This window comes from Gambusia affinis, linkage group LG11, assembly GCF_019740435.1.
Source record: "Gambusia affinis linkage group LG11, SWU_Gaff_1.0, whole genome shotgun sequence".
Lineage (NCBI taxonomy): Eukaryota > Metazoa > Chordata > Actinopteri > Cyprinodontiformes > Poeciliidae > Gambusia > Gambusia affinis.
In genome coordinates this window covers 14,442,496-15,543,338 of record NC_057878.1, presented here as the reverse complement: position 1 = coordinate 15,543,338, position 1,100,843 = coordinate 14,442,496, and the positions used below count along the sequence as shown (strand labels likewise).

The window sequence follows — 1,100,843 nt, the reverse complement described above, 5'->3', positions numbered from 1 at the left end:
TTTTTACAAAACTAAAGCACTTTACTGTCAAAATTAGAACCGCTAAGAGTCACAAACAAACCCCTGCAGGCATAAATTGTCATTTCTTTTAGCTGTGGCTTCATAAAAAGAATTCATCAGTGATTCTTCTTGACCTTTGACCTAACCTAGGAAGCAGATCTGAACTATTGAACACAACCTCTGAGTCCCTCTTCATTCCAGGTTTAGGTTTTTCATGGGTTTACAGTTCTTTTCAACAAAACAAATGCATATTAACAAAAAAAAAAAAAGCACTAATTCACAGACCACTTTCTAGCAAAAAAAACAAAACAAAAAAACTTCACATTTCAGAACACTCAATATAGCATGAAAATAGATGTCTGCACAATCCGCCAGTGCAGCCAGAAAACGATTCCTGTTGTCTGAAGTACTGTTTTTCTCGCCCCTATACTTTGTGTGTAAGTGTTTGTGAAGCATTTATGCTGATGGAATTGCGCCGCTGCAGCCCGAGCTACTTCGGAGTAAGATTGTGTTCTCGGCAGGAGTCCGGACAAAAGAGCTGTAGATCAGCAGTGCTTTGCTGAATATCTCGTAAGCATTAAGAGTGCAGCGAAAGAAAATGGCCATTTGATGGGGACGAAAAGATTGAATAAAAATGGTCATTTTGCAAGAAATGTGTTGCATATCCAACTTTTGGATGGGATGTTTTGTGGAGGCAGCAGAAAGCATGGTGTTTGTCATGGAAATAAGGTGGATTACAGTCTTTGAGGTCTCAGATCAGTGGCAAAATATAGGAGAGTGTTCATTGGGCTTATTTAAAAAGCAACGCGGAGGAACATATGTGTATCATAAACCACTGGCCTTATTTTGCTTTGTGTTAACCACCGATTTTAATCACTCAAACTCCACGCAGCACACAAAGGAGGGACCCAACACTTAGAGCCCTCATATATACTCCCTCAACGAGCTTCAGCGGACAGTTTTTTAAGTGAAACCATTCAAATCCTCTGGAGATCACAATGGGGGCTTGAGACAAAAACTGCTCTTGCATTTTTCTTGGGATGGCAGGGGTGTTGGCCAACCTAAACCCCACACAGAAGATTATTCATCTGCTGCAATTTTGAGGCTCAGGGATTGATGAGTTCTTCCCAGTGGTCTGGTTCGAGGAGAATTTTGTTTTTCATAAAGTGCCTATAAATCTCTTCAGTGCGAGTAATAAAGCTATTTAGAATCAAAACATCATGCAAAAAAATCCCTTGTTCAATCCCCAACATGATGTTTCCAGCTTTGATAGCAGCAATTTTCCTGTCACATGAAAGGGAAGATTTAAGGATTCAGAAAAGGATTTTGTATCCCGTCTGTTGTTGTGACATCATTGTTCTTATTTCAAATGAACATTTGAACGCGACACCATTAAGAAAAAAGGGCGTGCACGTTGCCGTTCGTGGTCATTATCAGGTGGATTTTAAAAAGCTGCGCTGCAGGACTCATAAACCAGGAAACGTGACAGAATCTCTGCAAGAAATCTTCTGTCAGTGCCATCAATCAAGTGGTGCCACTCTGGCCCGAAGCAAACCACAGTGGCATCAAACCAAAAAGAGCAAAGAGTGGAAAGCTTGCTTTTAAAACACACACCCAACAAAATAGACCGCGGCCTGCTGTCGTAAATCACACTGCACTCTCACCAACAGCCTTTGAAGAATAAAAAAAAAAGGATGTATGAGTTTTAACGAAGAAACATGCGGCATTTTTCAGAGCTGTAACTATGCACAGGGGAATGTGTTGGGAAATCTGATGGTTGTAGCAAACACACTGCAGTGTATCATTACAAAGAAGAAATTATCTCTATTTTGGATGACAATAAAAGCCATGCTGTAATTGTTGTTATTGTGTGATTTCCTGCCTGACACTATGTGCTGCGCATAGTCAAAACGGCACCATGATGTGACAAAAATAACAGTAAAATGTTCATATAGGACGACTTATGCAGCAATTTCCCCTCCCTTATGTTGTACCACCATGATACAGCGAACTGCTTTGATTTATTGTTCACGCTGTCAAGAGGATGACACTTTGTTGATGCAGTGCTGAGTGAAAGGAATGACATAAACAGCTGAGCTTTGCAAAGCGTCATTAGATTTTACACTGAAATTTGGTTTCTACTTTTTGCTACTTATTTTCTGTTTTGTTATCAGTATTTAACTAAAAACTATTTATTATTAATATTATTAACTGAGTATTTCTCCACGTTTTATTCAATTAATCTGAAATGTTTTTAAGTTATAATTAGGGTAGATTCTAATACATTAATTATGAAAAATAACCTAATTAATTACTTAATTAATTAAGTATTAATTAATTCAAGCAGGTTGTCACCTGCTTGAAAACTTAAGCAGGTGACAACCTGCTTAAGTTTTCAACTTAAGCAGGTGACATCTAACTTTTCTAACTTACATGGGTGGGGAATTTTTAACTCTTGATTGTGACTCAAGTCATTTTACACCACAGCTATACAATATCAACACATTCATAGAAATCGTGTTTGTTTGCTAAATGCCAAAAAATGAGTGAGAGATTTTTTATTTTATTTTGACATACCCTTATAAACTTATCCTATTGCATAAAATATGCAATTACAGTCTTTGAGGACTGAGATCTCAAAGACTGTAATAGTCTCTAGAACCTTTCTAGAGTTCTAACTTCCCATTATTAGTTCAGATAAGCCATCTCTGCTATTAAACACAAAATACAGCAGCAACCTATCTGTAACTGTACAACCAAGTGCATACTAATCCAGCCGTTGTGATCTGAAAGGACAAAATCTGGTTCAGCGGTAAAGATAATTATTTAAATGATACTTAAAAAAATTATATATTCAAAAGTTGAGATCAGGGTAGATGAAGCGGAGATCAGGGAACAGCTGCAGTATGCTGAAGGCCCTAAGGGACTGTTAAAGACGACTGGACAAAATAATATACAAAATTTTGAAAAAATATATAATTATATTTATATTACATAAATATGATATATAATACATGTTTTTATATATTTGCTCCTTAACTTGTTAAAACTATCAGAACCATTAATTTTTTATACTTGAAACCTCTGCATAGCATATTTTAATTGTCTGATAATTGCCAATTGTTCATTTAATGACAATGTTTATCTTTTCTTATCTCATTCTAAAGCTGTGGTTCAGCAGCAAGAATCATCACCTGCCAAACGGGGATGATATCTGTCTAATTCCAGCCCTTCCTGCCGCATGAGGCCTTGAGCACGCATGCTAAACTCTTTAGGATTGTCAGCACAATTAGAAATGCTTTACAGATAACAACAGTAACAAATATTTACTGTCTAACATGACAAGGCCAAAGTACTTAGTAATGTAACTGGATGATATATGATGAATATTTATCTTACAGAAAGATGATTTTTCAGCCTGTTTTTCCACCATGCATCACTTGTCCTCAAAGAAATTCTTTATATCTTTGGGAAAGTTAGATCAATTAGTTGAAAATAGCAACACAACATAATACATTATTAATTTTTATTCAAAAACAAAATATATTAAAGATGAAAAATTTTATAAACTTCGAGAAAAACATAATGTAATTTATTAGTTGTATTCAAACATATTTTCTGTGCTTCATCACATCTTTGAATAAAATTTTATAACTATTTTGGATCACATAGTCCTGACCGACGAACAATTATGGCCCATTTTTTATTCTTTGCTGGGTTTTATAGGATCTTGCTTTCTTCGGATCACAAGCTTAAGCAGCTGACAGGGCCATTTTTATGGCTGTTATTGTTTTGTAATTCATGCAAAAAATGTGGCATAAATGATGCAACGAAGATATTTCAATAAATAGTGCTTTAATGGAAGTGTAATTTACTCATGACTTTCAACCCAATTATACAGAGCATGTTGCTGAAAACAAACTATGCAATCTCTGACATCTCTAAAAGTCGCCGTGTTGTTCTTGAAATTTTAACCCTTCTATTTGTGGATGCAGCTATTAACAGCTTTTATCAACTGTAGTTGGGTTTTCAGACCACAAACAAAAAGTGTTGCATGCTTTGTGTGTTGCCCTTTTGCATGAAACATTATTATACATTTAGCTTATTCTTCTGAGTAATTATGTTTACATTTTGTGATAACATTTTTCTCAACATGATAACCAGTTAAAACTTGACTTCCTTATATGTTTCAAAATTTTTTGTGTAATAGTTTTGTGTAATACAAAATTCTTAATGCTGTGCTCTTTAACCAGCATTCTCTGAATGTTGTGTTTGTTTCAGTACATTCAGTCATGTCTGTAGGAAACATTTTATATTCTGTCTCTCTTGATGTTGTACCAGATTCAATTTTGCAAAAAGGAATAAAAAGAACCTCAAAAGGATTTAGGTCAAACTTTGACTGGGTCAATTAAACTGTTTTCTTTTCTTTCTGGCTGAATTTTTAAGGTTGTTGCCCTGCTAAAAGGTGAATCTCACCAGACACAAGTTTTGTTTTTTTCCTTGAAGAAAGCGGATTGTAACTTTTTTCACAACATCATGCTGCCACCCTTATGTTTCCATAAACATCATCTTTGCAAAGCTCAAACATACAGTTACTCTGTTGACAGGTTCTAATACCTGACCTGTGGATCTATCCAGTGGCATCAGCAGGCCTCCTGACATACCTCCCTAATTAATGCTCACTTTGTCCAATCTGTCAATTTAGGTGGATTGCCTTGTCTTGGCACAGACTCTCCAGCACAGAAATAACTCTGCTGACTTCAGATTCCTCTCATGAGGTGAATACAAGATCTTTCAATGCATTCTCATTTCTTTTGTTTGCAGCTCCAGCTGGAGACAGCACTTATCCAGCTCTGAAGACAAACATGGTCAAAGTTACACGTCTGTGAAGACCACTGCGTCCATCACCGAATAGCATTCGTATTGCTTTTAGGATATTTGACTTTTTCCTTTAACTTGGAGGTCTTTGCTGAAATTGTTGATATATTTCCAAGGACTTCTGGAGCAAAGCAGACGTAGCTGCAAGGTTTTCTAAACTTCTTTCCATTGGCCTGTGTTTACCTGACACTTGGATTGACAGCAGAGTGATTGGAAATATCCACCATTCACCACCGTGAGCTCCTGAGTGCACGGAAAGTGCTTTTGTAGTCTGGCTGTAATGGGCCAAGTTTGAATTGAAGGTTGGAAAGAAATAGCCTCACTGTGGTCGCACACTGTGAGGAACTGACACACCACAAATAATACTCAGAAGTGGGGTCCTGATAGCATCACAGCCATGGAGCAGATACAATAGCATGCAGACCCTCATTTCAATGCACTTTCACAATGTCGTAATCTGCACAGTCAGATGGAGGGGAAGAAATCAAGTCAAATACAAACACCGGTTCTGTCTTATCTGCGTATTTTTCTAAAGATATTGAGAAAAATAACTTCTATATGTAAAAAAAAAAAACTAATCTAATAAGTTAACATGACTTTTCAAATTATTACAGAAGAATACACAACATCGTAAGTAAATCTTTTTTTCTAAAAATACTTGTCAATTTCAATCACTGGGGTTACATTAACTGTTTCTTGAGCAAACCTTATTAGGTAACTTGATCTGTGAACAATATTCTCTTTTTTCAGCTAAATGAAACAAACACTTCATTAAAATAAATGGGCATAGAAACATTGCATTTTCACATTAAAGTATACAGATTTTAGACTTTGACCAATGAGTAGCTGAGTAAATCATTTCAGATGCAGAAAAACATGACATTTGAAACCATATTTTCAAATAGAGAACCTAAAAAAGAAGCGAGAACACCCACCTAGGAACTGCTAATCAAAAATGGTCAAGGATTAGAAGAAATGTGGAAACTTTTCTGAACTAGAGCATGCAGGTTTGTGTTCACACAATATTGAGGAGAAAAAACATCAACACCGATCATAGAGAAGCAATTTCTGCTGCACATCAATCTGAAAGGGTTATAAGGCAATTTGCAATTCCCAGACAATCTTTTTGCAGTGAGACAGATTATTCACAAGTGGGAAAACATTCAAGACAGTGGCCAGTCTTTCCGGAAACAGATTTTCCTGCAGGTTCACTCAGAGGTCGCAGCTATAACAGAGCAACATCTGGCATGTTTTTGGCTAAAACAAGTCAGCAAAAGTCTTAGAGCAAAATGAAAAAGTTCAAGGGTTATCAATACTTTTGCCATAACACAGCACAATGATTTGATACAGAATAGCTAAAAATGAAAAATTGTGACACACATCACAAGATTTCTTTATGTCTGTTCAAAGCCCAAATAAAGTAGTATTTATCCTACCAATGGGAAATCAAACAGCCTTTTGTTATGGATGAGGTCCTTCTATCAAACATGAGCCAAATCAATATGTGGCCCACATACGCACAGTACGCACAAGGTGATAAGTCCAAAAGAGGCAAAAAAAGCAGTATTTATTAAATAATAAAAGTGTAAACAAAGTCCTAAGTAGAAGCCTTCATAATCTGTGACCTTTCTGAAATCTTTCTACAAACTTTTGTTGGGAGAAACATGAAGCTCAACTTCTTTCAGGTTAAAGTAGATATAGTACAAGTAATACCATATGAGAATTAAAAAAGATTGACTGTTGAAAATTAATTATACAGTGTTTTAATAGTTTGCTTCAGAGTGTGCACACTAATATAACCAGGTCATTAAACTTTTTTTTATATTTCTACCTTTCTCACAAGCAGATAAGCAGTTTTTTTGTGTTGTTGTTTTTTTTTCAGTTAAATTGCACTGGGTAAATTTCACATGTATCTGGAAAAGGCTTCTAAATATTTTCATTGGTTTAATACTTAATTGGCATAATTCTAGGAGGGTTTTGAGGAGTATTTAGAGCCTCTGAATGTTATTATGGCTCTATAACCAGCACTGCTCCCAACCAACCAGATTAAATTGTTTGTATTTCTGTAATTGTTCTCTCCACTGGTTCTAGCAATTCCTGCACAAATAAAATATAAAAATGTTTGCACTTACGCTTTATCTCAATACACCTGTAAATTTCAGGATGTAGACTTCCTTTTTTGTCACAACCTAATCACTTCTACTTTCATTTGGGGGTTTTTATTGTTTAAATGTTGTGTCTATGTGTTTTGTTTGTTTGCCTGTCAGATGTTGATCAGTTTTCTTACTAAGAAAGGATTATTCAGTACAATTGCATTATAATTTTTTCAGCATTCTTTTTTGTTTCTATAATGAACAATGTGTGGTAGAAGAAGGTATCTAATAGGTAAACAATGTTACTTCCATCTTCACTGCCACCTACACTTCAATACTGAACATATGGCTCTAACAAAGAATAACTGGCATTAAGCGTGGCCAATGGTAGTTGTTTGAAGAGAATAAAGACCCAATCAGCTTTCGGTAGAGGGGTGGGACTTCCTGTATGTGGCGCAGTCAACAGTGGAGGCCCCACCCTTTGTGTAACCTACCGCCCGTCAATCAAAACAGAAATAAATCAGTCAGTTATTATCTATTTCTGTGCGTATGCAATCAGTTTAATCAGCTCAACATGCGCAGTACCTTGTGACTATCAAGACTTTCCGTTTAAAGACAAGTCACGCAATGACTGGTATGTTTGGTTTTGTTATTATTCTTCACCCTACGGAAGCTAACTAGCTAACTCGGGCTAGCAGTGATGCTCATTTGTGATACAGCTAATCATCGCTGTATACCTGAGCAATAAAGTAGTTTTTTCAATGATAGTGCTGTCTAATGCTGATTAATATGTTGGTGTTTTTGCTTACTTGTTCACCGACACTTTAAGCCGTCTGTGTAATTGCCAGGTATGTACAGCTAACATTAGCAACAGCTGCTGTTTTACAGAGCTAACCTCCAGTTTATTTTCACCTCGTAGCCCCAGAACAGCCGCTGAAACCGGATGAAATGGACGGCGGTCAGGGCAGTTTTATCCAGCAGGATGAAGGCAGGGGCAATCAGGTAAGGTTTCACTCTTGTTTTTTGACCGCTTAGTGCGGTCTTTTCACCCGAGTGATGAGTACTGAAGTTCGGACATTTCAAACTTGGAAGTGAGGGGGGTCTCATACCCTCGTTTGAACCTCTCCGGCAACACTCCTCATGAATCCCGCCTCCTTTATTAATACTGGGAAAGATTGTAAACTCCCCTAAGGCTTAAACCTGTTCTGGATTGGACCCAGGTGCTGCCTGAGGGGCTCAACATTGGGACAATGAAGTTCATTTCGTTCTTAAGCAATGAGTCACTGTCTGTGTGGCCCTGACTAATGGCCACCCACTTTCTTCCCCTTAAACTGCCCCGTTGTGGGGTAGGACGCTCAGCCATCTCCCCTCGACCTGCTAGCAACGACCTGCACTCAGGTTGAGTCGCCATCGTCAGAGGTGAACAGAGGTGCTGCAGCTGATGTGGTAAGTCAGCACCTCTGCTACATCTGGTTCAGTGATAGCTGGAGTGAGTCGCTCAGTCGCTGCTCTTCAAAACTGGTGGTGGGCATTTAGCTAGATAAGCTTTTTCAAAGTAGAGCTGTATTTATATATCCAATCATTGCAATATCACTAAGTGCAAAATCGCAAAAAAAAAAAAAATCGTTTGTTTGCTATGCTAAGTTAATAGCTTACTATGTAGATGTAGACAAGAGAAAATAAGGTTTTAAGGTCCCTCATCGTGGCATGATGATAAAAAGAATGAAAAAGATGTACAATGTCCTGTCACTGATATTGACAAAATTCAATAATAACATTTCAGAAGTATTTTTTCTGTTATTAAAAAGCCACATTAGAAAGCAACTGGATTTTAGTATCAGTTGTGAGACATTTTAGCTGTGACTACTTCTTAGCAATCGATTACAAGTGCCATTGGTTCTGTATACCATTGGTTTAAAAGGTTATGATTGCAAATTTTATACTAAAAACATCTGTTTAAAGTTGGTACGCAAGATGTGTCAAGTTACAGCTATCACTGCAATATTGATGTGCACCAAGTACTGCTGGGTTTGCAGTTTTGGATTAATTGCTTAGCTTAATTTACTTTTATTTTGGAGCTCTGCATGCCAATAGTATATTTGGCCACCTGGATGATGCATCCAGGTGCTCTTGATGCCTACAGCTGATATTGATTTATTGATCAAGGAAGGTAAAACTTTGGGATTTCCCTCTTTCTTTCATTTTTTGGATGATGAAGAATAAAGAGAAAGAAATAGAAAATTTGGTTTGATCATAACTCATATCTTCATTACATCATTCCATTATGAAGCACCTGTATATCTGCCAACAACCAGAGCAAGCAGTTTTATTGTTATCTTTTCTATATTTTTATAGGTCTAACTTTAAAACTCGCCCCTGTTGCGGTAGCCTATGCCAAAATTTTCAGTTTATCTTTGGTAAATTAACATTTTTACACAATTTGAGCTTTCTGACGAACTCATCCAGTTCACCTTCTTTCATTTCCTTGAAAAAAATCAGTTTTGTCACACGATTGCGACTAGTCGACTGGCCCAGCAAAAAGTCATTGCAGAGAACAAAATTGACTAGTTGGTGCAACCCCACTTCATACTAAATCTTTTTTCCACTTTATTATAACATCACTTTCAGATGTGGACTAGAGGTGCAGCAGCTCTATAAGCAGCTAAAAGTATTATGCAGATTATGTTTTTACATTTTCTGTTAACTTTTTTGCTTTTGTGGTTGTTTATTATTTACTAGTTTTCTTTAGTCCTACAAAGACAAATAAGAATTAAACAGCTTATCGTGTTTTCTTTACTTTAGAATACTTAAAATATAGTTTATTTTAAAAGTTTTTAAACATTTATACATATTTAGGTTTGATTATCAGTTTAGAGAAAGCCATCAAGGCTGTTTCTCTTTTCTGGTTCGCTCATGCTACTATTCAAGTTTGAGAACCAATTTCTCACATCTAATAGGAAGGAAATGACACCCTTCAAAGCAGCTGTAAGAGATTTATTGAGCCTGTCTGGACTTCATATCATTGATATTTAGGATGAAAACGTAGTGATGTTTTTAACATTTGCACAGGGCAATTTTAGTTCCTCAAAAGCACGTCTTTTAAAATATGACATTGGTAGCACATCTGAAACACACCCTTTGAAAAGATAGGAAAATTAGGTCTTAATCGTCACAATAAATATACCAAATATTTTAAACTGTTATAAAATCATATCAGAAAAAGTCAGAAAAAGAGATAAACAACCTGCTTCACATTTACTTCATTACTCTACTGCTTTTCTTAAGTTTTATTGACCGAATATTTATTATAAAACATTTTTACAGCATTAGAAGTCATAAACTGCCAGTCAGTGTAGATTATTTTCTGTAACAGTATTTATTCAGATGTAGACCTCAGTTCACTTTAGATTAAATTTACTCTACTAATTAGCATTTTATAGACTCATGTTGACATTATCATCAACCTTTATAGTGTAGTCAATACAGGCCACTATAAAGAACGTGGGTAGCAGTTACCTGTGTCACAGGACGTAATGATGTTTCTTGGGACTTCCTCCTTAAAGATTTCCTCCTGTGCTTGCAAACTATAAACCTACACAGTTTTGATTTGTAATCAATTTTGAATGTGTTTGTGCTACCTGACTTTACTACCTATTTACCTATCATTTAAATATAAACAAATATTTCCTATAAATAAGTCTTAAACAGGGAGTGTAGTGTAGTATGGTCATAGTTTTAGATCTTATTAGAAATTACTTTTCCAATTTTTATTCGCAATTTTTAATGTGAATGTTGAATAGATGTCATTGACTGAGATGTCATTGAGTTTCACGTGACTTGTTAGTGTTTTGCTCTATCAGTATGATCGTTTTTATTTAAGCCTGATCTGTAAGTCCAATACATCCAGCTTAAGTTTCAGACCAAAGAATCCTTTTGGATTGGAGGTGAAACATCTTCAGGATAGTCATGTTTTAAAAGAAATCCAGTTGCCTTCGCTTAATGCTCTAAAGATTACCATGTGGCATCGTTTGGCATGTCCCTGTCTGCCTTACAAGGAAAGTTCCTCCCAACAAAATATTTGCTTTTGTCTTGGCTACAAGTCGCTTATGGTTTTGTCTGAATATATTCACCGTGTTAGCAGAGTTTCAAACTTCCAGCAGCGGCTCATTGTTCTGGTCAGGGGAGCGGCTGCAGGTATACAGAGCTGGAAGAAGTGCAACTATCCAGACAAGTGAGAAGAGTCGGCTTTGTATGTTGTTTGACAGAAATTGGTTTTATTGAATAACACAAAACTGCACACATATTGGGCTAAAACGGCACAATATGTGCCAATGTGTTCCTCGTTGTAATATTAATGTAAAACATTAACGTAAAACAACACAAGCACAGCTTGGATGCTATTTTTAATAGGCTGTAATATTTTAGATGTTCTGTTTTATGCTTTGTGTGCCAATAATATGCACTCACAACCCACTTTATGAGGTGCACATTGCTTATTAACACATATCGTGAATCGGCCAACTACATGGCATCTAGATATGGTGAAGAGGTCTTACTGAAGTTAAAAACAGTGATCAGAATAAGGAAGAGAGTGACTTGAATATGGAAGGGTTTTTATGAATAGCTAAATCTCCAGTTGACAGTGACGGGTCCAAAAGGAGAAAATATACAGTAAGGGCTGTTTTGTTAAATAGAAACAGTCCTGTTGATTTCAGAGGGAAGTTGACTTGAATGGCTTAACATGAAAGACAGCAGTAGGTCAGTTGTTACAACACAAGTATCAGAATACATCTCTTAACACACTGCAGTGGCAATTTGTAAAAAAATAAAATACCCGAGATGGGAGAGTACAAGCATGATTCATTCTGCCTTAAATCAATGCTTCAAGGTGCTGCTGGTGATATAATGGTGTGGGGTAGATTATTTGGGCACACTTCCAGTCTCTTGGAGTCTCTCTTCAGCATTGCTAAAGCACAACAAATCGCCTGCTAATTATTGCTGACCATGTCCATGATATCCTCATCTTCCAATGGCTACTTAGAAGGTGATGAATTTATGTAATTCATCACCTTACAAAACTCAAACCATCTCAAATTGAACATGATTGGTTTGTTAGTTAGCACCAACTGCTTGAAGCTATTATATCAATATAGACAAAATTTCTGAGGAATGTTTTTGCCACCTTGGTGGATTTATGCCATTAAGGATTAAGGCAGTTCTGAAGAGAAAGGAAACATCTATTGACATAAAAATTGACAAATTAGCATTTTATGCAACAAATGAAGATCAAAGTCAAACTGATGATGGTCAGCAAAGATTTCTGGCTATTTTGGGGTGTGGTCTTCAAATTTCTGCCGCTGATTTCGCTTTGTTGCTTAATGGCATGAGAGAACATTTTTAAAAACTGTACTGACCTTTTAATTTCTTTTCTTTCCTCAGGCATCAGAGGCTTCTTCTCAGCTTACTGGGACTGAGAAATGGGAAGTGCTAACTCCCACAACAGCAGCAAAGGATGATTCTGGAATAATACAGATTCAGAGTCAAGGAATATTAACATCAAATGGACAGTACGTTCTTCCCCTCCAAAACTTACAGAGTCAGCCAATCTTTGTGGCGTCTGGCACAGATGCCTCCTCTGCCAATTCAGTGCCTAACATTCAGTACCAAGTGATTCCTCAGATCCAGACAGCAGACGGACAGCTGAGCTTCTCCACGTCCGGTGTGGAGGGACCAACTCTGACTCAGGACGTCACAGGGCAGATTCAGATCTTGACCGATGGAAGCCAGAGTCTCAATGTGGTATCGTCTGCAAGCATCCTTAACAACCAAAACCTCATTTCACAGACTGGCAGCATCCAGCAGATCCAAGGGGTGTCATTTGGCGGTTCCACTTTTAACAACCAGGGCCAGGTTGTTACCAACGTGCCTGTGGGTCTGCCCGGGAACATTACTTTTCTTCCTATTAACAGTGTTGACTTGGACTCCCTTGGCCTGTCGGGCGCTCAGACTATAGCAACGGGGGTCACTGCTGATGGCCAGCTGATTATGGCGAACCAACCAGGAGATAACTCTGAGAGTTTGAACAAGACAAATGATCACCTCTCACAGACACTACCGGGACACAACTCGAATGCAAATACTGAGATATTTGTGCCAACGTCTTCCTCTCAGCTACACGTTCCAGCAAACGAAGCCGGTCTCCAGACGCAAGATCCTTCGTTACAATCGGTGGCTGCAGAGCAAGCAGACTCCAGTGCTGCTCTCCAAGAAAGCTTCCTTCAACAGAATCAGGAGCAGAATGTCCAGGTTTCCTCAGCTCAGCCCCTCATCCAGCTGCAACAGGTGCCCATTCAGACCACCAATGGCCAGATGGTTCAGTCTGTCACTGCAGGAGGACAGAATCTGCAAAATGTCCAGCTCATCAACCCGGGAACCTTCATCATTCAAGCTCAGACAGTCACCCCATCGGGTCAGATACAATGGCAGACCTTTCAGGTACAGGGAGTGCAGAATCTCCAGAACCTCCAGCTGCCGACGTCACCCCCCCAGCAAATAACCCTGGCACCAGTCCATACCCTATCTCTGGGCAGCATCGGTGCCGGTCAGATCCCTAACCTGCAGACGGTGACGGTCAACTCAGTGGGCCAACAGGAAGGAGGAGGAGACGCAGAAACCCCAGGAGGTACAGCAGCTCTTTGTTTTATATTACTAAACATTGAAATTAAAATTCTCTTCAGTAAAAAAAAAACTTTGTCATGGATCTACCTACAATTAATACTCCATTAAAATGTTTTTATTTATTTTCACTAGCCTAGGTGTAGTGTATCAAAAAATAGTATCTTTATCCACGCAGAAATGTGTTTGGTTACTGTTCATTGGGATTTGTTAACTAAAATATTTCCAAGTTATCTTGAGAGAGAAAATTATTTGAGTGTGCAGCCACACCTGCTAAGGGGTGTTGATGAGTTATAACTTCTTAGCAGAAACTGACAGCTGCTTGAGGTACGGTACTCTGTAAGGAACAAAATGCATAAAGTGTCATTTTTTTGCACAAGAATCATATTTAGTTAAAAAAATACTACTAGATTTTGAAAGCTTTTCATCTTTTCAAATTCAAATTGAAAAATACTTAAATAATCCAAGAGGGAAATTAATTTAGTCTGTTTATCACAAACTGTTAATTTAAGTGCGATGCAGTGAAACTGCTATATTGATAAAGGTGGGAATGTTAAAGTCTCACTTGAATCTGTTGTTAAATTACAATAAATTATTATTATTTTTACTATTCAGTTAACTGTCATGCTGTCATTGGGTGTGAGGGCACTTAAATAGAGTAGAACAACAATCCCTGATGTTTTTAATTACACCTGTGCTTTTCATGTGTGACAAAATGTCTGCAGATAAATCTTTGAAACAATGACTCATTTAAATAAACAGTCTCCCATTTTAAATCGGCAAAATATAAAAGAGGTTGTTTTAGACAAACTTACCTTCGGTTTTTAGTGTCTTTAGAAAGCAAATGGTAAATATAGAATGCATCCAGACAAAAGCATAATTTTCATCTCACTTTGTTTATTTTTCTATAGGAACGGCTGTAAAATAACATAAGATTGAATTTGTGCAGTTCTGTCCATTCATTTCAGTTAAGAAATTCTCAAATGTTGCTTTTTTTGTTTAAGCACCAGGGTAGATGCAGTGTAAAAGTAAATCCATCTAATCATGGATTAATGTTTAAAACATGAATAAGATACTTTAATGTCTCAATTTGCCTTTTGCACACCAATAGATTGCAGTAGAAATCATTATAAATAATTGTTTTGCATGAAAAAAAAACCAACCTGATTTTGGATCAAATTGTTGCCCCAAAAATCTGAATCAAAACCTGAGATAGTAAAAGATTACCACCCCTAGTAGAAATATGCCTTATGTTGGAGGATGTATGATGCTTTGGGTCTGTTTCTCCTCCAAAGGTGCTGGGAGGTATGTTAGAGTTTATGACGACATCAGGAAATTTTAGATGGAAACCGGTCACGATTCAGTCTTTCAACAGATTAACATCACAGAATATTTGAACAAATCAACACATTTCCCAGACCTAAATCTCAGAGAAAAATTGTGGGATTACCTAAAGAGGAGACCCAGGGACAAATGGCACTCTTCATGTGTGCTTTTATCTAGTGAAATGTTTGAAGTGCTGATATATCCTGTCTTAATGGCAGAATAATCTAATTATGCCACTGGCAATTTTGCTGCAATGTACATCAACAGGCACAAGGTTGTGTTTTTATCATGCCGTGAAGCTGGGCATCTAGTTTGGATCAGAAATAACTGTACTCAGGAATATCAACAAAATGACCCATCATTCTAATAAATTAAACAATATTTAATTTGGGGGGGTAGTAAAAATCATCCTAATTACACAGTTTTCTGCATTTGGAAAAATCATCAATGCAAATCTGTCCAAGCATTTTTTTCTTAAAAGCTATAAGCAGTATAATAATTGCCCATGTACAGACAAAGCAAGCTGCAATTCTCCCACTATAGATGGATCACGTAAACGGCTATTGGTTATTCAAACTGCCTATTGATTATCATTAGAAATACTTTCAGTCAATGAGGTGGAACATTAGCTGCTGCAGCGGTTGTTCACTAACATCCTTCACGCATCCTTTTCAGATATTCGGATAAAGGAAGAGCCGGACTCTGGAGACTGGCTGAGCGCAGATTCAACCCTGAACGCCAATGACCTGTCTCACCTCCCCGGCAGGCTGGGAGAGGAAGAGGATCAGCTCGGTCAGGAGGGCAAGAGGCTGCGCAGAGTAGCGTGTACTTGTCCCAACTGCAAAGAGTCGGGCGGGAGGTAAGAAAACTGAGCCTGCGCTCTCAGCACTTCTCAGACAAACACAGAAACATACCTCTTTCTGTGTTTGTCAGAGGGTCCAGCACGGGGAAGAAGAAGCAGCACATCTGCCATATTGTCGGCTGTGGGAAGGTGTATGGGAAAACGTCGCACCTGCGAGCACACCTGCGCTGGCATTCGGGAGAGCGACCTTTCGTCTGCAGCTGGATGTTCTGTGGGAAGAGGTTCACACGCAGCGACGAGCTGCAGAGGCACAGGAGAACACACACAGGTGGTGACCCGCTTTTTTGGTTCTGCACGGCAGGAAAACATCCATAAAATTTGTAAAATTAGTTAATTTGTGCTCGTAAACTGAGTCACGTAAGAAATTTCAGCTTTTGTCCTGCTGTTGACTAAAATGCTGGAGCTGGACACTAGTAGGGAAAATAGTGTTTTTTTTTTCCCATGAGCCTTTCTTTTTTTCAGATTTAAATTACATGCACACCATACACATCTGATAAGAAACCACAAAGTCCTTTAAAAATAATACCATCTTCTCCACTGCTTCCTGGTGGAATTTAATCCCATCATCTCCTTCACCTGTTTGCATTCTCCACTGAACTACAACAGGATATTTATTCATCAAGATTTTTTTTTAGTTGTCATCTCAGACTGTCTGTTTTACCTCTGGCAGATTGGCTGTCTGCATATCAAACATTCTTCTTGACGGTACATGGATCTGACAACTGAGATGAAAAATTTAGCATATATTTAAAAATCGAAAATAAACTTTTTCAAATTCCATGTATCGTATATCCTGTTCAATCCAAGTGACAAATGAAGGTAAACTGAGTGATGTGAATCCAATCAGATCAAACTCCGCATAAGAACACAAAATATACCGAATTACAAATTAGTTTGATAACTCTGCACCGGTACAGCACACTTAAATACAACAATAGCTTCACAACCTTGGTAACCATGGAAACACAACACAACTTTAATTTGTTCAGTCAGTGCAATTAACAGTGCATCAGCCAACGTAAAATAAATGATAAAGAAACTGACAAAAACAATATATTTACTAGCTTGGTCAACCTATTTATGTAAAAAAATAATTGCAACAAACATTCTGCGCATTAGTGCATTTCTAGTTTTATTATACAGGATGTAAAGCTCTGGAAAAAATTGAGACCACTTAAAATGATCAGTGTCTCTGATTTATCTTCTTATAGGTATTTATTTTATAAAATAATATTTCTTTTATCCTATGAACTACTGACGGCATGTCTCCGAAATTCCAAACAAAAATGTATTTAGTATTTATTTGCAGAAAATGAGAAATGGACAAAATAACGATAACGATGTAGTGCTTTTGGACCTCAAAGAAAACAAGTTCATATTCTTTTAGAAACAACAATACTGACGTTTTAACTCGGAAGAGTTCAGAAACCAATATTTGGTGGAACAACCATGACATATTGAGCATCTAACTCTAGTCTCTTTCTGATAGGAGAGAAGAAGTTCGTCTGCCCCGAATGTTCCAAGCGCTTCATGCGGAGCGACCACCTGGCGAAGCACATTAAGACCCATCAGAACAAAAAGGGCGTGAACTCTGGCGGCACCGTGGTGGCCTCCATGGAGTCGGCGGGCTCCTCTGACAGCATCATCACGGCGGGCGGAACCACCCTCATCCTCACCAACATCCAGCAGGGCTCGAACAATGCCCAGGACATACTGGCCAACGCAGAGATCCCCCTCCAGCTCGTCACCACGGTCGCCGCCAGTGAAGTTATGAAGTGATTTCCTCTCACGGACTTCTGCGTCTCTCATACTGTGTACTCCAACTTGCATTTTTATTCAAGTTTTGAAGGAAAATTCTAGATTATATATAAATATAAATATATATTTTACCACAGAAATAGTCCATCCCCATCTTTAGTTTCCATAGAGGAAAACAAGTAAGTGGAGACTAAAAGGTGGAAAAGACATTGCAGTAAATACACAAAGAAATGCCTTATTTTGTACAATATTGTGTAGTTTAAATGCCACTTTGTTTAAATTCACTTATCTGTCAATTATGTACTTCTGGGAAACGTTATCGCTATGTCAAGCAAATATATTCTCACGTTTTGTTGCTATTATAGCTGGATAATGTTTCAGTCGTTTTTAAAGAGAGACTCAGACCCAACGGCAGAGCAAATTTTATGCAGCCGAAGTGAATCTATTAAGTCCATGCAAAGATTTCTTTTGTTTTTAATATTTTAATTATTATTATGCATTGTTTTTTTAGCTGTCAGCCTGCGTCCAAAGTTATTGTTCATCCAGATTCTATATCTATATATAAATTTATTCACACCTACAACATTAAGCAGGTGAGAATGGAAAAGCAATCAATTTTTTTATATACTTCCTTTTGAACATTGAAAGTGTATTTGTGATATCTAAAATTAAAATTGTTCCATTCTGCATAATTGCCATGTTTTTGTACCCTTTTTGGAAAAAACAAAAATCTTAGGAAGAAAAGATGTGTTGTAATATTAAAAGAAAAAATAGCCATTTACGTTGGAGGTATTTGCCAAATTTGACTCCAAACTCAGGGTGACTTGACTGCGTGCTGTAAGTAGAGGAAATCACCCGTATAGTTTCTCAGTCCATATTTCTGTTAATTTTTGTCTCTCATTTTTCAAACAGCATCCTACGCTGTCGTCATGCCATGTTAATATATGTATTAAATTACTTTTTTATATATATATAAATATATATATAACAATGTTTTGCAAACGTTTTAACTTTTTTTTTTTTCATTGGTCCTATCATGATATCAAGAATTGATTATTGAAAGTGGTACTTGTCAGCAGCACTGTTTTCATCACTTTAATCTTGTTACATCCTCTTGGTTTTAAATGTTTTGTTGGAAACTCTATAAAGCCCGGCAGTGTCATTTTATTTCAGATGTTTTACATTCCCCATTTTTTTTCATCTTACACAATGCTTTTTTTCTCTTGTTTGATCCCAAACTGTAAAATGAAATGCACATGCTCACTGAGTGGTGATTTTAATGGTGATGTGGGAAAGTTTGGTCTTTTTTTCTTTGTGATCTATTCTCCTTCTTTGGCCATTCTGGCTTCTTTGGGAGTTTTCTCCAACATGCTAAATAAAACCTGCAGCATATTAATGTTCTTTACTAGATACTGAAGGTTTATCTTTATTCCAGTCTTCTGTAAAAAAAAAAAAAAAAATTGTCAGCATATAACATCAATACAGATATTTTCTGTTAACCTGTCAATGCCCTTTCTGCTTTATTTTAACATTCAGACTTTTTTAATATAACTCAGTGCAACCATCTGCTGTGAGTGATTTATTTCATGCTAATTTAACTTAAAGTGACAAAAGTTTTACCCCTTTTTTTTCCTCAACACTTTCACTTTTTCCTTGTAAAGAGAGACGTTTGTTTTCCCTGCGCGTCCTACACCCTGGGGTAGCAGTCCAGTAGATGTCACTGCAGCTAAGGGAGCAGGATGAGAGGTATGTTTGACCTCTTGACCGTCCTCTTGTAGCGCTGCCAGGATGAAGATGGGAGTCACCGAGGCCACCAGCAGGTGCAGACCCTCAATTAGCTGCGAGCTAATGTCACACAGAAATGTCAGGGGGAGAACAAAGCACTGCCTCATGACTTTCAGCAAACCTTAAAGAGCCAAGAGAGGTGAATGAACAAACGTTCCCAAATTTACCTGCCGTTTGCTATTATCTGTAGCGCAAGTTTTTAAAAATGAGGCTTTTATTCTTTGATATTAGATATTAAGTGCTACCCATGATAATCAAAAACGGGTTAAGAAAAATTAGTATACGTGGTGTTTAGGAACGTAATCGAAAAGATCGCCTCTGAAAAGCTTTGTCGGGTCAGTGAGAGAAGCACGCGTTTTAAAGCCACACTTAATTTGGAACAAAATGCTTCAGAAAAAGAGGTCTATCATGCACCAAAAAGAAGGACTCGTCTGTTTTCTCATTTCTTTCATTTGCATAATTTAATGAATCAAATTCATTGTAATGCAATACCAAGTGCCCCAGCAACATAGAATGACAGTTTGAGTTAATGAAATGTGTTAACGGTATCATCATTTACTTGTATGTTAATTAGTCCAATTAATTTCCCCTGCTCGGTAATCTGAATATTGTAATAATCTTTGCTTCCCTGCAGGAATGAAACCTATGATACACAGACCTCAGGGACGATCAGTGCTGGGAATCAACGCTTTTTTTTTCTCCCTCCTTGAAGTTTTGGGGACCACAATGTAATCTTTTTTTTATTTTTTATTGAAAATGTAGTTATAATTATGCAAATTTTTACTTCAAACTTTATGATGATTTGCCTGAAGGATGGAGTTTGGGAATGACACGCCAGAATTGTTTGATGCAACAGCCGGAGGTGTGTCTCCTATCCTGACATCTACGGTATCAGTAGCAAATATACATTTTTCTAGCAGCTGCGTGTAGATTTGTTATTGTGCATTCTTCCACACTGCAGTTAAACAGAGCTCAGTCTGGACTGTCAGGAATTTGATTCCAGTTTTTACCCAGATTGGGATAAGTAGAAAGTAAGGAAATTTACATTCAGTCATTCATTCTGTAATTTCTTTATTTCTACTGTTTTCTCTCTTTGATCTTTCTTCTTTCTGTCCTTCTCTGTTTTATGTAATTCCCTCCTTCTATATCCCTTTGTCTTATCTAACTTTTTCCTTTTGCTCTTCCTTTTCTTTTTCTTTCAATCCTTTCAGTGTGTGGTTTTGCAGATTGCTTATTTAAAGTCTCATCCCTAAATTCACACTTTCCCTAAATTCACTTTGAATTGAATTTTAGGTAGCAGCACGTGAACGTAACGCTGGGAACTTTGGCAGGTTTCTCACTTAAAAATTTGTAGGGATCTTGAGTTGAGGTCGCATAGGGTCTAACCATCATACCCACTCCCAGCTTCCACCAAGACCAGGAGCAGTCTCTCATGGGAATGGCTACCCAGACCTTCCTGAAGACCACAAGCCACAAACAAAAACTGCTTCAGTGAGTAACAAACTTGATCCTTAAACACCCTTAATACGGAACAAATCAGAATCAGATCAAAATTATAACAAGCTTTTCTTTTTTCTCTTTTTTTAACTGATCTTGATAGAACTCCATTCTCCATGGCAGATTAGTAGATTAAAGTGATGAAATTAAAGATTAAGTGGTTGCTGTCCCTTCTGACTTGATTTATGAGAAACTTTTGGCAACAAACTTCCTTTGTCTCTGTTCTGATGAGTATGTCAACATCACTGTAATAAGAGGAGCTCTCATCGTTCCAGTTAATGAGTCTTAGCAGGAACCTTTGGTTTAATCACAACGAAAACAGCGGCTTTGATTTGCCAAAGCTCCCATCTCGCTGCAGCAAACACTCAGAGAATCTTGTAATTGTTGCTGCGCAGACATAATGTGAAGCACATTTTGCAAAAAATGAGTCAAACAGAATCTTATATTTTGAAGAGTTTTCAATTACACGACCACGGTGTCTTTTGTGACAGACGGGTATCATTTCAAACTGTGCTTACATTACAAGTTCTCTGTGCCATTTTGTTGTAGCAGATAGCTGTGGTTGTTCTTGCTCCCTTTTCCGAATTGCTGTGTAATTGAACACGGTGCTCAGCTTCCCCAATTCATGTTGCAAAATGCATAAATAAAATAACTATGTGGAGGGAGAGGAACACTGTAATCATGCAATAACATTTTCCACTGTACGTGTGGTAGAATTCAAAATGCTATTGGGATTATGGTTCTTAACCATTGGGAGGTAATGTGAACTGCTGGCAGAAATGACTTATTTCATTATGCTGTCCCAAATATATGAAATACTTCAGCAAGAGGGCTGCTTCTTCCCTAGCCGTGCCCAATTTTAACTGTTTTCCCCAGTTGTTGAAGGATAGGCCTGCAATTTTGCAAAATGACTATTATTTGCCTTTCTCAAGGAATCAACAACTTGAAAGTACAGTGCAATGAATTGTTGGGATTCTGCAGCTGCATTCATTTACAATGTTTCTTTTTTTCTGCAACAGCTCAAAGAATTTAGAGCGGAAAGCTGTTATTTATTTTCTTTTGGATATGAGCTGCAAGTCTCTTCATAAGTGGAAAGCACTTACCATCCTGCCTAATGTATTTGTTTACCACAGACTAGTGATGCTTGCTTCTTCCTCTTTTTTTTTCCTTAAACCATTAGGACATTTGGGGCAACATTTTTAAAAGTGTTATGTCTCCACACACACACATTTTTGCCCTTGATCTACTGCAAAAGTCAGACAATAGCATAGATCTGTTTTTTGTTTTTTTTTTCAGCCTCAGAAACCCAGCATGGATCAACTCAATAACCTGATATTCCAAGAATGTGGACAATTTAGCAGAAGGTCAGCATCTTTTTTTTTTTTTACACCAGAGACCATTTGGTGACCTCCCTCTGGATCCCCAGCAGGACCAGAGGAGGCAGATTGAATTGTCGAGCCAGAAGGTGCGGGTCCGCACACTGGACTTCTCAAGGTGAACAGATACCTGGTGTGGGACAGGGGAGCTATTATGTACAGTGTCTTGACTTCTCAAGGTGAACAGATACCTGGTGTGGGACAGGGGAGCTATTATGTACAGTGTCTTGTAAAAGTATTTACGGTATGCTCCTTGAATATTTTCTCATTTTTTAATGTTAAAACCACAAACTTTGCTGGATTTTATATAACATACCAAAACAAAGAGGTCCATATCTCTTTACCTGGAAAGAAAGCGATCTACATTTTTTTAGACATTTTTACAAATAAAATCTGAAATGTGCCTTTTTATTCATCCCAATGCAATCAAAAATGATTTATATCCACATTTAACTGTAATTATGGCTGTCAGTCTTTTTCCACATAAACACAAGCTTAGGGAAACTGTGAACATTAGTTTTATTACATATGCTCAGACTGCTTAAGGCCTCAGCTTTGACTTGTATACATGGCAACATTTTGGTATAAATCCTTCCACTGTAGATCTGGTTGGATGTTTAGGGTTGCTGTCCTGCTGGGAGGTGAACCAGCAGGACTGAAGTCCGAAACTATTCTCAGAATATTGAAATTATTCTCAGAAAATTCACCTATTTCCGCATTTTCTCGTCGAGTATATCTGAAATATGTCAAAGAAAATGCAGCTTAGAGCAACTTGATATCTGCGCTTGCAAATCAGCCAATCCAGGACCGCCATTAATTTTCCTCGACGGTGATTGGCTGAACTCCAAAGAGTGGCGATAAACTCGCAAGAGAAGACGATGTTAGCTACATCCGGAGTGCTAAGACGGGTTTCAAGGGGGTATATTTGGTTTTTGAACTATATTAATAGGCAGTTATAAGCGTATATTTCAAATGTTTGTGGCATCATTATGGTCAGTATGGTCATAGATGACGGCAGATAAACGGTTTTTCTGCAACAGTAAATCGTTTCTCTGCCTTTAGCACATTTATCAACTGGTGCATGAGGTTGCTTAAGAAGACCTTTCTCCTGGCTCTGGTTGTCTTTGGTCGAGAATAATCGGGAGCAGTGCATTTCTTCAGCCAAAGATTAACCTTCTGATAACCTACTATTACGACATGGTGACAGTTTAACAGATATGTGAAAGACATATCGACTGTTCATTGGTCTTCATGATTCTGTTTGTTCTCTAATGTTTTCTAACAAACCTATGATGCCTTCACAAACCAGCTGAATGTACAAGAATGAATTTACAGACAAAATTTCATCCTCACTCAATTGCTGCCCGTTTTGTCACTTTTTAAGCACAAACAGCAGTGTTTTCTTTTTTCATCACACTTAACCTGATTTTCCTAAGTTGCTTTTTAGGAATGTTTGGATGGACGGTAAAATGTAAAGAATTACACTTGTTAGAGAAGTACATCCTGTGCATATCCGTGTCTGCAGATTGCCTTCCATCTTTTTTTTTATTTGCAGAGGTGCCCTTCACAGTTTTAAATTAAACACTCTAGTTTCAGGGAAATTATGGTCTGACCATGTCCTATTTCAGAAGGGTGGAATTCACACTGGATCTGTCTTTGCTGTCTTTATAGAAAAATTTCTTTCTCCTGCCGTTTTGCATTTATACTATATGTTTTTTTATCCAGATCCAACTGTGAAAATTGAATCAACAATGAGACACCCGCATCAACATTTTCCACATTATGCTGTTATGTTGAAACACAGTGTGAATCTGCTTTTTAGAGAGGAGAAAATTGAATATGATTATGTTATAGATCTATGAGAAGATTAGATGGATAATTTTTAGCCAGTCCTCACAGCAGTCATATAGTTTTCACTCTGTGTGAAGTGACTCTCTCTATTGTGCACCTCAAGGTCAGGCAACTGCAACTTTCCCGGCTTTGAGTGAGAGAGAAAAAATGGGAGATTGTGTTCAGTATTTTCTTTTGCTGACAAGAGGTGGCCTCCAACCCATTGAGAGTGATTTCAGATATGAAAGGAGACGTTTTGTACCTGAAAATGTACATTAAATGGTGTCAACAGCATCCGAGAGGTCAGAGTATAGAGTCCCCATGGAGAGTGAGTCTGGCTGCTGCGCGCAAAGACCCGACAGCCCTTCCCTGAGTGGCGGCTCCGTGATGGCTCTCAGTTTCTCTCGTCATGTCCCTGGCAGCTTTGACACAGGTAATATGCATGCAGCCTGACAGTGGCTGGGATGTGCTGCAGAGACAATGATGTACATATCATTTTCCTTGGTGACTGATTGAAGACTGTAATCTGTGCTGGACTTTCTCTCTGATTACACACGTCTCAGGGAGCAAAACAAGGACTCTGAGCTGCCACTGGGCACTGTGCTCATTCAGGGCTTTCAGCCTTCAAGAGGACTGAAGTCCGCCTTTACGGTGAGCTCAATTTTTGTCCCATTTACACCATTGTTACAAGTGTCGGATAGAATGCATCTAGTAGATAGTGGTCAAACATTGGCTGTCTGAAAATGACACAGAAACAGAGATGTGTCTGCCACCCAAGGTCATCCCATTCCTGTCTCCATCATGAAATTTGTTATGAGAAAACCACCACTGTCTTGATTGATAACTAATGATGTATAAGGTTTAGTTGTATGCAGAATTATGAAATCCCATCTTTAAAGGAGATGTGCCATGTTTAATGTAAGAAAGATATCAGCTAATTACATTAAATATTCAGTCTTGTTTAGTTATTTCTCACTTCCTAGGTTTGGTCAGTGAGGATTCACAATGGACTACTGAGAATACGTTGATGTTAATGGAAGTAATGTTTTGTTTTTTTTACTGTGTATTCCACTGCAGCACTGAAAAAATAAGCAGTGGATGTAACTTTAGTTTTGGTTAAATTTGACAATTTAACTAAATTAATCTACAAAAATAGATCTGGAAACATGTTTCTTTATCTGGAAACCTGTTTGATTTGGAGACGCTGGATAAAACACTGGTGACATTTGATGCTAACAAAATAATAATTTTGGAGTTATTTTAATGTAGATATTCTATTGTATGAGTCAACTTGAATGCACCACAGGGGTATATGGTGCAGAGAAAGACATTTAGACAGGAAATCTTGGCTAGAAAAAGCAACATGTATTGTGACTGATGTCCCCAACATATTTTAAATACGTACCGTCTTCCATGATGGAAGTCCTAGAAATCTGAGAAGTCAATAACAAGCTAAGCAAATTAGACTATCTGAAGATCACGTAAAGTACATCTGGCTAAAAGGTACTTTACTCTGCATAAGCCATTAGACACCTTGAGTCAGACGACTTCTTGTGTTTTTGCTTCCTTCTTGGAGTTAAGACAAAACTTATTCACAAAACTTTTCTTGCACAGTTATGAAGACCAGAACACAGCAAAATTCAATATACACTTGGTGCTGGTTGAAATGCATTATATTACCAAAAGTTTTTGGTCCCTTGGCTTCAAACACACATGACCTCGAGTGGGATTGCATTTTTATTGCATAGAGTTTAACATAACATTGGTAGACCTTTTGCACCTATGGCAGCTTCAGATCTTCTGAGAAGCGTTTCCACTAAGTTTTTTCTTTAAATATTCCTCTAGGAGTGCCTTCATGAGATCAGACACTGATGTTGGATGGATGACCTTGTTCAAAATCTCCTCTCTAGTCCACCCAGAAGGTGTTCCAACAGGTTGAGATAAGGACTCTGTGCTGGTGAGTCAGGTTTTTTTATGTTTCAAACTTTTACCACCAAGAAGTATTGACATGCTGTAGTCTTAAGAGTGCAGGTAATTAACAGACAAAAAAACATTCTAGAGAATTGTTGAAATTCTCTGCTGAATCCAGAGATGCTGGGTTTCACACCTCTGAATTCTACACTTTTTGTTTGGGCCTCCCCTAGGATGTAAATAAGGCTTCAATGCAGCTGCTTATCTATGGAAAACCAACTCCATGCTCTGAGCTAACCTGAAAGCCACATGAGGTCTGGAGGTATGTAGCTATTGACTATGCAGAAAATTTGTGACCTTTTCACATTTTTTTTTCTCAAGATCCAATGACTCCTCTTTTTTATATGGCCAACCACTTTGTGGGATAGGGTTGCTGTTGTTTGCAATGCCACCGTCTTCACTGGCCAGAGTAACCTTGTGAGGTCTTTCTGTGAAAGCTGAGAGATTTCCCTGTTGACAATAGATCAGTCCTTTACAGAAGGTACCTTGCACATTACAAGGTTGGTCTCCAGGGAGAAGTAATGGGTTCTGGGCAATTGACCAACCCGCCATGCTTTACTGCACCTGCACTGAGTTAGAGCTGTCATCATTACCACTTCCTCTAACGTTCCCCCGCAGCAACCCAGACACTCCCACTTAGGGCGATATTTCACTTTGGTGGAACATTTTCACTTTGCATGCATCTCTCCACACACAAATGGAGATAGCTTTAAGATTCAAAGCAGTAAGGTTATATCTAAGAGGAATTTGAGGTATTAAATAGTTTTTTTTTTTTTAGAATAGCCACCATCAGTGATCTGCCTTGAACTTTTCAGGCGAACAACTGAGCCTTTTGAAAAGAGAAATTCTTGAGGATAAAAGGTTGTAAGAAATGTCTACCCATACTTTATCTGTGTCAAAATATGAAGAAGATGAGGTTAGTCATTTCAGTGGCATTTACCCTCTATTTTAGTTGAGTTACTCAAAAATGATTGCAAGATTGTATAGTCTGAAAATAATTATTAAGCCGTTCTGTGGAAAAGCCATTTGAATGGTTCATTAAAATGAATCAGAAGGGGAACAAGCTCCTGCATTAGTTGGTTAATCAGGACTTGCTATTAGAAAGCACCTTTAACTTAATTTTTCATTAGTACAAGCCTTTAGAAACTGTTGAACATTCAAATGAGTGCAGCTACACGACAGGCAGACAGAGGAGGAATCAAAACTGTGGAGGTCACCGACATCACGCACATATAGCTTACTGATTACAGCACCGTCTGAAATCCGGACTAATCAACATCTACAACAAAGTCTTTGAACTCCATTTACTGTTTGACCCATATGCACTATAGTCAGTGGATAATGTATTTATCTATCTATTTTTTAATTAACAAATGGTTGTTTTTCACTGCAAGGTCAACTTTATGATGACCAGTAACAAAGCAAAGAATATTAAAGTGAAATCAACAAGCCGGAGTAATTTGGAGATTGAAACAAGACTGAAACTTTAGGAAATTGATAAATATTAACCTATAGGAAAACAAATATTTTTCTGTGTTCATTTGTATTTCAGAGAATTAGCTAATATTACACTGCAACTATTTTAATGTAACCATGTTTCACAACTTTTAATTTTTTATGATGAATTTTAAGTAGCTAAAGTGTCTCTTTAAGGAATAAAGCCATCAAAATGTACCTTCTGTTTTCTGGTATTGTTTATTTTGAAAAGTTCACCAGTCAGGTCACCAGATCATTGTCTAGAGTTTCAAGTCATCAAGCAAATTTTAATGAGACAAAAATAACTTGAGTAAATTCAAAAAGCATTGGTCACCATTTCATTTATTAAGAGAAAAAAGCTATCCAAACCAACCTGGCACTATATGAAAATGTAATTACCTGCTTGCTGAATCACAAAATAACTGTGATGAACCACCTTTTTTGAACAGGTAGGTGCCTGACAAGTGGAATCAGCAAATTGTTTAAATACAATCTGTCCGGCTGCATGAAGTAGGCTAAAAGATGCCAAAAAAAAAATAACCCTGATCTGACAGATTTCAAAAACAGCTGAGAAACAAAGCTATTAGCTTCTCTCAGATTATAGTTCTGCAATAAACATGCATCCTGGAAGGTGGTTCGAGTACCTCCTGATGTTGCTCAGATCTGTGATACTTAAGGGGTCAATTTTTAACAATTTAGTTGAGGCGTAGTCAGAGTTTGGGTTTGAATCAATTAAGAAACCATGCATGACCACTGTTCATGCTCAAAAACTTTCCAATTTTGCCAGATTAGAACAATTTTTGCCTCATTTTGGTCCACAAAGATGTAATTGACTGGTTGTGGCTGCATTGTTGATGGGCACAACCAGACACATAGTGCAAGGTTAGGTTGGATGGCTTTTTGCCCCTATTAGAAAAAAAATATAATTTTAAGACTGCATTTTGTTTTACTTATTCTCTATTTCTGACTCAAAAAATGTTTTGAATTGTTTATTTATTTTTTTTGCTTTTTTTGTTATGGCAAAAAACATTAAAAAACAAAATACAGTCAGTTTTTTGTCTAGACTATATATAAAATCCAAGTTCTCTTTGCTTTATAGAAAGACTAAACTCAATAAATATTTAGTTAACTGTAACATTAAAAAACTATTCTAATATCGTAAAGGTTTATGTTTTTTTCCTTCTACTATGTTATATTTTTAACCATTGTTGCTTTTTCAACCAGAATTGATCAAGTCTCAGTGTTGTGAGCCAGTACCAACTTTGCTCTGACTCGCAGATGTTTTTCTCTCAGTTTTCACTTCCTCCTCCCACACATGTCTTATATCAGTATTTGCCGGATCCAAAACGACCAGCTTCGAAAATGAAGGAGAGGAACTTTACATTGTGCCAGAAAAAGGAATGGAAATTGCGGGCAGTGTCAGATAATTGAGCTTGTCGTAAGAGACATGTTAATAACAGACGAAGATGCAGAAGACTTGTCACTCCGTACCCCGGGTGACAGACTCTCTCTGCCGTTGATGAGCTGTTTTAGAGGGGAAATTGTTCCACGCAAACACCATCGTTATTACAAGCTGGCAAGCTGCTCGCTTGTGTACCCAATTCTGCTCGAACTGACAGAATCCAATTGACCGGCACATATTCATGCACTTTATTTTCTTTATTCTCACCAACAATGCAGATAATTACTGCACCAAGTAAGACTGAAAATAGAATTTCTCTGTGTCCCAGAAAACAATGCCAGAGCTGTCTCAGCAACATGTCTGCTTAAATTGCTGTGACTAGGAGTCCTACTGTAAGACAAGCAGCAATCCAATATAACGTGTCAACTTACAATCTACTGAAACCATAGTGACACTTTCTTCTGCTATGAGGTGCAATAAAATCACTGGAGTTTTGTATTGTGTATTTACTTTAAAAAGAATCTAAGTGTCCTGCTCTCTCCTATTGAACAGGACATGTTACTGCAGTGTTAGGACGTGGATAGCATTGATCTTGTCATAGGTAAACGCCTGCATTTACTATCGTTCAGCCCTAGAAGTCGTCTGCTTCTCAGGCTTGAAACATTGCAATCAATGTCTTTAGACATTAAATATTGCAAAGTCTGAAATTACTGTATCAGAGTTGAAATTTGCCACGTTATCAGTAAGTACGGCTTTTGCTTGACTTTTATTTGGAATCAATGGGAGGCTGGTCTGGCGCTATACTTTCTTGGCTTTTAAATCTCACCCTTATCAGTCAGCTACAAATTAGACACTACCTATGCTCAGTGGACGACAGCACTTTGGGTCTTCTACCTCAGCAGATCCTTTATCCCAGGCCCTCTGTCCTGTATTTTCTGAAAGAGGGGTGTGAAATTTGCAGCTCCAGAGCCACACATTGCCCTTTACACCTTCCAAAGTGGCTTTAATGTCTTTAACCCAAATTGTTGTATAACTGCTTTTAAATATCTAAGCAAGAAAAAAATCAAATTTACCAGTTTTTGGTTTTTACATTCAGTATTTGTATAGACATTGCTGGAGTCCCTTTTTCTGCTCCGTATTATATTACACAGGATTTCGTTTTTTGTTTGTTTTTCCCACAAATATGGATTTATTATTTTAAGAGAATGCATTTATTATACCTTTAAAACATATTGAATTTTTTTATTGTTTTAAAGTCCAAATATAGGAATCAATGATTTAATAACAATTTATTTGTATTTTTTTTTTAGTTTTTCAAAAGCTTTTCTGAAGGTTGTGGGTCAAAGGGTCAAGCAATAAGTACTCATCAAATATTTGGCCTCATAATAATCTTTTTACATATCCTCTTGTTTAATTTGACATGCACTTTTTTGTACAACTTAACTAATCCGTTCACACTGCAGCTAGCTCTCGATGGATTTGCTTTGTAGCTTTGTTGTGCTTTGTTGTGCTTTCTGCCCATGTACAAAGCACAACATTTGGCCAAAGGGTTGAAGGATACCAGATCATTTTTCAGAAATAAACACACAGCCATTAAACCCACTTTACAGATAAGTTTTTGAATTCACATCATACTTTTTGAGCCAGCAGGTGGCATTAAGGATTGTGGTCTACAGCTCACAATTCACCTGTACATTAAGCATATCAGGCTAAGCTCTACGTTGTATCACTCATGCAGGTTGTCCAAAGTGTGACCCTCTGTGTATAATTCTATCTATACAGATTCTGGAGAATCATCAGGTGAGAATCTTCAATACACAGGTCTCTGTGCTCACAGACCTGTGTGTTGCAGCTGTTGTATTTGATTTGTATTATATCACAATACCACCCTCCCTGTTCCAGCTCAAGGTCCTTAGGACTTTATGACTATCTGCTGAGGTGTAAAACTGGTGGCTCAACTCAAACCTCACATTTTGTGTCAGTGGTGAGGTTAACAGATGTTAATTAAAAAATAATCTGAACTGTGCTGTCTACATTATTTCTAAAACATTTTGAATTACATTTTCCTACATACAATTAAATATTAAAGCAAACTTCTTTACTGATGAAGTTTCCCGTCTGTGAGACATTAAAGGCTTTTTTCTATTCTGTTTTACTGGGAGCTACAAACCCGATTTATCCTGCAGCAATACCACGAGGAATAAGGTGGATAGAGTCAGAGCTGTTTAGCAAAGTTATCATGAACCTATTAGTTCACTAATTGGAAAAATCAGATTTCCTTGTGGTTTCCACTATGGTCCCTGAAAAAAAAAAAGAATGATCAAGTGAAACAGGGCATTTTGAGGAAATAGAGATTTGCAGCAATGTCTAATGATTACACAGACCCATAGCAACAAGAGAAAGACCTGATGACCAATTATCTTGTCATTGGAGACCTTTGGAGACTCTGGATTGAAAGCTCTTATTGTTCTCACCTTTGCCAATAAGTAGGGGGACTGCTGAGGGCCATACACAACACACTCTAAGGCAACCTCGTCCTCACTCAGCCGTCCCTCCAAGCTGCACTTGGACCTGGAGATAGTCATCCTTTCACATGCAGACTGCAAACAAATTGTACATTGTGAAGGCGTAACTGGCTGGGGTGCTGTTTAAGGGTTCAAAGTGTATTAATCAGACTTGAGAAAAAAATTATTTTTCTTGGGTTATGTTTGTCAGTCCCTCTCTGGATGAAGGAGAATGTTTCACAAGCACAATAATGGACTGCAGAAAGTTAATTTCCAAACATATTTAGTGTATTTATTGGTCTCTTTTTGTCTCTTCCACGTTTTTGATTTAGGAAACAATACTTCTGAATTTTTAAGGAAATTTTCAGCAGATATAATTGTTCCTTTAATTATAGGATTTCAGATATTTTTAATATTACTGCTGAATCAAGACCAAGTTTGGCCAAAGGGTTGAAGGATATCTATGAAGATTAAATAATGAGTGTGATCACCTAAATGACTGAACACAGATTTTGGTCTGGTTAAAGGGTACATTTACTCTAAATTTCATGACTGTGTTCCCATCATTAATCCCCTTGGGAGTTGACGTGATCAGCGATGGAGCAAATGGCTCGTTGTCTGTGAAACCTTTGCCCCTTGGAGAATATTGCCAATGCCTAGAAGTGTCTCACAGGGACCAGAGCACATCTGCTGAGTTCATGTCCCTCTGCCACGTCCAACAGCTCATTAATAAGGGGACGTTACCAACGCCATGACAGCGTGTCATGTATTTTCCTGAACTTTAACTTTTCTTGCGTGCCCCAGTGTGTGGAGGATGTGTGGCTGTCATAGTAATGTATAGGGACAGTGTAGTGCCGCTGTCCAACAAGTCGTCCGTTATCTGAGGGAAATATGTCCGTCCAGAGGAGGGAGCAGCTTTGTGCTCTCAACCAGGCCATCTCTCAGCCTTTGTGCCAGTAACAAGCTCAGCTCAGGCTCCAACGAAGCGAGAAATTGTAAACTCTCCGGAGAGGCCCAGCGGAGAGATAAGGGCTTAGTGTTTGCTGGCAATGTGCATGGGGATGAATCTGATACGGCCGAGTCCCACGCCAGAATGGGAGTGATGATACCTCCCCTTCTATGGAGAGTTATGTTTAATCCCCTTTACCAGTGTATTCACTTGCAAATATTCCTGTCACCATTAATATGTATTAACATCCTTCACAAGCTGTTCAATACAGATTTATCGGACTCTTTTTTTTTTTCTTGCCTCTTGTGTTCACCATCATCTCAGTGCTGCTCTTGGACCAGAGCTTTTCATGAGCAGAAAAGACCTGCTGATGTTCAACCAGCCCAGAGATACAGCAGGGAGTCCTCAAGCAGCCTGCAGACAAAAAGAAACAAAACCTCTGTGCTTTACTTCTCTCATACATATTCTTAAATACTTTTTAAAATAAATATACGGCCTGCATTCAGCTTACATCATCATTTATGACTGTTAGGGGGAAAAAATAATTTTATTAAATGTAACAATAATTTAATCAGAAGTCAAGATTTTACTCTTGACTCCTGTACACACACATCAACATACTAAATCAATGTTTCCATCAAATGTAAATACACAAAAAAATCCTGAGCCAGATGATTTTTGCTCCATTTCCCTGAGAAGTCATTTAAAAGTGTTCAAGGAGAACATCCTTCATTTTTAGGTCATTATGCAAATTTCAAAGATTAGGTGCAGCATAAAATACATTTTTCCCCCTAACTTTTTGATCTTTGGTATTGACAGCAATAGCGCATCCTTTATTTTTTTTTCTTACATGTAAATCTTTCATTGATTATAAAATCTTTAACCCTAATATTTACTTTCACAAACACAATCATTTACTTTATTATAGAGTTAAATAAAGTAAACTTTTACATATAACAGATTAGTTGTGAGATCCCGTAAGGCATTCCACTTTAGGTATATATACATTAGGGCCGTAGCAATACACTAATTTTACGATACGATACCCAATATTCTGCTCACAATATGACATATGTGATATTCAGCAAACGGTACAATTCAATACATTTCTAATATTTTCTGAAAGATTTTAGAGGGACAGAGTGATCTGGTTGTTTCGTTATACAATATGTAGGATTTAATGTATCGACACTCATGAATGGAAAATTGATACTTTAGGAGGAAAAAAATAGCGATAAATATTGCAGAATGGATAAAAGTACACAATCCTAATATACATACATTTTGTCTTGAAATTACTTAGGGGTTTTTTTTTACTGTAAATTTATACAAAAAAAAAACTCACAGTGGCAGTCAATGTGCTTTCAGTTTTCATTCAAATCAATCTAACAACAAATCAATAAATGTAGTAAATTTGCAAAAATATGTAGAGAAAGTATATATCTTTCTGAAATAATCAGAAGCCTCACATTAAACTTTAATTTACCAAAATGTATTTTATATTTAAGTGAGTTGATTTCAGTTCATTGTAATTTAGTGCATTCAACAACAGGATAAAGAGTCTTGGATGGGATTTGCGAGAGATTTTTGTTTGTGTTCGGTGGTCTAATCCAGACAAAGCCGTGAGAAGCTCATTACAGCCTGGTGAGGCCTTAAGCCCGCATTGTCTGCATTAAAGCAGCCAAGAAATGTCTGTCAGCTTCCTGGCAGAGCCAAAATCAAGCTGTCAATTACTGGACGTGTTTATGGAAATTATATGTTTGTTAACATGCTGGAAAAATGTGCTCTCGGCTCAAGCAGCATGTGTTCGGGGAAAACAATTTTGCTCGGAAATCACCTTTCAAATGGGATGAAGGTGATCCTCATCAGATCACAGACAGAAGAGGCATTTTAACGCTCCCCGTCCTGATATATGTGAGGGAAAAAAGCCAAGACGGGAGGAGACAAAGCTAACAATCATAGGTGGATACATAAATGACGGCATGTTTTTGTTTATCGAGTCTTTTCTTGTGTTTCTTTGAGCTCCTTTGTTTTCTCTTTTGGATGCAAAAACAGTTCTGGCAGCTGTTGCAGGGGTGAAACAGAAGCATCTCTTTAAGATTTGAAATCTTCCTGCAGTTAGTATCCATCATACTTTATAGATATCCCTGAATGTGCCAAAAGGTGAGTTTGAACCTTCACTTGCCCTCCTTCCTTTTTCCATTAAATGTATAGACGTGTACCTGAATGAAAAAACCCCCTCAAAGTATAGCTCCACTTTGAATAGATTCATGGAAATGGCTTGTCAAAATGGAGCTCTCTGTACAATTCCCTGTAATATCTCCAATGAGATGTTTATGTCAATTTCCGCTCTGATTTTCTCCCACATAAAGGCCTTGATTTCAGCCTCCCAATGATCGTGAAATTGAGCCAATCGACATGCATGTCTCGGATGTCTGGTCGAGCTCATCTAAGACAAGGTAATTTTGCCGGGAGCAATTACCATTGTAATGTATTCCAAAGCTGGGGCATTTGCCGCTGCTTAGGTGAGCCGCTGACAGCATGTTTTGATTTTTAAGCAATTGTGCTTTTCGCTCCGAGATCATGCCCAGGTCTGCGTTTCTCCCTATGTAACAACCCTCCATGATTCCATTATTTCACATTAACATCTAATTACCGCTCTCAGACCTGCAGCTACATTGAAAAACCGCATCGAGTTCTGGGGGTTTGACGGAGCTGTAAGTAAAGATGGGCTGGTGGGTGTTTATAGGAAGAAGAAACTCTAACTGTACGTATGCAGCTCCCAACGGACCTGTATTACCTGTCACAGATGATGACAATACCTCTGAGAATGTCGCTGTGCAGTGAAACTGTCATCACACGATTACTCTCACCATTACTGGCCCAGACGTCTCAGTGTAATGACTGTGGCACACTTAACAATTCAGATCGTATTTTCAGTCATTGCCACTTAAATGCTGCAGTCCATTTTATGAAAAGATACAGATCTGTGTAATCTGCCAGGAGCTCAAACGTCCTCAGAGAGCTTGTCAGGCAGCATTTTTGTTGTTCATAAGAAGTTGTCGTGCCCTGCAGTATCTCTCTTTGTTGGTCTGTCTTTTTGAGTGCCCTATTGTGTCCTAGTTGAGAGATGCTTGTACATAGACGTGTTTGGGTCCTATTATCTGTTTCAGTCATTGCAGGATGAACTGTAATGCCACATTGCAGTTCATCTCGTGATACCGCATTACTAATGTGGCGTGGTATCACAGAAGGAAATTAGTAATGGGGTATATTGTTCAATACAGCTTATGAGTGAAGATCAGCTCAGCATGTTAAAGGATCTTTTAGTCACGGATCATCAAATACAGAAAAAACGGCAGATTTTATGTTCTCATTACCTCTGTATATCCTTGTTGCTGAAGAAATAAGGCTGAAAAATAGATTTGTATTGTTATATGTTGTTTTTGAATCACTGATATGTGTAACTCCTCCACAGATGCAGCCCGCCTTCTTTGATTGTGAAACTTGTCATCCATAAAGGTAATGCAAGTTTATTTGTATAGAGCCATTCAAACAAAGAATAAAGGTCTTTACATCAAAATTAAGTAGCATAATTTCAAAAGAGTTATATCCAAAAGAAAAAAATATATAGTAAAATTTAAGTGTCACCAAAACAAAAAAAACATATGACAAAAACTGGCCTTTATGAGAAAGAAGGTTCATGGTTTCTCTTCATTTTTGAATCTTTGCTGCATGCTGTGCTGACGTGTTGCCCTCCATTTTTTGGGACCAGAAACAGTAATACCCTTTCCACATTAGGTTGGGTGAATTTCTGACCCATCCCACTCATTGATATTATGAACACACTGACTCAGTGCCAGCAAGGGATTGTGGTTCTGAGATAGAAAGTTATGCATCATCAGTATATGTATTGTGAAAGATATTGTAGCCTAATCCAAGTTAGGAGGAGCAAATTGGTGTTTAAATAGATTTTTATTCTCAGATTATGGATAAAAGGAAAAAAAATATATAGTTTCAAAAATGTCTAAAAACCCAAATTATCCTTTTAGTCCTACCAAGAACTTTTTAAAACTTTCTATTTCAAGCCTTGTGTTAAATTTCACTGCTTGCCTTTGTTTTAATTACAGTTCTGGTGTAATGAGGAGGTTTTTACTACTGTTACCTCTTTTACTGTGGTAACTTGTACAGCACTTTAAGAGCACCTTTGCACTTTATTAAAAGCACTTTAACAAGCTCTCTAATGAACACCTCACTTTAAGCATAGATTTGCACATCAATAACATTTGCACACAATAAGTTTTAACCATTTATTCAATATTCGTTCTGTATTTTAATAATTAGCATGTAGCCTTTTGTTCCAGGCCCCACACAGCTGCTCCTCGTTAAAAAGCTTGTCAGTGAAAAGCAGAGAAGAAAAGAATTGTTGCTTGGAGCAAATACGCTCTACTGTTTAGTAAAACTGTTTGGTGGTGATGAGCTGTAAACTCAAAGTATAAAATATTTGTAAAAAGTAAACGGTAGAATATACGTGTATTTATTAAAGTGCATGTTATGTGTATAATGGATGGTGCAAGCTGATGAACACACCTGAGGAAATGACTGAGTGTGTTGAAGGCCTATGTTCTGTCACTAGAAGTGAGATGTTTGGTGTGGTTCGAAAGCCTGACAAGCCATGTAATGTCCATCAATTTGTGCCAAATGTGGCCAAATAAAGCCTACTGTTTTTAATGTTCTCCATTGTAAATCCAGCTGCAAAAAGTTAGTACATCTGGTCTTGCATTGGTTGAGGCAAATCATGGCTAGACTTAGATATGCACCAGTCAGTTGAAAAAATATCGCAATCAGCCAATTTTCCCTTCATCGTCTCTGATCAGATAATTAAAATATGAGTTTCTTTCACTTTTTTTATTTCAATGTATCTCAGAACTTTCACTATTTTGAGTCTCTGAATTCATCAACACATTGCAGGATACGGAAAGCAGTGAAGCTATGATAAGAAAAAAATTCAAGTCTTTCCCATCTCTAAATTTGTCACAGCAACCCAGATGATCCATTTTCTTACCCTTATAAATATATAAATACCCAGAACCTTCAACCCAGTGAAAACCTCACAGCTGAATCCAAAACTGAAAACTGGAAATCTAGTCTTGCTTGTGCGTTTACTCGTAATTCAGTTCAATTAAATGTAAAACACTTTATTTCTACAAAAACCAACAAATTTAATATCCCAGAACTTTAAGATTAGGTTTTTAATAAAGTAATATATTTTTGTGTGTTTATATATAGCTACGTTCACACTTCTCTGCACCCCTTGTAAAGATGTGTAACAAAACATAAAATAAGTCTATTACAATAATTTAACAGCCTTTTATGGGAAGAACAAAATTAGTGTCTCAATCACCAGCAAATCAAAACGTTCTTATAAAATAAAAACTTCTGAATGCATATTTTGTTTAAATTGATTACAATATTACAAAACATTCAATTATTATTTTTTCACAACCTTCTGTTTCTCTGGAATATTAATATTTTGTTGTGGCGCAGACTCCTTTATCTTACCCTTTCCACATTAGGTTGGGTGAATTTCTGATTCCTATCCTCCAAATAGGAAGATAAAATGTCATTCAGGTGAGGTTGACATGTTGATCATGTCCAAAAGATGGCTACAAGAAACTAAAACTTACCCATAAATAACAATGATTTAAAAGTTTAAAACAACCTGAACTACAACAGGATAGGCTGGATCAGAAATTTATGTTTGAGGGATTTCAAATATGCAGGGTATTGCATAATATGTTTTAACTCTAATTAGTGACAACATTAAATATTACCATCTTACCTGGTTCAGCTGTTTGCCGGTCTTGTAACAGTCTAAGGCAAAAAAAAAAAACCCTCATCAGACCTTTGCATGATAACAGATTGAGTTTAACAAGCCAGATGGGATGTAATTGTCTGATCAATTCCATGTTTGTGAGCTTTTATGCCTTTTCTTATGGTTTGTTTTCCTTACATGCTATATCCTCTGCTGATTTGCCGTCCCCTTGGGGAGTGCCTGTGTCTGAAACGCTTGCTGCCTGACCAGCGTTGCTTTGCTTGGTTTGTGGAGTCATATTGGGCGTGCTGTCTCAGTTTGGCAGGAAGAGACAGGTTTTTATCTCTGCTCCCGGTCGGCCATGCCGCTGTGGTTTCACCGTTCAGCTTTTCAGAACGGTACCCTGTTAAAGTTCTAGGATTTACAGTGTCCTTCTGTAGAGGTTGCTGAGGACTTCACCGCTTTGAGGAGTTACAAACTTTCAACAGGGAAGCCTTTCATCCAGGCTGCCTGACAGTAAATGTAAACGGCAAACATTTCCAACAAAGACTGGTTGTGCTTTACTTGTGACAATAATTTTATGTTTTCTATATGTTTGAACTCAAGATGTGTTGTTGCAAGAAACAAAACTTTTCTACTGACCAAAGACATACAGGTCTGATTAAAATCTCAAATTCAAAGCATAAATCAAAATCAACAAAAGGAGGATTTAATGAAGCTGACATTTTAGTGGTCAGAGGGCTCATTGATTCAGCTTGTATATCAGCCTTGCTTCTGTTAGACTATGCCAGGCTAGCTGTGGCTACAGTGTAGCTCACCACCATCAGCATGTGTGTGTGAATGTGTGTTTGAATGACCAAATGCAGTGTAAAGCACTTTCGAGTCCTCTGGACTAAATAAAGTGTTGTTCAAGGACAGACCATTTCCAGTTTGTCATCTAGAAGAAATTCTGAACTATAGAAAATAACTTAAAAAGGGTTGCTGTGGACAAGAAATGTCCTCAAAATTTGACAGATTGGACTAAATAAAGTGTTGTTCAAGGACAGACCATTTCCAGTTTGTCATCTAGAAGAAATTCTGAACTATAGAAAATAACTTAAAAAGGGTTGCTGTGGACAAGAAATGTCCTCAAAATTTGACAGATTTACAGAACGATTGCTAATTATTATTGCCATGAATTAAAAATTACTAGTATATGGCAGCGCATATGCAAGTCGTTGCAGGTTTTTCTGGCTCTATCAGATGATTGTTTTGCAGTTGAATTACACGGGATATCTCACATTAATGGCAGAAAAGTTTAGTAAATAATTTTACAGGAGATGACTTTCCTACATCACAATAACCTGACATTAACAAGGGTGTGTACTCCTTCGGGAGCCACTTTATATCAAGGCAAACCCTAAGTTCATTAAGTTGAAACGAGCACATGGGAAGCAAACATACAACGGATTTAAAACTTTTCCAAGACAAATGAAGGCATTGTTATTTCCAGACAGGTAAGTAAGTAACAGCAGGCACTCTTTCCAATCACAACTTAAGAGTTGGTCTCTGTACTGACGTGAAGAGGTTAACCCTTCACTTTTGGAAGCCACTGCCTGGTTTTCTTGCCTCTCCTTTACTTTATCACAGTAATTGGGTCTATTTCGTGGCACTCCTGTTTCTTTTCCGAGATATATAATGCGGTGGATTGATGCTCAACATGCTCAATCACACAGAACTAATTTGACTCTATTGTTTGACAAGTGTTCCTTACAGCTTGGTGTGAGCGAAATGCAATCTAAGAACAATTATGCCATTTTCTGAGAACAGTATGGGGCAGGTAAGAACCGTTTTAGATTTTCGCAGGTTAAATGTAATGACCACTCTTAAGTACTGAATTGCAGAGTTTGGGAGAAAGAAGAAAAGTTGACTGCTTTTTCTGCAGGAAAGAAAAGGAAAGTGAAAGATGAAATTCCAACACACCCGCCATTTTTCGTACCAGATTCTTACATCTTGTTTAAAAGCCGGCGGATTGGTGACAGCTGCAGAAAAGAGAGTCAGGTCATTTTATGCACTATTTGGCGAGCATTTAATTTTAATTCTGTATCTCATCAGGAACCCAATCTTGAAAAACGGGTTGGTAAAAGATCCTGAACGTTTCGGGCATTGTGGGAGGCAGTTAAGTGAAAGAGCTCAAGGTTGCGGGGGAACTGAAGCCCACCTGAATCACATCTTTTAAAGCCCCTGTTGGACTTTAAAATTTTTATCACCCCTGATATTTGTTCTCAATGGCAAATTAACAGCCTTCCGTGTGCCATTCAGTTTCCTTTTCGAAGACGAGGCTTAAATTTTGTCTAACTGCCTGAATTTACTACTCTTCTATTTTTCACACGACAGAATCGATAGCGGGACTGAAGAGGAGAGGATAAAAATTTATGGTATCTTGCAATTTAATGGTTGAAAAGATGCAATTTGAAAGATCATAAATTGTGAAGGAGCTCATGCTTCATTGCTCTTGATTCAGTGCTTGCTGTTAGAACTTGATTTGCGAGTGTCTGCAAAGTGTGATTAACGAGGCGATCAATGTGCAGCGCGGCACACTATGGCACTCCTAATGCTCTTCATTAGAATAAATAAAATAAATTGACTGCAGCTCTGTGAAAACTCTGTAATGGTTAAAAATCAAAGAATGTCACCCCTTCTCCCTCTATCCTCCCCCCTTCAGCCACGATTTAGCTTCTCTCAGCCTGCATCCACCTTGATCACATTATCCTGACAGCCTTGTCTCTTAGACTGCAGGGGCCCAAAGACGAGCTCACGGCGAGGAAAGTAAAAGGTAGCGCCGTGTCAACGGGGGCCACAGGCTGTTGCCTAGTTGACTGGTAATCATAAATCGGAGGCTTTTCTACTCAAAGACCTTTGGGGGGGGGGTGCGCGGTCTGTGGAGTATTAATGCATGAAATAGCATTTCAAGCTGATAAACGGTTTGCGGGATGGTCAGTCTGCGTAGACCGCTTCTCTCCTCGTTCTCGTTTCATATTGTTTGGAATAACATTTACCAGAAAAATTTATTCCACTCCATCTCGTCGTCTTACCAGACGGCAGCTTGCCGCGGTGACGGGTGGTCGGACTCTGCTGTGACGTTTGCATCTCCTCCAGCAATGTTGTCTTTGGATTATTGTCCTTTTAGATTATTCTTGGATTGTGCTCAATACGAGCTGTCATGCAGTCACTTAACTTGGCCCCAGCATTGATTTCTTGTTACCTCATCTGTGAAGCTGTTAAAATCAATTAGGTATGAGCAAGCGGGCTGCAGAATGTATTTGTAAATGAGCTCGTATTGATGTTTTCATCTTTTTCTCTATTAAAAGCAAAGTATCGACTCCGACGTTGACCGCGTGTGACATGCTCTCTCTTTATTAAAGTTAAAAAAAAATTAGAGCCAAGGCAAATCTCTCAGTCAGAATCACATCAGAGGAGTGTGATTGCATGTGATGTTTTTTAATTTGTGTGCTGTGGCAGGGTTGTAGACGCTGATGAGATGGGGCTCTTTGCAGGATGGTGGTTAGGGGCGTGATGGAGTCTGTACTGTAAGGTGAGTCACCTCTCCTGCCATTCAGAGCCACCTGTGTTAGCTCTCTGGCCATTAAACGTGCTCTGAGAGCTCATTTTTCATGGAGATGTTTAATTGCGAGCCCGCCAAGGCTCTAGCTCTAATAGGCTAAGTGCCGGCTCCTACGGAGACCACGCAAGCTGTATGTGCACAGCAAAACTTTGCTCCGTGCTGCAGCACATCAACACTCATTATTTTAATCATGCTGGAAATCTCACTCTGCTTTCTAATCACCATACATTTGTTTTAAATCTATTTAGAAATTGCCCATAAAGTAATTCCTCCTTGATAAATATTTCCATCGATGGACGGCTCAATTATTTGTGAAAAATTTCTTATTATTGCAGTTGAATTTAAAAACGGTGAAACTTTTCTGCACACTACAATCACTCTGAAGTGATTGCTTAAATGCATTCATGTGTATCAGATAAAATGAACTAATTATTTTGTCAGGAGGTTCAGTCTTGTATAAAAATCATTTGTGCTGGGAATTAACTCCAGAGACTTACGTTTCTAAAAAATAAAGAGCTTAAACAATTGAACAAACTAAACAGCGGGCCTTCTAGGAACTAAGAAAGACACAGGACAGAAATAAATGTAAGTAAAATAAACATTTCTTAACTTCATTGCATATATTTATAAATTTGTACACTGCTTCAATTGCAAAAGTATTTATACTGCATGAATTTTTTTCACTTTTTGTATTGTTGGCATGTTACGTTATAGACCAACAGAAAGGAGCATAGAGTTATGAAGCTGGAGGAAAACTATTTAAGCTTTCTAAATTTTCTTAAGTAGAAAAAAACCCCTTTATTCTGATACCCTAATTAAATTCCAGTGTAACCAACTTAATTCAAAGGTCATCTAATTAGTAATTAGTAAATTGGTAATTAGTAAATTAGTAAACATTTACATTTAATAGTAAATGTGTGTAATTTAATCTGTGTATAACTCCAGCTGGTCTGAGCGACTCAGAGGTTTGTTGGAGAGCATTAGTAAACAAACAGCATGACAAAAACTAAGGGACACCACAGAAAGGTCAAGGAAACAGTTGTGAAAAAGTTTAATTACTAAAAAAATATCTCAAGCTTTGAAGAACTTACAGAGCATCAATCCATCATCTGAGATGAAAGACTAAAATACTACTGGAAAGTCATCAAGAATGCAGTAGATCCTTATTCACAAAGTACTTAAGAAGCTCATGGTAACCTCTGGAGGAGCTGTAGAGAATCATAGCTCGAATATGAGTCTGGTAGCTTAAAATCTATTAGCTATGCATTCCATAAATCTAGCCTCTGAGGAAGAAAGCCCTTTTTGAGAGAAAGTCATAAAAGGTTTTACAGATAGTCTCAATCTGTAAGACAGGAGGTCTGCAAACATGTAGAAGAAGGTTTTCTGGACAGAAGAGGTTAAAATTTACCTCTGCAGCCTACAGGTAGAACACATTTAGTCGTGAACAAGCCATCCCCTCACTGAAACATGGTGGTGACAGCGTCATGATGTGGGGACATTGTTCTTTTGGATTAAAAAGGACGTTGGCTAGAGTTCATGGTGAGATGGGTGAAGCCAAATACAAGTCAACACTGGAAGAAAACCTATTCAAAAATGCAAAATACTTGGCAGGGAGGTTCAATTCCCAAATTGTGGACATGCAGTTAGCGCTGTGATGCAGTAGTTCAGTTATGACTTTATTTATGTTTTCAAATCCAGAAAATCTGATTGTGAAAATGTAAATTCACAACTACTTTCCATCCAACCTGAAGAATGGGCAACAACTTCAGTCCCTGCAAGGTTGTGCTATTGAATAGTGACTCAGAGGAACCTGAAAAACAGTGAGTTTTGTAATGTTATAAAAAAAAAAAAAAGAAAAGGTTTATCTGGTTTGAATATTCAGGTACTGGAATAAATAAGTATCACTGAAAGAGAAAAAAATAACAAATACAAATAATGTTTGTTTGTGTTTCCTGATTTACCTCTAGACACAGAAGAAAACTGGCATTTTAAAGAGCTAATAGAGCAAGACTAAGAAATAAGTGGTCCAGTCTTGACAAAATGACAGGTAATAGTTAACTAATGAAATCTGAACAGTCTAACATTTTACTGTGGTGATGAAAATTGATTTTTTTTCCCTAATGATCAAATATGAAAATTAAGTGCTGAAGAGAAAAGGTTCAGTATATTTAAATACACTTCCCTCACATTTCTATGAAAATGGATATAGATGTTCCTTCACTCAGTTTATTAGTGTAACACAGAACAGGAGTGCTTGTCTCATTAGATAATGTCATTAATACAGTTGGACTGCAGTGCATTTGTCATTAATTTTCGCTAGTAATTTGGCTCGTGAGGATTTTTATGTCTCTGCCGCTGATCAGAGTTATTCAATGTTACATGTTTTACATCAGTACTGTCAATGCTAAGTTTCCACGAGAAAATCTGCTAAGACCAGTGGTTGGGGCGCTTGGCTGTTGTTCATCCAGCCGCCCGCCGTGTTTCTGAGTTAAAAAATGTGGAAAGTTGACAGGAAATTGGAAAGTATAACTTGATAATTATGTGTTACTGGAAGATTGAAAGATTAATATCTGAACACCATCTATAAAGTCTTAAAAATGCAAACTTAAATAAATAAGAAATGCTAGGCATGGTGGGGGCACAAATAAAGCCTGGTGGCCCGCCAGGCTTATAATACACTGGGGGTAATGTCTAACTCATTTACAATGTTTATGGAGCTGCAGTCTCAGGCGTTTCTCTCTTAGAATCCCAGCTTCCTCCCAAAAATATTCATTTTGAGTTAACTGACCTCTCTAAATTGCCATTAGGTCTGCAGAACATGGAGACATTTGTATGTTTATCATTCTGTAATAAACGTACTACAAAACATATCATGTTGAATTGTTGGCATCTAATATCTACGTGTCATTTTAGCAAGTGTATTCTCTTTTCTTTTCAGTTTAACTCATTTTATTTCGTTTTTATTAATCTCACAAACTTTGGTGACCAAAGATAGGTGGGTCACATTATGTATGGATGAATAAAATATTCTTAAAAGATACAACTTGAAAACAAACTGCCAAATTATTTGCACTAGATATATAAAACAATATTTTGAACTAAAATCTTGAAAAACATGTCTATTCTATAAACTAATTAATTTAATTGAAAGCAGATCTGTGTCGTGACTGGACACAAAGAAAGAGGGAAAAAAAGAGACAGAAACTCTGGTGATGAAAAGCAGGGACAGGGTTGGGCCACTATGGGAAAGAATAAGTGTGTGAATATTTAATCACTTCAAGAATACTGTTGTGCGAAGTCTTAAACACTTCAGAAAACTATTGTGTGCGAACAAAAACAGCAATAATCAAAGCTATAGCATCTCTATGCAAACAGAAGTATACAAAAACTAGGCATTGATGTAATTTATGAACCCAACATGAACACTTCTTCAAAAATAGGCACCAGATACTAAAAGTTGAAAAAATCATTTGGAAAACCTGTTGAAGTATAAATCCTTGCCTGGAAATTTGAAAGTCTCTGAAAAAGTTTTACATATTAAACACAATGAAAGTTGGAAGAATAAACTGTTATTTGCATTTCTGACAGGTTGATTATCCTCAAACCAGAGGCAGCGCTGTGCAGTTTATATTTCTGACTATTTTCTAGCTGTAAACTCTATAAACAGGCTAAACACTGAAATTTGTTCGTTTTTTCCAAAGTAGTTCCTCTATGTTGTTGCACGTTCAGCACTCCTCCATAGGCTTGTGTAGAGGCCACACTAAAGGAGAATAAAATGAGCACACACATTCTGCACATTTCACAAAAGCTTGTCTCCTTAGTAAACCAAAGTCCAGAAGCGTCACCCCCAGAAACCATTTTGTTCATCACGAGATGAAAAATGTATCACAAGAGACTCTGAAGTGTTGAAATCTTATATCAGGCAAGAATAGAAAATGGACAGCATTTACCTAGCTCGCTGTCAAGCGCTCAAAGCACTTTGCTGGACATGTCGTGTTCACACACTTACTTATGCAGAGCTTTTTTATTTCAGTGCATTTTGCCATCACACTCAACACTGAGCATATTGGAGAAAATATGGGGTCTGGTGTGTTGAACAAAGATACTTCAATATGTGGAGTTGAGCTTCTGGAGAGTGTGACCTGATTTTATTCCCTGAGAGTTTGGTCTCTGTGGAGCTGAAGTAACCGCTGAATGTTTTTAGAAGACAGAGAGGGAAAAGGAGCAAACTTGTACCTGTTAAGAGAACATTTCTTTGATTTACATTTCTATTTTTCTTATTTTTACACAGTATTATCTATTGTCTTTTTCAACTGTGATGAGCAGAAATACATAAATAACCATTTCCCTGATTCTATTTAACTTCCTTTGTCTTCAGAGTTGCAACTTAACTTCTCCAAGAACGACACTTAGCTACAAGAAATCCACTCATCTTAAATTATTAAACACCCTACATTGTCCATAAAATACAAAAATAACTCATTATAACATAAACCCCCTGCAGAGTAAAAGCCTTCTGTGTCGTTTTTGTCCAGTTGGTCAGTGTCTGCAGGGTTTTCTTCTCTTGCAGCTGTCCTTAAGGGGAGGTCCATTTCTGCTCCCTTGTTTGCTTCATATTTCTGCAGCCAGACTGCAGGTCAAACCGCAGACATGGTGGCCACTGATAGATTTCATAAGAGAGTACTGGATACCCTAAAGTAATTATGGCAGCATTTTGTTTTTTTGTTCCGTTGATGATTTCCCCCGGCGTCTCTTTTCAAAAGGAAGACAATGTGTGCAGTCATTTCTATATTTTTGTTCTTCACCATCAGCCAGAATAGTGCTAATAAACCTTTTTTCAAAAGGTGAACTGTAACACAGTTATGGAAATGGTTAGTTCTGAAACAAAGCTAATTGCCCACTTTGTATCTATGTTCTTTAAATCATTTCAGCTGTGATTTTTATGAATTTGAGTTGTTTTTTTCCTACTGTGGTTTCAAGATAAGCAGGCAGACTTTGTCATATTTTGCACATTATGTCACAATTAAAATGATCTTACATAATTATTATTTCACTTCGAAGCTTGCTCAAAGAATTTAAAAACCTTCAGACTGAGTGTGTTTTTTTTGGTGGTTATAACTAGAAATTTGCTATCTTAATAAGAAATTTTACATTATTTGGATCTGATTTAAAGCAATTTAACCAATAAGTCCTGAAAAAACATAGATAATTAGAAAATATTTTTATGAAGTCTGAATTATTGCAGTTACTGGTGCTTTGTACTTGTTTTTTAAAAAGAAAACTCAGACTCAATAGTTGAACATTATAATATCTGTAATCTCAGAGGTGGGTAGTAACTGGTTACATTTACTCAGGGGATTGTGATCAAAGATGACCCAGACAGCAAGATACTCAAACTCCTCCATGGAGACAGAGGCTGACCCTAAACCAAGAAGATATCTCTCTTTTTTCTGCCAAGTTGCCTCCAACTTAAGCCCACTACTACACCTTGAATATTGTCAATCAACACCACAAACTTGTCCCAGTTCTCCATGGTGACTCTGAAGAAGCAGGTCAACCACAATAGCCTCAAGACATCCAGAGCCCTCAGCATCTTGAGACAAATTTTATTCACTTTTAGTTTCGGTCTGCCACAGTGATAAACTTTCCTTACCTCCAGGATCAGACTAAGGGAGCCAATTTTTTTCATCATGTGGTCAGCAACAGAGAGCTTCTGCTTCATAGAGTCTGCATGGTAATGTGAAGGAAGTTGGCTCAAACTAAGAGCAATTCGAAGACCTTGCAGAAAAACCATGAAATTTATCTGCAGAAGGTAAATCACTCTCCTACCAGACTGTTTGTGCTTGGCCAGGTTTAAAACAAAGGAGCAGTAGAAAGCATGGCCCACTGCCCGTTGGTGAGGAGTGTGGAGGTGAACTCACACTCCTCACCTCAGCATGTTTCAAGCATGCAAGCTTCGTTGAATTGCAATCTACACCAGGCAATGTCCACTTAATGTTGATTTAATTGCATCTGATTGTTAAAACATATTAGTAAATTACAGGTTAATGTAATCTGTTAACTGGTTTCCACATGGAATGGGATGTTTTGCCAGCTGGTTAATGTTGGCATTATTTTGTTAATTTTACAGACAAAATTAACAGTTTATAACTTGCGGTAAATCTTAATTTTTATTCCCTGCGGGATTTAAATACATACTATATATTCCTTTTTATATACACCTTATACTCTCTTCACGGAAAGCTGTTACACGTTCCCAGGTATGTCTTTAGCTCCCTCTCTTCCTACGTGCTGAGAAAATACTCCTGCTGTTGCTTTCTGCCTCATAATAGTATAAATTCACTGATTTGAAACTTTGACATCACACTTCATATCACGCCCGAGAACAAGAAGCCGGGAGGGGGCACAGGGCAGCCGAGCTGTGAATAGACCTCATCAGCGAGGGTGCGGGTTCACATCCTTATATTAGTTATACTGGAGTCACCCTCCCCGACCTTAGGCAAATAAGCCACTTAACGCAATTATTTGCAATCACTAAAGGTGGTATTCATTATAAAAGATTTTTTCTTTCTTTACCTCAATATAATTTCCTATTGTTCATGTGAAAATGGCAACCAAAAGAGCATTTTAAGTGTTATTATGGAACGAAGGGTATTCTTTTCCCCAGGAGCTGGCTTTCAAAGTCTGAATAAACTTTTAAATTGTGAGATAAAACTCTGCTTTACTGCGCTGACCCATGCGGGGGGAGAAAATGGCAGGCTTCAGCAGCACATTGTATTGGGCATGATTTGTAAATAGGGGCTTTTTAAATGCAGTACAAAGCTCCATCATGAATATTTCAGTAGTTACACATTTCAAGCTATTGTAGTAGTTGGACTGTTTTTATTAACCTTATCAGGAGGTATTGTGGTGTGAGATTTTCCATCTCAAGGAAAATTGTCCTTTTGGGAAGAATAGTCACTCCAAACTTTTTCTCGGATGTTTATCTGTACATCTGTCTTTATTTGATTGCAGCGCAGGAGCAGAAGCTGTGCTACCTTTGCCCTCCTATCTGTGCAGGCTGGATTGTGCTAGTTGGTAATGCATGCCAAATATGTGACTAATTAGCAACTCCCTCACGTTGATATATGTTTGTTTTTTTCTTTTTTCTTTTTCTTTTTTTTTGCTCTGCATATTTTTGCCTTCCAGATAGTAATGCAATTAGGCGCAATATTTATTTTTTTTCTCTGTGCAAAATTGCTTAAGTAGATGTAATTAGGGAGTGAATGTTTTGATGAGAAGACAACTTATGGAATATATCCACAAACCTTTCCATTGCAACATCCTAAAGTTGTAAGAATCATGCATCTGTAATTTCTGTAGTGTCTATTTTAATACAATACTCCTCATGAAGATTAGGAGCATGATTGGTGGCTGTAATTGTTCTGCTGCTGGATAAGTGCCTCCTTCTGTGTTTTGGTCAAGTTGGCAAAAACTTAGTTTTTTCTCCTCTCCTGGATGGCATCTTTCTTGAGTAAAAAGTCAAAGTTTCTTGATTGTCTAAACTGGATGTAATAATTTTTTGTTGGATGCAGTTCTGCAAAGAAAGAGGAATAAAACATTGGTTAGGGAGTGGTAGATTATCATAATCATAGAAAAGTGCTGTGAAGAAAACCAATATAATTTTTAAAATATTTTAAGTTTTAATAGTTTATTTATCAGGGACCATGCAAAATTACTAATTGTCACCATAGAGTGAATAAAAATAGTATTATTTCAGAAAGCATTCCCATCACGCTATTTAAAATACAGAAAACAAAATGTTTAATATTTTCAATGATGCCAGTGCCTCTGGTCTTTCAAGACATCAAATGACAACAAAGAAACATTAAACACAGTATAAATACAGAAAACCCACACTGGATAGTAAACTTGGGTCGGGAGCCCTCGTTAGCCAGTTTTCCACTCAATTTTGTTAAACAAAAATTTCCGGACCCACAAAAGCAACACAACCTTTTGAAAAATAACCCAGGAATATTTAAGAATATCTATTGCAGAAAATATGAATGTCTTCTGGCAAAAATAGCAATATTTTTCAGTAAAAACCTCAACTTTTTTCTATAAACAATTTATTCTCAAAATATTAGATATTTAGAAAATAATCCCTTATAAAAGTTAATGACATCCTTTTATAAAAATTCTAAATATTGCATTAATTTTTTGAATAATTCCTCCTCTTTGTATCTTTGCCTGCATTCGCCATGGCAAAGCAACAATGTCTATCTGGTCTAAAGGTCAGTAACCTTTGACTCCAGAACCACATGTGAGTCTTTGGGCCTTCCACAGTGGTTCTCAATAGTTTTAGGCAGAAATTATATGGAAAAAGTGAGTCAGTTTTGAAAGAATGGCAATGAAATATGTTTAGATTTGTGTTTTTATGGAGTAAATTAAAGACTTAAACCGCTAGCACAACAGGACCTGGAACCAGAATGAGCTTAACAGAAGAATCCGGCAACGAATGATGGAAAACATGGAGCTTAAATACACAGGCAAGAACTGAAAAAGGCATTGGATCCAGGTGAACAGCCGTGTGAGGGGAACTGAGGGAGATGCACTAATAAGCACAGATAATAGGGAGGGAGCAGAGCCAGAAAGAAAAGGATCTACAAATCAAAGGGAAAGAGCCTCAGAATAACATAAGAGAACAATCTAAGATGCACAAAGAAAAGAAAACAAGAAAACAAGTAATAAACCAAACACAAAAGAATCGACTTATGTGGCAAGACCAAAGTAGCAATAATTAACCCAGAAATTAACAGAATATGAGAAGACCTAAATGGGAATAGTAAAGCCCAGACGTGAACAGAAAACAAACACAAAAGACTCACTGAAAGTAAAACATAAGGAAACAGACCATAATAATACATGAACTAAAACAACCTAAAACTAAAGTTGGCAACAACTGAGACAACACTGTAAGAGAATTTAATGAGACAGTGAAAACAAGCATAAAGATTGAATACCTTCTACCGCTGTATCCAAAATGTTACTTTATTTACTCACAACTGTGCTAAACAGTGGCTGAAGATAGCCTGATGTTTTTGGATTTTGAATGATGTCCAGATGCTGCTGTACTTCATGATTTTGCAACAAGTATTCAGAGCTTTATCTTCCATTTACCTTTTTTGCACAATGAAATGTTTCACACTTCCAAATAAAGGTTCATATCAGAGAAAGTAAACTGAGTGAAATGAAAAGAAAAAAAAACTGTTTCTATTTCTAGAAGAAGAAAATGTTCTAAACCAATCTGGCTCCATAATTGTTCATCTGTGACTTCAAAGTGTGGTTGATGGTCTCTAAAGCATTGACTGGTAATGGACCTAAATTTGTCTCAGTTCTGCACCATCCAGACATCTTCTCTCTGTTTTCCCAAGACCAGAACTTAAAAGGGGGAGACAGCATTTAGTTTCTATGCTCCACAGATCTGGAACAAACAGCCCAAAAACCTGAGATAAATTGATCGTTTTAACATTTCATTAATTTCATTTTTTTTATTACTGTTCCTTATGTCTTGATGCAGTGTTGCAGTCAAGACTACCTAAACCGAGACCAAGACAAGACCAAGACCAGAGTGTATCGAGGCCGAGACAAGACCAAGACCAAGACCAGCGACCAGCGCTACATGATACAATAAAATGTGAAATATGATCGAAATTGATAATCAAATTGACCTGAAAGACCACTAAAAAATGATCTTGAGACCGGTCTCGAGTACTACAACACTGTCTTTATGTAATATAACTTTTTCATCTCTCTTCCTTTATTTTCCTCTAAAGCACATTGAAATTGCTATGAATTATGCTATACAGAAAAGCTTTTTTTTACCTTGCGCCATTAAAATTGGGATGTTTTTAATATCCAATACTTAAATGTTTATTAGGTTTCTGTTGGCATTGCCTCATTTTCAGTCAAACCCAGCTCTGCCTGTAGCGTCTGAAGCGCTGACTGCCATTAAGTCCCAAACAGAAAGGGGAATTTGTGGAGGCATAAGCATCTGTGTGAAAACTGGAAGCAGCACGATGCGTCACAATCGCCTCTGATCAGTTACAATGGGAATAAATAATTCATGCTGGAGCAAACGAGTCTAATTAGCAGGCAGTTTGGGTCCTTTGATAAAGCCGAGGACTAATTCTGTGAAGGGCAGGAAGCTCTGTCATCAGTCAGCCCTGAACAGATTAGCATCTATTATGAATGAGGGACGAGCAGCCTGGTGAAACCGAGTGTGTCCGAGAGACAAACTTAATAACTCCTGCGATGGGACGCAACTCTCTCCCCCCCCACGCCACGCCTCTCTCTGTGACTGGAGCACACACATGCTCTCTCTCATCAGGCGACGCCGCCATGATGCAGGTAGCGGCAGTGGAGTCCATCACCCTGACAGCTGTGGAAATACACTCGCCATGCTGCATTAAGGAGGATCCACCCGGATTTAGCAGCACGCTTAAACACAAAAGGAACCTCTGACGGCCCCCACACCCCTCTTCCATGCCTGTTCTCCACGTCCTATTCAAAGCAAATATCACTGAATCCTAATGCCGTGTTTCCTCCTTCTTGGAGGATTTGTCGGAGCCGCTCAGAGTTCAGCGTTTGTGCCCCATCTTTTTCCCGGCGAGAACAGCACAATTGAGGCCAATTAGAACTGAGCGTGACAAGCAAAGGTCCCGGTATCAGGCGGGACAAGCGTGGGCGGGGTGAACTTGTCAGCCCTACATTGAGGGAGATAACAATAAATAGCTAATAATGGCACTTAATTGAGCTTGATTAAGTTGATTTGTTATGGAAAAAGAGCTGCGGATGGTGAATGTGACGAGAGATGGATTTTAATAGATAGAAAATACTGTTGGGGCTTTGCTGCACAAAGGGGCTGCAGAGGGAAAATAAGGTAGCGGATAGACCCTGAATGGGTCCCCATGAGACATGTTTGAGATAATTAGATAAATTTTACTTTAACATACATCTCTCAGTCAAGGACACGGTGATGAACATGTTATGTTTCTCATACATCTCCAAGAAATGGCTGCTCTCATTATTTTCCCCTTCCCAACAAGTGCAATATGTTCATACAGTATATGAATGTGGTTGAATGCTATAATGGGAGCAGTAATGACTGCCAGATAATTATCCCTCCCACTCAGACTTGACGGCTGCTGAATTTCTTTCATTTCACTACATAATTGTCTGTGATTGAACTGGAGATTTCATATAGTTCTCTGTTCTTTCAGGCAGAGTTGACTTTCCACGAGGATGGCAGATGGATGTCACGGAGGCATCTACAAGTCTCCCGAATTGCCCCGTAAACAACAAGCAATAGTGAGCGAAGTTTCCCTCCGGCTTTGAATGTGCCGCCGCCAATTTTCCCTCGAAAGCCGCAGAAAGTCAGATGAAGGGAAGTTTAATTAAGTAAGAACCTGTTGAGGAAGATTTCCAATCATGGTCTTCAGAATGAGAGCATTCAGCGTATTCATCTCCAGGCGATACGCGCTCTCTTTATCCAAGAGTGAGCTGGAGTTCTCTAGAGGGACCCCAGTTAATTGAATACATTAAAGTGTAGCGCCCGGGGCTTTATTTATTTTTCTACTTTAGTCAGGCTTGTTTAAAGGAGACCAACTGCTGATGTTTGGCCCCTTCTAGAGTATAAATGGTCTCTACACTGGGAGTGGCGCGCAGGAGCAGCGGCTTGAGAAGGGATCTGATTTAATCCACTGCTTCCTTTATTCACCCAGCCCCCAGAGACTGAACCTAGTTTGTATACTTGGCAGTCATTCAAATGTGCATCTTGGCCCTTAGGCCTGACTCCCATTATTCATTCATGGGACTTAATATATGGAAAGCTGTGATGGTTTTATTTTGTTCCCTGTGAAGCTTCTCTGCAGCTCCTGCTTCATTCATGCAGCCTTGTAACTTTTTTATGACAAGTTGCACAAGATTTTCTGCAAACATGAGCCAACTCAACTTTCATTCATAAATCAGTTTTATGGATGTGGCAGTATCTCAAAACTGTAGCTGGATGGAGATGCTCTTTTTTTTTAACTTGTATTTTGAATTGTGTAGAATTTTTCAGAGACTTTTTATATGAATTTAGACTTATAACACTTTTCTGGGATATTTGCAATATAATGCACAAAATCATAATCACAGTTAACTAATCTTTTAGTGAATTAGTAGAATCTCACAATGACAGTTTTAGGAAAATCCAAACTTTATTTGAAATATGTTTATTTAGAGCAGAGTATTGAGAAATATAATAATAACAATTTTAAGAAAATCCCCTCTGCCACACTTACTGTAATTTAAGCATATTTTTAAATTATAGCTTACATTTTTGACTCAATCAAAGTGCATTGACAATTTTAATTAGTGCTTCATGACTTCTTGTTTCACTGGGGAGTAAATATGGCGTGACACAGAGGCCCATGTGACTTGGCCTCTCTTCAAAAAGGGAAAGACAGGAAACAATCAACTAAATGAGGTGTTGATCTTTTAAGACAGAGTGAGAGCTCTTCTCCAAAACTTGACAATATCTGTAGTCGAAACAAATATTAATAATTGAACATTTCCTTTGTATAATCATGTTTCTGCAATTTGACATTTTTCTGCTTCATTGCCTGATTGATAGAACTTAAGGAAACTATGACGTGTTACCACCATTATAAAAGTCTTAAGATCTTTGAGTACTTTAAGTTGATACTCAGTCCTTCTCTATGGTAACAGTTGGTAAATAAGGAAGCAGAAACTGGAACACCATGTTGGACTTTGAGCTTTTGTTCAAGCTGATCTTGATTTATAAGGTTCCTTGATCAAAGATCATTATTACACAAAGAAAAGAGGATGATTGGGAAGAGTAAAAAAAAACCCAGAAGATTCAAATCCCGATGATAGAGAACTGCATCAATATTTTTGCTATTGCCAAAAAGATTAATTTCCTTTTCTGCATGTCTTTACTATGGTTGCCATCACTAAGATGGGATTTGAACCTATGATTTTCGTGCTGCAAGGCAACAGTGGCACCAATTGCATCATAATGCAGCAAAGGATGGGGAACAGGTAAATGCAGTTTATTATGTAATAAAATCAACTATCTGAATAAGGTTTAAAAAGTGAAGACCTATGCAGAGATGCTGAGTGCAACAGAGAAAATAAATGTTTGCACACATTTTCAGAAATGTTTTCAAATTCAGTCATTTCAGTAATTTTTTCCCCATCTTTTTCTTAAAATAGATTTTATTGTGAAAAGCTAGAATGCTTAGCCTGTTGTTTTGTCTTGTCTTTGCTTTGCTTTGCCTCATTTCAGAATCGTGTGCTGACTCATTTCAGCGCAGTGATCCTCACATATGTGTCCAAATTCCTTATTGCAAAAGAAAACTGTCTCATGTTTTATCACGTATGTCCGTCACCCCAGTATGCCTCATGACTTTCTTGTCCTCTTTGAAACACACTCCTGAGGATTCACCTTACAGAGTGAAAGCTGCATCTGAACCTGAACCTGGAAAGGACAGAATCTCTGTGGGAATGACAGAGCACAGTTTGGACCCAACAGCTTGTCTGGTGGTCCTCGGGGTGTTACCATCACGCGATGTGTGAAATTCAGACTGCAGCTCCCCCCAACCCCCCATAGGGCAGGGAGATCAGATCCCTGGACGATACTCATTAGTCAACATGCTCCTCACCTTCTTCGTCACATTTATCACCAACACAGAGTGAAACTTACTTGCACAAGCATATTATATGCTCATTAATAACCTGCAGCAGCATTCATCTTGCAGAGAGGAAATTAATTCCCTTGCTCTTATGCACTTGTTCATTTTTATGTCAATTGTCAGAAAGCTTTTTCTTTGTTTTGCTAAGTAGGCTTTGCAGTGTCCGTTCAATCATAGTTAAAAGGCTAATGGGACAAATTTTATTTGGCTTTGTTGCTCTGAGTAAGTGTTTTGAAAGGCTCAAACTTTAATTATTTTTAAGGTAACAAACTTTTACAGAGTGAAAGGAGAAACAAAGGGGGGCTTTTCAAATGGGAACGCACCTGCTGAAGAAGTTTAATTGGAGAACTGTATGTATAACTCACTTCTTCAAAGAAATGAATGCCTCTTTAGAAGAGAGAAGGATAAAACTGCAATTTTATGCAAAGAACTGAACTGCACATTAATGGAGTAGCATAACGTGTAATAAATGCAGATTCATGTTTTAGGCCAAAAATAGCATTTTTTGCTCAAAATTTGACTGAAATTCATGAAGTACGCCAAACACACTCTCCACTGTGGCATTTGATGGTGGCAGTATCATGCTGTGGGAATGCTTTTCCTTTCAACTGAGAAAAACTTTGGGGAAAAACAGGTGGAGACAAACAAAAGAAAAAACAACCCTATAAAAAAAACAGCCTTTTAGCTACAGTAAAATAGTTTGGATCAAAGCATATGTATGTATTAGAATGTCCTAGTTAAAGTAGAGACCAGCATTTAATTGAGAATCTGTGGCAAGACTTGAAAACTGATGACTGAGGTGGAGCTATTTTGCAAAGAAAAATGTACAGAAATTTCTGTGTTTAACACATCCTAAGACTTATATTTTTTTATTTTAGGGCAACAAACTTTTAAGGGATAAAAGAGATGGGGGTTGGGAGCTGCAGTATTTTACACGTGAACCTGCTGCTGAGTAAATTTAATCAGAGTGAGTAAAACACTCAGACTTAAATACCGGGATGCTTCTTAATAATAAAACGTCCAAACTGAGATTTTAAATGAACAAGGTGATTAAGAACGACCGAGCTGGGCATTTATGAAGCAGGGCTGCATGTAATGAATGAAGATTCATGCTTTAGTCCTAAATTTGAATTTTTTGCACAAAATGTGCCCGAAGAAGGCAGCTGTTAATCACCTTACTGACAGGAGTAACTGCTTTCATTTAACCTTGACTGAAGATGGTGAATTCTGAAGCGTTTAATTGGATACATCATTTAACAGAATGAACAGAGCAAATTTTTACGTATTCAAAGGCTCAGATTGACAGACAGTGGCAGTAAGACCCACCACAATTAAAGCTGATCTGTATTCACTGGCCCTGTCACCCATCGCCATTAGTGATGTGACTGTTTGATCATCTCTGCAGAGAAACTTTGCTGAACTTCACCTTGTTTTGAAAGGAATAGACGTAGAATGAAAGACGAAGGTTCAGAAGGGGTGGGGAGGGGTAACAAACCACACACACACCTCTGGGCCCAAAGTTCCCCCTGACGCACCTTCAGTCCTGAAACTGGACATGACAGGACAAAAGAAAACAGTGAGATTCTCACGCCATTATGTTTATTATCTCCATCAGTGGCTTAATTGAAATGTTTCAAAATCAGAAGATGACAAACGTTGGAAGTAATGGCTTTGTCTCGACGCTCTCGGCAGACAATTGCCCCAGCGATGTGAGAAACTGTGTCAAGCGGCACTCAGTGAAATGTGCGGCAGACACTTAATTGTTTTCCTGCCTTTGACTTTGGAGAGAACAAATCCAATCTGCATGCCAGACATTTCCTCTGTGACTAAGCCTAACCAGCCAAAGCATGTTTGGTTAAGCAACAAGCCCCAGGGTTACATTTCAGATTTTGCAATTACACTTTTTGTTAATACACAAACTACATTGTGTTATTTAAATGAACATAGCTTTGGGATGTTTCTGGTAACCAGATCCAGTGTCGAGTCTCTTAAAGTGGCTTCCCTCAGGGCCCCTTTGAGAGTGCTGTGGGAAATTCGGCAGAGAAATTAATAAAATTTTTGACTTAAAATTGAAGAAGTTAAACTTTTAGGTCATTAACAAAACATCTATATACTCTATTGTGGAAAATCAGCTTTCTGAGGCAGTTTAGAAAGCCCTTGTCATGTTTTGCATAATGTAAATATTTTGATTTTTATGAAACTATTCATATGCTACCTATAAGTATTTATATAAGTTCAACTTTTTCACGTTTACCCCATCACAACAACTAATTTCAATGTATCTTATTGGGATTGTATATGACAGGCAGACACAAACCTAGTTAGGCATGAAAATATGAACATTGTAGTGTTTATTCTGATATATCTAAATGCAATCCATTGCTTGGTTGATGAGCAGAGTTTACTCATGTGTAATGTAATCTCAGTTTAGCTCCAGCTGTCTATGAAGGTCTCAGAGATTTGTTAGAGAACATTAATGAACACAGAACATCATGAAGACCAAGAGACAAGGAACAGCAGATATACCAGAGATAAAGGTGTTGTGATGTTTTAAACAGGGTCAGGTTATAAAACAATATCACAAACTTTGAACATTTAACAGAGCACCTTTTAGTCCATCAAAGTGGAGGGAATATGGTACACTTGTAGAAGGAGCCAAGAGCCCATTGTCAACTCTGGAGGAGCTGCAGATGTATAAACATCTGCACTTTGAAAATCTCTATACATAAGGAAAGTCATTGTTGAAGAACAAAAAGTTTGATTTTGTTTATAGGAACACAGCAACATGCAGAACAAGATGCAAACATGAGATCATGCTATGGGCTGCTTCTGCAAGACTTAAGATTGAAGTGCTGGTATGCTTTCTTGCTCCAACATACCTGAATTAAATAAATAGTAAAAGATCAGATTTTTGCACAACTTGGTGACATGTCCGGTCCTAAATTCAAGCAAGAATATGTGGCAAGACTATACATTCTCTCCATCCAGTCTGACTGAGCTTAAGTTGTTTATCTATAGATGTGCAAAAATGGCAGAAACATTCACTAGATGACGTACATCTGTAATTGCAGTGAAATGCGGTTTCTACAAACTCAGGAGAGCTGAACGTACGTATTCTAAGCAATTATGAGCTGCTTTGTGATGGTCTATCAAATAAAATCCCAATAAAATCCATTAAAGCGAGGTTGCAGCATGTCAGCATGAGAAAAAGTCGAAAGGGATTGAATTCGTCTGCAAAGTCAGGCAACTGTTTATACAAACGCGAAACATCAAACTGCAGCTTTTATTTACTTCATGCCATCCTCATGGGAAAAATCCTCTCAAACATTCAGCAACTGTGAGTGTTAACAATGTCCTGCAGCTGGATTTGATCATCGCTGCCATTTATCAAGCAGAAGAAAGGCATGTTAAAGGAAATGCAGATTGAGGAGACCAAGAGTCAGATCCTCTCGACTGTTGTTCGTTCTGCCACCACCACAATACAAACCATGTGTGCTGCTTTTAAGTGGTGAAAATAATCTCAAGATTACAGAGTGGTCCGTGGTGCTAATTGTCTAAGAGCTGTTTTTGTTTTGCTCCCAATAATTCTCCCTTCAAGAGCTCACCCAGAATGCCTTTTTTTTTACTAGATTTGGTCAAACTGTTAGCTTTGGAGACATTATCTGATGTCAAATGTAATGAGGGAATCATCATTTCAACATGTGCGGTGGAAACAGAGCCTCACACATGTTCTGCGGGACAGCTGTCGTAACAGATTTGAAATTTGAGGAATTTCAGATGAGACGCTCTCAGCGCCGGCTCGCTGATGTGTGTGCTTTTTTCTCATGCTCACTTAGGAAGGCGGCGGATTTATAACGTGTGAAAAAACTTCAGTCATGAGGGAAACAAAATCAACTAAGTCTGGCTAACTAAATCTGAATTATTTATTCTTGTTGGGTGAACACACATAAAAGGAAACTCTCAAAGAGATATTTTTGTTTTATGCTCCTAAAGAGATCCATAGCTGCTCAGGCTTTCTGAAGCTTTCTGAAATGCTTCTTTGACATAATCTTAATTTTTCTTTTCTTAAAAAATGTAAAAGTTGGGGACAAAAGAAGTGTCAAGTCCAAGATGCTATTTACAGCAACTGATGATGAAGAAATGAAACCTGACAGAGATGTCGCCCTCCATCTCATCATCTACTGCGTGTCAAGTTTCCGCCTCTCTGAGAATCACTTTTGTTTTGTCAGTCAAACTGTTTTCTTAGGAATTTTTCATAGATTCAGTTGAAGCAATGGGCCTCAGCTGTGTCTTTGTAAAAAGCAGCTACTGAAAGTCTGAAGATATAATTTAAATTAGTTTGCCTAAAATCTATTTTTATCAGTTGGCAGTAAGACACCGCCTCGTCATTTGAGATATGGAGTCATTTTGTGCATAAATATCACATACAGTAAGTGTAACAAAGAAATGTTCCTCTGAAAAAGTTCATGAAATGAGATAATTAATGAAAACAGGCCAGAGTCAAAAGGAAAACACAACAAAGCACCACTTCTTACAACAACATAAAAACTGTTACAAGGATATCTGAATGCTTTATGGAAGACAACAAAAAATTGAGATTTTAACTTGCTCTAATATGTGGGTTTTCCTCAGTTTAAGGTTTGTCTTGAAATATGTGATCAGTGTAGAATAATAGTTCATCTTCAACACGTCTGCATAGTCTTCATCTATACTGAAAGTGGTCCTTTAGCCAAATTTTCTATGTATTAACAAATTGAATCACGTTGAAGAAAGGTTTCATAAATCTCAAACTGTTTTATAAAACAGTCTCTGTTGAATGTAGACCAATCCATATTCGGTCTCATTGTATAGATTTAGAACTGAAAATAGTCCAATATAGTGAAAAAGTGAAAAAAAAAAACTGGTTTCGAATTCCCTGTTGAAATGGCTCCCTTGGCAGTGAGCCACATCACCCATATCAAAAACCACCCAGCAACTGTTGAGAAGGTCAGAATAACTTTCAAATGTTTGCTATTTAATCACATCAATTTTGTCCTATTTTAACCTGTTTGGATGAATTTATCAAGCCTCATATATGAAACAACCAAATTATTCTTGCCAAAAGATTCATTTTATTTCATAGACCTACTTTGAACAAATATATGCTTAATATATTAAAGCAAGTACCAAGGAAAGGTTTATCTCAGTTAAAATAAAATTAATAAGAATTCATTTTAAAAAGACTTAAGTTAATCTAGCCAATATATTTTAAACGTAACTGCTTTATCATGAAAGAAACTTGTATAATACTGTGTGTTAGACTATTTTTGCATATTCGGTGTACATTTAACCAGTCTTTTTTTGTTTTAATGAAGCTTTAATGGATAAGTATGCAGATTTAATTTGCTTTCAAATTGATGCAGCATGTTGTTCCTCATAGTTTTTAACCAAAAAACTATTTTTCCACATTCGTATATGTTTACCTTATGAATAAGCGTATGTATTCCCGTGTGACTGCAGCCTTGTCAATCATGACGGCCTTGTCAGTTTGCACAAATGTCAAGAGGAAATCTCAGCACTGTGTTAAAATCTGGGCTTTTAGAAGGTGTAGAACACATTTATGTGAGGAAGAAAATATAAGAAATACAGGCAACAAAAAAAACAGAAGGCATTTCTTGAAATCCAGTTCGCTGCATCTTTATTAAATCCGGGATCAAACAAGTTTCGCTCAAACTTTTCACAACAGTTCAGCATCACATTGTCGCTTCTCAACCAAAAGACTCTCATACACCTAAACTGTAGAAGGAAAAAAAAGGTGAAGAAGTGTGGAAATGGTCGGGTTGGGTGGAGGGGTGTGCTGCCACAGCAAACCAACACCATCCATTTATTTACCTCCAGACAGCCTCCCTCTGCTCTCCATGCGATCCAGCGGAGGCCGTCACTTCTGTGGAGTTAATGGCGATGCAGGGCATAGCAGCGTGCATAGGCGCTTTCATGACTGATTGATATTGTTAGGTTTAAGGCTATAATATTAAACAAATGGTCCATTCTAAAGGGAGGCCCGCCGGCGACTCTGAAATTCCTCGCTGTGAGACAAAAAGCGACTGTCGAAGCACCACTCAGGCACGAAAAGTAAGTGAAAATACTGCTGAAGGAAAACAGAACGGCTACCTTTTGAATAAAAGTATGTGATTGTGAACTGACTTTTATAACAGTTGCTGAATTAACTGCCCAATCTAACTTTCTCCATTTTTTGCATTGTTTAATTCTTTCTGAATCCATCCAGTAGAACCGACTGCACAAAATAAGGTTTGATCCGTGGCGTTTTTGCTCCTTATTTGTTTTTTGACAGCGTCACTCTGTGCGTCCAGCAGCTTGTGTCCGTTTGCCCGCTGCCTCGGCTTCATGACCTGCAATGAATCCTGTGTTGTAGGCTTTGAAGGAGAGAGTTAATGAAGTAAAAATTAATGAAGCAGATGAGTAGCACCATCTCAAGGCTGCTCTGAGCTCCTCCATGCCTCATTTATAATGCATGATCTCAATAAAATCAATCCAGTGTACCAGCTCTTCCACTTTAAGAAAAGATTTACAGATCAGAGCTCTGGTCTTATTCATACCCTAAAAGCAGATTGCACAAGCTTCAGGGCTCTGCACCCAGTGTTGCTGCTGGACAACATTTTTGCTCCAATATTTCGTTCAATCCCTGAATATTTAGCTCTGAACCCTGAAACTAAAGCAAGAAAAAAAAACTCTCTTGTGTATTTGTTAGCTGTAAAACATTATATGTCTGTTAAATACGTAGTAGTTCGAGCATTTATTTTACTTTTTCCTAAACACTAAAGACTTGTTGAAAGTTGAGAGACTAAAAAGATGAGCAGGTTACCTGTATTAGAGCTCCCCCTTCAGGTAATGAGGAGAACTCGTTATCTCAATATCAGCCTCTTAAGCATGCTTTGAATGAGAGAATAGGAGCATAATGTGGAAATATTTCTACATTTTCTTAATAACATCTTTTATTTGGAAAATGTTTATTCATACTTGACTGAATTTCTGTAAAATCTTGTTTGTTTCATTGTTTTAGTTTTAGTTGATCACTTGAAAGTGAAAACATGTCTAACCAAATTACTATTGAAAAAAATTACTTCTTTAAATTGTCTTATTATTATTATTATTATTATTATTATTATTATTATTATTATTATTATTATTATTATTATTATTATTATATTCTGAATTTATTCGTTATGTGTTCTGAATGTGTTTCCTCTGTTTGTCCTTCCAGATTTCCTGCCATCCTGGGATTCATCTGAAATATTGCGATCAGCAGTATTCCCAAGCAGGTTATGGTTATAATAGCCGCAATTAAAGTTTAACATATCTCCAGATGTGTGACTCCCCTACAGAATAAGCAGCTGATGTTGTTTCAGACAAACCCACAGAGGCTTTTGGACGTGCACGCGAGGAACTAAATTGCCAAGTTCAGCTGCCTGATGTGCCGAGCCCTCCACCTCTCGCGAACAATTCTGTATTTATAATGTCATCTTATCACGCTCCCCTTGAAGGCAGCAGCAAGTGCACTTATGCCTTTCTTTGTTAGGGTGAGTTGGCAATTTCCTGCGAGATGGAGCAACTGCAGGCAGCCCTTTTCTTTGATAATGTCCCTGACACCTGGACCAAACTGCTGTTTCCATCACTTTCCAGGCTGTTCCAGCCAGGAAAGGAACATGTCATAAGCCTCCTGCCACCCAGAGTCACTCACTATGCATTTAGCAGCACTTTTCTCACTGTACTTCACAGGAAGTAGAGGTCAGAACCAGTGGGGGAGACTTTATGTGGAAAGTCTTCATGATGAGCCGCATCAAAAATAGAAACAGCCGGTCTTTTCCCCTCCGAAATGTTTGCGCCTATTGGATTTGTCCAAGCATTATTGTGCGTTCAGGATAATAGAGTAGCTTTAATATAGTCCACATTATTGTACCATGTAAAGCTGGTTATTAAGCAGCAAGCCTGAACGAGTGTTTATTACAGAGGCCTGACAGATTGATTCTAAATTATAATTAATCAGTTGATTTTGACCCACAGATTGTGATTGTGCCCTGTGAGTTTCATTTATTCAGCTTTTCTTCTGGCACCGCTACAATCACCGTAGACCTGCAGGACTCTCAAGCAAATTAACAGTGTTCATGCTACCCTGCAGCCATAATGAAAATATCAGTCAATCAAAACCCATATTATGCTGTGAAATCCTACCACATATCTCCAGACCTGCATGCAAATAAATCTGCAGCCTGCTTTAGCTCCATGGTCTGCAGAATATCAGTAAAACAATGTTTTAAAAGCCTCTGTTGAGGGAATATGCATGTCTAGGTACAATATGGTGCCATATTTAGATGTGACATGTCCAGGTGTTGGTTCAAGCTGGAACGTGAGGTCCCATCTGCAGGTCTGGTTGTGAACACCTGTGAACTGGACAGCCTCAGCCAGGATCTCCGCATCGCTGCTCGCCGCGCCGTGCTACTCAGGGCACTTCAACCCCCAGATCCTCCTCACAGGTACCCCGCAGCCCACCACCGCGCGCTACTCATTTACTGCTACACTGGTTTTCATAATTAGCGCCGCAAGGCCTCATTAAATCTGCTCTAATGAATAAATATTGTATTTCATAGCCTGATTACCAGATCAGCTCAATGCTCGAGCGTTGTAAACAATTACTTCCCTAAATATTCATCACCCCAAAGTGGATGATCATTGATATTTAATACAGGACCAGTATTCTCAAGTGCATCTTTATTATACTAATAATAGTTTTTGAAATACCCCTTTTGGAAGGAAATGCATAAGAAAAAGAGGTGACATTATCATTTGACATATATACATATATATTGTCTAAAAATATGCATATTTAAGATTCAACTGATTGATAATTACTAAATCATCTAATATTTAACTAGAAATGACAGAAAACTCTACATTTATGAAGTGATTGTAATTTTACAAGCATTCAGAACCAAAGGGAATATTTGCATTTTTCTGATAGGCTATTATGATTGCTAATGAAAAATTTTAATTTGCTATTCTTCCTGCTTGGAAGATTATTGAATTTTAGTCAAATACATTCTTAGAGTAAGATAAAGACAGCGATGTAACACAGAACTAAACCTATTAGACGACCTCCCTCCAACCCCCCCTAATAAATCACTATTTAAAAATTCATATTGGCACAAGTATTAGGGAGCCTTCAATGTGCATCTGCATGTTTTCCACTGTCTCCATTTACAAATAGCTGAATCTAATCCAATGTATTTATTTATTTAGCCTTTTATTTCATTGTTTTAAAGTTGCATAAAAACAGATGCACCCTTTACCGCAGATGCTGCACAATAAATGGCCAAGCTAAAGTAACATAAAAGAATCATGGACAAAAGACTAAGTAAAAAATTTATACTATGCAAAAACAATAAATAAAAAATCTAGAGTGACTATAAGAGATTCATAAAGAAAACAATATGACCATGTGTAACAATGAATACTTGAGAAAAGGCAACAAGGAAACTATCACAAAGTGGTGCACGTTATGTGAAAAGATAACAGAGAATGGATCGCTGTATGCAGGTAAACATGCTGGGTCAATAGAGTTACGCTCGCATTTGGAGTGGCGTCTGCATATGTGAACTTGGTAATAATACTATGTATTGTGCAGCTCTGCTGAAGGTTTATCGCATCTATTCTCAGCTTTAGTTCTGCTGTCTTCATTTCTGCTAAACAAATGGCAGCATCTGTTGAGCAGGAAAACCTGAGGGCTGTGATGATGATGATGATGATGATGATGATTATGATGATGATGATGATGATGATGATGATGATGATGATGATGATGATGATGATGATGATGATGATGATGATGATGATGATGATGATGATAATAATAATAATGAAAGTCACTGCTCAAGAAAACCATGAGCAGAAAGCATTACAAGAATCCATATTCTGTCATCAGTGACTTTAAACTGATGGATACTCACAGAACAACTAAGGATTTAATTATTTAAATGTTAGTAAAAGTATAAACCTTCCTAGTAAGTTCTTCTCAGTTTTTATTGGCTGTTGTAACCATCCATTTTCTGTACCTACTAAGTCCCTTTCAGGGTCACAGGGCAGAATTAGAGCTGGACTTTGGATCAGAGGTGGCTGGTCCATCACAGAACCAACAGACACACCTGAGGAAATTAGAGTTACTGGTTAACTTAACACCAGTTTCCTTAAACACTGAGGAAGCTGGAGCTCCTGCAAAATTCAATCACTGTGAACACCCAAGAAGAATGAACATGAAAAGCTTCTAATGAAACCGATGAAATGCTGTACTACTGTTTTTTCAAAAAGCTGAATCTTCATAGAAATGTTACAGATAGCTGTGAGATATTTGTGTAATGAAACGTGAAGCCCTAATTTTACTGCAGTGCTGCTAAATCTGCAATGTAAATGAGTCAATCTTTGATCACACAAGTATTCATCTTCTGACATGTTTCCAGTTTGTCAGATAGCTACATTATTTACTTGTCCTCAAGCATCACATCTGGTTTTTGTGTCAAAAAAGATTTCTTGATAAACTTCAAAGATACAAATTTTCAAAATATACTCCAATATGAGTCTGTTACATTGTTATGGAGGAATTGTACCCCATTCCTCTGTACAGGACTAAATCAGTTCATTGAGATTTGAGGGCATTTCTTCTATGCACAACTTTCCTAACACCCCACCACAGTAATTCGATCAGGAATAGGCCTGGACTTTGACTGGGCCATTGGAATATGCAAGGGACTGCACAAACCAGCCAGGAAAACAAGACAACATTCCAAAAATATATTCGTAATCTATGTACTGATCTCACAGGGAAGCTTAAATACAGGCTGATCAGACCATTGTTGACACAACAGGAAACATACCAACTGAAAACTAACCTACAAAAAAAATACCAACACAGGTCAGAATAACACTAATAAGTAAAAAAAAAAAGAAAAAGAAAAATTAATTCATTGGGTCAGGATTATCAGGTCAAAGTAGAAGATAAACTGAACAAATAATAAGCTGTTCATCCTCCCATCCCTTACAGACAGATGGTGGTATGACCCACTTCAGTGATTCTGCTATTTAAGGAAAACAGCTGTGACTCTAGATTGAATCCTCATTGACTCTTTGTGTCCTCTTATGAATATTTTTTCTCACTGTAAAGTCACAGGCTTCAAACTGTTTGAAAATGACCTTACTGCCCTACACAGATTGATGGAGAACACTAGTTGCAACTCCAAAGTCATTGCTGATGTGTTTCCATTAGGGCTGTTGTAAAATAATATTTCTCTCTCCCCGAAACGCTATCCACGCCATGCTGCTAGCACGAAGCGACAGCGCTGCCCACCACAAATAAAGACCCGGGAGGAACACGGCTAAGTAATACAACATAATTTAATGAAGCTTCGAGGTACATACATTTTCCCCGAGGAATTTTAATAATCGAGGTATTTGAATCATTCAGCCCTAGTTTCCATTCTTGCTCACACAGACCTGGCTGCTATCTTTCTGCGTACTCAGTTTTTCACTTTCACAGCTTGTAGACTCTGGCTCTCTCAATTGAAGTTTTTGGGTCCTTTTTCTGCCTCTGTGCATGCTTAAAGTCTCACAAAAATAATTCTAGTACCTAATACAGATCAGATCATTTTTAATATGAATAAAGTAACTGAATGGGAGGTGAGCATTTTTTCCCTTACCATTTTAGTTAAAGCCCAAATATGTGGCTTTTCATTTGTTTTTAAACTCACTGAATACGGATTTCAGTGAGTATTCAGAGCTGAGTTGATGTGAATGGTGATTATCTGAACCACTCAGGCTTGTGCATGTGACAGCCAACCTCACTGCTGGAGTGTTTGTAGGACATCGGTCCTGTTAAAATTTACTGTGAAGGAATGAAGGTTTCACCAGCCGTCCCTCAGTAACATTACAAATAAGCCTCATGGTTTCATGTCTTCAGTCACTGGATTTTCTTCGTCTTTCAATAACAGTAATTACAGCTGCCACTGTTACAGAGAAGACCACTGACATGATTCTGCACCGATTAACGCTTTATTGAACATGTACATAAAACACAATGAACCCGAATCACATTTCCTTTGTTTGGCACATAGAACCAGCAGTATAACAACCTCCACCTGCAATTACAGTAAAAGATAAAAAAAAAAATCTAACCGATCACATTTTTGCAACAGCATCGCACGATTTAAGTATCCTCAACCATAGGTCAAACCAAGAACATTTCAACAATGAACAGCACCAAAGGTTAATTTTATGTCATTTCATTTAGCGGGTCAGAGCTGTGAGCAGAAAACGCAGGCTATAACTCTGCTGCCACTTCAGTGGCACCTTCAGCCATTTCTGCTCAACAATTGAACGGCAGAAAATGAGCCACGGAGGCTGGTGCAGAGCGAGAACGTGCTTTAACAGGGGAAAGTGATTTACAGGTATGAGATTCCCATTAGAGTGTGCTAATTGTTTCCACACCATTAGTGACGGTTATCTAATGAAGGATATTTAACCAGGCGCTGCAGTTTATCACAGCTCCTCATGGTTTAGAGGAGGAAGGCAGTGGACCTCGCTCTGTATGCCCTTTTTTCAACCTACAGCAGGAGGATCACTGGGCCATTTCTAGAACACAACAGGCAGGAAGGCTTTCTTTGATTTCAGCAAGCAAATATAAGCAGAACTTGTAAAAACACAAGCATTAATGTGAAGCGAAGGAAAGAGCTAATTTGATTTAACAGCATTTTAAAAAAAAAATACATTTAAAACAATGTACAGTATAAATGGATCAGTCCAAAGGCAATGCTAACATCACAAGACTATTTCATTTGATCACAGGGAAGACTGCCGATGGTGTACTGGGCAATTTTTTGCTCAGTTATAGCTTACAGTCTTAGTCTAGGGTTTAAGATCTTTAACCTTATAAGTTTGAGAACAACTTTTGATCAAAAACCTGAACAAAAATAATTAGCATTGAGAGATTCAAAGCTTCACACTCTGAGTCATAAAAACTGGTCGGGAAGAGCGTCAGTCTTCTCTCGTCCGCTTTTCACTTGCTGTTTTCTTCCTCCAGCTCCTTTTTCAAGCTGCAGAAGATATAAATAATAGATGAACTCAAGCTTTTGATATACATAAAAAAATACTACAGACCTTAACATCAGACTAGAGGACTTTCAGTTCAAATGTCTAGTCAGTCTTTCAAAGTAAGTGTAATATACCTAATGTAGGTGCTACCGGGTTGCCTTGGCAACTCTCTTTGATTTAGAAGCTGTCACTGAGAAAGAAAACTCAAAGCTAACAATTTTTGGGAGATTTGTAGAAATTATGTAAGAGATTTCCAGAAGCATTTAAAAGAAAACTATTGTCTATTCATTCAGGCTACAAAAAAGCAAGAGAGAGCAAAACTTTCAACAAACAGGAAGGTTGAATGTATTTGCAGTAAAATTGATCGTCTTTATACACTTGAACTTTCAACCCATCTATCAGAGAAGATAATGAATCTGTATGTTTTTAGTAGTGAAATTGACTTGAAAGTGACAGTAAAAGTATTCAAAATTCCTCTGTCTCATTTACTGGAAATTGGTCCTGACTAGCCAGATTAGATTAGCTGCATTGACAGTAAATATCAATGCACACAATGGATCGATATTAGATTTTAAAGAGGCAAAATGTTGAAAATGGGACGTCTGTAATCCTTTTGTGTTTTAACAAAGTGAAAAGTTGTTTCACAACAATGGTTCTCCAGTTATCAAAGCTTAAAAAACCCCAAACGGATGGAAAATTGACAATAAACCCTTTATTGGGGCATCTCCTAAAGGCATCCTCACCTTTTCAGGTAGGCGTGCACATTATCAAAGCCGTGGTATTTAGCAAGATAGACCAACACTCCAGTGGCACAGCGGCCTTCTCTGGCCCGACAGAAGCTGCAGTTACAGATCCCTCTGCACGGCGGGCACCACCACTCCTAACGAGCACACGATTTATTAGTCAACACAGGCATTACGAACGGTCATCACAGTGCTAAATGACGTGGTACTTACTGGATTCAGGAGAGCATCTCGAACCTCCTCTCCGTATCGGTTACGGAGGCACGGGCCGCAGAACTGACCTCTCACCCCAAAACACTCGGGATTGCGGCAGTTGGTTTTGGTATCGGTCGTCTTCTGGCGGCACTGGTGGCAGGTGGAGCCCTGAAAACAGAATAAATTGGTCATATTTCAGTCACACAGCTGCACCAGCGCTGACTTTGATCAGAGGTTCAATGACGCAGGACTCACAGTGGAGCTGTTGTAGACTTTCTCTCGGACGTTGTTGCAGATTCTCTGCAGCTCCAACTCGGTAATTTCCTCCACAGGCCGCACTACATGAGGGAGGGTCCGCTGCTTGTTACAGCAAAAGCGACGCGGCTGCGCGGGAAAACATTGTCATTGCCAGACTACTAAAACAAAGAAGACGGGGTGATTCAGTGGTGTTTATGATTAGACTTACAGGTTCGTCATCTTCCTCGTAGTTGGGGTTTTTGCGAACTAGGCTGAACTTGTCCTCTGTGTCTTCTTCAGGAGGCGGGCTGGGAGGTCCGTCCACTTGCGAGCGGGACCGCGTACGGGGAGGGAGCAGCCGCTCTGGGGCTCGCCGTACACCCCATGGTTTTCTAGGTGACCTCTGAGGCGCCTGTCTCAGCTGAAAGTAGAAAATGTTAGTCCACGCCGACGAGTACTTTTGTAACTCAGCAAATTTATTATAAGTCATATTACTGTGGTCAAAGCTGACTTTGCCATCTGTTTTCTTGGAAGGAGTCCAGGCACTTTGTTCAGTTCTGCTAAGAGCTTTGCAAGCTGAAAATAATAAATAAAGCATAATTAACATGTATCAAGAAAATCTTTTAGGGTCCTTTTGGAGAACTAACGAGAGATGGAGAGGTGATCAGAATCTGCCAATTTACAACTTTATTAGTCCCGACTGGTGGTCTGACCAAGAAACAAACCACAACTTTCTAAGATCAGATTAGAGTAAGAGCAACACTCTTCAGTATCAAAGTTGTGATTGAGCAAGTGTAACTCATTGTTAGCCACTTCCAGCATTAATAAGGCTTGAAAAATGAAATCTATATGACGAGTTGAGAGATGTCTGCGGTTCATTCAGGCTGCAGAAGAGAGAGCAAGACTTTCAGCAGATAACAGGAAGGCTAACTGTAATAATGTCCAGGCCTTCTGAGTATGTAAAATGCTGGATTTGAAAATGTTGGCAGCCTTTTGGAGATCTCAGATTGAATTAATTATCAATATTCTTTAGGGAATACATGTGGAGATCATTATTACTTTCTATTCCTTTAGCAAAACCTTGTGAGAGTTATTCCTCTCTCACACCTGGTGTGTTATTTACTCTATTGCAAATACACTTAATTTTAGTTCCTTAACAGAAATCTTAATTTGTCAAAATTGGAATTGGCAGGTCAGGGCTTTACGAAAACCGGTAGAAATTCTGATCAGTGCATGTCCGGCTACAATAATTACTGTGACCTAAAAGACGCAGATCATACCATTTCTTTGTTCTCCTTAATATTCAGAGCCCTTTTAGCCATGAAGTTCTCCTCTTCCTCGGAGTCAGAGTCCTGCACTTTGGGCTGTGGCAGCGGTTCAGATGCAGGTCTCTTCTTGCCCGTCTTCTTGGTGGGGAACGCCATGGCGACTTTCAGGACATTTGACCTGCGGCCAAGTTTTGGAGCCTCACGGCCGACTTTCTAAGGGAAAAAAATATTTATAGCCAACAGAAACCTAAGAGTTTTAGTGAACAGTTTTAAAACTCCTGGATTACTTACCATTGCTTTAATCTGCTTGCTGATTACGTTCTCCTCAAACCCGCTGCATGTGTCCTCCTCTGACGTTGCCTCGAACACCTTTGGTTTCTGCGCGGTTCTCCTCGTCTGTTTCAAGTTCCTCCTCTAAAGTCAGAGAAAAGCATAAGCTGCAACGATCGCAACCACTTGGCGAGTTTGCAGCGAGATGTTAAAGACTGCATTTACCGTATTCGCAAAACCTCCATCAGAACCGAAGCTGTCGCAGCTGTCATCAGAAGAAGAGGACGAGGTCTCCATGGGGACCAGCGGGACACTACGGAAGCTCCTCAGGCTCATCCTGGTTGATGGAGCCTGGGCAGCCAGCTTCTTTAAGAAACAACATGAAAAAACCATGCAGTTAGATGGGCTTCTGTATTTAACTCAGTAACTCCTCAATATGGGTGAGAGACTGTAAAACAAAAACTTAACATGCAAGTATTGTTCGACACTTATAGCTTAATTAAATATCTTCACAATTATAATTGAGATGCATTACAACCATCTTTGGATCATGTTGTAAATGCAACGATGCAGTGTGTAACTAGTAAAATCGTGAGCAAATATAGCAGAATATAAAATGGGTCTTTTCAAGTTTGTGGGACACACCCTTGAGCACAGAGTTCAAACTAAACCAGATGATCACCAAAATTAAATATACATTTAAAACTACATTCTTAGTTATAATTAATGCAAAATGTCAATGCAGAAATAGTTTTAATACTTTAAAAAAGTTAGTCTAAAGATGGCGGAACGTTAATGTCATATCTAATTCTGCTGCTAATTTCTGTTTTTTTGTTTTGTTTTGTTGCAAGTATATGAAAGTAATAAAGATGATTAAAAATGAAAACGCAATATTACCTTGGAGCGAGTCAGAGGCATTTTTCTTTCTCTTCGAAGCGGTTTAACTGTGTGATAAAACAGCTCAGCGTGCAGCAGCTCTACAGGGAACAATGCAGGACCTGCAGCTGCTTGCAGTCAGCCTCCGTTCATTTCCCGCGCCACCGGAAGGTCCCGGAAGCTGCATATAAACATTCTGCGGGCCTCTAACGGCATTAATAAACAGATTAGTTAAAATGTAACGTTGGTCATAGCTTAGGCTTAATTTTGTATTCTTTACTTGAGTCCAGCGTGTATTTGAATTTTGATACATTTCTGATTAATACATTAATGCGAGATTTGTTATGCACCTTCCATGTTCTTGCCAGTGGCGCGAACATGCCATTGCTTAATTTGCATACTAGGCGCGTAAAATGTTGTAGATCACTTAAATATCTACATTACAAAATTAAAATGTAGAGAAGATAAATGTGTATTACATGTTTTCTGAAATCAACTGGAAAGAAACATGATCTAACCACTAGTGAGGGTGAAAGTAGCTTTTCTGTAAGCGGTTTAGCTGTGCATGATTTCAGGTATTGTTGAGAAAATATTTTACAGCTTAGAGCACATTGTTTACGTATTATGGAAAGTGATCATAAATGGTTAAAAAAAAACCTGAAATCTCATCTAATATCAAAGCACACAGAATGTTCTTGTCTGAACACTTTATTTTACACTCTTTTTCCGAATTACAGTGGTTCTGTTTCCCTTTTGGATGACTACATATACCTTTATATTCAATAAATTATATTTTCCAGTGGTGCTTGTTTGTCACCTCTTAAAATTTAAAATGTTTAAGCAAGGGTTAAACCTTTTGTTTATTCCACATTTCTAAATTAATAGTTTTTTCTATTGGTCTGGTGTGATATGCTAACCTTCAATGTCAGCTGATTTTAGACAGCTGTAGGTGGAAAATCATAAAAATGAGCAGAAATAAAGACTGCTGCAGCATGTTTTGATCTATATTAATTAGATTTCGATGGACATCTTCCAATAAGGCAAATTTCCACATGGGCAAAGTGGACAGTTCATCCAACACTTTTTAGATGAAACCAAGCTAACTGAAAACAACATCGCAAAAGTGGTAAGAAGACAATCTCCAAATAGACAAGGAAAAAGCAAAGACTGAACCTTCGCCCACCCTTCCACCTCCATTTTTTTTTTTTAAGATGTAACATACCATCTGCAGGTTGAGTTTGTTTTAGTGTTTAAAGATCACATTAACTTTTCTATGCCTCCACAAGATAGAACAATAAGTCTGATGTTGCTGTGTAATATTTTTAATGTTCAGCATTAACACTTTGACCAAAGAGCCATTTATGAAGTAAACTGATATAAGCGATATTTCTGCAGTGTAATATTAAGATATCATGAGGTTGCCTTTCCTTCATTATCCACTCCAGGCTGCATGGTGGTGCGGTTGTTAGCACCATCTGCTTATCACAGGGTAATAGGCAGTCACTCTGGTTTTCTCCCACCATGTATGGAGTTATTTGCCCTTGATAAATTGCCCCCTACGTTGAGTGGATGGTTATAGAGGCCTGAGATGGATTGAGGACTTAGTCAAAGTGTGCCCTGGCTCTTGGCCACTAGCTGAACAGGCATGGACAATGGATAGATTACTCATAAGTGAAATATTTGCTATTGAGTAATTCGGATTATGGATTGTCTTTTTTAAGACACTTTCTGGAGGCCAGTGTTAGTCATTTGTCACTATTATCTATTTTTGAGGTTAAAAAGCTAAACCAGTATGCTGGTTCAAACACTAAACTCAACCCTGTTATGTTAAATAAATGCAGGGCTGGGCTAGCAAAATAACCCAGTGCGTTGTGTTTGTTCATCAGTTTTAAGAGAAAGATGAGTTATAAAATAATGAAAGCTCACATGTTTGAAATAAGATGCTTTATTTTCAATGGCCAATTAAAAAAAATAACTTTGTATTCATTACAAGTTAATCAGGTAAACGATGAAGTGTCTCTCAGGTCCCAGGTTATGTTTGCTGGATTTTTGTATATTTCAAAAAGAAATAAATTGTACATCCTGTTTTGACTGGATGGATAGGTCTTCTTGGCCAGAAGACTTCTATTTTTGTGCTTTACTTATTTACTTCTCTTAATCTTAAGGCAGTCGCTGCACAATGTGTTCAAAGCTACATATGAATATATATGTTCATAGCTACATGAACTGGACAGAAAATGATGTAAAAAAGCAGCGACAGTTCACAGACAAACCTCCAAAACTTCATTGTATTTTATTTTGGTATTGAGCTGCAATTTGCATAAAACAACAATTATAAATAACCATCTTAAAACTAGTCTAATAGTGGATACAACCAGCCCGTAAAATCTAATGAATTAAAGACAACATGATTTGTTTTGTGCAATAAATACATTCTGAGCATATGGACTCATTCATTTTATCCCAAGAAAGGACATGTAAAAGTAGTTGAAGCTTGACGCATACATCTCACACCTCAGTATGGTTCTCTTCCAGCATGCACTTCATGTTCTGATAGAAGTAGTTGGGCCACATTATGATCTTCCTCCAGCGCCACGTCCTCCCCTGCCTTCTCTCCTCCCTCGACCTCTGGCTGGTTTATTGTCCTGACGGGGCGGCTTTTTGTGTCGCTCTACTTTGATCCACCCTCCGTCGCCGGCTTTGCCCCCCTCTTTTTCCTCACTGGGGTTTCCTGTCACAGACCAAATACCCGGTATCAGCGGCGGGCGGCTCTGAGGTGTGACGCTGTGAGTGTTTGATCGCGCCTTCCCCGGCTGCCGTGAGCCTTTTCCGCCCTTGTTGCTTCCTCTGTTGTTTGTCCACCAATGCCCCCTCCCCTGCCCGCCTTCCACTGCTAATGCCTTGCCAAAGTAGCTGTTCCTCCGTTGGTTGTACATCCCTCCGGCGCTGCGCGGGCGCTCACGCTCCAACGTGCTTTCTGACGTAGTGCTGGACGGACTGCTGCCCTTAGACCCGAGGCTTAGCGGTGACAGTTTGGCCGACAGGCTGCCGGTCGGCGATGAGCAGCGAGAATCGGTCCAGGGAGAGGAGCGCAGGTGGTTTGGAGAGCGGCGCAAGGCAGCGGCGTAGGAAAACGCTTGGCTTTCATGCGCAGAGAGGAACTGAGGCAGAGTTTGGGCCTCAGAGCTGTTCGGACGAGTCGTCTTGTGGTTTGACTTCTGCGTCATCATGTGTTTGTGCCGCACGTTGTTCATCCATGCAGGATCAAAATCTTAAATAAACGATATGCAGTGCCCTTTGAATATATTGATTACTTAAAACAAGAGTATTTCTTTAAAGATGTCTTTTAAGAGAAGCAACTTACTACAGTTTGTTCTATCTCTGGGGTCTGCCGTAACTGGAGTCGTTTCAATGACCAGCTCCACGTTTTTTATCTCATCTTGTCCACCACTGTGGGTCCACACCAACACGCAGCTGTGTCTGGTCGACTTTGGTGACTTGACATCATTCTAATGTGTCGAGTGAAAAGAACACAATGGAAATAAATATGTAGATAAAAATTTTAACCGTCACACAAGATTCTAGGTTTATAAATTTTCTGTGCTAGAATGACTCGCCTCATAATTGACTGTGTAGTCTATTTTCTGGTTCTGTTCCAATCCAACGATCCATTTATCCATCAGGAATGGTGGCTGCAAGAATAACATTAAAAAAAATTAAACATTTGATAGTTGCAAAGACAATACATTCAACTTGCAGGCTAATTTACAATGCATTGCAAAAGTCTTCAAGCCTCTTTACATGTTTTTCTTAAATTGAGGAATTTCAATCTTGTGAAGAGGTTTAAAGCAGGATTACATCATAAAACAATATCCCAAGCTTCAGCATTTTATGGAGCACTGTTCAATCCACCATTTGTAAATGCAAACAGAATGACACTACGGCAATCTACCAAGAAATGTCCGTCCACCTAATCTAACAAGCCTGGCAAAAAGAGAATTAATTAAAGAAGCGAAACCTATGGTAACTCTGGAGTAGCATCAGAGATCTTCCGCTCACGTTGATGTACTGTAAGTTTTCAATAATAATAAGTTTTCATAAGAAGTCCAATTAGGAGTTTGCCACAAGCTATGTGTGACACAGCAAATGTGTGGAGCAAATCTAACTCTTCCCATTACATCCAAAACACTGTTTTCTATAAAGACATTTATCAACTCCTGCAAAAGTCATTTCATAGTTACGAGCCCAGCTCCCTTCTGTGTAAACCCGGAGGATGACTGTGACCTGGAAGACTGAGAATCCTGACTGACATCAATCAGGCCAAAATTTTTTCGCAATTCTAAAAACAAGGAAGAAAGGAAAAAAACAAATGATTTTCTGCCAACACCTTAGCCATCCGCAGAACTTCCACACCCGGCCTGTTGGCATTAAAGATGACATCTTTGATGTAGGTTACGGCAACCTCATCTCCATCAAGCTCCATGTACATTTTCCATTTGCAGTCCTGGAAAGAAAAGAGGTAACGGCAGGATAATGTACCTCTGCTTTACACGCATGACAAAGTTTCTAATTACACCATTATGTTGGGAAAGAAATTACTTCTTCTTGAACATAAATCAACAGCACAACCTACAGGTAGTTAACTGTAGCGACAGTTTATGGCTTATGAAGCCTCATACACATGGTGAGACACAGCAAACTTTTAAACTCACAAAAAGAAGAGCTTTTTAAAAATGCAACTTGATTAAAAGGTTTTAGAGAACATTTCCGTCTTTCCCGAAATTATGATGACAAATTGTTAAATAAATTCAAATTAAGAAAAACGCTGCATTTTTGGAAGAAACCAGCACAGGTTGATTTCTTACAGCGAGGAGTTTTTTTTTTGTTTGTTTGTTTCCCATGAACTGCTGCAGCCTGCGTACATCGTACTCCCTGGCACAAATCAGTGCAGTCTCTTTCTGCATGCAGAGTGCTGATATTGCAGTAATGAATCCTTCTTTCCTAAAGAGGTGGCCGCGGAGCCACAGGTCACCGCTTAGCCGTGCTGGGTTCATGGCTCGGGCCATTTCATTGTGTCGAGATCACAGAGAGAGACATCAGAGGAGTGGCGCTAACACACTCGTCTGAGGAGCCTTCGACCTCTCCTTCATCGTCCCTAGGGGCTGGAAGCGGCTCAAAGCACGAGCTTCGGCAAGCCTCTGGCTCAGAGACACACCAGTGGCCCCCGCGTTGGCCCCGGCGTCGGCCCTGGACGGTCGCACTGGGGGCTTCCCAGGTCCGCGCTAGTCTAATCACTCCTGCAGAAACAATGTCTGGTAATGATGCCTAGGACCCAAGTGCGTCTAATGACAACTCATACATAATTCAGCACCTTTCACTTGGCTGCACGGTGATATCCTCATTAGTAGGGGACCCTCAGTGGCTGTCAGATGGTGGCCGCACAATCGCAGGCTCTCATTTTGTCTTTGAGAAGTGCAGCTGCTTCCATGACATCGCCAGCAAAGAGGGGCAAAGGGAAAAAAAAAAAAATGCAGCGCGGGTTTGTTTTATTTAGTGCAAAAAAACCTTCCAGTTTGTAAAAACAAGGCTGACACGGAACCTGACACCAGGCAGGGGAAAATAATTAGCTCTCATTTTCTCAGCCTCCTGTTTCCTTCTCCCTGCTGTGTTTTCTACCCACTAAACCACCACATGTCAGAAGAAATGGGAGGCAATTAGCAGGCTCGTTTCAGCCCCGCCGAACACACTGAAAGAGGACTATTTATGATGGGACAATGAACAGCTGAAAGATTAAATAACGTTTGCCTTTTAAAGGAAAATGACTTCTGGCTAAATGGGCTATTTTTGATTAAATTCAAACAGCAAGTGAAGAGCGGCCCCTTTCTCCACAGTTTCACACCCCAACAAAGGGGCTGTGAGCGAGTCGAGGTGGATGTGGTACAAGGCTGAGAGTGAAATGTTTATTTGTCTGGTTTAATACATGTCTAGTGATGCCCTCAATGGCCAGTTTAACAGGCCGCCGTCGTGCATCTTCAGAACAAACGGCTCCAGCAGCAAGCGGGCCGAGGAAAGTATCCATTATTATTGCCCAAATGATCAAAGTCAACTCAGCATCTCTGTGTGGTATTCATTAATTGATGGTTTCACAGAGCCAATAAGGAGCTGCATCAGATGCTCACAGCTGCAGAACATGTTGAAGTCAATGTGTCTCTGTGCAAACTTACAGATTTTCCTGTTCCTGCTTTCCAGTGGTACCCAAACACCAGCTCCAGATTGACAGTTTTGCTCTGTTCCACCTCCTTTTCCAGCTCATCCTTACAGGGGGAAAAAAATACAGCAAACCCAAATATGAGCAGAAAATAGAGATATACCAAAAAAAATTAAAAATCAACTGGTGACTGGCCAGTAAGAAACTCAAAAACATTAATTCAGCATAACCAGTAAGTCATAAATAACCACAAAGCTCTATCTGTTTGATGTAAAATAAATATTCAATTTGGAAGGTGTTATGGAGAACAAATGACTCAAAGCTAACTATTTCAGTCACTGACCTGTTTAAACAGAAGACAACAAATTTTCAGCTTCAGTCTGTTAAGCAACACCCTGGATTTGAAAATGTTTTAATGTAAAACTTAAAACAAAATTTATGGCTGTTTTTGTAATACTAGCTGGCCTAACCAGGCTAAATGCTAAAGTTGAATAATTGGATGCAACTCAATTCCATAATACATGAAATTAACCATTTTTTTAGTCTATAATGTAATTTCATCAGATTAAGTATTAGCAAATTTAGGTCATAATTGCTTATTTCCAACTCTTTTGCCATTGTCGCTCTTAAGGTTTAATGGGCATTTGCCAAATAACTAATTAACTTTTGCTCTTGAAAAGTTTGATGCAGTCATTTCTTACAGATCATCCATAAACACAATTGACTAAAATCGCTACTGTCAAGTTAAGGTTTTCAAAAAACAGGAGATTTTGATCAGTGCACTTGTCACTGAAAGCAGACAACAGTTCTCAATGAAAAGGAAGAAACTCCATACCTTCAGCAGTGGTGGGAAGTGGAGAAACCCAAGGTAATCATTAGTTAACTTTTCAATCTCTGCCTGTTAGGAGGACAATTGTTTTGATTTTACAGTAATGACAAAAAGGAATAGGCTTTGAACCTATGCTTTATAGGTTATCAGGTTGTAATGAGCGCCTTGCCTTAAGGTGCATGACGTGACCTTTGGACTTGACTCCCATGTCCTTCATGTCTGTCTCTGTGAGCAGCAGCAACCTCTTCCCGGTGATGTGGTTTTCTTTGAATAGGTTGGCGTAAAGCTGCATGTCACACGTTCCATCTCCTGACACAAACAAACAATAAATGAAGAGCTGAGAGTCTGACATACTCAGCGTGACACTAATAAGATGCAAGAAAGGAACAAACCTGCCCCAAATAAGTGCTGCATCCAGAAATACTGTAAAGGTAAAACAGGAACTGCATTAGTTTTAGCTGTTAAATGATAAAATAGTTACAAAAAACAGTGACACTGACCACATGCTCCTCTGTCCATGTGTATATGTCAAGGGTTGGCAGCAACTGCAGAGAAACACAGATTGAAAGATTATAGCAAATGATTATGTGTGCAAATAAACATCAGGTGTGCTTATAATTTAAGAAAATGTCAAAATGCAATATGGAGATTTTTGTTTTTTTGTTGTTTTTTTTAGCAATTTTACCATTCATTTTACCAGGAGAACTCTGTTTATGTGATTTTATACTCTAAATACTAAACTTGTCGCTAATATTCTAGTGTACAAGATTTATGCTAGACTATATCATCTTATTTATGAGATTAATCTATTTAACATTATTTTACACTATTTTGAATGTAAAATTTCTCTAAAATAATCAAATAAATAAAAAAGTCGACCAACAAACTCCCCCTTCCTCTGTTTTGAGCCGAGGTCAGTCAGATAAAAAAAAAATGAAACAGCTTGTACTTTTCTTACCCAAGTAAGAAAGTGCGTCTCAAGAACTGCACTCCACCACATCCCGAACAAATTGGCCAATCTTAATGTCAGCAAAATGTCACTTCATCATAAAAGCCTGGACTTCTCTAAGCAGCAGGCTCACATTGCTGTTTCTGCACAGCATGGCTCTATACATCCTGAACACAAGGCCCACAGGACGTGACATCCATAATGTCCGCAGGTGGAGGGTTTTAAACATATCTGATCATCGTTACTTGTTTCTTGCAGTTTGGATCATAATATATCTAAATCAAAAATAATAAATTATCTGCGAGGCACTGTTAAAGCATTCTCCTAGAAATTGGAATGCATGACTTTTGTATTCAGCCATTTTATCCCTAGAGCCTAAGAAGGTTGAAGGCAGGTCAAAGTGAACAGCAGATCATGAGAGACTCACTGGAGTGTTGGACTGTTCAACGAGTTTTCGCTCCCACATCTTCAGACGGCGCTCCCGCTCCTTCAGCTCCTGCTCCTTGGTGCTGAGGTCCCTCTCCAACTTCTTCAGCCGCTCAAGAGTAGCTTCAATCTCACACCTTCAGCACAAAAAACATCGGCTTTTAGAGGTTGGGCTCATCAAGATGTTTCCCATCAGCAGACATCTATCTGCACACTTTAACATACAAATCATTTTCCAGAATTTTTGCAGCAAACATTTTTAATCTTCAAAAACAAGAAACTGGAAAGAAGGAAGAGAGCAAGGAAGAGCAGAAGGATTGACACAGCGATGGAAAGAAAGAGACAATAAATAACAGAAAGGGAGGTACAAAGAATATATAGGCAAGAATGAAGGAGACTAGTAAGAAATAAAGGACGGAAAAAGCAGCTGAGGAACAAAGGAAGGACACGAGAAAGTAAACAATCAAGGTAAATTCACCAGTTAGCAGCAGAGCTAACGTAGGAGTTTTAATTAAGGCCCTTTTGTTGAATTTCCTTGAATTATTGGACAATTATTGCACGGAGTGAATGTAGAGAAACAAACAAAAAGATGCTAAAATTTCTACTCTTTACTTCACACATTACATTTTCTGGGTTTCTATATACAATTGCGGATGCCACCATCAAATATTTAAAAAAATATTTAAAATGGAGAATTTAATGTTCCATTTAGCACCGAGGAGAATAAACCAATTAAAGTTTTGAAAGAGTCACATTTTTATATTCTATACATTTGAGCATTGTGTCTTTTCTAAACATATTCTTTCTTTTGTTTTTTAGGTTGTTATTGCACTTCCGATCCAGTTGCGATGTGGAGATAAAAGCTGGATCTTTATTTTGTTTTGTTGTGAATGTTGAGCAACAGCTTCACTAGTGCCTTCCTTGAATAAAACTGCCTCTTTATTTGCTCAGTGATAAATGTGGCCTTTTTTGTTGATGGGGTTCAAGACTGTTTCTACTACAATTGCAGATAAGTCTTGTCGATGTTGACACTGATAACACACCTGTCAAACAGGGAACTCAATTGATGTGTTGAGCTGTCCCAGAACGAATCATGAATTAAACCAGAGCACAGCTCTGCTGGAAACCCATTAATCCTTGGAAAAATCCAGTGCGTTATGCTCTACTCACGTTGGATAACTTTATTCTGTCCAGCAGGTGGAGCTGCACAAGCTTCTCACATGGTAATGATAAACAAATATTCTCCAGGCAGGAAGGGCAAACCTTGCTTTTCCTGTTCTTTCAGTTCCTCCACTCTGAAGCTTCGCACTAGAAATAACCCTGTGTTGAACCATGTTACGCCTTCCAGAGTGATGAACCTTGTTTTAATCTTTTGAAGTTGTGTGGATAAATACTATTTAAGCCTTTCTGGATGTTTATTAAAAAAAATGCTTTTTGTGTGTTTAAAAGAGGGAAAATTGCATGAATGGAGTACAAAAGAAGACGTGTCAAACTTTAAAACTTTACCTACACCAGATGGATTGTTTACATGGGAAAGATGTGTTTTAGACAAGATTAACTATTACCGCACAATATCTCCAGGGGGACCTGAAGGATGCATCCTCTCATTAAAACTTTTTTAGCAAACAATTCTTTGGGAGTCACCATTTTGGGGATAAAATCCAGATTTATGTTTCTAAAAGTGTACAAGCCTCCCATAGATTTAATAGCAGAAATGGGAAGAGATTATGTTCTTGTGACAAGCTGTTGGTAAGTAAAGTTCCTTTTTTCAAAACTGGCATTGCTCAACCTATATGTGTTGAAACAATGACAAGTAAATTATTCTTCATTTGATTTTATTTAAGAGGTAGTAGCTAAATGGCTTAACAAATAAAAAAAAATTCTGAATATGATACAAACCAAAATAATTCATAAGTATAACAAAAATTGTATTTGGATTTGTGTTTTCTGTAGCTCTGTATGATATCCTTAAGCTCCTAGTTAATAATTTAAGGCTTAACTGCTCTAAAAGCTGCACACTTCAATGAACATCAAAAATGAACTTGAGGGAAATGAGACATGCATAGAGATGCAAAATTGAAACTCCTAGTACAGGGTGCAGGGAGCATAATTGGCTGTGAATGGCTAAATACTTGGGGCCTTTTCTAAAAATCCTTAGAACTGCCTATTTTATAGTTCAAATACCAAAATATGGATTCATCCACAGAGTGGAAACCATGTTGGCTTTACCGCAGAAGCTAATATCAACGGCCTTCTTCATCTCTGTTCTCTGAGGTCCACCCAGTCACCACCGAGGAAAATAAACAGTGCTCCTGGACAGAGTGTGTCAAGACATTTCAGCTTGCCAAGCTGCATTTTTTTCTTGAAATATGTTCCACAGACATATCCATGAATACTGAGCTGCAAATATGTGCAGGTTCACTGACACTGACACTAAGTGGGAATGCAAAAGTATACTGATTTTGAAAACAATAAAGTAATTTGATAACACCCAATATTTGTCAGTTGTTGCTGACTTTTTCAGTATCAGTCGAGTATTTAAAAATTAAATCAGACAAAGCATGGTGATGTTAGAAGTTATCTAAAAAGAAATAATGTTTTCTCTGCATGTCGAGAGATGATTAGTTTATTAGCACAATGAGAAAAAGAGCTAGACTTTCAGTAGATATATAGAATGCAGAAATGCAGAATGTTCAAAACATGAGCTCCATAATAATTTTTTATTTATTTTAAAATATTAGCAAAACCTGTTCGAACAGTAAATCTCCACAAACTGTTGATGTTGTCACCTCTGCTCCTACCAGGAACATAAGGACACTAATTCCTAGAAGGTTGGAAAAAAAAGAATAAAAAGAAAGAAACAAAATAAAATTTGGCTAAGATCCAATCAAATAGTTGAAACTTAAAAAAAGAGATCAGAATCATCTGCAAAATGTTGATTGGCGTATCTCTATATATACATATTTTATTCAGCTAAGTAATATTCATTTAAAGCCCAGTGAGTGAAACCACGATACGGATGATTATGCTGTCTTCTTAAATACAAAATCATTAGAAAAATTACACAAAAGCAGTAACTCTCTTCAGTCCAGCCAACACAGAACCTCTTCATCGTCTTTGCCTGTTCTCTTCAGGCACAGGTCTCTTCCTTTCTGCCATCATCCAGCAAACTTTCTGTGCAACACATTCTCGCTTTCTGCTTTCCAGCTCTGAAATTCTCTCCACCTGCAGATGGCTGCCTGGACACGGTGCAACCAGCACAACTTCTCAGATGAAAAACGCGAAAAACTCCTCAGCGAACAGACAAGGCCCGCAGAGAGGCAGACAGAGAATAAAGTGACAGCTGAGACTCAGGCTGTGCTGAACATCACCAAACACCCAGCTGCTCATACAGGCCAATTAAACACTTCTACTTGAAAAAGATGGTGATTATTTTTAGGGTCTTATGGGTAAAGAGAGGAAGTATATCCAGATGGATCATTCTCTGGGGGTTTTCATGTCTTTATGTAGCTATCAGTGTAATTATTAAGGATCTATATGCACGATCTCAAGCTCTTTTTTATGCCTGGCGGCCCCCATCAGCTACATTTCCACATCATTCTTAGCAAACAGTTGCACATTATCTTAGGCTGAGGCAGTATACTGGCAAGAGAAAAGTGTCATAAATGCATTTACAGGCTGTGCAGAAGAGCTGATCACATTACCTCCATTCAGCCTTGTTGTGAAGGAAAGAGTTGCACTGTTCAGGAAGTTGGCTGTCTTTAGCCATAGACTCCAACGTGCACAGGATCTGCTTGAACATCGGCCTTTCCTGCATGGATATATAAATGTACATATATTTATTATGACTCTCAGGAAAACACACATTCTGCATGTGTTTGAGTCTGACTGCAACTGTGACTCACTTTTGGCTCTGCAGTCCAGCACTTCCTCATGAGCTCTGCGAAGCTTTCTGGACAGCAGCTTGGGATGGTTAGCCTCTGAAATATCCACAGGACAGAGTAACTTTACTCAGAGTGTCTAATACTTTGACTTAAAACATTAAATCAGAGAATTAAGTCTACGTTCTTCCTGCTGAGTAAAACAATTAAAATGGCAGTATTATGTATTTTCCAAGAACATGGTGCAATTTTAGAACACATTTAAATAAGTTACATTCAGTTTTTATAAAAATGCTATATATATCAAATAAAAAGAAACTTTACTCTGCAATTTGTTGCTTTGAAACTGTCCTCTGTCTCTTTAAGAAGCTTCTAGTATTTCTGACATTCCACCTCCAACAATTTGTCACAACAATATCTCTATTACGACCATTCTCAAGAACGTTGGACTTAGAAGTAGGTTGTATGATGAGCTCAGCGGATGCACAGTTCCACCAGGTGTTTGCTAATTGCTGCTGCCGCTAATCTGGAGGAGCTAAGTGGGGAAAGCTTGAGGGAGGGGTGCTCTGTGAGGTGGAAGCTCCAAGGAGGAGGTTAGTGGAAATAGGCATCCACGAGAGATCCAGCATTTGTTGCAGGTCAGTGGGTGTGGCTGTATTGGTCTCTCCGGCACTAACCAGACAGAGAAACTGATCTCACAAGTCAATACAGTTTAGATCAAGAGATCAAAACTGCAGACAGAATATTTTTTTTTCCTCTATTTCCAAACTAGTAGTCTGTGATAAACTCCACATTGTGGGGTGAGGCCCCTGAGATCTTGGAAAACTCAGTTTGGCTTTAACAGTAGAGATAAAGGGTTGATACTGGCTGCAGAATCTCATCTTGGTATCTGTGAAGTGAGATTGCATCCAATAACAACAAGGCTGGTTATCTACTAAAGTAGATGCAACCCTACACCATCACACTGTCTCCACCACAAGTGGCTTGGCATTGACTGAGAAGTATTGGCAAAAAAAACTGTTTTACTAGTAGTATAACTATCATTATACAGAACCATTGTTACAACAAAGAACAAAATCGACACTTTTACTCTAAACGTTTATGCATTAATTCATCATTTTAAAAAAAAGAACCTAAAGCTCACAGGGTAAGAAATGTATATCTGTATAAAAGCACATCATAAAATACCTCATTTTTCTCCACCACGAGCCAGGCTACTTGCAGGCCTTCGAGGCCTTTAAAGGGTATTTCACAGGTTAGCATTTCCCAAAGCACCTGCCGACGAAAGTTAGGGAAAAGAGTCAGGAAAGAAAGTAATAATGCACACCCATGTACCGTTATCACATCAATACATGCAAATAAATTTATTTATGCTAACAGCGCATTGTGTTCCACTCAGGATTTCTAAAGGTAAAGGTTTAAATAGTTTGTGTCCAGAATGTGGGGGGTCTGGCGAGATGTCATATGTCCTTTTCCTGACCCTAAACATGTACAAGCCCTGGATTCAGAGAGGTTTAGACCTGGTGATCCCTTCTGGACACCTAATTGATTGTTGTTTGTTGTTCTAGAGCTGACCACACCAGAGTACCAGCAGGGCAACATTCTGTCTGTAAGCAGACTAATTACTGTCCAAGATCAGCCCAGTGGCGAGAGCAGCAACTGCAAACCTGAGATGTTTCAAGTCCACTGAGGTGTGTACAGGGAGAAGAGGAGTAGGGAGAACACTCACACCTAGGGGGCGCTGGTCCTGATGGTACTGAAGCCAATTAAAGTCCTTAAGATGAGGAAGTTTAAAGCATATAATTTGACTATAATTTTTTGAACTTATTTTTTTCTTGTCATCTACAGATTGAAAAGACAATCCTGTAATTTCAAATGTTGCATCAGTATAATTACAGAAACATTTAACAGCAGTAATATTAGCCTGTTTTCCTGAGGCAATAAAACATTGTATTTAGTTAATGCTTATTAGGTTATTTATGATGCTATATGGTATTAGTTATTTAAAGATAATGTCACTTTGTACTTAAAATGTTAAAACGTTGTGATTAAAAATAATTTTACAGCAGATGAGACCAAGAGTGTGATTTCTTTTTACCATATAGGATCAGGTTGGTTTGGATCATTTTTCTCCCTAAATAAATAAAATTCTAATTTTAAAAATTCATTTTGTACATACTCATGTTGTCTATGTTTGATAATTACATGTAATTGATGATCTAAAACATCATCTCAAGTGTGGGGGAAAAAAGCAAAAACCAGAAGTAAATCTGGAAAGAGGCAATTGCTTTTTTATGGCACTTGCACCATATATGAGTATGAGTGAAGGGAATTGTTTGAAAATGTAATCTACATGCTGAATGGATCTTTCTACAGAATACTGGATCTAATTTGCACTTACTGTACAAATTAAGAGTGGCTCATTAGTCTAAATTAAAACATTTTTTCCTGTCCTGTAGAAAGTTTCATGTTCTCTGATAGAAAGTTTAAAAGTGTAACTGAGAAAAGACAAATTTTATGTCTACTTCCAAATACCCCGAGGAGCTTTTAAGATCAATGGAAAAAACACAAAATTTCTAAGACGCTGTTCTTCTGCAAAGGTCACAACTCCTGCTTTTGACCACCCACAAAGAAAAAAAATATATAAAAAGTGCCTGGCAGCCAAGAGAGAGACTAAAGTGCATTTTGTGCAAATGTATTTACAGTATTAAAATTTTCCACAAGTTTGATTCCTCTTTGCTGGAAGAAAAAGCCTGTCACTCAAGTCTTTATTTTAGAAACAAAGTGGAGTCCAGATTCTTCAGCTCAGGCTTTTATCTTCACAGTTCTCATCAATCCCTCTTAGGACCTTTCACTTTGCATCTGATTGCCACTTAATTGTATCGGCTTATTGGTAGGACAAATCAATCAATCAAAAGGAAGAAGACTACAAATATAGTCAGGAAAAAACTCGGGTTTAGGAATGACGTCACATTTCACCTAACTGTAATGGAAAACTAGAGAGATTTGTTTGTTGATGTGATCACTCTGCATCCCCTGTACCAAGCAGAAAACTGCCAAACGGCCGAAACCCAGAGTTCCTTTAAATCTAGACCACATATGTCAGAGTCAAGGCCCGCGGGCCACATCCGGCCCGCGAGAAGATTTTCTACGGCCCCTGGGATGATCTTGATTTATTATTAGAACCGGCCCGCTGCAAGCCGGCACCCCGTCTGAAAAAATGCGAGATGCTGTAGCGCACCCCGTTCGATCCTCTGGCCCACCCCGTTCGATCCTCTGTGCACGTTCGATCCTCTGTGCGCTTCCCCGTTCGATCCTCTGTGCTTCCCGTTCGATCCTCTGTGCACCCCCGTTCGATCCTCACAACCCGTTCGATCCTCTGGCCTTTTCCCCAGTTGGACTAAAAGTCCAACTCTTTAGAGTTGGACTTTTAAAAGAAACATAAATCAAACACTACAAACATTTTGATGTATAATGATGGCACTTATTATACAGTGCCATCACAGACACCACACAGTCATCTCAATTGATGATTGTGTGGTGTCCTCTATGACTTTGTGTGTTTTGTTAATATGTAAAGCACTTCGAACCGTATTGTTGCTGAAATGTGCTACAAATAAACTTGATTGATTAGTGATCAGGTAAAGATGTTCAGAAATCCAAATCAATGCTTTGGCATAACATTTATCACCACTATTAGTGAACATGGCAGACATAATGTATTGTTGACAATTCTAACTACACTGTTTATTTTTTTTCCACTGTTCGCTTTTAAAAGAACCCTTTCAAGAAACCAAAAAAATTGCAGGCTTTATAAGTTAGTTGCGTTGCTATTGTGGATATTAGGGACACAGCATCAGTAGTTTTCTTACGTGAGAACGTGATTATTTCAAGGCTTAACAGCCGTTTATCTTGTGTGCAAGATTTGTACAAAATTTTAATCTTAAAGAAAGTGGTATAAACAAATATGCATATTTTGAAACTGAAAAGTGAAAACATTTACACCAGCATGTTTTATTAACTCACCACACCGTATGAGAAGGTGTCACATGTCTCTGACACAGGGAGGCTCTGGATAACCTCCGGAGCCATCCAGGGAAATGTTCCCACTAAGGACATGTGCGTTGTGTGGGATAAGAACTTAGATGCCCCAAAATCACATATCTGAGTTGACAAAAACAAAATAATTAGAACTGCTTAGTGATATTTAACATATAATAATTGCATTGTATTATAAAATATGATGAACTTAAATTTTTTCACACAATTTTGGTCACAATGAAAAATAAAACAAATAGGACCAATCTTGAATTATTAAAGCAAATGTAAACAACAGTAGATATGCCTCAGACACTCATCAGAGAACCATAACCTTGATTCTTCCAGCTACCAGATAACTAAAAGTCTTAACTGAATTTTGAAAACCTTGAACTGAAATGACAGTAGTAATTTTTGTTTTATGTAATTAAATGTGATCCAATATGCCCAGTAAGTTATACAGGCCACACTTCCAGTGACCAGTTACAAATGTAAAGTTAGTCACTGCCCTCTTGTGTTCGAGCTGCAGATAAATACAAATACTTGTATTTTCCTGCTCTAAAACTTGGACAAAACACAACTAAGATTTTGCAAAATACCATATTTTAATGTTTGTATTATTATTATTATTATTATTATTATTATTATTATTAAAACAAAATGAGAAATGTAATAACTTACCTTGAGAACTTTGTCGGCGCCCAAAACAACTGAAAAAAGCAAACATAAAAAACGTCTCTAAGTCATAACAGATGTAAATGTTGTGAACTTGATTTAATTCGTGTGTAGATATGAAATCCGTTACCATTCCTGGACTTCAGGTCTCTGTGGATCACCTTAACCGGGGCCTCTGAATGTAAATAATGCATTCCTAAAACAGAGGAGAGGAGTGAGAGATCAGCAGAAACTCGCTTTGCATGAATTGCTTCTTGTCCCTAAACACACGCTGCAGGTACCAGCAGGAGCCGTGAAAACCCCGAAAGGGAAAATGTTTAAAATCAAAATGCTTTCTAGCATTCAGCAGGTTTTCCTGTGAATCCTGTGAGGAGTTTAGTTATAAAACTAAAGTTATAAAACTAAATAACTCTGTTAACAACCAAAGCCAGCAGCAACAAATCAAACATCATATCTGACTGTATCACTTTAGGATGAATTTAAAGAATCAGTTACACTTCTTCATTCATAAAATCATAAAAGTCATGTTTTGTCATTTGATAAGATTTATATGTATAACTTATCTTAGACTGAAATAAACAGAATAATTTATGACGTTTTATGAGTGCGTGTGGATTATTCTGTTATTTAAACCATGTGGGTGGATTTGGATGAGTCATGTGCTTCAGGTTGCATTACTAATAACAGACCAAGAGACGCCATTTAAAACAAACCAGTGAAGTCTGACTGGTTTCTAATTTATTTGTTAAATTTTATCTATCAGCACAATACATAATTATCCAGTAAGAAGGTTCAAAACTAAATAAGTGTCAAGATTCAGATTTCTGAACAGTTTTTAAAACATCCTGGACAATTGAGTGCAACACATTTACCCTGAAATTTTTTTTTATATATTTATCCTCATAATTAGAGATGAATAACAGTCTCAAGTCTTTTTGCAGTTTCTCACAGGTTTTATTCCATAATGTTCCTATATTTAGCTCCAACCACCTTTCCATCAACTGTGACCAGATTCCCTGACTGTGCAGAAAAAAAGCATCCCCACAACAAGATGCTGTCACCACTATGTGATGTGTCCAGGGTGATGTACAGTGTTAGCTTACCATATAAGGCAGAATGCTTAGTTTTGGTTTCATCTAAACAGAGCAATATCGTTTCATAACTTTGCCCTGCTTTCAACATCTCCACAACTTTATCCCTCACTGATCTGCACAGCACACATTTCGGTTTTCATTTGTAAAAAGTTTTAAAACTGTCAAATTATATGTGTAGTTGTAATGTGACAAACTCTAGGAGAACGGATACTTTTAAAGGCACTGAACTTGCTGTCTTGTCACCTCCAAATAATTTTTCTGTTCTTCAGTGTGTTGAGAGAAAGAATATCTCCTTGTTCTTCTGTGCTATGATGAAGAAAATAACTCATGTTTACCTTTAGCAATCTCTGCAGCCCAGCTCATGATCTGGCCCATGTCCATCTCCTCGCTCTCATCGCTCGACAGGTAATCATAGAGGGAGCCACCGCTTGCATACTCTGAGGAAACATTAGGAAATGTGTCTCTGATAGAGAAAAACACCAAGAACTCAAGTTTTCTGAGGCTTGTTTAAAAACTGACCCCACACGAGTGCCAGTTGACCGCAGCGTCTAGCTCAACCATTGAACTTCCTGCTGCCCTTTGTCTCTTCTGGAGGTATTTGTCACTTTCTAACAATCCCACAACACAAAGGAATAACCTCTCTGGCCTGTTTTCAAAGGTTTCACTTGCATACTTCTAATGAGCCATTAGCAGGATATAAAACTTGACAATCACACTGTGCTCTGCAAAATCTACTTTGCAGGAAAAAAAAAAAGAAAAGAAAAAGCCCAAGACGCTGGAAGGAAGGCTTTGATGAAGCTTCTGTATATCAAAGATATGTAGAGCAGGGAACGTTTCATTTGTAGACAGGGGCTATTTAGGTGCTTCAATAAAGATAAACAAGCAGCAGCTAGAACAGCAGGAAGGCTCTGTTTGTGCATAATAACCAACGATATCGTAATGCGGTACTGTAAACATGCACAGGCACCAAGACAGGAGCCTAATTAACAATCATAAAAGTCAAAAAAAGACTCATTATTACAGCGCCGGACTTTATGGGGCTTCTTTCTACTTTCACAGCAGAAGAAGGAGCGTGTCTGTAGATGTAAATACTTGTTTCTTACAAAATTACTTCCTTATTTCGATTAAAGCTTTTGCACTTTGCACCTGAACAAGTTTGTCCACATTGCACAGATAAAAGTGATGTAAAGCATACTTTCATTTGAGCTCAGAGAGATGAAAAGGCTAAGTTAACTTACATTTAGTCAAGCAGGCAAACCCACCTTTACCCTCAAACAACAACTCAGCGAAACTCATCAAGTTTATATTGCTGCTAGGTGACAGCAGATATGGATAAACTCCTGCAGGTCCCTGAGAGACTTCATAGAAAGAGGAAACTGCTTGTGTCAACATTCAGGGGCAATTTCTAGCAAGGCCGATGAATGAGGACCTGGCAAAGCAAACAAGTAAAACTTTTTATTTTTTTTCTGTTGATTGTGCTAATTAGATTCTGCCGTCATAAACTCATACATACAGCTTGCCTCGCCGCTGAAGGAGAGCTCAGGACTTTCTCTAACTTTTCTGAGCATTTTCCTCCACTGTAACCGGAAAAGCTTGTCAACATGGTATTTCGTAAAAATAAGAGTCTGTAAAAAAAAAAACATCCATGTTACGCTGTAATGCAGCTCTTCTGGGAATAATAAAAGTTTTTCTTCTGCTGCTGTTCCAAGAAAAAGGACAACCTTATTTCAGGACAAACATGTCTGCCTTTTACTGGAAAGCTGTTGTTAACATCAGATCAATCATAATTTTAATTTAAAACTCTAAAATATATCCAAAGATTTATGAACGTGTACATTTTGCTGCAATGGTTTGAGGAAGATTTATTCATGTCATTTTTTTTATGGCAGTTCTGTGAAAAAAATGTAGAATATTTAGCTTCCAGTTCCATTTTTTATTCCACGCCGCTTAAATTCATCCATCTTTTTATTGCATTTTACACATCTTCACATGCACACCCCTGTTAAAAAGCCAGCATTTTGTGATGTAAAAATTACACAATTCTAACTTATTTCCAAACATTTTCTGTGTATAATAAGACATTTATGTTGAACAATTCAAGCGATAAAAAACTAATTTGCTAATAAGAAAATTCTTAAATTAATCAGATTTTTAGCTCCTTTGGGTTTTATTTCAGTATTCTGTCTGTTGATGGAGTCGATCAGCATCACACATCTTGATTTAGGAATATTTGATCACTCCACCTCCCACTGATTTTTTGTGAGATTTAATTCTGGTCTTTGACTAGACCATTCCAAAGATGAAAAACTATTTGTTGAGTGGGATGTTTACCTGGACTTACTGTAACATAAAAAAAAAAATAATTTATTTTCAGTCTAGTTTTTTTTTTTAATCAGGCAATTGATTTTAAATCATTTGAAAAAAAGCAACCTCACAACACAATACTGCCACCTCTCTTCTCTGCTTCACTGTGGGTCCAGTGCTCGATGGATTAAATGCAATGTTGTTTCTTTTAGATGCACCATCAGAGTCCACAGACAAAACTTCATCAGACCATAAAATTCTTCCTCAAGATTCTGGGAGAGTTGTGCAGAGATGTTTTATTTGGAACAAAATGATTCTGTCTTGCAACCATATTCCTGTGTGTGGAGAACGCAGGAGATTGCCATCACGTGTAAACCACAAACACTCAGGAATTTCTGCAGCTGCTTCAGTTTAGATGTTGGCCTCATTGGCAGCTTTGCTGACCGGTTTCTGCTGCCTCTTTTTAGTCATATTTTCAACAAGTTTAATATATATTTTTTTTTGTCTAACAAATTTGTTAGTTTTTCACTATAATTTTACAGAATAACTATCGCATTGTATGTGGGAAAAGTTGTGAAAATATTATACTTGGTCTTAGTTTTGCTTCATAAAATCCCAGATTAGAATGTTATCATAAAGTTAATCCATATCAGTTCTTCAACGCAAAAAGGAAAACTGGGCCTCAATCTCTCTCTATTGCATGGATATCTTTTTCTATCACACTTTTTCCTCCCATTCAACTTTCCATTTACATCCTTGAAATTGGCGCCTTGTTTAGCAGAGACATTTTGTGGCTCTTTCTTCTTGTGAAGAGTCTCAGTGACTGGTGGACAACAGTCAGGTCATCACTGTTATTGTAGGCCCTAAAATAGCCTTTCATTGATTCAAATCTTTAATTGCATTTATTATAAGCTATTATGATCAAAATGACCAAAAGTAAAAGTATCTATTTTAGTGTAATGGCTGAATTTCAAATTTGAATTATGAGAACAATAACTTTATGGTTATACTGCCAAATAATTTACTGGTGTAAACTTGATGAAAGGATGTGAAAGGCCTTGCTCAGGATGTGGGTGCGAGTCTTATAGCTTTCATTCACAGCATATTTCCTCAACAAAGGCTGATCTTTGTTCAAATATGGACAGGACATTAATAATGTGGGAGGGGGCTCTGCTACCAAGAATGTAATCCTTTCTAAACTTCACAGATTTTTGCGCACTGAGTCACCGAACACAAACTGTTTGTTTTGAGTTATTTTCATTGTACGTTGAGCAACCAGGTCCAGACAGCAACGTTTTCTTAATGGCTCATTTTCACATCTTATATGGACACCGGCTGCTGTCCGAACCAATCAGAAAATAAGAGTACACATGCCTACACACGTTCACATCTGCTGCTGAGGCGTGAGGACACGTCGTCTCCAATCCCAAAAGATCCCTGAGGATCAGACCACGTAATCTACATCAGACGCAGCAGATCACCAGCAAGTCAACTGAGGTTTCAGTAAAATTAAAAATAAATAAATCATTAAAATCTGTCAATTCTAATAATAACAGATAAAAGGTTAAGGGAGAAGAAGAGTTGTGTATCTTTTTTAACTCTTTGGTAGATTGTTTTATATCTTTTGGTGCAGCCACTGTGCTTCAATTCACTGGTTAAATAATTTTATATCTTAGTTCTTTGATTATAATTATAGAACTTTTTTTTCTTGGCCTGACATTTTTACATTCTGTTATTTTTTGTTGTTGATGTTGTTGTTACTTCCTGATAGAAGCCTCTTATTGTGGTTTTGCCTTCATTGTCTAACTGGATTTTCTTTTCGTAACACTTCACCAGAACTGCAGAGGAGCCTTATCAGATTTCACAGAAATAAAAGACCAATGACATGCATTGCGATGAAATCAGGTCAGCAACTTTTAGCTCAAACTGCTGTTAATAACTGCGACAGACTGGCGACCTGTCCAGGATGTACCCCGCCTCTCGCCCGGAACGTTAGCTGAGGATAGGCACCAGCAACCATCCCGACCCCATTAGGGACACAGAGTGAATAGAAAATGGATGGATGGATGCTGTTAATAAAACAAAGCTAACTGAGATCAATAATGCTTCTAAATCCATCACTAAAGCACAACAGGCCTGTAGTAATCACCTCTATATAGTCAATGACCTCAGCTATAGGAACAACAGCAGAAGCATCGTCTAAAACCACAGAAAGGGGTTTTTGAACTGTGGTGAAGTAAAGGAAGTTGTGTGGTGCAAAGCTTTTTAAGGCTGGCCAATCCGTGAAGAAAACCAACATCTTAAGAAACTTTTAGACTATTAAGTATTTTGCAAAAATGGGCATGCTGTGGTGGTGTAGGGGATAGCGCGACCCACATTTGGAGGCCTTCAGTCCTCGATGCGGCCGTCACAGGTTCAATTCCTGGACCCGGCGACATTTGCCACATGTCTTCCCCCCTTTCATGTCAGCCTACTGTCATATAAGGGACACTAGAGTCCACAAAAAGACCCCGTAGTGGGGAGAAGAAGAAAAAAAAAAGTATTTTACAAGTATGTTTAAAGAAATGTAAAGAATGTTTCAGAGTCAATGCAAACTTTCAACTTTGGTGCAATCATGCAAACTATTGTTACTTCCTTTGAATATCTCATTTTATTTATGATTGCCTGATTCAATAAATCTTTGAACATATTTTCTACTTTAAGAAGGATTTTATGCAGCACTTTGTGGTTTAAACAACTGCTTCACTTTTTGCCCTTTACATTTTTGGCCCTGAACCAAAGGAAGTAAATAACACTGTCAGGTACACAGAAAGGCTGTATGATCATTTATACTAAACATGATTATGTTTTTCTGTATTTGTTCACTATTGCTTTTGTAGAAATGCATCCAAGACTCAGCTCTTTATTTATGTATTTTTTATAACTTTGTGTAGTGTTTGATTTTTCTATTGGAGGAGGATTGATGTTTAAACTCACCGGTGACGATTCCATAGTTGGGAGCCTCAACAATCGCACCATAAAACTGGATAATGTTCCGGTGGCTAAGGACACTGAGGATTTCTGCCTGAGGAAGAAGAAGAGATAAAAAATCACTTTAAAGATGAAAGTAGGTTAAATTGCTTTTGACTTGGTCTGAATAAAAACAGCTACCTTTAAGAATCAAACATGTGACTTGTTTACATTTTGCCTGCAGCACTATTTGCAGAAATATTTTGACGAGAAAATGTATTTAAAAGTGTGAAATGTTAGCAGGGATTTAGACACAGATCTTGAAAACAGCACCTGTTTGTGGGTGATCATGACTTATGTTACAAATGCAGCATCAGTCCTCCTAAAAACTGTGAAGCAGAAGTTTGGCTGGAGGCTGCAGCTCCAAGGAGGAGGGGGTTTGTCGGCATAGGCGCTAAAATCCAAAATATTGTAGGATAATTCAATGATTAATGTCTGTAATATTGTGAGCTGAATTTTTTAGTAAAGAAAAAAAACATTTTAAAAATTATCTTAAAAAAATTACTTTGAATAGCCTGTGAATGTACATTTCATCCTCAATTGATTAAAAGTGTAGCATATATAAAGAACTATTAATGTCTAATTTTTGCCCAGAAAAGCTTACATCTGGTGGTTTCTTGAATGAACAGAAACCTGACAGAATGAGTTCATTTAATTGTTATCACAGTCTATAATTAAGGGAACAATCGGTTCAATGTGAAAGGATTACATTATTATTTTCACTGAACAATCATCTCTTTAGCAGCTGAGTGAAGTTGAATGGATATCTGTGATCTCTTACAGTTTCATAATAGAAACAATGGGCAATATTCAAAAGCTCAAAGGCCAACCCGTGTAAAACAATTTCCCCTGAAAAGATTTCAAAGATAAATCTTTTTTTGTCCTCAAGAGAACTAGGGTGTGCTTTCAAAGACATTTCAGGATCAGTCTCTGCAGTAATTGGGCCAAACACTTTCTTTCCTTTGGCAATAAATGTTTCTTCTTGCAGCACATTTCTCAGAGTGGGCGAGCATAATGACCATGAGTGATGGGTAAAGAAGTCACCACATCCAGCTAAATGGGGTAGTAATTAAAATGATTACCACACTGACAATTAAAAAGTATATAAAAGGGGACCCCGGGCAATTATGTCTCCTACCTCGTTCTCAATCTTTAGCAGTTTCTTCACTGCTACCTCTTTGTCCTGGGAGATCCACCTGGCCCGGTACACGCTCCCGAAGCTGCCGCCGCCGCAGTTCTCGTAGAAGAGGATGTCATCGAACGGGATGTGCACGAAGGACGCCCTGGGAGACGACATCTCATAATGACGCTCGGCTCCGACTCAGCTTCACGACAAGCGGTTGAGTCCAACCTGCAGCTACATGAAAAAAACCCCAGATACATCAGTTTTGATCAAACTCAGCTAAAATGAAAGGCTACTTATCTGCTTGTATAGGGAGACTGGAGACGATGCAGCCACACACAGACTTTTCCTTCATTTTGTTTTTTTTTTGTTTGGCTCAAGCAGGGATTGTGAGTAAAAACCAATGCAAAAGCAGGGAGGGATCCTCATATTCTCTTTATCTATCCAAGCCAAGAATGAGACAGCTCTGCTCATGTTGAGGCCAAACATGATTTGTAAACCCATGTTGGGAGCTGCCACAGCAGAATCCACAGATTGATTTTCACCTCCCTTGTTTGTCTGCAACAGCATAAAAGCATCTTGTACAAAAAAATAATAATAATTCCATCATTACAGGAAATTGTAGCTCTGTTATTGTTCCTGGGCTTCCCCATTTACGGCGGAGCAATTACAGCTCTTAAAAGGCTGTTACCTTGGTCTTCATTGGGATTACTATCCATCACAGTGGGAAATGTCTCCATTGTCACAGAGGGGAGTCGCCGCTTTCTGCTGATTTACTTGTATTCATGCTATACTTAGCTTCAAAGCAATTTGCTCAGTAGCCCAGTTCCCCAACCTCCAGTATTGTCCGACCACTCAAGAAGCCAGGGTTACTGGGATATGGTGGCACTCCTCCAGTCACTCCTCCAGTCATTGCTGCAGGTTTCTCACCTGACAGCAAATACTGCTTCAACGTGCAATCACATCTGATGGCCAAATAACAAATCCAGAACCAGCCTGAGGCATAAGCAAACTAAGCAGCTGCTTAGAACCTCTGGGACAAAAGAGGGCACTAAAATATGCTTGACTTATCAGCAGAAATACAGATACAAATATATTGTACTGAAAGTTTTTTTATTAAAAATAAGCCTAATTTTGAACTTGATTCAAATTTATCTGTATATTAGGCTTAAAAGAAACATTTAAAAGAAGCAACAAACACATTACTTGTCATCAAATTAAATTAAACATCAATTGCTTAAATGTTATGTTAACAGATCAAATGCAGTGGTTACAAATTCTCATGTTTGATTTCTGTTAAACAATAATTAAGAGCTAAATAAGTTTTTCTACTTTCTGGCTGAACTGAACATGCAAAGATTTCAACAAAGAAAATTTCAAACACCAATTTTTAAAAACAACTCCAACACTGCACAGCTGAGAGTCAACAAATAGTGTAAAATCCTACATTAATAATCCTAGCTCATCAAAATTGTGTTTCATTACGAAAACATAATGTGAGCCACATCAAAAGATATTCACTGGTCATTTAAAAATTGGTGCCAGCTCAATATTTGAGAAAAAAGCTTTAATTTACTGATATGTGTATGATTTCTCAGGAAAAAGTAAAGCAACTTTTACTGTAAAGTGTTCAGATTTAACTGCAGATGTCCGACTGTCATCCTGAACGAACAGATGACATCCAGGAAAATGAAATACATTTCCTTTCTAGTTTCTTAGTTTTTGCACATCCTCTGACTAATTTATGACCAACTGAATTATTAAGAGATTTTTAGTGCACTGTATAACACAAGTTCAAACCAGATAAAATATAACTCTAACTATAGATACATTTTCTGCATGGTTGTATTAATTTGTTCTAATATGTTTTTGCAAATGGGACCTGTTTATTCTGTAACATGCTTTTAATTGCTGCCATTTACATAAACTGTTACTTTTTACAGCAACAACTTCCTCACTGAAGAGCGGTCTAAAGACATCTGTTGGTGCTCATAGATGGTGTGTTCACTAATCTGCCTCTGGACAACTGACGACCAATTAGGGCCCACCAGACGTAAAATTGCCTGACTCTGGTCATCATCTCTTTTCTCAATGCATCTCCAAATTTAAAACCAATTTAATCACATCTGCTAGCTGTGTCTGTGCTGATAGTCAGTTAACGCGCACTGTAACTATGAATACATTTTACATTTCTCTACCTGTTTTTTTTTTCTTTACTGAAAACACAGTGAGCACACATTTGTCTACGCAATTTATTCATCGACTTAGTTATAACTCAGACTGTCACGTCACTAAAGTGGCGTTGTAGCAAAAGGCGTTCTATATGAATTCAATGGTTGAAAAAATGTTGAAGGGCCCAGATCAAAAACCACATGCAGACCTTACTGTATATTATAAATGGATAATTGCTGCTTACAACATACGCAGCCTAGCACTGAATTGCAAATAGTAGATATTACGCAGCAGTTCGACTCCTTTGCTCCCTAATCTACTGGAAATGGGTCTTACTACAACTTGTCCGTCTCCACATGGCAGCAGAAACTCTTCCAGCCTGTAAATTTGCCTTCCTTTCCCACTCAAGGGGGAAAGAGGAGAAAGTCACGGGCTGGGAAGTTGTTAGAAACTTTACATACCAACATTCAGAGTTCGGTGTGACGCCTGGCAGCAGCGGCTCGGTGATCCTGGTCGCGCCGGGCACGAAACAATCTTAAAGGAATACAACTGGTAGTTCAGGAGAAATCACGTGTGACGTTTTTTCATTTCTGATTTCTCTTTCTCTACCCCAGTAGTTTGACTGGTTGCGCAACTCTGGGGAAGCGGCTAATTCAGCAGAATAACCCATTTTCCCAGCGACCAAACTGATGACAACAGCTCCCCCTGCTGGAAGACAGTGGGATAACCTAACACTTTTCCAGATATGTTTACATGACAATATTGCCAGAAGTGGGTGGAGTAGTCAGAAATTATGCGTAAGATCAGTATTACTCCTGTATTTTTTTTCTCAAATAGAAGTAAAAAAAAAAAAACAGATAAAAAGGGCCAGTCTAGTACTGAGTAATTGTTTGATCATAACATCTTTTTAAACGTGTGAAAATAATGTAACAGGACAGACCAATATAGGAAAATCATGTGCAAATTATGATATTTTAAAGGAAAACAATATAAATGTCACATTTATACAACAAATTAAGACAGAAAAAACACACATGTCCAAATGACTGTTTTCACAAGATAAGCTTGAAATCAGTACTTACAAATCGTGGGACTGCTAAATATTCTTTCAGTGACAAGACCGACTGTGTACTGAATATTTACTCTCCTCCAAAGGGCTTATCAGATAGAAAGCAACAGTTGAACAATTAGGTTTTTGCACAAACAAACAAAGAAATCTTCCTCACTGAAAAGCATGCAGATTCATAGACAGGTACAAAAATAATAATAAAAAAAAATAAGCCTAAAGAGATTATACAGTATGAGCAAATTTACAATATGAGTAATATAATGTACATTTATTAAAAATCTACTTAAATAAAGAAACATGCGGCTAAGTAGAATCATTTAAAAAATTCTAAAATAAAAAATATACAAAATCCCAGCTCAAAATAATATAATTCAAGTCAAGTAAAAAACTAAAATGCAGTAAAATTGCTCCTACAAGAACTTTTATTTATTTATTCAAAAACGTACTCAGGTAAATTTAACTGAGTACCCGTAACTACAATAGTTACTATTCATCTCTGGTGAGAAATAACACTCAAATGGGAAAAACATTACTTTAAAATGTACTCAATAGGAATAAAAGAGTATTAGGTGAAACAATTACTCAAGAACTTTACAAAGTACTAAACAATTTAGTAAGGTGATCTGTCATGTTTTTGGACTGTGGGAGGAACCTGGAGGGAACAAACTCCATGCAGAAAGATCCGTGGCTGGGATTCAAACCCAGCCTGCAGTAGGGGAGTGAGTGTCTTTAAAAGTTCAAATTACTTCCAGTCACAACATGTACTGTTTTCTTTATCTAGTCTCCTTCCTATCCTTATAAAAATGTCAATTCAATCACCAAAAAACTTAATTAATTTTAGTAATTAAATTCAAAGACTCAATCTTGTGTATTAATATAACTTAATTAAACACAAAGTTAAAAATTTCAAGCGTTTTGGCTTTAGGTCAGTGTAGCACAGTGACTCAAGCAGATGTCGGGTTCTGCTGATTATGGAATCAGAGCCCTCATAAAGTTCTGGAGGAGCCGTGACACGGAATGTGGTGCTTGTTTAGAACTGCAGGATTTGACATTTTATGTTTGTTATCTCTATTATGCTAAACTAATTCATTAATACAGTAGTTTAATATATGTGACCTATGAATACATAATCAACATTATGTAACAAGTTGAAGGAGGAACACATGCAGAACCCAGAACACTGAAAATCATCATTTGACTAAGCACTAAAACTCTCATCTAGGAGCCTTAAAAGAAGCTTAGCTCTGACTTTTTAAATGGTTGTGGTCCATTTTACAGTCTTTTTTTTTATGAAGTACTTTCAGTGACTTCCCACATTTCCAATTTTGAGTGCAGTCACTTTTCTCATTCCAAATTAAAATCATTGTTTGACTCCCAGTGAAAGAATTTTATAGTTTCTTAACATTTTTTTTTCTCCATTGATTCTTTTGTCTCAGTAATCGTATACGGAAAGCAACACATTATGTTTTAACACCACAGCACCAGAGCTGTTATTATTTTCACTCTCAAGTATTTGTCATTTCAACCATCCCAATATTCCTCTGAAAAAGAAGAACATAAATAACAATTTGGAGATTAATAATTAATAATTTAAAAGTAAATTTATTTCCAAAAAGCAAAACTCTTGCACTCAAATTAATATAATCTTACCTTACATTTAAGTAATCTAAAGAAGTTAAATACTGTTGAGCTGGATTCAACAAGGATGTTGTGCTTGAGGCAAAGTGTTCATAAACTTTACTTTGTGAAGCTGCCTGAGAAGTTTCATTCAGTGTTTTATGACTTCCTGTTTTCCTTGACGTTCATATTGGACTTGACACCTTTAGTCTTATTTGTCTTAGTCAAAAAAGAACACACACAAAAAATTTGCTCACCTAAATGTGTCCATATCTACCCTCAGAGCAGTAACAAAAACACTTTAAACAACTGGAAATTTGACAAACAAGGCTGGACAAAAACCCAATTTTGTCCTTAAAATCCACTCAGTAATCTGGCTTTTTTGTAATAAAAGATCATTTAAATGAGTATGAGTTTTTTAGAACAATCAATTTCCAAAAATCTCAGCTCTAACAACTAAACTCTATTCTATAAATGCACACAATTGGATGGATTTGGATTTTCTCTACCAATTTATTCCTCCATAGCCACAGGGAGCAGGAGCAGAAACCATTCTCCAGTCATTACACCCTGAAAGAGGCCCAGCAGTGTCACATAACCACTGCCAAAGGGCAAAATAGAGTTAGACAAGTTAACGTGTATGATTTAGGATTGAGGGTGGAAGACAGTGTCCTCAGCAGAAAAATACAAACTCCATGCAGAAAGGCCCTAAGCTGGGATTTAACCCCTGACCTTCCTGCAAGGCAAAAGTGTGACCGATTTCTCCACTGTACAGCCTTTAACTGGATTTCATAAAATCACATCAGAAGACAAGAAATATGGTCTGCAATAAATACTTTTGTAAATTTGTCTGATTCTTCCATTTCTGTGCTTTCTGCTTTTTTTAAGAGAAATAAACAGAACAAAATGTGTCTCAGATGTTTACATTTCAATAATTCAGAAAATTATCCATTCATGAAAACTCAAACTGCACACAACTAAAGTTGGAATAAATACAAAATTGAACATACTATGATTGTAAACATCATAATAATAAGACAGCAGATACCAACTGAATTACAGTACACCAATACAACAAAATATTTAATTTTAATATCACATTTAAAGCTTTAAGAAAGACATGCTGAATTAATAAACTCATGCTTAAGTCTAATAAATATCTGTACAAAATTTACAACAAACCTATTTAGGAGTAAAAAGCAGTTTGATACAAAAGATACAAAAAATGAACGCCAGGAGAATCACATTTTGTTTACATCTGAGATTGTACACAATGATCCCATAAATTAGACTCCCACCACCCAGAAGTCATCATTTCCTTTGCCTGTTTGGATTGGATATGATATGATATCTGCATGACATCGATATAAGAGGTACTTCATTTCACAACAATTACAGTTGTTGAAAAATCACAAATGACTGTAATAAAAGGCTCAAGTCGTTGCTGAAACAATATCTCATCATCAAACACCTCATTGGGTCCTCCATGTGATTGCCTGTGTCGGGAGTAAAAATGATACGAGTACAAGTGCTGCGTTACGTCGTGAAGCGGCATCAAAGGGAAAATGTTTCTGCCCCCGGCTGGTTTCAAGACCTGCGGGGCTCAAGTCCATGAGAGAGCTGAGTTAGGGTCCTTTGGTTGTCGATCACGCTGAGCTGACGAACGTAGGTCCAAACATCGGGGTGATGCTTCCCAGCCTGAGGGGAATCCGGGCCTGATTTGATTAAAAGACGAGAAAAGTTATTTTAAAAAAAATCTAACAATGTGAAAGAGGATCCTTTGGATATCTTTTTAAAAATAATAGATTTGAGGATTTCACTGTAGCACTTACTGAATGTTTGGCTCCTACAATATCTCACTGTCTTCACTGTCTTAGCCATCATCCGCTGCAAAGTAGAAAACTACAGTCAGCAGCAAATATCTGCAATTGCATGAAAACTAAAGAAGAGAGAGATTCACACCAACTGTCAGACAATGATCTGCACCTGCAGTGCCTCACCATTTTCTCAAAATTGACCAAATTGTCGATAAATGTTTTGTTGCCCTCGTGAGTGAATGTCATGTCTGCGGGAAATAAAAAACAGGAAAACAATCGTGGAAAGTTAAAGGTGCTGGAGAAGCAGTGCAACACCAAACTAATCGAAGGGCAATAAAAATGAACAGTTATCAAATCAATGGGGATGACCTTTTATCATGAGTGGCATGAAGGGAATAATGGGCGGGTCCAGTTTGGCAACTGTGAGTCGATACGCCCGGTGATTCCTGGACGGATCCTGCAGAAACATTGAGACAGTTCTGTGATCTATTTTGCTACATCAGAATCTGAGTGCCTTGTAAAAGCTTTCATAAACTTGAACCTTTTCACATTTTGTCTCCTTACAACAATGTTTATTTTATAATATGTGTTAGGTCAGTCCAAAGCATCATAATTGGTTAGTAGCAGGAAAATTATATACTGCTCTCTCATTAGCTCCATGACACTGCTATGTTTCAACATTCGGATTGTGTGCTCAGTGTTATTTTTCTGTCACAGAAAGTGTTTTGCATCTGGTTAAAAAGAATGATTAAGCCCTCAAAAATTGGTTGTAAATAAAAATATAAAAAGTGTGACGCTTATTTCCATTTAGGCCATGTTACCATAACACTTCTAAATGAAATCCAGTGCAACCATTTTGTTTCTGTTGCCCAATGTGTACATAATTTGACGCAGTTTATTGTCATTATGAATCCAGCTGTTCTGTCAATGTCTCAGAGGTTTGTTAGGGAACATCAGCGAACCAACAGCATCATAACAACCAATGCACTGCAAATAGGTCAAAGAGAAAGTCTACAAAAATTTTGTTATACTTAGCATGTTTACACTTATCATGAAACATGCAAAGTCTTTTATTTTTCTCATGGAATATATGAAACATATGCCAAGTGCTTAAAATCTCATGGAGCTTTGGCCTGTACTGCTCATTGTATTTTTCTTTAAAAAAATAGACACGACAACATGGGGACTAAATTAACTAATAAATACACACAAAAACCCTCGACCTCACAAAATCGATCTTTCACCAGGATCGAAGTGAAGATAACCTACGGGATAAGGCCCATCGACGTCCAACAGAGGTCAGGGTAATATATCTCCAACTGACGATTTATTGAAGCAGCATGGCAGCTTCTACTGCTTTACCCATTCTGAAACATTATGTGTCATTTGTGTTTGTACCATATGCATTTTGAGAGGACTGTTTTATATGGACTCTGTGTAGTGCATTACGTCCATATACATATTCTATAAATTATGATCTGTGTTCCTGAAACTTTTTTGTAATATCAAAAGTATCTTTTTGAAAAAAAAAAAAAAAAAAAAAACTTAAGCAGGTATTAAATATGCTCTTCGTTAATGCCACATTTCTGCATTAAAACTTCTTTTTTTTATCAGATTGCTGTAATATTTAAATCTTAAAATATGCCATTGTTCTTCCACCTCACGGTTATGCACTACTTCTTGTTGGTAAAAACCCCAATTAAATGAATTGACGTTTGTGAAAAGTTTAATGGGTGTAAATACTTTTGCAAGGCACCATAACAAATAGAAAGGGAAATGTGTTTAAGGCATACCATTAGGTTTTCAAATTCTCCATAAAACTTCTTAAACTTGCTGGGAAGTTTCTGCAGACGTAAACAAAATGGGAAAGTTAACCTGCAGTTTCAGATAGAAGTTGACAAAACAACAAGTCACCCACCTCCCATGTCTGACTGAGTCTGCTCACTGCTGGATGACTCAGTCCCATAATGACGGCAAAGAAGGCATTTAGATTCTTGTAGTCTTTACAGCTTTGCAGAAGATATAAGAAGGAAGGTTACAATAAATTTACAATAAAAGTTAATTTTTGAAAAGCAACAAACAGACCAATTCCTGAGAGAAAAGAGATCCACTTACTGAGCAGCGATCTTGATAAACTTCTTGAGGAGCTGAACTCTCTTGTTCAGCTGGGAACACAGACAAACCTCTGTAATTACCCAGAACTGAATTTCATTAAATCTCTGGAGGAAGAGATCCAGATTCACTGTGGTTTTCTTGACGTGCTGCCTCCCAAACGTGTGATAGATGAGTTCAAGCTGTAAGACATCAGAGAATTAAAAAAAAAACAACGAAGAAAAACAAGCCAGTATCACATTAAGTCCAGTAAATAAAGACTTTCCTTGAAAGCAAATTTGATTAAACAGAACCTGCTAAGGCGTCCTTATTGCTCTATAAATACCTCATGTACACAATGGAAAAGCTCCCAGTCGTAGAAGGTCATGTGGTAAGCCACATCCTTAGAGCTCATCAACTCAAAATTGGCAAGAGACCCAAGAGACGGACCCTCCTGTTCAGACAGAGGCATCTGGGAGACACAAGACATCAGATTAAACCCTGAAACTTTCCACTCTTTTTTAACTTTGCAATCACAAATGTTACTGGATTGCATTGGGATTTTAAAGTAATATGTAACTGGAAGGTTCAATACAAAATACAACTTAAGCTCGTGGTTGAAATTGGCCAAATTAAAGTTTTAAGGACATTTTTGCAAGACATTATAAAACTGAAAAAGGCAAAGACACTTGAATCTGAATCTGTTTTAAAAAAAGAGTAATAAAATTGTTCTTATATATGATCAAATAAAAGCAGTTGTTTGGCATTAGTGGAAGAACTGTGATGTTAGTATGTCATTGTGATAAGAAGTATTTAATTAAATCAACACACCAACATATCCAGCTGGGCCCTCTGGCAGGCAAAGAGTCGTCCATTTATGCTGAGTGTGGAGAAGATGGAGACATCGTTTGGTTTGAAGACAACTTTCTCTGCCAAAAAGAAAACAAACCATAGTAAGATTAAAAATAAATAAATAAAAGAACTAGATTATGTCGTCACAACATAAATCTAGTTATGTTAAAAATAAGAACTAATTTATGAATGCCAACATTAAAATATCTTTAACCATCTAAAAACTAAAATATTGAATTTAGTCATACTAACTGATTAATTCAAGTAAACATAACATTGAGAAACACGCTCTCAAACATAACATGTTAAAATTTTAATAGCTAATCTTGACAATAAACTATCTTTCTGTTGTAGATTTGGAAACAGCTTCTATTAAAAGGCACAACATAAAAGCAATAAATAAAGTATAATGACTAGTTTCGATGGCGTGTCTTTTTACTGCTTCTACTGTTTCAAAACTGCAGTCTAGTTTTAAAGTGTGCTGGAAATCTCATTGTAGCATTTATCCAGAATCTTTCTAAGAACTGTTGCTATTACATCCTTACTTTAATCTCATTTTGTAATAATAAACAGAAAATTATCTTTAGGGATATAGTCTGCTGATGGTAGTTGTTTCCTCAGTTTAATTGCACCATTTTTTTCTAATCTGCTGAAAGAAAAATGATCAAGTTGATTGGGTGTTTTCTAAAGAAATTTCTATAAATATTGTTAAAAAATACAACTAAACACTGAAATAAATTTTGAAAAATTATGTAAAGAGTTTTCTTGGTGAATTCCAAAAAACTGGACTGAATAATATATCTCATAGTGGACTACCAATCATTTCCTCGTCATGTACAGCTGCTGCTCTCACCTCCAGCTGAACTGAGGCCGACCAGGATCAGATCCTCCGCTGACCCCAGCTTGTCGGCCACAGCCTCCAGGACCTCCCTGACTGAGGAGGCTACTGGGACCCGGATGGTGATGTAGGTGTGGTCACAGCAGTAGACTTTGAACAGGACTGGACAGAAGGAAACGGAAGGAAAAATATGATATAGAATTCAATCTTATCTCAACAGTGATGAGAAAAAGAAGGTACACCATTTTTTTAATTGGAGTGAATATACATATCAAATTGTAAATTATTTGCAAATAAAAATCTGAAAAAAATGGAACAACAGGTTCCATTAAGACTTATTTCTTGTGATATGTGTAAATAAAATGCAGCATATTCTACACACTCGTTATTTATAAAGAAAGGAGGTAGAAAAAAAAATTTACCTCTGCATTCACAATGTTTTAAAATCACCATCGGAAGCAATAACAAATTAGAAGCCATTTTTAAATGACTACCAGCTTCTCACAGTTCCCCCCTTCTTTATACATTTCTTTCATTGCTTTCATGATCCAGATTCAACCAGTATTCATCTGTCACACACTTTAGTTTACAGAAAAGCTCAAGATCCTCAGGTTGACACAACAAGCCCAAATCATGACTCCTCCTTGGCCGTGCTTTGATATAAAGTGTTTGCTCTCATACTTGCCATCCTTTCTAGCCTTTCATTAAGGGTACTGAAGCATCTAACACCAAATATGAGGCTGTGTAAGGCATTTTTCTGATCATTGCTCTGCTTAACCTTGAGCTGAATTTGCTTTGTCAACTTTAAAAGATTTTCTTGTCTCAAATTAATAGTTTATGAATAATTTATGTAAACCTCAGGACTAGAAATACATAATTCAGAACCTGGTAAAGATTAGGTTATGCTTATTGTATTTCAATAATTTAAACCTCAGAATTGAAAGTGGACGTCCTTTATTTTTACCATAACTGGACAAGACTTTTCTGCACTTACTTTCATCATCTCCATTGATGGGCTGACGTTTCTGAAGTTTCTCATCTACCATATTGAAATGCTGCAGAAGGACTTTGTGCTGCAAAAGAGAATGTGTTCATAAGGCAGCAACAGAAAACATCTGTATAAAAATGTTAATCTAGCAGAATTAGCTATATACCTTTCTCTGCGAGGATCTGGCATCGTCTGCACTAAAAAAAGTAGAACCAACAGATACGTTTGACATGTGTAAGTCCTATAATTTACTACTGAAAAGCAACATTTAGACCACTTATCCATACAATTTGTAACAGCTAATCTTATCTAACCTGCTTTTTATGATTTTTTCCAGCTCTGTCAGGTGATCCCTGAGGGCTGGAAGCACTTTGGCATCTTCTGAAACAGCCACGAGAAACTCCTGTAAAACACAACAACCTCTGAGTGCAAACAAGACTTAAAATGACATAAAGTCACACAAATTTGAATGTTTGGCCAGTTCATATTGACATACCTCTGGGAAACTGAAATACAGTTTGCTAATCCAAATATGTGTATTTCTGAGGCCTTTTTTAAAAAGTTAGTTTTTGCAGGTTTTTTTACGGACATGTAAAATTATGCCACTGAATATATTTTACACATTACCTACAAACAATGCAAACTGCATGGGAAAAACTGTAAAATAGCTTTTAAAAATGCTGTGAATGTTGTTTGAGTGTGCTGTGTGGTTTTGTAATGCAAACTAAACAAATGAAGTTAATTGTGACAAATGAAAAAAAAAACAGTGTATAAATTATGATATGACAAATGGAAACCTTTCTGTTTGGATAGAAATATCCACTAAACAGATCATTTTAAAAATCTAAATCTTAGCACATCTGTGACATTTCCAGAGGTGATTATAGTCAGCTGCTTTTGTTGTGACTGTTTTGGAGACCCACTGACCTCAAGGAAGACCACGTCCTGCTGCTGCAGGTGTTCTCCATGCACAGCAGCCCATTTCATCACCAGGCGGATCACCCGGCGCTTGTTGTTGAGCGTGTAGTCCAGCTTCTCCATCTCTGAGCCTTGTGAGGCCTGGGCGTGGTAGCTGCACTGCCGTTAAAGATCAACAAAACTACAGCAAAAACCACATTTCGCTGGGAAAAAGACTTTTCTTTAATGTAGGCAAAAGGATATTGGTCGCTAAGCACAGGACATAGCTGACTGTTCGGGATGAAGACGCAGTGTGTGAGCGCAAAATCATCTAAGGCCGAATCTGAGACAAATAATAGAGAAGATCCGGTTAATGACACATCAAAGACACCTTCAAACACATGGCCGGGTCGGTCCGCTCTGCAGGGAACGAGAGAACCATATGTATCGCCACACATGATGGCAATTAGATCAGCTCTGCGACATAGAGCTAATTATAGACGGGAACAAACGGGTCATTGCAGCACAGAGGACAGATCAGAGAGATAAAACACACTGCATATCTGAAAACTGTTGGGTGAATTTGTATTCAGCCTCTTTACTCTAATACCCCCTAAACAAAACCCAGAGATTCAAAAATTAGGTGGGAAAATCAATACATGTCGATTAATTATGCATCCCCACAGAGGCCACAGGAAAAACAACATTACGCAATAAAAGAAATACATAGGACAAGAAAACAGTCTTCTCTCCATCGCTCATTTAAATTTGAGGTTGTAGTACTATGAAATCTGAAAAAAGCCAAGGCAGTGTGGCTCAGAACTCTTCACAGTAAATGATAGATATCATTAAATTATATATGGTAATAATGCGAATCTCTTGTGTTTGACACGATGGGCAGCACCTGACTCAGTGAACTGGGAATCCAATCGCATCATTTCAAGAAGGTGCTCCAAAATCTTCTCCGGCGTCCCGGACATGATGTTGTATCTGAAGTAACAGAACACAACAAAAACACACAGAAACCCTTCATTAATCAAGATATACAGGCTCTTGATGCATAGTGGCACCACTACTGATTTCTCTTCCTTCAGTGTGGGCCTGTGATTGGCTCATTTGAAAACAATCCTATTTACAATCAGTGCTCCTGAAGATGAAGAAGAGGAGAAGATAAGAGCCACAAAATAATCCTAGCAGATATATTTATGAAAAAAAAAAACACTTGGAGCATCTTCCTCCACGTGAAGGGGAACGAACACAGACCACCCTTGGTTGTTTTTATTACTTGATAACAGCTTGACAAGAGGGAAAGGCACTACGAAAGCAGGGACGTGTCTTCCCTTCTCACGGGGCAGTCTTGACACTCTTGTGTGTCGAGAGTGGAGTTGATTAGAGGGCAACCCTGAACAAGTAATTGTGGCTTGCCAAGCCTCCTTTTCCCCCAGGAGCCAGGCCATCATTACCATTAATGTGTCTCTGCGTATTTCAGCCACCGTGGGGCAGTGACAGATGCCTCTATTAGGAGGAAACACTTGCTGGCAGCAGAGCATCTGATGCAGCTTTACTTCACATTCACTCTTAGGATCAGACTGAAACAAACGACTCTGCTTTGTGACAATTATCTATCTATCTATCTATCTTTCTATTGCAAATTGGTCACACTTAGACAGCTTGTACAGATTCGTTTTACTGTATGATTCGAGTCTATAGCTGTAAACTGTCACGCTGAGATGAAGCTGCTTTTATATGGCAATGAAGTTGGACCGGATCAACTCAGAGCTGAGTTATGATGGAAATATTTAATTTGTGTTTGTATGACTAAAGATTAATGTAGTGAAAGTAAATTGAGTTTTTGTGAGGGTTTCAGATGGTAGGGAGTGACATTAAGCCAACACAAATTTCTCTTAAGAAAACCATCATGATACATCACCATCCCAAACATTGTTGGTGAGAGATTTTTGTATTCAATAATATAGACCATGCAATGCTGGTGAACTGTAGAGTGTTACTTTACCATAATTGAGCGGTGTACATAAATTTTGAATACATAAATTGCTGGGTATCTAACATCCATCTCTGAACCGGTTGGTGTGTTTAATTACTTGTGGTGAGCTGCAGAGGATCCCTGGACAGAGTTCCGGCTGCTGCTGAGACTCTTCTCCAACACCAGAACATCTTGGCCGTGCTCCTTCAGACGCACTGTGTTGGCCTCCAGGTCCTGTGTGGTCAATACAAACAGACTAGGTGAACACACGGGATCTCTGTTGTTAATTAAAAGAGGAGAGGTTGGAAATTTTATAGGAAGTGTTTGAAAAGCTGCATTTATTGGCTTTTGCAGACTTTGATGTTGGTGATATGACTTTCAGAAAGCCACTCTGTCAGGTGAGAGACACTTTTGGTGCATCAGTCTCAGTCGTTAAACAACAGCTTGTTCTTTTTTGTTAAAAACCATATAACAGGATATGTGGTTTCCCATAAAATGATTTACTCTAAAACTTGGTATTCAACACCAATCAATCAGCTGTAGCCTCATCTCAGACGGCAAAATTTTGACTGCATTGCTATGTAATTCCCAGCAGAGGGCGATATTGTTTTTTCTGATATTTGCAGAGCATCACAAGACGCTGACCTTAAACTCACCCTCAAAATCCTGTTGAAGTCCTCCTTGTCCACTCTCAGGAAATGACAGTCGTCCTCTCGAAGGACAATGGAGGCAGCTCTGGGGGCGTCATTGACAAGCGCCAGCTTCCCAAAGTCGTCTCCTTCATGGAGTGTGCAGACAACACCCTGCACAAAGCAGCACGCTGATCAGTAACCAGCAGTCCAACAAAAGCAAGAATCAGAGGATCATCATAAGGTGAATAATCACTAACTTTTCCATAGATGACAACATTCACCGAGCCTTTAAATATAATGTACCAGGATGTGCCCTCTTCTCCTTGGTGGAACACTGGGAGAAAAAAAAACATTCTGGGATTTGCCATATTTATCTTCAAATGGTTTCTAAATAATCTAAATATACTCACAGACTGTTCCTGCTCTTTCATGGGATTCAAAGATGAGAACTCCTGCTAGTTCCCTCTTTACCTGTCCAATCCAGGAGAGAATGGTTAAAAGGGGAGAGAGAGACCTATTTTAACCCAAAATCAAGTGTTTCCCCAGTTGGAACAATAAATTTTACTACAACTAAGAAAAAATGCTGTAGTACGTCAAGTGTTTTTGAATTGACTAACACAGCAGTAACAATAATTTATGATAAATTTTTGGCACATGTAGTCAAATAGTCACACATTTTGCCACATTACAACCATTAATTTCAGTGTGTTTTACTGGGATTTCATTGGAAAGACTGATGCAGCTTTATTTCACAGTTTACAAAAGAAAATATAAAAAGTGTTCTATGCATTTGTAATTAGCTCTTTGATAATGTGCAATGTTTGTCTTTCTTCACAAAGCATTAATACTATTGCTGTCTAATAGAAGAAAAAGTTTGATTTTGCTTTCATCTAACCAAATAAAATCTTTCTTTCAAATTGGGCTGTATGTTAATAATTTGTGAAACTCTATTTCATTTTCTGATTTCCTTCACAATTATATATTTTTTAGGATGCAGAAAACTGTTAGTAACTCACAGTGGTGGACAGGTGAGATAAGGCCTTTATATGGAGCAGTTCTTCATAAATTATCTCCAAGTCGTCTGGCGTTCTTTCAGACGGCCTAAAACATAGGAAACAAGCTAAAGAAACCAAAAGCTGTCTGAAAGATTCATTTTTCTGTGGTGAGTGCTGCATCAGAGCCCTACGGTTTCCTCAGGATCATCCTCATAAGAGCATCTGGTCCAATCTGCGACAGGAAGAGCAGAGTGTCTTGCAGCTCCTCCTGGCTCTCCCTTTTCTCCTCCTCACTGGGTCTCAAAACGTCCTCCTGCTCATCGTCCAGGAAGCGGTAGAAAAGGTACTTGTCCTGGAAGACCGTCTCTCCATCCACTGCATCACAGCACAGATAGTCAGACTAGCATTTAAAATATATACATTTTCTGTGATTGTTTCACATGCTGAGGCAGACATCATGCAGGTACTAACCGTGCTTGAGGACACCTTCCTCCAGCAGCACCTGCCACATGCCCACAGCCTGAATGCGGGACTGGACGCAGGAGCTCTGCAGCATCTGCCAGTCCACCAACTCTGTCCCCACACAGCACTGCCTGGAGAAAACAAAAGTCTCCATAAGAACTTAGAGGAAGATGAGAAATTATGTAATATTTTAATCACTTTGGTAACACTTTAGTTGAAGGGGTGTGCATAAGACAAACATAGTGCTGCCATAAACCTGATACAACGCCTGCTATGAACATGAAGGAGTTTTTATGAAAGGTTATGACTGTTTGATAAATAATGACGTTTCTAATGCAAAGCTGCTTTCGATGGACTTTTAGTGCAAGTTTTAGTGCAACATTGCATTATAAGTGTCATAATTTACTGAATGACACTTTATGGCAACATTTATAAACATTTATGAAGACTTCTTCATGTTCATAACAGTTATGTTATGTTTATGACAGTATCATGTCAGGCTTATGCACACCCCTTCAAATAAAGCGTTACCATCCCTATGATTTGCCTTAAGTTTGAATGATTCTTATTAATCCGATTGCGTTAAACCAGTATCATGTCAGTGGGATTTGCAGGTATTTCCTACAGTTGCTGAGCAAGAGACGGATCCTGGACAGATCTCCAATCTATCTCAGAGACAACCCTCCACTTCATTATGCTCTAGTTCAGCGTTTCTTAATTCCGGTCCTCACGCCCCCCTGCCCCGCATATTTTAGGCGTTTCCCTTCTGCCACACACCTGGATTGAATATGTGTGTGATTAACAGGCTCCTGCATCACTTGATGGTCATGCAAGCATTTGAATCAGCGGCTCTGGAATAGAGGTACATCTAAAACATGCAGAGCAGGGGGGCCTGAGGACTGGAATTGAGAAGCGCTGCTCTAGTTTAATATGAATGAGGAACTGTTTGTAACCAAGCTTCTCTCTGTCAAAGTCTGGTCACTGAAAATGAACTCCTGATAAAATAAAAAACATAAAAAAAAAAAAAACAGAGTATGTGGAATGATGCATGGCAACTTGCTGGTGAGAAAAGGAATGTAGTGAACCACAAAGATCACAGGAAATACAAGTTAAAAGAAGAAATTTCTCCTCAACCATAAAAAAGAATTATTTTTATTTTGGAAGCAGTTATTTTCCTAGGATGATTTAAAATAACTGTTAATAATAATTACACAATTACAACAAATCCTCATTTAAACCATTTAGCCCCATTGTTTCTTAGGTTTGAGTCTAAAAAGCTTCCCGGTGTTTATTCAAGGGAAGGAACAACCCAAAGCAGAGGGAAGGGGAAACAATACAGTTCATGCCACATATAGGACAGAAAACTCAAATAGGATGTCAACAGACAGACCATCAAAAACAACCACTAGTCTTGAAGTCAGGCATCAGGATCATGATTTCATTCTTCTGGGTTTTTTTCTTTCCCTCTGTCAATAAATGATTTTGCTGATGTCTACAGACTGTGTTAAACCAGTATCTACTCTCCCTATCAATCTGTATGTTTTCCCATGATAATTAGCTTACTGTGGTTTGAGGGGTTTTTTGTGTTTGAGTCAAGTGAAAGAGAGAGTGTTGGACTGCAGCTACTGTCTGATTGTATAACACAATTTCATCTCTCCTTCCAACCACCACTTGTGTTGCATCAACCTTTTTTTTAGGACCAGACCACATATCAAGAGGACTACAGACTGACGGTGGCATAATACACAGTGTCCTTATATTATTATTTTGACTTCATTATTGTAGTGCTGCCAAACCCTCATGAGTAAGACTATGTGAAGAAAATAAAGGCAATTAAAATTTAGACACATTGGGTTCTTCATCGCCGAGGTGAGATATAGGCAGACTGGAATCACGACCGAATGCTTTTCTTAGTAGTTAGTTCTGTTTGGTTTCCAAGCTACTGCTCTCAGACAACATTTTTCCTGACCTCCTCCCCCTCACTGAATAAATTGGCATATAAATTATCATTTTCTGAACTAAAAGAAATGTTGCTATCCCTACTTCTGTACTGATGTCCGTGTCTAGCTTTCAAGCTTGGCATCATCAGGATTCAACAACTTTCATCTATTTTCTCAGCTTGAATCTGCTATTTTTCTTTAGATTTCTAGATTCTAATGGGAGCTGATAAATCACACATATACTACAACTGTGAACACAGTTAACAGGGAATAGCTGCAAAGTTTATCGTTTATGGCCTTTAATCAGAATCCCAGAGTTACAAAATGCCAACTAACCTGTATGTTTTGAGATGATACTTTCTGTCTCGAATCATGTGAGGCGCTCTGGATAGGATGGCATGGCGGAGAATCTTCCCCACTCGCAAGATCCTCTCAGAGGGAACCTATTATTATAATGACATTAATATTTTACAACTGAGTTCTGAACATAGATGAGGACTGAAGTTTCTACCTGAGTTGGACTTTTAGTATGAAGTTTGGCTGGACTTTCAGGAAAGGACTTCTGAAAAATGAAATAAAACAGAAAAAGTTTTTTCAGCTGACTTGGAGGAGAAATTATGGCTCATGGAAAAAAATACATAAAGAGTGAGAAGCCATTGTTTCAGGCCAGGTCTGCATTTCTTTACAGTCAGATTTTTATGACTCTTGAACAAAGTATTTTCTTGTTGCAGTTGGACACATAATATATTTCTCCATCACTTTTGTCTCTTGCTGAGACCAAAGGAGCTGCAAAAGTCTGACATTCTAAAAGCTTTGGGAATGCCCCAGAAATCATGGCAACTCAGTCATTTATGCAGCTGATTTTGACTTTATTTACATCAATGAGGAAATTTACTGAAACAATATTTTTCTGCTAGGTTAAAGCACATTTGTTTAATTGCAACAAAACAGCAACTTATCTGCTTTTTTTTTCACAAAAGTCAACAACTCTGTGTTGTGGCTAAACTTTATGTCTGAACAAAGCAGGCACCATAAATCTGTTGCGGTGCCACACTGTGAAGCAGGAAATGAGTGCCGGGGAAAGGTGGGACAGGAACTATTCAGGATGGAGACAAAAACTCCAGTCACCTTGTTTATGTTGGGACTAAGCTTAAAACAACTTTCTCATTATTTATTCCCGTCCAAGCATAGAGGAGTGAGTAAAATTCTAAAATATGTCAAGGAAAGCAGTTCAAAGCTTGTCTGCTTTCTCTAAAATACAAGGTAAAAAAAAAAGGATGCATCAAGTCAATATCTTAAACTCTGTTGATTTGCCTCTGCATGATTTAAAATCTAAACGCAGCACTCTTCAAATTGATTGGCACAACTGATGAAAAATAATCTCAACAGGACCTTGAAATCATATTTCAGTCTGGTAGAATAATCTCACCCTGGAATGTTTTTATTATTATTATTAGTTCCTGGCACTGGTGCTTAAATAAAAGAATATTTTACCTTTATGAGAGGTGACTAAAAGGGATGTAGGTACAGTAATATAAAGACATTGATATATTGTGTTGTTCCACAATGAAAAATACCTTATTTAGATGTTTGGACACTGAGACAAATGAATTGCTGCTTATGTTTTCCTTTTCTGGCATTCCTATTGGAAAAGAAAGAATACAATAAAATATGCAGAGTTAAAAAGTAAATTGATTTTAAAAATTAGGAAAAACAAACCACAGGCAACACTTGATTAATTCAAAACCTTACTGGACATACAAGTAAAGAAACAAGTTTTGTTTAAATGTTGTGAGTTATGAGGAGACTTGTCAAACCTCTTGCTCATTCAGCTCTCCATAATCCAGGTGGCATTGGAGGATTAATTACTGTGGTTTGATCACATCAACATTTCAGCTTAGCAAAATCAAATCAAAGCAAAGAATTTATTTGGTTTTAGCACTTCACTGCAGTAAATAATTGGAAATGCCAGTCTCCGCTGCTGTAAGAGTTAAGACTAGGCAGTGCTACATGCATGACTGGAATAAATCAAGCATGGCTGAATTTCAAAGCACCTTGCTGTTAGCACCCATATTGTGTAAAGGAGCAGGACTTGAATGATAAGCTGTTAAAACATGCTTAATTTATATGAGGCAGCTACAAATCCATTCAGCTGCTTTGAACAAGTGAGAGTACAGCACTTTCCACCCTCTGACTCCCGTTAGACATCTGTTAAAATGTAAGCAATCATAAAACATAAATTGTAAATCCCATAGGAACTGGACTGCAAGCTACAAAAACAGAGAGAGTATTTCATTTTCAATGCTGTTGCATGATGGAAACAAGATTACAGGCTTCCATAAAACCTCAACTTGAAAAGATGAATCTATTATAAAGCAACCATTTATCCGTTATGTTTGACAAATATTGAGCAGCATCTAGTTTGCCCACCACCAGTAAACCACCAGTTTCTGGATGTCCTTCCCGCACACTGCTGCTCATCATTTTTATGATGCATGACGTAAAATCTGGTTACAGCAGTTCTCAGAGCCAATATCAAGTTAACTTGCACCAGAAACCTGTGTTTCAGATTCTATCAAAACATCAGAGGATCAAGTGGGGGGTTGGGGTCACATAAAGTTGGAGACAGAAATAACACTGGATTGTTTTCTGCTAATTCTCATTTTAACTGGCATTTTGGAAACAAAAAAAAACGGAATCTTCTTCATATACTCTTCATTTTGACTTTAATTGACTTTAATCTTTCTAATGTAAGCCTCAAATGTGGGCTTAATCTACATTAGGTCATAATCTAAGTGTAAAACAACCATTAATACTGTAAGAACTTAAACAATAGAGAAAATGCCATAAAACAAAAAAAAAGAGCATCTCTGAAATACTCACTGTCAGATCCAGTGCTCTCCATCACGCCATACGGTGGAGCGAGAAGTCCAGCCATGCAGGGGTGATATTTCTACCAAACAAAGCAATAAATATGGTTTTAATTTGAACCATAATCAATTTAAAGACAAATCAGTAATTTAATATTGTTTATATGTAATCTTTAAATATAGTTCAATACAGCATTGGGAATACTGAAATAGAATTGGTACCAGAACTATAAAATACGCACACTACTATTAAATCAAAATATTTCATTCCTGTTTCTGGTAAGCTAAGATTTCAAAAACATTTTGCTACGTTAAAATATTTAGTCTGATTCGGGGTCACATAATAGCAGCTAAGGCTAGCCAGCAGCGCAATCTGGTGTTTATCGGCTACTTTTTTATATATGTTGATGAGCCCAAATAACATCCTCTGTTATGTCTGTACACACAGGAATAGCAATAACTTTCAACTCATCTAGAATCAGGTCAACAATATGTTAGCGCACCATTGCAATACTAAAAAACTTAACTTGGAGCGAACAAAATCAGTTTGTGGGTGTGGAAATTAGATAATTTAGGGTTCTAGCCCTGAGAGGCAAATCTACACAGAGCTGGAGTTTAATGTAAAAATCATTAAGCCTGTTTACCGGGTTTGGCCATAACCCAGAGTAAGCTTCCTGGTTCTGTTGATGGCTCTTGAATGCAACTTAAGAGACCATCAGAATGATTACTGTACCCCCTGTGGGAAACATAAATCTGGGTACAGAATTTCAGAACAGTCCATTTGGTGAATGTCAGTAAATTCCTCTGTGGACTACAAATATTAAAAGTAGTTTTATGATTCAACTTACAATGCCAAACAGGAAGGTAATGAGATTTAGCACAAAGACAGAAAAATCTGTCTTTATGCTGTTTTTTTTTTTTTGCACTTTAGACTGTACGCCACACTTAGTTATTTCATAACCAACTTTTTGTGGATCTGTCTGCCACTTTTTGTTCTGATTTTTCATTCCCACTGTGTTATCTAAAGTAAACAAATGCCTGCCTGATTCTTACTGGTTAAATGTGCAATGTCATTTTCTCAGTGCTAAGCTACTGTGTTATGTTAAAAAAGAACATGGTACAAGCTAGATGTCACATGCATGCCATGTTTTCCTTGTTCATTATGTGGTGTGTATGCTTCGCTTTCCCTTCTCTTTTCCTAATATGATAAACTGAAAGTCTATAGGATATGTTAGCCAACCCAGAGGGGTCAAAAACCACGTGAATGGCCAGCTACACACCTCCAACCCCCGGGCAGCATCCAACTCAAAACCTTAAAGGCAATTAAAGCTAAGCCATCTTATATTATTATAATTAATTATCATCCCAAACAGTTTTTTTGAACATGACAATGAGTTCACTAAGCAATCTCTGAAAGTGCAGTTGATAAATCTGCAGGATCCGTGTGATGATATTATGTCAATATGAAGCAAAACTTGTCAGGGAAACTTGAATCTATACCATAAAAAATTAGGGGCGTTTTAAAGGTGGAAAGCTCTCTGACCAAACAAAATGCTTCATAAATGTAAATATCTTTTGTCTGCAGAGCCAGAAATAATATGAAATAAAACCATAAAGGTAATCTATTGATCTGGGGTGTAACCAACTCGTCTTGTTTCCAAATACAGAGCACTCAGCTGCAATCTCTTTTGTTGGGTGTATTTTTTTCCTGTTGCCCAAAGAAAATATCCTGCCTCTCAATTTCTCATTAGTGTACTCTGTGGTAAAGGATACCGTCCTCCATCAAGCAGCCCAACATGCAAAAGTAAATCATTCTCTCTGTCCCTGCATGTTTCCTTGGAGGTTAAGAGTGTTTTTGCAACCCTATCCCTGTTGGTGTTAACATACAAGTAGGACTCAATGCCTACAGAAAGGACAGCATTATAAAAATATTATTCACTGTTTAAAGTGAAATTTAGAGCCTTAGTTGTATTTGTGGGAGTAATTACCAGTTTTATTCCAGATCAGATATAGTGAGATTACTAAGCAACTTCTGTCTCACAACCCTGCTGTGCCCAGTGGCAACATAGATATTACATAATGAACGCAATGAATAATCGTTCTGCACCACTGCGTTCATGCAAATGCCATGTTTTTGTTTACAATGCTGATGCAACAGAAGGTCAATTCATATGCAGCCAAAGAGCCAAAAGCAAATCATACTTTATATAGACTAGATTGTTATTAATAAATTCAAAGATATTTTAATATTTATCAACACTATGTGACTAGATAAATGGGTGTAATGTGAAATCCTGGATATTTATAAACCAATTTCCTGCTGTCTAATAAAATATAAGCAGTCACTTTGCAAATTATTCTTATTTCTTTTCACAAAGAAAAAATATCTGATTTCATGTAGGAGTTTTGAGTGTGGAAAATGCTTCAATTTATTCCTAATGGCAGGGACCAAATATATTCTAAATAATTCACATGAATTCAAACAAGCCTCTATATATTTTGAATAAAGATCATTTTAAATGGTCATGCCTAATTTCAATACAAAACAGTGAAGGATTTAAATTCAACCTATGCAACACAGTCTCATAAGACCAGACTATACATCAATTCAAAACATTGCTGGTTGTCAGGTAATGTTGAACATTCAACATTACCTGACGATGTTGAACGTCAGGGGTGGTGAATCACCACCCCCCAAAAAATATAATGTTTTTCCAAGTTGGTTTATCACTTCAACCAAATTTGCAAAGTAATATTTCTAACAGTCTTGATGATTAGGTTAAATGGCACAAAGTGGTTATGTGCTGCAGAAATTACACTGCAGGTCAATCCAAAACAGATTGAGAGCCTCTTAGCAGCAAGCTAATAATCTTTACCTTTCTATCTGATGGTCAGTAGAGACTGAAGGAAAATACAAACATAGAATTTCTTTGGTCCCCCTGGTGGAAATGTCCTGAGAGATCATGCTTATAATTCAATTCTGCTCTCTGAAGTCAGCAAATCGCTTTAGAAAGCCATAAGGGAACCAAAACCAAATAAGATGGTAACTGTTTCTTTAAATTACTCGTTCTTAAAAAAAAAATAGAGTTATGTCATTGTCAAGTAAGGTTTATGAAATATGTGCCTTAGAGTGGTTTTGAACAGATGTAAACAATAGATTTAATTACTGAAATCTAATCAATGCAGATTCACTGAAGCCTTCAGAGTCAATTCAGCCGTCATATCAATCTTTGTTGACAATTAAAGGATTAGGATTAACTAGAAGCACTTAAACTCAGGAGCATATGAACAAATGAACCAAGCCTCTTTGATCCCTCAAAGCTGCTCTCCCAGAGAGATAGGCTCCAGGGTGCAGAGTTGATTTAAAGAAGGATTAAATCCGCTTAAAAACACTTAAGAAAGGCGGTCTCCAAATTTTGTTGAACACAACAATTCAATTGCAATTAGTAACAATTCGGTAAAGAAGTGCTAGTGTACATACAAATTGTTTTCTGTTCTTACTGTTATTACATTTAAATGACTCAGATCGTTAATTTAATCTCAAACAAAGATAATCTGGGTAAATTCAAAAATCAGTTTTCATGATACGATGTATTAAGAAAAACATTGTATTCAAACCAGCCTGTAACTGCTTTGATTGTTAAATCAGAAATTAGCTGTCATTACCCATTGTTTTTGGAATACACAGTTCAATCATATCGTCCACACCAAGATCAAATTACTACAAGACCCATAGAATCAATAAATCACCCAAACAAAAGCTGTCTGTTCACTTCAACAACAGACAAGCATCAAAGAACAATCATATTTTAATGAGCATGAATGTTTTAAACGAAACACCGCAAAACACAACAACAGCCGACACTGAATCTCTACTTCCAGTAGACCAGCAGCACAGCTTGGTGCCACGAGAAGTAAGAAAAGTAGTAGTGTTAAACTTCCATGGGTCGTTGCTTTAAAGTTTCTGGGATTGGTTATTAACCTTTTACTAACATTTGTCATCTAGGAACCAATCAGGTGGGACCTACAATCATTGTTGTTCAGCAGTTTTCAATACTGATGCTCGTATGACTGGGCTTTAAATCATTATTTAAAATAAAAGGGATAGTCTGAAAAAGCAGAAGCATTAGTTCTCTACATGCAAGGATAGTATTGTGCTTTAAAACCCTCACTCATGGATCTGCTCACATTCCCCCCAAAAAGTTGGCTTCCCGCTCACATGTGAACATTTCTTAAAATATTTACAAGTCTTTAAAACAACCTCTGTTGCATCTGCGGTTCAATTTACACAGATGTCACATTGTAGCCCTATACCTGACAGAAAAGTCCTTAGTAAGGGGAAAATGTAATGGTAAACACTCTTTATGATCTCTTAGATGTTCCAGCCCGTCAGCTGTATTGACAAATGGACGATCAATAGTTTTAAGGCACAAACATGTCCTACTGAGAGACCCAGGCAGCGGTTCTGCACTCTCCCTCCACTGAAGAATTAGTGCTCCTTCTTGTGAAAAGAATGGATTAGAATGACAAAATATCATGCTGTCTGCTAGGTAATTCTGCAAGGTTACATTTTCACTCAGTGAGCGGTAGGTCAGCACATGTTTAAATCAGAGTTGCTGTCAAAAAATCTTGTTTTTCTTAGAACTGATTCAATGAGGGCGACTTTGGACAATTTCATACAGATAAATTAGTCTATGAGTATAATGGATAATGTAAATGAGTTGTTACCTTACTGAAATGTAAATTTCTTCTATTTCCTTATTTTTAGTAGAATTACCTAAGAAGTCCCACCAAAATACTTTTCCTGAAGGCCTCGGACTGTTTTATTTTCATTATTTCAATGTAAAACTTATTTTTACTTTCACAGTCAAGAACTCAATGGACTAAATGTTTGAAGCTCAAATATGTTAAATCTTCTTCAAAGTGCTGAGTAATTTTGTTATCATATATACATGATGTTATAGATCTGTGTGTGATTTGTGCTATTTTTAGTCATAATAAATGTGGGGTGTCCTAATTTTAAATATTGTAAACAACAAAAAAAATTAGCACATTTAGCTACTAAATTTTTTAAAGGATATTTTCTTCTGTTTTTTTGTTTTTGTTTTTATTTTCTATTATTTGAATTTTTTGGCATTGGTAAAACTGATCCTAATTGGCCTGAACCCAGAGAGTTGCAGGGTGTGAAACTTTTACTGCATATCTCATGCACAAAATGTGCATCTTTTAAGAAGTAAAGAGGTAAGTTTAGCTTTGCCGTGGTTTTAGATGAAGCAGTCAGCCCCTCAGTTCATTCTTACTTCAAGCGCTCCACAATATTTCCCGCTTGAGTACTTCGATGCACCATGAGCATCACTAGGCATTAATGCACGCCTAAATAATTTGCAACGAATTACATAATCAGCATGGTGAGAACTGCTCTTAAAGTGCTCAGTGTTTACTCTGAATCCGCAGAGTCACACTTCAGGATCTGTGGGAGGAATATATGAAACACAATTCTAGGAATTTAATTCGGCATCTTTGATAGAGTAAAAATAATTGTGGCATTTTAAAACTTAAAGGAGCAGGAATACAGTTTTTGACATTTCAGATGATAATTTCTACATCTTCTACAAGTTACTACAAGAGAATTTTGATTTATAAGTATCGAGCTAATTCTAATAATATCAAGTCATTCTTGTGCGATATTGCATTGGATTTTTTTCAAAGGTTTAGCACAAATTACCTGCAGATGTTACCAGTAGCACCCTGAGCCGCTTGCTGTTGTAATGTCCAGTCTCTCCTAATCCAGGTGTTACGAAAAGCTGAAAGCAGGTTCATCCGGATTTTAGAAGGTTATTCAGTCTTAGCTGATCCAACATCATCCAGCTGTGCCTTCTAGGCTCTCTGGGAGCAGCGTGAGCAGACTTTCAGCCACGCAGCTAAGGTGAGCAGTGGTCAGCTGCTGACTTCTTCTGAGCAGCAGTAACTGCAGGATTATTCAACTCCACTCACTGAGCACACAGCAGAGTTCACCCAATCTCTCCTCCTCCCCTCAGTCTGTCACAAATACGAGCTAATCTCTGCACACAAGGTGGGGAAACTCCTCATCTTGCAGCAGGACCATATAGCAACTGCTCATGCTGAGAAACGTTCCTCAAACAAAGAATAAATCAGAAAAATATTCATGTTGTATGTGTTGAGATATATATCTATACATTTTTTGAAGAGTGGTTCTTCAGTATATGTATGTTTTCTTTTTCTTTTTAGCCTTTACAAAACAGAATTTTCATGCACCGTTGTCATTTTGTCGGTGTGACTTTAAAATATTAAATCAAAAGTTCTGATCAGTTCCTCAAAGCTTAAGTAGCTCTTTCACCAATTTTTTTTTTCACATAAACTGGAGTAATTTCTTGAAAGCTACTTCTTAATCAAGTGAAATCATGCTGGAATGGTGCTACCCATACTTGAGTACAATTTTTGGTCACTCTACTGACCTCTGCTTCTAATCCAACATTCAGCACAGTTCAAATTGTCAAATCAAGAAATCTTGTCAACAGAATGATGTATTCATCCTGACTCGTAAAAGGCAACATCCAATAAGAAGAATTTAGGATTTCAGACTAAGCTTTTCAATCATGCAGCAACTCTGTAAATAGAGAAAAAAAAAAGAAAAACTGCACAGATCCGCTGTGTGGTGTGCAGAAGATAAATTTTTCCCCCTCAAACTTCCCCCTCACCAGGCTTCAAACTCCTGAGGGCATTTTACATCCCTGCCACTTCCTTTTCGTCAGGTTTCTCCTCTGGCTGCTCACTAGCCTGACTCTACAGGCCGACAATAGTCACATGCTACCCTCCGACCCTCAGCCTCGTTTCTAGCAAATGTGCTTCGAGTGTAAAAGAAAAAAAATAAAAACCTATCCAGAGTTCAGCTGTAAGCATGAATACTTCTATTTCACTCAAAGGATGCAGAGGTGCCAGGTTTGATGTTCAGAGCAAATGTTTCCTGTCCAGACCCGACACGGGCTGAAGAGTCTGCAGCAAGGAATGAAGGCAAAATGTACCCCAGTGTTACATTTCAGAGATGGTTAGCATCTGCAGTAGACAACAAGCCAAACAGTACAGTTGATGATAAAGTCATCTAAAGCCACAGCCAGTCTCCCAACTGTGTGCTGCTGAGCTTGGCTAATGTCTGCTCTGTTAAGCAAACAACCCAAAGGCTGCCAGTTCAGAGCGACTAGATCCAGATTCTGTCATGTACAGAGCTGCACTAAAGCTCAAGTTATTGCATGAGACAGCAACACAAAACACATGACTATCTAAATTACAGAAAGAGATCCACGGGAAGTGACTGTAGTGTGTGTTGCTGTCAGTGTGTTGCTGAGAAATGTTGAGGAGAAATGTACATCAGTGATGTAACTCCACATTTTGTTTTGTTAAAGACTTCTTCTGAAATAGATTTGAGAAGCAACACAGATCCATAATAATATAGCAACAACTGCTTTGTAGCTTTTTATTGACAGTCTTATAAATTCTGTGAATTCTATGTATTTTTCAGTTCAATACTTTGTTTTGCCACCTTTGGCTTCAATCACAACATTTAGTTGTCTTGCATGTTTCTCTACAAGTTTGGCATGCCTCTTTCTGGGCATTTTCCACCATTTCTTATTAAATATTAGTCTTTTCACTCTCCATATAACAGCTCCCATGTGGCTGTATTTCTCTCCACACAGAAGCTTTCAGGGTTTTAAGCAGCAAGAGAACTGACCTCATCTAGCTTAACTTTGCTCTTGCACCACTAAACACAGTTCAGCTTAAATCAAGCCTGTGGGAAGCAGCAAAATCTTATCTCCTAGTACAACAAAATCTTATTTCCAGGATAAATAATAATAATAATAATTTCAAACAATGATAACTGTTTAAAGTGCCGCATGCTGAGATCAAGGGAAATAAATACCTGTTGACAAAGTATCTGAATTTTGACTTGAGATATAATCAGAAAAGATGAACAAGAAAAGACTGGACTAATATGCAAATTACTTTGTGGGCCAACGTCTAATAACTTAGGTATCAACAAAATCTGCAAAACAGTGAAAGGTTGTTCTTATGTAATTTACATAAAAATTTATATAATGCAATGACAAAAAGAAAATCACATTAAACTGGTAGGTTTTGGTATATGAGAGAGATAAATTAACCTAAGGTGGTAAAAATATGTTTTCACCATCTTAATTTAATGTAATTTTTGCATCATCTGAATTAAGGAGAGAGAGTCTAGCTTGGTGTCTGAATGTTTTGAAACCTAGTTTCTTCTATGGTTCACGTCATACTTACGCAAATTGAACTGTTGATGCTGAACAAAATATACATTGTTTTGGGTTAATATGGAGCCATCCTGACAATGTCTTTTTATGCAGGATCCAACCCACAGCAACAGAGGCTCTTAGTGAAAGCTTAGGTCATGCACAACTGTCCAGACATGTCACATGCTGACATGTTTCAGCATTTTAGGAGCTTAAAAATGTAACAAAGTAAGCCTCAGAGTGTTGAGCCACAAAGATATCAGGTGAGAACTGGAAGACAAGTTTCTCTCAAAACAGCAGCAAATCATTTCTTCATTTTCAGAATTGTTTTTTAATATGTGTGCATCGAAAACCTAATCACACAAATGAAATGTCTTCTGAAAAATTCATGTTCTTCTCCCATATTTAAAAAAAATAAATAAATCTCACAATTAACTTGACACAGACTTTAGCATTAATGTATTTAACAGTAAAGATGAAATGAGAACTAAATTTCTTATTAGAAACTTATTAGAGTACTCCATTTTGGCTTCTAATATTTACGCTTTTAGGTTTTGTGTTTTGCTGAATGTTTATCCTGGTTAATCTTAAAGTGTTTGTTGCTTTGTCATTGAGGGCTCTCTATTTATCGTATATCTAAAAGAGGAGCTTTGTCTGCAGTCTCCTCAAAAGTTGAGCTTGTTTGAGTTTAACTCCATAAAGGTTGGTCTTTGTCATTAAGCCTGTTTGTGGGGCTTATTAACAGGACAGCAAACAGTAAAATTTGGTAACCTCTGGGTTTCATATTTCTTTTGGCTGAGAGGACACTCAGCTCATCTAAGTCTGAGGCAATTATCCTCAACTGGAAAAAGGTGAATTGTCTCTTATTGATCAGGGATTTGTCTCTGCCTCATTCAGAAACGTTGAAATGTTTTTGTTTCTTCCTCACAAGTCAGAACCCTTCGTTTGTTTGCTCTATTGGTCTGGAGCTGAACGAGAAAAGTCTAATTTGTCTGATAAGTATCGATCTTTATGACATATGGATGACAACCAAAGGAGCAAGATCCTGAAATAAGCTTCTTCTTCTGGGCCTAGCCTCAAAATGAGAATCATCAATAATCATCAGTTCATGCAGAAGTGCAGTCAAAAAAAGTCATAGTTTTATCAGCAGGTAGCTGCACCTTAGAGCAACAGCTTCAGGCCCGACACCTTGAGTTTACGTTCTTAAAAAGAAGATAACAGAGGATGTTTTTTGATTCAAGTTTCATGAACAAAGTGGGATCTCTGCATGAAAAGTCTTCAGCATGTCATTAGGCCCTCCCTATAATAACTTCCGTCAGACAGAGTTGATATTCTGGGATCCCCAATGAACAGGAGAATTGAGAAACGGGGTGCCTCCGTGTTGCACCTGAGACTCAATCTCAGAAAAGCGGAAGAGAGTGGGTAGATACTCACTCTTGGTTATTTCTCCACCACCTAATCCCATTATCTAGAATATATACTCCAAGATTTCATCTCTAATTCCTCAAACTCTTCTGCCTGTCAATGTTCTCATCATGCTGTCTTGCTTCTGAATCTGCTTTCAAGATGTCTGTATTTCAGGCCTTAAACTACAATTTTATGGCAGGCCTCTTAAATCATGTTCATACATAATTACATGCACACATCTTAAAATCAAGTTCAATTTATCCTGTGCAAACATTTTAAACAGAATATACCATATTAGTCTGACAAACACCCAAGAAAGAAAACCAAGCTACAACAAAAACAAGTTTCAAAATGTGAATGAGGCAAAAAGATGAAATTTGCAGCTTTGCAGTGCAGAGTTAAAAATTACAAAAATGCTGGACAGCATATATAGCCAAACATAATTTCATCACAAGACTAAGTTCAGCAGCATCTAATAACAGCATAAGATAATGCACACATCAGAAAGAGCAGCTGTAAAGTCTCATTTGAGCCTAACCTTGCTGAAGATGCCGCCTCAGGGCAGAGTTGAAATGTTTATCCTGCTAGTCTTTCAGTGGGATCTTTTGTCTGTGTGCTGCCAGAGCAAAGCTGTCAGCCTCACTGCTGTTGGCCAGCACACTAACACCGACACACAAAGACCATCATCTAACTTACTGATGCCCTGTGGTCCCAGAGGAAAGGGGCTGGCTCTCTCAGGAAGCCTGCCTGGTATAAAGTGGGAGGTACGAGGTGAGGTGGTCCGCAACAGCATCCACAGACTGTTATCAGTTAAGACAACTTAAGGCTTTGCACATTCACAAATAGTAGCTACAGAAATGCCTATAACTGTCCTCTAATGCAATTATGCACAAGCCTATTTAAAACAAGGGCTGGCTACTAAAGAGGCCTGAGAGAAACAGGCTCTGTACCACAGTACCATCTAGTGGACATACTGTGAAAATAAAGTGTTCTAAAAAAAGACTTGACTGGATGTGAGCTCCTTCACTATAACAACTTTCTCTGTGTAAAAGTGAAAAGTGTATCTGTGATAGACAGATACACTGACAGCTCTCACAGCATCATTAAATCATAAGTTTTTACCTGAGATGTACACTGTAGTAGGAAGAACATTTTCTTAACATACATTATAACTCACATAACACACCTCCCAGAGAGACCTGAACTCCTTTTGTTCGATGCGTAGAAGCTCACTGAATTCCCGAGTGACAATCGTAGCATGTCTGGGCGTGTTATCCAGGATCGACTCTCCGAACGCTGTGCCGGTCCCCAGCGTGCAAATAGTGACAGCATCCTGCAAGAGAGGCAGACAAGGTGTTCTGCATCATGCATCACTATTTCTAAACATCCTGAGGAGTTTTAATTTTGAAAATGTGATCTTGTCTTTATACTACATCAGACTTAAGGTTTTAGCCTTTCTCTGTAGAATATTTATGAACCTTTTCACAGCATTGTATCAGCTTTTAGGAAGAAGAATGATCCTAATGTGAACCAATTTTGTAATATTTTTTGCATTTTTATGCTTTCATAAAAATCTACATCGCTGCACTGAGGTTTACATTTACAATGGTAAACCTCACGGTTATTCCACCAAATACTGATTTCTGAACTCTTCCTGAGTTAAAACATTAATATTGTCGTTTCTAAAGGAATACAAACTTGTTTTCTTTGCATTATTGGAGGTCTGGAAGCATTGCATCTTTTTTGTTATTTTGACCATTTCTCATTTTCTGCTAAGAAATTTTTGCTTGAAATTTCAGAGACATGTTGTCAGTATTTCATAGAATAAAAAAACAATGTTCATTTTACTCAAATATATACATATAAAACGTAAAATCAGTGAAACTGATCATTTTAAGTGATTTCTTATTTTTTCCAGAGCTGTACAATCATCCCTAATAAGTTACATTTTTTAAAGTCAGCTTTCTGAAACATAATTACTCCAGATTACAGTAAAATGTTTTTCTAGTCTTTCCCCTATATTAGCACACACACATTTCGCTTTCCTTCATTTTTTTAAATATTTCTAAAAAATTAGAGTAGGAGGAGAGCTATAAATGAAAGTTTTCACCCAAGAAAACAAAAAAAAAATCAACACCCACTCTTCAGCCCGTGTGCATTGTGGGTGGGCTGCTGCCCACGTATTACTGGATGCTTGTTGAATATTGTTGAATATTAACCCTGCAGTCTTTTGCATGGCTGTCCTGATTGTAATAGTGTGAAAAAGTGTACAAACCCTAACATTTGACGAAGTTCTTGTTTTTTCTTTGGTGAACATTTCTTCTTTCAGATCATAGTAGATTGTTTATTCTTTGTACTAACACGAATGCTGGCTCCTTTTAAAAATTATATTTCCAATCAATCAAATGCTTGTGTCTGACTTGTAAAGTTACAAAGAAAAATTGTTTTTTTAGTTAAACCCTTAATGGTCACCCTCAAAATACTTATATGTATGTCATTGTTTCCATGAGGACACAGGTGTCATCTTGACATTTATGGGGTTAAAGAAAAACTAAAGCAATTTTAAACTGTGAATTGTGAAAAGTGAATTAAGTCAAATTAATTTACTTAAAATATACTTTACAACCCCGATATTTACCAGCAGCCTTAAAATAAACTCTTTTACTGCTGAGAATGATGCAGGACTCTAAAATAGTTCAGGAAAGATAATAAATTATGGAATAATTTTACGAACATCCAGATAAAATAAATGCTCTACCCAACAATTCATGTAAAAAAAATTTAACTGAAGAATGTTTTTAAAGTATTTTTTAAGACATACTAATTGGCAGTCCAACATCTCCTTTTCTCTAGGTGTAAATATGACAGGACAGAGATCCATATCTCTAAGCCACTGTGAAAAATGGATGACAAGAGGGCAGACTTGTGCTGAGTTTGCCCAAAAGGGTAAAACCAAAAGTAACAGTTGCCTGTCCCTATTAAATGAGTTGGTGGATTTAAATAAAACACATTAATTTAAGTTTTACTTGAGAGCTTGATGTTTCAGACACTTTCACATCCAGGGAACCGGAAAGGACAGCATACCAACTTGTACCAATGTCTCCCTGTCGAAACACTGTGAAGAAAATATTGCCACGCTTAAGATTTATGATCAGTGAAATTTTTAATGAGCTGCCTATCTTTTTATCTGCTGAATTTTGACCTACATGTTATCCCTTTTTCCAAGCATTCGTAGAACCCACACAAACAAATCTGCTGCAGCAAACAGGGGTGGAATCTCTCCAAAGCCTTCACATTTTTCAGACGAGCCAGGATTATGTCGACATCTTCACCCGAGCGCTCTGCTGGTCTGGACAAACACAGCATTTAAGTAGAAAATGACAGTAGAAAGTCAAACATTACCAAAAACTCAAACAACATGAGGTGAAAGCTAAAGTTTAAATTAAATAACTTGGACAATCCTGCTGGCAAAATAAGCAGGTGAGATTTAAAGGTTAGTGTCTATAAAAACCAAATGCATTCATGTAGTAGTTTAAATTGTTTACAGTTCTAGTGTTTAGTATAAATTAAACCATGGAAGTTTTAAAATTGACAAAAGCCCCCACACACATTTTAATTGAAAATACAGTTTTCCATTCCATAAAAATACTGTCTAAAAGCCTGTGTTTCTGTTTTACTTTGGTTCAGGCCTTTCTTTGTAACTCTAATTTATAGTGTTGTTAGTCCAGTTTAATTATATCTAGTTATTCTTTAGGGTTAGATTCATTTTCTAAAACAAGAAATTAGGAACTATGATGTCCACCCTCTCCCTTGCACCCTGTGCCATTTTTCTTTCTCTCTCGCTCTCTCTCCTCACACCTGTAGCCCATTAGCTCATCAGCCCAGGTCTTTTGTTTCAGTGTTCACCCTCACGGTATCTAAACTACAGGTGTCAAATTCCAGTCCTAAAGGGCCACTGCTGCCCTACAACTTTCAGACGTGCCTCTGCTGCACCACACCTGAACAGAATAATTGGGACATTAGCAAGGCTTTGGAGAACTGATCTACACAAGAAGATAAGTTCATTCCAGTGTTTTGTCCCTCTGTGGCACATTTAAAAACTACACAACAGTGGCCCTTGAGGACTGGAGTTTGACACCCCGATCTTAACCCTTCTCCTGCTCAGGGAGAACCAACAGTACCACTTGTAATAATTCACTGTGAAAAGTATAGGGTAAGTAGACAAAAATTTAATCAAGAAATTAGGAAATATGATGTGGACACTATAAAAATGAATAAGATATCAGTTAAACTCAATAAGATAAACAAAGCACTTCTAAACTTTTTGAAGAAAACAGAAATGTATATGAGAATTTAAATAATAGTTGATTATTTTTTTCACAATGGGTGTTAGGCTGAGTTGAATAGCTTTTATCACTTAGCAAAATTCAGACGGACAAAACAAAGACATATCTAAGGCCAAATACTTCTTATTGCACTTTTTAATCTTATAAATAAGCAATTTTTTTTTTTTTACAAATGAGACAGCAGTGCTGTTATGTGTTTTACATGCAGAGTGAACAAGGTAAGTTTGTTCTGTTTGTTGTGCTTAAATCTTTTCCTTTTCATGACTCCATGGTATTTGTTCAGCTCCTTCTATTACACTCCCTCCATTTGAAATCTAGAGCCCCAGATGTATTTGTAGGTGGTTGAAATGCAGCTTACAGCACCTAAAAGACACTGTCCTTTCAAAAAGTGAAACCGAACACCATTAAAACAAAAACAAAAAGCATATGGCTCACTGTTGTTCTAAAAACATGTTTTTTTTCTTTGCTATGTGTCTCCTACTCTGAAATTAATAGTTGTTCAGCATGTATTATCTGTCAAATCACTGTTGGGTCAAATGCTCTGGGTTTGATCCCTGGCTCTACTTTATTGCATTCACTAAGTGTGAAATTTAAGACTTGGAGACATTCATAGGAGCAAATCCTTTTTTTTATTTAAGTTGAACTTCATTTGAAATATTCTCAAGCTTGATAAATATTTTCTCTGATTTGACTTCATATCATAGATGCACTTTTTGACCACTTAATTTAAATTTCAAGGTTTGGATCTAATAATGGGGAGTATTTGTCTTTGGTTTCATGTAGGAACTGTGCAGAAAAGGTTCTACATTCAAACTTGATTCAGCCAAGAATGGTGATGATAAGAGGGTTAAATTGGTCGGAAAAGATGAGTCACACAAGAATCAGTTGATTTAAGGGGAGCATGTGGCTTCTGCAAGCAACCAGCGGATGCTCGTGTGTAAATACATCTGGCTTACTCTATCAGTTTGCTCATTTTATATTGCTTTTTTGCTGATGAACTTTGGACCCACTCTCTGTTTGCTATCTTCATCCTTTACCTCTCAATGTGTCTCTGCCTCCTACTTGTCTCTGAGTGATGTTCAACCTCTTTGCTTCTCACATAAAACATGTTTATAAGCCAAAAGTGTAAAGTAATGGTTGCTATTTTATAAAAGCCTTCACAGAACCCAGTTTTTCTTAATCCTGATAAAATAATTGTAGTGATTGTAGCAAGTGGCTGTGGCTTTGAAACTGAATAGAATGTGATGATATCATACTTTGCTTTGCAGCTAATGAGTAAAGATAACTTTTGTTCTTCCATGTCCCCAGTGTTATGTCTTGGACGAGGAATTGGGCAGCTCTCAACTTTCTCCTGTCTGTTTGTGAGTTGGACCTGCAGGGCAGGCTGATGCACAGATTTGTTCCAAACCAGGCAGAGGACCTTTTATGGGAGATTTTCAACTCAAACCTATTTTGAAGGGGGTGGGGGGGTTATGTTAGAGGTGCGAAACCCTGATAGGCCATAGTCAGAGGTTTGCAGATTCAGCTTCCCAGAGCTATGGGGTAAAGGTCTTTGGTGTTTATTGTGGCAGCAATTAGAGGTAATGAAAGCCTTCAACCAGCAGAAGGAAGTATTTAGGGCTTGGCAGTCTGGGGACTGGTAAAACAACAGGCAAGGTACCAAGTGACCAGAACGTCTGCAGCTTCTGTGGGTGCAGAAGTAAAACTTAGAACATGGGAGGAATTCAAAAGATGCTGCAGAGTAAGATTTTGGGAAACATGTAGAAACTAGTAGTTGTTTGCAATAACCTAATCCAACAAGAACTGAAATAGCTCAACATGACTAATAACAGAAGTTTCGCCAAATTTAATACGTTTAATAACTATTGCAAGTATTCAACCCCTTCATTTTTAGTGCACAAGAGGAACTACTAGGGGTTGAACCAATTAGTCGACTAGTCGACTAGTCGACTCTAGGACGTCTCGCGAGTTTTTACATTTCATGTCGACTAGTCGCAGTCATGTGATTGCCGGTGGTGACAGCCTGTGCTGATCTGACAGCACAGTAAACGTCACAAGACACAAGAAAAATAAGTTAATACATTAGTTTAAATGATATGTAGATGGATGCATATTTGTGGTTTTACAGTGTTTTTAAAAGGAGATGGAGTTGCAGCTGCAGTCAACTACAAAACACCAGCCGTCTAAAACTCGCCCCCTTCCCGCTAAGGATGTCACTTAGCGACTCGCGAGTGTCTTTGTCACTACGATCTAACTAATACATTATTATGTTATGTTGCTGATTAAATAAAGATCTGTGGTAATGCCATCTAAAAGATGTGCGTTTCCTTTTGAATGTTGGTTTCCCAGCAACTTATTATTTATCATAAACTATCCCGATGTTTTGTTGTTTCACTTGTTGCTGTTCTGTGTAAATGCCATATTTTTCCGTGAAAACGGGTAATAAAGCCTGTACGTTACTCCAAAGCTTTGCGTCTTGCGTTGCTATGACGTCACAACGACTAGTAAACTCGACATCGACTTGACTTTTATCATGTTGACGTTGACTAGAAAATATGTTAAATCGTTCAATCTGCTGAGTCAGCAGAGCTTCCTGCCGCGCATCGGGCGGAGGAGAAGCAGGTGGTTTCGTCGAATTCAGCTGTAACCAAACGGGATCCGTTCATAACAAGTTTGGCTTGTGATGTTCCAAAAGCACCATGTAGTCAGTGTGATAATTTGACTCCTATAGTAACTATCCAGAGATCATCAGCATCAGCAGGTGATTAAAAAAAAAAATAAGACCCGACATTGTGAAACAAACTGTTCACCGCTGCTCACGAAGAATGTTATGTTTATTGCTATTTTAATTGTCAATAATAGACTTAGTAAAAGCAGGAGAAGGGGTGTGTGTGTGTGTGTGTGTGGGGGTCAATATGCCATGAAAATAGCTAATAAAGCCTCCAAGTAGTTGTGAAGGGTTTTTGCGCTTACGTCACTATGACGTCACCGCGACTAGTCGACATCGACTCGACTATTATCATGATGTAGTCGACCTTAAAAAATATGTAGTCGTTCAACCCCTAGGAACTACCTTTAGATGTTATGACTGGCCGTACATGTGATATACTTGACTGAATCAATGTTGGCCCCCACCTGCAACATAGCTTAAGTCTTTCTCTTACTTTGATCCAGAAGTTTGAATAGTTCCTGTTTTGTTTCATCGATACACAGAACAGAGTGATGGCTTCTTCTTTCTGTAATATTTAGAAGCTGTAGCCATTAGTTGACTTTAAAGTAAGAACTGTGCTTCCACTTGTATCTCTAGGAACATCCAGGCCCTTTATATCTGTTTACTTGTTTATGTGAGAAGAGTATCCCTGAATTTTTGACTTAGCCACATTTCTAACATTCATCAGTTCTGGTATTTCTGTTTCAGCACACTTGATGCCAGGTGGACCCCTTGATTGGTTGCATGGGATGAGCTCTAATATGCAAATATATCCGCTCATAATTCTGTTCAAGAGATGTGGATATTATAGCAGTCAATGGAAGTAGAATTTTGTGTGGAATTTGGATACGATTGTACCATTGATACCTTGTAATATTAGTTTTATTAAACTCATTTTGATCAACTGAGTCTAGTTGTGTATTTTTTATTTTTACTTTTTAAGATCGGCAACAATTGAAAAAAATTCAAGTGAGGTAAGTGTTTTTCTCCTTGATTCTTAATAATGGGGTTGTCCTGTTGGTTTAAAAAAATAAACCATGCTCTTCAGTGTTCCCACTCAACAGCAGATCTTTCACTGTAAGGTTTGTCAAACAGGAGGTCAAAGGCTCCGTTCGCACACGGTAACCTTGGAGCTGTCCAAGGATGCACTATTTATACAGATCCATTAAGTTCCGCTGGGAAATTTAAACTACGGCCGTGGTTGTTGAAACACAACGCCAAGCTCCTACATGAAGAGAAGCCAAATAAATCTCTATGAAAAAATCGTATATTAAGTAAACCAAGAAACTGGAGCATAGTTACCTTTTATCCAGACAAATAATCCACTCGGCAGATTCCGACGAATGAGAGGACGTGTGCGCTGCTACCATCGTGTCTGATCCAGTGAAATCTCCTGCTGTTTCTGCTGCTGTTGATGTTGCTGCTGCTGCAGAGGAGGAAGAGGAGAGGAGGAGCTGCTACAACCACTGCGCTTCATCTGCCTTCACTCACTCAGCACTGACTCCTCACCTCACTCACTCGCTCACTCACTCATTTAGGGAAGAGAAAATCTTGTTATAAGAAAAAAAGGCGTGAGCAAAGTCACTTTGTTCTTAGAAAGCTGCAAAGAAAAGGGGTCTTGAAAGAAGAGTAAGGCAACAGTTTACAGAAGATTTGAGATCACTTTGTTTCTCTTTTAGAGTTTAAAGGAGGTCACAATCACTACAGTGCTTTTGCTTCTGCTTTGCGCATGTTATGCTAAATTAGTGCAGTCAGTTTGATTCGACAGAGCCTTCTGATTTTATAAAGGATGCCAGGTGTTTTTCGAATTTCGTTTTAATTTACACAATGCAATTTTATTTTTGCTTTTCTCAAAAGTAAGTAGACGTTCTAAAATTTTGTTTTCATATTTAAAAGGCAAGAAAAACATAAAGTCGCTACCACAGATGAAAACAACAATTTAGCATTTTCCTTCCAATATTCCTAGACCTGTACATTTCTGTGACCGTCATGATGGGGACTCTAGATGGCGCTGTTTCTTCCTCAAGCCTTGAGTTTCTCTCCGAGAGGAAGGTGCCGAATAGGGTAGATGTGTTTGAGGTAAACCTAAAGCGAAGAGTCAGTATTCTGCACTGTATCAGGGTGTAAATCTCATGTTAAAATGTGCTGTGATTTCCATTACAGTTTGCACAAAATTTTCTGAGGTTAGGAGTTGGCCATATGCATGTATCTCCCCATGCATATGGGAAGATACACATAATATGCACAGGACTCTTTGCACACATATAAAGTATGATTTGATTTGTGTCTAAGACACAGTAGTCATGGTAAAGCAAAGAAACTAAGTCCATGACAGGGATCTCATAAAAATCTATTGTGATTATTTAGTGTACAAGGACTCAAGCCACTCAAACTGTGTGCATTCAGCAATATATTTTACTTTTGCAGCCTTACTGCAACTGTAGGGTGAAGAATGATATAGTATCTTAAGTAGAAACATTTTCATATTGCCCTGAAAAAAAAAACAAGCTTAGTAAGAAGAGGCCACATAATGAAAGGGTCATTGGCTTTTCTGTGTTACCTAGGAAACAAACTTTTACAGAAAAACTGTGATGCAGCATTGCCGTCTGTGCTGGCAACATTGTACAAGAAAAGTCATAGCATCCCTTTGTTGCCACACATTTTTATCACTTGCTGCCTAATGCACATTGTTAGATACAAAGGATATTTCTCTCACTTCTTTCTCTCCTGGTAAGCTAAACTGACATTAAAGGAGCAGAAAAATCAGCATGTGCAGAAGGAAAATCCCATGTTAAGAAATTTTCCTTTCTAAAAAAAATTGCCAGTGGCACATTTGGAAATACATCTCCACCTTCATCATGCGTCTGTTATTGTCCTGCTGCAACTTTGGTATTTTTCAAATGTCTCAAAACATGACACTAGAGGCCTTTGGCTGACAGAACTTGACCTCTGTGTCATTTCACAAATGTACCCCAGGGAAACAGAAATTCATTGATAATTAATTAGAAGTTTTTAGAAACACTGATGTGCTGAAAAAATTGTAAATATTAAAACAACAACAACAGCATAAAAAGACTGTCAATTATTTTTGGCTCATAGAAGGGATTGTCCAATAACTGAACCAGCTTTAAAAATGAAAAATAAAAATCTTAACACAGGTTTTCTTTCCTCCCTTGTCCAATGTACTCAAAGATTGCTATTTTTTCAACAATTTCTTTAATATTATGCTTTTGAAATAAAGAATAAAATGCAGGGGCTTGTTGTGGTGGCGGATAGCGCAACCCACATTTGGAGGCCTTTAGTCCTCGACGCGGCCGTCGCGGGTTCGATTCCCGGACCCGACCAACATTTGCAGCATGTTTTCCCCCCTCTCCTTCCCCCCTTCCTGTCAGCCTACTGTCATATAAGGGACACTAGAGCCCACAAAAAGACCCCCTGGTGGGAAAAAAAAAGAATAAAATGCATATATTATGAAGTATGATGTTGTTTGGGTCAGTACATACCAGTGAAGCCATCACAGAATAAAATCCCCTTCTCCAAACATAAAGTGTAAATTCATCTTAAATGTGTTTCCACACAAGGTCTGAATAATTTCTACTTTTGAAACCATTTCTAAGACAGACTCATCTTCTCTGCACAAGAGGGCAGCATTGTGTCTGTATAGGTATACTGATGGGATTATGAGACATGAAATTATTAAAATCATGTTACAAAGACAATAGAGGAGGATTATTTCTCCTGCATTCAAATTAACAAAAAAGTGGACTTTTGTCTGAAGGCCTGAAATCATCTGCTTAATCTTTTGGTTGTTGGACCTTAGATTAGGATTGTTTTGCCAGTGCCCCACTGTTGTACTTGCTGTTGTAGTCTTGCCCTTGCTTGCAAAAGTAAATCTTGTTAAAGTAAATATCAGGAATACAGGACTGGGTTCAAGCTAGGGCACGCACAACACAAAACACACATTCCTGCAATGCAGCATGCCATCTTCTTCCAGCTGCCTCACATCAAAACATCGAAGAGGTTATGAACTGCTGCTTGTTACCATTACCTAAAGCTTTCTTGTCACAGACAATATTCTGCTGGTAAGACTTTTTACATCTTGTGATTTCATACACAAAATCAGGAAAGGGTTGGGAGCGTCTGTATTCAACACCCTTTACTCCGATTCCTCTAAATAACATACAATAAATCCAATTGCCTTCTAAAAACCCCTAACAAACAAATAGAGTCGACTTGTGTGCAATTTAACATGAGTATAAATATAGCTGTTCTGTCACGGTGTTGGAGGTTTGTTAGAGAACTTTAGACAACAAACGGCATCATGAAGACCGAGGAACACAAATTTCTCGAGATGCATAAAACCAAAGTTTAATGATGAAACAATATCAAAAAGTTTGATAGCATACTGGTTATTATAGGTGTGTGGTTTTATTTGCTGAGTAAATAAGCTCAAAAGCATTTCTCCAAAGTAAGAAGAGATGCAACGATGAGAGCTGCTTTGTCCTTAGCTGCAAAGAAAATAAAAGATTTCCTGAAAATCTCCACTTCTTTCTTTGACCAGATCACCTGCTAATTTCTCTTTACATTTTCCTTTTCATTTTCATTTCGTGTTGTTTGACATGTTGCTACAGTGACCACTGTTGCTTGGATGTTACCCCAAGCCAGGAGACTGCGGGGCATTTCAGACCTGCAGTTGCTAGGAAATATTCCTGTAAGCTCCAAAAGTAAAACACAGAGACACATGGAGCCCTCATGTACACATGCAGCATAAATCTTTAATGCGTCTGAGCATTTGGAAGTAGACAGCTGGTATTTTGAATGTATGCCTTTAGAGAATAAAGCAAATTTGAGATGTCGCTTTTGCTGCATATGCAGAAGTCTTTCCTTAAACAGCAAAATTAGAGTAATGAAATTGAGGTTGAAAACAGAAATCTCCAAGGATTTACATAGAACAAATGAGGGGGAAAAGCCACATTTTACACTAAAAACAAAGAGCTTGCATAACCTATGAACATGAGTGTGGATGTAAGTAAACTTAGAAAAAGCTCCACATATCAGATAATGACGTCTCAGAGGGAATGTGAAGGCAGATAACTCTAGAGGAAATGCCTGAGGACAGAGATTTTTCCAAAGACGTCTCATTAGATGCTTTAGGACAGACCTGGGCATTTTAAGGCCCGCGGGCCAGATATGGCCCGTTGGGCATCCCTGTCCGGCCCGCGTCCCCCCAGTCAAAACAAAACACCGTATTTTCGTGTGCATGCGACACAGCTGTCTTTTATTTTGAAAGGGCTTGACGCACCGTTTATGAATGCACGTACGTAAATGCTAACGCACAGCAACAGGTGATGCTAGCAGCCGAATACACGATCCCCACAAAATGTCATCTCACGGTAAAAAAAGAAAAGTTGATTCCGAATTCTGCATTTTTAACAAGGCATGGACAGCGAAATATTTCTTTATTGAAGTCAAAGGCAAGGCCGTGTGTTTAGTTTGTGGTGCGCAGGTGGCTGTGTTAAAGGAATATAATATCCACCGTCACTACGTGACCAAACACAGAAGAGATACAAGAACTTTTCAGAGAAAGAGCGCGTCACTGAGTCGTCTGTACTCGTAGCCAAGTTGCAAGCTCAACAAACACTTTTTACAAAACGCCTGGCATCTAGAGGAGCTGCAGTCAAGGCAAGTTTTGTCATATCCCACAAGATTGCTAGGAAGAGCAAACCTTTCTCTGACGGAGAGTATATTAAGCAGTGCTAATATGTCCTGAGAATAAAGACGCTTTTGAGAACATCTCCCTCTCCCGCCGCAAACGTAACGAGAAGGATTGAGGACATCGCGACGAACCTGGTGCTGCAACTGAAAGACAGCGTGAATGATTTTGAGTACCGGTATTTTTCCCTGGCTTTGGATGAGAGCTGTGACATACGGGACACTGCCCAGCTGCTCATCTTCGCGCGGGATCAATGCAGAATTTAGCATCACGGAGGAGCTGGCAGGCATGCGGTCAATGAAAGGGACAACAACAGGGAGTGAGCTCTTAGTAGAGGTAAATGCGTGTCTGGAAAGCTTGGGTCTGAACTGGGACAAACTGGTGGGCGTGACAACAGATGGGTGTCCAAATCTCACAGGAAAAAAAGTTGGTTTATTTAAGAGAATCCAGGATAAACTGGCAGAAAAGAACCCTGAGCAGAAATTAATTTTGTTTCATTGTATTATGCATCAAGAATTGTTGTGTTAAAAATGAATCATGTGGTTGATGTCGTGCAAGGGCACTGACTCATAGACAGTTTGTTTCACTTTCAGAGGAAACTGAGACTGATCACCAGGACCTAAGCTACCATACAGCAGTCAGGTGGCTCAGTCTGGGAAAAGTGCTGAAAAGCTTCTGGGACCTGAGAGAGGAGATTCAGGAGTTATCTGTGAGGAAGGGGCACTGCATCCCTCAGCTTGCAGAGACAGACTGGCTGGCAGATCTTGGTTTTACTGTTGATGTGACTGCTCAGATGAATGAACTAAATGTCAAACTGCAGACAAGGGTCTTTTTGTGTATGAAATGTACAGTGCAGTCAAAGCCTTCTGTAGGAAGTTGCAGCTTCTGCCAAGCCAAATCAATGCTAATAATCTCACTCATCTGCCAACACTGAAGCCACCCCAGCAGCAGATCAGCTCCAGAGGTTCTCATCCATGGTAAAAGTTTTCAAGGCAATTTCAAGACTTCAAAGCTGATGAGAGTGAAATGCAAATGGTGTCTTCTCCCTTCATTTGCAGTGTAGATAATGGGATATTTTCAGAAAGTGAGGAAATGTCCTGTTTTTTTGTGGTGTCTCCCCCCGCCCCCCCGTCCAACATGTCGTGGTGTCGCCATGTGTGTGTACCTCTTTAAGTTTCTGCTGTATTTAAAGTACTTTGTGGTACTTGTTTTCCCATTCATTTGCATCTGATTGGAGGTACTTTTGTGTTAGTCCTTCAAGTTGCAGCACTGCAGGTTCGTCAGGCTTTTTCCAACACTTAAAACCATTTATTGCTCATATATGCAGTTGATCAGTTGATTAATATAACACACACCATTTCAATTGTGGAGAGATTAAAAAGTTAAAAATAAATTCAGATGTGATGACGATATTTTTTTAAACTATTAATTTGTTAATTCTCACTTCAGCCAAACCACAAATTGTTAATTTTGATTAATATTTACTGAATATTCTTCTTAACAAAAGAATATGATTTAAATATTTTATTACAACAAGAGGTATGAGAAAATGAATAATGAGTAAAGATTAAATTTGAGTCATTGCTGGATCGGCCCTCCAACATATTTCAGATTTTTCATGCGGCCCCCTGAAGAAATTAATTGCCCACCCCTGCTTTAGGACATCAGTGTATGTACAAAAGCAGGCAGCATGCTTTTAATACATTCTTAAAATTATTTGGACCAAAGAGGGAGCATAATAACAAAATAATACAGAAAGTCAGTATTTTGTGTTACATCCAGTTGAAACTGTAAGTGGGATATCTCCTTAGGCCACATAAAAAGATGACAGCGCTCTCAGAAAGCACCCGATAACTAGATCACCATCTGTCCAAAGCTTATGTTGCAGTCTGGTTTGTTTTTTTATCAATAATTACTATGCTCTTTGCATTTTGTTGCATAATGCTGCGTTAAATAAGGCTGGGTGTTCAAAGTTCCTGATATTAAATTGCACATTGTTTAGGAGCAATGAAAATTCATAACTGTGTTAAAATCTCACGTTTAGCTGATATCAATCAAAGTGGAGGTGAGACATATCGTCCTCCAAATCCACTAAACTGCTTTATTCAGTGTGTGGTTCCTGGGTCAGTTGGCTGGGTGATATTTTTGTAATGTAGGTTCTTTGCCACCAAGGAAATCAAACTACAAGACACTGAATGGCAGTGTCTTGGTGGACGATCACAAGAAACAGAAAATCTTTATTTCTGAATGGAACAACTGAACTAAAACCGTGTAATATTAGATGTCAGCAGTACATAAAATACCAGATATCAGCAATAAAGAGAAGAAAACTGTTCTCTGGGGATATCTAAAGAAGGCAAACATTTAAAACAAAAATTGAAAGTTCAGAAATTAAATAAATGAATAAGAAATAATATGCTGATTTAAATTTTTTTAATTGAGCAAAATCTTTGTGTACAAATATCTGATTGTAGCCTATTTTTATTGCGGTCACATATACACTTGGATAATTTGGCTTTTCTTGTATTGTTCTAAGGAATACCAAAAGGAACCACAAAGTTCAGGTGAAAGAATCTGTCAACAGATAATGGAAAGAGGAAAACCATTAAAAGAAGCTACTCAGATGTCATGTGGTCAGGCACCCATTAGTCAATGCAGGTGATACAGTAAGCATGTGGAAGAATGTTAGCTTTGACTAAAACTCAACTTTTTTTGCCCACATGCAAAATGCTGTGTCTGTTGGATACTAACATTGCATGTCACCCTGAAAGAGTGTACTTTTAGTGTAAGGTGGTGTTGGCAGTATTATGCCGTGGGGAAGGTTCTTATTAATGTTGAAAAGGAGGTTGGTAAACGTTAATGAGAAGATGTAGGTCAGTCCTGAAGGAGAACCTGTCAGAGGTTGTAAGAGACTGAGGTTAATCTCGCAACAAGACAAAACTCAAAATATTGAGCCAGCTCTACAGTGGAATAGCTTAGATTAATGGACATGTGTTAAATAAAAAAGTTCATGGGCCATAAATTTTTTGCAGCAGTATTTGAAGATAAAATATGTTATTTCAAACATGTTTTATAATAAATAAAGTAATGCATTAAGTACTTGAATTTGCTCTTTTTATTGCTCAAGTGTTTAGAGCTACTCCTTCAGTGACAAAAGGTAAACTCTCATAGCAGGAGAATGAGGTCACTGTTAAAAGAATCTTGAAAGAAAGAAACTATCTATGTTAATCTGAACCATTTACTGTTATAGTACAATAACATTTCCATCTTCATACTCAAGATGAGTCCTTTTATCTTTAAGTATTTCGACGTGAGCTCTAGTTCCCACGCCTTTCTTTTAACATTTCTCTTCAATGCAAGCTGTGCTGTGGTGAAACTGTTGGTCGGGGAAAAAGAAAAGGAGTAGTGGGTTACAGTCCTGGAATGTGTGCGCGCTCCCGATCTCTGCGTTCCCGACTGGAAGTGGCTGACTGCGCGCGCAGCTCGCGGCACACACAGGTCTGGAAGTGCAAAGAGAGGAGGCAGGGAAACGCCGCTGGAGCGGGGAATGATGGCGGAGATCGAGAAGGAACAAGTTTGATACCGGAGCAAAACTGGAATCTCGGACGAGCTCTTCGGCTTCTAACTCTGTAACGCAACTAGGTGAGAGGCCGGGAAAGTTGTTGTTTACGTTTTGTTTTCACAGCAAACCGTGTTTGACCGGTGCGAACTACTTCAACGACTCGTACTTGAAACGCAACAATCAATTGTTTGAAGCTGAGGTACTAACGTTCGGGCTTTATTAAAGTGTCGCTAGACTGAGTTGAACTTTGTGTCGCTCTTTATCTGTGGGTGGAGTTGCCAGTGGTACCAACACAGGTTAACCTACCGATTTAAGTACCGCAAATGGTTCTTTTTAAGTTACTTTCGAGCCTGAGTAGTTTGGCTAAAGTTTAGCTCAAGCTAGTAGTCAAACAACTATTCCGATCCACTCAAACGGTTGTGCACGCGAGCTAACCTTAAAATCAATGTTAGGTTGCACCTGAACCTTTCTGATTTCCGTCTAAAATGTGTTTTTATGTCATTACTAGTGTTCCCAGGGTTGTACTAAGGAACGACCTCCCACCACCTTTCGCGGTTAACAACTATATTAAGGAAAGCACAAGTTTAACGTAACTTTATTTCTTTTTTAAAGATAAACAGAGCACAAGGACTTAAAAAAAAGCATATAAATTTAGTTGGATTACGACTTTACAGTCTTTCTTCTGAACTCTGTTGAACATTAAATTAGATTTTATAGTTTTCCAGGTCTGGGTAAGAATAGTAAAAGCAAAAACTGAACATGGATCAAAATACACTGACGTCACTCTTAGCAGCAAACTTTACCACCAAGCCCGGTGATATTTAGATGTTTCTTTAAGTAAATCTTTTTGTTCATGCTCAGATGAAATAAGAAGTAATTAATTAACTGTTGTGCTTTATTTGTTTTCATCTCCTAAAATAAACACTTCCAAATAACCTGAATGAGATATTTTGATTTATGGGAAAAGCTTGAGTTCCCAAACTTCATATCTTATTCCATTTTCTAAACGTAGTACGGGACTCTATTAAAATTTTTCATTGGGTTAAGAATTTGGTATGTAATTTATTGTGATTAATCACAAGTTAACTAGAACTATATGTCGACAAAATGAGCAGCATCTTCAGATATACACCCTTTTTAGACATTTGAGCTCAACAACAATTATATTTATCGTTTCTAATATGCTTGAATTTTTATTTTTCATGAATTTAGTTACAAACAAATTTTGTTTTACTAAATAAAACTCATTTCCTCCCGTGTGGAAATAGATGTTAAGAGCTAAAATTACTAATTGGTGGCAAATTCCAAAACACTTGGCTCATATTTTGGTATCTGATTGTAGTTTCGATGAAAAAACAATTGTTTTTCTCTCATCAATCTAACCTCTGTTTCAAATTTCTTGTCATCAGTAATGGTTTTCTGTACCCTTTTTTGACTCTTAAAAAACAGAATACAGAAGATCCATTCTGTATCAATTTTATGCGCTATAGCGCCTCTCATTTTTTAAGATAGCTATTCCAAATATTAATGGACAGTTAGTAGCTCTATTTGTGGCTGAAAGTTCATAAATTAAATAAATGAATAAGAAATAATATGCTGATTTACATTTTTTTAAATGAACTAAATTATTTGTTAAATTAAATGAGTTAAATTATTGTCATTTTTGAAATTGTTGTTTAATTCCGTTTTGTGTCTGTTAATTAATTAAAACGTTACTTTTCTTTTCTTTAGATGACTTCGCTTGAATTGAGAGGACAGTGCTCCAGAAAATCTCTGCCGGACCCATGGAAATGGTTGCCTAAACTCAGATTGTAGTTCTCCATCAAAACATTTGCAAACCTGATTTGTTTTAGAGTAAAGCTGCAGTGATAAACAACCACGATGATCAAAACAGAAAACAAAGGAGGGGAGAGGAGCCTGAGAAGTGCGTCCCCTCACAGAAATGCATACAAGTCTGACTTCCACGCCATCAAGTGCTCATTTGATGGGCCAAAGTCCGAGGATGCCTCAAAAACATTTGCAAACGGATCAAGTGAAACCCGGGACGAGTCTAGGGGAAGGCCTTTTGGAACCAGAGTGAATAAGATCAAGAACATATTTCTACAAATGGATGGACAGCAACCAGAGCCGCAAGAAGTCAAACAAACTTTAAAGTCTGACGCCCCCCCTGTTTCCCCAACGAAGTTGCAGTTTCCAGTGAACGCTCACAGAGGTAATTTAAACAGCGCTTCAAGCCCCGAATCCCACAGTTTAGATAAAACACCCAAGGGGGAAGATGTTGAGATCGACAAAGTGGCTCTGGCGGAAAAGTTTTCTGTGACCAGAAAACTCTTTGAAAGAGGCGCCAAGGAGCAGCCAGCAGCTGAAAAACAGTCCCCAAATAGAGTGGTTAATCGTCTATCCCTGGGAAGTGCTTCAGATGAAGAGAAAAACCCAAGGAGAGCGTCTGGATGTAAAGAGAGTCCTGGCAAATTGGAGCAAACGCCCACATCGGCAGCTAAAAGTTGCTCAGATGAGACAGCTGATGGTGAAAAAAGGCATGTGTCTAGAGTGTCACTGAATGCAGGGCCTTTGTCAAAGAGGTTGGAAAATTATATAGTTGAGAATGACTCAGACGATAACAACACATCTACTGGGAAAGAAGGAGTGACATCTGCTAAACAACACAGCACCACTCAACACATACAGCCTACCGTTGTGTCCAAGGACGTCTCACACAAAGCTACTTCTCCTGTCAAAGAAGTCACCGACTCTTCATTTGTTAATAATGTCCAGATCAAAAATAAAGATGGCAAATCTGGATCTTGGGGGTCAAATTTGGGAACTAAACCGACATTACCAGCTAGTGGTGATGTATCTTTGGCAGCAGATTCTACTCCAAAACTTTGCTCACCAGAGCAAACGACCTCAGTTAGCCACAGCTACAAGTACCCCTCACCAGCAGTTGATAGATTTAGTAGGACATCTGTTAGTGCTAAACCATCGAGCTCACCCCCAAGGGATGGGAAACAGCCTTTGCCGTCAGCTGGTGGATTTCTAAATGCAGATCGGAATAAACACCCAGAAAACCCCAAGAGTAACGATGGCCCAGCTCTCAGCCCTACAGGGCCCAAGCCACAAAGCAAGGCTTCATCACCTGACTCCAGAGGGGGAAGCACAGTGCGGGCTGAACTGGTGGTGGTACAGAACGAGTCCTCGGACAGTGAGGAGGATGAAATCACTGAAGATAAGCAGAAAGACGAATTCTGTGAAGACCCACAAAGAAGCTTTCCATCAGAACAAAACTTCAATTCTCCTCATCAAACCTCGTCACAAGAGTCTATAGAAGAAGCACAAAGGGGGGCAGACACTGTATATGAAGGTAGAGTCCCAGCAGATGACAAGAGATTTGGTTTAGAGAAAAAGGAGGATAACTTAGCCGTGAGTCAGGACACTAATGAAGATGATGAAGCAGCGGAGGAGGAGGAAGAGGAGGAGGATTCACTAGAGAAGCAAGTGGAGGAGAACATTCTGGATAGAGTCTCTCCAGTGGTGTATGGGATAGAGAATGCAGCATTTGTGGATGATAGAGATGTAGACCAGGTCATCAGGGAAGAGGAGGAGGAGAAGGAGGAAGAAGACGAGGAGGAGGAGGATGAGGATGATCAAATCTATGGGAATTATGATGAGTGTTATGAAGTTGTTGGTCTGTCAGATGAGGATGACACTCCCCCAAAAAGGAAAATTAGGTTCTCCACTGATCCCATTTTGGTAAGTGTGTTGTTTACATGTAAAGCATTGTTATTCAGCTCAAATGTAAAATATGTTGTACAGTACTTTCGTCATAAGCCACTGTCTCACTGACTCAGCACTGGTGTCTGACCTGGTGTTCCCTGTAGACACAGAACAAGTTAGCAGAGGCTGAAAATGAATGCTTTTGTCTGCTATGCTCGCATCACTCCGCAGAAATCTATCATCAGATAAGACTATTTTTCTTAACTATGACTGTTAAGAAAAATAAAATCGTTTATTTAATGTTGTTGAACGGGAAGGCGTGTGGTTTGACAGCCTACCTCCTTAATCTCATGAGAGCTGTGACAGGAGTTTGGAGAGTAGGCCAATGTAGTAGTAACGGTATTTTTGGAAATAGTGTTGACTTTGCAAAGTTCCTGTGAAACCAGGACTATAGCCTACAAAAGTTGCAGTCAGGGTTTCGTATGAAACGTTATGCTGTATTGTAGAAAATCTCTGCCACTTCTGAGTGAGTGCTCTGAGTCAATGTTTTTCCAGTCATGCAAGGTTACCTTGAAGATTTTTATTGAAACATTTTTAGTGGACTAGGTGCCTTTGTGTGACTTCATAGTTGTTTAAGGAAAATTTTCATATGACGTGACAGAAAATTGTAATTGTTCAAGGGGCTACAAGGAATCTGTGCATATTTGTAGCACAAATTGCTTTCTGTCAGAATTTACGCTGCCTTGTTTTCATTTGTTGGTGCTGCTGGTTTGAATTAGTGTAGTATTGATGACTGAAAACAATCAGTTTGAATAAGCTGTACATCTTCACAATATGCTGTAAATGGTGTGCTGCAATTATCAGACCTCTTTTGTGAAATGCTTAAGCACTACTTCACTGTATTTTTTTTTAAATTTCTCCCACATAGGGTGGGACTTATTCACATAGAAGAGAGCTATTAGCTATGACCCCATTAGAGTTGGAGCAAGTATTCAATTGCAAAATCAGTGTTTGTATAATTGCAGACACAAAGAACTACTTGGATGCAGTACCTGGTAGCCAGTTATATTTTAAGTGCCAGGTGTCACGCTCTGCATCCTGATAAATATTTGACCAGTTGGATAGATTTTTTCCTACCTTTGATTCCTAAACCTGATTCAGATTAGAGACAGATGGCAAAGCTTTCAGGTGACAGAAACTTCATTTTGAGGGAAAGGAAAAGTCCAGAATTGAAGTTGTGTGGATTTACTGCAGCAAACATCTTCTTCACACTGTTCAACAATGATTCTTTAATTACATGTTTTTCAAATATAAAATATTGGACTGTTTTTAGAGTCTCTAGTCTCTAACATTCCTGTCCTAAGCCATATCACTGGATATGGCTTAGGACATGTGTGACGTGTGACAATAGAGCATGCGACACAGTAAATGTTTTACTGGACACTGTTATGTAAATGTCATTTCTTGGTTACCTAATCTTAAGGATAAATTAAATGAATGAAAGTGAAGCATACTGATTGTAGTTGAATTATGTGGAACTTAATTGACCTTAATCACACTATTAACCCCTCAAAGACTTTAATTACATCTGATAACCTGCATGACTGCTCTATAGAAGGTTGCTGTGTGTTTAAAGAAGATATATTTGTTCCACTGATGGAGTGAACACAAGAAATGCCTTGTGTTTTGAAAATGGATGTGATAAACGCTTTGGATGAATACAAACTTCAAGTTAAAATTTTTATACATATAATTTTTGTTTGGTTTTACAAGACTGCAATATCTGTCCAACCTTAAGATAACACAAGCAAACAAAACAACACTCCCTTGTACCCCAGCACGGTTTTCCATGTTTATTCAGGCCTTCAAAATTTGGTGTTATCACAGGGTGTGGATTCCCCTCCCAATTTCCATCCCAACCATCAGGGGGTCCTGGGGGAGAGAACCAGAAGATGACCCAGAGTGAAGACAAAAACAGACTGTGACTGTATGTGACTTAAATTAAACTGGGACATTTAAAAACCTATCCTTCCAGTCTCATACTAGAACAACAAGCTAAACAGTGGCTCTTTTTTAATTTTAGGTACTAAAGCTGCATAATAAATTGAAACACGACTGTTTCAACGTTTTCTGTATTGCAAAGGATGAATTGGAAGCATGACTTGGTTGGACATAATTTTTCAAGTGCCAGAGATTTAGGATCTGCTTGCCAACAATATATTTAGCCAGTTGTATGGTCTCTAACTGCCCTTAATAAACACTTTATATATTTGTTGGTGGCTGAGATGCTAAAGCTCATAGAAAATGACGGGAAAGTAAGGTAGGAGGCTGATAAAGACACATATGGCTTTCAAACATTTGTCTCTGACATTTGCACATAAATCTGGAAACTCCTATTGAGCTCATGCATTTTCTGCCATTGCAGTAGTATTTTTGGTACTGCAGTAAATATGTTGATACCAAATCTAATTGCTTTAAGAAATCCTAATTTGCTCGAGGGGCAGTGGTGAACCTATAATGCAGCGTGACAGATTAAGAAATTCATTTGTAATCTGTACTTACATTTAAAATGATGTGAGATATTGCTCTTTTGGTAGCTTGTAAGAGAGGAAACCTTGTGAAGACTTTAAATACAAACTTCAGTCCTAAATATGTGCCAGGTTTGGGTTCAACTGTTCTCTCAAGAAGTGGTGGCGAAAGGTATCGCAGGTATTGCTCTGTTTACATCTCTACCTGTAGCCTGACTAGCTTTCCACTAACAGTACATTCTACTAGATAAGTTGGCACTGGAATTGGATTCATTGGAGCTTTAGCTGACCAGGAGAGAAGAAGTGCTTTGTGCTTGTTGTTCACATTAGAATTGGATCCCTTAGTATCCTAGGTCTTTCTGACAGATGAGATGTCCTGTGTGGAAGAAAGATCCTCTTTGTGAAGGAAAGGAGGGAGTCACTTTCAACATGCAACAGCCTTATCTGGGCTAAAAAAGAAAAGCTTGGATGAAGACAGCTTCAAGGACAGAAACAGAGTAACTACTGCCATATGAAGCTAACGTCTGCAGCTCCACATGTGTAGCAGATCACAGAAAAGCAGAAAATACCCGCTGCCATAAAAGAAAATTGGTTTCTTTTTGTCATGCTTAAATGTTTCAGATTATCAACAAATTTTAATGTCAGACGGAGATGACAAATGAAAATACAATATGGGCATCACCAGTTTTTATTAGGCGAAGAAAAATGTCGTACCCAACATATTATAAACAGTTATTGGCCTCTATCTGTCTGGATAGGGTTACAAAGCCATTTTGTAAGATGTGTGTATTCCAGCAAACTATAGTGACTGCTACCCACAGAGGCATTGGTGAAAATGACCTTTTAATTTCTTTAATATGATTCATCCAGAAGGTCACTGAAGAACCCAGAGCATTATTTAAAACAACAGAAGCCTCAGGTTTCTTGGTTAATTTTAAGTGTTAATGATTCAACATTAACCAAAACCTAATGGGGAAAAAGATTATATATGTCACATTTGCCAACAGTGGTCCCTTACTTCCCCAGTTCATCTTTAACTTTCTGGTTGTGATTTCTTAAATCATTTAATATCCCCAGTCTTAAATGGATGAGTGCAGCAGGGGAGCTAAGGGCCTTAGACCTGTTAATAAATCTGGTTTAATCTGCAGAAATAAACTTAACAAGTTGGAATAATGTAACAGGCTTATATAAAGCACAATGGTAAAGGGCAAAGGCAATATTTACTTCTGGAGATTAATTGATGATGTTCATGATCAGACCTATTTCTTGGAGGGATTTTTTTCTTAAGCAGTTGCAGCACTTAACAACTCCACAAGAAGTCATGAAGGTGAGAAAGCAATGTCTTCCAAGTCATTCCTTTGAATGAATACCACCAGGGCCACAGCAAATGTTACAGACATTTACCTCCGTCATGTCATCCCTCAGAATAACTTAAAACATTTCAGGAATGCATGAGATCTATATGGTCGTATTAGAATTGAAATGAGCTTGAATGGTTGTAATCTGTCTTTTTACAAATATTATCTGGAGCTGAGTGTTTCTCTGTGTGTTCTAGTATCTAAAAAAAGTCAGAAGTAATAAAATGTGAAGTGTGCCATGTTGTAGGTGTGTCCTGTTTGGAGGACAAAGAGCGCAGTCCTTTTTAGAGCATGCTGTGTTGTATATCTAAACAGGTTGTCGTAGTATTTGTTTCATATTGAACAGAAAGACACTTAAAATGGTAGTCGAGAATAAAGTTCACAGGTCAAAACTAATATTTGCTCGTGGTGCCTTTGCCCCACCCCCTACAAAAGAACAGGATGCCCCAACCGTGGTTCAGTTAAGCAACCACCTTCTGTGTTCACTAGAAGAAGGTGTGGTTCAGGAATTTAGTTCATTGCATTATTTGTTTATCTTTTACTCATTCCAATGTTTGTTTTGCTCATGCAGGAAGCATGCACCTTCTGTAATCTGATTTACTTCCTGTGCACCTGCATTTTTGTCTGTAATCTGACTTGTGGATCATTCGCCTGTTTCAGAAAGAACAAAGTTTTCAGACATGTTTTACTTTGTTGCCTTTGCAAAATGCTCGGATTAATATTTTGGTGAGCGAGTCATTTTCAAATGTGCTTTAAATCTTGTTCTAACACTATCAATGCCAATCTGTATCAAAACCACACAAAAATAACAGCTTCCATCTGCAGCTAAATGACCGCTTTGCTGTCATGGTTTTGTTTTCGTTGCCAAAATGTCTCAAAGCAGATCTGACTTCCCTTCAGCCACCTGGGCTGGTGGGTGACAAGAGAGAGCAGAATACTAATGCAGGCAGACCAATGCTGTTTATTAACCCTGTATGTCGCGAGGTTAGAGCTGACGGTAAATACTTTGAAAATGTCTTTGATTATTAACCTCTAACCACTTCCTACTGAAACAACAGATTTACTGTTGAGAGCTTTAGCAGCTTTTGCAAGGACAAAAATAGCTTTTTGTCGGCCATTTTTGGACAAACCTGTTAAACCTGTTCGTGTGCTCCAGTACTTTGGAAATTTGATCCTATTTGCAAATGTGAACTCTGTGGTTTTGTTTCACTTGACGGTTAAAAAAGAAGCCTAATTTATACAACTGAAAAATTTGTCACTGTCTGAATTTAACCCCTTTACAGACACACACACACATGCACTCTTTATTGCATGCATTGTCATTGGTTTTCTTTGACTGCTCTTCCCCTGTTGTTTTTTCTTTCGGTGAACCTGTTGAGATGAGGAAATATTGCCTCAGTCGGCACGTTTGCAGTGCATTCACAAAAACTGGTGCTGTGTCATTACGTCCATAAAAAGTCTTCGTTGGCGTTATTGAACAGGAACAGTTGTAGAAAACTACGATGCACAAGCTTTGCAAAATTGATGCCTGACAGTAGAGGAGATGGAGTTATTAGGCATTTTGGAAAACATACCTTCAATTTTCAAATCTGAGTCAGAAGTCTGTCTGCATAGAGTTTGCAGAAAGACCCCTGTGAATGTTGGTTCTCTATCGGTAGTCTGCCTTCCTTCTGGTGTACAAAAACGTGATTTTTTTTTAGATTAATTGGTACCCTGGTGTGAGTGTGTGTGTGTGTGCATGTTATCTGTCCTGTGTGTCTTTGTGTTTCCCACAAACACAGTGGACTGGCAACCTGTCCAGGACAAATCCCGCTTCTAGCCCAGTGTCTGCTGGAGTTGGGCAACATTGTAGGTTTCCTCGCTATTTTCTGTGGTTGCAGCATTTCTGTTTGCAGTGTGCTTCTGTTGCAATTCTTTTTTTATTATTATTCTTTTTTTTTTTTTTTTGGAGTTTGTATTGCGTTTCACCTAAATGTGTCGTCATTTTCTACGTGTTTGCACCTGTGAACCACGGCATTATTCAGAACTAACAACAATGTCTTTGTTAACAATTCGGTCATTTGAGATACTTGGTATTTCTTTGCACAGTTTATTTATATTTAGACTCATTTGCAATCATGCTGAATGGGCTTCATGGATAAATTGGAGCGCAGCAGACAGAGCAAGTCTTGTCTCAAGATAAGTTTTTTCTGTTTAAAAAAAAAAAAAAAAAGCTCAAACAAATAGAAAGCCTTTCACTATTATCTCTTGTTTGTGTACCTGCTTCCTGAAACAATCTCCAACTTTGTCAGTAAATCATTGTGAACTCAGTCAAGTCTTTAACATTTTAGAGGCATGTGCACAGGAAGTACTAGAGATATAAAATGCTCCTTTTCCTGGTATTTATCCAGGATCTCAACCAGACTCCAGTTCTTTTCCCCTCTCTGGCTATGCGGTGATCCCTCCTGGCTGCCACCCCTGCTCCAGCTCACCCTCACAGCAGGTTTTAATTTGTTGTCTTTTGGTGGTTCAGTTTACATTACATGCTCCCCAATCCAGTGGACAGCCTTTGTTTTGTTTTTTTTGTTGTTTTTTTTTTTTGCACTGGCAATAGGTTTTCTCTGGTTTGCCTTTCCTCACAGCTGCTGACTCATTTCCCATTTTGGTGTTCTGTAGTATGAGGGGGAATTGGAGGAGAGATGGAAACAGTTTCATTTTGGGTGTGGGCATGGATGTGTCTGTGCGTTAAAACATACAGAGTCGGCACAGGCTATTAAGACTGTAGAACATGTCGCTTGTTTAAGGACATTTGTAGCTGGAAAAAGCCAGTGAACGTGTGATTGATTTTCTGTCTGTCTTACCAACAAGGTTGTGATTGTGTGATCAGGTTTCAGCAAAGAACTTCTTTTTTTTTTTTTTTTTTTTTTTTTTTTCAAAAAGATGTTTTAGGATTTTGTGGCAGCAGGAAAGCCAGTCCTAACTAATCAAGAGAAGATGAGGGTAAAAGTCAAACTGCTAAAAGCTAACGCTAATGACTAGATGCACTGGTGTTATCAGCATTATAAGCTTTTACATGTTCAGCTCTTAATTACAAAGTCTAAACTAAATCTTATATTTCTGCCTGATTTAGTTCTTAGGATGCTAATGTGAAACTTTACAGCTTTTGTCATTAGAGTTGCTTTTAAGTGTCGAAGGTCAACGTGAATAACTTAAATGCAGTGAAAATCAGATGAAACAAATGTGTTTTGCCCTTTGTTGGTTGCTTTTAAACCAATTAAAAGTCAATACTATAAATTTGTTTGTTAAATCTCAGTTAAACATGGAATCCAGTAAATGGCATCAGCCTAAAATACAGACTGTGGGCTGCTATGTACGTTTTAATTTTTGAAATGAGTGCAAAATTCATCCAGCACATGCAGTGTTGTATTCAACTAACATTCATGCCTTCATGCCTGTGTCTACTATTCAGTATAAAATTGTTACAATGACTTTCTGTGCCAATTCAAATATAGAGCTTGGTGAGTTATTCTGGAAATTTACTGTCTGCACTGCTTTGGGCTGCATCCAATGTCTACATAGTAGGGAAACTGAAAGAGGATGAGTGATTTTTATTTATTTATTTATTTATTTATTTTCATTAATTTCTCTACTGCTGCAGCCTTTCTTTCCCACAGTAAAGTAGTTTTTAACCTTGTGGCAGATTCCTCAGCTGTTTGTATTCTATCATCATAATTTTGTCATAATGACATCCTAAAAATGTTTTGTATTTAAATCTGTCTTGTATATAACAATTTCTTTTATCTGAGGAATTAAACAAATGACAACTCTAAAAACAGAAGAAATTTGTAAAGAGGCAAAAACTTCTTTTATAGAACATATTAGAAAGTTTATTTATGCATTTGGTTTATTTAGGCAAGGGAGAAAACACGAGTTACATTGGCAGCAAAGTAAATTTTGATTTTTGAATGTTTGTTTTTTGTTGAGTGTTTTTCAAATCAAATCAAAGAACAAGAAGATTGTTAGAAGATCCCATATTCAGATTTTTTTTGTACAAACCCAGCAGGTATTAGGTATTTCATTTCAGTGCTGTGCATCTTCTCAAACCAGTGGCACATTTGAAACACGTGAACAAGTCCATTAAGACAGAACAGATTACTGGACTCCAGCTTTTGTTGGTGTCACCAGAAGCGATGGGGCTTCTGTATAGAACCGGTTCAGAAAAGATCCCTGGGTTCTGCTCCTCGGAGTATCGGTGCTTAAGATAATTAGCGGTTTATTCTATAATGTAATTTTTTTATTTATTTTTTGTGCTCATTGGGTGTTGCTAATCTAATCCAAAAATTTTTAACCTGCAAGTATTTGAAAGCTAAATATGCATTATGGAAATCTGATCTCTTTGGTAGGAAACATTTCTAGTTTACAGTTGCATTCTCTGAGCAAATCTGTTGTGCAACATCTTAAGAACTAAAACATAAGCAGGCTAAATCAGTATAAACATTTCTATACTTTAAATACTTTCAGGTCATTTAGATTTTAAAATGAACCCTAAAAAATTCAAAAGATTAAGCTCCTCGGTTTGTTTTTACGTCGTCTATTTACTGAGAGCTGCCAATTTCCCGTACAAACATTGCAGCCAATTATCAACATGCTTGTGATGTTTTTGTGACAGAATCATCATGACGTCACCCAGATAAATAATAGTAATACTCTAAACTGAAGGTTTTTATTGACGGTCCTATGTTGGTTCACCCTTATAACGAGGCATAAGCTCCTCATGGAGTCTGTTAAACTAATCTGCTTTCTTATCAACGGATCACATGCTCTGTGTTTAATTTAATTAACTCCTGTCTTGTTTCTTATAAAAAAAAAAATGTTTTTTACACTCCAGAGTTCAAATGAAACATTCTGAATGGGTTTCTGTTTTTTTTTTTTTTTTGGCATTCTTGGCCATTAGATAATTCCTCTATAATTTATTGAACAGAAATGTGACGCTATTTTTAATTGGCACAAATTAAACTGATTTTTTTTAAATAGAAATTCTAATCTGGTGGTTTTATGCCCTTTTTTCTTTACTATAATCAACAATGGAACTAAAAAAACAACTTTATTTTCTCTAGGTAAAGAAACATAAACCTTTTTTTGAGTAAATTATGAGGACAATAAGGTTTAACTGTTAATACTTATGTGCTTCAACTTGCTTGCTCTAATGGATCACATTGTTTATTCCTACATTCATTTTATAGTTACCTACAGCTATAAAATGTCAATAAAAAAATTGGATAGCTCCAAACCATTTTTGTATAATGGTGTATAATTGTTGTCCAAATTCATTTTTGTATTTTATTTTATACATTAGTTGCTAAATTTGCTTAAGGCGTCATCGGAAATCAAGTCTATTGGCAATGTATCCGAACTAACAGATGTTTGCAAGAAGCAACTCAAACAAGGATCATTTTTAAATGGCTTATAGCAACTAATTTGATTGGTAATCTGTTCAAATTAAACACAAGCTGACATTTTAAAGTATTGCTTTCCTAAAATAACTCAAATCCTTCATGACAAGCATCTTCAGTACCTAGTAGGAGTAACCTTTTTGCTTTTGTGACCTGTTGCAAACATGATTAATCGGTCAGACGCCAGCATCCCACCTGAGTGTTGCATGTGTGCTTTTCAAATCCTACCAGAGATTTCGGATGACTGTGATGGCCACCCTAGTTTGTTCCAGGACATCTTCTGAAACCAGGCCTTTGTGGACCTGGAAACATGCTTGTGATTGTTCTCTTGTTTGAAGGTCATTTCGCCATTGTTTGCGTTTTCATTGTGGTCTGACGTCCAGGAAGGATTAGATACTTTATTTAGCTCAGCTTCTGCTGGGTGTCTGAGGAATGAATCTAAAATGCAACAGGATTATATGTTTAAGCTGTGGCTTCTGTAGCACTCGGACAAATCAACGTTGCCAAACAGGTTTATGTTAAAAACTGTGTGATTTTCCTTTGCAAGCCCCTTTGCCCTTCAAGTGCATAGAACATGTGCAGAAACTATGTGATTCTGCAGGATCAGAACTGGGATGAGAGCAGACTCAGCAGACAGACTTCTGAGACTTTGAATGCAGGAACAGTTTGGTCTTATCCCAATCACTGTGACTTGGATAAATGTTTTGTTTACAATAAACAATCTTTAGGAATCTAATTCTCATCAAAATATATGTTTTTTTTCTTTTTCAGTTTCTCTTCACTGAGAGGAATATTTGTCATACATCTTTACTTGATTACCTCTCCACAGCTGTGCCCCACTTTCCACAGTACCTCATGACCATCACTGCTGCATGTCTGTTCTTTGTAATTGCAACCAGAAAAGTCTTTTTGAGATGCATCCAACGCTTTGAGAAACCCGCCTGCAAATTTCACAACTCCTGACATCTCTGCAGCATATCGTTAGGGAATTCTTTTCATGCTTTAGTGTCATTACATCTGCCAAATATGTGAAGCAGGTGGTCTCCACAGACAGATGAGTAAAAATTAGGCATCTATATATGTTGGGAAAACAAAAAGGAGAGGGGATTTCAGTGTTGGTGGTCCAAAATCATTATCCATCTATCAGCAAGTGTTAAAGTAAAGTAGCTCATTCCTCTATAAGAGCTTAAATTGTGAGTGTAATCACACCATTCTTAAGAAAAAAAACAAAACAAAGAAGCAATGCATCCTCCTAGCTTCACTGGAAAAGGGATGTTTAAAAATTGAAACCATCCAAATAACCTATTTTAATATTTTGCACAGGTCTTCAGCACTTTCTCCAATGAGGATTACGACCGGCGCAATGATGATGTGGACCCTATTGCAGCATCTGCAGAATATGAGCTGGAAAAGAGAGTGGAGAAAATGGACGTGTTTCCTGTGGAAATCCAAAAGGGTGAGTCACAAAAGGACATTTTTCGTGTATTAAGCAAGTTAATTCAGGAGGAACATGTAAGAAAAGAGACATTCAGATTGTTCTCCAACCTTCCACCTAAGGCAACGTCATTCTCACCGCAGAGGAGAGCAGCTGCTGTAGGACATAGAATTACAAGTATTTTAAAAACAAGACCGTACAATTAATAATTAGAGAGTTTAAGCAGATCTTAGCATCTGGTATCAGCTGTTAGTTTGGATACCGTTACTAAAACACCATTCCCTGAGATCCTTCCCTGCAGGTTGTAACTTTGACCCTCAACTAAAGCCTCCCAGTATTTTTTAAATGCCCCATAACGGAGAGGTTGAAAACCCAAAAGGAAACAACAGAGCTACGTCAGCGATTTGGCGCATGAATTAAACACAAACATATCTCCATATAACAGGAAAAAATGTTTTCCTTTTTATTAGCTTCATATTTCTGTCTTTTCTGTGACTCTGTTTTAAAGACAAATATCCACCATTAAGTCTTCATCCCTCTATATAATTTATGTCATTTTTAGCATGCTTTAATAACCAAGAGTTAAAACTGCAGGTTTATTTTACCTTAAGCCAAATGTTAGGCATTTTCAATTTTTAATAAAACTGTCTAATGCAGCTTATTTGTCTATTCTTCCTGTCTGTCCTTCTACATCAATTTTTTTGGTCTTCCAGCAGGAGACAATGGGCTCGGGATCAGTATCATAGGAATGGGAGTGGGAGCTGACCAGGGTTTGGAGAAACTCGGCATTTTTGTGAAAACTGTAACTGAGAACGGAGCAACTGAGAAAGATGGACGGTGAGTTTCTTCTGCGGTAGTTAGACCCGTCACAATACATTCTTCCCTCTTTTTTTTCCCCATTATCTGAATTATAATACGGTGAAAAATGTTTCCATGTTTAACATAAGAGACATGAAAAAAAAAACAACTCTCATTATTATAAGCTGTCTCAAAATAAAGTAAGAGAAAATAGTTGTTTAATCCTGTCTTTTGAAGCACATTTAATGTATTCGGTTTCATGTTGAAGCTCTGTGCAAAACCCTACAAGAATGACGTGCTCTAAAATCCTCCTCACAGATTTAACTTCTTCTTCCTGTAGGATACAGGTGAATGACCAGATAGTAGAGGTTGATGGGACCAGTCTGGTGGGAGTAACCCAGCTGTTTGCTGCAACTGTCCTGAAGAACACCAAAGGCACAGTGAGGTCAGTTTAACTCCTCCTCTGCCCTCAGAACAACCTCAATCTAAATATCCAGCTGGCAGCCAAACTGTGCTGCTGTTATCCCGCTGTAATTAAATAAGCTGGTTGAGAAACTTTTCTTCCGTGAGCGTTTAGACAGGAGGCCAAGGTTCACTGTAGTATGGTAATGATTTATAGGCAAATTTAACTCCCCTGTACTGCAAAGCGAGTTCAAAAACACATTTCTCGTTTGCATACTTTAGTGTCAAAGACACAAAAAGCTGTGTAGTAGGGTATCCAAAGCAACATGTGAAATACTACATTGTGTACAGTATGCTTGTTCCTATAAAAAAAACAGGTTTCTGATTGGTCGAGAGAAGCCGGGAACTCAGAGTGAGGTGGCTCGCCTCATTAGTGAGACACTGGAGCAGGAGAGGAACCAGCAGCAGCAACACCTGGACGACCCTTATGACCACTCTACAGAGGAGGTAGGTCAGCTTCACAGTGACCCTTAAGCTGGTCATTTAGTGCTTTGTATCAACCGAAAATGTTTACAACAGTAAATCCTGTAATTATGATAATTCAGTAATCACATTTGCACAGCATTAGCTATTTTACCGCTCCCACACCAATCCCCCCTGGATCATCCAGGAAATTAGCAGCTGGCTACGAGTAAGCCGTGTGTCACAACTCTTCTGTTGGAAAATGTTCATTCAGCTGCCATCCGTCCGTCAGAGTTGGGAAATATTTGTTTTCTGAAGTTCAGGTCACCACAGCAGTCTAATGTTGCAGCATTGAGACTGTCCAGGGATTAAACAGGCTTTTTTAGAGCAGAAAAAGACAAGCTCACAAAGGTGTGTGACTGTGCAAAGAGTGTGGTCATAGTCTTTATCTATTGAGTGGGTTGCTCATATTTGCCTTTATTGCCACGAACATGCTTAGCCAAGCCCCTGAAGTGACTCCTGTGGAATTATTCAATGTTGTTTCCTTCAGGCAAGGGGTAAACCCTGGAAGTATTGCTGTACCAATGTTCAATGTGTATGAGATCATCAGGGTGTGTTTGAGCTCACAGTCACTGATATCTTTCAGGAGGAGAGGTATGAGGACGAGGACGACGACGTCATTGAAGAAAGAATTCTTGGGTCCAATTTCTCTCCAGGGAGAAACGTGGAGGTGTTGGAGCTGCCGGACTCAGAGGCCTTGTTCATGCCGACCGACATGAACAGCTCTCAGATGGCCTTCAAGTTCAAAGAGGTACTCCCAATCTCTTCTCTGTTCATAAATGTTTCAACTTCTTCTTGTTGATACCATATCTGATTTATTAGATGGAACAAACTATCTCATTTTAATCATATCCTATCCATAGCTGCAACTGAAGCACAGTGTTGCTACAGCCGAAGTAAATCAACTGCAGGAAAAGGTAGGATAAGAAAAAATATACATATCTCGTTTAAAATTATACACATTGCAAATATTGCAACAAATGCAAGGCCTTGCAAAAGTAGTCACACTCTGAACCATTATAAATTTTGTGGCAGCCACAAACTTCAGTATATGTCATTTGGGTTTTATGTGATGGACCAACACAAAGAAGAACATAGTTGTGAAGTGGAAGGACAACTGTTCACGATTTCTATTGTTTTTATGAAAAATAAGTGCAGCATTCTTCGATAAGTCAATACTTTGTAGAAACACATTTTGCTCCTATTAAAGCTGCATATTTTTGATATTGTGCTTCTTCTAGCTTTACATATACCACTATTATTGTCAATTTTGCAAAATAGCTCAATGTCAGTGAGATTTTCTGAAGCATACCTGTGAACATTGGGTTTTCAGGTCTTACTACAGATTCTCATTTGTTAGGATGAACTTTGTCTGGACTATTCTAACATGTTTATTTGAAGCCATTTCACTGTTGCTCCAGCTGTATGTTTAGTTTCTTTGTCCTGCTGAAGTTCTGCTTTATTCTCAAGTCTGTAGCAGACTCTAGCAGATTATGTGGGATTTCCCCGCTTTTACACCCATCTTACAATCAAGTCTGACTAGTAAACGGTAGCATGATACTGCCACAATCTTATTTCATTGTGGGGATGGTGTGGTTAGGGAGATATGAGGTGTAACCTTCTGTCACAAATAGTTTAACTCTGGTCACTTCTGGCCATTTGACCTTTTTCCATTTTTTGCTCTTCCTCTGCATGACTTGTGGAAAAATGCTCACAGGTTTTCTTATGATTTTATTTTTTTTTTCTGTTGACTGATCATGGATTACTGCAGCTCCTCCTGTTTTACCATGGACCTCTTAGCTACTTCTCTGGTACTTCATGCTGGGTGTTTATATTTCATGCAGCTTCATTACTTTGTGTCAATCCATCACATAAAATCCCAGTAAAATAAATTGAGGTTTTTGGTTGTAAAATGACTAAATGTTATTTTACAACCAGGTTCAAGCAATATGAGTATATTTGCCAGGTGGTGAATGTAGTGGCTCTAGACAGTAATTAGACTGTGAATGTGTATGGAAAAGTCTTTGTATTTTTAAATAATTGTTTCACCTGTAATTGAAGCGTTTCCCCTACTTTAGTATTTAGCTTTAAATTAAAACGCACAGTTGGCGTCACAGCTAGAAGAAAACCAGCATTTCTGTAAACCTTGTGGCACAAGACTGTGTTTTCGTTGCAGCTAAGGAAATCAGAGGAGGACAAATCTTTGTGGGAAGAAAGGCAATCTGCACTGGAGCAAAAAATCGAGGAGAGCAACGACAAAATCCTAAAGCTGGAGAATTACTGGCTGGAAGCCCAGGCTGTGTGCAAGAGTGTGAATGAACAATTAGCCGAGAATCAGGCTCAGTATGAAGCCCTGGACAAGAAGTACAACAAGGCCAAGAAACTGATCAAAGACTACCAACAAAAGTGAGTTTAATTTCTTTTTTCAGCTAAGATTATGATTTTTTTTAAAAGTGGTTTTTAGTAACAATCAGCTGAAACCACTATGTCATAACCAAAAATAAAAAAAACGTCTTCTTGGAGCAACATTTTTCATATCCCCTACAGAGAGATCGATTTTGTGAAGAAAGAGGAGGAGCTGAAAAAGACTCTGGACGAAAAAGACAAATGGTACAAGGAGCAGCTGGAGAGCCTGCAGAACAGGGTAAGAATCCGGGTCAGACAGTGAATGCTTCTACACCTGTTAACCTGCTGCTGTCACTGACATAAACATGGCCATGACGTCTTCTCTCCACAGATTGCTGCTCTGGAGTCCAGAGGGGCTTCAGCTGTGGAGAGTCAGAGCGGTCTGGACTCCGCTGCCGAGGACAGACTCAGCAGCCAAGACTCGATCAACAACTCACAATCCGTTGACTCTCTCTTAGGTATAAGCATCATGCACGCTATGATTAAAATCCCCAAAAAACATAAATCTGTAAAGGTGAACTCCCTTCTTCAGCAAGCACCGCTTATTTTTCCGTTGTAGATCAAGACTGGACTGAAGGGGTCCCTGAAACAACGCGCCTGGACTCCAGCGCTCAGAGGGCCAAATGCCGGTTGGCTCAGATGAGCCGGCGCCAGGCTCCGACTCGAAACAAACTGAAGGAAGGCCTGGCTGAACCTGCTCATCATTCTCAGGTCTGAAACTCTGAAGCCCCTCTGTTCTTTTTTAGCGTTTGGGCAGCGTGCTCACTATGGAGGTGTGGTTATCATAACCTACAGGATAGACTGCAGATTTGATCAACCGTTGAGTTTTTCATCATTCTCTAAACATACCGACGTGTTCTGAAAAACACTAGAGTCCTTTCCTAACTCAGTTTGAAGACGATAGCATAACATTGAAACACAGCTAACCAGAGCATTTCTTCTAAATAAGTAGCTTTTATTCCCCCTTCTTTGCATTGTCCTTGTAAATAATAAACTCGATCCCTGCAGGAAACTGAAGAAGAGGACGAGGAGGAGGAGCAGGAATCTGTCGGGAGGCGGCAGTCCACACAGGAAAGCCCAGCACTCCCTGTCGACGTCTGCCACCCTGGACAGAAAGACAATCTGGGCGAGACCGGAGATGCTTCTAAAAGCAAATTAGAGCTGTCCAGCAGTCCATCTTTGTCCCCGTCACTGGGGGACAGTGTTGAAAGCTGCAGCAATCCTTCATTGTCTACTCCAAAACACACGTCCTCACCACACTCTCCCTCGGGTTTCATGCGCAACGTGAAGAAGAGAGAGTCCAAAGGCAAAGGGAAAGAACTCAAAGGTACACAGGAAGCTGATTTGATGTCTGCAACAGCAAAAGGCTGTTTCTTCTAGCTAATCTCTGCTTTTTTACAGAGGAGTTGAGTGAGTGTTCTACAGCGGTAAAACCTAAAAGGCGATTTCCAGATTTTGGGCAAGTATCCGAATTATTCACTAATCATTTGTAGCCAAGATCTCACCTTCTAAAAGAAATTTAATAAATATCCCTAATGATCAAAACAGAGGTCTTCGGAAGTCAGGCGGCAAAGGGAAAAAAGACAAAGAGAAAGAGGCCCTGAGAGCTTCTTTGGACAGCAGGTATTACTCTAATATTCTATATTTTCTTAATGTTAAGATGTTTTTTAATTTACGCCTAGCATCCAAATTCCTTCAAATTGATCAAATGTCATTGAAAAGTCAACTTCTACTTCTTAAAAACCTTAAATGTAGTTTCTTGTCAAATTAAAATAATAAAACAGTATTTTAAGAAATGCTACATTCTAGTCTTTGAGATACACAATATGCAATATCAGACACTGGCCAGAAGCTAGATTGTCAAGACATTGCAAGACTTCACAGATTACTCATTATGAGATTTGTGTTGAATATGAACCCCAAACAGAAAGGCATTAACAAAGTTTGTTTGTTTATAGTAAGTTATAGTTTTACTTTCACCAGCATTATCACATATTGCATGTTTTCCTAATATTGTGCAATATAATAATATTCATCCTTATGTCGCACAAAGTGCATCAAAATCAGATGTCATGAAAGTGTTATTTCCAAGCATTTTTGGGGGGGGTGAGGGGTTAATGGAAGGAAAAAGTGTGTTAGAAAAAGGTTCATAAACAACTGGGATAAGCACAGCCTTGAGAGAACCATGAAGCCAAGTCCATTCAAGAGTTTGCAGGAGAGACTCTGAAGTTTCCAGTCCTGGTCCTGCTGGTGGTTCTGTGTTTTATCAAGTCCAAGTTTGTTGGAGATGCTGAGTTCATTTCTTACCTGGCCATCTGATCAACTTTATGCATTCACTGCATTGATAGATGGATACATGCAAAAAAAAAAAAAAAAAAAGCAGACTTTCAGTAGGCAAAACCTTTTATTATTTTTACTATTGGTTTCAAAAATAAACACTTGAAGTATAACACTCTGTTGCAATTTCTACATTTTCAGTGATAACCTCAGTACAAACATGAGGGTGATTTATTTTAGGGTTGCTGCCATAGCAACTGAATAGCTGAGGCTTTGAAGCAGAGAAACATTGTAGCTTTTGTCTTTTTTTTTTTTTGATGTTGGAGTAGCAGAACTCTGTATCTCACTACTGATCTGATGTCCAGGGGGTCTGCAGAGTTACTAGAGGAATCTGGAGGGAACCTGTCTCCTGCAGAGTCCATGACCTCTGTCCCCACATGTATGCCTTTCTCCTGGTTTGGAGACAAAGACAGGGACAGAGACAGAGAGCCGTCCTCGTCCAACAGCAGCCTGCCATACGCTGCAAATGAAACCAGCAGTGAGCAAAGCCAGGATCGTAAAACTAAGGTAGACAACTGTTTAGATAAATTGTTGGCATTGCATTTTATTTAAATGATTTTTAATGTCTCTTCCTGTCCCTCACTGTCTAAGTATTGTGTGTAAAACTGTTCCAAATAGCCATGATGAACTTCCTTCTTGACTTCCTTAGGCAAAATGTTTGGATCTGTAGAGAATGTGGTAACTCTGTTCTGGTTGGGTCCTGTGGTGTTTTTCCATCACATGGTACTATGCAGTTCTTCATTAAAAATTAGGCATAACATTTTGTGTATTCGGTAATTAGATGTTTCAACTTTACTTGGTTACTGTGGGAAAATGGTTACAGCATCCAGCTGTTCGTATTAGAAATATTATAGTCTGAATCTGCAGTGATGCTGCAAATTTACCGAGTGGAAAGCCTGACTGTCACCCAAGCTTTAGTGGGCTGCTGTTCCCACAGTTCCCATTTAATGAGTTCAAGACATGAGCTGAGGCTTTGGCTTCACTTATCGAAGAAATGACTGATTTTGTTGCTGTTTTCTTACTTTACTGCTTTGCTTTCTGACAAGACTCCATTGGCCATGTTTCTTTAAACAGACAAATCTCTCCTGGTCCTCCTTATTCAGTCGCTCTTTAGATTTGGTACAGTATACACGTTTTATTATTCCTTCAACTCTAAATCACACTCAGTAGTGTATTACTAACCGATCCAGTCCTACATCCCTGGAATAATTCACTACTTGTTTTGTAGTGGGTATGTGGTAAAGTTTTAACTTGTAATTTTACCCGTTTTTTTTCCCCTCTTACATTTACTTTAAGAAATAATTCAGGCTAGTTGGAGGACAAACAACCCATGGGTAATTTTCTAGGCTTTATGGCTAATTGGAAAGTGCTCTTAAAAGTTTTATGAGTAAATAAATATAAAGCGTTTGACTTCTGCCTATCTTGGTGTGTGTCATTTGAGTTTATGTATTTGCCACTCTGAGTCACTTTGATTAAATCAAACAGCCTGCCAGTTTGGATGTTTTCTTTCCTCCAAGCTCAGCAGTCTCCTTGCAAAAGTATTCACACCCTTTAATCTTTTTCTTTCTTCATGTTCGAATCACAAACTCGAAATGTCTTTTGAGGCTACTTATACACTGTGCTGAAAATCTAACACACTTCACACTGATCACGCCTTACCCAGAGTGAAACAAGGAGGTGGCAGTAGTATACTGTGGGGAAGCTGCAGTACAGCTGGTTGGAGTTTGTGATGATGGATGCAGATTAAAGAACAGGCAGTGGTTGGGTGAAAGTTCACCTTCAAGCAGGACCAGCAGCCTAAACACACTGCCAGTAGAATGGTTTAGAGCAAAGTCTGTTCCAAAGTGAGAATGGCCTAGTCAAAGTTCAAACCTAAATTTTTACATCAAATCTCTCCACGTGTTCTATTTAGCGAAGAGCATGAAAGAGGCCCCAAAAGACTTAAAGTTATCCACATTTTTGGGTTCATGTTTGAACCCAAATATTCATCAAATTGAGAACCATATATTACTTTGCTATTTTTAGAATAATGGGCTGTTCTGTTAGCTTCTCACATAAAATGCTAAGGAAATACATAAAACGTTTGTGGTTGCAACAGGGTAAAATGCGGAGACATTAAAGGGGCGTGGGTACTTCTGCAAGGCTCAATGTCACAAGTCAAACGTATAAAGATTTCTGAAATTAAATCCTTGCTGCTGAAATACCTTAATAGAAAACATTACCTCATACCTGGAGTTAGTGTTAGTGTTTGTTTTTGTTGTGTTTTGTTTTTTAGTTTAGTGTCATCATGTAATTTGGGTGGTGGATTGTTTGTAGTTTGTAGGAGCTCTGATCTTTCTTCCTCTCACATGTTTAAGGTCACAGTCATGACTGCTGTGTAATCAGTATTAACCACCACCACTGTAATTACTTTTAATCCCCATGAAAATATCCCTTCCCTCAGCTGTCGTCCTAAGCAGAAACTGGTGTTTTGGTTGATGTTGCTTTAGTAAATGCGTTCCTTCTTTCCCATTGTTCCAGAGCTTTTCAGTCATAGATGATTCTAGCCCAGCCAGTCCCAGTTCAGACATCTCTGGGTTAGTCGCTGAACCCAATCTGTCTGGGCGCTCACACACTTTAATCTTCTCTTCCAGCGAGGTGAGTGCTCTCCTTGTTGTTGCGGTCACAAAAGCTGTGTGGGGACGCCCTGATGCAACTGAAAGGGGACATTCTCAAGCATGCCCTTTGAGCCTCGCCCCCTTTCATAGCACAGATTAAACCGTGAATGGACAGAGACAATATGAGCGCTGCATGTCTGTGTGTTAAAGCCGGTTCGTTTTGTGTTGCCCCAAGTCACGTGGCTTAGCTTTTTCTTAAGTTGGCTATGATTTGGATGGTGCATACTTATGCTTTATCGCGGCTGTGTCCTGTTTTTTTCCTGTTTGCTTAGTGATGTTTCTGCCACCTTCTAATCTGATACAGTTTGTTTCTGCAGCTCAGTGTGAAAACTGCAGAGTTTTGGGGTGCTTTTCTAGAAATGCACGCTTGTTTTTCTGTGTACTAGCTTGGGCAATGTTTATCAACTTTTATATGCTGTTGTTTACTTGTTTTTATAGATTTAGGAAAGTTAAAATTTGCTTTGCAGCATTTCTGACCCTTCAGTAGAAAGGTAAAGATTTTACTCTGCTTTCTCAACATACTTAAAGTCCTGTTGAAACATATTTCAGCTATCACACTGCTTGCATTCACCTGTTGTTAATATTGATCAGCACTCTCACAGAAATAGTCATAGTGCCATGTCATGTGACTGCTGAGCCAAGTTGGGGGAAAATCAGTAGGGGTGCACCGAGTTGAATCTTTTTTTAAAAATCGGGGATCGGCCAAAAAAACCTGCAATCGGTGCACTCCTAAAGATCAATTCTAAGTTTTGGTCAGAAATTTAAATAAACTCAACATCACCTTGAGAAGTACGTTGATTTGGATTTTTTTTGATATGACATTTAAAGTTCAAGGAAGCGTCCTTGAACTTTAAAAACAGGAGTTTGGGATGATGTGAATTTACTGTGAAGTTTTTTAATTACTCCGATAAACGTGAAGTGAAAATTATGCATACAACTGAAACAGTCTATACATAGTTACAGAGAAAGTACAACATTTTTAATTTAACCATCAATAAACTGGTTTACGTTTGAACGGAAAATGGTACCTCATCAAAAAAAAATTGAAATAATTTCAATTTGTTCATTTTCATGTTGGAACAACCAGTTTTGTCTAACCTGCCTAACAGTTAGTGTTCCTATGGGCAAAACATGAACACAATAGTTTGTATATGATGAGTGTATGCAAACTTCTGACCGGAAACGTTTGTCTTACTAAAATCTTTTATGTAATGGAAATAGCATAATCCACAGGAGGAATCAAAAATAGTGCTGACAGCCAGCAGGTGCCCAACTTTTAGATTTGGTTTTCAAATACATTTAAATTAATTAAAACATTTTGCGTGAAGACAAATAAACAGTGGACTAAAATCAGCAGTAGGTATATTTTTACTTCCATCTATAATATCTGTTTTCTTTACAGACCTTGGATGATGAACCAGTCCCTGTTGGGAAAGAGTATCAGTGGCAGAATCGGCCCGTCACCGATTGGACCAATCAGCAGGTCTGTCACTGGTTATTGGGCATGAACATGGATCAGTACACTCCTGAATTCACCGCAAAGGGAATCGATGGCCAGCAGCTGCTGCACTTGGACAGCGACAAACTGAAGGTAGAACAAATGCACTTTCAAAATATTCAGTAAAACCAAGAAATAATAAAATGTTACTCATTTTCCAGTAAATACAGCATCACTTAACTCTGGTCTCATATTTGCTGCCCCCTTGTGGCCAAAGTAAAATAACTTCTCTGGCTTTTTGGAACAGAAAATTAGTTGACAGGATTAAACCTGCTGTAAATGAATGCAGGTAATACATTTGTATAGTTTGTCTCAGTGTTGTGATTACATTTTTTTCACCCTAAGGCACTTGGTGTGACGAGTCAGAGTGACCGCTCAACTATCAAAAAGAAGCTGAAGGACATGCGGAAGGCCCAGGAGAAGCTGGAAAAACAGCGGGAGAAAAGAGAGAAAGAGGGCCGACGCAGTGGGAGGCTGCCGATCCAGGGTGACTCCATCTGCTGATCAGAGCTGAATTAAGTCTTTCCTTGACTTTCATCCCTGTTCAGAAAAAAAAAAACAACAAAAACTTTTCTGTATTTTTGATTCTATGATGTTCCTTTCAGGAGATCACAGTGGTTAACACGGTTGGCTTCTATCATTTGGCCAGGTGCGAGGAGTTTTCTACCATTTTCTACCTGTGCAGCTTTTCTTCTGGTGTTTTCTTTTTTCTTTGCAGTCCAGAGACATTCATAGTGTGAATGAACTAATATAAGTTGTTCATTCGCTTTGGACGGACAACCATCCTTCTGTGACTCTACAGGATATTTGGAGAGTTGGTCTAGCTTCTCATGCTGAGACTGTGATGTGCCAGAAACCTCCTTGCAGGACCTGTGGTGGTGGTTTATATTCAGAATGTTTCTATTACTATTGTTTTCTATCAGTTTCCATTAACTACAGCTAAAAGCAATTTTAATTAAATGATAGGGGATGTCAAGTTTGGTAAGAAACCAAAACAGATATTCTAACACCTTTACCACTAAAAAAATCTTGAAACTATAATTATTGAGATCTGTTCCCAATTATATTGTACAGTCCAGATAAAAGCACTATCAATCTTTTAAGCTTCGAGGCAGCAAAGTTTTAAATGTATAAATGAGTTTTATACATGTGCCTGTTAACTGCATTTTTACTTAAATTCCTTATTTTATTGTATACTATCTACATTTTTCTACTAAGTAGAATAGCCAGACTATTTTTTTTTTTGTCAAAAAGGAAAAGAAATGAGAACCTTATCACGTAGGGACCAGGTGAATGCTGCTGCTGTGTGCCTGACTCGGACTGTTTGGCTTGAATGGTACCATGATGCTCTGTAAATACTCAAAAGGATGAGCCCGAGGCGACGACTGGTGTGGATCCAGAGCCGTGTCACATGTGAATGCAAGGCTGAACAATGGATGTTCTCCATGAAACCGAAGTGCTTCCTTTATTCTCAAGTCTAGCGCCATGTTTGTACAAAATATTAAATGTTGGACCAGAAGAAAACGATGTTTTCTGAACTCTCAGAGAAGCTAATCTCGGTACATACAGGATCAATAAACTAATAATCACTTCTTATGGCTTCAATTGTGTTTGTCTTCGTTTCTTATGTCGCAGCTAAATAGTGTACTACAAACGTTAGCTTTCCCCCAGTTAAAGCAACACGCGCCCTCTTCAGGTGGCATATGGTTTTGAGCTACCATGGAGATGTAAACTATACCTATAAATCTCATGGAAACGAATAGTGACCGATTAGGAAAAGTGGTCACCAGATGGTGTAGGGCTGGGCAATAAATCAATAGCAACATGCATATCTCAAAAGTGCACTCCAATCCAGAACAGAATTCTGGGGGATGTAGGCAGAGGGAAGGCTTAGCCGGTCAACCTGTGACGGCGGGTGGCATCAAGTCACTCTTTGGTTACCTAGAAACAGACTCTCGAGTAACTTGCGCAGCAGCTGTTTGAGGTTTCGCCACTGTGCCTCGGAATTGCTTAAAAATAAACAGGTTGCATGAAGAGAGAAAATTATTGCTCAGAAAAGGCGGGAATCACCATGACAACATGAGCAGTGACGTAAATTGAAGAGATTCTCTTCAAAATAAGTGAATTCTTAATACAACAGAGTATGTCTAAAATAAAGATTTAGAGTAAGTTTTATATACGACATATGCTCAAAACAATAATTCAAATCAAACTCTTTCCGATAAATTATATTGCTCAGGCTAGAATATTGTAAATTCATGGTATGAGGAGCACTAACACCAGTGATGTGATCAAATTGTTAATTGAAAAATAAATATCAATCTTCCACGTTTCAACCTTTCCAAGTTACTTCAAATAAAATTTGTTGTCAGGGTTTAATTATTAAATAGGTTAAATCTTTGTAATTTCTGTGAAGAAAACTTTAAGTGTTTGTTTTCTTAAGCCCTCCCTCTTTAGCTTCTTTAAGAATTTCCAATTCAGTTCTCTGCCAAATGTTCAACCTTCCCTAGTCTGAAACAGTGTCTTATGTTCAAAATATGGTTTTTAGTTACATTTTTTCCAGAATCCCAAAGACACCAGTTTAGCAGTTCAGCTGCTAACATGGCACCAACAATGTGATTTTAAATTTAGTGAAATAAATTTAGTTTTGTGCTTATTTTTCCTGTAGTGAGTGTTACTTTACAACTAAACAGACTTTTAACAAACAGTCATTTTAAATAATTTAATCAAGCCTTCGTCCCAACAGAGCAGCATATATCATATTCTGAGAAACACACAGACACTGAATGTCCCCAACAGTCCAGCAACATGGAGTGTTGCTGCAGAGTTGAACCAATATCTGAAGACTGAACCATCAGCTCCCTCCCTCTACTCTGTTTGCATAGAGGTTTTAATACAAAATATTCTGTTAAATCTTACAGATAAGTGCTTCTAGTGCAACATGTCAACAGTGAACTACAGCTAACACAAATAGCTCTCTATACTGCAGCATATTAACATATTGACAACATCCTCATACAATCTCATTTGAAAGGTGCTGAATCTCGGTTGAAACAGAAAATCCAAATTACTACAATAAAATGTCTAATGTAAATATTTTTATGACAGTTGTAACAGAGTCCTGTTGAATATTTTCATCAAAACAACAACAACAAAAAAGGTGCAGGTTTGCTTTAAAGTTTCTAACTATCCTCAAAAAAAAAAATCTTAAAATCAAACAAAATTGTTCAACAACCCAAAAAGCAGCTAATTTACATCAATGCCTCTTATTTGTTCCTCTTAAGACAAAATATCACCACATTTCAATAAGCACAGCTACAACTTGAAACTACTGGCGCCTTTCTAAAGCGAAAAGAAATTCGACCGAATTGCAGTAAAATGATGCTCTTATTCACAATGCAGCAGCTATACTTTAAAAAAAAACAACATATGACACCAATTCATTATTCAGATGACAGGAGTGAGAGCTTGGAAATTAACCCAGAGCTGGTTGTGCTTAACTCTCCATGTTTCACAGGAAACCAGGTCCTAATCACCACATCTGGAGCCTCCCATACAAAACTAGCAAAATATATGGCACAAAACTTTCCTCCCCTTCTACTTTTTTCTTCTTTCTTTGAACAAATCGCCACCACAGTCATCAACAGGAAGCTTCCTTTTTTTTTTTTTCTTTTAAACACACTGCTGCAAACAAATTCACTCTTTAGGTTCAGAAACTGCGAAACGTGGTCAGGTCTTTGGGCTCCTTGCTGGGGACGCACCAGTCGTCGGCCTCGTGCATCGTCTTGTAGTGCTTCCAGGCCGACTTGTTGTACACCGGGAGCCTCTCGATTGACTCCGTGGACAGTGCCTGGAACGAGACCAAGAGGAAACTCTGCTATTTTCTTTTCCTTCCTCTCGTTCAGCTGAAGAAGCCTTTAAATTCTTGCGCCGAAACTCGGTTACCCGTATGTAGATCACCGCGTCGGTCCCATATCCCTCCAGAGAGTAGAGCTTCAGGTCTCCCTGAAAGTAGCGAGCGTACAGGCGAGAGATGGGCAGGCCGTAGCCGTAGCCAGCCTGTGGAAAAGCTTGAACGTAATTTTTTTGTTGTGTTTTTTTTTTCCCCCCAATATTTCTCAATTAAGGAGATGTTTTCTTTAACCTCACATGGGTGGTTTCTATTCTGACTGAGCAACAAAATCAATAAATCTCTCCAGAACAGTGAAAATAGAGTTAACCCACTAGTTAACAATAGTACACTGACATTATGCTTTATCAACAGAGACCAGCAGCATAAATTCACCTATAGAGTACAGAACAGACTATATGTTTAAAAAAAAAGAATAATAATTTGTTCACATTAATTTAGGCAAGAATGAGAATAGCAACCAGAAGGTGATAATTAAAAGCTCTATTTAAATAATAATGAGAAAGTGAGACCGCATGCATGTGTGTGTGTGTGTGTGTGTGTGTGTGTGTGTGTATGTGTGCGTTTGTTAACACAATGCCAATATAGAAAGACATCAGCAATGATCATGGAGAGGAATTTGCTTCTTCTCATAAATCTGGGAAGTTATTGGAGCTAAATTGGGGCCATAAAGTTTATTTCCAAAAATATTTTATAAACTGAAAAAAAAAAAAATATATATATATATATATATACATATATATATATATATATATATACATATATATATATATATATATATACATATATATATATATATATATATACATATATATAAAACTAAAATAAATTAAAGATTTGAAACTGAAAAACAAAAACTGTTTAAATTTTATTTGTTAAAAAAACAAAATGAAAATTGCGTCCCCTACTTTAGCTCCCATACAGAGTTTTAAGTCTATTTCAGATCTATTTCGGTCTCAAATAGCGAGAGATTTTTCAAAATATTAAAACACAACTGTGTGGCTCAGTTAGAGCAAGTGCACCACATGCAGAGGCTGCAGTTGTCTGGGTTTGATTTCCAGACTCTGGCTTATTGCTACATGCCTTCCACTTCTCTCTTCACCCTGTTCCCAGTCAACTTACTGTTCAATAAAAAGCCAATTGTGCCGAAAACTATTTTTAGCAGCAAAACTGACCAGAGGAGTGGCCCGGGAGTCGTCGATGCTGGGCCGCGGAGCTGTGGAGTACGTGTAGGTGAACAGCCTGTCGATCTTACGCAGAGGCACGCCACCTCCACGGTCGCTCACCTGATCAAAAACACACAGATCAGTCCAAGGAATGTGCAAACCTCAGCTCGAACCTTTGCTTGTGAAGATTAAACCAGACTGGAGTTCAGTGGAAAAACAACGAGAGTTTCCATTTGACCTTGACAGTGAGATCCTCAGAGCCCAGTGCAACCTGTGCATGAATGGGAGGATACTCCATCGCGTCGCCGTATAACTCCATGGTGGCCCGCATGGCGTTCTGCAACGACCATGACAGAAAGCATCGACAACGGTACACCATGATTTAGAAACTGAGAAACAAGAACAAGAGCAAAGAAAGGCTCACCTTAAAAAGCTCAAACACCATGTGGTACAGATGAGACGGAACATAGACAACAGTGACGGGTTTCCCCTCTTCTTTGGCTGACGGGATAAACAAGAAAACTGGCTCAGCTGAAGCCACTCCACTGTTAAATAGGAAGACCATAACTGCTTTCTGAAAAAAAATTACCATTAAATTCCTCCAGAATGAGTTCAGGAGAGTTCATGTAGTAGCGGTCACAAAGGTTTCTAGCATTTCCAAAGGCATCTGCAAGAAAGTGGAGTTTATTTATGTATTTTTTAGAACTGAATCTTTAAAAATAAATAAATAAAAACAATAATAATGTCAACAACAGGTACCTCTGATAACCTCACTGACACCACAGTGTGGATCGATGCTGCCGATCTGGTTGGGGTGTGCAGGATTCACCTTGACCTTCCCACCAAACAGGAGAGCTGCAAACAACAGGCAGAGAGCGAGAGTGAATAACGAGTAGCAGGAGTTCACCACGACGATATAAAAAAACACCAGAGTCAAAAAAATAAAAACACTTCCTGTTCGATTTTAGACAGAAACATGGACTTTTTCCTAAATATGTTCATGTAAATGATATAAATCTACAAATTTCTAAATAATTCACAACAGTTCAGAACAATTTCATTTTTTTACATGTTTAACTGTCACTTCAAAAATGGCTGCAGAAAGTTTACTGAAAAGACTCCTGAAACGTTTTAGCTTTGACCACTGATAACAGCTAAATAATTGAATAAAGAGAACATCTCACTGTGCTGGTTGAGTAGCATCCTGATGGATATCCTGCTCATGTAGAAACGATCCAGAAAATACTGGACGTTCTGGCTGACCACCGGGTCTGTGCCGTACGCCTCCTTGTACTCCACCACCCCCTGAGCCATGGTGGGAATGACATCATTGTGGCGATTTCTGATTTTTATCACAGCGTCTGTGAAACTAAGCAGGGAGAAAACGATTCACAAGTCTAAACTGCAAGAACAGAGTAGCTATTTACAGAGAAACTCACTCATATGTGACTTTCTCATCGTCTGCGTTTTTGTCTTTGAACTCCAAAATATCCTGAAAGCTCTGCATGTACCTGGGAAAGAAAATAAAGCGTTTCTCTGCCGGTTTGGGAGACATGTGAATGAAAAAGATTTTTTTTTTTTTTTTTAGCAAAAAGCAAAACCTGCCTACCAGCTCTGGACCAGCCTGACTGATGGAGTCCTCAGCAGGTTGTCTGGCAACAAGTTGATCTCCTTCATGATGTTGGCCAGCCTCACAGGCAGCTCCTGCCTGAGGAAGGCGAAGGACGTTTTCTCACACGCATTTTCTGAGCCTGTGAGAGAAATTGAGAGATTTCTGTGGGTGTGTAACTTCCCTCATTTAGACCATATTATTATTTAGAACATATTACTCAGAAACTGTGTTTAATTTCGGATAGGACAGAAAAATGCAAAAGTACTGCGTCACTCTCCTTCAACTTTATCATAGAAGTTCGGAATAAAGTACGTTAACGTTTCTGGCTGTATTCAGTTCAATTGGAATTCAACAGGCTGTGTGGCTGTTTCATTTGGTTCCACCAAGCTGTGCAGCTCTTACCGAAGTCCAAAAACTGCTTCATGGACAGCGGGGAAGGAGAAAACCTGGAGTAAAAGTCAATGTTCTTCCCAATGGACACGCTGCTCCTCAGAAACCTCAAAAGCCTCATGATGACACTTTCCTGAACCTGCTGGAGTCAAGAAGAAGAGCGGCGTCCACGGCGAAGACTTCTTGTTACTGCCTCGCCGTTTGGAGGATTATTTACACACGGGAAATCGCAGATGTACAGTTGTTTTAATTATCGGTGGCGTACTTGACTTTTTAATTTTGCTTCAGTGTCCACAGTCCCACATACACTGCTATGTTTCAGCATCGTCCTTTAATTCAGGTGGTCGCAGCTAAATCCGTACAGGCAGATAAATCAACAAGCTAATACAAAGAGCCATTACAAAGCCAAGAGAATTACCTCCCTTTGCGTCTTCGTGTTGCGTTCTTTCTGTAATTGAAAACCGGCGTAAAGTAGCGTCATCTACAGGACTGGAGTGTAGAACAGTTGATTTAAAAAAAATCTAAAAACCCTGGATTATAATCCTTATACTTTTTTCCTTTTTTAAAATGTTTTCATTTATTTATTTTTTTTTTAGATATTTAACTATTAAACTGCTTGTACAGTTTTGTTCACTTGTTTGAATGTTGTTTTTATTCATACTCACCTGAATATTTTTTTTCTGAATGTTTAGGTTATTTTTAATCAGTAGAAAGTATTATTTATTTTATGTTGTAAATTTTTCATATATATATATATATATATATATATATATATATATATATATATATATATATATATATATATATATATATATATATATATATATATATATATATATATATATATATATATATATATATATTACCTTTGTGTGCTCCACCCACCGCTAGTAACAAACATACTGTAATCATGAGGCACAGAACCGAAACACACATCAAGTGTGAGTTCTGGTCTGTGCACAAGCTTTGTTGTTCCAATGCTATTTCCATCTGCAGTTCAAAGCGAAACCAAAACAAAATTAGGAAAAGTTTTCACATCTATCTATCTATTCAGGGATGCTCCGAGCAGGTTTTTTTTGCTGCCGATGCCGATATCGATCACCCATGAGGCCGATCTTTGCCGATCACTGATCTCTGCCGATCACCTGGATTGGCTGTTAATTTTTCGCTTTAAGTATAAATACTGCTATGTGATCTGGCAAAATGGAAAAATAATCTGGCAATAAATTCACCTAATTTATTCATCCATCCATCCATTTTCTGTACACCCTTGTCCCTAGTGGAGGGCTGCACATGTGACCGGTGCACTTCTGCGTTGTGTGCGGTGATCAGACAAACCACAAAACTCCGAATCAGGGTTTGGAGGCGGTCTCCGTTTATTTATCCTGTCAATCGGGAGACATTAGCATTAGCACATAGCATGTGCTCTAGTTCGCCAGCCCGATCTATACAAAATAACAGTATTAACATGCATCAGATGTTATAAAGGCGTAATAGCAACTCAACTGAAAATAGCCATCATTAATACAGGCGGAAAAATAAACATTCGAACAATATAAATGAAAGGAATACAACGAATTATAAAACTTGCCTCTCCCCAGTGGAACAAGTAACAAAAGGGAAGAGGAAATTAATAACTGAGTATATATAATGGTCCTGGAGGACCCCGAACAAAAGAAGAAGAAAGAAGGGCGGAGATGGAGGACCAAACCCCTTATAGCAGACACAGAGGAACACAAGGATAGACAAATATAAGAGGACAAATAAATTAAAGAAAACATTTTGTGGAAACATATAACTAACAATATAAACCCAGTTACACACATGCAAGCTGCGAAATGAGAAGCGGGTGATCGGTAATCAGCGATCATACAATTTTTCATCTAAATCGGCCAATTATGATCGATCGGCACACCTCTACTATCTATCTATCTATCTATCTATCTATCTATCTATCTATCTATCTATCTATCTATCTATCTATCTATCTATCTATCTATCTATCTATCTATCTATCTATCTATCTATCTATCTATCTATCTATCTATCTATCTATCTATCTATCTATCTATCTATCTATCTATCTATCTATCTAGACTTTAGCGACGGAGGATTACACTCTTTACTTTAATCATTCTTTGAAACTGTCAACACTTTTTTATATCTCCCTAGTTTGTTTGCAAGGCTGCGAGTAGAACCAATCAAATTTCAGCTTCAAAATTTTCTAAACTATGATTGGATAGAAAATGTGTCAATCGAGTAGAAACGGGGGTGGGCTTCTTCCGGCAAACAACAGGATGTGATCTCCTAACTGCCGTCATTTCCTCCAGATAGCGTCAGAAATGTCGGTTTGCAGGGCCACGTTTTGAAGAAGGGTATGTTTTTAGCTTTTAGTTGTTGTTGATTATGCGGAAACTATTTTAAAGCACACGAGAGTGAGTTTATTTACCGCCTTGTCCTGAAAAATCTTGCTAACAGACGCAGAGTTTCTTCGGGGCGGTAACTTAAAAACAACTCCCGATCCCGACCCGCCAAAAGCCGCGGAGATTCACCGAGGAAGTGACCATTTTGTCTAGAGAGTGAAACCATGAGTGGTGGATTTAACTTCGGTCAGTCTTCAGGCTTCTTCCCAGCCCAGAAGACCACCGCTGCTGCTGCTCCCACCGCAGGTTTCAATTTAACAAACTCCGCTCCTACAGCCACCGGAGGCGGCTTCAGCTTCGGGGCTCCCACCAGTCAGACCAACACCAACCCCACCGGGTCCTTCAGCTTCGGCAACCCAGCGAAGAGCTCCGCACCCGGCACAGGTTTCTCTTTTGGGACCCCCACCACCACGTTTGGCCTGGGCACGGCCCCTCAAACCACAGCGGCGGCCCCGGGGCTCACTCTAGGCTCCATGTTGGCTCCCTCTACGGGGACTGGGTTCACTCTGGGCGGGGGGTTGTCCTCTCAGACCACCCCTGCGGCTCCTGCAGGTGGAGGCTTCACCTTCGGAGGTGCCGCTCAGGCTCCAGCTGCATCAACAGCTGCACCTGCAGCTACAACAGCAGCAGTAGCAGCAGCAGGCGGCGCTCCGTTTGGAGGCTTCAGCTTCGGGGGGTCCAAAGTCCTGGTGACCACAGCTGCAGCATCTCCTGCTCCATCTGCACCAGCACCAACAGTAGCAGGAGGTGGAGGAGGGTTCAGCTTCGGCACCACTGCCCCCCCCACCTCCGCACCTGCGACAACCCAGAGCGGAGGTGGAGGATTCAGCTTTGGAGTGAAACCATCGTCAACCCCGGCTCCGCCTGCCTACACCCAGGCTGCCTCTGTGGCTCCTTCAGGTCCATCTCTGTTTGCTTCACCCCTCACCACGGCGACAGCAGCCCCTGCAGCAACCACAGGGTTCTTGCTGGGGACAGCTGCGGCATCAATACCGAGCACCGCAACACCGTCAGTTACAGGCGGGGGACTGAACTTCACTCTCAAGCCTCTGGGGTCAGCCGCTACCACGGCTGCTGCCTCCACCACCACAGCTCCAGCCGCCACGACTGGCACCGCTGTCGGTTTCAGCCTGGGAGTCAAACCTCTGGCCAGCACCGCCATGACGGCCTCTACAACAGCCGCAACCCTCACCACTACCGCCGCCGCCGCCACCACTACGAATCCTCCGGTGATGAGCTACGCCCAGCTGGAGAACCTCATAAACAAGTGGAGCCTGGAGCTGGAGGACCAGGAGAGACACTTCCTACAGCAGGCGACGCAGGTGAACGCCTGGGACCGCATGCTGGTGGAGAACGGAGAGAAGATCACGTCCCTGCACAAGGAGCTGGAGAAGGTGAAGCTGGACCAGCGGCGGCTCAACCAGGAGCTGGACTTCATCCTGTCGCAGCAGAAGGAGCTGGAGGACCTGCTCTGCCCGCTGGAGGAGTCGGTGAAGGAGCAGGGCGGCACCATCTACATGCAGAACGCCGACGAGGAGCGAGAGAGGACGTACAAGCTGGCTGAGAACGTGGACGCGCAGCTGAAGAGGATGTCACAGGACTTGAAGGAGATCATTGAACACCTGAACACATCCAGTGGACCGGCAGACACCAGCGATCCGGTGAGATAAGAGACCCTAGAACTGGGCGATTAATGGATTAGGTCAATTCATTTATTTTTTGTTGTTGTTTTTAAAGTTGCAGTATATAACTTTTATAAAAAAAAACATATATAGAAATAGAATGGTGTATGAGAATTAATTTTTTTAAAAATCGAGTTCCTTTGCCTTCTTCCAGTCTTCTAGAAACAAGCAATCAGCCAGGAGGCGGGTCTTAGCGCTGTCAATCCCCTCTACATGTGGCGCTGCTCATCCCCTCTCTCCCCCTTGCTCTCTGCAGCTAGCACAACCTGTCATGAGTGCTGAGGCTCATTAGCAAGGCTAAAATGAATTAGAATCAAAGCTAGTATGGGTGGAAAAATCTGTCATCATTAAACCTGCTCTGAAGATGATTGATTAACCTCTCTGTCTTGTTTGTTCTCCGCAGCTTCAGCAGATTTGTAAAATCCTCAACGCCCACATGGATTCTCTGCAGTGGATCGACCAGAACTCGGTTCTGCTACAGCGGAGGGTGGAGGAAGTGTCCAAACTGTGTGACACGCAGCGCAAGGAGCAGGAGAAAACCTTTCGCTTAAACTTTGACTGAAATAAATAGATCTGAATGCGCATTGACATAATGCTACTTTTTGGGAATTCTCCTTTGCCTCTACATTACTCCTGTTTACCTCTACAGCTTTGTTGGGTTGCAGAAATATGAATAGTTTTGATTCCATAAGCTTTATAAACATGTGAATTCTTCTGTATTTGAGGAAAATGTTTCTAATGTGTTTTGAATTAGTAGATAAATAAAATGGATATTTCTAAAAGTAGGTGTTCTATGCAGACAACTGTCATTTGTTGGCACATTCTTCCCATTTGTTATGCTCAACTTATATTAAAACACACATGCAGTGTAATGTGAAAGGGTTTATTTACATTCCTATTGACATGCACTGATTTGATTCATTCTGGCTGGTAATGATTTAAATTTTTTAAGCTGATTGACCAGTTCTGATTTGGATTATCTGTTCTTATCACATAGGAATTTGTTGGTATTGCCTGTAGCATCAAATCCAGGAGGAAATGGAGCAGTTCTTCCCCGATGAGCATCAAAGCATATCTTTTTGATCTGTATTTGTCAAGCTAAGAGAAATATGCACAATTTGTGCTTGTTGATTCCTATGTCAATAAAAAAATGGTCTAATGAAGTCATGAAAAGATTACATGTTCAAGATTGGACCTGCTGATTCCCCCCCCCACAAAAAAAAAGTTGGCTGATAAATCTGTGCTCTTAACTTTACAAAGCTAGAAGGAGTTGAGTCAATCTTTTTTGTGTATGTTTTCATTTTGAACATTTTAGGGGGTTTAAGATGAGCTGAGGGTGTCGGGTCATGCCGATTAAAGTTTGATTAAACATCAACAAGTCCCTAGCATAAATCTGGTAGCATAATTGACAGTTTTGCTTGGCAGAATCATAACTATTCATTACAAAAGTAATCCTTACTAGCTTATTACTCCAAACCAGTTCTGATCCATCTTTGGGTTTTTTGTCCCATTAATACAGAGCTTACTTAGATAACAACCCAAGAACCACTGAGGTTGCTGCAAACCATAAACTGCAACACATAGGAACAGCAGCATCACAGTCCGCATTGAACAACGAGGGACAACAACAAAAAATTAGGCTTTGCTCCAAACAGCTGAAATTTTCTACTGAATGGATGAGCCAAGTTCCTTCTGGAAAAAAAAAAATGGTTTTGTGATCAGATAAATGGAGCCGCTTGCTCAGAATGACAAACGGCTCATTCTGGAGCTGAGGTGAGGATTTCTAGCTTATGGACTGTACAGATGCAATAAAGCATGTACATCAGTAGTACTGATGCAAAAGAATTAATCCTAATTCTTCATTCTAGCAGCGAGATGGTTGAAACTTACACATGGTTCAACAGAAAAAGGGTTTGGCTGGCACCAGACTTCTGGCCTCACTGTGGACTTAAAGGCCGAGTTCAGAGCAGAACAGTCAAGTAGTTTGAAAGAACTCGACAGATTGTTTTTCTCTGCTACTTTCTGAGACATCAATGCAAACATTAGTGAGGGTGAATGTACTGTACTTCTGTACTAAATTTACAAATTTCTCTTTAAACCTGCTTTGTCCTATATTCATTCACTTTTGAGAAAGAACATGATTAAAAAAAAGAGGTGCATCATCAAGTTTTGATAGACATAAAATTGAAGTAAAACTAAAATTTATAAAGTGTAGATTAGGAATGGTAAAGTGTCTACATCTTCACAAAACAAAATTGTCTTCAAGTGTTTTTATTTTTTTAATCCATTCAATTTATAACACACATTACTCAACAAAAAAAAAAAAAAACATTTACAGTTGTTGCTTTTTTTTAACATCTTCCCTTTGGATTCTTCAAAAAGATTCGCCTCAGTGATGATCTACAGTCCAGTGATTGCTACCTGAACATAACAAGATGAGCTCAAGATTATCCTGAGCTCATTACAAATTATGCTTTTATCATTTAATTTTTTGACCCGATGTTGTACCTAAGATGCGTCAAAACGGAAGGTTTGCAATAAAGTTCTCAAAGTAGAAATCTAGGGGTTTAAATTCATGTTACAGAAAGTGAGCTAGTTGTACCTTCTTTTCATAATTTGAGTTTAAAAAAAAAAAAGAGAGAGAGAGACAGTACAGCTCCAGAAACAGCAGTAAACCAAAAAGCTTTGGTTGTATGGCTATTTTCATATAAAAAAATAAATACAAAATGTGCAGAAATATTTCAATATATACAGCATAAGAAAAATCCTTTTAACAGCGTGTAAATTCATTGTTTTCAAAACCAATTTAAAATAAAAGCACTCTATTCACACACCCAGGAAATATTAAAGTTTAGTGGCTCTAATCCAAATGGTTTGCAGAAAGAAATAAACATTCATGAATAATTGTCGTCGTTGATCCACGTCGTCATCCACTGCTTCTTTTCTAAAGCACCAGCTTTCATTTTTCCATCGACGTAGCCCGGAGTTTCCTTTTTTATCCGCACTGCGTGGTAGCGAGGTATGCTGTCGTCTTGTTTGGAGCGTCTGAAGAACCCGCACTGGTGGGAAGAGACGAGATTTAAACAAGAAGTTCTTCAAAGGTGATAAATAAAGGAGAGGAGTGGAAGATGGTTAAACATGCTTTGCAGCTTTTGCTTTACAGAAAAGGCCAGGAAAAAGCGGTCTGGAGAGAACAGTGCTGCACACGGCAATACACTGAAGCATTTCTTGGCAGAACACAGACACACATTCTGCAAAAAAAACGACCTAATTACTGAGCACAAGCTGTTACTCTCACACAGAAGAAAAAGACGTCTCTTTTCTGCTGACATCAGGTAGAAAGTTCCTCTAAGCGAAAGCCTCCAAATGACTCTCATCTTCAGTTCAGTACAATATGTGTCTGATTGAGAGTTTCTGCATTAGGTCAGCGGGTTTGGCAGGGAAAGCGAAGCTCGTTAGCAGCTGCGGTAATAATCACACTTCATGCCGACTTTACCCCCTGATCAGAGAGAGAGAGAGAGAATCAGGCTTCATCAGAGAGTTTGTCTTTGTCAGAGGGCTGAACGTGGATCTCTGCCTTGTGATATGCAGCATTGTATTGTTCTTTAGTCGGTCTCTTGAAGAAACCGCACTGAAGAGGGACAAGGGTAGGCAAAGGTTAGGCGTGTCATCATCCACTGAATGTTTTCTGACTTTTTCAATCAATACTCACATTTCTTTTCTTCCAGATTTCAGTTTTTAATATTAATATTTGGTTCTTTTTTTTTTTTTTTTTTTTTTTAAAGCATTGCATTACATATTAATTGAGAAAATGTTAGTCAAACTACAACTATGCAAATCAGTGCTGGAGCTCAAAACTATTAGAGAAAAGTTAGTTGAGAGAGTTGTTCCTATAAGTCACCAAAACATGTGTGATTCTATCTTAAGATGCTCATTAGGTACCAACTAATTTAAGATGTTTTATGCTGCTTTTCCTGACATTTACACTATAAATCCCTCAGCAACAACATCAGAAGCACTTGATAAGTAATAAACGTCTCTTTATTTATAGCACATAGATTTATCAGGTGTACCCTGTTTGGTTGCTTTGCCTTGAAAAACTATTGATAGCACTTCTGTGCTTTCATATTTGAAAGAAAAACTTCAGTGGTTTTTATCAGGATTTTGTGTCACAAACAAATACAGCTTTAAAAAGTGACACTACATCAAAACAGAGAGGACTTTTAGCTATTGCTATTTTAGCGATTTGACATTAAAGTCTCCCATGTAGGAACAGGAAGGAAAAAAGTGAACCCAACCAATATTTTATATCAACATATGCATTTTGTCATCAGTTTTCAATAAATTTAATCTTTCTTTATTAGACATGACATCCTGCTACTCGCCACACACAACCCATACAATCATCTGCTCCATGATTCAACATAGTGTGTGAAATCAATCAAATATTACAGACAATTAGTTGATGTTAATGCCTTATTTGCATCTAATTTGTGCTTTTCACTCACCTTCCACAACAGAATCACCATCAATGCCAAAATCAAGATTCCTGCCAGAACTGCTATCAGAATGATCCACCAGGGAACTCCGAACTGAGCCACGTCGCTGTCTGGGGATACGGGCACCTTCACCTAAAACACAATGTTAAGACAAAAATGCTGACCCAAGGGGATTTATATCAAGACTGCAGAGGTTATTATTTTCATTCAGCTAATGAAGTGCTTACAGTAAAGTCAGGAGATTTCAGGATAATGTTCTGAGCCCGAGACTCAAGTACAAGTGAAGCCTTCACAACTACAGTTGTGGTTGGAAAGGAAGCATATTCCTGTGTAAAAACAGAACCAAGAGCTTTAATAATCAGTCTGGGCCTCCATCATTACACTGACCAACTCTCGATGGGGGGAAAAAGAGCAGATAAAAACTACAATTTGTTACCTCAATGAAGGTGGAGTTCCACAAACGAGATCTCAGCTCAACTGCAGTACCATCAATCCCCTGCAGAGGGCACTTTAGCACCACACATTTGCTTTCCTTCTCACAGGACTGCAAAAAAGGAGACAAACCTAAAAGCACTGCATATCTGCATGTTTAAAACGAAGCATATTTGAATCAACTCACCAAAACTTTAGTGCTGCTTGAAGCAATTCTGCCACTAAGTTTTCTTTCCTTTTTGACAATTTCCTGTTTTGTCAGGGAAGGAGATCTCTCCTGGAATCACATTTATTCATGTTAAACAAACACAGAACAAGGCTGTAAATATCTGCAGGAATATTTGAGCTGAAAATAACATTGTTTTAACAACAAATTCTTAGAAATACCAACCCAAATGTCTTTGAGAGAGTGAATTGCAGATTGAGGAGAGCAGGTGATTTTCTCAGGTCCATGAGATGTGACCTTCACCAAGTACAGAAGCCATTTCCCATCTTTATTGTCTCTGGGCCAATGAATGTGTAGAGTGAGGGGAGGAGGAGAGATCGAAGGCGTCCACAAGTTACTTATCTGGAGGAGAAATTCAGATTGCCCAGCTCCTGAATAGTACACTTAGAACAAGAATTAATGTTCTTACATAAGCTATGACTAAACTCACCCTAAATGTAAAATTAATCAAACTTCCAGCGTCCTCTTCTGTTTTCATTGCAGTTTCTGCTCTCACAACACCTCCGAAGGAAACCTGACTGGGTTTGGCTTCACTGATGGGGCAATAGAAAAATACTCAGTTTTTATAAATAAATAAAAAATCTTTACATACATATATATATATATATATATATATATATATATATATATATATATATATATATATATGCATCAATGTACCTACCCACTCAATGTCACAGGGAATTCAGTTATGACTTTGCTCTTTATTTTCACAGGGGAAATATTTTGAGAACTTGTCCTAAGTGAGAAGAATACAATTTTATCAAAAGACAGCTATAAGTGACAATATTTTGGGGGGTCAAGTACAGATAAAAACAAACATAAATAGTTAAGAAATCAGTCCATTTTCCATTTTCATGTTTAAGTTTCTAGAAGTAGAAACTTAAACTAGAACATACCATATCTTCAATAAGAAAGATGCTACTGAGTGAATCCTTATTTTTATTGTTAGTGAGATATTTAAAAGATAAATATAAAGTAATATAGATGTAAGAAGCTATTCAAAAGGACACACATTTTTTTCTTGATTGTCAAATCAAGACGATGTCTGTGGTTCACTTTGAGAGAGAGCAAAACTTTAATCAGATAATAGGAAGGAGGAGCAGAGAGCAGTAAAGTTGCTTCACTTGATCCTTTTTATGCACAATTGGATTTGGAAATTTAGAAAATCTCAGACTTTAGTTATAAGTCTTCAGGTAATATCCACAAACTAGAATTTTAGAAAAGGTAGCCAAACTACTCAAGCTAATAAAAAAAAAAATCATTGATATTTAAAAAGTTATATCCATAATAATATTTTGCTTCAGAAAAATTAAAAAAAACATATTTTTTTACCATCTGATATCTCAAACATACAACATGATTTCTGTTTTTAAAGTGCAGTGCTATGAAATGCATTCTTCCCCTTTCAGGTGTATCGTTTTTGACTTTTTTTTGTGACTGCTGGTGAAGAGCAACCGTTTTACTCCATTTGTGAATATTAAAGTGGCACGAAAAGTCATCTGTAACATTATGGCTTCCAGGTAACATGATACAGTTTATCACTGCAGTACTACTGAAATGAGCAGATCACTTACGTGTGGAGATGCAGATCAATCTCAAACTCAGTGGTGTCGAGTTTTACAGCATTGTGCGCCGTGCTCAGAATGATGTAAAACATGACCTTGTGTAAAAAAAACAAAAAAAAAAAAAACATATCTCACCTTAAAGTAGCTATAACTTGTCAAGCAACTCATAAAAGTTCATATGTTTACCCTTGAGTTGCTCTTAAATGGGTTTCCCAGCTCACACTCTGCTTCAGATCCGTTATGGTTGGCAGTACAGAGGATCTGCTTGTTTGACTAAAAAAAAAAAGTTATTTTTAAACAACAATCACATCCAAGCAGATTTTGACCAAGCAAATTCTATTCAATTAAAATGCCGAAGATAAAAATAGTTCTGTTTCATTAGAAAGTTGGAGATCTCAAAGCACTACATCCCCTTCACACTGCATACTATCTGCCCTTTGTCTTAACGGCTTAAATAAGGCTCCTGCATCCACTCGTTTTACTTATTTTCCATCCATGCTGGCATAAGAGGAACCTGCATTACACAGGTCTAAACATGCTAAATGAATTTTGTAGAACATCAAGTTAACTCATGACTTTAAAGGATGTGTTTCATGTTTTAGGTCAAGCAGTGTTCTGCTGCATCGGGACAGGGGTACGTTATCTCTGCTCTACTAGAATCCCCCAAGTGGTTAGAAAAGTGTTAGTCAAATTTATCATAAAGGTGGGTGGGGTTGTTTGTTTCACTTTTAGTTTTAAGCAACCGACATGCCAAGGTGAGTAAATCTTCACCAGTGCACACAAAGAATCTGCATTACTTGGAGTGAGATTAGCTGATAAAAGTTTTGCATCAACAGTGCAATATTTGTATTGCAGTCCCATTGACAATCAGTGGTACACAGGAGTGACATACACTGGCTTTGAAATTTACCACATTTTTAAACATATCATGTGATCAAATTCTGCGTCCAATAGTGTCAAAATGTACCAACGTGATCCTAGAGCATTATTGTTCATTATTGTCATGTCTTTCTATGGCATTGACACAAAAAGCAGGAAGTAGAGTTTAAAATTGGATTTACTGGGTATGTATGTAGATTACACATCTTCTACCCCTATTCAAAATTCATAACATTATGTGAAAACATGACCACATACAGTAACATCCAAAGGGAAATTCCTTCCTTTCACATTCAAAAATGTCCTACTGCTTGTCATGCCTGTGTTGCTGTGTTTTAAATTTCTTACTGTGGACTCATACTTACAGATCGAACTCCAGAATACGACAGGATTTCCGGAAATTTTCCCACAAGCTTTGCTTCGTAGGCATCGTCACCATTTTTATTGGTCACAGTCACCTTCACGGCCAAGTCCTTCTTGTCGTAAGTCAGCATAAACTCTGGGATATTATGTGCGCTGTAGAGATACACAAACCTAAGAATCAGCTTTGAGGAAACAAAATTTCTAACATAAATTTACAATTAGAAGCTCAAAATCTTATCCAATGAAGACAAAGCAGACTTACTTAAAGTAACTAAAAAAATATAAGGATTTTTTTTTACTGCAGCAAATAAACTCAAGCTCAGAGCTTTGTCTTAATTCTAATTGGATTTACAAACAATTACCATGAAATGATTTTTACATTATAATTTTAATTTTTTTTAAACAATACAACATTTTTATTTGAACCTTTTGTTTAACGGGGTGAATTCATTCTTGCTGATTGGTTTGTAGTGCAGACTGTTCTCCATTTTTAAATTGCTATAACAAATCCTTTTATTTTTACATCCCTCCTTTACAAAGTTTACCTGCAACAATAAACCAAAAACAAGATGTCATTAACAAAATAAAAATATCAGTATCCACAACCTGATATGAAAAAATATTCATAACACTTCAACGTTTTCACATGTCGCATAACAACCACAAGCTTAAATTTATTTCAGATAAAGAATCAGACTTTAACTAGGTCATTCTAACACAATAATAAGCCTTGAAATCATTCCATTGTAGCTGTGGTTGTGTGTTTAAGGTAAATGTCCTGCTGTCCCAGTGTTAAGTCTTCTGCAGTCTCAGGTTTTCTTTCAGGTTTGAAATTGGTTTGGTCTGAATTTAGCTCCAAATGTTTTGCATTTTATTCTTCTGTCTTTGCACAATGGCTTTCTTCTTGCAGCTCTTCCATAAAAGTCAGATTTTACACTGGATGTCTAATGGTTTTCTTGTTTGTATGTTCTCCCACATCAGCGCTGTGTAACTTTGGAGAACCTGAGACTGAATTACACACTGATGGACTCTAATTACTTCAAAAAGTTCCCACTTTGTGTTGGCCTATCTCATACAATCCCAATACAATTAACTGAACTTGATGGATGTAAAATGATAAAATATAAATAACTGAAGTTATGTGATTAATTTTGTAAGACACTGTTAAAACTGATATGACTTTTTACCTCTGTGACGGCTTGTCTTGGCTGGGTGGCGTCTAAAACTGGCATTATCTGAGGTAGATCATTTCCTGTACTTTTGAGTTCTGCTTTGATAATTTCTGCAGAAACTTCAATGACAACACTGCGCATCTTGTCCTTAATGTTGTCCTGTGCAAATGCAACACAGTTAAAAGTTGAATAAGTTGAATATTTTCCTGTTTAAACACATTAGCCAGTAATAAAAAATGTCAAGCTGACAAAGATCTATTGAGATTCAGAGCTACATATTTTCACTGATAATATCTTTCAGGTTCAAGCTAATTTTAACCTGACAATTGTGATTTACCTTAAGCCCGACGTTCATGCTAACACACTGTCCTGCGTTTTGATTCTGGAGCTCCAAAGTGCCATTAAACTGGAAGTCTGATTCAGGATGAATCTTATTCAGAAAAATCACTCTGGAGTTCAGTCCTTGTTTCCTGCGTTCTCCATCTGCCTCTATGAAGTAGCTGATTGCTGCAGGATAAATTTTAATCAGATGTTATTAAAACTAGTAAACATCTGTGCACCATGAAAAGTTTCTTTTGTACTCACTGAGCCTCTTGTTGTAGGATGTCGCTGTGTAGCTGAAACACGCTTTCACAGTGAAGCTAAAGGTAAAAAAAAAAAAAAGAGGAAAATTAATAAACAGAACATCCTGTCTGCAGAGTCTATTTGAGTGTAAGAACATCTGAAGACCCACCAAAAACTGGAATCACAGCCAACACTGAGGTCAATTTCCTCAGGAGAAGCCATAATGTTTTTTCTGATGTTAACAATTGGTCTTGCCCTGGAAGAAGGTTGTTAAATTAGAGAATTAAAGACAACAGTAAAATCTTCATTTATTTTCTTCTTCCTCCATGATTACCTGTAAATCAAAGCTGCATCTGACAGAGATCCTACAGCCAGGTCTGGATAAGAGTTACCATCCAGGTCCATGTTTCCTGCCAGAGAATATCCAAAATATCGAAGGCTGTGCTCTTTGCCTGAAAGGATCTGAAAGTAAGAAGAGATTTTAGAGAATAATGAGAAGAAAAATTAACCAGAACCCATAGAGTTGTTGCATCTGCATTAGTTTAACTGCTGGGAGTAAAAGATATAATTCTGGATACAGAATTGTTGTCTGATTGTCAAGAAGAATCTCAACATGTTTACTTTCACCAGAGGAGCTTTACAGCAAAAGCTATAATGCACCACTTGATATATAGTTGAAAGATAGAAGGAAAAAGACAGAAGGTGGAAGAACAAAGAATAGAGAGAATACAACACCCTAGTTTACTTTACAATTGCAGAAAGAGAGAGAAAAAACAAAACTAAGAAACCATAGCGACAAACAACATATGTATATATAGCAGTGTCACTGAAATTATGCATTCATTGGCAGCCACAGTCCAGAATAGAGAGTGCCTGTACACATGAATCGAAACTCATCTAAGTTTAAAATAACAAGCTAAAAGTTACATTCAAGTCACTTGAGCGATAACGTCCAACTTGTTCAGCTTTCAACAGAGGTACACATGTAATCCACAAGACAAAAATAAAGACACTAAAACAAAAAGTCATTAGAACCAACCTGTGCAGGAGTTGTTTTTATCCCTTGTGCAGATCCATGATAAATGTAGACTCTTCCTGCCCCCTCTTCTTCCTGTGGAGCTCCAACTGCAAAATCTACACAGGCATAATTGCTGATTATTTATATACTCAAGCTGCTGAGACTGCAAAGCTTTATTCACTCCTTTGCAGATTCACGTCCCTATTCCTTACCAACATGTTGCCACTTGTCTGATCCAGGTTTCACTTCTAAACTGGGCCTTGTTACATTTTAAATACAACTTCTGTGTATTTAACAGGGATTAATGCGATAGACCAACCCATTAAAGCGCAGCATTTCAAAGTGGAAAAAACAATGATGGTAGAAATTAAAGTATCCTGCATTACTGTATTCCACCCCTGGATCAATATTTGCAGAAGCATGACTTTTCTTAAGTTCATGACTGACAATTGTCAGGCCAACAGATTTTCCTAATTAATTGTGGTTTTACTCTCTTCTTGATAACTTTGAAAAATCAGTCAGCAAGTGCGAAATGCCCGAAAACAAGATTTATGTTTCAAAGTGGCTAAATTACCATTAAATGAGTCCCGATTAACATCCCCGATGTTTTCCACTGCCAGTCCGAACACTGAATCTTTGGTACCGTTCAGGCGAATCGGAGTTACATTATCCCACTGTCCTGCTTTGTTGATATATACATAAACGGCTCCACCGATGTCTGCATCCTTCATGTAGAAGTAAGGGGCTCCCACGACAATGTCTTGCCATCTAAATCATATACAGAAAATATAGGGACACTGTTAGCTTGCAGCACCCTCAAAGATTATAGGAGAATTTTCCTCATCAGATGTAATTCTAAAGTGATGTAAGGCTTCAGGCCAAAACTTGGACCTGTTCATAATCTCAGTTCTTTGTGAATAAAATGAATCCCCGAGCATGACGGTGCCTCCACCGTAGTTCACTGAGGGAACAAGGTTCCTTCTGTGACAAATTTTTAATTTTAAACCAAAAGATCCAATTTGGATTCATAACACATTCAGCAATGGAAGATTTTGGAGGATCTTGTCTAGGCCTGAATGTTTTAATTGGAAGAAAATAATTCTGGCTTGTAGGCTCTACACAGGCGCACCACCAGCACTTGTTGGAAATTTCTGCAGCTCCTCTAGTGCTGTGGTCTTTACAGCCTCCCTGGCTAATTTTAGTTTCAGTTCATCTCTTCTTCAGTTTCTGAGAAATTTCTGGTTTGGGGAATCTACCAATTGTCATATACAATGATCATATATCCTTTGTAGCCGATTTGCAAACTAAGATGTCAGCTGAAGGTCACAAATGAATCCAACAACTTAGTAACTTAACTTAATTTCAAGTTTTGTAGCTGGTATAAGTTATACTGAAAAAAAAACAACAAATGTTCCTACCCATCACCATTCAGGTCAACCACGGCCACATCGTATCCAAATGATGATCCCAGTCCCGGCCCGTGCAGAAGTTGCTCCACTACGAGTTGCTCGGCAGACTTTTTCTTCAGCAGGGCTACAAGTCCCCTGTGATTGGCTCTCGGTGCTCCAGCCACCACAGTCAGGCTTCGGCTCTTCATGATGTGGTGCCCGGTGTCCAGAGAGAACCCTTCAGTTGAAACAGCAATATGGAGCAAAAACTATTTAACTTATAAGGAGAATGAAAAATAAGATGGTAATTACACGTTAGTTCGATCTCATTGAAACTGACAACATCAGGTCACAGTTTGAGACAAACCTCAGTTGTTTCTCTTCTACCTCTTCCTCTTTCTAGTCTATGCCCAAACATGTTACACAAACACATAGGATGCCGTAAGATGTCCTAAATTTATGTATTTTGGAGGCAGGTTTTCCCAATATAGGTTGCTTTAGTCAATCCAAAAGTTACTCTCCACCTAGATTGAATAAAATCTACTCAATCAATGTGTGTGTGTGTGTGTTGATTTGAGCAGAAGCAACACACAAACACACGGTGGTTGCTGCTTGTGATCTTGTAAATTGTTTGAGAGGAAGCACATCTTTTCACACCTTATGTAAAACCCTTGGTATGATATATGTGAACACCTCATGTTTTGCAGCAAACAGTTGGAAAGAGTCATTACAAAGTAGCCCAAGAGATACACAAACACCATGTACAATGTTTTTTGGGTAAATAACTCACCAAGGTAGCTGTGGGCTGGCACAGGGCTGTTGGGGTGTTCAAAGTTATCATTTTCAAATTCATACGGTCCATCGTCATATATATTCCTTTCTATCAACGTGATGTTTTTTTGTTCCACTCGTACCATCCCTGGAGATAATTTCAGAAAACAAAATTTTGATGCAACATCACTGGGTGCAGAAAAATGGTTAAGATAAAAACAGTCTAAGGACTATATATAATGATAATGACCTTTCCAGTTTCTTGCTCCTGGGGCTCCAAACACCACATAATGGTAGTCCTTGGTGAAGGTGACCCCCAGACCTTGTTGACAGACTCCATACCATGCATGGTTTGTTTCTCCTCGTTTGCCTTGACAAAATTTCCATTCACCTCCATCCATATCATCGTATTTGATGGTCAAATCCTGACTGAAGACGTAACAGCGCCCGAGGACAGACTGGGATACTCTGCTATGCTTTTGATATCGATGTGCACATGTCTGAAACGACATCATCCACAGCTCAGCTAGACAGAGCAACAAGAAGACAGAGAGCAATGGTACGAAAATGTGTTGTGACGTACCACAACCTTTCCCCCTGGTCCCTGACTCTGCACAGAAACACCCATCCACTGGTCCTGCTTACTCTCCTGGCTTGGATCCTCTTTCAGTTGAGGCAACCCAAGAGAAAGAAACAAGACTTGTGTTATTCAACCAGGCAGGTAGAATTGTAGGTAAGTAGGCAGGTGGATTGGTTTCTCACCGTCATCATCAAATTCAACGCGCTCACAATTATCAGATTCAGAGATTTCACACTTAAAAAGGCCCCCAGTCACAGTGGATTTTTGGTTTTTTAAAGCCTTGGCTCTCGGGGCACCAATTAGTAACCTGAGAAAACAAAAACACAACAAAACATTTTATTTTAAAGATTGTACGCTAGCTTCCACCATCACACTGCTGCATTTGAGATTCGATCACAATCAAACACGCACTTTTCACAAAGGTTACACAGAAGCATTTTGTTGTAGATGGAATATTTTGTTCATATCAACAGTAACAATGAGAGCAAACAAGGCCAGAAAACAGAATATAATTAGAATTTAAATTTATTTTTGTCTGTCCTAATACCGTTTACCAAATTAAGAGAAAATGATCAGTAAGCCAATCTCCTTTGTCTGGGTATTATGACGCCCTGTTCACAACTGCGACTGTCAAAAATGAAACAACAGCGGTGTCCTGTCAGGCCTCTGCTTCACACACTTTTTGTTAAGCCACAACATCGCTTTTCATTTCCATGAAGTGACTTTTGTTGCATACCTCGCTGACGCACAGTTTCCTCTCAGCAATCTCACTATCAAGTCCATTTGTCCAAAGCATATCAGAAGAAAAAACAGATTCACAAAGACATAACCAATATAGAACTGTTCATAGAGATATTAGTCTAAGCTATTATCTTTAACACAAATATTACAGTAAAAAGGAACAAACATACAGAGCAAAAGCCCAAACGTCCCAAAAATACCGGTCAAATTAGCAAAAGGACAATTAAGACTAAAACATTTTCCTGACATTCCAAGCAGCAATAACTACAAATGTTTCAAGTCCATTTGAGAGGAACACAAAAAACTGAATACATGCAAGAGTTTTTATTCCATTTTTGTCCATAAATTTCGACACATCAAAACCTGTTTATTTGCATAAATAGTACAGTTACAGAAAAAAACCTAAGTACATCTTTGTTGCTTCAGCTGCATCTTAGACAGTAGCAGCCAAATCAAAGGTTGCCGATTGAATGCCTTTGATTATGTAAAACATCATCCAGCGCTACCACATGAATAATGGCAATGTTTGGCTTTGCGCTGTGCAATTCAAATAGTATCAGCATGCGAGTTGTTCCACCACACTGCAAAAACACAAAATCTTAGCAAGTAATTTTGGTCTAGTTTCTAATTCCACTGGCCGATTATTTCACTTATACCAAGACGTTTTGTTATAAGTAAAATAATCTGTATCAAGTATTTTTTTTTAATCAGTATTAAAGGATTATTGGCTATTTAAGCTCGTACATCTTGCTGAAAAGCTACTTATGAGCTAGCTCTCTCTTATTTTAAGTTTACTAAGACATTTCCACTAAAAACTAGACCAAAATTATTGGTAAGATTTTGAGTTTTTACAGTACATGCTGGTAAACAGCAGCTTCTACAAACACAAAGAAACACTAACGCCGCAGCCTGTAAACAGCTGGTAATTGCTGAGAATTGATTAAGTTTGCAGGTATTCACAAGCCCCCAAAATCTGGATTTTCATCCTGTGACAGGTCTGGATCTTAACACAATGCCAGGATGGAAAGACATCAGCAACAACCTTAGAGACAACTTCTGTTCAACCCAAAATCAAGCTTAAAATCCAAAACGTTTGATCTTCTGGCCTTTCCTGAACTCAGTTATCGTTTTAATCTTACTAAAAGTCTGTACAGTACGATGAGAAAAAGACCCACTGAACTCAGGATTTCATCTGTGAAGCACGATGGTGGAGGGGTGATGATGTGGCAGCCGCAGTTGTTAAGTAGACCATGAACTCCTCTGTGTGTCAAAGTATTTTAGAGCCAAATGTGAAGCCATCTGTCAGCTGAAGCTCAGCCCAAAGTGGGTCAGAAGTAGACAATGCATTTCGGTGCTTTCTCAACAATGCGGTTATTATGTCCAACCTCAGGCTGAACTCAAGCTGCCGCAGAGCGCCAACAAGGAGGACACTGTGTCTCATGGCTGACTCATAACTCTGGTCGAGGGGTAGATGATAATCAACACAATTTTGAACTTATCAAAGGGCTTAATAGATGGTTCTTCAGGATTCATTCTCTTCAAAAGGTGTTTGACATCAAGGAGTTATACATCATCTGGACTTTGGATCAGAACTTTGGAAGGTTTTAGGAGTATCTCGGTAGACATTTATGGCCAAAAGAAACATACTTGTAAAGTTTTACCTATGTGGATGGATTTTCACACGATGAGACGGCAGCTGTCAAGCAAACCGCTAACTGACACCGTCCAAGTTGTGAAAATGTGGAAAGTAAAACCACAGTCTAGCTCGTGTTTCCTGTCAAAGTTCATGAGGCAATCAGCTATAACAGATGCACCAGCTCCTGATTACAGGGCTTCTTCTTATACTGAGGAACTTAAAGTTTAGTACTTTTTTTCTATCAGAGAACTTCACTAAAGGTTTACCCGTCATTTCTAGACCATCTAAAAGGCTCCTCACATGCTGAACCAGTTCCCAGTTCCAGTGCATGAGGCAGACAACACATCTACCTCTAATTATTACTACCATTTATTTTATTTTCAACAGAAAGTACCTCTGGGTCTGTGTTTGCATCTCGCTCTGGAGATGCATCAGACTGAAGCAGATGATTGATTAAAGGAAGTTGTTTCTCTCAATCATTGGATATTTCATACAATCTGCTGCACTAACCTTGTAAATATGACAACGCAATAAATGAAACAACAGACTGTTGGGCTGTTTGTAATTGGAGTTAAACCTGACTGTATGTGGATTGTATTGGACCACAGATTACTTTTGTTGTGAATATGTATTTGTATTTAGAAGTTTTCTTCTAAAATCTCATATCCACTGTTCAAAACTACATCTGTATAAATGTCATAAAACATTTACAGCTTCAAGAGCTTTAAGATAGGGGTTGTCAGCTTGAAAGATTAAACAGCAGTGAGGTCAGGTTGTTGTTGTTCTTATCTAATTAGTTCACAAAAAAAACATTAAATAACCTAAAAATGAGAAGCTAAAGAGTCATGTGTGCGTTACCAAACTCACCATTCTTAAACTCACAATAGTTTATTTCTTCAAATGTGGGAGAGGAAACCCTGCCCGCCCTGTTCTCCTCCCCGCGACCCTGCTGTTTCCTCTCAAACCCGTCTATTGATCTGTGATGCAGTGCTGTGGCTCCTCGTTAGCTCAACAAGCACCAGAGGCATCCAAACCCACCACCGGACACTTTACAGCCAGCTCCAATTTCATATTTGCACCTTTCTGCATCAGAGCCTGATTAAAGAGATAATATTATAATCTGGTATCACAATCTGATTGCTGCACAATAAAAAAAAAGGTCATATGATGAGCACAATCTTTAAAAACAAGATAGTAGATACAAACAAGATACGACAGTGTGCGATATTGAGAAAAATGATGTGTCCAAACAATCTCCTCAAAGCTTAAAGATGCAAGTCTCCGTGAATTTAAAACTCACAGGGCCCACATGCAGAAAAATCTCCTGAGAGGCATTTTACATGTAGTTAAATATGTGCAACACAACATAAACGTTTAAAGTGGACCTGAGAACTGACAATGCAACATGCAAGAGAAAACATTCAAGTACTTTTCCACATGGCAAAGAGGTGGAATTTCAGTACTTTTAAATTACTTTTTCATTACAAACTTATGCAACTTTGGAGAGTGAAGTTAATCAAAATGAAGCATCATTAACCCTCTGACTGCACCACCACCTTGTGAGAAAACATTAAAACCTGGGAATGCAACAGTGATGACAACATACACTGTTGATAATAATAAACAATCACATTATCAGTGGATGGCATCTCCAGCAAAACTGGAGATACAATCAAAATGGTGGTATCTCCAGTTTTGCTGGTGGTATCTCTGCTAACCAAAGAAATACCTGTATATGGTAAAGTGATAATAATTATAAAAAAAATATTCACAGAAGTTAGGTTACTCTAAAAAAAACTGCAAACACAGAAATCCCTTTGCTTTTTCACAGTGGAAGTAAAGATGTGCAAATGTCTTTTAAAGAGTCAAACATTTCTTTTAATATTGACTCACCTTTTCTATTGCTTTTTGGAGTTTTTTTAAAAGTCACTCTTTGGACTTTAGCTAAATGTTCATTCATTTTCTCTCTAATTCAGAGAACATTGAGTTATATATTGTACATGTTCATCTTAACCAACAGCATCATCATCATCATCGCAATTTTCATAACAGTGTTGCAATTCTGCACAGAAAAACCTCCTTGGCATTTCCTTTAGGTTTTTAATTTCTGCTGTTGGGACATAACTTGGCTTGTTTTACCTAATATTGGGTCAAATATTGTGGCCCAGTTTTGTTGGGTTAGAGAAGAGACCAGAGGAAGCTTCATGATTGTTTACAGGCTGTCATTTTGAAGCATACCTTTTCAACCGGATGAAATTGAGATATGATAAGATGTTTAAATTATGCGCTTATGATAACGTTGTTTTTGATAATATTTCCAGGAAAATAAACCTAGACCTAACGCATTAGAAATGCGGGAACAATCACATTGATCAGGTTTTAACATCTAGAAGTCATTTTCACCTAAAATCCTCATCAAAACATTATATCTCTCACTGCAGAGTAAATGAGAACGGGTAGAGGCCAGTATGGATTCGCAAAGTTACCTCACAGGATGTCTTGGCGCACCAAGACTCCCGCAGCTGTGCCCTCATAGCTGGAGGAGCCTCCACAGCTGTTCTCACTGATTCACTTTACACAAAATACTCTGACCTGCAAACAGTGGGACACGCATCACAGAGGAAGGTGCAAATATTCAGCATCACATCAACTGAGCAATAAAGTCCACAAGTTTCTATGTTCTCTGCTTTAAGTCAAACTTCCTTATCACTAGGAAAGTTTGACTGGAATGTTTCAGTTGATGATTCACCGATGCCTTTAATCTATCGGGTTACATGCTCACAGATGGTCATGCATGTCCAGTCTAATGGACTTTTTCTCTGGTTTCGCTGAGAGAATCCAGATCATTTACTCAACATCTTATTCATCCAGGAGGTATCTGACTGCTTCTCCTGTGGTAAATGAGGAATCCTCTTTCACTCAGGCTAACATAATCTAAAAAACGTGAGAGATTTTTATTTAAACTTATAAAAACCTAATCAGATTTAGTGTCTAAGAGTTTTGTACAACAGCTAAACAGGCTCCCTATCAGATAGGAGGAATGCTATCCACATGTTCACGTCTCCTTCTTGCAGGAAAAAAAAGCATGCATGCAGGATTGTGTAAAGTCTCCTTCCTCGCCTCACATAAAGGATTTAGAATAATCCCATCAAGGCTAGAAGTGAAAACTGGCAGAAATTTGCAGCTGCCTGCAATCATTATAAAGCATTTGGTTCACACAAGCTCAGAGAAGACAGATGGGGCGAGCGTGTTGTGGTTTTCATAAAGTCAGAGTTCCTTAAAGTTTTACAGCAGAGTTAGTCATTACTCTTGTCTGTGCGCTTCGCTGAGCTTCTGTATGTTCTTGGCTTATTAGCCCATGGATCAGGTGAAAATTTAGAAAGATAAGATAATCCTTTTTTAATCCTGCGAGTGAGAAAGTTAAGCTGTCAGAGCAGGTAGTGGGCAGTAAAAATAATAGCAACAGAGATAACACAACAGAATGAAAAAAATGTGCCGTGTAAAAATAAACACCTTACACGCTAAGCTAGAAATGAACTGTAAATACAAAAATATCAACATATACACAAAAGATATACACATAAGATAAAGATTAAGCCCTACATAAAAAGGATCAATAAAGTGTCAAATACCAGCTGATCTCAGAATCAGCACACTTCACTGTTTTTCTGACAGCTATTTTGATAAATTGTCTCCGAAGTAAATCATAAACTGAGCAGAAAGTTCTTCCTAAATGTTTTCAATGAATAAACATTGGAGAAGAGTTTCTGTTGTCCAATAAGCTATGACATTTTAAATTTGACACCAGTGATGAAATTTAGAAAACAACTACAAGACAAAACAGCTTAAAATTGGAAAAGCTAAATGTCTTGAATGGATGCCTAAATGTTTCGAGCTCTAGAATAACTCTGCACAAGTATGGAGGAAAACATTTATTTTAGGCAACATTCAATGAAGTGTTTTGTTTATTTTTACTGAATGATTAAGATGAGCTTCAACAATGTGGACAATAATAGACAACTTGTATCTCCTTTTACAAGTTTTCTATCATCAAATGACCAAGGTGAGGATGCGGCTGGTTGCCATGGAGTCTCAACAAAGCCCAGTGGACAGACATCGCTGACTAAGTTGTGAAAAAAAATGTGTAAAGGAAGAAAAGCAACTTCTCCCTTTATTTTCTAATCTTTCAATGTCAGGCTGCATTCAGTCTGCACGTCCACATAACCAGATTTTTGTAACAGGCACCTTTGAACCCTGACTTTGGCTTTTAGGCAGTGTTACTTGACATGCTATTGGCTGGTGCTTGCAAAGCACCCAATCCAGGAGCGCCATTACATTTTCTTAGCTCTCAGGTCCATAATGCTAACAGATAAACGTGCTCTAGAGTGTGTATGTGTGTTTTTAAGTGAGTTGTCAGCAGTCAATTTAGTCAAAGAACATTTCTGTCAAAACAATAACAGCTTCTTGTCAATAACAGCACAATAACTATGCTGTTATTCCAAGTACTTCAGATCCCACTTGACTCAGTTAAGGTCAGAGTTCATGAGTAATAAAGAGACTGGACAAAAATTGCATCCATGGAAATCCATATTCTGTGGACTGATGAGACACAGAGTGGAACATTAAAGTTCTTTGCTATTTCACAGCATAATAAATGTTTCACATTTACTATGCTGTGCTTGCATTGTTTTTCATCAAAGAAAGTCTTTAAATTATTTAAAATATATCCCATGTGTTACAAAGATGTATTACACTTCCCGTTATTCATATTGAAATCTATTGCTTGGCAGGATGTTCTTTTCACATTATGCTGATAATGAAGCTCATATTACTCAATAATTATAATAACATATGTTTGCCCCGTTATATTCCAAAAAGATACCTGACCTTAGCACTGAGACTTTAGTGGCTTTCACAATTAACACTTTATTTTGAAAAGCAAAAGTTCAGTTTCATGAGCCACAGTCAGGCATGATTCCTGCTAGACCTGCAGATTTTTTTTTTTTAAATGGCTTAAATAGAACCTGTCTCACAACATGAAGTAGGCTGAAAGCTCTCAAAAGAAATTGAAGAAAAATGACAAGCTGTCGTTCTTCAAAGGTTACCAAGACATTCCTAACGCTTTAAGTCTCTACTGGACCACAGAGAGAAAACCTTCCAGGCAGGGAGTGGTTAACTCACTGAAATTACTCCAAAAGAACATCAGAGACACGGTCACAATGAAGCTGTAAAATCACCTAAAGAATTTCAGATCCCACTTGAAGGCCAGAGTTCATGAGTAATAAAGAGACTGGACAAAAATTGCATCCATGGAAAAGTTTCAGAGAGAGAATGAGTCGTGCATTGCCAAAAAAAAACCCCATCTTAATGACTCTCAAGACTTTAAAGAAAATATTCTGTGGACTGACGAGACACAGAGTGGAACATTAAAGTTTATTATTTACTATTTTTGTAAAATTGGACACACTTGGACACATCTGGCTTATGCTGTGGCAGCATTCTGCTGAAGGAGTCTGAGAAGAGACAGTTCTGCTCTCTGCTCCTACCTGCAGAAAACAAACTATCAAGCCAGTGTCATGTTTCTGGACTCTGTTTGCCTGACAAATATAACATCACTTCCACAGCCCTAAATCACTTTCATGCTGTCAAACCTGGGAGACATCACACTGCTTCTTTTTATGTTCACTTAAAAATCTCTTTTTTTTGTCCAGAAGCTTTGTAAGAAAACACCTTAGAACAATCTTCAACTTGTTCTTTCCTACATTGGTGAAATCAGTAGTCAGATAACATTCCAGAGGGCAGTGAGTCTTGTTAGCCGCAGGCAGCAAGATCAGCCAACAAGATTGCGCCGCCAATAAGTGACATTTCCTCTCCTCTAACACCTGAGATTTACCAAAATCTCAGGATCATTTTGAAGTGAACCTTTTCGATGTCCCTACAATTAGTTAATAGAAAATCAGGATGTTAAAGTGCTGCAAGATATTGAAAAAGGTTTACTAGTGTCAGATTTATTTGCCAGGGAGTAATTTGGTAGTAAACTGTTCTGTTTGATCCAAACTCTGAGGTAAAGACACGCAATAAAAAAAAATCTGCAAAATAGGTGTAAAACTGAAGAGAAGCAGATGTTCCACCTCTGGCTGTGCTCCCTGATTTGAACCTTTCACAGACACATTTGCATGATAGTTAGACCCACTGTAAAATCACTTTGAAAAGCCTTTCTCCTGCTTTCCATTTCACGCATCTTTCTAACTTTAGAAACAAAAGTACCAAGACGCTCAGAGAGATTGGGGACCTTTTCCTGTAGCTTTAATGAATTGCAGCTCAGTCTAAAAGTATAAATGTTGGATGGATGTAAGGCAGAAGTCCTCCAAACGAAACAGCCCATAATCGACAAAATCTTTGATGTGGATTTAACTTCAGGAAGGAAAGAGCATTAGACCAAAAAAACAAAAACTTAAAAGGTTTTTATTATCTCCTGCTGCAGAGAATCTCTCACGTTTTAACATTTGTAAATATAAAACCAAATGCAAAGTTAATTTCAACTTTTCTGTTTAATTCAAGATGATTTTATATACAATTAAATTGTTTTATCTCCTCTGGAGGTCTCTCTCCCTCTCACCAGAACTGCGCTGTTCGATGAGTAATTAAATAACAGCAGAGTGAACACTTACAGGACTTTATTCGGATTGACTTGCTGGTGCACGGCGAGGGACAAGCCGAAGAGAGACCCCGGCTCCCCGCCTTTCCTGATGACATGACCGGTGTCCAGGTTGAAAGCGCGCAGTCCGCTCGGCTCCAGCAGATGACAGAGAAGGAAAAGCGCAGCCTGGACAGCGAAGTGTCCTCTCTGCTGCAGCAGCGCCATGGCAGCGAGGTCCACACTAGTCCAGGGGTCCAGGAGGTAAGAGCCCGGGCGTCCCGCTGCTCTTCCACCCTTACTCACTTTGTTAATGAGGGCAGCAGCCGGCTGTTTAACTGGTTGCTCCACAGCGCCCCCTTCGGCCGCCTAAACGGACCCCGAGTCAATAATAGCCCGTAACTGAGAAACCACAGGTGCCTTTCAATAATAAGACAACTAGACATATAAAAGTAACCTCATTCTAAAAGTTACTCAGATTAAAGACAAAGTAACGTGGGTCTGTAATGAGCGAAATTATTTTATTACTATTTAATTTTAATACTATTTTTTTACAGGCAGTACTTTAAATGTTTTGAGTGCTTTTGAAAAACAGAACTATACCATTATTTTTTTTAATCTTCATATCATATGCATATTTTTGGTTATTGGATTGTTAAATTCTGATCCAAAAGAAAAGAAAAGCAATGAAATTCCTAAAATAATTATCTATTAATTCATTAGCATTTAACCATTTTTAGAAAAAAAACATCCCTATTGTTTAATTCAATCAGCTAAACTTTCCGTTCAGTGTCTGAACCACACCCTAAACATGACGACAACCAACAGGTAACCAATGTTAAATAGTACAGCTAAATAATCCTTTTCATACATGGAGCTCAGGAATCCAAATTCTCCATTCTGCCTAAATGAGCCAAAGTCATTTAGGCACTTTAGCTCATCTGTGTCTTTAAAGAAATACATTGAACTTGTTGTCAAGAAAAAGAAGCTCATGACTTCAGCTATGACTGCATTTTCCTGAATGGGATTCAAAAAATGTGTTCATCCAGTCCCACCCAATCCTCCGTCCATTGGCTGCTGACTCATTCTGTTCTTAAAAACAGGAGCTAAAAATACACCCAGGGATGTATAAGATGGATGTTCACTTTCTATAAACTACGAAACAGTGTAAAAGATGCACCAGTTGCCACTAGCCAAGAGAAATTACTGCCTACAGTGGCTCAGTCACTTCATGGCAAACAAATATTTTCTGACTCAAACATTAACTAATGAAGCAACTAGTTTCTCCGTCACCTCCAACACTGTTCTTATCTGCTCCTTTGACTTTTTTTCTTTTTTACAAAGAGTTGCAGTTAAAACTTAGTCGTCACTAAACTACTTCTTAAACTTCGACCATTTTGTATCCTATGAATTAAACAATAAGCTTTGATTGATTTTTTTTTTATTTTTATCGTCATTAAATGCAGCTGAAACTAAAACAATTAAAACAATTGCTAAGAAATGACTACCTGGTTGGGGATGCATTGCTATTGTCATTTTTAATGATACGAAATCTACTTCCCTCTACTTGTATTAACTCAGTTCTGTTCCTTTCATCACGATTAACCAGTAACAGGGGTTACTTTGAAACAGAACCTGCCTTTATTTTAATCTGTGCTCTGAGCAAAGATGAATCTCATGACTTACAGCCTCTGAAGGTTTTAAAGGTCACAGCTTGGCTCTATCCGTCCTGTATCTGTATCACTGTTACTGTTTTGCAATCTCAGTTCCACTTCATGTTTCAAAACCACAGCTTATAAGGTACCAACATGCTCTGCTTGGAAACTCTCCAATTATTGCCCAGTTGCTTTCTTAATGGTGAACCATTAACTGTCTCTGCATGTCCTTCAAGTGAGGTATACAGTGGTTTAAACTGGAACTTTTGTGACTTCCTGAATGGGCCCTCAATGGTCTTTTGGAGTATTTTTTGAGAAGGTTCACCACTATTTTGTGTTTTCCCCATTTGTGATTTACAGCTCTTGTTGTGATTCACTGGAGTTTCGGTGCCTCGGAAGTGGCTTTGTAACACTTTATTGCCTGATAGATGTCATTGCTTTTTTATTCTGATCTGGTTTCGAGTGGTATTTAATAAATCAAGGAATAATTTTTAAACTATTTTTTTTCTATTTACTCTGAATATTAAAATTACTTTGATAATCTGAAATATTTAAGTTTGACCAAAAAAAAAAAAAAAAAGTCAAAACAGAAGAAGAAAAAAATCACAGCACTATATGCTTGGTGAGGCATTATACTGGAACCTGTGGTGGCATCATTGAAAGATTATTCTGCTGCTGTGCACAGTAGGTGTTTACGTCAGCTGGGCAAATAAACCACCTAATTTTAGATGAACCAGGAAACGATCGGCTGCAGGGCCAGTAAATTGTTCCTCTAGCGTTTACACACTCATAGCAACAAGATTTACAGCAAATAAAACCCCGGAGCTTTTAAAACAAAAGCTCTTTGATCAAAGGGCATATCTATTGGTAATCTCAGGTTTACCTCAACAAGACTCTAAATACAATATTTATGTTTCCATTATTAAGAACACCTGCTGATGCTCATTAATAAATAATTACTCCCTGAGAGTGTTTGGGTCTAACATGCCAGTCAGCTCAGAGGTTCTTGGCTTCAAATAAAGGATTGGATCCTCTTCTGAGCTTGTGACTGGATTTTAATGAAATGTTTACTTTTTTTTCTTGTTTAGCGTTTAATCACTTGGAAGTATTTTAAAAAGAGAGATTGAAATCCTAAATGTTTAAATCATACTTTCACAAACAACTATATGGATCCTGGTTCTTAAGAAAATGGCATTTGAGATGTTTGAAGTTTTCCCATCGTGATCTGGAGTGATACCGGGCATTATGTCTCATCTTTCAAAACCTCCCAGGATTTCATATTTCATGCCCAGTCATCCCGGTAGTTCTGCTGGTGTTGGATGGGGGTGTGAAGCCTGAACTAGAATGGGCCAAGATCACACAGCAAAACACACAATGTGGATATTGTTGAAGTTCGAAAGGCCTCTGCTTGTAGCAGTATGAGTGAGTGTGCGCTGGCAAGAGGGGGCTGGATGTGTGCATGCCTGTGTGGAGGCGTGCAGCAGGGTTTTTGTCACTTTCCTAAATGCAAATAATACTAGAGTAAAATAAGTGAACACATGACACTGAACACATCGCAGGCCTTTCCTTTGCACCCACCAGTTTCAGTGCAGAGTTAACTCAACATCATCTAGTGATGGATACGTCTTTTGTGTTAATGCGACTCTCAGATCTCATTTCACATTTAAGTTAGAAGGTTCTGTCCAAGGTCCTCCCACAGTCAAAAAGTGTGCATGCTGGGCTAATTATCCTCCCTAAATTACCCTTAGGAGGTTGTGTTTGTGTCCATGGTTGTTTGCGCCGTGACAGATTGGCGACCTGTCCAAAGTATATCACCTCTGACCCCATGAATGCTGGAGATAGGCACTAGCTCCCCATAGTCAGGCATAGATAAATGAATGTAAGATAGTCCCAATGTCCAGGTATGAATCAAATTAAGGTGTGTTAAAAGTAAACCTGAAAACTAAAACTGAGTAACAGCTTTCATGTATGCTCCCAAACAGAAGTATTTATGCCCTTTAACCTTTTCAAATTCTGTTGTATTAAATCAGGGTTTGCAACTATGGACCAGTTGTGCATGAGGATTGGAGTTGCAAACAACAATGGTGGATTCATGCAGGTGGCAGGTGCTGCAGCTGCTGCAAAACCTCACAAAAACTAAAACTTCTGCAACAGCTGCAAAAGGTCCTACCAAAGATTCCAGTCACGCTTTGTAGTTTTCAGCGCTTATTTTGTTGTTGTTGTTGTTGTTGTTGTGTTTACCACTAGCCTCATGTGTAGGCTTTATGCAAATGTGCCATACTTCATGCTTAACTCCACTTTCAGGTCTGGGAGAATAAAAATATCCTCTGTGTTCCCATGTGGATAGAAACATTTCTGAAACTGGTGGCTTGTGAATACAATGTTTCTGAAAACAACAACCCATTTTAGGGCCCTTTGACACTGTAATTTAGTTTTGATCTAAACAGCTCAGTTGTAGCTCCATCTGAATGTTAGGTTTGCTGTCCTGGGGTAAGGTGAACTTCTTTAAGGGTAAGAAGAAAAAATATATATATTTCTTTTTTCAATCAAGTATTGAGTCTACTTTACTGTGTTTTATTAAAGTTTTATACCTATAAATCAGTCAGACTTATTCCAAACAGAGTGATGTAAATAGGTTTGTTACTTTCAGCAGGTTTAGTACCAGACTTGATGTAATTGGTGCATTGTGTTTGGCAGAGTGAAGGTGTTTTAACTGCCTTTTCTTTGCGGTTACAGTACTTCCATTATTGCCCTGAGTGGAGATGTAACAGGATCTGTGAGAGGAGGTGAAGCTGCCTGGCCTCGTATAGTCTGAGGCCAGCGGGATCAGAGAGAAACCAGAGAGCTGAAGCAAGTCCAACAGGTGAAGGCCTGCAGGTGACAGCGCCTTTCTTTCAAGATTAGTTGTGGTTTTGTACAAACAAAATGAAAACTCACATGAGGAAGGTCTGCAAACCCTCCTGACACCCCCCAAAAAATGTCAAATCACAGAACTGCCTTTTAGGATTCACCGATGACTCCTTTTTCATGCTATGAATGTTTAGATTCTTAAAGTTCAGAGAATTTTTAATGATATCCTTAATTTAAATTGAACAAGATTCACCAGTTTCATAATAAAAATATAAAAGTGCCAGAAGGGTTTGTTGGGGTTTTTTACCACAATTTGTAACAATATTTATTTTATTAGTTTTTGTGAATAGGATTTGTTTTGATGCTTAAAGTAATATTTATATGTCAGATAATTTTCGGCTTTACTTTACTTTTTTAAAAAAAGACTCAGTTTTTATTTAAGCTTTAATGGAAAACATCCTAATTTCCATGTATCTCTCCCAAATAAAATATCACACTGTTGTGAAGTGGTCCCAACAGAAAGAAAAGACAATAATCAGTTTGAAAAATAGTTCCTTTCAATACAGTTTAGCAAACAAAAACAATAATATTTCTCCAAAGGATTACTCTGATTGCCTTCTTTCATGTTGAACACTTTTGGTGTTCAAGGCTCTGAAATCCAAACCCTGATGGGCCAGAAGGGCATGCTGCTGAAGTTTCAATGTCCTGAGGGACAAAATATCAGAGAGATGGAGGAATTCAAGCCTAAAAGTTACTGAGGTGTTGGTGAGGAAGCATTTCCAAAATGACCAGCTGTTTATAAGCAGCTTGCTGTGTACCAACACATAAAGCACCACTGATGACTGTAAGATCCCGTGAAACATATGATACAGCTTTAAACACAAGACTCATGTTGTATCTACATTAAGAACAAGGTTTATTCACAGCAATTAATGAAATGTAGAAAATGTTCCACTATTTGATTAACCTATTTATTTACAAGCAGCGAATCTCAGACTTGTGTCTGTACAACTATCTGTTTGATTCTGTTTATGTTCACTTGGCCCCTAACATGATGACCTTTGTAGGTTCTTGGAGTTCAAACAGCAGCACTATTTGTGAGACAGTATGAATGGATATTTGGATTTCAAAACTGGGTCCATGTCGGATGGGCAGAGTGAAGAAACTGAAGCCATGTATCACAGAGAGCCAAGAAAACTCCCAGTTACCTACTGGTGATGCAAGAAGTCAAATCATGCTAAGGGCTACAGTCAAAGAGGGAAGAAGACTGTATTGTTTGACATAAGGATAACTTATCCATACTGTAACTGATACCTAATTGTGTTGGAAGCGTCAATTTATGAAGCACAAAGAAACTGGAATGTTTCAAATTTCTTTTTATCTTATCTGATGTTGCGCAAAAGTCTAGAATTGCAAATAGGTCAAAATAAGAGAGTAAAATTTTCTGGGATTGAGTTGAGAAATCACAGTAGAGCTCAGATGTTTATATTTTGTCAGTTATGTATTTGTACGAGATGCTCCAAAGACCAGGTGGTGCACAACCTGAGACATCAAGGAACGCATGACAAAACAGATGTGAAAAGATTTATGCATTATTAAGAATGAACTGGAGTTCTTTCATTATTAAGAACTGGAGTTTTTAAGAACTTAGTATTTAACAAGTCAAATACTTAATAAAACAAACAAGTATTTGACTTTTCTTGAGTTTGTCCTTGAGATAAGCAGTGAATTCTTTGCAATTCAGCAAGCAAAATGAAAACCAAAGTCAGCAGAAATTAGATGATCTTAGCTGTGATTCCCTCAACAGATAGGATTAAATATTTACTCCCTGTTATGTGGAAGGAGATATGAAAACAAAAGTTGTGTCTGCGTCAGTGGCTGTTCATTGAACACACATTCTGTGAAAGTTGGAGCAGCTCAGCCTGGTCGTGTTGTGACAGGGCGCTGATCCTTTGTGAGGAGGCCATCCGCAGTAAATCTGCTCCGCTCCACTCGCACAAAGGGTGGGGGTGGTGAGGGAGTGGGCGTGCCACAGAATCAACAAAGAGGGGAGCAGAACCTCTCAGACCTCTCATTATTCCTCCTCTGACCGGGCCCATGCAGACAACACTGGGAACTCTGGGGATTCCTTTGTTGGCCCAGCAAAATAGGAAACCATTTTTGCTTTTGTCATGTTAGACTCTGAACTTTTAATAATTATTAGGTGAGGCTTTCGGTCCTCAAAGAGGAACTTACAGTTATAACAGACTAGTTTCAGTAACAGAATTGATTAAATAAAGAGATTTGCAGAAGTATTGACACGCTTTAAACTTTTTAAACTTTTGTCACATTACAAGGTTCAAACCGCGTTTTATTTTGTTGGGCTTTTTTTGAGTCCTTCACAAAGCAGCACATATTCTAAAACAATTTAAAGGTTTGCTGAGGATAATGTATTCATCCCCATTCATTCGGATGCCCCAAAAATCTAGCGCAACCAATTGCCTTCAGACGTCACCTAATTAGTTAAAAACCAAAAAGGAGTCTATATAGTCAATGTATGTATAAATCAATCCTTAAAATCCAAGAAACATCAGGAGGGTTAAATACATACATTACACACTTAAAAGATACTTATCTGTTTAGAAAAAAAAGAAAACCTATTTTTTCTTCTACTTCAAAGTTGTATAGTAATAAATAAATATCTTAAAATAATCAATTTGAGGTGGAAGTTAGAGGTTATTACTTGGAAAAAAACAAAGAACTCTGATGGGTATGAATACTTCTGCAAGGCTTTGCATGCAAAGTTTTAACACTTTTCATAGACTCATTCAACACTATAAAAAGTTAAAAGTAATAGGCTTTTCTTTCAGTATTAACAGTGGCTAGATCTGGTATTTTACCTTTTGTCCAGTTTGCAGAATAAGAAACACAACAGGAACTTTTTTTTGTTTTGTTTTTTTAACAAACATCTTCTATGAATGACTCATTGAACATCAACTTCTGCATCTGTTATGAGCTCAGCACTGGACACTTCCTTACCATTGTTAGCGCCGGCCTGCGCTCGTCATTAAAGCTTTTGTTGATAAAAATAGTTTCTCACAGGGGGGGAAATGCCATTGGGTCTGATTGTGAGGAAACGCATGCCCAGTTAAGAACACGCCGCCAAAGACTTCCAACTTAAACTCTGCTAGTGTCCGGAGTCAAACAAGCTCAACCTTTGAAGCAGAGAGGTCAAGAAACACTTGGTCGATCATTTCCATGTTTGTAAGAAGCACATGAGGTGAGTCCCAAAGACATTTTCCACGCTGACTCTGAATTGTCGGCTTAAAACTCGTTGGAAACAATGGAGAAAAACACCAAGCCCCCCCTCTACCTTGGTTAGTGTAAAAGCATTTTTATGCCAAGGCTGAAAAACTCCTAATAATGTGATTTGAGTTAAAGGGACGAGTAGCCATGGTGATGAACTCACTGCCCTGGCTAACTCAGCAGGAAATCTGGAATAAGAGCCGACAAACAAATCAATGCAGAAAAGGAATCTGCCTCCATTTAACACAAGGAAATGCAAACATAAACCTCCCACCCAAACGCTGCTGCAAAAAACAGTCAAACAATACAATAACAGCAACAGCTGAATCATTAAAAGATGTAAAAGATGGATGGGCGCAAAGTCAATGTAGCTCAACTGGGGAAAGTGAACGTTGCAACTGTCCACAAATCAAAATAATAATTAAAAAAATACTGGAATTACAAAGAAAGTGAAAATAATCAAATCACCCAAACAGTTCAGAAGTAGGAGGATGAGTTGAGTTGGTGTTTGAAAAATATTTTATGTAAAATATTAAGTGTGACTGTGCCATATCTGATGCTTTTATGGTATTTTAATAATGAATGGCGACACAGGGATGAGGCTTGAGGCTAAATTATCGATTGCAGAGGAAAAGTGGCTATAAATTAAATTTCTGCTTCTTTTTTAAATGTGGTGCTAAATATGCTTATAGTTTTAGTTTAAGAAAAAACTGTTTTATCTGAACATTCTGGAGAAAATAAATACATTTTTAATAAATATATTCTCATATGGTCACTTGGCTTCTTTTCCCTGAAGCCACTCAACCCTGGAAGGTTCATTATACCAGCTGTTCTGCGACATAGAAGGAAAAATATAATTTAGGATCAATTTACCAGATAAGGCTGAAATTGCAATTAATTATTCAGCTTACCAAGCAAGAAGAGGAGTTGAAAATGTCAATATTTTTCTGAAATGGTGTCCTGTCAAAATATTTTAGAGTCTGTGGTTTTTGGTTTCAGCACCTTCTGGTGTTAACTTTAAAAGACGTCTGAAATATTGATAACTTCATAATGTGAAATTATTTCATGTAGAAGAAGATGGTTTTAAATATGTTTTCAACTGAATACAAAAAATGTAAAACATAATTGTCCTTTATACCAAGAAAATAAAATAAATTTTGTCTGTCCTACAGCAGGTCAAGTTTTTGTCAGCAAGCCACAAGAACAGATTATGCCGTAACAATCACTGACAATCAACAACAGCAAGAGCTTAAAACTAATACAAATTTAAAATACAATACTATTTTACTTATTTTGTAGAACGTTCTATAGGACACAATAGAAAAATAATTTGTTGCAACAAATTCCTGTATTCAGCGGCTGCAGACAGATTTTAATTAGGCTAAGAAAATGAATGCACATGATGCTGTCAGCATTTCTCAGCCTGGGGTTGGAATGAAAACATTCACAACAAGATGCAGAACTGCTGTGTCAGAATAACACTGAATGATGACAGATAAAATGTTATCCCACATTTCTTGAACCTTTCCATTAAGTTCAGGATATTTACTATTTAAGCTGTTTTAAAAGCTGCCTTTATCCAGTGCAAAAACTTCATGGAAGTAAAATATACTCAGTGGTTGTCACTCTTCACTGGGATCTGATAAATTCATGTTGATGTGCCTTTGAATTAAAAACAAAAAACTCAAAAATTATACAGATTTTGAAGGATGTTCTGAATAATCTCAGTAACCATGATTCCATTTGGAGAAAAGAAGAGAAAAAACTTTTCAAGCCTGAAAACACCATCCTACCCGTGAAGCATGGAGGTGGAGCATCGTGTTGTAGTTGTGTTTGTGAGGAAGAAGTGGCTCACTTCATAAAATAAAGAGCACTTTGTGGAAATATTGAAACATCTCAACACATTAGCCAGGATGTTAAAGTGTAGGTAAAATGGGCTTAAGCATTCCTATGAATTAGTGACAATCTTTAAAGGACAACAACGTCTGTGTTTTAGAGTAGCCACAAGAAAGTCCATAAAAATATTGTAAGAGCTGAAAAGGTCTTACAGTAATCTGAATCAGTTAGCTATATCAGTTCTTTAAGCCATTGAGAAACGCTTGTGAAAATACAGACGTTTTAAAGGGTAAATCAACCAAATAATAATAAAATCGATATAAACTAATAAAAAAAATTAAGTTTTCAAAAAATTACAAATATTCAGACATGTCGTAAGCAGAAGTATTTGTTGGAATTCAAACTGAACTAAAGCAGGAAATTTGTTGTGTGCTTTAATCTTGTACAGTGCGCAAAAAGCTAAACTTGTGTATCTTTTAGCTCTATGTCTGTCTTGTAAGTCAGAAATTCAATCAACAAAAATAAGGCATCACTAAAACTCTGGCATAAACTTCCACAGAGTTGCTTAGCTCAATTAATCTTCTGAAGAGCTCTAACCCTGTTTCTTGGTTTTGCTGATGGATGAATGTTAACTTTATCAACCACTGGCATTTCATAAAAAAACAAAACAAAAAAAATCTTTACGTAGACGGAACTATACTGCCATCTTGTGGCAATGGACGAACGCACCTACATAATAAATCGAATTATACACGACAATTTATTTATTTAGTCATTAATTTATTTACATTTGTCCGACAGCAAAACTAGATAGGATCTAAATATAGATCGGTAATATAGCAGCGAAATCAACAGAGGGTGTCTGCTGTCCACTTGCAGGAAGTGTGAAAAATGAACAAAAAAAAGAAGAAATTTTGCTTGTTTCGACACTTGAGTGCGCTGTAGTAACACTCTGTGGAAATCATATAGCATCCAGTGTGAATCGCACAGTTTAAGTTCATTCTGCACCCCGGTTGGCCATTGCCCTTTACTTCTTATATAAGGTAAGTCAGATATTCTTTTAGACACATGCTGGCCGTTCAATAAACACACCCAGACTCCTACATAACGCACTGTAAGCACAATATGAAGATAAAAAAAAAAAAAAAAAACTAAAAACAAAAAAGACAGTTAAAACAATTTACTGCATTTGTGAGGCGATTCATTTTGCTAATACCTATTTTCACTGCTTCTTGTTAATCTGTCGAAATAGAGAGAAGAGATAAACAATGATCCTGATATTTTGTGACTTTAGTGTTTCTTTTCTTTCTAATTCTTTCTAATGTCTTCAGACAACCAGGAAACATAGACCTAAGCAAATAATAGAAACTGGCGTGGGGAGTAGTCAGCCGTGGAGCCCTATACTCATTGGTCGCCTCAGACACAGGAGCTCTCCCTCTCACTCTCTCATAAATGCGCTCCCACAGCCAACCGTGGCAGATAATCACAGGCCACAGAGAAGAGGAGGACACACCTTCCACTGATTTTGACACAGTTTGCACGGGGATGCGTTTTGACTCACAAAAAGGTTCCAGATCTGACTCGTGCTTTTTGCCAAGAAATTTTGCCATTTTTTGCGCACGCATTGTCTCGGAGGCTGCGCCGTTCCCCACCCAAGATGACGGGGGTTTTTGAGAACCTGAACACAGATATGCATTCGAACCAGATTACCTCAAACAATTACCACAGCTTGCACAAATCGCAGGAATCACCTACTCTGCCGGTCTCCACGGCGACGGACAGCAGTTTTTACAACAACCAGCAGCCAGGGCACTGCGCCGGGTCTCCCTTTGGCCAGCTCGGCTCCTACCAGTACCACGGCAGCGCCACGGGCTCTGTGCCATATCCTAATGCAAAGCCATACGACCTGGGTTTTAATTCTTCGTATGGTGCATATGGCTCTTACGGCTCCAACTCCTCTCCTACTCCAGCAGAGACAGGTAATCTTTCCTCCTGGAAAGTGCACGCATTTTATCAACTTTTACGCATTTTGTTTGTGATGCAGAACGACGTCTGACAATTTGCCGGGACACAAATTCCAAAATTATTTGTGCAGTGTGATTAGAAACTAAGTTTATTTCAAAACAAGTTCCTTTCTCAGTTTTTTATACATAAAATCTTTGTATCCAAATTTTTAACTCGATGCATCTAAATGTAGTTGATTATTTCATGCAAATAAACCGCTGCAAATGTGCAAAAAGAAAAAGGTTTGACCAAAAAGAAGTATCTGAATTCCTAACTTAAATTGCTTTTGATTTTCCCATTAGAGAAAGAAGAAAGTGAGCCAGAAATTCGGATGGTTAATGGAAAACCAAAGAAGGTCAGGAAACCTCGTACCATTTACTCCAGCTTCCAACTGGCTGCTCTTCAGCGGAGGTTTCAAAAGACCCAGTATTTGGCTCTGCCAGAACGGGCCGAGCTGGCAGCTTCTCTGGGCCTTACGCAAACACAGGTGGGTGCATTTGAGGCAAGGCTTTGTGCTGTCACGTGTCAACTTTCCTAATTAAGCTGACAAATGGAGATTTAAATGTGGTTAATCGGTGTTGCTATCTGTGTCCGACTCAGGTCAAAATCTGGTTCCAGAACCGCCGCTCCAAGTTCAAGAAGCTGTGGAAAAGTGGCGAGATCCCCCCAGAGCAACACGTCGCTTCCAGTGAGTCTCCTCCGTGCACGTCTCCGTCGACTACTGCCTGGGACTTTCCACAGACTCAAAGAATGAACGGTGTCAGCTCGGTTTTACCTCAGAGCAGCGGCAGCCCTCCCAACACGACTGCGCCTTCGTCGTTTTTGGCAAACTACTCTTGGTATTCAACTACGAACTCTACGACGCATCTGCAGCCTCCTTTGGTCCAGCATCACCACAACTCTGCTATAAGCGCTGGGACGATATTCTGAAATAAAAACAACAACAACAACAAAGAGCGTCGTTTCTAAATCGGACAATAAATAAATGCCAATACCTTGATTTCCCAGACCTCGTTGTGCGTCGTTACGCGCAGAAGCTCGCAGAAATTAACGCAGCAAGACAGGTTCATGGACTAAGTTTGATTCTGGTGATGTGATGGACACAGATTTCTACACTTATTTTTGTATTTATTTATTTTCTTTGTGTGAGGGATGAGTGAACCACTATTACCCAAAGCATTTACAGCAAGGCTACGAGCCTACTTTTACGCGGACGTCACTTTTTTTTTTTTGACATTTTCTGGAAAAGAAACCTGAAAACTTTGACATCAGGACAACCTGGGTGTCACAGATGTAGCGAAAATTATATCCTAACTGTATCGTGCCTTTTGCAATATGACCTCAATTTGTTCTGCGGGAAAAATAGCATATTCACTCCTCAGATAGCTTAGTTGATATAAATATACAAGAATGGTAAAGGTGTTTGTAAATAGCTTATTTTATCACATCTTTTTTTTTCTTTTTTTACAGTCTTTGTTGCTCTGACCCTTCTCCTTAGGATGTTGGTGCAAATTCATTAATCACCGTACAAGCTACTGATTGTTCCACCCCTGATTTACTTGTATTCCATTTTTATTGTGGTTTGGTCTTATTTATTTTAGCAGTGTTTCATATATGGTCAGATGTTATTTAAATAAAATGTTTCCTGTGCTCATGCATTCAGCTTTTTACTTAGCCAGATGCTGTTCAGACTATGTTGTCTCCTTTAATTATTCATTCTTTTCAAAGTGTCTGTTTAAAAAGGGAAAAAAAGGGGAGAAAGGGGGGGTGGGGGAGGAACTTTATTTCGTTATTTTTAATTGCAAAAAATTTCAAATATCTTAAAAAAAAATAATAATCAGAAAATTTAGATCCTTCATTTAGAAGCTTTTTAACGTTCAGAAACACAGAAAAACATTCATACTATTTATGGAGAGATTTAGTTGGACATATCATTAAAACATGCTAATAGTTTGATACATCATCAAAGTACTCTCAAATATCAACTTAAATCCTCATTAAGAGTCAGATTAAAAGCAAACGCCTTAATTGTTTTAGCAGTAATAATTATATAATTAGCATAAAATGCTAAAAAAAAAAAAAAAATCCTTGTTAAGACAGCTGCAAACACATCTGGAGATGCTGACATAATTAATAGTTTAGGAACATTTCTACCTCATAGCTGACAGTCGACTGTCATTATTCAACCAGAGTTTTAAGCGCCAAATTCTTATTTCTCTAACAATATTCAACTAGAATACCTACAAAATGTAGGAACTCCTTAACCAGACAGATACAAACACGTCTGTGTACTTACAAAATGTATATCTTGGTGCTCAGTGTTTGCTCTTCGTCTCCGTTGTAGGGTAGGGTAAGGGTAAGTAGCTTAGGTTGCTAAGCAACAGTAACAATTGGTTGTCTTGGGTAATTTGGCATAAGCAATAAAACGTTTAGGCTAATTAATATTATGCCGATATTTTTAGCTTATAAAACAGAACTTATAAAACACAAGGCTGCAAGTATATGTGAGAAAAAAATCTTTATGTACTGGTGGCACTTAATATAGAAACAATGGTTTACTTTTGCAATATATCATGGCAGACATATAACTTATATTTTATATACTAGGAAGCAAAATTAAACGTGTGTTTTTAATATGTGCTATACTTTTTAAACAATATTAAATCTAAGAGGTCAATTTATTTCACATTATTACAAGAAATGTAGAAACTTCTTGATTAGTCAACAATGTTAGAAACTTAGTTGTTAAGCCATCACGCTACCATTAGTTTTCATGCAAATAGCCACCTTATATAAACTCTGCAGGATTAATTAACTTGGGTTGCTAGCCAACTTTGACGATTGATTACCTTGAGTGGTTTGGGTTAAGTTAGCAAACCTTTGAAGTAGCTAACATAGCAGTTATCCATTAAGTGTTAATTAAACAATTCTGTTGGATTGTTTTTGTAATTATTTGTACATATTTGACCTTTATGGGACTGGTAGGCAGAGGTGAGTCTTCCTTGAAAGTTGCTCTTAGTAAGTTCCAGTCCTTTGTAGACTACCACAGTTTTGCTGTCAACACACCCACAACTACAAAGACCAAAAAACCTTCCTCAAAATAGTTTTATATTCTTATATTTATTTATTCTGTAACTCGTCAGAAATTAAAATTTTATATATTTTTTTTTATCTGTTAACTAGCATTGACCTTGACTTGGCTGACCACATTTTGTGCTTTTTTTTATATCTAGCCAAGGTGGTCCTTGTGCTCAAAACCTTTCAAAAATATTCTTTTTTGCATTTCTCAAACAGAATAATGGTTCCATGAATCTCAAATTCCTCTTAAAGAAAGGTTTGAGCAGTCAGAGAGTTTTAAAATAAGTAAATAAATAAATGCCGGCTTTTAAGCTGCAAGTCAGTCACCAACTTCAGTGTTATCAGCTAGCCGCAGTGTACTTATATTGCTTACACAGCATAAAAATACAAAGTTACTTTGCGGAGTAACAACTTTTTTTGTGTGTCTCAATGGTTTCCCCCCAGGTAGTGCTGCCCAGGGCAGATGCCAATATGTCCTTTATCAAAAACCACCCTTGTTAGCAAAATTTATGGGGATTCTTGAAATGTATGTGCTTGGTATTTTCCATTACCAGTTGTTTAGAAGAGCAGAAAGCAGAAGCATGAGTAGCTACAGCAAGCTTCTGGCATGCCAGAGGGGAAAGATGAGGGAGGGCAAAAAAAGAAGACAAGTTCCTCAGACTCTGTGGAGTCAGGGAGACTTTTTTTTTCTCCCCCCAGACGTTTTATGAACTCAGCCTTGCGAGAGAAAAGGAGACGGGAACAAGATCCAAGACAGCCTGGAGGTTAACTAGACCATCAGGCAAACACTTCTAATGTCTCACAACAAGCCTCTGATTTCTGAGGACGAGCAAGTTGACCCACATTATTCACGTAGATTGAAGAGAACATAGACACACGCCTTGGAACTGAAGCAACATGCACCAAAGATATTTTATATATTGAACATATTATTTCAATTTTTGAGACTATTGAATGAGCTGTTATAACTCCAGCTGGTATAGTGCAGTGCAAAAAAAAATAAAATTTGCACTGAGTAATATTCATTCAAATCATTTGAAACTTATCAAGTTTGAAAATGCGGCAATCAATGACAGTTAAATCCTAATATTTAGACTGCTAAATGTTGGGGCTGCAACAAAAATTAACTGAGGGCATTCAGTCAGTCAATACCCTCATTCAATATTTGTGGTTTCCAGCAGAAAACTGTAATGCTAATAGCTAGCATTTGATGGATTTTTAAAAGGATTAATTTATCTGATTACTAAAAGTTGAAAACTGTGATAAAACCTGTCCTTGAGAACGTTTCTGTGCTGAAGCAGAAATTTAAGTGTAATTTCAGCTTCAGCTTTGTAACTGTGCTAATGCTAACGCCAATCTTGATAGCCAACTTCACTTCTTAATCCTGAGACACATGACGTCAGCTAACATCATATCTTAGTCAAAATTATCAGAGAAAGGGGCTATTTGGTTAGAATAGATTTCAGAAATGCATTTTTTTTAAATTATGCATTTATTTGTTTGTCAGCAGCACGAATGCTACAGTCAGTCCTCCAAGCAAGCTGAGCTTGTTAACCTTGAGGTAAAGTTGTCAGTGAAAAACACCAATGTTTCCATGTCACTTCATTAAAATTTGATTTTAAAACTGTTTATCCAGCGTAAGCTAATTTTGAAATGCTATTGCTATGGCTAAACTTTCCAGCAAACTTAGATTCCCCGTTGAGCTTAAATTGCTAATGAGCACCTGTAGTTGTGTTCAGGTAGAAGTTTAGCATCCTACCTGAAAAAAATTGGTTCTGTTTTTTGACTTTTTGCTGTTTCAGCCACAATCACAAACCAGTTCTTATTCCAGACTAGCAAAATGACTGTAGTTTAACTAATTTGGTTTAGCAAATTTAAATATTTAATAAATTTAGATTTTTCCAGTTAGATCATTTCTACAAAGACATTTAAATCTATTTAAGTAAAATGTATGCAAATTGCAGTCAATTTTATTGATTTTTTTTCACTTCTCAGTGGAGTATGTGTTAGTCAGGTCGGATTAAAATGGCCAAATTATTACCTTTAACCGACTAGAAGCCATAAAGTGGGATCTTTTCCTTGCACATAATGAGGACTGCAGCGTGTCAGTTGTTATATCTGATGGAGACCCCCACCCTCCATCCCTGCCCTCCAACTCCTGGGGAGCTGACAGTATCTGACAGGCCTCCAGGCGTGCAGCCAGCCTCTGTTGTGTCCTAACACATGTATGAACATGCTGAATACATTCTATATCTTTAATTTATTCTGTAAACTGTCAGCTGATGTATGTAGCCCAGACGTATGACAGATTTTTATGATCAGTATATTTGCAGCGTGAAACTACTTTTTTCCCCCTGTTTCTCAGCGCCATTTAAAGCTGTTGTGGTTCGTAGTTTTGCGTTTCTCTGGGAAACTTGTAAATGCCACAAACCCCCCTATCCCCATTTAAACCCTGATCTGTAATTTCATCCACATTTGCTCTGGTTGGAGCATTCCGGCTTTCAAATCTGAAAGCCTGCAATTACTATATAATTCTTCGCAATTTTAGATGTCCTAATATGGGGTGTAATTTTTTACACAAGACAATTTCCCGCTATTTCAAGCATCAACATTGTCAAAGTTGTATGTACATAATAAATGGGAATATCAATGCATAGTTTTTAGCCTAACATCTTGACTCAACGATAATTATATCCGTGTGGAGCCTACGCGGAATTAGCCTGAATTGCACGGTAACTGCTGCTTTAAATTTTAAAAAAAATTACTCATAATTTCCCCCAAAGATTACCAAGATCTCGAGTGCACAATGTCATCAGCGTAATGAGGAGTAAACATTTATGCTAATAATCTACAATTTTTTCCCCCCTCGTCGCCTATAAAAAGGGGAAATAAAGCAGAGATTTTCAGTCATATTCGGAACTCTGCAGCTATAGCATTGGACCGACACGTGGAAGGCATTTTGTGGGGATTTAGAGCGCTGATGTGGAGCCTGTGCTGCGGGGAAGCTTTTCCCTCCATCTGCATCCACGCTGATTCCTGAAGCTCCAGGGAAGGGAGTTCAAGATTCAAGATTCAGGTGGGTGTTTGATATTTAATCGTTAAGGAAACAAACTGGATTTATATTTTTGTCTACTTTTCTGAAGTGAATATACAACTTATTTTAAAAATATGAAAAAAAAGTATTAATTCACTTCTGCAGTTTGGTAAACCCCCAGTAAAAATAAAATCTCCATATTTTTTTTTCTCCACAACGCTTTAAAAACCGAGGCAAGCAAAGCGAAGTAAACTCGTTACTCTGACATTGTGCCTAGCTAATTTCTGAAGCCTCTCCGCATTGACAACTCGGTGATGTACACCTGCAAGCAATTTGTCAGTCTTATAGCTACACATTGGGCTTAGTCTAAGGGAACAGTGACAAAATGGCAGCTCACCTATTTCGCTTTTTTTCTTTTTTTTCTCTAGCTGCAGAAAATTTCCTTCAGAGCACATTCTCTTTTGTTAAGGCAGAAAGATCCTTGGTGCGAAAAAAAATTGCTCATAATTACCTCAGAGATAGGAAACTGCATTAGAATAAATAAGGGCGAAATTACTGTAATTATACCGGGTTTGATGGGCTCAACTCGTATAATCAAGGGGAGAATACAGCGAAATAACACTGACCCTCTTGGGTGTGCAGCTGCGCCTTTTCTGGGAGTAGGTAGGCAGATTTTATGCCACAGTGCTCCTGCTTCCTTAGAGCTATATCTTAAATAGGCCTATAGACATGATGTGGGCTGCTCACAATGGACTATATGTGCCTCAAATTAATAAAAATATCAAAGAAAGCAGAATATAAGGAGAAATAAACAAGGCCAGAGCGGCTTAAAAATGTATTTCTCTGAAGCTAATAATAATAATAATAATAATAATAATAATAATAATAATAATAATAATAATAATAATAATAATAATAATAATAATAATAATAATAATAATAAATTAGTAAATTGCGTCTTTTTAGTAAAACATCTCTCCAACATATTATTTCTACTTATATAAATATAAAAAGGAGACGATTTAAAAGCTTTAGTTGATCATTGTTTTTCTTGCCAATGTGAAAATACAGAAATTTGTATTGCATTTTCTTTTTCTTTCCATTCTGCCCTCCCAATAGCAGTGCATTTCATGCGATCCTAATGTGTTTTTTCCTGTTTTATAAAATCATAACATTTAATTTCATTAGAATTTTGTTTGCTTGTTCGTTTTTCTTTTTAATTTTAAGAAAGAGTGCAGGTATTTTTGTGGCATCACAACAACAACAAAATTACGCAAACTTGGAAGGTAGTTCAAATATTTATATGCCATATGTCCAGTCAAGAAGCCCGTTGTGTCGATCTTTGTTACTACTGTTTAAGTTGTTGTGCTTTACCAAATAGTATTTTCACGCTGTTTGAACCCTTTACAGATCTGGAACATAAATAATCTCTATCGTGGCAAAAACTAAATATATACATATATTAATAGCTCTGGTTTTAAATGTACATATTACAGATTAAGGTGTAGTAAATATGCTTCTAGGGTCACGAATGGACGCAATAATTTTTACAAGTGAATCTGCATTTCTAATTTGTAGTTCTTTCCAAATGTTTTATCACATCTGCATTCACTGGACAAAGGCATGTAGGGCCGATTGTTAAACATGGCCATAATCTAAACGGGGCGCCTTTTTGCGGCTCAAATGGTGTCTGCTACAACAGCCAACATGATCCTGCTTTGTGTCAGCTCGCATTAAAGCTGCACGGCGCTGTGGAAAAGAGGAGGAGGAGGAAGAGGAAGAGGAGGTGGTGCACAGGAAGAGAGGGTTGAATCAGACACCGTGCTTAAAACATAATTTAAATCATATTTTACTGCTTTTGAAACTTTTTTCACTTTTATGTACATAAAAAACTCCAGAAACAGATAAATAAATTAAGTGATCAATACAAAACTAAATATCCTCTATGGTGACTAAAACACATGTCGACGAGTAATATACACAAAAAGCCTAAAACCCTGTTTCACAGCGTATCCAGTAACAGCACAAATAATTATAATAATAAAAAAAAAAATAAAAAATAAAAAAAAAATAAAACGTATCTGAAAATTATACACAAAATACAGTGACAAGTTATAGCTGCTCGTCCTCTGGATTTTTTTTTTCTCTCTCTCAAAAGCAGCGAATCGGCTGTCCTTTTACATTTGTTCACATAAAATCGGGGCACGGCATAGAAAAAGAAGAAGCTCTGCTTGCGTTAGTGCAGCATTTCAACAACACAGTGTTGTCATCTCAAACACGCACACAAAATGAACACAGACAAGTCTGAATAATTTAACTTAAATAACAAACACATAGAAACAACACAGCGACGCGAGGATTTACTGTGGTTGTGTTATGCTGTACGCTGGGCGGCCTGACCGGTTGAGTCTGGGATCGGTTATTTGGTTTAAAGCCTTCACTGCTGAGGCCTGATTGGCCCTCAGGTGTTAATGCATGGTTTTAGGTCGTAAACAAAAAAGCTTTTCTCATAAACATGTAGCCTACAGCTCAACAACAAAATTCTTCACACCAATTCGACTTTAAGAAAAAAAATAACATAAAATAAAATAAAATAAAATAAACGTAAACAACAGCAGCCAAAGGAAAAAATAAAGAAAAGAAAAATGTAGATCTTTTTTTGTTTTTTTTCTCGTTTTGATACCCACTGCCACGGACTTGCTGCCCTGCGTGGGTGCATTGTGCGCCTTTTCGCTCTCTCAGCGTCCCCCCGCCCCCAACTTTTAGCTTCTCCCTCCCTCTTCTCTACTAGCTGGCACGAGGAGGCCTCCATGTCAGCTCGCGGGATGCGGCAGCTTTTTTTATTTTTATTTTAAAATTATCATTATTATTTTTATCGTGGAGCATCATCAATGCCGAGGCCGAACTCGGGCGGCTGCGGGGTCTGTCACCGTCCTTGACGCTGGAGCATCGGCTCACATGAGCTGCGACTGTTGCATAGACTCTTGGTGTGTGGTCGGGTACCACGAGGTGTAGCTGGGGATGTAAGAGCCCGTAGTGCCCACCGACGTCTTCACGGTGGTCGGCGACGTCCATACCGGTGCCACGGTGGGCGAGCCGGTGGAAAGTCCACGACCGGTGGCTAAAACGTTGGTGTCGATTGTGCTGCCGCCTTGCTTCATTAGTTTCTTGAATTTGGAGCGTTTATTCTGAAACCAAATTTTTACCTGGGGGAAACAAAGGACATGTCAAGATTGGAAAGCAGAAAAAAATAAATTAAAAAAATTTTAAAAATTGAGTTTTATGCACTCAATTTGATGCAATTTACACATGCAGTTAAAACATTAATAATAATAATAATAATAATAATAATAATAATAATAATAATAATAATAATAATAATAATAATAATAATAATAATAATAATGTGTAGGTATTTGCTACTATTTTTTTTAACTTGCCTGTGTCTGAGTGAGACCCAGCGACGCTGCCAGCTCAGCCCTCTCCGGCAACGCCAAGTATTGCGTTTGTTGAAATCTCCTGTTGAGCGCTTGGAGCTGTAAACTGGAGTATATAGTCCTTGGTTTTCTAATCTTTTTCCCCTTGCCGTTAAATCGCACCTCCCCGCCTTCCACTACTGTGTTCTTCTCAGCTTCTGGTGCCGCTGGTGAAAAACAAAGGGAGATGTGTCGGGGAGAGACAAGATGAGGAGGCAGCTGCGACCAGCACCGCTATGCAAGAGCGAACACTTGAAGCACAAGTTTTACAGGCTGTAGTTTAGGTATAATTACCCTTAATTGCATACATTGTTTATAGCGTTACGCAATAAATAATTGGAGAGTCTAATTCCACATCTGGGGTATCTGTTCCACGCTGTCAGTGCAGAAAAATCCAACAAGCAGAGAAAGGCGCCATTAAATGAGGGGGGGAAAAAGATGCCGCTGCACGCTTACCTGGGTCCTCCAGTCGCGTCTGTGTGAGCCCCGAGCTGTTTTGGTAAGTCTGTACTGTACTCAGATATGGACTTGTGGGATGGCTGCCGACGGAATTTACGTACGGATAACCCAGAGATCTGGGGAACGACGAGGCTGGGCTGTAGCTGTCGTGCTGCGTGTGACCTGCAGAATGTAAACAGTGCATGGGATAGTGTCCGTGAGACATGGAGGAAGGAGACATTTGTTGACTCGGGGGTCCAAACTCCATGAAAACGGCTTTTCCTGATGCAGGGCTATTAAGACCTTCTGGAATCGTGGTCATTGTCATCTCTTCTGGCGGTTCCCTCCTGTCTCCTCCGCGCTTTTGTTGTTTTCCTCCTTCTGTGATCTCAGCGAAAGGACGGGTCCCAATTTAAGCCGGCCTGATTTTTTCTCCTTCCATTCATAAGAAAATGCAGTTTGCGCCTGTGAAAAAGTCCTGGGAGTGATGCTGTGGACCGAGACAAACTCGCTCAAAGGTTTGAATCTCGGACTCATGAATATTCATCAAAGGCTGTCGCTGATTGGTCCACTCTGTGCGAGCGAGAAGCCGATTGGTGAGTGTGGGGCTGGGGTCCGAAGAACCTGACAAAGTCAAGGAAAAACCACAGAACCTTAGATCTTTTTTTTCTTTTTATATATGCAAAGATGTGATTTTCATTTTTTACAAACAGCGCGCTTATTTTATGATAGTAATACAAGTATTAAAGGTGGCATCAACAATGGAGTTAAACAACATTTTCCTCCCAGTCACAGCTGCTTTGTCTGCTGGCCAGTCTGATTAAAGCACTTTTTGATTAAAGCTCCTAATGTGCCATCAGGAGGACGGCGTATATTAGCATAACACTGGCGTTCAATTTTCATAAGTAGGTCTGTAATTAGTCATGTATTTAACACGGAGAGCAACCTGAGGTGTCAGTTACACCTGCAGCAGAAGGACGAGGATTTACAGGCTCAGGTATGGGCCTAGTGATGGTGCATGACACCTAAAACGATTGCAAAATATCACAACAGTTTGAAATAATCTGCTACATGCAATTAAACTAATCCAATATTTTAAAGCAGCATTTTTTTGTCTCTGCATAATTTATGTGATCTAGGTTTATTTTTTGATGCATGCAAATGTTGCCTATAAGAGGCTCGTTTTCAAGTTAGCATCTATCACTTTCTGTTTGTCTGGATTTAACCATTACATTTAAAAAATAAATAAATGAAGTAGCAGATTTACATAATTTGATGTTTATACACTGGCAGTCGTGCGATCTTAGTGATGGTCACAGGTATGATGTTAAATCTTCTATCTTATTTCTTCCATTAAATTTCAACAACAGCAGCAGCAAAAACCAGAACATAAAAAAAAGAACAAATTGTTTAAAGAGTTACTTCAAAACATGGGTGGGGGTGGGGGTGGGGGTGGGGGGGGGTGGGGGGGGTCTAGCTGCTTGGAAGGAAAAGGATACTTTACGTAAAGTTTCCTAGATTACAAGATCTGATGTAATTAAATTTCAGATCCACATCAAACTTATATGCAGCGAAGCTCAAAAATACTCATGCCCACGTCAGGTATGCATTTAAATTTATTTTCATTCAACCAATAATTTTTTTTAAGCTAGAAAATATAAATATAAAATATACTAAAAATTTTTTCCATAATAATAATAATAATAATAATAATAATAATAATAATAATAATAATAATAATAATAATAATAATAAAACACATATTTACATTTTATTAAAAACTCTCGTTGGAAATTATTTACTCCCTTCTAAATAACCAATGAATAAGAAAATCGTCATTTTCAGACTGTAGCAATCAAACCCTTATTATGATTGCTGACCAGCTCTTTATGTTCACGCTGGAGGTCGGAAGGCCTCTCTGCCATCACCCTAATCTTTAACTCCATGCACAGATTCCCCGTCAGATTCAGGTCAAACCTCTGGCTGAGCCATTGCAAAATGGGATTGTTTCTCCCAGCCAGAAAGACTGTACAAATAGAACTGGGTCTGCCCCTCGATTTGGTTTTTATCAACGCCCCTGGTATTAATCAGCTGCTAAAGTCAAAGAATGTATACTTACTTTGTGAAAAAAAAGAAAAGAAAAAGAAAGAAAAAAAAATCACGTGACGGAGAAAAAAAACCAAACTACCAGATGTGCACCACCCGAGGTCAGAGATCCTCCTCTGGACGAAAGCGGAGCAAAGTCTCCAGCAGATCTTCATTTTCCCCGGGATTACTCTGCAGATCGCAACTCCTCCGCCGCATTCTGCGCAAAGCAGAGGCGCAGCCCCGCTCCTCCATCCGCGGTCCCTCCATCATCTCCACCTGAATAACAAATTAAAGGCAGTTAAATTCCCTCACTGCGATTATCAGTGTAATTGCATAATTGAACTGCAAACAGAACGAGTAAGTTGCAGAATGTGTTATCAAAAAATGCCGGCGGCTGACATCACAACACGCGCGCGTGTGTGTGTGCGGCACAATGTGCCAGAATGCCTGCGGATACTAGGGATTTAAAGATTTCTGTGAAATATTAGGCTATAACCAAAGGCTTGGTCCCGTTGTCCCCCCCCTCTCTCTTAAAATAGGCCAATTTGAAGTGATTTCTCCTGGAATTACTTTCGAAAAATGCCTCAAGATTTCCTCCATCAACAACGACAATGATAATGGTGGTACAACCGATAATTATCATCTTCCAGAACAGAGGACAGATTTTTTATGGGTACTTGGTGGGTGCGACTGATAACTGTCATTATTTTTCCCACGATTATAGTATCTACAGACGACTGTGAGCAAAACCATTAGCAGAATTGAGGCAGAATTTGGAGGAAGCATGTAAAATAATAGCATGAGCGTACTCCTAAATGAGAGTTGTTTATGTGATGCAATGTGGAGCTAGAAAACACTTATTTCATTTATTTATTTTTGCTAAAAAGGTTTCCAGTAGCCCAAAGTAATAATCTAATACTAGAAGGATGTTCTCAAGCCTCCTAAAGCGCCATTAGGATGAGGCAGACATGTGATAATATTACCGCACTGTCATTAATAATTTGACTCGCCGGCAGGAGGGCAGCGCAGGCCACAGCAGCGCTTCCTGCAGCGGGACTCTTAACTAGCCGCTCTAAAAATAAAGTCCTTCATGCACGGATGGATGGAGCGCGGAGGCAGGACTCATTAGGAGTGAGTAGCTCTGTGGCTGAGGGTGTTTTAACACCTGCTGCTCTTCACCTGAGGGGTTAGTGCAGAGGTGGAGAGACAGACGGAGAGAGGTGGTGCAGGACGGGGGATGGGGGGTGGCGGGGCTAAACGGCCAACATGTCACCTACTTTATTTCAGACCGGTGATATCAGGCTCACCTCAGCGCCCCACTCATCCACCAAATGTTATCCCGGATGGAGGACCAACTGGTGCGTAAAGGCGCAACCTTTACGCACCCTACAGCGTCTGCATCTGAGCGACAATTAATTACTGTCACTGCAGGTGAAGAGCAACAAAATTAGATGTTTATTTATTTTATTTTATTTATTTTTTTATTTTTTTGTAAATAAGAAAATGTAATTTTAATTCGAACTTATAATCAAATTTACGTGTTTTCTTATGTAATTGCTATTCACACCAACATACGTTTAATTCGCCTCAGAAATGTCAAGCAGCATAATTTCCTCAAGTAGCAAACATTAAAAAAAATAATAATAAAAGAAATCCCACCAAATAAAAATATTTATGGAATTACGGACATCAGCTCAGCCACATATCTGAGCGTCATTTGGTGAGCACGTACCAGCAGAAAATGTCAAAACCGTGAAGGTCGCGTTTCAGGTTTATTCTTTTTATTTTTATTTTTTTAAAAGCAGCCGATCAAACAAGTGAAAATTGTCTTTTGTTCTGCGCCGTCTCCGCCGTTGCTTCTCCCTGCCATCCTGTAATTTGCGGCCGTCAGTTAGCGCAAACTAGATGCAGCACAATTAACTCGATTCTGGGTCTATTTTCACGTTCAATGCGGCGTCAAAATGTGGATTGATTTTGTTTGCTGGGTTGCATGTAAACACGATGAAAATTGAATATAGAATCTGAAGAATGAGATTGGTTAAAATACTTTTGTAAAAATACAGAAATTATATTTTAAAATAAAAAATAACGTTAGACTTAGTTATTTGTATTTTTGAAGTTTTAATAATTTTCTATTTGTGATTATAAATCCTCTTTAATTATAGTATATTGCATTGTAATGCTGCAGTCAGTTATTTCTATTTGCATAAATGTGAAGTTATATATTACATTTATCTTAAATGTGATCTTTATCATTCTTCTTCTTACTGTAGTGGAATTTATATCCAAATCGAAATAAAAGAAAACCTCATTTTACATAAAAACATAGACATGGGAAATATCACCTTCCTTCTAGCAGCCAAAATGAATTCAGATTCTCTTCAGTTCATTTCTACACAAATGATTTTACAGCAGCTGTCATCTCAAGACACTTTATGAACATGTCCAATTCATATGCAGATGTATGAAACCTTCTGCTCAGACTAATTCAGAACAATCCAGGCACATAGTCACATTCAGATCCAATTAGAAAGGGTGTAATTTGATTCTAATAACAACATCAGCTGATCTTAAAACGCCACTTGGTATAAAGTTGTCTAAGGAAACCTAGTGGGGATATTGTTCAGCAATTTCTTCTCCTGTTGTGAAAAAAACAACAACGACTTTTAAACTTTATCGAAGAATAAGATTTATTTGCAGAATATTAATGCTATTTTGGTTTGTTTTTAGGCACTGGTGACACCAAGATCCCACTTCTCATCACCTTGTGCTTGTTGTTCTCACAACCAATTACTTCAGAGCTGCACCTGTTTGATGAAAGATCAAGCAGAACCATCTTTTACATACATAACTTATATTTTCAGAAAAGTTAACGAAAATATTAACTTATTTTATTAAGTTAACATTAATAACATGCAATGTTATTATGTAAATAACATTTAAAGTCCTAACAGCAAAATCCTCTTTTGCAAGCACAAATAATCCCGATTAACCCTCCTGATTAACCCAGTGCACAGTGACAGACACCATGGTGAAACTTCAAAGTCACTTTTCAGCTCTCTTTTTTTTCTTCTTCTTCTTCTTTCCATTTCAGCGTTCAGAGGCGCTCTCCTCCCCAGAAGGGAAGGGGGTCGCGGTGTGGAAAAAGCCCCCGGTGAACTGGTAGAAATGCTGTCCCCATTACAGCAGCAGCAGGGGTCAGGCCATGGCAGCAAGCATCCAAGCTGCCCAAAATTGGCTGCAAAATGACCAATTACCTGAGTGAAGGCTGAGGAGAAAGGACTTGGAAAAATACGGCTTTTACTTAATTCAGCTAAACTGTAAAAGAAACTAGTGTCACGGCAATGCCTCATACTTGCTGCATGTCGCAGCATCCCACCTGTTAGGAGGGAAGATCTGCGCCTCAGGCAGGAAATGCATTTATAGATAAGCGAGAAACAGGGATAACGTTTTGCGGCGTGACATAACTGCTGGAATAATGTGAGCCGGGGGAATTATTACACCAAAACAATGATTGATTAAACATCTTTACATGTAGGTCTTATTGAATTAATTCCCCAGCAAATGGAAAACATGCAAATTCGGCAATTAAGTCATTTGCCCATGGAGAGCAGGGCTGCTTGACGTTCAGCTGCCACTGCGCCTTTAGTCTGAAACCCTTTTTAGTTTTTTTTTTTTTTTTTTCCTGTTAAGAGTTAAGTCTCCAACAAAGACAGGAAGGAGGTCAGCACTCAGGCAACACCTGAATGCGGCTCTCTTTTTTGTGCTCCCCTTGATCCCCACAGTCTGTGCCTGTCATTAGTCTTAATGATGGAAAATTGTCATGTTGATACAAGTCTTGCTCTCCCCCTCTCTTCTTTGTATAAGTAGAAGGTGGAAGCTCCATTTGTAACAAAGTTCTTTGTGACTAAAAGCCGTGGACATTGCATTTGTGCCGCGGGAGAAAAAAGGGGGCTGTAGATGCTCTTTCCATAGCTGGGATAATTATTCCTACTGTGACCTTAATGATTCGCTCTGTTCATCCTGCATCTCATCCACGCGCCAGGCCCTCAGCGGAGCCCCGTGTCAGGGAATATGAAAAACCCATATAATGAAACCATTTTGGGCTGATGGAAAAAAGGGGGCTACTGGAGCTGCACTTGCTACAAAGACGGCTCAATTATATGAGTAATTGTGATAATTTTCCCTCCATTCACTGCCTTCTCTGAAAGGTAAAAAACACAGATGCTGAAAGGGAAATTACTTGGACAATATATAATCTGTGAAATGGTCACAACAGAAAAAAAAAGACGACTGTAAGAAAGTGAAGGACTATAAATAGGTATGTTAATGCAGGGCCACATAAATACACCCTCAGAAGCGCGCAGACATAAACAAACAGCACACCACTGAGTCCACAAGAAGAGAGAGAAGGGATGGAGGAGGGGGGTGGAAGCAACAAATGACCACAAAAAAGAAGAAGGTAGATGTGCAGCTGCCAAAAAAAAAATTAAACCTCCTTCTTCTTCTTCCTATTGACGAATTTCAGCTCCTGAAAATGCACCCCCCATAGTTGGCTATCATTTGTTGTTCACTGACAGGAAAAGGATAATTATCTCTCTCAGAGGCAGAGAGACTGACATGCCCTTTAGACTTTGCCATGAATGCAGAGGCTTGATGGAAAGCTTGAGGAATAATTTTGTTCTTGTGCTTTTCCTTCATCTTCAAGAGCATGTTTTATTCCAGAGAACATGGAGATGACAGGACTGTGGAGTGCATTAAACCATTTGGATTCTTTCTGTAAATAAGGCATCGCTCCGTCTGTCAACGTCTACATTTTGGGGAAAAAAAAACCTTGAAAATGTTTTAAAATGTCAATTCTGTTCCAATGTAAGGGAGAGGGGACATAGAGATGCATGTGTTTCTGATAAATGCAAATAAAACATTGTTTTATTTTGTTAATCAAAAAAAAGTATTTGCATTTTATGACATTTCAATGAGAAACTTCAATGCAATTGACTGGGATTTTAAGTGACAGAACCACACAAAGTATAACTGTGAAGTGAAAGAAAAATGACACGTTTTATTTAATTTTTTTGATGAAAATACTTCATACTTGTGACAAGTGTTTGTCTTCTGCTCCCTGTTTGTCTTCAGCCAAAACAAAAATTAAGTTTTCCAATCTACCATACACCCAATTGCCATAAAAAGCCCGCCTTAGGAGCAAAACATTTGAGAAGTTTGAAGCAGAATTAGAAGCAGCTAAAAGACCCATAGAAAACATGGAGAACCTACAAAATCCACAGGAGACTCTTTTGCTCGGATACATATAAACTGTGCACTCCACAAATCAGTTTTGTCATTGCAGACTGGTGAGAAGAAAAGTTTGATGGTAAGAAAGACGTCTACGATCTCTAGGCTTGTTTAAGGAGATGCTGTGCCCAGGTGAAACCAAAATGAAACTTATATGTGAGGGAAAACTGTCAATACAAATCAACTTGAGATCACCAAGGAACATGGTGATGGATGCATCATGGTGTTGGGGACGCTTTTCTCGTGCAGAAATGCGAAATCTCCAGTGGATGGAGCTAAATACGGGATAATCTATGAAGAAAACCTATATTAGGAGGGACTTAGTCACATGAGAATGGGCATTTCTCCTCACTTCAGAGTGATGGGCTGCATTGTGTGGGTCTATCACAACCATAAACATAAACATACACTTACTGGTTTTAATGTGACGATGTGTGAAAAACTTCAAGAGATCCAGTAGCCATCATAATTCAGCAGTGATTGTATTCTTCTGTTTTGAAGATTTTCAGATTTTGGAGACAACACATTGACACAAGAAGAACCTGCTGCATCATTTTTTCTCATGTTTATCCACCCCACCTCTCCAGCCTACCAGTTTTCCTTCAGGTACACCTCCCATGTGTGACGCCGCCGGCCCCTCAGACACGTCCGCCTGGAGCAAATCGTCCCAGTCAAGCTGAGCTACATTGCAACCTTTCAGCTCAAACACTTATATCAGACCAAAAGGACGAGTCGACGTCACAAACAGTGTCATCGGCTTCACCCTCCCACCCCAATAACTTCCGTCCCATTGAGCCGCCTTCTGTGTTACGGAGCCAAGACAGCACGAGACCCCCCGGTCCTGCTTGATTGTGGCTCTTGTGACATGGAGGAGCAGCTCGGTCCCACCAACAGCCTGAACTCTGCGTCGCACACAAATAGACGTGCACACACAAAACCCTCTAAAACCTCCAATCTGAAATCAGTGCACCCCACTGTGAACTTCCTGACAGCCTCCTGAAATGTTTTCAACTTGTCAGATCCCAGTCGTACTCCGGGGTGCAGAGAACACAGCAAAACAATAATCATGTGATCAGAAATGGAGGCCATGTAAAGGCTGTTTGGGCTGCATCTATCAGCCGCGTTCAGCTGCTGCTCTCTCTCTTAGTTCCACACAGAAAACCAGGGAGTAATATCTAAACTGTTTGGCCACCTTGTCACAGAAACAAACAGGCTCTGAGCTGTTTGTCAACTGCAGCCGCAGCAGCCGCAGAGACTTTTGAGCACAAACAAGATTTTACAATCAGGTTTATTTATTCTGACAGCAGCGAGCTGGAAAATTATTAGGAGGATGAAAAGAAGATGAAGAAAGTTATTTTCTTCTCTTTTTCTTTTTTTTCTCCTGAGGCAATGACAAGAGAGAGCTTAACTTTCTGTTTTCCCAATACTGACAGAAATGTATTCTGTTTTCAGCATCCATAAAGGTCAAACATAACCTCTGCTTTTAAAGGTCAGCGTTAAATCAAAGATGGAGGTTTTTCATCTGCTGACCGTGAGGTACCTTCAGTTGTTGTCCCTTTTTAAATTTCAGCCTTTAAGCAGAACATTGTTGTGTACCTCTATAGACTCATAAGGACTGGGCTCAAATGAGGTAAAGATGTGACAACAATGTTCATTCAAGCCTAACACTGAATTTAATATTTATTTTTTTACACTCCTGCCACATCAGGATTTATCCAGGCAACACTGGACTAATTTTTCCAGAAAGAACAGTTCAAGTTGCAATTGGGATTGTATTTGCTGAGTTATTATATTTTGTAACAGTGCAATATGCAATAAAATGAAATTTAATTCACCATGAAACATGAATTAACATTTAAAATGGGATATAAAAATATTTCCTCAGCCCCTCCGTCAGCCAAAACAAAAATTAAGTTTTCCAATCTACCATCATTATAGTACAATTTTGTACCCTTTGCTGCCAGCAATAAAATTTAAGCCTAAATTTAAGCAGGCAAAATTTATAATACAGCCTTTGTCATTCAAGCCCATTCTAATAATCAGAAACATTCTGATATAGAAGCTCCTCCAGAGCCCGAAAACAATAAACTATTATAATAACGATAAATAGTCCCTCCTTAGAGTATCCTTTAAGCAGAATTATTAAAATCAACATATAGACAGTGCAATAACTTTAGTATAAACATATGAGGAGACAATAAGAGAGTTTAATAGTTAAATCAATTATCTTATAGAACTAGCCTGTCCTTTCAGATCCCTATTTTCCAATAAATGTGCAAAATTTACTGTGTTTTAATAATACATCATCACTTGTCAGCATTAAAATACATAAAATGATATAATGTGTGCTGAAATAAGTTTTACATGCAGGTATTTCACCACTTTTGATGCCTCCCTTGTGTTGTTGTGCAACACCACACTGAATTTAACTGCATTATTTCTCAGATGTTGCTTTAAGCTGCAACAGCAGAAAGGAAAAAAAGTCTTAATACAAAGACACCCGAGCCAATACATGCACATAAAATACTATGTTTTATTCTAAAATGACCACAAAGCGTATTCTAGTTAAAGAAAAAGTAAAAGTTTAAAAGTTATGAGCGGGATTCCTAGATGGAGGCGTAACTGCAGGATCCAAATCTTTGCCTCTGGCAGCACAGACCCCGACCCTCAGACAGAGGTGGTCTGATTTTTCTCTTCTTAACCGGCAGTCTGATGTAAACCAGTCTGACCTACAGCTGTACCTCCCAGATATTACAAGCTAGGGAAAAAGAGAGAAAGAGAGTGAGAGAAACAGAGAGAGAGAGAGAGACTCGTCTTCCAATTACATCGCTGCAGCGCGACCTGAAGCCCAGCCATCTATAGAGAAAGACAAGGCTGTCAGGGACTTTAATAAATGTAGGGAACGCCGCATGGGAAAAGTGTTGCTGTCTCAATAGAGTGGCACAGACAGGCCAAGGCTGTCAATGGAGCCCCTAATGACAGAGTAAAATAATGACAGACCCCAGTTAGAATCAGCAGGAAGAGGAAGATCAATCTGCAGCCAGAGAGGGAGGGACGGCACGAGGGAGGGAGGAGGCAGATGAAACTGTGGGCTCTTTCTTTTCCATTTTCTCAGTTTTAGCTCATCTCATACATATCTCCCCGCTGCAGCTGGCTCACGCCGTGGCGGGGCAGCTCTGCATTAAGCGCACAGTGGATCAATAGCCATTACAACTCCCTCACAGCCTGACACTTTGCAGGGCCGTAGTTGACATTTCGCTCAGGGCCGCATTGATCCCCAGTGCACAATATTCCAGCCCTCGGTTAGTGGCCGAGCCTGGGGCCTGGCTGGAATTGAAAAGCAGAGGGAGGGGGCTCTAGCCGGCAGAGGGGCCAGCTAACCAGCTGCCCATGTTGCAAGTAAACAGCACACCCCTGGACGCATTCCTCATTTTCAATCCACTGGTTTTCCTGCTGCGGCCGGTCATTCTGAGAGGCCGTATCAGAGCATCAAGGCTTGACCTGAGGGGAATTATTTATCCGTGCAACAGATCAGTGAACGTGTAGGCAGAAATAGCCACACTGGCATCGTTGTTACCAGCATGCATGCACTCTCGTAAAACGTTTAGGAAGGCGGACTAAAATAAGCATTCGGTGCAATTAAAACCTGGGAGTTTCCGACGAACCTTGCTCAAAATAAACACAGAATGCAGCAGACGACACAAAATTAGACGTAATTTGACTTAATTTCTTTTTAATTGCCTTCTGAGACCAAGATGGTATCTCTGCGTGCAGAATAGCCTCCGATGGCTCCAATGAAAAGTGTGATTCATGCAGTAGATGTTTATTAGAGAGTTGTATTCTCAAATAGACATGAGCGGCATGTATGTCAGAATGAAATCAATTATTCAACATGATTGGAAATGAAACATGTTGATCTGTGAAAATTGTATTACATGTTACAGGTGTTTTTCATATCTATCCATGTATCTCCAAAAATGCTTGTGTGCATTTTTGTGGTCAGAGAAAAACATTTATTCCACTAAAATGTTTCCATAAACATTTTAAGGAAGATTTTTTTTTTTTTTTTTTTTTGCATTTATAACACATAATTGTGTTATAAATGATACAAGAAATAAAAGTAGCCTGGACAAACAAATAAAAACAAAGCATAATTCTTCGTCTTCTTCTTCTTCTTATTATTATTATTAAGTTGGGTGTGTTTGCTATCACTGTTGTGGTTTGTGGTTTGTGAGTTACTTACTGTGAATTTTCTGTCTGTTGTTTAGGTCTCATTCATATTTTTGCCTCAGATGATGAAATTGATTCATTTTTTTTCAGCTGCAGTATTCAGTTCTCTGTGGCTGCTGTTCACCATGAAGGAAACTTGAATATGGAATATGACTGCAAAGTTTATTAGTTTCAATAATCAACTTAAAATGATGAATCTATGCACTTCATAGATTTATTATTTTCAAACTGATACATTTAAAGCATTAATTTCTGTTCATTTTGTCTTTCAGCTAATAAAACCACACATTTTGCATCTATTAAACATAAAGGCAATAAAAAGAGATTTTTAACATGGAATTTTTTTTTGCTCTGTAATTATGCAATAATTCACAATAGTCAATCGGAAAACTGCTGATTTACAGTTGCTCAGTAGTTAAACATAAAAGCCAAAAAAAAAAAATCCTAATGTTCATTAAGTGCTGTATGTAAGTACATTAATGGGAAGTTAAGTGGAAGGAAAAAGTCTCATTGAAAGAATTCTGAGGACCAACTCAAGAGTTTGGAGCAGAATCATAAAGCAAAGACAGGAGCTGGAGTCGGGGCTTGGAGAGTCACACACACAGCAGAATCCAAGACCTGAACTACAACTGCTGCATTTCAGCCTGAAACAGAGACGTCAGAAACATCCCACCTGCACTAAGAAGACAAAGGACTGAAATGTTGCTTGGTTCTCTTTTCGTGTAACATTATAACGTTCTCAGTTCATGACTGCATGGGATTAAAGCTTAATGCCATAATTGAGCTCTTCCTCTGAGCAGAAATTTGATTTAATCAATTGTTGCCTCCTGCTGCACTGTTTGAGACGCCAGGCGAGGCATCGCATGAGAACATTTAACACATGTAGGGAAATGTTAATGCACATTTATACTAATTTTACACATAGGAGGTGCAGCATCACAGCAGAAAGACATCTGCAGCTTATACAGTTCCTGTTGCCACACAGTCCGTAGGACGAAGATGAAGATAAGACGCTGCTGTCTTACAGCATGGTGACCCAGTGGAGGAGGCAAGGCTTTTGTCTTGTCTTCTCTGTCCAAACGTGCGACCCAGGACCACCCGGCCGGAAGACACACGAGGCTGACAGAGGACTCCTCCGGTCAACACTGATATACTGCTGCTTTGCTAAAGACTCCAACAAAAAAAGCAAAAAACAAAAAAAAAACAGGGCTTTTCTCTGAGACTGCCTCACCTCCACATACCAGTGGCTCATAGCAGAGGGCAGACCTAATGTTTATAGAGTGCATATTGTTTGAATTGTAGGTTGTCACATGGAATTAAATCCAAATGTAACCTAAAATATTTTACATGATGAGCATAAACTATATTTTAAAAGTCAAAATATGTCACTTGGGATTTATTATGGATGTGAAAAGTCGCTCTCAATGAGATGAACCCGCGCTGTGGGCTGCATTTTATTTTCCTTCCCGTCTTCTTTGAGATCCACCTCCTTTGTAACACTCCAAAGTCACTTGTTTGACTGGTCAATTGCTATGTTTGTCCCCCCTCACTGCCACACAAAGTCAAATTGATGTTTTCACAGCTCTGTCTTATGTCACTGCTTGAGGGAATTATTCAGAGTCTGCTTTTATCAAATAACGAGAACTTGAAATAGACTAATGCAGAAATACGAGCGATTTCAAGAAATTCCAGCACTTTTTATTTTTTCAATAAAGAGAAAAGAAAAACACTGTTTTTTTCGCCTCTTCTTTTCATTCAAAGAATAAAAAAAAGGAGTGCGTTCACATACAGTAGCCATTGAGATATTCAATGTGTGTTTTATGTTAAGATGTTAAGAGTTGGGGTTCTCATTGAGAGTTGCCCTCAGGACAGCCAGACGTGGCAATCTGCTCCGGAAACACCTGCAGAGAGCAACACATGTTGGTCTGCGCCCACGAACGGCTGCAGCTGCAGACGGCCGTGACCTCGTTGGGAGCGCTTGCAGCTCTGGATGCCGCTTGAAACGTCTTGGGAGCAAAGAGAAAAGCAGCAGTGGTGGCAGATTCTGCATCAACCTTCTTGGCTGTTTTGCTGAGCAGCAGCTTGGCTTCTTAGCGCGGTGTGAGAAAGTTTGCTCCCTCCATGCAGCCTGGATAAATTAGCCCCAGAGCCAGAGTGTGGACAGCAGCTGGAGTGCAAGAGTCAGCTCTGGCAGCAGTGATAATCAACAGGGAGGATGTGGGGAGAGAAACCCTGAGGGAGGAGGAGGAGGAGGAGGAGGAAGGGGGGGTGACTGTGATCTTACAGGCCCAATCAGAGCCCAAAGTGGAGCTGAGGCCTCACGCAGTGTAACAGCACACCATCGCACTGCAACTCTCTACATCCTGGACACAGAGCAGGTCTCCTCCCTAACCGGCTGCTTAACCCTTTCACATGTGTAAATGCGCATGGGGGTGTGCGTGCGTGTGCATGCGTGGGCGTGTGTGTGTGTGAGCTGCTCCCTGGGCCCTCATTCGCTCATCACTGCACTAATCAGCCTCAGAGACAGCAGCTGCAGGGAGCCCCACTCCTAACCTGGGCTGGAGAGGCTGTTGTACTCAGCAAGAGCAGAGCAAATACAGAGCTTAGTGTTCTCGACGGGGACCGCCGAGAGCCCGGGTGTCCGACGCCGACGGCTTCCTCTATTGTGTCGCATTCAGATAAACAACATCTGCACAAAAATTGCCTCTTTATCCAGAGAGGCTGGACCTTTTACTGAAGTTATAAACTATTTTCAACTCATTTATTCATAATTTTTAATCAAAGTAAAACTACATGCTGTCAAGTACAAACTTGACAGCAAGTCTGTTCTTGACAACACAAAGAAGCTTAAATCAGCTAAATTTAAAGCTAAATCTCACTAATTGACTTCTTTATTTCAAGTAATTACAGGCGCAGATCATCAGCTGACTGTATAATTAAAAAGCTGTTTTGTGTTAGTAATTCAGATTAAAATGTGAAAGTAGTACTATGTATATATATATTTTCTGATTAGTTTAATGATCACAGCATACAGCTGATGGAGAGATTCAGGGATCTTTCTTCAGGAATCACTGCATGGAGAGGATCAGATGGTTCTGCTGAGGCTCAGATGGTTCCAGGAAGCTCAGGTAGCTTGAAGAGCGACCTTCACCTCGTCTACATTGTTGGGTCCGGTGTCTCTGTCTCTGTTGGGTTTGGGTCAATTTGCTGGCCAATCAAGCAGAGTAACACCACAATCATTAAACTGTATTTTGACACCTTTAGCTGTGTGGACAGGTCCAAAGTTCTGTGGTAAAGTTAAATCAGCATCTCCATAAAGCTTGTCAGCAGAACGAAGCATGAAGTGCTTTAAAATTTGCTGGTAGATGATTGTGCGGACAGAAGAAATAGCTCAAAACGCCATGGAAGACTTTAGGCAGCTCCAATCTTCCTCCAGGCTCTGATTTACAAAATTTTACTCCAGCTGAAAAGAGGAAACTGGACAACCAAGCAACACTCCATTTCTTTTCTTCCTAAGACGCTTCCTATGTCTCACATCAAAGCATTGACCACCTTTCGTCTTCAGGTAGGTGGAACGACTAAAGGTTTGCACCAGAAGTATCACAACTAATCTGCTTCCTCCACAGATTCAGGTTGGCAAAAAGTTGGCATTGAATCTTGCCTAGTTTATCAAGAAGTCAAGCGTTTTTGACATCAGACTTCTGTCAGACAAAACTCTAATTTTCTAGCTCATAAGTTATTGAAAATAAATCCCAAAATCTCATTTGCATCTAATTTAGCCAATAAATAGATCAATGTCAAAACTCTCAGTTTTTAATCGAGTCCTGAAATAAGGTCTGCATCAAAACTCACAAGTGAGATAAAAATAAATAAATAAATAAATGTGACTTCATTCACACAAAACAATCAGGAAGAGAAACTGAATATCAGAAACTTCAAAAGAATCCACAGTAGTGCTACATTTTACAGCAGATGTTATTCTAGCAGAACAACATAAGATTGTATTACAGATGTATTCACTCACCAACCCAAACAATTCAAGAGTTTTAATCATTTTCACAGATATAAAAGTGTATAAAACCCAGCAGCAAGGCTTGCAGACTGCTTCTAGAAAGACTGGCTCACCCTCAGTGAACACTATCGTGAAACCGTGGTTGGATCTGTGGTGCCACATGTGCAGTAAATCCAGTCGTGAAATTTCCTCACTTATAAATATTCCACATTCAGCTGTTAGTGGTCTTATAAAAGGTGGATGAGATTGAGACTGACAGAAACAAGGCCATAAAGTAGTAGGCCACGTAAAATCACAAAGCAGGGTCAGGTGCGTAATGCCCAGAGGTTGCCAAGGTAATAGCTGCTAACTTTATGTGGCCTCCAGATTAGATCAGGAACAGTGTGTAGAGAGCTTTGTGGAATAGATTTCCATTGGTGAGCAGCTGCAGCCATGCCTTACATCACCAATGCTGCAATGCACAGCAGCGGTGTAAAGCACACAACCACTGGACTCGAAAGCAGCAGCAGGTTGGGGATGACCCCCGTCCTGCACACCAATACAGGACCTACGATCCCTAAAAACACGCACAAGCTAAGAAACTTGACTGACCTGAACCTGATAAAAGCTCTTTGTAGTGTGTTAGAGATGAAACTGTAAGCCAGGCCTTCTCGCCCACCATCAGTGTCTGACCTCACAAATGCATTTCTGGAAGAAAACTAAGAAATTAGTACAGATGCAACCCCAAGCTTTGTAGACAGTCGCTCCCAGAACAGCTGAATCTATTGTAGCTGTATAGGATGGGTCAACAACATATTAAACCTTATGGATTTAGACTAGACTTCTCGTTTATGTGTGCATGAATGAAAGCAGATGAGCAAATACTTTTGGCAATTAGCGGTTCTCCAACTATAACTACAACTTAGGAGAACACCCTATCCTCATTTACTGCACATGTAAATGAGAAATAGAAAGCAGTTGATGGTAAATCCAGGAGAGTAATTTCTCTCCACATGCTTGTAGATTTTTTTAGACTGTGCTGGCCTCAGCCATATCAGAAACTGCACTGTTTTTTGTATGAATGCTTTTCAGAGTCAGTTCCTTCTTTACTCTCATTTTAACAAATAATAGTAAGGTTCACTGATTACATTAAAGTAATTAAATAAGTACAGTTTTTACTAGTAGATAGTGTACATTGCCACAGATAGTGAATGCAAAGGTGTCAAAATGCCCTGTTTGTGTTTTCACAAATAGAAAACTTTGTCATGATTCACAAGTCTAACTATTTAAGGTTTTGAACAAGAAATGAGAAAATACAGTCCAGATTTAATAAAAACAATGAAATTTGCCCTTATTTAAGTGCCTAATAAGATAAATGTGAATCAGATACCAACTTTAGCATCATTATGATGAAAAAAGCCTTCTTATTCTCTTCCAGTGCTTACAATGTGCCCAACAAATCCTGGTGACCACAACTTACAAATTAGGCATGCAAATAATATTAAGCGACAATATATATAAAAAAAAAAAAATAGATGCAAATACCGGAAATAAAACTCATTTTGCATCAACTGAACCAACAAAATGTCACCCTGGTTGGTCAATTCTTTTATGTTTTTCATCACCTTGAGAAGTGAGGTATTAAATGCGTCACTTGAAACTGACTCCAGACCAAGTCATGCGATCTGAGCGCTCAACTCTGTAATGACACAGATGAAGCTGGAACACGTTGGTTTACTTAATCCTTATAGGTCATTAAAACTTAAACTTGAAGTGCCTCAAATTGTGCCGAGGAGAACTACTAATGATGTTCTTTCCTGCTCGGCTTGAGTGGGTACAGAATAAATCAGAGTGAGTTTAAATAAAGCCCTGATGAATGTTAAAGGGAAATAACCATTCGCTGTTATCCCCTGTTAGTCTCTGCAGAGCTGGCTGCTGGGGCTTATCCTCACTAAATCAGGGAGCACGCGTCCAGAGCGGTTCATCAGCGTGCGCGTGACACTCCGCGGTGATGGAGGGCACGGAGGAACGTCCGGACAGGTGGGGTCAGAGCTGGGTCCTGATTGCACAGCTGCTGGTCCTGCTTTAAGACTCAGAGGCAAAGCAGCGCCTCATTCCTACTTCCTGACCTCTAAATCCATTCATCCAGTGATAAACCAGATGGAGCTGCTGTAGTTGGTCCAGTGCACCTGAGCCTGATATCAGAATTGAGTCTGATTCAACCATGATGGAGTTTGTGTTGCGGTTTAAACAACCACAAATAAACACCATGAAGAACATCTCTATAAAGCCTGGTGTCCAGGAAAGATCTGTGTGCTACTGCTGGAGCCAGCGGAGTCTGTGAAGCCCTGCTCGACACGACATGAAGCAACGATTTTATGTTGTCTGTCAAATATACAGGAAAAAAAAAATCAATGCAGCATGACAGCATTACATAAAGAGCCTTTGTGTCTTGATATTTCTTTTCTGCTGGCGTACTTTTGTCTGGGGTGCAGCGAGTCGCTCTGCATGCCCGGGAGGTGGTGGGGGGGGGAGCAGTTCTGCAGAGAACAATGTGGGGATCAAGCGGCATGTGTTATCTTTTCTCTGTAGCGTTTCGGCGGCATCTTCACAGATCATTTCATACGGCAACACCATCCATCACAGCAGACAGGTTACTCAGAGTGCACCTTCAACAGGAACTCTGGACTGTGGATGCAAAGCTGCTTCAAAATACCAGATTAATGAGGAGAGTTAGGATGATATCAATTCAACGTGACATTATTTTTGGCTTTAGTCAGTTCATTTGATGTCTATTTTCCTAACCCGATTCTCCATTCTCTGTTTTCACTGCTTGCAAACTCGCTTTGTGGAGTCTAAAAGAGGCGAGTTCTATAAAATAACAGTGCCGTTTATGAAATTCATCAATTGCATTTCAAAACGGCAAACGTTTAAAGCGCCCACTCAGGATCCTCACACTGAGTGCATCCATCCGCACGTAATTAACTGGAGTTCAAATTCACATTCATCAGTGCAGCCTGATGGCTTTAAGGCTCGGAGCCTTCATTAAATATCCCAACATTGAATTACCAGTATCTGTCCTTATGATGTGCTGTCAGGCATCCAGATAAAAACTGAATAGGAACAAGCCAGCAGCAGTGTGGACTCTAGGACTTCCCCCATTGTGGATGATATTCTGCTTTGGTTAAATTTATAGTCCTACAACTCCAAAGGTCCTACAAAAAGATAAAGCTCTGCAATGTAATCAAATAAACTGTTGACTAAATGGCAAACTATTAAAGTAGGAATGTTAATTTCCCAACAAAACAATGTTAGTGGTGACTGGTGGGTGATGGAACCCAAATCAAAACTCTCTCTGGGTAGAGAAAATCTTGGGCCCAGTCTGGATAATGTTACGGAAACCTCGGCTCAGTGATGCTCTGCAGCAGAGGTGATGAAGCTGGAAGCGCCGCTCATTGTCCAGGTGCGGGCAGACAGCCTGAAATGGCTCCGTCTGCGTGGGCCAGCGGACCTTCAGGCTTCAACCTGCAGAGTCTCAGCCGCGGCTGAATGCCACAGCCTCCCACTCTGCCTCTCACCCTGAAGAGGATCAGCGGCGGCTCAGAGCTGCCGGGGATGGGAGGTGAACAAGTGAGGCTTTTGAGGAGCCCTCTGCCAGTCAGACGGAGAGCTCCGGGCCTCCAGCCCTCGGGGGTTAACCTCTCAGACTGCCAAGCAAAATACGGCAAGAGGCTCGCAATTACAGAGACAGTCAAAGGCCACACGCAATTTCCAGAGCTATTTACACAGTTAGAAGCCCCCCCACCCCTTCTTCCTTCCAGGCCTGCCAAGAATAGGCAGAATTAAGATGGCAGAGAGAGGGAGGGCACTCCTTAAATACCTTTTGGCCTCTTGTGGTTTTAATCCTTTCACAAAGCAGCTGAAGGCTGCATGTTTGAAGTGCAGCAGCCCTGCATCATGTATTACACACTGGATAAATCTACAAATGCATTCATAAAATCACCTGTTCACTAACAGTATGGGTGAAAATATATTTTCACGGGTTGCGTTCTTCATGACCAGTTTATCCAAACTGGACATCTAGAAACTTATTTTGCCCCAAAATCTCAGGTGCAAAAATGTGTCAAAATGGATGGAGAGCATCTGTGAACAGAAGTGTTCATACCTCGTCATACAGTCTCGATTGAATTTAGGTTTGGACTTTAACCGGACCATTCTTACAGACTCTGATCAAAAACACTCTATTGTGGTCCTGACAGTTGTTGACATGACTCACGTCTTTTTCAGTTCCTCTGTCAGTACTGAAGAAAAGCACACCCACAGCATACCACTGCCACTTTTAACAGTGGGAACTCTGTGTTTAGGACTACATTTCGCATTAGCTTTCTGTGACATGTGGTACTTTGTATGTCGACAAAAAAGTAGATTTAGAGCTCATCTCACCAGAGTAACTTTGTCCACATTTTTCTGTGTCTCCTATGCCTTAGATTTAGTCTCTTCTTTCCACTTCAAAATGATCTTCTACTTTGTGTTGGTCTTTCAATAAAATCCAAAGGAAGTGCATTAAAGTCTGTGGTTGTATCTAGGCAAAATGTGTAAGAATTGAAGGATATGGATATCCTTACAAGGCGCCGTATGTGATTATTTTGAGAGTCCTTTTGGTACCCCTCAGACTTATTTTAGACATTTCAACTCCCTTCGTTTGCCTTCATCTTTTCCTTCACATGCCTTGTGTATTTTCTTTTAAGCTGCTGGAGTAGCATGCTTTAAAATTGTACTTTCATAACTTCTAACATTCAAGAGTTCGAGGGATGAAAAAAAAAATCACATATTAATCATGTGGTTTTTTTGTAATTAAACTTTTCCTTTTGAAGTCTACAGAAATCTGACGTTACGAGGTTTCCAAACGAAAAAAGGAAAACAAAAAAAATAAATAAATAAAAAGGAAATAATACTCTCTTTTATCATTTGCCTAATCACGGAAGAAAAAATAAAACCTCAGATGAGATTCTCCAAAGCCGCCTCTCCCCCACCTATCCCCCCCAGAACTGCAGAGCAAAGTAAAAACTGGAAATATTTGATGGTTCACAAATTTCTAATGTCTCACAGTGCTCTGTAAAATCTGATTACTTTGTGAGGTCAGAGCTTCCAGTTACAGTACCGTCTCATTCTGCGTCACACTCTCTGCCCGCTACACCGCTCAGTCGGTCATGCACTGTGAGATTGTGCAGAGAGTCGGTGCAAAACCCTCCACCAGCTCAGCATCTCAGGGGATCAGAGCAGCCACTAACCCTGCACAGCTGTTCTCCAGGTCTAGAGCCTCTACAGAGCAATCCAGTTCCTTTTGCCTCAGGGGCAGCGTGGGGGGGATGGGTGAGTTGGGGGCAAAGGGCTCTGATAATAACAACATCTAACATGCAGACCTGGGGTCAGGCGAAAAATTGTGACCCCTTTCCCAGAAATCTGGACAGGAGCCAGAACACAGAGTCACAACGCTGCCTGGGAGAGGAGGGCGAGGAGATCCACAGGGTGGGTGGCTGGGCCTTTTTAGGTCTCCTTTCACTTCCTGCTTAATGCACCACCACTACCACCAGTCTGAGAGCCCAGGAAGGGAGGGGTTCGACAGACTTATAGACGTGGGAAATGTTTAATTGTGGATGCAAATAGTAAAATGTGTCCCATGGAGTTTGAAAATGGTGAAAAACTAACAATATGGTCAGCGGGTTTTGCTGCAGAGTGGCTACGCAAATAAAACTGAACCTAGACGAACACACATTGAATTCATTATTATTCTCCAGAACAAAACAAACAAAACAAGACAAAAAAAAAAACCTGAAACCTCTATAAAGCTTGTATTCACACCTTTTTAAAGATCCAAACAGTTTATGTTCATGTGCCCAAACACCTCCAACCCATTCGGGTCTAACAGGTCGGCCAGCGGTGCACTCCCGGTTTCTCACACGCTCCATCCGTTTGGGGAATACTTGGCCCTAATTATCGCCAAGCATCTGGCAAATGTCAGCACGTCTCGGCGTGCAGAACTTCTTATTTGCTCAGTAAGCCTCGCTTTGAGCTGGAACAAATGCAGTAGAGAGCTTTGCAGTGTTTCAAGCAGGCGTCCTGGGAGAGTGACATACAGTATGTGTAGTGTTACAGCAGCCGTGTCATTATCCAGCCACTCTTTGGGGCTTACCGAGCGTTCCTGGTGCCACTGGAGGGTCCTTCACACCCACACAAACATGTCCATTACTCTGTTAGTGAAGCAAAAATACTCCTGATGTGGATTTGTAAAAGTTTCACAGAGGATTTTTGTGAATGATTTTGATTGAAGGCAGGTGGAGTCCAGCTCGCGACTACGTCACCAGAATGTCTGTGAAGATTCGTTTAGCTATCGCTCACAACAAAACGAAGCTGTTCCCGTTGTAAGCTCTCCCCATTAGGAGTGTTTTCCTACACACTGCAAAAATACATAACATATTTTTGATACATATTTTTGTCTACTTTCTAGTGCAAATATCTTAGTACACTTATAAGACGAAACTAACAAACAAATAGCTTTTCAGCAAGATATAGGAACTCGTTTTAAGCCAATAATTCGTAAGTGTCTTATGGATATTGAGGAATTATATCCTCAATATCATTCCTCAGTATCTGTATAAAAAAGTTGCTGGAAGATTATTTCATTTGTAACATGGGAAAAATGCCTCGTACGTGAAAAGGATCTACCAGTGGAACTAGTCCTTTTTCCATCAGTATTTAGGAGTTATCGGGTTTAAACAAGGTCCAACATATTACTGAAAAGTTACTTTAAGTAACTTCTGTCTTATATTAAGTGTCCTGAAATATTTGCACTGGAAACCAAAGATATTTGGTACGATATTGAGTTTTTGCATTACATATTACTTGTTTCTCACAAAGTTAAGTCTCACATTATATAATATAATCTGAGCTCTCAGTGTAGGTTTCATATGTTTTATGAAAGTTTCCAAGGATTACAGAAGACAGGATATGAATGAAGCTGTAGAGAGGTTTGAATTATAGTTAGGTTATGAGCTCAGGGAGCAATCTGACATCAGAGAACAGAAGAAGCACAACTGAACTGCAAACCTACTAAAACATGGCTGTTCACCTAAACCAGGGGTCTCAAAGTCCAGTCCTCAAGGGCTGGAGATGTGCCACAGGTACAAACACTGGAATGAAAAGGCTTCATTACCTCCACCTTGTGTAGACCAGTTCTCCAGAGCCTTTATTATTCTATTCAAGTGTGGTGCAGCAGAGGCACATCTAAAAATTGCAGGACTGCGGCCCTTGAGGACTGGAGTTTGAGACCCCTGACCTAAACTGACATTAATCAGAGACGCAGCCAAGAGATCCATGGTAACCATAGAGGAGCTGCAGAGATAAAATAGAAAAACTCAAGTTGGAGAATCTGTCGACAGAACAACCATTAGTTTGCAACTCCACAAAACAGGCCTTTATGGAACAAATGAAGTAAAGAAAATCTGTCAAGGATGTGCAAAGATAAAAGACCTGCACCTGTGATCGCCCAAATCTTCAACGGTAGGAGAACGTATTCTGATGCATACCAAGCTAATGTGATTTTTATTTGAAAACAGACATTTAAAATCCATATTTTTCTTATTCTTAATTGCCTTGCGCAACTTTGTGTCGCTCTAGTCACATAAAAGCTCAATAAAAAGCATCAAAATTTGTGGCTGCATTGTGTCGAAATGTGAACGTTTCAATGGAAATTTTTATGATACCTTTTGTATATATTAAGTCTCTAAATATGTGCTCTCTCAGAACACTCAGCTAAAATAAAAGCTAGCATTTGCACAGCAGAAGACGAGCAGAGTTCAGTCCAGTCGGCTCGATCTCAGCCCAGATCTCCGAGCTGACATGATTACTCAGAGAGGCTTCCTGTCTCCTGGACCTGATACCATCTGAGTCTGACTTCTGGCTCCCCTCCCTCACCGCTTGGTCCCAACCTTCAGATAACAACAATTACAGCCTAATGGGACAGTCTGAATTAGAAAACCCCAACGTGTTCGTCCAGCTCCAGCAGCACGGCTCATTAAAGAGATTTTTATCCGACGAGGGCCGGCAGCACGAGAAACCTCACATTTTTGGCTCATTCGGAAGGCCATTCATGTGCAGATCACAACATAAAGCCCACTGTTAATGCTCTTTTTCCACAGATACAATTAAATCCTCCACGCTGGGCAAAAAGGCTGACACATGAATGTTTCCTCCACCTCATAATTACTCACAAGTAATTTTTAGTTAAACACACAAAGAAACGAGTCCTCTGTGGATTTTTTAACCAACTTCCTGGTGGATGCTGTTAATGTCATATTTCATGCCGCACATGGAGCAAATGAAAACCAAATGCCACAGCAGGTTCCAGTCAGAGTGATTATACGAAGCACGACGACTTGAAAAGCTAGGGGTCGTTTGCATTTGTTCAAGTCAATTAAAACGGCACAACAGAAGGAGAGGAGCACAAAAAAAAAAAACGGTTTAGGAAATTAGGCCTTTTCAATAAGCTTCGTCGTATTTAACGAGCTGTGAGGAAGGAAAAGATTATTCTGCAAGCATGCATCACTTGTGGCAAAAATAACAAGTCTGCTCATGCTCGCTGTCAATCAGACTAACAAAATGCAGCACATTATGTGCACAACTGATCTATTTTCATGTCATCTGAATAGAAATCTGGCTTAACGCTGTCTTGATTCGAAAGAAAAGCATGACCCCAATTGGGATACAAAACCGCACAGAAATCAATCACAACAAACACACTTTTCACGTACAGAAAACTCTGCAGAGGTTTCTTTATGCTTTGCTTTCAAGGATCCAGACTTCCCTCTGTTCTTTTAAAGTGGTTTTCATCAATAGTTCTCCTGAATATGAAGGTCTTTCATTTGACTTCTGCTGCTTTTTCTCTCATTTTCAGATCAGTGTTTGTGCTGGAGCAGAAACATTCCTCCTCGTCATGCGTGGCTGGTGGCTGGTGCCGGTCTCCAGCGGTCAATGGGTAAGAGGTGATGAGAGCAGTTTTTAAAACAAAATTTGCCTCCTAAGATGTTTCCACTCACTTTCCACGTCAACTGACTGGAGTTTTTCTCCCTTCTTTGCAAAACATGCAAAACTCGGTCAGATTGGAAAGTCTCGACACACCTGAGTCAAGTTGGCTCTCCCACCTTCTTCAAATAAGTGAAATTGTGCCAAAGGTTTGCGCGTCTATGATTTTAAAGATGGTAAAAATGTTTCCAGTGGTCATCAAAGGTCAACCAGCCAGAGCATGTTTACAAAAATCAAACAAAAGTGGTGTGAATCAACTGTGCCCCAAACATTTTAGCTGAACAAACCAGCACAATAAGTTTGTATCAATTTGGTTTGATTTTATTGCTGGAGTGAAAATGAGAGAAAAGCAGCAAAAGCAATAAATAAAAAAAATGAAGCAGATCACCTTGTAAGATTAGAAAACATGCTTAAATGTGTGATGCTAATATCTTGCAACTTTTGGATGCATCCCTGCTCTAACACAACTGAATTTCCTCTTCAGCACATCATTCACGTTGCACAAGTCTGGCAATGAGCTATTTATTTGCTTCAGGTGTATTAGAGAAAGTGATGCACCTAAACGTTGGAGGATAATTGCTCTTGTGGACTGGGGTTGGAGACCTCCTGTTATAGGAGATTTGCAGACCTGACCAACTGAGACACCGGAGTTTAAATCTGCAGTTTCACAAGTCATGTCATGTTTGTTGTGAGAGGAACTGTCCGATAACACTCCTGCGACTCCTGCCTTCAGACTCTCGACAGCAGCACTTTCGCCGCGTCCTTCACAGAAGCAAATTACCATATCAGCATCAGGATCTGAATGCAGCCCTAAGAAAGCTCAATCTGCGCTTTCTGACGCACAATTAAAAGATGTCAAACCTGGTTTCTCTTACTCTGTTTTGGTCCCGACTGTCAGCGCATCAAACATTATCTTAAAGGGGACTCATTTAGGGAAGAAAAGGAACCGTCCAGGTTCACTGACTGTGATGGGCAGGTTCAGTAGCCCGCGGGTATCTGGGGAGGACAAAAGAAATGGATACACTATGAGGGTGGTGGGAGGAGGTGGAGGAGGATGGTAAAGGGGAGGGACGACTCTCTCCTGGGAACCTGGAGGCCAGGACGGAGGAACTCCTCCACACAGGTATCAAGTTCAGCAGGTCCTTCGGTGCAGCCGGGCTCCGGTCCAAACCCCGACTATCTGCCTCACCGCAGAGATGCCGAGGCGCCACGAAGTAACAGAACAGAAGCAGAAATGCCAACAGGCGAAACCAAATCTTCAAGTTGAGCCCGATACTGTTGTTGTGATTCCACGGGAGAAGTGGCGTTCGGCCTTCCTGTCTGGTCCAGTCCGAGTGACGGGCAATTACTGGAATGATTAAACATCCACAAACACGATCTGGAAGAGGCAGCGATGAATGACGCGACTTCCTGTCCTTTTTTTGCGCATGAAATGTAGGGAGACTGAAACTGAAGATGAATCCTGCCACACCTCCACCCTGAACACAGGGAAGTTTTTCTTTCCAGTTTAATCGGATCAGGTTTGACTCTGACTCATGTTATTCTGATCCATCGTGTTGGAAAATATAGACGTCCGGATCGAACTGTGCCTGGTTTATTAGAAGTTCCCAATGCAGAAAGTTGTCACTCTATCAACAGTGCCATGCAAAAGTATTTATACCCCTTGAATTCCCATCATCCAATCATAAAGTAACTTTTTTTTTTTTTTATCAAATGAAATCAGAAAAGAGTGGAGTGTATCTACAGACTAACATTTTTACCCTGTAATATTGGTTGGAGAGGGTCAGTGAACATTAGCACTAAATAATCAAATCATCGTCATCATAATATGATGAGATGATGCGACTTCCGGTCCCCTGCTGACACATGCAGGTGGAATATCCCACCTGCAGAGGTATGCAGTGAGGCAATACCTGGTCATAAAAGCCATATATCTGTCATGAATTCACGTTCTGCTTATTGAATATATATTAGCCAGTCTGATGGAGTTTTTCTGCCTTTAATGACAACCTGATATTTTCAGTGGCTGACAGACTCAAGTATTGTATTGTTCCTGTATCATTGTAAAGAAAACTAGGTTCTCAATAATGTGAGTTAGTTAAAATCAATATTGTAATCACAAGTTCTGGTTATATTATCAAAGTTTTACCGTAGATTTTTGATCGGATTCATGTCTGGTCTTTGACTAGGCCACTTTTATGAATATAGTCTGACCAAAAATAATCATTAAAACAAACATGTTCACGTCTGAGTTTGTGGTTGAAACGTGACAAAATATGGAAAAGCTCAATGAGTTATGAATATTTTGCAAGGCAGAGTAGGTTTCACGTCCCCAACAGAGAATAATGACACAGCATCTAAACTTGTTCACCCACTAAACGATATTCCCACTTCCCATTAGCAGGTCGGTGTGCTAAGCTTGTACAGCGCCATGCAAAATGTTCACTCAGTGTAGAAAAAGCAGATAAAACTAAAGTGAGAGGAGGCCCTTCGTGACCATGAGTGGATTCAATCAGTCTGAATTAGAGATGTGAAGGGTTCCAAGGTTCGGTCTTGTTTCAAGTGGAGAGGGGGAGAAAAATTGAAAATTGACCCGCAGCCTTCATTTAGTGACAATGTACTAAAGTAATATAAAGTATGATGGGTATTCATCACAGTGATCTGCACAAGCAGGGGCAACACAGCAGCACAAAGGGTTTCCAATTGAAAACTATAACGCTCATTAGTCTCAACACTCAACACCAGCACCAATCAGAAGTTACATTAGCTCTGAGAGGGTCTCCCGGACAAATTACACCACAAAAAAAAAAATCCCACAACACACTGGGAAGTGAATTAATCAGCCTATTGTGTTCTACAACAAGGCTTTTCTACATGTCCGATTTTACAGGGATTCATCCGTATGTCACACACTTCGTTTTTTATTCTGGCATCATCATTCACGGCGACGGCCTTGACAGGATGGAGATTTCCATCCTCGCAATTTCACATCATTATTCGTCTCAAAAGAGCATGATGACTGGGGATGAGGGAAAACCCACAGATCCTGCAGAAATTACATTCAGCTATTTTAGACAAGGAGCTAAAAATAGCCACGAATAGAGAAAAAACAATATGAGGAAAAAAGAAGGAATAACTAATTTTCTCCTGCTTGAGAAACAGGAAAACAAAATATCAGAGCAAAATCATTTACAAAAACTTGCCTCTGAAAAAAATTAGAAATGTTACCCATTTGATTATTGTGCAGAAGTTTGGAGTCACCACTCTACTCACCTTGAAGAAGCCAGATTTTCCGACCTCATCCTGATCCATAGCTATAACTTTAAAGATGTTCCACATTTACATTCAGTTCCCTTGAGCTAATTCCTGAACTTTTCACATCAAGATACAGAATTAGAACATATATATGTAACTTAACCTCAGTCAAATTTGAGGGAAAAGATCAACATTCAAGTGTTGCCAAAGATTCTCAATTGGATTAAGGCCTTTAACTAGGCCATTTGTACATGAATATGTTTTGATCTTTTTTTCAGATGATGGATTGAAGAGCTCTGCGATCTTCAAACTTTAGGATATTAGTTCATAATCCAATCATGCTTTAAACATGCTTTCAACTTTGTTCCTTGGTGTCTACGATGCTGTTTGTTCTCTGAAAACAGTTATTTATTTTGGGGTATCACAGGATAGAGGCTGAATAAAAATGTCAAATTCCTCTGACTTTCTTTTTAAGTGTCAACCATGTACGTTTTCTATCTAATTCACATATCGTATACAATCCCAATAAGTTATGTTCAACAGAACAATATTTCTGCATCAGAACATCATATCTGTAAAAACATAAACTGGCAACCCCATAAATGAAAACAAAAGGGAAAAAAGTCAAATTTGGTTACTCCTTTTTATTTGTTTTCTTAAGAATGACTCCCATTTGAACAACATACAAAACACTATTTCATTTTTACAATGAAGTCCTTCAAAAAACACGCCTGAAACTGCAGACAGCAGAGGTTTAGAAAATAATGGAGAATAAATCGAGTTTATTTGAAGGATAGTGAACTTGTGGTTCCATGTGAAATTATTACGCATCTTTTCATATCGCACAATGTGATCGAACACATGGAAGAAACAGGAAGTCCCCCCACTCTACCTGAATGAATTACTTCCTCTGGTATAGAAACATCAGCTGGGAATCAGGCAGGACTCGACCAGCATCATGTTGGCTGCAGCGCGAGTGCTGCGGCGACGAGGGCTTCTGTACAGACCGGACTCTGGCCCAGCCGGATCAGGCCTGCGATGCTAGCCTTTCGATGACTCTCCTGTAGTCTTCCACGGCCAGCTGGTAGCTTTTCTCCAGCTCCTCGTGCTGCGTCTGCGTGTCCAGCTGACCCATGTGGGACACCAGCTCCTCTGGCCGTAAGCACTTCCTCATCTTCGCCAGCTCCCTCTGGTTTTTCTGCACCGGCAGAAGCAAACATCCCAGATTAGCCTCGTCATTTCTACCGCCAAACTACAAACCGGTGGAGAGGAATCTGGAGCTTTCACACTCCTGACATTTATGCGGCACCTTCGTAAAGCAAATATCACGAAGGTGACCCAATAACTACAAGAACCTGATCGGGACCGGTAACTGGTCAGAAGAGACGGAGCAGAATCCAGGATTCTCCAAGAGATTTTTTGTATTAAAATATGCTTTTTTTCCCCCCCCCTTAAGACTCTAATTTTCAATATTTTTAGTATGTTTTGAGACAACTGTTAATACAAACAAATGAGAAAATGATTCAGAATTTGTAACAGATACTTTTACATCAGGGTGGACAGATAATAAAGCTGTCACAGTAATAAATTTGATGATAGTTTCCCAGTAATTACTGCGATAAATGTTAATATTCTTGTTTTCAGATCATTTTCAAGTCTCATAACAACCATGTTTGCATTCCTACAGACCAATAAACTTTCATTTAGCAAAGAACTCAAATATTCAAAATATAAATAAAACTGAAATAAAAAACACACGTATCTAAAACCATAAATAAAATGAATTACAACATCTCTGTGGATAAAATTGTCGTTCAAAAAATATTAATAATGGAAATGATTTGAGTTCAGTTTAATTTATAATGTGATTATTTGATAAATTGCTTATTGCGACAGGTTTGATGATAGACAAATATGGATGGACGGACAGATAGGCAAAAGGATGGGTGAAGTGGTGAATGGGTAAATGACTGGATGTACAGATGGACGATGGACAGAATAAAAAATGAATAAATCAATTGATTGATGCTCAGGTGAACAGATAAATGGATTCTACAGGAAATAAAGTCTAGAAATATAAATATTTTTCCAAACTATTGTCATTTTTTAAAATGATCTCAACCTGGAAAACCCTGGTACTCAACTACAAATACTACTTCTAAACTAATAGGCAGCAAAGTCATTAGATAAAATAAATTAATACTTAAGGGACAATGAAGCAAAATTTGGGACAGTGTTGTTAATTTCCCAGGGTTTCAGCAGGTTGCAAGAGAAAACGCAGACGCACTGAGAGCTGAACGATGTGCTGCGTGTGGAGGAACCTGCTCACCCATGCTAGCCGACATGTTCACCAGGGAACTGGAGCTCAGAGCAGAAATGAACAACCCCTCTTACATTCGCAGGGCTGTGGCCTCTGTCATTCAACTGACTACAAGCTAAAATCTCCTGAGGGAAGCAAAAAAAAAAAAAAATCCCTCTGCATCTGGCCACCAGATCCCTCGCTGCCACTCTCCCAAGGAATTCCTCCGTCCCGCTTCGCCACATAGGTCTTTTCGGTGTCAGTCTCTGCCTTTTGCCCGAGACGTGCGGTTTCCCCGCTGACAGCAAATTCTCTAATGGATGGTATGCAAAGTTTCACTGAGCAGCTCAAACAGAAAATGTCACAGGCAAACAGGATGTGAGGAGTTATTCTGGTGCACACATCTACTCAGTGTTTCCCATGTCGAGTCTGAAACACGGACTCAGAGGAGTTTCTGTATTTTCTGTGGAACTCACCCAGAGCACAAAAAACAACAACAAAAACATGAGATAAAAGTGCACTTGCTTTCAAAAGAGCCAAATTCTGAATAGTTGCAGGGTTTTTTTTTTTCTTCTATTTTTTTCTCTCCCTCCGCCCCGACAAAGTGCTTCAAATGCACGATCATGAAATGATTTCTCCCAAAGAAATGCAAATCCCGGCTAATGACATGCCTGAATAGAAAAAAGCCTGAGCCGCAGCAAAACCACAGACGCCTGGTGCGCCCCATTGTGGCTCTAACAATGCGCCACTGGTAATCTATCAATTTTCACAGGCCTGAAGATCAATTTTTCTGCTGTTTTAAAAAGGTAACATAATAAATAGTGACAATACAAGACTGTGAGCCGATCAAGCGAGCGCTGTGAATGTACCATTCGTCTTCTCCCAATCAATCAGCTGTAATGTTATGCTAAAAAGAGGTGGAGGACTACACACTGGATCCATGTTTGACAGCAGAGACAATCTGACATTCACATTTATTTGAATACATATGGAAATCGCTCGGAGTGGCGCTCTGAAAGCCGACTCCAGGCGACGTAATTATAACCTCACCCTGTAGGGTCCGAAGAGCCTCTTCTTCACCTCTAACCGGTACGCTCTGGCTTTCTCTTCGTCGCTCATGTCTGTTGCTCTTAGACGCAGGATTTCGTAAACTCGCCTCGCATGTTTCTGCAGGGTACAAAACCCCCCCAAAAAAAACAGAACGGTTGGCATGATGTCTTTTGTTATATTATATTTTAATCCAGCCCATTATGACTCAACTGGCATGAATCGGTATTAGACTGCTGTGGTCTGATTACATTTAGTAAAATTACGCAGATTTCATGGTTTTGGTGCGATTCTTTTGGAAATAAAAATGATCAATTAATTTTTTGATGAATATTTTTTGTTAATTCTCTGCAGCACCTTGTTGATTTTCAACTTGTCTTGGGCCTCTCTGATCATGTCGGTGGAGAAGCCGAGGTGCAGCTTGTCCGCATCGAAGGACGGCAGGTTTTGGCAGAGCTTCGTCAGAACGTAATCCCTCAGCTTCACGTAATTCTCTGAGGGATCTTCAGCTGCAAAGACACAGAATCAGACCATTACAATTCGTTGATATGACTGGTCTTTTTTTCCCCCATTCATTTACCTCCTATGTGGGCAGAAACTTTGACGGTGTAGTAAAGAGCTGGGATAACTGGAAAAATTGGAATAACTCAAAGAAATCCAATAACTCTAAGATTGACAAGAAAGTTATTAGGTGTTACCCTCATCCTCCTCTGCATCTATTTGCTCTTCTAGTTAAGATAAAAGGGATAAAATAAACTTAAATATATCATGGTAGTTGAATTAAATGCAGTTCCATTAAATCTGAATTTAATGGAACAACAGAGATTTGGGTTGTGCAAACTGCAGCTAGCTATCGTCAGATGTTGAAGCAGGCATCCTTCTTGACTGAGTGTCTTCATCAGAGCGATGATCACTGATGATGCATTTCATGAAGGCTACCTGACAGAGGGCTTCATCAGGAGGATAACATTACTCTGGAAGGTCCTGTATGTTCTCCTGGTGTAAAATCTACTGAAGATATTCAGGTTTAGAAAAATTCATGTTATTTCCAGAGCATGAATCCATCTTTAACACCCAATAATCAAGTTATTTCCTTGTTACTGTAAATTTTACTTTGGGTTTGAATTGATCTACTTTTCAATAATTCACCTTTTCCATTTTTTTTTTTTTTTTTTTTTTTTTAGCATTTTCAAGCTGAACTATAAATCTGATATATGATCCAGAAACACAAAACAGAAAAATAGCAACTTTTTGCCCCAGATCTGAAGAAAGATCTGCTACCGGAGATCTTTCCTTCCCAGAGAACCGCCATCAACGACTCTTGTGTGCAGTCCTTTGAGATTGCAGTGTTGCACATGGTAATACTGAGAAAATCACCAAAACTTGCCGGAATCTACAGAATAATCATTAAAAAAAATGAAGGAGGAAAAAAAAAAGAAAATATAACAAGAAAGATTGGACAAAGCTGTACCTTTGAGCCCCCAAAGTCTCAATGCACCACAGTTTGTTTTAAGTGTTTTCCCACCAAGTCTTCAACAGAGTGAAAACAGCCTAAAACAGAGGTGCTCAAGTCCAGTCCTCAACGTCTACCATTCTGCAAGTTTTACATCCCTTCCTTCACCAACAAGCCTGAATCAAATGACTCATCAGCATCTTTTAGCCCAGCAACAAGTCATTCATTTGATCCAGGAAGGGATTCATCTTCTACAAGTTGCAGGATAGTAGATCTCGAATTCTGGACTTGGACACGCAAGGTCTGAAACATCAGCAGTAACTTCAGATGGTTTTTTTGGGGGGGCATTGTTCACAGCAGCAAAAGCTTCTGGGTGCAAATGAAGAGGCTCTCTACAACACAAGCCGGTCATTTTTATCTGAAAATGCTTTCACTTAGTAGATATGGCTTGGAAACATTTTAATATGTTATTTTTTTTTGCACTTCCCAAATTCTTTTTAATGTATTTTGCATGTAAACTATGTAGAGATTTTTAAATTTTTAGAGATGTTTAAATATAAATGAGTCCATCCAGTCTTCAAAGACAGGTGATGCTCACCTGTGATGTCCTGCACTTTTGGCAGGCTGCAGTAAAACCTGTGCACGGCCTCCAGGAGCTGAGCGCCGTGGCCCTCTCCTTGGAAAGGAGGCAGGATCAGCATTTGGCTGTTCAGTTAAAGGGAAATGAGGGGGAAAAAATAGAAAAATGTGAGTGATGTAAGTTGTTGTTTTTTTGAGAAAGAGAAATTCCTTGATTGAAAGCAGCAAATAATAGACTTTTATACTGATTCGTCAATGCAACAAATCAAATCACATAAAAAGCTCATCTATACAGTTGTTTTCAGATACAAATCCCTCTGGTTTGGTCCTGAAACAAAATCTGGATGAATGGTTGGCTATAGAAGCCAGTAATTTGGGCTCTTTGGGAAGAGGATAAAGAAATGTATAATTTTCCACTCCTTTTTTTAATACAATAGAATGGGAAGGCACGCGCTGCCCCAGCAATTACCTTACACGTGGTCGGGTTTTGTCTGGGTATACGTAGTAATTATAAACTGTCATGTAGCCAACAGTGGCGTAGAGAGTCTCCCCGTCTTTATTGTACTTTTCAAATCTGCAGATAAAACACAAAGGCAAACAGGTCAATTACAGGCACACTCCCGGAGCAGTGTCCGTTTTAGCCTCTCTGTTCCCACATCCACACTCTCCCCCCCCCCACCTCACATCGGCGCGTTCAAGCCCCGATTGGTACACCTGCTGCAACCTGAATACATTATGCACTTAATTGGAGTACTGCAACTTAGAGGAAGAGAAGGGGTTGGAGGAGGGTTTGAGCTCCTCCAGATCACTTCAGTCCTTTTTGCCCATTGTCGCTTCTAATAGGTGCCAGGGTAAAGAAAACACTGGCAGAGGCTCTTTTTACTGTTAAGACATTGTTCAGTGTTTCAAAAGACAACAGTATTCAATTCAGCTCTTTGCCCCCGAAAAATCTGAAAAGGGCTTTGGGTACAAAGGAAGCTCTTGGCTGATCAACAATTCTCCAACAGGGGGAAATATAATCAAACTGGCCTGGTAATTGGTCACAAGCGCCTCAAAGGGGGGCTTTGTTTTTCAATGACACAATATAAGCTTCAGCGTAAAGCATTGGGGGTGGGCAGGCACGGGAACGGGGGGGATTGGTGTCAATTAAGGAGGGCACTCACACAAGAAAGAAGTCCCAACGATCGTCGTCTATATCGAGGAAACTGGCGGTCTCGATGAACCACATGAGGAAAGTCTGCAGGCGCTCGTGGTACTCCTGGAATCCGGGGCAGCTGATGTCAGCCTGGAGCAAAACATGAGAAAAAACCCCCAAAAAGTTTCAAAACTGGCTCAACAGGCGAGGAGGGGAGCGCGAGGCGTCTGTACCTTGTGAATCTGGTAGGTGAGTTGCTCCGCCTCCTCGTTGTGGACTGTGTATGAGTGGAGCATGGTGCCGAACGGCTTGAAGTTGGCCTCCTTCTCCAGCAGAGAGATGAAGTCATCGGTGTTGGAGGTGAAACCAGTGGGAATTATCTCCCGGATCTTCGCTTCAACGTCGTCGGCCTGGATACCACAACCAAACCCAACTCGGTGAAGAAACATGTAGTGGACCTAGCAAAACAACTAGCACCTTTCCCTCTGCTACAACCTCAAACTTAAATGCATTTTATGCTCTTTGTGATTATGTCTATTGTAACAAGCAATAACTCCATTAAACATGCGAAAAATTAAAACAAGCTCATAAATTTTCATTTGCATGAGTGTTTTTCTCGTGTCTTTCTCTCTTTCTACCAAAAAGTGGAGGACAAAAGTCTTCAGTCTGGCGCATTGAGCTCAACCAGAAGTGGGGAGAGGACTCAAAAGATTTCACTCAATTCAGAGTAGAACTACTGAAACATGTTTTTACTCTAGTAAAAGAAAAAAGTAGCCATCCAAGAAATTACTCAAGCAAGAGTAAAAAAGTATTTGGTAAAAAAATCTATTCAAGTACCGAGTAACTGATCAAAACATCAGTCGTTTAATATTTAGAAATTATACCATCAAATAGATTAAAATATAAAGTTATGTGAAATTGTTGGTATTTTAAGGACCAAAATAAGAAAGATTTTTGACATAATTACAAAATAACACAATCAGGGACAGGAAATAAATGTTCTGAATCAATGTCTGTGTCTGTCAAATTTTGGTCTAAAACAAGCTTGGTCATAATTCAGAGATGTTACTCAGTGGGTGGAGTATCAAGACATTTTAATCCAATAACAGTAGCAATAATTCATAATACAATTACACAAGTAAAACTAAAAAGTACAAGTAAATTTAACTAGTTACTACCCACCTCTGGTCTCAACTACCCCTTGTTTGAAAGACAACTTTGTTTACAGAGACTTCTGTTTCCATTTTATTTGTTGTTTCGTTTATTTATATTTGATATTTAAAATGTCTCCAAGTTCCAAAGTGAAATGTTTGGTAGAAATTAAAGTTTGTTGATCTTTGAGAGGGTGTACTTACACTATTAAGTCATCACCTTTATGTTAGATGAAAATGGTCTGAAAACAGCAATATTATTGTTTATTGTAATAACTTTATCATCCAGCAAAATTTGTCATTGTTACCGGCCAATTCGTGTTAAACCAACACCAAGAAACAGTGGCAATGAAAGAAAAGCACTGGATTTTATTTTGGCACCCCAAAATAAAATCCAGGACAAGCAATGACCTCCAGGCATCACCTGAGTAGTAAACAGACTGATGCGTCTGGTCAAGAGAGCATTAATAAGAGAAGCAGCCAAGAGGCCCAGGATGACTCTGGAAGAGCTGCAAAGATCAAGAGCTCAGGTGGGAGAATTTGTCTGTAACTACTGGTTGTAGCAAAGTGACAAGAAGAAAGCTGCCATGATCCATATAAGGAGCACAGCAAACATGTGGAGGAAGGTCCTCATGTCATACGAAACCCCAACCTGTGAAATGTTTTTCATCCTTTCCTATTCTTTCGTATCTTTAAGGAGCCCCTAAATATCTTAGTTTATATTGTAATCAAGTATTTTTTTATATAAAAAAGCTCAAATCTCATGTTTTACAGAACATTTTTACCAACAGGCTTAATATTACAATGTATTCCATATTATTTTCGGCTCTAGAGCTATTAGCAAAGCACACAATATGTTGGTGAATGCTGCAAAATCTATTATACTAATATTTAAATAAAATACTATTTAATGGTGGTAATGTCTTTCTTCTTTTAATTCATTGCAAACATAGACCTCCAGACAGAGGTCACTCCATCCAGCTACTGGGAAAAAAAAAACAGGTCTTTTTTTCATCTTAGGACCATAGTCTTATCTTAAAAAGTTGCATCCGGCTCCATCTGCTGTTGGTAAGAACAACTTAATTCTGGTACAGAGGTTCCTCCTAAAACACTTTCTGCTGCGTTAAACCACAATTATCACTAAATGCATTGCTGGTATGGTGAGTCTAAATCAATGAAGTTGATGTAGTTAACATTTATTGCAGTACAAGCAGTTCTTTGCTCAACTGGTTTAGGTCAAAGCATTTTCATGTGTTACAGCGGCCCAGTCAAAGCCCAGGCCTGAATCGATTTGGAATCAGCCAAAATTGTTTTTCTGTTACACAAACTCTGTGTCCAATCTGGTTCAGTGATTCTGCAAAGAATGTGCGTAAACATTACTAAACGTGCAAAGCTGGTAGACACATGATGCTAAAGCAGTAATTACACCCTGCAGCGGGTCTGCAAAGCATTGACTCAAATGCACAACGCATTTCTCATGGTTTTTATTTAGAAAACGTTTTGTTGTGCTATCACATTAAATATCTATAACTTTTGATTAACCATGTAAAATGAGAAAAATGTGAAAAAGTCGAATGAGATGCAGAAGAAACGAGAAAATGTTTTCTCTCTTTATTAAGTTAAAGCTGCAAAAATAAATCTGCAAGTGTACATTTTTAGAGCGGCTGAATAGAAACCCATTAGGCAATTAAAACTGTCAGCTGAGCAGAGGCGCCCACCCCCCCAATGTTAACAAGGCCACTTAAATCCGTACATTTACTACTTATGTTAAACCATGAATATGTGATGAAGTTGCCACAATAAACACATTTCTGCTTCTCGCTGAGGAAGAAAACCCCATGAATTGATCTCAGCTTAACAAACCTTTGGGCATCCATAATGGAGCCCTCTCCTCTAATCCTGCCAAGTGAACCCAATCAAACGAATTTGCCCCCGCGTTTTCAAAGAGTCCCAGAGACAAAGGGCACCTACCCACGGACTTTTTACTCAGTACAACGTGTGGTTAGTTCAGCTGTGATGTTTGCATTGTATCCATTTCCACAAGGATTGACATGAGAACACTTTGCTAAGCAGCCCTTTCACACCATTTACATGTGTGATGGGCATTATTGGAGCACAGAGACCCTCGCTGCTCAGCATTGAAAACCGGGAAATGAAGAAGGTCTGAGCAAAATGCGCCACAAAAGGCTAATGCAACATTCTGCTAATTCTCCCCCCTTTCAGACATCAGCTAATATCTAACTGGAAGTAATGCACCTGCAGCTGAATGCCTCTTAACTATTGTGATTGTTCAGCCACATTTCTGGGGGGACGAGGACCACACTTAAAAGACCATGGACAAACAAGTCGCTTTGTCCGGCCCACTCTCCTACCTACTAGACACTAAATTGCACAGCCTCCAAGAATAGGCGCCTCGTTTTGTCCTGAATGTAACTTAACAATGTTCCTTTGCAGCAGTTTGTTGATGTCTTTTATTTCTAACAATAAGCACAAAGGCAGTACAAAGTATCTCATTTGTTGTATTGTTGTAACTTTATCTGGTAATTCCATTCAGAGAGCCAGTGCAGCATTGAATAATTATATTCATCTGATCAGAAGTCACAGTTTAAGACATTAATGTGGATTAAAAACACACGTTGCGCATTTAAAAGACGTTTGGACCGACACAACGACGTGGCTTAAATTAGTTTTCTGGAAGATTTCCAGCAGTGAGGATGTCTTGTTTTTCTTTTTTAAATGTTAGAAGGTGAGTTCTGGTCAGAGTTTTGAATCAATGTAACAAGCAGCTGCATCAACCCCCTCATCTTTGGCCAGCTGCACCGCACCCCGACCGTCTCCACACACACTCAGAGACAAACACTCTTCAGACGCAGCCTGAACCGTGCAGCTCCCCTCGCTCCCTGCAGCTGCACTCAAACCCTTGACAAGGTGAACCAACGCGCTGAGGTCAGCGCTGAAGTCGGAGCGCTTTCCAGTTTGCACGATGGCTCCAAACTGTGCTCACCAACACGTCTAATAATGACACGAATCTTTAATTGGTTAATGCTAGAGCTGCACTTTATATAAACTTGTGCTATTTTTTGGTAGGTTCAAACAATTTGGGCGCCACGCATTCAAACTGTGCTTGTCAGTGATATACTTTTCCCCTTGGGAGGTCATTGACTGTCCACACCTGAGCTATAGCTTGGTGACAGAGATGCAAACGCTCTGGGAAGGAGATAGGGACACCAGGATGATGGAAAAGAGAGACAGAAGTAAGGAAAGGCTGGGTTAAGCACAAAATGTTTCTATAATAATGCAGCCCTACATGAGACCATAAAGACAAAAAGTAAAGATCGTCTTCTGTTTCATTTACAACTTTGCCATTTCTTTCAAAATAGCACAAGATGTAAGGAGCAGTGAGATTCCACAGGCTTTAGTTGACTGATTAATGCTGGTATTTCCTCCTTACCAGCATTAATGTCATCAAGTAAAAACAGAGCAGTGTGCAATATTTCACTTTAGAGTCAAATTCTGTATTAAAGCTGGCTCTGATTCTTTCAATTAAGTTGAACATAAAAAAAACAATTCAACTATCAGAAAAACATAAATCAATTCTATTCAAGCATCTTCAGGAATAAGTTCTTGACCAAAAGCTCAACGCTGGAGATTAATTATATATATTCCATCCAGAAACTATTCACAGACCTTCACTTTTTCCACATTTTTGCTACACTGCTGTTTTATTCCAAAATGGATTAAATCGATTTCTCAAAACTTCACACGCAAATTCCCATTACACAAAAAGTTTTTATACATTTTTAGATTAGATGTACAAAAATATTCTTAACAGACCTGTGGCAGTCATTACAGCCTCCAGTCTCTTTAAACATGCTGCCATTAGCCTGGTACAGCTGCTGTCTTTGGGCAGATTCACCAGTTTCTAATTGCAGAATCTCTTCAGCTCCATCAGGTTGGATGGGAAATGTTGGTTGACATCCATTTTCACATCTCTCCATGGATGTTCAAGTCTGGCCTCTGGTTAAGTCACTCAAAGTCAACAACGGAGTTGTCCTGAAGCCACTCCTTAGATATCTTGGTTGTGTTTTTGGGGTCACTATCCCATTGAAACATGAACTGTTGCCTCAGTCTGAGGTCAAGAGCGCTCTGCAGCAGGTTTTCATCCAGGACGTATCTATACTTTACTGCACTCATCTTTCCCTCTATCCTGACAGCACGATGCTTCCACCACCTTGCTTTTCTGGTTTGCACATGACGTAAAACAACCTTGATTCGACACAGATACCAGAAGTATGCTGCAAGCTTGAGCCAAACACCTTCCCATAGCTTGGTTTCCATTGCATTGGGGGGTGCCAGTAAACAATATAATATAACTAATATAAGCATATTAGTGAGTTTTTTCATACAACCTAATGTATCTATCAATCATTCAGTATACTTCTCGGATGATTTCGCTTGAAATAGTAACTAGAAACACACACAACGCATATATGAAGATATTCTCTGTGTTTTCTTCTATCAGAACACAGAACCTACTTCTTGGATTTACACTTGGTACTCCCGTCTGATCAATAAACTGACTGAATGTTGTTGAAATGATTGAATTTTCAATGGTTTGGAGTTTTCTCTGAGTGAAAAAAAGAAAAATCTGAAAAAGTTACAAAGGAAATTAACTAAGTGTGGAAACACCCTCTAAAGAAACCTCTACCACCATTTTTCTAGAGTCAGAGTTTGTACAATTTAATTTGGTAAATTATAACAAAAGTATTACAAAAGATTTTGGATATGTTACAAAATAAATAGCAGAAACTGCCGTCCAAAGTATAGCTATATGTAGCCAAAAATAAGACAAGGCCTAGAATAAAATTCTGAAGAACTCCACATATAAAGGAGTCAAATTTCAATAAAACAATTTTCCTACCTCGACACAATCAAATGTGTCTGTAACTTTTGATGAGTATTTCACTTTGAAGAGTGTGCTCAGGTTTCCGGCGGTGTAGAAGAGCTGAATCTGAAGACCTTTGTACCCAAAAGCGACCTCACTGTGGAGAGAGCAACTCCAGTTAGATTACAAGTCCAAGTGAGTTTGCATCTATACAAGAGACTCACAAACACAGTATTATAAAACTCCCTGCTTCATGCATAGTCTCATTAAAGCATCTGATTACTCTTTTTGCATCTGCCATCATTAACTATACACCTGGCTGGATGTAGTGAATGCTTGTTGGGTCACTAGTTTCACTGTGCTGCATTGTGATATGATAATGAAAGAAACAAATACATTTTGGCAAAACAGATTCATCATTATGCAACTGTGTGATTAAGGTTTACCAGCAATTAACGCTTGCTGAAATAATTAATGCCCCAATTACAGAGTTCCTTTTGAGCTGATTGCAGCGAGCGCAAAAATAACCGATCCTAGTTTTGACTAATTTGGAAGCGCAATTGAGAGCAGAGCGGCACGCTACTGTATGTCCGTGCCCAGAGACAGGTGTCACCGCCGACAACGCAGAGCTGCTCAAGTTCAACATCTCTTCAGTGGAGCAAATTATTGGAATCCTGCAACTCTGCGATGTTTTGTAAGATCCCACAGACACTGCAAGTTTATCTGTGCTGATGTGTCTACACCTGGCTCCTCTTTGTTTATCTAACATGAAAAAAAGAAAATCACATGTTCTCACAGAATGTGTGATCTTTACAGCCCCAGATGTAAAAAAGACACACAAAAAAAAAACTATAAAAAAAAAATCTGAAAACAATGATGAGCTTACTGAAAAGCTATGAACATTTGGTTAGATTCGTCGTCACTTAATGGAAAACTTGTTTTGATATCGTGCAATGAGACGTGAAACTGCTTTAAAATCTCTTTAAATACACAATTTAATCTAAATGAAAGGCTTAAACTATCCTAAAGCTCTTTGTTTCAATTACAAATAATTTACTTAATCCTAATAAAAAACATAAATGTGCATGTCATCATCTCTAATTATTAAACCAGCTTCTAATTGCCTGAAATAAAAGTGCAAATGTAGGTGGAAAAACACATTAAAAAAGGATCACAATGTACCATTTTTATCACTAGCAGATGTCAAACAAAATATTAAAAGAAGCTTGTGAGAAAGTTTGTTCAAGCCATATTATGAGTATCTGCAACCATGCAGGATATAAACAAAATCATATACAAGACAGGATGTTATGTATGGTCATAAAGCAGCGAGAACCGTCCTAATGAGGGAATTTCTGTGTTACTATCGCCTCCCAGCAAGATGTTTCACAAATCCAACATGCCGGCTGACTGGATCCTCCCTGTGAGGAGTTTACATGCTGTCCCCAGGCCTGGGATGTGTGCGGCTTTCCAGCTTTCTCCAAGACCTTGGGTTGTTAAGCACTTCCACGAGCCAAGTCAAGACAGTTTATGAGGACTACAAGCACTTATAAATATGATGCACATCTGAAAGAGCATAAGTAAAAAAACAAAAAAACAAAGCCATGTAGGAACAGTTGCAGGACTTTTTTTTTCCAGTCTTGTAAAAGGGGAGCATTGTGTATTTTCCAGACATGTTGTATCGTTTATAGTACAATCAAGTAACCATGTTACCTTGAGTTGTTATAAAAATGTTTTATATATTAAATATAAATTTAAAAATTTTGACTTTGCAATTTAATGCCTTGAAATCATGTCTCTGTCTCTTTCCGACACTCATCGTCCAACGCTTCTCCATTACGCCTCTAACAACTTTCTTTGGAGCATTCGACTAAGAATTAGTTTATATAATAAGCTCATCAGATGCGCAGTTAAGCCAACTGTTGGCTAATTGCCGCTGCCACTAGTCTGGAGGAGCTGAGTGGGGAGGGCTGGTATAACAACTGGTATGGATTGTTCCCAATTGACGCAGAGTCAAATGTCCCAAAGCCAAATAGCTCTTTTTAGTGCTCAATGAAAAATAGAAAAATTATCAAACGACACACAGGAATGTGATAAGTTTGATATTCCTGTAAAATCCTTAAGCAAATAATAAAATATTTGTTTATTGGTGCTGATAAAGACACAGAATGGGTTTATCATGGTTGCATAAACATCATTTTCACTCATACTCAGCTTTAGGGAAATGCAGACAGAGACTGCAGACAGAGCAGCAGAAGTAAATACATCCCTTTGTCAGGTTTGGCTTGCTAATTCACCTTCAAGTATACAATACTGGGGGAAAAAACTCACTCATCTCCAAATAGTTGGTGACTGTACTCTGGGTGGAATGTGGTGCCATCATCCTCAACGTCTTCAGGAAATCGCACTAACAGCAACAGATCACTGATTAGTCTGAGAGCTTCAGAGAGTCAAATAAAAATATTTAATAACAAATAAATGAGCATATGTCATCAAAAATAAAAACACCTACCTAACTTTAGGCAGGTCGCTTCATTTGTGTCACACTTGTATTCAGCCAGTTTCTTCTCCATCGCATTTACATCTGTGGGTGTCCATAAAACACAACTGTTGCCAAGGAAATGCTCTCCGCTTTTTATTTTGATAGAAATGCACCCATTTTCTTCTTATGCACATGTGACTGTGATTTTTTACTGAATTCCAGCCCACATTAACTGGTTCCTGAGCTCCATATGTCAAAATTTGTAGTTGTCCTTCGAATAACATTGATGTCTGGAGGTCACATGAACAAATACAGCAAGATTTATAGGCATGTTATGAAAGATCCAGGAATAACTATCATTATTTTCTGAATGTGCACATGGAGCCAAATAAAACAAACAAATGAAAAGCAACTTTTTGGCTAAATTTGAATGTTTCAGATCAAACAGATTTTTAGAAACCTGAGAAAATAAAAATATCACATTTTCAAATGATGCAATTAACAAAGGGGGAAAAAATATCCAAACCACTCTGGCCCTAAGTGAATAAATGATCACACCACGAACTTAAAAACAAGTTGTGCCACTCTTAACACTGGACTCAGACATGAACGTCACATGCAGAAACTTTGTGCATTGCCATGGAGGAATACTGCTTCAATCTTGTTAGCCGAATTGTTTTAATTTAACCACACTGGAAGAATTCTAGCAAAAACGGTCTGTCTAAGATTACCACACAGGATCTCAATCAGATTTAAGTCTGAACTTTAACTAGACCAATCTAAAGACTTTATTTAATTTTTTAAACATTGAGAAGTGCCCTTACGTCTGTGCTTAGGCCTATGTGGGGGACTGTCCTGCAGTAGAACCAAAGTGTGTTTGAGCTTGAGATTAACCTTCTCCCTGAGATTCTTTAGTAAAAAGCTGAAATTATGGTTTCATCAATTAGCCCAAGCTGTCAAGGGTCTGACAAGTATCAATAAAACATGATCACCATTCACCACTATGTCTGACTGTCAGTCTGGCGTTATTTTTACACTGGACATCACGCTCAGCAAATCTTCCAAAACTTTCTACATTTGTCTTGAATCTTTTTTGATTGAAGCATGATCCTTTGACAGATACTTTTTCCTACTTCATGTTGTTGAACAAGTTCTATTTAAAGGATGTATTGATTCTACAGGTACGTATTCAATCATCTGTAGTCAAGTTTATGCATGATATAAATTTTCCCTGAGGAATAGGTTGGTATTTTTTTTTTTTCTAGAATTACAATGTGAAAACTCCTTGGAAAACCCTTCTTTCAATCAATTTGATTATTTTCTGATGTTATAATTTTGTTAGTGACTTGAAACCTTAAAGTGTGAAAAAAATAATAATAAAGAGAATGAAAACTATTACTCTATGTTAATATTACTATTGTGTAGCTTTCTGAAATAAATACTACCTTAAATCATATTTATTTATATCGTCTGCTTAACGTCTTTACATCTGTAAAATGCTAAGTTTCTGTGCTTATAGAATATCTACAAAGACATGTTACCACAGATAAACTGGGTTGAAACTCCACAGATCCATAATATCCATAAATCAGATTACGAACCACTATTTTTCGTTAGAGAAGATACAGCAGGAGAGCTGTGAGCCGACTAAATAGCATCATTCCAACACAGCGAGAACTCCGTATTTATTAATAGAGCTACACCCAGCATAGATTTGAATATAAGTGTTTCTAAAACCGAAAAATGTGATGCCATGACAGTCTGAAAGCAACGTTAGCTTACAGGCGCCCCTCTGCTTCATTTGCTATGTAACGTTAGCTCGTATTTTGCGGTGTTTTGAAGACATTACAGGTCAGGTATGCGCTTCAAGCAGGCGAAGAGGAGTCCTGACATCTATCGAGGAGCGAAATATACGTAGATTAATGCCAAATGACTATAAAACGTAAACATGTAGCCCCTTACCCGCCATTTCTGCACACTGTGTTATTGTCCCAAAAGACCCGCGGAAAATGGAGTACTTCCGGGTGAACGTGTTTCCGTGGAAACAGGATGTACGTAGTCAGCTATTTTACTTTTTATTTCAGACCGTCAAAAACTGAGATATTGTACAGAAATATTATATTGGTTTACAGCCAGATGAGAGTTAAATTAGCTTTGGAATTAACTCGACTTTCATTTAAATATATATATATATTACACAAAAAGAACGGACTGAGACTCTCCCCAAGACGCTCGGTGGTTTTATTTTATTTTTTAAAATAAATTAATAATAATAATAATAATAATAATAATAATAATAATAATAATAATAATAATAATAATAATAATAATATCCCTATTTTTTATTTAAATATTTTGAGCTATAATTTTAGTATTATTTGCTGTTTTACATATAAAATAAATATACATGCTTTTATTCATTTAAAGTTTTATTTCATTAAATGCATTGTATTGCTATGTGGCATGTTATTGTTATTTTCATTGACATCAAACATACATACATACATACATACATACATACATACATACATACATACATACATACATACATACATACATACATACATACATACATACATACATACATACACATTTATAGTTTAAATGTGTTTGAAGATTAATTCTGGAAGTGAACTATTAATTCAAACTTGCTCTAATCATGCAGATACGTTTTATTATCATTATTATTATTATTATTATTATTATTATTATTATTATTATTATTATTATTATTATTATTATTATTATTATTATTATTATTATTATTTCTTTGATGTGAAAAAAATTTTCAAATAAAGAAATCACTAAAAACTAAAAATAAATTGGATCTTTATCCTCACAATGAAGGTATGCAAACATTTCAACCCCAATGCATTTGTGATTTGGAAACACCTCATGAGGAGACTGGATGGAATGAATTATATGAATGAATAGATAGATGACTAATGAGTGAGCCACTCATTAGCCTTTTTCTTTGAATGCCATATGATTTTATTTTTTACTTTACACACATAGTAAATATAAAATAGTCATCATGTTGAAACATTCAAGTTTAGTGTATTATTTTGTGAGGGGGAAAAAAACATCTGAACAATTTCCTTACACAGCTGAAGAATCACGCTTTGCAAAACAGACCCTCAAAATTTAAATGAAATTGTTTTCTTCTAATTAATGGCATCTTCTGTGATCAAGAAGAGGAAACAATTATGGAATCACTCAAAACAAGATGCACCTGGATAACTGATGAGAAGCATGACTCAAAAGAAAGAGCTCTAGGTTGAGACAATGGGAAGAATTATATAACTCAGCACAATGATAGTTGACCCATAGTTAGCTGTGTTGACAATATCTTATTCAGCAGTTACAGTTTTCAAGGCTGTAATTCTAATTTAGCCTGTTTAGCCTAAAATATTTAGGCAAATACAATTTAAAGTAATCTAGTCTTTTTCTTTAAACAAAAAGATGCCCTAAAACTGTTACTAGTGAACTACTAAAGTAATATTGTGGAAATGTTCACAACATAATTTTTAATAACAAAAATAGAAAACATTCATCATTTTCTTTTATTTAGTTCTGCAAAAAACTAACAAAACTTTAATTATTTTCAACATTTTAACCGTTTAAATGCCAGTTTAATTAATTGAATTATGGCTTATAACAATAATAATCCATAATTAGAATAAAAGCTAATGGTAACCAACACCCCTCCTAACCTCAATGGGACATGGGTTTAAGAAAATGGATGGATGAATGGATGAAAGTTAATGGTAGAGGGTTTGGGAGTTAGTTGGGAATAGCAACAAACTGCTTTCATTGAATTAGTATTTTTATAAGACCCAATTCTCCCAATTAATGGCTAAAAATGTCCCGATGACATCTCTTTAAACCATTTTTTAAAATCTCACTAACAGTATAATTTATGTAAGAATATTGATTTGAGTTAGTAGGTAATACATAAAGTTTTTTACTGCAGTCGATCTGATTCAACATATTTCTTATTGTGGGCATCACATATTAGTACTTAATTCAGCTTGTGTTTTTCTCCAAGACTCTAAAATGCACCAGTTAGCTCCCTCTATGTATCTAAATTCTGAAAATGATCTACAAGATCTGCACAGTTTAACTACACTGAGTTGTTAAAGAAAAACACCGTCTTCTTTTATAGCTGTCTTTAGCTTTCGTACATTGCTCTGTCTGATGTCTCTCATCCTCCTCATAGTATTTCATTTATTCTCTATGGGGTTTAATCAGTTAGTTCTCTGGGTACAGTGTAACCATGGTCATTAAAGAATGTATTGGTACTTTTGGCACTGTGATGAGGTACCAACTCCTGCTAAAAGCAAAAAGCTTGTTAACAGCATGCTCTGCTTCCTGGCAGATGGTGGTGTTGACTTTGGGCTTTACTAAACACAGTAGATCAAGACAAGCAAATGTCCTCGAATCATAAAATATTGTAGAAAAAATATAAGACAATGTCAGGCAGACAGGATGAATAGGAAAGTGAGGTTCATTCTTTGTGCTCCTTGGTTTTCTCTCCCTAGTCCACATTGTAAGAAGTCCACAATATCAACTTGGGTGCAAGAATGACCAAATTATTAGACAATACAAGAACAAAAATATAACAAAAAATTGACAATGAAAGTCAGACACGGGGCTGACAAGAAAAAAGCAACTAACTAAACACAGTGCACAAGGGAAGACAGGAGCAAAAATAAAACGGGAACGAACTGAGACTACAAAATCTAAGCAATACATCAAAGACAATGCAGAACAAAATCATAAGAATACAAAGCGAAGGCCTAAGGATCATGACACAACCAAATTCTTCAATCTATTTTGCTGCACAGTCCCCTTAAAGTTGGAGCAAATTTTTCTACAATTTTTCCATCCACAAAACTTTCCACAAATGTGCATGAATACAGAAGTCTCAGAACAGTTAATAATATTTCTTCTCTTTCTCTGTTATCTTTACTTTCATTTACCATCTTCAAAAGTATTTATTTTACAGTGTAACAGGGAAGAATATGCTTGCCCTTGACCGGTTTTATTCCACAGGACTTCAGTCACCTTTACCAAATTCAGCCATGTGACTGTATAGTTTATTTCTTGTAGCCTGTGTTTATGGGTTACAGGCAGCAGGTGTGTCTTCCCAGCAGAGCAGACAGGAACATGCTGCAGCACCTCAGCTGCAGTAATTTCTCCCATCACTACACCGGTCTAGCCGCAGAGAGAGGGGACAATACTTGGATAATTTTAGCTCAGGGTCCCAGACATCCACATTGCTGCTGACATGCCCGCGTGCTGTCATATCGAACCCCAGCGCGTGCGCTAGTACAGTCCACTGCAGCTGACGTCACATCCAGCATGGCGGTCAAGGTGACTCTGTCAATATTTCTTTATCAGAACTGTGTTTAAAAATGATGTAAAAGCGGCCGCGGGCTTTGCGCTTTGGGGTGCGGAGGACATCTAGTCTGCGCGGACCTGTTGGGGTTAGAGCTTCACCGCAGCGGAGTCCCCTCCTCTCTTTTATTGTATTATTTCTCCGCAACCTGACATATAGGCGCATCTCCCTGGCCTCAAAGAGACAACTGTAATTTCTTTGTTCTGTTGCTTTTGTGCATCTGAGAGATTTGTTTCGAAGCTGTTAAAAAGACGCTGGAACTAGTTATTTTTGCTCGAGTCCTGTGATCGATCCTGCTGAGCCGCCTGCGTTAAAAAAAAAAATCAACGCTGAAAAGTGACAAACTGAAGTCCAGTTTTGTTGATGACAGAGATTTCTGTGTGAATCTTAATTTTCAGACAACATTGTGTTCTTCTGAGAACTTTTTTCTGTTTTTTGTCATGGAGACTTCAAACTTGTGTGTTACAGGTGCAAGCCACAAGAAGAGCTGACCCTAATGAGTTGAAGACTATTTTTCTGAAGGTAGGTTACAATTTTTGTGTCTCAACCTCTATCAAAAGCACAGATGAATAGAAAAAACTCTTTGTATGCATGGTTTGTTACTTTATCTGTCAGTTCTGCTTTTGCAGTGCCTGGCATAACTCCATCAAAGGTCATATAAAAGGTTTTGGTTAGCGTCGGATCAGCTATACTCTTGAATTACTTTGTACATTTTGAAATTTAAGCTTCGTACTGAATTTTGTTTCATTCTCTTTTCAAAGCCTCGACTAAAACTCACATTCCTCTCTAGTAGAAGTTTTTGAAATGGATGATCTGAATTTTGCCCAGGGTAAAATAGCCCATCTGGCGCCCCAACAAAGTTCTCTACCACTTATTTGCATTTCACCATGTTTTTACACTGTGAACAAGGATCTTATTCACAGTGTAAAAACTTTAAATGGTTGCTGGCTGAAGTTGTTATCTGATTTACTCATCTGAACTGCACAGATATTCTCTAAAATAATTAATATTTATATTATCCTATTTGCGAACACAGAAAAACCCACTTCACTGTCTTATTTTTATGACATTAGTACCACCTTAGATTTGTTGTAGTACAGAAGGAGGAGCTTGTTAAGCAAGTATTTCTTCGGCTCTTGTCACAAACCTGTAGATTTGTTTACTGTAGATATACGTATTGTTAGTAGTAAACAATACGCAATACGTCAGTCAAGCAATACGTTTGACTGGTCAAACTTTAACTCAGTTATTCAAGAGATACAAAGATTATTTCAAACATGGTTTAGGATTTACAAAACAAGTCATTTCAAAGCCATTCTTTGACATCTGATTGTTGTGTGCAGAGCAAAGGGGCTTTCCCAGGGTTGAATTAAGCCAAGAACTTCCACTGTTCTTCATTACGTCTTTAGCTTTGCTTACCCTCTGAGAGTGTCTTGTTTGGAGTGTAAACTTGTTCCTGAAAGAAGTGACTCAGTTTGAAATGCCGGTCTCCTGATAGCCCTCAACATCCCTTCACTCATTTGTAACAGCGCTGTTTAATTTCAATGCATATTCAGGTGGAAGGGTTAATTATTCACTCTGACTGCCTGTATAATTTGATTAAGAACTACTTGAGGCCTACTGTGAGAGTGAATAGATACACAATTGTGACGGAAAACATGGCAATAGATTGCTTGAAATTAATATTTTCCATCTGAAACATTAATTCAGCAGAGCGCATTGAATTGTAGCTGGGAAAACACTTGGAGTTGGAGGGGTCTCCTCCCACGCCCTTGCTTTCTCTCTTTGAGTTTGGCTCGGGCCCATGAGCATGGCCTTTCTGCTGCCGGTTCATGCTCCCCTTCTGCTTCCCGAGCTATCTTGGTGCCAAACATGAAACCCTACCCAGTCTCTATAAATGACTGTACATCTTGAAGCCCTGACACTAAGATCAGGTTTTACTTCAGTCATGTGGAGTAGCATATTCCCCAAGCTTAAAGGTTGATTCTTGTATTTGTGTTGCATCCATCTAAAGCACATTATGGAAAAGCAGAGATTATATATCAGTTAGTATAAATGCTTTAGAAGGACCTAAATTATGTTTTTAATATTTAATTATTTTGCTATAATGATAATATGTTTAGATAAAATCTTATGTTTTTTAAATTGTATCGTTTTGCTTAAAAAATGTTGGTATATAAATGATTTAAAGGCTAATAATTTGTTTTCAATAACATGTAACAAAATAAACCCACATCTGTCAGATAGCCTTTGGTTATGAAGAGCAGGATTTCACATACTATAAAGTTTTAAAAATTGTACTAAAAATGCCAGGTTCAATGCTTCAAGTGCATTTTGGGTTGATGACATCATAAAAGGTGTAAGAGTAGAATAGATCTTAAAGATTATGGTACCACTGTGTGGACTACAGATTATTCCTTTAAAAAATATATGTGGCTGAAAACATGCAAATCAATCTGAAAAACAAGACAAAGACAATTTAAATCTGGTTAGTTGCTTTTTTTCCCTTTTGTGATGTCACCAGAGGCATGTGGGATTTTAAGCTTGTTTTTGGGAGGGTTGCTTTTCATTGTGAACAAACAGATTGAATACAACACCAAACTGGCCATGACATGTTTTATAAATGAAAGATGGGTTTTGCTGTTTTTCACAGAGCAGCCTGGCAAGTAGCTTTAAGAGAGAAAGATGATGTGAAAGAATATGAACAGTTCAGTTCTACATGTCATTATAGCCTAAAGCATAGCATTGTATAGATTTTAAATGCGCTGTAGCCAGAGCGAACTGAGATTCCTTTGTTCTTGTAAAACACAAAACCATATTGTGACACAGAAAAGACTTCCCTATAGAGAGGGAAGAGCTCCTCATCTTTATGTGCGCACAATGGAGTTTATACCTTACAATTTCTCTGTCTAAAATGACACGTCAATCCACGCTTACCACTGTTTACAGCTCTGTACATGTGTCCTCTGCAGTATGCCAGCGTGGTGGAGGATGCGGAGCATTACATGACCCCCAGAGACTTTGTGCAGAATTACTTGGGTCTGCACACACAGCCTCAACACAACCCCAAAACTGTGGAGCTGATAGCCGGAGTGGCCGACACCACCAAGGATGGGTGAGTAGAAATCTTGTCTTGGACTGAAATGCCTCAAAAGACGCTCCTTATTATTGACGTCAACCGTTTTGTTTTCTACACTTTTCATCCACACACTAGTTTGAGAAATGTTTCAGTTTTCATTTTGTGCTCCAAAACTATTGTTTTCTTTATCAAACTTGCTATCTACAGAGACCTGAGAAAATTCAAACTAAAGCTGCGAAGCACAGATCAGTGTTTCCTGGTTTCAATCGCTAGTTAAATTCCTGTTTTGATTCAAAAAGAAAATTTTACCCACTTGTCAGTGTTTGTTCTGTCTGCCTGTTTCCTGCATTGCCTGTTCTCCATTACTTGATTGTTCCATTGTCTTTCTATTGCTCTGCTTTCAGTTGTCATTTCATCCATCCCACAGCCCAAGTTCCCATCTCCTATTTCTTTGTAGCATCCATTGTGTCATGTCTGACTATGCTTTATTTAGAAGGGTTTTTTTTTTTATCTCAGCTGTCTTGATCTGGTCCATGTTTTTCTTTTCAATAAATTTTTTCTTTAGCTTAGGCAAAGCTCATTTTTGTTTTTTAATTCTGCATTCAGAGCCTTGCCAATAGTTTGAACAGAAGCTGCCTCTTGCTTCAGCGCTGTATAAGAAGCTGATTATTATAAATGCATATTCTCTGTATATTTTATCTTCAGTGTTTTCTCAGTCTCATTTAAACAGCTGTTGTATTATCTCTTGCCCTTAGGTTTTATATCTCAGATTTAAATGATAGTGACTTTGAGTTTCAAAGTAAATCATTTGCTTTTCAGTTGATCTATGTCTTCCTTTGTTTTAGATTTTAATAACGTTTTTGCATATTTACAGAAGCAATGCAACAGCAGAAGATATTGCACTTGTTAAAAGACAGTCGCTGATCAGCTCTCTAAATATTTGTCTTTTATTATTGTTTTAATCCCTCAAGGTTTAAATATAACTTGAATACATCAAATTGGAAGAAATGATGCTGATAAAATGCACTAATTGGAACTAATCACCCTGGAGATTTTTTTTTAACTGGTGTTAAAACTACCTAAAGCTAAGTTTATCTAATGGTTTCATGCCATTAATGCCAATATTATAGTTTGTTTGATCTTATTTGGGTTCATTTAGTTGATTATTCAAGCTGACACGGCTGTAAAATTTGTAATTTTACTGAAAAAAATCTGCTCTTTTCATTGAGGTTACATCTATTCTTTCTCATCCAAACAGACTGATCTCTTTCCAGGAGTTTCTGGCCTTTGAATCGGTTCTGTGCGCCCCTGATGCCCTCTTCATAGTGGCCTTTCAGTTGTTTGACAAGACTGGCACAGGAAACATCTCTTTTGGTACGCACATGGTGTAAAACATGCTGAGAACAACAGGACACTTTTTTAGCTCTTAATTTTGTGTGTTCTCCAAGAGTTAAATAAGCGCTTTGTAGAGGTGGGACTATCGAGCATTTCTACACAACCACCAAATATCTGTTTTTCAAAAGAATAAAAAAAAATAAATAAAAAATAAAAATTCGCTTCCCATCTCTAAATGTTTTCGTCTGCCCTCCCTTGTCTTTTATTCCTTTCATTCCTTCCTTCCTTATTTTCTTTGGTGTGCTTTCTTCCACCCTTGCATCCTCCTTTTTATCCTTACTTCTTTTCTTCTATCCTACCTTCTGGTTTTCCCTTTTGCCTCATTTCCTTTCATCTTCCCTGTCATTCTTATCTAGCAGTCAGGGTTGCACGATATGGCACAAGAAGTGTGTGATCAAAGGTCACAAGACTCCTTCTTGCCTCTTCTGTTTGACCTTTTGTAAGGTCATAGTTTGCATGTCACAGCTGAAGTTGACATTGCTGACTCGACCGGCTTGTGAAAGGCCCATGCAGCCTAAAAGTGCTCTGTCTTTTGAATTAGCTGAGTTATGAGAAGGTTGCTTTAAGCCTCTGCTCTGTACACCTACTCACTAACTCGACCCAGTGACCACTTCCACTAACCAGATCAGAAGAGTAAGAGCACTACATCGACTTTGACAACCAAAGGCCTTCTAGGGAAGTCTCTCGCATTTATTTAAAGTATTTATGAGATAAAGAGAATTGAATGGTGTGATAATACAACTGCATGCTGGATGTTTGTCCTTGAGTTGTTTTTTAACCACTTCTTAACACTTTTCCAGAGAATGTCAGAGACATCTTCAGCCAGACGACAGTCCATCACCACATCCCCTTCAACTGGGACTGTGAGTTCATCCGACTGCACTTCGGCCATGAGAGAAACAAGAATCTCAGCTACGCAGAGTTCACTCAGTTTCTGCAGGTAAACATTTCATGTCAAGAGTTTTACCAACCATGTATGGATCAGGGTCCCCAGGATTTATCTGCAGTGCCACTGCAGAGAATAATGTCTGGGTTTCTCACCCACGAGATGGCCACAAAATATAAGCCTTCATAATTTTTAACATCTGATATTTTGAGACATTTTGCTAAAACATATCCTTGAGTTAGAGCTACACAATTTGTTAATTTGTAATCGGTATCACATTATCAGGAATTTCAATTTAGCAATGACAAAGGATTGCTTCGATGTGATATTTTTTCTGATTTTGTATTTCAAGTCTTCTCTCTGCATATTGAAAATATGCAGTTGAAACCAGATGTTGAGTAAAAAGACCAATACACGTTTTTTTCTCACTGTTTGAAATTGAAAATAATAAAACTTTTCTTGTTTTAGTTTAATTAGAATGACCATCACAATTTATGCTTGCTGAATGTCACAATGATGAGATCTAGAACACGTCAAATATTGATTTAACTTCCACTTGCACAAGATATGGAGGTCACTGCTTGACACTGTGAAAATGTAGTAATGTGATGAAAATGGAGACAGAAAATAATGCTTCAGAATAAAAGCAATGTAGCTGACTCTGGCCTTGCACATGACCTCGATTCCTTAGGTTTACAAGCTTGTTCTTTTGTGGGACTTGACCTGAATCTGAGTGATGGTTTTGTGGTGGGCAAACAGCATCACCGTATGTGCGGAGGAACCTGGTCCGGGCTTGAGGGCTGTGGTCTCCGGAAGAACCTGGGTGGGCTTCTTCTCTACTTCACTGCGGGATCCCTCACAGCTCTCTATGGTTTATTATAACTGACTCTAGTTTCCCACAACTGCACAAACGATCCTCTTGTGTACAGGATTTCATAAACGGATGTCATTATTGTTGTCTGCTGTCATGGCCAGGAATAGTCAGTAAGCAATACAATAAAAATTACAAGTGTGTCTATTTAGCTGTTATTCAGATTTGCAGCGCTGCCACAATGTGTATTTGACTGAAACTGCAGTACTGGTGAGTATTAGCTTTGTCAGCTGATAAAAATTTGTCATGTGCTTTCAACAAAAGACAGAAGAAAAGCGTTGGCCAAGCCAACAATTAGGCCAGTGTTTCAATGACGGTGCTCCAGTCCCCTCTGGTCCTAGGTGATGAGCTCTGACAGCAGGGTTCAGGTTCCCCCGTATCCTCCTGCATGGTTGTCATATTAAATCATGTCTCTGCAAACACACACCTGCCAGTCACTGTGCAGCCGTTCGGCTCTCAGAACAGGCTTCTCAGGACCTGGACTTCATGAGTTTCTGGAGAGAGACAATAGCCTGTGTGACACTTCAGCATCTGACGGCTTCTATATCCGTCGAGATGAAAGAAAGAAAATAAAGTATCCATCCATCGATGTTCACTAAGCAAGAATCTGCCGTCAATTCGTAGCAAACATTTTGTGTTTTAAAATTGATCAAAACAGATTTCATAGTTCTGAAAATTTGACCCCAGAAAACTACTTGCGTTGGAGTTTATTGCACTAGATATTACCAATGATTCAATTCATCTTTTGCCATTTGCGTCTACCTGTTTTTGCAGGAGCTGCAGCTGGAGCACGCTCGCCAGGCATTCGCACAGAAAGACAAGAAGAAAAGTGGCACCATCACTGCCTTGGACTTCAGTGACATAATGTCCACCATCAGACACCACATGCTAACTCCTTTCGTAGAAGAAAACTTGGTTTCAGTGAGTCGTACTTCACATGAGGGACGCTTTTTAAAATAAAAATCCTGCTATTCTGACTTGAGCTGACTGTTTGTTCAGGCCGCAGGAGGCAGCACCTCCCACATGGTGAGCTTCTCCTACTTCACTGCCTTCAACGCCCTCCTCAACAGCATGGAGCTGATCCGCAAGATTTACAGCACCCTCGCCGGCTCGCACAAAGAAACTCTCGTCACGAAAGGTACTTCTACTCACCTCCTGAAATCCAGCAATCTCCTGAATTTGACGTGTGCTATGACATCTGGCTGTTAGATCCTATGTTTAACTTTCTCGACAGAGTGGTGTGAGTGAACAAACAGGGAACATTAACTGTAGCACTAAATTACACAGGTAAATGAACTGTTTTAATAATCCGATGACCCCCTCCTCTACATGAGTAGCTGGTCCTGTCAGTCACATCTGCTCCCAACTGTGTTGTCCATTGAGATCCAAACATCAGACTTCTCTCTCTCTCTCTCCATGGTTTTTCCTCCATTTAGAAAAGTCTTGGGGCTAATAGTATTTGCAAATAGTAGCAACATATCATTCAGGCTTAGACAAGCACTCACTTTTAATTTTTTCTGTCATGCAAGGGATGTCCGCGCAGTCCACTTTGTCAAGTCAGCTTGCAGGTTTCATCTGTAGATCTGACGGAAAGGTCTTTTTCAGGAGAAGCGAATAACTAACTCTTTTCCTTTCCTCAACAACTACCATTAGGTTTCCTTTTAGAAAGGCCACCCGATGGCCACTTTGTTACCTAGCAGGCAGCAGCAAAGAACTAAATTTGAAGCTCAAATAATAGAGCGATGCTTAGAGAGTGGATGTTCATGTGGCGAGTACTTTCAGAGAAGGAACGTAAGCACATAAAGAGTAGTTTAAAGGTTTATACTTTCCATTACATGCCTTTTCAGCAGCAAACATATATAGTAAGATAACCTAAGCACACAAAGATCAGTATTTGCAAATACTATTGTAATTAAAGCCTATTGTAGAAAATACCTTTTTTTTTATTTCCACCTCTTGGCCTCTGGCTTGGCTGTTTGAGGCACATTTGTATGACTTCCTTTTTTCTTCCCTTTCTTTGAACCGTAGAAGAGTTTGTTCACGCTGCAAATAAGTTTGGTCAAATCACTCCTATGGAGATAGACATCCTGTTCCAGCTCGTCGGCCTCCACTCTCACTCTGGGTAAGATGCTGTATCACCAGCATGCAACAGTGTGGATTCAAAGCAAACCAAAGATTTCTATTAATTAACTTGTGTCTACAAAAGTAGAATAACCCAAGGAGTAGATTTTGCTTCTATCAGACTGTCCTGTCTAGGGTAGGTGCAGTTAGAGTCCAGTAGCTGACTGCTATCAGTGTATCATTTACCAATTTGAATATTTGTAAGCCAAGCAACCAAGGAAAACCTGTTTAGAAAGTAATTCTGCTCACTTTATACTAGAATTAATATCTTATGTTTTATTTGTAACTGATGGTCTGTAAAAGGATTTTAAATCACACAAAATGTTAATCACAGTGAATTAAAATGAAACAAGCTCTCTTAAGACCTCCCTGTTGCAAAACCCAATGATGCTATTGATTACAGGCCTATTTTCTCAACGCAGTTTGGGACATAATCTGGAGGTAGACAGAACATAATCTGACCTCAGACTATCTGCTTCTTCTTAAATAAAGAATCCAGAGTTATTAAAAAAAAATTACTGATACATTTTTCTGTAAAAAGATGCATATTGCTCTAAATCCAAATGCCCTCTATGTATGTCCACTATACAAGACTCCACTGCTGAAGAAAACAGAAGCTGGAACACATTTAAAGTTTCTTACTGAACTTTTAGGCTAGCCATAGAGGATATAGTCGAATGAAGACAAAAAGAAATGGCCCAGCACACCACAACGACGGTTCAGTTTGGAGCATCATGGTAAAGTCCTATGAAATGCCAGGAACCGACCGTTGCTGTGCACTGCTAGCCAGCTGGCAGAAAGGGGACTAGTAAATCTTTTTTCCATAATTACAAGGAAAGTAATTAAACTGCTTGGAAATACAGTCTTTTTTTCTGAAACTAAAGTTGACACACTACATGCCAAACTACAGTAAAAAATCCCTCTGCAGCCTAGTTAGCCATGTAGTGTTTTTACTTGACCTTGTGTATAAAGAGCAGAACAGCACAAAGTTATTTTCCACATAATAATCCCTTAAACTAACACTTTATTAAGCAGGTGTTTTATTACGGGGTTTTTTTGTGTTACTTTGGAAGAGCTGGAGGAATAATTGATGCTTTTTGTGTTTCAAATAAAAACGATTAAAGTGTTACATGTATGTATCTATGTATTTTTGTTTAGGTTTTTTTTTTTGTATTAATATGGTGACACTTAAAACTTCAGATTTTCTTTCTCTGGAGCAACTTCAAATTAAAAAAAAATTTTTTGGTTTCTTTATTCTTGCTTAAGTAGAATAAATATGTTACAGGTCTTGTTTATTGGCTGTAAAGATGAAGTTGATTCCCATTTAGCTTAGTAACGGTGGCTCCACTGGCTTATTTTTACAAGACAAACATAAAACATGGATGCAGACTTTATGATGCGTCAGGCCAGCGGGGAACATTTTGGTCTCAGATATTCTGCAGCAAAACACTTTCATTTACCTGCCGCACCTCGGGCGTTTATCCAGCTTTGTTTGTGTGTTGTCTATGCGAGTTTGAATTAAAGATGCAATAACTTCAAGTTATTTGGTAGTAAAAAACCACTGGAAAATCTTACATCACTGGCTGCTGCAGCTCAGTGGAGAAGCAGTTTTTGTTTTTTTTTTCCTCCTGGCCTAACTCCCACTTTCGCTTCATTAAGGCGGCTGAACAACGCAGACATCGAGCGAGTCGCCCCGCTGGAGGAAGGAGCCATGCCGTACCACCTAGCTGAGACTCAGAGACAGGTATCCTGAGTGACTTCTCTAATACTCCTCGCATCCTCCTCCAACTGGCTTTCATCAAAGCCTTTTCCTCTTCTCTATCTCCGCTTCCCTCTCAGAAAAGGCAGCGAAGAAAGGCAGCATGTTCAGGCTCTGAATTAGCAGAGAGCCCGTGTTTTTCTTTCCTTGTGAAGTGCATTTCTTAAACTCCCAGATAAAAGTACACCAATTATAGTCACAGAAGAGGAATGGATTGTTGCGTTGCTTCTCTCCATGAAAGGCTCTTCCTATTTTATTCAGTGCGGCTGCACATACGCATCAGCTGCAATCACACATCTGAGGCGCTAATAAGAGGCTTTTATCACCGTGGGGCTTGAGAAGTTTTAGAAGCCTTTAGCGAAGTCTGCTAATGGCAGGAGGGGAGTGGGAGGCAAGGTGGATGTGGAAGAACAAAATAGTTCCTGACTCCACCGGATAACACGGCTCTGTGTCAGAGCTTTCAGACCACTCGCGCTCCCGAGACTCGTGCTCAGAGGTCTGGAATTTGACTCCTTGTGGGGAGGCGGGTGCGGGGTAGCTGTGATTCTCAAGCCTGCTCTTCAGTGGAAGTAGACTAATTGTTTAAAGCCTTTGATCAAAACCTCGATCTTGTTAGCATGCGGCCTTCAGTGGAAGCATCTGGGAAGAGGAAAAGAGCGACCTGCTTTGCTCCCTTAACGTCTAGTCTGGGGGAAGTTCCTCACACACCCCCAAACTGCGCACACTGGTAGTTTAAAAAACACGTACCCCTCCTGAAGTTTTTCACATGATTTCAAGTTACAACCACAAACTCTAGTGTATTTTGCTAAGAATAAATGTGACTTGTGTATCGTCCTGTCAGCTTTGGCCAGCCTTCATTGTACCCACAGTCGAATGCTACTACCACCGTATTCCACAGTGGGGAAGGTATCTTCAGGGTGATATTCAGGATATGTGATATGCAGGGTGATGTTCAATACAGGGTGTATTGCATGTAGGCCAGAAAGTTCAGTTTCATTCACATTTTTACTCTCTCCCCTATATAACAAGAAAATCCTACAAACTGACTTTTTATGACTTTCTTCTTTCTACTCTTTGCCAAATGCCAAATTTGTAGAGCAAATGACGAATAGATGTCCAGTCCCTCCTGAGCTGTGGATCTCTGCAGCTGCTCCAGAGTTACTATGTTCCTATCTTGGCTACTTCTCTGACAATTTTTTTAATTTCACCTTTATTTATATACTGGTAAATCTTGTTGAGACACAAGGTCTTATTTTCGAGAGCGACTTGTTTTAAATGTACAAACTAAAACATACTAGAGTTATTTCAGTTCATAAAATTGGTTAACTGAAAAAGAATAACAAAGGAAAATAAAAGATTGTAGAGTTAAAGCAAGAAGCACAGGGACAACCATTCATGCATTGTCCTTAAAATGCATTTAAATCCCTTCAGTTCAGTGAAGCAGCACAGCTTGTTGCAGTTTGTTCCAAGTAGAAGGAGCCTTGTAAGAAAATGCAGTTTTTCCAAGTTCTGTACGTAAAGAAGGAATGCTGAATGTAATAAAAGTCTGTGCGGAGGCAGTAGTTGCTCTTTCCAAATTAAAACATACCAGCCCGGTTGTCTACATGTGGAGTGTGAGGACCAGTTAACCAAATAGTATATAGTGCAATGGTGGGTAAGAGTTTCACCTCCTCAGAAGCTTAAGCTCTGTGATAAATAAACATCCAACATCTGTAAAGAGCTAACAGGAGCATTCATATCAATGGCTTTATGTAAATGGTCTTGTTTAAATGAAAATCATGATTTATTTTTATAGAAAATAACCCAAATTCCTATCTGAGATGTATTATATTAATTATATGTCCTTTAAAAGAAACATTTTTGATAAATCAACTAGCTTAAATATATACAAGATGCAAATTCAACATCTTAGTGAATATTTAGTAATACCACACTCTTTGCATTTTTGGATGATACATTGTGTAGATCTCTGTAGGACGTTATATTGATTTATATCAATATAGCTTCTTCAAATGATCCCTGCCAAACATATGAAGCATTCATAGAATAGCTGGATTTATACTCAGATTAAATTACACACCAGAGATATTTATGTAGTAACTTGGTTACTCCCGAAAACAATGTTTTATCTCTGGGTTTTATTTAGGGGTATTAGAGTAATGGTGGCTGAATACAAATGCACAGCAAGCCTTCTTATTTATATTTGAAAGTCATGAAGCTTAGTTTATGTCCAGGGCGGCATGATCAGGTGGGCGCCATTCTTACTAAAAAAGGTTTGGCATATCTTTCAACTAAACCCCAAGACTTCTTCATGGTAGCATGCCCAGTCACTAAGTATTGTCGCCCCCTAGTGTTTTCCAAAGACAGTGTTTTCAGATTGAGACAAATATTAAAAACACAAAACAAAATCAGGTAATCTCTCTATTTTTTTATTTTTTTATTTTTTACTTTATTTCTTAATGTGTGGTAAGAGTTGGAGTAAATAGGTGGTGTTTTTGCTAGAATGATGAGTCGGTGGGTGTTTCGGCTCACCCATTGCTGCAGAACCAGCACTGTTTCAGCTTCACTATTCTGTCCCACATTATGTCGTTCTATCACACCAAACTCAAAACAAAACGCATTACAGTTTGTGAAAATGTGGAAAGGCTGAAAGAATGTGAATTTTTTTGCAAGGAACTGCATTTATGTAGATTATTATCTGAACACGGAAACGGGTTGTTGGGCTAATCTGTTCCCCTGCACTCCAGCGGAAACAAAGAACATCAAACACCAGTGCAGAGATGATGGAGATAGGAAAGAAATCATACTTTTAAAATAAAAACCAAATGTTTGGATCACAACCTCCAAGATGAAACATATGTGGAAAACTCCGCTACAGGTCCACACAGTCACCCAGAGCTAATCTGTCTCTGACATTCAATACCGACTGCCGGTGAATCAGACTGTACATGAAATGTCCACATTCCATCTCCATAACATTTTTCTTTCCACAATGTATCCGTTTCACTGTGGCTTGATAGCCCGCCGATTCATGATTAGCGCTGTGATCCAGCCTCCATCTTTCTCCAGATCCATTTGACCGCTGGTGTCTCTTTCCTCTCCATACAGCACACTCACGAAACGTCTCGGCCCGTCTGGCTCCAGGCTGCAGAGTCCGCCTACAGGTTTACCCTGGGCTCAATCGCCGGAGGTGAGTGACATGTCTACAGCAGAGGCCCCCGGCCCGCCCGAGGGGTAACCTTAGCCGCCCCGACTGGCGCAACTGAGGCCCCGGGGCCGGCCATTGTGTTTCAGGGGAGAGGGGCTGTGATGTGAAGCTCCGGCATTGTGCTGCCGTGCCACCGGTGGCTCCAGGCTGTCTTTGGAGACGGAGCTTTGGAATGACACAAATCTTCCGGAACCGCAGTCCCTGGAATCTCCCTCTCTAATTACACTGGAGGGAGCAGAAACAAGGAACCACTGACATAACCGGCCCACAGACAGGAGCCCACTCCGACTCTGTGAGTGTGTGAGTCTAGGTCGTAGTCACTCAGCAGTGGCCGATTAAGACGGGGCCCGAGCGAGATGTCTCTCACGAGATGTAACGGTGAAACTGCAATTTCTCTGTTGCTATGAGTTTTTTCTCACCTTTTAGGTTCTTTGAATGATTAAGAACAATCAGTACACCAACAACCGATGTCAGACAAGATGCAGCATGTGCAGCTGAGAGCAGGGATTAAGTGCAGTTTATCTCAGCATCACTCTAGGTTACAGAAACCAGGCATTTTGGGCTCTTAAAGATGCATTTGAGCTGCTCATATTGTTCAAGCTGTGAGGATGAGAAGACAACAACTTAATAAATAGATAACAAAAATGCATTGTTGGATGTATTTTAACAGGTTGCATCTCTGCAACTCTGTGTGGAAGACACTTTAACATGACATTTTATTAATAAAATACCTTAAAAAGACAACCAAGGTTGACCAAAGGGCTGAAGAGCAACATAAAAACAAACAATAATAATGGACAATTATTGTATGTCATAAATCTGAATTATTGATGGTGGAAACCGACAGCATGGCTGGGATTGTTACTGCTACTTTTATTTTCTCCACTGTTTATTTTTATGGCTAGTATTTGCATTTGTGGGGTTTTTATAATAGCCAATCTAATCTAAACACATAAATGAGTTCTTATGGACTTTTTATTGTTACTTTTATTGTCACAATAAATGTAACATATATTGTGATAACATTTCAAGTCTATGTTGCCCCACACCAATGGAAACAAGCGAGGCATTCAGAAGCTCTGTCGCCTCTCGATTTGAATCCTGTTTTATTGAGAATTCAAAAAAACACAATTTCAGTGAATGTTTACACCCTAGAAAAAGATTCATGTCAGGACTTTGCCTGGGTCACTTCAAGATATTAGTATTCTTTCCAGTCAGAAATAAACCTTTTGTTCAAATTAAACCATAACTTTAAACCTAAGTCTAGTCTTGGTATGAATACCTTCGTGGGGAGGAAGTCAGTTCTCTATAAGGAACAGAAAAAGTAAGATTTGCAAAGTGAGTGTTTGGAGTGGCCATCACAAAACCCTGATCTCAGTCCTATAGACAACTTATGGACTCATCTGAAAAGGTTTGTGTGAGTGAGGCGGCCTGCAAACCTGACCCAGTTCTACCAGGAGGAATGTCAGAACTCCAGTAAACTATTGAAGGGGGGTTGTGGAAAGAAACCCAAAATGTTTGACAGAATTTATATAGTTCAAAGGCAATGCTACCAATTATGAAGGAATGTATACAAACCTCTGATTGTTAATAAATTGATAAACGAATCTTTGACGTTCTTTCTTTCATTTCTGTGACATTTAGCAATTAGAAAAAAGCGGTCTGTCTAAATGAACCAAAAAAGAGAAGTTTTCTTTTATTTCTAACTCGTCTTGGCAAGTTTCACTCCTTCAAAAGTGCAGATTTTCTACTTTTCTTCATTAATTAGCCAAAAAATGCAGTTAAAAAATAAAATAGAAATCTCCTTCAATACTGCAGTTCTCTTTTAACCTATGCTATTCTCTACTGCTTTTGGTATCAGCATTGACCGCTTGTTTGCTCTGCAGCCACCGGCGCCACCGCCGTGTACCCCATCGACCTGGTGAAGACTCGGATGCAGAACCAGCGCTCCACGGGTTCCTTCGTAGGAGAGCTGATGTACAAGAACAGCTTCGACTGTGCAAAGAAGGTGCTGCGTTATGAGGGCATCTTTGGATTTTACAGAGGTCATTACATTTCCTTATATATATATATATATATATATATATATATATATATATATTTTTTTTTTTTAACATGTGCATGTTGATTGTGCAACGTGGCCCACATGATGGGAAAGTATCAGGGAGCTCATGTCAAGAGCATGGTTTTCTAATTGATCCCAGAATCCTTTGCCCTCTGTGTTCTGCAGCAGCCAGGGGTTTTCATTATCTCTGTACCTGGGAGAGTTCCCTGAGCGAAAATGACCAGCGGTATTCATGTACCGTCTGATCTGCCTCTGTCGGAGTGCTGATAATAGCGCTGAAGGCTTCTGATATACAAGCCCTTCACCCCCGGGGCTCTGCTGCTCGCGAGGGAAGTCAAGACTGCCATCTACAGCTGCCTCCATCGCTGCAGCGTCTTATTTCTCCCTCTTGTTCATGATGAGAGGCCGATCGACTCGGAGACAGACACGCTCGGCTGTTTTCTGGCCGCATACCAGCAGCGGTCACTCAGCAGCTCCTTCAGAAGTTTATCTGCTTTGATGAAGGACGGGCGCTGAAACAGTATGGCGGCGATCGCCACTGTAGCACCCAGACCCCCAGGCCCCATCTCTTAATCTTGTCCATGGCCACACAGCTCTCTCTCTGTTCCCCACCAATAGCTGGATCAACGGATCCTATATTCTGGAGCAGTCATTTCTGGACTTTTGTCCGGTTTCAATGGGACCTTTTGTGTCTCGATGCATCACATGTATCAGCGACTATCTGTAAATATTTACAGGTTTGTTTCAGGCTCCCAAGAACCCTGCTGGTCGCATTGTTCTGGTTGCCAGCGGATGTATTCATACACCCAACATAAAAATGAGCACTCATCTCAAGGCAAACTTTGAGTCTCAGATGCTATCTATGAATAATATTTTGCAGGTCTCGTCCCGCAGCTCATCGGCGTCGCCCCTGAGAAAGCCATCAAACTCACGGTGAGTCATTCCACTGGAGAAAAGAAAAGTTGATATGAACGAGTCTCTGAATGAAAGAATCCGAGCGATATAAGATGAGGCTGCAACTCATGTAAAATTTACTGTCTTGCTTTAAAGATCGACTCTCATTTGGCTCATTTTTTTCCCCTGAATATTTTCCCTTTTTGTTTTGTTTTTCCAGGTGAATGATTTCGTCAGAGACAAGTTCACCACACAAGATAATACCATCCCTCTTCTGGCAGAGATTCTTGCTGGTGGATCTGTAAGTATTAAATTATGTCCTTAAGTGAACGAAAAGGTTAGAGCGGAATTTATTTCATTTATGTAGCATCAATTCCTTTTACAGTTGCTCCCAAAGGCCTTTTGTAAGGCTTTTAACAGGCATTACAAAAGCCTGTTAAAATCACGGGCTTTTGTAATGTAAACAATGAAACCATGATGAACCACTTACAGTTATCCTGCAGCGACGACCCATACTTGTTTAAGCATTAAAAATTTTTTAGGTGGGCTTCCTTATTCATACCAAACTGTCCCACATCATGATACTGCCACCAGCATGCTTTACAATTTGTGCAGTGTTAAGTTTGAAAGCCTCACTTTGAGTCCTTAAAATGTGTAAAAGATCATATAAATGACAATCATACATACTGAAAAAAAAATAAAAAATCTGGCCGTGTGTTGGTTGATGTTTGTGTAAAATCTTAAGTGAAGAAGCAAATATTTCCTCATCATCGGGAGCTTTGTTCATTTTGGATGTGCAACTGTGAGAAAATAGACTTAGACTAAATAAACTGTTATTTATTTAGAGTTTTTGTTTTCATCCGTTTACAATTATCAGCCTGTTTTGTCCTCTGACTCCTTTGAATCTTAGACCACAAATCCTACACAAGCATGTTCTGTAAAGATGTAACTCCTTCACTCGGAGTAGATGTGAGAGAGGCTGAAAGAATGAAGGCCTGCAGGTTGGACTCGGAGGAGCGGGGTCTTTGAGGTTGCGACCCCTGTCAGAGTGTAATTGGAGGAAGAGGCCCTGGAGGGTTCTGGATGAAGCAGGGTCTAGCTCAGCGTGATTGAGTTTGACAATGGGGCCCAAACTAGCGGCGCAGGTACCAGCGCAGGTCTTCACAGAGGACAACCAGGGTGTCCCATCTCTCAGTTGTTGCGAACCAGAAGTTTGAGTTTCTTTAATCGGCTCTGAGGGGTTCCTGTTAATTGTCCCACATACACATGCAAACACACGCACACACACACACACACTCATACACCCCCACACACACTCATGAAAGTTTAAATTCAGTTTAATCTGATAACTTGCTGAATTATCACTGCAGAAGATGAAAGACAGGAGATGAGTGCATCAATCTTCAGAGCAGCGGATATTCCTCCCCTCCGCTTTGAAAACGAGCTTTTTTTAGCTCGGATGTTTACAGATAAGACCCCTGCCCTGAGTGTCAGCGGCAGCCATCCTGGGGCCTGATTAGATTTGGGGAGGGTGATAAATGTGCCAGAGTCAGAAGGTGCCATGCCTCCAGGGCACCGCTTTCCTGGACTGTCCTGGTGATTCAGCGCTCTCCCCTGGGAATAGGGGTTGAATTGGGGAAGTGTGCGGGGCGAGGCCGGGCCGGGCCGCTCACCCTGCCACAGGAGGCGCCTGGAGGGGAGGCGGCGGGGGCAGAGGGCCGCTGCCAGGGTCACAGCCTCCCAACCATGAGCCAGTGGCTTCTCCTGCTCCGCTCTGACCCCGGTTGTTCCTCCATCAATGCCAGCTTTTTCCTCCTCCTGTCAAGGCCGTTCGGAAAACAGGGTGAAAATAAAGCAACTTTTGTGCTTAAGTTTACCGAGATGATTTAAAAATCCCCATAAGGGGGGAAAATGCTTACACACCATCTCCATTCTCACCCAGAGTTCACCCCACAGGGGTCGGAGGGACAAAAGCCACTCCGGAAATAACTGCGTGTAAACAGCTCACCGTTAGCTTTTCATATTTGTATGTGTGATGCACCCTGCAGGCTGGAGCATCACAGGTGATTTTCACCAACCCACTGGAGATCGTGAAGATCCGCCTGCAGGTGGCCGGAGAGATCACCACGGGCCCCAGGGTCAGCGCTCTGAACGTCGTCAGGGACCTCGGCTTCCTCGGCCTCTACAAGGTGGGTCAGCACAGCTGAGCAGAGGAACACCTGACCAACAATATGCGCTTTCTATCTACTTTACTGCCTAAAATAGGGTTTCTACACATGTTCTTGCTTAAATTTCTAAATGTTTCACCCAGTTTTTGGGCCATATCTGGTATCCTATTCAAACAAATTCTCAGGAATTTTTTTTTTTGAAGTTGTTGAACATTATTATCTTTCCACCTGAACTGTAAAAGAATAATGACCAGCCAACACACCAGGAATCAAGGGGAGACATGAGTGTGTCCATTTTTTTTTTATGTCACTCATATTATTTTTATTATTATTGGAAAATATAAAATGGGGCACATTCTGAAAACATTAACATGCTAAAATACTAAAAATACTAAACTTGTCAAGACTTTACACATAGCAGAAGCAGCCTGCCGTCTAAACTTTAATAGATTTTATAAATCATATCAACACCAAGTAAGGCTTATCTATAAAATAGAAAGAACTTGATTAAATCTGCAAAGGGTTTATGTACAATTTTAGACGTTCAGTCAGTCCACCTGAGTCAATACACAAATGCTGACTTTTATGACGACTGTTCCATAGTTTGTCCTTAGTTGGAATGGATGGAGAGCCTCTGTGAACATTGCTTTTCAATTCTATCCATCATTTAGGTCTGAACTTTAACTAGGCTGTTCTAATACATAAACCTGCTAGCTTTAGCTGTATCTTTAAAGTCGTTGTCCAGGGTGACCTTGTTTTCAGCTCCCTCCATTTTTCCACGCGTGCTGATGAGAATGACCCTGAGCACAATACTGGCACCACCATGTTTCGTCATGGGGTTATGCTAAGAGTGAGTCAATATTTTGATGTTGATGTTTGATTCTCTTCTTAGTCGTGTCTCTCAGCTGCTGCTCCAGAGTCACTCTTGATGTTCTTCTTACCCACCGTGTCAGTGAAGGCCCAGTCTCTTCCTGAAATGTCTAAATATTTTTTCAATATAAATATATATAAAAACCCATTAAAAACCATCTATTATTTTCTTTCCATTTCACAATTGCGCCCCACTTTGTGTAGGTTTATAACACAAAATTCATTATGACAATGATGTGATTGCCTCAGTCAGTTCTGCTCATCCTCTATAGAAAAAGCACATTTATTTGATAACAGCTAGAAAGGTTGGATGCTTGATTTACTAAAATAAATTCAAACCTCATTTGAAGATGCATTAAGAATACGATGATTGAAAATGGATTACTTCTCAATGTTCATCAACTGAAAGAAACAAAAACGTCTTAAACAGTCAAATTACTTTCATCTTTAAGTTTCTTGCGGATGAAACACTTCAGCATTTGAAGAAGCAGCTGTACGTCTACGTCGACAAAATTCCGATGAGAAACAGAAACCTGAACATCAGACATTGTGTTGTTGAGTGTTTGTCAATCTTCCAAAATTGTGTTAAACACGCAGACGGTTGCTGCAGCCAACAAGCAACAGCAAATTGGTGAGGGACTGCGCTTCACTCCTGCTCCCCTCCAGATCCGTGTGGCTTTCCTTACTGCTTGTGTCTTTTCTTTTTTTTTGAGTTGGCTTCCTCTTGGTAAGAGAGCACACTGCGGTCTGTGATGGATCTGTCTTCGGAGGTCCGGTGCTTCAGCTCTCCCTGGAGCCCTTCAGCTCCATCATCAATACTAAAGCCCCTCTGCAGGCTGAATAAATCAGTTCCCCCAGCCTTTTAATCCCTGCAGACGAACCAGCTTTACCTCTCTTCTCATTCATCAGTCTCTGAGCTGATGTATTTGTTTATAAAATGTTCTCTTTTTTTTTTTTTTTTGTCATTCTTGATAGGGAGCCAAAGCTTGCTTCCTTCGTGACATCCCCTTCTCCGCCATCTACTTCCCGGTTTATGCACACACCAAGGAAAAGTTGGCGGACGAAGACGGAAGGGTGGGCCCGCTGCAGCTGCTTACTGCCGGGGCTATAGCAGGTAACAAACACCTGGGAGGACGGCGTCGTGTTGTTTCATAAATGAACGCGTCACCTTATCTGCTTGGAATAAAAAAACAAAAACAAAAAGAAAGCATGTTGGTTTCCTTCCTGTTGTTTCCCCCATCAATAGACCGACTATGTGGTGATAGTTTTCTTCCCATCACACCGTGAAGGTATAGCCATTTTGGTCTCTGTGTGACTCCACCTGTGCATACCCAAACTGCTTCATTATGTGTTTGTGTGGCAAACAAGGCGTACCGGCGGCGTCGCTGGTGACCCCTGCCGATGTCATCAAAACCAGGCTGCAGGTGGCAGCTCGAGCGGGCCAGACGACGTACGACGGAGTCATCGACTGCTTAAGGAAGATTCTCAGAGAGGAGGGGTTCAGTGCATTTTGGAAGGGCGCAGGAGGTAAGGCACGCCTGCATCCATCGTTCTTTATCGACTACAGACGAGGGAAACTGACCTCAGGTGCACTTCTGCCTTCCATTAGCTCGTGTTTTCAGATCGTCACCGCAGTTTGGTGTGACCCTGGTGACCTACGAGCTGCTGCAGAGATTCTTCTACGTTGACTTTGGGGGACAGTAAGTACTTTGGGTGTAGAAAATGAGAACAAAAACCAGCTCAGTTTCATGCACATCTCAAGAATGTCTTTGGGGGGGGGATGAACACATCATCCATGCTGTTTAAATCAGTGGTGGAAGTAACATGCTGTGGGAATGCTTTTTTATCAAATCAACTGTGCTAAATACAAATGTGCGCCGCACTTTTCAGTTTCAATCACACTCATACAACACTGTCTGCTGTTCACTCATGAAAAGAAGCTTGATGGGAACAGCAGTCTGTTCATGAACTGAACTTCTTCCCCGATTACAACAGTTTAAAACACGTTTGATAGTCTGGTTTGGACACGCGGTGTTTTAATGAATATTATCATTATATCAACTTTTCCGTGTTCATGAGAGAGAATAATCTTTCTTTGGAGAGATCAGTTTTGCTGGAGCCTCAGTGATAGAGCCATTCATTTACTACCCGTCTCTCTTTCTCCAGTCGTCCTGCTGGCTCCGAGCCCATTCCCAAACCCGCGGTGAAGGATTTCCCCTCTGTGACCGCTGACCATGTGGGCGGTTACCGTCTGGCTGCTGCAACCTTTGCCGGCGTGGAGAGGAAGTTTGGCTTGCACCTGCCAAAGTTCAAGTCCTCTGGAGAGTCCAAATCTGAACCTCAGTCCTCCTAAACGAAGCCGCGGCGGGGAGGCCCACACGCTCCCCCGTTTTCAAGTTTATCCGAGAGGTCGTCTTTCTTCAAACGCTGCATGGGTGTGGCTTTTATTTTCTTTGCATCGCTTGCACAACTTTACTGTACATATTGTACTTCTCAACAGAGGGACATTATGGCTCAGCAAAGAGTTACTGCTGCTTTTATTTCTTGGTGTGTGACAGCTGTGGTGTGCATGGGTTACATTTAACAAAGGTGTACAGATATTTTCAAAATATTTATTTTGAAATTATGACCAGGGACGCGGAAAATAATTTAAGTGTATTTATTGTATTTTATTGAAATAAATCATTCAAATCTACTGTGAAACGTACATTCTCTATTTTCCCCCCAAAGTTTTGTCTCAAAACAAAGAATCTAGTCTGATCCCGTCACTTTACATGTCAGCTATAAACTCGGCTGAGCAGATACAGCATTCATGACTCCATTCAGGAGGATTAGTACAAAACGGCATCAAAGTAGAAATTTATCATGTCTAAATGAGCAGAGATGACAACCTGAGCTGCAGCCACACGCAGACACTAACACACACACACACATCTTTGTGAAACGCATGGAAAGAAATGAAACCACTGTAGTTGGAGTTGTGAAAACTCATAGAAGACGGAAAATTGGCCAGCATGTTTAAAAAAAAAAAACGCCAGGAATTTTAAACATACCAATGACAAGAAATCTGTTTGGAGGAGTCAAGGCGATGCTTTTAAACTGCAGTGTAGTAAGCCTCGCATGATGGTCGCAACATCATGATATGGGCCTCATGAGCCGACAGTGGTACAGATAAACCTGTTTGGTGAAAATAAACAGGGAAGAGGCACGTGTCCAGATTCTTTAATTAACCTGAAATCAACAGGAAATTGAAACTTGGACAAAAACACACATCAGAACTGGCTATGGAACAGAAAAACCAGGCCATCATCAAACTTCTGGAAAGGACCCAACCTAACCCATTCAACCTAATTCAAAATGTTCATGCTGAGAAATCAACCAATTTAAATTAGTTTGAGATAAAAGATCCATATATAAGAAAGAAGCTTTCAGGTGTCTATTAAAAAAAAAGTGGTTTTCTGCATGTTTATGTACCTGTATGCATTTACTGAAGTTTATTAATCATTCCATGCTGAAACTGAGAGGTTCAGTTTATCATTAAAAGCCTGTAGTTAATATGACCTTTGAGTCCAAGGTGAGTGAAAGAAAACCTCTGAGATGATCACACCACCGGGTTATTTTAGACCTGGTTGGTTTATTAGAACTTTAATAGAAACAAAACAACTACAGCATGACTGACATTTCTGAGTTGGTGCAGTGGTGCATCTATTTGGCTTGAAAAACACAAACGTTAAGGCTCTCGTCAACATGCACCAACATACTGACAGGTAAAGATTTTACGGATAAACATTAAGGCATCTGGTTGAAGAGAAGACGACCATTTTTATTGATTTATTTTTTTTAAATAAATGGCTTCATGTTTGTGTCGCTGTATGATAACCCTGCTGCTTGGATCTCTATTTGAGGAAGACTGGTGATGGAAATCAGAAAATGTTTCATCCTACAGTCATGTGGTCAGAAAACAGGGCCGACAGTAACGAGCACCCAGCTGGTCCCTTAAACGCCGCAGCGAGGCGCAGAGACGAGCTCACGCAGCCAGACGCTGAGCGGCCAGCTCCTCCGCGTCGTCTCTGTTCTCGTTGATCTCTGCCAGCGTGCAGACGAAGCGCGTCCACTCGTCGTTTCGCGGAACTGCAATTTGCTGAAAGGAGGGGCACAGAAGAGTTACTCCAGGCTGCGGGCGAACGCCGATAATGGCTAAATAACACAGACCCGAACTGCTCAGAGCCGTTCATTAAACGATCCTTTAAATACATCTCATTAGGCTGAAGTGAATATTTTAAATAATTAATCACTCATTTGTGCAACAGAGCTCAGGGTTGCTACACAGTTTGCATGTCAAATCTCTTACTTCTCCAAAGCGAAATGTCCAGAGTTGTCATTATTTATAGTTTCTTTTTAAAGGTAAACTTTACTCTGAGCTCAGGACATATTCAGATTGTGTAGAAACTGCAAAAAAAAAAACCCAGAAAGATGTAGGGATGGACAAATGGAAAGATGGATGGATGAAAACGAGGACAAAAACAAACGGGATATGGAATCACTTTCATTCCCTTTTTTAAGTTTTCATACCAATCATGTGGCTCACGCCGAATCAGCAGTCATGCTTGCTCACCTCTTTAACCTCATAAACCAGAACGCGTCCATCGGAGTCTCCCACTGCGATCTCTCTCCCGGTATGAGCCCATCTGACCCTGTTGAGGGCCGGGCTCCCCTCCACCACAACGCTAGCAGTGGGGACCTGAAACAACAACAGCAGCCGTGCAAGAATATCAATCAGAGGAGGAACGGCGCTCTGCGTACAACACTGCTGCCGCTGCTGAATGTGGGAGCCAGCAGAGGAAGGAGTCGGAGGAGGAACCGGACCTCGGTGTCGTTGTTCAGGTTCCACAGGTCCAGGTGGCCGACGCCGTCCACGCATGCAAAGAGAGCCGGGTGAGTGGGAGACCACATGACGTCATACACGTAGTCGGAGTTGTCTTCAAATGAGTAGAGCGGCTTGTTATTCTGCACAGGAGAAAACACATGGGAGCACTCATTCTGATGAAAGTAAAACATAACTGGAGTTTTTTCACACACTGGCTGCTCAGAAACAAGAAAATAAATCTTATTCTGATCATTTGCGACCCGACTGTTACTACGACGACGATACTTAGACAGGAAGTTAGAAATGACACAATATTCACTTACACATCACACACTGCTCTCTCTTCTGCCTGGACAATTTCTTGAAAACTTCAAAATAATGCAAGCAAGTTTAAAAGGTTACAAAAAAAAAAAAAAAACGCTTTATATCTATATTTTCTCTTTATTACATTTGTTTAAATTGATCATTAAACCCGAGCTTCCAGAAATGACAAGACAACACTGTATTGTTTAACATATTGTTTTACAGTATATATTTATTTAGACTTCAGATGTAGGTCAACTACCATATTAAAAATGATTCAAATAAAAGGAAAGTTTTTGAAAATGTTTTATTTCATTTATAATTTTTTTTTAAGTGGAAAAAATTAATTTGGAAACTGGATTGGGCTTGAAAAAGCAGAGATTTTATTGTTAAGCCCTAAATGCACCTCTATGTATCTCCATCCATTTCCCCAGCTTCATTGTTTCTGCTGAAAAGAAAAGAGAAGCGTCTTTGTAGCATGATGCTGCCACCGCCATATTTCACTGTGGGAATGAACTTCTACAACGCATTTGTAAAACTCAATGCCCAAAGGTCCAAATTCTGCCTGCCATAATGTTTTTCTGTGGCACTCTCAACTCCAACATAAATTGTGTGTCCAAATATTATTTTATTAATCAAATTACATCTATTTTTATCTGTACTCCGCCTGATTACATCAATGTGAAGAAATGTTCGATATTATTTAACTTTAGTTGGTACTCATTAAATGCAAAGACAGCTATTAGTCACATTTTTAACAGTTTAATGGGTGTCATCAGTACATTGTGGTGCAACCGGCCCTTTAAAGACATTCATAATCTTGATGTGGCTCAAAATGAAAATGAGTTTGACACAAAAGATGGAATTGTATTGAGAATAAAATTCACCCAGGTGGAATTTATTTCCTGTTTAGGCAACTGGTTGCACTGCTAACATGGTAAAAAGGGAGATTAAGTGAAACTGGTTTGTTTTGTACAAAGATGCAGAATAAAATCCCAATAAAACACATTGAAGTCTCTTTCCCACATGAGAAAATTAGAAAAAGAAGTTGCGCCAAAACTCACAACCACTGCGGTTTAAGAAACCCCTCATATCTCCTCCGTTCGCCTTTTAGCAGTCTTACCTTGGTGCTCCACAGTTTGACGGTCCAGTCGAAGGACGAGGTGACAAACAGGTGGGAGAAGTCCAGCGGTCCTGCAGCTGTGTGGCAGTGGATCCCGGTGATGGGGCCGTGGTGGCCCTCAAACATCTCGCTGATCCCCGCTTTGCTGTGGAGGAGCGCACAGATCCGAATGAGCGTGATAACGAGCAACAGATGTGAAGAAGTGACCCTCGGATTAGATACGCATGCTCACACTGCGCCGAAGCTTTCAGAGCAACAAAACCCTAGAAAGGTTCACAGTCGGGTCCGCTGCTGCTGCTGCTGCTCGCGACTATTTAAGCGTTTCATTAAGCATGAAGGGACTCGACGGGTGCAGACGGACCTCTCCTGGACACGCTCACGGTAATCATTTACTTAGATCATGTAATTAGCAGCAGGGAGGCAGAAAGTGCCCGCATCCCTTCAACCACATGTTGCAGAGCTGTTATCCAACTGAGGCTCTGATAATTAATGTAGAGGGGTAAATACTCAGCATGAGTGATGCTTATGCATTATTAACTGCGATGAGAGTATCACACCATTATAAATGAGGTGGAAAATTATTCCCCCCAATTACAGAGGTGATTCTGCTGTGCAGAACCTCGCGGCGATGCCCTCTCTGGATGCACTGCGGAGGTGGCTGACACGCCACCGAGCGGCTGCGCTGATTCAAGCCACATTTCGACACTCGGGGAGGGCAGCTGCGGACTCACAGACGGGAACATTGTGGGATGAACTGCAGTTTTAATTCTCTCTGGGACAACGGACTGTAAACAAACTGTCTGGAGCGCAGAAACACGCCGAGAGGGGAAAAAATGATTTGTTTCCCCTGCATGTGTGCCCTGTTTATATTGAATGACCTTTGCAAACATAAACTGACAAGCGGAAAAGAAAAACAGGATGACTGGGCAGGAGTGAAACCTCAAACAGCAGGAGATCAAGTGCTGGATTTGGGCTGTGCTGGGAAGCGAGTGGGCTTTATTTATTTGACACCCAGTCCTAGGTGGGCTTAACAGGTTGCCTCAGCTTCCTGCAGGAGTTTTGAGGAAGGAAAAAAAAAAGAAAAAAAAAAGAGGTTGCCGGGGGGCTGCGGTCACACCTTCCATGACGACACGACATGTAGACGGAGCCGTCCTCGCTGCCCACCACAAAGTTGTTGACGTCTCCGAGAGGGAAGGACATGGAGGTGACGGCGACGGCTTTGGACTGCTTGAAGACGAGCTCCATGCTGTCCTGTGGAGGGAAAACGTGGAACAACGTCCGTTACGGATATTGCGTTTGTTGCCAAGAGCAACCTATTAAACTCAAAGCGTAGTTCAATCGTGCGAACCCAGTACTTTGGCAGGACAAGTGGTCCAAAACTACTTCCTTCAAAGTGAAGAACGAGTGAACTTGAATGTTGAAATAAATCGGAAGTGACATTCAGCATGAATGAGACTCGGAGTAACATGTTTTACTCTCCAGCGAACAGAAAGAGAAGTTGTGGAAGGTGATGTCAATTTTCTGCGCTGTATCAGAATTGTAGCTTGTCGTTTTAGCAATGGCAGCGGAGGAAGTGAAGGAAGCTGTTCGGTCCGTGTTGGCCAAGCTCCCAATTATTGAATTAACATAAACAGCCACCTCGTTCGGATCAGCGCTTCTCTGTCCGGACAGAGGACTGAGTTTTTCTCACCTGCGGCTGGGAGAGCATATCCAGGCTCCAGGAGCAGATCTTGCCGTCCGTTGAGATGCTGATCAGGTTGTGGGCGTTCTGCGTGCCGACTATGTTCACACAATACACCGGGTGCTGCGAACGCAGTGAAGGTGAATTTATTTTCTGCTACTATGTTGAAGATAAATCCAGTTAATCCACCCGCGTGGGGCGTCCGCAGTACCGTGTGTGCTGCTGCTGAGAGCGGAGTCCTCTGCACAGGGGTCCTCTTATTGCTCCTGTTGTCCCACAAAACGATCTGGCCAGAGTACGTCCCTCCAACGATGACATTCGGGTGAAACTTTGCAAACGCTGCAGACATCACGGCCGACTGCAAGACCAAAGACAAAAAGGTCAAACAGTGAGACCTCGGATGATTGTCAAACAAATGAAACATTTCAAGTGAACCTTTGAGGGAAAACTTGACTCATGGTTTGCATCTCATTAACTGTGGGAGAAAATTAGGTGAATCTTTTTTTTTTTTTTTTTAGTGTTGCAATGCAACATAGTAAAGCTGATGCTTCGAGCTGAGAAAAGGTTGACAGAAACCGCCTCCGAGAACCAAACTGAACTGGTTTATGTACGTTTGGCTTCCAGGAGCCAAACGTTCTGTGAATCTTCTAAAAGCACTAATGAGTGTTATTTCTTTAGGCTGTTCTTCATATTTTGCCTTCTTTTTCACTCATTTTGGTCACACTGAATTTTATTAAACCAATTAAAATGAACCACATAATTTTTTTCTATTTCTTCAAACATCACTTTAAGACGGGCCAAGTGCTGCGGACGACTGTCAGACTGCACAAATCACCAAAATGTTCAGGTGGAGAGACAGAAGAGAAAATCTGAGAAAAAGCAAAGTCTAAAGATGAACTTGGTATGGCCTTCAGAAAGTCTGAATATATTACTTTTTTTTTTATTTTTTTTTATTTCCATTTTCTTCATAGTTTGAAGTTTTATTTTGGGTATTTAAAATCAATGGTAACTCCAGTGTTAAGTGTTCAGTCCAAAATTAAAGTCCTTAAGAGGGCAAACTTGCATTATGCCATTTCCAAAGTATGACTTAAAAACGATCTCAAAACAACAATATTACCATTTATCACAGTTACTTCTTGGACAATTCCAGTAAAAATTGTTATTGTGACAGACCCATAATATTTTAAAATGTTTCAGATCACCAAACTGAGTGAAGTCAAAAATGCATTTATTAAAGTAATTGCTCCCTAATCCCAATAACTGGTCAAGCAGTAGTGATAACTGGCAATGGACTGCATTGCTATGGAGGAACTATGGCCCACTCCTCTCTGAGCCTGAATTGTTTTAAAATCAGTCACAGTGGAGTGGAGAGGAGCATAAACAACCTGTTTAAGGTCACTCCACATCAGGGGTCAACACCTCCAGTTCTTAAAGGGCCGGTGTCCTACAACTTTTAAATGTGCCCCTGGCCCAGCACACCTGAATTAAATGACTAAATTACTTCCTGAGTGTGCAGTCAAGTTCTCCAAAATCCTGATAATAACCCGATTATTTCATTGAAGTGTGTTGAAGCGGAGATGCAGTTAAAAGTCGCGGGACAGCAGTTCTTGAAGATGGAAGTTGAAGACCCCTGCTTCACAGGATCTAAATCCATTTCAAGTCTGAACTCAACTTTGCTTCTTGAGTCACTCAGAGGTCGGATATTCAATGTTAGAAAGCAGGGTTCATGTTTCCTTTGTTTTCAGCCAGTCGTCCTGGTCTTGAAACAGCAAAGCAGCTGCAGATAATCACACTGTGTTCTTTTTCTGAAATGCTGTGTTAGTTTAATGAGTGTGTAACCTTCCACAAATTTTTTTTTATCTCTGTACGTAGAATATTTTTCCAAAAGTCTTTGGGATCATAAAGATATTTTTGTATTCATTTTGATGCATGGTGGTTTTGACCTTGATGGACATCGCCTTTCAGTTCAATTTAGATTTATTCAAGTCCCAAATGGGCAATTAATGTTACAACAATTACATAATCAATCTCTTTACTGAGTTATGAATGGCTTGCTAACATCTCAAATCCTTTGAAATCATTTTATTTCTCATCTGCTATTGAATTTCTTCCATGAAGTCTTGCTTTTTGACATGTTCTATCCTACTTCACGTCAGAAAATCTATTTAAATGACTTCTTCCATTTCATTTTTTTCCAACTTCAGTGGAAAGTCAAGGTACAACACCCAATGCTCCCATTAAAATGAAACTACTAAAAGTACAGCAGTTGAGCTTCAAGCAGCATGTTTCACGCCGTCACACTCCAGCTGGAGTTGCAAGGCTCACAAACAAACTACTGCTGAACGTCCCCAGATCCAGACTGCAATCTGAAGAGACAGAGTTCCTGCTTAAAACCCGATTTTAATTCTAGGACTTCTTGATTTTTTTATTTTATTTGGTACTTTATTTTATTAGTTGCATTTTAGCAGAACTTTATTACTTTTATTTATCCCATCTTTGAAAATTATGGCAAAAATTAGCTTGAGTTATTAAACACAGAGAAGAGTGGGGGGGAATATTTTGTATTTTTAAAAACCACCCTGAATTTAAAGAATCTGTATATTTGCTGCTATGTATGAAAAGCAAAATGAACGTGAAAGGTGTCATCATTTTTAATGTAGTAACATTACTTTAACAGCAAAAGGAATAATTATTGCTTTTCTTTTCTAATTAAAAGCTAATAAATCATGTTTTAAATTTCTGTTTTTGAATTTGCATGTCAAATTGAAATTGCTGCGACATTTTACTTCACGTTTATCTTACTGACCCCATGATTAGAGACAGGTAACTCATCACCTGCCTCATATTCTTCCAGAATATTAATAACCAGTGTGTTCTTTTCTGATTATGCTTCATATTAAAATGAAAAGATTACATTTTTGTCCCGGAAAACAAAAATGAAACCAGATTTGTATATCCACCCGTGTTGACAAACTAACTTTCTAATAGAATCCGTGTTTGTTTGGACTGCAGTGAAGGTGTTACAAACACTCTGACCGCTTCAGCTACAACCACCTTTTAATCAAATAATCATCGAGGGGGGAAAAAAATGCGACAAAAAAGTAGAGAAAAAGAAAAAAAAACAACAATCAACTTTTGAGCCAACTTGGAAGCACAAAGCAAACTGCATTCACACTTCTGTTCAGTTTTATTCATCTCAGCAGCGAGCCTTCGATTACATCCGCTCTGAAGGCAACATGTGGTTCTACTCAGCTCGTCTTGGCGAAGGAGCCTCGGGGCAGCATTAATATAAAGCTGAGCAGAGCCATGGCGCTCAACGGCTCTCCCAGCTCGCTCTGTCTGAACACAGAGCCCTTGTTTAGATGTAATAAAGTCATAATATTAGCAGACCATATATTTGATTTTACCAGAAGAACATTTCAAAATGAAGAAAAAAAAGCTTCTAGTTATCGACCACTGACATGACCAGTTTAGTTGTGTGGCTGCAAAATAGACCCAGTCGTTTGCTCAGTTGATTCAATCATTTAACGCTGGCTTGTTAAAAGATAAAGTATTTCATTATTCATAAAACTGATAGCAAAGTATAAGTTCACACAATCTTTAAATTCCTCATTTTAGTTTTTTGCTATTTTTTGTGAAGGAGTTTTTATAAAACTACAACTGAAGTCTCCTAATTTTAATTTCTTGTTATTGATATTTAAGGCATGATTTTATTGTAAAAAAAAAAAAAAAAAGAAAATTGTAGCCTGACCCCAATATTCTGTCATAGCCATTGATCTGAATTCAAGATCCAAATAATAAAATCTGTAAAACATGCTTGTCAAACAAGATGGCGAGTTGACATCACTCTGAACTATGGAAATAAAACAAGATGATGGATATTATTTATTTTTTCAACAAATTAAATTTTCAAAAGCCAAAACGTCTATGATGAAAAATAGACGTCTATGATGAAAGTGACTCTTGTTTAATTACATAATTGTGGCATAATATTAGCAGCTATATTTGATTTTACCAGAAGAACATTTCAATAATAATATCCTCTATTCCTTTTATTATTTCATAAAAACGTGATTACTCCAGGAACAGTTAAAAAAAAATAAAAATCAATAAAAAACTTTGTTTCAAAATGGTGATAAAACTGCATTCAAAATCGAAAAGGAAACAGCATCTAAATATACAAACACGTTATGGATGTTTGCAGGATGCTGCTGAGGTTTTTCAGGTGTTAATGTTGCTCTGGTCTAGAAATACAGTGAACAAAGAGGTGGTGCTCAGTCACTGTCAAAATCCTTTGCAGAATCAGGACTGAAATGACCTTAGACACCAGAGGAAATAAATCATTACAGCCGGCGGACTCGGCTACAATGTGTACGGGACTAAACTTGGTTTTCCTGAGGGAGTTTTGGCTGAAAGGGAAATGTTGTCAAAATGAAGCAAGGTAACCATGAAACATGATCAAAGCCCTTTAAAAAGCCAATTAGAAACCATTACATTCACTTTTTCCTTCAATTAGTGTTTTTATTTTTTAGAAAAAAAGGAGTTTGATTCTACAAATGCTTAATGGCGCTTTGAGGGATGTGTTAAAATGGTGCAACTGTCAGAGAAAATCACCTGTGGAGACCAGTCCAGACAGGTGACGACCCGATTTTTGGACCAGCGCTCGTCCATAAACTGCCTGTTCAGTGAAAGCTTCGCTCCCGCCTGGATTTCCCTGGAGAGGAAATAACATCAATCAATAAAAAGTAATACTTCAAATAAACAATTACGGCTTTTGAATTAAGCACCATTACCCTTCCTTATCCTCCAGGTCACGACCGCTGTAGTCAAAGAAGATGTCCACATGCTCGGAGAGCGCTCGCTCGATAACGCGAGTGCTCTGGTCGAAGAAGTTAGCAAACTCCTCGGAGTGGAGGATCTGGAGTTTTTCCTCCTCGGTCAGCTCATGCGGCGGGGCTTGAGAAAGAAACAGAAACTTACTGTTGTGGAGATGTGGAAAGTAAAGAATTGTAAAAGTTAAAAAAAGAAATCTAAAACCTTTCCATTTTTGTTAAGCCAAAACCACAAGGGTAATGAATTTTATTGGGATTCTATGTGGGAGACCTGTACAAAGAGGAAGGACAATAACTCTTAATTTTTTTTCTAAAATTGAAATTTCTGAAAAGTTTCAGATGAGTTGCAGTTGCAAGGCTTACTGGCAACATTGTTGCCTGTTCTTTGTAACATTATAGCTTAAGTCAGTCAGACAGATTGGAAGAAAATCTGAGAAAAGGAATTGTTTTTTGTTTTTTTTCACAGGTTCTCTTTGATTTCAATCACATTGTGTGAATCACACTGTGATACTGCCACAACCATGTGTCACTGTGTGGATTACTACAAAGACTTTTGATTTTTTTCCCCCCCCAACATTTTTGTCTCAACTGACCAGGGTAACCACATGGCTTAAGGCAAAACACAAGCTGGATTTTTTTTATGGCGTTATTATAAGTATGACAATTTCACACTTAGATAATAGTTACTCTGTTGCCAGATATTTCCATCTCAGTTTTAGATCTCTGCAGATCCAGATTAATAGTAGTTCCTCTTTGCTGCTTCTCTAATTAATGTTCTGCATGCCCGGCTTTGTGATGCTGGTTGTTTTCTAATGTTCTCTACCAAACCTCTGAGGTCAGAATTACAGTTCTAAAGGCAGTCGATTTTATTTAAGGTAAAGGGGTCTGGATTCAAAAGCACTTTGTAATGGTCTAGTTGAAGGTGTATGAATGTCTTCGGGAGGCATCTATGTGATGCTCTGTAAAAATCCCAACAACTCCAATTGAAATTTTAGTACAGTTAGGATTAGTAGTAGTGAATTACCTTCTTCTTCTTCTTTCTGGTCCAGGTTCTCAGTTTGATCCTCGACTACTGGTTGAGCAATTGGAGCAATTTCTTCCTCCTCTTCTTCCTCTGTTGATCAAAAAGTTATAAAAACTCAGATCACAGATTAAACAAATCTCTACAAACTTTATTTTCTGATGTGTAAAACAAACCCTAAAAGGTTATATCCTTGTGATTACCCGTTTTTGTCAGATTTCTATATTACAATAGCATTTAAAAATCAAAATAAAGTGGAAAACTTTATCAAGAGGAACTATTACGCCTCCAAACGGATGCTTCATGCAGCTTGGCTGTTTTATTTCACACCTTCATTATTTTCGCTTTCAATAAAAGCTCCACCCAGCGATTACGTGTGCAGCAATAGAGGGATTTTGTATCTCTGCCTTGCATTTGTTTGGTTTGTCAGCACTATGTTGCTTTTCAAAGAGGAACCTGCTCCTTCATAGAAGCGAAGTTTGTATTAAAGGGACACGGCGCAGCGGGTGTCTTGTTGTCATAGGGACCCCTGTCTTTCCCCAACTGTTAATGAGACACAATCCATTCAAAGGGAGTCTGGCTGTCAGTGTAGCCGTTTCCTCTGTGTCCCAGTTGCAGGTTGCCCCCTTATAGGCCACGGGGCAGAGGGTGAGGAGCAGCTGCTTCGGCCCATCCTTTTGGATTTGACCAGATGACGGCATGGTGCAAAAGCAGATGGGGATGCAGGGATTGTCTTGCGCACTTCAGAGGTGGCATGGGGATGGCACAGAGGTTTTCCGCATGGCCGCCTCCAGACAAGCCTCCCCCTGAACGGCAAGCCTGCGCAATTACCGTCCTAGCAGGAGGTCCTGCAGCTCCTATTCAGGCTCCGAGAATGTACAACAAAATACAGGCCACACCAGCTGGCAAACTGCACACAGGTTTCACCTCAAAGAAGACTAACGTGATTCTTCCCAAGACATCTTCTCGAGGTGGTATTAAACGTAAAATGAAAGGAGAAAAGACGCAATTCAAACTGGGGAGGGGGACGTTCTTGCTTTGTTTCCAAAAGCGCTTGCAGTTAATCTAAGATCACCACACCACAAGCAAGAGTTTCTCTCCCAGTGAGATAATCTAAATGATAATGTCATCCGTCACTTTGTCCATAAAGTGATTTATCCCTTTCCTCAGACGGAGGGTTGAGGGACGAAGGTTATTGGGAGCGCTGATGAGTTTACAGAATCGGGTTGATGACACGAGCCATTTCGATGTGCAGCCATACCCTACTCCCAACAGGAGAAGGTTAAAATCTTTCCTTTCAAGGGCCTCAATCAGGCTTAAAGGAAAACAGTAATCACTGTCTTTCAGCTAGTCCCGGCCGCGCTCGTCAGCCCTTTCCCTGGCGAGGCAGCCGGAGCAATCAACCTGCCAGGCATTAGGAGCGGACAGACAATCTGAAAATAAAGGGTATAATGCACCTGCCAGCCAAAATGGCCATTTGGAGAAAAGCTAGTGATCCTGGTGACCCCGCTGGGGGGCTGTGTGCACGTGCGGGTGGGGAGTAGAAGCAGCAAGGGTGGGTGGGTTGCATTTAGCAGAATTCACCCGGATCACCAATGTCCCATACACTGACACCTCTTTCAAAGCAAAGTCCAATTATGGCTTTTGTACCACTTAAGAAATAAAAAGCTTTTTGGGGTGGGGCAGGATAGGACAGGGAGTGGAGGGGTGGAAAGAGCAGCGGCAAGTCCAAGTCAACAGACAATACATTAATGCAAACATGGCAAAGAATGAACAAGTATTAAACAACTGCTGTACATAGCTGGAGAAGTCAGCCAGGCTTCGCCTTCAGCATCGCACTTTAAGAACTCAAAGATTAGGGTGTGCAGATCAAAATTTTGAGGTTAAATTTTAGTCTTTGGCTTTTTTAAAGCTTTGATTTACTGATACAGATTTTAGAATGACATAAGCAACAATAGGAATGGCACTGAAAGGATTTTCTCTAGTCCAGTCATGACGTCTTTATTTAGTCATGATTTTATTCATATTAAGAGCAGAGGCCAAGTATTTCTAATGTGACATTAATAACTGATAATAACATTCAGTGAAGCTATTGTAGCTACCATTCTAAAACAGTAGACTGCGTGCATTCCTCGAGAAACCAAACCTCAACCTTTGCTTTAGGATGTCCAGAGAGCAGTTTTAAATTCGCCAGACATCATAACATTTGTTGAAAAATAAGAAAAAAAAGAGCAAGGGGTTACAAACCACAGCCGCCAACACGTAGCCAAAATCTGCACATTTTTGAGAGCCCCTTAAAAATGCCCTAAACTGCCTGTATTACTAAATGAAACCCAAATACATCCTTAATTCACATAGTTGGGACTACCGCAAAAGATAATGTCTACAGTCTTTCTTATTTCCGCTGTTGGGGGAGCAGCAAATCAGCGCTAAGAAAAATAAATGGCACTCTTGGATAGGATGTTTTGCAAATGCTAGCCAGTAGCATGTCAAGTAGCATTGCATCTAGGTGTTTTAGCAGTCAACACTGCAAATTTTCCAACCAAATATTTTGGATATGATCTACTGAAAAATCCACAAATAGGTGAATTTTCTACAAAAATTTTGAGTCACGGTCTAGAAAATCTGTGAATAGATTTCTCCGCAAATACTCCATTTAGTCTCTTATCTGATGAAAGTCCAGCTCTCTTGCAGCCTCAATTCACCACAATAAGTCTCCATATGTCTTTCAAATAAAGCTACTTTTTAAATAGCTGTGATCCCTCTACCTTCATTTAAAGCTAAGCAAAGAGTTGTGTTGCTATTGCAACCTGGTAGAGCTTAGCTTAGTGTGATCAAGGATTAAAAACAAGATCTGATTTGAGTTTTCAACCAGCCAGCATATCACTGGTCTGGGACGATCAAGCTGAAAATCCTGTTTCCAGGCATTAGCTGATATTCCTCTATTAAACACCACTAACAAACCCACAGAAAACCAGTAGTCTAATACCACAAACATATAATAGTACTACCATTGTTCATCTTAAAAGTAAAGTGGCTCTAACATAAGAGTATTACCTAAACCTTGTAAATAGCAAACGACAGTATTGGTTGAAGGAAAAAAGTTAACCTCCGGGAGACTCGCATGTCAAAATCAAAAAGGGCGCACATTAATAAAAATCATACAATGAGAAAATTTTAAAAAAGGAAAACATCAAATTTTCTCCCTGAAATGATCAGCTACTCTACGACAGATATTCAAGCACTACTAATCATCATGCGCATAAAAGCTGACCACAATTCCAAGTGGCACTTGAAGCAAGCAGGCCTTTAAGGACTTTATGATTAAAAGTTTTGACCTACCTCTAAATTCAAAGTGATTAAAACAATCACATTCAATTAAATATGAGATCTACTGAACCGCTCGGCGTACTTGTGTTCCTGACGAGTCTTTTGAAATGCGGTGCTGAACCAACCAAACCACCCTCCACCCTCCCCACAGCGTCCAACAATATCTTAATCCATAATTACAGCCTTTTATTGAAGAGAGCAGATTGAGTCAGTCTGGGAATACTGCAGAATTGACACGTTCACCAGTTTAGTAGATTAACACAACACTTCCTTTACTACAAACTAAACACGTATGGAGAGACATCAATGGATTGGAAATAGAAATTAGGAAACAAACAGAGCCAATGTAATTGTTGAACAACTCTTGTCATCACAACTCTTCACAAGTTTCAGTGTTGCAGACACTAAATATTTCAGAAGTAAGCATCAAGGGCAGTCGAAGTTTAGCCAATATACTGAATGTATATTTTTTGCATGCAGAGCATGAATGTATGACATTTGAATAAATGTCAAATATTGCATCAAAGCAACCCTTTGCAAGAATGACAAAGGAGAATCATGAGTTGATATGCTGTACAACTAACGGAAAGTGTGCTGTTTACATTGCTGCAATGAAAAGTGTTCATTCAGTTAACTTTGCAGTCAGGATTTGTATTGAATTTAATAAACCAATTCTTTTAAATTCATTGCTTAACACTAATAGTTTTCTCTTCTTAGTGTTTTATGAATTTAAAGGTCAGTTTTATCGCTCTGAAAGCAAAATATTCTTCTACAGGCTTCTTTTTTTAAACTCAAACTTTTCTGATAGGAGTTAGTCATATGGTCTTGTACCGCCACTGCGTACTAGTAAAACTAATCAGGTGTCTCACAAATAGCACTGTTGAAAAAATCCAAAGAACTGAAGCCCAACAAAGTACTGATGCACCAGTTATCCTCTGTTCATCCTCCAATTTTCAGTCTGACCGAATTTCTTGACCAGTGACGAGATGATGAACCACAAAATATGTGATTCTTATTTTTTAACAACTAGGGGAATATTTTGTGCTATCAGCACATCTTGGCAGCAAATGACATTCCAGGTCAGCACTCCATTATGTCTATATTTAATAAACCAACTTTTTATATAAATATTACAGGAACCACAAAAGAGGTTACTTAAGAAAAAACAACAAAAAAACAGTTTTTCTAAGGTCTGTCTGGTGCTCACTTAGCTGCCAAGTCATCTTTAAACTATGACTTTAATGTTTTTTCATCGTGTTGTTATTTGATATGATTTTATTAACAGTAAGATGACAATTTAATCCAAAACATGATATTGTAAATGTAAAAACTATTTTTTCCCAAAATGATAATGAAAACACCTGCAAACTATTTAACATTGGGTCAAGAAAAACAAAAAAGCGATACGATAAAGAAAGATAATTTATTGGTTTTGAGTATGGTTTTATTATTTTCTTAATATAGTTAGGACAAAAATTATTTGTGAACACTGGCAGAATCAGGTTTAACACTGGTCGTTCAATTTTTTTACCAGCATGTTTCTTCTGAGCAGAGATAATGACATTTTGGAGTGGCCTGGACAGAGTCCAGACTTGAGTCTGTGGAGGGATTTAAAGATGAGGGTGATGGCAAGGAGGCCTTCCAATCTCAAAGACTTGGTGCTTCATCACCAAATTGTTAAAATATATATTATTGTGGAAATATCTTTGCTTGATATAATTACAATCACATTTTTGTTGAATATTTAAATTCAAGTAAAACCATTTTTTAGATTATTCAAATATTTTGTTAATTATACCTTACATCTGTGGTGATTATAAAAACAATCAGATGCCTTCTGGTTTGTAATATCAAATAATGGAGCATCAGAACAATTTAGGTCTCATAAAGTATTACATTTTTGTATTATGGCTACAAATACTTTCTTCTACACATAAAAATAAGATAAAGACGACAAGATTTCAAGTTCACTAGAACATCAAGGATTGCTTGGTAGCTCCATTTTGCAGCATCAGCAGAAGCTTCTCAGAAAAAAAAAAGAACAAACAAAAAAATTAGATAGCATTCTCCTTGATTGCTTGATTGTTCTCCCTTATAGGTGTGAACGTAGCTGGTGATCTCGAATCTTCAACTCGTTTTTCTGGGATGTCAGGAACACACCGTGGGAACCCTCAACCTACAGCAGCCAGGGCGCGATAGCCGCTCCCTCTAATGCCACCGCCTGCTGACCTTGAGAGTGCGGCGCCGCTGCCTCCTTTCCACAACACGATAAATGACTCAATCAGAAAGCAGGCCAGACGCCACCCCACGCATCACAAATGTGGCAAACGGGAGCAAGATGGGGCGGCATCGCCGTCTCATCGGGCGCTAGAAGTGATGGTGTGAAAACGCACAATGTCACTGAGTGCGTTTTGTTATGTGCCTGTTCGGTGAAGGGAGAAGACAGGGGAAGCGAAGGAGTTGATGAAATGATTACATAGTGGCAGAGAGGGGAAGGGGGGGGCTCTGTGTTGAACAGCTGGCAGAGAGCATCGTTGTTTAACACAGTTTTACTATACCCAGTGGAGGCCGGAGAAATAAGGAGCAAAAAAAGATGCTCTTCATCCTTCACTAGTTTGGTTTTGTAGTATGCCCCCACAATCCCCTTCCAAAACAAGAGAAAAATCTGACCTTACACACTCTGCATGTCATCTCTGAATTTTCTACACATCAGTACACTGTTTAAAATCCAAACCAAGCTTTCATGGACGCTGAAGACGTGTGTTAACTGGTGCAAACGGAGGTGAGTTAAAAGACAAATTCATCCAGTAGCTTAAAGTGAAGGCTCAAAACCAAAATCCTCATCAGGATGTCAGACAAGCCCATTATTCACCATCTGTCGTTGCAAAAAATAATAATAATAAAAAAATCATCCAAGAACAAGCAGCTCAACTGGGAATATTGAATATTTAATACAACATGTGTTCAACATGTGGATTTCGGCACAAATATTCTGTTTGTCCACCCACATGAAAGCTTTGGAGCAGCAATTACATACATATCAACACGCTTCAGAGGCAATAAGCAGCTGAACGCACAACGCTTCATATCTTCCGCTCCAATCGCATTTCTCCTTCCTGTCACTGGTTTCTCATCCTGCTCGCTAATTACACCAAAGCCGAGCTGGTGGTGGGGTTCAGAGGAGCAGAGCCTGTCTGAACTGAGTCTCTGCTCTGACTTCTTGTGTTTCCTACATCTCATTTTTCCATCACTTTCATCTCGGGGCTTTGTAAAGCTTTTCCACACGTCACTCACTTCCCTCTTTTCCCCAAATGTTCCCGTTGCAGGCCCCTCCAACCTCAAGAAATAATACATATCTTAAAGAAACAACACTTTGTAACCTTATTAGTCTGGACATAATGAATGAGTGGAGATGAGCGGAGAAATCAGCTTGTGGCCAGAACTAGATGATTTTTAGCTCGACCTGTAACTTGCAAATGCAAAATTCTTTTTGTTATTTCCTGCACCGCTGCAGATGACATAACAAAGGTCTACTAGGTCATGGTAACAACAACACTCTTCAGTGTGGAAGTTGTTACAGTAGTAAGAAGACACACAGGTAATTATTTTCAGTGGTGTTGGATTGTTTAAGTGAAATCAGAGAAGCAGTGGGATCCAGGAAGCTTTCTGAAAGACTAAATGTCTGCGTTTAATTCAAGCTGAGAGAGAGAGCAAGATTTTTAGCAGATATCAGTTTAAAAAGCAAATAACATTTCAGTTTTAGCATCCTAATTTAGCATTTAGGATGCTAAAAATAGCATTCTTTTCACATCTACTCTGTAATAATTTTCTTAATTTCAAAACAATAGTAAAACCAGGTTTTTCAGTAACTGAGCTCTCTTACATAGTGTGACATCACCTCTGCTCCTAATAGGGTCACATGATTTAAAAAAAAAGTCAAATAGCTTCAATATTATTGAATACTAGATCTAACTCACATTATTCTCACTCTTCTTTCCTTTCCACTGTGAACCTACAACTCCCTGTGAGCTTTAGCATCTTAAGCCTATGAACTATAACAGGTCTGGGTATAAAAGACAGTTTGCACTTTGTCCGACTTTCCGACTACATTTAGTAGGCTACATTGTTTCATTTACACCCTGATGGTTAGTATATATTTGAAGAGAATGTGAAATAATCATTTTAATATTACTGTTTGCAACATTGCAAACACAAATGATTGCTTGGGTGCAACATTTAGTAGGATAGTATATGTTCTGAGCAAGGCTTTTACACGCTGTATATCAGTATGTACAGATTGTACTGATACGAATAATAGGCAATAGCTTATATATCACGCAATATGCACTTACACTGGCCTATTGAATGGCCTTTAACTACCCTTAATGCCCACAGCTGACGTGTATCTTTAACTGCTGAGACATTAAAGCTCACTGAGTGGCAGGGAAATTACAGAATGGTAAAGAAAGAAAAGTGTCAGCAAATGTGGGTTAATTGTAATTAATATAGTTATCGCAGTTTTCAAACATAGTGTTGCAATTAAATATTTCCCTGATACCATGCAGTCTTACTGATGTTGCATCCAAGAAGTCCTTTTAAAATGCACACTCGGAAACTGCAATGTTGACTGTGGTTTGATATATTGTGCAGCTCTCACTTCTAACAAGATATTTAATGATCGCATAGGCACAACAAAAGAAAACAAAAAACTAATTATATATATATATATATAAATTAATTTAGAGAGAAAGTGGAATCAGCTAAAATTAGTAAAGACAGGGCAAAGTTGCATAAAAAAAAGTAAGGATTTCGGATTTTTTTAAGAAAAACATCTAAAAAAAATTAAATAAATAAAAACAGAAATCACCTTCCTTAGCCTGGGCAGGGGCTGGTGTCTGAGTCTCCTTGGTGTAGGACACCGTTTCACGTGGTGGGAAGTCCACCTGTGTGACTTTGGCCATTCCCAGTTTTGGAGTCACACGCCTATAAAACACAGAACAACTCAAACTCTGCACCACCTAACATTAACCATCCTTAATATATTTTGCAACAATTCTCACCTCACTCAGAGAAACTCTTTAGCTTATCTAAATTAATTGGTTTTTCTTGGTAACATGAAAGAAATGGATTAGTTCACAATTTATTAGCGCTATATAATCTGCTTTTTTTCAACATGCATGACGTCACCGTTTCTCCTGGACTGAATCAACTTAACAAAGACTCTGAAAGCTAAAGTAATCATGCCATAGATTGAGAGAAAGGAAAATGACCAGGAAAGAAGAGAAGAGAGTGTCCAGTACCCCAGCTCAGAATCAGAGTGAAGTTGAAGAGTGGACGGGTCAGAGTCCCAGTGCAGAGTCCTGATTAGTGTCACAGCAACAAGGCAGCATTAGTGACAGACAGACAGACAGACAGACAAGCAAGCACAAGTGAAGAGACCAGATAACGTCAGCATCAGAACATGCTGATTGGAACGATCGAAAGTCTTATCAATTTATACCATTGCATATCCAATGCAGATTTAAATTCCCAGCAAAAAGAAAAAAGCCAGAAATTGAACAATGGATCTGTCCAAACTTTGTCACACCAAAGGCTTTGAGCGTTGTGTAGCCAGAATGGTGGCGGTGGAGAGGGGAGCCCTTTGGGAGAAAACATGACCTCCATGTGTGTAGGAAATGGCCATGCTGGTGAGGGAAATGAGTCAACACGTAGTGGGAACAGCTCACCGGGTCTGATGGGACACTGGGGGAGCTTGAATTTCAGCCCAGGGAAGGGGGCTCTAATTAGGGGTTAAGAAGTCCCCCAGGCGTCACAGCAGCCTGCTGTTTCATTGTTAATTTGGGAGCCTTCTAATTTGGTGGCATATAAATGAAATAAACATGTTGGCATAAATTTGTCATCACTCACTGCAGCAATGGCAGAGCTAATCTAAGTTTAAGCTAAGCTGCAGGACTTACTGGCATCTGTAACCTTTATGTCACAGTAAAACACAGCAACAGGCACATAAAAGCAAAACACACGAGCTGACAACGCGTCTCGGCACATTTACAGCAATATTTACAGCAAAACCCATCTGCAATCTGCAAAAAGGCTGATCACATGTCAAAGCAGGAGAAGAAAAAAAAAAAAGAGGATCATCTTTTATAAGAGACGCAATGAAGCAATAAATATCTAGAAGTAGCTTTAGGTAGGAAATATCTTCCGAAACAGGGAAGCCTGGATGGTCTCCACACTTGTAAATTCCTGCGCTGCGGTTTGGACTCTTGCTGAGGGATTCTTGGGTGTGTTTGTGTACCTGGGTCCCACGGCTCCATCAGAGTCCTGGCTGCCGGTTTCACTAGGAGTTTCCGCTGATTTGGGAGCAGGAGTCGTGGAAGGAGGGGCTACGTTAGAGACGGAGACAGAATATGGTCGGTAAGCTGAATGGTTCACAACTCAACGACAGAAACACATCAACGTGTTGTTGGATATGTTTTACCACTTAAATCTTGGAAGAATGCACTTTATGTGTAGGATCATTTGAATCACTATTAATTCAATTTGCAAAAATTGTTTCTGGATTACAGAAAGCATTCTAGTACCTTTAGAAAGATTCAGCCAATAAAAACCTATGCATATCTAAGCAAACTTAAACACAACCATGCCTGATTTATGTTCCAGCTTCTCCATTGACTTTTTAATGGATCTCTTCTGCCACCTGCTGTTTAAATAGTGAGATTGCTCAGATGTTTTGCACACGGGTGTGGGAAACTTTTACACACACTTTCTTTTAGAAACACTTTTTGTATAAGAATTTTCTCTTAGATCAAGTGTCTGAAACCTGTGGCTTTTAAATGTAAAAGCAAAGGAAGAGGATATTTTTTCGCAGTTCCTTCATGTGGTTTCTGAAACATCACATACAGTTTCCACTACTAATGCAGTAAAAATTTTATTGATTGTTGAGTACTTTTATGAAATTCTACTCAAATCTGTGTGCTTTATTTGTTTAAGTCCCTTACCTTTTGCTTTATTTTTCATAAATATGAGACAACTCGGTTTGTAAAGAAAGTCTATTTTCTCGTATAACAATGAAATAAATCCTACACAACATGTTTGAAACCTGATGAGTACGTTTTTGTTCCAGAGTTTCAAGCAGCTACTTAGTTGCTATAAGCAGTGTAGAACCATCTTTCAATTGTAAAGATTGCTGAATTTGTTTCCAGGTCAAGTTGACATATTTGGGAACAAATAGGTAATTTTCCTTTGGGAATCAATGAAGCACATTTTATTCTATATCCGACAAGTTTTTATAAAATTCCCTTAGTATTATAGAGTGCATTATGTTCATTTTAATACTAAGTATAGGTTTTCTTCAGTTCTGACGGTTGTTGTCTATAGGAATTGTGCATTTAGTAACCATAAAATTGACTACATTTGCATAACTTAGACTGCAAACTACTAGGGGAACAAGGCTGACATAAACTTACACAAAAACAAAGCACCACAATATTAAAATGCAGCTTGCTTTAAGAATTAGTGGGTCTAAGGTTGTAAAAACAATAACCCAAATTAAAGAAATATTCAGTTATTTAGCATTGCTAACACAGTAGATATTCATTGCTATCACAGCCATCTTTATCTTTTTAAAACTTTATAAATTCTCTGCAACTTGTATACACCAACATGCCTTACTGTAAAATTTTATTCTGCAAATTTTGGGCAATACAGAGATAAAAGTAGATATGTTGCAAATGAACAATATGTGCATCTGTCTCAATGTTGCCCAAATTTAAGTTTCTCGACTCAAACTACAGAAGGAACTTGATCAAATGTGCATTTTGACATATTTGTTGAAACTGTCACTATGTCTTGACAGTATCTGTCTCATATGATGTAGGACAAACAGTCTGTGAATAAAAACATCTGCCTTCACCTAATGCTAACGAGATATAACCAATCAGACACAGGAGGAGGGTATTACTGCTATCAATCACAATCCTATGTGGCGTTGTTCATCCCCCTTTCTTTCCGCGTTTGCTCTCTGCATCACTGCAGCTAGCAGAGACTGTTGTGAATACTCAGGCTACTAAGCAAAGCCACCATTGACGGCAAATAAACAGTTTTCCTGTAAAAGTAACTTGTTTCTCCTCTATTAGCACATTTAGCAGCAAGTACATTAGGTTGATTGACAGCGCTAAATTATCCTTCTCGCTATGATGGGTTGTTTTTGGTCGGGAGCGGTGTATTTATTCAGATGGCAACAGTAGCTCAGGGAGAAGGTGGAGGAGCTTGAGCTTCCCACAAATTATTTGTCTTATAGAAAACTGTCACGACATAGTGACAGTTTTAACAAATATGTAAAAAAAATATATATATTTTTACATAATGCATTGTTGATCAGATTATTTTTATCCTTGCCAATTTCAGAAATTTTTATTGGTTTACCATACAACCAAAAGAGCATTATCATTTATAAGACCTAGAAAGAATCTATTTTGAAGGATCCAATGAATTTGCATACCTTAAAAACTTATGATTGCTAAAACTCATATTACTTTATTACTCTTACAGTTAGAGGACAACATCAACCTGGATTTGTCTGTATTTAAAACTAGCTTTAATCTATCTGTGTTGTTTTTAAACAATGTAAAAGTGATCAACAGGCTCAGAAAATCAAATCTTTATTTTTTATAGCGAAAAATGGAAAGAAAAAAAAAAAACCTCCCAAACTTTCAAAACAAGCAGTCATGCACAACACAGTATCGAATTGAGTTTTTCTTTTTTTAAGTAGATTTAAGCAACTGTCTGATCTTTATAAATTATGCAGCTAAACAGTTGTGACTGAATTAGTTTTGATCTATGCAGTTCCATAATGACCAAGACAGCATATAGAAGCAATCCAGCATCACATAAATAAACATACCAACTGCAGCATCTGGTGTTATCCCCATACTTTGCAGAAGAGCGTCAGCTTCTCGTCTTTTTTTCTCCAGGTCGGAGTCATCCTGCTGTTGTGAAACTTCTTTCTGCTGTTGGTCCGCCTGCGAAAAGAGAAACATCAAGCATTCGTGACTATTTCAAGAATCAACATTACATTCAGCTGCTCTTAGACAAAAACGATGCACACAGAGCATCGTGTCTTGTACAGACCCTGCTCTGAAGGAAGACAAAGACTACCTGCCTAATTTAAACTAACAAGGCAAGAAACTCACAGCTCTCAAAGAAAATGGCAACTGCAAAAAGACTGAGATGAAGCTCAGTTACACTAGAAAGCCTGGAGGAAGAATCGTTTTAGAAGACTTGAACATTTCCATATTTGCTTTTCATTTATGTCGTGTACATCAAACTTGGCCAAATATATTTTCCATTTCACTTATGAAACCCAATGTCGGACTATGACAAATTCTTAAGTCAGAAAATTCATACCTTCTTTCGCTCCTCCTCCTTCCTTCTTTTCTCCTCCCGGATTTGTGCCAAACGTAGCTTCTTCCTTTCGAGTTCTGCTTTCAGCTCACTTTTGTCAGACATGATGTCACAGCTGTGGGGGAAAAAAATATATATATATATATATATACGCTAAATTGTTGCATTAGATTTCCAAGAGGGATAAGTCAACAAGACAAGCATCATGGGTGTCCAATACAGTTAGTATGGTCTTTTAAAGCCACACCCCTTCCTGATGATAAGCCTTCCACCTAAAGGAAACTCACCTACGCTTAATGGTTTTCTATGTTTCTTCTGTGGCCAAACCAGTTAAATATTTCTGATTGATTTTTGACAAGAGGGATGTTTTCCCCAACAACAAATAGCTTTCTCAAAACAAAACAGGAATTTTAGTTTGCATTCATTGGCACACATATTTTTCTTAATCAAACTTCATCTATGTCTAGAAATATACACAACTATCCAACAATCTTAGGACAGCCCTTAGCTTAATTATGTTTTCCATAACCTTTGCACTAAATTATTTACAAATATAAGAAACAAAAAAAGAAAATATGTTTCTTTTTTTGAAACATATGTTTGAGTGTGACCAGAAAATATTGCAAATCAAGCTCATCTTGCTAATGCAACTCAATAAGGAGAAAAGATTAGATGCCATTCTTGCACAGCAAAACTTTTTTAGAAGACGCTGTTTGCTTGAGAGGCAGCACTTTCATAGCTTTGCTCTCTAATCTTTTCTAGCACAAGTTACAGCAAAGTGAGAGAATCTGGTAAGATGTGAACCAAGTTTCTGATTATGACAATCCACAACTTTACATTAAGCTACCTTAATCAGCTACTAATCTAAGAGAAAGTAGGAGATATAAACAGGGAAAAATATATTTTTGTAACAAATCACTTTAAAGAACAAGACAAAAAAAACAACAAAAAGCCTGACAAATAAATTATGACTCAGTTGATCATCCACTGCCTCATACTATGAATCATTGATTTTTGGCAACAACATATAATTGACTGTTGGTTTGTTTTAATAAATATAAAAATAAAAATAACTTCGTATTTCCAAAATTATACAAAATAATTAGCGCTGTGTAACTTTTTATTACATTTGGTGTAGGGAGAAAAAAACAGCAAAATCTTCCTCGATGTGCTCACAAATAGTTAACACTCTGCAGTACCTTTTAGACATAAAATATGTCACCGATTTGATTTGTTTAAATAGCAGAAGTCAGTGTGCGTGGATCTCAGCTGTCAGTACTGATAACTTATTTAGTTGTAACACTTAATCTATTATCTATATAATATGCAAGTGGGGGCGGGTGGGATCACAAAATTTTGTAAATACTAAGCCAGTAAAATGTTTTAAAAGATCTGTACGAAAAAGTATAAATAAAAGCAAACCATTAACCACATCTTTCAACAAGATACTTTTTGGTCACTGTCCACTCACTGTCATTAGATTAGGTTAAATGAGCCCCACCCTAAAGCTAACACCAGGTTTCCATAACTTCTTAGTTCAAAACATTGTTTGACTGATTTTACTAACCTATGTAAACGTTAAAGGATGTGATCTAAAACTTGTACAACTTTTAAACTTAAAGCCAATTCATTAAGCGTCGACACTGAATGAAAAAACGGCAACATTCAACCGTTGGCCTCTCTGCTGCTAGCATTAGCCTTCCTTATTTTTCAGAATTTGCCTTGTAGCTACATAATGCCGTCCTTTTTTTAAATCAGCAAACTTTTGTATTTCAGATTACATGTAACGTTTTATTGTATATGTTAATTTAGTTCATGCAACAGAAAATGAGTCAGCTTAACCAACGTAAACCTGAGGCGACTGAGTTAGCTTAGCTGCTAGTCAACCGGTAGAAACGGTGCTGACTAAAAGGCTAATTTAGATGCTAACACTACTATAAAAAAGTGAACTGGTAAATGACTTATCTTATAATCATCTTAATAATAAACCGTAGATTACAAACCTCGAAGTAGACTTCCAACTTGACCACCAAAACAAAACAATTGAGCTGCCAACTCAACTACAGGTGCCGAGAAGGTTCAAAGGAATAATTAACGGTTAAGCGATTCACAACAGGTGCGAAGAAAGAAAACATTAATACTTATTGTTTTGTATGGTATTCTAAAGAATATAAAAAATAAAATAGTAATTTGTTCAACATTATAAACCAACCTGTTGACAATTTTGAAAAAAATATCATTATTATTATTTTTATTTCTTTTCTAACAATACTGTCATAATCACAGCAAAATTTATTTTAAGTCTAGATTTAGTCAAACTCAATCTCTTTTTATCAAGAGATACCAGAGACCGTAACCAGATTCTGTTGCATATGGTACCAGAAACTGTAAAGTTATATTTCCAATTTCGCAGCTCAAGAATAATCCAGGGTAGTTTTCAAGTGGGTTCTGTGCCTAATAGTTGTGAAAAATGTGTGTACACATGCTTTAAAGGTTCATTCATTCATTCGTGTTGCTACAGTGTTTTTATGGCTAGGAACTCTTTATCGATAATGGCTTATGAACCTTTTAATGCACTCCTCTTGCAATAAAAGTTTAAAGACTATATTTACTTAGTTTATCTTAGCTTCTTTGATATGTTTTAAAGAGAAAAAATATTTGTAGAACATATAATGTCACATCTGGATCATAACACAGTGCTGATCAGACATGTTCATTGAAATTATTGACTTGGACAAGTTTCAACAGTGGAATCATCTCAAATCTAAAAACTTAAAATTAATAAGAAGCTAATACTAAAGTTAACTTATTGCGAATTTTCTATCTATTTGCATGTTATTTTACATTAGAGTCCATAAAAAGCATTCGCCTCTTTGGATGTCTTACCCTTTTAATACTTTTACAAATCAATCATGAGCAACATAGTTGGGCTTTTTGGACAAAAAAAAATCTTTAATATCAGAGTAATAACTTATTTCTACAAAATAGTGTAAAAATGTTAATGTAAAATAAGTGATTTTTTAAAATATCTACCTCCTGCAAGTCAGTTTTCTGTAGTTGCAACTTTGGCAGCAATCAGAATATGGAGAATATGTGGATAGGTCCCATTAAGACTTTTACATCTGGACACTGCAATTTTACTCCGTTCTTCCTCGCAGAACTGTTCCAACTCTGTCCGGTTGCTGGAAACAGGCTGTGACCTGCCATTTTCAAGTTCTCCCACAAATTCTCTATCGGATTGAGGTCTGGGTTTTGACTGGGCCACTCCAGAACATTTACCTTGTTGTCTTCAAATCGTTTCTGTGTAGCTTTAGGCCACTGATGCCGTCATTGTCTTGATGGAAAATAAATGTTTTCCGAAGTTCTGTAGCAGGTGGTGACAATTTGTCCTCCAGGATTTCTTCATATTTTTCAGTATATATTTTACCAGCTTTTTCCTTTACCAACTTTCCAGGAGCTGCTGGTGAATTGGGTTGGTCACTTTAAAAGGGGTGAACACTTATTTTGTGTTGCACATTTTTATTTGTCATAATATTGTGGAAATCAGTTTTTACTTGGAAATTAAATGTGCTTTTTGTCACCATGTCAAAAATAATTTTTATTTAAGCCTTGATTGATCTGTAAAGAGTAAAACATCCAATGAGGTGAGTACTTTTTCAGCCATTGTATTCCACAGTAGAGACAAAATAAATGCAAAGCAAAACATGTTAAGCAAAAAAACAGAACAAAATTTATTAAAAACTCAGTTGTTGGCAAAATAAAAAAAAAATCATCTATATTAGGATAAGAAATTAACTGTGGGATTATGTTCCACAGTGCATATCTATCCCAATGTGAGCATCTACATCCTGTTCCCACACAGCTCATCGATATTTACATGTACATGTAGCAATACATTTTGGTGAAATATAAACTAGAATAATATTTTGGTGTGCAAAAAAGTTACAATTTAAAGTTTAGTAGTATTTTAAGTTTTTTTTTTTGTATTTTCTAAACAGTGTATGCTGGTTTAACAATACAACCACCTTCATAATTTCAGTTTGTGTCACTGCTTGGGGATACCAGGTGGTGCCCTTTTGTGGTGGTGTAAACATTTACAGGGACTTGCATGTTGTGCAGAGACATATCAGGGCCAAATAATACAGTGCAAAAATCTTGAAACATCCCTTGTCTTATTGGTCTTGGCTTTCAACAAAACAGATTTTTTTTTGTAATTTCTCTACATGCAAATAGCAGCTTTAATTGGTGTATTGTAACCATGCACAATTTTTCAAAGGATATTTGACAATTACTTTGCAGTTCGAAAGTTGAAAGACTAAAACATAAAAATACCAAATTACGTGCAACAAAAATATCTTAAATTTGCACAAAATCCGGGGGGTCAGAACCTGAGAACTGAGTACAATGCTGAGCTCAATAAAGCACGCTAGCGGATCGGGAATGATTTGGTGACTAAGCTGATATCAGGTATGGTGTAAAAATGTATAGATATGTGAATGCGGGAAGGGACTTCAGATTATGGTCTGTCAAAAATAATAGCTATAACTACTTTAGACCAATTTCCAAAGCAGTAAAAACTTAGAACACAGAAAGAAAAAACAAACAAACATAATGTAGTAATTCATGGTTTGGTCTCTGTGGTGATTCAACCTCAAAATGATTAAAATCAACATTAAATTATCTTGACAGATAAACAAAACAAAGGGCAGCCATCATCCAAAAGGAGACATTTGGATTGTCATGAACATTTGAGAAAGGTTCCTAAAGACTGACTAATTACATAATAAGAAAGCTTGATGAAGACAATGTAAAACAGAGAGATGAAAATGTATATTTTTTCACTTTTTAATGTTTGCATATTTCAACAGATATTTCCTGGGAAACTGGAGATTATTTGAAGATTTTTGCACAGCATTGTTTATCCCTATGATACAAACTGTCAGCCTAGCTCTCTGATTTATTTACTATTCCTCTTCCTGACATCTCCATCGGTCTCACAATTGGCTCCATCTTCCAGTTCAGACATTGCCGGACCACTTTTGCTGTTGTCCTCACCTCCCCTGTTGGTATGCAGAGAATGCGCAGTCTGGTCACTGGGGCGTTTCCAAGACTCTCGAGTGGCAATCCAGAGGACAAGAGCCCCGAAAACAACCAGGAGGAGTCCCAACACATTCACAAAGATTGCCTCTGGGGGAGAATCTTTATACTTTGGGTTGGCCCTGTATGTTAGAGAAATAACTAATGTTACACTCATTTGTACCAAACATTTACATAAACATCTGAACTGCTTAAATACTTACAGGCCAAAGATAAGTTTTTCTGTAATTCCCATGAGAGCAACTGCTATGATACTGGTGAAAAGAAAAAGACCACTGTAGACATGGATGGGCATAAAAGCTGCTCTCCAGGCCACAGGTGTAACTGGTATCAGGTACAGGCCGACTCCGAGAACAAGCTGCCCATTGAAGAACAAGGGAAGAAAAAAAAAAGCTTATCAGATGCTTCAGTCATGAGACTTTTATTCCTCATGTCTTCATGATGCAGAAATGAGCATGAAAGAACAACTTAAGCAATGAAAAAAACCCACAAAAAAAACTAAGCATCATAATCAATTATGTTGAGTAGGTTGTGAATGAAAATAGGGTCCATTTACCTGCAGACCATACAGTATAACTGCCGTCAGGCCCAGCCAGCTGTGCAGACTGTACATGTTGGGGATCTTGGCAGAGTTATGAAAGTCAAAAACAGCCACCATGGCAATAACAGCGAAAATGAAGGCTGTCAAGTTCAAGCCTGCATGGATGAACTTCATCATGAGTTTACTGCACTGCCAGGTCCAGGGAAGCCTGTAGACAATTATGGCTGCAAGAGAGGATCAGTGGCTCCGTCAGTGCTTAAACCACATAAAAACAGCTGACTCATTAAGACTTAGAAAAAAATGCTACTTTTTAAAGTTAATACACAATGAGAAATCGTTCTTGCTTCCTGCTGCTGATCTACACTGCCTTACAAAATTATTAATGCCCATTTAGGTTTTTTTTTATTATTATTTTGTATCATTGAAACTTCAATATATTTTATTGGAATTTTATGTGATAGACAAACACAAAGAGGCACATTCTTACAGGTTTACTCTTAATTAAGTAAAGGTTTTTAACGGGGACATTCCAGCATATGAATATGCTTTCACCTAAACAATTGTACTGTAGCTTTAGCTGTATGTTTCAGGTTGTTGTCAAATCCTTTCCAGCTTTGAAGAAATTTTCTTCAAGGATTTTTGTAAATTAAACTCTATTCATGTTCACACAAACTCAAGCCAGCATCCCGTTCCTGCCAATACTAGACTTCACAATGAGGATAGTGTGTTCTGCACATGTAATGTTAGTTCCCTGCATTTACCTTAATACCTTCAAAATTGAAGTTCAAACTGATCAGCTGTCCACTGAACTTTCTTCCACGTTTGCTGTGTATTGTAGAAAACTTGCCACTTTTCCAAAAAGGCTGAATTTGTTAAGTACACAACTAAGAATTAAAAAGTGCTATGCGAGATGTTCACATATTAAGATGTTTTCTTTACACTAGGTCAGCTTTGAAGTTCTCAACTACTTTATCCCAGACCTAACTGCAGTGTCCCTTAGTTTTCAGTAATGTTTTCTAATAGAAATGCTTACCATAATTTTATTACTATTGGTCAAAAAACGGTGCATCCTTTTCCTTCCACTTCACAATTGGTGTACTTTGTGTCAAAATCCACCACTTAAAATCCCCAAATAAAGTTTCTAGCTGAAGCTTGACAAAGTATGAAAATGATTAAACAGACTGTCATTTTTTCATTTGAATTCATTGCCAACACCGCCCTCCCCCAAGATTCTAGAGGATAAACAGTCCAACATGGTTTCTCCCACTAACTTCCTCCTGGGCGTCTAAACAGCCACATTCTGTTTTCAGACTTCTTGGAATGAGAGCAGCCAACCATCTCACCTGTGCCCTGCAGGAAAATGAAGCCTGTGACGACCAGCACCGGATGCCAGTTGAATTCAGCCAGTCCTCCGTTCCAGTCCAAGCCTTCCTTAAAGTGGAGAACCCACCTCAGCACGAATATTATGGCGACAAACCCGACAGCTCCGGCAGCGGAGAGAGCGAACAGGAACTGCCTCAAATTCTCCATCGCCATCAGTGAGCCAGAAAATCAGTAGCTAGGGTCAGGAGGACGCGTCTGAACTGCAGCAGCTGTTTCCAAACATCCAAAAACTACTTCAAGTGGCTGCTCCCAAAGAAACGCGGTCACGTGACAGGGAGGTACGCAACTGTTTGGAGGAGTGAGATTTTGTAACTTGCTTACTTCAAGACCCGTAAAAAAAAAACAACAGCTATTTGTGCTGTGTCATCCTCTTACCTCACCCGAACACTTGGCCTTTAGACGTTTTTCTCTCTGTAAGACCAACCACAGACACCGAGTCAAGTCTGAATGACAACTTTCAAAAAAGCCGATAAAAGCTAGTGTTATGAGGGGAGAGATGGCTCTCCGCCCAGAGCGTCACGTTATCTTATGAAAACTGTTACATCGGTATCATTTAAATTTTTTTCAGTTGCTCATTGTAAATCAATGGGTACTGGCGCCAACTAGTGTTGCACTGTGTAGCAGCTGGCAAGTAATGCATTTATTCAGTTAAATTAAAAATACAGCCAAAATTAATTAATTAGATAAATATAAATAATGTAATCATTGCAAAACTTATTAAATAAAAAGCCAAATAATTATATGCTTATTTATTGATCTAATTTTGACTTAAATGGCTCTCCATATTTATTCATCTGAAAGGGAGGTTAAATGTCGCAGAAACTTAAACTGCCGTTTCTTCAAATAGCTGCAATAGATGATCATGGAAGTGGATCTAAAGAATCCTGTGACTAAGGAATTTGTTTTATCACTGTTAAGTGAACTTTTTAAGAAGCCTTAATCTGTCAGCAAAGTACTGTTGGAAATTGTTTGCGCTTATGTTCAAATTAAAATTAAGTATTTCTAAATGTACTTTTAAAAATATAAATAAAATGAGTATGTATGTGCATGACAAAAAGCAAGAGAGAGAAAGCAGCTTTGTAAAGTATATAATTTTAATGTTATGAAAAAAAACAATACAATTTTTGCGGTTGTTGGGGATTACAGATATTTACAAAAAAGAAAACAAATATTCAGACAAAATAAAATATACAAGTATCCACAAGTTTATTACTCCTTCCAACAGCTTTACAACATTGGAAAAAACATCACAATACCATTCAGTCAATTTTGTCATTTAGAGATGGTCCTGAGTTTATAAACATGGCAGCAGAACTGGCTGCCCTTTTGCTCAATGTGAACAATGGTGTCTCTGTCAAAGAACAGCTCATGTGGATAAGTCTGAAACAGAGGACAGAAATGCATTAACTCACACACAGTCTGATGTTTATTTCTTTACTTTGGAACCCACTACGTTCTTATTTTGTACCACTCATAGCCATTTTTTCCCAATTTTATATGACCCTTTTTCTACTGACAAGAAAAGGCTGATTAATTAACACAAAATATGTCAAATTAATAAGATTCTTTATATTACAAACCTCATCCCAGGCCTCATCCAGATCAATCTTTCGCTGTAACCGCCCTGTTTGGTTGTCATGCAGTTGGACATGAGCGCTGCCCTCCTCGCCCTCCCCGTTAGTTACCGCTATGGCCAGAAGGTCAAGTTCATCCTCGTATTCCAGCAACCGAAAGGTCTGAAATATCAAAAGACTGCTCTGAGTTGAACAAATTTACACCTGCTCCAAATAAACTATGCATATTGTCAATATGTTTAAGCTAAGAAAAGAAAGTTGCCAATGACATATAAAAAAAAATCTGTAAGATCTGTTGTAGGAGCCATACAGTACACATTTTTATAGATAGAACCTCCTACACATTTTCCATAACATGTTTTAATTTACAGTTTTCTTATGAGTAACCGCTAAACTCTCAATATTTCAAAACAAAATTCCTATCTGCAATACATTTTACAAGACCTTAAGCTGTGACCACAGACCAGGTCTAATCCACATCCAAGCATAGATTTATCATGTGTTGCTTTGGAACAAATGCTGCTCGTATGACTGGAAGCCTTTTTGGCTCAGACAGCTAGGTGGCGTTAGACTGTTTAATTTAGAAATGATTCTTCATCAACTTCTAAGTGTTGTCAGACATTGTTCGCTCTTCTCTAAACAGAGGAGTGATCAGATTTTGTGCAGATGGGATTGATTATAGTAAAATATCTGTCTGCTGTCTATGTCTCTAGATTCTCTGCAACAGCATTAAGATGCATAAGCAGATTTAAACAAGAACCAGGGTAAAAACATGTATGTTCTTTTGTTTTCGTGGAAATTAAACTACGGGCCTCAGGGGCAGTTATATCAAGAGTACAAGAAGGACTATGTCTGTGTGATTTTGTTTATATCAAGGCTCAGAACAGTCTATTGGTACCTCCTGCATTGGATCATCATCCAGTTGTTGAAATCTCGATCTCACTGCTCGGCCTGAAGACGTGACAGTGACACGAGGGAATGGCTGCAGAACATTGACATCAGCAACGCTCAAGACTATGAGTATTAATAAAAGATCTCATATACAGTAAAGATGTTAAATATTACACCTACGCTGCTTCGATGTGTTGTCAGAGAGTAATCCTCTAGAACCTCTGATGGCAAAGGACTGTTTAGCTCACTAATGACTTTCAGCACACTTCAAAAGAAAGGAAAGACATACATACATGATCATACAGTAAGCGACACAGAAGATAACAATGCTGTTTTATAATACTATTTATATTGTTAACATTGACCGGATCACTCACTTTATAGTGTTAGGTCCAATGTGGATGATTCTCCCTGAATCGGCCGGATGGAAGAAGATTACGTCACTCTCAAGAGAGTAACAATTCATGTTCCGGATTCCATTTTTTGCCTGATATCATAAAGATTTATAGTTAAAGGCATGGTGCAAACCCAGCTTACAGCTGGGCAAAATTCAACCATCACAGCATCAACATCTTGCACACTTAAATTGGACAACACGTGACATGCTGTGACTTTTTTCATTATCAACAATATTTTGCTACCATCAGTCGCTTGCAAAACTAATTCACACCCCTTGAACTTTGTTATATTTTGTCATGCTACAGCGACAAACATTAATAGAATTTGTTTGGATTTTATGTAAAAAGCCAACACAAAGTAGTGAAAAATTGCTTCATGAAAGAAAAATCACAGTTTCATAAATTGTCTAAAAACTGAAAAAGTGTGTTGTGCATTTGCATTCGGTCCACTGCAATCTGATATTACTGAATAAAATACAGGGCAATCGTTTGCCTTCAGACGTCACCTAATTAGTAAATACAATCCACCCGTGTTTCCCTCAAGAAACTAAACATCAGAAATTAAACATCATCATGGAAAACAGGGAAAGCAACAGAGGAGGTTGTAAAGTTTAAAGCACAATTAAGTTACAAAACACCGAAGTATTAAATGTCTCACAGAGCTCTGTTCAATACATCAACAGAAGAGTATTGGAAGCATACAGTACAGACCAAAAGTTTGGACACACCTTCTAATTAGAAGGTGTGTCCAAACTTTTGGTCTCTACTGTACATAAGAAAGAATGTTGCCATTGCAATACTTAGCCAGTATTTTTTATATTGCAAGTTTTTCTAATATTATGTCTAGTCAAAGTCTAATGATATACCATTCAAAGCTTACTAATTTGTACTTTAAAGAGCACTAATCAGGTCCAGGTTTATAATTTGTCCCAAATGCTGATGAACAAATCATTAGCTCGTCAGTCAAAAAACAGATGTTGTCCTGTGAAGATGAAGAAAACTCTAAATTTACCAAAGTGTTGTCCTTGAGTGAACAGATGTAGTGAGTCCCTCTGTGTTTTTTGTGTGGTGGAGTGTAAATGTAGTGCCAAGGGAAGCCGCCGATCTGGATACCATTGTGAGAGAATGCTTCAAAAAGAAGTGGTGGCGGTTCTGTGAAATAAAAAAAAAAAAACACATATTTCCAGTAACAATTTGTGTGTGTCTGATTTTTTTGAATCATTTTAATGGCTCTAGTGGCCTTTATTTGAAAGTGGTTAGACAGGAAAGTGGATAATGAGAGAGAGGAAAGACCTGCAGCAAAGGTCATCAGGTCGGGACTCGGACCTGTGACTGATGTGTAAAGGACAAGAGCCTCCATAAGGAGGTTGTGCTTTACTCTGCGCCGCCACAGCACCCAACAATTTATGTTTAACTCCTTCTAACTTGTACCTATGCTATGAAGGAGGTTCAAAAGACCCAGGGTTTGTTGGAGAGAACTTGCTCAAGTTACCCTAAGTAGGGAGATTATATTTGTGTGGTTATATTTTTATACTAGCATGTCAAACAGACGGAGTTGAAATCTAAGAATCAATCCCAATAAAGCAGCAGGACCGCTTGCAAAAACCCAGCCACCCGCCCCGACATTTCATGTTGTTTATTGCAATAAGTTATTGTGCTGCAGGTGTTTTCGGTTCTAAATACAGAACAATTCCAACCACATATTTGAGGTTAAGCCACTGTTGATTTTAAAGTTTGTTTGCACTGAAAACACTGCCCAGAAGACAAATATCCTCCCATCTCATTTTCTGTCATCCAGACATCCAGTAATTTCTAGCAACCACAAACATTTCTACAGAATGCCATTTATGAAATTAATTTTAAAATATTTTAAACTAAACTGGCATTTAATGAAGGAAAAAAGTAAAAATGGATAAAAAGAAAAATAAGCACTCATTTAAAGGGTTAAAATTTCTGAAAATTTATGAATAATAAGAGGGAAGAAAATACAAAAAAGGCCAACACAAAATTTGTCCAACGAGCATCTTTGTGTCATTATAAACAATGTTGCATAAAAATTAACAATTGATCAAAATCAATGTTGGTTGCAATCTGTGATGCTACCACGCGGGGATAATACCACCCAAAAAGTATTACATTTTTAATTTACATTTCATTATAACAAGAAGCGTTCTCGTTATAAGAAGAGACAGCTTCTTTATTATTTTTTTTCTTGGTTGGAGGCTGGAGAGAAAAATTACTTTTTGTATTTATTCCTAAAAAAAAAAAAATTGCTAACACTGGTGTTTAAGTTAAGAAAATGTTCTGAATATTTGCTATGGTAATGAGGACTGCAGTTTATAAAGGCTTAATAGATGGAAAATTAAATGAAGGAATGCTACAGGGTTAAAGTGCCTGACCTGTGATCTGGATGTTAACTGGGATACCAAATGGAACGTCCCCGACGGTTCTGTGTCCCAGCAGGGGACTCTGCTGCCCCAATGTCAACTCTTCAGTTAAGCACTAACAACAAAGACAGTTATTTTTCATCTAAGGTATTCTATAAACACATTTCAAAGATAGCATGTTAATGGAGATCGTTCCAGCTGAACACATACATACTCTTTGGACAATGTGTTCAAAGCTGTACAGTTTCACTGACTTGTTACTGTAAGACACAGCAAGGACACCCTGAGACAGAACCACATCTGTAACACCGCTTCCAAATCCCTGAAAGAAAATAATTTCCACTTTATAACACGAATCCCAAATCAGGTACACTTATATGATTAAATTAACTATACCTTTTTATTTATCTCCAAAATCCCTACAATTTGCAAGGGGAAAACATGAAAAATGGCCATGTGCATGACTGCATTCTGCAATATACCTGCCTGAGGGAGAAAAAGCAAAAAAACTACATAGATATTTGTTAAATATGTTATTATAAGGAAACAAAAATGTTTAATTCTGAAAGTTGATCCCCTTACTACATAAAAACTAATTTCTTGATTCATTTATTTCAGAATAACAACTCAAGAATGCTTAGATTCTCATTATATTAGGCATATAGGCTTTCAATGTCTATAAAAGTGCAATATGTTTCAAATTAGCTTAAAATAATAGATTTTTACCTGTCTTGCCAAGGGTGTTTCTTTGTTCTGAACAGATTTAATGTAAAATGTTTCTTGTGAAACATTCCAGGCAAGATATCTACAAAACAGAAATGCAAGGTTTCAAATACACTTTTATAAAAAAAAATATTATAACCCATCAAAGGACAAAGAGCTCTGTGTTAAATATACCTGTACTTGTATTTAGGAGAGAGATAAATTCTCTGCAGCTCTTTTCCTGTTTCAGCTGAAATGCGACAGAGCCAGTTATCTGCAGTCAGAACTAAGAGGGAGGGTTTATGTTCAGAAGGACAGGATAAAGTCTTGTCCTGAAACAAACAAAAATCAACAAAATCAGGATATACATTATTGATTAAATATAATTTTAAAGTTGACTTGTAAACTGTTGTGATAGAAGGTAGTTTATCTTTGCAAAAACAGTTACATGTCACACATGTGAAGTACATAAATATGTCTAAATTTTACTCACAAGAGGGCTCTGGCAAAGCAGAGCATCTTCAATCTTCTGCTGTTTGGACTTCTTTGGGAATTTGTATAAACTCTGGGGCTGATCGTGGACACTAAAATCAGAAGATTTAAGTTACATACTAGAACAATATAATGTATGTAATACCCCAGCATACAAATGAGCTTTGATCTTTCTGAGGAGAAACCTTAGTGTAAAAATACAAACTCTGGCAACAAGTCTTACAGATAAAATCAGGATGGAGTGTCTGAACTCTGAAGCCTAAATTATTTCAATTCTGCTAGCAAAGTGTTGTTGAAAACCCCAAACAATGGAAAGAAATAATCTACTTGCCACCTCCACTTGTGACCAAAGTACACATTTATCTAGTAACTGCTGGTAAAGGCATTACTTTACAACAGTAATTAATTTTGTCCATTGTCTGTCCATTTTTAAATTCAAATTACCTCACATGTTTTTGAGAGACAGCTGTGCTCAAATTGCTGAAGTCTGAACATTGAGCTCAATAAATTAGATCATTCTGTAAATAACACAAGGGAATAATCCATACTCACCAACTGTAGCAGTTCTGGTAATTATCACAGTAGATTCTACCACTCTCATACATTATTGCTGTTTTTGAAGTCTTGCTCCAAACTTTAATGAAGCTCCTATTTTCCTACAATGGGGCAACAATTATGTATAGTAAAATATGTATTGAAAGCAGGAATTGATACAATTTTAAAGTGTTACTTTATGTTACATGAAGAGTGATGCTTCTGAGGATTTTCAAGCAGAATCTGTTCAAAGACCCAGTATCCTGGATCCCTCTGCTCCTCTGGTTCAGCAGATCAGCGGTGTTTGAAGTCATCTTTCTGCGGGGTGGCGCCATCTGCAGGCGGAGTTCCTCAACAAACCAAAGACTCCAAAGGTTCAATCAAACGGTACACGACATCCAGGAGTAGGTAAGGATGGGGATGTTCTCCAACCCGAAGAGCTATTTACCAAATTGTCAGAATTTTATCTTTCCCAGATCGCAGTAGTTCGATCTGGAGTAAGTTAGCATGGAAACCATCAGATACAGCTTTTATTCTAGCTAAAAACCTCGATCATAGATATTTTTGCCAAAAGTGATTTGTATATCTACATAGTCAGAGGGACCCGTCCAAAAGTTAGGAAAAGTTTGGTATAATTTACAGGTAATCGATTATATCTGAGGAAATTAATGTCGCTTTTCGGTTGGTGTTGTAGTTAGCTGGTCGTTAGCCTGTTCAGCTGCATGTTTGCTTAGCGTCTTCTTCTACGGACAAAATAAGAAAACATTTACAACTGAAACCACAGCGCCGACATTCGTTAGCTTTAGTTTGTCTACGTAGTAGTATTAGATCCACTTATTTCCTGTAATAAACGTGTTAAAACACAGCCAGAAATACAAACAAGTCAGACACTGTTGTGCGCTTTCAAATAACCACATAAGCTATTTTCCATTTACATTCTGTTCATTTTGTAATATATTGCTTTTTGTTTTGGTCACCTTGATTTTATGTTTTGTCCAGTATTTTGTTTCCTTTAGGGCGTTTACATCAATTCATCCATTTATTATATGCATTAATTTTTTTCTTTTTTACTATTGAGAATAATAATGATGTAGTTTCTAATCTGTAATCCTTTTCAATCCAAATTGAACATTTTTAAAATAATTGTGGATAAGAAGTCATGAGAGTTATTTACAATTCCTGAAATATTATGGATTATAGTTTTACAAGTACAAAATTGCATTTTCATAATATTCATATACACATCATTACAGATCCACCATACTTCACACTGGGCTTAAGGTGCTTTTCCACATTCTTAACCATTTTTTCCCCACAAACCCACCTGGAGTGTTTGTAGCTGAAAATCTCAATCTTAGTCTACTTAAAAAGTAAAGTATGAATTAAAAAAAAAAATGCTTCTGTGGTGTTTATTTTAAAGGAATTGGGCCTACACGTGTGGCAGCTGAGCTTTTGTGAAAACAATTATTATTTAATGTGGAATTCTGTTATTTTTTTCTTAACTGTATAAATGTGCTCAGATTAAAGGTTGACTTTTTCAGTGTGAGGCTGTACTGCCTCAGTTAAAGATTAATTTATTTTAGGGTGCTTATTTTTATTTTTTTGCACACAATTTCTATGGACCCTGTAAATATGCTGGCCTTATTTTAAAACTGTGTGTTGTTATTAACAATTACTTTATTGTTTCAGTCTCCAGCTATAGAATAAATGTTATAATTGAACTCCTTGACCTTTTGCAGAGTAAATGCATAAACAATGGAGCTGCTCTGTGGTCAAACAAGCTTCTGCTTTCTTCCGGTTTTATGGAAGATTAAAGAGCACTAAGGCAAGACCTACGGCTCCTTTGGGTTCACGAATTCTGACAAACCCGGATGACATTTTTAAACACAACATGTGGTCAGTATCTATCTATTTTTACCTTCTTAAAGTCTCTCGTTTATCTTTATGAATCAAACACTGAAATAGGAAAATCTAGTTTATCCTCCGCTTAAGTTAAGACAGCAGTTTTAACTTTTAGTTTTTAATGTTTTCACTATAAGGGACCATGTGCAGTGGACAAAAGAGGACCAAGAAGTTGCCCGGGAGAGGGCAGAAGAAAATTCAAGTATACGAATTCCTCTAACAGAGCAAGGTTACAAATATGTTGCCACATGATAATTTACCTCATCATATTACTATTTACGTAATGTAAAAAAAAGTTAAACATTAATCCAATTTCCTTCCTTCAGGTAAATTTAGCACAGATGCTTGCCAGTACTGGGACCAGTTTTACGAGGTGCACCAGGATAAATTCTTCAAAGATCGCAGGTGGCTGTTTTTAGAGTTCCCAGAATTACTTCCTTCATCTGCAGAAGAAAAGAGGACAAATGCATGCCGCAGTCATCAGGTAGCAGCAGAGCCAGCTAGCAGTAGCTTCCGCACTAATGGGGAAACGGGACACACTCAACACAATGATCCCATTCAGCACTGCCAAAAACAGATACCTTTTATTTCCAGGAAGCAGCAGCAGAACCAAATGAAACCATCAGACAAATCTCTTATTTTCCTGGACAGCAGGCGTCTTTCAGGATTTTGGAGGTTTTAAAAAATGTTCCCTTTCTTCATGTTTATGCTTATCCCTTTCCTTAGTTTTAGATGTTTGGAGTGTTATATAACTGTTTTAACTTGACCTTTTACTTTATCTCTTCTCAGGTTGGATGTGGAGTTGGTAACAGTGTATTTCCCATTGTTAATACCATAAAGTAAGTCATATTTTTAACTGATTTACACATAACTACGTATATAAAGATTTCTATGTATATTTGATCACTGTAATGTTTTTATTTTTTTTTTTTAACATGCAAAATGTTGTTTGTGTAAACTTTGTGTTGTTGTGTAAACTTTAAAATCAATTAAAATTGATGATTTTAATTGATTGTAATTCAATTAAAATCATCAAACTTTAACCATGAAGGAGAACAGATTCACCACATGTTCCATGATTGAGGTAGTAACATTAGACCCAAAGTTAAAAGAAGTTACAAGAATATCATTTACATTCATGAATCAAATCATATGTTTGTAAGGTTTATCTGATTTTAATTAAACACCAAACAAAGTGCATCAAAAGAATGAACTGTTTGCTGATGAGCTTCCTGGCAGAAAAAGTGGAAGTTTCAGTTTTTAATATTTTATAAAAAAAGAAAAAAATCTGTGCTGATCAGTGGTTTCTTGGCCAATTTGATATTTGGATGGTTCGCCAGTTTTATTTTGACACTGACCAGGTAACTCCTGAAACTTTCAAGGTCTATGTTTTGTTGAAGTGATGAAGGAGTCTTGATTCAAAGGAACAAAATTATCCGAAGCTGCAGTACATATCCACTTATGGTTATTTGATATTTTCAGATCTGGTTCTTTTGTTTCATAGGAACACAGACTCCTTTTTATACTGCTGTGACTTCTCCGCTCGTGCCATTCAGCTGGTTAAGGTAAAAAGAAAAAACTAAGTAATAATATTAACCTGATGCTGAATTCTAAATGAACAGACAATTATTCATTTCTACTTCATCAATAAAACTTGAGGGAGATGTTTATATCAACCAAGATTAACTTTTGTTTCAAAGAGTCCTGTTGTACTGAATTTGTTGAAAATAGGACTCTTCAAAAGTATCCATATTATGAAATTATTTGACACACTGCAGATACAAATTTCAATGTATTCCTATCCCTATGATTTTTTTTTTTCTTACTGTGCTATTTTGATAAATCCTGTTAGAAGCAGTGAAGCAGATGTTTTCCGTCCTGCTGAATATTCAACAAGAACTTCAATAGAACAGTTTAACACAAATCATATTCCTGTGTTAGAACGGTCCGGATAAAGTCCAGGCCTAAATCCATTTTAGAATCTGTAGGAAGATTTGAAAATTGATGGTCTCAGATACTCTCTTTGCTCTCTAAATGAGATATTTGTAATAAGCCTAGTCAGTGATCTGTTTTGTATCAAATTAAATCTCTATGGTGAGGATTGAAGACAAAAGGGCTTGAAAAAGACACATTTGTATGTCAATGAAAATCTCCCACATTAATTTGGGAACAGAGACAATTTAGTGAATGTGACCTAGTTTATTTCCCTCTAACAGGACCATCCGGACTATGATGATTCTGTGTGTCATGCCTTTGTGCACGACATTTGTGAGGAGGCGGACTCTTTTCCTTTTCCTCCTCAGAGCCTGGATGCTATCCTAGCAGTCTTTGTGCTCTCTTCCATTCATCCTCAGCGGTAGGTGAAGATTACAGTATAAAGAAGAGTTATTTATCAGCGAGCTGCTCATTGACCTTTCACAACCCTCTAACCCTCCTTTTCATGTTTCCTCCACTTTGAGTACCTATTTTTTTTAAGGCCCCAGTACGTTGCCACTTAAAAGTATTCATATCCCTTGGATTTTTTTCTTACTCTGCTGTTTTTGATAAATCCTGTTATAAGCAGTGAAGCAGACGTTTACCTTCCTGTTGGACATCCAAGCAGAACTTTGTTAGAGTAATTTAACACAAATCAATTTCCGGTGTTGGAATGGTCCAGTAAAAGTCCAGACCTAAATACAAATGGAATCTGTAGGAAGACTTTAAAATGTATATTCTCAGATGTGTCATGCTCTCCAATTCAACTGATCTTGACCTATTTTACAAAGAAGAATAGAATATTTCAGGCTGTGTAAAGCTGGTAGAAAAATACCCCAAAACACTTGCAGTTATAACTGCAGCAAAAGGTGCTCTGCATATTATGGACCACAAATGCAAGCAATACTTTTGAGACTTTTAGTTAGAAAATATTTTCATGCTATGCATTTTTTATTCCACTTCAAAATTGTGCCAACTTTGTGTTACACTAGAACCTAAAGTTGTGATAAGATACAGAATATGTACTGTTTTATACAGGATGGATACAAATACAAGTCACACAAATCAAATTTATTTGTTAAATAAAAAAACTGCACACTGCTTTACTTCAACTTCAGGATTCTGCAGTACTTGGTGTGATTGTGTCATATAAAATCTTCCATAATAATATGCTATTTTATGGTTGTGATTTGACAAAATGTGAAGAGGTTCAAGGAATAGTTATACATAAGCTGGGTGTCAGTTCAATTAAGTACAGTTTAAGAGCTGCGCAGCAGCTGTTTCTGAAGAGGAGAAGTATATTTAAATGTTTTCATTGCTTGCTTGCTTGCTGCTTGATGGATCACACTTCCATTAACATTCATTTGCTGTTCACTTACACATCAAAAGTATTTGATTATTTGTTTTCTGTTTATTTACAGAGTGCAAAAAGTTGTGAACCAACTTTCAACATATTTGAAACATGGAGGAGTTTTCCTCTTCCGTGATTATGGGAGATATGACCTTTCACAGCTAAGGTTCAAGAAAGGTGAGGCTCCTCATTGACTTTAAAACAAAATATGTATTCAAATAAGAATGCCAGGATTATTACACAATATGCATAAATATATATATATATATGTATATATATAAGTTCACCATGAAATTACTAATTTTCCTATAGCTAGTTTTAAGGAAGGTGAGTGAGTGAGGGAATGAATGAATGAAATCATTAATGAATGATAAGAAAGACACCAGGAAAGAAGGAAAAACACAAGAGAAGGGGGAAAGGAGGAACAACAGAAAGAAGTACAGGTACAAAGAAGTAAGGAATTAAATAAAGAAGAAGATGAGAGTAGATGAAAGGACTAAGAAGAATAGGAGGGAGGAAAGAAGTACACAAGGAAGTATACGAGGAAGAAAGGCTAGACACAACACTAGAATAATAGGCTAGCACAGGTTTTTAAATGTATTTATTTGTTTATTTTATCCATACCTTGAAAATACTGAAATAAATTTTTATACTTTTGCATATTTTCTATACCGTGTAGGAACCCTAGAAGTCTATTTTTCCAAAGTCAAATGCATTCCTGTAATTATTTTTTTATTTTTCTAATATTTAGGTCGATGTTTATCAGACAATTTCTACACACGTGGAGACGGAACCTGCGTTTACTTTTTTACTAAAGGTATTGGTAATGACCTAAAGTTGTATGTTTTACTTCCTTCAATACAGTACAGTGATGGTGACAGTGTCCAGGCCTTACTTTACTGAACCAAACAGTTGTGTGCTTTTTGCCCTGGTGAATAATGTAAATCCATTCCAATATTTTCTGACTTCATATATTTTTAATTTATCACATTTTTGAACAACAACAACAACAAAAATTCTAAATCTTTATCAAGTTTAGAGAGAATTTGAAAACTGTATTTAAGAAAATCTGAATTACAATTGCACATTATTTCTGGATGACTGTTAACCTAGATTTTGGAAATTATTTATGTAAAAAAATAAAATAAAAAGCTCTGGTCACTGATTATGTTTTATGCCACATTTACAGAAGAGGTCCATAATTTATTTTCCAAAGCTGGACTTGAAGAAATTCAGAATCTTGAAGACAAACGACTACAAGTGAACCGTGGGAAGAAAGTTGCAATGCGTCGGGTGTGGATGCAGAGCAAGTACAGGAAACCACCTCTACCATCACCATCCTAGAAACCCCGATAGCACAGCTGTGTGTTTAGCAAAATAAGTAAAATAAACTAATAAAACATACTGTTGTCTTTTCATCTTTCTGTATTAATAATAGCACTACTCTTGTAAGACAAATTAGAATCATTGGATTTCTGTCTGCCTAATATACAATACAAAAGAGGTTAGAAAATGTAGGTTTAAGTAACCTAATCAGATCAGCCTACTGTCTTAACCTTGTCGAATTTTGCAGTCATGCCCACACTACAACCACAACCTCCAATGTGTTTTATTATGCATTTTTGTGATAGTATCACACAAAATTGAGCATAATTGGGAAGGGGAATGAAGAAACGCATGGTTTGAAAAGTATTTCCCAAATTGAAATCTTTGGGTGTAGAGTCACCTTTTGCTGCAATTGCAGCTGCAAATCTTTTGGATTTATCTCTATCTCTTGCACATCTAGTAACTGAAACTGTTGCCCATTCTTTTAAAAAATAGCTCAAGTTCTGTCAGATTTATTGGAAAGCATTTGGGAATATTACTTTCCAAATCTTGCTATGGACTTGTTCTGGACTTTGTGCCATTCTAATTAATATGGTTTGTTCTGACTCTGCTATCTATATATCTCTTACTGCAGATAGAGTTCACATTGACAGTTCTGTCAGCAGATTCCATTAGCTGAGTTGTGGATCTCCTCCAGAGTTATAACTATCTTCTTAGCTGCTTCTCTGATTAATGCCTTTAATGTCTTTCCTGTCAGCTTAGTTGTACCGCCCAATCAGTTGTGTACTGCTTTTTTCATGTCTTGGCAATAGATATAAAATTGGTCCATATTATGTCTAAAGCTTGGGATATTGCTTTAAAATGTAGCAATATTTAAAACTTTTCCATAACTTTATCCCTGACCTGTTGGTCGCTGTTTGCAGTGCGGGTTTTGTTTTAGAGTGTGTAAGAGTAAACATGGCTAAGCACAGATTTATGAAACATGTTCCAGATTTTCTTTTATTAGAAAAAGTAAACTCATGATTCATTTAAAAAATATACGGTGTAATACGGTGGACCTCAGGGCCACCGTACACATTTTATAAAGCGAAACTTGAAAGCTATGGACTGTTGAGTTTTCTGTCACTTTGTTGAAATGTGATTCTTGTTTGGTTGTCTTATTAAATGTATTTCACTAAATTACTGTATTTATTTGGATATTTTTTCTGTCTTTTAAATTACAACCTCGACGACAAGTTTTGCTTTAGACTATATAATAAAATGAATCCGGAGTCTTTCATCATTCTGTTCAGTATGTTGTACTTACATATTTAGAATAATTCTACCATCAATAGCATTTTAATATTCACCGTTATTTTTAAATTGCATTAATTGGCTTATCATAACAATAATAATAATAACAATCTTGTCTTCTGATGTGTCTTTATCAATGTCCAAAGTTTATTTATTTTCTACATGCAATTATCAGCCATGATTGTGGACATCGCCACGCACGCTCAGACAGAACGCATCCCCTCCACGAGAAGAATTTTTGCACACGCTGCGTGACGTTTCACAGACAACCACTCGAAGACGGAGAGAGGTGGCCCTGGAGCCCGGACGCTCTGCTTAGGTAAAAAGAGGTTTGTGCCCTCAAAGAACAGAAATTTTCCCGTTTTCTGTCCCTGGTGGTCGGTGTACCTGTGTAAAAAACAACATGCGGTCCACCGCACGGCTAGCTTCCCAGTCTGTGTGAGCGACCTGCGCTGCGGCACCTACAGATAAAAAAGTAGCTTGATGAGAATCCAAAGTAGTGGAAGTTTGGAGGGGACGCCATCTTTGGTCCCAGCTCTCCACGTCCCCAACACGGACTGTGTTTTCAGCAGCATACCACGGCAGGGGTGAAGGCCTCGGAAGGTATCGTTAAACGTATTTAAAGTCTCTACATATCCCCTCATTGGTCCTTTGACAGAGGATTAAAGCAGTTCTTCTAAAACTACCGAACAAATTCTGTTCGCGAAAGCTGCTCGGCACTAGCTAACGTTTACAGTGAAGCGTCAGCTTCAAAGTCCATTGAGGTTGTTTGGGCTAGCTTGTAGCACCGAAGACAGGACCGTAGCTTAGTGCCCAGGCCAGTGTTGTAACCTTTTAGACAAATAACCTGCACCGGTGCAGAAACATCTTTGTGGAGGACCCATTTAGACGTTGTAATCGACGCATGTTTTACAAAACCATCACGTCGTTGGGATGGCTAACTCTTGAAAACGAGTCAGTTGATGCAAGTAGAACAACCAAGCAGTTTCTGGAAGTGTTAATGTTACATCGATGGAGTCCTAACAAGCAAGGTAAAGGTGTGCAATCCTTTGTGTCCTGATTGTAGGCTTTACATACAGAAATTTGGATTATGTTATTTCTAATGATTGGATTTACTTAACGGGACAGGAGTGCATTGAATAGGATAGTAATTCAGAAAAATTAGGCAGTTTGAAGATGTCCCCTTGCTATGGATGCTAACAGATTGGACGCATGGTATCCCTGTTTGACCTCATCTCTTTATTTGAGTTTGCAAAACAGCCAAGGGGGATGAAAGCTGTTGTAACTCTCTATTATGTGGCTCTTGTACCTACTTTAGGGTCAGCGTTTTTCACCAGATATTGCGGTGATGGAGGAGTGAGCTGTTATGGCTTCCCCTCTGCTCCTTGTATTATCACTGTAACATACAGTGATTGACAACAATGATGACAACAATGCCACTTGTCATTGTTAAATGTGTGTTTCTCTTACTCTGAAGTTGAAGTTGTCAGTGAATTAGCTCAGATGTAAACTCTACACTCGTATCATGGCTGGGATTTAATTCTGACTCTGATTGAGTCGTCCTTAAACAGGTGGTCAGTCTGCTGAACAGCATGGAGTTAAAATGACATCCACAACAAGGGCTGTAAGGGTTCAACCGCAGGCTCCTGCAGGGGCTTGAAAATAGATAACAGTCATACACTGAGGCCTTGTGTTTGAGACAGAAGGAAATCCTTGATTAAAAAGCACAAATGTGTATGTGTATGTTCTAACATTGGGGGGTATTGTAGGACTCCTTAAGTCTGTTGTGAGTGCTATACAAATCTGATGTTAATTTTTTTTCTCCAAGAAAGCACATTTGTTAATCTAAAGTGTCAAATCATAAGTGGAGGTGAGCCAGTATGCAATACTCAAAAAGAAAAAGAATATTTACGCAAAAACTAAATACTGAAACGTAGAATATCATCTATTTCTCCTGCTGCAGAAACAGTTATGTTTTTACAAAATTTTTTGGTATTTTGATTGAAAAATAAAAAAAAATGCTTACCGGTAATATCTAAAATGAACTCTCACTCAATTTAATAGTATGGTAATTATAATGTGCTAATTGTGTTGAGTGTTCTCCCTTTTTGCTGCACTGCTGTTTACAGTCTAAACAAGTACAATGAGCTGATATTGTTACATGGTTAATTGGTCAGGCTATCAGCTCAGATAGCCATCCTGTTGTTGGCTTCTAAATAGATGAGTGCAGCTTGTTCTCCTTCTTTCAGCCAGTGGACAAGCAGTCAGTAGCAGCATGTCTGGGAGGGGCAGTACTACTTCACCCAACAGCCTAGAAAAATAACAATAACTTAAGTCATTCTGGCACATTTTCTTCTACCTAATTAAAAAAGACTTTTAGCATTATGGAGCGGTGCAGAAAGCTTGACCAATTTTAAAAGTTTAAAGGGGGAAAAAAATTTAATAACTCAATTTATGTTGTGGTGCATATCACAGGCATATACCTAATTAGAGAAATTGAAAGAGCAGCTGTTCAGTAAGATATTTTTCAGTTGCTTTTGTAATGAGTTATTAAAGTCTTTTATTAGTCAGAAGAAAAGTTTGTTTTGCAAAATAAAGCACTCAAGATGTGTTTTTAAATATAGCACTTTGCATCAAATGCTGACCTCTTGGTCTTGGCTGATCTCTGTTTAGCAGATCTCACATGACACAGATCTCACGTGTCCAAATACTGCTCAAACAATCGTCATGCTTTCCTTGTTCTTTTTGGCAAATAGAGAACACACACATTGGATTGGAAAATCCACGTCAAACAATCCGAAACTCCAAAATATTCAACCTTTTTCAAGTGAGACACTTGTGATGTAGTCCGCACAATCTGGACTGCTGAAATCATTGGAACGTACCATTGATATGGATCCAAATCAGACACAAAGATTGCAATGAAAAGCAGCAAAGGGAAGAGTTTTAGAAGTAGCACTTCCCTTGAGGGGTGCTTGAATGCCTACAACAGCTGCTTCCTGTGGATTTTGCAGTTCTTATTTTGGAGATCATCATTAGCAACAGTGAACATACCAGTCATTTATTACCAGCATGATTTATATTTGCCCAGTCAAGCTGGTGGAGGTTAAAGGTGAAAGTAACAAGCTGGAAATGAGGTATCCGATTTACTGACACACTTATTTTATTCAGGTCTATGCTCTCATGACAAAATAATCTAAGTAATTGACGGCAGCTTTTTGTTTTGCTTTCGACTTGTGGCTCCTTGAATATGAAGCAAATGCAGACGGTATTCCTGTGGTTAGACAGATGATTTCGACAATAAAATGTGCTGCAGATTTGATTGGAAGTCAAAGACCTATTGTGGAGAAACGCAACAAGAATAGTTTGTTGGGTTCTGGAGAAGGGGAGGAGGAAATTGAACGGCTGCCAAATTGTTTCCAACATTTTTTCTTATTGCACAGGAGGTGGAATTTCTATTGCATTCATCGGAAAAATTTCCAGCGAAGAGATTTGAGGTTTACGGAGGAAACTCCCTAGAATGTTGAATTATAGACACATTCGAAGAAGAAAAAGTGAGGCCAAAAATGTCCTGGTCTCAAGACTTGTGCAATTTCACTTTCAGTAATAGTACATTTAAATTATAGTTGTAACATGAAGGCCCAATTGTCTTTCTTTCTCTTTTTATTTTTGTAAATTTTGGTAACCCTTTTGTTGTGTAAATTCTGAATACTATTGGTCTTTCTTTGGCTAAGTGTAGTACTTCAGTATTTACAGAGTAATAATTCTTATTTAGCATTAAAATAGAACTCACAATTTAACAATTTAGCAATTTAAGTCCTAACTTCTTAAAACATGTTAAGTTTTCTGTACCTAACAAACTGGTTTGAATTTATTTCTAAATTAATGAGCAAAATAATTTGTTAGACATCGGATCTATATTTCATAGGCAGTTCTGTGGATGAACTTAAAGGAAAATAATAAATTTAACACTTGGAAGTGTATTTCATATATTTTTGAACTCTATTTAAAAGTGGTGGCATGTCATTTTTATGTGTTACATCTTGTACTATTATCATTACAAGCAGTTTTCATGGTTGTTGTATGTTATTTGCTGAAATAAGCTTCCTTTGTGCATTACATGCAGAGGATCCAGTTTTTATTTCAGGTATTGTGGGAAATCTTATGACTCGTGTCCCAGATTATATAAATCTGTTGTAGAAGTGGCATTTTGTGTGCACATATTACAATATCAGCTTGGAAAATGTATCTTATATGAATTATATTAATTGGCATTTTACATCAAACATATTTTGATTACTATTATTTCTATCAGTGGGTTCACTGTTGCAGTACCTGTGTTGTGAAGGTATACTGTTATAATTTAGCATCTGGACATTTTACAGCAGTAAATCTCAAACCTGCCTCTGCCAGTTTTAGCTGATTCAGATTTTAAAGAACTAGAAATAAATTATGTTTCCTACTGAAAATTTAATAAAGTGTTCATAGTGCAAACAAACAAAACAATAGTTTCTCAAAAGCAACTTTCAGTCACAAAATGTTTTACAAATTTAGTAAAACGCTCTGTGTTGTGGAACAGGTATATCCATACAAATGAAACAGAACCACAATAAATGTTCACAACTTCTTTGCACAAACAAAATTTGCTACATTGTCAAATTGTAGGGATACATGATACACCGGCAGAAATATCAGCATTGATTGTTTGTCAATTTTTAACATATCAGTATCATCCGACAGCTAAACTGACCCAATATAGACAACCGATGATTATTTCCATGTTGTTGCCGTTTATGTTTCAGAAGAGGGCCATGAGGTTGGCCATGTGGTATTTGCTTGGTAATGTGACAGTGATGTAGTGCAGGAATGGGAGATGTTTAACAGAAGCAGAGAAGTAATATTAGTGGTATAGTAGGTGTTTCATGGTGTTGAAATGGTATTATAACGTATATAATATCCAAAATATTATTGGGTATCAATATCAGCCCAAATGTCCCTATATTGGGTGGACTCCTAATTAATTTATTGTTACTAAAAAAATTACGTTTAAGCAGCATTTTGGTCATGATTGATTAATTATTCATATTAAGAGGAGAGGCAATCTCACCTTGTTGCAGAGAGAACAGCCATGTTTGATGGTACAGCAGTTAAACAGGATTTTTGTTTTATTTCCAAAAAGGCAAAATGATTCGTGAGTTGATAATTTAACCTGTTTTTCGCATGTTGTGTTAGTCAAACCATAATTAGCTTAAAAGGGTTAGCCTAACTAGTGTTTATCAATGTATAAGTAGATTATTATGTCCATGTTTCCTGTTCTGGCATCTTTTAACTGAATATAACAGGGAAAACTCTTTCTGTTATTTACTGACTCCAATCATAGCAGCATGAACAAACAGCATGCCTCAGTAGAAAATACAGTTTAATCTCTAGGAGCTTTGTTCAGTCTTTGTGTTTTCTCACTGTTAATTTTATACACCTCACAGCTTTAAGTCTTTGTCCAGCTACAACAGTTTCCACTTGATATGTTCACTGATCAGAATTAAGATTTGAGTTTCTGACCAGCTGGTTCCTGACTGGTTGCTGAATTCCTTTTATTATTTTTACACATCTTTATTTTTCCCCTCTTTTTAAACGAGTCTTGAATATTTCAACCTCTTGAAATGCTGGATGCTTTGCTAAGGCCCCGATAGCTTTTCAAAATGGTTGTCTCATTAAAGCACAGGTTTAGTGTGCCGGCACCTCTGAGTCTGCAGCAACACAGAATCCCAAGGAGCTCCTGTATCATTCCCACCGGAGCGCAGTATTCAGCATCGCCTAGCAATCGAAAGATTCCTGTTGAACTCTCAGGATGGCAGCTCTTTGTAGCACAGAAAAGGCTGTAACCGCCGCTCTGTTACAAAATAGATTTGATACCTGCAGCATTCTTAACAATGTAGGATTGTTTAAGTGTGTTAAAGAGTAAGCTGTATTTAAAAAAATATACAGTCCTTCTACTGAAGTGGATTTTTTCAGTGTCCCTTGAGAATGGATATAAATGAGTTCTTTGTGTTAATGTTCTTACTACTGATGCTGTGCCATCTGCTCTTTATGGAGCAGTGAAAAACTTCAATTAAGTAGACTCCTAAATAACAGGTGTTTATCCACCCAGGCACCATGGAGGAGCTGCACAGCCTGGACCCCCGCAGACAGGAACTGCTGGAGGCTCGTTTTATGGGCGGGGTCAGTGGCAGCACAGGGGGAAGCACGTGTAGCACAAGTGGAGGAACCAAAGTGAGTCAGTGTGTTAAGTTGGTTAAAATGGTGAAGTGTTTGTTTTTAATACTTTTTGGGGTCTCTCAAACTGATTCCAAGCTAAATGTTTTTTTTTCTGTTTCCTGCAGGGACTGACCAACAATGAATGTTCAAATCATAGTTTTGGAAGTTTGGGATCCTTAAGTGACAAGGAGTCAGACGTAAGGCAGAAACATTTCAAGCATGGCTTTAGAACCTTTCTACACTCATTACAGTCAGATTGACTAAACTACAATCCCAACTTAATGATCAGATTTTGCATTTAGAAGCACACACTAAATTGAACTGCAGTAGTTGTCACAATAAATGTATGGGCCATGTATATCTCAGAAATATATGATCAGTTGAATAGTCTTTCTGTCCTATAAATTTCAATTGTGAAACAATTCTGGAGGAAAGATGTCGACTCATCAAAGCAGCTGTTTTGTGAAGCTGCAGTTTGGTTGGCAAGTTTGCAATTGGAGGAGGGAATGTTAGAAAACTCAGGAGGCTGCAGAGGATGACGCACTCGGAGACAACAAGGCACCTTAGAAAATTCTCCAGCTGTGTTGTTAAATAAACAATGCAGAATTTCTTAATTTTCATAGTGAAAAAATTATGAATGGATAAAGTGTTCGTAATGCTGCATGTCTTTACAAAGCTGCTCTTCTAATCTTTGCCTACTGAACACTAGTCTGTGTTAGTGTTGAGCTTGTATGTGTATCACCATGCATTGGATTAGTTGGTGTTTTGTTAAAGGGTTTGTGTTTCTCCCAAATGTCAACTGGTTGTATTTTGGATACATGAACGACAATCTAATCTATTTCTTTTTAAAATGAATATTCAAGGTGCCCTTTAGCTTCTGCTTTTGTGATTAAATCACTTCTATTTTAGATTACGTAGCTAGATAGCTGTAAACTTTGTTTTTTGTTCATCCAGCATTTGGAAGCAGTCACAGCAATAGAGACCACATATTAAAATATTGCAATATGTGTCCTGTTTTGCAATAAATTGATCCATTTTACTGCTCTGCAAATGCAATTTTCAGTTTTTTTAGTTTCCTCTTTAAAGTTAAATAAACATCTCCAGGCTGTTTTTATTGAATATATTTGGGGATTATGCTTGTGGTCTTTTAAAAATAAAAAAATATTCTAGTAAGTCTTTGGTTTGTGCTAAAACTGTCCTGTTTTTCCTCATTTAATTGGGGACTGATGCAAAAAGAGACAGTTTTACTGCATATTTGGTGGGTATATTAAACATACCGAGTATAAAATCTATTTTATAACAGCTGTTGCGGTTGGAAGATTTCACTTTGGCAGTTATGCACTTGTTCAACAGAAGAGATCCTGGTTTATGGAAATATTGAACTAATAAGATTAGATACAGAAAAATCAAACCCAGATTACAATCAGCCGTGTAAAGAGTTTGGGATCGGCTGCATGCTCACTAAAGCCTCTGTCCAGATGGATAACAGGTTGGAAGTTGTGTTGTAATAATCTCTTTCTTTCAAATGTCATATTTCAGACTCCAGAAAAGAAACAGTCAGAAACAACCAGAGGCAGAAAAAGGAAGCCTGAGATCCAGTCAGAGAGCAGCCAAGGTTTAATTCTTTTTATATTTGGTCTTTTATTAAATAAGTCCAAAATATCTGTGAAATCATTTCTTTTTAACCTAAAAACTTCCTCCTTTTCTCTTTGAAGGAAAATCAGCTGTGCGAGGACCCAAAATAAGTGATTACTTTGATGTAAGGTTGCAGTTTCATATTCCTTATACATTTCTTTATCTTTCATGGCTTGTTCTAATCTTCTATTAATGAGAAGAGACCTCTGCAGTTTCTAGATGTGAAACTTGAACAGTCCTCTTTATCGCCTCATAGTTTCAGGGAGGGAACGGGTCCAGTCCTGTGAGAGGCCTCCCCCCAGTGCTCCGCTCACCCCAGAACTCACATTCCCAGTCGGCTCAGGGCGTTGCTGTAAGTCATCCCACATCCTCAGGTCCAGATCTTCTTTGGTTGCTCCATTTAATGCGAGTCAGTCTTAAAAATAATCTGTTTCTGTTTCAGGTTAGACAAAATAGTTCATCTCCTACTAATATGTCTTTTGTGGACCAGATGCCAAATCCAAAGCAACTATCGGTCAAATTTGTTCAGGTGAGGAGGATGGCTGAACTCTTGCATCAAGATATTATTTTTAGCAGCTTGCATTAGTTTGAGAATCCTCCACTAACATTTCTGTTTTGTTTGTTTTTTACTCTAGACTGACCTTACAGTTTTGAAGTTGGCTGCCCTTGAAAGTACAAAGAACCTAGACCTTGAGAAGAAGGAGGGTAGAATAGATGACTTGCTAAGGGTAAGAGACAAACAGGACAGGTTTCTGATCACATTAGTGCCTAGCAAATTAAATAAAGCCTTCCTATTTTTTTTTTAAATGTTTTGTAGCTGATTTATTTCCTGATCCTGCTTCTTAGGTAAACTGTGATCTCAGGAGGCAGATAGACGAGCAGCAAAAATTACTTGAAAAGTATAAGGAACGCTTGAATAAATGCATCACCATGAGCAAAAAGTTGCTTATAGAAAAGGTACATTAGGTTTCTTTCTTTTTACAGTTGAGATAATTTGTGAAATGCGACGCAAATCATTGTTTGGTATGATTGTTCAGAGCACACAGGAGAAGCAGGCCTGTCGGGAGAAGAGCATGCAGGATAGGTTACGTCTGGGCCATTTCACCACTGTGAGACACGGCGCCTCCTTCACAGAGCAGTGGACAGACGGCTACGCCTTCCAGAACCTCGTCAAGTAAAAATCTTTGTTCTCTTCTAGTTTCACGCTCGACTAAAACAAATGTCTTTTAATGCTGTATATCATTTTGACTAGTGGCTTTAAAAAAAAATAAAAATGCAAATCCCATATTTACATTAACAGGCAGCAGGAGTGGATAAATCAACAGAGAGAAGACATCGAGAGGCAGAGGAAACTTCTTGCCAAGAGGAAGCCTCCGTCCTCCAGTAACTCCCAAGCACCAACCACAAACTCAGAGCCAAAGCAACGCAAAACCAAGGCAGTGAATGGAGCAGAGAGCGATCCCTTTCTAAAACCCAGCCTACCTCAACTGTAAGACTCTGCATGTGTTATCTTTAAAAGTTGTAGCTTGGGTGAAGATTTTATATCTATATTGTTGTAGAAATGTGGGTTTTGTACTATGTAAAGGTCAGGGTTTCCTGAAGAGGCTGGAGTTTAATATTGGTGTTTTCTGGATAAATTTGTTAAAAACAAAGTACATTGCCAGAGTGTATTATTATTTAATTTTCTATATCTTCCTTTCTACCTGTGTTACTTCCTGCACCTTTTCCTTTGTTTTTTCTTTTCACTTTTCTCATCCTTGCTGTTTTATTTACGATTTTCCTGTTATACTCCCTACTTTCCTTTTCTCCTTCCTCTCATCATTTTGTTCATTTTCTTTTTCCTTCATTTTATCCTTGCTGCTTTCATTCCTTTCTTATTGACCTCCTTATTTGCTTTTGTGCTTTCTTTCTCATTTTTCCTGCTTCCTTCTTACATTTATTTTTTTAATTCTTAATTTTAGTTTTCCCTTTATTTTTCCATTCTTTCCAATTTTACCACTTTTTTTATCCTCAATTCCTTCTTTTCATTCTATTTCATCTGCTTCATCTACTTCCTTTTTATGTTTGCTTTCTTCTTTTGTTCTGATCAGTAGATCTGCAGTTAATTCACTTAATTCTGGTTTCATACTTTAAGCATTTATTCTTTTCCAATGAACTGAGCTGTACTGTGAATAATCTCCTCCTCTTTCTCTCTCATCCTGATTAGGCTGACTCTAGCAGAGTACCATGAACAGGAAGAGATCTTCAAACTGCGACTTGGACATCTGAAGAAGGTTTGTTTGAGATCACATATTTTCCATAATCACTGCATATTGAATACAATATTCCTTTTGTGTTTGTTTGGTTGGTTTTTGCAGCAATTGGCTTCAGTCATTTTGTTAAACATGACTGAAGCATTATTTAGTGACAATAATTGTGTCATTATCTAGTGATAATGGGTTTTAGATTTCACTCTAACATTACTTAGTGTGAAACCTAAAACTCAACTATTAGTAAATAGTTGAATGTTTTGATTTCTCACCTTGTTTAAGGCCAATCCCGCAGTTTTACTTCGGCAGGTTGTGACGATCTCCTCTCCTTGTTGTCGGTTCTCTAAAGTTGCCTCTTTGCATTTGTGTGTTTACGTGCTTGAATCATTTATAGGAAGAAGCTGAGATCCAGGCTGAGCTGGAACGCCTGGAGAGAGTCCGCAACCTTCACATTAGGGAGCTGAAGAGAATAAATAATGAAGACAGCTCCCAGTGAGTCTATATATAATCCTTTGACAGATGCTGCATTGACTTTGGAACATAATGTGCACACACGGATACTATCAACATCCACTAAACTGTTTTAAAGCCTGCTATTGCTTGACAAAAAGTTATGTGGAGAATGAGCTGAAATAATAAATGATGTTTTTCTCCCGTTCTCCACCTTAAGATTTAAAGATCACCCCACGCTAAATGAACGGTATCTACTCCTACACCTCTTGGGTCGGGGAGGCTTTAGTGAAGTTTACAAGGTAGGCTTGAAAGTGTTGCTATGTCAGATTAAAGTCTTAAAGATCACCTGGTGCTGGGTTGTTTAAATAACATTTACTACATGTGCTCATCAGGCTTTTGACTTGATTGAACAACGATATGCTGCTGTGAAGATTCACCAACTTAATAAAAACTGGAGAGAAGAGAAAAAGGAGAACTATCACAAGTATGTGGGTCTAATAGGAAACCAATAGTTCATAATCTACTGTGTCTTGACTTCGGTTTCTTTGGTTTAACGTTGTAAAAACCGCCTCGTTTTTGCCAGGCATGCATGTCGAGAGTACAGAATACACAAGGAGCTGGACCATCCCAGGATCGTAAAACTTTACGACTACTTCTCACTGGATACAGACACGTCAGTAACTGTCTGGATTCTTGTTCTTTCCGTGGTCTCTTGTTCATAATCTCTCGGCTATAACCATTGATTCATTGGAACAGGTTTTGTACAGTGATGGAGTACTGCGAGGGCAACGACTTGGATTTCTACTTGAAGCAGCATAAGCTAATGTCTGAGAAAGAGGCGCGGTCTATCGTCATGCAGATTGTGAACGCACTAAAATATCTAAACGAAATCAAACCTCCCATCATCCATTATGACCTTAAACCAGGTAAAAGCACCGTCTGAACACTTACTGCCTCTTAACATTTGCTCAGTGATGTCGGTGTTGACCTTACTGTATTTTGACATGCAGGTAACATCTTGCTGGTGGACGGCACAGCCTGTGGGGAAATAAAAATCACAGATTTTGGTCTTTCCAAAATAATGGATGACGACAACTATGGTGTTGATGGGATGGACCTGACGTCGCAGGGGGCAGGAACCTACTGGTGAGGGAAACATGCATTATATTCATAGAGAGCCGTTGAAAGGATTTACAAAAATAAATTTACCAATGCAATGGTGCAACGCTCCCGGTTAAAACAAGTTGTATTTAATGTGTCTAAATATTCCTCCAAAGACCTTAAACTGTATTGATCTGGTTTAAAGGTACCTCCCTCCTGAGTGTTTTGTGGTTGGTAAAGAACCGCCAAAGATCTCCAATAAGGTGGATGTGTGGTCAGTCGGTGTCATCTTTTTCCAGTGTTTGTATGGAAGAAAGGTGAGGTCGATACTTTGATAATATTTTGTCTGTTGGTAACTTGAGCCTGAACCAAGTTTTCCCTGTTTTCCAGCCGTTTGGCCACAACCAGTCGCAGCAGGACATTCTGCAGGAGAACACTATTCTCAAAGCTACTGAGGTCCAGTTTCCTGTAAAGCCAGTTGCCAGTAATGAAGCTAAGGTAGGAGACTTGCTTGTTTTGGATTGTTTTCAGAAGGCTGGTCTTTATATATTTGTTATACATACATTGCTGTTGGAAAGTTTAAAAATTAATATTTTTCCAGCTCCAAGCAGCCTCTGCACAGTGTAGAGGTTCCAAACGAGAAAGATTTGATTATATAAAAATGACTTGACTAACATTTGACTGTTTCTTGTTTCAATTATTTAAACTCAACCTGGTTTTTAGATGTCATATTCTTGGCCATCACATGTTGATTTACCGTAATTCCATATTATTCAGCATGTTAAGGTACCATCTGCCCTTGGTAAAGCGGTATATTAAGCCTTTAATTTGATATATCTTTTAATAAAGTACACAATTCCTCTAATTTATTAGATTTATTTATTTTTTTGAATCAAAAACATTTTTATTCATACTTTTTTCCATTTGAGAGTCTGGGAACATTTAATGCATGATCTATTGTCACATTTCCAGGAGCTTGGCTTGTTTTCGGAGGCTCTTATCACCTGGTTTATTACTGCATTTATTAGGGTAAAAATAAATTACATCGGTAAAAATTTACTCCAGAAAAGGTGCTTGGTTCAGAGGCAATGCATTTTTTAAATTTAATAGGGATATTAGTAAAGTAGTGAAGTTCTTTAAACTCATTAAAGTTTTTATCAACGTATTTATTCAGTTATATCAGTGTAAATTGTCTAAAGCTTGATTTATCCCCTCAACCGTAAATTAAATAGATTGTAAACTGTTCACTGCTGTCGGTGAGAAAATAGAGTAAATGCTCATCAAGACTTGGTAAATGTTGCAATGTATCAGAACCCGTAACTGTTTATTAGAAATGGCTCAAATCAACTTTGCAGTCTAAACTTTTAAGAACCCAGACTGGACATCGGTTAATAAACCGATTGTCCTTTTTCCTCTCTTCAGGCCTTCATAAGACGCTGCCTGGCCTACAGGAAGGAGGATCGAGTCGACGTTCTCCAGCTGGGAAGTGACCCCTACCTTCTCCCTCAAATGCGAAGATCGAGCTCGTCTGGAAATCTACAGATGAGCGCTGCTAGCGCTGGCTCAGCCTCATCCACTCTCATCTCATACTGACAGTTTTGAACTTTATGAGAGGCGAAGCAAGAACTGAAGTTGCAACTACGAGGCTCATCGGAAGGCCTGGACTTGTGACGGGAGCAGCAGAACGAGCAGGACCGGAGAGTCGGGATGTTTGTTGGCCTCCTCCGACCTGCGCCTGGATTCTTCTCCTTTATCAGGACTTTTATCAGTGGAAGGATGGAGAAGTCGTGTTTAACAGAACATGTGTTGGGATGGGCGTCCGACAAAAGCACTGAAACTATGTATTTTGAAGAAAATGTGACTGGACATCCCGTAGAGAAGTTGCAGACGAATGGAGCATTCAGTGGATGAATGGAGATTCGGCTGTGTGCCATTTGATTTAATAAGACTGTCCTGCCAGGATGCAAATGATTCAGCTGCTAGAAGTTAATTTACTGTGAGGAGAAGTCAGTCATCGTTATGTAGAATTAAAGAAATTTCACTATTGATTTGGATAATTGTTCTGTTTTTTGTCCCCCCCCCCCTCCCTCCACAAATGTTAGGCTTTAATTTGAGTAACTTAGCCATGGGAATGTAATGTGTAGCATATAAGTGGCATCTAGTGTCATGTAGGCTGGAGCAGCATACTTACATACATTAAATGCACAAAGTAACCAAATGTAGAAAAATTATGTATAAAACCCTATGCAGGAATATTAACATAAATTGGAAACTGTATATGCTGTATAGGTGAATTTTCAAATTTTGAGCTGCAGCAGTGATGTTAAAGGAGTTAAAAGTTTTCCTGACATAAAATGAGTTTCCTGGAGTGTTTTCATTTTGCTGCTTTGCTGCTCTTACTTTTTCAAGGGCTGTATGTTCCACTTTGGGTACAAGTTGTACAGTTCTGCTTAGAGTGAATAATAAATTCCAAGAAATGGTGTTTTTTTTTTCTCCTTCAATGAATGTTATTGATGACATCCAATTCCTATCAATATTTACTGGTGCCTTTCAGGGTAGAATATAATCAGAACTAAATTGCTCTGACAATGCGTTAACCAGATGATTGGTTGGATCCAAAACTAAAGTAAGTGAAAATCAGATACTTTACAGTAGCTTTTTTGTGTTCATTTTGGTAATTATGACATACAACTCATAAAAACTCACTTTGGTATCCTATATTATGCGGGACCATAAACTGATTAAGACAAATGTGCTAAAATATAGGCCAACAAATTACAAAATTTGTCCACAATGTCAATTGAAGCTGGAAGGTTTGTTTTTTTCCTTCCACGTAGCTTTTCATTTGTTTGCTTTCATACCACACTTTCATCCTTGTAGATATTCAGTGACTGAACCGTCAGATTAGCGCTGTTGGTAGTTTGATGGTTTATAGTAGATTTCCTGAGCACAATTTGTCTGAGAAACTAAGTGTTGGGTTTTCATTACCTTAACTTCTTGAAATTAAAGCACTCTAAAAGTTTCGTTTTTAAAACAGTTTCTCAAATATTTAGCCACCACGTGTAGTCAAGGCTATACCACCATCTTCTGGTGATGTGTGGAACTGCATGTTTTTCCTTAAAAATAAATCAGGAGAAACCAGAACAGAATAACTGGAGTCAAGATTATATCAAACTTTACTATGTTCTTGTTTTGTTTTTGCAATCAAAGATGGTTTTACAACAGTACAAACAAACCTGAAAAACAATCCTCAGCAGGTCAACATCTTAAGCTTTTTTAAATCCTTCTCTTGATACTTTTCAGTAATCTAACCACTAAAATGAAATGATGCTGACAACCGCATTCAAGTTCTCCACATTTTCTGATCGGCTTCTGAGGACAAGTGAAAATGCATAGTACCACCCTTGAGTTATGTCTAAATTCAGCTGAAATTCCTCACATGTATCTTCAGCGTCCTCCAGGAGCTCATATGCAAACATGGTTTAAACGACCAATTTGTCAGCGACTGACTGCTTATGCTGTGGAAGGACTTGAGGGCGAGGTGTCGTCTTTATGAGTTCCCTCGTGTTAAGATGAGTCCACAGTTACCGTGAAATTAATTGCTCCAGAGTTGGGCACTGATGAATGGTTGGGGGCTTTGGTCAGTGAACTGTTCATATGGATGGTAGAAGAGGGATAGATGGCGGTGTGTGAATTAACAGCAACGGGTGGATAAATGAAGTCGGGAGGAGTAACACTGGAAACTGCACCTGGAAGGTTGAGAGGAGGAAGACCTGGAGAGAGCAACAGAAATAAAAGCTGCATTAGAAGATTTATTTTATTTTTGCGTAAACAAAGTGCGTCTTTCAAATTGTGATTGTATTTATTAAACAAACCCATCCCTTAGTTAAAAAGGTAATCATCCTGCTTGCTAAGTCAGGGGTTTATTATGATTAACCAGGTAGCCTGATAATCGCAAGACCTGCAATATCAATACAAGTCTCAAATGGAACCTGTCTGACAACATGAAGTAGGCCAAACAATTGCAAACGGAAACAAACAAATGAGGTTCAAAGACATGGAGATCAGTATGGAAAAGGTTACAAAGCCAATACTAAAGCTTTGGGATTCCAGGAAACCACAGTGACAGTCATTTTCCATAAATGGAGAAAAATGTTTATGGTAATGAACCTCCCCAGGAGGCACAATTACTGGAAGAGTGCATCTGCAATTCATTCAGGAAGTCACCTAGCAACGCAGCATCTATAGCTCTGGAGGCATCACTCATGAATCAACCACACACAAACTGAGCAAACACGGCATCCGTGGAAGAGAAACCTCTACTGACCAAGAAAAAAAAACCCCCACCATATTTCCCCCAAAAGACATTCTCTTGTTCCACAAGACTTCAGAAAATATTCTGTGGACTGTTGAGAAAACAAGTGTGTGCACATTACATCTGATTCAGAAAAAAAACCCCAACCTGAGATAATGTGGGGCACTGGTGCTTCAGGACCTGAAGGACTTAAGTCATACATTCTGCCATCTATCAGAAAACCCTGATTTTGATGATCCGTTTATCATTCAGAATTTTTCACATATGCGCATGTTGTTGTGGATGGCTTTTCTCCGTCAATACATTGAAAACTTACAAACACAAGATTCCTTAAAAGAATTTTGACTCCATAAAAACATTACATGCTATTAACTATTTTCAGCAAATTAAAACATTTAAACAAGAGGATGTGTGTGATACAAACAGCTACTTTCACTGTATTTTTGTGAAATACAGAACTTCAAAGAGCATTTACAGTTATTTAGGACCTGATCACAGAGAGGTGAAGCGTAGCGTACCGTCATGCTGTATCCCAAGTCCAGGCGGCGGAACATGACCCACTTCTGGCAAAGTAGCGTTTAGGTTTGGGAAATTAGGAAAGGCTGGAATAGCTCCAGGAAGGGGACTCAAACCTGAGCAACAAGAATTCAGAAGAACTTTAGATACAGAGTGAAGTCCGTTTGTTTATAAATGCAGCAGCGATCCCATTTTTTCAAATAACACACAATTTAAGTTAATTGACAAAATATCCAAACTAGCAGCAGTTTCAATTTCAACAGCTTCAAATTCAAAACAAAATACCACTTAATGACTATTGGAGTCTTAGAAATATTCAACGCAGAATAAAACAGCCCCACAGCATCACCGGGCCAACACCGTGCTTTACAGTAGACACAGTGGTTTTGTTCAGTGTACGTTTCATTTTTCTCTCCTCCAGGTGTACGGCTGAGTCAGAGGCTTTAAAATCTCCAGTTTACTACGAGACATGAAGCGCTGTAGGGTTTAGTATGGGCCTTACTGTGTGAACTGAAACCTGGGTGGCTGCAGGACCTTTGCAGTCAGTCGAGGGTTTGTCACCGCCTGACTCCTCAGGAGTCAGACACTGAAAGCTTCCACTTTCTGCACTTTAGCCACTGTTTCTTTGAATTCCAATAGGCATACCTTTTGTGTACTTCCAACAACAACACTGGGAACATTCAGGGCTTTTTGACATCTTTTACCAACTTTTGACATGTAGTGTAATGCTGTCAATAGCTCTAGTAATCGAGATAATTGTATAATGTAACTAATAAGACCCTTAATTCATTTTCTTTAGCCGTTTATTCTTTCGTGCAACATTTGGTTACTTGTGAAGTAAAAACAAGCTTACAAACCTGGTTGTGTTGCAGCACCATTTACAGGCAGAGGGAGTGTTTGCTTGGGAATTACATGGTTGGGCGGTGGGATGATGGGAATTCCTGAATCAGCAGGGTGGCAATAGAAACATGTCAACGATGGGGGGAAAAGGTCAATTAAATATAACTGGTAAATACAGGATTTGCCAGTAAAAATTTGAAAGAATCTGATGAAAGAATCAGATTCAGTGTTTTACCTGCCGGCTTGCTAACGAGGACAGCCGTTGGCTCAGAGCTGACTGATAGGCTGCTGAGAGGCTGCTCTAATCCAATTGGAGCGGAAGACGAGATGACAACTGGAACGGTTGGAATGACAGCAGAGAGTTGGACCTGGTAACCAGAATTTCTTTATCTCTAAATGTCAACAAAACCTCGAACGACATGAAGCAATGTGTCATTTTTCTGGATTGAGTTACCGCGAACATGTCACCTTACCTCTGTGTAGCCGTCTTTGGGTATATGAGATGCCTTATGGTTCTGTGAAGGGGAACGGGAGTTCTTTTCCTCCTTAAGTGTAGGTATCCTGTGCAGGTAACCAAACCCAATCTTACATCCGAGACTGCGGAAACAGAAATGCAGACAAAATAGCAGAACGGCTCAAGAAAGGTTTTTGTTTTTCCAGAAATAAGATGGTGAAACAAACCAAACCCGTAGTGAAACTCTGAAAGCAAAACTAAAACATTTAACACATTAATAGCTTCAAGTTAAGTTCAGTCACAAAGTGCCACACAAAGAAACGCCAGCAGAAATTTTAACCCAGGACATGTCTGAGTTGAAAAGTCTGGGGATCTATGAACAGCAGACAAACCAGGGGTCACACAATCACCTGACTTGTCAACACTTTAGTCTTCTGTTTATAAGCAAGTAATTTGTTTTATTTTAATGTAATCTTTACTCTAAAAAGTCGGCTTTCCTCGCATACATGGAAAGCATTCCTTGACAGTCAGCCGGCGGGTGAACTGGGTCAAAACGATGACGCAGAAAAGTGGGAGGAGTTTTCAAACGTCTGGCCTGCATGACGAGTTTCATAGGGATGACTGCGCCAAAAATGCTGATTATGTGCAAGAGCCTAACATGTAAACTCTCTGGTTAGTTGAAGACCAGATCTTCCTCCTATGCAGAAGAATCACTGGAGGCGTCCACCGTTCTTACTGCTTACGAAGAAGAGGGCATTTAACTTTTCAACTGGTGAATCATCTTGTTTGATGCATCAGTTGACAAATAGTATGAAATGTTATTCTTTGGTATTTCCTTCGGTCATGCCAAGCTGACAATCCTGCTTGAAGATAAGTGACTATTAGGAAAATAGAAGACAACCAGAGGAGTGTCTTTTTCTATTCTTGGCTAAAGATGGGAGAGAAAGTCAGATTTCACAGTCACTTTCAGAGGAGGCACCATATGTATCCTGCACCTGCTTTTTGGAATTAGGTGAAGTTTCATTCATGCATCTGGCCCATAAAGATTCAAGTAGAGGAGGCAGATTTGCAACAGAGGCAATTAGGTTTTGTGCCCCCTTTTTTTTTTTTTTTAAATGTCTCAGTAAAACGATCAGCAAGGTAATCTCTCCAATGTGTTTTCAAAAAGTATTACCCGAATTGTCCATTGTCAAAAGGCAACGTAGATCGTTTTCTTCGCGCATCATACCTGCCGTCTCCGCCCCAGTCAGAGTTCGGGGTGATGATCACCTCGCGGCAGTTGTCTGCGTCTGTGTTGTAAACGTAGAGCTTCAGCTCCTTCCCTTCGTGCGCTTCGACGAGAGAGAACAGGTCTTCGTTCTGTCCAGGGAAGAAAAGTACAGACCAGGTATAGATATGCAGCGAATCTGAGCTTAAGTGTCAGTCCACACAGTAAACAAAGAGGTGTCAGCGTTGTGTTGTTTGGATGCTTTGGTTCAGCAGACATATTAAAACTGACAAAATAAAATAAAAAAATTGGACAGGAGCAATCCTGACAGAAAACCTGTTAGAGCTTCACTTTCAGAAGGATGTCAACCCTAAACATTAAGCCAGAACTAAAATGAAATGCTTGAGGTCAAAGCATATTTGTGTGTTCAAATGGCCTAGTCAAAGCCAAGACAACCTGTAACTTGAAAACGGTTGTTCTCAGACACTCTTCATTCAATCTGACATTGTTCTTTGTAGAAAAGAATGGGCAAACAATGAAGCACTGGTAGAGACAGAGCCCAAATGAGATGGAGCTGCGTTTGCAGTGAATCTACAAAGTACTGACTCAGTACCACTGACTATAAATGCACGCCACACTTTTCAGATTTTTATTTCTATTTTTAAAAAAACCCCAAAAACCGTAGAGACCAAACTATAATTTTAATTTCAACTCGAAATTCTTCACCACTCTGCCTGTCTGACATGAAATTGCCAAAAAATATACTCTGATGTTCGCAGTTGGAGAGTGAATCGTTTCGCAAGCCACCACGCAAAAGACTTCCAATCAGCGTAGAGGGCATACCTCACGCATAGCCGTGTCCGCTCCGATTATGTAGTCAACGTAGGGCCTCAAATCCGCCAGGCCTGCAGGAGAGTTTGGCTCCACCTCCTCAACAAAGAAACAACACGCAAACATTTACTCAGCGGATTTGATGGCAAACAGAGCTTCAACGAGACCTGCACACTCACCAAGACGTGCCAAACGTTTTGATTGGCTCTTTCAAAGCTGCAGAAGCGAATGCTGAGCCCCAGAAGGCCCTGGCCGCCCCACGTGTTGCTGGGTGTGATGGTCGTCTCCCGGACAGTTTGGGTCCGGCTGTTGTACAGCAGCATCTTGACAGGCCTCTCCACGTTCACTCTCAGCAGCTCTTTCAGGGTGTCGTTGTCCCTGTTCTGTTACAGACTCACGTTAATACTCTAAACTCAGCGTTCAAACAGGAAGACGGTGGTCTGAGCCCCGGATCGGGACGCTTCACATGAACACCTACCAGCCTAGTGTCACAAACTGAGATGATAAAATCAAAGAACGGCTCCAGTCGTGCGTGATAACCCGGGGAATGGTCCTGCACCTGAAAAGGTCAGAGGGGTTTTCAGTTCAGGTCAAGCACACCAAGGCAGAACAATTAGGAATGACGATGTAGGTCCGGTCCTCCAAACGTACATGAAATCCTGTTTGATATGCATGTTTTGTATCAGATCAGCAAGGAGAAGATCCAAAATTTTTATCAACAGAGACTGGAGAAAAAAAAAATTAAAACAGAATATTTAACATTGCATGCGTCTGTGAATTAGTCATTGAAAAACTAGGCAACGACGCACCTAAATAAATAAATAAATACAGGCAGCCAATTATATATATATATATATATATATATATATATATATATATATATATATATATATATATATATATATATATATATATATATATATATATATATATATATATATAAACACACTGTCCATATTTAGAACCATCTTTGGCATGAATTGAATTCATCACATCAACCTCTGGCATCTCCAAGAAAGCGATCTCGGCTCACTCCGCTTCGCCTCATCGGTTCAGTTCACTGACGCCTGCGGGGATCTGTTGTAAAGTTTCCGTGACGTAACTTTAAAGAGGCCAAGGTCAGAGTTTGGAATGGGCCATTTAAAAAAAATTTTTCCATACGTTTTTGTTTCATAAATTTGAAAGCCGAAAATGAATTTTGTGAATTCTGCCTCACAGTCCATCTTGGACATAAATACATTTTCTGCGATTGAGTATGTGACACCTTTTGGAAACGTTTTTAAACTTTCTAACTTGTCTTCCATTTGAAGTATCCTGTCCATAGAGAATGGTTTCTTATTGTTCTTCTTACCTGCTACAGTATAATAAGGACTATCATTCTGTTTTTCCATTTTATTTCCACATTTGTCACTGAATAGCTTTCGATTTTTGCCTCCACAGTACATTTATCTTTGTGTTATAGTGTGGCCTAACTTCATTATTACAGCCATTACTGTTGGACAGCTGGTTTCTCAGCTGACCCTAGAAAACATTGATGAAGTAAGGAAAAAAGGTTTCAGTCAAACAATGCAAGACACCCTGTTGTCATCTTGATTTTACTGTAAACAATATTAAAATTGCAAGGATCTACTCGGACTGCTATGAAATATACTGTTATATAAAGAGGCTAATGTATAATGTAGTAATACATTGCTATATTATACTGTTTTTATATACAGTAAAGACTTGAGCACAAATTTTGGATTCCCTACCAAATTTAAGTGACAAAAACGTCAAAAAAAGAGATGAAAACAGTGGAGTTATTTAGAAGCAAATACAGTTTTGTCCTCTTTGAGTCTGAGAAGCTCTAACTTAATGACCTCAGAAGGAAAACATACGAACCTCTGGGTAACCGACTTTGTTTTATGGTGAAACAGGTTCAGGTTTAACTCGTCCGAAGGACAAGTAGGCGGTGATGAATGACGGTGACTGAGCAAGTACAGAGGCATCGAGAGAGCTTTAATCCCTAACTCCATCAAGAACGTTTTCCCCTCCTTATTTTAAAGAACTGAGATGTTTGAGAATAAAATATCGCTGCTGGTTGTCTACAGTCAAAGGAATACATTGTGGAGAATCTGCACTATGTCAACAAACCCCACCCTAAGAGTTAGAAGGCTTTTTGGTGTCACTTTTCAATTTTCCTCATTAGTTAAAAACAGCACATCTTTACATGAAGGGGAGAAGATCGAACTTGTTAAAAAGAATTCATGTAAATAAAGGGCATCTTTGTCATACGTTATGCCAGTGACTGCTGATGTTAGATGGAGAGACCTGCCTTACAACTTTAAAAAAACAAAACAAAAAAAAAAACAAACAAAAAACGCCCAGTGGTTAATTAGCGTCTATAAATGCTTTAGTCTTTGTCTATGTTCTCTCTGGCAACCTTCAGTCTGACCAGCAGGTTTTTCTTAGAAAGCAGAGCCCACCTAATTCTTGTCATGCCTCTGTAAATCCCTCATGTGCCTCGAGATTTTTGCAAACGAGGCAAATGTCCTTCCAAATATTTAGTAACAATGTTTTTCTATTAAGCGCAACTGATGTGACGCTTCTAAGGCGTCACATCAGATCACTTAGAAAGTAGGAATATATATCTGGGCATCCAAATTTATTCCTCAGAAATTAAGATTTTTTTTTTTTTTTCAAATTACATTTTACAAAACAACTTTTAAAATGAATTTTAAAGACGAGAACTTTCAACAAAATATATAAGGAAAATGCGCAGTCTTTCATTTGGTGACCTGTTTTCCACACAGCAGTAAGCCTGTGTGGAAAACATACTGTGTATTTTGCAAAAAGTTTTTATTTTTTATTTTTACCTATACGGTCCATAAAAATTTAAACCATCTGATCTAATAGGTGAGGGAAAGTAGGACATACCCAGATTTGAATATTTAAAAACTTTCTAACTAGTTTCATTTCCAATATTTACCATATTGGAAATTAATGTAGGATAGTTAATTAGTTAGAAAAATTCTGACACTATTTCTGTTTGTGGCTTTTATTTTCTCAATGAAAAGAAATATTCTACTGAGGAGCTAAGTGGACGCTGATGATTGATGTTTCAGATTATTGAATCTCCTTTTCTGTACAGCAGAAAATGAGATGTTGGAGATTTTACTCGAAGAAACCATTGCTGTCGAGACTTATTTACTTTCGGCCACGAGAATGAGCCGATTCGTCTCAAGTTGTTTAGGTGGTCAACAGTTAACAACGCTTCACCTAATGTGCTTTTTGATGGACAGAAATGAGAAATGTTCTGGTTTTTGAAAATGTGGAATATCATTCAGTGTTTTTAAAATTAAGAAAATAAAACACCTTGGAATTTTTTTTTTGTTCTTTAATATTTTAAAGAACAAAATAAGAGATTGCCTGCAAGGTGATCAGATTGATAGATTTCCTTCAACTGGTTCTGATTGCTAAAAGGCAGATTGGACAGGAGCACGTTTCCTCCCATAAAGTCAGTTGAACTGATTTGGGTCAGAACAACATCAGCTGGTAACTTGATGTTTTCTTATCTACTAAAACTCTTATAACATCAGGAATAATATGCTTTGATGCAAAGCCCTACTTTTTTGTTTATAATTTTCATAAAGAAAAAAAAATGAATGAAGAGAGACTGAACAACATGAGGTAAGCTAAAAGATCTTAAAAAATGATCCCAAAAGGTCCTGATAGGTGTAAATGATTGAGAAACAGAGTCCTTGACATATTCACGTTTACATTATTTTTATCTGACCTTGTAGTTTTCTGTTTTTGAGCTCAGTTGTTTTAGTAGAGCTTGACCTAATTCTGCACTGAGTGGGTCCCAATAGGATCTCCAAATGAAATTTTGTCCTCAGTCCAGAGTTGGATGTGCTCCTCGGGTGCAGATAAAACCATCCCAAGAATCACTACTATTCAGACTAAAGGTGGGGACAGGACACACCTTCCTCCATTAGTCATGTAGTGGCCACACCGGTTATTCTGGCATCAAGGATTCTAATGTCTTGAGAGCTGCGAACCGATGACGAGGACGGCACAAACAGGCATTAAACACGTCCAACATTTCATTTCATTTAAATTCGTAGATGTATTTATTTCCTGACGCACTCCACGTCAGCCTCGTTAATCTGCTCCACATTAAAGACGAGCAGCTGTTTTAATTTAGATTCACCTCTAATGCAACGAGGAAATGCTTTCTATGGCGGATATATCTCCATATGTGAATCCTCATCATGTTCCCTATTAAATACAAACCAGCGCACCGCAGTGTGAACGTGTGTCTAATTTCCTAGAGGAGCGTTAATGTTAGCCGGGCAGGCGACCATTACAGATGCTCTTACCCGAAGGACGTGGTAACCTTCGGATCCTCCACCGGGGATCTGGACGCTCTGAGTGGCCCCCATATCCTCCCTGAATCCGACCGCCGCGGTGGGATATTTGCGCTGGTTTAACAGGCGGCTCCGTCTGGAAGAGTCATGTCGTGATTCCTGTCGTTCGTGGTGTCCTGCTGCACTTCCTGTGCTGCAGTCCTCCCTCCTCCCTGCCAGCTGTGTGATGACAGCATCTCCCGAGCTGTGATGTCACCGACTCCAAAATACGACACGCAGGTGTATCTCAGTGAATTGCAATAGGGCCGGCACGTTTGAACATAATCAAATAATTTCATGTTCATACTGGCAGCTAATAAAACCCCCAACATTCACAAGCCCAGTCCAAAATGAAAGCGGGTAGAAAAAGGTAATGTCATGACATGACAGCCATAAACGAGGTTTGTTATTCTCAAAGCGTGGTATCCATGCATATTAACGGAAAGCAACGTGGAAGGAAAAAGTTAATATTGTGAATTTAAACAGAGTCAGCAGTTTGGAGGATAGCCTACTCCAAACTGTCTCAAGTGCCATTTCTTCTCCAGCTGCTTGTCAGCCAGATTTTATCAGCAGAAGCGTCTTACCGAGTGGTTAAACTTCCAGATAAAAGTAAATTTTGCATTTCATTTTGACAGTAAGTTCGAGAGCTTGAAAATTTCTAGTTGTTTAAAAGCTGAAGGTTCTGAAATATTTAGAATCTCTAACAACTTGCAGCACATTAGTGATTTGTTACATTTATTGTGTTCCTTTTCACTGTTTCCTTTAACTTGAACCATTCCAGTCCATTCTTTTTTCAATTTGCTCAATGTCAAGATTTCCATTTGTGTTTTCTTTTCATTCTATACTTTTTTTAAATTTCTCTAAACACCCTAGCTTGTTTGTACTTTCTCTAATTTTGACACCCAGATCTCCGGATATTACTAATTGCTTTAACCAAACTTTAGTGCTGAATTAACTCCTAAAAGTTCGAGTTGGAAAATTCCAATCATTGACTGCTTCAAAAAGCATCAAATAAATAAAACAGTTTGAGGTTATATGTACATATTCTGCCCAAAATAAAGATGTTACTACTTCTAAATATTCCGACTTCTTTATTTTTTGACTTGTTCTCTGACGCTAGTGGAGCGATTCTTGAAGCAGTAATATCAACACAATGCTGCCCCCTACCAGAAATAAGATGAACTGCAGGCTGTTTGGAACCGCAACTTTGAAATGAATACGTCAGTGTCCCGTTCCTTAATGCACAATAAATTAACACGAATTCATGTGTTTCTGTAGAAGTTAGGGATGTCAATGTGGGTGTGTGTGTGTGTGTGTGTACGTGTGTGTGTGTGTGTGTCAATAATTTACCAAAATAAACTAGAAAACAAAGCAAACAAACAAAAAATAAAAACAATTGCTGGATACATAAAAAAAGGGCTTACAAAAAAAGAAAAGAAGAAAGAATTGAACATGCAAACTCTTCAGGAGATTGCCGTCACAGGATCTACAATTGTTTGAATAAACTTGTATGAGATACAACACTGATTTTCCCTTTGGAGTCGACAAAGCGGTTTGAATTGTATTCATTTTGAACTGATGAGAACAAAAACTGCGGAGCAACTGAGGCTCGTGTTCAGAAAGAATGATCACCAATTTGCCAGCAATGTGTGTTTTCAAAGAAATTAAACATCTTCCGAGGGAAAGGATTCAGGGAGTGCAACTTTTAAAAAAAATTGTTTTTGTACAATTGAAACAGAAATGTGTACATTTTAAGCAATTTCCTATCATTTTTAAGTTTTCTATTTTAACGATAGCTTCCAAGAGGAGTTTTGTAGATGCTCATTATTATTCCAGAGTGGTGGTGTGGTGTTTTACATGGAGACACTTACCCTTTCAAGTTGTAGATAAATAAACTGCAGAGTTGAGCAGCTGCTTGGTGATGCCTTGAAACAATAAGACCACTGCTCTGGGTCGCTGCACTAAAATTATTATTCTGCACTCCCTCAGGATTTTACAACTAAAGCTGGGAAAAAAAAGTGTAGTATATATTTTATTTTGTCCAACATGCAAGAAAAATAATCTCAGTTCAGTTCCACAGGGTGGATTTCTGTGCTGTAAACAAAACCACAGCTACAAACATCCTGAGCCATTAATGTCAGAGACAATGCTGTACATCTTTTAAAGGTCCAGGATATTTTTGTCTAATATATAAGTGCTGATGTATTTGCTCTCTGCTCCACAAGGAGGCAGAAAAAAAATGCAAACCTGATTTAAATAAAAGCCTATAACTATGCATAAACATTATGTATAAACTTTTCCACATTTTCTCACATTGCTACCATATAGTTTAACCGGTTTTTATATGAAAGACCAACTGAAGACAATCCTTCTTTGCTCCAAATGTCTGGTTAAGACGCAGATGGACTATATTCACTTATTACTTGACTTCTGAAGGCGGCTGATTGTGCTCAATTTTTCATTTTTTCCTTAGAAATATTATAAAATAGGAGACTGAACACAACTGCCGGAAACACTTTTCACATTTGTATTTGTTCACCTTGAAACCACGTATCATTTTCTTCCCACTATGTAATTACGCTTTATTTTGTGTTGGTCCATCACATAAAACGGAAGAAAATACTTTGAAGTCTGTTTCCACATGGACAAAAGGTGGAAAAGTTTAAGGAGTATGGAAACTTTGGCATTGTAATGTGAACATCATCACATATTTTCCCTCCTAGTCTGCTCAGTTTTTTTTTTTTGTGTGTGTGTGTGTTTTTTTTTTTCAGGAAGTGGAAATGACTCACTGATCCTGCAGAAAACAGCTTGCTTTCTTTATCAAGCCTGTATAACAATCCCCTGCCAACATAATCTTGCTTTTTCGGAGTCAGTAAGCTACAGTATTTCTGCCCAGGGGCTTGTATCTCTTTTCCCCCCCAAAACACCCAGTTGTTTTACTAGAAGCCTTTTGTAAAGAAATGCCAAATTAAATTTGCAAGGAAACTGACAAGTTATTAATCTACGTCTTAACATTCAGTCTCCACCAATATTAATCAGTCTATGGACACGTAATCATTAAGAGAAGGCCATTTAGATAAGTGTAACCAATTACAATTTACTCAGCAGATGGAGGCCTTAAGGTGGTATAATTGATCCAGTTATCAGTGTTTAGTCAAGTGCAGTTAGTGTTTGGTTTAACCATAAAAATGCTCAAATTATGTAGGTACCTAAAGACGAATTAACTAATGAGAGAGTTTTCTTCTTTACGCATAGAGCATTCTCACAAGCAAAGCTGTTATCAAAGCTAACAATAATGATAATGTAGGGTTAAAGCTAATTCAAAGAGAAGCGTTTAGTCTGCTTAGATGTGTGTGTGGGCAGCGTGAGGTTGAAGGAGGGGGAAGGGCTGGCAGGAGGCCTGCAGTCAATATCATCTTTTCATTAGACTTTCCTCACACAATGGGAGCGTCAGTATCTATCAGGAAACTAATGTGGCAGTGATTCCCAAAGGCGGGAGATATATTTAGCACATCAGGGAAGGACTGACAGGATCCATGGATTCATGAGATAGAGAGAGAGAGAAAGAGAGAGAGAGAGAGAGAGAGAGAGAGAGAGAGAGAGAGACAGGGAAGGGGAGATAAGAATGCAGAGGAGAAGATGGTCAGTGACTCAATATGGAAACCTTACTTAAAGTTTCCACCAAACTGATGTCGTCTAAAGGAAAGCATGACATTTATCCTCGTCTGAAGACTCGTCTTGGAATCATTTTGATTAGGGTCGAATCGTCTGTGTGCAGACCAGACCAGAGCAGAGACACTTCAGAAAGTTTACAGTCTGAGTCAGCCAAGCCACCATCCAGAAATCCAACTAGATGCCCTGCTGTCACTGGAGGGCTTGATATGGGCAGCTGCACAGGGCGGCATTAGAAGAGGGTGAGTGGGAGTCATCCACCTATCCATCCATCCATCCATCCATTTTCTGTACATCCTTCGTCCCTAATGGGGTCGGAAGGGTTGCTGGTGCCTATCTCCAGCTACGTTCCGGGCGAGAGGCGGGGTACATCCTGGACAGGTCGCCAGTCTGTCGCAGGGCAACACAGAGACATACAAGACAAACAACCATTCACACACACACTGTCTTTTTTTTTTTTAAAGATTATTTAAGTAAAAACAAAACAAAACACTTTGGATTAAAGTGACAGAAGAATATCATGTTTTTGTCTCTTAAATTGTTTAAATAATAACTTCACTTAGACCACATTTGCATATTCATCAGTGACAGTTTAAACCTTTCTCAAAGCTTTTTCAGATTCTTACTTTAACTCCATGTTGTGGCTTTATATATATATATATTGTAAAAATATAAAAACAATTATATTATATATATATAATATAAAAATGTGATTAAGCATCATACAGATTTAATGGCACACATTCCGAGTTGATTGACTCTGATATGGAACATTGATTTACTCCAAAACCCACCAGACTGTGACTGACTGCAGGAGCTATAAAACCTGTTTCCATTTGCATTCAATCATAATATTCGCCTGCGGCTGCCTCCAAATTGGCTGCATTATTATGCTTTAGGAACATTTAACCTCCACGAATACAATCATTCTAAAAGCACCAAACAAAAGCAGAAATTACTCCTCCTGTAGAAGGAAGTCAGCGGTGATTTTCAGTGGTCGCTCCCTCCACCCTTCCGTTTTCTGCAGCTTCACAAAAGCCTCCATTGACATTGGGTCTGTAATGATTGCTGCACTGAAGCATGAAACAAAGAAATAGCGTCGGCCCAGTGGAGGAAGGGAGGAGAGCCGCTCAAACAGTCAGTCGATCTTTTTGTGAGTGTGTCGAGATAAAACACAGCGAGGCAGATTCTTGAAATAGGCTCTACGGGAGTGAGGGTGAGGGCGGGGGGGTAAATGTTAAGAGATCACAGTCGAATGCATTTTATGACAAAAAAATTGTGAGGAAAGGGAGAAAAGAGGAGAGTGGCTGTGGGGGCTCATGAAATTTCAGATGGAAGATTATCAATCACTTTAAAAAAGTCTCTTAGGGGTGATTAATCTGACTAATGGTGCTAACAGGACTGAGAGGAGGTTCTGAAAAAAAAAAAAAAAAAACAGACCAAAAATGTTTAAATAAAGAACTCGAACTTTTATGCAACCCAAAGATTTGATGATAATATTTTCAACAGATTCAGGTTAACATGCACAGGAATTTTTTATTTATTTATTTCCTTAAATCTTTCAAAGAAACCACAGACACCTGTGCCTGCAGATTATCTACAGCTCATGTCTTTATTAGTGATGTGAATACAGTAGTTATTTAGTCATGTTAAAGTGCCTACATCAAGTACTACAAGGGACATTTCATCCCCACAAAAATCAGGAATGTACAGGTGTTTACTCAGTCTTAGTACAGTAGCAAATACATTACTTGGTTCAAGCAAAAATGCTTAATGATAAACAACCGCAGAGTTCTTTTAAAACATAAAATTATGCTTACAGAAAGCACATACCCATCATAATTTTGCATATTATAGTTAAACTCCATTTCATGTTATATGGTACAGACAATCATATGTCTCTAAATTTAAAGCTGCCCCGTCAACATGATTCGGTAATGTGCTTTTTGTCGGCAGCAGCCGGACTGCCAGAGAGCCTTGATGACATTCAGTTAATGAATCACAGCGACACTGCATGGTTTGCACTAAAGTCAAAGTTAAATCAATTTCCGTGAAAATATTTGCGACTGTAACCTAATTCTTCTTTGGTTCACAAACACATATTTACATCAGAGTTTTTTCAAACAAAGGATAATATATACTACTCACAAGAAAAGCCTCTCTATATAAATTCAATAATCTGTCACACAGTAGACTGAATGTTTGATTTACATACAGAATTTGTTCGTTGTGATTCTAGGACATATTTGGCACGGAGGCAATGAATCACAATCTACACAAAAGTCACTGCAGTCGGTTGCAGCAACTGCTATGACGTCCCAACTGGCTCGATAAACACAACACAGATCACAATTGTTACATGTTTTACATTTCTGTTACATATGCTTTTGTCTACGTTGTGAAGATTTCTTATAATTGTATTTACTATGTCTGAAAATATGTTGGAATATAGTATTTTTAACACAGATAACACATTGAGGGACATTCTTTGTGGCTGCTTTACAAGCATAGGGGGAGGCAATTTTTTTTAACGTAAGCACTTTCTGAATTGATAGGCTTTACAGTATTTCTCAGTATAATTCACTTGCTACACATATCCACATCTGGATGCTAATGAATTGAACTTTTCTCAGCATTTCCATTCTAGAAAAACTGGTAGTATACAGTATATCAGATGTTAAAAGAGGTCCTTTTATCATGGCGTTTGTGCATGTTTTTTGTAATTTTATTATTTCATTGGTCATCATTTAAAAAAAAAAAAAAAGTCTAATTTTTGTTTTGAACACAAAAAAATATATTTTTTTTCCAAGGTCCATATTCGAAAACTCTCCACGCCTTATTTGGGGCCGGCAAAGTATATGCTTTAAAATATATATGACCTGTGAGAAAAAATGCAATAATAAGAAAAAAGAAAATAATCTATCAGGGGGGAAACAATGTCGCAGGACTGTATGTGATTATTCTGTGTGAAACAGCGCCCCCTACAGTTACAATAGAAGCTAATGCTTGTCTAAGATTGCAAAAAACAGGGTAATATTTTTAGCTCTCAGTAATGGTTTCTGATGAAAACGCACAAGCGCTGATTGCTATGAACCTCCAGCACTGAACCAGTATCTTCAACAACACCATCATTGAGGGGTACTCACTAATTTTATCAGCAGAAAATGGTTAAGTGTTGCTTTTCTATCTGCCTGCAATAGCGAGCTGTGCTGTCATGCCAATACTAACCTTTACATGAACAAGAAGAACAGAGAGAAATTCTGTTTTTAACACCTGTCCCCCTCTATAGCAATACGTCTGCAAATAATACCTTTACTAGAATCCTTAGTTATGAAAACTTACGATGTTCCTTGCTTATGTAAAATTAAGTTGATAAATCCATCAAAATGTTGTTCCCTAGAAACCCAGAGAAAATACTAGATGTGCAGAGTTTTTAGCTGTTCAAACGATTATAACCAGACTTTTACCATTGATGCTGCTCTAAAAAAGAGTGAGAGTTGCTTCCAAATCTTTAAAACATCATCTTTTGTGTACTTGCACTCCTTTTAATGGATTCCTTTCTTTCTGTTAGGATTGTAAATCTTGTCTTGGATTTCTTGTCAATGATTTTCTTACCAAAAATTACAATAAAAGATTAAATCTCCAGATTTTTATTCTTTTTTATTTTTGTCTTAACTTCATGTCTTAAAACCATTAAATGTGCTAGGTGTGTTACTGAATGCTCTTTTTCTAACAATATTTCATTTTCTTTGTAAACAGATTATTTCTACATGAAAATGACCCCATTTCAATTTATTCACCTTGTTGTGGTTTATTCCCACTTTGCATAATAGACGTAAATTCCACTGTGCTTTGTTTTGTTGGGGGTTTTTTTGTCAGATGTTTTCTATACATACATCGACGCAGCTAAAGACAAAACCGACAGAAACACACGGGGTACATTATTGTTAATTGTGCATTGCCATAAAATACTGGAAGGCGAAAAATGTTACTGTGTTGAAAAGACAAAGGGTAAAGCAAAGCTCAGCACTCGTTAATGTCGGAGAATACAATCTGCTGTGGACTCTCACAGTTCATGGCCCAGTCGCTCAATCTCCTCCACCAGGAAGTCGATGTCTGACCTGGTGGCTGCAGGGTTCGAGATGACCATGCGGAAGAAGTTGACTTTCTCTCCCTGTGGTTGGTAACCCACCATAGTGGTGCCCGCCTCCATCATCATGGCCTTGATCTTGGGAGCCACCTGTTGCAGATATTATAGATGTTGTGCAGTTAGAAAACTGCTCTGCAGTGCCTTCTGGAGGACTTTAAAACTCAAAACAAGTTCCCTATAGTAAATATTGTAGAAACAAGTTATTTTGTTTTGAAGCGTCATGGAGCAGAAATGTGCTGCACAAAGATCAGAAGTATTGTAATGCAAATGCATTACAAGTTTTTCTGGTCATATTGTGCTGAAACAGTTGAAAATCATATTTTCTTTTCTTCCTGCTTCAAAGTAACACTCCTCTTTGTGATGTCCTGTCACATGAAACAAAAGAAATACGCTAAAATCTTTGACTGTAATGTGATTAAATGTCAAAGGTACAAGACTGTGAATTCTTTTGCATGGCACTGTAAACCATTATGCCTGTTTTTTCCCCCCCTATGCCACGTGTGTGTCTTTATGGATGAGCCACATGTGAGGAGAGAAGTTTGAAAAGAGACTTAATTTGCAGATTAATGAGTCATTACCTTGTGCAGTCTCTCGCGCTTCTCTTTCCCATCAGGCATGCCACGGAGGCTCGGAGGAATGTACCAGAAGCAGACATTAGTGTGCTGCGGCTGATAAGAGAAAACAACAGTTGGAACGGGCGCAGCTTGTTACTGTGTCAGCAAAGTAAAATGATCTAATCAGTGCTGCAACCGCGGTAAATTATGAATATTGCCTCATTATTTTGCAGGCTGATAAAGCTCTTGTGGAAAGAGCCGCATGAAAACCGTTTAGATCTTACCTCTGACTTGAACACCATCTCAAATCCCTCTCTGTTCTTTATTTTGTCGTAGAGGTACATCGACAGATCCAAGCACTTGTCTATGTGCTGCTCAAATCCTACTGTTCCCTATTTTGTGGATAAAAGAAAATGAAATTACAGTCAGTTCTTTAATATGTTAGAGTCTCGCAGTGAGCTAAATCAGATAATTGCTCACCTTAGCCTTCCACATGAGCCAAAACTTAAAGATATCAACATGGCGTCCGCACTGAATGGCCTTATCCCCTGTGTCATATGTGACATCGTACTGCTTGTCTGGCTGGAACAGGTAGCCCGCACACATAGAGTTGCAGCCTTGTAAAAGTCCCTGCAGTGGGAACAATGAGGATGAGGGATAAACAGGAGGAAAGAGTGCTGTGTTCAACTTCACTGATCATAGTATCTTCACCGATGGAAGAGCGGATGACACAGGCTTACCCTCTCTCTGACCAGAATGGCAGAGCACTGCAGCGGCACTCCCATCATCTTGTGAGGGTTCCAGGTGACTGAGTTTGCCCTGCACAGACATGGAAGCAGTAAACACATCCCTGTGAGGTGATTGAGTTTGTCAAGTTTGCAAAGACAAACAGCAAGCTAAAAACATAGACAGATGTAAGTGACCAATGGTATACTTGTTAAATGAAGAGGAAGAAGCTCAGTGTTGGGAATCATAAGGGGTGTTTCCAGATTGAATCCTGATTTTGATCTATGCATGAGAAGATATTTGGGGTTTCCTCAGTTTAGTAGAATATTCATCATACTAAGAAACAACAACAACAACAAAAAAAAAAACAAAAACATTGCTTTATGTACTTTTTAAATATTTCTTGATGCAATGAACTAGTGACATGTCATGGGTATACTAGGCAGATTTTCCAGTCCTATGCGAGAGCCCATGAGTGGTCAAGTAATTATCAGCAGAATAAATAAAAAAATAGCATCACTTTTCAACATATCTGATATTATAGTAATATAAAAAATAAAATAGTAAAGGCAGGAGAATCTCACTTTGGATACAATAAAGAATGGACATAGGTCTAGCTGCTATAAAATCTAAATAAATGTTTCCCAAATGATAGTAATATCACTTCTCTTGCTCAACTCAGCATTATAAAAGCTTGTGAGCTTGCAGGGAGACTCCACCTATTTTCTGAATTATTTAGTCAATGGTGGTTTAACCACTAGGTGGCAATCATCAAATGTTTATGTCCATGATGGTCAGGTCATTTCTATGGATGGAAAAAGAGACAATAAGCTTTTTTTTACATAGTGGCACAATGTAAATACTGCACCTTTTCTATTGCGTTGTTCAAGGAATATACAAAACAGCAGCATACTATAAAGAATGAACAAATTGTGCTTTATTTCTTTATGTTTAGACTTATATAAAATGTTTTAGAAACACCAGCATGCATGGCACACAAAAAAATTAAAACAGCTTTATAACAGTTCAGTTTTTTGCTTGTTTGTTGTTGTTTTTTTTAGGACTGCAAACACAATCCTTTTTTTTTTTTTGCACTAAACATGCCGTTCCCTCAACAGGATGTTTTACCTTTCTACTCCATTCAGCTTGTGTCTGTGTTTCCTGGACATCAGCAAGCCTCCTCCCCATGCACCCTGCACAGCAACAACATGCTGTAGTGTAATAACACTGGAAACACTGATACAAGTTGTACAACGGATGACAAACATGTAGTCTTTAATTAGTTAAAAGGTAGAAATTACATATTCTCTTACATCTACATGAAGCCATATGTTGTACTTCTCACAGATGTCTGCGATCTCATTGATGGGGTCAAAGGCTCCGTAGACAGTGGTGCCAGCAGTGGCGTTCACAAACATTGGAACGTACCCCTGAAAAGCAGAAGAAAACAAAGGACTCGGTCTAACAGGATTTTTTGCTCCATGTGATTATTAATATCAAAGAGATGGGCAGAGAAGAAAATTCTCTGTTAAAGCATCACTCTTTTGGTACTTTACTTTCATTTCTTCTACAGAAATTACTTATTGCAGAGAAATTTTAAGGCTGCAGCATCATAATGTGATGTGACAGCAGCAGTGGTCGCATTAAAGTGGCACACAAAGCTGAAGCTCATGTGAGTGTCTCTGATTACAGGAAGTACTGGACAGAGGGGAAAAAGCTGATTGGTGAGGTGTTGTCAGAGGTCTGTTTTTACCTTTTGCTTGACCTCGATTACTTTTGCCTCCAGATCAGCAGGAATGACTCTCCCTCTGTAAATAAAACCGGCATCAGTATTCCATATATTAAAATTTTTTTCCAAACTATACTGAACACAAAACAAACCTCTCATCTGTCTTTAATAGGATAAGGTTCTCTGTTCCAAAGCCCAGAGCTGCACTTGCTTTCTTGATTGAATAGTGGCTCTGCAGGAACAAAAACACCATCAAATGAATGGATCCAGCTTATTGTAAGCTTAAGTTAGCATGTTTAAATTGCTGAGATGATCAGAGAGAAGTGCTGAACTAACATGCTCAGAAGTGAAGAGCACCAGTCGGGGTGCAGCTGCCATGCCTTTGGTCTTGACTTCAGGGAAGGACTTGTATCTGGCAATCATCACGCTGTACATGTTGGAGATAGCACCGCCTACCAAGTCCAAAAGAATGCAAATTTTCAGTTATTTACTATGAACCAAAACAAAATAGCTATATACATGGGTACACTGACAAATGTTGTAATAACAAGCAGCACATAGGACTGAATTTTGCATTGTTTTATCAAGATTTGTGTTCTTTTTAAGCTCTTTGGTTGTCCTTTTACCTGGAGAAAATATTCCGTCTCCCTCTCCGTTTGGCCAGCCAATTATCTCTCTCATCTTCTTGAGCGTCAGCTGCTCCATTAGCACAAAAACAGGGGCGATCTCATAAGTGAACCTAAAGCAGACACATTTACTTGTGATAAAAAACCAAAAAAACAACAAAAAACCAACCCAGAGTTTTCCTGCATGCCACACAGCTCTGTTTTAGATTTTAAATGGACACTGACTTCCAGAGGTCACAGGATCAGTGCTGAGTTTCTGAATGAAGCTTTCCTGAAATGCTCTTGGCTGAGGCCACTTTCTGAGGAAACTGGAATTGAAATGGCGCTCCAGCTGTAAAATTGCAAATGAGAAAGCTCTGCAGAAGATAGCGAGGGGACCTGAGAAGTTTAAGTTGTCGCTATCATTTATCAGGACCTGTTTCAGATCTGCTGCTCGGAAAACCATTAGAGACTCTGAACACCTTCTATATGAACATTTTAGGGTTGAAATGATCAATCAGATTAATTGTGATGAACTGATTATTGAAATAATTGTCAAATATTTTAGTAATCAATTAATCGATAGACTGAGAAAAGGTAATTTGCTGAAAATATAACATATTCAGAGGAATAATTAGGTCAAAAGTGTAATATATATATGTTTGGCAATTAAAGTAAAAAAAACAACAATAAAAACTGCACTATGAAAAACAGGACCTTGAGACTTTTACTTTAACATTAACCCAAGGTTTCTGTCTCCAGACAGACTGCAGAACAGCTATTAAACTAATTTTGCTTTTTTTTTTCTTTACAGCATTTTGAGTTTTTACCTCTCATTTCTCCCCCAAACACGGTTGAATAAACCAAAACATATATACTTATGCTGTTGTATGCTGTTATAATGCAAATAGATTGACTTAATTTGATAATAAACAATGCAACTGACAAAAAGCTGTTTTTATCCAAGTTAAATAAACTCAACTAAATGTTGCAAATGACAATAATTAATTGCATCTATATTCTGAGTATTCTAACACACTTACCATCTGATGAATAGAAGCCATTTTATTGCTGCGTTCTCTCTTTAAAATGCACCATTTGGTTAAAATTGTGCAGAACTGATAACAATAACGGGGTGCTTTGTTCTCCGAAGACTTCAATAAATTTCTTTTATCTCCTCAGAACACATGGGGCTTGTTCAAACGGGCCACGCATTGTGAAGCCTCTCTGCGACACAGTCAATTTGGAATTACAGTACTGGCAGACTAATCCATCTTTTCCAGACCAGTGATACTCTAATTACATAAGTGTACCGTCCGTTCATGCAAAGCAAGTAAAATGAATCTGAGGAAGATTACATTACGTCTGCAGCGTGGCTCAGCATCTTCAGCAGAGGCAAATGTGCAGACCAAAAGCAAACAAGTCACAGACGTCATGCGTTAATTTCGCTGCACTCATTCCTGCAGACAGGCCACAGTTACTCTGATTATGAAAGAGCAGAATGTGATCGTCAGTCTGTTAGCGTCAGTCGATATTTATCTGGGATAATTAGAAGTGATGGCGTAATTAGTAAAGGTAAATTGGAGCGTAAGAAACCTCATGAAGGTTAGAAGGGATGTTGCCACTGAGAAAAGATAATACAGTTTTTAAGGTTTGATAGAGATTTCTAATATTTATCTCAGCTTATCAAGAATAAAAGCAGAGAGTATCCTGCAATATCATCATAATGTTTGAAAATTTTCCCATTTTGTCACATTAAAACTACACTTTTCAATGTATTTTGCTGGACTTTTATGCAAGGACTTATTGTTTAACAAGAACATAGGATGACTTTCAGAGTTGTAAGCTAAAGCTTTACAACTTGAGACTAAAGAATAACGCCGCAGTCTGATTTAATGCCAGTCATATGACTTTTTTCCTACGTTTTAGCATCTGTAAAACTGGATGTAGGTGTTTATTTCAAGCAGAGAAATTGCATTATACCAAGGTTACTGAAATGCAGTGCCTTAAAAAATTAAATATCTTTTCTGCATCTTGTCACATTGCAACCAATTCATAAATATCTCTCATAGAAACTTCATGTAATAGAGAAGTTTATGGTTGTATAAAGGAAAGAAAATGTTTTGGGGTTTCCAAGATTTCTTGCTGATACAAATCTGTAATATGCGATTTGCATTTGTATTTAGCCCACTTTACTCTGATACTCCTAAATAAATCCCAGTGCAACCAACTATGTTTACAAATCATGTAATTAGTTTGGCTATGTTTTACATAATGCCAGTAAAAACACACCGGTTTTGTTGAGTTCTGTTGACAAAATCACAACTTTGGTCTTCATGGAAGATTTCCAAAAGTATAGACTTTGTTGAAAGATGGAAGACTTTTCACAAACCATGTAGTGGATAAAGCAAACATGTCAAGAAGTTCTGGTGATAATTAAACTGCACTGTCTGTCTCACCAGCAAAACATGATGTATGGATGAAAAATGCAGCACATTACTGTGAACACACCACTCACAATGTAAAATACAGTGTTGTGGGAAGTTCTGAAAATCATTCTTAGTACTCTTAGTTGCACAACTCTCCTACAATTCACCTTTTTTAAGTGGAAAAAAAGTGTAATTTCTGGCTTTACTATGATAAGCTGATAAAGATTTGGTGTCTTGTTTTACAGAATGTTAATTACTACATAAGAAAATCCATCTTTTCTACCTCACAACCATTAATCTATCATTATTTATGGTCTATAACTAATCTTTAATCAAGAGTAAGGAGCTGATTAACTAAAGATCTTTTATTGTTTAAGACAAAAGCAGATTGTTATATCTTAAGTATCTCTTTTTGTGTCAGCCATGTGTTTTGTGTAGAAACAGTCTGCTTTTTTGTCTAAAGTCACCTACTGAATAAAAGACCCAATGGATGAGAATAATTTCTGCAGAACTACTTTAGTATTTTCTTTCTTTTTTTTTTTTTTATTTTTTTATTTTATGGGCGAAGTATAAAGCTTTTAATTCTGACTTCCGTCTCAAGTCCTTTGTTTCAGTTTTACACTGCACAGTAGTTGATAGTTTGATTTAGCGATCGGGGTGCTAAAGTTGTAAAGGGTGAACAATAAAGGCATAAATCTCTGGTTTATGGTATTGATCTCAGGCTGTAGGAACTCTGGGAACCCTGAGCTGGCATTATCTCCACAGTCACACACCGGGCTGTCTCTGTTTATGAGGTACACTGCTGCAAAATACATCCAACCATGATGACCACCTGCGTAGCCAAATGAAGGATTCTGTGATTGACAGTCGCACAAAACAAAGGATGGGACGTAGTTAGTATGAAAATGATTTGTTGCAGGACAGAACCTCCCACAGAGATCCGGGGATGCTGCTCACACTGTGTACTCACGCCTCAGAGTGAGCTGAGGTTGTTTCTTTCCATTTTGTTATGTCACAGGAGCTGGCATAACATGAAACAAAGACACCATGTAAACTGTGAACACTAATCAATATGCAATTTAGTTTGCCTGCAGGGTTGAATTATGCACCCACCTCCTATAAGCACAGGCCAGTATCGACAACAGTGCAGGGGCGTAGCTGCACTAATGTCCTCGTTTGTGTTCTTTTATCTCCTTGCTTGACTGACAGTCCATTAGGGGGTTCTGGGGTTTTCTTCAGCCGGAGACAGTAATTACTGTCCGTCAATTCAACTATTCCTCCAGCTGATAATGTCCCCTCTTCATGGACCATTGGAAAGCAAATGGGAACAAATACAGTGTGATTTATCCCAACTGTACTCACATATTAGTGTTGGCTGTGGAGGTGAGCCACTCTCCTGCCAAGCCCACAATGTCTAATCCGGTGGACAGTTGGTTAAAGAACCTGGGGTGGCCTGCGGGTGATAAAGAGGCACCTGTGAATTAATGCAAGCTATCGACCTGGCTGCAGTTCTCTGGGCTCCTACCTGTTCTGACTCCATATTTCAGAGTGTCCCTGCAGTCCACCAGGATCTGCTCCAGAGACTCGGGCTGGTCGGAGAGCTCCAGGTTGAAGCCCTCCATTCCCTCCAGCAGCTGGTGAGGATGGTGGAAGTCAAGGACCTTGGTGGATCTGTCAAAGGTCTTCCTGATGTAGCTGGTGAGGATTTCCACGACCTCCAACAGGAACTGCAAGGTCGTCTCCTCTCCATTCTTTGATGGTAGCAGATCTGCAAAATGGGAAAGGTTTCAATTCAGTCCACAACAAATATCATCATCTATGTGGAAATACCTAATCAGTTCAATACACAGACAAATTCAGATTCCGCCATATACATTACACCATCCGGTAAAAGTTTATCTAGCTAAGGATCTTCAGCTACTTGCATCCCCAAATTTCTGCTGAATTTGTGTCTTTTAGTTGAAAAGCAGGGCTGCGTAGTTGGTAGAGCTGTTGCCTTGCAGCAAGAAGGTCCTGGGTTCAATTCTTAGCCCGGGGTCTTTCTGCATGGACTTTGCATGTTCTCCCTGTGGATGCGTGGGTTCTCTCCGGGTACTCTGGCTTCCTCCCACAGTCCAAAAACATGACTGTCAGGTTAATTGGTCTCTCTAAAAATTCTCTCTAGGTGTGTGTGCGCATGGTTGTTTGCCCTGCCTGTCTCTGTGTTGCCTTGGCCTGTCCAGGGTGTACTCCACCTCTTGCCCGGAACGTTAGCTGGAGATAGGCACCAGCAACCCTCCCAACCACTTTACGGACAAGGGTGTTAGAAAATGGATGGATAGTTGAAAAGCTAGTAAACCGTGCATGGCTTCTTTAAGAACATTTACCCCAGTCTTTACCTGTTTAAAAGGACTAACTTTATTAAACTACATCCATCTTCCTATCCAACTCACCCCACTCATGAAGAAATCAGTCCCTGCAGGATGATACTGCCACCACCACCACCACCACCATGTTGATAGTACTCTCGAGGTGACATTCATTGTTAGCTTGTGCTATGACTATAATTCAGTTATGCAACAAAAAGTTACATTTTTGTATGAGCGCCTTCTTCCATGCGTTTGTTGTGTCCTATTTATGTCTTGCAGCAAACAGGATTTCTCTCAACAAATGTTGCTTCTTGCCACTTTTATAGAAAGGTTGGATTTGTCTTGTCCATGATTAAATATTTTCCTGTCGACAGATTTTTCCAGAACATTTTTGACTCATTATGTGAAGTCTGAAGGCTAAACTTGATTTATTAATTAGTATCGGAATAAAAAAAAATTTTTTATTAAAATGCATGCCACACTTTTTAGTTTTTTGTTATTGCATTTTTACAATCCAAGGATTTTCCATACCTCAGCAAAGGTCCGCAGCTATGAATTGAGAGCTTTATTTACAATAATTGATCTCAATCAAATAGCAGCAACATCACTCTGGACGCTCAAATTTACTCTGTATTTATTTTTACTTTGCTAAGAATCATCTCAACTTCAGTTATAACATTTACTGAGGAATTGCCTTTAACACTAATTTCATTAAGTGAGCATTTTTTATTTATTTTGGTATTTCATCCCAAAACCACTTCTCCGCCAACTGCAACAAGTCTTAAAGTTGGAATTTATTTCAAAATCCCATCGTTTCCCGAAGCCTACCTCTGGCGTACAGGTTGGAGAAGTCTGTCTCTGTCCGCCTGAAACGCGCGTCTCCTCCGGCGTTATCGCAGGCCATGAGGTTCTGGGCCGTGCGCTCCTTCAGGGAGCTCACAATCCTGCTCCTCTCCTCCAGACTGTTGTTCTTCTGCAGAAATCCTAAACGATTACAAGAAGGAGACGGGTCCAGAGGATGACCACACTGCCCAAACATGTTCGTAAAAACAAATAAACATAAAACGATGAAGAAGAAGGGAAAAAAAAGCTCAATGGTAAATGTTTTCTTTTTTAATTATCTAATCCCCCCTGCTCCCTCGGGGGATGCACCGTATCGTCTCGGTCTGTTTTTTATGAGTGAAGGGAGCCATCCGTTCCCTATTTATAGGCTGGAGGTGGGGAAGAGGGGGGTTGGGGGGAAGGGGGGGAGGGGGGGCTGGAAGGTGAAGCCGGCAATGACATCAGCGCCAAACTCCAGCCAAGCAAAAACAAATCGCTGTCATGTACAGGCTGTAAATCCCCATTAAAGCGTGAGATTTTTCACAGCGGTGGGCATGAAAGAGCTCAAGAGCCGATGTGAGAAAAAAACGACAGGAGCGCCTTCCAGCAGGCCGCGCTGATAAAGGAGCCTTATCGGGATAACAACAGAAATTTCAAAGGCCGGCATCATTTTTACCTAAGATATTATTGTTTTTTTGTTTTGTTTGTTTGTTTGTTTGTTTTTTTGCTTCTTTCGTTTTGTTGTGGTTAAACCAGCTACAATAATTAAATACTCGTAATGAAAAGCAGCAGAAAGCGGAACATAGCAGAAAGCTGCGCTGCGCACTGATGCGTGATATTCAACATTATGGTGGATGTCAGCTTGTCCTTGGTTGGCCGGAGTCAGACTGAAAATAGACTCTCAAAGTGGAAATGGGAAAATCCATCCCAGATAATTTCCCTCTTTCATTTGTTCCCGCACAGGAGGAGAGGGACATGATAACCTCTGATGACGCTTTTCCAGCCGGTTGATTTTAAAGTTTTGAGAGAGAGAGAGAGAGAAAGAAAGAAAAATGCACATATATGGATATATATGATATTTTTTTTGCATTCTTTACATTTTTAAATAGAAATTTTAGTCCTGCAGACAACAGTGCACTGATATCATGAAGGATGTAAAGCGTGATGTCAAACACAGCCTTGTTGTCTACTTACACTCTAAAACATTTTCTGTTGATTTAACTGTAAATTAGTGCATTCACAACAACTCTTTACTATGGAAGCAATATGCAGCTGTGAAGTTGGAGAGATTTTCACAGTAAAACTAATCATTGTTTTTATTTGATTTGATTGGAGTTTTTTATATGAGCTAATAATAATAATTATATATATATATATATATATATATATATATATATATATATATATATATATATATATATATATATATATATATATATATATATATATATATATATATATCTGTAATAATGCACTGAGCTGCACAACATGATTTGCAGCAATCATTTTTAGTAGTTTATTTCTATAAATATGTTCCACAGAACTGAGGCTTTGTGCTGAAATAGTTTAACATTAACTCAACAGTAAGGTTAAAATGCAGAGGTTACAGGGTGATTATTTGCATCTGCATTGCAATCACTTCTTGAACTGTAAACCTTTTTTTTGTGTCATTTTTAACAGTAAATTGTTGTATTTACAATTAGGGTTAAAATAATAAACTTGAGTGTTCCTGCAGGGAAAGTGGTTTTTAAGAGTAAATCCAACAGTTATATAGTGCACAATAATTTAAAAATAATGACCAAAATAGAAAATGGGCAGCATTACACACTGATATAAGACAGGCTTAAGAGGAAAATTTTGATTGATTGTAATTTTTTTAATTTTTTACCAGAGTCAATGATTTTTCTGTAATTAATACATAGGTACAGCCAGAACATGACTTACCATAAACTTCTGGAGCACTGAAAAAATTATGTTGTATTTTAGATAGCAGTAAGAGTGTAATTTATTGTTATTGGATTTGTGCTGTCGTTTGACAGCAGCACTGATGGCTCCCTGCAAAACTTAAAATACAAGAGCTGCAGTGAAATTCAGACTTTATTGCTGTTATTTTAACAACAAACAATTTACAGTGTAATATTCAGAAATAAATATACCAGTGAAGTGCGGTAAGGGGAGACATGAGGCAGAGCTTCACCTGTCATCATGGAAAAATAATAATGATAAAATCATTTACATTGCTATTTTCCCCCTGTGGTTTGTACTATAAAGTACCTATTTTTCATTTAACTTAACCAATTCTGATTATTTTTTCTTCAAAATCGCTGAATTTTTGCATTTTCCCATTTAAATGCTCGGAAGCGAAGCTGGTGAGGCAGCAGCGAGCTGAGCCTCACCTGGGATTGATCAACCTCTCGTTAACTTCCTGTCTGTACGTCGCCAATAAAATGGCAAAAAAAATATTTAATGTATGAACTGATTTTCCATAATTTAGCTTATGTGTATAATGCACAGTGTTTATTTTTGTCATCAACTGTGTGTGTAACGTGTTTCGTGTGCTGAGGAGCGAACAGAAACGGCAGAGAACAGATTCGAGGTGAGTCAGGCAGTTCTCTTGCCTCATCGCAGGGGGCGCTCATGATTCCAAACATTGTGACTTCACAATTGCAGAGTAAGTGACAGTAACAACTAGCTAGCCATACAGTAAAGTCAAGTGCAGCGATATATTTATAGTTTTCTCCTCTTACCACAGCAATTAATGGTCGCAAAATAAACATTAAGCCTAAAACCACACCACTGCAACAGACTGAATGTTCTGCTCTTTATGTAGGAAATATTTGACTGGGATTTTTTTGTTGCTTTGTTATCAGTTGCTATGGTAACGAGTTTGCGCGTAGCTGCGTTGATACAGAGAACGAGAAAGAAGTGGTTTTGAGTTGTACTTTAAAGGTTTTTCCCTTTGCTGTGGAGCACAGCACGAAATTAATAATATCTACATGTCCAAGTTTGACTGAGTTAACGGAAATATTCTACGGCGACAGCGCGGCTATGAATGGTATGTAAAAGAATAGTCTTTTTGCCCTCCGGCGTTGTCCACATGCGCGAAATTTCCTTATGTAAACAATAATATTCAAGGGGGGGGGGGCATATTTGTAAATCTGATCTGATTACGACAAAGTCAGTGCCTCACCAGCTATGAACTTCACCGCACGTCACTGAAATATACATAGGTTATATAAGCTTACCACAGATCTTCATGCCTAGTTTTCTTGTGCATCCATGAGCTACCCCACACCACGCATCATAACCTAAACGAAAAACAAACAAAAACAAAACAAAGACTATTGTAATATTGCTTATGGAGACATGCATGAGAGACAGTGATGCAGCATATATATATATATATATATGCTGATAGATAGGCTATAGTGGATTTATCTGGATTTGCCTGCATGGTTAACCGTGCGTCACCCATTCATCATCCACGGGCCTTCCACATTAATTAGACATTTAAGTTCGCTGTAGCCTGCTGGTCTAATAGAGTGAAAAGATGCTGGTTAATAAAAGGCGAACGGTACGTCTGCAGACATCAGCCGGCTGGTTGGTGACAGATAGAGAATTACTGCGTTATCAAGGGCCTCCAGCCTCAGAGGGGATGGGGCACCTTGGAGGGGAGGCAAAAGCGAAATTCTCAGTAGCATGCGATTTCAGGGAGAAGAGGAAAGGGGATGGCGGAGAGGGGAGATATTGGGGGGAGTGGGGGGAGGAGGTGGTGTTCATTCCAATTCCAGCATCCCAATTTAACCCTTGCCTTGGACCATTAGATAGATCATTGCCCCCACTGCTCAGCGCACTTGAAGAGATTTTTCTCAAGCTGGAGGCTTATCAGGAAGGAGACAGCCTAAATGAGCAGATGTGCAAATGGACACAGGATTCAGAGCATTAAAACTATTTAGGCTGCAGAAATACGGAAAGAAAACAGAGAAATCACGGGCCTAATAAGGTATAATTATAGCTTTTAATCAGACATATTAACTGACAGCAAAAAAAAAACCCCAATAATAAATAAATAAATGAATAAAAATGCTAATAATAAAGAAGAAGAAAATCAAATTTTTTTTTTAAATTCATACAACAGATCAAATTCTTTTTTCATATCTATCAAATAATTCAAGAAATAAGCTTATTGCTCCCGATATTCAATATTTAATTATTATTTTGGAAAGGCTCCAAGCGAGAGATAGGGGAAAGCCGGGCCGGCGCGGCTGAGTGGTCGCTCTCTGTTCCTGCTAGAATGAAGACAACAATGATCATGAGAACCATTAGAGTCCATTTAATATCACTGAATTAGCGAGCACTTCAGGGCCAATTCTCAATTGTTCCATGCGGGCACTCAATGCAATATAGCCTATATATAATTTTAAAAACATGTAATCACTGTAGGGCATGTTTATCTGTCAGTCAGCAGGAACAGAGGTGGGTTCGCATGTTGTCAACCCCCCCCCCCCCCGCCCCCCCACTCGTCCTCCACCCCCTCCTCCCCAATAGCCCCCCATCGATGCAGATGATTAATGGCGATGGCAGCAAAGTAAATAGCACAAGTGAAAATAGCATTTTATCGGTGATGGACCTACTTGAGCCCGGCGGCCGTAAATTTGTCGAGTTGGGATCCGCTCCGGCGCCGGAGGAAGAGGAGGAGGGTGCTGACGCCGCCATCACTCCCAGAGACCCTGAGCCAGAGTCAAGAAAGCCTGGTCACTTTTCTTTCTTTATTTCTTTCGTTTCTTCTCCTCCTCCCTCCCCCTAGAAAAAAAAAAAGAAAGAAGAAAAAAAATCACTTTAGGCAATCAGAGAGAAGGTGAAGTGCAGGTGAAAATCCCAAAGGAATCTTTAACCCCTAACAACAACAACAACTAAAAAGAGATAATCAGTCTAGACAAGGACTCTGTCTGTCTTACAAGTTTAGGTTGAAATCTGCAAGATGTAATAAAATATCTGCACATCAGAAGCCTTAATTTTACAATATAATAATAGCTAATTATAATCATTTTTGGCTTAATGCTCAGTTAGAGATTCTCATAACCCTCAAATGTTTAATATCCTAAAAAAACACAAAGCCAAAAATTAAATAAAAAAAGAACGGAAGAAATAAATAAAAAAAAGCTTGTAAAAACTTTATCTTGATTTTATTCTCTTCATAAATGAATAGTGCGATCAGCATCTTTATCAACGATCTGTTTTTGCTCCTGAATGACAAATGTCAGGGTCAAGGTGATTTCATGTAACATTTTTATTCTTTCAGAGAGAAGTAACTTGTTTAGAATGAAAAAGAGACGTCCAAATTAAACACAAGCTGTCTGAAAAAGAAGCGGTTATCAGCTATTTAAAAAACACCTGTTAGAGCAGCTCAGGTATAAATGAGCTTCTTCAGTTTACGACGTCTAGACGGACAAATGCGCACATTCACTTACCGAGCTGAAGAGCGTCCAGGTGAACAGGTTTAGTCCACCTCCACCCACACCCAAAAAAAAAAATAAAAATTGAAAATTTTTTGGGAAGTGTATATTTATTACCAGAAGAAATCCTGAATGGGAGCTCCCTCTCCACCGACACGAGGAAGAGGAGAAAACCTGTGCTCCAGTCTTCCCATAGATCCCAGTCAAGGTCACCCCGCTTACCGGTGAAGATGCAGCTTTGATTTGCTCTTATTTTAAAGAAGGAAAAAGCATCTGCTTGTGTGTGTGAACCCCTGCGCACCGGAGAGTCACAGCGTGGAGCTCCAGCAGCACCTCCAGCTCCCCCGGTGCAGCAGCAGCAGCAGCAGCAGCTGTCTGCAGACTGTCTGCGCGTTTGGCTCCAAATGGCGCCGCTTTCGGCCCCCAAAGTGCGACTTTCCCCGAAGTAGTTATTGTTTTCTATCCAGGTCTGGTTGTGATCCTGGTCACGGACATGATGCTTGGTGTTATGAACAACACACTACGTGAGGTGGGATCTGGATTGGAGAAAGAAGGAGGGAGGAGAAAGGAGGAGATTTGGTTTTGTTCTAGGGGGAAAGGGCGGGGGGCGACATGAGAGAAAGCGCCCAAATACGGCTTTAATTAGGGCCATTTAATTTAAAGGAAGCACTCTGATAAGATGAGGGATTTTTTTTAGCGTTGCTAAAATGGTTTAGCAACGCTAAAACCATTTTAGACACAGTCACACATCTTATTATTTTTGCCCCGTCACATTTGATTGCCCCTCTTTATGTGCAGACCGGCAGGTGTTGATGTAACCTGCGACACATCCAAAGTGCAGGACACAATCTGTCCACAAGGTGGCAGCGAGAACCCAGAGATGATTCCTACAGGAGCACAAGTGGGCCACTACAAAAAAAAAAAAAAAAAACATTTCACGGATCTAATTATACACAGAGGCATTAAACTGGAACGAGGCGCCGGGCATGCGTGACGGCAGAGACACGAGTGGACACACAACCGACCGCACGCAAAGATCACACAGCCGCAGTTTAGCGAAGATTTGTTGGCTCTGTTGGTGATGGATGGACGGAGCGGAAGGCGATTTAGAAAGGTCGATTCACATGTTGAGCAGCAGGCTGTGGTTAAAAACCGGAGTGGATGGTTTAGTTTTCAGCACTGGACAGCTCCACGAAAACCCTGTCTGGGAACCAGACCGGAGCTCTGGTTCCCTGTGTCAGAGCTAATTCAGCTGACAATGAGTTTAGATCCATTTAACATTTATTACATAAATATCTGCATTTTCTTTTCTCTGAAACAACATTTTTTTTTCTGGAACTGTTACTGAGAACTGCTCATCCTGTCCAGAATTGATCTGGCCTCAAGTTCCCTCTGCTGTTACTGTCCAAACTTTTAGTTATTATATTCCTTATAAGGAAATACTGTTCTGTTTGAAAAGATGAGTGGATGTTCAACACATTGTTAAACACTGAACGGTGAGAAGGACTGAATGTTTTAACAGTTTAACATTTCGTATGTAGCATTATACTGCAGTTAAGATTTTTATCATTATGATTCATGATATGCAATGGGAGGCAAAAGTATCATTTCACATCAGTTCCACAGACTTTAAAGCAGGTAATTTGGATGTACCCGCTTTGGGTTGGACTAGTCTAGCATGTAGTCCAACCCTAAATAAAATCCAATAGAACCAAAACACGTTTTAATAAAGAGAGTCCCACTGTGCGTTATGCAGGGTTAGGCTATGAAACATTATCCCAAGCTTTAGACGTCACACAGAGTTTTGTTCAATACATAATCTGAAAATGGAAAGAGTTTGGCACAACCTGAAACCTAGAAACACACGGCCGTCCAGTCTACAGACAGTAAAGAGCGTCGTAAGAAGAGAAGCAGCAGGAGGCCGATGTAAACTGCAGACATCTAAAGCTCGGGTGACAGGTTTTCTTTAGCAGGGACAGGAAAGCTGGTCAGAGTTGATGGCCTGATGGATGAAGCTAAATAGAGGCCAGTTCTGGAAGAAAACCTGTTCAAGGCTTCTAATACACTTCAGACGGGGGCAGAGGTTTTACCTTTCAGCAGGACTATGAACCTTTGCCAATGTGTGGCGGCAAGAGCTACCTGATGTGGGTTTAGGTTTTCTGTGAAGATATTTCAGTCTCTAAATATGCAGAGCTGGCACTTGGACGGAAATGTGATTGTAAAAAGTATTGGCATACAATGGCTGAACAGGAATGCACAGGACATTCCATCCATCCATCCATTTTCTTACACCCTTCTTCCCTAAATGGGGTCGGGAGGGTTGCTGGTGCCTATCTCCAGCTGCGTCCAAGGCGAGAGGCGGGGTACACCCTGGACAGGTCGCCAGTCTGTCGCAGGCACAGGACATTTAAACTTTTTAAAAAGAAATGTGAAGACTAGGGATCATTTTTCTACTAATTTGCAGTTATATTCTATTTTTTGTTGATTTACGGCACAAAATCCCAATACAATTTAATTACATTAGTGGTTTTAATGTGACAAAACATAAAGTTAATGTGGTATGAATAGATTTATTAAAACATCCACAAGAGGGAGCACTACACAAATGGAGAGGGTAAGAATGAAAGAAGGAGGGCTGCCAGTCTGCTGACATTTCTACTTATGATGAAAATTACTTTCAAAAGTGAAAGTAATGAAAGTGAGTTCAAATTAAGACCACTAAAAGAGATATAACTTAAAATTTAATAAATGAATAAATCTAACATGCTCTTGTGTGCCTCTGTGATGCAACTGAACCCTACAATGTTTTAGCGCTATTAGGCCTAACTTTAACACTTCATAAGACGCGGTGGAAATAAATACCAAAATGTAACAACTGCTCCTACAGATGAATGAGCTCTTAAGCAAAATTTAGGAGACACAGATTAATTTCCTGAAAAAAGTGAAAGTTAAACACCTGCTGGGAGAAGCTGTGCTGTGACGCGCGGGTGAGAAACCTGCAGCTCAGAGAGGAGGATTTGGGATGAACTGCTGCACCGTGTGAGAAGCCCTGTTTGATCTTACTTAATCAGGTGAAACTATGACAACATCTGCAGCAATCATAGGCTGCTTAGGGCCATAGCCAGAGTTTTAAAAGAGCTGAAGTTAAAAGTGAAAACACACCTATTAGCTCGACTCTCACAAAACAGAAAGAACGTTTGTGAAATCAATGTTTTTTGCTTTTGAGAAAAAAATAAATAAATTAGTAGCAAACAAGTTATCAATGTTTGAATAAAAGCTAGAGTAAATTTTGAATTACGGTAACTTCTGACAAAGCTTTACAACAAAATAACATATATTAGTATTGTTGTTTCTGAATGAAAATGAACTTCTTTTCTTTGCCTTATTTGCGGTCTGGAAGCACTGCATCTTTTTCGTTATTTTGACCATTTCTCATTTTCTGGAAAAAGAAAAATCTTCTCTCTGCTACTCAAATTCCTCCAGTCTCTATTATCGTTCAGATTTTGAAAGATTCTTTTACTCTTTGTAAATTGTTTTCAGGACCTCTCTCACAACATCTCGTTTTGACATGATTAACAGGTTTGTCCCAGCCAGAGCATGAAAGTTATCCAATGGTAACCCTACAAATGATGCTTAAACTCTAATGTGGTCATAAGAGGCTGCTTTTAGCTGTTATGGCCTCAAACTCTAAAATACTCTCAGAGACTACTAACTATTGATTTTATGGCTTTTAAAAAGGGTCTTAAAACTTAGTTTATTAGTGTGGTGTCAAATTAGCAGGACTTATTGTAGTCAAGTTTAACACTTTCACTTTTTTCTGTCTTAATTTTCTCCCTTATTGTTCAGTTTATGTCAGGAGTTAGACTGACAGTGGTAAACCAACAGATTATCTGAGTTTTTATTGGGTGAAACAAGCATGGCATCTGCTTTATTATTTATCAGGTAGCCTTATTTAATGGAGTCATCCAGAAACCTTCTGTAAAAAGGTTGCAGCATTTCATATTTTGGAATGATGGCGCTACGTTCACTTAACAAGAAGCTAAAATCAGTCCATCAGCAAAAGAAAAAGCTGCAATGTTATTCAACATTACATCGATTCCCAAAAAGTGACCGATTTTAATGAAAACTACAGCTTCTTGTTCACATACCATCTTTATTTTAATAAATCATGCAACATTTTTAGATCCAAAACAAATAAAGGTGCTTAAAATTTAAGCAGATTGAGTCAAAATTACCTTTATTTAGAAGATCAAAATGTATCAAGTGATATGCCCTGCCAGACATGAAAACATCACAAAGACTAAAAGACATAACCTCTGTCTTTCTGTCATTAAAATTAAGAAAGAATCATCCATACTCATACTTCTTCAAGACACTCCAACAATGACTCCGTGGAGTGGGAGACGTCTTGTTTAAGAAGAAAATAAACCTGTTAGTTTTGTTTTCATAAAAATGAAAGGCACGTTTGTGCTTCTTAAAAGGAAACAGAAACAATGAAAAAAAAGTCTCAAGAACTGAGCCCTGTGGGACCTCACAGGAAAAGGAATCAGAGTATGATTTAAAATTGCCCAGGCTGATACAGAAGGTCTTTTCTGTCAAGTCAGACCTGGACTAGTCAAGGGAAACACTATAAAATGTTGTGATCTACAGTATTGATTATGAAGTTGTTTCATCCAATAAAATCAGCATCACGCAGTTTATACAAAATGAGCAGTGCAGATTCTGTGTTGTGATGTGACTTAAAGCCAGCCAAAAGAGCTCGAAAGTGTTATGTGCTAATAAAAAAATCAATCAGCTGCATGCAGATGGTTTCCTGCAAAATTTTCAAACAAAAGAAAAACACAGCTTAAGATTTGTACTAAAACTTGCCTGTACAGTTGCTGCTCTGTTGTAAGTTTCCAATCATTTGAAACAACAAGCAAGAACCGAAGGGCCTAAAATACAATTTATCTGTTTAAATAGCTTAGGTCGGAGCTCATATTAGGAGAACCTGAGGCACACACACAATTTAAAACAAAACAAATTCAAGCTAACTTATTGCATCTTAATGACATATGTGACCATAGTGCTCTTTAATTTGAACCAAATATTTGAAAGTCAAAACTCTTGTCCAACTTTTTGGAAGACATCTGTGAGTGTATAGATGAAAAAAACAAACAAAACAAAAACAAAAAAAGAAAAAACTAGAGCTGATTATCTTTTTTAGCTTCTAACAGGAGGCTGATAATTTCCCATCAGTGTTGGTGAAATGACACTGTTCCAGCTATCATGTAAAACTGATGCCAGCTTGTAAAGACAAAGATGATCTTTGTCCAATAAAATAAAGACAAAGGACAGAGCATAAAACAGTTTGAACCCTGACTGCTTCTGGAACAAAAAACATCCTCACTGATGATGATGATGATGAATACTTTATTGATCCCCAAAGTGGAAATTCAAGGTCCCAGCAGCTCAAGACATTACACACAACATACACTACAATTCACACAATATACCACAAAAACACAAAATCACCAAATTAACACAATTACCAGACCAACATTACTAAGAGCTAAAAATACTAAAAAACACTAAAAATCCTAAGTGCTAAATTTAAATTTAAAACAGTTGCCAGAATGGAGGAGTGCATGTTGACTTATAATGTAGCCGACAGAGTCAGCTACATTATCGAAAGTGTTATGTGCACAGGGACCAGTAGAGCAACTACTGGTCCCTGTAGTTGCTCTGTTTGCTTGTTGTTGGTACGGCAAGCAGGAATGTAAATGCTTATCTGCATCAAAACATGTTTATATATTCAATGAAGACCGAGACTGAGAGACACGGAAGGCTTGGTATAAAGACACTGACATGTTTTAATTACATTTTAATCACTGCACTGATGTATAAAACATGAAGCCCAGCGTGAGACCCGGCTCTCTCTCTGACCTCTTGCACACAGATTTCCATTCAAGGCTCGCCATTTTAATCAGAAGTGGCATAAAATTTCTTCTTTATCAGAACACTTTTATATGTCCAGATACGCAACGTCGAATCAGAATCCAATTTAACCGTTTTTCATGCTTTAAACGCCCATTACCACTTTTCCTTGAGAGCCAATTAATACGGACAAAAGAGCAATCCTTTAATTTTCTCATAAAAATGTAAATAGATAAAAATAACTGGGAACAATCAGAGGAGGTATTTAATACCATAAAATAAACCCAGGCGTCTCAGAGAAGTCACAAAGCAGTGACATTGAGAATTACTTTGCCTTTCTGCCTGCTTCGAGTGAAACTCAAAAGTTTCAATAAAATGCCTGAATTTGGACTCAAAATAAAATCTAATTTCAGTTTCTCACCTTTTGAAAATAAATCTGATTTAAATCATATTTAAGAGATCTTAGTGTCCTTCCTGGAAGTCTGTCCTCTGGAACTCCAAAGAAGCTTGTCTTCCAAGACAATCAGTCTCAATTCATCTACAGGTATGGCAGTAATCAGCTAACCCAACTCTGACGAATCAAACTATCAGGAAATCTTCCTCAAATATGAATAATTAGACAAAAATTTGTCCTTATCAGGTTTAGACAAAAAAAGAAACACAAAAACACAAAAAGAACAACAAAATATCTGACCAGAAGGCAGTCTGGTTACACTGAATGATCAAATCAGTTTGACCAAAGAGAAAACGGAGGAAGGGTGAGTAATTCTAATAACTTTTTTCTCAGTATCTTTAGATTATTTAGAGATTTGTTGTGGCATCTGATGGAAATACCAATTTAGCAGGAACTTCACACACAATGTTGGGAGCTGTGGATTTTGAAGATGAGAGAAACAATCCTAATATAACACACTTGAAAGCGAATCTCGATTTGCGGTTCCTGTTAAAGCAGCACTGCAATACAGCTATCTGCTGCAAGAAGTTAGAAAAGCAGCATTAAAACTTCCATAAGTTATGTCCTTTTAAGATCAATTTTCCAATTTACAGAAGATTAGCAGATATTTAGGCAGATAGTTCTGGTAGGTTTAGTTAGTTTTCCGTGTTGGTGAGAGAAAACTCCTCATGTCGTCACCTGGTAGTTTACAACCACCGGAAACAGAAACAGCACAAAGTCAGAGACCAAGATGTCTACATTCTGAACAAAGAAGATGGGTGGTCTGAAAGAGAATTTAAAGTTTAGGGTTATGTTATTTATGTGAAAGCACTCTAACAAAATATATTGCCTGCAGCTTAAATTTTGAAGATATTTTTCACTGACATTGTAGAAATAAATGACTTCCTAAGAGAGAGGGAAGCAGCACCAACTTAAGCTGCTGGTAACACCGTTTATTCTGGAAGCAAATACTACAACTCTCGTTTCATGTCCCAAACAATCTGCATAAATCAAAATCAATCAATCAATCAATCAATCAATCAATCAATCAATCAATCAATCAATCAATCAATCAATCAATCAATCAATCAATCAATCAATCAATCAATCAATCAATCAATCAATCAATCAATCTCTATTGCAGAATCGTTATGTTTTGGCTTTTCTTGGTCACAGTGAGATGTTTCAAGAAATTCAACAAATTCTAACTGTTTGATTATTTGAAACCTCTGAAGAGATCCCAAGAGTCTGCTCATAGCTTCATCTACTACAGCTAGAAATAAGTGATCAGGCCCAAAATCTGGGTGCAGTGATTGATCTGAACTTCAGAGACACATAAAGACAATTGCAAAGTCAGCCTTCTATCACCTAAAGAACATTTCTAGCATTAAAAGACTAATGTACCACCAAGAAACATTTCCACGTTTTTTATTTTAAGACACATTGATTACTTCAGCAGTGTCTTCACAGGTCTGTCTAAATATATTGTTTAGGATTCTTTTGTCACCTCCTGGATGGAGGACATCTGCTCCCCCTAAGAAGGGTCATCAGGTTTCATGTTTTCCCCATTTGTGAACAGTGGCTCTTCCTGTGATTCACTGGAGTCCCAAAACCTTAAAACACCCTTGTAGTCATTTCTAGTTTGATTGATTTCAATGCTGCAGAAAGATTTCTTACTCAGAAAATTACAACATTTATATTTGATCCCATGAACTGTTGCAAATCCTGAAGATAAACATCTTGGAATTCAGTTATTCCAAGTACTGCAGCAGTACTACTATTTCAAAGAAAGTAAAAAGAAAAACTAACATCTTGCAAGGCTCAAAGGTAAAGTCTAAAGTTTAGGGACAGGTTAAGAATATGTTTTGAAATATAGGAGTTCAAAGGCAACATTCAGAGGCACAGGCATACAATAAGTTAATCAGACTGAAGCTTTTACATGTTTTCCATCTAGTCTTTTTTTGACTGTAGCTGTAAAACTGCTAATTTTATATTTGATGAAGCAGAATTGTTGGGTGTCAAGCAATGCTGTTTGTTGTCTGTAGATTTTAAAAACCTCAGAGTAAAGGCATGCAAGTATGTTTGTGCCTTGCCAATGTTTCCACTCTCTGTGCTAACACATAACATACACCTCAATTCACTTATGAGAAAAGCTGCCATATTAATAAAATAAACATAGCACTGTGCTTTGATTTATTATTTTTGTATGATTAAGATATAATAGTTATTTGACTTGAGATAAGGCACAAAAAACCCATTTTTCCCCCTAAATTTGATGTGTAAATTGTTAATTTTCAATGGCAATTCACAAGTTTGGATAAATGAACTGGCAGTGAAATCAAAAGGCTTTTCAAATCGATCTGGTTCATACAGATAAGGCGCCGAATACAAAGACTTAAACTACATTCAGACAACAGGTCAATGACAGAAAAATGTGAAACTTCTAATTATTTCATTTAATTCTGGGAAATAATATTAAACCACAACATATTGTGGAACCGTGAACTGCTAAGAATTATGGCCTCCAAAATCTTTATCTTTAACACTGAACTCAAACCAAAAACAATCTAACTGCACTCAACATCTCCATCCATTGCATGGCGCAGGCGTTGCTTTATAATAGGATCAGAATCTAGATAAAGACTTCATAGCTCGTACTGAAAAATCTCATCCTGCTGTGTCTTTTGGGTTCCTTTCATTTTTCTCGTACTTCTGTGGAGGAAAAAATGCCATTGTTACAGAGATTATTTGAAAAAAACCATTTGATATTACTCACAGATTTTCTGGTATGCGTTTCAGTGCATTGTAGGCAACAGTAGAATAATACGTAAAAACAATAAATCATCAGCAAATTAAACAAACAATGAAACAATTATGAATTAAATTAATTTAAACAGCTAATTAGAAAGAATTATTTACATAATTTGCATTGTTAGGCAGTAATTAACAGGCACTACTGATCAAGAAAAGGTCATAACCTATTCTAGTAATTGTGAAAATAACATCTAGTAGAGAAATAAATCCAGTATGCATGTACTGGTTTGCATTTAGGTATAAGATCAGTCTTTGTATTTGACTAATTTACTGATTTTTCTGATCAACAAAGGTGCATTAGCTGTTTCCTTGACTTGCATGAAAGCACAGGAGATAGGTATAAAATTTAAAACACATTTCTTTAATGTGCACTAGAGAAAGGTTAAGACTTCTGGTATATTTTTTTTTCAACACTAATATTTTCTTGCTCCATTGAGCCACCACATCTAACAAAAGGGGGCGCTGTTGTGACAAAAAAAACAAAAAAAAAAACAACCTCCCATACAACTAGCAGCTGATACTTCCCTGAGTGGCAGCTATCAGCCTGACAATTTTATTGATCTGAGATGAAACAGACATGACAGCAGAAGGACTTTACTTACTGAATAGCTGGAGCAGATGGATGAATCTCTGACTGATGCTTTGGATCTGCTAGACATAAAGGACTTTATCGCTTCTTATTTGTGCTGATCGATATCATGGACTGAAGAACTTTAGCAATAGAAAACTGAGAAAGAGGGTGAAGAAGGTGAAGATGAAACACTTGAATTTCTTTTGAGAAACTTATGAACCTGTAACAGACAGCTGTATGCTTAAAAAACAAAAAAAACGACACTAAAAAGGATTGTACCAATCGTATTTTAAGGATTGTCAACGTAACTTCGTCCAACTCTTCAAAATGATTCTTGGTCTCCACCCAGCCAATAATATCACTCCTAGACTAAACAAATGAATCGTTTAACACAACATTAAAGGATACAGGAAGAAAAAATTGTAAAATCTGCCAAAAGGAACATTTATTCTGAGGATCTTGAACTTCAGGAAAAAAATATATTAATTAGAAAAAATAAACTATACTTCATACATATCCAAAACGCTCATGAAGTTATGACTAAAAAGCTTTTACTCAACTGGTGCACCACATTTTTCACCTCTGAAACCCATACATCAATATAAAAATCTATAGTTTTAATACTTTTTTTTCCTAATACAGACTTAATCTGCTTGGAATTTGATGCTTTTAAATAAAAATAAAAAAATATTTAGCTTATTCTAAACATTTTCTAGGGAAAATATTCTCATTTTTCTTTAAAAATATCCAAGAATGTCAGCAGTTTTTGCTAAAGCAACACCATTTAGAGACTTAAAAAACAGCTCAAAATTATATTTTCCTCAGTGTCTAAACTCGAAAAATCAAGAAGAAAATATTAGGATTTTATAGTTTAATCCCATAAAATTGATTATTGGAAAAATATCAAATGAATCTTTTTGTATTGGGACATTTTGGACACTGGTAACAGCTTTTGCAAGTCATGTAGATCTTTTACAGGTAAAATATATTTTTAAAAATGTCTTGTCGCCTCCACAGTGAGATAACAGAGGCAAGCTGAATGAACTCTCCTTAGATGAGGGGGAAATTTTTATAACTTTTATTCTCACGCAGTACTTTGGGTCATAGCAACAATAGCAGATCTTTTCAAGAGCATGCTTTTTTAATAATAATAAAAAAAGAAAACACCCCCATATGGAGCAAAAAACAGACACTTTCATTCAACAAAAGCTATTAAATAGAATTTACAGGGGAGTGAAATCTTCCACCGAAGACAATGAATCAAAACACAAGTCTTAAAACTTGTCTTTTCTTTGATGTTATACAAACAGTGAATATCCCAGACTTGATTAAACTTCTCAGATGAACTCATTAAACTTTATACACACAGAGAGAAATGTGTCCCACAGACCAGCAAAGTTTAAAAACCACGGTCAGGATGTTAGAAATCAACCCGAAAAGTCCAACTATCCTGTAAAAAAAAATAAAATAAAAAGCAGCCTAATTTGTACTTTAACTAATGACTGACTGTATTGCACTATGATACTGTTTGTCTGGAAATAACTAGCAGGTGTGTTGAGCCTTAAAGAGTGCTGGTCAGGTCGCTGCCTTGCCATTTCGTACTTTTGGTCGTTTCATCCCTGCAACTGACAGCTGATATTTCAAGTAATTTGCCTTTATTTGCTCAGGGTCTGGAAGTGAATTTTATTAGTCATATATGTTATCTTTTGAGAAGGTCAGGGGTCACAAAAGGTTAGCTTTCTTAGAAGTTGATTGTTCTGTACAATAAGCAAAGCGGTCAACTGAATTGGAGTTTGTTCAGAAAAGAAAATAAGATTGAATGAAATTATAAGTCTCTTAATTCATTATATTTTCGGGGAATAACAAAATGTAATGTCAGGGGGGGGAAAGGCGGATAAGCAGCACTACAGTGTGCAGGTACGAAATGACAACGCCTAGGTACGAAATGGGGCGAAGTGAACCGTGTTACAACATATTCCTCGTGTCCTCTCTCTTGACGTGATCAAGCGTCTTCTCGTGGCACTTGCTTCTCTTATTCTGGTGGGTTTTCACATGTTTGGCAAGATGGTCGCTCCTCATGAACCTCTTGCAGCAGTCCGGGCACACAAAGCGCTTCTCTCCTGTGTGAGTCCTCAGGTGTCTCTGCAGCTCATCCGACCTGGTGAAGCTCTTTCCGCAGAACAGCCAGTTGCACACGAACGGCCGCTCCCCGGAGTGCCACCTCAGGTGCGCCTTGAGGTGCGACGTCTTCCCGTACACCTTCCCGCAGCCCGGTATGTGGCAGATGTGCTGCTTCTTCTTGCCGGGCTCGTCGCTGGAGGTGGACGACTGGCAGTTGGGGCACCTGCACCGCCTGCACCTCCGCGCGGTCGCGAGGGGCGACTTGGTGTGCAGCAGAGCGGCGATTTGCGTCTGGTATTGCGCAAAGTCCGTGTGCCCCAGCACCAAGCCTCTCTGCAGTTGGAAGCGGTGGGGACCCAGAGTGGAAGAGTGGCCGACGTGGTTGCCCTGCTGCAGGCTCCACCACGGGATGTCTTCCCCGGGGTTCGGGGACAACTGTCTCTGCTGCTGGTGGACCAGGCCGGACGGTCCCGTCACGAAGCCCGGCATCTGGGGCGGGATGGGCGCCGGAGCTGCGTAGCTGACGGCAGGGACGTAGGTGGGAGGACAGGTGGACTGGAGGGACTGCATGGAGCAAGGTAACATCTTAACCGGGGAGAAGTCATAGGGGTACGAAGGGTCCGCCGGAGGGGTGAGGGGCAGTTCGTGGTGGGTGCTGAAGGAGCTCTGGATGTGCGCAGACAGCTGAGGCTTGGAGGATAGTCCGAAAGTAGAGTTGCCGGCCAGGCTGCTTTGGGGGCTCCCCTCGTTAGTCCACGGGTGAAATAGTCGCGAGGGGGAGCCCAGAGTGGGATCGTAGGGGACTTGGAGGAAGTCTGGGTGGTTGGATCCGTGGTGGTGTCCGATCCGGTTACAAGTGGCGGCCAGGAGCGCCAGCGGGGAGTGCTTACAGTTCTCTGGAGAGGAGTTTGGAGTGCGATCCTGGAGGACAGAAAGACAATCAACTCGTGGATAAAACTGGTCACAAACACAAAAATAAACCGAAGCCTAACTTTTGTAAAATATGTATCTGGGAATAACAGGGGGAAAAACTAATTGAGGATAAACTTTTTTTTTTCTTCTTTTTTTTTTTTTGCAAGAGCATACCGGACGAATTAAAACGAGAAATCTCATTCTTTCATACATTTTCAACACGTGTGATTCGGCAAAAAAAGAAAAAAAAATCCCATCCACAGGCAAATGCATCGCTTCCAACTTTAAGAAGTCAGAAACAGTGTCCTTCATTCCGCTTAATATTTAGAAGAAAACTCTTCATATATTTTGATAGAAAAACTAAAATCGACACTGTGTAAAATGTGTCCGCTTGAAATGTTTCCTAAAAGCTTAAAGTGAAAAAGAAAGTTGAGCACAAACCTGGAGAAAAGCTTGCAGTGTTTCATTCCGCAGAACAGCCACCGCTGCCATGGTGCGCGTCCTCCTCCTCCCGATGCAAACTAATAATAAACAAACGCGCTAATTTTGATGAATATGTGGCATTCAGAGCAAAAGAAGAAAAGGAAGGGGGAAAAAATGATTCTGGTCGGGGCAGGTCTTCACTCTCCAGTGCCTCCTCTCGCCGATATATCCTCAGTCTATCTGAAGAGTGAGGGATCACTTCTTAGAATTTGATAAGGACTTTGGTGGGCCGCCAGCCAGTCAGAAATAAGATTTATTACTTTGAAGTTTGCCGCTGCCCAATCATCAAAGAATGGCGGCTCTTTGAGAGGGGAAAGCAAATCCTTTGAATCCACAAAGCTCCTATGGTGTGTTTGTTGGTCTGGATAAAGGAGCTGATTATTAGGGGGGCTGGGAAGGGAGGAGATAAAGGCGGGACAATTAATGAAGTAATCACTATGTGGGAAATGTATATACACAAATAATTGGATTTTCTTGATCAAAGACCTCCATGCCGCCTGGAGACCCCGGTATTGGATGCTGTAGTCATCTGATCCTCTTTTTGTAATTAAGGATTTGTAGCAGAACCTTATGTGACAATGTGACATTGTTATCTCTGGAGATCTCCAAGAGCGTTTTGGCTGCCTTGTTTGATGGAGGGAAAAAGACCAAAATCAAGAGACTCAACATGAAGTTCTCATCTCTGAAGAATCTGCCTCTCTTTAACATTTTTAATTTGAATCCAGATTTCTTTTTGTTGTGCCTTTGAACTGTAGCTTGGCATTAAACACTTAATTATATCCTCTCTGGATTATTATTTTTTTCAGTCATCTATTTTATCACATGCTAATTCTAATTTAGACGTTTTTTTTCTATCCTAATTAAACAATGAAATTTGCACTAACAATAGGAGCCTACAACAGTAAGTCAAGTTAACATCCCTACCCAGCCAACACCGATAAATGGGGCCCATGAGAGGGGCCTAGATATAAAGCTTATGTGGGCCCCATACATTTTTTTACTTAAGCTAGGTAGGTTATAATTTGGCCTTCACAAGAATGATCTGTTTACAAACTACTACTTGTATCAGCAAAACCATTTGGCAATCTTATATCTTAGCTGATAGGCATTAAGTGAATGAGGTCAATTTGTTCAAAGCAACTAAGGTCCACATGACTCCCACTTTTTAACGCAGAAATCATCCTGAAATCAGCCTTTACAGACCTCATACACAATCTAAGCTGGGATCTACTCCAGAACCGATTTCCTCCCAGTCAGTATTTACATATGAGGTCCATTCAAGAAGCCCATTATCTGTTCAGTTTGCGCAGAATTTGTGTGGGACCTACAATATGACGGAGAAAAAAAATGAAAAGTAACTTTCACAGGCTTAACAAAACGGCTTCACTCAGATCTCTTAATTATGTTTCTTTGTCACCCTTGAGGACGGGAGCTGAATTTCCATGGACAATAATGGCATAGTTCAGTTTGCTATAGAGCAATAGAAACACAAGCTATGGAGCAAATTAAATCCATGATAGAGCAGTAGTTTGTAACATCAAGAATCAGGGATGTTACATCATTGTGAGATGGGGACTTGTTTTATTTGAATTAATTGTTTTATCAGAATCATACTCAAAGTTTATTAAGTGATACAATTTGCAATACCAATAAAAACCTACACAAAACACCAACATCCGGTAATTCAACTTGAAGCTCCGATCCATTTATGGGGCTCTTTAGAGTAGAAATGAGTTACATGATGGAACCAAGATTTAATCTTCGGAGGGTTACATAATGGCCAGATGTTAACTGCTTGTAAAAGTCTAAGGCAGGACATTTGTGGTTTAAACAAAAGGGACCCATTGGTCTTAGATGTTTTCTAAAATCTGAACCTATTTGAGAACCAGTTAAGAGCCACACAAGGTGGTGTTGATGATACTGAGTTTACAGTGTTAAATCAGCCTAAATGGGTCTCATACAGGAAGTAGATTTGGTCTGAGGCCCACTTAGTCTCAACAACCTGAGCAAAATGTATGTAGGGCACATATCCAAATACTTACTAGTATACATATGGGACTCATAAGAGTAGGAAATAGATTAAATAATGGGTTCAAGTAAATGACTTGTATAGGTTTGGTGCAAGCAGTGGTAGATTTGATATGGAGCAGGCGGTTGCCCAGGGCGGTATTTCAAAGGGGGGATTACAACAACCACTAGATAGACATAAATGTAAATGCATTGCATTTTATCCCTTAAGTTTGTGCATTTTTGTTGCTAATTTTATCATATCTGTTGTTTTGGTTCAAATAATATAATGACTGTACAACTATGCAGCTTTCATAAGATAACACCCCAAAACTTTTGTGGCAGAAGTAGAGAATTGGAAGTTTGCAGTTAGCTCTCTGATCTTTATCTAGCTTCCCTGCAGAAACAATCACTGTCCTCTCAACTAGTTTGGAGCGGCAGATTTTGAATTAGATCTGTTCCTTTGAAGGGATTAATGTTCCCAGTCCTCTCCCACGGCTTTACACACAGTCATGAGGGAAAAGGGGTGGGAGAGGGGGTCCTGCTGGGCTGTACTGGAGCCTTGTTAAACTACAATGCTAGCTGCAGAAGACGTGAAAAACAAGCAGACCAACCTTGTTTACATCTAGCTATGGCAGATGTAGTTTCTCGTTTGTGTTGAAAAATAAAAATCAGCAATCAAGGAAGTCCTTGCTTTGGTGCCACACATATTTAATCTATCATTTTGCTTTCAAAATTAAAAAAAAGGGCAAGCTGAGGGAAGACCCAATACAGTTAGTAGATATAGTACAATGAGTTAGTAGGTCATTTCTCAATATCAAGAACTGTAAACCTTTTAAGAATCGACTTATAGGTGAAAATCAATAATAAGAATAAATCAGAAGTTCTCATCAACCACATTTTACAGTCAGCCATTATTTTTCAAAGTTTATCCAAGTTGGGATGCACAATGCTTTAAGTGTTATCATCAATTTTAAATGAGTTTCAAAAATCTAACTAGATAAGAGGGGAATACTGTACAATAAAAATGTGTCCTGCCATTATTTGTTACTAAAATATGTATGCAAAACAGATTTAAGTTAAAGTTTTAAAGATGATCATAGTCATCATCACTGTTAGCTTGAGGCTGCATGTGCATCGCCGTATCTATCTTTGGAGTCAAAACCTGGCTGAGACACAAAATGCTGAACCCCCTGCAGCTCCAAATTTTGGTGATCAAAAGTGGGGTAGGAGTAAGTTCTTCTACCTACTCTGTTTTAAACATGGAAAGAAGTGTATTCTATGAAAATGTGACTTCCTAATATTTTAAATAATTTGGATCATGTTTAAATCAAATCTGAACCTACATCTCAAAAAAAGCCATATCTTGTACCTCTTATGATGTCATCAACCTAATTATTCCTCTTCAGTTGACGTTTTAAAAACTTATTTTGTGAAGTCATACAAAGAAAATCACTATTAATATTCACAGTTCTTTAAGTTAATGATCGACACATTTGTTAATTTAAAACATATACAACCAGGTAGTCTCTACTGTAAAAAAACAAAACAAAAAGTTTTATCTAAAAACAGTCCTTTGTCATGAGAGATGCTTTACTGTATATTTTAGAAACTTCCCAGCTTGAACTTGTTAGAGTTAGATGAATGGAGCATCAGCCGAATCCTGCAGAACTTGGTGGAAATCATTTAAGTATTTCTGGTGTATTTAAGCCGAGAAAACCTACAAGCACCATATTTGCCCAATTTCAACCTAAAGCTACAGGCTTACTCATATTGTGTTTCCAGGATGTCATGTGATGTTTGTACGTAAGTATTATAAGATACTATCATAATATTATCATATTACTTAATGAATACATAATTTCCAAAAATCTGAGTTTGCAGAAGCTTTTTGAGTTTTAATGTCAATGTGACATGGTATTAGATTTCTTACCTGAGGGTCTCGTTTGGCCTGTGCAAAATATCGTCCAGAGTCTTTTGGTGGTGGACGGACATCGGTGTCTTATTTGTCTAGATGGACAGCAGCTGTGAAAGTGTGGCTATGTGACACAACTAGAGAACCTCTGATTGGAGATTATTACATCTTTCAAATTTTTCCCACTGGTTTGCATTGATTCTAACTTCATTTACTGTTTTTTTTAGTGAACAATGCTAAACTGGTATGCAAGTGCTCAGACTAAACAAAGATTAAGAGAGAGCCTCAGAAAACAGAAACACCTATTTCCCATCGTCTCTGAAATTTGTATATGAGCCGCAACATGCTGTCAGTTTTTCTGCTTGGAGGTTTAAATGTCAGATAAATGTCTTATGCAGTAATCTGCTCTTTCATGTCAAAGCAGCAAACTGTCAAAGCGGAGAGAGGGAGCCCACTGGAAAACAAAATCATTTTTTGTTTGTTGTTCATTAAACTGCAGATATACATTCTTGATTTCCAGTGCACTTCTCCAAAAAAAAAAATCAGCTGTACATGCAGGCTGCCCAGACATGCAAGACAATTTTCACTCATAGAGGATTTCTGTGAGCTGTAAGCATTAATAAATATTGATATCTTCCTTTGAAATGTTTGATAATCTCTACATATAATCTCCAAGGGTTTCATGCACCTCAAAAGGACTCCAGGTAAGAGATGAATTTGGTTGAGCAGGACTTTGTCAGAAATTATCATATGCTTGATTCACTGAATTTAGTCACTCCAGACTTATTTTGTAGGCTTGAGCATTTTCCATTCCTCTGACATAAATTTATTTATTTTTACTGAAAAAACAAAATTATTAATGAAATGATTATGAAGGAAGTCCCACATCTGTTGATTTTCTGCTTGTGTACTGAAAGATGTGTATCATCTTTGTGTATTTCACACAGCAGTAAAGGGAAGGAAACTTTAGGCTTAAGGCAAGCAAGCTAAAACCAGATTGGAGCAGTCAAAAGACTTCAATATGGACATAAAAATTGTAATAATTGTGTAGTGGAAGAAATTAATCAGTGGTTTTCAACGCTTTTTACAAATAAAAAATTTGAAAAGTGTGGCATGTATTTGTTTTCAACCTTAAATATAATATTCTGCAATGAAACTGGTTTCAAAAAAATCAACTGGTAAATAAATTCCACCAGAGCAGCACCACATACATTTCATATTTATTTCTTAAAGATGTTGACCAACATATAGGTTTTGGTCAACCTATATGTTGATAGGCATCAGAACTGATGCCTTGCAGCAAGAAGGTCCTAGATTCAAATCCCAGCCTGGGCTTTTCCTCATCTTTCGGGGTATGTCGACTTCCTCCAGGCCATAAACACTCATAGGTTAATGATTCTCTCTAAATTGGCCCTAGGAGAGACAGTTGTGTGTATTGTTGTCTATCCTGTGTGTCTCCATGTTGCCTTGAAATAAACTGGTGATCTAACCCACTTCTCGCCCAGTGACTGCTGGACAGTGCATGAATAAGTGGGAGTAGACAAGGGATTGATGGAACATTTTTTCCACTTCAAAAAGATGTACCACCTTGTGTTTGTCTATCATATTAAAAATCCCCTAAAATCCATTGCAGTTGGTGTATTAAAGTGATAAAATCCAGCAAAGTTTGATGGGCATTAATAGTATAATGTATACTGAAATATGTGTGAGAGGAATAAAGTGTATTATGATAAATACAATAATTAAAAACAAGATTTTTAAAACCTTTATTGGGTTCATAAAAAAACAGCAGTACATCTAGAAATAAATAAAAATTTACAGTAAAAGTCATGTATTCTTCAGATGTGTTGGGTTTTGGTTCTGCTCCAGAACAAGGCAACCTAAAAGAAACAGAAGATAAGATCCCAGCATCAATATTACTGTTCAACAACACATGAAAATCATACCATTTGTGATTTTTGTTGCCATTCTACAGCTGTATGGCTCACACTTCTACTTCTGATCCACAAAGAAACAGTGAGGAAGTGCGAAGATCATGACAGTCGGAGCAGACTGACAGCCAGGACTTCAGATTTGACAGAGTTGTTGGGCAACGCCACAACATGAACCCTTTTCTAACTTTCCATATTCTCTGGACAGTTGGACGGAAAAAAAAAAAAAAAAAAAAAAAAAAAAAAACTGGTTCCACATCTGTCTCATGGAAGAGATTTCAGAGGCTGTGAGAGTGAGTGTGTGGGAGAGACAGAGACGGGGGAGAAGAGGGGGAGAGATGCTCGAGGCTACTGGGTACTTGAGCCGCTATAATGGTGTCTCGTATGAGAAAACATCTGTGAATTTCCTCAGTGATCTACAACAAAGTATAACTCAGAGCAGTCACTCAGCAGACCTTTGAAGTCGCTGTCTGACAGAAAGCTGCCATTGTTCGCAGCCCCCAACACACAGAAACTCCAACTTTGGTCTCACTAATTTTCCCTGCAACACGATACTACTCTTCTGCCGCCCCGGCCCCTCTCTGCTGAACCTATGAAGCTCAGGAGCTCTCTGCATAAGAGCAAAAAGCAAAGCGTTGGCAATGTGCAGCGCCGGCCCCGGGTCACGTAAGGGCGGGACAGGTCATTTTACCTCCTCTCAGCCCACCCTGGCTGCGCTAATCCAGCATTAAAGAGGAAATCTCTGCCCCCTCTGTGATGATGTACAAAGTTCCTGCCTGCAGTGCTCTCTCAGGAAACATTACAATAAAAAGACATCACCTTCAAACTGAGATGTCACAGACGTAACAAGCCTCTGACGTTTTACTTCTCTCAGTGGCAAGGCGCAACGAGCGCACATTTTCACTCACGCTGTGTTATTATTATACAGCACCTCGCAAATGTAACTTTTCTGCATTTTGTCACGTTGCAACCGCACGCTTTTATGTGCTTCATTGAGATTTCATGAGCTACGCCAACACAAAGTGACGTGATTGCGAAGGGAAAAGGAAAGTGATAAATGCTTTCCAACATTTATGATGAGCACAAATCTGAAAAGTGTGGAACGCTTTCATAGTCAACAAACAAAGTACATACTAAAATTTTTTTTTTTTCTATGAAGTCTGACAAATTTCCCAGCTTATATTGAAGAAAGATATTCACACAGCATAATGCTGCCACCACTATGTTTCGCTGTGGATATTAAGTGTCCAGGATTATGCATCAGGTTTGGATTGAGTAGGACTTATATTTGTCCTGTCAATAGTTCCCAAGTCAGGGTAAAGGGATGCATGTCGCACTTTTCTGATATTTTTATTTGTTAAATAAATGTAAAAAACACCAATTCAAAAAGAAGCATGACCTTGTGTTGGCCTATATCATGAAATCCCACTAAAATAAAGTTTGTCTTTTGTAAGTGTGGAAATGTTCAAGTAGATTTATTACTGCTGGTATCTTGGCAAAACATCCTTTACCTGCCTGATAAGAATTAAGTATTTGTGGATTCACCAATTCATGGATTTTTCTGTGAAACGTCACGCCACATTATTTGCAGAAAATTATCCTATTCGTGGACTTTTTCTAAAATATTCTAAATAATTTGCAGCTTGGGAACCTGAAATAACTCGGTGCAAAGTTACTTGAAATACTATTAGCTGGCTTTTGCAAACCAGCCAATCCAGGAGTGCCATTTATTTTCCTTGGCACTGATTGGCTGAACCCCAGACTGTAGATGTCAGCTTCTGGGGTATTGCTGAGACTGATTTCACTGTGCGTATTAATGCATATTTAGGTAAATTTGGTATGTGAATGATTAAAATTGTTAGTTCTAAGCTTTTAAGGGGCATTTCAAATATTTGCTCATGTTAGCCACTCGCAGCCCGTGGTGGTCTAAAACTTTTACGAGCTACGGGAAAACATCTGTCATCTTTCTCTGCACCATGCATGGGAAAACTTTAAAAAGGCTTCAAATGTAAACTAAAAAATTTCCTTCTTCTGAACTTTGCTGATTTTTATTGTTCTTCTGGAGTTTATTTTTTGGGAGGGAACATTTTGAATAACCAAGAAAACAAATTAAAAATCACAAGTCCAAATTATTAAAAGCAAATAAGAGTCCTTAAGGGACAAACACATAATGGCCCTGAACAATGTGATTATAGGTCTTTAACTAAGCTACGCCTTAGAGAGTGCGTTCCACTGTGAAGTAATTTCTGTAACATTACGTGTGCATGTCTGTATATGTGTGTATGCAAGCACATAAAAGAGAGAGGAAAGACACAGAATCTCTATCAATAGCACTATCTAATTTTCTGTTCATGTGCTGCAGAAAGTTTTGTAGGCCTCACCTTTCTCTCATTCAAAGAAAATGTATTTCCATCAGCTGTGAGCCATAATCACCAAAGGAAACAGAAATAAAAACTTCAAATCGCTTTGTGTCATGATATTATGTTTCTCTATTTGAACTGAATCGCTGAAATAAAATAAATTTTTAAGACTAATTTATTAAGTTGCAGCGGTTCATGCAATGAAAGGTGACTGTAATCAAAACAATGGATAAAAAAAAAAAATACAAAATTTGCACTGCAACGGGAGGAAGTTTGGTTGAACACCAGGTGAAATTTCCTGCTCCTGCTGGCAGTGGCCAAAAAGTGACAAGCTCTCTGTGATGCATCCCAAACTGAAACAAGGCCGTGGTAATTCTCACACTGCACCCGGTCCAGTGTTTATTCAGCGGCAGCTGGTCCCACCATCTGGGACAGTAAAGCTGGGGCGAAACAAAACAGGGTCACACCTTCGGCCATGCCAAGTCTGCTTGTGCCCCTACCTTGTGTGCAAACTGAGAGGGGCTCATTTTAATTTCACGCTCTGATTTGTCAAAACCAATTCCAGCACCGGAGGCACAGAGGAAAACTTTCAGACAATACATTGCACCGCATCACAGACTCCACATTCTGTTTCTGGTTTTCTGCGCGAACCTTTTGTTTCACAGTATCCTTTTTTATTTTTAAAAAGCGGGAGAAAACTGGTTCCATGTCTGTTTTACAAGTGAAAAGGAGGCTGTAATTCTAACTAAACCATTCAGCCACGTCCAAGACGAGCAGCCGGGAAGCAACTCTTATCCCTGCACGCATGCGTTTTACATTCATGCAAATTTTCACAACAAAACGGCGCGTAGAACAACCTCAACAAATTGCAGGTGAGAGAAAGCTGAAACAAAAGCCACCGTAACCCTAATGGCATCCCTGGTCATTAAGCGGGCTTTGATGTATGTGCTCAACAGAGTCTTTTATCTCGTTCTTCCTCCCCTCCTCTTAGTCTTTGTGTCTCAACCAGGCTCAACCAGTTTCTTTATTAATGCCGTCTTTGGGGAATGTCTCTCTTGCTCAGAGCCACCAACATGCGTCTGACATCTGATTGATGTTCATGTATCCATCATTAGGCAGCAAAGTCTCTCAAAGTGCAGCAAATGTTGACTTTGTACTGTTTTCAGCTATTTTCTTGTCCCCTTTAATTGATGTTTGCAAGAAAAAAAAGTGTAAAACAGGAACTTGTCCTAATTCTTTGCAATAAATACAAAGTGCCTTGTAAACATATTTACACCTCTTGAACTTTTTCACACTTTGTAGCGTTAAGACCTCAAACTAACATGTATTTTATTGGGATTTTATTGGGAAGACCAACACAAAGTAGCACATAATTGTGAAGTGGAAGGAAAAGGATGCATGGTTCTCAATTTATTTGGTAAATCTGAGGAATGTGGCATACATTTGTATATTTAGCTCCCTTTACTGTGACACCTCCAATTAAAATCCACTACAAGAAATCGCCAAAGTGGTCAGGGATAAAAATAAAAAGAAGCTTAAAGTAGGTTTGCGATAGGAAATAGAAAATATTCCAATGTCCAATCCTTCACCGCATATTGGAAAGAGGATGGAATAAAAGCATACCTACAAGGACTCGCCTGTCAGTATAAAATAAAAGGAAGAATAAGAAGAACATTAATCTGCGAAGGAAACCATGAGACTCATGGAAAAGCTGTGGAGTTCCACAGTTCAGGTGGAATAACCTGAGTCTACAAATCTGGTCTTTTGAGAAGAAAGGCAAGCAATTCCTGTAAGGAAGCCTTAAGAATATAAAATATAAAATAATACATGTGGTGGGAAACTTAACAATGCACTTCATCCTGAACAGACTATTCCTATTGTGATACATGGTGTTGGTAGCATAATGCTCTGGGAAAGTTTCTCAGAGTTGGTGGAACGTGGCAATTATGAAAGAAAAGAGGAGAAGCTGCAGAGGCTTGAGATTGTTGAGAAAGGGGTAATGATGATTTCTATCCAGTTTGACTGATTTCACAAAGAAGAATGGGCAAAAATTCAAGATGTTCAAAGTGGGCAGAAACATATCTCCAAAAATGTACAGCAGAGTGGTTCTCACGAGGGCTGGATACTAATATGCCACACTTATCAGATTTGATTAGTAAAAAATGTTGAAATCAAGTAATTATTTTGCTGCCATTTTTATAAGAGGCTCTGTGGTGGTCTGTCGCATAAAATAGAAAAAAAAATACCCTGAGGTTAATAGTGTAAAACAACAAAATGTGAGAAAAGTTTATGAGGTATGAATACTTCAGCTGGTTGCTGTATCCAATCACGAGAGTGTGAAAAATAATTCCAGCGTGTGAAAAATCAAACACATGTGAGCATGAAAAGCACATAAACTTGAGGATGGGAGGAGGCTGCACGTGGAACTCTCCCTTTGAACTCTGAGTATATAGAAACAGGACAATGTTGGCCTAATCGTGCGCTCTCTTTGAAGTGAGACATCACTATTAGGTGAAAAGGTAAGCATGCTTTTTTAGAAAATAAAAGCTTTTCATCACTTGTGGAGGCTGCAACTTGAGCGATTTCCATAAAATGCGGCTTAAAAAACCCCTGGATAAAGCAGTTTTGATGCATCTTTAATGAATGTGCACGCAGCCCATAAGGTAAATAGCTAAAATAGCAAAAAATAACACCAGCAGTAATGTTACCCACATTAAAGGAGCCCTATCCCACGCACCAGATGTTGTCAGATTTTAATGAGGTTAAAAACAAGACTGAGCTGGATTTGTAAAAAGTACCCAAGAAAACACAGGTGCTGGGACCTAAAGCACTGGCTTTAGGCCCTCAGTGTCCTGCAGCCTCAACACCTCTACAACAACCCAGAGCTTCTGCTCATCAGGTCAGCATTTCATAACATTTGCCTTTTGCAGCACATAATCAGCCATCGGAGGCAATTATGCACACACCTCTGCTCACCTCCTCTCATATGCTAAAGCAGGCAATCAGCCAGGGGAGTTAATTTGGCAGAGAAAAACAGGGGAAGGAAACACCCTCTCTGGCACCATTTGTCACCACACTCCAACCTTGTTATTCAAACTAGTGAGCCTATTTGAAATTCCTCTCTGTGGTAAAACAGGGCCGAAATAATCAAGGGAGCATGATCACACTTAATTGATTCAGTGTACTTTTGTGACGCACTACAGGGTGCTGGGGTGACCTATTTCAGACTGCTCTTCAGAGGAACCAACTATCCCAGCTAGAGAGTAATGCACAATGAGGATTTTAATTATTCTGCGATCCTTGGTTAGGACCGGAGGTGAAATGTGTCTGAACTAACTGTGACTCCACATTATAACTCTGACAGTATTCTGCTGTATTACGCTTTGAATTCCTGCAGCCTTAAATTTGATGATAAACCACAAAGACATGAGTTTTAATTATGCAGGTTCACATAAAAAGGCAATTTACAGATCATTAACATTTGTAAAATTCATTAAATAATGTCTCAGTACGTGAGACATCACTTTAGTAGTCTATTAAGTTGCACTTACAAACAATTACGGAGGGGTTTTCATGATTATTCCAATAAAATTTCTAAATTAGTCTCTATCTAGTTTCAACAAACTTTTTAATATTTGTTCAACAAAAGCTGATATTTAACTTTGCTGATTTGGAGAAATTACTGACCATGAATCGTTTAAGATTCATGGTCAGTAAATTAATAAAATAAAAAAGTTTTATTATTACCCTAAATTATGTGATTTACATGTCTGTTCAACCGAAATCCTTTGCTAAGATTTTTACCATATGGCTGCTGTAATTTAGAGTCATTTTAATAAGGTGATGAAAAAATGCTCATGCAGCACTGCCCTTCATCACATATTGCGACGCTCCTTCAGTCAGCTGACTTACACTTTTTATTCCCACACAGTCATTTTAAAATGTTACAATATTTCTTATCCTTTAAGTGTGTGTTTATTCATAAGCTGTTAGTTGTGACTTCATCTAGTGAAGTCTAAGATGGTCTATTGGTGCTTAGACGCACTGTGATATGTTTGAGGCTCTTATTCTGAAGTTACACAGGAAGTAGTTGCTGCATTGACAAAGCTAGCAAATAAAGACATCGTGTTGCCTGAGCAACACTGAGCAACAGAAGCACTGAAGATGCCTTTGTTTCTTTAAATGCGTTGTGTGGAGACATTTTAAGAACTCAATATAAAAAGGGACAAGATGCAAACGATTCGTAGGAACAGCGACATAATACCTTGACTGGCTAACCGTTAGCCGCTAACCGTGCTAAAGTTAGTTATTTCATTTGTTTTTTTAAAAGGAGTCTGGATTGTAATTGATTATTTTTACTTCAACATCTAAAATTCTTACATTAATCAAATCTAAATTTGGTCACTTAACAGGGATTCAGTTTAAGATGTTATTTTAAGAAGTTAATTTAAGACGTTTTCAGGCCCTCAGTCATAAAACAATGAGACAATACCCTGAAATCTTCTTTCTGTCAAGGGAAGTTGGACTTATTAAACTGTGATAAAAGTTGTTGCTATTCACAATTTCTTAGCATTTTTGATAGGTTGCATCTGTTTGGAACAGTGGGATGAACAGTGCTATAAAATGTGAAATTGAGAACATGTTTTTGTTGCATTTAAATGTGAAAACTGGAAACGTATTATGCTATTGTCATAAATTACTGATATTAGTTGGAGCTAAAACAAATGAAAACCTTTTTTTCCAACTTGAAAACAGAACATTCTAAAATCAGATGAGATGTAATATCAAGCCATTGGCTCTGGATTCCTGGACAACTTCAATGCAATAAAGCCAAACCCTGCTGGATGATTCCACACCACAGACTTCTACAGAGTCTAACACTAATCAATGTTTCACACTGATTACAGATTTTTTTAACCTTTATATGTAAAAACAAAAGGATTATTGCAAAAATGCTCCACACGGTGTTGTGTATTTGTATTATTTTGTAAACAGTATGAATTTTATTTTTTGTAATTTTTCCCCTCCAGGGGGTCTTTTGTGGGCTCTAGTGTCCCTTGTATGACAGTAGGTTGACTGGAAAGGGGGGTAGGAGAGAGGGGAAGACATGTGGCAAATATCGTTGGGTCCGGGAATCGAATCCGCGACGGCCGCGTCGAGGACTCAAGGCCTCCAAATGTGGGTCGCGCTATCCCCTATGCCACCACAGCACGCCCATGAATTTTATTTTAATTAAAATGATTATGTTACACATTTTTTTTCTGTAAACACAGTGAAGCCATGTTATTTCTATTCAATGTTATCATGCTGTGAGAATCTCTTACTAGTTCATGCCCACTTCCTACACTAATATGGGGAAATATTTCTTCTTAAAAGAGATGTAGAAAGCTACACAAGTTCCCTTTACAAACATTTGTGGCTGCACAAAACAACAAACAGCACAGTTATGGTTGGCAAATTACAGGGTCACAACCACAAAACTGGTGGAGTCACAACCGACTAACGTCCTAATTTTAACTTGCAGTATGTTTTAACTACTTCCACGCCATTAGACCTTTTAGTTCCCATGGTAAATATAGTTAAATACACATATAGGTAGCCTATAATGTCCTCATGCACCAACCTGCATCCAACCCTCCCAACACTGAACACTTTGGGCCTCTTTAAACTCACCAGGATTCCTGTAAATCCAACCTAAGTGAAGCCAGTCTTACTATCAATGCAGAGCTCTAATGTTTTTCCCGCTGAGCATAAGGAGGATGAGATCCTCACTCATACCACCCTACTCTTCCTATTAAGATCAAAATCTCTTCTCAGGCCCTCGGGTGTCAACAAAGGGAGATGCAGTAAATGATATGCAAATTGAAAAGAAAAAAAAAAAAGCTCCACAAATCAACTCGCCAGCCCTGCATTTCCGACACTTCACATCTTAAAAGGTTTTTTTCTGTATTTAGGGTGAAATTCAAAGTGAGGTCTAGCTCAGCCACTGTGAAGCTCCGTTTGGTGATTCTCTGCTCTCAGACAGCACAAAGCCCCTCTAACTAAAGCCAACTCGCAGAGGGAAAACTAGTCGAAAGAGTTCTGGGTTTTGCAGGGATTTGTCTTTGGATCAGTGTGAGACAGGAGACACGAGGTTTGGAAATAGGTAGATGTTTCAATTTCATGTTAACACTGCTTAGGCTGGAGGCTTGCTGCGGGATGAGGGGCTTCTCGTCGGAAATGTGGAAAAGAGCTGGAAAATGTTTGTTAAAGATGTAAACCGCGTGGTGTTACTGTTTCAGGGAATGGTTTTACTCACACAGAGGAGGATGTATTTTTTTTTTACCTCAGATGTTTGGATTTATTTCTCAAATGTTACATATTCATGAATCTACCAAAAAAAAGTAATAAGAATGTAAACGAATAACAAAGGCAATAACAGTTAATTTCAGCCATATGTGGCTCTAGTGCAAGTGTTTTATTATTACAACTGATTTTTAACAGTGTACACCCTTCCAACTCCACCACACAATGTTTTCCTTCTGTCTATTATGATTTACATGATCATAAAGGAACATCTGTGAAGTTTCACAGCAATCTGTCACCTGAGCAAAGCTTTGAACATGTGGCAGAATTTTATCTATTAATAAAAAATAATCGATCAATTTTATCTTGTTGAGGAAGCAAATAAAGGCAAAGAACAACTTTGCAAGAGTACATCTTCCTATTGTCAAGCTATTCATTGATACAACCTTTGTAGAAAAACAGAAGAGAAAGACAATAATGTAGAGTTGTACAGAGAAATCAGCTGGTGACCAGAACTGGTCGATGTTTAGCTGTACCAATGACTCCCTGCTCAGATTTATTTTCTGATCAATGAACATGAAAAAACTGAGCACTAACTGGTCATGCTAGCAACACTTTTCTGAGCAGAAGCATTTACTGGGGGAAGAAGATTAAATTTTTCACTATTATTAGTGTCAGTATCAGTTTTTAAAATGAAGCTAGATAGAGAACAGAAAACGTAAGAAGAATGTTTTACAGAAAATGTCCCTTATAATATTTGGATACAACTTCATTCAGGATGCAAGAGGAGGAGACTTGAAGTAGAAATTCTAATCTAAATGCATTAAAGTTGCTCTGTCAATCTTTTTGAGCCAGTTTTGCCAACTTAGGATGCCTTCACACCAGCCCAGAACTCTAGTTCAGTTGTCTAGAAAGTCTGGTTTGTTTTGAGAGGTGTGAATATGTAGTTGAACTCTGGTGCAGCTCAGAAAAGTGAACTCTGGGGTGGTTTGAATGCATTTGTGAACGTAAACAGACTGGAGACCGCTCCAAAGGTAGGAAGCGTACTATAGCGGGGGGCATTCTGGGTAAATACAACCAAAACAGTCTAGCACTAGCTGGAGAAATGGCTTGAAGTCTTTTACCAAAGACAAGAGAGAAACCCTGCAAGTTGTTATTGTTGTAGACTCCTAAGTGGACCATCTGGGTAAAAACTTAAGAAGACTAGGAATTAAAAAGAAAGAAAGAAAATAACAGTAAGGCACAAAATTATTCTTACCCCTGGCACATATGCAAAATGTTTCCATTTGACCAGAATTTATTTTCTTATAGTAAATAGGGCAGCCATCTACCAATAAAAGAAAAAGACAATGTACAATAATGCCAGAAAAGGCAAGTAAGCTACTCATACAAACTTAGAGTCCTTTGGATTAACAGACCAGAGCACAATGTCTGCACAAGTTGCTTCTCCTGCACCGGTTCTACTTGTTATTCCCACCAAAGCCCATCCAACACAGAGCAGTTTTTCTTTGGAGTGTCTGTCTGTCTCTGTGTCTGATGTGTCTTTCTTACCGGCTGACACTGATGCAGAGCTTCAGCGCCGACTGACGAGGGGCCCGTTGGAAAGGGTGGGAGGGGGTTCAGTCGCGTGCTCTTCCTCAGGGATCGACTCCACGGTTGACAGTAATTTGTAGTACTCGTCCTCTCCGTCCAGCACTTTGATTTGACTGTGATGTGTGAGAAGACAGGAGTGAAAAACTTGGATATAGCAGGCAGTGATGAAGTTTTTCATGACCCGAAGAAAAAGAGGCAACATTTGCAGACGCAGCAGGCATGTAGTCAGGTGTTTACTCAAACCGTCATTTACAGTGCAAAGTCAGGTCTTAATCAATTAAAATGAACATCCTAACAAAAGTCTAACGTGCACCCCCCCTCTATAGTGACACAGAGCCTCCTCCCATAAAAAAACAAAACAAAACCAAAAAAACTGTGTTATTTTCAGCTCTCCATTTACATTGTAAGAAAACAACTCCATTTCTGGATTTTCCTATCCCACAACGGGCCTGCTCTGTTTAGAGTCGCTGTAAGTAGGAAAGCAGTTATTTACCCAAGTTTTCTCGGCTTCCTCTTGCTCCCCTGGTGATCCAGAGTTCTCTGAGGAAAGGGCCAAGAGCACACAGTCAAAAGATGAGCAGAGAGTCATTAATTTTTAATTCAAAGTGATTTTGTGTTGAATGCGAGCAGATGCTGATAATATCAGAAGTCACAGCATAATTTTTTTCTGATCAAAGGGCTCAAGTGAGTCTGATGAAGCATGCATCTTGCTCGGCTTTGATAAACCACATCAATTATTCACCGTGAAGGCAGACATCCTGACATGAAAGCAACAGATAAAGAGCATAAGCACATGTTCAAGACAAGAGGCAGAGGAGCGTGGGGGTGGGGCTCCAGGGTCTGGCACAGGTAGGTTTAATTGTATTATCATCTGGAACCAAACTCAGACAAAGGCCTTTATCGGCACTTTGAACTCACATTTAGCTGGTTGTAGTACACGCTGTCTTCAGGGCTGTTGAGCAGCTTGGGCTCCTGGCCACGACGACGAGAAGTCCTCTGCTGCGGCTTCGTCACTGAACCTGAAACAGAGGAAGAAATGAGGGCAGCCATCCAAGCAGGCTAAACAACAACAACAACAACAAGAAGCACCGGCATGATACCAACGATGACGACAGCAGCAGTAAGCAGAATCTGCCCTCGACTCTTTTAATCTGCATGACTGAAAAAGCAAGTGAGATGCTATAAAATTCACTAAAATGCAGTCACGTAATTTCATTGATGAGATGACTCAATAACAGCTTAATTTTACAAAGATCCACACATATAAATCACTCAGAATTATATCTCTCCTCACAGGTGCACAGCAGGATGTGTTGGTATTTCTCATGCTGCTGCAGAGGAAGGATTCAGAGGTGAAACTCTGCAGCACAGACCAATCAGAGCAGACTTGTAGTAAAAACTAATTCACTTGGTGCCAACTATAAAGCAAACATAAATGCGGTCACAAAAGTTGTAACAACTTTGACAAAAATTAATACCGAGGTTTAGTCCCTTATAAAAGGATTCCTAACTGCAGTTAGTTACATTTAGAAGCAACAAAACTGAAATATAGAGTTCAGATCCATGCAATTTACACTCAGTGTAAGTCTCTCTGTGTTATGAAGGTCATAAATGTTCATTTGAGAACATTGCTGAACAAAAAGCATCGCAAAGACCAAGGAAGGGAGAGTTCTATGTAATCAATCATTACATCACAATGGAAAGAGCGTGGCAGTCCACATAAACTGACTGTAACTCTGGAGGAGCTGCAGCTCAGGTGGGAAGCTAAGTGAACAAGATGTTTATAGGTCTGATCTACAAATTTGGTCTATTCTGGAGTCTTGACAGGATTTGTTGAAAGAAAGCCATTAGCTACTAATCGTGTGTGGGACATGTAAGAGCAAAGAAGATGTTCTCGCCAGATGATGCTGCATTTTAATGTTTAGGGCTTCAGTTAAGGTGCAGATTGTTTATACCCCTGATAGATTTAGATTTAAAACCTTTTTCCTTTCACCAAGAACTATTTACCCAGAAACTAAGTCGGCATCTCATGCGGATGAGATGCCATCCTCATCTCCATTACATGATTAAGCCAATAATGCTTTCTATAAAAGCATTTTTTTTTATTTAATTGAGCATACTGCTAAAAAGGAATCTATTTTTAAAACACTCACCATTTTTCTCAGTAATGAGGTTAACAATGATGTCCTGTAATTGCAGTGCAAGTCGATGGATTTAATGAGGCTTGCAGAGAGTTGTCAGGCTTAAATTTTTTAGTCCAGAAGCTGAAGATTAAATGTACAAATAAAGAGCTGAAAGTCATACACAAAATTAGTTTCTGTAATTAACTATTTGCCATAGGGAGTCTTGGTATACACACATGTCCAAAATTCACCCAGAGTGTCACATATTGGCCACTGGAGACAAGCATCAGCATCCTATGCGGTGCACTCATGCTAAAACAGGAATTTAATATGGATAGATGGTTCGATGGACTGATGGATGGATGATCTTGATGATGGTTTTCCACCCTCGCCCAACTTTGATTTAAAAAATCCACATATTACAAAATCCGAGACACGAGACAGCATCTATATTTAATGCCCGATAACGTTTCATCTCCTTTTGGTTTTGGTGAAGACACGACGTTTCTTCATCATCTCCTTCCAACTCACCATGTCTACCTTGACTAAAGCAGCATTTGCTCTTTCCATCTTAACACTACTTTGTGCTCACTTTGAACAGACCTCATCACATCTCAATCCTGCACATCAAAGAGCAGCGTCCCCCTTCACCCCTCCAACCTTCCCTCGGCTTTCTTGATGTTATTCAAACCTGCACGAGTTTACTAAAGTCACACTTAGCAAAAGTTCCTGTCAGTTCTAAGATATTGGCTAACTTCCACCGTGAATCTTATCTATCCGTGCCTCGGAGGGGCTAACTGCCCACTGTGTGAATCCTTGTTACCCATGAGTATTGGAGGATACTTAAAGAATTTTCATAAATGCAAGGAAAAAAATGCTTTGGGGGTGGAAAGAGGTTTATACCTCTTAAAAATGCATTGGGTTGCATCAATAGCCCCTTCAGTGACTTGCCAAAGTTTTCACACACCTCAACTTTTTCACATTTAGTCATGCTACAACCAAAAACTTATTTAATCTTCTCTAACAAACTCACAAATTAGCTATATTTAAACACAGGCAACATGAGTAGGTAGATGGTTGCAGTAAATTCTATTTGGTGGCATCTGTGTAAAAGGGGATGAATACAAAATCATGCATTCTTCCCTTTCTGTTTAACAACTACACGACCACGATTGTGGTGGTCTGTCTTATAAAATGCCAATCAAACACATCAACGTTTGTTATTGTATTAAGCCACAAATGTGAAAAAGTCAGAGGGGGTGTGAATACTTTTGCAAGACTCTGTACATTTAAATCTAATTCAAAATAAATCAGTTTTTAATCTTTTCATGCTACAAGAAGAAGGCATTAAAATAAATGTAAATGTTAATACGTGTAATATTCTAATAATCATTAATTCAGGCTCCGACAGCTTCATTATGAAATCCAACACCTGGACAAGCATCCGTCTCAGGAGCTCAGTGTTAAGATAAAATGTTTGTGCAATTAAATACTTCCCAGTAAATAATGTGAATGTTACAGTCAAGCCTGCTGTTTACCTCATAGGTTTTGCAGTTTTCATGGTCTAATGTTCAGCTCCATATTAGCAGGTCTAAAGTTTCCTGAACGTGGCTGACATGGATTTAATGGAGGCCTGGGCGCCTCGAGTCCCTTCACTGCCTCAGAGGTGACCATAGTGATGGAGTTGGTTTTATACTGGTTAATAAATACAAAGTCATTACCCGCCAATGTCATTATTACTTAATGTTGAGTCATGGTTGTGGTGCAGCAAAGCTCCCACAATGAAACAGAGGCTTCTCCGTTGGAAATGCATCGATCCAACATCTAAGCTTGGAGATTCCCTTTTTTCTCAAGCTACCATGACCGACTGGATGTCATGGTGCTTATAGTTTTGAAAATAAAAATAATACAGTGCCAGATCTAATATCTGACACTGTAAAACAAGAAAGCTTTGTTTACACTGCAAAAAATGAACGTTTTTTTCAAACAGAGGACTGAAAAACACATTGGCATAAGGGCACCACTGAAAGTCAATGAAAGCGACTGAGGCAACAGATGAACGCAGCAGATGAACCAGAACAAAGTCTGGACAAACTGCTGATTTGGAAAGGTTGTAAATACAGATCTATGGTTTTGTTGGGTTAAGCTCCAGTATGTTTGTTGGTATATCTTTTATTTTCTTTCTCATTCTTGTTGTTAAACCATCAGTTTGATGAGAGGAGCCTAATGGCTAAGTCTGGAATCTTTCCAGGGTCTTTAATATACATTCTCCATTCTAATTAACATTTTACACCAGTTTCTGAAAGACAAATTAACATGATGGCAATTGATTATAATTGCTTGTGTGCTTTTTAAATGAATATATTTAAAATGTGCATTTTCTCTGGATTGATTTGCAGCTACTTATGTAGAAATGTACCGTAATTCAAACCACAGTGGAAAAATACTTAAAAGAAAAAAAAAAAAAACACCATTAGATGATTTAATAAAAAGATGCTCCTCTACTGGATCTCCTTCTGCCAATCAAGTCCGAAGTTCAGCCTCACAATTTATCCGTTCTGACCTGCAGCGATTAGAGCGTGCTGCAGATCAGAGGATGGGTCAAGCCTCCCATCTCTCTGCCTCTGTTTGGGAAATCGCTGCCATTTGATCCAGGCCAGCCCTAGAGGAATGCTGCTCCTGCAGATATATGTTAGGCCGGGAGGCTGCCAACAGGCCTCTGGCATCGGAGTCCCGCTTGGACATTGGCAGGCGGAGAAAGGAAGGGGTCAGGCGGTGGCTTGCGTCGGGGGTTTGCTAAATGATGTTGGGTAATATCTGCTGTTTTGGGTGGGAAGGAATAATAGTCAGCTGGGAATACAGAGGCAGCGCATTTCATGCAGTATTGATTTCTCCATATCAAAAGAAAGCCAAGCAGAGTTTGCTCCTCGCAGTGAGAGACTTACATATTCTACATGTTTGCTCCTTCAGATAAAAAAAGGGCTGAGATTATTTTTGTGATAGGTGCCGCTTTCATTTTCAAAGAGCAGCAGATGAGCTCTGCTACATCTCCAAATACCACTTTGAAATCTCTTGAAAAACCAGAATGTTTCTCAGAAACAACATAAAAGAGACGCTGAAAGGGATTTTTAGTGGAATAAATTAGAGATATATCGATTTACTTCAAATATCACGTGCTGCAATCACCTGACTATTCCCAGACAACCCATTTGGGCTTTGTTTATTCAGATGGAGAGAGCAGAGGCACCAAAAGGCATGGTTTATAAGGAAAAATCATCAGCAAAGGCCTTTGATGTCTAAATGAAGCATGTGCAACCCAGACCCCTCTCTTTACCTCAGCCTCTTCACACACATGCACAGAAACACACGCACAAAACCAGACACAAATGCAGACGGCAGTCTGCACAGATATCAGAACCTGAAGAGGATTTCCAGAACTTCTCGAGGAAGGATTTTGTCATTTTGCACATTGCTCCTAAAGCACCGACTCATGTGCTTTAAATTAGAGGACAAGCTGATCAAATGTAGCAGATATTGCCGAAAGAAGGCACTTCCTGCATCTGTTTTCACTAACGCAAGCAGAGGATGTTGTTACTTACAAGCAATTTTTCACACTGAAATCAATCATCTGGCTTGACAGGGACGTTTTTTTTTGGAACTTGGACTTCAGGAAAAATGTTCTGAACTTTGCTGAAGTGGATCATTTGTCAGATTTTTTAACAGAAGCAATTTATAACTGTGGCACAGAATCTGTGAAAGAAAGTAAGTTAGCAGTGAGGAGAACAAGTAAAACAAGCAAAAAAAAAGTTAATTTACGGTAACTAAGGTAATTTGTTTTTGTGTCCAGATTGGATGAATTTCAAGTTATTAACGTTGCAACTACGAATATATATATATTTAAAAAAAACTAATAAGTTTTTGGTTTGGAAAAAGGCTTAGTATAATGCACTGCAAACAGATGCATAGCTGTTTAAGTTTTTCACATTTTGTCACTTTGCAACCACGAGCTCTGTAGTATTTTATTAGGAAGGTTTGGATATTCTTCTTTACTAAACAAAAATCTAAAAAGTGTGCTGTGCGTTGTGTAAACCCTCAATCAATCAACCGCTGGTTCAATACTTCTGGCGGTCACATGTTCTCATTCAGAATTGTATTTAGCTTCATTCATCTTCTGACCAGCTTCCCAGTCCAAGCTGACAAAAAAAACATAACAAAACATTCCCACAGAGTGATGCTACCACCACCATGTTTCACCCTGGTGATGTGCGTGGATTTAGTTTGCTGCCACAAGTAGAGTTTTAGATATAGGCAAAGAAAGAAAGAAACAAAAAAATCACATTTAAATCTGACTAATAGCTGTGTGTGAACATATTTGTCCACCTGAGCTACGGATTTCTGCAGCTCTCCGAGATTCCACGGGATATTTGCTTTCGGACTAACATGTCTTGAGAGGTTTGTGGTTCTGCCATTCTTTCTCCATTTCTGCATGGTGGACTGAACAGTGCTCTCTTGAAGTTTGCAATTGTAACAAAATACGGAAAAGTTCAAGGTTTTTGAATATGTTAGCTAAGCGCTGTACACTAAATCACGAGAAAAATTAAAGAGCGTTAAGAGCATAATTTTTGCACCTTGCTTTTACGTCTGGAGAGATTATTCTGCTGGAATTGTGATGATGAGTAGTTTGGAAGTACATCCTGTTAACTACTCCCACTGACATTAAGAGGATTATGTAGGTAGCGTCAGACAGAGGCAACTCCTTCCGTTAAGTTGAGTCTTTCCTATCCCCTCCAAATCTCTGCTGCCGCTACGTCGAGCCTGTAATTTGCCTAAAACTCAAGGCATCCGGCAGAGACGCGGCGATACGCGGAGACAGTTAGATGAATCAAAAGGCTGAGAGACAGCAAGAGGGTGGGAGAGTATTTGTCTAGAGAACACGGAGAGGGTGGATCATTTGTCTGACAGATGCGTGTTGATACAGTGATGCTGCTGCTGCTGCTGATTTGGAAGTGGTGGAAGTTTGTGGAGCAGCACCTGGTGGCTGTTAACCTTGTGGGACAACATGTGGGAAGTTGAGGGAGGAAAGGAAAACAAGATGTGGTTTTGAGTGTGACCTCGGTGTGGGGAAAAGCTGCAGCTCTGAAGCGCAGAAAGAGCTCAGGGCGACACACAAAATCAATTCTTATTGACTTGAACCGTGTTATACACAGAGGGGGGGACATAAGAATAACTCTAAAAGTCGAACTTCCGACGTATTCCTCTTCTTCTTTGTTGAACAACCAGGTTAACCACTTTCCGAGGCACAGAAGTAATTGGGCTCTGTGTTGTGGCTCCACTTTATCTGTCTCTCTCTTGACACGAATGTTTACCACAACTATAATCTGCAGAAAGCCTGTTAACATAAGTAGCTCGGCTTTCATAAATCATAAAGTCAGCTCTGACTGATCCTCGGCACCATCCTGTTTACCACGCTGAGCAGCATAAGCAGCACTCTGATCATATCTGCCACTTGCTAGCAGAAAGCTTTCTTTCTCCGCACGCCTCTGTGACTCATTTCCCCAACGTGCTGTGTTAATATTCAGGCGGTTGACAGGTGACGAAGGAAGGCGTCGTCTCATATGTGCGGCTTACATGACAACATGCTGTATGTGTGGCGTTTTTACTGACAAAACACGGGAGAATCAAAGGTTAGTGTTGCCTGGAGTACAAATTGCTTTAATGCTGTTTTTCTATCACAAAACACAGAAGTGTGAGCATTTATCTAAAAAGTGGGAGCGCCTGATTAGCTTGGTGTCAGGTTTAAGAGAAACAAATCTAACCCAGTTTATTCGGATCACACGGAAACGACCCAGCGTCCATCAGGTCACGCCCCCCCCAAGCACCTCTGTGTTTTACCATCATGGCGAGGCGGCTTGCAGGGTGTGTGTGAGTGAATGTATCTGGAGGGGTGGAGTAATTCGATTTCCACGGCTAATTTTCTGTTTCTCTCCACTGGTGTCCCGAAACAGTGCGGGTCGAGCTGCAGCCCGACGCGATCACCAGAGGCGACAGCAGGATGAGACGCAGGAAGGAGCCTGCTCTCCAAACATCTGGCAGGGGCAAGGCTTCCACGACTCGCTTAGAGGCCTCTCAGATCTGCGGGGATCAAAGCGTGCCCTGGGTGCCTGAGCCACCGTGGCCTCCCTCAACATATTCAAATGGGGTTTCCTGAAGACGCCACAAGCAGACCTCAGAATGTAAACGAGGCGGTAAAAGGGGCGACAATGAATGCCTCCAAATCTGCGCACCCTTCACGCAAAAATAGAGTTAGTGAAGAAGTCCGGAAATTTAAATAAATCGGAAGGGGCAAAAATGTTTTCCATGCCTTTAATTTTTATTACTTTATAACAAAAAGAACAGTAATAGTGGTCGAAGTACTGGAAAACGTTTGGAGGATGACAATGAGAGAGAAGTATCCCATTAGGTCTGAACTGAAACCTCAAACCCCAAGATAAACAGGAGGGGTTACAAGATCACAATATATCAGTCTTTACCACACGGCCTTTGTAACTTGAGGCCTAAAAGAGTTTAGCTTTCAGTCTTTTATTAAATGAAGTAATCAGTCTTCTTAAATCCATCTCTTTGAATACACTTTTTTCCAGAAAAGTTAATTTACGTAAAAATTAGGATTTTGATTGCCGTGATTAGAGTGTAATGTTTGCACCATTTTCAGATCAGTAGAATGGTGCAAACATACTTTGAAAAGGTAACACTCTTCTCTGCAGAAGCTGCTACGGCATAACAACAACTCAAACCTAGATTTTTTTCTAACATAAAGTTAGAGATAGACCAATAGGTGCAATAACCTATTTAAACTTAAACTGTTTTCTACAGAGAAATAATGGCTGTTCACAGTTTGGCCCAGTAGCAATCAGACATGCCTGGTGACTTGTTTTAAAAATAACCAGTGACGAAGAAGGAAAATTATTCTGGTGTTACTGGAGACTTTTAAAGGCAGATGGGAAAGCATGAATCATTCTTACTCTTAATAGGCTGCAGGAGGTGCAGGGAGAATTGGATCTGTGAATTCACAAAAATTTGACAGAAAAACGCTAATTTGCATTAATGAGGAAGTTTTTACTCATTTTTGTCAACCCTACAAATACATTTTGCTGCAGATACAACCACATAATAAATGTGCAGATAATGATGTCATTTACTGAAATGTTGGCCATGTTGGGTACTTATTCAGGCTGCTATTAAATATTTTCCTTTTATATATCATCAGGTGACAGATGAGTAAATTCAGTGCAGTTTTCTGTCCCTTGTCACCACACGATTTGCTCAGAAGGAGGAATTGTTAAGTTAATGATGCAAAACAATCACAAACTAGCAATAAAATCCTGTTGGTTGTGTGAAGCACATAACAAAATGTACCTAAATAAAATGAATTGTTGGTTATTTCTTCCCTCTTTTTGCAGTTTATTTAAAAAGCAGCTATCTGCTTTAGGATGTCACCTTGTCATAGAACATAAATAAATGCATGGCACTGTGACATTGCAATTTACAGTTAGTTGAGCAAATAATAGTGCTAACTGGTAATGTTTTAAAGGATTAAAAGCTCGTTTTACAGCGACTGCTCTCTCACACAGTGTGATGTCACTTCGGCCACTGGTGCAAATTAATAATGACTGCAAAGGGCAGGAAGTCCAGGAGGTTGTTTGAGTGATGTAAATGAATGTTTTCATTAATGGCTAAAATCTGTATGCCCAGGTTAAAACTTTAGAAAAGCCAGGCATCAAAAATAAGCCCAAAATATTTAATTAGTGGATGTCTACTAAAATTATTCAGTCTCTAGAGCATTGAACAAGTTATAGAATAAATAGGAGGCTTTTAAGTGTGACAATAAACATCCTGTACCATCCTCCTATGTTTCAGTTTTAAAAAGAAAAAAAGAAACAGAAGAGCAGCAATTAAGCTGTTTCTTCAGAAATGTGTGTCTTCTGACAGAAGGCTCCAGGGCCAAAGACACATTTCAGCAAAAAGCCGTGTTTTCTCTTCATAATCACTCTGACTCCATACATTCATCAAACACCGCCTCCCTGAGCAGCCATGAAGCCTGCGAGCGGGGGTCACCTGTACGCAGCATTACCGAATTAGCCGATATCTAACCCAGACCTGCTGCAGCGTGCTGACACTAATCCTGGGCCCGCTGGAGAGCCCTGTCTGTGTTACATTATCATGTCTAATCCCCGTAATCTCTCAGCTGCACCGCTAAACGCTGTTCCACCTCGGCCCTCTTACTCCATACCCCTCTAACAACCTTAATGAAGAGGCTGCCGAGGCTGCCCATACAGTGGTGGGCTGGGCGACGGCCGTAATCGGAAGCCCCCTGCGCAGCCACGCACTCAGCCTTCCAGGCAGCAGGAATTAATGTAATTCATCGCCTTGGGCAAAAAGCAAACCAAACATATGTTCAACAAATCAGGGCTTGTGTATTTTCTTGTCACCGTCACTGTGCAGGTCTATTAGAGTCGCTGATGAGATCCAAAGCGAAGAGCCCGCCACGTGGGAAAATCAAAGCTTTTGAAGTTCTCGTGCCACTTTCAAAGCACTCCTCCCCCCCAACCTCTTCCACTTGCCACAAGAAGCTGGTGATGAGCTGACCCTGGTTATTAAAATACCGCAGAAATGATCACTCATAAAAGCAAGTCTCTTTCTTTTTTTCTGCTGTCAACAAAAATGGCAGTGGGGAGTGGGGGATGAAAAGGTTGAAAGGGCTCCCATATTAAAAATGGCACTTTATCCATTAAAGCGGGATTTCTACTGTCTCTTTGTGTAATTACCTGCACCCACCAGCTCTGCGCGCGGGCTCACCTTGTTTACACTGCACGTCTTGCAGCCTGGCTGTCTCCCTGCAAGGTATCGTTACACCGTCTTCTCCTCTGCTTTTGTCTCTCTTGATGTCTTTCACTTGTCTGTCTTGGCTGTCAGGGCCAACCTTGAAAGAGGAGGCGTAAACACACCCAGAAGAGCAATGTCAATGAAAGCACCACACGAATACATACAAGTTAAAGCAAGCCTTCTAATGTGTTTTTTTTTCTTCTTCAAATTAGTCATGTAGATGTTGCATTCATTTATTTACAATTTACAATTTGGCACTCATATAACTGAGACCCATTAATGTGCTTTGCAATGTTAATCAAATGCTAATGCAATTGCATATCCCCCTTTTACTGGTCCTACCTCCTAGCAAACAAGCAGCACACTGACTTAATTGTGAGGGGGGGAAAAACAGCACATACAGACTTCCTCTCATATTTAATTTTATCTTTGAATAAAAGAGCTATAGGAAAGTATTAATCTGCTTAACATTTCTAAGTACATCCTCCAAAGGATTTTGCTTTTTTTAATCTTACATATGCTCAGCAGAGTTACTGGCAAAAACTGTACATTTTCCTCATTTCATCCTTTCAACATCAAATGGTGAGCAGCAAAAATTGGATCAGACTTCAAAGCCTGCGATGTGCTCCAAGTCACGGAGTGGCTCTTCTATTTCACATATTGAATCCGAGCAGGATATCAAAGTGCTACCAAAGAACCTCAGGTCTTTACTAAAAAAGGGGTCTAACATCTGTAGAAAGAGGAGCGCAAAGACAAATCACCTCGGGGGAAGAGCGAGCATTTATTCTCAGCCGCGAATTTCCAGCCTTTTGATTCTCCCCGTTCCTGTACCACCCTGTCTTCTCCGCTGAGACGGAGGTTGGAGCAAGAGAACTCTTTTGTCTCAAGGACTCAAAAAATTTCCCAAAGAATAATCTGGGTTAAAGCTGCTTTGTAGACAAGGAGCTGTTTTTAAAGGGAAACAAAATGCTTATTGATGTTCTGTGACTTACATTTTCTTCATGTAAGTCATCTGGATGAGCCTCTTTGTTCTTTGGGCTGCATCTGTGGAAGTAAACATTTATCAGTTAAAAATTAAATAACAATAGATATTATATAGCTGCACTGGGTGTGGGAGTTAAAAGTTTGTTAGGTGATGAATGATTGGAGCATTTAGGCACTTTGCCAAATCCAACATTGCTTTCCATTCTATACATTGCTATTCTATGCTTTTGCTCAGATGACTAAGTTAAAATTTATTGTTTTTGATGTAATATTTTTGTAAAGCATTCAATTTTAGTTAATATTAGCCATAAGATTGTCACAAAATGATAACTTTAAGTGAAAAAAAGCACAGTTTCCCAATATTAGCACACAGATTTATAGAAATATTATAACATGATCAAACTGATTTTATTCAAAACAGAAAAACTATTTTTGCTGCAGCTAAAATAATGCAAAACATTGGTTAATACTGTCATAATAATGCTGTCTATATCATATTATCTTACTATTTTGATGTTGAAGTTAAGCTTTACACCACATATCTAGAGATGACAGGTGAGTGTGTCAGGCAATGATTTATTGATCCGTTTCTCATCATAAGATATAAAGTTTGACCTCATTCACAAGTAACAAGATACACTTAAAGACAGCAGCAGGTTATTTTAAAAGGTCAGTTTTTTACTTGCATAGAAGTGGACGACTATAAAGTGTAGAATTAACAAAAGCTGAATTTAGTGCAAAACTTTGCTATTCCTTTTAGTTGTTTTGTTATTTTGATAGTAACACTAGGAATCTAACAAGGTGACATTAACAGGATAATATAAGGAACAGTACAGTACATCACCAAACCTTGGTTAGCAGTTCTTCTATGGGGGGATTTTTCTGCCACAATCCAAGAGCACACATTTTCAGTCTGAAAGCAGGATTTCATGGCAGAAAAATTCCCTCAAACTGGTCAACCTTACATAGCTAAAAGGACAAGAAGTCTCTGGACATCCAGTGTTTGGAAAGCTATTAAAACAATGCTAATAAAAAGTCCAGATTTGTTAATTTTCTATCAACATTTAAGCTCAAATTACTTTACCCAAGTGTTGTTTTTATTTATTACCTTTCAAGTGAATTATTTTAGAATGAGACGGAGTACCTCAACTCTTAAATTCTCCAAAATATGTTTCTTTCTGTAACAACATCAGGAAATCGTGATAAAATCTTGACTTTGTGTTTTTATACATGTTATGCAATTTGCAGGATATGAATGGGAATATCTGGGAACGTCTGTCTGAGCACGATCACTTGTGTTGCATTATTCAAAACAACAAACACAGAAGGACCCACGTGTGCGCACACAACAAAACATGTCAGTAGCAGCCATGCTCCGAGTCTGGAGGAATGAAATCTCCAGTTTGGAGCGCGGTGATGCTGTTTGGATGCAAAACACCGAGCTGAAGCCTGGCGGAGGAGAGGGGAATCAAAAGCGAAAAGGACAGCGTGTAGGTGAGAATATAGATCTTACAGGAAGAAAAAATGGGCCAGATCATGTCAAGATAAATATATATGGAGAGATTCCAACACTGATTAAACAGAATTGTTAAGTGGAGGTTTGAAGTTTTTCTCACCGAGGAATATGATTGTAAACATGGAGAGGAAAATCCCCAATGAGGCTCGGCTCAGTTTGAGAATATAACAAGCACAACATTTTCAGATGTGTAAATCTAGTATTTTGGAGCTGAAATCTGGAGATGAGTGTTGGCCACAAAATTCAAACATTTGAACAGGGCTTTTTGCTGTTGTGAATTAGTTTAGCATTTGATGTGTTATAGCGTATTTAATGGAAAGCTACTGTAGGAATCATTTCCGGGGATTTGTGATAATTGATAAAACCCAGAGCTTAAAGTCTATCGTCTATTTGATGCTGTTCAGTCAGTGGCTGCTGTCATGCCTCACACATACTTTCTTAATGACTGGCCTGCCCATGTGCTGAATAAACACAAAGCCCCCAGCTTGTACATCTGGAGACCAGTGCAGCACCCAGCCCTATTTGTGGTCAGACAAGTGTGCTATCTTGGTGGAAAGTTATTTATTACATTTATAAAACGGTGAAAGGCGGCGCACAAGGAGGAGCTTTCTTCTCTGGGGTGAAACAGCAAAGCATTACATGGTAAAAGCAGCCCTTCCAAGAGTGGTGAAAACAAATGACAGGTTTAGGATGCAGGACTTTAAATTCAGTTCAAATCGAGCTCAGATATATTTATTTAATGTAATCTCAAGGCCCTTTACAAGACAAAACAGGTCTAATTCATATGCAGCTCCATAAACTCCAATTGGTTTGAATGTAAATCAAATGAATTCAGTTCATTTCAGTCCAGTCAATGGTCACATTCAGACTCAATTATATTCCAATCCAAAATATACATACCAGGAAAGTCAAATTTACTTTATCTTTTAATCCATATCAGTAAAAAGTTGTTCATCCAAGGAAGTTGAGCCAAATGTGTCTAGCTAAGCAAGCACTGGGTGACAGCAGAGAGAAATCGCTCCATTTTAACAGGAAGGAACCTCCAGCAGAAATAGTATGCACAAATTGTGCAATACCAATAAAACATGAGAGATGCCATAATGTTGGTAAAAATCGCAATGACAATATGACTTGAACTATATGAAAGAATACTTTACTTGAACAGTCTTAATGTCTTTTTACTTTGGGTGAGTAGTAGTGAGTCTGTCCAGATAAATGTAAACATGTGAAATTCATATTTTCCATCCCAACAACATGGCATTGTTGACAACTTACTTATTGGGAAATAATATTAATAACAATAACAATACCACCGCATTTGAAGGCTTTTCCAGAACATCTTATTACATGCTCTCACAAAACATTTTTTAAATAAGGATGGCTTATTTCTCCTATCGAGTTTCGGCATGAATTTGACTCCATAAACAAGTATCACCAAATATATTATTGGTATAGAGGCCATAAATGGATGGTGCTCATGTGGCTAATAATTTTTGCTGTCCAAGTAATTCTTTATGTTAATATGGAGTATAATTATATTGTGACAATGGTTGAGTAAATAAGTTAATAGCATAAAGAGCTCTGTTACTGAATTTCCGCAATTACTTATTCAGTGGCTCCGTCACAGAAACAAACACGGTTTAACACGATGAGTTGATAAAATGAGATTTTTTAAAGTATAACACTAATTCAGATTATTGAAGCAACAATAGTAATCATGTTGCAGGGAGGTTCAACACAGAAACCATAAGCAAATCACCCCAGCAAAAGGTTTTACTTCAGAGAACTTCTTTTGCACAGTAAATCAAAAAAGGAAATGACTGAAACACTTAAATATGTCAGCAGTGACTATAAATCTTAACCTCACCTTGTGTGCTCTTCTTTGTTGGTCTTTCCTCCGGCCTCATTTTGACATTGACGGACTCGATGGCCCCTGTAAACTGCACAGGTTTCCACCATGAGATGAACTCTGTGGTTTTGTCTCCTATCCACATTGTACAATACAATTTAGAGTCATGATCCAAATCTTTTATACTAGTCCTGATTAATATACCTTTGGGAAATTTAGTTTTTTCTTTGAATTCTACTTGTCCATTTATAAAAGTTAGTTTTCTTGTTATTTGTTAAGCTGAAGAACTCGGACCTGTTAAACACAACAGCCTGACCTGGCTGGTCAATAACCATTTAATACCTTTAAATAGGTATTGAAGGCAGGCATTTAATTACCTGAAGATAATATTTAATAAATGTTGTGTGTTTATTAGCAGTAAGTTAAAAAAAAAAAAAAATCATCATTATGATCAGAAATACAGATTTGAAAACATTAGTCTTTGATGTAATTATGAAACAAAAGGATTTTCCAAATGCTTCAGTTATTGAATGAGTATAATATATTTATAGATTTGGAAAAAAATTAAGAGACCACCTAAACTGATCAGCTTTTCTGCTTTTACTTTTTATACGTACATGTTTGAGTAAAATGAACATTATTCTTTATTCTATGAGCTACTGATAACATGACTCCAAACTTCCAAGCAAACTTTTAGCATTTATTTGCAGAAAATAAAAAATTGCCAAAATAACGATAACGATGTTGTGCTTTCACACCTCAAATAATGCAAAGAAAACAAGTTCATATTCATTTAGAAACAACAATACTAATGTTTTAACTCAGGAATAGTTCAAAAATCAATGTTCGGTGGAACAACCATGGGGTTGTATATATTCATATAGATAAATACTTATGTGTATAAAGAAATAAATTCAGCAATCATTAAAGCTGAGCTTGTGTGATTATTGAGACATATTAAGACTCTGAAGGACGGGGAAAGAAGCATGCTGGGTTAGTCCCTCGGCCCACTTTCTGTTTTTCTGACAAAATTATATGCACAGGGAAAGAATGCTCAAGTACATTATTGAGCAATGGTTCTCCTTTGCATGGTCTAATCTGATCGATGGTGAGCACGTCCCTCGGGTCCTGCTGAGATCTGAGAAGCCACCAGGCTCATACATTTGAAAGGCATCTGTTTATTTTCAAGATGCAAATGCAGCCCACCTCAAAGGCTATAAGCTGCGGAGAACACACAATGTGAATGTGCTGGAGTGCTGTGCCGGGAGGAGTGGGGTGGGGGGGGGGGTTGGGGGGGCGCGACAGGGGCTGAGGCCCCACTTGTGTCAGGTTCAGGTCCCCCCCCCCCCACATACACCCTCCACCCCACCCCACCATCCCGTGGACCCCCGGCGGCCACACACAAACACCCTTGTCTGAAAAGAAAGGCAGTTGCGACAGAGAGGCTTCCTCACACCAAAACCATGTTTACCCATTCAGCAGCTTTATTTACAAGGGCTTAATGGAGCACATTTACACAAGGTGTGCAGGCGACTGAGAAGCTCCATGTGGCAGATGAGGGCAGCCCTTAAGAGAGCCAGAGGAAACAATGCCAGATCTCCTCCCCCTGCCCTCCCCTCTCCAGCCCCTTTTGGCACCCTCTCTTGTCCTCCACTGAGAGGCTCAGAGGATTGGGGGGCTGGGGCTGGGAAGGTTAATGTGCCCACTTTGATCTTCGTCAAGGCACACTGAGTAAGAATTAATTTACATTTCAGATGAAAAGGTTGACAGTATAAAAAGGCATCTTGTTTCTGGTATGTGAGAGCTGTGTAATAGGCCAGGAATTTGAGAGAGGAAGTCGTGAGGAAACAGAAGGGATAAGCCCCTCTCTTGCCTTTACTGGGAATGAGATGAAAGGAAAGACGGATCTCAGTATACACAGTTCTTCAGAAACATGGGGACCAAATGCTGCCCAAACTTTCAAAAGCGTTTCTCTATGCATTATTAATTAATAATTACTATTTTGTGGGCTACTTGGGGAGATCAAAAAGGTGTTTCACAAGGATGCAAGGTTTGTAGACCTTTATCCACATTCTTTTTGAAAAATGTCTCCCATACAGAATCACACAAGACAGTCCAGATGTTGCGCATCACTACACGACGCAATTCTTAGCAAAATAAACATTTCATACCTGACTGTATGCGGACTGCAGCTTGTTCCCGCTCCTTTTTTATTTGCTTCAGATTCTGCCGCGCAACGTAGCCCCTCCAGGCTAGAAGAAGAGGGAGAAAACAATGTGTGTGAGCGAGATCGCTGACCTACCTCTGTGAAACTAAATAGACTGCAGATACTACACAAGATCCCACTTCAAAACACGGCTAAACCAGGTGGCCACAGAACGGCTCCTTTGAACTCTCAGAGGTCTTATTGTTTGCTCTGAAGCATTGCTCTTAACCCTCCTGGGTCAACCTGTGGTTATCAAACTATATCTTTCACAAAAATCTACAGAAAACAAACCACAAAGAGACAAGGAATAGTCTAAACATCCAAACTGCAACTGTTTCAGCGTTACAAAATAAAACAAAACTCAGGAACTCATTTGTGTGTTTTTGGTTTATGTTTGATGATTTCCTGTTTAAGTTAACAGAACTCCACCTGACTGGATGATGACGGCGCCGCGGCTTCTTTTCTCCTTCACTTTCCGGTATCGGCGGGCTCCGAGACAGCCTTTAGCATAAGCTTGCATCACCACCACCCGGGCTATCACCTCCCGCAGCAGCAGGTTCAGCTGCTCCACATGGTAGTACTTCAGAAACACCTGAAAGGACATTCAGTTCACCTATGCTCTCTTTCTTTCTTTCTTCTTCTTTTTTTTTTTTTTAAATAAACCACAAGCAAACCCAAACTTAAAAAAATGAAGTCATGCTACCTTTGTTTTCCCCAACACGGTGCCTTGTAGTTTGGCCCGTTCCAGTATAGCGGCTGCGTTTTCTCTGCTTGTTTCAGGCATCAGGTGGGCGCGAAATGCAAGGTAGTAATATCTGTCAGAAAAACAAATACAAGACAATCACAAAATAAAGATTTTCCCAAAAGGTTTTAAATAAATACTTACTGCAGTTCTCTAACAATGAGCTTTGGACGTTATTTTTTTTTTTACCTCCCTTTCCTTCCTGTTTACCTTGACTGGGGCTAAAATTTTGGTCTGCATGCAGATTGTTCCAGGGGCTTCAAACTTTTTCAATTAATGCTTTGATTGTACAGTCAAATTCAGAGAAGTATATTTTTCTGTAGTCACATCCTGATTTACAAAGATCTGCACACACCTGCTTAACTGCAGACATGTTTTATTGTCTTTCCAATTTTGAAGAGTGCCTTGTAATCTTGTGCCTCATGTCACATCACACTCAACTGCAAAAAGGCAGGAAATCAAAGACTACTAATTAAATGTTTGTACGTTGTATGTTGTCAATTTTAAAAAAACAAGTTATTTGTTTCATAGTAATTAGTAGGGGTTGTAAAATCAACAACAAAACTATTTCCCAGTGTAACATTTTTGGCAACATCTGATTTCTTTAACATTAGGATTTTTCTCTCTGATGTTAATCTAGTGTAGTAAAAGCTTAATTGATTCGAAATATTTTTACACATCTTTTACTGGGATTCTAAAAATGTACAGATAATTCTGTATATTAGTACATGTTAATGATAAAAAAGGAACCATAAAACCAAGTATTTTTTTTAACATTTGAAAGCTGTTTTTGAAAGCAAAACAACAACAACAAAAAAACAAAGTTATCTAAAAAAATGTCCAAAGACAATGTGACAAGAGGAAAAGTTGTTCCTGATGGCCTCTTTTATTTAATTGGAAACCATAGCATTTATAATTCTGTCAGCCATGTGTGCTACGTCTTTGCCTTTAAAACTGTGATTAGTTTGAAAATCAGCTGTTCAGTCAAAAAAGAGGCATATTGTTGCAAGATTGTTGAAAGTGCAACCTGAGACCTATCACCGTGCGTCCGTCCCACTGCTGCTTATTGCTCACATTGTCTGAATTCAGGTTCTCTTGTTGTAGTTTAAAGAATAGCAGCACAGAACAGGGTGCTTGTGAGTGTTTGAACAGGGACATCAAGGATCCAGAGCCCCTGGTTCATCTCCAGCGCCACGGAGTTGGTCAAAAACAGAAGAACAACAAGAAGAAAAAAGTTCTTTGAACTCCCCTCCCTGCCTCGGTCTAAAGCCTTTCATACTAATTCCTGTTGATACCTGTTATTTCTTTGATGGTAAATACAAAGCACTGCAACATCAGACGAGCCTTTGATATGAGAGCGCAAATTTAAATCAGTTTTTTACTAGGGGTGCAGTTTAGCCATTCGGGTCCGTCTGTACAACCCCGGCCGGGCTCAGGTGGGATGATGCGGACTCAGAAGCCGAGGTTAAAACCGAAGCGGCACACTCTCTCCGGCTGGCAGAATCCCACGTGAAAAAGACAACAACAAAAAAACTGTTCTCGTGTCAAGTCATGCATGATCCTCCAGTAATCACTCTGAAACGAGGAGAAAAAGTAGGACATGCAAGGAAGCATCATAAGCTCGCTCAAAGTTTCAGCCCCCAAAATTAAGCAAATACTTAAAAGCTTCCTTTCAGCAGTGAGACTAACCCGTCATCTCAAAGTTTTCTCCTACTGGCCGAAAGCACAAGTTAATTAAATTTCAGATCATTTTAAAGCCTCCACATTAGAAGTGGATGAATTTTTCAAAGCAACATTGATCAAACATGAGGAGTTTTCTCTCAGACTCGTCTAAATATGTTTTTTATTTTTCTTGAAATGACTCAGGATGTTCAAGTTCAAGTCATCTTGAAAGCATTGTGTAAAGTGGGACTTACAAGATCATGTTCCACATTTTTAGGGCAAAAATGGCACCCTTACATAAAGTTCCCCTAATGATGGAGCTTGTTTTAATTGTGGTTTGATATAATACCAGTGGGACGGGGAGGCTAGGTTTGAGCGTTTCCAGGTCATTTGGTGCAAGAACAAACTCTCGTTATGAATAGCAAAAGAAAACCCATTAAAATGCATCTCCCCTTATAATTACAGTTCCACCCTGTTTGAATTTTTTCCTATTTTCCTAGACTACAGTATCCACCCAGTTAAAGTAGTACGAAGATTAGGTGCTGCTCCATCACTAATGACTGCCAATTACTCACCCTCTTGTTCGGCTCAACTTGGACTTCTATCTAATTAAGGAACTCAATTAGATAGAATTGAGTTCTATCTATTCTATCTAATAGAATAGATAGAATAGAATAGACAGAGCGGTATCACACAAAACCGCTCTGTTTTGTGTGATACAGAGCGGCACTAACTAGCTCTGCGTCCCCTCTGGAGGATGCAGAACAGCGACGCGGAGTGGAAACGCAACCCCATCTCATCACCACTGCTACAACCTGTTGACAAACTCCTCGAACTGGATGCGGTGGGAGAAGCCTTGTCGGCGGATGTTGACTGTCTCCAGGATCCCAGTGTAGCGCAGTTGCACCATCACTCTCTCCTTGCAAAAGCGCAGAGCCTGCCTGTCATCGTTGGGTTTGATGCAGCGCACAAAGTGCGGCTGACCCATCACCATCTTAGAGAGCAAGTCCATCAGGGAGTACTGTGGAGTAAACAGTGGGAGGAGGAGATCATGAGTACTGTAAAAACTGATTTTATATCATAAAATAAAATTTTTAAAAAAGGTACAACTTTTTCCACATAGCCTGGTATAAAGGTGTAGCAGTACCTGAATTATTAACCTTTTCTAAATTCTCAGAGAATGGACAAAAATACTTTTTATTATCTGACAAATTTCTTTGCATTGAATAGTTTTTATCTATTTTATTGCTGGCCTTCACAATAATACAAAATACCTGCAGAAAGAATGCAAAGCATGTAAAAGTTTAGAACTTATAGGATCTAATGATTTTTTTGCTAAAAATACAAATGAAAGATTCAATGTTTGCTTTAAATGTGATATTGGAAATGTCAGTGATACCTTTTAGACCCCTACATGAAACACTGAAACTCAACCGGGCCGCATAGTGGAGCAGTGGTTTTCTTTGTATCACTATTTGCTTTGGGATCCATCCACTGTCTGTAACCCAGTGCTTCTCAATTCCAGTCCTCTGGCCCCCCTGCTCTGCATGTTTTAGATGTGCCCCTATTCCAGAACAGCTGATTCAGATGAATGCATGACCATCAAGTGCTGCAGAAGCCTGTTAATCACCTACAGATACAATCCAGGTGTGTGGCAGAAGGAAAACACCTAAAACATGCAGGGCAGGGGGGCCTGAGGACCGGAATTGAGAAACACTGTCTATAATCCCTTGATCCTACAGGATTGGGGGATGTTGGTCACAATCTGGACCAGTCAATTTGTACATGGAGAGCTACACTTTTTTTTTTTTCCCCACCAGTGGGTCTTTTTGTGGGCTCTAGTGTCCCTTATATGACAGTAGGCTGACAGCAAAAGGGAAGAGAGGGGGGGGAAGACATGCGGCAAATGTCGCCGGGTCCGGGAATCGAACCCACGACGGCCACATCGAGGACTGAAGGCCTCCAAATGTGGGTCGTGCTATCCCCTACGCCACCACAGCACGCCCGAGCTACACTTTTTAAGACAAATCTAAATAGAATATACCTGAAATGCTTTGGTTTGTGCGTCTTAAAGTCCAATTAATTACTAACTAATTATTACTAACTCCTTTTAGTTGAAGCTATTTTCAGAATTCTACAAGTTGATTTGATTGAATCTTCATCAGCGTAGACAGAGTGTCTGCACAGTTTAGTATGAGATTAATTAACAAAATTATAGAATAATGCAACATTTCAATAGATACATTTGCATTAAATCCATACGATTTGGAATTATCTACGGTGGATATGGAGACTCTAAGTTGACCCTTTTATGCCACAGAATTTTTTTAACAAGTCCCAAAAATGTGTAGCATCTTGGTGTAGCTGGAGAATACATAACATATATGCTACAGTATAAAATCCATAACAAAGTGATCCTGAAATATTGCTTATTTAAAGCTGCTAATAGAAGGAGACAAACATAATGTGCCTATGGTCCAAATCACTTGATCGTTCACCACTGGGTTATTATTTGCTACTACTAAAGGGCCGTATGCTCTACTTCAGTAATGCTTCTGATTTGGTTCGATGTCAGAACTCTGATCTGTTAAATACGTCACATCTGAGTACAGAACTTTTAAGTTGCAGGTTGAAAAGCCAGTCAGACTTCCTAACTACTACTACCAGTACACACTGTTGTCATGTATTTTTCTCAATTTTGTGTGTTGAAACACTAGAGGAAAATGTCCGAAAACAAACAAACAAAAAAACAGAAACTGTGTTTCCAGATGTGTTCAACTGGGTTAACTGCCTGCAAATTAATGAGTGCAAATTAATGGTTTATTGCTTAAACCATTAATCTGCATTAGTGGTAAAGGTACTCCTTAATGGTTACCGGCATAAACTTTATAAACTTTATACCAACAACCATTATGTGCTAAACGCAGTGATGCTTTGAGAGCCTAAACTTTTCAAGTTGATATTTAGAGTTCAAAGGAATATGATAATTACCAGTTCGAAGGACAAACACGTCACAAATGTGAGAGGTCTTGTTTGCTAACGGTTTGAAGAGGGTTCAGATTGCATTAAGCATGCACTGCTGGTCAGTTCAAATGTTTACTACATAGTTGCTGTCAAATATGATTTTAATTTTATAAAGTACATTTTTGATGTAGACTCATAGGTGATGCTAATTTATCATCTATGATTATAAGTTTGATTCATTTTATCTGGATTGCCTGAGTGCCAGAGAGGGTTATAGATTCTTTAAAACTCTCTCTAGTCTTTCTTTGATCTCGCTATTGGCTGCTATTGATACTGTCGAAGTTCATCAATTGTGCATGAAGTACAATAAGACAGATTGCAGCATGGATTTTTTTCGTTTTTCCAAGACTATGAGAACATCTAGAATCTAAAAACCTATCAAAAGACACATTTAAAAATGTACATGTTTAAAGAAGTTGATTTATCGTATGTAAATAAATATATGTACATTTTTTGAGAACACCTACGCGAAAGTAAGACGCCACAGTCTGCCTCCTCATGTTGGTGGTTTCTTCTGGGTGACGCATCATCTCCAGAGTGTCCACCTGAACACAGACATTCATTGTTAAAACCCTGCTTTGATAAAGCAGGTCCAACTCGAATGTAATGCTGTTTATTTGCAGCCTGGTCGTCCTCGGCAGAGATAAAAGTGACATTATTGTAGCAGCTTTTCTTTCACTGAACAGGCAACTTGGGAATACACAGCTGCACTAACAGTGCCGTCGATACAACAAAAAGCTGATAAGCACTTAAAGCTAACAATCTAGAGAATAATTTGGCACTGCTGAGGGGCATGGGAAAATTGCAAAGCATTCCGGGTAATAAGAGTTGCCATCACCAAGCAGACAGTCATCCAAATGACGACGGATTAACGAGGACACAGTTTAAGCTTTCCAACAGCCCTTACGTTTCATAGCTTCATCAAAATTAATGATGCAATAGATATTTTATGGCAAGTCAATGTAGCAACGTGCATATCTGAAAACCTTCTTTTATTCTTGCTCAAAGGAAGAAAGGTATGCTCCCCGTGTGCAGGAACAGAATGAGATCTTCGCACACTTTGTACTCAAGTATGATCTGCTTTCAGAGGAGCAAATGATTATCTGGGACCCATTTCCACTATTCCAACACGCAGCCCATCACTTTAATCTGGCAACTTTTTTATAAGTGTCCGTTTCTGTCAACTTTTCTCCAGCTCCCATTGAGAACAAGGCAGCATGCATATTGCATCACTCCCACTGAGCTGTTAGTAGTTAAGTCTGTTTCCCCTTCAAGAATAAGTGAGTAGGTGGAAGTTGGTGGAAGTTCATCAAAGAGGAGCTGATTTTCCATGGTTATTTTTCCTAAAATGTGGTGTGTTTGTGTCTAATTTTAAGAGGGTTCTTTTTCATAATCTAAAAGAGACATCACAGAGTATTTGTTTACATTGATAACACAGAATTGTGGCTGTGCGGGGAAAATAGTTCAAAAGAGATGATTTACATTTTTCTCTGCCAGTCCGTGATTGAAGTTTGAAAAGCGAAGCTTCACACAATTCAAAGTTGACAGGAACGTTCAGCTGATTGTCCTAAAACTGCTCGCAATTTGGATCTGCTCTGCAGTTTTGGGGAAATACATGTAGGTTTAGTAGGTTTTACTTTTGCAACTAAAGTCTTACCTTCATTAGGTATTTTGGAGACTTGGAGTGCAACACATGTTGGCAAATCACATAGAAATAGAGGGAAAAGAGAAATAGAAAGTAAAGACACACAAGATGAAGGAGGGTTTCAGGTGACTTCATGTCTCTAAATGTAGGCTTGGAAGCAGTCACAGCATTTTCTTGCTAGGAACGTGACTCACTGGTGTTCATAAGTCCACCTCCATAAACATGTATTCGTTTATTTAGATGTGATAAAATTGCAGACGCGCAATTGTTTGGCACCATGTCATTTGGTCAAATGAGAATAAATTTGAGCTGTTTGACAACTAATGTAGGTTAAAAAAAAAACTAAAAAAACATATCATGCATAGTGTTAAGAATTACGGTATTGTTGAGTCGCAATTTTTGTTGAAATTTTAAATTACAATCTGGTGGATTATTCTACTGGAAAAACTGGTCAACACTGGTTCTTTCAACAGGGCAACGAGCCAAACATTTGAATAATGTGTACAGAAATGTGTCCCCAGGAGAAAATCAACCTTCTTACATGGCAATCTCAGTCCTAAAGACCTTAATCCTACAGAAAACCAGTAGATTGAGCTAAAAAAAAAAAAGAAAAAAGATGGACATAAGACAGGACCCAGGACTGTCACCATTGTACAAAATAGAAACGATTGAAAAAAAAAAAAAACATGTTTCTGTCTGCTTTTCCCTTGTGAAACTTTGTAGATTTGAAGTGAAAGATTAAGTATTGCTACTGCAATAAAATATACCTTTTCACACCTGGGATGGTGATAAGCTGAGTATTTATATATGAAGGAAAAATTATTTTAAGAATTTTAATTGAAATTCCATAAGAAATGAGATGCTAACATAGCATCAATTGTCTAAATTATGAGCTATGAAAACAAAAAGAGAGAAATTGCACTACAAAAATGAATGCTATGTGGAGAAAATGTACAATCTGCTGCTTTGAAGGAACAATTTGGGCAACTGACAGTTACAAAAACATTATTAAAGCATAATTTATTAGCAAGTAAAAGAGACAAAATATTTTAATATGAACGGATATCGAAGTTGGTTAATGCATTTCACTAATTTGCCAAATACCTCACTGTCTGTTAAGAAAAGTCTGTAAATCTAATATATGACTTTCAAGCTGCAGAAACCAAATAACAGATGGCGATGCTGCCTCTCCACAAGCGAGACTGCCAACAGGGTAGTCAATTAACGTGGCTATGCTTCGTGGCGCAGCCTTTTACTGTGATTCTTATGGAGCGATGCCTGTGAGCAACAAATAAAAAGCATCATGTGTTGATTCACGCCAGTGGAATCGCACCTTCCTGCGTCCCGAGGTGAGCTGAGGGGGGAGAGATCTGGAGGCAGCGGTGACCCGAGCCCTGGACGTCGCCAGATTTCCTGTTGAAAATAAAATCATTACAATAGTAAGTCAGTTTTATTAACATGGCGCCACTTACAGATAAAAACCACAAAGTGCTTCACATTAAAATAGGGCGTGGGTTTCACAAGGTCGATATGTGTTTTAAAAAAATATATATATTCAATGTCCATATAAAACTTATAAACGTTATGCACATGTGAAAAACAAGCATGTGAAGCTGATGCAAAACCCATAAACATGTGATGAACATATAAAACACACCATTTACATATGATGCCCAGGACATAAACATAAACAAGAACATCCCATAAATTACATTTAATGCACATGCGAAACCTTTTTGAACAAAATTTGATATCCATGTGAAACTCTTAAACAACATGCGATATTCATGTGAACAACAAACATGTGAAGATGATGCAAAACCCTTAAATTACTTTTGATGTCCATGTGAAACTTTTTCAAGCAAAATGTATCCATGTGAAGAACAAACATGTGAAGCTGATGTAAAACCCACAAATTACATATAATGCCCATGTGACAATCAAACTATATGTGAAGTCACATGTGAAGCTTATGTCTCCAAAAGTGATCAGATGAGAAAAAAAACCCAGGACATTCATGAGTTTTTCATTAAGTGTTTTAACTGTCAGTCTAGACTTGATCACTGGATATAAATGGCCTCCATATTGTGCAGTTCATTCATTAAAGCGCTTTAGACTAGAGTGACAAATAAGATCCACCAACAAGTGAATTCCCCAAAATGCAGACAGAAAGGAAAAAAGCTGCCAACTCATTGTGGTTATGAAAAACGGGTAAAAGTCTGAACAGTTCTGATAGTCTTAGAATGAGGGAAATGCTTATTGAGAAATACTGACAACATCAAACTGGGGAAACTACACTACAGTGTTTGTGTTCATACAGCAGCCGGCTCATAAAAGACTGTTCAGAAGGAGCCTAAATCTCTGTGAATCCCATGGACTCAGGAGTGCAGCTGCATGCACAGCAGTCAAACATCCCTACACACACACACACACACGCACACAGTAGAAAGGATGTGAACATAGCATATGCAAGACAGTCTGAACATTTCAAAGTTTCTGCACAAGATGTCCAAATGTTTTCTCTGGCTATATCTTCAGAGGCTAAACTGTGATTAATAGCAGTGAAAGAAGCCTTTGAAGCAGGATTGGTGACATCAAAGTCCTAATCCATGGGTGGCAGGATTTTTATAATGAGTGGGAAGTATCTTAACACATTTCAAAGGGTTTACTCCATGAATAAACAATAGCTGCACAGATGTGCCACACACACCTTTAGAAAAATATGTCTGCAGACACAGGAGGCAGCATTACCCAGGCAGCCGGGTATGGCAAGGAGGTAAACCTTTGTAAGTTTTCGAAGATAAAGCCGAACTGACAGGCCAACAATTGTTCTAGATTTTCTACTACACACAGACCAACTTTTCAAAATGCTAAATATGCAGCCGGCTCCTCCAATATGAAGTCTCACGTCAAGCGCTGAGGACCTCGTCTGACAGCCAGGCAGAAAAAAAACTAAAGACTGGATCAGCGGCTGGCTTTCGTCAGAGGCCCATCAGATGAGTATTAGAAGTTTCAAATGCTGCAAAAGATCAAAATCAATTTCTGATGGATTAATTAACAGCCGTCCCTTTTCTAACTTTAGATAAAGGACGCCCTATTGGCAGTAAAGGTTCCTCAGTGAGCCAAAGCAACGCAGTGCCTCACGGGATAAAAATACCCACAGAAATAGTAGTGCATACACTGCTGTAGTCAAAACAACCCAAAACATGATGAGAGAACACTTCAAAAGAGCCTTTTAAGCCGGTAGTGATGCTGCTTTTAGCTTCTGACAGCCGTCGGATGATTTCTATGTATTTTTCTACACATTTACTTTCCTACTAATGTTTTTTTTTTTTCTGGATTTGGCAAGGACTCCGACATGTTTAAATATGCCATTTAAAATTTGTAGGATATTTGTTCTGAAAAGTAACTACAGGATTATAAATAGAGCCTAAAATATATATGACGGGATGGCAATTTGAGCTGCTCGTTGCTCATTATGAACAAATGTTTGTGAGAGGGACTTGTCTTTAAGGACATCAGGTTTCTATAACCTCAAGCAACCCTTCGGCACAATCATCTCAAAAAAAAAAAAAAAGAAGAAGAAGAAGAAAGTATGATCTTTAAGAACAGGGGCTGTTAAAACTGTGTCGGGTACATTACCAACACACAGGCAGGGAGGGCCCCGCTCCAATTAGCCCAGAGTAAAGCTGGACGGATTAATTGGAGTGGGTCTTGTGCAAATGAAGTGCGCTCTCTCCTCTCCCCATTAGTGCTGCTGGGCCAGATCATCTGAGCACATTTGTCATGATGAATTAGCGGCAGCGAGTGGAACGGGCTCGCGGAGTGTCACTGCGCTTTCACGCCTCTCACTTCCATGACACCATCAAGAGCAGATGAAGGGGGCTGCGCCGCGAAGAGAGAAACTGTGACAGTTGCACCTAAACCTCGCAAACGGACACTCGCCGCTTTCTTCACTTATTCCTCGGCGGGTCGCGTTAATTCATTCTTCTGGAGGATTTTGTATCCCCCCTTCAGACTACATGATTAGAGCATGGGTTAACAGTCAGTATCCTCAAAGATTTTCGTCTCTTGAGACATGAAACCATGGGAACACCTGTGATGTCCGGCCCTGAAAGGAGACACTCTCATTTAGATACAGTGAGGGAACTTGTCTAATGATGTGGATCATAATTATTCAAACAGAGAGACAGACAAGAAAGGGAAGATTTGTTCTTTGACATTGAAAAAAAAAAAAAAAAGATCAGCTTCATGTGTTTTTAAGTTTCTGCCAGAGACAGTTCTCACTTTTATCCGTTCTCTCAAATGATGAAAATAAATGAAAGCGAAAAGGAGTTTTGATATGAGGAATTAAAAATTAAAAAAGGAGAGCAGGTGAGGGAAATACTCTCCATCAGGTCACTTAGTGGCGAGAAACAGGTGGACAAGGATCCCTGCTGTTCGTTTCGGCTTTACGCATGTTGCTCTTGGCGCTGACTTCCAGGACAAATGGAGAGAGTGGCAGAGGGGCGTATGGGGAGGGGGCAAAAAGAGAGAAAAAAGAAAACCCTTGCCTGGCATCTGTGCGTTCACTTTGAAAATTAAGCCCAGCAAGAATCCTGTCGGAGAAAAAAAAGCTCAAGCTGGCAGTTGTATTGGGGCTCTATTGACAAGAATAGTCAATGTGCCTGGGATTAAAAAGCAATCCTGCGTTCAATATGACACCTCCCTACACGCTTTTATGAGTGTCAGTGAGCGCCTTGTACTTCTGAAGCTGTGGATCGAGCTGTCGACACGGGGGACAATCAAAGTTGTAAGAGCGAGCAGCCTTACCGAGCTGAGTGAGCAGAGGCTTGCTGGATATCTCCAGCGCTTTTCCCGCTCTCGTTTTCAAAACAGATGATCTCAAAACTCAACTCAGCAACCAAGGAAATTAGATTAAAAGACCCATAACCCTTCCCACCCCTCCATAACCGCCACCGTTCATGCCTGGGGATGGCTTCAGGGGGCTGCTGATTTAAATGCCATCCAGTACTGTCAAAGCAGATCAATCATAAAAAAGCATGGTGTAATTGGCTTTTAGTGACACAACACAGTGTTGCGTTTATCAAAGCATGTTGCGCCATGTGACTTCAGAGAGTAGGCTCCTTGCTCCTGATGTGCAGGGTCGCCGTAAATCCCGCTGCTGACTCAAAACATTTTCCAAATACCACTATTTGGAAAGAATAATAATAAAAATATTACTCAGTGAGTGTCTTTCTTGGTAGAAGTCTGGAGGAAGATCTGTCTGTTGGGATGAAAATAGCCCTCTGCTGGGGAGAGAACAAAGAGCCAAACGTGTCACATATGGAGCCGGGAGAAGCCTGTCAGGACGATCTCCTTTTACATGAAGGCACACAGAGGATGGAAGTGCTATGGCCTGACAGGAAGATGTGGGGGGAAAAAAAATTAAGTTTAAATGTTTGACACAGATGTGAGCCTTAAACTTTAAACCTTGAAAAGTTACATGAGAACATTTTTGTTAAGAAAAAGCATCCAAGTGTGAGAAATTATCCAAGAAATTAAAATTATTATGTCATTATCAAGTGTCACATCCTAAAAGCAACATTTCTTTGAATCCCAATCTTTAAAAAAAAGACATCGGAAAGCTCAGTGAAATGTATTTAGTTAAGTATTAAAATCTAAACCATGATGTAAATCACATGAAACTTACATTTCTGGTAACTTGCCATTATTAAAAAATGCACTTAAAAGTTGTGGTTGACTGAGTTTAAGACTTAAGGAGATTTTTGTAAATGCTGGCAAAAAATACATAAACACACACACACACTCTCTCAGATGGAGCCTCCAAAGATTTTTCTAAAGGTGGAGCCTGGATGTAAGACACACTGCATCTCTCAGATGCAAATTTTGTCCCTCGACAGGCAAAAGGCCAAGATAAATCTGGCTATGCACGTAAAGTCCTCTGTCAGTAAACAGTCTGTTGGCCAACTCTGTCTTCTCTTAAGATGGTATAGTGTTGAGAAAGGAAAAAATACAAGACATATATCTGTCTATATCTATCTATATATATCTAACAGCAAGGCTAACTAGATAAGAGGACAACAAGAAGTTGCTCAAATTTGATCCTTCTGGGATTTCAAAAGCTACCTGCTGGACAATATAGTTAATTTAAAAATGTTGGAAATTTCTAACATACGGTAGGAATATAAAAAATGTAGAAAAGTAGCCAGACACTGTTATTACATTTAGGTATGCTAACTGTGCTAGCAGTGCTAATCGCTTACAATAGTTGTTCCAAACACGTGTTTACATCATTTAAACTCACCTATGTACTTGACTTTGCTTCACAGAAAACCTTCTGTTTTGCTTTGTTGAATTGCTTAGTGTCACTTTTCAAAATCACAAGCAACAATGCCGTACGCACACTGAGGAAGGTTCACTATTTCATCGTCTGCAGTGTTCAGAAGAGTGTTAAACCCAAACGCCTAGATGGGCGTCATAGTAGTGTGAAAACAAACGTGGTGCACTCCTAGTATGTCTCCTGTTTGTTGCAAGCAGTGACATTTTTCTGTCCCCCAATCAATGGACTGTTTGTTGATGCAGTGCATCACCCTAACCATACCATGCCCTTATCCTATGAACCTATCACTGATGCCCAGGAAGTGTGTATTACAGGTCAGCTGTAGGCTATGTGCCACTTTTACAGTGGAAACAGAGAAAAATGTTGCACCGAACTGCACCGACTCCTACATTATTTGAAGTAAACACAGGGAATACTGCTGTTAAGGATTACAAATGTGTTGTAATTTCTGCAAAGTCTCCACCTGCACTACTCCTCAAAATATTCACCATTCATAAATTGTGGGGTGGGCGCAGTCATTCCTACTTTACGAGGACAAAAAGAGCACATCAATAGTAAAAATAAATGCAGTCACTTTACATCACAACACTTTTTGTGCTGGAACAAAGGGCTGGCAGTGTTGAGGTGCAGTGTGGACAATCAGCAGGCCCAGGCAGCCCTGAGGCAACACACACACTCTCTGACATACACACACACACAGAACCACTAAAGGCTGCCCAGGCCCTGGTAGGCCTGTCTTAGCTGCGCCAATTCAAACACTCTGATCCCCCTCCCTCAGTCTGGGAAAGACCCTGGCTCTCAGGAATTTGTCCATGCAAATACATCCCATTTCCTCTGACAAAACACCACCACATGTCCAGGCCTCACGGACCCGCTTTCTCCGGGGGCTCAAATGGCCTCGCTATTCACAGCCTGGGAGAGTTTTACTTTCTGGGGTTTTCCTGCCTCCCTACTGCTCACCGAGGACAAACATTACACTAGGACTATCAAATTTTCAAAGTGGGCATGTAAAAGAGACCGAGAAAAACATGCTTGTACTGTATTAGGATTGAGAAAATACAAAGTAAGGGAATATGAGCTGGGATGAATTCGTCCTTCAGGTACATATGTGTGTTCTTGAACTTCCTTGGACAGATATTTCAACTTCAGTTGGAGAGGCTGCAGATCTACGAGGGTGTCCCCTAGTGGTGATACTGTGAGGAACCCCAGAGACTCAAACCACCCTGGTGTAAAAACCGATTTCCATCAGATCCTCTCAGATAATGGTAATTTCACAGATAACAGTGAATCTATAACGTTGAGGGGAGATGTAAATTAAATCCCTCCTAAAATTCTACCCTGAAGAATAGATTTCTAATTTTCATATGCTGTGCTGTATCTCACTTTGAACAGAGCTCCATCTTTTCCTGACTGATAAGACAGACCAGCTTTTATCTTCAGAGATGATCTGCACTATCAAAAACTGCAGTAAGGCGACCAGACCTCCAGCTCTTAACAAACAGACTAACTGCTCACACTGAGCTTTGTTTAAGCCTTTTAGCAAGTTAAAAATGCACATAAACAATTTATTTCTCCAATAAATACGCACATTAACGTGATTCTTTCCTCTGAATGGCAGAGCAGACCAAACCATAGAGCAATAAGAGAATAAAGAAGCTTTTAGGTGTAAGAGACTCCTACAGTAAACATTACAGCACATCTTAGCTTCTATTCAGTGCTGCTGTTTACTGAAAGGATGTGTCCAATGTATTTGTTTTTATGGTGTGCACTTCTCTGAAGCTGTTAACGGCAGGAGGAAATAGCTGAAGGCTCCCTTGTGCACAAGCTGCAATAGAAGTTTACAGACGTCACAAATTTCCACAGCTTGGGAGCCTTTTGTGAATCGAAGCTCCCTCTTAATGCAGCTGGGAGTGAAAGCAGGCCTTTACAGCCCCCCTCCCTAAAATAGGATGTGGATCACATAATGTGGCTTAGCTGAAATAAAGGAGAGGGAATCTGATAATTTAAGACATCTATTAGCATTTCAGCTAAGTCAAGTGACCAGGAGGCCTCGGCGCCGGCTAATGACGAGCACGTTACTCTACCTTCATTTAAAAAACAGAAAAGAGGTGGGACGAGTTGCTTTTGTGTTCCCTAAATACTGTTTCCTCATCCCCCGGGTATTTAGAAACCTTATCATAAAATATCCCTCCGCACCCACAATTTGCGATAGCATTCAGCAGTGGGAAACCAAGAGGGAAAGCTTAGTGAAAATAAAAACAGAGCGCCGCGCAGAGAGCTGAGCCTCTCAAGAGATAATGGAGAGTGCAGATTTATCCGAGAACGGCGCGCAGAGGCTTGAAGTGGAGGAGGACCAGTGGATGGCTGGAAGCCGCGTCTTTAAGAAACCCACTTACCTGAACGTTTATAGAAGCAGCACTTATACAGTATCACGATCACATAAACTGCCTGTCTCAAAAGTTTCCGTTTCTATTGTGATGATGAGAACAATGTATACTTGAAATATTTGTTAAATTGGCATAATTTTCCTTTATTGTACCTGTTTTAGTCAGAGGGCTGGAAAACAGCTGCTGAAGGAGTTTGTTCTCCGATGTTCTCAACACCAAAACAATATCTGCAGGAAGAGTGTCCCGGTTCTTTTCCAGAAATCCATTTACGCTGTACATCACCTGTCGAGCAGAACGCAAGAAATGCAAACAAAAACCTTAAATATTAGGGAACCAAGCAATTTTCTTAATGCAATGCACTATATTCTGAGTCAAAGTGAACAAAAAGAATATGAAATATGAAATATGAAATACTACTATAGTTTGATAGCATAAATCTGTAACATTTCTTAAACAAAAAGTAGGGAATGTTCATATAAAGGTACAGCAAAATCATATGGAAATGGTTCAGGAAATGGTTTACTTTCCTGAAAGTTACTTGGTGCTTTCAAGAACTCTTTAAGGAACTTAAAGAGTTCCTTTCCCAGAACATACCGGGTACTGCTAAACTGCTAAAGGCCTACAAGTATAAAGCTCAGGTCTATTTCACAGTAACTACTCACACCATGGAGTGTTTGCTTGTTTACACAATAATTACAAATTTGATTAAATCCACATTGCAATCAATCAATCAACTTTATTTCTATAGCACATTTCAAAAACCACTAGGATAGCCAAAGTGCAGTAGATTAAAAACATAAAAAGGCCTCATCTCATTCTCATGAGCCCAGTATGATCTGAGTGTATCATTTCAAATCTTTGCTGTTCAAAAATGCAGGTATCCAATTGAAACTAAGTGAGAGCCTGTGTATGCTTTATTAAATTTGTGTTCCAAAATCTAGCAAACACGGTAGTCAGGTATTAAATGCAAACAAACATGCGATACCTTTCCAGCATAATGCTGTATTCCGAAGCAAAGGTCCATGCATTTAGGAATCCAAAAATATTTGCACCGCAGATTGTCTTCAAATTTATCTGTGAGCAAGACATAGAAAGAGAATAAAACGGGGTGTTAAAAGGTTTTACACGCATAATGAGCTGCAGCTACAGTGCTGTGAAAAAGTATTTTCCTCCCTACAGGTTTCATTTGTCTGCCTTTTTGTCACACTTGTGTTTCAGATCATCAAACAAATTTTATTATCAGACAAAGATAACCCAAATAAATTTAAAAAGCTTTTATGACGAACTAACAGCTAACCAAACTAACCTAACCTGAAAAACTAATGCTGCACCTCTGTAAATGGGGCACAAGTTATTTACTGTCTTACCCACAAGGGTCTGATCGGTGGCCTGGGGGAAGCGACTCTCCTCATCCAGTAAGGATAAAAGCCCCATTGGCTTCTGCAGGAACATGTCCAGAATGGGCCTGTTGTCCTCATACTCCACCAGGCTGGCATCCACTCCCTCGCTCTGGTATTCCATCTAATTAGGATCAGAAAATATAGAATAAACCAGTTAATGGTTTTTCTAAATGACCCAATTAGACAATCTGGGGTAAATATGATTTGTGGATGTGTGTATTTTTCCAGGGGAGGGGGGAGGGGGGGCAGAAAAGAGCTCATAATCAACTAAACCAAAGAGCTGCATCTGGCTGCGTGATGAAGTTTACAGCATAATAGAATGAATGCATAATACAGAAGAGCTCCAAACTAACAAATAGAGCCACTTACTTATTCATAATTTATTTCAATGTGCAAATAACCCACAGTGATATCTTATTATGGCATCTATTTAACTTCAGATCAAAAAGTTCCTTTAAATATATATTTTACTAATAAAGTAGAACCAATGGATCTAAACCCTCCTCATGTTTAAGTCATCATCTTGGAATAATCAGTTTGAGCACAGCAGCACGGAAGACATGCACACCAAATAAAGATCCCTCTTGTACAGAACATTAGCCCCACAACTCAGCAGAAACTTTTTCACAAGCTTAAGACCTAATTTTCAATGATCACAGCATCATTTAAAGCAGAATATGCAGCTTTTGATGTAAAAGTATTCACACCCTATCCACTTTTTCCTATCTTTTTTTATGTCAAAACCACAAACTTCAGTGCAATTTTGTAGGATTTTTATGTGGCACACACACCCACAGCTGTGCAAAAATTGCGAAATGGAACAAAATAACAGCATCGCGAAAACCAAGAAGCACAGCAGACTCGTCTGAGATGAAGTTGTAAAGACATTTAAAGGAAGAGTACATTACAACTACGAAACCTACCAAGATGTGGCCATCTACCTAAAATTATAAGACGAGCACAGAGAGAATTAATCTGAAAAGCGGCAGGTGTAGAGGAGCTGCAGAGATCCACGGTTCAGGCGGACTACTAGTTATTCTGTTAGCAGAATAAGTAATGCTTTCCACTAATCTAGCCTATAGTGATAAAAATTGAGCATCTCCAAAACATGAAAACTTGTGGCAGCAGCATCATGCTGTGGGGATTTATTTTGTCAGATGAAGCAGAGAAGTTGGTCAGAGTCGATGGGAAGTCCTGGAAGAAAACCTGTAAGAGGACTTTCATCTTCCAGGGCAGGACTTTAAAATTGATCCACACAGTAACACACCTTCCAGTTTGAGCAAGTTTGTTTATTTAGACACATCAGATGATTACATCAGAAATGTAATCATCTGATGTGCAAAGCTGGTAGAAACTTACCCCAACTGTAAGAATCAAGGTTCAGGTTGTTGTATTTGCCTAATTTCTAAACTAAGCACTACTTAGTGTTGGTTTTTCTCATAAACACAGGTTGTATCAAAATATCCAGAAGTCAGGGGGGTACGGATATTTTTACAAACACAGTAGCATTTTAATCGTGCTGCTAGATAAATCCTATAATGACTGAGCAGAGCAGAGGACAAGAGACTGGAAGCAGTGAATTATATCCTGTGGTTTGAGCTTTAGGTCGGCATTTGTCAATAAGCAAAACAACAACTTTCACTTTACCTTGGAGAAACAGCCGTTAATATTACTTAAAGGCGTTATATTAAAAGGCTTCTTGATTAACGTCTATTCATTCATCAAGCAAAACAAAACCTAGACACACTTCAAAGTAAACAGCTTCATCAAGTCAATTAAGAGTAATTTCGTAGCGCACAAGTGTATGCTAACAAATAAGCAAGATGTCATGTTGAGAACAAACAAATAAATAAATACAAGTAGTTATTTTCAAAACAGCATTTTGTTTAAATGGCTCTTCATTCACCACGCATTAGAAGAGAATCTCAAGCTAAAATGCGTTTGAAAAGTGTATTAACAGGACCGTTTCCTGGAGAAAAACTCACCTGTTCAAGGGCGAATATGTGCTGGTTGAAATAAAACTGGATCTGCTCATTTGCAATGTTGATGCACAATTGTTCAAACGAGTTCTTCTTGAAGTTTTCGAATCCAAAGATGTCCAGGATACCCACATTCATGCAGCTCTCTGCGGCACTTCAAAGGAAAAAAGGGGGACAAACAAACTTATTCTTCTGTGTTGGAGGAAGCAGCAAATCCCCCAGCAACCGTAATAATTGATAAAACTTTAATGATAATCCAAGTTCAACCCATATACAGAGTTGGATCTGCAGGAAATCACAAACATCGGGTTTTATAAAAGCTCTATGACTGGTTTTGTTTCAGTCTCACACCTCAGAGTATTTTCAGTGTCTCCACAAACAAAACTATTTTACAGCACAGTCGAAGAGTTAAGATGTTTTTATATGATCTTTTAAATTATATTCATGCTCCCGCTTCTTAATCAGTCATTCCCCACATGAAGTAAAGGTCACCTTAAAAGCCTGCTCTGCCCAGCTATTAAAGGCAATAAGGAATCAGAAAAGATGAGCTGAATTTAGACAGGAACTCCAGCTTCTCCTCATTTCTGCGAGACGACTCTTTGACACTCAATGCTCATATTTATAAAGGAATTCTTTTGGATCAATGAAGAGCCTCTTTGGAGTCTCTCTGAAGTCTTTTTAATCATCAGAACATTATTTTCTCCGCACACAACTCTGTATCAAAAATTTATTAAAGCTTCTTTTTTTTTTCTTTTTTTTATTTTGCTCTTCTTTTGCTTGTCTTGTGCGTGCCCATTGATATTCTCCTCTGCATCTTTGCATCCTCCTCTGCAGACGTCCACAGAGGTCATCAGGGCTTTGCATAGGTTCTGCGCCGGCGTCCAAGACGATCAACAAAGGCAGCGTTGACATCTTCACAGATCTACACGCACTCTCACCAGATCTTCACGTCGGGCTGCAGCAACGAGTTGATGCGGTTGACGATCCAGCTGAAGAGGCGTCCGTACAAGGCCTTGGACATGGCGTCTCGGACGTCGGCGGCTTTGTCCACGGTGTTTGTGCGGATGATGGTCTCACCTCTCGTGACCACGCACTGAGAGGTCAGCGCTTCCTGGAGCTCCTCGGAGCCGATGCTGAGCAGAGACGCAGCTGAAAGTAAAGGTAATTTGAACAATCATTTTCACAATCTAAGATTTGTCTTTTAAATAAAACACACAATGCCATTCAGAAAGGCTAGGGTTTGCTCCAGGAGGATCATCATAAAGTGAAAGTCTTTTAAATTTCACCTCCATATACATTCTGCTTCGGGAAAAAATGTTTCAGACTTGATCGATACTGGGGAAAACCCTAAAAGCGGTTACAATTAACCCATGCATCTGTCAATATATAATGAAATTTGTATATTCACACAAGCATGTAAATAATTTTCAACACAGGCTGAGGGAAGTGTGCACAATAGAAGATTGTACAGTAGTTGGTTCTGTATGTTTAGAGGTGATGAATCCAAACGTGGGAAGCCAATTGTGCTTTTATTCAGATAAGTCTGTGTGAAATGAGTTTTTACTAAAACATCGTTACACACGCACTTTTTACAAAGGCCAGGTGACGAGAATCGAACTGCGGACAATTGCAGCCGTTACTTATGGTGCGCCAACTCTACCGCTGAGTTGTGTGGCGTCTTTATACAAGTCATTTTTATAGGTGACGGAAACCCAGTTATAGACTTCAACCCTCGGTTTACATTGTTTTGTTTTCTTTTGTTAGAGACTCATCAAAACAGTTCGAAAGCTTTGTGGTCATGCCTGCTTCTTTCAGCCCTCCAGAGTATACTGTATAGTAAATATATAAAATAATGTAACATATCATATTATATAATCATAATCTGATCTAATATAAGATAAAGTAAAAGCACAAATAAATACACTTGTAATTTTGTAAGGTTTTTTCTAAACTGTTATTTTTTGTTTTCTGTTTCAATTTTTTTTTCCCTTTATCAGAGGGATGTTTTTTGTACTTTTGTCCTGAAGGAGAAATTAATTATTTTGTTTATATAGAAAGAGAAGAGATGCAAAAGACTAAACAGCTCTTCTGTCTTCTACAGAATATGGAAAATCAATATAGTGAGAGATATTTTTTGTTCTGTCATCTCCTTATCAGGTCGGATAGCTGTTTGTTTTATTTCATGCAAGCAGAACGTCTAGATCTTTTTTTCTGTTATTCCTAAATTACTTTGTTTTAAAGCCCAAAAGCAGGTGCCATTAAACCGCTTAAACACATTTTCTTTGCTAATAAAACTTTATCCACTTTATAGTAATCAGTTAAGACTTATCAGTTTTGTAAATTTTATGTAGAAGGAGCAAAGAAATAAATAATCACCAAAGTAGCATCCATAATTTGGTGGAGTCTATATGTTTGTGAAATGTTTCAACTTTCAACTGTGTTGTTCTGTTTTCTACAATGGAGTTGATTTTTTTTTCTTTTGCTTTTTGTGGTACACGTTGCTCCAATGGGCCATCACACAGTTTAGAAAGAAAGTGCCCGACTAAACAATCATTTATCTAAACAAGTTTCGTATAGTTTTGTTGAAAACGGGCGATCACTGTTACAGACAGAGAGCTGAGCTGCTGCGTCTCACCGTTCTCTAAGGCCTCTGAGTTAGGCACGTCACTCTTATCTGTGTGGTGACGAGATGTGATGGCAGTAAACTCAATGTTGCCCGTGTTCAGAATGCCTGACAGAATCCTGTAGACAGAGTTCACCTCCTGTGAAAAGAAAAGCACAACAGAAAGCCCAGTTATTGTGGCACTTAAGGAAAACACACGTTTAAGTGTTTTAGTTGTGCAAAAGTACTTCTTCTGTGAAGCCGATATTTCTGAAACACTCCTGAATTGCATCAAATTGCTCCTTGTACTGTTTCCTCGAGACAATGTCCTGCATCACTTTGCTCTGCTGACTGTCAATGTACCTGCAGAGAAAGAGATTATGAGAGGAGACGTCAAGTTTCAATACAAGGAAAGTTACGCATGACAGCGTTTGATGATGTTATCAAAAAGAGAAACAATAAAATGCAAAAATAAAAACAAATCTAAGAACAGGTGTCAAGATTTTACAGGTTTCTTCTCTTTTTTTTTTTTTCCTCTCAAAATTGTAATGTAATGTAAAAGAAATTACATCAGACACAGATAACATAAGTAAATACAAGAAATGTATAGTCACAACTCTTGTTGCAATATCTATGTATGGAGTTTTGCAAGTCAGTATTACACCGAATATTTTATCTTCAGAGGAAAACATGTAAATTTTATATGTTAGTATTTTATTTGTTACATTAGTTAGACTTTCACTACCTGCAATTCTAACACTTCATGTACACTTTTAATAGTGGAAGTGCTAAAGATAATAGTAAAAGAAAGAAAAAAGTCTAAGAAACGTTTATTAGTCATGACTGATATTATCATTATTATATTTAGCAATAGCAATATGCATTTTCCTAACATTATGCAGCATTCATCAGAATTTAAATGGCACATTTAGTAAGAAAAGTAGTTAGCAACTCAACTTGTGGGTAAGACAGTAAAAGGCCCATTCTTAAGTTATAAACCAGTGTTTACCATCATATTTTTTGTCAGATATTAAAATGTGCTTAATGACCTAAAACATTTTAGTGTGACAAATGAGAAAAAACTGAAAAATCTCAAAGGGGGTTAGCACCTAATGTTTTACAGCATTTTATTTTGAAGCCAGGTTTGGAAAAAGGTTCACACACTTGTGATTTTATTTTTAAGGAACATGTCAGGGCCAGGCATAAATTCAGTGTGTCAGCACATAAAACTGCAGCACAAACCGCGGAGGTGTCCTGTCTGGCAGCCTGTACATCTTCAGCTTGGCCTGGTGGTAAAGCCCGGCGTACATGTAGTAAAATATATGAAAGTTCTTCTCGCCACTGAATAAAGCACAAAGATTTGTTAGAAGCATAACACAAATTTAAATATGCAGCAAATTAAAGGTTTCACTCACGCTGCTTGCTTGATAACCCGCGATTTCTCCAGCAGATATTCAGAGATCTTCGCCCCGATGACGGCTCCGGTTGGTGTGAACTTCATCTCCAGGTATTTACCAAACCTGCTGGAGTTATCATTGATCGCGGTGCAGGCGTTTCCGAAGGCTTCGACCAGAGGGTTGACCTGCAGGATCTTCTCCCGCAGACTCCGGTTGTTAGCCTAAGAGAAGCATCCAGCGCACGTGACGCATTCTCAGTTTTCCCTGAACGAATAACAGATTGCTTGGTAAACACTGTTCAATGAGAAATATTGATAATGTGAGAAAATACCTTTCCTAAGAAGGTAAGATGTTGAACAATCAAATGAGCACTTTCTGTCTTCCCGGCTCCACTTTCACCACTAATGATGATGCACTAAAAGAACAGTAAAAACACATTTTCAACCAATATACAACTTAGACATTTTTTATGGCTTAACTATCAAGACTACAGTCCACACCACCAACGTAGGCCAGCTGCTTTTAAATATGTCATAGAAAATCAGCAAAGTTTAAACTTTACAAGAGGATACAAAAAAAAGTGAAAAAAAAAATACACAACGGGTTGGAGAAAAAAAAACAGCTATTTGTTATTATCTAGAAAGACATATTTAGCTAAAAATCCAGATGAACTTCATAAAATGTAACTATTGTATATCAATATGTAATATTCCTCCAGAGGACCTGGTCTTTGCAGAAAGTCACCATTCCTTGGTATGCTGCATCTGCTGTGGCAAAGATGTGTGGAGGGTTGTCACCTCTCTTTACGCCATGATACAGCTTAGAAAACTAAGCAAGAAAAAAGAAAGAGTTTATAAGAAGGTGCAGATCATATACATTAAATTTTCACAAAGTCTGCATATATACATATATGTACATTAACCAATTTTGTGGTTTTCATCCCAGTTTGGGCCAGACATGACAGATCAGCTTCCCTGATAGTAGGACAGATTGTAGAAAATAGTTTCAAATTACTTGTCAAATTGTGTTTCCATCGTCTCCATAGCACAAAATTTTTGAGATCATTAAAGTGTTGATTCTGATTTATTTATCTTCATGTATTTTTTTTTTTTGTGAGAGCAGCTCACTTCAAGTCTGTTTTGTGCGATAAGAGTTTCAGGCGCAAAACAAACAAACAAAACGTAAACGTGATGCTTTTTAGTCAAAATATGGAAATTTTTCTGTAATCTAATTAAAAAACATAAAAATATGTGAACATGGGCAGTTGTTTGGGAATTCAAACATAAAATAAACTTAATAAACAGATTTTTGTAAATGATTGGTCAGATTATAATGAATCACATGAAATCAATGAATTAATTGATGAATCACATCTTTATACATTTAAACTTTATTTGAGACAAAATATAATGCATTCACAATAACTTGTTTATGTTGAAGCTGTGAAACTTCAAATGTCTAAGTGGGGAACTATGAACATGTATTAATAATTCAAACCTTTCTGAACTAAAGTAAGAACAAGTGTTTGTTCAGAATGAACACACACGATAAGTTATAAACGTCTGATCAGAGAGACACACCTCCTTTTCCAATCTTGGAAAGTCAAGTACAAAACATCCAAAACTCTAAATTCACAAAATGGTGAAAATGTGAAATGATCAGCTCATAGTACTGTTTTATTTTTTTGTTTGTTTTTTTTTTGCCTGTTTGATTCAAACACTTATCTGTGGGAACATGTGAAAACGGTTTTCCACCAACCTGAGGAGAATAGATGCTGAGATTCTGAAAAGGATTGAGAGCGATGAGGATGTCGCCAACATAAGTGTAGACCTGAAGCTCATCGTACCGCTTCTGGAGATGACTGATTATTAACTCCTTTAAAAAGAAAAAGGAATAGTCAAGCAGGATTAGAAATAAAAATGATCAGAATTGATTAATCCCAGTTTAATGCAACTTTACCTCATCTAGAAATTCCAGGTTTACCAGATCGTCATCAGGGCAGCTTTCAATTATCAGGGTTTTACGAGTATTAATCCGCTTGTGCCTGTTTGAAATAAAGGACACAATATATGTTACAAGCTGCAACAGGACACCAAAAGTAGTTTGATGGCTGAATTTGAGCCCCAGTCACATCGAAGGGCTGAGTAAAGCTCTATAAAGTTCCCCCAGGGGACTCATCTCCCAGCAAAACCAGCTGTGATTGCTCTTCATCTGTGTTTTGACCTATTACTCTCCAACAAGTCCCATGAGGCCAGAGGTCAACACGCAGCCAGCTGGCTCCATAAAAACCTCCAGGGACACCAGTGAATGTGAGAAAGAGAGAAACAGAGGTGTGGCTCAGATTCCTCTCAGAGTGCAGGAATACACAGGAACTGCAATCTAATAGCAATCAAGCTCTTCTATTAAATTCATAAGATAGAGGTGTTTTATGATGTCAACAGATTCCCGGAGAGAAACAAGGAAACCAACAATGAATCCATCACACTGATGAATCTGCGCAGCTGCAGCCTCACATGATTTATTTTCACACAGTAGATCATTTGTTGCTGGATAACAAGCCAATAAGCCAAAGTGTTGTGGGGAAGAAGCTGCCTCATGATTTCATGTTCATAATTTTCTGTTTCTGCCCCAATCAGACACACACAGCTGCTGACAAAGTTACACTGTTCTTTAAAACAAGTCATAACCTAAATATGGACTTCTTTCATTCATTTTTAAAGCTCTATTTGCAAGTCTTTGTGTGGCTCTGTTGTCTTTTGTGGTTTCAGGGTAAAAAAGTCCCAAAAAACACTGTCAATATAAATTATAAAATGAAGGATAGAAATGCATACCAAAAGAATTTAATTTGATTAATTTAATTAAGAAACAAAAGCCACCTGCAGTGAGCCATAATAACAAGACAGCAAAAAAAGAAAACGAAAAAAAGGCTAAACTTGTGAAAAAAAGAAACTGTAAAAGGAAAGAAACGACTGGCATTTGTTAAAAGATGTTTTAATCAAAGTAACATGAAAAAAGGGGCACGTATGGCACAGGATATTTCAAACATAGACATTGAAAGTTGTATTTCACTAAATAATTGAAATCCAAATAGTCAGAAAAAGCAAATCAAATTCTATTCTGTCTGTAATCACTTACTGTTTGATTAAAATATGTTCATCAAACAGAAACAAACAGAAGGCAGTATGTACTTTGTCCTCACTACATGCAGAATCATTTGGCATAACTCTAATGCAGATGAATATTTACAGTCTTCAGAATCGTCTGATTGATCAGCAGGACAGCCAAAATGATAACAGGCTGCAGGACTTTGTTCCTGAAGAATAAGCGTCTTTTAAAAGCATCTAGATTTTGGGCAGGTTTTCAGATAAGGTATATGAAAGCTAATTAAAACATCTCTGTTCATCAAAGCACAACAGTCTGCCTGCTGCGTGCTGTGTTCAATTTGTTTGTGACATCTTTGTTAACCACCACTTGTGAAAATATTGGAAACAGTCTCAATGCTGGGAGCACCAAGATCGATGTTCTGAAGTTAAATATAGAGGACACAAACCAAACTTTAGATTCTGATTTATTATCTCCAAAAACTCTCCAAAACCCAGTGCAGCTGGGTAGTTAGATTAAATGACTGCAAAAATAAATTCTGTTTTCTTACCAGAACAAGTGCTGGTGACTTTGCAAACTGATTTTATTTTTTAGTTTTTGGGAGTCATTAGCAGCCGTATTCAACACATTTTAGACAAAACAAGACATCATGAGGGTTAACCATCTTTTTTCCTTTTAATTTAACTAGTTCAGATGTCATTGTAAGATTTTTGAATGTTCATTTTCTCAAAATCCTGAATGCAAAAAGCTGTACTTGATGGAGCCATAAATTTGAACTTTGGTCTGAATTAAAACAGTTGTGCAAAAATGTGTGTTTTTGCAAACTCTTGCAAATGTCATTTGTTGCTGTCAATGGGTTGTAAGGAATATTTTTTCACATACAGGATCAAATTGGTTTGAATAGCTTTTGTTTCTTGCCAAGTTATAATTTTATAACTACTTTTCTGCATTTACTCAGGTTTCTTTATCTGATATTACATCATTTTAATCATCTTAAACAAGTACGTAAGATCAAAAACGAAGCAAAAACATAAAAAAAAAACTGAAACTCTTTCACAGCACAGCAGTAGATTGTGAGTTATGAAATTAAATTCTGAAGGAACACATAAAAATCACAACATATCCTCTGATATTCAATTCACCAGCTGTATCTATATTCTATTACAATAAATAATCAATCATAAGACTGAAGATATTCTAGCTCCAGGTTAGTAAACGTTTCCTCCTCTGCCTCCGTCTTAATTTTTCAGTCTCAATGCAGCAGAAAAAGCAGCAGTGGGGAAATACTCTTGGCATGTGCTCCCTAAGAAGTGACTCCTTGTCCTCGTGTCCCGTTGGAGGAGGACTTGAGACCTCCAGCGTCTGACTCTTTCCCGCTTTGAAGTAAACCACACTATTCCACCTACGGCAGCTACTTTTAAGTTCCCTACGTCTTTCTTATTCTTATCTGCTTCATTGTTCGACGATCAGTGGCATGGGAGACTAAACCGGGCGAGCCCAGTTCTCGCCCTACAAGCTCCTAATCCCATTATCCACTTTCACTGTGGACAGGAATTCGGGATCAGGCTCAGGCACCAACTCTGCATGCTCTTGGGAGTAAACAGAGCTGGCAAGGCATCAGGACTCTCAGTCAAGGGCAGCTTCAGCAAACTCTTTTATAATGAAGATTAAGCACTGCCAGAGTCAGTATTCCTCCAGTAAAATGGTCACAGTTTGCGCTGTCATTTACTGCCCTGTGAGTCTCTGAGCGAAGCTTTAACCTCATGGAATCTCTTCTATTCATATGTGGATCCTGCAGGGCAGCGAACCAATAACTAGCTCACTAGCTATTGTTGCAAAATCCTGTATGGTTTAAAGCTAATATTTATTCCTCCAATCAGGGGCTTAATTGAATGGACAAGACAAATAGTTGAACATAGATTTAACTGAATTGGTTTTATTAATTTCAAATAAGTCATCACAATCACTCTTTCTGAATTAGTCATACTCTGTGAGCTTATCTTTAATCACAAACTGTAATATCCATTGCTGTGTCTCAATGCGCCTGAACATAACAAGATGAGAGGTTGCCCCCTACTGGTCAGACTTGATAACAGCACTCAATTGATCCCCCTAAAGCTGAAACAGAGAACTCAACACCCAACAGAGGCAGTGTAGATTTTTTTACCATTTCTTCTGCACAGACACTTTAATAAAGACTTACCTGGTTCTGGTTCTACACCCAACTTCTTGCTGCTCTCTGATAAGATCTGCTAACTGCTGGCTGAGAGCTACATCCTTGCCATGGACCTGCTTGATGAAGGGATGCTCCAGCAGGTGGGTCACAGATGGACGGGCCTCAAAGTCCTTTATCAAACACCTTAGAAGCAGAAAAACACACACAGTTATTAGGAAACTAAGGAATTATTTAGGTGTTTATAAATCTTTAGCAGCATCACCTGAACATTGTTGAAACTGAAAGAAGTCTCAAGCAAGTCTGAGTTTCCCTAAGATTAGCAGACAGATTGGACAAACGGTTTGCCAAGGAGACACAGAGCTTTTTAATATCTGCCTTTGCCCACAACTTTCTCAGATTGTTGCAGACACAAGTTCTCCCCTTAAAGTCGCTGAAAACCACTTGATGTTTTTTTTTTTGACTGAGTGACACGAAGGAAAATCAGACTTGGTGCAGTTGCATTCAAAAAAGCGTAAATTTGATCATATTTCAAAGTCACAAAACCAGACAATCTTAAAAGTATGGAAGAAATAGATAACATAAAAAATTACCTGTTTTCTGTTACAGAGAAAACAAATAAATGGTGATTTTTACCTCTAATGTGTCTTCTGACACTACAAAACATATGCCGATATGCAGGGATTGCTTTAAGATCAACTCAACAACAGCTCCCTCTGAATGGCTCCCCTGAATGTTCATGATAATTAGCTGTGGTTTCTGGTGAGCAAATCCTTCTGCAACCTTACACACAATAAGTCACAGATCCACTGCTCAGACAAAGTCTATTCTTCAGAAAAAAACCCTCCTTACTATGTAGATTATTACAATTATTAAGAATTAAGACATGTTGATTAGTTGAGATAATCTAAAGGTGGTCTTTAAGACAAGAAAGGATTTAAAGGGATGGTATTGTGTATTTTACAGACATTGTGCCATTTATAGCGCAATCTAGTAACTGTTAAACTCAACTGTTATAAAAATGCTATATGTATCAAACATGACAAAAGAAATTTGACTTTGCCGTTTGATGCCTTAAAAATGGCCTGTCTCTTTAAGAATCTCCTGCCCTTTCTGATACTCCACCTTCAGCATTGTCATCACAACAATCCCGTTCCAATAGGTCATTTATAACCACTAATAGGATCGCTGGACTGTGAAATAGTTTGTATGACGAGCTCATCAGATGCACACTTACACCAGGTGTTTTTCTAATTGCTGCTAATGCTAGTGGAGCTGAGTGGAGAACGCATGGAGGAGGCAGAAACTCGGCAGGAGACTCGGAGGAGGAGCTTTTTGAGAGCAAGCGTTTAGGCACCCTGAGTGTTTGCCATGGGAGATTCAAGGATTCCTCAGATATGCGTGAGAGAATCAAAGCAATAAGAATAAGATTATATCGCAATGTAAAGCTCAAAAATTACATTTTACTTAAAACTCCCCTTTAAGAAAACACCACTGGATTGTGCTCAGTTGTTAAGCTAAAGCTAAAGATTGGGGGGGAAAAACTCACCAGTCAAGTTGCTTTCAGCTAATCGCAGCAGAAATTCTGTTTCTTTTATCAGTTCGTTCAGCTCTGAAAGCTAATTCCATGGATTCATTAGTGTCAGGGCATTAAGCAGAGGTTGTTGCTATTAGCCAGGCTGTGCTGCCAGGATGCTGAGCGGAAGGCCACTTTGTCAACCCAGTCAGCTCTTTGGCTGCCCAAGTGGAGACACCGGTGATGGATTTATTATCCAGAATCCCTCCTCTCATTTCCCCAGCTGGCCCGTGAACACACTCTCTCACTCACACCCTCACTCATTCACACACATATGCATGCAGGCTTACAAAGGTTGCAAAGGCTTCACAAGCAGCCTGCAAAAACTGATAACATTGTCCAGCCTCTTTGCATTCATCTTTAGTGGGCTTTGTCTAAGGAGCTTAATGTTGAAACCATTATACAAATTACAAACCCGAAAATAAAAAGTATCAATTAAAGCCACTGTCACTGCACTGCAAAAAAATGTAAAAACCAAGTGGTTACTAATTTATGCATGAAGGAGAAATGTGACAAAGATCAACCATTGACTGATTGATCAAAAAAAAAAAACAAACAAGTCCTCAAAAGTCTTGGTTAGCTCTTTGTTACATACAAACATACTGTTAGGCAAAAATTTCGCCTATACAAAGTCGGCAAATTGAATTTTATTTTCTCATTACGGCTCAGGCGAACAGTGCTCTCCGAGTCACATATTAAGGTTGTATATTCCAGGCAATCGCTATGAGCCAAGCCTGACATTATTAGCTTTGCACAGCGGAGCAAATGATAAGTTATCTGGGCCTCAGATTGAACAGATAACTCAGGTAAATCTCTTTGTTCCTCTAAGGCAGATTTACACCGATGAAAGTCAACAAAAGAGAAGAAAAGAAAAGAAGTGAGGGTTGGTATAATCTGGTGATAAAATACCAGATTCAGGTTCTTCACTGTTTGTGTATGCATTCCTGCCAGATCTTACATAATAATACTCATTAATATTTTTAGTGAAATTGTTTCATGTTTAACTTTTTAGTACAGAAAAACAAACAAACTATAATTCTGCCATTCTTTCCTTATAATGTGTGTCCTTACCAAATTATTTGTCCTTACTAAATAATTGAATATTTATTTTAGCATTATGATTCATTGTAGCTCAAGTCTAGTGGTGATAATGAGATCAAAATAATATTAATTGTGTGTAACACGGAACACTGAAAGGGTTTTTTCTTCCTTCAGTAACAGCTTCCTCACTGTATCGCGCTGAATTTGTGGCGTCTTGTTATCATTTATCACCCAATTCTGGTAACCAGCTCATTTTATCACTATCTTCAGCATCTTTCATGCTGACGATATAAATGCACCACTTCTCTGCACCACTTGGCTGTAGTCCCATTTTCTTCCTGTTTGCTTTGTTTTTCTTTCAAGGTTCTGAATTAATTTCTTGATTTCAGTCATGGAAATGAAAAAAAAAAAACTATTGTGAGCTATCTATTTGTATACTAAATATATTTCTTTATTCATTTATTGGTGTGAAAACCTGCTTGGTAGGGAGATTCTATTGGTGATGGAAGAGGGAACTAAAACCTTGTCCTCCTTTAAAACATGCAGACCTACAGAAAACATTTAAGTTCATTTCAACTTTAATGAGACTTACTGGCTGATGAAATGGCTGAAACTTCTGCACCACTGGTCAGGATTTCGAAGTGTGGGTGAGGGATTTCTGCAACAAAATTACAAAAAAGATATGAAGAACAGACTTTAGTTTGCATGATATAAAGGCAATCTAGATCATGCCTTTAGAAAGAGACCCAAAGATATTCTTTGGATCTTTTTGTGACCCAAAAAAACCTTTTTTTCCAAGTTCGACAGACTATGTTTGGCAGACGATGTGTGACCATCAGAGGGTTTCTGCTTTGAGCAGCACAGGCTGGTCTGCATCCAGGTCTGTGGCAGCCACAGAAAAAGTGACAAATGATAACTGTTCATCTTAGGGCCTGGCAGGGAGCATCTGCCACCAAGAGCTGAAAGTTATGGGAGATAGTTATACCTCTGTCAGCAGCATTTACAGAGGCCATCTGTAATGATGCTAACACCTTTCACGTACGCGGGATGACAGGCAGTCGGGCTGCACGAAGAGCCAAGGCTGGACAGAGCCTGAGTACAGTCATCTTCACAGCGAGCTGTCAAAGCCGACAGCTAGAGGCTGAGCCGTTTGTCACTGTCAGGTAAACAGTGAAACATCTGAACAATCACTTGCTACTGCGCTAATTAGTTCCCGATACTCACATAAAACACTGCAGTGTTTGGAGGAAAACACAGGTTCAAAAGTTGGTAGTTAGGGCGGTGCAATTTGAACAGCAATGGTCTGAATTAATTTATTTTTTTTTTCTTGAGGATACAAAGAAAGGATGTAAGGGTGCAAAATCTGTCATTTTGCACAGCGTTCACTTAGTCAAGTCTTTCTTAAGAATTCAGGCAGGCAATCCTTTCCAAAGTGCAGATCAAAGCCGGAAACTGACTGTCTCAATGCAACCTCTAATATGAGCCTGAAGAAACATTCTCGCCTTGATCTTCTGCTATACTGCTTATACATTATAAAGTCAACATACCAGCGCACTGCTGATAACGCTGTCAAGTGCGCTCATTGTGCTTCGCAAATTCACCCTGATATTTTTTTCTTTGAGTGTTTGTGTGTGAGCGCTGGCTCACATTGTAAACACAAATGGCTTATTCAAATGTGGGTCCAGGCAGCGCGAGCACTGTCAGACGCTCCTCAGAGTGGATTGAGGCAAAATCAGGGAGGCGTCAACAGCTTCCGACAGCTGGAACTAAACCAGGGAAAAAAGACAAAAAAAATTAGGCTACCGCAGTTTCTGAATATCTTTTTTGATATGCATATTTTTTATATATTCTATTCTGTTTAAATTTCCAAAGAAGTTTTTTGGATGAAGTAGGACTTCTGTGATGTCTAGCTGACTAAAGACAGATAAAAAAAAAAATTACGTTTTATAGTATGTTACTATAAATATGAAGTTATACATTCAGATCTTTTTAAGATTCAGGTGAGTACCATTCAGTACAATAAAATATGGGGCTGCAATTTCAGTCCTGGACTCCTTACAATCCTTACAATCTTACAATCTTCTTAATGAAGTAGCAATCATTTTTCTTTAGGATGACATCCATTTACAGTTTTTGTTTAGCGCTGATCTCTTTTTGATTTCAAAGATCTCTATTAACATACAAGTATTCATAGCTTTTGTTTAAGCTATAAAGTTAATTCAACAAATATTGACTATTGTTGAAGCCGTGTCAGTCTCTAGGAGAAGAAGGAGAAGTTTCACTGTGTGTGTCTATGTGGCATCATGCTTTAACAAAAACTCTGCCCTGAAGGAAGTCGCCCTCTTTCCATGACTGCAGCTGCATTAGAGAGGACATATTTCTTCGCTGGCGGAGAAAGGTAATGAATCTTTTTAAGGCAATGCATCATGCAGTAACCCTGGGTCCAAAGTAAATATTCAGTCTATCGTCCGGGTAATCGGTGACTGTTGTCTGGCCAAAGAATAAGCCTTGACCTTGGCTTATTTTAAAAATCTGCAGAAGAAATCTGAGGCGTAAATTCCCCAAAAGAGACATTGTCTCTGATCCCACTGACAAACCAGTGCTACCTTCACTGGCCACTTTGAAGCACGCAGACCTTTTATGTGTACAGAAAGTTATGCAGCAGTTAAGGTAAAAAAACAAAACAAACAAACAAAAAAAAAAAACAAAGACAGTGCAATAATCTTTACAGCAGATATTTTTATTAAAGGCATCAGAATAGATTAATCCCAAGCACTTTATCATAGATTGTGAAGTCACTCAGATGTGGAGCATTATTTCTGAATTAGTAAGATCATGTCCCCCCACAGCCATAGCCATGAAACTTTATGCCTTGTCAAAGCTTCATAAATCAGTAGAATGCTTTTGGATGATGGTACTGCTCTAGGGAGAAAAATTGTGTTTAATTGTGTAATGTAAAAAGAATACTGCTGCAAACAGCATTGATTTCTTAAAAAATAAGAAGCACAGCTGTGTTTTAAAAAATGTTTGACAGAGAGTGAGCACATGTGTGCAAAATAAAGACTTGTTCAGTGATTGGGCCACCCAGCCAAAGTTTTGGCTCATTCATCACTACCACCTCTGCACAGGACTTCTTTGAGCATCCATGAATGAGCAACTGAGGAGTTCTGCTGCATTTATCATGTCGCAGACAGCTACGTCGCCCATGCTGCACACCGTGACGCCACCAAGAGCTTCAGTAAGACGACTGCATCAGAGGTGGAGATATTAAAGCCCTTAATCATGACCCACTGGTGAGCTCCTGTCAGGAAGGAAATCGCTCAGACAAAAGGTGTGAGGTTACTTAAGCCCATCAAAGCATTTTTTTAAGTGTGACTTCCTGTTACAGGAACGGCGAGCAACTTCATTAAAGAAAAATCGATGGGGCAACGTGTTCATAGCAGCAGTATTTTTGACCAAAACCTGAGAAAACTACATCTGTGATCATCCAGAAATACATTTTTTGCCTTTTGTTTGAGGTAAGGGATTTTGAGTTTGTGGATGGAGAGAAAGGAATGTTTCTGCATGCTCAGAGATGTCAAACGTTAATCTCTTATTAACCTGCTATAGTGATTTAGTAGATTTAATGCAGATACCAACAGAAGACAATGTGTGTGGTGATCCTTTGGCCTTTCCCACGTTGAGGTCATTTTATCATCACTATGTGGTTATTCGTGATATTGTCTTGTTGCCTTAACATGAATTATTCTAGAACTAGAAGTATCTGAATTTGATGGGCATGCTAACTAATAATTGTGAAGATCAGGCAGTCCAGTTGGTTTGGTGATGATAAAGTCATTTTGTCAGGATGAACATTTCCTCCAAACAGAGGAATTTAAACTTTTCTTTGGGGAAAAAAGATCAAGTCCATGACATGACAGCAAGCAGTCCAATTGAAAATTAAAGGTGGGATGCTTTTTTTTTCTTTTTTCTTTTTTTTTTATAGTGCATGATGAGTCTGTTTCATACCAATCTGACCTGCTAACTACTGTCTTAAGCTTTTTAAAGAGGAATATGGTTTTCAAGCTATGCCAATGTCTTGGAGAATTCATTCAGTCAGAAAAGTCAAATGTGGTGGAAGAAAGTTTTATTTTTATGCTTTTACATTTTTTTTCTCCACATGACTAATTTTACATGTTTATTTTTCACACTTTCTTTAAAGTTTATTAATCCTAATGGGAGATTAGACGTTGCAGTAACTCTCACTACCTCTGCTCAGTCATTATAGACAGAAAAGAATGTTACTGAAAGAATGTCTTGCGCTGGTCTGTGTTGCAGCGGTCTGCAGATGCCTCTGACCAAAGAGACTGTTCTTTTACAGTCTTGTGAAAAGGATGTTTAGGATTCTTCAATATTCTTCATTGCCACAAAGTGACCCACCCTATCTCTGCTTTCAGTCTCTGTTTTTTGTGTCAAATGTGTCTTTTTTTGAGTGTCGTCTTGTTGTGCAGTAAAACCATTGACTGAACGTCTACAAGGATTTTAGGATTTTACCATGGAGTCGAACTAACTTTTTAAAAATAACTTCTCAGACACTGTTGATCGCCGTCTCCATTTGCTGCTGCTTAGGCCATAACTTTGTGTTATAATTTTTAGGAGAGCAGTTTCTCTGCATCTGACCAGTATGAATCTCTCTCCCAAAGCTTTGGGATTTTATTAGGCCTTGTTGCCCCTGACAAGCCATCATTTACTCCATCTTTCATCTCGCTCATTCTGGTCTTTGCCCCGATGGATGCGGGCCGTGTTTAATGTGTGTGTAATGTCGACAAAGATCTGGATGAACAATCACAACCTTGTCTGTCATTGCTGCCTCTCTAACCTTTACAACAAATTTTACACCCTCTGGTTTGACTTTACATGGACACTCTGAGGCTTTATAGCACCGAGAGCAACCAGCGCGAGCAATTAACCTTTCCCGCATACTAAATATCAAAGAACACCTTTGATGTCGCTAATTAATTTTGCAGTTGATGATTTTACAGCTTTGTCTTCTGTCATGCTTCATTACGTTCACTCATAGCCACAGAGAACATTGTAGGTCTATCATGCATACTGCAGCACACCTAAATATTTTCATTAATCTAAAGACAAAGTAATAATAAAGTTAAAAAAAAAAGAGATCACAAACATCTAACTTTGCCTTAAAAGTGTAAATATCTGTGATTTATTAAAGAGTTCAGCTTAATTTGCCAGATAACAGCTCCAACTACAATCAGAGAAAAAATATAGGTGACCCTACAATATGCTGCTGTGCTCCTTTTACTATGATGATTGGCTGGACGTCTATTTGGCTAGTTCCAGTTCCTGCAGCAGCAGAGACAAAATATGAGCCGATACAGCTGGGGTTGTTTTCAGCTCTTTGTCCTAGAGAGTCTTAGAGAATCAGCAAAGCCAGTGATACAGACAAGATTAACCACATAGCAGAGGAACACATTAATATGTACATTAATGTGTGAAAAATCTGAATTATTGCATGTTTTAGTGCAAACATGTATGCGTCAAGGACTATCCAACAGAAGACAAATCTCTTCTGGAAAGCCTTTGTGATGCTTTAATGGGAAAATACACATAAAAAAAAAAAAAAATCAGAAGATCTACGATCGTCAAAGCCATGTAAAAAGATGAATCTCTAAGATCTTATCATGAATCACTGGCGCCGCCACCGGAGACCCAAAGGTGAAACACATTTCCTTATTTAGAAAGTAATTCCTTCAGGAGTGATACGAGCATTTCCTCCTGAATTCATCTGCGGCGCTGCAGCATTGGGGGGAAATACATTTGAGATAAATGTCATAGTGAAAGAATCATTTCATGCCTCCACACACACACTGTGATTTATTTAACAACCACTAAACCCTTCAGGTCACATTTCAAAGGAAAAGGCCAGCCTGTGTATTCTTTAACTCGAACAGAGAGGGGAGGAGTGGCTGTATAAGAAACATATCTTTTCAAACATTTCAGTAAAACTTTGAATGAATAAATTGGAATTAGATATACAAATGCAGATGAATTACAGCAGTGTGAATGAAAAGGCTTAATTTAAAAATGCAGACCTTTTAATTTGAACATATTTGTTTGGTCGGGGATAAAAGTTTATTGTTCTGGGCCCTCCAATCTGATCTCTTCTCATCAGCTCACCTTACCTTGCATGTTTTCTCAAGTGTTTAGGTCAGAGAACTGTGGTTACCAGGCAGGAAGGATAACTTTGTGTTTTGTTAAACATTTCTGTGCAGATTTGGCCACATGTTTTGGATCATTCTCCATTGAAAGACCTGGTTTTTCAGTTGGTTCAGTTGGAGTCCAACAAGTTTTTACTAAATAGTCCTTAATGCGGGCTGCATGGTGGAGCAGATGGTAACAGCAAAAAGGCCCTAGGTTCAAATCCTGTCCTGTGCATCACCTGTGATGGACAGGCAACCTGTCCAGGGTGAACCTCACCTCTCACCTACTGACTGCTGGAAAACGGCACCAGCCCCCTGGTGGCCATGCGAGGATAAGCAGGTATAGAAAATGGATGGATGGATCCTTTGCACCCAAACAGAGTTATTGGGGCTTTTGGAACAGACTTCTACCCAAAACATCACAGATTTTCCCCATACCAAACATAAAGAGAATCTTCACATTATAATTTTTTGATTCGCACCAAACTCTCCTTCAGTGTGTTGCTGAAACTCTCAATCATGAACCAAAGCATATTTCTTAAAATAAAGTGTATAAAATCTACATGTTTATCTTCTTCACCATCTTGCCCATGGGGAGCAGTGGCATTGTAGATATCCTTAAACTAGACATTTTTCATTGGCGCTGGTCAGCTTGCAACAAAATGGCAAGGATCAAATTAGGAAAAATTAAAAAGCATTGCAGTGGAACACAATGTGTATTTTTGAGAACTTAACCAGCCTATCCAGCCATCAGTCAGCACTATATTCTACAATCAGTCTACCTTCTGGGTAAAATGTGGCGCTGATGAAGCGCACACATGATTTCTGCCACACAAGGCGTGCTCCTGCATGTTGGTGAGTAGGAGATAATATTGTGAGCAGGATTGGCGAGGGTTAAGGGGGTTGCTGACAGCCCCGTCTCGGTGTGAATGGAGCTAATCACTAATGCAAATTGCAATCAGAGGGGCACATCTTCCACAAACGAAGAGATAATTGCACGATTGTGCTGTCAAGAGAAGGTCAAACATGAGTCTCCCCCCTTGTCAGGCATGAACCATTCCTAGAAGTAAATATTTCCAGAGAATATATATCATAGGAATTACTTTAAGGACTTTTTATGGCATTGATTTCATCATTGAACAACAAGGCCTACTTTGTAGATAAGAATGAGGACATTCATATGTCAAATCATATTATTATTTTTATTTTTTTTAAAGACATGTTCAGCTGTAAGAAGGAATATTATGATTTTCCTGTTTAACAGTTCTAATGTTTAACATTGTTCCACTCACTTTGGGGGGAGGGCAACATTTGTGGTCTTTGTGTAAGCTTCACTCCACCTGTGTGATAAGAGCGCCCTCTACTGGACTCACCGAGGGATTTTGAAGAGCGCTTTCACCGGATGCATCTCAGCCAGCGGGGGGTCTCCGTCTGCCAGCTCGATGGCTGTGATGCCAAGAGACCACACATCACAGCGGGCGTCGTACGAGGAGTCGTACTGCTGCTCACAGGCTATGACCTGGCAACGTAACAACAACATCTGAGTCCAAAACAAAATCTACATTTCCCCCCAAAACATGCAGGGAAATTTAAAAATGATGCAAGACTAATTCAATTTATGGCAAAATAAAAAATAGGCCAGATTTTACTTAAGAACTGGGTCAAATCAAAATGAAACTGGCCCACTGACTTAAAGCTAAAAATCCTTTTTATTTAAAGCAAATTCAAGCTGGGTCAGCTTAGAATAGCTGTCGGTGTGAGCTCCGCTTTCCCACAGTCAATAATTATAAGTGACATTACATTTTCCAGCTGAGTTTATTCTAATTGCCCCTGAGGTCCCAGCCCGACCGGCCCAATCACCGCACCTCATTTCTGCCAAGGAGTAAGCCGAGGGGCTCTCAGACTCCCGGCTATTAACCTTGAGGCAACCTCAAGAGCTGCACCCGTGGCGGAGAACAGGAGGGGAATACACAATGACACAGAGGAGGGAGGCTCACTAACATAACTGAGGCACTCTGTGTAACGCATAAGGACTCCACTGATCAGGCACTAAAGCATGTGGGTTGGGTTTTTTTATATAGATGAACATGCCTAACCTCAGGAGCCATCCAAAATGGTGTCCCGACCGATGTGTTCCTCCGCAGTCGTGCACTGGTCAGTTGAGCGGAAACACCTGCAGAAGAAGACAATGAAATTCACCTTCTGCTGCATAAAAGGCCCTAAAACCCACAGTCAGATTTATAACAGGTGCAAAATGTTAGAATTGATCAATAAATCCTTGTGTACAATCTGCTGTGGCAAACTGCCAAGCAGTAATAATAATAGGCCATAATCATTTCAAATTATGTAGGACAGATTTTTATCAGCATGAGTTCACTTCATCTCCATGACACGGGGGACATAAACACGCCTGGGGGCAACTCAAAGTCATTTGCCATAGCAGCTTTCTCTTAATATGCAAAGCATCAAATAATGCAATTTAAACGAGCAATAATAGCCCCGGGTTCAGGATACGCTCCATGAAATGAAAAGATGTTATGGTGAGCGGGGGACTAAAGAGTGTGGAGCACCTCATATGATTTACCCCGCGTTTGTGTTCATTCTTCACAATCAAAGTTGTACTGCCAAAAGATCAGTCATACTTAAAAAATAACTTTAAAAATAGATATTAATATCTCTAAGCGATTCTTTTTGGAGAGATAATTACCAAAGTCAACCAGTTTGACTCCCCCTTCAGTTGTGAGGAGAATGTTGTTTCCTTTGACGTCACGATGGATTATCCGGTTGTTGTGCAAATGCTGCAGTCCCTTTAAAGTTGGGAACCAAAAATACAAAATGTGTTAAAAAAATGAAATTAATATTGAAATTAGGCAAAGACAAGTGTAGACTTCAAGAATTTTGTTTTCGCATTTCGTCCACAAACTTCAGTTAATGTTATTGTGATTTTTGATAAAACAGCATTTTATTGTGACGAGCAGAAAATGTATATAGTTTATTGTATTTAAAAATGAAAATAAAAATGGGCCTGGATTTAGCTCCTTTTACTCTGATTTTATTCATCATTTGTAAATAGAGTCCAGCTGTATATTTTTATCTAGCAAAAAGTCTTGCTTTCATTGAAAAGTGTTGAAACAAAAGCAGTAAGAAAACCCACTTGCAATTTACCACAAGCCATCTAGTGGACACAGAAACTAAATATCACTCTGAATACACTATCCCCTCAGTAAAACATGGTGGCGGCAGAATCATGCTATGGGGATTTTCTTCAGTATGGCCAGAGAAGCTGCTGAGACTGGATGTTAAGACGGATAGAAGTAGTTCCTGGATGAAAACCTGTTGAGGTTGCCAAACACTTTACAGAGAGGTGAAAGTTCATCTTCAAGCAGGACAACACCTCTAAACACACAATCACAGCAACAATGGAGGGTTTAGATCAGGAAACTAAAGTCCTTCAGGAGCATGGTCCTGAAACAGTTAGTAGTACTGCTGCTTTGACCCACCAGTGTGAAGTAATCGGGTCATTAGCTGGACTCTGCAGAGTCCGCCTTACTGAGGATGTAATTTATCCATTTAATTTTAGGAGCACTGGACCAGAGATTCATCCAAAAGTCTCAGATTTTAATTACTAAGACAAATAAAAAACCGTGTATGTTTTTTCTTCCACTTTATAATTAAGCACAATTTATTTGTCGGTCTATCACATGAAATCCCAATAAAATATGTTGAATTTTGTGGTGGTGAACAAAGCAGAAAGTGTCAAAGGGTGCAAATGTTTTGGTAGGCCCTGAAATTTAATATCCTTGCATTTTAGTTGCTATTTAAAATCAGCTGCCAGCTTACCGAGAGGGCACTGTACAAGATGTATGAGATGACGGGCTCCTGCAGACACTGGGCGCGCATGATCAGGCTTTTGATGAGTTCTGTGACGGAGCCGCCGTTGCACAGCTGTAAGGGAGACAGAGAAACACCAGTGACTCGTCCATCACTCACTGCCTTAAATTATGATTCATGGGGAGGGGTAGGCCACACATCTGAGCTGGAGAAAGAAGCTCAGCCTCACATGTCAGCACAATAGCGTCGGGCTTTTTAAGAAGTGCTGTCAAAGCCTGGAGAGTATTTCCAAATACTTCGGCTGCCGATGCACTACTTTCTATCTCGCTGTGTATGTTGTTATATCAAACAACTTATGTTATTAGGATTTAATTCTGACTAAATCAAGCACATTTTGTGATCAAATCACAGAAGTACGCTACATTTTGTATATTGCATGTGTATTGGGATAAAGAGTGTAGAGTTTAAGGACAGGAAAGTCACTTTTGGTGTCCCATCTCTGTCTTGTTCTATTATTTTTCATTCTTTCAATATTATCTGAGTATATATGGAAGAAAATTCAATGCATCAATCATAAATTAGGTCAGGTGTTCCCCAGCTGGAGCCAGTTGAAGCATTCAGAATGCTGGGGTGAGTGAATATTTATTATCGCAGACAAAGAGCCTGCATAGAGTGGTGAGAGATTAAGTGATGTCATTATGATGTTGCCACTTTTAAATCACACATGAATGCTGAAGAGTTTATTTTTATCTTTGAAATGTAAAAAATAAAATAAAATTACCTTCTGGATTTGATGAAGATCACATTGTTTATGTTATTAGATGAATAAGAAGCTGGATTGTTTTTTGACTACTGAACACAGACTGAGGGTAAAATTACAGCATAAAGACATTGTTCACATTCGCCACAAATAAAATAAAATAAAATAAAATAGTTGCGCCAGTTGGGGTTTAACATTACACTTGAAAATCTGAAATAAATTCAATAAAGATGCACGAGGAAGCGCTCACCTCCAGTACCAGCCAGAGTTGTCCCCCAGATAAGTTGTCTGACTTGTAAAACATGCCGTAAAACTTCACCACATTAGGATGGTTCGACAAAGACCTCAAGATGTTGTATTCTGCTTCAATCTCCTCATCTACATCCTTAAAGAAGCAAACAAGCAAACTACTAATACAGCCTTGCAAAGTATACAGCAATATAGATTAACAGAGAAATGCTTTATAGGTGTGTGACTGCTTATTTTTAGCTACAGAGCAACAGCAGGTAGCTATGATTAGAATCGGGCTGTGTAATAGTAACACACGGACAGGATGAACTACTGCTGGCTCCGCTTTTCTATCAAAGTAAATCTTAGAGGGGGAGGGGGGAAGATCCACAACCACAGAGGCAGAATTTCTCCTGCTGGATATCTGAGTGATGGTGTCAGCGGTCTAATCAGGGAGAGCGATGGGACAGGAGGAAGCTCTATCTTCTTGAGGGGAGCATCGTGGTGGATCAGGCTGCCAGGATGGTGGACACAAACACAGGCAGGTCTCAGAACAAGGGTGGCCGATGCAGGGTCTACAGCATCCTCGTCAAACAGAAAAATGACCAGAGGCTAACTGTTAACACTGTACTAATCTTACTAGTGGAGACGGGGATAAAAAGGACAAGACTTGCAACCTACTCTGTTTGAGGAGCTTGAATGCTTCAGGAAGTCACAGTTATAAAGAACAACAAATGTATTAGTTGAGAATAAATAAAGCTTTCAGTCAGACGTGAATCATCATGACAACACACGAACCCTCATTAACATAACAGAGAGCTCAAAGAGACAAAAATGTACAAAACAACTAATAGACATGAAACAGGCCTCATTAAAGCAGCTAAACTAATCATAGGCTGAAATGATTATGTCTAAGATGTCTTTCCATTACCTCGTGGTGCTAAACCTACAAAATCTATTAAATGATTTTCATCATATCATCACAGTAATGCTGTGATGATATAAGAACAGCTTGAATCATAAAACATATATGCAGATTGTGAGCAGAAAAAACAATGAAATGGGACCAGAAGTCCTCAGCTGTGCATGTGTATATTGAGCTGTTTTAAGAAAAGCACAATAATCACCTGGCAAATAGGCACTATAAGAAAGATGTGCAACAATTTTACAGTTATGGATTATGTTATATAACATCTGAAAAATAAAGGATGAATTTGTATAATGAAGTACCAGCTGTAGTTTGGGTTCTAACTCCACCAAATATTTTCCAGTGGTCATCATTATGCTGCCAAACAGAGACAACAACTTTGCACATGCTCATTAAAAATGAACAGGTATGAACCTTTTTATGTAGCTGCTGGTTTCTAGAAGCGCTGCCAAGCTGTGGATATCTGGGCTCATTGCTCTTCATCACCAGACGAGGTAATTAGTCATTTGAAACAAGTTTATTAAACCAGACAATCATCAGAAACACGCAAAGCCTCAAAAGACCAACATTGGGGAACACTTAAAGTAACAAACCATCTTAATCAGCCACATTAGGAAACACCTGAGAGCAGACGGGCCAAACACCTTCTTCAAATTAGATGAAATTTGTGTGAAACATTTCTGTGTGAGGGGCCTGGTTGACCTCTGATGACCTCTGGAAACATTTATTAATATCTTTAAAATGATAGCAGAACCCCCCCACTCACTCTCCTGTTATGGATGTTTGTTTAATTAAAAAGAAAAAAAAAATCCTGGATGGGCTTATGTTACTCCTTCTTACACTTCCACTGTGTTGGAAGTTGAACTGTACAATGTAATTGTAACTTGTCTTTCCAAATAAAAAGTTAAATCTAAAAAAATAAAATAAAATGATAGCAGCACAAATGGAAATTTGCACCAGTTTCGTTTAATTTGAAGAAGGTGGTGGGGTCGACTTCACTCAGGTAACCAGAGCAGCCTGAGTAATTAACAAGCTTTGATTGGACTCACGTTGATCGGGTCCAGCACTTTCACTGCCGCCTGGCTCCCGTCCTTTTTGTTGGTCACTTTGTAGACTTTGCCGTACGTCCCTTTCCCGATGGTTTCCACTATGTCCCAGTCGGCCGAGGGATCGCCCAGGTTCTCCAGTCCAATCATGCTGGACTTGTAGGGGTACAGTCCATAAAAAGATCTCCTGTGGATCAAACCAGAGCCAGGATCAGCAGTGTTTTCATAAATCCTGTCAAAATGTTGTGATTGTACGATTCACATAAACCAAGGAAAATGTTAATCCCATTTCTAATGCTTAATGCTTTGCACAGGGAACAGAAAGCTGGTTGAGATAGACTGAGGTCCCACTGCTGCAGCATGAGAACAAAACACATCAGCAAGAAAGAAAAGCAGATAAAATCTATGAACACTGAAGCACAGACACCATCATCCCAGCGGTTTCCTGAGAGATAAATAACCACAAAGGTGCCACATTATAATCTTAAAACAAAAATATTTAAATGTAAAAACACAGTCTATACTTACATGGCAAGTGTTATGTTCTTCTGACTCATCGGCACTGAGTAAAGTTACCAGTGAAGAGTCTCTAGTGATCATAATACAGCAACACCGATAGCAACAGCTAATGCTTCCTTGGGCAACAAGTGGCGTTTCCCACAGTCACTGAATTAGCCGTCTCCACTGAGACCTTGCTGTGCACACTAAGAAGCGCAATCTGCTGGAGATCAATTGGATTGGTCAGAGATTACCAGACCTGAAGCAGCAAACTTTCGTCACACCTTTGAACAAGCAGCTTCATGAAACAATCAAGGTGCTTCTTATATTTAAAATAGGATTTTCTTGTGACTAAAAACACCATGCACAAACAGTAAGTGACATGAAAGCATGGAAAATAAAATAACACAAAAGATAACAACCCCATTTCTTCCTTGCTGGGAAGCAAGCACCCACTTTTTAACAAAATGACACGTTTCGCAGATAAACCTGATGGAGAGGGATGTTTATTTTCAATTCAGTGTCTGCTCTTCTCATCACAAACCTGTTAATGCATCACAGAGGTTGTGTGTCCCTGAGGGACTGAAGGGGAAGTCTTTTATTTTAGGCGATCTGGAAAATTGATGTGAAAAATTATGCTTAACCCTGTCACACGGGGACAGGTTTATAAATCAGAACACAATGAATTTCAGATGCGTGTTGAGCAGACACTCTCAAATATGCAGCACATCTTATGCCTTTCAGTGTGTCCTTTGTGCAAAAGTCATGTGAGGGAAGTTTACACGTTCAGTTACCACATGTTTTACATCAAATTTTATTAAAGAAAAAGTACCAAATAACCAGTAAGTTTAATTACAAAAACTAGCTACCTCTCAGCAAGTATGCCACATGAAGTTACAGGAGAACACAGGAACATTGTTCCAATTTAACAAAAACTGTAAAAAGGAACATAGGCAAGCTGTTTCAACATGTTTCAGGTCCTGGAGAGAGTCAGACAGCGTTAGCTGGTTTCAGAGTAAAGCATAACTCACAACAGGATCAAACATTTATCACTGCTCTTGTTTTGTAACCTAAACCCCACATAGGACACAAAACAGTCACCTGTTCTTAAACCTCTAGCCTGTTAGTCTCTAACAATCTGCAGCAGAATACAGTAGATTCACATACACTTTAAACTTTATATAACCATATTACTCCAGTTTAATGCAGAACATAAGGGCGACTATTATCCCATGGCTGTTAATTATTAATACTAACTTGTTTGTTTACATTTTTACTAGAATATCATTATGTGTTGTTGTAATTATACAGTACTTTACTCTGTAAGAAAGTTTAACTAAACTTTATTTTAGGTTGGCACAAAACAGAGGAGCTCTGCTAATCTGGGTGCAAATAAATTACTTCGCAACTATACACTGCAGCAGTCACACAGATACCATCTGTAATAAGTTCACTTCATAGATGTTTTCATTAATCACTAATTACTGATGATTCAAGATAAATAAAAGGCTCAGATCAAAAAGTCAAGAACCAAACATACCTGCTTCTTTGAAAGTGTTTGCCGCTACCTCACATCGAAATGCGCCAGACTAATTTAGCCAATCTCCAGGGATTAATAATTTACCAGTCATCTGAAACCTGATACCCAGATGGCTCTAAATAGTCATGTGGCAGATGTAGCCAGTCATAATGGTGGCTGATATGAAGCATCTCATGTTGCAGGCAGGTAACCAGGAAGTCTGTGACAGTTCCTAAATCATGTGACCGCAGCCTGTCTCCTCTAACCGCACACTGTTCTCTACTTTAAGACAACTTCAAACGTTATTTTGTCAGCATATTTGAAACTGACCCTTTAAACATGAAGATAATAACTACATAACCATTTAAGCTTAGCCACAAGTTTGCAAATTTGCAGAGGCTAAAGAAAGTGATACATATTTAAACCTTTATAAAGATAAAATAAGCAGCCCATTTTTAGCTCATATGCCAACTTGTTCAAATAGGACAAAAATTCATTTCTATTTAGATAATTCTTAAGATTTAATTCTTATTTACATGGGAGGAGGACAAACCCAATGACTTTATGAAAGCAGTCAATCCTGACTAGCATGTTTGGTATTTATCATCTCATCTTGTAAGTTTTAAATATATTTAGAAAGACTACTTACCAAAGGTTTACTACATGCTGTTCTCCTGTTATTTCTGGATTGTCTGCTGAGAACGCATGTTGCACTTTCATTTGAATAATTTAATAATATAAATTTATCAATTATTCTTGTTGATTCTAAGGTTTGAGTCAATATAAAACAGAGTAGTTATAATTTCATTAGCTTGATTAACTTAAAATGAAATAAAGTTAGTTATTTAACTCATTTAAGTAACTTTGTTAAGCATGTAGACTTTCAAAATTGATTTGTAACATGCAAATCAATGTAATTTCTACTCAGAGGTACTGGTTAAAAACTATGTACATGAAATGTATGAAGATTGCTACAGAAATCCATTTGTTCGATTTTAATAGGTGGTATGAATGACAAAATGTGGCCCACCAAACAATGCTGCTTAGAGGGATAGAGGACTGAAGAGCAGCTTAGGAACAAGATACCTACTGGTCCTCACTGGGCCAGGAGCTCAGGTTACTTTTTGTCTCCAGACACGTGACTATTTGAAATAAATAAATGAGCTAATCAAAGTCAAGTCACAGAAAGCTTTAAGAAAACAAAACACTAAAACAACAGGTGTGTCATTTTTGTAATGAATACCCTTCATTCTCCTCTGAGATTTTTTTTTTTCAACAAAAGCTTTAGTACTGTGATGACTGATAGTGCGACAAGCTGCACAACATCTTTATCACAAAAAAACGAAGCAAACTGAAAGTAAGTAATCCCATTTTCTGCTCCTATCAAACACACAATTCTACTTTCTGTGATAAAGCCTCTTGGGAGCTGCAGTTGGTAAATAAACCCTTTGGTAGGTCTGCAGAGAGTGAGAGAGAGAAAACACTATAATCCTTTTAAGGGGATATGAGGAGGCTTTGCAGTAAACCTCCACCAAGCGAGACCTAAAGCACGGTGCCCTTGTTTTCACCCCGGATGACCAATAGCCCCATCAGAAGATGACAGATGGACCCAGCTACTTTTTTTTTTTGTCATTGTTATTGTTTTTTCAAATTTAAGCAGTTAACCTGCAGGATTAATTAGCCTGCAGGAGCAGAACAACACAAGATACAGAAAACACAATTAGCAAAACAAAGCAACCCTCATCAGGATCAATCTCTGTCATCACAAACACCTCAGCTGCCTCTTTGTGCTGTGACTCAGCATAATAACTGCGCATTACGCAGTCACTGACTGTTCAAAAAACAAGTTAGACCTTTTGTGTGTGTAAGAATTTCAAGGCAGACATGTAAATAGCAGATTTGTTATATATATGGTTAAGCCCCAAATTATTTATAGCCCACACTGTAAAAAGTAATAAGTTCACTTTACTTAAAAAAAGTTAGGAAACCGATTGCCTCAAAATCTTCAAGTAAAGTAGCTAAAAATAACTATGTTTAGACCACTCAGATAAAGGCAGTAAACCTGAGTGCCGTTAACTCAAAATCATTAATTGGGTTAACTGTAAAATATTCATTCAGACAACTCACGCAATGGCAGTAAACTTGAGTGCCGTTAACTCAAAATCATTAGTAAAGTTGACTATAAAATGTCAATTATGACTACTTCAAATTGTGAGTTATGTCAATTAACCAGTACTCATAAAAATAAGTTATGCTTACACGTTTAAGAGTTCACATTACTTGCAAAATATCAGGAAACCGATTGCCTTGATATGTTCAAGTAAGATGAACCAAAAGTGTTAAGTTATTGGAACGAAGAGCCAACAGACAACAGTTTGAATGGGAAAAAATGTTTAATAATTAAACAAGTTTACCTTAAATACAAGGTTCTCAAGTGTGGTTACATACACACTAACCTGGAAACAAAGTTTTCCACAGACTTTTTTTAGGAAAAAAAAATGACATGATTTTTTTTCTAGGGTAGCCTTCAATATAATATTGAATCCTTCAAATGGCCCTCAGTTTTTAAAACTTTGAGAATCCCTGCTTAAATGTCTTAGTTGACTGGTGTGAAACAGAAACTAAATTCTCAATACTAGAGCCCAACATTTATCATAACATTGATAAAGTAAATAGTGAAGTAGTGAAGTGAAGTAATGTTTCTCCTCATTAACATAAAACCATTTAGTAGTCTGCAAATGCAATGATGCTCTCTCCAACAAAAAAAGAATCAAACAAGAAATAAAAATCACTTTTCCAATAAGGGTAAAGGTATCAACGTTGATCCATAATGTCACATCACATTCACTCATTGCATCAGAAGATTTTTGAGTGATTGTATTTTTTTTTTAGGGATTTATGTCCAAGTGACAGAAGCACCCTTTGGATGAAGTCAAAGGTGTACTTCAGTTGTTGAGGGTACTCCAAATTCAGAGAATAAATAAGTCCAAAGAGCAAGCACATGGCATGTGGAAGATTCCCAAGATCATTCATGACAAGACTTCCTTCCAAAATGATGGCAGTACTTGAAGACTGGAGGTGCAGTGAGTCAGTGGAGGCCTGCCTGTCCTCAGGAATGATGGTCAGGATCCCAATGGGGGTGTGAGACACGTCTGGGTCGCAGTCCTAACAACAATAGAAGCAACACCACAATTACATATCAACATAACACTTCTTTAGGGTGACCAGACGTCCTCTTTTTCCCAGACATGTCCTACTTTTCAGACCTAAAAAAATGTCCGGGGGGAATTTAAAAATCGTCCAGGATTTTGGTCAACTGCCTCAAAACACATTACATAGCTTACAGTGCATTGTGATTACATTGCCACTCCGTTCCACTACTCCATTCCAGGTTTCTTTGTATGGCAAAGAAATCGGCAGCACATGTACACACATGTGCTACCGATTTCTTGCTACCGTTAGTTCTACCCCCCACCCCCGTTGGCGCATGTGTGTCCGCCGATTCTATCCCCCCGCCAACAAAAAGAAGTGTCCTCCTTTTCAGAAACCCAAATCTGGTGACCCTACACTTCTTCATCATGGCTGCTTCTCCTACAGTTTACAGCTGTCCTACCTATGGCAGTCTACTCATCATAAGCCTTCTATAACAGTACAGCGGCTTTTTTAACCCGCCAACATCTTTATCCTTATCCCTTTTCCTTTTTTTGTTTTGCGCCCCGGACAGCTTTTTTGCTCTGCCGCTCCATCTTGTTGCCACTAAATAAACATGATATTTTCGACTAACGTTAGTCCCAGGCATCGCTAAATCATTACACATAAAGTTAACCTCAAAACCTGGACTTGCGGATGAATTATATGGCCGAGATAACGAATATAAGTTTGCTAAAAAACAGTGGGACTTACCGTGACCAAACGTAGCTGCAGCAACCGCCGTATTGTTGACAGTTTGGCGTGTCTTGCAAACACGTCGTCACTCGTCAGTGTCCAATGCGCATGTGCGTTCAACGAGAGCTGCCGAATGATGCCGAGTTTTTTGCTGGTTATGCAGATGCGTTTTGCTCACTCATAACTCCAAGTTCGGGTTACTTGCTGCTGATGAGTTTGATTACTTGCCTCAGTAGAAAGTTGTCTTTGCTAAGTTTAAGTTAGTATAGTCAACAGAATAAGCTGGAATGAGTTCAGGTCACTTTTCTTTTTGAGTACACTTTACTTTTACATTTTACAGTGCAGTGAAAATTTTTAAATTGTTTTTCTTTTAGTCAAGGACATTTTTTACTGATGGGAAAGGAGATAGGTATTTTTCAAAAGGTGTTACTGCACAAGAGGATTTGAAAAAACAACAACAACATTTGAACAAAATTAGCATGTTAGAGGAAACTATTCAATAAGTAACAAAAAATCCTTTATAGACAAAACAGAAATCAAACTTCTTAGAGCTGCTGGCAATGTTTCCACTGTAATTTATTACTGTGATTTATCTTTGAGGATGGAAGGCCTCCCTGCCATCACCCTAATGTTTAGCTCCCTAAAAATTCTTCTGGATTCAGGTCAGTCTGAGCCACTCCAAAACGTTAATATTACCTCAAGTTAGAGAAAACATTAAAAGACTACTTTCTGTCGAGGGTATTGATATTTTTACAGCTAACTGCATGTAACTTGATGACAGTCGATGTTAATACTTACAGTAATCGTTTAAGGTTCCAAGTAATATCATAAATAAAATATTTAGACGGCAGAAAGGTATTTTTGTATTTACTAAAATGCAAAATCAACATGAATGTCAATGTCAATTTTAATATTTACGTTAAGAAGTTTCACCAAAGTTCTATACAAATTAGAGAATTAAGTACTTTATAAAACCACAAAAAGAAAAACTGATGAGATCAAATTCCATAAAACAATAAAATACACTTAAATAAAAATGAAATAATAGAAAATGTAGATTTTTAGATGGACTTGAGCTGACATAAAAATAAAAGTTTAGTTGTTTTTATTTTTTAAATACTGGAGGGTATGGAGAGTCGTTCTAATGGGAATAAGAGATGGTACAAAGTATTGTACTACCATAATTGCTTATGTTTTCATTTTTAAAAAATTATTATTTATTAACCCAGGCCTTTTCTTTCCCCCTACTACATTGCTATAATTTTACTGGTTATGTGAACCCGTTTTTTTTAATGAAACATAAATGAATATCCCCAACTGAAAGAGCTTATCCATTACTGCTTTGCAAAATTTTAAATATAATTTTCAGATATATGATTACAGCCTATAAATACATTTAGATCATAAAAAGCTTTATTTTATTTTATTATTTCAAAAGACTTTTGTTTTTAGAAAATTTCACCCAAGTACAAAAAACTTTATAAATCAATAAAAACAGGACAGTTAAACGGCAACCCAGTTATTTAATAACCAAATTATTGTAAACAAACACACAGTGTGTCAGAATCAAGTCTCAAATTAATCTGATGCCTTCATGACTTAATTTAAAACATGCTTGTGTTTTAACTACTCTGATGCATACAAAATATTTAAAATATCTAATGTCGATGATGCTGTCTTGTTGAGTTGCACGGCTACTTTTCGGATCAGTTTTCCAAAATACCTAAAGTATTTCTTGAAGGTGGAATACAGCCAGAAGAAGCAAGATAATTTTGAAAATTAGGGATGTTTTAACTGAAATTTTAACATGCAGACCGCCTGATTATGAGTATGTAGCACATTTACACCCTTTTCACACCCAGGAGAACTTTATTTAAAAAAAGAAAGATAAGAAAAACATATCCTTACCTTGACATTGCTTCCGCTGTTTTTCCATCTGTAACATCTGCAACACAGGAGAGCCTGTCAGTCACAGCAGGACCTCTGCATTCACCTCCTGATATCTGGGCCAAGTTTAACATAAACCACCATGGATGTTTAACTCTATGCTTAAAGGCTTCCTACACAGCGCACCTCTGTGGGAATAAATAGAAAGAGATTTTCTGCCTACTTGGTAATGGCTTTTAATTATTAACTTTGCAGATACCTGAGCATGTTGTCCTGCAGACCGGAAGTGGTTTTAACTGAATCACCACTATCGCTCTATACAGCCTTCAACAGCCTATTCGTGCTGTGGTAAGTCTGAGCCTACCTGCACGGGAAGCGATGGGAGGAATATCCAAAGAAGCTTGTCGGAGGACCGCTTGTAACACCAACATCGCTTAGTCTGAACAGAAACTCTGAGGGGTTCAACTGTGGCTAAGAATTCGTCCACCACACACAGAGATTTTTTTCCTTCTTGTTGCCTAATTGGAAGAGAAAAGTGGCTTTGTACTACGGATAGTCATTATCCACAGAGCCTCCCTTGTTTTCGGACTCCAAACCAATTATACTGCAAATACTCCCTCGCATGGATTACTGACAACTCGAACTCCTTTGCATTCAGCAGCACCAAGAGCAAATACACACGTTTCATTTTGATTTTTAGATGTTAAAGCAAAATTTTATCAACCACCTGGTTATTTAATATGTCAACTTTTCACTGCATAGAAATTAAATTTTTCAGCCCAGTTTGAACTTTCTCATCTAACGTTGATGTCCAGATTTCAGCTCCAATGAACAGAACTGCCTGGAGGTCACGTTTTACATGCAGTTCCTGACAGCAACACAATTAAAACAGCCAGTCAAGAGTTAGTCGAGTGCAAAAAAGCTTTTTGTACTTTACATATCTACTTTAGCAGTTTGTTTACACTCAATTTAATCTGCCCAAGTCCTGTTCGGCATCTTCCAAAAGACATTCTTCCACGATTGTCCTGCATTTAGCTCCGTTCATCTCTCCATCAACTCTGACCAGCTTCCCTGTTCCTGCTGGAGAGAATTCCCACAGCATGATTCACACACAGCTTTCTGCAAACTTACAAAAGTTTGATTTCAGTCTCATCTGATCAGAGAACCTTCTGGCATGTTTGCGGTGTCCTCTAAACAGCTTGTTGTGGTAAACTGCAAACAAGCAATTTTATGGCCTGCTTTCAGCAGTGGTTTTCTTTTCAAATTCATTTTATTTAAGGGTACCAAGGTAATGGGGCTGAATACAAACAAACACCACAATTTTTAGATTTCTACATGGAAAAAAGTTTGAAAATGTTTTAATACTCAATAGATAATAGCTTTTCAGGCGAATAGGCTTTGAGCCAATAGAGAAAGTCTATAATAAATCAAGACCTGGTTTAAAAAGTAATTGCAGATATGTTTTGTACAGTAAATGCACTCAAATAAGAACTCAAAGCATTAAAAGCCCAAAATCAATAACATCTATTTTTATGCAAATTTAAGTTTAATGGAGTTTCTTCTCAGTACTGATGTTGACTTTATAATATTACTTTGATTAAATTGGTATAAAAAAAAAAGTAGGTGAAATATTTGTGTTTCTTAATTTTGCTGCAGTGTTTGGATGACGTATGACAATAATCAAAAAACAACAAAGGAAACCACGTCAACGTGTGCTTATATTTTATTCACATATGTTACATTTTGCATTAAGTGTCCCAAGTCAGACTTCCTGGTCAAACTCAGAAAGTTTGAGTCAGCACCTACAGTAATGTACTGTATTCCTCTTCATTCACACAGGAAAACACACAGAAGCTTTCAGTTACAACTTTACACCCATTACTCATTGGCTATTTGGTTGCGGCCATTTACAAAGTGGGTACAGCAAAAATAAAGGAAAGAAAAGGATGAAACATGGGGAAGAAAAATCAGCATGCAGAAATTCAGAAGTAAGTTCCCATGTGTGCTCTTTTTTTTTTTTCCCCACATCGCAGCACAACGTGGCCCAGCATCCTAGACAGTCGTAAACCGAAGCTTTGCAGGCATGACTGAGCCAAATTTCCACCCTTCTGGAAAGCAAGGTGATAATCAGAAAACTGGATAGCTCAGACAAACAATGGTTGCTTAAAGGATGCCATGCACAGTGTTATAATGGATACCAACTCCGACAATCCTCCAAAGTCAAAATGCAATTACAAATCACAGCTAGATGATGCACGAGTAAGAGTTAGTCATAATGAATTGCTCTGCACTGAAAATATGAACTTGATTAAAATGCATAAAGGGAGAAAGCCTTTCAAACAGCACAGGAAGATCAATTAGGAGTTCTGGGCTTCTCGCAAGCAACTTTCGCTTTGCCGAGATTTAAGAGATTGAGAGGAAACTCCCACAAAGTTTGATATTTTTGTTCAGACGTGATGCAGCAGGACTCCGCGCCTGTGCAGTGGTATTTATGAAGCTGGACTCATTTGAATTTTTTTTTTCTCCATTTTATCCAAACAAAGAAAAAGAAAGAAAAGAAAAACTCTAAAAAGACAGGTTAATGTCACCTGCAGTGGGTGCAATGTGGCGACCGCATGCCTTCTTAAACTTTAAAGTGAGTTTAAATCCACATTCCCAGCCACCAACTGTAAACTCAAAGCACAACCTTACAAAAAAAAAAAAATCTTCACAAAAGTTAACATTAATTGAACAATGAGCAGCAGCATTTATTTAAATATCTAAAACGTATTTTAAACAGCAAATACAACAAAAAAGGAAACATAATAATTCCTGAGGATGGATTGCAACTAGACCCAAAAAGAGTCCTTTCTTGTTCGCAAAAGAAAACTCTTGTGTATTGATGAGCGGACTTGGTCTTGCCTACCATCACATGTGAGCAGACGACGAGTGCAGCCTGCAAAAACTTTGTTTCACTCATCAAGAGCTCAGAATCCATGGCTGAACAGCAGCGAGCGCCGTGATAAATATAAGGGATATGTGTTTTCTTCATCAAAAACGTTGCAAAAACATGTCGACTCTGTTAGGGACGTTCAGCAACCCTGATATTATGTTTTCTAAATCCACATCTGCCTGATCTGTGATATTTCAAACCCAAACAGGACAGACTTTTAAAGCCTGCTCCAGATAACCTGAACATCTGGGTAAACTCATTCCCTCTATTTTGAGCTCACCCAATTCAGATTTTTTTTCTCCTGTTGAAAGCCACACAATAGATCACTTGAGCACACACACACACACACACACACACACACACACACACACGCACACCCACACGTGTTAATCTTTTAGGCTTACTGTACACCAAACGTCACATAAACTGAAAGCTGTGGCAGCGATAACCTTACTGAATGTTTGTTTTTGTCATATTAAGGATTTTCCAAATATTTTAATCAAGGCAGACACAAGCCAGGAAATCATAATAACAATGATAATAATAATAATAATAAAAAACATCTCTATCTTGGGTTCATATGTGTTTGTAAGAGGACTTTGGAAGATCTTAGAGTCCATTATAGTGTGGCCCCCAGCGTTTATTGATGTGATCGAAGGTGTGGGAAACCCACTGTTGCTCCAGCACTCGATACCTCTCTTCACACAAGAACAGAGGCTTGCCACGGCTAAAGGAAACAAAGACAGCAAGCCAAGAAATGTTTACATATGCTGAACCATTCATTCAAAGAGTATTTCAAAGTACTTTATAGCAAAACAGAGGAACAGAAATTAAAAAAAATTAAAAAAAACAAACATGAAAAATAAGAAATGCATATTAAAAACAATAGGGTGGGTTGGTGAATTTAAACAACTAAGTGTTATATATAATCTTTATTGGTAAGTTGCAGCAAACAGTAAGGTGTTCAGTCATTACTTTAACATTTCTGCACATTTCAACTTTTCAGGCAGTTGGTTCAAGAGCCAATAGGACCCAATGTGGCCATGTGAGGAAATGATTAGCCCCTATCCAAATTTCCTGTTTTCTCACACTTTAGATGAAATAACTCCAAATCATCACCAAAACCCTTCACTTCACAACTTCAAAGATCTCTATACTCCTGATAAAGTCAGACTGTTTTTAAGCTAATATTTAGTTGCTGGGGAGAAATTCCGTTCCACTCGCAATTGAAGCGCATATTCATCGTTTCTTTTTAGCTTAAAATGATCAAAAATAAAACAGAAGAGTGTGACTACCAGTTATTTAGCTCTGTAGTCTAGAAGTAGTGTTGATATTGTTCATTCTTTAATAAATATTTTCTTCACCATTATCATCAGACTGACAAAAATAAATGAGTAATAATTTTTTTCATACTGTTAAAAACGCTTTAATAACCTTGTTTATTTAGTTTAAACACAAAACTTAACATTGATTCATTTTGAATTTTCTAAAATGGGTTATCCTTTCATTTGCTCTCAACAAAGTACATAAACTAATCCAAATGAGCCACTAACAGCAGGAAAAGCTTTCAGATGGAGTTTTAAAGCGTTTAAATATTCAGCATACCGTAAATCTCGATCTTCTTCCCCGTGAGCGTCCAGGTAAACGGAGCCCCACAGACAGAAGCGATGTCCACGGATGATGATGATGACTGAGGCGTTTATCAGTAGAAAGATGCCCGTAGCTGCGCCACAATGTTGGGAGTGCTACAATAATACAGTCAGCATTAATGACTTAAAAAGGACTGTGTTTCCTATTTTTCAAATAAAATTAATTTTTTGGGGGATACTAAAACATTATTTTTAAGTCCCAAGTAAAACAATTGAAAACTACTCTCATAAACTTACCAAAACACATTCACAGGTACCCTGCTGTTTACAGCAGACGCCTTTGAGACAGACGAAAGAGCCGCAAACGAGGCAGAGCGCAGGGTCTTTTGGCACCTTTTTGCAGACAGTGCAGGCCTTTCTGTGATAGTACTGGAAGATGATGTTGTAGTTGTCTGGTAGCTGAAGAAGGTGAGGTGCTGCCCACTTAGGTTCTTGGATCAGCAAGCTCTGCACAGGAGAAGTACGACAGTAAAGGTCTTACAGTCTTCCTGCCCTTCTTTTTTCCAAGTTACAAGAAAGAAGTCATAATGAATAAAGGGGCACTAGAGCCAAAAAACCTTAAAAAAAAAAAAGGGCAACTGAATTGATATAATTAAAAACAAGACACCTGCAGAAAGTGTTTAAGCTCTTGAATGTAATCACTGACAACTCACAAGGGTTTGCTTGAGCTCATTTAAAATCTCAAACATGTTGGTGTCAGTCTCAGAAAACCCCCGCATGCTTCAGACTTTTACCAAAGTTGGTACGTTGACTAAAATTGACATACTAGTGATTGCTCAGGATGCATCAGAGATCGCCCTGTGACCTCATCACACCACTGCGTCACCAAGTCAAAGGCGCTAAAGGGCCACTCCAGACATGAGGCACTGTGTATGGCGCTGGGAGGCTGAGGAGCTGACGACAGCAGCCCTAAACACACAGCCAAAGACGAGAACTCCTCTTCCTCCTGAGGCAAAAAGGAAAATGACAAGTGAGCAAAGAAGCTGTAAAAAGGGGAAAAAAAAGAAAGAAAAGAAAGAAAATCGCATCGTGTTTTTATCTCAGCGAGCAGAAAAACGTACCGTGCAGCCAGTCAGGTTGTCTCCATAAAGGTGGTGCTGCAGAAGGCAGGAGAGGCGAAGAAAGGGCAGACAGAACTGCTGGAGGCTGAACTCGATAGACTGTGGCGACCACACACTGGAGCTCAGCTGGAGAGAAAAAAAAACAAAAAAAAAAAACAGAAACAGCTGATCAATACCCAGGCAACAGCTTGCTGATAACAATGTGATATAAAACAACTCCTGGAGATTAGTAGAGATATTAGATCACCGTCTATGAGGGTAATGGTCGATTAATAGTAAAAGAAGAAATGAAAAGGAGACTGTGTGTGATCTTCATGGTAGTAAAGTTTAAATGAAGGCTCACCACAGTATTTTCTTCACTGTTCACCTTGTAAACACTCTTGTCCTTTGAAAGTTCAGTGATGACGTGGTTGAGCAGAGCTTCGAATGACTTCTCTGAATTCTGAGCATTCTGTGGCAGAGAATGGAGGATTTTACCATCATGACGTTGACGGCAAACAAACGCGGATTAAATATTTAAGTCAACTCTACCCTAAAATACAAATACAGACAAAAACAACTTGAAATGATTCCCATAAACTACATTTCAGGTCACCAAAGACCATCTGCTCCCTACGATTAGAAACAGAGAAAGGTAAAGTCTGGTGAACATTTAAGAAATAATGAAACATGTTTGTTGAGCTGAACATGATGATGAAATACAGAAAAATCGGAGAAGTGGAGTATGAATAATTTAACATAACAAGCCTGTCTAGAGTAGCATCAAAGAAACTTGATTCTGATCCTTTAAATATATATATTTTTAAATTTCACGTTTGTAAATTATGTGTGAACCATTTCCCAGGTAGCGAATTCAACCAGAAACTTTTAGATCACAAATGGGAATAAGAGCAAAAACAAAAATAAATCTATTACAGTAAAAGCAAGCAATGAAAAGCAAAAGCTATTGTGTAAATGTATTTATGTAGGTATATACTGTGTATAATTATTTGGGAAATTATGTACAAGTGACTTGTGGAGGTAACGTCTTTCAATGCGCTTTCATTTAGGGGCTTCAGATTAAAAGGGGGCTGAAAACAAATGCATGCTAAATGATTCAAAATTTGATATATATAAAAAATTATGGAAACTACATAATATGTTCCTACAACATCCATGATTAAGCACCACTTTGTGTTGGCATATCGAACACAATCCCCATTACACACAATGAGGTTTGTGGTTTTTGTGTAGCAACAATAAAAGGTTTCAAAGCTTGTGAATACTTTTCAAAGCCCCACATCTTGCAAACAAAGCTAGTCCAGAACGTAGCAGACTCCTCTCAACAAACTAGCATGAAAACAAACCCAGGTAAAAAGAAATTAAGCATAATTATGACTTTAATCATTCAACCCCTAAATATTAATAATAAAAGCCTGGAACAAATGTATGAGCAAACTTACAGAAGCGAAGGATTTCACTTCTCATACACAATTTGGACAGTCTTTATGAATTTATTTTAAAAACGTATTTACACATTTTCTCACCACAATATATTATCCAAACAGAACGATTTACTTTAGCATTCAAAGTTTTCTCCAATGTAAGACGTGCTGGCCCTACAGAATATACTGACTAATGCAGCGTAATATCTGATTAGCGGGAAGAGACATTACTGAATGCGTGTTCCTCTGATTTGAAGGTGTGTTCTGCTGATCTGGCTGCTATTTTATACAGAGGAAAAAGCCGAACACATTCATCACGCTGAAGGTGGTAGAATATAAAACAGCAGTCTTATCTCATCTGCTGTCGTTCGTCACAGATTTATAGGAGAGGATTTTCAAGCCTAAAGCTTTCCTTCGTTTTTTCGAGCCTCTGATCTGTCTTCACTGTGCTTTCCATTCACTTTCATGGCAGTCGCACTCAACTCAATATGGATATTTTAGACCATTTCAAAGCCGTATCAACAATGAGCAGTAATGACGATTAAAGTGCAATGGAAAATTATTATGCTTAAAGGTAGAAATCCCTCAAATGAAAAGTTTTTCAGCCAATTAGCTTAATCACTGAACAATTCCAGCGATATTGTTGCATACTGTTTCGTACAGATATTGAGTAAATTCATTTATATTGTCCCAATTCACAACAAACAAAAGACACTTCACAAAAAAGAAAAAACAGAAACAGATGCAATTTTTATACTTTATGATATATTCCCTTCAACTCTGTTCTTTAAGTGGATATTGTTGCAGCAATGAATGTTGTCTGATATCAAGAATTTAAAATAAACACAATACAGCTTGCCATAAGTGCTGTATTTTATGACCCTAAGGCAAGCTCAAGCCACGCCATTTATTTCCCACTACTGCTGTAAAACTACAAACCTAAATTTACATACTGCTGAGTATAAATGAGCCTGTTGACGTTCAGCCTGCTGCATTATTTTAAGGTATTGTTGCATTAGTTTGGTGTGGGCTGTTAACTGTTATTACCAAGAAATGAAAAAGAAACATCACATATCTACTGGAAAATAAAACAACCTATAGATATAATCTCGGATCAAGGTCATGCGCTTTAACATTTACCTTCTTAAGTGCTCCTGATTTGACCCAGGCTTGCCTTTCTTCGGAGCTCAGCTTGGTTGACAGTGCAGCTAAAGCCTGAGTGAACTGAAGGTTGTACAGCATCTTGATCACGCAGGTAAAGTGATCTAAAAGAGGACAGAAAGAGACAGTAACAGGATGAGCTAGTTTATAAGGTTTCTGGCTTTAAAAGGGCAAGTTGAAGGACATCTGCTGTAAAACTACAAACCTGACATGGAAAGCTGCAGTGGACAACACTCAATAATTAGCAGAAAACTGAGCCAGACGGGTGTTTTAGTTGGCAAAGAAATAAAAACTAAAGCAGTGGAATGTAAAATGAAAATAAAAAAGCATCTTTGTTTAAAAATTTTACAGATAGAGAATCTATACTTGTATTTACAACTAAATATAGAGCACGTTTTACAGTTCTACAAATTTATCTTCCAAACGGCTCGTTAAAGAGTTTACTTCATTCTCACAAGGACTGAATAAAGTAAAGAACGAGGGAGAGATGAAGAGAATCTCTCATCATCAGGGTGACTTCTTCATGATCCTCACAGCCAAAATAGCAAAATGAGTACAGACAAAAAAAGTAAAACGCTTCTTTCAAGCATTCAGCCTCAAATAATAATGCAGGATGTGTTTGCGATGTAGCTATAAGAAGGTCTGTTCCCCAGCGATTTCGTGATGCTGGGAGAGAAACCTTACCTTTACGCAGAGGCTGTGGCATAGTTAGCACAAAGATGATGAGGAGGGATGGGACATCTCGAAATAGCATGGGGACCTCAGGTCTCTCCTCATCAAAGCCGCTGCAAAAACACACCAAGGAGCTTTTCATTACTCAAACAGTCCTCCGTGTTCTCAGTGAAATGTCAAACAGCTGCGGTAATGTGAAACCCTGAAAACAAAAAATGCTAGCCAAAACTATTAAGCACATGAAGAAAGTGTAGAGACCATTCAGATACATAACCCAAAACGCAGAAAAACCTAACTAATAATATTAGTGCATGAGAGAGGCTGAGTTTATTCTCAGCTTATTTGTTTCACGCCTCTGGTAAAAAGACTAATAATGATCAATTTAAAAACCAAGAAAAACAAGGTAAAGTCAGTGGCATTCATCACAATATAAGAAAAAAGGTAAACGAATTGCACAACCATTCTATTTACACTTTCGTTTCTTTTTAGCTCAATAGTCTAAAAGGATACAAATTGTCTTGTTGAAATCTTGAGATTTTTTGAATGTTTTAACAAATGTTTTGTATGTAGAGTTCAACAAACAGAGCTCAAATAAATTCACCCTAAAGAAAATCAAATTGTAATATGATTGAATGCTCTGTCTCAGTTGTGTTACTGAGGTTCTCTCCTACTTAATATAAAAAAAAAAAACTCAAACATTTTTCTCCATCTCTTTGCTCACTCGACTGCATCTGTGGTGTTTGTGACTGAAAAGCTGTGGCCTGATGCAAACAAGACCCATCTGTCTTTTTTGCTGTTGCACTTATGTAGTGCAATATGACTTGTGAATCTGGTGTAAAAGCAAAGCAAGTAGCTGAAGTGAAACAGCTGCAACAAATCAAGTCGATTGTGCTGAATTTTATATAATTTTACGTTTTTCTTCACCATTACAAATGTCAACCGCTGCGCATCTAATGGCATAAGCAAGTTCAACATGAAGGTGAACACTGCAATGCTGCATAAAGCAGATCTAAAAGTGGCTGTAGACCATCTGACAGAAAAGCTTCTGCTGTGGTTTTCCATTTTTAATTTGTTCAACAAAGACGTAGCTTCAAAAGACCCCTTCTCTTGTATCCCCTGATTGAAATCCTTAATGCATTCTGGGTAACAGATTCTTATTTTGTGCCATTTCAATTTACATCTCTTTTGTTCGGTGCATGTCCCGGTCTCCACTCTACCCTTGAAAGGCTGCTTCGGGGGTTTAGAACAAGAGGAACTGCACTTAAAGAATAAAACCTTCCATTTTCAAACCACTCAACACTTAATTCTTCTGTGCACTGGAAGCAAACCTTAAAGGACAGAGCTTTCAACCATTATCTGCAGCCGCACACTCAAACATTTTCTTTTTAAGATTCTCTCGTAAAGAAAATGGCAAGAGCAATGTCTGGCATCGACGTGGAAACGTCTCTCCGTCCTATATAACTAGACTACATTAGGTCGACAGCCTCAGGGTGTGAATGACACTGCTCCCTTACGAAGCTCTAACAGAGTATTTTTAAACAGCAAATAGGTCCAAAGAGAATACTGAGGCTGCAAGCACTTTGATGGTAACAGGTGTGAAAGCATGTCTAACAGAACATTAACAGAGAAGAGAGGCTATTTGAGCTTCTTTTTCAGGTGCAGTAAATCATGTTTTTCATTGCTAAACAATATGCTGAGTCACAATACCAATTTTTGCAATGTAAGACATTGCTTGGATGCAATATTTGGTGGGCTGCTATATTTAAAGGCTATATTTTTAGGTTCAAAAGCCTACATTATATTTGGTTATGAGGACAAACTTTGGTGACTGAGATTCTTAAGCTAACAGAGAGTTAGCTGAACCACGTGACATTGTTACTGCAATATTCAATAACAAATTGCAGTTAAATGTTATTCTAACATCCTGCAGCTCCAATTCTTTCAAATCATCAATTATGGAATCCAAACTGATGATTTTTTTAATTTCTTAACAGATCCTTGTTTTACCAGACGTAAAAAAAATCCAACCTGTGTATTTGTACCTTTTTGTATTTTGCTAAATAAATACTAATCTACTTTAAAGGGCAGGAGACAGCTGGGTGCTGGTGTTTCACCGCTGCTCCCTGTACACTCAATTTGACAGGGTCATTTGGCTCTGCGTGGAGTGCCTGGTAATTTGCCAGATGCAGCAATTACTGGTATCTATGGTAACCAGCCACAGTTCCCCCCACCCCCCGTCCTCTTTTTTCTGCTTTTAGATCCAGTGTGTTTTTATGTAAGAGGAAATAGTGAGAAAGACACCAGAGGATGGAAAGTTGCAATGTATTAACAGAATCGTACATTTCCTTTTAGAAAGAGTATTTGAGGAAGAACGTCACTCACTCTGCGTCCTTGTGTTGTGCAATCTGCGTCAGCTTCGTCCACGGGTTGTACGCTGAATCGATGCTGTAGAGTCTCATGTGCATGGCCAACACGTGGAACAGCTGATCTGGAAGAGGAAAAGACAAAACATCTTGTTGTTATCTCACAAGTCGCTCGCATGAGAATACAATCGAGTTGATCGCAGCTTGTTTAATCACAGCAGCAACCAATGCTGATGGACTTATCAGAGACTTATAAGAGATGGCAGGCTAATGTTTGGCCCAGATGAGATGGGGCCAGCCCAGATGGACTCATGGCCAGGTCTGATAGCCTAGAGTGTCTCTTTTAAAACTGTTCTTTGTGAAACTAATGGAACATAAAGACAGACCATTGGTGCACACACAAGCCCATGTTTAGTCACTGCCTTCTCTACCAGTATCACACCTCAAAACCAGTCATTAATAACCATGTCCAGGCATTACTTTAATGTAATAATGTGTATAACATGTTTATTATGCAAGGTGAAAAATCAAAATTCATTCAAATCTGCCCAACAACAGAGACTGCCGATTTATAAATGTGGCTCCTTTCAGGACGAGAATGGCAACAAAAAGCAATCCCTCTCGTTTATTTTGCTTTACAATGATTTCTGAGGAAGTAATGCTTCAAAATGGCTTCAAATAATCAACACTGTAATTTTGCTGCGAGGCGGTTATCAATTCTTGGAGCAACACTGCCCTCCGCAGGTAAAAAGAGACACAGCAAAGAGAAATCAAGGTGTCAGATTCTGACGGCATCCCATTTGTCTTCCCTGCAGATTGTTTTCCCTCTCTGCCATCGCTCTCCTCCAGCCAGCAACAAACCAGAGAGAGGCAGCTATTGGGAGGAGGGAAGATCTTAAAAACAGGAGAGAGAAACAAATCCTGGCTGTAATTAACTAGGCTCCTCAAAATATATGCATTAAGTATCTGCTTGTTCCAAGTTTTATGGCTCCAATTTTTCCATCTCTTTGTCACGAGGAAATCAAGTAAAAACTTTTTTTTTTCTGGACTACCAAAAAGAAATAACTCAAAGGCCTTTCCTTTGAGACACATAGTTGGTGGAAAACAAGAACAAATTTAAATAAACTTTATCATCACCATGCTTTATATAGGCTCCTAAACAAAACAAAACCAAAGGTTTTCGACTGAAACAAGTTGAGCTAAACATCACCAGTGATTAGATAACTTGGCACAACCACTGTTACAACAGTGCCTTGTTCTAGTATTGATATCTCCTGAAATGTTCCATATTTTGTCCCTTTACAATCAGTTCAATGTCTCTCATTTTGATTTTTACTCGACAGAACATCCCAATTATAGTAAAGTGGAAGAAAATCATGCAATGTCATTTTTTTCAGGTAAAAATCTCTGTGAATCGTTTGTTTTCTGCCACACGGCACGTTTCCACATGGTTAGTGTGACCAGTGCATTCTGGGTCAATAGATTCTGGAGCAAAGGTTAGGGTTGAGTGTTGTGAACCACAAAAACAGCAACTAGTGTGAGACAAGAAAGACACTAATACATGTCCATGAAACAAGGTGGGAAACACCGGAGTCTTATTGGTCCTTTGAAATTACAATCACTTACACACTGATCATCAACAAATCTGAAATGAATGCAGATATTTACTGTTTTCGTCCTAGTATCAATGGATCCACATCCCAGGACCAATTGTGGTTTGGTACACAACTTCTTTTTTCTAAGATGATGCTTCTGTTGTCTCAGGTCAAGTAATTAAATATTGGTTTACAGACAAAACAACCCACAAACCACTAATAACACTAAGGCCTGCATATTGGACTGGAAGTGGCATTGGGTTGGAACAGGGAAGGTCAGCATCCTTATCCTTTAAAATGCCTTTAAAGAAACAGAGTTCAATTTTTTCAGCTAAAAGAGCAAAGCTGCTTAAAAGCTAGACTCTCTACATTTGATTTAGCTGGTGCCCTGGGAATTGAAAAGAGAGCTTGTTTCTATAGTCAATTGTAACCTCATCAGCTGAACACATGAGGGACCTATGGGGAAGCAAGCTTAAGAGCCCCATGGGCTCTCACAGTTAGCGAACGTCTGCCTTTTTCCTTTAAATCCATTTCCTTAAGAAGAATGAACACCAATGTACTGCAAATGAGTAAATTTGGCTGTCAGTGTGGCTACACGGTTAATGTAGCTCAAAAATGGCACCCCTTAAGGGAAGAAATTTCTTCAGGCACTCGGGGATGACGGGGCGTTTCACTGGAGCAGCTGCAACTCTGACAGAACAATTAAATAGCTAGAAAACAGAAAGTGAAACCCAGCAAAATCACATCCATCTTTCCAGGATTTCTCACTCTATTCACCAATAAAATCTATCTTCTTTGAGTGGCCATTTTTATCTTTGTTTTGTAGTTGAGAAGAAATACAAATATACAAGTTTTCATTTCCAATTCTGTTCCCATCATATCTTAAATAACTTTGTAAAAAAAAAAAAAAAAAGCAAAAAAAACCCCAAAACACTATAAGTAAAGTTATGGTTTAGTTTTCCAAATAGTTCACCCAGATCAGAATCCATAATTCTTTTTGCCATTAACTTGTTTTTTTTCCCCTCAACAGTTGAGCTGTATTATTGAACACTGTGCTGAACTGCAAGTAACACAGTTTAAAAGATATAAGCTTATACAAAATAAAAAACAAACTAAAGATTGTTAAAAACTCATATGCTCTTTAAAACATAATTTAAAGAAACCTGACTGCAGAAAGAGAGGTGGTTATTTCAAACTGGAATGTCTAGCTAAGTTACTCTGTTATTATAAATCAGGCCAGTATCTTCTCTTGGCATGCAACGATTGTTCACCAATAAAATAGAAGAGATTGAACCAGCAACTACTCACTTAGACATGAGCGCTTGGCAGCAGCGCTGGCTCCTCCAGAGCACAGGTTTCCTCCCCGATGCACAAGCTCCAGCTCCAGGTTTGTCCTTTAGGGTCAGAAACATAAGCAACCTTAAGCAAATCAACCGATTCGTAGGCACTGGTGCAAAAGTGATTACCAGCATACACTCATGACAGCTTTTAATAAAGTCATACACCTTGTAAAATAACTGAAGTGACTCCTTTTAAACTATTCCCAATGAGACGTTTAATAATAAATTAGCTTTGCACAAGTCAAAATCAATACAAATTCAATTAGCGGTACAATTTACATCAACAGTTTTCCACTGGACTTTGTGGGGAATTAACAACAGTTTATCTATGAAGCCACTCAATTAGCAGCCTTCTTCACCCTATATTGCTGTATGTGGATTTAAGAAAATCCCTAGCTTACTCTGCAGGTGAAACATATGTCGGGGAAAATGGAAGACGTTTTGCAGGGATTATGCAAAGTCGTCTAAAAACTGCATCACGCCTTAAACATGCCTCTGTGATAATTAGACACACACAGATCAGGGATTACGCAACTTCATGGTCGACAGGACCCCAATTTGGTGATCAGCTGGTCAAACGCTACAATTTTAGTATCTTTTTTAGATTAGTAAAAATTGTCCATACTCAGTCATTTAATACCTAGCAAAATAGAAATTCAAATATGACCACGAACTAAAAAGCTAACAGTTTTGTTCGTGCTATAGAAAACTAATCTCAGAGTTGATCCAGTGATCTGTACACAATATCTACAGAGTGAATGTAAACAAGGGAGTATGCATATATTTGCGTAACTAGTTGTGCATTACCGTAGACTCCGTTTTTCAGCCTATTATTAAAACCTTGGTTATGAACATGAAAGACACCAGCTAGCCACTTTCTCAGCACAGCTCCATGACATTGCATAATAGATTTTCCATGAGCTGTACTATTAGCATAAAGCCCTTCCAAAATCAGTTTATATAAATTGTTCTATTGTCAGTTTTATAACCATGAACATTAAATGTGCAAACAGCCATCCTCACATTGAGATTTTGTTACTGAAATGATTTTAAAAAACAAGACATCTAAGAACATAGATGGTGAAGGCAGATATGTTCTTAGGTGTTGCTAAAAATGGGACTGATATGGGTTTGTCTCGCCAAACCTCTGGCTGTTTCTTCCTACAGACCATGGAGGAGGAGCAAATGCTTGGGTTTCCTGGGAGAAAAAAAACCAATTTCACATAGATAATGCAACCACAGTGAAGCTCCATCTGGCTCTTACTGATAAGAGCACCCGTGTGACAGAAGAATTTTCCACTCCTCGGGCAATTTGCTCCATTCATTGAACTTCATAGCTCCAACAGGCTTCCAGACACACTTAGGGGATCATTCTGTTTAGGGTAGAGGGCTGAGGGCACCAGTATTGGGTGGACAAGAGGTCTAAGTAGCTACGCTACACAAATGGCTTCTTTTGAGTTTTTTTGGAAACAGGAGGTGGTGTGGTTGAGGGGATCCCAAGGTTACAAAGGGAGTCAATCATCTCTCTCACCTGTGACCAGTCTTTTTAGAAGATAAAAGTGCTCAGAAAGAAACAAGAATATTTCCCTTTGGGTCTGTTTAATCTGCGTTTGTTTTTGTTTGATCCAAATGAATATTCTCCAAAATCTTTGGGTAACATTTGAATGCCAAACTAAAATTAAATGAAATAAATCAAATGTACATAAATCACCCATCAGCTATAAAGCATAAAAAATGTATTTCAAATTAAAGATCCCTTTTAATGCCATGCCAACTTTGTCTGCAAGGATGATTATTGTTTGCTAAAATCAAATTTTTACAACAAAACAAAAACAAAAGATGACCTTTATCATACTGGATCCATCTGCTACTGGTGCGTGAATGTGCATAAAATGTGTAAAGTGTTGCTGGAGGATGACCTTTTAAGGCAACGACCAGCCAATAAGATCGAGTCACAGTACACACACTCAAATGATGTACATCAGTAATATTATTTTAAGGAGGAATCTAGACAAGCGGTGATATAAAATAAAAAAAAGTGATTAGTCTTTTTAAAAGGTGACTTTATGGATCAACTTTTAAGAGCTTCAATATGCCCCATCAAACCAAAACAGGAACAACTGATCAGGAATGATACATAAAAAATTTTTATCCAGTCATTTGTCCATATTAATATGAACACAAAGTTCAACACAACAATGATGTAATTACAGAGTTTAATTACAGTTTGTTCTAATGCCACTGTCACAATATTTTGCATCTGCCTTTCTTTTCAGTGGTCTTGGCAGATGTGTTGCCAAAGACCCTGCAATCGTAAAACCTAAACTCATGCAATACCACGGACACGTTTTACTCACCACAGCATGGTAACTTCATGAACTTACAATGCCTGACCAACTTTCTGATCTAATATATCACCTACTAATAATGATCTGATCTTTTTGGAGGCACTCACAGAGCATCACTATTTAATTCCCTGATGGTCAGCTGAGTATTCAAGATAACGCAACCACAAGGCAACATACCAGGTTATGACGGCAGAGCACTGCAAGGTCCATCCCCCTTATCTCAGTATACATTCAATAATCAGAATAGGAGCAAAAACTAAGTCATGATGAAAAAGGATGTTCCATAAAATCCCTATTTTCTCACCCTTGATTTGATGATTGGCATATAAAGACATACATGTCAACCTAAGAGTTGCATGCCAAGACCCTTTTATTCTCTACAAATTCATGATCTTCCTAGATCACAAAAAGTAATTAAATAAATCACATGTGAGCTTGACAAAAGGAACTATGAGGTAGGGCTTGTTTTACACTGTTTATCACAAAGCTCTTACTGAAATGAGGTTAGTAACTATATCTTAAAGGTGTGAAAGAAATCCTGAATATGTCACACAAGTGTGCACTTTTCCAAGTTCAAAGACCAAAACATGCTCTTCTTTCATGTACAATTGAATCACATGTCTGCATGTCCAGTTAACACAGGACAAAGAGAATTGTTTGTGAATAATATTGACTATTTTAAACATTTAGAAGGCTATGATCTTACCTTGCCACTGAGTACATGAAGAGGAAATCATTATCTGGGGAGCCAGGATTTTTGCCATAATCCATGTATTTTTTCTGGGTGGTGTTCTTGATGTCTTTGATTACTAATTCCATTTCTTTACTCAAGTTGGACTCCGTCTAAGAGAAAACAAATAGTTTAAATTAGTTTAAATCATCAATAGACTACAAAATGCAAGAATAAAAGACAACACAAATATTTATCTGGGTAATTTTATGAATGAAAAAAGAATGTGTGGAGGAGATCAAAAGAGGTCAAGGTTTCACTTCAATTCAAAACTATGGATTGCTATATTACAATGTAGCAAACTGTTGAGGTCAGTAATGTCTTACAAAAAAGTTTGAAAAGCTAAATGCTGCAGCACTAAATGCTAGGGACTTCAAATATAAATTGCTCTGTATATAACAACCGTCTTATTATAAACAATGTAGCACTATAAGTTATATTTTAATTTTGTTTGTTTTTGTATATTTTGATACTTTTTATCTTTGTGTGAATCTACATGCACCTTCTCTTTTCTGCTATTACACCTGAATAATGGGGGACAATAAATGATATTTCTATTCTATTCACATGCCCAAACCCCTATAAAACATATACATATGGCAACAAGATGGAAATAAACATTAGTTTTTAATATCAGTCTACTTTCAGTCGGACCAATGCCAATATGTTAAAAAATGGCATCAACATCTGCTTATACCGATTGTAAAGCCGATATATATTGCATCCATAAACATAATTTAAAACTCACTGGAAAAAGGCCGAGTTTTTCCTGTAGGTCCTCCACCTCCTTCACAAGAACACATGTCGCTTTGTTTGTGGGTGTGTGCCATCCACTGGAATCTGTGCCACGCCCGGGGCGGCATGGGAGGACACTATTGGCAAACTGCCGGCACAGTGGGCAGGTAAATTCACCCTTGTCAACAGAGAAACCCTGGAGGACCTGGTCATTCTGAAGAAAAATGTCACAAGATGTAAAAAATATTCCACAGATATAGCTCTAAACATTAGGCTAAAAATGAACGGAAAAGTTAATTCTTTCAAATTAAAAGGAAAAAAGATAGAGATTATAATATAAAACAAAAAATAAATGTTCCATAGGTGTTTGGTTAATGAGCTATTAATCTTCATCCTAAACAGCCATCCAGCTTCTGTTAATAGAGCATTAATTTCATAAGGTCAAGTCTTTCTTACCCTCAGAGACTCCATGTAGGACTTATGGCAATCTATATGCAAAGTGTGTCCGCAAGTCTGGACATACACTCCTCCATCCCAGCCTATTGACACTGACTGCAAACAAGAACTCTGCAGAATTCACAAAAGAGAAATCACATCAGTCAGAGCTAATTTGTTGGTATCTGTCCTGCAGAGGCTTCTGCACCTCAGAAGCAATCTGAACTCCTCGGTATAAAGGGAACAATCTCAGACAAATGTTTATTTATCCATTTTACATACAAGTAGATTTGCTTTGTTCAAACATTTAAAATGTCATATATTTTAATTGAGAGATGTGCATGAATAGATTCTGACAAATCAATTTGTGGAAAAGAATCAGAAATGAGTTAATGCATTTTGCTATATCCTAAATTGAGAAATCAATCTGTCTAAAGTCATTTAGAAAAAAGCTTTTGATGTGAATTTTACCAGCGTGCAACATATAAAAGCTCTTTTGGAAGTCAAATTTTTACCCAACTTTAACCAAATATATGTTTCTGTGAGTCACATACATCTTTGAAGAACTGTTGCATCAGCGTGAGCCTGACATCATGAGCCACACCGCATGTGTCTGCAAGATATATGTGCTCCTCGTCGCTCGTTGGTAGCTGCTTAGGTTGTTTGCTTTTGCGTCGGTGCCCAAGAACTGGAGGAAAGAAATAAATAAAAAATTAAGTAAAATCCAGACATACCGGTCAGAAATATCAATATCCTTCCCTTAAATGTTGATTTAACTGTTGCTTCAACATTTTATAATAAAAGGGATCATAGGTGGAGTCTACAACGGGACAATCTGGCCAAATTTAACACCTGAGGTTGCCTGCAGTAGAACCACTAATCCAGTTGGCCGGTCCTCAGTGGACGGCCCGCTCTGTCCACAGATCACACAGTCGTACAGAACCTCAGACTCCATCACTTCCGATGACCCCAAATCCATCGCTGCCTCAGTTTCAGGAGATTCTGCCCGAAAACAAGATTGAGAAAGGAATAATGAGAATGAGAATAACTTGTTTGTACAAAGCTTTCCACACAAAATATTCAAATAACACCAGCTGAGGCAAAAAACAAACAAAAATTGGTATCAATTAGATTAAGCTGATTACTCTGAAAGAAAATTTTAATTTTGTCCAAAGCAACATGTAAACTTGTAACTGAATATTAATGGATTTGAATCACAGTATATGAATATGTTGTACAGCAATGAATAGGATTGAACCAAACCAAATTTGGTCTGATTATACAGAGTAGACATTTGTTAGGAAATTGTGAAACTCTGCAAGATCAGAAACTGTGGTAAGGCTGCGCTACTATTTCTGTTAAGACAGACATTTAACTACCATTTTCCCCCTGGATCAATATTAAGTTTAAACAAAACTGTGCAACATAATGAACATTTATTGTTGGTATATCAGGGTGTATAGTACAAGTGTTGTATTGGAGTAAATTTCTCAAATTTCATGCATGTCCATTCACTGTTTAACCCTCCTGAATTATTAAGTGGAGGCAAGAAGTTGCCACCTTAAAATCTCTAAACAGGAACCGATTTCAAAACTTCTGAACCATCCCTTTAAATGGCAAACGACCAACATTCTTGACCTTCATTTAGCCCTCAGATGCTACATCTTGTTCTTGTGGTTGCATAATGGTAGAATAGGAGATTTAAAAATTGGCCATCGTATTTTACATAAATATGATGAGTAGATGCAGTTAATTTAACCAAAGAGAACAAAGGTACAATGCTGAATCATGCACATCATCACAAGGTTCATTTTAATTCCAATTGTGTTGCTCATATTGTTGAAACAGTTTTTGAACCTCGCTGTAAACAGATGACAGACATGAAAATCTCTCTCGACTTACTTGCTGCTGAAATTAATTACAGACATTAAATCAGTTTAAAATAGTAAGGACTCTGTTCAAAATGAGCAGTAAACACTGAGCAGAAATGTCATGTTGTGTTGGAAATTGATTTATTGCTTTTTGGAGGAACATGTTCTCAGAGGAGGTCACTGTGTTCCTGGGGAAATGAAAACAGTTTCAACTGGATGTCAAGGCTGCAGCTTTAGCCTCAGGCCATCCAAACACACTGAGCCACCTATGACTGTATGCACCCACAAACACACAGGAGCAACTGCAAAATGGGCGCAATCAGCTAATCTCTAAATGTTAGACTGATCTTAAGTAACATTGGTCTAGCAAACCAATTATGAAGTCAGTGACAGCTGTAACTACAGTGTTGCAGAAAAGTATTTGCCTCCTTACAGATTTTTCTTTGGCTTTAACTGCTTCAATATTGTTACTCGGAGGTGTTTTTGGATAACACCAAGTTTGCAAGAAAATATTTCTGAAATAAAATAAAATTGTCCTAGGTATTAAAATGTTTCTGGTACATTTGGTCTGCAAATGTACCAGAACAAAGTGCTCTTTAAAATGAAACAACTACTGATTTTACGCTCAACTTTATTCTGTATTGTCATTAGGAGACAAAGTCTCCAATCTTTTTCATATCATGTAGAGGCAAAGTAAAACTAAACATCAATGCCAACTTTAATGGTAAGTAGAGTCATCATATTACTTCTCTTCTAAGTTCAACCATTGTTTATGTACAAGTGTACCAAATCTTATATTGATCTGGAAATATAACAACTAAAGTACTAAAGTTACAGCACTGCAGTAAAAGTGCAGATAAACATCACAGCACAGTTCTGCAAGAATGGACCTACTGACCACGGCAGCCATTATTCAGCTGCTAACCATGCTATGTCAGGGTGGTCCCTTAAGAGTCCAGTCCGCTATTAGGCCTTTGATCTTATGGCCTGACTGCCAACAGGCACAAATACTCTTTTTGCCACGTCTATTTCTGCTAAATAGACCCCAGGGACCATATGCACAGACTCAACTCCGTCTCACCTTGCAACGGGGAAAATAAAATCTGAACAATGACAGGTTTATTTTCACCAAAGGCACTTTAATTCAAGGTCTGTGGTAGAAACATGCTCTCTGAACAAGAAGTGCTAGTGCCCCACCCACCCAATAAAACTGTGATAAAGGCTTCAATAGATATAGTATTCAAGAATATTGTTGATAATGCATGTTAGTAAACTGATTCATTCTTATTAACAAATTAGTTTCATACATATTCCAATAGAAATTGATAATGAAATGTTTGTTCCTATCAGGTATCCATCTATAAGAAAAGGCTGATGGTCTTGATGATGACTTGCAACATAATGGAGGCTAAAACCTCTGGAGAAAACGTGTCACATTTTATACACTTCTAATAACTATTTGAATTGACAATCTGGTGGAGAGCCAGAAAAAGCATAAAATTAATAAAGAGAATCTTAATCTTGTTAACCGGGCATAAGAGGGGATCAGTCCAGATGAGCCAATACAACAGGAAGATAAACTGTCCATATACTATGGACATAATATATATATATATATATATATATATATATATATATATATATATATATATATATTTTTTTTTTTTTTACTTTTGACTAAACTCATCAAAATGTTTGGTGTTCATCTTAGTCGCTCCTGATTCCTGTTTATATTTGAATTTCGGTGATTTTGCATTCTTTGTTAGCAAATATTTCAGCACCTAGTACAGTCTGATCAACACTTGCTGCAATATTGCTACCTAAGACAAAGCTGCAGCAGCACATTTATTTATTTTTAGGTAATAAATAAATGACAATAATCACTTTGACTCCAGGAAGAGATACAGGAATCCAGACAGAGAGACTCAGCAAAAGAAACTTTACTCTCTGTATCTTTAACACAAGAATGTGTTCATTCAATTTGTGCAAGATTATTCCATTAACCTCTTAATAATGAGGACGTATATTTAACGTTGTTAAATATCCTCGTAGGACAGTTATTTTGAAGCGCTAACTCTAAAAGCAGAGATAAACCGACTCACCAACATCCATGGCCGTTTCCATGAAACTCTTCTGCCTTGAAGCAAACTCAGCTAAAAGTTTCTGCTGCCTCTCTCGTGCCCGCTGACGTCTGAAACCGAGAGAATACAGGATGAATTTAAAACCAATGTTACCACTGTATTTGTGTTAAATAGTACGCATTTTAAAGGTAAATTTACAGTAATTCAGTCACTGACTATATGCTTAGTTTTGAATAATCCATTGTAGAAAAAAAGGCATAGAAAATATACTACATAAAAAATATTACTTGAATCCCGAGGGTTTGTTACATCACAAATGTGAAGGAAATATTACCCCATTCATCAACAACATGAGTGACAATTATTTCTATCTAGTTGGAAATGCTGTAGCATACAGAAGGATTACCAATTATTTTCAAGCTTTCAACTTTAAAGATGGCACTATAATAATAAATAAGGTGGGCTAAGCTGAAAGAGGTTAGGAGAGTTTGTAAATGAAGTCTAATAAGAAGACCGAATCAAATGCTGACGGAAGTGTAGTAGCTCAATTATTCCCTACTGATAAATAATAGGGTCCAAACAGTCAGATTAAATAATGGCGTATGAATTTTCAGCGCCAGTGACCACGTTGCTCTCTGACGGTTGGCTTGGAAACAGATCTAATGTGTTTAAAAGAGAGAAAATCTATCTCTCATTTTCTCTGTGTGATGAAAGGAGCGCCAAAGGGAAGTTGTTACAAGATTGTTAAAGCCGTCTCTATCATCATTAACAACAGGACACACAGACTAGAGGCTGATTTCAAGGGGAATACATTACAACATTCAACATTTTGGTTTTCAGAAGAGCCAGATGAACATATTTTCATGGCCACCATTAAAACAATTAATTGCAACATAAATGATTATGCTGTGTTGAGCGCATGAAATCTGCACATTAGAGATCATCAAAGCAGGATTGTGTACAGACAACTTTCGCTAAACTGTACCTTTACACGTCTCCATGACAGACTTCTAGATGATCATTGTACATGTATACAAGCCATTTTTCACCTCTTAATAATCCGTCTGATTCTGAAATGTTTCTTTTTAATTAAAATTTTGTTAAAAATTTCCTTGCATCTCCAATCAGTGAACGCATCATACCAAGACAATAGATTTTGTCATGCTTATGACATTAAGCACATCAACATGTTTACTTCAAAAGAGAGCTTAAAATATTTACTGTAGACTCCTCTCTCACACAGATGCTCTCAATTTATGTCTGGTACTAGGTATGAACAATATCAAGAAAATATAGAACAGTCTTATTCCTGAAAACCAAGATGACATTTTTTTTCTGATTCTTTTCTTTTGTTATGAGTACACAAAGTGCTCAGGACTATGTCACAATTTTAGAAACCCCGACACTAAAAATAACCTACATCCTACAGCCTACAGGAACTGATGTATGACAGAGTCCAATCAACTGGCCAAATGTATTATTGATATGCAGAATGAAAATGTGGGAGACTTGAAGTTGACCAAATAGTCCTTCCTGATATTTCAGAAACCAATATTATAATCCACAGAGACCGTTAGATTTCGTGAAGTTTCTGTATAGTTGCAATTTGAAATTGAACAAAGTTGTTTGTTTTGAGTATACCTTACAGACAACCTTTAAATGCCTTGTTATGCTGTAGTTACGAACGTAGAAAAAAGATGAAATGAAAAAATTTCTGTATTTTATATGACCTGCGTTATTTTATTTGAAGACGTCAGTGATGCAGAGAAAATAAGCTCTATATCCTTGAGATTATTTTTTAATCTCAACATTTAACCAGAAAGAAAAAAACCCTGTTTTTTAAGATCATTAAAAGAAGTGGGAAGGTAAAAGCTTTACATAATCACTGATTGGAAACTATTGGCAAAATCTCTCAACATAGCATCTTTCATCAATAACCCCCCTCAAAGAGATGATGAGCAATATTTAAACCAGAGGGAGTTGATGCGAAATATTAACCCATAGATTTGAATTTCTTATTTAGCACAATAAAATGCAGTGACTTCACCTTTCCTCTTTGTCCAAAGCTTTCTTGTCACACGGGCTGTTCTTCTTTGGTGGCACTGGAGGACACACCTTTCCACAAATGTCCTGGATGCTACGCTTGATTTGGCAGCTGCGTGCGGCCGCCTTGGTGAGGATCCGCTCGATGGCTGTAATGCCATCTCCGTGAGCGTGATGGCTTGTGTCCGGGTCCTCCAGCCAAGAGGCTGACAGGGAGTTCTGCTTGGATGACATCTTCTGATGCAGCTTGACGAGGAGGGAAAGCATGCTCTCTCGGATCTCAAGGATCTCGGTCACCAGCTGGGGGGGCGTGCCTGGTGAAACCCAACGGGTCGAGGAGCTCTTGGGCCTGACGACCTGAGCTGCTTCTGTGTTGCTTCTGTTGATTATTTCCTGGAACTTTCTCCTGCGCTCCGCCACCAGGCTGAACACCTGAGCTTCTCGTAAGTTCTGAAGAAACCAATGAAAATCATGGTTGCTTTTTTATAAAGTTACACATTTCAAGACACTCTCTAATGAAGTACTTTGGTCTTGGGGTGGTCGTCAGCCGTTGGCGGTTTAATAAATCCTCAAGGGATGACGATCGCTACACCAACAAGGTAAATTTTACCTTTTCTATTAAGAGATTATTATGCTGTACTGGATATATTTAAGAGCTTGAAATATATCAAAGATCTTCACAACAAAACAAGAGAAAGCACAAATTTTTACGTGCACTGTAGAACTATTTTGGTACAGACAACCTTTCCCTAACACAGCCGTATTATTGCTCACTTGGATTTTGATGGATTAGCTTGGAGTCTTATTACCATAACCTGACAGAACCAATGCAACCCAAAACAAATGACCATTATAAAATTTCAGCTGACATTACACCTCGTCTGAAGGCGTTCATGACAACAATATTAGCAAAAAAAATTCTAATCGCCCTGATGTAAAACACACAAGCCCTGTGAAGGATTGGCATGACCTAGGCTGACAGAAAAGGACCTGAGCTGCTCTCTTAAATAAACATACATCATAAAGCCCAGTCAAGCTACCATCAATCATACTGACATGCGGTTAAAAATCGTTTACACCAAAACCTGCATTGCACACGTAATTAGTTTCAGCAGTCAACAGGGAGGGAAACTGCTGGAGCACAGCATTATATTCACGCCTCAACACACTCAGGCTGGGCTCCTTTGGAAAACACAAACCACCAAACACATGCAAAGAAATGTTCTCATACCAGAGATAAGATAGACAAATGCAGCAGCTGGTGCTAGTGCCATTAAAGTAATTAGACTGTTTTATGGTAATGGGTGCAGACAGCTACCTCTCTCCAATTTCCTGAGAGACGCCTGGAGTTCTGCAAGAGCACAGCAAAATAAGTTTAAAGAGGAAGGCACCTGACGAACTATAGCAGTCTAGAAATACAGATATGAGTCCAACTAGAGTACAGCTTAAGGACGGCTTCCATATTCAAGAACAGTATTTTCTTTCCCCTGGTTAGATCACAAAGAAATGTTTAGTTGCCGTGGTTCTTCTCATGTCCGGTGCCCAGCTCAATGCTGGCCCCTTAACTGAACGAAACACTAGACGAGTTTTAAAACATGTCTGGGTTACATAGTCTACATGTTAAAGGTCACAGCTTTGTTGTAAAGATGGATACACTCCAAATTCGAGCAGAGGGAATTGGTGCTGGTTTTACTGGCATTTCTGAAATTGTTGTTTTCTAAATTTATATAGAATATAAATGTAGAGTTTAGTGGTTTTTAAATTACCATTTACTGTATTGTAAAGTGTTGTAAAATCATACAGCTACATGTTTATAACATTGTCAATGTATTGCAGTAAACGTGGTCTAAGTGTCCAGCATCACTTGCCTGGCCATAAGAAGAAGCTTCAGCGCTCGTGCTGGGAGGGGTCTCCCTCTTCACTTCAGGCGCTGTCTCAGGAACCCGGACCCTTACGAAGTTGATGACGTGGTGCAGATTGGAAAGCAGATTGGTGCCGGGGAACCAGCTATCATGGCAGTGCTCCTCAATGCAAGGCTCCTGTAATGGGAAGGTAAAGGAAGACAAGGCATGAAGAATTTGTGGACAAAACAGTGATCACAGGAATGAGAAATAAGACAATTGAAGGATAATGTTTTGATGCTGTACAGATTGTACTTGTACTCACCTCATCCTCTTTGTTGTCTTGAACCTGGTTGTCCAAGCCAAGTTCAATCAGATAGAGGACCATGCACAGTACATGTTCAGACATGTTCTGGTGATCCATCCATATCTACAACATAAAATGATATAGTTATAGAGATACAACAATAAAACAATATTGAGGTTAAAAAGTTTTTCTACTGGAAAACTATAGAAAGTACTTGTTAGACAGCCTGAATATCAATACACAAACTAAAACAACCATCCTATTGTGGATGGCTTATAGGCTCCTTTTGTGGAGCAGTTTTATAGGTCATGTACTTCAGCCTTTTCTTATAACAAATCACTACCAATGAATTGAAAAATCAAAGTGTAAACTGAGATGAAATACAGGCTCACCTTGTAGAGTAGAGTGAATATCACAATGTGCAGGGTCTTGCAATGTAACAGTCGGATTAAACCTTTGTAACAAGGATGCAGAGGAGTCCTCTCTTTGTAAGGTGGCCATGGGTTTCCAGTATGGATGCCATACTGTTTCAAACTAGATAATGCCATCACAAATAAGGAGAAGGAGAAAAAGCAAAAAAAGAAAAATAAAACAACTTCAAACAAAAGCTTCATAGCCACTAATTGATTTACAAAATGGTTTCAGTCTTTGCAAGAGCACTCTTTTAGTGATGACTGCATCATTTTAACAAAAAGTGGGTCAGTGTGACGTGTAATCCATCACAGTCAGAGTAAATGAGTAACGGGAGGCTGCTATCACATTGAAGGTGGAAATAACAATTTCAGATGTTGCGAGGAGAAATACATCACACTATTGTTTGCACTAAAATACAGTATAAACAACAGAAAACATACATTTTAATTTCAAATGAGTACAATCATCATTTAAAATACAAAATAAAAGATCGGACAGCAGGTCAACCTTGAAAAAAATCTGATCAGTTTATATTTATATTCCTATCAATTTTCTTGAAAGTTTTAGCTCAACTATATTACACACACATTAAAAACTATTAAAAACCAACAGCTGTGGAGTGCTGTGCTTCAATTAGAATGCCATCCAGCCAAGCATATGCTGCTATTAGACCAGTCTGTCATTCTGTGACCTACATGTGTTGCATCAAGATACATTCAAGTCCTTTTTCCACTGCAGAGTCCGGCTTGGCACAGCCCGGCTCCACTGGACCAGGACTATTGGCGCTAATATCCTGGTCGTTTTGCATTGAGCTGGATACGTCACGCAAATCAAATTCTTGCTAAAGGGAGATTTGAAGGTTAAATATTGTTTGAAATACACTCAGATGGTGGTGAAAAGGTGGCAAAACTCTGAAAAATAGTTGTTTTAATTTATGTTTTAATAATTTACAGGCCTGTACAGTAAGGTCACGGATTATTATAGACATCAAAATCTGTGACAGGTGTCAATTTGGTTATTTGTTATAAGTGTGATATGACTGTCATGAAGAGGTGTCAGAAACATTAAAAATCTTGTTAAAAACTATCACTACACTTAGAATCATTTTTTAATCGTTTACCAATTTATTAAACGGCCACAGTTGGTTTACATATTTTAATGACCGCACATAGGCATTCAGTGTGATGGTCAGTCAAACAGTTTAGAGTCAAATACGAAGTAATACATTATATTTTCTCCGTCGATTCGATGGTAATAAAGGAGCTGTGAAGTTTACAATCTCAGCCGTATCAGTATTTACACAGTTTACGTAAATACTCTTCTTCTCACTGATATTCAAGACGTACCTGCGTTCTATTGCCCTCTGCGGTCACAGAAAATGACGGGTCACAGACTTTGATGAAACACGTGGCTGGAAGTGCTAATGCAAAAACGATCAGCCCTGCTTTTAAGCCGGACCGGCCCGGGTCAGCCCGGGTCCTTTTGTGCAGTGCAAAAAGGGCTTAAGGTTTAAGAGCACAAGAGTTTAAGAAACTGCAATCTGAAGGTCGTTTTAATAAAATCCTAGAGAATGTACGAAGTACAAAGGCACTGATATCAACACCTGATTTATTCGCATAAAATTAGTATAAAGGAAGGAAATTGCCCTGAACACTTTCAAAAGCTTATTCCTCTCTTCTTAAAATCCTATTAGCCACCTTGTAACCTTTCCAAGGTTGCAAGGAGAATTTTGGAGAAAATTATCCTTTAGGTAATTCTTCCACTTCCAAACAATGTTACCCTGCATTTAAGCCGCAGTCAACAAGATGAATTTTCACAATTCAATTGCATTTCAGAGAGAAAAAAGGATCGTTGAGGTTGGTCATTTAATTGGAACCCATTCTGGAAGGTGTAGCGGTCACCAATCCTGAACTTTTCTCATCATGCTCTTTCGTGATACAGGTGACAGAGGTGAATCTAATCCCAGTCTAATGTGGACAATAAATGAATTATTAGGGATAAATAGTGGAAATGTTGACTTACAATGCTGAGTATCTGTCCATTGCTGACTGAACATCACGGCGATAGACTGTTCTGAGGACAACCATGATGGTGTCAAACTCCTTCTCCCACACCTCAGCTATTTAGAGGGAACAAAAGAAAACAGAGAGGGAAAAGCTTTGCTACAAAGTGACATTGAATCCTTTGCTCCCAGTTCTCATCTATCCTTTAAAAATGGTGAAAATCTGCCCCCAAGTGGTGATTCTTGTCATACAAAACCCTAAAGTTTCAGACTAAGGATTGTTCTCTAATCATATTTATCATTACTAAAAAACCGCAAGTAAATGGATAAATTATTTAGTCTAATAGGTATGTCAAACATAATGCATAGGGTAAAAGTAATTTTTATCTCTAATATACATTTCAATTTTTATATTGTGTTTTGTTTATAAAATGTAAAGACTGACTCATTATTCCAACTATTTGCAGTATTTTTTCTGTTAGGTGGAAGTCCTTGCTTCCTAAATCTCTCCATTTGTTCAACAGCCTCTTCTAATGATAACCTGTTTAGACAACAGAAGAGTACCTTTGTATTGATTCCAAAAACAAAACAATCCATCACTGTAAAGCATCCAAAATTTTATTCTGCCATAGAGATTTCTACCCTATAAAATCCATGGACTGGCTGTCATTATAGATGTCTATGGAGTTATTTTAGAAGCGTCTCTAAATCTTCTGGCAAGAATTTTTGCAAAGAAAACTAAATTTATAAAACTTCAAAATGCAGAAAATTGTACGTATGCCATATTTTTTAATAACTTGCCTATTTTCTCTTGTTCCCATGGCTTTGTTTTTGCATTTTGAGTTTTAAACCAGGTCACAATTCAGCAGCACTGAAAGGTAAACATCTGTAACTTTTCCAAGTCTTTATATTTTCATCAGAGGTGCTTCTTATGTCTACATAATTTCACTCAGACCTCTTCAACTCTTTGTAAGGAAAGCAAAAAGAAACCAAAACCAGGTCTCTAGCATTTTGACAGAGACCTAATGCTATTACATCACTGATGAGAACTCAATATCTAAAATAATAATAATAATAATAATAATAATAATAATAATAATAATAATAATAATAATAATAATAATAATAATAATAATAACAACAGCAACAACAGTTCAACATTTCCCCTAAATTATTTTTTACTGGCTAAATTTTTTCTGATTTGTGCAACTTTATTATTTATTATTCCAAAACCTTTTGTGCTATATATACACACACACACAGCACCTCATACCATTGTCTGTTTCTCCTTTGTACATTTTCATCAACTCAACCCTCTTACCTTTAGGTGTGTACATGCCCTGCTGCATGGAGCCTCCGGGCTCAAACACAGGCGCTTTGAAATCAGCCACAGCAGAGAGAACGTCCTCAAAACTGCAGCTACCTGGAACAATGCCGCTCTTTGGGTTGGGATTTTCTGGAATCTAGAAGAAAAGTCTTAAGGGAAAAAAAATCCTTATGGATAGTATGATGGTCTTTAGCGCCTTTGTGAAGTACTGAAGGATACAAGATCTAACAGTGCACTGTGGGTTCGGTCGTTCATGCACAACTGGGAGACCATCTCGGACCGAAGAATCTCATCGTCCGTCATTCCTGTTAGAAAACATCACCAGGAGAGAAGGTGATTAAAGTTACACAAAGCATGACAGAAAAAATTGAAATTTTACAAGATCATATCATTCATGACAGTCATTAAAAATAAGGTAATGCTGTTGTTCTTAGTTTGTGCAATAATATAACAAATATAAAGAAAGTGTAAAAATAAAAGTGAGATGCTGCCCCTTAATTCCGTAAAATACCTAATTAAAGTATATATTTAGATTCAAAATCTAATTTAAGCACATTGTAACTCACAGTTACTCTCATGCTACCAGTAGAAAGGAGGAATCTTGTTTTCCACTGCTTACCCAGATGAATGCGAAGGCTTGTCAGTATGACCAGAAATGTCAACGCTCCTTCAAGCATCGGCCTCTCCTGCTCAGAATCTAACACGGCATTCTGGTGCTGAGAAGCCATCGTCAGGAGGTCGACCACTTTAAATCTGTACCAGAGAAGAGGTGATTCCACGTTCCAGAAAGCTTAAAACTAATGAAAATACTATTTGCACAATAGAAATAGGGGAAAAAAAGCAATTCACCTCTCAAAAACACTTGAAATGAAGTAGTCAGGATCCAGTCTCGATGCACAAACCTATAATAATAAACACACAAAAAATAATTTAATACAAATAAATAGAAGGAAAAACAAAATATAGTTACAGTGAGGCTTCGCTTCCAACCTGAAGGAGATAGATGTCTGGGTCTATCATGGAGTTGCAGAAGTGTGATTGCACATAAGTCATAGCTTGTCCTTTAATCTGCAGACCATTCCTGACCCACATATTGCTGTGGATCTCTGACAGGCATGCCTTGAATAAACAAAAAATGTTTTGAGCAACACACTAGTACTTTTAAACTTTGGATGTACAGGGAAAAAAAGAAGTGTATCTGTGGTTTTCCGTTATCATACCTGAATTTGGAGTGGATGCACCATAATCTTCATCAGCATTTCCTGATCAGGCAGGAGGCTATCCAAATCCAACCCTTGACATTTCACAGCCTGCAGATTTGCAACCGAATAATTAGCGCCAAAGCACAGAACTGAATCACAGACTCGCTGTTAGAAGGGAAAAAGCTCCGACATACCCTGCTGAGGAACATGGCGTAGTAGCGGTGGAGCGGCAGGTGAAACGTCACTTGATTTGGAGCAGGCTGGGAAAGACATGCGGTGAAGAATGAAGAAAATAAAATAAAAAACTCAGAAGGAAACTTATCTGCAAAAGCAAAAATTTGACAGAGAAACTCACCTCATCTATGAAGCCAATGGCATCAAACCAGATCTGCAGTGTTTCCAAACAATAGCGAACAACGGTTTTTGTATATTCCTGGGTCTCCTGTTAACCAAACATAACAAACTAAAATCCATTCTGAATCATGCATTATGGATTGAACACATTAGTCATGCTTCCACCACAACTTTCAATAGATTACACTGAGATTGAGTTAGATAGACTAACACAATGTAGCTTCCACAAAAAAAAGTGCGGAATGCATTCATATTCAGTCAACTTTACTCTAAGAGCCATGTAATAAAATCTAATCCAAGCACCTGGCTTCAGAAGTCACAGTATCAGCCAAGAGTCAAAAGTTTTGTTAGAGAATATATTTAACAGACAGCTTCATGAAGACCAAGGCATGCAGCAGACAGCAGACAGGTCAAGGATAAAGTTCTGGAGAAGTTTAAAGCTGGATTAAGCTACCAAACAATCTCTCAAGCCTTGAAGTCTCACATAGCTCTATTTGATCCATCATCTGGAAATGAAGAGAGGATGGCATAACTACAAACCTACCAAGACATGGACACTCACTTAAGCTAGCAAGCCTGGGAAATAGAGAGTTAATCATAGAAGTTAGTCAAGAGGCTCCTGGTACCTCTGGAGAAGCTGCACAGCTCAGGTGGCAGCTTAGTCCTGATCACAGTTTGTTTTGTCCATTTTAGTACATGAGAGTGAAACTGAATTTCCTTTGGCCCAAAATATGCCAGATATGAATCTTGGCAGAAAAACAAACAATGCGGAAGACCAAGCACAGAAAACTCCCACTATGACACATGGTGCTGGTAGCGTCATGCTGTGGAAATGCTTCCCTATGACAGGAGAGCCGCTCAGAGGTGAGGGGAAGACAGATCAATCTAAATACCACAATCCTGGAAGGCCGATGAAGGCACCAAAAACTGATAAGGGTCAAGCGAACGGCGTGCTCTACAGCATTAATGTATCAACTCAGGGAACTGAAAGAAAATGTTCAAGATTATGTACCTTTTACTTCTACATCACAATTATGTGCTGCTTTTTGTTGATTTATCACATATCTCTTTCTTGATGGATTCTATGATGTATTCATTTTTTTGTGTGTTTTCTTTAAATTATGAATGTTAGGTGAGTTTTGCTTTTACTGGTTGTATTCCAACTTGTTCATCTACACACAGATGTTTCCCTTTTGGCTAATTGCCTGTTCACCTCCTGACTGGTGAGGCAGGTTTAGCTTCCTGGCTTGCATATTTGTATGCTTGATAGTTCTTCCTCTGTAAGTAAGCTGGCAACAAATTTTACCAAGGAGCATCCAGTCTGCCCAAATTAAACGGGGAAAATAGATACATTGAGCACTTGTTCTCTGTTTCTTTGGCTATCCTACTAAATCAACCACCCATAAATTTGTTTTAACTCTGGCATTCTGGACGCTCGCCATCATTCTTTCAATACCGAAAAATGTTCTAACAGCAAGAGCAAGAGGCTGTAAGAAATGTAGGCGTTAAATATCCAAAGCTCCAACAGGCCTTCAAAAGTGAAAGCATGAAGCAAAGCAAAAAAGCTGCAATGTAAGCTTCCTGAACTTACTTTGACTTTGCAGTGTGTCAAGAGACCCCACATTGGCTGTGCACAGGCCTCGAGTTCTGCTGCAAATGCTGCATAGTATGTCTGAGACTCAAATTCCACGTGCTCGTTCAGTTCCCGCTTATTCAGGTTCATACCTTAGAAAGAAACATGTCAAAATTTAAATCAATGCTCCAAAACAAAAATGCAGCATAGTCTTGTTCTGCATTTTTATTTTTCACTGCTCTTGGTCATTAAAACATATTTGCAGGTATTTGTTCAGCAGAAATATCTATGCTGCAAATCTTTATTAAAAATTTTATAGCGAGAGCAGAGCATGGGTAAAACCCAATAGTGACACTGTGTTCAAGCTGTCAGCAAGAGGACACTTAGGTCCACTGTGCAAAGGTGAATGTTATTTTTAGGGTCCTACCAGACTACATATAGCAAAGTGGGGAGCAGAGACTGAAATTTCTCTTACAAATTATTTTTCTAAAACTCATTCATTTTATTGGACACCAGAATGACTAAAGTAAATGAAAAACTGACTATAACCAGTAATCCCACAACGTTCACTAAATTCAAGTGTCGGGTTTAATTCAAGTGTTGGGTTTAATTAAGGTCTAGTTAAGATAATAAACTTGTTCATTATCTTAAACAATTTAAGATAATGACATAGCCAGCTGATCGATTACATTCAGGTCATAGAAATGAGAGATGCCATTAAAATTCAATGAACAAATAAAACGTACCTTGAAAAAATGAAACAAAGCTCATCCAGAGCATCAACAAGGAATGGTCTTCCAGGAACTTTTTCGCTACACTTTGGTGTGAGAGGATGTTGATAAAGTCACTAACTAGGGGCCAGTAAGTGTTGTTCTTTAATAGTGCTTCACTGCAGTTTACCACAACATGGCGATTGTTCTCTTCATCTAAAGGGAAAAAGAAAAAAAACATTTTAATTAGATGGTTTCTTTCAGTAGAATGTAAATGAAGGAGCTTTGTTATCTGTTGTAATAGCTCCAGTTCTTAGTCTTTTGTGCCTCTCTCAATTTTTTCTCCATTAAGATCACAAATTTCTAAGGCATTTTGTGCACTAATTAGGTTGTCAAATCTGTTGTGATGCATGTGGAAAATGAGAAATACAACTGCCTACACCAGAAATTCTCCAAAATTCAAGTAATGCCTCTTATAAAACACTAGATCCAGAGAATACAAAAGAGGAACAAGCTAGAAAAGCTTATAGGCCAAGAAACTAGAGCTTTACAATATGTTGTAGCTATAGTTGTTATTATTGTATCAGTGGGTCCAATATTCACATCACAAAGGACTATTTGGAGTGAAATAAATGTTGGGTAATATAGTAGAGTAAACATTGGACCCCCAGTATTTGTGGGATGTAGACACCGCAACTAAAATCTGCAAATACTTGGGACCCCTTTAAAAACATTTATTTATTAACAGTTCGAACACCACAAATAACTGTTGGATTTTGTTTTAAATAAAATCATTTACATCATGTGACAAACATTAGTCTTTAATTTTAGTGTAAATCTTTTGACACGAGAATTCTATGAAGACACTTCAGCCTCTACTTTGTTTTTGCTACATTTTAAAAGTTCAAACAGTTTTTATTTATCTAATAACACAACAATACTCCAACAATATGATTCCATTTGGGATTAATAAAGTATTGTGCAATTAAAAATTATTAGTCATGTCACAATGAATTGTTATCAAAGCTGAGTACCTGTGCCGATCTTTATACTATCAAAACGTGTGAAATCAACATAACACCAAGTGGTAGATTTGGTTAACCTACCCTGAAGTTCACTTTTGATAAGGCAACTTTCCATCATGTAGAGGAGCACCGTAACCATGATGTCCAGCAGCTGGCAGTCCTCCGTCATGTGTCGGGCCAACTCCTCGTTGCTGAACAGCTGCACACTAATGTGCACAATGCGGTTGGACATTGTGTCTGACTCGTGGCTCTTCATCAGGGTTTTCATGATGAAGGCGTAATGCTGAACGAACGTCTTTGTGAATGTGATCTGGCAATTGAAAGTAAATCACACTTACAGTCTGTTGTGCTGACAGTGCCTGTTTTTCTGCAGCTAAATGACAGCAGCGCAAGTAAAAGTTTATTTTGTTGCATGGAAAGACACAATCATGAAGTAAAGTTAAAAGCAAAGAAGATAAAAACCTTGAAAAAGTGAAAGCAGGAAACCAAATACCTTGTAATCTTGATCTGGCAACATGTTCAACAAGAACGTGACCATTTTCTGTGGAAATTCAAATTTTATTGTCCAAAATAGCAACTCTTCCAGAAAGCATTTGTGCTTTAGCGAATCAATAATGTATGGATCTGAGGGCAAAAACACAAAGAATAATTCAATTGAGTTCCTGTGTTGTGAAATTGTATTTTACACCCAGATATTTACCTTTGGTACTGCTGCTGAGTTTAACCCTCTTCCTCTGGCCAACAGATTGACCTCCATCTTGATCCTCCTGAAAAAACAAAACAAAAACAATATGAACCAACAGTTAAGCAATATAAAATATGTAAAGCCGATTAGCAGTTTAATTAGATTAGTTTGGTTCAGAATACTAACATGATCACACTGAATAGCCACAAAGAATAATAGACCAAAACAAACTCAGTCCTTTGTGGAGTAAACAAATATAATTCATTTTCTTGATGACAGTAAGTGGGGAAGAGTTCCTGAGGCATGCTGATACAAACCTCTTTAGTAGACTCATCTGGGCTTCCTGGTGCAGTGGTTCCTAAGAAAACAAAGTAAAAATTCTTAGCCACAAAAAAGCAACAAGAAAATGAAACTTTACCAGAAAACTGAGGTGAAGAATGGAAAAAAAACAACCTTTGGGAATTAGAGCTGAGATAGTAAATAGTGCTAACTCTAAACTTAGTTTTAATAGTGGAAACATCTCATTCTGCTCTCAACAGGGTTGTTAGTTGTCATCCACAATGGACCAAGGAGCTTTGTTACATCATAATACCAAAACATTTTTCTTCACAACACATTTCTAAAGCTTAATAAATGAATTAAAAACATTTCAAAAAGTTTATTAAGGAAAGAAATAACAGAAAAAAAAATCTGATGTAATTAAATTAAATTTAAGACGCATGACAAAAAAAAATCTAAGTTGTCAAGACTTTTTAAAGGCCCAAAATTTAAATGCTTGAACTGAAGATTTTTAGGATGCCAGGGAAACCATGTAAAAGTAACAGCAATGTCTCAACAAAAAGGCAATTCCGATGCATTTGAAGAGTTACAAATCTAATTTTTAAGTAATTTTCATGTGAAACCATATGAAAAAACCCCCAAAAGGAACAGGATTTTAGCATGACATCAACAAATGAGCACAGATGCCAAAGGCACTATGATTCCCCAGCTGTTTTACCCACCACTCCTCTCACCCCTCTTCACATGAATCAAAAATCACACCATTACATTATAAACCTCAAAATTATTTCTAGATGGTTAACAGATACATAAATATAACCGTACCTAGCAGGACCATCGCCCCGGCTCCTCCTTCAGCACCAACAGCAATGTCAGCAGCAGCACTTTGGTTTTTCTCCTCCACAGACACCAGACCTGAATTCTTCAGTGCTGACAAATATTTGTCGTAGTTCTTTTTAGCATACAAATTGTCTTCTTTGCCTGAAACAGCAAATAAGAACAGCAACTGTTAACGTAATCGACAAATATAAAAACAAAACATCTATATTAATTGGCAGGCATTTTAATCGTGGATATTTTCGTGGGGGTAGAGGAGTTTTAGAGCACAAAATCACTCAGCTGAAAGTTTCAGGAGCTTTACCATTTAACATGAGTGAATTACATAACTTCAAATTAATTACTTGCTTGAGAAATGAACAAATAAAGTTAAATGAAGGTGCATGGCATCTAAAGATCCACTATGCATAAAGCCAAAACAGTTACCCATGCTGAGTTCCTTGTATGTTTGCTGATTGGTCAAGATCTTTGTCAATACTGTCCTCATTGCTCCTCCCATCTTTGTGAGCTCCTCCAAAAACGTGATCTGAGGCTCCAGCTGTTGAAGAACCTTCTGCAGATCTCTCTCCGCTGATGTGTCTGGCAAACAGAGATAAGCAGCATACGTCACAAGATCCAGCGTTTTCTGAACCACTCGTAGATGCAGACTACGGTTGTGTAATGCCCAGATTATGTATGCATAGTGAACGCTGTTTTGTAATTATTTTTCAACTAGAGAAACACAGCTTTTATAAAGTGGAAGACTTTTTTAACCAGGATAAAAACTCATAAAGCTGGATTATAAAAACTCACAAAAATCGAATTTACGACAGTGTCCACAGCGGCAGAGCCAGATAGAAGGGAGACAATATCAACAATCATGTGATATTAAGAGCAAATTGAAATTACAATATTAGATCACATTATTCTGAATAAATTAATTACTTCAGGGGTGTTAAATTTGAAAGCTAAGAAAGGTTTTCCAAATGCCAATAGTTTGCTCAAGGTAAATCTGTTTTCACCTGGTTCAATGTATCCATCTCTCAGATACTGAATGATGCACAAGATGAAGCGAGGCAGAACCATCTCAGACATCAAGAGAAGATCTCGGGGTATGGAGGGAACATTTTCCCCGGTTCTTAACCTATGCCGTCTGCAAAACCTGTCAGTGAAGAAAAGTACAAATATAAATAAATGATGGACAAACTTAAAAAAACAACAAAAAAAACATTGGCACAAAAGAAGCATTTTTCGCAGTCCTTCTTTCATGTTTGCACATTTGTTTTTAATGACTTGATTATTGAAAGCCACTGTAATTAAAATCATTCTGAACAAATATGCCAACAATGTGAATGGATTTGCAGTTATTACCCAACCACATAACTTCGTATGATTATTAAAATGATTCCTTTTGTCCAAAAACTGCTGAATAAACAATTATTTACCAATTAAATGTTTTCTGACATTTATGTTGCTAACTTAGCTGCGATTCATGGATGAAATTATATTTAACTAATCAGACTTGCACTCATAAGCATCTACTTTATTTTAACTATAAAGTCCAATGCCATAGTTTTACTAAGTATTAATAACTTAACTTTAAGACCTTTTAAAGAACATAAATGCACACTTACATACTGATGAAAATATAATCACTTCACGTATGCATAACTTATTCAATAACTATTATTATTCACTAAATATGTGTTAAATATTTTTCAAACAAAACCTTATGAAATAAAATATAGACTCTTTTGACGAAATAGCTGGTACTGAAACATATATGTTTTGATTTTAATTCCCTAAATTAGGAACGTTAAACTTAAATGTATTTATACGCCGTCAAGTCAAGGACAAAATTTAATCCTGGCTTCTTATAGATGAGTAATTGAAGAAAGATACACGATTCGAATAAAGAAAAGAAAATAAACAAAAATAATTTTTTCAAGTATTTGAACTGTCTGATCCAAGCCAATCTGTGTGATTCTGATTAATCATCAAATTATTTGGGTGTATATGAACCAACATCCACCAAAACTCCAAAAATTAAATTGATTAAAACAAATCCTACAAAATGTAAAATCAGTTTGCTTAAAGTTTATGCTCTGCTAAAAAAAAAAAAAGAGATTTGTTTTTTGTATTTCTAGCCCTGTACAATTTGACTCATAGTAAACAAAGATTAGGACATACCCTCCTTAAGTTGCTTAAGACTGTAATGACATAAGCAAGTCACTCACCAGAAAATTTCTTTAAAGGAAGATAACCGCATAATTATTTACACCCAAATGAAGAGGAATGCTATATTTTTACAAGCAGAACTATACATCTGCTTTATGTAGGCATCACTACAAATTTACTTGGGCAGTAGATATAATCTCAAAGACAGTTACCGGTATCAAGGCGTCTCAATATTTTTTTAAAGGCACTACATTTTTAAATCATATTCCTAGAGTTCTGTCATTTTATTGAAAATTCAAAGAAAGTGCCAGAGTGACCTGAGCTTAAGATGGTTGAAGCACACAGTAACACAGCAAGCCCCTCCTCCACCTGTTGCTATGCACTGACAGTGAACTGTCTGAAAGAAACCTACACTTTTCATCTAACAAGGTAATTCTGTCTTGTATTTGTCATGTGCTGACTTTGTGTTGCCAACCAAGTCATTTTTACTACATCATATTTTAATAACCTTTGTCATGTAGCTGTTAATGCCCACATGAATGAAAATGAAAGACAGACAGATTTACATTTATACGTAACAGTAATAAATACAAGTCACTTGTAAGTTGGATGGAAATGTTTCAGTTTCTATAAATACTTTTTAAGTAAAGAGTGTAATCGAAACAAGTTGCTTTTATTGTGCCAATTATTGCTGCAATAATAATGATTAAGTCAGTTTTTGTTTTGTTTCAGTATCATGTATTTTATATTTTTATAAAATACATGAAACTGTATTTAAATAAATAATAATGCCTTTATTATTTACAGATAATAAAGGCATGCTAATAAAGGCATGCTTTATTATCTGTAAATACACAACCAGGGCATATTCAATATATATTTGAATATTTAATTGTCTACATTTCATTTTGAGAATTGCAATAAATGCACAAACTTATTGTAAAGAATAAAACTTTTTGTTTACAGAACTTTTTCCACGTAAAAAGCTGTTAAAATATTTAAATTTACCACATGTTAAAAAAATGTTATACGGTTTTGAGATACATTAAAGAAACAATGGTATTTTTTCTAAATAATCTGTGTGCATTTTAAGAATTTTTTATTAGAATTATAGCTACACCTGCCATTTTAATATTGGGATTTTTTTCTCTTCTTTTATGGCTAACCATTTTTTTGATATAATCTTTCTAATATAAATTTTGTCTGAGGTAAGATCCAATTAACAATGACAATAAGTTTTATCGTTGAGCGATTACATTGACCACTATCACTGATTTACGACATTTACTTAAAAGCAGTTCCTAGTTTGACAGAAGAAATAATCTAGTTTAGTCACCCGTTTATGTTATATCTAAGCAGTAACTATTTGGTTAAAAAGAGACAAACAGACTAGATGCTGCTAAATAATATTACAGTCATGTTTAGGCAGTAAAAGTTACCTGCCTGGTCTAGGGAGCTTCGACACTACAGATTGGCAATAATTCATAAAATCTCCAACATAACACCACAAAACAGTGACACGGAAAGCCGTGATAGAAAAATTTTATCAGCTAGGTTGGCTCACTTCACAGCAACACCTGTCAGAACGATTCCTGTTAGCCCATTAGCATGAGCAGCTAAGACTTACCCACTGTCTCGCATGACATTACTGTCTCCACAGTCACAGGCCCCACCAGCCTGGCTCCTGAACATGTTGAAATCATGGCCCGTATGGTCTCCATTATTAAAACACTCAGCACACAGTGACATGCACGGAGAGATGCCGCAGGTCCGACATCGGTATGCCACAAAATTAGCGGTCCAAACCAGTCCGCACAGAGTCGCGTTGTCATAGGAGCGGACGGTTTTACAGAACTCCTCGAAACCTTCGCCTCCCGCGATCAGACATTTACACCAGTCCAGGGCTTCTGTGTCCGCAGCTGTTTTTTCGGGATTCAGCACGGCGTCGAGCAGGTCCTGAAGTTGTCGGAGTCCCGAGCTGTTGTCAGTCCGGGTTAAGTCTGCCTTCAGGTGGGCGGCAGTAGCTCTCTTGTCCCGGCGTAGTAGCGACGCCGCCATCATACACTCTAGCTTGTTGTCCACAAATGTATTTTTGTTATCTTGTTTCCATATTCTCGGGCTTTCTCGCGATACCGGAAGCTATACTGACTACTCGTTGTTACAAGCTAGCGATTTTCTTGTACATTATGTTCAGTTGTCTGCTACTGTAACAACACTATTGACACCCCTGTTTGCGTATTTTTAAATAGATAAGCCTGGCACGTATTATTCGTGTAACTAGTTCAGTTTATGCACAGTCATCTAAGTCCTGTTTTGTTTGAGCGTTTCTAGGCAACTGATAGTTTGGGACCGTCCCACCCTGCTCAAAGTCTTGCCAGTTCACGGATTTACCATATATATAGTGAGAAGGCATTTTCATTGTATAAATGTCAACAAAAGGTGACCAATAATAAGTGTGCACACCCTCTCTTATCTGGGTTGGGTTCAGCATTAGATGAGGGAATTTTCTGGATTATACAGTAAATCATTTTTCATATTTAAAGACCCTTTACATAATGTGCTATAGGAGAATTCCAGGTGTAGTTGAAAAGATTATTTATTTTAATCCATCCATCTTCTATACTTCGTTTTCTTTGTAGGGTATAGAGGACTCTGCCAAAGGCCCAAAAAATATTTCTTTGCCAGTTTATAATCAAACTTTTTAACATCCATCCATCTGATCCTTGTAGGGTGATGGTGGGCCAGTGGCCAACTTCATCTTCATTGGCCAGAGAAGCTGGGGTACTCTCTAAACAGGTCAGTCCATGTTAGGGTAAAACAGAGACACAAATAACTTAAGTACATTACCTGAGGGCAGTTTATAGTGAAACTAACTGTCATATGAGTCATGTTTTTGGATTATATAAGCTTCAAGTACCAGGAAAAAAATTTATGTATGCATGGAGAGAACATCCAAAGTTCATGCAGAAAGACCTTCAACGGCAAATTGTTCTTGTTAAAAGCCAAAAACTTGAACTCATGGATAAAGTTGAGACATGTAGAAACATGCATTCCAATCTATGTTGCAGCAATACAGAAATTGGTATCTATCTACCAGAACAGCTCAACTACATAATTAAACATTCATTAAAACATTCAACGATAATTCAACGATGAATTAATCAGAAGTAATTCAGACTGGTATCCTGCACAAAAATACTTTCACAATCATTTTTCTAAGAAAAAAAATCTATTACCTTTCATATGCAGTAGAACTATAGTTTACATTCCAAACCACAGTATAGCTCCAAAGATAAGAACAAAAAACAATTCCCCAGTCCTTAAAGTAGGATTAATAATACTCTAGCAGGGAATTGGAATCGTAATAGCTTCTGAAAGCATAACAGTTATGTCTAGCATTACTAGTTCAGGTAATAAAACAAGAAAATAACCCCTGACTGATTCATCACATTCTTCAAAAAAGCATAACTCTTTACCAAAAAATGCTGTAAGTAAGGTTATTTTGGCTCCTGCATGTGGGAATAGAAGAAAATTAAAATGTAGAGCCATAATAAACAATCATCGCTTTTTAAAACAGCTGCCTTAGCATACAGCTAAGGTTGTATGCAAATCTGTCACTGACATTTAGGTTAACAAAGTTGAAGGGATTATTGTGAAATAAATGAAACATGAAGACAAACATAGAGCATTTATAAACTATAAGGAAGTTCCAGAAAGGCATAGGGAAACATTGGGAAAGAAAACTTTATTACACGCTTTAGAAAGGGTCACATAGGTGTTGCATTAAACCAGAAAGGTGTATCCATCAGACGATGGATAAACATTCAGCAGGTTTGAGTGATCATTGTATGTGCAGGAATTTGTTAGAAGGCTTTTATGGAATCGATATGAATATGAAAGAGATTTCCAGACTTTTAGAAGCATCAAACCAGATAAAGTTGAATTACACAACGGGAAATTTTGTATAACAAATTCTTTCAATAAAAGGTAAAGTTATGTCATTTAGTTTGTCATCAACACCTAGTTTGTAATTTTCTGATAATTTCCCGTCCACACTCCATTGCAGTAGGTGGCGGTAAGGCATCCTGTAGTTGACCTGCAATACGCCAGAAAATATCAGAAGAAAACTAAGAAAAAGCGGAGTAATCAGCTTGTAGTTGTATTTTTCACCCCTCGAGGGCTACAGAACGCAATGTTGTATAAAAACCGGTTGAACTAAAAGAAGAAGAAGAAGCAGCAGCAGCATTGTCGGGTTTGTTTTGGTTTATGAGCACCAGTGTGAGGAGGAACATGCGGATTACCTTAAAAGCTTACTTTTGCTGTCTGTAATTCAGAACTATTTGACTTAATGTTTTCTCTCGGTGTTGGTACATTGCTGTGGAAAAATCACAGTATCGCGAAATGAAGCTGAAGGAGTTGGAAAGCTGCCTGCAGCAGGTAGACACATTTGAGGAGCCAAAAATCCTCTTGGAGCAGTATCCAACCAGCCCTCACATTGCAGGTGAGTTGGTGAGCATCGGAGCAGGCGTTCGCAGACTGAATATATCTAAAAAAACAAACAAAAAAACCCCAACACAATTATATTGTTTCCCTTTTTCCCCACAGCATGCATGCTTTACACCATTCACAACACGTTTGACGACATTGAGGGTAAACTTGTGGCAGATTTCGGCTGTGGTTGCGGAGTCCTCAGCATCGGGGCTGCCATGCTGGACGCAGGGTGAGCGAAAGATCCCCGTGTGACAGTCCTTCTTGTTGAGCCGCTTTCTGATGTTTTTGTTCTAAACAGGTTGTGCGTCGGTTTTGAAATCGATGAGGACGCACTAGAGATATTCAGAAAGAATGCAGAAGAATTTGAACTCTCTAATGTGGATCTGCTCCAGTGTGATTTATGCCACCTGGAAGCAGAGGCTTATGGCCAAAAGTTTGACACCGTTATAATGAATCCACCGTTTGGTACAAAACACAACCAAGGTGAGTTTAACTCGACAAAGAAGTTACTGGTAATTTCGTTTTATTGATTAGAAATTGGTTGTAACGGGGTGATGCTGGGAAAAGTACTTGATTTCCTTCTCGCACTACAGGTGATCAAAGACATGTTAATATCACACAAAGATAACCTAAGTAAACACATAAGCATGTTTTCTACTAATGATCAAGTCCAATGTGGGAAGAAACAAATCTAAACATCCCTGGTTATATATGCAAAAACTAATCACCTTCGTCCTTACATCATGAATTGTAATTAACTACAATGTATCAGTCTGGAAAGGATTACTTAACCCCTTAAAGCAATTTTTAGCATTCTGGAAGGCAAACTTTACCAGCAACAACATTGACAAAAGCATCCATAATTTGCTTATGCACGAATTCAATAAGGATTTTTTTAAAATACTGTATTTTGGCTGCATGTTCTATACAAATCTGTTATAGGTGAGTTCATGTTAAAAGTATTTACAGTTTATACTGTTTTCAAGGGATGGACATGAAGTTCCTCCGCGCTGCTTTAACCATGTCAAAGATGGCGGTTTATTCGCTTCATAAAACATCAACACGAGAGGTAAGCTCCAGCTCTGGATCAGTTCACCCTTCTGCAAATTTATACTGATGCTTCACTATTTTATTCTAATTTTCCTTCCTTTATTACCCATCTACATTACCATTACCTTTAAGTGTTCTTCCTTTAGTCGGTAAGCATTTATAATTGTGTAGAAATAAAAAAAAAATGCACAAATTTGGTTGCGAAGATTTTATATTACTAGTGTTTCTGCTATTCCATAGCTTAAATTTAAGACCTTTAAAGTTCTTTTAAGACCAGTCTCATCTAAAGTCAAATTATTTTAAAAGCCAAATTACATTAAATATACACTCTCCAGTGCTGAACAAGCATACCATGGATAATGTGACATAAACAGATTGGATTTTAATCCCCTTGACTTTAAAAAGGAATAAAGAAGAAGCAACATGTACAAATTTAAGATGTAACCAACATTAATTTAAGACCTAGTAAGGAAACTGTGAGCATGAGATTTTAAGACCCCACAGAACTGCTCATTACATCTTTCATTTTTTGATTGTGCTTCTGATCCTTGTTTACATAAGACAGACTGAGGTATGATTTGCCAAAATAATTCCTACCGCTTACAAGAAAATTTGATGTGAAATTAATAGTTTCCAGTAAAAAAAATAAAATAAAAATGCTGGTATTACTAGCCCAATTTCCCATAAATCCCATGTTAAATGGAGGCATTTAAGATGGAGCTGTTTGAGACTCAGTCTTACTAAATCGGTTTAGAGATCCTTTAAAGTTTGAATTTAATATTTTAAGTCATCTGATGTGATGCCAACATGTTTGACTGTATGTGATTACAGCACATACAAAAGAAGGCTAATGACTGGGGAGTGAAAATGGAAGTCATTGCAGGTTAGTGAGACAATTCAATCCTTTCTAGTCAAAGGAATATTAAACCCTGATTGTGTTCTTTGTTCATAGAACTGAGGTATGATTTGCCGGCTTCCTACCGCTTCCACAAGAAGAAGTCGGTAAGTTCAATAACAATATGCAATATCGTGCACTTCAGATTCAAAACAAAAATTTATTTTTATAAACATTTATAATTTGCTACTGTAATATGCAAACTTAAAAAAAATCATGACTCATTCGGATCACTCAATGTAGTAAATCTACAAAATAAAAAAAGAACCAACCAATGGCACACTAATTCTAGGTATCACTCAGATGAAATTAGACCGTCAAGTTTACATTGATTGTGCTAAAATTAAAACACTTTCCAATGAGAAAAAAAAAACATACAAATAAGAGGCAAAAATTAAAGGGTTTAAAAGGCTGAAAACTGACTCCAAGTTTTCCAAATGTTTCTTCAGGTTGACATCCAGGTGGACTTTCTACGGTTCTCCAAAACCTGAATATTTTTTACTGGAATGGGTTCTAAGTTGCCTCTGCAAAACAGGACACATTGAATCATCTGTAAATGTTTGAGAATGAGGATGCTGCTGCTGAGAATATGTAATGCCATGCAAAGCATTTCTATTTTGTATTTTTGTGTATTATATTGGGATTTTATGTGATAGATCAACACAATGCAGCACAATTTTTAATTGGAAAGAAAAATGTACATACTCTTAGTACTATACAGAAACTTAACTCAAAAGAAAATCCATTGCTTTTAGTAGTCTCACATTTAGTAAACTGAGTCCAGTTGCGCTCTGGAAGTCCCAGAGATTTTCATCTGAACAAACAGCAGCATGAATATAGATAAAGAGGTAAAGAGCAGTGGGAGCACTCATAGCTAGGAACCTTTATTCCTGGTTTGATATTTGGTGTAGGTTCTCTGTAGTCTAAATAAAGCAGTTTGTTTGTTCAGAGAACTATTATGGACCATCAATTGAACCTTTCAACCGGGGATTTTTTTTTTCTTGATTCTTCTACAAGAAAGATAATCGTGTGTAAAATACATAACACGCTAAACAAATTTGTTTTTAAAGTATGCATTTTCTTTCCACTTCACAACTTTGTTTTAAAGTGTTGCAGAGAATATAATTTGGGCTCCTGTATGTTATATCAATATTTACACTTACCTTCCTCACCCTCATCGTCATCCTCATTATCACTATTGAATTTTGTTTTCTTTCCCTGGAACTGAGTCCTGCCTTGATCTCTGCCACCTCTTCCCCTTCGGCCTCCTCTTCCTCTGCCGCCGGATCTTCCTCTCCCACCTGTTTTAACCAGACCCAACCTATCAGCACTTAAGAGTATCTTTGCTACTATTGCGCAAGAATGTGATGCCTGGAGACAAAAACGGACCTCTGCCTTTTGATCGATTGTACGATTCCTGTTGGGCTTCGATGATCTTCTTCAGCATCTCTTTCTCTTCGTCTCCCTCCAGCACCTGCCATGTAACGCTGCTGCCCTTCATTTTCAGCTCCCCTTCGTTTGACTCTTTGGCTTTCTCAAAGGCTTCTTTTGCGTTCCCATCAAACAGAAGTGTACCCTTTTGTGAGCAATAACAAAATTTAAAAAGTCTTCCACTGCTCTCCTGTACACATTTTTTTTTTTTTATTCTCTTTTCAGGCTTAACTTCAGAGTCTTGTACAGCAAAAATGTCAACAGCATTTAGGAAATTTAGGAAACACAGGAGAAAAGGAGGCCAGATAAGGACACAGACATAAAAAAGAAACAGGGAAGGTAGATAAAGGAACGATGGGCCGAGGTCAGAAAATAAGGATTACAGACAAGGAGGGCAAAGTGAAGAACTGATAGACATAAGGAAGGAAAGAAGGGACAGACAAAAAGAAGAAATTAAAGGACAAAGAAAGAAAAAAGTCTCAAAGGACATGTTTTCCATGTTCTTCATTGCTTTTTCCATAATGTTCCAGACCTGAATAATGGGGAAATAAAACTCCGTACTATTGCAGACTGCATAGGAATCCTTGCAGACAACATACCTCGTTGGCTCCTCTTGTGAAGTCAACCCACTTGATCTTTCCGTGCCCAGAGAACGTGGCATGGAAGTCCTCTCTTGAAACATTTTTGAGCTCTCCAGAAAACTTTAATAAACATCCAGTCTGTTCATCCAGAAGCAAACCCTGCAAATCATAATTGCATATCTCAATAAAAACAATCCAAAAGCAGAAATGAAGCTTCATGAGTGCATGGTTTCGAAACCTTACCATTTCTTTTTCCTCAGCATTTTTCTGCTGCTGCTGTTTCTCTCTGTAAAATGTTTAGATAAGGTGGATCAGATATTTTCAACAAAGTTTCTAATAAAAAAGACCAAGTCCTGTCAACTCACTGCTTTGCTTTAGCTTTCGTCTCTGCTTTGTAGTTTTTCCTCTCTTCTGCCTTCTTTGCATGGTAGGCTTCCCTGAAAGAAGTAAAAGAACAACCCAAGCATAATTATAAATGGGATATTATTTGGTGTTAAACACTTTTTAACAAAAAATCTTGGGAAGTATGAATTTTGCTTTTAGCATTTGTCATGTCAAAACAACAAAACGAATGAAGCATGGAAAAGACTGTTTCTGTAAGATAATCAAAATTGCAAAAAAATAAAAATAAATAAAAAATAAAATACTGGTGAAATTAGAGTCCTTTCTCCATTACTTCTATCCAAAGCAAGAAAATAATTTTAATTTGTTATAATATTTTATGAACATGTCCTAGTTTTATGTTCATAAAAATGCTATTTTGGCATCAGCCTCTTCACAAGAAGCAACTGAGCTCACCTGGACAAGACGAGCATCTCGTTGTCTTTAAATGTTTTTACATCGGTCCGTTCCAGGAACTGCTTCGCTGATTCCTCTGTTTCAAAGCAGAGGAACACGGATCCCTGCAAAAGACACGAAGGAAATAAATATTTATTCAAAGTCCTCCAACCTTTTAACAACTAAAACTATTAAGTGATGCTTTTCTTCTACCTTGAACTGCCGATGGACGTTTTTTCTCATCTGAATGCTCTCTATGCTGCCTTTCTCGTTCAGCCACTCTTGAACCTCATCAAGAGTTGTTTCAAGAGGAAAACCTTTCTGTAAAAGAAAAAGCACCATTAACAATAATGCTAGAAATAAAGGAAAGGAATTGCCATATTAGAGTATTCCAGTCATCTCTGGTACCACTTTTTCTTTTTTCATAAAATGCTCAAGGAAAAAACAAACTCCACACAATGAGCCATGGATGACCTAACCTGAATCAAATTCAAAAGTTGTTGCCTCATAGCAATCAGGGTCCCTGGATATTTTCTAAACTTTTTCAAACTCAATTTTCCATAAGCTCTCAGCTCTTTATGTTTATTGCAAATTTAAGACATGATAGGCAGACTTCAAATCTGCAGAAATACAGGAACAATAGCAAAAGGTAGGAACCCTCTGAATTAACAACATTGACAACAGGCTGTTAAAGTAAATTGTTGTTTTTTTGTAGATATGAATGAAAAAATGGTTTATCTGAAGCAGATGGCACCAGTATCTTGAATATAATAAACAAATGTGTATGAAACTTACAATGTACACAGATCTGTGTTTCACTGCGTCTTTGTATTCATCATTCTGTTCTGGTAAGGGTTTATCTGGAGACCTCCTTATTTTTGTCTTGTCCTCGCTGATCTCCAAGAGACCACTCTTCGATTTCTGGAGTGCTGAAATGACGACGCTGCTCTCTGTAGTTAAAGCTTTCAGTCTGAAAGAGGACGAGGTGAAGAAATGGTGTTTTAATTGTTCAGACAGGTAAAAGTTGTGCAACTCAACAATCCAATTAAAGTAATCTAAATATTGTTTATCAGCAAGATAGTCCAGTAACCAATTTTAACCAGTAGGTTAAATTTTGGGAGATTTTGGTGGACACTCCTTGGGATTGTTTTGTTTTTTTATCTCTTCAAACATCAGTATTTCAATCCAGTACCATGCATCTGAGGCTCAGTGATGTTGTATTTGTTCAATATTCGAAAGGAATATGAAGAATACAGTAATATGAAACCCAATGCAACCCCAAAGCACCATGACCTCATATCATTCCCTCACTGCGACATTTATTGATTTGCTGGGGTTGAATTTCTAAACCACTGGATGTAACTTACGTCTTTATAACAATCCTCAACTCACACAAATGTTATTTGATTACAAAAGGATTAGCTGATATCTATATGAAGTTAAGAGTTTCAAAGGGTAAAGAGAAATCAAACAAACCTGTTGAATTTAAGCATGGTCTCCAGCATCACCCAACCATCATCAAGCTGCAGCTGCTCTTTCAGAAACTTGTCTCTTGGAAGGTTGTGATCCCCAAAGTAATACTAGGTGGAAATAAGACATGTTTACACCTAAATGTATGTATACATATAAAATAATAGGATTACATTTTTAAGTCAGAATTACCTCTACTTGACGAGCCACTTTCATCTCAATGGGAGACATCTCTCCTTGGTTTTCAGCCATCCTTCTCTGCAGAAATCAGCAATACAGCCAATCAGCTGTTTTATGGTGCACTGTGCTGTTAAGTCTGTTGTCTCACATAGTTTTATCAATTCTTTCAGAACATGCAAATGTTCAAGTGATGTCCCCCTTGTTACTTGCCTTCCTACTAGGCAATATTTCAATACAATAAAGCTTCCCCCTCAACTTAAAAAAAAATGCTATGTTCCATAATCTATAGTGATCTTATGCCATGGGTGCTTTTCTGTACTATTCAGACAAAATTTTGCTCTTGATTGGAATTAATAAAATATTAATTTCTCTTGTTTAAAATTCACCACCCTTAAATCTGAGAAAAGGAGAACCACTTTAATAGAAAAATCAAGTTTTTTGGTTAAGAGAGTTTTTTTTAGGAAGCCGTTAGTCCAGTGGTCTCAAACTCCAGTCCTCCAGGGCCAGCTTCCTGAAGCTTTTACTGCTTCAGCACACCTGGCTTCAATATTGTCTCATTAGCAGAGCTCTGCAGCGCTAGACTGCTTGTTAGTGAGGCGGTAATGTAGGATAAGGGACAGATCAGTTCAGACCACTGCTTTAGTACTTTAAGTATCATTGTATTTTATGACTAAAGAACAGGGCACACTGCATAAAATTCACATTGTTTAGTGACCCTAGATATGACACCTTTATGATTTGAAATCATGACTCAAATGACTATCTCAAATAGACTAAAAATCCTGTTATGGGCTGGAATATATGTATATGTGTGTGTGTGTGTGTGTGTGTGTATTAAATGTATTCTTTAAACCATTCAGATCTGAACCTTTGTATTCAGAATTTTGTGTTTATCTAGAGCTTTGATCCGCATGAGTTTCACCTAAACTGTAAATTGAACTCATTAAATCCGCTATGCTAGTGTGCATAAATGAAAATAAGTGCTCACGTCATAGTACAAGACTAAATAGGAATTGGGCAAATACATTTGACTCAAACAACCGGAGGAGATTAACATTTCTTGGACAACTCACTCACCCTAGTTAGTATGATGATATGAGGAAAAGCTTATACAGAGGCAGTCAGATAGCTTGAAGTGGCTAACCATCCTGTTAGCTTAGCTTTTATTCAGCAGCTTTGCATATTCAAACATTTCAGGCATTAATGCACAGCCAGCTAAGTCAGTAGAATATTTTTAAGTTATAATGATGCTCATTTTAGTTAAAAGACACTTTAGTCCGTAAAGCTAGCACAGCTTCCCTATCTGCAAGCTACCGTAAGAAGCATACAATTCACCGACGCACATCATAAAATCCTCCTGTCCCTCTAAAATCCATAAGCTAATAAACGACAATACGAGCAGCATACTGGAGCATTCTCAGTACGATTAAATTAGGTACTTACCTTATGTTGAGTGTAAGTAAATCGCACTTTAAGCTCTAAAACACCAAAAGTCTTCACTACACTGCGCGCACGTTGTTCAACTGCGTGTTACGGAAAGTGTCAAGGGTCAAAATGCCTTACCATCGCATTTTCTTTCCAGGTCATAATGCTGCAATTCAGTATAAAACCAGCAGGCGGTGGCGTAGTACTGTCTACTGGGCATAGTGAGGTTCACCAGAGTTTTAGTTTCAATGAACAAATTAATGGTTGGTTTTATTGATAATTATACAAAAATATAACAAATGAGGCAAGAAAATAATTCAGTTCAATTAAATTTATCAACTCACAGTCACAACAAATGTTGTGTCAAGACAATTTACAAGGCAAACAGGTCTAACTCATATCTATTTAGATTAAATCCAATTGAATCTAAATATAATTAAAAGCAATCCGGTCTAGTCCAGAACAATATATTCATGTAGTCAGATTAAAATCTAATACCACACTAATTCCATACATTTATTACACCGTACAGTCAAAGTAAGTTGTTTTTTAAGACCAGTGATAGAAATGTATCGAGGAAGTCCGATCACTTGCATTGATTTGTTGACATTGCATCATTTCCCCTGTTTCAAGCATGAAAGTGATGACTTGGAAAACAAATCAGTTCTACTTAATATTCTTTCAGTTACACATTTCTGATCATTACAAAGTTAGTAAACAATATATATTTCTTTAAATTGAAATAAATGATAGGATTAAATCAATTTTCACTTTTTCCTAATCCATTTCCAACAAATAGTGGCAAGCTTATTGTTATGTTCTCAAATGTGTAAGCACATTATTTTTTTCTGGATACTTGTTTTGTTGTTTTTTGTTGTTGGAAATAAATTCATAAATCAAAATAAAAAGATAAATTAGAAAAATACTGCTAAAATACATCTTTTGCAATTGTGTTAGAAGTAATTTACAAAATATGAAATCATCTCTGAATGTAAAACTGAGCCCTGGACTGCATCTCCAAACCAATACTATGGCCTGTGTTGTGAGAAATACATGTTACAAATGTGGGTTTTTTAATTATTATTATTATGAAACAAATGGTAAAAATACATATTGATGATCATCCTACGCCAACACCACAATGGTTCTGGTCCCTTCCTTTGCCTCCTTATCTCTCAGATTACCAGAAATGCAATTATTAACATGGAAAGAACATCAATTATTTTGGATGAGAATATATTTACAAATAGGTCTTTCGATCTATTGTTACACTAAAAATGGTCAATGGAAAGGAGGAAGTGGGTGTGAAATTTCTTTATTTTTCTGTCACCAAGATTCTTCCTTTTCCATTTATTGATGCTTATTTTGAAATACCATAAGCCTGATTAAAAGAGATCCCCAAAAAAATCAGTAAACCTATATTGAAATAACTGGAAATGAAAAACAAAAAAATGAATAAAAGAAGTTGTCCTCTTGTGCATGGAGGGTGTTGTGTTAAGGAGAAATGCACTGAATGTTTATGGAAATCAACCATTCAAACAGAGTTTAGCAGTTAAAGAGAGTGAAGTAATTTATTTAGTTAAATTGCAGTGGAAGTGCAGTCCTGCAATTAAAAATGGATTTCTGTATAAACTATTAAAATACTTAAAAATTAATTAAAACCTTTCAACAATTGTTAAAAGACAACTACGATACTCATTTAGAGACCCCTGAGATTTTCATATATCACTTTGGCAAATGTACTCTGAACAGCTTAACAGATCATATGGTCATCCACAGACTTCTTCAAACTCTAGTGAATGCTGTGAATAGACAATTCCATCTATTTTGTAAAAAAAAAAAAAAAGAAAAGTTACATAAAAATGTCCAGAACAATATATTCATGTAGTCAGTCAATGGACGCTATGAACACATACACAACCATGTGACCTGGCGGGGCTGGGCAGGGTCGCTACTATCTCCCACGAGTCCAACTCAGGGTCATATTTCTCAATGCTCTGTAAGTATGTTCCCTTTGAGTAGGAGTACCCCCCTGTTACATAAATACACCCACTTATCACCACAGCCCCACACTCCATCCTCCTCTCTTTCATCACTGATATGGGCCGCCATTCGTCGCTCTCTGTGTCGTAGCAATCCACAACGGTCGTCTGTCCACCGACCAAATACAACTTGTTGTGGAGAGACACAGAACAAAGACCGTACTCTGGAAACAGAAGGTCCAAACACAAGTAATCAGCTCTAATCAAATTAATGCTCCTTTTCTGTCCCCTTTGATTACCCTTACCTGGATGTGGACTAAGTGTTACGATGCTCCATTCATTGATGTCTGGTCTGTAGACTTGGACTTTCTCATAGGTGCAGCTTCCTCTGTACCCATAATGGCCTCCAGTCACGTAGATTTTTTCTCCCATTACACATGCAGTGGCATTTCCTACACCTTGAAAAGAAAACAGGGATTATCAGGATCACCTGATCTCATGTCTGTGTAACATAGTTAATGTTGTAGTAGAGAATTCCACTTGTCATTACTCCCAAGTTTGGGTTAATGTGTAACGGGCGAAACAGCACCCCCTTCTGGTGGTTGGTATCGTTAAATGTAGTGGACACAGACAGCTCGTTGCCAGTTCATGAGAAATGGGCGCGAGGTAGGTTCACTGACTTAACGCTCTAGTGAAATGTTATGTTAGCTTGATGCTAACAAAATGCTATTCTTTGTAAGGTGCTGTACCCGCGGTGATTATCCTGATCCCTGATCAGTTCCTATCCTGTTCCACACAGAGAGATAAACAGCATTCCATCTCATCCTGTCTCCTGGCTCATTATTAACACAACGCAGACCCGATTGAAGTACCCGATCACAATTAGTGAGGTTACATCTGCTTAAAAAGCTGTTGACTGAAGTTTGTGTTCATTGATTTTTCTGGATGGATCAGTGTTGGTTTTTCTCTAAAAGATTCTGAGGTAAACATGAGGGTTTGTGAGTGTTAGATGTCCAGCTGTAAGTTTACGTTGTCATTACCGTATTTATACCGCTTGAACTTTATCACATGTTGTCACATTGCAACCATAAACTTCAATGTTTGTTATGGAGATTTTATGAAATAGACCAACGCAAAACATTACTTAATTGCAAAGAGGAAGGAAAATGAAACATTATTTTCAAAGTTTTTATCGACAAACATCAGAAAGGTTATGTGTGATTTGTAGAAAGGCCCTCTTACTCTGATACCCCAAAATAAATTCCAGGGCAAAGTACTGCTTTAGGATGTCAAACAAATGGGATAACAGGTTTCACCTGTGTGTAATTTCATTTTAGTAAAACTGCCGTTGTTATGGGACAGTTTGTTGGAGAACAGTAATCAACAGAGAGCATCATGAAGATGAAGGAACATACAAGTAAGGTCAGGGATAAATTTAGGAAGTTTAAAGCCGAGCTAAACAATATTGCAACCTTTCTATAGTCTTAACATGTAAGTGAACGTCACATAGCTGCAAAGAAATGTACAGTACAGACCAAAAGTTTGGACACACCTTCCAATTGAATTCAATTAGAAGGTGTGTCCAAACTTTTGGTCTGTACTGTATATTTTACCTAAACTGAAAGGCTGGGCAAGGACTGAGTGTCCAGTTTACAGTTTTGCCATAATCTATGTAGGGGGTAGGTCAGACATGCAGATGAACACCTTCAGACATGAGGATTATGTGCTTTGGTCATCATTCAAAGCACAATGTGTGGCAGAAAACTAACACTGCACATCAACTACAACTAGTGTGACACATGGGAATAATTGGAAGCTGCCCATAGAAGATATTACAGGTTTACCTTCCAGCAGGAAGACAATGCAGAACAAACAGTACATGTGTCCAGACATAAATGTAGTTGAGAATATTTCAATTTTTCTTCTCATTAAATGGTTGTACCTTGGATCATTTTGGCCACTGGAAACCATCTCTTTTTCAAAGGATCATAAAATTCAGTCTCTTGCTCTGGGGCTCCTCCTCTGTAGCCTCCGATGGTGTAAACACAGCCATGTAGAGCCACTGAGCAGTGGTAGTACCTGGCAGTAATCATGGGACAACTCTCTGTCCATTCATCATAGTCACAGTTATAAACTGAAACAGTGTCCAGGGCTTCAACAGTGTTAGTCCTGTATCCACCAGTCACATAGATGTTTGCGCCAAGCAGACTGACACTGTAGCTCTCTCTTCCAGGGTCAGGCATGTCTTTCCCCTGCACCCACGTATTGCTGACAGGATCCCAGATGTGCACTTCACACAGAGGGTGCCAGTAGTATCCTCCAATGATGTACATACTGGGGGAAATTTTTCTGCTCGGAGGGATCTCCTTGCCATTTGACCTCATCGCCTGAACAATCATGGATTTTAACTTCCCATCATTTTTTGTTAGATATTGCCTGTGCACCTCCAAGGAAGTTTTGAAGTAAATGTCATCCAGACTCAGGTGGATAGAGTGGAGCAGGTCTGACACGCAGTGAACCCGACTATCCAAGTCATGGGACGCCCACCTGACCACACCATCTACCAGCGCCTCATCTCCCTGCACAGTGAGGCTCTGATCCGCCAGAACAGACCTGATCTTCTCATGGTCCAACTCCAGGAACTCTTCCTGCTCCATGAGCTCCGAGAACCTGCTCAGCATCACTCTGCGGGCCTCCCTCTGCAGCCGGGGGCACTGATGGAGCTCAGCAAATGTGTGCATGCCCAGGCAGTTGTCCACCTCTAGGAGGCGGATGAGGAACTCCTCGCAGGCCTGCTTGACCCTGCTGAACTGCAGGAGGTCCGCAGCCTCTAGCAGGCTCTGCACGTTGCTCTCGGTGACGCGCACCCGGGCCGTGTAGACGTAGTCCAGCAGGGAGCCCAGGACAGCGCAGTCCACGCCGCTCAGCTTGATAACGCTGTCGGATCTCTCCCTCATGTCGGCAGTGAACATGACTTTGAAATAGGAGCTGCGGGCCGCCAGCAGCGCTCTGTGGCAGTGGAACACCTGATCGGACTCGCCACACTGCAGGGTCACGTCGGTGAACAGGCCGCGGATGTAGAAATGCCTGAGAGCCTCCAGGAGCTCCGCAGGATGCTCCCCGTCACAGAAGTCATATGTGTAGATCTCGCTTTTATTAGACATTATATCTAGAGAAAAATGGGGAAAAAAACGCAATAAAACATGGCAAGCAATTTAATGCAACATTTCTCATGCTTAAAATAGAGTGAACGTGTGTGTACCTTATATATTTCCATGGATGTTTGTTCCCCACCGACGCTCCTCTAAGCGATCCTCTTCAAAACACATGAACCTCAATTTAGCTCAGGACTGTCGTAGGCAGCTCGATCCTATTTTGGTATTTGTGTGCAGCAGCAGCAGTAGGGAGAGCCACCCCCTCCTCCTCCTTTCTGCGCTCTAGTGTCCAGGTCCTTGACAAAGCCAGTCCAGCACACAGAGGAATCACCCTGAGCCGTTATTTTCCTCTCAGAGCCTAAATATAACCCCGGGCCGCGGTCTCGTGACGCGCTCACGGACGGCGCATTAGCAGCAACCACGCAGACGGAGATCCACGGACAGAATACAAATCAGACAGAAATGAGCAGCGCCTTTTAAAACGACACCAGAGGAGCCGAGTGATCTGCGTGGCCCATTCATGATTTACCCCACCAAGTCTTCCCGTTGCCATGGTAATCTGAATGTGGTATTCCAGTGCGACGGAGGCTTTAACCAAATCCTGACGTGGATTAGCGGGACAATAATGCTCTGTATTCCCTGCAGGACAAATTTTCTCACAGGATTAGACAAAAATATTTATTTATCCTTTGGAGTTCAGTAAATTATGACCCAATATGCTTTAAAACAAGCATTATAGGCTCTGACAAGCCAAGTGCTGAAAATGTGGGAAGATTTTATTTATTTATTTTTACCAGTTTTATCTCTTAGACTGACTAACTATATATTCTGTAATTGTATTAAAACTGAATCTTGTGTAATATTTAACAGTAGTAACTGGACTAGAAAATAAATAGTGTTAGTTGTAATAGATTATAAACACCATTTCTTTTCTAAAAAGTTTTTTTTTTTAATATAGTGATTTAGTTTGGTTAAATTTAACTTTTCATCCTGGTGTGCAATAAACCCCATTTTAATGAGCAAATCATCAGAGTCAACACTTCATGCCAGACATTTTATTTAGATTTTACTTCAACAAATTCAATAAACACAAACACTGGAATGCTCTAAAAATGATTTTAAATGTGTGCAACTACTAAACAAGCCGTTAGCTGTAAACACAAACAAAGAAAGGTTATTTATATTCAGCTCTCTTGAGAAGGCCAGGGTTCTTCACAGACTAAATGTTATTCTGGGACAGTTTTTGTTTAAATACTGAGCTGTGCTACATTCTTAACCAGAGGTTTCAAGACGCTGAGATCTTGCAGGAGGGAGGACACCCCAACACAATACCACACATCCCCAGTGTGGTCCACAGGAGCGCTGAAAGACTCAATCTGCACTCCCTCCGAGGCCAACACTCCTAAACAGAACAATCGGAAAGAAAACGTGGGTGTGGATTTAAGGAACAAAGAACACTACAATTTAGAAATTTTAATTGCAATCTTCAATCCTAATTAAATGTGATAAGAACAGAGGGAGAGAAAACAGTTGGGAGTTTCATAGTGATTTTAACAACACTATGAAAACGTCTCTCATTTTGTAGTAAAGAAGTGCAATCCACACAGACTAATGCTGTGATTGCAGCCATTGGTGCATCCAAATGAATATTTATCCAATCACTTAGTTTATGTTAAATATTTTTGTTTAATTGATCATTTGTAGAAATCATTTTTCACTGTAACAAACATTCTTTTGTAAATAGAAGTCCCATTTTGTTGATCATGCTTGATTTGTGAAAGCAATAAAAGGGTAAAACATCCAAGTGTGTGAATACTTTTGATAGGCACTGCATTGCACAATGTAGTACTTATCTTATCAACTATATCCTTTCCTGTCAGAAGAGACAAGTTGGCCAATGTTAAGAGATTACTTTAAGTCTAAATCCTTTAGGGGTATGAATAATTTTGAGCTTAACAATCCTTGGTTTCAATGTTGTTTTTATTTTTAATGAACGGGCAGAAAAAGGTTCACATTTCTAAAAACGAGTCGATGTTTTGCTACAAAATATAATAAACATAAAATTGAATTTTTCGAAACTCCACAAAATTGATGCTCAGGTGGTATTCAGCAGCTGCTTGTTCCTAACCTGGCCATTTCCTAGTTTGCCCCCAACTGATCCACTTTTCCTAATTTTTAAGCATACGCATAGTATTCCTGATACTGTCAAAATGTGTGAAAGAGTAGAGTCCAAAGAAATGTTTGAAAAACCATCAAAAACCCAGGATCCAAAAATAATGGTGGTTTTCATTTTTTAGATCGTTCAACAGACAATGCAATAAAAGTAGGACAATGACTGATACATTTTCATTGAACTGAAACTTGTTTGGTTACATTTAAACTAATTTTAGACGGTTTTCACTGTGTAACCAAGCAAATTTATGTCTTTACTGCACATTTAATGATAAGAGTAATCCATAAAGCAACCTCTCTTCCAACACACAACTCTGCATAAGTAACCATGCTGGCTTTCAAGTGCAGCATTTTCTGCCTCACTAGGTGAATTTTGACTCAGTCATAGGCCTGTTGCGATAAACAATAAATCAGTTAATAGCATAATAAATGAAAGTTATCAACCTCATTTTAATTGATTGGCTTTATCGTTTCTTCCTGCCTTTATCTTTTTCTATTGATGACACTGGATGAAAAATGCGTCGTATGTTGTGTTTAGTTTTTATTCAAATGCATTTTTTGTTAACGGAGACTGAGAATTCATTTTAATTTAGTTTTTGTTTGTTTTTTTTATTTTGTTGATCAGTTCCAGTGTTAAATGTTCTTTTGAAAGTAAAGTGTATTTGTTTTTGGCAGAATATCTCTTGCATTATTATGTCATTACATCAAATTAAAATGGTCTTCAAACAATATTATCGTTTATCGCAATAATTTTCGAGAAAATTAATTGCTCAGGAAAATTTGTTATTGTGACAGGCCTACTCAGTCGTTTGTCTTCTTACCAGCCACAGAGGGCAGCAGCTGAGGGTCAGCAGAAGCCTGGAGAAACAGCAGATTTCCAGTCAGAGAGACGGGCTGCCTGAAGACGCTGCCGCTCAGCTCCAGCAGGACAGGAACGCCTCCTTGAACCGATCCCCTCGCTTTATAGCTGTGGCCGTCTGCCACAACCTCCACCTTACACAATCCTGCCTCCTCAGACGCACAGTGGCTCTGATTCACCTGAAAATACAAGTTACATGAATTAAAAAGTGTTTAAGTATTTGCCATGTGGGATTTATTATCATAAGTCAATTTCCTACCGCTATTCCACTCTCCTTGGCGAGGCTCTGGACGTTGATAAGATTAGCACTACATCCAGATTCATGATTCAAAAGTCCCACAAGTACAGCTGAGGTCAAATACCCCCCACAGGATTTCATGGAGTCCCCTGACCCTGATTTTCAGATAACAGTTTATAATGTTATGAGAACTTGAAAGCATGGAATGCCTTTCACGGCAGAAAGGTTTATTTATATATATATTCATAAATATGAGACAGTTATGTCTATGTATCAAACACTGTCTTGTTTCATGGTTAGACCACTAGAGGGAGGTAAAAGAAACTCATTTTGCAATTTTACTCATTCAGAAATTAGTTCTCCTTTAAAGATCATTGTGAAAACAGGTTAGACCAGTTAGTAATTTGACCTTGAGTGATGATGTGAGCATGACTGAACGGTTTCCTAGAGGCACTGCAGGAGTGAAGCACCGCTCCGACAGCTTCGCCGAGTCTGATCAGCTGCTGAGACTCCTGGGAGAACGCGCCGGCTAAAACCTGAGCATTTACCTGCACAAAAAGGACAAAAATTAACTAATTATTTTTTGTTTTATACTTGGATGTACTGCTACAGCATATAGGATCATTATAGTGAGATTTATCTCAAATTCAGGAGCATTTCCTGAAGGTTGTTTACCAGTTACATCTGGGTTCAAGTCTATAAAGGGGAAATGTGTCAATAGATACTCAGAAGTTAAATGTTTCACTTCTGGGTGTATTAGGATAGGAACTTTCACCCACCCAGAAAGGTAAAACGATTGTCCTAAATTCAACAAATGCATGAATATATTTGAATTTAACAGCTAAAGTTAAGAACCACAGTCTACCTTGCTTTTGTAGGCAAATACATTTTAGTTACTCCTGTGTTTAAACCTTAAGCTTTTTTCTTGTTTTACAAAGAATATGGATGCTTTAAAAAAATTAATTTAAATAAAAAACGATGTAGATGGAGTGGCACTTACTGCTCCGACCAGGTTCTTGCCGTTCACCATGTCCACAATCTGCAGGGCAATATCCTCGCCGCAGCGGGCCTGAGCCTCCTTGGTGCTGGCTCCAAGGTGAGGACAGCTGATGACATTAGGATGGTTCACCAGAGAACGGTTCTTAGGCGGCTCCTGCAGAACACAGAACAATAAGAACTAGATCAGAGTTTTCAGCTATATTTTAAACTACAGTGTATTAAAATGTTGACTTTCTGATACCAATTTTCACTTTATTAACAGAATACAATTGATTCTATTCTATCATTTCATTAATTAATGAGCCATTAATTCTTTATTTTAGGATCCAAGGTGATGCCATGTCATGGGCCTCATGTATGAAAAATGTACATAATGAAGCAAAATTGGTTTAAGGTTGTTTTTTTCCCAACAATTTTGAAGTTGGTGTATAAATTACATTTTTGAATTCTCTATAAATTATTGAAATTGTTTAATTGCCCAGGAGCTGCCATCCACGGATTGGGAACAATTAAAGTAGGAAATCATCAAAATCCAGTGACTAGCTAATTCCTCAAAGCGTCTCTAGTAAAATCAAAATTGCTTCAGAAACTACAGAGAAACTTTGTCAATTACAGAGAGATATAAGTGACTTAGATTTCACCTCAATAAAAACATCGAGTCCAGCTCCTCCACACTGTCCAGACTCCAAAGCTTTGAGAAGAGCCTCTTCATCAATGATGCCTCCTCTTGCACAGTTCACGACCTTCACTCCTTTCTTGCACTTTGCAAATGTTTCGTCATTGAGCAGACCTTAAAAATAGAACACAACATGGCATTAGTCTGCATATTGTTGTAGTATCTGTCATCCTATGAGGACAGTATAGCTCACCAACTGTGGAGGGCATCAGAGGAGTGTGGACAGTGATGTAGTCACACTGTGGCCAGAGCTGCTCCAGAGACATTTGCTCCACCCCCCAACTTGCCGACACCTCAGGCGGAGTGATCGGATCATAGCCGATCGTCTAGTGGGAAGAAAAGAAAACAGCCTTGTAATATTTGTATAAGTGTTATAATCCCACAAGTCTCCTCATGTTTGACTGTCTTGACTCACCCTCATGGCAAATGCTTGCATTCTTGTAGCAACCTCCTTTCCTATTCGTCCCAGCCCGACAATCCCGAGCACTTTGCCATACAGCTCTGCTCCCATGAACTGTAAAAGTGAAAACAAAGACCCTAAATATGAACAGAGCAGAACCAGCCATCACATTTGATTATTGACAACTGAATGAACAATGGAGCCAACCATGCAACATAAACTGCCATACGTGCCAAATCCAAACTTGTCCCAGATGGGAATTTCCACGTACCTTTTTGCGATCCCAGTTGCCTTGTTTCATCGACATCGCAGCTTGAGGCACATTTCTAGAGACCATAGAAATGATATTAGACGGATATACCAACGTCTGTTTATTTTTACAAAAACCTCTTGCCTTGAGAGGCTCATCAGCAGGGCACAGGTCAGCTCGGCGGCACTGATCGTGTTGCCACTTGGTGTGCTGGAAATAAAATAAAATGGACGGTGGGTTAAACTGTGTGGCACAGCGCACAGAATGTTTGCCTTAAGCTGCACACTTACTTCATGACAATAACGCCCTTTTTGGTGGCAGCATCAACATCCACATTGTCCACACCGGTCCCAGCTCTCCCAATAATTTTGAGATTATCAGCAGCATTTATAATGTCCGCTGTCACCTTGGTTGCAGATCTAACAACAAGGCCATCGTAGTCCTAAAGTGTACAACAAAGCACAGAGTTATGGCTGAATTTATGTTGGCAGTCCTATAAATAGACTAAATCATGCACATGGAGTTTCAAGCTAATACCAAAAAGGATGCATAATATATCAGCACTGTTGCCTATAATGAATTTAAAATATATATGTGAGGAACAAACTAGGCAAATAGGTGGCGCTCTGCTATTTAGGTACTTCAAAAGATTAGTTAAAACATTTCTTTTCCCCTTTCTTCAAGTAAATCAATTATTATTGCAGAACATTTATCAAACCAAAAATTCGAAAGTAATCTTTTACATTCAACTAAAGTATTGAGGGTGAATATTGCTTAAAAATTATTATCTGTGCAAGTTCATTTTTATTATGTCAATACAAAATGTTGTCACTGTAACCTGCAATTGTAAACAAAAAGCTACTTTTGGAACAGTAGTGTAATTAACTAAATTAAAATAATAAATTAAATTATCCCAAAAGAAAGCTTTAAAATAAATACTTTTTTAAAATCCATAAATAACAGTAAACATTACACCAATCAACCTGATAAATATTGATAGCAATAGAGGGGGTGTCCATAGCTAATACTTGACCCAAGGATCCAATAGATTATGTGTCCGGGTCTGAAGACTGCAGTGCATTCAAGTTTAAAGAGGAAAGTTCACTACTTGGGCATTCTTCCACTTAAAATTTTATTTTAACACTTGGAGTAAATGCCAATGCATGTTGTTCTCGACGTGGAACTGATAAGAAGTGCTACCCTGCAGCATGTGGGAGTGATGGGAACTCAGGGATGAGTTGCATCAGCTTCACAATGGGCGGAATTAAGCTGAAGCCACTTTGCACATTTCAATATGGTATTAAAAAAGCGTTTATCAGCGACACATTCCAGTTAATTATTAAAACAGATTATCTCCGCTTTGTTTGTTTTGTCTGTGAGTGTTTCCCCAAGAAAAGTGCAGCACGTTTTCAGCTGATGCAACTTTTCCTCCTCAAACAAGCAGCAGGTTTACGCTTCTTGAAACACCGAGCCAGGAAATTATACGATGGCAACACCAACCTTGATCTCTGCGATTAACTCCTCCATTTTCATATTCTGCTTTTCGGTGACACGGATGCCGTTTTCCTCCAAGATCGCCCTGCAGCGAGGGTCAACGCTTTCACTGATCAGCACAGTTTTGATGCAGATCGGAGCCATCTTTGGAGGGGGGTTTCTCTGCCTGCTGGTCGCCGAAGGGCCACCGGTGGATGTGGTAGTGAAATGATGGACACTGGGGGAAGTTCCTCTCCCTGATTATTGTTTGGAGTTCTGAATGGCTCTCACTGAATTCCCACGAACCCCTCTTTTTAACTTGGTCCCGCCTCTCGTGCATCTCCTGTTCTGACGTAATCGCACGTGCACACTGGAAACCAGTTCAGAAAAATGCTCCTCAAGAAACTTTACGCATTCGTGGTTGAAAGAGGAGTGTGCTTTCATTGCGAGGAGATTGCGTACAGGTTTAATTGAACTAAATTTCCATCAGATGAGTCACGTTTTATAAAACCGAAGCCATAAGGATTATACAAACAGTAAGTCTTCTAACAGAAAGATTGAAAAATATTTCAAAAATACAATTGCGCATACATGTAGCTAAAAAATTATTTCAGGTCTGAATTTTGCCCAACATTTCACACTCACTTTAATTAATGTTCCTCTAGACATTTTGTTTTTGTCTTACATGTTTAAAATTCTCAAATAATCTGACTCACTCTTTCATCTTTGAGGGTTGAAGAAATTAATACCTTGTTTGAAGTCATTGACTTTGAATAGGTCACTCAAAAATCTGTAATGGTTTGCAGAAAAATTCTATTTTAAACTTACTGGTGTGGATCGTGTTATAGTTTTACTTGAAAAAATTCATAAAATACATCTTGCCTTAACCTTCCAGCTCATTTGCATACCCAGAGCAGCTCATTAAAATCTCCAACAGTGTTACTTTAATAACAAGAGAGAATATTGAGAGACCCATTTATCGCATTTTTCATTGTTTACCTTAAAGGAACTGTGAGTGAGGTCACAGGAGTCTTAATTCAATAGATGATGTTCGTCACCTGACTCATTAGGCTGCACATGACATCTCCCTTATCCTTTTAGTGTTCTATACCCATCTGTCTCTGTTTGAACTGCAAGGTATTTCTGATAATGTTAGTCATCTGGTGTGAACTACCGTCTTTTTCTTGGTCAATAAACAGAGAAGAGCTGACTAGCACTTTGATAGGTAATGTCAATGAGGCTTTTGCGATAGTGGTAACATTTTCAACACAAAAAGCAGTTTTGTTGAAAGCTTTTCAATTTTCAACAAAACTGAAAAAACCTTACGTTTTCCAACATATTTTAATAGCCTATGTCATACACTCATTCACACTCAGAAATAATGCGCAAAACGCTGCAAGGAGACCACTGTAAAATCTCTTGAAAGATTATTATTGAATGACTGTTAACTTAAAGATAGCCACCATTCACAGTGCAGGGGCTTACACTCATAAAAGGCTTGAAAATATCTAATGCCTGCACATCTGTAAAAACTAACAAAAAAGAGTCCGCAGTAAAAACAGTCAGTAATCAAGTTGGAATAGTGAGAAGGCAAATACTTTTAATCAAAGATTCTTGAATAACACAAATTACAGCATTTGTTGCTAACACCACGCTGCCTAAATTGTAAGTCAGTGTTCACTCTATATTTGAAGTAAGTACAGCCAAGACATACACTCTATAATGGTGTGAAATATATACAATTGTATCCGCCACAATACAAATTTATTTCTGGGATTATTATTAGTAGTATTATCTATCAATATTAATAAAGTCTGTGTCAAGCTTTCAAACCAAAACTTATTTGGTTTGACTGATTTGGATTTGATATCAGTGGAAATGGCCAGTAAACGAATTGAGATGACCTCCTTTAGCTCTATAGTGCTCCCTATAAACAAAAAGGAAATTGTTTACCATGTAGTTCAAAACAAACTATGCAAAAAATTATCAAAAATTTTGCTTAAATATTTATTTTAAAAGAATAACATGTAAATTATGTGAACGTTTTAATTACTTCAGTGTTTAATTCTAAAACGTACGGCGTTTTTAGCCGTCACACTTCTGCGGACTGTGATTGGTTCTTCGGTTGCCTAGATACAGTTCAACAGAAGCCGTGTCGAAGCGTCATTTGAATATTAAATTTCACCGTGAACAGCTTTTGATTGGTTGTTTAGGTTGGTACGATCTTTGCGATAGGTTGTTAGTAAGGATATAACTGAATTTATACCCGTTCGGCGATGCTCTTTAGTGTTGGTTATTTGTAACGCGAAAGTAATCCTTAACATTTCAGTTTGGCTTTTAGGATTTAACGGAACTTAAACCGACTACAGCAACTAGATATGGCGTCAATGGCTCCGTGCGATGGGAGTCGGAGACCATTCAATAAAAGCGGTGAGAATTAAATAAAATGTCCACGGTTTTTGCAAGTTTAAGTAGTGTCGAGCTGTTATATGGTGAAATATTATGACTCAATAGACATTATGTAACCCAAATCTAACGAGCTATTTCTTATTTTTGTTGCAATTATTTTTCTCTGCAAAGGGAAACCGAAAATCTTCTATTTTTAATGAACTCCTGATTTGTTATTCTGTAAATGTTTACATTGTTATAAGACTTCTAAAAGGTACATTAGAACAGTTTATTTATTTACTAATTTGTTTGCAAAAGTAATTGCATCTATTTTCTACTGTGCCTTTGAACAATACTAACCTTTCAGTTTTTTGCACATTACATCACAAATTTCAATGCATTTGGTTTGGATTTTACATAGCAGACAAAGAAACAGAATTATCGTTTTGATGACTTTTTACAAGTCAAATTTTGCATTTCTATTCACCGTCTTTTAACCAGACACCCTTACACACTGTACTGTATCTCAGTGTAAATACAGCTGTTTTGTGATGGTTTCAGAGGGTTTTTGGAGTACTTTTGTATGTTAATTTTATCATGAAGCACAAAGCAATAGTCCATACTTAAAGCCTCTCACTTTGTCACCATTCATCTGAAAATGCAAAGAGTATGATGAAACCTAAACAAATAAACCTGGCAAGGAGAGCATTAATCAGACAAGCAGCAAAGCTTTCCAATAGTAGTCACTGGTCAAAGTGCATGGAAAAATCTATAGACTAAATTACAGGTGAGTCCTGCAAGAAACCTTGTTAGAGACGGGAAAAGACCTGAGACTGTTGGAAGGTGTCATTGTCCACCTTCCAGCAGGACAATGACACTGAAACCACGACTGCACATATAATCAACATCAATAGAAAATACATCCAATAATATGTTCACAGCATTCTGTGAGCTTTGAATGGCATTTGGTTTCTTCAAACTTTGCAGTAAATCACATAAAATGTCAATAGAAAACATCAAAGTTTTTGGTTGCAGTGTTACAACATGTGAAAAGTTTCAAGGGGCTTTTACTGTATTCTGCCTGATGCGTTGTGCTTTTATATTTGCAGCCCTTTGTCTAGTACATTAGTACATTCTGGGTCAATTTGCCCCTTGCAGTAAAGGGTTTAGAAAAGCAAACAAAGAGGTTACCATAGCAAAGTACCCACTATCCATGATCTGACTTAAAACAATTTTGCAGTAAAAGACAAAAAAAAAGAAAATTACTAATACGATGTTAGATATTGGGTCTGTTTTTCTTGTTTTTATGTCATTATTTTTCAACCAGGAAAGATAGACAAAGTATTCCAGCCTCCAGATCTCAGACAAATCACCATCCTAAGCCAAACTGGCTGGCACAAGATTCAAGATGAAATGAACGGGGTCGATAAAGAAAAGGAGCGTCTTAGAGAGGCAGCCAAACGCAGGGAAGCCCTGCACCTGCAGTCAAAGGAAATTGTTAAGCTGTGGCCTGATACTATTGCTGTAAGTCTGAGTGTAAAATCTGACATGGGTAGTGCTGCTTCTTAAAGATCTAAACATGAAATGTGAACTAACTGTACATCTACATTTGTTTTCAGGGTCAAAGGCAAAAAAAGCTGGAGGCTAAGAAGATCCGAGAGGAGACGGAGGAGGAAAAGAGGAAAGAAATGGCTGCAGAGGAAGCCAGATACAAGGAAGAAGAGCAAAAAGAGGCCTTGACAAAAGCCAGAACTCAGCTGTATTATCAAAACGACCGGGTGAAAGGATTAAACGTCAGTACAAGCATTACAATTCAGCGCCGAGGATATTACATCTAATTAGATCTGTGACAAATCAATGTTGCTACCTCCACAGCGCGCCCTCCTGCACACAGAGGTGCTGAAAGAGAGGGAGGCTCAAACAGAGCTCAAGGAAAGGATGAAAAGTGCCACTAAAGACATGGATAAAAAGTTCCTGGAAATAATGACAGCCAGAAACAGTGAAGCCCTGAGGAAAGAGCAGGAAAAGGCTGTGCAAAAGAAGCTTGAGAGACAGACAGTAGCAGAAGACCTGAAAAACCAGTAAGGCCAAATCCATCCCTGCAGCCTCATCGCTTCACCTCATGTTTAGTTGGACTTCTTAGTAATGCTGAAAAAATCAAATAAAAAATCTAAATCAGAAACATTTATCTTTTTTAGGATAAAGGCCAACGAGTTTGCGCGGGAGCAACAGAAGCTGGAAATCAAGAAGGACGGCGAGGAAATCCAGCAACTTCAGGAGCGTTATCAGTGGGAGCAAAGAATGGAGTCCGAGCGGCAAGCAAACCAGAAGAGGAACCTCATGAACGCTCACCTGGTCAATCATAAAAGACGAGATTGTACATTCTTTGCATCCAGATTTTACAGTCTCTTTATTTGTGCTTTTTGTGTCCCTCAGGATCATCTCAATAATAGAGCACTAAGAAAAGAGCAAGAGGCGCAAAAGCAGAAGGCTGAAGAAGAGCAGATGAAACTCTTTCTTTCAGCCAAGGAACAAATGACAAAGCTACGGAAACAAAGAGAGAAAGAGTTATTTAGGTCTTGCAAAACATTAAATACAGAATTTATTTATTAGTGAAATGTTTATATTTTTTGCTATTCAATTTAAACACTTGAACCCACGTATTCATCGCAGAGAGTGATCCATTTCAAGTCTATTTATATTAACTTAAGTGATTTTGCAGCCAATGACAACATATGACCAGTAATACATAATAGCCATCAGATGGGCTACATAATCATGTGGAAGACTGCTGACTTGAGTAGTTGTGCAGTAGAAAATTACTGATACCAAAAATCCTAGATACGAGTGCATCTGGTGGAAAGATGCACTCGTACTATGTCATTTGCTAAGATCGCTCATTCAAGTTGCTCATTTGAGTCTTTTTTTTTTTCTTCTTCTTTTCTCCAGTGAAGTTCAGCAGCAAAGAGAGAGGATTTTGAACAAGCTGACAGACACGCAGCAGGAGCAGGCTACAAACGAGGAGCAGAGGATCGCTAAAGCTCTGGCTGAGTGGGATGCAAGACAGGCGCAACTGCAGCAGAAGGAGGAACGGAAGAAGTCCGAGATGTTGAAGTCGATAGCTGCACACAGGGAGCTTTTGGTAATGCAGCATCATTCGTAATACTTGACACAATGGTTGCAACAAATTTCTAAATACAAATTGTTTTATCAGAGAAATGAAAAGGAGCACTTGGATAAAATTGCAGAGCAGGAAACCCGAGATGCTCTGCAGGCAAAGAGAGATGCCGACAAAGTATATGCCAAGCAGCAACAACTGAAGGCTGAGAAAATGAGAGAAGAACAAAGAAAATTGCATGACTTCAATGTTGCACAGATGGTAATAGCTGAAAAACGCCACCACTATCTGCTTAAGCGTTTATGATTATTGGTATCTGAACGTGAAACTTGGTTCTCTCCTCAACGCAGGCAGAAAGAAGCGCCAGACTTCAGCAGATGAAAGACGAGGAACGAGAGTTCGAAGCAAAGAACATGAAGCTCAGCGCTGAAGAAGAACTCAAGTTTCAGCAGTACTCACAGCACATCATCAAGGCAGCAGCAGAGGCCAAGAGAAACTTGATTCCACTTTACAAAGCCACGAGAGAAGGAGTGGGAGGAGGGCACGGCCCCGTTTTCAGCGGAGTTAGGCCCAGCTATCTCGTCCAGGACAGCTCTGGAGCTCAGATGCCCAGATACGTGTCCATCACCACAGAAAGCATCAGAAAACTTAACGAGGCTGGAGACATTCACGAGGCAAAGAAGAGACTGGGCTTCACCTGGTGAATTTTTTTAAGACTTTGTCACTTTAAAACTAGGGCTGCAACTATTATTTTAGTGATCAATTATGTTATTATTCTATAATCAGATAAAGTGTGTTGATTTGCAATTATCCATCACAGATCAAACGTCAGTACAGCACAGCTCACTTCTTTTAGGGAACAGATTTGCTACATTGTATAGCAGAATACTGTGTGGTCTCAAACTGAGCTGTTTTCAAACGGAAATCTGGAAAGGTTTTAGGCAAAAAGTCTTTTCCATTTCCTAATATGGAAAATATTTGTTTCAGTAGATTTTATCCTTTGTATCAGTATTTGAATATTGTATCCATTTCTCCAACAAACTTAATTTGTCCCATTTCTTTGTTCAATATTTAAACCCTGACATTCTTGGAATATCTGCAGTAATTTCAAGGTGAACTTTTACATTTATAGTTTAAAAATGGACAAAACCTACAGGATTTATATAATACGTTGACCAGGAAAAGCTAAGAACCTAAAATAGCCACTATTAAGCAGGTCAACATTGAGCAGATAAGCAGTTTTTTTCTCCATGTATAAAAGTCATCAGCAAGACAGAGTCTCAGCCAGGTGACATCTTCAAGTTTAGGTTTTTATTAATGTCATTTTGATTTGAAGTAATGTTTTGGACTCTTACAGTATATAAAAACAAAGAAACCACGCTTTATAATTTAATCAGCACTCCCACATTTTCTTCCAAGAAAGAAATTGTACATTTGTTTTTCATTCTAAATAAAGATGACAGAATTACAGTAAAAGTTTGGCAGAGTAAAAAAACCACAAAAAAAAAACCCAAGTATCTCTACTAAGTAAAGCAAACAGGGATGAGCATGCAAGATAATCTTTTCCAGGTCTTTTGCTTAGTAAAAATGGAAAAAAGGTTGCAGTAAAATATTGTTTTTAACTAAACAAACTGACAGCAAGGTTTCTGCAGAACTAAAATAAAATGAATCAAATCTGTAAAACAAACAACCATGTGAGCTGTTGTGGTCATGTGAGATTAAAATATTATTGGGTACTTGCTTCTTATGTTCACATTAAATGTCAGTTCCAGATCATTGTGATTCTGCCAGCCTTACAGGTTCCTCTAACCAGCTCCATGATTAAAACGCTCTTTCAGGTCCAGCTAGCGTTCGCACGAAGCAGCAGTTTGTAGTTACACATTTGAGAAGGTGTTATGTTAGTTTCTTCCTCTTTTTTATGATGTCTGCTCTGTAGTTTATATAAACTGGAGATCTGAACAAAGGACTAATTATGTTTATCTGCAGATGAAACTAGCTTGTTAATTAAAAGCAAAGTGATCAGTCGCTGTCGGAGCTGGAACTAGAGCTTGACCGACTTTTCTTGCGATCTTTTCTATCTTTGCCTTTTGTACTATCCGGGCTTCTCTTGTCTCCGGATTTCTTTCTCTTTGTAGAATCGGGACTTTTTCGACTCTTCCTTTTTTCTGCTCTATCACTGTCGGAGCTGCTGCTGCTACTGCTGCTGCTACGTCGCCTTCTCCGGTTGGTAGAGTCCCTGCTTCTGTCATTTCTTTGAGAAGATCGGTCTCTGCTGCGGTCTCTCCTACGGCTTCTGCTTCTTGAGCGCCTGCCTCTGTCTCTGTCTCTGGTCTTACTCCGGTCTCGACTTCTGGACCGCCTGTCCTTCTCCCTGGATGTTCCTCTTCTCCGTCTCTCTCTCTCCTTACTCCTGCTTCTTTTTCTGGCCCTTTCCTTATCTGTTTTTTCATCTTTACCTTTGTCTCTGTTTCTGCTGCTGGATCTTTCCTTGCTTGCTGATTTTGCCTTTGTTTTCTCCTGATCCTTTGCTTTACCCTCTTCTTTATGCTCCGTCTCAGATTCCTTGCCTTTAATTTTATCTTTACTCTGATCTGCCTCAGAGTCTTTTTCTTTTTTATGTCCTTCTTTGCTCCTTGAGCGCCCTCTTCTGTCACTACTTTTATGCTTACTGGCCTTCTCTCTGCTTTTTGACCTTCTACTCTTTTCTCTGCTTCCACTGCGACTGCGAGACTTTTCTTTTTTCTTTGCTTTGTGCTTGCTGTGATGCTCATCCTTCTCTGCAGTACCGCCCTCTTTGCTTTTAGACCTGTGAGACCGAGTTTTCTTTTCCTTTTTGCCCTCAGCCGTGTGTTCATCTTTTGTGCTGGATGTTCTTCTCTCTCGTTTTGGAGTGTTAGTTTCTTCATCCTTAGCATCCATCAAGTCACTTCTGTAATAAATGAATAGAAAACAATAAGTAAAGTAATGGACAACGACTCTCAGGTACAAATTTGATATATTTTAGAAGGATTTCTGAATAATATTGTCTATTTCTGAATGGTCTGAAAATATTAAATAACCAAGATGATCTTAGCTCATCAATATTGTTAATTTTATGTATGAAGGGCCAAAATTAGATTGTACACGTTAAACAAACAAAACATATCTCTAGTTTGTTTCAATTCATAAAATACATACCTTTTAATGATTAAATCTTTTATTAAAATTGGAATTCAGTATGTTAACAGCACATATAGCTGTCCCTGCCACCTTGCTCCACCCACACCCTGAACACGGTCTCTTTCTGAAACTCCACCTGTACATAAAGTGAACATTCTTACTTGTCCCCCTTAATCCATCGCTCTCTGGTGACTGCCCTCATCCTCTGACGCTGCATCTCCTGACGCCAGTGTGGAGGAGTTTCACTACGCCGATATCGATCTCTAGATCTTGAACGAGAACGTGATGGAGTTCGGTACCTCTGTTGGAAGAAATAAAATAAAGACTTTTTTTTTTTTTTTTTTTTTTTACCTGGAACTGCATATGAGCCAAGTATATCCAATTTAAACGCTAAAAGAAATAATACAAAAGGTGCAAGGAAACCTGAATAATGATGCATTACATTTAAAATCAAAGTAATGATTTTACAGAAAGCAGAAATATTTTAGCTGAGCTCTTCGCATCTTTTGGTCACTTACCCTTGGTCCCCTCCCTTTTATCTTCCTTCCTGATCGAGTGGTAACCTGAAATCGCCTCTGATATGGTGACTGAGAATTATATAAGCCAGTGCTGCAAATAAAAGAAAAACATGATGGTCAAGCAAACACAGTAACATTACTTCAGGTTTTCCTTTCTTGCAACAGCTTATGAGACACTAACTTCTGTCTGGATCTGTCCTCTTTATTCCTTGGATCCCTTTCATCCTCCTTGTTTGGCTTCTCGGCTGGTGGAGGACTTCTCCTCATGAGGAACCGGTTCTCTGGGATGGGAGGGATTTCTTCAGGCCGTACAGTGGAAGTCACCTCGTCTTCTTGTTCTTTCTCTTCAGCAGTTTCCTCAACAGACCTATAAGAAGAAAAACTCTGTTTTAGAGGTTGCTTTTTTTAATAAACATTAAAATAAACATTAAAGACAGAAGTCATGCAAAAATAGGATATACTTTTTATTTTCCTTCTTCTTTTGCTTCTTTTTTAGTTTTTTCTCCTTCTTTCGCTTCTTAGATTCTTTTTCAGATTCTTCTGAACCCGAGGAAGAATCCGAGGAGTTTTCAGAATCAGATGAGCCACCGCTGGAGCTGGACGAGGCTTTCTCTCTCTTTTTATCTGCTTTCTTTCCTTTGAAAGAAAACAACAAGAGAAAAAAAAAATAAAATCATCAAAATCACTTTTAGGACGTTTATACCAGTTTTTTATGAAAACCCTGAGATCCCAACAAACCTTTGGATTTTGGTATGAGCTCTCCGCAGTTCAGAATTTTCACTTCAGCGTACGGCCGGCTGTTAGGGTCCGTTTTCTGGTTCTCCATCGTTTGAACGACTTCTTGGCCAGAAATGATATGACCAAAAACCACATGGACACTAAAAACAGACGAGCTAAATCAAATTTTATGTCGATAACACAATCAATTTGTGCTTAGAAATAAAATCAGGTGCTTCTTACCCATCCAAATGAGGTGCAGGTTTTGTTGTTCTTAAGGGTCAGAGCCGGTCAGTGAAGAGAAACGCCAATAAATATGTAAACTTGTTTGGTAAGTACTACCAAAAAATAAAACTGACATTATTTATAAAACAATAAATAAATAAATAAAAATCTACTTACATGAAAAACTGTGACCCATTTGTATCTTTGCCCCTATTGGCCATAGACAGCAGATAATCTTTGTTGTGTTTAACAGCAAAGCTTTCGTCTAGAGGGGAAAGGAGAGAATTGTTCGGCCATCTTGAAGCCAACACTGCGTTTGATAACATCTGACAGCTCTGATGGTGGCTTCTTTACCTTCAAAAAAGCCTCCATAGATGGATTCCCCTCCTCTTCCATTTCCTGTAGCAAAGAAAAATAAAGTACAATCAGATGCTAGTTGATTATAATTTATTAGAAAATATGTTTCTCATGTGTTCTGAAATAAAGAATGGCATTTTGCCACTTATTTTACCCTGGACATTTCTTCTCTGAGACCATTTATGAATACCAATGTTCAGCGAAATAAGCAACATTTTTAACTCAAAAACCCTTCTTGCTGCTAAATCCTTGACAAAGTAGACATGTGAGCTCAATAATAAATAATGCGTTTATTTACGTTAAATGTGCTAAAATCTATACAATTATTTAACCAATCGACTGTTAAAGTCCCATTCCTAGATGTTATTTATTGTCCTGTAGAGAACAGAGAAAAAATATTTCCACAACCAATTACATTTCTCCATACTTTTCCAGACCAAGAGTATGTGTAAATAAATTGCATCAGGTAGTCGGATGTGCTCATCTTCTCTATCTACATCTAATGATTATTGAAGGGCAATATAGTATAGACTTCATAATCTGCACTCTTTTGGTTGAATGTAGTTTTTATTTCCACTTTGACTTTATGTTGCTATTTGCACTTGTCATTCAAGTGCATTTTTTGTTAATGGAGACAGAGTCAATTTTATTTTTGGTTGTTTTGTTTATTTAGTTTACTAGTTCCAGTGTTTGAAAATAAAGTGCGTCTGTTATTGGCATGATATCGCTTGTATTATGATGCCATTAACATTACATCAGTTTAAAATGGTCTTCAAACAATATTATCGTTTATTGCAATAATTTCTGAGATAATTAATTGCTCAGCAAAATTTGTTATTGTGACAGGCCTAGAGACATTTGTTTACATAATTAAGATCAAGTGGAGAAGTGTAGTGACAGGAAGAAAACTATCAGTATTGTGTCTATGTTGACATTATACACGAAGCTCAAACCATTCTGCACCAAGTATTTCCTTCACAGCCTTTTATATTTCACCTTCGCTGAAGTCTCCTCCTTGAATCATGAAGTCTTTCACAATGCGATGGAAAAGGCATCCTTTGTAGTGCAGGGGCTTCTGAGTTCCTTTGCCTATGCCTTTCTCGCCTAAATAAAATAACAGTCCATCATCATAACTGATCTGTAACATAAAGATGATCAATTCGTGGGGGGAAAAAAAAGGAATGTGGAGAAGTCCTTCACCTGTGCAGAGGCATCGAAAGTTTTCACAGGTTTTGGGGCAGATGTCTGAAAATAACTCCACCACAATTCTACCAACTGTGAAGAGGAATCAATAAGTTAGAAGTGAGTCAGGATTAAGTACCCAGCTTTCACTGTGTTTGGGAGACATATTTAATAAATATAGTTTAGACCAATTGTAAAGTTTTAATAACTTGAAGTTTTAAATATTGAAAAAAAATCAGACTTTTCTCCCAGTCAATCCACTGACAACAACCATGTTTTAGACTCATTAAACACAAAGCCTAATAAACTGTAAGTGGAAAAGTAAAGTTACAAGGAGCAGAAGTAAAAGTAAAGGACTTCTGATAAGTCAACAGTCCAGAGCACCAGAGTGTGTAAAATAGGTGAAGAACTGTTTGCAAGCAGGTTGGAATGGGCAATGAAATGTGCTTGGGAGTGATGAAATGGTATCAGCAAGAATGAAAGGAAAGTTGTACAAGACAGCAGAAAGACCAATGATGATGTATGGTTTAGAAACAGAGCCGATGGGGAAAAGACAGAAGGCTGAACTGGAGGTTGCAGAGTTGAAGATCTTGAGGTTGTATTTGGTAGTGACAAGGATTGGCAGAATCAGAGATGAGTACATCAGAGAGACAGCAACCTTCAGATGTTTTGGAGACAAAGTCAACAATTAGATTGGCAAAAGGATGCAGACTTTGGATACAGGAGGCAGGTGGGTGAGAGGAAGACCAAAGAGAAGATTAAGAAGACATGAGGTTAGTTGTAGTGCGGGTGGAGGATGGAGAGTATAGGAGTGAATGGAGAAGGGGTTAGCCAAAAGAGAAGAAGAAAAAGCTCGAAGATGTATCTTTCCACGTAAAAGGACAATCTTGTAATCCCATCACCTACTGTTGATAAAAACAAACAAATAAACAAAAAAAACCTTCTACATTCCTCTCACCTAGAACATTACTGATCCCGACGTCAAAGAAACAGCGAGGGCGTACTTTGATCCCCATAGTTTCTCCCAAACACCTGCAGTTGAACCAAACAAATGAAATTACAGGATGAGCTTAAATTTACCTCGGAGCTCTTTATGTCAAACATGGAGCGAACGCACGCCAATTCCTTAAAATTTAGCAAATAAAAAAACAAACCAATTGACTGTTGAAAGCCTACGCTGTAGCAACATATGGTTTAAGATATAATTGTTTGAGCAATTTGAAACTGAATTGTTTCTACGTCTCTTTACTACTAGCCGTTAGCTTTAGCAGCGGCTCGCGTATTTAGAAATGTTAGCAGTTTCGTGGATACTTGAATAGAGAGATTGAATATTCCATAAATTTCTGTTTATCTACTGGTTAGGACTGCGTAGTGGATAAGAGAGTCACACTGACACACTATCTCCCATGTAGGCCCAGTTGTTAGCATTAGCCAAAAAAAAACCTCGCCTACTGTCTGCAGCAGCCATACACGCACACAGAAGAGGTTTGACAATTTCATGGGATCTTTTCGGTTACACTACTTCAGAAAAACAGATTAAAAGACGCAGATAATGTAACAATACTTAACCTGAAAAAACAAGAATTTCAGTCTATATAGCAAAAGATTCTTAAAAGCGACGAAAAGCGTATTTTCATTCAGAGTTGAGCTCACTGTTTTCTAAAGATGGCGCGGCAGGAACGTCAACTGGTGTCTGCCTAGAGTGGCAAGCCAGTGAAGGCTCGGGGAAATTTTATGCCCTGAAATATGCCTAACAGGAAAAATATTCCCAAAGAATCAAAACCACTCTCTCAAAATAAAGGGTATAAACCTTCTAAAAACATCACACTGTCTGACTTATATGGTTACGACCACGAGGCAAGAGATACGAAAGTAACTTAATTAAGAATTTGAACAATGGTTACCACCAGGCACAACCGGTTGTGCCTGAAAACTAAATATTAGGGAGAAAAAAAAACCCACTTGTGCATGACCTGCCACGGAAGTAAAACTTCTCAGCACACATGCTGGGTAATTTTGACTTTGAGGCATTTTAATGACTATGTAACTCTTATGTCACAAAGATAATGCCGTTTTTCTTCTATAAATCTAGAAAACCAAAAGATAAATTTTACTTATGCAAATATGGAGGTTATTTAAGGTGATGTTCGTGTACCCACGTGAGGATCCGGTCTGTAATCTGAGTTTAAACTCGTGTTTAATGACTTTAAAGGAACTCTTTATTCAACTCTGCTGATAGATACGACGAGCATGTCCGACAGCACTGTGTAAGTATTTGCATGTAACAATTAGTCGTTGACCTTAAGCAAAACTAAGTTACTTTTTAGCAAGCATGAAATTGGCTGATCTAGTACTGTTTCTGTGTTGCAATTAAAAAAAATTAAATAAATTATTCTGTGTATCTAATTTAGTTGATAAAATAAGACCTTCGCCCGTCTTAAACACGTATTCAGTTTAGCTACATTTGCTATGTGCCTGTTAAACAAAGTTAAACATATTTTGGACCACAAATCGCAACAGCTTACATTGTTCACTATAATAGAATATAAATTTTCTTTATTGTTCCACAATGGGGAAATTCACTATGTATGAAATATTGTACGGCTCTGGTGCAGTACTGGTATTTGGTACTGCCCCAGAGAGTCTCTGTGGCAGAGACTGTTGAAGTGTGGACTCCAGCTACAGTCAGTGTTTTATAAAATTGTGTAAAGTGAACCCCCTTAAATGTGTTCACTTTACAATCTTGAGGCTGCTGTTATTCTTGTTGCTTGTGCACATTTTTCTACCACAGTTTTTCCTTCGATTCAACATCCCATTAATATGCTTTGATACAAAACTATGAAAACAATCAGCTTCTTAAAAATCCTAGTGTGGTGTTGGGGAATATTTTAATGCTCTGAGAAACTGAATTTTGAGTTCTACTCAGCTATTAGCCAAAATCATCAAAATGAGCAATAAACCACGCAACTTGTAATGTATTTTCCTTTGCTTTATTATACAAGGCAGGTCTCTGAAGGAGCATCATTTTACGACTCGTGCCGTTTTGTGATTGGCTGAACCTGCCTCCTCTCAGCTGCACTGCAATGAAGACCTCAGCGCACACCTAGCTCACACCCAGGTGTGTTACCATGTTTAGACTGCAGTGTGTGAGGCCCTGCCTTAGAAGACTCTTCCACCAGGGGGTGGGGAGTAGAGACTATGTCCGGGAGGGGCTGCAGGTTTGCTCCACTGACGATCAGGTGCTTGATGTAGTGGCGAAGAACAGAACCAAGCTAACTGTGGAACATGTGAGCTGTGCTGTGAGGATGCTGTGGGATTTTCAGAAGGAGAGACCTGAACTGCTCAGGACTGTCCACCTCATCAAGTGCCACCCACAGTTCCTGACCCTCCGGGTTTTGGCAGAGAATAAAATTTCTCTGATGGATGACTTAACACTTGTCGACATGCTTTATGCGTTCCTCAGGTATATAGACTCTTTGCTTAATGACTATTTATTTAAATTCCAGTATTATAATATACTATTTGATTTGAACGGATTTTCTACTGCTCTCTCTTCTGCAGATTGACTGTGGAACCACATGACAGTCTTGTGCAACAGATGGTTTCAGAAGCTTGGCGAAGAATAGACAGGTATATTTTAAATACATTTATATTGGTTTCTTTTTAGTTATAAAGCTGAGTAGATAAAGTTGTCAATAAAATACACAGATGGTTCCCAAGTGGAATGTGAAACTAGCAAATTCAGAGTTATTAGATTCAGGACAAGCATTTACCGTAAATCAAATGAAAGTCACTGAAACCTTAAACGTTTGGTCACTTTGCCATTTGTCTGTGACTCATTGTGTTTTTTTCTGCAGACTTCCTATGTCATCTCTGTCAAAGTTTGCAGTGATTTTAAGTGATCAGCTCCTCCATAGCAGTCCTCTGATGGGTCACATCACCAACATTTTGGACCAGAAGTTATCATCCATAGACAATGGCAGGTCAGTCATGTCATTAAACCTAGATGTATTTTTTTTCTCACTTCACAACTATCCATTAACTTTGTGTTTGCCTCTTACTTAAAATCCCAATATAATAATTTGACATTTGTGTTTGCAATACGACAGAACATGGAAAATGTAAGGATGTATTGATACTTTTGCGAGACACAATTGCTTTAACAATCTCATGTTGTGCACACCTGGTGACATTTGTCTCTCCAGGGTCCTGGCGGCTCTGATGGTCAGCGTGTCGAACCTCGTGTCCACTCGACTGCGGGACGCTCTAATCAGCAGAGCTGAATGTCTGCTGGACACAACTGATCCCCTGAATTACAGCACTCCAAGAAGGATGGTGCAGTTTCTACGCAGCATCAAGTACATTCACCGACCCCTGTTGGAGAAGTGCAATGAGATTTTCTTGCGCAACATTACGAGACTGGATGCCGAGAATATCAGCATCATCTTGGGTCTATATCAGTCCCTTCAGTTCAACAACTGTGACTTCAGACTGGCAGCTAAAGAAAGGCTGATTGAGCTGATCGACACAAGCACAGACCCCTACTCCTTCTCCAAACTTTTTGTCGCTCTGGCACCAATTAGCAGCGCAGAGATCAGAGAAAGGTTGGTACTGCTGAGTAGAAGTTACACATCCATCCAATTGGATGTTTTTGCTACACTAATTTGTGTATTTCCTCTCAGGTTGGAGAACACCATCCTCCTGGTGGCAGATGAGTTCAGCGCTCACCAAGCTTTGGCTGTTGTTGAAGCCCTGGAGGAGATTCAGAGCAGAAACTTTAGTTTACTGAACAAGTGAGTTTATATCTTCAAAAAAATAAAAACAGCAAAATCAGTAGGTGAGATATGAGATTCTTTGCTGAGATCTCTGTATCCTCCAGGCTAAAGAAAATACAGATTAGTGATCATTGTAGTGTTTGTTTGGATGGACTTCAAACCCACTGCCTTCTTTTATTTCAGTGTGAAAAACGTACTACATAGATGAAATCCGCAGCTCAGTGCAAAACTGAGAAGTCCCCAAAATTATGAGTAGCTAGAATTTAAGGTTGCAACTTCAAAACTACAAAAAAAAAAACTGAATTTTTTTATTTTTTTTTTACTTTTGGAGCATTTTAACTGTGCATTTATTTTTTCCATGACTTCATAATAATTAGTTGGGATTTTTCTTTCCAATTTGAGTAGTAATTCACCTAAAAATGAATACTGGTTTTTCATTTTCACTTATAATAAGCAGCGGGGAAAAATGAAAATAAATAAATAAATAAATAAATAAATAAATAAATAAAACCAAACAAAAAGAAAATTTAACCTAAGATGGTAAGTTATTAAAATTGAAAGCTGCACTCTCCATCAATTCTTCCTAAATAACCTGTTTCACAATTAAACATATGAATGAACCTCTGTCCTTTTTTATATTAATGGTAGTTTTTTGTTTTTGTTTTCTTTATAATTTCTGCTTTATTTCCCAGAATTGCATCAGTGATCCAAAAGAAGCTCCATGTCTACAGAGTGATTGAGGTGGCCCGGATCACCCAGGCCCTGTTCCTGTTGCATTATCAGAACCCAGAACTCTTTGCTGCCCTCAGAACCATTTTGGTCAGGTTAGTGTTTATTAACTTACTTTCAATCATTCCAGTTTCAGAAGTGCGCTGATAGACGTTTTGCGTCGCAGCTCTTTGCAGCGCAGCTTCTACCCCTATGAGGTGACCATGCTGACCAGGGTGCTCTCCATGCTGCCCAGCCCACGCCTCGACGAGGGCGTGGTCCAGCACGTGGACGAAGTGATTGCACAGTGCAACCTCAGCGAGCTCAACACCATCTCCTTTGCCATTGCCAAGTGGATACGGACTGATCCGTCGTACCGACACAACACCCATAGCAAGTACGTCCGCCTGCTGCAGCGGCTGAGCCAATGCGGCCGCGAGAGGCTGCAGACGGCCGACCGGCTGGACCTGGTGCTGGACGAGACCAAGTTCGCCCCAGGAGAGTGGTTCGAGGAGATGCTGCTGGAAGAGACGTTGATCACGTTGAACAGGATGATCGATCAGATAAACCCGAGCAACATTGCTGACTTGGCCTTCTTCCTGACCAGAACCAATCGACTTCATCCTCCACTGCTGGACAGAATTGCCAGTGTGGCCATAGAACACATTGACGAGGTACCCGAGGACACAGCCTAACATTTAATCCTGGATTACTAGCATCTGTATTAATTAGGCCTGGAACTAACAATTATTTTAGTGATAGATTATTGTATCAATTAATTAGTTCATCGGATAAAAAAACTATTGGGACATTTTGCAGGTTTTTAATTTAACCACTTAAGTCTCTTTTTTTTATACAATATAGGAAATGCATTTAAATCTGCAAATAAATAAATAATTAAAAAAAATTTTTTAAAGAAGAAAATAAACACATTAAGTCATTTGTAAAATATACTTACAATTTTTTTTTTTTATCCTAAATGCATAATGCATGTATTTTTTGTACAGTTTTGGTTTAATTACTATTCTATGTTGTTCTTTCAGCAAATTGCCTTTTTTCAGTCTATATATTCCAGTAAACTATTAATTGATTACTTAATTAGTTGACAGTTATTCCAATAATTGATTAATCTGATTTTTTCAGCCCTAACATATTTTTTTCTTTTCTCAATAAGATTCACTTCTCAGCCACATATCCCACTCTTCTACCCTTTTCTGTTCTGAATTATGAGCCCGCTCACGTAGATGAGCTTTATGATGCTTGTATTAAGCGCTTCACTCCTCACATTAGTAAGTAATATGTCCCAGCATTGATTTCTACTCTTTGGTTGTAACTCTATAATCATGATCTTTTACTTATGTTGTTTTAGGCTCCTTTGACCCTCATCTGCTTGTCCTCCTGGCATATTGCTTGGCTCTAGCTGACCATTTTCCCGAAGAACTAATCAGAGAAATCTTCACCATCGATTTCCTTGGAAAACTGGATTGCCAGCTGGAAAGTACGATCAGAAGCCAGCTTCTGCATGTCCAGTATGAAAAGTAAGTAAAGTCTTTGTTCAGCAGGTTGAAATTAAGTGTTTATGTTTTTACAGGCCTGAATGATTCCCTCAAGATGAGGACGAAACAGCGCCTCATGGAGCTCAATCGGGCCGTGTGTCTGGAGTGTCCAGAGTTTCAGGTGCCGTGGTTTCACGAGCGTTACTGCCAGCATCTGCAAAAGAAAGGTGAGTGATCGGAGCTATGCCAGTTTTTCTGTTTTCTTATGAAATATATTAAACATTTCCTGTATAAATGTGTTTTAGTGAATGGCTCCGTCAGTCCAGTGCAGCAGCAGATCCACACAATGTTGGGCGGGGTTCTTGGTGGCATTAACTTTGTCCAAGCAGCCGTCATCACACCGTATTTTTACACCATAGGTGAGTTATAGCAGCAATATTGTCCTTTTTCCCCCTCACTGATAAACAGAAAAGCAGCACATATAATAATCCTACTTCTCAAACTTTTTCAAACTCATACCACAAACTGTATTAGCGCTTTGTGAGCATAGATTGTGAGATTGATGCGTACGTTTAAGTCTGTTTGTGTGACAACGGTTCTTAAAGGGGTGAGAGGTTTGCGTTTATTCTGGGGTGTGTGAATTTTATTTTTTGTAATTTCAGATTTTGTATGTAAACTAGACAAACACTTGAAGCCGTTGTCTTACTCTGGGCCGAGCACGTTGCAGATCTCAGAGAGAGGAAAGGTTCTGTGGGACTCAAATTCACTGGAAAACTCCCGAGATGAGCTTCCAGCGGGAGCTCATCGGTGAGGATACACACTTTGTGTGCATCTGGTTTGTTTTTGTACTTTGTCATAACACATACAAATGAAATATATACCAAGGCCTTCATTTGCAACAATATCGACACTAAAGGACTGAAGCAGAAGCTTCCATGAGCAGAACTTCTCTAGATGTCACCGCTGCATTCCCCCTAACCTGTCATGATGTTCTCTAATTTTATCCTAAACTTCTGAGGTCTTCACAGAACAGTTGGATTTGTTCTGTGATTAAATTTCACACAGATGAACTCTGAAGGCAAATGCTTTCTCTAAATTTTATTTGATGATGTCAGAATAAAAGGGGGCTAAAGACAAAGGCATATCACACTTTTATTTGCTAAAAAAAAATAAAAGCAATGAATCATTTTTCTTCCATTTCACAATTGCGGACTACTTTGTGTTGACATGTAACATAAATTTCCAATAAAATACATTAAAGTGGCTGTACCTTTTGCAAAGGCCCTGTATTTAGGCATTGTAATGACTGGACATTTATTTCATTTTCTAAAGATTACATGCAGAGTACAGCCTGAAAAAACTTAAAAATTAGATAAAGCCACTGATTCATTTATCATTCTATTTTTTTTTCATAGCGTTGCTATCGACTTCATGGATTCCAAGTTTTTCTGCAAAAACTCTCATCATATAAAAGGTGAAGCCTTAATGAGAAAGAGACACCTTGAGATTCTGGGATATCGTGTTGTTCAGGTAAGAACATTAGCCAGTGCCGTATAGAAATAATCGTACTACAAACATAAAAGACTGCTGAGGTAATGATGTGACGTGTGCTTTTTCCTTCCCAGATTCCTCACTTTGAGTGGAACTCCATGGAGCTTTCTACACCCCATGCATGGAAGAGGTATCTCAGAAAGAAAATCTTGGGCTAAATTTCTTCCTGAAGCCTTATTTATGTGATAGTGACACTTAACAACGACCTTTGTGAAGGTCGTAGCAGATTATTTGAACAAAAAGTGTTACTATAGAAAGAGCTTCATGTTTTTAAGTAAATGTGACTAGCTGGCATGTATCTACCTCATTCATGTTGAGTGACATTAAATTATGTGCTTTTGTATCAAATAACTTTAAAACAATAAAATGGGAAGTGATACCCAGTGTTTTATTGGATGGGTGAAGGTATATAACATGAATTTATCTTCATAGTGTTTTTGGCTTTAAAAAATAATAATTTGTTATAAATAGTGTTTGTTGGTTTTTTGTCATTTTTTACAATAATTCATTTAAATTCAAATCTATTCAGTTTATTTATATGGCGCTAATTCACAATAGTTTAAAAAGCTTTCCATCCCAGCAGATAGCATCAAGTCATTGACTTGCAGATGTCACCCCACCTAGACGAGCGTACAGTGGAAGAGCTTGATTTCTTTTTTTCAACGATTATCTGTCTCGTCATGATGTAGTAAAAGCTCTTGTGGCTTTTATTGTATAGTACATTGACAAGAAGGAGGGATGTGAGAGAGGTTACAGACGGGGGGCAAAAGTCAACAGGCCGAGACTCGAACCCGTGGCGACCATGTCAAGGAACGGAGGTCTCCATACACTCATACATAATGATAATTTTAACAGATATGTTACAAAAGCATAAATTTTAATTTTTATGTAGAAAAGCAGCTTGAAAAGTTTGATTTTAAAATCAGTCAGGAAACTCAGACATTTGTCTCAAATATATAAACTTTATTTCAATAAGTGTTAAACTTAAATCTGTTTATTTAAGCCAAGTTCTATGTTTTTTGTTTTTTGTGGGGTTTTTTTTTTATGAATGATTGATAATAGCTTTCACAACAGTAACAAGTTCCCTAGCTGCATAACATGAGAAAATATTTCAACATTTTAATCAAACTACAAGTCAGCATGGATAGTAAAATTATCTGATTATTAAAGCTACAAAAACCATCTTCTGCTTGGAGCTTGTAAATAAAATGATCATGACACACAATAATAGCACAACGGTCCCGCGTTACAGTTTGGGCATTCTGGCTGCATTCAAGCGCATGGAGACACACGAGGCTCCGGCTGCATAACGCATTTCTCTGATCATGCCGCTCCACTGTTTGGAGTCCTCTTCATACCTGATGCAGGCAATAAAAGAAGTTTTTGATGTATTTAAAAGAAATGAATGAACTGATGTGCAGGAGAGAAACCCAAACTTACTGCCAAATGTCAATGACTTCAGTTGGTGCACACTCCTTGTTCTCGTTCTCTACCATGGCAAAGCCTCCCACGGCGTACAGCAGCCCTCCACAGCTCACCAGGTTGATTGAACTCCTCTCCTGGGGAAACTCTGTGAAAGGCGACCACCTCCAACAAAACACACACAGTTCTGAGCGTTGGCATTTTATTGATTATTATTTTGTAAAATTCAGGTTTTGAATATCCTTCTCAAATCAGTAGGAAATGCTTTTGCTTGTTCAGCTAATGGCAATCACTACGCTACTAAAGAAAATGACCACTGTCCCCTGTTTTTCCTGTTGTAAATACTTTATGTGGAATTTCTTTCAAAATGAGAGTGTATTACAATCAGTTTTAATACACTCTAAAAAGACATGACAATATTTTTGTACATATTCTATAGAGAGGATGATCAAAAACAAAAAAGATTTACCCATTGATTTGAACATGATTAATTTTATTTAAACAGGTTTTTAAGTCATACATGCAGTCATATTTGATTTATTTTTACGTTTAGTAAACCTTTAAGCTGTTTTTGAGGAATAGTTATCGCAGATCTTTCTAAGGCATGTCAAGTTTTTCATTGTTTTTTTTAACATGTTCTTTATGGTATATTATTCTTTTATAATAATGTATTTACAGCACTTTATATAATAATAAACAAGAGTTTTCTTTTAGGGATACAAAATCCAACAAGTATCTGACAGAACCTCAGAGATTAATCATCTTTATGGTTTTCTGATGCATGATGACAAGTCTTAAGTCAACAGAGGTTTGAGAATCACTGCGTATGTCTGCTAATTTCATATATTTATCTGCATAAATTGTGTCAGTCTGCTATTAAAAAAGTGCCTTAGAAGCCGGTTTCATTTGCGAGCGTTCCTAACTGGTCCATTATAGTCAACATCAGTTCATCTCCCGATTTTAGAAGGCTTTGATTTGTCTGAATGATTCATATGTCAGAGTTCAATGATTAAAACTAAATAAGTGGTCTGACACTGAGCTAAGAATTACTGATTTGAATATTACATTAAAAACAGTTATAATCCAAAGAAACCATTTTTGATCACAAGAAACATGAAGGAAGACTCATAGACAACAGTGCAATAACTTGAATGTTTTAAATAATAAACATGTTTTTAATTAAAACCCAGCACTTACTTGTTGGTCCCAAAGTCATAGGCTTCGCACACTGCCGTCAGTCCGTCTTCATTGACTCCCCCAGCAACGATGAGCCTCCCCTTGTGGATAACTGCTCCGAACATGGATCTAGGAGTCTTCATGGAAGCAACCTCCTTCCACTCTGACTTCTTGTGGTTGTACGCAAACATCTTATTGGTTGCTTTACTTTTGGCAAAAAGACAAAACGTTGTCCAGGTTAGGGTTAATGAAAGTCGAGTTTTAATTTAATGGAAGAAAACAAAATGTCAACACCGTGACCTTACTTTTCATCGGTTTTTCCTCCCAGGCAGTACACCAAGCCATTCTCAGAGACCACGCAGTGGCCGTGGATTTTCACAGGCAGCTTCTTTGTTTCTGTCCACTTCATTTTTCTAAAAACAGAAGACACAGAACTGCTTTATGGCTCTCACTAAAACTATATTCAAATGTTAAACATGCCAAACCTACTCAGTATCATAGCACATAACGGTGTCATGGGACTCGTTGGACTGCAAGTCTTTTCCCGCCACAGCAAATATTAGGTTTTCAAATTCTCCCATTGCAAAGAGACACCTGGGGGACGGCATTGGTGGCAGGGCTAGCCATTCAGCAGCAAGGCTGTCCAGCTGAAAAGTATAGACGTGTTTTAAAAACTGAGTACTTTATCACTGCTGTTTTAATCCAACAACACTTTTCTACCTGGTAGAAGTAACACTGCAGTGGATTTTCTTTATCCTCCTCGTCTACAAACAGTCCTCCTAGCACGTACAGGTTGTTCTTCTTTGTTGTGAGGCTGACGTGGTTTCGGGGAATTCGTTCAGACATTGCAGCAAGAAAGCACTCGTTCTCTTGGCCGTCGTAGGCCACAGCAGCAGTGTCGTTAATCATGACGATCACGTCCTTAGCATGCATGCCATACCTGCGATTGTTGTTCAGGTAACCTGGCAGTGTCCCCTCATCTCCCTCAGCATCACCTGAACCCTTTTTCACCTCGGGCAGTTTCCCTGCAAATGCTTCCTTTATGACTTTGATCTTTTTGAGGAGCTCTGGGTCAGCCTTGATCAGCTCATTTTTCTCCACTTTTTCCTTGAAGTACTTCTCTGGAAGTAGACGGAAGCGAATGTACTCAAAAGCCTCATCCAAGGATTTTGCTCGCTTTTCTTTATCCTTTCTGATCCACCTCATGAGAGCCTCAAACACGGCTTCTTCTTTTTCAACATTCAACGCATCAGTGCCAATGATGGCAAAGATCTCAGGTGGGGTGAGATCTAAGAAATCCTCATCTTTGGCTATGGTCTCGAAGCGATCGGCGATGTAATCTCTCGCTGCCATGGCCAGCCTGGCACAGTTGAGCGTCAGTCCCAGCCTGTAGATGGCAAGGCAACTCTTCTTGGTGAGACTCTTCTGCAGATAGTTCACGCAAACCGTGAACACCGAGGGGATCTGGAAGCGATTTGCAACAGCAAAGATGTCCTGGACGTTGTTGTCGTTGATGTCGATCTCAGCCGAGTACAGGTAATTCACGATCACCTCCATAACATTAGGATCAACGTTCTCCAAAACAACCTCCTTTCTGTCCTCTTCCTTGCCATCCACAGAGAAGAAAAGCTCCCGGAAATATGGGCTGCATGCTGCCAGGATGAGCTGGTGGCTGGGGATGCTTCTGTCCCCAACCTTTAGGACACAGTCAATCAGCTTATTCTCATTCAGCAGCTCTTTGAGTCCATCCTGCAACAGAGTGCTCTGAAACAGACGGAGGTCCTCTCTAAGCCCTTGGGCGTCCATTCTCTTCAGACAGGAAGGCTGAAGACAGTAAACTACAGGCGCACAGGTCTGTAGGCGCTTCAATATAACCGTGCCCTCCTAAATATAGCCTATCAGCCCAACCATGAAGAATTCAGGTTGGCCAAAGTGGAGCTCTCACACAGCTGTCAAAAAACCCCTAACAACTGTGGAGCCTCGTCACCTCTACATTGTTGAGCAGCCACACAGAAATATCACAATCTTTTTAAATTTAATTGTGGCTTTCTTTTAGAGAGGAAGACGGTTTTAAAAGGAAAACTTATCAAGTTTAATTTCAATGTTGTATATTATCTCAAATCGTGTGACTGACATCTTCTGTCAAGACGTTTTGGTACAATGAAAGCATTCCCATGTTGGCTCAGAGTTCATTGACAGCAGTGACAGCCCAGCTTCAGTCTGTGAGATTTGGTGAGACATTTAAAAGGGCGTCCTCTAATCAGGAGCCAGGTCGGAGAACTGCAGGCACACCAGGAGGTGGCAGCTTATCCTCCATTCTTTAAATGTTTGTACAACTTTGTAATCAGGCCACATATAGACCTATTCAGTCTGTGGATGTTTAATTAGACATTAAGAAATGCTCCTCCAACCCCACAGTTTACTTAAATAAATTTTATTCTTAGAGGCTTTTATAGGGTTGCTAAACATTTTTTATGTTAATACAACTTCATGACAAACATTTCAGAAGTGAGCAGACTTTAGGTATGGGAAAAACAGAAACTTACTTCCTTTCTTTCATAAGGAAAGAAGGAAATGTTTGTAGGGAGGTAGGAAAAAGGAAGGAAGGAAAACAAGAAATGGAGGAAGAAAGAGAAGACATTAGGAAGGGACAAGAAAGAAATTTCACACTTTTTCAGGCTGCATGGAAACCCTGTCTTCACAGCATTTAAAAACTACAAAAAAAGCAAAACAAACAAAAAAGGCATACAATTCAAGTTACATTATTCAAGTTTTTTTTTTTTTTACCAGATATGAAATTTGGTACCTTGTCTTAAACAAAGCATCTATAAATGATCTATGCAACTTTAATGTTGGCCTATAAACAATAAATAAATGCACACTTGTCTGTACATGGAGAACACAGATGTTTCATGTTGTTTTAGCCTATGACTTCCCACAGCCCCTGAAGTGTAAACCCCTCCTTAAGCTTCTCAATGGCGAGGCCAAGCTCATCAGAGAAAACTGCTTCACGGTCTTGTTGCTGTAGTATCACAACAAAGATATCAGATTTTCGCAATTTTTAAAATGTGCTGAAAACTTGAGCTTATTTTATGAATATATTTACCTTATGCCCATCAGCAAAGTAGGCCTGAAGAAAAAAAAAACAACACATAGTGAGGTTATTAAAGTTATTGCAATCAACAGTGTATTCTAGTTGTTAAGGTTGATCATTGTTGCTGATGAGCAACACAGACAGGAGCACTAAGCAACGTGAACTCTTGTTGGTTTGTCATCCTGGGAAGCATTAGCTCGTAGTTATTCTGAGAGTCTGACAGGCTTTAGACTCCCAGAGGAGTGACGAGTGTGGCGAAGGCCAGCAGGCTCACTCACAGTGAACGCATCGGTCTGTTCATCGGGCTCAATTTCCACGTCATCAGGAGGCTGTTCCACAGTCAGTTCTTCCAGTGGCTGGGGCTGAAAATGGCACAATGAGAAATGTTAGAGGACATCTCTAGAATACCTTGCAAAACTCTGAATACTTCTCGAACTTTTAAACATTTTAACATATCCGAACCTCCAACTTTAAACTATCTTATTAGAATTTTAGAGACTAAAACAAAGTAGTGAGTAATTGCGATGTTCATTGGTAACTAACCATATTTTCAAAAGCTTCACAAATAAAATATGAAAAGTGTGACAGGCTTTCACTGCAACTATATGGACTTTGAATCATTCTGACATATAAATATGCTTGGAGATAAACCATGTCATTGCTGCCGTAGCAATATGTTTAAGGCTATTGTCATTAAAAATTACGTCTAAAACTATACATGTTCGCCTACCTTTTCCTCCATTTCATAATCCACTCCAAAGATTGGGTTTGTAGAGTAAACTTTATGCAAAGAGTTGATTTCTTTGAGAGCGTCTTGCAGCTTCTCCACCGGATCAATTTTAAACCCAAGCACATATCCTCCACTCTGAAACAACAATGTCGCTGTTATGATTATATCATAAAAGCAAGAAGAGGAAAACCTTTATTATGAGAACGTCCAAGGAAGTCACCTGTCGGGAACTTTCAATAACCAGAGCCAGGCCAAACTTTGAGTCTCTAATTCGGATCGACCACTTGGGAAGAACAGAAAATTATTAGTTAAATAGACTCTAGGCTTAAAGCGCAGAATCGTTTTGCCATATTCACTCAATAACCTGAAATCTTCATCTGACATGTTATTCTTTATGACAGTGTTTTTAAAGTGTTTATGTTAATCCATGTTCCAATGTCAAGTTTCAAGCAATTTACGTAGTTGGGGACAGTTTCAGAAAAAGGATTTTCTTTAAAAATTGATTTTTCTGCTATAGAAATAGTGTTAGGTTTGTAATAAACAGATTGCAAAGAAAAAAAACTATTTTGTTTACATTTAGTGACATGTTCATGAATAAAATCATTTAAATTCAGATGCGCTGAACCCTGGGAATAAAAATCTGAAATTATACAAAGTAATCCGAGCCCACAGAAGACTTTGGCACACTTCAACCAACTCTTCTTCTAAGCTATCAGTGCCATCCTATACTCCTGGATTTTCATCCTATCATTTATTTCTGTAAGAGACTCGTTCAATTATTCCCGTAAGAAGTTTTTTTTTAATTTTTTTTTTTAAGTTTCGACATCTGCTGTAGAGTTTATAAATTAGCTGTTTTTCTTGTGCATGAAATGAACTCCTTGGCTAAACAGAATCAAGACATCAGAATCCAAACTTACAATCTGTAGGTAAGGAATGCTGACGTTGAAACTCTCGTTCATATTGGCATGCCACACAATCCGAACATTGGTGATAAAGAAGGTTCCCAGGTTGCCCTACAAAAGAATATATTCATGTTATACAAAATTTTTCATTTCAAATGGTGACTTACATAAAATCTTGGATACATATAAATTTGATTTATACTGTAGCTATGCTCTCTTTCTGAACAACAGCAGTACCTGATCACTGGAGAGATTCCAAACCCCATTGATTTTATCATATACTTGCTCCTGAGGCAAGAGTCGAAGCTGCTTGTTTTGAATAAGAGCAGCTCGCAGTTTCAGGTCTCGGTACATCTTAGAGGTCTCATAAGCCCTGTTGTGAAACATAAAATGTCAAACTCTTTATAAGGCACCTACTAAATTTAAAATATAATCCTCCTTTTACCTGTGTACAGCAATGACAGAGGTGAAGAGCCTAGGACTTCCGAGAACCAGGTTGGTAAAAATGAACTCAAATCTTGTGTTGTTGGACTTTGTTAAGATGTAGAGTGCTTCAGTATGACCCCTCAGTTTCTAGAAAACCAAATTAAATTTAGATGTAAATACCACAAAAAAATACTAACAATCCACAGGAAAGTTCAAATGAAACTTTTAGAAAGTGAAAGATAAGGTTACTCACAGAGTTTGCGGTCCTTGTTGTGATGTTAATAATAGTGTTATAACCAACAGCTAATAAAAATAATAGAAAACATCACATTTTACGTTTAAGAAGCTATATGAAATAGAAATATTGTAGATAAAAATGTTTTATGAAAAACTTCTTGAGTCAAATCAGAACCTAATAACCCACACTACATTCAGGAATATTATTTACCATTCAGACATTTAGTTTTACTCACACAAGTTGACTCTTGGCAGAGCCGAAGAGTGCCAAATGATTCTCAGGTTTGTCACCAAGAGCCGTCCTGAAATAGGGAGACAGTCCTTATTCTATAACTGAAATTACACCAACTACGCATAAACGGTACACGGGAATGGCAATGCCACCTCGTTCTCCGTTATTTCCTTTCGTATCTTCAATGGAGTCCAGACAATCGATCAACACTTCTCCTGGACGGGTTTTCATCTGTCTGTGCACAGGAAGATGATCATAGGTTATTTATTAAGGTGTAAGAGATCAGTGCAGAAACACTAAAACCCAGAAAAAGGTAACTCTGATATAAAGCTAACACTAAGGAAAATAAATCAACAACCAACCAAAAACAGTTAATTATGGGAGCTTTTTTGGATAAGCCATCTAGCTCCGTTCTGGAGCTAAGTGAGCTTGCTAGCAATGCTACGGGTAATATTCCCAAATGATTATTAACTCACTGCGCAGTAATGTCAAATCTAACATCTCTGTCTTCCCAGAGAGCATCTAACGCCGCCGCCATTATCTTTACGTGACAACTCTTAATGTTTTGTGGACATTAACGCCCAAACCGCCACAATAGCAAGAGCTAGCTAAAGCCAATCTGAATAATCCTGCATAGCGTCACAGTCTCCACGACAACAGACGGAAAGCCTAAGGGATAAACTTCCTTTAACGCGCATTTCTAGAAACAGCAGCAAACGTTGATAAATATTGACTAAATATAACTGTAGCATTAAAAGTCATTTGATGTGTACATGTTCGTTTTTAAATAAAATCATCAATCAAACTTTATTCCTGAGAAACATAAAGTGCGAGTGCTTTATCAGCAGAATATGCAGTTGATGGAGGAAGATACAAATGATGGAAGAAGTCGATTCAAAACGGGATATGCAGAGAAACCAAATAAAAGAGGCGCTTTATGAAGGTGTAACCTAAAACATTCTGTTTTTTCTACTATCAATATTTTATTTTATGTTTTGTTCTTATTACTCCCTCTGAACTGTTGCTTTATTGCAGAAGTACTGTTGTTGACTTGACTCTTTCCCTGAGACAGGAACTAAAAATCGAGCTGAACATGAGTCCTTGAGTTAAAAGGATTTTCATACCATTTTATTGCTGCACAAATGATAGGAGTGAAGACATTACAATCATAATCCTTTTTTATTCAAACTAATTTGTTTCTCTCTTTGCCACAAAAATAATGGGGAGAATATTAACTAAACTAAAAAACAATTAAAAACAAAAGTAGTCAGAAATTCTCAATGTGTCTATGAGAAGCTATGTGATTTTATCAGACGTTGATGTTCCTGCATGGGATGTGGAGAAAACTAAAGTGCATTAAATATAAAAAGATTATGTGCTGTTGTAGAAAAGCCTCCATATGGTGTCAACCATTGATTTGCTACTATAGGTCAGTTACTTTTGGTCTCCATGCTGTCCTTAATATTGTGTGCATAAATGACTGCTTAATTTAGAAAAAAAAAGTAAACAAAGGACAGTTTTATACTGAAATCTTATTTTAAAGCTCAGGTGGTGTTTTCATAGATCTCAAAAGTGTTTTGGGATCTATAACATTTACAGACATTTAAGTATGATGCAAAGGTACAAAGTACATAACAAAGCCTTGAAAAAAATGTCAGATTTACAAAACCAGTTAATACAATACAGAGATATGTCTTCTGATTTAAAAAATAGAAAACAAAATCACATGATGATGACAACTTTAATTACCTGTGATATTTATAAAAACATGAAAAAAAATACAGAAACCATCATTTCCATTTTATTAGTTTTAAAAAAATCCTAAAATAAATTTGTTCAGAAATACCACACTATATATATGCACATATACAGTACAGACCAAAAGTTTGGACAACTTTTGGTCTGTACTGTATACATACAAACCTGCTTCTATCTTCATTTTTCTGAAATTTGCAGCAGACCATTTAGACCAGCATTTGATAATCACAGCTGCCTTTAATAAAGCCAAAAACATACTATTAAGAAAAAAATTAAGAAACCCAAACAAATATGTCATAAAAAATATATTACAGCAAATATCTCAACATGACTGTCTAGTTGGAGATATGTAACTAAACAGATGGCATGGAAAGATGTCTGACTCAGCATTTTCTGTGGCTGTTCCTTTAAATTCATGATGTCTAAACCCTAAAAAACCCCCACATAAAATAAAAACTGCTTTCTAAAATATCATGACAACACATTCAGTCCTGAGGTAAAGAAGTTGGTTCGTTTTTCAAGCAGGCTGGTGGATATATTTTTAAACTAATAATTTCTGAAATACATTTAATACTGAACAACATATACTTGTGTATATGAGGACAGAAGTGTTCGAAAAGTGCAAGAAAACTGGTGAATACAAGTGAGTAAACTAGAAATGTTGAGACTCCAGAATAATCACAACGTCACAAATTGTCTTCTTATCCGGCTGAAACAGAAACAAATATTTTGTTTTGGACAAAAGAAGTAAAAAGCAGAACATGCTTGTTTGATTTGAAATCACCAGAGCTCACCTGTTCTTAAAAGAACACAAGTGTTCTTGCATTCTTCTTCAGTTTCATAGCGGTTTTCATTCCCACCGCAGCCTCCGTACCAGAACTGTGCACAGGCGTTGGCCTGTTTGTCATAATACCAGCGGATTAAGTAGTTTCTGCAGGTTCCTTGGTCCAAAATGAGATTGCAGCGATGATCAAGAGCAGGGACCTCTGAAAAAGAAATGGGTACGTTTTCAAAAAATGTGCCCACCAAAACTAAACCAACAGATGTTTTGTGACCACATGATATTGAACTAAAATAGATTCTTAAAAGTCGGAATTATAGTTATTATTTATAACAAAGCAACGCACAAAGAAAAATCTCAAACTCCTAAAACATTTACAAATGATTATCTTTCCAGGGGTCAATTCTTATATTTTAGATAAAATTCAGAAATTTAATGATCTCTATAAGTCAATGCTTTCTCCATCTCCTGTTACTGGCTTTGTACTTTTCATTAACATAAATATTAGTCCTTTATCAGGCCTTTTGTTTGCTGTTTGTGCATTCTGCTCTGTTCTCTCAATCCCCCAGTGAGTCGTGGCAGATAGCTGCTCGTACTGATCTGGGTTATGCTGGAGATTTCTTCTTGCTAAGGGGGAGTTTTTCACTGTCGCTACAGCCTTGCTCTGTCAGAGGGTTTGCTGCAAGTCAATCACTCAATGTAATCCTCAGATAGAAAACTTTTTTTTAACCAATTTGAATGAGAAACTAAATTTAACTACACTACTTGATAACTAGGTTCAATTGGAATGTATTTGTAATTAGACTGAAATTATTTATTTTGTTCAGTACCTTGGGGAATGACATGGTGTAAATATTATGCTATATATATATATGATTAACTGAATTCAATTGAATTATAATATTAGCATAGCTGTTTACACCGTTTTTATGTCTAAGTCGTTAAGGTTATTCCACAGAAGTATAATTCAAAAACAAAAAATTCTGCGGCAACTTGGCTTAGCTGGAGATCAGGTAATGGAGGCTACAGATGTGTAGGTGATGCTGGAACATGTGACCTCTTCGATGGTAGGCACAGATGCAGTAGAGTGCAGGTACCGTAAAAGCTTTAGCATAACCAATAATGACTTTAACTCTAAGAGTGATATGACAGTTTCAACACTGTCATTTAGAGGACACTTGATGTCAATTTTCTCTCAAATTATTAGAGTGTTTTTCTATTTATGAATAAGTAATCCTCCAAATCTGCACCATGCAGGAAGAAACTAAAATGCACAACAAAAACAAAGAATAAAGCGACATGTGCTTTTCTTGGAATGAGCTTTTTGAGAAGAAGTACAGAACTCACCTTTAGGTAAGTCTGGACTCACTACAAGCTCCTTCTGCTTTGAGTCTGAAGACGTGTTAGATGCTGGTGTTGACAAAGGTGAAGAGGATACTGGTTCTGCTGATGATGATAAAACTTCCTCCTTGGATGCAGAACTTTCTCTTACAGGTGATGACATTGTGGTTTTGATGACATTGACTACAGATGTGCTGCTACCAGTCTGCACACGAGCCCTCAGGTCTAAATCTTCCCCATCATCGTCTTTCACTACCTAAAATCAAATTATACAACAGAATATGTTTCTTGTAGAAATATTTTGTGAGTTAGAGGTTCAGAGGACTGGTACCTGTCGAGGACGGGGATCAGCACTGATGGGCAGCGTAAAGGTGTCACCACGACCTCTGTTGTTGGTTTCTCTTTGATTTTTAACTTCTTTTTCAGACCTGTTCCCATTGTTTCCATAACCATTATTGTCAAACCCATTATATCCGTTGACATACCCTCCGTTGATTCTATGAAGACCCAGTCCATTGTTGCTGTTCCATACCCCATTTGGTATGTGATTGTAAATAAGAGCGCCATTTTCATCTTCACAGAACTTGCTGACCAGTTTAGATTCCAGTGCTGAGAAGAGACAAGAAATGTGTCAATTTGGACTGTTTGCACAAACTGCAGGTCAAAACATATAAATACTTGACACAAATCATCACCTGGTAGAGTATTGTAGTCATCAATCAGGTACATGTGTTCAGAGTCTGGGTCAGAGGCAATGAGGTTAAGTTCTCGTAGGAACTCAGCCTGTGTGGGATCAGAAGAATTAACTATTCCCAAAGCATACATCTCAATGTTTGCTGCATGAGCCTCTCGCACTGCTAAATCAAGTTTGACAGGATCTCGCTTGTCTGTCTGACCATCAGTGATGACAATGGCTACTTTTTGGACTCCAAACCGAGCGTTGAAGAAAGCCTCCTGGGTCGCCTTCCTGATAGCAGTCCCTGTGTAGGTGCCCTCACCCATGTAAGGCATTTTTCGGATTGCTTCCTTTACGTCCTCCTTGGTCAAATAACGAGCCAAGTTGAACTCTAAAATGACATCCAGACTGTAGAGAACCAGTCCGATCCTGGTGGAATTCCGTCCAACAGTGGTTCTGTCCACCAACCGAGTGACAAAGTCTTTGATGATCTCAAAGTTCTCAGGACCAACACTCTCTGAGCTGTCGATGACAAACACAAGCTCCATCGGTCTTTCTTTGCATTTGATGCCACATCCTGAAATGCGGAAAGAAGAAAATTCCATTAAAAACACAATTAAACTTGAATGCTTGTATTGTTTGTGCTGAGTGGAAATATGATTTAGATAAGCCTATCACTGCTGATGTGCAACAAATAATTCGCTAAGGACAAACCTGAAAGAGCCAAAGGTTTTCACATGATAGCAAAACAACAGCCAGATCTCTTCTCAAACGGCAGCAACAGAGAAACAGTTTGTTTCATTTTGTCTAGACTGGACTTTGTCATTTTGGATTTGTGTGTGCTCGTCTTAATTTTCTGCAACATATTTTCTTTTATGCCTTTCCTGCAGTTTTACTTGATGTGTGTGTTTACTCCACACACATGAAGTGTCCTGTTGCATTTACTGGTCCTCAATAAGTAAAGACCTAAAACTTTGGGTTTAGATCCCAATATTGGGAATCAATACCGAGCAGAATCTGAGGTGTGTGGTTTTCTATATATAACTCCTGTTTTTGGGCAGGTCATTTGCATTTTAAAAGCTTAGAAATGAGAGGGTGTACTTTCTTTCATCATGACTGTATTTACGGGCCACATGAAAATCACATTTGGGTGACCTTACCACATATTTCTTTGATCATCCGTATAATGTCTTCTCTCTGCAAAAGGAAACAAACTTTAAGAAAATAGTTGGTTTATAGGTTTATAGTTGAAAATAAAAGCATTTGGCTGATTTAACTTACCGTAAGGCCTGGTTCACCCTTGGTCCCTGCTGTCCCCTGTTATTTGAAAACATAAGGTTAAAAACAATCACTGTGTTGATCTTACACTGCTAGGATAAACAGTTTTATTTCCACCTATGACTAGAGTTGGATGAATGCCTGAATACACACATTTCATACAATTACTTTGTTCACATATTTTACCATTTCTCCAGGGACTCCAGGATCACCCATGTCTCCTTTTGTGCCTTTCATTCCCCTCTCTCCCTGTGACCCGCGGTCCCCCTGACCCAAAAAAGAACACATTTTCAGTATATCAAATAAAATGGATATTGATGAACTGTTTAAATAGAAGTGATAATCCATTACTTTAGGTCCAGAATATCCTTCTCCTTGGGGCCCTCTAGGTCCAGTCATGCCTTGAGATCCTGGCTCTCCCTGAGATTAGATTTTAAATTAGCTTAATTTAACTACAATCCTCCAAATTTGGAACAGCCTGTAATAAAATTGGTGATATTATGGAATACCATTCATATTGGGTTACATTAAATTAAATAATTAATTTACCTTCGGGCCTTGAATACCTTCTCCTGGAGGTCCAGCTGGACCAATTGGTCCTGGCCTCCCAATATTACCCTAATATTATGGAAATATCAAGTTTATGAATCCTGAAAAGTATTTAGATACAGTACACAAGAACTGTATTCGTTTTATAATAAAAATATTAACAAAGACTCAGAAATGTAAGGCAATTCTAAAAGCTACCCCATGTTTGAAAATGTACATATATACCAATGTTCTGTCTTATTGACTTTTACTTAATCATAAACTAAGAATGACAGTATGAACATTTTGATAACATAACTTAACTCTGATAAAATGCATCAATTTCTCCATTTCATGTTTTTAAAAAACAAAACAAACAAAAAACAACTAATAAAAAATGTTAAATACGTTGATAAAAAATACAAAAGATGTTCTGGTATTGAAGAGACTGGTTGGTGATGGATTTAGATGTTTTTTTCTAAATATTCCAGATATATAATTTTCCGTTTGTTCCTGCGATTGTTTTTTTAAGGTGAACTGATCTTTTAAAATACACCTTACATTATTTAAAATTAAGAACCAAGAGAACATGCTTGAAATAAATGTTGTTAATTAATCCACACAAAATTAAAATTATTAACATTAAAAGTTTTATAGTGAGATTTACATGGAAAAATTTTAATCTTAAAATGTTGACAACTGAAAGTATTTGTTTTTTTAAATCAAGTTTTTCTTTATTTTGTTGAAACTTTTTAGAAGTTGAGACCCCAAACATACAGCAGGTTTTATTCAAATTGACAGTAAAATATATTTTTTGTTTTGAAAATAGAATTTCAATTTGTGGCCAGTAAGTTACTTTAATAATTTAAGAATTTTAGCCTATGTCACCATTGGTGTGGAGAAGCTGCACACTGTCGTATGTCCTGGCATAATTTTGACAAAATATTTAAATATTCCTTTTGGCAGAATGCATTTAAATCATTTAAGCGCTAAGAAAGATTTTCAAATAGAGTTGAGGTCAGAGGTTGGAGAGGTTTTTTTCTATGGGCTTTGATAGCTACTCCAAAACCCAGTTCTGATATGTATTCTGATATGGTTTTAGGAATATGAGTTACAATCATACTTATTACTTATCATACTTGTCATACAATGATAAGAGGAAAGTATGTTGTCTGATCAATCCACCTGGGAAAGTGTTGCGTATTTCCTCTTTTCCTTCTGCAAGACTTTGAAATTACTTCACTTTGCAATAAATCCCATAAAACATTCTTATCCACATAAGCAGAAAATATTTGTTCTATAATCTCACAGAGGATTAACTATATCATCCCTCTTATTCAAAGTTAAATTTGACAAAGTCTGTATTGAAACAAAAGCCAAAGTAAAGGTAACAAACTCCTTTTGTTCATTTTCTACTTTGTGAAGCTATTTTTGAGTTACAGGTGTTGATGCAACTGTAAGGAATGAGATCTTCCTTACTGGTGGTCCCAGTAAGCCCTCGCCTGGTGGGCCGGGCAAACCTGGAAGGCCTCTAAAGCCAACGTCACCCTGAAACAGAGGTGAGGATTCCCATAAGGACAGCAGAAACACAAAATCAGGGGAGGAACTGTTCAGATCACAAAAGGTCATGGTGACAAACCTTTGGACCAGGAATTCCCACTCCCTCCGGTCCAGGCTCACCTGGTAACCCTGGCACGCCTGGAGGACCCTGGACACACAACAGAGGGGTTTTCTAAAAGTTCTGTTTGCAGACATTGCACAGTTTTTTGTTTTGGTAATTGACAATACCACAGGGCCTGGAATGCCTTCACCCTTTGGCCCAACTGGACCTGTTACACCTGTAAGACCGCGATCACCCTAATAACAGAAAAAAATCACTCATGAAAATTGACATCATTTTGTAGACAGCTCTGTGAAAAAGCACATCATAAATTAAGTGATGGCATTTACCTTGGGACCAGGTAGACCCAGACCCGTTTCTCCAATAGGACCAGGTGGACCAGCAGGACCAACTTCACCCTGAACACGATGAAACACAAATGCCAAACTGATTACTTAAACCAGCTTTTTCATTCCATCTCTGCCATCAGGTTTTATTTGACAGTTTAGTTTTTTGCTGCCAAAATCCAAGTTCAGATCCCTATTCTACCTTTGGACCTGATATGGACCGTCCCGGCTGCCCTGACATGCCCTGCGGACCTGGAATTCCACGTTCACCCTGAAAGAAGAGAATTGGCAAGAAAACTCTGATTTAATTATGCATGTGTAAAGAAACATTTGTCCTGCCAACATCATTAAAAAGTACATTTTTGGCTCCGCTTTCGGCATAAATCTTCACCAACTGCAAATTCGTGATATTTAGAAGGGATGACAAGCAAAGGGAAGGGCTGGAGATTCAAGGTTGTCAAATGTTTCTATCCAACAACAACATTAATATATTTGTAGTCTTGCATCAGGTCTCTCACTTTTGGTCCGGAAGGTCCTGGAATCCCAGGAGGACCATGCAGTCCCCGAATCCCTCTCAGACCCTGGTCGCCCTAAAACAGAGAACACCAGGCATGATGGACGTGAAATCATTTTTAATCCTATACAAGAATTAATAATGAAACATACCTTCTCTCCTTGAATGCCAATGCCTGGAGTTCCCTCGGGACCTCTTGAGCCAGATAAGCCAGGCTCCCCCTTAAGTGAGTGAATAATGAGCTCTTTAATTAGTGGCCAAAAAAAATGTATGGTCACCCACTGCGCAACATGCTTTACCTTCTGTCCTGGAGCTCCATCTTCTCCTGGAAGACCAGGCAGACCTCCTGGTCCTGGGGCTCCAGGTTCTCCCTACGATTTCAGTCAGATTCGCTTCAGATTTTATTTTCCAAATATGTTGGAAAATATTAGCAGACTATTTATGTTTGATGAAAACTTTAGTCACGAGTAGTGATTTAAATACCTTTGGACCAGGTTCACCGACGCCTCTTTCTCCAGGAGCTCCCTGCTCTCCTGGTAAGCCTTGGTGACCCTGAAAGGAAAATGTTATTAATACACAGTGTTATATGCCATATGACTAGTAACCCAGGGCGGTATTAAAAATGGGGACACGCATGCATCATATTTTTAAAAAGCCACATAGGGGTTCTTATTTTTGTGTAAATGGGATCAATCGGAGGTTTGCACCCCAATTTAATAGAGCAGACACTTTCTTGAAAGCTCAGTGTGTAGAGTGGGGTACAGTTTATTCATGTTTCATGATTCATTTTTCTAGTTTTAACAACACATATTAGTTGATTTAATTTAGGAATCAAAATCAGGAATGTCCTAATCAGTGCATTATAAAATGGCTGATATGGGATGTCCCTACTAAAATTCAACTCATAATCACTGCTGTTGGTCTGCTGCTGTCTGTAATATATTTTCTGCTGCATTGCCAGTGAGCTGTAGGGCAGTTAAAAATAATGACGGTCTAATTTTGTGGTACATTTTGCTAAACTGCTGTAGATATGCTCTTTGACAAATTTTTCTAGATTGGCCACTGCTGGGAAGATTCACGATGTGTTCCATATTTTTTTTATTTACATTATAAATATTATATATCTGTGATGTTTTTGCTGTTTAGCTTTATATAACAGAAGCAAACAAAATACTGACAGCACAATATGGACTTTTTTCAACCTTTTTTTTGTCAAGTCTTTCCTTGTTTGTTGCACAAAGACCGTTTCTCTTTGAACAAACCTTAGGTCCAGATAATCCTTCTCCTGGAACTCCTCTGACTCCTGGGGGGCCCCTTGGTCCCTCGACTCCCTGCATAATTATATTGATTGAACTCTTACTTAAAACATCATTTGCTACAATGGGTGTGTTTCTTTTAGTTATAAGGTAGCCTTAGCAACATTTAATCAAATTGAATTTAGCTTACCTTTTCTCCCTGAATGCCCACCCCTGTCTCTCCAGCTGGCCCGGGAAAACCTGGAGGTCCCAGTTCACCCTGGAGGTAAAGCACCATAGTTAAGACAATCTTCATCAATGGTGGATGATTTACTGGTTTTTATGTACATTTCTGTCCTATGGTGTAAACACCATGGGATGTCCTGCCTCTGAGCATCTGAAGGTTCTCCTCTCCAAAGTTTATGGTTTTGAATTTTGTTTACATTGTTTTTGCTTCCATGTTTGCAATATGTAGGTCATGACCAGTCTACAGTTCTCAGCTGGAACTTATTACCACAGTACAAAGAAGGAGACTGACAAAAGGCCCATCATTACTGAAATTCAAAGGTTTGACTATGGCACTCAGAGCAGGCCTCCTAGACAGTTTTCATTTTAAAATAAGACACTTTTCCACTCTCAAAAATCAACTTTCCTAGAGCTCTTTTTTTAACATCATCAACATTCTAAATATTTCAGAATGAAATGTTTAGCCTCTGACAAACTGTATTCAGGTGTGTTTAATCAGCTTCATCATTCTGAGGTTCTGTCTAAAAGTGAGCATCTTATGCCAAGACTATCACTCTTAACATGGTTTACTCAAAAGGTTATCTACGTAAGAACAAAGTATGCTGGATCTGGATCAGAACAGAAACATTTGCTTTATTGCATAATAAGTCAGAAAGGTTGCCAAGCACAGAAAAATACAATTATAATATTTTTTTCAAATGTATGGTACATTTAAATGTGACTAATTTTAATGACAAACGTTCTTTCATGTGAATTGCTGTAGTTGTTTAAAATTACTAAGTCTTACAGTGCAGTTTGCAACAAATTGTACTTGCTGCAACTTTCCCACAGCAACCAGATGTTAAAGGTGGTAAACAACCATCCAGCCTTGCTTTAATGTTATAGTAGAATATCCTGTAGCCTGGGGGATCTTTTGGGATTTCCCTTAATTTTCAGAAAGTGTACTGTTACAGTTAACTCCACTCATTAAATGCATTTACAACCCACCTTTTCTCCTTTGATGCTTACACCCTGCTGGCCCCTTGGCCCCCTCGGTCCTGCGAGCCCTCGATCCCCCTGAGGAAAAATAAACCAGGTGAATCCCATCAATTTACATCACAGCATTTACAAATATGGCCATGTGGAAGCAAATGGGCTAAAAAGTCTGTCCCAGTGGGGTAACTTAATGACTCCATGTTAATTGGCTACAATGCTTTCTGATTCAGGACCAATCTGGGTAAAAAGTGGGACCAGCATGCTCCTTAAAAATCTGCTTTAAGGGAAACATATTTTCTTAAAACAATTTTGAGACCTAGCTAAGTCCTAGTGGATCTTATAACAGAAGCCTGTTGTGAGCCTAGATTTACTAATATACAATCCAACCTAGGCAATATGTTTGAAATCTACACACACACACACATCGTGGGAACATTTGATTACTTACAATTAAATAAAACTTTTTAATTTCTTAATGGAAAATGTTCAACAATCACATATAAATACTACTGTTAATTAAGCCACAAACCACAACAGTAAGATGATAGCATTATTTTATAACAATGCACAATACTTCTAAGTCATCTCAGTTCCTTTCTATGGCCTTACCAGGTATTTTGTGGAACCTTCAATGCAACTTTCATTGAACTTTCAGGGAATTATCAGATTCTGTCTTGGAACTTACAAATAATTTTTATGATGCTTACCAGATGTTTTCTAGAACGTAAAATGTACATTCTGAAAACTTGGCAGAACTTTATTGAAACTGTCACAAAACCTAGCAGGTACATTCACCTAACTTACTTGGAGGTTTCTGGAACAGATTAGGCCTTATAATGAAACTTTGGTGGAACTTGCTGGGTACCTTCAGGAACTGGGTTCAATTCTCTAAAACACTTTCATGACACTTCGGCTGAACTTGTAAGTTGTGTTCTGCAGATGTTCTTCAAAAGTTTTATGAAAGTTCCGGAAGGTTTCTGCTAAATTTTCATGAATGTCCCATCAAAGTTCTCTGAAACTTTCCAAAAGTTACCTTGTAATACAGCCAAGTTTCTGAAAGTACTACAAACAAAACTACCACTTAGGTTTTTTTTTTTTAAGTTGAAGTAAGTGCTTTGCTACCAGCTGTGCATTTCTGTTCTGAATGTTGAATGGATTGTGTTCTTTGAGATTCAGGAGGCAGCATGCAGTGGCTTGCTTGGATCAAAGCTCTTAGAAAGAAACAGAAACATTACCAAGAGAGTCAACTGTTGAGCTGTGAGTCAGTGACCTGGAACAGGGGCTAAACTTGACAGACTGGAGAATGGCTCTGCTAAAATACAACCAAATTCCATCTTTGGCACTTGGCTTTTTAATACCTTTACTTCCTATATAATTTTCAGTCTAGAGTTTACTTTAATGGTTGATAACAGTTTCTGTTTGTGCCTTAGTTAGCTGACCTCGACTGAAAACATATTTTTATCAATACAGAATGTGAAAGTCACTGCATTCTTCAGTCATCCCTTAAAACAACTATTTTTACTAGTTTTCTATCTAATATGAAGCACTTAAAAATAACCTTTGATCCAGGAAATCCTACTCCTTGGGGTCCTTTTTCCCCTTGCACGCCTTGCTGTCCTTGGGGTCCCTATAGAGAAAGTAAAAATGTACATGTCACCCACACAGTAACAAGAAAATGAACGACATTAGTCTAAAGCAGAGTCGCAAATTGTGCATTGTAACTTACAGGAGGACCAGGCTCTCCCACACCATGAGGACCAGGAGGACCTGGTCGGCCCTGGAACCCCATGTCACCCTACGGATTAATGGAAACGTATGAAGTGACTCTCAATGAAAACAATTGATAACAAATATTTACACATTTTTTTTATATAGACTATATATGATGACTTACTTTTGGACCAGGAAGTCCAATACCAGTTTCTCCTTGTATTCCAGGAGGACCCGATAGGCCTCGTTCTCCCTGCAATTAAAAAAAACGAAACAGTTTAACAAGTTTTAAAAAATATTTTTTGAGTCTTATTGCTTGGCTTTAGATTCATTAATAGGTAATAAAAAACAAGCAGTTAACCTGTTGACTGGAGTCGATAACAGTAAGGGTGTTTTTGTTTAGAAAAAAACATATCAGTCAGTAGCCTTCTGCTAAGAGATTTGCACCATCTTAGAAATTCTCCAATTTAGAAACACAAAATGCAAGCACTAATTTATGAATGATTAAAATGTTGACACAGGTTTTACAGGTGGTAAATACATAGAAGTGGAGGTTTATTTACACTCATTTAGACTCCAGTTAATCCTAATCCTAATACAGATATTTCCATGGCCAGACAGGCCACACAGACTTTCCATCCATGGCTGTAAATGTAAGCCAAGTTTGAGAGACTGACATTGCTGCAGGGACTTTTTTTTTGCTCTGTATTTAGTTTCAGGAAACAGGCCATAAGAGATCCTGCATTCATTATGATGATTGTAGTAGTGAGACACGATGGAGGTAAGGAGGGCTTACAAGTGTTTTGCTTTGGGGTTAATACCAAAGTATTACAGCTCTAAAACTCTTGTTCAAACATATCATACAAGGAAATGCAGAGCAGAGGTTGAAACTTATATGTGGGATGAGCAGGGTAAAATTAGTCAGGGACTAACCTGCCTTCCCTGAGGCCCCTCTGGTCCAACGTCTCCATGTGGTCCTGGTAACCCCTGGGCAGAAAATCAGACAGCAAATTATAGAAAGATCAAAATGTTTTCATTTCACATCTGAGTTTTTCCCATTACTAATACCAAATAGAAATCCAGTGAGTGATTCATTTTGGTCCATAATATTTCATTTTAATAGTTCAAAGTGATAAATGTATACCATATACATTTTATTATCATACTTTTTCAACAACATGGAAAATATTAGTGTCGTATGAAGTATTACACACCTGCAGACCTCTTGGCCCTCTTGTTCCAATTGAACCTTCTGGGCCCTGACGCACATCATACAGAAAAAAAGAGTTAATTAAATCAAAGTGTAAGGAGAGAAGAAAAACAATCAGCAAACTATAGATTCAGCAAGTATCAACAACAATCTCATACCCTGTCTCCTTTGATTCCTGGCGTACCGCACTCACCCCTCTCACCCTGTGCAGAAATTACAAATACTAAACATGCATGTATATGCATATAAGGAAACAGCTTTTCTAACAATTTGGATTAATCTGAATACCTTATCTCCTTTGTAACCAGGTTTACCCTGCAGATTAAAATAATTATTGATTTTAATGACAAGATGTTGAGTATCATCATAATAATCTGTTTTGTTCATGAGTTACAGTATTTACCTCAGTTCCTTCTCGCCCAGGTATTCCACTTAATCCTGCTTCTCCCTGATGAAAAAGAGACATTACATTTGGTAATAACTGCTTGTTTTTTTTTTTTTTGTTTTTTTGTTTTTTTAACTAAAATAGAGCTGGAAATGTGCATTCTTTAAACAGAAAAGTTCAGGAAAATGACATGAAATGCACATTTACCCTCAGCTGTGTTTCTGTCGTGCGCATTTCATAATTTAACAACCAGGTTTTCTTTTTCCTTCAAGCACGCATCATTTGTGATGTTCAACTTTTATTTTCTACATTTCTGAGTGACAATGCACATAACATCTAATACTGAGCATATCCAAAAATAGATGGAAACAGAAAAGAAGATGTTTGTCAAAATATGGTAAAAAACTCCCCCACTTAACTTTAAACTGCATCAACAGATTGGGAGAGGCAATTTTTAAGTACGTTAAACCTGCATTCTTTATAATGACCAACAGAGGGCGACTTCAGAAGTTTCAAGTTTCAAATTGCTCACAAATCGATATTGGATCTGACCTCCTGGATTGTCTTGGTAAATATTTTGCTGCTGAGAAACATTGTCAATCATCATCTCTACCTTGGTTCTGTAAACATGTGACCCAAAAGAAGACACCAGATAGTGATGTGGTGTATTTGTTGTCAATGATCTAAAAAAGTCCTTACTATGGTGTTTCTTGACATAGTTTCAGAAGCCATTAGGCTTTACATTTCATTGCATTACGATTGAATGATGATCATTTAATTTTTGATTTGTATCACAGTACTCTGAAGTGCTGGAACTTAAATCATTTTAACTTAAATATTCACATATATTTTTAAGTGGTTATGAAGAAATATCTGAGTCATGAGATGTAATATATATTTGTAAATACTTTTCTGCCTCTTGTAAAAAACAAGGTTTAAAAATAACTTTGAAAAATTTGTTTTGTACGTGTCTTAAATGGATAGTTGTGTAAGTGAAGTTCTGTTAAAGGCTTACGAACGAATGTTCAAAAAGATCTTTATTTTTTTTATCAAAAACTGCCAGCGGTTCAAAGATATAAGCTAATCCCATGTGTATCAAGACAAAAGCAGCCATATAATTAAATAATTTAACATTTTTGAACCCTTAAAGCCTTTTCACATTGTCATTTTCATGTAGTTATTTACACAAGAAATATCAGTTGTAGGTGGTGTGCCAACAAAAATCTTCCAGAGCGAAACATTTAAAGAGAACAGAACATGTTTCCACTCAAAGTAACAAGTACAAATAGAAAATTAATGGAGAATAAAAAATGCATTCAAATAAACAGGTGCAACATTGTTTTTTGCACTACTTTATTTTGATGTCAGTTATCTTATCTACAGATGGCAGATAAGATAACTTGTAGGTGTTGGAGTGGGTTGCACGACCACATGCCTCCATTTGGGATGAATATAATCATTGGCTTATTAGTAAGGGCCTAATTCTAAAAAGCAATTGGCTAAACCACAACAATATGAGATTTAGTTTAGAAAAGAGAGTAGAGCTCTGCTTTGGTATTGGGCTCTCTCTGCATAACGTAAGCCAACTAATTTGGATCTATGATAAATAAAATATAAATCCAGGAAATATATACAAGTAAAACATTTGCTACAACCCCAACACTTCCTTTGACTGGCAAGTAAAACACATATTTGATTGACATCCTACATAGCAATTTTTCTTCCATGGTACATTTTTCAGGTGTATAATTCTAATTATCGCATGTCGTTAACAACAACCCTTTGACAGATTCCATACGAGCTCGTTTTCACTGCCAGTTGGGGAAATTCCCAACTCAAAACAACACACCTTTTGCCCTTTCTGCCCCGGAGCTCCATCATCACCGGGGCGACCTTTCTTACCCTGAGGAAAGGAACAAAATCGGGGGTCAAAATTCAGCGATTTTCCGTGTTTGACATTCTGTTCTCTTGTCGATAAGAGTTCAAATGGCTTTAACAATTGATGCTTTGATCCTAAGACCCATAAATTAAAGCTTGTCATGAGAAATATTTGCAAAGTGGAAATTTGACTCACTCTAGACAGGTATTGTCGACAGCACTCTGTGACTGTTACAAGACACAAGCTATCTTATCCAAACACTGAGCGGTTTCTGGTCTGAGCTGCACCTGGCCCACAAATGCATCTGTTGCTATCAACCAGACATTGCTGCTAGATGGTCATTAAGCTAACGAGAGCAATTATGAGAGCCTCTATTGTCTGGGTGGAGGAATTTGAAGAATTTCTCTGAGGTGAGGGCACCTGGACACCCAGCTGTCAGTTAAACTCAGAGCTTAACCATAACTGAGCTGTTTATTTGAGGAGGGGATGGGACTGAATTTGAGTCTCGATAATAGTGAAAATAAGCATCCCAATAATTAGATCACTGTGTCTTTATGACCCCCAAATGGCACAACAGGCTTAGCAGATACAAAATAACTTTATAATACCGAAGCTTGTGTATGAACAAGATTGCTCACTTTGAACAAGATTTTTAGTTAAAATATGCTTGTTCTTCATTCATTGAAGTTACAAACAGTGGGGTTAGTATCCAGAAATTTTAAGTAAGAGTAGCAATATTTCATAATAATATAATTCAAACAAAAGTAATTAGCATAAGCTATTCCAAAAAGTTTTTCTTTTTTAAACTGGTTGAAGTAAATGTAAGAGAGTAAATGTAGCTAGTTCGTATGTAAACAGTATTTATGACATTTGCCACATCTAATCAGACTGAACTTGACTGTTTTGCAGACATTCCATAAGCAGAATTGTGACAGGAATTGCAGCAAAAGTCTTTTCTAAAAAGCATTGTCTGTAAGGAGTTGAAGAGAAATGCACAGCACACTTTTTAGAGTTATGATAACACATTTTGATAAGCTTGCACAAAATTTTTAGCACATAGAATCATAATAAAAAAACATTAAGGTTTAGGATCATAAAGAAAATAAAATTTGGAAAAATGTGGCTTTTGTAAGGGTAAATGCTCACCGCAGGCCCGCTGAGTCCCCGTTCTCCTTTCTCACAAGCACATCTCTGAGCCAAGGGACACTTGAAAAGCAAAACAAAACACATTTTAGTAAAAATTACACTGCATCAAATACTAAGTTTTTCTCAATTTAACTTGGGAATGTACTTACTCCTTCATCAGCTAGTCCAGTCTGTAAAAAAAAGGGAATCAAGTGAAATGCAGCATTTTTAGGTAGCAAGTTATATTTACTGCACTCATGTTGGTCACAAAAGGACAATTTTGTAAGAGATTGTTTTAAAATAGAAGGCACAAGTTTATACAAGCTATGCAATCATAAAGGGAAAAAGTGATGTACATTCTACTTGTTCATACAAAGCAGTTGCAAAGCATAGGAAATCTTTATCTCAAGTGTTTGGTCAAATTCGTCAAACAGATTTTGTGTAGCTGTAGAGATCAGCGTAAATCCTGTTCTGGCGGGCGCATTCTTTCATTTGTTTCTCCTGAGCATTGTCAAATACCTGAACATGCCTGTCCATGCGTTCATTCTGGAGAGACGCTGGTTTAAACTCAATACAACCTTTTTCCTTTGTGTGTGTTGTCAGGTGACTGGCAAGAGCTCACACTCACTACTTCAGTGAAGATTTTTTGGAGTATGTCTTCGTCTTGTAGATTGTGGAGGAAGCGGGAGGCCGGGGAGCTGGCCAGCAGGCGGAGTTCGGCCATGTTGGCCGTCCCGGTGATGCCCAGAGCGAAGAACTTGATGCCCTGGTTCTTGGCATCAGCAATGGCAGAAAGAATGTCCGGGTTTCTTGGGTGTGAAACGCCGTCTGTGAGCAACACCACCACTTTGATGCTTCCAATTCTGGATTCCTCCTGGTACATCTTTGTCATATTGGTGATTGCATAGGTGGTGTAGGTGCCATGTCCAATGTAGAGTATAGGCCTGATCCGGTTCTTGAAGTTTTCGGGTCCCCTCCAGTCTTTGAGGGTTTGCTCCTTGATGACATGACTACTGTACTGCAGCAAGGCCACCCTGGAACTCAAGCTGCGGCCGCTCGGCAGCCGCGCTCCTTGGAGTCTGTCCACCATGTCCATCGCAAAACGCTTTTCCTGCTCATGATTGTCTTTCGCGCTCTCAGAACTGTCCAACAAGAAGGAGAGCTCCAGGCTGCAGTCTTCATCCAGGATGGCTGGGAGGAAAAAAACAAAACACATTTGCAGTAATAACTTAAGGTTTTTGCAGATTAACTAAATAGTGACAGGCAAATCCACAACTTAATGTAGCAGCGGTCTAGATAGGCATGGAGTTATACAGCCGAGTAGATACTATAGTGTAGGTACTATAGTGTTGCAAAATATCGAGTCTGGGAAAACCTTAAGGTGATTACGACTTTAAAGTATTTTAGGATAACAAACCAATTTGTTTTAGAATCTTTCAATAAAGCTGTCATCAGAATGGTTCCTTGGCCTTTTTATTGTACAATCTCCATTAAGAAAAATAAAAGATAGAAAATTTCACCCTATTTAACATGATTAAGATTCACATTTTCTAAATTATATTAATAACAACTTTCCGTTGATGTACTTGTCTTAAGTAAAGAGAGACATAAAACAATCTGAAGTACACAAATAAAACACAATATACACCCTAACTTAATTCAAAATAGTAACTAAAGTTTACAAACATGTATTAAGAGTTTGCTGGTCTATAAGAAGCCTGAGGAAAGTGGTTTTACACTTAATTTAGAGAATAATTTTAATCTGACAGAAGAAAGAAAATGAAAAGTTGAACTCAAGGTCTTAGAAATAGCTTTCAACACCAGAACAACAATGGATTTACCTCACTGACTGATTGGACTGCACATGAACTCTTTTAGTTCGAGAAATGGCAGATTTTGTTTTGGCTAGAATATTCCTCTTACTAGCTGTTGGTTTCCAGCTAAGATCTTTTTGGATTTCTAGATTGAGCTGTGGATTCAGAGCCAAGTTGGATACAAAGAAAAACCCTTCAAAAGATATTTACTAAGTGATGCTATCCTCACATCCACGGTGACTAGAGGGGATATCAAATAGTCAAATGACTTCATGTAAAAAATAAAAAAACATAATATATGATGCAACCAGAACCATTTGATGCTACTGGAAAGTGGTGGTCCAGTCTGACTGGGGGCAGCAGGACTTTAGTTTTACTGAATCTGCCTTTTCAGCTCCGTGGGAGACATCGTTATTAGAGGCTGCTTAATCAATGACAGGTGGAAACTGGAGATACGTCATCTTAGAGAGTATATAAAATAGATTATTCACATTTTTTAAAGTGACTGAATTGTTCCCCACTATTCTTCTTAAAACATATAATAATTTCTATAAGTAAACAGAGAGGTTCATGACATTTAAGGTGTAGCAGATTAATTATTATTCAACAAACAGTTGATGACTAATTATAGATTATTAAAGCCCTTTGAATTTCTACATTAGCACAATTTCTTTCATATAATAGAAACTTTATCAGATTTTTACATACAATCAAACATATGAAAAAATGAAACTATTATTCTGACCTAAATGTTCAGCTGGAACATTTTAAAATACTAAATAATAAAAGGTAAAATCTGAGGTGTTTCTGAGGGCTACAACATAGAGAAATAATACTGATGTTGTGCTGTAGCAGCTGTCTGAAGCATTTTTCTAATTTTCATCAAATGTCTCACCTTGTCCATCATGGATACTTGCAGCTACTGTCCTGGCTCTGGTTTTCTTGTACGTTTTCTTTTCCTCTGTTAGGTCTTGAGCCCAAACGCTGGAGATTGCTGTGACCAGAAGCACTGATGTGAAATAGGGTAGCATCCTGGGCCCTGAGGCGAAAGTGACACCTGATCTGATATCAAACAGCTTTACAAATCCAGGTACATCAAAACATAGTAGTAAGAAGGAGCAAAATGCACCCAGGAAACAGTATAACAATAATCTTCACAAAGACTCACTCTTTCAAAGATGTTCAGTTTTCCAGTTCTTCTGCTTCCTGTCAAATTACGAACTTGAGAGATGAAGCAGAGGGTCAGCACAGATCAAAACCCGACTGTGCCCTGCAACGGCAGCGGACACTCTGAGAGAAAAGAGTGAAAGAACCAGAGATGCTCCCTCCTCCTTCATAAGGAGACAGATCTTGTGGAGTCGTGCCAAGACTCCTGCCGTTGCCTCAGGGCAGGAGAATGCTGTCGAGATGAGTTGCTAAGACTAAAAAAAACAATGTATGTTTGCTGAGAGTGGTGTTTTAAAACCTCCCATTGAATGTGGCTGCAGATGTTCACATTTGCAAGTAAAAACACATTTTTAAGTCATAGTCATCATATTGTTTAATTGGAATACTGCAGATTTTTGACACCTTTAAGTTACAGAGCGTGTTTGAACTCTTACCACTACAGGGACACAAACCAACACCACCTCTGTGACCGATGGGTTTGTTTGGCGAAAACTGAACATGACAATGGAGTTTCAGAGCTGAGATACAAAACAGTATTAAGTCCACAGTTTGGAGCGGTTTGAAGTTCAGAGGCCACAATGGAAAACAGCTGGTCATCTCTTTTAACTGTCCCCAGGCTACAACCATAACAGCTCTGGCGGACAAAATGGGGGTGATCCAAGGTCAAATAACTTTATACTGTTTTAAATATTAAATTTTTAATTTAAATATTAAGCAATGGCCACCAGAGAGCGTAAAGGACTCTAGTTGCCTCCCTAGGACTTGCTGCTTAAATAAAAAAGTTGTTCCAAACTCAAGGCCTAAACATCGCAGCTGTCAGGATGTTTTTGGATTACAACACATATACTGAATTAATGAGGTCTTGGAAAATAATCAGTGAAAGTAAGTGATGTAATTAGTTTAATAAGCATTTAAATCAAACAACGTTTTGCACCAGCAGGTGAGTGGCATGCAAATTATTTTCAGCAGATAAATTACTGCAACCTGCAGGCAACTCTCCACCCTCCCGACCCTGAAGAATGACCATCTGACCATTCAGTGGTCCAGTTGACCTTTAAGTGATCTCTTCCTGGTGTGTTTGAAGATGAGCTGGGTCCTGTGCAGACTGGCAGAAAGTTCACGGAGGCTTCTTCTGCCTATGGTGCTCACGATAAAGAGGCTTTGCATTGGAGAGCCCCAGGCGACAAGTAATTAGAGGAGACTTTCTGACACAAAGGAATGTTGCACTCAATGACAGTTCAGGAAAAAGAAAAAAAAAATCCCTCTACATCTTTGTTCCACTGACAACAATCAAAAATGTACATGTAGGGCATTTTATAAGTATTTTTTTTGAGTAATGTTCCTTTATAGGCATCAATGAACAGATTATTTAAATGTTTTTGTTGAGCTTTAGAGTTTTTTTTTTCTTCTCACCTCTCTTACCATCAATATTTTTGTGGTGGCAAGATTCAACCTTGTTTGCTACAGTTCCAGCTCTTGAATTTTTTCATAAGGGGGTAGCATTATATATTTTCCAGTAACGTAGTGCCAATCTGTAGCACAATACAGTAACTATGTTACCCTCAGTTGTGCTGTGTAAATCAAACATGATCTTAAAAGACATTTTACTTTGCAATTTGACAAAATTGCGCTTTTGTCTCTTTAAGAAGCTCCTGCATTTCAGGTCACAACATCACAAAAATGCTCACCCAATAACATTATAACATGATTTAAAGCTCAAACACATTCATTCTACATTATACCACACATTCAAAGCTCCTCTGGCAGAGGAACATTCAGAAATGCGATTTTCCTTTGAGACTGTGAACATTTGTAAAGTTTCTTCTCCAGGAACAATGAATCATGCTAAGTGGGTGTTCTATTTCCATTCTTATTGAAAAGTAGAAATTAAATAAAAACATATTGTGGTACAAAAAAATACGATAAAGAATTTATTATGTCTAAGTTAAGTAAACAGTCTTTCTGAAAGATATATATTTTTTATTAGGAATTAGTAAGAAAATACACTCTGCCGTATACATAGTTTCAACCTATAATATGGCGAAGTTTTTGATTTAAGTCCTTCTCCTGTGTCAGCAGGTTGTTGCTGTGTTCCTTGAAAGCATCAAAATCCTGTAGAAATACCACGCATTCAGCACTTTGTTAGCCTTAAATTAAAGCTTTGTGGTAAAACAAACCTTGTTCAGCTTCTGCAGGTCTGACATGGATTTTTCCAGAGCACTCTGGAGTGACTTCACTCGTGCGTCTATATCCACTGCTTTTGCCTCTGATGTAAATCTGAAGGCAGTTAAGAGGACATTAATAAACACACCTCAAATAATAGAGATGGAGCCATAATAATATGAGCTCTCAAAGATGATTCTCAAAGAGTGTTCATATTGAGAGGACGTATTGGGAAATTCTATAAAGATGCAAAAATGGGATTTCCCCCTCACCTCCTAAACTGTGGCTTTATTTAGGAGTCATAGAGGATTGAATGCATAAAGTTTCAATAAAAATGATTGAAATTTGTGATTTTATTGTGAGAAATGCTCACATAAATACTTTTGCAGGGCACTGTATAGTATAAACACGGCATTAACTCACTTATTTCATTGATCTAGTGATTAACCAGTGAACTTCAGCAGAGTGGAAACACTGAAATGTATTTTACCTTTCCTGTGCTTCAATTTTGGCTTTTTCTTCGTTTCTCCATTTTGTTTCCAGCTCATAGATTTTTTCCTGTTTTTCCTGTATGGAAGATAAGTTGAACACTTTATGAACTTTTTGTTGCAAGTATTAGTATTTTATTAATAACAAATAATTTTAATTTACCTGGATTGATTTGCCTCTTTCAATAGAAATGTCCAATAGTTTCTTTCTTTCACTGTTTAGATGCGCTATGGTTTCTTTTAAGCTTGTTTTCTCCAAAGCGTGTTCTTCTTGAGCTTTTGAAAGTTTTAGCTTCAAATCTGGAAGTTTGGAAAAACAAACTTTTTACATGGAATGTTGCACTGCTTGTACTTTAAAAATGAACAGAGTCATCTACCTTTACAACTTTCCTCAGCATTTTTCTGATGATTTTGAGCATCAAGCAACTGTTCTAGAAGTGACATCTCTGTGACTTTGTGTTGGACTGCTTGTTCTCTGAGGTTTGACTCACTTTCAGCGATTTTCTGACTTTAGATTTAAGATGATATGATTAGGGATATCAATAAAGAAGAGAAAGTCAAATAAAAACAGCATAAAATAGATGATAGGTGCTTAAATTATTATTTGTATCCCCCCCCAAACAGTAGTCGTTAAGTTGTTAGAAACTACAGATTGATTTAATGAGAAACAAGTTACAAAAATTACCTGAATTCCAGTTCATTAGCAGTAGATTTATCTCTCAGCATCTTATTTTCTTGCAGCAGTTTTTTAACCAACATTTCTTTATCATGTAGTTTCTGAGAGAAGAGTGAATCATTTTCCATCTGCAGCCGCTTGTTTTCCATCTTTAGCTCCACGTTCTGGTTTTTATGCTCCTCCATGAAATTAATGATTCCCTGATTATTGGCTGCCAGATCTGTGAATCTATTTTTTAACATATCTGCTCTTTTTCTTTCATCCTCTAGATTTTTCTGGCAAAGGGCTAGTTGGTCCTCAAGATCAGAGTTAATTTGCTGAAGTGCTTGATATCGCAGAAGCGTTTCATCGGCTCTTTTTTTCAGTGTGTAGATCAAGGTAGACTGCTCATCTATCCTGGACCACAGCATTTCACTTCTGTCTTCGCTATCAGAATTTTCTGGATTTGTATTTGATGGCTGAATACCGTCTACATTCTGGGGAAAAAAAACAACAACCCTGGGTTAAAAACATGTCAACAGTATCCACATTCATGGTGATTCATCTAAGGACAGATTATTTAATTATTATTGTTATTTTTTCAAAAAGCACTGAAACTTGCAGTCTTTAGTAAAATTACACGTCACATTTTTCTCTTTTGGCTATTGTTTTAAGTCTAAATAATTTACACTTAAAGAAGTGTGGCAACAAAATGAACTAGGATAGAATAGGGACTGATATTAGAAACAAGGGGACCTGAGGAAAAATGTTGATTTTATTGGTGCTCATTTGTTTTCTTTTGGTGTTATTTTTGTGTTTTTAAGTGATATGATGTTCTAATACAGAAAATACTTGTATTAGATATTCTACGGTAACTGAAACAACATCCATTTTCCTTGTGTGGTGTTTTCCCAAGAACAATTTTTTTTTTTTTTGCAGGTTTTACACTTCAACGTCCCCACAGATGACGTTTAAAACACATTCAGTTCGGAAAATAATATTTTTAATCCAACATTTTATATTTACAAATTTCATAAACAAGCAACAAAAGAAAGATTCCGAGGTATCTTTAACTGAGGAACTGCTTTGACAACTGTTGCTAGTTGTCGCTCACTGATGGTCAAACTACTGTTCGCTAATATTGGTTTGAATTGACCTTTATACGTACCTCCATATTGATTTCGCCTTTCTCAAAGACGTCCTTCGAATCTCTATGTGGACTCGTCACAATATGCTCCGGAAAAAGTCTAATTTGATGCCAGATTTTCCCACAACTGGAATACAGTTAGTATACTAAGTGCACGGTTGCTAATAGCAACCGCTCTATTTCGTTTTAATGGCAGATTACAAACTAGTTTAAGGTAAATACCGCCACCTATCGTACCCGCGAATGTAGGGCAGAATCTAACACAAAAATCACATCACAAAAATATCAATCCTACAAAATGTACATTTTTTTAACTGGAATTAAATTAGTGTTCATGGTATCTTGAAGCCGGGCCCCCTTAGGATACACTAGATTTTTTTTCTTATTGTGTTCCCAAGTGATAAATTTGAGATGAAAATTTTCAATTTAAAATTGCACATATTTTACCTTAAAATGTCGTTGGTGAAAATGTGTTTAGTCACTCGTAATTATTTATTACGGTGTTTATGTTTATGTAATATCTTCAAGTGGAAAATGGAAGGAGGAACTGTACATGAGAAGTCACAAGTCGAAGACTGTAGAACCAAAGCTGTCAGCAGATGGCGGTATTATCCCGTGAAAATAAAATAATCTAACTGGTTTATTCTGTCTTTCTTAATTTCTTCCGTCCTTTCGTCATTTAGTTGCAACAGTATTTCCCAGGTAGTATCCCTTTCGTATCTCTCACCTTGTGCATAACCAGTTTATCTGGACTTCCGTTATTGTACCCATGAGATTAAATATTTTTTTGTTTATTTTGTTTCATTGTTCAGCGTAAACTTTCCACGTGTCTTCTTATAGGCTACATTCCAATGTCCTTAAATTTATTTACATATAAATATGTTCATCATTTTACCGATTACTGTAAAAATGTTCTGAAGAAAATGTCAAAATTTTAGATTTGCTGTGTAAGACAGAATTATTGAGAATAATTATTCTATGCATATTTTTGACATGTTGTTTTTGTCACTAATATGTTAAATTACTGTATTTTTATTTCTTCTCTTTTTTTCCAAGAATGATACATGTTTAGTCTTTTTATTATCTTGTAGAAGATGCTTTTCTCGTTTTCCACCAGAAAAAAAAAAAACATATATATATGTTGGCCGAGCTAAATTAATCTTTAATATATATAGAAATCTGCCAGTGGTAATACTTTCGGGCTTTTAAAACATAAAGCATCCGTCAGAAGCTGCTCATAATTTTTTAGTTTTGCCATTTGTCCGCACGATGGCGAAGTTGAGCTTCTTACAATTACAATCAATCTTAGAAAAAGCAAAGGGCCGAATTTACTTAAACCTTCTTCCTCTTGGGTTTAATCCTATTTATTTGAAGTTATATTATAATGATTTATTTATTTTCATTTTTAATTGTGGAAATAGAAAGCGATTTAATTGAATAATAATAATAATAATAATAATAATAATAATAATAATAATAATAATAATAATAATAATAATAATAATAATAATAATAATAATAAGCATTCAAGTTAATTGTGGTTGGTTTTGTTTATCCCAGTTTCATTTATGTGTTAATTCTAGCTCTCCTAGTTTGTTTTCCCAAGCATGAATATACAGACCCTCTGTTAGTTCTCAAGCGTGGGGCAAAGTTATAACAACGACGACCCGCTGAGAGTGTAAAATCACTGGCTCTCGGGAAAGCTCGGACCTGCATGGCATTATGCAGCTTCCAGGGCCCACGGGGGATTTACCCAACGTGCGGAGGGCTGGGCCGGGAGCTGGGAGGAAGCGGAGGAGGAGGGGACGGCAGTCCTGGCCTTTGTGCACGCCCCTTTTCATCAACTAGCGGGCCGAGAGGGACAGAGGAAAGCTACAGCATCCCAGCCTCAGTCCTTACAGCTCCTCCATCTGCAGCGCGGAGCTGGACGGGCCAGCCAGAATGTGGAGAGCACCGCCGCTTCAACTCTTTTTCTTCATTTTATGCTCTGTTAGATGGTGCCATGCTGAAGGTAAGTTTTCTAACTCTGTTATTCCTGCTACTTCCAGTTTCTGTGTGAGAAAGTTGAATGAGGACCTGGAGAGTTACATGTGACTCAGCCTGTGCACTTGTTGCTCATCAGTACAAAGCAGAGGAATTCAAGCTAAGCAACTAAATACACACACGCACACACACACGCATACACACCCACACAAACACATATTGGGTTCAACAATTCAGCTGCCACATAAATATATATGCAAATGTATTAGATAATCCTGCTACATATAAAAAAATATCTACAGCAGAATTATGTACACATACATATATATTTCATTGCAGGTTTATTTAATTTGGTGTTTTTAATGGAACCACTTAGAGACATTTAGAGCAGCAAGTTTTACCTTCTAGTTGTAGTTTAAAGGTTGAGTACAAAGCCTCTCTCAGGCAGATTGGAGAACTTTTGCCTGAGCTTTACTGTTGCTAGGTAGCAGAAAAGAGCATGTGACTTACAGACAATCTGTGAGGACTGAGAGACTGCTGGTACAAATCTCATTCAGTGGAGCACATTTTCACTGCCCACCCAAACTTCATCAAATAATCTCTGCTTTTTCTCTCATATAAAAGCGAGAAAATGCTAAGAAGCTACTCTGTAAATGTGACAACCTCAGACTTGTGCATGTTGTTTGCAGCACAGCTAGATCCTGCTTCTCAGAGTGTAATCTGCTTTCTTTTTGCTCAACTCTTAGTATGTAAGCTCCTTAGTGTGAATCAAGCAACTAATTACACTGCAGCTGCTGCAAACTGGAATCATTTCTACATAGGGACCTGCTCAGAGTTGAGAAGGGTCACTTGTATTGCTTGTTTTAATAATAATAAAAAAGAAAAAAAAGTTTATCTATTTCCTCAAAGAAAATGTGTCAAATTTAAAGGGAAATGTGTCGGCTCGTACTTCCCTTGGCATTTCCTTTGAAAGTGGGCAGTTACAGAACTAAAAATGACATTTTGCTGATGGCAGCTGAAGCTTACAAAGTGATGACTGAAGTAAAAATAACTGAATATCGTCTGGCTTTGTCAGCAGACTTACATTGATTATTAACTTGATATTTACCAAATGATGAACTGGAGCGTGCCCTAAATAGTGTACTAATGGTGGCCTATTTAACACTGGTGCTTTATCTCATATTCATCTTGGTCCTGGATTCTGAATATAATGTTTAATTACAATTGCAGTAAGCAAAGTTGCAACTACATATTCACATACTTTCTAAAAGAGACTCAACTCTTTTCTCTCTTACTGCCTGACATTAATTCAGACTATGTTTTTCAAAAATAATCTAAATTTCAAAAATTTCTATTTGATAAAACACATTTCTTTTTTTCCAGTTAACACTATTCAATTTCAAAAGTGTACTTACATCTCTAACATTTGTAAGCAATTCCTTTAAACTGCATGACTTTGACTTCCATGGAAAGCGGTTTTCCTTTCTACTGTCACCACATGCATTTATTTGTACTTTTTTTCAAATTATATTATGGATCAATAATCCCATGTTGTTCCTACTTTGCTATGATTGTTTTAGCAGGTGATCATGGCACCCTCAGACATCTAGAAGTCTTTACACTCAAATGCTGTGAATTAACTAAGACAAAGTAACTAAAATTATGTTCTTGATGCTGTAAAGAATAAAATTTTGTATTCTTTTCTTATTTTTTTCAATACCCCCACCATTTTCGGTAAGCTTTAGCATCTCAGCCCCTAAAAATAAAAATATACATCTGGTATTATCAACAAATATATATATATATATATATATATATATATATATATATATATATATATATATATATATATATATATATCATATATATATATATATATTCCTTTATATAATGTGGCATTTATCATAATAGAAATAGTTGTGGCAATTCTTACTTACCTAAAAGAGAAAAGGTTTAGTTTAATGGGTATTTGTCTTTTTTTAAGTGAATGTACATAAATATCTGGTTTTAGCTTTGGGTATAAGTCAGGTTTAATAAATGGTTGCTGCTTTATAGAGGCAAGGTAGTTTCTCTAATATTCTCTATTATCCTCCACAGAAATCCTTTAATTTGATAGTTATTCCTTCCTTGTACTTTCTGCTGCCTGTTTAACAGGCTGTCAGATTGATGCTGCTACTCAATGTGACACTTTTAAGTGTCACATTAGCCATTAAGGCTAACCATTACCAACCAGTACCATTTTATGGTACTGGCTAATCATCCTCTGATGGTTTTGCTGATCTTGACATATTTAGTTAGTAAATGAACTTGTTTTCTCTGGTAATCATTTGCTAGGAGGATCTTAATAACGCCACCAAAGTACACAGTAAGTGCATTTTTATGCACTCATGTGGAAAAACCAAAAAGTAAGCAACATCTTGGTCAGTGTTTTGCACTCGTGTGTTAGAAAGCAGCAGGTTAATGCTTGTCTTCTACTACTGAATGTTTTTGTTTGCGTCTGAGCTTCTTCTAGGCCGGCACATTCATAAATAAAACCCTGCACATGGCAGCTTCTTTCCGGTGTGGAGGCCTAAATCCTTGTACAACAGTAACGTTTCACTGGAAATTGAAATACGTTTGGCTCAATTTGCTCAATTTGTGAGTAAATCCTTTTCTAACCTCACCAACATCCCCACACAGCCACCCCTGTCCATATTAGTTCAGCTTCTAACTCGCTTCTGGTAAGCTGTGACTCACTGTCTTGAGGGAAAATTAAGTTGTACAGTATTCGAAGCATTGCATTCTGACATTACATTCATGTTTTTTCCCCTTCACTCATTCTTTTGTTAAAGCACGCACCAAACTGTTGAGCATTCCTCCCTCTGAACCAAGCCTAGGCTCTGTTCTCCTATTTATGCCTCCCATTTGCTTCCAAGCTCCCAGGTTTTTTAGCTGCTTTTGAGTGTACTACTAAGAGCCAAAGTCACTTGTTTGGCAATTGATGGCATTCTGCGGCATTGATTTCCATATGAAACAGGCAGCAGCACTTTGCTCTGACAGCATGGACGGGTCCTGCGTCTCACGCTGCCAGCAGCCGTCCTCGTAACTTTTCACCGCACACATTCAGTCCAAGGCGACAGCTGTGCCTAAACAAGACGACATTGATGAAAGCTTAAAAACATTTTAGTTCCTGTATGCATGCCTCAAAAGTCTTTCTTCGCTTTAGTTTTATCTAAACTAAGCAACGACTGAACTTAAATATCTGCTACAAAAATTTTATTTTATTTTTTGCTCGATGGCATTTGTGGTTATAATTTTGAATCTAATCTGGCCCATTTTGTGCCCAATTGTAATTTCCTCAGTAGGCTAGGGTTTAAGAGCATTTGGGTGCCTCATTCTTATGCATTTCTTTGTTGGTCAATAGCATGAACTTCTTTTCTTCACTTACAGATGGAGCAGAGAAATCTCCTGCTGTGAGTTTAAGTTGTTAATTAAGGAACAGGAAAACATTAATTTCTTCAAGTACTTATGTCAAAATCATTAACAGTCATTTAGAGATTAAAAATCACCCTCGTTGTTGGTTCCACTGATATTTATTGACATAGTTCATCTGAGAGTATTTCAGATTAAAGGCAGACATCTGACAATTAAAAAAATTACAACCTTGTATAGAAATTGGAATATTAGATAAAGGTAGCAAACAAATGCTTTAATACATGCATTGTAATAATCTTGTAATTCTATAGTTTTGTTCTAATACACACTTTTTTTTTAACATGTAAAACTACTTCAAAAAAGAAAACTGGAAATATTCAAAATCAGAATCTGTGGATCAGATGTCAAAGAATCACTGTGGACCTGAAATAAATCCTTGTCGGTGCATGAAAAGCCCTCACATTAGATAGTGCCTTTTAAAGTTTCAGCTTCAGTGTGCTGGATCTGCCACCTTTCCCAGAGGTAATGGTGTCAGGGAACACTGTCTGCATTTAATCCCTTCTAGCAGATTGTTTTCCCTTTGGCAGAAATGCTGAAAGCTGTCAACCTGGGTCTGCATTTACAGCGTCCTCACACTTCTTGGTTTTTATTATTTTCTCTTTTTCTGTATTTTATTTAGATAAAAATTTATTATTCTCATTTTCATTAAAATCTACGTTTTAGTATAATATTTAGCTGAACTGCGGATGGGAGATGTCTGTGCAGTCATTTTCAGACGTTTTTAGAGATGTTCAATCACATTCAAGTCTGGACTCTGGCTTTGCCTCTCCATGACATTCACAAAGTGATTTTGAACCCACTCCTTTGACATTACTCTGCTGAAAAACAAGCCTTCACCGCAGTCTGACATCAACAGCACTCTGGAGCAGGATTGTATCCAGGACTGGCTAATTTGCCAGGTCTTGCTGCTGGAAAACATCCCTATACCATGATGCTGCTACCACCATGCTTTGCTCTAAGGATGGTATTAACCTGGTGATGAACTGGTTTCCTCCAAACATGATGCCATGTCATTCACACCAAAGAGTTCAATCTTTGTCTCATCAGGTCTGAGAATTTAGTTTTTCATGGTCTGAGAGTGCCGTTTGTTAAACTACAGACAGGCTGACATGAGCCTTTTATTAATTAAGGCCTTACTGGTGAGCTGCTACAGAGATGGTTGTCCTTCTGGAAGGTTCTTTTCTTTCTCCACAGAGAAACACTTGATCTATGACAGAGTGATCATCTTGTTCTTGTTCTCCTTCCCGACCAAGGCTCTTCTGCCCTGACCACTGAGTTTAGATGGCTGACCAGCTCTAGGAAGAGTCCCGCTGGTTCCAAACTTCTTTTTAATGACGATGGAGACCACTGAGCTCAATGGAACCGCAGATTTTTTTCTGGATCTGTTACTCAAGTCAATCCTCCCTCTGAGGTCTACAGCCAATTCCTTTGATATCATGCTTGGTGTCTGATCTCTGATTTGCAGTGGGACCTTACATAGACAGGTGTGTGTGTGGCTTTCCAAGTCAAGTCCAATCAGCATATTTTAACACAGGTGAACTCCATTGAAGTTGTAGCAACATCTCAAGGATGATCAGAGGAAAAGCCTCAATTTTGAGCTTCATAGCAAAGGCTGTGAATATTTGGTCTTGTTTATTTAGTAAATTTGCAAAACACCCAAAACTTTTTCCACTCTGTTATAATGGGGAATTCGTGTTTAGAGTTTTCAGGGAAGCTATTAATTAAACACAACTTGGAATTAGGTAGTAAGATGTCAAAATGTGAAAAAAAGTGAAGTACTGTTAAGATTTTCTAGATGCACTCTAAATATGCATCTTAGTTCCCTTGCACAACTTATGTCATGAAAAAAGTTTTTGGATTTTGTACTTTTAATTCTGGCATTATTCAGGTAAGTGCACCTGTATGGACAGAAAAACACTCATTCCGTAAAAAGGAGTAATCGCAGTATTTTGCAAATTTAGTAATGAATCTCAACAAAAAGAAATTTAGAAAAAAACTAATTAGTAGAGGCAGGCAATTGGCAGACAATGGACCCCAAGCCAACACAAGTGTATTCTTCCTGTGGCGAATGTATGTTGAAATGACTCTTGTACCACCCAGTACCACTATTTATTCCAATTCCATCCCAGAGGAGACAGGGGCAGCACGCACCATAAATCAGGCTGTCAAAGAGACCGTCAGAATTGCACATTCCTCTTTGATTGGGCCTGATGGAGTGCTCTCCCTCTGAACTGTGCTGCCTGAATCAATCTCTGCTGGAAAACATCAGGGAAGGTAGAGCGGTGGTACCTTATCTCAACAGATGCCACTCTCTGGAAACATCAAAAGAAAGCTAAAGAAGAGTGAAGTGTGGGTTGTAGAAATGTCTGGGGGGTGGCTGGCACGCTTGTCTCTGAGGCTTGTCAATGCTGTTAACAGCGTGTTTCATCAGAGGAAAGCTTCCCGTCCTCCCCTGTTTGCCCTTAAGTTCTATAAATAATCTTATTTTAAGGAGTTTGTTGCTTGAAGTAAGCAAATTTAATTACTGTCAGAAAAAAGGAAGGAATTGAAATCTGTAATTGTGTGCAGGATGTGAATTAGGGCAGTTTCGGTGTGGGACAGGTCGATGTATTCCTGAGGAGTGGCACTGTGATGGGACATCAGATTGCATCGATGACACTGATGAACACGACTGCCGTAAGTTGAAGTCTATCACTATAATATATACAAGCAGGATTGAAATATTTAGCTATTTCACTGCTTAAGAATGTTTTAACTGTATATGTGTTGCGCTCAGGTGTGTTAAGTAATGATACGTCTGTGTGCATTCTGACAGCTCAGGTAACATGCGATGACAGTCATTTCCAGTGTCTGAGTGACGGCGAGTGCATCCCAGACGTATGGGTGTGTGACAATGAGGAAGACTGTGAGGATAGCTCAGATGAGAGACACTGCCGTGAGTACACTTTCCAGACGCCGTCATTTACCATTAAACATTTGCTATAAGTTCAAACCACATACATTCATTTATTTCATTAAGATTTTATGTGATCAACATGAAGTTGTACAAAATTTTGCAGTGAAACGAAAATGATATGTTGTTTAATTAATAAATCAAAGTGAAACAAGTTGACTTTAAAAGCCTGCTGATGGTGAGAAAACAGAGTAAAAGGTCTCAGAGGTTTATTAGTGTTTTGCTAAATAAGTTTTTGATTGGCTCAGCTGGCAGGACATGTACTAGTGGCCAGTTCAGCTGCAGCAACGGGGCATGCATCCCAGGAGAATACCATTGCGACCACCTGGCTGACTGCTTAGATGGATCTGATGAGAGAAACTGCAGTAAGTCTTTGAGATATTTTTTTCTTCTTCGTTTTATCTTGGGCTCCCGTGGCATTTTAATCAATTTGTTAAGATTAAGAGGCTCGCTGACTGACACAACAGGCCACAATATGCTTCTTGTTGTCAGAGGTTGATTGCAGATTCCTTGGTGGATTAGTCAAGCTGAAGTTCTGCTGCTATGCCATTATTGTGCCGGCATGCTAGTCTCACAGCAAAACGGACTGTGGTAATCTCACAATTGCATAAAGAATGCTGTGGCGACTGGGGCTGTTATGGTAGTGCTTCTGATTTTTAGTCTGTTATTCTTCCCATTCACAAGGCGTTTCACGTGTTAAGAGCTGTAAAGGGCACATTTGTAAGGTTCATTTTAGTGCACAATGCTGGCCTGATGATGGTTTAATCTTACAGATTACCCTCAGTGTACAGAGATGAGGTGTGCCAATGGGGCCTGCTACAACCGGACCCAAAGATGTGACCATTTACTGGACTGCCGAGATGGCTCTGATGAGGCAAACTGCAGTAAGAGATCCACTTTACTTATAAATGCATGTAGTAAAATTTGACTAAAGCATCAGCAGAGAAAGTACTTCTATCATTTCTGTGTTCTGTTTTTCTTAGCACAGCACTGCAACACAGGGTTCCACCAATGCCTTAATGGGCTATGTGTTCCTCAACGCTACGTCTGTGATCACGACGATGACTGCGGAGACCGGAGTGATGAAATAAACTGCAGTATGTGCAGCTCTTCCTCTCTTATTCTATGTTTTTAGCCTGCATAAATGCACATCGGTGAGTTATTTTTTTCCTGCAGCATATCCTGCTTGCAGAGGAAATTACTTCACTTGTCCCAGCGGCCGCTGTATTCACCAAGTCTGGCTTTGTGATGGAGAGGACGACTGTGAGGACAATGCTGATGAAAAAGGCTGTGGTATGTATACAGTGGCAAGAATTCAGTCCTGACATACTAAGTTACTTTGTGATTTAGGAGCCAGAAGGCCTGGATATTTAGCAGGGTAAATAGCTCTAAAACAGGCAGGAACTGAAGCTGCGGAAACCTGATTCATCTTTGGTCTCCATGGTTGGTTTGGTTTGTCAAGACGCTATGCCTGCGCTCCTTTAAGTGTGTTATTCAAATGCCTCTTTGTGACACAAGATTGCGCAGCCCCCCAAAGGGGCTTTTGAATCCCTCCACATGGCTGGGAGGACTGTGTGATTTTAAAGGAAGGGCTGCAGGAGCCCCCCATAAGCCCCCAGTGCTCCAGTACCCCTGCATCAGTTGAAAGTAACAATGTCTTAGTCACAATTTTCTTTAGGTCAGGATTCCTGTGGAGACACTTTAGCATGCTCTCAATACGTGCTACAAAAGGATGCTAATTATAATTTTCAGTTGTTATACAGCAAATCTGAACCTTTCTGCTTTTATTTATTCTAAGTTTTGCCCTCCTTTACTTGTCTTAGGAATTAGTTATTAAGTATTTTATGTTATATATAATTCTAGATAACAATTTTATGGTTTAGAAAAGCATTAGAACTCTCTACGTATTGCATTCATAAACTATATTGAGGAATTTAACTCTATTTTTGTGTGAATAAAAGAATATTGTTTTTAAATGATTCCTAATTATTTTAATTACAGTTTCATAGTTATTTTGTAGTTATCAGTAATCTTAGCAAGTAAAAGTTAATTTTTTCTATTTTAGTTCGCAGCTATTTTAGCAATTGTTATATATCTAATGTTTTTATATTTTTTATAGCTATAGTTTTAGGGATTAACAATTTTAGTATATTAGAAGGTTTAGCATGGAAGTGCATACTTAGTTTTATTGTTACTAATGTATCTTTTATTGTGATTTGCCTGTTTCAATCTTCTGTAAAACCTTTCATACTACACTTGTCTTTATGCGAAGTGATCCAAAAACACTTTTGGTGTTGATTGATTGATGTGTTAAAAATAAAAGATGATTTCTTTTTAGATAATGTACCACGGGAGTGTTATCCAGGAGAGTGGCCCTGTCCTTCATCTGGGCTGTGCATCCCTATGGATAAGCTGTGTGATGGGAAGGCTGACTGTCCTGATGGAGAGGATGAAACTAACACCACTGCTGGACACAACTGCAGTTAGTACCTTCACAGTTACTCTTCTTTTCTTCAAATTACTGCTATGGTCTCAGATGAAGTGCTGAGGTAGAATCCCCATCCACAGTCTGATTTCTTCTCCATTATTCAGGCATCTGGAAGTGTGCTTCTTTGAGCTGTGAGCATCACTGCCACACTTCCCCTGATGGAGGAACATGTGCCTGTCCTTCTGGCTATATTGTCAACAGCAACGACAGTCGCTCCTGCATAGGTATTTACCCCTACTTTACTTTTACAGCTAATAATCCAAAGCAGCAGCTAATATTCCAGGGTGCCTCATAGCCATTTCTTACAAAAAAGATGCAGTTATTGTAGCTTTCAAATGTATTTTTACCTTTTGAACTTTTTCTCTATTCAATTATGTTGCAACCACAAGCTTGAATATTATGTGATACACCAATATAAATAATTGTGAAGGGGAAGAAGATTGTTATATGCTTTTCTACAATTTCAAAGTGTGACATACATTTGTGTTCTGCCCCTTTTATTCTGTTTCTTTTGAGTAAAGACCAGTACAGCCAATTGCCCTCAGAAGATGCTTGTGTGTAATTTAACATCTATTGTGAAATTACATCAAAACTTAGCATTTTATGTAGAATTTAAATTTTTTTTGTAAATTTTTCAGTGTGGCTGTCCCTGTTTCTGATCTTGTTTTTTTTTATTTTTTTATTTCATCAAGACTTTGATGACTGCTCCATGTGGGGCACCTGTGATCAGCTGTGTGAGGACCGGATCGGCTCCCATCGCTGCAGCTGTAGAGAGGGCTACACTTTGGAGCAACATCGATACTGTAGAGCAGACATATCCAGTGAGTGGCACTTTCACGGCTTGTTTTATATACCGTACTTTCAGTTTGGGAGTGTGTTAGCGATCCATCCAAATGAAGTGTTTTGGCATGGTCTGTGCTCTAGCTTTTTGGCTTCCTCTATGTGGAGGGCCTGTTTTTCTTTCTGGTGCATTGTTGCATGTTAAATGTTGCTTTAGTAAGTCTCTTGACTTCGTTACACATAGAGCGTTTTTTACACAAACAGTGACCTCTCTGAATTTAGCTCTGGTAAAAGAGGGCTGGAGTGGTGGTGAACAAAACCTTTATGTCTACTTTAGTCTGAGGGAGGAATATCATTTATGAGAGAATTCTGAAGTTTCAGCAAGAAATGCATAATATTAAACAGAATACTGTCGTTGAGGAGCAACAAAAAAAATCCAGAGTTGGATTAAAAGATCATAATCCTAATTTATTCATGCCAACTTTTGTCTTTCTGTGAATCATTTTCCCACTGCAGCTGGAGTTCCTTCCTTAGTTTTCTCTAATGGCAGAGATCTGGTAATAGGCGACATCCACGGCAACAACCTGCGCACTTTGGTTAATTCACAGAACAGAGGGGTTGCTGTAGGAGTGGACTTCCACTATCATCTCCGTAGGGTCTTCTGGACAGATACCATCCAAAATAAGGTGCTTTTTCTTTTCTGTCTTCTCAGTCATTTTGTTTCATCACAGGCTTCACATATTGTTGTAAATTGGCCAGTTTTTTGTCTTTGTAAATTCTTGCATTAGAGTGCCAATAGCCAAATTCTTTTGATTATCTTTTAAAATATCAGCAATGTTGATACTATAATAATGGAATAGCTAGTGGCCCCATGGCGGCTGGCCCATAATGAATGGAAACAGAGATGTAACAGAATCCAAGTGGCTTAATCTCGAAACCTGTCTGATAGGCTCGTATGATGTTCACATACCAAGACCTAATTTTTGTAACTTGATCTTGTCCGAACTAATCATGCGGTATTCATTTTCATTGGTGCCGTCCATTTATAAGCATTCTTTTGCAAGCTAAAAGGGCTTTGTTCTGGTCAAGTCTGGGCTTCTTTTGGTTCAAGCTACTATGGTTTGGCTGAAAGGCTGGGACATACCTCTGACTGGGCACTTCTGCATAATTGCCACGCCAATGGCAGCATGTCAGATTAAAAGTAGTAAGAGCACAAACAGGGCATGCGAATGCAACCAGAAAGGTTAAACTATCAGGCTATTTCCACAGCTTTGGTTTCTCTTTAAACAGGTCAGTTGAAAATCCTGCTTTCTAGATGTCTGGATCTGGTTTCAAAAAAAAAAAAGCAGAGCTGCTAAAAGCACTTCCTCTCAGCCAGCTGCATAGTGCCAAGGCTTGCAGACTGAGCAAATGATTCCATCACAGTGGTACAGCAGACAATTCAGGAGCTGAACACCTCAGTGTTTATGCTAATCCTAGTGAGGTTTTGTCAAATCTGTAATAAGCAGTTATGAGATTTCTCTTAAAAGTATATATTACAATCTACAGGCTATGTGTCTCCCAGTTTCTCTTGTCCATATTTAATATGCAGTTTCAAGCATTTTACTCAAAAGTTGCAGTAATCATTAGGCATATGCTGTTGGGAGATTCTCACAGCATGAAGAGCTTGAGTAAAAATGTTTTACAGTATCCGAGTGAAAATGCAGGGCAAAACTAAAACTAAAATTGTTGAAAAAAAATCTAATTGATATTCTAAAAATGAAAGTGAAACAATAATTCATAGTCCTGACAAAATCATCTGCCACTGTGCAGACCTGTAAAATCCGTAGCATTAAGTCAAGTTGTATTTAAAAAAAATAAAATTGAGACACTAAATCTAAAGTATACAATAAACACTTGCTAAATTGCCTATGAATTTTTAAGTTCTGATTTCACAGAATATTATAGTTTTAGCCATTCAGTTAAATTTCTTTCTACTATAGCAAACCCGTTTCCACCAGCTGACAGGAAGTACACAAACTCCCATAGCCACTTTTAAAAAAAATTTTTGTATCTTGATTAATTGTAACTGACTCATGTTTGCTTTGCATGTGGAGTTAGAAGTCACAAACAATTATGGAATATTCTAGATAATTAATGTTATATGTTTTTATTAGAAACCAATGTAAGCCTAAAGGTGTAAGTTTATTTGTTCTAGGCTTAAACATAAGTGGGTTTCTGAGTAGGAATGGCCACCAACAGACTAATGAGGTTACTACAATGGCATCTTTTATGTACAGGTGTTTTCTGTGCAAATGGATGGGTCCAACATGCAGGTGGTTTTAAATGTATCAGTTGACTACCCTGAGAACCTGGCGGTGGACTGGGTGAACAATAAACTGTATGTGGTGGAGGCCAGCGTCAACAGGATTGACATGGTGGACCTAGATGGAAGTAACCGGGTTACACTCATCACTGAGAACCTCGGAAACCCTAGAGGACTGGCGGTGGACCCCACTGTTGGGTAAGCACATGTCTCTTTCTTCATCATTTAATTAATCCCACCATCCCCAGTCCCCACATTCTGCTGTGCTCCATTGGCATGGAATGACGGGGGTGGGTTGTTTGAGATTAACAGATTGCCATAGGGAGATTAGTGAGGAGCAATGTAAGTGATGACCCTCATTGTAATCCTATAGTGTGTAGTTCAAGAGAGAGGGACAGCCAGGTGGCTCCAAGGAACTGCTTATCTCAAATTATTGCACAGCTCTTTGGTGGGTGAAATGCCACCCACTTAGAGACATATTGTCCTTCTGTGGATGCCTAATTAAAAAAGTGAAGTGCCTCTGATAGTGCCTGTTTAAATCAAGCAGATGTTTGAGGAGTAGACTGCATGGGAGTGAACTGAGACCGTAATAAACTTCTTTCATTTTACAGGTACATGTTTTTCTCAGACTGGGAGGCAGCAAACGGACAGCCGGGTCTTGAGCGGGCCTTCATGGATGGTACCAATCGTTACGGGATTATTGGGAGCAAACTAGGTTGGCCTGCTGGTATCACACTTGATATAGAAGTCAAGCGCATCTACTGGGTTGACAGCCGCTATGATTATATCGAAACTGCAACCTATGACGGTCTGCATAGGTAGTTTATGATTTTTATTCTTCTTTAATCCTGAATTCTTAAAGCCTTAACATAAATACTACATTTTAAAAGTTGTTTGAGATCCAGGTGTGCTTTTTATTACTACCTTTTTTTTTTTTTGCATTTTTCTTCTAACAGAAAAACTGTAATCCATGGAGGAACCGTGGTACCACATCCTTTCGGAATCAGTTTGTTTGAGCACAATGTTTATTTCACTGACTGGACCAGGATGGCCGTGATAAAAGCAAACAAGTTTACTGACAGCAACCCACATGTGATTTACACCACGTCTAACACCCCACATGGAGTAGCAGTGATACATCAGTTAAAGCAGCCACAAGGTAAGTCTGTTACTGTTTGAAATCTTAAACATGATCACCTTGCAGTTCTACAAGAGATTCCCTGAAAAGATATGTGTGGCCCATTTCTTATATCTGCTTTTCGTCACACCTGTGTCCCAGGAGATATTTTATGAGAGATGCTGTGACTTTCAACGTCTTTCTTTTCCCAAAGCAAGAGTTGTGTCCAAAATTCACAAAGTCAAACTTATTGACTCCACTGGAGTCACAACTGTTAGCGATCCTATTTGTGGTGTTCATGGACAGGATTTAAAGTTGATGTCTTGAAGAGGAGGTTATCTGGTTGAGGGAACCTCTTCTTCTTGCAGTAGTTATTTGGCTCTGCTGGATGTGGGATTGTGATGGTGGCATTGAGTGGAAGATGGATGGAAGAATCAGGGGTTCGTCTGCAGTAATTTGCACGTTACACCGGTCTGCTGTGTGAAGAAAGACCCAGTCCAAATCAGGAAGCTATCAATGATCCGTGTATGTTCTGACTCTCACCCATGGTTAGTAGATTTAGATAATGAGTGAAAGAACAAGATCTGGGACACCAAAGAATAAACTTCCTCCATAGGGTGACAGATATAGACTTAGAGAAAGGGTGAAGAGCTTGATTGCACGCTTGAAGTAAAGAAACTACTCCTCCATATCAAAATGAGTTAGCTGAGGTGGTTCAAGCATTTCATTTTAATTCTTCTGGATGGATGACTGGCTGGGTGGATGGATGAATGGATGAATGGATGGATGCCAGTTACATAGACTCAGCTTGTCAGTGATGCCCACTGCTGAAACAGATTTTAGTGATGCTAAGCCTCAGTGTTATTGAAACTGTGTGTTTTCTTGATATCTTGAAGCTGAAGTTATCAGGCTTAAAAATATGTCTTACTAGCTTCCTGTGAGTGGTCAGCAATTGTTTGAAAGTAGTCACTGGGATATAGAGCTTTACTATTTTGAAAAAAAAAAAACCCAGAGAAAATGATTTAGATTTGACATTTTAATCAATCTTCAGCATCTTGCTTTACTAATGGGTAGTCATACTCGCTTTACTAATTGTGAATAACAGTCTGTATGTCTATTCATCACTGAATGTGGAACATGGTACTCTGAGATTTCCAAAAAGATTGCCAACATTTTCAAATCCAACATGTTTTAGACAGTCAGGCAGAGGTTGAATGCTCAAACAGAGCAATTGTTTGGTAAAAGATTAAACCTTCTTGTTATCTGCTGAAAGACCTTTATCACGCTTTCTTTCAGCCTTAATGAACCTCCTCTGGCTTCATTGTCAGTCAGTATCTGCTGGGTTGTTCTGCTCATTCATACATTCAACAAAACCTTCCCAAAGGGATAAAAATTTCTGTCTTTCGGAAGAAAGCTCCTTTATGTGCCTGGAAAGTTGTGCTCAAATGACTAAAACTGCAAAAACATGAAATGGCAGGAAGTGAAAATTGTGTTTGATTCTCAAGGCAGCCTGAATGCCTCTATAGAAAATATGGTTTTCTCTTAAATAACTTCTAATACTGGTTAAGTTGTCTCTTTAAACACCTGATCAATCCTAGAACTTTGAATGTTCTTCACTCAGTATCAGCGTCCGTATTGAAGAGTGTTGTCAGCATATGCTGGTAGTGAGTACATGGTACATGCACTGGCTGAAAGAGGATTGGTGTTTTTTTAGTTTGTGACCTAGGGGTTTAAAATAAACATTTGTCTCTTATTTTGGATTTTTCTACCGTTTTTCTAGCGCCAAATCCCTGCAGTTTGGACAGAGGTGGGTGTGAGCAGATCTGTGTTCTCAGTCACAGGAGCGACAATGGAGGACTTGGTTATCGCTGCAAATGTCGCATTGGTTATGACCTTCATGCTGATGGCAAACGCTGTTTGGGTAAGTGAAGATTTCCCTCAATTCTTTTTCTTAAACTTTTACCAAGCTCACTCTCTTTGGCATAAATATCTGTTTGGCTCATGGATTCTTCTATCAATTTCCTACAGCTGTAAGGCAGTTTCTGCTTTTCTCCAGCCAGCTGGCTGTGAGAGGAATCCCCTTTAACCTCTCCTCCCAGGAGGACATCATCCTGCCCGTCACCGGATCGCCCTCCTACTTTGTCGGAGTGGATTTTAGCGCTGAAGATGATGCTATCTTTTTCTCTGACACAGCAAAAGATATTATTTACAAACAGAAGGTGGATGGAACAGGTGAAAGTCTTTTTTGCTTCTCTTAAGCTAACATTATAATAGCATAAACTTTCAACATACACAGTAAATTTGCTGCCATTGTTGCTCTGCTGTACCATGCCATTTACTCATGGTATTTTGGAAGTTAAGGGTGGATTATGATGAGGCCATATAGAAAAGGAATCATCTTCAATCCCCCAAAGTGTAGAAACAGCCAAGTCTATGGTTGATGTGCATGTATTCAAGAACAGAAACACCCCTGCTCTGATCATCTGTTGTTTTAAGAGTTGCTCTAGTTTCTTCTGTCCGACCCTGAGAGGAAAATGCAAGTTGACAGCCTATTTATTTAAATGTGTTCCTCTTTCATCTCTGAGTAAAACAGTCCTCTATCTGCTTTGATCTGCGCAGGCAGAGAGATACTGGCAGCCAACAGAGTGGAGGGAGTGGAGGATCTGGCTTACGACTGGATTTCCAAAAACCTCTACTGGACTGACCCTCGATACAGGAGCATATCTGTCATGAGGCTCGCCGATAAGTCCAGGAGGGCCATTATTCAGAACCTTAACAACCCCAGGGCCATCGTGGTGCATCCTCTGATTGGGTAAAACAAAACAATCTCCAGAACATTTTCTGAAATGTTGATAATGAGGTCCCAGAAGCAGACCTGTCTATTACATAACTGTGTAATGATAATAATGGTAATACTGAGTTCACCTAGAGAACTATGCAAAAACCTGCATTTTAATAAATTGTTTAGATTCAATTTAGGTCTTGATCCTGTCATTTTCTGCTTGGGTAGTTATGAGCTTGAATGTTATCTAGTCAGCTTACATCTGCTGATTGATCTACATTTGTTACACTATGCTTATTGAGTTTAAGGAGATGGGTGTGTAAACAATCAGCATTTTATGTTACGTTACATGCTTTAATAGCTGTTCACCCCTTCATTAACATAATATACCACTTATTTGTTAATAAAATAAAACATTACCTAGAACAAGCAATTATTTCCTACAGTCTTAAAGCCATGAGGCCTTTGAGATTAGCTCTGTATGAAGGCCAGTATTGAAGTTAACACTGAGAAGCTGGGTTAAATGTGAGAGCTCCACATTGTAGACATGATGAAGACAAACTTTAAATGAATAATACTACTGGTATTAAGATTTTTAAAATTAAATAATCAAATGAGACTTTTTTACTAATTATTTTTTACCAGGTACATTTTTTGGACTGATTGGTACCGTCCTGCAAAGATCATGAGGGCTTGGTGTGACGGGTCACATGCCATGCCTATTGTAAACACTACCCTGGGCTGGCCAAATGGATTAGCAATTGACTGGAGGTGAGCCAAATGTTTTATGTTCAAGTATCCAGGACAGCTGCACCACAAAACAGTGATAATATTTTTTCACCTGGATAAAAGAAAATGCTGTTTTTAGATATCCACTGAAAAGATAACAGCCCCACTCATGCTTCTAGCTTTTGGTGCTTCCAAACATCATCTGAGTTTATCATTGTTATCACATAATCACAACTTATTTTCCCCTGCAGTACCGACAGACAATACTCATAAGTCTCCATTTTCTAAATGTAACATTAAACAGTAATTTATTAGGGCCAAATAAGAGTCATATGATCTGTTTTTTTCTAAATCAATAAGTTATTTCTAAGAGTGTGCATAGTGCACACACTGTACGCGAGACAGAACATTGTTGCAGTTTGAAAGAGTATTTCTAATATTTTTGAATAAAACAAGGTAATTAAAGAGTTAACATTATAAGCTCTTTTTAGCATCGCATATCTCATATTACTGACTAGCACATTTAGCATAACTAAATGCACAGTTCCTGTTGAACCTTCCCTGAACTGAACCATCTAAACTGAAAGTCTGGCTAAACTGGATTTGTCTTTACTCCATGCCTGAATGAACCTATAATACCCATGTCATCTGATATGCTTCATTAAAAAAACAATACTGATTCTTCTCTAATTTTTCAATCCTTTGTGTTCAAATGAGATATTTTAAAAAATCACTGAAACTGACAATTCTTAGTTCAAGTTTTCTTTCTGCAGTTAGAACTGCTGCTCCAAAGAGGATTTTATAGATTGTTCACTGATTAGAAAAGGTGAAATTTTTGTATCTGGAAGGTCAACTAAAGATACAGACACAGTCAAATGTGACATTAGTCGATTCTTGTTATTAGCTGACTTTTTTTCTGTGCATCTCTAATTGTTATAATTAGAAATCATTTCAAATCAGCATCCTTCCTCCCATGGTACTTATTTTATAAATAATTTATAATTCTTTATGTCTCTCTGTTTTGATCACTGCTCAGCTCAATGCGTCTGTATTGGGTAGATGCCTTCTTCGACAAAATTGAGCACAGCAACTTTAACGGACAAAACAGGCTTTCCTTGGACCGCATAACCCAGATCTCCCATCCTTTTGGTCTTACCATTTTTGAAGGTAAGTTGTTTACATCTCATGAGCTTGAATTTTTTTTCTTTAATTTTTATCATAATCATGTCAAAGAAGTAATTGCTTTTTGCAGGAGGCGATGAAAGATACTGTAGCATATTTCATGCTCTGCTGCTCCTTTCAGGCTTTGCGTATTTCACTGACTGGCGCCTGGGTGGCATTGTCCGTGTGCGCAAGACTGATGGTGGGCAGATGGTAGTTATTAGGAGAGGAATCAGCCACATCATGCATGTCAAGTCTTTCAACTCCAACTCTCAGATCGGTCAGTAGATTCATTTTCTGTCCCTCTGACTTTCTTGTTCATGCGTGGCTTCACCTTGCTCTCATCAGTCATATTCCCGGTAATTACCCCTGACTCTCCCTTCGCAGGTGCTAACCTCTGCAACAGGCAGACAAATCCTAACGGAGACTGCAGCCACTTCTGCTTCCCAGCTCCAGACTCTCAGAGAGTGTGTGGCTGCCCGTACGGCATGAAGCTGTCGCCAAACCAGCAGACTTGTGTCGAGGACCCCTCCAACGAGCCCCCAACAATGCAGTGTGGAGCCAACTCCTTCTCCTGTGGCAACGGCAAATGTGTCCCAAACACCTACAGATGCGACGGTGTTGATGATTGCCATGACAACACCGACGAACTCCATTGTGGAATAAACAGTAATCTGACTTATTTAAATCTTTTCAAGTCATTTTTGGGTTGGTGTTGGTTCATAAAAAAAAACATCTTGTTTTTGACTTCTAGACACTACTTGTTCCCCCTTGGCCTTCACCTGTGCCAGTCAGCGCTGCGTGCCAGCAGAGTGGCGCTGCGACGGGCACAATGATTGCTTTGATAACAGCGACGAGATCAACTGCCCCACACGGGTGCCAGGAACGTGCCCCGCCAATCAGTTCACATGTGCCAACCACCGATGCGTCCCTCATACGTGGCGCTGCGATACAGATAACGACTGTGGAGACGGGTCCGATGAAGCAGACTGCTGTATGTACCTCTAAAAGCCCCATCACAGTTATTGCCATCCCCGTTAAATGTGTAGAAACACTCACTGTAAATTTATAGAAGAAAATAGAAGAAAATTCCAACCGTTTTTGAAATAAAGCTTAGAAAAATATGTGATAATCATTGGCACCATAAAAGTTTCTACAACAAAAATGTAACAGAAACAACTTTAATTGTTAGCTAAATTAAATTTTAATAAGTAATTCGCACTTCCCTGTTTGTCTGGGGAAAAGAGATAAAACCAAATATGTACATGTATTGTATTTTTTTCATTACACTGCAGCATTGAAATAAATTAAGCTTTTCTTGTTTTTTTTTTTTGTAATTTAGTATGACCAAATGTATCTATTTTTAGAACATACTAAAATAATGAAAGATTTTTAAAGAATTTTTTCAATTTCTGAAAATGTTTCCATAAACTGATATTACTGTAGATTTAATAGTTTTGGGGAAGCTCATATCATGGTATTATGGCTTTGTACAACTCTGATACATTAATTAATCCTTAAGTTTAATTGGAGGCACACCTGTGGATTTATTTGAAAACCTCAAACACTTTCTTTCCTTGTGTAACGTCACAAATAAAGTTAAAGAAAGGGCTAACATTTGTGTTTTACAACTATGTTATCCAGACCTGGGAAGTACGTGCCACCCAGGACAGTTTCAGTGTCCTGACCACCGATGTATAGACCCCAACTATGTCTGTGACGGAGATAGAGACTGTGTGGACGGAGCAGATGAACAGGGATGCAGTGAGTAATTGCTAATCTTGTGTTGCAATTATTCAAAGCACATAATATTTCCCATTTTCAGCATAAGCATATATTTAAGCAGGTTTCATTTCAATTTATTTAAATCTATAAACCCATTAACTGACATTCTCCCTAAAGCTTATCCTTATAAGCCTTGCATTGATTTGTTAGATCAGAAACACATTTGCAGAATAAATTGTTAAAGATCAATCCCTTTGTACACTTCATTATCTACTATTTAGGCTCTGTAAGTTGTATTAAAGAGGTAGCTTAATTATCAGCACTGTTATGGATTTTTCAGTCTACAACTGCACTGTGAGTGAGTTCAAGTGTACCAGCGGCCACCAGTGCATCAACTCCTACTACCGCTGCGATGGGGTCTTCGATTGTAGCGATCGCTCTGATGAGCAAAATTGTCGTAAGTGTTTTTGATTCTCCTAGCAGTCTCAAATTATCTTGCTGAGTCCTTACTCAGTATTACAAGAACATTTATAAGAATGTTCTGATCATTTCTTTTTTTATCAAAGTTATTGATCCCTGTCAATCAAAGATAGACTGATAAAGAACCCACAGGACAATGCTTAATCAAGTCGAAGCTAATAAGGATGTAATGGGATATTCCTCTAATCTTATGAGCATTAAGTGATGCCCCTTTGTGTTGTGATTGTGAAGTTTTAATATGGAGCCCTTAGCAAAAAATTAACATGTTTAATCTTTATTTTGATATAACTCAATAACTCATTTTTCCTGTGCTGTTCTAGTTAATCATGTGCTCTCAAGACTTACTTAAAAAGTTTCTCTCTTGCTTCATTCAGTTGGTATTTTCGGTTGAAAGTCTTAGAAGTGAATGAAAAGAGTTTTCATTCTGTTTTCTGCTGGTGGACATCTGAGCAGCTGAGAGTTAATTAGGTTACATAAACTTTATTGTCTTCAGGGGTTCAATTTGCTTTGCAGAGAGCAAGAACAATTGGAGATGAATACATAAAAAAACAATAGTACTACACATCTACATAGCAGATAGTACTATCATATACCACCGCAGTTTGTTTGGTTCTTAAATGATTAATCAGCCTAACATTAGTGGGGATAAATGCCATTATCTCTTTTGATATTAAAGTCATTATAAAAGGTGAAAAATCCTTAGATTGTAAGGGGAAAACTCTGACTCTGACTCAAAAGATGTTATAAATGGTTTAAAAAAATCTGCTTTCTGATGATGCAGTTGACACAAACACAGCCAGTGACCCAACCTCAGGTAAAAGAGTTGACTTTTGTCCAGGAACTCCAGTACCGATCATTTTAAAAGCCATGACCTGGACGTCCTGCCTAAAGTTGGCACCAATGTTGGAAATCTTACTGCCAAACAATTTTGACCCATATCGTTGCTGTGTGTCCTGATTTGTTTTAGCTACCAGGCCCCCAGGGATGTGCCATCACGAGAATGAGTTTCAATGTCAGTCGGATGGGAGCTGTATCCCGTCGTCATGGGAATGTGATGGCCATCCAGACTGCCAGGATGGCAGCGATGAACACCACGCCTGTCCTCCGCGGACCTGCCCATCTTCTCTCTTCCGCTGTGATAATGGAAACTGCGTCTTACTCAGTTGGATTTGTGACGGAGACAACGACTGCAGAGACATGAGCGATGAAAGAGATTGTCCCACGCCGCCTTTCCGGTGTCCAAGTTGGCAGTGGCAGTGTCCTGGTCACAGTGTTTGTATCAATCTCACCACAGTGTGTGACAACACACCCAACTGTCCCAATGGCGCTGATGAGTCTCCACTTTGCAGTAAGTTGTATCCTCACCTTACATACAGCAATTTTTTCCCCATGTATTATGACATTTTATAAGCTGTATATAACATTAATAGTTGTGTGAAAATTTAACAATTTAGAACTAACGTGTTAAATAAAAATATAAAAATAATAATAATAATAAAAAAAACTTTAAAAAAAATTCACCTGTGATGGATTTTGTTGGAGTTTTACTAATTTTGTAGAGATCTGGCTGTGTGTCAACTTGTTCATGCTTAGTTATGGCACACTCACTAACTGAATAGTATTTTAGTTTTGACCAATAAACCAATATTGTCTCTGGCTGATTTCTGGGTGCATTTTCAGTATTGATTTATTTTACACTTAGACTTTTTTTTTTGGTTCAAGGTAAATCTTTTGTTGTTCATCTAATTTTTAATAATAATTTTAATAATAATTCTTGTTTCAGTTTGAGAACATCACAAATATCTTGTGTAAAGAAAACATTGAAGTATTTTATTTCTGCAGAGTGAATCTAGTTATTTCTGTATGTTAGCTGTATGTTAGATGCTAAAGCGACCATTTGTCTGTCCAGCCCAGTTAAAACTAATCAGATCCTCCCTTTCAGCAATAATTTGAAGCCATTTTAAGACATGTGATTTCCTGAGCTCATGTTATACAGTATTTAATCACTAGAATAATTGCTTCATTATGGAAGAATGACATAAAATACAATACATATTTTTCTATGTTTTTATGCTCATTTGACACATTAGTTCTTTGACTGAAGATGTTTCTTGTACATTAAGACATGATTATTTTATTTTTCCAGTAACATTCACCTATTTAATGACAAACACAATAACAACCTACTTTAAGCTGATTTTGTTTAATTTGACACTTTTCTAATTGTTGTAATATTTTAAAAGCAGTTGCTTCATATCACAGAAAAATTGTGCTCAATATCACTTGCTAATGTTTGTGTTCTTGTGTTTAAATCAAGCATGTCTGATTTGTCCTGCACTGACCTGAAAATTATCTGTGATTCCTCCCCCCTCCTCTTGCCTCTCTTTCAACTTTCAGATGAGCCTTTACCAGGTAGGAAGAAACTCTCAATGATTGGTAGAAATGCTGCCAGTAGCTATGATTTGTTTTTAACAGATGCAATGTTATTGGTAATCATTTATGTCACAAATTTCCAACAATCACCATTTATAACCTAGCTTTGGCTCAGGACAGCAATTCTAAGGATGTACCGTAGTTGTTGCTTTGTTAATGTTTTCCCACCATCATTAGCGCAGCATGTACTGAAAGGTCATAATTTTGAGATGGTCTCTTCTTAATAATTCCTTTCTTGCTTTTAGACCAAGCGAGCTGTACTGATAACAACGGTGGCTGCACTCAAGGTTGTATACAGGGGCCTTTTGGGGCCCAGTGCACGTGCTCTGTTGGTTATCAGCTCAACAGCGACACCAAAGCGTGTGATGACATAGATGAGTGTAATCCCCCAGGACTGTGTAGCCAGCACTGCTTTAACGAGAGAGGCTCCTTTCGCTGCCACTGCCAGGATGGCTACACTCTTGAAGCAGACCAACGTACCTGCAAGGCTTCAGGTGAGGGGAGAAATGTCTCTGACCTTTGGAGTATATCATTTCTTCATCCCTTAAGACTTGAATAACTTGAATTATTTCATTATGAAATATCAGCTCCAGTGTGATCTTGGTTTTAGTATTTTTCACCAATCAAACATGTATCTGATTTCTCCACTCGTCCACCTGGGGACGGGGGAGAAATAAGTGGAACTTGGCCCTTAGGCCTCCAGACAGACACACTGCCTTTCTTCTTTCTTGTGTTTCTTTGCTGCTCTGATTTCAAAAGATAAGGCAAATAACATATATGTCAGTCACTGGCCATCGCCGCAGTAATTAGGACATAATCACAAACAAAGGGTTGTTTATAAGGGGAGCGTGCCTGACATGAACTCCTCTTCCTTCACAGATAACCGACTGAAAGCTTTTGCAATACAATAGGACATTATTTGGACAAAAGTGCATTCCCAAAGGACAGACATTTGAGTAGGGTCTAGTTAAGAGTTTTCTTGTGTGGTTGCTGTCAACACTCACACACACATGCACACCCCCGCACACAAACCGATAAGTGTTGTTATTAGTATAAAATGAACATACCAAGTAACTGGGTTTGGTTGTGTTTTTTTTTTTCTTCTAGACTCTCGTCAAGCCTTTCTACTTGTGGCCAGTCGAAATCAGATTATACAAGATGAAATAAGCGGTCAACCGAATGTGATTCGGTCACTGATTCGAGACGGACGCAACATCGTGGCTATAGATTTTGACTCTGTGTCGGACCGTGTGTACTGGTCCGATACAAGCCAGGACAGGATCTGGAGTTCTCACATAAATGGCAGCGAGAGAACTGTGGTAAGTCACAGGGAAATAAAACATACAATAAAGTCTGCAAAACGATGGGTTTTGATTTCGAAATTATGTTCCACATCTGGATAAATATGGAAAAACAAAAATGATTTTGGAGAATATTTTTATTTTCAGATTTTATTCCCTGTTCTCTTCTTTAAATGTATTATTCCTTCTCTTCTTCATTTTTGTGTCCTGCATTACTTCATGTGTTTCCTGTCTTCTTCCCTTGTACCTTTTCTACCTCTGTCTCTCTCTCCTTGTGTACTTTCTTTATACTTTTTTTCCATTTGTTCCATTCGTTCCATTTCTTTCTTTCTCCCTTATGCCCATCCTTCTTTGTGTCTGCCCTTCCTTCCTCTTCTCTTCCTTTCCTTTCTCTTCTTCCTCATTTCCTTTTTATTGTTTTTTTGCTTCCATCTTTAAAGTCTTTCCATGGTAGAAATATTTATTGTATTGAGATTTACAGCTTTATATTTACAAAAGTATTAAATAAAAAGTAAAAGTAAAATCCTTTCAGTCGGTTATCTTAGAATCTTATCTTAGAAATGTGTTAATTGAAGATTATATCTTGTGTACAGATATTTGACAGTGGAGTGACTGTGACAGAGAGCCTTGCAGTGGACTGGGTGGGCAGGAATTTATACTGGACCGACTATGTCCTGGAGACAATTGAGGTGTCTAAACTGGACGGCACACACCGGACCGTCTTAGTTAGTGAAAATGTCACCAACCCTCGAGGTCTCGTGGTGGACCCCAGAGACAGGTCAGCAACACATATTTTGTCCTTAAACATTTTCACATTTTGTCACACCACCAACACACACATCACACACTACATATTTGTGAAGTGGAAGGAAATGAAAAATTAGGCTTAGAAAAATTTAGGCCAACAAAAAAGGGATTTGAATTTGTATTCAGGCTATCCAATGCTAGAGTCTGCACATCTCGACATGAACTTGTTTTCTTTGCATTATTTTTTTGTTATTTTGACCATTTCTCATTTTCTGCAAATAAATACTAAATTTTTGCTTGGGATTTCAGAGACACATTGTCAGTTGTTCATAGAATAAAATAAATAATAAAATAAAAATAAAAACTCAAACATGTACCTATAATTTTGCAGTGGTCTCTTAATTTTCCAGCGATGTATAACAGGTGTGTCAGAGTAAACAAGGTAAATAGATATGCATTTAATTTTCATTTGTAAAAGAGCTTCATTTTATTTGTGAAATAAATTTGAAAGCTGCGCGTCATTTTTCTTCTACTTCACAGTTATGCACCTCTTAGTGTTGACCCATCACATAAGCCCCCACCCAAATATTGTTGAATTTTAAGGTTGTGACAAGAAATAATCTGGAAATGTCAAACGTGTATGAATATTTTTGCATGGCACTGAAAATATTTAATCTTTACAGCATAGACAGAGTCAGCAGTAAAAGATTGTTTCTGCTTGCAGCGCTCACCTGATGTTTTGGACTGACTGGGGAAGGAACCCCCGAATAGAGAGGGCAAGCATGGATGGGAAACTCAGGACAGTCATCATAAGCAGCAAACTGTACTGGCCCAATGGTTTAACCATCGACTATCCAAATAATTTGCTGTACTTTGCTGATGCCTATTTGGACTTTATTGATTACTGTGACTACAATGGAAACAACAGAAAACAAGTCCTTGCCAGCGACTTGGTAAGTGTATGAGATCATCGTCTTTCTCTTAAGGGGAGCATGTGCATGAGCATCTGTAATACACTGAGCATACCTTTGAATAGCATGTGTAAGACACTTTTTTTTTTCTTTTGCTGCTCTCTATGAAAAGGTACTGCAACATCCCCACGCAATTACCATTTTTGAGGATTTTGTCTATTGGACCGACAGATACATCAACCGAGTGATGCGAGCTCATAAGTGGCATGGGGAGAACCAGACAGTGATGCTGTTCAACCTCCCTCAGCCAATGGGGCTAGTGGCAGTGCACCCAACCAGGCAACCAGCAGGTATGACAACAATATCCAACATGCTACTTAACCCAGATGTGCTCTTTCCTTCTGATGTCATCTGTTTTGAGAATTGCACCAACACAACATGATGCTGCCACAATTGTACTTCACAGATGTGAATCGGCTTCTTAGCCTTGCTAACTTCCCTCTTTCTCCTCCAAGTGTAACAGAGCTGATTATAGTGAGACAACCTCAATTTTTGTTTTATCACACAACAGAACATCTCTCCAAAATGTAAAGTTAATGTGTGTATTTGCAAGGTGCAATTTAGTTTAGAGTAATGGCTTCTTCCTTGCTCAATGGTTTTTCAGTCCATGTCAGTACAACTCATCTCAGGCCAAAACATTTTCATCTCTGGGACACAGAAATGGTCCTAGAGATGGTTGAACTTGGTAGGTTTTCTATACTTGGACACACATATCCAGCTTCAGGTATCTGGAAATTGTATCTTCCTAGACATGTGGATGTCAACAATTAAGATCCTGATCTCTTGTTGGTGTGCCTCTGTATAACTCATATGGTGTGTATTAGCAAAGTCTTGTAAAAAATTGATGAAAAAGAAAATATTTGATGGCTAAAAGGATAAATCACTTCAAATTTTGTTGGATGTGCTTTGGTTTTGGATAGATTTCTCCTTTTATGTTTCTGTTGTGATTTATACTAAAAAGTTAGATGTTTTGACTCTTTTATGTATTGTAGTGATTTATGAAGGTGTAATTTAGTTTAATTTGATGTGTAGGACAGGCATAACAATAAATCTTGTGCTCCCGTCTTTAGCTTTTCAGTCAAGTTGTTTGAACAGATACCATTTTTTGAAGTGTGGATAAATTATTTAATGAAATCAATCAAATTCGAATCTCACAAAGCCGTAAGATTTGGGCTTTCCAAAATTGCTTAATGGAAAAGTGATCCTGAATGCAATCTTCTGATTTTGAGGTACATAATTAAAAATATGTCTTAATTATTAATTTCCTCTAATTATTGTGGCGTTTAGCAAGTATAAATATTTAGTACTATGGGCCTTTCTCATGTAAAACAGGATTTAGATTAGTCTTAAATTTAATATCAGACAGTGGGCAAGAAAAGGATTGTGTGTGCCTTTTTAAGTATACTATGTAAATATCTACTTTTGACTGCATCTGCTTTGCATTAATGGTTGCTATGGCTACATATCAGCTGTAGCTAATACGTCTTTTTACTTGCGAGAGCCAGCTAAGATCACTCTCTTCAATTTGTAGGGAGAAATTACTGCTTGGGGAGCGCCTGCACTCATATCTGCCTACTCTCTGCTGTGGGACCCAGATACTATTCATGCGCCTGCCCCTCCGGCTGGACTCTGTCAGCGGACCAGTTCACCTGTTCCAGAGGTATGCAGGCTGCCAACAGGACGGAAACACTCATCACTTGAATTGATAAAAAAGGAAGTGTGGTCAAATGTTGCTGATAAGTTGTAATAGTCATCAAGTGTTCATCTCAGCAGTGATTACTTTCATGAGAAAGCAAAACTCTTACTCCCAATTTGATTCTTGCATGCTTTCTGTACATAGAGCTGTCTTAGTATCTGTAAGAGGAGAAATCTTTTTTAACAGCATATCTGTAGCATAGATTGAATCAGGTACCTGTCAACAGCCTCCCATTTAGACTTTCTTGTAACCTGCTGCTCAGGTCATAAATATTAAGACTCATATGAGCATGTCTTTCATGGTCTCAAGAGGACAAGGGACCTTTAATGCAAGGTCCAAGGAGTCCACCTTAGGTCAGCAGCTTAACTCTTCTCAGGTTTCAGCCCCTACAAACCAAGCAGACTGCAATCTCTCTCTGAAGCCAATGATTATCCAAGAATGAAAATGACCTACAACCATTCTTTGACTCTAATCTCGGATGACACAGCAAATCAGATTGTGGAACCGGCTTTCACCAGTCAATCCTCTTTATAGATAAAGGTCCTCCAGCTTTAGATCCCTAATTTGCACCAAATATTAACGTAGGAAGCAACTGTACACCTATACCTAATTTTTCTAAAGGATATGTTTACTAACTTTTTTTGGGGGGGAGAGGGGGTGTTATTTATTTTTGCACTTAAACTTTGTTCTTATTTGTGAATAAATTTGCATCTTTATAAATATTAATTCTGTCTGAAAAGTTTGAGTCATTTTTTTGTAATAGTTTTTCAACACAATCCTTTTGTTATAGTTATATTTGACATCAATGATCATTTTAGTTTTAATCTTGTTTTTGTCAACTAGATTTTAAATTTAGCAGACTTAGAGAAAGTGTAGATGTAACATCACATTAGACCTGTTTTACCTGAACAATGAATATAAATACTTGCAGTTTTCTGTGACTACCATGTTGGTGCTAAATATTTCAGCTTATTCAATTCATTCTGCCCCAAAACAATATATTTTGTTGACGTTTTTTCGCCTTTATACATGACTTTTATCAGATTTGAATGTGATGCATCTCCCTCCAACATTTTTGTCATTTTTCTATCAGTTTATTATCATTTTATTGTAAATCTGGTCTCTTAGGGAGAGCTTTAATGTAGTTTTTATCTTGTTTTCTTCAGGAAAAAAAGGTCATGGTGACAAATTACTGTTGATAAAATTAACACTAGTTTTTATTTTCTACTAGTTGAGGATCCCTTTCTGGTGGTTGTGAGAGACAGCATCATCTATGGTATTCCACTAAACCCAGAGGACAAGAGCAATGATGCAATGGTTCCAGTAGCTGGTCTTCACAACGGCTACGATGTTGACTTTGATAACAAGGAACAGACCATCTACTGGGTGGAACACCCTGTGAGTCCATCTCAATCAACATGACAGACTGAAAGACAAACCAAAGCATTTTTTGTCCATTTGCTCAAAACATGCTGTGCTGCCATTACAGTTCTAGCCTGATCCAAGCAAGCTATTAATGTTAAGCGATTGGTGAGGTTAATATGTCTAATTTTGTCCAACAGGGTGAGATCCACAGGGTGAAGTCAGACGGTACAAACAGGACAGAGTTTGCCCCCGCAGCCATTCTCGGCTCTCCTGTTGGCCTGGCCCTGGACTGGATCACAGAGAATCTGTACTACACCAATCCAGCTACACAGTCTATTGAGGTGAGATTAACTTATTTGGTCATTCCTTCATTTGTTTACCGGTCTTCTTACTTGTTTGTTTTGGCGTGGCCAGGTTTTAAAGTTGAGAGGAGATGTACAGTACCGGAAAACTATAATCACAAACAACGGCTCTCCGACCGGCGCTGGCAGTCCTGTTGGCATCGCTGTGGATCCAGCACGTGGGTAAGCCCCATTTAACACCGTCCTGGCACCGGCGCTCAAATCCACTGCTACTGAGCCTCCATCTGGTCGGCTTCAGGAGAGATCTTAACAAGACATGCTGCCATCTAAAACCCCACAAGCTTATGGTCAAGAAACAAGAGCTTTCCTTTCTCATTATGGGTTAAATAATTGGAGGGAAATGTTTATATTAACATGAATCATTTTTCTTTAAAACTAAACATATCAAATCTGGTTACACAGGCGTGAGCAGATATGATAAAGTAAAAACAACTCTGTCACAGTACCGCTGCATTATCACACTACACACTAATGATACAGCATGTTGATTATTCCAGCTATAATAATGTAATATATAACATTTATTCACTTATTTATTTACTTATTTACTAATTTGTTTTGACACTTAAACAAAAACATAAATATAGAATAAACACCAGTTTCAGTGAACTAATTTAATTATATATATTTTACCTTCTTGGACTTTACAGATCAACACTGGGAGTCTTACTAGCTATCAGCTGCTTTATTCACATGATGTTTGTAGCATTCCAACTGTGGTTTTAGAGGAGTATTGCCTTAAGTGTGATGGTGAGAATTTCCACACTATGACTGCTTTTTACAACCAGAAGTGCTTCCAAGCAGCCAAATTGATCTGTTGTTTTGTTTGTTCTCTACATCCAGCATGCATTGTGCTATGGATAAAGACAGAGAAATTTCCAATCATTTTGACGCTATTTGTTGTCTCTCATTAAAAATATTTGATAGTGTATAAATGATATGATTACAAATTTCGCGCTTTTAAACAAATTTCTAAAACCTTGGTTTTTGTTAACCTAAATATCTTCTGCTTTTAGTCAGTTAAGTTGGTGCCAGAGTAATTATTTTAGAAATTTAAACACTTTGGGAAGGCCCAGATGATGATGACATGGCTTCCTTGAATTACAAAAGGATCAATCTAAATAATTCACCCAAAATATCAGGAAGAGAATGGAGAAATTGACTGCAATTTTCTGATGTCTGAAGTCGTCACAATCATCTATTCAAACAATTACATGCAAGTATAGTAAGCAAAGAAATGCCCAGCTATCCCAGCATTCAAGAAAAAAGACAAGTTCTCTGTCCCAGGGATAAACATGTTTTTGTAAGAAAATGTGCAAATTGACCCCAGAACAAAAGGGAAAAGTCATTGTGAAAATGTTTTCTGAGGATAGAAGAATGTCAATATCCACTGGAAAAACAAATTTCCTTGTTTAAACAATCTAAAGTAACAAACTCTAAATTTATTTAAATTTTATCTAGCAAACTTTATTGGACAGACCAGGGAACAGAAAGTGGCATCCCTGCCAAGGTGGCAGCTGCAGACATGGATGGCATGAACCCAGTCACGCTCTTCACCAACAACCTTGATCACATTGAGTTCCTCGCTGTGGACATCCAAGAGAACAAGCTGTACTGGGCTGTCACAGGCACCGGAAAAGTCAGTTTTTATTCAATTTCTTCTCTCTAAACGTTTTATACTTTTACTTTGATGAAAAAATACCCATTGAAAATATTTTGTCTGTGTTTTTGATCAAACTGCCATAGATTGAGCGAGGGGATCCAGATGGAAGTAACCGCATCACCATAGTGACGGGTCTCTCCCACCCTTGGGGTGTGGCCGTCTACCAGAACTACCTATTCTTCAGCGATCGTGACTTTGAGGTCATCGAACGAGTAGACAAGTCCACTGGTGCCAACAGGGTTGTGATGCGAGACAACCTGTCAGGACTTAGAGTCCTAAAAGTTCACTTTAGAGATAGTGAGTGTCAAACGCCGTCACAGTTTATTTCTCAGTTGAAAAGAGATGCGCTATAGTTTTGTGGCTGATTTGTGTTTTGAAAAGCTTTAACATGCTAAAAGACATTTAAACCAGATTTACTTGTATAAACCATATTATGCATTGTTGTCACAAAAAAAAAAAAAAAAAAAGAACTTCTTTCGGCATAAGTGGAGAAAGCATGGAACAGTGGTGATCCTTCCCAGGAGAGGGCAGCCAACCAAAATAACCTAAGAAGCACACTGACCAATAATCCAAGAGCTCAAAAAGAGGCACTTTATTCCTCAGATAGTGCCAGGCTGCCTTGGATAGATATTTTTCCTTACTAATTCAATTCACAATTTGAGAAAAGCTTCCTATTTTTACACAAGTTATCACATCATGCGTGAGAGAACAGTCACTGTAACAGTTCAGATGAAATGATTATGGAGTCAGCATTTTAAGCTGTCCTTAGCAAGTAGTGCAATGAGCATTACTCAAATGGTGTCTCTATGCATTCCTTAGACCAGGGGTCTCAAACTCCAGTCCTCGAGGGCCGCAGTTCTGCAACTTTTAGATGTGCCTCTGCTGCACCTCACCTGAATAGAATAATTAGGTCATTATCAGGGCTCTGGAGAACTGATCTTCACAAGGAGGAGGTGATTAAGCCATTTCATTCCTGTGTTTTGTACCTGTGGCACATCTAAAAACTGCAGGACAGCGGCCCTCGAGGACTGCAGTTTGAGACCCCTGCCTTAGACCTTTACTCAGAGATTGTCAACTTTTCTAAATGCTCCATATTTCATCAAAAATGCTGAAGGCTTGAAAGGACAAAATAGTTATTTTGACGTGCTCAGTTTAAGCTTTCTGTTATCTGCTAAAAATCTTGCTCTCCCTTATTGTGTTGCAGCCTGGATGATGCACAAAATCTACGTTGTAGGAAATACTGTCTCCTTTTACATTGCTTCTTGTATCTGTGTACTTTATCTGACTTCATTGTTAAACATCTCATTGACTGTAAAAAGAGATAATCAGAATAGTGCATTCACTGATTTTAAAAGTTGTCTGATTCTTAATGAGCTGATATCTCAGTGCATTTCTATAGTAAATATTTTATTGGAATGGCATTTTGTCTTTGGCACAATTCTAATATGGTGTTTTTTTTCTAAACTCAGCGTCTGCAGGCACATCTAATGGCTGCACAGACAATATGGGAGCGTGTGAGCAGCTCTGTCTTCCTCGACCACAAGGATTTTTTACCTGTGCATGTGCGACAGGTTTTAAACTAAATGCAGACAACCGGACTTGTGCCCCTTACAAGTCCTATGTCGTCATCTCCACTCTATCTGCTATAAAAGGCTTCAGTCTTGAAGGCTCAGATCACTCTGAGGCAATGGTCCCTGTGGCTGGAAGAGGTCAGCAACTTTTACCATGTTATAGACATAATGTGTGACCTGTACAATGTGCTTTAAGTCTTCCTCTATAAAACATCAACTGAGTTGCTGATTTTTGAAATATCCACATGCAGGTCGCAACGCTCTCCACGTTGATGTGCACATGGCTTCTGGTTTCATTTACTGGTGCGACTTCAGCAGTACTGTGATGATACAAAACGGGGTCAGACGTATAAAGCCAGATGGCTCAGGATTACACAGTGTGGTCACATCTGGAATAGGACGCAACGGAATACGAGGCATTGCTGTGGACTGGGCTGCAGGTAAGCTGCTGTGTTAGAATTTTCACCTACACCTGGCGCCCTTTCTCAAATTTTCTGTTTCTTAAAATCAACTACAAATTCTGTTTACCTTAGAGACAGAGCTCTATCAGAATAGAACACCTTTATTTACCTTATTTGTCCAGTTTTCATACAGCACCTTTTCATGAATTATGACTTCTAAACCAATATTATCATAATAAATTTGAAACTTTCCCACTGCTTTCCCAAGGTAACCTGTATTTCACCAACGCCTTTCTGACTGAGACGTATGTCGAGGTTCTTCGTTTGAACACGACTTTCCGGAGAGTACTGCTGAAGACGCAGGTGGATATGCCGCGGCACCTTGTTGTGGATCCCAGAAACAGATACCTGTACTGGGCTGATTATGGTCAGCACCCCAAAATTGAGCGTGCACTCTTGGATGGAACCAACCGTACAATTTTAGTGTCTTCAGGGATAATCACCCCACGAGGCCTTTCTCTGGACTGGCATACTGGATATGTTTACTGGGTAGATGACTCTCTGGATATGATAGCCCGCATTGGCCCTCATGGAGGAGAGACAGAGATTGTTAGGTACGGCAGCCGCTATCCAACTCCTTATGGAATCACAGTGTTTGAGAACAGCATCATTTGGGTGGACAGAAACCTCAAAAAAGTTTTTCAAGCAAGCAAAGAGCCAGGCAGGACAGAGCAACCGGCAGTAATTAGAGATAACATAAACATGCTGAGGGATGTTACTATCTTTGACCAACGTACACAGCCCACCAGTGTGCAAGAACTGAACTACAACCCCTGCATGGAAAACAATGGTGGCTGTGGCCACTTCTGCTTTGCCCTTCCAGGCTCTAGTCAGGGCACTCAAAATAAAAAGTGCAGCTGTGCTTTTGGTGATCTTGCCACAGATAAAGAGAGCTGTGAGATGACAAAGGAGGATTACCTCATCTACACTACTGAGAGCACAGTCCGCAGTCTGAGACTTGATCCTGAGGACCATGCACTGCCGTTTTCTGTTGTCAATGTGCCTCGCACCTCCATCGCTCTTGATTTTGACCTTACAGACAACAGGATTTACTTCACTCAGAGCTCAGGTGCAGGAGCCAGCAAGATCAGCTATATCAGCCTGTCCTCTCCCACTACAGCTCCTGTTGTAGTAGCTGCAGGTAAGTTCAGTACTCCTACAGGTTGAGGACTTTTATTATGAGGTAGGAATTGTAGTAATTGTGCTGTGGTCTGTGACAGATCTTGGGGCTCCTGACGGGATAGCCTACGACTGGATAAACAAAAGAATTTACTATAGCGACTACGTCAACCAGAGCATTAGCTCGATGTCTGTGGATGGTGCCCAAAAAACAATAATTGCCCATGTGTCGAGGCCAAGGGCCATTATGTTGGACCCCTGCAGGGGGTAAGCATTGCATAGCAAACTCTACTGTTGAGTATATCAGTCTCTACCTTTTTAAGTTGCTTCTTTCTTGTTGTATAGATACATGTACTGGACAGACTGGGGAACTCATGCAAAGATTGAGCGAGCCACCTTGGGAGGAAATTTCAGAACTGATATTGTGAACAACAGTCTGGTGTGGCCAAATGGTCTGACTTTGGACTATGAAGAGGAGAGACTCTACTGGGCAGATGCAAGCTTGTAAGACCTCATAAAATCCACTTTTGACATTTTTATTTTGCATGTCTTGTTACTTTCAAGACTTCTGCCATTGCTATATTTTTACTCTGCCATCAGACAGAAGATTGAGCGATCCTCTTTATCTGGAGCCAACCGCGAGGTCATTGTCAGCACAGCTATCTACCCATTTGCAATGACTATGTTTGGTCAGTTCATCTATTGGACCGACTGGAACACCCGCAGCATCTATCGGGCAAACAAACACGATGGCTCTGACCAGAGGGTCATGATTCAGAACCTCCCATCCCGACCAATGGACATTCAGGTTCTGGCCCGCAGGAAGCAACAGCTGTGTGACAGTCCCTGTCAGCAGTTCAACGGAGGCTGCAGCCACATCTGCACTCCAGGTACAAAGAACCAATTTAAATGGTGGCAGATAAACCTTTAATTCACCTGGAACCTCTGTGTAAATGTTTGGTGATCTTGCTTTTATCAGGACCTAATGGAGCTGAGTGTCAGTGCCCAGCAGAAGGTCGATGGTACCTGGCTGACAGCAAGTACTGTATTCCTGACAATGGGACTCGCTGCCAGCCAGGCCAGTTCACCTGCATGAATGGCCGGTGTATCCGACCCCAATGGATATGCGACAATGACAATGACTGTGGAGATGGAAGCGACGAGCTGGAAAGAGTATGTGGTAGGTTCTTCTGAAAAGATCTTGAATTAAAAGTTTTTCTTGGTCATAACCATCTTATTAGAGTCTTTTCTGTAGTTTTAACTATTTATCATCACTAAAACTAACAAATTAGTCCTTTTTTTTCGTTTAACAAATTTCTTTCTTAGGAGACAAACCGATCTTCAGCTATGCTGGTGTGTATTCTTGCACTGTGTGAATAAACTACTAATCCCCCATTAATTACAGCAATCAATACTAACATAATTTAATGTACTTACCTTTACATGCAGTCCCACAGCTGCTCTCTTCCTTTATTGCACTGTCAGGTAAACTGTGCTACTGGTGAAAATGAATTTCCTTTTGGGCTCTTTCCCGTTTGAGTAAAAAATCTGACCCGTTGTTGATTCTGATCGGCAGCCTTTCACACCTGCGAGCCCACTGTGTTAACTTGTGGCAATGGGCGGTGTGTTCCCTACCACTACCGCTGTGACCATTACGATGACTGTGGAGACAACAGTGATGAAGTTGGCTGTCTGTTCAGACCTTGTGACCCCAGTACAGAATTTGCCTGCAACAATGGCCGCTGCATTGCAAAGGACTATGTTTGCAATGGCATCAACAACTGCTACGACAATGGGACTACTGATGAGCAAAACTGCCGTGAGTTTCTTGCACAAGATAACGTAATAGGCACAGTTGAAACCAGATATTTACTTACATTACTGAAAAAGTCTCACAAACAGTTTTTTTCCTGTTTCACTTCCTGACCTTAAATCAGACTAAACAGTTCCTAAACATGTAATGTAGAATTACCAAAATTGTCAGAGGGTGAGAGCTGGACAGGTTGCCAGTCCATCACAGGGACGCACAACCACCCATACACACAGTCATACCCGATGAGCAATTTAAAGATATCTTTTAACTTAGCAGTCATGTTTTTTGGACTGTGGATGGAAGCCATCGTACCCAGAGAGAACCCACTCTTGCATTTAGAGAATAGACAAAATCCACTCAGGATACGCCTCGGCCAGCATTTAAACGCCGAAAGCTTCTCGCTGCAACGCATCAGTGCTACCAAATTGTTAACAAGCTTTATCCTGCTGATAAATATATTACCAAGATTTGTCAGATAGAAATAGCTTATTATCTAAGTTGACCTGAAACAGGAAAGGTCTGCTTTGATATAATGTTTTTCTTGGTCATAACTTGTTCTTGTTGTTGACAAGACAAAAAAGAAATAGTTATTCTTTGACACTGTGTACTTAAATTTCTAGGTTTTACTATAAATATTCTGTGTTTATTTTACTCTGCTAACCGTATTTGAATGTGTGATGATTCCAGCTGAAAGAACCTGCCAGCCAGAGCAAACAAAATGTCAGTCTACCAACATTTGCATCCCACGGTCATACCTATGTGATGGAGACAATGACTGTGGGGATATGAGCGATGAAAGCCCAACACACTGTGGTGAGCAACAGCTTTAATGCTTGTTTTCACTTTGAGATGCTCATTAAAGCATCATAATCATCAAACCTCTCCTATGCTATTGAATTCTAAGTGGAGACAGTCGCTAAGGAAGAACTAACAAACTTATTCAGTAGTCATTCATGCCTCTAATCAAAAAGTTGAAGTATTAATTGGTGTTACTGTATTAGTAATTTAACTCTCAGAAGCACAGTTTTCATAAACACCAAGATACACTAAAACATATAATCCAACAGTTTATCTTGTTGTATCTGATTGGCCAAGTACAAGTACATGATTAGAAGTAACAATAATGGTTCGCTCACCCAAAATATAAAGTTTACATTGAATTTGTTTTAGTTACATTGATTTCACAAGAAACCCTAACAGATATATATGTATTAAATTTGTTTTTGTGCAAAAACTAATTTGGACAGAAACATATTTTACATCCTACTGGTGTAAAATGCATTTAAATAAAATGCGTTTTACATTCAGTGAATTAGAAAATGAGCAGTAAATCCAAACTGCCCCAAGTTCAAGTCATTAGCACTAATAGGAGCAGAATTTTGTTTTGAAATTAGCTACTGCATATTGTTAAGTATTTTCAAGTATCATCATTTCATTGTATTTTTTCTGGATATAGCATCAATTATAGCAGATATGGTATTTTTCAAGGATTTCTTGTGTTCTAAAAGCTATTGTAATGTGAAATGATCTCCATCTGACTTGTTTCCTGTCTGCATCTTCTACATAGCTGCAGCCACTTGCTCCCAGAGTGAGTTTCGTTGTTCCAGCGGTCGCTGCATCCCCGCCCACTGGTACTGTGACGGAGGAGCTGACTGCTCTGACGGCTCTGATGAACCCCTCTCCTGCAGTGAGTGCTCCTCAACTCTCTCACACCCAGAACGAGCCTACCAGTTTTGTGCCGAAGCCACACACGGCCCCACACCCCAACCTTTTATCAGCTGCTCACTTATTGTGTGAAGGTGTCTGTTAGCCAATCTGTGCAGTGTGAGAGACTCCTGTGAGTGATGTAGTGGAGAGTGTGAGTCAGTGGTGTATTCCTTTGTTGATGATGTGGTCAGTCAGGCCTCCTATTGTGGGCTGCATTCCTCTGTGGTGACGCCCCTCAATGTCCTCAGACAAACAGCACCTCCCCCTCTCTTTATCCACCCGGGGTTACAGAGCCTCACTTTGGCTTTTGTTTAGATTGCTCACCATGCATGGGAATGTGAAGTTGCCATGACTATTTTGAAAGCTTTGCCAGTGTTGTATTGTTTCCTATTTCAAAAGTTAAAAAGCTACAAGAGAACTAATGGGAAAAAAGTTACTGACAGGATAGACACATCATAAAGGGGATGGCATCAAAAGTAGATATAAATTGTGTGGGATTTGGTATATTTTATTCAAACCTCTTTGTTTCTTGCTGTGGTATCTAACATCTAATATGTATAGTCTGTCTCCGCAGCCACACTGGTCAGAACCTGCAATACAGATCAGTTTCGCTGTGATGATGGCAGGTGCATTGCTTTATCATGGATCTGTGATGGAGACAATGACTGTGGTGACATGAGCGATGAAGATCAGAGACACAACTGTGGTATGCATTTCTTATTTGTATTAGTTTGCTCTATATTTTAACACTTATAGGAATCAAAACCTGCAGAGGGGAGGTAATGCAGCCCCCATTCATTCAGTTGATAAAGTGAAATCATTTCAATTTCTCTTTTCTTCCTGATTAATCTTTTCCGTTTGCGATGAATATGCAATGTACTATTACCAAACTGACAGTCAGTTGGTGCTTATAGGTCAGGGGTTAGGGTTAAGGTAGCCCTCAACAAAAACGATAACAACACGGAAAATTTCACGTTATGCTGCTAGCACTTAGCAACAACTCATAGGCAGAAGTGAGAGCGCTGCCCAACATAAATAATAATCCTGCCGGAACACAATACGCTAAATAACAAAACATAATTTCATGAAGCTTCGAGACAGATACATTTTCCTCAAGGAATTTGAATAATTAAGGTACTCGAATCACTTGAGGAGTCGTCACGGCAGTATATTTCAAACACTGATATTGCAATGATAATGACAGTTGGTGTTGTCGTCGTCAGTGTGTGTAGCTTCATTTTCCACGCAATGATATGGTCACATATTTTCCCGGTATTACGATCAATGTCTCAAACTGGAAATCATTTCCAGTGTGCGATGAATATGTAGTATTACCAAACTGTCATCAGTTGGTTCTAACTGGTCACCAACTGACAGCCAGTTGGTTCTAACTGGTCACCAACTGTCATCAGTTGGTTCTAACTGGTCACCAACTGACAGCCAGTTGGTTCTAACTGATCACCAACTGTTATCAGTTGGTTCTAACTGGTCACCAACTGACAGCCAGTTGGTTCTAACTGATCACCAACTGTTATCAGTTGGTTCTAACTGGTCACCAACTGACAGCCAGTTGGTTCTAACTGGTCACCAACTGACAGCCAGTTGGTTCTAACTGATCACCAACTGTTATCAGTTGGTTCTAACTGGTCACCAACTGACAGCCAGTTGGTTCTAACTGGTCACCAACTGTCATCAGTTGGTTCTAACTGGTCACCAACTGACAGCCAGTTGGTTCTAACCGGTCACCAACTGACAGCCAGTTGGTTCTAACTGGTCACCAACTGACAGCCAGTTGGTGAATGTGGGTAGGAATGTGCCCAGGGTTCTGGTTGCAGTACTTGTTTGCCGTTATTAAGCTATTTGACTTTAAAAAAAAAATTTTTTAATACATCTTCATTAAGTTTTTCTTTCATTCTCCCTTGTTTTATAGTACTATTTGACTTTGCTGCCTCCTGCTGCCCACATGCCATTCCTTTTCAGGATTTTGGCACTCTTCAATCATAGTGTTGTTGGGGGAGACACAGTCCCAAGCATCTTAGTCTCCAGTAGATTTCCAGTCCAAGGAGCTAGCATTCCTGATTTCTCCTGCCTCACTCGTTACTTTGTGCTTGCCTCCTCTCTCTGGCTTTCTGGCTCACGATGGATCAAGATTCTTGTATGCTGCTCCAAAAATAAGATGCCTGAAGCTAGGGACTTTAGCAGAGCTTGAGCCTCAGCAGGAGACTCATTTCAAACAATGCCATCACGGCTGTGCAGTTTGAAATACAGATTGGAATGTTTGGATTTCCAAAATATGTCACCATTGTTGTCCAGGCTCTTGCAAATCCTCATGTCTGATTTTATTGTTTTCCCCAGCCAATCGCACGTGTTCAAGCACAGAGTTCACTTGTGTCAATAACCAACCACCTCAGCGGAAGTGTATTCCAGGTGACTGGGTGTGTGATGGAGATGCAGACTGTGCAGATGCCCTCGATGAACATCAAAACTGCACCCGCAGATCCTGTGGCATCAGTGAGTTCACCTGCAGCAATGGTCTCTGCATACGCAGCTCCTACAGGTTGGACTTAAAACCTCAAAACTATTGACTTTGTACTCTGACAGTGTAAAAGTTGAGGCTAACTGATGTCATCTTTCAAAATCAGATGTGACCGTCGTAACGACTGTGGAGACAGCAGTGATGAGCAAGGTTGCACTTACCAGCCCTGCCAGTCACACCAGTTCACATGCCAGAATGGCCGCTGTGTGTCTAACGACTTTGTCTGTGATGGAGACAATGACTGTGGGGACGAGTCTGATGAGCTGCAGCATATTTGCCATACACCTGAGCCCACCTGTCCCCCCAGAGAATTCAGATGTGAAAATGGACATTGTATTCCCTTTAGGAAGGTGTGTGATAGGAATGATGACTGCTCCGACAACAGTGACGAAAAGGGATGTGGTGAGTGTAAACAGATACTGGCAATACTTCAGAAATCGGAGCCTAAGTTTAATGCCTACAATTGTGTTGTAATCAAGCTGAATGTAGAAAATCTCAAATTCTGTTTGCTTTACTACTAAAGTCTTGTTAGAAGTTTACATAAGCAATCAGAATAGTGGGTAGAGTAGCCACAAGACTACTGTACCCAGTAAGAATAGTGTTAAGTACAAATATTGATTAATGCATTATGAAGTGTTTCAGAAAAAAAATTAAAAGATTCTGTAATGCTGAAATGGAGAAATTAAAAAACACTTGCGTGTAATTTTGATCAGTATGGAATAAAAAAAAAAATCTACAATTTGAAACTTTGTGTCAAATTGTAGCTTTTACCGCTTAACATTGAAGATGCATGTTGTGTGGTCACTACACCATGTAACAATGCTGATGCCGAGTGTGGGTAAACTTTATGACGCTGCAAGAAACTGGAGGTAGTGCAGCAAAATTGACATCATTTGCCTCTTCTCTAACTGCAGGTATCAATGAGTGTACAGACCCATCCATTCACCACTGCGACCACAATTGCACTGATACTCCCACCAGCTTCATCTGCACCTGCCGTCCAGGTTACCGCCTCATGTCTGACGGCAAAACATGCGATGACGTCAACGAGTGTGTAGAGACACCCAGCGTTTGCAGTCAGATCTGTGAAAACACCGTCGGCTCCTACGTGTGCAAGTGCTCTCCAGGGTTTCTCAGAGAGCCGGATGGACGCAGCTGCCGTCAGAACAGCAACATCTCTCCCTACCTCATCTTCAGCAACCGCTATTACCTGAGGAACCTGTCAACAGACGGGCAGGCCTATTCTCTTATTCTGCAGGGCCTGACCAGCGTGGTCGCTCTAGACTTTGATCGTGTTGACAAACGCCTCTATTGGATCGATGTGAGTCGCAGAGTGATAGAGAGGATGTCTTTTAACGGCAGCAACCGGGAGGTGGTGGTCAGTGGAGTTCTGCATGGAGAGGGCCTGGCTGTTGACTGGATAGGAAGGAAACTGTATTGGGTGGACAGCTTCCTGGATTGCCTCAAAGTGTCCGAACTGGACGGCCGTTTTGTAAAGAAACTGGCTGAACATTGTGTTGATGGGAATAACACCTACTGCTTTGAAAACCCCAGGGGTATTGTTCTGCATCCCAAATATGGGTGAGCAATTCAGTCATTTAATATTTAACATTCATTCATTCATTCATTCATTCATTCATTCATTAAGTTGTGTTCTTCGAACAGTAACATTTGATTTTGCATTTATTATATTAAGCTGTAGTATTTACCGCAGGCAGTATTTGGACAAAATCTCATAACATTATTTAAATACTTAAAGAAAGTCAATTAAAATGCAGCATGTTGACTATTATGGTCATAATACGTTTGTCTGCTTTTTGTAAGTACAAATAACTAGTGCTGTACAACATATTGAATCACAATCATCATTGTAATGTCAATCGGTGCAATGTCCCAATCACACAGGACAGATGGGTCGCAATATTTGATAGGATATAATATTTAAGTTCCATGGATGGAGATTTTGCAGGTCAATAATAATGTTTTGATGTTGGATAGACCTTGTGTTATGCCCAGACTTATGATAGAACATTTTTACGATTTTGAAATTGTACAATTGGTGAACCTTTATGGCAGTGAAATTAGTGCTATACAAAGTACACAGGAAAGGTGCTACTTTGGTGGTGGCAGGGCCATTTTGATTACCTAACAAGCAATTAGACATGTAAGTATAATTAGGACTCTAAATAAGTTGTTATTAACAGAGTTTAGTTTATGCATCGCAAGGGCATATGCGTTCTTTAGTTTATTGGATGAAGATAAAACCTCATACAAAGCACAAATACAGATAGTATTTTTTTGCTGGAAGTGGTCAAAAAGATTTAACTCATGTTTGATGCCATGATATTTTTACCAGTCATACACATATTGATGGAGACTGGGTTTTCATATATGTGCAAAAGTGGTGTAAGTTTTACTCTCTTCTGATTCCTGTTAGATATGTCTACTGGACAGACTGGGGAGACAAAGCCTTCATTGGTCGTGTTGGGATGGATGGAACCAACAAAGCAGCAATCATCACCACCAAGATAGAGTGGCCCAACGGCATCACAATCGACTACACCAACGACAAACTCTACTGGTCAGATGCACATCTCAACTACATTGAGTAAGTTCCTCAGGAAGTTGGTGAATTTTTTCTCGCAGTAGACAGACTCTAGTTGATGTTTTAATTTCTATTTATTTTCCAGATACTCCGACTTGGATGGTCAGCACAGACACACGGTGTATGATGGAAACTTGCCGCACCCTTTTGCACTGACTGTGTTTGAAGACACTGTGTACTGGACTGACTGGAACACACGCACTGTGGAGAAAGGCAACAAGTACGATGGTTCTGATCGAGAAGCCCTGGTTAACACCACACACAGGCCATTCGACATTCACGTATACCATCCTTACCGCCAGCCGATTGGTGAGTCTTCACAAGCATTGCTCTCATCACTTGCTGGTCTTTATTTACTAAGCTGTGGTCAACTGACCTTGTTTGTCTGTGGCCCCTGCTTTAACAGTAAACAATCCCTGTGCTGCGAACAATGGGGGCTGCTCTCACCTGTGCCTAATCCGTCACGGGGGGCGAGAACACACCTGTGACTGCCCCGACCATTTCCTGGCTGTTCAAATAGGAGGTGTGACCCGATGCCTGCCCATGTGCACCAGCACCCAGTACAGATGCGCAAACAATGAACGGTTTGTCACCATTTCTTTAACACGCAGCAGTTCTTTATGAGCGTTGTGGCACTTAAAATACCAGAGGTCCTCTACCAAACTGAATGGGAAACTACCAAACAGAAGCTTTTGTTTTAGATGTTTTTGACACCTCTTTCCTACTTTCCTAATATTATTGTAAATAAAATTGCCCGGCAAACAAGAAACAGTTTAATTATTGAAGATTTATCAATGAGAATTTATTATTTTTTTATTTTGTAGACATTTACCTCGACACACATTTGATCTGATTCTGATATCTCTTTGAGAACTGTGACTTGACAATCAAAGTATGTTTTTCTACTCATCCCGCTGTGATCAGTAAAACACTTTTATTTGGAGCAGAGGTGACGTAGCACTGTGTGAGAGAAATTGTTTGAAAATAAAAGTTCTGACAGTAATAGATGACTGAAAGCTAGTCAGACATATATTGCCAGTTTTGGCTGGCTTTTATAAGCCTGTGAAGTTAAATTGATACAGGGTAACTTTTCCTCCAACAGAAAAGATTTACTTAATTTTACAACAAGATAACATGATATGACATATTTTCCCTATAGGAAGGGGAACTATTACTGATAATAACTTCACAGAGCTTGGACTAACCTTTCAAATTTGTTCATATTACCGTGTAATTGTGTATGTTTCAGATAATAAAAGGAGAGCTTGTTAGTTTTGTGTTATTCAATATATTCTGGTTCACACTGGTTTGACCTGCCTCTGTGTCAACAGTTGCATCCCTATCTGGTGGAAATGTGATGGTCAGCGGGACTGCAGGGATGGCTCAGATGAGCCCTCTACCTGTCCTATTCGCCACTGCAGCTTGGGCCAGTTTCAGTGCAACGATGGAAACTGTACCAGTTCACACTTTCTGTGTAACAGCCACCTGGACTGTCCCGATGGTTCGGATGAAGATGCCGTGCTGTGTGGTAGGTGGTTTAGCCGCTGGATGAACTACATGAACCTGTTTATATTTCTGACTCTGACTGGTTGTTGTTTGACTTTGCTCCTCCCAGCTACACACCAGTGTGAAAGCCATCAGTGGCAGTGTGCAAATAAGCGTTGCATAAGCGAGTCATGGCAGTGCGACAGTGAGGATGACTGTGGCGATCGGTCAGACGAGGACCCTGTCCACTGTGCCACCAGGACCTGTCGCCCGGGACAGTTCAAGTGCCGCAACGGACGCTGCATCCCACAGAGCTGGAAATGTGACGTTGATGATGATTGCGGTGACAATTCAGATGAGCCTCTAGAGGAGTGCAGTAAGTAGCTTACAAGAATTTACCTCATTGCTTTGTCCTTCTCTGTTTCCCATTAGAGTTTTATTAGGACTTTATAAGGAAAGTAGTGCATTGTGAAGGGGAAGCAAGAGGTTTTCAAAATATTAGCAAGTGAAATTTTTTTGTGTCCTATATCTGGCTTGTGGCGCCAGATATAGGACAGTTTATATAGATACAGTTTGAAAACCACAAATTCTTTCTCTTTCACCTTCACAATCAATGTATTTTTGTTATGTATTTAATACAAAACTCTTAGGCCTTTATCTTAACTGTCTCTTGTTGGTTTTTGTTAAGTGGGTCCAGCGTATCGATGTGACAACCACACAGAATTTGCCTGCAAAACCAACTATCGCTGTGTCCCACTCTGGTCCATCTGCAACGGCCACAACGACTGCAGAGACAACAGCGACGAGCAGAGCTGTGGTGAGTCTCTTTAACAACCCCCCTTTCCACAATGAGAGCTCTTCTTGAGTTCCCTGGTTTCTATTTTGTATTTGTTGTTGTTTTATCAATCTTAGATTACTCTAGAGAATTCTTTAGGAGTGAATAACGGCAATTAGCCAAGCCGTCAGCCTCCTGTGTAACTGGTGCAGGGAGGTGCTGATGGAGATCGTCTCATCACTCTTCCTCCCCCTTAATTTACCTCTCCCTGGAAGCACCGCAGATTTATGAGCTGTCCATTGGTGTGAGACAACATATATGTGAATGTGTGCTCTGTCCTTGCGTGGGGGCAGGGTTCATATATGTCTCTTTGTACTTGCTGCGATCCAGATACACTCGGCTGCGGCCCTCCCATCTCTTATCAGAGACCCTCACTCCATTAGTGCCATGCCTGCACAGGAGGGGAGATCTGCGCTAATCTTCCTGTAAGAATGCAGAGGATGGGCCAGGTGGAGGTCTAGAAGGGCAGGACTCGTGTACGCCGCGCTATCTTTGACCCCCCTCTCCGCCCTCCGGCACTGTGTGGTAGAGACAGCTCAGACCAGCTCTGTTTCACTCCTCTTCCTTCTGTGGTTCTCGTCTCCGGCAGTCTTATCCTCCTCAGACGGACGCTGAACTGGCATGAATAGAGCTCACACATCTGTCTGTGGCATTCTGCCCTCCTCCCTTTTAGACCTTTGCGTTTTAATTAAAAAATAAGATGTCTTCCATTTCAAGCTGACACGTCTGCTGAGAGTACAAGCCTGGATATTATTCCTATGTGCAACTTCCAGTTCATCGCTGAATTCTTCTGTTAGCTCTGAATGATTTATGAATATGAATGGCATTTCAAGTCTAGAAATATCTATTTGTCAGTGCTTTCTTAGTATAATAAATCACTAGTTTTCCTAAAGTAAATTTAGTTACATTTTGAATTTGTGCGATTGTTTTTCATTTCGTCTGGCTTTTTTGGAGGAGTTTGTTTTTCTTTTAGTATTTTTTGTTCAAAAGTACATCTACCATTTATGCATTTCATGTGGTGTGGTTCTGCCTCAGAAATAGAGGTGATGCAATGCTTTGACAAAGCTACAAAGTTCATGATATGTGGCAGAAAACAGCCCTGTTTGAAGGAATTCAAAACATTGAAAAAAACTGGTGAAAAGTTGTAGCAGCCTTCTTTCAGCCAGCTGAGTGACAACGTGCAGCAACAGAACAAATTCTCTCTAGCACTTTGCATCTACGTAAGACAGACTGAAAGGATGGTGCAATTTTCGCAGTTTTGAATACGGTGCATTTTTAAAACCTGGGTTCACCTTGATATCAGCCACTGGTCCAACTCTAAATCCAAGAGATGGGAACCTCGCTTGTTTCTTTATGGACTTGTTGGGAGGAAAGTGGTTTGAGATCCAGAATTGTTTCTCTAGTAAATTGTGTTCCATGTTGACAACTGAGTTTCATCTTATATGGTAAGTTTAGGAACCTTTTGTTATGCCCGAGGGAGTCAAAGGTCAGCTAAGACGCTTAAAACAACAACATTCCTCAGAAAATGTGCAGTTCTTGGCCTGAAAAATCCAGAGACAAATTAAAAAAAAATATATATATTAAAATATACGTTTACTCTAACTTTTCATTTAAACAATGTAAACATATCAGGAGTTAATCAAAATTCAGTGTCATTTATTAAACAATAATATGATGAAAATGCATCTGTCCGTTTATTTATTTATTTATATATTTATTTTTTGGGTTCTTCAGTATTTTATTTTCTGTTATTGGATTAAGTTTTATTTTTGTTTATCATTGAATTTGAGAAAACATAGGACAGTCCTAAACATTAAATCTCAGTGTGCAGCTCCCCCATGAGGCAGCTGCACAAATATGCAACAGTAGGCATTTGGTTTGCTTGTATCATGCCTTAAATACTTCCGATTATTTCCATATGCTCCCTACGTAAAAAAAAAAAAAAAACTTTCTCAAGATTGCGAAATTAATCCTGTAAAATTTTCAAGTCTAAATCTGGGAATCTAAAGAGCCCTTTGATTAGGGACATAGTCATCCACCCATCCATCCATCCATTTTATTCACACCGTTTCAGACGAGAGGTGGGGTACACCCTGGACATGTCGCTAGTCTGTCACAGGAAAATAGTCAAAAAATCAATATTTTAAATTTTTCAGATCTGGCATTTCACAGAAATAATATCTATTCAGAGAGCTGCAATGGGCAGGAAAAACAGCAACCTCTTCTGTCCTTTCAGAGGAAGTGACCTGCGATCCTACCGGGGATTTCCGCTGCGACAATCACCGCTGCATCCCGCTGAGATGGAGATGTGATGGAGCTGATGACTGTGGAGATAATTCAGATGAACGCAGCTGCAGTGAGTGATTCTGTGGCAAACACACACATTCAGCAGCATTTAGACAGGTGTGACGGATCTTGTGGGGATCAAGGACTCTACATGGTCTTAAAACGTCTTTTCAAGACTTTTTAAGACAAACTAAATTTAATTTTGTAATTTTCCAAATCTTGATAAGTATATAAGCATGAGACATGAAAGTGGCTGAAAAAAGGTTAGCATTTGAGACTTTGTCTCTTATTAGAATTTTTAAGAATAAAGAGACTTTTTACATTTTATTTTGTTTGTTTCCTACATCAGAGTTGAACATTCAACCACCTCCTTTACCTTTTTTTTAATTTTAAGAACAAACACAGGGAAGTACAAAAAAGAACATTTCACAGTTTTTTTTTTGCCTGCAGATTGAATTCTACATTTCATTTTGTTTGTAGTCTTGTCTAATGACGCTATTAGTGATTACAAACTGTGATAATCCAGTTTATATTTTCTAATGGTTACAGATTTTAACTGATCTTAATGCAGCTCCACAAATCAACCAAACAAAAGTTCCTATATAGGATTGGAACGGAAAACAATTAAAAAACTATTTGAAACTTTTGCAATAAAATTTGCATAATCTCATAAAAACTTATGTAAAAAGTATATTTGCAAAATGTGCTGTTCTATAGCTCCTGCTGGGCTGATTGTTTGAGTGAGAAAGGATGCTGATGGCAAAGTGCAGTTTTGCAGATATTTAATCCAATATCTGGGGAGATGTTTGAAAGGCTTCAGTGTGTAGCAGTGAGAAAGGTGTCTTATCAGCACCTAGAGAAACAGGATGTCCTCTATGTGTAAAAAGGAGGGAATGAAGGAGTCTTGTACCTTTTGTCCTTGGCAATGTTAAACAACCCAGCTAATAAGTCTAACACAGCTTTTTAAATAAGGACGATAAACCTTAACATGCTGCAGTTGCAGGTTTAAGGTTTCAAAAAACTTGTAATTAACTTAAAATATAACATCCAGCTCATTTGATGCATTAGTGTAAGACTGAGTTTGAAGATGATGAAAAAACTTAAAATGGATTTTTGCAGACTGGCAAAATATTTTTTTTAATGTTAATAAAGTTTTGTGGTGCCATGGTTCTGTTTCCTTGTTTTCTCCCAGTGCCACGATCGTGCACCGAGAGCGAGTATCGCTGTGACAACCTGCGCTGTGTTCCCAACCGTTGGGTCTGTGACCATGACAACGACTGCGAGGACAACTCGGATGAAAGGGACTGCGGTAAGTGGAGGCTCTTTGTTTTTGCCAGGGATCTGGCTGTATGTGAGTAACGAAGGGCCGCGCTAAACAAAGAAGCAATAAAACTTGGAGTCTGAAGGCCAGACGAGCTGGACCACCAACAGCCGGTTATTGAGGAGGAGATTGATGCAGTCTGCCGCAAAGCAAGCAAACTTATTGTACACTGCGAATGGGACAGAAAACTGGTGTAGAACATGAACACTTCATCTCACATCCCAAGAACTTTTATGGAGTAAAATAGAACTTCACTTAACGCTTTTTGTCACTTTGATGCTTTTGTTTTTGTTTTTGCTGAGCAGAGCTGCGGACGTGTCCCCCTGGCTACTTCCAGTGCACCAGTGGACACTGTATAGCTGAACGTTTCAAATGTGATGGCAACGCCGACTGTCTGGACTACACGGATGAGACATCATGCCGTGAGTGTCACATAACATTATTTCTTTTCTTTTCTTTTTTTTTTTTTGCAGAATTTAATGCATAGTTGAAAGTCTAGCAAAATTGCTTTCACCACTTTTATATTTGTTCATGACTCAACTCCAGCCTTCAGTGTATGCAGCAGCAGAACTGCTCCATGAAATCAGACAGAGTTAAGCTGTATACAGTTTTAAAAAATAGTTTATAGGTTTTCACATGAAACTTGAAAATTAAGCAATTTTTAACTGGAGATGAGACTCCAGTTGACAGAAATAAGAAAGGCACAACAAAACAAGTACAAAACAAAAACAAAATAATAGATAAAATATTGCATTTATTCAACAAACCAAATAAAGAAAGCCTAAAAATAATCTATTCTGATATTACAACAGATATCGTGGTGTAACAGAAATACTCTTTCTTCCAGCGACCCGCTTTCCCAACGGCACGTACTGCCCGCCTTTCCTGTTTGAATGCAGGAACCATATTTGTGTCCAGCCTCACTGGAAATGTGACGGAGACAATGACTGCGGAGACAACTCTGACGAGGAGCTGCATCTCTGCTGTAAGAAATAACATTGAAAAAAGACCAAAGTGTAGCTCTTTGGTGCTTTTGAGTAAAATAAAACATCACATGAAAGTTTAATTTTAATTCTTTTTTTAAATATATATATATGTGGTTTGGAGAAATTATTTTATGCGTTGCTAACTTTAATGTGAGGCATTTTGGTTCTGTTCGTAGTGGACATCGAGTGTGAGGCTCCGTTCCGTTTCCGATGTGACAACAACCGATGCATCTACAGCCCTGAGCTGTGTAACTCCATTGATGACTGTGGGGACGGTTCGGATGAAAGACAGGAAAACTGTGAGTACAGTTTCATGATGGCTGGCGTAGCTGACAACTTTATTCTTTTAAGCTACAATGTTTAAATGTTTGCATTCAAACAAAAGTAGAAGTTTCTGGATTCATGTTTTTGTTTTTCTCATTGCCTTCATGTAGGTCAAAAGCCCACACACGGTCCTTGTGACGACGAGGAGTTCAAATGCAGTAATGGAAAGTGCATCCCTCTGCAGTACGCCTGCGATGAATATGACGACTGTGGAGACGAGTCGGATGAGCTCGGCTGCCGTAAGTTACAATATGAAGCAACATAAAATGTAAAAATGCCTTTTATTCGTTTTACATGTATCTTTATAACAGATTTGCAATATTGCTGCACTAGACAAGCTTTAGCGACTTTAGATTTTAGTAATGTTCATTTAACGAGATAAAGTAAATTAAATTTAACGTTGACTTACCTTGGAAAGGTTTTAGCAAAAGAGAAAGAATTCTTTCTCTTTTGCAAAATGTGTCCAAATATCATTTGGCATCAAATGTGTTTTAGTTACGCATTTGCTAGAACCTTTTCACGCTACTTGCTGGCCTCTACATTCACCACACCTTCGGGTAATTGTTTTTCAGATGTGGGCCATGGACACACATGCAGTGCCAACATGTGTGAACACAACTGCACCGACCTAACTCAGGGAGGCTTCGTTTGCTCCTGCAGACCCGGTTACAAGCCCAGAGCCACAGAGAAACACACCTGTGAAGGTGGAGAACACGTTCATGTTTACTCAGCCCAAGTTTGAAACATGAAGTTGTAGTTTTGACTCTTGCTGTCTCCTCCTCTCTTGGGGTCAGATGTGAATGAGTGTGAGGTATTTGGAACTTGTCCTCAGGACTGCAGGAACTCAAAAGGCAGCTACGAATGTTTCTGTGCTGAAGGCTTTGTGTCTTTCGGTGAACTGCATGGGACTGAATGCGCTGCGCAAGGTAAGCAATTGCCAAAAAATAAACATTTCTTGTGCTTTCTCTGATGATAAGAAAATGTCTACCCCAAATCAATTTCTATGCAGGAAATCCTCCAGTCCTGCTCTTGCCGGACAACATTCGTATTCGACGTTTCAATCTGTCCTCTGAGCAGTATTCGGACTATGTGGACAATGCCGAGCACATTCATGCCTTGGATTACCTGTGGGACCCAGAGGGCGAAGGCCTCAGTAAGTCTGTTTTTATACAACACTGGTCTCCAGCTTCAGTCCTGGTCTATCATTGTCCTTCAACGTTGACACCTGAAGAATTGCTGGAGCATCAAACAGCTACTGAACATTCGCTCCCAAGAGCTGAAGTTGGATGCCTCTGCTTTTGAACATACAGTAAATGGAAAGATCACAAAACGTCAGGAGGTGAAAAACATTTCCTTTGTGGTCTGTAGGTGTTGTTTACTGGACAGTTCTTGGTCGGGGTTCCCAGTTTGGCTCCATCAAGCGTGCCTACATGACCACATTCAATGATTATGGGAGCAACCCAGTGAAAGAAGTGGATCTGAACCTGCGGTACATTGCCAAACCGGAGGGCATCGCTGTAGACTGGGTTGGCAGGTAACCAAACATAATTATGATTTCATGTTTTAGTTAGAGATGTTACAGTTTATCTTGTTTATATATTCTGAGTGTTCCTAAATCTCTCTCCACAGACATATTTACTGGACGGATTCAGGGACCAACAGAATTGAAGTGGCGAAACTGGATGGACGATACAGGAAGTGGCTGGTCCACACTGACCTTGATCAGCCGTCAGCTATCATTGTCAATCCGTCATCAGGGTACAAAGTGTTTGCATGGCAGAAATTTGGTGTTTGTGTCCACCTTGTGGTCACAGACAGGTTGCTTTGTGACTGTCTCTGAGCAGGATGATGTACTGGACTGACTGGGGACAGAGTCCCAAAATTGAGGCAGCCTGGATGGACGGACAGCACAGAGAGGTCCTGGTAAAGGAAGAAGACCTGGGATGGCCCACTGGGCTGGCTCTGGACTACGTGAATGGAAACAGAATCTACTGGTGTGACTCCAAAGAAAACATTATCGAGTCCATGAAGCCTGATGGGACAGACAGGAAGATTGTCATATCAGGAGGTCAGAATAGTGAAGCTTACCATTATTGATCAAATATCATGGCAAACTCAAGTTTACTAGATGAATAAATGTTTTTTGTTTTGTTTTCTGTGTTCCAGATATCGGAAATCCCTACAGTCTGGATGTCTTTGAGGGAAACGTGTACTGGACAACTAAAGACAAAGGAGAAGTGTGGAAGACAAATAAGTTTGGGCAAGGAAATAAAGTCAAGGTCCTTACAATCAACCCCTGGCTGACACAAGTCCGTATTTACCAGCAGTACCGGCACAACCAGTCAGGTCTGAACATCAAAACAAATACACAGAGGTTTATCAACTTCTTACTCAACTTAAATTAGCTATATTTCTTTCTGCAAGCGTCAACATAAAATCTTATCACAATTTAACCAAAAACATAATTGTATTTTATTGAGTTTCTCTGTAATAAATCAACACAAAGTAGCACATGAGTTCTGCTGTCGTTGTCAGTGTCCAACCCATGTAAGAACGTCTGCAGTCACCTCTGCCTCCTCCGGCCTGGGGGCTACACCTGTGCCTGCCCACAAGGCTCCCCTCCACTAAATGCTGACTCAACAGAATGCGACGCAGGTAAACGCCAGCGCCCGGATTGCTCTTACCATCCTCAGCCTTGTGTGCGCAGCGATGTGGCGTCTTATTTTGCATTCATACACCCATTCTTGACACGTGCCGCTTGGCTGCTCGTGTGTGTCGTTTTGTGTTGAGTCTTGTGACTTTATTGTTGCTCATCCACTGTGTGTGCTCGGCTCTTGCTTCTGCAGCCATTGAGGCTCCTGTTGCAATGCCTCTTGCATGTAGATGCATGAATGGTGGAACCTGCTACACCGATGAAGGGGGTCTGCCAAAGTGCAAGTGAGTTTAGCTGTAGGAGCCGTTTGTTTGTTTCAGTCTGTTTTTATTAGAAATGTCTGGAATTAAATTGTCTTCAAATATGGACAGAGCTTTGTCCTTGCCTATTAATTATTAATTATGTTGTTTATTATCTTTATCTTGTAGATGTCCATATGGCTATACTGGCAGCTACTGTCAGATGGGGAAGTCTAGAGGTGCACCAGCTGGGACAGGTACAACACAATTTTCATTTAACTTTTAATATCATGTATGCAGCTGTATGATATAGTATTAAACCTTGTTTTCTATTAAGAAGTCCTGCATTCAATGGCACATGGTGGGAAAGCAACAAACATGTACTTTTTCATTAACATTAAGAAATTATTTACTTAAAACAAACTCCTATTTCTTGCCGAAAAGTTACTTGGAAGTTACTTTTGTCCTATTTCAAGTATACTAAAATGTTTACACTAGAAACTAGACCAAAATTACTTGGTAAGATTTTGTGTTTTTGCAAATATGCATTAATAAAGTTTGTGCTTTACTCATTATTCTACACTCTGAATCCACAAGGTTTCTTGGATTTGTGTTTGGGATCAATGTCTTGCTAAATTATCTACCTTCGTTTCACCTTCAGGTTATCACGCCAGTGAAAGCAAACAAGAAGAAATCCTGAATCTGAATTATTTAATACTCTATAATCTTGTTTTTGTCTTTAAGCCGTGGCTGTTCTGCTGACCGTCATTGTCATCTTAATTACCGGAGCTCTAGCTGCTGGGGTTTTCCACAACTACAAACGAACAGGATCTTTTATCCCATCTATGCCTAAACTACCAAGGTACACATCATTTTTAATCACTTTAATTTAAGCTCTAGTTTAACTCCAGACGTTTGCAGCAAAGCAACTGGACCAGAGTTCAGTTTCAGTTGTTTTGTTTTTGTCCAGCCTCAGCAGCCTTGTGAAGTCAGCTGACACCGGGAATGGGGTAACGTTTTGGTCGGGTGATAATGTGGACCTCGGACCGTCACACATCGGTGTTTCTGTTATCGACACGGCCATGCAGATGGTGAGCTAAGGGGTTTAGTTAATATTGTTTCTGTTAGACACATTTTTACCATCGTTTAACTTTTTAACTTCTCTTTGTGGCGTTCATTCACACAGTTTAGTCTTTAACACCTTAGACCTGCTTACATTAGCAGAATTTGGATAACAAGAGTTTCAGTTTGTGATGCATTTAAGTTGTAGTGAATTATGACTTCATATATGGTATTCCTTTAGGATGATAACTTTGCCACCAATGCTGGGCGACAGCCAATCACATTTGAGAATCCACTGTACGCCACTACACCTGTCTCTGGTGATCCAGCCGTCATTCATGCTACACAGGTATTCAAATACATGATTACTGTTTATTTTTTGATTCAGTTGTTCAACAACTATTGAATATATGACTCACCACCACACCACATATAACATTTATTTTTAATAATTTTAATGAATATTTTTTTAGTTTCTTTTTTAACAAACATGTATTTGTTGTACTCCAGATACTCTGTACCCAGGATGCCCTTTCAGCTGAATATCATGGCTACAGTTAAGCCTGGCAACATTCATGCCCATGGCAGATTTCAGTTCAAAATAATCTCCTAATTTCACCAGAATTATTTTTTTGACTGGAAGCAATCTCTACCTTTTGGCTTGATTCTGACAGAGAATCTGTGAAGGGAGCTAAATATTGGTGAGATCGGAAGCGGGCCTTCAAGCATCTAACAGTTTGAGCTCATCAGCAAAGATAAAAAATCCAAATACCAAAATATTTAAAAATGTGGCCAATTTATATGCAGGATATAACTGTTATTGGAGAGAAGCTGTCACATTTTCTATCAGAAAAAAAACCCCTACTTGGTTGAATGAAGATTATAATTAAATCTGGATGTAGTATAAATAATTATGGGCTTATCTTTGAGTTTGTTTTCCACAAGTAATACAGAGTAAAACTGTTAACACCGTTGCCAGGCAACAGGAAGCTCCTGGATTCTCATCTCTTGCTGGAGTTACAGGAACATGCAGGATACCTTCCCTAACTCTGACAAGCGCCCTGAGGAATGAGGGTGTTCATGTTGTTGTGTGCAAGTTAAGTCCTCAATCTTGTAACTTTTAGATGCATCCCTGTTCCAACATGCCTCCAGCACTCGCTCCATGGGTTTTGGAAGATGCAAAAAATTTTGTCAGAAAAGCTGTACGGAGTCAAGTCAAATGTCATGATGATGTAGAAAATGTAGCTTTTTTAACAATATCCTATTTTCTTTTTTTTTTTAACCATAGTAAAAGTTTGGATTTTAAAACGATAGATGTAGACATCTCAAGTATTAACTCTTTCCCAATTAGATTAGAGAAATTCTTTGACATTTTCAGCATGGAGTACATTTTTTTGTTTTATCTCCTCACACCTCACTTCTGTTTCCCGTTGAACAGGTGACAGTCAATGTGAGTGGTGAACAGCTGAACAAGTTTGTGAACCCGACATACCGAGGAGATCAGAGCTCAGGTGTTGTCAACACATCTTCCGTCTGCAGCCTTCCTGTTCAGGTAAAAGGCCTACGCCATGTAAATCCTAATTAATTTATTTTATATAAACTAGAAAGTGTGATTTTGACTTGAATTTTTTTCCAGATGTCAAAGTGGAGCTTGTTTAAACAGAAATTAAAGCCAAGCACCACATTTGAAAACCCTTCATATTCCGAGGTGCGTTTGAATCCAGGAATCTTTTATTAAAAAGCTAACTTAGAAACCTTTAATGCAATAAACTGCACATCGTTTTACAGATGAAGGATGAGAGACCTGGCGGAAGCAGCGAGAACACTTCTGCCCCGGAGCCGTCTCCATTCGTTCCTCCAGCAAAACCTCCGAAGAAGGATCGTCCCAGCACCTTCTCTCCAACTGAGGACAGTTTCAAAGACACGGCCAACCTTGTTAAAGACGACAGCGACATATAACCCCTCACTCTGATGGAGGGATTTGAAGAAGAAACACACTTTGCACAGAATTTATTTTTATATGCAGCCTGTGTACAAACTCAGATTGTGTTGGGACAGAGAAATGCGATAAAGTGAAGAGAAGATCTTCTGACACTTCTGCCTTCTGACACTTCTTATGCCAATTTTTTGCGTTAATATTTGTTTTTCTTATTATGATGTACAATATGTATATCTTTGCACTGAAGCTGTTGATAGAAATGTTAATAAATATGTTGTAAATTTGTAAATTTCAACATTAAGATTTTGTCAGAAATAGATCCTACATTGTAAACTCACGGTAACCAATATAAAATGTGAGCTGCGTTGTCAATGTACAGTACTTATATGATCAGAGATCACCAGAGAAGAACGCTGGAGAAAGCTGAAGATATATTCACTATACGTTGCAAATACTTCGTTTCAGGGATGACAAATTAAAGAAATTGGATTACAACTCACACCACTTATTTTCAATGATACACAGTCCAGTATAAACTGGAAGAGAATCGATTTCACTTGATCACCTTATCTATAAATCATTGATTCTTCTGTCTTGGACCGACTCAAATAGTTTGGGAACAGCAGCCGAATGTGTGCAGGTGTTGCACTTCAATGCAGTCAAGATCCTTGAAGAACAATTCCTGATAAAGAGTTTTTTTAAGAAAAAAAAAAAAAAAGCTGAGGCAAATTGTTTGCTGGTTGATTTATTTTGTATTGTAATGAAGACAAACTTTATCTATGATTGTGCAGAACGTGCCCATGTGAATAAAATTTTTGCTGCTGACATGTGAATGAATAAATTTCCTATTTTGTAAAATTGTCTCAAAACACTTTTTTTGTTTTGTTACAGAACTGCTTTGAGGAATCATACGTTTTACAACATCCTCCACAATCAATTTCGCTCCTGTAAAAAGGCTTAAATCAAATTCAACATTTGTTGCAGTTGAACTGATCATTTTGGAAAAATTTATTTGGTGGGGGGGTCATGATTAGTAATTGTCTCGAGTAAAAGTGGCCCCAAATAGGTTGACAAACCATGTAATTCCATTAAGATAAAATCTGATAAAATATAATTATTTTACTTTTCAAGCTGTTTACAGTGTTGAGGAACTTTATAGTTTAATTTACTATATAACTACACTACTAAAAAAATTGGAAAGAAAAGTGAACACCTAATTTAGATAAAGAAATTACTGACATTCATATTAGCCAAAAACAAGAAAATACTAGTTGCTGGATTCAAAACTGGAACTGGCCCATGAAATTGGACTACTAATCTTACCACCAGCACAGCAAGAAAGATGCAGGAGGAAGTAAAAAAAAACAAAAAACAATTTCACAGAGATGCAGAATTATTCATTTTCTGCATCTTTCATTTATTACAAACTATTTTTATGTGAAATTATGCAACATAATTTGTTGACATTTTCAGACTTTTTCTAAAACTCCTCAAAGGTGTTGGACTAAAATTACAGAACAATAGCAGTGTAGAGCTTTATCACAACAGACAAGCAAGTCAATTTGTGTGAGCAGCATGTTTTACAAAATATGGAATTGTGCAAGGCATCCTTTGATCCTCCGAATGCGACTGAGTTATCTCAAAAATATGCTGGGAAGGTCAAACTGAGAGAAACTGCTGACCCTGATGCTGTTTGCGGGTTACTTTGTGTTGCTGTGCTGACCATCCAAGCAACATTTCCTCACCATTCCTTTCTGATGTTGCATTTATAGCGGATAATTCATTCAACTTCATTCACATCCCAGAAACAAACCATTCCTAGGACCTGGCTGATGTTGACTCATGAAATTTGCATATTTGTTGATGATAATCTCCATCTTCAAAAAGAATCTTACAATATCCTTCTCAGAAGAGAAGTTTTGTCTTTTAAAAATCATGTGTAAAAAGGTGTCAAAGACTATTTTTGCTGTTTTGAGAATGTAAGCTCACGATTTTTAAGAGTTTTTCATCAATGTTTTTGTTGTTTTCATCCTGCTGACGTACAGACTGAGATATTTTCATCCTCCCTTTAAATGCAAAGAATGTGCTAAATGCTTCAGTAGGAGGATGATGAGGATGGTGATAGGACGCTCCAGGTTGCCTTTATCTCTACCAGTGCTTAACTCTGACTGGCACCCTATCAGTGGTCCACCCCCTGCTCACTTCGCTCTCCCACCTCTTTTACCACTTGGGTGGTTGCTGCTGTCCAATCAGTCCAACCTTTCTCATAGAGACCTACAGCCAGGACCCTGAAGCCTTTGTCTATCCCAGAGGTGTCAAACTTACCAAAACTACTCAAGAAGCAAGTTCATCACTTACACAGGAGGTCACAGAAATCCTAAAGAAGAATGTCTGTCAATCACTTGGGTTATACAGCAGAATGATGGCAGAAAGGACACAAGGAGGCCATTCGGAATGGCAATCAATAGAATGACGACATTGGTGTGGCCTAGTCAAACTCCAGACTTAAATCCAGCTAAAATTCTCCGTTTTGTGGTAGCAATACCATTCTACATAGTATTTCTAATGATGTGAACCACTTTTCAGACTCTGGTTTGACATTTTGTCATTGTTATAGGCTTTTTCAATATTAGAATTATTATTTTTTTTTTAAATTTTATGTTCATTAAACAGAAAACAGCTGTTTCAAAAACATTGTGCAAATTCAGTGACAGAAGTGTTTTATAACAGCATAAAGAAGTTTTTAAGGTCCAGTGGGATGTGCAGAAGGAAACAGACCAACCTTTAATTTTTAAAGCATCACAAATGTCTTGTTGAATGAGATAACGTGTGATTTATTGAAATATTTTTCACTAAATCACAAGGGGAAGCTGCCCTCATCACTAATGCTGCCTTAAATGAAGTAATTCCTCTACTCCTTAATATTTTTTCTATGAAAACTCTGATTTCATTTAGATAGATTAGAAATATATATTTTGTATCATGAAGGAATGTGGAATTGAAAGCTTTAAAGCTCGATCTGCGTATATTTGTGAAAGAAAATAAAAGACATACTGCTGGTCACTGTGTTTCCTGCATACAGGTCTTTGTACAGGGTTAATTTAATGAAAAAAATGTGGTTCCTCTTTTAGTTTGTTATGTTTTTCAGACAGGAATTTTTTTTCTTTTGGTACTGCATAACACATCTAAGGATAAGAGGTTGTGATGGAAAGAAATGGAGGAAATCTGAAGACGTTTAGCAGGAGTTCAGGGTGACTTTCTGATCAAACTGGGTAATAACAGATGGCTGTGACTTAAAGGAGGTGAAAGGCTTTTGTAGTGTAATGATGTGTATTGGAAGTGGCTCGGGCTCCTTTTTTCCTAAAATTAAATAATTTCAGAATTCCACGCAAATGAAAATAATCTGAAGAAAACTTGACCAAATGCAGATTGTTTAAACTCTTGTTTTAAATTAAGAGGCCGGCTGATGGTTGTGCATCAAGACAAGCAGCTTTGTTGTGTGTTTCTGAGCGTGGCCGAGAGATGGCGCCATAGCTAAACAGAATTGAACCAGAGTAGCTATCCAATTTTCAGACCAAAATCAACAAAGCAATTTCTTTCTTTTTCATTAGCAGTGTTCCCACTAGAGGACATGTTGTCTTTTGAAACCTGTGTTTCTTGGCCCTTCTGGTAGTAATCAGGAACTAAGCTTTCCAAAAACATAGATTGATCAGAGTTAACAAAGAGGAAATTTTATTTTCATAAACTTCTGGGCTGGTTTGGGCTGCTTTTCCACCTTAATAAATGAAATCACTCTTTCAACATCAGTATTTAAATTTACCTGAGTTTTCTTTGTTTGATAAGAAACAATTTTTTTGAGTGAAACATTTAAAATGGGTAAAAGGCAAAAGAAACCAGAGAAATAAAGATGTTTCAGTAAAAACTAATTGCAGTCGACATGTTCAGCCTATCTGTCTTCTGTTTTCATGCGCTCCAGACATTTTGATGTTCTCTTCAAAGACTGTATATTTCCCTCCATGCACTTCGGCTGGTAGTCCCTGAAAGAGGAACTGCTTTCAGCCCACACTCTGATGCTGCATGCCTTTTTCATAGTAGATGCAGCATCGATGTGCAGTGGATAGGGAGGGATGGTGCAAACCAGCAGAGTCATGGCTGTCACAGGGCCTGATAACCGGGTATCATTGCAAAAAAACATGGCGACACGTGACGTCAATTTCATACCAATTTGCCGCTAAACAGAAGAGTGAGGAGAGAAAAAAAGAGCCTTGACTTTACTAAAGAGATGATGTTCTGTCATGATTAATATAAAATTGTAATTATCAGTGACAGTATGGAGGGAAATGTCACACTTTGTGTTTACCCTCTGTTTTGACAGTATGTAACAGTACAAAACAAAAACAAAACAAAAAAAACAATTCCCACAGCCTGATGCTGCCACCATCTTTTGCTGCATCCCCTGCATGTCTTGAAGTAAACTGTAATCTTGGCTTGGAGGTTTATGTAGAACAAAACTAACAGTTTTTGTGTCGATAGATTATTCGTCAGAGGTGTGGTGTATTATCCAGCTGTTTTACTTGAGAATATGTGCCATACGAATACAATTGGTAATACAAATACATGCATAGTTTTTAGCTTTTTGGTGAGATAAACATGTTTTCTCTCTGAGTCAGAATATTTTCCATCGAAAAAAAGCAAAGTTGTCTAAATTAAATTTTCTCTCAGCTTTTGATACGTTTGCAGTATAGAAGAAACTCAAGGGGATCTCAAAATGCTGACATAAAGCAACTTGGTTTCATTTAAAGTTTCTTTTTATTTCATTGTATAGTTCACATTGTGTTTAGAGATGAAGAAACATTTGCTCGTTTTTCTTAATTGCAAAGAAATGTGAGATTGGTTCTTTTCCTCCTTTTTTCCTTCCTTCCTTCCTTCTTACCTCCCTCGTAAAAGTTCAGTTCGCAATTTTTCCATAAGAGGAAACCTTTCTTATCCAACTGCAATAGCCATTAGCAGACTCACAGAGGTAAGAAAATCTCTTATGATCCTGTTTTTACAAATCCTTTGGCAGTCAAGAGGTTCATGGTGATTCTGAATCTTCATGAATTTGCAGACATCTAAAACCCAGCTGGCAGAATCAGATCTCCCTGCTGAACTGAGGGGACATAATCATGCAAGTCTTCTTATGACATGATATTGTTGAAGTGAATGTTGTTACAAGTGATTGCAGCAAAGAAAAAAATATGGAAGAAACTCCTCCGGTCTGTCAGATGAGAGCAAACCTTTGACTGACATGTAAAATGAGACTTGTATCAGGAAACAAACACTGCACATCATCCTGAACAGATCCTCAGTGTTGAAACACAGTGGTGGTAGAATCATGCTGTTCAGATGTTTTTCATCACCTGGTCAAGGATGATAAAAGATGAAAAGGGTTTCAGTGCTGAAACACAGTGGTGGTAGAATCATGCTGTTCAGATGTTTTTCATCACTTGGTCAAGGATGATAAAAGATGAAAAGGGTTAATTAAAGGGGCAGAAAACCTGGTAAAGGTGGTAAAACACTCGATTCTTCCAGAACAACAACTCTGAACGTACAGGCTGGATTTAGTTGAATAGTTTAGATTATAGTATGTTCTTGTTTTAGGGTGGCTTTCAAGATAATATGTTGCAAGACTAAAAAAAAAACAAAAAAACTTTCCTTCAAATCTGGCTGAGCTGGAACGATTTTGCAAAGAAGAATAAGTATGGTTTTCAGTTTCCAAATGTTGAAAGTCGGTAGAAATAGAACCCTGTAGACTTTCTTGAGTTCACCCATGGGAGTTGGATACAAATGAACCACACCACACTTTTCCAGTTTCCAGATAAAAACAATTATGTATCACGTCAGAATCATGTGTTGTCTTGGTCTATGTCATAAAGTCCAAAAAAAGGATGCTTGTGTTTGTGGCTTTAATTGACAGGATGGAAAAGATAGCACTGCGGCCGCAGAATCTAAACGTTCTCACAGTAAAATCTGACTTTTTCAATCCGTTTGAGAACCATGTGAAGTTAAATGAATTCCATCCTCTATTACATAAGTGAACAAACAATCAGCAAAGGCACGGCACTAGATCTTGATTGCTTACATAACTAATCCGAACCAGCATTTCTCTGATCTGCTTTCCGCTTTCTCTCTGCAGCTTTCTCAGTTTCATGCTCATTGTTGCCTCAGTTCCGACATAAAGCCTCCAGAGGGCCTCTGAAGCTGCCAAGACACCAAGTGTGATTTCTCCCCTGTCTGTCCCACACCAGCAAATGCGTAGGAGATGCTTCCCTCTGCCAGTGGAAAGGTGGGTGAGTGATGGACGTGAAAAAGAGTTTACCACTCCTTGTCTTTTTATTCCTGTCTCTGGAGCAGCTACATTCACCCAGAAGGGAGTGATGTGGAGAAAAATCAGAGTCAAAAGCCCTCCTACCCCTTATGAAAAAGCAATGCAGCAGTAAACACTTTACAGTGATTACATAATGCAATCAGAGGCAGAGTGACATAAGTAATACCCTTCTTGGTGCCTTACTATCACAATCAGAGGGTATAGTTTGGGGCAACCAGGGCAACTGGATGTGACCTACTGACTTAAATATTGAGAATATTTTAAAAACTCATAATCATAACAAGTAGATTCAGCATGATTACCGCAAGGTAAGCAAAGGGATAAACAAGAACGAGCAAAATACCCTCAAACATGGGAACAAAAGTTACAAAATCTCCAGAGATCCTCAAAACAAACCACAAACAGAAAAGCGTAGTGAACAAGGAAGCAGAACCTGCAGAGAGAATGAAAATTAGAGTTGAGCAAAACAAAGTTAAGCATTTCTTACAATATTGTATGGTATGGTATGAGATGCTGTGGGCAAGCATGAAACCCCATGGACTATGTGGCAGAATTAAAACCATTTCTACAAAGAAGAGTGGGACACAATTCTTCCAAAGTGTAAAAGACTCTTCACCAATCATTGCTTTAATGGCCAGGTTTGCCCGAATCAACCAATTTATGACTGGATTTTGTATTTATCAGAATTTAAAATGTTTGAATCTGAAATATTTGACTGTAAAACAAAACAAAACAAAACAAAACAAAACAAAACAAAACAAGATAACAAGTAACCTGTACAGGGGGAAAGTACTTTTTCATAGCACTCTACTGTACTCCGCATTGTATTGATTGATTTTCACCATTCCTCTGACCTGAACAGACGCAAAAGCCAAATTTTCTCACAGAGTTTATTGCTTCACAGATCAATGAGGCGATTAAAGCTGTTTAAAGCCCTCTTTTTGTTTGCTGTGTGAACTGGAATCTCCTTTTATCCTCAAAAGTGCTGGGCTTGCAGTGTGTTCCTCTGGTCCATGGGAAAGACAGTCTCGTGAACTCGTGCACCCTGGAGCCAGAAGCAGACATTTCGGATGTGACCTTTGCTTTTGCGTTTTTGCTGCATGTCTCCCACGCAGATTTCTTTGGAGGGGAAGCGGGGTTGGGGACAACACTGCCCCAACCAGGGGGCAGATGGGGATGATGACTCATGCAGCACTCCTCACCCTTTTCAAACTGACATTTCACACAGTTGATGCAGAGGATAACAAAAAGATTGTTTTGTCACTGCTGCATCTCTAAGCCTCCAAGCTGCTGGCTTACAGAGCTGAGAACAGGTAACAGTGAGTCAGCAACAATTTAATTCATAAACCTAAGCTGTGATGCTCAGGGATTTGCTTTTAAGCTGATTTTAGTTTTTGTTCCCCCCTCCCTCTGTAAATTAATTATCTCACGACACTGTATCAAGAACTTCAAAAGTTTTTCTTGCCTTTAACTTTGCATGGATGTGAGGGGAGAATGGAGCAATGTAACAAGATGAAACTGCACAATTAGGCTGAACTCTGTATGCATCTGGTAGTTTATTCTCATTAAGCCTCCTCACTAGTCGCTGGGGGGTGTTTGTGCTTTATATGACTATGTGCTGCCACCAGTGCAAACGATCCTGCAGCAGACTGAGTGATGCCACAAGCACAAACTAATGATCCCCGCTGAGACCTCTCTCACTGTCAGGTAAGAGACGTCTGTCTTATAGGGGTGTATAAAGTGCAACAGTGGTGAAAAATAAAGTCAGCAATAAGCTTCTTTTTTTATTTTATTGTGAGAAAATCAAATGAGCAAAAAGAGTTGAAATTGAAAAGTATATTTTTAAAATAAATACTAATACTAAATACTAGTTCTGATCAAACCAGGTATTTATTGCTTGATTCATGAATCAAATGGCTGGGAATTTTGCCATTAAGCTCCCTCCAGCAAGTTGTGGAAAAAGTACTGAAACATTGAAGAGTTCATAAAATACATACAAGTTTAGAGAAGGTCACATTAAGTTCACCTGTAAAGATTTGAGTAATTTTAGATTCATCCTGGATGATGAATCTAAAGCCTAAGTACATTGTAATTTTCTTCTTAAATATAAAATATATTGTAAATACAAATCCACAATCTGTTGCCATGGGTTGTTATGAAGATGAATATCGTGGCTTAGTAGTATAAATAAAGATGTTTGATATGTAATACAGCAGATATGACCTTAGCAGTCAGGTTTTAAATATGGAACCTGGATGAATGGATGGAAGCAAGATTTAGACAACAGGCATTGAACAAAGGATGAAAATCCAATCATTTTTTTCCATGTTTTCTTTTCCCATGCCTATACAAATTTGGAAAAATAAATGGATTCAACACCTTTCCAAGCTACCTTGTATCCCCCCCCATTCCCCCCCATCTTTTTTTTTTTTTTTTAACCCCAGACATCTGTACCTACGTGATATTCATCTCCAGCTTAATACTGCATGAAAAAATGAGGGGCCACCTTGTGGTCATAAGTATAATGGCAAGAAACCAATGTAAGGATTTTCTAACTTTTTTAAGCATTGTTAGCTTTGGGCATTTGATCACTTTAAAATACAAAAAATGAGCTTAAACCGTCCCTCTCTTCTTCCATTCATTGATAATTAAGTAATGAATTAATAAAAGGACAGAATTATTTTTAGAGTTTGAATCAGGTATTCCTGTCTAAATATATAAAAATCTCTGTACTTGAAATTAAAAGCATAAAAATTGTTTTCCTGTTTTTATTTTTTCCCCAATCATCACATTTCAATATATACATATATATATATATATATATATATATATAAGATGCTCAAAATATTTCCCCATTAACACTGTCAACAAGATTTACTGTATCCCAGAAAAACCTCAAAGGGTGGCTGATTATGAATGCATGATACACTATACAGCATATAATTAGCATTCTTCGAAGTGAAGGTGTCCAGTCATTCGCTTCATTTTACTTTACATAAAGACTGTCAGAGCTCAACTCGAGTGCTGAAAGCATTTTTATTGTTCATTTGTCAAATGTAACAGTGTCACAATTTGTAGAGGGATAGATATTAGATGGTTACATAAAAAAATAGAAAATCAACAATGAAAATGGCCACACGGGGGAAATGTTTGCTCCCCGTGCCCAACACAAATGTACAGCTTGAACAGTGTCCAGATCCAGACATGTTGGATTTGCACATTTCCACAACCTAGATCCACCTCAAACAATAAGAGTCCTTTCATTTTTTGTCGTTGGTTTCTAGCCATGCATACGATCCTTGTGTTGAGTCAGAGTCTTTGTTTGAGCTGGCACTGCCAATACAAAATATTTACACTACCGTTATTGTTGTCAAGCTCCTCATTTTACTACTCATCAACATGAGTCTGAATCCTCTCAGCACAGAAACAATGCTGCAACTCTCAAGAGCTTCTTTTTCATACTGATTGCCGAGGGGGGAAGGAAAAGTTGGCATCTTCACCTTGAGCGCCAATCATTCTTGAATCAAGTGCGTGGTGATAGTCTTTGGTGGAAATTCAAAGAATGAAAATACTCTTTGTCCCATCAGAATGAAGCATTTAGTTACACTACTGCACAGCAATCTGCTGTCAGAGTCTCCCAGAGAGGAGAAAAGAAAACATCACACAATATGTGAAAGACCGCTATGTGAGAAAATGTAAGAGATGGCTGCATGTGTTCTTAAAAGGGAAAAACAGACTTACCCATTTTTCTTTCCAATGCTGTTTTGATCAACTGAAAAAAAGTATTAGAAAATGGAGGCGCCTTCTGGTCACCCTTGTATTTCAGCCCTGTGATGAGTAGAAAAACCTCCCGACAGCCACCGCACAAACTAAACTGGAGGAAAAGAATTAACATATAGCATCTCTAGTACTCTGAAATATCTGAAACGGCTGGTTTTCAGGAAAGCTTTATTGGATTGATGTGGAGTCAAGTCATGGAAAAAGAGAAATGGATCTGTGGGGAAAGTCTGCAGTCTGTGATTGTTTGCCGAGGATCTATCTCCTCTATACCTGAAAAGATCAAAACAAACAACAAAGAAACTAACATAAGGCGAGGGCATGTTCCACTTTATCGTTTTTCAAATTCTCTTGTGGCATATCCTTTGTTTTTCTCCTCCAAGATGTATGCGTTACTCACTTGTCTTTATTAATACTTTATTAATAATAGTGTCAGAGAGTTTCTATGCTCCGCTGAGCTGATATCAATTGCATTCAAACATGAATTTGTCCTAAATGTAGCTGACGTGTGCATGTGTGTGTGTCTAAGAACGAGTCTGCCTCCTGTAAGTCAAAAGACCCCTCAGGGGGGTTATTGTATATTGCACGAGGAACAGCAGGGGTCATCCTTGTCTGGCTGGGCGGCGTAGTCCATCTGCCGAACGATTTCTGCAAACAGTTCGTCTACCATGGTTTTGCTTTTGGCCGAGGTCTCCATGAAGGGGCAGCCCCACTCCTCTGCCAGGGCTTGGCCTTCGCCGGACGACACCTCCCTCTCGCTTTCCAGGTCCACCTTGTTTCCCACCAGAATCACGGGGACCTTCTCGTACCTGAGGACGCAGACACACCGAATGAACTACAGCTCATGAGGTGTTCAAGGGCAATCAGTTTGTTTTCACATTTATTGAGATGGAGCAGATGTGTACACAGATCCAGAATAAATTATTATTTAACTGCAGCAGTATAAACCTACAGAGAAAAATAATTTTTAAAAATGTTGCAGTCCCCAAGCAAAAGGCTTTGGAGCGTTTGTTTACTTTTCATAATGGCTTCCTCAATGTGTACAAGATCAACATTATTGTTTGTCCAGCCTTGTTTGCCAAATGGAGTACTAGGGTCAAGCTAAGAAAATAAAAATAATAACATTTCAAGAATGTTATGGGAATAAATTCGTAGGAGAATAAAGCCATAATATTATTAATGTATTCGCAAATTATTACGACCTTATTCCTGTATACTTTTGAATTTTGCGTCATACAGCTATATTCTCGTAATATTCTGACTTTATTCTGTTAATATTATGACTTTATTCTTGAGATATTTTGACTTTATTCTCAAAATATTTCTACCTTATTCCTGAAATATTAGGATTTTATGCTCTTAACTCTAACACTGCTCTAACTCTAGATATAGGCAAGCTCATTATGGACAGCATTTTATTGTAGCAATTTCTTTGATTATAAATTTAGCACACATCTGCCTCTTTTGAATGTTTTCCTGTCTTTCCCATTTTAAGTATGGCAAAAGGAAATAGGCGTCTGTCTCACACTGTCTTTACTCTTCAGGAAAACAAGAAGTCAAGGATAAGTAATCAAATATTCCTTGACACTCTGTTCAACTAATAAAAAACAAAAAAGATAATGATTTACTTAAAAAATTGAGTTAAAAAGACACTCCACCCGCTAAGCCTCATGTCTGTTCTGGCTCCGAAGTGAAGAAGAATGCGGGAAGTGGGCAGCTATGACCTCTGAGGACAGGAAGCGTCCACGACCCTTTGCCCGTCACTGTGGAGTTGTGCTACTTTATGGACAGCCAGACGAGACGTTTAAATAAATGGGCTGCTGCTTGGTAATGACAAAACAGGGAACCAAGACGCGGTTTAAAATACTTTAATAATGTCTTCCCTGCATCAGGTTTGAAAAATGGGGAACATGGCAGCTCTGCAAGACACTTTGTACACATCAGAGAGAATAACAAAGCAGAAATGATCAGAGAGAACACAGATCAAGAGTATTCACAACCTTTACACAACACGTTTCTCCTTTCATCCATCTCTGTGAACAAAGCAGCTGCTGGACCTGCCGTTTTAGATAAATATGCTCAATCTACCCCAAGCACCATTAATGTCTCAACATTTTGCACACTCTGCTACCACACTATGAAGGATACATACTGTTGACTTAAAAAAACAACTGTCATACTCATTTGCAGGAATGAGAAAGAAAATGTCTAATTCTGAACGAAGAGTAGGAGAACATCCCAGCTTTTATGCTACTCCAGGTCCCTGAGCATCTTTAAGAGGCCAGAGCCGCAAGTTTCAGCGTTAAACGAGCTTGAAGTTCCAGACTTTGATCTCCTCATGAATACATTATCCTGTGAACTTTATTCTCAACTAGCCATCTCTGTTCCCTGGATCAGCTCAGCAGCTGGAGACCAACCACCAGGAATTAGGGGCTTGACCAAATACATGACAGAGATCCAATTTCATCTTAGAAGCTGTTTGAATGAGAAACGACTCAGTGTGCAGAACCTGAGTCTTATAATTACTTCAGAGCTCTTTCATTGGTGGAAGGCATCAGCAAAATGTTTACTCTTAAAGCGCTTTCCAATTAGTTAATAAAAGTATCTAGCAAATGTATTTCATTCCCTTAATATTTCACAGTTATAACTACAAACATTTATGGGATTTTATGTGACAGCACAACACAAAACAGCACATAATTGTGAAGTAGAAGGAAAAGTAAACAAAAACTTGTATAACAAAATCCTAAAAAAAAAAAAAGCAAAGTAATACATCAAGACTGTGGCAAGACTAGAAGACTGTAATTTTACATCCAATCTGATTTATCTTGGGCTTTTTTGCTAATTTTTCACAAGTTTTAGTTTCTAGATCTGCAGAGATTTTTAGAAACACAGCTAAAAAATGGAATTGAATTTGTAGTGAGAGACAGTTCTAGAAAATCTACACTAACAGAGGAAAAGTACAAATGATGAACAAACGATGTACTACACACGAATGATGCTGATTTTCCACTTTACAATTATGAACTACTTCTTTGTCTATCATATAAAATTCACATAACATCTATTTAGGTAGAAAAACAGAAAAACCTGGTAGAAAAACAATAATTGGTTAAAATATTTAGGAGGAAAAAAGCTGAAGTGTGTCACTCCTGATGTTATTCTCATAACAAAGCTGATTGGCTGATATATTGTGAGCCACATAAAATTACTGCATAGTTCTAAAATGTTTCTTGAAGAAACATTTAAAAGAACTTAAATGGGAATTAGCCGGATGCTTTCAATTGTCGAAGTCAAAGCAAAAACCAAATCCAAAGACACGTACTTAAATATATCAATATCAGTATAATAAATTTAACACAACTGTTAGGATCTGGAATTAATTACTATATTTAAAAAGGAATTTATGTATTGAAAGATTACTTTAAGTCATAAAACTAGAACAAAACCACATAATAAAGTTGTCCCTCGTCTTTCAGTGGCGAATTTCAAATTGTTGTGCCAGCATACATGCGAAACAACAAAAACAGGAGGAAAAAAGGAAAGAAAAGGCAGCATTTCCAGACAGCATGTCATCTCCATGGAAATCTCTCTGCTGCACCTGTCAGAACTGCCTGCATGTCAAATGTCTAATTTTCACAGAGATTTTGCTCAGTTTCACCTGAATTAGCATTACTTTGCTTGTAAATTAGGTTTTTAAGTAGATAGTTTCCCTTCAATAAAAATATGTTTATCTCACAGTGTGAAGAAGCTTTGAGAAAAATCAGTATTCGTGTTAACTTGTCACACACTGGGGTCCTACAACTGACTCTAATTAAGGAGCTATTGGCTATTTCGTCTCTCCTGAAAACATGTGAACATGTTTCTGTTGTAAACATCTCTCGTGATTTGCTAAAAACCACTGCATAAATCCAAACACTCAGTTTATTAAAGGAATGAAAACAACAAATTTCTTCAGAAAACAAGGAGATGTGGTTGGCAGCAGGATTAAAATCGGAAACAAATCTGAACTATTTTTCAGTGTATCATTACAGTTTTAGCTCACCTCATCTAGAAAGATCAATCTAGTTTCTGCAAAAAAAGAGTAAAAAAATAAAGTGCAACATGTTTTTTTTTTTTTAAAGTCTAAGACAGCACAATTTTCTTTGTGTCAAATTATTTCCACAGACTTTTCATAGAAACGTTGCATACTTTCCCAAACCCAAATTTTCCAAATTCAGTCCTTAATGCTCATTTTAAAATGCCAAAAGAATTCATAGAAAATTCTTCAGTAGAGAGACTTCACGTAGAACCTGCAAAACCCAGACACTGAAAAAGAAAGGAACTGAAGAACATCTGGAAGGAAAGAAAGAAAAGGAGGAATGACACAAGGGAGGAAAGGAAGGAAGGGCAGAAGGAACAAAACGGGAATCTGAAGAAAGAAAGATTAAAACAGAAGAACAAAAGAAGGGAACAAAGGAAGGACACAAGATAGACAAATTGAAAAAAAAAACACATTTTGAAAAAGGAAAGACCCAGATCTCTGCATCAATAAGAGGAAAAGAAATGAAGCAAAGACAAAATGGAGGAAAGAAGAAATGACACAAGAAAGGAAGATTGAAGCAAAGGGAAGAAGGAATGACAGGGTACAGAAGAAAAGAAAGAAAGAAAAGAAAAATAGGATGGGAAAAAATGAACGATAGAGTCAAGAACTGAAGAAAAACATGAGGCAAAGAAGCAACGTGGTAAAGTCACAAAGAAGAAATTACACATGAAGAGAAACACAAAAAGAAAAGAAGGAAGGGCACCAGGAAGTAATAAGAAAAAGAATACAGGCAGCATGGGAAAATGAAAGTACAGAAGGAAGAAAGGAAAGAAAATGTCAGAACAACCCAAGGATGAAAGAAAGGGTAAGAGGGTGGTATGAAAGAAGGAAGGGCCCGAGGAAGAAGGAAAGGAAGGCAAGTCCTGAAGAAGAAATGCAATGAGAAAGGAAGCTGGAAAGACACAAGCAGGAAACAAATAAAGGAAAGAACAACTACATGATCCCAAAGGGATTATGACTTCTAATCAGTAAACAAATAAAGTCTTTCTGCTTTGCATTTACAGCACCCATAGATCCCAGATGATAATTAGTCAATCAAGCTGCTGAAAACAAATCTAAATAAAGATAACTATTTAAAGCTCAACAGTAAGGTTTGCTTCTGATCACTCCATGGTGATTTGTAGCCTCTGATTTTAGACAAAGCAGTTTTATTCGTAAGGAACATTTTCAGCAACAAGTCGATTCAAAGTGCTTTACGTTTAAAGGCTGTACAGTCTTTTTGTCATAATGTGCAACTCATTTGGGCTGCACCAAGATGGGAAAACATTATAAATACATGTGTTATATAAAGAGTGTGTGTATATATAGCCATAATAATAGAGGAGAAAACCAGCAGTCTCAGGGGTCTGACATGGTGGCTGCCACGGATACTGAGGCTCCCCGAAGGCGTGAACACAAAGGGTGTCAAACACTCTTTCCCTGGACTCAGCGGCGTTTGATGTGTCACAGCGAACGCACTCCTCCATACAACGCACACAAAGAGTAGAGAACAGATGAGTAACTGAGGCTGGTTGTATTTGTCTGAAACAATAACAACATGTGTCGCACTTTAGCCTCCAGCTTGTGAGCCTGATACCAAAAGGCAGAGAAACACTTAGCCTGCAAACACCCAGACACATCTTATCTATAATGCATGATCCAGGCCATCTCACACAACCCTGATGATGAGCAGTGGAGCTCATCGGGATGAATGAAGAAAATAAATATTCCTTATCTGGACTAATAAGGTTTTACTGGAAACACTTACTGACAAGGATAAAAAAAGGTTTCTGCTTTTATCAAACAGGCATTGATTAGAAGCTGCTGAGAGCCTCTGAGGGATTTCCTAAAGCTTATTAAAACAAATTCCCTGCATCTCCCTTAATCACTTTAAACTCTGATAACAAACACAGGCCAAGAAATGCCAAACCGGACAGGATAAATGGATGCGGATCGTGAAAAACTGCATGTACAGTATATCTTTGAATGTGATGGAGAACAGTAAAAGCACTGGCACGCTCTCAGCTCCTTGGGGGTAATCACGCTGTCTGCCTCGGGCTCGTGCTCTTACAAAGTACATCACTAAAGAAAATCTGAAATGCAAAGTAGAATTTTACTGGAAATTTGTTCCCACAGAGCGGGTGGTAACGGAAAAGAGGTTCTGCATAATTCAGACCCTCATTCATGAGTGTTATCGTCACACATTAGAGCCTCAAACTTTATGTCCTCAGATGTCTGAAAAAGATATTCAAACTCATGCACTCACTAGCCACTTTATTAGGTACACCTGTCCAATTGTTTTAAACAGCAAATCACCACATGCTTTTATATTCAAAAAGATAAACCATCTGCTAAATGGCAGCTCAAAATGTTTTAGTTGTGTCAGAGGAGATTGGCAGCTGGTGCATACTTCAAGCAGTGATTGGGTTACATCCTGTGAAGATCGCCAGGGCAACACAAAGAACAACTCACACCTACGAGCAATTTAGAGAGACCAATTAACCAAACACTCGTGTTTTCAGACGGTGGGAAGAAGCCGGAGTGTCTGGAGAGAACTCACACACACATACACACACCCGCCCACATAGAGGGGAGCACATCTCCATGAATATCGCATGGTGATTTTAACGGTTTAATAAAATAACAAAAAGTATTTACAAGTTTATATCCAGCAATATTAATATTGTGAATCTTTCCGTTATAGTCACTAACACAGACAGTGCTTAGTTTCTGTCAGCTTTCATTCAATAACCTGACTTTAACTTTCAGATTTAGCTTCAATACAAATCACTATTTGCTCTTTGATTAAATTCAGTGTTCATTTCCTTCAGCTTGGCCTGGTGTAAACAATTAACTGTTAAAATGACACTAAGAAAATTTGATCAAAAATCTAAAGTCACATCTGACCTTTTAAATACCGGTAAGTGCTTTTTAATCTATTAGGCTATCATCTGGGATATCTGAGTAAAGTTCAAAGGGGTTTAAAGTTACAAGTGTTAAAGTTAAAGTCACATTGTGAGCCTTTGATTTTGTCAAGCCCTGCAGGGCACGTACTGCCGAAAAAAATGATTTTAGATCAAATGTACATTTGGGATTGTGAGGTCTCTACCAACTCAGAAACTAACTTGGGATAAAGTTTAGACACTATCCCTATTTTAAATGGTCTCTAGCTTGGTTCTTCTTTTTCACATTTTCACCACAGGATGGACCTCAAGTCCCACTGCCGATGTCCATCCATTCTTTTTAATGCTTCAGAAACTCTAAGTGTTTCAATCTTCTTGAACTAGAGAGGCAGTAAGTTGTCAGAAATACATTTTTATTTTCTAATCTCCTTGATACGACAATTCATTAAGAATTTATAGTAGGAGGGGAAGAGACATCACGTTGCATCTGGGAGATAAAACAGTCATCGTTAAATAGGATCTTACAACAGAAAAACACTGACAAAATAAAACTGTCTTTAGAATCGTATATATAGCAGATTAGTATCAATATCGTGGCTAACATGACTAAAACAGAAGTCTCTATGTCTGTTTCCTACAGCAACGGTCCACAAATGGGAAAGCAATTTTATTTAAGTGGCTCTGTTGAAGCTTTAACAACAAATCCTGCTCACTGTTACACTGCAATTTCCAAAAGATGGACAACATTTCTAAATCCAGCAGGTTTCATGACAGTTGAAAAACTCGAAAAGATAAAATAGAGCAACTAATCTTTGAATGCCACTACTGCCAACTCCAAAGGGAAACAGCTATTGGCTGCACTAAAAGTCAACAAAGTTCTGGAGAACAACAACCTCACCTAATTTGCATAATCTTTCAAATGCATGCGACTCATATGGATGTGGGTGTGAAGTATCATCAGAGACCAAAATAGAGGAAAAAAGCTCAATGACTGGTTAAATTTACTACTTCTTTGTCTTAAATAAACCACTGCATCTGACTCTCAGCCCCCACCGAATTGTAATTCTCATCCTGATTTCAATGTCTGCAATATCTCAATAACAAAAGAGGGCATGGATATAATATCGGCTATAGTTTTTAAAATGACTTGCATTTACAACTGCATGAAAATAACACATTTGTCTAGTTGTATGAACTTTAACTACTGTTTATGTAAAAACCTGAGATGACTATGAAACTAAAGTTAACAGAAAGAGGTGGGGAAATTGTAATGGTGGGAACAAATCTAAAGAGCAAAGGAAGCAGTTCATTCACAACTGAAATCATCACCACAATATTAATGACACTGATGAAATTGTGTGTTTTCCCTAATATCGTACAGGCCTATGCAGCAAACCCACCAGTTCGTTTCCACTTTCTATACTGGAGAGTTTAGTATCTGTGGTTTTACACAGAAAGAATCAGGCTTTCTGTGTAGAGAAGCATCATATCTCTCTGGAGGTTTGCGTTCCCCTTTGAAGATGGTGGAACCATACATCCGTGATGGAGGAAAGGACTTGAGCTGTAATGTAGCTCATCGAATAATGCAGCACATAGAGGCAGTGAGATAAAGCATCTTGAGCCTGCTGCTGGCCTAGCTTTTCATCTCCTGCTGAGTTGGGGCCTCAGGCAGCTGAGAGCGAGGGAAATGTTTACATTCCATATCAAAAAGGTCTTTTATGTTTACAGAGAACGGTTCAGTTGTGTGCAACTGGGTGACAAACCAACTTTCCAGCTCCACTTCTATTTGTGCTGCTCAATTTGCTGGACTTGGTATGACTTTATCCCTGCTGCTCTAAGACAGAAATTTATAAAAGAGAGATCCCAGTTTTGGATGAGTAATATTTTAATGTCTTCCTGCTAACATGTGCTTGGAAACGGTTCTTTTTTTCAGCTACTGCTCAACAAGCCCAGAGCCACAAAATGCTGATGTAATGAGTCATATTGCCCCAAAAGCCATTTACAATGTCAGTTGTCAGAGGGAGCATAAAAAAAGTTTAGAAGGCATCATTCTAACATGTCCCCCCATTTGAATTTAGCAAGAAAGCTTTTGTACTCCAAATTAGCTCCATATCACACTGAGTCTGACTGAAATATCACAAATGCATGTTATCACTCAAATCTATGACTGGGGCTGGATAAAAAGTCTTTGTATTGCCAAGACATTGAAACTCTCATTCACTGGAGTATGAATGTCTGACGAGTAGCGCTTATTCTCCAAAAATCTCTTCTGATTCGACGCAGAATCCATCTAGTAGATGTAACCAGCTTGGCTAAAGTGTTTCTTGCTCTCAGAGTGGGTTAGCATGTGTTTACACTCCAGTTTCTGGTATTTCCTGAAGCCATTCTCCACAAAACTCCCTCAGAAAAGGGTTTTCAAACAACGCTCCACTGCCTGTGGAGGATAAGATGGATCATTCAGCATTTCTCTTTGCACAATATCTGTAAATTATCAAGAGTCTTCTCTTATGATCTCATCTCTTCAGGTAAGTCCTACAATTCAGGTGTAGCAACTCTGATGGCCATGGAGAAAAGTTGATCTTGGGAATCTTTCTTTTGTTGACTTAGCTAAATATTTTGGACTCAATCATGTACAATTAGCCTTATGTCAAAGATCATCATTTTTATTTCACTGTAATTTGGAGGGTTTGTGATATAATTTCTAGCAAGAGTCCCAGGCTGTTTGAAAGAGGAAATAGCCCACAGCATCACAGGTTCTACACCATGCTTATCAGCGGCCATATTATTTTTTGCTGTACATTTAAAAAAACAATCATACATAACTTGTCCATGTAACACAATCACATCAGACAGGACAGCAAGTTACAGGTGTTAATCCAGATATCACTATAGTCATATGCTCAAACGATGAAAAGGGGATGTGAGGGATGGCAGAAGAAGCGCTCACTGCTGGGCAAAATACATCGGTTGCAACAATATTCACACTGCACAATTTCACTAGAAAATATCAGACAGTGCTTTATATTTGACATGGGTTGTGTTTGTTTTTGCTATCTCTAAATTAGGGGTGCATATGTCACACTTAGCAACCACAGACTATTGATTTAAGCACAAAATCAGAGCTTTTCCATTACAACGCAACATTTTGACCAAGGCAACCAATAAATGTTCAGTGTAGACACTTAAAACACTAAAATATATGGCATTCTATAATATAGTATGAATAGATACTGTTACAAATGTCAGCAAGTGTGGTACCAAGAAATCTGTAAAAAATAAAAATAAAAAAGTGCTTCAAAACCCACTTCAGAAATCGGAAAGAGCAAAAAACAGAGTAAAATAAAAGCCTGTAAGCTGCACATGAAAGATGTTTTGCAGGTGAACAAGCATCATAGCTGCAGGACAACATGGTAAATGATAGCACCATGTTTCACCTCTGTCTTCCACACAGTCCTCCGACCATAGTGTGTTAAGTTGACAATCACAATTTATCCCTTGTGTAACCTTAACCGTGGCTGAAGAGAGGAGTGATGATGTCCCCGGCAAACAAGCAATCCCGGGAGTAATCACAAGCTCTCGTGGCCTCAGTTCAAGAAGCCCTGCCTGTGCTGCTGTGGACACACGCTGATAGATGCCGACAGAGTTCAGAATGAGAGCGACACACTACAGCGCCTCTGACCTGAGCGAATGCCAATACGGTTGTGATAGGTCATCAGTGTTTTGGCAGCAGCAGACAAAACACAAGACTAATCGAACAAGCAAGGTTTGCTCAAAAACACTTCTTATAGAGACGTGAACTTAAATCTGAAACAAATAGGGGCAAAAGCTGCAGAAATATGTGGCTCAGAAGGTAAATATCTCCTGATTTCAAATGACCATGTTTAATTTCTTTCAGTCTGTGATTCAATGCCCTGTGTCTTTTTGTTGTTCAAACTGATGCAAGCTGGGTGTCATGGCTGTCTCCACTCTGTGTTGACGGACTGCAAATGGACTTCAGAGATGGATAGCATAAACATCGGAGAGACAGATATAGAGTAAAGCCACAAAATTGCCAAAGACGAAGAAAGTTTGGTCACAGTCACATTCCTGTCTGAGAACTCAAACAGACAAGAATATTTTTAGAAACACTTCTTTGAAAAGAGGAATGAAATATTGAGATTTTAACAAATGGAATTAATTCCAGGTACATCTTACGACCCACTCCAAGTGTGTAATGTTGCAATACTGTAGTGTTTTGGCTTTTCTGAGTTAATCTACTTTTCAAATTCAGGATGGATTTTGGGGGGAAACACTGGCAGCTGATGTAAGTAGACATAATGATAGTTGGGCGTTTGGAGGAAACTTTAATGAGAAGTTTCACTACAGGGTGTTTGGTGGAGATATCAACATATTTGTCTTTGCTTAAAAACCTGAGACAGCCAGCTGGTGATCAGAATCAGATGAAACAAAATTAACTACATTCAAATCATTAAGATCTCAACATGAAGTCAAAGAACAAGGAACTGCTTAAGAGGGGACAGTATTGCCCACATGTCCAGAAATGTCTGTCATTCTTTCAGGTTGAGAAAGAGGCGCAGAGAGCAAAAGGCAGACAACAGGAAGGCTGAACAGAGTGAAGCGTATTATCTGTCATCAGCTCACCTTTGAAATAACTTTGTTTGAGCTGGATACTCCTGGGAAGGTCCATCACTGTTCCTTATTTTCTCCATGTTTGGGTTGTGGTTCTCACTTGACCACAGGCCCACAGCCTAAGAAATGGCTTACAACCCCTACCAGGCTGATAGATGTCAATGACTGTTTTCTGACTTATCTGTTTTTGAACTTCCTTAAATATTTTAGCCCTCTTTCTCTTGTCACAGGTTCTACTTAAGAGCTATGTGCTTGGAACAGTTCTCTTCTATAGTGAGAGGGGTATCTCTCTTGCTATAGAAAACAGTGAAAGAGCAATGCAAGTTATGTTAACCCTTTTAATTCATTAATCAGTAGACACCCTTTTAAAATGTCAATTCTCAAAATTGACGGCTCGTTCTAAAATAGTAAAACCCTTATGATTACAGCGGGTTTTCTCTCTCTCACACAGTGTGACATCCCCTCTGATCCTATTATAAATGATTAATGGAAACTGGAGTCAACTAAAATTGATGTTGACAGGTCAAATTATTACAAAAACTGGAAAATCGAATATCAGAACTCAGCAAAAAATTTTTATTGTTGCATCTTTATTAACTACTAATCTGTAATCTGTGTGATATTTTTTCAAACTTCCTGCTTAGTTATGTGACTTACTAAAATTTGATATCTACGTTTCCTGAATTTTGTTCCAATGACTAGTCAGTGTGTAGTAGTGACTTGAATTAATCAAACTGTACTGTAGTCTCCTCTTGCTACAATAACCTGTAAGTCAAACTTGTCAAATTTGTCGACAGCAAACAAACTAAAACAATAAAGAGCATTTCATGCTAACTTTCCAACAATCACTTCTCTAATAGTGCTCAACAAGAATTTTAAAAATCCAAATATAAAAATAATCTTTACAATATTAGCAGATCATTGAAACATATTTTTCTCTTGAAAGTGAGATAAATCTGGAGCATTTCCTTTCTTGCAAGAGAAATCTGATTGAAATTCTCCCCTAGCCTAACTACATTCCTCTCACTCTCATATATAGGGGTAGACCTGTCCGCTGCTGGGTTCTCACTTTGACCTGGATAGGGGTGATGGCATTGTGAGGATTACACTTCTTGATTTTTCCAGCAGCTTCAACACCATTCAGCCTCCTCTCTTGAGCGATAAGCTGCTCAGAATAGGTCAGTGCATCTCCTGTCTCTTGGGTTGCTGCCTGTCTGTCAGAAAGGCTTCAGTCTATGCGGCTGGGGAGCTTCCAGATCAATGTGATGGTCTGCTCCACTGTTCGCCCCCTGTAACTCAACATTTTCACTGAAGCATCAAGTCATCCCACCTAAATGACTTGTTTGCTGTTTTAGAGCACAGGAAACCTTAGAGAAGAGTGTAACTTTTTGAAGAGGATTGGTTTGCTCTTAAACGATACCAATCGAAACAGGATTGTGCTAAACTTCGGACTGAAACAATATCTGACCAAGCATTGACTGGAAGGTTGAGTTGCTGTTATGCTGTTTCTAGTCTTGCAATTATGTTGCCGTCTCTGAAAAGTTTCTACATGGGTGCAAGCATGAGGTAAAAAACAAAAACCTGACATATAAACATTTTAGAAAACATTTAAATTCTCTTGCATGCATGAAGTATTTAGATAGTTACATGTTTCATTTGCATTGTGCTTATAATGTTGCTGTGGCATAAAGACTGAGTGAGTACTGTGTGCCATGATTTGTTTTTCTACAAACTTAAGTATCATCCCAAATGTCAATGCTTTATACACAGTTTGAGTTCCTCCAAATGGTCCAATAATTACTAACTGAATTAATCAGAAATTAAAGACAGGGCTGTGATGTCAGCTACTCTGAGCATTTGGCATTTTGAAGTGAGTGGTGTAGACAGAGTCTCTGTTTAGTGTAGCACAGGACTGGACCAAATGATTATCAGATCATTTCTGCAACATACATAAATGTAACTGTACACAGCGCCTTCTTTAGCAGCAGCATCTCTGCGCAGCATAAATGACATCTTGAAATTGAAACATGCAGAATGGAGTTAAGACTTGACCCAAAAATCACTGGCAGCTTGGCTTGGCTGGAATCTGATGCATAGAAAGGCAATGATAGAATGTAACTTACTTGAAGTTGAATATTTTAATACATTTGAAACCTTGTGATTGACACCCTTTTAGATCCTAGTTATGCAATAAACATGTAACCACAAATATCTGTCTGTCTGTCTATCTATGATGGACGCTGAGGTCTGTAAACATAAATCCTAAAATTCCTTCTGCACAATTTAACATAGAATTTTCATACTGCTCCTGAGATCGATCTCTATTCAAAACAAATTCGATGTAGAATTTGGGTTAAATATTTTTAATGAAGTCAAGGGAATGCACTGATTTACCGGGGTCATATTTGAACTGTTTGGAAGCAGAGGAGTGTTAAATGAACTGATGTGTAGGAGGAGTGTGTGAGGTGTGATGTTTTTGCTCCGAAAAATAGATTCTTCTGTGATATCAGAAAACAGCACAAGACTCAGTGATGGGTGTTAAATCACACTAAGAACCCGACTGCATGTGAAGTGTGAACATGCAAGTGCACGTATTTACATATAAACACACTGCCATGATGAACATACTTTTTCCATTTTCAAATCATATGGGGGAACCATGTTGACCTCATTCTTTCAAGCAACAGGGTTGTTCAGGGAGTATACCACACATAATCTACACCCAGCCGAGTGACAGTAACAAGCAAATTTATGTTGGTTGTTGCATTTTATAAAGCATCATGGATCAGATATCGACATGATTGTCATTGGAGACAGCAAACTACAACCCTCAAGTCAGACTCTTCTGCAAACTCCACATGATGAGGCTCGAACAAAGTAATTCGCTCCATTTTGGCATGGGACATTTTCTAGTATAGAGAAATAGCAAAGTATGCTTGAAGACATTCTAATGTGATTGCAATGAAAATTAAAGATGCCACCAGACCTGTTTGCTGTAAACTGCCACCCAGCAAGGTGAAACAAATCTCCTAAATTTCTTTATTGCTTATATAAAAAAAGAGAAATTAGGTTGTTTTTAAATAGTTCCTCTCTCTCAGTTAATTTATTTATACAGATGGTAAAATGTTGTAAATGTAAGAAAGCCCAACTGACTGCAAAGAGTTTTGGACTTAGCAGGGGTCCCTCATACAAAGAATGGAAGAATTAAGAGACCACTGCACTGAACCCCACTGAAAATCTCAATACCACCTTGATGATTTAATGCCGGCTTGTGTCTATAGGATAACGGTGTAATTTAGCTTTAAGCTGAGTTTAATACCGAGTCCTTTGACTCTCATCCCCAGTGTCTGATGAAGAGCCCCTTTTATAGATCAGTCAACGGTGCCAGCACACTGAAAGTGATCGAATAAAAACAGCAAGGCTGCCACTTTTTTGAATCTGCACATTTAAGTTCAAAGCGGGACCTTGCGACATTGTGAAATGTAAGCATAAAGTATGTCTGCATAGTAAATGGGACTAAAGCTGAACAGCAACAGTAACACACCGTTATCTCTACAGAGGAAATCAGCAGTTCTCACTGATGACCTCATATTGGGATCATCTGCTCCTCCTACTGACATTGTGCATGGACTTTCCTCTGCAGAAGCTAGCATGAGAGCGAGTGCTGTACTCATTCTTACTGTAGTGGAAGCTGCACTTCTTTGGATCTCTCTGCAGAGCCTCTGTAACACTGACTACACAGCATTCACGGCTGGGTATCAGTAGCAGTATCCAGCACAGTAGACATTAGTCATAGGCTGGTCTGAGATTCTCATACTGTGACACCCCTGAGAAAAAACACCCTAGTTTCACCGTATCATTTTAGGTAACAATTGTAAGCAATCTTGTGTCACATTAACTAATTTATTTGAATAAGAGAAGCAAAGTAATCCTAGTTTCTTTTAAAAAAATGATTTTTACAGCTATAATGTTAGTTATATTTCCATACAGATAAATGTCTTTTTTGTTATAGACAAGGGAATTTTCTTAGGACATTCTTTCAGACTGCTGACTGGCAGTGCATGGCAACATGCGGAGGATGGTTAAGCATATTAACCTTTGCACCATGCAGCTGAAAAAAAATTCTGTCATTCCAACATTTTCTCAGGCATCTCAATAAAAGATCTTTAAACTGTATGAACAGCAATGATGGATTTTTTTATCTGGCTTAAACTGCAGTTTTTTAAAAATGTTGGTATATCTTGATACCAGAACTTGACCCATATATTGATTTTGAGAAGTTTCCAGATGATGACAGTATCTTCTTCAAGTAATTTCTTTCTTAAACAGCTTGTAAGGACAGAGGTTTGTTTAGAAATATAGTATCCAATTTAAAGAAACAATTTATGTTTGCATTTTGTAAGAGTTTAACATTTTTATCTTGCACTTTATCATCTCTGGTTCTCATGATTGGTTATGTCGACTGAGGACCCGAAGGCAGCAAGACAGAGACGGCCAATAGATTTGAAGCAAAAACTTACAAAAATCTCAGGGAAAACAGGGAGTCAGAGAAGAACAAAAAGCAAGCAGAAAGTAACAGGATTTAACAGGAGGACCCAGGAAGGAATGAGAGGAGAAATTAGTGTATAAGTACTGGGAGAGTGAATGTTGTAACAAAGAACCTGGGCTGATTAGCTAACGGTTGCATGTGTGAGGAGAGAGAAAGACAAAATGCCACAGGGGGCTAGGGAAAGTACACTGGGACTAAGAAATTAATCTAACATTAACTAGACATAACAAACATAATTAAACATAATAAACTAGAATCACTTAGGAAGGACAGAGTTAAAGTAAAACAGAAACAAGGCTGATCTAATCAAACAAAGGGAACACAGAATATAAATGGAACTAGAATCCATAAATTCACTCCTAAAACATCTCAAAACAACCCAGGACCACACATAGGTATCTTGTTACATGGGGAAAAATTTGAAGAGTTTTGAATTTGTACCCTGATTAAACCTTGATATATGTCGATATAGCAGTAAACTGGCACCTAATTGATTGTATATAGTATTCTGCAAATGTCTTTTTCCTAGCAAGTCTAAAATCAAACATTTAGAAAGTTTAGAGAAATGACTTCACAATGATGTTTTTCCTGTTTGGACATTTACCAACTTATAGATTCGGTGTGTGAGAATAAAAAACATAGAAAGCATCAGTAAAACTGTAGGAACCCTGGTCAGCTCAAATTAAAGAGCTACACCTACAAGCTCATTTTAGATGTGAAAATTAGTTTTCAATATTTATACTTAAAGAAACTATCCAGTTGAGTATTTTTTTTACCAACAAATGTATAGAGGTAATAAAGCCACAGCTGGGCAATGAAATATGAATTTTTCATAGCGCAGTTTTACAAAATACAGATTTGCATGCATTTGGGTCGATAAGATCAGAAGAATCACAGGAATCCAGATGATCTGCTGCCATTAGTTGAATGCTCTCAAATAAGCAACTTTTAACAAGTCTTTAGGTAGCTTTCAAAAATATTTGAGCTGCTATGATGAATATTACTGGTAATGAATATCTAGCATGGCATATGCTGGATATTGGACCAATATAACACTTATTGGTCCAAGTGTTAATCATTCCTACTAATTATTTTCTGAGCATTTGCCATATTTGATAAAATGAATAACTTGTGTGACTTTAAATAGTTATGTGATTGTTACATAAAATGGCATTACATACAGTCTGAACTCATACCACATTACAACTCACTTTCTCACTGCAGAGCTGTGGGAGTTTTTCTTTAATTATTTCTCCTGGTGTTGATTGGAATGATGGCAATGGACAAGGTCAACAATTCTTCATTTAGTCCTTACTATAGAAAAGAATTGGTGCAATGTCATAACATGTCTGTTTTTGGCATTCAAAAAGGCTTTAATCGGTACAATTAAAATTTATATTTTGCAGTACCTTACATTTTTGACTCCTACAGCAATTCTATTTTGAAATTCAGATGTAAGCAGGCAAAAAACAACAAGTTGTTCCAACAATTATCAGTCTGCGCAGTTCACCATTAGTTTGTCAGCTAAGAGCTAAAAGGCATGTGCTAAAAGGCAATCATGTGCATTCCCGCAGGAAAGCACATGGGAGAGTGAGGTCAGCATTGTCTGGTGGTGTTTTCATAAGAAAGCAGCAAAGAAGGAGCAGGACTGCCAGGTCACCATGGTGTGATCTAAGAGTCAGAAACATATTTGCTATATATGACAATTTCCTTGTACTTTGTGAGAACATTCAGAAACATTTATTTGTTCAGCCCTAGTTGTTCCACCATTGAGCTTATCTAGAAATTGTCATGGAAAATTACACTAAGGTTACATCTGCTAGTCATGTCATATGAAATGCTTATGATCTCTCACCAAAAGAACTATTTGGGTTTCATGTAGAAGGTTGGAAGTTGTTTTCTACAAAATCAAAAATCGAACTACTAATATAAAATTTTACCAAGAAGTATAAGATCTTGGCCAGAAATTAGTGTTAAAGATCTTTGATAGTTAAGTCTGGCCATCCCAGTCTGTTCTTTACCTATTCACAAAACACGTAGATGTATTATAATATTTGCTAATTTTTTCAGAAATTCATGCACTGTTCTTACTGCCACAATAAACATAAATACCTCTGAAGCAGAAATTGGATTAGACCATACAAACAAAGAGAAAAAATAAGAAAAGTACAAGTCGACAAATTTCAGTGGTTCTCAAAAGTTTTGTGTTATGCCTCTGTAAGCAGTAAAGTGGCACCAGAACAACAGCAAAAATAAATATATGTTCTATGCTTTGGCACTGCATGAGTGATCTAAGGATGTTCTTTAAATGCACATTCCATATTTACTCAGAAATGCTAATTGTACACCCCCCAAAAAGAAGGAAATAGAAGAAGTGGTGACCTGAAGTTTCATAAAATCTAAGAATTCTCACCAACTTGGATTTTGATGCAACCATTTTGCATCAAAATCCAAAATGGCTGCCTTGCTTGTAAAAACTTAATGATAGCAGCCAAAATAATACTACTAAAAAAAATATCAAATCCCTTTTATTCACACTGTACTGTACAATTTCCTTTAGAAAATGTTTAGCTAGTGTTTGAAAATGAAAAATGCAGGGAGCTAAATTGGTTAAACTGATTACTTTAGTTATTTTGATTACATAGGTATTGATTAATAGATCACAGTGGTGTTTGAGTTGGAATTCCCAGCTGCACTTCCAACTTCGGAGGAACATTAAAAGCAGCAAAAGCCACCAAAACTTGTTCTTACTTTGTATGCTTTAGTTTATTCAGTGACTTCTCAATATCTTTACCACAGCACCTTTTTTTGAGAACCTTTTATGTGCACCAACACCTCATCTTTACAGCTGTTGGTGCTCCCAAGCTTTTCTAATTTGTCTGCATTTACATTGCACCAATATTTGATCTGATTTCCTCTACAGGCAGTCCCCACCACTAATATTTCACTTGTTTTGAGAGCCATGACCGTACATGATGTCAAGTGAAGCTTGAATTTGAGAGGTAGGCTTTTACTTTTGATTACGTACCTTTATTTGCAACTAAATGGCAAAAATAAAAAGCAAAAACTTACCGTGGCAGTTTTGACGTAGCTATGGCAAACTCTCTCTAAAGTGAGTTTAGGAAGTAGCTTTAACATTGCACCAACCTTTTCACTCTGATGATCTGATCCCTCATGGGCTTTATGTCCTGAAAGCTCTGCTGGTTGACCAGGCTGTAGACCAGTATGAAGCCCTGTCCGTTCTTGATGTACAGGTCCCGCATGGAGGCGAACTGCTCCGTACCGGCGGTGTCCAGGATCTCCAGCACCGAGGGCGAGGAGTCCACCTCGATCTCCTTGCGGTAGAAATCCTCTATGGTGGGGTCATACTTCTCAATGAACGTCCCGGTGACAAACTGCACGGTGAGGGCTGATTTCCCGACCCCACCGCTGCCCAGGACCACCACTTTATACTCGCGCATCGTGGGTTTTTAATCAGCTGGTTAGGGATATCAATCTCCACGCGTCATTGAAATAAAGTCAAAATGTTTCTGCCCCCTTCCACTGCGCTCACCATCCGCGTCCCATTTTGAACGGGCTCGTCAATAGCGCTGTCATTGCTCAACTAATGCAGAGCACAAAGACTCGGAGGGTTTCATTGTGGAAATTCTTCCCCATCGCAGACAGGGCAAACGCTGGCATCCGTGGACTGCAGCTGTTCCCCACCGACCCCTTAAAAAACGCGTACAAGGAGGATGAAAATTTCGCCCGATGATGTGGACTGTGCGGGGTTTTCATCTGCTTCCCTCAGCAGCCCGTGCCCATGCGATTCATACCCTGTGTGTGCATCACAAAAAAACAAACTTGCTCCATCGAGAACGCTGAGAGTGGAAAAGGGGGATTTGGTAAAAACTACAGGCACAATTTCTTAAGCTGTGGGGAAAAGCAACAGAAGCTAAAACTGCAGCGACACCAAATCACAGAACTTGCGTCTCTTTGTTTTTTCTTCACCATCTCCGGCATGTCTCCGCTTCTCTCTCTCACCCCCTTCACCGCGACCCGGAGCAGATTCCAGCCGCCATTCTCTCGGGTGGAGACCCGCGGCCGCTGCGTAACCAGCCGGTCCCCGCTCGGCTTCCGTACCGAGGCAACAGGGGAATAAATAAATATATATACATAAAAAAAAAAAAAAAAAAAAAAAAAAAAAAAAAAAGGAGGCCCTCCCTGATCTGACGGACAAGAAAGCAGGCCAATGGCGACCTCCGCGGCTCGTAGGGCTCACTCGGGTCTGAATGGGAGCCAAGCTGCGGGAGCCAGTGAGATTCCGCGGTGTCGCTTCCGTTCATGTGTTAAAATTCCCGTCATTCGTTTTCCACGGTGACATCGAAGGGGGGCTCAGCCAATCACAGAGCTGGCTCCAAGAATGCGTATCCAAGAGGAGGAAAAAAAAGCACCGGATGCTGTTGCTATGGTAACGCTACATCTTGTTGTCTGACACAGTGGCAAGAGAGGGGCTCCGGTGGTGGAGGTATGTTGGGCAATGGTCACCCAATAAATTTTCTGAAATGCTTAATATTTTTTTCTAAATATGAAATTAAGAGATAAAAGGCTGTAAAGGGCAACATAATCTGTTGCAATTAGTCTTCATTTTTATGAGATTTATTAATAAGTTGGAAGATATTGAAATAGTTTGAAAGAGCTTAAATTAAGACCTTCAATGTTTCAAATTTTGCAAAAATGTTATGTCCTAATATTTCAAGTAAACTAACTTTTGAGATTACCAAGACATTTGAAAACATGGATTATTACTGTTTTTAATCTCGAAATTAGTCATACCTTTGGCAGATTTACATTGAAATTAATTTACACTCAACCAAGAAGTTTGCTTCTGATAAATGAGACAGGCATCTTTTAAACAACAACCAAACATAATTTTTTTTTCAAATCTATTCTTTTTCTCACATTCTATTTTAGAAGATGGTATACCAAAAATTAATAACCTGTTGAAAAATCTGTCAGATCCTTATAATTGCTAGCCAGCTTTTTACATGTTTTCAAGTGGCATTTGGACAATACCAAGATTAGAAAGATTCCTTCCCATCACTTTAATTTTAAACTCCCTCCACAGATTTATTATTTTTTTTTTATCAGATAATTAAAAGTTTACTTTAATGTACATTGGCCAGAGGCATGAGAATAATTTTGGGTTTAACTGTAACAAATATTTCATAAGCTCTTTAATAGATTCTGGTTTTAGAGAGCTACCAGAAGATCATTACTGTCCCATTTGGCCACTGGTTACAAACGTTTCTAAAGCCTCCCTACAACATCTGAGTGTAAATAGTTTAACCGAGTAAATCTACAGTAAACATAAATATGGTAAATAAGTCTTGATTTTGATTTTTGTTCCCAACATAGGACATGTTAAAAAAGCACATGACAGAAGAAAAAAGAAGCCATTTCTTCCTGTGTGTATTTGGGTCAATTGCTTCCCTAAAGGCACAAGAATTAAGCTAATCAGATAAACATTGTCAGTGAACTGAAAAGTATCTCAATGGTACACACTTATGAAAGTGATTGTTAAGGATCTGGCTTTTATAGTCTGCTCTGGTTCTTCTCAAAAACTCTTCAAGGAGTTTTATAGTTGCTGGATTATGAGGGCCATGCAGATTTCTCACATATGGCTCGATTGCTTTGTTGCAGCTGTGCAGAGTACAATAAAACATATTAATTAATTATACAAATTATGTTCTTAAAAGCGAACATAATTTGCCTTATGTGACATTTGCACCTGGAAGCTCGTTTTTTGGGATAAGTACATTTTGTCTCAACAATTCAGAACAAAATAGCAAAACAAATAGAAAACCTGAGTACAGCATGGAGCTCTAAAGATCCCAAGCTATATTTAAGTGACTGATTTTTTTAAAAATTCTGTATGGAAACTTTAAAATAATATAATTAACATGTACTAATGTATACTAATTACTTACTTAGCAGATAACCTTGGAGTCCAAGCTAAATTTTGATGATAATCCAGATTTCTTTTGTCTGATATAGGGCCAAAAATATTAAAATACAGATATAAAAAACACATTTCACACCATTGCATGTATATGACATTACTTTATTTGCAATATCTCAAATTTTCCACAATTTTGAATTTACATGAACAAAACTGTCCACATGAAATGTATTATTATGCACAAACAGTTCCCACCAGGATGCAACCTGATTTCACCAGAATGGCTGCTTTAAGAGATGGCTAACTCTTTAAATGAATCATACACATTGCCAGGCCGATCAATCAAATAAACGTCAGGCATGTCAGCATGTCATTTGGGTTCGTCATACAATCTGCAACCACAACTCTAAACTTATTGAATATTAACAAAAACATCTGTCAAATTTATTTCACTGAACAACGCAATAGTTTCAGAACAAATACAAACTCAGGATAGATCAAAGATAAGGCAAACATCACAAATAAATCATCTTAGTCATTTGACAGTTGCCAAAGTGCTGAAGAGAGGTGTTTCTTTCAGTAAGACTGAACATTCTTAATGCCCAAATCCTCATGTCTTAAATATCCAACTCTAAAACAGCCTCATGCTCCTCCTGCTAAGCTCTTAGTCCATAAAAGTAACACAAATATTCAGAAATATGCTTTACAGTTGAAAGCTAAATAAAAAGAAAAAAAATCTCATAACCACAGTTAGTGACAAACTGAAGTTTAAAGCAATCATACTTTAAAACTGAATACAGCTGCTGATCTATTAATGTTTCAGCATTAAATAGAGCAGTGTGTAAGAAATACACTCACAACTAGCATTAGAGACATCAGTGACTTTATATAAGATTTGAGATTCTCAATTAAAAGGGATGGGTAGATTTTTACATGTTTTACTTTTACTTTTAAAGACACTAGTGAGGTCTTGGGATAGCTAATTTGGCTACATATGCAGGAAGTTTTAGTGTTTTGTTCCACTGTAGATTGTTTAGTTCTGTAAATAAATTTACATGCAGTTTCTTCCAAAATTATTCACTTTTGTTGCATTACCAGTACAAACTTCATAGTATTTTAATAGATTTTATGTAAGAGACAAAGACAAACTACATAATTGAGAAGTGCTGCAGCTTTTCAAATAGATTTAAGTCTGGACTTTGACTGGGACACATGCATCTTGTGATAATCACTTGACTGTAGCTCTGACTGTATGTTGAAAGCTACTACATCCTGCTAGAACGTGAACTCAACTTTAATCTCAAACCCTTTCCAGCATCCAACAGTGTTTCTTCCAGGATTACCCTCTTATTTAGTTCATTGCATCTTCATTTGAACTCAGACCAGCATCCTCCCGGGTCAATGCTGCCATGACAATGTTTCACAAGCAGTATTGCACTGAACTGTATGTTCAGGGCAATATGGTAAGTTAGAATCCTTTTTCACACAAAAAATATTTTGTCAACCACAATAAACCACTGTGCTTAAATCACAAATCAAGTTAAGAACATAGCTTTTGAAAAACAAGAGGAAAATGATTGTCCAACATCTTCCATTCTGAGTATTTGAACACATTGGGGAGGTGATGCCTTACCAGTTTTGTCCTTTTTCATGCATAAATGGTACTGAAGAGTCTACCCTTGGCTGACAGCCAGTGATCTATCCCACCTCTGTGCTCTCCAGCACGAACCCTGCGGGGTGTGTTAATACCAAGAAATGATGTGAGTGAAGTGATGCACGATTGCTGTAAATCGCCACATCACCCTTTGAGTCAGAAAGCTGGCTCACTCCTACATATGTCAGCTGATACAGAGCTGTGACAACTTTGCTGTATCCCAGGGGTGTAATAGTACTGAGTGGACTGCAGTCTCCCACATGCTGTTCTGGTCTTTTTACCCTACAGACAACCAAAAGGTGTCACAGTATGGCTTGAAGTATTTCATGGAGGACTCTGGTTTTCTGTCACACATACAACTTTGAATGTAAGCAGAATGGTTAAATTTTTTTCTCATCTGATCAAAGTGAATTCTTCCAGATTTTAGCTATGTGCCATACTTGCCTTGTAACAAACTTTAAACTGTACTTTTTCCGTCTTTCCGCTTTTCGTCACTCTTCCATGAAGATCAGATTTGCAAAGTGAAACATTAGTAATTGCGTTGTCAAGATTCTCCCACTGAGGTCTTTGCAGATCCAAAGATATGAAACTTAGGAGGCCTAATAGTTATTGTTAAGTTTTCTTCAGGCGTATCAGAGCTTAAAATCTGCTTTCCATATGTTTTTGATCTTATGTTAAAATGAATCAAAATCATGTATCCTTTTTATGTTCACTTTGTCTTTATTTATTGAATAAATACCAATAAAATACTGAAGTTTGTGGCTTTAAAGTAAAAGAAAATGTAAAAATTTCAAGGGGTGTGCATAATTTTGCAAAGTTTTCAATCACTTCAATTCCTGAGATCCAATTAAATATCTTAATTTCTTTGTTACACATTTTATTATTCAAATCTTGTAAAGATCTTTCTGAACCAACTCATCTGACATACTCAGTGAAGCACTTTGTAACATTTAAAAAGAAAGTGCTATGCAAACAATCCGAATAGCATCATTAAATCACAAGCTGTTTTTGTTTCAGACCTTTGTACAAGTGGTACAATGCACTTCTGCACATAACAAGCAACTTAACAGCCTTGTTTATACAGACATTCGTTGTCTCTTACAGGTAACAAGGCAGTGACAAGGGCTTAATGTTTTCAGTTTCTTCTTTATCCTGATTCTTTTATTTTAATAGGCTAAAACTACAAGTCAAGGTTTTAGAAGGAACTGAACAGATCCAAAGTCAGTTTAATAAATTACATTCATCATAAAATATAATAGAATACATTTTAAGTGTCCTAAACTAGCAAAGTATCCATGTGTACTTAAATTAGTACCAACTAATGAAGTGTAAAATGATTCATGGATGGTAAACGAATGCAGAATCGCCAAAGGTTTGTAAGAACCAGAACTAAAAGATGGAATAGAAAATCCAAATATACAAGAGAGAAATTATTCTCTTAAAAGAAACAAATGTCAGTCTGGCTGCTGTGATGGTTTAACCACACAAATACATTTCACCAAAACAATTTTTACTTCTGAAATTCTATCAAAACAAAAAGTATTTTTTACATAGTTTTTAACAATATAATTTTAAACCCGGATGTAAGGTCCTATGCAAAGTACACACCTGTTTGAACATCGGTGAGATATTTACTTAAGGACAAAACCTTATTTGAATTTCGAGAAAATACTAATGCACTGACATTGCACTGCAAACTACGCATGGAAATCTATCTCAAACATCAGTGATTTAATTAGTACATTACTGAAGTGATTTTCACAAAAAACATTTTAAGTATTCTCAGATGTCATTGCATGTACAATTCAGTAGCACTATAAAATACAGCCTGCTCTTCACTGGATTTAGAGATTACTTTTCAGAAACGTAGAGGTCGTCCTTTCCTAAAACTTGACACTTTCCTGGAACTTTTCCAGATCTTACCAGGTATTTTCCTGGAACCTTTCTGGATTTTACCAGGTACTAGAACTTACCAAGTTCTCTTTTCAGGTATATTATGAGTTGGGTTGTTTCTGGGTATCTGCAAGGTACTTGGACTGATTTAAAACATAGTAAATTCAAGAGAAGTCCCAAGTCACTTCAAAATGCTGCTCCTATTCTATAGCAACTCAGTACGTTTGAGAAAGTAACTAATAAGATTCAGGAAAGTTCCAGACACTCAAAATAAAATCTAAGCTCAGAGAAAGTAACTTCTATACTTTGTGAAAATATGGACTGTGTTTTGCATTTCTACCTACGATTGTTTAGGCACTTGTAACATTCAAACAAAACAGTTCTGACAATGTTCACACAACAATTTTAGTTTAAATATTAGCAGTTGTATTCCTAGGAATCTTTCATGTCTGTAGCCGCTCTTCCTATAGTTTAAACCGTATCTTCTAAGCATCTCAGATGTAATATGAAGTTTATATTGTTAAAAGGACATAACGTTTTATGAGTGGGTCTACTATTTGACATCAGATGAATTATATTAATTATATTAATATAATCAATATAATTATATTAATTATATTAATATAATCAATAATATAATTATATGAAATGTAATTATATTATTATTTTCTCTCAGCATAGAGCCTGTCCATGCAATGCAAAGGCACACCAGAAGGTGGAGCACTGATCCAGTTCTCTGGGGATCTCTCTGAGCATTTTAAAGGGATGTCCATAAGCCAGCTATCATTTTACACAACATGAGGTTAAAAGTTAGAATAAGTGCTTTCCACTGGTTTGTTAAATATATTTAAGTCTGGCACTATGAAATTGTCATAAAAAAAAACAACCTTTAATTAAATAGCACATTCAAGAAGATAAAAACAATCTGCAATATAGGACCAACCTGAAATTTCTGTGACCAAACTCAATGTTTTCAATCATAAATATCTACATACTTAAAATGGTTTACAAGTAAGAGCTCTATTCTTTGTGTTGAGATTAGTTCAAAAGAAGATTTTTTATATTGTATTTACAGTTCTTTGTCCGCTGTTTGTGACTTTTCTATTTGAAATTGTTCAGAAATGCCTTTTTAACAGACCAGGTTACTGTACATTGAGTATAATGAGACAAAATACTTTCATCCTTGACTTAAACAGAACCGGCAAAGGGGGGGCAACGCATCACGCAAATTATTGAAAATGCATTTAACACAGGCATAAAAGCGTGCACTTACAGCAAAGCTTCTATAATGCAAAGTAACCCTCATTTCAGTAGCAACATTATTAACATGCAGGTTGTTGTATGCTGTGTGTGATGCTAGCAGATTGTTTGTACGGAGGTTGTAAAGGACCTTTAACTGCTGCGAAGTGGCACTGACGTCTGTTTCTGATGGTTACTTGAGGATGATCTGTTTCAAAAGCAGAAGAACAGTTTCACACAACAGGTTTTCTAACTGTTCCTCAACATCCATGTGATACAGTTTGTTATATTTAACAAAAAAACAAAAAAAAGAGTCCTGCATTTTACAACTGTACCCTGAACCGAAGCAAAGAAAAGCCTGTTTCAAAGAGCTGTTTGCTTTAATCTGCAGCACAAAATTAAAGGCAATTATGTTCACTGTATTTATTCCACAAATTTATTGAGACTGAAAAAAGTTGGGAGAAATAAATAGAAGTAAAATATGTTGAATATGGCACCATTTTAAAAGATTTCATACTGTTGGCAGGTGAAACACAATGATGATCCAAGCACATCCAAACTAGTTTTGAATGGCCATTTTGGACATGTACGGACTAGGGATCAGTGTGGGAGTATGTATAAATTAGACCATGTTTGTAGGATGTACAATACAACTTTCGCTGGTCAGAGAAAAATGGCAATAAAATCCTACTTGTGCTCTAATATCTGATTTTTGAATCAGATATTAGACAAAACAAATTACTGTTAAAATGTGTCATTAAAAGCCAAAAATATAATATGACATCAATGCTGTTGATGAGTGTGTGTACATTTCTGTCTCTAACTGCACATTAAATAAGATTTTGAGTAAAAAGAAGGACTAAAATACTGTCGTTATTCTTTTTGGCTTCACTCTTCACAAAGTTACTGCAGGAGTCACAAAATAATCTCAGTAAAAACATAATAAACACATCATGCTCACAAACAGAACATTTACTTCTTAATATAATCTGTTGCTACTATTTAAGTTGTAAAAAGACAACAATGAACAAAGCAGAAAACGTGCAATAACAAATAAATACAACAGTGTTAAGATTTCTTAAGAGGTGTTGTCTATAATAAGGGAAAGGAATGAAATGCAGCCTAGCAGTTCTGCTGAAGGTCTACAGGTATACGAAGCTTTATGGCTGTAAAGCAAGCATGGCATCCCAATGCTGATGAAGCAACTCCCCTGATTTAAAGATGAAGCACTGATACAGAGCTGAAGGATTTACCACAGAAAGCTTTAAAAAGGAGCAAACCTGATTGGCTGGTGCTGTTGCTGCGTAGGGGACACTTGTGGCAGGAGTGGCTGCTGCAGATACAGTAGCAGGCGTAGCACTGTACATCATGGGGACTTTTTCAGGAGGGGAACCATGGAAGCAATGAAAAGGGAGGTGGAGCGTTATGGTAACCATAGCAATGTTTCTCGTTCTCTGGCCAAGCAAATATACAATGACAGTAGCAGCAAGCCATCATTGGGTTAGACCAGCAGATGGCATGTGATCACACGGCAAAGCAAGACAGCAAGGGAAAACATAAAAGGAGCGCTAATAAGAAATCTAATTAGGAAATTTGCTCAGAAAATGACAAATACCACAAGTGCACAGATATAAATAAAAAAGACTTAAAAATTAAAAACTTTTAAATGTCAGGAATGCTGAACGAATTTCCTAATTCTTCCCAGTAGAGCATAGAAAACCTACAAACAGTGATGGAGTTTTAAAACTAACCATTTGGAATAAAAGAGGAAATTTTATACCCAAGGTTTTATCATCAGAAAAGTACAAAAATGTGCCATAAGAACTCATATTTCAATACACAATGACGTTTTGGTTTTCTGGTGCTGTAAACAAATTATTTAATCTTTATGTTATCTGTTGACTGGACAACACAGTTTGAAGAAGATGAAATAACATACCAATGTTGTTAGCAGGAGTCATGCACAAGACAGAACCTATGTGATTACAAAATGGGAAGAACAAACTTAGTTTGACCAACACATTAACATCAGTTTACACTGGGATAGTTTAGTGAACAAACAAGAAAGCATGGGAAATACAGTTTATGTATTTATGTGTTTTATTTGTCATGCTGTAAATAAAACACCCAAATACATTTTTGGTGATCTCATTTCCATCATTTCCAATATATTTCAAGCTTCCTTTGCTTAAAATGTTATGTATGCACATTTATTTAGGCAACAACCCTCTGCAGCTCAGTTCTCCATGTCATCAAACAAAATGTGTTTACTTGTATATTATGTTACATAAGATGTGTTATGAACAAGTTCTTAGATCTGAGTTTCTTGTTTCTCAGCCAAAGAGTTCAATATCCAATGTGAGGGATGAGAGCATCAAGTTAAAGTTGCAGAAATGAACAGTTTTACTTTTATTAGTATCACATTAAACCAGTCATATTGCCTAATGTCCATATCTGAAAATGCTCTTTTACGGTTTGAATCCATAGAAGCCATGCTATTGGCCTGAGTTGCTAGCAACAATTAGCAACATAATGAGGTAAGTTTGATTATTCATGTCCTTATCATTGTGTTCAATTGAGCATACAGATTTCTGATCATCATGTTCAAAGCAAATGGTAAATGGACCAAACTTATATAGCGCTTTTCCAGTCATTTTGACCACTCAAAGCGCTTTACAGTAGAGTCACATTCACCCAGTCACACTCACAAACACACACATTTATACACCAATACGCAGATCGGTAGGCAATTTGGGGTTAAGTGCCTTGCCCAGAGGCACATCAACATGTGGCAGGAGGAAGCTGGAATCAAACCTACAACCTTCCGATCGTAAGACGACTACTCTACCAAACAGCCACAGTCGCCCCATAAGTAAAACCAAACAAGATGGTTTGCATCAGTAATTGTTAATATATCCAGATCAGGCACTAATAAGATTTCCATTGTTGTACTCATAACCATTCATATGAAGGATATCAAAGTAACACAGAAATACAAACATTTTTAGGTGCTTCATATTTTCCTTTTATGGCAATTTGGTGAACCCTGGTTATTGCTTTTAACTAAAACCTCTTGCCTGCCAGCTAAAAATGCCAAATATTCTGCTGTTGGCTCCAAAAGCAAACAAGAGTCATCATGTCCTCATAGCAATAAAACAAACATTGATGACTGATGATGGCACTGTTCCTTAATAACAGAATTTTTTTTTTCCTATATTGCAGGCCTACTATAATTTACTCTAAATTTCCATTAAACATCCCAGAATATGTGGATGTTTGCAAAAAGACTTTAAGAAACAGGTCTTTTGGTCTGATTTTGAAGTAATATTGCAACCCCAGACTGCTATGTTGTATACTTTGTTCTGAACTAATCAAAAGGCATGGCTTAGATGCACATTTCTTGGTTTTAATACACTTTCAATGGGGACTGCACAGTTTGACATTGGGGTAAACCTAATGAAACATAAACTACTGGGATGACAGCCACCTGTGATGAATGCTTATTACCTTTCCAGATGGAGGGGCGGCACCATTTGATGCTCTGAGATCACCGTTAATGGCATTTCTCCTTGGAACTGCACTAACACATACTGTACATAATCCAAAGGAACAAACTACTAAAATATCTACTTTTAAACAGCATTGGATTACGATATTGGATAGACTGCACTGCTAATACCATCCTGATGTCTGTTTGACTACATTTAGTTTTTATACAAACTGACTTTGGATGTTTACTCAGTTAATATCACATGAAATTAATATTTTTATGTCCTGGTGTTTAAAAAAATACAGCTGAAAGACAATGTTCCCCATATTTTTATCACTGGGTTTCACATTAAAATAAATATCTTAGAGTAATTAATTTTTAATGTTCAATGGGGAAAAAAAAATCAAACATTATGGAAAACAAAAATGTCTTTTTTTCCTCTTTTGGAAAAAGAGTTGCAGAAATTGAGAAGGTGAAACACAAAACAACAATCACTTCTGACATCCTGCAGATGTAACTTATAACATTGATGACAGGCTACTGCAACAACAACTTTAGTCAATATTTTTTTGGATTTAATAGAAAAATGACAGCTTATTCACTTGGTCCTGCCTCTTGCCATTTTCTCTTCCATATAGGCAAGGCTACTGGTTTTGCTCCTTCATCAAAGTATTGATTTTTGTTAGTAAAAATAAAGTGTCTAAAGTTAAATCTTTTGCTCAGAAAAAGATCATGATCCGTTTTTTAAATTTGACAAATAATAAAAAAAAATGTAATTAAAAACTTTATCATTTTGGAAAACATTGATATATTAGATCCCTTTATTTTCAATATGACCTGCAGATGCATTCTTAGGTTTGAAAAACCACTTAAAGTGTTTTTAACATTATGGAATCACTGAAGTCCAGAAATGAGATACACAGTGCCTTAGAGTGTCACTGTATTGACCTGGGATTTTATGTGAGCAACACTAGCAGCACATAATTGAGGTGTAGAAGAAAAAATGCTATGAGGTGTTGCAAATTATTCATTAAAAAAAATAAAATCAAGGTGTAGCAAGCAATCCAGAGCAGTCAGCTGCTTCCAAATATTAAAATTAAATCAAATCAGTCGGATGTGACTTTGAACAATTTCAGGAGTTAAATTAATAAACAGACTTTCTATATAATTTAATCTCAATTAAAAATACAGAATGAAGGCTTTACAGGTTTGCTTGGTGTATAATAGTCAAACAGAATCTTGAAGATTAAAGATTAGCTAAACAGATTAAGATATGGAAAAGTTAAAGCAAGGTTACGTTTCAAAACAATAGTCCAAGCTTTAACCATCTCACAGCTCTCTGTTCAGTCCATTATGAAAAATTACTATTGCATGACTCCAAATATATTGAATCGCAGGTGTCATTACAGGTTTAATTTGAGCATCATTGCCATTGCAAAGGATATGCTGAATTCAAATTTTCTGTATTATTACATGTATTCATATTCTAAAAGCCAAGATTACATATGATCCAATGGAAAGACTTTCAAAGCCTTTGATGCCTAAATCTTGTGCTGATACTAATGACTTAGATTTTAATTGGAAACAATAATATCAGTTAGATATTTAAATAAAATGGCAATTTCTTGCTTTCAAAATATTGTGCAGTCCTAATGCAAACCTAGCGAGACATGTCGGCCCACTAAAACTGACAGGCAACAAAACAGAGGATTTTTCATAGAAGCAATCAAGAGGTTCATGGTAATTCTGAAGGAGCTGCAGAGATTCACAGCTCAGGTGTAAAAATCTACAGAGAGAAACCAAAATCTGTCCTTTATAAAGAAGTGGCATGCAGGGGACAGAGCAGACGTGGAAATATCTGATTTAGCTATATCAGATAAATATTGATATTTGTTTTGGCTCAATTGGAATATGACTCAAATGGCAGAAAACAAGCACTACACATCACTGTGAACACGCCAATCCCAGTAAACGCAATCAAACTTTGGGGATCCTCTTATTTAATCAGGATGGAAAGCTGGTCAGACATTTAGTTAGACTTACAAGTAGGATGGTTTAGATCAAATTCATATCCTAGCCGAGCCAAAACTCAGACCTTCTGAACTATCTGAATATCTGTGGAAAAATGTTCCCATCCAATCTGACTGAGCTGGAATAAAAGTCATACCATGCTAGGGACACACTAATGTGTTGATTTCAAAATAATACACTTTAAAGATTGTGGTTGCAATGTTCCAAACTGTGAAAAGATTTAACATATGAAATTTGCAAAGCACTGCATATAGAGCACGTTAACAAAAGTTGTATTAACGTCTGACAAAAAGCTCACCTGCAGGATAAAATGCTGCTGTAGCCTGATGTAACTGTGAATTAGCCAAAGCCTGCTGGTAGTGCAATAAACTGGGTGAAAGGAGAGAGCTGGCCCAGCTGCTCTTCTCAAGGGCTGGTCTCTTTGGTAGGGGCTGCAGGATGCTGGGTGAGAAGGCCTGAAAAGTGACAGAAAGACACGTGAAGCCTTATAAATCCTCTCTCATTGTGTTCAACTATAAAGCCTGCTCTTAAATTGCTAAAGAGTTCATATTTATATTCAAAACAATAATAAAAGATGGGGAAAAACAACCACAGTTGAAGCCTCAAGTTATGATGAGGATAAAATATTAAAAACAAAGAACAAATTTGGTAGTTTAAGCATTTACTGATGGTGGCTGTGCACAGATAAGATGCTACATGAAGAAGCTGTAAATCACAAATGAGAGAAATAAAAAAATAAAAAATTTAATGACACAACAGCTACATGCAAAGCAAAAGGTGAAAAGTACCAGGTCTACAGCTGCCTCGAGGGGTCGCTTCATTGCTTTGGCGGTCGACTGAGTCTTTTAATAGCAGGCAGCGAACACATGATGGCAGTGGGCCAATGGGGTTCAAGCGCATTAACATACAGGTAACAGCAAGAAGAGGTGCATCATGGAGGACAGCATTGTGGAAAGGTGAGAGGAAGGGGGAAACAAAAACAAAATAATCTGAATGCAGTATACCACATAAATACTCATGCACAGTAACAAAAACATATTCTAGGGTGATTAAATGATTAAAAAGCACTAAGTCAATTTTTAATGAGTAGATTTAGCAAATATTTACTATGATTATATGTAAATACATATACCCTCAAAATGCACTTGATAGATTTCACTAGATGAGCTCAAAGGATGTTAATATAATCAAAATGTAGTAAAATTAGTGGAGCTTTGAACGAAAAGCAGAGTTTTAGACCTATTATGCCAATCTTGTGGCTCTGAGAGAGGGATATAAATGAAAAACACAGCAGGCACTGAAAATGTTACTGTTAAATGAAAGATGACTTGGTTTTATGAGAGCCAGCCCAAAGAAGTGCCACAAATCAACAGATGAAACATGCGCCCAGCGTCATAAAACACAGAGTGGAGCTCCATGTATTGCATTTACTGCAAAACTTTGGGTGGAATGATGGATGTCTCCTTTACATATCTATTACATAAAAGAATACAAATGCTTTTGAGAGTAAAGAATGAAGACTATTTAAAAATATATAGCAAATATATGCATAATGATGACACTGAACCAAAACAAGACAGCTCTTTAGTGTCTCATTGCTTTGAAAAACTACATAAACTCTTGTATATGTCATATATTATCTTGGAATCATCTGCACTCTTCTCCTCGCTAATACGTTCATGCAAATAGACCCTTCTGATTCTTTGTAACTTTAGCTTAAGATTTAAAAAAAAAATGCAAATTAGAAATGTTAGAAAAATACCACATTCCTGGATAGTCTGACTCACTGCTATGAGGTAGATGTGAACTCAGAAAGAGTGAATAGTAAAGAAAATCAACCAAAATGTGCATTTTTGCTGAGGTTTGTGCAAATAGGTTTTCACAGAGTTCTTTATTTTTTTATTAGTTTTGTATGATTTTTTTTTACCTTTAAGGAAAATCAATTAGACAAGTTGCTTACATAAAAAACTGGGATTTAAGAGAAGTCTGTTTACTGTTAGGATCCACCCTACACTACATGACTGTACTGACTAAGCCTTTGCAGATGGCTAAGAAGAAATACACACGCTCTAAATTTAGCATTGTGATGGAAAACAAAGTAGCTGTTATTATACTGGAAAGCTGTTATTATATCCAATCATGGTTCCACGGTATCTTCTGCAACAAAAGTGATTCTTTAGGCCTAGGAAACACTGCTATGTGATTTTTTTTTATTCACCAATGTAAAAAGAAAACACTATTTTCTTTTGCATGACAGAAACAATCATTTCTTCACTATAAGGTTTCTTTACAACTTGATGTTTTTGTAGCTCATGAAACAATATTAAAACTTTCTTTGGCTTATGGGGAGTAGAAGAAATTCAGAGAGATCAGGAAAGATTAACATAATGAAATGGCAACAAAGTCCACATTTTAAAGACAGCAAATCGTGACTATAGATAAAAACGCAAATGGATTTTTTGAAAATCTATCTTTTTATTCCCAGTTTATAATTTTATTACACGTTTGGTTGGCCTATCACATAAAAATGATAAAATACTTTGAAGTTAGAAGATAACAGACTAAAATGTGAAAAAGTTTAATGAGTGTTATTGCTTTTGAAAGATGATGCATATTTAGCTGGTGAGTTTTTCATCAATTCTACCAATAAGATACACCAGCAGAAACACAAAACAATGATCTCAGTCAAAATAAAATTTTTCTATTCAAGTATGTTGTATGTTTTTGACGTTTTTTTTAAACAGACTAATTTTAGTAACATGCAACATGTTATTTTTTTATTTATTTTTTTTAGCAGTGGATACTTTTTCAGATGCTACAGATCAGCATTCAACAAACATCTACTGAAAACAAAATTTAAACTGCGTAAACAATTTGACCTAACTGGTCCCATATGAATATAACAAAGAGTACTTTTGACTACTGTGATGTGCATATGCAAATCATTATCTCTTTAGTGAATACTGAATACTATATATATATATATATATATATATATATATATATATATATATATATATATATATAATTACATTTTAGGTTTTTCAAAGCTTTTTGCTTACATTTGATTTGTTTTATATGTAAATATTGGCTGTTCTTTTATTTAAGCATATGTAACAAATTTCTTTTTGTCTTGCTTTATATGCGGACATATTTCTCAGTTAACAGAATGCAATAGAGCATACTGTGTAAATCGTGCAAATGAGGCTGTCTGATGGCATATTGGAAGATGTTAAGAATGATGCAGTGTATAACGGTCATGTTTTATGGCACTATATAGCAGGAGATTCATATATCAATTGCAAAGAGATTTTCAATTCAGATTTTCTCTGCTTGAACTACCGGGTCTTGCTGGCTGAGACACAGCCTATATGCTGTCACAGTGTGGAGGCAACTGATGAACTTAATTAGTTAAGAGTCACAAGGAGCATAAGACTCTGTCTTACCATGGCTGCAGCTGTGGCCTGGCCTGCCACCCCGGTCTGACTGACTTGTTGTTGACTGGATTTGATTTTGGCCTGCAAGTGTGCAGGCGGGTGAAAATACTTGCACTTCTCCCTGGAGCAGCGGCTCTTGATGTAGTCCATGCAAACAGTGACTGTATTATCGGTGCTGTCAATCATTGGGCTGTCAGTGGGATGAGCAAAGCGGCAATCTGTCTCCCCTCTCGAGCAGTTACCTCGCTGAAACTCCCGGCACACCTGAAAGAAGTTATTAAGATACAGAAAGGAGTTTAGCTGCAGCCCATTATGAGCCCCAATAGCATTGATGTGTTTTTATATTAAATTAAACTTCCTGGAGCTTTTAATACCTCTAATTTGTCTGCACGCGGCAGCTTCTGTGATGGAGAAGAAGAAGATGAGGAAGAGGAGGAGGAGGAACACTGGACCGTGACAGCTGAGCTGCCAGGGACAAGAACTGGGGTGCTGGAGAGGATGTCTGAGGGAATGAAACTCATTCCATGGTTCAAAGGGGTGATATATGACCCATAACCAAGGCTGGTATTAGTGCCAAGTCCCTGTGGAGCAGAAGATGTTGACAATGAGGGGAGAGGACCTGTGTTACATTTTAGTCACAAAATAAAAGTAAGTTGTTGCTGAGTCATCCCAAGGATCTTACCACAGGTTGCAGACTTGGTCCGGGGATCATCAGCTGCATCTGCTGAGCAAGCACAGCAGCAGCTGTCTTCTGCTGGATAAGGTTGTTGCGCCCATTTATCTCCAACTGGGTTTTCAGATGAGAAGGAGGATGGAGATACTTGCAGTTTTCTCTTGAGCATCTGCCCTACATTGTGAGAAAACCCAGAAAGAAATTAAAAATAAACACAGAAGCTGTCAAATGTCCATTTGTATTCATCTTGTTATGAATACAACTATCGATCTTTGACAAAAGAAACAATGCATTTAAAATACGCTCATATAAAAGCATCACCCATTTTGCTTAATGGTATAAAAACATACTTCAATTATAACTGTTTTATAACTAAACACTAAAACATGTCAGGCATTATAGCAATATGACTAAGAAAATTGTAGAGCAGCTTTATTTAAGACCAAAACCTGAATGTTTTCAATATTTCACATCTGCTATCTCAGCGGTAAGTTTCAGAAGTATTTCTGATCCAAAGAAAAATGTTGTAAGTCCCTGAAACTCTCATATTCCCACTTTTCATTGAGTTGTGCTACATGTTGTATCAATATTTTCTTGACTAAGGTATCCAATCATATGCCACTTTGCATACATTCTTGTTCAACCTGCCTGATCCTTTAACATGTAATTTATGCCCTGCAAATATAACATTTCACCATATTAGAAAATAATTGGGCAGATTAATGCCACAGAAAGGCTTCCTAAAATTTGTCTCTTTATTTGGTTGGATGGTTGGATGCATTCAGTTTTCTTTTCCACTAAAGTAGAGTAGCCAAATTTGTCTGAGTTGTTATTTTTAATATAGATATAAAATGTTAAGTTGCATTTTTTTCACAGTTTGAGTTTACAGAATAGCTTTAAGCAGGTGTCTTTTTAATGCCTTGATGCATCTCCTAAGGCTGAAGTGTAAAGTCATCAAAGCAACAGGATAGGTTTCGCGCATCAGCAACTCTGACAAGTCATGAGATACCAATGAGTCAAATATCAAAGCCAGAGCACATTCCTCATACAGCAAGTTGGGTCTGTTAGGACACATTTATGCAGCTTCAATAGTAATTGCCTGGAATTTGATAAATTATATGGACATAGCATGATGAAGACAGTTAAATGTTAGAAAAAGTGTAGGTAAAAACAGCTTCCTGGGTAGGCACAGATGATTATTATGAAAAAATGTGGTGGTTTAATATTATTTATCTTCCCTAAAAACCAAATATCAAAGCTTCGACTCAGTGGCTTAAAAGAAATCTTCGCTTAATAATACATTCCTTCACTTGGTCAGTGCAAATTCAAGTGCTACAGTTCCCCTCAGTAAATCTATAGGAGTCAGTGGTTCATAACTCAAGTTCAAAAGTTTAACGTGGTGAAGAAAATCATACCTCGAGCATTCATACAGCAGCAAGAACACCTTGCTACCTAAAGTAGCCAAAAGTTAAGTATCCAGTGAGATAGTCATTTATAGTAATTTGCTCTACGGACTTAAAATCAAGAAGCTTAAAGCAAGGCTGCTAAGCATGCAAAACTGGAGAACATACAACTAATTCATTTTGCATTCATTTGAGGGATAAGAGCTAGTTCCAAGTTCATGAGGTAATAATAAAGCAGGAAGAGCAACTCTATAAAAATGACAAGAATTCATTTCAGTGGCTTCATCTCAGTCATTTAATGGACTCCGCTCCACTTAAAAAATGTTGCTAATATCTAAAGCTGATATTAAGAAGAAATAAAATAAAGTACAAAAACTCTTTTAAACACAAAGAGAACATGACAAAATTGCATCAGAAAAATGAAAAACTCTGTGGCTACATTTACAGATATGCTTAAAATCATTTAAGTATTATTCCAATTCCCCCTTTCAAAATAAGGGATCTATACTTTCTGTTAATGTTTTTTGCCTCTTGACTATAAGGGCACATGGAGCAGTTCATAAAAGTAAAAGGAAGAGCTCAAGCAAAGACTCAACATGAGAATAATCCCAGGAGCAAGCTGTACAGGACGTGCAACTGAACGTGTTAGAGTGGATTAAGGCAGAACCGTCTCCTTACAGGCAAAGGGAGCAAGGATAAACTGGCTCTAATCCAATTGGATGCAAGATTAATTCTTTTAAATATAACAACAAATGGCAGGCATTTTGTCTGTTTTAATGGAAAATTTCTTGATTGTTTGGGATTTTACATGATATTTGAGATGACTGTGTTCTAATTTAGTGTGGTTTTGATTTTAAGGGTCTGGAAGTGTCGGCATCTTAATCCGGTGAGGGACTTTGAGAAATATTCATTAGGGAAAATAAACACTGAAAATGGACAGGATTATTTCTGTGTTATTAAAACTTTGAGGGGAAGATTATAATTACTTATCTTATTAAATGTCATTTGTTTGATCAGTTTACTAAAGTAAACTAAGACCCTACATATTTATTAGCACCCCTGATAAAGAAGCTTGAATCTTTTATGTGATCAGTCTAATCTCATTTTCCTGAAGTTCTAAGACAGCAAACTTGGAATATTTTTATTTTACCTCACGTCCCTTAGCCTTTTTTTTTTAAACTTATAAATATTCCTTTCTTTAATGGCATGTTCTCTTATTGTTCCCATTTTGAATAACTGCAGAGGAAGAATCATTTTCTGCTGGCGCTCGGAACAAAAAAAGTTCCAAGTTCCAAGTTCGCCTGGCAACCTCTCAGCCAATAGAATGAAAGTGTTGTACTGGGTGCGTTTGTTTTCTTCTAGTGGGTGTGCCTGTGTGGCATCAATTGCAGCAACCTGTGCTGCTATCTATCTATAATGTGTGCTCTCGAATTATGGCAGTAAAATTCCCCCATACAAATAGGTGAATGTTGACCATATATACTTAATAACATGATAGTTTACTATGTCCATTAATTTTAATACAACAAACTGTTAATTGTGACATTTTTGCGATCAAATTGTTCCACTATAGATGAGTTTCACTTTAGAATAAAGAATCAATGACATATCTTACCTTCAAAGAGTCAAAGCAGGCAATGACTCTTCCATTTTCCACCTGGCAGCTCTTGGACGGATGTGCAAATTTGCATTCCTCATCACTGCGTGAACAGTTTCCCCGCTGAAACTGGCGACAGACTTCCAATGTCAGCCATTTGGTGTCTCTTACTGAAGACATATTTAGCGCCATGTCCAAGAGGTTTCACTACACAGTAAATGCTAAATGTCAACCTCACGGTTCAAAGAAATCTCACAATAAAAGCTGGAGATTAATACAACATCTAAGTGTAAATGCAGCTTTGTACTTAAAAAAAATTTTAAAAATTCAGGTCCAGATGTTATTTCAGCAAAACGTTCTTAGGTCATTTTCTTCTCTCCGTTTCTTCTTCTTATGGCTAAAGTTCAGTAATCCTCTTGGTGCTGAATGTGTGCAAACTTGCACCAAAAGGTTTGCTGTCGAGATTTCATATGCTAGTTCTTAGATTGGTCTTTAAAAAAGGAGCATAGGCCAGCTATGACTGGGAACCAACTTCAGACTGGGATTGTCTTCTCAAAGGCACTTCTTTTGCTGATCTGAAAGGGAAAAAACACAATTAAAGCTAAAATGCTTTCCAGTAAAAGATACAATATGTTTGTTTAAAACAAATTATTTTAGGTCATTTTGAAAACTTTTTCAAAGATTTTGATTTGGTTGTTTTGTTTCATTTGTGCTGTTGTTTTTCTAAGAAAACGTGAAATTAAAAAATTATTTTTCATATTCCTTCTTTTAATAAATAAAGGAAATAGCTCACTAGTTACTCATTTAATAATTGATACTAAGAATTAGTCTTTTCTAGGCTTGTATTAATAAGCAATAAATGAATAATAATCCTATAATAAATATAAAACCAGCTCAATAATTTCCATTTGCATGATTTATCGATTTCCTCAAAAACTGGATGTCAAAAGTCTTCAGTCTTTTTTTGAACAACAAATTTGTTTACAGAGACTTTATATTTTATGTTTTGTTTGTAGTTTCAGTTGTTTTGTTTATTTATTTTGGACATATATAATATATTCCAGTTCCAGTCTTAAATGTTCATTAGAATTTAAAGTTTATTGATCTTTGAGAATGTGTTCTTGCATTATTATCCCATTACCATCATGAAACTTGAAAATGATCGCAATGACTGCTGGGACAATTTATTGTCCAGCGAAATTTACTATTGTGACACTCCTAGTTCCATCTGACATGAAGCAAAAGATGGATTTCTCCTTTCACACTGAAATGTTTCAGATCAATAAACAAATAGTGATATCAAACTAACGCGTGAAACTGCTAGAAAGTAGATTTCCAGGTTCGATCAGATATTGTCCAGTTTATAAAGAACTGAAGCAGCACTTGGCCATAGAAATGACTTTGAGACACTTTTAAGAGACTGACAGATGTCATCCATTCATTATTTTCTTTGAATTGGTGTACGATGTACTGCTTTTTGAGACCGTCAGCCTACTTTATGTTAACAGACAGGATTTAATTAGGTCATTTCTTGATGCCGGTACTGAGCTTGGGAACAAAGCATTCTCCATCTTTGGTCCCTCCACCTGGATCATGGGGAGTTCAAATTTTTAACAAAAATATTTGAAAATAAGTCCGTTGGCACTTGTCCTTGTTCTCAGAAAAACCTCCCTGTTGATTTTGTATGGAACTGATTTTTAGAAGAGTTTAGTGGATTGTATTTTTACTGTTTTTATGTTTTGTTGTTGATGTATGTTACCAGTCTCCCTTGCAAATGAGACGATGAGTCTCACAATGGCAAAGGACTTATAATAATAATAATAATAATAATAATAATAATAATAATAATAATAATAATAATAATAATAATAATAATAATAATAATAATAATAATAATAATAATAATAATACAAACTGTGCCCAGTGACACTGAACTCTCAAATTATGACTAATTGCAGTCAAGTCATTATTTGTTGATGAACAATCTAACAATTATTGTAAAATGATGATTAATAAATGAAATAATTAAAGGTCTGTCTGCACAAACAACAAAAGACAATTCATGAGACAAGAATCAGGAAATCCTATTTTTAATGCCAAGGTATTCCAAGGTCTAGAAAAGTAACATTTAAAACAAAACAAATCTACTTTCTCAACAGACAAGTCCAAACGTCCTTTCAATGAGACACCAGAAATGGGTCTGGAGGAGCCTGAAATTGCACCACTCCAACATACAATGCATACAAGATCAGGGTGATGGTACAGAGTCGCCCAGCTCATCATCAAAGATAAATCATCCAAATGCCAGTGGGAAATTGTAAAAATGTATTCAGGAAGTATAGGAAGATTTTTCCACTGATTATTCAGAAGGTATTATTTATTTTCTACATGACATTTTCAGTAAACTGTTAACAATAACAGATTTATTTACAAACCTATTATTATTTTACATCTTTAGAAAGATGCCTGTCTGAGGTATGCATTTTTTCAGGTATACATTAGATATAATTAAATCATGTTAGTATGTAGAAATAATAGTTAATAAACATTTTACTTTTTTAAACATTGAATCCATACAGAACTAAACCCACATTTTAATGTATTTGACATTTTCCATCCTAAACAAAAGCACCTACTAAATAAACTCAAATTATGCTGAACTCTGCTATAATTTATGCATCCACAAAGTGTCTCTCTTATTAAAGAAATGTTTACCACAGTAATCATAAAAATCCAACTAAACATCAGTAAAAACAAATTTCTTTTTGATCTTGCTCACAGCATTATTCAATTATTTTTTGAGAGAGATTACAAATATTCTCATTTCTAATTCAACTTGTAATGTAACAACAAAGCTGCACATTTCACCTACGTAACAACAGATTTTTTTTAGCCCACACTTCCTCATCAAACATTAGCTTGTTGCATGACCTGCACAAAGCCTCAGCTGTTTATCTGCTCGACCATGTAGCTGAGTAGAGACATGAGGATCAATTAATCAATACCAGTATGTGAATATTTCCAAGCTCCAATCTATAGTTGGCGTACATGTGTGCCAAACTTTTAGTTACTGTGTCAATCTGCTTCACCAATACATACTTTTCTTTGTACACTAAAGTTTATAGGTCAAATGCAGCGCTCTTCCAGGTCTCTTAATAACATTACATGAACATCTGGCTAGAAATCCTGTACACCACGCCATATGCAGATAAGACATAGTAACAAGGAACATAAACACCCGACACTGGAAGAGGAAGAGAAACCAGAGTTAAATCTGTACAGTAGATCTACGACTAAAGAGCTGTAAAATCATGGTAGTTAATTCTTTCACAAATTAAAATCTTTGGTTTCTCCCTCAGAAGAAAACATCGTGCTCAGACTTTAAGATAGACCTCTGATGTTCTTCCTCTTTCTTTATAGCAACCGTCTGTGAAAAACCAAAGCATACAGCAGCAAATTCCTTTAGGCGCAAGTCAGGAAACGGGTCAAAGAAAGGCTGCCTCTCTCCCTCCATGCAGCTCTAAACTGCTTTCTGAAGCTGATAATGAGAGCTAAACGAACATTTTGAGCTGCTTGGTTGTTATAATCATGACGATTAAACTCTCTTACCCGCTCCTTCCTGTCCCACCGGCTCAGAGAATAAAAACTGGATTTTTTTTTTTCCAAACAGTGAAAACAAACTGTCTGCCAGGCTCTGACTAAAACATTTCCAGCCACCCCCTTCCTGTCTGTGTGCTGCTCTGGAAAGACCCTCCCAGTCTGAAACCATCCAATAGGAACGTGGCAGCAGATCCGCAACTGGAAAACTTCCTGCTAACCCACCTATACCTTTAATATCACTACTGGAGTCCCATATTTACTCATTGAAAGCACAAAAAAAGCACTGGCTCGAATATTTTTAATATTCTAACATGTTCTTAAAGTTAGTTACTTCGCAACCAGGCATGTGTCACAAACTGTATTTTAATTAAAGCCTATCTAAATTACAGCTTTATCTAAACTCAACTCAATAAAAGGCAAGCTTTATTTTTATTTTTAGACTACTGTCAAAATCATATGAAACTGTGTTGCTCTACATGTATGTGTTATGTACGTTTAAACTTTTGAAAAGCAATCCACATTAATTCCTCAGATTTCTTTTTTTATCCTAGTCTTGAAACCTTAATTTGTTTCAAAGCGTACTGTACACTTTGCTCATGTTTTGGATGACTTTTGTTTTATTCTTAGGCCACAAAGCAGTTCAAACATATAATACAGTTCTACCTAGGATAGAAATATGGCTAATACATTTGTAAGTTTTTTGAAATGAGCTAAAATGAAAAAAATACAACATAGTTTGTAACCTCATTAAATTGTCTATTGCTGTCTTTCACAAACTTTTTAAACTCCAGAGGCCCACATTAACAGTGGCAGTGACTTATGATCTAAGTAATGATTAAGTAAACACTTGTAATCCAAGTAAACAGGTGCATAGTTGTTATTATTGGTGAGTCAGTAACTGTGCCTGTTGCTGGATTTGCAGATAGAGTAGTGGCTGCACAATGAAAAAAAGAGACAACTTTTCATTTCTTGATTTTTAATCTGTATACAAAAATGTAGTATTTATAACAGAATAGTCTCTTATTTCTCCCTTAGGATAGAAATTTCCAATTTACAGAAGCAAAATGGAAAATCAAATGGAAGCACAGAGATATGCACTTTAAAAACCACCACAATAGCAATACTACAGCTACTTGTACTTCTACTTCTTCTTCTACTGCTACTACAGCTACTACAAATAAAAGTAGTAATAATAATAATAAATCCACACCAGACTAGCATAAAACTGTACAGTATGGAATGAGTAGTAAATGTAAATCTAACATATACTTCCATAAATATTTAAATGTATTCTTCAAAGTTTTTTACTTACATACTGAGTAAAACTGCCTGAACAACCAATGCATTGTATTTGATGCATTTAGAACAATTTTAATTTCTTGTAACACATTTATCATACAGTTTGGTAATACATTTTCATTTCTGAATTTAATCTTCACACTTTATACCGATTTGCGACCACCAGTGGGACCCCGAGCCCAACTTTGGAAACCGATAATCTATCTGACGCTATCTTCGATCACACCTTATCATCAGCACAGATTGATGGTTGAAGGAAAACAGTGATTTACATCCTTTTCCTCACCTAAAAATGATGTTTTTTGTACTTAGCAGTCAACCTATATGCAGCACTGTCACTATAAAAGACGATGGCATACCTTAACTGTAACATTTATTAGCTTGTGTCAGCGCTAATGACAGGATCTGCTTACCTCATCGTTAGGAAAGGATATCACGCAGCAGCAGCCAGGAGGACACACGGACAAAACGGCGACTGAACTAGCGGAAAACAAGATGTCAAGTGTCCCTAATATGTCTGTTCAACAGTCCGTCTAATTCCTGCCCTGCACCAAGAATTAAAGCTTGTCCGACCTAATTTCTTCCCCACTTTGCAGCGCTGCAAAGATTTAAGCAACAAGCTTTTGACAGCTTACTGTACGACAGTCATTTTAATGTAATGACGTAGTTTTCCGGGGTGAGCCGAACAGCAAATAAATAAAATACACCCTTATATTTGTCGTTGTAAGCCTGAAAGAATTAACCAGAAGTTGTCTTTAAACATTATATATTAATTTTAGATATTTCTGACGCTATGATACGAGTTAAGCATAGCAATTGTGTAAGGTGGGTGTGCTAGCACCCCCGTTAGCAGCCACGGAGTGGTACAGTCCACAAGAATGCCAGCAGGCTAAAAGGGCAAGGTTTTGCTTGTTACCAAGGAAACAGCAGTAAAACCATGTGGGTTTTTAAGATTACTTTATGTAAACTCTATTACATGCACACATATAAACAACTCATTAAGAAAAGTAATATTTGATTTAGAAAACACATACATTACAATTGCACCAAATGATTCACAATAGTTTTGTGGCCAAAAGAAGTAAACATGTTCATATTTTAATATAAACAAATACATGGTTGACTTCTGGATAATTATTTTTATTAAAAACTTTTAATTTGTGCAGCTGATTAGCTGTATTTCTGCAGCTAATACATCAGCAGCAGAAAGCACCACTGCAGCTATACGCTCAAGGTCAAATAACATAGAAGCTAGCCCAGATAGGATCATGCAGGCAGGAGATACACAAACACAGAGGAGGAGCAATATTTTCTCATAAAACGCAAAAATATCACTCTATTATGCAGAGGTTTGAATAGCCTCCAATCACTGTTTTATTTACCTGATGCTATAAGTTAACTGTACGTACCTCGAAAAGACTAGTTGACAAGCAGTTTTGCTAATTAATCAGCAGTACTACACAGACTGACATACAGACTGTAAAATAATTTATAATTCTTGAAATTTTATGCATTTTGTTTCATTTTTGTATTTCAAAAGGGATTTTGTACGATAAGAGGTCACAATGTCTCATAACGATGAATAAAGTAGACATAGTTTTTTAAGGTTTTATCTACAAATAAAAGTTTTCAAATTCTGGCATATATTTGTATTATTAACCCTTGAGCACATACAGTCAATTGCGCATGGGGTTTCAATGTAGGCCAAAAAGCCCATTTTTGGTCTTTTCTGACCAGAAGACCCTTCATAATGTTGCTGTCCTGTGATCTGAACAAATCTATGAGGCTGTCAAAGAACAACTGAATTAATATTAAGACTATATTACACAAAGTACTCTTTTTGCTAAAGACAGTAGGCCACGTTGGATTTCAAGTGTTGAGTTATCAGAAAAAAATTGGGGTAAAATCTTATATGTATATATGAGATATACATATGAGAAAAAGAAAAGTTTTTTCTGGGTTTTATTAGGTAGAATATTAGTAACAATTGCATTCTACTATGCCATTAAAATGCTTTGAAGACTCTAACCCAAGATGTTTGCTGTCTCTATGTCCCACTTTGCAACAAAATAAAATATTTAATGTTTTTAGCTAAATGCTTAATTGTGGATAGTAACTAGGTTTCTATACTTGGTTAAATTAATTTGAGGAATTTTTTGAAAAAAATTTTCTTCTAGCAGGAATTTTACAGCTGCATACTATTTACTTTTGCTCTTAGTTGATTACATTTTCTTAGTTGAGAATGACAAACAAGAATGTTGTAAACCAGAGTGCATCAGACACATGAGCACATCTGGTAAAACTTTTGGTTTGTAAACAAGCTTCATTGTTCTGATGTTATTTTCTGTCTGCTGAGACTGTTGGGGGTCAAAAAAGCATACTGCTAACAGTTTGTTTATTCTACACATGCTTAAGTTAACTGTTGTAATTACTGATTTCAAACGTTTTATTTTGTGAAAAACTGAGATTTGTTTCTTCTTTCTTCTTGAATCAGATCAGAACAGTACTCGGTACACAAGTTGAATTTTACTGAACACATGTTAGTCCTTCTTGGGTAATTGAATTATTAATTTCTACTTTTACTTGAGTAAAAATATGCTGCTAAAATAGTACTACCCTTATCTGAGTATGTTTTTGTCAACTTTACCTATTTTTAAAATGCATCATTTTATTTTTATACATATAGCATCTTGAATTATTAACTGAGCCCGGTTTAAGAAAACTAGTGTTTCAGAACTGTGTTGGAATATTGTTTTTCTCACATAAAAGTTGGCTTCACAGAGTTTACATGACTTGTCACAAACTGAAACAGTCACCACTATTTTCTCCTTCCTTTGCTTTATCCAGCCCTCTCGAGGCCACAGAGGAGCTTTATCTGATCTGTCACAGTGACAGATCTCAAACTGGAAATGTGGCACTGAGTGCCACAAAGAAAGGTCACCATATTGCTCCCTTTGAGGAAAATGTCACTGTCAAAGTGAATCAGATATAAAAACAAAGAGAAAGCAGCAGCCTATGCTTTCATTCATTTGACCTTACCACTGATTGTTGTTCACGTTTTCCCGATTTGGTCTTTTGTTGGTTTTGAGCATAGCTGCACTACTGTGTAGCTCGAATTAAAATCTTCTAAAATAAAGCTATTAATAAGGCATTTTTGTTGATCCACTTTTATGTTTTGAAAATTAAATATTACTGTATTACTAAGGGACAAGGGTGAACAGAAAATGGATGGATGGATGTTACCCCAATGGTTTGGGTTCCTGATTGGAACACATTGGTACATCTGTATCTATGTATTTAATCTCCAACATCTGCTATAAAACTTATGTGAAAACAAGCACAACTCCGTTCAATTAAAAAGAAAATTAAATGAACTCATATGTTTCCTCATCACTGTTAGTTGGCATAAAAAGATTTGTTTTCACCAGAGTTTACATCAACAAAGTGGATATAAAGTTAAAGTCTAGGAGCTTCTATGCACCACAAATCTGGAACAAATTTCCAGAAAAATGCTAAACAGCAAAAATGCTGAATTCCTTTACATTTAGACTAAAACTCCACCTGTTCAGAGTTGCTTTAAAACCATAATAAATCAAACATTGACCAACATATTTGACGATGGTAGTTGACAAAATGTATTGTGTTTTCTGGTTTTCTCAGTTGTTGAATGTGTGGTGTCTTTCATGACTTTGTAATTTTGTGTTTTTATCACCTAAAGACTGAACCTCCTTGTTGCTGAAATGCACTTTAAAATTAAATTTTATATTCTCTAAATTTTCTTATCATTTATAGTTGTAGTACTACAGGACTACTTAAGTAAAGAAGATCGAAAAGATTAGAACAGATTGGTAGCATTTACAATATTTGGCCACAAGATGGCAGTCATATCTTAACTACGATTTCATGGTTTACATGCTCCGCTATAACTTTTTCCGGGTGCTTTGATGCATTTCTCACACCAGTCTTAAGTGAGAAATGCACAACAGCTTTTGCGCAACAGCTAGTGCATTTCTCAAACACATTTGCAGTTTCTTGATTGAGAAACAGTTACTGTGATGTGCACAAATAATTAAAGTTGAAATAAGTTATGATAATTGTACTTGGAGAAATGCACGAAGGCGCTGGGGAAAAAAACTGTAATATACTCATTTTACAGGATTGGAAAGTTCAATCCTGAACTTTCCAATCCTGCAAAGTTCAGGATTGTATCTTAGCAAAACAAAAGCCTTGGATAAAATTACTGTGGATTAGTAGTGCAATTAGATCTGTACTCAGTGTAATTTTAACTCTTCTTGGATGATAAAACTTGGATGGACTGGGGTTATTATGGGGTTTACATAGTATTAATCGATGATTAAAATAAATCCACTGATCCTCAGAGAAACAATGTAGAGTTCAGATAAATTTGGAATAAACTAATACATTTTATTTTTGGGATTTTTTTAAATATATATTTTCATCATTCACTAACAGCACAGCAAAAGGTGAAAGTTTTTCATATAAAGCTAATATAATTTCTCTATCTAAAATCAAATCCTCATTTTTTGGGAACGTCATAAAATACAAGAAAAGCAATATCAATATGAACAGCTTAGCCACATAGTTTTTAAGGGCTTATACACTTTCTAAGGTTAATCCTTCACTATAACTGTCACTGACAAGGTGATGCCATCTGGACGGGAAAAAAAAACGTTGCCGCAGTCACCAGCAGACGTGCTGAGCTGGCAGTTCTAGCCATTTAACCTGAAGGAAAGCAGAAAGCTGAGCATGTTGGAGACTAACCTGGAATATATACTGTGTTTCAGAACATATTAAGCCAAGTCAGCAAAGGCAGCAAGACTAACTATAACTATATGAAGGAGCTTCTGTGTCTTCAGCTTTGGAAAAGCAGAATTTCTTCTAGAACACACTGTAGTTCTATGTGTCAACAGGATTTTACTCAGTGTGTTTTAATTTAGATTATTGAGAAAGCATCTCTAGGAGGCAATATTTCATGTCAAATATGTTGGAGAAATTGAAATGAGATACAGAGATTACCTTGCTTATGCCTCATAGAAACGTACAGTCTGGACACTGACTAATAAAACTAATCGTGCCATTTTGACAGTTTACATTTGCAACTGTCACTGTATTTTATCAGGATTTTCTATGATAGACCTTCGTGGTGTAAGGAAGATGATTTAGAAAAATCTGAAAAGTGTGGTGTGTATTTGTTCTGACTCTTCCAGATTCAACTACTGCCACGGTTACTGCTGTCATCACATGTCTCTATCATCAGTTTTCAAGTCTTGATAATAATTTGTGGCTAGTTGTAGATTTGAACTTTAAATTGATGGTTGTGACATATAAGTATTTAATATATCATAATCCTTTTCTTGCAGGATTTCCACTGTATTTAGCTGCAGTTCGTTTAGAAGAAAAGTATTCCCATATTATGATGCTGCTTCCACTACATGTCAATATGACAATATAAAGACTAATACCATGTATTTGGGGCCTGCCATGCAAAGCAATGGCAGGAACCTGTTGGTATGCACCTATTACCGTTAATGCGGCTTGAACCGTTGAATGCACCCCCACAAAAGTGGTATCAAAACGTGCGGCTTGATCACGACATTGGAGCTATTACTTCTGGTGGGATTCTGAGTTAACATGGTGACAAAAAAAGCAAAAAACGCTTTTTGCACTAAGGACCTCACCAGCTGCTCCATTGTTGTGTATGGGGACAGACTGGATGAGTTATCACAGCTGCCAGTTGATGGCGGACAATTAATTACCATAGCAACGGAGCCAGCAGCAGCAACAGCTCAGACAGTCCATCCGGTGTGTGACTTGTGATTGGTTGAGAGAGGAGGAGGAAGAAGGACAGCAGAACCGTGAAGGTAGAGAACGGAAGGTGAGACGACAAGAAGTGAAGAAAACACTCAAAGGAGTTAAAAACTGGACAAAAGTACAGAGGAGGAGGAGATTCGGGAGACGTGGAAGAGCTTGTTCGCCGCGAGAGGGACGGGACCAGAGGAGCTAGACGCAAGTAGTCCTGACGAGTTTTGACCTAAGCTAAGTAAGCTAGCCGCTTCAGCACCACGTGTTCAGCTGCGTTCAACGGAGAACCAGTAAACTGTTAGCTTAAATAAGCTATTAGCTATATTTCTAACTTATTAGCCATGTTTAGTATGCTGAAAGGAGTAAGTGAAGTACAGACAACATGTTAGTGATGCCCCACATGCTACTGACAACATTCATGCTAACATTAGCATTTTGGCTATTTTTAGCTGATACACTTACTTTATCATACTGAATGGTGCAAATCCATGTTAGTGAAGATGCTTGTGACTTTCCACACACTATTGACTACTATTTAGCTAAGCTTAGGCAGTTCATTAGCATTAGCCTTTTGGCTTAAATAAGCTATTACCTGTTTTTCTGACTTATTAGCCATGTTTAGTATATATGAATGGAGTAAGTGAATTACAGACAACCTGCTGGTGATGCCTCACAGGCTACTGAAAGCATTTAGGCTTACGTTAGCATTTTGGCTAATTTTAGCTCGTACGCTCATTTTAACAGTCGACGTTCTCGTGATTCTCTTCATGCCGTCGATCGCGCTGCAGCTTTCTGTGGCGTCGATGTCGGAACGCTGGGTCCAGACCGACGGGCGCCCTTTGGCAGGCCCTGTTTAAATTTCTTCTGAAATTTTCTAGTTATAGTATTAGTTTTCTAACACACATAGCAGTTTGAAAGGATACCAAAAGTTTAAATTTGGTCTAATCTGTTATTTATAGAAATCAAAGTAAAGGTTGCTTAATACATGTGCTTTCCACATTTTTACATGTAAACCCTTTTGCAAGCCATCTGTTATTTTTCTTTTACTTCACAATTATTCTCTACTTTCTACTACTACATCTGTCACATAAAATACAAGTCAAATACCATGAGGTTTGTGGTTGTGGTGTGACAAAATATGACCAAGTTTAAAAACTTTCAATGTCAAACATTTCATAATAACACGGCTGTTTAATGCAGGCTGTTCTTCCATAGAGACCCAAAACAACGTTATTCTTTTCCTTTTATTTTCCGACAGGAAAAAAAGGCAGAATAAATTCACAAAAATGCTTTTATACTTCTTTTCATCGCAAGGCTTTATTATGTACAGATAAAACAGAGAGAAATCTCTCTTGAGATGTAACCAATTACAGTCAGACAAAGCCATTCCTCAGCAGCAGTTAAATCCTTTAAATTAAACAGATAAATCAGACCATCAGGGAGATTCGCTTTCATGGCATGGCAGTACAACTTCATTAAACCCTCCCTGCAGAGTGACATGTCTCACATCTGCTTGTCTTTAGGACTTTATTTACATCATTTTGTGACTTACATTTCTCTTATTAAACGAAATCGTTCAAGGTATAATTTGTAGAAGCCACGGAAGTGACATACACCAAATTCAACATCATGCTGTGGTTTTATGATGGTAACAGAAACAATATCTTGTATAAAAGACACGAAATGTTTATCAACTGATTGTTTTCATTTTTAGGTTTTGTTTCCCATGAACACACTTATATACATATATGCACGATGTGTGGGAGCATCAGGGATCCATTGGCAAAAATTGATTCCTTGCTTATCAACCATCAGCTTCCTGCAAGCAAAAATAATCACAGACTAATAAAATGTCATTCTGACTGGCTGCTTGAGGAGGATGTCCTTGAGGCGTTATGCCAGAAAGGCTGCATGTCGTTTTGGCAGAAAGTAAGCCAAGAGCCCCACAAACTGCCTGACACAAACAAAAACAGAACTACAGTCCTGTGTAAGAATTTTGAGCAGCTTCTTTACACACTTAATTTATTTAAAGGAAGCAGATTTTCTTTACAATTATTAAAGTAGTCTGGAGCAATAGCTGTCCGGACTTGTTGATAATCGTTAAAAGTTTCCATTAGACAATGGCAGCTTTTTTAAATATATCTGCCCAAGTTTTTGTTAAAACCTTTTGGAGATAAATGTAGGTTTTGGTTTTTACTATGTTGTGTTCTGTTGTTACGTGACTTCCCTATGAAACTTTCGGCAAGTGAAGACAATGAAAACGACTGCCAACATGCAGAGGTTCGGTTATCAGAGCAAGTTCAGACTGGAAGATGCCAAAATACATGTTTTCAAAAATATTATAACAAGACCTACAGAAGACTCTCACTCATGTTTCTATGAAAGTGGATACGTGTAGAATCAAAATGAGACATTATCAATTTAACGTTCGTGGGATGTAAAGTGAGGAAACATTTGCTCTCTAAGAAAAACATGAAGGCGAGGCTGAGGCTTTATCAGAGAGAATATAGACAAAGACCCAAACTTGAAATATGTTATGCACTCTGACACAGCTGAAAGAAAGGAGTGTGTCAAACCTTTCTCAGACTGATGTCAGAGAAAGAGTCAAATTATTTCAGCCAAAGTATCATCAAAGATATCATAACTTTTCCTCAGTAAGGTGATTCCCACATATGTTGACCTCAGTAAGCTCATTTTATCAAATTAAGACTATCTGTAAACTCCAGAACAATACATCACATGTAGAATAATATGAATTTGGAGGGAAAATTCACAAGTGGTGGACTGCTGATTATCAGTCTTCACAAATGTTTTAACTGGCAGAACATGTGATTTTGACTCAGTCTATCTCCTGTTAGTCCTGCATTGTCATGCTTTTCTGTAGCACCATGTGAACAAATCAGACATGCTCCAGAAATTGTAACTTTTGTCCACTTTCTTTTCCAACATTATTGCACTTGGACATGTAGACAACTTTATCCGCACTCGGGCAACAAAATATTCCCCTGCAGGTCAACCACAAGATAGCGCTAGATTCTGCACAGTGAAGCTTTAAAGTTTTAAAGTAATAATTTTACCAAAAAAGAAAGAAATAAACTCCTTTGACTGTTTTTTGCAGAGATAAATTCTCCTATTTTTTCAAAGACAGGAAAACAAGTCCGTATCCTGCTGAGTTACACTAATAGAAATATTTAAAATCTATCTCAAAAGAATAATGCCTCTGAGTTTCTGAGAGGAGAGGAAAGCCTATTGTTGTTTTGGGAGAAAGTGGGAAAGCATTCTAAAATATAAAATAGCTCTTGAAGGGATGTTCTTGAATTATTCTTCTGTTGCCACATTAAAAATGGCATGAATTCTTCATGCACAGAACTGTCCTATAATGTTGTGAGCGGCACTTGAAACACTTGAGTGAGTATTCAGAATGTGCAATAAACTTCCTCCTCTTTTTACCCGCTACTGATGTAAGTGCTTCCATACCAGCAGGTGCATATACATGTATGCCTTCCCATTAGCTGACAAAATATTCATTCAACACATGCTCTGCAACGACTCGATGAATCATTCAGACAAGATGGAGCGAGATTAAGCAAAACGGTGCAACATGAGGTATTTCATGAGAAAGTGCAATCAGGAAAAAAAAAAAACGTGACAAATTGCATTAACATAATAGCAGCAGATATCTGAGCTGACATTTAGCATACATTTAATTTTATATGCATGAGCTGTGAGTGAGCATGAGATAAGACACATAAAAGAACAAAGGCCACTAAAGCCTTTTAAAGCAGATAAAAAACAAGCTTTGAGGGCCCGGAAAACTATCAGGCACAGAGAAGTGACAGAAATGTTTTATTTTCTTCAACCATCTTCTCTCAGGCTTTGTCTTTGAGTTCTGACTTTCTGCTGCCATCAGAGCGATCTCGGTGCCCACAGCACAGACGCCGTCAGCTCTACAAATATGTAAGAAGCAGCCAGTGTGACAGGGGAGGGGCATGACAACTGAATACTGATCATCTCATTCCCAGTCAGGCCACATACCACCAACATTTACCCAACTCATCACATTCATTGTTTATCAAATACCTATCAACTCTGCCAAAAACAACCAGCTTACCACTCTTGTACCATTTAATTGCTTCTTTTTTTTTTTCTTTTTCACAACAAATACAACGCTTGACAAAAGTTACAGGTAGAGAATAGATCTGTGCATTTCTTGGCAACTGGATGCTCTTGCCAAAAGTGTTCATATTATTTTAACTTCAAAATCCAAAATACAACAAAATGAAGCACATGTTTATTATTTAGTGATCAAAAACAGGTACACATTTAAATTTGGTTTAATTTTTCTTATATGTGTAGATGTTAAAAACAAATATGCCAAAAAAATAATTTAATTAATTAATTAAGGCAGATTTTTTGCTCCATTTTTCTGGCCATCAATGAATGTACACTGTGGCTATTGGAGGTTTCTTCTGTATCTCTCAAAAGTAGTCCAATTTCTTATTAACCACAAAATAACCAGATGGACCAGAAGAAAAATGCTAATGTAAACTGTAGATAAATTGGGATGAGCATAAGTGCTTTAAAAAAATGTCAGTTTTACTAAATTGTGAGCCCAAGGTTGAAAAAACCTCTACCATTTTTACAGGTAGGGTTGTTTTTTTTTTTGATTGTTTTGTTTTGTTTTGTTTATGACCCTGAATGATTCAATAAGAGTCATTCCTGCATTCATAGTGAACATCAAATTACAAAAACATGCATGGACCAGACAGAAGTTATTCTGTAAGTAAGATACCACAGACTGCGTATTAGAAAACTGTTTGAAAACAGCAAAAAAATTTGCATACACATTTTTGAATAATTTGGTTTAGTTGGGTACATGCAAACAATATTGTCTTTTAAAAAAAAAACATTAGACTCAAAACAGTACATCTTTTGTCTGAGTTGTTTAGTTTGGCTTTTCTGCAAGTAGATGAAAATGGGCAATATTTTGGGAGACAGAACTTGGATCAGGTCCCTGAAAGAGCCTTTTTATGCCTCTCACTAAACAAAGTATAAGAAAGAAATATCAGAAAGATGTCCATTTTGGAGTTAGGATTTCCAAATTCAAAAAGATCCACTACTGGTGGTCAGAAAATTATTCAAGAAAGACATGTTGGTTTCAGGGACTCAACTGAGATTTTTATCAAATCAGCCAGAGCTTATTAAAGTGCAAAATTTATATTCTGAAACTCTCTGCAGTTCTAAATATACTGTGTTTCTGTGACACGCAAACATCTGTTATTTAATTAAAGGGCCCACTATGGTCAAACAGTCAAAGTCCGGTCACATGGTTAACATCTGTGAAGGTGGGACATCCGTTTTTCACAGAGACCATTCAAGATCCACAAGATACACTGAAATGAGCTCCTGTGATACCCCTCCCGCTGCATCAGCTACACGTCCTGGTGTTTTGTCGTATGTCTGGTTAGAAACAGTAAAGTAAACAGAAGTGGATGAAATAATAATTTTATTGTCCATTATGTCAAAAGCTAAAGAAGAACAGAAGGCATCGCTGGGATGTTCGCCGGCTGCGATGGACCTGAAAACTGAGCAGGGGGAGTTTAGTGTTTCGGTCACTAAACTCTGCCTGGAATATGTTTCAGTACATACTTTCCCACTGTCTGTGACAATTGCTTCTGTCAACTATCCATTCTTCTCTCTGACTGAAATTCTGCTTTAGGACGGTGAATATTTGGAACTGGTTTCATAAACAAACACAACCATAAAATTCTGACCTATCACACAATAGTTAGGGGGTGAAAGATTTGTCAGGGCGGTTGTGACAAATAATGGACGACATGAGGCTGAGGACAAAATGACGCTGCATTGAGAACTGAGTTTAGCATGTCAACCTGTCCATGCACGGCCTTTAAGACTTTCAAATAAAATAGGATTTCTGTTATCAATGTCCTGATCAGGATTTTTATTTGCTGCCAAAATGAGAAGTCATGTAAGAATAGGCATTTGCTCATACCTAGTCAGTGGGCACCTAGTCTAGACTGCAGCTTGTGAAAGCCATGGATTTTCTCAAAAACTCAGTAGCTTTTACTTTATGGTCCCCTGTCAAAGTGTTGGTTCAGTATATTTTGCATCCAGAAAAACATAACCAAAGATACACAGGTGCAAGATAGAAAAGGGTTGAAGGACCAACGCGCAGCACTACATATCATCAGTATTACATTAGCAATATGATTGTATCCTACTTAACTAGCTCACCAATTATAATCTTCCGCCTTTAAATGTGCGTGTGCAGCAGTTTGCTGAACGTTTAGGCTTATACTAGCATGTTTACTCTGCTTTGATATAACTCATAAAATTTCAATGCAGATTCTATTAATCATGAGGCAAAAATGGACAAAAGGACTGAAAAAGTTATATTTTTTCATTAACTCTCATTTTCCTTTGAGGGTCATGAAATTAAAAGACTAGTTCGCCAAGGTTTTTTTTTTTGTTTGCCCCGACAGCTGAGCACACATGTAGGTCAGGACCAGAGAAACAGGAAGCTGCAGTGGCCCGCATATTCTGTCATTCACTCTGAAACTCATTGTGGGGGGCAAAACCGACCTACATTAGTAAGGAAAACTCAAATTTGCTTAGAATAAAAACAATGTGGATAGCATATATTAAAGCTTTGCAAGCCGTGCACATAAAAAGGAGAGCATAAATTTCAAAAGAAACTTCTGAAAATTGCTGCTGGAGGGTTCGCTTAGGGCTGACAAAATCATAGGCAGTATTTACTAGCTGAGTTCAGTCACAAGCTCTGATACCTGTCAAATGAAAATGCCCAGATCAGGACATCTCTGATTTCTGACATTTGTATTGTTGAAAATATTCCAATTTCCTTGAGTGTTCTAAATTATAATGAGTACTGCTATCTTTTTTTTATGGGCAATGCATTACTTGTGAAGCAGTTCAAAGAGAAAGCCACATACAGACCCAACTTGAGCTGCAATTTCCCTCACCCCTTTCTATCTACCAGCTTACTGTTAAATTTCAACTGTTGGTCGAGTTGTTAGGACAAATCTGGGCAGTGAAGATCAGATTCAAGAAATGCTCTGCTGCTCTCTGATAAATTCAAATATTCCACTTTGTGTTTGTAATGCATTAAAAACTCATGCTCAAGGCTGCCCTCTCCACGTATTTATGATGTCTGGAACTCTTACCCAAAAATATAAAGTCACTGGAGTGAAAACAGTCTGAACACCAATAATAACTTCAAACATATTTGTGGATATTAAAATCATTGCAGTCAGGATTTGCTTTTTGTTTACCCTATCATTTTGCAATGTAAAACTAAGGCAGTAGTTAAATGAGACAATTTATGAACAGCTTTTATAAATTTAAGACACTAAAGGCTCTCAGAGACAAAAAGAATGCTTTTTTTTTTTCTAAAAGAAACAAAGCTTCCATACCAAACAAATAGATAAATGCATAAGACAGAACAATGGTGAAGAACAAAGAGACTCTTAAGATGTACAAGAGAGTCTGTTTCAGCTCTCTGTTAGATGAAGCCTCACCAACGTGCCACTTGGCTTGTATAGTCCTCAGTGGTGGTGGGCAGCTCGTTTTCAGTTTCCTTCTCAAATACGTCTCCATCTCCCTTCCCGCTTCCTTTGTGTTTGGACGGCCATGGTCTGCCCTGGTCCCTTTGCTCCCTCAACCAGCGTCTCTCCTCGCGCCTCTTCAATCGCACCTCTTGGTGCTCCCTCTGCCGGGTGTACTGGAACCGCTGGAGGAACAGGTCCTTTGCATACTCGTACAGCTGAACATCCAGGAAGTTGAGCTCCTCGATGCGCCTGCGCACGGCCTCACTCAGGTCCACGTTGGCCGCCCGCGTGCTGTTGATTTGCGTGAAGGCGGAGATGAAGCGCAGGCTGAACGTCCGCTCAAACAGGTACTGCGTCTTGCGCTGGAACTCAGTCAGACCGTAGAAAGCCATGTTCTTCAGGTTGCTCATGGCGCTGCTCAAAAGGATGTGGTTGCGCTGGCTCTCGTTCATTGAGGACATGTTGTAGCAGCCCACCAGGCTCAGGTCAGCCAGCATGCGGACTTGGCGGTTGTTGGCCAGGTTTGACTGACAGTTCATGAAGTCTTTCAGAGTGACACCGGACCAGTCGTCACCGCTGTAGCAGGTGGGCAGCTCGTCCTGGGTGGGTGAGCGTCCATCGCACATATGGAGAGCCGTCTTCCACGTGGCTCCTCTCTGGACATGTTTCCACTCACTCAGGTAGCGGGAGACTGGGTCTCGCAGCATGGTGATGTAGTAGAAGTTCCTGCAGCCAAAACAAACACAGTTAGAGGGCTGTGAGTGCATCACCATCACAGAGAACAGCCCTGCGTTGCGCTGACAGATGGTGAGTTTTGTCTCTGTATGAAACTTCAAGGTTGAATGCTAATTGGAAAACTCAAACTCTCACTAATTAGATGATTATAGCTGGAGTCTACATGTTGCCCTTGGAAATTGACCCAAGCATTGAATTCACAAAAAGTGAGCAAGAACTGTTTTCATTCCACACATTGCTCCAACCTGCCAACGCAGGAAATAATTGCATATCAAGGCATAGTTGTAATTCACAACCATAGAGGAAAGTAAGAAAAACTGCCCCAACTATTTCCAAAACATCGTTAAAATTTAATGAGGTCTGAGCTTTTGTGCCACAAATCTGTAACGCGCTTAGCTGACAGACAGTAGCAAAGTCACAGTAAAAGTGACTTGTCTATTTACAAAGCTAAGCTATGAAATACGGCCGACAATCAAGTTTAAAGTCATTAAGATAATAGAACCTGGAAATACGTTTTTAATAGCTAAGAATTCAATATTTCAATCCTCATCTAAAAAGTTTCTTCAGTTCCAAGTGTTTACTATCCCTGGCATTCAGGTGACCACAATGACTCACATGATGGCTGAGTAGGTAAACAACTCACAGGTCACAACAAATCTAAAGACCGATGCCCCCGTCAGCTTACATGTACTCGACCTCAAAGCCTCTCAAGGTGTCAGAGACTCCACAAGAGCTCAAAGCGCTCAACTCCCCATCAGGAAGAACACAGTAAGAGTTTCAAAGATGAGGTCAGAAGTCATAAAATCTGGGTGGAAAATCTACTCATCTACTCAGCCACTTCAGTTTCCCTGAAGAAAATAATTCCAAACCAAAATTTACTAAAAATGTTGTCAACGGTAAATTAAAAAAATGAAGTTTTGTGATGTTTTACATTATTTGTCAGATTTGTATTGCACATTAAGTATGTACACATTTGGACAGATCCAGGAAGAAGATGTTTCTACATGCAACAAAAGTATAAATTACCTTATGGACGCACAAAGACTATGAAAATAACTTCTAGATAAACCTTCTCCTGACAACCTGTTTAATTCAAACTTTGTCAGCAACTCAAAAAAATACAATTTACAATAGTCTGCTAACTGCTGTAGTTGCTATATGTAGGAAACAGCCAGTTTAAGTCAATCTTTGCTTGAATATGTAATATTGTAGAGTGAGTCCTCGCATACAAACATACTGCACTGCCAGCTCTATTGCTACTATAAATAATTAATGGGAGGAATACTAATAAAGATAAGTACAGTTGTCAAAATAAACAACTGAATAGTCCCTATGGGTAATTGATATTAGCCAAAAAATGTTAAGCATGGCACCTTTAATTTCTGTAAAAAGAACTAGCAGTGATTTTTATAAGAATGTGGGCTTTTGGAAAAGAAAATGTTCTTTGCTACTATTTATTGTTTGTTAAGGCTGTTTTCTGTTTGACTACCTCAAGGAGACCAAACAAATGTTTGGTATATTTTTTTCGTGGTTTATTCTACATTTGTGTCTGCAATGTTTTCCTTTTCTCTGAAATGTTGTTTTATTGGATATTGTTTTAGGCTTAAAGGTGACAAACTATGGAGTTTTTTTTAATTTTTATTTTTTTATCTATATAAACTCTATTATATGAGGAAGAGCACGGTTCAATTTGTTTTCCAGATCAGAAGTGCAAAAGAACAAAATTTATATTCAAAATATGTAAAAGTAATTTTGGTGCTCCAAGATGAGATCTTACACCATCAGCGTCTCTCACACAGAAACTGTGAAGTCCACTGTATGGCACATTCTGTCAGAAAACAAAGGCTGGACAGGTGAAGGCCACATGAAGTCATCCCAAGACTATGTCTTGTGTGCGTGTGTGTGCGTGTGTGTGTGTGTGTGTCCGGTGAAGGTTTAATGATGAAGCCCTGCAGAGCAGTGCAAGTTGCATAGCAGGGCTATGCTGAGATTTCACTCTGACTCTAAAGTTAGAGCACCATCAAAGCTCTTGATGCGAAACATCAACATTGTCACACCCAAGGGTAAAAATGTAGGAAATTTAGGTCTGCTTCGTTATATAAGTTAGGGGTGTAGTTCACCACTTCTTTTCATCATTCTTTGAGTTCATTTGAAAAAGGTGTTTGTTCAAGACATTAGTTTCCATTGAAGCAGTTGGTTGTCCATGTTTTTATACTAACAACTCATTGTTAAATGTTCCAGACATTGACCAGTGCAAGCATGGAACCAACAGGAATGGACTGCGGACTTCCATCCCTTGGTTCAGGCTCTCAGAGTATTGAGGATGACAGAGATCCTAAAGAGGTAGGTGTCTGAAATTTAGCTTAATGCTTAACACTGTTTGGCTTGTTATTCTGTTTAATTGATTGCATTGTTGATTTTCAGTGACAGATTTGGTTGATAGGTGAATGTTACTAAAGAGTTCATTTGAAACATTTTTCCTGCTTAACACTGTTTGTCTTATTATTCTGTTTTCTTGGCATTTGATGGTCTCAAATCCTAAAGACCAGTGTGTATAGAAGTGGATCTGCTGTGCTATATTTAAGGATTTTTCAATCTATCTGAATAGTTTGCTTATTAAGTGTCCTTTTTTAAAGACACTAATTGCTCCCACAGCACACATTAACCACTGTTAAGAGTTGGAGCAAATTGATTTACATGAAAGGATTATGTTATTTTTATGGTACACAGTACCTTTAATTCATCTTAAATTATTTCTTAAGTTCTGTGAAAGTTGTCTATTTTCTTTGTGAGGGGAAAAAAAGTCAGCCATTAATTTTTTTACAATCAAGAATCTTAAATTATCCTAGCATCAAATCTCCTTATTAATCAAATTATTTCATAATTTGTTTGTTTTACTTCCAGTTTTTTAATTGACAAAGTTTTTATGGCTCTAGTTTTTTTGCTAAAACAAGCATGTCTTTCTCTGTTCCAGAATTTCGCACAGTGTTTTGATGAAAACAAATTAATACCTAAATTGCGCCGAACTAAAAGTGTCATTGTAAGTTTTTCTTCCTCTTTTCTTCACCAACTATGGTACTGAGAAAAGCTATGGTTAAAAATAAAATATTTACACAGAAACATATTTATTGTTTCTGTCCATTTTAGATGAAAAATTTGGATCTTGAAGATTCTGGCGACCTTTTTGACTCAACATCTGGTAGTGGTGAAGAATACATTCCTGATTCTGCTGAGGAAAGCGATATTGGGAGCGAGGAATTGGATATCTATCCCCATGATTCCCAGGAAGATTTGATTAGCAAGTTTTCATCTTCAGAAACTGTTGTGGAATCTGAAAGTACATCTGTCAAGTTTGTCGCAGACAATTCTGGCAATGAATCATGCTCTATAGTTGTTGGTGCATGCCAAAAGAAGGGAGGAAAAAGGGTCTACGACAAAAAGCATTACTGTCTGTACTGCTGCAAACCATTTTCCAAAATGGCAAGACATCTGCAGCAAGTACATGAAGATAAAATGGACGTGGCTAAAGCACTCAGCTTTCCAAAGGGTTCCAAGGAGAGAAAACAACATCTAGATTTCATCCGCAATAAAGGAAATTATGCTCACAATGCCAATGTAATGAAATCAGGAGGCGGATTGTTGGTGCCATTCAAGCGACCAAAGGAAGAAATGAAGAGTGAAGACTTCATGCACTGTGCATATTGCCAAGGTCTTTTTACAAGAAAGGTACTATGGCGCCACATGCGGAGTTGTGCTCTCAGACCAGAATCAGCCCGTTTAAAACCAGGAAAAAATCGTGTGCAGTCCTTCTGTACTTATGTTGGCGGTGTACCTTCCAACATTAGCAAAAAATTGTGGGAAATAATCAGTGCAATGAATCCTGGTCCAATTACAGATATTGTCAAGGGTGACTCTGTAATTACTGAGTTGGGGCAACATTTGCTGAACAAGGGTGGTACCTCACTCAGGAATCAACAATGTGTACGTGAAAAGATGAGAGAATTGGGAAAGTTGATATACAATGCCAGGAAATACACAACTTTAAAAAAAATGGAAGAACTCATAGATCCAAAAAACTACATGGAGACTGTGAGAGCTGTCCAAGTCACTTGTGGATTTGATAGTGAAAGAATCATGTTCAAGATCCCATCACTGGCTAACAAACTTGGAAATTCTCTAGTTAAAGTTAGCAAACTCCTAAAGGCACAAGGTTTGATCTGGAACAACTCAGAACTTGTGAGAAATGCCAGTGGGTTTTATGAAGTCCATCAGGAGAAGTGGAATGAGTTAATCTCAGCTACTGCCCTAAGAAACATCAGAGAATCTAAGTGGAACGTACCAACTGTCATGCCCTTTACTGAAGATGTCCAAAAGCTGCATGCACATCTGAATCAAATCCAAGATGAATGCTGCTGTTTGCTCTCTGAAAGTCCCTCTACAGAAGCTTGGATCAGGTTGACAAAGTCATTGCTGTCCCAGATCATTCTGTTTAACCGACGTAGAGAAGGAGAAGTTTCTAGCATGCCTTTGGAGGCCTTTTTATCAAGAGATAGCTCTGACCATCACCAAGATGTTGACTGGGCACTCAGTGAAGTGGAAAAAAATCTCTGCCAGCACTTCTCAAGGATTGTCACCAGAGGAAAACGAGGTCGGCCAGTTCCGATTCTTCTAACTCCTAAAATGCTGTCTGCTTTAGAACGTCTCGTTAAACTGAGAGAAGCCTGTGGCGTTTTAAAAAACAACTTGTATTTGTTTGCAAGACCAGAAGCCATGACACATTTCCGAGGTTCAGACTGCCTCCGTGACTTTTCAAGAGCCTGTGGCGCCAAGTGTCCGAGTTCGCTGACATCCACCAAACTCCGAAAACATGCTGCAACACTGTCAACTGTCTTGAATATGACTAATACAGAAATGGATCAACTGGCAACCTTTCTGGGGCATGACATTCGAATTCATCGTGAGTACTACAGGCTTCCAGAGAAGACCTTACAACTTGCCAAGATCAGCAAAGTTTTGATGGCGTTAGAAAATGGAAGACTGGCAGAGTTTCATGGCAAGAACTTGGATGAAATTCAGATTGACCCGGATGGTATGTTTATCTGTCGTTTGTTGTGTGTATCATTTGCAGCTTTAAAAACTTACTGAAACATTTAATACGGGCTATAGAGACTGTAGCTGGTCAAAACGCTTTCCAGAAGCTGTTTTCACTCTGTTCTAAACATCATCTGCCAATTGTCCGGGCTGCAGTCTTACCACTTGAAGTGTTTACAGGAATGTTCCTCCACACACACAAATGTCAAGCTCGCAACGAGCAAAGTTCCACATCACAATGAATTAGACATCTTCTCAAATGCAGTTCAGAGGGCTATGAGTTAATTATTATGAATGATTGGTTAAAATGTATTTTCAATAAGTCAGTTCAGAACTTGACCAGACTCCTAACCTGTCTACTCATCTAAGAAAAATTCTAACTGCAAAATAACAAAATAAACTGCCCATTTGTCAGGTGATTTGCCAAATCTGGCAAAACTGATTTAATTAATCCTTCAATTTTTGTGGGTTAAACAGAAAACATAAACTCTGATGATAATAACGATGACAACAATGCTATGGATGAGGAAATCTCTTCTGCTATTGGTAAGAATTTTGAAAAGTTACTATACAATATAAGGTATTTTAGAGCAAGTTGTTAGTTTTCTTTCACTTTATGTATTACCTGGCTTAAGCACACATTTGAGTTGTTTGTAACTAAATGGAAAGATCCAGGTTCTTATAGAATGTCCTAACTCTTAAGAATTTTAATATATTTCTAAAATTGATTTTTCTTTTAACAGATCTTTATTTTATTTTCCTTAAGTACAACACAAGATCTGAATTGTTGTATTCACAGTAAAGGTTAACATGAAAAACATGCTACTCTAATTTTTGTAGAACCATCAGAAGTGGAAACCCTTCCTCAAAATAGAAATGAAATGACACCACCATCATCCAGGAAACATAAACCACCACCATCATCCCCAACAGATGATGATCAAGAGGAGATACCATTGAAAGGCAGCACCACAAGACCTTGCTCGAAAGGTAAACTTGTACAACCCTTATGTGCTTAGACTCAGTCCACAACTCATTGAGTATTTGGAGTGGGCCTTAGAATAATTTTCTAGTTACCATGTTGTGTGCTCTTCCTCACCCCTCACACCTGCAACCTCTTAGTCAACAGCCTGGTGTGTCACTCTTGGTCTTCCCTTTAAATTCCTTTACTTCCCTGTTCAACCCTGCTGACATGTTTATCTTTTGTTTGACGCTGGCTCCATGTGTTTCTTGTGTTTTTTATGTGTCTTCATCTTTTTTTGCTAAACATTTTTCATCTACAAGCTACCTACAAGCTCTCTGTTGTTTCATGAAGTGAAGGTATGCTATTGACTATTTTGATTAATTTCCCATCTATATTTTTATAAAAAGTATTTCAATGGTATGGATTGAAAAGTAATTTTAAGTTAAAAAATGTATTATTATCAATTAATATAGTATGCCTTGTGCTGTGCTGTTCAAAATTTATTCTCATTCAACAGTATTTAGAAATAAATGTATTTATTGTTAAATGAGCTCTGAGGTTTCTCAGTTTGCTTATCTGATCTTTTTAAGGCAAAAGACCTGTAAAGAAAACACCATGGACTGAAGACGAAGTTCAAGCTGTCGAGAAACACCTGGGTGCTTTCATAAAATCTTTCACAGTGCCAGGAAAAAATCACTGTGAAAAATGCTTAAAGGCAGAACCAGTGGCTTTAAAAAATCGAACATGGCAAAATGTGAAATTTTTCATTCATAACCGCATTACAACCAACAGGAAGAAGCTTCAGCGTTATTAAATAGGCGTGCTTTATATATTTGGTTTTCCTTTTTCAATTTAAATTCCAAATACTTGTTCAGTGTGTTTTTTACATACTGCTTCAGTGTTAATTTAGAAGAAGTACTATTTTTCTTTTCATTATTTTAAATGTTTATTTGAAAAACCTGAAGTGGAGGTTTATCTTTAATACTTTTAAGATAAGGTTGTTTCTTTTTTTTTACAGCCACTGAGCATCTTTCCGCCTATAGTTAATTAAAAAGGTGTTTTGCAATGATTTGTTTTCATGTAAGAATTTTCTGATGTTAGTGATGTTATGTTCGGATGTTACTGATGAGTTGTTATCATTCTTGTCTAAATCTAATAAGGCAGATGGAATATTTGTTTTTTGCATACTACATACTGCTTCAGTGTTAATTTAGAAGAAGCACTATTTGTCTTTTTCATTGTTTTAAATGTTTATTTGAGATAAGGTTGTTTCTTTTTTTTCTTTTACAGCCACTGGGCATCTTTGTGCCTATAGTTAATTAAAAAGGTGTTTTGCAATGATTTGTTTTTATGTAATAATTTTCTGATGTTAGTAATAAGTTATTGATCATTCTGTTAAAATCTAATAAGGCAGATGGACTATTTTAGGAAATTGAACAAAGGTCCCCACTAGGTAAGTTAGTTTGTGTAACATATGCAAATAATATGTAAATCTGGTCCCCATCTGACATGTTTTTTCGGAAGTTAATGAGTCCCCATGTAGCATGGCCCAGACAAGTTGATGACCATACTTTTGAAATTGAGATATTTCAAGCTGTGTATAGGTTAATACAGCTATAAATAGTGTAAAATATTTTTTCTGAATTTTTAGAACCACTAGAAAGGGTGGTCCCCACAATTGATGATAAAAATAGTAGTCCCCACGAACCATGGAAACCAGTCTGCGTGTGCGTGCGTGTGTGTGTGTGTCCGGTGAAGGTTTAATGATGAAGCCCTGCAGAGCAGTGCAAGTTGCATAGCAGGGCTATGCTGAGATTTCACTCTGACTCTAAAGTTAGAGCACCATCAAAGCTCTTGATGCGAAACATCAACGTTGTCACACCCAAGGGTAAAAATGTAGGAAATTTAGGTCTGCTTCGTTTCTTCTTGAGGATGACATTCGTACCAGTGCCACATTCAAGCATGTTTTTGTCTCTGATGTTTTTATTAGCTGGTTCGTATAGTCCCAGTTTTTCAAACTTTTCAAAGCAAGTTATTTCAAGGAACCAAACATCACAAATAAGAAATAAGAGCTTGGTCGACTCAGTGTTGTCTTAAGCAAAAGATTAAAAAAACATTGTAGGCTTGTCTTGATGCTCCCAAAGGAGTGCCACTACTAGAAATGTTCTCCCGTACGAATCAAACAAGAAGAAAGATGTCACCCCTTGTAGGAGCACCAGCACCCCGGCACTTTGCTCCTGGAGTTGGTTTGCTGTACATGAATCCTTGTTAGGGCTGCACAGTGGCGCAGTTGGTAGAGCTGTTGCCTTGCAGCAAGAAGGTCCTGGGATCGATTCCCGGCCCGGGGTCTTTCTGCATGGAGTTTGCATGTTCTCCCTGTGCATGCGTGGGTTCTCTCCGGGTTCTCCGGCTTCCTCCCACAGTCCAAAAACATGACTGTCAGGTTAATTGGGCTCTCTAAATTCTCCCTAGGTGTGAGTGTGTGTGCGCATGGTTGTTTGTCTTGTATGTCTTTGTGTTGCCCTGCGACAGACTGGCGACCTGTCCAGGGTGTACCCCGCCTCTCGCCCGGAACGCAGCTGGAGATAGGCACCAGCAACCCTCCCGACCCCATTTGGGAAGAAGGGTGTAAGAAAATGGATGGATGGATGGATGGATGGAATCCTTGTTAAGCTGGGGACGTAAGCTTTGCGTATTCTGGAGCACTCCACAGCCCAAAGGTCAGATGTTGCGCACCATCAGTGTCAAAATGCATCAGGATCAGCAGGGCCTTGTGGAGCATTTCCTCCATTGACAGAAATAGCTTTTGAAGGAGGGTAAAGGGGGACAGGGTCCTTTTACTTTTGGCCTCCGTTATCATCAACACCACCCCTATAGTCATTTCACACTCTCCACCAAAAGTACTACAAACAAAGTTTACCGTGGCCAGCTGCTTTCCAACAGGGTAAGAGCACAGCTTGTCTTGTTTGTTGGGGTTGTGCTAAAGCTATATCCCTTCTCCAAGTTTTGCCAAGCCTACTTTATCAGTGCTGAAGTCTAGAACCCCTGCTGAACTCTAGTTAATCATGGATCAATAATGGATAGGAGGCATATTGCAGCTTATTCTGCCCCAGAACACTCACCTCTAAGCAGCAACACCAACGGCATTACTTCACTGGAGCACAACTAAACAGAAGCCATTAAGCAGAGACGGAAGATGAAGTGAAAAGTATGGATAAAAATGGAAACTAAAGCAAGGCTGGAGAAGGGGCTTAGAGAAAAGAGGGCAACATGCACTAAAGCTGAATGTTTGTCTGAAATGAGAACGGTTTCATAGTCATTTGAAATAGAGTGCATGCCTAAGTGTTGATATTCTGTTGACGTTTTCTGCTTGTAGAGAAATCACACAAAGCTGGAAAACATGGGAATTAATTAGGAAGATTAAAAAAATATTCATATCCAAGTTATGCTGGCTTTATACATGGGGGTGGCTCTAAATTGTCTGGATAGTGGATTGAAGGAGTGAGCTTGTGCTTTGACTTGCTCGATGTCCTTGTACGTTTCACAGTATCAACATCGTAACATTAAAACACTTTGTTTTGCACAACTCAACATATCAGTTCCTGATTGCATCTTTATATTTTTCACTTCATCTTATCTTTTCACAGCATATCAGAAATGCGAACTATAAATAAAATCTGAAACCAGGCCATAACAGAGAGATATACATCTAAATCCGTCTATTAAAATGTGCTGATTTGAGCTTTTACAGAAAGATACCATTGCTCATGTCCACACAAAACCATGGCAACTTCATCGGTTAAACACATCCACAGAATGCAACACATCTTAAAAAACGTGATGACCCACTATTTTTTTATTTTCAGCAAAACTGGGTGAAGCGGAGAACTGGCTTCTAATTACCTGTAATTAGCTCCAGTGACACAATTTCAGCCCACTGTTTCTCTGTGATTACGGGCTGCTGAAAGCAAAATGTACTCTCAGCTATGAGCTCCTGGTCTTTTTGAAGTAGCTGAACTGAATTTAAGACAGTTGTGGTGGGTGTTATTTTGTTGTGGACGCCTCGGGGTGCACTAAGACGAAAAAAAATCAACAACAAAACAACACGTTCTTGTAAACTGGGCAACAAAAGTAATGAGGGAAGGCTAGGACAGGGTCCCAGTACAACAATGACACTGAAAAAAGTTGGGCAGTGGAGAGTTGCACACAGTGTAAACTGATTTATTGTCACAATGTGCTATTCATAATCATTTATTATACTGTGGCACAGGACAGTGAATAAGAAGAAATAAACAAATTTTGCGCTCAGTTTCAACAATATATTCCAACCTGATGTATGACATTACATTGTTAAATAGCTTTTATATTTTTGTGCTTCAAGAGTTTGAAAAATAACCAAAGATGTGTCAGAATAAATGGGTTAAAAGGAAGCCAACTATGACAAGAGGAGCTTTGTCACTGGTCATTAATATTTTCTTTTTCATATTTAATTACATTTATTCAGAACAGATCTTATCGATGAATAAGAAACAGTAGCATGACGTCACACAAATGACTAAATGCTGGTCTGGGACAAATATGAATGCACACAAGAGATGAAGGTTCAAAAAGTTTTGTTTTTAATCCAATCAATGTAGCAAAGATGCTGTTATTATTACTTTTCTATGACAAACAATTGGAACTGAATTAAATCCATGAGGGTTAATATCCATAAAATAAAGATAATTAAGCCATTTTATTTAATTTTTCCAAATAATTTGATTAACATATAAAGATAGCTGAAGTACAGGGTAATCTCTACTGAGCATTTGTAACCAGATTTATTGTACACTAGGTGGCGCTTATTAATTGCAAACTCCAATTGGCTTTTTGCATTTTGCATGTGAGCACTTCTGTTTATGTGGTACAATTTGAAAGGTTCAAATGTAGAAAGTAAATTCCCTACAATGCCATTAATGTGGGAATATATATTCCTCAAACTAACATTATTTTGATTAACCTCAACACTAAAACGCAAGTTAACAAGAAGGCCATCAATAAATGTTTTGCTCCATAGTTTAGCAGCTCATAGTTGCTGTTCATGTTTGCTAACCTATTCAAAAGGTCAAATATAGTTTTTTGCTTTATTTGAAATGTGCTGTCAATTCATTTTTTTTTCTTTTTTTTTTTTTTTGCCTGTACATTGCCATTTTGTCACCTTACATTTCACACCCATAAACACATAATTACAGAAATAAGTAATCCTACATGCCGTTTTTAACTGAATGATGTTTTATTATAATGTCATAATTAAATTACCCATAGAGCTTTAGTTGACTCTGGTGAAATATAAAAGAATATAACTCCTGATCAGACCAAAATCACAAGATGACCTCCTGTTGGCACATATGATTCTTGCAAGTCACAGAGTTTTAGCCACACTACCTTACAGTAAACTACATTAAACTAAACCTTACCTAACTTTGGGTCAAACCCTGTTATATCTAATCAACCCAGGGCTGGATTAGTCCAGACTGGGTTAGTGTAATAACCTAAATTAGATTGTTTTTAACCAATCCATTTTTAAAACAACAAATTGGGTGGTCTAAACATTTAAACACTAATCAGCATATCAATAAAAACAGTGGATATTATGCAAAGCCTTGTAAACTTTGAGGCATGCAAAAAGGAAGCAAGGATTAAAGTGCTAGCCTTCTGTCTCCATGATTTTTCTGAGCTACACTCAGTGCTTCCTCTGTATTTCCCTTTGAAGGAATCATCGCTGCGTGCTGGACGCTGGTGTCCGACTGAGGAGGGAGCCTCATGCAGAAGTTGTTGTATGAGTGAATCAGAGACTGATGGCAGCTGGCACGCTGCGCTGATCATGAGTGCTCAGGACAAGTGAAGCCCAGTTCCTCTCCAAATGAGGAGCTGGCATTCAAATCCGACAGCAAATGTGTTCTTCTAGAAACAGGAGTAGGAAGCAGAAAAAGAGTAGATCAAGTTTCCTTTTGTTTTAGTCGAGTTTGACATGTGCAAAAAATGAAGTCTTGGAAACTGAGGTTTTCAAGAAAATTAAAAGATCGATTTTTTTTTTCTTAGGATCTGGCACTCAAATGCTAGCAGATATCTTTCTATGTTAAGATTTCATCTATTTCCAGGTATCCCAGCTTCCTCCCACACTACAAAGACATGTATAAGTTAATTGGAAACACTTCATGAGTTTCCAATCAACTGGAAACTCACGAAGTGTGGTGTAAATTATTATTTGATTTGTAAAATGTTTTGATTTTGACAAGATCAGTAATTATTTTATTATGTCTGACTTTAAAAGTAAGACATTTGCTGTCTCCACTTCATGAATCATCCTTGTTGCTGCTTTTTGTAATATGCAGAGAGTTCAGGGAATGTGTTTCCCTGAATCTCCACAATCACTCATTTAAATATGGTAAAACCATGGAACACACCTAACTTGTTTTTACTAACACTGGAATATTTTTTGCTCTTTTTGCTTTTATGTGCCTAATGTAAGGGTTTTTGGCAGATTTCATGGTTCAAATAACACCCAGAAATTTGTATTTATATAGCCATTATGTCCATAGGTTGTCTACAAACCTTGTTTATGATTTTTCATTTTTCAAACTAAATAATCCTTATTCTACTTAAATTTATTATCAATTTCAAAAGACAAATAAAACCACTATCTATTTGATTTCTTATAATACCTCTCCCTTAGGGTATTTGTCCCTCAGCACATTTATAATCTGTAATCTGACAAATAGTGTTGTTTATGAGTAATGGCTTCTATCTCGCTGTGTAGCCCATATTAGCACAGGACATGCACTGTGATAATGACCGTCTCCCCCCAGCTTCAGCCAAAATCCAGACTAAGTCTTTGCTTTTGCTGTGGGGCTGATTTGAAATTCCCAATTTGAAGAAAGTAGTAAAAATAATCATATCTCTCTCTCAACTTTGGGAATCCCAGCTGACCTAAAACTATACACTAAATGTATGAAAACGACAGTCACCTACAGAATGGAACAACCTGACTCAATAGAGGAAAGATACCCTACATTGAGAAGGATGTACTCTCCTGAAGACACAGCACCCAAAATAAATGAAGCATTCTACTAATTTAACACCTCGCTTGCCTCCTGCCCTTTTCCCTACTCTGCTTCTTTTAAATGTTTTGCAGAAACCAGAGTTCCCTCAGGATCCATAACCTTTTCTTAAAGGTTGTCACATTAATCAGGCTGCTGATTTACTCATCAATAGCCCCCCTTGTATCTGTTGCGTCTGTCTCTTGTTATGCAGGGTTTTGTCGCTCTCCACTGCCTCCCAGTTGAAGGACTGAATTCATCAATTTTCTCATCTTGTCGGTTATTGCTTTCTTTCACAAGGATGCTAGTAAATCGATGTGATGGTAGTAGTTCATGGATCTTGAAGACAACAGATTGATAGTGAGATTTTTTTTTTTGCAAAACAATTTGATTTGACTTCTCATCTTTGTGTAGTCTCAGTGAATATATTTACTTTAAAGACAGTGTAGATATTATACTGACAAGATCTGCGAGTGCTTGGGAATACTTGAATATTATCACTCATGTTGTTTTGGGAGCTTATTAAGAAATTATGCAGAGAAAACACATTTAATTTATTTTATACATGAATGCTAAGGTGTTGATGCACCTTGAATTTCCCCACACATTTTAATGTTTGTGCATTCTACATAACTTGAGGGTTTGTGTCAAAGATTCAGACACAAAGTAGCACATTAAAATTAATTTTTGTTTTGGTTTTCAATTTTACTAACACATCTGAATACAATTTAATCCCATCATCGCCTTTGAAAGTCACTTACTTGGTAGTAATAGTCCACATCTTTGTTTAAAAATGTAAAGAGCATGGCACATCTGAACACCCGTTAAGGTGTGGTTGTCCCCGTTAACTAACAAGCTAGGCAACACGAGTATTAATCAGTAGTATCAATCAGGAGTATTGGATGTCTTCAACTGGAGGAGTTGTAGATATCCAAAGTTCAGGTGGGATCATCTGTTAGTGTTTACTGGTCAAACATTTCCTGTGAAGTGAACCTGCTGTTGCTTTTTACACTCACAAGCAAAAAGCCGTTGCTAAAACAAAGCAGTAAAAAGTCCTACTTAAAGTTTCCACAGCATAATAATGGAGACTGTAGGCTTCAAGATGGCCTAGTCAGATGAGACCAGGTCAGTACAAATTTAACTTTCTAGCTTAAATATAAACTGTCTGGTTGAACTACACTTTGCATGTTACACAAAAGTGTAGTGTTGGCACTGGCAGCATCATGCTGTTGAGATTCTTTTTTTCAGAAATGGCTGATGAAGCTTGTCGGAGATTTGAGAAGATGAGCCAAAACAGGGCAGAACTGGAAGAAAACCTGTTGGCAAAGGTTTGAGACTGAGGTGAAAGTTCACCTTCCAACATGGCAACCAGACTTAACAGGCTCCACAAATTCAGATAATGAACCCAAAAGCTCTTGCTTGACAAGTCAACTCAGGTTTGCTGTCTGCTTTGAAGTAGAAGCACTACAATGACCTCAGAAAGCCAATCACAGTAATTACAAAAAGATTAGAATTTAAAGCAAATATTCAGACTCTTCTGTACAGTCCAATACCGAGTTCTGTTCATTGCTGGTTTGCTACAGCAAAATCTCATTCAGCGGTTCTTTAAAGACAAGTCAATAACATCTAGGCAGTGATTAAGTTTAACAGCACAACAAAACAATTTTCTTCTTCTTCTGCTCAAGACCCGAGTTTGAATGCTGTAAAGACTGTTAACAAGTCCACAGAGACAGCCAGTTGTGCTGCTGTTTGCTTTAACAGGATCTGAGCAGGACACTCGATCAAAGAGAACGTCAGCTCCTCACATTCTGCAGCAGGCTTAGTGGGAATGCTTGTACGCCAGTGGCACTGCCCTCAGCTAAACTGGATGAGACCTCAGATAGATGTTCCCACTGCTCACAGATGTGGACTGGTAGACTCTCTACACTCTGTGTCTTATAATATAGATGTGTCTCATAATATAGATGTAATTACACAAAGGGTTTTTCCAAAACTCTGTAGTCAAGGTTTCAATGTGGCAAGTTTTTATACAATCTGCTTTACAAGGAAGAAATAAGTGCTGATGCTCACTTAGGTATGTCATTTTCTTACGAAAAAAAAGAGACATGCCTAAAAAAACAAAGAGTTGCTGTTACAACTATGTGTTCCTACAGGGCAAGACTGTTGCTGCCCCTGGTACAGGAGGCACTAGAAGCGAATGGCTTAAGTTGAGTGGGGTAAACAAGTAGCTCAGAATGATCATTGCCTCTGCTGTATCTACATAAAACAATTTTAAATTTTAGGTTTGATTATGACACAAACAACGGACATTTTATTTCCAACATCCAAATGGGAAGTTGACATTTATAGTTGTTAAAACCCACAGAACAAGCCTTCAAGGTGAAACTCTCAGTAGCTGTAATCTTTTCCTGCATTTTATCTTTTTACCTCCATTTCAAACTTTGATGCATATCTTTGAAGACTGAAGAAAAGTGAAAAATTGAATTTCTGATGTACAGCTCTGGCTTTTACTTTCCTTCTTTTGCTCCACACATTGATCAATACTGCTGTGGCTGCCTCTAAAAATTCAAGAATATCATTGAAAAGTTGATATATTTCAATAATTCAATTTAAAAAGTGAAACTCCTTTATATACAATATGTATTTATTGCACATGTATTGATACATCGCTGTTAATCTGGCTGATTATGGTTTACAGCTAATAAAAACCCAATTAAATTAAAAGAAGTAAATAAAAATAAATTAAAAGAGTGAAGTTGGTTCATGATCAAACACAAAGTAATAGTGTCTGTGACACACCACACTGATATGTAAAAGAGTAAACTATTATTGAGTTCATAAAGTAACATACATTAACGTACTCTTCAGGTGTTTGTATTAAAAATCCTTTCATCAGTCTTAGATAAACTGTAATTTTGATATTTTTTTTTTCTTTTTGAAGCCATAACCATCATAAAGAACTGTTTATGAATGTGTAAAATATACAGGTTTCACTTTTTGAACTAAATTACTGGAACAAACTTTTTGATAATAATCAAATTTAGTAACATTTATGTGCATATTGTAATTAGTCTAAATAAATTTTCCTTAAGGCTAATCTATAATTCTTCTAAAATCAATGTAAACCACGTTGTCCTGCTCTGTTGATGGCCTCACCAAACCTCAACTTGTTTGCTATCTGAGAGTCCATTAGCTTCCGTCATGATCAAAAAACATGATTTCTAGTGGGAGTAAAATTAACTTTGTTTGACAAGGTACACAGATAATTCCTCTGCTGTTAATAATTTTCTGAGCCTCAGTTAAGAGTGAGTCACACACCATTTCAGGGACGGCCCCACTCATGAGCCCACGGAAGAACTGACATTAACTGCAAAGTCATAAAATCAATGATTCTGCAGAAAATGTTAATTAAGACAACTCTGATTATAGCAGCTCATTAAATCAGGAGGTTGAGATGTGTTTCATACTTGCCTGAACAAATTTGAAGTGAGTATCATTTTCTGTTAGTGCTGACGGTGCAAAGATAACAAGACTTTTAGAAGGTTCAGTGCAGCATTTCTGAATAATGTGGTTATTAGCATTGTGAGGAGGTGGAAAACGATTTGTTCAACAACAACCCTCTTGAAATCTAAGGAATTTTCTGAAAACATTATCTAATCTAGTAAAAGATTAAAAGTATTAAATCTGATCCATTTTTATATTTACCTAGAAAATCAGGACAGCTTTTCCCCATTGCTATAATATCTCTAAATACCTGACCAAAACCATCCTAGTGCTTAAAATGCATAAATATGAATAAATTTGATCCTTCTCTTCCCAAGCCATTTTTTCTTGTAAAGTTAAGTCAAGAGTATTTGTATAACACATTTCAGCAACAAGACAGTTTAAAGTGCTTTACAATATAAAAACACAACACAATAAGCAAGGAGAAGTTTGGTGGCTGCAGTGGCAGCAATCCAAATGAGTTAGTCAAAGCATTCAAACCAAGAACAAACAATTCAGGGGATTCACAAAAATAAAGGCCATGCCTGCCACGGACGCACTCCATGCTGGTGTAGGCCTTCTAGCTGGGAAGGCTTACACTTTCCCAGTTCACAGGTGTGTGTGACGTACACACACACACTTCCAAATTGTCTTAGGATTGACTGTGTTGGTTGTTGGGCGACCAAGCAAAGCTGTTTGCTTTTTGGGCTGCTCTATAAGTATAGCAGACCTGTCAAAATGTCAAACCATGGTTAGCAATGAGAGCAGCACCATGAGGAGGAAAAACTAATAAGGGCTCATGACATAACTTTGCAATAGCTGCGTAATGGCTCCAAAAAAATAACAATAAAATAAACTTTTAGTTAAAGAAGCCAGTGTTAGCAGTTATCTGTAATTGATGCACAAATTGGATTTTGCGTGCCTGATTTTTGTTTTTTTCTGACGGCACCCACTAACGCATGTTCACAACGTACTGTACAACATGAATCATACTTGGAAATAGAATGGCACAATCTGCAGGGTGCAATACTCTCTTCAGAATCCCCTTCACATGCATCCTTTCATGCAACTGAAAAGCTGCTGAGAAAGGATACTGGTGCCTGTTTCTTCACATAAAGGCTAAAGCTGATAGTATATTTGAAACATTGCATCGTGGAAGTGATTGTCGTGGTGGTAAGTATTTCATGGTCTGTCTGGGTGTTCTTTTAGTGTGCAGCTGATTTGCACCAGGCCAGGATGTGGTGGAATTGGAGATAGAGATTAGGTTTAACAAAGTCAATTTGATGTCTTCACGTCTAGACTTGCGTAAAACATGTTTCTCAATATGCAAATATGCAATGCAAAATGTGAAAAAGTGGGACAGTGGTTTTGTTTTTGCTTTTTCTAACAATCTTCACTGCAAAGAACATAATTTGTTTTTACATTTTGAAATAAATCGGTAAAAAACATAATTAACAAGCATAAAAATATACCACACGGTAATAAGGTTAGTTTTTTAGATGAAAGAAAAATGGCTACACAGCTTATCATATTTAACCATTTACCAAAAGAGAGCATTCAGAGCCATCACAGTAATGGCTGTTTCTAATCTTGGTGCTGTTGTAGTTGTCACAGCAGAAAGAGACGTGGGACGAGCAGCAAGGTGTTTGGGGAATGTTTGCTCTTAGAAAATACATGGTGAGTATTAAATAAGTGACATTCAGTCCTGTGCCGAAACTGTCACAAACCTGGCTGTGATCTCTGAGATGTTGTGCGCACCATGGGGGACTCATCTTCTGCAAGATGCAGGCGTCTAGACATTCTTGATCAAAAGGAGAGAGCTGTGTATATTTTCGTGGTATGCTTTTACTCCGGTGTGCATTTGCATTTTGCTCATCAGAAGTGAAATATCTTCCAGCAGAAAGGTGCACCCGACCTTATCGCACAGTTGTGCATGTGACACCCTTAATGCCCGTGGCCGGCGGTGTACCGAGAAACATTTAGCCGTCTGTTTGACATTCATCGTCTGCAAGGCTTTCATTCGCACAAAAATCACTGCGTATGAAGGCAATTTAGCTCTCTCATTAAAAAGACATAAACCCCTCAGAACTTAATGGTGTCTCACATTAAAAGAGCAAGGCTTTAGAGTTTTGTGATAACATCTCAAGACTGCCAGGCACAGGAAAGTGGACGGGCCTGATCCTGCTCCCTTTCATCACAGATTCAATCAGAATGTTCTTCCAGCTGTTTATCAGCGAGGTCCTGCTTCTTCCTGACATTATGTCAAGTGCTCAGCAAATGCCAGCTGTTAATTATCTGTATTACAGGTTTGAACAGGAGACATGGATGCTATCATTGTGCTGTAATGTGTTTCACTGTTTCAAGAGAGCAATAAAAACAAAGAAGTTCACCCATCTGGGATTGTGATCTTAATTAAACAGAAATAGACTTCTTTATCAACATTCTTTCTGAAATCTATTGTAGGGAGATAATGTGGTGCAGCTCAAACTTTACGATGATACTTTTCTTCTTTTTTTTTTTCGCAGTGTGAACATAAAATTAACACTAGGCCAGAAACTTTACGATGTTACGGACTGGACCCTCTGAGAAAAAATTAGATGTGAATGTTGAAGGAGAAATACTTCCCTAGTATTAACTTCCTCCTCACTTGCTGTTTTTAATTTGAATGCTCCTTAAATCTTTGCTGTCACTGGCAGCAGAATGATGCTCAAAGCACAATTTGATTAGAGAGCCACTTCCAGTTCATCGTGAACCAGCTACTAAAGCACCACTAATATTATTTTCCCAGGTATTAAGCACTCCTAGTTACATGGTTTATTATTAAGCCAACCAGTAAAGCATTTTGACAGAATGTGTTTTGCTTGGCCCTCATATTTCTCAGTTTAGATCATTCATTAAACGCAATCTCACACAAATCAATTCATTGTTTTTACACATATACTGCTCTGGAAAAAAATTAAGAGAGCACTTAAAATGTTTCTCAGATTTTACTTTTTACAGGTATATGTTTGAGTACAATGAACATTGTTGTTTTATCATATGAAATACTGATGTCTCTGAAATTTCAAGCAAAAATGTTATATTTCTTTGCATTTGTATTTCAGAATAACTAAAAGAATGCAGAGCTTTCAGACCTCAAATAATGCAGAGAAAACAAGTTTGTATTCATTTAGAAACAACAATACGAATGTTTTAACTCGGGAAGAGTTCAGAAATCAATATTTGGAGTAACCAGGAGGTTTTCAATGGCATTCAGTGCAATAGTCTCTTAAATTTTTTCAGAGCTGTGTAAACATTTCCATATTAAAACCACAAACTCCTTTGGGATTTGTTTTAAGTAATGAAGTGGAGAAAAAATAATACAAATAAAAATGTGAAAAAACTGTGATGTGCATTTGTATTATGTCCCGTCTTTATAAATGTTCATCAATGTTCTTCAACAAAAGAAGACCAAATAAAGACTAAGGACCACACCAGACAGGTAATGGTTAAGTTGTAAATCAACCAGCTTTGGGCATCTCAGGAAGCATTGGTCAATCCATCACCAGAAAATGGATAAAGTAAGGCACAACTGCAGGTCTACCGAGACAAAGCTGTCAAAATGACAAGATGGACAAGGAGTGCATTAATTAGAGAAGAAACCAAGTGGCCCATAATGCTGGAGGAGCTGAAGAATATGAAAAAAGATTGTATTGACAGAAAAATTATTAATTGTGCCCTCAACAAATATGGCATTTATAGAAAAGAAGCAAGGAGAAGGAAAATGTTTTAAATAAAGTCACAAAACGTCTGACACAGGTCATGTCAGGGACAGAGCAAATACATGGAAGTATGTGCTCTGGACAAACAAGTCCAAAATGAAACTTTTGGCAATGTGTGAGAACATTTGCATTCTTCTGTGGGTTTGCTTCTCTTTTAAATGCAGGGAAATCCTGGAAGTGAACCTAATGCCGGTCATTAAAATTTCAACATTAAGGTGAATGTTGATTTTCTAGCAAAGTGGCCCAAAGTTGAGACTAAACCTTATTCAGAATCTGTGGCAACTAGACCTGAAAACCGATGCGATGTGACTAAACATGGTGTGTTTTGCAAAGAAGAATTCACAACAGTTTGAGTCTCTAAATGGGCAAAGCTGATAGAGATATACTCCAAAAGACGTGCAGCTGTGATTACAGATCACAGAATGGATAAAGGTAAAATGAAAAATAGACACTACACTTTTTAGAGGGTTTTTTTTTACTCTAAAGAATATTTTCCTTACACTTCAGGATTGACCAATTTTTTAAGGATGTTACTCTTTGTAGTTTTAAGATCTGCGGTCTGTGTGGGAAATCAGAAATCATTATGGGCCCTCTGATGGCACCTTAGCAACTTCTGAGTTTGTAAGTTGACTGATGAGGACTTTTTAGGAACTGTAATATTAAAATTCTCCCAAACAGCAGAGATGGTTGTTCTGTCATTGAGTTGGTCAGCAAACAAATGTGCTGTGCTGTCTAACAACACCGCCTTCATATTTGAGTTGTTAAATGGCTCACAGGTGGAATTATATGACAAGCTCTTGACTTTACTGTCTCTCGTGAGTGGTTGTCTTGGTCTATGAGTTTAAGGGCATTATTCAGAAAGCCGGATCTCTTCTGTGCCGACATATTTCTGTGCTGTCCCGGTTCCCTCAGACAAGATGAGAATGAGACCGGAGACATGCATTATTCGTAGCCAATACCATCTCTTAATGGTGTCTGTGCTCCCCCTGGCAGCCCATAATGGACCATTTTTGAGGTTCTCTGCATCTTGCTCAGCGTTTTGATGGTGACAGAATGGGGACAGTGGGTGTCACCTGGGAAGAAACAAGATGAACGATGGGACCTTTCATTTACTTGTCAAGAAGCTGGCATTGCTAGCACTTGACATGGTGTGCATGTATGTGCTTGTTCAAGGAGTGGCAGACAAAACAAAAGGTGAAGAAATGCCCTTCACAAGGAATGGCTTCTTATTCTGAGTTTTATGGTAAAGAACAAACAAAGAATAAAAGGACAATATAAATTTTATGAGAAATTTTTGATTATGAAAGAGCCTTAAATGCTTTTTAGGAGGCGAGGTGACTTTCCATATCAAAGTCTGTTTACAGTTCTCTGGGAATACTTTTGCATATGTGGAAAAATCTCAAATACTTTCGGGGCACAGCTACAAGCTTAGAAATAAAAACATTTTCAGGGGTGAGCAAGTGAGAGAGGTGCCTTTACCAGACCTCTGAAGCCCGTCACAGAGTTCTGCTCCAGGCGAGCATCTTTAGGTTACTGGGAATATCACTTCTTTGAAAAGTTAAATATTAGAAACCCAATCCTCTAAAAAATGAGTTTGTGAGGTACTTTCAGTCGAAAGGCATGTTCTCAAAATACCAACAACAAAATGTTTTATGTATCTGATGCCATGATGTATCGACAGGTACAGATAGACAGGTGATACAGATTATTTGTCGTATCACCATTCAGTTTACAGTGCAAAAAGATACATGAAACATTTGACTCTGCACAAATTTTTCATTTATCAAAACGCGTTTTAATTTGAAACAGACCACATCTCTTTAATCCTGTTGAAGTAGATGTATATGTATCCTTTATCATGTGTTGCGACTCAACAATGACATATTCAGTATATCCACCACTTATGTAGTTTGTCCCAAAATTTCTATTAATGGACTGATCACTTCAAGTTCATCCATCCATCCATTCCGATATAGATACAGTATATAGATATAGATATTTTATATTTATAAAGATGTCTATTTATTGATATGTATATCTATCTCTTTATAAATATTATATATATAAATATTATATATATATATAATATTTATATCTTGCCCAGAAAGATTACTAGTTTTCAATTTGTTCTCCAATTTGTATAAGTTGGCAGTCTCCTTTGATTAAACAAACAATCTGAACATTTTCTTTCTCTTAAAATTTAATTTATTTTGACTTCACATTTTTGGAATTTTATGAATAATGAAAAATAAATAAACAAATCTAGACAAAGACCATAAAAGGTGGCAAGATGACTTTTCACCTATGGCTTGAATCAATAAACTAGTCGAAGCCATTCTTATTTAAGCATCTCAATGCTTTTCTTGGACAAACACAGATAACAGATCTGTTTTGTTTGTTGTCATATTCAGCCCTGGCTGTGTTAATTAGTCTCCCTCCCTCAGTTTACCTGCTCTCATTCTGCCACAGCTGCTCCACATCCCTTCTGATTAGCTCTCCAGGACCCTTTCTCATTTCACCCTTGTCTTGGTATTTGAGCTTATTGTTCATCGCTGGTTTCTTCTGTTACTCTGCCCATGCTCCATATCCTGTTCTCCTTGTGCCTTACCTGCAAGTTTTCCATTATCTTCATCATTAGTCCATCTACTTGAGTGCTGCTTCCAAGCACTTTTGGTTCTGCTTCAACCTCACAATACACTGTAAAACTTTATTCTGAGTACTGCTGACGGTGTCCAAAGTGCCATCAGTGGTGCTTGTTCTGTACTTTATGAACCAGGGTTTTATATTTTGAGCGATACATGATTTCATTTCTGTATGGTACAATGGACTTTAATGTTAAGTTGATCATTTCTCATTGCCTGGTCATGGCTTCATTAAAAGTCACAGCACAGGTGAAATTATGTTAGAGATGTGAAGAAATTTCTCACATGACAATTTATGATGTAGTCAAAGCATGCTGCGATGAAAGCAAGAAATCTAAATGTCGCCATACTCTGGGAAGTGGCTCCCTACCATCCCTCTGTTCTTCTGTAATCCAAGACCAATTAGATATTGTAATACGACAGCAGAGCTTCAATTACTATGATCCTGGAAATCTGCCTACCTAATTATGCTCCCATTTCTTCATCTTTCCCTTTCAAAGATCTCTCAGCGAGACAGCGAAGGGAGGAGAAAAGGCGGGTACTCAAGTGGTATCTGAATTAATAATACTTTCAGAGAAGAGGCACAAGTACACAGTCAGGCAGTGGAAACCACTAGACGTGTCACATCACATAACACCAAGATGAAGACACTGAGAGCTTTGCATGCTGCCATGAGCCTTATGAGACTCCACAATCCCACACACACACAAACACAACTTCACAATGTTATCTGCCTAGTTCCCCACTGTATGCAGTAATTGTGCAAAAAAACAGAGTGATGACCAAAAAAGCTTTTATCCTTACTATGGAATTTCATTATCTTCACGAGCATAATTGTGACTTTGACTGCTCATTGTGCAGTAAACGCTTGGATAGATATCTCCTACTGGGTACTGAAATAAAAACGGAAGGAAGGGTAATAATTAATGGCATCAGCAACTTTCAGCAAGTTGTAAGTGAACTTCTCCTTTTCAGTTGTTACCGTATCACTACGGATTTTTCCTTCATTCACCAGCTACTAAATGGATCGATATGAAATTCAGAAAAAATATCTGTATAGATTATGATGGCTTTCTGTTTAGTCCAGGTAATTCAGTTGATGACCTACGAGAACAGAAAGTATATATTTTAATCTAGGTAATGCTACCAAACACATGCTAAAAGTTGTCATCTTCAAAAGACTGAAATAGTAGTTGAGTGACACATTTGTCTTTGGATAACCTTTAGGGCTAAATATACAAATTTGTAATTTCCTGATTTTTTAATTTTTTGCACAGTTAATTTTTATTTATTGAGCAGATTGTTTTAAATGCAAACAGTTGCAAACATGGCAGATTCACAATTCAAAAATTGTATTCTTTTGCACTTTATTGCATTAATCTTTGCTTCAGATGAGATACAGTTGTACAAAACTGTGCAAAACACTTGATAATTTGTTGTTCCCCTCAACAACAGGACTTTGAAATGGCTTAACGATTAATTAGATTAGAGGATCCATTTGCAAACGTATCAAACAGAGGTAACTGGAAGATGACTTACAATTTCTGTGACATCCTTCCCCTGTTGTTTGCAAAGTCAGCAGTGCAAGTAAATTACCACCAACCTTCAGTTGATGGTATTTTAACATGCATGCTGCAAACAGTGCAGGTATTTGAGAACATCACGCTATTTGCTCTGTTTGTTACATAAATAGATATGATGATTGGGTTTGTTATTGTACCAACGCTCCAGACCACTCAGGTCTTCTGGTTCTAGCTTACTCTGCATCCCCAGAAACAAAACCAGAAATGGAGAACCAGCATTCTGTTTTTTTGCTTTATGAAAAGCAAAACAACCGAGATGGTGAGTTCCTTTAAATCAAGTCTAAACACTGATTTGCTTAGAGCTGCCTTTGATTAATAACGACGGAAACGTTATAAAGTATAGTCTGTTTTCCAACCATTGCTTTCCTCTATTTTGTCACTGCAACGTAATGCTGTCGGTTCTCTTGGTCGTTGTTGTTGTTTCATTTCCTTTTGAATCATGTAAAGTACTTTAAATTGCCTTGTCGCTGAAATGTGCTATGCAAATAAAATTCCCTTGCCTTGCCATAAGGATTGTTGACAAGAAGAAACAGCCGGGCTCTGTCAAAAAATAGGGTAATGAAATCTCCTATCAACACCTCTACACTCACTAATTAACACATCCTTTCTTGGATCCTCACAGTCTCCACTGGTTGCCTGGAAACATCATGCTGACGGCAAGAATCCAGGAAGTCAGTGTGTCAGCCAAGAAATGCTTGGATCATGAGCATCACTTCTGTGAATTTGCATATATATATACATATACTATATATCTCTGTTGACAGCCTGCAGACATTAGCTAATATTGGATATTAAAGGGTATGTGCATTATAATATCCATTGCAAATGCCACATTTTTCTTTCCACTCCCCAGAATATTAACTTGTATGATTCACGGTGTGAAGAAATCACTTTATGCTGCCTGTAAACCTGCTTTCTTATATACCTTATTGACAATATTGTCTGCTGAGCACAGCACCACTGACAACCATGGTTCATTTGAAATTTCAGTGTTTCATTTTTTTCAAATATTTCGATAGCCCCACTTTTTTTTTTTTTTTACAAACATGGTCACTTGATACACTAAAGAAGATATAACACTGCTTATTTTCATCCACTTTTGACATTGACTCAGCACATCCAAATGACAAATTTTAGGGATGTACTTGATTAAAAGTAAGAAACTAATAATCTAGAATTTTTCAATGGCAGATGTTAGAGTTCATGACTAAATTAATTTTACCTCATTTTATATCAGCTACAAACCCAGAAAGGCATGTAAAAATTGGATCGTATTGTTGTGTGGGATTTATTGGGTAATTTGCATTTTTTTCTCCTGCAGCTTTAGCGCGCTGCTCAGGAGGAGCACAGTAGATGTCAGAGTCAGACAACAGGGGAGCGACGGGAGTGTCCCATCAGCCTGCCAGTCCCTGAAACCACACGCCGTGTATTGCAACCTGCACAGGGTAAATAGATTGCAGGGTCCAATGAACCCCGTCTCTTAGGGCTGTGGGAGGGTTAAGCAACATTTTCACCTTTTACAATAATGTTCATAGTGAAATACACACTGTTGCACCTGAATTTTTGTTGTTAAGTTTAGCAAGTATCCAGACCCCTATGGAAACTTCTTTTCACAAAAGTCTCCAACAACATATCTTGTGACATTTCTAGGGTTATCTAAGGCTTTTGGAGAAATTAATAACGCTCTTTTTTCCAGTAAAAAGAAAAAAAAAACTGCACTTAGCTGCTCTCCCCAAAAATAGTGACTTAAGAGTGAAAAGTAAACATTTGAAAAAAGTTTTTACTCTCTCAAAGAAATTGCATACACTCAAGCTAGTCTGTAATGTAGAGCAGAGTGAGGAAACCTTTATGCATAAATATTTTCCAATTGAACTTTTCATATTTCATTCTAACTGATTTGCAGAAAATAGATTTTAAGGATTCAACAAGATGCTGCTTTCATTCTGGAGAAAAATTGTGCTGCTCTGTGTCTGACTTATTGCCTTAAAGATGACATTTACAGTGTAATGAGTTCCTCTTAAGTATTAGCTTTTCATGGAGAGTGGAGATGGGGCTGATAATCTAACTTCCAGAAGCTCATTTTAGTCTCTGCTTGGCACAGAGGATGACGCCAGCAGCATTGAAAAGGTCTAAACCAAGGCTTTAATCCCTGTCCTGCTGAGAGTCAGCAGAATAAGGGGGATGGGGGGAGATGAGTGTGTGCATTGTTACAATACTAAGAAAGGAGCATGGCCACAAAGAGAGGGCTGTTGAAGAAAACAATAAAGGCAGTGAGTAAACAGCAAAGTTTCTTTTATCAATAATTACACTGTGCTATGTAAGACAATTGTTGTTATATATAAAAAACATTAAACTAAGTCTCATTTGGAACAGAGGAGACATTTTCAATGATCTTTGGTGCTCTTGAAAATAATTACTTTGTGCATCTACATTTATAGTAGACACACACACCCAAACACACATTATTGTGCCTTCTCATCTAACATGGCCATTGTTTCTACCTACAGCAGTTGCTTGGAAGAAGGTCAAGACAAGGTAAATGTTTAGGCTACTGCTACTAGCACAGAAATGGATGCTGAGTTGTTATAATTGCTTGATGTGGCTAGATTAAATACACATTAAAAAGTGTAGGCAAAAAGCAAAAAGTGGCAAAAAAACAACAAACATTTTCCAAGTTCACTTTCTTTCAATAGCAGGAATTTGAGATCTGCAGTGAAAATAAATACTACAGAAACATACACTATAAACAAACAAAATCTTTTACCTCATTGGTCTTATAGTGTGCATGAACCTATCATGCATTTGTCTCCTGGAGATAGAGGGGTATATTCAAGGAGTCGGTAGTATTTATTGTGATTACTGTAATAAAGTTTGCATGTTAACCATCATTAATCAGACTAAAAATCTATTTTAGAGCTTATTGTGAAACAAAAAAAACTGTGTTTTTTGGACAGACATGTAACCAAGTGACACCACAGTCACTTTTTAAGCTTCATAACAGATAGCCCAACACATATCATCCAGTAAGTCTAATGATCACTGTGTGAGATAATAAAGTGAGGCTATTAAACATTTCTCAGCTGCATACTCACTACATGGCTGCAGACATTAAAGGTTTTATTTTGTGATTCATATCTTGGCTTGTATTTTTTAACCACTGATATGATAACTGCGGAGTGAATTATTTACAAGTAGATGCTGCTTCCGTGTTCAAGGAACCGTAACTTTGATCAAATAGTGGGGGCTTCTGGAGTCACCCTGTAAAAGCTCGCCTTAATAGAATGATCAAAGTCCAATCATGTAAACATTTTTTTTCCCCAAAGCAGCAGGTGAGGTTACAGTTCAAAGCCTTTTTTGTGACATGAAATCTTAGAACAGTAATGAGGTACAACTCCAGGCAAGCGCACACAGGAGACTGCGGATAGTTCCTTTCGCATCAGTGTAGAGCCACTGAAAACATATATGGCTCAGTCAACCCTGCAGTCCTTCTGTAAAGTGTGAGTTTGAGTCTACATCGATCTGACCACACATCCTTGTCCAATTACTCAAAAGCATTTAGAGGTCAGCACCTCTGATCTGTGTTGCTTTCCTCAAACCTTTGCAGAAATATCTTTTCCAGGCTTGAACGATGGCCCTTTTAAAATTATTTATTAATATTTTTTTTGTCATGGTGCACCTGTCGAGGAATATCACGGCCATTCAAAGGAGAATAGATGGTCTGCAACTGTGTTTTGGGAGATGACATATCAAAATTGCTTCCACATGACTGCTGAGAGCAGGTTTTCCTGCTAAACATTCCTCAAAACTCAGAGCCTTCTCATGCACATCTTGCAGTTGATTGACAATTGTCTCAAAACAAGAACTATGAGTCTTTAAAACTAAGTGCTCACAGAGATTTTTTTTTTTATCTGTATGAGATTATAGAGAGGTGAAACATTTAGCCCACCAAAAAAGACACTGCTTAAATTTAATCAATAGATTTTACACCATACACCTAAGCAGATATTTTAAGTTAAGTCATTAAAAAAACTGTTTAATCAGTTTTTAAAATGTATCCAACTTAATTATTAAACATTTAAACCTTTCATACTAAGGCAGCATTTAGCCTTAATATGCAATAATGCGGTTTAAAAGGATCTTTCCAAATGCAGCAAGTTCCTACTTCATAAAAAGGAAACTGTCCCTTTAAACCATTAGTAAAATGCAATGCCAGAGGCTAATTAAACTAGCATGATTTTAATAATACATTTATCTGAATTAGAAACAAACTTAGAGGGAACACAAAGCTGCACTGTCATTAATTTCTGGCTTTGTGTGTAAGCAGGATGTGCTAGCTGAGAGTACCATACTGTGCCAAGCAGCGACCCACAGGCTTTGTTTATTAAAGCCAGACAGAAAACTCGTCCTCGGTCCATCAGATCAGCAGGTTAATCAAACAACAGACAGCAGTTAGTTGTATCTGCGACAGAAAACAATAAATTATTCACAACAGTAACAGATTGTCTAGAGTGGGCTGCCAGTAAAGGAATAAAGTGCTTGAGGGTGTTTATGTGTGTGTTTGCTATCAATCTATTTTGTGTCTAAACAATTAAAAAAGTTAAGTAAGCTGGGGGTTTTCTAATGAAGAAATTTTTATGAAGGTGAAAAAGTTTCAATCTTCTTAATGTAACGCATGTGCCGTACATAATTTTCTTTTTTAGCTGTTTTATGGACAACCATAGTCATTTATTGCTCATTGAAAAATAGCAAGATCCTTCTGCTCATACACGGGTTTTTGAGGTTCTGTTGTGATTTTAATATTTTTAGACACCAATATGTTATTTTTTATGAAGCACTTTTTTATGCTTTACCCAATTTTCTTATGGGGTCATTGTGTTGCACCACCGCATTTTATACATATCTATGGATATTTTATATTACATATATTCGCCCAGAACTCCTCCTTGGAGCAGCAGTTTCTAGCCTCACAGAGAACCTCTGCTCCTCTCTGCTCCTCCAAACTAACAGCCACAGCAATTAGCAAACACCTGGTGGAACTGTGCATCTAAAGGGCTTATAAAACAAACTGCTTCTCAGTTCAAGGCTCAAAAGAATGGTTGTAAATGGTATAATTTAATCTTCTTAAAAAAGAAAACCAATCTCCTATTTGTTTTTTTTTCTTTTCCACACCTGATATTTAATCCACACCTGAACACAGTAATAGACTTTTCTACATCTTACTTATTATAAAGGTTTTTAAAAAGCACATTTGTGCAGAATAATGCTTGTACCTGGGTGCTATATGAACCAATGCATCAGCCCAGAGGATAAGCCATGCATCCTCTACCTGCCCTCATTTGAATTATGCATCAAGATGCAGCCTCAAAAATATTTGGAGTTGTACTGTCTCTAAGCATGATTAAAAACATAACAAAATCCATCTAATGTACAACTAAGATGGTTGAGCACCGACAAGGTACATAGAGAATGTTTAATGATGAGCAATCGGATCAATATCTGAACCAATAATGCCAACAGCACTGTGTCCGTTAATTATAGTGGAACAGATCAGGTTCTACAAAACATGATGTTGAATGTGATAATCACTTCATTCCTTCATGAGGATCCTAACATCAATGTGTTATCTTATGAAATATTCAATAAGCTTAATGTCAAATGGGATTTTTTTTTTTATTACTGTTCCTATCTAACGATGTGTAAAGTAGATGTAATCACTTGGTAATCACCAATAACTGTGAAAATGAACTGCATTGCGACTTAAAGAAGTGATTTTAAATGATCTGATAATTATCCAGCGAAACCAGCGCAGTTAGAAAACATTTGATCTTCTCTCTAAGACAGCAGGTTTGTCAGCAAAACTGTTCTCTCTCACATTAGGCAATTATTCATACAGGCTGTGATGTGCGCTGTCAGACTGACGGCCAGCAGACCTAAAGCGCCTCTTTGCTCCGCTGACTCCATCAAACAAAAACCACTCAGGTTCAGTGGACCATAGCTCTGCTGAAGTTTGCAGCCCACCTTGTTGTCAATCCCCACCGCTAACAGAACATCGCTCCACTTATTCAGCGTATATGTGCCTATCACCTGGGAAACTGTTAAAATGAATGTAGCTTTTACTTTCATGATGCAAATTACGTTAATCCCTCTCAGGTTTTTTGAGAAGGCATTATTGGCAAGCATTCAAAATCCTTTGAAAAATGAGTGGAGTCACTAATGTTTACAGAGTTCTCCTTCTGTCCACAATATTTTTTTCCAAGCAAAGTTTAATGAAACTCTGCAACACATCTCTTTGATAGAGCAACTAGAAAACACGGCATAAAGAATAAGCCTTCACCTCTGCTCTTGGTTTGACAGAACTGCCCACTCTGAAATGTTTCAGAGGACCGTATTTGTAAAGGCTTGTTGTGAAATCCAGTGGTTAACATTCAGCTGGTTTCGTCGTTATTTGCAGGGTTATTCAAACTTCTTGTACTTTTTAACATTTTTATTATGCTATAGTCACCACATGTTTTCTGCAGTGCTGTATAACTCTGAAGGAGAACAAAAATTAGGATGAGCACAGCTATGAAACGTTTTTAAAAAATCAAAATAAAAAAATCCAATACACAGTATTTTGTAAAACCACATTTTACTGCAATTACACTGAACCTGCATGTCTTCTCTCTGTCAACTTCACACAACTACAGCTTGTTTGGGGTCATCGTCCTACAGCAGGAGTGTCTACACTTTTTGTCGCATGGACTAAAATTGTTGAGTCCGAAGTACTAGCAGGTAGAGAAAGTGAAAATTAAGCTAAAATCACTCAAATAAAGCCATCTAATTTTATTGTTTGTTTGTTGTTGTTTTTTTTGGAAAGGGATGTTATTCATCATAGAGCCAAACAGAAAAAGATTTTTGCTGCATTAAAAGAAAGAAAAATAGTCTTCAAATTGTTTTGGGCTCGACTGAACAAATTTATCCTCAATTATAAGATCTTTCAAAGTGCTGTAATATATTCAATAAAAAGCTGATTTGGATGCAGCTTTTGAGTAAAAGTCTTTTGATAAACGTGGATCTCATTATAAAAGTTGGATTATAAAAAGGTGAATATCTTTTGTTGTACTTAACATTTTCCATTGTAAGACAATTATGTCGGTAATAATTTTACACAAATTAAAAATTAAAAGTCTCTGTCTACATCAACCACCTGTGTCTTTCTTAACTCGCAGTTAAGAGTTAAGTTGGGGGTCACGAAAGAATCAATCTAAGGGTCACAGATTACTCCTTAAAGAATTTGTCCCATTTCCATAGCAAGTACTAAATGAGGTGTATCGACAGTTTTCGAAGAGCCCGCAGTAGTAGTAGTGTCCGATTTTACCTCACATCATTGATGTGAGATAAAGAAGAAGCCAAATACAGTAAATCTGGGCATAAACAATCGCTGCGTTTCTGAGCAAACTTTTAAAATGTTGCAAAAAAGAAAAAAAGACGACATAAATTAGTCATATTTCCATGGTTTTAGTGAATCAACCACACAGCGAAAAGTGTAATTTCATCAGACGCTGACATTATGCATTGCTGCAATAAAAGGAAGAAGAGGTTACAAACTAGTATGGATGCACATCTTAGATAATTGGAGAGAGATTTCCAGGTACGTACTGCAATCAAGCAAGTTGCAATTGTTCTGTCTTGTCAACTAGTACTGGCAATATTACATGCTGTCCAGAAATGTAGAAATAAATTACAATTCTAATGATTCTATCAGCGGAAACACCTGATCAGTCAGAGGTAAATGACTTCGGACTTCCATCTCCCCTTCAGCACATTAACTCTTTTTCCAGAAAAGTCAAAGAATGAGCACACATGCAAAATGAAATGTTTTGCTAGATATTTTGCTTTCAAGCAAAGGTGGTTTAGTTTTTTTTCTTAAAGCTCAAATAAAGGGAATTTCTCTATATTTAATGATTCTAGTTCCCTGTGGTGTTGCTTGTTTCAATTATAGAACAGTAAGTGTACCATGAGAAATAAAATGAACAGTACACTTATAAGTGCTATTTCAATAAGTAACTACTTTGGTTTTCTGTGAGCGGTTATATGTGACTTCGTACTTCAGAGTGACATGCATTTCTCCAACTTTCTATTTGCTGGCCTTGGTACACAGTAAATATTAAATTTTAAAAATGCGCGGCTGTAATTATTAAATTTAGTAACTGCTCTGCAACACTGCAGCATCTGGGAGAGCGTTAGTGCTTTTACGGGAATCTCTAGAAAGGCCCAAGTCATGCAGCCCTGTTAGTGATGCTCCAATGTACCTTTTTTTTTCTTGCAGGTGCTTTAACCACATAGATGTTGTGTTGGCTGATTACTTTCATGAAGCAATTAACTGAGCCACCAACCTCTTGTTTTGTAAATGGAATTTTATCGATTGTAAGAAAAGTGTAGCGAGGCTTAAATGGCTTCTCTCTCTTTCTCGCTGCTTCTCACTTCCACAGCTTCTTTTTTTTCCCTAAGACTCTGCAATTGTGAAATGAAGCCCATGAAATCGATATGTGCCAACATCAATTGATACCCATTGCCATTAAGATACTTAATGTATTGCAAGAAAATGCTTTCATCAACAAATACTGGATTAGGACACTTTAAACACTATAACTCACACTTTGGATCATCTGAAACTCAGTGTCTGTGGTCAAATGAGAAAAAAATGTATGATCTAATCAAATTACATGATCAGACGCTGAATGGATTTTAGAACTTCATTAGTATTTAGTGATTCATTGCACTTTAAAATACCAGCTATAATACCTCTACAACAGAAACTAATGTGCGTTTTGATATCCAGTAAATGCTTTTCTTTCAGTGAAGCAGCAGCCTCAACATGGAACATACATCAGCTTCAAAAAACAAAAGCACAAAGAACAAGCAGGTAAGGGGACATATCGACCTCTTTGGCATTTAAAACCTTTAGAAAAATTGGAGCAAAATGGGAAAATGCAGCAAAAAGAATAAAAGGGATAAATAACAGATCAGAACACAGCCAATTATAGAACCGCTGCCAAGTAGCGGCAGACTGAAAATGTTTCCTGGTGACACTAAAAAAGAGGAACGTGGCTGGAGTTTGTTGTTGCCAAGCTACTGAAGTCTAGATGTGCGCTAACTAGTCAGCTTGAAAAGTTGAGTTTAAAACAGAATAAGACTGGCAGGTCATAAATAATGTGGGAAGTTAGCATGGCCACTATTGAACACGATGGGGGTGATTATGAGAGAATATACAAGGGTAAATTTGGTTTAATAATGTTAGTCTATATTGTATTTAATGTGTATGACATTGATTTTGCTCATTTTTCAGCTGAAGTGTTTAAGTTCTGTTAAAAAACATAATAAAATCTCACCATATTCTTTGCCTAAGCTGCCAGAATACATTAAAATAAACAAAAATAATAAATGACTATAAATAACCATAACGTTTCCATTACCAGTCAGACAACAACACCTTGAATGAAATAAACATTAAAAAAACTTAAAATAACAATAAAATAGTATAATGTTAATCTAAACGTTTTCTCATAACTCAGGACAGATAAAACATGAACAGAAAGAATGTAATTAAAATAATACATTAAAAAGAAAAACAAAGCAAATTAAGAAATCAATGCAAAAATACATATCAGGGTGCAGTTTGCTCTATTGTTATTTGCATAAATATTATACAGTGTACAAAAACAGAATAATAAACATCAGATGGGCTATAAAAGCTCAGTAATACTTCCCAGTTAGTGTAAAAAATGTGTTCTCAGAACCTTTAACAATTTTACCAAACATCTCAGTTAGATCTGACATGTCATCAGAGGCTTTTCAGTTTTTTTCAGTTTAATGTTAGAAAAGGAAACCAAAGAAATAGTTCAACACATTTCAGCCAGTCAAAAAAAAAAAAGAAAAATCAAAATCAACTGCAGAGGATGCTTTCAAGGTTAAAAGTAACAGCAGGCACTAGGTTACATCACTTTCTGTCTTATCTGATGCTTTTTGGGAGAAATATTGTCATCCACCAACAGGAATGCTTCATATAGAAGCGTTTTTATTCTTCTTCTATTGTGGAGGAGGATTGGTTTATGTAGCTGAGGCTCCGCATGGTTTGATTCATTAAATAAAAGAGCAAAACTGTGTTAATTTTTCAACACTTGTCCCACAAAAACAAATCTCAGTCCAGCTGCACTTCACAGTGAAAACAACAACCATGACTTTTAGGATGTGTAAATGTATTGTTTATCAGCAAAAACATATCTGCTATTTATTGCCACAGTGGGAATAACGCTACCAAGTGACTGATTAAGAAACAAACAGATGTACCTATTACAGTGGCTGGTGAGTGAATATATTTGTGCACACTTAATACATAGTATTTGAGCCAAGGGTAATGTTAGTAACAGGAATTGTTATCTTTTGGATAACTCCTTTAAAGGTGCTCCAAAAATGATTATAATATCCTGACTACAGAAAATTTAAGCAAACAGTCCCAACAGTTTATTTCTAACTCTGTGGGAAAACGGAGAGAAAAAAAAAACTACAGCATTTTTGCAAACAGCACCAAAAACATACCTTTTAAGTCTTTAAATGACATGGCAGCTAGAACAATGTCCCTTTAATACTCTGAAATCCCTTCCAACAGTGCTTAAAGCATTGGAGGCCAAAAGTGTGATCTCTCCTAATCTCAGCTGCTCTGTAACTTATTATCACAGCTGCTCTGAGCTACTAATTGATAAGCTATCAGTTATTGAATGGCCACCACTTTCTTCCCTGCCTCTGCTTTTTCATCTTCATCATATTAATTTTTATCCTTGGCCACAGCAAATTAAACTCATCACTAGGCTGACAGCTGCAGTGTCAAGGCAACAAAGGAGAGCCAGCATTGTGACCTGTTGGTCACTGAGTTTGTTTTGTTCCTGGACTGTCAGCATGAGTCAGTCTGCAGGCAGTCCAGCTCACAGTGGGGTCAAATGAGACCGGAGCAGCAATTCCATCAATCTATTGACAGAAGCTCCGAGGTGCTGGCGGCAAGATGCTGATAAAAAAAAAGAAAAAAGAAAAAGTGTATTTGGTTGTTTCGCCATTACATGTTGACTGCTCAATATTTCGTTATTACAAATAAAGAAAAGAAAATTGCAAGGCTGTAGGTGTTTCAGTGTCAGATACAGGCATGTGAGTGAACTCATGAAATATTTAATTACATGTTCAAATGGGTAGGATTTTTTTGGAACAAAAAAGTGGTTTAATTGAATGTAAACACAAAAATCCAATGTTGCTTTTACTCATTGATGATTTCTTTTTCTAAATTAGGAAGGACAAATTTGGACACCTTATCACCAAATAGATAGCATTAAACCCCTTTGCTGAAATAACTGAAATGAGATGCTTCATGTATCTATCTGTCAGGCTCTGACATCCACATTAGGCCAAATATTGTTCATTTAGTAGCATTTTGTCCTGTTTGTCTCTGTGGACTTATCACTTGCTCAAAGTATTAAAGATGGAGGGATGGACGGACACCAAGTCCAAAATTAACCATAATCTTTAGCTCCATATTTATACTTTATAGCAAAGTCAGGACTCTGGTTGGGCCATTTCTGAACATCATTACTTTATGTCAAAAGAAACCTGTTGGTAAAATTAGAAGATTACTTTATTTATTTTAACTCTGCCAGGGGTCTGAATAGAGTGGGCTTGTGTTCACTCACTTGGTGGCAATGTTCAGTCTGGCCTTCAGATTTTTTTCTTAAAGAGCAAAGGTTTCAACCTTGCACACTTCCTATGAAATATAAACCTCTGCAGTCTCTTTCTGATTATAAGAGTATTTATTTTAAGGTCAAAAGCAGCACGTTTTTTCCATTTTGGGAGTTTTTATTTTTTGGAGAACTTGATCAGACAGCCAGATATGGGTAAGTTGTCAGATGAATTGAATGTCTGTCACTTGTGAAATATTTTTCTAAAGGTGAAATGACTCCTTTAAAATCCTTCTTAGGCTCTCTAAGGCCTGTTACCAGGCACAGGAGCTGCTTCAGTGTTTCTTCTAAAGACTGCAGACGCAAGACCTCATAAAAATACAGAACTAAATGTCTGAGGTTTTAACAGGGTAGATCTACTTCAAAATCCTGAATAACAATCTTCTAATCATGTGTGTTGGATGTGACATGCTGTGTGTAAATTTAGTATTTTCAAGTTGGGGTGATTTCATTTATTCCTCACCAGAAATAAAAAAATTTCAGTGTTGTTAAGCACATTTTAAAAGGGTCTTTTCTTCAGATTTATAGTTTATTTATTTATTTATTTTTTAGATTTATTGTAATCAATATTAAATATACAAATATATTAGTTAGACATGGATCCTGTAATTGAATCTCCTGCTGTTTTCAAATGACTGTATATAACCACAAGGTCTTTACAAAAAGCATGATAGAGCAAAGTGGGATGAGTCTTTTCCATTACATACCAATACCAGAGCTAATGAGTCAGATCAGCCAGCGAGGACCTGCGTTATTGATGTTCAGACGTAGCTCAGCCACGCTACCATCTAACCAGAGATGTGAGCTAGCTGTCACAGCACATTTCCTCAGCTTGAATCCGGTGGAAACTGGATGGTTACATATAACTTGTGTTTAAATTATTCAGGCTCATCATGGTGAAATGAAGATTGTTCCGCCTTTCTTACATTGCGCTGTGCATGTTGATCTTCGATGACTGATATGTAATGCATGTTTAATGCTTTTGTTCTTCATGGTTTTTCACTTTAAAGTTGTGCTCAAGGTAACTGCAAATCTCATAAAACGCATTTGTTAATCATTTACCAGTTAATGTGTTTTAAATTTTCAGCTGGAACACTTTGTAGTCAAAGTGATGAGGTTTGATCATTAACAAAATTGCCAAGGTATTTAAAATATCACTGTACAATCCCAAGCAAGGTCACGCCTCATGTGAGTTATTTTAGACCTCAGTTGACGCTGATTTAAACTTAAAATATTCAGGTTTGTAGTTCATCACTTATAATTTCTGAGATAAATTCATCTCAGAATATTTTTCCTTTGTCTTTTCTTAAGGAAGTCCTCCATAGCTAAGAGTAAAACCAAAATTCAGTCATCATGCTATTGGCATGGTATTTTTTTTATTAGCTCTTATTTTAAAGTGTGTTATTCTCCCCTGTTCTGTTATGTATGGGTGTGGTCGAAATGACACACTCATTAATGGTGGGAATGCTGTGAAATCTGTAAACAAAACATTTTTACAGGAAACTTTAGCAGCTTTATGCTAAAGGCAGTTGCAATGTTCCTCTTAAAAGCTGAAGATTAGTTGCTGGTGTGTGTGTGGGGGGGGAGGGGGTGTGTGGGCGTGTGTGTGTGTGTGTAAGTGCAGGAGGGGTTCAGGATATTAGTAATCACCTATCTGTGTTTGTTGGAACAAAGTTGCTTTGATAGTTGTTGACTTCTTGTATTAAGCCATAGTAAAAACCAATGGGCCAGGTCTGAAGCCTAATACTATTGTATGTTCCTGTTACCTTGGGAATCAGATTTGCCATTAAGGGCAGATTTGAAAATCTTTTTTTTTTTCTCAATAAGTCTTTTAATTCAAATCTTATTCATTCTTTTCTTTTCTAATTTGCACTGTAACAGAAGTCAGGGTGGTATAAAAATACACTTCAGCTTTCACATTTTAATTAATGTACAAATTTACCAGTCATAGACCTTAAAAGCTTTTATTGCCTCTCACCAAATACATGAAAACATTTTCTCTGAGTATCACACAGCTTGCAAGTACACTTGTCACTGCATCATAGCCAGGAAAATAATTCATTAAAATATATAGCATCTGGTAGACAGCTTATTCAAAGCCGCGCTATTCATGCTGTAATGAATAGCTTTTTATAAGAACAGTCTTGAAGGAAATATGCACTAGAGGTAATTAGTTTTTTGCCTCTGTTTTCTCTTTTCTATCATAATGGTTCATCTGTAAATTAATGTTTTTAGTTTGCCGTAAAAGCAGCGAGTCAGAATGTTGACGATCGGCTTGATCACTTAGCTCAACCAGGGGGCGCTCTTGAAGCTGTAAAACTGCTCCAGGAGACACAAACATTTAAACCTACATCTCATTGAACTTGAATAATTAAAAAGTTGATTTCATTTAGTAGTCCCCCTGGAAAATTAAAGCTCATATAGATTCATTACAGGCAGATTTTTAACACAGAAACTTTGAAAAGTATCTCTTTGTACAGTAGAGTATTTGCACTCAATGCTTAGTCAGGACTCCTACTTGAAATACTGTGTCAGTATTGCATTAATGAAGACTAAATTAAATACAAATAATTAACAACCCAAGATCCTGACACAGGTTTCCCTACTTGCTGGATCACTGTAAAGTGGAAAGCCGTTCACAGATTGGATTAAGTGTTAACATCAATGGAAAACTTCTCTATATTTGTCCAAACGTAGCTCAAAGAACCCCCCCAAAAATATTTGAATAATTTAGCTCAGTTTCATCCAAGCTAATTTTTTTCCCCAAAGAACTTTAAGAAACACTTCAATGAAGACGAGCAAAGCAATTTTAAATACATATTCCAGGTTGCTGACACTTTTTGGTTGACTTTTTGCAGAAACTGCAGGAAGCGGATAAATGATGCAAGAATAATACCTTTGACTTATCACCATGAGCGTCTCTCTTTTCACCTCAGCCGGTTCTGCCATCTAGCATCTTGTCTCCTCAGCCAATTACTACTCATACTGCAGACCATGGGAGGATGGGAGGTCCGTGCCCGCTGTGCCTCAGTAGCAAGATGACAAGGCTTTCTTGGGTAGCTGAACATCCTGCTAATCCATCTCCTCATGCCCCACCGTCTCCTCAGACTTCAAGGAGGTCAAAGAGACTAATGCTCAGTGCTTCCGGAGCAGTTCAGATCTGATGCAAAATGAAACAAATGCAGATGGATCCCTTTTGATGTATGCGCTCCCTACGATATCTTGTCACATCGTTTCTTGGAGGAAGCCTTTGTTACAAGAGCCACGACAATGAATGAATTTCCTCACATTAATCTCGTTCCATCTTCCTCTGCTTTGTCTGCTTCCAGCCTCATAAGCAACCTCTGCATACGGACTGAATATGTGTACAAAGCAGAATCGGGACCAAAAGAGGACTATCGGGGTAGAGTGAGCGACCAGCTATAAACTATCACTCAAGTCTTCTGTGGTGCAGAACATGAGCAGCTCTAATCTGGACTGATGTACGTGCATGGAGAGAGAAAAAAAATAAAAATCAAAGGTTGATGCTCTGTTTCACGAAAAAGTCCCAAAGGCAATATGTGGAGAGAGTGATGAAGGCATTTGTAAAGGTGAAGAGGATGTTGGAGTGTTCGTGAAGTGTCCTTGAGTCAGGCAGGCCCTCAGTGTCTAATTACCACATTAAAACCACACTGCTCTATGTGACATCTGCATCTTCAAGGTACTACAATGAACCCTGATAAACAACATAAAGATAGTCTTACTACTGGAAGAATAACAATGCAGATAAATCTTTTATTTCCATGACAACAGACACTTTTTTTAAAACTGAGAGTAAAAGAATTTCCTGTGTGATGGGTACCAAACTCTATGTATGTGACCAAGAGAGTATAAACCATAACTGGATTATTTCTATGATAAAAACATAATTATATTATAATTATTATTAGAATTATAATATTACATAATATTATATATATATATATATATATATATATATATATATATATATATATATATATATATATATATATATATATATATATATATATAAATCTTGCTGTCAAGGGTTGCTATGTGTTGATTGCAAATCAAGATTTGTTGACAGTAAATCTTGCTGTCAACAAGTTTATAAAGACAGCAGCATAATTAGATGAAAAAGTTCAGATAAATATAATTAGGATAAATATGTAAATTTTCTGGAGGAATAAAATTATGTTCTAATGTATTCTTCACAACAATTTTGTTTAAGTGCATTTTAAAAATCCGAGTTTACTTACTGTTGAAAGTGCATGTTAATGAAGTGTGTCCATGAGGCTGTTTTTTTTTTTACATGTATTTTATTTGATGCATTATTTATTTTCCTTTGTGTACTTTCTGTTGAGTTGCTAAAAGTTTTTTTGAATATTTTTTCATATTTAGCTGAAAATAAATGTTTACATTCAGTGTGCTTTAATACACGTGTTGTTTTGTGTAAATGTAAAGCAGCATCACGATGTGGATCAGTTCATAAAATAGATGGCATCATGAAGAAAGAATGTGGAAATACTTATGACATTAGCGAGGATGTTTTTTATAAAAACTTGAACCCAAAAGGTTTTTATAGCTGAACAATTAACATATTACTAAATTAATCACTAAATAACTTAAGCACAACATAGGCATTATTTTTGACATGATGTAATTATAGCAGTTCTGTTAGAGGGAATGGACCAATATTCCTGCAAATTGTTGTGGAAGAATAATCATAACATTTGACCAAAGTGATATAGTTTAAATGTTGACAAATATTAAGGAAATGTATGCATGCCTCTAAATTTAAAGTTCACAAAAATATATTTTTTTAATTATCTGGCTAATTTTCTTCTCTGCCAAAGTATCCTTGCCAGGGAGTCGTGTGCAAATTCCTGCTGTAGTTCAAGTGAAGAGCTCGGACAAATAGCTGGACTGAAAAAAAAAACTGCTAAAATGATTTAAAGGTTGTTGAGACTGTGTTTCCAATTACTTATTGGCAGTGTGCAGGGGTCACAAGTTTGTGTAACTTCACACATCAGAAGTTTCTGTGGTCCTCTAGTTTTTATGGTCAGCTTCTTTTTTTTTTTTTTTTTGTCACTGCAGTATTATTTGGTTGTAGAACAAGGTTACTTGAAATCTGGGTCATCTTTTGAGCTTTTAAAATAATGGCTATTTCAAAATATATTTCAGCTTAATTCATTAACTTTGCTGTTCCTGTATCCTAAGAACTGATGCATAAAAGGAAATAAAATTGTCAAACTATTTCTGCACTGATGTCCAGCTTAAAGCCCCAGAACACAAGGGGATGAGTGGCACAGCAGGCTGAATATCTCTGATTCAGTCTGTCTCTCTGTATCGTTTGAAGCACGCAGCTTTCCTAAAGCTCCACTTTGCCATGAATTAAGCCGTAATGCGACTCTTCTGTCCATTGATTTGTTAGCCATGCATTTCCTGCCCTGCTTTGATGTCATAGTATTGTCAGTGCATGGAAGATTCCAGATAAAATTATGGAAGGTTTTAGCTTTTAAGCTTGTTATTTCAGGGGATTATTTGGCCGCAGTTGAATTAACATTTTTTTTATTCTTTTTTCTGGCCCACAAACTGGATTATGTGACTGTGCTCTGCAGAGGCAGTATCAAATGCCCATCGTTGATATGCTACAGCAATGAGCCCCTCTGCTGCAGACAGATCTGTGCTGATTGGGTCTGGGGAGGGAAATGTGTAAAGGATTTCACCAGCTTTACAACGCCGTGCCTCAGAGTCGGAAATTAGAGCAAAATAAAACGCATTCACTAAATGCAAAACAAAGAGATCGCTGTGTATTATGGCTGAATATTCTCACACTCTGCGGGTTCACTGTTTGCGAGCTCGGGGTTTCAGTATTGCTTATTGACTGAGCTGACCTGAAATAGTCTGTTGCTGTTGCTCTCAGTTTGTGAAAGGGCAAAAAATTAGTTTTGGTTTCTTTTTAACCTGCGGGGACCCTACTACAGCTTGCCAGGAAGGAGCTGAACCTCGGCAGGAAGACAGCAACAACAAAAATCTCCCCATGTGTTCGACAGACTGGATCTGGTTCGTTTGTGTTTGGTCCACTGCATGGGAGCCACTGCACAAAGCAAAACAACAATGCGAAATGGAACAAAAGGCAGATTAATGGCCAAGATGACTGCAACCAAGAGATTTATCTCCATGTTTGTGTTCCTATCTGATAGCATTTATTTTATTCTTATTGCTTTTCTCAGAAATGGAAAGCATGGCTGCAAACAGCTGTCAGGCTTCAACTTCTCATCTCTGCTCTTTTGTAATAACAAATGCCCTGAGCTGCAAAGCAACACCCAACACAAACTCATTTGCTTTTTTCTCTTTCCAGTGACACTATATAAGACAACACATAACTTTTTTCTTTCTCTATCTGATATTATGTTAGACTAAATCTTTTTATTTTAGTACAGATTAAAATTAAAGAAACATTTCTGTTTTTTCAATATTTCTGTTTAGAGATATTTTTTACTTCAAATTTGAAGTTTGCATGCATTTTCTCAGTACTTAGTAGAACTGTTGTTGACTTTTCTGGCTTGCCCCAAACATCTTGGGTATTCTTCCAAAAGCTTCTCTCCAGCACTTTAATCCTGACTGGACTGGTGCAGCTAAGTCAGGTTTGTACACACACACATTTTTAATTTGTAGCTAATTTGGTTTGGTTTGAATAGTTCCTATAATTTGGTTTAGCTTCCTGTCGGATGACTTAAGATGTTGCATAATGTTCTTTTTCATAATGTTATCTATTTCATCAAGAACAACAGTCCCACTTGCAGCTGAACATCCACACAAAATAATATTCCTACTACGGTAACATTTGGGACGGTGTTTTCAGGTTTGCAACCTTTTCACTTTTTCCTTGTTTCAATGGTCATTTTAGCCAAGCATTTAGATATTACTTTGAGCTGACCACAGGTCATGACCAGGGCTGTAGATAACAGAACTATTTTACTGCCTTCACCCATCATTTTCACAAGGTCTTTTCTGTTTTTATGGGCCTGGCTGACACACACATTTATCACAGAAAGCAGGTTTTTCTCTGGGACAAACCTAAAACCTGTACCTGTCTCCTTAAGGTAAACCTTTTATGGATGCAAACTCGACTAAAAACCAACCTCTTTAAGATTGTATTTGAAACGTAATCAATTATAAATTTACTGATGGAACTTGACTCATTGTCATGTTTTGATTATTGATTCTATGTTGCATTGTGTTTCTGTGTTTGATATGATGTAAAGCACTTTGAAATGCCTTGATGCTGAAATGTGCTATACAAATAAAATTTGATTGATTGATTGATTGATTGCTGAACTGTAGCTCCAAGGGTATTGGGTGTAATTGTTTGAAAAGATCAACATGACACATTCATGCATTTGATATTTAAATCATAGTCATCAGACAGAAGATGTGCTACTCCACAATTCATTTCACTGATTTCTATTGACTTTGTCATAATGCCACAAAAAGGAGTGTTTGAGGTATTGCCAAACTTTAATACTTAATAAACTATTTTCTGATCAGATTTTTCTCATTATTCTTGCAATCAGTGAACATAAATAATGTTTTTATCCTAAATGAGCTAGAACAGAGAAAGTTAAGTTGTAATTATTGACTCACATTAAGAAAAAGAAATGGTCCTTTTATGCAATTTCAAATTTGTTTGCAGGTGAGAGATCTAAATTAACAAATTGACAAGGAGAAGAAGACTTTCTTACATAGCTGATGAGAGCATTTCTTTTCTTTTAGCATTATACATTTTCTACAACTTTTATAATTTCTGCAAAACATAGACTATACTTTTTTTGAATGTTGCTACAAACAGACATTCGGAATAAAATCTTAGAAGAAATGCAGCATTGGACAACCACTGGGAAAAAATCCATATTTCATTTGACATGTGTCATTCTAATACTCAGCTCTGTGCATAAATTATACACACAGTTTGTCACAGAGTAAAAGGAGAAACCTCCTGAGCCTTTTTATTCCAAGCGAATTTTGATTTGAGGTGAAATGACTTGTGAATTGAATGCTCTTTTTGGTATATACTGCTTTTTCTCTCCCTTTATTCATATCTATGTAAATAAGATATTTTTTTTCACCACAGGTTCAGTGAACAAAAGCTTAATAAAAACTACAAAGGGCAAAAAGATGAATTGTGGAGCAAGTGAAATGAAAAACAGATGAATAGGAAAATAACTTCTGTGAGCCTGTGCCTTTGTTCGTTCTACATGAGCAAATAGACTTCCTGTCATAACCTATAAAACAGACACTGAGTCTTACATTCCAACAGTATGGTGCGTAATAAGACTGCCAGAGCAGGTTTTTACAACACAGGTTTACAGGACAAGGTTGTAATTTAACTTAGTTTATTTTAACATAATTATACGGAATCAGGATAACACTGGTTACATTGTTTTCAGCTTATTGGGCCCTATAACGTTGTGCAAACTCAATTTTAGTTCAGCAGCAATAGGGTGTGCATTTAATCCAACGTCCTTGATTCTTGACTTCATTAATGTTTGTGTGTTTTATTTATTTTTTTTTATTTTCTTACAGGGAAATAAATTCAGGCACATAGAGCATTGCAAAACTGTTCACAACCCTAGAACCTGTCCACATCTGTTTAAAGAACAACAACAAACCTCACAGAATTGCATTTATAAAGTGGAAAGAAAAGGATTAGATTTATTCATGAAAAAACTGTAAGTGTGATAAAATTACATTCACCACTCTTTAATTTGTCACCTCTGAATAAAATTACTTCAAGTTCACTTATGTGAAACTTGCTCAAGTCTTTATAACAAAGGGTAAAAAAGACGTTAACTGTTGAAACATAGTGGTTTCTAATACTTCACATATGCCTGCATTCACACTTTACTTATACCTTATTGATCGCACACGGGGGGAATTAATATCTGTAAGCAAATGATTGATTTAATTCTAGACATTTTTAGAATATTATCTGTGTTTTTTTTTTATCTTTGTGTCCTGCCTCCCTGCATGTTGTTGCTTCCACCTTAGCTCAAAACTCCCATTAACTGGAGGAGCTGCAGAGATCCACAACTCAGGTGGGACAATCAGTCCATAGGACAAGGATTAGTTGTACAGTCCAACAATTTGGACTCATCAACTATGTCTCATTTGCATGTTGCCACAAGGAATCTGAAAATATAATGTAAAATAAGGTTGTCTGGTCAAGTAAAAGGAAAACTAACAGTGTTCATCACTCTGAACACATCAGCCCCACTGGAAAATGTGATAGTTGCAGCATCACTCTGTGGGAAGAAGCCACAACAGGCAGGGTGGCTGAAGTTAACAGGATAAAGAATATGAAGCTAAATAGGGGTAATCTAGAAAAAGGACTCATAACCTCAAACCATTGTGATCAACCTTACCCAAAGGTTTTTGTCTTCTTTATTTAGGTTCAATTAACATCAATTAATAATATTAATCAGTGTGATGCTTCATTGATACAGTTTGACACTATTTTACAAAAAAAAAGCCTATATATTTAAATTTGCCACTATAACTTGTAAGATAGAAATTAAATATTTTTATCCACATATAAGTGTCACATACTTATCTATTAATCCAATTAAAGTTAGATTTACCACTTTATCACTTCCGCCCCATCTCTGCTTTCAAACTAGCTGTTTTAAAAATATTGAGCAAAGAACAGGAAGACTTAGAGTAGATTTAACTTGGAAGATGTGAGAAATCATCAATGAATTATTTAGCACATTACTTAGAGAACGAGAATCAAATAATTTAAGCAACACATTTGCACACATATCCCTGCTTACTAAGCGCAGGTATAAGTTCTGAAAGTAAGCCCAACACTGTTCATGCTAACGAAGGCAGTGGGGATTTCTTGGATGAAGTGCTACTTGCAGCATTTTAATTACTACAAACCCTCTGTGGACCGCGCAAGAAGCTAATAAAGAATCAAACAGTGTTCTGCTAAAATGGACCTCAGTTTCTGACCAGCTTGCTTTTCTGACAAAAATTGTTTATTATTTTTTTGGGGGGAGTAAGTCTCACTTGGCGACGCTGACAATTCCAGCAGCCAGCCACATCTCTGACTGATGCTGATAAATACTCACAACCTCTGCAGAGTCATCTAACATGGGGACTGAACGCCGATTGTTCACTTTTCAACTGAAAACAAAGAACAGATCAATTTTTGTGTTTTTTTTTTTTTTTATCAAGGATGAATGGAGCTTTTCAGACAGTGGTTTTGCCTTATTCTAAACCTTGGTGGAGGGGGTTTGCTGCACACTCAAATACTACAGGCTCATATTCCTTATAAAGTAGTTAAACTCCTTATAATATTCAAACTATGCAGCATATATCTATGTAAAAACTCCTCTGCTACACATTCTTTCTAATTGCCTGTTTAATGTAATGTAATTTGGTTTATTTACAGCTTAAAACTCTCTGTCAACTAAATGCAGTAATGATCACCAGTATGTGCATTCATTTTTCATAAAAAGCACTTGGTTGTGATATCTTGTTAAGAATTGTTGTTAGATAGGGGATAAAACGATGAAATGAATCCACACATAAACCATTTCACCACAGTTATGTGGAGAAGTTTATTGGAGTGCGGCTGTGAAGCAGCAGGAACATTTCATAATTATCTGCTTCCTGCTTTGTATGCATAACACAAACAAGTCCTACTGTGAAATACATAAAGAAATATATAAACTCTGTGACTCAACTCTCCATTACCATAATATACTAGCGTGATTATCCAAGGAAAGGTGACAATATTCATACTTTATGCTCAGGTGATCATTCAGGGATAAACTGCTTTCTTTATTGACTAAACAGATATTCCATATTTATTTAACCCCAAAGTTAACCTTTACTTTTTGCCTTTGATCTGCTTAACATCAATAAAGAGGCATAATTATTTTCGACAAGTTGGCTGTCTTAGTTTTCGTCAACCTGAAAAATAATCTGAATATGCCACAAGAAGAGGTCAAGGTCAACTTTACCTATTGCACAGTAATAACAACAACGCTGTTCTAAAGAGAGGCCGATTCCAAGGCGTCAGATACGACTATGATGCAAAGTGAAATTTCTTTTTCATTGTTTTTGATGCTTAAAGAATTTTAATAACTAAAAGTGAAATAGTAACTTGATTGCAGTATTAAATTGTCTGTGTGCCTGGAAAATATGTAACACAATAATCTGCACAAGCTTGTCTTCATGGTGCAAATTAAACTGGGGGATACGCTGCACAATATTTTCAGAAGTCGTACTCAAACTGTATGACTACATTGCAGAGTTCAATAATTCCCAGCTCACAAATCATGTTTGAATGGATGCGACCCGACTGGTCAGACTATGTGTGTGCGTACATAATAGGTTGGACCAATGAATCCGTACACAAAAATGTTTGAAAAATTCACAGTGTATCCCCAGCCAGCTTTAGGTTCCCTTACCATGCATGTGCCTCTGTTTGTGAACCTTCAGTGTTTCAAGGTGGAACTACCTACAGGCAGAACTTTGATTACATCTATCAAATAGAATTTTCTGACAATCATCATTCATGCTGTTATCATATTGGCTGATACTGGCTGCCGTGACATGGCAAAATGCTCTGTGATAGAAGTTACTTATATCCACTCCTTGTCTGGTATCAAGCTTGTGCTCTGCACTGTGGGAAGAACATTATGTGTAAAGATGAGGCTGTCAAAATGACCTTTTCCCAGGATTCACAAGCCACGCTTTAATTGGTGCTTTTTATTGCTGTAAGGGGAAACTACAGAAGCTTCTCCCAGAGCTCCAAACTGTCATCAGATGCACTAGTTTATAAAATATATATCAATAAATCTAAAATAAAAACAAAAGGCAATGTCACAATATATTCTTCACTCTTCCATGAAACATCTTTAAACAGGTTTTTTTTCACCACTCCACTGTAAAAGAAAAAAAAGAAAAGCTAAACTCTTTGATTTTGCCTCTCAACAAAATTAAATGTTGAGAGGCAATTAAATGGCTCTCAACATTTATTTTTTTCTAACAGTATTTGTATATTTACATCCAAAATTAAAATCACCTGTTAACCTTTGTGCTTTTGCCTTTTACAGACTCAATTGTTAAGAATTATTGGTACTTTTTAGACAGTTTAAAGTTTTAACACTAAAGTTCCCAATTAATTCTTGATAATTATTTTTGCAGAGGTCAAGCTTTAAACATGGAACCAGAAATATGATGCAGGGATGTTTGATAAATAAATGGATATATTATTGGAATATGAAACTGACGGATGAAAGGACAAATGGACAGAAATATATTTTAATATTCTTAATATTTTTCTATTTTCATTCACCTGAAAACCCTTGAATTGGATTTCAGACTTGTCTGGTGAAAGAGCCGTAATTGAATCTCTAACTGGACAAATGAAGTTTCCGTCTAACTTATGATGGATGAACATATCAGAGATCCAATCTTCCTTTTATTTTCTAAAACATTTGAATACACATTGAATAATCTTTATCACTGGTTCTTTATTCTTAATTAAAAGGCTGCTCCTAATTACTTATCTTCCTTCTTGTCCCACCAGTTGGACCCACAGATGGACACAGTGATGCTCTATTAGCCCATCGCCTCAGTCAGCAGCCAGAACCTGAGTATGCCGTATCCATTCATCCAAATTCCTAAATTAAATTCCGATTTGCCTGCAAATAACATATTTTTTATTATCAAATATTTGGCAAGCGATTCAACTTGAAGAAGACCGAGGCTCAGCAGTAGTCCCAGACTGCAAAAGAGGGTTATTTGATTATTTGGAGGGTCAAACTTCAGATGCTTGTTAGTGCATTGGAGCTGGCGATTATGTCAAAGGGCTCTGACAGGATCAGCCAAATCTCCCCTCACTGTTTGAAGCTGTGCTGATGTCAGATTCCCCTACCTGCTTTGTCGAGGGGAGAAAATATCTGCTGAGAATTACTGAAGAGATATAGCAGGTCCTGACCATCATTATCAGACCATTGTAACCAGGGCTCACTCTTGCATTGCAGAGTTTGATAGCTGTTTCGCCCTGGAGCTCTGCGGCATTTACAGCTATCAGCTTGGGGCGTCTCTCAGGAGCAGAGCTGTTCAACCTCCCTGATCACCAGGAGAGTAAAGCAGAATCAGTCCTGCTACAGATCTTAACCTGATAAAATCCACAATTCATCCCTGCCATGTCATGCTGAAATAATGTACTCTATTAGGAGTCAGTAGACAGAGCCTGGACCTCCTGGCTTTTCCTGCAGTCAGATTGGATCACACACCAGTCCAGATATGTAACATTTGTTTTACAGCTGGAGAAAACAGGAAGGTAAGACAGTCATAGTTCAGCACTTATCCTTTCTCTGACTGAGTCTCTCCGGACAGTGCAGTGTGACTCAGAGCTGCAATAAATATCAGGATTAGTAATGAAGTATAAATGTAATTGGTTTTGTTCCACCATAAAGTTGGAGTTTTAGTGTCTGGTCGTAGGAGCTAACGCTATTGCAGCAGTCCTAAAATCATTTACTTAAAACAGTTAAAAGAATTTTTTCCTCAAACACAAATCACTAATCTGTCCAATATCCTAAAATCTTATGGGGAAATGTGTCATGGTCAGATGAAACTAAAGTCAAACTTTTAGGGAACAATTCCAAAAGGTAGTGTTTGGCACAAACAAATCTAACACTGAACAGAAGCTGATTGTTCACAGATTGCTGTATTCATAGAAAGTTGAGTGGCAGGAAAAAAAAAAAAAAACTTGCAGGAAAAGCTGTGAAAACTGCTGGTACAGCAGGGAAAAGTGCATTAAAGAATTTGGTGAGCTTCAAAGCAAGACAGTCACAACAAAATAAATCCTATATGAAACCAAAAAGCATAGCATTCCTCATGTGAAGCCACTCTTCAACCAAAAATTTCAGAAGAGTGTTATGTGGGCAAAGGAAAAAAAGAATAAGGAGTGTTGCACAGTGGCACAAAGTCTTCTTTTCAGATAAAAAGGAAGTTTGCATTTCATTTGGAAGTCAATGTCCCAGCCTGCTGGTATTGGTCCACTCTGTTTTTGAAGTTTATAGACATCTACCAGAACATTTTATGCTTCCTTCTGCTGACAAGCTTTCAATTTCAACCAAAATGAGAATTTACATTATTATTCCAAAGCTGCATGAGGAGCCTGAACTATTGAAAGATGAATGTTGGAAAATTTTAATGTAAATTCCAGGATCAACGAGGTGAGATGATGAGAAGCATTGGATCATTTCTGCATGCCAGTTAGCGACTACAATCTATCCTATAAATGTGCTTGATATGCAAATAGTCATTTAGTGAAAGTACAGGACTGTTACCTCCAGCAATGCAAGTTTTATTGCTGCAGTCCACTTAGGCACTAAAATAGAATATTTCATTTTGCATTACATGGTTATTTTGTAAAAGTTTGGCAATATCAATTGGAATCCAAACGCTACTAAATATAGAAGAATTTTATGTGTAAACACACGTTTTATCATAATTGGTTCGACAAAACCTCAGGTCATAAGTGTTTCTCTTGTTCCTGGCTCCACACATATCAAATACTTCAGGCTGAATTAGTTGAGTCGACAGCTGCTGCTGAGAATCCCCCCACTGAACGCCTCAACATTATCAGAGGGCAGAGAGTAACTGCTGTGCCTGACAGATGAGTGGGACTTTGAGTGTTTTAGCTGGCTCACACTAAGTTTCATTGACAATCTGAGCGGAACGACTTGCTCAATAAACAAAGGCATCTGCAGTGCTGACAAGCCGATCATGGGGCTGCAGGGAGACGAAAAAAGTCAGAGGGGAAAAAAAAAAGCAGGCTGATATGTTTGTATAGTTTCTCTGTTGCTGACTTGTTTCTGATCCTCTTACTGTTGCAGAGTCAGTAATGAAACTTTACCATATCCTCACTGCAGGCAACAGAGGACTCTTTATCTTATGAGGAATTACAGTGGGAATGCTGTCACACTATCCCTTTGCTAACATTCACAGTGGTAACACTTCCTCTTGTCAAAATAAAGCACAAACTGTCTGCATTATTATGGAGCTGTACAGATGCATTTTTACGTCCAAGGTGGATTTAGCCGTTAACTCATAGGTTTACCAAGCTGAAACAATCTGACTTCGTTCCCTGAATGTTAGTAGCACCTTTGTGAGGCACAAAAGTGTTACTACAATTGAAGTGTGAAGCGCATGTTTGGTTTTAGCAGTTCTTTTTTATTTGCTCTATGAGCTGTTAGGCGTTTCCGAGACCGTATCTGCGAATTTGATTGTAAACTATGGCTAAATTCATGTTTAAATATTATCCATTACACATATACAACATAGCTAACTTATGATAGAAAACAAAATTAAGCAATTTCACAAACGTTCATTATGGTTGAACCAAGACGTTTCTAATTATGTTTCTGCATTCTGAACTGTAAAAAAAAATATCTCTAACTCATGATAAAATACCAGCAGCTGTAGTGACCAGAATTTTACCGTATCGTTTATATTTATACGTCATGATTCCCATTTGCTCTGACATACACTGTGAGCTGTGAGGTCTTATATAGACAGGTGCGCGTCTTTCCTAATTAGGCCCAATCAGTTTAATCAAACACAGCTGGACTTCAATGAAGGAGTAGCAGTATCTCAGGGAAGATCAGAAGAAATGGACAGCATGTAAGTAAAATATGAGTGTCACAGCAAAGGGTCTGAATACTTATGACCTTGTGATATTTCAGTTTTGCAAAAAATTTCTACATTTCTGTTTTTTCTGTCAAGGTGAGATGTTGAATTATTAATTAATTTTTATTTTAGTAAATGGCTGCAATGAAAAGAAGAATGGAAAATGCAAAGGGGTCTGAATACTTTCTGTACCCACTGGAAAAGGCAACTGAACCAAAAATTGAGGAAGTCTATCTAAACGCATGACTTTAAAGAAATAAAAAAGAATTCCCCAGAATTCATTTCGCCATTTATCAGATAAAAAATTGTTATGGGAATACCGAACTGATCTAATATAGTCAAGGCTTAATCTGCAATTTTTTGTCAGAGAGAATTTCTAAACATCTGCAGTATTGTCTCCCATGATTTCCTCAAGCCAAAGATGATATCGTTAAACTGCCCAATCCCGTCTGCTTATCAGCCCAAAACTCCACAGCCCAAGCTCTACTGAGAGAACAATATGCCACAAATAATCTGAGAGAGTTTATCTGTCTTCAGTGAGAAATATCAGATGTTAACAGTAAAAACCTCTGTTCAATACAAGACCAGCTTTGCTAATTAAATGGCTTTGCCATATGGAGATTGAAGAGACATATTTTTTATGTTTTACCCACCGGCATTTCACACAAAACACTGTTCTAAACGCATTGATCTAGTCTCACAGGGGAGAGTTTATGGCACCCGCCTCCTTCCTAACTACTCACACAGACTTATCTCTCTGACAAAGTCTCAGGAAAAACCGTCTGCTGGTAATGGCAGAAAATCCTAGCTGAGGTAAATTTGTGGGCAATTAGAAGGAGCTGCCAGCTCCCAAACAGCGCGCCTGCTCCTTGCACTGAGATGGGCAGATTTACCGCCTGTACTCCTCAACAGGCCTGTCTGTGTTTGTTCTGTCTCCAGTGGCTGACTGAAGACCTTGTTCGCCCAACGAAAACACCGTCAGAGATAGCTCAGCCAGCCATGAAATTGATTTTGTATTAACAAACAAGGGGCTCTGGTTTTTCCTTACTGTTAATCAAATCATTTCACGGAATGAGGGGGAAGAAGAGAGTAAAATCATTACCTTCCACCAGTAAATCAGGTTCACTGCAAACCTGGTGTCCCATTAACCCTGAAACCTGCTCAATAGCTAATTAAGGCAATTACTTCAGGCATGACACGGCAGTTAATCATGACTGACTAGCCCATTTATAGTGGTGGCTTCATTACCACTGGCAGGGCTCTCTGATGGGCCCCTTCATTCCCACACACACACACACACACGCACACACACAGGAAACACAGAGGATAAACGTGGCTGTTGGTCTGTTATCCACCCACTCCCCATTTACAGAGCTATTAACGGAATAGATAAAGGTATCAAAAAAAATCTGGCGCAAATTGTTTGCTTAGATTCTTGATGAGCCATCTGCAATCATGAGTGTGATGGAGAGCTTGAGTTTCCAACATAATTACAGCTTCATTTTTTTTGGCATTTGGTCTTTTATGTTTATCCTGACGAGATGACAAGATGAGGGAGAGAAGTGTTTTTGGTCAAAATTCACAAATTCAGGATATTATATCTATAGTCACTTATTATTTTCCACCCATCCATCTATCCATTTGAAAATTCATGAATCTCTGAACTCTGTCTTTAAAAATTGACAAAAACACAGAACTTTAAGAAGTTTAACTTTGGGGAAGTAGGAAAATCTCACCCCACAACATCCTCATAGCTCTGCTGAGCTGGTGCTGTGAAATGGATGTTGATTACACACACAATTTTGTTCTTGCACAGATGTAATCCGAAAATGTCTCTGAGGCGTGAGGTGAAAAAAGGCGGATAAGCCACAGTTTGTGCCTGTGTTTGCGATCGTGCCTGCGGTACTGAAGAGGACTTTAGTTGCACTCCGACAGTATGATCAGCGCAGTCTGACACCCAGCTTGTCAGCAGTTCCCATCCCGCTTGAGGGACTGATTCTGACCGACAGCTGTGCTGAGGGAGGCCCTTGCAGTGAACTGTCCTGAGTGGGAGTATTGATTTTACTGTTTGTCTCCCTTGACTACAGCAAGGTGGAAGCTTGATGAAATAACTCCCTCAGCCATATGGCTCGCTCCCCCCAACCCCCAGGCTCTCCTCACTCCTTTTTTTAAAAGATCAGCAGGCCTGTTTCTGTATGTTTACAAGGCATCTGGTGTGAATTGGTCAGAGCCTCCTCATCCTCACGCTGTTAAATGTCACTGTCCCTCCTCCGCTGCACATCAGTAAGCGACGTTGGCGCGGCAGGGCGCCCCTTTAGGTTGTTTCATTTCCATCCGCTGCCATGAATGAAAAATTTCTGGATGACCTGTCAATCTGTAAATATGACAGGAATTTCAATCTCCAACGGTTTCGGCGAGTCAGAGTCTCCAAATGTTCACTGACATAAAAAAAAATAGAAAGAAAGAAAAATACAAGCGGTGCGGCATATTTCCCTGTAGCTTTCACATTATAGTTATTAAAACAACCAAAGGCTCATCTAGAATGCGCACTGCTGGGACACTTTTGACTTTGATCCACTTTAGCCAGACAACTCAGCGGACAAGAGAATTGCTGTGATTGCAAGTGTGGAGAGGTAATTAAAAACAGCGTGTCTGTCCTTGCTCAGACATTATTTGTCTTCTTAACATGGAAAACACAGCTGCTTATGAAGTGTTTACACAAACAGGCGTTTGTTTGCTCTGAATTATAAAGCGCTGCTGTAAAGGTCCTCAGAGAGCTTTGGTCCGTGTCTTTGCTATTTAAACTATTAAAATTTGACTTAGATGTGTAGCCTTATATCGCAACACTTTTCATTTCAAGGTAAACAGCAGAATGAAAACTCTGTGGAAAGGCTCCCTATGGATGCATCTTGTTTTAAGTCTTTAGAGTTTCTTATTAGTATTAATATAACGGGGCTACACAGTCATGCAGTTGGTAGCACTGCTGCCTTGCAACAAGAAAATTCTGGGTTTGACTCCCAGACCAAGAGTTTGCATGTGTGGGTTCTCTCCAGGTACTCCGGTTTTCTCCCACCGTCCAAAAACATGATTGTCAGGTTGATTGATCTCTCTAAATCCTCCTTAGGTGAGGGTTTGTGTGTGCATGGTTGTTAGTCTTGTTTGTCTATGTGTTGCACTGCAATGGACTGGCGACCTGCCCAGGGTGGACCCCGCCTCTTGCCCACTGACCCCTAGAGATAGGCACCAACGCCCCTCGCTACGTATGGGACAAGTGTGTAAGATAATGCATGGATGGATATTAAGACAGCACTATATAAAGCAGGAGCAGCAAGTTGAAAGGAGCAAATGATAGCCCACAGAGAAAACAAACCACTCAATTTTAGATCCACATATAATTTTTTACAAAAATCCCAAAACAAATACTCAGTTGAACATGATCCAATGCTTTAAAACAGCCAGAATGAACTGTCGGGTTGAAATCAAGATACTAAATCATGTACTTTGCCTTAAAGAAATACTCGCACCTCTTTTTTTTTCTAGGATTTTATTACAACCACAAACCTCAGTGGATTTTATTGAGGTGTAATGCTGCAGTCTGTAATTACGACATGGAAGAAAGGTGGTTTTTAAATTCTGAATCTGAATTATGTGCTGTTTATCTGTATACAGCCCATTTTCTCTAATACCCCCATATAAAATCCAGTGCAACCAACGGCTTTCAGATATCTCATTAGTACTATGTACTGTAGTTTAATCGTTTCATTAAATAAAAATATTTCTTGAAGGCTTCAGATTTTAGTTAGAAGTGTATAATAATAATAAAAAAAGAAAGTTATAAGAAAGTTATAACAGAGCCAACTTGTGGGTTCTCACAAGCTATGTCCAGGACACAACAAATGTGAAAGATGGTTCCCTGTTTAAAATTTACGGCAAATGCTTTGACCAGCAGAAAACCAACACTGCAAGTTAACCTCAACTAACCATTACCACTGTGAAACATTGGGGTGGCTGTATCATGGTGTGGGAAGACTTTACTTCAGCAGAGACAAGGAAGCTGGTCAGAATTGATGAAAAGATGGAGGGAGATGAAAAGAAGGGAAACCTTAGGCCATTTTCCAGCTCTAGAGATGCAAAGCTGTTAGAAACACATTTACAGCAGTTCCTGACATTATTGATACAGGTGGGTGGTGAATGCGAAAGTATCTTTTTTCATCTGTATTTATTTACACAAACAAATTGAAAAGCTATGCCTCATTTACTTTGAGTTGGTTTAAGATCCCAAATAACATTGAAGTTTTTGGTTGTAACATCACCTAACATGATGAAGGGGTGTGGATACTTTTGTAGGTTTCTTTATCTTAAATGACTGACTTTTAACTGGCCTGCAAGCTCAATAACTGCGTTTAATCTTTAACAAGCTTTAGCTTTAGCCGCCACCCTGACCATAAGGAATGTCCTGCTGTACAGAAACTCATTATTTCACAGTCTTTAAACATACCGCCTCGCCCCACTGAGAAATCCATTATCATAGCTAATGGTAGATGCGCGTAGGAGGGAGTACAGCTTGTGCACCATAATACTCAAGGCCAAATATAAGAAAAAATATATATAGATCTGTGGTTGTGGTTCTTGGCAGTTTCATTTGTCTTTTCAAATATTTGACCAAGGTGTGTGCTTGAACTCAAATATATAGTGGAACATTTACTTCACACACTTAAATTTGTGTGCGCACGTTCGAGCCCTCTTCATAGTGATGCGTTTGATCAAATTGTACGTTGAGTCGCACGAACACGCAACGATGAATTGTTGTCTTTCATGCTCTCCTACAAAACTGTGTTTTGCTGTAGTCTTTTGAATGCAAGAGTACAACTCTACAGCAACTCTGAACTCTTGAGCAGATTGTTGGATGAATAGTAAGGCTTCTAAAGCTGATTTAGCCACGCGGGGAAAAGGTAGCCTGCTGGCCAGAGTGATTTAGTCCTATTACAGATCGCATCTGTCAGACCTAAAAAATCAAGAGCAAAACAGCAATGCATTGGCATAAACACAATGGACAGTTTCCAGGTGTTGAAACGGATCCCACAACTTTTCCATCTCAAATTCTGGTCATCACATGCCATGTGTTCTCTTATTAGATTCGAGAAGCAGAGCTAGAGCACTAACATCCAATTTAATTACCTTAAATTATACATCATTTAAGCTAATTATTCAAATAACACTTAAGTTAGGTACTTTACATTAAGTTAAAATTCCCCACCGCATTGGAAACCACTTTAGCTGCAATATAAGGAACATCTCTTTTGCTTCAGCCCAACATGAAAGTGTGTTAGAATCTTGTCAGCATGTTTATGTTATTTTTTTAATCATTATTGTTTTAGCACACAAGCATTTTATAACTTGCAGATTGGGGAAAAATGGAGTTGAGAGGAATTTAATCTACTTTTCCATAGACAGTCCATAAATGTGCAAGAGATTGTGATATATCTAAGTAATTTTTTTTTACATATAAAAACATGCAATCCTGCATGGAAAACATGAAGATTAAATTAAATATGAGCTGAGTTTTGAACCCCATGGATTTCTGACATATAATTAGGATAAGTTCAGACAATTCTGGCTCACCACCAAAGGTGGCAATCTGTCAGGAGGGGATAATCAATCAATTCATCTCTGTTAATTTATACTTTGGCCCAAGATTATTCACACCCCTGCTAGAATTATGTTTCTAAAATAATCTTTTTAATTTTACCATGATGTTTCTTCTGATATGTATTTCTTTGTTAAAAGAGTTACATGATGTCAGTCAGGCTAGAATTGTATTCAGGGACGACACAAACGCAGAACCAGACACTAGAATCCCGAATAGATATTTTAATGCTTTCTTAGCATCAACTCACCTTATGATATCAACTCACATTAATATCTGATTTTTTTTTTTAAATCCCATGTTTTTATCTGTTAAATAAAATATGGAGTTTTCTCAAAATATACTAAAAATCTATTTGTGTAACCTGCATACAAAATCAGTGTTAGGTTGCACCTAAGTGCATTTATACTCATGTTACTCAGGTTGTTCTTCAATTGAGTAAATGAAATTTAAAAATGTTATAAATATTCTAGGTGCAGAAGGAGAATCTTGCCCAGGGCAGGAGTCCAGAAAAGCGCACCAGCAGGACTGATGTATTGAAATTCAAACTGGTTCCCCCGGCTGAAATCTACCCGAAATGTATTTCTGCACCTAACAGTTGTCATTTTGACATAGGTTAATTATAGTGACAAAAACACCAGGAGGATAGAATCACTTTTGTGAGACGTAATTTGCCATCTGATAACTAAGCAAACCCGATACATTTTTTTGTCGAGCAAAGCATTAATTTGGGAGGATCCAACTATTACGGGGGAAAAGGATGTGGAGCCAGTCTCTAGAGCTGTTTTTTAGTTTAATTTTTTGAGGAATTTTTCTGTTGGATAGATTGCATATAAGCTGTTAGACTGGTTTGAGTTTTCCCCCATAACTGAATCCTTTTGGTATTTGGTGATGAATGCTTTCTGTGTGGTAACGCCATGTGATTAACGGACACAGCCCGAAGCCCAACTTCTCCTCTGCCTCCTCACTGTACCTGAATCAATCATCTGCAAGGATACAGTCTTGAGCTAAACCGGTTGCTCAAAACTACTCTCCGTCCTTTTCTCACTTAAAGAGATAAGACGTAGCTTCGGGACTCAGTTTCAGACAGCAAATCCGATAAAGCACTCTTAATTGAATTCGTTGTGAAACTGTTTCAGTTTTTTTTACATTGAATTCAAAATGCATAATTTATTTTTACAACGTGAAAAATATTTTAAATGTATTCATTTTTTTCCATTAATATTTTGAAGCATCACAGTAGGCGATTGACAGCTTAGAAAATATAATTCCTTTACTTAATTTGCCTCAAAAACATTTTCTTTCTTTCCTGTACTGCTGCCAATTTTCTTAACTGTGGTTGACAGAAACTTCAAATGCATCTCATTAGAGTTATCCAAACACATTAGTCTAGCATCTTAAGTATATCTTTTGTAGAATGCGTCATATTAAACACATTTCTCAGAGAAAAATCTTGTTAATAATTACATCTACCACACCCATCTTGATCCACTTTGCAGATAAAGGCCAAATTAAAAACATGTAAGATAAGACTGGTGAAACAGGTGATAATGATATTTTAATTCATTTGGAAGGCTTTTTATTTTCTTAAAAACATAGTTGGTTTTCTGCCACTTGTTAAAAATATCTGCATCTTACATATGAGCCACCAAGATACACTTTGTCACATCCAAACAAAGATGTTTCTCTACATTTGACTGATTCGGATCAATACATTGAAATGTATTTTAAATATATATATATATTTAAATGATATTGTTTAACCTTAAGATGGTTAAATAACTAGCCTGTGTAGGCTTAGCATACTTGTTCTCTTTAAAAAATGGCATAAAAACAACATGTTACTTTGAAAACTAAAAATAATTTACAAAACATTTTGAACTGTAAGCTTTAAAAATAAATGTTATATTACTTCAGCAACACGGTTACTGTTTTTCTGTTATAAATTTTTGTAAAATAGAACCCATTGAAGGCTTAGGTTTTTTAACTCAAGGTTGGTATATAGAGATAATTACATTTTGGAAACTTCTTAGTTGCCAAGACAGTCAGCATCAAGAAACATTACTGTCACAAAGTCATTATATTATGTTCTACTTGGAAAAAAAACACTCCAGCTTGAAATCAGGCGTTCTTCTACCAACCGTTCTCTTTTTTTTGTCTTCCTTTCTGATGTTGCTTTCATCTCTGTTTGACCAGACAGCTGTTCCTTATTTCTTGGTTTTCACTTTGGTTCAAACAGAATTTTGTTGCAGAATGTTATTTGTGCGGGGGAGCAAAGTGGCCTCAAAAAAACTTGTCTTTCTCATCTGGAACTTTCAAAACCTAAATGTTGCTCCCACACACATATTTGTTCATTATATGCTATATAGACCTGACAAGGTGAGCCAAACTTCAAAGAAAAACAGAGCTTGGCTCCACACTGAGCCGAATATGATTAAATTCAACATGACACCTGATGTTAAAAAAGGGCTGTAGCTGCAGTTTTACAAATAGCTGTGAAACCGTATCAATGGAGGGGAGATTATAGCGGCAGAATAAGCAGTCAAATCAATCCCTGACTCTTTTTGTAAAAGTCGATAAAAGATCCAGGTTTGGTCCATTAGTCATGATAGCACCCTACTTTACATTGCAAGTGCATAGCAGCACTGCTACTGAAAGCTATCAGTGGCTTTTTCAATTGTTTCACTATACACACACAAGAAGTACATGACAAGTTTGCTTGTATTTACAGCTCTATACTCAAATATAGAGCCAAACCTGAAGTACCCAGTAATGGAATAATTTACCTGCTGATGACACTGAGACACGTTTTGATCATTCAGAAGAGGCACTCAAAGACACTTAATGCCGTTTCCTCTCTCCGTGACTTCTTTTGATTCACAGACATGCCTGGCACCACCAAGTGCAGGAAATGCCACCAGTGTCAGGACATTTTCCTCTCATCACGGCCGACTTGAGGATAAACAAAAGGCACAACTCGGTTTCCGAAAGTGAGAGACGGAGCTTCACACGGAATGATGAATGAAGCACGTCGTGGTCGACTTGTCCTTGCTGGATGGGGACTGATGAGAAGTTAAGTGATCCCGGGATTTGTGGGTGGGATTTAAAAGCTCTGTCTTTTAGCCATTCATCTGCCATGCCGAGAGGGAATGACTCACACTGAGGGACATCAGATTCCTACCATGAGCTTGATGTGCTGTGTCGTAAAACGTGCTGAGACATAATGCTATTTGTTCCACTCCAGCACACTGTGATGTCACAAGATGTTACCCCAATCTTGAGCACCGTACGCTTATAAAGACAGTTTTTTAATGCATACTTATTACACTGCGGCCCGGGACTTGATTTATGCTGCGACATTGTGGACGGGTGTGAACAGAAGTTGTTTCTGAGGATGAAATTCTTTTCAACTGAGAAAGAAAGTACTATTTGATTCCCATAACACAGAAAATGGAAGTTATTAAAATAGTTTTATAATAGTGTTAGTGCAACATTTGGCTATGAATTTGTTTCACTGTAAATATTAGTTTCTTGCGGAAGAATAAATACTCAGTCAAGACACATTTCAACCACTAAATTTAATGCATTTCAGCAAGATTTTATGTGACAACCTGAAACGAGAAATTTTATGCTTTTTTTATCATCATTGTTTATTAATAAAAATACATTTGTTCTCAACCACATTGATTGATATTTGTAAATAAGATCCAGTAATTTGTAGTTCAAATCCAGATGTGTGCAATTTAATCTCAGCCTAAACACAAGTATTCTGCGACAACCTTTTTTAAGGTTTGTTAGGGATGTTAGTGGCAGACTCATGATGTAGGAAACCTCTGTGGGACGAGGCGTAAAGTTGATGGTAGGATATATGGGAGAAACTCGGAATAAAATCAGCCAAACACTTGACGCTGGGGTGAAAGTTCAACCTTAAGCAGGACAACATGTAGCCAGAGCTGGTTTGGATCAAAGTGTAGGCATATATAACAATAGCTTGGTCAAAATCCAGACCTAAACCCAATTGAGAATCTTGGCACAGCTTGAAAATTGACGCTCTTCTTTCAGTAGGGTCCACGTATGTTGAGATGGAAGAGCGGAGGAAACATTCAGTCTGTAGATGTGCACAGCTGATAGATGGTCACCTCAGGAGACTTAAAACTGCAATTACAGTAAGTACTGACTCAGAGAGGCTAAATGCAAATGCTCAGTTTTTTATTTGTAAAACATTTTGAAAAGCCTTTATCATTTTTCATGTTATAACCACAAATATGACAAAGCGTAAAAAATAAATCTTTTTTTTTTTGAAGGCACTGTACACACTAAACGAAAAATGAATGAAAAAGAGTTTCAACACAGTGTGGTTCAGCTCAAACATCTAAATAACTTCCCAAATTAAAGAGGAACAAACCTATTTATAAATGTAGGATTTTAAGAGGCAATCTGGACTTCAATCTGTTAAGTGTGATTATTCAGATTCCTCTCCCAAATCTGACTGCATCCACGCGATAGAAAAGATGGAGAGGAGCCCAGCAGTAAATATTCGATTTGCTGAACAGATTTCACATGCTGTGGGCAATTTTGGTGCAATATTTCTCATACACAAATGTCGTTGCAGCTCTCCTTGTGGGGTCATTCAGAGGTGCGGCACTTAAAAGTTTTAGTCGCTGTACCAAACCGCCAGCATAAATTGTTACAACATCAAAAACACAGAGAACTTAATCCTCCTGGGTGGCACAATCATGCAGCAGAGGATTAGTCTGTGAAGGTGACTCTACCTGTACTTACAGTTTAAGTGTGCCAGGTGCTCATTGAGCCTCTGAATCCAAATGGAGGAGCTGTGTGAGGCATTCTGCTTAACCTAGCCTCCCCACAGTATGACTTACATGTCACCAGCTCGCCCTAAATGAGGACAGATGACCTTTCTCCAGGTTTCCTACAATAAATCAACTCAAGACGCGGTTATTCTTGGTGTGCTCCTTTCGTCGGCCCTTGCAGGAACCAGAGAAGAAACAAGAAACAGCCAGTCACCTATGCTGTCATACTATTCCTCTTTGATATGTGAATCTGTCAAGTCACACCAAGTCTGAACAAATGTCCCACCACTTTCATTGGTATCACTGGTAAAGATGTGTTGAAAGCCTTAAAATAAATTAATCTTTTATTATGCTAGCGTAATGTCACTCATAAAAAGACTGCTCCAGTTCTCCACCACTGAGACATTCTTTATCTTCCTCACCTTCCTCTACTATGCGTGTGTGTGTCAGCAAGATAAATTAGAGTTCTCATTCAGTCAAGTTTTAATTCTTTTACAACTTTTTAATTATTGCTCTGGCTGTAGGAATGGTAGGCAAGTTGGTGGGAAAACCAATTTCTTTTGCAGAATCATAAAGATAAAGCCATATCTCCCTTATTTAACTAACTTCTCCTGTGTTTCCCATTTTGAAGATGAGATATAAGAAATGGGTGTAACCTACATACAAATATGTAGGTTACACAGGTTATATTACATATGTTATATGTAATATAATATCATTGTGCCCCTATTTTCAGGAGCATCTAAGCTGCTTACCACAAAATTAACATAATGGGGACATTAAACAGAAATCACGACTTATCAATCTGATAACTACATCTATAAAGATAAGCTAAAGGGTTTTTGATTTTCTTTTATTTCGGTCTAGAGACCTGCTTCTAATCAAAAGCTCATATTACATAACAAACCTGAAATCTGCCACCGTGTTAACACACAAAGCTGATAAAATAGCAGTAACGTGAAAAAAAATCTAATGAAGTGCATCATCTTTTGAAGGTGTACAAATGTATCCCGCTAGTGCAACAAATTTCACTTCTTAGAATAAAAGAGCTGAATCAGATTCTTGGAAAATCATATTTGCCTGACCAGCAGATATTTTCTGCCAAGCTTCATCAGACTTTTCATTATCTAAAGTGGCTTTTAGAAAAAAAAAATGACACAGACCTACTTCCCAAACTAAATGAATACTGACAAATATCCATTAAAGTATATTTTATAAATGCAGATAAGAGGGCTACTTTTGTTTATTTAGATATTCAATGAATGTGCAAACTCTAATTGAATTAAGAAAAAAATGTTCACACTTTTCCAAGATCACAGGGATTTGCTTTGGTTACCAATTCAAAATAAACATAAATAAGCATCTAAAATTACTGAGCATTAATTGGCAGCTAAGGTTTCATGGAATATGTTTCCTCCGAAGCAAATCTTGAGTCAAATTTGAAACATATTTATTATGACGTTAAACAAATGTTTCTCCTATTGCCGCAGCACCCTCTGTGGAGGTAGCACTTAATTATCGGACCAACTGAATTACTGCTCAGGCCTGCCAGCAATGACGACTTGAATTAATGACACATGAAAAGCAATCTTCGTGCCCTGGACGGCCTACAAGGGCACTCTGAGCTTCACACACTATAAACACCCCGTCATACTGACGAGCGCTCTGCCTCCTACATCAGAACCATGTGCCCAGAACTGTAAATCCACCCAGCTTCCCTCATTCAAGCTGATCTGTGACCGCAGGGCGTCAGCTGTGCTGCTGTTTCGCTGTCTCATTAAAGTCCTGCACTCTCACCTCCTTCCAGAGCAGGAGAACACAGCCAGAAACAGCTGGAAACGTGTGAATCCCTGATGTGCTACAGCGGTGTTCATCCATGCGCTTGTCTGACCATGTTAAATTAAACTTTTATATTTGAGCGGCTCAGAGAAGGTTCAAGTGTGGCAACAAAGCAAGCCTCCTCTTACTAACCTGAGCATATCATACCAAAATTTGTTTTAATTGGACTTGTTTCCAATTAAAGTACAATTGATGGGACATTTTCAGTTTTCTTCACTTAGGCTCTGTTAGTTACATTAACAGAGTCTAAGTTAAGTGAAACTGGTCAAATTACGATGACCAGTTTTGGTCACCATAATTTGGTCACCATAACTGGAATCTCTAAAATGCAGAAACTCCTCTTTTATCGTAGTAATATCATCATACCGTTAATTTTACAAAAAAAAAACAACTTCTACACTTAATCTTATTACATTCATTTGGTGTTACGACAAAAATATTAAGTTTAAAAATTTTATTTTAATCAAAAATAATGGCACTACACCAGAACTGTCAATACTTTGGTGTCACCCTTTTACGAATAAGACAGGACTTTATTTTCCCTGTTAATATTTCACAAGCTTTGATTAAACAACCACAGAGGGATTTTCATCTCAGCTGTACTGTTTCTTTGTTGAGTTGGCCATGTGTTTCAGTTCATTTTCCTGCTAAAACACCCGATGGTAATCAATTCTCAGTGGTAGAGTTCATTGGATTTCTATTTAAAATCTCCTAGTATTTTAAAAAGTTAATAATCCCATGCAAGCTTGCCAACACTTTGGAATAGAAACAGCCACACAGCATCAGAGATTCTCCACCAGGCTTCACATTTGGCTGCAGGTTTTTATTAACAAACTACCTGGGGAGCTTATTGCCAAAAAGCTAAGTCTAACTGACCTAAGAAACATAATTTCAGATAAAGTGGCAGTAAAGTTTAGCAAACCTTTTCCTTCCTCTCCAGTTAGCTCCCAGGGTTTTCTTTCTTTTTTTTTTAGCACCTTTAAAATCCTCTTCACTGCTCTTGTTGGCCAGCTAATCTCAGATCCTTATCCTGCCTAGACTTCAGCGCCTAAAAGAAATAGGCCTCTGTGTGACATCACATTACTTACTTCAGGGAGAGTTAATTAGACATTACTAATTGAAGCTGATCCTCTTACAAAATTAAAGCATACATTTTTAAAAGTGTATCCATTATGTTTGTGAACTACCAGTAGTTGTTTCAACCATTTTGAATTGTTTTCCGCATATGAATAAATGCACTCAAAATAAAAATTGATTTCTCTAAAGAGGTCAGAGTGAAACTGCGCTACTGAAGTAAAGGTTGACTTTATTTAAGGATTTTTAAACCTTTTTGCAAGGCTTGCTAGGAAGAATAACAGGGAAGTAAATAGGACTGTTTCAAAAGGGATTAGGCCAAATAGTTATACTTATATGCATCTCATTGATCTGTTTTTTATGTTGATAAAAAGTTCTACTAGCATTTCTTAACAAAAGGGAGTTATTCCATACATTTGAACAATCTTATTTTAGGTGGAGTGACGAGAACTGGCTTCTGTAATAGGCACTTCATCAGTAAAGAAAATACAACATTATTTGACTTGAAAAGCACATATACTACAGAGTTTTAAAATTAATGATGCATGATTTATTTCTTACTTTAAAATCTATAAATATTAAAAATATGAAAGATAAATTAATCATAATCAGCCTTTCTATTGTTTTTCCAAAGCAAATAATTCATTTTAAAAGCACATTTGACAACAAGAAAGCCTTTTTTGCCACACCTCTCTTAAAAATGGGAAGTGAGAACCATGCATGGGTGATTTTGTATTATCTGAGTCTGCCGTGTCAGATGGGCTATTGTTGTAAATGGGACATGGAGTGTTGTCTTGAATAAAGAAGGTTTTTTTTGTCAAGAGAATATAACAAATAGAAGTGTGACCACTTGTAATTCCAGATAAAGCATGGAGTGAGCATTGTTTTGACAAAGATCTTCTATGCAGGACATGTGGATGCCTTTCTTAGAAGAAAGCAAGGTAGAGCAAATACCTGAGATTGGGAGTATACAGCCAGATCACTGAAGCAACTACTGGTACATTGACTATAATCTCAGTGTTTGTCTGATTGTGAATGTTTAGACAATTAACTGAAAGGATATGTGTCGCAAAGCATCTGTGCAGTAATGCGTACAACATACGCACATGTTTTACTGTTGTTTTTCTTTTTTTATCATAAAGCTCTGTGAGAATAAAAATATAAAATTTTGGAGAACCAAGGTCGAACTATAAGTGACACTGATTTATTTGAGGTGTATTCTGTATTTCTAAATGTAAAGATTTCAAAACTGTATGATTTATAGTTATAGATTTGCCTCCTCCACTGTGTTATTGCTGCTTCACTTGTGTCATTGACAGATGTTTGAGGATGGAAGAATGAAAGAAATGCAACAGTGAGAAACAAAATAAACCTGTTTTGATTTTGATGGCAAGCCCTATCAAATATTTCTGTGATTTTTAAGTGCAGCCTTTTACTACATAGACTCCCGAGGACATGATTTACTCAAGATCTTTCTTTGCATTTGTATGAAATAAATTTTGCAAGGTTTCTCCTTGCGCTGTGTCCCAGTGTCACACTGAATATATCTACATGAGTAATTCCAGACTGTAAAGTTGGATAATGAACATGTAGCAATCAGAAATAATTCTTCCAGCACTCCTCAGACTCTGTGGGCCTTTAGAATTTTTTCCCGAAGAGGAAAGCTACCTGCTCGATGAGCCCTACCCCAATGCAAACAGATAAGTAATACCAAAGCAACTTAAGAGGACAGCACTTAAAGGTTTGTTTCTCCACAATGCCCCCGAAGAGGGTCGACCTGCCTGCTCCACTTCTCCCCTGACTGACGGCGCACTCCAGAGACGCCACGCCGCAGGACACGCGCACTGATCCAGCCTGACACGCCTGACCTTTCGTGGGCCGCACAGCTGACTCACCGTGCACCGCACCCTGCTCGGCTGAAAAGGCCACGCAAGGCCACGCGAGGGATGCCATGGCAGCCTTCCTTCACCTCTTCTTACTGCCACCGCAGGAGCAGGCAACTTGCATGTGTGAGGAAAGTCAATCTGAGGAGTGTGCACACACAATACAAGGGCAGGGTATCTGAATTGATATTGACATTCTGTTTGTATTCTCTCAGTGCAACCTCAAAGGATTTTGTTGGAAGATTTCAATGCTTTTACTTCTTATTATAAAGTACAATGGTACTATCTTCACTCTGACCAAGTGTTTAATTTAATGAACGTATTATTGGGCTAATGCTCGTTTCAAAATCATAAAACATAATGCTAATACTCCTTTCATTAAGCAAATTCATCTAAAAAAAAAACAAAAAAGAACAAAAAGAATCCACCAAAAAATAATGGCTGGCCAGAAAAGAAATCTAACTGTGATGTGTCTTGTTGAGAAGGAGAAGCCTCAGAATAGATGCTGCGGGAGGCCACTGAAGAACAAGCAGCGGGAGGATTGTAAGTGCAGAACAGATGCTGCAGCTGTGAAATGAAGAGCTGTCGCATCCAGCGAGCACTTCCCAGAGTACAGAAAACACTTGGCACAGCAGAAATAAATCATGTGCTTACGTGCTTTGCTGGATGATTGTATTTTTTCTGAAAGAGGAAGGACGTTCTCTGCAGTTCAGAAATCCAGCTTACGTGACAAGACGTTTTGGTCAGCACTCTCATGTCCTGCGTGCATTTCTGACACACTGACTTTTTAAAGTCCTTGTTTAATGAAGAGTCTGGAAACCTAATGCTGCTTTGAAACTCCGTGACTCAGACGTGCTTACTGCGCTGAAAAATAGACACATGGACATATAGCATATATAGTATGTCGCTTGTGCACTCATTGCTGTGTGTCTCTTTGCATCTCTTTTATGCAAGTAATTGCAAGTGTCTCTGCAGTGGATACAGCAGTCTAAAATAGACCCAGTGAATTTAAAATTATGTTCATTGCTTTTTCTCTCAGATAACATCCAGCTTGTGCAGTAATTGTACCGTAATTTGAAGCAAGTCACTAGTGGAGATGGCAACAAATCAAGATTTTGTTATTAAAAAAAAAGACAATTTAATTAATTTTATACACCAAAACGACACCTTTAGGCCATATGAACAGCGGTAAAGGTCAGCAAGGTGTGGGGCTAAGTAAGCTTCAGCACCAAAAAAAAAGACAACATATCTATTTTATATTTCACATGCTTTGTTTAGGACATTTTATTACACCCCAGAATTCCTTCTCTTCATTTTGACTGGTTTAAGGGCAGCAGAAAAACGGGCTTCATTCATGCAGGAACCACCACTGGCCTCAGATTTATTACACCTGTAGACAGAGTCCAAGTTTTCAGACAAAACAAGGGTTATGAACTTGCAAAAGTTTTAAGGCCCTTTGAGCTTTGAGACATTTTGTCACTTTACAACAAGAAACATCAAACTGTTTTAGTTTGACTTTGTAGGCCAACACAATATAGTGCATTATTCTGAAATGGATTAAAATAGAAACATGGTGTTCAAGCATTGACAAGTATATTTTGCCTCAATTACAGTTGCAAAGCTTTTGAAGTATGCCTTTGCATATGTAGATATTGTAATATTTGATCAATTTTTCTTTGTTTTGTAGCTCAAAGTTCAGTGAGACTGAATAAGAGGAAACCAGTGTCCTCATGACAGTTAAAGCTTTACCTGCATTTCCACTGTCTCTCAATTCTGACCAGTTTCCTTATCAGTGTGGACAAAAAACATCTGTACAACATAATGCCGCCACCACCATGTTCCACCCATTTGCTAAGGGTGATGTGTACTATTAGTTTTTCACCCAACATAGCATTTTGAATATAGGTTAGAAAGATCAATTTTCATCAAATTTTACCAGATAAAACTTTTTCCGCATTTGCTTTTTCACTCTTCTGCACATTTTAAAGGAGACTTTCTTTCAACAAAGGCTTTCTATGCAACATTGTGGACAGCTTACCCCACCTGAGCTGTGAATCTCTGCAGCTCCTCCATGGTTAACAGGGGCTTGTTGGCTACATCTGTGATCAAAGCCCTCTCTACTCATCCAGTCAGTTTAGGTGAAAAACCTGATATTGATGGGTTTCTAGTTATAGTATTTCCATTTTTAGATCACACTAAATCCCAATAAAATACAATGCAATAACATGAACATTTTTGAGGAAGAAAAGTTAACGATAATCAACACTTATTGACTCTATGCAAGCTAGTGCACCGAGCTGTTTTCACCTACATTTTTACTAGATTTTATTTTTAGCAAAGGTTTGATCTGGTTTTCAAACAGAATTTAATATTGTTTGGAAGGTGGTCCTTCAAATCTGATAACCACTTTCACGTTTTTCTGTATAAAAGGTGAAAATGTGATTGAAATGGTGCCTACAGATGTGTAAATGTTGTGGTAAAGAGGAAATAAAATGAGCTGAACGAGTCTGACTTTAAACATTTTTGTCTAAAAAAAGCACCACTTTCAAATGTGTTGTTTAGTTGTTTTTTTTCTGGGAGATAAAAGCATTGATTGTTCGAGCTGAAACAGCCTTAAAACGATGACTACACAGAGGTTGTAATTAAATGAACCAAAGAACACTTGCACAATAGAAAAGTTAGAAGTGGTTAAAGAGTTGCATATGGGCGAATTTACTGAGAATGACATGAAATGTAACATAAATGCATTTACCTAATTGTTACAAAGATAAGCGAATAATATAGGTTGTTACACCAGAATTTTGCATAAGACACAATATTTTAGCATTTATCACAAATTCCTTCTCAATCATTTGTTCATAACCTGCAGCAGTTTTTAAATGTCACGGGGTAGGGAGCCTGTTAATTTAATACCTTTTATTCCTCTGGGCCTCCTTCTTATCCATTACGACCGGAACGCAGTTCGTCAGCTCGGTCCAGTCCGCGTGCAGCCCGCAGCTCCAGCCCGTGGAGAACCGGGAGAAGAGCCAGGACTCCTCTTTGCCCGGCCGGTGGCAGGTGCACTTCTTCTGGCCGGGCTTGCAGTCGCACGGCTGCTCCAAGCGAATATTCCTCACCAGATGCCTGCCGAAAGTGGTGCCGCCGGTTTTCTGGATGTGCAGGAACACGATCACGTCGTCCCCTTTGATGTTGAACTCCACGTGTCTGTCCAGGTCTCTCTCGGTGAAGTTAAATTTGGACGCCAGCTTCGGCGGACCGTCATCGTCCAGGTCGGAATCTCTGTAGAAGTAATCGGCGTCCTGATACGGGGAAGAAAGCAGGCTCACCCCTCTGAGTCTCTCCTCGGACTTAAAGTGGCACGAATTGCTGCCCGCTGGACAAATGTACTGATAACCTATCATAACAAAAAGGACTGCCAAGATGGGAACCAAGATGAGCTTGCTGGATCTCTCATCCATTATATCTCAGGATAGTGACTTCATTCCATTACTGTAAATAAGAGGTATCACCCGGAGGCTGTTCGGACGGAAATCAGTATTCCTTCATTTCTTTTTGTTTTAATTATTATTATTTAAAGCGCCACATGATGATCACCCTCCTGACACGCGTGATGTGGACAGACGAAATGGCTTTTAAAATGATCCACGCCGTCTGCGCTGCGCTGCATTGGGAATGTCCAGATTCAAGAGTCATGGCATGCAAATCTGTGGCTGTCCAACTTCTGAAGCCGCCGTGAAGCTGCATCTGCTCCGACCACTCCGATGAAATGGGGGGAGAAAAAAAAAAGAAACAAAGAGATCAGAGAGAGTTTTTAGCTTCACTCTCTTTCACCTTTACAGAGTCAGTTCTGCTCGGACAGCTGCATCCTGTCTGCACGGAGGGCTGAGATTCACTGACTGGCTCAGCTGAAAGCGCTGCTTTTTGAGAGGATGCTGCTGCTGCTGCTGCTGCTGCATCTGAGCCGACAAATACGCGTTATGCCCTCCTCGTGGATGGACTGGGAGAGAGCTCTATGGCTCATACCCCTATCATATCCACCACATAATCTTATTTTACAGAGAGCAAAGCCAGAAGCATGATAGACGCAGACAAAATAGAGATTTAAACCCATATTTAAATACCTAAACCCTATATACAGCCCAACTTCTCAAACACATTCATTCCACTTTAAAATATTAAAACGGAAACGTATCCATCAGAAAATATTTTATCGTTAGAAGTAACATTTAAAATAAAACAAGGTCTGCAAAAAATTTGTTGCATTTAAGATGGTGGCTTTGTATCGTATTCAATCTCTCAAATCAATAAATTGACTGCTATGGTAGCCACCTGTCTTTCTGAAGTATGTCTCATCCAGGTTTGCACATCTAGAAACTGAAAATTTTCCATTCCTCTTTGCTAAAAAGCACCAGTGTGGATTAGACAGAAAGTATCTGCAAACAGCAATTTGCACATATTTACTTGGCTACTGGTTGAATTTAGATCCAACAACACATAAAGAAGTTGTGATCAATAGCGTTGTATCTCTGGCTGCATATTCTCGGCCAATTCACACATCAAGGATGATTCTTTATTTCAGTCTGAATCCTTTTGCAGCCTTTACCGGCTGTATTATTAATGCTGCTCAGTCTGTCTGTCTGTCAGTCTGTTTGAGGTTAAGGAATTATTAGTAGAATAAGAGGAACTCCATTAGTATTTTCTTGTGGGTCACAACAAGTGATGGAAACTGGCATACGTCCTCAGCTTTCTGCCTCGTCTTCTGTGACGAGGCAGAAGAGCAGCATCACTCCTCTTCCTCTTCTTCTTCTTCTCTCTGGCTGTTCACCTGAAATCTTGGTCATTCCATTGTCAGACATGCAACATCAAGACCTTCGAGCTCTTTCAGAAAACTGGTTGATCATTGGTTGATCTAATGCTTCACACATTTACTTTTGTTGGAGAAACCCAGGATTCACCTAGGAGCAATGTAGGACACATTTAGGAAAAAAAAGTCTAATGTAAATGTATAGGATTATATGCTTTCCTTATTATGACAACTTGTCCAAGCCTCTAAGGCTTATACAACAAACCTATGCTTAAATGTTGTGGAGGGTGAGGCTGTTCAACAGGGACCCATATAATACCTTTTGATTCATTACATAAGCAATCAAGAGTGTAAGAAAAAGCAGAGAATTGTACATACTCACTTGAACTGATTGTCCAAAAGCATTTGTTACCTGTTTACAGAAATGAGAAACTGCTTTTCGATGTGCATAAGTGACAATGATTTGATGACTGAACAAGCAGTGAGAATTTCAATTGTGTTCTGAGAAATGTACCGAAGCGACTGAGAAAAATGAAAATGGAATCAAATTAGAACATTTGATTTTAAGGAAAATCGTGGTTGAAAATGAATACCTCCATATGCTTTTGAAATGAGTCTTGACTGCAGAAACAGAGGCAGCTCCTTCCGCAGTCGAGGTGCAATGGCTTGGAAAGAGTAATTCCCTCAAGTTCTATCCCTGCACTTTTGGTTTTCTAGTGCATTTTAGTTTAAGACTTGAGAGCTCAAGTTGGAGAATGAGGTTTTATCAATTCAGTGAGGAAGGAGTTTATACAAGCATGGCCCTGAAAGCTAAAGTCAGATTTAAAAATGAATTCTGAAAGGACTAAATAACAAGACAGATGTGAACTCTTCTTTTGCTCTTAACTAATTAAAAGCATCTTATTTTGAGTGATTTTCAGGAGACAATTATTTGTTTGGACTGAAGTTCAGCTTCCCAGCTGGGTTTTACAGTTCAGTCCATGACTTGATCAAACCCTGCTCTCAGGGGAATGTTCAAACACTCACACTCTGTATTTGGGATAGTTTTTCTTGTGTAACTTTTAATTCTGTTCACATTTCAACCACCTAGTCAATAGTTGGATAAACCAGAGTCCTTCGTTTTTCCAATCTTTTTGTATCACTGGCAATGAAGCAAATTACCAACTTAATGCTACTTCTGACTGTTAGTACAATAAGACTACACAAACTGCACCCATAAAACAACCAGTTGTGTTGTTGCTTTAACCATCTGGTTCCAAACTTTTATATTTACATATGAAAAGAAAAAAGATAGAATGTTCAAAAACAATCCAGGATCCACCAAGGCTCAAATCTTGGAAATTGCTGGACCCCCAGACAAGCCAGTAATAAAGTCAGCAACTGATAACATGCCACTTAGAAAGAAAGCCTGAGATCCAAAATTGACACCTTCTTAGCTCAGTTAAAATTTGAAAACACCAACATAGAAGGCCTAAATATTAGCAGGAGAATAAATATTATAGTCAGAAAGGTCAAAACTTGAGTGTTTTGCCCACAATGACAAGAAAATAGTTTTGAAGAGACAAGGTCTTTGCTTTATACCTAAGAAACATAGTTACCAATTTGTGCACTGCACAAAGTGGCTGGAACCTCCAATTCTGTTGCTTTTCCTCAAATTAAAAACAAAATACTTAAACCTATTCGTATAACTTTATGACTTGTGCAAACAATTGCATAAATAAAAAAAATCATTCTATTCCATGTCATTAGTTCTTATTGAATTCCAATAAAGAATTCAAAACTGTCACCAAAACATCACTCCATCCATCCGTCTGTTCATCCTCCTCTAAATTTTAAATTAACTTAATAAAATGAAATAAATTGGCTGTTTGAGAGACATTGCATCAGTAAAAACATCTCAATGATTCTATCAGAAAAACATACTTGAATCAGACCATTAAGGTCATTTTTAGTTTAGAAATTATGGAACAGAAAGCATGAGCATGAAAGAGATGTAATTAATTTGAGCAAAGGAACAACAGCTAAAACTGTGTTTACAAGAGTTTGTCTGGACCTTATTCTTATGTATTCAGCTTTTTTTCCCAATAAAATAATTAATTTTGTTCTGTTGTACTTATTTCAAAGAAGGATGTTCAAAGACGGAGGTAATGTGCTTCCACTCAGTAAATTTGTGAACGATCATAAGTTGTCATTATGTTACTCTGATTTTTTTTCTATCTTCTGATGAATCAATAGCATGAAAAGCATTTCAATAATGAAGTAGTTTAGGTATTTAATTCTCTCACTGACCCTGGAAGTGCAGAAATTTTTTATTCCATCCATCTTTTCTACCTACTTGCTATTATTCGGGGAAAGGGTTAATGAGTGCCTATACCTGTTGTAAATATGAAGGAGATGAAGAGCATTCTATCCTAGACAAGTTGCCAGTTTGTAACAAAGCCAAAGCTTGGGATAAGCAAGACACTGATGTTTTTCAAACAACTTAGAATTTCCAAGAAATCTTGGATGAGGGCTGACAAGCAGTTCAGTTCAATTCAATTCAATTCAATTCAATTCAATTCAATTCAATTCAATTCAATTCAATTCAATTCAATTCAATTCAATTCAATTCAATTCAATTCAATTCATTGCAGTCAATGTCCTTCAATGAGCTTGAAAAGCTGAGTTAGTCTTAAGAAAGGTGGCTTTTCCAGTTTGCAGGGTGAGGAGGAGAAAAGGTATACTTACAAAACCAAAAACACAAAGCCACAAATGTATTTTGAGAAAAATATGAATGGAATCAATAATTCGGAGCAACATCAGATGCCAACAATTACTCAAATCCTTTGTTGCAGAACCAAAGAGGTGGCTTGAGGTTAGGCACTCTAGGCCTAAAACGTTTGAAATGGATTATAGGTGTGGATGGCACCACTATCTTCACTGGATATTTCCATAGTTGCATTTGTAAGTAAGACAACTTTGGAAGGATGCAAGATTTTAAAAACGGAATATACAAAATTGAAGTGTTTAGAAATATAGCACACAATTTGGTGCCCATTCGGTGTAATGGCAACATTCCAAAAACGGTGTTTTGTCAATACCGCAAAAATATTGTCTGCTGTCTGAAAATTTCCACTTAAATTTATTATTTTAAAATGTGCTTAGTTTACTTTTATTACTTTATAATTAATATTAAAATGTGCTTATTTTACTTTTATTACTTTATAATTAATATTTACAATGTTTATTTTCACAAAAATGTGACACCCAGCGTCTTAGAGTGTCAATATATATCTGCTACACTTAGTCGTTTATTGCTCATGAGATCGGTCACAACAACCCCTGGTGTTTTGGGGAAAAATGTATGGAAACAAGCGTCAGTCTTTTTAGCTGCCTGCCGATGTGCCGGAATATTTCTCACATTTTCATAGGTTTTTATTTAATCATACATCTACTATCAGCTTTTATAATGCTTTGAACTAATTTATTTTACGTGCTTGAAAATAACAGTATGATATTTATTTATTTTTATTTTTTTACATTTGTCTAAATACGAATAACGGTTTACGTGAGTTGCGTCTCACACAAGCCCCGTTCCTCGCTAGCCTTTTCCAGCTAGCTTCCCAAAATACCAACGTGAAGCCCCCTTGCTTGTATGGAAGTGGTCAGCATCACCAGCGAGGTGAGACTTAGTAAACAATCGTAAAGTGAATTGTAATAAACAAAAGTTGTTGTCTTTGTTCGTCAGTTTACTATTTTCAGAGTTAACGCTGCTCGTTTTCAGTCAGCAACCGGGTAAACTTCACTCTGTTCCTGAATGTAGGACCCGTTATTTTATCATTACAAGTATAACTCCATACATGTCACTAAACCTCTCTACTGTTGATAAAAACCTACCACAGTCTTACTGAGTTTAAGTTTGTACACCTTGCCGTGTTAGTAGTGTTTTCTTTTTTTAGTTAGCTAATACTAGTTGCGGTAACTACGTGGCAGTGACAGGCACTTAGTTCCTAAGACTGACGAGCTGAGCTAACGGAGGTGCGTTTGCTCCCGTTAGGTACATGTTCCTCCGTGACAATGAAGAAGGTTTTACTACTGTCGCTGCTGCTGCTGAACATGCATCAGGGTATAGCAGCTCCCAAAGGGGTCACGGCCAGCCTCAAAGCCAAGTGGAGCATGACCCCTTTCCTCCTGGAGACAAGGTACATTTGTGTTCACTGGGAACACATACGGAAATCTCGATAAATGTGTGATAAGTAGGACCTATTCCACTTTGAAGTCTTAAATGTAAGCCTTGTACTTTTCGGTAGTAATATAATCATTTTTGTGATTTTGTTTCTAATATTTGTTTTCTAGCAAGATGCTAAAAATAATATCAATTTAAACAAAATATTTTGGCTGCTAACTTCTTATTAAACCCTACTTTAGAAAAAATATAGCAGATACAAATAGGAAATATTTATATATGTATTTTTTTTATTAAACATGATTACATTGAGTTTGCGTTGCATCAAGACATTCCTGGGTTCAAATTCAAGACCTCTCTGGGTATCTATTTTCTCTGGGTAAAATTTCCTCCCACAATTCAAAAGCATGCATGCTACTTTATTTGGAAATTTTAAATTGCTGTTAAGTATGGCTATATGTGTGAATACTTGGTTGTCTCAATTTAGCTTAATCTTCTTATGCATTAAGAAAAGTAACCTAATTTAATTAAGTTAATGTTACTATTAGACTTCTCTCAGTGTTACTCTATAAAGAGCACAATAGCAAAAACATATTTTATATGTGGATTTAACTTTTTTTGTATATGTCATATCAAATGAGTAATAAGTGATTTAACAGAACTGTCTGTCCATTTTATCACTTTAAGAGCATTAGGAATTATATTTGTATTTGTGTTTAAATAAAAGCAAAATTAATAGTTTTTGCCCTAAATTTTTGTTAAATACTACGAGGCTATAAAACCGCAGTGTTCTTACTTGAAGCTATCAATTAGTGGGAATCTCATAATGACCCTTGTCTGTCTGGAATAAATTACCCGGTACAGGATCAAAGATCTCTGCTGAAAGTCATATTTGTGGTGTAAAAAATCAGAAGTGGAGGAGCGTTATTCCAGAAATTTATGGCTTAATGTTATCTAAAAATTTTGCAATTACTGACTGAGCTATATGTATTTTAATTAATTATCTCTTTCAACGACACAGTGAGTTTATTGGAGAAGATGGAAGTGAAAAATTCTGGAACTTTATTGACACTGTAAAGGAACTCACTGTTTACAAGCAAGGAGGTTTGTGTTCTAAATGTTTTTTTTTTTTTTTTTTTAAATCGACATCATTGCAACAGATTTAGGATTCAGCCATTTATCTTGACTTTTTTATTTTATTTTTTTAGAATCTGTGCGCTCATATTACAACCTGATCATCAAAAAGGCAGCTCAGTTTCTCACACATCTTCAAGTGAACCTTCTCAGATTTGCTCTGGCCATGCGGTCCTACTCACCAGCTGTCCATGCATCTCAACAGGTAAGGATTGCTTTAGAATATAACTGTTATTGCTGATGTCCATTTTACATTGTGTTTTTTCATTGTGATTTTATTTTTGTTTTGATTTTTAAGCATGACCCATTAGTGCTTTCATTTAACTGCAACTAAGCCGTTTTTCAATCAAGTTTTATTTAATTGATCAAAACTAGGCTTGGCATGACAGGAAACAATATTCATTCCTGGTGAAAAGTGGTGCCAAAACACTTTTGCTGCAGACATTGGAATATTGTTTGTGTGTGTGTGTACATGTCGGAAATGTCAACTGGATTGTGAGAGTTTTAAGCAGTGAGAAAAGAGCATTTGAATAGAGTTATGGTTCCATTTATTCTGTCTGGCATGTATTTTATTTATCATCTCAATTATGTGGATTGAGATGTTTATCCTTCACTGCACAATGATTAAACATGTTTAGCATTTCACCTAAGTAGGAGAAATATAATGTAATGGGTAACTCTGTGAAAATATGTGAAAAATAAAGAGAGCTCCTTGAAGCAGCTGCTCTAGCTATTGGATATTCTTCAGTTTCGTTGTGGTTATGGAGAACAATATGAGGCAAATTCTTTAGGTGTTCATTGATGGTGTAGTTATTCAGAGATTGGTATTGTAGGAAACGCAGTGTGGAATAAAATGAAGTTTGTTTCATACATGCTGTAAAGATTTTTGTTGAATAATTACGGAAAGAGAAGCTCCTATTTAACAATTTCTTGTACTTTTCTTTTGGATATATAACGTTTTAATTGCCAAGGCTAATCTTTGTTGTGTTTTGAACAGATAGCCAGTGATGAGCCTCCGCCTGAGGCTTGTCCTGCATTTGTCTCGATTCATGGTCAACATAGCTGCAGCACCAAGGACATCAAGAAGCTCCTTAAGGAGGCAGCAGGCAGGTACCGTGGACTGCAGCTGTTTTTGATGATAAAATGAATAGAGAATAGGAAAGCAACTCTTTTTATTTTCCCGAGGGATGCTCTGACTCAGAAATGTTTTTTTTTTTTTTTTTTCCAACTTTCTGAAATGTTTGCAGGCCAAAACCATACTTGTATAAGAATGATCACACATATCCAGCAGTCAACAAAACCGATATGCCTGTTGTGATCCTCTATGCTGAAATCGGAACCAAGAAGTTCAACTTGTTTCATAAGGTGCTGTCGGAAAAGGCTCAAGAGGGCAAGCTTATGTATGTTTTGCGGCATTTTGTGGTGGTGCGTATTTGATAATTTTTTTTCTACTTTTCTTGACTCAAGATTGGGTGTAGGCAGAAACATTAGTTATTGTCCATGACCATTGGACCAACATTCAAGACAAATCAGCAAAGACTATTTTCCTGATGGTATTATTTAGAAGGATAAAGGGGTTTTTATGCTTCACTTACTGCTTGAACTGTGAAATAATTCATTCAGCTGTAGTTTTTTTCTTTTTTTGCACAAGTACAGTTTATTTTTTGCTTTTCGTAACAATTTGTAACATTAAATGTACAAATTTTCAGTTTTTATTAGTTGGGAAGTAGCTTAGAGCAGCTGTCATAATTTTGCATGTATATTTAATATGCTTGCATGTAAGTAAAGCTAGATGTCCATTTTTGTGTCTTTTTTTCCCCTAAGGTGCTTAAACCTGGTCTGTTTAAACAGGCAGCTACTGTACATGACTCTCGCATAACATTAACAACAATTTTTAGTTGCTTGTTTTCCCTAAGAAATACTAATTCAGTAATTAACAAGCTAATTACCAATTTTCCTTTGTATTATTGGGTGAATATTGTGATGGTGATATTAGATGCGATAAACGGATCCTTTCTGACATTTAAAATTTTGACTAAAGCCCACTTGAATATATAATTTATTGCCATGCAATAGAATAATTTTTGACACTTGAAATATGATATGCACCAAGTTCTTTATTTCAAAAAACCATATGTAGCACTACTATTGCACATATGAATATTGCAATGATTTTAATAAATCACACACCAGTTATTTTATTCATACATCAAAAAATAAAGTTGTTTATCTTTTGGCCACTTGTGATTGACAGTGTTGGCAGTGACCTTTCAGTACCATTTCTAAAATGCTTATTTGACAAGAAATCAGTCAGAGATATAAGATGGTCAATTTGAAGACTAAAGTGCATACATACATAAAAGTACATAAAACCTTTAGCACCTTTTGGAGGAAAAAATAGATATATGTTTCTTCAAAATACTATTTGGTTGTGAGATTAAAACAAAATTTAGCTTTTAGATTTTAGAACATCAAAAATCATTAAACTTAAAAATAAAAAGTAAAGCACAGAAATTGAGGTTATATGCAACAATAACAACAAGAAGTATCATATATCAAGTCATAACTGGCAAGATGCTGTTCCTTTACATTTACATGTTCATGTTACTTTTACAGGAGCAGAAATAAATTTAACATCACTCTGCATATTGAGTTGACAGTGAACTTTCTAAATGAAATATTGCCAAAGTGCAGCCCGGGGGCTTTATTAGTCCTTGAAATAATTTAGTTTGACCCTCAATCACTGTTCAAGAATGGCATAATTTTTTGTAAATTGATTTAATGCTCTTAAAGTTGGAAATGTTGGGTGTGATTCATGGTTGTTTTTCTATTAGTCGTGTCTTTTTTTGCTTTCATTCTAACTCTGTAGAAAGTTGGATCACAAGCATCAAGTGACTTTTGCTCAAATACAGACTAGGGCACATTAAATTTGATCTCTAGATCAGAATTGACTTAGCACAAATATTCTTCACCAATAAGATAAAAAGTAGTTTAGTTAATTTTTAAATTATTTTTTACTTTTTTAAATAAAGCAAATGTGTTTTAGATCTATAATATTTTACAGAATCTTTATTTGATTACATTTATTGCATGTTTTGTTTATAGGATGAAAACAGTCAGTAGATATTTTTTTTAGTTCTGGCCTGCAAGTAGTTTCATCTTTACAGTTTTGCCCCACTTGGCAAAAAATTTGGGCACCACTGTGGAAGCTATAATTTTGATGTAATTGTGTATTTTGGCAGGTCTACAAAGGTCCTCTGCCTTGAGGCAGCCTTTTCAGTGTTGATGATTATTATCACAATAATTTGAAAGGAAAATGTACAAACAAACCAATATGTGTCCTTTGCTTCAATTGCTTCAGAAACCAAAACCTCAAAAGGTGCTTTTATCAGGATATGGTGTTGAGTTGGCCATCAAAAGCACAGAATACAAAGCTGTGGATGATACCAAAGTTAAAGGTGAGTTAGCATCTTATCATGCGGTGTATACTGGATCCTGCTGTGTATGCTAATTTTGGACGTACCTGTCATTTTGTAGATTCAAAGACGGTTCTAAATGCTGAGGACGATGAAAATGATGAAGTACAAGGTTTCTTATTTGGAACATTAAGGTAAGTTGCAAAACACCATTATTAGCAGCACTAAATGTTGTTTAATCAGCTTAATTTTCTGTTGTTTTGCTGGAAGTGGTTTGGTTATAATAATTACAGTTATTGTCAGATGCATTATTTTAATGATGCATCCAATATGTGTTTTTTTTTCAAAAAGCAAGTTTTTGATATGGCGCTTTGTACAATTTGAACGGATGATGTATTTTTCTAACAGTATTTTTTTTAAGATTTTTTTTTTTCAGTTACTCAACTTTGATTTAGCATTGCAGTTGGGTGATTTTGAGTTGCTTTTAAGTCCATCTCCCAATGTCCATGGCCTACAGTGACGGTAAAACATAGTTAAATCTTGGGATATCAATATCATCCCTTATTTGCTTCTGACATGACCTTCCAGTGAGGCAGTGATCCCAAGCACACCTCCAATTAAGTGAGAAATTCTGAAATGTCCTAGAGTGGTGTTCTGCGTTACCAGATTTAAATTGATGGAAAATGTTAGCTGAGATTAGAGGGATCCAGTTACAGCATAGAAACCATAAAAGTCACTGACTTGGAGGCTTTTAATGTGAAGAAGGCAAAGACTCATATCAAGAGGTGGAAGAAGCTTCTCAGCACATAAAACTGCTTAAAAGTTATAAAAGCTAAAAGATGCTCGGCAAAGCAATGAAACGGCTACTTAACAAATAAGGGTGTGTGGAATCGTCTAAAATATAAAATAAATTTTTAATGTCCCTATATCTGGTATGTCTAATGTTTCATCTTTGAAATGTATAACCCTTATCTTTCTTCAACATCAATGTCATTTTATATGAGGAGTGCTTTGCTCAATCTTCCTTTGCCTACCTTTAGAACATCTCACCCTGAGCTCCAGGAGCAACTTGGCGAACTTCGAAAGCATCTGCTGGAAAGTACCAACGACATGACGCCTCTCAAAGTGTGGGAGATGCAAGGTGATTGGCAGAAGTGTTTTTATGGATCTGTTATTGGTTTCAGTTATACACTAGAAACACTCAATAAAATGGTAACGAACTATTGACACAATGAAAATTATTAGGAAACCATCATTATTCTTACTGTTTCTAAAACAGTTCAATAATGAAATATTGATTATTACAGCTGTAATGACATTTATTGTTCATTGTTACTTGTTTGAATACATTGTTTTATTCTTTTTTTGCCATTTTCTCCAGATTTAAGTTTTCAGGCTGCTGCTAGAATCATGTCTGTGCCAAAGTTCGATGCTTTAAAGGTCATGCGAGACCTCAGTCAAAACTTTCCAAGCAGAGCAAGGTAAGAAAATTTGTTTCTTCTTTTTTCTGGTTGACAAGCAGGGGCATTGGTATTGTTCCAAAATCCATATCCCATCCTCGCTCTCTGTTACATATTGCAAATCTAAGCACTATTGATGCTTGTTAAAGTGCACATGAAATATTTCAGATATAAACCTTTTTTATTTCTTCATCATTACCTTCTGTCTCCTTCTTGGGACATATAAATATACATTGTTCTTTTATACAGAGATCTAATCAGCTTTTCTTGATGTATGCGTGTTTTGGCTCAGGCAGCTTGTAAAAACAGCAGAAGTTGCTGAGTAAGAGTTGGGTGTTTACTGGCAGTGTGCTGCAAAGGCACCAACTTGAGGGCCCACAGGTTTTTGGAGATTAAAACTGGCATTTTACAGCTGGCTGGGGATGTGTTAAAAGCTGATGGTGACTGTACATGTTTTACTGTTCCCACAGATCACTGACAACAGTGGCCGTAAAACAGGAAATGAGAAAAGAAATTGAGAAGAACCAAAAGGTGTGAAATCATAAGCAGTGTTTCTGCATGAGAATGCAGGTGGTTTCCTTGATAACATCTGTCTGTCATACACAGAATTTTATTGAACAAGCTTTTATTCTGTAATTTAACTTCTTATTGTTATTCTCTTTAAAGGCCTTGTTCACATTTTCTTCTTTCCTTTATGTATTCATATCTTTCCACATATTTTTCTTTTCAAAAGATCAGTTTTAAAGATCTCGTACCCCCTGTACACTGGACTAAAACTGCACCACAAAAGTAAAAATCTGCCTTTGGAGAGTCTTAAAAAGGTCCTCTGGATAATTTTTCCTTGGTGAAATCATTGTGATATATTTTCCCAGGTAGTATGACAGGTGACCTGCACAGAGCTTCATTGATCAGTTATTGGAAAATTTGAAGTAGAAGTGGCCGCACTGTCATTGCATCAAAAATGCATTCTTATCACGATGACTTAGGCCCAGCAGCGCACCAAGAAATTTATTGTAATGCTATTGGCAGTGCCTCAGCTGTGCACATCATAAAGACCCAAACTGACAAAAAAAACATTAAGTCATAGGGAAGCTGTGATGAACAATTTCAGTGGTTTCAGAACTTTGGTAAATATCAATACCGATAACCATCCCATTCCTTCTCTCCAGGAAGGCTGAAACTGATGATGAGGATAAATAAACCTCCCATGTTTTTAGGGAAATCCCACAGATTTCACATTCTGTGCACATACACATTATATAATGATACATGGGAAAGAGCTAGCTGGAAAAGAAGTGTTGAAAAACCTTTTTGGGTAGTATGATTTCAATTGATTCCTATTCAAATTTAATTAATCAAGGACAGCACATTAAACAGTGTGGCATGTGCAAAACAAAGCAACTTGTTGTTTTGTGTGTAGGTTTTCTAGCCACAGGCTAATTTGCAAATCCAGTCATTGGTTGGACCTTTATTAAAAGACAGTTAAATTAAAAATTCCTGTCACACACAGAGTCCTTCACTGAATTTCTGCCACTGTGAACAAGAAAAACATGAAAATGTATGTTAGAGAAAGCTAATTAGTCCATTAGAGCCTTGATTTCCTCCACACTGGAATCTGGCTTCCCAGATTTGCATAAACACAGCTGTGTTTGAGCAGTCTTAAAAGTCCTGGAGACTGGAATACTTTGACTCCACTGTGAAGGGAACATTATTAAAAGGTTTGGCTTTTGACTGATGAATATAATTTTCCTTTGATTGCAGATTTTTATCGAGACAAGACATAAAACAATGTTATATTTAAAAGGAGCTGTTATCCTATCTAAAGGCCGTTTAGCGAAAGGCTAAACTCAAACCCAGTCCCTGGTGGGGCTTTTAGAAGTTAACCTTTAAAACCAGTAATACCAAGAAACTTTTTTTAATCTACCAGTTTATTCACTCGATTTAACCAATATAATCACAAACACATTCTTATATATTGTTTTCTGTGAAAAGGGAGGAGGAAGAAGAAAGATTTTGCCCAAATCTTTCCTTTTATTAAACTCACAGTAAAATAGCTCTTCAACTTTGTTTTACAGCATCTTGGTGAGACAATGGGCATCCAGCCAGGAGATGGGGAGCTCTTTATAAACGGACTACACATTGATCTAGATGTTCACAACCCTTTTAGGTAAAACATGGACACAGTCTAACTCTATAAGCTTCGAGCTCTATACAAATCCACTAGCAAAGTAAAACAAAAAGACAACTAACCACCATTTTTTTATGCTTTCAGTATATTAGACATCCTCAGAGGAGAGGCCAAGGTCTTAGAGGGGCTTCATAACTTGGGCATTAAGGGAGAACATCAGGCCAAGCTGCTTAGGTTACCTGTGAACACAGTGGATGACAGCTACGCCTTAGATATCCGACATCCAGCTATAATGGTGAGTCCTGTCCAGCCTAATAATTCTTCTGGCCCGTCACCTGTCTTGTCAGATCAACTCTGAAGGTGCTCTTTTCCTCAAGGTCTTAAATTGGGGTGTGAATTAGATTTGTCATGAGAATACTTCAGCTCAAAAGGCCGCCTAAAACTTTTTTAACTTGGAAGGAAACCAAGAAAAGTCTCTCAAAAATGTATTTTGTCTAAAATTGCTTCCTCTGTCTGCTTTATGTTCTGTGACAGAAAGATAAACCTGTTCTACATTTAATCAATGTTTTTGTTGGCACCTGGATTTGTAGAGTTCTGTCACTGAAAACTTGATAGTGTTATTCAATCTAATTCAGAAATACTTTATTGATCTCAAAGGGAAATTAAATGTTCAAAGAGTTGTTACTGCTGTGGGTAGAAAAAATCTTCTGTAGCAGTCTGCATTACAGCAATTCTGAAGAAACTTCTGACTGAGGACTTAATTCTTATCTTTAGTATTTAAAGATTTTAAATAATTAATTATTTCTAGAGAATAAAATGGTGGAATTGCTTATTTCTGATGTTAAGGTTTTGCAAAACCAGTCAATCAATACACATTTGTCCACATGTCTGAGAATTTAGACTGATCTATTGCCTTCCATCAAAAAGCAAGTGCTCACTACATTTGATAATTGATTATTCCAACTTTGGTAACAACAGTTGTTATGCATTTACAATAACTGTTAATAAACCATTTTTGTTGTTGTGAAAGAATTTACTCTTCATTCTTAAGTTGTTTTAATTGAGCCACTCCGAAGGATTTTCAAACCTGAATGGACAGTTTAAGGTAGAGTCATAGCATCTCAACTGAATTTAAGTCGAGACTTTCTTTTAGTCACTCCATAGTCTTCACTTTTTTACCATACAGAAGTGGGTCGTTATTCTGCTGTGCAACCCCAAGGCACTTGAGCTTAAGGTCATAAACTGTTGACCAGACTTACCGTCTATCATGTTGGTCTAGAGAGCAGAATTCATGGTTGCATAAACTACTGTAAGTCATCCAGAATAAATGTTGTTTCAGTTTTATGCAATCTGTAAGATGTTGCCTCGCCATTTACTTTTTCACAACACATGATCTTGGGGATCGTCAAAATGTATTTCGATAAATTTGATACAGGAACTGTTTAGTAATCTGCTTTTGCAGTACTGAAACCTAAACAGGTATTTGTCAATTTGCATTATAGCCATTTTTTTTTTGTTTTCCCAGAATTAGTTGTGCCGTACCCAACCCCTTGTAGGTGGACAGTGGAGTGGTTTGTAACAGGACACTTCAAACCAAGCATGCATGATTTCATAGTGCCTTTTATGATGTTTTTTACTGAAATTCTTATAATCATTACCTAATTTTCCGAAAAGTGGTTTTGTGTGTGACTCCCATTATTTACCTCCGAGTTATTTTGATCAGGGTTCAATCAGTCATATTTCTTAACAACTCGATTGGCCCAAAATTGTATCTGTAACACAATAAATGAAATTAAGGTGTAGTGTAATGTTTTCAGAAAATAATATACAGTTAAAATAAATTGCATATGCCTAATTACAGATACAAAAATAAGCACAATAATAATTCAGTATATGAGAGTGAAATTGTTTCTTTGTGGGTACTAAGTAGATGTAGGTTGGATGAAATGCCACCATCTGGGTATTAATTGGATATTTGATTGATTAAAAATGGAATTGATCTGCAGCCCTTTGAAACACTGGAGGTTTTGTTTAAAAACAAGCTTTGTATTTATGTGTTTTTCAGTGGATGAATGACATTGAAAACGACCAGATGTACCGCAGCTGGCCAGCAAGTGTGCAGGAACTTCTCAGAGCCACCTTTCCTGGCGTCATCCGACAGATCAGACGTAATTTCTTTAACCTGGTGAGAGCTAATTGAATTATGTTTTTTGGATGTTTCTTTGTACAAAATTTCAATTCACAAAGATGGACGCAATGCAAGCAAATAAATTTAAACTTTAAGTTGATATTAAATTGCATCAGAGTGAACAGTTTTCAGTTTATCGTTTCTTTTTGTTAAAGTTGATGCCTGTGTTGTTAGGTTCTGTTTTTAGATCCACTGCAGGAAGAAACTGTTGAGCTGGTGAAACTAGCAGAGCTTTTCTACAAGCATAAAATCCCCCTGAGGTTAGTGCTGTCGTTTCTCACATTTCTCCACATTTTTATGTGGTCTGTTCTCAGCATTTTATAATCTTTACCAGGTAGTGATTCTCATCTCACCTGCAAATTGAATACTTGTTTTGTCCCTTGCTCCTATAGAATTGGATTTGTGTTTGTTGTCAACACCAAAGATGAGATTGATGGCTTCTCAGACACAGGAGTGGGATTTTACCGGCTGTTGAATTACATCACAGACGAGTATGATTTATCCCAGGCTGTGATGTCTATAGTCTCGGTAAGTATATCAAACATATAAATCTCGTGTTTTAGCAAGTGTTTCCTGCCAGCTCATATCTACCTGTTCCTCTGAGGTTTATTGCTTTATTGTGCTTTGTCTTATCCTATAGTTCTGAAGCATTTTTGACAAGATCAGTAAACGTGGGTTTGCCTTGGCTATTAGGTCTTTTAGAGAGGGCTAGAAATTATTGACAGTGGGAGACATCCAAGGACACTGACAGTAAGGTCTGAACTGCTTTAACACCACTTGCAGATGTACAACAAAGTAGATGTGGGGGAAACATTATCTGCTGACACAATATCTGCATACCTGAAGAAGAATTACCCAAAAGCCAATCAAGAAAGGATTCTGGGATCAGATTCTGAATATGATTACAAAAGAAAGGTAGGAGACACATTTGAAATGATAGAACAGTTGGTAGCTTCAATCCATAATTAATGAATGGCAACAATCAGGAATTCAGTAAACATTTTCTTTGCCCCCAGGACGGTGCTCTCTTCTACAGGAAGAGTGGGCTGGGTGCCTTGCCTCTGGCATTATTTAATGGAGTTCCTCTGAACCCAGATGAGATGGACCCAGAAGAGCTGGAGACCATAATCCTACAGCGCATAATGGACACCACTGCTGCCTTTCAGAGAGCAGTCTTTACAGTATGACTCACTCTTGATATTCAGTATATAAAACCTTTGCATATCATGAAGTAGTACTTTTAGAGTAATGAGTAAACACAAAGAGTCATAAGAAAGTGCACTTAAGTAGCACTCCTAAACGACATGATCAATTCCAGATTGATTATAAAAGATTCATCGATCACTGTTTTCAAAAAACTAGGCAGATTTTTGCACTTTAAATTTATTAAAGGTATTTATAAGAGTTGCTTGGCAACATAACAGAAAAAAAAATACATCCCTGAAATAGCAAATGCTTTGATGAAGACTGTTTTTCCCTTTGTAGCAATGATCCTATATTGGGTAGACCTTGAATATTAAGTTCAGCTTTTTATGATGCATCTGGTCATTTTTGATCTCATGATAATATTTTTTTTGTCCCCAATAAAAACACAAGTTTGGATTTTGAGCCTACTGGATTTTCTGCCTAATGTACTTTTTTTCCATTAGATTTAAGGGCGGATGAACAAACACTGCAGCAAAATTTTATTAAAACAAAGAGAACAAAATTCATGGTGTTTAAATCAGATTTCTTCCTTTCATTCAGTAAAATAATTTGGAAATCAAAAATGGTCCCACCAGACCTGAATAATATATTTAATTTTAAGCATCATTGCCTTATTAATGTGTGCAGTATAGCAAAGGGCAGCTTGGATTCCTTATCCGGTCAGTTTGTATTCAGTGCTATGCATTCAATTTCTGCATGTTGGTAATATTTATAGACTCATGGAAAAAAATTGTACAGCTTTCAATGCAAAGTCTCGGTGTGTATTGTTCAGTGGCTAAATGCTGCAGCCTTTAAGGATGGAAAGAAAGAAATGAGTGAGCCAATTAAGTTTTCTAAAACAACAAGCAGTTAATATTTTATTGCATATTTTGTAGTTTACAAGTAGTAAACCTGTAAACTACAAGTTTACTGCTTGTAGTTTACAAGTAGTAAACCTGTAAACTACAAGTTTACTGCTTGTAGTTTACAAGTAGTAAACCTGTAAACTACAAATTTACCACTTGCAGTTTACAAGCAGTAAACCTGTAAACTACAAGTTTACCGCTTGCAGTTTACAAGGAGTAAACCTGTAAACTACACGTTTACCGCTTGCAGTTTACAAGCAGTAAACTTGTAAACTACAAGTTTACCACTTGCAGTTTACAAGCAGTAAACCTGTAAACTACAAGTTTACCGCTTGCAGTTTACAATCAGTAAACCTGTAAACTACACGTTTACCGCTTGCAGTTTACAAGCAGTAAACTTGTAAACTACAAGTTTACCGCTTGCAGTTTACAAGTAGTGAAGACTTGTAGTTTACAAGTAGTGAAGACTTGTAGTTTACAAGTAGTGAAGACTTGTAGTTTACAAGTAGTAAACTTGTAAGATTAGCTGAAATGAACTAATCTTAAAACGATAAAGCTGATTATCAAACAAACACTGATTTGCATGGTTGTTTTAAGCTTTGACTTGGATGTGAGTTTTACAAAAAAAGAGAGACATTTATTTGTCAAGACCAATGTGTTTATATATTTGTACCTAGAAGCTTCCCTTGTTTTTAAGACTATTACATTACAAATAGTGGCAATTTGCAGACAAATGTTACTCTTGATCTTCCTACACTGTTACATAAACATCGGTTTATGTTTGCGTTACAGGTATGAAACATGTAACAAACACTTCATAAACTACACAGATTTTTTTATCAGCATTTTTTTTCTTAATCTTCATAGGGTCAGCTAACAGAAAGCTCCGATGTGGTGGATCATCTAATGGAGCAGGCTAATGTGGTTCCCAGGATGAATCCACTCATTTTGAACACTGACCGAAAATACCTCGACTTCACTGGGACACCAGGTAAATCGTACTCCTCAGTTTACATCATTTAGTATCAGCTCACTGCCTGTATTCCTGTCATGTCATGCTTCATTTCTTTTGTTTGCAGTTGTAGATGATTGGGAGGACACAACTATGTTTTCATACTTGGAGTCTAAGGACAAAACTGCTGTGATCTCTAAAAGGATGAAGTATTTCACAAATGGTGGTAAGCAATGGGATTACTTTTCTTCTTTCAGCACACTATTTTCTTTCAGCCAAATGCAGTTCCCTTCAGCTGGACATAAAGATTGCACTATGAAGTACAAGCCAGGCATTCTGATGTAGCATTTGCAGCAGTGATTAAACCACTGAACCAGACTGTTTGGTATGAAACCAGTGCTTTTCACATTGTTGCCATTGTATATGTATATAAACCTGGGACACGTTTGAGAGATTGTTTCTCCTTAGGCCACGATACATGAGGTAAAGCTGGAGCAGGTCACTGTAGATGCATTGAATATCTGTAAACTCAACCATAAGTAACATCTTAACAAAATACACTCCTTTAAGGGTGTATGAAAAACAATAACTGATCTTTGTTGAAACAGACAGGTTTAAAACTCTGCTCCTTTAAATGGCATTCGCTCAGCTGTCTAAATACACCTCAGAGCTTTCTGCTGCTCTGGCTCAGAGTGTCGCTTCAGCGAGTGTGTGGAAGCTGATTGTTTTTCTTCTGTAGACTGGCAGACAAGCCTAAAACCCACTTTCTGACTGTGTGGCTGCAATCAATAGAATTCTGAAGGTGATTCAATAGTCTTATAAATTGCGCAACGCTTCCCAATACATTGAGTATTCTTGCTCCTGGAAATCAGGCTGATTACTTAGTTTAATATTTATTACAGGTTGGTTTAACCAACATTCATTCTGGATTCGAGGGTTGCGATCTTATTATTTTAGCCTGGACTTCAATCTTTAAAGGGTTTTATCAAGATTTTGTATTTATCTTTTTATTTGTCTTTTTTTTAAAAGAATTTTAACCAGGTGAAGCTAGAACTATGCCACTTGAGGAGTTCTGGGTGGAACATATTTACAGATATTTTTTGAAAGCATAATATATATTTGTATCGTTTTGGCTTAATTTTCTCTATGAGTATGTTCTTCTTCCAAAAAATGTTATGTTCCCGAGTCTGTATAATCCACTTAACAATTAATCAGTTACTAAGTTAGTTGATGATTATGTCAGTAATCATTTCATCACAATTAATCGTATTACCGGTACCGTAATTGTTTCAGCCCTACATCATAGAATGTTTGTTTATATCATGAAACTGGCGGAATCGAACCAAATCATCTTCTGATTGATAAAATCAGTGTGATGCTAGAGATTCGTAGAAAGTTAAATGTCTTTGGAATAATGTTTTTCCTTTTTTTTTCCAATTTAGATGAGGATGGGATGACTGCTGTAACCATGTGGGTAGTTGCAGATTTTGAGAAGGTTTCAGGGCGAAAGTTGTTGCTTAATGCTTTGAGACATGTGGTAAGTATTGTTCACACCTTATTTATATCAATATAATTTTGACAATCCTACTTCTCTATAAATATTTTCATTTATTCCAACCTTTAAAGCAAATTTACTATAGATGTGGCAACAGCAACAAGTTTTGTTCATTTAAAGTCTATGCTCTGTATGCAAACCAAGGAAATGGTGTCAGTTTGGAATTTGATTAAACTAAAACCATTAAGAAAAAAAAAAGGTTTTTCTTTGTGTTCCTGAAAAAAAGATAAAAACTGAAAGATTATACATGACATATTTGTAGCTAATAATCCACAAAGTAAAAAAAGATCAGAGAATTATTTGAAAAAATCTCTCTCTCTTGCTGGTGCTTTGTCAATGACATTTCTTGTCTCTGAATAGATGAGAATCTGCGAAATTAGTGTGAGTTATATCGCTGCTGTATGTGTGCGTGCAGAAGTCCAGTCCAGGCTTGCGTGTAGGGGTGATAGATAACCCCAGTGGAAAGCCCAGCGAAGATAACACTGTGCTGTACAGAGCTGTCTGGGCCTCTCTCCTCACCCAGAAGAATAAGGCTGCAGCAGAGTTTGCACAGAAACTCCTAAAAGAGGAGAGCAGCCTGCTCCTCCAGCAAGGGACTAAGATGAAGGACTTGGGGATGCAGGTAAGTTTTGTTTTCACTTATTTTACATTTCAAATTAAGTCCTTTGGTCCAAACATTTGACTTTCCTGCAGCTATCTGGATGTAGTTACAATGAGACAGCATGTATTTTCTGCTTGCATGATTAGTGTTTTTTTGTAATACCTATAATTTATTGTTTTACTGCTGTTTTTGTATTAATAACCTGTCATAGAAAAAGAAACAAAGAAAGTTTAAAAAAGGCATTTAACACTGAAGCAAAGATTTATTTTTGTACTGTAAGAAATATGTTACAGACAAAATGTTACACATGAATATCTTTATGATGTGAAACATTAATTTACTACTTACTATATTTCAAATAATATTTTATTGCATTAAGGATGACCTTATTAAGTACTTTATACTGATCCAAGTCCTTTAAAATGTGCTATGCACCATTTCGTAATCTGATTAAAGTTAATCAAATTAGAGCCATGCCTATGCTTGAACTTTGTCCTTAGCTGGAGTTTGTACTTGACATCCTTAAATCACTGCTTCAACACACGGTCGACTTAATTAAAGAAGCTACCTTTTTTCCAACTAGCTGTCACCAACAGCACTTATACGTTTACAACAGTCGTGCCCAAATCCAGTCCCTGAGAGCTACTGTCCTAAAACCTATGGACGCATCCCTGTTCCAACACACCAGAATCAAACGGCTGATTTCATTCATCAGAGCATCATAAATGCATTCAGTTCTTGAGATGCTGAAGTGTTTCAGCACTAGCTAACCAAGCAGTAAGGTCAACAAATTAGGAATAAAGGAACATTTATATTTCAAGAAATTCTGTGAGTAAGCCCATCTGATCTGTTAAATCAAGTTTGGAGGGTGACTGGATGCCAGCTTACATCGGTAACATGTGAAAGGGAGGTTGAAGCAGTTCAGTGTTAGATTATCATCAACACCACATAACAGCTACATTCTTGAATACAGCTACTGATGGTATTGCACATCTTAAGAAGAATTGATATCTGTTTGGACTTTTACCTGCATCTTAGGCTCAATGCTCTTATCCGAGTTCCATTTCAACAAGATCAAAGTTGATTGCCCTTGATAAAAGCAGATGCAACAAATATCTTTTCATCTGTCAGTGTAGCTATTGCAGTTTAGAAAAATGTGTTTGAGTCTGTTTATGTGAGTTTGTAGTCTGAATAAGCTGATTTGGACACACACCATTTCTTTATTTTGTTTTGGTTGTGATCTGAAATTATTGTTATCGTGGGAAAAAAGTACTGTGATGAGACTCAGTGATCTTGTTGTTGTGATAAACTAATTGATTATGTTTTTAATCCCAAAAGGCTATATTGGTGATTGGTATTTTTATCTTTACTGTGTTTTGACAGCTTATTTCATCAGAGCATCATAAATGTTGCATTTATATTTGAAAATAAGACTAAATCCATTATTCATTACTCACGTAGTTGTTCTGCTGACAAGACGTGCTACAAATTGGCACTTTCTAAATGAAATGAATTGAATTAAATTGAACTTACTGTCGCTGACTGATGCAGTGAAGTACCCTGAATTTGACTTTAATATTAGTGGTTTTCCTAAATATCTGGATAAGTACTGTAATGAAAAAAAATACTTTTTAAATCCTTTTATTGTCACTTTTGTTACCAGAATGAATAACATAAAGTGTTAACATATATTTTTGGTCTATATAACCCATTAGTCATGAAAAGGAACACTTTTACGATCTCCTTTTCTAAAATCGACTATAGACTTTGTGAAGAATAAATCACTTTCTCATACCCATTTAAGTTTTGTCTTAGTGATTCTAGTTCACTTCAGGACTGTCTATTGTATTTTTAATTTTTATGATGGTGTTTGTAATTGAAATCTATTTTGGACAATATTTAGTATGTTGTCTGGCCTGTTTTAACGTTTAAAGTATAACAATGATAACAGGATTGTTTGATGTACAGTACAGACCAAAAGTTTGGACACTTTCTAGTTGAATTCAATTAGAAAGTGTGTCCAAACTTTTGGTCTGTACTGTACCTGAAAATAAACTTTATTCCATCAAGTCATTATGCCGGATATTAGATCGTTACCTCCAACATTGAGCTCATTGATTTAAAATAGTGTCTGCCAACATCCAGACAGTATTAAATATTTAAGTGACAATTATTATAGATTTGTATAATGACAAAGTTGGATCTTAAATTTTATTCACTAATGAATATCTGTGTTCATGTTTTAAATGGGAAAATCTAATATATTTCAACATTTGTTGTAGCTTTGAGTTATGAGGATACAAGTTGCATTTGATTCCACTTGGACGTGTTTTTTATCATCTATCATGCAGCTGTTTAAAGGTAAAAACTAGAAAACACAATTGTAGGGTAAATCCACATGCTGAGATTTTTCTTATACTTCTTATACTTCCCCCCTTGATTCTAGTTCACAGTTTGAGAAAACTGTGATTGATGAGCCAATCTTCTCACCTAACAGCAGCTAACTGAATACCTTCAGGGCAGGCATGAGACTCCACACCCTGCAGATACCTAGACAAGTGGCCGACTTGCTGTCAGTTCCACTTGAAGTGTCACAGGGCCATCAAAAGGAAGACTCTACACGCTGCATCTTTAACTAAAAAGTGCTGGTGTATACCTGTTGTCCTGGGGCTGATGAATAACCAAGCTGCTGGTCACCCTTGTGTGAGCTACATATGTTCAGCCAGGCCTGACCATCACTCTGCTGCTTTGAGCAGAGCTACAACCAAACACTTCAGTGTGCAGCAGGATCCACCCACACAGCAGTACACAGAGGCTGCTCCAATCAACAAATCCGTTGACAGAGGAGCTCCCTTTTGTCCCATCAGATTTAAGCCATACAGCACATGCATCAGCTGGGACTACTGTAGCAAACTTTCTTTCAATTATACAAGCCTTAAACTATAAGGAGACTATGGGGTGGAAATAGCAATGGAAAGATGGGTAGGAAGCAGCTTTGTGACTTGAGACCCAAAGCCAAGGGACACAGGTTTATTATTGGCTGCCAGACAGACTTGCTGACTGAATTGCGCTGACATTATTGGTATTTCACCTGATCTCCGGAGGAAAGAAATGTTGGAAAAACTAATAACCTGACTCTACAACCCCATCCATGCTCCCACACCCAATTTATTATGAACAAATATGACTGAGGTTTAATTAAGAGTTTCTGGTATTAATCACAAATTGATTTATCTCTTTTCTTTCGTTAATTTCTGACAGCTAGGTTGAAAATGTTTCCTTTTTCGGCTAGACTTGTTTGAAAATCCAGTAGTTGTGCAGATGCAAGTCATCAATGATGGATGAAATGATAATTATTATTTTTTGCCTCACATACATCATTCCTTTATACCAATGCATTACTCAGAATGGTATTTTGTTGACAAGCTGGAATGGAGGAGAAATGTCCTAAAGCTACTTTGTCAGATATTGCAATTGCATCACAAATCTTGCTTTACCTCGCAAACTCTTCCGACATTCAGAAACTACGCTCTGTTCCTGACATTCTAAACAAAGTTCTGTTCTTCTGCTGCAGGGAATGGACCTAGATGCCTTTGAGAAAAAGTTCAACACACTAGAGGTTGATTTTATCCGCAGTCAGCAAATGTTCTGTCAAGATGTCCTGAAGCTGCGTCCTGGACAGCAGGCTGTGATCAGCAACGGCAGAGTGAGTAGACTCTATGTTGTCAGGTATTGTTAGAAATGTGAACATTAGTGACCTGGTATGACTTTGAAGCATCAGGATTTATTTACAACTTGTTTAAAAATGGCTCAACTGATTTTCATTTAATTGCTACTATATGTCTTAAATGATTCCTTTACTCGAATGTTAAGAAAAGCAATAATTAATGGAAGCGATCGGACCAACATCAAGCATATTCCAGAAGGAGTAAAGGAGAAAGAAATCTATATTAAAACATTTAAGATAAATTTAATCTTTCATTTATCTCTTTTCTACAGTGACAATGTTGCTGATAAATTAATCAAATCTTTACTCTTTAAAAATATATATGGTTCATCGGATCAAATGAGCGGCCCTTCTATGAGGCAATCTGTGAAACATTCAGATTTTTATTTAAAAATCCCTTAAATAATTTTTTGATGTCTGTCCTTTAGGGGTGCACAGATCGTTTGGCCCCGATTTCATTAACTTTGCGCAATCAGCAGTCGGCCAAATTGTATCCACCAATCTTATCTTCCTTCGCAAGGAAAATCAGCCACTGTCCTGAAGTGAGAGAGGACTGACTGACAGACCTGTCCACCATGTCTTGTCTAAGTCTCCCCATTGTTGCCAATTTAGCAATTTTTCTGTATACTTAGCACAAAATACATCTGGCATGTCAGGCAGTTTAAAGAATGGTGATAGGCCATAAACCTCCAATCAGTGCACCCCTACAATCACGTCATAGAACAATTGATTGCTGCAGTCAGCACAGTGACTCCGCCCACACCCCATGTAGTGCACCAACTGGTCAGGTGAGCACCATAAAATCTGGCTTGTGAAAAATCATTAGAAATGATCATAATAACCACTTATTTTGATAAATACATGTGAAGTTTTTTTAATTAATAGATGTTGACTAATGAATACAATCGAACAAATTTGCTCCGAAAAAGTGAATCACCCCCATCTTCTGTCATTGTGCCCCTCTGCTCACCTCTCAGCAGCCTGATCCTTGCTTCAATCTCAGTTGGCAGACACCTGTGTTTGAATGCGGCCACAAAGAGTCGGGGTGGAAAGGATAAAAATGAGAGACAGCGGGATGATGTTTGCACTTTGTTCATGCGTCACTCGCCTCGTACTCTGTCTCTCTCCCCTCCTGTCACCCTCTGCTCATACTCAGTGCGGTTGATGGCGCTTCATAGTTTCGCTGTTGCAGTGAGAGAACCCTCTGTAGTGATGGGAAGTTTGACTCTTGTAGTTCCCAAGCTGCTCCTAATTTATTATCATCTATAGCCTGATATTTTAGCTCCACCCTGTGAATGTGAATGCTTTGTGTGTTAGTAGATCTTTTTATGAAAAGCCTGATAGTTGCCTAATTTCATGTATTTGCTCTCTTATGAAAGCAGGAAATCTCACTTTTGCATAATATTTTGAGATTTTTTTATACATTTTTTATATTTATTAAATATAAAAGCAAATGAACAAAACTCTGCTAAACAAATCTGTCAGACAGAATCATAGCAGAAACAGAATCGAACTCTGTAGCCAGACTATGTCCTCAGTGAAGGTTGGCTTTAAAAAGAAATGCTTTAGCACCATTGTGTTATGAACAGTCCTGAATGTGTCTCAGTAATTTACGTTTCATATCTGTTTACATGTTTATTTTTTCTATTTTTATTAGCATATTATTCTGGATAAAGCACAGGGTAAATATTTCTCCTACTATTTACCAGATTGCAATGTTAGTATTGCTGCTCTGCCAATAAATAATTTTTTCTTCAAGGTTTTTATTGTCTTCATTTGGCACTGTCAAATCGGCAGGACATCTGTTTCTTAAAGGTCACAGGTGGCCTTTATTGTATTCTGCGTGTTTGTGTACAAAGCTGATGAGGGGTGACAGACGACGATGACAGCCAGGCAAGAAGAGGCCAGCCTCTGAAGAAGTGGCTCTAATAATTAAAATTATCTATCTAACAGTCTAAAAAACAGTAAAAGCAGAGAGCATTACTGCATAACATAACTGTAAATGGATATAACAATCACAGTTACATTACATCTGACATCCCCTGGGCAAGGTTTAAGTGATGCACACTGAGATAAGAATTGGAAAAGTCATATTCTGACTTCATTATTTTCTCCATGTCAGATTCTCTGTCTGTTTGAAGAGCAGGAGGAATTCACTATGGAGGATTTCCACTTGCTTGAGAGGATTACACTGAGTGGTTCAGCAGAGAAGGTCAAAGCCAAAGTAAAACAGATGGGGAAGAAACCAAAGCAGTACGTTTGTAGTCCTTTCAGTCTTGCCATCTAAATCAAAATGTAACTTTGTCTTCCTCACCGATGTCTTTAATAGAAATTTGTTCACCATTTTAGCTTTTTCACACCTACCTCTTTTATTATTTTTATTCTCAGAGATCTACCTCTCAACTCATACACTTTATAAATAATGGACCTCTTCTCCCTTAGAGCGAGTGACCTGGTCATGAAAGTTGATGCTCTGCTTTCTGCAGTCCCTAAAGGAGAGATCAGAAGAGATGTCAGTTTTAAAGACACCCAAAGGTATGCTTTATTTGTTTACCATTCTTACTTTTTTGAGAATATCCCACAGTGAAAATCAGAACGTTGAAATTCCCTCCTCAGTGTGCTCCAGCTCTCACCACGTGAAAATGAGGTGTTCTATGACGTTGTGGCCATCATTGATCCCCTCACTAGAGAAGCACAAAAGATCTCCTCGCTCCTGATTGTAAGACACTCTCCAGTTTTGCTCCTTTTCTCTCAGTCAGCTAGAAAGCAACAGGCGGGCTGAGTAAAGCAGCATGTAGAGTTCAGCACAACACCTAGTAGAGTTGTAGATTTTCTTCAACAACTGAACAAGTTTGATCTCTCACAATTGGACATTTTATAATTTCCTTTCTGGTTATATGAGCCAGAGCTTTTCTTTGGCGGATGCCTACTTTTCGAGCAACTTTTCTGCGATGTCTAAATTTGCTCTCTGCTTTTTAAATTTTTTTTTAAAGCTGTTTTCCATATTTTGACCAGGAAAAGGATTATATCTGCCATGAGCTACAATCCTTGGACAGTTTTAACAGAAAAGTTGTGGAAATGATTATGTATACCGTTCAAGCTGAAGAATATTTGCTAACCTTCTACGCTGATATTGGATATTTGATTTGACCGGTTGAACATCTGATATTACAAGCAATTTTAGGTAAACTTGTTCATTTATTCAAACAATTTAACTTATATGAAATATCTTGTTCATTTCTGAGGAATCAAACTTGCTCAGTATACTAACATTTGTACATATTTTTTTTAATGTTAAGCTTTGTGGAACCATATACAAAGACTATTTCCATTGATATAGCTCACCGTTCTATTTTTAATCTCTCTGCTGCACACATGATTTCCTTTCTCCTTATTTCTGACTGGGCCTCTGTTTCTGTTTGAATGCTGCAGGTGCTTAGTCAAGTGGTCAATGTGAAACTGCAGGTGTTTATGAATTGCAGGGCCAAGTTGTCCGAGTTGCCCCTCAAGAGGTAAGCTCCAGCTCCAGCAGTAATTAAATTTTCCTGTTTGGCTTGTTTGTGTATCCTCTTGTTGCCGCAGTCTTAGCATTTCAGCTGCGTTTGATCCCTTTGTAAGAGAGTGCTACACAGATGCAATCTGCTTAATAACACCGCCTTATTGCTTTGGGCCCCCATGTGCATCTCTGAGCAAATTTCAAACATTCACTGTTGCAGTTCAAACCATGTAGGGGAGAGAGATAAAATGATAGTCAAATGAAAACAGAAAATGATACGTAGATTTTATTTTTCTCCCCATCAATATTTGGACCCAGGGGTGAATGTGGCTATTATATGATTTATTTATTTATTTTTATTGTGTAGTAGGTTGAGTCATTTGCAGAGTTAGTCCACAGAAATCTCAGGGGATATAACTGAATTTCCTTGCTGAAGTTTTATTGATGGAAACAAGCCGTCGACCACAAATCATTCATGTCTCCACCATCCCTCCTCCATAAACTTCCTCTCCCCTTGAGCGAGAAATGGCTGTAATTGACATAGATTGCAACTTGATACATTTGTGTGGGATAAATAAGCTGGATGTCTCCAGTTGAGCTGTTGTGTAAATGCTGCATTTCTACAAAATCACAGTGTTCTCAAATTCTTTAAAACTAGCTGCTAGTTTTGGCCTTATTGCCAGATTACAAATTACAATAATAGTTAGCCTACAGGAGTATCGAAGATCCTTTCGTTTCTTCCATTGTGACTTTTTTCAATTTATTTTCATTTAACTAGGAATTTCTTTTAACCGGGGCCTGTTGCTACTTTACTGCTTCATTTTGTTTTTTATAGCCATAAGCATGGTGCTGTTAAAGTCCACCTGCGGTGAGTCTGTTGCCAGTAGGAGTGCATGAATTCTGTTTCTGTATCAGTTGTTTAATTATCTTGACTGCTCTACCTCTTAACAGAAGAAGTAAAGTTTTGTTGATGTCTAGTCACAAATCACAACCAATAAAATGAAGACTATCTGTTTCCTGTGGTGAGCTGGATAAAAGCTTTTCTAACCATAAGTGTTCCCTCACCACTCTTTGGTGCTGCAGTTGTCACACTCATCTCACTCTGGAGAAGTAGATAAATCTACTCTTAAGGCGAAAAGCAACCATTTGAATATGGATTATGTTTATGCACCTGCTAGGCAATAGAAGCTTTAAGGTATAAACCAATTAGAATTAGTAATATTTTTTTTCATCTACGCTGCCTTGGAAACATGTACTCACTGAACCAACTGCTTCAATATATTTCATTCAGGTTTTATATGATAGGTCATAAGAAGTAACAGATTATTGGGAAGTCTTTTTGCAATAATGTATAGCTTCCATTGAGTCCCTCTGATTCAATAATTATAGAAACACTGTTTGTTGTATTTAAAGCTATGAGTTGTTTAGGTTAACTCTTTTCCATCCCTACACATAAACCTGCAGTTACTTTTACACTTTTAACTTTACTTGTTCACATTTGTCGTTGGGTGACCAGCACAAGTGGTTAAAACATTAGATCTCTCACCTTTAAACAAATGATGTAGACAGAGCCGCTACAACTGGTCCAATCTCTACTGTACTGATGACTGTAACATGTTATAATCTGATATCTTGCATTAGAGTGTAGTTTTGGTGTCTCTACAGTGTGTAAAGACAATGATTCAAAAGTTTAAAGCTTTATATTATCTTCTGATTTGCTTGCTATGTTTGGTTTTCCTCACAGTTTTTACAGATTTGTTTTGGAGCCCGACGTGGCTTTCTTGGCCAACGACACAGCGTCTCCAGGGCCCGTAGCCCGCTTCTCGGAGCTCCCAGAATCCCCCCTTCTTACCCTTAACATGATCACACCGGAGAGCTGGATGGTGCAGGCACAGCACAGTCTCCACGACCTGGACAACATCCACTTGCAAGAGGTATAGAGATGCTTAGTCATTGCTACCCACTAATTTCTTTGTGTGTGGGTACTCTCTTCCCAGGGGTTTGGTTGCTTTGTAATTTATAGTCCTTTACAGGTTAATGGGGTTGTAGCAGCAGAATTTGAACTGGAGCACCTCTTACTGGAGGGCCACTGCTTTGACCTGTCAACTGGCCAGCCGCCTCGCGGACTACAGTTCACCCTGGGCATGAGTCAGGACCCGCTCATGTATGACACTATTGTCATGGCTAATCTGGTCAGCATTCTTGCCAGGTTTTTTGCACTATGTTGGGAAGATCAAATATGATTCTGGTTGTATAACTTGGAACAAGACTTTGACTAAAGTGAAGAAAACTTTGCAGGGGTATTTCCAGCTGAAGGCCAACCCAGGAGCCTGGATCCTAAGATTACGTAAAGGAAGATCAGAGGACATCTATCAGATTATCACGTGAGTTTCCTAGTCATTGTTTACAAACACAAAATTAGGCAGTAATGGCTGTATAGCAGGTGTTTTCATAACTCAGATTCAAGGAAGGTTTTCGGCTGTCTCTTCTTTCCTACTGAAACCCATCTCTATGGAAACATGGTGAGCTGCTGACACTGTAGCATCGCAAGGTTTTGATGAGTGCGGGGAGTTCTGCTCAACACAGAGGCAGGGAGAGACGGGTAGGTGGAAAGGGCTGCTATTAAAGAGAAGACAGACTGGAGAGATGATGCAGATGGTCACCTTCATGGCTTCCTCCTCAGACTGTGGAATCTGTTTTTGTGAAATTTATATGCAACCGAGCAAGTTTCCAAGACAGAATGATAGGATCTGTTCTGTTCTTGGGTTTATTTAATGAATCTGAGCCATTTGTTTTAAATAAAATGAAGGAATAAGTCAATTTGTGGCTTTTCTCACTACTGGTCTGAAAATGTTCACTTACTTGCGTAAATGTCTTTGTTGTTCTTCTGACAATGCATTAAATTTGTTTTGTTAAGACTTTGATGATACAATATTCAAATTTTTGAAAACACAATGTGTGAATTTATGGCAGATTTTTTTTTCTAATCCACACAGGTTAAAATATATACTGCTGCTTTAAATATTCCACAAGCAGCCTTTATGTGTTTTTTGACATACAAACGCATAAAGACTACGTTGACATAAAAACACACGTTTTTTTAATGTCAAACACATATGTGTTTTTAACATGAAAGTTATTTATGTTAAAAACTTTTAACTTTTTAACATGAACAGTTACACATTTTTTAACTTTTCATGTAAAAAAACCTTGACTATATCAGTTGGGAACGTTATCTCCAAACTTTCTCCTAACTTAGATGCAAAACAACAATGAACAGAATGATGGTCAACATATATTATATGTTGAGGACCATATAATTCTTACAATATTTGGATAAGAGGAAATGCACATTTTTGAAATTTGGTACATATGTATAACGTATCCATGAACTCGTAACTTCCTGTAATTGGCGTCATCCCTTAGTGCCTGAGATTCTAAAACTCACGGAAGGTGTTTCTGACATATTTGTAACTGATAATATCATTTTCAGAAGTAAAATCATAATTTAATATTTTCTCCAAATTTTGCAGCCCTAATTGAAGTTGTTGTGTATTTAATGCTCCCTGAAAATAGAATATTTTAATGCGTCAATAAAAGCAGAAAATTAATTAGGTGGATGCCCAGGATGAAAGTATGTACACTCTGACCTGTGCTATGTGTGAGGGGGCACTGGCTGTTTGTCTTCACAATCACCGATATCATCCTCTTTGGCTAACTTCACCTAAGATTTAGGGCATATACAGCCCTCGGTTCCTCTGGAATCATATCAGACAACCAAGATTTATCCCCCAATCCTCCAGGTGAAGCTAAGAGGTGATGTCATTTTTCACCTTGGCAGGGTCATTATTCTTGTGGTTAGCGGCACTCTGCTCTGGTTAGGTGGCCGATCAGAGCCTATTGGGAGCGTCTGTGTTCCCAAGTCCCAGAGTGTGCATTTTCCTCCTCCAGCCCGTGTTACTGCCCCGCCTTGCTTTGACAGCGATGAATGAGATGACCAACTCTCCCCCTCTCATTGCAGGGATACAGATTGATCTCTGGTGCTTTCTAACGTAGCCCTGAAGGCTGATTTGCACTGGTGACAACAGAAGAGGGAAAACACAAGCAGCGCTTGAGCATGTGGGAGAGGGATTTTCCTTAGGTCCACTGTGGAGGGGGCATTTATCATAGTGATAAGGTTAGATTTTTTGCCTTTAGTAAGCATTTGGAGTTGTAATGGCTAGCGGTGCATCATAGTAAATTGCTCATCTCAACCTCTGGTTTGTTCTACAGTGGTTCACCATTAAACCTTGCTGATTCGGTCTGCCAAAATACATTGTCCACTAGGCAAATCAGTCCTAAAACGATTACAGTGAAAGGCTGCATAACACAATCAATACTGTACAGACTTTCTCATTAAATCTACCAGTATATACAGCACGGCTGGGAAGTAGTGATGGGCAAAATAATGGCGAGGCGATTCTTAATGAGAATTGAGGGTAATGAAAATGGTCTGGTTTTTGACCCTGGCAGCTGTCCCAGTAACCGCTTTAAGTGCGTGCTCTCCGTGTCTGTTAGGACTCTGTCCATTAACGACTGTACTTTCCCTTATTGTAAGAGCCTATAGTGTTGCTTTATTTGTCTGTGTTGCCATGGCTAAAGGATGGAAATTGACACAATGTAATGCCTTTACATTTGCAGGTCTCTGTTTGGAAAATACCTCTTTTATTTGACTGAAATAGTAACTGAAAGTAAAAGAGCAAGTGATTTTCTGATCACAATATTCAGGGCCTTGCAGTTTATCTTGTCCACCCCCCTTAAAATTTTCTAGCGGTTATTTTGCAACCACAAGTTTATGTGCTTTATGTGATTTTATATATATATATATTTTTTTTTTTCTTTCCAGGCATGATGGAACTGATTCCCCACCTGATGCTGAGGATGTAATAGTTGTGCTAAACAGCTTCCACAGTAAGATCGTCAAAGTCAGGGTGAGAAAGTTTCTTAGACATGTGCTATATTTAGCTTCTCTTCTCCTCTTCTTTCTGTGATGTTCCCGTCACTCACAAATCATGAGTGTTGGAAAACTTTTAGCCAGCGCTTGATAAAACCTGTTGAAGCCTAATATTTATGTGTTTACTTACAGGTGCAAAAAAAGGCAGAGATGATTAATGAAGACCTTTTGAGTGAAACTAGTGAAAGCAAAGGCATATGGGACTCCATAGTAAGGTATGTTCAAAGTCATCTTTAATATGAGAAACTCCAGTTAGTTTTAAACTGTCTGTCCAGCTTTCAGGCAGGGAAAAAACTGAGTTCTTTGATAGTTTTGCTCATGTAGCTTTCGTTTGTCAATTATACAACATGGTTTCAGGAGATCTTACCCTTCCCCTGGATCAAGACTGCAATACTATGCTGTAAGATCTAGTCTTGCAAAAAATATGTGCTACTGTAGGTATGTGTGTGCATTTGCGTGATTTCCCAGCATTTCCTAACCGTGTTATCCCGTCTCCTTATTTAATGCTTGCTGTTTGAAGTGTTTGGAGCACTTTTGAGAAAAGGTAGGCAGTCTTGCTGGAACCCCTTTAACACATAAACCTTTGTTAAATTCATTAACATGTCAAGTTTATGTGTTGCTTTCATTTTTATGTGCCACTCTACTAAACATTGTGATGAGTTGCATTAATTCAGTTTCTTGTGACCTCACTTAAAGGACTCATTATAGCTTTATTTCAATGATCACTTTTGCTTTATTACTCTTCCATAAAGGCCAGAAGCCTCTACTCTTTTAGAGTTACAATGACACTCTTGACTGCTTCTCTGTTTAAGGCTTTTTTAAGACCATGCATAGCTAAATCTTGTTAGGATTGGAGACTTGCTGTACTACATTTTCAAATGATGGATTGAACGGTGGTCAGAGATCTTGGGAGGTTATTTTATATCTTCACTTAGCTTTAAACTCCATATTTTAATCTCGAACATGTGTGCTGTGTTCCTTGATCTGGGTGAAGCTGTTTGTTGACTAATATACGGTAATGAACCTTCATAAAAAAATGAAATATGTATTTATACTGAGATTAATTTACATGAAGGCAAATTGTAAAACAACACTGGATTTTACTGAGTAAAACAGGCTGTAAAACAACACTGGATTTTACTGAGTAAAACAGGCTGAATACAAAGTTTTATGTAGCTACTACTTTTTGCATTATTATCTTAAAATGGCTAAAATTATGTCTTTACTATTAACCCACATTTTTCTAACTCGTCTTTCTTTACCTTAACTCAACGTCTCCACCACTCTCCTTGTGTTTCACCATCCCAGCCATTCATAAACTTAGTGGAAAAGGAATCTGTCCACCCCATCAGCCATAAACTTAACCCTTGAAATATAGTATTTGACCAAATATTGCACCGAACAGTCCTTTGCATTTCCAGTATCGCACTCATTGACATTGTGATAACGACTGATTCAACATATTGTGCAGCTCTACGGTCTGTTTAAAGTCAGATAAAATATTTTGAAGTTTGTAACAATTTCTGGGGTATGAATAATTTTGGAAGGCACTTGAAGTATTATTTAACCATTAATTGAATCTATGCTGAGCACAAGCAAACACTTTGAATTGTTTTTGTAGCACATTTCTTGTAATTTTAGTAAAGTGTAGGGGGTATCAGTACTTTGTAATTTCAGAGTAAATATTTGAATAAATATTGCAGATAGATTTTGTTGCTTGTTTGTAGTGTTGGAGAAAGGGATGTTGTGCCCAGCTGGTGTTGACCACAGTTGTGGATTTAGCCAGAGCTCTGTGGTCCAGATTATCTCGGGTGATTCAGCCAAACAGGCTCTCACCTGACCCTCTAAATCTGCTTATCTGAGGGACCCCATTGTTGGGCTGAAGTCCCTTCATAATGGCTGGCTTATTCATCTTAGGCCGTTGACATCGTGAGACCCCACTGATGTGCGGTGGCTTAGCCAACTGTTCAGCTGAAGAGAGACCAAGTGTGTCGCTGCAGAGAAGCAAACTTTGAAGAATAATGGAAGTAAAATTCTCATTATATTAGCAAATGTATAAAAGTTGTTAATTATTCTAAACCACGGCAGAGTTTATGTTGAAATAACTTGCATAACGTTGGTGTCAGGTTTTAGAGGACACTGTTCTCCCACCCCTCCCTACACTTTCCCTGGTGTCTTCTTGGAGCCTCGGGGCTGAAGCCGTGGTTGTGATTGAGTGTGGGAGAGACACCCCTTCCCTCATCAGCAGTCCGTTACAGACAAGGACACTCGGCCTGACTGCAGACACATCTAGCCTCCAGCACAAGTCCTGATTTCTGTCCGCTAAATGTGCCTTGAATCATGAGCCGTTGCTCTTTAAGGACACGTTAATGTGTTCGCTAGTTTGAAAGTGTCCTCTAGATTTTACTTCAGACTGCTGTTATCTCACACAACACGTTTTAGTCTATTTTCCAACCTAAAAGTGATCTATAGACTCATCGGCTACAGGATGATCAAAGTTTTTTTTTGTCCTGTCTCCTGTTGAAATGTTCTGTGCAAGTCAGTTTAAGATAATGCTCCCAGGCATCCCTTTTAATCTTTATTTTTTATGCATTTAACTATTGAGTTCACGTCGATATTACTCTGTAAAATTGTTCTGTTCCGGTCTATCTTCACATTTGAAAAACTGCAAGCAGCACATTTTTCCCTGATAAACGACTTTAACAATCCACTATAAAAGTTGCTGATACATCAGCTATGCAATTAATTGTGCTGGACTTGCGCACACTTCCGTCAGTTCTTTAAAGAAATCCGTGCAATTTAGACCCTTTTCCTTTTTTAATCACGTCATTATCTGTTCTGCATCAGATTATCAGTCTAATTCAACCAAAAAATGATTCAATAAAATTGTCCCAAAGGCACTGCATCACATTTAATTGAAATAATTTCTTTGAGCAGTCGGGACTTTGTGAATGTGTTTAAAAAGTCAATGACTTGTCAGATCTCCTTGTAAAACTTTGTTTTTACAACACTCCTGATATAATCAATTCCAAGTGTATTGAAAAGAAAATGTCACTTTAAACTTGAATTTATAATCGGCTTAGGTGAAATATACAGACACAGAAAAGGATTCAAGAGGGTAGGTAGCAGCTAATTACAGCACTCAACTAATCACCTGCCAGTGCAACCACCTCAAAAAAAGCTGGGTTTTCACCCAGTTGATGGATTGATGTATGCTAAAACAATGCCAAAGGAAGACATTACAAATGGTTTTAAACAACTAATTATTCAAAAAACCTGAGAGGTCCGTCTGAACCTCTAGTAAGCATCTTATATTTTAAAATACCGGTACAAATGATAAAAAACTAAATTGGTATGACATGTTTTAATGATTTTCAAAAGAAACTGTCCACCCTTAAAAATACATATTGGCACAACTTAGGTTTGCAATGCCACATGACTTTTAAAACAATGTCCTTTAGGGAGATGAGAAATGACTACAGATATTTAACCGTAATGTAAATCACCATGTCACCACAACCTTATTAGAAATAAGGTTAAGTCCTGGACCACCTTGCAGCCATGCACTGTTTTACACACCAAAGCATCCTACAGTCAAACAAGAGTCCATTTGTAAATACTTGGTCAAAATGAAGACATCAACACCACAGCAACCAATCTACAACAGAATAACTGAAATCCTCCAATATTCCAGTTACAGTATTGACCTTACCTTTGTTGAAATGCTGTGGTTGGGCCTTAAGAGAATTGTGCATGAAGAATGTCTGCAAACCTCATTTAACAGAAGGAATGTTGTAAAGCAGAGTAGACCAGAATTCCTCTATAATAAGGTCTTCCAGAAATTTACTATGCAGATCAAATTAATTATAGCAACATTCATGCATAGAGCAATACAAAGGGTTTTACAGAAAAATAACAAAGCAAACATTAGGGAAATTGTATGAAAGACATTAATTAAATTGTAGAAAAAAATTTGCATCATTTAGAAATAAGATATACATTTCTAATGTATAACAGATAGCTAAAACATGATCAAACTTAATTGATTAATTAATCTTCGGTCTGTATAGGAAACATTATTGTTTTATTTACTGAATTTAAAGGACTAAGCAGTTTCTGAGGAATCCCTCATCTGATTAATAGATTATTTATATTTGCCAAATGACAAAAGGCAGTCCCAGTTTTCCAAGCAAGATGTAAATACTTCAACCTATTTCTGGTCAAGGTGGTTCTGTAAGATGTTCAACTGTGTTCTGGATTTTTCCATACATGTCTTTCCTTAAAATACATAAATACTCCAAGACTTTAAACAAACGAAAATAAATTAAAAGTAGATTGCTCTAAATTTACTCACAACTCTGTATGTCACAAAGGATCGGTCTCTCCTTAGCATAAAATAGTCTTGAATTTATACACTATTGGTGTAATGATGGTACATTGTGGCATAGAGTGAACTGTATGTATAAGGCTTGAGAGGCACTGATGGTCCTAATCTAATTTACTAGAATGGAAGATAATGCATTTTTCCTGGTGTGGCAGAGACAAGTAGAAGCTCCTATAGCACAAAGAGGTGTTTAACAAATTTGGCTCCATGTAAACCTTCATACCAATAATTTTTTTGTTGACTCATTGCATGCATGTTCTTCTTTTTCCATTTTATGAGAAGATATAAACATAGGAATATATATGTGTGTTTTCAGAAGCTGTTTGAACAACTAATTTCAGCGTGCTAGATGAGCATCAGCGGGAGTTGAAATGTCTCAAATCATGTCAGATTTGTTGACTTCCACACCACTTCCACCCTCATTATTTTTATTTTGTTTTAAGAAAACACATCAGCTGCTCAGTGCTGCATGATTTGTTTTAAAATTGTTTTGAAATTGTTTCTTCTGCCTTTTATAACAATAATTTCCGCTGGCTTTATGAAAGCATGGTTGCTACAGCAGAAATTTTGATTTGTTGCCTCCATATGAAAAGTCGTCATGAATCATTGCCGCCTACTCACGTATTCTGGTTTCATCTACAGCATCACAGGTGGTGGCTCAAAGAAGGATGTAGGAGAGAAGAAAAAGGAAGATATTCTTAACGTATTTTCTGTGGCCTCCGGTCATCTGTACGAGCGATTTCTGAGGTCAGTTTCTTCCCTTTCAAGCTCTGCACTGTGAATTACATTTTGTCTGATCCTGAAAGTTAATCTTGTCATATCCCACCTCTCTTTCAGAATAATGATGTTGTCCGTTCTTCGGCATACAAACACACCTGTCAAGTTCTGGTTCCTTAAAAACTACCTCTCACCTTCTTTCAAGGTATTAGTTTCTTTGCTATGTCATTGTTTTATTTGGAGAAATGTCATATTTTTAAAGAGTGGAAAAAAAATATATATATATAAAAAAAAAAAAGAGTGTGGAAAACTGCTAGCATTTTCAGACTTTGTTACTTATTTCATTATTTGAAGAACAACCATTTTAGATTTTTGCCTTTTTAAATGGCACTTCATCTTTGATTTACTACAGCACATATGCATGTTTACAAAGTTCGGAATTAGCCAATTATTAGTTGATTGGCTCTGATTGGTGATTCGCATTCAGATATTTAGCTGATTTTGAAAACATATAAATAATAAGGTATTATTTATATATTTTGTATAAATAAATATAAATACTTTATTTTATTTATATAATATGTTATATTAAAACATAACATAATGCTTATGTACTGATGAAAACATCGAGAAATTACACCGTGGAAAATGGTATGTAGAAAAAAGCTTGGGTTTTCAATTATTTTATTGACTTCATGGAAAACAAATTAAAAAATTCTAAATTATATATTGAAGAATAAAAAAGCTATTTGTTTTAGGTTCTTTTTAAATTGTTTTTTTTTATATGTGATATACCACAGCACAGCTACAATATTGAGAAACATATTAAGGATGAATTAATCAATAGATCAGTTTATTCCTCAATCAACTCTGTACTCAGAAAATTGGCATTTTTTTTCCCCTTTATTCATTAAATTCACATAAATTAAGAACTCCTGCTATTTTAATCTTTAAATGCATAAACCAGCAGCACAGACTTTGAATGTTTGAGCAATATAACAATTTCTTTAGCCCTTTATTGTCTTTATTACATATTCAGACATATATCTTATGTGTCTCACATAAAGTATAGCATGACAAATACATGCAGCTACATAAATAACATTTCTCACACCCACAGCTTACAGACATATAACATATATGACACACTTCCCTCCTTTCCCTTATTCATCCTTTTGTACGCATCACTGGACATAACATATCACATGAAAAATGGGAAATAGTTACAAGTTAAAACAAATAAATTTCCCTTTACCAATATAATGACAAATTCAGGATTGTGCTTTTTAATGGTTTTTGGAGCACATAAAAGATAAAACGCAACTAGGAAATGTTTTTTTGTTTTTTTTTCATTCAGACCCTGTAACAAAAGTTATCAAGCTGAAAAACAATGGAATTCCAAAGAAGAAAATGTGTAGAGAGTCTGACATGTTCTAAATAGAAAATACACCATGTAGAGAAATCTTTTAACCTCTCCTATATCCTTTTGGTCTTTGGTAGGAGACCATTTCTCACATGGCCAAGTCGTATGGCTTTCAGTATGAGTTAGTGCAGTACAAGTGGCCCCGCTGGCTCCACCAGCAGACGGAGAAACAGCGCATTATCTGGGGATACAAGATCCTCTTCCTGGATGTTCTGTTCCCTTTAGCTGTGGACAAGATCATTTTTGTAGACGCCGACCAGGTATGGACTTTTCTAAGAGCTTCACAGCACTGTGTGATTTAAAGCCCGACTCGTTTCGTATGAGTCTCACTGCTGGTGTGAAGATTTGATGAGATTTTGAAACTCTCTCAAGTGTCATCAGTCTTTTCTGTACTTACCAGAGTTTTTGCTTTCTCTCTCTCTCTTTCTCTTCAACACACACACACCGAACCCAGATTGTTCGGGCTGATTTAAAAGAGTTGAGGGACTTGGATTTACAGGGAGCTCCCTATGGCTACACACCGTTTTGTGACAGTCGCAGAGAAATGGAGGGGTATCGCTTTTGGAAGAGCGGGTACTGGGCCTCACATCTTGGACAGAGGAAATATCACATCAGGTAAATGACACCTGTTCAATGGACTGAAGGTTTTCCTGGACATCTTACCCCAACAGCACAATTCTGCCACCATGATGAATGACAGTTTTTGCAGGATTCAAAGATTAGAATGCATTATCTTTACTTCTATGAACAAATACCTTAGTCCTTAATGACTCTTGTTATAGTCAGTCCTTTTTTTGAGAAGGACTTTGACTTGGAACTAGCGATTTGTCCTGGGTGTACCCTGCCTCTTGTCTCTACAAGAAGAAGCGTTCATGGACGGACTGACTTAATCTTGTCAATCTGAGCACCTGAGCAAATGCAAATTTTAGTTGCTTCACCGTTGTGTTCACAGAGCAGGGTCTTCTTTATTAATTAGCCACCCCTCTGTTTGTCTTATAGGCTAGCATAGCTTGTTTTATTGTGCACGGTGATTCTGCTGCTGCAATAGTTTCCACTTCCTGTTAAGCTGATTCCTGGACTACTCCTGATCATCCCTGTCCTATAGGAACACATAGGACAGGGATCTCAGACACACATCAAAACTGGTTTTGTAGTAGATAAAAAAGGGGAAAAAAAGTTGTTTCTGGAAGGTTTTGACTTCAGCAATGCTAAATATTTGTAGATTTTACTAGGATTATCTCAAGAGCTTGTGGTCAAGGTGCAAAATTCAGTCATCTGTGAGGATGCGTGTGTCTGCTTAATTCTTTATGTATGACATTGCAGATGTGTGAATGGGAGAAAATCCACAATAAATTAAATATTTTTAAATTAAATATTGAGGAAAGTAATGTATGATTAATATTTGAACTCATCATTCAAAATCTTTATTAGATACTCTTCACACAGTGTGCGGTTTTGCCGTCTTCCTGTGTCACATTGAAGGGAAATCAGCTGGCAGACGGTGGATGAACTGAGACAAATTAAGTCTCTGCTTCACCACAGGCTGATGGCAGGACGGAAAAAAAACGGTCATTTCTCTGCATCTTTCAGACTCCAACGATCTTAATCCTGAGCTGCTTGTGTCCTACACACAACTGCAGATGAGAGTGTACAAAACGCTCAGGTTTTTCTTTTTGTATCTGTTGGCTGGTATGACAAAACCAAGAACTCCAATCAGAGATAATCGGTATCAAGATAGCGGTTATCAGCCTGCAGTGTTTCTGCTGTTTGCTCTCCACAGCCTCTATACCCATAAAAAAAGAGGAGTCTGATATCTCCTGTGAGACAAACTTCACACATGTGCAGCTACCTCTCTCAGCTAGACGCTACCGAAATGAAGATCTGTGCAAAATGCCAATTACTTTTTCAGAGAAAGCAGGACATTATTAAGACAGAAGACAACATTTAGTGGCTGCACATTTATGCTTTTTAAAATATTAATTTAATTCTCTAAAATATGTATTTACACTATTTCAGCAGTCAAATTGCAAATATTTTTCTTAGGCAGTTATCTTTGATTATTTATATAAGGCTAGTCTATCTCCTAATACTTGTTTAAACAAACTGGAGTTACCAATGTGAAATAAAAGAAAAAAAAAATGTTTGTAAATTTTCTACATCGTCGATTTAATGCAAACTGTTTCTAGAGGCAGGGCTTCATTTTGTTTATGGCATCGTAACTGTACAACTTCATTTATTGCTGTAGTGATAAATAGAGCAATAAGTTGGATTATTGCATATTTCTCAAGCTGAGAATTTGCCAAGCTCATTTAGAATAGTGGTAGATGCTGGGACTGGTACCTGCAACATGTCTTGAAATGTGTTATTAACAACAGCATACTTGGGTATTTTCAGGAGAGAATTGGCCATCAGGAGATTCGGGAGGTTTTACGAACGGCTGGTCTGTGTCAGGGTGAACTGGCCGGTGGTCGGAATATGTTTTTGCCCCATAAGGCATAGCAGTGCTGCCGCCTTCACAGCCACAGGTGCGCAGTGAAATGTTAGACTGGGTCAGTTTGATATCTTGCATACTAAGGGGAAGTACGAGCGGCCCCTTGTTATTTGAAAGGAATAAAGAGGAGCAGGTTAAATTAGCCAGCATGCCAAAAAAAGGAGAGAGAGAGAGATGAGTGTGGCTGATAAACTTGACCTAATTGGCAAATATTTTCCAAGGCCAAGTCAGTGAGAAAGAAGAACGGAGCTGCAGGACTTCAGCGGGTTAGCAAACACTGCCTACATGGTTCTATCGTCCCACCCCAGATTTGGCTTATAGTTTTTGTATGTGTTCAGGGCACACAGAAAATTTAAGGCAGCATATCTTTATGCCATGTCTGCGTTACCAATTCATCTATTTGATAAATTAAAATTAATACATATTGGCTGACCTGAAAATGCAACAAAAAACATTTAAGAAGAAAGTCTGAGTTCAAAATAATAATAATAAAAAAAAGATATCCGAATATACAAAGTATACATCTAGTTGTCATCTTCTGTTTGTTTTTTGTCATTACAGTGTGTGCTTTTTTTTTTTTTTTAGCAGTTCAAGAAAAATACAAATAATTAGTTATTTGCTTTATGTGTTTAGTGCTTTTGAGTTGGTTTTTGGATTGTATTTATGTTTTATTTATTTATTTTTTTCTGTCAACTCTGGCTAGTTTCCCTAAACCCTGCTGAAGCAAAGCATTCCCTCAGCATGATGCTGCCACCGAGATGTTACATTGTGGGGATCGTGTGCTCAAAGTGATGTGCAGTGTTAGTTTTCTGTGAAACAGTGTCCTAAACAAAATTGAGACATAGTCATGTCACCATGTGAAACACATAGATTGTTACACCTTAAGATTGTATTATTACATCAAACCAATAGAACACACATTTTTATTTGGTGAGATCCCAGCCTCAGTTGAGCGTATATTTTAATTTATTGAATATAACAGTAAAATGCAGAGACGTGACCCCGTCTCATCTTTTTCCTTTGCCGTTTCTCCCAGCGCGCTCTATGTGGTGGATTTAAAGAAGTTCCGTAAAATTGCAGCTGGAGACAGACTGAGGGGTCAGTATCAAGCTTTAAGCCAGGACCCAAACAGTCTGTCAAACCTGGACCAGGTACATAAACTCATCCATGAAATTCAATAGAGAATAAGTAACAGGTCATTCATATGGATTTGGATTTATAAAAGATTGAATCATTTGCTTTGTCATTTTTTTAGGACCTTCCTAATAACATGATTCATCAGGTGGCCATTAAGTCTCTTCCTCAGGAGTGGCTGTGGTGTGAGACATGGTGTGATGATGCCTCTAAAGTTACAGCTAAGACTATCGATCTGGTGAGTCCTGCAGCCGCAACATTTAAAGTGTTTTAATCCCTCTGGTCTTTAACCTTTTGTTGATAAACATAGAATTTTGATATCTATTTCTGACCTTTACCTAAGGCAGCTTGACCATATGAAACATAAAAAAGCCTGATAATTTTGGTCAATATTGAAATAATTAGTTAAAAGGATTATTCACTAAGGTGTTCTTCCTTAGACGTCACTGATAATTCATTCAAATGTAGGGTGTTATTTAAAAATCCCTAATAAAATAAGATATTCATTGTCCTAAATCTGATTTAATCTGAGAGCGCTGAGAGGATGAAACATGAAAAAACTATTTATTTTACTGTAATAGACAAATTACAAATTACAGTCTAGTAAGAAATTATTTTACATGCAGTTATTCACCACTGAAACAATAAAATTGAACTTGAATACAAAAGCAACAAAGACATGAGAAATGCTTTGGGTTCCCAAATCTCTGAGTTCACACAACATCCAGTAAACATACAGACTTTAATGGTTCATACCTGCATAAAAAGATGCAATTCATTTATAACCTTAACCAATGCATTGTGATACAATTTGACTTTTTTCATCTATTGTAAATTATCAGTTACTAATTTAACAAATACACATATTTATATAGATGTCCATTCATGCAATAAAGAGGTAAATTCTTAAAGTTAACTCTGGATTTTCTATTTCTCTAATCAGATTTAGTCTGTTTTTTTGTTTTTGTTTTTTTCTACAAAGTCCTTTTTACCTTTCATGTTGCAGTGCATTGTATCTGCTGAGGCACTATAATGTTTGAGTGTATTCCCATCCACTAATGTCCACAAGGCACTTGGCATTTAGCAGGCAACCAGGCAATCCTGCAGTGTCCTAAACTAATTTGGAGAATTACTGGATGTGCTCCAGCAGACTGAAATAGGAAGCATTGTCTCACTGCGGTGTAGGTCACCACTTGGTTACTCAGACACAAGAACGGGCGTAATGTCCTTTTAACCAAATTGGAAATCAAATTAGGTGCAAATGCCCGTCGCAGACTGCCCGTGGACTGGGGAGCTGACCTGTTCGGACAAAGTGCCACTGGTGATGTGTGAGCGATGTGTTGGTCTGTTTTTCTGGTGCAGTGTAATAATCCTAAAACCAAAGAGCCCAAGCTGATGGCTGCAGCGAGGATCGTGCCTGAGTGGGTAGATTATGACAAGGAGATAAAAGAAATGCTGAGACGAGTCCAGGAACAGACTCCAACCCCCTCACTACGTAAGAAAGGTAAAGGAGGAGGGAAAAGATGTCCTTCCACAATGCTTTCCTGTTGTATTAATCAAACTGCAGCCTTTGTCTGTTATTCCTCAGCACGACTTAACCTTTTTCACATCTAGATTTTTTATATTTTTCTCTCATATTAAGTGCTCATTTTCGACATTCCTTTCCTGCAGCAGAGAACCGGCGCGATGAACTTTAGCGTCTGCCAGAAGCATGGTGAAGAGGAAGCAGGCAGCACCTTTTTGCACGCAGGCCACCTGTGAAGCTTGAAGACAGGCAGTTCCAGCTAAACATAGCTGTGGAGTGTTACCTCCCCAGCCGGATGAAGAGGATGTGATATTTTCAGAGATGTCATTTCTGCTTCTGAAGTCGGTAAAAATCTCACAAACTCAGCAAAGGATTTAATTGTGAAAGGGCAGCCAGAAACCCGCAGCTTGAAGCTCTACTGGCAGACAGCAATTATTGGAGAGTCTTGGAAACAGAACGTTTAAAGCACCACATCATGTTTGTTTTAAGGGAAGCATTCGGCATATGTTGCACTGTACAAGTAGAGAAGGCACATTTCTAAATGCATGTCAGTATTTAAAACATAACAAACACACCTGTCTTGTTATTGTTCTCTATCTGAACCAAGTGGAGACGATGTTGTCTGCGTCTGTAGTGCCAAACCAAAGTCTACCGTTATTAGATTTCACAAACTGCATTATAGACAGTCCGCCTTTTGTTAAACTCCACCCACCTATAACTGATCACTTCTCACTTGGCAGCTCCAACAACCAGCTACATGTTCCAGTAGTACTTACCTTTTTATCTGCATGCCTGTTTTCTCACCTAGCAGTTCGCAGATCATTCACTATTTCCTAATAACACAACCATGTAAATCCCATCAGTTACCTGCTTTTCACTGGTTGTTTTTAAGATTTCACAGCTAATTTTTTGCCGCATTTTATAAATGCAACTACATCAGTTGTAGTAGGTTATCTTTACAGGGGAGAAAATTTAAACTTGGACATCCTGCATATACGTACAAGCATAAAGTGCTCCGATTGGGGTGACTTGCTTGGTAAATTCAGATAGCATCATGTAGACAGCAGGGAAGGTAGTACAGCCTTAAAATATGAAGTTTTTTAACAGTCTGTTTCCTTCAAGACTTAGAAAATACTTTGATCCAGTTCCACACTATTCTTATTTAATTTAGTCCTACAACATTTTTATAAGGAAACTATGGAAAGCTTAACGGAGGGCTTAAATTTGTCTCATTCATGGATTTAAACCATAGAGGAAAGAATATTTAAGGTATTTTTAACATTGTAAATTCCTCAGCATCTGAACTTGTAGATGTGGTGGTCATGTACATGTTCAGCACAGATTTGCTGCAATTCTTTATGGCAACTATTTTTCTTCTTACCAAAATTTCCCTACTTTTAAACATCTGGAATACAACTATGTGCACACATTCAGATAACTTTCATCAAGTAACTATTATCAGTAGGGAGGAGGTTATTTGCCAGCTTTTTATGTGTACCGTTTCTTTAACTGGTAGTGTACACCGAGTCTGTGCTCAGAGAGAAGGCAGCCAATGGGGGAAGCCTATGTGTTTACAGAGTGGAGTTGGACAAATGGTGGTCTGTCTTTGGCACTCAGCTTCAGCGTTCCCATCAGAACAAAGAATCCTCAAGTGATGTTTTTGTCAAATTTTTACTTATTTCTATGTTAATTATGCGACTTTTTCTGAAAAAGTACAGTGAGTTTTGTCTCAGGATTAACAGGATGCATTGCTGCTCAAATCAAGCCAACACTTAGTGTTTCCATTTGAAAATTTGATGTTTTTAAACAGGTTTATCCAGGCTGCTCTCAGGACACCTTTGTTTTATTGTAAAATGTCAAAAAGCAATGTTTATTAATATTATGTAATGAGAGGGTGGACAGAAAAAAATAAAATAAACTTTTGCTATCAAATCTAAGTTCTTATCTCACAGGTCATCAGTGGACGGATGGATTCAGTAAATTACAAAAGTATGCATGTTTCTAACTATATACCAGGTGCGTTTTCCTGTTTCTTATAGCAATTCACCAAATCCAGATTCATGTACATAAATAGCTTTTTTTATTTACAGTTCAGCAAAAATCCATTCATATAAAAAATAGTGTTTATGAATAAATTTAATCAGGTGAGTGGATGTGAACTGCAGAGTGCGTAACACATGGAAACCATCCGAATGTCAGAATGAACTTCATGCTGACAAATAAGCTGCTGCACACGAGGCAGATACAGATATACCCGCCCCAACCCCCGGGCTACACTCGAGGTTGCATTATTCAACAACAGAGATGAGTTTTTAATTAAAGTCACCATTCGCTCCATATTTTTCTGACACTTAGGAACTGACATGTTTTTTTTATGCCAGCGAGCTCCCTTTCAAATAGGGAGGAAAGGAAAATCCGCTCCAGTTCTGCTTCATACCAAGACTTCTCAGTTGTAGCTAAATTTGAAGTTGAAGGGTCCGGAGCCAAACGGGTTGAAACCTTGGAAACCGTGGAAACCTCCGTGGAACGGGTGATGGTGGCCCTGCTGGCTCTCTGGATCCATGGGGTCTTCGCCATGGTCGAACTTGGTTCTCATTTCTAGAAAGCACACATTTATCTGAAGTTCTAGTGAAACTGAACACATCGTCTTTTTGCTAACTTGTTTAAGCATCCTAACTTGGCTAAAATGCTGAGTGGCGAACACATGTTTTTCTTAAGAGTCAAATCCTACTGCCTCTAACATGGGATTCATTCTGACTAAAAAGTGTAATTTTAGGACGTAAAATCTTTTTTTTTTTTGTTTGAATCAGCCAAGCTTGATTGTGTGATAATAATTCCAAGGGGACAAATTAAATACCAGAAAGGAGCCATTTTCTGCCAGATGGGCACCAATAGCATCTGAGGCTGCAGGCGTCGTCCTTACCTGGATCGGTGAGAACCTCTTTAGCCTGAGCGATGTCTATGAACTTCTTCTCTGCTTTCTTCTTCTCCTCCGGGTCCTGGAAGTTGTCAGGGTGCCACTGTTGGGCCAGTTTTCTGTAGGCACGGATAATCTCTTTTTTCTGGGCAGTTCTGTGAGCGTGAAGAAAGCATTATCAGCACATTTTACAAAAAATACGAACAGCCACCACATCTCAACTGTAGCTAAAAATACTTTTGGTTTCTAAGTGGGTGTTCCGGTTCCTGTATAGAAAACCAAGCATTTTCAAAAGCAAAATGATTCAATAGTGGCTCAAGTAGTGTTTGATTGTAGGGATTTGTTTTTCTAAACTTTTGTGTATAAAACAAATTGCTCTTGAATGAAAAACATTCCTTCCTGACACGTCCTTAATTAAAATTAAAACATCCCAATTCTAATTAATGCTCCCCTGAAAAAAATCCAAACTAAATTTCCTAAATCCAGTGATCAGCACACACCGCTTCACTCCAAGAATCTTGTAGTAATCCCTCCTTTGTGACTGTCTGAAAAGTCGCTGAGCTTTTTCCAGGCCTTCTTTGATCTCATGGTCGTTCTCACTGTGTTTTGCTGCAGTCTCATAGTCTTTAATGGCTGGAAAGAAAAAGAGAAAAATAATATTTAATACCTTTTTTTTTTCTTTCTGTGAAGTTAGTACTGAAAACTTCTGTGCGTTTTAGTGGGACTTTGTTGGTCCAACAGAAAATTGAAAAAAAGGATTAAATGATGTCCAAAATGTTTACATACATTCATATTCAATTTCCTCTACTTCAGCACCCCTAAATAAAATCCAGTCAGTGTAACCAAATTGTAAATAGAGTCCACCTGTGTGTAATTCAATCTCAGTATAAATACAGCTGAAAGGAAATGCTGGTGGCAGCATCAAACTATTAGAGGTGGGAAGATGAATGGACAAAAAAAAAAAAAATCTTTTAGAGGCTTAAAAAAAACAAAACAATTGAGACTGGGGTGAAAATATAACTAGAGCTTCTAACGCATCAAAGCATATTGATGCGTTAGGACAGCCTAGTCAAAGTCCAGAATTAAATTCATTTCATTCCTTGGCAAGACATTAAAAACATTCTCCATCCACTGAGCTTGAGCCACATGACTTTCCTCCTACATCATAATCAAAAGGAAGCATTGCAAAAAATAAACGTACCTCACAACAACGTCTAAACATAAAGTCCTTTCAGAGACAGAATTCTTTTTTTTTTTTTTTTATTAATTTAGCTAGTTCACTGAAATTAAGAATTTGTGGCAAACTTAAGGAAAATCGAATGCTTCAAGCTTGCGTTCCTCTGTGTGACTGAACAACAGGAGGCTGAAAGAGTTGCTTTAGGAACAGCAGCGCAGCATGCAGAACACGTGAATTCAATTTCAGCCAGCCACAAGAAAAATGTTAAAAAAATAACAGCGGAGGCAATCACAGCGATGCATGTTAACAGCCGGTACGCATGGAAAAAGGCTCCTCCAGGATATTACATTATTGTCTGGCTGACACAAAGAGCCGTGGCCTGGGCTGATTTAAATGCATCTACTGACTGAGAAGTGATTAATTAAAATGGCTTTTTACTGCAGATTGCATGCAGAGGTCTAAAAGCAGTCGAAAGGGCTTGTGCCTGAAAGAAAAAAAAAAAGAACTGATAAATTGATAATACAAAAAAATAACACGGATATGCTAAGCAAATGTCAGGAAAGTTGACAACTTATTCAACTTTATAAGAAATGAGAGTGGAGGAAGAAATGGTCTATATAAACGTGAAGAAAACTGTAAATCTCTGAGGGATCAGCAGATGAATTTCTACACCTTAAAATGTCAAGCTGCTTTAAATAAATTACTCACGTTTCCACGTTCAGAAAGTGCTGAAAACTACCCAAATATCTGCCATTATTTGCCTTTAGTAGCTCCTATTGCTTCATAAATGTTGGCCTACATGCTCTTGTTTTATCGATGTCACATTAATTTAATAGGTTCCATGTGCAGCTTCTTCACTCCTGATATAAACTCATTCAGCAGGAAGCAGAGACGGCTTCAGGCTGTTTGTGAGCACAGGTCTGGATGCTTTGAGCCGTGTTTACCCTGCGAGGCGAACCCAGGTGAATTAAGCGCCCATGTGTTCTGACACATTAAGGCCCCACATGCGGTCCGCCGTCTCTTAACGGCTGATGCGTTCGAGTCGCGTTAATGACAGCACAAGTTAATCTCAGTGAGGGTTTTTCTGCAGATGAGATGGGGAGCTCGAAGATGAATCTTATTATTTCTTGGCTGACTTTACAGAATGATGGGGTTTATTGGAGAGATTTACAAGATGGTTTATTTTTTAATTACAAAATGTCTGAGGGTTTGTTTGGACCTGCAAGGAACTAAAATAAAGGAGCAGGAAGCTTAAATTAATGTTTTTGTTTTGTTGCAGTCATTACTCCATTTATGTGCATTCCGACCTTTACAACTAGCACCTATGAGATGTTGGCTCAGTAAAATCTAAAAGTGAAATCCAACATGACTCGGCATCCTGAAGTGGGCTTGAAACACACGAATTTCTAATGTGTCTTCTTTGCGTTTTAAAAATTGTTGGCAAAGAATAAAGCGGAGCTCTGAATTGTGTTTTTGAAGTATGTTAATTCACAGCTGCACTTCATTGCATTAAAAAGATCATGTTAAAGTTTTAGTAATTAAATTAAGAAAGTTAAACATAATTTTTTTTGTTGACTTATTATAGTAGCTAATAAAATGCTGTTCTGTAAAATAAATTTTAAAAAAAGTACATTTAGGGTAGTGGTCTCAAACCCCTGATCTCAAGGCACTGCTGACCAGTGGTGTCCAAAGTCAGTCCTCAAGGGTTTTAGTCCTGTTCCTACCTATGCAATATTCTTTAGCTGCGTTTTCACTACGAATATGTGGAAAACTTTATCAGTATTCCACTATATATAAAAACAATTACGCAATTGTGCCGTTTCCATTCAATAAGCACCTCCCAACTGCTTCCTGTCGTCTTCTTCATGGTCTGCACCAGTGGCAACATCATGCCAATGGTGCTAAAAAAGTGTGATGCTAAAAAAAAAGTGTGTCAATTACAGTTTTGCAAAACAAGCCAATTTTAATACAACTGAAAACCACCTCATCCTAATGCCAAAAATAAAAAAAATAAAAAAAAATCTAGGTTTTTTTTTGTTTTTCTTCGAAATTGCCATGTTTCCATTAAGTGAATTTATTTCTAATGTGTCATATTGCATAATGATATGGCCAATGGAAACGCAACTGCTGTTCTGCAGAAGTCTGCTAACGAGCTATCATTTTATCCAGGTGAGTTGAACAAGGAAGAGAATTAAAACAGGCAGGATCCCGGCCCTGGACGACTGACTTTGGACACCACTGCTGTGGACAGCTGTCCAGCAGATGGTCACCAGCACACACAAGGAGAGTGAATCCATGCCAAGGAGGCAGATCCTTTACAGAGTGCTGCATTTGTGTGCACGAATAAAAAGTTGAGTGGAAGAAAAAAGTACACACGCAAAGAAGTTGGGGGAGACTTAATGTATGAACTTCAGCAGGAGTCAGAGCTTCAAGAGTAATATACAGCCAGTATATTGGCCATGACATACACTCATCATGTTAAGCCACTCCCAACATAGAGATATCACCAGGATTTAAAAAAAAAGTACTTTGCTGTTCCTCAGTTGTCCAGAGTTGTCATTTTAGATAAAAGTAAATTTTGCATTTCACTTGAAAAGGAGGAGGAGTCCTAGGAAAAGCTACGATTCTGTGCAGATCTCTGGATGAGAACCCGATTTTGAAATACTAAAGTCAAACTGTTAACTGTTTTTATGCTGTGATGCAGCAGGGACCCCTTGTGGTAAGACCGTGCCATTACAGTTACCATCAGCGGAGCTTTTTGTAGAAGAGTAAAGACATCCAATAATAATAATAAAAAACATTTTTCAGAAGCTTTACCTTAGTTTTAACATCATACTAAAGCCATACATATGAATTCAGAGTCAAATGGTAAGCCATATAAAGATTGCATCTGCTACTTAAAATTATATGCTTTCATGCCAAAATTTTTTTTCTTTAGTCAATTCAACAAGGTTACTTAGAGTTAAGGAATCCCATTATTCTGAAACCAAAAAAAATGTAAAAAAGCAAGCTTAATAATTAGCTGATAGTAAATTATTCATACCCCTTTTTCTAATAAAAGATTAGAAACACGTTGGTGTGTTGTGGGACTTCCTCCCCCAACACACTAATGTTCTCTAATAACCCTTCTAGGGTTTTTTTTTCTGTAGTTATACAGAAATAAATTACTCAGAGTTTACAGGCAACTCCAGAAGGAGTTCAGTTGGCACTACATTTTCTGACTTTCCTTCCGCTTGGGAATTATGAACCATTCTGTGTTGCTCTATCACTTAATGGAATACGCTTAAGTTTGTGGTTGTAACAAGACAAAACGTGAGTATCAAAGCTTTGCCACACACTGTATATTTTTACATTTAAAGGTAGAAGACTTAAGTGTTTTAGTTGTTTTCTTTGTTATAATCAGATATTTGAGTAGAGACGTTTACAAGCGGGAAAATATCAGACACAGCTGAAATGTAATAAAGTACAGAGAGGTCGAGCCAACAGGCTTACCTTCTTCATACTGTTCGTCTTGAACGTAGGCCTCGGCTCTGTCCTTCAGCACGTTCACGTTCTCAGGATCCGACTGCAGGACTTCGCTACACGCCGAGACCGCCCTGGCCCCCTGCAGAGCCTGCTCAGAACACAAACAGAATGGTTCAGTTAGTATTCATGTAAAAAAATTAAATAAAATAATACAGAGCGAGTTTTGGGGCAGCAGTGAGAGCTCCGACCTGTGAAAGCGCGTGGCAGATCCTCTCCTTGGCCAGAGCAGAGAAGTGGGGAACATTGGGCTCAGTCTTCATAACGGCTTCATATTTACTCACTGCCTCCTCAAACCTTCAAGATCAGGACAACGTGTCAGCTAGCAGAACGCTGCATGTCATGCAGCTTCATTCTCCACATCCAGTCTTATGAATATTGTACATTAAGTCAGTCAAATTTGATGTGACAGCCATTCACGTTAAGATAGGGCTTGCAGGCATGTGTATGAAACCAAAAAGTGGGAGTGCTTCAGTATTCATAAAGAGACTGTAGCTGATGTAACCTCTGGTATTCAGAAGAGATATTTCATTCTTACTGGAATACATAAAAGATATTAAAACACATTGAGGCCCCTTGAAGCATTTCACTGTAACCATTTCAAGCCAGCACACATTTCTTAAAGCGCCGGTCCGAAACACAAACCTCTGCTCTCGGATGAGCTCCTCTGCGGACTGGATCTGTTTGTTGAGCTTCTTGACCTGTTTGTAATGGCTGAAACACTGCTTGTGATCCGGATCCAGCTTCAGGCACTCGCGCACCTCACTGCAAGTCACAGGAGATGAGCAGACTTTACGCTTTCCTTTTTTTATTACAGAAATATTTCACTGGTTTCTTGCTACGTTTACACTGAACTGTGCTTGAAATGACTGATTTTCTGGCTCTAACAACCAAGAGAGAGTGGCAGATTCAAACAGAGTTACAGTGTCTTGCAGAAGAATTTATGCACCATAAAGTTCTTCATGTTCTGTCACATTAAAACCACAAACTTCAAATCATCCTTTAGGAATGTAAATGGTTTTTAAACTCTTATAAATAAAAATCTGCCTTCTTTACTCAGATACTCTTAAATAACCTTCCGAAGTAACCTACTTTGTAGGTAAAGTCAATCAGTTTGCAACTGAAATTTATGGTTGTAATATTAACACAGTTCAATCAATATGAAGACTTTTGCAAAGAACTGCAGGTTGACTAAAGAATATCAGCAAATACTTCTAAAAATTCATTTCAGAAAAAGTGTTTATGTAGCAAAACAAAACTCACAAAGGCCCTCCTTACTTGAGTGACATCTCATGGTCTCCGAGGTTATAGTAGATGGTGCTGAGCTTGTAGAAAGCCTGGGTGTTGTCGTTCTTCAGCTTGGACAAAGCTTTGAGGTCGCTGATGGCCTTCCCCATCTCTCCCATCTGAATGAAGCACTCTGCTCTCATCTCACGAGAGGTCACATCCCAAACGCAGGTCTGGGGAACGGGCAGATGCAAACATCTGGAGGCGACTTCGCAAACACGGTGAACACTCTGCAGTAATGACAACAGAGGCGATGCTTCTTACCTCAATTATCGCCTCAAGCTGGGCAGCAGCTGCCATGTAGTCTTTGCTGCTGTAGCTGCGGTGCGCCTGGGCCACGAGCCGCTGAAGTTCATCGGACTTCGCTAGCTGGCTCGTAGCTTCCTTCTCCTCTTTGTTCGAAGGGTTGGAGTTGAGCTGGAATCATTTTAAGGCGAGGCATTGCATCTGTTAGTTCTGTTTGAATTACAACCAGAATGAGGAAGATCTGAATTTTAAATGCTGCAGGCACAACAGAGCCCAAAGAAACCCTCCAAAAATCCTAACGAAAGCTGAAGTCACCTATGATTTCCCTGCCATTGGCTGCCTCCTCTCCAAACATTGCTCCTCAAACCCATTAGCTGTAAAGATTTTCATATTTACCAGAGCAATATCTGCTAATGACTGAGATGCTGCATAGGAAGACCCAACCACCCTTTCAAGGGATTCCTGCAAACTCAGCTTAGAGTGGAACATAAATGTGATGCATTAGGTTGGACTACAGCTGCAGACTGCTGAAACAGCAGGACAGTGTCCACCTCTGGCCAGGTTACTTGACGTTATTACAGTAAAAGGTTTCACCACCTTAAACGGACTCTCCAGAGGAAACGCAGCTCATCAGTCAGTAAGGAGGAAATGTGGAAGCAAATTCAAACAAGGAGTTTCTGTTTTGACACCTTTTGTGATTCTTTTAAGTAAAATCACTAATCTTGGAAAAGAAATAGTCTTCACTTTTATTTAAAAGTGAATATTTCTGATCTGCATAATGAGTCTTATCTATACAGATTGCTGAAGTAACACCAGAAGCATTGTGTCAAGCAAACATTTTGTTTTAATGAATATGGTCTTTCCTCATAATTACGTTTATAATCTTATTACAAATGATGTTTGGATGAACCTGAAAGCCTTCCAACGCTCAAATGGGACGCGAGTAGTTTTTATATCAAAACATGGTACAGAAGGACAGCATCATATTCAAGGTGATAAGAAAAATAATGATTGAAGGACAATGTATAATAAACAGTCCGAATGCTATTCAAAATGTTCTTATGGTTTTTTATTTCCAATTTGCTTTTCCGCGCAACCTACTACTGAGAAACTCATAAAAAAACAAAGCATAACTAAACTCATTGTTCTGCTGAACCTGATTGTTGAACCAATTATTGTTCTGCTGAACCAATAATGTTGATTACAAGGTAATTCTGCTCAGTATATTGTTCAACAAATGTTCTCTTTTGCAAAGGAAATGCAATCTTTTTTTTCTTTTTTTAACCATACTTGCATGCCTCCATAGCTGGAATGAGGGAGATCAGGTTAACAGATCAACACTGACCCCTCCTGGACAAGTCTTGCTTTTGTTTAGTTTAAACATAGAACTATACTTACCACCTTCTTGAAGTCACTTTCTGCTTCGTCCAGCTTTCCCTGCTTCAGAAGAAGGTTTCCTCTCTGAAGGCGTGCCTTTGAAGAGAAATGGAGAAGTTAGTTTTTGAACTACTGCAAAAGAAAAAAAAAAAAAATACTAAACTTGCTGACAGTGCAATACGACAAAGCATAAGAGTAATAAATTATTTCAGGCTTCTGAGATAAAAACTCACAGATGTGAAGTCTGGTTTGAGTTCAATGACTCTGCTTAGGTCTGGCAGTGCAGACTTTGATTTTCCCATTGCAAGAAACACTGTAGCCCTCCTGTAGTACGCAATATAATTCTTGGGGTCTCCATCTGGGAAAATGGCAGGAAATACAACCACACATCTTTCCTAAAATGCATTTTATTGAGTAAATGTAACATGCTTTTTTTATTTCCATTACTCACCCACAGCAGCATGAAAATGTGAGAGGGCATCAGCCAGCTGTCCAGCAGCAAGCAGTTTCTTTCCCATTTCCATGTGATTGTCGACACTTCCATCCTTCCCGCATTTCACTCCTGGAAACACACGAAGAGATAACAACAATGTGTACACATACAAAAACAATCAGGCCCACAAGTTTTAAGAAAAACAAAAAACATTGCTTTTCACAAAGTCTGCCTCTTGAGTGCAAGGATTATTTGCTTTACTTTTATTTTTTTACTTTCTGAAATATCCCAGTCTGGCTTGTTAAAGATTTGGATTTACTGTGAAAATTGGAGTTGCTCAATTATGAAATTAATCCTCAAAAATTGCATTTCACCTATTAATTGTAGAGACGTATATATGTCTCTAAGAGAACCCATAATGGATTATAATTTCCTCTTCCATCCCTTTAAACATAACAGCTGTTACGACAGAGCCTGCTGCAGGCAGAGTTAGACCAGGTGAGTTTGCAGGTATAAAATAACGAAGCAGCCTTATGCAATCTGTCACTTTGCTCTTTAACGACCATGCAGGAAATGTAGCAAAAATAACAGATGTCACAGCAGAGTAAACGGTTAGCTAATGTGAATTATAGTTAGCAACTTCAATTGCAAAACAAGTTGCAAAACTTGTTTTGCAAAATCGATTAAGACTAAATTGCTAATTGTATGATTTACATTTATGTTAATAACAAAAGTTACTAATTTTATTGCATTTTAAATTAATAGATTGTCTCATGATCACTCTTTACAAAAAATGCAAATTACCGCTATAAAAAATTGGAACAACAAAATTTTTGTTTTAAAAAACAAGATTTCTATCGCTCTCAAACTTTATAACCGACCAGCTGTGAAGCTTTTTCTCCACGGTGAAAGTCAGCTCACTTGTTTAGTGGTCAATATAGTTAGATTTTATTATTTTTCAGAGTCAAACACAGAGAGAAACTTACAAACAAAAGCGAGCTAAACCACTATAATTAGCTAGCTTAAGGTGAGCCAAAACAGCTAGCCACCTAGCAAACTAACAACGCCAGAACTCCAATCACAGGTCAATTTGACCCATGGATAACGGTTACAGTAAATGTCACCGTTACAAAGACAGTAACCATGGATATTTGAATAAAGCTAACTAGCAACTCTTACCCTGATATCGCATGTCAATCAAAACAAGAACATATGGGATGTAAGTCAGTATCTTGTGAGCTACATGGTCGATGGAAACCATGGTTGAATTTGGTCTTCTCTCGGTATAACCCAAGCTGTCAGGAGATGATTTACCAGCTGTTTAGCTTAGCTCTCTGCTGTCCCATGTGTTGCTTTCCACTGTTGTGCATAGCTCCCCAGTTCTCCACAGCAGTCGCCGCACAGCAGCGCTCTCCGTTGTCCGGTCGTGGGGGCCACTGATTGGCTGGGTGGCGCGTTAAGCCCCGCCCATAACGCTTGGCTCAACGGAAAGCAGCCACGGCAGCACAAAACGGTCTGTGCGTGCTTGGGAGTGTTCCCTTGCGATTTAGATAGTACGTCCATCTCACTGTTAGAGATACAAAAATATAGTGATGCAACATGACGTTCTCAACACCTCCCATGTTGAAAATTATAACTTACTTTTTTAGCTGTTTATCCTGCTTATTTTGCATGTGGAGGGTGATGGAAAACAAAATCCCATCCCATGCAAGTCTCACCTCTTTTGGATCTCTTTTCTTCCAGGGTTACCCTGTATTTAGCAACACCCATCTTCTCATCCACATCAGCTCTGACGTGCTTACAAAGTAAAACATCCGCACAGCATGAATCTGTAAACCACTGTATGGTCAAGCCATAAGAATGGCTTGACCACAGTGTTAGTTATGCATGTAGAGTAAAAAGTTCAGTTTTGGTTTTAATTGACAATAAGACCTTCTTTGCTTCATCTCTACATGACAGACTTGTAGCAAACTGTAAACATGACTTGTTTTGCTGTTTTCTTCCCAAAACTGATTAATGGAGGGCACGCGTATCTCTGCTGTCGACAAACTTTCACCTACGTTGTGGATCTCTGTAGCTCCTCAAAAATCTAAATGATGCTCCCTTCTTTTCTCAGAATTGAGGTAGATAGACACAACTTTTATTTATAGTTGTGTCATACTCTAGCTGTACTTCCAATATTGTTTTAGTCTCTAGTTCTTGTTGATTCTGGATTCTGTTTTCAAATTCTTGTATCTTTTCAGTCAGTCATAAGAAATGGCCCACTCACCGCAGGTCCTGTTGGAGCTTTCCTCCCAGTAACTTGATAAAATTCGCTGGGTTTCCTAGATAGAAATTTAACTTGACTGCATTGTTCGCATTAAATGTTTTGATAACATCTGCATAATTGTATTGAATTTAGTAGAGTACCAAGGGGTGTCAGGATGTAGCAGAAACGGGGGCCATGGAACACTTCTGTGGGATATATTATGGATCGCAGGTTGAATGAATATTTTGTTGTTTTGAATTGACCAGCTCTAATTTCTTGTATTTCTAAGGCTTTGTATTAAGGAACACAGAACAGTGCTTTGAATTGCTCAGAAATGTAGGTCGTAGATTAGAGCCAAGTACATTTTGCGAAGTTTAAAAGTTTTGACATGAAAAAAGACAAAAACTGTTTCATTACCTCAGCAAATTTAATCACTTAACAAATATCCTAAGCAAAACAAACAAATTTGCTTCAAAATTTGCATAATTGACTGACTGAATCTAACTTGTTTAAATTGTAGTCATTTTATGATTTATTATCCCTTTGGGGATATAAGCAATCTTTAAAATCTGCCTCAATAATAAATACACCTGTTTAAAAATAGCATTTAGCCTTTTGGGGTTATCCTTTTGATGGTTTGTGAAAACTACCAAGTCAAAAAATATTCTACAGCAAAGAAAATGTTGCTTTCCAACACAGTACAGTGATGAGGAAAAAGTATTTGTTAAATAATCTGAAACATGTTTATCTGACAAAAAAAAAAAAAGCAAAAACAGATCAAATCTGCAAGGACTGTACTTTTTCATGAAACTGTAGGCGAAAATCAGACATAAACGTTGCTGCCCGTCTTCCTTGTTGTGCTTGAGATGACGGAGATGCTGCTGTTTCTGCTTCCGCTGGAGCTCCTCGACTTCTTAGTTCCTGTGATCTGTGTGCGAGCCGATGATGCGTAGCTCTTTCTCGATGGAACAAACGTGTAAGCAGGATACTCTGTGATGGGGTCCTTCTCTGGCCTGTGAAGATCATATACAACAGATATAAGGTTGTATTTTAGAGAACAATGACAAGGACAAATGTTTTTCTTTTCTTTTTTTGAAAACGTTTTAATATGAGTATTTGACCTTGATTTGAAGGCTTCGCTCCCTGCTAAGATACTATAGATAAGGCCTCCAGTGAGAAGTAAGGTGGAACCACCCCAGCCAATGAAGACTCCAACGCCAATCTCAAACCTGGTTAAAGAGAAAAACGCTTCTTAGCTGTTGATGTGTATTTGCAGACAAACGTTAACTATTTAATGGGTTGCACATACTTCTGTTCCATATAGTTTGGGTTATCAAACTCTGATCTGATTTTGTTTCCATAATATGAGAATGCCACCATTGCACACAGTCCTGAAATGATACAGGGACATTACTTTAAATGCTGAAACATTTTGTTTATCCCACTGAGATCTTTCTGGGTTTTACCTCCTATAAGGTAGGTCATCCCTCCAGCAAAGGTCACTTTTGCATTGGTAATCTCTGAGCCCCCAATCTTAGTGCACTTCATTCCCACTAAGACCAAGATGGATGCAAAGAAAGCCAAAATAATAGAGATGATGATGAGAGCCCGGCACATATGAATGTCCCCTGTTGAAAAGCAAAACAGTTTGAATATGTTTAGTATTTAACCAAACAGGGTATTGAAAAAGTACACATACCCCCTGAACCACAAATCTCAATGTATTTTATTATGCTTTTGTGTACTACACTAACACAAAGTTGTTCATAATAGAAAAATGTAAGAATAAAAAGATATATGGTTTTCTGGAAAAGTGATACTTGCATTTCTATTTATCCCTTTACTTTGATGCCCCTAAAAAATTTAGTTTAATAATCAACCTTGAGAAATGATCCACCTGTGTGTGACTTACCAGATCACACACAGGTGATTTCAGTATAACTGCATCTGTTTGTTTTTGAAGACTTCAGAGGTTTGTTAGTGAACATCAGAGAACAAACAGAAGCAGAAACGCATCAGAGCTACCAGGGAGAAAGTTGTGAAGAGATTTTAAAAAGAATTGAAAATTTCACAAAAACACTATTAAATCTGTCATTGACACAACTGCAAACCTATCAGGTAATTGGCCAGCTGTCTAACCTGAGCGCTAAGAGAAGGAGAGCATCAATCAGAGATGTATAGGTCAATAGTTTGTATCCCATAATAAGCCCATCGCTCTAACCATGCTATAGGAATGCCTTTCTTCAGTGCGGACAACGGAAATTGGTCAATGACTGAAAGATGGGTGAAGCCAAATCCAGAATATTCCTTTAGAAAAACATGTTTGACACTTTTGATTTCGGTCTCACATGAAAGCAAATTGACACTGAAGTGAAGCTTTACTTTTGAGCAGGATATTGGTCCTGGTTGTGGAATAGTCAGCACCTTCAGTCCTTAGATGTCTTTTAGATGTTTCTGAAACATCTAACCACACCTGATTCAAATAATTTTTTATCCTTCTCCTCATCCCATCAAGTCCTGCAGAAACTCTTTCAATCACCAATTCTTTTAAGTTAGATCTGTAGAAGCAGAAGGACAGTGGATCCTTGGGACCAGGGTTGAAAAACACTGGTTTACAAAATCTAATTGGGAATGTGTGGCAAGACTAGAGAATTGTCTAAATGTCTCAGCTGGAGATATTTTTTGAGAAAGAATTAGCAAAAGCTTTTTGTCTCCATCTTTAAAACTAGTAGAGACATAGACTAGAAAAACTTGCAGCTGTATATATAAAGATGGTGTTATTATAGGGCTGAATTCATGGTGTCCCTTGAGTTTCATTCACAATTATGCACCATTTTATCAGAATCGTTTTTACAGAAATACAAAATGTAATGCACTGAAATTTGTCATAGGGAAAGAAACCTGAATAAGCTTAAAGGTGTACTTTTGAGAGGATACTGTATGTCGTACTTACAATTCAGTGCCAGCATTGATGGGATTCCCTTGCAGTCAGAGACTCCGGTGGAGTCAGAAACACAATCTTTCCACAGGTTGGAGAAGTAGTTTGCTGATGTCAGGACAATAGAGCTGACCTCAGACCAAGTCCAGATCTCAATGGGCTGAGTGGAACAGACCAAAATCCACCCAACTACACAGACCACAAAGCAGCCGATCTCTGTGTACATCACCACAGTCCTGTAACCCATGGTGCCGCCCCCCCAGGTTCAGATGTAAAATAACAATCCAAGCTTCTGAGATTCGGGAACACCTCAGTTTCAGACCTATTCAAAGCTCCCTGCTCGTCTCTGCTCTAAGATGGAAAAACACACTCACACGCACTCAGCCATGTTTGTGTACATCATCACATGTTTTGCCTTGAAGTGTACTTTGTGTTTTGTAAAGATTGCTTGAGCTATTATGTTTTATGTTTATACCCAGGAACGTTCCAGCATGATATGGTTTTGGTCAGCTCGTTCCCTCAGAGTTTATCAAAGTCAAATGTGGCACTCTGAGAAGACTCGTTATGCTCAAACAAATGATGATCTATAGTAATGTCCATGCAGTTCTACTAAGTATGTTGGAGAAATAACAAATCAAACTGCCGCTCACTGAAAGTCAACAGAATGTGTTTATTATACTGATCATATTAACAAAAACAGCTTCTCCAGAAAAAGTGATACTCATAATGGCTGCTTGAAATAACAATATTAAGAGTAAACATGATAAAAACAGCGCAACTTGGAAAACACAGAACATGAGCTAATAACATATTGTTGATGCTTTTCATATGAAGGACAGTTGATTTCTATTCAGAAAAGCTGTCCAACCTTTATATGAAAATGTCATAATTGAAAAGATACTCAAATAAAAAGGGCACAAAATATTCTTAACGCTCACTTGTTTGTCTCAAAACTGACAAGACAGAGCAAAATACCTTCCTTTTTTGTTTAAAGATGAGTTTTAGATTTTTAACACTAGAAGTGCTTTTTCTTGTTTTGTTTTTTTGGCAAAATGGTCAACACATTTTATTGGTCAATATTTGATTTGATATATTTGTTATTCGGAGAAATGTTTACTATGATGAAAAAAGTAACATGTTAATTCTTTAGTTTTATACTCACACTTGTCCTTTTTGCACTGATTCACATCTTTTGCATTAGTTTCTTGTTTTTAAACAATCCTGAAGACCCCTCTACGGGATTTGTGTCCTGTTCATTTTAGTTTTATGTGTATTTGCATAAATAAGGTGCTGTTAATTTAGAGGCTTCTGCATGCTGTGTTTGTTCATGGTTTCTCAGAAATGTGAACATGAACATGTAGATCAGTTTCTTCAAATTCCCCAGGAGTTTGAAGTTTTCCCATCCATCCATGTATCTCTCATAATTCAAGGTCAAAGTTGAAGATCAGAGATTGGGTGAAAATAGAAAGTTTTACTATTTGACTCCACCCTGATAGCTTGGAAAATTACCCACTTTGCTGCAGAATAGGACCCAATCTGTCCATGAATCTTCTTCTCTAACCTATTGGCATTTCATGAGCAAAACACTGAGACACTTGAAGCTTTGCTTGAGGGAGAGACTAAAGTGAGCGCACCTCATTTCTCCAATTAAAAAGCCACAACCTCAGACTTACAAGTTTAAAGATATTTGAACATTTTCACATCAATTTCACAACAACCCTTACTTAGTGTCATATGAATTGCTTAAAAATGGTGAAATCCAAAAACTCAGGTTTTGCCTTTATTAGCACCTAAACACCAATTGGCTAAGTGACAAAAAGCAGTGACAATAAACATAGTAACGATAGAAAATGCTACAAAATCACTGCATTCAGTTTAGTTAGACATTATACACTTTCTTACAACCCTGCTGCAGAACTTTGTGAGACTTGAAAGAGCTTCGGTACTACACAAATGCATCTCTTTCTGGCAGTTTTGGTGTAGCTTGAGACAGCCTTGAGATCTTGATGCTTGATCGTCCTGAGGAGTAAGACCCATAGAGTCGGGAGGGTTCATAGTATCCCGTGTACAAACTTCTTCCCCTGTAGGATGGGGGCATGTATGTTGGTCTGCCATATACCTCCATCACTTTTCTAAAAAGCAAAACATAAAGTTAATGGTCAACTCTTTACATACGAAAGAACAGGTGAGCGGCTGACATACCTATCAGGGTAGATTACTTTGATGACCGTCACAGCATACAGAACAGCCCCCCCAAAAATTAAAAAACATCCCACCAAACCCAGAAATACGGGTGGTCCTAACTCATATCTAAAATGAAAACAGAAAAGAAAAACACAATTCCCATTTTTAATAGTAAAAAACTGTTTTGATTAGTATTTTCCTGTAGCTAAAAAAAGCCGTACCGTAATTGTCCTGCTGGTAAATTGGTAGCAAAAGCTGTTCTGGCAACTCTGTTGATGTATAAGCAGTAGGCAACAAGATTTGACACACCTGTGTGGAAAGGTTTTGATGAAACCAAGAAATAAATGAAGGCAAAACATTTCTTCCATTTTTTTATTTTTTTTTTTCTAGAGAAAAACACATCTGAACTCTTGTACTCACCACCAACAAAATGAAAAACAGCTCCAGAAAAGACCAGCTTATCTTTGGTTGGTTCCGGTCCACCGATATAAGTGCACTCCATCCCAACAAAGCAGCACATGACTGCAAAGAATCCAATCGTCAAGCCGCACATTAGCAACCCCCGAACTGCCTGGACGTAATCTGTCGGCAACAAAAAAAAAAAAAAAAAAATGTTATTGGTTGTACTTTTGTCTTGCTGTGAGAAGGTTCTGGGTTTATTAAATCCTGGATCGGCGTCTGTCTGCATGGTATTTGCAGTTTGAGTTTTCACAGTTTACTCTGCTTTACCATCCTCCGCTTAGAGCCCTAGAAACATGACTGTTGGGTTGCCTTGAGTTAGTTAGTTAGTTGGTCAGTTAGTTAGAGGATGTACAACAGTACAATTGGAATTCAGAATTGTGTTTAATGAAATTATGTGAAGTATATCTTTAGAATATGTAATATCTTGCAGACATGATAATTCTCCATTGATTGTTTTTGAAGAGTTAATGCCTAAAAGCTCATACAGATATTTATAAAAATTCAATTATGTAGACAACAGTGAAAGTTTTTGACTCATACTACTTACAAAAAGGGCTGAGGCAAATGCAGTATGCTGTTCAAAACATTGTGACACCTTATATCACTTTGAGGGTGTCTCAACATTTATTGTTAAAACACAGTCAATTTTACAATTAGTAAACTTTATTTTTTGAAGGAAGACAACTTACACAAGACACTCCAGAGGACCCCGTAGTCTCTACAGTTGGTGACGGCAGTGGAGTCGGTGAAACAGTCCTTCCACAGGTTGGACCAGTACCAGGCCACCTTGATTATGAAGGAACCACCTTCTCCTCCGATCTGGCTGATTCTCCAGTAGTCCATTGCCATGGTGCACAGAATGAACAGCCATCCCAAAGAAGAGGTCAAGAAGCCAAATATTTGTATGAAACGCTTCTTCATTGCTGAATTGACTAAATCTGCTAAAGCAGCGTGAAGACAAAAAGAGATTGGAGCTCACACGTCTACATTTGAGTCGGAAAAGTCCCATATGTCATAATAGGGGATAGAGATGATGACACTGTGTTTGTGTTATTTTTGTGGGAGAGGGCTGTATGACATTGTGCAAGATGTTTATAGTAAACCTTCTGCAGCCTGTCTTTAGTTTTGATTGTTTCCCATCATCTCAAGCCATCATAGTTGAGGGAGGAGCCTTTGATGGTGTGCACAGAGAAACAACATTTTACTACATCTATCTCAGTATTAAGGAGACTTTTCATAGACATATCCGTGTTAGAAACTTTTATCTAAACAACTGTTATTGACATTAGGTTGCAGATCCTGAATTGTATGCCTGTTGGTTCTGACAAAAAAAAAAAAATCTACAAAAAATACAAACATTCCTCTTGCTTTTGAAGCAATTGGTCACAGGAGTTTAATGTTTTAATTTTTTTCCAATTTCCTGTAGCAGCTCGTTGTGCTGTTCTGTTATTGCAGGCCAAAATGCCTTTGAAAACTGTTTAGTTTCAACTTTTTAAAATTAATTTCTGCTAATTTTTATTGCTATATTTTGCCACCACGAACATGGACGTTGTACCATTTCCTGCACTAATGCATGTTGTGGTACATATTAACGTCTTTTACAAACAAGTCAAACATAAATAAAAAGGCATAAACATTCCCATTGGGCGATCACATACTGAGGAAGAACGGAAAAGCCTTTCTCACAGAACTGCAGGCTAAGAATATTGTTTACAACACATTTAATTGCAACTTGCTCTTAACAGACCATCTGAAAAGAACCTTTTTTTTATGTGAACATTAACAACTATTGTGAGGCTAGAAATATAATGCAGGTGTGGCTAATCCAGAGTATCAAGACTGGTGTCATTCCCACTTTTCCACTGGTGCAGAACCTCAAAGAGGTTGTGAGCTCCTTGTAGAATTTAAAATTTGCTGACCGGAACAAAGTTGATTATTGTTTTGGCTCCTCTAGTACATAAAACAAATTTCTTAGTATATACTTCAGTTGGAATAAAGTATTTACTAGAGTTGGAAGTCGAAGATTTTTCCAACAACTTATAGTGGCTAGCTGTGTGGTAGAGGTAATGCAATACATAAACATGTAGAACAGTTTTTTTATTTTTTAATTTTTTTATTTCTATCCTCTTTGACAATGCCACAGCTGACAACAATTTTCGGCCTGTGCTTATTAAAAATATGATTTCTTAAGCTGTTTTATAAAAAGTCTACCAATCAATTACTCTGTGTTGCTAACTGCTATTTGCAATACATGCCAGCATCAGTGTATTTAAGACATCAAATTTGTAAAGAGATTTTGTAAATTGTAAAGTAACAACATTTACTATTGCTTAGACGGGTTAGAAAATTTTAGAAGGGCAAATAAACAGCCACCATTACTACATCATCAAGGTGCTATATTGTTTAACCAAAGGGGAAAAAAAGACTGCAACATCACTAATCACCACTTCCAGGTGTTGTACTGTTTGTGATAGAATCACCTTAAAATACGTTGTGTAATTTTCGATCCCTACTTATATACCTGGAGGAAATTTGAAGTAGCTACATAACCTACCATGTTTTTGGTCTGGACAGGGAACTCAAAATACTCGTGAAGAATCCTCACATGCATGGTAAAAAGATACAAACTCCATGTTGAAAAGCCCATGATGCAGGATTTGAACCCTTGACCTTTTTACTTCAAGGCACCAGTGCTGACAACTGCTCCATTACGCAAGTCCAAGATTTAACGACTGTAGTATTAATGTTTCTATTTGCAGAGATTATGAAAAAAATCATTGAAGAGGGGTTGAAATGTCTTTAGGGAAAAACTATTACAACAAAATCAGATCTCAATATTTTTATCTATTTTGATATAAACACAACTAAAAATGCACAATGACTGTTCAAATATATCAAATGTTACAGTTTCTAAATTTGTCATTATGGCTTTGATACTGTTACAGGTACAAGCAACTAAACCAAAATGCAAATAAAAGTAACAAAAATTCAAAAATTTCATAGAAATACACAGAGAATTATGACCATATTTGATCCAACAAGTTCATTTTTGGTCTACGCTTTTCATGTTTTTATATTCAAAACATATAAAAGGGCATAAAAACAAGAAAACGTTGAGTAAACCATGTCAGAAAACATTTAAAGTACATTGCCTTGAAGAAAATTAAAAAAAAAATAAATAAAAATTTAAAACTGAAATCCAGGTGAGCCACAAATCTGTTTCAGTGACTTCAGCTGCCATTAGACTGAGCCCACCGCTGCTGCTGTCACATCTCACATGCTGAAGATAAAACTCCTAAAAGTCCACCAAGGACTTTAGGTTTAAAAGATTTGGATTCAACTCGCTTACACATATGCATTTTTATCAAAGTGCTGCACCCTGGAGGAGCTGCTGTTATCTGCAGCATGCCCTTCCTTTACAGGCTTTGTCTGCCCTCTGGTGTAAGCGCTGATGTGCGAATGTGAGGCGGCACCTCTGTAGATATAGTTTGCCTGACTGTGGCTGCAAAGAGAAACAGCAAAGCTTCATCTTTACAAGTCAAACTCCTTTAGGGCTCACAAACATGAATCACATAGAAGTTGCTTTAAAAAAAAAATTCTACTGTATAATGCAAACACGTTGGTGATACTAACCTTCTTGAAAAAGAATCTGCAACTGAGAAGCAGAAGACACTGCCCCCCAGAATGCAGAGGATACCACCGGCCCAGCCGATGAAGAGAGCAGCTCCCAGCTCATACCTGGAGACACACAAAAATACTTTTAGGTTATAGCCCACGAGCGTCTCAGTTGAAAAACACGGAAATGTCCTTCAGTATAAAACTCACTTCTGAGACATAAACATTGGGTCAAAAAACTCAGTTGTTATCCGGTGTGCATAGAGAGAACAGGCAGAAAGTGAGCAGATGCCTAAGAAGAAGAAGAAGAAGAAACAAGCAATTAAATGGTTTTGGGAAAATGTTTGCTGCTCAGACAGATCATGTGCACTTACCACAAAGAATAAAGTCTACACCAGCAAAGCAGGCGATCCTGGCTTTATTCTGGTCACTTCCTCCAATTTTGGTGCATTTCATTCCTACCAGGGCAAGCACAGAACCGAACAAACCCAAGCAGATGGCTGCAATCATCAATCCCCTGCAAGCCTGGATGTAACCTGTGAAACAGAAGCAAACCCAACCTGTCTGGAATCCAAAGAGTCTTTTGTCTTCATTTGATGGTTTTCAAACTTGGCTTAAAACACAGCAAGGTCAATGAGTTACAGACCTTCTGAAATATTTAGACATAAAGCAAGAAGAGCAAATGACCATTACTGCTGCCAGGCACTTTTTGGTAACTTTGTTGGAATGAAATTGGTCACTCCAATCAGCTTCAGAGGCAAAGATAACCTCTAAGGTCAACCCCTAAAAGTGGTCATCCTTGGCCAACACTGCCTGAGGCACCTTATAAATCATCTTACAAGTTTTCTAGTTCCAAGAAGAAAAGCTAAACATTGAGATATTAGGGAATAAATATGTCCCAAGGCATCATGACATCTTTTTGTCTATAAACTTGAACTTGAATTTTCTAACGAAGCTGAAGGAGAGAACAAGCTGGTGTTTAAAATTTTTTTCAAGAACTATAGGAAGAAGAAGGTTAAATACACATTACAGCTTTGTAAAAATCAAGTAAAACGGTTAAGCATGAGGTAAAGCAGCCATTGCAATCATTTTAAAAATAGAGCTGACCATCCAGAGCCAACATTGATGGAAAATCTCTGCAGTTGGAGATCCCTGTCGAATCAGTCACACAGTGCTTCCAGAGATTGGCCCAGAAAGTAGATGTGGTAATGACAGATCCATCGTTTGAGGAGACCTTCCAGAAGTCCATCGACACGGTGGAAGACTCCAGTATCCAGCCCGACGTAGTTAAGACAAAAGCCATAATCTCCTGATACATGCCGCTCATGCTGCAAAGACGACTTCTTCACACCACCCGGAACGTTAATTCAGGTGGCACGGGCAGAAAATAATTAATGGCTGGAAAAACTTTTTGGAAAAAAGTATCTTTGCTCTGCCTGAGTTTGTTGAATGGATAGTGAACAATTGATAGTTAATGTGTGGTGGACAGTTATATGCTAAAGGGAGGAGGTTGGACCTAAACATCAACAGGTGGCCAATGATCAGCCCTTTCACAAAGTCACTGTGACGCAGACCTGCACTGGTAAGGACTGAAATTACAGAATATAGATGGTTTGTGAAGTTGTTAGTAAAGAAGTTAGATATTCAAGGTTGGCACATATCCAGAATGCGTTCAGGGTGTTTATGGAAAAGTTTTAAAGTAGAAGCACAAGGAGAAAATCGCTCCTTGCTTTATATTGAACTTTGTCAACATTTCGTCATCTCCTATTTTCCTTGAGAGAACATGTCACCTTCTCTCTCACCTTGTACAGCATTAATCCTCAACTTAAGTTGAGGATTAATGCTCAACTTAAGTGTTCCAGCTTCCTCTTAGTCCTGAAATAGCAAGTTTTAGTTGAATTATTAACATTGTCTCTCACAGATGAATTATACTCTCAGTTCAAAGAAAGGAGATGTTGAGATTACCAGCAATGTTCCAAACATAAAATAACAGAAGATGTTTACTGCCAAACTAAAGATTTCTACAGCTTCATTGATGTGAATCAGAGCTCCATCTTGTGGTTGAATACTCTAAGTAATTCCTTGTCCGTCACACTGCAGTCGATTCAGTTTGCTCAGGGCATACTGCAAAATTAGTTACTTTTAAGATAAAAATACTTTACAGGTATTAAAGTTGTACTATCTTTTTTTTTCTTAAAAAAGGGGCCATTTTATATTTTACTTTATGCATATTCAGAGCTTTTGCTCATTAAAAGAACGTGATCTTGTAATGTGCTAGAAGTTAAGTGATTTAGCTTTTGTGGGAGCTCCAGTTGTATCATGTTAGATTTAAATTAGTAATTTGTTGTCAATTTGTTGATAATCACAAGTGAACAAACATAAATGTAGGACTGATCTGATATGTTAAGGTCACCATAGGGGAGATAAATCTGGTACTTGCAGAAGTTTCACATAATTTCATTATCCTAGAACCATTGGACAGGAATCAAATTTAAACAAATCAAAACTCCTCAAAAATTGACTGCTTTTAGCAACTGATAAGTTGCTTCAAGATAATAGAATGGACATTGAAGACTTTCTGCCACTCAAATTTAATTTGATTGTCCTGTTAAGTCTGGGTTATTGTAGACAATAAAACAATTATGGAAAAAAGAAACTTAGAGAAAACTAAGCCTTCCAAAGGCAAAATTTTTTAAATGATGTCACGTCATGACTGTGAACTTCAGTGTATTTTGATTTCATTTAACACTAAGCAATTGTGAAGTGGAAAAAATGAATACAGGCCAGTGAAAAATTTAAGTCAAGGATTTCACTTTCTCACTTTAATTTCAGGATCAGTACAGTTGCTTTCTGTGGGGACCTCAGAGTGTTGAGAGTTGGAGGCAGCATGATGCTGTGGGGGGAGGTCCCATTTGAATTTTGTCTCAAACAACGTCAGGGACAAACGAACATGTGGGAGAAGGAGATCAGAGGAGACCAAAACTGCAGTTTTTTTCTGGTTCATGACAGTAAAAAATACATGACACTTGTCAGATTTCCATTTGTAAAAAGAAAAATTTAGAACATAATTAATTTGCCTTGTCAGTTTTTGGTATCCCCCCACACCCCCCAAATTTAATATGTATTGTGAAATAAGAGTGGCTACATACATTTTGTGATTTTCTTTATGAAACAGCACAGTGTTGGATTAATGTGACTAAAAATAAATATTTTGAGCATCAATCGTGTGCTTCTTATTTCCAGTAACTTCAGAGTTCTAGGATCTTTTCAAGGGTTTGCTTACATTGCACTGATTTCTATGTAATATTACTTGTAATTTACACTGATGTACTTCCTTATGCACATTTTTAATCCAATGTGAACTTTTTTAAACTAAAATGTTTCAAAATGAAGGCGGTATTGTAATTTGCTCGACTTCATTTTTTACTGGTGTACAATCAACCAAGCTATTACTTACTTTCCACCAAACATTCATGGTTTAACATCTCTCTCTATTTTTTTTCCACATTTACCACATTTAAAACATAAACTTTCATCTGGAAAAACACAATCACTTTATTATTTGCTGTCTTAAATAAAAAAAAGTAAACTTTTTGGACGTCTGAAATCAGAATACAGTGATCTCTTACCTTCAATGCTGAAGATGGTAAGATGAGGTCTGCAGTGTAGAGCTCCAATGGCATTCCCAGCACAGTTGTTCCACAGACCCTGGAGCACCCATGTGGCTGTAATGACCGAGGATGCCCGGCTAGTGGCCCTCCACTCATTGGACACTGTCGCGGCGATGATGGCGCAGAGCCCGGCTAGGCCACTGAGGAAAGCCAGAATCTGCCAGCCTGTCATTTGATAGCTTTAATAATGTGTGCTGTCTTTGTCAACTTTAAGATATAAGGAGAAAAAAATAAAAAAAGTCCTCAGGCAGGTAGAATTACACTGTGGACATGTGTTTCACAAAGATGATTAACACACAGGACATCTTGATCATTCACCTTGTGAGGGACGGACAAGCGTGTCTCAAAGTGAACGAGTAAAGGAAGGATGAGCTGGCAGTTAGGCATTACATGTTCGAAGGGAAAAAGAGAGAAACCTTCATTTGTGTGTTCTTGTTCTCGCCTAAGATGATGCCAAGTATCATATTAACATAAAAATAATAAAGAAGTAATTATTAATCCTAAAAAAAAACAGGAGACAAACAGGTGACAAAGTCCAGTTACTGGTTCATCTATTTTAGCACGCAGTATTTAGCGACTGTGAGAGTAACGATTACCAGCCGTTTTATGAACATGTATGTCATTGTTCATGTTACCTTTACTCACTGAAGAACAGGGTCTGAAGCAGAAATGTGGGTCCAAATGGCTCAAAATTTCTAAAAACACTTCTGTTTTAATTTGAAAACTTGCCAGCTCACCAGTCAACATTTCACCAAACTTGCAGAGTTTCAAAGTTCCAATGCATTCAATAGGTTCCTCTGTCATTACGTAGCATGCACAGCCAGGGGTCAGTTTATTTTTCTATAAGTCTCCATCAACACCTACATTCTGGTCCAGGAAATATGGCACATTCTTTGCATCATTTGCATTCATTGCTGCTGGTACTGGAGTCTGATTCCATCAAGCTGCTGTGGGACACCTGATGAAGCTCTCCCTGCTCAGACACAAAGAAAAAGGAGAAACAAAAAATCAGACATAAATTATTTTCATCAACATTTATTATGTTGTGATGGAAAATAAAAACCCAACTGGAAAGAAGGAAGCTGCTGAGTGGAGGACGGAAGGGAAGAAGTCCTCTTCGTTCTAAAACTTGAAATTCTAATGAACATTTAACACTGGAACTGGAAGACATTTCAAATATCCTAATAAACAAAATAAAAGAAATCATGAATTTTTCTGGTCTCAACTAAATCGTTTTTTTTTTTTTTTTTTTTTTTTTTTTTTAAAAAGGACACTTTTGTTTACAAAACACCAGATTGAAGACTTTATTCATCTAGTTTTTGGTAGAAACAGAGAAACAAATCAAGTAAATGGAAATTGAGGACGATTGATTTTCGTTCAGTCAGGACATTACGCTGACACTAGAGCCACATGCATTGCAGGTAGATTGTAGTAAAGCATTAATTAATGTCTGGTTTTAAAATGAGTTAACTGGACTTGTAGCCATTACTTTGTGCCCATTGTTGGACACCACACGGCACGATCGAACCAGATCAAACCGTTATACATAGGCTTTATGTCGGCTAATGTGTGGTTTCTCAGGTTTTGAAAATGGGCCGACAATCGGCTGACAATTCTAAAATCGTGTAATGTGCACTGGACATTACACTAAGGAAATGAGGAAGGGAGGGTCAGTGGAGAGCAGCGGAGTTGAGCCGTTTTTCATTAAGTGTCATCAACAGAAAGAGAAAAAGGCTGGAAGAGACAATAAAGCCGATAATTAAAATAAAAACCTATGCACAAAACATTTTTTTTTTTTTTCGGCTACATGTTTTTTTCCCACATGAAGCATTATTTAAGGTGCTGTTCTTTATTAAATAGCCTACATTTGAACTGAACTGAACTGAACTGAACCCCATTCTTTGAAAATGATACATTGGAAATGAATCACGCATGCGCTAAACTGCTTCTCGTCAGATTTTCCTACCGTAGCACGGATGTACGCATGCGCATTGCCACAAGGTAGGACAGATGAATGGGTAGCACAGATACTTAAAACACCGGGACACCGGCTGCCAATCTCCTGCAGTAATCCTGCCCCGAATGTCACAAGGGCCGATTCTGACACACAGAAGAGTTCATAACAGGTGCTCTCGCAGTGTTTCCACCTCTATATCTCTCTGGGACATAGCCTGCAGAAGCAGCTTGCTTGGTTTGCTTTGAGTTTTGGGGCAATGGAAACTCTGAATAAGGAGAAGGAGGATAATCCGTCAGCCACAGCTAATCTTCTCTCCAAGATTTTCTTCTGGTAAGAAAAACTGCCCTTTCCCACTGACAGTGTGGCGTGACCTGAGCTGAACAGAGGGCTTTGCAGAGAGCATGGGCAGTGGACAGTGAAGAGAGCCTTTCCTGGATGTGATAACAGGTAGCTGCAGAGAAAGTTCTGATTTTTAGCATTAAAACAATACTCCACTTTAATTTTAGGACAAAACAAGCTCGAGAAAGGAGTTTACGTACAAAGTTAACATAAGCCCTTTATTGGGATAATTTTATTTGTATTGTCAATATTGTTTTATGTGTAGATGTCTTTTTCAATAAGGATTTATATATTTCCATTTGCAATAACAATAATCCTAAATTGCATTAAATTATCTGCTTAAAATTTTTTGTTCAACTCTCATATCAGCTGTTATTGTTGAAATTTTGGTATTGCCAATTGTGTACAATCATAAAATTGAAAAAAAAAAACAACAACGTATTTTTTCAAATAGTGTCTTTAAATGAGTTTTTCATACTGATGAAATCAAATATTTACATGCGCAGTAAAAAAATGCAAAATTTTTCTCACTGGCTGACATCAACACAGACTAAACTTTTTCTGGTTAGGAATTTTGGCCCATTCCCTTCAACAAAACTGCTGTCTTTCTCACACAATTCTGGCTAACTGGGGTCACATATGTTTGAGGAACCTTTTTTTGTCTGATTGTTAGTTTCTTTTACTTATTGTTGTAAAAAATAATCTGCGACAGACTGGCGACCTGTCCAGGGTGAACCCCGCCTCTCGCCCGGGACGCAGCTGGAGATAGGCACCAGCAACCCTCCCGACCCCATTAGGGACAAAGGGTGTTCAGAAAATGGATGGATGGATGTAAAAAATAATTAACATGTGGTAATGTTTTTGACTCTTAGCTGGCTGAACCCCTTGTTCAGAGTTGGGTACAAGAGGAGACTGGAAGAGGATGACATGTACAGAGTTCTCCCAGAGGACGCGTCTCAGCGACTTGGAGAGGAACTACAGCGGTAATATATTATTTATATATTATATTTGTTAGTGTAAAAGTATCTGTAGTCAGATGCAGATATGGTAGTCAATAATCCTTTAAGGTTATTGAACTAAAAGAGTCAATGTAACTTATTAAAGACATCTCTGAAGGTAAAAAGTATATACAAGTATTTTATTTAAATTATGTTTTGAGCAGTTTTAGATTGAGTTGAATTTGGATTCTATAGTAATTTGAATTTGGAAGAAATTTAATGGGTTTTTTTTAGCCACAAACTCTGCTTTGGCAGATCCACCACTATGATCCACCATTATAGTGTTATTACCCTGTTCTTTGTGGAATCCTCCAAAAATATGGCAGGCAAGCAAGGCATTTTATTTGGTATTTTGCTGCTGAAAAAACTTCAAAATCAAGAACAGAGACATATCCAATCCAAATCTAGCGCTCTACCTTGCCACGCAGTACCGATGTGGTGTGCAGAATACGTACAAAACATTGACATGAAAAGTTACATTACATAGATGCAAAACAGAAAATAGTAAAATAACAAATACTTCAAGCACACATATAACCAGCCATTCAATCAAACCTAAAATAAATAAATAAATAAAATGAAGTCGAAATATAATCTTGTGTCAAAAGTCAACGCAAAAGGTGAGTTTTAAAAAAATTATTCAAAAGCAGTCTGATGTGTTATGGTAAGACAAAAGAGAGATTCGAACATTTTATAACGACTGCAGCCACTGTGCTGTGTTGGTTGCATTTAGGTCATTCCTATCTTTATTTGCCTTCCCTTTATTAGACTTTTTCAAGATTTCCTCAAGTGTAGAAATCCTCCACTGTAAACTGTTTCTGTAATATCCTCGCTGTGCCTGTGCTTTGGTTGATTGACCCACACAAAATTTAACTAATAACTATGTCAGATTTAGATCCCTGAGGCACTCTGGAAACCAATGCAGCATTAGGGCTCAGGGCAGTAAGGAGCTTGAGTTAAAATTTTACTGTTAGCTGTTAATAGAAGAGGGTATATTCTCAGGTTAAATGAACTTTATTTTCCATTGAGAAAGTTCACATGTCATAGCAAAACAGAGGCCATTTTCTACTCCAACTGCCTGACATTAAGATGTCTGAGCTGAGATGTAAGAACCCGCACCTCTTCCACATACGGCAGAGGCTGCTTTCTGTGAGGAAGTGTGGCCTCAGAGGGAACATTGTGGTTGGAGAAGAGCCCACCTATATTTAGACTGTCCTTTTCAAACTCGTATATGGGGGAAGCTTCTTTCCTACTGATATCATAATAACTCCTGTGTTAGCCAAGGATATGTTTGAAGTTAGAGGTTTGCCAGAGCTGATGGGACTGTGGCTTGAACTAAATACAGGGTTTACATACATTTCAACCAAAATACCTTGAACTTTGTTGTTGTAATGTGGTAAAATATTAAAAATGTAAAGGTGGTATGTTCTCAAACAAAATCGCATTGTTGTTTCTTTCTGTGAAGGCGTGGGTACGTCAATGTTTAGCATAACACTGTCCTTTTCAACCTTAATTCAGTTTACTCATACAGTGCTGAGGCACATGACAAAACAAATACATCAAGTATATATTCACCACTATATATTCAGTTCAGTCGAAGCATATAAATAAATTCAATTCCAATTCAATCTAAGTTTTACTTTGCTGTTTAGAGATTGAACTCGGTACATAAAAAAATAATTATAGGCAGCCAAGTACAAGACTTTTAAATCAGGGAAAGATTAGGTAATTCTTGTTAAATACATCAGTTAGGCACATAAGGTCATGTTAAACTGTGTTAGAAATTAAAACTAAATTAAGAACACATTTTCTTAGATATCATAAACACAGATCCAAACAAATCTCAATAATGACTTTTTGTTTTTCTTTTTTAAGGTTTTGGAATCAAGAAGTTGAGCAGGCAGTAAAAGATCGGCGTTCACCCAGACTTGCCAGAGCTCTCATCCATTGTTACTGGAAACCATACTCGTTAATTGGGATCTACATCTTTATAGAGGTAGAAAGAGTTCATATGCCCTGAATACTTCCACATTATATATCGTTGATCTAAACCACTTCATTGTAGTTCTGACTGTATGTTTAGAGTAATTGTCTTGGTGGAAGGTGACCTCCAACCAGTTTTCCAGTCGTTGCTCAGCATGACGCTGCCATCTACCATGTTTCACCATGGTGATTCATTTGCCTTCCACTGTACAGTTATGGACTACTTTGTGTTGGTCTACAACATAAAATTATTTAAAAGTACATAGATTTTTGTACTGAAAATGTGAGAAAAGTTCAAGGAACAGATACCTTTTCAAGACACAGTGTTTGCAACAAGCATTTCTTTTGTTTTACAATCGTTTTGTCTATCAGGAATTTATCAAAGTCATTCTGCCAGTGCTACTTGGGAAGCTAATCGAGTTCTTTGAGAGCTACGACACTGCTGAGCCAGCTTTGGTCTCTGAAGCTTACAGCTGTGCTGCAGGCATTTCATTGGCCACCATAGGCGTAACTCTGCTTCATCATGTGTACTTCTACCAAGTCCAACGGGCTGGCATGAAGATTCGCGTGGCCATGTGCCACATGATCTATCGGAAGGTCAGTTGTCGTGTTGCTTCGCAGGAGAATTGTTACCTTCTGTGCTGAGTTTATTCTGTAGACTTGATTTTGATACCTTTGTTCTGCAAAGGCTCTTTGTCTCAGCAGCTCAGCAATGGCTGAAACAACCACAGGGCAGATTGTGAACCTCTTGTCCAACGACGTCAACAAATTTGATGAGGTAACTCGACATTCTATACCTAAATCTAGTTAGATCAAATCACAAGATTATAGGTTTTAATTTGATTTCTTTAAAAATTATAAGACACTTGGAGAAATTATTCTATGCACAGATGCACATGCATTTGTTGCTACCTTTTAAAAAAAAATAGATAAATTTTCTTTGAAACTGACAAAATTAAAGACAAAAGTTAAACATTTTGTGTATTGAACATGGCTTCTATGCAAAAACATATTTCCTAATTATTTTGTGACAGCGTGTTTTGTAGCTTCCACAACCAACATGCTCTGTACGTTCAAAACTGGGGCTTTTTGAAATGCACACTTAGAGCTGATGTAACCGCTCTTAAAAATGGTTTTAAGTCCTACAAAGTATGCAAGTATACATTAGAAATATTTTTGTTTATATGGTATATCAGCCTCCTCTCAATCTCTCTTCAGGTTACCTTATACTTGCACTTCTTATGGCTCGGTCCTCTTCAAGCAGTGTTTGTGATTTTACTGTTGCTGTATGTCATCGGACCATCGTGTCTGGCTGGAATGGCGATCCTCTTCATTCTGATGCCTATACAAACCATGTTTGGACGCTTGTTCTCCAGGCTAAGGTTTATTTTGGATCAGTTACATCTTGGTGTGATCGGTCTGCAAAAGGCCTTGTCTTGTGTTGCACTCCCTCCATTTCTGCAATGTGTGTCTTTCTTTTCAGGGCTGAAACAGCCGCGCTAACCGACGAGCGAATCCGCACAATGAGTGAAGTTATTTCTGGGATCAGAGTTATAAAGATGTACGGGTGGGAGAAGCCTTTTGGCGCACTTGTGGATGAAGTCAGACGGTGCAGTAGAGTTTGTTTTTCACTCAATTTTCTTCATGATTTCTAATGATGCAAGTTTCTACTCAGCAGCAGAGCAGCATCACATTTCAACATGCCCTCTAGTCAGATCTGTTATTAATTTGTCAAAGCAGTATATCATGCCATTATTTTTCATTTGTTACAGAATGGAAATCTCCAAGATCATGCAAAGTTCCTACCTTCGTGGCCTGAACATGGCGTCCTTTTTTGTGGCAAACAAGATCGTCATCTTTTTCACCGTCTGCGTTTATGTGCTCACAGGAAACAGGATGTCGGCCAGCAAACTGTTCATGGCCGTTTCCCTCTATGGGGCAGTCAGACTTACCATCACGCTCTTTTTCCCCTTCGCCATAGAAAAGGCCTCAGAGTCTCTCATCAGCATCCAGAGGATACAGGTAAGGGCAAAAGAGATGGAAAACATGATCGCTCCTCACAGAAACTTGATTTTTCTCTCTTTACAAAGTCAAGCAAATGTCTTGAATAAAAAAGACTGAAAAAAGCTAGCAGCAATTTCCAAGTGATCTGACAGAAACTAGGTTCAATTGTACATCTCATCTGTTCATGATGAACAGATTTATTGCTGCAGATTTATAACCAATGCTTCATTGAAAAACTGCAATTTATTTTTTTCCTTAAGAAATTCCTTTTGCTAAATGAAGTTGCACCACAGCATCTGGGAATGCCTTTGGCAGAGAGAAGGGACTGTATGGTTAAAATACAAGATCTGAAATGCTACTGGGATAAGGTGAGAAACACAAGCAGGAACTGCACTTTCCTTCCTTTTCTTGGGCATGTGACTCAAAGGTCTTTTTTTTTTTATTTTGGTTTTAACTATACCTGCTATCAGCTCATTTATTGCTTTGGTTATGGAGTTTTCATTTTATTTGGTCCTTTATTGCAGAATCTTGAAGCACCAACTTTGCAGAATGTGAGTTTCACAGTGAAGCCTGAGCAGCTGCTGGCGATTATCGGGCCCGTCGGAGCTGGAAAGGTCAGGTCTGTTCAGTTTTCACAGTTTCAGTCTTGTTTTTAAACCTTAAAATAATTTAATAATAATTAAATCTGCACTGAAAAATGTTTGTTGTCTTAATTGCCTCCAAACTCACATCTTTCCGTTAGTTAAAAAAATAATAATAATAATAATTTCAGGGGTCCCTGTGGGGTGTCAGTCTTGTCATTTAAATCAAAAAAATTTTTTTTCATGTCAGTCCTCACTCTTGAATGCCATACTGGGAGAATTGAGTCAGGAAAGTGGTGTGGTCAAAGTCAAAGGAGAGGTGACCTACACATCCCAGCAGCCGTGGATTTTGCCTGGCACGGTCCGCAGCAACATTTTGTTTGGCAAAGAGTTCAACCCCAAGAAGTATGATCGAGTTCTAAGAGCCTGTGCCCTCAAGCGAGTGAGAATGAACCCTGATGCTCCTTATTATTACACGTTTGACTGTATTGTTATGCTCTCATTTAACGATTTGGTTTCATTTGCTGTCTTAGTCTGAATCTTACATAGTGAGTCTCAGTAAATATGAGCTAGATATTAAGTCACCCCACCTAAAGTTGCTTCCCTCCTTTGTCAGGACATGGATCTTTTGCCTGGTGGTGACTTAGTCATGGTTGGGGACAGAGGGGTCAACCTCAGTGGAGGACAGAAGGCAAGAGTCAGCTTAGCCAGGTGTGCTGAATATTTTTGTAGTAGTTTACTTTCTTCTTTAGTACCAGTGAGAGTGATAACCTTCATTTTTGTGACCTTTCAGAGCGGTGTATCGTGAAGCAGATATCTACTTGCTTGATGACCCTCTTAGTGCAGTAGATGCTGAAGTGGGCCAGCACCTTTTCGAGGAGTAAGTCTGATTATCAACATCCTACACTTATGATTAAAAAAAGGATGTGCTCTTTTAAATATAGAGATTTATGTTTCAATACTTAATAAAATAAGCTGCTCTTTACAAGGTTCTTAATTTTAGTCCAATAGTAATTTTATAAAAAATTTCAGCCAATTTTCTCTGTCATTGTTTATTTAACAAAAAAGGAGCCAAAATGGAAAATCCATGTTAGAATAATTAAACATGCTACATTATTACCACACTGCATCTTAATAGGACCTTTAGCAGCAATAACTCTCAATTGTTGATGTTTGTATGACTTTATTAGTCTCTTCATTTATTTTGAGGGACTTTTGACCACTCTGTTAAAAGTTTAAATTGTTATTTTTTTCTCTTACACATAATCTACTTTCAGGTGCATTTGTGGACTCCTGAGGAAGAAACCGCGGATTCTTGTAACTCATCAGCTGCAGTATCTAAAGGCTGCAGATCTGATTGTGGTCTTAAAGGAGGTTTGTGCTTTACCACTCTGCCATCATTAAACAATGTAAGGTATTCGGGGGAACTTTATTCTTTGGAAATATCTATTGTCACAAACTTGTACAGTCATGCCAAATACTGCAATACCATCAAACAATGGTATTCTAATTTAAGGTTAACCTACCTGTCAAGTTTCTGAGATTTTGAGTCTTTTGACTCATTAGTCATACATTAAATTAATCCACCAATACTCTATCTTTTGTTTTTTGGTGTTTTTCAGGGCCAGATGGTTGCAAAAGGGACCTACAGTGAGCTGCAATGCTCTGGCGTTGACTTCACCTCCCTTCTCAAGGAAGACCAGAATGAGGACAGTCAGGATATGACCCCAGTGCCTGGAACTGGCTCTTCCTTCCATTGCACCCTCTCTGACAACTCCTCCATGTCGTCCCTTTCCTCCTCTCGTTACTCTCTGATCGATGGAGGAGATCCCCTGACTTTGGTGAAGCATAACTCTATGCTCTGCTGTGCGTCGTTTTAGCCACTAGAGAGCAGCAGATACTCACACTTTCCATCCTCACTGCCTTGGCCTGTTTATATGGGTTGTTTTAGATGAATGCTGCTTAAACTATGGTTTCCATGTGTAGGCAGTGCAGCCGATAGAGGAGGAAAGTCGCTTGGAAGGAAATGTCGGCCTGCGTATGTATGTGAAATATTTCCTGGCAGGTGCCAACCTCTTGGTCCTCTTGCTTCTCATTTTACTCAATGGACTAGCTCACGTGAGTTTCCCTTCAATCAGTTAATTGTTTTCTTGCATCAAATATGTATTTTGCAAAAAACTAAATGATTGTGTCAAGTTTTCTACATGTATGTGGTTTTTATGTTCCATAATCTTTTTATTGTGTGTTATGTTTAGATTATATTTGTTCTTCAGGACTGGTGGCTTGCACACTGGTGAGATTTTATGTCTTTTCACATTTTGAAAAACAATAAAACATGAATGCTTGCAAGAATTTGAATGGATGGTTTTGTAAGTCAGTCATATTTTCTCTGACTGAAAGTGGTTGAGGATCTCGTAGAAAACGCCTGAACAAAACTGTTTTACCTGACTTTGTCTGTCGCTTACTGAAACCAACCTTGAGCTTCACAATATAAACGTGTTGTGTTTGGTGCCCTGATATTGTGTTTTTTTTCTCCCACTATCTTTGTTGTGTTTATTTTTTGTTGTGAATTTCTTGGCTGTTGGCGGCTGATTCGCAGGGCCTCTGAACAGAAGTACACTAGTGTGACTGAGCACCTCAATGGCAGCTTCCCTCAGCAAGTGGACCTTGACCTGTACCTAAGCATTTACGCAGGTGAAGCTCGCTGAGCTCTCATTGCTCTTTGTGTATTTTGAATGCTGCAGTCATTCATTGAGCAGATCCACAGTTCTTTGGCTGTGGCCCAGGGCCTTCAAGGCCCAATTTATGTTTACATGGGTCTCAGCTGTACAGTCAGATAGGAGTGCTTTTCTTTCCTTTCTGCTCCTCTATTCCCTCAGTTATCTTCTTGTTTCTCTCAGCCTCTTCATTTTTTTCAGGTTTTGTGCTCTCAGCAGTAAAACATAGAAAATGCATACAAGATAAAAAAAAAAGATACCTGTATGATTCATAATGTCAACATAAATAGATATGTCCTTGAAAGCGGTGCATATGTAGGATTGTTCTGTATTGATATAGAAATTATTTATTTCATGGCTTTTTTAGTGAATATTACTCACACATAAAAACACAATTATAAATAATACTATAATAAATAATACATATATTAGAAATGCAATTTTTTTTACCGTCACTATTATTGATACCACTGTTACTATTAATGATAATATCACAGTACACTATTTATTCAGTGTAAGCCTAATTGGGTCTATTTTAAAAAGAGGTTTGGCACAAAATGAGTAAAACATGCAAAAAACTAAACGAAACAATGTCTAATAAAACACAAAATAACTATAGCTAATATTCAGAATAAGTAATTGCTAAAAAAAACATGTGCATAGAAGTATTAATACCAAAAACACTGACTTTGACCTAGATAATCCTTGCCTTCTCCACTAAAGTGGACTAAACCCAGTTCTGTTACTTTCAAGTTTTTTTATTTAAAGGAAGCAGGCACTATATATTTGATAGCTGTTTCACAATATTCCCTTCTGACTCTTATGACAGACATCTGAAAACAATCCCTGCACCAGGAGTGTAAACATCCAGCTTGTAAGATCATGGACAAACTACCATGAATATTTAGCAGCAGCATGAAGAGAACAATGATGTACATGCTTTTCACGTCCAGCAATAAATTGTGTCACCAAAGCTATTTACATTAAAAGAAAAAAAATGGAGGTCCTAATATAAACCTTGGAGAAACACCTTATGTTGGTGGGTAAAAATGTGAAGGACCTGGCAGTGTGTCCAACATGCCACCAGATCAAAAAATATGCTGGGTTATAAACATTCTCCGGCAGCTTTATAGGGTAGACCTAGCTCATTCGTCAACTTCATATCTTGCTGGATGTAGCCGTCAGAAGGGATGGAAACAGAGAGCAACCATTGAGAATCATTGGACCACACAATGCTTTTCTACTCTGTTTTTGTCCAGTTTTGTTGATTGCAATCTATAGGGTCAGTTTCCTGTTCTTAACCAAGAGACATAGCACCTACTGCTTCTCACTTAGAATTTATCTGTCCATTCTTGTCTGGCATCAACAAGTAATTTTGATCCTTCACAACTGCAATGATTGAATATTTTCTATTTTTCAAACAGTTTTCTGTAACCTTGAAAATTAGCAGTTGTTGAAATACTAAGACCAGTCCATCTGGCAACCAAATACCATGACTAAAGGCACCTAAATCCCCTGTCCTCCATATTCTGATGTTGGTCTGAACTTCAGCAAGTTGTCTTCTCTGCCCCTGAATACCTAAATGCAAATGATTCACTGGTTTGCTACTTGTGCTAACCAGGAATTTAGCAAATTTATCTTAAAATGGGTTGTTTATTGATCACATCCAGAAATACCAGCATTACTTACAACACAACCAAATTATATTAAATCAAAGTAATACTTTTATTACTATGAAAAGCATTCAAATATTAGGAATCCTCACATATACTCACACATTTCACTAACAAATTTGTCTGCCAGGAAATATTCAAAACTCCATTAATACACCATATGAGGAAATGGCTATTTTACTTGAATCATTCTATCATACATTTCACATATTTCTTCTTTGCATTTTTCTTTTTCAGCTTTAACAGTCACCTCAGTTGTGTTGGGCTTCATTCGCAGTTTGTTTTTCTTCAATGTCCTGGTGACGTCTGCACAAACACTTCACAGCAACATGTTCAGGGCCATTCTCCGGACTTCCGTCCACTTTTTTGATACCAACCCAACCGGTAAGCACACACACAAGTGAAGCTCTCATTTCTGTTTCGGCATGATGAATTTGAACGATGAAATGATCAGGAGTTGAGAACATCGAGCGCTTCTACCACTAGAGGGCAGACTGCTACCTTTCTGCGACATGGCTTCTGTTCCACTTTAAAACACCTACCAGCTCTCCCTTCATCTTTCTTGTTTGTCATGACTGTTAAGTTTTTATATGATGTAATCTTTTCAATTTAAAATGGAAAAATAAGGGCTTTCGCTCCCCATAGAGTTTATGTTGTTTCTTTTTTTTATGTTTATCTTAACAAATAACTTAAATTAATGTTTATTAAAGAATCTAAAACTTCTCTGTGGAAAAATATAATTGCAATTTGTTGTCATTTTATTAGATTGAATTATTATTGTGAGGCTGATCTAGCTTCATAAATATTACACTAAATCCACATTCTTGTGAGAAGATTTAGGATTTTTCAGCTTGTAAAGTATTTAAAACTACAAGTGAGAGCATTATCGTCTTTACTGTGAGGTTTTACAAAAGAGCGAACAGCTAGATTGAGTAAACACTGTTTGCAGAACAGTAGAGCTTAGACAGTGTAGGGTTTGGATTGGAGCTGTAGAAATGCAGACATATTTGTCTGTATTTGTGCACCGTGTCAGACATTTTTATCATTTTGTTAGCTTTTGTGTGGAGTGCTGCTGGTTCACTGGAGTGGGCCGACAGGGGTGATATAAAAAGTGAGTAAACAGTCTAAATAAGTCAGAAAGGCACCTGATTTTCTTTATATAAAAACATGTTTTTGCTTGTTGTTTTTAATTTGCCCTACATTCCTCCCCCCCAAGAATAATTTAAGACCTCTTTTAATTAGGTTAAGGAATATTACCGCAGGCTGTCACTCAAATCCAAAGTCAACTATCAAGTGGCCCACTTTGATAACTTCAGTTTTTTCTGTTGCATTGTTCACCTGTCAGGAGATAATTACGCAGCCTAATCTCCTCATAGTGACATGAGTGTACAGCACAATCGGGTCGGGTGGGAATTCTCCACAAGACGGGCAACTTGTATCTGTATAATGAGTCATAATAAGCCCGTAACACAAATCTAAATATGATTTGAGGGTGTTCTGCACCTTGCGGTTTCCACTGGCATTAGAGGTGGGTGTATAAGTGCGGAAGCTTTTCCCATTGCAGCGCTGCGTATGAAGAGAACCCGGCACGTCTTAATCTTTCGGTTTTGTTTTTCAGCTACTGCTGTTTGCATTACGCATCGGACTGCCTGACTCGCTTATCTGGGTGTGCCTTGCTCAGTAATCTTTACAACACTGAGGAGAGCAAACACTTTGAATAATGTAATGATCTGTTTAATAGAGCAGCAAAGGAGAGGCTTAACAGACACTATCTGATTGCTGTTGTACTGTTATCAGTAGGCCATTGTGTGGCCAGTCCAGTTGTCACAACTTGGCCTCCAAACTGGCAAACAGCACTTATGTTTGACTGGATTGATTGGGAACTGTCTTACTATTTACCAGAAATACAATTGAAATTAAATAACTGTTTTTAAGTATACACTATATTATAAATTATTGTCACATTAGAAAACCCCCCAGAAGTTATTGGATGTTTCTTCTGCAGTTTTTCTTTATTTTTCCTTCTCTAGACAGTTGCTGTCATTTTCCTCCCAATGTTTTGCCACTGTCTGAATATTCTTTTCACTCACACAATAACTGTCACTTCCATCACCTTTTCCGCATTCACCGCTCTCGCAGTAAGTCTCTGCAATTTGTAACTGTGCGTCTGTGGAGGATTTGACAGTTGTTTACACGTGTAAGTGATAGGTGTGTTGCTGCTGCTGGAAAAAGGCCTTGTGTTTGATAGCGGCCCTCTGAGTTAAAGGTTACCATTGTGAGTGCCGCTGCATAAAGGTGCTTTTTGTTATTTTGTGGAAGTATGTTACAACAACAGAAAACATCTATTGTGAGGTAGGATTGACAAAGAAGCACTTTAGCTGTACCTGCTAAAATAATTTGCACTTTTGACTCCCTCTGTGGTTTTTCTATTGGTTGGATTAAAAACCCAAACAGAGTTATACTGCTAAACCAACCTTGGGTCCTGGACCAATCCTGACATGAGTTCATTTAACACAACATAGTTAGATTATGGGCTGGATTTAGGACAGGTTAGGATACCAGGTTAGATTTTCATCCCCTCAAATATTTTACTATCAAAATAAATTTTTTTTTATACAGGTTTACAAGTTAGCTGGCCAATGTTCCCTTGATCTGCTGTGAAAAGAGTTTAGGTCAAAATAAATCAATCATGTTTTTTTCCTATTTATTAAAAAGAAAATCAGAACTTGCCATTATTGTTGGAGATTGACATATTTTTGTGATTGTTTAGTTCAAGCAAGATGAAGCTTGGTTGTATAACTAGGAATGATCTTAATATTCTTTCATGATTTTTACTGCTACCAAAGAACCTGCAACACCTTTTTTTATTTTATTTTTGTGTTTTTATCTTTAAAAAAACTATAAGTAAAACCTAAAAGTAAAAATGAAATCAGTATTGGCGAGGACAAGGATCATTTGCACATCTCTGATTTTTATTTTTAGTTTACCTGCACATTAAAAAAAATGTACAGATAATAAAGTACAACAACCACATAATGCCTACAGTTGATCTGTGTCTACTGACAAGTTATACTTTTTTATTTGACTAGTCATTTCCAGGGCATTCAACAATTACTTTTAAAACTCTTTCCATGTTTGAATCAAAACCTTCCAAGTTCAGAGATCTGTCAATCTTGGAACATTTGAGTACATTGTGTTAAAAGGTTCAAAATGATGTGCATTAATTGAGGGGATGCACTGCCAGTCTTTGGATAATATTGGATAAAACTTTGATTTTATAACCAGTTCTTTTGTTAAAATTTTAATATGAACCTTTTCACTGGCTGGTTTGTAGCAAAATATCTTGAGATCACTTGTTTGTTGAAGTGCAAATTCTCAGAATCCCTGCTGAAAAAGAAAACTTCAGAATTAAATTTCTTACTTATAGTATTTCTGGTAACTATGTAACAGACACATGGTTTCAACTTCTGATATAAAAAGACACATTTAATAAAATTTAGTTTGTATATTTATTTTTTAAAGTACCTAATCATACTGAAAATCATCTCAGTTGATACTTGAGCACATACTTTTCTAAGTTGAGTAAAAACTGGTGTGTTTTTACTTACCAGCAAAAACACACTGTTTTTACTGGTGAGCATTTTGATTCAGCAAAACACATAGCTTCTCATGTGTATTTGACACAAACTATTATGGCAATTAATAAAAACGATTCAAATAATTTTACATGAATTTTAAAATGCACTTACTGAGCATAATTTACTTAAAAAAGATTAAAGAAGAATGCCTATTTTTGACATTCCAAAATGTTGTTCTTTGCTATTTTAATTGTGAGAGCATAATTTTTTGCAGTAACATGCACCACCTTTTGGTTGAATAACAGGACTAGTAAAAGTCAATTAAGTGTTTATTATTTACTTTCACCATTTTAGGTTAAAGTGGGGATATTACATATTTATAGTGTGTATTAGCTTACCTACTTAGCAGATAAAAAGCTGATATTCTAAGTCAACAAACAAAATCTTCATTGTGAACTAAAGTTATTGACCTTAACATTATATAGCATAATTTTACCATCTTACCATTTCATATTTCATCCTCAATTAATGTACTTTGCTCATTTCATTCCATTTTTCAAAATGGTGATACTTGAAGAATGATACACTTACTGCAGCTCCTTTTCTCTTCTCAAGCTTAACAAGCCATGTCAGTTTTTGACTAAATGTTTGGTTTAATCTGTGCAAATTCTGTTTCAACAGCATTAACCCAACATTTGGATTAAACACAGCTATTTTTATTGTTTGTGTTTACTTTATGACCAATGATTTGGTCAATGTGTAAATAATGAACATAAACATCCACTAGCTAATTTTATCACCAGGCTAATTTAATCACCACCTAACCTTTGGAGTCAACTAATGTCATTAGCACAACTTAATAGAATAATTTTAGCATCTTAACATTTTATATTTCATCCTGTAGGTTCAAATAGGTTCAATGAAGTTGTGTCATCCAGCAAAATGGCTTTTTGGGAATAATGATCATAATGTTTCTCCCTTCTAACAACAAACTGGATCACAATTTTTGACACTATGTTTGATTTAGATTACCTTCTAATTTAACAGTATAACCCCAGCATTTGGATTAAAGAAATAACCCAACGGTCCTAAGTGTGGCTTCATTGACTTCATGGGCAATTGTCTTGTCAGTGTGTGAATGTTAATCATACGTGGCTAACACTATATAGTTAGCAGATAAAAGGCCAACACTACCTGAACAAACACCTTCTTTAGAGTGAACTAAAATCGTAAAGACAACCCACTCACACCGTCATCATACACTATATGTTTACCATTCCGTTTTTCATCTTACCTAATCTGTTCAACAGCATAAACCTGGCATTTGGGTTAGCAAAATAAACCAGCAGGTTTTTTTGGTGCGTATGCAAATTTCTCTAGATTTAAATATTGCTGTTGCCCAAATGTAGTCATACTATCTTATTACGGCTGTTCATCCAAATGCAGTTAGAGCTGCACAGACAGCAGTGAATGTGTCAAGCTAATGTTGATCCCTGTAATTTGGTGTCATTGAGTGGGCTAATCCCCTCAGAGACTGCAGGCCGAGGCTTCAGCTCATCAACACAGTCAAGGAGTGGAGTTTCAGTCAACACACACACACATACATCAGCATCTCCTGTTCCCATTTCGCATCAGCATGGTGGGCCATCTCAGAGCTGGGTGTCACTCAGTTACTGTTGACGCAGGGAACATTAGATCTTCTGTGGGCAGAGCTGTGAGATCCTAATTGTGTCTACAGAGGCAGTGTTTTTAATGTCTGTATTTCAGGTCTGGAATGCAAGAGTGTTAAGAGAGAAGTGAAGGAAGTACTGCAGAGTGGATGATGATATCGAAGTGTGTAAATTGAATGTGGAGATGGAGCCGCGCGTGTGTGTGCAGCATGGCTGATAGGGCTCCCCCTCGCTCGGCACTTCCACTATTTAATTGCATGAAAGGAAAGGAGAGGAGATTGCAGGAGCCTGGCGGTGTGAGCGAAGAGAATGGATTTAGAATGTATTAGTATTGGCAGCAAGGCGCCGGCGGTGGGAGGCTGCCCCAGGCCTGTGGAAGTGCAGGTGAGCTGTGCCACCTCCAGCCTTGGCAGCCCCCTCCCTGGTATTACTTTATTATCACACTCTGCTCACTGAAAAGCCCCTCCAACTGCACTGGGGCCCACACATGGAGCTGCTCTGAGTCGTCGCCTTATCTTGATGTTTACAGGGAACAGCGATTTGCTACACAGCCCCACTCGAGCTGGACCCCACTGTTCCAGTTCTTTAAAAGTGATTGGGGGCCCTGCTCACCTAATATCTCCACCTTAAGAGGCCACCTTCATTGGGAGCGCTTGATATTTTCTGAGCCTGAAAAGTGGTGCAAATCACCCTTGGAGTCTTAAAGCATGAGAAATTGTTTGATACTAATGCTGCTGATATCCTGAAATGTCTATACCCCAGTCTACACAATAGGTAATATTGTTGACAACCACCCAGAGTGATTGAAGCCACTGTCCCATGCTGATCTTACCTCATAGGCATTTCCATGCAGTGAATGTCTTTGTGTAACTACATCACTGTAATGTATCCCCTCCATAGTCTGGACAGAGAGAGAAGGGTCTTTGCCTCATCCCCAGTAAAACTCTCTGTTAACTGAGCTGCTTGTCAAACAGCTGATACCCGTCTGACGCTGGATGCTCCAACACCCTCCAACCATGGTATGATGTAACCCAGAGAAACCAATCCTGTTTTTTTTCTTTGGCATTGTTTGTCAGATATGCATGGATTTAGGTCATTTATGGCTCAGACAGTGAAATTACATAAAATATTATTGAATATATTTAACAAACACAGTTTGACAAGTCCTCCCCCTGTTCTCAGATGAAAAGCAGCAGTATCTTACATTGGTGTGGTAGCAGCTCTACCCCCTTGCTTGCTTGAACCCTCCCCTCGGGATGTCTGTATGCTAAAGGGGCACTCACACTGTGAATAAGATTAGTCTGCCTCTAAGTGTACAACATGCTTACCCACTTGACTTTGAATCAGTGTTGATTTGGAGCATTGCTGGGTTGTTGCGGGGAATAATGCTCTGGCTGGGTTTATGCAATGGCTGTTATGGGGAGCCCGGCCTCGTCTGCATGCATGTTTTTTAGGCGGGAGCGGCGTTTTGGATAAAGCTGTAAGCTGCTTATGGCCGTGGAGAGAGGTGATTACAGAGCCCTCCTCCATAGGACTGACTGGAAGCTGGGAGGCAACTTTTAGGTCAGCGATGCCATGGTTTTACCATGCCTATGTAGTACCATGCCACCACATCCTGCTAGTGTGCCACCCTGCTTCTCCTCACATCCTACAGTATTGAATGCCATGTAGTCTCCTTATTTGTAAATTTAGATTTTCAAGTCAGTTTTGGTAAATTCATTGCAAAACATAAATTTGCAATATTCTCAGACAACTTAAGGTCTTAATAATACTGGAATCTACATTTTTACTCAAGTGCATTAAAACTTCAGTTTTTACCAGGATGTAAACCTGGATTTACAAACTGTAGTATGGTGCTATGAGTTGCTTTTGGAGTAAGGGTTTCTTCCTTACTGATTGGCCTTTCAGCTCATCTCAGTCAATGACTCATCAAGGTCTTTTGCTTTTGTTCTGGGATAGATACTCAAAACACAGAATAGTTTCATTTTGAGACTTTCATTGATGTTTGGTACATCTGGAAATCGTACCAAAAGTCTGAGTCAGACTTGTGGAGATCTACAATTCCCTTCGTGATTTCTTGGCTGATTTGTATTAATTCTTCCATGATGTCACACATGTAATGTATATGTTGCGTAATATACTCAAAAGCTCAGAAGCTTGGAAATCCACAACATTTTCATAAAGGCTTCTCCAAATTTTCCAAGCCATAGCAATCTCAATGTATTGAGAAAAAAAGTAGTTTGATAAGGAGACATCATAGCTGTAGAGCAGGACCAGCAGAGAGAGGAGGACGAGGTTCAAATCATCTTTTTTATCGATCATAATGAGCGAGGATCATATCACAGAGCAGACTTCTCTGTCTGTGGCTTTCTAACCATATGTCCAGACAGAGATTTAGAGGAGCTGCAAAAACAAATGAAGTTGATAAGCAGTGCTTGCCAGTAACTGATTGTGCCTTCCATAACCTGTCACTGTGGGATATTTTTTTCTGCTGTCTGTAAATTGAGCCGTCAGCATGTCAGGGCAGTCATTAGTCGGTCTTTCATGGTCAGCCAGAGAGCTCTTCCGATTTGTTGCAAAACTGACAGCAACTAGTGATCCTTCCTGTCCACAGTGTCACCATCCTCAACAAATCTTTGAAAATGTTTGAATGATATTGGTTATGAAAATGTAATTTACTTTAGGGATAAATAAAATACTTTTAAATTGAATTGAATTGAGTTGAATTCTGTTACTTAGTAATCCTAAATTACTTAAGTAGGAATACTTTAGTCTGATTTAATGTCAGAAGGTGAGAAAAAATGTTTATAAAGTGTGTAAATATCTGATTTCAATTGTGTAATGAAAAGATTCATTTCCAGATGTATATTGAAGCAATATGACATAACTGTGGAGTTACATTTGGGGAATATACAAAGCTGCAGTCCTGTTCTATTATTGACACATTCTGTAGTCTACCTCTCAGTTTATCTGCATCCTTTGGAGACAGAGTGAATAGGTTGTAAAAAATGCTCTGCAGGGATTGACCCTGCAGTAAACTCTGTGAGAAAGCACCTGGAAGTGTAATCGTGTGTACCGCAGGATCAGAATAAGGTAGCAAAGTTGCTAAAGGGATAACAATGAAAGGGCTGCCATTGCACCTGCAGAGTGCCGACCAAAATAATGAACACCTGAGCAGATTGGAGGCAACTCAATTAATGTCACTGACACTGCCAGTTGGAGCATAAAGGCAGGTACGCAGCTTCTGTTGCCCTTTTGTTTGCTAACAAAAGGCTCCCTCACATGTTCATCCAAGAGTAGGCCAGTCTTTATGAAATGCTGCCCAAATAATGATTCATTGTTTAAACTAGATAGGGTGAATGCTTTTCATCTCAGTCTCTCAGCTCCGTGCTGTTGAATCTGAGGTGAATATTGAAACGGATCCTCTGTTGAAATGAAAAAGAAAAAAAGTGTAACTTTGAATGGATTGAACATCACTGCTTTTGACCTACATTTGTAGTTCAAACTGCAAAATTAGAGTATAGGTGAAAATTCACCTTTTTCCCAGGCGTGGATGTTTATTTGAGCAGCCTTTTGTAAAATATCCAGTAGTTCTGGCTTTGTCTGATTCTTTTGGTTCTTGTTTTGTTTTCCAGGGAGAATTCTCAACAGGTTTTCAAAGGACATTGGCTACTTAGACTCTCTTCTTCCATGGACGTTTGTGGACTTTACCCAGGTGAGTCGCACCTCGGCAGGTCTGGTTGACGGTGCTGCGGTGCTGGGAGGCCATTTCATGCCTGGCTAAACCTGCTTTGTGGTCCGGGTCCCCTAATCTGGAAACAATTACTGTAGGATTACTCGGCAGCGCAGCCCAGCGCCTGCACAGATTTAATAAAAAGTGTGCACACAGGCTCAGGGCGTGGCTCCCTCTGTGTGACACAACACAAGTCTTCAGAAAATGTGTATGGAGACTAAAAGTTATTGGGTGAAAGAGGATCAGAAAAGAAATAAAGCATCATGATGATAGAGAGAAACATTAGGGAGCCGAGGAGGGCATAACAAGGAGGGCATAACAAGGATGGCGTATTGAGTGAAGATAACTATAGCAGGATGTAGAGGAGGCGTTTGTGGAGGAGATCCAAAAAAGGACTTTCCCTTCTGAGCACAGTTTTCTTACTCGTTTACAGTCTTCTTGGCCCAGTAGCAAACGGCCACCCTAGAGCACAACCCGGTTGGGTTACCAAATGCGACCCCGCCACCGTGACAGCCATCTCCCACGAAAGCCTGCGGAGATGAGCTAGCTCATGCACCTAGTGCCACAAAGAAGGGAATGTTTGCCACACAATTCAAGGTAGAGGAGCAGGCGTGGCTCCTTGGTTTAGGCCAAAGAATAGAACAAAGGCGAGCTGAAAATGAATCCCCCCTCCACAATGCCTGAGTGATGTTTGTGGCAGATACCCATCTCGCTGTATACAAAAGCCATCTTAAATGCTGAAAGCACAAAAGATCATATGCACAAAAGAGTTTTGTCTGCAATAGTTCCCCTCATTTTGATAATAAGATGAAGGAAAACAACAACTTTGTAAAGGATGCTTAGGTCCAGAAAGGTCTTAAAAGTTTTTTAAATGATAAATTGTTTACTTAAGAGGCTTTATTGCAGAGATAGTCACAAACTATCTAAAGATAAAAATCAGGAGAAAATCAGGAACTCAATAGTAAAAGTAGAATGTAAGACAGTCTGGTGTCAAAACCTGAAAGATTTTAAATGTAATTTTTAGTTTAGAAAAGTAGTGGTTTAGGAGGCTTAACCTTTCAAGTTTTATTTAAAATACTGATATAATTAGTTATTGTTGTCTTAGAAAGTCATGTAATTTAGTTAAAGGCAACTTTTTCCCACCTCTTTATTGGAATAGGAACAAAGTGGATAACCTATTGAATGACACAATCAGCAACAAAAGACATACACCTGAATATTGCCTGTATAAAAATGATAAAAGATGTAATAAAAAGATTGAAAAAAACTTGATAAGGGATGTACATAAAATAAAAACAGACCAAATGTCACACTTTGTGGAACACCAAATGTTAAAACTTTTGAAGTCATCAGTAGGTAATTCTTATTCTTTAAATATTAGAAAAATATTTCCAAAGACAGACATGCCATCCAGATGTTTTTCAGTTTTATTCTCACTTAAATTTCTTCTATGTAATTTTTCAGATATTTAGAACAAAGCTTTCTAAGAAAAACTATCACTTAAATGAAATTGAGCAAGACATGACATGGACTGAGTATATAGTATGCAAAGTGTTTCAGAAAGGACCAGAAAGTGGTAGGTGATTGTGTTGGTGCACAAAGGTGGCATCATTTGGACAAAGCAGCTTTGTTTAGGCTTCTCTCTGCTCTTGTTCAGGTGTCTTTCATTAGGCAGTTTCTAATGCTTCCAGGAAGGAAGATCTGCACTCTTTTTATCACAGAATTAGCTGCTTAGAAAAGCTGCTGATCTTGACTATTGTTGCTCTTTCTCAGAGGGACATTTCCCCATAGTCATTGTCTAAATGGTTGTCAGGGGGGAATAAAGTGAAACTTCATAAACAAAGCCCTAACTGGTTTATCTCTCTCTATGGAGAGAGGCCGCTTCTGTGTGAGGATTTGTGCCTGAGCCTTCCCTCCTTTATGGTGGAGTAAGCACTTCACAGCCCTTCAACACTGCCCCCATAGCTTCCTAACAAGGGGATTCCCTCAAGCTGGTGGAACCTGGTTACACCCCACAGCCCTATTTTTTTTCCACAGGTCTCATTTAGTAGTAATTTAGTATATTGGAGAAAAGACTATTTTCTCTCCTCCTCTTTATGGTCAGGGGACAAAGACAGAAATGTCAATTAAAAACACCTCAGCCTTTGGGGACTGTCAGCTTTTGTTTGGACTTGACCTTTAAATCCTGGGTTGCCTTTATTTTCATAAAGAGGGCAGAGCAGGAGGCCAAGACAATGAGGAGTGAATACGGGGGTCTTTGGGTGGAATCTGAGTGAAGGCTCTTGACAAGCTTCCACCACCAACTGTTGGATTTGGTATTGCATTTACACCCCCTGTTTTCTCCAACAACAAAAAAACAGATTTTAATGGAAAATCAGCACACTGTTATTGTCATTCAAGTGTGTCTTGGCTTGGCTTTTGCTAGTGCCGATGAGGGATGTATAATGTAAGCCTTGCAATTGGTTAGAGGGTTCCCTGAAATCAGGATAAGTTTGGAAAAACAGGACTAATTTATTGAACATTTACTTTTTTTGACTGTATTAAAGGTTCAGAATCATTGTAGCTTGATTTATTTCAATAATGCAAATTAAGAAATTATACAAAAAAAGCAATTAATGAAAAAGGGAAGCACAAGTCAACTAAGAACATAGTTAAAAGGTAGAAGATATTAAGTCTCGAATAAAATGCATTGAATGTTATGCTCAGTTCATGACACCATGTCTAACCAAGACAAAAGTAGGAATAGTAATTTATTTGAACTGAATTTGACTTTATAAAGGGATTATTTGTGCAGTTGTTTATCCAGAGTGTGGAAGGAAGAATCAAAAGGTTCTTAGACCTAGAAAACTGGCACCCTATGTGGAAATTTAAAACTACACAGTTACAGTCACGATCTGTCTGTAATTAGCCACAATTGGAACCATTGAAATTCTGCCTATGTTCAAATGTGCTTTGTGATTCCTGCTCCCCTTTTTATCAGCATTGCTACTATGATGTGCACAGGAATACATCAACATGTTATTGTCAACAACTGTATATAAGAGAGCCATGCAGTGGTTATGCAGGTCTCACTTTTCTCCACATAATCAGTGTGTGCTTTACTCAGCAGTTGTGTTGAGTAAAATTTAATTATTAATTATTTAGCAGTTTTTCCTTTACCACGACTGGTTGACATCAAGTTGTCAGGCTTTTTTAACAAATAGAGATGCTAGAGAGGATTTTATTAAATAATAAACTTTATAACAGCTGCAGTCACGTTGGTGGTCTGGCTTTTTTTATCAATAAAATTGTCCCTGGCCATCTTAAAAGCAGTCAACCATTAGGCAATGAATCCAGACGACAAGTCATTATCTACGTATGGAGGCCTACTTACTTCCAATCGACTACAAAGGTGTTATTGTCGTCACAAAGTCTTTATTACATATCTATTTTTAGAAATCGATACATTTAAAAAGAATTAAAATATATATATTTAAATATATTAAAATATTCTTATAGTAACCAATGGGGATAGAGATAAATTCTCTATTCATAAAGTAAAATAAATGCAGAATTACTGCTTTTTTTTGGCTCATTGTGCCCCTTAGATTAAGATTTTAAACTGGACCAGTGGTTTTTGAACTGCCAAACAAATTGTATTAAATACAAAACATAGCATGGACTCTTATTATTAACTCATTGCGTTAATAACATGGTGTGCTGTAAAGATTCTGTATTTAGTGCAGGGTTTTCCAGTTCAAATTTAACGAGCATAGGTTTTGTTAAAACAGAGGTCAACTATATATCAAAAAAGAAATAAAATAGCCCTTTAGAAGCTGGTAGATCAAAAATCAACTTCAGCACAAGTGGTTTCATAATTTGTAAGATTAAAGAAACCCCACAAGTTCAATACAGTTCATAACATTATAAAACTTTTAACAAAGAACTAAAGATGCATAGAGACCTTTTGGAAGATTGTATATTGTTGCTCCCTTTGTATCTCGACTCTCTTTAGTGTCTTTTGTGGGAAATGAGAACTGCTGATGTCACTATGAACCCCGCAGGATGGGATTTCACCAACTTGCTTCTCTGCATTGCCACCAAACCAGTGACAGAAGAAGTAAAGAATGCACTGCCTTCAGGGCTACAGGTCATAAAGTGTAGTCTGAGAAAGACAGAAGATGGTTCATTGTAGAATTTCAGATGCAAACACATTTGTTGACAGAAGTGTAAGCAGCCTTGAAATAAATTCATGTTTGATTGCTTTAAAGTAGTTTAATCTCATATTGAATATTTGTTTAAAAATCAACATTTGAGTAATTTTATTCAACATATTTTTTTTTCTTTCATAAAATGCTCTCATTATATTTTTAAACTAAATAGGGTGATTACTGTTTAGTAATCAATGACTGTTTTCCTATGGTATAAGTATGAAATGACACAAAGGTTGATTTCTTTTGACTACTAACCTGTAAACTACGTCAGGACCTATACTTATCTATTACCTTCCTCAGTAAACAGAACTTCAAGGGATGTAAAACACTTGGAGTATTACAGCAAAGGGTGGCATGCTAGAGTCACCAAGTTTACACGAAAACCATTCGAGGCCAGGGGGTGGGTTCACAGTCATGCCAGTAAAGAACATTTTCTGTTCTACCACCATGTGCGGCTATCTGGAGTTTGTACAAGTAGCAGCATTTTATTTGGGACTTGACTGCAATTGTACATTGTGATACGATGAGACCAGGAGACCAGATGGGTCTTGCATGAAACTTATCAATGAGGACATTTGGAAAAGAACCTCACTGATAAGTACTGTGGAGGATCTGTAATTTCATTGGTCTGTTTCTCTTCTAAAGTGTCTTGTAAACTTCTCTTGTACATTGGAACAGGTGTTTGAGCAGGATAATGATAACAAAAATCAAAACAAATGACAAAATCAACTCTAAACTGATTTTAAAGAATCAACTTTTTCCAAACCTAAAACCCAGGGAAGGGCATATTAAGCCAAAAATACTAGTAAAGTTTCCCTAAGTATTCTTTAAGTGCTGCTCTATGGCTAATATGACATTGTACTCAAATGTCCAGAAATCTATAAAACATCAGGGGTTACCTATAACTGCGCTTTCGGGGTATTTGATAAAATTAAACATTTCTTTACATGTGATTTCTACACTACACTATGCCACTAAATTTAAGGGTTGCATTTTAAAAATACATTTTGGTTTGAGATTATTCCATGAAAGCTGAACAATGAGTAGGTTGCTGCATGTTCTTTAAATTATTTGATGAAATTTTCAATTCACTGAACTGTTGACACAAATATATGCCAAAATAGAAGCGAAACATCATCATGGTTGCAAGGATGCTTTTGCATGGACTTAAGTGGCCGGTCAGCAATACCACACATGGTCATTTGATGGCGAGCACCGGCCGAGAAAAGCTTTCCAGTGTGTGTATGTGTGGTCCTCCCTTGATGCTGCGGTCCAGCACCTCGGCTGCTCTGACTCAGACATGCAGGGCAAGGCCCTGGGTCCGTCGAGTCTGGGAACTTACATAACAAAGTCGGGATCTAATCTAGAATCTCGCCTTGCGTCAGCACGAAGGAGATAATGAATTCGGTGCTTTTTGTGACTTTTGTATCTCAGAATTGTTGTTTATTGTGCATTTGAAAATGGTTTTGTGTTGTTCTCAACAGAATGACGCTGAGGGAATGAATGAATGAATGAATGAATTTGCCAGGCACTGGTGATTTATAGTGGAGTCTGGGGGAGACGGCATTTCAAAGCCTTTCTCTTATTTCCAAAACGGGGTTGGAAATCAGCAGCTTGACTGAACCCAAATAAGTGACTTCTTTTTACCTTTTCAGAGCACACAAAGGTCTAATCCTCGGACTACTTGAGCCACCAATGTAGACAGCGGCTGAGACCACCACAGTATGTGTCAAACCCTCCTCGCCCCCCACACAAAACACATTGACTGCAGCTTTATGAAGTGAAAATGGCCCAGAAAGGGGAAAATGTGAAGGAGGTGTCCACAGTCATTTCTCCCGAAGAAAAGCCTCAGCATCTGGGCATTTAATTTTAAAATAAAGCTCAAACACAGAGTAGAATGGATCAGGTCACCTCTATTGTTCCAGAGCCCAAGTGGAACAGCCTTGTTTTGTTTCAGTACCACTGACCCTTGTGACTTATTTGTCCCCCGCTCTATCACAAAAAGGAGTAAAAGAAAAAAAAAAAGTTTTGTGTAGATAGAGGAATTCTTTTGCGATTTCTGCTCTGACATGCTCTCCTGTAATTTCCTGTTTTCTGTGCACTTTTTCTTTTCCCAGTGGCAAATGTTGCACACTGTTAGTAAATAAAGGGAGGATGAAAAAGGAGTTGTAAAAAGCATAATGATTTCTTGTGTCCGGAGGGATGTTTAATTATAAGGAAGTGTTTATTTTCAGCTGTGGAACAACAGTCGCTATCATTGCTGAGCACAAATATAGCAATTAACTTCAATTTTCTGCATTTACTTAGACATCAAAGAGCTGATAGAATCGTTGGAAAAATAAAGCAATTAGGGTCAGCGGAGATCTGAATGGTCTTTGGACACGGCAGCGCGCCCAGTTTGCCTGGATGACTGAATCACATGCGTGCGGTAGCTTTCTTTTCTCGCTAAAGAGCTATTAGTGGTAATTCTTTATTTAAACTGTTTGTATACAAAACCTTTCATCCCTTTATCAACTTTTATGTGCAGCGGGATGTGGCTTCAGGAGTTTTCTGTTCCTGTGTGGTTTCATAGGAGATGTGGATGTGGTCCGGGGGGGTGAGGTGGATGCTTGCAAAGGATCACTTATCCGACTTATCTGTATGTAGTGTGGGTGGGGGGCTCCCGGTGTTCCCGATGCTCATGCGATAAAAACGCCAAACCACGCAAGTGGGTCACATCAAACAGGATCCTGGTGACATCAGGCTCTGTTCCCCAAGGCTGTTCTAATGGTTCCTGTTTCTCAGCTGCCCCTTCAGATGACCCCACTGACAGATAAGCCGGTTAGGCTCAGATCTTCAGTTGTTGCGTCTGAAATGGGCCCAATTTGAATTCAGATCAGCAAAAAGCAAATGTGAAAGCACAGGTTCATGATGTCAACTGGTCATCAGCTGGGGAACAAAGGAGAACAAGTGTACATGACAACCCATTGGTTCTGTTAATATTTGATCCTCTCAAGGGAAGGCTGGATAACATGGAATTATGGCTCGCCATCCGAGGTCTCTTCACTCGCTCCCTGCAGCTCGGAGAATGGACTTTGAAAGGCTTAGCAACGAAATACGCTAAAAATCTGTTGTATCAACCTTCCAGACCTCTCATGTATTCTGGTGCTAGTCTACTTTGCATCCCCAGAACCAGAACCAAACCTGAAGTAGCAGCATTTAGATTCTATGGTCCTTTAATCTGGAACAAACAGCCAGAAAACTTTAAATCTGCTGAAACAAAGTTCCTTTAAATCAAGGCTAAAACCTTATTTGGTTAGAATGTCCTTTAATTAATAACAACTGGGACGTCACTGTAGTTTGTTTTTCAGCCGTCATTGTTTTCTCTTACTATGCCACTGTAATGTAATAGTTTTTGATTGTTGTTTAATTTTCCTTCTAATCTTGTAAAACACTTTGAAATGATTTGCTAAAATTGTGCTATATAAATAAAATTGCCTTGACATTGTTGGTTGTTTGCAAGGCATGCCAAGAAAAATGTTTTTTGTCCTACCAACACATAAATAAGTGTGCAGTTTGGTAAGCACTACCATGACTTTAACTGTAAAGGTGTGCTTTAGTCAGATGAGACTAAAGTTTTTCTGTATCAAATATCAGACATGATGATTCAAGTGTGAGACTCTGCCGTAATTTGTAAAGATAAAACACTTCAGACTCCACTAGTTCCCCAAACACTTGTCATTTTACTGGGATTCCTTAAACTCGAGTCTCTCATGTGATGAAGAGTGGAAAGAACCAGGTTTATGGGCTACAAACTGTCGCTGCTGTGCATATTTTACTGTGAAAGGTAGTGCTTGATTATTAAACAGTGATGGATTCTGGGCTGCTAGTGTTTCATAACAGTAAGTTAATGTTAGCTGTTGATCCACAATAATGACCACATCAGTGTCTCTCCAAGTGAATGTGGTATCAAATAACTTTGGATTATTTTGGAACCAAAAAAATGTCACTATTCCACTGAACCTTACCTCTGTTGGCTACATTGAAAAACAACAATGTCAACCTAAAGACTGCATTGACAGCATCATCATCAGACCAGTTAGAAGATGTGTATTTATGTGTTTAAAGGGTGGATAGACAGGCTTTTAGACCTAAATATATGTCTCTTCAAGGGAGGAAATAATATTGCTGGCTAGCATGCAAGGAGAAATCTTTTTTCTGTTCTACTGTCACAAGAATAAAGTAAATGGGTGGAGTTTATGAAGTGCTACAAGGGCTTTTAACTGGAACTGTTTGGAATTGGTCACATATGACCGAGCTTGAGTTTTCTTGTGCTTGATGCTAAGGAGGAATGTGTGGAAAAGCATCTCCCATCCATGGTAAAGTATGGTGGGGGACCTGTAATTCTGTGGGCCTGTTTTTCCTTTTAAAGGACCCAAGAACCTTGTTAAAGGTTAACAAGAACCTTGTTAAAGGTTCTTGGGTTAAAGTGCATGGCATCATGAACCTGTTGGAATTTTAGGATTTAAAAAAATACTATCTAAACTAAAATTGGGTCACCATTGGGTCTTTTGGTAGGAAAATTCTGCATCTTTATTGGGCCTAATTAGAATTCAGAATAACCCACAGCAACTGTGAAAGAACAGTCGCATGGTGTCAACCAGCCATTAGCTGGGGAGCAAAGGAGAACCAGTATACATGATAAGACATTTGTTCTGTTAATATTTTATGCCCTCGAGGAAAGGCTGGATAACATGCAGTGATGGACCGTGCACCATCATCTCACTTTGCAGTCTGGTAGCCTTCCATCAAAGCTTAGATTGAAACTTATGTACTGTGAAATTCTTGGGATCAGTTGTGCTCAGTAGCTTTGACTCACTGTTTTGATTGTGCGGGCTCCACCACAGCAATGGTTGGACTAGTAATTCCCTCTTATCTGAACTGCAAATGGAATTGAGTGGCTTTTCATCATAAACCTACACTGAACGTGATCATGCTTAAATGTGCGCGTAAGTGGTAGATAAAATCCACAATTAAGGTGCTAAATTAAATTTTCGTCTCTCAGGGGTATTCGGAGACCACTGAAGGTAAGAATACGATCCTAATCTTCACATTTTTGGGATTCATCTCCACAAAGTTTCTAATTTTAAGGTGCAAGGTTTTTATGTTGTGTGCTATAAGTCTTTGACCAAGCATTTATTTAATCAAAGTATGTAAAAAGTTTACACACTCCATCATACAAGTCCATTTATAGTGTAAAAATTGAAATATGTTCAAAAATATACTAAAGGGGTGGTATTATGTATTTTCCATAGTGCCATTTTTTCTCTTACCACTTTCAAGTAACTGTTAAGTTCAGTTGTTATAAAAATACAGCATATCAAACGTAACTTAGCTGTTTACTAAAATAAATTTGATTTCACAATTTGATGTCTTAAAATTGGGCCTCTGTCTCTTTAAGAAGCTCTTGCTCTTTCACTTGACCTTCACAACAATTATTCTCATTATATCATTAATTAACAACCGTTCTTAAGAGCATTTGACTGAGAAGTTTTTCATCTGATGAGCTCATCAGGTCTAAATTAAAGAACTAAACTAATATGTAGTTCTGTTCTTTAAGCTTGACATCCTACTCTATGTTTTGAACTCTCATTTTGAATTAAAAAAGGAAATAGCTCTTGAGCTGCTTTCATCAAATGGACAGAATCCACTAAATAAGACTTATCTTCTTACTTGCGAACCAAACTCTGTTGCAAAAGAAGTAGCCCACTAGCTTCCTGCATGCCTACTTCATGGGCCGGCAGAAAACAAGAGGGAGATATTTTTGGATGCATATTGGATGTTGAAGGCCTCTATTACCCTTAGAGTCAGCATTCAACATAGTTTCCAAAAAAGATAGATGGGGGACTTCTCAGAAATTTGTCGTTTAGCTAAAATATGCTATTTCATATCCAAAGGGAACAAAGGAAAATGCCCTCGTTCAATTTGATAGGAAAACATTACCGTTTTTGAAGTAAGATACATAAAATAATAAAAATATGTCTTTAGTTGTTGTTGTTGCTCAGTTTTCTTCTTTAAAATTATGAAATTAGGGCATAGGTGGGTGTTGGATGTGGATGCAAATTCACAGTAAAAATCCCCTTACAATTTAGTTACTTAACCAAGTCATAAAAACAAATGTAGCAGCATGGACATGTATAATTAAATTGTGCGATTTCTGATGTTTTTATGCATATACCTCCTGCTTATTAGTTTGAAAACTGTTCTGTATAAATACTTGCTTATTAGGTGGTCACTGCCAGATGAGTTTATGCAAACTCTTTTGCTGTTGATGCCAGTTCTTTATTAGATGCTTGTTTTCTTTTCTACTCTGACGGTGTGGTCTCTTTGGTTGCTATCAGACTCATTGCCTCCAATCCTGTTCAGGCATTACTGCTCTCCTGGTTTAGATGTGTCACAGAGCCATTAACAAAGGTGATGAGTCACTGTGTTGTTGAGGGTTGTGCAGTTATACTGTCATGTATCAGACACCCACAGTGTGGTTCCCAGAGCTCTCTGCCAGTCACTGTGGCCATCCTCATTGGCTGGCTGTTCTGCCAGCGAGGCTTACAGGCCAGAAGTGTTGAAGGGAAAGCCCAAGAGAGCTGGGGATATGCGGCTGCTGTGGCCAAGTGGTAAATTCTCACCTGCTACTAAGTGAGAATTAGCGCAGCGATCGTTTTCCTTTCACACTGTGAGTCACATAAACCCAATCCTTCAACCTGCTGTTACTTAACCAATGGTCTCACATGAAGCAGAAAGATACATTCTCCTTTTCTGTTTTGGGAAGCAAGCCTCAGTGCTCCAAAGTCACACCACTCAGCAGAGCACCGTGTTCTCTGAATACGGGACTCATACCTCCTCTTCTCCTTTTCAGGTGTTTCTGCAAGTCATCGGAGTTATTGCGGTAGCCGGCGTCATTATCCCCGGGATTCTTATTCCCGTTGTCCCTCTACTCGCCGTCTTCCTTTTCCTGCGACACTATTTTCTGCAGACCTCCAGGGACATCAAGCGGCTAGAGTCTACAAGTAATTTTTAAAAGCAGTTTTGCTGTGTGGGGATGGGCTCTTCCATTTGTGGTGATAGACAAAAGTCGACCACAGGAATGCTAATGGACTAGGACAGAAAGCCATGCTTATTAGCATAAAGGCTAAAGGTGGCAGTAACCTATGGCTCGGCCACAAGCAATTTCCTCTAGAAATTAAGGTTCATGACATCACATACAAAAGCAAAAATGCCAAGTGGGCATGACTAGGCCATAGTTTGTCCTTTATTCTAAGCTTAAAACCTTAGGGCTGAAAGGAAATATTTGGATTTTTTTCAGTGACTTTGTAAGTCTAGAATAATAGACAAAAGACGAATAAAATAAAAGTTTTTGCTAAAACAAACTAAAGCAGAAGATGGCTGCTAACTGTTTGTCTGATGGAATACATACAGATATTTTGCAGGCACCATTTAATAACTTACATCTATTAATAAACACACTTGAAAATATATACCCAAAACAGTATTACTATAGACAATATATGGCTGCATCAAAATGACTATTCTTAAAGATAAAGAATCATGATGTACTTTACCAGTTGACCATCACCTGTTTTCTTTTTGTTCGTGTGCTAACATTTATTTAATGTTTGATTTTTTTTTTTAAAGCTCGGAGTCCTGTATTCTCCCACCTTTCTTCCTCTCTCCAAGGCCTGAGCACCATCCGTGCCTTCAGAGTTCAACCTCAGTTTCAACAAATGTTTGACAAGTATCAAGATCTTCATTCAGGTTAGATTTATTAAATAAATGTTTCAAATGGAAAATGACAGATAATATTGATGTATCCTGTGGCCTTGACTAATCTGTATATGGAAATATTACAGTGGATGAGTGTTGTGAGAAGTGCTTATAAAAAGAGACCCTGATAATTTCAAAACTCTTTAAACATTTTAAAATCCTTTACAATTCAATGGCAAAACAAATGAAATTACCACAGCTAGCATTAGGTTTGGCTGTGATCGAATTGAAATTGCTTTTTTTTTTTTGTGTAAAGTGCTTCAAGATGTCTTGTGTTGTGAATTGGTATATAAATAAACTAACCTAAATTGAGTCAAACAATTAAATAGAAAAAAAACAAAAACATGAAAGCCCTGTTGGATAAGTATGACTATCTTTACACTGTTACTTTCTCCACCTAACTTTTTTCTTTTTATTATTAACTGCACGTTACAATCCATATTCAGGTCACCCCACACATATTCTGTTAAATTCACCTCTGCTTTCAAAACTGTATTATTTGTCTGGGGAAGACAGATTTCGTTGATCTGGATGTATGCATGGAGTCATTGTGATGTCATAAACAATGAGCGCTCGGCCTCAAAGCAGGCTGGCATTTGTAACTGTTCTTAATTTCAACCATTCGGGCAAAATCCTCAGGACCAGTTTAAAAAATGCATCCCCAGAGCATGATACTGCCACCACCAATCTACACTGTAGGAATAGATATATATATATACAGACATATATATATAGTTTTTTTTAATTGTTGCCAAATGCTAAAATTAAAAAGGACTGGAACATGTTAGTTTAAGGGTGTGCATATCAATGAAACCAGGTTATTAAACCTTTTCTACATTTCTTGTATTTGTTGAATACACAGGTTTGTGTTTTTTTTCTGTTCAACTAAACAGGATAGATGCCACATCATGATAAAAAAATATATTAAACTAATACCTAATGGCTATGATGACAAGTTATCATTTAAAGTACATTGGCTGTGCTGGATATTGGGATGACCTTTTGCAATTATGAATTATGAATCATGAAGCGTCCAGATGGAGCGGTTCCACATGTCAGTCACTACTGCATCTTGAACTAAGAGTTATTGTTTTATTTCTGTGGTATTAGGAATTTAAGGGATTTAGAAAAAATATATATGTTAACCGTGTCCTTGTTGTTTTTACTAACAGAAGCCTGGTTCCTCTTCCTGACCACTTCCCGTTGGTTTGCTGTGCGTCTTGATGGAATTTGCTGTATTTTTGTAACGATTACAGCTTTTGGCTGCCTCTACTTCAGGGATGGTACTGTACTGGTCACAGACATACACCCACATGAAGAGGATTATTAATATCTGACAGTTATTAAGAATACTGCGGTGAAATCACACAGGTGCGTGTTTTTCCTTGTGTTAAAGGACTGGAGCCAGGTGTTGTGGGTCTGGCTCTGTCATATGCTGTTACTCTCACAGGCATGTTTCAATGGGGAGTCAGACAGAGTGCAGAGATTGAGAACCTGGTGAGAACATTTACACTATTTGCGGCACAAAATAATGCTGTATGTACCTGGCTCGCATTTTGATGTTTTATGAATAAGGTTTACAGCAAAAGTGTCAAAATTTTATCAGCTAACCCAGGCTACCTCAAGTTTTTTCTTTTGCATAAAAAATTGTGACTTAAGAACAAGACTCTAAAATGCATACTGGTGTATTTCAATTTTATTAGCACTGAAATCTGTCTGTGACTCCCAAATCTTTTTAAGTGAAGTCATGAAGCCCTAAATAATTCAACTAAATTCCATTATCCTTTAGAATTAGGCAACCATTTCTATTGTGAGGATAATAAATGAATAACCTAATGCTTTTAGAAACTGGAGAGCTCTTTCATATAACCAGAGTAGTTGAAAGCAAAGTTCTTTGACAAGATTTACTTAAATCCTATATGTTATTCATTCTAGATGACATCTGTGGAGAGAGTGGTTGAGTATGCAGAGCTGGAGAGCGAAGCACCTTGGGAAACGGACAAGCAGCCTCCTGGAGACTGGCCCCAGAAGGGCTCCATCACCTTTGACAGCGTTAGCTTTTCTTACAGTGACAGCTCCCCTTTGGTCCTAAAGAATCTGAGTTTTGTCTTCACATCCAGAGAAAAGGTTTTTGTCTTTTCGTCCACCTGTGCGTGACTTGATATGCAGCCAGTTTGGGAGGCGTGCCGCACTTCTCTTTTTTTATGTGGCATTATTTCTGAATCAATTATTAAAGGGACATCATATTGTGCTGCTGAATCTTCGGGACTATACCATTTGTGATTCATGGAATACATATCATGTAATTAAGACTGTTCAAGTGGATCCATTTGTTTCCAATTTGCATTTTGAGCTACCTGATGGTGACAACTGTTTATTCAGTATAAGAGAGAGAAGAGGCCGAGGGAGAGGGGCAGAAGAAGGCAGAGGGGAGATGGTTAAGGATGATTGAAATTGTGTTTAATGCAGGGGGTGTATTTTGCATGGTTATGGTTGGCCAGGGCAGCTGATTTCACAATGGATGGGCTGATAAGTGAAAAGGCCCTGGCTCTGACAGCCCATGGGAGGGACCTCTGCAGCATGCCATGGGGTTATAAGAGGTGGTGTGCATCTTATTTCCCCTGACACCTTTTTTTTTTTTTTTTTTCAATGCACCTCGTAGCTTTAATAATAGATATTTTACTGTTGCCTTAAACTGGAAACAGTTGTAAAGAAATCTTTACCAGTCAAGAGGAATGGTTTTGTGAAGACACTTTCCTTTTCCCCAAGATCAGATTTATTCACACTTTTAGTCAAGAATGTTTTTATTCTGTGATATAGCTAAGTGTAATTCATAATATAGATTTTGGAATTCCCTCATTACTGGTAACCAGCTGTTCAGATCATCACGGCAATATCGAAGAAATAGGCTAACTATTTGTGCAAACTATAGTATCAGTTTTCATACCTTCCTTTTGTTTCTATGGTGCTGGAAGATATGAGAATAACTGACCTACTTTCTGATCAATTCTGCTAATAATTATCTGATTGCTTGGACGCATTCACAGAGCATTGAATTTTAATTCCCAACTGGTCACTTGATGCTTTATTGGGTGACCCAAACGTCACGGAAAAGTAACGCACCCAGGCATGACTCAGCAGAACATTGTCAATGCAACGCCAATGCCAATGTACACTTACTCTTTAATGATGAAACATCAAAAGCAACATGCATACTGCAAAGAAGTTAAATATTCAATGTTTCAAAAGCATTCTTTCCAAAAATAGTCCTTACTCATTGAGGTACAGACTCCACTTGATCCCCAGAGGCGTGCTGTGGTATTTAGTACCAAGATAGTAGCAACAGATTTCTTAAGTTCCAGAAGTTGCAAGATGGGGCCTGCATGAACTGAGATTTGACAGCATTTCCAGTGGAATATTTGCCCCAGTTGCCGAACATTCAGATCCCATGTCTTTCTCCAGTATTTGACGGACAGGCTCCTGGCCATCGACATGACGTGAAAGAAGAAGTGATTCACTAGACTAGGCCACCTTCTCCAGTGCTTTGTAGTCTAGTTCTGAGGCTCATGTTCTCTTTCTAGGCACTTTCAGAGCAGGATGTGGGTCAGGAGGGACAACTTCACTGGTCTGCGGCTGTGGAGCCTCATACACAACAACATTATGATGCAGTGTGTGTCCTGACATCCCTCAATCAGAACCACCATTCCCTCTGTCAGTAATTTGAGCTTCAGTAGGTCTTGTTGTTCTCTCCCAACGTGCATCAATGAGCTTAGGCTGCACATCACCCTATTACTGGTTAACCACTGTTGTTGAAAAGGCCATAGGAGGGGTAGTTTTGGAGATGCTCTGACTCAGCCATCTAGGCATCTGAGTTTATTTCTTGTCCAACTTAGGCTTGACTATTTTTCATGTTTCAACTCATCAAATAAAGGCAAAAATGTATCTTATTGACTAATTTACCCAACCCACCAACATGGATCATAATGAAGAGCTGATCAGTGATTTTTACCTTTGTGTTCTCATAATGCAAAGGTTGGTCAATGCAAGTGTTTTTTGGGGTTTTTTTTTGTGTATACAAAACACAATTTAAGAAAAGAAAAAAGTTCCTGATCTCATACAAGCAAAACAATTTTAAATGTCACATGAAATTCTCCTTGAGAATAGTGTGAGTTAGAAGATTTTTGGGAATTTGTAGAGTTTTATGGATGTGCTCTGACATTTCTTTTTCTCCTCTACAGGTTGGGATTGTTGGACGCACCGGTGCTGGTAAAAGCTCCCTCATCTCTGCTATGTTCAGACTGAGAGAACCTGAGGGAAGAATAACAATTGACGGCATTCTGACTTCAGAGATCGGTTTGCACACGTTGCGCCAGAAAATGTCAATTATCCCTCAGGTACGCCATTAAGAACTGTCTTATTCCTCGGAGCTATGTCTTTGTTGTTGGAAGTTAAAACTGCATGTTATGAACAATAGTTAAAGAGAGAAAACTAATCAAGTAAACAAAGTGCTCTGTTTAACTTGGTCTTCTTCTGCCACTACTTTGACAGCTTTAGTGAAAGTCTCTGACTGATTCCGTATGATTGAGAAACGATGGTAACAGCTTCTTGCTTTGGTTCCTCCTCTTTTTGTACTCCTGGCTTTTAAAAAGCCAAAGCAAGTGAAGAGAATTACAGTCGTCTCTCTGGGGATTTCTGAAAGTGAGACAAACGGATGCCTTGAGACAGTTTAACTTTATTTCCGCTTGTTGAAACTGATACGGCATTAAGAAAATGCCAGCCTGCGGGTGGGTGTCAGCAGAGTGGAGGGAGGGGAGAAGACTCCCACGGCCTGTACTGTGAAGAGAGCAGTTCCCCATCCCTGACAGAGGATTAGCCCTCTACCCCCCAAACATGGGAAAGCTGCTTAAAAGAAGCTCCCCATCCTCACAGTTAGATTCGCAGCGAACACCGTCACTTAGCCCAAGTCTCAAACATTTCTCGGCTGCAGCCAAGATGCCCAAAAACAATTTCATTAATGCTCCTCTGTGGATTTGATAGGTTTCTGGCATCGTTGCCTCTTCAGATGAAGTTTTACTTCCTCGTCTAAACTAGTTAGAGATGGATATGATGTATGTTTGATGGGATTTTGTTTACTTACTTTGCCTCTCCTAAAGGGAAGACTTAAAAAGTGCCAGGTTACGAGCCAAAGCTTCCACTGCACATTCATCTGTCATACAGTGTGATATTTTCATTATGTAGGCAGCACTTAGAGAAGTTTTTGAAACTTTTTTATCTTTTGCATTCATATAAATTAACCTAAAAAACTCAATATTTAAATTATTTTAATGAATATCACAGATAATGCAATATCCAGGAAACCTTTCACTGTCAACTGTCTTTATTGCTGGCAGCCTTTCTTTTTTCCAAGAAAATGTTAAGTTGAATGTCCTATTGATGAGATTTGGTTCTGATAGATTTGTAGCAGCATATGGCATTAAAAAGGATCCATTTCAGTCTCTATTGAATCCTCAGGAATGTCTTAGTGTAACATGAATTCTGTGGCAAACAGAGGGCTTGGAACTGCTGGAGCACATAATTGGCGCATGGAAAGCTGCGCTTGAAAGCAGTTTTCCAACCTAACACTGAATCCTCAATTAAAGTGTGTCACAGAACTAGTCTGCTTTAGGACTTCGGCTGGCTTTATGACAAGGTGGTATTTTGGTGACAGAGGGAAAAGCTCATTGGAGGTGAAGAGGTGGAACATTTTGGGAGAGCGCAGGTAGCAGGGATTAGGTTTTGAAAGGTTTATTATTCTGTATGGAAACTGAGCTGTTGGTCTTGACCCTTCTGACCCCACAGGTTGCGACTTGTTGAGATGCGATTTTCATTTTTGACACTAAATGTTATTTGATGCTTTGTTAAGGTCTGAATTGTTTATTGTGCCTTGTGAAATTAGAAATACCATGTAAACCCTTTCATATTTTGTCACTGTACAACCACAGTCTTCAACGTATTTCATTGGGATTTTTTGTGATTCGCCAACACAAAGGTGAACATAATTTTGAAGTGGAACACAAATTTGTCATTGGCTTAAAACAAACATACATAAACTAATGCAGAAGTGCAGACAGGTTGGTTGATTTTGAACATGGATTGATTTGTAAAGCTTTGCAACTGATTGACCAAGAATCTGAGGGAATTTGAAATTAATGGAGCAACTATTACATCTTGTTGTATTACCATGCTGCCATACTGGTACAGTATAGCAAAATAACTTATTCACTTGCTCTAAAAGACTTTCATCTCAGTGTAAATGTATTGTTTGTTGTATCATTTTTTCAGTACACTTCAGTGCGTTCTTTACCTGGGCAGCAAATGGTGAACCACACTTATGTGCTTATAGAACAGTAACTATAAATATTTTGGTATCTTAATAAAACAGTGCTGAGGTGATTAAATTGTTAAAAGAAAGACAACATAATTCCTGTCCTCAGTTTGCCACAACTTGTATCAAGAACTAAGCAAACATATAATTAAAGATGCTCTGCTTAGAAAAAAACCTTATGTGGCTGAAATCTGAATACATTATCTCTACCATGAAAGATGGCGGTGGTAGTAGCATGCTGTGGGAATGATTTTTTTTCAACAGCAATAGGAAACCTGATTAGAGTTGATGGGAGGATTCCACTAAATAAAGGCCAACCCTGGAAGAAAATCTCTTAGGGACTACAAAGACTTTTAACTGGGAAAAAAGTTCATCTTCCAATAATATAAGCAGATCTACAGTGAAATCTTTTCAATCAAAAATGTTAATGTGCTTGAAAGATGTTTTTAGAAATAATAATTTCAGTCTAATTCTATGTATGTGTGCTGTGGAGACTCACAGCAGAGAACATGCAGCTGTTATTTCAGCATAATGTGATTCTCAAAACTATATTATCGTTTAATGAGCCACACGTTACTGACTTGTTTTCTTATGAGCTACTTCATTTTGATATATGTGCTAAATAAAATCCCAATATAATGTATTAAAAATATTAGCTGCTGTTTGAAAAACATGTTAGAAAGTTTAGCAGATAAAATAACTCTTGCATGCTATTCTGTAACCTTAATGCATACATTGAATCTATTCGACTGATTATTTGCTTATTTTTTTTTTTAACTGATCTAATCTTGCAGTTTTAAAATAAATGTATTGTCTACAACTGAGGTCAGATTGAGATCTGTTCTAAAAGTTAACAAACTGTGATTAAGACAGGATGAAAACATGACATCTTGATAAAGATGTCTGCTACCATGTATCACCTCTCTCTGCATCACCTCTCTTATACATATCATTATTATCTTTTTTGTGGGCATGATAATTAGATCCTCTTAGGAGAGCTAAATCCAGAGTAATCCTGCCAGTGATTGTTGCATGATAAAACAATGCAGAAAAAAAAAAAAAAAAGATCTGAAAACATTTCCTTCGGCTGCTGTTAGAGATCGATATTCAGTAAGACATATCTGATTGTAAAAGGGTTTTTATCAGATTTATTTCAACTACAAAGACATGTTGAACATTATTTGAGGCTTTAACACCGGAATGGGAGCCTTATGAACTCGACTAAAGACAAATACGGCCTCTGACTTCTAGCATATGGACAGTTTACCATATTCATTTCCAGTAAGAGTTTTACACCAGTTTATACGTGTGATTATTAAACTTTTTTTGTCCAGGCAGCCATACAAAGGAGAACATGATCATGAACATGAAGACTAGAAAAAACATTGGTTCAGTTTAATGTTATCTTAAAAAAATAACTAGACTTAACTTTTATAATATTCTTTTGGGTTTTCTATATTTCTTTTATTTTTCTTCATTTTGGTTTAGTCAAAAACTGTTAACTAGTTTTAATGTGACTGTTTTTGGACAGTATTTTTAAAAAATAAAGACATAATACGGATTGTTGGTGTACTGACATATTAAGTAGAATGTTTTTTTCTTTACTTTTTCCAAAAATAAATGTGAAACAATTTGAGTTGTCAATGTCATCCAGCCATAACTTACTTTGGCCATAGATACCCAACAATTACAGCTTGATTGACAACATACAAGCAGATTCCACTGTGTGTATTTTAAATAAAAATAGTTGCTAAAGAATAAAAGTAAATATTACTTTCTTGCATTTTATCAATGCTTCATTCTTCTATGAAGCTGTCTTTTAAAGTCAATTTTCTATTTTGGGATCACTCTTTCTCCCAAAGTACAAACTTAAGCAATGTGTGATGTTTCATTGTACCCTCTTTTTTCAAATTTTACTGCCTGGCGTTAAGTTTTTTATCTGTCAGTCACAAAAAAAAACACAAAAAAAACAAAAAACAAACACTAAGCAGGTCTTTATTTTTTTTGCTGCATCTACTTGCCCTTTACTAAAAGTCAGTAATTATCCAAAATTAATATGGCTTCCATGTCTATGAGTGTATGTAGACAACTGACTTGAACTGTGTATGTTTTACCCTTACTGGTTCCTTGACATCCGAGTCTGGTCTTTCACATGGTGAATTGGATGTAGCAATATGTTCCTTCTGACAGGAGCTTCATGTTTTTGAGTTGCTACCACATGGAAAATGCCATAATGAGCCTGGTGCACTTTTGAATCATATCATAACTGTAAACAAACCTAAACAATTATTTTCCAATCACAGCAGTCCAAAGCTGTTGTTTTCTATCTAAAAAGATCAATGTATTGGAGCACAGTTAGCATTGAAAAGAGCTCCTCGCTGCAGCAGGTTCTTTGTGAACATCACTCCTCACACATTGGCTCTCAGTCTTCTATAAATCCTGTCTTTAACCCTTTTATACATCTGCCCCTTCATCATTATTTTAACTGGCTATGGCCTTCTCTTTCTATATCCATCTATCCACAGGACCCAGTACTCTTCACGGGCACCATGAGGAAGAATCTGGACCCTTTCAAGCAGCACACAGATGAGGACCTGTGGAATGCACTCCAAGAGGTACTCCAGCATGGCTCTGAATGATTCTCCCTCACCAGCCCAGGGGGGATCCCTCTGTTCCCCTGTACAATGCTGCCATTCAGCCTCCCTGCTCGCCACAAGTCATGGGGGGAAATCCCATTAGGGCCATGGGGCCCAGCTCAATGTGCGGCTTGTAACGGGGAACCATTGAAAGTGCAAGAGGAGATGTGTTTGGGCAGTCAGGGCAACCGTGATGAAGGTTCCCCCCACCGTGAAGGGCTTCAGCTCCTGGTCCTGCTTCTGAATGGGTTTGGTGGCCTGGATTAAAGTTAGAGGCTGGCCACAAGAGAGCACTGGCCAAGGTCATCAGTGGACCTGGCTTTGCATTGTGCCAACCAGTTAATGGGTGTGTTTGGATGGCTCTTTAAAGAGATCTCCACAGGATGCCTTTATGCAGGAGTAATGAAGGGTTGGGGTCATGCTCTCTCTCTCTGCAGGTGCAGATGAAGGCAGTGGTGGAGGAGCTGCCCAACAAGCTGGAAACGGTGCTGACCGAGTCAGGCTCCAATTTCAGCGTGGGCCAGAGACAGTTGGTGTGTCTGGCCAGGGCCATCCTGAGGGAAAACCGCATCCTCATTATTGATGAAGCCACAGCAAATGTAGACCCGAGGTCAGGCAACACCTTGCTGTTATTTTTTTGTGTTAATAAAATATTAAGAATTGTATTTTCGCTCTCTTGGTTGAGTGTACACAAAGTATTTAACTTCAAATAATTAAAAATGACACAATAAACTGAAACACAAACTGTAATGGTGAATGTATACGTCTCCTTATATTGGCCAGTAGAGCCATCTTTGTTTGTCATTGAACACTGATCACTTCAGGAGCCAGGAGATCCTCCTCCTGGCTCTGATTGGTTGATTTTAGTCAGCAGCGGTGTATTTCCTCAGACAGCAATGGTAGTTTATTTATTTGCAGCTTTAAAGTGGACAGACTACATTGTGCAGAAACTGTAACTTTCAAATGGCTTGTGTTTGAAGTGGGAACCACTTTTCAGCTCTAGTGGTTCCCATAAAACTATGAAAACCTCCCAACAGACCAGAACAGTTTTAAATAATAGTAGGTTTACATCAATCTAAATGTCAGACCGGTTGTTTTCCTTTGATCTGATGACTCTAAGTAAACTAATATATTGAAAAGAGTAAAACAAAACATGCTTATCACAATGTCAAAATCTGTCATTTCTGCCCCTTTTAAACCGCCTGATGGTCCTCATTTTCTCTCTGTCTACTCTTACACATACTTTGCAGCTGATGAGCCATTGTTCTGGCCTGCGTAAAATCCCTGCCCAAGGCTTTGTAGGAAGAGAAGTTTTTTTTTTTGTGTTCTCAGGTGTTGTATTCCCTGCTTCTTTAGAACTGACAGCCTGATCCAGCAGACTATCCGGAACAAGTTTCAAGAGTGCACAGTCCTCACCATTGCTCACAGGCTCAACACTATCATTGACTGTGACAGAATACTGGTAAGTAAGGATGTAGTAAATTTCCATTGTGCAGCACTTCAGTTGGTGTTTTAAGCTCCTTTATTTTTTTTCTAAAGGTTAATAACAGAAAAAACCTTAAAAGAATACAATTAAATTCTGTATTTTAAGATAATTTTGTTGCAAGAAGGGTCTTGTAACAAAATTAAACTTTTTCACATCTGGAACAAGTGTTTGACAGTGATGTGAAAGGGAAATAATACAGTTTCTAAAATGTTTCACAAAATTATCCGCTTAAGAAGACAAGTATTTACTAAATAGAGTTAATTGGTATGTAATTTAATCTGAGGTAAATCCAGCCTCAGAAGTTTTTTGAGAAAACATTAATGAATAAACAGCATCATAAAGACTGAGAAACACAACAGACAGGTGAGGGGTAAGATTGGAAAGAGGTCTAAAACACTGGTAGACTACCTCACTTTTTGTCTCATTGGTCAGCACACCTGAGGCCCGTGAAATGCGGACACATCTTTTCTATTTTATTAGCGCCTCGTCTCCCAACGTACCCATTTAATTCACTTATTTCACAACAGCTGGGTTGATTCCTCCCTCACAGCTTTTGCTTTTATTGAATCCACACTTGTGCCTCTTGGTCTTTGGCTCTCTCTTGCTACTGCCTGCAGAGGTGCCAATTAGTGGCATTCGTGGCAGTGTTTGTTAATCCTCTACGGAGGACAGAGCGCGACCTGACGGCTGTTTGACCACTGAGAGCGTTTCTCAGGAAAGCCAAGTGTCACGAACTGTTTCACACCTATGCTTGTGTTAAATGCCCCCGTGTGCTGAGGGGGAACTAAACCGTGACCTGTGTGAGTTGACTTTCCCAAATTAAAAACAAATTTCAAGATACAAACTCAGTGTTCCAGCGTTCTGCTCATAAACAATTGACTATGACAGCAGCTGCAGAAGTCTCCCTTTCTCATCGACACAGTTGACAAACTGCTCATTAGTGCTGGAAGGGAATCGGGCTTGTTTAAATTAGTCTGTGCTATAATTGTAGTCTTTTCTAAACTGCTGGAACTGGCACTATTCTTTGTGTGGTTTACATAGCATGCCATGACACTGAAATGATGGTAATTTTCTCGAGTGCCTTGAGGGTGTGATTGTTGGATTTGACTGAGGACCACCTCTAGGCCTCTGCAAATGCCTGGGTAAATACATGGATAAATCTCTGATCTCCTGTCTGTCAGAGTCAGCGCAGCAGGCTTTCGCTCTGCTAACAGGTTCCTCTCATTGTCAGAGGCCGTATCAAGCAGAAACAGGCGCCGCTGTTTGCAAGCCGCCTGAGTCACACCAAATGGATGGTTCCTTTTGCACTCCGAACCACTGTTTCCCCCATTCAAGTTTGCACCGTCTGCATGCTCCACTCAGCCAGTGAAACAGCTGAAATGTCAGTTTTCCCTGAAGTAAAGTATACAGGTGTTGGACCACACACCTATTATTCTGCTTCGCGTGTGATTGCAGGTTCTGGATGCTGGCAGGATCCAGGAGTACGACAAGCCGTACGTCCTGCTCCAGAACCAGGACGGGCTCTTCTACCAGATGGTCCAAAAAACGGGCAAAGCCGAAGCTGCTTTGCTGCTGCAAGCGGCCAAGCAGGTATCCGCCTCTGTCCCAGAGCGGGTCTCTTACTAAATAAGAGACCAGGCATCGCACACTAATCTCCTCAGACTCCAAAATATTACGAGCTGTGACAAAAGATGTCCATGACCCTGACAAAGCAAAGCAAAGAAACCTGATTACCATTTTAATTTAAAGTGTCTACTTGCAGCCTTGCAACACCATAACATTAATTTTAAGAGAGAAATTGGCTCTTTGTAGATTCAGATCCACTGATGTTATCCAAGAAACTTCCCATAATATCTCTTTTCTCATAATATAATTTTGAGATCATTTTAAGTGATGAGTCCAGAAAAGCAGCTTTCTTCGCACTGTATCCGTTTGGGAATATTGGGTTTAACTTCATCGTGATCCGGGATAAACTTTCTATGGGGATTACTGTAATAAAGAAGCTCCGTATATATATTTTTTCTTTCCCTGTGAAATTCATTTGTGATGTATTTCCCCTTCAGACACTGAGCAGATAAGGGCTGGCTATTCATTGTTCAATTCCATTTTATGTGCATCTGTCTGGGACGACAGATACCATATAGCAACTTCAAACAGGTCTTTGTGAAATAAGAAAAAAAAAGTGGGCATCATTTCATTTTCTCTCTGTCCTACGCACAAATTTATCAGCGGTGCTGTATCTTCTCAGCCAGAGAAGTGAAATGAGTAAAATACTGATTTCAAAGACGCAGCACACTGTGGCATTATTTGGTATCGTCTTACCCCGCACACTGGCGGATTGGTGAGGACATTGTTTGAGCCCTTACGTTCTTCTTCTTTTCTTCATTGTAGGCTGCTCTCCACAGATCAGATTACGTCAGCATCCAAAACTGTCTAGCACCACTTATTAAATACTGAGATGGTCTACATGTTGTGTGTCAGGTTTCTATAGTTGTCAGTCAAGGTTTAAATACATTCAATAATCTGATATCAACCTCTGTCTCCTTTGTTCATGTTGAAAGAAAATCCAGGAGCAGACAGTACATCTCAAGCTTTGAGCTGAAAAAGAAAAACTCGTTAAACCGTTACCTGCAAAAGTATCCATAGCCATCAAACATTTTACACATTTTGTTTTGGTCCAACCACAAACTATGTATTTAAATGGGTTGCCATCTCATAAACCAACACAACTTTGCACATAAATGAGGAATAGAAGGAACAGCACACATGGTTTTCAGCATTGTTTCCATATAAAATTGTGAAAAGTGTATATGACTACACTACTGGACATATGTAGTCATATCCGGCTCGGTCATCTTCCCCTTCCCTAGTGAAGAAAAGTATTTCTACACCATGTTGTAAAAATATGTTTTTAGGTTATTTAGGTTTTTTTTATATACATCTAGATTTCTGCTAAACTTGAGGCCTCATCTGACCAGACAAAACGTTTTCCTTTACATATCTTGTGATGAATTGGAAAGGTTTTATGACGATAAAAAGGTTTTTTGTTTTTTTTTTGCCACTTTCACATAAAGGTCACACATCACATCATTAGTAAACTCTTTTGACAGTGTGCTGTCAAAAGAGTTTCCCTCCTGAGCTCTGAATCTCTGCAGTTCATCCAGAGTTGCTATGTATTTACCTTAGCTGCGTCTCTGACTAATTCTCCTTTCCTTGCCTGACAATTTAGGATTGCCATGTCTTGGTAGGTCTGCAACCTTGCCTTACTCTTTCCATTGTTCGAAGGGGTATTAAACAGATCACAGTGAAATATTCAAAGCTTAGAATATTGTTTTATAAATTAATCCCCACCTTGAGCTTCTTCTCAACTTTATCCGTTACCTGTCTGGTGTTGTTGTTGGTCTTTTTGACCCTATTTGTTTACCAGAGTCTCCTAGAAACGTCTGAAGCCCTGAAAGAGCAGCAGTATTTATACGAGTGTTGAATTACATACAAGTTGTCTGAAGGCAGTTAGTTGCACTTGGTTTTGTTTAGAGTGTCAGAGTAAAGTGGACTGAATATAAATGTACACCACAGATTTTTAAATCTGTCTTGGTAAAACAAATTGAAAACCATCTTCCCTGTCTTGGTCTCCAACTTGATTTGAGAAAACCTTTATTCGTCACATTTGCGCTCACAAACTAGGGATTTGATTATAGTTCCACTTTGCTCTTAACTTCCAGACATTTTAAATAAAAAATATTTAAGTCTTCTCATGAATACTTTTACTACCTAATGTAGGGTGAAGCTTTCACAGTCACTTTTCCCAATTCTAATAGTTTTTAAGCCAAGAAGTTGACAAAATTACCCCCACAAATAATTCCCGTGATTATCTTCCAAATTTTCCTCCTATGAATTTCACACCTGTTTGTCAGGCTAAATAAGCCACTTTGGCTTGCCTCAGTGGATGATAAATCCCTTCACCGCGCTCTGACTGGATCCTGTCTTAAATCACACCTTAACTGATCTCAGCTCAGATTTGGGAAGTGTGCTTGGCATTCTCTGATGTGACACTGCCTCCCTGATCCGCTTTCAGGTTCACGCGAACAGAAAAGGAGAGAGCGACACGTGGCGCACCAAGGACATCGGTGTCATCTTTGAGACGTCGCTTTGATGGTTTGGAGAGTTTCTGTGGTCCTTTTAGTGCTGAACAACAGAGACCAAATCTTTCCCCAGATATGCTTGGATTCCTTGATGTGCACACAAAATGCCTTCAGACTCCCTAAAGGCATTATAGGTTTAGTGTGCGCTGCATTGATCGGCAAAGACTTTTGGCCTGGAACAGAGAAGTTTTGTGAAGCAGGCCTTGCCTTTTATTGACCGCATATAGCCGGGTGACTGTTTATTGATTACCTGCTGCTATGTTTATGAATGTATGTTCTGTCCTCCTGGGTAACTTCTACTTTGCACATTTGATGAATAGAAGGGAGACATTGAATATGTTTATTGCAGTTTAATAAATTCTAATATTCTGTGGAAGAAAAAAATATTTTTCTTAGACTTTTTATTATGTGGAAAGACAGAAAATCCCTAGCAGGAGCCAGTAGTATTTGGGGGTAATTTGTGCCTTCATCAGACTATTGATTGTTAGTAATTGCATTGTTTAAATTGAATGATTTTCCTGCACTTTGGCTCTAGTGGTTTTATGTCTACCTAAACTCTGGTATTGAGTAACTTTTGGCTGAAATTATTGATCAAATTGGGTGTTGGTCATTTTGCCCCTTTGGTATTTTGTATTGTTTTATTTTATTATCTTCCTCTATAATTGACAAACAGAACAACCAAAAGAAATAATCAGTTGCACAATGATTAAGAAAGTTACAAAAGCAGGATGATGTGAAATGGCAATGAGCAAGCACACAATTGGTGAACAAACTGGGATTAACTGAACCCAGTTTTAATGGCTCTGATGACTTAGTTACAAGGTTTCTCGGCTTTTGTTACACTTTCTTAAATTAACTGTTATAGAGCTCTTATTAAATATTCTGTTTCAGGTTTTGGGTGATTTTGATTCAGTACTGATACTTCAATCTGAATTCCAATATCTGTCAATTCTGATGTCTTTCACTCCAGAACACTACTTTTGCAAACATTCAGTGTTGTTTTTGGTCATGTTTTTGTATAGGCTAACATTAATAAACCACTAAGATATATTGCTGTATATTGAGCTCATATTTTTAGTTGCATTTATATTTAAAAGATAGATAACTGTGCAATGAGCATCAGAATGATCATGCCTATACATCCATTGCAGAGTTGCTAAATTTGAATAACCAGAGGAAGAAAATGGATACAAGGACATTCAAACGTAATGCTAGTTTTAAATAAATCTCTCTCTGCAGTATACAATATGAGTAAAGTTACTACAGTTAACAGCACAGTGGTAGCAGTTTACTTTTAAAAAGATCTTCTGCTGTGACTGATGATTGTGAAATGAGGTGATGTTGCTTTGCGTTTTTGCGTCAGAGATTGTAACGACGTGTCAATAATGTCCCTTCAAATGTTTGTTCATTCAACTTGTGATCATCCTGACTCACAAACAGCTCCTCCCTCCTCAGATGCTTACTGGTCTGAATGGTATGTTTGCCTCAGCCAGATCAGTGGTTACAGCGGGTCTTGAACATGATGCTACAAATTGGTAAGTGGTGAAAGAAAACTACCTGGTGATTACCGAGTGAGTCAAGTGATTTTTTTTATTTTTTATTATTTATTAGGAAAGGGTTGTAGCTATCCACTCTATTATTATACCATTTTCATTACCAGATCCATTAGAAATGGAGCTGTTTAATTTGGCTTCACACAGATGGTGATTACACATTAAGAGATTCTTGTCAGTAAACACTTAAGCCGGTTTAGAAGGATGTACTTAACCAGCCCCAAATTTGGGTCATGAACTGCAGGACATCAGCCCCTTTAGAAGCAGAGTGATTTACACAATTCATTAAAGCCAATGAATCTTCAGCCAAAGTCATATTAAATGGTTACTTACTCTCAAATGGTCCCTTGGGAGAAGGATTGTTGGCTCACGAATAGATTAAAGTTTACATTGAAAAGAAAAATTGAATTCAGAGGTAATCAATAGCACAATGGGGCAGTGAGAGGAGCCTGCTGCCTGAAATGAAATTACCATATTTTTAATCTTAATTTTCCACTCTGTGTATCTGACAGTGTGGATGTGCAATCCAAACAGATAATGAGAGAGTGGGATATTGACAGTGGGGTCCTCTGGAGTGCTTGTTTCAGTGATTAAATGCTGTGATCTGTGATTACTTTGTGTCGGGTGTCAGGCTGGCGGCCAGGGCCGGGGGGAGAACGCGAGGGCGCGCAGCAGCTGGAGCACCGCGGCTCTCCGAGGTACTAATGCACCTGACGCAGCACTGACAGCATCTCAAAACCCATTGGGGACTTCAGCAAAAAAAAAAAAAAAAAAGCTCTAGAAATACCCCTGGCACAATCTAACATCAGAGTAGGCATATATCCTGTCTGCTTTCCCTCAGCGAAAGAACAGCAACGAAAAAGTTTTGCACAATAAGTATTATTTAGCAGATAACTTCCTATGTCCACCAATAATAGCCCCGTTTTAACATGCATTTGAATACATGTTGCAAATAGCAAGGCTGTCAACATAGTGCTGATAAAGCCTTAATAAATAAAATGCGTGAGAAACCTGGCTGTGCACACAATGAGGTTTAATCCCAAAGAAATAAAGCAGGAAATAAAGAGTCAGCACTACGTGAAGGCAGTGAATGAAAATGATGAATTCAAACTGTAGCATCCTCACTTTTAAGAGAGAAAGGATCTGTTGGTGCTGATTTGGGAGTGATACCTGATGTATTTTGTTAAAGAAGCATGGATTGTCTGTTAAATAATAATATAACAAATATCTATAATAAACTGAAGATAATGTAAATTGCCAATTGGTAGGTAGTCTGAGGGTCGCGTCGACTTTCGGAGACAATGTTTGTCAGAAACTTTCTGTTGTGCCAGCGTTTTCCCTTTCTTTTGTGACGGATACTTGCTGTTTGACAAATGGAAACAAATTGCACGCCGAAGACGTGTGAATGGCAGGGAGCCGGTGAATGTCAAACCCAGCGCTGAAAGACGATGAAGCGAGAGCCTCAGGTTTCTGTTGGCGACTCAGACCTGACTGATCCTGGCATAAAGTGCTCGTTGAAGAGAAGGAGAAAAGGAAAACAGGATTTCGACAGGCTGCAGTGAAATTAGGAGAATTGACTGTGGCGGCTTTGTTCCTAGATGGTGACATGGTGTGCGTGTGTGTGTGTGTGTGTAGGTTGGGGGGGCTGGAGCGACTCCCCTGAGACTGACTACAAACTGAATATCTGACAAGTTCTCAACGCCTGACGTGACTCTGTGTGGAACTAAGGAAAACAAACAACAAATGGCACATTTTAAGATATATGCCCTGACACAGGTTGTAGTGTGTTAGAAAATGGCTTTTATCTTTTTAAAAATAGGCTCTCAATTCAGAATATGTTGGTGCTATATTTTCTATATCGTTGCAACAACCTAGTTAGACTAAGTTTTTCCTGACAGACTTTGGAAAAGTAGGCAAGACAAGAACAACTTTGTGCTGATTTCCAACTTTTTATTTGACTTCAAGCCAGCGATGTCTCCACAGAAGGATAAACAAATGCACACGTGAGGTCTAACTAGGCACACTGTATCACGGTGCCTCAGCAGTTTAGCGGCCAAACTGGCTAGGCTTTATGGACTCTGAGTAACAGTGCTACAAACAATAATTACAGGTCACACGTGTAGAGGTGATTATATTTTATAAATCATCCAGGCTGTGGTCAGTTTGAACCTGCAGACTGTGTGTAGCATTTTACATACCACTCAATTATTAAGGGCTCCTACCACCAACATATCTGGCAGCTAATTAATTTATCTAATCTTCATCACAACAAAAGCACATGATAAAATGTTTACATACATGTGAATTTTAAAATTTGAGAACCAATATAACAAGACAGAAGAACAGTAAGCCTGTTATTTATATATTTTATAAAAATGGCTTGACTGTTAAGAATATCAATTATGACAAGACTGAACTGTAAATCAACAAAAATAGGTTTCAGTTGAGTAAAAAGTGACTCTCGAAAGGAAAAAGGAGCTATGTCTATCACAGCTTTTATTTCGAATAGAATAATTGAGACTGTAACATACAATTGACTGGTATTTATTAATTGTATCTTATTTAATAATTTGTCTGTTTTAAATGTAACTCAAATCTAAAAATCTGATTTAAATTTAATCAAAGACATTCACTTTTCACAGTTAAAAATGAATGTTTGCACAGTAACATGAACAAGAAGAATGAACATACGTTTAAAAGTTTTCATAAAATCTCATACAGAGCAAAGCATCACAAACAATCTAACTTCACAAACTTAAAAGCTAATCTAAAGTGCCAAATGATTTGTATCTCTGGATATAAAATACTGCATATCAGTTTATTTTTTTGTATTTTGTCATTTTCATGGTCAAGGAGTTATTACAAGTTGTCAAATTCCTTAATGTTATTTAATTTCACTCAATTTTTATTTTATGCGATTTGATTTTTTTTCAGATTCTCAACTTGTCCGCTGAATCTTATGAACTTTGAGAGGTTGTTGATCCTTCAACAGACCAAAGTAGCTGTAAGAGACCTCCTGTAGGTAAATATTATTTATTGGAGTCATGTAACCACATGTCCTTATAGTAAGACAATGATTAGAATATATAAAGGTACTTATTCTATATTCTAATAAACATCTGGCATAAAGACATAAACGTCTGGCAGCTATAAATTGATGTATGGTCCCAGTGCAGACCATTTCATTCGAGATAATCTAGTATGAAACAACTAAAACTGCAAAGATAGGAGATAAAGGGGAAAAATGACAAAACTTAAGCAGATGCTTCTTCTGCCATGATTGTTTTGAAACTGTTACTCTGATGAGCCCAGCCAATAACTGAAGCCAAACACAAATATTTACCACAGGAGTGACAATAGTGGCCTGCTAAATTGCTAAAAAATGATGAGAACTAAAATTATTGTTGACACTAGCAATTATGCTAGCATCAACAAATTGTGCTAATGATTATTTAGCATTTAGACATAAACAAGTAGTAATCTTACAGTAAAAAATATTGTATGCTTAAGCACGCCAAATATTGTCAGCATGCTAAATATCATATGCATGTAAAACGTCTAACCTGACTTCACTGTGTGATGCAACCAGAGTCACCATACTGACACACAAGAAAACTGTGATCAATAAGTAATAAAAACAGACTTTTTTTTCCCCACTTGTGCAATTTTACCTATGCCCAGTGCTTTGAACCAGACTGGCTAATGTGGTGCTTTGAGAGGCCACCAAATAGAAAATATCTTTGCATGCTTTAGCCTTTAAGTCCCGGACATGCTCTGCCAACTTCCAAAAGTGCCATTTGATTCTTCAGCTGCGAAAGAAAGAAGCAAAGTGCCCGGGGAGACAATGGCAGCGAGCTTATCTCATCAGTAAATAAGGCTTATTGCTAAACGCTATAAAAGACTATACTCATTGGTGATGTCATGTCTTTGTTGAAGATTGATGAAGCTTGTGGCAGGGAGTATAATGTGAATGTGTGTGTGTGTGAAGAGGATTCCTGTGCAGCAAACTTTAGAGTTTCCAACTTTGCCCCTGCAGAGTTTCATTTAATTTAAAATGTATGACATATATTTTAGCAACTTCTTCACTAAAATTGCACTCTTTGGTGGCAAACTAACCCAAAGTGTACTTCAAAGTTCCATCTGGCCAGGGGGGCTTTTATCCTCAGCTATGAGAGCGGTTGATGTTCTGTGCATGTAAACGTGCAGCTCTGGGTAAAGGTGGGGACAGCTTGTGTCTCCCCCCCCCTTCATTATTGTCTGGTTGCATTTACGTGGGTCCAAGGGCCCACTGTGTCTTTTCGGGTTACTTTCTCATCATTTCTCCTAATGTAGAGACCCACAGGGTTGGTGGCAAGCGCACAATGCGGCTGTTGTATGGTTACTGTCAGCTCTCTCAAATAAGGCTTCCTGTTCATTAGACTTCTTTTCACCTCTCCACAATGCGCCGGCTTTGCAGCAATGGCGAGTCGACGCCCATCTCTTCAATGCCGTGTGAATAGTTCTAAATAGTGTTTATGCAAGGCATTGTTGTCTATTGTGTGGCCAGTCTTAATGCACAGTGATTTGCCTGCTTTTGCAGCCTGGGATACATTATCTTGCTTATGTGGCCTTAGATGCATGCCTGGCCTTTTTAACCAGTAAACAGTCTAAAAGTTAACTCCCTATGGACAATGCTGGAGATGCCTGATAAAGTGGCAGAGCATTATAACAAACCAGTTTATGTCCCAGTGTAATTGCTCAAATGACCTTTTCCTCTGGTTGGTACATATCATCAGGAATTGTCTCTTTATGGAGTTTCAGCACACATTTTTAGGGATCTTTTGAAAAAATAAACATTGCTTTTCCCCCTTCAAAGAATGGCTAAAACTATAATTAGGAAAGTTTTGAAGTTACTTTGAACCTTAAAGCTGATTTGATTCCTCTTCTTCAATGAACACATAGCAATCCCACTGTTTGCTTTCAAAGATTAGGCTGACATTATCTGTTGCACATCTGGTAAGGATCATCTGTTCGGTTGGGGGATTGTATTTAAACCCTGTGTCTTTATTCTCTAAACCATCAGCGTGAAAAATGAAATAGTAATACAGACAGACAGCTGGGTGGATAATCTGACACATATCATGGTGCAAGAATAAAAACTTTTACATCTTGAAGATAACGTCAAATTCATGCTAAATGTGATGGAAATTTTGTCACATCATTTTTAATAATGCAGAATCTAACTACTACATGTTGGTGGCATAACTTTTTCTAATTCAGATGAATTACAGAAAGTCAAGAATGTTGTGCAGAGAATGTTTCACTGATTGTATTTTATTGAGATTTTATGTGACAGACCAGCACAAAGTAGTGAAGAACTATGAAGAGAAAGGAAAATGGTTGATAGTTTTGTTTTGTCTTTATTTTTACAAACAAAAAGTTTGGCATGTGCTTGAATTCAACCTCCCTGATACAATATTCGTAGAACCTTCTTTTGGAAAGCAATTGAAACTGCCTCGTTACTTAAATGTGCAATACAAATAAACTTGTCATGACAAATATGGTAAAGCTGCAGTTTATTTAAGATAAACCTCTGATTGTCTCTCTGGCTGTATGTTCACAGTTGTTATCTAGCAAGATGACTAACTTCTGCCACTGTTTCAAGTTTGTTTAAGCCTTTCTTCCTGGACTGCACCATTTTTAGCTTCACCCATTTTCTTGTTAAGTCTGTCTGGCCCTACAGCATGATGCTGCCACCATCATATTTTACTGTGGAGATTGTGCCTCCAGGGTGGTGTGCAATTCTGACTCACCAACCCAAATTTTGAATCTCTGACGAAACTTCCAGCTACAATGGTCGTCTTGTCTGGTTTTCAGATTATTGAGTTTTTTGCTGACAATGTTAGTTCAGATGAAAGATCATGTTTTGAAAAGTTTGCCTTTGTTTTGGGTTTTTCCCCCTCTTGAAATTGAAATTGATCCGTCTTTCAATTAAATATCAACAGCTTTGAGGAAATACTTTCTCAGCATGTTGCTGCTGCCACCATGTTTCCCAGGTAACATAGTGTATTAGGATGAGGTGCTGTTTAAGTTTTTTATCACACAAAGAAAAACCAAAATGTTGCTCTCACAGAGAACATTTGAAGAGTTCTCTGAGATGTTCAGAGCAATGTTTCATAACCAAACACCCATTTAAGCTTCTCTATAACTTTATCCCTGCAATTTCTGCCAAGAAAAGTTGTATTCACACCGATATTACACACCAGTGGACTCTATTGTTTCTCTTCACTTTCTAAATTTACTAAATCTAGGAATTTGGTAGCACAAGATTTTATTTAGAGCTCTCGGTTTAGATTTTTTTTTTTCATTAAAAAAAGCATGTATGATCCTTCTTCAGCTAAACACAATTAGGCAGTATTTTTTGTTAGTTTGTCCTATAAAGGTCCAGGAAAGTAGACTAAAATTTTTTCTTGTCTTTCTTGACTTTTTTTTTTATTTTTTACAAAATGTAAAAAAGTGTTTTCACGGCATTACAGCTTGTCCTTCTTTTTCTTAAAAGTAATGAAAATAAAAACTGGTGGCCGCTAAATAATTTTTCCAATAGCCAAAATAGGCATGAAAAATGAGAGAGTAGAAATAGCCAGCACAGTATATCCTTCATCTGTTTGTACCTTTGTCCCAGAGAGTGTATACATCACCTCGAGAGAGTAACCGATAGGCCCGGCCATTCACCTCTCGAACAGATGCACAAAAGCAGAAGATATCTGCGGCACAGATTACATTATACCCATTTCAAAAGCATTCACGGCTGAAGTATGCAGAACAGAAAGAAAAGATGCTTTTAATGCCGAGCCAGTGATTACAAGTGACAGACGTAACTGATATTTAGCCCATTATCGCTCAGAAATTTTGTCTGTTTGACCCCCTCGAGGATTCTGCTTCCAAGAGAATTTAAAGCCAGCTTTTGGACCTGGAGGAGAGGAATGTTATGATTGCTCTCGGTGACACCGATACGCTGCTGTCACACAGCCCAGTCCAGACGGAGGGAAAAGTGTGGCGAGAACGCTCCAGCAGCAGGCATTTTATTAACCTGTCAAGGAGGGACTAGGTGCAGCTTTGTTTTTGATTGCCTCGTCCCCTCGTGCTCCCACTGCCACTTCTTCTGCATTTGTCCTCCATTAGCCCACCAGGTGTGTTTCACATTTTATTTAATGAACTGTAGTCATGAGGTAATTCATTCTCACTAACTGCTCGAAGCACTTTCTGCACTTAAGTAGTGATGTTGACTTGCTTTGCTCCTGGGCTGATATTTTCATTAAAGGCCTCCTTATCAAATAATGAAATAAAGGATCAGTTATTTTTAAGCCCGGCGCTATTACCATCCACAAATCAAAAGGTTCCTTGTGCAATGTCTTCCTCCCTTGCTAGTTAATTAGGCAGCCAGGTTGTGGTACATACAGATGCAGCTTTCATGAGAATATTCCGAGACAATAAACCCATCTCTTTTGTTGTCCTTCTGCAAGCCCTCTTAATTAATATCAGCATATACAAACCCAAGTTAATTGAAATTTGAACAGCCCATCTTCACACTTTACAATAACACAATCGCTAATGTTTTGTTGCTGTTTTTGAATTGCTGTAACGGCTCGTATCTTATCTCTATTTAGTGTTTCATCGATCGCTCTCAAGGATGCAACCAAACATAAAAGAAAGAAATGTCTTAACCATGAGTAAACACTGGTGGCAATATATGCAACCCTAGCATTGATTCAGACGGAAAACATTAATATTCACACTCCCCCTGATGATCATAGCAAGGCGCACATGATTTGTTCCCATTGATTAACTGACATTACTCCAGCTTCTCCCATCATGGTTATTAATATCGTTTGCATTGATATTATTTCTGCATTAACAACAATTTCACCCAGGTGAGGCAGATTGCAGAGCCGATACAAAAAAAAAAAGTAGCAGCGGCTTTGTGGTGTATGGCTTTAATCAGAACTCCTTGTGATGTGAAATCTTTACACCGTTCATCAATCTGCGAGTAAGCTTTTCGCACTATATGCTAGTTTGAACTGCACAGTTTTAAAGAGGCTGTGCCCCCACCTGTTTGTCAGATTTCCGATGTGTTTTGCAAATTACAAATCCTTCTAGGAATGCGAATTAGGTTGTGAAACCCGAGTGTTCCTCTCATTCATGTTGAGCTCATATTTCACACTTTTTTATTTCGTATTTGTTGTTGTTTTACATGAATTCTTAGCAGCAGATAATGAAATCGGGCCAACAATTACCAACTAGTGTAGGGTTGTAGCACACAGAACGCACAACAAAGCAGAATCTGGCACGCTACTATTTCAGAAGGATTTTTTTTTTTGTTTCCTCATTCCTTTTGTCAAATTTGGCCCGTGAAGTGAAATTGCTGAATATAATAAATAAATAGATAAACAGTGGGTTGTCTTTATAGCCTTTATGCAGGAATGGTTTCCGAGCCAAGAACATTTCTGAACTTAACAGTGTTTATGTTCCGGCTGTGTTGGTCACAGTCTGTCACACGTTATTTGCATCTGCATGTCCGATTAAACAAATATGACATACTCCCAAGATCAGGCTTCTAGCACTCCAACCACCCACCATAGCAATTAACTGTCTACTAAGCTAATAAGCGTAGCACACATGCCTGATGCAAGCCAGTAGAATATCAAGACACTTTTGCTTGATGTATCCGTGTTTATCCTGAACTACCACATTGAACGCACGCTCCACATGATTGACCTGCAGCTATGGATTGAGCTGTTGTAGTCTCAACAGCATCGGTACGTGGGTTCACCGTGTATTGGAGGGCAGCTGCTGTGTGAAAATCAAATCAGGAGCTTTTGTGCTGTGCAAAAGTGTTCAGACCCCTTATACTTTTTTAAAGAATTTTACACTTGATTAGGCAGCATCAAGATATTATGTGGTAGACCAACTCAAAGCAGTACTTCATTATTGAAGAGACATGGAATCATTTTTGTTTCTTTTACTTCGAACATTCTGAAAAGTGTGGAGTACATTTATAGTCTGTAGGACTACCCATTACAGTTTTGCAACTACATTTTTAAGTCTTTTCATATTCTCAATTGGACTTAGAGCTTGACTTTGACTGGGCCATGCTAATACATAGATATTCTTTTATCTAAACTATTCTATTATTTAGGGTGACTATATTGCTTTAAGGTGAACCTTCAGTTTCATCCCATATTTCTTTTCAGCCTCTAACACTTCTTCTTCCAGAAGTGCTCTGTATTTAGTGTCATCCATCTTGCCTTCACCTCTGCTTCCCTGTGCTTGCTGGGGGAAAAAGAAACATCCTTACAACATAACACTGCCACCACCATGTTTCAAAATGCTGATGGTATGTTCATGTTCAGAGTGCCAGAGATGCATAACATTCTCTATTTAGGCCATTTCGGTCTCATTGGACAGGAGCAATGCCTTCCATGTTTGTTTTATGTAACTTGTAAACTGCAAGTGGGATTTAATGTAGCTTTGTTCAACAAAATCTTTTATCTTGCCATACATGTGCAGCGCCTGTATTGTTACTATGGGGATTTTGACTGTTTATCATATTAATGCTCCACTTGTCCTGCTTGTCAGTCAAAGTAATTGACAAATTGATATACTCTTTCCCTTTCTGAATGGATTGAACAGTGTTCCCAGTCTTGTTCAAAGTTTTTGAAAAAGTTTAATTAAACCTGTTTTTAATTTTCCCCACAATTTTGTCTTGTGGGTGTATTATGGTGCATTCCTCTGACTCCTTCACAGAACAGTCAGCCTGTAGAGGTCATTGTTTGCAATGCTTTTTTGCATATAGGTATTTGAGTAAATGGGGCTGAATATATGTTTGCACACCAAACATTTCAGATTTTCATTTTTCAAAATTTCTTATCAATTTTCCTTCCACTTCACAATTCTGCACCATTTTGAGTTGGTTTATTACATAAACTCTTCATAAAATCTCTTGGCGACTTCCTCACAAAGTGTGGGAGAGCTCTTGATATTCAGTTGGATTTTTTTTTTTTTCAGCATCTTGATGACTGCTGGATAATTCACTGAAAATATCTGCTTTTCTGCCTTTGGCTGCAAAAATAATGCTGTCCACACTGTGCAGACTTATCATCACTGCACTGATAAGTTTTTCTCAAGGGAAAAATACTGACTAAACTTTCTCAACAAAGACAAGGTATCCAAGCTTCATGCCGCTGCCGAAAGCCAGAAGTACATCACATTCAAACCCAAATTATGTGTTGTTTCCAGCACTCTAGCATCTTCACCACAGTCATATAGACATATTCATCTGACACAGCTTCTCTGTTGCAGTAAATATAAGTAAAAAAATAACAATTAAATGCTAAACTACAGAAAAAACAACACTGACCATCAGGGCATAGCCAATATGGAGGTTAATCCATTCTTGTGTCTATACTACTGAATGCTTATGGAAGCATATTCGCTTAGGGCAGCCATGCAAATTATTACTTACTGCCCTGTAAGCTGATAACACAAATTAGATACCCATTAAAGTTGAACAATGTATATAGAATGAGAAGAGATTGCAAGTGATACCTGAAGGGATGCTTAAGTCATATGGCACTAAAATATGCCTCATGGTTGCAAACTTCAAAAGTGGGGAGATGTTTATCCTTGGGATTGGAAGATGCATAATAGTAATCTCATATGCACAGAGGCAGCTGCCAGGTGGAGGATAGCACACTGCATGTTTATGAATAGAAATCATTACAGAGACTGGGGAGCATACCGGCATGGACCAGTGACACAGAACTTTTCTATTTTTTAAGATCTGCATGTTGCAGTACTTAGAAGTTTATGTGCATGTGTGTTTAGTACAGTACAACATGAGCTTGCCTGTGTGCCATGTTCTAATTGTTTGTTTATTTTTAAACATTCCTAAATGGCCTTTCTTTAAATCTTGATCAGAATAAACAATAATCTCCTGAAACGTAAAATAATTTCACCAAGTCTGGGGTGTCTCTAAACACAAAATTTGCCTTAAAAGTAAATTTTGTCTCTACTATCTCCTCTCATGGTGGGGAAACTACAAACAGAATTACAGTAACATTCTGGAGTTGGATAGCGATAAGCAGTAGCTGTGTGTAGGTTAGCTACTTTAGCATATAATCCGACTAATTAACCACGTAATATAGTTTTTTTATTTAGCCTATGTGACTATAAAGAACAGAACTGCAAAAAAATGACAATATTTAGCTCAATAGGCACTTAACTTCTACTAAATTAAGCAGTAATTTTACTTTTCTGGTGAGGTCTGTGTATCGGAATGGTAAAACAAAAACATAATACAAAAAAAACGTTAGACATGATTATAAATTTAGATCACAATACATTAACTTAGTAACATCAACAACAGGATGTCTTGCTTGTCTGTTTTTAGTAAAACAACTTATATCACAGTATGTATTTCTTTTATAAATTGTAATTTTAATTCTAGTAGTTCAGTTTAAGACCTTGCACATACATTCAAATTCAGTAAATTGGATTCTGATGAGTCTCTTATCAGATTAAAAGTAGCTTTTGAAAATAACCAAGTCGGGCATTATTTAAAATGGACATTTTTGAGCCAAAAATCATGTTATAACCTTATTAGCTCATCAAAAACATACCTCAAGTGTAGCTTTGATTCTTCTGTGCATGTTTGAGAAAACCTCAAATCTCCCCTGGTAACCATTCCTGGGTGCCTAAACGCTTGCTCTCACAAAGCGCCACCTAGTTTGACAAAGTTCCTCCTTTAACTGCAGCCTCCATCCAAACATCCGCCTCACAGAGCAGCCCTCCCTAATCTCCCTCCTCTCCTTCAGATTAGCAGTAGCAGCAATTAGCAAATACTTGGTGGGACTGTGAATCTGATGAACTTATAGCTGTTGTTTGTAGAATTGCTACAAAGAAAACTTAGCTGATATGTTTCGGTTTAATCAATTTAATATGAAATGGAAGAATCAAAATACAAAGTGTGTAAGAAATAATCTTAGTGCAATAAGGGCAAGCTGACCTGGACCCTTCATCCAATTGTTTCTGGCAAATTATTCACCAATTTGAATTGACAGAATTTTTTTTTTAAATATTATAACTGCTATTTCTGTGAGGCTGAAGGTTAAAACTATAATTAGTAAAATATTAACATGTTTTCCCTATTAGACATAGGCGTTCTTGAAGATGTTTTTAATGTTCTCCTCCTGCTGGGTATGTGTATGGGCATTACACATTTGCGCAGAACCCAAAGGTATGCACCAATTATAGTAAACAAAAATAGATGAGCATGTTCAATGCCAGTGATAAACATCCATTAAAATGGTTTTAATCAAAATATCTACGGTACACATTGCAAACTTGATAATATTCGAATGCAATAAAAATGTTCATATTAATAAGAAATTCTGTCAGCAGTCAATAACATCACAATTTAATTAATGGATTATTAAAATCACTGTCAAAACATGTACCGTATATGGTTTTGAGTTAAAAGTGCAGGGCGTTTTCAAAGATCGAAAGGCATTCTACTGCCAAACGGAAGAAGGGTAACTATTAGTTGACTGATGCACATTTTTAGGACTATTTTTTTTTTCAAATGCAGCACTTTTTGGTCTTTAAGGTATCAAACTGATGTTTATTGGGTTTTATAGGTGAGAAAACATATTTCAGGCCAGTTTGGGAAACCTGGGTAATTCTGCCTTCCACTTGCGTATAGTTGCCTGTTGAACCCCTTTCCCTTTCTGCCCCTCTGGCAGACTGATAGTTAGGGATCCATCTTAAACCTCCCCCTTTTGTCTGACAGACCATGGAGTCAGCAGTTATTCTTAAACTGGTGACTTTCAATGCTCGGTGCTGAAAGAGATGAAGCTGAAACACAAAGGCAAATTAAGGGTACAAAAACACTCGCTATTGTCCCTTTGTCGAGGGTCACAAATCGTCGAGTAAAAGCAACACAGCATGGTTGAAATGCATTCCCCTCCACCCCCAAAAATCCCCTCCCCGTTTTCCTTCACTTTTCCTCTCTTTATATTCATTAGATTCATTATAGGCCACAAAGGAGCGCCAACAAAACAGCTTGTGATTTTGGTTGAATTCATCCCCCTCTGAGGCCTGCAGGGAAATTAAACTAGGTGACTATCACTAGAGGGTATGCAGGCTTGACACATCTGAAGCTTTCAGTGATGCTAATAGCCAAGCGTATCCAAAATACACAGAAGCTGACCTCAAACAGATTGTGGGGGTTTAAAATCATTAGTTTGCAAATGAAGCAAAAGTACACTGAATCTGTGGCAGAATCAACCTACTCTGAACCTTTGATTAGTGTTTGTCAACTCCCCTTTCTCCTTATACTCCCACCCCTCCACCACCGCTTGCAAACCATAAATTAATAAAGGAGACATAGCGACACTTTGGATGCAAAGGCGCTCTCATCTCCAGCACCTGTTAAACAAATGTACTCAAGGCGGGAATCAAATTGCAGGCAGGTTTAAATTGGTGTAAAATCTTCATTTAGACTATGTCCCCAGGGCTCGCTTAATGCTCAAGATTTATATAGCATTAGTTATGCCTCGCAAATGTGGTGCACCATTCCACCTCAGTGAAATATGAAGAGGCTTGATAAAAAAGGTACAACAGATTCTCTCATTAAAAAAAAAAACTAAACCCTTTAAAGAATCATTAATTTAACTTATGGCATGCAGCTCTGACATGCACACAGTTTTTTGTGCCCTCGGGCGCTGTTATGTTGCAGATTCTGTGCCACCGCGGCTTCGTTGGGACGGGTCCTTTTCGGAAGGAAATTACACTAAGTTGCATTTCAGATTTTTGTTTTAAAAAAAAAAGTCTTGAAAAAAGGGGAATTTTATATATATATATAAAACATCTGAAAGATTCTTTGCACCTGTTTTCTTTGTCGTAATCATAATGCAGACATCCACTTAAATCTGGGCAGCAGGGGTGAAACTGCTTCAAAGAAGGCAGCCCATTTACAATATGGCACCCCCCTGTTGAGAGTGTCGGTTTCAATCTCCAATCGCTTTTTGTTCTCTGTCCTTTTCAATTTGTTTACATTTGGCCCCTACTGGAGAGGAACACTCTGTTGATTAATTGTCCCTGCTTCCTGAGACTGCCGTTTAGAGTCCACCCTCCGTCCTATTTCTATACTCTTACAGTTTTACTGCTGTCTTCTGTGATTGAGACGTAGCCCAGGTTAAGGCCTTAAATTAAGTATTAAAAGAACCTCACCAAAAAAGTGAAAACATATAATAATACACAGCAGTTTAAACAATACATGTTGTTTCATAGTTTTTTTTTTATTACACTAATAACTGTTTTTTTAGCTTTTATCTAAAAAAGCTTTTAAAACACACACCCACACCCACCTACAGGCATTTTCTTCTCCCAGCTTGTTTTGCATTCATGTTTTGTGACATCTTCTTTTTCAGAGGGACGCTTTTTTTCTTCTTCTTCTTTTTTTTTATGAAAAGCACCTGTCTGAAATTCTTCAGAACAATTTATCCGATTTGAAAGGAATCATTCCAGATGAAAGTTGAAATGCTATTGTAAAAATGGCCTTTCGGTCGCCTGCCTTTCGCTTGAAGATAAACAATTTCCCATGAATATATGGCTGGGGCCCCCACTATCTATCACTGAAATCAGAATGTGTCCCATACTGAGCCTATTGTAGTCTATTAAAGGGAATCCTTCCCTGTGGCAACCATTTTGCAGGTTTCAAGCAGATAAATGCCTTCCAAGAGGGATAAGAATGCATTTCTACAAAACTGCATTAAAGAGTAATGTTTGTCAACTACTCCGATAAAAACTTCACAGTCACAATTCTTTTTTTTTCCAGAGGCGCAAAATGCATTGGGGGAATGTGTAAAAGCTGATTGGTGTGGGGAGGCTGCCTACAGGTTAGCGGGCCTCATTTCCAATCTCTGACAGCAATATGTGTCGCTGTGTTGCTCCATCCCGATTGCTCATGTTGAACACAAACCATGGTCACTCTATATATGGAAATCTCTGTCTTCGGGGTGGAAAAAAATTAAAAAGGTGAGATTGGCACTTTAACCCCGGTGCCCTCCCTGAAAATATGTTTTAGTCCGATACATTATACTACTGCGAATTATTTATCAAGAAGATACAAGCTTGATATTTTCAGAAAAATAATGAGATGTTGAGGTGGCAGCTGGAACGTTCTGGTCCAGTGAGCAGGATCTATAAAAAGGGGGAAATGAAGTAAATATGGCAGGCTGGTACATGCACATGCGGTGAATGTGAAAGAGTGGAGTGCAGCGTGCAGGTGGCAATTGCCAAAAACCATATACTTTTTTTAACAATGAAAATTTCCTCCCTGATTCATCCCTTTCACCTTTTTTCTCAAGCATATGATGTTTAGGCGACCTCAAAGCTTAATTTACTTTTTGGCTTCTTATCTTACCATAGGCAATCCCAAACCAGGTCCCATCGTAATGATCATAAATCGGTAATTTTTGTCACAACAATTGTACTTAATAACTTATGTAAAGTCTCTTCAAAGCTTTTGTCACCAAAATTGCAATTAACCACACAGTAGGATACCTTGCTTATTTTAAATATAAACCCCTTCCACAAAGGAAAGTGTTTTTTTTTCTTTTTAAACATATAAGTTTTTAACTGTTTGTGTCCTGCAGCCACATAAAACCTGCATTTTAGGGGACACTAAATGCTTTTGTTTTAAAAATGTGTTCCAGAGGGAAAATTTCACTCATGCATTTCCGTGTGAATCGTGAAAATGCCTCCTATGTAACAATACTGACATGGCCCAACTGCTAGCTTGACCTATAAATCAAAATGCTTCATACGCAGCATATATAGCAACAGTGGTGGATTACATGTTTGTATTGTAGTTTATTAGTTTCATAATGTAACATGACTCCAGACGCACACAGTTGGTCTCCATTCACGTTTTCTTCTTGTTTTTACCGCCAACCAATATGGCGGCTTTATGTCCATGTGCCATACTCCATGTTTAGCACTACTTACAGGTGTGGGAGAGTAAAGTTAGCATTTTCTGATATTTTTGAAACAAACCACCCATTATATATGTATTTTTTTAAAAAACATTCCTGTGTGGATGTAAAACATTCATCTATTGTTGGAGTAAACCCCTAAAATGCTTCGATACAATTATTTACTCTCTGCCTCCAGAAGTACTGAATGTCCACTGATGAATTTCCACTAAGGTTGGAAAATTTTTATTTGTGTGTCTGGATGTAAGCAAAGGGAAACACTGAAATCCTTCATGACTATGTTTTGTTTTAATGTCAATCATGATTGTAACCAAAAATACCAATTACTGCACCTGTGTAACTTAAAATTAGAAATAAGAACTGCAGAGAAGGTTAAACTACAAGATAAGTTAAGCCAAATGTGGGGAATATTAACCCACTACAAAATCCCATTGTTCAGGATCAGTCAAAAGAACGTACTGCCTTCCTTAAAGGGATCTTTCTCTGCGACAGATTTCTGCTCTCTCTTAACTTTTGCTGGTGAACCAGGTCATCTTTGTTGCTGGGAACAATTGTGGCCTATTGTGGCCTATTAATTGAATAAAATCAGGGACATTTTTGAGTACTGTTTTACTTTCTGAAACATGTATTTGTGTAAATATTTATATATAAAGAACAACATTTCTCACCTGTGGTTATCAAGCAGCTCTTGAGTGTCCACCAGGTCAGGTTTTACGGCGCAGAAACCAAATAATGAGCTGATCTGAAACAGTCCACCAGTTGAAGCAAAGTCATCCAGTTCCTATTGCGGTTCATGCAAAGTGAATGTAGAGAGAAAACGAAGAAAAAAACCCTCAACAAAAACATCTATTGACGCTCTCTGAATGCTTTAGTGTTGAAGTGTGCTTCTTCTCAGGCAACTGTCAGAACAAACAGAGAGACAAGCAGAGTATTAATTTGCCTCAAACCCTGACAGTCATCACTTTCAATTTGCCGTTTTCTTTCTTTTATTTTGAAGAATAAGACAGTCAAGGTAACTCTTGATGTTTTCTCAGTATATCAGCCATGTTTATCATCCAATCCTATTCATAAGGACTAAGTGGTATTTAAAGCTGACGTATGGTTTATGTGAACCTTTGTATGGTGTTTTATGTAATTTACATAAAATGCTAAACTTTAACTAATTATTAAATGCACAAAAATGGAGAAATTAAGTTTTGTGCTGTGTTCATTCTAAACAATGAAAACATGTTGCTCAGACGAAGTAAAATAGATGCTTTTCCTTTTTCTCTGAAGCTTTCCCCCTCCCTGGCCCAAACTCATGTCTTTGTTTTGAATTATTTCATCTACTCAGAACATCCCATTGCTTTTCAGAACCTCTTTTGTTCTTGTGAAGGGGTCTTTTATTTGGGAGAAATCTCCCATCTCAGACCAGCGCTTTGGCTTGATGCAGATCTTCATTAATCTCCAGGGCTGCTGCAAGCTCCACGGCAGCCCCGCCGATTTGATGGGAATTGAATTTGATGCCGTATTGTGGCTCGTACGGGAGGCAAACAATGGCCTGTGTTCCTTCCTGTGTCTGTGCACAATCGGAGAGACCCAATTAAATAATTTGGTACAATGAAGGGAACAAAGGGATACCCAGGCATAAAGTGAGGGCTTCAGCATTTGCATGCTACCCATTTCTGTATCATGTTAATTAATTTTCTTTGAAACCTGCAAGGGGAGGCACAATAGGAGGAACGATGCAGCTCATTTTAAAGGATGTCTGATGATGTTTTATGTTCATGTGACAAGCAAAAATCAACATTTACATTCATGTATTTCTCAAGCGTGCATTCACTACTAAAAAATAGATTTATTAATATAGAATTTTATGTTGCGATTTTGTGGTCTTGAACTTCATTTTTTCATAGGTCTTGCAGAATAATTTTGCATCTTCAATGGCCTTTGTGATAACCTGTTTCAATTAACCATCTGTGAATGGTGTGATATGTTGCTGCTTTTGTTGACGGCAACGCACAACATTCAATGGAGGGTAAATGAATTATCCACAACTGGTCTGTGATAAGCAGTGATGGGACCCGTATGGAGCTGTCAGTGGACTGCTGGTGGGCTCTCTAAGTCCAGGCAGTGTAATTGAAAGAAATGAGCCATGGAGTTGACACATTAGGAGTCTCCCCAGAGATGAACCACACACACACACACCCCCACACACACACAGACACACATGCTCAATTCCCCCTTTTATATATATATATATATATATATATATATATATATATATATATATATATATATATGTGGATATATGTATCATCCACATAGAGACCATCTCACTGAAAGTGTAACCCAGACAATGTCAGAAGCCTGATCGGTACTGAACTGAGCCCTGCTGTAGGTGAGACAGGGTGTAAGATTGGTTAGGTCTCCGTCTGGGTTAAGGGGATAATGAGAAACTGCCCCGCAGTGAGTTAATCAGCTCATCACTCTCCCAGCACTGCCATTTATTTGCTGTTTATTCCCCAGCACAGGGCCCCAGGGGGAGGCCTGTCTGTGAGGCAGCACCTGCAGCCCCCCTCCCTGACACTTGATTTAGTACTAGAAATGCTGCTTGTGGACCAGATTACACTGGACAGTGATCAAACCGTATTTGCACTCTGATTAGACAAACTGCTGCCTGCACTGACCAGGCTGAAGCAATTTTCCTTAAGCGGTTTTCTATTGTTGCCTCATGCAGAAATGATTAACAGTATGAATGAATGAGGTGGCCATTCACACAGCACATTACAGCTCAGAAAGTTTTTTCTGATAGAAGAGGGGACATACGTCCCAGAAGAAAGTAAAGCAATGTGAAAGGAGTAGCAAGCCTGACAAAAATGGATATGATTTTTCTCTTTTTGTTTGCATTTAGTTAAAAATGATAGATCAAAAAATAATTATGCTCTTCTCCATAATCAATTGTAAAGTCTTTATTTGCATTACAGTAAAAAAAAACACACCTTCTGATTATTGTGGGTCAGTTTTTTTCTTGTTTCCACAAGTATTTTAACAATTTGTCTTTGTTAGTTGTAGATTGGGTGATTTCTTAAGGCAATTGTGTTTACTAGATTTTATGTAGGGGTGTCAGAGTAACATGGCGTTAACACAAATGTACAAATATCAACAATTGTTCGAGTGTTTGTACAAGACTTTACATGCCATGTACAATTTTTCTTTTTAACTCACAGTGTATTGATCCACCACTTTGCATCCATATAAAAAGCACTAAAGTTTGTTTGTAACATGAGAAAAAGTGAAAAGATTCAAAGCGGGTAAATACATATGCATATAGATACAATGCCAACATATAACAAACCAAACGAGGATTGCTTTGGGTCCTTCTTAACCTTTTTATATGTTTTCCTCCATCTTCAGTGTCTTATGTGTGCGAATGCACACATATGGGGGTGCACATGGTCCTAAGAGCATACAACATATCTTGTAACCTTCAAACATATTCTATTGAGAGAAGGTCCCCTGTTGCTTTCAGAGTGGGAGCCACTCCACCTTGGTTATTGTGCAGAAGATTTTTGTGCTTTAGTGCTGCACAAAGCCCACTCTTTCCACCAAATGATCAGACCGTCTTAAATGTTTACACAATGCACCTGAACCTGAATGGGTGCCTACAGTATGCACTGTAGTGCAGTGGCAAAGTCTTGTTTTTTTTTTTTCTTCTTGTTTTTTTTCCATTCTCTGCTTTGTGTAGAAAAGCAAAGTATTAATGATGTTGTTTTCTGATTTGCTCTTTTTTGCCCTTAGAATACCTCTCCATCATCTTTCTGGTATTTACAACATTACCATAACCCTGATGCAGGACCCATTTAGAATTTTGCTTGAGTGGCTGGCAGGCACACTGAGGCAAAAGGGAGGATTATTGTAAGGAAAATGTACTGTATAAACAGCTGAAAAGAATAGATGGCAATGCTCATAATGGAATCTGAAAGCTTTCATTTTTCTTTTATTGTCTCTCCTTCCTTCTCCAAACAACCTTCCCTTTTTTCCAGCTATCGGAGCAAAGTTCTCAGAGAGAAAATGAAGTGCATTCATGCATCCTGAAAGAGGCTTTTAAGGTTGAGTACAGCTCAAACAAAGAGGAAGGTGAGCTACGGCTGGCCTGACTATGACTCAATGTTTATAACCTTGCTGTGCAGAATTTAAGAATGCTGATGAATTGAATGGAGCTGGCTATGAAGCACATCCACTTCACAATGCGGGGACTTATTGGTATTCATTAGTGCTTTTTGTCCAGGTTGCTAAAGTGACACAAGGTGTTAGGCTTTGTGAAATGTTTCTGGATGATTAAACTCTTGCATTCAAAGCTGCTGATGAATTTCAGTCAGGAAACTGAAACTGGTAGTTTCTTTTTTTTTTCTTTTTCTGAAAAACGAAATCATTCTTTGCAATAAATATATTGATTTACTTAGCTGAAATGACATGCACCTTAAAGATGAATGTATGGATATAAAGCTATAAAGAGCATTTTATTCTCGACTGCCTGACTCGACTGTGTTAACTGGTGATCAAGGCTAACTAACCATTAATTTCTCTCTATATTCATTCATCCAGATAGGCATTCAACCAACTAACCATATTGTTGTATTTTTAATTCACAAACCTATTTGTGAATATGCATCTTGAGGATAAATGTATGGTTATGATAAGATCAAGAGCATTTTTCTCAGCTGTCACACCCCCTCTCTCTATCTATCTTGGGCCCCTGCCCTTCATTTTGCTAACTGGTGCTCAAAGCTGACCAAGCATCAGCTTGCCAGTTCTGACAAATGGGCTTCGTTGAATTGATGGCAGGCTGGAGGAAAAAAAAAGAGATAATCCCAGATAATGTGGACACAGTTTTCATTTCTTGTCACCCAATTAAACTGCAATTATCCCGCTTGCAGGAGGAGAGAAAAGTGGAAAGAATGGCTAAAGAATGGGAGAACGGGGGCTCCCTGGGACACTCTCTACCAGACACATTAGTCCAGATTTGCTCCGTCCCGATAAAAAGAAACCCATTTCTCGCACTTGGCAGTGCGTGGTGAGTGGCGAACCAGCTGCAACCTGGGGTTTTAGAAAAGAATGCCTGTGCAATGTTTGTGCCATAGCTCAAAGTGGACGGGAAGAAAAAGATCAAAATGTATACAGGTTGTTGCCCCATTAGAGCATTGTACCATTTGTGTGGCTCTCCATGCATCTTTAACCAAGGACACAAAGATTTTATCCCCCAACAGTCCATATAGATTTTCTCATATTGTTATTATGATAATGTTGCGAGACACATTGTCAGAGGGGAACAAAACTGTGTGTTTTGTGAAACTTGGCCCTTCGGTGACCAATGTAAGAACCCTGGAGTGTCCTACACAGGGGTCTGAAAACCTTCAAACAATCTTTTGGCATCTCCAAAGGGGCTCTGTCTGAAAGCGTGCATGCACCTACTGTTCCTTATAAAAGCTGGAGAAAAAGGGACGCTTCCTCTGTGAATTGTTCGCCTCCAGATGAATCGAGGCTAAGTGAAACTCTCCTGTGGCACAAAATCTAAGAAGTAAATTAATGTCCTCTGTAATTACTGTTTCCCCTCTTAGTAATTATCACACAGGACACTTTATGGATTACCATATTGATTTTACCTGACCCTCTCGGCGAGGCTTAATCTAAACAGAGGGGATACTTTTGGCTTGTGCTGCTAAATGCAAAGAGCCCTCGGGGGCTGCTTGGTGGAGATTTGCTCTTTAGGCGTGTCACATCATCTTCCAGCAAGCATCCCATGGGATGACAATCTGACTCTTGCAGGGTCCTGCCCTTTGGTATAGCTGTCTTTTCAGAATGTTGCTCTGCACGGATATTTCCTTTAACACAACATGAAAAAAACATGCATGAGTGAAAAAGTAAGAAGAGCAATCGTAAGAGTAATTCATTAATCTTCACGCTGATGATTAGCTCCTTTGAAGTCTTTGATTTTTGAAAAGCCACGTTCCTTGCTTTGCTGCTACCCCCCTCCTCTCACAGGCTGTTTAGATAAACACTAGAAATAAACAGATTATTTAAAAATCATTAGCCAAACATCTTAACACATTAACGCAGGCTGCCGTTTTTTTTTTTGTTTGTTTGTTTGTTTTGGGGGGGGGGATGCTGATAAGTGTTATCACTCTACAGAGGAATCTAATGACGTTGTCGTGTTTACTGTCTGTACTGTGGAAAGAGTATGTCACTGATCATGGAGAGGAGAGAATACTGTGTCAAAATGTGATCAATAATTCCTATATGTGCTCCTGTGAATGAATAACGGCCTGATTAAGCAACCAAGACGAGAGGCTGGAGTATGAATGCAGGCTCTCCTCTGCTGTGTCCATCAAATAATGAGATCACCTGAGACAGCCTGTGGCAGACCCCCCTCTCTTCACCCAAACACAAGGTGCTGACAGGACACTTGCCCTCCCATTGATCATACTGCCATTCAAGCCAGAGCTCCGGAGAAACATGTGCACACACAATCATACGTGTTGAGATGCAGAAAACATGGTAAACATGTAAATGTTAGACCCTTTTTTTTTTCTCCCTGTATGTCTGTATGAACCTCTGTTCTTGAAATGAACACATGTTCTGTCCTTGATGTTTTAAAATGATGGAAGTTGATTACAGTTTTAATGAATATGGAAAAACATGAAAAGGCCCTGCCCCTATCTTTAAAGTTATAGTTGTCTGCCTGTCTGTTCTTGTCCGACTGCTACAGACATATGTGCCACAAAGTCATGTTACATTTATGTTTTTATATTTTTAAGGGATGCACAAAATTTCTAATCTGAACAAAATGTGAACGCACCCTGTGTAAGACAACACTCGCTCACCTAGAGAGACTTGACATTCAGCCACAACAATGAACCCTGTGCAGAAGCTTTTTCATTTCACTCCTGTGAGAAGTGGGAGGGTTTTTTTTTCTCTCTCTCTCTCCCTGTCTCTCTCTCTTCTCACTCTCAATGTCATGGTTATTATCCTGGTCACTTAATCTCCTCAAATAAGATTGACTTCTCCTTTCAAGCCACGTTAGAGTGCCCCCTGTCAGAATGCGCTCAGGCCATGGGAACCATAGAGGATCCAATGCGTCCTCACAATCTTCCCATTTGATGGAGGTCACAGTGGCTCGAGCTGTTTCTTTTGACTTACTGTTGAGTGGACGCTCAAAGGGCCGCTTTCATTGTCACAAAGTGATAGAGGAAAGTGCATCTATGAGCCTGCACCACACTGACCCATACTTCCACTTTGAATTGCCAGGTAATTGTAAACTTTTATTAGAAGTGTCAATATCAATAATTGGATTACTTTCCCCGTTAAATGCCGTCAGGTGATTAGCAAGCCTAATTCATGAAGAGGAAAATAATGCGCAAAATGCATTTCACAAAATGTAAGTTTAATTCTAAATATGTGCTAAATTCAGAGACATTTACACCAAACTTAAATAAATGTTTACTAATAAACGCCCTTCATCAAGGATGCACTTCTTTGGTTCTAACTTGATGTAATCATTATTTTCTCTGGTGTAATTATATAATTTTGTTTTTATAAGTTGCATATTTCGAGGTCTAAAGCACACAACAGTGTTTTATGCAACATAATAGAATTGGGTATCTCAAAAGTTTTTTTTTCCTTCTACCGTGGGCTTGGGAGCGCTTTTATTCATCTTTTCACTTTTACAGACTCATATACATGAAAAAAATAATAAACTGAATAAATGTTGACCCTTGTTCCCAACTTTTCAGCGTTGTTTCTATTGATTTCTTCAGTCAAGATGAAAAATGTTTTTGATGAATTCTTCATTTCTCATTCAAAACAGGAGGGTAATTTAAATAAGGGTCAAAGGTGGTTAATAACCTGGAAACCATTTAATGTAAATGCTGTGCAAAGTTAAAGATGAACAAGTCACCTTTTGGAGATTTTCTTTTCTTATTCCCCTGAAGGATGCCACCGCCGTTATGAAAGACCCAAAAAAAAAGCGTGTGTTGCTGCATTGCCACAGGTTCAAGGAGATTGGATCACTTTTTGTTTGCGGGAGCAGCCTCAATTGAGCTTTCACATAAAGAGCGAGAGACTGAGAGAAGACTGAGAGGGAGCAGTCTTTGTGAGGTTGAACGAAAGGATAAAAAAAATTGCCTTGCTGCATCAGTTTTCTCTGATCCCAACTGAAACTATAAATGTATCTTAGAGATGAGCTGTCTGTGCCACGAGCAGGCCCCTTTTCTTTCCCCTCTGTCTCTGTGATGAGTTAGCAGGACCTGCAGTGATAAAGCTGATAGAAAGGGGCCTGCTATCAGGTGGCAGTCTGGGTAATTACAACTCTCCATTTGGGGCTTTGCAGCGATGCAGCGGGGATAAGGGAGAAAATAATGAGGAAGAGAAAGCCCGGCGATAATGTATCTCCTAAATTGTTCAAAATAGTCCATCATGGCCTGCAGGTGAACAGAAACATACAGCTGGAGAAATAAGTATTGAACATGTCAATGTTTTTTTTCTCTCGATGTATGGATCAAAGGCACAGAGATGTCAGTAACAAGTCACAAGTCAATCATATCAAATCAAATAAGTCTGTAAATGAAGTTCAGTGTAATAAAGTAGATTGAATAAGAGAATAAGTACTAAAGAAATGATGAAAGGAAGCTGTGAAAAGGCACAGAAAGCCAAGAAAATATCTGAAAATAAAAGGTTTCTTATTGCCAAGGTGTCACCCAGGACGATTATTATGACAGGTGAGAGCAAAGAGCTCCCATCGCTGTTGGAAAACATACTGATGGCATTTGTTGAAGACATATTTCTAACTCCATGAATCTTCCAGCGAAAACCAAAGAAGCCTTAATCCAGGAGTGGAATATGGCTAACTTGTATTTAACTATAAACCAGACATGATCAAGTTCTCCATGCAGGACAGAGGAGTTGACCAAGATCAAAGGTCGACTTCAAACCACCGTGACGTTTGGAAGTGGAAACAAATGGACGATGGTTTTCAGCAGGTTGGTTCTGGAAGTTCTTATGACTGAAGATTTATGGAGAAATGTACTCTAGCATTTCTGATAAACATGTGAAAAAGAGTAAAAACAACAATCCCAAACAGCCAAGGAGTTTGTTTCAGAAAAAATAAAGCTGCAGAAATGGCCGCTTTTTTCAGCTGGAGTTCGGTTCCAAATTTGTGGAAAGAATTGACAATCAGCGCAATGGAAAAACCTTCACCATTTTGACGACAGTTTATGAGGAAGAATGGGTCAGTAGCACACCTGAGAAAGGCTGGCGACTCGTCTCTACATATTAGAGATGTCTTGAAGGATTGTTACTGACATCTGGTATGAATCCTGTATGAATAGCCCTATTAGAAATATATTTACTGAGATAACCGACATGTTCAAGACTTTTTCTCCCTGCTCCATGCCCTCTGGGGGGTGGCAGTGATCACAGTTCAAAAATCTGACTTCTCAAAGGGTAGGAAAGGCCGCTACTGTTATTTTTTTCTTTAATGATACAGGAAGCCGTTTGATTGCCGCCGCTATTTTGTGTGCCCCTCGGGGTGCAGAGATATTCTGCACTGTGAGATTACGTATAATACTTTGACAAGCGACGGTTTAAAGATGAAGGTCTTATCAGCCCCGGCGGACTCGTCGTGCTTCTGTGTTGCCATTCTCCCTGGGTAATGTGCTTTCAAAGTTTGTTGTATCTGTCAGTTCAGGTCCTCGAAGACTCAGCTGACAATCACTCCTCTTCTCTCACCATCATTCACAAACACACTCACACACACACACACACACCTACACAGCCCTCAGGCCCAGTTGCCTGTATGAGTCCACAATGTTGGATACACACCACTCTGTGTTGTATCTGTGCACGGCTGTGTGTTCATTGTGAATTGCAGCTCTCCTCACCAAGGGATCATGACCACTATCAATAGTATTTCCCCCTAATGTGATTAAGTTAATACTGCGCTCTATGAGGGGATTATATCTCAATTCCTCTTGATATGCGTAATATTTAGGTTGTGGTTGAGTAAATATTTTGGTTCTTCACCAAAATAATTCCCACTGAGACAAAGACACACAATTCTGCCCTAAGGAGCAATAAAGACTGTATAATTAGAATGATTAAAGAGCTGCACAACTCATTTGGCACTGACTGAATGTATTTTCAGAACACAAACCTTCAAAATAGGTCACATATTTAGACCACAAAAAAAAAACTTTATTCACATTAATTATACTTTTTTTTTATTTGAGACATTCAGTGTGACTCATTTGAAGTGATGCTGAAGTCGCCATTGTCTCTGTAAGCAATCCCATCATAATGTTGCCTTGCTCTTAAGCACATTTTCTGTGTATTGTAGCAGCCGTAAAGGCACCTCATTAGACAAAATGCCATCTAATTCAAATGCATTCATCTTTAAACTGTAATCAATTGGACCGTTTTACAACCTTAGACTGTTTGTCATTAGCACTTTATCAAAGGAGAGATAAGACTGAGGGTAATGGTGCATGATGGTGACAGAGGAGCTTCTCAGTATGTTCCACATTGTGCAGTTAAAGACACTATCCAGTTTTTTTTTCTTTTCATAACAAATGTACTCTATAAATAGAACACACACATGGGCAATGAAGAATGGATTTACAGAGTAGGATTTTAGAAACTTGAACGGTGGTAAAAAGCTGCTAATTCTGCTTTGTTGGCATTTGTGTCAGTGACATCACAAGAGGCACAAGAACAAAGCAGGTCAGGTGGCATTAAGCATTAGGTCCACCTGTTGATGTCAGCAGACAGACAAACAAGACAAGGTTTGGCTGCGTGGAAATATTTACACGTATTGTTCCTTTTTTTTTTTTTTTTTTTTTTTTAAAAAGACATTTAAAATTACAATTGGAAATCTAAGGCTAATACAAGCCATATGCATTTGATTCTATAAAGATCAAAAAGCAAGAAGATTAGGTTGAATTTAGTAGGTGCTTAATCTACACCTTTGCTTATGCATGCATTGCAGTCAAAACACATTTAAAGAAATTATTTATGAGACCCTATTGTTATATTATTTTTTACCAGACATGTGAATAGCTGTTGCTTTTCTATTTTAAATCAAACAATTGTGTTATTATTATGTATTAGGTAAATACAAAATAATATGTACCATGATGAAAGATTTTCAGGTTTAGATAACGTGAAAATCTTTTCTCCGTGTGACTGGTGAATTATTTCTCCCTTTTTCCATCTGGTTGATTGGTTGCAACGATAACAATGGTAAATTCTGTATACAGCCAGTTTAGCAGTGTCAAATCCACACTGTGTTGAGTCTATTTGGTAATAGACCTTTTAGAATTATTTCAAAAGACTGAGTGTTTTTTTGGTTTTTTTTATTTTTTATTTTAACTGTTAAAATCACTCAATTTTACTCATTTTTCTGTGTAAGTGTTTCTGCTGTTGTGCAAGACAACTTGGATACAATGATCAGAACATATTTATTTTTTATATAACAATTTCGCCAGAAATGATCATGGAAGATCTTTGATAATGAAATCTAACAAAATCTTAATTCTTCTCACAAAACACCTTTTGCCACATTTTGCTGCAGCTTTTTAAAATACAAGGAAACACCTGTGGAGGAAAGGGAATGTGATTAAAAACATACAATTTAAAAAGACAAAGATGATCATACCTAGATGATTAACTGACTATGGGACGTCAGCAGATGGATGTATGAATGAAGGGTTGATTTTAAACTGGTAGAATTTATTATTATTTATCAGCAATTTACAAAGAGTAAAAGAAATGGAACATTTTTTCAGCAAATGAAAATCTGCATAAATGGAGTTTACTTGATTTTACAGAAAAGCCTCAATAGCAATTGTTATTGCTTAACTGGGGAATGGATTTAAATGGCTTAGATCTGTTTTTCTTATAAAACATAATTACACTTTCCACAATAATATTCCCACTTATCCTTCTAAATGAATTTCCAGATTAGTTCTTATCTGACTGAATCTTAAATCTTATTATTGGCCATTAGAGCAGGAATGGTCTTCACAAGCAAAAGCTCAAAAGAGGGAGGCTGACCACTTTTTTTTTTTTTTTTTATCCGCAGTTTCCCTCTCGGCTCGGCCTGCACTGGAGCAGCCGCAGCTGTGGAGGATAAGGGGAAGATGGAGGCAGAGCTGTGATCAGGCAAGCAGAAAGAGAAGCCCACATCAGGTACACAATCAGGACCCCTCCCTCTTCCTCTTCGTACAAAACCTCCCTGATAATGAGCAAACTTTCATGTGGCAGTAAATACTCCCCCTACTTTGTGGGGGTTTGAAGTGCCAAACACCAGATATTGTTGTTTACCCTCTCTTCTTCTTTCATAGTCAAAGAAAAGCCATCTGATAGCAAGAGGTCAACTCGTGTTCCCCTTGAAATCAATTTATTCCCAGACCCGATTCCTCTCCCTCCTCCTGCTGTGAGAGAATAAGAGCTTGTGAAGGATGAGGAGGTAAGTAAACATCCCACAATATTCTGTAGTGCATTTGCTGCTCAGACTTGGATTATCCAGGGACTCCTCATCAACTTTCTATATAATTTACTCTGCCTTCTCCAGCACTTTGGAGTGTTGAGTTGAATAAAGTACTGAGTGCTATCATGGAGACTCTCGCACCTCCAGGGGACTCTTTTAACAAAGTGATGGCTTTAGCGCTTTAGTGTGAACTGTGTGCGATCTGTCCGAGGAAGGGGGGGAAAAAAAAGTCCCCATGGGCTTGTTGTTGCTGCTGTCTGCTTTCTATTTGCATGATATTCTTCCCCTTTTCAGCCTTATCACTGCTTCGCTGTGAGGAAGGCAGTGCTGGCTGCCGTCTCAAAGGTTGGACCCAAGCTTTATCAGCAGGTAATTCTGCCACTCTTACTAACTCAAGTTGAATTATTTAAGCGCTTTTTTCCAGGAGCCGTGTGTGCAAAAGGAAGAGAGACAGACTTGAGTGTTTATTTTCCTTTTAATCAGATTTCAGTGAATCCAGAAAATGTCATAAATGAATGTTCTCACCTTCTGATGATTTGTAAATCCATCTCTGGAAAAAAACATTAGTTTCTCTTATTTTGATATGTAAAGGTATGTGTATGAGTAAAATAAAAATGTTGCGAAATTTTGCAACCAAAATTCCTGAAAAATATATTATGATTTTAGGCATTTATTTGCAGGAAGTCAAAAATGGTCGAAATAACTAAAAAGATCAGATCAAATAAAAATGCAAATAAAACATCTTATTTTAAATATCACAACAAAATGTTGTCTCACTTAGAAGACATTCAGAAATCATTTTCATTAGGAATAGCCCTCATTTTTAATCACAGTTATTGAACATAGCCACATTTCTTCCACTCATGCTGTTGGGTTTAAGCGATAACCTAATCAGTACCTTATTAAGCAGAATAAGAGTGCTGGTGTCAAAACTCAGAAGATAATGCTATATGTGGAGATGCAGAACTGTAGATAAAGCAAATTGATTTAATAATGTCAACTGAGTCAATATTCCAGGTAAAGCCTTTTAGTAGATCAAATCTATCACTAACAGTGGAAGGCAACCATACCCACCATCACGTTGCCTGCCTAATTTGCCACGACAGGCCTCACTAAATAAATAAATATGAATATTTTGATGATAAGAAAATACACTGGATGTCACATTAGGACATGCCAAAAACATCTACACGGTTGAAATAAGGCACTTATTTATGATTATTATTATTTTTTTTTAAATGGCATTCCAGTAGTGTTAAATATGAAACAAAACTGACGTAAAGTGGAAACGCGAAGTGGGTGGGCTTATCAAAAATAAAAGGAAAAATGAAAAAAGAAAGAAAGTCCTCCGGAAGGCGTACATGTGTGCAGACACTTCTGCTCCGATAACAACTTTCACCACTGCAAGGAGGCTGCGCATGCAATTGTGTTTGCACGCTTGTGTGATGAGAGGCTACATGCTCCTGCCGAGGGAGTGGGCCGCTTCTCTGCAGGAATGTTATCGGGAGGCTGAATGACAAGGCCGACAAAACAGGGCGGGGGGGCGGAGAGGTGCGGCGTTGAGAGATGCTCGGGTCGGTTTGGAGGGAAACAGGTCTACCTTTCATCTGGCCCTTTTTTGTTAATTTGGCGCGGATCATCCTCACCTTGTCAGGTTTCCTCTTGAGACAAAGGTGCGCGGCAATAAATCCCCCTTGAATCCTTGTTAAGAGATTTTTTTTTAAGTCTTAATTTAAAAAAAAAATGTAAAGGAAATAATAATAATAATAATAATAATAATAATAATAATAATAATAATAATAATAATAATAATAATAATAATAATAATATGCAAGCTGATTAGAGCGGACCGTTAAAAAGGACAACTGGAGTGAATTGAATTTTATATCCTAATTTAAGCGCTCAACCTGCAGCTTAATTTGTCATTTATAATATTGCTCAATGCCGCTTCTGTACTTTTTTTTTTTTGAACATATAATTATGTACAACAGGAGAAAGTGCCAGAACAAGCCACTTAAAACCTACAGTTTATGCAACAGGTCCCGCTGATAGCTGTAATTGCTTAGTTGAATATTGGACAACCTAATTTCCAGTTGTCGACTCGCTGCCCTTGGGAAGGTCCTTTGAAGTGAACGTGGAAGTGGGAGGGAGGGGGGATTTCAAGAAAGTAATTAATTTTAACCGAGCACGATTAGAAACACTCCAGACCTGCTCGATATTTTTGCTTATTTATTAAGCGAAAATAAAATAAAAGTGACAATATATATACATATAAAAAAATGAAAGAGCCATTCTTTACCTTTCTTCTTAGAGGGGCAGCGCCACCCACGAGGAAGAGAGGACACCTTTAGGATGAGAAGTGCGCAAAGTGGACAGATATTTTTTTTCTTGGAAATAGATATATGTGAATGAGGTGATATTCATGTGTTTTTTTTTAATATATATATAAAGGAAAAGAACTTATGTAGCTTATGTGCAGCTGTTAGAAATAAATCTTAGAATTATGCCATACCTGGCTATGAACAATTGCCGTCTAAGAAAATAACTCCACATACCGGTTTAAGAAGGATAAATATCTCAAAGATGAGATATGTTCAAAAAGTCACAGTGGAAATTAAGAGAGAGAGAAGGGGGGGGGGGGGGGAATCAAGGATCTAGTTCTAGTGCGCATGCGTGAGCGCCACTTTCACTACCTGCCACACATAATCCGGTATTTCACATGGGGCAAGCGGGAGCTGTCATCCACTTGTGTATAACACTGCTGCTGCGCGTTTAGGCTGCCAGTCTCAGGCGACAAGGAGAACAAGACAATCTTTCCTTATTTATTTTTTATTTTTTTATTATTATTATTGTCGTTCTTCACTTAAGGTGAATCAACTCTGGATGACACTATGACGCTGAAAAGATTTGAGCATTCATAAGGACGCAGAAACTTGACGATTTCACCGGATAATCCACGGGTGGGATGAAGAACTAAAGTCTAGAGTGAGTAATCTTACCAGTTTGAAAGAATAACATTGTTATGAAGATGATTGTCTTGTGTGGGTTTGTGGGCGTGCGTGCGCGCGCGCGTGTGTTTTTCTTTTTCTGCCTGCTTGACGAGTTATTAAACTTTGCTTTATATGTTCTTTTAGCGTTTGAGGCAGCATGTCTAAACCAATGGATCACGTCAAACGCCCGATGAACGCTTTCATGGTCTGGTCCAGAGCCCAGCGCAGGAAAATGGCTCAGGAGAACCCGAAGATGCACAACTCCGAGATCAGCAAGCGGCTGGGAGCGGAGTGGAAACTTCTCACGGAGTCCGAGAAGAGGCCGTTCATCGACGAAGCCAAGCGGCTCAGGGCGATGCACATGAAGGAGCATCCAGACTACAAGTACAGACCGAGGCGGAAGCCCAAGACTTTGATGAAAAAAGATAAGTTTTCCTTCCCGGTGCCCTATAATCTTGGGGAGCACGACGCGCTTAAAGTTAGCGGACTTTCCGCAGGAGCGCTCTCCGACTCCGTCATCGGGAACCCGGACAAGGCTGCGGCGGCAGCGGCGGCCGCGGCTGCGAGGGTCTTCTTCAACCCGTCCATGTCAGCGAACCCGTATTCGTTTTTTGACCTGGGATCCAAGATGACCGAGCTTTCCCCGCCTTCCTTTCCTTACGCCTCTCCTTTGGGTTACCCGCCGGGAGGGGCGGCAGCGTTTACCGGGACTGGCGGCGTGGGCGGTGGGACACACACCCACACTCACTCGCATCCGTCACCCGGTAACCCGGGGTACATGATCCCGTGTAACTGTACGGCCTGGCCCTCGGCGGGACTCCAGCCGCCCTTAGCCTACATCTTGCTGCCCGGGATGGGGAAACCTCAGCTTGAACCTTACCCTGCATATGCTGCGGCGTTATGATAGGGCCGCTACAAAGATGACTGTGACTGATCTGTTCATGCAAGATTTTTTATTATGCATGCAAAAACTTGTACATGTGATGAAGTGCTCGTTCTCTCAAATATCACATGTGTATGTACATTGATTAATGCCTTTATCTAAGGTGATGCTTATTTAGAGAACTCTCTAATCTATTATTGCTCAGCCAGGAAGACGACTGAACAAGGAGCAGAGATTTGAGCTGTTGAGCATCTTTTTCACCTGCAGGACTGACCTGTTGGAATCATGGCCAATGACCCCACCCCCCATCCTTTCTCCTGCTTCTCTCATCAGGACCACAACTGTTTACTTTCAGATGGGGGGCTTATTATTCAAGGATCAATGAGGAGGACTGCCACAACACTGTAAATGTAAATGTGTACAGATCCAAAATGACCTTTAGTTTATTTGCCGTTATAGGCTTTAGTGTTTGAGATATTTCACTAGAAACACGGTGTATATATATTCTGAGTTTTTTTTTTTTTTAAGCGTTTTATAGATGTCTGTAATATTTATTGTTTTAGTGGAATTTATGGTGAGCCAGACAATTTTAAAAAAGGACAAGACATTTGCACATGAATCTTACAAGCTGTAATTTATTTTGAAGCTTTCTTTTTCTTTAAATAGTAAAAAAACAAACGGAAAAAAAAAAAGTTTGGAAGCAGTTGGAAGTTTATTATAATTTTCACCATTCCCACTTCTTGTGTCATGTGCAGCAAGGGGAAAAAAAAGACCTCTTTTAACTAACTCATATGAAATTTGTATGTTTTGTGTTTTCCTTTAACATTCCGTTATGTACATCAAACTATTGTTGAGCAAAAGGACTACAATAAAACCTATTCGGATTAAACGGAAGGGAATCGCTGACTGTATAGTTCTTGATGACATGAACAAGATTGGTATCTTTTTTTCTTTTTCTTTTTTTTCTACCTCCTCTTGCTCCTGCCTCCTCAGTCCAGTCCAGGTGAAGTGTAAGGTATCCTCCAAAGGCCGCTTTTGTCCAAGCTTTGAATGGCATTACAGGGCGGGGGGTGAACGAGGGGGAAATCTAAATCAACCCATTGTTATCAAGAGCCAAAACCTTATTTATCACAATTTTAATCGGAAGATAAAGCTGTGCCCTGCTCTAAGCTTTCTTTTCCCATGCAGGGACAAAAAAGCAGTGGAAAGTGGTGGGAAACAAGCTCCTCATTGAGGATCGAAATTAACCTGAGTGTGAGAAGAAAAACTAAATAGGTTTAATTTAGATAAATGGGTGCACCCAAGAGAGTGTGAGCAAGAAAGTGTGTGTGAAGCAGGTGCGGACTGTCCGAATCTCTCAGCAACATGTAAAGCACCAAAATGAAGCGAGCCGCCTCTTCTAGATTACACCGGGAGATTAATTCATAAGGATCAGAGCGATTATGCAAAACTAATTTGGACAGTCCAGGGATAATTATCTCCGACACGGTTAATTAAACCTTTTCAGTGCTGTGCTCTCCATTGTGACACCTCGATCCCTTCTCTCCACGGAACTTCCTCCTCCTTGGCCCCCAGAGTGACGCGCTGTGCAGGCTTTCAATTCATTTCAAGGCCGGAAAAACAAGAAAAGTGTCTGATTGTGTACATGCATTTGTTTATTGTTATTTTTATATCTTGGATACTTTCAGCCTTAAACAGAAATTGTTTTTCTAAAATGGATTAACAATTTAGGCATCTTTTAAAAATGTTCTGATCAAATCCCTCTGCAAAATAATCTGTTGAAATAACCAGTAAAGTTGCTATAATATTTGCATGCCTTTTATTTGGAAAGCTTTAACTGCTAAGTGATGCCAAAATAAATATTTTACATTCAAACTAATTTTTACAAATGTACCCACTCAAGTAAATTTGTCAAATTCCAGGCAATTTTAAAATATATGGGTATTTCCTCCTATTTAATAGTAAATAATCAAAATTTTAATTTTATTCTGATTAAGGCATAAAATGATAGTGATATACAAAAAAAATAAATAAATCTGTCTTAAAATATGGCATGCAAAATTTTATTCCCTAACAACAACAGCTAAGCTTCAGTAGCATCAAATACATCTGGGTTAAGAAACTGATTTTGTTAGCAAGTGTAACTTTAGCATTAGCACTATAAATAAAATAATTAAAACTGGATCCAAACTTTTTAAATTTGTTCTGAAAAACGGACATTACCCTCACAAACACAGCTAAGATAGCCAGTTCCTTTTTCGGGTTAGCACTGTCGCTAGGCTAGATGGCTGAATGCAAGCCTTTTGAATCTGAGCCAACAAGTTGACATGCAAATCTGCCTTAAAATCACAGCCAAGATGTGCTGTTCATTTGCAAGAACTGACTCAAGGTTTAGTTTGCGAAGCAAGATTGACTTTAGCATTAGAACTTTGACAAAACTCAGAAAGTTTGACCCTACATTTTTGCTCTTGTAATTATTTTTTTTCCTCTATCAAAACTAATTGTTCTTTATTTTGTCTAAATTGATAAATCGGCATTAAACTAATCGTAAATAGATATATCAGTCTTACCAGACACAACAAATGAGAAAAAAACTGACCAAAGAAACTTTTGCAGTTAGATTATAATTAAAATGTAGGATTTTTTACCAAAATAAAATAACGTTGCTTGAAGGTGTGAAAGCCACTGTTGTAATGAAGAAGTGTAAATTAGTCCTTACTTAAACTCAAACATTTTAATGGTTAAAATTGTATATCCTCCAAAATTCCGTTTTGTAGTATAAATGAAGTTGAATTATAACTTCCGTGCATTTCTTTCACTTTCTTCTCTTTTTATTTTATTTTTCTTAAGGAAAAGGGGGGAAGAAAGCTGAAAGAAGTTCCTTTTTTCCTCCGGCTCTGGGAGCGTTTAGATGGTCGAGGAGGTTTTGTCTGGGAACAAAACATGGGTTGGGAGGTTTTTGTGAGAGCGTTGTTTGTTGAAGTGGAGCTCAGCAAAAGCGGCTGCTTTCGCTCATTGTGATGAAAGCAATCAGTGGTATTTGGAAAACTGTTAGCATTGTCCACTTCTTCTGTGTCCATTGTGGAGGATTTCTTTTCACAAGGTTTTTTTTTCTTTTTCACCCGATCCAGCTGGCCGGAGTGAATAGCGGTGCAATGTGTACACGCTTTGTCCTTCCGAGCCCTTCAAGTAGCCCACGGTGAATGGAGTGAGTTGACACTGCATGACAGTGAAACAACATAATAAAAAATACATGAGCGCATGAATGGAGGCAGGCGCATAAATAAATAAAATGGGTGGCCAAAACTGGATAAACTGAATGACAAAACGGTGAAAAGGGGACAAAAAGATATTTAACACGCTAGATTAGCATTAGAATGCAATCTACAAGCCAGAACAATTGATGAATGGGTTTACCGGCCAAGAAAGAAATGGACTAAATGCCTTTTGAATAGATAGGCTATGTTTTTTTCTTTTCTTTTTCTTCTTTTTTGGGGAGGAAGGTTAGATGGGAACCTAATGGGAAAGGTGGAGATACAACTATGGAAAAGTTTGAGAAAACTTTAAAAATAATACTAATAAAAGATTTGGAGGAATATTTTTAAGAGCTCAACTGAAATGCATGCTAACAATCATCCTTACATTATTAGACAAATGAATATTTTGGGATTTAACACCTTGAATTTGGTTTTCCAATATTTTTATTCAGATTGTTCATCAATGCAAAAGTGAAGCATATTTTAATGTGGCTGAACAGAAGATGACAGAAGTAGCTGTGTTGTCATAGACATCTGAATAAATCCAAACACTCATAATTATTCAAGTTAAATAAAGATTTAACACAAGATTTTCTAATGGCATTGGATACATTTACTTTTCAGGCATTAGGATTGTCTTTAAGGATAAAAATTATTTACTTATAATTAAAATCATACATAAGAAAGTGTTTCAGTCTTTATTTATGGTATTCAAAACACACACACACACACACACACACACACACACACACACACACACCTATTTCACATTTAAAAAGAGAGGGAGAAAAGTTAAAAATACAGTTAATTGTAAATGGTTGCATTTCTCGTGTAGACTGCTGTATATGCCATTAAAATGGTTGGAAATGTTTGCAATGATGTGATAAAAACAACAGAGAATGGTTGTTTTTGATTTTATTATATCACATGTTTTTCTAACCTTTATCTGAAAGTGAGAATTCAGAATGAGGTTTGCATCCCTTACGACTGGATCATCAAAGCGTTAAACATGCATGCAGATTCCAGTAAAACAATTTAAACCTTTTCTGGCTCAAACATTTTTAGAATATTTTTGTATACTTTATGCTTTACTTTATACACTAACAGTCACTTTGGAGGTTTTTGCATCCAATTTAAAGCGGCTGCCTCATGTTTTCATAAGCTGCCTGCCTGATGGCCTGATATGATTATATCTCAGTGTTAAACCCTTTATGTGCCTGTAAGACATTTGTAGAAGTGAGATTAGGCAAATTAACATACATATGTATCACCAGTTCAACCATGTTGACCTCAGAGAGCTGCACAATAGTTTGCTCATCCCTAATTCGCCCGAGGGCCAACCCTGGAAGCTGGTGGATTATCACCTGGTTTCAATGGCCTGAGATGGATCATTTCAGTATTTTTTTTTTTCAGACATGAATAATACATCAATATCATCTTGTTTGAGGATGTTTTCTCAGTTTGTTTGGAGAAGTCTGCTCCTTGCTCACCTGGCTGTCATTGCATGTGTGTGTAAGTGTGTGTTAAACGCTGGGAGACATATACAGCCAGCCCTGGTCTCTCTGCAAGGAACCTCAAAGAGTCTGATCACTGACTCCTCCATCTCATTTTAGGCAAATCAAAGTGTGAAAAGTCTCACCTGAAGCAATATCTCCATCATCAGGTTGGGTCAAGAATGTTTATGAGGCTGTGTGTCATATTACCTGTAATCTCCAGAGTATGAACCGCTGTATTTCTTACTTTCTCTATGCTCCCAGGAGGGGGAAAAATGCCAAAATTATCTTGCATTGCACCTTTTCCGCAACACCTCAACATAGCAAATCAAAGCCTCAAAACCGTACATGTCGCTGTGCCCAAGGTCACCGCGAGAAATGAGAAATCTCTGTGTACTGTACAGTCCACCCCCATAAACATGCCACACAGCCCTCTGAAGTCTGACTTTGCTTTAAAGAGAGTCCAAGTTTGTTTAATAGTACATAATGCAATAAGTCGATGCACCCTCACTGGAGTTCAGAGGTAACGCTTGAATTAGGTTGGGGGGCAAGAAGGTGGATGGAGAGGAGGGGCTGCTGAGGTGAATTCTGCAGGTGAGACGGGTGTACTGACACAGTGTCTAACAGAACACCAGGCTTTACACTTTTGATGTAAATTGCAATAGCAACAATATTTCACTATAACTTTTATTTACATCTGAGCGGTACCTTTATGTCAGTAAGAGATTTTTGAACCCTGACTAAACCTGAGAAAATCTCATTGCAGTACTTCACTGAAGTGTTTGGAAAGTTTTTATCCAATTATAATGGCACATGTGTGTGTTTTGCAGACAAACTGAAGATATTTCTTATTGCCAACAACAATAATCTGATCTCTCTTATTGCTAGAAATGATGGAGTTTATATACATTTATAGTGAAAAGGACAGTAATATATATATATATATATATATATATATATATATATAAAGAAGATATAACATTGAATACATTGAATACATGAATAAGAAAATATTTAATTAAACATTAAACCAACAAAAACAAAACAAAAAAATAATGCATATTAATAGCACTTGATAATAAAGTGCTATTAAAGTGCTATTCTGCATATAAGAAGAAACCATTTCAGAGTCTAATAAAGCAGAAATGATGTGAAGATGTCTTGTATCAGTGGTGAATGGCAAACTTGTTTTCTGGCCCAAAAGCTCCCACTGCTGTCTAAAATACCTCACTACACTTTTGGGGCTGTGTTTGGATTTAAAGGAGTGAAAGTTAATCGAAAATAATCTTAAAAATTAAAAAACTAATTAGAAAAATAATTAAATTGAGAATAATTTACCTGTTTTAGTGGGACACAAGTCACCTTTTTTTGACGAGATTAGACTTATTCAAAAACATCTTATAGATGCTAAATAGTCGCTCAAATCAAGAAGTTAATAACCCAACAGACGAGGCATGAGATTATTCTCTGTATCCATCAATAAGTAGGAATAATGTCAGTGAGCAGCCTTAACAAGTGTTCCTTAAACTGACATGACATTTTTTGTTCCATTTCCAAATGACCGCTGGCTGAGATTGCTGGCTCTCATATTAATTCTCAGGTTTTCAAGAGAGAAAATACATCAGTGATACGTAGAAATAATGACGTTGAAGAGCCGATGCCCCCAAGGAAGAGTGGCAAAGAATTATATCTGTCTTTAACACAGGACACAGGCAAAAAATGATAAGTACCTGTCACTTGGCATACTCTCAGCTACATGTGCCTATCAATGAAAGAGATTATTTTCTCCAGTTATTACAACAAAGATCTGCGGGGCTCGAAGATTGCACCTTTAATGAGAAGGAATGATTTCCTCCTGCACACTCACAGCCACACTTGGGTGAGTGAGCTGTAAAGCCATCATTCCTCTCTCCTCTCCCCACCACGAGCCACCCACCCCCTTCACTCTCGCTCTCTCTCAATTCTACTCGAACTTATTAAAATGAAATATTGCCAACATTAATGCACAGGGATTATTTATTACATTTTAACAGGATTATGGTGTGCAAAGCTTGATTTAGGAGCCCCACACTTTATTGTGACATTGTGGCGGAGCAGTCAAAATCCACAGACTTCTTGTAATTAACAGCGACAAAATAGATCATTTCCGAATGATATGTGGCACCAGAACTAATCTTTGCATACAGAAATTGTTGGATACTGAATAATACATTTACTAGATATAAACTGGCTTTCCTCGTCATTCTGCTTTTAACTTGTCTTAATTTTTCTTCTAAATTGTTTTGTCCCATTGCCCAAGTGTTGAAATACGATAATTTTTGTAGTAGTTTAATTTAGTAACAGTTACTATATGAGGTTTTTATTACAGTCTTTATAATAACTGGCACAAATGGCACCAATCCTGGTACTTTGGTCTCAATCTAAGGTGGTCCTGGTTTGTAAAAGAGAAACATGCAAAGAATGTTTCTTTGTTTTTACAGATAAATCTGAAACGTCACTTTAAAGAATCTCTGTTTTGTGTAAAACAACTTCATTTAGGTTTTGAATTACAGATGATTGAAAGCAGTCCAGTTCTGTTGCTCAGTCTCAAATCAGAAACCAAGACCGCCACCGTGTCCACATGAAGACACCTGTTGGTGTTTAAATGTGGTTGAAAAGTCGGCTTGAAAGTTCAAATTCTATTGTTTTAGGGGAACTTTGGAAAGAACCTAATGTGGGTATTCCTTATATGGTTCAACCACTCCAGTCGGACTTGCCTTTTCTGATTTGACAAAAGCCCAGTGTTTCAGTTAAAGTTCCCATAGAGTTCAGCAAATAAGCAGCTGTTGCATCGAGGCTATTTTCTCACAACTAATTACTGACCTTGAACATTGACTAGAAATCACGGATTACTGTTTCTAGACATCGAGAGTACATCACAAAAGTGCACAAATAAATGTCAGAATTTTCTACACTTTTCAGCGTGACATTGTCCTGCCACAATAACAGAAACATTTATTTTAAGGCTTTTCACATGTCTTTTCTTGATGTGCCAGTAAGTGTGGAGGAATCTGTATGAATATTGATCTATACTTGTCAGGTTCCCCCATCCCCTTGCAGCTTTGCAGATATGCTGGAACATGCCTCATGAAAATATAAAGAATGCAAGTGTATGCACCTTGATGACAGCGTAGTGGTAATTTTGTGTGGGCACCTTATCACATTGAGCAGAAAACATGCCTTTAATCTAAAAACATGCCCGGCTTGTGAAACGTGCCATTAGTTATACTGATGAAGGAGCATGACTTCATCCTCTAATTGGGAAGTGATGCGAAGGAGGTCCTCAGAACAAATCTATTATAAATGGTTCTGCTACACATCACACACAGGGTTACCTCATACGTCCTGCACGCTTTAGCCACACCATCACTCTGTGTGTCGGGGGCGAACTGTGTTGTGGACATTTTTCATGTTCTTTGTTACCACAAAAAAAAAAAGGAAAAAGGGGGTTGCTCTGAGGGTAATGGCTTTTGAACGTGACGTTTATAGTTGCTTTGTTTGCTTGTGTGCCGGAAGAAAAGACATCTATGAAAGGATATGAAAGAGAAAAAGCAATCAAATGTCTGGCCTTCACTCTCGCCGTGCTGCTATAAGAAAGACGACACAAGGCTGGGAGCTGCTGAAGTACCCGCAGACAGAGAAACATCCCTTTTCCTGTCCTTCTTTTCTTTTCAGCCCCTAAATCCCCCCTCTCTCCATCAACAACCAAAAAAAACCAAAAAAAAAAAAAAACCTGGAGTTTTATTCATCAGCCTCAATTTAAAGTAATAAATAAATAACTGCCTGACACATATGACAGGTCTGCTGAAAAGTGAGAACTTTCAGTGCTCATTCAAGTACACTGAGGTTGTATGCGAAAAATAAAATAAAATGGGTCAAGTAGAACAGTGCTCTTTGGCAGTCCTTTTCAGATTAAAATCAAACCTAGCTGTTGCACCATGTCCCCCTCACCCCCCTCTCCTCCACATATAGACTCATACAGCAGACACAAATGAACTTAAGTGTCTTTAAAGCCAACCTCTGCTCTTTGATATTGGCAGAGACAGGTGTAAAAATATACAGAGCTAGCGCGCGGCGATAATAATAAGAGATTTATGTATGTAGGGCGCAAAAGAAATGCCGAGCTGATGCCTGCTGCTGTCAGGTTGGCTTTCCTGTTGCGTCATTCACCGTGCCAGCCGTGCAGCGGAGCCAAATGTCGCAGAGAAGCTCCACTTCTGGTACCACGTGCCGCGTGATCTTCTTGTCAGGCAAACAGATGTCTGAGCGCTGCGGATTGTTGGATGTCTGTGAACGAGAAAAATGAGTAAACAAGTTGAAATATTGCCCCTCCTTAATTTGATGCACAATGCATTGTGACAGTCAATTCGGTTAAATATCCAGTGTCATGTGTCAGGTCCTTTCTGTTCAGATAGATAAGTTAGTTTGGCTGTATGTAGTTGACAACCCCATATTCTCACTCAGGACATTGAATCGCATGTTTATCCTGTTCCTGTGTATTCATACCCCATTAACATTTTCACATTTTGTCACATTCAAACAACCAACAATGTATTTTGATCGAATTTTATGAGATCGATCAATGCTAAGCATAATTGCGAAGCAGAAAGAAAAAGATGCATCATCTTTAAAATGATCCATCTTAGATAAGTACATGAAAGGTAGGGTGTACATTTATATTAAATCCTCACTAATCTTGAGAAGTCATGTAATCAGTAAATAGAGTCCACTTTTCGGTAATTTAATCCCAATATTCAATGGATTTGTAAGGGTATACAAGGTTTGTTAGATAACATTAGTGAGCAAACAAACTCTTAAAGACCAAGGATCACAGCAAACAAGTTAGGGGGATGCTTAAAAACAATGTCAAGCCTTGAATCATCTCACAGAGCTCAGATTTACTCATGATCTGAAGCTGGAAGGGATACAACTACAGACCTACCAGGACATGGGCATCATCCTAAAATGAAAAGCGTGGGGAAGATTTTACAGAGAAGCAGTGAGGAGCATCACAGTAACTCTGGAGGAGCTTCAAAAACCCACAGCTTGGATAGGAAAATCTGCATGGAAGACAACTATGTGTTGTACACTCTCCATATCTGACCTTTAGAGGTTAGTGAGAAGAAAAAAAACCATAAAATGTCCTAATTACAGTTTGGTGTACATTAATAATTGGGGCCTGCCCATAGCAATGCATAAGGAGAGCAGTGACTGACTTGCGAAGCAAGTCAGTCACTGCCTCCATGCATTGCATGGCAGGCACCTATTGTTCTACACCCAATAGAATGTCTCTTTATTGGGGCCTGCCCATAGCAATGCATAAGGAGAGCAGTGACTGACTTGAAGCAAGTCAGTCACTGCCTCCATGCATTGCATGGCAGGCACCTATTGTTCTACACCCAATAGAATGTCTTTATTGGGGTTTGCCCATAGCAATGCATAAGGAGAGCAGTGACTGACTTGCGGCAAGTCAGTCACTGCCTCCATGCATTGCATGGCAGGCACCTATTGTTCTACACCCAATAGAATGTTTCTTTAAGTATTATTTATTATTCTTCCGTTACCGTTAATGCGGCTCGTGACCGCCATGAGCCCACCCACAAAAGTGGTATCAAACGCGGCTCGTTCCCGGAAGGGAGCTATTACTTTTGGTGGGATTTGGAGTTACCATGGCGACGTAAAAAGCAAAAACGACCCCAAAATCACTAACGAGCTCACCAGGTGCAAGTCTGTCGTCAAGGGGAAGGCAACCAGTAAATCCTGAAAATACCCTATTTTTGAGGATTTTCTGTGTCGTCATAACCTTATGTAGAGACGCCATTCAAACTTCATTTTGTAGATACGTCCGTGATCTCTTTTAAAGTGAAGACAGCACGTCAATATGTATTATGGTTTGTCCACAACTTCTTTCTAAGCGACCCAAAGTTTTTGATTTTGGAAAAATCAGAGTGTGAAGGTCCGCTCCGCTAGAGTGAGAGTCAGAGTGAAATTTCGACCCCAAATCATTTTTTAACTCGCCTCACGCTCACAAATATTGCATGATTGGTATCAAACTTGGTCATGACGTGCCTGCTCCGGTCAAATGTTTTCAAAAATTATCTAGCGCTTACAGTTTTCTCTCCAGGTGCTTCAGAGCAAAGTCATGCGCCAGGGTAGCAGACAGATCTCACTGATTCACTTCCATGTATTTCTGATAAATTTCAGACCTTGGCACACACTTTTTTTATCTCATCGCTGTTAATACTGTGAGTGAGGTAGAGATATGAATGGCGGGACTATGTGAGACGACAAATAGCCCTCTCATATGCTTCAAACGGTTTTCGAATATGTATTACGGTTCCTAACGGAAACAGTTTTTTGCCATGCTTTTTTTAGTCAAACTGGCTGGCTCAAACAGAGAATTGTCTCCCCCTGGATGTCTCACTCACAGCTGGCAGAGAGGATTATTTACCATGGCAACGGAACCCAGAGCAGGGAGAGCTGCTGAGGACTTCAACTACGCATCACTGTAGTTCGAACTACTAGTTCAGTTAAAACAGAGGAGGACTGAGATGGCCTTTAGAAAAACTTGCTGCTATGGGCTGTATATAACTAATTTAACCCTGTCACTGTTACACATGGGATGAGTCTAGCCCTTTGAAATGAAGCTTACTGAAAATTTCAAAATAAAAGCCCTTGAAAATTTTTACATCAGGTCATTGCTTTTTGAGCGTTATATGACTGATTTAATCCAATGACTGTTACACATGGGATGACTTTGACCCTTTCAAATGAAGCTTAACAAAATTTCAAAATAAAAGCCTTGGGAATTTTTACATCATGTAATTGCTCTTTTGGCTTTATGTGACTGGTTTATCCAAAGCACTCTTAGACACTTGGATTAGTGTGGGCATTTAATATGAAGCTTACTGCAAATTTCAAAATAAAAAGCCTCAATATGCCCCTTCTGAATAGTGCACCGTGAGGCGGTGCAATGTTATCATTCTGCATTATCTGGTTCTCTCAGGTTAGGGAACTGCCTTGCGCAGCAAGGCAGTTCATTAGCATTAGCCTTTTAGCTTAAATAAGCTATTTTCTATTTTTCAGACTTATTAGCCATGTTTAGTATACTTAATGGAGTAAGTAAATGACAGTAAACATTCTAATGATACCCCACATGCTACTGAAAGTATTTATGCTTATATTAGCATATTTGCTCATTTTAGCTAATGCACTTGCTTTATCATACTGAATGTTGCATGTCCAGCTTACTTAACATTCTTGTGATTCTCCACATGCTATTGATTACATTGCAGCTTTCTTTAGCATTGATGCTAATTCTTAGCATCAGAACGCTGGGTCCAAACCGACGGGCACACTTTGGCAGGCCCCAGTTAAATTTCTTCAGGAATTTTCTAGTTATTCTTAACTTCTTCATCCGCGGACATTAATGCGGCTCGTACCGCTGCGAGCCCACCCACAAAAGTGGTATCAAAACGTGCGGCTCGATCCCGGGAGGTGTGCTATTACTTTTGGTGGGCTTTGGAGTTACCATGGCGACGTAAAAAGCAAAAAACGACCCCAAAATCACTAACGAGCTCACCAGGTGAAATCTCGTCGTCAAGGGGACGAGGCAACCAGTAAATCCTGAAAATACCCTATTTTTGAGGATTTTCTGTGTCGTCATAACTTCATGTAGAAACGCCATTCAAACTTCATTTTGTAGATACGTCCGTGATCTCTTTTAAAGTGAAGACAGCACGTAAATATGTATTATGGTTTGTCCACAACTTCTTTCTAAGCGACCCAAAGTTTTTGATTTTTGGAAAAATCAGAGTGTGAAGGCCGCTCCGCTAGAGTGAGAGTCAGAGTGACATTTTGACCCCAAATCATTTTTTAACTCGCCCTCACGCTCACAAATATTGCATGATTGGTATCAAACTTGGTCATGACATTGATACGCGTGCCTGCTCCGGTCAAATGTTTTCAAAAATTATCTAGCGCTTACAGTTTTCTCTCCAGGTGCTTCAGAGCAAAGTCATGCGCCAGGGTAGCAGACAGATCTCACTGATTCACTTCCATGTATTTCTGAAAAATTTCAGACCTTGGCACACACTTTTTTTATCTCATCGCTGTTAATACTGTGAGTGAGGTAGAGATATGAATGGCGGGACTATGTGAGACAACAAATAGCCCTCTCATATGCTTCAAACGGTTTTCGAATATGTATTACGGTTCCCGAACGGGAAACAGTTGTTTGCAATGCTTTTTTTAGTCAAACTGGCTGGCTCAAACAGAGAATTGTCTCCCCCTGGATGTCTCACTCACAGCTGGCAGAGAGGATTATTTACCATGGCAACGGAACCCAGAGCAGGGAGAGCTGCTGAGGACTACAACACATCACTGTAGTTCTAACTAGTAGTTCAGTTAAAACAGAGGAGGACTGAGCTGGCCTTTAGAAAAACTTGCTGCTATGGGCTGTATATAACTCATTTAACCCTGTCACTGTTACACATGGGATGAGTCTAGCCCTTTGAAATGAAGCTTACTGAAAATTTCAAAATAAAAGCCCTTGAAAATTTTTACATCAGGCCATTGCTTTTTGAGCGTTATATGACTGATTTAATCCAATGACTGTTACACATGGGATGACTTTGACCCTTTCAAATGAAGCTTAACAAAAATTTCAAAATAAAAGCCTTGGGAATTTTTACATCATGTAATTGCTCTTTTGGCTTTATGTGACTGGTTTATCCAAAGCACTCTTACACATTGGATTAGTGTGGGCATTTAATATGAAGCTTACTGCAAATTTCAAAATAAGTAATGATCATTCTGCATTATCTGTTTATCCGAGGTTAGGGAACTGCCTTAAGCAAGGCAGTTCATTAGCATTAGCCTTTTAGCTTAAATAAGCTATTTTCTATTTTCAGAATTATTAGCCATGTTTAGTATACTTTATGGAGTAAGTAAATGACAGTAAACATTCTAATGATACCCCACATGCTACTGAAAGTATTTATGCTTACATTAGCATATTTGCTCATTTTAGCTAATACACTTACTTTATCATACTGAATGTTGCATGTCCAGCTTACTTAACATTCTTGTGATTCTCCACATGCTATTGATTACATTGCAGCTTTCTTTAGCATTGATGGTAATTCTTAGCATCAGAACGCTGGGTCCAAACCGCCGGGCACACTTTGGCAGGCCCCAGTTAAATTTCTTCAGGAATTTTCTAGTATCTTTATTTATTTTTCTTCAGCCCACCCACAAAAGTGGTATCAAACTCGATCCCGGGAGGAGCTATTACTTTGGTGGGATTTGGAGTTACCATGGCGACGTAAAACGACCCCAAAATCACTGAGCTCACCAGGTGCAAGTCGAGGCAACCAGTAAATCCTGAAAATACCCTATTTTGAGGATTTTCCATAACCTTATGTAGAAACGCCATTCAAACTTCATTTTGTAGATACGTCCGTGATCTCTTTTAAAGTGAAGACAGCACGTCAATATGTATTATGGTTTGTCCACAACTTCTAAAGTTTTTGATTTTTGGAAAAATCAGAGTGTGAAGCTGCTCCTCTAGAGTGAGAGTCAGAGCGACATTTAAATCATTTTTTAACTCGCCCTCACGCTCACAAATATTGCATGATTGGTATCAAACTTGGTCATGACATTGATACGCGTGCCTGCTCCGGTCAAATGTTTTCAAAATTATCTAGCTTACAGTTTTCTCTCAGGTGCTTCAGAGCAAAGTCATGCGCCAGGGTAGCAGACAGATCTCACTGATTCACTTCCATGTATTTCTGAAAAATTACAGACCTTGGCACACACTTTTTTATCTCATCGCTGTTAATACTGTGAGTGAGGTAGAGATATGAATGAGCGGGACTATGTGAGACGACAAATAGCCCTCTCATATGCTTCAAACGGTTTTCGAATATGTATTACGGTTCCCGAACGGGAAACAGTTTTTTGCAATGCTTTTTTTAGTCAAACTGGCTGGCTCAAACAGAGAATTGTCTCCCCCTGGATGTCTCACTCACAGCTGGCAGAGAGGATTATTTACCATGGCAACGGAACCCAGAGCAGGGAGAGCTGCTGAGGGACTACAAATCGCATCACTGTAGTTGAACTACTAGTTCAGTTAAAACAGAGGAGGACTGAGCTGGCCTTTAGAACAACTTGCTGCTATGGGCTGTATATAACTAATTTAACCCTGTCACTGTTACACATGGGATGAGTCTAGCCCTTTGAAATGAAGCTTACTGAAAATTTCAAAATAAAAGCCCTTGAAAATTTTTACATCAGGTCATTGCTTTTTTGAGCGTTATATGACTGATTTAATCCAATGACTGTTACACATGGGATGACTTTGACCCTTTCAAATGAAGCTTAACAAAAATTTCAAAATAAAAGCCTTGGGAATTTTTACATCATGTAATTGCTCTTTTTGGCTTTATGTGACTGGTTTATCCAAAGCACTCTTACACATTGGATTAGTGTGGGCATTTAATATGAAGCTTACTGCAAATTTCAAAATAAAAGCCTCAAAATGCCCCTCTGGACAGTGCACGCCGGGGAGTGCAGTGATATCATTCTGCATTATCTGTTTATCCGAGGTTAGGGAACTGACTTGCGCAGCAGGGCAGTTCATTAGCATTAGCCTTTTAGCTTAAATAAGCTATTTTCTATTTTTCAGACTTATTAGCCATGTTTAGTATACTTAATGGAGTAAGTAAATGACAGTAAACATTCTAATGATACCCCACATGCTACTGAAAGTATGGGCTGTATATAACTCATTTAACCCAGTCACTGTTACACATGGGATGAGTCTAGCCCTTTGAAATGAAGCTTACTGAAAATTTCAAAATAAAAGCCCTTGAAAATTTTTACATCAGGTCATTGCTTTTTTGAGCGTTATATGACTGATTTAATCCAATGACTGTTACACATGGGATGACTTTGACCCTTTCAAATGAAGCTTAACAAAAATTTCAAAATAAAAGCCTTGGGAATTTTTACATCATGTAATTGCTCTTTTTGGCTTTATGTGACTGGTTTATCCAAAGCACTCTTACACATTGGATTAGTGTGGGCATTTAATATGAAGCTTACTGCAAATTTCAAAATAAAAGCCTCAAAATGCCCCTCTGGACAGTGATATCATTCTGCATTATCTGTTTATCCGAGGTTAGGGAACTGCCTTGCACAGCAAGGCAGTTCATTAGCATTAGCCTTTTAGCTTAAATAAGCTATTTTCTATTTTTCAGACTTATTAGCCATGTTTAGTATACTTAATGGAGTAAGTAAATGACAGTAAACATTCTAATGATACCCCACATGCTACTGAAAGTATTTATGCTTATATTAGCATATTTGCTCATTTTAGCTAATACACTTACTTTATCATACTGAATGTTGCATGTCCAGCTTACTTAACATTCTTGTGATTCTCCACATGCTATTGATTACATTGCAGCTTTCTTTAGCATTGATGCTAATTCTTAGCATCACAACGCTGGGTCCAAACCGACGGGCACACTTTGGCAGGCCCCAGTTAAATTTCTTCAGGAATTTTCTAGTTTCACCACTAATGTACAAAGACAAAGTCACTGAAGAATCAAAGCTCTGTGTCTGGGGTGTAGTCTGGTGGGGAGAGGTTAGCAAGAATGTTTTTAATTCAGGTACTATTGGATTTTTATTTTGTAGGAGAAGCAGTTTGTCAATAAATGATTAATCCAATAGAAGCAATAGGTGAGACCCAGACAGGTATCACTGAAACCCATAGGGAGATGAGATGTGAATTGGTAGAGCTCTTAATGTATCATCAGATATAAAAAAGAGAATATTTCAGAAGCTTAACAGAGGAGAGCTTGATGAATTTGATTAACCACTGGTGTGCCAGAGAACAGCCCAATCTACATAAGCTATTAACCTCTAAAGAACTAGAGAAAAAGGAGGAAGCAGAGAGACACAGCCAGCAAAAACTATGTGGTCAGATGAGACCAAACTATAACATCACCCATAGAAAATGGTTTGTGTGGTGGAAAACTAATGCTGCATTACTATAAAAACACCATTCCCATGGTGGAACATGGTGGTGGCAGCCTCAGGCTGTTTGGGTGATTTTCTTCAGTAGAGGCAGAAAGGATGGTCTGTCTCTACTGAAGAAAATCACCCAAATTGATGGGAGAATGGATGGAGCAAAACACAGGATAGTCCTGAAATAAACGTGAGACTTTGGTGGAGGTCTCTTGCTGAAGAATGAACTTAAAAATGCAGCCAATACAATTAAAAAGGTTTAAATAAAATCATATTTCTGCATAAAAATGGCCCAGGAAAAGTCCAGATTTAGATCCAACTGAGAATCTGAGGTGTAACTTGAATACTGAGTTTTCTTGCATCCAATTCTGACTTAATTTGAGTTCATCTACAAAGAGGAATGTTCAAAAATGTTAGGAATATCCCCAAAGATCTGCAGTTCTAATTGCAATAAAATATGCCTGCTTTCACTTTTCAGATTTTCGATGAAAACCACAGCTATGCACACATCTCTCAAATAAAACCTTTATAGGATTACAGTATGTTATGTGACGAGGTTCAAGTGTAAAACCTTTTCAGGGCACCTTATTCTGACCCTATCTAACCTTTTTTTTTTCTGTACAATCAATGCAGTCCTGGATGATAAAAGACCCCAAGTGAATGGAGTGTGTGTAATGTTGCAGCCGGCAGCAATTACAGAGGTAACACGAAGACTTGGAAGCATTAGTAAAACAGGGTTTATTGTGTGTGCTAAATTGCTGGACGGCTCCAGGGCTGACATTTAAAACATAACATCACTAAACAAAAAACACATTAGAGGAGAAAAGCTGAGCAGGGCGCTTTAAGCTAAACCTGAAATTCAAGTTTTTGGCGAAGGCGACTGACCCAAATTTCCTGCCCCTTCTTCTCCTTAACATGCTTCTGCGAGCTCGGGCCCCGGGGGTGACGTATCCCTTACACTGGGATTGCCAGTGCATTTACATAGCATGGTTAATGAGAGATCAACACCAGGAAAGCGCTTCAAATATAAAGCTTTCTCGTGAAAAAAAATAAATAAATAATATAATGAGTGAGCGATTGATCCATACTCAAACAAGCCGGTTTGCTGAGTTAATACCAAAGGCAGATTATAGCCGGTGCCAAAAGTGCCCTGGCGTGCAACGCCTTTTGCTTAGAGCATCCCCAAAGTTGTCATCACATTAGCACATGGTCAAGGACTACATCCTACCACTCTCATAATCTGCTTTGCTGCACAATTAGCCTCCTATAATAAGGCAGCTGTCTGTCAGGCAGCAGGGAGTTTTACCCAAGATGGATGGATCGCTTACTGCCACTGAAATATAGCCTCTGAGGTTATTCTCTTTTCAAGTCAGCACCAGTTCTCTCTGTAGGTGTGAATATGGTGACAACATGGAGGGTTGTTCTTTTTTATTGTGCCAAGCATCTATTGCACTTTGATGAAGCCAGACAAAAGCGGGATAAGGAGACTGAGAGGAAGAGATGGGAGGCGGTTGATGAGAAAGCACCCATGGCCAGGGCGGATGCGGTTTTTACCTCAGAGAATCAGATGCTGCAGAGTGGTGAAACAGCAACTTTTCTGAATAAAATAATAGATAATTTTATTGCAACAATGGCATAGAAACTATGGGCAAGAGAACAAAATAGCAGGAAGGGATGGGGTGGGGAAGGGGTTTGAAAAGAATAAGAAGAATTCAGTGCTGCTTCTTGCGAGGAAAAAGAAGAAGGAAAAAAAAAACATTGATGACACCCGGTTCCATTCTTCCGCTCTCCCCTTTCTCTGCTCCTCGCCTCGCAGCACGGCGGGCTAAGCTGGGAGCTGTAATGTCATTAAATTGCAAATGCTTTTTTTTTTTCATTTCCGACACACACTGTTTACTTATCTGGCAAAAACATATGTTGGAAGGAATCCGTTAAATTCTGCCCATTGCCTTGGGTGAAAGTGCAATAGAAACGGGCCCACTGAGCTCCTTCTGTCGTCTCCTTTTAGCACTTCGCCTTATCTACAAGGCTGCTTAGCAGCAAACTGGCGAGTTCAATGAAAAATGAAGATACAGCGCAAGATTAGGGGGGAAGAACAGTGACGGGGGAGAAATGCTCGGAGAGAGGGTCATCCCATTGCAAATGATTTCACTCCTCTCCATCTGCATAAATGACTATTTTTAAGGCATCTCCAAGCGTCTGTATATTTTTCTCACTCTGCCACACATTTAATTTCACGCCCCGTGTTCTGAATATGCTTAAATGCATATCTCTGATGCACCTTTAAGCCAGAGGAAAGAGGATGGGGGGCAGGGTGGGAAAGGGAGTGGGGAGGGCACGAAAGCAAAATTAAAGATAAAATGGTGTGATTTGCACTACAAGTCTATTACTTTATGGCATTTACATATAGTTTACCTCTGCAATTCCAAGATTTTCTTCTACCAAACTCCTATCAGTACTTGGGCTTGTATAAATATGTATAAATCTTTGTTGAGGGAAAAAATAGAATTCCTTGCGCTGCACTGGAAAGTTTGAAGGGTGCACTTTCTTGCTTCAACTTCTCCTGCGCCCACAAGACTGTCAGCATATCTTTTTGGAGGGTATTCTTTGCTTGCCTGCCTCATAAAAAGGCACAGACTCCAAGCACTTTAGTTGGACAAGTGGGGAAAAAAGGGTCTCGGGTCAAGACTTGGCCTAACCTTCAGAGGAAAGTGCCTGGGTGAAGCAATGAGTAGCAGAAGGACAACTAGCACTCCTTGTACAGCATGAAAACTGTGGGGTAAATGTGCTAATCTGATAAAGTGCAACTACCTGTGTGCAGCTGCTGTGTTCTTCAGCAGTGGCAAAGAAAGTTGGAGCTGTGAATGAAAAAGCCCGCCCCTGACAACAGAGAGAAGACGAAGGCTGTGGATTGGCCTGGGAATGAAAAGGAAGCAGAGAGAGAAAGAGAGAGAGAGAAACAGAGAGAAAGAGAGAGAGAGAGGCTATTCAGAGCACGATTCCTTTCCCTCATTGTCTGCCTGCTCAGATTTGAATATGCGCACTCAAAGAAGACAAGAAAAATGCTTTAGCCTCTCGCTTTGTTGGCCTTCTCTCTCCTCTTTTCTATTTGCAATTAAATGCATTTCAAATGGAACAACTGTACAGAAAGCATTTCTGATAAGAAAGAATTCCATTGCCTTTAACCTTCTTTGTATTGGCTTTGCAATTTCCAAGCGCTCTCATTATGAGAGCTGCACAATCAAAACATATCTCTGAATAGAAAATGCCAGACAACAACCACTGTAAGTACTGCCTCATTGAAAATTAAATTGCATTTAAAGAAATATTTTTTTTTTCTGTGTTCCTTCATGCTTAAGTAAGCCTTAGTGTCTCTGTTTTGTTGCCTTGACAGGGACTCTTGTGTCCTAAGCAGGATCACACAAACCGGTCCCAGGCATGGGGATGAGATCAGTCAATTAGAATTAATGTCAGCTGGTCATTTACGGCTGAAACACCCTCCATGTGTCATTGTTGTTTGCTTTGTGTGCAAAGCATCAGCTGCAAAAAAACCCCCCAAAAAAACAACCCAATCTTATTCTCCAGACAGGGAATTTTTATATTATTTTTTTTAAGGATTTGAATGCTGTAAATAACTCCAAACCCTCTCTTACGAGGTTTACCCCTGCAGCACTTTGTAACTTATCAGGGCTGCCTTGTGCCTCCTCTAATGCTTGCATTATGCTCAAATGTAAATCGGTAAGCTGCCAGAGCGGTGGGCGGGAATCACTGAAGAAAGAATCACTGAAGGGGTCTAGCCAGAGTTCTGATTGGGGCACAGAAAAATAAACAGAATAATTTTTTTGTGTTTCTGAAGCCTTCCCAAACAAAAATGTATCACAATGCTCTGTTGAAGTCACACATAATTAAAAAGAAGCAAAGATTTTTCTCTAAATAAGTAAAATGTGACACTTTTGCCTTTAGCATATCGTATCTGGCAAAGTTTTGTAAGTTGAGAACATTAATTTTGTTTAAATGCCAACACTGTTATTAAAAGAAAATCTGTAATATATTCTAAGTGAATGATGCCCAGGGGTCTGTTTTGTATTTTTTAATTTCCATCTCTAATAGTACAAGAGACTGATTAGTAATTAGGAGAGAACCATTTTAACGCATGTAATGAGCATTATAGGTTTCCCATATGCTCTGATGAAAACGGATAGCATCTCCGTCAATTTGAACGCATGTTGACCTTTAATGGCAATTATTTTACAACACTCTCCTTCATGCTGCTTGTCCTTCAATTGGCTTTACAATGTAATGAGGATATCACAGGGATCTCCCAAATAATTGACCTAAAGCGTATTTTGCAGCATAACTATTAATCTTATTTTACAGTGAATAATTCTGAAGTGGGTTTATACATGCACAAAACTGCAGAGGGATACGTGGCCCCCAGATATTAATTTTGAGATGGATAGAAGTCTTAAAGAGGATTAAAACTCTATACAGGCGGCTCATTTCACATAGCTGCATGGCACCTAGTCTACTGTATATATGCTGTCAGTCACTCCCTGGCATGGTCGAGATTTGAAATGGTGACAGTTAAAGTACAAAGATGTTCAATCCTAGACTATTTCATGGCATATTTGGAGGAGGAAATGCAAACTGTTAAAGCCAGTCATTCCAGAGAAGCAAAGGCAGACAAACACAGCAACACTGCCCCCCTCCTATTCTGAATAGGCACTGCAGGCGTCCATCTTTTGGTCGTATACATGCATATTTTTGTTCCTTATGAAGAAGAAATACAGACATATGAGTAATGCGTCTTTCGCTACACCTTAATGTACGGTAATCCTAAATTATTTCATAACAAAGCAGCAAGTAGATAAATCATGTGCGTGTGAACGGTTTATATATATTTTTTATTTTAAATGTGATGAAGCTTTAATAACTACACAATTGTCACAGGGCTCTTAAAATATATGTATTTAAAATATGTGAACAAAGGTGTTCTGGTTAGATAGCACCAAAAACAAAAACTTACAGCCTCCATGCAAAATGTTATGTGTGGCCCAAAAATGAAAACAAACAGAAAATCAACCTAAACACATAATCCCCACAGTCAAACATGGCGATGGCAGCAGCAAAACATGGGGATGTTTTGCTTTACCCTGAAAAGAGAAGGTGGTCAGAGTTGATGGGAAATGAATAGAGCTAAAAACAATGAAGTAGAGATTGTAGATTGTAAAAGACTCAAGACTGAGGCAGAGATTTACCTTCCAGCAGGACAACAACTCTAAACATTTAGTCAGATCTGCAGTGGAATAATTTAGATCAAATAGTATCGATGTATTACACCAGTACAGTCAAAATTCAGTAAATCCAGCAAACCAAACATCTGTGGTGAGAGTTGAAAATTGATGTTAACAGATGCTTTCCATCCAGGAGCATTGAACTTATGCTATTAAATAAAAAATAAGCAAAATTCCAGTCTGTACAAGTCTTATGGAAACGTAATGAAAATGGACGGTTGAATTCAAATCACTTCTTCATTTTGAGACAAGTCATAACAAATTTAATCTCAAATTGTGTAGTCAAATTCAGGTAAAATACAGTACAGTTTGAGCGCTACAATAAAAATCAGCTTGTCATAAAATACCAACTTAAAGTAAAAGTTGCATGTTATTGGAAATAGTTTGCTTTTAGATAATCTCGTGAATTGTGAAAACTTAAGAACGATTCATTTTCAGTTTTAATAATAAGCAGGTAATTTTTTTCTTGCTTATCTGGTCTGCTCCAAAATAGCTTAATACATAATTAAAGACCTCAGTAGAAGACATGACTAAACACCAACAAGATTTGCATTCTGCTTTTTTGTTGCATTTGCTGTGGGCTGATTTGAAAGACTAATATGAATATGTATTAGAAATCTCCAAAAGCCCAGTAGTGCTGGTTGAATAGCTCCTCAAGTTTCATATTGGAAATGAAACAACCAGCCAAAACATTGAAATTAGCACCTTCAATTTGGGCACAGAGTGCTGTTCTCTGGAAATGTAACTGAAGTGCCCTCAATTAAAAATGTGAAAGGCCTGTAATATCAAGCCAAGACATGTTGCTGCTATGAAACGTGTTCAGAGGGGTTTACGTGTTAAGTGCAACACTCACCTGTTGTCAAAGAACATGGAAACATATTTCTCTGTCTGCATGATTCTGCCCCCCCCTCCCCACTGCAGTTTTCTTTGAAAGACTCAATAGACACAATAAAGAATAGATCCAATGCTCAATAAGTACTCATTTAGAGCTTGGTGGAAAATTATCAGTCACCCAATGTTGAACCAAAGGAAGCTGAATAACTAAAACTCTGTGTGAAAGACTAGCTTCAATAGACCAAACAGGGTGTACTCTATTATTTAATTTGCAAAGACATTCTCCGTGTTCTTTCTCTGCCTTACAGTTTTCAAAGGAGCATATTGGAAGAAATGCTGCTTTGCAATGCTAAATGTTCAAGATCTTTTTATTAAATGTGTCTGTAAAGCTCTTAGCAGCAATGCATTTAGCTCTTACATCCACATCCTGTGTGCCATTATGTGCATTTATTATTTCCTGATGGCTCTCTGGCACCATCCTGTGTTTCAGTGGGAATAACAGATTCCACTAGAAATCTGTCAGTGCTGAAGGAGCTGTTTTCAGTAAATGGCTGAAAGGATTGAAACTTCTGTGCGGCACTGATAATCTTGCTGAGGAAATGCAACACAGCTGGAACGCTTGTGTTGATTCTGAAGTGTCACAGTTCAGACTGAACAACAGTTTGATTTAGCATTATTGGAGCATAGCTTCAGTTTTCCTTTTTGTGATTTTTAAAAAATGCAAAACACCCATAATAACCAGCAAAATATAAAATTCTTTAAAAAGAAATATTCACATATTGATGTCAAATCTTATATTTTACTTCTAGATAAAAAAAGTGTTTATCTAGAAGTACATGGAACTACACGGTGTCCATGTAGTTCAATTTTAAGCTGTCAAAACAAAATAAATGCAGAACGTCTGGTCTTTGTCTACTTTCTCGATAGAAACTTCACTCTGTCCTTTGTGTTTTTCTTGGATACCTCCCAGGAAAGTTAAACTGCTGTAAGTCCCATAATGGCTTTTTGGAGAGTCATGTTAGCATCTTGTGTTCTGCTCTTGAGGTGAAGATGTTTGAATGCCTTTATCTTGAAAAATGTTGTGTCAGTTTTTTTCACAATGACTTAAATTATAAATTGTATTATACCTGAGACCAGCAGGATTTGACAAAGTGGCTAATAAACTGTATGCTCTTCGTCATTTACCAGCAGGGACACAACTTAGGTTTGAAACCTCTATCTTGGATAATCGTAAAACACCAAAAACTGTCAGTAGCTGTAAAACAACTACTATATAGTCCATCCATCCATCCATCCATCCATCCATCCATCCATCCATCCATCCATCCATCCATCCATCCATCCATCCATCCATCCATCCATCCATCCATCCATCCATCCATCCATCCATCCATCCATCCATCCATCCATCCATCCATCCATCCAAGTTATTAACTTCTCCTAGAATGCCTCTTAAACGTAGAGGACCGTGTGCAGCATTTTGTCTGGCTGACCAATCTGTCATACAAGCAGTTCGGTGCCATGTCTAAATCAAAATCTAGACCAGTTTTATCAATAAAATGATTCAACAAACATGAAATTGATACTATGACCCTTAAATGACATGTGAATATGGACAATTCTGCAAGCAGGAAGTAAACAATTTAAAGTATTAATGAATGAAATAATAACTAACTGAAGTTAATTACATTTCCCCCAAACCAAAATAAAAATCTACAAGATATATTGTTTTGCTAATAAACAATATTAGCAAAACAATATATCTTGTTCACCCCATTCCCATGACTGACTTCTTCTAGGAATCCGGTCCACGAGTTGGAGGATCAAAAGCTTTCGAGAAAAGTTTGAATCACCCACATTTGTGTCTTAAGGGAAGAAGAACTCAGATATTATCAGTAAATAACAGAGATACCACATAACTCTCTTGTACTTGTTAATTTCCAAGAAAAAGAACATAAAACAAACATTTATGTTTATATAATGTGGTTTGTACAATGATAGCTCTTTCTTCATTCATTTTATTCTCCCAGCTTATTCGACAGGTATGTGGTCATTATATAATTTTTGTATTTCTCCTGTTACTTATTTATAAATTTCCAAACAGATGTAGGTACTTTTTAAAAAATGTTAACTTTGTTCAGCTGACAGATGTTTGCTATTGTAGAAATGTAGACTTCCACCATATTTCCCCTATATTATGTTTTGTGCAATATAGTAAAAGCACCTCTTTGTTTCCTTTTATCTACCACATTATCATCTGATTAGATGCATCCAGAAAGTATTCACAGAGTTTCATTTATTCTACATTCTGCTATGTTTCAGCTGCATTTCAAATTGTATTAAATGAATCTCTTTCCTCAAAATTCTCCTTTTTGATACCTCATTATGAAAATGTGGAAATTTCTTTTGAGTGTTTTGCAAATATATATAAAAAACCCCTTATATTTGTGTAAGTGAATGTTTTCTGGATCCACTTTAACCTGGTTAAACAGTATTAATAAAAATCAAGAATTATGCACCTACATAGGATTCTTGTTAGCAAATAAGAAAATCTATATAATATAATAAAATTCAACAGGCATATAAAGCCAAATGTCACAGGACAAAAAGCAATCTTCATATCTTTAAAATGAAGATTGAAGACTATGCCAGACAGATCAAAGATAAAGCTGTAGAGACTTTTAAAGCTGAAGACTTTTAAAACATCATCAACTTTTCTAAAGATTAATCACCACATCTACCCAGACATGATCATGCATCTAAACCAAGAGACCTTCCAAATAGAATGACTTAGATGGAGTGGAATGGCTCAGTCAAAGTCCAAATCTAAATTAAATACAAAAATTGTGGCAAAATTTAAAAACCGATGTTCACAGATGTCATCCCATCTGAATAAGCTGGTTCATCTTTGGTTCACATGCAAAGATGAACCAGTAAAAGTGTCAAATATTCAAGAGTGGTTCTACAAAGTATTGACTGAGACGGTGGTTGAATAGAAATGTGTGACACACTTCCAGAGTTTTGTCTTTAAATGACAGTGAAAACCATTGTTCATTTTACATCCTTTTCCCAAATCTTTAACAATCGCCATTTGTTTATACCACAGAATCCCCTCAAAATACATAAATGTGACAAAATGTTCTTGATATTTTAAAGGGGTTTTAGCTATTTTGCGATATGCTACAGAAAAGTGAAAATATTTGTACATATTTGTCTTTATATGGAATTTTCTGAATAGCCTTTTGTTAAACCTGATCTTTCTGAGGTCATGCAACTGGGCATGTCAGAGGCCCAGCTGCTGGGAAACTGGGTATCTGACATGCTATGATATAGCTGGTCATGTGCTCAGAGTCTGACTCCCAGCTCAGAGCCCACACCCCACTCTTCTGTCTTTGGTTTTTGTATTAGCTTGAGTTTGGTGTAGTGATTAACTTCAAGCTTTATAAAGCCCACTTCTGTTGATTATTTTTTTTTTGTGCTGTATAGACTGAAAAAAAAACAACAACAAATAAATCTAGAAAACAATGAGTAAACTATTAGGTTAAGTTTTCAATTTCAATTTTGAAAAGGTGGCAAATAACTAAAAACTTGGAAGGATAATGAGCTCCAAAAAATATAACAAATTTCTGGAAGAAATGATCCTTCTCAGAACTCCAAGAACCCTGAGAGGTGGCATTGATCTGAAAGCTGATTTTGTTTTGTTGTTATTCTGGGCAACTGTGAATGACTCGACCACAAAGAACTACAAAATATCATATTGTCTTCTGCTGCTACATAGAAGTTTTTATATTATAATAGCTCCTTCAGACACTTGTTTGGTATCTTTCCAGATCTTGCTGGAACTCACAGCCGGGCTGTCAGGTGATCATCACAAGACCAATGTCTTAATCCTTCCCAGCCCTACAAAAGCAAGAATGCACATTAGAGGCATTCTTAATCTGCATGCAGCCAGCTGCAGCACAACATGATTTGGTTTTAAGTGCTATTTCCACAGATGTTAACTTTATCACTCCATCTAATTTGAAGATTCACAGCAGCAGACCGTGGCTGAGGGAGATTCCACACTCCCTGGGGGGGGCGATCAAATCGACTGCCTTACAGCGACTGCTTGATCTGCAAACTGATTTTTCACCACTCACTGGAAGAAACAAATAGGTGGAAAATGAGGATCGCGCTGGTTCTTGGCACTGTGTCTTTGCTGCTCTGCGTTATTCCCGCTGAAGCTCAGTTTCCTCGAGCTTGCTGCACAGTAGAGGGGATCCGGTCCAAGCAGTGCTGCCCTGCTCTGGGCTCCGATCCTGCCAACGTCTGCGGCTCTTTGTCGGGGAGAGGGAGCTGTAGGCCTGTGCTAGTGGATTCCAAACCCTGGGGGGGACCGTACAGACTCAGAAACGTTGATGACAGAGAGAGGTGGCCCAACAAGTTCTTCAATCAGACTTGCAGGTGCAGTGGTGAGTGAAAGAAATTTGTGTAAGCCATCATAAGCCCACCTTGAGTATCAAGTAATTCACAGTTGTCTTTCTGCGTTGTAGGTAACTTTGCTGGCTATAATTGTGGTCAGTGTAAGTTCGGTTGGACTGGTCCAAACTGTGACCAGAGAAAAACTCCTGTGGTGAGAAAGAACATTCACTCCCTTACCAGCGGGGAAATTCAGGAGTTCCTGGATGTTCTGGATCTGGCTAAGAACACCATCCATCCAGACTACATGATTGCCACACAGCACTGGCTGGGTTTGCTGGGACCAAACGGGACTGAGCCACAGTTTGCCAACATTTCCATTTATGACTTCTTTGTCTGGCAGCATTACTACTCAGTCAGAGACACTCTCTTAGGTAAATCAATATTAATGTATTGCCTTTATCAGTGTATGTTTTATTGCAAAAAGTAACCAAATCACACTTTATTGTAACGAGAACGAGACATATTTGTATTTTTGCATTTTATGCACCACCTACTGCAAATTACTATTGATGTATTCAGGAGCACAAAACTACTTCTGCTAAAATTATTTCATTTTATATTTAAATACAAAATGAAAATCTAGGATAGATTGTACCATACCAGGATTATATAAAAGAGAGACGTACATTAAAAAAAAACCCGCTGTTGATATACTAACAATCACTATTATAAGCTATTGTCACTATTTTCTCCATCAGGAAACTATTTTTAGTCTATGAAAATACACAAGTCTTTAACTGAGTAATGAAGATTAACTCATAAGGTAGACTTAATTTCAGGGTTATGCACTAATAAAAAACCAAGATGTAAGTTTAGCAACTTTAGGAAAGTTTTTAAAGTTTTTTTGGATATTAAATTTAATATCCAAAATGATCTTTCATGACTGTTCCAAATATTTTGCTGATTAATCAACAATATCTGTCTGGATCATATTATAATAGGATTTGAACTTGTTTGATTTGAAAAAGCTTTGACCAGATTGGATTCTGTTCAACTGGCCTGATTGTCCTATGTAAGCGTGAGAGATCATGCTAGTTGTTAAAAAATACTTTTCCTGCAGGTCCTGGTCGCCCCTTCAAAGCCATAGATTTCTCACACAAAGGTCCAGCATTCATTACCTGGCACAGGTACCACCTTCTGAGCTTGGAAAGAGAGCTTCAGGTAATGCTATCTATTTGTCAGTCAAGCATAAGTGCAACTTAGATTTTGTGTAAGTAGAAATAAATAAATATTTTATTGTTTGTTTGTTTTTTTTCTACAGAGACTGACAGGCAATGAGAACTTTGCAATTCCTTACTGGAACTTTGCCACAGGACAGAGTGAGTGTGACGTGTGTACAGACTCTCTGCTTGGAGGCAGGAACCCGGACAACCCTTTCCTCATCAGCAACCAGTCAAGATTCTCCAGATGGGGAGTGGTGTGCAACAGGTAAGCACAACTAATGATAGAATAATATTCTGCCTTGGAAAAGCCTTTGACATTTTGTCGTTTTGCAGTTATCAACTTCAATGCATTTTATTTGAAATGTCAACATCCAATGGGTGGAGACAAATACTGGAGGATTTGATGACCTTTTGCATTGAGTTGTGGTGTTAACGTGATAGTCGCAGCCAACAGATGCATTGTGGTTTCCAGATTTCAGACATCAACTATACAGAGATAATTATCCCTCTGGAAACTTGTGTTATTGTTTGAAAGCCAGACTATATAACACACACATAGGCAAATATGTTTGGCCATTTTTATTTCCAAAAGGGCTCAAAGTCAGTCTGGTTGGACTGAAAGGATCAATAAGCACCAGATGCCACATTTTCACAATTGGATTTCAATTTGATTGGTCTATTTTAGCACATAAATTTGCTCTGTTATAAAACACTCAGAGTTAGATTTGGAATCATCGTTTGACTATAAACTGTGAAGCACAACCCTTGTCTTAAGTATTTGCTACTTCTAACAAAATTTCTTACAGGTATTTAGCTCTACCTCTGGACAGCTTCTTTGATTTGAAAAAAACGTCTCCCAGACAAACACTGGCATCACAAGGTTTCACTGTTATGGTTCCGTTTTCAGGTTGATGTTAGTTTTCCACCTCACCAAGCTTTTTGCATCAAGGTTCAAAAGATCAGTTTTACTCTCATCCAACCTTTATGCAAAATGCAAATAAATAAATAAATGTGCATAAATATTTTTCCAAGGCACTGTAGTTCTTGCAATTACAATGAATGTGCATCCAGTTCTTTTTTTTAAAAAAGGCGTTTTTTTTCTTCTTATAGCTTGGATGATTATAACCGTCTGGTGACTCTTTGCAATGGCACGAATGAGGGCTTTATTCAGAGAGGGATGATAAGGAGAGCCAACATGTCTCTACCCACCATGAGTGATGTCAGAAGCTGTTTAGGAATCAGAGAGTTTGACAGTCCTCCATATTTCACCAACTCTTCCTTCAGCTTCAGGTAAAACTCAACAGTTTGTGTTACGAATATGCTTTTGGCTATTAGGCTACAAAAAATGTAGGATTTGGCAGTCATAGGTCACTGATTAATTTGTTTTCAATAAACAGAAATGCACTTGAAGGGTACGAAAAGCCAGACGGAGAACTGGATGATACGGTCGACAACCTTCACAACCTTGTTCACGCTATGCTCAATGGAACCAGCTCTTTGTCCCACTCTGCAGCCAATGATCCCATCTTTCTGGTAGGAATTCAACGGCGCATAGTAAAATTTGAGTATACAGTTAGGTCCAAGCCAAATAACCACACTTTTCTTGTAATTTCAAATTTAAAGGTGCTCCATTCTTTTACCGATGCCATTTTTGATGAATGGATGCGCAGGTTTGTTCCATCCAACGCCACCTACCCGGATGAGATGGCTCCTATTGGTCACAACAGGGACTATAATATGGTTCCTTTTTTCCCTCCGATCACTAATGAAGAGATCTACGTCACATCGGATCAGCTGGGATACTCTTATGCCATTTCCCTCGATGGTGAGTAAATACCGAGTTAACAATAAAAATTTTTTATAATTACATAACTTTTTTAATGCGTACAGAACTCAAAAGTGCCACAATACAACCAATACGACTGCATAAAATTGTGCATGATTGTTAAACAAAACTGAAAACATACACATGAAGAAATTAACAAATAATTATTGAAATATTTTTGTACTTCAATGAATTAAGTAAGACCAGTTTATAAATGCTTAAATAATGAAAATAAATGGAATGATTAATTAGATTAAATTCATTATGAATGTTAAATAGAATGTATAATTATTTCTTTATTATTTCTGTTATTATTTCTTAATAAGTGGGACTTGCAGTGTTATAGTGTTATGCAAAAACTAATAGTTTACAGTTGGATGTTGTCTTGTCTTTATTACAGCATGAGTCATCACATACTAACCCCACTGACGATAGAAATGTTTGGATTTTCAGAGTATTTCTCCTTTCTTTCCACAGATGCAGATGAGGGAGCTGTGTTTGTGCTGGGCTCCACGTTGGGAGGCGTCTTTGTCGGCCTACTGGTGCTTCTCCTTATCTTTGTGCTCTACCTGCGTCAGCGGCGAAACAGAGGCTTTGAACCACTGATAAGAGCCGATTTCACAAACAGGAAGTACACAGAGGAAGCCTAGCTGTCACCTGTTGTTCCAACATGCACCTCAGTGCTCAAACGTACCTCAGAGCAATGGAGCTGTCAGTCTATGATGTTAGAAAATTACTGCTCCTATGACTAAATAAAACGACCCCTCCTTTTAGATATTAAGACTAACCGTAGAAGAGTTCGCTGAATCATGCAGTGTTTTGCAAAGGTATTCACATGTCTTGAACGTCTTAAAATTGTGTCATTTTACTACCAAATTTTAGAAAAGCTGTTCTCTTTTTGATGGAATTAAACCCCCCCAAATTAAAACTTGCTGGTTAAACCCACAGAAGTGTTTCACTGGCCTCCATGCTTTTTTGAAAAGGCTAAGTAAGCTAAGTCAGTATCATATATCAGTCTGTCAACAGTGGCTTTCTTCTTGCTATTTTTCCATAAAGGGAAGATTTGAGAAGTGGACAGCTAATGGTTGTTATATCAACAGATACTAGCAAATGTTTTGCTGATGCGTTCCCACAGGCCTATTAGCAACTTCTCAGGAAATGTTCTCCTTAACCAGATTAGTCAGATGACCATGCCTTGGTAAACTTGTAGTGCCAATCCATAAATTTTTAAGTGATTATTTGAAAAGAAAGTCAGATGTTAAAAGCTTGGGATATTATTTATCAACCTGCTTTAAATGTCACATAGCTCTGACTTTTGTTCCTTGGTCTTCCTGATGCAGTTTGTCTAGAAACCCTCAGTCAGCTAGAGACATGCACCGAGTTGGGAACCGACTGCACTGGATTTTATTTAGGGGCACCAGACTAAAACAGTTTCAATGCAAATGCATGCCACTGTTCATATTTTCATTTGTAAAAATAAAACAATTAATCTGTCATCTTCATTCCATTCCACATTTCTGCATTATTTTTGTTGTGGGTCTGTCTTTAAATTAAGTAGTTTGTGATTTCAATGAAACAAGTAAAAACGTTTTGCAGGTCACTGTGTAGGGGTAAATCCTTAATTCTATTCTCAATCCTAGTTGTACTTTTTAAACCTTTCACAAAGTTATAACAAGGAGAAATCTGTTTAGAAAATGTTTAGATTTTATTCTCAATAGTAATAAAACAGAAATGCAATCATCTTTACGGTATGGTGGAAATACATTAAGGCATCTTCGCTCAAACTCTTTACCTCCAAGGTAAAAGTAAAAATAAATGTGACTTGTAAAGAATTGATATAATTCAGCACTGGGTTAGCTGTTGTTTTTAACCTTTTATTGCAAAAAATATTAAAAGTTCAATGATTAAAAAACAAAAAAGGGCAACCTGTGAAATGAATAGTCAGAATAAAGAACCACTTTAAAGAAACACATCGTGTATTTTTTCTGTATTGTTGTTCTTGCATTGTGAATGTAAATGAGTACTTCAAACAATATTGAAAAGCAAAAATTTTTCTTGATACATTGTGAAGGGCATGACATAGGCTAATTCTGTGGATGTGTACGCTCAGTTGGCCTGCTGGTTATGAACCTGACGGGCTCTCAGGGAACAGGGAGCGTACATCCAGACTGGTTTTGTCCGCGCCCCTCAGCGGTGCCAAGGTCTCTCACATTCTCTGTAAGTACGCTCTACCGAGGAGCTTCACTGAAGCATTCAGCCTTGTCCAGTCCCCACAGATTCTCATTTCACAGGTGACTGTGGTCGGCTTCAAGCCTGTCTGTGCTGCAGACATAACCATTCAAGCTTTCCAGATAAATTCAGGGAGTCATTCTTAGCATTCCCTGTCACCACTGTGTGATGTTTGCTCCCTGCCTCTCTTAATAACTCCCAGACATACAACAAGTATGCTAATATGTACTTATTCTTTTAAATTCTGTCATTTGAAGTTGACATTTTTAAATACTACCTGGGATTACTAGAGTAGTTACTCAATATGCAAAGAAGTAGCATGTTTTTTTTGTTTTTTTAAAAAATGTAGTTCCAGTAGGTATGAAACATCTGATGATAGTTGGTAAATACGTGCAATATATTCTGAGGATGCAGCACTAAAACATGATACAGTCAGTTAATTTAAATTCATGTAAAGTTCACAGCAGCACAAGAATATAGGTTTGCTCTTGTAGACCAACCCAATAATTTTTATTTGCATATAATTTCATTATAATTCAAACGGAATATTAATTTGAGATGCCCAATAGGAATCTCCTAATTTGATTGTCTTTAGAGCCACAGGTGTGAAGGATTTTTCTGTTTCTGAATAGAAATTAGTTACCTGAAGTAGATAACTCTCTTAGTCTTGTTAAAAACATTACATTTGACCTCCTAATAAGTGGTAAGACAAAAGTACACATGTGCAATCATATATTACTTTTATCAAATTATTTATGAAAAAGTTGAATATTAGGTAATGTTTGATGGGCTTAATTTTGTATTTAATGGCTGTGTTAAATAGATAATGTTTTCCACAGTAAAGACTGTATCGGTCCATCGCCCATTGAAATGACTTTCCTATGTGAAACACTTTTTTAAGTATCTCTTGACAGATTAACAATCCAACGATAAAGTAAAACCAGATAATATTTTGGTTTCAGTGTTATCTGCATTTGACTTTGTTCGAAATAGTGTTTACATAAGTGGCATTAACTTTTTCAAATTACTGACTTGAACAAAGTTGTTTCTCAGATCAGAAAAATGAACTGCTCCCTTGTAACATCCTGAAACATATCACAGGAATCCATCAGGAAACCATTTTAGGACACATTTTTCTGTTTTATTCAGGAAAAAAAAAAAACCTTGGCGATTGCCGTATGTGTATCTGTGCACTGGTTTGCTTTAGGCTTTTATCCCTAACACATTTATCTGTCTTTATGCTCAGACATTATTGATGATAATAATAACCTAATATTATGAGTTGAAAGTCTAATTCAAGACTATTTAAAAGAAGTAGATTATGTTGAGTTGTTTCTTTACTCCAGTTCTCAGTATTGTGTCAAAAAATTCATGTTAAGGTTTTTTTATGTACAAAAGACAAGCCTATGACTGAAGCAGCACTTAAATGGATTCTGTCACATCTACCAGCTATAAGGATAACCAGTATAACAGTGAGGATAATTCACATGAGTGAAGGATTTTATAGTTCAAGTACTGATGCAGAATCAAAATTTTCCGCTCATGTTGATCTCTTACCATTCAAGCAGGGAAATCTGTGCATAAGAGGAGCTTTATTGATAGCTTGGTCAAGCTAAAAAAATGTTTTATGTGAGCAGAGAGACTCACCTGGCAAAAGCTAGACTGCAAAATAATCAACGTGCTAATTAATGTTGTAAATTGTAAATTGAAACTTTATGTGGTGTGACTATACAGAAAATATACAATAAATTTTTAATATGAACTAATTCCGTTTTAACCTGTGTGATTTGAAAGTACAACTAATTCTTATGAAAAGTGAACTTACATAACAAAGATTTGAATGGAAAAACATCAAAATCTATTCTGTTTTAAAGTTTGTTTAGTATAGAAATATCATTGTTATGGATGACAGACGGCAAAAGTCTTCATAATAAATAGCTACAGACCAAGGAGAATAATCATCTCCTGCATATCTCAGGTCATTTAAAAGCTTTTGAATTTCCTATCTTTTATCAATGTTAACATGCTAAGAGAGTTATCTATTAAAGGTAAATTACTGATGGCCCATTTCTTCTCAACAGAACCCAGTTCAAAAAATCCACCAAAGCCTCTTATGGTTGTAATAGAAGAATAATAATTAGCCACTGTAGCTACCTACTTGTTCAATTAATGATTAAATTAAATTATGACAGTATTTATCCCTTTAAACTTGAAGTAAATATTTCAAACTACACTGAGTGACCACATCTTAAACAAAATGTCACCAGAGCCGTTTAACCACAGAGCTACATAACGGTAAATTAGTGGCATATTCTCTGCAGAAAAAAGAGAAAAAAAAAACTTCTTGGAAAGGATTTTAGGTTTTCCACTGCTGAAGCTGAGTTAACAAACTGGCAAGATATGAGCATATTTTGCAGATTATGGAGTTGGTGCAAGGCAAAGTAAATAAAATGTTAATCCTAACCCTTCAAGTCAGCTGTAGCACAAGGCCACTGCTGAAAAGATCTTGTGAATATTTATACGTTTGTGCAGATTCTGTTTAAAACAATATATGAATCTACAGCCCAAAATAATTGAAACTGTAAGAAAGATCTGAATTTGCATTCACAAAAAGGAAATTTAAAAGAATTGTTTTTCCTTCACAAATCAATAAATGGCATAATGTTATATTTAATCAAATTCTAACCAAAGCGGACATGGTTCCTGAATCCTCTTGCACTTAGATCATCATCACCTCTTTAAAATATATTATAAAACATTTATTAAGCTTATTGTACCCTTTTAAGGTGCATAATTTAACCACATCTCTTTTTACATTTTCTTCAGACAAAAAAAATTCTATAAAAAAAAAACCTCAAAGTGCATACTATGTTTTTCTTCCAATTGGAAACCTATGTTTATATTTGCCATGTGTGAAAGAAATGTAAAGATTCTTATTTTTTTTTTAAATCTCTGTAGCAGAGCTTGTTGGATCCGCATCAGTTTTAGAAACTGAAATGATTTCATGAAATATAAAGTCTAGGGATGGCACTGCATGATCTTTGGAAAAGTGGAAACTCATGATGTGGATGACTACTCTCTTTCTCAGAGCAGAATCCTGCAGCATCAATGCTGGTAGGCTGAATGCTCTGTGCTTGACTGTAGCTCCAATGTGCTTGAATACAAAAACTGCCAGAGAAGAGAAAAAAGGGGACAAAAACCCTGCAGTCCATATCTAGCTTGTTGCTCCATCATTATCTCCATTGTCGGTGCAGAGTTAGAGCTAGCAGAGCCAGCATGGTTGGCAGTGCTATGGATGGTGCATGGTGCGGGGCAGAGTCCTCCATCGGCCCGCTCCGGTCGGCTCTCACCACCGGGGTTTCAGTGGCAGCGCTGTACATGTCTGTGGTGCAGCCCTCTGTGCAGCCGCTTCCGCTGCCTGAGCCGCTGCCTTCATCACCTGAATTACAAGAGCAGAGCAAAAAAATAAAAATAACACATAAGAGTTCATCATTGGTAATTCAGAATCAAGGTTGACCTTTGAGTTTCTGAGAATAGGTCATATTCCTTAAAACTGATTTTGTACAGAAACTCCTTTGCGTACAGTTTGCTTTAACATTTCCAGGGGAGTAAAAGTAGATTTTGTGTTTTAAGAAAATAATCATAGTATCCTAGCGAGCAACATCGGGGCACTCAAGCTTTGTGTTTTCACATTTAATTCCTTTACCATCATCCAAGATGATCAAATGACCATTAAGCTCATTAAGACCAAATACATAGAAACCAAACAGGAAAATAACATTTTAAATCCTTATGCAGAAGCACTCTCTACATCTTGCACATTTCTTCTCAGGGAATTGTAATAAATGATAGATATGCTTCAGTAACAATACATATACTTCAAATGTGAAGAAGGACTTCATGATTAAAACAATATTTGCAATATCTTTGCATGTGCTCTCATGTAAGAATTGTTTTTCAATGTTCAAACAAACAATAAAGATGAAAAAAAACTATGACAGCTGCCTAGAGCAAAGGAGAAAAAGCATTCTGATTTGTTCGCCTGCATTACAGAAATGGCTAACAGCTTACTTGTGTCCTGAAAGTAGATGTCATTGCCATTGTATGCATTTCTCAGCTTGTTGGTCATCACCCTTAGAGCCATGATCTGCTGACGGATGAAGGTGTCGGGTCGTGTGATGTCGACGCCCACCTCAGGGTTATTCATCTGGTTGGTAAGGCCATCCTTCTGGACTTCAGGAAAGTATCTATTTTAAAAACACAAAACAGAACCAATTCAATTCCAGCCAGAGGTACTTCTTAGAAAGGCACTCCTTATGAAAATATATAATTCAGAAATGATTATCGTCACAGACTATAGGAAAATAAGCAGCACCAAACAAGTGCTTGGAGGATGGACTAATTCCACCCATAATTGAAATATGTCTAATTTTCATAAAGCGATTGGAAATGGGCTCTTCAGGTTTACAGTAATGTTTGTGAAATGAAATTTGACCCCATAATGTCAGTTAATACACTGACACACTTGTGAGGTATTTCTCCAGGGAAAAGTATGTCAGCTGCCTGCTCTGCTCTCCTGTTGGATAAATAGTTTGCGGGTCGCCATGTGACAGAATTTCACAAATCATGTGACACAACAACGTTTGTTTTCCCGTGAGCGCTGATCGCTCAAGCTAACATATACCCCTGAAATGTCACTGAATTTGAAAAGGTAACGTTTTTGTTTGTCTTTTGACTCAAGGATGACAAAAAATAAAAAATGATATCCTACATTTTGAGCCTTGCAAAAGTGTACACATCGCTTGAATATTTTCACATCTTATCATTTTAAATACAGTTTTATCCATTTGTATTTCATTTTATGTGATACACCAACACAGAACAGTGTATAATTATTAGGTAAAAGGAAACACAGAAAATCACATTGAAAATTTGTGTGGGATGCATTCATATTGAGTTTTATTTACTATGACACCAGCAAAAAAAAAAAAAAAAAAAAATCTAGTGCAAGCAATTGAGTTTTCAATCAGCTGAAAACTGCAGACATACCAAGAAATTGGTAGGTCAGGCACTCCAAAAATCTGACCTTTATGAAAGAGCATTAAGACGAATGTTGTTGGAGAAAAAAAAAAGCCACAAGAAGCACTATTTACAACGAATATGCAGGGAATGTTGCTAACATTTGGAAGAAGGTGCTCTGCTCAAATCGGGCTGAAACTGAACTTTTGCTCTTTAATGCAAAAAAAGCTAACATTGCACATTACTCTGGACACACTATCCACACAGTGAAATAAAGTGTGGGGGATTTTTTTTTATTCATCAAGGACAAGAAAAGTGGTCAGAGTTGATAGGAAGATGGTGAGTAAAAATTATAATCTGAGCTTGAACTATTTTACAAACAACTACAAACAAGAAAAAGGAAGACGTGCAGAGCTGATTGTGATTCTCTAAGTGAGTTGCTGGAGTAATTGGAGGAAAATGTGTACCACTGCAGAGCTTAACACAAACATGGGTCACAGATTTTTAGATGTAAAAGATTCTCCAAACATTTGGTTTGGTCTAACAATCAATGACACTGACAAACATGATAAAACATATTAAAGTTTGTAGTTTATAATGCCTAAATAAGTAAACAACGCTCAGTAAAGACTTTTGCGAAATGTAAGTCTGTGGGCAGTGGAAGTTTTTTTTTTTTTTTTTTCACGTAAAGAAATCAGATTAAGAGCTAACACCGAGCTGGTACAGCCTAATTAAGAACAAAGAGAAATTGATTTTCTAAAAAAAACAATATATTTCATACAACTCTTTACCTATTAAAGGAAAACTATAACAATTAAAATGACACATCCTTTTTTTAATTAAACAGCTCTAAATGAAACTATGCCCAGCTCCTCCACAGTGCACTGAAATGAAAAAGGCTTGCCTCTTAATTCTAGGATCAGACTACTTAACGTCAGGCACGCTGAAAAGACTTTGGACTTCTAAGTAACCTTTTGTGTTAGTCTGCATTAAGCTCCAGGGCTGCAGTCCCCTTACCTGCCCTTGGTGTGTCCATTCCAGCAATCCTCATCACTGGCGTTTCCGGCAGTCACTCTGTCCTCTACACACATTGCCTCGGGCAGGCTCGACCAGAACTTCTTGGACAATTTCAGTTTCTCTTTTATGTCAACAACCTAAACAAAGACAGGGGCTGTTAGGCAAGACATGAAAGGACAACTGTGTTTTAGTAAAGCTTTTAAAACACATGACAAAGCTTTGGTTTTATGCATTTAAAATCTCATTTTTATTCTTAAGCATTGTTTATTAATGTTAATTCACAGACATCAGATGTGTTCAAAGTAGTGTCTGACATGAGATCAATCTGATACTAGAAAAAAAAAACATGAATATTTGTTCTTAAAGTATAAATAGAAATGGTAAATGGACTGAAACAACATTTCTAGTTATACGCACCACTCAAATTACCTTTGGATTACAAGGTAAGTAAAAAAAAGTATCACGGTTTTGTCAAACAGATTGTAGCAGAACTGCGGTTAGACCACTGCGAAATGCTACTATTACTTACAGTTCTAACAAAATAAAATTGGTAAAATGATTAAAATCTATATATATTAATAATATCTAATTTTGAATTTGAATAATTTTGGTCTTAATCAAAGTTAATTATATTTACTGTATAACTCAGACATGTACTAGCTATATCGCTAACTATCCGTGCATAAGTTCATCAATTCATACAGAAATATATGTGCATTTTCACTTAAGCTGTATATCACTGACATGAGTGATGAGATTTTTTTATACAGTGGGTGTAGATATGTACTGTTTAAAAGTGTTGGACAGGGTCGATGGGGTAAAAATGCACTTCCTCCAATTCATTTTCAAACAGGAAAAAGCTGGGTTTTAGAGATATTGTCATTACTTCTATAATCTACAATCTCACTTTATGGTGTTTGACATAATTTCTTTGTCACAAAATGTAATTTTATACTTGTTTTATTTTCATTTGAATTTGTTACTTGCTCATTTGAAATAACAATTTTATTCATTCATTCACCTTCAATATTTGATATGAAAAGCCTTTCCAACTCTTTCCAGGGTAAATGTCTGGGATTCAACTCCAAGACATGAAACCTCTTAGACTGCTTGAGTTTAACTTTTGCTTCTGTTAACTGTTAAATATTTGCATAATAAAAAGTAAGACCATGCAGGCTTGCAGCAATAATTTCAGCTCGAATGTCAGACCTAAATGGTCCCTTTGCATCCCAGCCATGTGACACAGTCAGATATCGTTCCCTGACTTAAGCTTGTTGAACTCAAATCTTTCATCAAACACACAGAATTTGACATATTTCACTGCAGCTGAAGGAAAGCATGATAGCAGCAGGTTGGCCCTATTATCTTTTTCCGTCTGACTTGCTGTTGGCTTACGTGAAATTGTGGTGAACCTGAGCAGAACATGAAAGGTGCTGCACTGACTGTGTGACGCCGCTGTAGGCCCCAACTCTGCTTTTGATGTGTTAATCCTGTCACACTGATGCCAAAGCACTTCAGCGGCTCTGATACTGCCCAGAGGGGTCAAGGCTGCACTCAATACAAGAGTTTTGACTGGCAATGTTTGACTAAACCTCACACATTAAGTTTAGTTTCACAAATAAGAGAGATTCACAGCTTCACCATGGCATCTGTCGAGGTGGGTGAAAAGTGTGAATTTAATTGGGAGTGACTCCCATTTTAGCAATGCAAATATTTGATTAGCACATCTGTTAGGCGCAGTTGCAGAAAATAAACAGTTTACTTCTTACAATTATTTACGCACAGAGGGGGAGATGAGTTTTGTGTGAAGTACTGATGTAAAAAAAGATGTGTTTAATTGTAGATTTATTATGCAAAATGAATAAACTGCCTTCTTTCAACCAGCTGGAATAATCTAACTGTTTTAGAGGCTGCATTTGAAGGGAATCCAGTAGGATTAATATACACGTTTAGGATTAAGTTAGAGTATTAAAAATGTTAGAAGCTTGGAAAAAAATAAGAGGAGGAGTGAAATAAATATGACACTGGGAAAGGTCTGCCTTTTCTGTCATTGCAGAATGAATCCATAGTATCTTTGCAATGAGCATGTGTACTGATGCAATACACTCAAAAAAACACTAGATGGCGGTGTGCTGCTAGTAAATGAAGAGCTGACTGCAACAAGAATGAAGCCTGGAAATAAAAGTAATAAAAAATATGTCAAAGCAACAATCTTTTTGCTAACGACATCAGACTTCAGTTAACCTTGGATCAAGTGCACGAAACTGTTGCATGTGGAGGGAAACAAAACAGCATAAACACATCTAACACATCATTAGAATAACAACAGGACAATTTGTCTTAGCATATGAGGGAGAAGCTTATTACAATCAGCTATTACAGCACTGACAGCTCTGACATCCTCATTAAAATCACAACACGGAACACAGAAGACAACACTTCCACCTCCTCCCCTCAGATCAGGATATTATTCTGTATTTGTTTTCACTGATATGCTTACAAATGATTTTTATGATGGGTGATAGCAGCTCCGGTGGTAAAATGGCTCTCCTCTATATTAAGGATTTACAAGACGGCTGAAAGGAGTGTTCTCTTAAGAATCGCTGCCTCATCGTGTGATTCCTGGATATCAAATTATAAGCAGATTACAAAACTAAATACATATATAAATAAATTAAAATTAAAACAAAAACTATACTACAGACATAAAAAAAACATCTTTACTTTTATTAGCTGCTCATGTTTCTTTTGCTTTCCTCTGACTAACTCTTTCTTACTAAATAAAAATAAATAATCTATGAATTATGCAACAGATAAGATGATCAGGAGGAACACTCGCCCATTTAGGTCAATACAGTGAAAATAATAGCTACGCAGAAACGACAATTGGAAAAGAAATTAACTTTATCACATAAAATAAAAATATTTCCAGGGAATTTGCCAAATAAATTACACATGGGATGCAATAGGGATGTGACTATTAAGACAACACTCCAGAATACAAGCATAAGTATCCTTGAAGAAAATTATTCTAATTGCTTAAAACTGAACCTCATCGTTTTGCATCCTTAGTGATATCATAAGGATAAAAACAGCTGCTCTGAACGTAATGTTGTCCATTATTTCCTTTCTTCCGCAGGTCTGTTTTTTCTCACAAGCCCTATTTTCTTGCCTCCTGTCGTGAACCATAAATAATTTCATTGTGTTTTCCTCTTTCTCTCTACCTTCTAGCTTCGACTCTGCATGGCTTCCTTCCTGTTCCTCGCTCTCTTTCCCTTCCTCTTCGTCTTTCTTACTTTAGTCCAAAGCAAAAGTGAAGGTTTCATGGCTAGCTGACCCGTGATCCCGGAGCAGAACTCCAATTCAGGAGTGATTTGAGAATAAAACCTTGGATTTTCCTCTCTTCTGATCTGCAGTGTGGCCTCAGTCTGCTCTGTACTTCTTGCTGAGTTTTTTTTTCTCACCCATCATATTTCTGTGACCTCCTCATATTCGCTACACCTTGACTGAGCCACAGTATCCCACATATTTGTTGACACCCAGGTAAGTATTCACAAAAACAATTTAGAATAAATAAAATGAAGTTTTTTAATTACTGATTGGTTAGGGTAAGTAGCCATTTTGTTGTAACAATTTTCTGAGAATAATATCACACATATCTAGTTATTATACTGCCATTTCTGCTTCTCTTTCCCATTTGTGGCTAGCGGAGCGTCTGTGTCATGTCTTAATAATACACTGAGAAAACAGAAAATCAGAAAAAACAATTTAAATATTCCCATTTTCTTACGGTAAAATGATGCTTATGCAACTAAAATTGATTTATTCCACGGCTTGTAAGGCATCTTTCCAGGGGTGGCATTAAATATCGGGGGTCTTTTCTGAAGGGTCGGGGTCCAGTCGTAAAATGATGAGATTATCAAAGGTGAATACACATTTTTTGGGTTGTTCATATTTTTGTGCTTGTCTTCCTTTAAATATAAGCAATGAGAAAAAGACAATCAGGAAGGAAACCAGGTGTCAGAAGGCTAATATTTCTATATTTATTAAAACCTGGAAAATAAAGGCATAACTGAGTCAAATACTATTCTTTTTCATCTTGCATACAAACACAGCACAATGTAGCACCTGCAGTGATCTGTATTGCAATACAGCTAAAATATTAGTTCTCCAAACACCACCACACTTTTAAAATTGCTCATATGGCCAACAGAATCCACTTAAAAAATCTGTTTATGTATAAATGCGCGGGAGTGTTTACTTGCAGTAAAAGTAATTAACTACCCTAAATGAATACACATGCGGAAAATGTTTACAGAGAGTAATTATATCTAAAAACAACTGCATGAGTCACAGAAATAATTGAGTTCGGAGGTTTAAAGGCTTTCTGTTTACAGGAACTTTAAGTACTTTGAGAAATACTCTTAATTGAATTTTGTGTATTTAGTAGATATAGCTGATTGACAGATGATGTATTTCAGTGTCCAGAGACTGTGTCCATCTTTTATAAAATCCAATGCAAACAACTCATGCTTTATAGGTTTTTTAGAGAAAGTTAGTGACCAAACAGCTTCATGAAAACCATCAGGAGGCTTTGTGGATGGTGTTTTTTTTTTTTTTTTACAAAAGGAATGGAAAAGCTACACAGAGCTGATGGGAAAGATGGATGCAGAGATATAGGGCAGTCCTGGATAAAAACTTGTTGGAGGGTGAGAGACTTGAGGTTCACCTTCCAGCAGAAGAAGAAGCCTAAACATATAATCAAAGCATATTCATGTGTTCGAACTCAAGGCAATACCTTTAACCAACTGAGAATTTGCATCAATACTTCAAAATTACTGTTAACAGACATTTTCCATCCAATCCAACTGATAGGCTGACAGGAAAGGGGGAAGAAGAGGAGGGAAGATATGCAGCAAATGTCGGCCGGGTCCGGGAATCGAATCCGCGACGGCCGTGTCAAGGACTCAAGCCCTCCAAATGTGGGTTTTGCTATCCCCTACGCCACCACAGCACGCCCGATATTGAGCTTTTTTGCAAAGAAAAATGGGCATAAATGTTACAGTCCAGATCGGCAAAACTGGCAAAGATATGTCCCAAAGGACCTGCAGGCATTGAGGGCATGCAGTGAAAGGTGACGGCTCTGGTTTCATGTTTTTTGCAGCCACTAACACGTTAGTTCCAGGACTAGCTTCTGTTTAACTCTGTTCATCTTCCCATTAACTCTGACCAGATTCCCTGTTGAACTGATTATTCTGACACGGCCAACTCTGTGTTTCCTGCGTGTTCCTTGGTATTAATGATGACACTTGTTCGGTAATGGTCACACAGGTGGATTTTTTTTTTTCTTGCCTCCAGGCGGTCTTTTGTGGGCTCTAGTGTCCTTTATTTGAAAATAGGCTGACAGGAAAGGGGGAAGGAGAAGTGGGAGACATGCGGTAAATGTCAACGGGTCCGGGAATCGAACCCGTGACAGCTGCGTCGAGGACTCAAGGCCACCACAGCACGCCCACACAGGTGGACGTTTAACTAATTAAGGTTAAACTGGATTATTTTTTAATGGTATCATCTTAAGGTGAGCTGAATACAAATGCAAACAAAAAAAACCCTGAAAAGAATACATTCTTCTCCTTCCACTATACAATTACTGTTTGTGGTACTTTGGATTGGTCGACAACTTAAAAGGGGCTTAAACATGAGTGTAGGACTTTTTTTTGAACATTGAACTCACACAGCATACCCATGATTAGTGATAGAAGCTTGTTCTGTCAGCTGGCAAATGTCCCACACGCCCCCTCTAAAATGTTTCAAATGTTGTAAGAACAACTCTCTCTTGTTAAGCTGTCAGTCCTTGCCTGTGCACGTCTGCCAGTTGTCAGCATATCCCCTGGCTTCTACTCTGAGCTAATTTAGTGCAAGTTCAATCTAATCACAGACTCGACAGCAGGTCTTACCACTCAAACCACAATTGCCAGACAAGTCCTCGATCAACCTATTTTCCCTGGCAACTGCTCCTCCTGTCTGTGTTAAAATAGTTTTTCTTTTGATATGAAAGCAGCATTCTTCCTGCATGTGAATTACTGAGGTCAGCGAGTTGGTTCAGCTCATACTGAGACCTTGGCCATACCACATGCCTGTCCAAGACCAGTGACCACGCTGAGGACAAACCAAAGATTGTCTCACCAGGAGGATGGCCACAGTAAGAATAACTCTGCCTCTTCATCACATTTTTCATTGTTGTGTGTGGGAAAAAAACATAAAAAATCAGTTGCTGACAACCTGCACTGTCAACTACCGGGGGAAAACTTTTGTCTGATGCATCATAAAGTCTTCCACAATGATTCAGGTCAACCCATTAACAGCAAAGCCTCTCAACCAAAACCTGCCATCTGGCTCCAAAGGTCTTTTAGGATATTAAAGAAAGTGCCTCAATAGAAATAACATTTACATGCCTATAGCACACCATGGCGCAAATGATGTGTGCGGTAATGTTTTGAAAAGCTGTTGCCACCACTTTGGCACGTCCACTTTGTCCTTGTCTGGAAACATTCACCTCAAGTGTGACTGGCAGTGCTTCTTAGAGGAGGTAACTATCAGAGTGCATAAAGATGTGGAGTGTTCTTGTTCGATCAATATCCATCAACAGAATGCTAAAGCACCTATGTTTCCCCTTTGTGACTTTGTAACAGGTGAGACTAGAAAGACATCTCCTTGCTGTTTAGTGTGCATGATGACAACAATACACCAGAGGAAACCACAGAGAAAATAAGCTTTTGCTTCATATGCTGTTGGGGATGCTTGCAATGTGTTGATGATATGTTCATCTTTAGAAACATTCTCTTGGCTGTCATGCTTCAATCAACCCCCTTCTTATTTCTCCTGATTGCGACTGAATGCAGTGTGCTGGACTCTGGTGCAGACATGTAAAAACCTTGAAATAAATTTTTAAAATATTATGGCAGGAGCATTATCTCACACTGAAAATTTTATTTGTGTACATTTATATGTATAAAAAATGGTTTTAGCCTAAACACGAGGCACAATTTATTGGCACTCTTACAGTCAACATTTTGTAAAATCCAATCATTGTCATGGATCATCGACCTGCTGAAAGACCCAATGACAACCCATTTTTAGATTTAAACCTAAGTCCACCATACTTTTAATTCAAATCTTGTGGTATTTGTTTGATTTTATACATGGTATTAAGACTCTTAGATGCTTAGGAAAAGAAACAAATCCACATCACAGGTCTTCCACCAGACTAAATGAGGATAAGCTTATTTTTAAGATATTCATTCTTTACACCTGTTTTTAGTCAAACACCTAATTTATATTACTTTTAGTTTATAGGTATACTATAAACATCTTACCATTTAACCCTGTTATACATTCCTTTGCCATCAAGGAACTTAATGTGTTGAGATCACTGGCCTTGTGCGCTTTCAAGTCATGCAGGCAGAATTGTTGAAACAAACAGACAGAAGAGGTATGGAAATTTCCCCTAAGGAAACCCCAAATACAGAATACAACTCTGTCACAATCCTCATGCAGAAGGTGCTGTAAATACTTAAAATGCTTCACATTCCTCTGATGAATATATTCTTCTAATCAGACGGACAATGTTTCCTCTGTGCAACAGCGGACTCATGATGCTTCAGATGCAGTCCCCCCCCCCGATATGGACTATGTCACAAGCGTTCCCCAATCCCATATTGCCTCTTAAAGTTCAAAGTGGTCATGAGTTCATACATTTTATGTTGGAACCTTCAATTAATCGTAAGGTATAGAACACAGAACTAAAGAATGATCTTAAAGCAGTTGAAGCTGAACTGACACAATTACACAGTTCCAGTTAAAGTTCCAGTACAGTTCAGCAAATTCCACACATTTACATTTGCGATGGAAGGCAAGAAAATGGCATACCTCCCACATGACTATAGCACTATGTTTGTGGAGATTCGGTGACCCCATGATGTCCCCACTGTTCTCTAACGGAGAGTTTGAGAGTTGTATGTCCTTTGCCGTCCTGATCAATGTTGTTGGTGTAGAGACTACCAAGGTAACAATAGAAAGCCATCTGTCCATAAATGAAGTAGATGTCGGCTTGTGCACAAGTCACATGAATAGAAATCTATTACTAAAAATAAATATTTTCAGAGTTGTAAAGCATTCCTTCTATGAGATATCTGCTAACTTAATGCGACTCTTAATAGTATTTTCTTTATGTAGTCACATGGAAGATTTTACTGGAACATAGATTAAGGCAAAAATAAATACAAAAGAACAGTATAAACCAAATTTGTCCATTCTTTTAAGGTTGTCACTGTTGCATTTTAAATATAGTATTGCTCTGAGAGGTGCTGCTCTCAGCAAACCATTAGAAGCAGAAACGTGTGTACATATAGATAGTATGTGATGTATACACTGCTTATAATGCATAATAAAACAGTTATGTTGTATTATTTAGTCAGAGTGATGATGTGTCTCTAGTTTAGCTGCAGCAGAATGTGATACGGTGTTGCTGTGAGCTGGGGCAATACTCTGTGCATCTGCATTGCTTCTGGATTTTCAATACCACTTAAGGTGGTGTTTTACTAAAAAAGTGTTGACCTGGCTAAAAAAAGCAGATCTTCAATTCATAATGCTTTAAAAAAATATGCTGAACAAGAGCAAAAATACAGATTTTACATTGGACTATAAAGGTCACAAATACACAACATCCATAGTTACTCTAAGACAATTAAATTAAATTAATTATATAACAGCTTTTTGAGTCTTCATATCAAAAAGAAATGGCCATAAAATATTATTTAGCTACAAAAAACTTTCCTTTGTGAAAATAAACAAGAAATCAAACCAGACAAAAGTTGCTTCAGTCTATTAACTTAAAACAAAAGGCAACCATCATAAGTCTGTAGGGATCAATAACTAAATCTACTTGGGTTGAAATACCAATTTTTGAAAAGTTATTGGGACATTACTGATAATTGATCTGCATTCAATAACCAAAGAAATACAAATTCTTGCATATTTTAGAGCTACACAAAACACTCTCCAAAGATTGGCAGCTTTAAAAAATAATGCAACGGAATCACTTTTTCATACTTTACAAATGCACAATGACCTAACAATAACATTAGTGCTATGCTAAACAGATGCTCTTTCTCCACTAAAAGATTCTGAACTGACAGCATCATTATGTGCTTTCTAAATAATTGAGTCTATAGCCATTTGACTATTTTGTGGGCACTTATAGTGCTTTTAACTTTCTCTGATTGATCAACTGATCATTAAATACAAAAAAAAAAATATGAAGGTTTGTGATAACACAGAAGAGGAAGCAGGCAAACATTTCACTACAGAGACTCTGGATACATCAAAAGTGACACAAGCAAGACTTAATGGTAGAATTGGCTTAATTTTCTCATACTTAGATGCACTTAACACATTTTATAAGACAGCAACATACATGTAATATAAGAAACTGATTTGCAGCAGCTTTACAGAAAGATCCAGTATCTAGTATAAAATGTATACATATATTTTTTTCTTTCTCTTACCCAAACTAAACAAAATAGCAGATGAATTTAGAATACAGATGAGGAAAAAATGTTTGTTCTGGAGGGATCAAAGTGATGGTATAGGAAATTATTTGTGGGGTAAATAAGTTGTTTGTGCTGCTTTTCTGCTATGATTCATCTTTATTTTGGCATCACTCTAGCCATCAGTTTAGCATCTAATTTAGATCAACTTTTACTAGTGTACATACTTAAGAAGAAAAGCATCCTATAAATATGAAAATGACATATTTCCTGGCCTTATGCATCAATATATGAAATGACTGGCGTTTCTGAGCTGGTACATGAAGCACATGTCACTTATTCCTAATTATGCCTTTGTACCCTTAATAGACTGAGTATTTAAAATAATCCTTTTGGAACCACAGGCCCTTTACATCCAACATCTGAAAAACTTTGAAAAAGAGATATCAAATTTTTGCCACATATAATCCTTTAATAAAAGTTACACTGCTCTGCTAGCTTGGTCAGGATGACCAACAAGTTATTACCATTTTATGTGCCACCCAGAGGAAGATGGGTTTATCTAATACATATTTGTGCCACCTTACTCCTTTTGAAACACAATTCATCACAGGTGCCTTTTGTCAGCAAGAAATATTGAGTGTGTGTCTTTTTTCATACATTATTTCATCCAGATTTGGTGTATCTTTATATTCTGCTTTGATTTACATTTAACTTTGTGAATTTAATCTTGAATACATTGATAGGTTTTTGCTGGAAATTCAGCTTTGCTTGTTCATAGTCATCTTGAAAGACTTTTAAATATTGTTACATATAAACTTTAAAGCTATATTATCCTAAATTCAGGCCAGTTTTTTTTTTTTCTAACAATCGTGAAATATGTGGAGAAACTGCCACGGAAAATAAATGCATCAAGTCATTTTTCTTTTATTTCACTTTACTGTGTTAAACACTAAGGCCCTGCCTATTCAGCTGTCACTGCTTTCTGACAAATCCAGCATGTGTGATGCATTTCTGCCATTACACAACCAAGCTCATAAAGCTTCTGAGTACAGTATGATTGAAAACCCCATCATTCTGATTGAGCTGTGTTGCTGTGGGATTTGTCTCTCTGTATGTTTGTCACGCGTTATTTAATTGTAAGAAGTGACGGGTGCGCAGTGAGAAAGGGCTCAACTTCCAAGTCATTTACATAAACAGCTCCTTTCTCCTACTCAAATAGTTTAACTTTTCACTCATGCAATCAGTAAAGAACACTCACAGCCACAATCGTCCCTGTGTTTTGTTTGTGTGAGTGCTTGTCTCTGAAACTTACATGTGTCGACGGATGAGGTGATATTTGATTACAAGCCATATAAAGTACTCAATGACTGTACACATATATACAGTTTGTGGAGAGCACCTAGATAAAAAAAAAAAAAAAAGTTGTGCTACACATCCAGCTGCGTCCATTGCTGTATTTTCATCGAATGTTCATCTATTTAAAGCAAAGACTGAAGAAATAATTAAAATGATTGAAATATACTTTATTGAAAATAAATAAGTTTATCTATTTGTAGAAAGAATATCCCAATAACAAAAAATACTGAACAAAAACGCTGATATTGAGCAATAATGTTGCTATTAACATCAACATAGAAAGGAAAGATATAACAAGTAAGGCTAACACCCCCGTGTTTCATTTCAGTGGTTTTGAAAGATATGCAGGGTTATTTAAGTACAGCTCCAGGATTGCCTTCCTACACATTCAACATGTTAGCATATACAACCTGATCCTAAACCTGTCTCATGGGGCGACTCAGACAAGAAATAATTCTTTCAAGCATTAATGCAAAAAGGCAAAAGTAAACAGGATACGCAGCCTGGAATAGGAGACCCAGAGCAATATACAAGAACACATTCTAGTGCTGCTCCATCTTCTCTGCACCTGTGAAACAATGCAAGATGCTGAAGGGGTCCAACAAAATCCTACAACATGGATCCAATTCATCCAGAGAGAGACATTAAAGTTTCTTTAACTATGAGTTGGGTGGCAGGCCAGGGTGGTTAATTCCCAGGATTATAAGCTGGAAAAAACAACATAATATCCTCTAGAAGCTTTCCATTTCTTTTGTACCGTAAATAAGTTTCCCAAAATTCCATCATCTAAACATGTCACATTTTCTTTTCTTAATAATTTTCTAGCTTTGTGGTGCCACATAAAGATTGATCTACAGTTCAGCTGGTGCTACTCCTGAAAGAGAGCAAGAAGAAAATTTTTAAAAATCCTAAATCATTGAGAAGTCATGGGAAATCTGAGGAACCTTTCCCCAAAGCGCTTAACCTTAACCCACAGCAACTCCACCCAGGATTCCTGGTTTACTGTTTGACAACAAGCAGACTTAACACTAAGCTGAAAATGTGCAGTCAGAGCCGTGGTTAGACCATACAAGTAAATAATGCTTTTGCATGTGGCATGTTCTGAAGAAATATTGTCAATACTTCTAAATGAGAACACATCACTCAGCAGCACACATTAAATGAACCGTTGTGTTTAGCTTTTTGTTCGCTGGGAAATGGAAAATATTTGCATGTGGTGTAATGCCGCAGATCTTTGTTTTAGAGACCTCTTGTCTTTAAATAGAAGTTTGATTTATCCCACCACCAGTAAACTTGTCTGTTTTACTGAGAAAGTGTTGCCTTCGAATAACGTCTGCAAAAGAAAGTTTTTCATGTCTTTATCTGCCCAAAGTAAATATATAGCAACACTAAAACATAAGTGGTGTGTCTATAGCAGGTATATAATTTGAAAAGAAAACATTACCACCCTAAAAATGTCGTCAATAATTCAGCCTCTTAAGCTCAGGCTTGCAGCACTTTTGCCTGTAATCCGTTGTTTTTGTGTTAATTTCACCAGCAAAACATGTAAAAAATATATATGTGAATTTGCAGGCTCAGTCAAACGTTGACACTCGAGTGCCAGCATCAACCCGGGCAACTGTTAAGTTCACGGTTGAACGGTGCACTGAAGAACTGTGCCACATGTGCACAACCAGACTATTTATTTTTATGCGGTCTTAGAAAAAGTATCAGTTATGGCTACAATCTGTGGAATCTACATAATTACATGCCTTGCTGGGCAAACGTTTGCAGATACAACAACTGAGAAAATGGAGCTGTGGATAGGCCCACTTTACTTCTATTACATGTATCCCAAACAAGAATGTTTCAGTGGCTTGACATGATCCTGAATGGCAGAGGTTTAATTCCAGGGTCAGGACTTTCGAGAGGAGTGGATGTGGTTTTGTCTTTCTGTTTTCGTCCAGGTCGACTGACTACAAACCACTCTTTGATTGCTCTTCACTTGAACCTAGAAAAGAAAGGAACACTCAATTCCTCTCGATGTCATAATATTATTGCTAGAGGTCTATTGCTCAATTTTTTAAACAATTCATTTATCCTATTGTAAATATAAACAGCGAATTGGAGATTATATTTAGCAGCACAAAGCAAAAATATTTTAACCTAGCTAAACACTTTGCTTTTTGCACCTTTCTCTCCTTCATTCACACTCTTTAGGCTGTTCCTATCATAGTCATAAAACACTTCAACACATTCTTCGGCTAAAAAGCAAAGAAGGAACCTGAACAGATCACTAGTTTGTCACAAAGCCTGCAAACAATCCCACTGTAGCTTTTTTATTGACCGGTGAGTTTTCAAGGTAAGAAACTGTGCTGCCAAGACAGATGGAAAAATAAAATGCTATCATGGAGAAACTTGACAACAAGGTGTAAAATTCCTAGCTAGAGGGTATCAATTCTCAGCATTTATCCAATGCTGTCCAGCAGATTTATTACTATTTTCTGACTGACTGGACTTCCATCAAGTAAAAGCCACAGAAAGGGAAGACAAAAGGTGATTTAATATTGGAGTGAGGAGAGAACTAGGTTATTTTCTGTAAAGTCTTACTGAACGACATGTCTTCCTTTTATTTACACTGAATATTTAACACTCATTGCAAATACTGTGCCTTCCCATAGTAGAAATATCACGTCTCAAGTTATAATCACAAACCTCAACGTAATATTATTATTGTTTTTTGAAGGATTTTTTTCTTTACTTCAGATGTCTTTATTTCACAGTAAACGGACAAGAAAGTGGGCTGTGAGACAGGGAAGAACCTGCGGCAAAGGCCAATTGGACCAGGATTCGAACCCGTGATGGCTGTGTTGAAGGTTACACGCTCCTCAGCCGGCACCTCCTCAGCGCCCAACTTCCATGTAGCTTAATCAAATTGTATGGGGTAGAGAAATCCAATTTTATACACAAATAAAAAAGGTTCAAATAAGTTGTCCATTTTTGCTGCGTCCTTTTTACACCGATTCTACAACATAAACAATTAGGTTAAGTTATATAATTAGTAAACAGTCTTCCTGTGTGTAATTTAATCTTAGTACAAATCAAGCTGTTCTGTGAATACCTCAAAGACTTGTTAGAGTATGGCACAACTGCAAACCAACCCTGACATGGCTGTTTACCTATATGGTGGCCTGTTAATGAGGGAAATGTATAGCAGTCAAAGCCCCAAGGTGACTCTGGTGGAGCTACAGACATCTCCAGCTCTGGTGGGAGAATCTGTTGGCAAAACAGCTATTACTCAAGCACTCCACAAATATAACCTTTATGACAGAATGGCAAGAAGGACATCATTGTTATAAGAAAGTTAAATAAAGTCCCATTTGCAGTTTGCCACAAGCCAGTCCAAGAGACACGGCAAACATGTAGAAATAATATAATACGAGACTGAAACGAAACCTTTTGGCCTAAATGCAAACTGAGGAATACCAACACGATGCATCGACTTCAACGTAACATCCAAAACTAGTGAAACCTGGTGGTGGCAGCATCATGCTTCAGTGCTCTCTTTAGTGCATACAGATAAGCTGGCAAGGGTTGACAGGATGATGATTAAGGTAACTACAGAAAAATACGGGCAGAAAACGTTTTGAGAGGCTGCAAAAGATTTGACACTAAAGCAGAGATTCACTTTCCAGGAGGATTATATACCTAAAATTCAGTCACAAATACAAGAAATAACTTATACAAAAGCATACTGATATGTTGAAATAGCCCAGTCAAAGTTCAGACTGACATAGATTTGAGAATCTTGAATTGAAAATTCAGACTTTCTTCAGTCAGTTTGACTATAATCTTTTATAGTAAAACTGGCACAAAGTTCATTCTCTAAATGTTGTTAAACTCATGCCCAAAGGCTATAATAACAGCTAAAGATGGTTTCTAAAAGGCATTGACTCTGGGAGTTAAAAACAAATGCACACTTCACTTTTTAGATTTTCTCTATTAACAATTAGTAAAGAATGGAATAAATTCAATCTTATTCACAATCATATAATATTTTGTGTCAGTTCGCCAGGATTAAATCCCAGCAAAACATATTGAAGTTTGTGGTTGTAATATTACAAAGTGTGAAAAATGTAAAGGTATTTCCTTAGTGTAGTTTGTCCCAGGTGGTCCTCATCTATTTTATATCTAAGACTTGCACATAAGTTGTGTTTATTATAATTTCAAACTTTGGGCCAAATTTTATGATAAAAACTAAACTGGAAAGATAGATTTATCTAATAACTGATAAAACTTTCAAGCTTTATTTGATTAACAATAATCAGAGGTAATACATGTCCAACTTAGGGACAATTGTATGATGTTCCCAACTACCTTTTCACTCTCGGGAATGTTAACTGTTTCATGCTACAGCGCAAGCTACAATCTACTAATGTTCAATAATTTATATTAAATATGTTTCTGTTCCACTTTTCAACAACTCACAGTAATTGTTGCAGCAAGTTCAAAAATATACTAAGGAGTGGATTGCGTGACTGGGTGCCAGACAGCCTGAGTGTTGATTGTTTGCTTTTGAAACTGTTTGGAGTTTGCAAGAGTGAAACAAACAATGGAAAGTAGATGGGAGTCAACATTTAGATGTATCCAGGAAGAAGTGAGATCAAATTTGTTTACAGTTATAGATTTTCCATTTGTTGTGTGAAGACTGAGGAAAACAAAAACCTGTAGGCTATGAATACTGAGTAACCACAGTTCTGTTTTTTTTATGTTGAACACAACTTTCAGAACCACTCTGAAGTGATATGTGAGGATAAACCACTCTGAAAATGCATTTGCACCTTACAGACGTGTTCAAGATTTTTTTTCTTTTCTGCACATCAACATTTTTTGGCTCACCACATACATGTTAATTTCCAACAAAGATAAAGTGAGTAAAAATACAGCATGCAAAATGATGATTGAAACATAGATTCACATAGATGAAACATAAGTTTCATCTATGTGAAAATGTAATTGTGCTAAAACTAATAAGGCCTTATTGTTATGAACTGACTATTCTTGACTATCTGGTAGGGGGCAGAATGTATGGTTCAATCAATTAGAGCAAATTGTCCTGGTTCTGGAGCAGCAAGTCAGCCAAGAAAAATCACACTACTGCTGCTACATTTGACTGCCAGTGAGATGGTCTTTTACTGACATTTTTTGAAAGATCCATGCCAAATGCAACATGATGCACACTTTTCAAAAAGTTTCACTCTCGTCTCATCACTCAACATATTATTTTCACAAAAGCAATCGAGATGATTTTGGAAACATGAGATTAGTGTGCGATCAGAGTAGGAGGCTCACGGACTTCACCCATGGACAGATTTTCTGCAAAAGAACAAATAAAACAAAAAGAGGGAAAAACCAGAAGGAAACAAAATCCTCTGAGAAAGCTCAAATAAATTACAATATTTAGTACTGTGAGTAATTATGAAATATTCATGTTTATATTAAATCCAACTGCTGAGCAGGAATAATGTTTTTATAGAGGGCTAACTGTGGCCAGTGATGGTCATGGGGTGTCATGCTTAAAAGTTTTCGTGAGAACTGTAAAACCTTTAAATGACTTCATTACAATTTCAAACAATCAATGCACATGATGTTTTTGTTTTTATCTTTTCTTGAATATCTTAACATAATGAGCATGGTGCTGTTTTTGATCTTTTATGCTACTTTATGTTGTCAGACAAGTTCTGCTTAAGGATTTTTTTTTAAATTCTGAAGCCCACACAGAAATAGGCCTTAACAGGAAGGTGATTTTTTTTAATACTAGAATAACTCACCTCAACATGCAAACTGCTCAAACCATAGGATCATTCAAATGACTTTTAAAGAAATCATCTCTGTAGAGATTAGAACATGACACATAAATTAAATTGAATGTCTTTTTATTACTTTTCTTAATCTATTATATTTTTATTCCTCCTATATTATACATTTGTTATTGTTTTGTGAAACCTAAACAAACTGGGGAAATTTTGTTTTTATTTCTGCAACAAAAATAAATTTGACATTGGTGATGATAAATGTCCAGGTTGCATCTGATGGCTCTTTCCATTGCTAAATAAATCATTGTTTGAAAACTGTATTTTGTAGCTATCCTGGCTACCTTTGTTTGATATCTACAGAGAAGTGTGAAAGAAATCTGAAACGAACGAAAAAATCTAAGGCAGCACACATTTTATCACCAAACAGAGTGAAGTTTCTGAATTTAAATATGAAGTCCTCCAGATATATTAGGCATTTTTATTCAAGTAAACTGTTTTGAAAGTGCTTCAAAAACAGAGCCCAGTTCAGCTGATGAGCCAAGAGTCACGGATGAATGGTTTAAATTAACAAATATTGTTCTCAACTGAGTCTCTCTTTTGTCAGCTTTTAATATGTTTCTTTCATTTCTTTCCTATTGCATCACACGTACATGTAAAAACAGCTTTACACAAGGGAGACAAAAGGAACACCTTTTACGAAACTACAGCAATTCAACAGCATAAGACTTGTTACAAAAGTCAAATTAAAGGCTCCACTCCTTATCTTTAATGTGCCTCTAAGCCTGACAGCGTGCCGAGCCTTTATCCCCTCTTTGGACTTTAAAATCTCCATTTCTCCCCGAGCTTCGAGGGTGTGTGCTCTGACAGAATGTCAGGCAATTAAACAGTCATGGCTCATTGAGCCAGAGGTGGGTCTACTCCTCCAGGCTCCTCTATAAGCAACGGCAGAAATGAGTACAGCCACTTCCTGCCTTTCCTCGTGCGTTTTTTGACTCACCAACTTTGCAGTAAATCCAGACACAGAAGTTCTTATCAAAGGACACTTTAAGCCATCGTTAAGTTCCACAAGGTTGAGCGGTGCCACTGTCATGGGTAATTATCCTGTACCAGAATGTAAACGAGGACAGAAAGTGGGACAACAAAGAGGAGCTCTTGTGGGAAAACCTCAGATCTGCAGGGAGTGCTGCAGCATAAACACATAAATGCTGTCACGCTAATGAAGGCATGACAGAGCTGTTAGTGAAAGACTGACAACTTTTCCCTTTTACACCTTATTCTGCTGTACACTGTGAAGGCAAGATAAATAAACACCAGGCAGAGGTGTCAGTTAGGATGTGTATTGAGAGGAAAAGCTGCGGCAAAACCAAAGTTGCTGTGTTCTGGCATTTCTCAGGTGTAACAGGCCTGCAAACGGAGTCGACTACAGTCTGTGTTTGAACTTTTTCCTCATTATTGGGTGGAAATAAAGAAATGAGCTCAAACTGAGGCTTCCTGTGGGAAAAGCATGTGTCCTGTAGCACAGTGAGAAATGAGCGCCTACATTATAATTAGGCAAGGATAAACATGCCATAATGTTTTCACACAGATGTTTCAATATTACGAGGATTTGCAGCTACTGACAGTAATTACACCAAGCTCTATTTTAAGTCACTTGCATGTCTTTAAAAACTAGAAAAAAAAGGCCTTTTGTTGAAATCTCAAGGTCATAATAAAAATAAAGCATATCCCTTTAAATCCTAAGGTTTTTTATGTTTTTTTTGTCTTTGTATAATAAACAATAGTATGGTGCTATCTATCGTGTGTACTTTCTTGCAATTGAGGCTGGACCAAAATTGTTATAGAGTCTAGTAATTATTACCTCCTTATCCTTAAAACCAAAGAATTAATAGACACAGTGTTTATTTTTTGGCCATCGCTGTAGAATGAAAAAAATGTTGTAAAGTCAAACATCGGTCAAACTTGTGGGTTTACACTGTGGACTGGTCACTACTCCATTACAGGACCAGTAAACATTATGTTTTATTAGTTCATTAATAAAACATTAATTGTTTTATTAATGTTTAGAAAATCAGAATGACCTCAACCAGCATAGGTTATTGTTATGTAATACAACATTTCTAGTATCTGCCAGCTAAATTTTGCCAAATGCAGCTGATTTTACTAAATGCTGTCTAATATTATTGCAATCTTAAATATACGGTAAAATATTCCCTTAATGTAAACATCCACTGTTTATTGTGTGTAAATAATCCTAAATTTATTAAAAACATTAACAGATCACTTCATAAACCTTAAGGCAAAAGCAGAAATTACATGGACTATATGAGATTTTAGAATTGTATGTCCGGATTTGGCCTAGATATAGTAAGATGTTTCTTCTTATTGTAGGAATAGCAACAAGGAACCACAAAAAAGGCAGAAGAGCATCAGTAGGCAACTCACAAAAAAATGTAAAGAAAACTTCCGTGTCGGTGGCTATATAGAAAGGCAAGATACCAGTGACACAAAAGCCATTCAACTGTTTTTGAGAAAGTAATGGCACAAACTAAATTAATAAAAATGTATGCATTTTCATCCTGGCAAGAAGAAAAAACAGTTTTGTTTTACTGGAACAGATAATCAGAGAACTAATAAGGCTCGCAAAATGTGCAAATAAAATAAAAACGAATGCTTAACAAATGGTCACAAACGATGGCAAAAAAATGTCACACACAACAATAAGCACCTGCTGCTTGGCTCGAAACATGAGGAAATTATGATGATTGCAAATTGTTTTTGTGTATGCTGGGGATCACTTGGTTGAAATTCATAGTCTTCATTCGTTTTGACATAAATTGCTTCTTGTACAGAGTTGCAAGAAGCAATTGATAGTGGACATTTTATTTATCTCAATATGTTGTAACATGTTTTCTGCTCATTCAGGCTGCAAGAGAGAGAGAGAGCAAGACTTTGAACAGAAAACAAAAAGGCTGGAGCAGAGCGAAGTTGTTCTGTTGAGCATTCAACCTTTAGAACATGCTGGATTGAGAAACGGCTGTAGCCTTTAGAAAGTCTCAGGGTAAGGATCTACATTCTCTATGGAGAATATCAATTATATTATGTCATTTAAAATAACTTTAAAATAATAATAAAAATATCTTACCATGCAGGCAGCAGGACTTATCTGCTGCTGCTCCACATATAAACAACTAGTCGATATATCACAGCACATGTGAAGGTTTTAATCTTACAATAAATAAAGTTGTAGTTTTGAAACAAACTTAAGGTAAGGACATGAAGCCAAACTCAGCTAAATGGAAAGGCATTTTCCTTTTCCATTTGTACTTGGTAAATACACCATTGGAAAATACTCTTTGTAGCAGAACAGGATGTATCAGGTTGGTTGACAATGGAATTTATTGCTTTTGTAAACTTATTTAATAAAATTGTAATAGATTAATTTAAAACCTGATTTAATGTAATCTATGTAAATTAGTTTTTACCACTCAAGTTGCAATGGGTAATATCCTGATTTGTTTCTCCAGGAGTTGAGTTAGCTTGAGGGATGACAGGAGCATAAAATGGACTTTAATAATAACTGCAGGCCAGATGTGTCAAACAAGGTCTGTTTGTTTAGAAAGCTTAGATTAAGTGTTTTTTCCCTTCAATATAGCTCATATAAAACATCTCATATGCAGGCATATGTGAATTCAGTGAGAGGAAAACATGACTGTGACAACAAATCATATTTATTATTGGTTGGATGAACTGAAAGTAGAGTTTGAAGCTCTCAGAATTTGATAAATAATAAAGGCTATTTTCCCTTCCAGCCTTAAATCACAAAACAACGGCACAAAACGACAGACCAAGCAAAAAAAGAGTAAGTACAACAAATATTGAACCTTACACTGAATTGCATCGTCCTCCAAACCATCCTCTGGTTTGCAGCAAAAAGGCAGAAACACAGAAAAATCCTTATTAATTTAATTAGGTGTGGATGGAAGAATCAACTGATGAGCACAAACAGCTTTAAATAAAGGCTTCTTCTGCACAAGAGAGATCAAAAATGCTTTGGTAGTCAATCAAATTGAACAACAACATATAATTAATACGGCATCAAAGTATTTAATGTGTGCCAATGTTACTTCAAAAATCCATAATTATTATTAAAACAACGAATTCCCCAGATATGCAACCAAAAAATAGTTTATCAAGAACATGGCATATTTTGTTTTGAGGATGAAATATAAAAAACATACCAATAATCTTGGTATCAATCTTGGTCATTTATTTTTTCAAATACGGTGCCTTAGACTATTTTTTTTATTATGTCGTTAAAATCACAAAGTTTAATGGATTATATTGGGATTTCTTCTTATGAAAGATCACCACAAAACAGAGCATAATTGTGAAATAGGAAAAACAAAGATACACAATTTTCAAGATTTCTTACAAAGAAGTCATTAATTTGTATTTAGCCCCTTTTAATCTGATACCACTAAATAAAATTTCTACATAAAACACATTACTTAATTGGCCTAAACCCTAATTCCAACCATATTTTCCAAAACTCCTTCCAACTTTAGGGTTAAATTTAAAACATCAATAGAGTCCACGCCTCCAAGAAACCCTCTGCACAAAGCAAATCGCATAGGACAAGGGTCTGGTTTTTACCAGACTTGTGGTTGCATGTTCTCTGGAGAGTTTTAAAGTGAAGTGAGAAATCCACTTGTTCACTCGGTCCTATATGTTTTCATTTCTATTTCCTTGTTTTGTTTTCCTATCTTGTTTTTATTTCTGTTTTTAACTGGAGTTGTTTTTATCACTTTGTAAATGTTCAGTGATTTGTTTGAAAATGCTTAAAATATTAATATGTTAGAAAGTGACAAAAGTGGAAAGGGGGTTTGAAAACTTTAAGGCTCTGTGAACATCTACAGGCACCAATACTGAACATTTGAAAGGAGTTGACAAAGTATGGGTTGCATTAAGCCTGGAGATGGGAGCTTTGTCAAAGCTAAATTGGACTCCAATCCTCTTGTTAACCTTTGACGTGACTCAACATTTTAGATTGCAAGGTTACTTGAGATGGATACTCCAGTAACAACATCAAGATCAACAAACACGGAAACAATCTGACTGGAAATAGAGCTATGTTCTAAGGCAAGAAATGTTTTGGTCAACCTCACAAAATCTATCCATCATTGTTTATCCTTCTCTCTTCTGTTTGCAAAGTACACATTCACAAGAAGGGCACAGATCACATCCCACTCTTGGCTGCCCTCTCGGGGTAAAGCTGTTGGTTTGTTAAACAAAAATCAATAGATGGGGATGAACAGAGGACAAGTAAAAATAATTAATTTCCGGCTCCAAGGGCTTACGATGGTAAATCGCCTGCTTTCATCAACAGTGTCGAGGCAGAAAGACAAATGATGTTTACGATGTTCTGGTTGAAAACGACAGTGTTTCACCTCATGTCCTTACCAGCCTGTCCAAGCTCGTGCCAGCTGCAGTGGTGGGCGGCTCCTCTGGGTTGTAGGGTCTGAAGCGGGCTTTGAACACATCCGAAGTATCACGAGCAGACCTCGAGATTTCCGCAAGTTTCGGCTGGCCACAGCCTTGGAAAACCTGCAATTACAAATACACAGGCACACAGCTGGCAGTGGTCTGAATGGCTGTGGATGCTGAAAATAGGAGAAAACATGCAGCATTTTTTAAAGACTCCTGAATCATTCAGTCCACACCACCAGAGTGACAGTGCTATGTGTCAAAGCTGAGGTAACCACACTGATAAGTCAGAGAGTTAAGAGCTGCGGTCAATGCTATTTAAGCTGGAATGGCTTAGTTTTTACAGGCTTTGGGGAAAACACCACAGATCTAGTTAAACCGTCAACAAAACTGCATCTGTTGAATGAGGCAGCCAACAGAGCGTTGAGCTCTGAATGGGGACTGGTATCTAAATCGGTGGTAGGCAGAAAAAATATTCCTCACAACCACCTACATTTTTTCCCTTCCTAACTGCAGTTTTGTGGGCAAGGAGAAATGCAGTAAAACACAGGAAACACATTAAATACTGTTAGCTAAACTATGATTATCTGACCAATGTGAAACATATAATTCAGAACCTAAATTGGCATAATTAGAATGTGTTGTACACACCTTAGACACAGCCTAGTATGACGAGCAAGCTGCTTTTTTTGTTGAGAAAGTATGAGCGGACCTCATTAGAATGTGTACGGTGCAGCGTCTATTCTTCTGTGGAGTATATCTGACTTACCCTGAAAGAAACCTGGGCACTGTTATCTTGCATATTCATGATGGCCTCTGAAATCTTGACATCAATAGGATCCATGACGGATTCAATGTTGAAAGGCCCTTCTAGCCTCTGCGCCACCAGCAGCATGGCATCTGTCACAGTGGGGGAAAAAAAAAAAAAAAAAAAAAACAGGTTAGAGGGATGAGACAAAGGGTGTGGACTGACACACATAAGATTAGTAACGGAAGTGATAAAAGGATTGATGTAATGGAACAGAGACCGTGTTTTGCAGGATCCCACAAGTTTGAAGGTATTTTTATTGGAATGTTGTGAAAAGTAGCAGGAAGAAGAGGACAAAGTTATAAAATTATTCTGAAATAAAAATCCACCTTTTACTTTTGGAGGCGTCTCTACCAGTTTTGCACACACAAAGACTGAAATTGTTTGGCATTTTTCAATGCAAAGCAGTAAAAGCTCAGCCAGATCAGATTTTGATTTTCTATTTGGGAACACAAGTCTTGCCACCGCTGACTCAATTTAATTAAAAGTCTGGACTTGGACAGGGTCATTTTAGCATCTGACCAGTGTTCTGTCTAAACCATCTCACTGCAACTCAGCCTGAAAGTTTAGGGTTGTTTGAGAGCGAGTACAGTGCATTCAGGGTGGTGCGCAGCAGTAGCATACCGGCACTCATAGCGCGCTGCATGTAAACCAAACAGTTTAATTTTGGTCTCGCCTGAACATGACGCCTTCTTCCGAATGTATGCTCTGTCCCCAACTTGTGGTAAAACTTTAAACCAAATTCTTTACGGCTTTGTGTCAACAGAAGTATTCATATAATAGCTCTCCCAGCCAGATTTATTAGTAGCTTTGGTAATATTTGACCCTGCAGAGCATCACAACTGACCTTTGGATCTCTCTAGATTGCTCAGAATTCCTTATTTATGGTCTCCTTGCCTAGCATTTTAGTGTAGGCGGACCACAATGTCTCAGTAGATGCTCTATTAAATGTTTCAAGCTGGAGAAATTGTTTTTATTTCATCCAATTCTGCGTCAAACTTTCCAGAACCTCACCCCTAATGTTTCTACAACATCCCTTTGTCTTCATGATGCTGTTTGCCATCCAGTTTTTTTCCAATAACTCTCTGAGGCTTTCACAGAAAAACTGTATTTGTCCTGGATGGATAGTTTATTGACAAATTAAAAGACTTCCACGGGCAACTGGTTGCACTGAATCTCAGGGCAAAAGGGTCAGAATTCAAATGCACAGCACATGTCAGATTTTTATTTATTCTATTCTACTGCATAGTTGTGAATTTCTCTGAGTTTATCTATCACATAATGCCCTATAACTATGATTATTTTTGGTTTTATTGTGTGTAATGAGGAAAATAAAATAAATACAAATTAATACTTTTGCAATTTGGCATAAGAGTGTTAAGCAGTCCACTATCGCTATCATGAGGGGAAAAAAACAACTATTCTGGAAAACGACGAGGGAAAATGGTTTCATGTGAGTCCCCAAAGACAATGCTATCAGGGTGAGTTTCATCTCAGTTATGTAAATTGCCTTTCTCTTTATTTCTACAACCCTAGCATAATTAGTTGGATTTATTTTATGTGAATTTGTCCTGCCCCGATCTGAAAAGTGCTTTTCAAGCAGAGCAAAGGTTATGAAATTTGTTAATAAGCTTTCTTTTTATTGTCTTCCCAAGCCTCTGGTGGGTTCTCAAGCTGCAGATGTGTTGAGCTCCATTAGCTTACACTGGGGGAAAAAAAAGAAAAAGTTGGAAAAAGTCTGCTTCTGCTTTTTGTAGAAATGTTTTAATTCCTACATATGGAATTAAATAATGTGGTATACAGAACTATTCATAAATAGATAAAACAAGCTATTGATCAAGATAAACACCACATATTTGACTCAAATTACTAAAACATGAACATTTGTCAGCCAAATGAATAGGTTTCATGTTTCCGCTCTTCTTTGAATAAAGCTGGAAAGATTTCTAACAGATTTGCTCCATTTAGATCTGTCTACTTTTTCTCTCCCTTACCCCCTTCAACTCTGACCAGTTTTGCTGTTCCTGCTAAAGTAAAAGCTTCCCAGCAACATAGCGGTGCCAACACCAAGATTCACAGCAAAGATTATGATGAGTTTTCAACCAAACAAAATATTTTACATGCAAGCCAGAAAAGTAGTTTTGATCTCATTTTGTGGCAAATTGCAAACAAAACTGGCTTTCTACCAGCAAAGGTTTTCCGCTTACCATCCTCCCAAAATAACAGTCATATGCATAAAGGATCTAAAATGTAAGGATTTGTTTGCTTGAACAGGTTTGAGGTTAGTACTCTCATACAGCTGGAGGCTATTTCAAATAAACCAGTATGACAAACAGCCAAAAATATTACTTCTTGTTCCCCCCTCTCTCTTTACAATCATGACTGCTTTTTGATGCAAATTGAATTTTTATGCAGATCCACTTGATCAAGTAAACAAACAGCAGAAAGTGCTGATGAGTCGTTGATTCAATTAAAAAAAAGAAAGAAAGAAAGCCCAGCACATCTGCTGCAGGAAGGATAGAGGTTTATTAAATTGTCTGGACAAAAGCCGGAAGGGCTTGTAAAACACGCGGCTCTTCTCATTACCTCCCATCTCTGTCATGCATCATCAATGACAGCTTTAAAAAGCATGTTGCATTCATAATCCTGAAAAGATGTGAACAGAATGCATTTCAAATTAGCTTGATTTTGCACAAGGCTAGTTGAGTGAGTCGCAATAAACAGAATTAAGGTGCTTTTAATCATGATTTATATATATATATATATATATATATATATATATATATATATATATATATATATATATATATATATATATATATAAACTCATAGGTAGTCTCTTGCCACAGTACAACAAAACCCAAATACTCCAAGTATTAATGTGAAATGTTCTCTACAGTGGCAGATCTGAGTTTGAAAGTCATGAGTGGGGAACAAGACATCACCAAACCACCAACTCCCCACTGAGTAATTTCCAGATCTGGAAGCAGAGACATGTTTCTCTGTCCACAGACCTCCCAGGACAGGACCTCACCAGCAGGCTGTCATAATGACTAAAAATTACCTTGTAACTAAACAAGGTCATCCTGTCATTTGGACACTACGGAAACAATGACTTCTAACTTGATGCCTCTGCCTTCCTTGGCTGTTTATTTATTCTGCACACAAACCAAAAATGGAGGCTAGTTCACTTAAAAGTTTGCAACTTTAGTTACCCCACCCTTGTACACAAAAAAGATAGGATCTTAATACGCTTTAATTAGAAAAAGAAAACAAGATAAGGTAGCAAGATCGTACATGAACAAACAGAAAGAAACAGAAAGAGCTGTTCAAATTTTCATTTTTTCCAAGAACAGTGAATGTCAGATAAAAGGGTTTGAAAAAAACAACAAAAAAAACCATTTGGCTCTGGCTCCATTTCTTTTCTAATTATGCTGGATTCAGAGCCTTTGAAAAAGCTCTTCTGTTTGTTTACACTGTGATTTGCAAACAGCCTGTGATACTTGCAAGGATCTTAATATGCCAATTACGTCAGTACTAATTGTGTGGCTTGCACTGTACCACGATTCTTAAGAAGCAATTTTCAAGAACAGTAGGTGGACACCTGAATTAGACTATCAAATAAATTGCATTTCAGAATATATCAAGCACCAATTTGCAGTAGGTATGGTTACCTGTACGAGGATGCGACAATATTTAGAAAAAAATAAAATGATTCCAAACTAATGAAAAGATAAATGCATCCTACATTCTCTAATTAAGGTATGAATGATGAGAAACTACAATCAGAAAGCAGGGAGGAGCATGTCTGTTAAGGCTGACAGCTCCGCTGAGCAAACAAAACTGTTTCTGGATGCCAAATGTGTGCAAACCAAACAAAAACACAAGTGCCATTAGACTCCATTTAAATGAGGTAGTATGCGATTAGTGGAAAGTCCACCCATATGTATGTAAAGTATAGATTGGTAAAAGTTGAGAAATTTTTGTTTCACAGTTTCCACAAAAAAAAAAAAAATCCATATGTTGGAATCTGCAGGTAACTTTCCAGCCTGAGAAGGAAAAAAGAAAAAGCAACCTCCTGCGCTGCTGTCTTTACATACTGTGCAAGATGGATGAGACACACTGTGGAATCTCTGCCTCACTTGCTGTGGTGAGGGTGAGACGAAGAATCAAGGGGAGGCGAGGTAGAGTGGGAGGAATAGGCAGGAAGTGTGTACACAGCCAGCATCCCGTGATATAAATCTAGACCCCTTTTTTCCTTTATCAAGTTAAATTTTCTGAATTTAATTCTGCACAAGTGTTTTGGTTTCTAATACAATTATCAGTTTGTACAGTGTAAAACAATCTGATATGTTTTTAACTTCAATCAGTGCTTTTTAATCTTGAAATTAATCAATTAAAGATGCGTCTTTCCACTGTCAACAATCTGCAGTGGCACATTAAATCCAACTTACTGATTTTGATCTTCTGACATGATTCCTCCAATCAAAAGATTTTCAAAAAGGAAAATATTTTTCTCCATACTGCATCACATAATAACCTGGAAATTAACATTATTATTTTTACCCTTCTTAGGATTTTATGGTGTTTTAAATGAAGGCTAACAGAATCTCTTATGACCCTCTTGACCAGACAGCTGAGATGTTTCATTTGCTAAGATAATATTTTTAACTTTTAAATGTACTGTTGTTTCAGAGCTCCACTTTAGAATTAAATGAACTTGAATTCATTATTGATGCCTAGTTCTTAATTTTAGCTGATCATAACACACTGAAACAAGCAAGAAAAGAAATGTAGATTTTACAATCAAAGATAGTGAAAAAGTAAGAGATTCTGGTAATCTTTCCAACCACTAGAGACTTATCAGTAATTCAAAAGACAGATGAAACTACTCGGCTGAAGGAAAGCATATAGATATGTCAGAAAGAAAAGACAAGGCAAAGAGAAAAGCAGGGGAATAAGAATAAGAGACGATTGGGTTGGCTTGTTCCCATGGGAGAGGTACTCCTGCATTGCATTTGAAAACTACCTACTTGAAGAATTAATGACTCTCATTTATGTGGAGTACATGAAGTCCAGTCCGCTGTGGCACCGGTGACACACTGAGACAAATTTTTACTGCGTCACTTTTGCAGAGCTTAGATAGGCCACTGGGCAGACAGAGGGAATCTTGTTATCAACATGACACAGCCATTGCAACTAGACACATTTTGTCCCATTTTGGACTGAAGGTTTTTTGAAACAAATTGGACTTACTGGATAGAAATATGGAGACTAAAAGTAACAAGACGTAAAATTACAGCAGGGAAAATGGTTAGTTTTAAACCTTTAATAAGGTTTAAAACTATTTATTAAATATTTAATAAATATTTAATAAATAAATATTTATTAAATATTTATTTAATAAATATTAATATTTATTAAATAAATATTAATATTTAAATATGGAGACTAAAAGTAACAAGACGTAAAATTACAGCAGGGAAAATGGTTAGTTTTAAACCTTAATATTTAAGTTCATGATATGAAACAACCTTATTTGTTCTGTCTTGCTGTGAAAGGACTGTGAAAAAAAATGGAGAAGGTAATATTACTCTGGGCTCTGCCTCTTTATCGAGATTGATGTCCACTTAAATTCAGTCTATGTCAGCCAGCGGTAACCTCCAGTAGACAAGGACAAATAAGGAACATAAAGAGGCCCATTTATGGCTCTTTGGCTGCAAAGAGTTTAGCAGAATGAAAAATGGCCTCCAATGTAATTCTGATTCTGCAAAGCATTGCTCATCTGTAGTTCACTCGACTAACTAATAGTGCTGTGAGACAGACCAACAAAGAAGGGAAGGAAAAATGTTAGTGTTTACAAGGTCACCATAAACAAATAACATTGATGTGGTCACAGATAGTAAATAGAAACAAATATTGCCAACAAATGCTTTTACTAATAAAACAGTTAGTATTGGTGCTACTACTATAACACCTGCAACTAATACAGCAAATAGCATCACTACCATTAATACTGTTACTGTGATTACTAATCCAAAGAGTTCTGCTACTGTGAATGACATTACTACAATTAGTATTACTATTGAAATTAGTACTGCTCCTGCAATTGCTAATTTACAATAACTACTTTTACTACTTCTACTGCTGTGAATACCAATACTACAACCAATATTGGTACTATTAACACTGCTGTTACTGTGACATGTACTACAACGACATTTAGCAACACAAATATTGAAACTGTAGCTGTAACTAGTGAGAAATATCACCTGTATTAGTACTACAACCAGTCCAACAACTACAATTACAGCTAGTGTTACTACTATTATGAAAACAAGTCCTACTACCACTCCTACAAAAAAAAAAAAAACTCCAATTACCACTATCCTATATGGATAGCTGTAAACTGTCTGTCTGCCTACTAATCTGTAGTCTAACCTGTCTTTAGTTGAAACTAAAACAAACAATTCCAGATCCTGATTTGCCAAATCCCTGCTCTAGTTTTTTACTTCCTTCCTAAAAACTGAACTACCTAGAAAAGTTGCCTGCCGATCTGCATATCAGCGGATTAATGTGTGCACAGTTAGGAGAGTAAATTGTATTGAATTTTAAAGCACTTTGGGTGGCAAGTATGACTGGAAAGTCCATTTACTATTTAAATACTCTTTTACTCAGAATCCCTATAAACAGAGAGTGAATAATGGAAATCCACAGAAGGGTTTTGGGTTAATAATATGAATAAATTAACTCTGAGAACACATTTAGGCTAAAACTGGGTTAATTATAGTCAGGATATCAAAGCTTTGTAAGAAGTTGAAGACACGTTTCAGATGTGTAACAGACACTGTTGGCTGATATTGGAGAAACTAATTAAGCAGTGCCAGGCTCTCATAAACTCTGTGCTTACAACGAGCCACACAAAAAAGAGCGCCTTTTCAGCAGTATAAAAGTTGTTAAAATAGATCAAATCAAATTTTGTTTGTATAGCACATTTCAGCAACAAGGTAATTCAAAGTGCTTTACATCATAAAAACACAAAAATAAACAACTGAAACATAATTTTTCCAAGGCCTGTCAAGTACACATCAAAATGTTGGTTAGTGTTTCATTTATTATGGTACAAAAACAACTCAAAGCAGGTGGGTTGTTATTCTTGATTTAAAAGAACTCAGTGTTTCTGCTGTTTTATAATTTTCCAGTAGTTTGTTCCAGATTTGTGGTGCATACAAGATGAATGCCGCTTCTTCAAGTTTGGTTCTACGTCAGAACGTGAGCAGCTGCATGGAGGATACATTTTTTAGGCAGACCTGTGAAGACACTGTTGCAGTAATTACTCCAACTAAAGATAAACACATGGATACGTTTCTCTGGATCTTAGTGAGAAATTAGTCCTCTAATTCTGGAAATGTTCTTCAGGTGGTGGAAGGCCGGCTTTGTAATTATCTTTATGTGGCCCTCAATAGATGTGGTTTGAAAATATGATTCAACCGAAAATATTACCAATACATATTCACACTTTTCCCTGGATTTGTGGCTGACGGCCATTTTGTTGTACCAGCCCTGTGTGAGGAAAGCTGCTTATGTGTCAAGAACCTGTACAATCAAGTGTAAATGAAGCCGACAAAAAGCCTTTGTTAGAAAGAAATATTACTGTGGTGCTAAAAAGGTAACACTCATTTAGAAAAGAAAGTGATGTAAATAATGCTTCATGGTGCAGTCATTCAAAAAATATCAACAGTTATGGCCACAACCTGAGCGAGTGTTTATTAGTAACTTATTTTCACAAAGTTTTGAGTGTCAGGCTTGATGGTGGTACTGTGAATTGGCCACCATAACTCGCCATGAAGAGTATTCAGAAGAAAATATTTGCATGAGTAATAAAAGTTAACTGGAGCCCAAACACCTAATTTGCACTGTATTTTAGCCGTGCTATTACATGATTCATCATGCCTGGCGTAGGGCAAAGTGTTAACAAAGAAAAGGTGGCTAGCTGATGTTATTTGAACTGAATTTGAAGAACAGGATGGATGAAATTAACAATAAAGCATTAAATAGCTTCTTAGGCTGCTAATAAGATCATATCCAATTATATATTTACTTAATTGTGGCTGACTTCAAGTAGAAAGGTTCAATTTCAGTAGAGAAAGCATAAGCATTCCCAAGAAAGCTTTAAAGAAGTTTCAGATAATATACAGGGCTGTCACTAGAGCAGAGTTAGCTCCAGAATGGAAGGAGAAAGGTGTGAATGATTCAGTTTGCACAGTGAGGCAGAGAACTTTGAAAACTTTTATTGGCCAGGACTCGCCTGGAAAAGAGATCTATAATCTCAATGAGCTATTCCTGGTTAAATAAAAATTGTAAAGAAACATGCATACTGGCATGGCGTGAGCAGGGATAGAAAAGGAGTCACATCTCTGAAAAAATAAAATAAATAAATAAAAAACACATCAAGCAAAGATTGTGCACAAAATATGAGGACTGGACCAGAGAGCACCGGGGTAAAGTCTTCTTTTATTCCAGATGATAAATAAATCAATATCAGCATGATGCCAGATCAAGATTTGGTACTGAGCAGAATAAGTAAAATCTTTTAAAAATCACTATTTTATTTCTGTAGCTTTGTAAATTTTGGTTACGGCATGGTTACACAATAAGCTGAAATCGTGGCTGACTTCAAGGAAAAAGGTTTCTAGAACCTTCCTTGAAGACTAATTGTTATTGTTTTGTTGTTCTCTTAAATCTTTGAACGGGAGAAACCCAGCGCATACAGCAAAAGTGTGACTTGTAATGTAAAGTCAAAAACTAACGCAGCATCAGAAGAGGTCTTCATCGCTAATCATATGAGGCAGCATGGCGCACTAATGAGCTGTTCAGGATTTCATAGAGGTTCAGACACTGACTGCTGACAGGAATGGCTTTACTTTTTTTCCCCGTGCAATAGTGTTGAAAATGTTGAATTACTACAGCTAAGCCCAAAAATATAATTTGTAGGAGCTAAAAAAACAATTTGGAATAATTAATCACTACCAAAAATGTTTGTTTACCATTTTTCTTTGTATCATATATAGTAAATAAATGACTCCATATGTTAGAAGATAAATGTAATCAACAACAACAACAAAAAAACATAAAATAAATTAAATTTTTCACTTCTCCTTGAAATATACATCTATTCTATCTCTGATATGCTTCTTTGTTTATTACAGGTATATTGTTCATTTACTAAAACTTGTTTGATATTCAGCACATAAAGCAGATGCCATCTTGCTTATGTTTGCTGAATTTTAAGCTGTCTTTAGATGCAAGCCTCTGGACTAACCTTGCACTCTGTATTAGCAAGTAGTATTAGACACTCTCCACAAAAATAAAGCATGAGAAAATTATCTTATATTTAATGGATGATCAAGTTATGTAATCAAAGCTACGAGAAGAGAACCATATATTTCACAGGTAGGTGAATTGAGAAACATTTCTTAATATGTGGTTATTTCACTAGCTAAAAGAGCACAGTATCAATAAATGTCAACATCATTGAAAATCTGTTTTTATAAAAGTTACAAACTCAATTCACATTGATCATATGTAAACTGTGGCATGATTTTTCTTTGTATGATCAACGGTAAATAGCTGATGAAGGGAATTATATAAAAATATGCAGATTTTAGTATTTGTTCTGATGCTCTACAGAGATGTTAAGTAAAAAACCAATTAAACCGTACAAACTATAGAGTTATAGTTCAGCTCCAAATTTTTCATACCTCTGTTAGGTTCAGGGTTAAAGTAATCTTTAAATATTACAGTGAGGCTTCTTTGTAGCAAAAAGCATGTAAATATGAGTTAATACATGTTTTTTCAAATAGTTATCTAACAACTAATCCTAACAAAGAAATATGTACAAATAAGGTCATCTGTAAACTTTAATTATTATTAGAAATTCGGCATGGGAATTGGCTAAATTGTACAGTTTTACATTCTTGTCAGAAATCACTTTCAAACAAATATTTATTTTTGTCCCAAGACAGCTAGGACCCATTGAGAAAGAATGTTAAGATGCACTTAACCAGCATCAATCTATCTGTGTAAGACAGGTTTACATCCTCATGGTGAAGAGGATGGGATTTAGAGAAATTCGATTTTTCATTCATAGCATAAAATTGTAAACATTCCAGCACCCTTGTAAGCAGAAGCTATTTGTGCCGTCTGAGTTTCAGCCATTGACTGACCAGTTACAGAGAGCTAAGTGATCCTTTGTTGCCAATGCTTTATTCATGAGGATTAGTTTCCACAAAGGGAAGGTTTTGCTGCCTTGAAATTAAATAAACAGGTTGCAGGAGGATCCAGTTACCAAGTGAAACAAATCAGCTAATTAAGAAGAAATGAGCAGATAGAATCGATGCAGATTGCTTCCAGTGGTGACATGCCTCTCTGGGGGAAATAATAAAAGCCTGTAAACACCAGCGCAACAAGACAGGAAAAAAAATATACAAGCATATTAAAGGCAGGCAGAGTCAACCAGTTCACTTCAGACTTTCAAAGGACTGTGAGCGTGCCAGATGGAGAAAAAAAATCGTCACAAGAATCAAAAACTTGTCAGCAGAAAAAAAATTTATGACAAATAAAAGTCAAAACTGCAGAAGACAATATTTTTCACCAGTCCTTGTGATTGATATGCAAACCGCCTGGAAGGTAGAAGGCCATACAGGAGGAAGGAGGGTGGCAAATAACAAAAACAATGGTTAAAACAATGATTTTTTTTCAAGAAAAACAACACAGATGTTGAACTGATGAAAGAAACAGGAATACATTATCTGAGCGATGAGCATAAAAGATATCCATAGACTGGATACCCAGAGGACTTAGCTGTACATAAGCATGGGAATTCTGATCACATTCAGAGATGGCCCACAGATGGACAGCTGTTCATAATAATAATTAATTAATCTAATAAGAATCTAATCCCATTTTAATTGCATCAAATTCAATATGGCTTACTTTTTGCAATGCATGTTTATTCTATATAATAGGGTAATGTAAAGGGGGACTGTATATTAATTGCAAATACACTCAAAATTAGCGCTACAGCTTGAAACTTTGTTTCAATATTTTATACACTAAGCAAGTTTCAGGGTAGGTCAGCAAGGATTATGTCCTCCTGTGGGAAAAAATGGATTAGTTACTGGCTACTCAGCAGAGTGCTTTTCCTTAGTAATTCAGGCTGGATTTTTTCAAAACAATATAAAGTAACAAAGTGAACATCACAGAATGGCTTTAAAAATGTGTTTAGGCTTTTTCTATGTTATCATGATGCATGACCGATATCATGAAGCATACATTTTTTATACTTGAAAACGTTTGTTTCTGATAGATCATGAGACAGGCACATCTCAAAATATCAATAGAACCATGTAAAATGACTACTAATTTAATAAAATCATTTGTTTTTGTAAGATATTTATTCAAACATCACTACTGGACTGTAACCCAAATAACCTCCTTGTTATGCGTAAGCTGACTGAATGTAAAACCAGTACATACATTAGTCACAAGTGTAGTTTTTGAATAGTATTTTTAGAGAATTTACAGTAGCATTTTTGGCGTTAAACTGCTCTTTAAAATGTCCATTAGGAAAAATGGTATTACTAGCAAAAAAAAAAAAAAGAAAAAAGAAAAAAAGTATAGTAAAAATATAAGCAACTCAATAAAACCAGAAGTGAAAATTTGGTCTAAGGACATTTTCTGCCCTTTATGTAAAAGGGTCTTAAGAAGAAACAGAGCCAAACATAAAACTGAAACATAGAAATGAAAAGGCGGAGTAGTGCACTTGTGTTTCCCCATAATCCAGAAGTAGAATATATTTTCAGGCATTTCTGATTTATTTATTTTTTGTTCCATTTCTGAAGAAAACTCATGCTTTTATACTACATATGTCTTAGTTTGCCTCTGGCTATGCCAGCCTCTTTCAGCACAACAGTCTTATTACAGATGAGGTGAGTTACAGCTTTGCTTTAATGTGCATTGGCATAATTTTTTTTGTTCAGGTTCTCTCATATTTTTGAATTTTTCTAACAAGAGGGTGTTATCTTCTGCAACATTAGAGAGGGAATGCTCCTCTGAGAGACTGGATGAATTTTAATCTTCCAAACATCTCTGCTTCTCTGGTCAGTGGGGCTGATATATGATGTTAACCTTGACATACACAAAGAAAATAAAAACTACCGTAATATAGTGCACTGTACCTTGTATGACTATTCCTTTGGGTATTTCAAGCCTCATAAAATGGACTTTATGCAGTACGATTTGTATCGGCATGCAGCTCAGTTAAATGGCATTTCTATATAGCTTTAATTTGTCTGTCTTTGTAAAACAGGTTTCCCTAGCAATTTAACACCTGCAGCCAAGTCAAAGCTTTTTAGTGCTTAGATCTCAAGTTAATTGAAAATCATTCAGCCTGTAATGAGCATAAAATGCCAGAGCCAAGACATATAGAACTGACATTTCCTCTGCACCAGGGAACAATAATCCAATTGACAAGTGTGCTCATAAAGACAAAAAGAGCAGTGCTCAGGATTAATGGCAGTAATGCAAAAGTTTCAAAATTAATTCTTTATTACTTTTCACTGGAATAAACGTAAACATTTCTGAATACATCTGCGTTTGAACAAAACACTTGAAGATATTGAAGGTTGCAACCCAACCCAATGTTTGAGTTTGAATACTTAAAGCTAAAGGAATCATAGGGAGTGTGAATCAATTTCAGGGCGCATACTGTTCATGTGCATATGCTTCAATGTATTAGAGGCAAAGTAAAAATGCAAGCTGGTATTAATAACACAGTCCCTTTCCAGACACTTTATTGAGTAAATCTTGCTGTACTGGGATGGTCACTTTTTATAGTTTAGAAGTATCTCAGTTATTCACCGAATAGATTTAACAAGATGCCAGAGACTATGGTCTATATCAGTGGTTCCCAAAGGTTTTCTGGGCTCCCCTATGGATTACAATAAACCCTACCCACCCAAAAAAAGAAGAAAAAATTAACTGGGCACACACATCGCTCAACCAGACATAAACCTACACATATTTTGTTTTCAAACTCCACTGAAGTTTATTTCACACTTCAGGTTGCAACAAAACACACTATAGACAATCTTTACAGTGAATCACTTTTGTGTAACTGTTTTGGTTTTTTTTTCTTCATCCATACCAGTTTGAGATTATTTAGGCCTTTTGACATAGTGCAGCAACCTGTTGAAAGTATTAATCCAAATATTTATGCAAGGTGGTATGAGACACGAGACGGGCATGATCATCAACAATGCCTAGGTTGGCATGCTCAGCTGGTACTAAAAGGCCCAAAGTGACCCACAGAAATACACCCCACTAGCTTCTGGTTCTAGCACCAAGCTGTAGTGTTTATACAAGTCAGAATACATGATTTCATGATTTTTATGTCACAATTAGACCATAGCATCTTGGTGCTATTAATACCCATATGACCAGATCAACATTTTTCCAGTCTATTTTTACCCAGTTTTTACGAGGTTGTGTGGGGAAGAAAAACATGAAGTACTTTGGTTACGTTCCAGATGCACTGAAACTGGTTCTCATGGTAACAATTTCTCTGTGGTATGTTAGTGAAGGAAGTTAGTGGAAACACTTGAGCTTTTTCTAATTATTACTTAACACTAGCATTGAGCAAGTGGAGTGGATAACACTGTAGGCCAAGTACTGTGAAACACATGTTCAAGCTAATACCAGCACCTCCTGCTGGCTGGTCTACAGAGACCTCAGTGGTAATTGGCTCAGGAAAGGGGGAGTCGGAAAGAACAATTTTCCAGTCACCTTTCAGTGAAAAGTAAGAGAGGGCAAAAACTGCAGCCAAGGTACTCACATTTTTCAGAAGCCTTATTTATGTTGTGGAGTGTGAGAGGTTTATTTTAAAAAAGCATAATGAAACCTCCTATCAACCAATCAGAATTAGAATTTATCTAAATCTGTTTTGTGCTTAAATGTCCCATATGAGAATATTTTTTTTCCTCCACATAAAAATGGCTGTGGCAAAAACATGAATCAGCCTACTGAACTGCGAGCCTCTTGGGACCCCAGGATTTGTTTTTAAAGTAGGATCAATGAGTTGCTGCCAGATGTGTGCCGTCTCCCATGTTGTGATATTACCTGATTTTTCTCAGCAAACAACATGACAGCAACAAAACTTGCAAAGGCATCAAAGAGGTGTGTAAGATGTTGAGAAATGTGCAAAACTTCTAAGGCTGCTGAATTATTCTATGAAAATGAAGTTGACTATGATATACTGTCAACATGAATATATTTAGGGAATTTATGATTCTGTCACCTTAATTTCCTTAACCTTTTCCTCTTTTGTAATTCAACCTTGGAGGAGAAGTCTAATTTTTTTCAAAATTTGGCAATTTCTGCACAGATAGAACCTGATTAAAAATCTACTGAAACCTCCGTTTTTACTAAATACATAGAGAAAAATATAGCCTAACCTGAAATGACAGAACTCAAGAAGAATCAGCTCAGAGTCTTTGCTGTTCTCCCACCTTTCAGAGTTAGTTCTGACTCACTGGTCCATACCGTCCCAAGGTATTAGACAGCATGGACCAGTGCTGACCTGAAACTTGTATCAGGACAGGCAGAAAAAAAACTGAATCACACTCAGGGGACAACAACAACCAACTGCTTAGAGATGTGTGAGGCCATCTATCAGGTAGCTGACTGTGCGATTGCTCTGTGTTGCTAATGTTGCAATGAATCTGGCTGATGTGTTAATTTGCTAATGCACACTTAATGAGCTAAACATGACACTGACATATGGGGGCTCTGCTACCGTGCTTTTCTCCCACAGTAATCAAATATCACTTCAGTAGTGAAATACAACCTGAGAATTCCTACCACTTAGCATGCAATGCACAGCACTGCTCCAATATTTATGCTCCAATATTATTCCATCAAGCAGAAGCATGAAATGATTTGTGCCTAATTTATTCTGTAACATGAAAATGACCCCAAACAAGCAGCCAGGAATGAACTATTTCTAGTCACAAGAAGAACAATGAATTCTGCAACAGATGGTAGGTCCCGACAGAGCTCTGATCTCGGCATCAATGAGTCAGTGAGGGATTACATGAGCTGAGGGAAGCCAGCGAGACTTACTAAATCTATGGAAAACTGAAAAAGTTCTCAGAGCAGTCTGGAAGGACCGAAATTCAGCAGAAGCATACCAAAAGGAAGTAACAGTAACTAATTCCTAAAAAAAAAACATGATACCAGTTATTCAAAGAAATATTCAATAATTTAGCAGCTGCCGTATGTACAGTAAGGAGGTATCATTCAAACATTTATCAAATATACATTTATTGTTTCTTGTGTGTTAAAATGTTGGTAGTTTAGTGAGAGTTTGATTAAAATCCCCATTTCACCTGTAAATGTGTGTTAAATAAATATTGGATCAATAGGGACAAATTGATATAATTTACAGTAATCAGATCTCTTCAACCATTTTTGGAGCACAAATGTCAGGTCTGGTAAAGTTAACAACAAATTCCAGCTTCTTAAATCACTCCTATTTCTACTCAGGCAGAAAATATAACAACTATTAAATCTAAAAATGAACATTTCTGAGAACAAGTCTTAGCATTCAAATATAAGACAATGAAAAATGTGCTTTGTAACTTTTTCCCCCCGATAAATCATTGCAAAGTTGCAAAACAATTACTGTCATAAATGCTAAAAGAATAGTATTTTTTAGGTGGAAATTCAATCGACCAGGCATTCTCAAGCTTGCCACTTCCCAATCACATTTTTCTTTGTAGACTTCAACAGGCTAAGGCCATCTGACAAAATCATTTGATGTTCCATCAGATCTTCTTGAAATATATAAATATTACATGTATATTTGTATTCTCTACGCCCGAACTGACAGGTTTCTTCTGAACTTCTCTCCAGTTTACTTGACATTCCCCTGCAGTGCAGTTCTTCCCTGTAATCAGTCACCATTTAGCACAGCAGGAGAGCAGAATCCCATGAATAAAATCTTTTCATGCAGAAAAGAGTTGAGAGACGAAAGACAGAAAAAAAACCAGCACCTTTTGACATCTCGCTCGAAGGCCAGGCCTGAATTTATGGGTGTGATGTCAAAGTAAAAACAAACAGCACAACCCAACACCAACTGCAATAATTGTAAGATAAACAATACAAAACAAATAAAATGTTTCAGAATTACATGAATCAACTATAGTAATATATAGCTGAGAAAACTGGTAACAAGCGACATATTTGGTAACTGATATATACTGTCAGCAATGTCTCACTTTTTGCCTAATAACAGTTTGAGATAACTGGTTGTAGTTTGCAAAAACTCTCTGACCAATGTCTTTACAAAGCCCAGCCCATTCTTCTTGTGTAAATCTCTCAAGCTTCTTCAGATTTCATGTCTTTCAGGCTTAGGAGCTAATCTTCAGTATACTCCAGATTTTTAATGGGGCTGAAGTCAGACCTCTGAGCCAGTCAGTCAGTAATGTTCATTTTGGTGTTGCTGTTAACCGCTTTAGGCTTCTTTCAATATCTTCATGTGATTTTTCATGATTCCTTCAATCTCATCAAGATCCTCAGTTCCAGGCACCAACACTGTTTCCCGAGGGTTATTAATACAGTGAGAGTCCCATATAGATAAGACTTAACAGAGACAAACCTTTAGCCATTTTTAAGCTACTTTTGAGAACTGATAAACAATATTTTCAATTAAAGGGTCTGTTATTTCATGTACTCCAGGCAGGTTTATCTAAATAGATCCAAATTGTTACAAATTTTCCTCAATACATTTTGCAATTAGAGCTTTCTATGGAAATATGGTTACATTTAGGTGAGGAGAAATTAATATTTAGCTGTTTTCTAACTTATGAAGCTCAACAAACATTGAATGCCATGTTCTCTTTACAATTTTTAAGAGCAGCTAAGATAGAGGACCGTTTTGGCAAGTTATACCTTTACTAGTGGAAAGCACAAAAAAATCTTTTACAAAAGAAAGATACTGTTGAACAAAATATTTCAGTAAAATGTTTATTCAGTTTAAATTGTTCAAGACATTGTAGCAACAGTGATTTGCTAATTACTGTTGGGATGGTATAATTATTTTTCCATCCATCGCCTTCTTCTAATTGGATATCTTTCACTGGGGTCCAGTTAGGAATCCTAACAAGGTCTCACCTCAGTGATACTCTTCAACTCATTCTGGGAGATCCAAGTGTCCCAAATACACCAACGATATTTCACAAAAGGTTTTCTGAGAAATATTCTTGAAGTTAGGAATTTTTCCCCAACTGACTGAATGTGTTCAGATCCTAAGCTTTTTTCTTTTAATGTTTTTTATTGTCAGATAATTCCAATGACATACAATAATCTATTTCAAGACACTTTGCAGCTGTTGCCGTAAACGTATTAAAACAATATTATGTTTCTTCACTTCAGTGCTACTGAAATAAATAGTGGTTACTTTCTTTCTCATTGAATTTATGTCATTTCTATTAAGCATTAGTCTCAAAGCACATAACCCATTTGCAATTAACCAAAGCCAGCATTGAGCACAGAAGCAACAATAGTAGCTGTCAAAGTGAAAATTGAATCCAGGAAGTGTCTCATCCTTCAAAGCTCGTGTTATGCATCACCTGCTCTGTGCTTTGTCTCTGCATCAACTGCATCCATTTATTAAATACAACCACAGTACAGAGCGAAGCTCCCACAGGTCCGCATATTAACACATGTAACTGGCTCAAATGGGAAAAACAGAACAGAAGTGCAAATGTTAATGACTGAGACAAAGTTTGACCTACCGATGTACTGGTTCCACTCGGGATCCAGATCGGCTTGATTTGCCAGGCAGCCCTTCATCACATTAAGGCAGTAATTCTTGCAGGCTTTTACTCCCGGCATACCACGACAAAAGGGACAGAACAGCATTTTTGTCAGCCCTCGTATACAAGCTGGGGTGCTGTTTACCTGCAAGGACACAGAGTACAGAAACTGTCATTAAAATCTGCATATGCTCTCTGAGACTGATTATAATCATAAAGAGCAAATTTTCCTCATATTTTAGTGACAAAAAGTCTGACAAATAAATCCCACTTTGTCCTTCAGTTGGTCCTAATAGATGATGTGTAATTTTGAAGTGCCATTTTTTGATGTAAAAGGAACCTTTGCAGATAATGGCGTGGGAGAATGCAAGAAGAGCAAGATTTGTTGTAAATAGAAAACAACTTTTTTAATGAGAATATATAAAAATGCAAGAGCGGCCGCTCGTTGACGCCACAGCCTCGTGTGTCGAATTAATTCAAAGTGACAGATCAGGGGGAAAGGGCTGTCGTCGTGAATACTTGGAGCTATTACTCTGAATGTAGCTGAAAAAAACTAGTTCTAAAGGCTTTTTATTCACAATATGTGGCTTTTAAATATACCAATTTATCACAATTCATATAAATGTTATTTATGTTTTATTAGATTACAGAACATTTAAAATAAAACCTGTGAACTTAGTGCTGATATTTGTTGTACCATAAGTCAAACTGGGCAAATATCAGTCATATTAAAGGTTCATATATTTTGGAAATAAAAGCTGTTTATTATGACTTTATTTCTTTCCCCTTCGGGGGGTCTTTTGTGGTCTCTAGTGTCCCTTATTTGAAAGTAGGCTGACAGGAAAGGGGGAAGAAGAGGAGGGAAGACATGCAGTAAATGTCGACGGGTCCGTGAATCGAACCCACAACGGCTGCATCGAGAACTCAAGGCCTTCAAGTGTGGGTCGCGCTATCCCCTTCGCCACCACAGCACGGCCCTAAACATCTTTTTGATCATGTGCCACTGTTCTTTTGCAATCCTGTCACCTAGTTTCTTACTCAGTGATTTTGTTTTACTGAAACAACACCTGAAACTTCCTCCCAATCTAAATTATATCTCATTTTAGCAATAGCTGGTGATAAAAAACAGGCAGAGTGGGAAGGTGCTAGGACAAAGTTCCCACATTTCATAATTTCTAAATAATTGCACCTTCTACTCCTCTGCAACTTGTATGTGTTTTTTTCTTCTCCTCTCTGTAGCAACAATTAGTTTTTTTCTCAGAAAATAAGGTACCTTTGCTTGAAGTTTATCAAATGCTTTTTCTGTTAGACTGATAACCATAGCAACAATATCTGGATTTCTTAATATGTTCATGTCTTTTGAGAGGCCTAGAAGAAAGCAAACACTTATAACCCACTGAGTGAGTGGTGCTTCCATTTAGATGATTTTAATCAGGTTTCCAGGTTGTTTTCTGGAAAAAGAAAACCTCTCTTAGCTTCAACAAGATGTTTAAGAATTGTGTAGATTGTTCATATTTTTGACTGTTTTAGTGTTAAATATAGAATTAACCCAATTTGATTTATCTGTCAATTTTGGGCAGCTTTAGCGAGGACACTGTTAAATGGTTATGTCTATTCGGGAAAGTCTAGCTGCATTAAAAAGGTTCGCTGCAAATATGATCACAAACATCTACACGAGAAATTTTCAGGAAATTCAAGTTAAGCTTTAACAGACCACTAAGCTGCGTGTAAAATTACTGTTTTGCATATAAAATTCTCTGAAAGGGCAAATATTATATCAGCTGAAGTTATACAACAGTTTTAATTAGTAAGCCTTATGTTTTAATGTTAAGATCCAGAGGACCAGACGCTTGCAGTGCTGCTGAGATGGCGTACAGTGGGCTTGCAGCTATTTTCTTAAATTCTATGAAGCAACAACCAGCTTTATATTCGGCATTTCTCGGTGCGAAAACTTGCTTCTCAAGATTACAAGCCGCTATGCTCCTACTTTTCCGTTGCTCCTTTAAAAATTCAAAAAGCAGAGCTATGAGCCTTTTATGTTTTTCGAGGAAGAGACGCATAAGCAAGTAATGATGTTAATTTGGCTTTTGTTGTCTTCTACAAAAATGTACTAGTTTCAGTTTGGTTTGGTCAAATTCCTGTGCCACATGAATACTCTGATAATGATGGAGAGGCTTTTTCCTAGGATTATGCTTTTTTATGTTCAGGCTGTATGGGCTTTGCCTTCCCGATAAGCGTGGGGATATAAAACATGAAAACATTTGCTACAAAAGAATGTAAAATCATTAATAGGTTAAATGGCCCTGCTCCAATAAAGCTTGTAAGGAGGTAACAAATCATCAGTAGAAACTGAAATTAAATGTTCTCCTATCCAGCCGTCTAACCCCATTTAAACCCAGTTATAATAAATGACAGGATTAAACAACTAAATAAATATAAAATGAAATATTTTTCTTAAGTTGGACACAGCTGTTATTTTCTTAATGGAGCTTGTAGAAAAAAAAACTAAAGGTCTTATAAGGTGGTGAGGTTTTATGCTTTAATAAGGAGAAGAGGTGTTATGTAGAAATAAACGGATACAATTAAACTGTTTTAGTTTAATTTTATCTGTAGACTCCTTTCTCATTGGTGCGTAGAGAGGCAGCCCTATGTCTCTCCATGCAGAGTCAGAGACATTTTCAAAATGCTATGAAGCTCTGTGCATTTTGGAAAATGCAGATCATTGTTGAAAATGGGATGCAATTTTGACAACTATAGTTTTATTCAGTATAAAAATACAATTACTATGTTTAGTTTAAAATATCCCATGCAGCAAGTGGAAAGATGTTTTAAATATTAAACAAAATTAGAAAAAAAAAACTGTTTTGGCAGACAAGTACTTGACAAAGTTCGGAGCTCAAACACTTTACTTTTGTATAAGACTTTTATTTTTTAAGGATCAAGGTTATTTGATTTCTAGTCCAGATATGCTGTTGATTTCCACAATTGTCTTTAAAATTCAACACTGTTGGTTTTTTGATTAATAAATTCAATCGGATTTTAAAAGTGTAGGATTAAATTATGTGCAAAATATAAAGAAGCACCTGTAAAACTGATATCTCCAGTGGTCTAAAAACCACAAGAAAAAAAAAAAAACAAATAAAATTTTGTTCTAATTAAAAAACGTTTTTATTTAGTATCATGTATATAAAAGCGAACACACATCTCACTTTTCAGATTTCTGAAAGTAAAAATAAGTTAGAACCATACATAATTAATATGCTTTGACAATGATACATTACTTTCAGGTGGTCTAAAACACAAAATCTACAAACAAACGGTAAAACTTGTGGCTGTGACGAGACCAAACGGGAAAAATGTAAAGGGGAATGCATATTATTGCAAAGCACTTTGTTGAAGCTGTAGCTGCAGTTCTATTTTTCTCACGTCTGTAGCAAAAAAGAAATATAAGTTCAACGTCACCCTCTCTAATTCAGTGTACTGTAAATCTCTGCCGCAATAAGCCAGGCTGTCCCGTCTTGGTGGCACCGTGAAACGGTTGCCTCCAGCAGGGTGTCTCTTTTCATTATGCTTTCCCTCAATCTGTCATGATGAGTTTATACGTCACGGATCAAAGGGCTGCAGTCCCAGACACCTGACCTGCATCCCAGGGTCCCACTGAAATGTCAAGAGGTGAAGTCGGGACATGCTGGCACGGCAGGAGCGCTGGGTGTAACCCAGTAAACACGTGCTAACAACACATCCTCTGCGACTGCTTCTAAATGAGCCTCACTACTGTTACTGTAGAGGGGGGGTGAAGCTGAAGTGAAGGAAATATCTTTTAGGTTCACCGAGTTCACTGTGGTGAGGACAGCCTGAAATGAATTGTGGATTATGTGGAGAAGAGCAGAGTATCTGCTTCCTCTTCTCAATTGAGGGTTACAACATTTCCACTGGCCTCTGCTTCAACTGTACAAAGGCTCTGTTAATATTTATCATATGGCTGATAATTGAATTAAAATCATTGTTGGGGGCACGTGGGTCAAGTGGGGGAAACAGAATGGCTTGCAGCGAATTGAATCATTGTTTCTTTCAAACCTTAAGATGCCTTTTAGAAACAGCTTTGTTGTTGCTGAATGTGGCTTCATCTAAGGCTTAGCCTTTTGCTTTTTCTTTTATCTAACTTTTGTAGGTAATCAGAGCTGCTCCATTCCCAAGGCTGCAGCACCAACACCATATTGCATCAAACTGGAAATGACTCCAACACCATGATTAATGGCTTGTGTATGCCGTGTGAACAAATATTAGGCGAGAGAGCAATAAACCTTGATAGCAAAAATGCTTTTTTCTTCACTTTCATTGTCGGGACAACTCTCCCGAGAAATCCACACACCCTTCAAACCTGTTTTCCAGACAGTGACAGAACAGGCTGCTGTGAGCCTCCCATTTCCTGGAGTGTGCACTAGTCAGTAAGAGTGCAGGAATTCATCGAGAAGAAAGTTTTTAAGCACATATTTGTTTAGGATAAAATTTTAATTTCATTTGGGGTCAGATGGTAAATATTTTCCACCTGAATGAGAAACCTAAATCAAATTTAGTGTCTTTAAGGTGAGAGGACAAAGCATATTTGCATTAACTTATAATCAAGTAAAAAAAATTAGCTCAATTAAACTGGTAAAGGACTTTACCTTTGACACCCTCTGGGCCACTTCCCGACCTACAGAGAGTCCCTGGACGAATGTGCGTGCAGCAATGAATGCACGGGTAACCTGAGCCTTGAGCTTCCTGGGAACATCTCCAAATGGCTTGAGCTCGTCCGTGTACTTGCTGATACACTCCAGATAGTCCTCAGTGATGACATACTGGGAGTTCAGCAGTGTGAACATGCGCTCCAGCAGCCGGGACCAAAAGTCATTAAGCATTTCCTCCAGATTAACATTCCCTCCTGTGTAGTAGCGCTTGAGCTCGGCAAACAGGTTCTCAAAGACCTCTGCGTTCTGCATGTAAGGCTTGCCGTAGGTCCTCACAAACATCTCATTCAGGGACCGCTCGGTGTTCTCCAGAAGCTCCAGGAAGAATTCTGGAATAAATAAAAAAGAAGAAAAAACGCTCATATTTACACATGAAAAATACGGAAATACAGATTCATTAAAATGACAAAAAAGTGCACAAAAATAAATCCAGATATGCTGATTAATAAAAATACACAGCACCCATCACAATTACTACCATCCATTTCTGTACACAGCTCTTTCTCATTGTGTATAATTTCAAACTAAGACTCAACATTGGCACTCAGATGTGAACAAGGCAGCAAACACACGTGTAGCTTTACAACCATTTTTTTTTTTTTTACCCTGAATCAAACCTAAAAGCAGAAGTGGAGCCTCCTGCATAACCAGCAAGAATGCTGCAGCGGCTTCTGAATGGTAAGTCAACAACAAAACACTTGTCTTTTACAGCAGCCATTGTACAGACCCTTCACTTGGGTTGTGAAAAGTTGGGCTTTGCTGAGGTTGCTAGATAATGAGTCAATGCCTTGGCGATTGTGTCTTCACAGTCGGAAAGTTTATGAAACCATTTGTTTTCCAGACACCAAATAACATCAACTTACTGCCAGAAAAAAGTGAGATTTTTATTTGCTTCTAGAACCAGTAGAGCAAAAAAAAAAAAAAAAAAAGTAAAAAAAAAAATTGCAAAAAGTGGATTTTGTGTAATATATTCCATTTAAGTACGGTGGAGATTTTTTGTTTCTCTGGAAAATGGGCCTTGTAGCTTAGCTATCGTGCTTTACATCAGTGACTAACTAAAATGCCAAGACGTTTTGAATTAAAATGTGGTGAATCTTTTTTGTAATGGATAATGGGCTGTCATTGTAATTAAGCAGGATAACGATAGAAAACCTGTGGCCAAATCAACTCAGAGATGGTTAATTTGACACATCAGCCTTCACGGCCATCTCAACTCACAGCTAAAACATATAAAACGCTATGAGGAGAGCTGAAGAAAACAGTATCAGAGGATCCAGGACATAGGCTCTGTCTTTCCTAATAAAAACAACTATGTCATGATCTGCCTGGGACCTAAATGTTTTTCCATTCCATTTAGCAAAACGTTGCAACTTAAATTTTAGCAGCTATGTATAATGTTATTTTGTAGATTTGATTGGCATTCTTTTTTAAAGCTATTAAAAAAGAAGCTTTCAATTCATTTCGACTGATTAAACATACAAAATCCACAGGGGATCAAATTATTTTGTCTATGCAAAATTTTTCAAAAGTTCCTTTATGTGCAAACTCTTCATTTGCAGAGTTCCTCTTCTTGCTGCTTTTATTTGAAGATTCATATTTTCCTCCTGCCTATGATCCTTCCCTCTCCCTCCAAATATGAAAAGAGCTTCCACAAATAGATACAGCTGTTCTCCATATTCATACAGCAAAGCAATACAATGCACCACCATGAAAAAAATCTCTGTTTTTATAGTATCTTATGGGGAGCAGCTTGATGTTTTTTAACACTGACACACTCTGCCTGGCTGTCCATGTCCCTCTGTTCACCTGACAGCATCATAAAACATTTTATAAGAACATCCTTTGTTTCATTAAAAAGACTTAAGGCACACTGAAAAGAGAAAAACGAATTCTTTCTTATCTAACCATTGCCAATGTATATGTGTGAAACAACATGGTTTTGTAATAAAAATGTATCAATTTTCAAAATGTTTCAAAATCAGATGATAGAATAACATACATCCTGTACCTTTAGCATAATGGCCAACAGCCACTTGCAGTTCGCTCACACTGCTCAATAAATCACCATCACCTTTTCATTGTAAAAGTTCTGCCACAGGAATGGTTTAGAAACACTGGAGACTTCCTTCATGTTTATGTAAGTGTTGTCGTCCACTGAGAAAAATCTTGCCAACAGTATAAATTTTACATAATTGATTGTGTGCATGCAACAGTAATGGATGGTGTGGAAGAGAGAAACAGTTGTAAAAAAAAAAAACATGTTGAAAACTACAAATTAACCTTCTTCTGTTGCAGTTTTAATTGAAAAAAAATAATAATTTACGTTGCAACTTCAGACTCCTCCTTTCTTTGGCCTTGGCAAAAGAGACACCACTAAAGTTAGTTAGGTTTTATTTTAAGTATTACCTGGTAGATATTTTAGGCAAAGAAAATGTTGCATTTACATCCATCAGCCAGCGGTGAGTTCATACACATGTAACTCTTTCGCAATCTGGATGCAGAGCGGTGAACATACAAGTGCTTTGGGACACTTGTGCTACTCCTTCTCCTTAAGACGACTAAGAACAAAATGTGCTTCCACTTCAATCTCCAAGTGCCGCAAAACACCAAGAAAATGGCTAGATTTCTTGCTAGTTCATTTTATTGAGAGAGTTGCTGGCAATATCTGATTACTGGCTACATGAAAAGTTAAAGTACTTTATTGGCAACACTGTTCCAACAAAGAATTTAAATGAAAAATTATGTCAAGACAGAACATTCAAGACATACTTCCTTTCTTAAGTCAAAATAAAATTCTTAGACATAGATGAAGAATATGAAACTTAAATCACTCACTTTCATGTCAATGTCCTGGGAAAATGATACTATTTTAAGCTTTCTCTCCACTATGCTGCCGGTAGCACAGCCTGTTGTGAATGTTCAGGCCAGTTAGCATTACAGCAAATAAACGATTTTCCTGTAACAGTAAGGCATTTCTCCGTCTTTAGCACATTGAGCAGCGGTCATGAGGTTGAGTGACAGCGCTAACACTCTCCTCGAGGCTCTGATTGGTTGTTTTTGGTTGGGAATGGTGGATTTCTTCAGATATCAATAGCAGCTCAGTGGAAGAGATTGATCTTTTCAAAGATTTTAGCAAATATGTAAAAAAAAAAAAAAAAGATTATAAAAGTTGCATACTGCAGGTTTAATGTGACATTTAGTCAAACACACAGTTTAATTAATCACTGAGGTATGACATTTATAGTTCTGGAAAAACAGAATTGCTTCATAGCTGCATTAGGTCATCCTGAAATGTTTCCAGTAAAGTGCATTGAGTGAGTGCACTGAAGGCATGTCAGGCCTGGCTCAGGAGGTGAAGTAGGATAGGGCTGCAGAGTGACGTGGCCATGTGGGGGTTGCGTTCAGACTGCAGCAGTGTTTAGGTGGGTGATGAAAATCAGTGATTTTATTATATTCATCATTTTGAATTTGATCACCAAATGTTTAAGTAAAAAAATCTCAATAATGATTTGTACTCCTCCAATAGAAAGTTACCGCCCGTCAAACAAATTAGTGTTGTCAGATGCCCTGTGTTCATCACCAACTTTTTTGTATTAAATAGTATCAGCAGGCCAAAATATTTTTTCCACTTGCTGCTGCTTGTACTGGACTTGTAAGAAGCTGAATTTTAGTGAACAGTTTGATTCAAACGTAGGCGACCAAACAGGATTATTTACATCACGATCGATATAGCCACCATGACTCAAAGTGTCTCATGAATGAGACAAAGTCTGCCAGACAGCTCATGCCATCAATTATGATGTTGCTTTGCTCTTGCTCTTCAATGCACCCCAAAAAATTGATCAAACTTTCCAAATTTGGCAGTCTATTCAAGGTAGAAGCTTGAAGCATCACACTACATGCAAAACCTCCCGTCTGCTGCTCACTACCTGTTAGATTCTTTCCAGTCCCTTCACCACCCCAGCATCCACCCATGAGCTCTATAATTAGAGAGTTTCTAATTCCCTGGCATGGAGTGAAACATGTTCAGTGGGAGGAGATACTCATCACTTCAGGAAAGCAGCATGGACATGAAACAATGAGCTCTGAACCAAGACAACAAACCTGGACTCATTTGAAGTGACAACAATCTCTATTTTTATTGTAATTTCTTGGGTTCGCTGATGAACTACAATACAGTTTGGGTTTTCCCTGCCTGAACTATTTCAGATTATAAACTAAAGGTGAATGCAGATTTACAAAAAAGAAAAACAGTGGAAAAAGACCTTTTGATCAGCATCATTAGGTAGTGGCAGTGCATGGCTACATTTTCTTGTAGGCCTCACCCGATTGACTTCCAAATAAGAAAAATAAAAGTCATCTGGAACACAACTCACAAAAAACCTTTTGCTGTACTCAATTGTTTGTGCCGCCCCGTGATGGAATGGAAATGTGGGTAGAGAGCCACATCGCCCATGAAAAAAAAAGCCACGGATTTGATCAGCCAATACTGCGATAAAGTATTCATCCCCTGATGGGGGGAAATGTCCAACACACATATTTAACGTATACTGTTACTCTGTTACTCTGTCCTCATCTCACACAGTGTTGTAGTATCTGGCCTGATGGTCTGCTCTGTAGTACCTGGTTATTGTAGGTGATATCACACCTGGTCCCTGGCCCCAGTGTGATATCACAAATCACACGGGGGCCCTGTGAACACTAGTAAGAGAGCCTCGTTTTTGTGGCCATATCATGGAAAGATCCTTTGAGTATTTGAACTATGTAACTGCCAGGATTTTAACTGAGTCAGGCTCTTGAGTAGACTAATACATTTTCTACAACTACCACTTTTTCCTTGAAGTGAGAACGTTCTTAAAGCAGTGCAGCAGAGGTAGGTCACATTTCCAACCCCACATGAGAAATGCACATTGCAGCCAATTATCATAATGGTCCAGTCAAAAGTGTAATGGATTTAAAGTGGTCATTATCTCTGAGCAATGCAGGTGAAGAAAAAAAAGACATAACTCTCACATTGGACTAGTTTTATCAAGAGAACAGGAAAAAAAAAAGTGTGAAAAAAAGGTCTTCAGTTCCTGGATGTATGACACCTAATATAAAAAGCTAAGATGAATGAGAATGTATTTATAGTAATTATATAGAAACTTAGATTCCAGCGGCTCCAATATCTGTTTAGCAGGAAACTGATTTATCACATACAATTAGTCTGAAATGAAGTTGATACGTTGTCACAAATAATTATTGTCCACTTCCACATCGTATCAGGTTTAATACGTTTTAAATGACTGCAGAAGTTCCTCTGGGGAGCTGATAAAATTAGCTTACCTTTTGCTACACTTTTGTATATTTCATCACAGGCTCCTTTTGTTTTACATCCAATACAAAAAAAGAACAGCACTCGAATGAACTCAGGTAATATTAAATATGCAGAGTTTCAAACATTATTTGTGCCTTATTGATGAGTTTTACTTAATAGGATCAGTCAGCAGTGCTGGGGGATATGCTAAATGAATAATGGCAGCTTCTGAGAAAAGTTCACTCAAAAATAAATAATTAAATTTAAAATAAATTCAGTGCAGCCATTATTAAATTTAGAAAATAATAATCACTAAATATGAGCCATTTATTCTCAATGTGCATAAGACATTTATGTAAGCTGTCCCTGTTTTGGAGTGATTAGAATGAATAATTATGGCTCATTATGAATAGTCTGACTGAATCTGAAAGCATGAGAAAACAATACATCATCACTGGATTAATTAGCATTCTGTTTGGAAATGTAGCAAAAGGCAAAAAAACTATGTGTAAGGCTTTCATCAATCTTAACACATCAGTAATAAAGATGTTTGACCAAATTAAGACGTAAGAAAAAAAAATAGTGAAATATTGGGCAACAGCATGTTTAATAATCTTGGCATGCCGGGAGCTCATAATATTTCACTGACAAATCTCAGTTTGGCACTGACTTCTAGCTGTGTACACAAGACTGTGCAGAGGTTTTACAGAGCTTTCTTGCTCTCGGTTTCTATGCTCCTATTGATGGATGATTTCTGTGATGGCAAAGATATCAGTAGTCTATTTCAACAGTCTTGAAACAATACTCCCTTTTTGAACTTTTGAGCTACATAATAAAAGTAGAAAGATTTTTATGAATTTGTGGAGAAAAAGTATTTTTGGAAACCGTAATTATAAAGTTAGCCAGATAGAAGAAGGGGGGAAAAAACAAGAAGAGTGATCAGGTTCATTTTCCAGTTTTTTCATTTCAAAATGGCTATTATTTATCTTTATTTATATAGTGTTATGAATTCAATTAAGTAACAAGCTAATTTCAAGGCTTACCACATCAAATAAATAAACCAAGTAACATACAGGACCTTGCAAAGGTGTTATTAACCCTTTAACCTTTTTAGATTTTGTCATTTAACAACAAACTGCTCTGCCTTATATTTGGCTTTTCTGTGACAGAAAGGCACACAGTAGCACAGATAATTGAAGGGAAATAGGTGGTACAATAAGTAACTAAAAAAGCATAGTGTGGTTTTGTCTTCGGTCTCACAAAAAGGACGTTCTAGAAAGTATTATTTTTCTTTTAACTTCACAGTTGTGCACTAATTTGTGTTGATCGATCACATAAAATCCCCAAAACCTGTATTGATGTCTATGGCTGACACAATGAGAAAAAGTTCAAAGGGTATTATGCTTTTGCAAGGCAAACTGAAACCAATCGGATGTTTCCAACAGCAGCGTGGACAAAACCTCCATCTATAAAACCAGGCCTGAATAAGCTACAGAAATTATATGCTGTAGAGTAAACAGCTGTTATTACCAGCAGAACGCTCCGTGTTCTCAGCAGGACTCCAACCAATTGCAAACAGAGTCCGTCACTCTGTAGGTGACAGTTAAAAGCGCAAAGAATAACACACGCAACTTGGTTTTCAGCCCTTTTGAGGTTTCATGAAACAATCTATTGTGCCGCACTTTAAATTCTACATGTCAATCATAAACTGGGTCATCGATTGGCCAGTCCAAAAAGAGCTGCTCTGAGTGGAAGAGAGAATCCTTTTATTTCTCCATTTCCTTCTGTTTATATCTAAGGCAAAACTACCGCCCAGTTACACAGTGGCACTTAAAAGCACAGGCAGTAAGTGCACTAAGGTGGAAGGAAATGTGTGTAAAATGGCTTTACTTTAGAAATGTTAAACATCCTGAAATAATTTGTGGAAAAATCACAATTACTCCTTAAATTACAGATATATCATGTGTATTTATATAAGTTCAACCTTTGGCACTATATTGCAAGTTTTCCTGCCTTCTCTCTCCCCCGTTTCTTGTCTGAACAAAAAAAAAAAGATGTGAAAATGTTTAGCTATTTGTTAAATAAAACAGTATCCTCAGAATCACTTCTAAACAGTTGCATTAGTGAAGCAATTGGACGTCTAAGTAAAATGGTGAAAAGTGAGACTAGCACAATAATTGTATAACCCTCAATTTACACTGCTTGTGTCTCCGCTTCACTCCACCACAGAACGGACTCCAAAGAAAATATATACTCAGTAAAGAGAGGGACAATAAATCAGTATCAACGTATGTCACAATAGACACATGATCAATATCAATAGATAATACATCTGGTAGACTATTCAATATATAGAATATCCACTGAACTCCGATCCAAAACTGCATAACTTTCAGGGAGAGGTATGCAGAGGAAAGGCTTTAACTGCTCTACCTCTCACTGTGAGCAAAGCAAGGTGGGCAGCATCAACTAACTCACTCTTTGGTTACCTAGCAACAACATGTTGAGTAACTTACACCATTTCAGATTTCGCTACCATGCAAAATAACTGCATAAAAAACAAACAACGGTAATGAGTGAAAACTATGGATGAAACAAGAAAGGTCTTAGCAACATTTTAGATATTTAAAACTCAACAAAAACTAAATTTGTTCAAAACACAACCTATATTCATTTATCTATTTGTATATTTATACATGTTGTACCCGGAGCACCTATAAGGGAATTGAAGTAGAGCCGCATCCAGTGTAAGGGGTAACGCTAAAAAAAAAGATAAAAAAAAAAAAGAAAATGTATTCTGATGACCTGCTTGCTTGGAGAGATTGGAGTATTAAGGCCTGTGTGCTAATGCTGGTCAGAACGACATCATCTAACCTGAATATCGACTGAAATTTAGTATTTTGTCTTGTAGTTTATGGCAATAGTGATCATTCCCCCAACTGGTGCAGGGCAAACGTTAATGCAACGTTAATGGGTAGAGTGTCTGTTTTTAGGTCTCTAAGTTCCAGCAGCCACATTTCTCCTGACGTCTTTGAATAGACTACTATATAACTCTCCAGTTTATGAACTCAAACTAAAACTAGAGATTTTACTATCACCATTTTTGTTATGGATTGCAATGTTATTGTAATGCCTTAGCGTGGTGTACCATACATAATGTCATCACTCAGCAGCAACGTCTAGTTCTCAGCTGCCTTGAGCAAGTTTTTCTTTTGTTTTTTTTTCCTCCACATTTCTTGATTTCATTTTGGAAAATGTACACAGCTATTATGAACTTCAAGCTGAACATATTTGAAAAAGAAGGGTTTTAAAACTCTTAGATTTTCTCCTTATATAATTTTGGATTGTATGGGGTCAGAGAGTGGATATCGGTAGTTCAAACACTCACACAGGTACACTGAGCTTTGAATATTTCTAAGTGTGGACGACCTTAAAAGTCCAAATGCATGCTCTCTTTATAATACATGGCTGTCGAACAAGAAATATGTGTGGGCTGCTTAACAACTGCCAAACAACTGTAGACTCATCACAAGTCTGCACAAGGAAATGAACATAAGGACTGTACATTAACTATGCGTAGGTAAAACACCAGAGTCAGGTGCTAAATGGATTAGAAAGGGCATCTAAATCACCCAATACTGAGGTCTTGTTTAGAACTTGGAGCAGCATTAAGAAAAACACAAGAAAATATTATGGTAGAGCAAAAGAGAAACTAACATTGTACTGAATAATCTATTGCTGCAAAGACACATTTCAAACTGATTACATACAGTACCCACAGTGAGATTAAATATTAATCAGGGAAACAACATCTCACACATCCTAAGCAGCTTGTCAGCGTAGACAGACAGTGTCTGGCATAAACTCTGCAGAGGACATCTTTGACTATTGTGACTAAAATATGGAGAGTGGCAGCAAATCCCAAGGGAAAGAAAGATAGCCTGGAGTCATGCATATAAGTGCTGCTGCTGGAAGCACCCCCACCCAAACCCCACCCCTCTCACCCATCATTTCTACTGCAGGGAAATGGTTGGTTTTCACCACTCTTTTTTCAGCAAATAATTTAAATATCCTTTATTTATGCTTACAGGAATCCCTTATTGTTACCTTCCTAAAATACCCGTCAATTTTGACAAAAAACGACTTAGTCCATTATTTTAGAAAGGTGACGATATGCATTTACGAAGTGTAGTATACAGGTAGAACATATAATGTGTAGTTCAATAATTTGTATGAAACTATAGGAGTCTAGACTAAGCAATTATTTCAAGTTTTTCATTTTTTTTCTGTACTGGTGTTACGGCCCCTGGCCTCTTGAGGCTGTGCAGGCTTCCTTTTTTGTTATGCAGGTTCAGCTGTGCCAGAACACCTTCCTGATTGGCTGCCTAGAGGCTACAGGAGAGCAGCCACCCCATTGGATCAGCAAAGCCAATCAGACGTTGATGAGGCCCACCTGCACCATATAAAAGACATTTGAAATCATTCCTCCAGTGGGGCAGCTAGTAGGAAGAGGCTTTGTAAAGCAGTCCCCCAACCTTTTGTGTTTTGCTACTGCTTTGGGGAAATTTTGGAACTCTTGTTTGGTCTGCTAAAGCAGTTTGACCTTGTTTGCTTTTACAAGCTCTAAGCATGTGCTAGGGAGGTTTGGTGCTCCCTTTTGTCTTTTGATTTGGATTGCTTTGAGTTACCTTAGACTGTCTTGTTTGAACTTTTGTAATTTAATTTGCACTGCACATTCTTAAATTTGTTAGTCATTTCCTTCTGTTTCAATTGGGTTAAGTTGTATTGTGTCTTGGTTCTGTGAAACCTCCTTTTTTTTGTAATAAATCACCTTTTTATTTAATCCCTTTTTTCTCTGGATATTTTAATGTTACCACCCCTAGACCTTGGGGGCGTAACAACTTGTGAAACTGTTTTATTGTAAAATACTTACAAATATGGTATTACACAATGTAAGATCTGTAAAATAAATTTTCCCAAAACTGTTAATTTATTAGTTTGTAATCTGAGGTTTCAAATTTTCCTATTTCTCTTTATAGCATCCCACCACTGTGCAGACTGTTGCAGCAAATCCTAATGAACTATAAACAGCCCCAGATAATTACTCTGTCTTTATTTCAGAGGTTGACTGTAGTGTGATAATTAGAGAAGTCTTTGTTAGTTATTTCTTAATAACACTATCAAACATGTTGTGTTTTTAATTTGATTTGATTACATTTATTAATTGGGGAAAATACTCAATATTAAAATAATTGTAATTTAACTTAACTATCGGTGCTAACCATTTTCACTCCAGCAGTTCACCTTTTGCGCCAAAAAGACAACACTGCTCCTTCTTTTTCTAATATAACATTTCAAAGTTCAAGGACACAGGGATTTCTGTACATGATCTCTACAACATTCAGAAATCAGAGTTCTCAATTTTGTCCTTTTCTCTTCTAAATCTATGGGGTTTATCTTTGGAAAATGAGATAGCTTGGAAAGAAGGTTGATCTGGAGTCTAAACCTCTTCTGTACTAATTTGGTCATATGTTTTGGTCCTTAACCAGACAATTGGTTGGCACCAAGATTTGTTTTTCCTGCAGTTCTTAACTTTGAACTTGTGATTAAAAAATATATATTTATGCATTTATCGATTATCCTCAATGATTTTGCATGATGCAAAGATAAATATGGGTCATCATCCAGCCTTGTTTGCCGGTGTATTCATTTTTAAAATGAATATACCTAGACTGTAGGTATGCGCATGTTTAGGGATGATGAAATTGAATTGCAATCCTTTCTTGATGAACGAAGATTAACAAGCAGATTTGCCCTACTTAAATATGTTCTCTTGTATCTTCCTTTTTAAAATGTGGCTAAGTATTATGAACTATATTTATGCCAAATGTAAAACAGGATCTTGTATAATTTGGATTAAACTTTGAAAAGTAAGCTATAACCTCCATACTTTGTTAATAACATTTATTAATATGCAATTTTTTCCTCCCACTGAATAAATGGTCTCAAACCAAAAGTTGGATTATAGAATAAATATAGTGCAAACCCTTTTATGATGTGGAAGGTGTTTGATAGGAATCTTGCACAGTAATAATTACCAATATCATACATTTTACCACCCACATGTGATAATACTGATAATATTCTAAGATTATAAATGACAAGAATTAAAGGGTTCTTTAGCTTTAATACTTCAAAAGTTTTTATTAAAATTAAAAAGATATGTGAGTCAGTCCTTTTGAAAAATAAGAAGAAATCTTTCTGCTGACAGGTGGCTTCCTCTGACAAGAGGTGGCTTCCTCTACCTTTGTCCTTCATGATAAGCTGCAGCTATCAACACAGTCTAATGGTTGCAATATATATATATATATATATATTCCTAAAAATAATTCTTGCGAGAAATAAAAAACAGTGCTAAAATTTTGAGAGATAAAGAGCTATACTTTAAAACTCAGTGTGTTCCAATTCAAAAGAAACTAATTAAACAGATGGTGATTTGAAGAGTGAAATAATGTTTGAGACAAAAAATCATACATTGCACAAAACTCCAAGCAGCCTCAATAACGTAGTCTGTCTCTGTGTGCACGTTGTCAATTCGTTGCACAAGAAACTGTATTTGTTTAATCCAAACAGAAGCATATTAATGAGATTTTCACAACTCCTCTCTTCTGAACGGAAGAAAAAAAACTTCAGACAGCTCTTTACAATTAGGTCTAGCAGTATAAATCCTTTAATTTTTGCTTTCTGTAGCTGAAAGCAAAATGGTGACAGAGTATTTAAATTATTTTCAAAAAATAAATAAATATGAGAAAAGAATTAAAGAATGAAAGACCTACCATCAAATCTTTTATGTCTGGAGACAAATGTGCTTCTCAACGTGTGACTGGTTTCATCAAGCAGATTTTCAAAGTCCAGCTTGCTTTGCTGACCAAACCGGTCTTCCATTTCTTGGGTGCAACAAGTGTGTTCGTAGGTGCAAACACGCAGATCTTCTCCTGCAAAAGGAAAACAAAGCAGAAGTATTTTTATATTACTGCTGAATTGTTAAAAAAATAGTTAACACTTGACCAAGTTGAAGTAAAAGCACAGACTGTCTAAAGTTTCTAGATTACTTTAAAGAAGTGGGGATTAAAAAGAAGGATGTCCTATGTCCATAATTGGGGTGTTCAGTATTTAATCTACGGTAATTTGTTTTTAAAGTAAATTTAATATGAAGCAAATAACTCAGATCTTATATAATGAGCAAACTAGTAGCTCTGGTCCACAATACATTTATTTATGGCTTTCCAGATTCCTTTACAGCATGAGTGAATTTGATTAAATCTGCTTTAATTCAATGTACATAATTAATAAGACACGCTCAGTTAATTACTGTCTCACTGTTGGCTATGAAAATTACATAATCTTTAAGGAATTTTATTCTTGATTGTGGGAAAAGGTCTATGCTTGAGACAAAATAACAGAAGAAATTTTGTAAATATTTTTCAAATCAGAACAAGGTCTGCACATGTTCATTCAAACTTGAATTTTAATGTGATCTAGAAGTTCATTTTTTCATCAACTTTGTGCTGCAAAGGAATAGATTTTGGAACAAAAAGTAAAGCAACACTACCACTGAAAATGTGTTCCTGCACACTGCCAGTCAGGTGGTTTAAAGAAGTCTACTATATGTTCCCAAAAAGAAGGGATTAGAACTCAAAGAAACATTTCCTGGTTCTCAGTCATAAGTTGAAAATAAAGGATCTAAATGTGAGGAAGTTAGCCAGATTTCAAAGAACATCGATTCTTCTTTCCTCTTTAGAGTTTTTGTTATTCCAACGATATTCATTTTGAACAATGCATGGATAACAATGAAGGGTGCAGAATTCAGTGCTCAACTTCATCAGGATGGGTTACTTTTATAATGATGTGACTATTGTGAAACGTGGTCACAGCTCGTTCCAATCAAAATAAAACAGCAGGTTTTGAAAGAGCAAATGCAAAAGAGCCAATAGGGAAATACAAAAATATTAATTGCTAATTTCTCTAACAAGTATGGGGTTTCACAAACTTTTTACTTTCTCTAAGCAAGTATTGAAACATTAATTGGAAGGAGAAATTAAATGTATTTTTAGTCAGAGACAGTGAATGAAGTCTGACATTTTGCAAAATAAACTGATTTGTACAATGAAATAAGAGAATTAAAATAATGTAGTGACATGAAAGCAAATGAAATGAAATGCTGATGTTTATTATTAACTTTTGCTCCTGATGAAACAGATGAAATATTCTTTTAAAATATTCTCCCATTGTACATAATTGATGTAACTGTGGAAGTACTCAAGCTAATGAAAACTGTATGACCCTTATAATTTCATTTTCGTCAGAGGCCAATAAAAGAAGACACAGATAATCCAAACTCCGCCTGACAAAATTCATTTTAAAACTGTAGATGATTTTAGAAATGGCATGTGGTGTCTCGTACTCGGTGACCTCAGTGTGCAGCTAAACAATATCAGCTGATGCATGCACTCTTTTCGGTTCCATCTCATGATCATCATGACAGAAATACTTCTAATTTCATCATATCACAAATCATGTGATGGCACACCGTGGAGTGATCCTTTCACTTCTGAAATCTAACTCTGTTACAACACAGTTTGTGCCTAAGGTTAAGGCAGACCTACATGATTGAGGGCACACTATTTTTAGCAATTAGTATTACACAAAGCAGAATTTCTATTCCATATTCATGAAGCCAAAACAAAATAACAGAACATTTTTTCTAAACCTCATTTACAAACTGTAATATGGCAATGTGAGGGGGATGTTTGTGTGAATAAATGTGTGAACAGTGCAATGAGGAAAGGCGTGAGACTTGATGGCAAAAGGGATTTGCATAAAATTAAAGCCGGCCAGTTCAGCTGACTACTGCATGGTCTATAAAATAATACTGAATCTTCACAGAAAACTTTATGTAATGTGCTGCTCAGTTGTCATGGTTGTGTATCACTGCCATATAGCCTTTATGGTAAGTATATAAAATATGCAGCCTTCTTTTAGAATGGCTTTTGGCTGAACAATGAGCAGAAAATATATTTTCAATACAGCAAACACTAAAAAATAAGTACAAGACCATATAATATTTTTAAGACAGAAAGCCTAAAATATTGAAGATATGAAACATAAATAAATCACAGTGTGCCTAATTTAAGTTTTTTGTTGAAGTTTTACAATATACTTTTTTCTGAAAGGAAAAAAAAGGCTTTTGAGTCAAGATCATGAAGAAAGACAGCACTGCTATGTGACGTTCCATCTGTGGCAATCCTTGAGCCATGTGACTCTGTGTCAATGTAGACATATACTGGATTGTTACCTTTAAAATAAATTATTATTTTTCTACAAATTGTCATTTATTGTCAACAGAAAGAGTAAAGAGTGAACAGTTTTGGTACAAAAAAACAGATTTTATGCAGGAAAAATTAGACATTTTTGTGGAACACATGTGAGGAAGATGGATTCCCATAAAAAACATGTCTCTGTTCAGATAGATTTTTGCCCCAAGATTATGAAATAATGGTAAGTGTTTCAAAGTGTAACAGACAGAGATATATCTGAGCTCATGCTCTGACTAATACAAATATCCCAGCAGCAAAAAGTCAGACCAAAGTGGGGAATGAGGCTGTTATGTGTGAGCATAATGTTTAACAGGAAAGAAAATGCCTGCTAATATAGAAGTTTTTACCTTTTACATCTTCTCTGCCTTAACAAAATGTCTGCATGTGTTCACAGCTAGCATAAAACCAATACTTTTTCTCTCAAAACAATTGCTAAGTTTTTCTCAATGTGTCTGACCCAAAAGAACCAGCTGAAGTCTGGTTGAATATTAGTGTGTTGACTTTGCTTCTATTCAAAACTACTGTGTAGTGCAGGAGTTTTCAAACCCAGTCGTCATATATGTAAAGTAGAATATTTCTTGATAGCCGTCTTAGAAAGTGAATCTCATAAATAATATAGATTCATCATACATGAGGTGATATATTCCAAGCCATTGTTTCTTGTAATTTTATATTGAGTATGGCTTTACAGATGATGAAAACCCACAATTCAGTGTCTCAGAAAATTAGAATGCTGTGGATAAGGTCATTAATGGAAACTTGTGGTGTCACATCCTAATCAGCTAATTAACTCCAAATATCTGCAAAGGTTTCCTGACCCTTTAAACAGTCTCTCTCTCTGGGTCAGTAGGCTACACAATCATGGGGAAGACTGCTGACTTGACAGATGTCCAGAAGACAACCATTGACATCCTTCACAAGCGGCGAGCCACAAAAGGTCATTGCTAAGATGTTGGTTGTTCACAGAGCTCTGTATCCAAGCATATTAATAGAAAAGTGAGTGGATAAAAGAAGTGTGATAGGAAAAGATGCACCAGCTACAGGCAGAACAACAACAGATTTGGGAGAATTGTGCCGCAAAATCCATTCAAGAATTTGGTAGAGCTTCACAAGGATTGAGCAGACGTTGGAGTCTGTGGAACAAGAGCCAACACACACAGAAGAATACTAGACATGTACTGCAAATGTCACATTCCTCTGAAATACACAGCCATTGCAGCCATCTACCAGGACTTTCTAGAGCATTTCATGCTTCCCTTTGTTAACAAGCTGCAATCAGATGCTGATTTTATTTCTCTGCAGATGCACTTGTTCTATACACATCTCCCTGAATCTGTATCAATCGATTATCATCTGTTATGTGAAACAAAAAAACAACAAAAAAAATGAATACACCGTATAACTAAGTGAATAGGCTCACAGGATGTAATTACTTTTGAAGATAATCTTAAGACTCATTAAAATTTCAGAAAGATTTTTATTATTATTTCTGGTAAAACCTCCTTAAGACAAAAATGAATTAAATATTTCTCAAGGAAGGATATACCTCCAGATTTCACCCTAACATAGCTGGAGGGTCCAAAAGTACAAGGCGTCAGATACTCAGAGATAAGGTCAATGCGAAGTAACATATAACACTAAAAACACTTAATATGACTCATAAGGTAAAGCATCAAGATCAGACAGGAAACTCCAGTGACTGTCACTGGATGTGGCAGATGTAAGGTTTGGTGGAGGTTCATTGGTGGCTCATGTGAGGTTAAAGAAGGAAATTAGTACAGACAGCTGTTCTTAAGGATGACCTAGTTAGAATAGCTGGATGATCTCACCTCAAAAAAGGGACAGAAAATCATCTTAAATACCTGCTGCTGCAGATAAAGAAGAGTGTTGCTTTTAATAACCAATAGGCAGTTTCTGTTTTGTTATGTAGCTCTGCTCATGTTCATTTTTTTAGGTTCACTGAGATTTGAATTGACTCAGAGCATTGAGCTTGTTCTTTCTGAAAATGAATCCTGGAAAATGTAGTTTGCATTAAATGGCAATGCATGATGTAGATGTTGACTTATTGGTACAGTTCAACAAAGCAAATTAATTTATTTCATTTTAGCGGAAGATATTTCATACCACTGGAGCAAACAGAGAGAGTGATATTGGACTATTTGTTTCTACACAATTTCTCTGCATCATGCAGAGCTAGGTTCTTTCTTATGCTTTCTTCCAGCCTTATAGAGTATCATCTCAATGCTCCTCCTCCAACTGTTGCTATATACAGTCACTGATGAGATATATTCTACACAACAAGCACATAACAAGGTTATTCCAATAAACATGCTTTCAATTTAATTAGTAAGGACTAATTCTTACTAAAATAAAATATAGGATTTTCAATAGTTTTGCTCAAATCTCTCCTCATACACAAAATAATGAACAATTGTTGGAAATAACATTTTTATAAGTACAATATTCAGTTATATCAAATACAAATATTTGTTGCTTTTCTGTTGGAAGGCATTTAAATGACGTTAATATCTACTGAGGCAATCACACACCGCTCCATGTTGAACATCCTGCTTGGCTGACAGGCTGAAAAATTGAAATTATCTAAATACATCAAGCGAAGTTCAAATATTACTGCAGCTTTCTAACAGATTTGTTGCCAAAAAGGAGCAAGAACAAATCTCACTAGTGCACTCTTTCTGTTGAGTTTGGTCTCTTCAAGGGAATGTCAGGAAGAGTAAAAAAAAAAAAAAAAGTCTACCTTGACAACAACTCCATGTACTCCAGCAGTCTCAACAGAGCAAAACATTACTTAAAAATAAGCCTGTCATACATCAACATATGGGAAGAAGCTTTCAAGGGACTTCAGCACTCAGCAAAGTGCCCCGACCTTCCAGACAAGGTTAAAACAGCACTGTAGCCTCGAAGATAATCCATCTACTGAAGCACAGAACACACATTGGTAACGGCCAATACGGTTCACAGAGCTAACTGAATACAAATACTTGCATTGATGTCATCTACAGTTTTAAAGGCAATTTTCTTTGCCCAAGTAGAACCGATATGGTAACATTTTTCCCAAGTTATTACTTTTAGCCCTCTAAACCAGCTTAAGTCATTCAGTTAATAGGCTGCAACACTAAAAAGGCCCAAAGCAGCTTTTACAAAGGGTACAATGAGCAGTGCACTCAGCTCAAAACTTTTTTATATCAGCTTGTTTTACAATGAGAGAAATTATCTGCTTTGAGTTGAGTTAATAGCAGCAGCAAGTTGAGAGTGAGAGCTGTACATTTTGTATCAAATTTGAAATAAACTTAAGTTGATGTGCAGCGCTATCAAAGCTAATTGATATGCACATTGACACATAAAAGATTTGATCTGTTGAGTCAAGTTTATTTGTGTAGCGCATTTCAGAAACAAGGCAGCTCAACGTGCTTTACATCTTAAAACATTATGCAGTCACCAGCTGTGAAACAGACAATAAACATTACATTTTGTCATATGCCGTCATCAAAATCATCAAGCAGATAACCCAACTCTGAAGAGGTGGGTTTTAGCCTCGATTTAACACCGTTTCATCTGTTTGCAGTTTTTCATCACACCCCGAATAAATATATTGTGATTTTTTTTTACAGCTTTCACTACAAGTTGTTTCTTTTTTCCTCCCCTCCAAGGGGTCTTTTTGTGGTCTCTAGTGTCCCTTATATGAAAGTAGGCTGACAGGAAGGGGGGAAGGAGAGGGGGAAAGACATGCGGCAAATGTCGCCAAGTCCGGGAATCAAACCCGCGAGGACTCAAGGCCTCCAAACGTGGGTCGCGCCACCACAGCACGGCCCTGGTTTTAATATCTTAAAAGTAATCGTGCGACTCTTCTCATCATGCCAACTGTGACAATCTTTCAGGGGCGTTGACAGCAAGTTGTCAAATTGCATTACATATTTCAGAATCCAAGGCAATAATATTCTTACCAAGTCTAAAGTGGACATGGGGGAAATCACTGGGCATGTGGATCCCCCAAAAAAGCATGAACTGTCTTACCCAAAAGCCTGCCATCATTCTCTTTGCTGCTGATTTTGTCTTCCTACTCCTATTCAGTGAAATCAATATTAGAGCTTTCCTCCTTAATTTGACCGATGGGTTCCTCAATAGTCTCTGCAACTGGAGAAACTAGCAGAAATGCGGCACCCAGAGATGTTGTCGTCAATCTCCAGTCAATAATTCTGTAATTTTCATAATTCCTCATTGGGATCTAAAAACTGAATTAGTAACTTTGATTACAAGTTTATTTCAGTAACACAATTCACTTGGTTAAACACATACAGATTGGTTACACACAGACTATATGAAGCCTTTATTTCTGTTAATTATGGTGACGATTACAATGATTTTCCTATAGTTAATGATAGCAACACTTGAAATCAGAATAAATAAACCACTTTTAATTCAGAAATGCAAGACTAACAAAAAGTATGTTTAATACCAGTTTAAAGGTTATTTTGAAAAAAGTTCTTTTGATACATCATAATAACCTCATCAGAACGCATATTTAAATTTATTTTAGTCCTTCTGTATAAGGAGGAACACAATCCTGCACTCTACTAGAGAAACTATCTTAATATTTTTGTTATGAAAGTAGATTTTATTAGTTGCCCAATGATAGAATTATGGCCTAACTTTAAACTTTTGTGTTTCTTTAATTTATGTCTTTTCATTCAAAGAGGGGGGAAAAAAACTCGACAATCCAGTGAGGCTGGAAAGGGTTTTCAAACACCATTATCAAAACAAAATGTTTTTCTTGATAAATTGTCTACATTTATCAGCAAAACCAAGAATAGTAGCTGAAGGGAGTTCCAACTAATGGTCTCATCTCAAAGCTGGCCTTTGGCAAGTCATTCAATATCAAAAGGACAGTAAGGCTGAAACAATGGGCCCAACATTCATTGTCTATTTGTCCATGACTAACAGAGCAGAGCAATGTTTCCCTTTGCTCTGATCAATGTGTTTAACATTCATACTGAGAAGCAGATCCTACTTCTATTAACATATTAATACCAAAGCAGCAGCAGATTTAATGCATACTAATGTTTTACCCCTTTTCCTACAACAGAGCAAAGCTATAAAAATGTATTTATTATTTTAATTTTAATGAAACACGGGTATTCATGCTCTCAGGCATTCATTAAAACCTATGTAAAATGTCATAAAACTCTGTCATCGCGTCCTGTCACTTTTACATCTTAAACAGTTCAACTGACGTCAGCCATCTTATTACCAATGATCTTATTACCAGTGCTACGGGAACCCTAAAAGAAGATTTCAGTGTATTTTTTCCTACTAAAATTGGCTTTCTTTCAGTGATATAGAATGGATCTGGTTGTCATGTTAAGTGGTAAAGGTTAAAATGACACTACACAATGACTTTAGCTCGATAGAATTACCTGCTATTCAGCAGATATACATAAATACATATCAACCAAAAGGCAGTAGCTCCCCCATGAATGGATCGGCATAAACATTTCTATGTATATTTACTATTCATATATGTTTCAAAAGAAAAATCTAATTGCTTTGATTTAAAGTAGACCAGAGTTGTCACAGGACGAGAAAGATGTAGATCATTCACAAGTTTTTTGGCAATGTAAAAAGCTGAAATGTTATTGGGCTTTTGTTTGCAAAGGTTTGAAAGAAATACTAGGATATGAGCTACCCAAAAGAGGTGAAGTTTTATATTTGTTTTATTTATTAGAAAGCAACATTCCAAATAAAGACCAGCCATCATGTGGAAAAGGGGTAAGGTAGGCTCCCAACCTTTTTATTTCCAAAATCTATTTATACTTTAACTAGAGGGTTAGGGTAAAGGCAGTATAATACTGCTATAGTTAACAGCTTACCATTAACATGCAAACAGAATTGGGCTACAACACACCCAATTATACAGAGATATCTACACAAGTCAAAATTGCCATACTATGGTAACAGCCAGAAACAGGTACAGAATACCTAAATATATGTAAATGTGTCAGAAAACCTTTTAGAACATGTGCTTTGCTATTCTGATTTTCCTGATGTATCTACAATGAAAAGGTGGGACATTCAGAAATCCTACTGCATATGATTTAATCACATATAATTCAACTGCATTTTTTTAACATTTAAAGGAAGCAATACCAATATTTGTTTTTGTTGATTACTGAATCAAAATGTTCATTTTCAAAACATCTCTCAAGGTACTAACCCAAGCTACTTCATAAGCTACCTGGGTTTGTTTTTGAAGTTCTTTGCTGCGTAAAATTAAAGATCTTTATGTGTACCTCATGACATTGTGACAGGGCTGTACTGTGTAAATAATCTTGTGACTCAAGTTGATTCACAGTGTCCTGTGCATAAACTAGCAAAGGTAGGCCACCTCTCTGAATTATTCCTCAGAGTGCATGGCCGAAGAGACTCACAGCATATGGTCTCTGCCATCTGCTGTGTCCCTTGGTCCTCCCTGACAAGCCTTTTATGGAGTCACAGTTGAAGCCACTCTCAGCCCTTATGAGATCAATGTTGGGGGTATGAGTCCAGCTTTCCTCTTCTTTCCAAGATCAATTTACAAGAATATAAAACTTTGAATTTATTTGCTTTTGTTTAACTTCAAAGTTGTGAATTCAATGTTATAGCTCAGTATTTCTTTCAAATATTTCCAGTCCATAGGTGATTTCTATCACCCATTCCATTTTAGTAGGAAGCCTCTGGTTGCTAAGTGAATAGCTGTAAGCAACCTTTCTGCTGATGATGAGCCAGAAATGTGCTGTGCCACAACTCTCTTCCTGATATCTTGGCTGATTTCTTTTGATCTTCCCATTGTGTCAAACAAGAAGGGAATGTGTTTCCGGTTTCAGGTATGACATCCACAGGTGTGATTCTAATTAACTCAAATGTGATACTTGACCTATAGAAGTTTCTGGAAGGAAACCCAAAAGGTTTGACCCAAGTCAAATTTTAAAAGACAGTTATCCCTGATACTAACCAAATGTATGTAAACTTTTCAATTTGAGGAATGTTCCAAAAAAAATTCTATAAAAAAACCAAAAAAAAAAATCTTCTCACCAAATTCTCTGGCTTTTAACAAATAGAAATTATTTTGGTAATTCTAACTAACTAAAAGCAAGAAAAGCTTGGTCTGATGTATGTAAATACTTGATTTCAACTGTATATAGGCCGCCTTGCTCGCAGACATCTTTTTCAGCTCTACTTACAAAATTTCTATGGGATTGAGAGCAGGTCTTTATAATGACTTTTTCCAAAACTTTTACTTTGTTGTTCTGAGTACTCCTTGTAACTAATTCTGTGTTATGTTTAAGGGTTATTGGAAGAAGCCATCAATGGTGTCTTACTTGGGCTAAGGAGAAAAGGTGAAGGGAAGATGAGAGACACCAGACCCAACAAGGCAGATGACCTGAAGGCAGCTATCAAAGCAACCTACGCTTCCTTTACACCTACACAATGCCACGGGACATTGATGCAGAAATTCATGTAAGAGGAGGCCCAACCAAGTATTAGGTGCATAGAAATGTACATACGTTTCAGTACATGCTTAAAATTTCTGTTTCTGATTGGTTTAATGTAGTGTACTAATTTTCTGAGACAATGAATTTAGATTTTTTTTTTTTTTTTTACTTTTAACTGGAAAGTCAAGTCAAGTCAAAGGGAGGTAAAACATTGCTTGGAGCCAAAACTGTTTTTACATGCAGGTATAAGCCAAACACACTTAATCAGACTGGATGATGGGTTTGAGTGTTTAGACTTCTTTAAACTACTTCATTCAGTGGTGGAGAAAACATGGGGGCACTGGGCGGCTCAACATGCATCATGTGCAGAGGCTATCGTCCTCGACGCGGTTGTCCTCGTTTCAATTCCCTGTTTTATGATTTTCACTACATGTCTTACACTTTTCTCCCCACCTCATTTCCTGTCAATTTGCTGTTGAATAAAGTGCCAAAAAATCTAAAAACCAAGAAAAGCATTTGCAATTTTGCATGAGTAAACTTAAGAGCAGGAAATATGACGGAACTGGGCTAAAATAAGATGCAAATTGAATAGATAGGTCAAGAAAATCCCAACTGCAAATTGATAATAAGTAAAAAATAAAAAAACAAATCATAGAGAATAAGTAAACCTAGAGAGATAAAAGGCATATTTTATTATTACTGCAATATTTTCCTTTTAGGTCACACAATTGCCTGATAATCTTTTTTCCCATAAATATGCAATTAAAAAGTTTTAAATTAACTCAACAATCATATGACTGACTATAGTTACTTAAAGCTCAGAATTAAAAACACTGAATACACAAACAAACACTGGAAAATATGCTGTTACAAGCAAATTAATTCCCACCTGCTATTGCTTAAGGGGTTAGGATCAATAGACTATCTGTAAGGGAGTGTTCAAAGACATGAAGAGAATGTTTAATGAATTTAGCTTAAAAGCATGTTGGTGAATTCTGCACAAATAAATGAAGATGCAACATCCTTTCTGGCATTATGATCATGTCATGTGGAAATTATATAGGGCTCATTAGATCTGAGCCTAGACAGACTAAAACTTGTTTGTTTCCCCATGGTATTAAAACCAAATGAAATCTAGAGCTAAAGGTTGTAAAGTTACAACAAAAGCAGAAACAAGCACATTTCTAAGGTGGCACACAGAACGTATTGTAATTCTGAGGCTATTAGTTGAATGCTGATGTAAACTAATTTTATATTCAGTTAAACAGCCAAGTCATTCACAGCAGTAATTTGAGTGCAGAATGTGTGCACTGTGTCATCGCCTTTTCTCTGGGGTTTGCTGGTACAATCCCATTAACTGATGGATAATCAAGAGGACAAGAACACCACATTTAAAATGAAACAACAACACAAAAGAATGACTTTCAACGGCACGACAGTCTCGGGCATTAAATAGCATTCAAAGCATTTCCTTTTCTCATGGAAATTTGATCAGTTGCTATTAGGTGTGAATTGTTGCATTGATGCAAATGTAATGCAGCATTCATTCTGCAGAAAGCAAGAATCAAAACTAAGGTTTTACAGGGAAAAAGTCAAATTAACAAAAATTGTACAAAAAATTAAAGTGTGTCCCTATCGAATCTCCAGTGATTGAGACATAGATGCTTGTCCATGGTAAATGTTTGCTAAAACAAAGAAAATAAAAAAATTATTTAAAAGTTTTTATTTCCTCTGAGGTAAAAAAAACACAAACATGAATTCAAGTCAAAATCAAGTCGCGGGGTGGGGGAGCTCTGTGAGGCAGAAGCTCTGATGGAAACTGCAGCTCCAAGGAGGAGCTTTGTGGGAAAAAAGCACCTAAACCCTTCATTTGGTAGAGCAAGCGTTTGGGTGCCCCCGAATGACTGGCATGGACACTCAAGCATTTCTCAAACATGGATGAAATAATTAAAGCAACACTAAGGGAAAAACATTACGACATGATATAAAGTTCAAAAAAGTTGATTTTACATAATACATCCTTTAAAAGGGTTAATAGAGTTTGAATTCCAGGGACTTATTTAGACCTGACAGCACCACACCAAAAGCGACTGTTGACCACAATGCTCCTTAGCATGGATGCTGTTACTAGGGGATGAAGAATCAAAGATAGCTTCTTCCAGTGTCAGGGAAAAGTTTAAAAATGAAGTCAGAGAAAGTACAACGATGTAAGAAGTTATTTAATAGTAAACTACATCTACCCTAAGTTCAGGCTTGTCTACCTGTGATTTAGAATGGGGGAGAATGAGAGAAAGCCTTTCAACAGGGAACAAAGTTGTTCTATGTTCTTTTGACCAACACCATCTGTCATAAAACATGCAGCAATATGTTGTTGGTTGTTGGCAGCCTTTTGAAAATCACAAAACAGTATGTTGATTTTGTATTGCTAACCATGTTAGTCTTTAATACATGATTAAAAATGACGATGTTTCTGTTTAAGATAGCAAAACAGTTTTTCGCAGCAACAGCTCTCACACAGTACTGGGGCATTGCCTTTCCTCTTACCATTAATAATTAAAGATTTCTTTACAGCAGGAAAGCTACACTAAGTATTCTCAGTGTTGTTCCTCTATGTACTTATTTTAGTTCTCAGAAATTGCATATATTACAACAAGTAAAGATGGACTGGCATGAAGACCGATGAATGACACAATTGTGTGCTTACCTATTGATACAATGCATGAAAGAGTTTTTGTTCATTCAAGTATTTAACATACAGAATTTTCACATTTACAAGGCCAAACTGTGCAAAAATATTTGGTAAAGCCTTTTTTTTTTTGCTTTGTTATTGTGCTAACACAAACAATAGATGGAGGCTGCATTGCTGACATCTGTGCCTCTAGTCTTATGGTGTATTAACAGTATCTATTCTCCACATTGACTAATGTCTCCAGAGGGGTTTTCTTCCCGAATAGCCAAGTTCCTTCTTGAAATTAGCACTTGCCTCAATCAGAATTAAATGCATGTATTCTTATCACATTTTGAGGCATGTCAGAATTCATAATGAAAATCCTGTTCATGTTTTATATAAGTGGGAGGAGAACATTTCAATGAGTAGATGTCCTTGGGTGAATGAGGACATATTCAAGAGGAAAGAGAGTCTCACTGATAAGAAAACGTCTACAATAAAAGAAGCAAAGTGCGACGGTATGACAGTATTTTTTTTTATCCTCCAGAGATTCTGCATAAAGAGGAAAAAAAACAGAGACAAGAATAAAAATTTTTGGAATAGCATATGCTCCTAGCAAATGCACCATAATTTTTCATCTATGAACATATATCATAACAATACACCTCCTTGCTACAAGGATAAAAATGCAGTAAAACAGCACAAACACAGTGCTGATTGAACAATAGGGTGTTTTTATGCAGAGGCATTTTAAAAGTGTCAGTTCCAGCATAGAAAAATGCATAAAAATACAGAGAGTGCAGACAACATATTAAAAAAGATTTGAAGACAGTTTTTTTTAGTAAATACACTGGTGCATATAAAAGTATTCATAACCTTTGGACATCTTTTTTTATTTTTTATTTTGTCAAGTTTTGATCATAAAGTTCAATGTGTTTTATCTGAGTTTTACGTGACACAAAGATACTGACACAAAATAGCACACACCTGTGAAGCAGAAGAAAAAATGATACATGGTTTTGCATATTTTCAAAGAAAAACATGTCAAGTCCTTGTGCATTTGTATTCAGCCGCCTTTCACTGCAATTACAGCCCTAAGCCTTTAGGATGTCTCCACCAACTTTGCACATCTAGGGAATAATTTTTTAGCCCATTCTCGATTACAAAATAGCTGAAAAGGCTGATCTAAAGAAATAGGACTTAATCTAATAAATTACCTTGTAGCTCTATCTATGTGTTTATGGTGACTTTGGAAATATAAGGTGAATCTTTGCACAACTCGTACAATTTTTGTAACCTCTAACAGGTGCCTGAGATGTGGTTCTGTGAAGTTCTTCCATAGTTAATCAAATCTCGCAGCTGCTTTTGTTGTTGCTGCTCCTCTGACCTGGTCTGTCAGTTTAGGTGGAGACCAGCGTCTTGGTAGGCTGTAGTTGAGCCACACTCTCTCCACAGCTTAGGATATTATTTTAAAACATTAAACTGACTTAAACTTCTCCACCATTTTATCGCTGCTCTGTCTGATGTGCTCCCTGGTATCTGGGATGCTGTTTTTTCACGAAGGTTCTTGAACAAACGTCTGGTGGACTGATTAGGTCACCTCAGAAAGCAGCTGGTCAAACAAGATTATGTGAGTGGTGTGATAGGGGGTGTTATATAGATGCACATCCTACTTTTCAGATTTGAATTAGAAAAATGTAATCTATTTTATAATTATATACCACTATGTTGTTGGTTATCATCAAGAAATGTCAAAACCCATAAGTGAAAATGAAAAAAGAGAAAACCTTGTTTCATATGTTTATGTTTTTAAACATGAATCTTTCTAGAGGTGTCTCTGAAGTTCATTTAATAAATAAAAAGTCTGCATAGAGAAGAATCAATTTAAGCATTTTTAGTTTTTAATTATCTTCTTAGATATTACCTAACTAGTTTTTCAATTAAAAGTAAACTTGTGTTCTTTTAAGTTAATGAGAATTTACATCACATGTTTGTCATCCACACAGTACTAAAAGGTTAAAATTTGACTTTGAGCAGGTGCCTTCGGAAAATGGAAACATGAATTTTATCAAACTCCGGCATTTGAAAAATGCTTACTGAAATAAGAACCCAAAAAGCCTAAATCAGGGACTGTAGCAGGTAGAAAATATGCTAAACCCTCAATTTACTATTGACAGGAACATAAATATACAACCACCACATATACTGCATTTGACATTGAGGGTAATAGTGATAAAATATTTATATGCTTTATTTGCCCTTGTGAAAGGTGTCCCGATATAATTACGATTATGATTAATGTACAGAATTTCCCACCGCCATGTGCACCGCATTTTGGAGTGACAAGCACAACAAAATTAGCATATCTAGCTCTATGTCTGGCCTTTGATGACTTGTATGCAATGAAAAGCCAAGTGGATGCTTGTGAAGTCCAATGTGGATATTTGATCTATGTGGGGAGCACGCCTAGCAGAACCCCCAGCACCCCCGCCCCACAGGGATGAGAGGTGAGAAGGGGAGCCACTCTGCATGTCGGTTTGCTAAGTGGAACATTGCAAATTGCTGTATTACATGTAGCATCTGCTGATAGTTTAAAAGACCTACATTCATAATTACCTTCAACTCATGATTAATGGATATGTTTATAGGAATAAGCTGTTAAATCTTAAGGCACTGCAAATGTTCTTGGGCTGCAGCACTAAGACGCAAAAAAATGCTAAAAGAGAAAAATATCCCAAAACAACTTCAAAATCAATGTGAAGGAAAACATCCAATCCTCTCAGGTTTCACCTCACGTCTCCTCAGACGTTCTCAACAAGACAGAACTGGCAGCAAGTAGCTAAAGATAGATACAATGAGGCATTGGAGGGGGGTTTTGTTTTATTATGACTAGGTTTGGACCTGGCTAGATGAGACGTTGGCACCCAAATGCCAAATATTGATCCTAAAGTCAATAAAGAACCAGACAGTCCTCAGGAAGATTGTTTTCGGAAAGTGCTGATCAGTGAACGGGCGGTAAAGAAGAAAACCACTGGGAACTCTGTAAAAAGTTTTTAGGAATAAATAAACAATGAGAATCAAAGTGTTCACACATCATGGGAGAGGCAGATGCCAAAAATGTCTGAACAATTACTCATACTGGAGAACCTTACATCCAGTACCTTGGCACCTTCGACAACAAAGAATATATATGTCCTCAGTTTTGATAGAGTATATAATTTTAGTGATAGATTTGAACATTTTTTTTCCATGTGCAATTATTACACAACATATCTGTTCAGCAATTTTTTGAGATTATTGCGCATCTTTTGTAATCTACACCCTGTCAAGAGAACATGACAAGAAATATTTGTCATTAATATGTGAATAGATCTCCTAAAGCAAGGTTGAAGAGAAGCTTTAAGCTTTTTGTAGCCATAAACAAAGGCCTTGTAGAATTGGGACTGTATTTTTTATCCTTCTTCCTACTAAGATTAACAGAGTTCATTTAAGATGGTTAGTTTGCTAGTATTTACAGCAGAGCTAAGGCCAGATCTTTGTGGAGGCCAATCAGGAATCTTAATGTCAGCCTTCCAAAGCATGATCTGAAGTGTGCTTCGGATGGTCGTTCTGCTGGAATACTCAGATTGATTGAGGTTCAACCATCTGACCCAAACTGTCACCCTCAGATAAAAAGAAATTGGTCTGGGTGCTCAGCACCTCAAGTCTGCCAAAGACAGAAAACTGCTCGAACTCTGGGGTGACTGTTCATAGTGAAACAAGTTTACAATCAGCCTGGACTGAGAGGGTGCTGTCCAGAAAATGGCCCTTGTTCCAACTGGCATCTGGAAAAAGGTCTAAGACAAAGAATAAATTATTTGTGCAAAAACAAGAGGTATGTTTAGAGGAGTCATGGTGAGGCATGGATGGAATGGTAAAAATATTTAGATCTTTGAAATTTGGACTCAACCAACAGGACATTGGCTCAAACAAACATCGGAACTGTTTTGGAACACAGGCAGGCTAAGGCAGACTAATATAGACCTTGTAGAATGGACTCAATCGCTGCTGTTTTGATAATGTGCCAACTGCTCTCCATAGCCTTGTCCATGTCATAAAATGCTCCAATTTCAATGGAATTATACAACTCCAACAAATATCCAGTCAGTTCACAGTCATAGCTTCTAAAACTATGCAGCTTCCCTCCAACTAAGCCTGTATGTATACTTTTGACCCTGTTTGGATTAGAAAAAATCCACAAAATAAAATTGTGTTTAAAATCCTTATTTTTTATAAATTCCAGGCCTTGTGTGTTGTACAGTCATTCCCCTATGCAAAACGATTATTAAATTAAAAACAAATCATCAAAAAAAGTGAACAGACAAAAAAAACCCAGAATAAATATATGACAAGAATGAGCGTATGTGTATTTCTTACCCAAATACCCTCACGCTTCGTTATTTTCAACTGTATTTTATGTGTAACTTCACTGAAATTGTACTGTCTGACTTTCTTACTATGGCATTCCTGCATAAATTGAATAAGGTTGAAAGAGATAACAGACTGTAAGTGAGCTTCTATTTTTGTAAGCATGAAGCATGCTGCCCCGTGTTGAGTGGGCAACAGTGTTTAAAAGCAGGATCACTAACTGCTGCAAATGTGTTAATACCTGTACTTTTTGGAAGGAATAAAAAAAAAAAAATCTCTTTCTTAGTAACTGCAGGTTCAAATTTAATTGGGCAGTTGCTGACAAGACCCAGTAGCTCAAAATACCAGCGAGGATTTAGCTTAAATGAGTGTGACAAACATTAATTTTTTATGGCTGTGCATGCAGTAATATTTCCAAACCAATTTATAAAAAAGGACAACAACTGTGCGACAGCAATGTGAACAAACCACACAACCTCTGCAGAAGCTTCAGTAACACTGTGCTTTATATGCACTTTTACTTTCATTTTTATGTTGTAGAAATACAATAGATACTAAAAGGAAAGTTTTTTTCTGCCTATTTTTATAAGATTAATAAAATACATAACTCGGTGTGTTGCCACACTCAACCTTATAAGAGCAAATAAGGTGCAATGCTGACACTTAAAAACCATTCTATACACACTTTGTTGGTGATATAAAATTTTAAGGGGTTTATCAGGAAAATAGAGTTAGACTTAAGCTCTGCTGGAGGCAAGAAGCAAAATAAGATAAATATTTGAGTCACAAATGGGATTGGAGTCGAGGAATATTTTACAGACAGTACTTTGTTATTAAAAATAGCAACCGTGAAAGCATAAAGCCACCCTTTGTTAAAGAAACATTAAAATTGATCTATGCACTGGGATGTGCAGATAAGCAGACACAATGAAATTAAATTCAGGTCAGATAAAATAAAATTACTGTACACTGACATAATTAACTTTGTTGGCGTCACTAAAGCAAACGTCTAACTGGCCTTTTCTTACAGTCGGCTTCGGAAACGTGGGGAAGGAACTTCCCTTCTAATCTTCCCCACAGTCAGTGATGGGAAGATGAATTTGGGGTTTTCCAGTTCCATTTTTTTTTCAAAGGTTTTAATTATTACTGACTACAAACCTAGGTAAATGTTGACAAGTAGGCATTTTCCTAAAGCCACTTCCTAAGTTAAAATCAAAACAGTCCCGTCTCATTTAAATGCAATAGTCATCTGTCTTTGCCAAATTGAGGAGAAGCTGAGAAAAGAGTCCTCAGTGAATTGCTACGTTTACTGTATACCCCAAGGAAACAACAAGTTTTATACCTCTTGAACTTTTCTATATTCTGAAATAACTACAAATAAAGGATCTTTTTTGTGATAGACCAAAAGAATAGACCAAAATAGTGAGGTGGGAAGAAAATCATACATAATTTGTATATTTATTTTAGAAATTCATGGCATACATAGCTAAACCAGAGTTGAAAAAGAGATAGATGAAGCTAAATTCATGTTCACAGTTACAGGATACAGAAGAATTGCACATTTTTCTGGTAGTTTCAGAAAGGATCAGACATTTGTAAGTTATCTTTTTTAAAAACTTTTAAGCGTCCCAGTTCAAAATGCAAATTTCACACAACATAAGGAAATCAATTCCGCTTCACAAGTACTGTTGGCCTGTCATATGAAATCCAAATAAAGATATATTAAAGTTTGTACTTGTAACATAGTGTGAAAAAGTACCAAGGTATGAATACTTTTTCAATGTACTGTACATTCCTTTGATAGTAGGAATTGATTGGCTCCTACTAAATGTGATGTGGGTAATTTTGGTGTTGTTAAATGATTACGTTTGAAATTATGCTCCTGAAATGAAAGCTACTTTTTTAAGGATTTTTTTTTTTTTAATCCACCTTTACCAGGAGTTCCAATAAATTTGCAGGGTGCTGTATGTATAAATTGTAGGGCACAATGTTTCTTGCAGCTTTCAGACAGAACAGCCGCTGAAAGAGCCCATCATGAGGCCACTTTGGCATTCATAAGCATGATTGATGACACAAGGATGGAGACAGCGCTTGAGAAATCCCCTCTGCCACAGGAAAATTGATGACTGTTTGGACTTTTTTTGTTCCCCTGACAGTGCCCCCCATGCCGAGACAGATCCACATTACATTTTGTAGCTGAACGGAGGCACAAACATTGTTGCAGCCATATACAAACACAAAAACCAACCACGAGCCATATCGTCTGCACTTTCATCGCAAATATTTTGACGCCTGTTGAGGGAAATGGAGAAACATAAACATGCCAAAGATCTACTGAAATCCGTGATCCCTTTAAGGAGCCTCTGGATCTATTTCCACACATGTGAGACTGACAGAAAGGTCACAATAATTTCACAACACATCACCGCTGCAGTGAGGTGTGCTGGAGAGGCAAACTTGACATGGTCACTGCGAGTATTTACTGTTATGGCCCTTTTCATTGACCGGGGTAAACCTGCACATATCAGTCCTCAGCGAAGGTCGGTTGCCTTCTGTATGCAGAAGATCACATAAAATATCAGCACAGTTATTTCTGTCCCACCTCTCTGTACTTACTGGCAGTAAACAGAGATGGACGTCAAATGTTAGTGCTGAATAGAAGCTCCACTGAATCCAGCAGGCTGCTGTGTGACTCACTTTCCATATCTAGTCTCAGACATTGGGTAATCCTCTTAGAGGAAACTGAGACAGCAGGGACAAGACCAAACACAGATCAGATCCTTAACAAGTGCTGTGAAAAAGCAGACTGATGAAGAGGATGATAGTTAATTTGTCACACCCGAATTAAAAAGTTAAAGTTAGACATGAGTTACTGACAAGACTGCCGTTTGGATTTCGGGATGAATGAACACCAAGTTCTTTTATTGCAATCCACAAGTTTATCAGGATGTAGCTGCTGACAGCTTTCAGCCATGGTCAGCAGGCAAAGGAACGGCCTCGGGGTTGTCAAATTACCTTCTCAGCTTTTAAACTTTGGATCATAACACAGTCTACATGCTGTCATGTCATCTGACCTTGTTCCTCTAATCAAACACAACTGATTATGGAAGCTAAGACTTTCATTTTTAACTCAAAAAACATGTTTTGAACACCGGTGTAGTTTATGTGGAGCTGGCATGGACTGGTATGAGATTGTTATGATAAGTAAGACTGAGTAAAACATGACCTAGTTATTCTCAAACGGGAAAGCAAACAGTCTCACGACACTGCTAAAATAATGTATGAGAATTTTAGTTACAATGTTTATTTTTTATTGTCATTTTGACATCTTGACTTAAGAAATATAAATATAATACATTATAATACAACTGAAAAGTATTTTGCAGTAATTTTATTCAAAAACATATACATAGATTCATTACTGATATATAATCATTCCATAAGTTAGAATAAATTTGCTAATAAGAGTCATTTGTCAGAGTATAAGTACATTTTGAAAATAGAAAACCGATAATTATGGGTTTCAGCTAATAGACCCTCCAAATTCAGTTCCAAAGAAAGTGTGAATATTGAGGTGATGAGGAAGCCCAGACTGCTGTGAAAGAAGTTTTCATTCTGTCTGCACTGTTAGATCTGGCGTCTCCCACCTTCCGTTGGCTATACTTCACAGATTCTCTATAAGATTTAGGTCAGGTGAGTTTGCTGACCAGTCAAGCACAGTGATCCAGTGTTCACTGAACCATGCACCAATGAGGACAGGTCTAAGGTCTGGCTGAAAAATGGAATCATCTCCAAAACGCTTCTCGGCAGAGGAAGCAGCAACTGCTCTGAAATATCCTGGTAGATGGCTGCATTGACTTTTGAATTGATAAAACATAGTGGTCCAAAACAAAAAAGCTTGACATGGCTGTGGAAATGTCACTCTGCTCGCTACTCTTCCTCCTAAAATGAAGACTCCAGGAGGAATAGTCCAGTTTCTCCCAATAGCCTAGGTTAACTGCTTCTGATTTTCCCACTGGTTCAGGAATGGCTTAAAAGAAAAAAAACCTTCCACTCATGCCTTCTGAGCAGCACGGCTGAGCCAAGTGCTTAAATTTATAATGATTTATCGCTAGCCAAAAATTTTAATGGTAAAAGAAAAAAAAAGGAAAGATCTAATGAATAGCATTTAAAAAGACAGTAAAGAAAATCTGCCTTATATAACTTGATGTGTAATGTCTCAGTCTAATCTCATGTCTCACAAAGTAACAGGATTGAAACGCTGCTCATATTAAAACCTGATGCTCAAAGCTATTACAAGAGATTTCAAGGAATCAATCCATGGAAGTTAATCACTCTACAAGCACACACACACAGCATGTAGATAATATGACTCATTCGGAGACGAGGACCAGTAATATCAGAACTGAAATTTTTCCAGTATCATCAGCGAGCTATAAGAGTGTGGAGGCAGCTGCGTGGCCAACAGAAACACTAAGCATGAGGCTTGTAGAGTCACTCTTCACCGAGATCCCCAAGGACCAACTAACATACAAGTAGTGCAATACGAACTCCAAGCGAATGTTGTCACTTAAGCTGTTCACCGTCTGCCACACACGCATGCTCCCGTGCCACCCCTTAAACAGCTCCTTAACACATTGAAAGCCCCCTGCATTGCCATGCCACAATTGTTGCATAATTACATTTATTGCTCTTTTAGGAGCTAGCAGTTATCATTTTGTGTGACTGCTCACATTATGCCCAAATGGCAGATGTACATAACTTTCATACATGGGCTTTAAAGTGGACGTCTGGATTTAAAAATGACATATTTCCCCGTTCCCCCTTCTTTTTCTCTGGTTTTATAGCGATGTAAAGGTCTATCACTGCCAGCTGTTTATCTTACAAGTAGGTAATATTTCAAAGGTTCAGAATCAGGATTCATTTTATTGTCCATATGCAAGAAAGCAAGCAAAACAAAATAAAAAAAAATAGCAACTCAAATAAATAAATAAAATTCAGTATGTGAAATTAAAAATAGATCTTTACATACGTTGCATAGAAAGACATACAACCTTTTCTGCAACATTACATTACATTTTGAAAAGGAATCTTTGGAGAGATTTTCTATGAATTGATGGCACAAAAATGTAAGCGTCTGATCATAATGAACGCTACGGTGGTGCAGCAAGAAGTTACTGGGTTCCACTTGGAGTTTGCATGTTCTCCATGGACTGCTGGTCAAACTAGGGTCTCTAAGTTGTCCATGTCTGTGCATTATTGTTTGTCTTGTGTGTCTTTATGTTGCCCTATGATGGACTGGCAACCTGTCCAGGCTGCACTCTGCCTCTTGCTCATTAACTGCTGAAGATAGACAGCAACTTTCCAAGGATAAACTGGTTTGAATACTGAATACTGTACATATATGGATAACAGATGGATGGCCCAAATGACCCTTGTTACAATTTGAGGAAACAGGTGGAAGCTTGCAAGTTTGATAACACCATCGCAAATGTGAGAGGACAGGGAAGGCAGTTTAATGTTGTGGGTGTGTTTTGATGCAGGAGGGGCTGGTGAACTATTACACAGAGGCAAAACATTGAGATCAGACAGGAAAGCAAAGTTTGTGTGAAAATGAGTCTTTCAAAAGGGCAATGAGCCAATATATAAGTGAGTTACAAAGTTCTTTAAGGGCAAATGGCATGGCGTTTTAATCCTGTCTTATTCAGATATAAACAAACAGGCCAAGCAACAACTATTCACATCAGGTATTAAAATCTGCCACCAGATACGTGGTTTACATGCAAGTAAACATTTCTCCATGTTATTCACTGAACTATCAGCACAATAATAGCGATGAACTCTGATGTGTTTCTGTAACATCACAATTACATTTAATCACTTGCGCGACATTATTATTCAGACATTTATCATGCTTGAAAATTATCTACGTTGCATAATGTGGAAGGTCTTTTTGTTACAAAACTCCTGAGGGGTTCAATTATCCATCTTAAGAGACATTAAATGAGAGGGGAGAAGGTGAATAAATAATGTGTGGCTTCATGAGCTCAGTGTCAGCAAAAAGACACTAATGACAAAAACAAACAGGCCACCCCCCTCAACTGTTAGCTGTGCAAAACATCTATAATGCAATCAGAGTGCTGCGTTAAAACATTAAGCATGCTGCCGTTGAGCTGATATTCTGGTTAGGTGGTTGACTCAAGACACTGTACAACCAAAACATATATAATTCCATGTAAGCAGAACCGACAGCAGTGATGGAATGTTCTCCTGTTTAAAATGAGAGTTATCTGGGTAATAACTGCAGCTTGAAAGAGAGTCCCTTCAAGTCAGTGTGGTCCTTCATTACTACATAAGAGCGATTGTGGTCAGACCGCCAAACCAATCCAGATTTTAAAAATAGATAACGCACCTACAGTATGTATACATCTGCATTTAACACTCTCTGGACATGATCTAATTAGCATGGGCAAATATTACTGCCAGTTTTAAACCAGGTCAATGTATGAGAAAAGGAATTCATAAAGTCTGTTAGCCAAGTTGAAATATTAAATCCCAGACATGCCATCTTTCCATCCCGACCTCCCAAACACACATCTACGCCCCATCAAAAAGGATTAAATGCCAACTCCGGTTCCTCCAACTTGACAGTTACCCAGCTCAATATTACATGGACCCAAGGTTGCTCAATGAGACAGAACCAGTACACCCTTTACTTGTGTGGGAAATCCAGAGCTCAGTTTCCAAGAGGCCTTTCTTTCCTGCCAAACTCCTATGTCTATTTAAAGAGGCCATGGCAAGGTTAAACCTCCAAAATGGTCACTGCAATCTTGATTCTACTGTGGGTGAGAAAGATTTATTGCAGCAGACACCTAGACAAATCAAATCATTAGCCTTAAGAAACAAACACATACAGGACTGTCACCAAGTAGAGGGAGAATGAGTAGCCTGCAGCCTCCACTAGAACTGTGGTTTATTTTCCAAAGTTTATACTATATTTTGACTGATTTGCAGTCAGTAGGAGGGATCCAAACACTGTTATAAAACAACAAAAGTTTATTTAGGTTCAGGGTTGTTTTTTTTTAAGCTTCCTCTCCATTCCTGAATACTTGTGTGACCAGCCAAGCTTTCCTTCCAATGAGGAGACTATTATTTCCAAAGCAGAGAGTGAGGCACAGGTTGAGTCAAGAATAAATTACTGTGGGTCAGACATTTGACGAGTCAAAAAAATGTGATGCAAATAAAGCTTGCTCCACCATTTTTTAAAATAAGGAGTGCTTTCTCCACTCTTCAGAAGGACATAAACTTAGTGACTCAATTTTTTATTTATAATTGATTATTAAACTAACACATTTGCTACAATTTGGATGATCAACTAGAAAGGAGATCATTCTAAATTGCATGACTTAATAAAAAGACAGTGGAAATGTTTTGTTTACCGTTTTACACTAGTTGCATACATCCATCCATCCATTTTCTATACACCCTTTGTCCCTAATGGGGTCGGGAGGGTTGCTGGTGTCTATCCCCAGCTAACGTTTCGGACGAGAGGCGGGGTTCATCCTGGACAGGTCGCCAGTCTGTCGCAGGGCAACACAGAAAACAGACAGGACACACAACCATTCACACACACACCTTGGGAGAATTTAGAGAGCCCAATTAACCTGACAGTCATGTTTTTGGACTGTGGGAGGAAGCCGGAGAACCCGGAGAGAACCCACGCATGCACAGGGAGAACATGCAAACTCCGTGCAGAAAGACCCCGGGCCGGGAATCGAACCCAGGACCTTCTTGCTGCAAGGCAACAGCTCTACCAACTGCGCCACTGTGCAGCCCGCTAGTTGCATACAATTGTTCTAAATTACACTTTTGACAATTTAACGTTTCAATCAAGAAGCTAATTCACTTATTAGTCATGTCATGATTTAATGTGGGATCTACACTGTTAGAATAAAGATGATGCAAGATGCATGTTAGAATAAAAATCTTCCGCTGCAGGCGGATGATTTTTGCTGAGTTACATGTTGTCTCTGAAGGAATTTTTTACATCTTGTAACTCACTCAAAGAACACAACAAAAGTATTCAGGATGCTGTCATTCTGGTATTATAGAAAAAGAGAGAAATTTATCACTCACTTGGGAGATTAGCCGTCACCAACATAGATCCATAAGATTTAATCAGTTTGTTATTCAACCAATCCCTGAACAGGTGTGCCTGTTATCAAATATTCAGCCTTTAATGTGTGCCAGATTCCCTGCTTTATAGAAAGAGTCGCTGATGATGGAGCATTACGCTAATGATATGCGACATGTGTCCAGCGGGGACAGCTTGAAAACAAAGCCTTTTGAACTCATTTGAAACTGATTTGATTTGTCTTGGGTTGTAGCAAACACTGTTTTAAAGTTCAAACTAGAAGTTATATTATTATTTAAGTTTAGCTCAAATGTGCACATCATATGCTTATAGTTAAGGCAACAACAGTAAATTATTTATTAATTAAATGAAAGAAGCATAAGGTTTGAAAATTTCAGTGCACAACAATGACAAGTACATCTATAGGCGTGCCAATTGCTGCATGCACTCCATTATGTCTTCTTTGTGTCTTTGTGACTTTATAAAAGGTTTCACAATTACAATGATGGCAACAAGAACAAACAATAAAAACAGATGTAGTGGTGTTGCTGGGGTAAAGCGTGACCCATGTATGGAGGCATTAGTTCTTGACCAGGCTGTCACAGGTACAAGTCGTGGCCTGATGACCTTTGCCGTATGTCTTTCCCTTCTCTGACATAACCCAATTTCCTGTCTGACAACTGTTAATAAATGCCAACAAAACCTTTCAAAAAAAACAGATGCACTTGTAATATTTCCTTGCTGATTACATTTTGCTTTCCTTTAGATCTGAACATTTGATTAATATTATGAGTGATTGCAAAAATAAAAAAAAAGTGCTTCAGGTTTTTTGAAAGCATAAATATGAGTTGCAAGATAATGCACTTTGCATGGAAAGTGTTTATTTGAACCAATGATCATTTGTGAATTTGCGAATTATTGTGTTTGAGTGAGTTTGATGAAAATGTGCAAATTGCCATTGCTTTAATAATTTAGAAATTATTAAAGCCACATCCGATTCCACATTCCATGATTCATTTAAACTAATTTGTACATGCATGAGACAACAACCCCCAACTGAGTTATTGACAAATATTTTAAGGCAGCTACCACAACCTAGAGCTTTTTATTAAGTAGCTAATTTCTAAATTCATTACATAAAAACATAAAACATAACACTGACCCATAAAAATTACAAAATGACCCCTAATCACAAAGTGTTGGGTTTTCTACAAAGTGACCATTGTAGAGTAGAGTGACTGTCTGGTCTAATACCTAACACTTTTTAGCAACCCAATGTAATGTGACAAATGTATGCCCCAACTCTAATGCCTTTGTCATACTGATAAACTTGAGTTTCAAGACAGTAATCACAATACAATTTAAAAAAAAATAAAAATAACTAATACTAATTTGTAATTATTTATTTATTGATTGTTTATCCTAGTGATTAGAGCTTTCAATTTAGAACAAGTTTCCTGAAAACATAGTTGAAACCATGGCAACACAGCAGTACGCTGTTATTTCATTTAATTTCCACTGGTCAGAAGCTGATTGTGGCACATTTAGCCACTTTTTACACCCGTCAGTCAGAAATCTCTACTGGACACAGTCCGACCTGAAACCATCAATGAATTCACGAGGAGACCCCAGCAGCGTTGGAACTTTTGGGAAAAAAAGTGAACATAAGTAAACAACGAGCAAATCTTCCCACTTTATTGAATAAACCAGACCGATCTATAGCTTACTCACTGGTGCAAGTTGAGGGACGTATGGAGGCTTCAACCTGGTCTTAATCAATATCCAGATAGTTAAAGTCCTTTAAGCAGCAGATCCCTCACAGGAGGACTTTAAGTGACAGGTGGTTGGTATGATATACGAGTGATCTGTATAATATGCAAGCTAAGGATCCAAATTACAGTCCCCCTTTATAAAAGTGACCCACATTAATCCTTATGGTTGTTAATAAATTACTTTATAGCAATCCTGAACTGTCGGAAAGGCTGCGCAGACTTACCTGGGATCTCCTGGTGGGGAACATGTGCGAAGGCGAAGCCCCTCTCATGGCAAGCCTCCCTCACCTCGCTGCAGTTCCGTGCTTTAAAATCTGCTCTTGCTGCGACTGACAGCACAGAAAAAGTGCAGATGATAGTCTCTAGTCTCAGCATTGTCCACTTGTGTAAAGATCCTTCAGGGATTTCAGGTTCCCAGCCGTAAAAAATAAAATAAAATAAAACTTCCCCCCTCCTGCAGCAGGTCCGCAGGTACTTAATGACTGCTCATGTATATGTTGTTTGGAGCTCAACTAGTATGAATGTCTACCGACACATTTCCCGGAGCAGAGCGGCAAGTCGAAGCGCGGCCAAGAATAAGTGGCGCAGAGAAAAGGACTGTGTAGGTGCCACATGAATTCAAGAGGGTGGCTCAACTTGGTCCAGCGAAAGGAGCCCCTCTGGAGGCTGCGCTGAAGTGGAAATGGTGAGGGCTGCTGGAGAGCGCTGCGTGTTCGGATCAGACGGACCGACAGGACAGAGCGGGACACAAAATATGGAGTGGAATCAAGCGTCATCCATTTCAGCTCAGAAGGGAAACGGGTTGGACTGACGTATAGAAACAGATATGTTGCCACTACTGGTAAATATGGATGAAAGATTCTTAGTATAAATGGAGCTTTCATTGCAGGATCATGTATTCACTCTGAAATCTTTGAATATAGCCCAACATTTAAACTCAATCCAATCATTGAGTGTGATGCAATCTTAATTGAGAAATAATTGAGGCTTGCCCCTAATCTAAATGACTGCAAATGTCAAAACTGCAAATGTTTAGTTTCATCTTTGAAGACTGGACCCTGCATGGAGGGGACTTTGCTTCCAAATCTTATTAGAAACATATTTTGCATTTATTTAGAATATAAAGAACTAAAAAAAAAAAAAACACACTAGATGTCATTGTTTATTGGGAACTAAATGCTTACAATCATAATTTAAGATTTTTTTCCCCTGTGTGAATATACAAATAGCAATATGGCTTTCCCATATTTTTTTAAGGCATAATAATTTAAATCAATATTAAGGCAAACAACTTGGTGCTGTTTTTTTTTTTTTTTCTTCAAAGATGGTATTAACAGCCAGGGTACCACTTACTGTGCGCAAAGTGATTTAGTTAAAAACAATTACTTGTATGCTGTTTGTTTCCCCCAAGGAATAAGTAACTCAAATAAGAGATTAAATTTAACTAAGATTTTCAATGTTATTTTAGTAAAAGATTCATTTATTTCAGAAGTTTTTACATGTTCCAACACTTTTGTCCATTCAGTTTTATTATAGAAGGTGAGCGGGGAGACCTTAAAATAATAACAGCATGATGGAAAAACTTTGGCTCATTTTAAATCCAAGTGTGTTAAGATAAAAAAAACATCTCAAACCCTGTGTGGGAGGATTTGCTAAGCAGGTAAAAATCTGTTTTAAAGGCCTTAACTCCTTTTCATGCAAGAACTTCCATAAATTATGAAAAGCTAAGATTTCAGAACTTTCTTTATTTCTATCATCTCTCCTTGCATTTTCCTCCACCAAAAGGTAACCATGCTGTACCTTAAATTATGCCAATGCTTACTTATTTTCTCGTCTTTTCCCACATACAAAACGACTACAGTAGCCTTTATAACTATAAAACACATGGAGGCAAAGGATACAGTGAGGATCAGAAGGCAAGCTTATCAAGGCACTATTGATTTTTGAAGAGCTTGATCCCTCTGTAGATCAACACTGGATTAATGTGACTGCCACTAGGATGTGAAGGATTTCCATTAGAGTGGTGTGCCACCTTGTGAAGGGGCTTTCAAGTGTCACCGGCTTGTCTCAGAGGGAAACCCTGCACCGAAAGATTTTGGATCACGTTCTAGGTTAACACAGGGAATCTGTCGTGATGTTGTAAAGATTGGACCCAAATATAGAGCAGGCAGGGGCAGTGAGTAGATGGTGACTAATTTAAATTAAAAAAAAAATTATTGAAGAAGAACTTACAAAACAAAAGGAACACAAGACATAAAAGTGGGAACAAACAGGAACCAGGTATATGAAACTAACAGAGAATCTTGTGCAAAGTTAATGAAGAAAAAAGTGGTTAAATACTGGAAGTGTGATTGCTGTAACAATGGGATGGAAGTGATTACTAAATGGGTTCGGCAGTTAGGGTAGAGGCGGAGGCAGACTGAGGGAAAGAAAAAGATGGCGCAGGGGATCAAGGAAATGTAAACACTAAGAGGAGAGTAGGAAGTAAAAAATATATTAACCATAACAAAATAACTAAGCACAATGTACAACAGGTCTAACAAAAACAAAAGAAAAATAACAACTAAGAAATACTGGTCAAAAGTAAAGAGAAAACTAAAGATAATCATACATAAATAAGAAAATGGGAAAGAAAACACACAAAAAACTCCAAAAACAACACAAGATCTGGATAGAACCTTTCCCTCGTTTTTTTTCTATTGGAAACATTTGTGTTCTTTGTTTAAGTGATTACATTATGTATCTTAAAAAGACAGAATCATTTTTGTTCATGTTGATCCCATCCATTGACAAGAAGATGGTAGCAGACTTTACGATCCATCAGACACACATTCCCTTCCTAAAGTATTCACATCTTTTTAACCTTTTCACATCTCACATGACAACTTCAAATTTCATTGTATTTTCTTTGGGTTATTTATGATAGACAAAACAAGTGGTGCAAAATTTTAAAGCAAAAAAAAAAAGATAAAGAGTTTCATGTATAGTAACAGAAGAAGTAATCTTGCAATATCTTGTATGTTAAAGTAAAGTAAAAGTTAATGGCAGTAGTGGCTCCTTTAGTGGTTTCATCTAGGAGAAAAACACAGCTAAGCAGATAAGTTCAGAGCCAGTTTTTAAATCTTTAGGATGAAAGAGGGAACACACAGTTAATCACGGCAAAAGTTCAGTCAATGTCAATGTCTAAGAGAGAGACCTGGTTACACACTGAAAGTAGGAGAACATTAAGTTACTGGCAACAGTAGGGTGTGAAAGTGAAACAGGTCAGGTGTAGCTTAAAAAATAAAAGCTGAAATAACTTTAGTCCAACTTTACAATTTATGCAAAAAATGTAAAGTAGTCGGAGAATGAGGAAAAGCGGTTATATTTTCCACCAGCTTAAGCTCATAGCAGTGTGGCTACACAGATTGCTCAGGATAAATTACTTTAAGTTTGTAGTTGTAAAAAGACAAAATGTAAAAATGTGTGAATAGTTTTATAATGTGTGACTTGAAATTCTGAAAAATTCACCTTTCACTATATTTGTCAGAATATTTAGAATAAAGAGTTTACTTTTATCCTTCATGTGCCTGTAAACAACGCAGATCGACACTGGTGTTAAAAGTGAAGTGCTGAAAATGTTGCCTTCTGTTTTAATACTTACATTGAGGATTACAGGAACAGCTGCGAGTATCTCAGCTCCCTTCAACTCAGCTTTGCTTTGAAAGTGTGACCTTCGGCCCTGAAGCTGAACATGCCTTAATTTATTCTTTTTTTTAAATTATTTATAAATACCAGTAGACTATGGTTTCACATAAATGAATATCTACCATACAAGGGAAATCTAATTTCATGGATTATTCTCTGCAAACAGCAATTTCTAATTTGGTTATTATATAGTGAAACAAAGACCCAAGCATGCCTATTTTTTAAATACACGTCAATACTGAATCCAGTTTATGTCATATTTCCAGAAGCAGTGATGTGGTTTTTCCTTTCCTTTTCAATCAGAGTGATTCCAGTGATTACATAGAGTTAAATAACATTCTAAAGATGAAATAAAAGTGGACATTTATAATCTTGAGAAAATCACATAGAGCTTTTCAGGCAGTGTGTGCTGCAGCCAAGTAGCTAAATTGGCTTGGACTGCCAGACTGGCAGTACAGGAAGAAAAATCTAATCTGAAACAGATTGTGCTCTCTACAATCAGACCGTCAGCTTTTTAAGCACAAAAAATAATAACACAGAAGCTTATTACTAATAAAGTTATTGATTCAAGTTAAGCTATTTGCAAATTACTGCTACCTGAAAAGCGCTTTTGAGACTACCACCTTTTTCTGGGAAGCATGTCAACTAAGAGGTTAGAATTACAATAAGTTTATATGCCTCTGTTTATATATATGCAGCTCTGGAAACAAAACAAGAGACCACTCAAAATGATCAGTTTCTCTGATTTTACTTCCCATAGGCATATGTTTGAGTAAAATTAACATTGTTTTTTTTATTCACTGAACTACTGACAACATGTCTCTGAAATTCCAAGCAAAACATTTGTATTTATTTGCAGAAAATGAAAAATGGTCAAATTAACTAAAAAGATGCAGTGCTTTCAGACATCAAATAAGGCAACAAAACAAAACAAGTTCATATTCATTGAGAAACAACAATGTAAATGTTTTAACTCAGGAAGAATTCAGGAATCAATATTTTTTGGAATAACCCTGAAGTTTTCAATGGGGTTCAGTGCAGTGGTCTCTTATTTTTTTCCCAGACCTGTTTGTATATTTTGCTGGAGAATCCCAGATGACACAGTTGTCATTAAGAGGTACTGGTTAAGTTAAACACAAACACTAACAGTGTGTGATACATTGGTATTCACATTTTATTTTATAATTTCACATTTTTGGTAAAAACATGACAATGCCAATATAGTGCAACTCCTACATTTCAATAACAACGTAAACAATCAAGGCCTATATTAAAGTTGCTCTTGTCAAATTGTTGCATGTATGTAAGCGAGCAAAGAAAGCAATATCTGGTTACACGTTATGTGTAGAACTTTGATTCTGTTTTGTCACTACAGTTTTTAGTTCTGTACTATTTGAGGTTTCTTGACATTTAAGTAGAACATTGTGTTACTCATGTTCTGTTTAGTGTTTACCCCTGATTTTTTCTGTGCTTGTCTTGTTCAGTTATATTATCTGCATTCCTTTGCAGGGTTCACATAGTCATGGTATAATTTCTAATCTTTCTTCCTCAATGTGTCCCCACACTTCATTAAATTGACATGTACATCATTTATTAATCACTTTTCTTTGCTATCCCTTCCCTTCACTCTTTCAGAAATCAGTATTTGGTGACATAACCATGAGGTTTTCAATGGGGTTCAGTGAAGTGGAGTGGAGTGTAATTTTTTTTACACATTTTTTACACCTATAGATTTATACGTGTTTAGATAAACTGTGGGAAGTCACAGGCTAAATATATTACTAGGCATTGTGGGACTGCAGTCATGATTACCTGTGACTTCCCTCAGCAATGCTAATATGGATAGCAACAAATGGCATATTACAATGCATCAGTATTCTTTTCACAAACCTGAGCCAAAATCCAAAGCTGAATGTGAAAGACTTAGTACACCTTGGGCTGCTTCCACTGAGATTAGCAGGGTAGGCAGCAGCAAGGTGCCCTTTAAATTGTTACACTTAATTAGTTGATTGTAAATAAGTGACCAACTTTTTGAACACTTTGCTTGTTTGGGACTTTTAGGGGTAAAGTTATTTTGTGCATTGGCACAATTGATTAAATGAACTCAGCTGAACTGAATACAAGAACTGATTAGTTAAAACTTGGGCTGTTCATGCTGCTTCCAAAAGCTGCTAAATACAAATGGGGTTTTTTTCTGTTTTTTTTTTTTTTTTTCCTAATCCTGTAGTTGGTTCTAAATAGGTTATGACACTCTACCATGTCATGTTGCCATTGCTTTGAGGTTGAAAATGTAAAGATCAGATTGTTAAATCGTTCTCTCATTTATTAAATTATAATTTTTATTGCCTCATGGAATCAGGAATATGGAACTTTTTACAAGTAGTGAATTGGAACATTAAAGGTGTTTTGTTTATTAAGTTTACCTTCTGAACCATGCTTATTGCCACACCTTTGACATCCAAAATGATGAAACTATTGCATGGTCAGAGAAATTTATTTCTTCCAGCTTGGAGTCCTGTTTCTTAGTTAATGTTCTGTGGCCCACTGCTATCTGTTTTCCTGGGGGGATCAAGGACAATGCTCTGCTCCCCATTTTATATCAGCAGAACAATATACCAAATTCAAAGAGGATTTTAGGTTGTGCTTATTCAGTCTGAAATCCCTGCACTTAGGCTTTGCACAAAAATGGGTGATGTTAATGTTTATGTGCATAGCATTTTGAAAATAGGCTTCAACAAAGAGTGTGTCCAAGAAATTTTAAAAAGGGTGAGAACCGACATGAAAACAACAGTACTTAATTGGCTATTAGTGTGATTTCACCAGGCAGACAAAAATATTTGTGGTTTGTGGGTTGTGGTGCTTGTCCCGGCCAAGAAAGAGCTAAATAAATCACAAGCAATTAATTAGGGTTGGTGGTCAGCTAAGTTAAGGGTGAAGCAAAAACATACATTGGACATTTAATAAAGGCAAAGAAGTAAACAAGTGATTTTACTTTCCTAAAAGTCAAACAGATGCACAGTGTTTAGATAAACTGTGAAAACAAAGCTGAACTAATTTTTGACCATACAGTCACAGCATAATCCTAAAGCTATGATCAGATTACAGCTCAGTTTCCCTTACATTGCAGAGTTTTTGAGAGAAGAAAGGTTCAAGATCTTTATTCTTGGATCTCAAGTTAGCTAATCTATTGACAGATCAAAGGTTACTTGGGCACATCACAAATCTGACTTTTATGGAAGAGTGACTAGAAGGAAATCATTGCTAAAAGAAATGCATATGGATATTGTTGTCGAAGCCAAATATGAAGACTGTGAAACCAAATGTGAAGTTTCTGACATGTGGCAGACAACTAACACTGAATACACAATTCCTACCATGAAACACTTTTATGGCTACATCATGCTGTGGAGATGATTTGCTTCAGCAGAGGCAAGGAAGCTGATAAGAGTTGGTAGGAAGATGAATGTAACAATCCTGGAAGGAAATCTGGGCAGTGGTTCACTTCCAGCAGGACATCGACTGTAAACATATCACCAGCATTACAACGGGGTGGTTTAAATCAAAGCACTAATTTGGTCATTTAACTTGATCATTCAGGTGCTCTGATTTGCATCTAACAAAGGTTGGACTATTTTTGCACAGAAGAGTGAGCAAAAATTCGATTCTGATAGAGACATTTCCCCCAAAGACTTGCAACTGTAACTGCGATGAAAGTTAGTTTTACAAAGTGTCAACTCAGGGCGGATGAGTGCAAATGTGAAAACCAAGACGATGCAAATCACAGCCCTAATCATACACAGAGTAATTCAAAGTGTTTCACTGAAAAAACATTTATAAAATTTATAATTATTCACTACTTTGTGTTGATCTATCACCATCATAAATCAATTTTTTCCCAGACTCCTTCCTTGTGCCTCTCAGCATTATGGCCTGAGGATGTCTGGTTTGACTTCACATGAATACCCTTCAAACAAGATTTTGCTGGTGGATTTTTCCACAGAACAGGCTTTGTCTTTAAGAGGAGAAAACTTACAAGGAAATCGTTTCATTGCAAGTTTCCCTTCTTATTTTAAGATAAATAAGTAATTTGTTATGAACTCAAGCTTGGAATAAACATACACTTAAATAATTCAGTAACTTACAATGCACTGCAAAAAACCTCCGAACCCTCCCACTGGGAAAAGACAAATAGGAAATTTGAAACATTTTTTTTCCCTTTAAAATGATAATCGATTTTTTTTTTCTCACTTTAAAGTAGCTAGGAAAAACAGAAAGTATCTTTCTTTAAACTGAAGGTCTTTGGGGAAGGCTAAAGTTAAAGCTAAACCATCTTTCAAATATTTTATGCAGTGAACTTCTAAACCTGCCAAACCTCTCCACTATTCACATGGGAATCCAAAACATTCATAAACAGGCTGAAGAGAAACTCAGAAGTTTTCTTGGTCTATTTCTTTAGTCGTATCTTCTGATACTATAAATAAGAAAAACAATCTGTACTCGTTTTTTGTTCTGGATAAACATTCTTACTCAGTTAATTGCTTTCAGTTGCTGTGTCCTCATTCAAATTTCTCTCTGACTTGAAAACATGCTTTTTGCATGAGTTATCAGTAGATCGAGGAGTAAAAACATCTCCTGCTGCACTGAACAGCTGCTTAGAGGACAGCAACTTCTAATCCGCTCCGAGAGAAACAAGCTGCTGTGTTTCATCAGAGCAAGAAACCCACTGAGACAAGGATAAACACATCCTGCCTTCTTCATTGCTAAATTAACAATCAAGATAATTACACTGTTCTGCTATCGTCACTCAGTGCACCACTGTGGATTGTGCATTGGAAGTGGGCAACCCTCCAGATAAGGTGACTCAGGTTCATCAATTCACTTGTGAAGCTCCCAAATTTCCTGCATTGAGCTCCTACTGAGACTATTCCACTGCATAGATCCTCACTGCAGGATGAGGGTAATGGTTACTGAAAGATCTTTGAGGCACAAAACCTCCTCATTCCAAGTGAATCAAACTACTTACACAAAAACTTTTGCCTGCACAGCCAATATCCACAACGGTGATGAGAAATGGTGGCACACTCAATGAGGGCATAAATGCAATATTAACTTGGGCCTTTGAAATGCATTGAATTGCTCTTTGTCCAGACTGAAATTCCTCTTCATTGATTTGTAAAACTAGAATCTGGTGCCTTTGTTTAAATTAAGTTTTTGTAACACCAAGTGTCAACATTATACATGAAGCTTCATATACATTCATATCCTATCACTAATTATCATTGAAATGTGCTTTTCATAGCTGCACTTTGATCCTTGTCTAGCACAATTCCGGTAGGACATTGGTCTACTCTTCTTGGCTATATTTGTTGAGGTAATTTAAATAAGGTGGGTGGTTTCAAGGCATGGATCCAACAAAGCAAACGGCAAAAAATTCCAGTGGGGTTGAAGTTTTCGTCTTTCCAACAACTTCATTTTAGCCTGCTTCATCCACTCCATACCCAGACTGGTTTTGATGTATCATTAGGCTGTTGGATTAATCATGACTGACTAAGTTTTAACCATTTAACTCAAACTGTAACTATAGCTGAAAGACAAATTATCCTTCTGCACTGACTTATAATATATTTAGCAGGACAATTTCAAACAAGTTAATCAGTAAAAGTGCTAAAAAAATGTACTTTATGAAAAAAAAAATAATAAATAATAATAATAATAATAATAATAATAATAATAATAATAATAATAATAATAATAATAATAATAATAATAATAATAATAATAATAATAAGTCATACTCCAAAATGGCACAACTGTACAAAGAATGTGTTAGACTTCATTTATCTTTAAATTATCAACAGTCTTCAAGCGTCTGTAGGGATTTAATACAAAAACAAAATGTTAGCTGAGAATTATTTATTAATTAGCTGCAGCATGAGCTTGGATATTTCTGTAGGCATGGCAATATTCAGCACAAATGTGAAGTTATGTGCATGTGGACATATTAATTAGGATTCGAGTCCATTTTTCTTCCCTTGAAATAAATTCAAGTCATTATAATTAAATTATTTCAAACAACTAATTGACTGAGGGTGTCTTTCTTGAGTACAATCCTGAAATGCAAATAGCAAGATTTCTCAGATTAATTAAAACAATTATTATTTTATTGACATTAATCAAGCAGGGAGTATAACTGAGCACATCCATTTAATGAGGAAAATCAAGGAATACTCCTGCTCATTTTAGACTGTTTTGCTATTACAGAAAGCTTTGTAAGCTAGAAAAAAATCCCTCAAAATTACAAAGAGCAACCTTACAAAACAATTACAACCTAACTATTATTCTGACAGGGAGCCAGTAGCTTTAGGGTCTAGCAGAACAGTCTCATGAAATTATATGTCTGTTTTGAAGTACTTTGAACTATAGCAAACAAATGTATTAGGGTTGTTACCAAGACACCAATAGTGAATATTGATAGCCACTAATATGTGTTGTTCATTTAGAATTTGTATTAAATTCCCTGTTCATTGTATCTTCATATCTCAAACATTTAAGTATATTTCACAATTGGGTTTAGAACTAAGAGTACATACAGGACTCGGATAGCGTTCCTCTCATCTCCCTTTTCATTTGTTAGGTATATTGGAAAAAAGCATGGCTGTTCTAGAATCTGTGTATACATGTGTGTTTTTGGAGAGATATAATAAAGAGTAGCTGCAACTACAGAAACAAAATAACCTTGGCTCTGTCATTCCTCATTACACTGCAGGGTTTCCTGTTGTCTCACCACTGGTCTGGCACTGGCTGCTTCTGTCACCTTTAGTCTATACTTGTAGTTTCTTTAAAATCCCACAGGAAACAGCCGACCCAGAACCGAGTTTCTGAGGAGGAATTAGCAGGTCATTAAGTCTAAAGGACAGGGAAAATCTACTTTTCCAGACACCAAACATTAAACCTGGTAAAAACAATGTACTGTATACCAGTGAAGAAAATGTTAACTATCTCCATTGCTATATATAAATGCTATTAACACTTGATGTTGTCCATCATCAGTGGGGATGGCAAGTTTCCTGGCTTGTCTGCAATGTAAATTTGTGGATACTAGGATAAAAATGTCTCCAATCTATTCAGAAACTGTTCCGGTGACACAGCATGTCCAACAAGAGGAGACTAAAACATTTAAAAAAACACGTTAAAGAACCCATCCCAATCTACTGGACTTAGAGTTTTGTTGAGTAATTTTGGTTTATGTAATGTTTGGAGTAAATTTCCTTTATTGCATTTCTAGTTATTCTATTCTCTGTTTTTCTGTGTTCTCTGGTTTATTTAATTCTTTCCCTCAGTGTGTTGGTTTCATACACAACCACATCTGTTCCTCATCTGTTCATTTATTCACCTGTGATGTGCTCAGAAATCAGGCTCTAGTGTATATATGCTCCTTGGCTCATGTCAGATTCTTTGTTGTCTCCAAAATGCTGTCACCAGTCAGTCCATGTCTCTTGAGTTCTGCTACTAAAATTATTCATTCATTTTTCTTCAATTTTGCATTTGTATCAAAAAAAAATAAAATAAATCCAAAACACTACATAATGAGATGTTGCTCAATGTATCTTTGGCACAAATATAATCATTTGAATATCTGACTATTGTTGAAATCCAACTTTTGAGGTTTTTTCATTAGTCTGCCATTGGAGAAATACATGAACAATCATTTATATTTGTTTCAGGTTATCTTAATATTCATTCTGTCAACTGGTTGTTTGGTTAAAAGAGGAATTAGCAGTATGATATTGCTACATAAAGGAACCCTGCACCTTCTGCCTGACTTCAATGACATATTATCACAATACATGTATCCATCTGACTGCTGATAGTGATAGAATTGATAGAATATGGGTATCTATTACGTTATTTGCCAACTGTACCATATTATGATAGACTTTTGTAATTCATGTCATAAAATGTTTTTCTACTTTTTACTGATTGATCTTAACATTTTAACCAGTCAGCCAAGATAATTTCAGTAATTTAAACTCTGTCAAAAGTGAAAATAAAACTAGACGAAAAAAAAAAAAAAACCTCCATCTCAAAATTCAGTTTAGTTTCAGTGTTTCTGTAGACTTTGGTGAGGCTGGAAAAATCCAAACATAGAATGCAGCCACACAAACAGCAATTTTTAGAAGTACATTATTATGAGAAGAAAAAAGTAAATAAAAAATCCCAAACCAAAACAAACAAGCAAAAAAAAAAGAACAAGAGTTGCTTCTATTGCAGAGAAAAAACAACAGGACAGGGTTTGACTTAAAATTTGTCATCAAGGGCATTGCTCTTAAATTAATTCCGTGCTTTTAATTGTACCTTTGAAGCATTCTTTTTTTCATAGTTGATGGATAAAAATATACAAATTTTGAGATTTTTAAAAAAATAAGATCTGCAAGCACAAGTTTGAATTTATTGAAGACTGACACATGCACACCATCAACATTAAACATACAGCTTGACATCTCTCATTTTCGATAAGTGTTGTTTACAAAAAAATTATTGTCTTTGACAGTACACCACTTTTAAATATGACACTGCATTCTTAACCCTTTCTGATGTGTTTTGGGAACATTGTCATTTTGAAATGTCAAACTGTGTCCTAGTTATTCATGTGGCATGATGCTACCACCACCGTACTTGGCAGCAGATGCTGTTTAAGGTGCAAAAGTCTCACCTCAATTTTTTTAAGTTTCTTATTGGCATTGTGGCCAAATATCTCAGTCTCTGTCTTGTCTTTGTATCTGTAGGTCTAATTTTGCCCCTGAATGAATTAGAAAAAAAGCCTGCATGAATTAAAACTTGTGTATCAAATTCTTGTTTTTCAAAAACACCCCTGTATAATCAATCCACTCTAGACAAAGAGTGATGAACATGTATCATAAAAATCCAAAACTACATTGTGAAATTAGCATTGATCAATCATAAGTGTATGCAAATTTTCTACTAGAACTGTAACTTCTGGCAAATAATAAAGAGAAACAAAGATACTTCAGTGAATATTAATTGATGAAATTATGTTTAGTGTTAGCAGCTGGGTCTCCAGGGAACCAGAAACTAAACAAAAGCTGTTCAGACAAGGTTTTGCAGAATTGTGAACTGGTGTTTTGAATATTTTTGATTAGGAGAACCATTTGAACAAATTTAGTCAAATCCATTTTTTATTCAAACAAATCATCTCATGTTTAACGACTTTCGACCATGTGGTATGAGAAAAGGTCCATAATTCCTATTCCAAAGAAAGAATGTTTTCTTTTGTGTCAAAAACACTTTTTCAGTTTCAGGATGAAGACATCCTGACAACACATTCAGTTAGTACAATTAAATCTAGTGTGTTAGTATTAGTTCCTTGCACAATCTCCCTTTGAAAATAAAAGCCAAAGTCATATGATCCAGTGAAGAGGGAGCAGTGCCACTGATAACACTACCCTCATTCATTGCTCAGAATAAAGAGACATCAGAGACTCATTTTTTCATGGATTATGATCTAGTTTCATCAAACTGTGTTGGTCTTTAAATTCTATCGTGGCTGAAATGTTTTTATTTTTTTTTCAATACTTTATTCTACTTTTGAACCATGTTGAGTTGCTTGCTTTATATGGCTAAGTTCACAATTCAATCATCATGTTTCAATGTGAGGATGTTGATTTATTCCTTTGGAGTCAATCCTTCCGACTTCTGTTGACACTTATTAAATTTAATCTGCAACACTGAATAGATACAAGCCAGGCATTATGAATCTTTTCCTGTTGTGGTTCACCCCTGAGGCTTTCATAATGTATGGCCGTACGCTCCCATATGATGTTGACAAGCCTGGGGCGCAGAAACACTCTGAACATTGTTTCATTACTCATTCCTCATCGCCTCAGCAATTGTTCACTGCATCAGCAATGAATATTTCCAGGGACATTGGCTTGGACTTAGTATTGAACATTGATCATCAGTTAAAAATCCACACATATTGAACTGAAGCACATTAAGTCAAACTTAAGCAGTCTTTTAAAATTGAAGCTTGGCAAGAGACTTTTTCATCACTTCATTGTAGATCATCCAACAGGAGAATATTTGTTATAAACTTTATTCCTGAATAAATGGCAACTCATTTCTTATTTTTGTTACAAAAATGCACTTCCTTGCTTAGATTTTAAATTAAGCCTGGAATATATTTTCTCTTCCCACCATCCAAAGTTCGCATTTGAATTACCATCATGTATTTTGAAGCGAGGATTTATTTATTTTTTTTCAGGTTTGCATTTGCAACATCATTGGATTTCTTCATTCTACTGATGTGCTGCAAGACAGACTTAATATGCTGTGCAATACATCAAGCTTTGCCCCTTTCCTTCTCTAGGGGCATTTAATGCAGCATAATGAATCAGTTGCAGACGCTTTCAGATGAAGCCCTGTGTCAACGTCGATGGTATGGATCTGGGAAAAAAACTTCATAAATAATCCAAAACCTGTCAAGCGTGTGTGTAATGCAGGGCTTTTTGCTCTAAATGTCAGAAGAAATTTGAAGACTTCCATTAGGCTGGCCTTTTGTTTAGAGTTACCCAAAGGAGCTGGAATAAATGCACATCTTTAGTTCCTGTTGAAGGTAGGAATAATAAACTGACCATGTAATCAACAAGCAACTGATTGTACTGGTTAGGAATTAATTTATCCTTATGTTTTTGTTCACCCTCGTTCACTCAAACTGATGTCATGGCATGTCTTCAATGCCGGAGTTAATGACATTTAAGCTGAGACAGAGACAAGACCAAATGATACTAAGGTGAGAAGTGCAAGACTTCAAGGGAGCCGAGGCCAAGAACAAAAGATATGGAGAGCATTTCTGTAATTATAATGAAGAAGTTGTAGAGGAAAACCTTTCAAAACTTGTTTATATCCAGAACTTCATCACACGTCCAATCAGTGTTGTCTACATCAGTGGTCACCAACCACCGGGCCGCGGACCGGTACCGGTCCGTGGACCAATTGGTACAGGCCGCCCAATAAATAATTAAATATGTCCGCTCTATATATTGAGTCTGGGGGAGCTTTTATTTTGAAAAACCGGAAGCTGTCGGTTACGTCTTGCGCGTCAACATGCATCAGAATGAGTAATAAACAACGGCATTGGTCTCGATCCTTGCGGCGTGCATAATGTAGACCACTAGTCTACATTACTGTTTTCACATTACCTTATTGTCTATATTTGATGGATTTTTCACACTTTTATTTTCACATTGTTTAATAGCAAAAACTGTTATGTTAATATATTTCACAAGGAGTTGTTAGCGAGCAAAACCCTTAGAACTAAGAACTAATGTCTTTTACAATCTTCAGATGTTTGAAGCTCTATTTGAACATTGCTGGGACTTTTTCTAATCCAAAATGACAATCGCTGATGAATGCCTCTAGTTTTTTTTTTTTTTTTTTTCTTTTTCCCCACCAGGGGGTCTTTTTGTGGGCTCTAGTGTCCCTTATATCACAGTAGGCTGACAGGAAAGGGAGAAAGACATGTGGCAAATGTCGTCGGGTCCGGGAATCGAACCCGCGGCGGCTGCGTCGGGGACTGGGGGCTTCCGGGTGTGGGGCGCGCTGCCCTCTACGCCACCGGAGCACGCCCTGAATACCTCTAGTTTTTAAAACCACATACTCCATAATAAACATCAGCAATGATCGGAAATGTATTTTAAAGGGCACATGTCATGAGCAATCCACTTTTTTAGACTCTGAATACATTTTTGGTGAACTTTAAGTGTCTAGGATTGGTGCTCTATAGATATCTTTACATTCTTTTTGGGTTATATGTTTCAGACTGTTAATTTTTCTCTATAGTCTGTTGTGTTTCCTTTTCTATTACATCACAGCATTCGCTGTGAAACTGCTAAACAATGTCATGGCTTCCAGCTAATCGGTTTTGTAAATCTGCCAGTTTTCCTCTTCTTCACAGCGATTCCGTAGTTTTTCAAGTTCAGTTATGCCAAAGTTGCAAGTAGACAAGTGCAAACTTTTGGTTCTAGCGCCTATTAATGCAGGTTACTAGCTTTTTTTTTTTTTTTTTTTTTATAAAAAAAATGAGAAATAATCATTGTTTTTCCATTAAGAATACATAAAAATTGTCTGGTTCATTTTAGAAGAATTGTGTTATTGTCATTGTCTTTTTGACACCTTCTTGGGGTTGCCATGTCACAGCAACCTCCCCATATTCCACTGCCAAGTGCACACGGACTTGACAAAAGTTTTACACCTTTCCTGATGTAAGCTTCCGTAAGATCCCCGGGAAGCGAGGGAACGAGGTTCATACTGGGATCCTCTGGGCCTTCAGTAAACCTGCTTTTCCACCTCAGCAAATGCCGACCTCTTTAAAAGAATCCTAATCTTTGCAAAAAAAGAAAAAAAGAAGTGCAACAATGCGCATTGAGATGCAGTTGCTGAACAATGAATCTTGCAACAAGTGTTACCCAAATCTTTGAAGTAGCAACATATTGATGTTTTTCTTTTCTTTCAAAAAATCCCCTGACACTATGCATTATCCAAGCAATCAAGCTGAGCGCCAGGCAGTGCTGGATACTTGATTTTTTTTACTTAGCGCTGCAGACTGACATTGATGAAGACTGTGCCATCATGAACAGAAGCTGAAAGGATCAATACAGCCAAATTAGAACCTCAGCATCGCTCAAATCAAAAGTTTATTCTGATCTTCTGAATCCGACTACAGTACAATGCACCAACAGAGAGCCCTGTTGTTCTTGTGACAGCTCCATCTCATCTATAGGTGCTCCTCGCTCGTCACTGCAGGAATACCAATGGTCTTTCATTGTTAAAGACTTTATGCAATCAATTTCAATCTAAAGGTAGTCGTCAATTACACTCCCCAGGCAGACACAGCAGAGCTCGGTTTGAGTGGAAATAAGTTCGACAAAACTCTTGGAGGCCAGCGCCTCTCTGCTGTGTTTTTGTGCTGTAACTGTAACGCAGGGGTTTGTAAATGCACACCAGGGGAAAAACAAACCCAACCCATGGCACTCATTTGGCTCCTCTCTGGTTTAATCTCTCACTAACTCTATCTGCCAGAAACCAGAATGATTTGGACTGTGCTGGGCACCTGGAAGATGTTCTGAAAATATTTTGAACATCAAATTGGCTGTGGGAGCCATCAGGTGTGTTGTGGGAGTTTTGTTCACCCCACAACACACCTGATGGCTTATAAAGACAGATAAGACAACACTGAAGAAAACAAAGAATAATGACTGAGCTCCAAACTGCACTCTTACTAAAACATCCAAGTTGGCACCCGGAAAAGTGTTTGCTTTGTAGCAAAAACAGGAAAGTGGAAAAACAGCAAGAGTGCACATTATTATGTGAAGGTGCTTATTTGTGAAACCGGGGTTGATTGTTGCCAGCAAGTTTCAAGAGAACAACTCAATGAATCAATTAACTACATTTAAAAGCTACATATTTTGCACAAAAGTAACACATTTGGGTAACTGAAAAAACATTTCCATAACCAGGCTAGCAAAATGAATGATCTAATCATGCAGTTTCAGGGGGTTAAGCTCAGCCAAATACCAGCTGAGAAGTAATAAACTGAAGAATGTAGCTGTGGGATGATGGTTTCAAATGCCACACTGCAATAAAGTGTTCATGGTCATTTTATTTGTTTGTGTGAGAAAATTTCTCAGCTGGGATTTTACCATCCATTTCTTTCAGGAAGCTGGGAGATGTTGAGGCTGAATGACAGAAATAAGACTCATCTTGACTGAAGCAGTTAAGAATGTGACAGGAGCATGGAAAAGAACATGTTGGGCATTTTTTTCCCCCAGGTCTCACTGAAAATTAATTGTGGAAAACAGATTTAAAACGTGAAAAGTTTGGCATGGGTTCATGTCTCTAAGGATTGCCCGGTTATCACCATTGCTGTCAGGTTTAGAGAAATGAAAGAAAAATATGTTGGGTTTTTTTGTATTTTTTACAAATAAAAAGTCTGTGATGTGTATAATAAGGATTAAGCTTTCCCAAATCAACCATATTTTGCTGCAATTAAAGCTGTAAGTATTTTGAGATATGTCTGCCTTTGCAGCTGGACATTGACTAGGCAATTTTAATACATGGGTGTGATATGGTCTAAACATTTTCACTCTGGCTCTGTTTATTGGTTAGTGTTGTAGTCCTGCTTTATACAAATCTCAACCACAACCTCAAATATTTTGCTGCCTCTAGAGAGGTTTCCTTCAGGATGCCTCTATTTATCTTCATTAATCTTCTACCTTCTATAATCATCAGGCAATTAGAAAGTTTGGCATTACAAAGATTCCACCTTTGTAATGCCAAATTGCAGAGTCTGATCTGCATATCATATGAATATGTGTGCACATATGAAAGTGTGACTGAGTAAAAGTGTATAGCACTTTAAGTGGTCAGCATGTGTAGAAAAGTGGTGTATAAATTGGCCAGCATCGCATTGTATTGCAATACAATGAAAATATTAAAACTTTTGTAAGACATGGTGTGTGTGATCAACATTTTACTTCAGGGAATGAGCAGAGAAACTTGTTTATGCTTATAGTTTTAACAGGAGGTCTAAGATATTTTGCATGGATCAAGCAATTGTTTTTTGCCATAACGTACAAGCTGTAATTTTTCAGACTCACAAAGAGATAGGCATGGCTGTTAATTGCCGTTCCTTTTGAAGAGGGGGGAAACATGAACTAAATATCCTCTAGGCTAAGATCTAAGATCTGAACTAATTGTCTTTGGAAAATAAAGACTCCAGTATTATCTCTGACTTTTTAGCCAATGAATGTAGGTCATTTGCCAGAAGAAAGAACTGACCTTTGGACAGAGTAGGTATAACAACTTGAACCTCTATCCAGCAATACAAAGAAATGTATATTTAAAGTGGCAAGAGGCCTCAAAACAGCTCCTGAAAGAAGCTCAAAATGGGCAGAACTGAGCAGATTAAAATCTCATTATTTAATAATAAGAATAAGAATGATTTTGCAATGAAAATATAATGAACAAGATTTGTATAGTTCACAGACGTATCCTAACATGTTCTAGGAAGCATAATAGGTCATGTTTAAATTATTACGTTTTACTTAATTGAATTGTGGCAATTTTAGTTTTCTATACTTGCTACAGTCCAGATCATTCATATTTTAGACTTCTGGTTGTGTGACCTGTTTAGTTTTGAGCTCAAAATGTCATAGGGTGAATCTTTCCTGATCAGCTGAGGTTCTACATTTTATTAATTTCATTCACCTCTGGTCATAAACCTTGTGTAGGTGCAGGAGATGGAATGTATACAAGGGTAAATGCAGAGCAATTTACCAAACACTGTAAGCATTAGTGTTTATCAACCTCCATATTTTAACCATTTTACCTATTTTAATGACTTCCACAAGCAAAGATACACATATCTGACAGAAACAGCTGAGTTTATTAGCATTGTTGGACCAGAGAACCCAGAGAAAGGAGGTTCACCTGTAGTCTTTTGGTAACAGCAGAAAAGGAGGAGAAAACTGAGGGTTGGCAGTAACTGCGATTTGAGGTGTGTTCCTCAGCTGACAGCTGGGGTAATGTAGCATTATATCAAAGTGATGGAGCGGTTGCCTGACCCAGAGCGGAGGGACAGATTGAGGCTACGTGTTTTACTTTCTCTGTGGACTGAGTATTTTATACTTCACTCCAGCAGCTTAATGAACTCAAAGACAGAAGTGATGTCAATGAGTTCCTGAGCTAAAAAGAACAATTAAAAAGAAGAAAAAAGACTAAAAAGATTTATTGTAACTTTAATATTAGGCCCACTATTTATTTATTAATTATTTATTTATTTATTTATTTATTTATTTATTTATTTATTTATTTATTTATTTATTTATTTATTTATTTATTTATTTAGCAAATATGCCTATTTTGAAATAAATGTATTCTTGCTCATAATCTGGTAATTGGAGGGACCAGATCAGGCCCCGCTCAAGATTCTCCGTTAAGCTGTTAACCTTTTTGCCAGCAGGACACTAAATGTTATCCTATAACATTTTAAAGAGATAGAACACACAGAGAGAGGAGTCTTTGACCATTCTCCTTTGTACAATCTGTCTATCTCCTCCAAAGTCCTGGGTCCTCTCTTGAAGGTTTTTGTCTCTTTATCTTACCCCACAAAGATCAAGTCATGAAACTGTTTCAATCTACTGCCACAGTAGATTGAAATAGCTTTTATTATCCCCTTAATAAAAGTACTTGACAACATGAAATCAAACAAGGCTTCCATGGCCATAGGGCACAAGGAGCTTTTCCACACATGCATCCTCTGTTCTCTTCCAGATTCACTGCAGTGTTTGTTGCTGAGGTGGTCAATATTCCTCTCTGCTAAAGTCCTAGTAGAGTTAGCAAACTTATCTTTAAATTTCTGATGGTGGGACGGAAAAGCTTTTTTCCAACATCATTGTAAAACAGCTGGTTGGATGAATATATCACTCTCTGGTGCTCTCCTCTACCACTAAGCGTTGGAAATTTTTAACCTCAATCACCATCCTGCTGGTGGCAGTGTAAATATCATTGTTCACCCTAATGACCAAAACGTGGGCTTCGCATCGTTTATACCCCAAGGGAAACAGAAAGTCAATTATTTTTTAATCAAAAGTTCTAAGAAGGTGTAGCAAACTTAAATAAGTGATATGAATTATACATATATATATGTTTGGATATGTCAACAATTGAGCTACCAACAATTCTATTAAACAATAAAACTCTTTAATTACAACAACAAAGGATATTGGTGACAAGTTAAGTTGCCTTAACAGTGCAAACAGTAAAACTGTTGGTAGCCATGTAAGAACAAATCTTATTCATCAGTCTGATGTTTATTGTTAGGAGTAAAGAATTGACAGAATGGAATTCAGCTATTTAGCGTGAATCTAAAGCTGTCCTGGTTTAATTATACATGAATGCAGACTTCTCATCCAGGTGTTGAACTGAACACCTCTGCCCTGAAGGTTTTGCTTTGTCTCTGTTATACTCTTGCATCAGAAATATTTCAGTTCCAGAAACATCTTGATATTGTCAAACCAGACTCAACAAGAACTTGCTCTCTGCATTTTCTGAGATGACAGCACATCCCTATCCAATATGAGAAGTGTCAGAAACAGAACAACAACAAAAAACCTGCTTCTCTGTACATCAACAAAGAACAGTGCAGACGACTTGATTGTGTTTCTCACAGATTGTTTTAGAATGGAATTTAGCTCTACTCAAATCATCACCCTAAACACTTCTGTAGGGAAATAGTCCAAGAAAAACACCTTTAAGCAAAAATATTTTAAGTGCTATGTGTTTATACTCTTAATTCCACCTATGTGGGATTGTCAAACACCAGTTTATGTTCAACACTTATCTGTATTTGATGGTGGAGTATTTTGTCTTACTGATTCTTGCAAGAATTTCAAAGTGTTTCTACCTCACAAAAGTATCTGACACATTTGAAAGGAGGCTTGTTGGAGTTTAATTGATCCTATCTTAGGTTACGGGACAAAAACACACTCTCTGGCAGACTCAAGAAACAAACCTAAAAGGAATAGACAAGTCCAGAGGGGCTGAGAATCTTCTTCTGATTAAAATGAATTTCCATCATAAGAGTGACACCCTCTGAGAAATCTACACTGCCAACATGCAAAGGGTCCAAGCACCTTGGGGACTCAGAGTCTAATTTTCTTCAAACCTAAAAGGCAGATAATAGTACTGATCTGACAGCCAGCCAATTCCCAGCTTCCCTCATCAAGAATACATTCAATTTCAAACATCAAGATGCCCGCAACAAAAATGAAAATGTCTTTGAATGAATGAAAGATGGATGTGTGTGGGAGGAACCTTAAAGAATCACTGATTCTTGACAAGGTTGAAACATCAACAGCTTCAGTGTCTTGAGCTCAAGCCAAAATTGAAATAAAATTGAGGTGTGCTTGCACATGTTTCATCTTACAAATAAAAGCTGCGACTTATACTGTATAGTATTCTCTTTCTTCATTTGAATTTTTAGGCACCAAGCTGAGATTGAGCTCAAAGGCCTTGCTGTCAACATATGCTGTTGTATTTTTAAAGCTGAAAATCTGCTGATGCCTTTAGCTAAAGAGGGTTATATAAAGCTTCAAGCTGCAAAGAAAAACAAGGAATGCACAGGTAAGTTACCAAACATACAATTCCCATTTAGGGCAAAAATCTGTGCATCATGTTATTTCAGCTGGATTTTTAAAAATGTCAAACTTTTTAATTGTGACTAAACATCTTTGTAGTTTTTATCCGACTGCCGGTATGTGGTTCACCGGAAACATTCAGTGTTGGAGTCAAAAGACCAACTCGCTTTTCAGTCTAAACTCTGAATGCAAAAGTGACTTTGATTTGAAGCCATCCGAAACAGTGTTTGAGGATGTTTGTTGCTATAACATACACAACTAAATTGGAATAAGACAACAAATATTAGTTGTTTTTGTGTCACCTTTAATTGACTTAGGAGGACTTTAAGTCCCATAAATATTTCCTGCAAATCTGCCACATCACTACACAGCTGCTATTTGTGTTTAAGCAGATAAATGTAGAAAGTGAGGTGTTGTTCAGGTTGTCTGAAGTAGTATAAGTTCAGACGTTATGGAGTTTTAATAGAAATGCCAATCACATTTCAGTTTAAGGTGACACAATAGCATCCAGCAGATGCTATTGTGTCACACATTAGGTTTCTAAATCAAACACATTAGGTTGAAAATTCAACATTTTTCCTTTCTTTATGGAAAGACACAATGTTTTAAAACTTTCAGTACTGTCTAAAAGGGATGACTTGAACAAAATCTCTCCCCATCTCCAAGAAATGAATTGCATGTTGGTACTACATCCTAAAGGTAACTATGACTTGTCTTCTATGATGCATGTTTGACAAATGTAATTTTTAATATCTAGGACGCCACAGGAAATTTTGAAAGAATTGACTTGATATACAGGCACAAATAGACAGCAGTGATGAAAACTTAAGACATCTTGAACACGATTACAATGTTGTCTTTGACACTGCCAGTTTATTTTTTAAAACATGTTGTGTCTGGTCAACAACTGGCTGAAATTGACAGAGAGTGAGTTCCAAAGTGCAGTAACTCTCACAGAGAAATTACTTTGAACAGAAGAAATTGTAGAAAAATAAATCCTTCTCATTTTAAAAGTCCTTAAAATTTTATGTTTTTTCTAAATCAGTTTAGCTTATTTTTTTTTTCTAGTTTTGTTCTTTTTGGTTCAGTTTTAATTTCAGTTGCAGTGAAATGAAGTACAACACAGGTTACAGCTCATTAATGCAAAGTCTTGAATTTGAAGTCAGTTCACCAAATGTTCTACCATGATGGTGGCGGATAGGAGCTCATCATTTGGAGAACCACATCTTTTTCAATAAAATATTCCACTGAAGTACTTGCACTTGTGGTGCTAAGTTGGTAAATTTTAATATTAAATAATACCTTGTAATGTAGAATGAGCCTTTTGTCATGAAAACCTATTTTACATGCATACTTGAATGTTCAAATGAGCCCACAATCCGCCCACAGGTTCATCAATAAACTCAGCAAGCCTCCTTTATGTAATCCCACACATTTCTTCTTTGATTTCCTCTGTTCTTTTATGATATAATGCACCCACAAAGGAAATCAAATCTCTACAGGGGCAAATCCATTGTAGAAAGAGTGTAATATACTGCATCTTCAACTGTGCTGTGAATAGAGCTCAGTACTCTGCCAGGAAAAGAGAGCACTATGAATTATCTCAAAGTCTTTACAAACTCTGGCCCAATACACTGTGATGGCTATCTCTCTGGTGGCCAACCTACTCGAAGCCTTTTAGAACTCAGTCTGGCAACGCTGCCAATTTCTTGTCAAAACTGTCTGCAGCCAGAACATCTCGACCACTCTCTATGAACCGTGGTGTAGATAGAGGGGATTGTGCATCTAGGACAACGGACTCGCTCGTGCCATATTATGTGTGTGTATACCGCAGGAGATGTTTTACCTTGCACGCACTCAGAGCAGCCTTGCAGCAAATATGAAATGCAGTGGAACAGAGAGCAATTGCTCAAAGGAAATATTAGTTTATTTCTGACAAATGGAACATCTTTAGCAGAACTCACTGATGTGTGTCATCCAGAGCTGGCCCCAGCTGTCTGGTTTGACATTGCCAGCAGGAGTACAAGTGTCAAGAGTGATTTTTAGACAAGCAGGGTCAAATAGTCAATTCTCCCGACTGAAGATGGTGACAGATAATTGCTTGAAGCTTTACACCGTAAACTTTCAAGGGTGGAGCTGAAAAATTATGCAAATTAAAAATGAGTAATTAGAAGACATTGTAATCTAATCGCAGCTCAGAGGGGAATTGCACTCGGATGACATATTATATGATTCATTGGCCACAGTGGAACTGTAAGCACATGTTTCCTCTGCAAGTGAAGTGAGACAATTACTGTAAATCCTCATACCTGTCTAATGGAGAATGCATTGAAGTGTGGAGCTTTAATAAATAGTGATAAAAAATTACATCAAATCACTAGAAAAAAAAACAAAAAAACATTTTAATACAGAAATGCTTACTGTGAATTTTGTTTAACACCTGCTTAAAGGTTATTCTCAAAAGCATTCTACGTTTGTCAGATTAAAATATATCAAATATGCCTGGAGAATACAGTCTGGTCAGTTTAACTGAAGTTGCACCCTCTGAATTTCATTGCACACACCGAGTTAGTAGATATAAAGACAATTCACATGACAAACACCGAACGAGTCGTCAAGTTCGGAGGTGAGAACATCATGGTTTATTTTTTGCAGTATCTGATACTGGTAGACTTAATATAAGTGAAAG

General features: G+C 38.0%; 47 protein-coding genes and 2 long non-coding RNA genes across 105 annotated transcripts; 18 read left to right on the top strand and 31 right to left on the bottom strand.

The window, feature by feature from the left end:
- Positions 1 to 7,402: 7,402 nt before the first annotated feature.
- Positions 7,403 to 19,157, top strand: sp3a (sp3a transcription factor). Of its 3 annotated transcripts, none has more exons than XM_044131515.1 (7): positions 7,403 to 7,605; positions 7,891 to 7,973; positions 8,322 to 8,417; positions 12,411 to 13,653; positions 15,648 to 15,831; positions 15,906 to 16,102; positions 17,324 to 19,157. In XM_044131515.1, the coding sequence occupies exons 1-7, from the start codon at positions 7,599 to 7,601 to the stop codon at positions 17,611 to 17,613; spliced, it is 2,100 nt and encodes a 699-aa protein (XP_043987450.1). In that variant the 5' UTR covers positions 7,403 to 7,598; the 3' UTR covers positions 17,614 to 19,157. The 3 variants fall into 3 exon arrangements, with proteins under 3 accessions (XP_043987450.1, XP_043987452.1, XP_043987451.1); XM_044131516.1 differs by lacking the exon at positions 7,403 to 7,605 and adding an exon at positions 7,617 to 7,819; XM_044131517.1 differs by lacking the exon at positions 8,322 to 8,417 and having other exon boundaries at positions 7,418 to 7,605.
- A 3,952-nt stretch (positions 19,158 to 23,109) lies between these two features.
- On the top strand, positions 23,110 to 26,301 carry LOC122839686. The gene is made up of 5 exons (XR_006372089.1): positions 23,110 to 23,169; positions 24,373 to 24,513; positions 24,644 to 24,731; positions 25,926 to 26,037; positions 26,225 to 26,301. It is a non-coding gene; the product is annotated as an uncharacterized LOC122839686 (long non-coding RNA).
- A 41,313-nt stretch (positions 26,302 to 67,614) lies between these two features.
- cdca7a (cell division cycle associated 7a) lies at positions 67,615 to 72,423 on the bottom strand. Of its 2 annotated transcripts, none has more exons than XM_044131513.1 (10): positions 72,279 to 72,423; positions 71,607 to 71,747; positions 71,403 to 71,525; positions 71,124 to 71,324; positions 70,339 to 70,419; positions 70,073 to 70,264; positions 69,862 to 69,990; positions 69,625 to 69,774; positions 69,412 to 69,548; positions 67,615 to 68,670 (listed from the first exon to the last, which is right to left on the bottom strand). In XM_044131513.1, exons 1-10 carry the CDS (start codon positions 72,297 to 72,299, stop codon positions 68,634 to 68,636), a joined length of 1,212 nt encoding a protein of 403 aa, XP_043987448.1. In that variant the 5' UTR covers positions 72,300 to 72,423; the 3' UTR covers positions 67,615 to 68,633. The 2 variants fall into 2 exon arrangements, with proteins under 2 accessions (XP_043987448.1, XP_043987449.1); XM_044131514.1 differs by having other exon boundaries at positions 71,607 to 71,744; positions 72,279 to 72,384.
- Positions 72,424 to 74,184: 1,761 nt separating this feature from the next.
- Positions 74,185 to 99,653, bottom strand: zak (sterile alpha motif and leucine zipper containing kinase AZK). 2 transcript variants are annotated; one of them, XM_044131511.1, is made up of 20 exons: positions 99,427 to 99,653; positions 96,809 to 97,027; positions 95,638 to 95,725; positions 90,693 to 90,794; positions 89,394 to 89,459; positions 89,270 to 89,298; positions 88,577 to 88,714; positions 85,739 to 85,825; positions 84,575 to 84,649; positions 84,374 to 84,480; positions 80,671 to 80,806; positions 79,795 to 79,839; positions 79,687 to 79,717; positions 79,464 to 79,603; positions 79,301 to 79,363; positions 78,482 to 78,571; positions 76,645 to 76,761; positions 75,875 to 75,949; positions 75,622 to 75,766; positions 74,185 to 75,528 (listed from the first exon to the last, which is right to left on the bottom strand). In XM_044131511.1, exons 2-20 carry the CDS (start codon positions 96,965 to 96,967, stop codon positions 74,831 to 74,833), a joined length of 2,391 nt encoding a protein of 796 aa, XP_043987446.1. In that variant the 5' UTR covers positions 96,968 to 97,027; positions 99,427 to 99,653; the 3' UTR covers positions 74,185 to 74,830. The 2 variants fall into 2 exon arrangements, with proteins under 2 accessions (XP_043987446.1, XP_043987447.1); XM_044131512.1 differs by lacking the exon at positions 99,427 to 99,653 and adding an exon at positions 97,485 to 97,608.
- Positions 99,654 to 102,703: 3,050 nt separating this feature from the next.
- On the bottom strand, positions 102,704 to 136,205 carry rapgef4a (Rap guanine nucleotide exchange factor 4a). Of its 5 annotated transcripts, none has more exons than XM_044131506.1 (31): positions 136,065 to 136,205; positions 130,913 to 131,055; positions 130,733 to 130,821; positions 128,893 to 129,039; positions 118,031 to 118,100; positions 116,725 to 116,789; positions 115,659 to 115,709; positions 115,484 to 115,590; positions 113,217 to 113,338; positions 112,937 to 113,120; positions 112,767 to 112,851; positions 112,161 to 112,221; positions 112,008 to 112,084; positions 111,775 to 111,921; positions 111,237 to 111,352; positions 110,039 to 110,124; positions 109,399 to 109,477; positions 109,165 to 109,309; positions 108,552 to 108,640; positions 108,404 to 108,434; positions 108,244 to 108,322; positions 107,265 to 107,411; positions 106,391 to 106,488; positions 105,906 to 106,031; positions 105,584 to 105,762; positions 105,387 to 105,477; positions 105,262 to 105,312; positions 103,838 to 103,925; positions 103,652 to 103,716; positions 103,484 to 103,538; positions 102,704 to 103,366 (listed from the first exon to the last, which is right to left on the bottom strand). In XM_044131506.1, the coding sequence occupies exons 1-31, from the start codon at positions 136,130 to 136,132 to the stop codon at positions 103,239 to 103,241; spliced, it is 3,069 nt and encodes a 1,022-aa protein (XP_043987441.1). In that variant the 5' UTR covers positions 136,133 to 136,205; the 3' UTR covers positions 102,704 to 103,238. The 5 variants fall into 5 exon arrangements, with proteins under 5 accessions (XP_043987441.1, XP_043987443.1, XP_043987442.1 ...); XM_044131508.1 differs by lacking the exon at positions 136,065 to 136,205 and adding an exon at positions 131,565 to 131,596; XM_044131507.1 differs by lacking the exon at positions 136,065 to 136,205 and adding an exon at positions 131,316 to 131,334.
- Positions 136,206 to 143,932: 7,727 nt separating this feature from the next.
- ppp1r9ala (protein phosphatase 1 regulatory subunit 9A-like A) lies at positions 143,933 to 170,716 on the top strand. 8 transcript variants are annotated; one of them, XM_044131498.1, is made up of 20 exons: positions 143,933 to 144,117; positions 145,769 to 147,787; positions 158,393 to 158,525; positions 159,221 to 159,341; positions 159,643 to 159,747; positions 160,082 to 160,211; positions 160,813 to 160,977; positions 161,090 to 161,143; positions 162,403 to 162,632; positions 162,774 to 162,870; positions 162,964 to 163,090; positions 163,192 to 163,343; positions 163,641 to 163,959; positions 164,034 to 164,091; positions 164,181 to 164,255; positions 165,239 to 165,476; positions 166,044 to 166,088; positions 167,490 to 167,606; positions 169,029 to 169,217; positions 169,470 to 170,716. In XM_044131498.1, the coding sequence occupies exons 2-20, from the start codon at positions 145,919 to 145,921 to the stop codon at positions 169,626 to 169,628; spliced, it is 4,383 nt and encodes a 1,460-aa protein (XP_043987433.1). In that variant the 5' UTR covers positions 143,933 to 144,117; positions 145,769 to 145,918; the 3' UTR covers positions 169,629 to 170,716. The 8 variants fall into 8 exon arrangements, with proteins under 8 accessions (XP_043987433.1, XP_043987434.1, XP_043987432.1 ...); XM_044131499.1 differs by having other exon boundaries at positions 159,218 to 159,341; positions 165,275 to 165,476; XM_044131497.1 differs by having other exon boundaries at positions 159,218 to 159,341.
- A 1,116-nt stretch (positions 170,717 to 171,832) lies between these two features.
- pdk1 (pyruvate dehydrogenase kinase, isozyme 1) lies at positions 171,833 to 176,652 on the bottom strand. Its single transcript, XM_044131505.1, has 11 exons — positions 176,215 to 176,652; positions 175,810 to 175,951; positions 175,640 to 175,711; positions 175,385 to 175,569; positions 174,960 to 175,055; positions 174,790 to 174,867; positions 174,625 to 174,701; positions 174,439 to 174,537; positions 174,210 to 174,320; positions 173,070 to 173,183; positions 171,833 to 172,974 (listed from the first exon to the last, which is right to left on the bottom strand). Exons 1-11 carry the CDS (start codon positions 176,321 to 176,323, stop codon positions 172,834 to 172,836), a joined length of 1,224 nt encoding a protein of 407 aa, XP_043987440.1. The 5' UTR covers positions 176,324 to 176,652; the 3' UTR covers positions 171,833 to 172,833.
- Positions 176,653 to 178,389: 1,737 nt separating this feature from the next.
- Positions 178,390 to 181,179, top strand: nup62l (nucleoporin 62 like). The gene is made up of 3 exons (XM_044131496.1): positions 178,390 to 178,577; positions 178,681 to 180,286; positions 180,711 to 181,179. Exons 2-3 carry the CDS (start codon positions 178,790 to 178,792, stop codon positions 180,867 to 180,869), a joined length of 1,656 nt encoding a protein of 551 aa, XP_043987431.1. The 5' UTR covers positions 178,390 to 178,577; positions 178,681 to 178,789; the 3' UTR covers positions 180,870 to 181,179.
- A 1,383-nt stretch (positions 181,180 to 182,562) lies between these two features.
- Positions 182,563 to 216,753, bottom strand: itga6a (integrin, alpha 6a). Of its 5 annotated transcripts, XM_044131491.1 has the most exons (26): positions 202,816 to 203,087; positions 193,950 to 194,074; positions 193,771 to 193,850; positions 193,438 to 193,687; positions 193,207 to 193,335; positions 192,447 to 192,654; positions 191,603 to 191,796; positions 191,050 to 191,144; positions 190,345 to 190,472; positions 190,180 to 190,266; positions 190,032 to 190,087; positions 189,784 to 189,953; positions 189,462 to 189,605; positions 188,701 to 188,819; positions 188,277 to 188,427; positions 187,219 to 187,305; positions 187,042 to 187,127; positions 186,129 to 186,203; positions 185,895 to 185,997; positions 185,630 to 185,806; positions 185,426 to 185,515; positions 185,243 to 185,350; positions 185,034 to 185,132; positions 184,816 to 184,938; positions 183,804 to 183,938; positions 183,229 to 183,366 (listed from the first exon to the last, which is right to left on the bottom strand). In XM_044131491.1, the coding sequence occupies exons 1-25, from the start codon at positions 203,007 to 203,009 to the stop codon at positions 183,831 to 183,833; spliced, it is 3,186 nt and encodes a 1,061-aa protein (XP_043987426.1). In that variant the 5' UTR covers positions 203,010 to 203,087; the 3' UTR covers positions 183,229 to 183,366; positions 183,804 to 183,830. The 5 variants fall into 5 exon arrangements, with proteins under 5 accessions (XP_043987425.1, XP_043987428.1, XP_043987429.1 ...); XM_044131490.1 differs by lacking the exon at positions 183,804 to 183,938 and having other exon boundaries at positions 182,563 to 183,366; XM_044131493.1 differs by lacking the exons at positions 183,804 to 183,938; positions 202,816 to 203,087 and adding an exon at positions 216,708 to 216,753 and having other exon boundaries at positions 182,569 to 183,366.
- On the top strand, positions 213,792 to 216,061 carry dlx2a (distal-less homeobox 2a). The gene is made up of 3 exons (XM_044131495.1): positions 213,792 to 214,386; positions 214,714 to 214,898; positions 215,012 to 216,061. The coding sequence occupies exons 1-3, from the start codon at positions 214,065 to 214,067 to the stop codon at positions 215,339 to 215,341; spliced, it is 837 nt and encodes a 278-aa protein (XP_043987430.1). The 5' UTR covers positions 213,792 to 214,064; the 3' UTR covers positions 215,342 to 216,061.
- Positions 216,754 to 221,466: 4,713 nt separating the features above from the next.
- On the bottom strand, positions 221,467 to 225,037 carry dlx1a (distal-less homeobox 1a). Its single transcript, XM_044131489.1, has 3 exons — positions 224,456 to 225,037; positions 223,964 to 224,166; positions 221,467 to 223,729 (listed from the first exon to the last, which is right to left on the bottom strand). Exons 1-3 carry the CDS (start codon positions 224,763 to 224,765, stop codon positions 223,478 to 223,480), a joined length of 765 nt encoding a protein of 254 aa, XP_043987424.1. The 5' UTR covers positions 224,766 to 225,037; the 3' UTR covers positions 221,467 to 223,477.
- Positions 225,038 to 252,998: 27,961 nt separating this feature from the next.
- Positions 252,999 to 269,452, bottom strand: hat1 (histone acetyltransferase 1; the record flags this gene model as incomplete). Its single annotated transcript, XM_044131487.1, has 11 exons — positions 252,999 to 253,572; positions 255,724 to 255,840; positions 256,078 to 256,229; positions 257,772 to 257,878; positions 258,222 to 258,326; positions 258,916 to 259,037; positions 259,121 to 259,297; positions 264,960 to 265,080; positions 267,255 to 267,330; positions 267,436 to 267,507; positions 269,368 to 269,452. Coding segments are annotated over 11 exons (1,305 nt in total), but the record flags the coding sequence as incomplete, so codon positions are not given.
- Positions 269,453 to 272,526: 3,074 nt separating this feature from the next.
- Positions 272,527 to 294,777, top strand: LOC122839673 (calcium-binding mitochondrial carrier protein Aralar1-like). Of its 2 annotated transcripts, none has more exons than XM_044131485.1 (18): positions 272,527 to 272,781; positions 273,275 to 273,328; positions 275,779 to 275,921; positions 277,144 to 277,259; positions 278,081 to 278,220; positions 279,812 to 279,958; positions 280,037 to 280,175; positions 281,066 to 281,159; positions 282,818 to 282,902; positions 286,026 to 286,107; positions 288,012 to 288,170; positions 289,071 to 289,123; positions 289,305 to 289,385; positions 291,133 to 291,273; positions 293,098 to 293,236; positions 293,491 to 293,649; positions 293,732 to 293,822; positions 294,289 to 294,777. In XM_044131485.1, exons 1-18 carry the CDS (start codon positions 272,770 to 272,772, stop codon positions 294,473 to 294,475), a joined length of 2,022 nt encoding a protein of 673 aa, XP_043987420.1. In that variant the 5' UTR covers positions 272,527 to 272,769; the 3' UTR covers positions 294,476 to 294,777. The 2 variants fall into 2 exon arrangements, with proteins under 2 accessions (XP_043987420.1, XP_043987421.1); XM_044131486.1 differs by lacking the exon at positions 272,527 to 272,781 and adding an exon at positions 272,846 to 272,995.
- A 1,147-nt stretch (positions 294,778 to 295,924) lies between these two features.
- On the bottom strand, positions 295,925 to 320,804 carry dync1i2a (dynein, cytoplasmic 1, intermediate chain 2a). The gene is made up of 16 exons (XM_044132604.1): positions 320,685 to 320,804; positions 318,685 to 318,796; positions 318,182 to 318,299; positions 315,575 to 315,662; positions 314,147 to 314,262; positions 305,953 to 306,042; positions 304,890 to 305,052; positions 304,695 to 304,810; positions 302,398 to 302,462; positions 300,308 to 300,454; positions 300,106 to 300,219; positions 299,533 to 299,666; positions 298,416 to 298,560; positions 296,989 to 297,129; positions 296,738 to 296,863; positions 295,925 to 296,263 (listed from the first exon to the last, which is right to left on the bottom strand). The coding sequence occupies exons 2-16, from the start codon at positions 318,784 to 318,786 to the stop codon at positions 296,150 to 296,152; spliced, it is 1,779 nt and encodes a 592-aa protein (XP_043988539.1). The 5' UTR covers positions 318,787 to 318,796; positions 320,685 to 320,804; the 3' UTR covers positions 295,925 to 296,149.
- A 2,706-nt stretch (positions 320,805 to 323,510) lies between these two features.
- Positions 323,511 to 326,234, bottom strand: LOC122839671 (plasma membrane ascorbate-dependent reductase CYBRD1). 2 transcript variants are annotated; one of them, XM_044131484.1, is made up of 5 exons: positions 326,078 to 326,216; positions 325,663 to 325,988; positions 324,335 to 324,543; positions 323,982 to 324,136; positions 323,511 to 323,900 (listed from the first exon to the last, which is right to left on the bottom strand). In XM_044131484.1, the coding sequence occupies exons 2-5, from the start codon at positions 325,853 to 325,855 to the stop codon at positions 323,639 to 323,641; spliced, it is 819 nt and encodes a 272-aa protein (XP_043987419.1). In that variant the 5' UTR covers positions 325,856 to 325,988; positions 326,078 to 326,216; the 3' UTR covers positions 323,511 to 323,638. The 2 variants fall into 2 exon arrangements, with proteins under 2 accessions (XP_043987419.1, XP_043987418.1); XM_044131483.1 differs by having other exon boundaries at positions 325,663 to 326,234.
- A 547-nt stretch (positions 326,235 to 326,781) lies between these two features.
- Positions 326,782 to 333,015, bottom strand: dcaf17 (ddb1 and cul4 associated factor 17). Its single transcript, XM_044131480.1, has 14 exons — positions 332,887 to 333,015; positions 332,699 to 332,802; positions 332,148 to 332,238; positions 331,850 to 331,986; positions 331,679 to 331,757; positions 331,349 to 331,438; positions 331,167 to 331,274; positions 330,965 to 331,067; positions 329,578 to 329,717; positions 328,545 to 328,654; positions 328,348 to 328,432; positions 328,175 to 328,258; positions 327,283 to 327,438; positions 326,782 to 327,082 (listed from the first exon to the last, which is right to left on the bottom strand). Exons 1-14 carry the CDS (start codon positions 333,013 to 333,015, stop codon positions 326,975 to 326,977), a joined length of 1,524 nt encoding a protein of 507 aa, XP_043987415.1. The 3' UTR covers positions 326,782 to 326,974.
- Positions 332,976 to 339,311, top strand: mettl8 (methyltransferase 8, methylcytidine). 2 transcript variants are annotated; one of them, XM_044131482.1, is made up of 11 exons: positions 332,976 to 333,088; positions 334,420 to 334,576; positions 334,720 to 334,811; positions 334,909 to 335,066; positions 335,177 to 335,257; positions 335,372 to 335,421; positions 336,087 to 336,147; positions 336,799 to 336,938; positions 337,978 to 338,084; positions 338,659 to 338,724; positions 339,097 to 339,311. In XM_044131482.1, the coding sequence occupies exons 2-11, from the start codon at positions 334,425 to 334,427 to the stop codon at positions 339,249 to 339,251; spliced, it is 1,062 nt and encodes a 353-aa protein (XP_043987417.1). In that variant the 5' UTR covers positions 332,976 to 333,088; positions 334,420 to 334,424; the 3' UTR covers positions 339,252 to 339,311. The 2 variants fall into 2 exon arrangements, with proteins under 2 accessions (XP_043987417.1, XP_043987416.1); XM_044131481.1 differs by lacking the exon at positions 332,976 to 333,088 and adding an exon at positions 333,256 to 333,322.
- A 1,550-nt stretch (positions 339,312 to 340,861) lies between these two features.
- On the top strand, positions 340,862 to 354,701 carry tlk1a (tousled-like kinase 1a). The gene is given in 23 exon segments (XM_044131479.1): positions 340,862 to 341,051; positions 341,053 to 341,088; positions 341,090 to 341,129; positions 346,675 to 346,796; positions 346,907 to 346,978; positions 348,321 to 348,396; positions 348,497 to 348,540; positions 348,673 to 348,768; positions 348,859 to 348,945; positions 349,052 to 349,144; positions 349,263 to 349,373; positions 349,454 to 349,590; positions 349,717 to 349,905; positions 350,623 to 350,689; positions 351,060 to 351,157; positions 351,336 to 351,417; positions 351,511 to 351,602; positions 351,702 to 351,791; positions 351,875 to 352,044; positions 352,129 to 352,264; positions 352,425 to 352,536; positions 352,610 to 352,717; positions 353,642 to 354,701. Coding segments are annotated over 23 exon segments (2,271 nt in total). The 5' UTR covers positions 340,862 to 341,009; the 3' UTR covers positions 353,813 to 354,701.
- Positions 354,702 to 355,377: 676 nt separating this feature from the next.
- On the bottom strand, positions 355,378 to 364,976 carry LOC122839667 (Golgi reassembly-stacking protein 2-like). 2 transcript variants are annotated; one of them, XM_044131477.1, is made up of 10 exons: positions 364,744 to 364,975; positions 360,861 to 360,941; positions 360,562 to 360,765; positions 360,395 to 360,481; positions 359,573 to 359,703; positions 358,364 to 358,487; positions 358,126 to 358,258; positions 357,908 to 357,991; positions 357,053 to 357,166; positions 355,378 to 355,992 (listed from the first exon to the last, which is right to left on the bottom strand). In XM_044131477.1, exons 1-10 carry the CDS (start codon positions 364,804 to 364,806, stop codon positions 355,787 to 355,789), a joined length of 1,227 nt encoding a protein of 408 aa, XP_043987412.1. In that variant the 5' UTR covers positions 364,807 to 364,975; the 3' UTR covers positions 355,378 to 355,786. The 2 variants fall into 2 exon arrangements, with proteins under 2 accessions (XP_043987412.1, XP_043987413.1); XM_044131478.1 differs by lacking the exon at positions 357,053 to 357,166 and having other exon boundaries at positions 364,744 to 364,976.
- A 4,982-nt stretch (positions 364,977 to 369,958) lies between these two features.
- Positions 369,959 to 387,795, bottom strand: LOC122839666 (glutamate decarboxylase 1-like). 3 transcript variants are annotated; one of them, XM_044131473.1, is made up of 17 exons: positions 387,277 to 387,795; positions 386,440 to 386,608; positions 385,051 to 385,113; positions 381,812 to 381,967; positions 380,161 to 380,403; positions 379,998 to 380,088; positions 376,228 to 376,340; positions 375,938 to 376,053; positions 375,754 to 375,833; positions 375,626 to 375,680; positions 375,186 to 375,302; positions 375,001 to 375,065; positions 373,887 to 373,965; positions 373,627 to 373,776; positions 373,431 to 373,538; positions 373,171 to 373,260; positions 369,959 to 372,682 (listed from the first exon to the last, which is right to left on the bottom strand). In XM_044131473.1, the coding sequence occupies exons 2-17, from the start codon at positions 386,519 to 386,521 to the stop codon at positions 372,509 to 372,511; spliced, it is 1,782 nt and encodes a 593-aa protein (XP_043987408.1). In that variant the 5' UTR covers positions 386,522 to 386,608; positions 387,277 to 387,795; the 3' UTR covers positions 369,959 to 372,508. The 3 variants fall into 3 exon arrangements, with proteins under 3 accessions (XP_043987408.1, XP_043987409.1, XP_043987411.1); XM_044131474.1 differs by having other exon boundaries at positions 387,379 to 387,795; XM_044131476.1 differs by having other exon boundaries at positions 386,440 to 386,535; positions 387,379 to 387,795.
- An 8,994-nt stretch (positions 387,796 to 396,789) lies between these two features.
- On the bottom strand, positions 396,790 to 400,846 carry sp5a (Sp5 transcription factor a). The gene is made up of 2 exons (XM_044131472.1): positions 400,470 to 400,846; positions 396,790 to 400,037 (listed from the first exon to the last, which is right to left on the bottom strand). Exons 1-2 carry the CDS (start codon positions 400,518 to 400,520, stop codon positions 398,961 to 398,963), a joined length of 1,128 nt encoding a protein of 375 aa, XP_043987407.1. The 5' UTR covers positions 400,521 to 400,846; the 3' UTR covers positions 396,790 to 398,960.
- Positions 400,847 to 406,186: 5,340 nt separating this feature from the next.
- Positions 406,187 to 486,566, bottom strand: myo3b (myosin IIIB). 4 transcript variants are annotated; one of them, XM_044131469.1, is made up of 37 exons: positions 486,380 to 486,566; positions 486,037 to 486,073; positions 478,230 to 478,413; positions 476,275 to 476,409; positions 475,274 to 475,378; positions 474,141 to 474,240; positions 473,530 to 473,606; positions 472,807 to 472,952; positions 465,826 to 465,891; positions 462,647 to 462,802; positions 459,301 to 459,385; positions 459,100 to 459,216; positions 458,065 to 458,169; positions 457,673 to 457,756; positions 457,360 to 457,562; positions 457,187 to 457,285; positions 456,193 to 456,307; positions 455,978 to 456,104; positions 454,281 to 454,491; positions 453,349 to 453,496; positions 451,331 to 451,484; positions 450,949 to 451,037; positions 450,116 to 450,245; positions 442,567 to 442,646; positions 441,246 to 441,266; positions 440,056 to 440,133; positions 437,380 to 437,585; positions 434,864 to 434,975; positions 434,590 to 434,752; positions 434,126 to 434,206; positions 431,973 to 432,045; positions 428,598 to 428,649; positions 427,579 to 427,702; positions 417,521 to 417,621; positions 417,096 to 417,142; positions 416,561 to 416,715; positions 406,198 to 406,313 (listed from the first exon to the last, which is right to left on the bottom strand). In XM_044131469.1, exons 1-36 carry the CDS (start codon positions 486,444 to 486,446, stop codon positions 416,583 to 416,585), a joined length of 4,011 nt encoding a protein of 1,336 aa, XP_043987404.1. In that variant the 5' UTR covers positions 486,447 to 486,566; the 3' UTR covers positions 406,198 to 406,313; positions 416,561 to 416,582. The 4 variants fall into 4 exon arrangements, with proteins under 4 accessions (XP_043987405.1, XP_043987404.1, XP_043987403.1 ...); XM_044131468.1 differs by lacking the exon at positions 486,380 to 486,566 and having other exon boundaries at positions 486,037 to 486,336; XM_044131470.1 differs by lacking the exons at positions 441,246 to 441,266; positions 486,380 to 486,566 and having other exon boundaries at positions 406,187 to 406,313; positions 486,037 to 486,335.
- Positions 486,567 to 487,720: 1,154 nt separating this feature from the next.
- Positions 487,721 to 527,332, bottom strand: ubr3 (ubiquitin protein ligase E3 component n-recognin 3). Of its 3 annotated transcripts, none has more exons than XM_044131460.1 (40): positions 526,796 to 527,332; positions 524,013 to 524,152; positions 523,438 to 523,590; positions 523,000 to 523,155; positions 522,213 to 522,253; positions 521,911 to 521,977; positions 521,704 to 521,834; positions 521,292 to 521,520; positions 520,222 to 520,401; positions 519,494 to 519,627; positions 517,904 to 517,990; positions 517,743 to 517,808; positions 517,567 to 517,656; positions 517,337 to 517,465; positions 517,196 to 517,248; positions 516,966 to 517,099; positions 516,566 to 516,651; positions 516,341 to 516,482; positions 515,040 to 515,136; positions 512,996 to 513,137; positions 512,622 to 512,726; positions 512,324 to 512,494; positions 511,774 to 511,806; positions 510,460 to 510,905; positions 508,434 to 508,522; positions 505,313 to 505,462; positions 505,015 to 505,148; positions 504,482 to 504,592; positions 504,039 to 504,239; positions 503,267 to 503,403; positions 500,181 to 500,266; positions 497,297 to 497,402; positions 494,927 to 495,027; positions 494,222 to 494,346; positions 492,001 to 492,108; positions 491,658 to 491,783; positions 491,363 to 491,542; positions 490,834 to 491,043; positions 490,553 to 490,692; positions 487,721 to 489,674 (listed from the first exon to the last, which is right to left on the bottom strand). In XM_044131460.1, the coding sequence occupies exons 1-40, from the start codon at positions 527,227 to 527,229 to the stop codon at positions 489,557 to 489,559; spliced, it is 5,568 nt and encodes a 1,855-aa protein (XP_043987395.1). In that variant the 5' UTR covers positions 527,230 to 527,332; the 3' UTR covers positions 487,721 to 489,556. The 3 variants fall into 3 exon arrangements, with proteins under 3 accessions (XP_043987395.1, XP_043987396.1, XP_043987397.1); XM_044131461.1 differs by having other exon boundaries at positions 492,025 to 492,108; XM_044131462.1 differs by lacking the exon at positions 511,774 to 511,806.
- Positions 527,091 to 533,980, top strand: mettl5 (methyltransferase 5, N6-adenosine). 2 transcript variants are annotated; one of them, XM_044131465.1, is made up of 9 exons: positions 527,091 to 527,178; positions 527,898 to 527,964; positions 529,561 to 529,669; positions 529,774 to 529,888; positions 529,958 to 530,142; positions 530,646 to 530,728; positions 531,541 to 531,592; positions 531,662 to 531,711; positions 532,054 to 533,980. In XM_044131465.1, the coding sequence occupies exons 2-9, from the start codon at positions 527,902 to 527,904 to the stop codon at positions 532,093 to 532,095; spliced, it is 699 nt and encodes a 232-aa protein (XP_043987400.1). In that variant the 5' UTR covers positions 527,091 to 527,178; positions 527,898 to 527,901; the 3' UTR covers positions 532,096 to 533,980. The 2 variants fall into 2 exon arrangements, with proteins under 2 accessions (XP_043987400.1, XP_043987402.1); XM_044131467.1 differs by lacking the exon at positions 527,091 to 527,178 and adding an exon at positions 527,482 to 527,569.
- On the bottom strand, positions 532,751 to 537,623 carry ssb (small RNA binding exonuclease protection factor La). The gene is made up of 11 exons (XM_044131464.1): positions 537,487 to 537,623; positions 536,056 to 536,121; positions 535,870 to 535,973; positions 535,189 to 535,363; positions 534,607 to 534,714; positions 534,415 to 534,518; positions 533,982 to 534,053; positions 533,860 to 533,902; positions 533,635 to 533,775; positions 532,994 to 533,180; positions 532,751 to 532,905 (listed from the first exon to the last, which is right to left on the bottom strand). Exons 2-11 carry the CDS (start codon positions 536,113 to 536,115, stop codon positions 532,751 to 532,753), a joined length of 1,149 nt encoding a protein of 382 aa, XP_043987399.1. The 5' UTR covers positions 536,116 to 536,121; positions 537,487 to 537,623.
- Positions 537,624 to 539,012: 1,389 nt separating this feature from the next.
- Positions 539,013 to 543,171, bottom strand: klhl23 (kelch-like family member 23). Its single transcript, XM_044131463.1, has 4 exons — positions 542,713 to 543,171; positions 541,393 to 542,619; positions 539,756 to 539,908; positions 539,013 to 539,674 (listed from the first exon to the last, which is right to left on the bottom strand). Exons 2-4 carry the CDS (start codon positions 542,612 to 542,614, stop codon positions 539,361 to 539,363), a joined length of 1,689 nt encoding a protein of 562 aa, XP_043987398.1. The 5' UTR covers positions 542,615 to 542,619; positions 542,713 to 543,171; the 3' UTR covers positions 539,013 to 539,360.
- Positions 543,172 to 543,641: 470 nt separating this feature from the next.
- On the bottom strand, positions 543,642 to 550,007 carry phgdh (phosphoglycerate dehydrogenase). Its single transcript, XM_044131458.1, has 12 exons — positions 549,700 to 550,007; positions 548,490 to 548,641; positions 548,344 to 548,409; positions 548,221 to 548,275; positions 547,965 to 548,063; positions 547,743 to 547,875; positions 547,515 to 547,663; positions 546,875 to 547,027; positions 546,284 to 546,422; positions 545,896 to 546,029; positions 545,599 to 545,815; positions 543,642 to 544,007 (listed from the first exon to the last, which is right to left on the bottom strand). Exons 1-12 carry the CDS (start codon positions 549,835 to 549,837, stop codon positions 543,853 to 543,855), a joined length of 1,590 nt encoding a protein of 529 aa, XP_043987393.1. The 5' UTR covers positions 549,838 to 550,007; the 3' UTR covers positions 543,642 to 543,852.
- An 83-nt stretch (positions 550,008 to 550,090) lies between these two features.
- Positions 550,091 to 556,692, top strand: cfap210 (cilia and flagella associated protein 210). Of its 3 annotated transcripts, none has more exons than XM_044131456.1 (9): positions 550,091 to 550,208; positions 553,388 to 553,584; positions 553,680 to 553,853; positions 553,936 to 554,141; positions 554,259 to 554,415; positions 554,497 to 554,636; positions 555,010 to 555,202; positions 555,275 to 555,439; positions 555,529 to 556,692. In XM_044131456.1, exons 2-9 carry the CDS (start codon positions 553,474 to 553,476, stop codon positions 555,880 to 555,882), a joined length of 1,500 nt encoding a protein of 499 aa, XP_043987391.1. In that variant the 5' UTR covers positions 550,091 to 550,208; positions 553,388 to 553,473; the 3' UTR covers positions 555,883 to 556,692. The 3 variants fall into 3 exon arrangements, with proteins under 3 accessions (XP_043987391.1, XP_043987389.1, XP_043987390.1); XM_044131454.1 differs by adding an exon at positions 552,002 to 552,102 and having other exon boundaries at positions 554,259 to 554,636; XM_044131455.1 differs by lacking the exon at positions 550,091 to 550,208 and adding an exon at positions 551,896 to 552,102.
- ppig (peptidylprolyl isomerase G (cyclophilin G)) lies at positions 556,468 to 563,259 on the bottom strand. Of its 2 annotated transcripts, none has more exons than XM_044131451.1 (13): positions 562,906 to 563,259; positions 562,295 to 562,368; positions 561,355 to 561,429; positions 561,151 to 561,258; positions 560,152 to 560,196; positions 559,975 to 560,062; positions 559,816 to 559,845; positions 559,594 to 559,733; positions 559,317 to 559,491; positions 559,037 to 559,222; positions 558,856 to 558,946; positions 558,499 to 558,638; positions 556,468 to 558,107 (listed from the first exon to the last, which is right to left on the bottom strand). In XM_044131451.1, the coding sequence occupies exons 2-13, from the start codon at positions 562,350 to 562,352 to the stop codon at positions 557,198 to 557,200; spliced, it is 2,046 nt and encodes a 681-aa protein (XP_043987386.1). In that variant the 5' UTR covers positions 562,353 to 562,368; positions 562,906 to 563,259; the 3' UTR covers positions 556,468 to 557,197. The 2 variants fall into 2 exon arrangements, with proteins under 2 accessions (XP_043987386.1, XP_043987387.1); XM_044131452.1 differs by having other exon boundaries at positions 562,990 to 563,239.
- A 50-nt stretch (positions 563,260 to 563,309) lies between these two features.
- Positions 563,310 to 570,245, top strand: fastkd1 (FAST kinase domains 1). Of its 2 annotated transcripts, none has more exons than XM_044131449.1 (15): positions 563,310 to 563,603; positions 564,339 to 564,799; positions 564,898 to 564,966; positions 565,194 to 565,319; positions 565,542 to 565,940; positions 566,019 to 566,129; positions 566,804 to 566,935; positions 567,007 to 567,493; positions 567,994 to 568,108; positions 568,189 to 568,317; positions 568,411 to 568,542; positions 568,621 to 568,734; positions 568,978 to 569,122; positions 569,731 to 569,845; positions 569,941 to 570,245. In XM_044131449.1, the coding sequence occupies exons 2-15, from the start codon at positions 564,465 to 564,467 to the stop codon at positions 570,022 to 570,024; spliced, it is 2,493 nt and encodes an 830-aa protein (XP_043987384.1). In that variant the 5' UTR covers positions 563,310 to 563,603; positions 564,339 to 564,464; the 3' UTR covers positions 570,025 to 570,245. The 2 variants fall into 2 exon arrangements, with proteins under 2 accessions (XP_043987384.1, XP_043987385.1); XM_044131450.1 differs by having other exon boundaries at positions 563,345 to 563,603; positions 564,343 to 564,799.
- A 568-nt stretch (positions 570,246 to 570,813) lies between these two features.
- Positions 570,814 to 574,412, bottom strand: klhl41a (kelch-like family member 41a). Its single transcript, XM_044131453.1, has 6 exons — positions 573,185 to 574,412; positions 572,954 to 573,111; positions 572,770 to 572,877; positions 572,486 to 572,671; positions 571,307 to 571,453; positions 570,814 to 571,224 (listed from the first exon to the last, which is right to left on the bottom strand). The coding sequence occupies exons 1-6, from the start codon at positions 574,268 to 574,270 to the stop codon at positions 571,113 to 571,115; spliced, it is 1,797 nt and encodes a 598-aa protein (XP_043987388.1). The 5' UTR covers positions 574,271 to 574,412; the 3' UTR covers positions 570,814 to 571,112.
- A 386-nt stretch (positions 574,413 to 574,798) lies between these two features.
- Positions 574,799 to 578,743, bottom strand: bbs5 (Bardet-Biedl syndrome 5). The gene is made up of 12 exons (XM_044131459.1): positions 578,562 to 578,743; positions 578,238 to 578,320; positions 578,090 to 578,155; positions 577,870 to 577,919; positions 577,636 to 577,763; positions 577,428 to 577,563; positions 577,206 to 577,301; positions 576,509 to 576,571; positions 576,289 to 576,423; positions 575,837 to 575,920; positions 575,571 to 575,594; positions 574,799 to 575,486 (listed from the first exon to the last, which is right to left on the bottom strand). The coding sequence occupies exons 1-12, from the start codon at positions 578,621 to 578,623 to the stop codon at positions 575,385 to 575,387; spliced, it is 1,029 nt and encodes a 342-aa protein (XP_043987394.1). The 5' UTR covers positions 578,624 to 578,743; the 3' UTR covers positions 574,799 to 575,384.
- Positions 578,744 to 579,952: 1,209 nt separating this feature from the next.
- On the bottom strand, positions 579,953 to 598,745 carry col28a2a (collagen, type XXVIII, alpha 2a). Its single transcript, XM_044131448.1, has 36 exons — positions 598,656 to 598,745; positions 598,383 to 598,544; positions 596,302 to 596,864; positions 595,844 to 595,864; positions 595,695 to 595,754; positions 594,519 to 594,572; positions 592,688 to 592,732; positions 592,573 to 592,599; positions 592,443 to 592,487; positions 592,289 to 592,333; positions 592,008 to 592,061; positions 591,259 to 591,327; positions 591,091 to 591,159; positions 590,923 to 590,991; positions 589,377 to 589,445; positions 588,355 to 588,423; positions 588,171 to 588,239; positions 587,392 to 587,460; positions 587,208 to 587,279; positions 587,061 to 587,129; positions 586,913 to 586,984; positions 586,597 to 586,665; positions 586,398 to 586,466; positions 586,236 to 586,304; positions 586,087 to 586,155; positions 585,927 to 585,995; positions 584,469 to 584,537; positions 584,271 to 584,339; positions 584,106 to 584,186; positions 583,923 to 583,958; positions 583,802 to 583,838; positions 582,661 to 583,218; positions 582,297 to 582,574; positions 581,972 to 582,221; positions 580,638 to 580,829; positions 579,953 to 580,552 (listed from the first exon to the last, which is right to left on the bottom strand). Exons 2-36 carry the CDS (start codon positions 598,516 to 598,518, stop codon positions 580,545 to 580,547), a joined length of 3,669 nt encoding a protein of 1,222 aa, XP_043987383.1. The 5' UTR covers positions 598,519 to 598,544; positions 598,656 to 598,745; the 3' UTR covers positions 579,953 to 580,544.
- Positions 598,746 to 600,624: 1,879 nt separating this feature from the next.
- Positions 600,625 to 603,296, bottom strand: zgc:172182 (coiled-coil domain-containing protein 89). Its single transcript, XM_044131447.1, has 7 exons — positions 603,129 to 603,296; positions 601,991 to 602,457; positions 601,683 to 601,813; positions 601,469 to 601,605; positions 601,308 to 601,384; positions 600,832 to 600,931; positions 600,625 to 600,766 (listed from the first exon to the last, which is right to left on the bottom strand). The coding sequence occupies exons 1-7, from the start codon at positions 603,132 to 603,134 to the stop codon at positions 600,680 to 600,682; spliced, it is 1,005 nt and encodes a 334-aa protein (XP_043987382.1). The 5' UTR covers positions 603,135 to 603,296; the 3' UTR covers positions 600,625 to 600,679.
- Positions 603,297 to 604,980: 1,684 nt separating this feature from the next.
- Positions 604,981 to 661,259, top strand: lrp2a (low density lipoprotein receptor-related protein 2a). 4 transcript variants are annotated; one of them, XM_044131442.1, is made up of 79 exons: positions 604,981 to 605,118; positions 611,133 to 611,240; positions 611,380 to 611,499; positions 611,766 to 611,882; positions 612,291 to 612,401; positions 612,501 to 612,614; positions 612,694 to 612,810; positions 613,856 to 613,999; positions 614,110 to 614,229; positions 614,698 to 614,826; positions 615,302 to 615,471; positions 617,065 to 617,288; positions 617,702 to 617,908; positions 618,047 to 618,249; positions 619,988 to 620,128; positions 620,236 to 620,439; positions 620,827 to 621,019; positions 621,635 to 621,760; positions 622,755 to 622,885; positions 623,022 to 623,159; positions 623,267 to 623,548; positions 623,634 to 623,873; positions 624,524 to 624,643; positions 624,945 to 625,061; positions 626,052 to 626,432; positions 627,482 to 627,496; positions 627,763 to 628,011; positions 628,625 to 628,836; positions 629,412 to 629,596; positions 630,290 to 630,518; positions 630,649 to 630,826; positions 632,068 to 632,196; positions 633,464 to 633,630; positions 633,795 to 633,938; positions 634,012 to 634,121; positions 635,421 to 635,598; positions 635,706 to 635,919; positions 637,092 to 637,331; positions 637,445 to 637,633; positions 637,863 to 638,795; positions 638,875 to 639,040; positions 639,119 to 639,277; positions 639,374 to 639,663; positions 639,753 to 639,953; positions 640,350 to 640,592; positions 641,274 to 641,399; positions 642,154 to 642,273; positions 642,868 to 642,999; positions 644,649 to 644,850; positions 644,936 to 645,231; positions 645,744 to 646,410; positions 647,267 to 647,437; positions 647,520 to 647,743; positions 647,841 to 648,018; positions 648,766 to 648,962; positions 649,050 to 649,295; positions 649,608 to 649,736; positions 651,991 to 652,110; positions 653,233 to 653,349; positions 653,667 to 653,783; positions 654,209 to 654,346; positions 654,524 to 654,646; positions 654,782 to 654,910; positions 655,244 to 655,375; positions 655,466 to 655,597; positions 655,681 to 655,824; positions 656,040 to 656,205; positions 656,301 to 656,429; positions 656,516 to 656,739; positions 656,838 to 657,017; positions 657,207 to 657,326; positions 657,518 to 657,608; positions 657,753 to 657,820; positions 658,308 to 658,425; positions 658,534 to 658,654; positions 658,867 to 658,974; positions 660,064 to 660,177; positions 660,262 to 660,333; positions 660,414 to 661,259. In XM_044131442.1, the coding sequence occupies exons 1-79, from the start codon at positions 605,049 to 605,051 to the stop codon at positions 660,582 to 660,584; spliced, it is 13,980 nt and encodes a 4,659-aa protein (XP_043987377.1). In that variant the 5' UTR covers positions 604,981 to 605,048; the 3' UTR covers positions 660,585 to 661,259. The 4 variants fall into 4 exon arrangements, 3 of the variants coding, with proteins under 3 accessions (XP_043987377.1, XP_043987378.1, XP_043987381.1); XM_044131443.1 differs by lacking the exon at positions 627,482 to 627,496; XR_006372085.1 differs by lacking the exons at positions 657,518 to 657,608; positions 658,867 to 658,974; positions 660,064 to 660,177; positions 660,262 to 660,333; positions 660,414 to 661,259.
- Positions 661,260 to 669,948: 8,689 nt separating this feature from the next.
- Positions 669,949 to 691,040, bottom strand: LOC122839649 (ras-related protein Rap-2a). Its single transcript, XM_044131441.1, has 2 exons — positions 690,000 to 691,040; positions 669,949 to 671,517 (listed from the first exon to the last, which is right to left on the bottom strand). The coding sequence occupies exons 1-2, from the start codon at positions 690,311 to 690,313 to the stop codon at positions 671,280 to 671,282; spliced, it is 552 nt and encodes a 183-aa protein (XP_043987376.1). The 5' UTR covers positions 690,314 to 691,040; the 3' UTR covers positions 669,949 to 671,279.
- Positions 691,041 to 692,934: 1,894 nt separating this feature from the next.
- Positions 692,935 to 715,777, bottom strand: LOC122839647 (muscleblind-like protein 2a). 7 transcript variants are annotated; one of them, XM_044131436.1, is made up of 10 exons: positions 715,523 to 715,777; positions 710,229 to 710,785; positions 707,220 to 707,384; positions 706,912 to 707,118; positions 706,547 to 706,801; positions 703,889 to 703,942; positions 703,399 to 703,555; positions 699,519 to 699,554; positions 698,860 to 698,954; positions 697,639 to 697,787 (listed from the first exon to the last, which is right to left on the bottom strand). In XM_044131436.1, exons 2-10 carry the CDS (start codon positions 710,400 to 710,402, stop codon positions 697,773 to 697,775), a joined length of 1,158 nt encoding a protein of 385 aa, XP_043987371.1. In that variant the 5' UTR covers positions 710,403 to 710,785; positions 715,523 to 715,777; the 3' UTR covers positions 697,639 to 697,772. The 7 variants fall into 7 exon arrangements, with proteins under 7 accessions (XP_043987369.1, XP_043987370.1, XP_043987373.1 ...); XM_044131434.1 differs by lacking the exon at positions 698,860 to 698,954 and having other exon boundaries at positions 692,935 to 697,787; XM_044131435.1 differs by lacking the exons at positions 698,860 to 698,954; positions 715,523 to 715,777 and adding an exon at positions 713,820 to 713,920 and having other exon boundaries at positions 692,935 to 697,787.
- A 5,278-nt stretch (positions 715,778 to 721,055) lies between these two features.
- Positions 721,056 to 737,163, top strand: LOC122839374. Of its 2 annotated transcripts, XM_044130885.1 has the most exons (7): positions 721,056 to 721,170; positions 731,495 to 731,596; positions 732,228 to 732,293; positions 732,401 to 734,342; positions 734,822 to 734,890; positions 735,185 to 735,334; positions 735,899 to 737,163. In XM_044130885.1, the coding sequence occupies exons 2-7, from the start codon at positions 731,513 to 731,515 to the stop codon at positions 736,120 to 736,122; spliced, it is 2,535 nt and encodes an 844-aa protein (XP_043986820.1). In that variant the 5' UTR covers positions 721,056 to 721,170; positions 731,495 to 731,512; the 3' UTR covers positions 736,123 to 737,163. The 2 variants fall into 2 exon arrangements, with proteins under 2 accessions (XP_043986820.1, XP_043986819.1); XM_044130884.1 differs by lacking the exon at positions 721,056 to 721,170 and having other exon boundaries at positions 730,961 to 731,596.
- On the bottom strand, positions 722,253 to 800,688 carry hs6st3b (heparan sulfate 6-O-sulfotransferase 3b). The gene is made up of 2 exons (XM_044130886.1): positions 799,503 to 800,688; positions 722,253 to 729,244 (listed from the first exon to the last, which is right to left on the bottom strand). Exons 1-2 carry the CDS (start codon positions 800,045 to 800,047, stop codon positions 728,485 to 728,487), a joined length of 1,305 nt encoding a protein of 434 aa, XP_043986821.1. The 5' UTR covers positions 800,048 to 800,688; the 3' UTR covers positions 722,253 to 728,484.
- LOC122839376 lies at positions 781,255 to 796,228 on the top strand. Its single transcript, XR_006372037.1, has 4 exons — positions 781,255 to 781,329; positions 789,866 to 790,054; positions 791,048 to 791,148; positions 795,615 to 796,228. It is a non-coding gene; the product is annotated as an uncharacterized LOC122839376 (long non-coding RNA).
- A 4,243-nt stretch (positions 800,689 to 804,931) lies between the features above and the next one.
- uggt2 (UDP-glucose glycoprotein glucosyltransferase 2) lies at positions 804,932 to 846,327 on the top strand. 5 transcript variants are annotated; one of them, XM_044130879.1, is made up of 40 exons: positions 804,932 to 805,054; positions 805,430 to 805,574; positions 806,580 to 806,662; positions 806,767 to 806,897; positions 807,690 to 807,802; positions 807,940 to 808,117; positions 810,054 to 810,150; positions 810,230 to 810,302; positions 811,149 to 811,249; positions 811,490 to 811,589; positions 812,039 to 812,099; positions 813,644 to 813,735; positions 813,841 to 813,991; positions 815,762 to 815,881; positions 816,059 to 816,144; positions 816,277 to 816,412; positions 816,668 to 816,799; positions 816,901 to 817,065; positions 818,803 to 818,926; positions 819,015 to 819,113; positions 820,330 to 820,424; positions 820,858 to 821,064; positions 824,618 to 824,749; positions 826,893 to 827,023; positions 827,213 to 827,305; positions 827,387 to 827,489; positions 828,203 to 828,282; positions 830,011 to 830,200; positions 830,300 to 830,458; positions 830,565 to 830,650; positions 833,152 to 833,236; positions 833,392 to 833,474; positions 833,617 to 833,697; positions 838,286 to 838,390; positions 838,481 to 838,565; positions 839,861 to 840,043; positions 840,238 to 840,398; positions 843,311 to 843,425; positions 843,530 to 843,646; positions 844,771 to 846,327. In XM_044130879.1, the coding sequence occupies exons 2-40, from the start codon at positions 805,450 to 805,452 to the stop codon at positions 845,020 to 845,022; spliced, it is 4,710 nt and encodes a 1,569-aa protein (XP_043986814.1). In that variant the 5' UTR covers positions 804,932 to 805,054; positions 805,430 to 805,449; the 3' UTR covers positions 845,023 to 846,327. The 5 variants fall into 5 exon arrangements, with proteins under 5 accessions (XP_043986814.1, XP_043986811.1, XP_043986812.1 ...); XM_044130876.1 differs by having other exon boundaries at positions 804,969 to 805,054; positions 826,917 to 827,023; XM_044130877.1 differs by lacking the exon at positions 833,617 to 833,697 and adding an exon at positions 833,780 to 833,803 and having other exon boundaries at positions 804,969 to 805,054.
- A 663-nt stretch (positions 846,328 to 846,990) lies between these two features.
- Positions 846,991 to 857,410, bottom strand: dnajc3a (DnaJ (Hsp40) homolog, subfamily C, member 3a). 2 transcript variants are annotated; one of them, XM_044130881.1, is made up of 12 exons: positions 857,072 to 857,410; positions 855,911 to 856,021; positions 855,693 to 855,817; positions 855,481 to 855,555; positions 854,101 to 854,253; positions 853,828 to 854,009; positions 853,195 to 853,314; positions 852,741 to 852,846; positions 852,520 to 852,640; positions 848,351 to 848,483; positions 847,857 to 848,005; positions 846,991 to 847,531 (listed from the first exon to the last, which is right to left on the bottom strand). In XM_044130881.1, exons 1-12 carry the CDS (start codon positions 857,151 to 857,153, stop codon positions 847,380 to 847,382), a joined length of 1,509 nt encoding a protein of 502 aa, XP_043986816.1. In that variant the 5' UTR covers positions 857,154 to 857,410; the 3' UTR covers positions 846,991 to 847,379. The 2 variants fall into 2 exon arrangements, with proteins under 2 accessions (XP_043986816.1, XP_043986817.1); XM_044130882.1 differs by having other exon boundaries at positions 857,207 to 857,306.
- Positions 857,411 to 858,548: 1,138 nt separating this feature from the next.
- On the bottom strand, positions 858,549 to 861,469 carry LOC122839370 (claudin-10-like). Its single transcript, XM_044130872.1, has 5 exons — positions 861,094 to 861,469; positions 859,607 to 859,768; positions 859,450 to 859,531; positions 859,262 to 859,369; positions 858,549 to 859,153 (listed from the first exon to the last, which is right to left on the bottom strand). Exons 1-5 carry the CDS (start codon positions 861,323 to 861,325, stop codon positions 858,964 to 858,966), a joined length of 774 nt encoding a protein of 257 aa, XP_043986807.1. The 5' UTR covers positions 861,326 to 861,469; the 3' UTR covers positions 858,549 to 858,963.
- A 1,376-nt stretch (positions 861,470 to 862,845) lies between these two features.
- LOC122839369 (claudin-10) lies at positions 862,846 to 864,732 on the bottom strand. Its single transcript, XM_044130871.1, has 5 exons — positions 864,414 to 864,732; positions 863,683 to 863,844; positions 863,484 to 863,571; positions 863,281 to 863,388; positions 862,846 to 863,210 (listed from the first exon to the last, which is right to left on the bottom strand). Exons 1-5 carry the CDS (start codon positions 864,643 to 864,645, stop codon positions 863,024 to 863,026), a joined length of 777 nt encoding a protein of 258 aa, XP_043986806.1. The 5' UTR covers positions 864,646 to 864,732; the 3' UTR covers positions 862,846 to 863,023.
- A 2,099-nt stretch (positions 864,733 to 866,831) lies between these two features.
- Positions 866,832 to 871,182, bottom strand: LOC122839371 (claudin-10-like). Of its 2 annotated transcripts, none has more exons than XM_044130875.1 (5): positions 870,969 to 871,182; positions 867,714 to 867,875; positions 867,550 to 867,631; positions 867,358 to 867,462; positions 866,832 to 867,226 (listed from the first exon to the last, which is right to left on the bottom strand). In XM_044130875.1, the coding sequence occupies exons 1-5, from the start codon at positions 871,180 to 871,182 to the stop codon at positions 867,070 to 867,072; spliced, it is 720 nt and encodes a 239-aa protein (XP_043986810.1). In that variant the 3' UTR covers positions 866,832 to 867,069. The 2 variants fall into 2 exon arrangements, with proteins under 2 accessions (XP_043986810.1, XP_043986809.1); XM_044130874.1 differs by lacking the exon at positions 870,969 to 871,182 and adding an exon at positions 868,447 to 868,823.
- A 1,858-nt stretch (positions 871,183 to 873,040) lies between these two features.
- Positions 873,041 to 919,922, top strand: LOC122840176 (ATP-binding cassette sub-family C member 4-like). 4 transcript variants are annotated; one of them, XM_044132400.1, is made up of 31 exons: positions 873,041 to 873,297; positions 874,179 to 874,289; positions 876,180 to 876,300; positions 876,660 to 876,884; positions 876,976 to 877,065; positions 877,506 to 877,669; positions 877,771 to 877,896; positions 878,060 to 878,309; positions 878,552 to 878,659; positions 878,816 to 878,905; positions 879,123 to 879,314; positions 879,489 to 879,583; positions 879,666 to 879,752; positions 880,150 to 880,246; positions 880,495 to 880,713; positions 880,859 to 880,990; positions 881,128 to 881,165; positions 881,472 to 881,566; positions 883,500 to 883,646; positions 892,146 to 892,225; positions 903,332 to 903,482; positions 904,108 to 904,227; positions 905,409 to 905,519; positions 905,633 to 905,733; positions 906,172 to 906,363; positions 908,475 to 908,630; positions 913,126 to 913,215; positions 913,674 to 913,846; positions 914,593 to 914,698; positions 916,178 to 916,312; positions 918,798 to 919,922. In XM_044132400.1, exons 1-31 carry the CDS (start codon positions 873,224 to 873,226, stop codon positions 918,873 to 918,875), a joined length of 3,954 nt encoding a protein of 1,317 aa, XP_043988335.1. In that variant the 5' UTR covers positions 873,041 to 873,223; the 3' UTR covers positions 918,876 to 919,922. The 4 variants fall into 4 exon arrangements, with proteins under 4 accessions (XP_043988335.1, XP_043988337.1, XP_043988338.1 ...); XM_044132402.1 differs by having other exon boundaries at positions 873,041 to 873,414; XM_044132403.1 differs by lacking the exons at positions 905,409 to 905,519; positions 905,633 to 905,733; positions 906,172 to 906,363; ... (3 more) ...; positions 916,178 to 916,312; positions 918,798 to 919,922 and having other exon boundaries at positions 908,475 to 908,625.
- Positions 919,923 to 948,845: 28,923 nt separating this feature from the next.
- Positions 948,846 to 953,741, top strand: sox21b (SRY-box transcription factor 21b). Of its 2 annotated transcripts, XM_044131224.1 has the most exons (4): positions 948,846 to 948,953; positions 949,269 to 949,343; positions 951,843 to 951,959; positions 952,109 to 953,741. In XM_044131224.1, exon 4 carries the CDS (start codon positions 952,122 to 952,124, stop codon positions 952,866 to 952,868), a length of 747 nt encoding a protein of 248 aa, XP_043987159.1. In that variant the 5' UTR covers positions 948,846 to 948,953; positions 949,269 to 949,343; positions 951,843 to 951,959; positions 952,109 to 952,121; the 3' UTR covers positions 952,869 to 953,741. The 2 variants fall into 2 exon arrangements, with proteins under 2 accessions (XP_043987159.1, XP_043987158.1); XM_044131223.1 differs by lacking the exons at positions 948,846 to 948,953; positions 949,269 to 949,343 and having other exon boundaries at positions 951,686 to 951,959.
- A 25,972-nt stretch (positions 953,742 to 979,713) lies between these two features.
- On the top strand, positions 979,714 to 984,004 carry dct (dopachrome tautomerase). The gene is made up of 8 exons (XM_044132171.1): positions 979,714 to 980,248; positions 980,330 to 980,629; positions 981,319 to 981,419; positions 981,520 to 981,686; positions 982,532 to 982,711; positions 982,819 to 982,954; positions 983,045 to 983,246; positions 983,724 to 984,004. The coding sequence occupies exons 1-8, from the start codon at positions 979,960 to 979,962 to the stop codon at positions 983,894 to 983,896; spliced, it is 1,548 nt and encodes a 515-aa protein (XP_043988106.1). The 5' UTR covers positions 979,714 to 979,959; the 3' UTR covers positions 983,897 to 984,004.
- A 148-nt stretch (positions 984,005 to 984,152) lies between these two features.
- Positions 984,153 to 1,076,978, bottom strand: LOC122840049 (glypican-6-like). 2 transcript variants are annotated; one of them, XM_044132169.1, is made up of 10 exons: positions 1,076,477 to 1,076,978; positions 1,049,241 to 1,049,399; positions 1,037,046 to 1,037,437; positions 1,032,358 to 1,032,523; positions 1,014,464 to 1,014,594; positions 1,013,671 to 1,013,814; positions 1,012,097 to 1,012,126; positions 991,512 to 991,648; positions 989,547 to 989,722; positions 984,153 to 988,914 (listed from the first exon to the last, which is right to left on the bottom strand). In XM_044132169.1, the coding sequence occupies exons 1-10, from the start codon at positions 1,076,625 to 1,076,627 to the stop codon at positions 988,709 to 988,711; spliced, it is 1,692 nt and encodes a 563-aa protein (XP_043988104.1). In that variant the 5' UTR covers positions 1,076,628 to 1,076,978; the 3' UTR covers positions 984,153 to 988,708. The 2 variants fall into 2 exon arrangements, with proteins under 2 accessions (XP_043988104.1, XP_043988105.1); XM_044132170.1 differs by lacking the exon at positions 1,012,097 to 1,012,126 and having other exon boundaries at positions 1,076,477 to 1,076,964.
- Between the last annotated feature and the right edge of the window lie 23,865 nt (positions 1,076,979 to 1,100,843).

Bases quoted from the DNA above. Each gene is read 5' to 3' on its own strand.
- ssb (XM_044131464.1), bottom strand. From the start codon at position 536,115: ATGGCTGAAAACCAAGGAGAGATGTCTCCCATTGAGATGAAAGTGGCT. The intron at 534,054-534,414 runs GTGAGCTCAGTT...TACTTCTTTCAG, and splicing joins GAGATGCTCGTCTTGTCCAG to GGAAGCCTACCATGCAAAGA. The intron at 533,903-533,981 runs GTGAGTTGACAG...AACATTTTACAG, and splicing joins ACGAAAGCTAAAGCAAAGCA to AGAGAAACAGCAGCAGCAGA.
- sp3a (XM_044131515.1), top strand. The intron at 15,832-15,905 runs GTAAGAAAACTG...TGTGTTTGTCAG, and splicing joins TGCAAAGAGTCGGGCGGGAG to AGGGTCCAGCACGGGGAAGA. The intron at 16,103-17,323 runs GTGGTGACCCGC...TCTTTCTGATAG, and splicing joins GCACAGGAGAACACACACAG to GAGAGAAGAAGTTCGTCTGC.
- itga6a (XM_044131490.1), bottom strand. From the start codon at position 203,009: ATGGCGCTGCTGCAGCAGAGAGGACACTTCGCTGTCCAGGCTGCGCTT. The intron at 188,820-189,461 runs GTAAAAAGTCAT...TTATTGTTGCAG, and splicing joins CAAGACAAGCCGTCACAGAG to GTAAACTTTGTAAAGGAGGG. The intron at 183,367-184,815 runs GTGAGTGAAAAG...TCTTCCCACCAG, and splicing joins TGGTGATTCTGTTGTGGAAG to TGCGGGTTCTTCAGACGCTC.
- sp5a (XM_044131472.1), bottom strand. From the start codon at position 400,520: ATGGCAGCGGTGGCTGTTCTGCGGAATGAAACACTGCAAGCTTTTCTC. The intron at 400,038-400,469 runs GTTTGTGCTCAA...TCTGTCCTCCAG, and splicing joins CACTGCAAGCTTTTCTCCAG to GATCGCACTCCAAACTCCTC.
- col28a2a (XM_044131448.1), bottom strand. From the start codon at position 598,518: ATGCTACCCTATTTCACATCAGTGCTTCTGGTCACAGCAATCTCCAGC. The intron at 592,062-592,288 runs GTGTGTAATACT...TTTTCTGCCCAG, and splicing joins GAGGGCCAAGAGGTCTGCAG to GGGTTACCAGGACCACATGG. The intron at 587,461-588,170 runs GTTTGTTCAAAG...TTTTCCTTTCAG, and splicing joins AAGGATTATCTGGACCTAAG to GGTCACCAAGGCTTACCAGG.
- LOC122839667 (XM_044131477.1), bottom strand. From the start codon at position 364,806: ATGGGGGCCACTCAGAGCGTCCAGATCCCCGGTGGAGGATCCGAAGGT. The intron at 360,942-364,743 runs GTAAGAGCATCT...TGACCTTTTCAG, and splicing joins AAGGTTACCACGTCCTTCGG to GTGCAGGACCATTCCCCGGG. The intron at 358,488-359,572 runs GTATGATGCGCG...CTGTTTCCGCAG, and splicing joins GACTGGGGCGGAGACGGCAG to TCTCGGATGTAAGATTGGGT.
- pdk1 (XM_044131505.1), bottom strand. From the start codon at position 176,323: ATGAGGCTTTTGAGGTTTCTGAGGAGCAGCGTGTCCATTGGGAAGAAC. The intron at 175,570-175,639 runs GTGAGTTTCTCT...CTCCCTGCTTAG, and splicing joins GATGAGAAAGTCACATATGA to TTTCACAGACGCTGTGATAA. The intron at 174,321-174,438 runs GTCAAATGGAAA...GTTTTTGATCAG, and splicing joins CTGAGGATCTCACTGTCAAG to GTGAGCGACCGTGGAGGTGG.
- lrp2a (XM_044131442.1), top strand. From the start codon at position 605,049: ATGTGGAGAGCACCGCCGCTTCAACTCTTTTTCTTCATTTTATGCTCT. The intron at 638,796-638,874 runs GTAAGTTCAGTA...GGTCTGTGACAG, and splicing joins TCCTGTTGTAGTAGCTGCAG to ATCTTGGGGCTCCTGACGGG. The intron at 641,400-642,153 runs GTGAGCAACAGC...TCTTCTACATAG, and splicing joins TGAAAGCCCAACACACTGTG to CTGCAGCCACTTGCTCCCAG.
- LOC122839649 (XM_044131441.1), bottom strand. From the start codon at position 690,313: ATGCGCGAGTATAAAGTGGTGGTCCTGGGCAGCGGTGGGGTCGGGAAA. The intron at 671,518-689,999 runs GTTGGTGCAATG...CTGCGTCCTCAG, and splicing joins CAGATCATCAGAGTGAAAAG to GTACGAGAAGGTCCCCGTGA.
- ppig (XM_044131451.1), bottom strand. From the start codon at position 562,352: ATGGGGATCAAAGTACGCCCTCGCTGTTTCTTTGACGTCGGGATCAGT. The intron at 561,259-561,354 runs GTGAAGGACTTC...TATTTTATTTAG, and splicing joins CTTTCGATGCCTCTGCACAG to GCGAGAAAGGCATAGGCAAA. The intron at 559,223-559,316 runs GTATATCCTATT...TTCTTCTTATAG, and splicing joins AAGAAGAAGGAAAATAAAAA to GTCTGTTGAGGAAACTGCTG.
- fastkd1 (XM_044131449.1), top strand. From the start codon at position 564,465: ATGTTTAGACTGCAGTGTGTGAGGCCCTGCCTTAGAAGACTCTTCCAC. The intron at 565,941-566,018 runs GTTGGTACTGCT...ATTTCCTCTCAG, and splicing joins AGCGCAGAGATCAGAGAAAG to GTTGGAGAACACCATCCTCC. The intron at 569,846-569,940 runs GTAAGAACATTA...TTTCCTTCCCAG, and splicing joins TGGGATATCGTGTTGTTCAG to ATTCCTCACTTTGAGTGGAA.
- sox21b (XM_044131224.1), top strand. From the start codon at position 952,122: ATGTCTAAACCAATGGATCACGTCAAACGCCCGATGAACGCTTTCATG.
- myo3b (XM_044131468.1), bottom strand. From the start codon at position 486,149: ATGTTAAACTTGGCCCAGATATCAGGAGGTGAATGCAGAGGTCCTGCT. The intron at 434,976-437,379 runs GTTGTAGCAGTG...TTTTTCTGACAG, and splicing joins TTCGAGGAGTTTGTCAACAG to ATATTACTACCTTGCATTTC. The intron at 432,046-434,125 runs GTATGAAATGTT...AAACCTGTGCAG, and splicing joins TGCAGTCCGCATACAGTCAG to TTTACAGGGGCCATCGAGTC.
- dcaf17 (XM_044131480.1), bottom strand. From the start codon at position 333,015: ATGGCGCCACCCCGCAGAAAGATGACTTCAAACACCGCTGATCTGCTG. The intron at 331,758-331,849 runs GTATATTTAACA...TCTGTTTTGTAG, and splicing joins TCTCCTAAATACAAGTACAG to ATATCTTGCCTGGAATGTTT. The intron at 329,718-330,964 runs GTCAGGCACTTT...TTTATTTCACAG, and splicing joins AGTTAACATCCAGATCACAG to AACCGCCACCACTTCTTTTT.
- LOC122839647 (XM_044131434.1), bottom strand. From the start codon at position 710,402: ATGGCGCTAAATATGTCTTCAGTAAGAGACACCAAATGGCTGACATTG. The intron at 707,385-710,228 runs GTAAGATATGTC...CTCACAATGTAG, and splicing joins CCTGCTTTGACTCTTTGAAG to GGCAGATGCTCAAGAGAAAA. The intron at 703,943-706,546 runs GTAAGACAGAGT...TGCTATTAAAAG, and splicing joins AGGCCACAGCTGCAGCCATG to ACTCAGTCGACCGCCAAAGC.
- ubr3 (XM_044131460.1), bottom strand. From the start codon at position 527,229: ATGATGGCGGCGTCGCTACTACGCCGGGACAAGAGAGCTACTGCCGCC. The intron at 512,495-512,621 runs GTGAGTACAAGT...TTCCCATTACAG, and splicing joins AAGACAACAAAGAGGATGAG to GAGCCTTGCATTGAGGAGCA. The intron at 497,403-500,180 runs GTGAGTAGTTGC...TTCCTCTTCCAG, and splicing joins TGCCAAGCGCTCATGTCTAA to ATCAGCTGTTCCACGTGTTG.
- ppp1r9ala (XM_044131497.1), top strand. From the start codon at position 145,919: ATGATCAAAACAGAAAACAAAGGAGGGGAGAGGAGCCTGAGAAGTGCG. The intron at 159,342-159,642 runs GTGAGTTTCTTC...TTCTTCCTGTAG, and splicing joins GCAACTGAGAAAGATGGACG to GATACAGGTGAATGACCAGA. The intron at 169,218-169,469 runs GTAGAACAAATG...TTTCACCCTAAG, and splicing joins TGGACAGCGACAAACTGAAG to GCACTTGGTGTGACGAGTCA.
- zak (XM_044131511.1), bottom strand. From the start codon at position 96,967: ATGTCGTCTCCCAGGGCGTCCTTCGTGCACATCCCGTTCGATGACATC. The intron at 79,604-79,686 runs GTTTGTTCCTTT...TGTTTGTGTCAG, and splicing joins GCAGCACTTATTTGGGGCAG to GAGATGGAACGTGTGACATG. The intron at 79,364-79,463 runs GCAAGGCGCTCA...TCCTCCTAACAG, and splicing joins GTCACGTCATGCACCTTAAG to GCAGAGATTGAAAAGTTAAC.
- LOC122839369 (XM_044130871.1), bottom strand. From the start codon at position 864,645: ATGAAGAAGCGTTTCATACAAATATTTGGCTTCTTGACCTCTTCTTTG. The intron at 863,572-863,682 runs GTGAGTACAAGA...CTTTCCACACAG, and splicing joins TGTTTTTCATTTTGTTGGTG to GTGTGTCAAATCTTGTTGCC. The intron at 863,211-863,280 runs GTATGTCAGCCG...TTTGCTTTTTAG, and splicing joins AAAGTAATCTACCCTGATAG to AAAAGTGATGGAGGTATATG.
- nup62l (XM_044131496.1), top strand. From the start codon at position 178,790: ATGAGTGGTGGATTTAACTTCGGTCAGTCTTCAGGCTTCTTCCCAGCC. The intron at 180,287-180,710 runs GTGAGATAAGAG...TGTTCTCCGCAG, and splicing joins CGGCAGACACCAGCGATCCG to CTTCAGCAGATTTGTAAAAT.
- LOC122839666 (XM_044131473.1), bottom strand. From the start codon at position 386,521: ATGGCGGCGTCAGCACCCTCCTCCTCTTCCTCCGGCGCCGGAGCGGAT. The intron at 380,089-380,160 runs GTAGGAGCCCAG...TATCACCCGCAG, and splicing joins GAAATATGGAGTCAGAACAG to GCCACCCCAGGTTCTTTAAC. The intron at 373,966-375,000 runs GTAAAACATCCT...ATGTCTGTGCAG, and splicing joins AAGCTGAATGGAGTAGAAAG to GGCAAACTCAGTCACCTGGA.
- LOC122839374 (XM_044130884.1), top strand. From the start codon at position 731,486: ATGTTCCAGACATTGACCAGTGCAAGCATGGAACCAACAGGAATGGAC. The intron at 731,597-732,227 runs GTAGGTGTCTGA...TCTCTGTTCCAG, and splicing joins ATGACAGAGATCCTAAAGAG to AATTTCGCACAGTGTTTTGA. The intron at 734,343-734,821 runs GTATGTTTATCT...TGGGTTAAACAG, and splicing joins AATTCAGATTGACCCGGATG to AAAACATAAACTCTGATGAT.
- LOC122839371 (XM_044130874.1), bottom strand. From the start codon at position 868,666: ATGAGCGGCATGTATCAGGAGATTATGGCTTTTGTCTTAACTACGTCG. The intron at 867,876-868,446 runs GTCAGCTCTATT...TCTGTTTCACAG, and splicing joins ATCAATGTTGGCTCTGGATG to GTTACATCCAGGCTTGCAGG. The intron at 867,463-867,549 runs GTGAGTTTTATA...GTGTGTCTCCAG, and splicing joins CCAATGTTTATGTCTCAGAA to GTATGAGCTGGGAGCTGCTC.
- LOC122840176 (XM_044132400.1), top strand. From the start codon at position 873,224: ATGGAAACTCTGAATAAGGAGAAGGAGGATAATCCGTCAGCCACAGCT. The intron at 877,066-877,505 runs GTAACTCGACAT...ATCTCTCTTCAG, and splicing joins ACGTCAACAAATTTGATGAG to GTTACCTTATACTTGCACTT. The intron at 880,714-880,858 runs GTGAAGCATAAC...TTCCATGTGTAG, and splicing joins GAGGAGATCCCCTGACTTTG to GCAGTGCAGCCGATAGAGGA.
- bbs5 (XM_044131459.1), bottom strand. From the start codon at position 578,623: ATGGCGGCGGCGTTAGATGCTCTCTGGGAAGACAGAGATGTTAGATTT. The intron at 577,764-577,869 runs GTGAGTAACCTT...TTGGTTTTCTAG, and splicing joins CAACAAGGACCGCAAACTCT to AAACTGAGGGGTCATACTGA. The intron at 577,564-577,635 runs GTAAAAGGAGGA...GTTTCACAACAG, and splicing joins TCTGTCATTGCTGTACACAG to GGCTTATGAGACCTCTAAGA.
- hs6st3b (XM_044130886.1), bottom strand. From the start codon at position 800,047: ATGGATGAGAGATCCAGCAAGCTCATCTTGGTTCCCATCTTGGCAGTC. The intron at 729,245-799,502 runs GTATTAAATTAA...TTTTGGCTGCAG, and splicing joins GAGGCCCAGAGGAATAAAAG to GAACTTCTACTACATCACCA.
- zgc:172182 (XM_044131447.1), bottom strand. The intron at 601,606-601,682 runs GTAGATGACTCT...CCAAACTTCCAG, and splicing joins TGCTGAGGAAAGTTGTAAAG to ATTTGAAGCTAAAACTTTCA. The intron at 600,767-600,831 runs GTTTGTTTTACC...GTATTTCTACAG, and splicing joins ACCTGCAGAAGCTGAACAAG to GATTTTGATGCTTTCAAGGA.
- cfap210 (XM_044131454.1), top strand. From the start codon at position 552,051: ATGGCGTCAATGGCTCCGTGCGATGGGAGTCGGAGACCATTCAATAAA. The intron at 553,585-553,679 runs GTAAGTCTGAGT...ATTTGTTTTCAG, and splicing joins TGTGGCCTGATACTATTGCT to GGTCAAAGGCAAAAAAAGCT. The intron at 553,854-553,935 runs GTCAGTACAAGC...CTACCTCCACAG, and splicing joins ACCGGGTGAAAGGATTAAAC to CGCGCCCTCCTGCACACAGA.
- dync1i2a (XM_044132604.1), bottom strand. From the start codon at position 318,786: ATGTCTGACAAAAGTGAGCTGAAAGCAGAACTCGAAAGGAAGAAGCTA. The intron at 314,263-315,574 runs GTACACAAACAC...TGTGTTTTATAG, and splicing joins GATGGAGCCGTGGGACCCAG to GCGTGTGACTCCAAAACTGG. The intron at 298,561-299,532 runs GTGTGACCGCAG...GCTCCTCCACAG, and splicing joins ATGTCGTGTCGTCATGGAAG to CAAAGCGGGGATCAGCGAGA.
- cdca7a (XM_044131513.1), bottom strand. From the start codon at position 72,299: ATGCCTCTGACTCGCTCCAAG. The intron at 70,420-71,123 runs GTATGATCTGCG...TATTATTTTCAG, and splicing joins TTAAGGAGAACAAAGAAATG to CTTGCAAAGCTCTTAGCAGA. The intron at 70,265-70,338 runs GTAATATGACTT...TTCTACTTTCAG, and splicing joins CAAAGTCAGCTTTGACCACA to CTGAGACAGGCGCCTCAGAG.
- dlx1a (XM_044131489.1), bottom strand. From the start codon at position 224,765: ATGACAATGACCACGATTCCAGAAGGTCTTAATAGCCCTGCATCAGGA. The intron at 224,167-224,455 runs GTAAGCGTGCAG...GTTTTTCACCAG, and splicing joins GACGCGACTGGAGGACCCAG to CGGCACCAGAAGCTGAGAAG. The intron at 223,730-223,963 runs GCAAGTTAAAAA...TGTTTCCCCCAG, and splicing joins TGGGTCTCACTCAGACACAG to GTAAAAATTTGGTTTCAGAA.
- klhl23 (XM_044131463.1), bottom strand. From the start codon at position 542,614: ATGTCTAATAAAAGCGAGATCTACACATATGACTTCTGTGACGGGGAG. The intron at 539,909-541,392 runs GTACAACCATTT...TTTCTTTTCAAG, and splicing joins AGTGGCCAAAATGATCCAAG to GTGTAGGAAATGCCACTGCA. The intron at 539,675-539,755 runs GTAAGGGTAATC...TTCTGTTTCCAG, and splicing joins AACACTTAGTCCACATCCAG to AGTACGGTCTTTGTTCTGTG.
- LOC122839671 (XM_044131483.1), bottom strand. From the start codon at position 325,855: ATGGCGATGGAGAATTTGAGGCAGTTCCTGTTCGCTCTCTCCGCTGCC. The intron at 324,544-325,662 runs GTGAGATGGTTG...CCTCTCTTGCAG, and splicing joins CATTTTCCTGCAGGGCACAG to CCATAATTGTCTACAGGCTT. The intron at 323,901-323,981 runs GTAAGTATTTAA...TCTAACATACAG, and splicing joins GAAAAACTTATCTTTGGCCT to GGCCAACCCAAAGTATAAAG.
- mettl8 (XM_044131482.1), top strand. From the start codon at position 334,425: ATGCATAAACAATGGAGCTGCTCTGTGGTCAAACAAGCTTCTGCTTTC. The intron at 334,577-334,719 runs GTCAGTATCTAT...TTTCACTATAAG, and splicing joins ATTTTTAAACACAACATGTG to GGACCATGTGCAGTGGACAA. The intron at 338,725-339,096 runs GTATTGGTAATG...CCACATTTACAG, and splicing joins CGTTTACTTTTTTACTAAAG to AAGAGGTCCATAATTTATTT.
- phgdh (XM_044131458.1), bottom strand. From the start codon at position 549,837: ATGGCTCCGATCTGCATCAAAACTGTGCTGATCAGTGAAAGCGTTGAC. The intron at 548,410-548,489 runs GTAAGTGTGCAG...TTTTATTTCCAG, and splicing joins AAGGGCGTTATTGTCATGAA to CACACCAAGTGGCAACACGA. The intron at 548,064-548,220 runs GTACGTGGAAAT...TCACTTTTACAG, and splicing joins GCAACTGGGATCGCAAAAAG to TTCATGGGAGCAGAGCTGTA.
- rapgef4a (XM_044131506.1), bottom strand. From the start codon at position 136,132: ATGGTAGCAGCGCACACGTCCTCTCATTCGTCGGAATCTGCCGAGTGG. The intron at 112,222-112,766 runs GTGAGTTACTAA...TGGATTGGACAG, and splicing joins TATCTCACCTGTCCACCACT to GTAAAGAGGGAACTAGCAGG. The intron at 106,489-107,264 runs GTGAGAGCAGCA...TCTTTTTGGCAG, and splicing joins CGGCCTCAGTTCAGCTGGAG to AGAAAGTTGTCTTCAAACCA.
- LOC122840049 (XM_044132169.1), bottom strand. From the start codon at position 1,076,627: ATGCTGAGACTAGAGACTATCATCTGCACTTTTTCTGTGCTGTCAGTC. The intron at 1,037,438-1,049,240 runs GTAGGTCTTTCA...TATTTATTCCAG, and splicing joins CAGACATAAAAGATTTGATG to AATTCTTCCTGGAGCTTCTG. The intron at 989,723-991,511 runs GTAAGGGGACTG...TTTTTAAAATAG, and splicing joins AATGGACACACCAAGGGCAG to ATACTTTCCTGAAGTCCAGA.
- LOC122839673 (XM_044131485.1), top strand. The intron at 273,329-275,778 runs GTAGGTTACAAT...TGTCCTCTGCAG, and splicing joins TGAAGACTATTTTTCTGAAG to TATGCCAGCGTGGTGGAGGA. The intron at 291,274-293,097 runs GTGGGTCAGCAC...CATTCTTGATAG, and splicing joins GCTTCCTCGGCCTCTACAAG to GGAGCCAAAGCTTGCTTCCT.
- uggt2 (XM_044130879.1), top strand. From the start codon at position 805,450: ATGAAGAAGGTTTTACTACTGTCGCTGCTGCTGCTGAACATGCATCAG. The intron at 812,100-813,643 runs GTGTGAAATCAT...TTTGTTTTACAG, and splicing joins AAATTGAGAAGAACCAAAAG to CATCTTGGTGAGACAATGGG. The intron at 817,066-818,802 runs GTATGACTCACT...TAATCTTCATAG, and splicing joins TTCAGAGAGCAGTCTTTACA to GGTCAGCTAACAGAAAGCTC.
- LOC122839370 (XM_044130872.1), bottom strand. From the start codon at position 861,325: ATGGGTTACAGGACTGTGGTGATGTACACAGAGATCGGCTGCTTTGTG. The intron at 859,370-859,449 runs GTATGTGCAACC...CTCTTTAACCAG, and splicing joins CCAAACTATATGGAACAGAA to GTTTGAGATTGGCGTTGGAG. The intron at 859,154-859,261 runs GTCAAATACTCA...TGATCTTCACAG, and splicing joins AGCGAAGCCTTCAAATCAAG to GCCAGAGAAGGACCCCATCA.
- mettl5 (XM_044131465.1), top strand. From the start codon at position 527,902: ATGGTGGGCCAGTGGCCAACTTCATCTTCATTGGCCAGAGAAGCTGGG. The intron at 529,670-529,773 runs GTGAGTTGGTGA...TTTTCCCCACAG, and splicing joins AACCAGCCCTCACATTGCAG to CATGCATGCTTTACACCATT. The intron at 529,889-529,957 runs GTGAGCGAAAGA...TGTTCTAAACAG, and splicing joins GCTGCCATGCTGGACGCAGG to GTTGTGCGTCGGTTTTGAAA.
- dnajc3a (XM_044130881.1), bottom strand. From the start codon at position 857,153: ATGGTTTCCATCGACCATGTAGCTCACAAGATACTGACTTACATCCCA. The intron at 854,010-854,100 runs GTAAGAAGCATC...CCCGTTCCCCAG, and splicing joins AGCTTGAGGCGATAATTGAG to ACCTGCGTTTGGGATGTGAC. The intron at 847,532-847,856 runs GTAAGGACGACG...TGTGCTTTCTAG, and splicing joins AGAGGTTCTCACCGATCCAG to AAATGAGAACCAAGTTCGAC.
- dlx2a (XM_044131495.1), top strand. From the start codon at position 214,065: ATGACGGGGGTTTTTGAGAACCTGAACACAGATATGCATTCGAACCAG. The intron at 214,387-214,713 runs GTAATCTTTCCT...TTTTCCCATTAG, and splicing joins TCCTACTCCAGCAGAGACAG to AGAAAGAAGAAAGTGAGCCA. The intron at 214,899-215,011 runs GTGGGTGCATTT...TGTCCGACTCAG, and splicing joins TGGGCCTTACGCAAACACAG to GTCAAAATCTGGTTCCAGAA.
- klhl41a (XM_044131453.1), bottom strand. From the start codon at position 574,270: ATGGACGCCCAAGGGCTTAGAGAGGACCTCCGTCTGTTTCAGAGCACT. The intron at 572,878-572,953 runs GTAGGTTTGGCA...TTCTGTTTTTAG, and splicing joins GTTATGTGCTATGATACTGA to AAAAATGAAGTGGACAGAAA. The intron at 571,225-571,306 runs GTAAGTTTGGGT...TGCCTGCATCAG, and splicing joins GAAGTCATTGACATTTGGCA to GTATGAAGAGGACTCCAAAC.
- dct (XM_044132171.1), top strand. From the start codon at position 979,960: ATGAGGATCGCGCTGGTTCTTGGCACTGTGTCTTTGCTGCTCTGCGTT. The intron at 980,249-980,329 runs GTGAGTGAAAGA...TCTGCGTTGTAG, and splicing joins TCAGACTTGCAGGTGCAGTG to GTAACTTTGCTGGCTATAAT. The intron at 980,630-981,318 runs GTAAATCAATAT...CTTTTCCTGCAG, and splicing joins AGTCAGAGACACTCTCTTAG to GTCCTGGTCGCCCCTTCAAA.